The sequence below is a fragment of the Doryrhamphus excisus genome, chromosome 8 (genome assembly GCF_030265055.1).
Source record: "Doryrhamphus excisus isolate RoL2022-K1 chromosome 8, RoL_Dexc_1.0, whole genome shotgun sequence".
NCBI lineage: Eukaryota > Metazoa > Chordata > Actinopteri > Syngnathiformes > Syngnathidae > Doryrhamphus > Doryrhamphus excisus.
In genome coordinates this window covers 2,687,133-3,665,000 of record NC_080473.1, presented here as the reverse complement: position 1 = coordinate 3,665,000, position 977,868 = coordinate 2,687,133, and the positions used below count along the sequence as shown (strand labels likewise).

The 977,868-nt window shown below is 43.7% G+C and overlaps 73 protein-coding genes, 5 long non-coding RNA genes and 9 other non-coding genes across 181 annotated transcripts in view; 46 read left to right on the top strand and 41 right to left on the bottom strand.

The window, feature by feature from the left end:
• strn4 (striatin, calmodulin binding protein 4) overlaps positions 1-11,450 on the top strand; it is a 23,946-nt gene extending 12,496 nt beyond the window's left edge. Inside the window, exons 5-18 of the mRNA XM_058080526.1 lie at positions 1,172-1,357; positions 1,500-1,677; positions 2,747-2,903; positions 3,318-3,413; positions 3,637-3,755; positions 3,849-4,024; positions 5,025-5,072; positions 6,057-6,178; positions 6,271-6,438; positions 6,519-6,659; positions 6,752-6,850; positions 6,939-7,025; positions 7,358-7,547; positions 8,615-11,450. Coding sequence (XP_057936509.1) covers positions 1,172-1,357; positions 1,500-1,677; positions 2,747-2,903; positions 3,318-3,413; positions 3,637-3,755; positions 3,849-4,024; positions 5,025-5,072; positions 6,057-6,178; positions 6,271-6,438; positions 6,519-6,659; positions 6,752-6,850; positions 6,939-7,025; positions 7,358-7,527 — 1,747 coding nt within the window. The 3' untranslated portion in view covers positions 7,528-7,547; positions 8,615-11,450. The remainder of the gene's footprint in view (positions 1-1,171; positions 1,358-1,499; positions 1,678-2,746; positions 2,904-3,317; positions 3,414-3,636; positions 3,756-3,848; positions 4,025-5,024; positions 5,073-6,056; positions 6,179-6,270; positions 6,439-6,518; positions 6,660-6,751; positions 6,851-6,938; positions 7,026-7,357; positions 7,548-8,614) is intronic.
• Positions 11,451-12,437: 987 nt separating this feature from the next.
• prkd2 (protein kinase D2) lies at positions 12,438-47,053 on the top strand. Of its 2 annotated transcripts, none has more exons than XM_058080524.1 (19): positions 12,438-13,265; positions 32,437-32,575; positions 32,663-32,794; positions 32,884-33,056; positions 33,223-33,406; positions 33,484-33,555; positions 33,640-33,657; positions 33,751-33,910; positions 33,989-34,100; positions 35,334-35,411; positions 35,494-35,806; positions 36,373-36,425; positions 36,502-36,574; positions 36,667-36,773; positions 38,164-38,325; positions 38,448-38,546; positions 40,465-40,732; positions 40,827-40,912; positions 42,527-47,053. In XM_058080524.1, the coding sequence occupies exons 1-19, from the start codon at positions 12,882-12,884 to the stop codon at positions 42,752-42,754; spliced, it is 2,841 nt and encodes a 946-aa protein (XP_057936507.1). In that variant the 5' UTR covers positions 12,438-12,881; the 3' UTR covers positions 42,755-47,053. The 2 variants fall into 2 exon arrangements, with proteins under 2 accessions (XP_057936507.1, XP_057936508.1); XM_058080525.1 differs by having other exon boundaries at positions 12,439-13,265; positions 32,884-33,035.
• Positions 47,054-51,903: 4,850 nt separating this feature from the next.
• gpr184 (G protein-coupled receptor 184) lies at positions 51,904-58,020 on the top strand. 2 transcript variants are annotated; one of them, XM_058080177.1, is made up of 3 exons: positions 51,904-52,107; positions 56,505-56,587; positions 56,729-58,020. In XM_058080177.1, the coding sequence occupies exons 2-3, from the start codon at positions 56,518-56,520 to the stop codon at positions 57,745-57,747; spliced, it is 1,089 nt and encodes a 362-aa protein (XP_057936160.1). In that variant the 5' UTR covers positions 51,904-52,107; positions 56,505-56,517; the 3' UTR covers positions 57,748-58,020. The 2 variants fall into 2 exon arrangements, with proteins under 2 accessions (XP_057936160.1, XP_057936161.1); XM_058080178.1 differs by lacking the exon at positions 56,505-56,587.
• Positions 58,021-62,962: 4,942 nt separating this feature from the next.
• si:dkey-202l22.3 (7 transmembrane receptor domain-containing protein) lies at positions 62,963-74,795 on the bottom strand. Its single transcript, XM_058080717.1, has 4 exons — positions 73,925-74,795; positions 67,587-68,055; positions 66,143-66,540; positions 62,963-64,871 (listed from the first exon to the last, which is right to left on the bottom strand). The coding sequence occupies exons 2-4, from the start codon at positions 68,047-68,049 to the stop codon at positions 64,650-64,652; spliced, it is 1,083 nt and encodes a 360-aa protein (XP_057936700.1). The 5' UTR covers positions 68,050-68,055; positions 73,925-74,795; the 3' UTR covers positions 62,963-64,649.
• A 151-nt stretch (positions 74,796-74,946) lies between these two features.
• si:dkey-202l22.6 (interferon-induced very large GTPase 1) lies at positions 74,947-84,019 on the bottom strand. 3 transcript variants are annotated; one of them, XM_058080713.1, is made up of 5 exons: positions 83,863-84,019; positions 83,536-83,665; positions 77,255-81,980; positions 77,031-77,184; positions 74,947-75,250 (listed from the first exon to the last, which is right to left on the bottom strand). In XM_058080713.1, the coding sequence occupies exons 2-4, from the start codon at positions 83,576-83,578 to the stop codon at positions 77,052-77,054; spliced, it is 4,902 nt and encodes a 1,633-aa protein (XP_057936696.1). In that variant the 5' UTR covers positions 83,579-83,665; positions 83,863-84,019; the 3' UTR covers positions 74,947-75,250; positions 77,031-77,051. The 3 variants fall into 3 exon arrangements, with proteins under 3 accessions (XP_057936696.1, XP_057936697.1, XP_057936698.1); XM_058080714.1 differs by having other exon boundaries at positions 83,536-83,639; positions 83,863-84,013; XM_058080715.1 differs by lacking the exons at positions 74,947-75,250; positions 77,031-77,184 and having other exon boundaries at positions 77,302-77,479; positions 77,710-81,980.
• Positions 84,020-85,474: 1,455 nt separating this feature from the next.
• On the top strand, positions 85,475-91,252 carry LOC131134967 (uncharacterized). Its single transcript, XM_058080719.1, has 4 exons — positions 85,475-85,691; positions 86,026-86,139; positions 90,706-90,748; positions 90,841-91,252. The coding sequence occupies exons 1-4, from the start codon at positions 85,638-85,640 to the stop codon at positions 90,975-90,977; spliced, it is 348 nt and encodes a 115-aa protein (XP_057936702.1). The 5' UTR covers positions 85,475-85,637; the 3' UTR covers positions 90,978-91,252.
• A 463-nt stretch (positions 91,253-91,715) lies between these two features.
• LOC131134966 (uncharacterized) lies at positions 91,716-95,087 on the top strand. Its single transcript, XM_058080718.1, has 2 exons — positions 91,716-92,130; positions 93,043-95,087. The coding sequence occupies exons 1-2, from the start codon at positions 91,846-91,848 to the stop codon at positions 93,670-93,672; spliced, it is 915 nt and encodes a 304-aa protein (XP_057936701.1). The 5' UTR covers positions 91,716-91,845; the 3' UTR covers positions 93,673-95,087.
• Positions 95,074-207,772, bottom strand: LOC131134963 (cell adhesion molecule DSCAML1). Of its 5 annotated transcripts, none has more exons than XM_058080709.1 (36): positions 207,751-207,772; positions 206,811-206,881; positions 191,433-191,753; positions 182,890-183,036; positions 137,790-137,936; positions 137,429-137,707; positions 135,037-135,312; positions 134,660-134,959; positions 130,324-130,466; positions 129,885-130,014; positions 127,593-127,871; positions 126,046-126,174; positions 125,756-125,935; positions 124,273-124,478; positions 123,006-123,102; positions 122,794-122,922; positions 122,441-122,608; positions 121,149-121,219; positions 120,478-120,718; positions 117,947-118,093; positions 117,721-117,876; positions 115,029-115,168; positions 110,671-110,824; positions 108,160-108,277; positions 107,917-108,080; positions 106,460-106,558; positions 104,460-104,648; positions 104,248-104,376; positions 104,029-104,187; positions 102,888-103,043; positions 102,341-102,371; positions 102,096-102,214; positions 101,797-101,949; positions 101,407-101,601; positions 100,491-100,799; positions 95,074-100,128 (listed from the first exon to the last, which is right to left on the bottom strand). In XM_058080709.1, exons 2-36 carry the CDS (start codon positions 206,857-206,859, stop codon positions 99,548-99,550), a joined length of 6,291 nt encoding a protein of 2,096 aa, XP_057936692.1. In that variant the 5' UTR covers positions 206,860-206,881; positions 207,751-207,772; the 3' UTR covers positions 95,074-99,547. The 5 variants fall into 5 exon arrangements, with proteins under 5 accessions (XP_057936692.1, XP_057936693.1, XP_057936691.1 ...); XM_058080710.1 differs by lacking the exon at positions 207,751-207,772 and adding an exon at positions 207,616-207,732; XM_058080708.1 differs by lacking the exon at positions 207,751-207,772 and having other exon boundaries at positions 206,811-207,738.
• A 4,558-nt stretch (positions 207,773-212,330) lies between these two features.
• Positions 212,331-225,602, bottom strand: fxyd6 (FXYD domain containing ion transport regulator 6). The gene is made up of 8 exons (XM_058080881.1): positions 225,444-225,602; positions 217,190-217,243; positions 216,855-216,878; positions 216,258-216,293; positions 216,091-216,165; positions 214,746-214,782; positions 214,601-214,650; positions 212,331-214,479 (listed from the first exon to the last, which is right to left on the bottom strand). The coding sequence occupies exons 2-8, from the start codon at positions 217,236-217,238 to the stop codon at positions 214,442-214,444; spliced, it is 309 nt and encodes a 102-aa protein (XP_057936864.1). The 5' UTR covers positions 217,239-217,243; positions 225,444-225,602; the 3' UTR covers positions 212,331-214,441.
• Positions 225,603-225,725: 123 nt separating this feature from the next.
• tmprss13a (transmembrane serine protease 13a) lies at positions 225,726-238,768 on the bottom strand. The gene is made up of 13 exons (XM_058080882.1): positions 238,600-238,768; positions 234,626-234,797; positions 234,441-234,551; positions 233,184-233,366; positions 232,965-233,091; positions 232,792-232,887; positions 232,626-232,669; positions 231,042-231,204; positions 230,769-230,947; positions 229,451-229,549; positions 229,148-229,290; positions 228,900-229,052; positions 225,726-227,300 (listed from the first exon to the last, which is right to left on the bottom strand). Exons 1-13 carry the CDS (start codon positions 238,615-238,617, stop codon positions 227,286-227,288), a joined length of 1,503 nt encoding a protein of 500 aa, XP_057936865.1. The 5' UTR covers positions 238,618-238,768; the 3' UTR covers positions 225,726-227,285.
• A 2,434-nt stretch (positions 238,769-241,202) lies between these two features.
• Positions 241,203-248,439, top strand: il10ra (interleukin 10 receptor, alpha). Its single transcript, XM_058080896.1, has 7 exons — positions 241,203-241,347; positions 242,781-242,889; positions 243,016-243,185; positions 244,198-244,343; positions 244,418-244,580; positions 245,555-245,673; positions 246,505-248,439. The coding sequence occupies exons 1-7, from the start codon at positions 241,251-241,253 to the stop codon at positions 247,270-247,272; spliced, it is 1,572 nt and encodes a 523-aa protein (XP_057936879.1). The 5' UTR covers positions 241,203-241,250; the 3' UTR covers positions 247,273-248,439.
• A 6,763-nt stretch (positions 248,440-255,202) lies between these two features.
• On the top strand, positions 255,203-268,606 carry tmprss4a (transmembrane serine protease 4a). Of its 2 annotated transcripts, none has more exons than XM_058080815.1 (13): positions 255,203-255,347; positions 261,387-261,438; positions 261,543-261,686; positions 261,904-262,056; positions 262,126-262,252; positions 262,330-262,452; positions 263,736-263,779; positions 264,144-264,303; positions 264,377-264,543; positions 266,042-266,137; positions 266,226-266,368; positions 266,436-266,588; positions 267,534-268,606. In XM_058080815.1, the coding sequence occupies exons 3-13, from the start codon at positions 261,575-261,577 to the stop codon at positions 267,543-267,545; spliced, it is 1,290 nt and encodes a 429-aa protein (XP_057936798.1). In that variant the 5' UTR covers positions 255,203-255,347; positions 261,387-261,438; positions 261,543-261,574; the 3' UTR covers positions 267,546-268,606. The 2 variants fall into 2 exon arrangements, with proteins under 2 accessions (XP_057936798.1, XP_057936797.1); XM_058080814.1 differs by lacking the exon at positions 255,203-255,347 and adding an exon at positions 257,497-257,864.
• LOC131135023 (uncharacterized) lies at positions 256,903-267,113 on the bottom strand. Its single transcript, XR_009131518.1, has 7 exons — positions 267,071-267,113; positions 266,468-266,542; positions 266,209-266,341; positions 266,029-266,124; positions 263,714-263,931; positions 262,376-262,470; positions 256,903-257,637 (listed from the first exon to the last, which is right to left on the bottom strand). It is a non-coding gene; the product is annotated as an uncharacterized LOC131135023 (long non-coding RNA).
• A 201-nt stretch (positions 268,607-268,807) lies between the features above and the next one.
• zgc:113149 (uncharacterized protein LOC541363 homolog) lies at positions 268,808-284,510 on the bottom strand. Of its 9 annotated transcripts, none has more exons than XM_058080259.1 (10): positions 284,166-284,510; positions 281,777-281,896; positions 278,318-278,885; positions 275,219-275,365; positions 274,373-274,592; positions 274,026-274,120; positions 273,095-273,260; positions 272,848-273,024; positions 272,715-272,762; positions 268,808-272,638 (listed from the first exon to the last, which is right to left on the bottom strand). In XM_058080259.1, exons 3-10 carry the CDS (start codon positions 278,774-278,776, stop codon positions 271,935-271,937), a joined length of 2,016 nt encoding a protein of 671 aa, XP_057936242.1. In that variant the 5' UTR covers positions 278,777-278,885; positions 281,777-281,896; positions 284,166-284,510; the 3' UTR covers positions 268,808-271,934. The 9 variants fall into 9 exon arrangements, with proteins under 9 accessions (XP_057936242.1, XP_057936243.1, XP_057936249.1 ...); XM_058080261.1 differs by lacking the exon at positions 278,318-278,885 and adding an exon at positions 279,773-279,880 and having other exon boundaries at positions 268,809-272,638; positions 284,166-284,507; XM_058080260.1 differs by lacking the exons at positions 281,777-281,896; positions 284,166-284,510 and adding an exon at positions 279,773-279,849.
• A 411-nt stretch (positions 284,511-284,921) lies between these two features.
• Positions 284,922-287,978, bottom strand: zgc:101731 (SNARE_SNAP25N and SNARE_SNAP23C domain-containing protein). The gene is made up of 8 exons (XM_058079651.1): positions 287,928-287,978; positions 287,452-287,591; positions 286,843-286,884; positions 286,708-286,756; positions 286,315-286,426; positions 286,085-286,231; positions 285,827-285,971; positions 284,922-285,610 (listed from the first exon to the last, which is right to left on the bottom strand). The coding sequence occupies exons 2-8, from the start codon at positions 287,521-287,523 to the stop codon at positions 285,545-285,547; spliced, it is 633 nt and encodes a 210-aa protein (XP_057935634.1). The 5' UTR covers positions 287,524-287,591; positions 287,928-287,978; the 3' UTR covers positions 284,922-285,544.
• Positions 287,979-288,572: 594 nt separating this feature from the next.
• capns1b (calpain, small subunit 1 b) lies at positions 288,573-291,899 on the bottom strand. Of its 2 annotated transcripts, none has more exons than XM_058079650.1 (11): positions 291,733-291,899; positions 291,290-291,339; positions 291,188-291,224; positions 290,848-290,940; positions 290,371-290,428; positions 289,486-289,550; positions 289,329-289,397; positions 289,194-289,272; positions 288,996-289,112; positions 288,865-288,923; positions 288,573-288,783 (listed from the first exon to the last, which is right to left on the bottom strand). In XM_058079650.1, exons 2-11 carry the CDS (start codon positions 291,334-291,336, stop codon positions 288,757-288,759), a joined length of 651 nt encoding a protein of 216 aa, XP_057935633.1. In that variant the 5' UTR covers positions 291,337-291,339; positions 291,733-291,899; the 3' UTR covers positions 288,573-288,756. The 2 variants fall into 2 exon arrangements, with proteins under 2 accessions (XP_057935633.1, XP_057935632.1); XM_058079649.1 differs by lacking the exon at positions 291,733-291,899 and adding an exon at positions 291,547-291,650.
• A 2,040-nt stretch (positions 291,900-293,939) lies between these two features.
• Positions 293,940-301,915, top strand: zgc:162698 (Transmembrane protein 87A-like). 2 transcript variants are annotated; one of them, XM_058079619.1, is made up of 21 exons: positions 293,940-294,188; positions 294,386-294,458; positions 294,536-294,630; positions 294,708-294,827; positions 294,893-294,940; positions 295,849-295,908; positions 295,987-296,049; positions 296,109-296,250; positions 296,328-296,389; positions 296,562-296,745; positions 296,815-296,914; positions 296,982-297,075; positions 297,580-297,650; positions 297,801-297,907; positions 297,974-298,032; positions 298,098-298,201; positions 299,258-299,343; positions 299,464-299,525; positions 299,656-299,708; positions 299,788-299,818; positions 301,252-301,915. In XM_058079619.1, exons 1-21 carry the CDS (start codon positions 294,033-294,035, stop codon positions 301,291-301,293), a joined length of 1,812 nt encoding a protein of 603 aa, XP_057935602.1. In that variant the 5' UTR covers positions 293,940-294,032; the 3' UTR covers positions 301,294-301,915. The 2 variants fall into 2 exon arrangements, with proteins under 2 accessions (XP_057935602.1, XP_057935601.1); XM_058079618.1 differs by lacking the exon at positions 297,580-297,650 and adding an exon at positions 297,271-297,350 and having other exon boundaries at positions 301,252-301,910.
• A 2,730-nt stretch (positions 301,916-304,645) lies between these two features.
• si:ch211-137a8.4 (retinitis pigmentosa 1-like 1 protein) lies at positions 304,646-319,539 on the bottom strand. The gene is made up of 4 exons (XM_058079621.1): positions 319,390-319,539; positions 308,391-309,839; positions 307,276-307,743; positions 304,646-305,095 (listed from the first exon to the last, which is right to left on the bottom strand). Exons 2-4 carry the CDS (start codon positions 309,646-309,648, stop codon positions 305,073-305,075), a joined length of 1,749 nt encoding a protein of 582 aa, XP_057935604.1. The 5' UTR covers positions 309,649-309,839; positions 319,390-319,539; the 3' UTR covers positions 304,646-305,072.
• Positions 319,540-328,265: 8,726 nt separating this feature from the next.
• Positions 328,266-331,984, top strand: LOC131134409 (uncharacterized). Its single transcript, XR_009131388.1, has 4 exons — positions 328,266-328,755; positions 328,839-328,947; positions 329,103-329,208; positions 329,284-331,984. It is a non-coding gene; the product is annotated as an uncharacterized LOC131134409 (long non-coding RNA).
• An 8,953-nt stretch (positions 331,985-340,937) lies between these two features.
• dharma lies at positions 340,938-341,810 on the top strand. Its single transcript, XM_058080508.1, has 3 exons — positions 340,938-341,226; positions 341,298-341,503; positions 341,620-341,810. The coding sequence occupies exons 1-3, from the start codon at positions 340,938-340,940 to the stop codon at positions 341,734-341,736; spliced, it is 612 nt and encodes a 203-aa protein (XP_057936491.1). The 3' UTR covers positions 341,737-341,810.
• Positions 341,811-342,002: 192 nt separating this feature from the next.
• clip3 (CAP-GLY domain containing linker protein 3) lies at positions 342,003-351,104 on the bottom strand. The gene is made up of 14 exons (XM_058079617.1): positions 350,955-351,104; positions 347,940-348,322; positions 346,803-346,942; positions 346,581-346,674; positions 346,336-346,497; positions 346,145-346,263; positions 345,819-346,055; positions 345,598-345,733; positions 345,362-345,505; positions 345,157-345,288; positions 344,844-344,967; positions 344,701-344,768; positions 344,049-344,121; positions 342,003-343,970 (listed from the first exon to the last, which is right to left on the bottom strand). The coding sequence occupies exons 2-14, from the start codon at positions 348,301-348,303 to the stop codon at positions 343,916-343,918; spliced, it is 1,848 nt and encodes a 615-aa protein (XP_057935600.1). The 5' UTR covers positions 348,304-348,322; positions 350,955-351,104; the 3' UTR covers positions 342,003-343,915.
• A 591-nt stretch (positions 351,105-351,695) lies between these two features.
• On the top strand, positions 351,696-377,011 carry timm50 (translocase of inner mitochondrial membrane 50 homolog (S. cerevisiae)). Of its 3 annotated transcripts, XM_058079628.1 has the most exons (12): positions 352,570-352,824; positions 352,911-353,079; positions 353,150-353,309; positions 354,850-354,881; positions 360,302-360,323; positions 367,194-367,252; positions 367,339-367,458; positions 369,514-369,618; positions 370,057-370,155; positions 375,748-375,904; positions 376,012-376,118; positions 376,195-377,011. In XM_058079628.1, the coding sequence occupies exons 2-12, from the start codon at positions 353,053-353,055 to the stop codon at positions 376,291-376,293; spliced, it is 987 nt and encodes a 328-aa protein (XP_057935611.1). In that variant the 5' UTR covers positions 352,570-352,824; positions 352,911-353,052; the 3' UTR covers positions 376,294-377,011. The 3 variants fall into 3 exon arrangements, with proteins under 3 accessions (XP_057935610.1, XP_057935611.1, XP_057935613.1); XM_058079627.1 differs by lacking the exons at positions 352,570-352,824; positions 352,911-353,079 and adding an exon at positions 351,696-351,976; XM_058079630.1 differs by lacking the exons at positions 352,570-352,824; positions 352,911-353,079; positions 353,150-353,309 and adding an exon at positions 353,765-353,808.
• LOC131134410 (uncharacterized) lies at positions 376,432-400,044 on the bottom strand. The gene is made up of 4 exons (XR_009131389.1): positions 399,837-400,044; positions 397,553-397,642; positions 394,711-394,793; positions 376,432-377,092 (listed from the first exon to the last, which is right to left on the bottom strand). It is a non-coding gene; the product is annotated as an uncharacterized LOC131134410 (long non-coding RNA).
• On the top strand, positions 380,032-396,034 carry dlc (deltaC). Of its 2 annotated transcripts, none has more exons than XM_058079592.1 (10): positions 380,032-380,228; positions 380,380-380,622; positions 380,712-380,772; positions 380,893-381,150; positions 381,644-381,835; positions 381,941-382,110; positions 382,197-382,413; positions 392,753-393,482; positions 395,108-395,222; positions 395,334-396,034. In XM_058079592.1, the coding sequence occupies exons 1-10, from the start codon at positions 380,178-380,180 to the stop codon at positions 395,337-395,339; spliced, it is 2,043 nt and encodes a 680-aa protein (XP_057935575.1). In that variant the 5' UTR covers positions 380,032-380,177; the 3' UTR covers positions 395,340-396,034. The 2 variants fall into 2 exon arrangements, with proteins under 2 accessions (XP_057935575.1, XP_057935574.1); XM_058079591.1 differs by having other exon boundaries at positions 395,105-395,222; positions 395,334-396,032.
• Positions 400,045-404,026: 3,982 nt separating the features above from the next.
• LOC131134407 (cytochrome c oxidase subunit 7A2, mitochondrial) lies at positions 404,027-405,051 on the bottom strand. The gene is made up of 4 exons (XM_058079664.1): positions 404,947-405,051; positions 404,560-404,646; positions 404,387-404,471; positions 404,027-404,252 (listed from the first exon to the last, which is right to left on the bottom strand). The coding sequence occupies exons 1-4, from the start codon at positions 404,959-404,961 to the stop codon at positions 404,194-404,196; spliced, it is 246 nt and encodes an 81-aa protein (XP_057935647.1). The 5' UTR covers positions 404,962-405,051; the 3' UTR covers positions 404,027-404,193.
• A 1,829-nt stretch (positions 405,052-406,880) lies between these two features.
• Positions 406,881-409,573, top strand: rnaset2l (ribonuclease T2, like). The gene is made up of 9 exons (XM_058079643.1): positions 406,881-406,932; positions 407,746-407,933; positions 408,153-408,220; positions 408,298-408,355; positions 408,425-408,492; positions 408,663-408,776; positions 408,853-408,901; positions 408,992-409,066; positions 409,242-409,573. Exons 2-9 carry the CDS (start codon positions 407,754-407,756, stop codon positions 409,419-409,421), a joined length of 792 nt encoding a protein of 263 aa, XP_057935626.1. The 5' UTR covers positions 406,881-406,932; positions 407,746-407,753; the 3' UTR covers positions 409,422-409,573.
• On the bottom strand, positions 409,541-418,821 carry supt5h (SPT5 homolog, DSIF elongation factor subunit). Of its 2 annotated transcripts, XM_058079580.1 has the most exons (30): positions 418,675-418,821; positions 418,401-418,499; positions 417,625-417,778; positions 417,462-417,530; positions 416,290-416,301; positions 416,140-416,209; positions 415,994-416,062; positions 415,625-415,690; positions 415,508-415,538; positions 415,358-415,426; positions 415,024-415,275; positions 414,353-414,442; positions 414,183-414,253; positions 413,975-414,080; positions 413,762-413,852; positions 413,545-413,681; positions 413,306-413,461; positions 413,072-413,218; positions 412,855-413,001; positions 412,645-412,770; positions 412,445-412,529; positions 412,231-412,338; positions 412,055-412,157; positions 411,854-411,960; positions 411,679-411,784; positions 411,432-411,590; positions 411,180-411,348; positions 410,880-411,077; positions 409,961-410,056; positions 409,541-409,867 (listed from the first exon to the last, which is right to left on the bottom strand). In XM_058079580.1, exons 2-30 carry the CDS (start codon positions 418,479-418,481, stop codon positions 409,727-409,729), a joined length of 3,216 nt encoding a protein of 1,071 aa, XP_057935563.1. In that variant the 5' UTR covers positions 418,482-418,499; positions 418,675-418,821; the 3' UTR covers positions 409,541-409,726. The 2 variants fall into 2 exon arrangements, with proteins under 2 accessions (XP_057935563.1, XP_057935564.1); XM_058079581.1 differs by lacking the exon at positions 416,290-416,301.
• Positions 418,822-418,963: 142 nt separating this feature from the next.
• On the bottom strand, positions 418,964-424,878 carry il15l (interleukin 15, like). Of its 3 annotated transcripts, XM_058079660.1 has the most exons (5): positions 424,149-424,878; positions 424,028-424,082; positions 423,880-423,924; positions 423,330-423,458; positions 418,964-422,115 (listed from the first exon to the last, which is right to left on the bottom strand). In XM_058079660.1, exons 1-5 carry the CDS (start codon positions 424,160-424,162, stop codon positions 422,008-422,010), a joined length of 351 nt encoding a protein of 116 aa, XP_057935643.1. In that variant the 5' UTR covers positions 424,163-424,878; the 3' UTR covers positions 418,964-422,007. The 3 variants fall into 3 exon arrangements, with proteins under 3 accessions (XP_057935643.1, XP_057935642.1, XP_057935644.1); XM_058079659.1 differs by having other exon boundaries at positions 424,028-424,878; XM_058079661.1 differs by having other exon boundaries at positions 423,330-423,421; positions 424,028-424,878.
• Positions 419,205-419,942, top strand: triap1 (TP53 regulated inhibitor of apoptosis 1). Its single transcript, XM_058079665.1, has one exon. The coding sequence runs from the start codon at positions 419,322-419,324 to the stop codon at positions 419,544-419,546; it is 225 nt and encodes a 74-aa protein (XP_057935648.1). The 5' UTR covers positions 419,205-419,321; the 3' UTR covers positions 419,547-419,942.
• Positions 424,879-426,614: 1,736 nt separating the features above from the next.
• On the bottom strand, positions 426,615-436,680 carry LOC131134365 (mucin-17-like). Its single transcript, XM_058079579.1, has 5 exons — positions 436,518-436,680; positions 436,297-436,422; positions 434,318-436,097; positions 433,933-434,170; positions 426,615-432,211 (listed from the first exon to the last, which is right to left on the bottom strand). The coding sequence occupies exons 1-5, from the start codon at positions 436,536-436,538 to the stop codon at positions 429,241-429,243; spliced, it is 5,136 nt and encodes a 1,711-aa protein (XP_057935562.1). The 5' UTR covers positions 436,539-436,680; the 3' UTR covers positions 426,615-429,240.
• An 873-nt stretch (positions 436,681-437,553) lies between these two features.
• Positions 437,554-482,803, bottom strand: plekhg2 (pleckstrin homology domain containing, family G (with RhoGef domain) member 2). 5 transcript variants are annotated; one of them, XM_058079598.1, is made up of 17 exons: positions 482,494-482,796; positions 476,038-476,127; positions 474,673-474,906; positions 467,253-467,336; positions 460,310-460,821; positions 455,559-455,659; positions 450,036-450,102; positions 448,586-448,632; positions 444,697-444,847; positions 442,561-442,692; positions 440,029-440,211; positions 439,864-439,956; positions 439,671-439,757; positions 439,438-439,471; positions 438,230-438,322; positions 438,030-438,131; positions 437,597-437,952 (listed from the first exon to the last, which is right to left on the bottom strand). In XM_058079598.1, the coding sequence occupies exons 4-17, from the start codon at positions 467,299-467,301 to the stop codon at positions 437,759-437,761; spliced, it is 1,845 nt and encodes a 614-aa protein (XP_057935581.1). In that variant the 5' UTR covers positions 467,302-467,336; positions 474,673-474,906; positions 476,038-476,127; positions 482,494-482,796; the 3' UTR covers positions 437,597-437,758. The 5 variants fall into 5 exon arrangements, with proteins under 5 accessions (XP_057935577.1, XP_057935576.1, XP_057935579.1 ...); XM_058079594.1 differs by having other exon boundaries at positions 437,554-437,952; positions 439,864-440,211; positions 474,673-474,909; positions 482,494-482,803; XM_058079593.1 differs by having other exon boundaries at positions 437,554-437,952; positions 439,864-440,211; positions 482,494-482,803.
• trnar-ucu (transfer RNA arginine (anticodon UCU)) lies at positions 469,608-469,700 on the top strand. The gene is made up of 2 exons: positions 469,608-469,644; positions 469,665-469,700. It is a non-coding gene; the product is annotated as a tRNA-Arg (tRNA).
• On the top strand, positions 470,196-470,281 carry trnar-ucu (transfer RNA arginine (anticodon UCU)). The gene is given in 2 exon segments: positions 470,196-470,232; positions 470,246-470,281. It is a non-coding gene; the product is annotated as a tRNA-Arg (tRNA).
• trnar-ucu (transfer RNA arginine (anticodon UCU)) lies at positions 470,537-470,629 on the top strand. The gene is made up of 2 exons: positions 470,537-470,573; positions 470,594-470,629. It is a non-coding gene; the product is annotated as a tRNA-Arg (tRNA).
• trnar-ucu (transfer RNA arginine (anticodon UCU)) lies at positions 470,781-470,873 on the top strand. Its single transcript has 2 exons — positions 470,781-470,817; positions 470,838-470,873. It is a non-coding gene; the product is annotated as a tRNA-Arg (tRNA).
• Positions 471,369-471,461, top strand: trnar-ucu (transfer RNA arginine (anticodon UCU)). Its single transcript has 2 exons — positions 471,369-471,405; positions 471,426-471,461. It is a non-coding gene; the product is annotated as a tRNA-Arg (tRNA).
• On the top strand, positions 471,812-471,904 carry trnar-ucu (transfer RNA arginine (anticodon UCU)). The gene is made up of 2 exons: positions 471,812-471,848; positions 471,869-471,904. It is a non-coding gene; the product is annotated as a tRNA-Arg (tRNA).
• trnar-ucu (transfer RNA arginine (anticodon UCU)) lies at positions 472,222-472,314 on the top strand. Its single transcript has 2 exons — positions 472,222-472,258; positions 472,279-472,314. It is a non-coding gene; the product is annotated as a tRNA-Arg (tRNA).
• Positions 472,616-472,708, top strand: trnar-ucu (transfer RNA arginine (anticodon UCU)). The gene is made up of 2 exons: positions 472,616-472,652; positions 472,673-472,708. It is a non-coding gene; the product is annotated as a tRNA-Arg (tRNA).
• Positions 479,663-480,820, bottom strand: LOC131134848 (P2Y purinoceptor 14-like). The gene is made up of 3 exons (XM_058080507.1): positions 480,683-480,820; positions 480,364-480,617; positions 479,663-480,296 (listed from the first exon to the last, which is right to left on the bottom strand). The coding sequence occupies exons 1-3, from the start codon at positions 480,818-480,820 to the stop codon at positions 479,663-479,665; spliced, it is 1,026 nt and encodes a 341-aa protein (XP_057936490.1).
• Positions 482,082-492,999, top strand: shkbp1 (SH3KBP1 binding protein 1). Its single transcript, XM_058079585.1, has 18 exons — positions 482,082-482,244; positions 487,872-488,146; positions 488,587-488,640; positions 488,884-488,929; positions 489,000-489,132; positions 489,200-489,280; positions 489,357-489,521; positions 489,591-489,681; positions 489,765-489,955; positions 490,020-490,135; positions 490,210-490,297; positions 490,380-490,496; positions 490,574-490,744; positions 490,820-490,975; positions 491,037-491,133; positions 491,201-491,385; positions 491,464-491,566; positions 491,650-492,999. The coding sequence occupies exons 2-18, from the start codon at positions 488,091-488,093 to the stop codon at positions 492,365-492,367; spliced, it is 2,568 nt and encodes an 855-aa protein (XP_057935568.1). The 5' UTR covers positions 482,082-482,244; positions 487,872-488,090; the 3' UTR covers positions 492,368-492,999.
• LOC131134393 (P2Y purinoceptor 14) lies at positions 482,806-491,785 on the bottom strand. Of its 3 annotated transcripts, none has more exons than XM_058079640.1 (4): positions 487,603-491,785; positions 487,298-487,541; positions 486,898-487,180; positions 482,806-484,870 (listed from the first exon to the last, which is right to left on the bottom strand). In XM_058079640.1, exon 4 carries the CDS (start codon positions 484,866-484,868, stop codon positions 483,876-483,878), a length of 993 nt encoding a protein of 330 aa, XP_057935623.1. In that variant the 5' UTR covers positions 484,869-484,870; positions 486,898-487,180; positions 487,298-487,541; positions 487,603-491,785; the 3' UTR covers positions 482,806-483,875. The 3 variants fall into 3 exon arrangements, with proteins under 3 accessions (XP_057935623.1, XP_057935622.1, XP_057935625.1); XM_058079639.1 differs by having other exon boundaries at positions 487,607-491,785; XM_058079642.1 differs by having other exon boundaries at positions 487,285-491,785.
• On the bottom strand, positions 492,880-502,035 carry LOC131134383 (steroid hormone receptor ERR2-like). The gene is made up of 10 exons (XM_058079624.1): positions 501,979-502,035; positions 499,656-499,890; positions 499,301-499,574; positions 497,617-497,812; positions 497,384-497,531; positions 496,742-496,858; positions 495,567-495,671; positions 495,333-495,494; positions 494,946-495,218; positions 492,880-493,608 (listed from the first exon to the last, which is right to left on the bottom strand). The coding sequence occupies exons 3-10, from the start codon at positions 499,342-499,344 to the stop codon at positions 493,370-493,372; spliced, it is 1,284 nt and encodes a 427-aa protein (XP_057935607.1). The 5' UTR covers positions 499,345-499,574; positions 499,656-499,890; positions 501,979-502,035; the 3' UTR covers positions 492,880-493,369.
• A 57-nt stretch (positions 502,036-502,092) lies between these two features.
• LOC131134364 (latent-transforming growth factor beta-binding protein 4) lies at positions 502,093-542,255 on the bottom strand. 14 transcript variants are annotated; one of them, XM_058079572.1, is made up of 40 exons: positions 542,011-542,255; positions 540,086-540,157; positions 537,170-537,812; positions 536,931-537,065; positions 528,710-528,774; positions 527,585-527,629; positions 527,245-527,510; positions 524,795-524,970; positions 517,658-517,897; positions 517,513-517,592; positions 517,260-517,430; positions 516,271-516,373; positions 515,834-515,893; positions 515,472-515,594; positions 515,055-515,231; positions 514,844-514,981; positions 513,972-514,760; positions 513,730-513,858; positions 513,442-513,573; positions 513,149-513,265; positions 512,902-513,021; positions 511,709-511,822; positions 511,513-511,632; positions 511,328-511,447; positions 511,135-511,260; positions 509,906-510,040; positions 509,695-509,817; positions 509,497-509,628; positions 509,291-509,416; positions 509,017-509,172; positions 508,343-508,597; positions 508,192-508,263; positions 507,894-508,022; positions 506,094-506,234; positions 505,869-506,021; positions 504,093-504,194; positions 503,833-504,004; positions 503,459-503,739; positions 503,236-503,388; positions 502,093-503,168 (listed from the first exon to the last, which is right to left on the bottom strand). In XM_058079572.1, exons 4-40 carry the CDS (start codon positions 536,953-536,955, stop codon positions 503,026-503,028), a joined length of 5,709 nt encoding a protein of 1,902 aa, XP_057935555.1. In that variant the 5' UTR covers positions 536,956-537,065; positions 537,170-537,812; positions 540,086-540,157; positions 542,011-542,255; the 3' UTR covers positions 502,093-503,025. The 14 variants fall into 14 exon arrangements, with proteins under 14 accessions (XP_057935555.1, XP_057935552.1, XP_057935557.1 ...); XM_058079569.1 differs by lacking the exon at positions 537,170-537,812; XM_058079574.1 differs by lacking the exon at positions 542,011-542,255 and having other exon boundaries at positions 540,086-540,399.
• LOC131134396 (interleukin-1 receptor accessory protein-like) lies at positions 531,871-536,836 on the top strand. Its single transcript, XM_058079647.1, has 5 exons — positions 531,871-532,265; positions 533,400-533,485; positions 535,809-536,004; positions 536,222-536,305; positions 536,391-536,836. The coding sequence occupies exons 1-5, from the start codon at positions 532,255-532,257 to the stop codon at positions 536,692-536,694; spliced, it is 681 nt and encodes a 226-aa protein (XP_057935630.1). The 5' UTR covers positions 531,871-532,254; the 3' UTR covers positions 536,695-536,836.
• Positions 542,256-544,145: 1,890 nt separating the features above from the next.
• Positions 544,146-555,867, bottom strand: gmnc (geminin coiled-coil domain containing). The gene is made up of 7 exons (XM_058079636.1): positions 555,861-555,867; positions 552,922-552,989; positions 546,493-546,577; positions 545,620-545,725; positions 545,445-545,527; positions 545,257-545,373; positions 544,146-545,149 (listed from the first exon to the last, which is right to left on the bottom strand). Exons 2-7 carry the CDS (start codon positions 552,957-552,959, stop codon positions 544,490-544,492), a joined length of 1,089 nt encoding a protein of 362 aa, XP_057935619.1. The 5' UTR covers positions 552,960-552,989; positions 555,861-555,867; the 3' UTR covers positions 544,146-544,489.
• Positions 555,868-556,154: 287 nt separating this feature from the next.
• Positions 556,155-557,913, top strand: ostn (osteocrin). Its single transcript, XM_058079662.1, has 5 exons — positions 556,155-556,161; positions 557,107-557,193; positions 557,378-557,544; positions 557,631-557,757; positions 557,829-557,913. The coding sequence occupies exons 2-4, from the start codon at positions 557,107-557,109 to the stop codon at positions 557,716-557,718; spliced, it is 342 nt and encodes a 113-aa protein (XP_057935645.1). The 5' UTR covers positions 556,155-556,161; the 3' UTR covers positions 557,719-557,757; positions 557,829-557,913.
• Positions 557,914-558,032: 119 nt separating this feature from the next.
• On the bottom strand, positions 558,033-564,445 carry LOC131134372 (protein IWS1 homolog). The gene is made up of 15 exons (XM_058079590.1): positions 564,208-564,445; positions 563,468-563,550; positions 562,605-563,250; positions 562,392-562,451; positions 562,093-562,300; positions 561,920-561,977; positions 561,733-561,836; positions 561,499-561,649; positions 561,336-561,418; positions 561,138-561,267; positions 560,867-560,984; positions 560,681-560,792; positions 559,775-559,831; positions 559,529-559,640; positions 558,033-558,689 (listed from the first exon to the last, which is right to left on the bottom strand). Exons 1-15 carry the CDS (start codon positions 564,248-564,250, stop codon positions 558,561-558,563), a joined length of 2,094 nt encoding a protein of 697 aa, XP_057935573.1. The 5' UTR covers positions 564,251-564,445; the 3' UTR covers positions 558,033-558,560.
• A 54-nt stretch (positions 564,446-564,499) lies between these two features.
• Positions 564,500-567,510, top strand: wdr74 (WD repeat domain 74). The gene is made up of 2 exons (XM_058079631.1): positions 564,500-565,345; positions 565,483-567,510. The coding sequence occupies exons 1-2, from the start codon at positions 564,737-564,739 to the stop codon at positions 566,011-566,013; spliced, it is 1,140 nt and encodes a 379-aa protein (XP_057935614.1). The 5' UTR covers positions 564,500-564,736; the 3' UTR covers positions 566,014-567,510.
• Positions 566,250-574,100, bottom strand: zgc:162872 (BAR_ACAPs and ArfGap_ACAP domain-containing protein). The gene is made up of 22 exons (XM_058079589.1): positions 573,783-574,100; positions 573,648-573,705; positions 573,394-573,513; positions 573,271-573,324; positions 573,146-573,204; positions 572,772-572,955; positions 572,655-572,699; positions 570,739-570,834; positions 570,562-570,636; positions 570,372-570,475; positions 570,233-570,284; positions 570,010-570,110; positions 569,817-569,928; positions 569,559-569,743; positions 569,399-569,468; positions 569,216-569,310; positions 568,733-568,812; positions 568,513-568,667; positions 568,325-568,434; positions 568,147-568,257; positions 567,986-568,047; positions 566,250-567,911 (listed from the first exon to the last, which is right to left on the bottom strand). Exons 1-22 carry the CDS (start codon positions 573,833-573,835, stop codon positions 567,796-567,798), a joined length of 2,097 nt encoding a protein of 698 aa, XP_057935572.1. The 5' UTR covers positions 573,836-574,100; the 3' UTR covers positions 566,250-567,795.
• A 703-nt stretch (positions 574,101-574,803) lies between these two features.
• Positions 574,804-577,120, bottom strand: ilkap (integrin-linked kinase-associated serine/threonine phosphatase). The gene is made up of 10 exons (XM_058079638.1): positions 576,773-577,120; positions 576,449-576,589; positions 576,223-576,340; positions 576,043-576,149; positions 575,859-575,952; positions 575,642-575,729; positions 575,441-575,562; positions 575,246-575,365; positions 575,079-575,160; positions 574,804-575,000 (listed from the first exon to the last, which is right to left on the bottom strand). The coding sequence occupies exons 1-10, from the start codon at positions 576,810-576,812 to the stop codon at positions 574,866-574,868; spliced, it is 1,047 nt and encodes a 348-aa protein (XP_057935621.1). The 5' UTR covers positions 576,813-577,120; the 3' UTR covers positions 574,804-574,865.
• Positions 577,121-580,999: 3,879 nt separating this feature from the next.
• On the bottom strand, positions 581,000-602,680 carry LOC131134395 (fibroblast growth factor 12-like). 3 transcript variants are annotated; one of them, XM_058079645.1, is made up of 5 exons: positions 602,360-602,680; positions 587,918-588,028; positions 586,556-586,659; positions 585,475-585,673; positions 581,000-581,768 (listed from the first exon to the last, which is right to left on the bottom strand). In XM_058079645.1, the coding sequence occupies exons 1-5, from the start codon at positions 602,385-602,387 to the stop codon at positions 581,599-581,601; spliced, it is 612 nt and encodes a 203-aa protein (XP_057935628.1). In that variant the 5' UTR covers positions 602,388-602,680; the 3' UTR covers positions 581,000-581,598. The 3 variants fall into 3 exon arrangements, with proteins under 3 accessions (XP_057935628.1, XP_057935629.1, XP_057935627.1); XM_058079646.1 differs by lacking the exon at positions 602,360-602,680 and adding an exon at positions 601,860-602,287; XM_058079644.1 differs by lacking the exon at positions 602,360-602,680 and adding an exon at positions 589,851-592,953.
• A 1,197-nt stretch (positions 602,681-603,877) lies between these two features.
• On the bottom strand, positions 603,878-610,513 carry LOC131134381 (nucleotidyltransferase MB21D2). The gene is made up of 3 exons (XM_058079622.1): positions 610,455-610,513; positions 609,940-610,361; positions 603,878-609,555 (listed from the first exon to the last, which is right to left on the bottom strand). The coding sequence occupies exons 2-3, from the start codon at positions 610,187-610,189 to the stop codon at positions 608,291-608,293; spliced, it is 1,515 nt and encodes a 504-aa protein (XP_057935605.1). The 5' UTR covers positions 610,190-610,361; positions 610,455-610,513; the 3' UTR covers positions 603,878-608,290.
• On the top strand, positions 610,463-614,317 carry LOC131134388 (presenilin-associated rhomboid-like protein, mitochondrial). Of its 3 annotated transcripts, none has more exons than XM_058079635.1 (10): positions 610,463-610,665; positions 611,062-611,263; positions 611,324-611,464; positions 611,545-611,593; positions 611,683-611,782; positions 611,917-612,066; positions 612,138-612,208; positions 612,290-612,391; positions 612,459-612,556; positions 613,788-614,317. In XM_058079635.1, exons 1-9 carry the CDS (start codon positions 610,592-610,594, stop codon positions 612,518-612,520), a joined length of 951 nt encoding a protein of 316 aa, XP_057935618.1. In that variant the 5' UTR covers positions 610,463-610,591; the 3' UTR covers positions 612,521-612,556; positions 613,788-614,317. The 3 variants fall into 3 exon arrangements, with proteins under 3 accessions (XP_057935618.1, XP_057935616.1, XP_057935617.1); XM_058079633.1 differs by having other exon boundaries at positions 610,469-610,665; positions 611,683-611,778; XM_058079634.1 differs by having other exon boundaries at positions 610,472-610,665; positions 611,074-611,263; positions 611,683-611,778.
• A 243-nt stretch (positions 614,318-614,560) lies between these two features.
• LOC131134397 (claudin-1-like) lies at positions 614,561-617,332 on the top strand. The gene is made up of 5 exons (XM_058079648.1): positions 614,561-615,034; positions 615,116-615,280; positions 615,355-615,436; positions 616,741-616,854; positions 617,055-617,332. Exons 1-5 carry the CDS (start codon positions 614,818-614,820, stop codon positions 617,149-617,151), a joined length of 675 nt encoding a protein of 224 aa, XP_057935631.1. The 5' UTR covers positions 614,561-614,817; the 3' UTR covers positions 617,152-617,332.
• A 357-nt stretch (positions 617,333-617,689) lies between these two features.
• On the top strand, positions 617,690-641,678 carry exoc3l2b (exocyst complex component 3-like 2b). Of its 2 annotated transcripts, none has more exons than XM_058079584.1 (15): positions 617,690-617,884; positions 629,055-629,546; positions 629,649-629,875; positions 636,442-636,704; positions 636,792-637,064; positions 637,134-637,252; positions 637,324-637,438; positions 637,641-637,751; positions 639,046-639,146; positions 639,205-639,321; positions 639,404-639,539; positions 639,695-639,817; positions 639,877-640,032; positions 640,096-640,217; positions 640,326-641,678. In XM_058079584.1, exons 2-15 carry the CDS (start codon positions 629,092-629,094, stop codon positions 640,615-640,617), a joined length of 2,610 nt encoding a protein of 869 aa, XP_057935567.1. In that variant the 5' UTR covers positions 617,690-617,884; positions 629,055-629,091; the 3' UTR covers positions 640,618-641,678. The 2 variants fall into 2 exon arrangements, with proteins under 2 accessions (XP_057935567.1, XP_057935565.1); XM_058079582.1 differs by lacking the exon at positions 617,690-617,884 and adding an exon at positions 620,653-621,170.
• Positions 641,679-641,785: 107 nt separating this feature from the next.
• On the top strand, positions 641,786-646,313 carry LOC131134370 (zinc finger protein 345-like). Of its 2 annotated transcripts, XM_058079588.1 has the most exons (7): positions 641,786-642,251; positions 643,290-643,470; positions 643,561-643,844; positions 643,941-644,004; positions 644,165-644,936; positions 645,278-646,014; positions 646,174-646,313. In XM_058079588.1, coding segments are annotated over exons 1-7 (2,178 nt in total). In that variant the 5' UTR covers positions 641,786-642,113; the 3' UTR covers positions 646,176-646,313. The 2 variants fall into 2 exon arrangements, with proteins under 2 accessions (XP_057935571.1, XP_057935570.1); XM_058079587.1 differs by having other exon boundaries at positions 645,278-646,312.
• A 91-nt stretch (positions 646,314-646,404) lies between these two features.
• LOC131134369 (zinc finger protein 345-like) lies at positions 646,405-650,644 on the top strand. The gene is made up of 6 exons (XM_058079586.1): positions 646,405-646,716; positions 647,674-647,851; positions 647,945-648,285; positions 648,400-648,469; positions 648,606-649,374; positions 649,507-650,644. The coding sequence occupies exons 1-6, from the start codon at positions 646,579-646,581 to the stop codon at positions 650,303-650,305; spliced, it is 2,295 nt and encodes a 764-aa protein (XP_057935569.1). The 5' UTR covers positions 646,405-646,578; the 3' UTR covers positions 650,306-650,644.
• A 210-nt stretch (positions 650,645-650,854) lies between these two features.
• rnf168 (ring finger protein 168) lies at positions 650,855-654,819 on the top strand. Its single transcript, XM_058079623.1, has 8 exons — positions 650,855-651,171; positions 651,567-651,765; positions 651,838-652,039; positions 652,106-652,170; positions 652,912-653,067; positions 653,151-653,236; positions 653,401-653,455; positions 653,599-654,819. The coding sequence occupies exons 2-8, from the start codon at positions 651,601-651,603 to the stop codon at positions 654,256-654,258; spliced, it is 1,389 nt and encodes a 462-aa protein (XP_057935606.1). The 5' UTR covers positions 650,855-651,171; positions 651,567-651,600; the 3' UTR covers positions 654,259-654,819.
• A 218-nt stretch (positions 654,820-655,037) lies between these two features.
• On the top strand, positions 655,038-663,670 carry LOC131134402 (transmembrane 4 L6 family member 5). 2 transcript variants are annotated; one of them, XM_058079653.1, is made up of 8 exons: positions 655,038-655,178; positions 655,279-656,571; positions 656,855-657,060; positions 657,151-657,219; positions 657,293-657,447; positions 657,540-657,732; positions 658,317-658,375; positions 663,213-663,670. In XM_058079653.1, the coding sequence occupies exons 3-7, from the start codon at positions 656,884-656,886 to the stop codon at positions 658,335-658,337; spliced, it is 615 nt and encodes a 204-aa protein (XP_057935636.1). In that variant the 5' UTR covers positions 655,038-655,178; positions 655,279-656,571; positions 656,855-656,883; the 3' UTR covers positions 658,338-658,375; positions 663,213-663,670. The 2 variants fall into 2 exon arrangements, with proteins under 2 accessions (XP_057935636.1, XP_057935635.1); XM_058079652.1 differs by lacking the exon at positions 663,213-663,670 and having other exon boundaries at positions 658,317-658,617.
• On the bottom strand, positions 658,440-664,384 carry ppp1r14ab (protein phosphatase 1, regulatory (inhibitor) subunit 14Ab). 3 transcript variants are annotated; one of them, XM_058079656.1, is made up of 5 exons: positions 663,998-664,384; positions 663,354-663,566; positions 659,710-659,790; positions 659,610-659,642; positions 658,440-659,516 (listed from the first exon to the last, which is right to left on the bottom strand). In XM_058079656.1, the coding sequence occupies exons 1-5, from the start codon at positions 663,998-664,000 to the stop codon at positions 659,379-659,381; spliced, it is 468 nt and encodes a 155-aa protein (XP_057935639.1). In that variant the 5' UTR covers positions 664,001-664,384; the 3' UTR covers positions 658,440-659,378. The 3 variants fall into 3 exon arrangements, with proteins under 3 accessions (XP_057935639.1, XP_057935638.1, XP_057935640.1); XM_058079655.1 differs by having other exon boundaries at positions 663,842-664,381; XM_058079657.1 differs by lacking the exon at positions 663,998-664,384 and adding an exon at positions 663,842-663,991 and having other exon boundaries at positions 663,354-663,588.
• A 332-nt stretch (positions 664,385-664,716) lies between these two features.
• spint2 (serine peptidase inhibitor, Kunitz type, 2) lies at positions 664,717-671,469 on the top strand. Of its 2 annotated transcripts, none has more exons than XM_058079626.1 (12): positions 664,717-665,252; positions 667,289-667,459; positions 668,650-668,697; positions 669,506-669,541; positions 669,740-669,763; positions 669,915-670,076; positions 670,147-670,200; positions 670,270-670,434; positions 670,502-670,546; positions 670,614-670,722; positions 670,797-670,911; positions 670,991-671,469. In XM_058079626.1, exons 1-11 carry the CDS (start codon positions 664,874-664,876, stop codon positions 670,879-670,881), a joined length of 1,278 nt encoding a protein of 425 aa, XP_057935609.1. In that variant the 5' UTR covers positions 664,717-664,873; the 3' UTR covers positions 670,882-670,911; positions 670,991-671,469. The 2 variants fall into 2 exon arrangements, with proteins under 2 accessions (XP_057935609.1, XP_057935608.1); XM_058079625.1 differs by having other exon boundaries at positions 664,718-665,252; positions 669,503-669,541.
• trnar-ucu (transfer RNA arginine (anticodon UCU)) lies at positions 668,425-668,512 on the bottom strand. The gene is given in 2 exon segments: positions 668,425-668,460; positions 668,476-668,512. It is a non-coding gene; the product is annotated as a tRNA-Arg (tRNA).
• Positions 671,272-674,311, bottom strand: LOC131134387 (solute carrier family 35 member F2-like). Its single transcript, XM_058079632.1, has 8 exons — positions 673,780-674,311; positions 673,507-673,682; positions 673,230-673,357; positions 672,990-673,149; positions 672,760-672,916; positions 672,612-672,664; positions 672,374-672,528; positions 671,272-671,684 (listed from the first exon to the last, which is right to left on the bottom strand). Exons 1-8 carry the CDS (start codon positions 673,860-673,862, stop codon positions 671,478-671,480), a joined length of 1,119 nt encoding a protein of 372 aa, XP_057935615.1. The 5' UTR covers positions 673,863-674,311; the 3' UTR covers positions 671,272-671,477.
• Positions 674,312-674,516: 205 nt separating this feature from the next.
• On the bottom strand, positions 674,517-711,729 carry LOC131134376 (calpain-5-like). 17 transcript variants are annotated; one of them, XM_058079607.1, is made up of 31 exons: positions 711,602-711,729; positions 703,935-704,159; positions 703,641-703,837; positions 703,204-703,559; positions 702,678-702,886; positions 702,471-702,589; positions 701,803-701,879; positions 700,792-700,855; positions 699,821-700,126; positions 699,586-699,723; positions 699,336-699,447; positions 698,357-698,523; positions 692,589-693,454; positions 692,249-692,520; positions 691,966-692,150; positions 690,291-691,010; positions 690,110-690,195; positions 689,760-690,036; positions 688,023-688,087; positions 686,723-686,886; positions 684,873-685,004; positions 680,267-680,466; positions 679,962-680,154; positions 679,644-679,837; positions 679,451-679,528; positions 679,170-679,365; positions 678,898-679,020; positions 675,843-676,039; positions 675,641-675,765; positions 675,409-675,545; positions 674,558-675,349 (listed from the first exon to the last, which is right to left on the bottom strand). In XM_058079607.1, the coding sequence occupies exons 20-31, from the start codon at positions 686,876-686,878 to the stop codon at positions 675,185-675,187; spliced, it is 1,896 nt and encodes a 631-aa protein (XP_057935590.1). In that variant the 5' UTR covers positions 686,879-686,886; positions 688,023-688,087; positions 689,760-690,036; positions 690,110-690,195; positions 690,291-691,010; positions 691,966-692,150; positions 692,249-692,520; positions 692,589-693,454; positions 698,357-698,523; positions 699,336-699,447; positions 699,586-699,723; positions 699,821-700,126; positions 700,792-700,855; positions 701,803-701,879; positions 702,471-702,589; positions 702,678-702,886; positions 703,204-703,559; positions 703,641-703,837; positions 703,935-704,159; positions 711,602-711,729; the 3' UTR covers positions 674,558-675,184. The 17 variants fall into 17 exon arrangements, with proteins under 17 accessions (XP_057935599.1, XP_057935590.1, XP_057935586.1 ...); XM_058079603.1 differs by having other exon boundaries at positions 701,803-701,876; XM_058079605.1 differs by having other exon boundaries at positions 690,291-690,541; positions 690,759-691,010; positions 701,803-702,886.
• On the top strand, positions 681,526-682,337 carry ompa (olfactory marker protein a). The gene is made up of 2 exons (XM_058079658.1): positions 681,526-681,655; positions 681,794-682,337. Exons 1-2 carry the CDS (start codon positions 681,584-681,586, stop codon positions 682,223-682,225), a joined length of 504 nt encoding a protein of 167 aa, XP_057935641.1. The 5' UTR covers positions 681,526-681,583; the 3' UTR covers positions 682,226-682,337.
• LOC131134390 (uncharacterized) lies at positions 689,655-691,767 on the top strand. The gene is made up of 2 exons (XM_058079637.1): positions 689,655-690,160; positions 690,262-691,767. Exons 1-2 carry the CDS (start codon positions 689,868-689,870, stop codon positions 691,052-691,054), a joined length of 1,086 nt encoding a protein of 361 aa, XP_057935620.1. The 5' UTR covers positions 689,655-689,867; the 3' UTR covers positions 691,055-691,767.
• myo7aa (myosin VIIAa) lies at positions 691,974-717,853 on the top strand. 12 transcript variants are annotated; one of them, XM_058079556.1, is made up of 52 exons: positions 691,974-692,155; positions 693,398-693,463; positions 698,954-699,067; positions 699,152-699,304; positions 699,443-699,460; positions 699,865-700,049; positions 700,119-700,240; positions 700,364-700,506; positions 700,687-700,800; positions 700,947-701,015; positions 701,074-701,158; positions 701,809-701,885; positions 702,272-702,391; positions 702,462-702,604; positions 702,681-702,891; positions 703,002-703,137; positions 703,206-703,312; positions 703,505-703,564; positions 703,723-703,860; positions 703,969-704,127; positions 704,255-704,347; positions 705,626-705,720; positions 705,799-705,883; positions 705,970-706,188; positions 706,276-706,383; positions 706,471-706,680; positions 706,758-706,964; positions 707,035-707,211; positions 707,325-707,414; positions 707,485-707,612; positions 707,741-707,867; positions 707,942-708,061; positions 708,521-708,694; positions 708,803-709,030; positions 709,114-709,281; positions 709,416-709,533; positions 709,636-709,762; positions 709,885-710,054; positions 710,135-710,325; positions 710,413-710,537; positions 710,653-710,810; positions 712,384-712,537; positions 712,704-712,859; positions 713,736-713,841; positions 713,922-714,035; positions 714,108-714,195; positions 714,275-714,381; positions 714,462-714,647; positions 714,722-714,838; positions 715,039-715,122; positions 715,228-715,347; positions 716,094-717,853. In XM_058079556.1, the coding sequence occupies exons 2-52, from the start codon at positions 693,446-693,448 to the stop codon at positions 716,184-716,186; spliced, it is 6,615 nt and encodes a 2,204-aa protein (XP_057935539.1). In that variant the 5' UTR covers positions 691,974-692,155; positions 693,398-693,445; the 3' UTR covers positions 716,187-717,853. The 12 variants fall into 12 exon arrangements, with proteins under 12 accessions (XP_057935539.1, XP_057935541.1, XP_057935542.1 ...); XM_058079558.1 differs by lacking the exon at positions 699,443-699,460; XM_058079559.1 differs by lacking the exon at positions 703,505-703,564.
• Positions 717,477-724,351, bottom strand: gdpd4a (glycerophosphodiester phosphodiesterase domain containing 4a). The gene is made up of 17 exons (XM_058080506.1): positions 724,345-724,351; positions 723,847-723,910; positions 723,664-723,769; positions 723,449-723,552; positions 722,968-723,061; positions 722,796-722,855; positions 722,591-722,689; positions 722,398-722,491; positions 722,140-722,285; positions 721,975-722,057; positions 721,392-721,542; positions 721,062-721,280; positions 720,743-720,900; positions 720,472-720,619; positions 720,138-720,220; positions 719,927-720,006; positions 717,477-718,799 (listed from the first exon to the last, which is right to left on the bottom strand). The coding sequence occupies exons 1-17, from the start codon at positions 724,349-724,351 to the stop codon at positions 718,693-718,695; spliced, it is 1,803 nt and encodes a 600-aa protein (XP_057936489.1). The 3' UTR covers positions 717,477-718,692.
• A 4,754-nt stretch (positions 724,352-729,105) lies between these two features.
• pak1 (p21 protein (Cdc42/Rac)-activated kinase 1) lies at positions 729,106-750,166 on the bottom strand. 2 transcript variants are annotated; one of them, XM_058080828.1, is made up of 16 exons: positions 749,955-750,166; positions 745,237-745,452; positions 738,716-738,922; positions 738,435-738,529; positions 737,947-738,094; positions 737,834-737,871; positions 736,040-736,153; positions 735,426-735,651; positions 734,786-734,849; positions 734,662-734,710; positions 734,424-734,536; positions 733,160-733,277; positions 732,976-733,075; positions 731,459-731,655; positions 731,211-731,348; positions 729,106-730,069 (listed from the first exon to the last, which is right to left on the bottom strand). In XM_058080828.1, the coding sequence occupies exons 3-16, from the start codon at positions 738,906-738,908 to the stop codon at positions 729,983-729,985; spliced, it is 1,680 nt and encodes a 559-aa protein (XP_057936811.1). In that variant the 5' UTR covers positions 738,909-738,922; positions 745,237-745,452; positions 749,955-750,166; the 3' UTR covers positions 729,106-729,982. The 2 variants fall into 2 exon arrangements, with proteins under 2 accessions (XP_057936811.1, XP_057936810.1); XM_058080827.1 differs by lacking the exon at positions 745,237-745,452 and having other exon boundaries at positions 729,108-730,069; positions 749,955-750,160.
• A 718-nt stretch (positions 750,167-750,884) lies between these two features.
• aqp11 (aquaporin 11) lies at positions 750,885-754,451 on the top strand. Its single transcript, XM_058080835.1, has 3 exons — positions 750,885-751,630; positions 751,774-751,890; positions 751,969-754,451. Exons 1-3 carry the CDS (start codon positions 751,033-751,035, stop codon positions 752,052-752,054), a joined length of 801 nt encoding a protein of 266 aa, XP_057936818.1. The 5' UTR covers positions 750,885-751,032; the 3' UTR covers positions 752,055-754,451.
• clns1a (chloride channel, nucleotide-sensitive, 1A) lies at positions 752,420-755,330 on the bottom strand. Its single transcript, XM_058080836.1, has 8 exons — positions 754,885-755,330; positions 753,986-754,122; positions 753,770-753,907; positions 753,189-753,299; positions 753,071-753,076; positions 752,829-753,002; positions 752,685-752,751; positions 752,420-752,622 (listed from the first exon to the last, which is right to left on the bottom strand). Coding segments are annotated over exons 1-8 (753 nt in total). The 5' UTR covers positions 755,004-755,330; the 3' UTR covers positions 752,420-752,621.
• A 266-nt stretch (positions 755,331-755,596) lies between these two features.
• rsf1a (remodeling and spacing factor 1a) lies at positions 755,597-764,418 on the bottom strand. The gene is made up of 18 exons (XM_058080822.1): positions 764,184-764,418; positions 762,909-763,000; positions 762,734-762,826; positions 762,408-762,613; positions 762,218-762,321; positions 762,002-762,088; positions 760,778-761,918; positions 760,529-760,694; positions 760,265-760,462; positions 760,070-760,174; positions 759,885-759,964; positions 759,697-759,745; positions 758,739-758,851; positions 758,607-758,668; positions 758,234-758,411; positions 757,927-758,147; positions 757,668-757,859; positions 755,597-757,598 (listed from the first exon to the last, which is right to left on the bottom strand). Exons 1-18 carry the CDS (start codon positions 764,335-764,337, stop codon positions 756,865-756,867), a joined length of 3,975 nt encoding a protein of 1,324 aa, XP_057936805.1. The 5' UTR covers positions 764,338-764,418; the 3' UTR covers positions 755,597-756,864.
• A 619-nt stretch (positions 764,419-765,037) lies between these two features.
• LOC131135037 (pannexin-1-like) lies at positions 765,038-769,710 on the top strand. Its single transcript, XM_058080829.1, has 8 exons — positions 765,038-765,394; positions 766,406-766,605; positions 766,694-766,809; positions 766,874-767,061; positions 767,123-767,401; positions 768,282-768,504; positions 768,582-768,810; positions 768,879-769,710. Exons 2-8 carry the CDS (start codon positions 766,425-766,427, stop codon positions 768,965-768,967), a joined length of 1,305 nt encoding a protein of 434 aa, XP_057936812.1. The 5' UTR covers positions 765,038-765,394; positions 766,406-766,424; the 3' UTR covers positions 768,968-769,710.
• Positions 769,711-770,081: 371 nt separating this feature from the next.
• Positions 770,082-801,045, top strand: tyw1 (tRNA-yW synthesizing protein 1 homolog (S. cerevisiae)). 2 transcript variants are annotated; one of them, XM_058080824.1, is made up of 16 exons: positions 770,082-770,238; positions 770,647-770,774; positions 770,867-771,001; positions 771,072-771,173; positions 771,624-771,818; positions 771,919-772,188; positions 773,640-773,747; positions 775,031-775,148; positions 776,405-776,457; positions 776,529-776,647; positions 778,072-778,181; positions 778,593-778,770; positions 780,215-780,350; positions 784,563-784,673; positions 793,522-793,689; positions 800,059-801,045. In XM_058080824.1, exons 1-16 carry the CDS (start codon positions 770,145-770,147, stop codon positions 800,278-800,280), a joined length of 2,247 nt encoding a protein of 748 aa, XP_057936807.1. In that variant the 5' UTR covers positions 770,082-770,144; the 3' UTR covers positions 800,281-801,045. The 2 variants fall into 2 exon arrangements, with proteins under 2 accessions (XP_057936807.1, XP_057936806.1); XM_058080823.1 differs by having other exon boundaries at positions 775,028-775,148.
• Positions 801,046-804,398: 3,353 nt separating this feature from the next.
• On the top strand, positions 804,399-824,294 carry caln1 (calneuron 1). Of its 4 annotated transcripts, XM_058080833.1 has the most exons (7): positions 804,399-804,886; positions 804,958-805,094; positions 809,797-809,918; positions 813,830-813,973; positions 814,507-814,619; positions 819,563-819,719; positions 822,208-824,294. In XM_058080833.1, exons 3-7 carry the CDS (start codon positions 809,804-809,806, stop codon positions 822,333-822,335), a joined length of 657 nt encoding a protein of 218 aa, XP_057936816.1. In that variant the 5' UTR covers positions 804,399-804,886; positions 804,958-805,094; positions 809,797-809,803; the 3' UTR covers positions 822,336-824,294. The 4 variants fall into 4 exon arrangements, with proteins under 4 accessions (XP_057936816.1, XP_057936814.1, XP_057936813.1 ...); XM_058080831.1 differs by having other exon boundaries at positions 804,400-805,094; XM_058080830.1 differs by lacking the exons at positions 804,399-804,886; positions 804,958-805,094 and adding an exon at positions 805,830-806,089.
• Positions 813,014-823,410, bottom strand: LOC131135041 (uncharacterized). Of its 2 annotated transcripts, XR_009131522.1 has the most exons (5): positions 823,356-823,410; positions 819,836-819,901; positions 819,047-819,628; positions 815,755-815,886; positions 813,014-813,960 (listed from the first exon to the last, which is right to left on the bottom strand). It is a non-coding gene; the product is annotated as an uncharacterized LOC131135041 (long non-coding RNA). The 2 variants fall into 2 exon arrangements; XR_009131521.1 differs by lacking the exons at positions 813,014-813,960; positions 815,755-815,886 and having other exon boundaries at positions 818,502-819,628.
• A 573-nt stretch (positions 824,295-824,867) lies between the features above and the next one.
• On the bottom strand, positions 824,868-832,374 carry galnt17 (polypeptide N-acetylgalactosaminyltransferase 17). Its single transcript, XM_058080825.1, has 12 exons — positions 832,043-832,374; positions 831,591-831,936; positions 830,421-830,604; positions 830,187-830,353; positions 829,735-829,909; positions 829,440-829,637; positions 829,245-829,362; positions 828,159-828,344; positions 827,950-828,087; positions 825,678-825,773; positions 825,449-825,610; positions 824,868-825,370 (listed from the first exon to the last, which is right to left on the bottom strand). The coding sequence occupies exons 2-12, from the start codon at positions 831,832-831,834 to the stop codon at positions 825,236-825,238; spliced, it is 1,803 nt and encodes a 600-aa protein (XP_057936808.1). The 5' UTR covers positions 831,835-831,936; positions 832,043-832,374; the 3' UTR covers positions 824,868-825,235.
• A 1,342-nt stretch (positions 832,375-833,716) lies between these two features.
• On the bottom strand, positions 833,717-846,304 carry LOC131135034 (polypeptide N-acetylgalactosaminyltransferase 17-like). Its single transcript, XM_058080826.1, has 11 exons — positions 846,076-846,304; positions 845,688-845,871; positions 845,356-845,522; positions 841,057-841,231; positions 838,836-839,033; positions 838,632-838,749; positions 836,974-837,162; positions 836,766-836,903; positions 836,592-836,687; positions 834,452-834,613; positions 833,717-834,373 (listed from the first exon to the last, which is right to left on the bottom strand). Exons 1-11 carry the CDS (start codon positions 846,302-846,304, stop codon positions 834,236-834,238), a joined length of 1,794 nt encoding a protein of 597 aa, XP_057936809.1. The 3' UTR covers positions 833,717-834,235.
• A 6,105-nt stretch (positions 846,305-852,409) lies between these two features.
• rhbdd1 (rhomboid domain containing 1) lies at positions 852,410-855,121 on the bottom strand. Of its 2 annotated transcripts, XM_058080113.1 has the most exons (8): positions 854,933-855,121; positions 854,560-854,735; positions 854,202-854,481; positions 853,786-853,918; positions 853,626-853,714; positions 853,509-853,559; positions 853,301-853,432; positions 852,410-853,179 (listed from the first exon to the last, which is right to left on the bottom strand). In XM_058080113.1, the coding sequence occupies exons 2-8, from the start codon at positions 854,710-854,712 to the stop codon at positions 853,082-853,084; spliced, it is 936 nt and encodes a 311-aa protein (XP_057936096.1). In that variant the 5' UTR covers positions 854,713-854,735; positions 854,933-855,121; the 3' UTR covers positions 852,410-853,081. The 2 variants fall into 2 exon arrangements, 1 of the variants encoding a protein (XP_057936096.1); XR_009131431.1 differs by lacking the exon at positions 853,509-853,559 and having other exon boundaries at positions 853,301-853,508.
• Positions 855,122-856,041: 920 nt separating this feature from the next.
• On the top strand, positions 856,042-872,080 carry eml2 (EMAP like 2). The gene is made up of 22 exons (XM_058080405.1): positions 856,042-856,329; positions 861,290-861,520; positions 861,797-861,914; positions 861,987-862,088; positions 864,897-864,925; positions 865,671-865,800; positions 865,887-866,036; positions 866,109-866,178; positions 866,500-866,610; positions 866,692-866,787; positions 866,853-866,987; positions 867,886-867,985; positions 868,067-868,221; positions 868,296-868,421; positions 868,499-868,630; positions 868,700-868,767; positions 868,841-868,929; positions 868,998-869,095; positions 870,701-870,788; positions 870,862-870,957; positions 871,019-871,149; positions 871,233-872,080. The coding sequence occupies exons 1-22, from the start codon at positions 856,236-856,238 to the stop codon at positions 871,356-871,358; spliced, it is 2,475 nt and encodes an 824-aa protein (XP_057936388.1). The 5' UTR covers positions 856,042-856,235; the 3' UTR covers positions 871,359-872,080.
• LOC131134793 (uncharacterized) lies at positions 860,124-861,972 on the bottom strand. 2 transcript variants are annotated; one of them, XR_009131478.1, is made up of 3 exons: positions 861,777-861,972; positions 861,624-861,662; positions 860,124-861,541 (listed from the first exon to the last, which is right to left on the bottom strand). It is a non-coding gene; the product is annotated as an uncharacterized LOC131134793 (long non-coding RNA). The 2 variants fall into 2 exon arrangements; XR_009131477.1 differs by having other exon boundaries at positions 860,124-861,511.
• Positions 872,081-874,311: 2,231 nt separating the features above from the next.
• gpr4 (G protein-coupled receptor 4) lies at positions 874,312-887,880 on the top strand. Of its 3 annotated transcripts, none has more exons than XM_058080894.1 (4): positions 874,312-874,448; positions 883,393-883,991; positions 884,418-884,682; positions 884,866-887,880. In XM_058080894.1, the coding sequence occupies exons 2-4, from the start codon at positions 883,863-883,865 to the stop codon at positions 885,579-885,581; spliced, it is 1,110 nt and encodes a 369-aa protein (XP_057936877.1). In that variant the 5' UTR covers positions 874,312-874,448; positions 883,393-883,862; the 3' UTR covers positions 885,582-887,880. The 3 variants fall into 3 exon arrangements, with proteins under 3 accessions (XP_057936877.1, XP_057936878.1, XP_057936876.1); XM_058080895.1 differs by lacking the exon at positions 874,312-874,448 and adding an exon at positions 882,100-882,227; XM_058080893.1 differs by lacking the exon at positions 874,312-874,448 and adding an exon at positions 882,245-882,448.
• A 347-nt stretch (positions 887,881-888,227) lies between these two features.
• On the top strand, positions 888,228-935,471 carry nova2 (NOVA alternative splicing regulator 2). Of its 3 annotated transcripts, XM_058079051.1 has the most exons (7): positions 888,228-888,546; positions 889,220-889,351; positions 890,268-890,514; positions 894,270-894,338; positions 905,173-905,316; positions 926,307-926,473; positions 929,392-935,471. In XM_058079051.1, the coding sequence occupies exons 3-7, from the start codon at positions 890,499-890,501 to the stop codon at positions 930,412-930,414; spliced, it is 1,419 nt and encodes a 472-aa protein (XP_057935034.1). In that variant the 5' UTR covers positions 888,228-888,546; positions 889,220-889,351; positions 890,268-890,498; the 3' UTR covers positions 930,415-935,471. The 3 variants fall into 3 exon arrangements, with proteins under 3 accessions (XP_057935034.1, XP_057935033.1, XP_057935032.1); XM_058079049.1 differs by lacking the exons at positions 888,228-888,546; positions 889,220-889,351; positions 890,268-890,514 and adding an exon at positions 891,368-892,102; XM_058079050.1 differs by lacking the exons at positions 888,228-888,546; positions 889,220-889,351; positions 890,268-890,514; positions 894,270-894,338 and adding an exon at positions 891,367-892,102.
• Positions 935,472-944,119: 8,648 nt separating this feature from the next.
• polr1g (RNA polymerase I subunit G) lies at positions 944,120-946,194 on the bottom strand. Its single transcript, XM_058079058.1, has 3 exons — positions 945,820-946,194; positions 945,439-945,583; positions 944,120-945,268 (listed from the first exon to the last, which is right to left on the bottom strand). Exons 1-3 carry the CDS (start codon positions 945,902-945,904, stop codon positions 944,344-944,346), a joined length of 1,155 nt encoding a protein of 384 aa, XP_057935041.1. The 5' UTR covers positions 945,905-946,194; the 3' UTR covers positions 944,120-944,343.
• Positions 946,073-948,548, top strand: irf2bp1 (interferon regulatory factor 2 binding protein 1). 2 transcript variants are annotated; one of them, XM_058079057.1, is made up of 3 exons: positions 946,073-946,197; positions 946,434-947,405; positions 947,574-948,548. In XM_058079057.1, exons 2-3 carry the CDS (start codon positions 946,468-946,470, stop codon positions 947,848-947,850), a joined length of 1,215 nt encoding a protein of 404 aa, XP_057935040.1. In that variant the 5' UTR covers positions 946,073-946,197; positions 946,434-946,467; the 3' UTR covers positions 947,851-948,548. The 2 variants fall into 2 exon arrangements, with proteins under 2 accessions (XP_057935040.1, XP_057935039.1); XM_058079056.1 differs by having other exon boundaries at positions 946,105-947,405.
• A 3,154-nt stretch (positions 948,549-951,702) lies between these two features.
• Positions 951,703-955,260, top strand: foxa3 (forkhead box A3). The gene is made up of 2 exons (XM_058079055.1): positions 951,703-952,087; positions 952,967-955,260. Exons 1-2 carry the CDS (start codon positions 952,016-952,018, stop codon positions 954,281-954,283), a joined length of 1,389 nt encoding a protein of 462 aa, XP_057935038.1. The 5' UTR covers positions 951,703-952,015; the 3' UTR covers positions 954,284-955,260.
• The last annotated feature ends 22,608 nt before the right edge of the window (positions 955,261-977,868 follow it).

Sequence of the window (977,868 nt, the reverse complement as noted above, 5' to 3'; positions counted from 1 at the left end):
CCAATGTTTTCAGTCTACAGCAAATATAAAGAAATCCACCTCAGGGTTCCATTACTTTGAGAAGGATATACTATACATCAGGGATACTCGCAGTTTTTCAGCTGGCGAGCTGCTTTTAAAATAAGTCCAGAAGACCTACTTCCTACTCAAAATAGAGAAAATATTCATATTTATTAAAAAAAATACGAGTACTTTATGTCTGTTATATATTATCAGGGGTGCACACATCTGGACTATAAAACATATACTATATATATAATATCTAACCAGTAAACATTGATATACTGTTGTAAATATTCATTATTATTAATTCATCATATTCACAATTTCAAAGTAATATTTGATATCAGAATTATATCCAATATGGCAAGAAAGATAATTCCACAAAAGTTGTCTGCATAACCTGACTACAAGTAATACGTCAGTCAAAATATTTTTGCTAGGTAGCATTCATTATCTGGGACACACAGTAAACTGATGGATGCCAACCACCGTCGTACAGAATAAGAAGAAGACATTTGTAGACGGTCCCTGGGGTCCCGCTTCCCTGCAGACTGCTCATAGAGATGAATGAATGAATTGGGAGTTACAAGTGTTGACGATATAAGCGTCCTAATCAGTATAATAAAGATGAAAGTTGCATCTTCGAGTGTAGTTTAAGATGCCGCGGGGAAGGAGGAGTGAATCAGGAGGGCAGCTAAAAGTCACGTTTACGTGATTGAACTGCCAGTAGCTTGCGATCAGTGTAATGAGCAGCCCTGTTATACATGCAGATGTGAACAGCAGCAGAATTGTATGGAGGAAAAAACAATACATTTGTTGTGAATGAATAATACAGCAGGTTAGTGCAACAACAATATGTGAGGAAGTAATACATGGACAGTGATTTGCAGATTACATTCTTTTTTTTTAAAGCACCAATCAGTGATTCACAGAGCACTGATTTCAATCAGTGAACAAAATGTCAATCAATTCAAATCCTGACTTACCAGAAACGTCCCCCTACGACACACATCAGAAATAACATGGCAAGTTTTCAGTACGAACTTTGACGGACATAAAAGCAGCATGATGTGGAAATGATGTCTTTTCATCACCACAAAGCCTTTCCTTCCCTCCCTTGCAGCCATGTTTGCTGTAACTGTCTTCACCATCTGCCTTGTCAACGTAGATACCTGGAGGAGGTGGGCTACTCGGACACCATTCTAGACATGCGCTCCAAACGTGTGCGCTCCCTGCTGGGGCGGAGCAGCCCCGAGGCCAACGGGCCCCCACCACCTGAAGCCTCCCCAGAGTCGGAGACGCGATCCGGTGGAGAATCCTTGTTGGTCCGACAAATAGAAGAGCAAATTAAGAGGTGAGACTGTGGAGGAAGTTGCTCCCTAAACCACACCACGAGACATTGTTAAAGTGACGCTTCAAAAGTCTACAAAATGTCACTAGGACATTAACTGCCATTACGTTATGCCGGCGTACCTAATCCAAGTCCACTTTTGCAGAAACGCAGGCAAAGAAAGCTCCAAGGAACATCTCGGTGGTTCAGTGCTCGATAAGATCCCCTTTCTGCACGGATGCGAGGACGACGACGAGGACGACAGCGACGAGGAAGACGACTTCCAAGGCATGGCCACAGACTGCATTGACGGCCCTCGCAAGAGCAAAAAGTCCCGTGTAAAGGTGCAACTGAGCTTTTCATTGCCATTAACACCAAGTCTACAGTAAGAGTTGTTCAACTTTGTTAGTCAACAAAATAAGCGCACTACGGGTACCATAGTAAAGACACAAAAACGCAACCTGTAAGCATTCAGTTTACGTATACACTACGCTCAAAAGTTTGGGATGACTTGGAATTTTTTTGGACCAGTCTGAGATGGCTTTTTCTTGGTAGTCCTGCTATGAAGTCCAGCATCCTGAAGTCGCCGCTTCACTGTTGATACTGACACTGGTGTTTGATGGCTACTATTTAGTGCAGCTGTGAGGCATCTTTGTCTTAAACTACACACTCTCTTACACAGTTGTGCAGCGTTTTTCTGTCCTTGTTAGACCCAGTTTGTGCTGCTCTCTGAAGGGAGTAGTTAACAGCATGGTAAGAGATTTTAGTTTAGATTTTTAGATGGCTTTTCTAATCATCTATTAGCCTTATAAAATGATGAACTTGGATTAGCAGCCATACCAGGGGATTGATGCAGAGGACTGACAGTTGTTGATAGTCGGCCTCTATGCAAAAATGTAGATCCTTCTTTGAAAATTGATTTAATTGTTTGTGGAATGGAAAAAATTGTTTGTGAAATGCATGAAAATTAGTTTTTCTTTGGAAAACAAAGAAATTTGTAAGTGATCCCAAACTTTTGAGCGGTAGTGTAATACCAAAGCATAGCCATGGACTTTGCATACCGTGTACGACTTTGGGAGCGATTCAGTTACGTTAAAATTAATGGGGATGTCCGATATTGGCTGTATTGCCGAAAACCAATATGTCGATATTGTCCAACTCTCAATTTCTGATACCGATATGTGTAACATGACATATCTCCTGTGTATACAATGTTTTTTTTAATATAGTTTTTCATGATCAGGAAAAAATGTGATACAGATATCAATTTGTGTTACATTTTTATGATTATCAGTAATTTTTAGGGATGTCCGATAATTCTCTAAATCTTCTTTCCTATACCTTCTAAAGATCTTCTCCTCATATGTGCTGAAACGTTATGTTTATGATTAATTGTTTGTCTTTTCATCCCAGATGGGTTCAGAGCCCATGACCACAGACCTGGACCCAGAGGATGAGGAGGATGAGGACGACTCGGAAGACGCCCTCAGTGAATTTGACTTTCTGGGCTCCGGGGAGGATGGGGAGGGGGCGGGAGAGGCCAGGATCTCTGGGGACGGACGGGAGTTAGGTACGCTGTTGCCATAGCAACATCATCCGCACTTCCAACATCCCTGCCCCACCGCTGTATCTGTCTTCCTCCCCACACACGCTCACCTTTTTTGTTTTTTTTAAAGTTACTTCTCATTGTGTCTCTTCTTGTCAATAAAACCAACCTCTTTTCCCAAGCGCTTGTCTCTCTGTCTCTGTCTGTGACTCCTAGCACTGTGTCGCAGTCATCTGTCTCTAGATGTACTCTCTCTCTATCCTTGGGGTCATTTCATCATGAGTATCATGATGGACAAGCATCATGCATGCAGCCTTTACATGTCCACAAGTCATAATTATACTTTTGTCCTCTTAATGAGGAATGAAGTCTTATTTGTCTCTGCCTCTTGTCCGCATGACTGGATTTGTTGTGTCTCTTTCCTTTTGCCGCGTTCAGAGAACCGCAGGAACAAGTTACAAGGCATGATGTCTGACTTCCCCTCAAAACCTGCCCCGCCTCCCTCTGTGTCCGGACAAGCTCGCTCCGGGGAAGGTAAGACAAGCCGCACCCTTCTCGGTATTGCCTTGACTTCCATATTATGCATGCTTGGAGCTTAAACGTTGAATCCCAGAATTAGACTCTGGCGGTGTCGAGTTGCTCCTCCAACTATAAATAATTTGTCCCGGTATGCATGGCGGAAGGAGGAAAACAGGACAGACAAGAACCCCTTCCTGTATTTTACGACGCTAACACTGTCCTGCCTCCAAACCTGCAGGGGGCGCCTTGGGTTTTTCCTCGGACGTCTTCATTATGGACGCTGTCGGAGGCGGAGACATGAACTTGGGTGAACTGGCTGATCTCACCGTTGCCAATGACAACGATCTCTCCATGGATGTAATGAACACATTGCCTCTCATCACCTTCACGGGCACTGAGCCATCCTACTTTGATGCTGATGATGCAAACGTGTGTGTGTGTGTCTTGCAGATGCAGGATAACAGAGAGGAGTATAAGAAGACGTGGAACCCCCGTTTTACGCTACGCAGCCACTTTGATGCTATCCGTGCGTTGACTTTTCACCCCAGCCAAGCAGTCCTGCTCACAGCCTCTGAAGATGGAACACTAAAGCTGTGGAACCTCAACAAGGCCATGCACTCCAAGAAGTAGGAACAGTCACACCTTTAAAACCAAATTACTCTTAATTTTTTTTTTTTATGACTGTGGAATCTCAGTTTTTGTTCACCCCAATTTGTTGCTATAATTTAGTTTTGAACGGTAAGAAACTAATCCGTTTGCCCTGTACTGTATCAATCTGTGAAATCAAGTACCCAAACAAAGCACCCAAATGTTGTATTTTTCATTGCTAAATAATAACCTGCCATGGGACCAAAAAAAGTTTGGAGTGCCAGCATGTTAAAGAAAGCGAGAAACTATTGATTATTATACGGTCGCATTCTTTGAGGGCCTTTCATTTATGAAAACTCACCAACATTTTTAAGCACCTCGGGTCTGGGGAAAAAATGTTATATTTCAGTGGTCATGAACAAGCAAAACTCACTCAGTAGCACCCTCTTTAAATTTGAACAAAATTATGCCGTGCCACCATTTTCAGAGAACGTCACCATATTTGGTGAAGACGTCAATCTTGACAGGATGCACAATAAAGTCTCAAGACCCGTTGTTCAAAAAGAAACGGGAAGTAGGCCATTTCAGGTGAAAATTTTGGGTGAAAACGAGGGGGGTTGTGTTTCAACAACCGAGTCCTTACGGACTTTAACCAGGTCAGCCTGAATGAAAATCAGAGATACTAGACGGACAAGCAGTGTCATATTGCAAAGGATTATAGGCCGTTCCATAAGATGTGGGCAGAACATGGCAACGAACTTTGATAAGCAATCAAAAATTCACCATTAACTGTAAACTTTAATAACCCAAAGGGTCAGATCCTCATCATAATTGACACATATAACCCTGACTTGTGAACCCTATAATTATTCTCTATATGTTTTGTTCATATTTTTAGTCTGATTTGTTATTTCCTGTGTGGGAAAAATTGCCTCACTTTTATTCTCAAACTTCTTGGTACAAATTAATAATGAAAACTGTGATTCTACTGTATAACAAAATAATATGACTCAAGTTACACTGACTTTTCCTCCGCAGGAATGCAGCATTAGATGTTGAGCCTATCTACACATTTAGAGCGCACAGGTGAGTGGAATGCACACAAACATCCAAAATGCAGACATGTACTCATTTAACAATGTTTATTATTATTTTAATAATACCAAGAACTGTTGCTCGTAGGTGATTTTGATTTTAAGAAAGGATATTGTAATTAATTGGTCAAATTATTGCTATTGGAATGTGGGAGGAAACCGGAGTACCCAGAGAAAACCCACGCATGCACGGGGGGAACATGCAAACTCCACACAGAGATGGCAGAGGGTGGGATTGAACTCGAGTCTCCTAGCTGTGAGGCCTGTGCGCTAACCACTCAGGCGCTGTGCAGAGTGGTTAGCTGCACAGAGGCGCTGTTAAGTCAGCCTCAACTAGTTTACAGTCCGAGGAAGATGATGACTTGAAATAATGATATACAGTATATGTGGAAAATACACATATATTCTGGTGTAAAAGAACAAAAATGTTAAATGTTTTTTTTTTTACTTAAATATTTTTATTTTTAACCAAAACGGCTGCACAGCGCCTGAGTGGTTAGCGCACAGGCCTCACAGCTAGGAGACTCGAGTTCAATCCCACCCTCTGCCATCTCTGTGTGGAGTTTGCATGTTCCCCCCGTGCATGCGTGGGTTTTCTCCGGGTACTCCGGTTTCCTCCCACATTCCAAAAACATGCTAGGTTAATTGGCGACTCCAAATTGTCCATAGGTATGAATGTGAGTGTGAATGGTTGTTTGTCTATATGTGCCCTGTGATTGGCTGCCCACCAGTCCAGGGTGTACCCCGCCTCTCGTCCGAAGACAGCTGGAATAGGCTCCGACCCTCGTGAGGATAAGTGGTAGAAAATGAAAAAAAAGTGTCAGCCTATCCCAGATGTCTTTGGGCGAGAGGCGGGGTACACCCTGGACTGGTCGCCAGCCAATCACAGGGCACATATAGACAAACAACAATTCACACTGACTCTGTGACATGGTGACATGGCGGACTACCTTTTTGAGCCACTCTTTCTGTCTAGTGGTGCCGTTTTGTCACTAACCATGGGAGAAGATGGAGATTCCTGCTACAGCGGAGGTCTGGATGGAAGCGTGCGATGTTGGAAGATGCCGGACCTCAACGTGGATCCCTATGACAACTACGGTCAGTGAGTCAGCAGCTGCTGCCTCATCGTGTTACCAACTGGCTTAAATGATCTGCTGTGTTACAACGCTTGTGTGTATCTCCCTAATTAGATCCTGGCATTGAGAGCAGCGTGCTAGCAGGCCATGAGGACAGCGTGTGGGGTCTGACGTACTCTACGGTACACCAGCGGCTGGCCTCGTGCTCGGCGGACGGCACCGTTCGCATCTGGGACCCGCGGAACTCTACCCCCTGCCTTTCGGTCTTCAACAAGGAAAGAGGTAGCGGCACATACGGCGCCTGTGTTTTTTCTTCTGTTGTTTACACGTGTAACACATTCACGCTCCTGCCTTCTGGACAGAACATGGAACACCCACCTCGGTGGCCTTTGTGGCGTCTGACCCTAACCAGGTGGTGGTGTCATTCGATGCCGGCGAGACACTGCTCTATGACCTCAACACGGAGCAGAGCATCATAGCGCTAGAGACGCAGACCAAGGATGGTATGTTCTGCTTAATCAGCTGCATCAAGAGGTTGTAATCCATATGGAGACGTGATTGTTTTTGTTGTGTGTTTATCCTTCTTGCTCTGCAGGAAGTGAACTCATCAACCGTGTGGTCAGTCACCCCTCCGAGCCCCTCTCCATCACTGCACACGAGAACCGCACCATCCGCTTCTTAGATAACAAAACTGGTATGCACTTTGTTGTATTTACTGGACGTTTACTCTGTGAAACGAGGGATCACCGAGAAATGTGCCTTTTTTTTTTTTTAAAAAACAGGTAAAGGGGTCCACTCGATGGTGGCCCACCTGGATGCAGTTACCTGTCTCACAACAGACTCTAAAGGCACTTACCTCATCTCTGGCAGTAAGTCACAGCCAACCGCCGCTACGTATGTCAAGTGCATGGAGTCCTTTTATTGCAGCCAACCAAAATACAATGAACATTCTGTCAACTCCACACTTATGTTCTTCTGTGATGTGGCGAGGGATGACTGTACTGTAATTCTAGAGCTGATTAACCATCCAATCGGATTTGTCATTGTTGTACCACTTACAGCCTCTAGGGGCATATTTGCATTGTACCACAGCATTCCATATTCCAATTAGAATTCCAATTAGATAAGCAACCGTATCCCTCTGTGGGACCAAATTGTCAAGGAATTGTTTTGATTTGGATTGATTGTCTTTCCCCTGCAGGCCATGACTGCTCGGTGCGCCTGTGGATGCTCGACAACAGGACGTGCGTGCAGGAGATCACCGCCCATCGGAAGAAGCACGATGAGGCCATTCACGACGTGGCTTTCCACTGCTCGCAGCCCTTCATTGCCAGCGCCGGCGCCGACGCACTCGCCAAGATCTTCGTCTGACAACACTGCGGTCGTACCAGGTATGAGATACGGCCTTCATTTGAATCAGGAAATATCTAAGTTGGATTTTGAATTAGTAGATGAAAATGTGGGTGGGAATGATGCTTTGTCTACAAGGTGTGTCAGAAAGGTTCCTGGAGTGTTGACGGTATTCTTGGATGGGAGGACCACGTCGACAAAGACATCATGTGGCATCTGCTAAACTCAGTAAACCGAGAAGAGGCGAGAGAGTTGTGGCAGATCAACTTGTGGCTGCCTGAGGCTCATGGGGGGGGGAATCAAGGGGACCCATATTGAAGACATGGGGTACATCAAGATGGCCGTGATGACAAAGTTGTGAAGGGTGCATGAAGGCGTAGGACAGAAGGCTGGGAAGGTGCGTTACACTACAGGAGGATTACTTTGAAGGGGAAACCTCACCAGTGCTGGAACTTTTCTGATACACAGAACACATTTTGCATAAGGGGGGAATTCTTGGCATATGTGCAAAGGATGTGAATTGCGGCCACGTCAGCCTGACGCAAGAGGGGAAAAGACAAAGCCCAAAGCCCAGAGGGAAGCTGACGTCATTGCAGTGCCCCAATGAATACGTTGCTCAGACACAATGCCTTTTGTGAAAAAGAAAATAATTTTAAACTCATATTGGGACATGTTTGCACAATTTTTGAGTGTTAAGTTGCTGTGTGATAAATGTAGTGTTGTCTGTAAAGTGTTCTTTGAAAGATGACACCGTGTCGTATTGACCTGCGATTTTCAGTGTTGACAATATTGTCAGCTTGTGATTGTTATTAGTAGTAGTTGTGGCGTAAAGACGATGTCATATTATGTAGAATTTAGCCAGAAATTAGCCACATTGCCGTATAAGATGCAGAGTTCAAAGTTTAAGAAAAAAGTAACATTTTATACACAGGAATTTGTCATACTACGAAGGGCCCAAATTTGGCACACCTTGTTTATGTGTCCAGTCCAGAGGGTACCTTGCCTCTCACCTGCTGGGATAGGCTCCAGCTCACTCGGCCTACAAAATGGATGGAGGGAACCAAGGTATACCAGCGTAACCTTGCCTCTGCCCTTTTTGTCTTTTCAGACACCCTCGACTGGGCCAAAAGAGAGAAGAGTGGACAGCCCCCCCTCCACACACACACACACACACACACACACATACTCTTGTCCTGCACCCCACTGGCTGGGTTATTGTCACAGGACGTCACCGCCCCTCACTTCCTTGCTGTTTTATGCCTCAGTGACTTGTTGTTATACGAACCACACTGCTTTGTTTTTTATTAACTCTACAAGCTCCTCGGATAAAAAAAAAGAAATCCAACTTTTTTCTACACTACAGTGCGCTATTCCGCCCCCCACCCCACCCCACCCACCCTACCCTGACAATTCTACTTATTTCAGTGCACTTGAGAAGTACAGATATGTGCATGGTGCACAAAGTTTTTTTGGTTTGTTTTTTAATAGTCAGTGAAATAACCGGTAAGTAGCCTGCTGGTATCGCATAGTATGGCTGACAAAGGTGATATCATTCCAAAGACTTTAAAGGAGGCGTGTGTGTGTGTGTGTGTGTGTGTGTGTGTGTGTGTGTGTGGTTTTCTTATTCAAGGTCCGAGAATGTTCTACATGCCAGTGTTTCAACTTAATAGCTTTAATTTCAACTTTGCCACGACCCGTAGGTTCACTGTGTGCATGTCTTGAATGTTTCTACCCATTTAAGGTTGGGAGGGAGAGCAGGGTGAGGTGTGTGTGTGTGTGTGTGTGTGTGTGTGTGTTGGCAGCAGATTGTGCTGTTTTTTTTACTGTATCGAGTGTGTATCCGTATTCGCACTAGTCAAATCATGGTGCTATGAAAGCCTGTGGTAGGATTTTTTTGCACACGCAAGGAAGAGACTTCACAGTAGACATGTCATTCATTTCAGACACGCGTGTGTGTGTGTTTTTTGTACTAAATCCCCACTGTGAGATGCGAGTGCGGCTTCCTCACATTGTTTTGTGTTCCTTTCGTTGGTGTCAGTGGGTGCATTCGGGCTTTAAAAAAAGCAAGAGAAACAAAAGAGAAAAGGCTTGTCATCATCTTGGCTGGTAGTGCATGAGTTGCACAGTAGCACATTAGCCTCCTGGACGCTAATGGAAGTAGCATGTGTCTAAGGAGAAAAAGCTCCATCACAGTCACTTTTGTCACTACACATAGGAAGCGATGTCATGGGCGGAGTTGCCGTGGAAGAGAGTCTTTTTTTTTTCTTAGTAACGGTTCACTAACCTGCTATTTTGTTAGGGGAGTGTAGTTTTGTAGTGGTCTGTTTAATAATAAAAAAATCACTTTGTAAGATTATACATGGTGTATATAGGCACCCACTGACTTTTCAATACGTCCTACAGACTAGGGATGGGCATTGGACTAAATGGGGGCCATTAATCCATTTCAAAAATATTTTATGCAATTTAATTTCTGTATTTTTCCTGTGGCTGGGGTTTGATGTTCACTCCCACATTTTCAAATGCAGATGTTAACAGATATGAGCAGACTCATGATAAGGAGTCACAATAGACAGGAAGTTGCTGACGTTGCTCGCATCACGTTTGTCAAACTGCTGTTTGCAGCCAACCAGCCCGCATCAAATTCGGCCTGAAATGCTTCAATTACTCACGACTGAACGAGCTGTTAATTTATATGCCCATCCCTAGTAGAGACTGCAAAAAAGTTAGAAAAGTTGTCCAGCTGGCAACTTGTTAAGATAACAGGGTACCACAGGGGTCAGAGAAATGTGCCGAATCAAGAAGAGCCCAGCATTCAAACAGGGTCCCTGCCCCTCAAGTCTGAATTACTCCTTTTAGAACGGCGATCCTCAGCAGGAGGGGTGGGTCGCGGAGCCGTTTCTTTGCCTGGGCAAACCAATAACAATGTCAGAATGTCAGTTATTTGCACCTTGCATTGTAGTCTGTGTTGTTCGCTTCCTACGCCGCCATGAGGTGCGTGTTCATGGGCGACTTTGCCAATCTTTTGAGCGTGACGGGAACATAACGTGCCGTCCATCCGACACACAGCTGCAGATATCTGCTGGAGAAGAGCCAGTCGTGGGGGATGCTACCACAGCTGTTGCAATTGTGATAGTCTGGATAAGTTTGGCTAGCAAAGGGTCCATTTCCTGCACCGTTACTTGCGTATGCCAAATTTTAAACCTGCTGTTGGAAAACACTCGGGAGGACAAGCAATTATTCTGGTGCATGTGTCACAGTGCCAATTACTGGCCTGGCATGCAAATTGCAGCCTTTTCTGTTGTTCTAACGGGGGTTGTTTTGAAAACGAAACGGTGTATTTGGTCAGTGCTGTGTCAACACAGTATGGACTTCCTGTACAAAACGAGTGTCAGTCCGCAATATTTATCTAGTGGGGGTTTGCTAAAAGCCAACGGAGCCCCCCTGTGAGAGTGCAGACAAATCAGTGAGAAAATAAAACAAAAGTCTTTGTTGGGTTTCATTTCTTGCATCTCTTTTGATTCCAATGAAGATGTAAGAATTACGTAGTATTATATGATTCATTCTCCTTTACTAGGCATAGGACTTGCTTGTGATTGACGACAATGTACAACTTGTAAAAAAAAATACAAAATAAATCAGAACACAAATGCAAAAAAAAAAAAATAAAAAATCAAGAAAACAAGAAAAATGTACCAGTCAGAGGCCAAGGTAAAGGACTCTTTTTTTTGTTTGTATTTTTTTATTAGCAATTTATCACTGTGTGATACTTTGTACATCATATTAAGCTGTATTCAAACTATTTCCTCTAACTACAAGGGATAAGAGACCTGCTTTTTATTATTATTATTATTATTATTATTATTAATTTGGTTTTATTATATATTTTTGAATTGCATTCTAGCTTGTATCAGATGAGACTCTTGTTTTTTGTTTTATGGGTCGCTTGTTGTATGTTGTTAAGGATAAAAAAGGATAAAACATGATTTTGTACAGTAACAGTGTCTGTCTTTTTCCAGCTTATATTGTATCACAGCCACATTATAATAGATGAACTGTTGCAAATATCCTCGTTTGATTGAGCATGACTGAGGATAGAACTTTGTGGTTTATTCGTCATATTTTATTGTACTGCTACTACTTTGGCAAACACCGCCCCACTGTGGCCAAAAGTGGAGTCACAACAAATAAGCAACCCCCTTATTCTAGTTTGTCAATAATATGCCTTCCTTTGTTTGCTTTCGGAAATGTCTGTGGTTAAAAGTATTTATTTTTCCTGATTTTCTTTTCTTACTCTTGGGTTTTTAAATAAAATAAGTAATAATAAGTAAATAGCTCCCTGACGAGCTTGTGGTACTCCATCGCTGACTACTGGCCTGTTATGGTTATTACACCTTCAGTTCAGGGGCTTGTTTTGTGGCTATCTCGTAAACTTTGAAGTTTCTATTCATAAATTGTTTTTCAAAAGGGTTATAAGAATGCATCTCTGACAGTGCCTATCAAAACATTATCTTAGTAAAGGCAGCTTGTTTTATATACAGCTCTTGCATTTTTGAGCACGTGTACCTAATATTGTGGCCTCTCTGTTAACCTTAAATACAATAGGTGTGGTGTTGTTTTGCTGCTTGCAATAGGTGTGTCTGAGTCCACACCTAGTCCAGGATAAATTGTGTCAAAAGTGGAGAAAGAGAGAAAAAACAGGAAATACATTTTCAAAGAGGGACATGAGGAAAAACAGGATTGGTTTTTCAGTGTGGAGTTCCCCCCCTCGGGCAGTGAAAGATGATCTATGCGGGGAAAAGACGAAAGAATAAGCAAAAAAAAGCCAGGAACTCGGAAGGCGGAAGCCTCGGAGTCCAAAACAAAAGCTCCACCCTTGCTGACACTCCATTGGCTAAGACGTCTGTCACTCATTTCACTTCCTGTTTGAACTGCGGGAGGAGCAACAGTAGGTGGTTCTTTCACTTAGCTCTCTCTCTTTGCTGTTTTTTCTTTTCTCTTAAACAACAGCGTGGGGCTGAAACTGAAACACTCGTAAAATGAGCGCAGTCTGTCGATTGTGTTCATTGGCGCTGTTTCCTGTAGAAGAGGAGGCCATTTTGTAGAACTCACGAAGAAGACCAGAAAAGTTGTTCAACCTCTTTCCCCCCCTTTCTCTCGGACTGTTTGACAATCACGTTTGCGGACTTTCTCCTCAGCGGAGCAACTACAGGAGGTAGAAGTGGCAACAGAAGAACGAGGAGGAAGAGGAGGGTCCTTCCCTCCGAATGTGTTTGTCACCTCTGCAAATGGAAGATTGAAGCACACCTCCAGGAGTGGGATCATTTTCTTTTATTCCAGCGGGAAGCTCAGAAGAGCTCCATGAACACCTTTGAATGAGCCTTTCCTCTCCCGAGTGTGTGTTGTTGAGTTTCCAGAGCTTCACAGGTGTGAAGATGGCCAACCCCAGCCCCTGCATGCCCTCAGGACCCCTGGGACAGGTCTTCTTCCCTCCAGGGGCCTCTGCAACACCGCCTGGTTCTTCTGCCCTGAGCCCCGTCCACACGCCCTCCTTGTCCCCCCAGGGTGCCTTCCCACCTATGGACATGACCCAGGGGCAGGGTTCAGCAGGGGGTGGCCCTGTGCCCCTTATGTCCCCAACTCCAGCCGGGGTGTCCTTCAGCATCCAGATTGGTCTGACCAGAGAGTCGGTGCTGATGCCACAGAGTGCAGACCTGGCCTACATCAAACAGATTGCCTGCTCCATTGTTGACACCAAGGTAGGCACACCTTTCATAGTTAGTATACCCTTGTTACGTAAGGTAGTCACCACCTCAGAGATGGTTTATGGGTGTCTGTGAATATTCACATTCATCTAGGTCAGGAGTGGGCAAACTACAGCCCGGGCGGGCCACATGCAGCCCACCAAGCATTTGAATTTGGCCCGCCAGTTGCTTTCTAAGTATTTCAACTTTTAACATACAAACTGGCAACATGACTTGCAAGTCGGATGTCTTATTCAGTAAAAAAAAAAACAACAAAACTGTAAAATTAAATTACATAGTTTGAGTTTGATGTGGTCTGATGTTTAAAGTGCGCCTGAAAAAAGGGACAGTATAATACATTTACAGATAAATAATTCAAGGAAAATTATAAGCATAAAATAGTGTGTGTGTTAAATATATCTTCTGCCCCCCGACAATTTTGTTTACTCAATGCCGCCCACGAGTCAAAATATTTGCACACACCTGATTTATATTCTCAGGGCATTGCAACTGGGTGGTTCCGGTTGACGTTGATGAGCAGGCTTCAACAGTTCATGCACAAAGACTAGATAGGACAGTTCTAGTCTGGTGTTATGCATCGTTGTTAATAATGACTGACCAGTTTGTAAATATTAGCAACTTTTTTCACCTGCAAATACATATATTCCACTTAACAGCCACTTTCCCATTTTGCAGTCTTGACTGGAAATTGTAAATTTTAACCCCAGAAAATTATTTTAGCAGCAAATTTCTTGTATTGTGGTTACTTGCCTTTAAAGTGTGACATTAGAGGTCACATATTGCAGCATTTTTCAACTATTTAAAGTCTTGAGGAGAGTTGCGACAATTAATCGATAGTTAATCCATTATCCAATTCATCAACTATGTAGGTCTTCGATTAATCATTTGTTTAAATGTAAAAATGTAAATATCCTCCAATTATAGCCTCTCAAATGTGAATATCTGTTAATCCATATAAGCCGACTTCCTAACTTTGTACTTTATGCAAAAACAAGACATTCACACACATCAGCTTCCATTTTGGAAAACAGTGATTGACATTTTTGCTTCTGGGAAAAACTGCCTCATGGGCACTGGTGCTCGAATGATAATAAATAAATGAATTATTGACACAGTAAATCAAAATGAACTTGCTAATTTTGCCGTCTTCAAGATATTTGCATGCGCGTCTGTTTTCCTCATCTCTCGCCTCCAAACAGGTGCATTTGTTCCATAGATCAACGGTATGAACGGAGTGAGCCCTTTTGTCAGTCCTACAGTCTTCTCGTCTCGGTGGGTGGAGGCGGGGCCGCTAGCATACACAGAGTGCAGGAGAGTGTAGCCTCGTGAGGAACAATACAATGTAACATAGTATAAATAAAATGAGCAGATCACAATATATTGTTACTGTTATGCACTTTAAAATATTTTTTCATTGTATTTAAAAAAACAACCTAATATTAAAATCTCGTTCTCGTAAACCCAATCGTTTGTATTGTCATATCTCGTGTTGCCCCTACTCTTTTCTGATATGTTGTGGACCAAAAACCTAACTGTATTTGGCTCATATTGGTTTGGTCCATCAAGGGTGTAATCACAGCTTCAGAATGATCGTCTAAGAAGATAATCTGAGCTAATATATTGGAGATCGAGGGAGCGATTAGTAAGACCTATTGGGAACACAGTGTTTCACGTGTTTGTAGCTTTAATGCTAATGAGTTGTATTTGTCCACGTGTGGGACTCCCAAGAAGCGTCATTGTGTACTTTATCCGTTTTTTACATATACACTGTAACATAAATGACATAGCATTGAGTTGCATAGCAACATAGCATTGAGTGGAACAGGATGACACAAACGTTATGTGAGCTACAGTGCTAACATTCCAACTGTAACATCAAGCGAGGTTAGGTTTTTTTTTTTGACAATGCTGTCATCGCCAGAAGCACAAACGTTTTTCTTCCTGCATATATGAAACCTGTGGGCTGCACAGCCGAGTGGTTAGCGCACAGGCCTCACAGCTAGGAGACCGGAGTTCAATTCCACCCTCTGTGTGGAGTTTGCATGCGTGACTTTTCTCCGGGTACTCCGGTTTCCTCCCACATTCCAAAAACATGCTAGGTTAATTGGCCACTTCAAATTGTCCATAGGTATGAATGTGAGTGTGAATGGTTGTTTGTCTATATGTGCCCTGTGATTGGCTGGCCACCAGTCCAGGGTGTACCCCGCCTCTCTCAGCACTTCTCCCGACCCTCGTGAGGATAAGCAGTTGAAAATGAATGACTGAAAATCTGGAATATCAAGCAAGCTCGGACCTAAAATTTTTAGTGCTTCCCTTTAGATTCCTTCTCATCTACTCTATTCATCATTTCTCTAAGCCACCTCTCATCAATAGTAGTAAGTAGAATAGAAAGCAGATGTTATCGATAGTCCGCTGAGTCCTGTGCAATAAAAGTAAATGAACGTGCTGCTGAATGTGGTGCAGGCAGGCAGGCAGGGAGGGAGATAATTATGGCGCTAGGAAGATTAGAAAAAAAACAGATTATTTTCAAGTCTGACCACATGAGCCGCACAGCCACTTTTAAAATCCCCTTAAATACAAAACTCCAGCCCTGCTAGGATGGAAGGATTTATAGGTGCGAGACTTGGACAATAGGCTGCTTGTCCCCGGTCCCGTGGTTGCGTGTCCATGTGTGCACGCATGAATGCTTACATTGGAGTGTTTTTGGAGGGCTGGTGAGGTGCACCGAGCATACCCCCCCACATCAGCTCCACCTCCACCCCTACTCATGGTCATCTCTCCCATCCCAGAAAGGGTGAGTCACCGGCTGTGTTTATTCACAGGCTCGCCTCCTTGTGTTCCATTGGCACGTTTTCCCCGTCTGGTATATAGAGCACCAGCTTCCAATTCCACCACTCACCCCCACTTTCCCAACATGTCCCCAACAGTGAATGCCCGCTTTCTTGGCCTGGAAGGCAAAAGTATGTTTCCATGAAATCATGATGCAACTTTGGTGTCGGAGAGACCTCTCAATGGTGCCTTTATTTCCTTTTGCACTCCACCTATGGGGCCTCTTTGACTATCTTTGAGGGGAAATGCTTCCTCCTCTTCCTCCTCCCCCGCACTCCCTCCTCTTTTGATCCCCTGCATCCTCTCCTTGCCCACTCCTCCCTACCTTGTGCATGTGGTCGGCCACCTTCCTCTCAGGCTAAGCATCCTCTTCCTTGTCACATCCACATTCCTCTTCCTCTTTCCTAAAGCGCTCTGTCATCTTTCTTGCACTTTCTTGTCCAATATGAAATAGTGTATTACCATCAATAAATTAGTTCCAGAAGGCTAGATGAAAAACTGAAATTGAGGAAGTTAATCTAGTCCAGAGAGAAAAAACAAACAAACAGATTTTATGAAGGAAAATAAAAAAAAAATTGAATAAAAAACAGATTTTATGGAGGAAAAATGATAATTTTAGATGCAGAAAACTTGTTGTTGATGCGTACCTCCTGTACATCCCAATAGGGTTTCCCTTAGGTTATTGTATATATATATATATATATATATATATATATATACATATACATACATATATATTATGGCTATATAATTTATTTGCAGTAAGCATAGAGTTTTACTGTCATTGTTATGTTATATTACTTTCCTATGAGTCTACATTTGGAAAACAGGAGGTCAACAAATGAATGTCAACTGATGTGATAAGGGTGAGGGTGTGAGGATTCTCCTTTTTGGACACGTGGAACCGTGAACTGTACCGTGTGATGTACTCAGGTGTAAGTTATATACATGTTCAATACAAATTAAACCATAACCGCTTAGTAAAAAATGCGGTATGGTGCTTTTGTTTGGGCACTCGTGGATTGATACAGTTCAGGGAAAACGGACAAGTTTATTATGCGCAATACTGTAGGTTTGAGTGTGCCAAGAGTGGAGCCATTTTTTCCCTCAGGAAATCATGGCAATTGAAATAATCCATCATAAAATGGTTTGCAGGTAGCGTTTTAACATTCCCAAGTGTAATAAGTTGAGGCTGTAGAAGAAATAGACCTCGAATGACGTAACGTAAGGTAATTTGTGTTGCAGATGTGTCTGTGTTGCGTGTCTTTTATGATGCTTTAACTTTGCGTCTTACTGTGTTTAATCATAGCGTTTTGAGCGTTTTGCTGATTTTTACGGGAGGCTGACTTCAGAGAGTCGACACCTGTGTTGCGTGGAGTGGTTAACAAACAGGTTTCATGTGGGTTCCTTTTTGGCTGTTTAGCAAAAGGCGTGTCTTTTTCCATTAGTAAACCACAATGGTTACATGCATGCCGGTTGGAGTTCACACCAATTCAATCAGCGGTGCTGGCGGATAAAAGAAAAAGACGCAGCTTTGTTTGGCCATTGTTTCTTCATCTCCGTTTTGGACAGGCTTGTGTTTTTTTTATTCTCCTCCCAGGAGATGCTGTTTGGCCTCAGGAATGGGATCATACCCACCACCTCCTGTTTACCTCACTCATTGCACGTGTAACCTACACAAATAAACACGCCTGCTTCTGAATGCAGAATTGAAGAAAACATGTAGACATTGCAGCCAATGGTAGCTGGCTTTTTTGCTTAGTAGTTGATTTGCAACTCGTGGAAGAGATTTGCACGACTGACCGTAACCCGTTGTCCTGTGCTGTTACCTTCAGGGCACGTTTGTAGTGAGCGTGAGCACATTTGATTATTCAAAGCACACACAAGTCCCTGCAGACCAGAGACAGGGACGCGCATCAGTGGAGTGGAGGTCAGGCGGAATGGTGCACAGAGTTTTGGATACGGATCTCGCATCCGTACGTGAGCCCTGTGAGTGTAGCTGGTTTACTGATACTGGGCGTCCTGGTGTTATTAACAATAATGAAAGTAAGCCACCAGGCAATAGTGTGAATGTTAGCGACTAGCCAAGGTCTGCCCTACCCAGAACATGTTAACACTTCCTTTTGTACATCTTACCAGACTTCCTTTTGTAGTTTGCAGGTTTGCATTGTTTGTTTCCGCCTTGTGCTCTGCATTATGCTTTCTCCACCCTTGTAATTAAACAGAAATCAAGACGGGGAGTTGCTCCTTTGCCTAAATGAAACCCATAATTATAATTCATAATTCGTCCACATTTCCCCTCACTTATATTGTGAAATTGATAATTTTGTGGGACATTGTCTTGCCGATAGATATATGACCAAAGCTGCTTTTAAACATTCATTTCAGTCTGAGGGCCCATTCATTGTCTCGGATTTCCCTGCATTAAAATGCTTCCTCTGAGCAAAGGGAACCTTCTGATACAAATCTAGTGATTAGCGTTGGTAAAAACCGTTTGTTCCATAATCCAATTTTTGCAGCATAGAGCAGAGCTGAACACTATTCATTGGTAAACCTGTGTGGAGAGTTTGTAGGGAGTCCAATAAGCCGCATTTATTCATTTATAGAAGCGCACAGGACTATTGATGCATAGAAAAATAGAAACACTGCATGGGCCACACCTGTTTGTAAGCTTCCAGTGTCCGTGTCGCTACATGGCATATTTAGAACACAGAATTTGTCATTTTTTATACTTGCTTCACTTTACTTAACTTTTAATTAAAGTGGTGTGTGTGTAATATGACTAGTTAAACATTAGCCTACCAGAAAAGTCGTTCATCGCCATCATCATCCTCCTCCTCCTGCTCCTCCCGGGAACTAAAACCACTCAAGTCGTCTTCTTCAGCGCAATTTCTTTCATCACATATGTTGTCAGTCTCTTTTCTTAGTCACTCTTTGTGTCTCTTTTGCCTCAAGTCAAATTAGCCATTTCGCTTGAGCTATCCTTTTCATCACTCAGTAGCAGCCAGCCTTTCTGAACCTGTTACTGATAGTGGATGGTTGGCCGCCCGAGAAGTCCAAACAGAAGGTGTAGTAATTCAACACTTGATCAGACTTACTTCAATACTGTCACATTGCTGGATAAGACTTCAAAACGGCATATGAGCCTCCACTTCCCTTGTCCACATCACTACTTCCTGTCGCTGCACTCATGGGAAGCATCATGGGAACTGTAGTATTTAGCCATCAATTAGTAATAACTGTACACTCTCTTGCATAGTTGTGCATTGTTTTTGTGTCCTTGTTAGACCCAGTTTGTGCTGCTCTCTGAAGGGAGTAGTTAACAGCATGGTAAGAGATTTTAGTTTTAGTTTAGATTTTTAGATGGCTTTTCTAATCATCTATTAGCCTTATAAAATGATGAACTTGGATTAGCAGCCATACCAGGAGATTGATGCAGAGGACTGACAGTTGTTGATAGTAGGCCTCTATGCAAAAATGTACATCCTTCTTTGAAAATCATCTGATTCATTTTAATTGTTTGTGAAATGCATGAAAATTAGTTTTTCTTTGGAAAACAAAGACATTTGCAAGTGATCCCAAACTTTTGAGCGGTAGTGTATATACATGTAACCTCTTCGCATATCTTGCTTTACAAAATGTCAAAGTGGCCCTTTCATCCTTTCATTTTTTAGCATTCTCGATGAAGCTTTGCTCGTGAAAGCTTTTTGGAATTTATGCAGAGTGAAAGCGTCTTTGCTACTTTGCAAGCACAACACAATTGTTGTTGGCTCTATCCAAGAGAATAAATCCAACAGCGGCTCATCTCCACATGCAAAGACTCATTAGTCATGCGATCGGAGTTCATCATAATGGTGTCCGACGTTTGGACCTTTTGTTTCTGTCCAATTAAGATTTAAAGCCACGCCGCGGGGAGAAGAAACAAACAGCTTACGGAGGGGACTTGATGAAGTGTGATGGGATGACTCACACTTCAGCTATGTGTCTATTGTGGCCCTCAGCATGCAGCTTGGTGTGTGTGTGTGTGTGTGTGTGTTGGAGACTGTGCAGACATCTGCAGCTTGTTTGCGTGCGGCTTATCTTGATTATCACTGTGCAGAACTTCATTAATATCTCTGTGTTTAAATAGCATCATGTGGTTATCTTTGGTGCTCCATTACATGTAGAGTTTTCCATCCTGGGACTTTTCCTTGATGCCATGACAGAGGCTGACAGCTGGCCAAACAACATTGCCATTCATCTGCAGTCACGCACAATAATCAAGTGTATCGCTGGCTCCGTGAAACGCTATTGTCACTATTGTCAAATTAAACCGTTTAATCATTTATGCTTCATTAAAGCATCCATCCATATCGACGTGCATGGAGGAAACCGTGAGTGTAAAATGAAAGGCAAAGATTGCAGAAATATTTGTTGGTGCCATGTTCAGTGCACGTCTTACTTAAGTATCTCGCTGTCCTCTTCTGACTGCTCACGCCTCTCGTGTTACCATTTCCGTCCTCCGTGATGCTTGGAGCTCAATGAGATGCTTTGTATGTGTGCCACACACACTCACAAGTTTAGGCAATCTAACCCCGTGTGTATACCATTATACAGTAGGTCAGGGTTGTCTGAACTCCAAACTGAAAGGATGAAAGGGGCATTAGAATACAACTTTTTTTCTTTTAATAGTTTTTGACCGAATTATTTCAGTAATCTGACTAATTTAGGGGCCGAGTGGTTAGCATGTTTGCTACACAGTCAGGACATCGGGAAGATCTCTGTGTGGAGTATGCATGTTGTCCCGGTGTTTATGTGTGTTTCCGCCCACATTCCAAAAACATGCTAGGTTAATTGGCGACTCCAAATTGTCCATAGGTATGAATGTGAGTGAGTTCAGGGTGTACCCCGTTTCTCGCCCAAAGTCTGTTGGGATAGGTTCCAGCATTTAGCGCATACCAACACGGATCAGAATGAACGCTTACACACTAACATACCTGCAAAACATTACAATGTACAATACAACACAATACAATACAATACAAACCCGCAAGGGATGCTGGGTAACTTCTTGTTGTTGCAGTGTGCGAGTGGGCTTCCCAGCAGGAGAGCCGCTGTAGGAACCATTACGGCCAAGTCCTAAACTAGTAGAAACCTGGTATTAACTTAACAAACATCCTTTGAAGTTGTGCCAGAATTTGACTTGTGGGGTGTCCAATAAATCAGTGCTATTTTTTGCATGGCAAAAACATACAAAAGTATGTCTGTCTATGTGTAAGGCTGTTTTCTCACATCTCCCATATGAAAACACATTTACAGGTTGTATAGTGCTTTTTCAGACTGTGGTTATAGGAAGATAATGACAGGGTATTTCCTGTACATAAGCTGGACTGGTCGCCGGCTAATCACAGGGCACATATAGACAAACAACCATTCACACTCACATTCATACCTATGGACAATTTGGAGTCGCCAATTAACCTAGCATGAACATGCAAACTCCACACAGAGATGGCTGAGGGTGGAATCGCACTTGGGTCTCCTCGCTGTGTGGCCTGCGCGCTAACCACTCAGGCCGCCGTATAGCCACACAATGTAATTAAATTAATGAAATTAAGGTCAAAGGTGCTTAAGTCTGACTAAAATAATCTTGTTACCAGGTATTTTTATCTTGGGCAAATTAGTATGTATTAATGCTATGCTAATGTGCTTTGATTGGCAGGGCAATTTCACTTCCTGTGCCTCACTCAGTGTCTTCTGTGTGCAAACTTGGTAGGCCTCAGCAACGTACCGAAATTCTGTACTAAAAAAAATGTACCTACACATGTACTATTCCACCCCAAGTCTTTCGTCAGGAGCAGTTCTGAAGTTGGTGTCTGGTCACCTTCTGTTCACCCTCCAGTTGAAAATCCCCTGATTGTCAACAGATTAGTATCTTCCACGTTGTGTTGTGACGTCACATTCACATAAACGACTATGTGGCAGAATTAATCCTATTTACCAAACTCATAATTCTATCTAACATATGGTTTTAACCACAGTGGCTCCGTAGCAGTTGGCATGAATGTTAATATTTCAGCCATTTTTGAATGGGAGATGTAAATCTCAAGTTCTAATCATAGGTCGTATCTTTCAGATTACGAAAGGAACAGAAATAAGTCAAGAATGTAGGCATCACACTGGAGTTGCCAGATGTTATCGCTGCTTGCCTCAGCATATTTCCAAAATACAAATAGATATTTCCGTAGCTCACAAATAGGACATCTCAGGTCATTTGGTGTTCTGGCCTCTCTGGCACTTTGTTGTGGAAAAAAGAGAAAAGGGATGCATACCGACACTAATGAGGTCCATGCTTTTGGGAGGACATCTGATGGGGAAAAAGCTTTGCATGCTTTTTATTTGTGGAAGCACATGAACAGTCTTCTTGCAGGCTTCCACAACATGAGGTACAATCTTGAGATGTTTAGTACGAGAGCGCTATTCAAAATGCATCCTTTGTAATTGAATGCATGCTTGTAGATGCCCCGCTATGAATCACACATGGCATTAGGGCTGCAAAAAATATGGCTATTTCTTAACATTTTGATAGCCTATAAGTGGTAAAATAATAGTATGATTATGTATGTATGACGAGTACATTTCTACACCGGTGCAAACTACAACCATGATGTTACATTCACATTAATGCAACTCCTGTTGCACGCAGTGAATAACATACCCGACATGCCCGGTAAACTGTTCCCTTAAGACAGAGATGTTTAAAATGGGGTCAAGTTTTAGATGATGAAAACCAATCAAACATGGATACAGTATGTTATGACATTAGACATGAAACAGGCTGCTTTACGGCTTTGTGTTATAGCTAAAGTCTGTAAAGACCTGAAACTAACATTATTTGCAAACGGTCCTACTGTATTTTGTTCACACACCAAAAAAAAATAGCAAACCTAAAATAAAAAATTACAGATGTATGTATGTGAAAGAACGTGTGGTGGTCAGCAAGGCCGTAGGTGCGAATTAGCAGCCATGTTTTTATGAGAGGACCCCTGGGCAGCTGTGGCTACAGATGTAGTTTGCCACCACCAGTGTGTGACTGAGGCGTGAATGAATAATGTGCTCACTTCATTGTGAAGTGCCTTGGAAAGCGCTGTGTATATATAATATATATATATATATTAATATATGTTAATATATTATTAATATATGATATAATCCATCCATTATTATTTGCTAATAGCAGCATGTTTAAATACAAATGTACATATTAATACAGAACAAAGCAAACTGATTTCGGAAAGTGTTATGTTACGTTAAGCTAAGCATGAACCCACTACAGTCATTTCAAATTGTGACGCACATCAAGTAGTTTCACTTGTGGCAGTTACAGTCCACTTGCACCACTGTCAAGTGGGGCAAGCCAATCCATCCATCCGCTTATCCTCACGAGGGTCGGGGGCATGCTGGAACCTATCCCAGTTGTCTTCGAATGAGAGGCGGGGTACACCCTGGACCGGTCGCCAGCCAATCACAGGACACATATAGACAAACAACCATTCACACTCACATTCATACCTATAGACAATTTGGAGTGGCCAATTAACCTAGCATGTTTTTGGAATGTGGGAGGAGACCGGAGTACCCGGAGAAAACCCACGCATGCACGGGGAGAACATGCAAACTCCACACAGAGATGCCCAAGCAGAGATTCTTTCCGATCTACCAACATGCTAAATTTTCCACCGTGCGGCCAAGTGGGGCACAGACTTTTCGGAACCAACAGAAAAAATGCAGGGGTCATTTTTCAAGAAAGTCCAGCGTCTACGTTTTCAACCTAACTGTTCTTGTTTAATTTTACTTTTAGAGAGTGCCACCCCCCCCCCCCCCCCAAAAAAAATACCATATTTTCTGGAGTATAAGTCGCTCCGGAGTATAAGTCGCACAAGGCCAAAAATGCATAATTTGGTAGAAAAAAACATACATAAGTCGCACTGGAGTATAAGTTGCATTTTTTTAGGTTAATTTATTTTCCAAACTACTTGACCAAAACAGACGTTACATCCTCTTGGAAGGCAAGTTCTAACAATAAAAGAATAGAGAACAGGCTGAATAGATGTAAGATATGCTAACACAATGATGATGTTCAGCTACACAAAAAATAAACATGAACAGAAAAGGTGTCCAGTGTTTATGAAACATTAACAGTTTTTTCATGTATAAGTCGCAGGAACAGCCAACCTATGAAAAAAAAGTGTGACTTATAGTCCTGAAAATACAGTATAAAAAAATAGGACTTTTCTGTCTTAATGTCATCCATTGAATAGAAATTCCCCCCTCCCACTTTTCATATTGAGCACCACTATCACAATACAACACAACAGTAAACAGAAAGAAAGCAGAGCTATTGTATTTTATTTTTGTCATTCATAGCTCCAACAGATCTGATTGTAGAGATTAGGTGAGATCTGGTTCTGTGACGTCGCGGCCCGATTCATTCAGCACACACTTTTCCCTCTTTATTTACACAACAGATGTCACGAGCATTTAGGCCATGTGTCACTTCTCACTTCTTGTCAGAAAGACAAGCAAAGCAAGTCATCTTTGTTTCCATAAGCCTGGCATGCTTCACAGTAAATACTCTGATTGCTAGCATGGCAAGGAAGCGCATTAGAGGAATGACGAGCATTTACGTTGTCTGCCCCATATCTCCGTCACTGCGTGACCTCATCAGGCTTAAAAATAGCATGCGGGGTTTGTTCCATTACTGAAAAGAAAAAAAAAAAAATCCTTTGTTGCCAGGTTGCTGTGAGGATCTAATGAGGGCAGGTCGTTGACGTCTTCTCATGCATGTTGTTAGGGAAACTTGTCATTATACAGCAGATCCAAAGGGGTGGGGCTTCTCTTCTCTTCTCTTCTTCTGAGTCTCATGCTTGACATGTCAACAAGGGAAAGTTTAGCCTGCCCATTGGTGGTGTCTGAAGAAGAAGCAAGGACTCATTTCAACACACACACTGTGATTATCAACTAGTTGATTGGTTGCACACATGGATGTTCGTGTATATATATAATTGTGGCGACCTTCCATAATTAAACTCCTTCTTTTCTGTGTGTTTTTTTTTCTAATGCCACAGTTACATTGCAGTACTCTGATATGTGTTACCTCTCGACTGTAAAACTACTTGGATCAGGTTCCTGTTGTGTTACTCAACAGCAGATACAGAAACACATCTGCTCAGAGGACCATGTAGGGCCAAAAAGTTTGTCCTGTTGAGATTAGTCCATCACATTCTGCAGCATTGCAGCGTTTCTGGGATACAGCGTCGTGTCCAAACACAAATCCTGCCAGCGTCTCGGCCTCTTCCTCAATTGGTTGTTCTGTTACGTGCAAAGAAGAGTCCAGTGTCAGTTTATGCCGACATGAACCGCAACTGTGGCAGCGTGGCACCCGTCATTCTCAAGTTGTTAAAGCAAACATTCCTCATATCAACAATGATATTCAAGCACACAGTATGTGTTTTGATCTGGACTTTTCGGTATAAGCCGCATTTGAAATGGAAATTTCTTATTATTGCTCTCGTCCACGTGTCAAACTCAGACCCTCAAAACTGTTTGGAAAATAGCATTTGGTTGGCTTGACTCACGACCTTATCAAGCAAATTTCTTACAGCAATATGAGTAACTTAGCAATTCCTCTGGTATAAACTACTCCTTTGGTATTTTTATTAGAAAAATGTAGCACAAAATTCACAGCTATTCTTAATAAGGTTGCCATATTCAGACCAAAAGTAAAAAATAATTTAACTGTATATGACTAAAACGGCGGGCGGCACGGCGGACGAGTGGTTTTCGTGCAGACCTCACAGCTAGGAGACCAGGGTTCAATTCCACCCTGGGCCATCTCTGTGTGGAGTTTGCATGTTCTCCCTATGCATGCGTGGGTTTTCTCCGGGTACTCCGGTTTCCTCCCACATTCCGAAAACATGCTAGGTTAATTGGCCACTCCAAATTGTCCATAGATATGAATGTGAGTGTGAATGGTTGTTTGTCTATATGTGCCCTGTGATTGGCTGGCCACCAGTCCAAGGTGTACCCCGCCTCTTGCCCGAAGACAGTTGGGATAGGCTCCAGCACCCCTGCGACCCTCGTGAGGAAAAGCGGTAGAAAATGAATGAATGACTAAAACGGCACCCCTTTAACTGTAACACCCTTAAAAAGGCCTTCAGAAGTGATCATTTTAAGGCAATATTAAGATGAGAAGCATCGCCATCCGGGAGAAACTTGAGTAGAACTGTGGAGAGGACGGGGAGTTTGTCAGGCCACGTCTGGCTGGTCGGGCAGACCCAGGACATGTTGGAGAAACTACGTCTCTCAACTGAACACCTCGGGATCTGGCGGAAGGAGCTGGATGAAGTGGCTGGGGAAAGGGAAGTCCGGGACCCGTGACCCGAGCTGCGATAAGCGGTCTGATGTCTCATCTGAAGTTTTGTGCGACTTTTCCCCAAACTTGGGAGTTAAAGTTTGCTTTGGATTGTTCCATCTTGAACACCAAGGTCTATAATTCCACTTCTTTTGCAATATTTGAAACTTCTACTGAGGTTTGGACAGTGCAATGACACAATTAGCTTGTCTATAAAGTATTATTCTCCAGAATAGTTGCACAACTGACGGTGGTGAAGAGGCATGAACCTGATATCGTGTGAACATGAACGGCTGTGTTTGTGCGGCTTTGGCAGCATCTCAGGAGGGGGAAGTGACGGGGAGGATGAAAAGCAGAAGCGCAGGGCTTCCTCAGCTGCGCATTAAAAAGTCATTGTATTCCTCACATGTATATGTTCCTATATTAGCAGCCATATATAGAAAAAGTCATCTATGGCTATTTATGTTTCACATTCATCAGCTTCCAGATAGCCTCGGACTGTTAACACTGAAAAGGGGATAAAAACTTTCAGTGTTCCGTGGATCATATGACCGAGCGTTCCATGTCAAGGGCATTAATGTGTCCGAGGATGTCCGACGTGTGTGCAGCTCACCTTTCACTCTCAATAGGCCTGTTCTGGGGCATTACACTGAAATGCTGCTTCCATGACATCACCCCTTTTTGTGTGTGCAATGCACACACAGAGATACAGTATATGACTTGTTTTTGAGCGCGTACATCCTTTTGTGTGTTTTAATAACGTCTGACCTGTACAGAGTTGTTTGCCCTTGATGACGTTATCGGCGCCCTCAGCAACAAAAAAGTGTGTTTTTCCCCAGATATACTATCTTCATGACACACCGGGAAATTCACTTCATGCAACTGTCATCCATAGGTCTCGCTCTTAGCTGTTGGTGTTTACAATCTCACACAATCTCAATCTCAGAGAGGCGATGAACAACTTGTTACGATAGGTTATACATTTAACGATAGCTAATATTAGTAGATAAACTTTGCAGGACACAATGTGTCAAGTACATTTGATTGTTGTGTTTGTTCCCTTTAAGACAGGGTTGGGCAAACTTTTTGACTCGTGGGCCGCGTTGAGTTAACGAAATTGTACGGGGGGCCAGAACACATATGTATTTAACACTCCGCCCCTCTCAGTCACACACACACACACACACGATTTTATGCTTATAATTGTAACCGTCCTTTAATTATTTGTCTAATTTTAAGTGTCATACTATCAGCTACTATATCTTCTCATTTCCCTTTCTTCAGGAGCACTTTAAATATCAGACCACATCAAACAACAAAATCAAATTTTATAATTATTTTTTTTTACTGAATAATACATGACAATAAGTCATGGTGCGAGCTGGTATACTAAAAGTTGAAATACTTAAAAGCAACTGTCTGGCTGGATTCAAACGCTTGGTGGGCCGCATGTTTGCCCACCCCTGCTTTAAGAAGTTTTGCAAAAAATAATCCAATGTGCACATTTTTATGCAACACTTGGTCAATGTTGACTGACATTAATGAAAACGTTGTATATTTTGGTTCAATAAAGGATGGATTTTAAACACAAAATTCAGGCATACTGTACACAAAAATCCCCCAAAATTCAAGGTTTTAAAATGACTGAAAATATCTGTTTTGAATATGATTTTGAAAGATTTTAAAAATCGATTGTTACCGTCATGTAAAACAAATGTATAAACTCAATTTGAAATGTTTCTATGACATAATAACAAAACACAACCAAAGTACGCTATATTACCAAAAGTATTTCCTCACCCATCCAAATGATCAGAATCAGGTATCCTGATGACTTGGCCTGAACAACAGCAAGGCCATGTAAACTGATGGAGAGGGGTCAGCTGATGCTGAGGCGCATAGTGCAAAGAGGTCGCCGACTTCCTGCACAGTCAATTGCTACAGAGCTCCAAACTTCATGTGGCCTTCAGATTAGCTCAGGTATAGTACACAGAGAGCTTCATGGAATGGGTTTCCATGGCCGAGCAGCTGCATCCAAGCCATACATTACCTAATCAATGCAAAGCGCCGGATGCAGTGGTGTAAAGCATGTCGCCACTGGACTATAGAGCAGTGGGGTCGTATTCTCTGGAGTTTTGAATCACGCTTTTCCATCTGGCAATCTGATGGACGAGTCTGGTTTTGGAGGTTGCCAGGAGAACGGTACATTTGGGACTGCATTGTGCCAAGTGTGAAATTTGGTGGAAGAGGCATTATGGTGTGGGGTTGTTTTTCTGGAGTTGGGCTTGGCACTTTAGTTCCAGTGAAAGGAACTTTGAATGCTCACGATACCAAAAAAATTGGACAATTCCATGCTCCCAACTTTGTGGGAACAGTTTGGAGCGGCACCTTCCTCTTCCAACATGACTATGCGCCAGTGCACAAAGTAAGGTCCCTAAAGACATGGATGTCATGATGAGTCTGGTGTGGATGAACTTGACTGCCCTGCACAGACTCCTAACCTGAACCCGATAGAACACCTTTGAGATAAATTGGAGCGGAGACTCAGAGCCAGGCCTTCTCCACCAATATCAGTGTGTGACCTCACCACCGTGCTTTTGGAAGAATGGTCAAAAATTTTGATAAACACACTCCTCTACCGTGTGGACAGCCTTCCATGAAGACTTGAAGCCGTAATAGCTGCAAAAGGTGGGTGGACATCATATTGAACCCTATGGATTAGGAATGGGACGGCACTTAAGTTCTGTGTGAGTCACGGCAAGTGAGCAAATACTTTCGTTCATGTTGTGTATCAGTGAGGCCCGGTCAGAATTAATCAAGCACAACCACCAATTTTCCTTCATGTGTTTTGTACATTTTTTTGCCAGTATGGATGTGAAACGGGTGTGCATCCTCTCCGGTGCTCATTTCAACAGAATGGTGTACTTTTCCAAGGGAATGAGTCGATAATGATCGCTGGGCGGTCGATGGGAGCATCCCCAAATCATTATGGTCCTATAAAATTAGATTTGTTGAAACCCTGAAGAGGTGGGTGTCATTGTCTCGAGCATTTTCTAAGTTTGAGGCACAGTAAGACTTCGGGGGAGGTGAGCAGAAAACTCACAATAGCATTAACAATGGCTTTATAAGAACGAAGGTTCATGACGATTCTGCCAAGCACATGCTATGCTCTGTAGATGAGCAGCAAAGACACGAATGTCGTCTTGTGGTCAGTCAACTGTATGTGTTGGACGCCCTGAATGAGACAGCAAAACCAGCCTGGTTTCTCTGGATGTTGAACTTTGAGTACGTCTTCATCATCGGAGGTTAACCATGAATATAACTTTCAATGTTCAAGTTTCACTAGTAATAGTGACATTTGAAGCTTATGGCAAGACATGGCACTAGTGAGTTTCATAGACCCAAGAAGCTTGTCAAGTCAACCACACAGAGACAGTTATCCACTGTCCACGCCACAGATGTCTATCATGTTCCCAGGAGAACAAACAAGATGAAGAAAGTAGGTCATGTCATTAGCATTCTTGTTATCTTTTTCCACTCTCTTATGTTTCTTGCCCTTATTACTTTTCAGTGTTTACGATGGATAGATAGACTGATAGCCACAAAACAACAGGATGGAGATGTTGATGAAGGGGAAACTGGGATAGGTGGTGTTGAGGTAAAGAAGTCCTGGTTCATAATTCATTTCAGGCATAATGGCGTCATTGGCCCGAAGAAGTGCAGGTATAGTGAAGCAACCTGATCCCTGGTAACCCAAATCCTGGCTGGAGACACAACCCAGTCTCCAGGACAAGCGCTCTACACAACGCTGTGTTACATGCAAAGACTCAACTCTACTAAAGCTTCAACTTACAATGTACACAACGCAAATCATATAATTGCAATACAAATGATGACTCAGACAAATGCACACTCACTCGAGCCAGTAGCAGGCAGGAAAAGAAAGCAGTCATTTTCTCAGAGGCGACTCTATAATATTCTCCATAGACAAGTGGCAAAGACTTGTGGTCAGCTAAGACATGACTGCTGGCGTTGTGGTTAGCACACTGTGTACGTATTGGACGACCCATGTGAGACAACAGGGCCAGGCAGGCTGTTTTTGAATGACCGTGTGGAGGAGGACTGGGGGGCGGGGTGGCTTTTTGGTTTTAAGGTTGCGGGTTTTGGTGTGTTGTTCTGAGGTCTGTGGGTGTTTGTAGTTTGCATTGTAAGTTGTTGCTTCTTTAGGTTTGGCCCTCCCCAGGACTGATGCAGCTATTACAGCAAATTATTCTGTGTGTGTGTGTGTGTGTGTGTGTGTGTAGGCAGTCTTTCGGAGTCTGTGGAAAAAGCTAGGCGCCTTTTATATTAAACTCTGTCACACATTGAAAGAGCTGGTCTAGCTGGGCTGCTATGATGGCAACAATTCCTTTGGGCCACACATTATCTGGAAACAGGAGTTCAGAACATTCAGGAGGGGGAATCTCCCACCCATCCAAAACCCCATAACCTTTAATTGATACTCAGTCCTTGCCTATTCAGTTAACAAAATCAAATCAAAACTCCTATAGTTGGTTTACTCCTGATGGAGTATTTAGCATCCAGCGGCTTTAAAAGTTGTTTTGTTAGTAGGCAGTCAGGATTGTTTTGTCACATGCAGTAGGTTTATGTGTATTTTAATGTGTATTTTAGGTGTTTAGTAGCAGACTGTGTGGTGAGGAGCAGCAGCCACCACTCGGGCGTGGTGCCCCCACTGTGTCGCTTGGCACTCATGCAAGCCAAGCCTAGATATCACATGTGGCGGCGTGGAGCAACCATTTGGAAACTTCCATTGTGTTTGTGTGTGTCTGTGTGTATGTGTCTTCGGGTGAAATTAAGGCAACAAAAAGGATGTGTACTGCTGTTTTAACACAGTGTGTGTGTGTGTGTGTGTGTTGGTAAGTGAAAAGGTATGTGTCATTGTATCCTTCCAAGGTAGAGATCAGGGTTCCGCTTCCTGTACACTGCTAGCTTCTGACCATATAGTGGACTTTGACACCAATACAGGAAAAACACATTCCCTGTTCTTTCCATACATGCTTCATCTTTACTGTAGTGATGATGTACTGTAGTTGTCAAAGAAAACAGTGGTTAACTAACTACGACTGCTGTTACTATGAATTGATTGGATTGCCCAATGACACAATGGCAGCCACTGGGTTGCAGGAAACTGTTCCAACCGCTATCACCTCTAGTTTTTGGAGGACTTGCCACCCAATAAGTCTATTTCTATTTTCTGTTGTTTTTTTCATATACAGTTGTCCCACGTTAGTACAGTAGGTTCCAGACACGACCACGATAAGTGCATTTACGCAAAGTAGGATTCAATGTTTACAAATTGAATATTTTCGTAGTTGGAGCATAGAAAACCTGTTCATGACTTTCTACATACAGCTTTTAAAATTATTAGAGCAATGCTAGACATGATCACTCCAACAGTCACTTTAACGGTCCTGATATTCTTTGTTCACATCACATTGCTTCGGGTACAGCATCCCTGCAAGGACATGACAAATGGCCACCCTTAACATTGCAAGCTACAGTGCTTAATGGTTTGCCTTTTCAATGTACTTATTCTAAACTTAGGAAAGTGTTTGAAACGGAATGGGGAAAAGGGATAAAGAAGCCAAAAATATACCACTTCCACACAGAATAAGAGGAGAACCTTTTTTTTCACACAATCTATATGAAAGGTAATGTAATCTAACGTCATGTCTCGTAACATTACTGATGCCTTTGTGACCACAATACTTCACATAACCAGTTTTTCAATATTTTTGACGAATAATAGTCATACCATCGTCAACCGTGAAACAGCAATCAGTGAGGAAATGTGTATTATTCCTGTGAAAGCGTTTACATTTGTCATTATACAGTTTGTCCTACAAAGCTCTCATGTTTCGTCCTTACACTTCTGTATTACAGTTCCCTGAGTGTGGCTTCTATGGCATCTATGATAAGATATTGTTGTTCAAGCACGACACCTCCACCAGCAACATCCTGCAGCTGGTTAACGCCGCAAGTGACATTCAGGAGGGAGATCTGGTGGAAGTGGTGCTCTCCGGTGAGTCAATGAGAAGCTGATTCTCCTGGTTGTGTTCCACTATTGTGTCATGTCATCTGTGGGCATCTTATTCTCACTGCATTGCAGCGGCAGCCACATCGGAAGATTTCCAAATCCGTCCTCATGCTCTAAACGTGCACTCCTATCGGGCTCCGGCTTTCTGCGACTACTGTGGAGAAATGTTGTTTGGACTGGTCAGGCAAGGTCTCAAGTGTGACGGTGAGACCCCCTTTTCATGAGAACAAGTGATGCCATTCACAGTTGATGTCGTGCTCACCCGTTTCCTGGTTCCTCGGTGCCACCTGCAGGGTGTGGATTAAACTACCACAAGCGCTGCGCATTCAGCATTCCAAACAACTGCGGAGCTCGGAAGAGGCGCCTGTCCACCATCTCCCAGGGCAGCAGCCAGTCGGTTTACAGCATCGGGACCACGTCCATCTGCACCGAGGACTCTGGTCTGGTGCGCTCACACACACAAATGGTATTTAGAGCACTTTGAAGAAAATACTGCACAGTTTTTGCATACATCATCGTCATGTAAGGACACTATTCCAAGTGTTATGAGTTGAATTCCAAAACCACAAGAAAGAATGAGCAGTGTTACATGTTGCTGTTTTTTTATGGTGTATTAATGTACACTAATACAGCCTCGTACCCCGAGTGAAGCCCGGCGCTTCTACAAGGGTCGACCCGTGCACTTGGACAAGATCCTGATGAGCAAAGTGAAGGTGCCGCACACGTTCGCCATCCACTCGTACACGCGTCCAACAGTGTGCCACTATTGCAAGAGGCTCCTCCGCGGACTCTTCAGGCAGGGCCTCCAGTGTAAAGGTCAGCTAATATGCAATAATAGTGCACACTACCGTGTTGGATTCTAATCTAAATGCTTTCTTCTGTGTGGGTTTTAGACTGCAAGTTTAACTGCCACAAACGCTGTGCATACAAAGTTCCGAATGACTGTCTTGGTGAGACCATTGGAGGTAGGTTGAAATGTCACCTGCATCTATAGACTGTCATGCAACAAAAACTGGTACTTATTGCTTATAATCTCTTTATTGTCTTAGAAAACAGAAGCAACAGTGGTAAGTCTGCCTGCATCCTTAATGGTAGCAGTAGAAGTAGAAGAGCAGCCATTTTGAAACACAATTGCGTTTCCCTCTTTTACCCGGTCCCAGATATGCTGAGTTCCAGCGTGGACCCGGAGGTGCCCATGGACTACACCAGCGATTATGACGCCTCAGACAAGTCATCCATGGATGACTCAGACGAGGCATGCAGCATCCCAGGCTCCTTCTCTCCTGAGAGTGACCAGGATGGAGTCAGTGGAGATCAGAGGTGTGGAAAAACAACACAAACATATCACACCTAGCAGATACTTTGTATTTTCACGAACAATTATGTCTTTCTTTGCAGTGTTAACATTCCACTCATGAGGGTGGTCCAGTCAGTAAGACAGACCACTCGTCGATCCAGTACTGCTATCAAGGAGGGATGGATGGTTCATTACAGCAATAAAGACACACTGGTACCTATACCCTCACTAAATCATCACAATTCTCTACTTCTACCTTCTTTTACCTTTCCTGTCCTCAAAGTCGTTTCTCTATGTTGCCTTCTTGTTACGTCTGCTGGATGGCTCTGGGATTGGGCTCTCTCTGGTGGACAGAGATCTTCATTTTCATTTTTTATGCTGCATGTCCTCCAATGAATGCAATGCATTTTTTACAGTTTTTTACAATTTTAAACTTGTATTGGTAGATGTTGGTATAATTATCATAATTACCTTGGGAGTTGTAATTTGCTGTGTGATGATTTTAGTGTTATCTGTAAGGCGCCACTGTGAGTCACTGTTATTTTCAGTAATGACCTGCAATTTGTTATTGTGATTTTTTTCATACTTTATTATTGGCTCCTGTTAAATAACAAGCTGCCTGGTCCTCACAGTGTCATGTCATTTTATGTCAAGGACACGTGTGGTTTATACACCGGTGCCGCTTATACGTATATTAAGTCGCTCGGAGTATAAGTCAAAGCCTAAAATACATAATTAGGTAGAAAAAAACATACATAAGAATTTTTTGCGAGTAATTTATTTTAAAAACTACTTGACCAAAACAGACATTACATCCTCTTGGAAGGCAAGTTCTAATCATAAAATAATAGAGAACAGGCTGAATAGATGTAAGATATGCTAACACAATGGTTATTAGCGACTAATGGTTATTCAGCTACACAAAAAATAAACATGAACAGAAAAGGTGTCCAGTGTTGATGTAACAGCCAACCTATGAAAAAACTTATAGTCCGGAAAATACGGTATATATATATATATATATATATATATATATATATATAGCAAATGTTTTTTTTTCTGAATTTCTGGTAACAGGCTGTATTCAACCACAAAACAGCAATGATTTACGAATATATTTTTGAAAAAACGTGAGATACAAGCAGTGAAATATGACGTGTGAAGTGGTGAGGGATTACTGTATGCGTATGTTATGTGTCATTTTGTGTTGATCTGCGTTCTACTTTTTACTTAGCTTTCCTATCTTTCTGCATTAACACTCGCTCTTCTTTGTCTTTGTCTGTTCTTGCCTTCTTGCTTGTCACTCCTGAGTTTCCAACATCTCAGCCTGTCACCTGTCACCTGGCCTTTCTTCTTCTCTTCCTTTGGAGATCGACTGTCAGTCGCCATCCTCAACTTGAATGTCGCTGACCTGCGACACCCCCACTCTGATTCAATCCCCAACAGAGAAAGAGGCACTACTGGCGCCTGGACTGTAAGTGCATCATCCTTTTCCAGAACAACACCTCAAACAAATACTACAAGGTAGGTGTTTAATTTTAAGGAATGCCACATTTCAAGTCGGCCGCCATCATTTTGTCTCATTCCTGATGCATCTTTCTTGCAGGAGATCCCTCTCTCAGAAATTCTGGAGGTACGACCTGCCGACAACTTCACTCTGGTGCCCTCGGGAACAAACCAGCACTGCTTTGAGATCATCACAGGGACCATGTGCTACTTTGTTGGGGAGGACCCCAACACGCTTCCGCCGCTGTCCCCCCAGCAGACTGTCCCGCAGATGCCTCCTTCGCCCAGCCAAGTGGCGCCCAACAGCGGCATCGGCCGCGAAGTGGCCACGGCATGGGAGAGCGTCATCCGCCAGGCCCTCATGCCCGTCATCTTCCAGGATGCTCCTCCAGCCGAGGGACACACCACTCACAGTGAGTCAGGAGGCACACAAGGTTGACAATATTTAGAAAACACTACACAATATACAACATAGTACATGCTTCAACAAATACAAGTTACTAAAGAATATCCTAGCACTTTCTTCACAGCAATTACTAATAGTTAGCATTTAGTTAGCAATAGTTAGCAATAGCATTTTCTAATAGGGAGACAATAACAGAGAATGTGTAATAATGCATAATCCCTCATTTATCACCGTTAATTGGTACCAGACGTTCATTCATTCATTTCAACACTTATCCTCATGAGGGTCGAGGGTGTGCTGGAGCTTATGACAATAATTTGTCATAATCGTAATATTAATTAGTAATAATATTAATATTATAACAAATTCACATTACTATTATTACTACTACTACTACTACTAATAATAATAATAATAAGTGCTCTGAGAATGCAGCATTTCATCTTTGTACTGTTTATAGGACAAAGGTGGGCCGCGGACATTTTTTAGATTTTCAAGTGGGCCCTGAGTTTGTGAACCCCTGCTGTACTGCTGTGTATAATCTACACTGTGACATGCATATTTCCTCCATAGGACAAGCCTCAGTCAGCATTTCTGTGTCCAACAGTCAAATCCAAGAGAATGTGGTATGACTTTTTTTTTTATGTATGTGAATTCTAAAATGCGTATGGTTACTAGTGTTCTTTTTTTGCCTTCTTGCAGGACATCGGTACAGTGTACCAAATATTTGCTGATGAAGTTTTGGGATCTGGGCAATTTGGAATCGTGTATGGAGGTATGTACCTTCAAATAAGCTTACGTGATGTCATCTGTCGTGTAATATTGCTAAAAACATAAAATCACACAAGTGTACATGTTTACAACCAGGAAAGCACCGGAAGACTGGAAGGGATGTGGCCGTTAAAGTTATTGACAAGCTCCGCTTCCCAACTAAGCAGGAGAGCCAGCTGAGGAACGAGGTGGCTATACTGCAGGTAACTACTTTTATGTATTCTACCACCAGTAACTTCTACCACCAGTACTACATAAGGATAAAATAGAATGACAATGAAACCATGGTCATTTACAACAATTTGATCATACATTAATGTGGAATTCATACAACGGTGAACATAATAATTAACTTTTACTTTTATTTCTAGGCCAGTGCTTCTTAAATAGTGGGACGGGCAAGGGGGAAACGTACAAAATGATCGTACTCATCATGGGTATGAATGGGAGTGTGAATGGTTGGTTGTTTGTCTATATGTGCTCTGTGATTGGCTGGCCACCAGTCCAGGGTGTACCCCGCCTCTCGCCTGAAGACAGCTGGGATAGGCTCCAGCACCCCCGGGACCCTTGTGAGGATAAGTGGCAGAAAATGAATGAATGAACATGCGATTTGCCTCTTGAATACCCTTGGATTCTCTCAATTTTGTAGCATTTTCCTGATTTCAGTTTCAAGTGGGGTCTGTACAGTACAGATAAATTAATAAATATTATCAGTTTCTGCAGTATTTTAAATCGGGTGGGGTGCAACAACATTTATGTAGTCTATATGATGGAAAATAATTGAGACAAACTGTTCTAAGACAGGCGGCATGGCGGTCTAGTGGTTAGCGCGCAGACCTCACAGCTAAGAGACTAGGGTTTAATTCCACCCTCGGCCATCTCTGTGTGGAGTTTGCATGTTCTCCCCGTGCATGCGTGGGTTTTCTCCGGGTACTCCGGTTTCCTCCCACATTCCAAAAACATGCTAGGTTAATTAGCGACTCCAAATTGTCCATAGGTATGAATGTGAGTGTGAATGGTTGTTTGTCTCTATGTGCCCTGTGATTGGCTGGCGACCAGTCCAGGTTGTACCCCGCCTCTCACCCCAAGGGATAGGCTCCAACACCCCTGCAACCCTCGTGAGGAAAAAGCGGTAGAAAATGAATGAATGAATGAATGTTCTAAGACATGAGTGTCAAACTCATGCCATGGAGGGTCGAGACACTTCAGGTTTGCTTTCCAGCCGGTCACTGAAGCAGGTGGTTTTAATGATTAACCCTCCTTTGGTTTGAGGGAAGGAGCTCATCAATTAAATCACCTGCTGGAGAAACTGGTTGGAAAGAAAACCTGCAGCGCTTCGGCCCTCTGTCGACACATGTGTTCTAAGACAATAAAATAAGTAATGTATTACATGTTTTGACCAGCAGGTGACGACAAAGTTTTTCAAACGTCACATTCAAATGTTGTTTATGACCTTCTCTAGAGCTCTACTTACCTGAAGCGCAACAGTGATTTATTTTAAAAAGCTTTTTGTCCTTGCTAAAATGTACATTCTCCATCTGAGGAATGTGAATCCTATCATCCCCTCTTTGTCGGAAACCCATTTTCTTTCAGAGTCTGCGCCACTTGGGCATCGTTAACTTGGAGTGTATGTTCGAGACCCCTGAGAAAGTGTTTGTTGTTATGGAGAAGCTCCACGGTGACATGCTGGAAATGATCCTCTCCAGCGAGAAAGGCCGACTGCCTGAGAGGCTCACCAAATTCCTCATCACTCAGGTGTGCATGCACGTCGGCACAGAGGGGATTTACTTTCAGTACTTATGTTTGCATGCTGCTTGTGGGTTTTTTTGCTTTCCGGTTTGTATAATCTACATCCTGTTTGTCTGATTTTCACGCAGATTCTTGCAGCGCTGAGACACCTACACTTTAAGAACATTGTCCACTGCGATCTCAAACCCGAGAATGTGCTGCTTGCCTCTGCTGATCCTTTTCCCCAAGTAGGAAATCAACACAGTTATTCTTGGGGAATTTTATTAGTGGTCGATGATATTTCAAGTATGTTATACACTTAGTAGAGCACCTATAATACCATACATGCCAAAGATCCTCTATAACAGTGTTTCCCAACCTTTTTTGGTCTTGTGTTCCCCTAGTGTCACGTCAGGGAGTAGGTTGGCCCCAAATGATGCACACAGGCAGGAAATGTTGCATATAAAAGAGATGAGTCTTTATTGGTAGTAGTGGAAACAACAAAAAACTATGGTGTGGTTGAAAAAGAACAGAAAAGGCACCACCAGAAAAAAAACGCAGCACGGCGGCAGAAAGGGGTAACAGGCAAAAAGGCTAGAAGAAACAGGCATGTGACGTGCGTCCACAAGGAATAATACAACAACGCCCTCCTGCTGCCACAGGTGTACCTAAATGGGAGAGGTGGTGATTGAAAACACCTGTGACTGGCCGGGTAGCTCCTCCCATCAGGGCGGACCAGGGTCTGAGGGCAGAGAGAGAGCATGAGCAGGGATCAAGTAGAGACCAGAGAGAAACCAGTAAGCTGCGCACCTGCAGCGGGAAAGGGGGTGACACCCAGAGCCTTCACTCATACTCCAAAAATAGAATCTAACGCAACTGTTATGATTGTGGCACATTTCTGACGCAGGTTATTGTCACCCCAGGGGAACTAGTCGTAGTGCACACCTTCAGTGCAAAGAGTAGTCAAAGATTGTCTATATGACGGGAGCGTGCTAGTGTTTTGTAGGTCCTCAAAAATAGCAGTGAGCCTTGCGCTTAAGAACAGAAGCTTCCTGTTCCTGTTCTGTAAAACGGAAGTCAAAGATCATCTATATAATAGGAGCGCTCTACTGTTGTGAGTTATCTGAATCTTACGTCCTCGTCCAAAAACATGCTAGGTTAATCGGCGACTCCAAATTGTCCATAGGTATGAATGTGAGTGTGAATGGTTGTTTGTCTATATGTGCCCTGTGATTGGCTGGCCAACAGTCCAGGGTGGACCTCGCCTCTTGCCCAAAGACAGCTGGGATAGGCTCCAGCACCCCCTCCACCACCCTTGTGAGGATAAGCGGTAGAAAATGAATGAATAAATGTTTTTAACACTATTAGAGATCCCTAGACATGAAATACCACCCCTATAATCACCTTTATGCTCATACTACCCACAGTTCATTATTTTGTATTTCAGATTGTTTTATAATACTTAAAATAATGTGTTTTTTAAGGTAAAATTTAAACTTTAAACTATTAAAATAAGATTTTTTTTCCTCATAATATTCAAATTCTTTGTTAAATTGCTATGCTTTTCTCTAAATGTTTTGACTATCTTCTTATAAAATTACTGCTGATTTTTTTCATTCTTGCTGCTGAAGATTTTTTATTTTTTGTATTAAATCACAGTTTAATTAAATTAATCAAATTATGCCATGGACCAATAAACGTGGACACCTCTGCCATAGACAGAAGAATGAATGTTTAAAACTATTAGAGCTCCCTAGACATGAAATAACACCCCTACAATCACCTTTACACTCATACTTCCCATGATAGTAGACATAGTAAGAATAAATAAGCCATGTAAGACATAAATAAGACTAATGCTCCTTTATGTTGCTGTCAATGTGTTCCGGTGGTCGGGGAGCTGAGTAGGAGGCGTACAGGAAGTGATGTTAGGGGTTCACAGTTGAGTTTTAACTTATCATACGTTACGGCATGTGGCTGTTGTGACATCATTCAAACCTGCAATACAAAACTGTTGTTCCGAGGATACAGTCTGGTGCTTGTGTGTCTGAGCCAACATTACAATAACAGGTATCTGAATGTGATGTCATTCATAGGCTGGATTTGGTCCTCGACGGCATCCTTAATCGTATCTCGTATTTTACATCCATTCTGCTCTTCTCCCAGGTAAAGCTGTGTGATTTCGGCTTTGCCCGTATCATCGGGGAGAAGTCCTTCCGTCGCTCGGTGGTTGGCACGCCGGCCTACCTCGCCCCGGAGGTCCTGTTGAATCAGGGCTACAACCGCTCGCTGGACATGTGGTCGGTGGGCGTTATCATGTACGTCAGCCTCAGCGGCACGTTTCCTTTCAACGAGGATGAAGATATCAATGACCAAATACACAACGCTGCCTTCATGTACCCTTCCAACCCTTGGAAGCAGATCTCCAATGATGGTAAACACAGCTGTGGAGGAGCTGTACAAGTTGTAAACATTAGCGGGGGAGGGTTCCTTCATGGCTTTACTTCCATGATGTGTTTGCTTTCCAGCCATTGACTTGATCAACAACCTGCTGCAAGTTAAGATGAGGAAGCGCTTCAGCGTGGACAAGAGTCTCAGCCACACTTACTTGCAGGTAACACAAACATAAACAGTGTCATGTAGCTCAGACGTAATAAACACCCGTAGACCAGGGGCGTCTCAGCTACTACATACTGAAAAATGAAAAGATACAACATGAACTGCATTTCAGCTTTGTTATACACAGTAGGTGAAAAATAGTATATTATTAGTATGGACTTTGGTCTTTTTTCTCTCATTTTTACTGATGCTTTTTTTATTCTTATTTTTATTTTTTGCATTTTCCAAATATTTCAACTTTCTAGTAAATTATTCTTATTTATTGATTTATTCTCTTCATGTTTTGACTTTATTCCTGTAATATTCTGACTTTTTGACCAACTGAATTTTCCAAAATGTATAACTTTATTCTTTGTTTTGTTTGTTTCTTATAATATTATGACTTAAAAATCTTTTTTCTTGAATATTTCAACTTTTTTTTTGTTAGAACGTCTTTTTAAATTTTCTACTGATTTCAACTATTTTCTTCTCATAATATTTTCACTTTATTCCCATCATATCTTGATTCTATTATTGTAAAATAAGTTTTCCACAAGCTAGTTTTCCCAAAAATGTAATTCATTATTTTGTATTTCAGATTATTTTTAGAATACTTAAAATAATATGTTTTCTTATGTAAAATTTAAACTTTAAACTATTAAAATAAGATTTTTTTCTCATAATATTCAGATGTATTCTTGTAAAATTGCTATGCTTTTCTCTTAATCTTCTTATAAAATTACTGCTGATTTTTTCATTCTTGCTGCTGTTTTTTTTTTTTTTTAATTTTTTGTATTAAATTACAGTTTCATTAAATTAATCAAATTATGCCATGGGCCAATAAATGTGGACACCGTAAACAGAAGAATTAATGTTTTTAACACTATTAGAGCTCCCTAGACATGAAATAACACCCCTATAATCAACCTTACACTCATAGTACCCACTGTAGTAGACATAGTAAGAGAAAATAAGCCATTTAAGACATAAATAAGACTCATTTTCCTGTATGTTGCTGTAAATGTGTTAGGGGAGCTGAGTAGGGGGCGTACAGGAAGTGATGTTGGGGGTTCACAGTTGAGTTTTAACTTATCGTAGGTTACGGCCTGTGCCTGTTGTGACATCATTCAAACCTGCAATACCAAAACTGTCGTTCCGGGGATGCAGTCTGGTGCTTGTGTGTCTGACCCAACATTACAATAACATTACTGACACCTAATGACCATAGTAGAATACTTAAATTTGCTTAAATTTGAAGTGGCAGTGGTTGCTGTAGTTGCGAGTGTATGGTGAGAACACCCATCAGAACCATGTGACTTCTCCCAGCCTATCAGCATAGAAAGATAATATGATACGAGTAATGAAGGGAAAACATTACATTTTTTGATTCATTGCCCTCTAGATGCTTAATTAATTTAGTTTGACGGCAAAAAAAACATTAATAGAAATATATTTTTCAAGTTATAATGACTTGGATGAAAATGTTTAGTGAGTCATTTAAGTTCAGTCACGCACTCGTGCATCCATCTTATAATATGTTCGCCTAATGATGCACTAAAAGCCCTTTTCAACTTTGGATCCAATTCCAAAGCTTCTAACTGAAACTTTATTCCCTCCCATCATCCCCCAGGACTATCAGACATGGCTCGACCTGCGAGAGCTGGAGACCAAGCTGGGCGAGCGCTACATCACTCACGAGAGCGACGACAGCCGCTGGCAAGCATTCGCCCACCAGTACACGCTATCTTACCCGGCCCACCTCGTGGCCCCTCCTCCCGCGCCTACCTCAGACGACGACGGGGACTGCAGGGACGACGCGGAAATGCAAGGCCTCACCGAGCGGGTCAGCATCCTGTGACGGCAGAGAAAGCGGGAGGTGATGAACGAAGCGGCTCTGCTAACAGTGTTTACACAGTCAGTTCCATTATCAGCTGCATGCCAGCACTCCATTTTCAAGTCCATTTTGGTGACTTTGCAGATAAACAACAGTTCATAGCAAAGTCAAACAGGTTTTGTGTGTAGTTTGAATGGCATGAATCACAGTCCTCATTCATTATTATAAAAAAATATATAGCAGTTCCTCTCAGTGATGAAGTTGCACTGCACTTCATCTTGCACCGTTGTGGTAACGTCTTTCCACAAAAGCTCACCCATAAACATCCTGTGGTGACAACTGGAAGTACTGATTGGGCGACGGCGCGTCTTCCTGTAATGAATGCAAGCCGCACTCTTCTAGACGCTCTCGTGTCCGGAGCTAGCGCTTAGGTTTTCTATTTCCTGTTTATACTTTTTCAGATATAAACGGCATTCTGTAACAGCATTGATTACTGATGATCATGTTGATATGTTGCATGTTTTCGTGTAGTAGAATGGTATGGACATAGCGTTTTTATTCCAGTAGTCAACTACTTGCATGTGTACCCTGAAGATGATGTAGCGTCCGTGACATGTTTGAAATGAGATGCTTGACATTGCAGAGCAATACAAACCTGCAGGAATATTCCCTTTTAGTTGGGTCCTGTTTTTATACATCATTCATAGACTTAACACTTACTCACACACATTTTGTGCGATAATCATGCTGTCTTTACCGCACCTTGATATTCCATGGATGGATTTTCTCGGCAGAGGCGAAGTGCTCACTCACGACTACAGATTAGTGAAAAATATTTGAGGGAAAAAAGCCTTTTGTGTACTCAAAGTTGTGTGAAAGTGATGTGTTACTATTCTTGCAGAGTGTCTTTTCACTGAAGTACAAAGGGTGAAAAGAAATTAAAGCGTGTTTTGTCAGTTTAGTTGCTTTAATCTGTAGAGTTTATCGCTCTTTAGTTTAGCAGCCATCATACGTCTCGAGGCACCCAGACAAGGTCGATTTATGCTGACAAAGAAAGCATTTATTTGTACAAAGTTGCCTTTTCTAAATTATAGGACAAGCAAGAAGAGACAGACTGTAATGCCCTGGTGGAGTTTTTTTTTTTTTCTTTTTCAAAAGCTCGTTTGCTCACAGTTCAAAGTTGATGACGAAAAATGGAAACACAATTCTGTGAATTGTACAGAAAATTGTCAGTTATCTGATACGGTCATCAACAGCAACTGTGGTATACTGAATACTGATTGTGTACTTTACTGTACTTTGTTTTATATAAGGCCAAATAAACAGAATCTCAACCCTGCATTAATCCTGGCTTTAGCCAAAACCCTAAACTCCAAATACCGGCATTAAACCGCATGCCGGTTTTATTTACAACATATTGCGCAACTGCAGGGTCTTGGGACACATGCTAACTCGCAAACTAGAGAGCTAGCGACCTAAATGGTAGACTTCAAGTTATTTCCTTTAAACTTAAATAGCCAAAAACTTACCACTTCCACACGGAGAGGGAGGATAACTATTAACAGTTATTTAACCTTTAACATGAACATTAATCAAACGTAATAATTTTTTCTGGGTACATGATACCATACAGCATCCATATCAAACTTGCACGGGCCGCACTAACATTAAACTTTCATATCAAGGCGGGGGCCTCAAACTAGTGTCCTGCGGGCCACTTTTGGCCCGTGCGCCGCGGGTTTGAGACCCCTGTGTTAAGTTGTTGTTTTGTGTTTTTATGTGTGGACGGAGATGGCTGGTTCAGCCAATCCTTGATCGGCAGACACGAGTGCAGTAAAGGGCAAGGAAACTGTCCGGGTTGGTCAGGATTGGCGGTTAACGCCTTTCTTCTTGCCCGTGCTGCAGTCGCATCAGCTCGCGTCTTCTACTGAAAGTTGTCACAAGTTTGGATGTTGAAGGTGTGCCAGGTTGTTTTATATTGCACTACGCGCAGTCCTTGAATCTTTTACGTCAGGGGTGCTCATTAAGTCGATCGCGATCTACCGGTCGATCGCGGAGGTGGTACTGGTCGATCGCGGCGTGACATTAAAAAAAATATCATCCTAGCATCAATGTCGTCACTTGATTGATATACAGGGCAGCCATTCAGATGACAACTGAATGTTGCCCTTCGGGCGACCAATCAAATCAAACAACGTCTCTAAGTGCAGCAGAACTTACGATGTCAGCCTATCATCCATCCCCGTTACTTGATTGACATACAGGACAACCAGTCAGATGACAATTGAATTTTGACCTTTAGGTCACCGCTCATGCGTAAACAACGATGCAAAGTGCTAAGCTAGTCGGCGAATTACGTCAGATTTTAAGCCCTCGCTAAAGTTTATGGTCACTAAAATGAGTGAAGGAGCTGGACCAAGTAAAAAGGCAAAAACATATCACTTCCATACGGAATGGGAGGTGGACTTTTTTTTTTCACAATGTCTTTTTCGAAGTGCGTTTGCCTGGCTAACCTGGCTATCAGCAGCTACTGTCCGGACTATGCATCCCTGGCTGATTCAATTCAGTGCAAGTCATCAAAGTAAACTCAGGTAATTACAAAAAATGTTAATAGTTAATTATGTGTGTTTTGCAATATTGGCTCATTTGGTTATGTAAGGTACATCAACATACATTGTACGTACAAATAATCCTCAATACATTTGAAAATAAATAGATGTTTTGCATTTTTGTAGTGGGTAGATCATTTTGACTCGGTAATTTTAAAAGTAGCTCGCATGCTGAAAAAGTGTGAGCACCCCTGTTTTACGTGGTCTGCCTTGGTGCCGCTTTCCAGAAGTCAATTTGCCATTCATGAGCTGCTTTGGCAGCCTGTGGTCGTCCATCCAAATCACGTGGCCAACCCATCAGAGCTGGGCTTTTTTAGTATCACGGCCTCGATGCTAATCATCTAGGACCTCAAGGTTTGTGATCCGGTCTTGTCAGTGGATGTTCATAATTGACCGCAGGCTTCTCGTATGGAACCTCTCCAGCTGATTCAAGTGTCTTCTCCAGTTTCTCAAGGCTATGCTATAACGTAGCAAATACCATAGATGTGTGAACACAGTATAATCCTTCCTTTGAGGAAAAAAGAAGATATGTTTATTCAAATCATGGCAGGCTGTAATCTCTTCGGTAAATACGGGCCATATGCAAATGTGTCATGGAGTTGAAGAGGTGAACAACGTGGACTGTTTTCCATACTTAGATTAGAACGCTTCAGTCCACTCTTAGGGAGGAGTAGCACTCGTGGAGACATTGTGGATTCACATCCAGCTCACTCTTTACGTTGCTTTCGAGTCCCGTCACCTTTGCACTTGCGTCATCAGTGGCACTTGACACACATGCATCTTCACTGAGAAGCGTTTGTCTTGAATCCATACTAAGTAAGCAACATAAATAGCATCTTCTGGGCTCTTTGTGATACCTTGGAGTTAAAGCGGACCTATTATGCTTTTCCCATTTTTCTGACCTATAAATGTAATTAGAATGTTGTATTCTCGTATTAAACGATGCCAAAGTTTCAGATAATGAGGTTTACGCAATTGGAAGTGAGCCCTGAAAGAAGTTTGGGATGGCTCTGTTTGAAAAGCGGGGTACCTTGGTACCGTTCCTTTGTGTTCTTCACTGACGGGCGGACTTCCTTAGAAACAGTACAAATTATCTGCCCTCCCCCAAGCTCAGAACAGCCATATGAACCACTCTGTAGTGCTGTACATGAAATGTATTTATAAACTGGGTCTAGGGAAAATCTGCTTCAAAACAGAACATGCTTGAATCAGGTGATAAGCATGTGGAGGACTTGTTTTGGAGACAAGAGGCCTCTTGCCTTAATCCGATAATCAGAACAAATCAGTGTGACATTAATGTGTACTAACATTAGTTAAAATGTATAGCTAAGAACAGTCCAAATTTGAAGGTATGTCAATTGAGGGAGATTGATGGATCCCCTGGCTGGTCCCCTGCAACAACCAATCAGGGAGCCGGAGTCCTCCAATACAAGGAAACAAAGAGGCACACACCTGCAGAGACGCAAAGCAATTTGCTGTAACAAAAAACAAACCAAGCCAAAACAAATCTTACAACCCACAGTAATAACATGCATCATTATCATGGATGTCGTTTATCGTTATCTTTGTCAAGGCTAGACTGAATACACATGAGACGGCTCTTGTATTGCTTCTTTGGTTGTTCAGATGTAGAAAATCAATCAAAAGTATTTGTGTTTTTGTTATTCACAGTTCCCTGTTGTGACATTAAACCCTAATCGAACTTTAACCTGAACCTCAATCTCAACCCTACTTTTACTCCCACTTTAAGCCAAACCTTAATCGGAATCTCAAGTGTGAACACTTACCCGAACACTATAACAAACGCTAGCCCTAATCTTAGCAGAATTGTTGCCCTGATCCCAAACCAACACAGTAACGGCAATCCAAGTTTTTCCAAGGGGAAATATTAATTATTACACCAACCCCACTTTTACCCTTGCCCTAATCCTGAACCTCAATTTATTCATACCATAGCTCCTATGGTCCATAGGTACAACCGTAGTCGTTCCGTTTGTGTCTCGTGTGTCTTTGAGCTATCGTCCACTTGTTATGACTGGATTGGACCCCGAAGAAGGGGAGCTCTGTTATGTCTTTACAGACACTGTATTCATCAAGTAGTTTCACACCCCTGACACAGGCCACAAATCCTTACCACTGCAGTTTATCAATTCATTTTTCACCTTAGAACAAGGGTGTCCAAAGTGTGGAGTCCATTTTCAGCTTACGGCTCATGGTTTTGTTGTCCTTTTACATAGTCTGAAAATCAAATTAATTCATTATTGGAAAGCGCAGACCTCTCCCAAGCACCATAGTTCCCCCATATTTACATCATGAAGATTACTGCATTTATTTTTTGTACATATTTACATTGCTAATGTTAACATGCTAGCCATGCGAACAATGCTAACTAACTAAAACCTAGAATACTAGTGGGGAAGTCTATACAAATGTCTATCTCTGAAAATGGCTAGAAATATAAACATACTAACATTAGCATGTTAACACGTAGCATAATAGTGGGGAAGTCTTTATATAAATCTATCTATGAATATGGCTAGCAATGCAAACATGCTATTATTAACATGTTATGTAACACATAGCATAATAGTGCCACATGTTTATATATGTATCTCGCTGTGAAAATGTCTAAAAATGCTACTATGCTAACCATGTTAACATGTTGGCGTGATAACACCAAACATACTGCCAGGTCTTTATATAAGTGTCTACCTATGAAGATGGCTAAAATGCTTTTATGTTTATATGCTACCAATGCAAACATGCCAATGTTAGCATGCTGACACCTTGCCTGATAGCGCTTAGTGTTTATACCTATGAAGATGGCTAAAAAGACGTTATGTTTATATGCTAGCAATGCTAACATGCCAATGTTAGCATGCTGACACCTTGCCTGATAGTGCTAAGTGTTTACATACATTATGTGTCTACCCATAGCTGAAAATGCTAGTAAAGCTAACATTAGCATGCTAGCACCTAGCATGATAGCACAATTTACTTGGAAAGCTAAAGGTCCCGAATGAGTTGATAATTTTAGCTTTGGAGTAGCCAGAACTCTGCTTCCACTTCCGTCAATTCCTGAAAAATTTCATCCAAATCCATCAGGAATTTTCAAGTTATTTTGAACGCAGACGAGCAGACAGATAAATGCCAGCAAAAACATAACCTCCGCTCTGCGCTTGGCGGAGATGTACATTATTAACTATTACATAAGAGTTTGCTTTGTCACGTATAACACACAGCCAAGATGTCAGTGGTTTCTTCAGATACTGCAGCTTAGTATATATTGACCTACAGCTCATCGGATCGGTTTTAGTTTTGCGGGCAAAATGTATCGAGGCGGCCTTCCTGCATCATTGAATTTTTATGTAAAAAGTTTCGACATCCCTGCCTTTGACTTTCCATGCTCTGCTTTGAAATGATTGCAGCAGTGAGTCATCTCGACTCAGTTCTCCGTGAAATATATTGACTGAGAGATGTTAACATGGAGAGTGTGGACAAAAATGTAGAAAGAGCTCCATTACTGTCATAATTGTAGACAAAGATCAGTGTGAGATACCACAAGTGTTCTTTTTCTGACACACCTGAAATTTCTGCAGTATGATCTTTCTACAGCCAGCATTGTGAAACAGGATCTTAGATTGGGCGTATATTGGGAATAAAATATTACAGGGATACCTCTGACAGATAACAGAACCTCCCAAATTTGGAATGTGGCTCAAGTTAGGCCTCATGTGAAACGGTCTGGTAGGTCGTTCAATCACACTGGTGGCAAAAAACCAAACAAAACACACACACACACACAGAAATATCCATCATGATTACACATTCTCATCACTCTCATGCCCCAATCATAAAGTTCCTGCAGAGGCAATTTCCTGCCATTTGGCTATTATACACGCTAAAAGGCTGCAGCAGCTGCTGAGCTTGTCCTCGCACTCAGCCATCATTTTCAACGTGAGTCATTTGTGTAAAACAGTTCTCGAAAAAATAGCAGAGCAACAGCCGAGGAGACTGTTTTGTCGAGGCAGAGTGGGGATTTGGCACATTTTAGATTGGTGCCATGAGTGTATACTCACCATGCTGCTCATCATGCAAATGCATAGCGCTCGCTAATGGTTTATTCATTTAAAAATAAAAATAACATTCACTGACAGGAGAGAAATAAATTACCAAACACTAATTTCCCAACTCTTATGTTCAGATGTTAAATAAAACAATTTCATTGTATGAAAAAAAAAAAACAAGTGACAAGTGAGTTAATTTGTTGTAGCACTCAGTAAGCACTATAATAAATCAATAAAATACAATAACATTTTCAAAAATGGTAATAGCAATAATATATTACAACATATTTTAAACCTTCATTCATTTTCTACCGCTTATCCTCACAAGGGTCGCAAGGGGTGCTGGAGCCTATCCCAGCTGTCTTCGGGCGAGAGGCGGGGTACACCCTGGACTGGTGGCCAGCCAATCACAGGGCACATATAGACAAACAACCATTCACACTCACATTCATACCTATGGAGAATTTGGAGTCGCCAATTAACCTAGCATGTTTTTGGAATGTGGGAGGAAACCCACGCATGCACGGGGAGAACATGCAAACTCCACACAGAGATGGCCGAGGGTGGAATTGAACCCTGGTCCCCTCAATGAAACACAGATGCTAACAGCTGATGATGGTGGATTAGAAATAATTACGATTATTGGCACCTGTGCAGTAATCAGCATCAATGTATGCCACACCTGTGAGGTGAATTGATTATGAATTATGAATGCTCACTAGGACAGATTGGTGGACTATATATGAGAGTACATAGGCAATATATTTGCGTTGCGTGTTGCATAAACATGGAAGCTGTGAATTCACACTTTGCTTAAGTTTTGTGATTAAATATTCCTATTATTACACAAAACATGCATATTTAAATTTGTTGTGCCTACATTAAGCATTTTTAATCATAAAAATGGCTAAATGAACTCAAATAGAAACAAACATAAGGCATTAAAAGTCCCATTCAAAGACATGTAGTATTCTACAGTGGTCACTAGGTGTCAGTAATGTTACATTAATGAGACTGTCTACTAGATTTGGTCATATGGGTGTAAAGGTGACTATAGAGGCGCTATTTCATGGGCGTTAATAATGTTAAAAAACATGCTTAGAAAGATGTACCATAAAAGATGACACAAAGCAGCTTCCTGTTTAACATGAAAAGGCAGAATTACATTTAAAACATTTTCCCAAAAATTGTCCCTTATTACACCGCCGTCCCTTATAACCCCATTTTACAGTGAACAGTTTGTCAATGCTGTAAGTACGAACATATTCCATTTCTAAATATGGAATCCTACTTGGCCGACATTCACTTATCACTGTGAGGCCTGGAACCAATTAAGTGCAATAAACAAGGGATTCGTGTAGAATATTTTTCAATATAATAATATTAATAATTAATAATTCAAGTATTATGATGGTGAAACTAGTTTTCAATTATTTCCTGTGGGAAATAATTGAAAATCCATATCAATCTAAGGTCAGGGGACTTTGTTTACATACCTACAGCACATTATTGTTGTTTTCACATATTTATAAAACATTTTTTTCAAGTAATAGCCTAGATGTCTTATTTTATTTATGGCCTCAATAATCACAGTATCCTCAATTATGTGATAAAAAAATAATTTTAAATACAAACAGATGATAAAATGAAACAAATATGCAAATTTAATAATACATTAATAAAATATAACAATGATTATGTATATCTATTTTATTTATAATTTAATTGTAATTTACTTATGTACGCAATTTGTTCAAAATTAAAACCATTTCAAAATAAAACATTGTCAATAAATGAGCAGGTCTATCACCCATTACAACCAATAAACACCTCACCTCAAATAAATGCCTTTTTTTCCTTCCCCTATTAGGAAAAATGATCAACTCTCGCATCAACGACTCCCAGGACGACTGCTCGTATCGCTCTATCGTTAGACAAGCTTTCATCGGAAAAATAAAGGCCTCACATCGAATCAATACCTGCTTCAAACAATATTGATTATGTCTGGCAGCTGATGGCGTGAATTCCCAGGGCCGCTATTTGAGCAAGTATGCTCGTCACAGAGCATCAACTGTTTTCTGTGTGGATTTCATCACTGAACGGGAAAAAAAACTTCCCATTTATGAATCAGTGTGCAGCTTTTGAGTGTTCAACACTGAAAGGATTTAGGTGGTGAGTCATACAGCAAATACACTGAACACCCACCTGTTTCTTGTATCGTCATGTAGGCCGTTATGCAAGTGCAGTAATATTACCGCTGCTACGCATGAAAGTGAAAAGTTAGTGTGTGTGGGGGGGTGGAGCTCAGTGACTTCATGAGAAGTGAAGCCAGAGTGTGTGAGCTCCTGTCACGTGTATTAATGTTCAAAGTATTCAGGTCAAATATGGAGCACCTCCCCACCCCAGCCTCCATACTTGTGTGCAAAAAAAAAAAAAAAAAAGCAGCAGACCTCCCTCCTCTGCTTGGGTCTTCCCCTATTCCTGCACGTCTCCTCCTCGCCTGCCCACACTGTCTGATTATTACTGTAATGGAGACATCGAACTGAGCATTCACCGCATTGAACATCAACAAGACCATGGTGGTCTGTGGAGAGCACCGTGCCGAGGATAGTTTGGACTATCAGCAACAAATGTGAAGTACGTCTTCTGATGCTTGACATGAACGCCGCTTTTCAACCTCTCGACCTCCTGAAAGCAGCAGGTGAGCTCCTATAACTGATGGATATGATCTATGTGCAAAATGTCCAACGTGAAAAAGGCCGGAAAATCCCTGGAATGTATGGCTGGACTGCATGTTAACTTAGTAACACTTTACTACTAAAGAGGAAAAGTATCACCATAACAACCACAAATACCATCAGACATGGATATTTAGTGCCTCTTGGTCAAAATTGTTTGGTTTTTGGGAATGTCTTTTTTTTTTATGATAAAATACATAATTAGCAACGGCAGCGAGAAATATTGTCCAAAAATGTCATTTACTTGTAATGTTATATGATTAGAACATTATAAAGTGTGTGTGTGTGTGTGTGTGTGTGTGTGTCTAGTCCAGCCAGCCTTGCGTTCCACTCCCAACTTGAGTCAAGAGAGATTGAACTAAAAGTCTGAGCTGTCAACCTGATGTCCGGCACAACTTAATAATATTTTTTTAAGTTCCATCCATTTTCTATGCCGCTTATCCTCACAAGGGTCGTGGGTATGCTGGAGCCTATCCCAGCTGTCTTCGGGCAAGAGAGCGGCGGGGTACACCCTGGACTGGTGGCCAGCCAATCACAGGGCACATATAGACAAACAACCATTCACACTCATATTCATAACTATGGATAATTTCTCCATAGTTCTCCACACAGAGGTGGCCGAGGGTGGGATTGAACTCGGGTCTCCTAGCTGTGAGGTCTGCGCACTAACCACTTGACAACTGTGCAGCCCTATATATATTCAAAAAATATCAAATATGATGTGTACCTAATAATAACTTTGTTTGGAATGGAATGTTTTCCCTTTGTCCAAGACATGTTGAAGGCTTGTTGATACCAGAAACATAACACCGATACAAACACCCTCTGTGTGTTAGGTCTGTGCCTGTGGTTTACACCCATTACATAAAAGGAAGAGGAACAGGGTTCTTCTTCAGAAATCAGTTGGACTCCCTTCTCAGACAGATATTGAAATAGTAGCATATCGAGAAACTGTATAGGTGCAAAATAGTGATGTGAAAATGGCCTTTTGATTGTGCGTCTTGTTTTTCCTAGCGTTCCATTCCATTTTCTTCCATAGTAGTGAAGCCTGGACTTCCCAGTCTCCGGCCACCACTTCCAGTTCCACTGGCAAGGACACGAAAGCGTGGTCAGGCCAGCTGTGAGACATAATCCCTCCAGTTTGTGGTCTTGTTCAAGGCAGAGGGAAAACATTCCATTCCTAATAAATTCAACCTTTCGTTTTAACTAAAGTCACCATTTCACCATTTGTTTTCCTCCCCTTTCCCACAGAGAAAGGTCACACATTTTGTTTTTCTCAGACAAGCAGACACACAGTTGGAAGGACGACGACAAGCTTGGAGTATAGATGTGAAAAGAATAGCGTGTGCACAAACTAAACCCAAACAAAAAATGTTATTAAAGAAAATGACCTTTCTTTACCCCGCCACGGGCTCGCCAGACGTGTGACTAAACAGCTGCTGAATAATTTTAGACATTGCTCTGCAAAACTTTCCAGCCGCTTACTCTTCTTATACGGTCATGATTGGAAACACGCCTGCTGCGTGCACACGCTGCAGCGCATGCACCAACATGAACATTTACTCTAAATGGCTACTCCATGATTGAGTTTGGAAGGGACAGGCCATCTCTGGTCTGAACTTAATGATATTATCTGCTTCCTAAGCCTTCTAGCCAGGTTTTTATCATTCAATACCAATTAGGAATGGATTCACCTTCCCTAAAAATACAAATGCACGACATGGTCCTTCTGTAATGCTATAATGTACAGCCACGGAAATAAAGCCTGTTCAATGACTATTGCCATCATGGAACATTTCAGACTGTGAGTGGCTCCAGGGCAAAGATTCAGTTGGCTGCTGACATTTAGTTGTGCAATGCAGACGCCTTTTGTCTTTCTAGTTGCATTTTGACTTGAGAACATTTTGAACAGGATGTGAATGACACAGACTAATATCTGGCTTGCATCTGCATAACAAGCAGGTCTTTGCCGTGCATCTCCATTGGCAATCAACACCCTAAGTGTCATTGATTCATTCAGTGTCACCGAGTCCTTCATATGTTTGCTCAGTTCTGGAGAAACACCTCAACGTGTGGGAGTCGACACATTAAACCTTCACTCTGACACATTACATGCAGGTCACACGGTCACGGTGGTATATAGTATTTTACACGTAACAGTCAATTTTTACACCTATATTTTTACACATATTTTACATGTAAAAGTGTCATGCAATCTGCTACATGTGAACTTTGAAATCATTTATTTGATGTGAAGTGTATTAGAAATTAAATGTATTATTATTATTGTTATTATTATTATTTTATTAGAATTACTATTATTATTATTAGTTATAGTAATGTTATTATCATTATATTATATAATATATTATAATTATTATTTATATTACTATATAATATATTATTAGTATATATTAATAATAATAATAACAATAATATTGTTTATTATTTTTTTATAATAATAATATTATTATATTAATATTATTAACAACAATATTAATATAATAATAGTAATATTATTATTATTAACAACAACATTATTATTGTATTATTATTATTATTTTTACTATTGTGCTTGTGTTCCTTTTTCCAGGAGCATTTTGTAAACAACAGACCACATCAAATAACCAAATTGATAAAGCAGCTACCTCAACCATCAAAAAGTTGGCCCAAGCCACGATGCCAGGTTGTATGTTGAGTTTAAATAAAAGACTTTGGAAAGAACAGGCGGGCCATATTGAAACACTTGGCGGGCCGGATGTGGCCCCCGGGCCGTAGTTTGCCCACCCCTGGTCTAGCCTAACACATGATAGCGTACTCTAGCATAGAATAGTTCAACATACTATGCAGTAAAGTACAGTATAGTATTGCATAGCATAGTTCAACATCCTATAGTATAGTACAGTATACTTTAGTATAGTATTGCATAGTCTAGCACAGCATAGTTCAACATACTACAGTATAGTGCAGTATAGTTTAGTATAGCATAGTTCAACATACTACAGTATAGTGCAGTATAGTATTGCATAGCATAGTTCAACATACTATAGTATAGTGCAGTATAGTATTGCATAGCATAGTTCAACATACTATAGTATAGTGCAGTATAGTATTGCATAGCATAGTTCAACATCCTATAGTATAGTACAATATAGTTTAGTATAGTATTGCATAGTCTAGCACAGCATAGTTCAACATACTATAGGACAGTGCAGTATAGTTTCGTCTAGCATAGTTCAACATACTACAGTATAGTGCAGTATAGTATTGCATAGCATAGTTCAACATACTATAGTATAGTACAGTATAGTATTGCATAGCATAGTTCAACATACTATAGTATAGTACAGTATAGTTTAGTGTAGTATTGCATAGTCTAGCACAGCATAGTTCAACATACTATAGTATAGTGCAGTATAGTTTAGTGTAGTATTGCATAGTCTAGCACAGCATAGTTCAATATACTATAGGACAGTGCAGTATAGTTTAGCACAGCATAGTTCAATATCCTATAGTATAGTGCAGTATAGTTTAGTATAGCATAGTTCAACATACTATAGTATAGTGCTGTATAGTATTACATAGCATAGTTCAGTATAGTTTAGTATTGCATAGTATGGATATATGATATACTACATGATATAGGTATAGACAGTATGTGGTATGGTATAGAATGTATGATAGTCTAGTTTAGCATAGTATCAATCAACATACTATAGTATAGTACAGTATATTAGTACAGTATTGTGTAGTTAGTTTAGCACATGATAGTCTAGTCTAGCATAGAACTATAGTATTATGTACAGTATAGTAAAGTGGGGCACAGGATCGTTTAGTCAAGCATCGCATAGTTCAGCATACTTTACTATCGTACAGTATAGTTTAAATCAAATCAACTTTATTTGTATAGCACTTTTCCTGCAAAGACATGCAACAAAGTGCTTTACAGAATTAAAAACAATTACCACAATTAAAAGGAAAAACAAATACTAAGAAAGCCCCTTCCTCCCACCCTTCATACTAGACACACACACACACACACACACACACACACACACACACACACACACACACACACACACCACACAATAGTATAGTATATAGTACACACAATAGTTTAGTATAGTAGTATTAAAAAAAAGCACAGCACGGTTGAGCGTATAGTTTAATATTGTTCAGCACAGTATAGTTCAGCATACCCTACGCATGCGGGAGGAGGACAGTTGAGGTTGCTGATGTTTTGGCGCGGAGGAGGCAGACCATAGACCATTTTTGTTTTTGCAATAAAAAGACTATTTATGGACCCACCTCCTTGTGATCCTTAAGATGCCAGTACTATCTTTATCCTTTATCCTTGAAGGTGCCGGCAGTCCATGTTGAGACCAAAAGGCTTCCCTTTGTTCGGTGCACTACGGCAGACAAGTACAAAACAGTACAGGAGAAGTAAATCAAAGTAAAATGTCATAACGCTTCCTTCTTTTATCACTTGCTGATTCACCATATGGGATGAAGTATAAGTACATACAAATACATGGTGCTTTGTGTAGTACTTGAGTGACACCCACAACCTTGTGTGACCTGCAGGCACAATGAACACCACAGTGGTGCCAAACGCCACTGCAGAGTGTGTTAAGATTGACAGCAGCGCCATTAGTGACCTCCTGATGACCGTCTACATCCTGGCCTTCATCTTGGGCTTGATCTTCAACGTGCTCACCCTGGTCCCCATCTGGCAACAGGTGCGCAAGGAAAACGTGCTGGGCATTTTCTTGCTGAGTCTGTCGCTGTCGGACATGCTGTTCCTGTTCACCGTGCCCCTGTGGATCAACTACTACCACCAAGACCACCACTGGAAGCTGGGCGTCATGTCCTGCAGCGTGGCGGGCTTCTTCTACTACTCCAACATGTACATCAGCATCTACCTGCTCTGCTGCATCTCCGTAGACCGCTGCCTGGTGGTCACCAACCCTCTCCGCTTCAAGACCCACCGCACGTCACGCTACGCCTGGGCCCAGTGCGCCACCGTCTACGTGCTGGTCATGACGCTGCACATCGTGGTGCTGGTCAACGACAACCTCACGGACGCCCACGATGACAAAGACAGCAACGACCGCTGTTACGAGACCTACCCCATGCAGAAACCTGTCGCCTTGTTCAACCTGCTCCGTGTGGGCATCGGCTTCTTGCTCCCCCTGCTGGTGTTGGCCGTCAGCTACTGGAGGGTGCTCGCCACGGTGGGGCAGAGTCCCGGCTTGAGCGTGCAGGTCAAGAGGAAGGTCCGCATGCTCTCCTTCGGGGTCATCGGCATCTTCTCCTTTTGTTTCGCGCCCTACCACCTTTTCCTGCTCACGCGCTCGCTCGTCTTCTACACCAGCGACCACGCCAGCTACTGTCAGTTTGAGCAGAAGATGCACTTCCCCTTCTCGTGCACGCTGGCCCTGTCCAGCCTGAACTGCGTGGTGGACCCCGTGCTCTACATGCTGGTGAGCAACAGCGTGCAGGAGGATTTGAAAATGTGCTGCAACAGGCATAAAAGGACACAGGCGGAAGAGTGCGCACTGGCCACGCACAACAGAGGAAAGATGAACAACCAGTTAATATGAGCACACGCCAGTCGGCAGGATGTGGATTATTTACGGCCTTTACTCTGCCTTTGTGTACACATAATCAGATCCTTTCAGACGTGGCCATATTTGTCCACCCACCTCATATCCTGCATTGTGAAGATGAGGAGGCTGACAAGGACCACATACATTTCCAGTTATTATACATTAGGAGCATTTGTTGATTCTCCGAGGTTGTATTTTGTCTTAAAATTACACGCTGAGCCACAATAAATGTCGACATAGCCCAGGGACTGCCGGTTAAGATTTATTGTGTACTGCACACAACATATGACAAAAATAATTATTTCTGTTGTCAATTGATTAAAATATTTGATTGCGATTAATTGCATTTTTTGTCCATAATTAACTCAGAATTAATCACATTTAATGGTGGAAATACGTTTAGATCTCTAATAAGTATGTAAATATAAGTAAATCAAATTATTATTTAAAACAATACAGTCAGCAAGCATATTTTTGTATTACTAATTTTCTTTATTATTAACACATTAGCTCTTAAACTCGCCCACAAACGTTCAGCAAATACAAAATGTGAGCGAGTGAGACCTCTCACACTCACACGTCTATGTTTATTTGTGTCAGCTCAAAATAAGATTTGTTTATTTATGATACCTGTTTTTGCTTGTGAGTAAAAAAGCCTATTTATGAACATTCAGAAAGGATTATTATTAAAGATTTTCCACAATGCACCTTTCCTTCAAGAAATGTACAAATGAAAATACTTAAAACACAGGCCAATAGTCAAAACATGTCATCTAAATTGTAAACTCAATGTAATTTAATTTCTCTTTTAAAACACATTAAAATACATAGACATTAATCGCTATATTGCAGTAAATATTATTTTATTACATTATTGTAACAATTGATGAGAAATCCTACAGTTTTTGAATGTTTAATGTGAGCTGCGATTTGTCCTACTTTTTTTTGTCATTGAACGCACCGATCCACCGTTCTCCATTACATAGTGGGCTGTATGGATGTATATGGATGTATTTCCCCCCTTTTTCTTTACCCTCATACTTGCTACCGAATGCTGATGCTACGTGGGAATACATAAAGGTAAGATTTGAAGACTTTGAGTGCGAATGTGCATTATTGTGGTACAGAACCTCTCTGAAAAACAAAGTCTACCAAGCGGGATGGTGGCTCAGTATTCATTTAGTTCATTTTATGTTGTTCCTGCCATAGTTTTATACAATACATCATAAATAGGATCAATTACATCGCTATAATATACGTAGCTTTTAACCAGATGTTGAAAATCTTCCCCTAGCTAGTTTCATGCTAAATGGCTAATGCTAGCAAAGCACTGAGCTTCAGCCGCGGTCATCACATTGACATCCCGTCAATAGCAGCTGTAACTCCAATTTTAGCTGGCAGTTCAATGCAAATATTAGCAAGAGATGTGAAAATGTAAAAAACACTGGTTAGTTGGGACACTCTTATGCCGAGGTAGCACTGTATATGACAATAAAAACAATACCTGCACTGCTCCAGTCTGGCAGACCTAGTGCATACTACCAAGTGCATGCTACATGCTACATGCTACATGCTACATGCTACAGCTTCACTACACTGCTGAATTTTAAGACCATTTGTAATCCGTGATAACTAATATATTGTAATGACCCTTGGGGTGTTAAGCGTTATGTGTTTTTTTGCGCATGTGTTGCGATGGAGAGATATGTTCCGGGGTTGGGAAGGAAAAGGGGTGACGGACAGGAAGTGAGGCAGAACCCGCATGTTAGAGAGTTGTAGGCGTGGGTTACGACAGTATCCCTTGATAGGGAGCATTGTTCTTTTGGACCTTAATAAAAAAAAACGTTGTTGTTCCGCCCCTCTGGTCTGGTGTTTGGCTGAGCGTAGAGTGTTACTATATGTAATCTTTTTTGTGTGTTGCACTTTAGGGTAATTAGGAATTTAATGAATATAAATGACAATCCTCTGTAAAATTCCACTCACGTTTGTTCAATGCAGCTGAAATGTCTTGTGGATAATATTTGTCTCTGACGCATTTGAGTCCACCTTGACAAATGTTCTGTTCCAAATCCATTACACACTAACGGTCTTTAATGTGGTCATGTGACTCCGCTAATAGCCATCATAATGCAAGGCAGGGATGGGTTGAAAGTATTTTATTGTGTAATTGGATGTCAGCGCCAGCCACAGTTGGTTTATAAACAATATTCTTTGTCACAAGTGTGTCTAGAAGTGCACTTGGCAAGGACCTTCATGTGTTTGCATCCAGGCCTTGCCATTGCCATGGCGACCCTGCATCACTTAGTGGTGTGTAGACCAGCCTGGATGCTTTACTGTTCATGGTTGTGAAGACATGACGTTATTATGGCACATTTATTGGATGGTTTGGCTTCTGTTGATATACCCTATAAGAACAAATTGCACTTTGTGTCGGTCAGTGATTCCCAGACACTGTGCCTTGAGAGATCATCAGGTGGGCCAATCCAATAATATGTCTTCATTCTGGAGGCGGCCCAACCTAGATTTGATACAGCACCCCCTCTATCATCAATTTACATAAGATAACCAGTCAACCTATTTAAATGGGTGACAAATGTTTAAAAAAATCTGAAATATAAATACCCCTACCACAAAATAAAAATCTAAATAAGTAATAATAATAAGTCATAAATACAACAATAAACATCAAACAATTGAAATAACCACAGGTTTGCACACATACAAAAACGACACAAAATAAGTAAAATACCTAAACCCAACTGTATGCAAAACTATGCACAAAAATGAAACAAATTTCCCCACTGGAAACGTAACCACACACACGTGGGGGAAAAAAATGCAGAGCCTTGGTCTCGACAGTCAACACTCACTGAGACGTTTGTTTGACAAAGTAAATACAAATGGAACACAGCAAACTGGTGTGCTCTCACAGAAAGTAAACTTTGAAAAAGAATGCTGCTCTTTAATACATTTGCATTTCCCGAAATGCTGCAAACGTTTGACAGACAGTACAAAAATACATGTCACAAATGCCAGTTCCACAATTTGAAAGATGACATATGAATGGAAATATTTCATTATAATGATACATACATCATGATATATATATATATATAATTATATATTAGGATATATTATTATAACATTAGTGCTGCACTGCGTTTTCTGCGGGTACTCTGGCTCCCACATTCCAAAAACATGCTAGGTTAATTGGTGACTCCAAATTGTCCATAGGTATGAATGTGAGTGTGAATGGTTGTTTGTCTATATGTGCCCTGTGATTGGCTGGCCACCAGTCCAGGGTGTACCCCGCCTCTCGTCCGAAGACAGCTGGGATAGGCTTTTGTTCTTTTGTTCAGTTATATATTTTTTCATCATACTTTTCATGAATATAATCTTGAAATCTCGTCTTGTGCTTGTGTTCGGTCTTGTCTCCTGAAGTAAGTGTGTCATGTAATATATAGAAGGTGAATTCCAACACCCTTAGCATGTGCCTATATTGCCCCATGGGCAAGCCAGCTCTGCTTTGTTCATCCAGCTATGAACCTGTGTATCCCCTGATGCCATTAATATAACAATATATCAACCGGCTACTTTTTTCTTCGAACCCTGTGGCTAATCTATGGCTCAATTCTAATCTGGGGACGTCTTCACTTCAGAACTCCTAATAATTGCTTAAATACTGTGTCGCTTAATGACAAGCTATCACTGCACTCACAACAAGTCTGACAACCCTTTGGACAGTGTGGGGGGTCAGTATACATAACAGGTTTACAATATAACAGTCTGACTCACGGTGTCATCTAATGAAGAACACCAAACTAACAACACTTTAGGGCTTTAAAAGTGTTTTTTTTTGTCATATTGGTACATGTTTGTATATTTCTGAAGTACACTTTTTGAGTGTTGAGTTGCTGTGTGATTAGTTTGGTGTTCCTGAGTAGATGACACCTTTAGTAAGACTGTTATGTTGTTAAATATACTGTGCTCCTGCAGTTTTCAATGGGTTGACAGCCTTGGTGTGAATGTGATGTGCTATTTTGTCATTTGTTTTTTCCTCTAAATTTAGTAGATTTGGCCTATACGTGGGAATTGACGATAAAATACATGCCTCAGCTGAATAAAGATGTTAGGATTGTTAATTAACAGCTGGGAAAGGCTCCAGTTCAGTTTCTGAGAAGCACCCAGAGAAGAACCAGAGAAGTAAATGTAATGTGGTACTAAATTCAGTCTCTTCGAGGGGAAAAAACATGGCGTCTATAGCTGCTAGGCAACACAGCAAAGAGGATTAACGACAACATCGACAGACTTGTGTGCCTATTTTTGCTCTTTCAGACCTGACCCGTTGACTTGTGGCATACGATTCTTATTAGGCTACGACAGAGGTGCGGTCCTTGAATGCAGCGTTCCACTTAGCAGCAGACATGATGAAAGCTGCGGGATATGAAAATGGATGAATGTTGATTGGACGTAATTCAAGCAACACTCTCAATACATGGCGCATTGATTTGCTATTCTGCTGGAGGTAAACAAACAAAGCACTCATCGTGTTAGCTGGAGATTCAACGGGGATAATAGTGTTTGTCACTCTTCTCAATATGATATTTTGATGAGACTACAAATCATAGTGTGGGATTAACAGTGGGGGACTTGGTAAATTACACCCACACTTCAGCCTCTTTGACAAACAAAAATGCACGATTTTCTCCAAATTGAAACATCATAGCATGTTAAGACGTCAGTCATAAATAACTATTTATGTAATGTTAGAAATACAGTTAAGATGCATTAAAAATGCAAAATACAATACAGTAATCCCGCGTAACAGTCATGATGAATGGACACTACCATCATCCGTACATAATTAACGTAATAAGATTTTATAAGATTTTATTATTTATATATGAAGTCATTTGGCCTCATAACTATAACCGAGCTTCTTGCTTTGCAGCCGGAGTGCATTAGAAGCAGAACAGAAGGCATTCATGGTGCTTCCCATGCTAATTAACGCATGCGATGGCGGCAGACATGAAAGGTAAGTCCACCGATTCTTACTGGCTTCCTGTACTTTGTCAATATTATCGGTGCAGCATTGTGTGCGTACTCTGCCAAGAGTGACTTAATAATGACTTGCAGATATAGTTTATATCAAAACATCTCAATAAAACCTTGATATCCATGTCATTTTTGGTGTCCCCCCCACCCCATTTCCCCAGTTAAATCAATCAAGAAAATACCAAATGTTATCCAAATTCATTTCATCATCACCATTCCCCAATAACCTATACAAACCAATATACATACAGGTAGAATAGAAGATCTTTGGAAAGATCTCTGCAGGTTTGGAGAACACCTTTGGAACCAAAGAGTGTATTAAGTAAACATTTTGGATCCACACCAGAATCAGAATCAGCTTTATTGACCTGGTATGCTTACACAACAAGGTAGAGTCAACCAGAGTAAGGAACCACAGGCAAAGTCAAATCAAGGACACTTCAACTCTTGTTGAATTTGGATATCAACCCAAGAAAATGAACCAAAATATGGTTTAAAAGTTGATAAAGAAAAGGTCATATTTTTTACCTTAAAGCTGTATTTATGAGCACATTACAATGAATAACAATCTATCTCATCTTTGAGTTGAAAAGATGTGTGTTGTAACATTGTTAAAATGGGACAATCAAAAATCAAAATGAAGAGAATAACTTTTGTTTGTGCGGATACTCCATATCTTCCATAAAGGTCAACACAAACATGGCATATTGTACAGCAAGAGTTCAGGAAAAAAGATGGTGATATATAATATACTATATCATGGGACACAAACACAGTCCTGCACATGACTGTGTTTCATGTGGAGTCAGCTCACTGCACGCTCAGTACTTTGAAGGCAAGCATTTACAAGTTCGTCCAACATATTAGACCACTGGAGCTTACAGGAATTTCCTTCTGCTGCATCAGGCAAAGGAGAAGCGACGATACAGTGGATCCCCGCATATTTGCCATTCAACAACTTTATATATTTCTTTAAAATGTACTTTTTCCTCCAAAATTTTCCTCAGAATTATTAAGTGACTCAGGTGTATTTCGGGGGCTGTGTGGTTAACGCGCAGACCTGGGTTCAATTCCACCCTCGGCCATCTCTGTGTGGAGTTTGCATGTTCTCCCTGTGCATGCGTGGGTTTTCTCCTGGTACTCCGGTTTCCTCCCACATTCCAAAAACATGCTAGGTTAATTGTCTGTAGGTATGAATGTGAGTGTGAGTGTGAATGTGAGTGTGAATGGTTGTTTATATATGCCCTGTGATTGGCTGGCCACCAGTCAAGGGTGTACCTCGCCTCGTGAGGATAAGCGGTAGAAAATGAATGAATCAAAGGTGTATTTCACTCCCTGACAGTGCCATTCGCGCTGGCGCTATTCCGCCTTGCTGTAGCACTTTTGTATCCTTATTAAAACAGATTGTTGCAGTCCTCCTCCTCAATTTCATTTATTCCGTGATGGCACCCTACAGCCATGTAACTTCTACATTCTTTCAATGGAAGGGAAATGGGGAGTTCATTATTACAACACCTTTATTTTTATTCAAATGTTGATCAGAAATCAAAGGAGAATGCCAATGCCAAGCTAGCAGGAGGGTTTGGAAAGGGAGGAGCGGAGCGATCTGTGTGTCAAAAATAGGCATTTTTATGGGCGCTATTCACAGGTATTGTGAATCACGGGGATCTACTGTATGTCAGGATCAGTGTTCTATCATCTATTATAAGTCCTGTCTTCAGTCCACTACTCTTTTCATAAACCATCCTTGTGTGGATCCTTTCTGGATGATCACCAAATAAATAACACAGGAGACAAAAAAATATGTGACTATTTCAGGCCTTGCCTCTCCGTCATGGAGATCAGCTGCGGGACAAGGACCTCTGCACCATCCTCTGATTGGGACAAGGACACAGGTAGCCCCTCAGGTGCATGCGTACCTTGCTGTGCAGCGACGCGTAGATGAAGGGGTTGTAACACGCAGAGCTCATGGCCACCAAGTGACAGCAGACTTGCAGGACGTTTATGTAGCGCTTGCCTATGATGTCACAGTCTGGATCCAAGTCCAGTAAGAGGTTGAGCACCTTGAAATGACACAAGAATACCAAACATAATGTTATGCAAAACGTTGCACTGAGAGGTTGCTTACAATCAACACTTCAGAAATGTTTATGCTTAATTTTGAATACCGTTATTACAACATGCAATACACACAATCTTTAAAATCTCAATTATTGGCAAAATATGGATAGAATGTCATTTCCACTGTTATGATCACTTAATGGCCAAGACAAAAAAAGCTTTCTGTCTTTGTACGCGGTGGGCTTAATGAGTACATAAGTGTGACATTGCTGCCGAGATTGGACGCAGCCAGAGACATTTGAGCCAGAGTCATTTGAGTAGAGCCCCAAAAATGTCATCAGCCTTTAGCCAGTGGATCCAGTTGTCTGGACGGGACCATCCTCCCGTCAAATGAATATTGTTGGTGCCGAGTGCAGTCCAATAACCATCAGACGGCATCTGTGAGAGAAGGCTTTTAAGGACAAAAACATCTTCAAAGGCCTTGTCTCCTTCAATGCCACAAAACTGCCTGTTTTGGAAATTGTACAGGAGCACTAAATATGGGACATTGAAAGGTGGAAGACATTTTTATTCTCTTATGATAAAAAAAAAATGATGGCCCTGATGGCTTCCAATGTTTCTGGCATGACAAGGTTTTCCACATGGCACAGTGGAGGGCATGCTATCATGATCCTTCAATGGAACAATGGAGCTTCGGGTTGTGCAGGGGCGTCAAACGGCAGGTGGCTATGTGCAGATGTTGCAGGGTGCTTAAGGCTCTTGTCTTTGTGGTAACGACTGCCTTTTACCGACAGACGACTTTTTTCCAAAGAAAAAATCTACCTCTTTTGGATCTCTGTGTGTGTTCCCCTGATTTATATCCAATGGAGAACATTTGGGGATGGATGGCAAGGGAAGTTTACAAAAATGGACATCAGTTCCAGACAGTGCATGCCCTTGTGACTGAAAATGAGTCAACTTGGTCGTTAGAGTCTAAATTGCTGGCAATACAGTTGTGAGATACTACATCCCTGGTGGTGATTATAACCCGATTACCCCAAATTGCCCTCCCACTTTTTTGGCAGCAATCTAGGTGATCTGCGGGGGACGTGTTTGTTCAGCTATGCTGCATTATCGTCCCTCCTCCTATGACCATAATGATCTAATATGTTAGGCTTTTGCATGGCTCATCGCAGACATAATGTCCGAGTAGAGGGAATGATGATGAGCCTCTTTCATAGCGATGGATTCCTTTTATGGACAGTTAATCCTATCTACGGCTTGAATGTGTCACCTGCAAAGGCAGCCAGCAGAGAGCAAAGGCCAGCACCGAGGCCACCAACAGAGAGAAGGTCCTTTTCCGCTTTTGCTTCCAGTGCTGTTTCCCGCCGCTCCGCTCCCCAGGTACTGAATAGCGTTTGAGGCTGAGGCTGATGGCGCAGTAGGAGATGCTGACGGACAGCAGTGGGATCATGTAAGAGGTGATGAGAATGAAGCAGGAGTAGAACAGTCGCAGGTTGTCGTTCTCGGGCCAGAACTCGTCGCACACCACCAGGTCGATGCCGCTGGGTCGCAAGTCGAGGTAGCGTGTGTAGAAGGACGCAGGTGCCGCCAAGGCCAGAGACAAAAGCCACACAGCCAAAGCCACGGCGCCACAACCCCCCAACGAGATCCTCCTCCGCACTGGGTGAGCTGAAACAACAGCATTGAAAGCTCAGTAAATGAGACGGAAGACATGGTGTCATACGGATGCACCCATCCACAAGTCTGGAAGTTTGTTTGGGAATGATAATATGTGTCCCTAACTCCGCCCACGATAAAAGTTACAAGTGATTGGGATGGACTAAGGAAGCAGAGATTGAAATACTGATCTTCCACAAGAAATTCCACCGTCTACAGAATTTATTCCCGTGGACTGGAAGATTATTTTTGTTTTCATTAAAGGGAAACAACAGGAAGAATCCAGCAAACTATTAAATCCAGTAGTTTCCTGGTGAAAAGGTGAAAATGGAAAGGTTGACAGGTAATCTGTGCTAGCGTGTAAATGTAAATTAGCATGAAAGGTTTGTTTGGATGTTGGATGTTTTTTGCGTTATTCTTTTCTTTTATTCATTCATTCATTTTCAACCGCTTTTCCTCACGAGGGTTTATCCCAGCCTATCCCAGCTGTCTTCGGGCGAGAGGCGTGGTACACCCTGGACTGGTGGCCAGCCAATCACAGGGCACATATAGACAAACAACCATTCACACTCACATTCATACCTATGGACAATTTGGAGTCGCCAATTAACCTAGCATGTTTTTGGAATGTGGGAGGAAACCGGAGTACCCGGAAAAAAACCCACGCATGCACGGGGAGAACAAGCAAACTCCACACATCTGTGAGGTCTGCGCGCTAACCACTCGACCACCGTGCAGTCTTTTCTTTTATGAAAAGATTAATAACATACAGCATGCAAGGCGGGTCTCTGAATGTTCACTTATTTTTGGTTTCCCTTTTAAGTGCTTGTGGTTTGAATTGTCTTCTGTTTTCTAAAAGGTGGCCTTGGTAAGCTTTTAGTTGACATTCTTCTGGTTATGTGGATGTATAGCATGCATTTACTGTTAGAATGTTGCAGAGCAATTACCATAGCAACACAAACACAACCAGGACTGGGATTCATAGGACAGAGACTACAGACTGAGACAATACTTCCTGAAGAGGGGACCAAAGAAGCAGGTTTCCCCAGACATCTTACCTAAGACGATGTATCGATCCACAGCGATAGCTGTAAGGGAGAGCACAGATACAAAGACAGTAGCACACTGCAGCAAAGGCACCAAGTGACACAGCGGTCTCCCAAATGCCCATCCGTGGCTATCGAAGGCATAGGACATGGTCAGCGGAACGCAGCTCAAACACATCAGCAGGTCTCCGGCCGCCAAGTTACCGATGAAAAAGTTGGTGGCATTGTGGAGTTTCTTATCCAGCAGGATGCAAGTCAACAAGGAGGAGTTCCCCACGCTGGCGATGACCACTACGAGGCAGTAGAGAGGCATGAAGAGAGGTTTGAATTGAAGGAGAAGCTCCATGCCGACGAACATGTCCAACGGGTCGCTATGGTTGAGTGCTTGGCTTTGGCTTCCTTCCAGTCTGTCAGCTTCTTCCTGGCGGCTCGTGTTGTCGCTCACTGTGAAGTCTGCTTTCATTAGGATGTCCATGCTCACCTATGGTGGAAGACAACCGGGGAAAGTCAAGTCATTTTCTTCACACATACAGTAGAACCTCGCTTTTTGTTATTGATTTGTTCGAAAAGGTAAGATGAAAACCAAAAAATGTATGAAAATTGGGTCAATTTTCCCATCAGCAATGAATAGGAGGCTTTTTTGGGGTGTACAAAACAGAGGTTTGATTGTATTTTTCTGTCAGCCCAGAATTCCCCTCTCAGCACTTTATCATATGTTTTTTCGAAATCCACAAAGACGCTGTGAAACTCTTTCTGCCCTTCTTCCGCTACTCTTCCACAGAGATCGTGTGGCAAATCATCTGCAGGTGTCACCAATCTGTACATCAAATTGAAAGTGCTCTTATAGTGGGGTCAATATGATAGATGCAAGGATGAACGAGATAATGGCCAGAGGGACATTTCTATGCCCCTAAAAAGCCACATTCCTCCAAAGTAGTTAAAGTGATTATCTTCGTTCATCCACCTAGCAAAGATTTTCTGCGGAGGTGCAAAAATGATTATCCTGAGTGAGCCCTGAGTGAGGATTGATATTTCATTGCCTGTAATGCCTTCCGAGACAGCATGCAGGGGTACATTATGTACTCTTACTCGAACTGTTCAAGCCCACTCGCTCTGTCACTTCATCAATCAATGCTGCTGGTGGATAAAAGCTAGCGGGGGATCGAGCAAGGAAGTATCACTACATTGGCCTCTGCAGTATCTGCAAAGTATGTGGCAACGATCTGAGAAGACGTTTGAAACTCTTCAAGGTATCACAACAAATGGCCAGCATATTCCACCGGTTGATTGCGTCTGAGTGGCATAAATGAACCCAAACTAGTGCGACCTACTCAAATGATACTGGACATTTTACCCAAAGATGCCTTATCATGCATGTTTTTGGAATATGAGAGGAAACCTACACATGCACGGGTTTGGACATGGAAACTCCACAAAGAGATGACCCAGGTCTTCCTGATTTGTTTGGTGCTTGTGTGTCTCACTGAACATTACAGTAACATTATTGACACCAGTGTCCAGTGGCCAATATCATCTCAATGCTGTAGTTTAGTTCATTTCGCCATTTAATGCTCGAAAATGCCTAATTTAGGCAAAAAAATACATTAAATGTTCCTATGCATTAAAAAAAATATGCCACACAGCTAGGAGACCCGAGTTCAATTTCACCCTCGGCCATATACTCTGTGTAGAGTTTGCATGTTCTCCCCGTGCATGTGTGGGTTTTCTCCGGGTACTCCGGTTTCCTCCCACATTCCAAAAACATGCTAGGTTAATTGGCGACTCCAAATTGTCCATAGGTATGAATGTGAGTGTGAATGGTTGTTTGTCTATATGTGCCCTGTGATTGGATCGTCACCAGTCCAGGGTGTACCCCACCTCTTGCCCGAAGACAGCTGGGATAGGCTCCAGCACCCCCGCGACCCTCGTGAGGAAATGCGGTAGAAAATGAATGAATGAATGAATAGGTCGCCAACTGTGCCTACTACTATTTAATTCACATGCATCTGTGAGGTTATGCAACATATTTTATTATGCATGAAATAATATCTCTTTGATAAGTTTCAATGGTGCTAAAATATGGTAGAAATAAAGTCTCTTCTGTATTAAAAAGAAAGAAAATAAAGGTTCTCTTTTCAAAGTCTCATTGCAGGATAAATAAATCAATGAAATAATATTTGCCTCTATAATTAGCCTTTCAAAAAACACACTTGCAACTTGAAGTTGTATTGCACAAAAATGTAAAATTTAAATTTAGTGAAAAATTATAACAACCAAGAAAAAACAGGACATTTTTTTTTTCTTTCTAAAAGGACATGAACACAGAATGTTCTAAGAAGTCCTGGGAAAAACTGGACATTTGGTCTCCCTACCTAAGCCCCAGTCCAAGCTGCAGCCTTATCTCCTCAGGACAGATGCTTGTTAGAATCGATCTCGTCTCTTTTAACTCCCTGCGGCATAGCAGTGGGAATGTCTGCATTTAATTGGAAGCTGAAAGTCTATTCACCTGCAGCCACTTCTCCTTTCTTCTACAAAGTGGCTTTTTGGCGTCACCCAGAAAGTGAATGGTCTCCAACTTCTATTAGTTGTTACGTTTCCCTGCTTTGAAATGAAACGCTGAATTTTTACCCCCCAGTATGGAAAGGTTGTCGGTACAGAAGACAGCATGCGGGAAAATGGTTTTAATAAACACTGTGGGCTCCTGACAGTGTTTTTGTTCAATGCAGTGGCACCTATGAATTTAAAACAGTGTGTGTTTACTCCACAGATGACTGTGGATTGCGGCTCTTTCTCCACCAAAGCTTTCTGTGGAAAAGCACGCTGATAGATTCCAAACACAAAGTGTTCTTTTGCCACAAGAAGGCAACCTGGGCACGATATTATCATCTTTTTTTTCTCTGTTATGCAAAACATCACCATATACTTTGTAGTTTTTCTTTCATGTAGATACTTCTCATTAGATAGTAACAATATGATCAACTTAAAGAAAATAAATAGCATGAAGCGTCTTACAGTTAAATGCTATGATGAATATTTACAAGTCTATAATTTGGCCAGAAAAAAGCAATATTTTGCAACATGAAATTTTTATATAATTTTATATATATGTACAAAATAAAATATATAAAAATTATATATATTTACTGTTAATTACACTTACACATTTTCTACCGCTTATCCTCACGAGGGTCACAGGGTTGCTGGAGCCTATCCCAGCTGTCTTCGGGCGGGAGGCAGGGTACACCCTGGACTGATCGCCAGCCAATCACAGAGCACATATAGACAAACAACCATTCACACTCACATTCATACCTATGGACAATTTGGAGTCGCCAATTAACCTAGCATGTTTTTGGAATGTTGGAGGAGAAAACCCACACATCCATGGGGAGAACATGCAAATTCCGCACAAAGTTGACCGAGGATGGAATTGAACTCGGGTCTCCTAGCTGTGAGGCCCGCGCGTTAGTCTATTTAGTTAGTATATATATATGTGTGTGTGTATGTATATATGTGTATACTAGGGGTGTGCAACGCAGCCTGTATTTGTATTCAAGTACAAGGCAGCCTGTATTTGTATTCAAGTACAAGGCAGCCTGTATTTGTATTCAAGTAAAATTTAAAATGTCTCCCTCAGTGGAAAAATATTTAATAAAATAAAAATACAAACAATAATAATACAATCATTTTAATTTTGAATAAATTAACCAATTATGTTTTCATACATCCACCAATGAACCTGTAAGGATGGCTGAACCAAAAACTATTAAAATATTGTAGTGTTGGCTATATTGTATTGTTCCCAGCTGCTGTTTCATGTGTTAGATATAGAGGGCAGTCATGTTCAGCATGCTGGATAGAACCATCGTTTGAGGCAAAAGGGTAGAATTAGAGATTGAGGAAATGTTGGGGAGTGTTCATGCCGTGACGAGAGTCAGCGTGCCAGACAGTAAGTGTTGTATCCTGCTGTTACAAATAAATGGCAATTTCTTCTTTACAAATGAAATATTATTTTCATCCTTACAGCAAAGAAAAGCTGTTTACAACTTTCTAAATACAGTTTTTAACATCATTAGAGCTCTCCAGACATGAAATAGCACCCCTATGGTCACCTTTGTACTCTTATTACCATGTCATAATTTATAATTAAAAATATTTGATGACAAAGTAGAATAATTGTGTAATTACATTTTTATGACATTGTTTTTGGGGTGCAGAATTTTTTTTGTGTATTATTACATTTATATTAGTAATAATATTATATTTTTCTATGTTTATTTTTTCTCTCTTCAGATTGCAAGGGCACTGCTTTAGCCTGAAGTGCATTTATGCTGATAGTGCATGCAGAGCAGCATATTAATAAAGAAAGCGAGTGCATCCTGCATCCAATCAGGTGTGGATGAACATATTGAGATGGTCATGTCCTGTCAGGTCCAGTAGCAGAGATAAATGGAGCCTCTTGATGGTTTAGCATAAGCTACACACAAAATGAAATCTTCACTTAATTGCTTAGAAGTCGTGTGTCAGTGAGTTCATTGTCAATCAGCAGAGCCGTGTTGTTAATTACAGTGCCATTTGTTTCTCTCCCTCCAATGTTTAAGCGTAAAAATGCTCTCTTGTCTTATTAAGGCAAATTAGCCCTGCCTAGTAACACGGTTGCCATGGTCTTTGTGGAAGCCATCCACGCTGTGAGGCTAATTTGGAGAGCGTGAGAAGAATGAAGAAGGCTCAAATGTCAAATATAAGAACTCCGGGTGACTTTCTTGTTTACTTTGCCCCCACCCCCCACCCTTTTCAATTAACTATACTGGTCTCTTCATTGAGACATATCATCAAAGTTCCATTGTTTGACAGGGAAGGTGGAAAGATGAGTTAGGCCGAGCGAGGTTGATTATGAACAATGGTTGAATTTTGATAAGGATTAATGACGTCTCTTCTAGCCGTTGGCTGAGATGATCTGAAGTCTGTGTGTCGTCTGCCGTCACAATACACCAACTATGTACATATATTACACTCACACGCTGGTATAACCTGCTCAAGAATTTCACCAGAGGATAATAACCTTGATGGATTCATTTTCCTGGGGGTTTTATATGAAGAACAATATGTATTATTAATTTATAGGTACTTATATGTATTTAGGTATTTATAGGTACTGTAAATTTAAAAAAATCATTATATATATATACGTATATATATATATTATATTATGATTTCTTTTTCTACAGTACCTATAAATTAATAATACAGAAAATATTGAACACCGACATATATTTTTACATGATTTTTTAATTTTTTTAATGATAAAAAATGTATGCTAATAATTACAAATATTTGATATTACAAATAATATCTTATATTCATTCATTCATTCATTCATTTTCTACCGCTTTTCCTCACGAGGGTCACGGGGGGTGCTGGAGCCTATCCCAGCTGTCTTCGGGCGAGAGGCGGGGTACACCCTGGACTGGTCGCCAGCCAATCACAGGGCACATATAGACAAACAACCATTCACACCTTTCATACCTATGGACAATTAACCTAGCATGTTTTTGGAATGTGGGAGGAAACCGGAGTACCCGGAGAAAACCCACGCATGCACGGGGAGAACATGTAAACTCCACCCAGAGATGCCCGAGGGCGGAATATCTTATATTATTTATCTATATTATAACATAATAGCAGATATATCTGTTATTATACAGGACTTATTTCACATTTTAAACATATCAAGGATATACATTTGGGGTAAAACTAATGCAATAATGCATAATAAAATGAAATAATAAAAAGCCTAATAATAATAACAATAATAATGAATGTTATATAGAATACTATATGTATATATAATATGATTATCATAATATATGCTGCATATATATTATATATTATGAGTGTGTGCGATACTCCTGAATGCATCTAGATTCATTATGCGTGTTTTAAACATCCATAATCCAGGTGAAAAATGCATCCACTTTCAACCTATTTTCAATGTTCTATCTTCAGAAAGTGGCAGAAAATAATTTCAAATTACAGAATTTAAAAAGATGTCACTTTCAATACACCCCCCCCCCCATAATTAGATCTTTCTCCACAGCACAGTGTCATATGCAAAATATCTACATGTATGCGTCATGTATAATTGACATATTTGACTTGCAGATTAGATAGATGAGACATAATATATTGACTTCCCAGTATTACCATACTGTGATATTAGTGGCTGCATTAAAAACACAATACCTGCATTACATTTTAAATATATATTTAGATGTCTGTCCTACAAAAATAAGTTAATTTAGTAATAACCAAAAATAGTAGAAGTAATATCAGTAGAAGTAAACACTTACCGAGCTGCTGTTAGAAATGAAACATATGTTCAAGTTCAAGTCCTTTTTTGAAAGCTTGGGTTATGCAAAAATATCTTGCTTTTGTATTCTGATGAGCAACAAAACCCCCCAAATTGTAGCAATAAAGGTTCTTTCTGCAGCCCACAGTGAAGAGGACTCACTGAGCGAGAGAGACCAAGGGAAGATAGGTAGGGAGGGAGGAAACGGGGGAGGGAGGGAGGGAGGGAAGGTAGAGCCGAGAAGGACCCACATAACCTCCATCACTCAACTCCTCATAAGGGAACAGGTGAGGTCTGCTTCCTCCCCCCCCATGTTTGCTCACGCTTCCCTGGAGGAACAACCTTTGGGGTTGGCTCCATCAATCTTGACTAAAAGTGTGACTTAAGTGTGTTCTCTCACATGTGAAGAGCAACAGGAGACAATCAGAAGCTCTGCCATGTGGAAAAATAAGGACATCCTTTTGGAGATGATGGCGACAGAACAGAAAATTGAACTAGCAAGAGAGAATGAAAATCCAAATTGTTGATCTGTGATAGTGTGTGCTTTGTCATGATTGATTTCAGCAAAACAGGGAAGAAAAGTACAGTGGAACCTCCAAATTTGATCACAATAGGTTCCCGAGGCTGGCTGACTCCCAGTTTATTCTAATGTAACCCCTTCACCCCAATTATATTTGAAATAATCACTATCACACCTTTACTAGAAATTGAACTACATCACAAAAACTACTCAGAAAATCCCAATTAACCATGCAATAAACCGTGCAATAAACATGTGGCTTGATCAACATGTACACTGATGTAAATAGTGTACAGTATATAACTTTGTATTACATCCATTTTGCAATTTATCTGCTCTTGTGTGCTTTTGTACTTTCCCTGCTGTAAACTTACAATGTCCCCTTTTGGGACTGCAGAATGAGGTGCAGAATCCGGAAGATCTCGAAAGCTTTCTGTGTGGGTTATTGTGTGTAGCTACTCTATAGAAGACCACAACTCAATACAAAGCGCTGAAAATGTGCATAATAGGCCCCCTTTAAATATGTATTGTATATAAAAAACAACATACATACATACATACATTAGGCAAAAATACATTCACTTAAAATGCATGAAAAAAATCCCCTTTACAGCCCAATGTCAAATGATAATAATGTACTGTATGTGTGATGACAATGGGCCACTTGAGATCCCAACTTCAGATCCCAAAAGTTCTCCTTCTCCTGAAGCCATTTCAGACGGCTTGAAGCAGGGACGTTCAGTCAAAGGCCAGATAGCGAGCCCCAGCTCTGCGGCAGGCAATTGAAGTTGTGATTGCTTTTTCTCACTGCAATAAAAGCATACAGTACAAAGAATGATGTCTGGGAAAACTGACGAGAAATGCATACTGATGAGATCCAATAAAAGAGTTTTTGTTTTTAAAATACCGCCAAGGTAATAATGCTCACAAAGAGAACTGATGCTCTCGGAGAATTACGTTGTGCTGTTGATGAAAATGTGGATGCTTGACATGTGATGGTGTCACTCATGCAAGATAACAACCAGGACGAGTAATGTCTGTATTATATTGTCTGAATTGTGCATGCTTTGAATTCCTTTGATGTCCCTTTCCTTGTACTGATTATGATACAGGAATGAAGAGCAAGTAATTACACAAAAATAGCCTTTAAAAATGAATAGGAGTTCATTGAATATGACTTTCACCATCACCAAGTAACATTAGCGATAAATAAAATATGATACATTGAGTGGACCAGGGTTCAATTCCACCCTCGGCCATCTCTGTGTGGAGTTTGCATGTTCTCCCCGTGCATGCGTGGGTTTTCTCCGGGTACTCCGGTTTCCTCCCACATTCCAAAAACATGCTAGGTTAATTGGCGACTCCAAATTGCCCATAGGTATGAATGTGAGTGTGAATGGTTGTTTGTCTATATGTGCCCTGTGATTGGCTGGCGACCAGTCCAGGGTGTACCCCGCCTCTCGCCCAAAGACAGTTGGGATAGGCTCCAGCACCCCCCGCGACCCTCATGAGGAAAAGCGTTAGAAAATGAATGAATGAATGAATACATTGAGTGAAGATGGCTTTCAGGGATGTACATATAAAGTTTTGGACTGGCTGTTTTATATTAATATTCCTTACTGTACATATACTGAGGCAATCTGGAGTCCCACAAGAGATGGTGAGAGGCACTTCAGTTTGTAAAAAAGAAGAATATTGAATAACCAACACTGAACTTGCAGTGAGCTTATCACAGTGAAATGAAAAGAGGTGGAGGGGAAAGTTGACAGAATACTACTGCTACATGTAACAGGGAAGTAAACACACAGTAAATGCAATTAATACTACTCTGGGGAATAATAAACAACTATATGAATGCTAAACATGTAACTTTATCAGCTTATTACAACGACGCCACAATATATTACATTAATTCATTTTCTACCGCTTATCCTTACAAGGGTCTGGAGCCTATCCCAGGGCGGGGTACACCCTGGACTGGTGGCCAGCCAATCACAGGGCACATATAGACAAACAACCATTCACACTCACATTCATACCTATGGACAATTTGGAGTCGTGAATTAACCTAGCATGTTTTTGGAATTTGGGAGGAACGGGGAGAGCACGCAAACTCCACACAGAGATGGCCAAGTGTGGAATCGAACTAGGGTCTCCTAGCTGTGTAGGCTGCGCGCTAACCACTCAACTGCCGTGCAGCCCAATATATTACATTTTTCATTCATTCATTCATTTTCTACCGCTTTTTCCTCACGAGGGTCGCGGGGGGTGCTGGAGCCTATCCCAGCTGTCTTGGGGCGAGAGGCGGGGTACACCCTGGACTGGTGGCCGACCAATCACAGGGCACATGTAGACAAACAACCATTCACACTCACATTCATACCTATGGACAATTTGGAGTCGCCAATTAACCTAGCATGTTTTTGGAATGTGGGAGGAACGGGGAGAGCACGCAAACTCCACACAGAGATGACCAAGTGTGGAATCGAACTAGGGTCTCCTAGCTGTGTAGCCTGCGCGCTAACCACTCATCTACCGTGCAGCCCAATATATTACATTTTTACGTTTATTTATTTATTTTTTTTACCTCCAGCAGTCCCCAAGTAAATTATGTTTGAGACCCCAGACATAGACTGTCCAAGGCCTCCTGCTGTGTGATCATCCTCCACTCGTCTGGAATCTTTGCAGGCTGCTGCTGTTGTTCCTTTGCAAACCTTTCATTCATTCTTGCTGACACATACCTAAAAAGAAACATGCTTACATTATGTAGGGAAACAAATGCAGGCCAGCATAGTGACTCTCTAAGCATACCTCCAGTACGGACTCGGTGTCTCCTCAGGGGAAATATTCCAGTCTGGATGGAGGGCATGGAGCTCCCAGCAGGATGCACCGCCATCTTGTGGGTCCATGTCAGCTGGAGTTATACTTTCAGGGGAGGTGTTATGGGACAGAGAAGTAGAAGAACACAGGTATTTGGGCCTGTGATGGGAGGACCTGTGAAGCTCATGTCTGGTTTGCTCCTCTCCGCATGGCGTTCTGCACACAGGACACACGGCATCACAGCCTTTCACCCTGCTGAAGAGCAAGTCGCTTGGTTGACAGGGAAGGCACTGAAGAAGCTGGCTGCTATCCGCATTGTGGGAGAACTCCTGGGCCAGCTCCAACCGCATACCCGCCAGCAACTCCATGAAACATGTGATGAAGCGATCCCATTCTGTGGTGATGCTATAAAACGGTCCGTTCAGGGACGCCCAAGGGACACTCACATCTCCGTCTGCCTCCAGGGTGAAGCACACTCTCTCCAGTAGTGGCTTGGTGTCGCTGAGCACTCCGCTGGTGCCTTCCGCCATTTGGCTCACGGCTGCTGCGATCTTTCCGATGATTTCGCCAAGTCTCTGGAGCCTCCATGTGTTTACGTTCGACTCCAGTAAGTGAACTGCCACCGCTTCCTTGATTTTCCTCTGCCTGAAGGAGTCATAGGAGAGTAAGTATTCCATGAAGTTTTCAAACTGGTCTTCCTTGATGAGCTCCTCTAGTAAACTCTTGTGGAAAGCCTGCGGTGATAGATACTGGGGGGCGCTACTTTGGATATCGTCCACAATTTGCATCCCTAAAGGTTTATAGATGTAATCCATCACCGTAGGCGTGATGATGTCCGACAAGAATCGGTGAGCCAACCTCTGACTTTGGTCTCTTTTCCGGAACTGATAAATGAATTTTGCCATGAGTATGTGTTTTTTTGCGTTGATGGTCATTAAAAGTTCTTTATCCTTGGCGTAGCGGTCGTGGAGTTTTTGGAAGTCACTGCAGGCAGCGTTACACAGGAAGACTTTCAGATCCACCTCAAAGGCCGTCCTGGTTTCCAGTGGTGTTTCTTTCAAAGCTTTATCAACAATGTCTAAGAGCTCAGTAATGGCGCTGTCAGAGAAATGTTGCAATAAACTGGCTTTTTCCGCAACAAACTCCTTGTAGTTCTCTATGATGTTATGTGCAAGCTCCTGGGCTTTGCTTTTCTGTGGATTGTTCTTGTCTTCAAACATGTTTTTCATTCTGCTGCGGTATCCAAAGTACTGATCATCTACTCGGAAGCACGTGGTCTGATTTTGGCCGATGCCTGTGAGCTTATTCAAGTGCTTTTGGAGACCGTGATGCATGAGGTTATCTTTCAGAATCATCATCACCCTTTTGGTGATATCATCTTTATCCGAAAGCCTGAATTCAAAGGTGGATAATGCTTTATTCCACATTCCCTCAAATTCATTTTCGAGTTCTGCGTCTTCAAAGAGATGTTTTTTGGATTTACTGCACTCTAACAGGGCATGAAGCTTAGTGTTTTGCGCATCTTCCAATATGGTTTCTATTCTGTTGAGCTGAGAGTAATAACAGTGGTTCTCATTGATTCTGTCCAACTTTTTCATCATCATTCTCGTCAGTTCCTCTTGGAGCTCATTCATGCTACTCGTGAGGATTGGTTTCAGCATTTTAGCATAGGCGTTCAGCTGCTTGTTTCCCATCAAGTGGGCCTTCACTCTTGCCTGGTGCTTATTGACTTCAACTTTGACCTCCTCTTTGGCTTCATCCTTCAGTTGACGCAGGAGGTCATTCTGACAGGAAGGTTCCATCGCTTCTGGCTTGGTGCAGGAGATTTTCTTGGTCGCGTTCTTAATCCAGCATTCCATGTGTTCCATGAGGTCGTCCTCCCACTGAGAGAGCTCTGTGCAAAATATAGAGAAAGCTAAGGCCACGCCTGTTTCTTGCAGACTAACAAAGAAGGATTCTGCTTTGACGGCCTCCCAAACGGAACTCAGACGGCTCATAAATTCAGATAAACCAGATGTTTGTGATTGAGCCTTCAGTGCTCCAAAGAGGGTACGCTTTACCTTCAGCACAGCTTCACTATGATGCGGATCAACCGAAAGGGGCTCGTTGTACCAAGGCTTGACATAGTAGCTGCTTGTTCTTTTGGTCTTTGTGTTATGTGTCACTACGTTATCTTTTTCTCCTTTCTGCAGAAGGTCAGATACACGTTGTAATTGAGTGGCCTCTAATATGGTATTAATGCCTTCGTCTTGGACCAAAACTTTGCAGATGGGCATGGAGCCGCATTCTTTGATACGCAGTAGAGCATTGACTGCAACAGTGAGGCTCGCCTCAAACTCTGAGGCTCCACTTGAGTAGAGATTTTGCAACAAGACATCACCGAGTCCTGTTGCAACAGTCGCCATTTCATTATCACAGATCTGGTACTTCTTTTCTGGATCGGGAGGCATTGAGCAAAGACCCTCAACGTCAATTAGCATGAGACAATCACAGTTCAGCTTCTTTTTAAGCTCAGACGGCAGCCGTAGGATAACGAGGTAGATGCCTCTTGTAGAGCTTTTAGACTGATTTGGGAATTTCACGCTAAATAATGCTGAGAGAATCTCATCATTTCTTGCATGGTGCACTCCGAGGCTGGTTAGCGTCCTGTAGCGCTCTCGAGGAAGGCGCCGTTTGACCTCTGCAAACACACTGCTGAGCCAACGCATGGGAACATTGGAGGCGTCTCCATCCATGAGTTCCAGGGGTATCCCGTTGAGGAGTAAGTCAGCAGCAATATTTGGGAGTCGCGCCACGTTGTGGCCGTGGATGTTGGTGAGTTCAAAAACGAGGCCCATCTCACGCAAAAAGTGCTCAAGACCCAGAAAAAACGGTAAAGGTTGAATTGGTTCTGTAGATGTGACTTCCAGACTGCCAACGGATGAACTTTGGTTAATTTCCTGTTCGGTAGAAGACGTCTCGTCATTTCCATGAACACCAAAGTTTCCATTTTCTCTGAGCACTGGATTTAAAGCGATATTATTGTCAAGAATCTCTTCACTGGCGACTGACTCTTTTTCACTTGACAAGTGCAGAGACTCCGATCCTTCATCCTTGTCACTTTGCAAAATGTGCTTCAAGCTTACTTGACTCTCTGATTTGGGAACTTCCAGATGGGAATCTATAAACTGCACCACTTCCTCGTCCTCAAACGTTGAATCTGTGCAGAAACTATCATCGCTGGTATCACTGGCTCCGTTTGGTAGCACAGGTTGCTCAGGAATGTCTTTGTTCTCTTCAGTCTGCTGTTTTATCAGATCTTCCACTTTGATTTGCTGTTGCATTTGCAGCAGTCTAAGTTTCACTCTCATCCAACAAAGGAAATACATCTTCTCTGCTTTATCAGTGCTTAAAAGGGCATCTGTGAAGCTCTTCATTGAGGGAGTCATTTTGTAGCTGGTAAGACTTGCTGAGATGTCCTTCTTTTCTTTTTGCAAATGTGAGGCAGCGTCTTTGTCCTTTTTACTTTCCTCTTTGTCAATTTGAGCCAACCTGCTCCATGAAACGCCCTGCAAAGGCAGCTGCCTCTCCCTAAAGAGAGCAGGCTCCTCTCTGAGATGTTTCAAAACTTCTTCTGCTCTGTCCATTGACTTTTTACACAGCGTGTCTTCATCACATTGAAGCCCCTGCTCCACTGCTAACTCGGAGGCGGCCTCGAGTGTCGTAAGTCTTAGGCCTGGTAGCAAACGTTTAACAACACCACACAATATATTTGCTAAGTTCTCGGCATTCAAGGAAGCTCCTGACAGGACTGATTCATCAGGAAGACCCAGCTCCTCCTGAAGGTTCGGATCCAGAAAGCCCACCGTTCTGTCCTCTGTGATTTCAGTCTCTGAGAGGTCAATCAAAATGAGTTTGGTTGTATCCTTGCAAGAAGCGAGGAGTTGCTTCTCTTTGTCTTTTAGATTTTTACAGAACACAAGCACAGTTGCAGATGATTGGCAGAGGAGGTGGAGAGTTTTTTCATGCTTGCTTGCATCTCCTCTGAGGTTAGACAAGACCACAGGGACAGGGAAAATGTCTCTGTTCGGGTCTCCCGTGGGAAGATACCATCCGATCTCCACAAGACCGTTGGAGAGCCTTCGAGGTTGTTCTCCCTCTTGCGTCCCTCTGTGAAGAAATGTTTGACTACCGATGATGTGGTTTAGCACCTCAGACTTGGAGATCCTGCAGCTGCCAAGCCTTAAACATGTGATCACTGGCATGGACGTGCTTGCCAAAACTGCTTCCTGGACACTACCTTTAGTCCTCCATTGCTTCACAACACCTCTCAAAGGCCAAAGCAGGAAGGTGCTCGGCTCTTCTGCATCCATGTGAGGAAGTATCAAAGGCACAGCAAACTGACACTGGATCATGCGTGCTACCATCTCCTGCTGGAGGAAAGGGTTGGCACACATAAAGACAGCTGACACCACATCAAGAGGACTGATTGAAGTAGAAAGACTTAATCCGGTAACATCAGAACGATCCTTGCAGGAAGGACTCCGAGCATCTGGGCAAAGCAGCCAAAGCCTTTGAAGGAATGACTGTGGCAGATCTCTGGCTCCTTGGGGTTCTTGGTTCTCCAACGTCCAGGTACTGAGGTCCAGTATTGATGCTGGGTCCAGTTGAGAAGGATAGAAAGCCTCCAGGCCAAGTGTGGTGAGAAGTTCATACTTGCTGTGGTCCTTTAGGGGCTCTGGTGTGAATCAAGCACAAAGAGTCATTTTAGGCTGTAGATACTGTATGCCACCTTTACCACGTCACTGTACCTATTCTGCTCACGACTCGTACACCCCCATCCGCAAATGTGTACTACCGTCTAATGTGAGGTACTGTTGAGAACTGTATGGCATTTGTTTAGCCTGTTGCTGTACCTTAGCATTACACACTATTAGGGTTGTTGCAATACACTCAGCTCACGGGACAATACACAATATTGGCTTTAGGGCAGGGGTCTCAAACACACGGCCCGCGGGCCAAATGTGGCCCGCAGGATACTAGTTTGAGGCCACCGCCTTGATATGAAAGTTTAATGTTAGTGCGGCCCGCGCAAGTTTGATATGGATGCTGTATGGTATCATGTACCCAGAAAAAATTAAACAAACTAAATTATAAAAGTTCAAATATTAATGGCTACTGCTAGTAGACGCTGGTATCACATGTGTTGATAGAAGTCGTTTGTAGCGACCGTGTTTTGATCTGACAAATCCTAAGTACCTTTGAGTAGGGGTCTTTGTAGAATCACTACATCGTCTGCTTGGACATTAACACCATGTAATCTTGCAATCCAGGTAGATTGCAAAAAAAATCATTTTTGCACGATGGAACTCTCACTGCACCCAAATGAGGTGAGTAGAACCAAGAGAAGCTGTGGAAAGTGGCATTTAATGGCGAAATCACGGCTATTTTCAAATATGTATATTGTAAAATCACTCAGTTTATTGTCACAACAATGAAGATTATATAGCCGTCTATACGGACCTATACGGTTGTCCCATCCACAATTAATTTTTCTACTGAATTAATAAATGATTGCTGTTTTGTTGTTGACTATACCAGGTATTTGCCATAAAATATAGAAAAGCAAGTCATGATTGGCGTCAGTGGTGACACCAAACAGTGACACCATCCCATTACGTGAACACTGCATACAGTCAAAAAAAATATCTCCTCCCATTCTGTGTGGCAGTGGTAAGATTTTGGCTTTTTACTTTGTCCTTCCCCACTCTGTTTGAGACCCTTTCTTAAGTTTAGAATAAATAAATTGAGACTCATGTCCCTACAGTGATCCCTACGCATTAGCAATGTGGGGTAAATAGGTTGACAGGTTAAACAGGTTTTCTATGCTCTAACTAGGAAAATATTCCATTTATTAATTTGAACTGGACTTTGTGATAATTGACTTTGGGTATAGAATCAATTAACCGCAGTAAACAAGAAACGACTTTATTGACAAATGGGCCGGGATTTTGTGTAGTCACACTGAAAATCCATTAATGACCACTTTGGCCCTCATTTTAGTTTTTTTGTGTTTTCCATCAAAGACAACAGACAAATGACATGTGGACAATGTAGACCTTTTCGCAGAACGTAATCATGAGCTTACGTGACAATCTGACAATGAATACCTCAATATTTAATATTTAACTTGAACATTTCACGCTTGTTTATGGCGTACTATGGGCATCACGTTTAATTACACATCAAACAAACGCTGTGAAAGCCTGTCACACTGTGAAAGCCTTACTTACTTTTTCTTTTGCTGCTCAGCCTCTTTACAAGTTTGGTGGACATGACGAATGAGTCTCTTTTCTCCCTTTTTGATGGACTTTTTCTTCTGGGCTGCACCGCATTACTAACAATACAGATTGGAGTGGAAACCTGTGATTGAAATGCATCATCACAAAAATGAGTAGAACACAAAGTTCTTTAAGGACAAAACACATTTTGCTAAAAGTGAGGTAGAAACTGAAAGGTTGCTGTTATGAGATGTACTGAGTGATAATTGTGATCCCAACTCTATTGGATTATATAAGAAAGTGCATCATCTCAAGTAATGCTAATGAGTATCTTCTTACCTCTTCCTCCTCTTATAATACCATTCCCCAAATCATTGCCGTGACAAAGGAATACCCGTCCTTCACATCAGATCAATAAGTCAGTAGTGTCTCGTCCCGACAAGCGGAGCTCTTTATACGTAGGTGGCCGTATGTCTCGTGACAGACGCGACAAATTCCACAATGCTTTCTTTTATCTCGAGAATCCAACGCGTACAAAAACGTCCATCAAGTCATATGAGCGTACACAGGTGAACGATGACTGCGTCAACATTCTTTGTCTGATACACAAACATGATTACAGCACGTGGTAACGCTGCACTGCACGTAGCACAGAATCCTGCTTTAAAACATGGTAATGGTAATGGTAATGGTTTTATTTCATTTGAACATGCATCAGATTACAATTGAGTGCATCACATAATCAGTTCACAGTTCCACATGTCCAAAAAGAGTAGGAAGAAGCAAAGTTTATTAAATCCTACCCCCCCTTCCCCCCATCTGGTACTTTTACAATCCGTAACTGTTACATTTGTTCACTTCCTGCCTTTCTAATATAATAAAAAAATATTTTTATTTTTATTTTTATTTTTATTTTTATTTTTATTTTTATTTTTATTTTTATTGTTTTTTTTAATTTTAATTTTAATTTTAATTTTAATTTTAATTTTAATTTTTATTTTTATTTTTATTTTTATTTTTATTTTTATTTTTATTTTTATTTTTATTTTTATTTTTATTTTTATTTTTATTTTTATTTTTATTTTTATTTTTATTTTTATTTTTATTTTTATTTTTATTTTTATTTAATTGGTTATTTTTAGCCTTATGCGTTATTTCAGCTGTTTGAAGATTAACTATATCAGCAAGTTGAAGTATTTATGATTTTAGAAATAAGGAGTTAGTATGTTCTCTGTAGGCGGCATTATGAATTATCCTTACTGACCTTTTTTGCAGTACATTTAGCGAGTGAAGATTGCTTTTATAGTTATTACCCCATATTTCCACGCAATAAGTAAGATTACGCTTTTACGCTTTTTCACACCCAAATGTACTAAATTGTAGTAAATGTACGGAAAAGGCCTTTTCCTCTCAAATAGTGTGGACAAATCGCTCTAAATCTGTGTAGCATTCATCCGCCTCACAGGTGTGGCTGATTGGACGGCCTGATTATTACACGGGTGAGCCTTAGGTTGGCCACAATAAACGACAAAACTACACATTTTGGAGTAGCCTTTTATTATAGCCAGGCAGTGGCGCACCTGTGCGATAATCATGCTGTCCGATCAGCATCATTCATCTGGTTCACACCACACCGGTGAAGCGATCAATATTTGAGAGAGATAGAACAAGTTCAAATTCAAGGACTTCATTTCATGAGTTTTGGATTAACTGATGGGAACATTTACAATCATCAACTGGTGTGTGTTTGCGTACCTGTGCAGGTGCCAGCACACCTGAGGGTTAAGTTGTTGTGCAGAGGAAAAGATTAGAGCTTCTCTATTTGTGTCCTGCAAAGCTCTTTAACAGTCTTACCTGCACGGGTCAGACACTGTGGGAATGAAGTGTGTGTGTGTGTGTGTGTGTGTGTGTGCATCTGGGAGCAAGCGAGCTGGCATCATTAAGTCAATTGTCCCTGTGGAGCAGCCCTTCATTCCTCTCCTGATTGCTGAGATCCCTCCTTGCGTCCTGCCTCTATCCATACATTTAGAAGGACGCTGGGAAGGAGATCCACACACAAACTGAGGACATTAAAGACTTTATATTGAGGACGCTATAAAGGACCAGTAGTCAAGATGTTGATCACCATGCTAACAGCCATGTACGTGATGGTCAGAGTCGTAGAATCGGTAAGACATGTAAATTAGTAGAACTGGATTGAATAGATCATAGTCAAATTAGCAAAAAGTGATAAATTAACATATATTTACAGTGACAAATATAAAAATATGTGCTTGTTGACAAAAGTCTATCCGCTAGATTTGTCTCAAGTCACTTTTGTTAATATTTTGAGGGGTCTGCATACACCTTATATGCGTATTATTAAAACATGTGTAATAATGTATTATTATTAAGCAAGGTAGGCTACCATTTGTACATAAATGCATGGGAAACACTGTTTATGACTTTCTTACTCAATGCTTTTAATGCGTATGATGTCATATCTACATATTTTGTGTGCAGATAGGGGTGCGCCTGGCCGGCCAAAAGGAACCACTGCCTTACATGGTGTCCCAGCCTTTACCTTGGCAGGTCCACTCCGTGTCACACAGCCGCCGGAGCAGCAAAGCAGATGAGGTTAGCAAGGACACGCCGAGTGTGTGGTCTCTAATTTGGCTATTTAATGACCCCACTACACTCATGGTGGGTTTGAGCCCACAAGAGTATGACAGAAATAATCATGTTGACAAATAACTTTAACAAGGTTGTACCATGCTGACGCACTGCTGATCCCCCCCCATTTCGGTGTCCCGCAGTCACACTGTGCTGTACTCAGAAATGCATCAAAGTGCCTCATTGCGACTTTTATACTTATTGATACCAAAGACGATCTCACTTTACAATAAGGTACAGTAGTTACTGAGGAACTAATGAAAAACTAATTACAGAGGAACTAAGGCACATACATTTAGAGTGGTTACTGAAGAACTAATGGGGAACTAATGAATAGTTACCAAGGAACTAAGGCTCATACATTTCGAGTGGTTACTGAATAACTAATGGGGAACTGATTAATAGTTACTGAGGAACTAAGGCCCATACATTTAGAGTAGTTACTGGGGAACTATAATGAAGAAGGCCCATAAATTCAAGGCAACTCATGAAGGACTAATGAGGAACTAATGACTCATGCCCATGAATTCAATGTGGTTACTGAGGAACTAACCAAGAACTAATGAGGAACTAAAGAATAATTACTGAGGAACTAAATCACATACATTTAGAGTAGTTACCGAGGAACTAATGAATAATTAGTGAGGAAATAAGGCCCATACCTTTAGAGTAGTTACTGAGGAACTAATGGGGATCTAATGACTAAGGCACTTAAATTTAAAGTGGTTACTGAGGAACTAATTTTGAACTAGTGAGGAACTAAAGCGCATACATTTAGAGTAGTTACTGAGGAACTAGTGAACTAAGAACTAATGAGGAACTAGTTAATAATTAGTGAGGAACTAAAGCACATACATTTAGAGTAGTTACCCGAGGAACTAGCTAAGAACTAACAAGGAATTAATTAATACTTAGCGAGAAAAAGCACATACATTAAGGGGGAACTAAGGGACATACATTTAGAGTAGTTACTGAGAAACTAATGAATAATTAGTGAGGAACTAAAGCACATACATTTAGAGTAGTTACTGAGGAACTAATAAATAATTAGTGAGGAACTAAGGCACATACATTTAGAGTAGTTACTGAGGAACTAGCTAAGAGCTAATGAGGAACTAATGAATAATTAGTGGGGAACTAAGGCACATACATTTAGAGTAGTTACTGAGGAACTAGCTAAGAGCTAATGAGGAACTAATTAATAATTAGTGGGGAACTAAGGCACATACATTTAGAGTAGTTACTGAGGAACTAGCTAAGAGCTAATGAGGAACTAATGAATAATTAGTGGGGAACTAAGGCACATATATTTAGAGTAGTTACTGAGGAACTAATGAAGAACTAATGTGAGTAAGTAACAAAAACATTATTATTATGAGAAAAAGTGTAATAATATTGTGAAAATGTACTAAAAAAGTCTAGAGAGGTAAACCAAAAGTCTGCTTTGTAGGAGTCAGGGGTGTCCAAACTGCAGTCTGGGACACGTTTGTGGCTCACCATTCTTTTTTATTGGCTCACGGCACAAAATGTAAAACAAAAGAAGAAAATACAATACAACTTTATTTGTTAAGCATTTGAAAACTACCACACTGGAGCAAAGTGTTGCTAAATAAAAATGCTCAATAAAATATATAATAAATAAAAGGTACAGGAAATTCACAAAAGGCCACAAGGTAGATTGAAAATAAAAAAAGTACATACAATTCAGTATAAAAACATAAAGGAATAGACAAAATAATAAACAATATGATTTGCTTCTTCACCATGCGGAGTTTGGTTAGAGTCTGATACGCACTCCCAACGTAGACAAGTCATAGACAGTCAAGTCAAGATTGCTCCTCCCACTAGCTAATAACGAATAAAGAAATAAGCAGAGCAACTGTACATAAGCCACAAAGGCAGCAAAGTTAAGTAATACGTTGCGAGTGCAAGTGTAGAGCATTCTCCATGCGGTATCAAACACGTCTGAAACCGAGGAGACAGACTTCACGATTTAGACTTTGAACTTGTATCGTGTCTTACACGGTGAGCTTGAGCCTGCATGCTGAGATCATGCCGCGCAGCGTGAGACCTGCCGCCGGCACGCCGCCAGGTGAGCGGCCTAAGCAGCCTTCAGCCTGCAATCGTCCTGCCGATGCCGCTCGCTGTGCTTCAGCTGCAAATCCCAATCAAGGGGATTTGCCTCGGAGGTCATGACTGTCGCGTTGCCAGATACACACACGCATGCTCTCTTGAAAAGCCGGCGACTCTTGGTGCACCCTTTCTATCTGATCGCCAAGAGGAATGTGAACTATGCAAACTTCCTGGTCACATTGCAGCACAGATGATTATCATTGGCTGCTTGTATCTGATGTAGCAGCTCACGCAACTCCTCATTCTTCTTCTTTTGTGCGTCACTCATTGACCACTTGCCAACGGGGGCGATGGGTTCAGGGTTCAGTGCCCTAGTTGGTCATTCGAACATTCTAGCGACTATTCATTTATTTTCTACCGCTTATCCTCACGAGGGTCGCGGGGGGGTGCTAGAGGCGGGGTACACCCTGGACTGGCCGCCAGCCAATCACAGGGTACACATAGACAAACAACGATTCACACTCACATTCATACCTATTGATAATTTGGAGTCGCCAATTAATCTAGCATGTTTTTGGAATGGGCTGCACGGTGGAAGAGTGGTTAGCACACAGGCCTCACAACTTGGAGACCCGAGTTCAGTTCCACCCTCTGCCATCACTGTGTGGAGTTTGCATGTTCTCCGGGTTTTCTCCGGGTACTCCGGTTTCCTCCCACATTCCAAAAACATGCTAGGTTAATTGGCGACTCCAAATTGTCCATAGGTATGAATGTGAGTGTGAATGGTTGTTTGTCTATATGTGCCCTGTGATTGGCTGACCACCAGTCCAGGGTGTACCCCGCCTCTCGCGTGAAGACAGCTGGGATAGGCTCCAGCACCCCCGCGACCCTCGTGAGGATAAACAGTAGAAAATGAATGAATGTTTTTGGAATGTGGGAGGAAACCGGGAAACCATGCACAGGGGCGGAATTGAACTCTCCCAGCTATGACACCTGTGCGCTAGCCACACGACCGCCATGCAGAGCATATCACATATATTATTTTAAAATAATATCCAGGTACAAATCCCATAGTATTTGCATGTTTATGCTGTTTGTTGATGAGTCCGCTTTGTTCGATGGTCCTTGAACGTACCATTGTATGTATCTCCCATGTTGCACTGGGACTACAACTATATACTATATACTATATACTATACTATATGACTACTATACTGTACTTTTATGGTTTTTCTTTCCCTTTATATGTGGTCCCAAATGCTGATACTATGTTTTTGATGTTGTTACTGTCTTAGTTTTAGACAGTGAGCCGGTGTGTCCGTCCAAAAAAAAAATAATCATGTGACAAGACTAGGAAGAAAAAGCCAAGCAAATCTCTTCATCCATTTAGTGGTGATTTGCTATGTAGTTAGCATTTTATTTCAGTTTGAAAGCAGGTACTATTTCTTGTGCCATATAGGTGATGTATACCACTGGCGTTATTGGAACATTTGAGGATAGTTAGCTTACACCCGGTGTGCCTTTGCTCTGGATGTTGCCGTTTTGTAGTCCCTCTTGGATTCAGTTGGCTTTTTGGGGGGGATTGTTGCTTCCTAAAATGGCAGAATTTGGATGACAATCTCTATTTAACAACTGTTTTCTTGATGCTGTTGTCTCACCGCAACAGCTGAATAGAAATATAACTATAGGACAAACGTCCCTATTGGTGGTAGGATTAGAATTATGTTATGGGTAGGGTTAGCAATTTGGTTGGGTAAGGTTAGGGTTAGGTTTATGTCATAATGGGAGTTATATAGGGTTAGAGTTATGGATAATGAGGGTTAGAGTTATGGTAGGGTAGGATTAGGTTAGGATTATGGTATGGGTAGGGTTAGTTATGGTAGGGTTATGGTTATGGTCGGATTATGGTGGAGCAAGGTTATGGTAAGGGCAAGGTTATGGTTGGGTAAAATTAGGGTTAAGGTAGGGTTGGGTTAGGATTATGGCATGGGTAGGGTTAGTTATGGTATGCGTAGTGTTAGGGTTGAGTTATGGTATTGGTAGGGTTAGCAATATGGTTGGGTAAAGTTAGAATAATGGTGCAAGGTGTAAGGGTTATGGTATTGGTAGAGTTGGAATAATGGTGGGTGTATAACTCCCAATATAACATACCCCTAACCTTATACGCTACGCCTACCATAAACCTTAACCTACCCATAACCTAACCCTTAACCCCAACGGTACCCTAACCATAAGCTAACACTACCCCTACCCTAACCCTACCATAACGATACCCTACTATACCCCTACCTCAAACCGTAACCCTACCCCTTCATTGTCTTTTACCACTTTTAGTTTTTATTGATGTGTTCACTGCAGCTTGGTTTTTGCAGTTTCCCACGGTCCTATTCTGAAGTGGCCCTCCGCAGTATTTACAGAAAGTGACCGTGTCTACTTTTTTTTGTTTTTCTATCACAGTTTGACGGCTACAGAAGGAACAGCATGGGCGTGTACAGAAAGTGTAAGTCAAACCCGACATGTCGTTTAAAAGTTATCATGGTGTTTGAACTCTAAACCGGTCCCAAAAATAGCCCTCTCTAATATGTCCAACAGACTCCAACGCCAGTAACGGCACATGCAGCACGGAGCCCACCTTACCCCCCTTGAGCCCCGTGGAGGTGAAAGCTGCCTCCACCATCCAAACCCACTTCAGGAAGTTCCAGCAGAAGAAGCAAAAGAACGGCAAGTAGATTCACGGAAAAGGAGTGTAGCCATGTTGGACTTGTTTGGATGCACAGAACCATGGATGGACCCTTTCATACTCACTACCATATTAAAACTAATCACTTAGCTTAGCATCAGAACATTTAATCATGCATAATAATATTATGTATACACTTTTTGGTCATGTTATCTGATTGATTATCTATTGTTGGCAATGTTCGAATTAAAAGTGAATTGTGTGTTAACGTTTCATGAACAAATGCAGAAAAGCATGACATAATAAAAAACGTCTTGCAGTCTGCTCTGTGGTTGGATTTCTCTTACAGTATGTTTCCCTCTAGTGGTACTATTAGGGTATTACATCAGGCTCATTGCTAACTGTACAGAAGTAACACGACTGGAGTTGTTCTGTTTCGTTTAGGTGCACAATTAGGTGCACAACCTCCCAGGAAGCTTAAGCTACATAAATAATTACAATATCAACATTTATAGTCCTGGAAATGTTTACTAGATATCCAAATAATGAGCAAAAATAAAAATGTATTGTAAACCTGTTTACTTTGAAACGATATGAGGGATGTCGCCATCTATTGGCTGATGAAGAGAACTCTCCCAAAAATGTAAACAAGGCAAAAAATAATACTTTAGAGGCCATCCATAATTTTCAACATTTTCACGAGCGTACAAACCGTACGAGGGTGAGGGAGGGGGTTAAGACATCAACGTACGCTTTTTTGAAAACCAGAAAATGTCGATGTCCCTATGTTCGAACCGCGGGACGCAGTCAAGTTTTAGCGCGAATAGACTGGTCCCCTGTCGTCGTATGCTAGCGCGAGAGCGTACCAGTCCACGCGATACTCCCCGTGCTTCGCATTCCAACACAACAATCAGACAATGTCCGACCCCGGTGATTTCGATGAACTATTTTCGTTCATCAAAAAGAGAATTACTGCCATTCATCGCTCACCGAGCAATGCATACGAACAACACATCAATGTTTACTGCTTTGTGCATTCGGAAAGAAAGCGGAAGGACGCTGTAGCGGCTGGCCAAGCGGCTTGGAAAGGTTCCAAATCGAAGGAATCGAGCAGGGCGGATTTGTTCCGAAGTGCCGTTGCGAAAATGGAGAAGATCAAAACTAAACCGACCATCATGAATGTATTCGCCAGCTCTGCTGCGGTAAGTAGGCTTAGACAAGCCACCCCGATATTTATTTCTTCTCGCCCATGCTAGCACATTCATAATCACGCAATGCAAAATGGTATGAGGGAGCCGGAACTGTTGGAAGTTTCGGCATCGGATTGTTTTTGTGCACGCCAGTACAGTGTATAGCGCAGTGATTTTCAACAAGTGTGCCGTGAGGAATTATTCAATATTACTTTTTTAATTAACATGTATTAATAATTTTCTGCAAATATTATGTCATTGTCGCGTGTCATTGGTGTAAAGACTGGCAGAGCAATGTAATATTCGTCCGTGTGGCAACACGTAGCTGATTGCCTCGTTCCTCTAATACAGTGTTTTTCAACCTTTTTTGAGCCACGGCACGTTTGTTACGTTGGAAAAATGTTGCGGCACACCAATAACCAATGTTATTTGCTTCTTTCAGCTTTTTCCTGATTACGGACTCCCCACAGCAGATCCTTTTGATCCGCATACTAATTTAACCAACAATGTTACAAAATGTCACCACTACCTCTCACGTGCATCACTAAGTCTATTAGAGGAACGAGGCAATCAGCTACGTGTTGCCACACGGATGAATATTACATTGCTCTGGCAGTCTTTACACCAATGACACGTGACAATGACATCATATTTGCAGAAAATTATTAATACTTAATTAAAAAAAGTAATATTGAATAATTCCTCACGGCACACCTGACGATTTCTCACGGCACACTTGTGTGCCGCGGCACAGTTGTTGAAAATCACTACTCTAATAGACTTAGTGATGCACGTGAGAGGTAGTGGTGACATTGGGGAAGATCGATGCATGTCACTTCATGACATATTTGCATGATATGTATACAGTCATTTCATATTATCTATGTCCACTTCACTCAAAGCATAACTCCTATCTCATTTCAGAATAAACAGAATACAGAGGATAAAGAGCCCGCCCAACCACGATGTGGAGCTAGTACTGATGGTCCAAATCCCGTTGCTGCGACTGCATCAACTCCAACACCCGTGGCATTGACTGATGAGTCGGCTAGGGTGAAACGCAGCGAAGAAAATGAAGTCCGTGCATGTGCCTTTCTGTGTACCTCTTTGGGGGTGACAAGCGGCAAGTTACTCACAGAGGATGTGACGACTCACCCAGAGTTCACGAGGGCTCTGACATCCATTGCCTCATCACATTTTACATACTCTCCATTGTTGAAGCAGTGGGAGGGAAGTGCTTATTTCAAGAAATCGAAATCACAGGTTTCGACTGCCGTTTCTGAGGCAAAACTCCAGATAAAAAATCTTCGAGATGAACTGATTGAACTGTCAGACATGACGACTGTATCAAAGAACCTTGCAACACAGCTTCAGTCATGTCAGCAAAAAATGAACAAGATGTTGGCAATGCTGCCAACATTTTTCAGTGTGAAAGAGGCAATCGAAAAAGCAATTCCCCTCCTACAGGCATGTGTACGTTCCCAAAAACAAAGGAAATTCAACAAGTTGACTGGACAGACTATGTATAAATTGTCTGGGGATGTCACGAGATGACGCCATGACTAAAATAGACGATACAGAAGAAAGTGTATAGGTGTAGTGTACAGGCAGTCATGATACAAATAACTAAATTAGTAAAATTCCAGAACGTTTCATTTGGAAATGTATATCAGCAATTAGTAGGAGCATATATACATTTCGAGGGGAGTTACAAAAATATTGATAAATTATAAACTAACTATAAAAATATATATAAAAAAGGAATTTTTATTCACTTTACACCTAATTGACAAACTTTATATTGCTGATATTAGCATGCTAGCAATACTAACATGCTAACATTAAACATAATATAATCGTAAGTGATTATCTAAGGATCTGGCTATGAAAATGATTAAAAATGCTACTATGCTAATGTTAACATAGTAGCAATGCTAACAGAGCATTATTATGTTATATTATTATTATAAAGTGTTTTTATGTGTGAAATTGGCCAAAAATGCTACTGAGCCAATGTTAACATGCTAGCCATGCTAATGTATGAAGGTGTTGAATAGGTTGATGTTGAACTTTATTCTCTCTAGAATATGTTTTTTCTTTTTATATTTTTACTTTGTTGTAGTAAAATTAGAGTTTTTTATATTTTTTTCATAAAATTATGACTTTTTCTTATTCTTGCTAATCTATCCATGGTAAGCATCTGAAAATAAACTTATTGTCAATCTCCATTCCTTTGCAACTTTGTAAAACAGAGTATTACTAACAGAGTAATCAGACACGACCCCATGTTAAATTGTAATAATTCGTATAATACATATAATAATAATGAATAAGTCCTACAAAGACACACAATATTTAGAAAATTAACAATATCATCACAGTTCATAAAAAGATAGCTTTATTGCACAAGGTGTCGATCGAGTCCTTTGTTTTTTTTAATCAATTTTCCCCCTTTATTTTCATAGAAAAAGAAAATGTCGAGTTAAACGCAAGCAGTTGCAAATTGAAGCAAACATTTGTCCGTTACAAGCTTTTGCATTTCCAAAATGTTTTTTCATGAACCCTCTTTTGCAGAATTGGCCACGCACCAACATCAGAACATGCAAATGCTTCTGTCCTCAACTGGTGACTAAGTTAAAAAAAACACGAAAAAAAACAAAAACAAAGGAGACAATGCAACCAAAATGTCCTATAAAAGAAGAAATTGAGTTTTATTTGTGCCTGGTTCACTCTGACATATTCCAGTAAATCAAGATAAAGCATTTCTGTATAATTCTCATTTTTTTATACTTCAATGAAGTCCTCTTCTGTTGCATTACAATAACTTCTGTTTACAGTTTACATTGTGCCCTGGTTTCTATAGTGAAGATGTTGAAAATAGTACTCATTTATACAAAAACACTTTCCTATGTACACAGGTTTTCTATTATGGAATAGAAACGACGTCGTATAGAAGTGTGTGTAGTGGGGTGGGGGTGGGGTGATTGGTTGAGCTGATGTGGAAACATTTAAAGAATAAAAGTGTTGTGTACACATTTCAGACCATGTCCCGTCGCTGTCCTTGGGGGGAAAAAATCAAAGCAAAAAGTAAAAAAGGATGCAAAAGTTAGGAAAATGCAAGCTTGGCATGGGTGCAGCTATTTTCCTAAAAGGGTGAGTCAAAGTAGGCGTAAGGCAGGGGTGGCCGAACGCGTACTCAAAAATGAAAGAATGTAAAGGGACACTTTTGTATTTTTTTAATTTGTAAAAATGCTAAAAAAAAAAAAAAAAGTTATATATGTATATACTGTATATATACGTATTTCAATATATTATTATTAATAATATCAACACTTTACATTGTGCCTTTTTGCTCCATTTTTTCTTCTTTTTTTTGGTTTCATTTTATTTTGGCCATTGTGCTGCGGGCCAAACCAAAACCGACTACACTGCTCTTGGACACCCCTGCCACATGGGATAGTATGGTTTTTACCACTAAAACTCTAGGGCTCCCCCTACTGGTGGACACACTTTGTCAATCATGTGAAACTGAACCAAGCTAATGTTAGCATCTTTTGAATTTGCACATTTTTCAGCAAAAATAATCACACAAGTTTCAGTGAAACCTCGGCTTTCGGACGCAACTCTCAATTTTACAACATTGTGCTTGTCCGTCTACTAAACGTGACTACTAAATAACCCGCCATGGGGCCAATGAAAGAAGGTATTTTGTCTGGAACGGGTGAATTTAATTGACATTATTTCCTACAAGGAAAAAAATTGTTTGGTTCTCATACATTTCAGTTTTCATCTTGACTTTTTTTGAATGGAATACTGAGAAAAAATGAACTTTAAAATTTAGTTTTTGTCAGACCTTTTGGAAAAATTTAAAGTAATCCCTCATTTATCGCATACTTGGCCGTGGTGAGTGAATTGCCACAAAATAGGAAAATTTTTGTAATTGGAGCCTGAAAAAGCTGTTTACGACCCTATAAATGTTTGTTTAAAACATTATTAGAGCCCTCTAGACATGAAATAACACCCCTACAGTCACCTTTACACTGCTATAACCCAAAATACTGTAGTAGACAGAGAAGAGAAAATAAGACAAAATAAAATAATAAAAACAAAAACAGAGGTTTCACATTTTGGTTTTCGTCAGATTATTATTCTTTTATTTATTATTTTTTTTGTTCTGTCATGTTCTGTCATATAAGTATGTAATATAGTAGGTGAAATATCTTAAATTACTTTTGATATCCATGATTTTGTTTTTACTTGCATCATTCCTACACCAAAAAAATAAATAAAATATAAAACAAAAGCTATATATTTTTCTAAAATATGAAGTATTTATGACAGGTGGTGGAATAATTATCTTAAGAACTATTTGGATGTTTTTATTAGCGGACGGTGACGTTCAGCATTAATGGCTGCAATACCGGGCAGCGACCGGCAGAGGGTGCAAGAGGCCCGACTATTCGGCAGTCGCTTGCTGCTGTGTATGCAACTCGCGTTTTCCCAAACGTCAATATGTTAGAGTAAAGGCCAAAATGATGACATGTTTGCTGAGGAATCATAAAACACAAGTCCGAGTTGTGTCTCCCGTCATCAGGTGATGGCGTTGATTTGGTGAACACACCTTTGTAGGGTACAATACAACACATGACAACAGGCTCACTCACTCACTTACTGTACCCTTGTTTTGACTCGTCTTTCTCTTTCAACGTCAAGCTTCTTTTCTACCTAGCGACACAATCTCGCACGACAACCAAACTGTGCTTTTTCACAAGAGACTTCCTGAAAATCTTTTCCTTTCCCTCGCAATGACGCTTGTGCTACCCGTTAAGACTTCTTCCTTCCTTCCTCGCTTCCTTTCTTCCTTCTTCCTCTTTCTCTGAGCGATTGTCTTGTGTGATCTTTTCTCATATATTTTCAATTAGAACGGCTTCTCAATAGTCATATATCGCTATATATTTAAATAGAAATATATATGTACATGTATATATTTTTCATCTTAAAAAGAAACATACCTTTTTCTATTGCGACAGCCCTGATGTTTGCATTTGGAGTAACTCTGTTTTGTTTTGTTTTTTAACTAAACTTTTTCTTTGTCATGGGCGTAAGCTTTGGGAGTTCTGACGGAATATTAGAGCCACATCAAAATTAAATAAAAAAAAAAATAGAGATTTCGAGATAAAGTTGTACATTTACGAGAAAAATTCCAGGATAAAGTAAGAAAAAAGTTTTAAAATTATGAGAATAAACTCTTTTGAAATGAGCGTGTCATTGTGTCACAGGGAAAATAGAGGAAACGTTCTTTTATTTATAATGTGGCAGTAAAACAGCACAGTTGAACACAAACAGATTAGCATGGCTAGCTTACGTCCGCCTTCCTTACACCGCCCCCTCCATGTTAGGAGTTTTGTTTTTTTATCCTAAATGTAGGACTTTATTGTCGGAATATTACGAGTTGTCAAAATCTCAGATTATTTTAATACTTCATCGTAACAGGCATTGCCGGAAACAGCTATGAAAGGGGGGTACTTTTGTGACCTTTAGCCTTGGTACGACTTGATTCTCGTAAATGTAAACTTTTTTCTTGTATTTTTATGACTTTTTTTTTTCCGTAAATCTACAACTTTATTCTTATAAATTTACGACTTTGTTCTTGAAATCTCAGATTTTTTTGTTGTCAACGCGGCCCTAGTACTCTGTCGTCATAAAATAAACAGTAGACATACAGTACCATGCGTAAAGCTAAACTCGTACCTTAAATATCACTTTAGAGCTCTTTTTGTTCACGAATGTGTGAAGTTGGAATTGGTGTTGTTATGCATCTCGACAACCTTTGCTCGGGGGTCAGTCACAGTGATGCTGTATGGAGATGATGGAGGTGTGGAAAGGGTTCAAAAGACTTCAGCACGGAATGATGATTGACTGAAAACGTCCCTTCCTTTCTTTCAAGAACTTTCCCATACAGCAAAAATTCAAAATGCAGCAATTGTGCCCCTTAAAGGGTGCAAAATGGAGGTGCGGGTGAAGTTGTTTTGACACCTGACTTTACACTCATACTCATGAGGTTACATTTTCATCACTCCAATCCTCAATATGTTGCAAAGGCTGGTGTGTAATGCATCCAGTGAAAGCATCAAAATTATTTTCTTCTTTTGAGTTTGCCACATTTATCGGGTTCGGTATCGTTCCCAAAGATACTTTGACATGCTCAGGTGGGGACGGAAGATCGAAACAGCAAACTTCAGGTTGGGAGACGATCGCCCTACCAGTCCGTTCAGAAAGTGGTAACATTTGCTTCGCACAGGAATTGAACTAGCTACAGTTGAATCTCGGTTTTCCGTACATCCCAGTTTTTTTTTCAAAATTTATTTCTAAATGTATGTCTGGGTTTTTGTACTCTCAGCCAAACAGTACATCTAAAAAGCTAGCAATGGAACTGATTGCCCAAACAAAGCATCTATGTGTTATTGAGTCACTTTTAGAATTGGGAAACCATAGACAGATTCCGGGCATGGAATTCTTTAACCCTTTTTGTTTTATATGTGTGTGGTTTACTAGCGCATAGAACCCACACAGAACAACTCATATCGGTCTTCTTCCTTCCCCCTATCAAGCACAGTCCGCAGATGCCTGGTGAGGCATTTATGTGCACTGCATATTTTTGAGAGTTTAAGGAATCTGTGCTTTTTAAATGGAATATGGCTGCATAAAAGTGCCACAACTTTAACGAAGAAGGTGAGAAACACTGTTGAATTCGAGAAAGTCGTACCAAAGTACGAATAGAATTGGAATGTAAAGGATTAACCAAGATTGACATGAAATAGTATCGAGTCAGTTTTCGTACGTTACAGGTTTTCGTCTGAGCTTTTGATGACAAAAAAAACGAGCTTCCACTGTATCGGTAATTGCTGAGACACGGAGAAGGGGTAGAGTTAAACTCTTCTTCTCACTCCTTTCCAGACATGTTGAACTGTGCAAGTGTAAACATGGAATTCCTTAATGTAACATGTTGCATCACTTTTACCATGACCATCCCGCCACAGCACGATGATGTAATATGGGCTCATACATCAACACGTTTGTGTAAAATTGTTGGAAAGGATTTTGTGCATATGTTGGCCCAATCAGAAGATGAAAATGTGAAGAGGATCAATAAATGCGGTGGCATAAGAGGTGGGGAAACGCAGTAGTAACGGAAATGTGATCAGGCAGAAAGAAAGGCCACCCCCTGTGCTGTGGAGACCCAAACTCCTCCTTACTGCAGTGTTGATGGGAGCCCGAGCAGCCCCCTGCAGCCTGGCGCAGTGCAGGCACTGATGGGTGAGCTGGGCATTGGGGCCTTCATCACCCCACTTGTCAATAGAGGCTCCAGACAAGCGCTGGCTAATCTTTTTAAGAGAAGTTCCAGAGCGAGGCCACCATGACGTCAAGGCTACACCAGTGTGTAGGACTTGGAGTAGGCTCCCGCCCCTCCATCCCTCTGCTTCTGTAGTCTGCCTAAGCCTGACGAGCTGCTGTCTAGGAGGGAGTCTCTGGATCCTCCCATCTTAGAGGATGAGGAGGCGCCACCTGGGGTGCCTCCTGTGGCCCCGGCTGCCCCGCCTCCGCTGGAGGATGATGACGCTCCAGCGGCGGCGGTGGCAGCAGCAGTGGCAGCAGCGGCGGCGGCCGCACTCTGGGCCCCTGTGGCTGAGGAGCCCGGCATGGTGAGAGTCCTCTGGGGGAGCGTGGAACTGCTGGAGCTGGTGGACATGCCTCCTGCGCTCCCTCCTGAGGCTCCTCCAGCTGAAGCTCCAGAGGAGGTGAGGTTGGACAGGCCAGAGTGGCCCATTGCGAGGGCCTGCTGCTTGGAGTCCATAGTCATGTGACGGCCCTGGGTATGGTAGGCCCGCTGGGCGAGGCCGCGGATGGAGGCTTCACGGGGTGGGACCACTGGACACGGGTCATGATGCTCTGACTGCTTTCGGAAGAAAGGATCGGACTTCATGTAGAGGGGGATGTTGCAGTAGTCACCTGGAAGTGACACATCAAGAAACATAACAGAAAATAAACACGAGTCCCCTTGCTTGTGTGGGTTTACTGTGGTTTCTTCCCAAGGTCTCTTCCTAAGGGGTGTGAATTTATATGTATGTGTCCTGTGATTGACCAGTAACTGACACAAGCTGGGATAGGCTCCAGCTTACCAATGTCACCACCAGGATAAATGGTAGAACGGGAATGAATCAATGAACCTTTGCTGTTGTTTACATGCAATACACCAGGATCAGGTGTTAAACATCCAATGCGCAAGGGTACCGGCGCAGGCTAAATAAGCAATTTTCACATTTCTTGAACTTGTTTCAAAGGGCAAATGACAAATGAACAGCTAGACTCACTCTTGGCACGATGAGGGATGGGCACAGCAACATTTTTGCCTCGATCGTAGTCCTGGGGTTTGGGCGGTGAGGCCGTAAATCTGCAAATTCCAGGCTCCGAGGGTGTGCTCATGGACGTCATGCTGTCGCCGTTGTCGTTGGTGCCCGTGGTCATCTGGTCAGACGAGCTGTCGGAGATGAAGCACTCCGTGATCTCAAATTTGGCGTGCTGCAGGTGCTCCTCCAGCTTGGCGTGCTCGTACGCTCTGGCCAGCTCCTCGTAGGTGGACGAGGCGCTCTCCGTCGACACCATGCTGTTACGACCCTTATCTGTGGAAAAGGTACGGCCGATCACTACAGATAAAAGTGTTGGGTGTGGTCAGTTTACTTGGACACCCCATGGACAGTTTTTGTTCTTCATGCAAAACGGGGAAAATTCGGTAAAGCATACACCGACTGTGTTGCCTGTGAAAAACACACGCCATGGTGGCGCTGTTGTGAGAGTTTGACTCTATAAGTTGGACTGACTTGAAATGTCACACAGTAACTTTAGGGTTTGGTACACTATGGTACACTATGACAGTTACTATGGTACTCATGTCATTGTATGGTCATATCACCTCGTACTTCGGTACGTGACAAAAAACAAATAAAAATTATTTTTTTAATTTAATAAGCTTTGCTTCTTCCTACTCCTTTTGGACATGTGGAACTGTGAACTGATTATGTGATGCACTCAATTGGAATCTAATGCATGTTCAAATGAAATAAAACCATTACCATTACCATTACCACTGCATTTAGGAGACTGACAAGTACATCGGTTGGTATAATTTGAGCGAAATGGACTGAAAAACATGGACGGCGTCAAACAAAATGTCTTCACAAGCGCAACAGTGTGCGGTGTCGCGTCTGTAAGTGTCCCCCGTGTGCCAACCTGTGTCCTGCGAGAGGCTGGCGCTGTAGCTGTCGCTCTCTGTGACGGTGATGCCGTGCTGCGAGCTGACTGTGCGCCAATCTGAAGCAAGAACGCGGGCCGGTGTGGAAGCCTGACACTTGGTCAGGGTCCACTGACTGGAGTAGCGGTTTTTGATACTGTGGGCAGATTTGATGCTCTTCCTTGAAACTGGATCTGATGGATTAGATGGAGGTTAAATGTTAAAAGTTAGTGAGGAAGGGGTGGGAAGGCACAATTAGATGGACAGGAAACACCACAGTGGAGGGTTCAACAAACCAGGAAGACATGTGGGTCATAGGGACACTTGCACTGCTTCAATTAGTTTTCTCAGATTGGTGAGAAGGCCCAACGAGGAGAAAGAGCACTTACTGGTTCCTGGTCTGATGTCTGACATGTCAATCAAAGGACCAGTGTTCTGGATGAGAGCAGGGTGGTGAACGGACACACCTGCGCAGAAGCTCTGTGGGTTCCCGGTCTGATTGAACTCGGTGTCTGTCACAGGTATGGTGGCCTTGTCCTCGCCTGTCCAAGACACAAACCGTTCAAAAAAACAGTGAATGCAGTGCCCTGCAGTGTTTGTTATTCCTGTGACACACACACACACACACACACACACAGATGCAAGCACAACAACACTCTGTCTCTCTCTTGCTCTGCCTTCCTCTCACCGATCTGCTTGATGCCCTCTTTGTCTTCGATCAGCAGCTGCACTCTCGGGATGTCGATGTGTAAGCGTGGGCCCTGAGGCGGCCCCTTCACTGGGGTATCAAAGCTCCGGTTGTTTTTGCTGCTCCAGACACACAACACACACACACACAGACAAACACAGTGTTGGGATATGACCAAACATACAGGTTATACATGCTTTGTGGAGACATATATTATGAGCAGGAGTGGGAAGGATGCACCTTACCTGATCAGCATCTCTGCCAGGCTTTTGGCATCTGGAAAAAGACAGTGTAGAAATAACATTTAAGCTTTCTAAACGTGCATATTCATAGCCAATTCCATTTAAATTGGGTGTGACTTGACAGGGATAACTTAGCGTTGCCTCTAACAGACAGGAAGTTCTACAACACAGACTAACCATACATTCATTCATTCATTCATTTTCTACCGCTTTTCCTCACAAGCGTCGCGGGGGGTGCTGGAGCCTATCCCAGCTGTCTTCGGGCGTGAGGCGGGGTACACCAGCCTCACGCTGGTGGCCAGCCAATCACAGGGCACATATAGACAAACCACCATTCACACTCACATTCATACCTATGGACAATTTGGAGTCGCCAATTAACCTAGCATGTTTTTGGAATGTGGGAGGAAACCGGAGTACCCGGAGAAAACCCACGCATGCACAGGGAGAACAAGCAAACTCCACACAGAGATGGCCGAGGGTGGACTAACCATACATACTTCCCAAAAATAGTAATACTCTTATTTGCCTGACTGGGCTCGGCTCTCACCTCTGAGTCTCTTCAGCCTCTTTTCTTTGCGTTTCTTGCGGATGATGAAGAGGAGCGCCACGCCAAGGGTGACCAGGATCACGGGGCAGCCGATAGAAAACAGCTTCTTCACGTCGTCGTTCTTTTCCAGGGGGGACTTGATTGGTGGAATTGTACCTGCACGCATAAAAATATATGAATACTGATGTAAATGCTGGAATTAGACAGAGGGCATTTATTTACCTAAACCGTAAAAGGGGCAGGACGTTAGACCCGACTGTGATAAGTGAATTTCCGTGAAGTAGAATTTCTTATTTATAAATGGAATATTTGTGTAGTTAGAATATAGAAAACCTATTTATTTACAACCTTCTAAATACATTTTTAACATATTAAAACCCTGTAGACATACATTTAGCCATCTTTGCACTCATATTACTACGATACTGAATACTAATATACTGAACAGCAGAGAAAATAATGCCTATAAGACATATATACATATACATATACATATACATATATATATATATATATAAGATATGTGTTTCTGTGCATTGCTCTACATGTCTTCCGGTGCAAGAGGAGCTGAGTGCGGGTAGTGGACAGGAAGTGATGTCCAGGGTGTTGTGACATAATGCACACATACAATAAAATCCTGCTGTTCTGGCGATCATGTCTTGTCTGTTTCACCAAACATTACATTAACATTACTGACACCTAGTGACGAGTATATAAAACTACATTTGAATGCGCTTTAGTGTTATCCACCCATCCATTTTCTATACCGCTTGTCCTCACTGGGGTCGCAGGCATGCTGGAGCCTATCCCAGCTGTCTTCGGGTGAAAGGCGGGGTCCACCCTGGACTGGTGGCCAGCCAATCACAGGGCACATATAGACAAACAACCATTCACACTCACATTCATATCTATGGACAATTTGGAGTGGCCAATTAACCTAGCACGGGGAGAAAATGCAAACTCCAGACAGAGATAATCAGACTTCGGTCTCCGTACTGGTCTAACCACTCATCCACTGTGCAGCTAGTTTTATAATAGTAAATACTAAATCTAGAATATGAACATAATTTGAATAGAGCTTTTATTGGAGCATTTACGGGATCCTCCTTGCAGACATTCACATGGCGAGTCGTTAACTCACTGCCGTCATAATCCAGTGTGGCAAACTGGGAGCTCTGGTTGCCACAGCCGGCGCTGTTACAGGCTTTCATCTTCAGCTCGTACCAGGTGGCCTCGCGCAGCTCAGCCAGGAACACGTCAGCAGTGACATTGGTGCGCACGTTCTGCCACGCCCATGTGCCTGCAGGAATGTTGCCAAGTTGAGACTTATTCCTCATGGATTTTTCCCCAAGTGTCTTACCTTTCGGGCGAAACTCAAGGGTCACGGTGCTGATTGGACAGCCGCCGCTGGCCCAGCCTTGCAGGTTGAGGCGGGCGTGGCTAGAGTTGATGTGGGTGAAGACAGGCTGGTCCTTGTTGAACTGGGGCTCTGGAATATAATCAATAAATATAAATGTGGAAAAAAAGCCCTTTTAAGTCAATTCTGCAATTCTTCCTCAGTCTTCCTCTTACCTCGGCCGTGTGTCTTTGCCTCAATGATCTCACTGATGCGTCCCGCTCCCACACTGTTCTTGGCCGCCAGCTTGACTTTGTACCATGTACCACAGCGCAGGTTGTCCAGTTTGAAGGAGCGCTCGGTGGAACTGATGAACACATCTTTCCACTCCTCTGTGTTGTCCACGGAGTACTGCAGCACAAAACCTGCACACACAAATATTGCACATGCCCGTTTAGAGCAGTGATTCTCAACTGGTAGGTCGGTCACACACCCGTTTTATACGGTTTTCATTTTGGCTCCTTGTTGGAGGGCAGTGGAGTGTGCGGGGATTGGTTGGGTCCTGGGCCTTGGATGGGTGTACTGAAGGGATGGGGGGTCGGGGCCAGGGTGCCTGATGTCCCCACTTTTCTTTTGGTTTTATTTGTTTTTTTTGTTTAGGGGTGTGTGGACGCAGAAAGAAAATACAATAACTGAATTGGCAACTGCTCTGACGTGGAGAAGAGGTAGGATTTAATAAGCTTTGCTTCTTCCTGCTCTTTTTCAGACATGTGTAGCAATGAAGTGTACATTGTATATGTGATGCATATTAATATACATTGCATGCATGTTAGAAAAACAAAAAGAAAAAGTTTGTTAGTACTGTAGTCTCCAGCCATTAGGATGCGTGTCAGTCCTATAACTTGTTGAGCCTTTGACTGTTACTTATGTTATGGTTATTATTTACCAGCTGTTTAAGTGGAATGTGCAGCTTATCTATTGAGGTGTCATATTTGTAGGGGTTTGCTATTTTTGTTTTATTTTGCACTACCTCAAAGTCAAACCGCACTGTATTTTCATTAAATTGCTACTTGAGAAATGTGAATTGAAAAATATCTGTCGGTGGGTCCTGCAGCCAAACCCTTGATGTCACTGTGCCAACACGCTTGACAAACAGACCTACTGCATCTACAGTACTGTCCAGTAGGTGTCAGTATCAGTCAGACATGACAGACTCTCAGAAGAATCTGATCTTCTTCAGCCACCACAGACACCAAGACAGGGCTGATGCTGATGCTGCTGGAGATGCTGTTGACTGAGCTGCTAAGCTAATTGGGAATGCTTTATTTTAACATATAAGGTAATTCCTCGTTTATTGCGGCTCCTTGGTTCCAGACCCCACCGTGATAAGTGAATTCCCACACAGTAGGATTCCTCATTTATAAACCTAATATTTTGGTGTTAGAACATAGAAATCCTGTTTACGATCTTCTAAATATGCTTTTTAACATTATTAGAGCCCTCTAGACATGAACTAACACCCCTATAGTCACACTTACTGTGTTACTGTAAATTACTGTAAATGTAACACTCACTGTAGTGAGGGAGGCGTTATAAATAACAGGAAGTGATGTTAGGAGTTCAGAGTAGAGTTTTAGCTTGACGTGGGTTACTGTCATAGCAATATTGTGCTTGATGTGAGATCATTCAAACCTGCATTAAAACCCCTGGAAAAGTTGTTTGGTGCTTGTGTGTCTCCTCGAACATTTCAGTAACATTAGTGCCACTTAGTGGCCAGTGTAGAATACTACATGTCATCACAGCGTCTTTGAACATGTTTTCTGAATGTTTTATATTTGTATTTTATATCATATAACCATTTTTATGCTTGAAAAAAAAACTGTGGCTGTGGTTTGTAGTACTTTCTCTTGCATGGTACTCATTAGAAATACAGAGCTTGCTTTTTTTCATTTATTTTGTATTGTACTGTATTTAAATGGCCTATATGCACATTATTAAGTATCTCAAAGACACTACTGACTGTAGTGTGCAGCGGGGAATAATGGCTTTGTATTATGGTACTAAAGCAAGTGCAACTTCTGTACTTAGCTGAAGCACACAACTGCGAAAACTGTGCTATATAATTTGAGTGACAGGTAAATTAGAGGTCTTACAGTTGCAAGAACATGTTGACATCCTATACATTATGTCTTATGTCTAAATTGGCCACACAAATAAGAAATAAAACAGGCCATACCTCTGATAGAGCTCCCGCCATTGTCGCCTGGTATCCAGGCTAGCGTGATGGAGGAGGTGGACGTGGTAGAAACAGTGAGACGAGGCTGGTCTGGAGGAACTGGAAAAACACACAAGTTGAATCTCAGTAGAAACATTAAAAGGGATCTTTAGGATGCAGTTAGAAAGTTGAGAATACAACATTCTAACTGCATTTATTGCTTGTGTTATACAATGACAAAGGAAGTGAGCCCTGAAAGACATTTGGGATAGCTCAAAAAGGTTTCAAAAAACACGATAAAACTGCCCCAGAGGGGCGGACTTCCTTATATATATATATAAACTCTCCACCCTCCCCCAAGCCCTACTTACCCCACCCTCCTCCAAGTTCTGTTTACAAAACAAGATCAGTGAGGCGTTATTGTATTTGGTGATTCCAAATACAAGAGAAAAATATTTTCATCTGTCAACGGCATTTCACACGGGACTGTTTTTGTGTACATGAAAGTGAAACATCCTCCAAACTGTTGCTGTCGCCGGGAAAGGTGCATCAATTTCGGACACGCTGTGCGTTAGAGTTCTACACGGAGCGGCTGGCCCCACGGCTGGCCGGACTCCTCGGCTAACGGGGCGGGACGGGCTGAAGAAATTTCAAGAACATGGCCACGGCTGTGGCCACGGCTATGGAAAACTCAAGACTTTCCGCGTTAGTTCTTCACAAATGTCTTAGTTTGTGTCAACACTAATGTGTCCTTATATCATCTTTTTCACACAATTTATACTATCTTGAGCTGAAAAGAGGTAATTTAATTTTTGCGCTTGTTCGGGCGGCTGACGGCTGGCAGCTCAAATCTCACCACGGCTGTGGACGGCTGTGGCTGTCGTGCCACGGCTGTGGGGCGGGGCGGCCAAGGAAAAGCACAGCCATGTAGACATCTACTGTGCCTCCACTTGGCACCCTCAAGTCCGGCTCCTGAGCTTCCCCGCACCAACGACACCTCTGATGAAGTGCATCCCACACTGTACGCTCTTCCTTGAGGTTGCTACACGTTCGGCTTCTCCTGAGCTCCACCCCAACAGCGGTGCTACGTTAGAACTCCGACTTCATATATGGGAAGTCAGGGGTCTCCAGCCAGTAGCGCCTAAACACTTTTCAATTAGCTCCCCAAAGACTATTCATTGATTATCAACTCCTATAACCACAATAATCGGAAGTGGGGTTTGTTCATAGTTAGGAAGCACCTTGGGCGTGTGACCAATCACAGAGGAGTGGGTGTGCCCGGGGGTGGGCCGTGGGTGAAATAAACTAAAACAGACCGTTTTGGCTGGGAGCACAAATCCAAGGAAATACAGCTGGAATAGGTGCAGATTCTGCAAAATCTAAAACGTTTTCTGTGTTATTGTGTGTAGCTACTCTATAGGAGTCCACAACTCAATACAAAGGCAAAAAATGAGCATACGAAAAAAACACTTTGTCACCTTGCACTAAAAGATTGACGATGATGGTGTCGAAGCCCAGCGTGTTGGTAGCCGTGCAGGTGTAGTAGCCAGAATCTTCCGCTTTGACCGAGCGCAGCACCAGCGTACCATTGGACATGATGAGGCGCTGTCCATCCAGAGACATTGGGATAGCTGTGTTCTCGCTAACAAAGACAAACATGGGCACATTTTTTTATACCAAAACGTGAGCCCATTTGACTTCATTTTGCCGTGGCGTCTCACCTGTCTTTGGTCCACTTAATAGTTGGCGTCGGCTCTCCTACAGAGTTGCAGGGCAGTCGTACCTCTTTCATCCATGGTGTGGTCACCGTACCCCCGAATGACAGGATTTTAGCTGGGGCTGATGGAGTACAGGCGAGATGTAATGGTGATTTGAATATGTAGGATAGGAAACTTCAAATTAAAAACCATGACGGCATATCCCAAGACTATAATGTAGTTCCTCGGCTACCAATCACACTAATGCAAGTGCATGAGTCTACTTTTACACAACACGAGTAACACAATGTAACTACAACTCCAACGACATTCTTATATCCGCCTTTTAATCCAGCACCAATTGACTTAAGTGGCCTCTGTTTATGTGTATTCGTGTATTAGTCAAGTCGTTCCCCTTTTCTCGACCCTTATGTACCGCCTTACATCACCTCCCCGCGCTCCAGAGCAGTTCATCTGTTGCCCTTTGAACCCAGAAATCAATAAAACACCTTGCTTGGTTCATGCACAACGCTTCTGGCGGAAGGAAAGCAGAAAGGATTGCTGCAAATGTGTCAGTAAAGTAGCACTATTAGGCTGTCATCAATAAATCACTCCTTTCCTGTTTAGTTACCCCCATTCAGGGCTGCTTGTTTTTTTTGGAGCTTGTATGTTTTATTAACAGCTGCTTTGTGTGCCTTGAATTGCCACTGTGGGGCAAATAAAGGTCTTGAATTTAAGTAAGAGCCATATCTATGTCATAAACATGATTTAAACACTGTATCTGAAGTTAAATTCAAGCATGACAGGCTTTTCTAGGGCCTGTGTAAGCCTTGGTAGATTACATACAGTCATTCCTTGCCACTTCACACTTCAAATTCTGCAGCCTTACTCTATCACTTTTTTTATTTTGTATTATCTTAATGAATAAATCATGCTGTATTGTCGTTGAATGCAGCCTGCTTTTGGTTGGAATGATGGATTTTTAAGCAAACTGTAGATTTTCTTCTCACAATAAACATTTTCAAGCATAAAAATGGCTAAATGAAGTAAAATACAAGGCATTCAAAGATGGTGAAATTCTACTGTAATGTTCTATGAGACACACAAGCACCAGACAAGTGGTTAGCGCGCAGGCAACACAGCTAGGTGACCCGGGTTCGATCTCTGTGTGGAGTTTGCATGTTCTCCCCGTGTGTGCATGGGTACTCCGGTTTCCTCCCGAAAACATGCTAGGCTAATTGGAATTCCAAATTGAATGTGAGTGTGCTGTGAATGGTTGTTTGTCTATATGTGCCCTGTGATTGGCTGCCGACCAGTCCAGGGTGTACCCTGCTTCTCGGCTGAAGTCAGCTGGAATAGGCTCCAGCATACCTTTGACCCTGGTGAGGATAAGCGGTATAGAAAATGGATGGATGTATTATTTACTTATTATTTATTTTACTATGTTGGGTAATATAAGTGTAAAGGTGACTATTTTAATAATGTCAAAAACATATTTAGAAGATTGCAAACAGGTTTTCTATAGTCTAACTCAGGAGTGGGCAAACTTTTTGACTCGCGGGCCGGATTGATATAACAAAATTTCCGGGGGGCAGACTATATATTTTACACGTAACAGTCCACCTGGTATTATTGTATCTGTAAAATTGTCATGCAATCTGCTAATATTATTTATTATTTTATATTTATATTTAAATATTTTAAAAATAATAAAATATTATAATAATTAAAATAAAATTTAAATAATTATTATATTATTATGTAAAATATGCAAATATAACAATATTATATATAATTAATATAATAATTAGCATTAATATAATAAATATAATAATCATAATAGTTATAATAATATAATAATTATTATTTTAATTTTTATTATTATTATGTGCTTGTGTCTCTTTTTTCAGGAGCACTTTGTAAACAACAGACCATGTCAAACAACGAAATTGATACAACCATCAAAAGGTTGGCTCAGGCCATGATGCCAGGTTGTATGTTGAGTTTAAATTAAATACTTTTGAAAGATTGGGCGGGCCGTATTCAAACACTTGGCGGGCCGGATGTGGCCCCCGGGCCGTAGTTTGCCCACCCCAGGTCTAACTATATGTATCCCATTTACAAATAAGGAATCCTACTTGGGGCTGGAACCATTTAACCACGATAAATGAAAAAATACTGAGAATAATTTAATTGATATAAATGAAAGAAAACATCTTCAAAAAACATGGTAAGAAAATCTGTTTTTCAGGGAGGAGGGGAGTCCAAGAGTCACTTTGAAAATCCCTGATTCAGGCCAACACGCAAGCACTGAGTCGTTTTGTCATGCAATACCACTTTGCCCCTGAAGAGGCACTGGTGAGTCATTGTATAAAGAAAAGGGCTAAACTTCAATTGGACACAGCGAGTTGTTGGAATGGAGAATGTGGTGGTGTATGCGAAAAGAAACTAAATTAACAGTACCCATGGAATAACAATCTACAGCATGTAGTTCTGCCCTCGGTGATAGATTTAAAAATATATTACAGGACTCACCCTTGGCGGCGGGTTCAACAGTGACCTGTTCGCTAAAATTCCCCCGTCCTGCAGTGGTGACGGCCGCGGCCCAGATCAGGTACTGCTGCCGGTGGTTGAGGTGGCTGATGCGGTAGAAGACGAGCTGTGGGTTGGCTTCGTATTCGCTGGGCATCTTTGGAGTAGGAATAGGACATAGGAATAGGAATAGATCAGACATAAGACACAAACACATTCACTGACTCGCTGGCGACAACACTGTGGAGTCTCTGACGTGTAGTATTGATAAACCCTGATGACCGCTTGTTGATTACTCGACCACCCCTCTCCTGTAGGGGGTAGTATTGCACATCATAACGTTTTGTTTCACTGTATCTTCTTCCGGTCTGTCACGTTCCAACTTAGCCCAAATGAAAGTGGACTGTAATAGTGAAAGGTCAAAATAACTATACAGTGATAGTTCGTTTCTTAGTTTTAAATCATTCTAAAAGGTCCAAAACATGAAAATTAAGGCAATATTCCGTTCCAGACACACACAAAAATATCAACGAAATATACGTATTTTATTGCGAATAATTAGCTTTACATGTAGAAATAATGATAAATGACGAATGGACAGAACTTGTTGTTGATGTGGACTTTCAGTACATCCTGGCGAGATGGAATTATAATTAATAGAATGCCCAAGTGTGGCTTAGCTAATTACAATGTGTTATAAATATTATATTTTTGGGGCAGAGTCACGCATTTCCCAAAAGTATTTCCAGAAAAGTATATCCTGTGTCGGTTGGCGTGGCAACAGTGAGTAAACTGTGTGTGATGCCGAACACTAGGTCATAGTCATTTTACTAGGGAGGCAGAAGTAATGTGAAGGCCTCAGTGAACATCATTTTAATGTGAATCAAGCCCTCCAGTCTCCCCTCAAATCAGAAGAAAAGAGGGTCACGAAAGGTATAGTGAGGGTTTTGGGATGTAATACAATAAAGCATAGGTGTGTGGACGAATGAAGCTGGAGGAAAGCAAATTAGGAAAGGTGAGACCACTCCATTCCTTCTTTCCTCTTCTGGGAGAGGGCAAACAGAGGAAGGCAATGAGGACAATGGTAAATGAATCAGTTAGAGATATCATGAACAGTCATACACTAATGAGGATAATACAGCAGCAAAACACACACGAGCAAACCCAACTCCCCACAACGCAGTGAGTGATGGAGAAAACACACACATAACAGTGGCATGCATGACCTGGAGGTGGATGTGTAATTGCAGTGTGTTTAACCCAGCCATGTGTCTGTTGTCTGGTCAAATCACTGTTTCTTCCACGGACACACACACACACACACACACACACTATACTGACATTCATTATTCAGTGTCCCTACCAATTATTCCCTTATATTGCTTCATTTGCTGTGCAGGTAAGCCCTATACATGCATGTGCATGCATCGCATGTCCCTCTACAACAGCAATCTCTGCTACTGTGATGTGAGCTGCAACTATAAATGGATGAATGTGAGAAAGAGAACATTATATTTGTATGTGTAATCGCTAATGCAAATTATTTATACGTTTCTGTGTATTGGGTGACATTAGATGTTGCAGGTATACCTAACATTTTTGGGTAACATTATCTTCTGATGTCCTCTTCCATTCTTGGCTATTTTTCCAAGCAGGTCTCTGCATCGGTCTACGTCATTGGTGTGTGTGTGTGTGTGTGAGCGACAGGAAGAAAAGCTCGCTTGGGGAGACTCTTCTGGTTCACATTTAGAAATCTGTAGACCCGCAATATGTAAGACGACTTGTCTTTGCAGACTTTTTTAATGCAAAGAAATACCTTCTGTCTCACTTTTCAAGAAGGAGGACCGGCAGGTCCACCATTTCAAAAATTGTGAGCTCATAATTATCAGCTTAACAGGTAAAAAAAAAAAAAATCAAGTACTGGAGAGGAGGGTCTGCTGGATGGTTGAACCTTGGATTCAGGAGGAGCAATGTGATTTTTGTCCTGGAGACCTTTGCACTCTCAGCAGTGTCCTTGAAGGCACATGGGAGTTCGCCCAACCAGTCTGCATGTGTAGACTTGGGGAAGGCATTCCACCGCGTTCCTTGAGAAATTCTGTGGGGGTACCGAACTACCTAATTCGGGCAGTTCTGTCCTCGGTCCGCATTGCCAAAAATAAGCCCAATTCTGTTTATACCCTCCATGGATTTTATGAATTTCTAAGCGCAACCAGGGTGTTTATTGTTTGGTGGCTGCTGGATTAGTTCTCTGTTTCTTGCAGATGATGTGGTCCTGATGGCTTCATTGGGCGGCGATTTTCAGCTCTCACTGGATCAGTCCAGAGGCAAGTGTGAAGCGGTTGGAGTGAGGATCATCACCTCCAAGTCAGAGTCCATGGTTCTCTCCTGGAAAAGGCTGGAATGTCATCTCTGGCATGAGATGAGATCCTGCTCCAAGTGGATGAGTTTAAACTGCCTTGGGGTCTCGTTCACGAGGGAGGGGAGGATGGAACACGAGACCGACAAGCAGATTGGCAGCGATGTGGACTCTGCATTGGTCGGTTGTGGTGACCAGTCGATAGATGTTCCTACCCTCAACTATGGTCGTGAGCTTTGTGGAGTGACCGTCCGAAATGACTTTCCTCCACAGGGTGGCTGGGCTCCCTCTGAGAAATAAGCTGAGAAGCACTGTCATCTGGGAGAAACATGTAGTCGGGACTCCGCTCCTTAACATTGAAAAGACCCAGATGAGGCGGCTCGGGCATCTGCCCAGGAAGACTCCCAGAACAGGGAAGGAGGCTTCGGTGAAGACCTAGGACAATTTGGAGAAATTATGTCTCCCAACGGGCCTCGGAATGCTTCGTAGAGCTGGACGAAGTAGCGAGAAGAAGAGAGAGAGGGCTGGGCTTCTCATATTAGGCTGCCACCTCCAATGCCCAATTTTTGGATAAGGGGAAGAAGATGGATGGAAACTCCAGTCTTGTAGTCGTGTCAGTACAGTGTATTCAATGGGTAACATGGATGTCAACATGTCCTTGATAACATGGCACACACTCTACATTAAAAACATTTGCCAACAAAATTGTTAATCTGATTTTGGTTCTGGTTGTTTGTCTATATGTGCCCTGTGATGGGCTGGCCACCAGTCCAGGGTGTACCCCGCCTTACGCCAGAAGACAGCTGGGATAGGCTCCAGCACCCCCCGCGACCCTCGTGAGGAAAAGCGGTAGAAAATGAATGAATGAATGAATTTTGGTTCTGATTATTTTGTTAACATTCAGATGTTAAGAATGCAGTCTTTTTTTTTTACAGTGCATTAGTTGTGCTCCTAATAATCACTCATGCAAATCAACTTATCAGAAACATTTGTAAAATGTCAGTCCGTCCCCCAGTTTGGCACTAATTTACATTCTTGGCGGTCCGATGGTTTTTGGAGTGGTGCGTTCAGTAAAAATTGCTGGATTCTTTCTTTCCTGCGTGATACTCAAGATAGCGTGTTGTTCTCGTGTGTGAGTGGAGGAACCCACATGCATCCATCCACCAGTAGCGCCCCCTTTGCCTTACATCCTTCTAAAATGTACTTTAATGACTAAACACACACAGGTGGAAGTGGGAATGTACAGCAGGAGTCATGAATGGATGGATATATAAATGTGGAAATTGTAGCATTCAAAGAAGGTGAGGGGTCGGTGTGGAGTGGCGGGGGCGTGACTGAGCATGTGTTGGTGAAACGGATATTAAAATATTCCTTAGGCGTGGAGATAGCGGCGATCTAGGGAACAATAGAGCGAGATAATGAAAAGAAGAACAAAAGTACATCCCCTGTGGTGTGTATGCAACCCCCCGCCCTGCGGAACCCCCACCCTCATCCTCTATCCTTCCTTTCCTCCCTCTCTCCAGTCACACTCATTTACATAGTAATCATCCTGAACTCTGCATGGGGGCTTCAGATGGACGCATAGATACATATATACATAGATATATAGATCCATTTACTATAGATAAACGGACAGATAGAGAGATACTGTAGATGCAATGATAGACAGACAGACGGATAGATAGTGAGTCTTTGGATGCGAGTGTATGTGTGTGTTTTTCCGCCCTGCTTGATGAACAGAGGAGGTTGTCCTGGCAACGTGATGAGACGCAGATATGCAAATAAGGCAGGAGGGTGAGCTTGCAAGCACACACACTGCGGTACGAGTGGAGCTCATTTCACACACACACACACGCACACACACACACACACACACACACACACACACACACACACACACCTCGTGCTGAGACTGCAGCAAAAGTGTGCGTGTGCATAAGCAGTTCAGCTTCCTTTCCATTCCTTTTCCTCACTTCCAAATAAAGCACCCCTGACTTTAACTCACTGGTTGGCCCGACCCTGGGCTGGAGCAGTAGATGGTGTACTTGCGGATGATTCCATTTGGTTTATGAGGGGGTAACCAGGACACCACAACACTGCTGGCAGAGGAGGGCACGGCTTTGATGCCAGCTGGGGGCCCAGGGTCTGCATAGTAGAGAGAAGGAGAGGACATAGAGAGTATATAAGCACAGGAAAGTTTGGTTGTTGGGTATTAAACCGCATCCACCCATATGTACCCTTAGGCTCACTTTATTTATCATTCTATTTGTACAACATTTTCATCTGCAGGGGAACCTTGGTTAGCATCATTAATCCGTTCCAGTAGGTCCAACTAACCAAAACGTACTCTAACCGAATACATTTTCCTCATAACAAATAATGGAAATCCAGTTAATTTGTTCCAGAAAGCAGAAATTATAGTTTCACATGCAGAAAACATTTAAAAATGCAAATGAATACATATCAATTGAAGTTTACATTACCTGCACTGAAGATGTGAGATGTTTTGAGTTATTTCTTGAATTCAATAGTGTTTCTCACTTTAAGCCTTCGCTTTTCTTTCAAGCACAACTGCATAATAATCCAAAATGAAGTCAAAGAAAGTTTGGCTCACGTCTTCAATGAAGGTATAAGTAACTTAAGGGGTACAATTAAAAAAAACAACAACTGTTAATTAATATTGGAGACAGCATTTGCAAGGGAGGGGTGATGTCCTCCCCCTGTGAGGGACAGAGACGATGAAGGGCAGACTCATATGATTAGACACCTCAGGCTTGAATCAGGTAATAAGTATTACTGTGTAGCTTACCAAAAACCTACATTTCCCATGATGTTTAGAATGCAGTCAAAAATATTGAAAAACAAGCTATATATAGTCTTCTGGCCTTCACACTACATGTCTGACACAACACAGTTCTCACATTAGGTGTGGAAGTGGTACGTTCTTTGCTTCGAACTTTGTCCTACCTCCCCACTCTGTTTGAAACACTTTCTTAAGTTTAGAGGGGCTAATTAGTTAGCTCGGTAGCGACGGCCGTCTCTTATGTCTGCAGTGATTCTGTAGCCTGGCATTACAGTTGAGCAATGTGTTGTAAACAAAGAATAACTGGAGTGTTTACAAAGTCATAAACAGGTTTTCTATGCTCTAACGAAACAAATATTGCATTTATTAATTTTGATTCCTACTTAACCTAAAATTCAGTCATCACAGTCAGGTCTGGAACAAATTACCATATTTTCTGGACTATAAGTCGCTCTGGAGTATAAGTCGCACAAGGCCAAAAATGCATAATTAGGTAGAAAAAAACAGGTGTGGAGTATAAGTGTGGAGTATAAGTCGCATTTTTCAGCTACCCAAAAAATAAACATGAACAGAAAAGGTGTCCAGTGTTTATGTAACATAAACACTTTTTTCCTTTATAAGTCGCTCTGGAGTATAAGTCGCAGGCACAGCCAACCTATGAAAAAAAGTGTGACTTATAGTCCAGAAAATACAGTAACTGCAATAAATGTGGGACGATATATGTACATCTAATGAGTTCATCTGAAACAACAGTACATTCACACCAACAATGGAGCATACATTATTACATACATTACATTATTATTATTATTATTATTATTATTACTAACAATACCACCTGTTACTGCCAGTGATTATGACCAGAAGACCCTGGTGGTCATTTGCCTTTGTAGACCCCAAACCTGGCAACTATAGGAGAATTTCCAATATTCATCCTCAAATAGGAGACATGACAGCTCAAAGTGGTAGCATGAAATACCTAAAGCACTGTAACAAGCACGGCCATGTAAACACACTTACATGCACGTAGAGACAAAGGGACGCCAAAGAGCAAAGTCATGAATCATAGTCATTTCAAGCCTTCACAGCGGCAGAGCAGACAATCGCTCTTGTTTGCACAACTCCGCTGCAAACACTTCCCCATATGCCGCACGCACAACTGAGGGCAAGGGGGATCAGACAGATAATCTTCAACGTATGTGAAGAAGTTGCCCCTGGACACGGTGTCGGCCTGCATCAGCCTGGATGTGATAAACACACACTAACATACTTGCATGCACACATATACGTGCAGCCAGGCTGACACGGAGAATGGCGAAAAGAGAATAAAGAAATGACGTTTCTTAAAAATACCCAGCCTGTCTCTTGCCTGCCTGCCTGCCTGCCTGCCTTGCATTGCCGGGCCCTCTGGGAGAGAGAGGAGAGGCAGATCCGGATGTAATCCACAACCCACCGGTGTAAGCACAAAATTAATTCTCTCTAAGCCACAAAGAATTAATCTCTCTCTTGTACGCCGTGTAGAGCGAGACGTGCACACAAACAATAGCGCATTTTCTCCCTAACACACTGGGAAATGTACTTGTACAAATACACACTTAAAATCCCCTTCCTTCCCCCCGCAGCTTCACATGCACAGATCCACACCCTTAGGCTCGTGGAACACACACACACACACACACACACACAAGCGCACACACTTTTTGGCTTCTTAATTCTCATTAGCACTGGTAATGGCACATCAGAGCACAAAGAGGTTTTAATCAGCTACCTCATCCTTACAAAGACCCCATACCCCCAGCCTTCCACACTGCAGCTAAAACCCGTGAGGGAAGAAGGACCATAGTTGGTTTATCTATACGTGCGTGAAGATAAAAACATGAAAGGGTGGACTTACAGTCTTCCCGGGTCTGGAGGTACAGGACTTTGCTGCGCACGCCATCGCCAGCCTGCGTGTAGGCCAGCACCTGGATGCTGTAGTTTGTGAACTTCTCCAAACCCCTCAGCTCCACCTGCTCCTTGGTGGTGGTGATGTTCTGCATCTCACCCCATTCTGAGAAGCAACACAACAACACACAGATATGTAGCAGCACATATACGCAAGGTTTAAGCAGTCGACGCACCTCCGTCAGGGAAGACGGGCCAAAACACGACACGGTAGCCTTTCAGAACACCGTGCAGGGTCATCCTGGGAGGTTCAGCCCAGGAGATGACGGCCTCATCCGATGTGACGGAGATGGCACGGACATTCTGGGGAGGCTGGCTCGGAACTGTGGGAAAAGGAAAGAAACTTGTCAAAAATATGCTTATACTAATTGCATTTATATACAGTAAGGGACTGCTGATATATTGGCGACTGAGCTACAGTAAACTCAATAAAGAAAAACAATTCAAACAATTGACAATACTTTTAAGCATATAAATATTTCATGTAGAATTGAAATAGCAGCAACAACATAGTGATAAGAAGTTTTCAAACACTCCACCTGAGGAAAGAAACATGTACATTTATAATACATTTATACATTTAGCTGAATGTCAAACAACCATTCACACTCACATTCATACCTATGGACAATTTGGAGTCGACAATTAACCTAGCATGTTTTTGGAATGTGGGAGGAAACTGGAGAACCCGGAGAAAACCCACGCACGCACGGGCCATTGATACATAACTATACTATTTTATATTTTTTGCGATGGTATGCAAATTGTAATCAAATATTGCAGTTATTTGCCTAAAAAAATTGAGAATAATAATATATATACAATTTGTTTAATCAAATATTTGTTCTTTCAAATAAATAATGGATTATAATTCATTTCATTAATCATTATAAAATATACTATATACATATATGTATTATTTTTGTAGTTATTTTTTATTAAATATTTGTTCTTTCAAATAAATAATGGATGAAAAATAAATTATAAAATACATTTTATTAAGAAAAAATATATGTTATATTTGGAGGTATTTTTAATCACATTGTTTATTACTTATAGTACATTTCATTCATAATTAAATATAGCAACATATACAAATAAACAATTTTGTATCATAATGTATATTATTATTATTGATAATAATAATATTATTGATGTTCCCCCAAAATGTAGCATGATATATTTAATATGACAGTGGTTTGACAGTGAATTACTCGTATATAACAAGTGGCACACTGAAGGTTATTACTGAAGCCCTAATTGGCATTTCCGTCACAAACCTGGCTTGCAAAAGATGAAGTGTCTCGTGCCTGCAGCTGAAATGTATTGGAGTTTCTCTCTCTCTCTCTCTCTATCTCTCTCTCTCCCTCTCTTGCTCTCTACGCACAAGCCTCACTCTGTCCGCACTCATCCAGGTGTCGCTTCTGAAGAGTCGGCCTTTGAGGCTTTGAATAACGCGCAGTGTTGATGATGAACAAAAGTCGACTTGTGCGCAAAATGAGGGTCCAGGAAGAGAGAGAGAAAGCAGACTGAAGGACAAGAGGGAATGAAAGACATTGGCGGGGCCAAGTCTGCCAGGGCCGTTATTCTGGGCCGGAGGTAGGGAGGAGGACGGATGAAGCGAGGAAACTGGGCCTTGAATGAATAGATCTTTGGGCTTCAAGTAGGGATGTAGGGGAACATGCACTACAGTACAGAGACATATGGTATACCTATATACTGTCTATCGCACCGTTTTGCATTGCTGTTAGCATCAGCGCACAGGAAGTGTTTATTTGCAGGAGGATGAATGATTCATAACATAGCCCACAATGGACAGTGCAAAAATTAGACATTTTGGGAGTGGATGAGGGTAAAGGAGCAGAGGAAGACAGGAGGAAGGGAGTTAAAAGCAGGGGAAGGGCAGAAAAAGATGAAAAGGGGTGCGGAGGGAGACAATGCGCTCAGCTGTGGATAATTACAGCAGGAAGCAAGCCGAGAGGAGAGCTGGACCGACAGAGAGACAAGCTAATTATAATTATTTTTAGTATGCTTGTTGTTATCACTATTATCATAATGGCCGTCAATATCACTGTCGCCACGGTGACAGCGCTGCCTGCTCTGGACCAATGGGGCTCAGCCAACTGTTTGCCGTGTGCATGTGCATATATTGTGTGTGCATTTGCATGAGGAGAGAACTCCTGGCCGTGATGACACATGAGGGAGATTGAGGGATGCGGCTTGTTTTGGGGAAAAAAGGTGATAATAGCAAATAGCCAACTATGAATGGAATTAAAAAAAACAGGTAGAGGCAAAGGCCAAGTGACGCATATACTATAGTACTGAAATGTTTGGTCTTGTTGAGTAAAACAGATCAGTTGTGGGTGAATTTCCTTCTAATCACACAGCTCTTTTAGTGCATTGCAGCCTGTGTGAAAAGCGTTCATTGTCGTTACTAGAGTGAACGCTGCCGTTTCAAGTGGGGCGATGAAGAAAAAAAAAAAAAGATGGACACTGTTCAGACGGTGAGAAAGCGACACAGAACGCACAGTAAGTGTGAATCAAAGCGGCCGACAGTTTCCTCTCCCACTTGCTCACGCGGCGCCATGCTGTTTACAAAAACATCGATTACGATGGCTTGTTGTGAGATGCGGTGGCTTTTCACTGCGGTGGAGAATTCAACTTCATTAAAGTACCAACGTGCAACATCATGAGGATCGCTTCTTACCATCCTCCAGTGTGGTGGCGTTGATCTCGGAACTGGAAGGCCCGGTCCCGGCCCTGTTGAAGGCCTGAACCACCACGCCATACTGGGCAAACTTTTTGAGGTTGTCCAGTGTGTATACTTCGCTGTCTCCAGTCGCCTTCATCTCCACGATGCTGTACTGACCGTTGCTGCCTGGGCCGTTCTCTCTGTAACCGATCTGGTAACCCCGGATGACTCCATTTTGAAGCTCCTTCCTGGGAGCCTGGGGTGAGAGACAGTGGAAGATATAGTCATAGATATGGTGACAAGAGTGATGCTGATGTTGATAGGGACATTGGGACATTGATGTTGACACTGATATTGATACTAATGTCATATACTACAATTAAATAAAGCTACCTCAAAATTAGTAAAGTTAGTGATAAGAGGGCTGATGATATATACTGATGCTGATGATACTGAAAGCAATATAACGTAAGGTAACACAACTTAAAACTATATATGTTTCATTAGTTTATTTTTTAAAATAATTGTGTTAATCAACCATTCAAAAGTGATGGCTGATTTTGATTTTTTTTTTAATTTATTATTACTTTTGTAAATTTCAAGTGATTTCAGTGACCATTGTGTGTTTTAATTTAATTAACTAAAGGGTACCAACAATTTTGTAAATAATAACGAGGGATGTATACCTTCCAAGTGACACGGATGCTTTGAGAGGTCACCGGCTGCAGGATCACATCTATCGGCGGGCCATCAGGTTCTGCAAAACCAGTTTCAAACAAGTTTTTGTTTGTTCCACTTAAAAATATACACAAAATATAACACTGACTATTTACATGCTGTTCTAATAGAAATATATGGTTTTCAAGAGCCTGTTTATGAGCCCCAAGCACGAGAAAAATCTCCTCAATGTTTTCTTCCACTTTTGAAAGAAGACTCGAGGTGTAATTTTTTTTAATTACAGTCGTCCCATGTTCATAGTGATTCATTGGTTCCATAACTTATGTAATATAGAATTCAATGTTAATAAATGGAATATTTCTGTGAATAGAGCAAATAAAACCTATTTATGATTGTCTAAATTTGGGTTTTAATGTTATGAGAGTGCTGTAGACATAAAATGAACACCTCTGTAATTCGTTATCCTATTATTCAGTCTCACACCTCGTAATCTTATGCTGCAGAAACTCGAGACAGGCTAACCAGCAAGCCTCAAATGTATTTATTCCCACTTCCACACAGATTGTGAGGAGAACCTTTTTTTACTCTCTCATGTCGGATATACCATGGCTGTCTTCAAGCAGTGTTAAGGTAATGTAATGTAACGTAAGGTAATATCTCGGTGTTTTGTGTCATTACTGTCGCCTAGTGACCACAATACTATACAGTACATATCAATGGTATTTCAATATGTTCTGACTAATAATAGACCATAGTCTACACAAAACAGCAATTACTAATTAATTAATTACCAAAAAAATGTAACACGGTGAGGAAGCGATAATCAAACCGCAATATTATACATCACGAAGAAAAAACCTCCTTCCTCACGGACATGATACCACCACTAACACTTTGTGGCTTTAATAATAAAAGCAGGCTTCACTAAACAGCTTAAAATGAAGCCTTGCACTCTGCCAAGTATTTGTCAGTCAGCTAAAGGTGCGGGAGCTGTAAAGTTGATTATTTTGTTTTTCTTCAGGGAATGGGCTACCCAGCATGATGCTGCTGTCGCTCACATAGCTATGCTAGCATTGCTAACATTTGTGTCCACCTGTCCCACTCCTTAATGTTACATAGTTTTATGTGATACTGTATATGGCATCTATTAGGTGGCACAAGTGCAGAGTTACAGTGTACACAATACCGACTCATTAGCATTAAAGCTACAAACACACAAAAACTGGCTGCATTTTGGCCAGCACATTTCCCACACAGTATTATTGTAGGGCTGTTCTCAATATTTGTGTGTCGTACTTACGAGCTTCCTCCGTGCTGATGGTGAGTTCTTTACTGGCCTCACTCTTGCCGATGGCGTTGTAGGAGTACATGCGGATACTGTAGACGGAGGCTGGGTGGAGGTCCACTATGTTGGCCTGATTGTTAGTGGGGGAGATGTTACGAGTTGCGTGCTTCAGCTCCCAGGAATCTGATAATAAGAGGAAAAATGACATTGAATTTTTCCCTTTGAAAACTCCACACTAAACCTCTCATGTGATTATGTATTTGTATTGCGTATTTTTGGCAGTGGTGTGCATTTTGAAGTATCCAACCTGTTTGTAAGTCAACTGAATGGATTTCTTGTGTATTTGATACACCAATTGCGGAACTCACCGGTCTTGTTCTTGTACTCGATGTCATAGGAGGTGATGACGCTGTTCCCATCAAACCTCTGAGTCCACCGTAAATTCATACTGCGATCTTTCACCTCTCGTACCTCCAGTTCCGGGGGATCTGGAGGCTCTGAGGGTGAAGCGGGGGGTAGGGGGGATTGTGTCAGTGCAACAAATGGAGATGGAGACGGCAGTTAGCTTTTGAGTAGCTACCTTGTACAGTGAGCTGAATGAGCCCTCGCCCTTCACCATACGAGTTGATGGCGTGACAGGAGAAGAAGACCGAATCCTCACGCTCTGCTGGCTTCAGCTGCAAAGAGACAAAGTACAAATATTAGAAAGACAAGCGACTCTTTATTGGAGCTGTTGTGGTTAAGAACATATATTCTCCAGAGCTTGAAAAAGTGTCATTTCTGGAGTAGAAAAAATAATAATAAAACAAATGCATTTTGCATGTCCTTGCAAATACAAAGTAAGCGTTTGGGTGCTTTTAACTTGTACTGACTGATCTGATGCCGCTATGATACTAGGATAATTGCAAGGTATCTAGGCACTACTGTGATGTATTAAACATAGGTTCATTTACGGTGTATTCTGTAATTCATGTATTTAGTTGTCAGGTTCAATCATTCATTTTCTACCGCTTATCCTCACGAGGGTCGCGTGGGTGCTGGAGCCTATCCCAGCTGTCTTGGGGCGAGAGGCAGGGTGCACCCTGGACTGGTGGCCAGCCAATCACAGGGCACATATAGACAAACAACCATTCACACTCACATGCATACCTATGGACAATTTGGAGTCGCTAATTAACCTAGCATGTTTTTGGAATGTGGGAGGAAACCGGAGTACCCATGCAAACTCCGAGGGTGGAATTGAACTCAGGTCTCCTAGCTGAGAGGTCTGCGCGCTAACCACCCGACCGCCGTGCAGCCTAGTTGTCAGGTTATCACAGTCATTTTTGGTTATTTTTACGACACTGAAAATTAATCTTCCTACATCAAGAAAACAATTTAAATTGAATTTTCATTTGTGCAAAATCAATGGTACAAAAAAAGTTGATATGTTGAATGTCATAATGCCTGTATATTGCACTGAATGCCTGATTACAAATATGTGTACCGTGAATATTGAATAACGGCTTAACATATCTTTAGTCACATTGGATTAGTTGTAGTGCGTTCTACACGGACAAAATCTGCATGAACCAAACACAAACATTTAGTGGTTAGAAGCAAAAATGTCAATGTGTTGCCCAGAATATCAACTTGATGTCCACAGTCTGACTCTTAAGGCTACAACAGCTGGCATCTGTTGACTGTTTGCGTCTGTTGTGGGCTTGAACCAAGGTCCGCAGAATGAGGTCGACAATGCTCGCCCAGACTGTTGAGGGAGGTCGGAGCAGCACCAAAATGCGTGTGTGACTTGTGAAAACAACGGTCATAAAGTCATCATCATCAGCTGTCATCAAGTGTTTCCTTACCTTGAGGGTGGACAACACCTCATCCGTCTTCTCGTTGGGGCTGGTGGTAATAGAGTAGCGGGGATTGCGGTCAGGGTCGATGACGGTGTCGCCCCTCTCCCAGCGAATGATGATGGGCCATTCTCCCCTGGCGGTGCAGTTCAGCTCCTTAACGTGACCCTTCTTGGCCATGGTGGTGTTGGGGTGGCTTGTGATCATGGCTGGGACTGTATAGAGGGTGAGAGGGAGGAGGGACGGTGGCGAAGGTGAGACCATGGCGGCAGATTAAAGTGATGGACAAGAAAGAGCGAGTTGATAACACGCAGCGTTTAAATGGGGGTGAAGGAGCAGAGAGGGCGGTAAAAGAAAAGGAGTTCAGAGTCGCCGAGTTCCATAGCAGAGGGGCAATGAGGTAAAGTCAATAAACCTCCTCTCTCATTCTCCAATAGTTAACATCAAGGTCTAGGTGAATGAAGAGGCAAAAACGATACACTCTGCCTTCCTCTGTACACAAAATCACTTGTGCACTCTATCTTCTCCGGCTGATTGGCGCGCACACACACACACATACTCACACACACACAATATTGACCTGAGGAGGAAGGTTCTGCTGTTTCTCATCACTTATTCATCTCACCCCCCCTCGCCACTGAACCAAACAGACAAAACTGAGAGAGGCAGAGGAGAGGAACGGTTCAATCGATAACACTAACGCCACAAGTAAAGCAAGAGGAAGGTGTTGGAGTGACGGCATGGAAGCGCAAATACTAATACACTTGTGAGATGAACATTTCTTTTGTCGGAGCAGCAGGTAGATAAGGTCATTGTCCGGCACGATGGAGCTAATATTGCTCCCTTGTTCGCCCCGTAATGGTGGCCCGTGTGCACTCTCGCCGTGCTTTTTCATCATGCGGGGCGTCACTGACAGCGAGGGCAGGCTGCACCGATTGATTGCAGATAATGATTAAGCTCAAAGTGTTTTTGATTGTCTGTAGACAGATCCCAAGGGGGCGCGGGATCAATGGCTCACTTGCTTGACATTCTCACAACCTATCCGACACGCACGTGCACATCCGGGATTAAAGGGGGCCTATTATGCTTTACCACTTTTCTGACCTATACATGTAGTTAGAATGTTGTATTCTCGTGTTAAACGATGGCAAAGGTACAGATAATGAGGTTTGCGCATATGGGCAAATTTTTACTTTAGCTGCCCATGTGGTGTGTGTTTTGAAACATACAACACTACAATATCAACAGGACTACCATAAATAATAAAATGGTTATTATGGGAACGCTTCATATGCCAACTTTGTACTTATATTCTATTCCAGATAAAAATCCCACAGTCACTTTCATAAGCCTAATTGAATTTAGCAGTTTAAAATGATTGTATCATATTGGAGATCGGGGAAGGTCTCAAGCCCCAAGAGCGACCTATAAACTATTCTTCTCTGGGTAATGAAATTATATTACTATTAGGTGTTGGAGTTGATATACTCACTCTTAACAGTGAGCACCATGCTCTTGCTGATGTCGGAGCCCACCCCGTTGGAGGCCTGGCACAGGTAAAAGCCACGGTCCTCCTCCAGGACGTGCCGGATGAGCAGTGAGCCATTATTCATGATCTGAATGCGGCCCGTCAGAGGCACTGGGTGGTACTGCTGTGGGCTCCCAATACCCGCTGAACCAAAACACAGAGAGATCAAGATGTCGATTATTATAGGATGCTGGAACATTACACCAGAAAGTAAATGCACAACTTTAAGTGCTGAAAATGATGATTTACGGTACCTAGTGCACTTTTGGCATGCTTCCACATGACCTTAGGTGGAGGGTATCCATCCACAGAGCAGTTTAGAATCCCTGACCTCCCATAGATTCCATCCTGGTTGTTGGGCTGCACCACAAAACGAGGAGGCACTGGAATGATAAATACAAAACCGAATGTTAAATTGAACGAGAAACCATTGATTTATTACGATACTGTAGTATCACATTCAATCATTATTGTTTCTGTCATGAAAGTAATGCTTTCATTGCTGTTTGATGATCATCACCATTTTCCATTAGTCTTACGTGAGGCATGGGCCAAAAAGAACCCATTCAATTTACGGCTAAAACATGCAGATTTACCATATTTTCTGGACTATAAGTCGCTCCGGAGTATAAGTCGCACAAGGCCAAAAAAATATGTAGAAAAAAACATACATAAGTCGCACAGGAGTATAAGTCGCATTTTTTGCGGGTAATTTATTTTACTAACTACTTGACCAAAACTGACATTACATCCTCTTGGAAGACAAGTTCGATCAATAAAATAATAGAGAACAGGCTGAATAGGTGTAAGATATGCTAACACAATAGTTATTCAGCTACACAAAAAATAAACATGAACGGAAAAGGTGTCCAAGGTTTATGTAACATAAACAGTTTTTCATTTATAAGTCGCTCTGGAGTATAAGTCGCCAACCTATGAAAAAAAGTGTGACTTTAGTCCGAAAAGTACAGTACATATTTTCATTTTCCAGGCACTGGCACAAAAGTGAGTACACAACTCATACATCAGCATTCCACACTATTCTCAAGAGTCAACACTATAGAAGGTAAACTTTGATATATTTTAGAGTAGTTAGCGTACAGCTTGGGCAGCAGTATAGATTTACCATCCACTGAAAATGATTTAATACCCAGTTGTTATTGTCTACATACTGTAGCCGGCCGGCAACACAAGTGAGAGAGATAATTGTGTTGTGTTACATACAGTCGAGTATGGTACTGGTAGTGTCATGATCTGGTGCTGCATGAGTGCTCCCACCACTCGGTGAGCTACGGTTCATAGAAGGAAACATGAATTCAGCAGAACACAATCCACTTCCTTCGGGAAAATGGCCCGCATTGCAGTTTTCCAATATGAAAAAGGCCTCAAGTTCCTTGCTTCCTTGTCTTCCTCAGACCTGAACCCAATTGGGCGGGGTATCCTCAACCGGAAGGAAAGAAGGAAGAAAGGAGGAGTGCAAGCTGTCCACATGCACCAGCTCCACCAGTGATGTCTTCATGGAGGAGTGGAAGAGGATCCCAGCAACAACCTGTGCAGCTGTGCTCAGATCAATGATGGCGCTCACACTAAATATTGACACCAAGGACACAATTTGGACATGCTCACTCTGAGGTGTTGCCAGCTGTTTAGACAATCATGGCTGTGGCTTGAGTCATTTCCAGTGGATAGTGAATCTGTACTGCTATACAAGCTGCATCAATGATTTTGGAATTGGGCCTTCTGCTCTTTAGTGATTTCTTGCAGAGTTGTGCCTTTTTTTTTGGCCCTTCATCATCCTCACCTGTGACCGTGAGCTGCCTTTCAGTGCTCACAGTGGCGGCGTCATTGCTGGCGATACAGGTGTAGTTGCCGTTGTGCTTGAGCGACACCTTGGAGATCTGCAGGGAGCTCATGAACTCCTTGGTGTCGATGGTGATGCCCGACGACGGCACAATCTCCTGGCCGTCCTTACGCCACGTGATGCGTATGGGCATGTCGCCGGACGCCACAACACAGGCGATGTACATCAGCTTACCGATGGAGGTCGGTGGGAAGTCGAACGGCTGGATCAGGGGTGGAACTGGACGGGTTTGGACGTGAATGAAAAGGTGTGGAGGAAGAGGCGGGAAGAGAAATAGTGATGTGACATAAAAGTGATGGCAGCGATGATGAAAACAGAGTGGCGGTGCAGACAATGCAAGGACAGGCAACAGGGTGAAATAAAGGGTAGGAGCGTTAGAGTAGACAGGAAATGCGAGTAATGGAAATAAAAGGGGCGGAAAAGACAGTCAAACAGTTTGATGGTTGTTTAAATGAGCAGGGTGAGTAAGAGGTGAAGACAGAGATTCAAAGTCAGATATGAATAAGTGAAGGATAGAGTAAAGAGACGATGTGAAGGCAGTACATAGGGAAAGAGGAGACGTGCCGATTTGAAGATGTGAGGGCATTGAAAGGACACAAGGTGGAGAGTCAGCGGTGTGAGATGTGTGTGTGTGTGTGGGGGGGGGGGGGGGGGGCATGAGAAGGAGAGAAATTAAAATTTCACCCAATTTAAAGAGACCCCCACCCAAAAGCGAACCATTTGAACCTGCCTATCTAGCCCAGTAGCCGCTACGCCGGTGCCCCCGCCAACCTCTCCACTCCAACCCGCCCTGCCCTGATAAAGCAGCCCATAATAGCTGCTCTAATTAGAGCCCCATCCGCAGGGGGAGAATGGTGTTGCCATGGAGACCCATAGAGGTGATTCAAAGTTGGGGAGGGTGGTGGTGGGGGGTACAGCTGAGACATCTGGGGGATTTAATCTGGACCTCATTAAAATTCATCTAATTAAATCAGAGACATGACGAGCACACACTGACACGCATGAACGCAAACACAAAGCAACCGTACCGTTTTCGCACAGCCCGGATGAGGTGCACATTGGGTATTTGTTTGAAGGTAAATAATCACACAAAGCAACAAGTAAAAAGCAAACACATCCACCATACATCTGGTACAGCAAACGTTTTGCACGGCACTTGGGCTGTGTGTAATTGTTGGTTGCAAGAGCCCACTAGCATTCCGCCCCTTAATCAGGGGTTATTAGATGCAATGCACACAGCTTTCTCTTCCTGCATTACTCACAAGCTTTCAGGTCTAAAATGCTTTACACTTTGTTATATCCTGAGTAAAAAACATAGACTTTTACTATTAACAACGTGACCAAATTTGCTTAAAATAGTGGTTTGCAATTATTTTCCGTCAGGCTGCACGTTCCATCATGATCCATCATGTGAAATACTATTAAGAACCTTAATCTTCAATTATCTGTACAAACCACTGTATGAGTTGTTGGAACCAGCATCATCCAAATATAAATATGAACAAGCTGAAATTAAATTAGGGAATATGTGGGGAATATGACTATTCCTTGTTCAAAGAAAGACCTTGATTCAAGCTCTGTCCACAGATAAGATGAAAAAATTATATTCTAAAAATTCATACGAATAAATTCCCATGGAATTTCACTAAATTAAACCACCTTTTCAACTGTAGTGAATAACCATGTAAAAACTCCAAGTAAATGCAAAAATTGCAGTAAGATTTAGTAGGAAACTAGTACAGAAAGTACAATGCTGTATTATGTTTGTCTGGGCAACATGACAATTGAAAATGCATGACCTCTACAGCGGAGAGACCAAACAACCCTTAGGCAGTTTCTTTGGACCCAGAGTCAGCAGATTGTTTGCATCCCAAAAAGAAGGGGACATTCCTTTGAGGATAACAACATCCAAATTCTAGATAAGTAGGAAATAAGCTGTTTTACGTCAAAACAATAACGTATTGTTATGCAGGACGGTCGTTCACCACCAACCTTATTGTGACCAACCTCTAGGGGACACACCCACCAGAGACATAAATAGTGAGACTCCTCACCTGAAAATTTTGAACTGAAAAAGCCTTTTGCATTAAAGTTGAAACTACTTCAACAAACAAGAATAGTTCGGATTCGGCCTACGTATGTGGAACATCAGTTCAAGTCTTTTTTTTTTTTTTTTTTTTAACCATATGCTATTCAGGATAATTTGGAGTCCAAAAAAATCCTTTGACTCACCTTTGACTGTGACGTATACAGTCTGCTTGATGAACAGCTGAGGTTGTATGAGCACGCTGCAGACGTACGCCCCCTCGTCCATCCCCTTCTGGACATCGGTGAGCTTCAGGGTGCCGTTTTCGAACACCACCTCCAAAGACAACCACAAATGTAGCTGACACTTCCGTTGCAGGTCACTTAACGTAAGTTCAAGGGGGATAAATAACGACAGGGCGAAAATATCCTCAACAGTAAAAATCTCAATGACTACTTTTGTTATATTTGTATGCATATATCACCCATTAATCACTGTTGAAAAATGACTATGTAAGAATGTGAACTGGAGGGCGGGGGTGCGCAAAAGAAAGCCTGCAAATATCGTACGTGCAGAATTCATCCTTTTTGCCTGGCCTAGTCATACTGTAAGACATTTATGTTACCTCTAGAGCAAAAATTTCACCTGTCGATGGTTGTCAGGCAGCAGGAGTCCTTCCTTGTACCAGTTGATGGAATAATACGGGTAGCCAATCACGCGACAGTTTACAAAAGAGCTTCTTCCTGCCACGGCTGTGATGTTTTTCATGGGCCGAATCCTTGGATTACCTGTTGGACGTAATGAAGAGAATGGCAGGGAGGTAGATACAGACAGAAAGGGAGAGATTTGACCAGAAGAAGAGGAAGAAGAGAGGAAAATAAGATGGTTAGTTGATGGCGTCAGGGGCCGGACATGGAATTTTGAAGGGAAGGAATAGCAGGGAAGGGGGATTACGGGATAAGGAGAGAAAGAGAGAAAGTAGAACGTTCTGCAGAAATGATGGCTAGTGTGCTGTACATGTTCCGCCTACGGATGGTCCCAGAGAGTAGTAGGTCACATACACTACTCACAAAAAGTTAGGGATATGACCGCTACATTGTGAACACTGCCCTGAGAAACCAGATGATGAAAGCCACTCAACACCAGGCACGTTTAAGGGAGGTTAGAGGCACTCAAGTGTCACGTCAGACCATTCAAAACTGTTTACATCAGCGTGGTCTGCTCGTTAAACGACCTGCACGGTACCAAACCACACCACCAGGCACCAGTATCATCGTCTTGCATGGGCCAGGGAGGATTCACGCTGGATGAGGGAGCGGTGGGCCTCAGTGCTGTTCTCTGATGAAAGTCCATTCACACTGAGCAGAAATGATGGCCGGCAACGATGTTGGAGAAGTCAGGGAGAGCGCTATGCATCAGAAACTGTTGTCACCAGGCAAACTTTTGGTGGTGTTACAGTGTGGGCAGGGGTGTCCAGTTGGCATAGAACTCCCCTACACTTTCATACGACCTGAATAACATCGTTAATCCAGTGATTGTGCCCCTACATGAACAACACAGGCCTAATTTCATCGAGGTCACATCATCAGGGAACGGCTGTTGGAGACTGGTGTGCCTCAAATGGAATGACCTGCACTTTGTCCACACCTGAATCCCATTGAAAACCTGTGGGATCAGCTGAGTCGCTTGTGTAGAGGCTTGAAACCCTGCACCCCAGAACCTCAACGACGTGAGGGCTGCCCTTCAAGAAGAGTGGGATGCCATGCCTCAGCAGACAATACGTTGTCTGATACATCTCTGTGTGGAGTTTGCATGTTCTCCCCGTGCATGCGTGGGTTTTCTCCTCCCACATTCCAAAAACATGCTAGGTTAATTGGCATCTCCAAAATCCATAGTTATGAATGTGAGTGTGAATGGTTGTTTGTCTATATGTGCCCTCTGATTGGCTGGCCACCAGTCCAGGGTGTACCCCACCTCTCGCTCGAAGACAGCTGGAATAGGCTCCAGCACCCCCGCAACCCTCTTCAGGATAAGTGGTAGAAAATGAATGAATTAATAAATTTTCAAAGACATTAATAACCAAAACAACCACTGTACTGTATGTACAAAATGTCCACAGTGCTCTATACAGCCAACCAATTTTAATGGAGACAAAATGTTCATCCTGTACACATTTCTGTTTTTGTGTCGCCTTCAATATATACACACACTTCCCCCCTCTCTCATTCGCCTCCTTTTCTCAGTGTGTGCTGAGCTTTGAAGTCTCAGCTTTGCCTAGCCAAAGATGTATTATTCAGCAGCACCAGTCTCGCACACACTACCATAAAAACACACACGGCTACAGTGTATGCGAGTGCATTTTCAACAATGGCAGTTGGCCCCCTACCTTGAGTGTATCCCATTTCTATAAGTGGCTAAGCACTATTGTACTCCAGGTCCATGCATGCATGTGTGTGTCAATTTGTGTTGTATGGAGGCACTGAAGTTCTTTGGCAGTGCTGCTCATTGTCACGACAGCATCTCCTTAGAGCGAACTTGTGTGTCACATCAGCACATTCCACCAAAGAATGGAGAAAAGCATGAGAGAGGACACGGAGGAGACACGTCCATCAAGGTCACTCAGCATCCTGACAGGACCGGTTCTGTCACCAGAATTTACCGTCACTCCTCTTCTCTCGTGACATCCATCCACAGCTTAACCATCTGCTTCTGTGCTCTTCTTCCTCCTTGTGTTTATGTCAACCCTTACAATCCTTTTATCGCATCTTCTCAAGGGGCAATTAGAAGTGAAAGTACTTTGGAATAGTCAGTGTACATATTTTTATAGTAGTATAGTCATTGCCTATATACGTAGCTGCCAACAGAAGTGAGTCCACCTCACAGCGACCGTGTCCAAATTGTGTCCAAAGTGTCGATATTTACAATAAGTATTTATCTAGCACAGCCTTAAACCCCATGGGCGTGGAATTCTGGAATCTTCCTCCACACTGATGAAGCTAGTGGATGTTAGCCACTTCCACCTTCATCTTCTTTCCGCTTGAGGTGCTCGATGGGGTTCATGTCTTTAGAAGAAGACATACTTGGCCAATCCATCCCCTTCAGCTTCCTCGGCCTCTTGGGGGGTGGGGTGTTTGAGCTCTTTATCATGTTGGAAAACTGCCAAGCGGCTCGGTCTCCCAAAGGAAGGGATCATGCTCTTCTTCACAATGTCAAGAGTTCATGATGGAATTCATGTTTCCCCTCGATGAACCACAGCAACGGTGATGGCAGCACTCATGCAGCCCCAGACCATGACGCTACCACCACCATGCTTGGCACAATCATCCTGGCACTCAATATATGTATAACAATTAATGGCGGCATCATCCCATACCGATAACTTCCTGTTTCTCAAGAACAATACCGAACCAATCAACTTTTTGTTTTTTTCCAATTTAGATTTAACAAGAGTTTGAGTCGGAAGAATGAATCAGACAATTTTAGATTTGACAAATGGTACCTGTAAATTTGTTCTCACCAAATATCATGACATCACTACAATTAATAAAACGTTTTAAGAATAGCGGAAGCTCAGAAGAACAAACTATGACCCCAACTCTCACTTCTGGTCATCCAGCACCATCACTGTTTCCATGATTAAATCACGTAAATCTCTTTAGGTCTCGGGCTTCTATCTCGGCGATAGAAACAAGCTCCGAGCTTCTAGCTTTGTCGTGACGCTGGTGTTTCAGGTGGCTGATAAGGTTTGAATAGCGATGTTTTTTTTTTCCTCATCACGGAATGTTTGCAAAGCATTTGGTGAAAAATGTCTTCCTCTGAACCGTCTGCAGCACATCACAGAAAGGGCACCCTTTTTTTTTTTTACTAGCTATCTGAGCTATTTTATAATGTTATCAGATTTACTAGTATGATTTCATAATTCCTCATATAGGTCAAATTATTATTAGATATTTATTACTATTGTAGCTTGTACAGTATTATTGTGTACAAACTGTGTGGTTGATTGTTGTATTAACATTACTATTCATATTTATTTATTATTATTTGTTCAGGGCTGCACGGCGGCCTAGTGGTTAGCACGCAGACCTGACAGCTAGGGACCCAGTTCATTCCCACCCTCGGCCATCTTTGTGTGGAGTTTGCATGTTCGCCCCGTGCATGCGTGGGTTTTCTCCTGGTACTCCGGTTTCCTCCCACATTCCAAAAATTGGCGACTCCAAATTGTCCATAGGTATGAATGTGAGTGTGAATGGTTGTTTGTCTATATGTGCCCTGTGATTGGCTGGCCACCAGTCCAGGGTGTACCCCGCCTCTCCCACGAATATAGCTAGGATAAGCTCCAGCACCCCCCGCGACACTTATATGAGGATAAGTGGTAGAAAATGAATAAATGAATGAATTATTTGTTCATTTTAGTAACATAATTTATATTTTGTGTTAAGGGTATTTATATTATATTTCAGATTTTTATTTCTAATTTGTTACACATGTAAATTGGGTGACATGTTATGTTACAAATTAAAGGGTAAAAACTATGACATTCAATTTATTTCGTAAGCACCTGTAAATCACAGATGGACTTGGGTGTCACATTGGGTAGGGCCAGCTGTGGTTATTTATACAATAAATTATTCATCGAATTGGTACTGCTGTACAAGCTGTACAGTGACTACTCTTACGTACTGTATAGCCCGGTTTCCGTAGTTTAGTAGAGCATTGTCTGTTGAGATATAATAAAGTGGTTGGTGAAATGTGAGGGGTATACCATGTCTGTAAGATGTTGTAAGATGCTGTGTTTGCGACAGAGTGCTCACTTGACAGAACAGGTAGGAAAGTGAGGAAATGTGTACAGAGAGAGAGAGAGAGAGAGAGGGAGAGGGAGAGAGAGAGAGAAATAAAGAAATAGAAGGGTTGGGGAGCAGGTAGGGATGAGGCCGCGTGAGGCCTCGAGTATGACTGATATTGAAAAGTAGACAGGCACCTCTTACGTTTATGCGCGCTTGGTACTCGGCGCTACCGGCCGAGTTTCGTGCGGCGCACCGATACAATCCTCCGTCGCGGATCTGGGGGTTGCTGACGTTGACATAGCTCACGGTGCTGCCGTCCGAGTGCGTGTACTGGCTGGCTCGCACGCGGGACAGGTCGCGGGCCACCGGCTCGTCGTCCAGGGTCCAGGTGATGGTTGGGGGAGGCGCTCCTTTGGCGGTGCACATCAGGGAAAAGGGTTCGCCTGGTACTACCACCTTCTCGCTGAAGGAGGCCACAATACGCGGCGTGCCGTCTGAGTAAAATGATGAGAAAAAGTCAGGGCTTCATCTACAGAGACATCCTGACCATCCTTGACGTTTTTGTCCTCACCTTCCAGCAGAATGATGGAGAAGTCCTGGGCAGTTTGACCCTTGCGTATGGCAAAGCACTGGTAAGCTCCTGAGTGTCTTTTTTGTGCGGCAGAAATAAACAAGGTCTCGTTGTGAGCGCCCTGGATGGAGAAGTGTTGGTCAGGCAGGACGGGCTCCGTATTACGGTACCATGACACAGTATAGTGGGGAGAACCCTGGACAGCACAGGACAGGATGACCGTGCTACTGATGCCTGTCTTGAGGTTCTTGGGGGACAAGGTGACCCGCAGGGGCTCTAAAGATGGAGGGTAGAGAGAGAGGCTTGTAAGAACTAATCTAAACATTGATTATGCACTATAGTGGCGAATAAATTCTCATTTCCGGAGAGCGTATTAAACCCTGACCTGGCTCGACCAAAAAGAATCAGTGGAGCACATGGAGTTTTAGCCCTGTACCTTAAGCTCAGTCCACCAGAAGAAGGGCGTCAAATGCCTTTTTGACAATGAAAATGCAAAAATGGTGTGTTCTTAGTGGAAATACATTACATTACCATTATATTTGTATGCATTCTGTATGTAAACCTAAGTGAAAATCAGACATACAAGGGAGAAGATGTCACTGAATAATAAAGCAGCTGGTGCAAGGTACTCAATGGCTCCTGAATGTGTGTGTCTGGGTGCAAGTGACACAGGATAACGTTCTTTATCGGCAGTCAGCTTGTGTGTGTGTGTGTCCTGGCTCTCATGTCCTGTCACAGCATGTCTGTGGGTTGTGTAGTGATGTGCCTCATGGCCAGTCTGCTCAATGTCCACTCTGACTTCACCAATTTTTCTTCCAATCCCCTGATACGTACATCGGACTGGTGAAAAGTGACTGGCCAAGACTACAAACATCAGTTGGCATGTGTTGGTTCTTCTGCTTTGACCGGCGTCTCTGTTCCAAAGATGCTGGAATTTTAAAGTGGTATTCCTAAGCATTACTGGGAGCATGACACTTTTAACATATACACTGGAACTCTGCTCAACGTAATAGATGCCATACACGACCGCTCCAAAGTTTGGGATGACTTGGAAATGTTTTTGTCCAGTCTGAGATATGGCTTTTTCTTGGCAGTCCTGCTATGAAGTCCAGCATCCTGAAGTCGCCGCTTCACTGTTGATACTGACACTGGTGTTTGATGGCTACTATTTAGTGCAGCTGTGAGGCATCTTTGTCTTAAACTACACACTCTCTTGCACAGTTGTGCAGCGTTTTTCTGTCCTTGTTAGACCCAGTTTGTGCTGCTCTCTGAAGGGAGTAGTTAACAGCATGGTAAGAGATTTTAGTTTAGATTTTTAGATGGCTTTTCTAATCATCTATTAGCCTTATAAAATTATGAACTTGGATTAGCAGCCACACCAGGAAATTGATGCAGAGGACTGACAGTTGTTGATAGTAGGCCTCAATGCAAAAATGGAGATGCTTCTTTGAAAATAATCTGATTCATTTTAATTGTTTGTGAAATGGAAAAAATTGTTTGTGAAATGCACGAAAATGTGTTTTTCTTTGGAAAACAAGGAAATTTGCAAGTGATCCCAAACATTTGAGCAGTAGTGTATATTGATGGTTCTCAAATTGTTTGCCTACGGGATCCACCATCACCCCTCAAGTGGTGACCCAAAATGCGGATTCATTGGTTTGCAACACAAAGTGAGCTAAGCAGTGAAATATTGTCCTCCATTTATGCGCTCTTCTCCAGCTGTGTTCCCACAGCTGCAGATACCCCGGCTTGTGCTTGACCAGTGATGGGAATAACGGCGTTACTAATGCCGTTTCTTTTTACAGTAACAGGTAATCTAACTAATTACTTTTACTGTCAGCATAACACCGTTACCATTTTCGACACCCCGTTACTGCAGCCGCTTAAAAATATATCACCAACTTCATAACTAATCTGCAGTGCAGTGAGAATGTGAGCGTGTTGCAGAGTGACAAGGGAGGGTGTGAGATAACCACATAACCAATGAGGATTGGCTCGGGTTTTAGTAAAATTGCGTCTTCAGCCAATCACCTCCAAGGCCCTCAAAGCACTTTGGCACTATTAGTACATTTACCTAATGATGACGCAGCATCAGGAGCAACTGAGGGTTCAGTATCCTTCCCAAGAACTTCAACATGATCCCGGGAGGACAGAGGATCGAACCCGCAACCTTCAGGTTGGGAGATGACCACTCTACCACCACCCAAAAAGTGGGGAAAACTAGTGATGATAGCGATGATAGACTTTTCCCACGTTTGGTGGCCATACAAAAGACTTTAGGGACACATGTTATTGTTAGAACATCTTAAGAAATGACATTTTGCATAACAGGTTTACTGGTCATCATTCATAAACAGGAAGCAGTTCAAACCCTCATCCTCTCCTCACCCACCTATGACGTTGAGGTGACCCGTCACTTCTTTGGAGCCGAAGCTGTTTGTGACCTCACAGATGTAGTTGCCGCTGTCTTCCAACCTTAAGTCGGATATTGTGAGGCCTGTGATGCGGCGCGTCCAGCGGGAGTCTGCCGGCAAGGGCCGCCCATCCTTTAACCACCTGATGGTGGGGTTGGGGTAACCGGATGCGATGCAGGGCAGCTCCACGCTGTGCCCTACCTTCACCTCACCGGACTGGAAACTGTCCAGCACTGACGGGGTGGACTCCGTAGGGTCTACAGGGTCGAAGCAGGGCAGATGAATGAACACACAGAAGAGATCATGACTTCATTCTCTTATTATGAAGAGGTGGCATACCCATAACAGAGAGCCTGGCTCCATTGCTCTGCCGAGTCTCTCCGCTGTACTTGTGCTTTGTGATACAGCGGTAGGTGGACAGAGCGTCTTCCTTCTGCACCTCTGAGATATACAGAGCGCCAAAGGAGGTCAGGAAAAAACGGTTACCTGCGGAAAGAAGAGCAGATGAATGGATGTTTACTATCATGAGTAGATATTAACATAGAGTAGAATTAACACAATATATGACCTATGTATTTTCATCACGTCATTTGTAAATTACATTTGTGGGGTCAAAATCCTTTGGAAGACACGTTGGCAATGATGCAATACATGTACGTATACCCTCAAAGTTTTAATGACTTGCAATTAGCTGTTAAGTGCCAGCCAGTGACTCTGCAAAGATGTTTTGCATGATGGCAGCCATGTTTTTCAACCAATCTTACTCCAATTTAACAGACTTGTGTTATTCAGTCCCCTAAAGGTGTGTACCAAATTCGGTGGAGATTCAGCTAAACACCCTCAAGTTACTGTTGTGTTTTGTGGAGCCCATTCAGCTATGGGAGACATTTCAAGGTGGTCCTCGTTTTGAAGATGGTATCTTCAAATGATGAAGATGGTATCTTTAAAGATGTAAAAGGATCTACTGCTATGAAATGGACAGTGAAAATTAACTAAGGAATTGAACTGGTTCATAACGTGGACACCACCTACACGTCACCTACAGAGTCTAACTTTAGGGTTTAATAACAGCGCCACCATGTGGTGTATTTGTCTAACAAATTATAGCACAGCCAAGACAGTAGCGGTGCCTGCTTTGACAAATATTCATGTGCCCTGTGATTGGCTGATGACAAGTCCAGGGTGTACCCCGCCTCTCGCCCGAAGACAGCTGGGATAGGCTCCAGCACCCCCGCGACCCTCGTGAGGATAAGCGGTAGAAAATGAATGAATGAATGCAAACTTGAAGTATATACTGGCTTCTTTATCAAAATGTTGGCAATCTCTTGGCCCCATGGTGTATTATTTAGCAGCTGTACCATACATGTACGGACGGTGAGTAATCAATTTCGCAGAAGGATACAATACGGGCCAAACAAACTAGTTCAGTACAATATTGGACAATTACTCGAATATAAATATCTTTCTGAAAAAACAAGGTAAAGTAAAACGTGGAAATGTGAAGCATGAAGTGGCGAGGGATTACTGTACCATATACATTCAGAAAATGATGTTAAACTGATATTTTGATCCAAGTAGCAGACGCTGTGATGTGGCAGTCGGATGGGAGTGGCATCATCGTGGATAGATGACTCATGAATGAACATCCTTGCTATGGCAACGCTCAAAGCTGCTTGCCACCATTCCCTCTCAACACGACGTACTAATTAAGTCCTTCTATGCATTTCAAATGCACAAAGGGAGCAAAAAAAAAAAACATGTTTTGTGCCAGTAAGTGTATAAAAGCTACTGAATGTGTCTTTTTTTCTCCATTCTTGGAAAACTCTCAAGAAACACTGATTTTATAATGTCATGTGAAAAAGCCTACCACAGCACTTAGCTAAACACAAGAGAGCTCTTAACATGTCCCCATCCATCAAGGGAGATATGCACCGCAAGAGGAAGATAGATGAGACCCAGAAGAAAAAGAGATGAAGGGGGTGTGGGGTGGGGTCATTGTAGGTGTTAATAATTGATGTGCGTGTGTGTTATGGTAACTGCAGATTAGCGTCATTTTCATTCCAGCTCTGGCCGTGATTTATCCATACGTGAATAAAAGAAGAGTGTGTATATGTGAAATGGAGGAGAGGAAGCGGGAGCGACGGGGGGAAAAGATGAGAAGAGAAGAGTGAATTTCAGTGTTTGATTCTTTACGCTTGCCTGACTGTTTTTGTATTCTTTCCACCACCACCACCCCAAAGGGTTATTTTAGACAGTGCACACTTCAGGCTATCTTGTAAGTTGCACATTGTTTGGTTACGCCAATGTGACTGCAGAGCGTGTGTGTGTGTGTTGTTTGCCTTGCATGTTCCAGTGTCGTTTTACAAGGTTGACAAGACAAGGCTGGGGTAAAACACAGGTGGATTGAGTGGAGGAAACTGGAAACACACCGGCGGTTACTCATGCATGAACATGGTGGCAACCGTTCAGCAACTCACAGAACAACAAATAGAAAAAGTCAGGGTTACTTGCTGAACTCATGGGGGGGAAATAAGCATTGCAATATAAACATAATTTGGTACATTTCCATGCACATTTAATTCACTAAATGTTCTTTTTTATTTATTTATTTGGCCACTCCAAATTGTCCATAGGTATGAATGTGAGTGTGAATGTTTGTCTATATGTGCCCTGTGATTGGCTGGCGACCAGTAAAGGGTGTGCCTCGCCTCTCACACGAAGACAGCTGGGATCGGGACAGGGAAACTGGGATCCCTGTCCCGTATAAAGACAAACTAGTAAGTAAACTCTAGTCTCAACTCCACATTTTTTTCTGCTTCAAAGGACAAACATGATGATGATGCAAACAGGAAGTACAAGTTAGTACAAATTACTTTTTTGAAGCAATATTACTGTTTTAATAATGATGATGATGATTATGGACTGCACGGCGACCGAGTGGTTAGCGCACAGGCCACACAACTAGGAGACCCGAGTTCGATTCCACCCTCGGCCATCTCTGTGTGGAGTTTGCATGTTCTCCCCGTGCATGCGTGGGTTTTCTCCGGGTACTCCGGTTTCCTCCCACATTCCAAAAACATGCTAGGTTAATTGGCGACTCCAAATTGTCCATAGGTATGAATGTGAGTGTGAATGGTTGTTTGTCTATATGTGCCCTGTGATTGGCTGGCCACCAGTCCAGGGTGTACCCCACCTCTCGCCTGAAGACAGCTGGGATAGGCTCCAGCACCCCCGCGACCCTTGTGAGGAAAAAGCGGTAGAAAATGAATGAATGAATGAATGATTATGGACTGCACGGCGACCGAGTGGTTAGCACGCAGGCCACACAACTAGGAGACCCGAGTTCGATTCCACCCTCATCCATCTCGGTGTGGAGTTTGCATGTTCTCCCCGTGCATGCGTGGGTTTTCTCCAGGTACTCCGGTTTCCTCCCACATTCCAAAAACATGCTAGGTTAATTGGCGACTCCAAATTGTCCATAGGTATGAATGTGAGTGTGAATGGTTGTTTGTCTATATGTGCCCTGTGATTGGCTGGTGACCAGTCAAGGGTGTACCCCGCCTTTCGAGACAGCTGGGATAGGCTCCAGCATGCCCGTGACGTTCGTGAGGATAAGCAGTAGAAAATGAGGAAAACAACTTATTAACCGCAGCATGAAGGATTCTATGTAACATAGCGTGCACTACTTGGCTCCAACCACAGAGGTGCTGTTGAGTCACTCTCTTTCACTTAATGAGCTAGCTAAAGAAAAGTATTCCATCCACGCTGGGAAATTCATCCACACAAACCTCCACGACGCCAATACCTCAACACTGGCATTGAAACGGGAGCACAAAACATTCAAAGAGAAATCCCCCATATATGCGCACATACAGTACATGTTTTCTCTGACGGTTGTGCGGAGTGCTAAAGCAACGTAAGCTGTAATTTCCAAGCCTGCCCTTTTATTCCAAAATGGGTGTTAAGCATTACAGGATAATGTGCACTTGGCGAGGAGAACTCTGTATAACACAGTTCTACACCCTGTCACAACATGCCAGCAGAGAGAAAGACAGGCTGTGAGGGAGGCTGGAAGAGGAGGAGGAGGGAGAAGAGGAAGAAATTCAAAGAATGGAGAGAGAGCGGGAGAGCGACAGTGGGCAGATTAAGAGCTTGTCATTGTTAGAGGAAACATTTGTTCATTTTTTGCACACGCTACCAATCCGTATATTGTTATTATTATTATTGTTATTATTGTTGTTGTTGACATTGTGCTATGTTTCTTTACTGGAGCGCTTTATTTGAATGCTGTGTATTGTGCAGATATATGCGTACCTACAGCATCGTTGTGGACAGTGACTCTATCAGCAGCCTTTCTTTGATTTCTCCGCTTTCTATCCAATTCATAACCCGCCCCTACATTGAAGGGGGCCCGCCCTACACGTAAGGAGAGCAGCAGATGGAGATTGACGGAAAGAGCGAGAGGGTAGATAAAGAGCCCGAGTGATGGGAGAGACGGGAGCGGTGAGAGAGCCTGCGGGGCCCGAGAGCCGCACACACGTACAGAGCGAAAGCGATTCCTCCACATCTCAGTATCGTCTCTGCAAACATCTCCTCGTGGGAGACGAGATCAATTCCCGTCTAGTCTGCCAACGCCTCCGGGAGCAATATTGTTGTTGTTGTGGAGTGCTTGTTTGTAAGGCTTTGTATCCCGGGCTGCTTTCCTCTAATTATTTGTCATTTTTCCAGGAGCTTTTTGAGATTCTTGCGATGACCACTTCTTCCTCATCTTTAGTGGGGGGTTTTAACTCCATGCCCTCTGCCATTTATCTTTTTCCTTTTTGTCATTCATTCATTCGGTTTAAGGAATGGCGTGATTTCAGCTGAGGCAGGAAGTCAAGCCAAGTGCAGAGAGAAGTTGGCCTTTTAGGAATGTAGCCATACATGTATTTAGATTTGTTGGTACAGAGGCGTACTAAGTTCCCCACACGGAACACATTGGGCGAGGAGCAGGAAGTAGTTCCTGCCTCTGAAAGTCACGTGTCTTATTTGGTCATAGGTAGCGATAGTGCCAAGGAGAAGCCAGACCTTGAACGCCCTTTTCATTTGTGTAAACTCTCCTACTCGGGAACACTTTCCCTTCTTGGTGAAATACGGAAATGAATAAAGGCAAATGAATAAGGAATAAAAAGAAACATTGAAAACGACAACTAAATAACCCACCATGGAGCCAAAGAAAGCTGTGAGTGTCGGCAATTTGATGAAGAAGACGAGAACCGAAATTGAATTCCATCGCGCCAGGATGATCAATAAGTTCAATAACAATAAGTTCCATGCAGCCCTTATTTATACATATTTCACAATGTTTTCTGCACGTAAAACGAAAATTATTTTCTAAAAAATGTTTTTACATTCATATTTTTTATGATTCTCTATGGAAAAAATAACTAATTCAGAAACGCTATACCGTCCAATTGTTATAGAACAAAACAACAAAAATTATTAAAAAAAAAACAAAAAAAACCCTTAAATTATTATTATTATTATAATTAATATTAGGAAAACAGGAAGTGTTACAAATGTAACAGTTGAAGTACCAGATGGAGGGGTAGGATTTAATAAGCTTTGCTTCTTCCTACTCCTTCTGGACACGTGAACTGATTATGTGATGCACTCAATTTGTAATCTGATGCATGTTCAAATGAAATAATACCATTACCATTACCATTATTATTATTATATGGCCTTTTAGTGCGTAATTATGCTAATTATATGAATGTTTTGCCAAAATGTAGCATTCTTTAGCATTAAAGATGCCTCAATTAATTAAAATCCAAATATAAGACATTCAGAAGATGAATTCAAAGACATTGTGATAATGTGTAGTATTCTGCACTGGTCACGAGGAGACGGTAACATTATCAGACACTTATCAGTCTAAAGCCGCTGCAGGACGTACTGTACAGACACAAGGAAGGACAACAAGGAACTCTGCCAGTGCTAACGTATGAGTCTTTAGTATGTCTTATTTATGTCTTACATAGCCCCTGTTTTGTGTTATGTTTACTGTAGTAGGTGATGAGAGTGTTAAGATGACCATAGGGGTGTTATTTAATCTCTGAAGGGCTCTAATAATGTAAAAAAAAAAAAACATATTTAGAAGGTTATAAACAGCATGTAACAATGGATGGATGGATGGATGGATAGACTACTGTATTCTTGTTTTTTTCATTTTGAATGTTATTTTTGGTAGAATTAGGTGCAATCAGTTTTTATGTTTTACTTCAGTAATTATGCGAGCTGTTTACACAAAAGCTAAGCAGGTTTATGTCGTGTGTTTTCTGCCCTTTCTGTACCAAAATGAACCAAACCGGTGAGAAGGTGAGAAGCAAACCATGATTATGGCAAAAACCATTATGAGCAAACACGTAGACACCAGGAATGCGGGGAGCCCTGAAGCTTCACTTGTCCACAGTCCCTCCTTCTTTGAGACAGGAGGGACAAGGATGGAGGAGATGCATAAAAAAAGAAAATAGGTGCTGCTAAATATAGATAAAATATGTGTCATTTTCAAAGTGTTACCGAGGAAGAAGTAGAAAGGATACAGTGAATACGAGCCAGCACGCAGACTGCAGCCAAAGAAATTAAGAACAAAAAAAAAAACTCTATTTATTTTCGGACTAGTCAGGGGACAGCAGACAAAAATAGAAACGACAAGTGAGGGGAAAAAAAGGAAGAGGAAATGGCGTAAGTCAGTCAGGGTTGCCATGCAAATGAAGGCGGCGCTGCAGCGATGCTAACTAACAGCAATTCACACTGTTGGACTCATCACTTATTAATGCTTTAACCCCCCCCATTCTGTCTTCATTTTTTTCTCCCTCTCTTTTACCCATTCTCCTGCTTTCGTCAGGATCTCTCGCTGTTGCTAGGGCCCGCACGCTCGCATGACAACAGCTGGGTAGGGGGCGCTGCGGTGGCGCTCGTGTGCCAACGTGTGCATTTGTGCTTGGCAATGGAGTGTGTGCGACAGAGTACCCTTCATTAGAGGTAAAAACACAATCAGCCCTTTAAATAATGGCAATGGACACCCGAGGAGGGGAGAGAAAGTGCTGAATTGCTCTGTAATTGATTAGCAGGCCTGGATTAGTGGTCGCAGAGGGGCCTCAGAGCATCACTCTGCATGCTTTGGGTATTCATGAAAACATTTGCATGGCAAGTTTTAGATTTTGAGGTGAGCAGGAACCACCGATGTTTGTGTCGGATTTTTCACATTCGTACACCCACCGTCTCACCTTTACAGAGTGCACTAAACACAGTGTCAGTGTGTGTGTGTGTGTGTGTGTATGTGTGTGTGTTTCTGTGCAGAACTTCCTCTCGACAGGATGGTGCAAGAACGCTGAACAGCGAAGGAACTCCTACACGTTCCTTATTTATTTTGACGTTATTCATAGCTGCTTTATTCTCTTTTATATCTCGTATCTGCTACTTTGTCTGCGGCTATTCATAACAATGCTAATTATTTTAGATAAGGAGGACCGGGACGGGGCAAAGGATACGCAGCATCGCTGCTGTGAGGCATAGGGAGGGGAAAAAAAAGACCAGAGTAATGAGACACTGTGCTCCCTGGTGGTGTAATGGTACAGCTGCTGCCTTTTTTATTGTGTTAATTTGTTATTGCGTGAATGCGTCACAAAATTCTACACCAGGGGTTCCCAAACTTTACCAACCCAGGACCCACTTGAAAATCTAAAAAATGTCTGCTGCCCACCTTTGTCTTATAAACAGTACATAGACAAAATGTTGCGTTCTCAGACCACGTAACTTTTAATTAATAATAATTATATATATATAATTATGTAATAATTATGATATTATTAATACTAATTATTATAGCATTATATGATAATTATATAATAATAATAATAATAATTATTATTATTATTATTGTTATTATTATTATTATATTATTATTATCTGGCCCAACATTATATGTACTCACTTATTTCCAATGACACCACTTTTTTGTTTTCAAAGATTTGTTTTGATTATCATTTTCATTTGATGCATTTTCTCTTTTTCTTTTTACATCGGTAAGCCACCGCTCCACTTTTCCCGCCACTACAAACTACGTGCCCCTCCGTTAATGACCCCCTGGAATGATGACCAGAGAACTACGTTCCAATCACAAGCTGTATAAGGTTCCTAAAATATTGTGATATTTCAACAACACTCAATAGGTTATTACTTGGGCCTATAAATATATTTTTTAATTTTGCAATAAATATTTTACAATAAAAGAAATTTTAAAAATAATATTTGCAAAAATGAATCATATTTTAATGACCTCTCTTGACCCACTTGCAGTACCACCACGACCCACCATGAGGCCGCGGCCCACATTTTGGGAATCACTGTTCTACACCATTGTTTTTATCGAACTTCTTCTGCTGCTGCTAACTCCTGACACATTTCTCAAACAACTAAAGCAAAAGGTCCAATGTTTAGCTCATTCAGGACACGTTGGCTGTAATTTCATATATTCTGTGACATTTTTTCCCTTTCACAATGACCGTGAAATTATTTGTCAACCCCTATTGGTGAAAATTTAATTTCCCATTGTTGTAACATTCTGCTTATCCTACAAGGTGGCATTGCTCAGAAGGCGGAGTGGCTGCTTCCCTACTTGCAGTTGCTGGTTCGATCCTCAATCCAGCTGGAGTCATTCAACTTATTGTACGTTTCAATACTCAGTCTGTATTTTTATTTTCCTCCATATTTAGTGTCCAAATTAAATGGTGCCCCCTACTGGTGAAAAATACTTTTGCATTTTCTATTACTGTAGCCTTCCACTACTTCTACAGGGTGAAACGGCTCAGGTAGCAGATTTGTGGTAGAACTCCTGGCCCGAGGTTTGCTGGTTTGATTCTCAGTCCAGGTGGAATTGTTCAAAATATATTTTTTAACATATCAACATGGCGGCACGGCGGTCTGGTGGTTAGTGCGCAGACCTCACAGCTAGGAGACCCGGGTTCGGTCCCCGCCCTCGGCCATCTCTGTGTGGAGTTTGCATGTTCTCCCCGTGCATGCGTGGGTTTTCTCCGGGTACTCCGGTTTCCTCCCACATTCCAAAAACATGCTAGGTTAATTGGCCACTCCAAATTGTCCATAGGTATGAATGCGAGTGTGAATGGTTGTTTGTCTATATGTGCCCTGTGATTGGCTGGCCACCAGTCCAGGGTGTACCCCGCCTCTCGCCCGAAGACAGCTGGGATAGGCTCCAGCACCCCCCGCGACCCTCGTGAGGAAAAAGCGGTAGAAAATGAATGAATGAATGAACATATCAACATTTCAAATTCTGCTGTTGTTTTTCTGCTAACTACTCTCACATTTCGTATTCAGGTTCTGTAGGTTATCCATCAGGACATCAGGACCATCTCAAACCTCAGACATTTATTCAAGATATTCTGATGCTGATATTCTCAGCACTTCAATATTCAAAAGCAATTTCTACTGCTTCTTTCTACTGTTTTCCACTAAAAATAATCTATACAAAATTGTGGTTCTCGTGTATTGACATTACTCCAAAACATGTATCCAACTAATTTCAGGATCAAGACAAATAGTATAAAAATAGCTTTTAATGGGGCAGTTAAGGATGAGACATGTGGTGACTGCAGCTGCCCGGGGAGGCCCAATGTGATGTTTTTCAGAGCCCAGAATTCCTCTAGGCGCCTCTCTTTTCGTGATATAATCATTTTTGTAATGGCGGGAGGGAGGCGGTTCCAAATAAAATTCTGCTTCAGGCTTCAATTTGCTCCAATGGGCATGACAATAAATTAGTCTATTACATGATTTGGATGATTGTGTGGAATTGATTATGAATTCATGGTGTCTTGAAGCAGTACATGTCTCATGGTGAGACAAGGGGGCAGTACTAGACTACAGAAGTACTGCAGTCAGCCTCAGATACACCTATTTGATTATATACGATAACTCTTCTACCAAAATATGCACTCCTACTGTACTGCCTGTGTACTGTATTACCTCCGCCGAGCGCAAGCTCAACAAACAACCACGCCGAGGTTATGTTTCGTCCAACATTTATCTGTTACTTGCTTGATATGTGATATGGAATTTGGGGGTGATTCGCATCACTGTCTGAATCCAGGAATTTTTTTTAAAGGATAGTTGTAAAAAAAATTCGGACAAGTTTCCAACAGGCTCTAAAAAATATGAAAGACTGATACAAAAAAAATGTAGGATTATTATTTTGGTGTGAATCACAATATGGGTGGAACTATGGTGTTTGGCGGAGGTCTGCGATCTCCAAGTGCTTCTCTATAGTTATTACTGTTATTAACAATAACAGCTCTCACACAGCTCACTGCACTATAACAACATCCACCGTAACTTTAGGGTGTAAAAATAGTTGAATCGCCGTGAAATTTGGTTCGCACCTTTAAGGAACTGACACGTCTCTGCAGGGGCACAAGCGTGACTTAGCAAAGCATTAACAATTTCTTTAAGGATTATACAACTTTGGGGCAAAACATACCTTATATAATTGATGAAATGTCCATTTTTGTTAATGATATTAGTCTCAGCCTGCACGGCGGCCGAATGGTTAGCACGCAGGCCTCACAAATTGTCTCACAAAGGCGACTCCAAATTGTCCATGGGTATGAATGTGAGTGTGAATGGTTGTTTGTCTATATGAGCCCTGTGATTGGCTGGCCACCAGTCCAGGGTGTACCCCGCCTCTCGTTCGAAGACAGCTGGGATAGGCTCCAGCATTCCCCGCGACCCTCGTGAGGATAAGCGGTAGAAAATGAATGAATGAATGAATACTAGTCCCAGCCTGTTTTGGGAACTTACCCTGAACTGGAGAATGTGACAAACCAGCAAGTTCAACTCAATCATGCAGTGACAGAAATATAAGACAAGAGCAGGGTAAATGCAATGAAAGAGGGTACAAAACAGCCTGCCCATTGAGCATGCATTGTAGATGCAGAATTGAGACTCGCGCTTTTGTTTATTTGTGAGGTGTTTTCATTATTCCTTGCAGCTCTCCACAAGCCGCTAAAAATCTTTTAAAACCGAAACACACCAGAGCCTTTAATCTGACAGTGCTCTCACCTCCAAGTAATCACGCACAACGAGGAGGCCCTGAGAGAGCATAAACAAAACAAAACCAAAACATCTAACCTGCGGATGTATATAAACATTCATTCATTCATTTTCTACCGCTTATCCTCACAAGGGTCAAGGGGGTGCTGGAGCGTATCCCAGCTGTCTTTGGGTGAGAGGCGGGGTACACCCTGGACTGGTGGCCAGCCAATCACAGGGCACATATAGACAAACAACCATTCACACTCACATTCATACCTATGGACAATTTGGAGTCGCCAATTAACCTAGCATGTTTTTGGAATTTGAGAGGGGTAGTCTGTTTTCCTCCCGGGGACAACATGCAAACTCCACACAGAGATGGCGGAGGGTGGGATTGAACTCAGGTCTCCTAGCTGTGTGGTCTGCGCGCTAACCACTCGGCCTGTATGTAAACATTCATTCATTTTCTAGCGCTTATTTTCAGGAGGGTCGCGGGGAATGCTGGAGCCTATCCCAGCTGTCTTCGGATGAGAGGCGGGGTACACCCTGGACTGGTGGCCAGCCAATCACAGGGCACATATAGACAAACAACCATTCACACTCACATTCATACCTATGGACAATTTGGAGTCGCCAATTAACCTAGCATGTTTTTGGAATGTGTTTTCCTCCCTGGGGACAACATGCAAACTTCACACAGAAATGGCCGAGGGTGGGATTGAACTCGGTTCTCCTAGCTGTGAGGTGCAAACCACTCGAGCGCCGTGCAGCCAAATAAATAAATTACCTATTCATTTTCAAAGGAAACATTGTCACAGTAAATAATGAACTACAGTAAATTAGAAGTCGAATTTTCGATGTATTACCAGGGGCCAGGAGAGGGAGGAGGCACCATATACTACGTGCACACACACACACATGCACTTTATGAAACATGACTAGTCCAACGGTGAGTTCATTCAAGACCAAAGTGTAATTAACACCCTCGCCCTCCGTGTGCATGTGCACGCATGCAAGACCGGCCTGGCTGATACGTCAGCAAGTGCAGATTCTAATAAAACACTCTCATCCTCCTAGATCCTCCTAACCGAGCCGCCATATTAACAGCCCATTACAAAGCCAGATGAATGGAAATGAACAGAGGCGCTGTGTTAAATCAATAGCCATCCCCTCCTTCCTCGCCTTCCACACACAGACCGCCCCCTCCAACCTTTTCTCTGCTGCTATCATTCCCTGATTTTGTCTGTTGTAGGGGCGTGAAGGAGTGGCGCGTGTTTGACAAAGGGAAATTGACACCTCGTGACAACAAGCCTCCTCCTCCCTACTCCTCGGTGTCTCTCATGCTCTGGTATGAAATGAACACTTGCTCCTATCTCCCTTCTATTCATATTCAAAGCAGTCTATAATAGATGAGCAGTGCTGGGAACAAACCAGCAGCAGAAAGAGCCACAAGGACGGTAATATTACGGCCACTTTTTTTCACACAATGGCAGACAAAGGCCTCGGTGAGGACTGCGTGTGTTGAAAGAGGTTCATAAAGAAAGAAGCGACTTGCATAGCCTTGCGCTTTCTCAGTGAGGAAAAAAAAAGGAAGGACTATGCGCACTTGTTTGTATTTCTCAACATTTCCTTTCCCTCTCTTGGTGCTTGTGTTTTTTTTTAAAGCGTGATCCGAGGTAAGCAGAGGCCTGATGCTCTCATTAAAGAGGCATGTCTCCCTGTCAAATGCCAGCTGTACACCCAAGCCCTCTGCTCAATCTGGGTTCCCTCGGTTCACCCCCCCTAAGCCCTGACGCTTTTTACCGGTCTGTGTCTCTTTTCAGTGTGACACCCTCACCAAAAACAGAAGAGAGGACTGGGTAAATAAAATTGAATGAACAGAAAGTGTTTTAGGATTGAAGTTACACATGATTCCCTTTACTGTATCAAAAACATGTTGCTGACTCAATGTTCCTGCATTTTTTTAATGAGTGTAACTGCCAAATAACCCACCATGGGGCCAAAAACGTTGAATTCTATGTCACCAGGATATATGTATATGGGAACAAGAGGTTCCATCCAGGTTCCAGTGATTGGCTGGCGACCAGTCCAGGGTGTACCTCGCCTCTCACCCGATGACCCTCATGAGGATAAGCGGTAGAAAATGAATGAATGTTGGATTTTGTTATTCACTCTATGAACCGCAGCTCCCCAGTAAGGATAAGCGGCATATAAAATGGATGGATGGGTTCCAGACTGGACCCCAATAAAATTCAACATTAATAAATGGGAAATTGTCTTGTTAGAGCATAGAAAAGCTGTTTAGGACAATATATTAGGGGTGTTCCTATCAGTGTGATAGCAGTGTGCATGATGCTCATTTCAAGCGTGGCACAAATGTTGACTCGTCACGTGTCACATATCCGACGCAGCCCCACACACAACAAAAGCTCCACCTGCACTAAAAGTGCTACATCGTGTCTGCATGCTCCCAAATCCTTACTGAGGCGGTACTCATCCCCAAATTTTGCCCACACTCGCAAGTCAAGTGGGCTGGGACCGGGGCATTGTAGCCGCTGTCTGACGGATGATCACATTGCGAGCCTCAAACTGTATGGGTTTTTAACATGATTAAAACTGTAGACATAGAACACAACACATCAGTAGTCACTTTTACACTGCTATTATTCTTTCTTTACATCACCTTAGCCCAGGCTACGTTATCACTGCAGGGACATAAGAGACGGCTGCTAGCATAGCAACCTACCATGCTAACTTGTTAGCCATGCCAAATTAATTATTCTAAACAGACTGGCGAAGAAGGACAAAGAAGCCCAAAACTTACCACTTCCACAAAGAATGAGAGGAAAACAATTTTTCACTCAATCTCAGCCATTACTGATGCTTAGTTACCAGAATACTACATATAACTTGTCTTTCAATACTTTGTTGACAAATAATAGGGCATAGTTAACTCAGAAACTGTGATCATTTATTGATTAATTATTTTTTTGAAAAAAATCACTGTACAATTATTCATTCATGAATGAATAAGTGTCGCGGGGGTGCTGGAGCCTACCCCAGTTGTCTCCGGGCGAGAGGCGGGGTACACCCTGGACTGGTGGCCAGCCAATCACAGGGCACATATAGACAAACAACCATTCAATTCACATTCATGACAATTTGGAGTTGCCAATTAACCTAGCATGTTTTTGGAATGTGGGAGGAAACCGGAGTACCCGGAGAAAACCCACGCATGCACGGGGAGAACATGCAAACTCCACACAGAGATGGCTGTGAGATCTGTGCGCTAACCACTCAAACACCGTTCAGCCCGACTGTACTATTATTCTTTGCAAAATGTCTTTTTTGTCAATATTTATGGGTGTTATACTCCAGATTCATTGGCTTTACATGATTCCCTATGGGAAAATTCTGCTCAGTCTTCGTAGCCCTCTGTCTGAATGTGAGTTGTCCGAGAAACCAAATAGAACACTAATGAGACCACTGCACTGCTTAGTTATGACCGTCACTTTCACCGGAGCAGAGGCTTTCACATGCTGAAGGATACAATCTTTATTATTAGTGCTGTGATAGTTAAACATCTTCCATGGTCACGGCTTTTCCTTTCATGGTGTGATTCTACCAGATGAGCCTGCCTTTCGAGGCACATACTGCATTCACGAGAACACACACAGCGTGCGGCGTGAATTCATCCTCTCCGTGTGCTATTTCTCCAGCAAGTCCAGTGTTAACGGACTAAAATGTCATTTTTAATTAATTTATGGGAGTGTATAGTGAACCAGGAAACGCCAAAACTTGGACCACCTATACCGAGGCGTATTTCCCCCCAAATTTAAATGAACTACATGACTTTGATGACATTGAATTTTCATGTTTCTGTAAAGGACACAAGGATATGACCAACCCAAATTAAACGAATAAAAAGGAAAAATCTGGTCATCTGTTTTGATTTGCTCTAAATCCCTCGTGCCTCCCTCCATACTGGTGTGTCTGCCATACTTAACTGACCTTAATTGGAAAGTCCATAAATATTGAAAAACAGGGATGGATCTAGTAAAATATTATGCACGGCAGTAAAAAAATGTGGTGAAAGCAGACGAGCAGCAAGAGTGACAGAAAATGTAATCCTCTTTGCTTTCCATTCTCTTGTCTTAAGATTGTCCTCTGTGTGTTGTATCCTGTTCAAATCCCACAAACACACCCCCGAAAAATGTCTCCCCCCCTCTCCTGACGCACACACAAACATATTCCTCAGCCTTGTCAACACGCACTGCATTATGTCGTGATTGCTTTTAATTATTTAGCGCCATAGATAATGCATTAAGACATGTCCGCCAGTCATGAGACGGGACATAGCATAAACAATACTCTCACACAGCAAAAGGTTCCTAGAGCGTGACCTAAAAAGAAAACAAAAGCATCAGCCAGGTCATTTCATACGCAGATCTGTTTTTTTGTCTTGGTGTCTTCTCCAAATATAAATGTCTTCTTCTGTCATTATAATCAAACCCATCACGTAGTTTGTAATAAAATAGATGGAATTATGCTATAAACCACCTATGTTGTTTTAGCAACAGCAGAAAGAGAATAAACTAAAAACGCTTGTAGATTAGTCCAATGTATCGCACCGGGCATCTACAGAGGTGTAATGGAGTGTAGTTTCTCTAGCTGGTGAGTCAAGTGAGTAGCAAGATACTAGTTTTTATAATAGTTAGTTAGTACAGAAAGGTGGTGGCAGTGTCATGGTTTGGGGGCTGCAGGAGTGCTGATAGCACTGGGGAGCTGCGGTTCATAGAGTGAATAACAAATTCAAAACATTCATTCATTTTCTACTGCTTATCCTCACGAGGGTTGTGGGGGGTGCTGGAGCCTATCCCAGCTGTCTTCGGGCGAGAGGCGGGGTACACCCTGGACCGGTGGCCAGCCAATCACAGGGCACATATAGACAAACAACCATTCACACTCACATTCATACCTATGGACAATTTGGAGTGGCCAATTAACCTAGCATGTTTTTGGAATGTGGGAGGAAACCGGAGTACCCGGAGAAAACCCACGCATGCACGGGGAGAATATGCAAACTCCACACAGAGATGGCCGAGGATGGGATTGAACTCGGGTCTCCTAGCTGTGAGGTCTGCACGCTAACCACTCGACCGCCGTGCAGTCCCAAATTAAAATCATGCTGCGATAATTGTGTGAATGCTGGTGGTCGTCTCCCAACCTGATGGGAGAACCTGATCCCCAGTGGGTGAATAGATTTCTGGAATATTTCAGTATTTGTTCTACATGGACAAGTTCAGCTTCACACACAATTTCTATGGTTATTGTTTCACTTGGTTGGGATTTAAAATGCACTGACTCCAAAATTCAAGCATTTTCAAGAATTTCAAGCATGGGTGGGAACGCTGCCAATGACGGCGGTCAAGCCAACATACTCTTGAGAGGGTCGCCCTCGCCCTTTGCGGCGCCATGTTGCCATGATGTGCCACAGCATGTTAGCAGCGCCACGGTGACACATACACAATGTCGAGGAGCAGGAGGTCACCAGGGAGCACGGCCGACGCTCGCATGGCTGCACCTTTGCGTGGCTGGCGGACGCGTGCGAGAGAGAGAGAGAGAGGGGAAGCCAGGACGTGGGCTCGCCATCCTGCATCGTTCCCCTTGGAAATCCAAAGTGATGATTTGCCCTAACCGCTGTTGCTGGGCGTCTTGGCGACACAGACCCAAAAAGAGGACGAAGGGGGAGGAGTCAAGGTAGGAGGATGTAATGAGGGCTGATGGCGAAGCAAAGGAACTCTAGACACAGATGTTGCAGTTTGGGACTGGAGCCGTGGTGACATGCTAAAAGCAGCTACCCAGACGTGGACGGGAGCCCTGAGGGTCCAGGAGGGCCCGGGGAAGAAGGAAGTGGGAGGGGTGGGGGTGACTCGATGGCGTAGCAGCAGATTTGCCTTCCTTCCTGCCTGACTGTTTCTGTCTCTTCTGCCTCACTGCCCCCCTACACTCTGTCCCACTTTAGTCCAATGTCACAGGCAGAGCAAGGGGGAGGGGACGTAGACGAGAGGGCTAATTGGAGGAACGTTACGAGAGGAAAGATGAAGGATGCAGGGGAGATGATGACGGCGCTATATACAGTTGATACACAAACAATCCCTCGGTGGGGAATTCTTTTGTCTCCCTGCCACACAAACACACTTAGCATACGTAGAGTCACACATGCAGCCAAGCACAAACGTCCCATTGCTTATACATGTGCATGCTTGCACACGCAGCAGGCCAGTCAGGCGTGTTTTGAGGTCATGTCAGATGATCCAACGTCCCGTGGCGGCCCCTTGCAGATAAACACTGTGTGAGCAAACACCACGTCTACTCCTTCCGTTTATGTGTGCTGTGTTAAGTCCTGTAGTCCACAAACGTTCCCTTTTACTGTTTACACACAACGTAGCATGGAAGCAACAGGAATTGAATCGAATTTAATAGAAGGAAGGATGTAGAGGGTGTGGTTGCTGTGGGGAGAAAGCAATTACGGCTGATGGGAATGAAGGATGGAGGAGTTTATATAATAGATGAGCGCAGTGCCACAAGGGCTGGTGACATCTGCTTCAACATGGCTAATGCTCAGCCTCCTTATACAAGCGTCAAGCCACACAGACCGACAGCACAAAGTCTAAAGTCATGATGATACTCCTGCTAAAATTCCTGCTTTTGTGACAGTGACAGCTGAAGCTCTGTGGTTTGGAAGCTGCGTCTTCATCGCATGCTCTTATAATTGCGTCAGAGCAAGGCATCACCTGTTTACATGAAAATAAAGCCAAAAAAACTACAACTACGTGGTTGTAGGTGACTGAAATGTATGTCACTAGTATTGACCAATGAGACTCCTCCTGTTCAACTTTCCTGTATGACTTTCGTACAGGTATCTCGGTTAGCAGTATGCAAAGTAGAGGCTATCTCTTAAGGCTGCCAAGCCGAGGCAACATTTGCTGCTCAGTTTTAATGGGCCAGCAAGTGAAGCCGAACCCAGAAATCATCCTAATGAGAGCGAATGAGATCCACATATACGCTGAAGAAAGGAAAGCAAGGAGGGAGGGGAAAGTGGACGAGGGCATGGGGGAAATCAGGTGAAGATGGAGGAAGGCGCGGAGATGTTGATCAAGAAACAAAAAGATGAGATTCTTCCACGTCTCTGATTTGCTTGGCTGACATTCAGTGGAATGGTAGGGAGGGGAGTGAAGGAGGGAGAGCAGAAAGAGACAGAAAGCAGGTACTTTCTGTTTCTATAAACCATTTATTTTTATTAAGCTTCCCTGGCTGACCTTGTCGCTGCTCTCCACTCTGTTGTATTTGTTTATGTTGGGTTACAAGGGCACGCCTACAGTCATATTTACAAGTGTTGCATTCGGGGAAGGTTGAGAAACATGGAAATTATTTGACTTTAATTACAGAAAGGTCGGCTCTTCTTAGTATGGGTAGAGTGTCGTGAACTATGTTTATTTCGACAATGGTAAATATGATATTCAATGCCAGTTTAGTTACTCAAACTGGATTTTATTTTAAACCATGGATTTTATGCTGCTGGTCCTCACTCGGGTGCTGGTGGTATGCTGGAGTGTATCTCAGATAATTTCGGGCAAGAGGCGGGGTACACCCCGGACTGGTCACCAACCAATCACAGGGCACATATAAACAACCATTGACATTCATACCTACAGACAACTTAGTCGTCAATTATGATTAACATGCATGTTTTTGGAATGTGATCAGAAGCCAGAGTAGCTGGACAAGTAACCACACATTTGAACCCAGATCTTCCAGATCTCCTGACTGTATGGCCAACATGCTAACCACTATATTTATGACCTTTTTCAGCTCTCTGCTTATTCACAAATGAAAAAGATTCATGCTGTAAGTGTTGCATTATTGTCTCCCTAGTGTGCGGAAAAGAAAGGACAAATGAGAGAAATGCAAAGAGAGGCTGGCGTGAAGTGGAAGAAGCTGCATGAAGGAGGTGGGTGGTGCAGCGAGGGTGGCTGTTGATTTGCAGAAGAGAGGGGATGTGACAGAGTGGGTGACAGTGGGAGAGAGTGGAGCACTGTCTGCGTGTGTGTGTGTGTGTGTGTGTCAGAACCGTGTGCCGTTTGCTGTGCTCGTGTCCCCAGGCGCAGGCAAACATTAGCTGCATTAAGTGAGCTGACAGGTCCCTCCCCATTACCAGTGCTGGTGGCCCACAGACATGGAAGACGCTGCGCTTCTGTGCACTTGTGCAGTATGCAAGCTCGTACAGCGTAGCAACACTGCATGTTTTGCATTGACGGCACGGTGCACGCTGACCACAGGCTCCCAAAACACAGTCCAACTTGACACAAACACACCGCCGTGTTTACTCCTGCGACGGTCCCCTGACGCGCCGAAAACACACTCCATTTATCACGCGCATCTTGACAGCGCAGCACTGTTTCTCATATGAATGTGATTGCGTGCTTGTGTGCATATGTTGTGCGTGCGTCCACGTGTGGTGTATCATGACATCTCTGCTTAAATATTGATTGTTGTCTTGTCTGGGGTTCAGGGTTAAAGAGCATCTGCTGCCTCCACCCTTCAATAATTCAGCTGCACCAGCAGCCCTAAAACACACACCACACAATATTAGTCCCTAAGGTTGCATTTGTCATATTACACACACACACGCACACACACACACAGAGCTGTGCCACACACCTATTTCATTTTGATGGCCTCTCCTTTTCCTTTATGTTATGCTAGTACATTGTCAGCAGTATGACACACACACAAAGGGCCCATAATGTCTCCACTGGTTGGGACGATCATAACAACTGATCTCCCAATACACAACTGTTACTTGGAGGGTAATATTATGCATTCCCACTCAAAGACAACTCTAAACATTAACCTCTCACAACCAAACCCAATTGAAATACTCTCAGTCCACCTCTGACATTCTAGCAAACATTTTCATGACAGTACCGTATTTTCTGGACTATGAGTTGCACAAGGCCAAAAATGCATAATTAGGTAGAAAAAACATACATAAGTCGCACTGGAGTATAAGTCGCACTGGAGTATAAGTCGCATTTTTTGCAGGTAATTTATTTTACAAACTACTTGACCAAAACAGACATTACGTCCTCTTAGAAGGCAAGTTCTAACAATAAAAGAATAGAGAACAGGCTGAATAGATGTAAGATATGCTAACACAATAGTTATTCAGCTACACAAAAAATAAACATGAACAGAAAAAGTTTCCAGTGTTTATGTAACATAAACAGTTTTTTCATTTATAAGTCGTTCTGGAGTATAAGTCGCAGGAACAGCCAACCTGTGAAAAAAATTGCGACTTATAGTCCAGAAAATACAATATATTTTGTCAAGAGACAATTCGCTTAGCTATACTTTGAAGTAGTCAGTATACAGCATGTATAGCAGTATAGATGACATGATCCCTTGTTTATCGCAGTTAATTGGTTCTAGACTTGACCGTGATAAGTGGATTTCCACAAAGTAGAATTCCTTATTTATAAATCGAACATTTTCATAGTTAAAGCACATAAAGCCTGTTTATGACCTTCTAAATGTGGATTTTAGATTGTTTTTTGTTTTAGATTGTTTTAGATTGTTTTGGATTGTTAGAGCCATCTCTACATGAAATAAGTATATAGTCACCTTTGCGATCACATTACCCAATATAGTAGACATAATAAGAGAAAAGAAGACATAATACAGAGTCATAAGTTCCTTGTTGTTCCTTTTGTCACTTCTAGTTTCTGGAAAGTACTTCCTGCAGTGGCTATTGTTTCCTCAATTTAACATTACTGACCCCTAGTGACTCGTGTACAATAGTACAATACTGTCTTCTAAGTGCCGTGTTCAACCACAAGGAAGAGGAAAGGGACTTGAGTGGCTATGCATGTCTCCTCCAACCTGTGGGACATCCTCAAGTGGAGGGAAGGTGGAAGACTGCCGTCATCCACCAACTCCACCCGTGATGGCATCATGGATTCCAAAAACAACCTGCTCAACTCTGCTCCATTACATACCCAAGAGGATTAAGGCAGTGTTAGATAACAGTGGTGTTCACATTAAATATTGACATTTTGGACTGCGCTTTGTGAGGTGGACTCACTTGAGTTGCCAGCTTTTGCAACAATAATGACGTGTGTGTCGACTCATTGACTACACGAGAGAAGATCCAGGTTTCATTTCTGTATTATTGTCCCTTGAGAAGATCAAATGCTTGTTGAAAAATGCTAATTTGTTAGGTCTGCTCTGAGGGTGAACATCATGTGTTTCTCCCTCCAATGACATAAAGGATGAGGAGTGGTAGAATGAACGATGGATGGAGGTTACGGAAGGGGGGGTAGTTTAATGTAGTTGTAGAGTACAAGTGTGTGGGAGAAAAGAGTAGGTGATTCAGTGAAAGACAGCCAAGGCAATAGAGGATGTTGACCTCTAGGCTATGGAGCTTGTCGCTATAGTGAAGAGTGGGGGGGGGGGGGGGGGGCAATGTTAGTGAAGATGTTTTTTCCTCAAATGTGACGTCCCCGTGCTGCAGTGTGAGTGTCTGCGTGTGTGTGTGTGTGTGTAATCTCCCCGGGCAGATCCCTCTTTAGCTGAAGCAGGGAAGAATGGAGAAGAAAAGGAACAGCCATCTTTATCCAAATCCAATTGCAGCTGCAAGGAGGGAGGGAGGGAAGGAGGGAGGAGAGGACGTTGTAATTTGTCTGTGGGATTACAACTGAGTGCTGGCAGACCATGACGGCCGACTACGCTTGTGTGTTCGTGTGTTCGTGTGTGTGTGTGTGTGTGTGTGTGCGCTCGCTCGTTTGCCTTGACTTAACCCATAAGAATATTGGTGACAGAAATCATGCAACAAAATTTGTAGCAGAGAATTAAGAATATTTCTCCAGAGCAGCCCTTGTGTGAGTCAATCCATAATAATGCCTGCAGGTTGGCTCAAAGGGCAGAGGGCAATAATAATCCCAAAGTGTCCCTCTTTAAAAACAGCATGTGGTGGCGTACAGTCACAAGACGACAACAAGGAGAAAATGTGTAATTTACTTGATTTTAAACTCCTAAAGGTCAACCCTTTGAACTGCATTGAGTTAGAAATAGTTATGATATAAGATGTACATTTTTGTCCATATAATGTATTTGTTTATAACACAGATGCCGCAACAATCCGCCCACCAATATTGAACTCTTCCACTTGGGGCAGGATTTCACCTGCGACCCGGAGATGGCACTCCAACCATGGACCGCTGACTGACTGGAACCGATTCTCATCCCTGCAGCTTCAGGCTCTGCTGTGAACCAATCCAGTATGAGTTGAAGATCAGCAGAACCACATCACATCCACAAAAAAGAAGAGACCCAATCCTGCATCCTCCAAATTCTAGAAATTCTGTCCAAGGGCAGAACTCCAGACTCCAACCCTCACTGGAAACAAGTCTTGGTGCTGAACTTACTGTCTACTACCTAATACGTACGGAACAAGTTGTGGAAGTGGTCCTACATGGAGCGAACCTTCTGAATCAGGCAGTCCGATACCCCATTCTTTCCGTGTACCCCTCCCAGGATTCCTGGAGATATACGGTCGAATGCCAACTCCACAAAACACATGTAGACTGGTTCGGCAAACCCACACCTTCAAAGACCCTGTATGTGTGGTATAGAGATGGCCCACAGTTCCACAACGAGGAGAAAAACCACACTGCTCCTGCTGAATCCGAGGTCCAACAAGTGGCTCAAAATATCCGAAACATAAAAATCCTTCCCATACAACCCCTAACAATTCAGATTTATAGATTTCTTTCAACCTCAGAGCCCTGACATTCACACATGATCAAAGGTTAAGTGGCCTTGCAAAAACCCAAAATAATGCCAATCCGGTCAGCTCCCTCACCTTTTCCATTTTACGAGGCATCGAGATTGCCAGAGGGAATGAGAGAGAAGCCAGAGAATGAAGGAATTAAATGAAAAAGTCAGGAACAGCATAGTTGTGGTGGAAAGAAACGGGCTTTAGGCCAGTGTTTGGCCGTCGCGCTTTGATGTGAAGTGACTGTACGACACGAGAGAACACAAATATCCGCCCGCAGCAGCGGAAGACTTTCGGACAGCGGAGTCAGACGGGCGCCGGCGTGAAGCATCATCAGTGTCTTTCCATGTCTCGGTGAGTGATAGTGATACGAGGCAGCCTCTCCGTCACAAGCGCATGCCCGCCCGACGGCTCTGCGCAAGCTATTTTGCGGTGACACATAGCATACACTGCAAATCACATCACATACACAGCAACCTGAGGAGCACGACGACACACAAAATCATTCACACATATGCTGCCGCCCGTGCTGGCAAATGCTGACACATTCTTTCAGGCATTTTAGACTGTCAGGTTGAATTTAACAGAGACACTCTCACGCTCGCTGCAATAGGTGCAGTACTGTCCCGCAGTATTCTCAAAGGAATGGGCAGCAAAATGGAAGCACCTCTTATAATACAGATACAATAAAAGTGGTTTTACGTTAAAGGGTCAATATTATACTATTTTTTAAACAATTTTGTGTCAGTCACAGATGTACCACGATAGTGTAAGCCTAGTTTGCAGGGGAAAATCATGTCTTGATGCTGAAATTTAGGCTGTTTAAAAGCGTTTTAATAAGCCCCGCCTGCCATTTTATGTGTCTGTAGCTTGAATCAGAATCAGAATCAGAAAAGGTTTATTGCCAGGTATGATCAAACACATACTAGGAATTTGTTTTGGTATAGTAGGTGCAGACACATCTATTAAAAAAGAATGAAAAATACAAGATATACAGAATAACAGTATAAATATATGTACACAGTCTGTTTGAATGCTAATGAGCTGTGTTTGTCCATGCCGTGTTGTACGCAGAAGCGCTTTTGTACACTGCATCCACTTTTGATATATACACTGTCGCTTTTCCAGCTGATATCTGCAGCTGTGTGTCGGTCGAACGGCACTCTTGACAAAAGTTACCAATAAACATGGCACACACCAACCAACAAGAATGCAAAACCCACATTGTGACTGTGCGACCATGCTCACATTACACTCACATCGTAACAACATCATGTTAGGTTGCCTATTCGCTGAAGAAACGCCCAAAAATTGAACTTTCAGCTCCCACATCTGTCGCTGACTGACACTTAGAGCCCCAGGCTTTATTTTTAAGTCTTCTTTTTTTTTTACAAAGCCGCTTTTTTGTTCATCACGTAACAAAAATGCAGAACTACACAAGCAACCGTTTGAGCTTCTTCCCTCAGAAGTGGAGCAAACAAGTGAGCGAGATGATAGATCTTACTCTCGTGTGGTAATCATAAACATATTATTGTTGGAAAAGCAGTCAATTCTACACAACAAAGGAGCTCTACGGTCAGTTTTTTAAGCTGTGTTGCAGCAGAGCTGGAGTATTTCAATATCAAAAATTGAAGAAAATGGCAAAATAATATACTGTATATGCATCCTCCCACACAATACTGTGCTGCCTTGATTCATAACCATGCAGCTCTTATAGTGCCACTCTCAGCATAAGTAGAACTAATAGAGCACTTGGAGAAAGCAGAAGGATAAAAGACTCATCTTTATCATGAAGACCATGCAGAGGTTCATGCCCAGCCATCAGCTGTGGATCGATTGCAGTTCTCTTGTCGTCCGGGCATCACGGTGGATGATGCCATCATCTACCTGCAGCTTAGGGTGTTGTCCCATCTGGGGACCAGTGCGGTGAGAGTCATGTTCTTTGACTTCTCCAGTGTTTTCAACACTAACCAGCTTGCACTGCTGCGGGGGGAAACTGGAGGAAGCGTCTTACTGTATTGACCATCGACTACCGACAGACCACAGTACATGAGGTTGTGCAATCGTACTTTGGCTATGGCTGCTCTCCGAACGGTGCTCTCAGCCTCAGTTTTGTGAATTCTGATTGTCTGTGAATGTGACAAGCTTGGTCCCGACAGAGCGGCTGACTGTGTGGGTTGTGCAGAGGATAGTTGAGTTACTGATGTTGTTTTGGTGCGTTTGCCTGTTTTGTTTTTGCAATAATAATAATAATAATAACATAATAACATTTTGTTTGTATAGCGCTTTTCAGAGTACTCATAGACGCTTTATTTATAAAAAATAGAGTTGAGTAAAAAACAGAGTAAATGATGCATTAAAATATAACATCCAAACATTCATTCAGGACTAAAAACAAGGCTAAAAGCGGGGCGGGGTACAGCAGTCATTAGGCAGTTACAGTAGACATTAAACATGGATTTAAACAGGTGGGTTTTGAGTTGGATTTTCAAGGTGGGAACGTCGGGGCAAGCACAGAGTGAATGGGGCAAAGAGTTCCAGAGAGTGGGGGCAGCGATGGAGAAGGCTCTGTCTCCCCAGGTTCGGAGCTTGGTCTTACTGGGGAGTGCCATGAGGTTGGAGTCTGAGGAGTGTAAGGGATTGTGTGGATGGGGGAGGTCCGTGAGGTATGGAGGAGGTCAAATTGTGGAGAGCTTTGTAGGTGATGAGAAGGACTTTGAAATGGATACGTTGGGCGACGTAGATTGTTAATTGATGATTGATGAATACATTTTCCTATCTTTAACATATGACTGACACAATCATATGACCTTCCAGTGGTATTACATCACACGCATATGATGTATATGACATTTACAGTACAGTCCTCTGCCTGTTGCCCCTTCGCTCACAAAGCCACAGGTATTCTCACAGAGAGTGGCTTAGATTCTGAGTGCTTTTTTATGTCCCTCCTATCCTGCTCTCTATATCAGTCCTCTATTAGGGAAAAGAACGGGGAACTGGGTGAGGGGAATAACATAGTGGGGAAGACAAAGAATGGAAGCCCCCCACCACAGCAGCACTTAAAGTAAGTCTGCATTATTAATGAGGAGACAAAGCGAAACATTTATTTATCAGTGAGAAAAGGAGAGAGCAGATCCCTACAGAGCTGAGGGGGGGAGAGAAAGTGTCAAGGGAGAGAACCTGTACGGAAAAGGAGAAGTCATAAGCACCCAAAGCTGAATTGTTTGCACTAGCATTGCATGAGAGGTGTCCAGGCTGGTCTACCACTATTACAGTCTAAGTCATCTGTACTTGTTGCCAGGGTCAAATTACAACACAACGTTGCTTGAAGGAAATGTAAACTGTCAACTGAAAATCCCTCCATTGAGACAACGATGGCCGTGAAGTTTGTGTTTTACAACCATAGAAACAATAAACTTTTGGAAACTTCTCAAGTTACAAGCGAATGTTTGAATGTCATCGTCAATGTCGTTTCACTGTGTGTGCGTTCACCGCTGCACATTGCCGGGCTGTGACTGATGGGTTTGTGGAGGACTTGACATGTGCAAGTGGCAGAGAATGGATGCACGACTGTCTCGTGTAAGAAACAGCAGCTATGATACGTATATCACGCATACCGCGTCAGCATTCAGGGCACTTCTGAAAAATCTCAATCCAAATACATGTGTTACACCCCTACGCATGAATGGCTATACATTGTGTGTGGGCGTGTGTGTGTTAGGGGGCGTTAGGGGATAAGGACTCAATAACAGCTGACACTGAGCTGCCCTCTGCTCTTGCTCACACAAAAGACCATGATTATATTACTGTTTGACTACTGCCTATCTACAGCCCCCGCCCCTCCACCATACCCTACAATGCCAAGCTCAATGTGTGCTCAACAGCTACCATAATTACCACCATTTCTCCTTCTCAACAAGAGAGGAATAATATGATCGCAGGGAAGAACTAAATTTGAAACACTTATATGCTAGGACTACGTTAAAAAGCCATAGCATTTCAGTATGTGGAATCAAACTATGGAATGGATTGAGTAAGGACCTCAAACAATGCACAACGATGAGCCAATTCAAGAAACAAGAGTCTTGAACCAGTCATGATGTGCTATATTTATCACTATATTGACAGTTACTATGGTACCCATTATGTCATTGTATGGTCATAACACCTCGTACTTCGGTACATGACAAAAAAAAATTAAAATAAAAATAAATTAAAAAATTAAAAAAAAATTAAAAAAAAAATAAAAAATAAATAGAACATTAAAAATAAAAATAAAAATAAAAATAAAAATAAAAATAAAAATAAAAATAAAAATAAAAATAAAAATAAAAATAAAAATAAAAATAAAAATAAAAATAAAAATAAAAATAAAAATAAAAATAAAAATAAAAATAAAAATAAAAATAAAATTCGGAAAGCAGAAAGTGAACAAATGTAACAGTTACTGATTGTAAAAGTCCCAGATGGAGGGGTAAAATTTAATAAGCTTTGCTTCTTCCTACTCCTTTTGGACATGTGGAACTGTGAACTGATTATGGGACGCATTCAATTGTAATCTGATGCATGTTCAAATGAAATAAAACCATTACCATTGTACGTAACATTCTCACAACAAAGTACCATGCAAAGTCGCCTCATGCATAGTCCCCCCCCCCCCCCCCCCTCTCCGTTGTAAACTCCCATTTCTGTCTCTCAGTTTTGCCATTTTCATTCTGCATTATTTTTTCATTTGCTGGGAATGGTACCAAATTCCATGATGATTCGAACGAAAACCCTAACTTTACGCTCAACTGAAGTGAAGGCCTCGCTCTTATGCACTAACTCTTGGTGAATGTCTTCACCTGTGGGTCACCACAAACAAGCCTGAAACCAGACCAGAAAGTTGAGTGCTCAGATCACATGGGGGTCACCAAATGAGAAGAATGATTGGAATCAGCAGTTTACTCTTCAATGACCAAGGCAAGAACAACAACCTTATCAACAACTCAATCACTACAACAACCACACTACAAAAAACAGAAGGGAAATCCTCCAGTCTAGGCACCATCTCTTGGTGAATGTCTTACCTACGTATATTGTGGGTCACCACAAATGAACCTGATTCCAGATCAGACATTTGCGTGTTCTGATCCCCAAATGTAGCGATTGGAAATGAGACAGGAGTCGAGGATGATTGGAATCGGTAGTTTACTCTCCACTGAAGAAGGCAACAGTAACACCTTAGCAATGGCTCAATCACTACTACTATGTAACCCAGAAAACAGAAGTGAAACCTCCTCCCAAGACGCTACCCCTTGGTGACTGTCTTGGTGAACTCTTACAAGTCTGACTCCACAAAAGAAGGTTGCGAGTTCATATCACGTCGAGGTCACCAAAAATATAGACATGTGATTCGAAGAGGGTCATTAGAATCAGCAGTTTGCTCTCCATTGAGCAAGGCAACAACAACACCTTAGCAACCACCCAATCGCTACAACAACATATAATCCAGAATAAGGAAGTGAAACCCTCCCCTCAAGGCATTACCTCTTGGTGAATGACTTAACTACAATATATTGTGGGTCACCTCTGTGCCACGCATTGGGGCAGTAGGGACGAATGACAAATGTTCATTCAGGGGTGTCCGAATTTTTTGCCACGACTGTATTTGACAATGGGGTCTTGCGTGTAACAGTACACCGAGGCACGCTGTTTTTTTTTTGTCATTATTTCTTCATTTTTCCCTCCTCTGGTAAAACTTTAATGTGTTTCCCCACTCAAGTACTCAAGGAAACTAGTCAGAAATGGCTTGGGTTGCAAAAACACCAGAGTGGTTGCAATGTGGCAGCACTGTGAGAGATTTAAGTGGTTAGCGGCTGGCTGACTTACGTGAGTGAGTGAAGCCAGACAAATGTCGCAAACAACACCAGACCAATCCGCTCACGTCCCCGCAGAACAACACACACACACACACACACACACACAGACACTCTGTCCAGGCGTGGAAGGTTGAGGTGACCACCTTGAGTGTGTGTAATTGTTTAACAGCCTGCAATCCTCCCACCCGACCCCCCAGAGGCCCGTTGAGGCTTGCTGACGATCGATCAAATGTTGTGCCTCACAGCGGCTATACCGTGACGCCGCACACACCTCGAGCACAGCCACAAGAGTGTGTCTGCTGAGATGGACAGACACCTTCAAAGCAAAAATGAGCGGGTGAGAGGAAAGAGGAGTGCCTCCCTCGCTGCTACCATGCGGCTTTAGCCATCTGGTGGCAGAGTCTAAATTAATTAGCTCTGCTCATTACTAGTTTGCAAGAGGCCTGCAGTATAAACCATGCAGGCACCGGCTTTTTACCATACAAAAACAACATTACATCTGACAAATTATTCATTAAAAAATTTATTCCGCCTATAAAGCCTTATGAAAAAAAAAATGCTCCATTTACATATAATGTACATTAACCAAACTAGAGCGGCATTGTTATTATTATTATTATTAACATTGTTACGCCAATCAAACTGCATTAATGGCACATTGGCAATTCACCACACCACATCGGCTAGCTACTAAACGAGGTGTAGGCATTCGTTTTGATGTTGTTATGTGAAATCAATGCGCTCAGGGAGGAAAAGGGACAAAAATACAGCAAAATTATTACAGTATTACATGTTATCATGAAATCTCTGTGTGGAGTTTGCATGCCCCCCCGGTGCGTGTGTGGGTTTTCTCCGGGTACTCCGGTTTCCTCCCACATTCCAAAAACATGCTAGGTTAACTGGCGACTCCAAATTGTCCATAGGTATGAATGTGAGTGTGAACGGGTGTCTATATGTGCCCTGTGATTGGGTGTACCCCGCCGACGGATTGTGGGTGATGGGCAAAATTTAAAAAAAAAAAAGGGCAGTTCTCGTTTAAGTGGCGGAACGGTCCAATGGTGTTGAACACAAAAGGTATGTTTTCAAGGAGAGACGTATTGTTCAGGTGTACCTAATAAAGTGTCACTATTAGACACTAAGACTACAGGGAAAATCTCATGGCGCTTATGCTGAGGAGCACATCACCCCCTTTCCTTTTCATTCTCTGCCCTCTTATCCCACATTTGCCTGTCCATCCTCAGGGAGTGCTCTGTACCACCACTGAGACGACAGATTGTTGGGGGGGGGGGCTCAATTGAGGAGAGGGAGACAAGAGAATAGAAGGTGGCTGGCATTCATTATTTACATCACTTGGTATTGGAATATTAATGCTAAAAGCAAATCAGGCAAGCCGTTATTAAATTAACGATAGATGCAAAGAAGAGAGGGGGTGAGGAGACGGTGGAAGGGTGACGAGAAAGCAGAGAGAGAAAGGGGGGAGGCACATTCTGTTAAATGGGCCCTAAAATTAGTGAAGCAAAAACACCTCCATTAAGAGAGACTGCATCTCCACTCACGTTACGTCTCTTCCCCCAGCTCCTTTGAGCACATCTTAGCCTCTTCCACAGACACAAAAAAAAAAAAGAATGCCAGTTTTGCCCACGCGCCTTCTCCAAACCTCTTTGAGAAATATGCATTTCTGTGCTGTCCCTCTTAAGTGCCTTTTGAAAATTTAAACATGCTTATGGTGGCAGAATGTGTCTTTTGGTCCCCTTCTGCGTCTCTCTGGAGCCTCTGTCCTCACTCTCGCTATCATTCTTTCCCGAGCAACTTCCATCCCTCCTTCCCCTCATTCACATGTGATGTGTGCACCATCACACACATGCGACCGAGCATAAATAAGCAGAGATGAACAACCGTGCACGTGTATGCATAAATGTGCAAACTCATGCACACATACATTAGCTTCAAAGAGCCTCCCCTGCACACACACACACACACACACACACACACAGACACACAAATACACTGATGAGTTCGAAGGCAGAATGGTTCCTCCTGCTCAGCAACACATTGCGTATATGCAGCGCCACGCTTCCTATTAGTGGAACGCATCCACGCACCGTCGACTTCTGGAGAGCAAACACACGCTCGCGCCCGCTGCCTATCAACGGATGCCGCAATTACACTCCCTCGTTGGGCGTGTGCACTGCATGCATACCAGGTGAGTGACTTCTACACAAGACAATATATTCATCTTATTCACCATGAAACAGGGAAATTCATACGCTGAATAGATGACAATTCCATTTGTCACACAGGAAGGCCATCTGTTAGCATGGTATACAAGTGTAAAAATAAGTTAACCACTTAACTCCATTGCCATTTTTGATGATTTTTTTTGGACTGATTTTTCAAGGCACACAGAATATTGTGTGCTAAGGCTATATAGAAATGGTATATACCAAAAGAAAGATTAGACTATAAAATAATATTTACATCTACATTTTTGGAGTAGAACATTTTTAGAGTAGAACAGAGGTAAGTTTAATCAAAATATCAGCTTTCAACAAGCGTAACTTTTACTTTAAACATCACAAAAATTTCATCAGTTTGCCTGCTGGTTATGTTTGTTGTCATTCTGTCAAGTTCTTGACAGTCGACTGAGCTCTGCGAAGGGAGCCACAACACCAAGGCTGAAGAGTTGCGGGTTTCAGACCCCTACCCGAGACGGACCATGTCAATATGAACCAAACACAAACATTTGGTCCGTAACATGGATTCGATCTTTTTTTTTTTTCCAAAGTCAAAGCTGATGTAGGTGAATATCAGAAATAGGTCTGCTTTCATGGATGGCTGAGGAAATGATAACATATTCACATTTGAGAGACTGAAGTCGATTAATTGTTGCAGCTCTAATGTTGGTACTCTTTAAAAAAGACTAGTGTAGATCATTCATTCATTCATTTTCTACCGCTTATGAGGGGTGCTGGAGCCTATCCCAGCTGTCTTCGGGCGAGAGGCGGGGTACACCCTAGACTGGTGGCCAGCCAATCACAGGGCACATATAGACAAACAACCATTCACACTCACATTCATACCTATGGACAATTTGGAGTCGCCAATTAACCTAGCATGTTTTGGAATGTGGGAGGAAACCAGAGTACCCGGAGAAAAACCACACATGCACGGGGAGAACATGCAAACTCCACACAGAGATGGCCGGGGGTCTCCTAGCTGTGTGGCCTGTGTGCTAACCACTTGCTCACCGTGCAGCCTAGTGCAGACCAAGTATCTTTTTATTATTTTTGGTCAGGCCTAGAACACACACATTGGAGTCTTTCCACATTGACAAAGTAAAACCGGGATGGAATGATAGCATGTGAGACTCAGCAATAGCTGTGTTTGTATGTGTATAAAAAGGAGGCGGGCAAGGGAGGGGCGGAGCGACAGAATAAATACCCGTCTGTCTCGCCCCACAACAGAAATAAACAAGGCAATCACTTGTCAGCCTGCAGAAGAAAAAAAAGAAGCACTCGCTGTTTATGCGGACGCACACACTCACAGATAGCAAATGTGGAGTCGGGGTGGCTGTCACAAGAAGGGGGGCGGTTTTACGAGGGACGCAACTGAATAAAAATGTGTGTGAGGAGGCACCTGCTGTTTATTTTTACGGCTGTATTGTAGAGCTGTGGGTTTAAAAAAAAAAAAGTGAGCACAAGTTGAAAGGTCAACATATTGGTATTATTTATCACAATACTGGAAACCATTGGTACAGGACACACAGTTGTGTCAAATGAGTTAATGGTAGGCAAGAGGGAAAAGTGGCAGGGCAATTCAGGTTAGAGCCTATACAGTATTATTTTTTTCTTGCTATGCTTTATGTTGAAGTGCTTGTAATGTTGTGCTCGGAGGTATTTAAGTGAGCAAAGCGGCTGTAGCTGCTCAAGTACGTTTGATGTAGTGGAGAGGCTGCATCTGACATACATTGTATTTTTCTACTAGGCAGTGGCGATGTAGTCAACAAGGATGAATGATCTGTAGTGCAAGCACTCAACTGTCAGCCTGTGCTTGTACACAAAAGCTTTGTCAGTGGCGGTGTGTGTGTGCGTGTGTGTGCGTGTGTGTGCGTGTGTGTGCGCGCACGAGGAGCTCAACTCCAGAGAGAACGCATCAAGGCTACAATGACTTTCAACTGAAATGTATATGAGATTCAAATTACATCCTTTTCTTCCTCAACACCTCCACTCCTTTGTCTTCTGGGAGCTTTAGTCAGCTAAGCTTGGGTATATAAAAAAAATGAAAAAAGAAAGAAAGAAAGAAGAAAACATTTCCGTTCACTTCTCTCCCTGGCTCTGCGTCGCACACAGAGACCCTGAAAACAAACAGTCCCAGTAAAAAAGGCCAGTTGGACGTAAAGTACGTAATGGTGAAATAAATGCCAGGTTTTTGTTTTATTTTGCACCCTCCAGCACCGGCCTTTTTACAGGATTTTGACTGATCTTTCAGAGGACATAGAAAATTGTTTTCTATAGGTATATGCAAAAGAAAGATTAGACTTTCATCAGAGGGAAACAGTTTGTTGCAATCAGTAGTAGAACATAGGTAAGTAAAGGATATTTTACATCATAATAACCATGTATTTACAATATAAAAACATGAACTATTCACATTTTTACACTTTGAACCAAACTGTGTATGCGCACACATGTGATTTACAATTTTGGAAGTTACAATTTCCCTTCATTGCGTGACCTTCTGCATGCTACACTCCTCCATGCTTTTCCACTTCCTCCTTGATGTAAAGCGTTTTAATACATGGAAAAGAGGCCGATCTTATGAAATGCATTTCTGCCACACTGTGGCTGTTTTATATGGCTTAAAACTGTACCAAACATGTTCTCTTCTATTGTCAACTTGCATCATCACCTCTTTATGACTCTTGCAAAAAAAAAAAAATGGGAGGGGGGGGGGGATTTGGCCTTTCAGGTTGAAAAAATAACTAAATATATCTTTCGTAGCGAATGAGTTAATAACACGACAAGATACATGTTACATTGTACGCTAACCAGAAAATGTATACAGAATTTTAGCAGATATTTTTTATGTTAGTGCACGCTAACCAAGGTCCCACTAGATACTATTATTATTATTATTATTATTATTATTATTATTATTATTATTATTATTATTATTATTATTATTATTATTATTAGGGATGTCGACTGCATGGCGGTCGAGTGGTTAGCGCACAGACCTCACAACTAGAAGACCCGAGTTCAATCCCCCCATCCCCCCCATCCCCGTGCATGCGTGGGCATTTTGGGGACTCCGGTTTCCTCCCACATTCCAAAAACATGCTAGGTTAATTGGCGACTCCAAATTGTCCATAGGTATGAATGTGAGTGTGAATGGTTGTTTGTCTATATGTGCCCTGTGATTGGCTGGCCACCAGTCCAGGGTGTACCCCGCCTCTCGCCCGAAGACAGCTGGGATAGGCTCCAGCACACCCCACGACCCTCGTGAGGATAAGCGGTAGAAAATGAATCAATATGCCGATATGCCAATTTCCGATACCAATATCAGCTGATACCGATACTGATATGTATAATATTCCAAATCTCCTGTGATGGAATGAACACATATGAGTTGTATAAAATATTGGTTTTCATGATAGGGAAAACAAAATCACATACCGATATCAACCAATATCGCATTTTTATGCTGATATCCCTAATTATTATAATAGCTAGCTTCATTTTAAAGACAAAATAAATAGCACTTTTTCAACACATAAAGTGTCATTAATTTGTGTATTTTTTTTAAAAGAATTATCTCTGAAGGACAGCCCGCTTGAAAACTGAAGCAAGATTGTGGCTAAATGATGATTTTCCCTAATGAAAATTGAATCATACACAAATCGACACTTGACTGTTTTTGTGCGTGTTTCAGTTCATGTGGTCACCCTGAATGGAGTCATCCGTGAATATGGTTTCATTGACTAATGCTTCAAATGACTAATTTTGTAATTACTCAAACATTGACTGAACTATGTTAAGGAGGCAAATCTGACAACACATTTTGGAGCATAAACCAAAAATGTGATTCTCGTTAGGCACTCGTCATTTTGCATATCTCCTTGAAATTCAGCACTTGAGCATTTTTAGGGGCCACCAACATGTGCCCATGTTGTGTCAATGTATTCATTTTTGTGTTTAAAAAAGTACAGTAAAGCCCAGTCGCCACCAAGCCAACCAAAAAATGCACAACATCCATCCATCTATTTTCCATGCCAATTATCCTCACGAGGGTCATGGGTATACCAGAGCCTATCCCAGCTGTCTTCGGGCAGGAGGCGGGGTACCCCCTGGACTGGTCGCCAGCCAATCGCTTGGCACATATAGACAAACAACCATTCACACTAACATTCATACATACGGACCTAACATGCATGTTTTGGGAATGTGAAAAATCATGGGGAGAACTCCACACAGAGAAAATAATAACATAAAAAATTAGGGGAAACAAAGTAATTTGTTTGCTTACATTTTGTCATTTGCATTTTGTTTACTTCCTATGGGACAAGAAAGCGAATAGGAGTTAAAGTAAGAATACAATAAGATAAAATTTAAGTTAGAATTAAAGACAACTAAATGAAAAAGTTAACTTTGAAACACGTTAAATGTAGCTGAAAAATTCAGCAATAAAAAGGAGTACTGCATAGCTTCAGAAGAAAAAAAAAAGAGAGACATCCTAAGAAATGTTTGAAGCTGAAATCGTTATTTTCAAACAAGGTCTCCAGCGAGACGGAGCGGGCGGGGAGAGGAGAGGAATAGAAAATTTGCTTTGCCCTGGGCATTGTAAGACAACGGCTATGCACACGAACAAAGCATTTTTCCAAATAGTAAGAGCCAATGTACAGAGAGTGAAAGCAAGAGAGGAGGTGGTGTGTGTGTGTGTGTGTGTGTGTGTATGTGTGTGTGTGGTGGGGGGGTCTGGAGAATCGAAGTTACAGTCAAAATAGTGGGGGGTAAAAACAATCATAGAAAACTAGAGACGAGTAAACATTGAAGAGGAGTAAAGGTGCGTTCACACTTGTCATGTTTGCTTCAGTTAAAACGTTTGTGCTGCTGGTATGGTTTTGAACCTTGGCATCCACCAAACAAGTGGACCGGGACGGCTTGAGAAATAGGTCTCGGCTCGCTTGAGCTCACTGTTACAAAGACAACAAAATCACAGCTATGTTTGTCACATGTACAGCCAGATTTGTCACTGCATTGAACCCTCCTTTAAAAAGCACTGGGCAGCCATCGGGCAGCACCTGGGGACTAGATCCGGGTCGTAGGTCACCATTTTGATCAGTGAAGCGTTTACTGTATTTTCCGGACTTTCAGTAGCACTTTTTTCATAGGTTGGCTGTTCCTGCGACTTATACTCCAGAGTGACTTATAAATGAAAAAACTGTTCATGTTACATAAACAATGGACACCTTTTCTGTTCATGTTTTTTTTTGTGTAGCTAAATAACTATTGTGTTAGCATATCTTACATCTATTCAGCCTGTTCTCTATTCTTTTATTGTTAGAACTTGCCTTCCAAGAGGATGTAATGTCTGTTTTGGTCAAGTAGTTTGTAAAATAAATTACCCGCAAAAAATGCGACTTATACTCCAGTGCGACTTATGTATGTTTTTTTCTACCTAATTGTGCATTTTTGGCCTTGTGCAACTTATACTCCGCAGCGACTTATAGTCCAGAAAATACGGTATAAGTCGACAACCCTGGGGACATTGTGAGTGAAGTGTCTTGCCTAAGGACACAACAGCAGTGAGAGTCTTAATTTTTTTTGGTCTGGACTGCTTGCGGTTTACAGCCATGCATGCCTGCGTGTGTGTGTGTGCGTGTGGCGTGTGTGTAGTCCTGAAAGACCTGCACATGTCTTCTGGGAATCTCAGGGCAACCAATATATCCCAGAGAGCCCATTGATTAGCTGTTAATAAAGCATAAAGATGCCATTGCTCACAGGGGAGGACAGAGAGGCCCCTCTCTCTCTCTCTCTCTCTCTCTCTCTCACACACACACACACACACACACACACACACAACAGCATAGGTCAGGTTAGGTGGTTCTGAACGGAGAAAAAGACGAGCCATGCAAGGCACATTAGCAGAAACATTGCGTCGTATTTGCTGCATTTTTAAAAAATCCACTACTTCACGTCTGCATCTCTTCATCTACTACCGGCCCCCACCCCCATCCCACCTCCCTCCCTCACTCGCATGCACATCTTCAGGTCACAGGTCATTAAGTCCGCTCCAGAGGGGATGTGTTGGAACAGGATATCTCTCATATTTCCCCGCCCCCAGTCCACCTTGCAAAAATACACACAAATATATGCATGGCTATAAGGCACACAAAGGCATCATTTTCTTTGGCTCTTGCTGAAGAAAACACATATAATTGACCTGTGTGGCGCCCCCTATGGGATGAGGTGAAAATGCTTCTGAAAAAAATGCCAGCATACATGCAATACAGATATCAAAGTTTTATAATCACTACACAAATGGCCCTCTGTGACATCACAAAGGGGCAGTTTTACCATGCCTTTTGAAGCTGAGTGTTTTGAGCCATCCCAAACTTCTTTCAGGGCTCACTTCCGAATGCGCAAACCTCACTATCTGAACCTTTGGCATCGTTTAACACCAGAATACAACATCCTAACTACATTCATAGGTCAGAAAAGTGGAAAAAGCACAATAGGGCTTTAAAGAAAATATTACAGTATTAGGTTATTATATGTTATCATTATTATAATATATCATCAAAACATTAGTGGCTTGTTAACAATAATATTTAGTGTCAATTCAATTTAAAAACACACATATATTATTTTGCGGATTGGTTCATTTAAAACATTTATTTGTCCAGTGAAAATTTTCAATCTGATTTTCTTAAACTTAACAATAAAATGTCATCTTGTCCCATTGTCATGCAACCTATCCTGTGTATCGTCTCATCTTGTGAATTGACTGCCCCACGAGTAGATGTCCGGATAATGTCCGCATGTGTTAACACTAACCAGTATAGCAGCGTTGGAAAGGTCACATGGGTGTGACAAATCCAAGCTAATATGGCAAACAGCGTCAAGACTCCAGTAAACGTCCGCCTGAAACACACACACATACACACACACACTTCTCCGCCATATTTGCTGTGCACTGCCAAGCAACATCAGATATCTGGGCAAAGTCAGCGGGATAATTAGAATAACACATCTCCTCTATTCTACATTATGTATGTCATCTTCACTTACTGGCTGATGTCTGCTACCTCACGGACAAGACCTCCTCCCCCAGACCCTACTACACACTCTCACCCAGCAACCTGCAACCTCCAACCTCCCTCTGTTTTATATCTTTTTTTTTTTTTTAAGCAAGTCATGATCCCTATTAGTGATGGATTTGAATATGCAGCTGATTGTGTGAATCCCTCCCATCATGTATTTTTCCCCTCTAATTAGTTCCTAAGGCTTAAGAGAGGGATGGGGGGGGTGGGGGGGGCAGCCAAGGTGCACAAAGTGAGGCAGAGGAAGAGGGCGTCGGAGGACGTCTGGGTGGTTGATGAGTAATGCACGACGTCAGCTGTGCGCTAGTGATTGGGCTAGCGCGTGCTATCATTAGCGCACATGCTGATGCACACACACAACCAGTGATGATCGTTTGCACAAACGACAAGGGCTGCGGCATAAGGTCAAAACAAACAGGAAGGCTCCTAGACATTCCCCGACCTCTGCGTGCACACACATAAACACACACACACGCACGCACGCGCGCACAAACACACCTCAGCTTGTGCGCAGCTAATGAATAACTAACTAGTGGAGAGGAAAGGGAGCCATCTTCTCCGAGTAAGGCCAAATGAATTCGCCGAAGCACTATGCAAATGTTCCCTGGGCTAACGAGACTGCCTGCATGATTGGAGTGCCATTGAAATTCTCCTCGTGCACAGCCCCCCCCACTCACACTTCCTCTCCCTATCTCGCTCCATCACTCCCGCCATTTTAATCTGCACACTGAACATTCATGTTCTATCTATCCATCCATCCGTCCATCTATCCAAAAATCCATCCATCGATCCATCTATCTTCCTGTATCCACCTACAGTAGATCAGCTTATAGCTATACAGTATATCTAATATGAATACACTCCTGATCGAATGTTGGATTTCAATTGGATATTGATCAGGGGAACACAGGATGCTCCAAAGGAGTGAGGTTATTCCTCTGTAAGAAGAACATGAAAGGAAAAAGCACCCCAGATCATGATGGCTCCCGCCACTGTGGTGTATGGAAAGATCTCAGGTGTCAGATGGGATGTCCTTGTCATGCCAGTATAGTTGGAAGCCATCAGGTTCCATCAAGGTTACATTGTTTCACATCAGAGAGTCAAACTTTCTTCCACCTTTTTAATGTCCCACGTTTGGGACATGTCATATCACCTCGTAAATTGCTCAAGTCGGTCCTAACCCATAAGTCAATTAATCGACAAAGAAAATAATCGCTAGTTGCAGTAGCTCAGACAGACAGACAGACTCCCTTTATTGTCATTGCACAAAAACACAGTAGTGAAATTGCCAACGAAATGTCGTTGCCTGGCTCCCATATAATAACAGACACAAAAGAAGATAAGTAATAATAAATAATAATAATAATAATAATAATGCGGAGAATAAATAGATAGAATAGACACCAAATATGAACAACATAATGTAAAGTGCAGCGTGAACAGTAAATTGCCCAAATAATTTAAATAAATAATAATAATGTAAGTAAAGGAGCTCAATAGTAGTAGTATTAGTAGTAGAACAGTCTTTCAAGGAATTACAATGATTTACTCCACAGTCACCTTGGTTGCATATTACTGAGTGAATTGGGAGTGTTTGTGTACATTTACAGTGTATCTATCTTCCTGTACCTATCTGTGTCAGTCTATATCTACCTGATGTTGATTTTGGGAACTATAAAATATCCTTTTAACACAAATGCACACTGAAGCCCGATCAGTGGCTGGACACACACACACACACACACACACACACACACCTACATGCTCAAACAGAGAGTCGCTCTGCACCTGTTCTCTCTGTAAAACATCCAAACACGAGTGCTGAATAAATAACCCGCCTAACACGCATCATTGCCAGGTTCACACACACACACACAGACCACATCCCATAATCACACATCAATAAGTAAACAGCGCCCATTTTCCATCCACAGCAACCCGGCTGCCCTCGTCCCCGCGACCGAGGACAAGGTACAAACTACTCCCATCCAAGACAAACACAGAGATGCTTACTGATCAAACACTGTAGCACTGATAAATGGAGATGGCCCAAAGGAGGGTGCGGTGTGATGCGGGGGCATTAAGCTCTTGTCGGATGCATCTTTAATGACAGTCGCTTTCAAGCCCCTAGCCGCCCTCTTCTCCCATGGGAGGACTGGGGACTGTAAGAAAAACTACACAAAACGCACACACCTTTATCATGGGCTTGTCCTGAAACAGCAGTCAGTCCATCATCCATTCTATGCCCATTTTGCCACCTGCATAATTTAGCATGTAGCATGCTTTTGCACCACTTTGTCTTTTCTTTTCTGCCGATTTTGCCATTTTTAAACCCCCGCCAACCTTGCGTCTATCTGTTGTCAACTTCCGCGTCTGACGGAGTGGAAGCTAAAGATGATGCTTTGTCACTTTATCTTCTAATAAGTGCCCCTCCAAGGGGGTCCTGGGGCTTGAAGTTGGATGGAGTGTATAAGTGAGCGCATACAGCAGAGTGGCCACAAAATGGAGACCAGGACAGAAGAGGCAGCAGCTGCGGTGACGCTATACCCCACCACAATGTGAGAGGCTGTGTGTGTGTGTGTGTGTGTGACGAGAGGGATTAAACAAGCCCAATCAATGAATGCAAAAACACGCACAGTTGCTGCACTGTTCTCACCCACAAGTCTCTCTTCACTACATCAGCTAATCAATGCTGATGTAGTGGAGTCCATAACTTAACAAAAATCAATCTACATAACAATCACTCGGTACCCACCTCTCATTGTCGCCCTCTTACGACTTTGTGAACATAGTTACAAATTTAAAGCAGAAAGGTTTGAATATTCTAACCCAAAACACCCATGCATGCCCATCAATGTGACAATAGAAGTTCCAATACTGTAGTATTATTTTAGTCTCAGTGGTCCCATAGTGTACTGAAATCCAGCTTTGCAAATCAATACAACCTGGACAGATGGATTCTGGATTATTCATGCTACAATGTAAGTTAATATGAGAAACCAGATATGGAGAAGGAAGGGGTGATCTCCTCCTGTGATGGACTGAGAATGTATGAAGAAGAGCAGACACACATGCCCAGACACCCAGGGCTACTTGAATCAGGTGATAAGCATGTGAAGGACTTCTAAACAAATGGCTATGGTAGATCATATTATAGAACATCATGTGTTGGCACAGCGTGGAAATCAAAGACGTCACATAACTTTGAAGCAGGACTAAAAGTACTAAAAATTTGCCCAACACTCAGAGTAACGTAGTCATTGAACGGCTCATCAAAAAGTTACTCCCTGGCCAACATCTGTCTATAGTGGTCCAACCCTAAAAGGATTCATCAATTCTTTTTCATGTGTGAAATTAAATGCTTTGTTCGGCCACTCAATTCCAAGGAATCAAACGAGGGCAAACAAACTACTTTGTTAGGCACATTGTTTTGCCGTAAGATAACTGTATTGTATATTTATCACAAATATGTCTTTATGTGTTTGTGTGTGTGCGTGTGTGAGCAGCGGTGACGCACTAATATAAATCAGGCAGCGATGCATCCTCACACCTTCCTCATTCTGCCTGCCGGTCTGCACTCGTTACCATGGTGAGCAGATGAAACTCACACCGTTTTAAAGTTGAGGATGGTTACTAATAACGAACACCAAGCAAAGTTCCTTCAGGCGCATCCTTCAACACTCCCCAGCTGACGAGCACACAAATGATCATTTTCTAACCAGCACACCATCAATTTGAGAACCAAAAAGTGATTAACGACAAGCCCTCAAAGGCGTCTGCCCGCCCATCTATCTGTGTGTCTACCCCCCATGCTCTCTCTCTCTCACACACACACACACACTTCTCCGTGAACTCCCAAACGCAAACAGATTTGGCTGTCAAATAGTGACATGACACCCAGGCGGGGTCGTCTCGCAGCGAGGGCAGCTGTCAGCAAACAACCGCCTGCCTCTTCATCAAAGCCCGTTCAAAGTCAGCTTTATTGACCAACACGACCGTTTGTGTGACGCGTGTCGTCCTGTCAAGCCTGCACCTTGCGGCATGCACAGCCCCCCCCTTAATGGACAGGGAACCGGTGGAGCATCTTGAGCCTGATCGAAAAGTTGAAAGCTATCCGTGATGGATGGATGGATGATACAGTATGTGACAATAGGAAGGGCCATAGGTTGTATGTGTTCAAAAAAAGTGCTGACAAAGGCCATCATCCAGTACAAGGGGAACAAAGATGGGCGCTCATAACACTTTGCATGAGAACAGCCATATATTAAAGGGAACATATTACATTTTAATTGCTTGTATACACATTTGCGGGTCTCTGCAGTGCCTGCCCAACCATCAAGTGTGACATGACACAACCGAGTATTAACTATTAACAGGAAGGACGTTAAAGCCCATCTGGAAGCAGAGCTGTAGTAGTGTTGTTGGATGCACAAACTGTCACACATCAGTACATCTCCTCAGGACATCAGAACAAAGTGGATGCATTTTATTCACAAATTTCAGTATTGGTCGTAGGCGTGTTAATAATATTGTACGCTGTGTACAATATGCAAATAAATTGCATAATATGTGTCCTTGGAGCATATGGACAATGTCCGACTATAATGAAGAATTAGGAATAAGCGGAAAAGTAGGAAATCAGTATAGTCGACGTTTCAAATTTTGCGGTCTCACTGCCTTTTTTTTTTTTAAAGTATACTAAATAATAAATCATGGCTGTTTTGTGGTTGAGTATGGCCTATTGCAGGGGTGTGCAAATATTTTGACTCGTGGGCCGCATTGAGTTAACAAAATTGTCCGGGGTCCAGAACATATATTTAACACACACAAACACACACACACTATTTTATGCTTATAATTTTGCTTGAATTATTTGTCTAATTTTATCTGTAAAAGTGTTTTTTTCAGGAGCACTTTAAATATCAGACCACATCAAACTATGTAATTTAATTTTACAATTTAGTTTTTTGGGTTTTTTTTTTTACTAAATAAGACATCTGACTTGCAAGTCATGTTGCCAGTTTCTATGTTAAAAGTTGAAAAACTGGCAGGCCAAATTGAAACGCGTGGTAGGCCGCATGTGGCCCCCGAGCCGTAGTTTGCCCACCCCTGGCCTATTGTTTTTCATTTTATATCTAAAGGAAGCATTTTCAGCCATAAAATGTCTCAATGAACTACAACAAAAATACAGTAACTCCTCATTTAAAGGGTTAATTGGTTCCAGACCTGACCGTCATAAGGAAATTTCTGTGAAGAACGATTCCTTACTTTTGTAGTTAGAGCACAGAAAATATTCTTACAACCTTCGAAATATGTTTTTTCACATTATTAGAGCCCTCTAAACATAACCCCTTTACATTCATATTACACAATATAGTAGAAATGATAAGCCATTTAAAACATAATAAGACTTGTGTGTAAATGTATTCTGGTGCTAGGGGAGCTGAATGGGAGGCAGAGGAGAAGGTTTCAGACTTACGGCCGCAATAGTAGCCCGTGTTAGGTATTATTGTTTCTGATGTGAGATAATTCAAACCTGCAATAAAAACCTGTTGTTGCAGCTATCAAATCTGGTGCTTGTGTGTCTCACCGGCGATTACAGTAACATTACTGACACCAGTGTGGAATACTACCTATCATCACAACATCTTTGAATGTGTCTTCTGAGTGCCTTATATTTATACTTTAGTGCATTTTGCCATTTGTATGCTTAAAAATGCTTAATTTAGACAACATTTTTCTTAAATATGCATATTTTTGACTAATAACAGGCCACATTTTACCACAAAACAACATTATATATTCATTAATGTATTATTTGAAAACCGTGAAAGAAAGAAGCCGCAAAATTAAAAAAAAAAATCACAACCATACAAAACTTTTAGGTTGCCAGATCCATACAGTCATTCAGTTCTTCTTTTTCTTTCTCTTTCAGCTTCTCCCTTCATGGTTCGCCACAGCAAATCAATCACTTCCATCCAACCCTGTCTTCTGCATCTGTCTCTCTCACACCAACTACCCTCATGCCCTCCTTCACTACATCCATAAACCTCCTCTTTGGTCTTTCCCCTACCTGGCATCTCTAAACGCAGCATTCTTCTACCAATATATTCACTCTCTCTCCTCTGGACATGTCCAAACGATCTCCGTCTGGCCTCTCTGACTTTATCTCCAAGGTCTCTAACATGTAATGTCTCTCTGATGGATTTGTTCCTGATCCTATCCATCCTGGTCACTCCCAATGAGAACCTCAGCATCCTCATCTCTGCTACTTCCTGTTCTGCTTCCATACAGTCCATGATATGATTTTTACCACATTCAGTAATTTATTACACTTACACTGATCTGAACTGATGTGTGTGTGTGTGTGTGTTTGCTCTCGCTTGTTCGTATGTTAATGTTTCAGTGAATATGTCCAACAGTGGATCAATAACACACTCCCAGTGAGACCTTACCACACACAGCCTCAATACAGCGGCTACGACACAAACACACACACACACTATCATTCAATCAGACCGGCCCGGTCTCACCACTCTAACACTGAGGGATCCATGACAAGTGAGAGGGGAATCCAACAGCAAGCCTTATCGATCCAGACTGGAAACCCCCCTCAGGCCACACACACATGCACACACACGGTACAGCTGTGCAGGATCAATAAGTGCTTGGAGTGAAAGACAGGACCAACCCCAATACAAACACACACACACACACACGCACATTTGAGAGATGAAAGGGATGCTCGGTATCAGAGACACAGATAAAGGGCAGTGGGAGTGCAGCGTATCGTCTGACCTAAACAGTCTCATCTGACATCCAACAATTTGCCATTGCTCCATGGAGCAAATGTTAACTGTGCTGCACACACACTCTCACATACAGTGCACATCAGCATGAACTGAGTGTGAGAAGTACGTGTCTTCTGGGGCTGGCCATAGTAATCGATGGTGTGAAATTAACTCAAGTAACAGAGGAGTGCACTACGTGGCTGCAACCAGCAGAGGTGCTGTTGTCCCAATTATCCATGAGAGAAATCAGCCGATACTGATACCGATCACTATGATCATCATCAACGTGGCAGGGAAGGGACATTTTCTTTTTTTTTTTAACCTCACCTACCTTCATCTTCCCTTACTGACAAACAGGATAGACCGGTGACAGGAGATAAATTCATTACAGCAAAGCAAGGAGTGTGAACACCTCACTTCCATGACAGTGTCTGATGTCAAATCAAATCCCATTTTGCAATTGCTGACACAAAACCCCGTCCCCGGCTTTTTGACTCCCAGCATACATAGACACTCATTCTGCACAGCTCCTTACCTGGGACAATGGACACCGTGTCTTTCTCCCAGGACACCACGCTGACGTACTCCTGGACAGCAGAGGGGATGAGGCACTTGAAGACAGCGACATTACCCCGCATGGAGCGCTGGTCAGCCACACGGACTGTATATGGCTCCCTGAACACTAGTGCGGAATACGGAAAGAGCACAAAGTGGCCATTAGATAAGATCCACTTTTATTAGTCTCACAGAGGGGCAATGAGCAATACACAGTTATGGGGACAAAGATTTAAGTTGGCATTCTGACAAAATCAGGCTTTCCTATGTGAATAACTGTCATGTCATTCTGTATTTAATGCAGAAAAAAGGACATTTGTAAGTTTACCTGAGTTGAAGACATTGGCATTTCAAAATAAACAAAAAAGGTAACTTATTAAAAGTTCACTCGAGCCTTAGATTCAAGAAAAGTAACTATATGAATGTTGAATGTTAAATCTTCTCAAATTCACAGAGATGGAGTAGGATATCGAACCAAAGGTGTGCACCCTGGCAACCCTGGTGAGGATAAGCAGTAGAAAATGAATGAATGAATATGATGGATGTTTCGACATTGGCTTTTTTGCTGAAAACCAATATGCTGGCATTGTACAACTGGAAACTTCCGATACTGATACCGATATGTGTAACATCACATATCTCTTGTGGAGGAATGAAGACAGCCTTTTTTTATATCAGTATTCATGATCAAATACCAATATCGCATTTTTCTGCTGATATTGGGCCGATAATTGTCTGTAACACTAATTAACGGACATCCGTAGTAAATGTAAATGTAAATGTAAACGATTTAGTTTAGCGACAACTAACGATTCCTGACGTTTACTGCTGCCTTGTAAGGAAAAAAACAAACGGGCAGGTCTGGTAAACAAACAAGCTGGTATTGTGGCGCTCTCACGTCTGTAGTCCTCCAACTCTACGTCACTGTGAACGTAAGGCGGCCTGACTGGGAGCCACATTGAAGGCGATGCACAGTGAGTGGCCTTTAGCTTTTTTTAAAGAACAATGGCGCAGATGCTTTGAGACGGCGAGGGGCGCGGGGTGGCTCGCGGCTGCCGCAACTGTCACATGCAGGCGCCAGGCATCGGAAACATGCGGGCCTGCACATGGCACGGCGAGCACGAGGCGGTGAGTTGGTGCCAGGGTGGCGGTGATTAAGACCCAGCTTAATGATGAAAACAGTAGCCCGTAGCTAACCCAATCATCTCCGCGGTTAACTCTGTCACATTTCCAGTTGTTAGAAATGCAATAGAAATTGCAGTACATGTCCGGAAATGAAGTCGAGTAAATTGAATTAATGGATTAGTTTGTTGAAGAGGAGAAACAGGTGAATGACACGGGCCAATGATATTCTGTCCCCTTGCAACTTTTAAGTGAGACAAAGTAAGATGAGTAATACGTAAGATGAGGAAAACACAATTACAGAAATTCAATGGCTGATGCTGGCGAGTGTTCCTGGCATCCTAATCTATCACAGCTATTCAACCAGCTAGGCCTCCCTCCAAAATGAGGACAGTAATGGCTTAACAATGCAAATCACATACACACACAACACAGGGAGAGAAGCCCCGCCCTCCGGTGTGTGCACACTCTCCCCCAGCTCTCCAGTGATATAATTAACGCCTAGCCTGAAGGCCAGTTTCCTTGGTCATTAATAATGCTTTATGCCAGCAACCACTGTCACTGGAACCCAGTGGAACCAAAGGCAACGTCCTTGCCAAATGTTAGAGAGTCTTTCACTTCAAAGTATCTGGACCTTTTGGGCTATCATCTCTTCCACAACAACGCTGGACGGATCTGTAACACAGGCACATCTTTTCTACTATCTTGCTGCATTACTATGGAAATTAAACCTGGGTATACTTTAGACTACTCATTGTACAGTGTTTAGAGATCATTTAGTGGATGTGATATCCTCAGAAAATAAGTCAAAACGCAGCCATTATTGCTTAAATAGCTGGCAACACAAGTGAGTCACCTCACAGAGAGCCTGTCTACATTGTGTCCAAAATATCAATCCCTTGCCATTTCTTGCTTTGAATTTCGTTTTGAAAACATGTTGATTAACAATCTAGAACAATTTTGTTGGGCATGCCACCTGTAGCTGTTGTGAATCATTGGCCCAGCTTTGGCTAGCATATTATCAGCCTTTTTATAGTACACCTACATGTAAAGTGTAGCATTTTGACATGTTAGCATGCTAAGTAGCGAGTGCCAAGGCAGATCTATTGGGACCCTATGTCATGTCATGTGCAGTTTGGCACAAATAAAATAGCAATGTAGCATGTTAAAATGTTAACAGTTAGCTTGCTCGCACCTTGCAAATAGCACTAGGTACCAAACGTGCCAAGGCAGTTCTACAGTATCCCTACATCATGCCATGTGTGTACTGCATTTAGAAGTGACTAAATGCTACTGTGTTAATTAAATTAGCATGCTTGTACGTAGTAAGATAACACTAAGTAGCGAAAGTGCCAAGGCAGTTGTATAGTGTCCCTACGTCAAGTCGTGTATATTTTTGCACTTTGACATCAATAAAATAGCAAAAATGCTAACACTTAGTATGTTAGCACTTAGGAAGATAGCACTAGGTACCAAACGTGAAGCTCTGTAGTGTTCCAACACCATACTATGTGTGTATGTGAATTTAGACATAAGTAAATTAGCTAAAAAGCTAATTAGCATGTTAGCATGCTATCACCTAATAAGATGACATTAAATACTGAAAGTGTCAAGGCAGTTCTTCAGTGTCCCTACATCATGCCATGTGTGTACTGCATTTAGAAATGAGTAAATGCTACCATGTTAATTAACTTAGCATGCTAGTACGAAGTAAATAACATTAAGTAGCATTAAGTGCCAACGCAGTTCTATAGTGTCCCTATGTCAAGTCGTGTATATTTTGGCACTTTGACATCAATAAAATAGCAAAAATGCTAACACTTAGTATGTTAGCACTTGGGAAGATAGCACTAGGTACCAAACGTGCCGCTCTGTAGTGTTCCAACACCATGCTATGTGTGTATGTGAATGTAGACATTAGTAAATTAGCTAAAATGCTAATTAGCATGTTAGCATGCAAGATAACATGTAAGATAACATTAAGTACTTAAAGTGTCAAGGCAGTTCTTCAGTGTCCCTACATCATGCTGAGTGTGTTTTTAGCTTTATTTTTTTTTAAATGCATATTTTAGCAAATGTTGATGTATTTTTTTTCGATTGGCAAAGTGAAAGACACTGAGTGATGACATGGGCAGCTGTCCACCCTACGCACATCTGCAGATACCTGCTGGAGAAGAGCACGCTACAAAAGATGAGGACAGCGTCTCACCACTGCAGCCCATGCTGCAAACAGGTATTTAAATACAGTAGATTTGAGTAGATACAGAGGATTTGAAAAGTTTGATTTGAAAAAATGTCCACCATATGGATTGCGGCTAGCTGCTCACTGAGGGGTGATGGTGGTCTCTGCAGCCAAAGCAGTTGAGAACCACTGCTCTAAAGTATATCCAAGTCATTCCTACGGTGCTGCTCCTTGAGAAAGTATCCTGTTTGCTGAAGTGTAAGGTGTGTGTTTTAGGAAATGTTCACTCGTGTGTTATTTCCCTTTCCCCTTTTGTCGCCGGGCCACTAATGTGAGGAGAAATCTCATTTGTAAACAAGTGAACGCTAAAGGACATATAATGGCAATCAAGTCTTGAGCCCAGCTCTTCATCTAAAGCATCCACTGATACCGTCTACCTGCAGATCAATAGTGCGGATCGACTGAGTAGCCTCGGCTGCCGGGGCACGACTAATTCTTTCAATCATTTATTTACTCTCTGATTGACCCTGCTGCCTCTTGTCGATATAGCAGGAAGAATTCCCAATCCCCACTGAGCCTCTCATGGAGTGTTTCAAATCAGCTTGGCAGCTTGTAAACATTTGGTGCAGTGGCGCCGGCCACCACGCCAGATCCAAATCCAGTCAAGGTCACCCCATGTAATGCGAAGCATCCCAAAACTGGGGGAATGCTGCAAAAATGTTAAAATATAAAAACACTATTCTGCCTTTTTGTCTGGATGTCACAGAGCTGTCAAACACACGCATGATGTTCTTCATCAACGAATGCAAAGATGCAAATGGCAGCCTGACTGATTTATGTGTAAATTGCACTCCCCCTCATTGCACGCACCGCAGAATCATTAGGATGTTACTGATGCCTGACTATACGCAGCCCGGTTGCCTAGGAACCAGCTAAAACACAGCTCTGGTGCAGGGGGCGCACTGGGAGGCAAGTCCTGTATCACTGTCGCTTCAATAATTAACGCAGAGGAAACCAAATACTGCCTTTACTTATTCATAAAGAAAGCAGCACAAACACAGAGACGAGAAAGGGGAAAAATATAATGAAATGCGGGAGAAATTCATGGGTTTTGTTACTGAACGCATGGAACAGGGAACGCAAAGTCGCTGTCATTGTGTATCATCTTCAGGCCCCACACAACTTAGTGCAGTGGTTCCCGTACATTCAATATTTGTGGAGGAAAATTGGACCGCCAAGGATACCTGTAGATTTGGTGCTCCTTGTTTGCCCTCACATTATAATGGGACTGTCTGTGTAGCTTGTTGTAACTCCATAGTGTAGATGGCATCATAACGCTACGGCTGTGCCACAACAACGACATGAACTTTAACCGATATTTACAAGTTGCCAGAGTTACTCCCCCTTAAATCTGCTTCTTAACAAATGACTTGGTAGAGCATCAATATAGTGAAATATTGGCTGTACAATGATGTGTACGTTATCTTTAACTTTAATCAGCGCACACTTACATGGCGCCACGGACAGACTGGCAATATATATTTTTAAAGCGCCCGTATGTGTTATAACCAACACCCATAAGTCAATAATCTTGTGTTTAAAAACGAGAGCTGTCAAAAATAACACATCCTTACGAAGGTAAGGATTTATTTAATTAATTATGCTAAATCTTTTAGCGTAATTAACACATGCGCACAACGGCAAGCCACGTTTCTCTGCCATGGCCACAGACGGCGGCACAGTGTGGCTCCCCACAGAGTCCTAGTGAGTCTGATGATCTTCCATCTATCCCGCTTATCCTCATTAGATTCGCAGGGGTATGCTGGAGCCTATCCCAGCTGACTTCGGGCGAGTGGCGGGGTCCACCCTGGACTGGTGGCCAGTCAATCACAGGGCACATATAGACAAACAACCATTCACACTCACATTCATACCTATGGACAATTTGGAGTCGCCGATTAACCTAGCATGTTTTTGGAATGTTGGAGGAAACCGGAGTACCCGGAGAAAACCCACGCATGCACGGGGAGAACATGCAAACTCCACACAGACATGGCCAAGCGAAGATCTTCCCGATCTCCTGACTATGTGGCCAACATGCTAACCACTCGTCCACCATGCGTCTGATGCTCTTTTATAACTTTATTGTGACCTGAACCCATCAACACCAGTTAGAACAATTCCTACATCATATACTGCATATATCTCCAACTCCAGGCAAAAACGGGGAGAACATGCAAATTTCATACAGAGATGCCCAAGTCGAACCCGGGTCTCCTAGCTGTGGGCTAACCAATCCACCACCGTGCAGCCTTAAAGAAACCAGTGTTGGGTAAAGAGATGTTCATGTGTGTCATCACTTAACTTTGTTTAAATGTTTTGTTAATTTGGTGCTGTTAATCCATACAAATATAAAATAATATAAAATATGAAATAAAACATAACCCTGCCCTGTCACTTATCTTTCTTTCAATAAAATGGGCATATCTAAATGTTAATACATACAAATATAAAATAAAACATAATCCTGCCATGTCACTTATCTTTCTTTCAATAAAATGGGCATATCTAAATGAGAATCTAAATGGGCATATGTGTGACATGCTGATTAATCATGATTAATTCAATTGCAAATAATGATTCATCTGATTTCAAATTTTACTCAATTGAGAGCCTTATTAAAAACGTTAGATCACCCGTTTACACAGAAACGCTGGGTCTGAGTTTTTGAAAACTCGCCCGAGTATTACATGGAGACCAGTTATGCAAACTGGACAATCATGCAAAATAACCCGCAGTGGGGCCAACGAAAGTTGCAAGTGCCAGCATTTTGATTAAGAAGCTTAGAAACACGACTGAATTCAAACAAATTCAATGGTGCCTTCGTCAACAATCACGTCTTCAATCAAGATAAAAGTGAAGTTAAATTTTCATTTATCCCTTTCATGTGTCATTTAGATGTATTTTGAATTGTTTTGTACATGTGAAAATGTAATAAACTATTTTGAAAAATGTGTTTTGTGTTAGCATTTTTGGTCAACTGGATTTGTGTTGGGAGAACTTGATTCAGTTAGAGTAGGTTTCCGCTTCAGTCTGACCTTCTGGAATGGATTAATGAGGCTAAGTGAGGTTCTACTGTATTAGTAAATAAATGTCAGCCAAAGAAGAGGAGAGGAGGACAGACGGAGAGGGAAAAAAAAGGATCTTAACACCTGCTATCTTGGCCAGATACTGCCCGGGGTTTGTGTGTTTAGGTGGGGACAAAAGGGAAATGGGCAATGTCCGCTGAACAGGTGTCCTCATTTCATTTTATTAAGTGTGTGTAAGATGGTGAACATGAAACCCTGGCTCATTGACAGAATGTTTACTATCCCCTCAGTCAGAACAATGATATGGGTCATGAATGGGTCACATGACCCCAAACATAAGGCCGAGGCAACAATGGAGTGACTCAAGAAGAGGCACATCCTGGAGTGGCCTATAGCCGGGTCTCGGGCCTTATTAGCATTGAAAAGCTGAAATCTAAAGCTGCCAAGTGACAGCCTCAAAAGCGTCTAGATTTGGAGAGAATCTAGAAGTGGAACAAAATGCCTCCTGAGACATGCACAATCCTGGGTGGTGTTGGTTACATATTTATTTATAACCTTTATTATTGCCATCTCTCTGTTACAATAAACCAGAAATCTTTCTTTCTATGAGCCTAAAATTACAATACTTAGAAGCTTAATGTTAATTACAATTATTATGACCTACAAGGATGAAGAGTCTTGAACCAGTCATGATGTGCTACATATATCACTATATTGACAGTTACTATGGCATACATTGTGTCATTGTATGGTCATATCACCTTGTACCTCGGTACATGACAAAAAAATGAAAAAAAAATTATTAAAATTAAAATTAAAATTAAAATTAAAATTAAAATTAAAATTAAAATTAAAATTAAAATTAAAATTAAAATTAAAATTAAAATTAAAATTAATTAGGAAAGCAGGAAGTGAACAAATGTAACAGTTACTGATTGTAAAAGTACCAGATGGAGGGGTAGGATTTAATAAGCTTTGCTTCTTCCTACTCCTTTTGGACATGTGGAACTGTGAACTGATTATGGGATGCACTCAATTGTAATCTGATGCATGTTCAAATGAAATAAAACCATTTCCATTACCTATAGTATGATTCCACTGCCTTCGAATGAGGCATCTGGTGTCCATTTGGACTCAAGTTAGCAAATATTCCCAATACAAGGGCCATAGGAGGTTGTCAGTAGTACATACACTGTGATATTATGATGCCGATTACTTCATATTCATAATTTTTGTGCCATATCCAATCAAATCACCCATGGCAACTGCAGGTCATGTGTTGATAAATAATGTATGTATTTTTATTTTGGAGGTAATGAGGTACACACTCATGCATGCATGTGAGTCCTGCTTGTGGCACTGTGGAGATACACTTGCCTCAGCATTTAATTGATTAATCGTTGCAATTATTTGGGCAGGAAGGTCATTTTAACATGGAGGCTGCCAAGAAGGTCACGCTGAAGAGACGGTCCCCCCTTCTGTGTGTGTGTTCGTGTGTGTGTTTGTGTGTGTGTGTGGTGAGGGAGAGCTTTTGGGGAGTTTTGTTTGTACGCATAGAGAAGTGCTGAGTGTCTCTCCAGGCAGGATCCATCAACACAGTCCAAATTATTTTGGCTCTTTTTTTTTTCCACATGATTCTGCTCACAACGTTCCATGTCTGCAGCTGACTCTCTCAAAGCATTCTTGCCAAACACCCCGACAAAGAGCTGGCAGCTACACACCAAGAGCCAGCTTGACAAAAATGGCTATGTGTGTGTGTGTGTGTGCGGGTGTGGGTGTGTGTGCGTGGTTAGGGGACTTTCCAGTCTGTGGACAGATGGAGAGACTGGGAGACTGCGAGGCAGGAGGCATGCTGGCCTGAGGTAGTGCTTGTGCAAGTGTGTGTGTGTTTGTGTGCAAAAAGTAACACCTTCTCTCTCCCGCTATGACCTTGACAGTGGATGCCGACAGGTCAGCATCACCAATTTTGACACAAAGCACAAAAGTTTGGTTGGTTTGCATTGCAATTTTCCTGTGATGGGTCCCAAAATACCAAAATAACTAGTCTGTACCGGTTTGGCACGCTTCTGTTGGGGGACCAACCACTGCAGTATGATCTTTAGCAAAATTTTGTTTTGTGTCCACCCTCACCTGATTTGATGTGAATGCTGGGGCTCCGGATTTTTCCCGCCTGGTTCTCGGCGGTGCAGAAGTACTCGTTGTCATGGATGATGCTGTTGTAGGCGGACGGAGAGAAGGGGTAGAGCTGGAGGGTGCCGTTGGCGTGCACGTGGCGGATGTGGGGTACGTCGTAAATGTCGTCTCCGGCAGCCAGGTACCAGCGCAGGACGGCATGGGGGGCGCCGCCCGCGGGGCAGGGCAGGGACACCCCCACCGAGCTGGAGAAGGTCACCCGCTGCAGGGAGGCGTTCACAAAGTACAGCCGCGTGGAGACAACATCCTCACTGTTGACTGTTTGGATGAGAGGAAGAGACACATGGATTACAGGTGGTCCTCGGGTCTCGGACTGTGATGTACGTTGAGCTTTGGTGTAGAGTGGGATCTTACACTACGGCACTCACACCGTATACAGACCACGTGTAGAACAGAAATACAATGGAAAACCTTACATGAAAAAGTCATGAAAATAATAGCCAAAGCACTTTTCATCGCAATACTTAATGTACGTACTTATAGCACCTATCCATGGCATATAGCAGCTTTAAACCATACTAATTTAAGATCAATTAATTCAACTAAATCACTGTCATCTAATGCTCATCCCGCTATGAGAAACTAGCATCTTCATAGCATATCTTTTAGGAACAGTGTATTTCCTGGGGATTAACAGGGGGGTCATGGAGGAGGGCAGAGGAAGTCAAAGAAGTGCTGAGCTCAGATTGGCTGGGAGCCAGGAGGAGACGCCAGGAGACCCGGAGCCAGAGAACTCCTCCTCTCAGACCATGATACTTAATTAATCCTTTTTTTTCCTGGATTGTGTCAACAGCGGCTGGATTAGCGCTATCTTTTTAATTCTCAACGTCCCCGCGAGAAAATAGGGGGCTGCCTTAGCCACTTGAATGGAGATTGAAATACTTCATATTATGTCAGTTAAGCTGTAATATTCCTCCTCGTCAATGGGGATCATTAATAACCAGCCATTAAGTGAAAGACAGATCTCGATAACAACAGTGACAATGAATGGTTGGGCACACAGGACATCTGTTCCGTACAGATTATCATGTCTGACCAATAAAAATCTTGTACAGTAATCCCTCGCCACTTCGCGCTCTGAATTTTGCAGCTTCACTCTATCATGGTTATAAATTATATTAATAAATCAAGCTGTTTTATGGTTGAATACAGACTAGTTTTCAGTAAGATAATATGCAGATTTGATGTAATTTTTGCCTAAATTGAGCATTTTCAAGCATATAAAAGTCTAAATGAACTAAAATACAAATGGAAGGCCTTCAGAAGCCATCACAGGGAGGACTGTCTAGAACCTGGAAGTAAAAAAGTAAAAAACAACAACATAAACAACACGTAATACAATGCTAACATGTTTATTATGTCATTTTTTATGTTATTATGGTATGTCTTTTTGGGTAAAGGTGACTGTAGGGGTGTTATTTCATGTCTAGAGGTCTCTAATAATGTTAAAAACCATGTTTACAAGTTTGTAAATAAGTTGTCTATGCTCTAACTACAAATACGTATATTTTATAAGGAATCCTACTTGGCGGAAATTCACTTACCACAGTCGGGTCTGGTACAGACTTACCAGCGAAAACAAACATAAAAATGACCAAATGAATGCTAATATAAGACGATCAATGTTTTTTTTTAAGCTGTGACAATGTCAGAGCCAAAAGTTATACTTTCGCTTTGCCTCATGTAACTATGATGTGTTCAAGTACTGTCAAACAAAGTGCATCTTGCATCTTGCACTTGCCAAAAAAACATTATCAGTGAAGCATACATGTATGCTGTACATGTTACCTGTATTCTTGATTTATGGAGAATGAGATGCATTTTTTTTCAGTAAAAAACACATCAGTCACAAATCAACTCTATATTTTCTGCTATACTACTGACAGTGATGAATTTGTATGCCAGACGCAGAATGTTAAACCCACATAATCTCCTTTTTACACATTCGCCACACACAAAGTCTATCCACCAAGTAATCACACTACCAGGGGAGGCTGATTTCGGACCTCCCAGAATCTGCGGCGGCATCGAGCAGAAATAGATATCGTTAACAGGACACAAGAGACTTGTTCGGATCAGACACTGAGCTGTAGAGGTGTTTGTATGTTACTGGCAGACGATGAGGTTTGGAGGTAAGTGCGGTTTAAGGCTTGGGATCGTAGGATTTGTAAGTGGGAGGGATGTAACCGTGCATGAATTCAAATTTTTGACATTCAGGTACAGAAGCGAACCAAGAACCCACACAGAACACATACACTATATATTTTTATTGTTTCTATTTTGGTAGTTTTCAGTGTTTATGTTTCATTTTAATAGTCAATGGAGCCATTCACGCAAAGCCGAATGTTTTGAGGTACGTACGGAACCGTGATTATGGCATAAGGTTACACCCCAAAAGGGGGTCATCAAGCATCACTACTCCTCCACCCACCTGATAAAACTGGAGCAGATTTTTTGCATTCAAACATAGTAATCGAGGTCAAGTTCAATCCATCTTGCCATTTGAATCCATGTCAGTCGCTCTCACAGGCCGCTCCACTGCCTGATCTGCACTTTCAGCACCACGGAGAGCACTAGACTGTACTTCTGGGTGATGTGCGCACACACACGCACAGGCACTGGTGTTGGCAAACTTTTAACAGATGACACCAGTGACCTGCTTCTCTGTGTATTAGGCTGAATGTATCATGACTAAAACAACTTAACCCAGCTATGAACGCTCACATGTAATTCATTTTTTCCAACTCACTAAACTCCCTCAGATTTGTCCATCAGCTGCTGCACTTAGACATGATACGCTTTAAAACGCCATAATCTGTTCAAACATAAACAAGCCTTAAACCATCCGGTGTTGCCATCCAAAATAGAAAATCGATGCTTAAGCAGGAGGGCAAAAAAAAACCTGCACAAAGCAACAGCTTATGTATGATGGGGAAGGCTAATCGCTTTGTCCTATGCTACGCTGTGAATCCAGGTCAGTCAGTTCACACACACTCACACGGAATGGAGACCCTGCACAGATTACGGCCTTCAGGGAGCGTGCCAACATAACGACAACACAACACGTGTCCTGTTGCAGTAAACTTACAAAAACAGCAAATTAAAGAAATACGGACCCTGACCCCTGATACGCTGATATATGTATCAGAGACAATCCTCTATATTCTTTAGACTAAGACTAAGACTAAGACTTCTGGCTTGATTTACCATCTATCCTGCTATTTTTATATCTCCACACAACCGGTCAAGACAGACAGCCACCCCACAGAGCCTGGGTTGTGTTCAAGGTTTCAATTGAATGAGGACTGTTTGTTTTCGACAAGGCATCAGCATTACCTGGATAAAAATGGGGTGTGCATACACCCAGGGTGACGCAAATTATTATCAAAATTTTACATATACACACTTGACCTCAACAGAATTTTTTATTGCCTCCAGGGACCTCCATCGCACCTCCTCCCATCGACTCATCCACTTATGAACTGTATTTTGATTGCTTTATTCAAGCATGGATGCCGTGATTACAATATGGAAGGTCAGACCCATTTGAGGTGAAATACCCGCCGGGTGAGCCCATGCCACAGTTTTTTCCCCCTGCTTCTATTATTTGTAGTATGTGTGCATTTGTTGAAATATATTTGCACTTTTCCCTCTGTTTTTTGCAGTGGATATGAAAATGGACTATGAATATGTATGCTGGAGAAGCAAGGATATTGCCCATGGTGAGCCGTTGCATAATGCAGCCTGTTCGGTCTCCCCTCCATCCATTCAGATGCACAAACACAGCCAGTTTCACCATGTGCATAGTAAAACTGCCCAATAAATCCATACATGTGCCATAAATACATTAAGAATGCACATATACATGCAAGAAAGCGGTGTAGCGATACAGAATACATCACACCAAAGCATTGATGTAATACAAGACCATAAAAGGGTAAAAGATACCATCTTGCTGCTCATTGACATCACAATGGCCCCAGATAGAGGCATGCATTGTCATTTCTAACAGTGTGACATTTCACTGCATAGCAAGATATATTCATAGTAAGGACTTTATGCAGTGTCAGTAAAACATTAGGCAGCCAGTTCAGCAATTAAAAAAAGGACGATTTCTGCTGCTGAGATGAATGTCAGTTGTGTACAGGCGTACTGTTTTTTTTGTTTTTTTTATTCCCCTCCTCTGAGCTCTGTTAGAGATGTGGTCATAAATCGCTTCCCAGCAAGAAAACACACCCGCAAAGAGGGTGGGGTGATTGTCAGATCTTTATCAAGATGCATCAATCCCTAATGGAGAAGATAGCACTTGTTGAGCAGAAGGGCAGGTGGAATGAGTTGCAACACAGTTTGGTGCAGGGGTGTCACTAAGTTCTGAGGGCAGGGAGAGGGGGGTCTTAGCCCCATGGAAATGCACAAGATATGAATAAATGTCGTAGACATTAGGAAATCCAAAAAAACAAATAACGAACAACAACCGGGATGAAGATACTCAATTGTTTTAATCATAAATTAATAAATGAATCATAGTGGAATCAGCTCAACTCAGTAACCCACAGTGTGCATCCATAATGTGAGAGAAACACAACTGATGCTGGGCTCCCAAAGGCTGAAGAGAGCGCAGGGGACCATGATACGTATTAGCTACTGGCTAGCTAATTAGCATATGCAGTGTTCTTTTATGGCTGGAATCTACCTCTTGGCCGCAAAATAACTTGAGAAAGCAAAAAGACTTGAGCCGATATCGCCTATACGTCTTTTTTTTCATTTAATTTATTTATATTTTTTCTTTTTCTGTAAAATGGGAAATGCTTGGTTCATGGTTCAATCTGCTGTTAACTGTGGGCTGGAGCTAACTAACTAACTAACAGTTTTTTTTGGAAAACCTTCGTATATCCATTCTTCTCCTACTGCTGATCTCGTCAATAGTTGGCTCTGTGTGCTGCAAAGGTAGGTACATACGCTGCAACGTGCTGCAGGGAAAACATGGAATGGATTCTCAGTGATGGAGGCGTACTCTACATGGATAAGTGCAATGGGCAGGGTAATGGCGCAGTGAAGGGGCTATCTACCTTACACCATGAAATAAAGGAAAATGGAATATTTATTTTAACTCCTATTCTTGCCCTATTATATAAAATTTGTCAGAGATTTTTTTGTAAAAAAAAAAAAAAAAACCTTACCAGGATGTATGCCAAGTCCACTTCAACAATAAGCTCCATCTTGTTTATCTCGTTAACTAGTTCCCGAACTGACAGTGACAATATACTTGGACAAAATACACAAAACTGTAAAAAAAAAATTGTGGGGGGTTTTAACAGTGGAAATCCTCATCAAGTAAAGATCCCTTCTATATCGCAGTTAACTGGTTCTCGGCCTGACAGTGACAGTTGAATTTCCGCAAAGTAGGATTCCTTATTTATAAATGTTGTACTTCCATACATAGAGCATAGAAAACAACTTTTTTAACATTAGTTTTTAACATTATTAGAGCCCTATAGACATGAAATAGCACAGCCATAGTCGACTTTTTTACTTATATTACCTACTAAAGTGGACAAAACAAGAGAAAATAAAACATATAATACAGAAATTAAACATAATATAGACTCGCATAGGCATTGGGTGAGTCACATTATCACCAAGTACTTCCTGTGGTGGTCATTGTCTAATAAAACTTACATTGCTGACACCTATTGGCCACTTCTGAACACTACGTATCATTACAAAGTTTTTGAATGCGTCTTCCTACTGCCTTATATTTGCATTTAATGCATTCATCCAATTTTTTTGCCGGAAAAATACATAAAATTTGCTTGAATGTGCATATTGTTTGAGTAATAATAGGCCATATTCAACCACAAAACAGATTTATTAAATATTTTTAAGCTGTGATAGTGAAGTTGTGAAACTTGAAGCATGAAGTAGCATGATAAGACTGATGGATTCTCTACAAAATGTTTTTTTTCTCCAGATTGTTAGGTGTCTGGACTGTACTAATTGCATTTACATTATTTTCTATGGTTTTCATACATTTCTGTCGAACAAATTCATAACAAAATGTAAATATGACCTCTATCGGTCCCGTCTGTTGTAAAAGTGACTAAGCACAGGACACACAGATTAAAAAATGTAAGTTGTTTCCTGGTCATACATTTACCAAACTACTTGTTGCTAGGAGGAATTTATAGGGTCTCAATCCTGACTGGTCAAAAGACCGATTAAGTATGTTTTATAGAAATTATAAGAAATACAGCGACATCTGTTGGTAGGGTTGGGGCACTGCCAGGTGAATCTGGCGTATTTTGTTTGCTTTACGAGGGATTAAAATGTATGGGGGTCCTAATTCCAATAATTGGAAGTCTGTGTGTTGCCCTGAAATGAAATCTTACGCGGAGTCTCACCGTGCGTGGCCGACACGCCTGTTTTGGTTCAAGACAAACAAAATGTTCAGACCAGTGGCGTCATTATGCGTCACTATTGATATTGAATTTGATATTTTTTATTACAAAAAAAATCTCTGATAAATTTTATATAATAGGGCAAAAGCAGGCTAATAAGCAAGCCAATAAGCAGGCTAGCCTTGTTGGCTACTTGTTGGCTATTGGCTACTATTACTTGTAGTAGTAGTAGTAATAATAATAATAAGAAGAATTATGATAGTAATAATAATAGGCTAGTTAATAATATAATAATGATTATTATTTCATTGATCACTGTCCACTGGACAGGATGGTTGCAAAGCTTAGCAGCGGTTTTGCAGTGTAGATTGTGTGTATTTGTGTAAATGTAATGGTGGCCTAAAACAATTGAGTATCTCAACTAAATAAAAACTACATTCATTCACATCCTGTGCATCTCCAGGGGGCTCAGCCCCCCCTGTCCTCAGAACCTAGTGACGCCCCTGGTTCAGACTGAGGAGATGAAACGACGTGGCCAGATGCTGTGTGTGTGTGTGTGTGTGTGTGTGTGTTTTCAGCACCATTCACCTGCCAAACACAGCGCTCCAACACTTGACCAATAGAAGGAAACAAGGCAGTGACAGAAGAATAGGAGGCGAGTTCACTTGAGTGACGAGATAACCTGCATGGTGACAAGTCCACCGTATTGAGATGTCTGTTTCTCTCAGAAATGGACAGTTGTTCCTGCATGAAGAACCATCCAATTGCCCCTTACTGTCATGGACTTTGGGGATGCATAATCCACTGTATTATGTGCATGGCCAGGATTAATTGTCCATCAACTGTTATTATCAGTAGTACCTGGTCCTTGTGTTTAGTTGAACAGGCCTGCACTATACAGTGACTCATCCCATAATGAAGTGCTTTTGGGCTCGACTTGTGAATACGCATGTGTGAGAACACAGCATGGATCTACTTGGGAGGGACTGAGAAAGTGCTTTTTAATCATTTGGCTGATGATCAATTGCAGATATGCTTGATTAGTATGCATTATGATTAAGTCGAATCATTTTGTTTTAAAAAATGCATCAAAATCCAGCATGACATTCAGACTGTTCATCTTAAGGTCATGCATGTTGACTAAAACTGGATGAAACCAGAATCATGTTAATTGATGAAATAATCATGGCTTCTGCACACACACACACACACACATTCACACACAGACCTGCATCTCCATCATAGCAGCCATTTCCCTTCCAAAACACAAAATGATGCTTAATCTCAAAATATATAGTCATTTTGAAACATAAAAGACAGGCTCCGGTGTGGCCTGCCAGGCCCAAACGCACACTCCCAAAGTGGGTTTGATGGCAAACAAACCATCAGGGGAAAAAAGATGAATGTGTCTCTGCACTGGGATGCAGAAGTGCTCATAAATGCTGGATTAAAAAAAAAACATTGGATGATCTTTACAATATTGAATGAAGCAAGCCGAAATCTGTGTGCCATTCTCGCAGGCGCGGCACTGTCATGAAAATACGCAGTAGCCTACTGATGCGTACGCATGCATGTTAATAGATCTGCCTTTGCTGCATATGAGATTTTAAAAAAAAACACAGGGAAAGCGAGAGAGAATGCACCTGGGATGATGTATGCAGTGGAATCGTGCACAATGAGCGGAACATGGCATTGGAAAAAAACAACAACTGACATGGAAGTTTGTGTTCCACTGCGTTATCTCCATCTCTCCCATCTCAGCCACTCTTTCTGCTCCAGTGGCTTTTTGACGCCCCCAGCCCTCCTCCGCATAGACACACACACATGCGCGCGCGCACAAACACACACACACACACATCTATAGACAGGGCACATCTTGGCCAGTCACGAGACGAGGGTGATGTAGAATGTGTATGATCCAAACGCACCTTGTAATCCAATGAAGAGAAACAACACAAGTCCTCACAGCCTGTGTGGCAGAGGGCACTGCCAAGGCCAAAGATGGGGACCACAGGCATCAAACACACGTTGGACTTTTTGGACAAATTGAATACCAAGTGATTTTTTCCCCTTCGAATGCACTGCCACTTAAAGTGTGCGTAAAAACAAAACACTTAATAAATAAAATGAACGGGTGGTTGATTTTTCCTCACATCACACGCCTTCAGAGGCCGACACCTCTTCAATTACAACTCTTTTATATTTTAAAAGGAGAAGAAGCACGAAGCTTTCCGTCTGAAGCGTTTCAGAGCGAAGCCAATCAGTGAAATCTGGAGCCCGAGAAAATGGAGGATGAATAATTAGAGCAGGGCAGATAACGACTGCATCTGCATGCACTCAACTCCACTCTCTTTGCTTTGTTTCATCGACAAACTAGCCTGTTATTAAAAAGCATCATCGTCTTACAAGTATCCCACTGAGCACATTATCTCCAAAAAAAATGCATTCAATTATCACAGCAGCACCCCTCACACCTCCCATAAAAACGCAATGACCCCCGTGTTGTTGTTGCATACAGACTCGCTGGCTTTTACGCGAGAATTTAGACTTTGTTGTATTCAAAATAACTGTTTAAAAGGGCGTTTTAATGTGGAAGCATCTTCCTCCGGGTCACCACAGCCCATTCAATGTTCTTCCCCGTGGGGATAAGGTTTTCAAAACGTGCAAAAATGTATGAAAGTCCTTTGACCCGTTGGACGTCTGCGCGCAAACATCTAAAAGCATAGGGCACCGGGGAGGCCATTCACACCGTGCGCTCCGAGGGTGATCTGTATCCGTCTCCTTCTGCTTGTTCAACATCTCCCATATTCAGAGACCCGCTAGAATTCATTAGGCAAAACAATCCAAATCGACGTTGTCCTTTTTTTTTAAAAAAAAAATGTGGTCCTTTTACGCACTCCAAAAGTGCGTATTGATTTTGTGTTGTTAACTTGCTTCCCTCCTCATCTTGACATAATATCATCAACAAATCAATAGCAGACACAAAACGCTGCAAGACGCACCCGGGCACCAACAAAGGAGGAGCAAATGCATGCACTAAAACACAAGGAAAAGTTGGACTTTTTTCGGTAAAAATCGGTTTCAAATTGTATTCCAGCTTCATTTGGATATACGGATCATGCAGACAAACACTTGAAGAGACAGACACCATTTCCATGGCCTACCTTCTTGCAAAGAATACAGCAGAAGTAAAGTTACAAGCCACATGCCATTAAAAGCAGTTTGAGTTCACAGGAATGTGGTGCAGTCCCCTTCCAAAGGAAGAAGAGCGCACGGCGCAGCAGGGTCTGCCAAGAAGGCGAGGCTCCGTGCTGGAATGGACTGGTTCTTGCGGCTTGATGCTTCCCCCCGGCAGGTCTCTCCAGCCCTGGTCCCACTCAACACTCACTCCGGCGCCGCGAAAAGAACGGCGGAGAAAGTACCGCCTCTGCTGCCTGTTCTCTCCTCCCCTTACCGGGACGGAGCATGTTGCCCCACCCCCGGTATCCTAATCAAGAGGAGGTGAACGAGACGCGCGTATCGGGTGAGGAAAGCTGCATTACGCGCTTTTACGCACCCCTTTAGTAAAAGAATGAATTAAAAAATGTCATATGGGAGACTTCCCTGACACTTGTTGATACTCAAGCCAACTGCAAAATGTCACACAGGGGACAAAAGGGGTGTAATAATGCCCCACACGTATCATCAAGTATCACACTTGCTTATTCTATTATGTTTGACTGGTAATTAATATTCAGAGTAGCGTCTGTAAAACAGGGGACACCGTTTGAGCGGAGTAACTCAAACTTAATTAGCTGTATTTACATGTAGCATATAGTTCTATGTGTCATTCATTTTCAATAAAACAGTTTTCAGGCTGTATGGCACACATGGTGAGAGGTCCACTATCAAATCTCCTACACACACAAAAACAAAACTAAACCCAGCTTGGGGAAGAGAGCCGAGATGAGCTGTGCAGGCTTCTCTCACTCAAACTGAAGAGCTGCTGGTGTGGCAGGAACAGCAACACAATCTGCCTCCACTCTTTATTATGTAACAGGTGGAAGGCTCTCTCTCACACACACACATGCATACGCACACCCACGCACCATCACTGTCAAACAGACCTGTGACCATGCACACAAACACAACTCACTACAAGGCATGTTTAACTTATCGGAGATCTCACTTTTGTTGTGCTATTTCACCAAACATTCAGGATGTGGAATATGTGGTACAACAAAGCTAAACTCGATAAGTCAAGCCAGGCTTTTCACCTCCAGGCCGCACCCCCAGTCTCATCTCATCTCCCCGACAGAACCATTGACACAAACACAAGTCTTATTTTCACTTATGTCTACTTTATTGGTAGCCCGTCTTTGGAGCGGACACTAGGGTTCGAATCTCCACTAGTAAGAATCATCAGTATTCATGAGGAAGGGCATCGGGAATATAAAAGGCTCAAGCCAAAAATCAGTATCAAAAACATCCGCTGTGGCGACTTTGTCGGGAAAAAAGCCGAAAGAAACAAAAAAAATGTCTACCCTATCAGGTGATAGTAGTGTAAAGGTGATTTCCTGTACAGAGGGCTCTAACAATGTTAAAAACTGTATTCAGAAGGTTGTGTGTTAAATATGCTCTGAGTAAATATTTAACTACTTTTTAAATCGCTGCACGGTGGTGGAGTGGTTAGCGCAGGCCTCACAGCTCGGAGACCCAAGTTCAATTCCACCCTCGGCCATCTCTATGTGGAGTTTGCATGTTCTCCCCTGGGTTTTCTCCGGGTACTCCGGTTTCCTCCCACATTCCAAAAACATGCTAGGTTAATTGGCGACTCCAAATTGTCCATAGGTATGAATGTGAGTGTGAATGGTTGTTTGTCTATATGTGCCCTGTGATTGGCTGGCCACCAGTCCAGGGTGTACCCCGCCTCTCGCTCCAAGACAGCTGGGATAGGCTCCAGCACCCCCACGACCCTCAGGAGGATAAGCGGTAGAAAATGAATGAATGAGTAAATGAATGAATTTATAAATCAGGAATCCTACTATTCCTCCCCCAAAAAATAAGGGATTACTGAATGGTTCAGCGTCTAGCAGCTTTCTCTACCTCTGCATGTGCTTTAAAACTTACGCTACTCTGCTTTTGGTGTGAAACCCACGTCTTACATTTGTTGTACTGTTGTTGATAAAGAATGCTGGGAGCAGTTTGTGCCTTCTCGCTATTACAACATTGGTTCTGCTGCTGCTGTGTTGTGCAATAGATTTGTTAATAAATGAGCAAGTTGTCAAAGGGAGTGGGGCATGCACTTTAAAAATGTGTAAAATTATCAGCTGCTTCCAATGAAGACATTTACAGCTGTGTGCATGTTGATCAAGATACAAGTTCATTTCACGGTTTATTGCACCGTTTAATGCATGGTTGGTTATGTGGTTATTGCACAGGATTTTTGGAGCAATGGAGCTCCTCAGTGTAATGAGTGTGAGTCTTTGTCCATCATGGAGGACAGCTTGGCTGCCATCCTCCTCCACCTGTTCCAGAGCACATCCCAGGGCAGGGCTGGCCTTCTTTATCAGTTTATCCTGCCTCTTTTTTGTCAGATGCTGTGATGCTGCTCCCCCAGCAGACCATGCCCTAGAAGATGGCAGAGGCCACCACAAAGTCATAAAAGGTAGTTGTATTTGGGTTTGTGTAAAGGACAATGGAAATTTGTTCTCCTGCCCTAAAAGAAAAGCAAGACAGACACGCTTGTTCACAAATCTGACAGCATCATCACGTTTCAACAGTATCACGTCCACCCCCTCACTGACAACGCAAACACCTCCAGAAAAACAGGAAGTGCACAGCTCAGACTGCGAGAAGCAAGACACCGGTCAAAGGGCTGACGTGAGTGGGCCTGACAGCACCAAGCAGGTTGTATGCTCTCTGTCAGCCAGTGATCATCACACAGGGTGACAGGCCGGGTTGGGCCGTCCAGGGCCTGAGAAAAGGCAAGCAGTTCCACTAAGTATCACTGACGACTAGAGTGACAGAAAAAAAAACACCAACGTGACTCATCTCCATCAGTGGGGCCATCACAGGTTGCCTGGAGATAGGGATGCAGACGAGAAGGTTGGGGGGTGGGGGGGGGGGGGGGTTGAGTGGGGGTGATGAGACACGTTAATATGGATGTTTATAGAGATGTCCTGAACGACCTACTACAAAAACATTCCAAAATAGGAGGAACTACTGCAAAAATGGAAGTCAAAGATCCTCTATATGTCACAAGACAGGATCACTCTGCTCTTTTTGTACACTCACAGCCGAAATCTTGGTCAAAGATCCTCTATGTCACAGGAGCGCTCTGTTGTTTTTGAGGGCGGACTGCAAAAAATGCCATTCTCACACTTAACTTTACAACTGATCCAATTTTGTCAGTCTTTATTAATAACAGATCAGAATATCATTGGTTCTTCATTGGTGACCCTGCCTACGTTGTCGGGTCACTGGGAGTACTGGCCATTGTCAGCATGCATCATCAGTATTCGTCAGGAAGGGCACGCTTGCATCATATTAACGCCGATATATCCGGAATTCATGCGCAACTCATGAACAAGGTCAGAATTGGGAATAGGGCTAATTGTGATAGGCCACAGGCGACAAGCCCACGTTTGTGTTGAAAAGGTGAAGATGTTCCCGCCGCGTTAGGCTAATATGAAGCGCGCACACACTTTGCTGCAGAGCTCGAACGGGGCAGGCGGCAAGCAGTAGAGTGTATCGCAGTACCACATGTGTAAGCGTGCCTGGCAGAACGGGGGAAAAACATCCTTTTGCATGGCTGTACATGTGCACTCACACAGGAAGTTAATATTCAAATGAGCAAGACTGGATAACGAGGGGAAAGGGTGGGGGGGCGTCTTCGGCTTTGCTAGAGAGAGGCGACGGAATTTGGGGAGGAGGGAGAAAAAACATGGAGACGAGGAACGATGGCAGACAGAACGCCCCCCCCCCCCACACACACAAACACGCATGCAGTGCCAGGGCAAGATCTCTTCCAAGATGGCTGCCAGTGGAACCGCCCGCTTGCTCTCGCCCCGTAGTGGTTGACACACAAACACACTTTCTGCTTTGGAGCCTCGAGGAAAAAGCGCAGGATGAAATTTTAGCTCGTAAGAGATACAAATCCGCAGCAGACATGCTGGTAAAAGATGTACAGTAGTACTGCATTACTTTTAAAAGGTTCCGGCACAATCTACGAGTCTTGTCTGCAATATTTTGTGTCAGAATTGTCCTGAAAATTAATTGAGCAATTTGTTTGGCACCCCCTACTGGCAAAAAAAATACTCTGCATGTTCCATCATGGTAACATTACTATGCTTACTGTACTGGGTGACGTGGCGCAGGTGGTATATTCGTTTGTCTCCCAACCCGATTGTTGCCGATTCCGTATTTTTTTTCATCCACTAACGAGTCTCAGCTGCTTCAAACCGGTCCAACATCAAACTGTTCAGATCATCTAGGACTTTTCTAAAACATATCCTATAATTCTATTTGTTCTGTGGCATTTTTATTGGTGGAAATTAATTTCACATTCAACATGACGGCGATATGTTTAGACCAGGGGTCCCCAACTGCCGGGCCGGGGACCGTGACCGGTCCGTGGCGCATTTGCTACGGGGCCGCACAGAAATAATAAATAATTTATTAACGACTCACAGTCTCCCATCACACCGAGATGGGACCATCTCGTCTCGAGTTATATATTTCCCTGCACTTAACATTTGCTTTTAGCCCTGTCGTGTTATTTTATATTTGCTGTATTTTTCTGCCACACATTGCCAGTCGGTGAAAAAGAGACCCAAATCCGTTTTGCAAAAAAGGTTTGAGGACCCCTGGTTTAGACTGTACACAGCGGTGTGGCTCAGACTGTGGAGTGGCCATTTACTGAACCTAACTGTTGCTGGTTCGATCCTGAGCGGGTGAATGCATTCAACATTCATTCATTACAGTTAAGCTTCAGCACTCACATGCAATTTCAACTGATATTGTTTCCAGTTTGTTTTATTGTTGTGATTCTATTTTGCAGAAATGATTGTTAATATTTGTACCTGTAGCGAATAAGAATGTCTTGTTGAAAAGGTTTTTTTCCTGAAGAATTCCTGAAGAAGCTTAGAAGCTTAGAAAACTGCTCTCACAGACATAATGTGAAAATATTCACCAAAAGACAGCAACTCATGTCCAAAAATTGCCTTTTTTTTGTTAAATACTGATGTTTATTTACCGGGGCTTTAAACCGATAAAGAAGTAGTTGTTTACACTGTCATCATCTTGTGTCAGTTAGACTGGCAGAGGCGAGAATTAGAGCGAGTGCAGGTGCAACGGGACATCGGGGAGCTAGGCTGAGGGCAAAGCCACTATATCCTGAGACGCACTTCTCTGATCTTTATCGCTTTCCCACGCTTTGACACGCTTTACTTGCTGACCTCCTCCAAAAAAAAAAAAAAAAAAAAACACTCTCACACAACATGATGACAAAGGGAAAATGTTGTGGAGATTGATGGCGATCTATACCGTTTATTGTGGGGGCCAAATTTACAGAAAGAACCTGGGTCCTCCATTCCTCTTGTCAGTATTTTTAATTAGCCAAAATATTAGGAAGAAATAATAAATATGTTGTGTAATATGCAGGACTGGATTACCTTTGTAAAACATAACATATGAATTCGAGTCCATGACAAGTGACACTAAATAAACATTTACATGTGCAGTTAGCATGGCTGACAGTCTCTGGGAATAATAAGCCATCAGCGTTCCCACACCTGTCCACTACTAGAGTGCGAGTAAATGACATGTAGACTGATGTTATCAGTGTTACGTGGCTTCTCGCACTTACCTTAACTGAAGCCCTCAGGGAATGAGTTAGTAAAAATGAAAGTATAGAAAGCCTTTTGCCTGGACCTACTTGTGGTGAACGGGTCCAGAGAGATTAGCAGGGGGTCCTTGGCAGTCATCTGGTTGACATTTTGTCCCACCCTGCAAGTGACAAGCATGATTGAGTCAGAATCCTTTATTAAATGAGAACAAAGAGGCGGGAACGCTGAAGTACACTCACTGTATACTGATATTATTTGACATATTGTTTTACTACATGGCAAACGGCAATACACATATATTGTTCATTTTTTAAATGAGCTTTATTGCCATTTAAACCTCCTAAGACACAAAAATAAAACCTTCTCTTGGTTTTGTCATTCTGTAAATGTCATGGCACACTTTCAGTCATATTATGAATGACACTGGAAGAAGTCAATTTTCTTCTTGGTTACACACACACACACACATTTCTGATATAGTCTTCATGCTCAAAGAAAATATGTTGGGACTTTGGGAAAAAATGTTTCCAAAACCACCACAAAATATTGGTTTCTATCTTTAAACACATATAATTTGCATATATTCAATAACTTCTATTGTGCCCAGAGATGAGGGTCGGTTGGACAGCCATTTTGGACAGCTCTTTGTTTTCATTGGACAAACCCATTCAAATCACATACGACCGAATTACAAAAAATATATACACTTAAGCTATAATGAATACAGTACTGTGCCTGTGTCTATGACGCCTTGATAAGAAATCATTTAAACATTTAAACCTCTGTTGTGTGTCACCGTTTGATTGTTTGCATATTGAATTACCCGCCCAAAACCGGTCAAACCGTCTTCCATTAGTCTCTTTGGGTCAACTTCCTGTTTGGTGGTAACCCCACCTGTTCAGGTAGTGTTTTAGTTTCAGATGCCGTCACCGAGAAAACATTTTAGTATACAAGTGAGAGTTGAAAATCAAACATATACGGATAGCAAGGACACGTATTTGTTAATACACGCCATTACTGTGGACCTACCTGTCGTGTTCCAAAGTTGTAGTTTCACTTCCGCTTGGAGCAAAGAAGAAGCCAAGGCGGCCACATCTACTTCCTGTATTTTGCCGGTCTTTGGGCGCCCTCTTGTGTTGATTCATGTTACTACAAATACATGCTAACAGTGGAAGTTACATGCATACATACATGAATTACATGCATCAAGCCAACAAGACGACACACATAGTGAACACGCACGCGTTTATTCATTACAAAAACATTTTTAGACTCGTTTAACACTCTTGTGACAGTCAGCAGCACTGTTGGTACGTTGTATCGTCTGTTTTGTTCAGATTACTTCAGTCCTCCTCCTCATCACGCTGGCGTTTTGGCTGTCAACAGTGAATATTTATTTGTATTAATTGTACTGTTTTAGTATGCAGAAGGATACTACATGCAATCATTTGCTTACCTTTTTACCACAATTGCGGATCCTGTTACCTGCAAGTTGAAAAACAGAATAGAAGCTGGATGGATGGATGGATGGATGGATGGATGGAGGTTCATATATATTTCATATCAGAAGCTACTTGTTGGCCTGGCCCTATAAGTGATACCTGTCTATGTTTAATCTGTGATCAATATTGAGCATTATTGTTTTTCTCAAGAAAGCTCTTGTCTTTGGTCTCATTATATATTTTGGGTGTACCTAATGATGTGGTCTGTAAACTTACAATGCACCCAAAGTGTACCAACCAAGCGACTGCTTTGTTTGCTCCCTCGCTGTGTGCACACTCACTATTTACCTCCATAAGCTGAATAAGAATAACAATACAAACACTCCAAATGTTGACTTACCTGCCAGCAAAAGAATAGAAAGGAACACAATGACTCCAGCAAAGACCAGTCCTCCGACACGCAGTGTGTGGTAGTCTGCACATGGACACATAGTACAGCATTCTCCTGTTAAGCGTGCCCACCCATTGTTCTCATTCCGGTTCTTCACTCATCCTATCTGGCTGCTCTCCAGCTCTCCTTCCTTCTAGCAACCATCTTTCCTTCAGCACTTGCTCACTAAATTTGGAATTAACGCGGTTATAGTTTACTTACCATAAACAAAGTCTGCATCGGGGTCAATCTGAGCATCTGTGGTAGGACATTGAAGAGACATTGTGAGATTGATATGAGGATTACTGTAGAGCCTTTTTACCTCCATGATGTATGTTTTTTTTTTAAATTAAGCTAAATATTATTGTGCATGAATTCTGCATGAATTATCCACCAAATCATTGAAGGTATGTTTGTAAACATGTATAAATAATACAATAAATAAAATGCTTTATTAAATACAGTAGACAATAATGAATATATAATAAGTATAAGCCATTCACCAATACAATAAAATAAACCAACCACAGTAACAACCAAATTAAATTAAATTAAATTAAATTAAATTAAATTAAATTAAATTAAATTAAATTAAATTAAATTAAATTAAATTAAATTAAATTAAATTAAATTAAATTAAATTGAATTGAATTGAATTGAATTGAATTGAATTGAATTGAATTGAATTGAATTGAATTGAATTGAATTGAATCGAATCGAATCGAATCGAATCGAATCGAATCGAATCAAATCAAATCAGTTATTCATTCATTTTCTACAGCTTATCCTCACGAGGGTCGGGGGGGGGGGCTGGAACCTATCCCAGCTGTCTCCGGGAGAGAGGCGGGGTACACCCTGGACTGGTGGCCAGCCAATCACAGGGCACATATAGACAAACAACCATTCACACTCACATTCATGATCAAATCAAATTAAATGAAATTAAATTAAATTAATGATACATCATTCAGGTTCAGGTACACACTCTCCAGACAATTGTCATATTATGTTTACTTTGTCAGGAGAGGAGTGCTATATGAAAAAATAACACTTCTCTGTACATTTCTACACCACTGCACATACAGTGCATACAGATATTGCTTAATCAAGTGCTATCTTCCCAAAAGCTTGCTTGTATCGTACCTCTTTCTATTATGTGTGTACCCAATGTTGACGTTGCGGCTTCTAACCTACAAACACTGAGTGCTGCAGCCTGTCTGTGTCAAGAGTGTGATTATATCCTATTATGCCATTTCCCCGCCCACGCGCTCCTCTTTTATCAGCGACTATTATGGCACCTACCTTTAGGAGACGACATGTTTTGTCCTGGGTTTGTGTGCTCTGTCGGCGAGGCTGCAGAGACAAACAAGGACTGGTTAAAAGGCCTGCAATGCAATAACAGCAGCTCCATCCATGCAGCCGCAGAGCACGGGTCACCCGTTATGATGAAAAACCATCAGGTCTGAAAGGAAGCGTGTTTGCTGTGATGCAAATGATGTGGGTTTGAGCTTTGTCCTGACGGCCTGACCGGGAAAGTGAATGTGATGATGCTTTTGTGACCATGAAACTCCAATTCTCTTTGTGACCTTCAATCATGAACCGATTAACTAAGTCAAAATGTTCCTTTTCATGGACTTCATTGCAGTCTTGGGCACACAGGCCCCAGCCTTCTTGCTTGAGGGCATTCCTGACAGTTATTCATTAATACATCACAGCTAGCATGTTCATTAACCTTGAACCTTGCACGCTTGGATGGCTGAGGGAATGAGGAAAAGCAGCATACTAGTAGCATTAGCGCTTGAAAAGAAAATTGATACTCACTTTTTTCAAGGGTTTTTATTCATGCCTGTAATTATTTTTTATTTATCATTAATCAAGTGAATTACTTTAATTTATTTTACATTTATTTTCATTATTTGTTTTTTATTTTAACACTATTCTTTGTGACATAGTCTCCATTTGTATTCTCCTTATTGATGAGGAATAAGTAAACCTGCTACTTCCTACTCCTTTGCAGACATGCTGCAAACAAATTATCATTACGTTTTGGGGGGGGATTGGCACAATTACTAATTAAATGTATCCTTTAAAGACACGATAAACTAGTTTTATTCTTCCTACCTTCTCAAACTAGCCTCAATAGCACACACAAACATATAACATTCATCTCTAATACATGCAAATCTGAAAAAACAAACAGGAACTCACCTAAGCTGCACACGTCTGCGTTAAACCTTCCGTTCAGGTGTGTGTTGCACCATGCATGTGTGTCCACAGGACCACCTTCTAAACTCAAAAAATATTTTCCCCGCCTACAGGCACATTTGGGCCTCTGGCGGTCCAGTTATATATTGATGATGTAGTCGTAAAGCTTGAACTCTGATGCCAATAAAGAGAAGTCTCGTCAACCTTTGGAATCAGGAAGTGATCAAGGTCATAACAGGCTGCCAACAACTACAGCATGTATTATTAGTAGTAGCAGCCACAGCCATGTATAAACATATATATCGCCGTGAAAAGATGTTAATATTACAGCCTTGTGGAAAACAATATGTAAACAAGACATGACTTACTCTCTTCCGTGGTAACATTGATGTCATTCTTTTTTTCCTTATACAGCATCCTTTTTCAAAATGCATTTGTACCGTACTTTCAAGCCAAATGCTTCTTGTAAATGTTCCTTCGTAGAAGTCATCGGTGAAATGATCACTCTTCGTCTCTGCACTTGCTTTGTACATTTTTGTCTGAAACCTTCCTCTTTTGGAAAAGAAAACAGATAACACTTTACAATAAGGTACATAAACTTACATCGTGAATGAGAAACGAACCTACCTAACCCTAACCACTAATCACTAGTTCCTCAGTATCTACTGTATTTTTATGTACCTTATTGTAAAGTGAAACCAGAAAACAAGCATACAATAGTACTCAAATGTATGATGAACATCCAGCAGCAACACAACATTTTGATTAAAAAAACATACACTGAACCAAGTTCAGGATTCTCCTTGAGAAGTGTTTGTTTAGGGGCTGCACGGTGGTCGAGTGGTTAGTGCGCAGCCCTCACAGCTAGGAGACCAGGGTTCAATTCCACCCTCGGCCATCTCTGTGTGGAGTTTGCATGTTCTCCCCGTGCATGCGTGGGTTTTCTCCAGGTACTCCGGTTTCCTCCCACATTCCAAAAACATGCTAGGTTAATTGGCGACTCCAAATTGTCCATAGGTATGAATGTGAGTGTGAATGGTTGTTTGTCTATATGTGCCCTGTGATTGGCTGGCCACCAGTCCAGGGTAGACAGCTGGGATAGGCCCCGCAACCCACGTGAGGAAAAGCGGTAGAAAATGAATGAATGAAGTGTTTGTTTACTCTGAGAGGTGGCACCCCGATGACGTCACTTCCAGAAATGAGACTGAACAGCAAAACCTAGCATGAAATGTACTGGTAATTTTTGCAAATTTACCGTTGGCTTTGAAAAATAAACAATGTACAACACAATTACATATTTCAGCAATGTTGATCATCATATCAGGGACTCTGTAAGTGTGAAGTGTACCCCTTATATGCTGTAAGCTCGGGGCTTACCAGGATGTCCATTTCTGGTAATTTCTGAATCAAGCAATGAGCAACCCCAAATGACTGGAAATAGTACATTGGCCAGCAGCCAACGGGAAAGCAGTGACACTGAAAGCCAATTGAGGTCTAGTATTGCCCCCGAAATGACCAGAAGAAGGCACGGCTGTGAGTCTTCAGACAGATTTATTTCTCTTAAATGTCAAAAGCACGACATGTTGCGACACAACGAGGCGTCATGCGGCGGCTGGACAAAAGTGCTTGTCGTCTTCAAAAACAGAAATTGTTGACGGTCGCACTGGCAATGTTTTTTCGTATGTGACTGCCAAGTCAACACAACAAAAGAGGTCTCTTTGACAAGAGTGTCTCCAGGTGGACTCGTCATTCCCAATGGAGGGTGCAATGGCAGTGAGACAGCTGATCTCAAAATACTGCAGTGGATATTAGCAGATTCGATTGTCTCATACAACACGTTGACACACGTTGACATGTACATGTACATGCACGCTTCCATACATTCAAACCTTATTGTTGTTTCTTCTTTAATATACTATATATAGATATACATATATACTATATATATATGTGTGTGTGTTTGTGTGTATATATATATATATGGTGACATTTGACAACATAGGAAAACACTCTTGTACCGCTTTACAACAAGGGTAACCTTATGACTTTCCCACAAAGGACTATGCAAAACTAAAAAAAACACCTGATCTGAAGCAAGAAGCCATTTTTTATTTGCTGCTGGCTATTTGGCACCTGATCTACTTACATATACAGGTGGTCATGGGGTGACGTACCAGTGCCGTTCCTAGATTCCGATGTAGAGTTAATCGGTTCCAGACGTGACTGTGAATGAGTGAATTTCCGCAAAGTAGGATTTCTTATTTATAAATGAAATATTTTCATAGTTAGAGCATTTAAAAAAAAAATCTAAATATGTTTATTAATATAATTAGTGCCCTCAACACATGAAAAAACACCCCTATAGTCACCTTTACACTTGTATTACCCAGTAAAGTAGGCATAATAAAAGAAAATAAGGCATTTAAGACATAAATATGATTTGTGTTTGTTGCTATAAATGTGTTCCCATGGGTTACAACCACAATAGTCACCTGTGATTTTATTCAGGATTATCGTGAGATAATGTTGCTCCGGCCATCAAGTCTGGTGCTTGTGTGTCTCACCGTACATTACAGTAACATTACTGACACCCAGTGACCAATGTGCAACATGTGTCTTCTGAATGCCTTCTATTTGTAATTTGGTTCATTTAACCATTATTATGCTCGAAAAATATGGTTTAAAAAAATTAACTAATAATAATAGACTATATTCAACCATGAAACTGCAAGATGTATTAATTAACGCAAAGTATTTATGTATTTATATATGCAGCAATAAAAGAACTAAATACAAGAAATAAATGAAACAGTAATAAAATAATAGCACTATATAAGAGGAGCAGATTATAAAGAGTTTTGTCATTTCTGAATGTCTTTGAACGTGACATGTGTCCTGACTGTGCAGGGAGGACATTTGATGATTTTGCTGATGTTGTTTTGGCAAAGTTGCGTCCGACAGTAGCCCAATGTTGAGAGTGGTGTGGCTGTGCGTCACCAATATGAGGTTTTTCATGAATTGACGGTGTTACGTACGTAACCACGAGACGACCAAACTCGGAATGACGTAAACCAAGGAGCACCTGTACGTGACAACTGTCGTATGTCACATTTTTACAGCAACATCATGCTGGGTTAGCTTATTTGTTGAAGAAAAATAAAATGATCCAACTTCTATCAAAGTCTGTGACCGACTGATGGATCGATGGCAGGATTTACACACGGCGAACATTCATATGGGTACCCTTATTGAAAAGTGCTACCTAAAACTCCTGAAGTCTAAAAGCAGTAGTCGGGAATACAAAACAAACAGGACCACACCACATTGACACATTTTCTAGCGTCATAGACCATCAAATTGTGTCAAAGGTGCTATTATATAATAGCCGAGACACAATACAGTACAGTACAGTACAGTCAAAAGTGAAGAACGTCTACATGAAGGCACGAGTAGAGACAAGGGAGCACTGAGGACTGCTACGTCACAACGAAGTACGACTGGGCTAAAGGGTGTATGATTTATGTACATATTGTATCACATCTGGTCATACCTCATTTATCATCACTTATAGTATAATAGCAGTGGATTCACGTCAAATGTGTCCTCTCAGAAGGCAGTTTGAGCTGATGATGGAGGAGCTGCCTCAGTTTTCCGCTGGAGTCTCTTTGGCAGCAGCCGCAGCTACAAAGACCATAAAATCCATGTTTCATATCCCAGAGTGAAGCTGCATTATGGATGTGTGTTCAGAGGGGTGAGGCAGAGGTGAGAGGAGCTGACAGGGGAAGTGAAAAGTTCACCTTACCCTTTGAGACGATGAGATTTTCCTCCTGCGCCTCCTCATCTCCAGGGGCCCTGAAGAGAAAAAGAGGACGCATAAGTCGCCATGGTAACCAGATATGTCAAACAACATAACAGAAGCGCTTTTGGGGTCGGCGGGGTCAGCATACCTGGGCTTCTGGTTGATACTGCAGCGGCACCGTCGACCTTGAAGAATAACACACTGATTCATTCAACTATTATGTAGTACATAGTAGTACATAGTAGTAGAGATCGCCGTACTCTAGTACCAGATATTGGCACTTGATGATTTACAGTAAAACACTACGCAAACTTCTTTTATCTGCACATTGATTCAGTCATCAGTCATGATGTGCTATATATATCACAATACTGACAGTTACTATGGTACCCATTATGTCATTGTATGGTCACCTTGTGCTTTGGTACATGACCAATAAAAAAAGCAAAAAAAAATATATTAGGAAAGCAGGAAGTGAACAAATGTAACAGTTACTGATTGTAAAAGTACCAGATGGAGGGGTAGGATTGAATAAGCTTTGCTTCTTCCTACTCCTTTTGGACATGTGGAACTGTGAACTGATTATGTGATGCACTCAGTTGTAATCAGATGCATGTTCAAATGAAATATGAGATACCATTACCATTGATATACATACTTATACTAGTTCTGTCAACAACAACAGCGGCGACACTAACAATATCACTGTCGCTTGGTTAATAATGGTTAAACAATGCACAGAAAAGGGGAATTACTACTATATTGTGTAATACAAGAGTAAAGGTAACTATAGGGGTGTTATTTTATGTGTAGATGGCTCTAATAATGTATAAAATATATTTAGAATGCTGTATTTATGTTTTCTATGCTGTAACTACAAAAAAGAATCCTAATTCGCGAAAATCGGGTCTGGAACTGATTAACCGAGTTAACGAGGGATTACTGTAATTTTAATCTAATATGGTTTGTTCATGCTGAACATAGACGTGTGCAACTTTCCAAATTGTACAGTTACCAGTATTATTTAATTGAATACTTATATGCAAATTTACATTTTTATTGAAATGTATTATTTTTAATTATTTTTATTCTAGTTTTATATTTTTTTATACATTTTATTTTACATATATTATTTAATTATCATATATATTATATATATAATAATATATAATATTTATTATTTTGAATGTATTATTATGAATATAAAATTAAATAGAACATATAATTTTCATTCATTATTGGTCATGCCTTTTTTTACTACTTTGTGGGTACTTTTTCTATATCTTATTTATTTTGTGTCTATTTGTGGCATCAGCTTAAAAGAAACATCATGTGAGCCACTGCCTATATAGCTGTATCTATCGTTAAAGAAATGTTGGATAATATCGGATATAATAAACGCTATCCAAGGCAAGAAGTGTATGAAACATAGCCTTTGCGAAGATAATAAATGTTATGTCCGATGTGTGAGATCACGGTCACAGTTTGCTTACTAAGGATGAGCAGGATTCCCAGTGTGAACAGCACCACAGCTAATGCCAGTCCACAAATCCTCAGGCTCTCGTAGTCTACATAGAACCAGAGACAACACTTGTTTTATTAACACGGCAACAGCTTCTGTTAATAGAAGCTATCGGTAGCAGTAAAACACGAGGCTTACCATAGACAAAGGGGTTGTCCTCCTTTTCCTTTTCATCTATAAAAACATATCACAGCATATAATTAGTCACACATTATCTGCACTGGTAAGAAGATGATTTAAGCTGCAGGGTGCCGGGCGGTCTGTACGGCATCAACAATCAACAATTCAAACGCGGTTGTGCAGTTGCGAGGAGTTCAGTCATCCAGGAGGAGCTCAGGGTAGAGCCGCTTTTCCTTCACAGTGAGAGGAGTCTGTTATGCCTCCCTGGTGAGGTGTTCCGGGCATGCCCAGTGGGTAGAAGGCCCCGGGGAAGACCTTGGAGGGATTATGTTTCACGGCTGGCCTGCGAACGCCTTGGTGTCCTCCTGGTGGAGCTGGAGGAGGTGGCCGAGGACAGGGAAGTCTGGGCTTCCCGACTGAGACTGCTGCCCCCATGACCCGGAGAATGGAATGGAATGGAACATACATACTGAACAGTGGTGTCCCGGTTAGCGCCATTAATCCGTTCCAAAAAGTCAGACTCAAACCAAAACGGACGCTAACCAAAACTAATTTTCCCATTGAACATAATGTAAATTCAATTAATAAGTGTGTTCTCGTGTTGAGTGCACTCACCCTGAACATCCACGTCTGCCACAGCTGATAGTCACCCACATGAGTGCCGGGCGGGGGGAAAAGAACACAAAAACAGCGTCAGCGTGTCAGCTGACGAGTCAACAACACCACAAGCATCAGACATCGTCTATTTGTGGGGTGTCATCGTTGTGTGACGCAGACTTCACACACTCTGTCTGTGTGACAAACACAACCAAAAAGGAGTTAATGCTGTTGCTCTCACTGAAGCATCAACAGCGCCCTCGTGTGGACGCTCAGCATCCATGCATGCCTGGAACCGTGTGGCAGTGTTGGAGTGACAGTGTTCCTGCGTGTGAGTGGAGGAGCACACTTACCAGCCACACACACCAGCAGCGAGGAGAGGAGGAGAGAAATAGTTTCCATGGCAACTGTTGATATAGGGCAAATAAAGAAAAAGAGTGAGGGACAAAATGCAAGAAAAGGTAGCACAAGCCACTGCATTAGGTACACCTGTTACATCCAAAACAACAACATTTTGTTTCCCCGTTGAGGATGTAGCGGGTCATTGAACACCTCACCAAGCAGTGTAAATACACATGATTATCAAAATATAAGATATACTCTAAATCTTACTCAACAAACATGCCAGTGTTGTGCAGAGAGGGACTCAGTAGCTGGAATAAGTCAAGGAATGTTCCGCAAATAGTAGACAATATCATCTACACCATGCACGGTGTACAGTATATCACATTGTCACGTGGGAGAGATGGGAAGAGTCGGTGGTATAAAACCAGAGTGCTCCTCTTAGTCTTTGAGTGGTGTTATTGATTAGCTTGTAATGTGTTATAGATGAAGCTCAGCAGCGGGCAGCATGAAGACAATAATTGGATTTGCATCCATCTGGGTGTTGGCGCTTAGCATCGGGTTCTGACCTCCGCCAAGGTCGAACAATGGAATCAGCAATCAATCAATAATTTAGTATTTTGATGCACACATGTTGTAACACAAGTCAAAGATCCTCTATAACACAAGGGCGCTCTTTGAGAATCTACTGCAAAAATAGTAGTCAAAGAGCCTTTATACAACAGGAGCACCCTGCTCTTTTTAAGATTACACTGCAGAGATTCTAATCAAAGATCCTCAAAGTGACAGGAGCACTCTGCTGTTTCCAAGGACCAACTGAAAAAATGTTAGTCAAAGATCCTCTATATGACGGGTGTGCTGTGTTGTTTTTAAGAATTTACGCCAAAAATACTAGTCAAAGATGCTTTATACAACAGGAGCACCCTGCGCTTTTTAAGAATCTACACCAAAAATACTAGTCGAAGATTCTTTATACAACAGGAGCACCCTGCTCTTTTTAAGATTCTACTGCAGAAATTCTAATCAAAGATCCTCTATATGACAGGAGCACTCTGCTGTTTTTAAGAATCTACTGGAAAAATACTAGTCAAAGATCCTCTATACAACAGGAGCACCCTGCTCTTTTTAAGAATCTACGCCAAAAATACTAGTCGAAGATTCTTCATACAACAGGAGCACCCTGCTCTTTTTAAGATTCTACTGCAGAAATTTGAATCAAAGATCCTCTATATGACAGGAGCACTCTGTTGTTTCCAAGGACCAACTGCAGAAATTCTCATCAAAGATCCTCTCTATGACAGGAGCACTCTGTTATTTCCAAGGACCAACTGCAGAAATTCTAATCAAAGATCATCTATATGACAGGAGCACTCTGTTGTTTCCAAGGACCAACTGCAGAAATTTTCATCAAAGATCCTCTCTATGACAGGAGCACTCTGTTATTTCCAAGGACCAACGCAGAAATTCTAATCAAAGATCATCTATATGACAGGAGCACTCTGCTGTTTTTAAGATTCTACTGCAGAAATTTGAATCAAAGATCCTCTATATGACAGGAGCACTCTGTTGTTTCCAAGGACCAACTGCAGAAATTTTCATCAAAGATCCTCTCTATGACAGGAGCACTCTGTTATTTCCAAGGACCAACGCAGAAATTCTAATCAAAGATCATCTATATGACAGGAGCACTGTGCAGTTTTGAAGATTCTACTGCAGAAATTTGAATCAAAGATCCTCTATATGACAGGAGCACTCTGTTGTTTCCAAGGACCAACTGTAAAAATGCTAGTCAAAGATCCTCTAAATGACAGGAGCACTTTGGTATTTTAAGGATCTACTGCAAATATGGAAGTCTAAGATCCTCTATGTGAGATGAGCGCTCTGCTCTTTTTCAAAAAGTGTTTACAATAGCGCTTGTCCACACTAGGGTCACGGGTTAGGTAGCCTATCCCAGCTGACTTTGGGTGAGAAGCGTTGTATAGGACAAGTTTAAAAAATCCACTGCAAAAATGCTTGTCAAAGATCCTCTATAAGACAGGTGCGTCATGCTGCTTTTCTTAAGAATAAACTGTAAAAACACCTGTCAAAGGTAGGTGCTCTATATCAGGGATTCTTAACTGGTGCCTCATGACCCCAAAGTGGGTCATGGGTCTTTACCTGGGCAAGAAAACTCATAATAATGTAATGACCAAATGTCCATGAATGCACCTCGCGGTCTTGTCTGTGCTATTGGCTTGCTACACCGCCACCTTTATGAGGGGAGGGGAAGGACATCGGGTGGGAACTTAACGTACCGTCCAGCCTACACACAGCTGCAGATATCTGCTGGAAAGGAGCACATCACAAATGGGGTGCTGGTGGATCACACAGCCAAAGCAGCTGAGAACCACGGCTCCAAAAGACAGACGTGCTCTGCTGTTTTTAAGAATCTACTGCCAGCCAAAGATCCTCACCATGGGAAGTGTCTTCTGCTGTTTGCTTTCCAAAGTTAGAAAGGCCTGAGGACACTTTTTTTTTTTTAAATCTCACATTAAGAGCCAACAAAGATGTTTCTTTTTCTGGCAGACATGAATCCTTGCACGCTCCCCACGGACGTCACATGACCTTGGCCTATTTCAGTAATGTAGGTTCCGTGCACATGCATCAGTCATGTCACACATACTGTACCCATTTATTTGGAACATCTGATATGACTTTAGAGCTGCATGGCGGACGAGTGGTTAGCGTGTAGAGCTCACAGCTCGGCGATCCGGGTTCAATTCCACCCTCGGCCGTCTCTGTGTGGAGTTTGCATGTTCTCCCCGTTTTCTCCAGGTACTCCGGTTTCCTCCCACATTCCAAAAACATGCTAGGTTAATTGGCGACTCCAAATTGTCCATAGGTATGAATGTGAGTGTGAATGGTTGTTTGTCTATATGAGCCCTGTGATTGGCTGGCCACCAGTCCAGGGTGTACCCCGCCTCATCCCCCCGCTGATCTATGCCCCCCCCCCCATCACTTCATTGCACTACTTCATTGCACTATTGTACATATTACTGTAATATCTTGTAGCATTCATAGATCATACTGTTTATAATTTATATAATCTGCAATAGCCATACTCTAGTCACTTCATTGCAATACTGTACATATTACTGTTATTATATATTGTCACATCCATACTGTTTATAATCTGTATAATCTACAATAGCCATATTCTAGTCATTTATATCCCTGTACATATCCTCACTGTATTATAGTCATAGCCTGTCATAGTTTTTTTACATAGATCTGTCTTTTTTTCTACATTTACTTACTACTAAGGTACTTATAATATTGCACTTCTGGTTGGATGCTAACTGCATTTTGTTGCCCTGTACAAGTGACATGAGCAATAACAATAAAGTTGAATCTAATCTAATCTAATCTAAAAAACAGCTGGGATAAGCGGTAAAAAAATGAATGAATGGAATGACATTCTTCCACTAAATTACTTTAGTTCCTGTTATATATTTACTTCTAATTTTCGTTTATAATTTATTTACGTATATTTTTAAATTACTCTTCCAAATGGGAAATCATTTTTGGTTGGCTTTCTCAGAAGGGAAACTCACTGTTTCCAAGTAGAAGCAACCTTGATTGGAAGAAGGCCACATTATTGATGTTCTATAATAATAATAATGCTGCTTCATTGTGTCATATTGACGAGGTTGAGGTCACACAGTATGATTCGATAAATATGTCTCATGTGCTTTAACGTTCCATCTGTCTGAGTTCATTTATGTCCATCAAGCCAGCAGGCTATTTGTCTGTCTTTAATTCTGTTACTGCATCAATCAGCAGCACTAGCCTTCCTGCCCACGTTCTATTTCTTCGTTGGATACTTTTTCAATAACACAATTAAAAGTATCGACTTCAGAAAGCATATTGGACTTTTAATTTGAAAATGAGAAACGCTACAAACCACAAAGTGAATCAAATGGTCAATAAGTAATGAGTTGTGATGAATGTAAAGGGATCTTATCCAGGAGTAGGCGGGGTTCTCCTGTGCACACCTGCTGCCAATTTGCCAATGACCTTTTCAAGCATGGCGGCCGAGAACCGTTTGTTGCCAGATTGTCCTTCAAGCACCCACATGCTTCATGCCTTCCGCTCAGCTCGGGTTCGCGTATATCGTGTCTATACCCCTGCTTATGGATTTTAAGCCTGGTCATTGGGAGTACTTTGTTTGTAACCTCAGCTCATTTTTCCTGCTCGATCTTTGGGGTCAAAGGTCATGTGTGATAGAAGAGTTTCAGCTAAAATGAAAGGAAAGGGATACAAAACTGTGGTGAGACCAGCCATGTTGTTTGGTGTAGAGACAGTGCCACTGAGGAAAAGACAGGAAGCAGAACTGGAGGTAGCAGAGATGAGGATGCTGAGGTTCTCATTGGGAGTGACCAGGATGGATAGGATCAGGAACACGAGAGTAGTTTTTGTGAGAGAGACAGATGCAAGACAGGTTTAGATGGAGGAAATTGATTTGCTATGGCGAACCCAGAAGGGAAAAGCCCAAAAATAAAGAAGAAGAAGACACTTTTGCTGCAATGTTTTTATATTTTGTTACATAGCTCAGCGTCTGTTGTGTTTTTGGTCATTTTTTTTCTGCTTTCTTGTCTTGTTTGTACTTTTACCCTGTTCTGGACAACATTCTCTGCAATAAACATATTGCTCAGGTCGTTTCTAACAGTGTACCTAATATTGTGTCTGTTTATCATTTCCCTCTGAAGTGCATGATTGAATATGTCAATAAACAGTTGTACTTGTGGGTGAAGCTCAAGGTCATAAATATATCCAAGCATGTTTGTATTGCTGCTCAACTGGAATGGATGCGCTGTATTTTTTTTTTTCCGGGGTAAATCCGTTTCTGTGTGTGTGTGTGTGTGCTTCTCAGATAAAATTATGCACGTCCCCGAACAAGTGTCCGCCTCATCCATCTTTGTGCGAGGCTCGCTGTGGAGCCGCAGCAATTTCCACAGTGAGGGGCTTCCCTGCTGCTGCTGGATAGACATGTCTAGAAAATGGCAGGCGGGGTTGATGGCGGCCTCGTAATGGGAGTTTCAGGGGATGAGGATGGACAGATGACAAGATGTGAGCAGGTGATGTCCGCTCTGGGGGACAACAAGGCTCCATTTGAGACCTTGAGAGCACTGGTGCAGTCATGAATTATGTCCTGATGTGATTATACTATTACAATATGGTTCCAGTCTGTCAGTCCTTCTAATTGCACTTGTAGCTTTGTCGTTTAGACTCGTGGGATCAGTAAAAACTGACTCTGTGTTACCAAGAAACAAAAGACCCACGACAGACAAAATGAGCATGGTGTCACAGCTGTGCAGCAAGTGCAAACGTGAATGCAGCAGTCGAACCCCGGGTTTTGAACACCCCAGTTTATGTATGTATTTTCCTACACGGTCATAGGGTTTTTGTACTGTTACATATTATTCATTCATTCATTTTCTACCGCTTATCCTTGCTGTCTTGGGGCAGATATAGATACATATAGACCAGGGGTCGGCAACCTTTATTATCAAAAGAGCCATTTTACCCACACGCTTACTAAAGGAAAACAGATAGGAGCCGCAAAACATAATTTAAAAACAATATCTTATAAACTTTTGAAAGTTTGAATCAGTTTTAACGCCAAATTTTTACACCAAATTGTTGCTTCTCGTCACATGTGAGCTCTTTGAGCTCATCCAATCACGAGTCAGAACTCATTCACTTCAATTCATTCAGGGTCTCACAGAAAGTCAGATTTAAAAAAAAAACTCATTAAAAAATGCATATTTTTTCCCATTAGGGTATTTTAAAAAAATACTTGAGCGTTGTGAAGGGAGCCACAACAAAGTGGCTGAAGAGCCACATGCGGCTCTGGAGCCAGGGGTTGCTGACCCCTGATATAGACAAACAACCATTCACACTCACATTCATACCTATGGAGAATTTGGAGTCGCCAATTAACCTAGCATGTTTTTGGAATGTGGGAGGAAACCGGAGTACCCATGCATGCACGGGGAGAACATGCTAACTCCACACAGATGGCCGAGGATGGCATCGAACTCCGGTCTCCTAGCTGTGTGCCCTACACACTAACCACTCTTAAATTCAGTCTATTGGCTTGGTGCATTTGCAGTCTGAGACAGCCTGTGACAGATTGTGATGGAATACTAGCGGCATCCAGAGTGAAAAGGATGTAATACACAATGCACACCTACGTGTGGCGCTGTAAACAGACACACGGTCGGAACCACATCACAGCTCAAAGTATAGAAGAAGAAAGAACGCATGCGCATAAGTCTATTGTCCTCCACTTTCTGAGGCTTGTCTAGACTTCTGACAAAATAGAATAACAGGTGGTTCATTTTGGTTGTCAAAGTTGTCCCACCAGTCGGAGTATAGCAGCAGTGACCTTTTGAAGGCCATAAAGCAGGGGTGGGCAAATATTTTGACTCATGGGCCGCATTGAGGCCCCCCGGAAAATTGTCAGGCGGGGGCAGAACATATATTTAACACACACACTATTTTATGCTTATAATTTTCCTTGAATTATTTGTATATATATTTTTTTTAATTTATATTCATTCATTCATTTTCTACCGCTTTTTCCTCACAAGGGTCGCGGGGGGTGCTGGAGCCTATCCCAGCAGTCTTCGGGCGGGGTACACCCCGGACTGGTCGCCAGCCAATCACAGGGCACATATAGACAAACAACCATTCACACTCACATTCATACCTATGGACAATTTGGAGTCGCCAATTAACCTAGCATGTTTTTGGAATGTGGGAGGAAACCGGAGTACCCGGAGAAAACCCACGCATGCACGGGGAGAACATGCAAACTCCACACAGAGATGGCCGAGGGTGGAATTGAACCCTGGTCTCCCAGCTGTGAGGTCTGCACGCTAACCACTCGACCGCCGTGCCCCTAATTCATACTTATTTAATTAATTTTTATTTTGTTCTCATGTCTCTTTTTTTCAGGAGCACTTTAAACATCATACCACATCAAACTATGTCATTTAATTTGACAGTTTTTTGTTTTACTAAATGAGAGATCTGACTTGCAAGTCTTGTTGCTAGTTTGTATGTTAAAAGTTGAAATACTTAGAAAGCAACTGGCGGGCCAGATTCAAACGCTTGCTAGACCGCATGTGGCTTTTATATATTAATATTATGTCTTATTTTCTCTTTTTATGTGTACTATGTTGGGTCATACAAGTGTAAATGTGACTATAGGGGTGTTATTTCATGTCTAGAGGGCTCTACTAATTTTAAAAACCGTATTTATTTGTGGAAAGTCACTTATCATGGTCGTGTATAGAACCAATTAACCGCGATCAACAAGGGATAACTGTACTACAAGTACTACAAGTTGTACTTCCATGTGATATACTTGGCTTTTATAGTCATGCAATGCACAATAGTCCATGTATCTCTATAGCAAGCGTGTGGATGCAGGTTTTGCACGAGACCACACCCTCTGACGTCACGGAACTGCATCTCTATCAGCATATGGAATACAAGAGATTGTTTCCAGATTGTTTCCGGAATCCACATCATGCAAAATGTCATGACATCACAGCTAGGGTTCCCCATGTTTACATCAACAAAATCTGGGACTCCCTATATACAGGCTGACGTCACCAGTGTTGCATTACCATGGCAACCACATCCTATATGTGCTTTTATCAGGAGGGCAATTGTCTCATGCGCCTAAATGATCGGAGGACTCACAAAGGAGGTCCACTCATTAAGCGAGGGAGGGGCGTGGCTCTCATTCGATCATTACGATAAGCAACAAAGATAACAAAGACAAAAAAAAAAAAGACCGGAAACGAAGCAGCACATGCATCACGTCATGCACCAATTATAATGCAACATCTCACCCGTGACGCCTCGCCTGCCCCATTCAACCTGTGGATGGTGATGCACGGCGGACGTCCGTGATCCACACATGCCCCCCCCCCCTCCCCACTCACCACCCTAGCCCACATCTGCATTATATAAGCGTCACGACTTGTTGTTGGCTCACTTTGTTTGCATTCATACCCTAACCTGCGACAATAACGAGGCTTTTTGCGTGGCGGACACTGCTGCAAGGGAAGACACACCCTCGTTGTGCACCACAAACAAACAAAACAAAACCTCATATGCGTTGTAGAAAAATCCAAATACATCATCTTTTGCATTGTAATCTCATATAAAGCAGATAATAACAGTCCAAATGATTATTTATAAACTTACCTCTTTTATCCAACAGGTCAATAAATGGATAATCCACCCACGGAAATCACTCAGCTGCTCTCAAAAATTCTTCTCATCTGTCAAAATGTGCACGCTGCCTGGCCCTGGAGGAGAAGAAGAAGAAGAAAAGAGATGGGATGGACAACAATATAATCTCCTGGAATGACTGCTTGTTTTTTTATTCATACTCACCCCCTCCTTCTCTCTCTCTCTCTCTCTCTCTCTCTCTCTCTCTCTATCTATCTCTCTACAGGTCAGCCAGTCAAGACAAATTTGTATTTCTTAAAGCATTTATTTATATGGACAATGCAGGTGAGTCACATTGAACACGTGGTCATAAATATGAAATACATTTGAGACAGTATATAATTAAAAAAAATCACAGTATGCATAATGTAATCAGTAATGTTCGACACACACACGGTAAAGTGCCATTTCTGACATGTTGCCCCCATCTCTGCAAGCATTTGTTTATTACAGTGGAACATCTATAATGGGTCAAGCTGTGACCACCATACAAGCAGGATATGAACAGGTAATATTTTCATACATTTAATAAGCGAAATATATAAATATGTTGATATATCTGGGCGTGTTGAGAGGCACTAGAAAAATAAAATGAACTCTAATCAACATTATTAAAACCATAATATCATTGTTCACCCCCAAAAATGGTTTTGATCGCCACATAAGTGTAAAAAGAAGCAAACGCCTGTCAAATGTAGAAGGAATAAAAGACTGAAAAAAAATGAAAATATAATAAGACAGGTGCATGGTAAAGGTGACTTTACTCACTAGAATCGCCTTTTTTAACATTGTGTGTAAGCGTAAAAAGAAGTTCAGCCCAATAAGACTTAAAAATCCTAACCTGACTGACAGTCAAGGTTTATTATGAGAGTACTTCCTTTGCAAGTGAAATTCGCATTTTTAAAAACAAGGCTGCACGGCGGCCGAGGTTTCCTCCCACATTCCAAAAACATGCTAGGTTAATTGGCGACTCCAAATTGTCCATAGGTATGAATGTGAGTGTGAATGGTTGTTTGTCTATATGTGCCCTGTGATTGGCTGGCCACCAGTCCAGGGTGTACCCCACCACTTGCCCGAAGACAGCTGGGATAGGCTCCAGCACCCCCCGCGACCCTTGTGAGGATAAGTGATAGATAATGAATGAATTAATTATTTTTTTAAACAATTATTAAGTGTAAAAAGAAGTTAACCTCTGTAAAAGACCGCGGTAACATGTACTGAGTCTTGCCGTCACGATCCACATGACGGGTTGGACTTTTGGGTTTCCTTCCATTCCGGCTTCAAGTCCTGTTTTGGTGCTTTTATTTTGTAATTTGTACTCCCCTTGTGGCACCTTGACGTGAGCTTGAGAGGAGTGCTAGGTGTATACCAGTATGTGATGGGCGTTTAGAGGTCTATTTGAGTTTGGTTGGGGTTTCTGCTGGTTGCCAGACCTTAATTCGCATCCATCTTGCAACAGGTTTTTTCTAGTTTTTGAGTGATTCTTCACGTGTAACAGACGCCAGCTGTTTCAAAAAAGGCCAACTAAAAAGAAAAACATGATAATTGGACTATTTAGCTTCCACTGTAGCATTTTGGCATCTCAAATGAACTTGATTAGGGAAATTGTAGTCATGAGTCAACACGCAGCTGTAAACATGATGTGTGCCTCCTCCCCGCCACCTCCAACATTAGCAACATTTAATCCCGCTGTCTCTTCTTGTCTGGAGCGTCCCCTCATTGGTCCATCCATCTTTGTTTGAAGACAGCTTCATAGTGCACGGTTCAATGGAGACGAGGGAAAACGAGACAGCCAGCCGGCAGCAAGAAGTGACATTAAGGCCGTTCAAACTGTGAGAGATCAGGGTGAAATTAACATTTCACAATAATAAACATACTGCTAAATATAGTGGTAGATAGTGGTTCTTTCTTATTAAGTGTTGGGGGGGTGGAAAATTCCACACAGGAAAATTCCAGACCCGACCATGATAAGTACATTTCCAATAATTAATAATTCCCTTATTTATAAATGGAATATTTTTGTAGGTAGCACACATTCTAAATATAGTTTTTAACATTATTAGAGCCCTCTAGATATGAAATAACACCCCTTTGCTCACCTTTACAGTCCCATTATAGTAGTAATATAGTAGACAAAATAACAGAAAATAAGTACAAATAAGACTGTTCTGATGCTAGAGAAGCTGAGAAAGGGATGGACAGGAAGTGATGTTGAGGGTTCAGAGTTGACTTTCAGCTCGATGTGGGTTACGCCCATGACAGTAGCCTGCATTTTTATTAGAGTTTTTTTTTTTTATTAGGGATTAGTGTACCTGTTGTGAGATCATTTAAACCTGCAATAAAAGCCTGTTGTTGCGGCGATCAGTACAGTAACATTACTGGCACCTTGTGACCAGTGTGGAATACTACATACCACATTTCGGAATGCTTCCTCTGGGCGCTTATATTTGTATTAGTTCATTTAGCTGTTTTTATGCTTGAAAATGCTTAATTTAGACAGAAAATACAGCATTTATTTTACTAATAATTGGGTGTGTTCAACCACAAAACAGCATGATTTATTAACTAAGATATGTTAGACAAAATGTGATTGAGCGAAGCTGTGAAATTCAAACTACGTAGTTTGAAATGACAAATGTATTTTCATTAAAAAAAAAATTTTTTTGGGCTGCACGGTGGACTAGTGGTTAGCGCGCAGACCTCACAGCTAGGAGACCGGGGTTCAATTCCACCCTCGGCCATCTCTGTGTGGAGTTTGCATGTTCTCCCCGTGCATGTGTGGGTTTTCTCCGGGTACTCCGGTTTCCTCCCACATTCCAAAAACATGCTAGGTTAATTGGCGACTCCAAATTGTCCATAGGTATGAATGTGAGTGTGAATGGTTGTTTGTCTATATGTGCCCTGTGATTGGCTGGCCACCAGTCCAAGGTGTACCCCGCCTCTCGCCCAAAGACAGCTGGGATAGGCTCCATCACCCCTGCGACCCTCGTGAGGAAAAGCGGTAGAAAATGAATGAATGAATGAAAAATATTTTTCAAAGTTGAGTGGCAATGTTATCTTAAAATGTTCCTATTCATTAAATTCATGACTAAATATTACTTCTCTAAATATTACTGCCATAATTTCTGGTGTTAAGCCATGTCCAGTAAATTAGGATTTGTACATCTTTAAGGTTCACATGTCAACTTGTGTTATTTGACAGAAGCCAGTCGTGAGCTATGAGAAAACTCACAACGAAACTCACAACTCATGGTGTCATCTTAGACATAAGTCTAAAATCATCTCACAGCAACTCAACACTCAAAAGGTAGCTAGGAAATATGCCACAGAAGTACCAATAGGAGTTTAAGTTTGTTTATTCTAATGCGTCCAAAGGCATATACTGTGCATGATTCATTGAGTGTGTGTGTGTGTGTGTGTGTGTGTTACCTGCATGTTGGTGTAAATCCAAGGAAGAACACTGTTCACTCTGGTGTAAACACCTGGCTTGTTTACCTCAGCACAGCCAGCCCCCCAGCTGGTGATGCCCACCAGGTACCACACATCATCAATCTGACAGACCAACGGCCCACCACTGTCGCCCTAGAGCAATGTGGTTAACCATAAACATAACATTAAAAAAACAAAAAGAAACCCTGATTTGTCCTCTCAAATCTGCCCGGTGACCGGCAGCTGACCTGACAGGAATCTCGTCCTCCCTCCAGGTGTCCGGCACAGATCATGTTTTCAGTCACAGCTCCTCCATACACCCGAGGGCTGTTGCACACGCCTCTACCGATGATGTCCACTGTCACCTCCATCAGATCAGTGGAGATACCGCCTGAATGGAAGATAAACAACACATGTATAAGAAATTGTAATTTAATCATCTTATGTGGCTAAATACGCCATGTAAACGTTACAGTCCTCCCTTTTTCTCAACAAATATTTCACACCTGGCCCTAAGTGGTTTGACAGGTTCCTAGTCTGGTCAGGCTTACCTGATCCTGCCTCAGTGGTTCCAAAGCCTGAGGTCCAACAAGTGGTTCCATCGGGGAATGGCTGTGCAGTAACTGGCAGACATGCTGGATGAACATCGGCTGGATGACACATACAAAAGGAGTAGAAATACATCTCAATCATCTATATGTTGATACAGTATCTACAAAGCAAACAGATATACTAACATTATTACTTATATATTTACAACCTCCCAAATACAGTTTTTAATTTATTAGAGCGCCCAAGACATGAAATAACTCCCCTATAGTCACCTTTACCCTCGTATTACCCAATATATTACACATAATAACGACTTTTGCTAGGGGAGCTGAGTGGGGAGGTCGACAGGAAGTGATGTTGCGGGTCACTTCCTGTTATGAGATCATTCAAATCTGCAATAAAAGTCTGTTGTTCCGATCTGGTGCTTGTGTGTCTCACCGAACATTACAGTCACATTACTGACACCTAGTGACCAGAGTAGAATACTACATATCGTTACGTCTTTGAATGCGTCTTCTAAATGCTTTATATTGGTACTTTAATTCGTTTTAATTTATGCACAATGTAATATTGGTAATATTTACTTAAATATGCATATTTTTGGGCTAATAGTAGTCGTATTCAAAAGGATTATTTATTTATTCATATGTTTTTGAAAAAACATTATGCACAAAGTGGCCCGCGAGAAATAGTGGTGTTGCTCATGCTATTTCAACAAAAATAAAGAAAAAATACACAATATTAAAAATAATAAATATATCAATATACAAAATAATAAAATAAATCCGAATTTAAAAAATCATATTGCCTTTTTTGCTGACAAACCGATATGTCGATATTGTCTAATTGTCCGATAGCCGATATCGATACGGATCAATGTAATATGACATATCTCCTGTGGGGGAATGAACACATATTTGTTGTATACAGCATTTTTTTCATTATCATTTTTCATTATCGGGAAAATAACCCCATACCGATATCAGGGATTTTTTTTTTACTGATTTTGGGATATTTATCAGACATCCAAATCATATTATATTTTTGTCTATTGTGCACAGTACCTTAAATCTAGTTGTTTTAAATAAGATTATACTGTCATTTTACTATTCCATTTGTTAACAAAAATGAATGAATGATGGTTTCAATGCAGAAATGTCCACCGTGGTTTTGAGCAAGGCATCACAGCTCAGTGGTGATCATCATCATCAAACCGCGACCACATTCTTACTTTCCACTCGTCCAATATATCGGTTATGTGGCTCGGGTGTCACACTCAGCACTCACACAAGCGACAACAGTAGGACTTGTACCAACCGTTAAAGTCAACCGGTTCAGTCAGCTTGAGCAGAGCGACATCTTGATCATTGGTCCTGTTGTTGTAGTTTTCATGCAGTATGATCTTCTCCACCAGGAAGGGCTGAGATAGATTGTTCAGAGACACGGCGCCTCCGTACGCTTGCCAAAACTGAGGCAATAGCATTAAGGGGTTACTCCTGCACGATGGAAGAACATCATTACGGTCAGCTAACTTTTTTATTAGCAGTAGTGGAATGCAAGCTGAAGCCTCGTCCGATAAGAGATGCTCACCTTGGGAAGCAGTGGGCGGCAGTCAGCAAGTAATCGGGAGCAATCAGGACCCCTCCGCACACGTGGGAGCCCCTAAAGTGCAGGGATAACTGCCAGGGCCACTGACCCCTCAGTGCAATGCTGCCTCCTACGATGCGAGATGTGGACTGCTGTCTGCCACAGTCTGTAAAGCCGATACGACCTTTCAGTCCACGTAATATGTACATATAGTCAACAACATGGATTATCACATACTACAGTATTAATTGGCCCTGTACCCTAGAAACCGCCCATGAATGATACGGGAAAAGGCCGAAATGATACTGTGTCAAAGCCCAGGGCAGTGATACTGATAAAATATAGAGTTTAACCATGTCCAGTATCAGCCCCAGTAGCTGTCCACTAAGAGCGCGCTGCTCTGGTATCGTGCCCGTGAAACAACCAATCAGAGAACAGAGCACAAGCCCAGGTCATGAAGTGGGCTCCTGGGCTTAACTTTCTAAACGCATGTGACAGGAAATGTCACTGTCACCTATAATTATCACCCTACGGGATGTTCAGTGTACTCTGTGTACAAGATAACTTTATTGAACTATTTGGAAGTAAAAAGAAGAGGGTTGCATTCAAAGATACCAAGTAATTTAAGTTGTATCCACATGTTTTGAGCATACTTAAAAAAATCAAGTTGTACTTCTGCAATAAGAGTTATGTTCGTGGATGATAAGAAAATCCACTTTTTCTTTCTGTTTATTTAGACCACACATACACGCAGTGTGTCCATGAATGCATCTCATGGTTACCCACTGACAATGAGGAAGTGTGGTTCCGAGCAGGTCTAGAGATGTGTTGTTGGATATGTTCGGACTCTATGCTTTCAATATTCATTCATTCATTTTCTACCGTTTTTTCCTCACAAGGGTCACAGGGGGTGCTGGAGCCTATCCCAGCTGACTTCGGGCCAGAGGCGGGTACACCCTGGACTGGTGGCCAGCCAATCACAGGGCATAGGGTGTGTTGTTTTTTTCTTCAGATATTTCAACATAGATTTTATTGTATTTATTCCCATAATAGCATAATTTTTTCATTCATTCACTCATTTTCTACCACTTATCCTTGCAAGGGTCGCGGGGGTGCTGGAGCCTATCCCAGCTGTCACCCTGGATTGGTTGCCAGCCAATCACAGGGCACATATAGACAAACAACCATTCACACTCACATTCATACCTATGGACAATTTGGAGTCGCTAATTAACCTAGCATGTTTTTGGAATGCGGGAGGAAACCGGAGTACCCGGAGAAAACATGAAAACTCCACACAGAGGGTGGAATTGAACTCCGGTCTCCTAGCTATGAGGCCTCTGTGCTAACCACTCGTCCGCCGTGCAGCCCTACTTTCAATATAATTAATGAAATAAGTTATTTTGGACAGCTGGAATAAATATACATACAGTACATCTTTTAGCATTACATTTGGTTCAATATGAAAATGTATGGACACTCCTGATTTAGTTATTAATTTTTAAAAATGTAGGTACTAAGGTGTGGCTGTGTGTGTGTGTGTTTGTGTGTGGCATCTGACTGTGGGAACAGATGGCACAGGCTTACCGACACACTGCAGGGAGACAATGTTTTGGTCTTGACAGGAGGAACTGCCGCAAAAAAACGAAAAGAAAAATGACACATATACACTAACATACACTATTTTATACACACAAGGATATTTTTTGTGCCAACGCAAGTGGCCTTTAGAGGGTTAAGAATGACTATTTACCTGAGTTCCACTTGACCCTGGATGGTTTCAGACAATCTGGTGGTCACTGTCAGACCAAGGGAGGCCAGAGATGAAATATCTTTGCTAATAAAGGAGCTAAAAACAAGGAGAAAAGGTATTAAGGTATATCCCAGAACAAGACTCACATACGGTAAGAAGTGCTGAGTCGTTACCTTCTAAAGCCAAGCTGGGCACAGGTCTGGTCAGCATTGCTCTGGTTCCAGCCGCTGAAGCAGACAGGAAGAAAGCGTCCATCTTCAGCGGTCCTGACCTCCAGACGGTTACCACTTACAAACCTCACTGTCGAAAGATGAGAAAAATATTTGGTTAATAATAATGTAGTCGTACTCGCTGCACAAGGGCGCTCACATCCAAACCAGTTCTACACTCACCGCAGTCCATTTCGTCAGAGCCAAGCTCGCAGTCCCTGACGCCATCGCACTCGATGGTAGCGTTCACAGGGCAGGTGTCGTTTCTCAAAGGCAGTCCGCCACCTGTGTCACCACTTGTTTGCTGGTTGTTGCTGTTGTTGTTGTTGTTTATCGCCTGGGTCACCAAGGTGGTACCAAAGCGCACTGCCATTGGAGGAAACGGGGTCAAGTCATGTTTGTCATTGAATCATAAACAGGAATAAAAGTTCTAGTAGGAAATGTTAAAGAGCCATGTCCAGTTGAAGACACTTGAATACTCATTGAACGAATAGTCATTATTTATTCAATCACCACGCTTGAACTGCACATTTTGGAGTGGCCTTTTATTGTGGCCAGCCTATGACACACCAGTGCAATAGTCATGTTGGGACACGGAGTCATTCATTCATTCATTCATTTTCTACCGCTTTTCCTCACGAGTGTCAGCTATCCCAGCTGTCGTCGGGTGAGAGGCGGGGTACACCCTGGACTGGTGGCCAGCCAATCACAGGGCACATATAGACAAACAACCATTCACACTCACATTCATACCTATGGACAATTTGGAGTCGCCAATTAACCTAGCATGTTTTTGGAATGTGGGAGGAAACCGGAGTACCCGGAGAAAACCCACGCAAGCACGAGGAGAACATGAAAACTCCACACAGAGATGGCTGAGGGTGGAATTGAACCCTGGTCTCCTAGCTGTGAGGTCTGTGCGCTAACCACTCGACCGCCGTGCCGCCCTGACTCACACGTGGGCATAGGTGGGAGGAGGGCGGCGGTGGACGCCGGCCCTACCCGGGCTGGGACCGGGCTGCCGTGGAGGGCGACGGTACGGCGGAGGGTGTCGCAGGCCATCCCCGCACCAGCGACTGGTGGGGGCTTGGGACACGGAGTAAAAGGTGCAATTTAAAATGATCATTGTCAACACAATGGAGCAACAATTGGAGCAAATTGCTGAGTCACGGCCTCCTAGTGCAGAATGTGTTTGGAGAGTGTACAGTGCCCCCCCCCCCCCCCCAACACCAAAAAAAAACACTATATGCAAATTTTCTCCCAATGCATATTTTGTACAAAACTGTAGCACTGAATAATAATCTTCCAGCATAGTGCATACTAACAATGCACTTCAAAGCAGCCCTTAAACACTCTCTTCATTGACCGGCGCTGACAATATTTAATAAAAGAGCAAATGAATATGAATGCTGATGTGCGGCTGTCGGGGTGAATACACACCTGCCAGCCAGATGGCTACAGACAGTAAAGCACACAACAGAAAAGCCCCACATCCGCCTCCGTAACACTGGGCCTTACGGTCACAGCAGCCCTTCCTCTTTCTTCCGGTGTCTGTAAAACACAGCAAATAGCATAATTGTTTTGCCTTGCCTGCTGATTTGCATATGTTAATACAAGAAACTCACGTGTGTCTGACTGTGTTATTTGGGGAGCTGCCACAGGTGGCGCATACTGGGGGATGTAATGCTGGTTGGCGGCGGTCTGGCCAGGCCCCACGCCGTACACCACCTCTTCATAGGACCTGAGGGGGGGCTGGGTGTGCACAGTGACGGAGTAGTAAGGAGGAGGTGCGTCGTTCTGTGTGAAAGGAAAATAATCATCATTACAGTCTATTTTCCTGGAAAACATTGTGGCCTGATACTAACATATAAATTACACATCACTAGCAGCAGGTTTGCATTCGATAGGCCAAAGAGAACAGATTAATAAGCCACATTGTCCTTCGTGCAATACAAATATTAAACCCATGGTCCACACCCAGGTAAGTACCTTACAGGACAAAGACACAGCTATAGTTCCTAGCAACGGTGAGAAGATTATTTCCTCATTTTTCATGACACGCTATTTCCTTAGCAAGTTTGACGTCAAGGCAGCCACGGGCAAGTATTGGAATTAAACTTTGACAGTGTGAGAACAAGGAAGCATTTTTACTCATGATTCACGATAAGGGAATAAATAAACACTTTACTGGTATATATACATATATCAGTTTCATATAACAATACAGAAAAAAATACAGTATATTTTTGTAGTTACAGCCTGTTTACGACCTTCTTAGTACGGGTTTTAACATTATTAGAGCCCTGAAGACATAAAATAACACCCCTATAGTCACCTTTACATTCCAATTGCCCAATATAGATCCCATGATAAGAGATAATAAGCCACTAAGGACATAAATAAGACTTGTGCTTGAGCATGTTACTCTAAACGTGTTCCAGTGCTTGAGGGGCAGACAGGAAGTGATGTTGGGGGTTCAGAGTTGCGTCTAAGCATGGCGTGTATTATGTCCGCAACAGTAGCTTGTGTTAGTGATTATTATGAGGTGATGGTAATAACAATCAATAAAAAGCTGTTGTTTTCAGTGATCAATTCTGGTGCTTGTGTGTCACACCGTATTCTACCGAACATAACAGGAACATAGTGATGACTGTAGAATACTACATATCAGTCTTTGACTGCATTGTTTTCATTTCGGTTTATTTAGCCGCTTTTATGTTTTAAAATGCTTCATTAGGCAAAAAATACAGAATATTTGCTGAATTACGAATATTTTCTGACTTAATATTGGTCATATTCAAATATCAAGAAGCATTATTTATTCATATTTTTGAAAAATGTGATAGAGCAAAGCCACAAAATTTAAAATCTTATATTATAAAATATGTTATAAAAAATATGATGTTGATTCAAGTTACCAAATATATTAATAATTTATTATTAATAAATGAATAATGACATCATTAATAAAAAAAAATCCCGTCATTCAAGTTATAAATTTCCTAGTATTTTTTTTGAGACAATAAAATAAAAACCAAAAATTACCCCAAAAAAACTGTAAATATTTGTCTCCATAAAAACTACTAGTCATTGCTTCCACACTCTGCTTCCTCCTATTCCTTTTCCTCGACTTGCACAGGTTATGTGCATGTGCCAAATAATCTGAACCATTATTACCATCATCATAATTTCCGATCTACGTCTGAATTTGGATGACTAATGATGATAGATCACATGATAGATCACATAGTCTCTCCGTCTTGACCTTCAATGAAGAGCCATATCTCCATCTAAGTCCTTTTTATTTTTCCTGAGTGCCCGTCAGAATAAGTCAGAATAAGTCAGTGTTCACGCTGAGGAACCCTGAACAGGTAAAAGTGGTCCCAGATGTTGATTGTCAAGCGGTTAAACTTGTTTGCGCTCGGTCGACTGCATCATGACTTTGCAGTGTCACCTGACGGAATGTTGGGGATGAGACCTTTTCCAATCACAAGAAGCCTTTAATAGATGGAGAATGAGTGTAGTTAAAGAAGAATGAGGGCCAAGTCACGTCTCCAATGGGTTTTTGATCATTCCTTTCCGAATATAAAAAGGAAGAGAATGAGAGGATCTTACGAGCAGAGGCCCCTTTCTACAAAAGGTGTTTCATAACAGCTTTTCCACGGTCCTATGGTCAGGTTTCGATATCCGCCTGTAGGCGAGTCTAATTGGGGTAAAAATGGCTGAGATGAAACAGGTGGAGGAGCAGGTTGATCATATTCCCCAGCTCTCGGACATACGGATCGCTTTGCACGCCTTCATTGTCAGGGAAAAATGACTGTTAAATGTCAATTTCATAGGTTTACACTGCATTTAAAGGGCTATTATTTACGATACCACAATACGCAAAAGGCATTACGTGAGATTTACATTCAGACACTGTTTTCAGGGGGTTCAGCTGGGAATTATCACCATAGATCATTCAAATATGAACAATAAATTCATATTTTTTGTTTTTCTTTGTGGAGGGGGTGGCAATTTTATAATCTGTACCCCATATTACCTTGTGGAGACAATTCACAGTACTACAGTAAGGTTAATGTTCATTAAATTTGTCCAAATAAATGTACCTTTCGTTGTACCAGGCGTTAAAATGAACTGAAAAAACAAGGTTAGATAATATATTTTTCCATCACGGAACATGTTAAACTGCAATGTCATCTGAATAGCATTGCGTTGACTCGCCTCACCAACCTTATCAAACAAAGTGAGTACAGCAATCTGCGTAATTAAGTGATTACGCTAGTATGAATTACTCCACTCCATAAGTGGAAAAAATATTGTAAATAGTATAAAATTCACAACCTTTCTTAATAAGGGTGCCGGATTCAGAATAAAAGTCAAAATAATTTAACTGTACACGACTAAATGCCAGCACTTTGACTATTACGCCCTGTCTGTACAAAATAACACCTTAAAGAGACACCTTAAAAATAGTCAAAAGTCATCATTTTAACTACAGCAAAGCATGCTGGGAAGGACAAAGGTGCAGCTCGATCAACAATCAAGCTTTATTGAAACAAACAAACCATAGTTGTTTACCATAGGGAAGTAGAAATTTCAAGCAGGAATGAACGGACACATAGCTAGGTTCGATTCCCCGCGAGGGCATCTCTTTGTGGGGTTTGCATGTTCTTCCCGTGCATGCGTGGGTTTTCTCCGGGTACTCCGGTTTCCTCCCACATTCCAAAAACATGCTAGGTTAATTGGCGACTCCAAATTGTCCATAGGTATGAATGTGAGTGTGAATGGTTGTTTGTCTATATGTGCCCTGTGATTGGCTGGCCACCAGTCCAAGGTGTACCCCGCCTCTCGCCCGAAGACAGCTGGGATAGGCTCCAGCACCCCCGCGACCCTCGTGAGGAAAAAGCAGTAGAAAGTGAATGAATGAATTAAAATAAAATAAAATAAAAAACTTAAATTATATTATGGAAAGCAGGAAGTGAACAAATGTAACAGTTACTGATTGTAAAAGTACCATAAGGAGGGGTAGGATTTAAAAAGCTTTGCTTCTTCCTACTCCTTTTGGACATGTGGAACTGTGAACTGATTATGGGATGCACTCAATTGTAATCTGGTGCATGTTCAAATGAAATAAAACCATTACCATTCCCATTACTTCCTGTACCTCCTGGCGAGATTGAATTCAATAGTGTTTCTGGCCTTCTTTATCAAATTACTGGCTCTAACAACTCTCTTTGGTCCCATGGCGGGTTATTTTGCAGTCAGCAACATGTTTTGTTCGGCGCTGGAAATCCAACATTCAATATTGTACAAAAACCGAGTCAGTGTACATAAACTGGGAAAAACATGAGGTAAAATTGTTGATTGTACATCCAGTTTAAGAAGACTGACAGCAAGATAATTACAAAAAGGAAATGACTGACCAGTAAAAAGGTTTACATATTTTAGGCGGTTATACAAAAAGAAAACAATAAATAATAAACGCTACCTTTAGTTTTTCAGTTTTCATGTCCCTCAAAACTTTTTAGTATCTGGGATGAAGAAGGAGGAACCCAAAGGAAGAACCATCAGGGAGTAAAACAAATACACAACTTACCTGGTTAAGCTTTGCCATCGAACTCCGTGATTGTAAGACAGGGACGAGTTAGACAGTGGAGGTGAGACGATATGGGCGGAGCTTGGTCAATCACATGACCCACTGGAAACTGATGGCTCCACAATCTTCTCCGCCGGGATTGTCACTGACCTCCATCAGCAGAGTCACAGATCTCAGCTCCTCCCACGTACAGCTTCTGTAGATTTCTCCAAATCTCTTATTCAATCTAGTCCACAGAGGCGGGCGTGCCCACGTAGACCAGTTTACGCACCTGCCGAACCGGTTTCTTGGCAGGTCGGGACCGCCACAGCTGGTTGAGCAGTGTGCAGCGCTATTGTGTCGCTTGACACCATTTGATGGCCTCTGGTCTTAAGTTAAAGCAATAGTTCTACTAGTCAGGTGGTCGTCTCAGGTGGTATACACCCCACCCAGCAGGGGGCAGCATAATGTTGATGGTCCAGCGGCCAATTGCTGGTGAACCGAACTGTTTTTTCTGAAGTCATGTGACCTACAAAAAACAAAAGAGGTGAGAAACCAAAAAGGAAACTGCAAATGACAACATTTAAAGGAACAGCACTTTGTCATAATTGAATCGTCAATGAGAGGTGGAAAGAGTACTAAAGTATTGTTGTTGCGGAAATTTCACTCAAGTACAAATGCAGGCCTAAAAATCTTTTTCATTTGAACTTTTTATTTATATATTTTTTCTACTCAGCCAAGGGTTAGATTTAAAATATAGCATATAGCATAATTAGAGTAACACAAGCAAATGTAATGCAAACATTTCCAAATGACTCATTAGAATTTGTGAGCAGATAAGCTTGCTTCTGTGATAAAAACCAGTTTCCTGTGACTGATGTGACTGAAATGCTGCATATGTTCGCTAACCACTACCATGACAAACCTGCTCGATAAAGGGCATCGATTGAATCAACATATGGAAAATGATTTCAAACATTTGAGTCATATTTGGTAAGTTAAAGTAAGACATGGATCAGTCAGTTAATAAACACTTTCATTTTCCACCCCCAAAAATAACTCCTGAACAAACGTCCCTGTCAGTACCCAGTCAGCTTGTTAATACATGGAAACAGGAAGTGTAAATTTGCTCTGTTGCTCGTTTTGATATCTAGCCATTTCCATGCTTTTCTTGATACGAGCCACCTAAGTTGTTACCATCACTATATTTGTCCAAACAAATGTACCAAATGAACAAGAAACTGAAGAAACGAGGGTAGTCCCATCATACTGTGTGTTGTTGGATCTTAAGGAGTTTCTAAGTAGAGCTTCAAAATGTAAAAAGAAGAAATGGGAGTGAGATATCCAGACCAGAGGCCTCCCCGAGGAGGTGTTCAGTGCATGCCCAACCACGCTGGAGGGATGATCACAGATGAAGCTATGTCAGTAGAGGATCGAACTAGCAAAAGTCAAGTTGGGAGACGACCACTCTAGGAGCCATGTCAGCATGTATGGAATAAGCAAAATGTTTTTTTTAATTCCACCACAGGGGGTGACTAAAATTGTCAATTTGTTTCCAAAGGAAAAAATTAAAAAATGGGAAAATTCTGAATGATGGAAAAAGTGGGACTGAGGATCGAACCATCAGACATCAATCACGTTTGGAAACAACCAATTTAGCTCCTAAACCATGTCACTTATATTATAAATGGGATGTTACAGTAAGGGAAAATATAAAATGATCTTGCAGCAGTTGTGGGCGCCATTTAATTTGACATTCGTTTTTAGAAGACCAACAACATCAGAATTTGGAATGTTGGAAAGTAAAACTACAGCCTGAATGTTGGAATAAGTTGACAGCGGGATTGAGGATCGAACCAGCAACCATCCGGTGGCGAACACTGTACCTTCTGAGGAATGTAAGCCTGTAGAAGAAGCAGGATTTTACTGTAATAGTTTTCAAAGGCTGCATGGCGGTCGAGTGGTTAGCACACAGGCCTCACAGCTTGGAGACCCAAGTTCAATTCCACCCTCGAACATCTCTGTGTGGAGTTTGCATGTGGAGTTTGCATGTGTGGGTTTTCTAAGGGAACTCCGGTTTCCTCCCACATTCCAAAAACATGCTAGGTTAATTGGCGACTCCAAATTGTCCATAGGTATGAATGTGAGTGTGAATGGTTGTTTGTCTATATGTGCCCTGTGATTGGCTGGCCACCAGTCCAGGGTGTAGCCCGGCTCTCGCCCGAAGACAGCTGGGATAGGCTCCAAGATAAGCAGTAAAAAATGAATGAATGAATGAACTCCCCTAGAAACAATGAAATGACAGTAAATATGGGAATTTTTGGGAAAACTCCTAACAGACTCTTGGCCTCAAGAGGCACAAACAGGCTGTTTCGCTGTGTATCTTTGATGGCCGAAAGAGGAACTCAAATGTCGTTTACTGTGTCATGTCAACATTTCTGTGAAAAACCTCATCAACTCAAATGTGTATAAGGCGAGGGCTGAAACTAAAAAAAAGAGGAAGATAAAGTCTTGCTGGGACTTGTGAGAGAGCGAGAGCGTCACAACAGGAAACGTGTCATCTGACAGAGAGGGTTTGAAAGAGCAGAAGCAGAATCTCCCCTTCAGAATCAGTTGGTGCTGCGAGGTAAACATGTCCCTTTGGTTGTACTGTTCTCGGGGCTTTGAGGATTATGCCACTTTGTAACTCCACGATGACATCAGTGACTATGAGCCAAGAGACACTACTGATTGCCTTCATGCTTCTTTCCAAACTCATCTGTGGGTCAGGTAATGACGCTTTTGCTGTTTGAAGTATCCTAGTTAGGATCAATGTCAAATTAAATATATTCTATTATTCTATTATAATGTGTTCTATTATAGTAGTTGATTTAATTTTACATTAGCGTGACAAATACATGTTGAAAACAAATTACAACTTAAACATACCTTGAAATTGAAACAGAAAAAAGAGCTATTTGAGATCCTGTAAATGTTATGAAATATCATTCCATCAATGGATTTCCCTGTAATGTTTTGGAATGGAATGGCCTTTATTGTCATTATACAAGATGTACAACGAGATTGGAGAGCTTCTCCTTTCAGTGCAGTAGTCAAGTTAAAAAAATATATATAAAATTAGAGTAAAAAAGACAATTTAACAAGATATATACAACACATAGTATTGCACAGGAGCATATGCAGGAGCAGACATATTGCAGATATATTAATATTAGTGCAATGATAAATGGTTCATAGTGCAAATAATGACTAGTGTATACAGATGAGTAAAGTCACATATGAGTGTATTGTATTGGGTTGTTAAATAAATAAATATGATTGAAGTAGTAAAAGACCACAATAGTATAATAAGTGTGGTTCGGGATTGGTTGAAAATAGCTTAAATTTACCATGATTTTCATATACTGTGTCAGCTTTCATACAGCACTGCACGTAAAAAACGAGGCCATTTGCCCCCGTACATTTGTCCCTCATTTAGCGCAGTTAATTAGTTCCAGACCAGACCGCAATAAGTGATTCAATATTAACAAATTGAATACTTTTGTTGCCAGAGCAGCTTAAACCTGTTTATGACCTTCAAAATATGTTTTTTTAATCATTATTAAAGCCCTGTAGGTATGACATAACACCCCTATAGTCATCTTTCACATGTATTACCCAATAAGTGTTCTTTCCAACAAGTCACAAATAGAGTATTACACTTCATATCATATCTTTTGAATGTCTTATATTTCTATCTTCATTCATTTAGCCATTTTTGTGCTTGAAAATGATTAATTTAGGCCAAGATTGTGTGTAAACATTCCATTTATTTATAATAATAGACCGTATTCGATGACAAAACAGTAATCATTTATTAATTCATTTAGGCACTATGTTGTCTGCAAACAAAGCACCTTATACTTTGCTGAATCACTCACTCAATTTTTTTTAGTACAACTACTAAATAATTAGATGAGAGATAATTTGATGAAGAAGGTGAAAAACACTGTTGAATTCAGTTTCATTTCTGCAAGTATAACTGTCCTTTAATAAACCTTTTTTTTTCCTTCATATTTTTGGGTGCTGGAGCGGATTCATTGAATTTCTATTATTTCCTATTGGAAAAATTGTCTTGTCTGACTTTTTGGAACAAATCAAGCAAGGACACTGTATTTATTTTGTATTTAGTTGTACATTTGTTTTTGTTTTTTTGTCAACAGGACAGGGTGTCAAACTGTCAGTGAATGTTCTAGATGGCGAAGTCATCGTCCTTTGGAATAAACCGAGAAACGCCACATCAGACATCCTGTACAATGTACAACTAGCCAAGTATGTTATCTTCCGCAGTAGCAACTCCAATCATACAACAGTACTTGTTAATAACATTTATGCTAATTCTAGTTGGTTATGTAATATCATAATTCACATATTGACAGAGGTGATTTGAGCTGACAGGTTTTCTGGCAAATTGGACGTGGTTGGCGGCTGCACTGGGATCACAAGGACCTACTGTGACCTAAGTAGGCTCATACATGACTACACGAGTGCCTATAAGGTCGCAGTTCAGACGGTAGACGGAAACAACACGTCTGAGTGGACGGTGAAGAAATTCCTACCAAATGAAAGTAAGCAAAACTAGATATGATGTTGTGATGTTATGTCATATGTACAATATGACACTGTTATTTTGTTATTGTTATCTATAGTTAATGTTAGGTCTTATTATGTTATGTATGTTTTGTTAGGCGATATGTGTTCCAACTATAGGGGTATCACACTCCGTTACGACCGTTAGTCTAGCTTCGGCTACAAAAGGTGCAATGCCGCGAACCACTAGACCAGTTCTACACCCTCGCAAGTGCACATGGGAGTTTACCTAACCGGTCTTCATGTGCTTCAAAGGCATTGGACTGTGTCCCTCGCGATTGGTGGCTACTACGTGCCATTTGGTCCTTGTACAACCAGAGCAGAAACTTGGTTCGCATTGCCAGCAGTAAGCCGAGCCTGTTTCCGGTGAAACGTTAAATTCACTGAATTGATGAAGGTTAGGACACAGGCCGAGGAAAATTTGAATCAGTTTGGGTTTGGATCTGGATTTTGAATCCTGATGATGCAGGAGAGAAAGAAAATGGGCAGTTTTTAAAATCTAGCAGATACATTCATTCATTTTCTACCGCTTTTTCTTCACAAGGGTCGCGGGGGTGCTGGAGCCTATCCCAGCTGTCTTCGGGCGAGAGGCGGGGTACACCCTGGACTGGTGGCCAGCCAATCACAGGGCACATATAGACAAACAACCATTCACACTCACATTCATACCTATGGACAATTTGGAGTCGCCAATTAACCTAGCATGTTTTTGGAATGTGGGAGGAAACCGGAGTACCCGGAGAAAACCCACGCATGCACGGGGAGAACATGCAAACTCCACACAGAGATGGCCGAGGGTGGAATTGAACCCTGGTCTCCTAGCTGTGAGGTCTGCGCGCTAACCACTCGCTCACCGTGCCGCCCTCTAGCAGATACATCTACAGATAAATGTAAAAGCAGTGGCGGTATAGAACACAATTGTGTTGTTCAAAGCTAGGTTTATATTATTCCAGTTGAAATGTACAATGTACATGTTTTCTTATCTTACAGGCAACCTGCAGCCTCCATCCTTCACCTTGTATGCTACATCTAGCACCATCACAGTCCATGTTCATCAAAAACCTGTCCTGAAAAAGCTCTTTCCCTTTGGGGTTACGTACATCATGTACTTGGAGGAAAATGGTCAAGATGACAAGGTAATCAACTTAGTAACAAGTAAATGTTGAAGGTAGTATAATGAATTGACCTGTTTGTCATTTTTGTCTTACAGAAGACCATAGCATACCTGACAGATGGCTTGGATCAGGGCTCTAAAACCTTCACATCTCTCCGCTGGGGGGTTGAGTACTGTGTGAGCATCATGGTGGAGGGAAACGGCGCTCTATCCACGAGCGATTTATCGCCAAAACAATGCCTACGACTTCCAGAACAAGGTTGGCAAAACTATGGTTTCTTATACAGCTGGGGTTTCCAAAGTGAGGCCCAAGGGCCATTTGTGGATGTGCTTTTAAACCAGGGGTCTCAAACTCACTTTACCTGGGGGCCACTGGAGCTAAGGTCTGGGCAAGGCTGGGCCGCATCAGGTTTTCCAAAAAAAAAAATAAACGAATTAAGAAAAAACAGAAAAATATACAAACTCTTTCAGTGCTTTGGTTTCGATTTTCTAAAATAAAAGCTCTGATAAAACATTCCACTGTTCCACTGAACAAATCAAGAATAAAGAAAATCAATCAATCAGTAATAAATAAATATAATAATAATAATAAAACGGCAAATAATAAAAACTTAAGAAACCACATATAGTTGGTGTGTAGACAAATTATTTTTTCAGATTAAAATTAACAAAGCATTATTAGAGCCCTGTAGACATGACAAAACACGACTATAGTCACATTTATACTTTTTTTATTTACAACATATTGCGCAACTGCAGGGTCTTGAGACACATGCTAACTCGCAAACTAGAGAGCTAGCGACCTAAACGGTAGCCTTCAAGTTATTTCCTTTAAACTAAAATAGCCAAAAACTTACCACTTCCACACGGATAGGGAGGACAACTATTAACAGTTATTTAACCTTTAACATGAACATTAATCAAACGTAATCATTTTTTCTGGGTACATGATACCATTCAGCATCCATATCAAACTTGCGCGGGCCGCACTAACATTAAACTTTCATATCAAGGCGGGGGCCTCAAACTAGTGTCCTGCGGGCCACATTTGGCCCGCGGGTCGCGTGTTTGAGACCCCTGTTTTAAACTGTTTACAAAATGAAAAATATCAACATGGCCCCCACATCCTTTGTTTCTGAGTGTGCGGCCCTACGTACATTTGTATACAACAAAGACCTGAGTATATTTAAACGTATTCACGCCAGCTAACACTTGTGTTTTGCATCGTTACAGAGTGGTTCATAATTGCTGTGTCATCCCTGACGACTTTGGTTATGCTGGCTGTTCTATCAGCTGTGGCAATCTGCCTCCTTTGTCACATGAATCGCCCAGCGAAGACGCCTGCTGCACTGGTATGCACATAAAACATTCTCTTCAAGCGAAAATTTGGCAAAACATGCACTCCTACTGTGCTTGGTTCTACTTCCTGTGGGATTACTTTCCTGGTAAATACAATCGTCTTTGCAAAGGTACGAGCGGGACTACCATAATTACTACACTACAAAATGGTACTTTTTTCTCACGCTTTGAACCCTGTATCATAATGATGCACATCATTTATGGCTAAGTTCCAGGAACAGAAAAGTAGTGCGTTCTGTTTTATGCCGCGATCGTGTTTTTATCTGACAAATCTTTAAGTAAGTTTCATCAAGTGTGGAATTACTACAACTGTTGAACTACGATTAAAAATTTCACCAGAGCTAACGAATGATGCTGGGAACACAGAGTGTAGGTAGGATTGCAATGTTTATAGTGTGTCTTTCTGTGTAAATATCCTGTGATACAACATGGACACCTGCAGGTTATAGACAAGTACGTCCTATATAGTATATATACTTCATATTCTCGGCCATCTCTGTGTGGAGTTTGCACATTCTCCCCGTGCATGCGTGGGTTTTCTCCGGGTACTCCGGTTTCCTCCCACATTCCAAAAACATGCTAGGTTAATTGGCGACTCCAAATTGTCCATAGGTATGAATGTGAGCGTGAATGGTTGTTTGTCTATGTCTTGCCCTGTGATTGGCTGGTGACCAGTCCAGGGTGTACTCTGCCTCTGGCTCAAAGACAGCTGGGATAGGCTCCAGCACCCCCGCGACCCTTGTGAGGATAAGCGGTAGAAAATGAATGAATGAATGAATGAAAGGATGTGTTTATAATTTTCTCATGACATCTTCTCTTTCTAGAAATGCATTGCACGTGACTGGCAGCCACTGAGTGTCGGCGAGGGAACTATGGAAGTGGTCATCGACAAAGGCTGGTTCCTGTCCGGCCCCAGAACAGAAGTGAAAACTTTCAAAGAAATGTCCAACAACCCGGGCGCACTTCACATTTTGGAGGAAGATGCTGAAGCGGACAAAGACAGGAGAACCAGCCTGGACAGCGGCGTGAGTCTGGTGTCCACTGAAAGGCCAAGGAGACAGGAGGATAGCGGTTGCGGGAGCATGGGAGGACCGGAGTGTTCCAGGGACAACGGGGTAGTTTATCCCCAACAGAATGATACCGACAAGATGATGGAGGATAGCGGGGTGGGACTCCGGTGTAAGTTGGATTCCTCCTTCTTGACCGCGACAGGAAAATTGGGGAGTTATCACAGTCAGAGCCCCGTCCTAAGAAATCACGTTGGGGACGAGGAATCTAAACAGATCCTCCCTGATGGGGTTTTAGCCGAAGCGGTCTCCGGCTACAGGGCTGTACCTCAGTCGTGCATATGCTTTGGTGCAGCTCAGTGCACTTGGTGTCTCGGACTTATGGCCCACGAGGCTGAAAGCACTCAAAATCAGATGCTAGGCATGAACAACTTTTTCGATGGTATGAGACACAGTAAAGCAGCTATGAGTGACTTGAAAACAAGGGAGGCATTCCCATTGCTGACAGCTCTGAGAGAAGAAATGGACCACAATATGAACTCTCTGGGCATCTCGCTGTGTGACCTTCAGTTGAACACTGACTGATGATCCTCTATGAAAAGCAAAGAGTTGCTGCTTTGGAATTCAAGTCATTTTACCTTGAATGTATGTGAATCGGGTAAGTGGAAAAAGTATGTAGGAAAGACAGCTTGTTGGTAAAACATTCAGTGCGCGGTGTGATCAAATGCCTCACATCTGCCAAAGGGGAAGTGGGGCGGAAGTGAAACTGTTGGGGGAAATTATTTACATGCTTTGTTTTTTTTTACCTTGTCCATCGTCCCATTGCATTTTTGTTATTTATTATATTTAACTGTCAATGTGTCTCTTTTGTCCTTGTATTAAATATTTGTTTAAATACAATACATATGTATTTTACACGTTGTACAATTCATTTGGTGTAGTGTGAACATGATCATCCGAAGGCTGGTGAGCACCGAGATTGATTGACAGATGGGTCTCAAGTCAGGTTGCTAGCGACCTCAAATGTGAAAACTCCTCACGACCAGTGTTAAAATGACAGCAAAAATACATACATAATGCTAGCTCCACACTCTACAACAGCACTTTTCAAGAACTTTTTGTCAACACTTAAGTGGTATGAAAAAGTTTGACCACCCCTGGTAATTTTTAAGATTTTCCTTTTATGGTATCAGTTACATTTAGCATATAGCAGCCGAAAACAGTGATAGATGAGACGTGAAATGAAGTTTATAGGATTTACAGTTCAGTGTGCAATAATTATTTAAACAAAAAAGTTGGCAGGTGCCTAAATTTGGGCACCCTTGTTGTTTTATTGATTTCAATATCTTTAACACTAATTATTGGAACGCATAATTTGTTTGGTAAGGTCACTGACCCTTGGCCTACATACAAGTGAAGCCAATCACGAGAAAGGGTATTTATCTGAAGAGTAGCACCATGGAAGTCTAAAAAACATTGTCAAATGACCTGAAAGCAAAGATTGTTCAACATCATGGTTTAGAGCAGGGGTCTCAAACATGCGGCCAGGACACTAGTTTGAGGCCCCCACCTTGATATGAAAGTTTAATGTTAGTGCGACCCGCGCAAGTTTGATATGGATGCTGTATGGTATCATGTACCCAGAAAAAAATATTACATTTGATTAATGTTCATGTTAAAGTTTAAATAACTGTTAATAGTTATCCTCCCTATCCCTGTGGAAGTGGTAAGTTTTTGGCTTTTTAAGTTTAAAGGAAATAACTTGGAGGCTACCGTTTAGGTCGCTAGCTCTCTAGTTTGCGAGTTAGCATGTGTCTCAAGACCCTGCAGTTGCGCAATATGTTGTAAATAAAAAGAGTATAAATGTGACTATAGTCGTGTTTTGTCATGTCTACAGGGCTCTAATAATGCTTTGTTCATTTTAATCAGAAAAACCACCTACTATATGTGGTTTCTTAAGTTTTTATTATTTGCTGTTTTATTATTACTGTTATATTTATGTATTACTGATTGATTGATTTTCTTTATTCTTGATTGTCTGCTATATGATATATTTAATTAACATTGTTGATCCCAACAACCAGTGATTTATAAAGGAAAATCTTGAAAATTATCAGGGGTGCCCAAACTTTTTCATACCACTGTATAACAGAATATGAAACTAAATTCAACCCCCATTTTGGCTGGCTTGGGACATTTTAATGATATCACCTAATGTGTCACGAAAGCTGGCCTGTCAAGTTCCTGTATGACGAGTGCTTTGTTTTCTGCACAACAAGAGAAATCATTTCCGCTTTCTAGTCGTCACTCCTGCTTTAAAGAAGTAGACATCCCATAGAATGTACCCGTCCATAAATCCATCCATTTTCTATGCCGCTTGTTGGGGGTATGCTGGAGCCTATCCATTACATTATGTTGTGGAAAAAGTTACATATTATGGAAATAAAGTCAAATTATTCTAAAATAGGTGTATCGAATAAGAAAAAATGGTAACAATGTTAACATTATGAGGACAAATAATGTCATTTTTGTGGCACAGAATATGTTATTTTTCAAACGTTGTAATATTATGACGAAAAAAATTAAGTTGTAATCTTTGTAAAATTAGGTTGTGGAAAAAGTTACGCTGGGCTGCACTGTGGACTAGTGGTTAGCGAGCAGTCCACACAGCGGGTTTTCTCCGGGTACTCCGGTTTCCTCCCACATTCCAAAAACATGCTAGGTTAATTGGCGACTCCAAATTGTCCATAGGTATGAATGTGAGTGTGAATGGTTATTTGTCTATATGTGCCCTGTGATTGGCTGGCGACCAATCCAGGGTGACAGCTGGGATAGGCTCCAGCACCCCCGCGACCCTCGCGAGGATAAGCGGTAGAAAATGAGTGAATGAATGAATGAATGAAAAAATGATGCTATTATGGGAATAAATACAATAAAATCTATGTTGAAATATCTGAAGAAAAAACACCCAAAATAGGTGTGGTGTAAATGTCAAAGTGGCCATTGCATCATTTCATCTGCCAGCATGTAGCTCTTGGTGGAAAAAGTTGAGACACACCTGCCTTAAGACATTAAAGGTGTTTAAATATCAGCTGAGAAATCCGACAAAACCAATGAGTCATAACCGTCTCAGCGTATACAAAATGCCAAAAAGCGTGAAAAGAAGTGTGAAATATGGAGGTTAGTCACTTCCAGTTACAAGAAAACTGCTTGTGATGATCAGCATTCATTTTCATTTCATTTACATACAGGAGTTATGTGTTCTTTATGTGTTGATAATACATTAAAACACGGCCGTGTGTATGTACATATACAGTAACATAGTGACATCAGTCCAGCATCACACAAATCCCCTTCATTCATTTCAAACACCAAGCACTACAACATGAATATTGTTTTAGAATATACAGAATATTGAAGACAGCGTACAGACGCCTCATCTTTTGAAGCTGCTGCTAATGGTGAAAGGAGGAGGGGACTTTTTTAAGCCGACCTTTCTGTGGAGAGAAAGTTGAAGCCAGTGAGCACGTATGACATAACACAAACCCTTCATAATGCTGATGGACTACTTACACCAGCATTCTGTCTGTGAATGACTCTGCGGAGACCAAAAAACATAATTGTATAGATCGATAAAGAATAGTAGCAGTCAAGGCTCTTTTTTTTCCACTCGCACACACACCTTTCTTCTTGCAACAATTTTTGCAGGATTTGCACTTGTACTTGTGGCAGAACTGCACAATGCCGATGGTGAAGAGGATGGCCAGGATGCCGAAACCTACAGCGACCCCGACCGCTGTGGGGTTAACCCTGCTGCCTAGCAACACAAACACAGAAAGCTGATTGCATTCCATCCAGTCAATAAGCAGCAGACAGGAGCAGGCATCTATTTGAACTGAAGTGTCTCTTTAAGAGGACACCATAGTTTGTCCAAGTGTACAATGCTCCTGGCAATTTGCAATTTACAGCATACAGCATGACAACAACAAATACACTACCGCTCCTAAGTTTGGGATGACTTGGAAATGTTTTTTGTCCAGTCTGAGATATGGCTTTTTCTTGGCAGTCCTGCTATGAAGTCCAGCATCCTGAAGTCGCCGCTTCACTGTTGATACTGACACTGGTGTTTGATGGCTACTATTTAGTGCAGCTGTGAGGCATCTTTGTCTTAAACTACACACTCTCTTGCACAGTTGTGCAGCGTTTTTCTGTCCTTGTTAGACCCAGTTTGTGCTGCTCTCTGAAGGGAGTAGTTAACAGCATGGTAAGAGATTTTAGTTTTAGTTTAGATTTTTAGATGGCTTTTCTAATCATCTATTAGCCTTATAAAATGATGAACTTGGATTAGCAGCCATACCAGGAGATTGATGCAGAGGACTGACAGTTGTTGATAATAGGCCTCTATGCAAAAATGGAGATCCTTCTTTGAAAATTCATTTTGTTCGTGAAATGGATAAAAATGTTTGTGAAATGCATGAAAATTTGTTTTTCTTTGGAAAACAAAGTGATCCCAAACTTTTGAGCGATAGTGTACATTGTTAGCCCTTTCCAGTGGTACCTCGGTTTTCATACGTCTCGGTTTTCGTATTCAAAATCTGAAATTACCTCTGATTGTGAGTCTTTAATAAAAGGCAAACAATTGAAATTCATAATTTATATGTATTGTGCATGTACATTACTGAATAAAAGTTTTTGGGTTAATATTTACATTTTTTTGAATATTGTAATTTGATTTACATTATTTCCTGTTGTGGTATTATCATTTATCTCTGTTAATTGGTTCCAGACCCAAGCGTGATAAGTGAATTTCAGCAAAAGTAGGATACTTATAAAATTAAATAAATCGAATATTATAGAGCATAGAAAATGTATTTCCAACCTTCTAAATGTGGTTTTAACATTAATAGAGCCCTCTAGACATGAAATAACACCCGACTTTTACACTTACCATAAAAAGAGTAAATAAGCCATCTGAGACATAAAATGAGATTTGTGCTGCTAAAAATGTGTTTCCTTGAGTGGTGGTTGGACAGGAAGTCATGTCTGGGGTTTAGAATTGAGTTTCAGCTTGTGTTTTTATTAAGGATAATTGCGGCAGTTGTGAAATAATAAAAATTAATAAAATCTGGTGCTTTATTGTAACATTACTGACACCTAGTGACCGGTGTAGAACATCACATATCATCAAAACGTCTTTGACTGCGTCTTCTGAATGCCTGATATATGCATTTTAGTTGATTTAGTCATTGTTAGGCTTGAAAATGCTTAATTTAGGCAAAACAAAATGTCTAATAATGTATTGTGTGATGTATTAAAATATATTTTAGAAAAACCATGATAGAGTGAAGTTGCAAAATTTGAACTGCAAAGTGGCAACTCTACTGACAAAAAACGAGGTTTCACCGCATAACAATAATAATACATTCATTTTAAGGGGCACTAAAGTTATCAACTATCATGAAATGGAAACGTCACATTCACTGTATTGCTTCAATAATACAATCCGACTATGTTAAAGTATTTAACTGTTCATACCTGAAATTAAAGGGCAAGCTTGTAAGAACATAAACTGTAAGTAATGGGCTAGAAAGAGTAGCATGACAAACATACAAAGTCACAGCACATCACAGCTTACCATTATTGCCCATATCCGAAGCTCTTGTAGCCCCCGTCTGTCGCTCCTCCTCTTTCAATGTAACTTAAATGTCAATATTGATTTTTGTACGTAAATAATGAGCCCGATTATTCTCGCCTCTCTTTTCTTCCTACATCTTACGTCTGTGTGGTGACGTCCCCATACCAAGCATTCTTAAAAACCGGTTCACCTGCTTTCTCTGTCCTGCCTTCCTATTGGTGTTTTCCTCTCTTAATGTGAAAATGGAGCTCTCTAAAGTGAAGCATTATTGTCATCAAGCATTTTTTTTCTTTTTAATTTACCCTCAAAGTACTCTGATACAATATCCACAAGACGCATGACCTTTTGTTTCGATCATTTGGAGCGCTCAAAGAAGCAGAATGTGTGTATTTCCCTCTTAAGCACTTCCTGAACAGCTGGCCAGGTGATGACACCTCACTCAGGTGGCAAGTGGGGTGTGGACCCCTGTTGGACAGCTGAGGTACTACATGCTAATGATAAGATTTATGTGCAGGTGTTTTTTGTTTGTGACCAAACTTTTACCACCGAGGGCCACATACTGAAAAATACAAAAGAAAAGCATGAGGGGGTCACTTTGGTATTTTACATTTTGTAAACCAGCCTAAAAAAAAACAGAAAAAAACATCCCCCATTGGAAGCTTTGTGTTGTGCTCATTTTTTCCATTCTTTTTTCTAACAAATATTTCAGCTACATTCTTGTGAATCGTTTTTCTCTTGTAATATAACCTTCATTCCAGGTACACCCTGGACTGGTGGCCAGCCAATCACAGGGCACATACAGACAAACAACCATTCACACTCACATTCATACCTATGGACAATTTGGAGTCGCCAATTAACCTAGCATCCACGCTAACCACTCGTCCACCATTTATTTATATTTTATTTTTGCAGGAGTTAACAAGTGTATATTAAATGTAACTAAAAACATGAACTGCACAATTAATAAAGTATCTTACGATGGTGAATGTTATTGTTTTGAAGACAGAACAACAGAACAAAGTGAACAGATTGGAGGGTCCACTGTAACGCAGTTTTTGAATTGATATATGAAATAAATGAAATGATTACATCATTAATTACAAACACACAAAGATGTATATTTTCCAGTCTGAGTCATCAGAGTTGTGCAGTGTGGAGTTAATCAGTCACCATCATGACAGTAAGGCCACGTCTTGAGCAGTTATTTTAGCATACTATGTGCTTTTCTTTTTAATTCAGTTACGGCACATCAGTTAAAAAAAAAAAAAAAAAAAACGATAAAACATATCTTCATCTAATTTGCTTTTTTTTGTCAAGTTGTGTAGCTTACCAGTATTTCCTTCGTGGGCAGGGTTGTAAAAAGTTAAAAATTCAGTCCACACACTAGTGTGGTAGTTCACCATTTCAATTTCAAACCAATTCAATGTTGAGATCATTTTTAAAAATTTAGGTGAGAAGTGAGAATGAAGGACCGATCTTGTTTTTAAAAGAAAACTAAAAAAAACCTGTTGAATGAAATCAGTTGTACTAGACCCTAAATTCTATCACATAAAATGGATGAAGTTATTGTATATGGAACCAATGTGTGGACAACGGACACTATTTTTGTATTTACTGTTTCCCCGATACTGTTCCTCTAGAACAGGGCTTCAATTAAAGGGGCCCTATTATGCTTTTTCCACTTTTCTGACCTATAAATGAAATCACGATGTGGTATTCACGTGTTAAACGAGAAGAGAATAAGGTTTGTGCATTTGGAAGTGAGCCATGAAAGAAGTTTTGGATGCGTCTACATGTTAGGTTTTAAGGAGTTCTACTGACATCAATGTGATCTGGACATCCTTATTTGGGCTGCAGATTGCCTGCACTCAGTAAACACGGAGCTAAGTACCCGGAAGTCCTCGGGAGCATTTGGGAGTGTGCCCAATTACAGCGGGCATACGTAGAACAGAGGAGTAAATTAAACTGTTTGGGTCGGATGCAGGAAGTCCGTGGAAATACTGCAGAAAGAGGTGCAGAATCTGGAAGATCTAGAAAGCTGTCTGTGAGGGTTAGCATATGTAGCTGCTTTACAACGTAATACAATGTGCCGAAAATTGCGCCTCTTTAAGAATTGCTGGTTTGTTACGCGAGTGTGCGCAATGCTTCGTGGGTAATGCAGTGTGAAGCATGTGTAGCGCCCCTTGCTACTAAAATGTAGGCGGCGACAACATGCTGTTGTAGTAGGACTGCAAATATCTCTCGTCAGGTAACAACTGGACCTAACCCGTGGCGCCGATTCTCACATCATCTGAACGTGTGCGCCCTAAAGTTCTTCACTTCCAAATATGTTGTGTTCAGTTGAATGTTTTTATAAATATGACTATGTTCAATGAACTTTTGAACTCGTTCAAGCACAACACGGTTCATGGGTTAAGTCCTTGCATCTTATCATTATGGCTGCAGTGACATCAACTGCTATCAGTGGAGTTCACTTAAGGTGAACGATGAGGTAGGCGCGTCACATTATTTGGCTGAAAAAAAGCCATTTACTGGAAAAGTACAACGTAGCAATTACAATTGTTGTATTGTGTGTACATTATTTGTATTATGATCATATAGTAAACACCCTGTATAACACACTGTATTGGTGAAGCATTGATGGTGGATATGTTACTTTCCAAAGCAACTATGTGTAAACTGTGTGTGTATCTGTGCGACAGAGTGGGTGTAGCCCACAATGTTTTAACTCCAGGTTAAGGTGAAATGTGGAGCTTTCAATCATTAACTGGTGCTGCTTTTAAGCTTGACTTGTAACCACTAAAGCTGCACTTCCTCTTGTGGCCATGAGATAAAGATCCCGTCACACAAAGGCACGCCTGGGCACCTGGATGAGGATGTCGGTCCATCGCTTCAAGCGGCGCAAGGACGTGGCGAGAGCATGTTAAGTTCAACTTTGCCGAGAAGTGACAAGGAATAGTTTTCGTCATCGATCTAAGTTTCAGATTGGACAAAGTGTCGCAGGCTGACAGCTAAATTCCAGGTAAGGGTGGTCATAAAGCCAACTTCTATGAACTGTATTCATGTCTGTTGCGTTCTGTATCATTAATATCTATGCATTATGCCTATGCATAATGCTTTTTGTTATATTGGGTACCGGGGAGGAAGTTTATTTAGTAAATTGTGGTCCCACACCTTTGAGCTCGCTGTTTAAAGTTCTATTATTGCAGAATTTGCGTATCCCGACATGCTTAGAACACTCAGAAAAGACCTTTGATCCGCCCTCAAATCAAATATCTTTCATAAAACCATCCAAGTTATCCTTATCAGTGTATTTGATAGCTGGCCATGTGATATGATTTTATTTCTGTTCTCCAGACAATTTTAGAAAGACAGATTTTAGCATCCAATATATTCCATACAATCAATGTCAATTTCATCTATTTTATTTATACTTTATGACTGAATAAGCAAGCCCACTTTACAATTGCACATAAAAGAATGGTAAACATGTCAACGCAGGAAGTGAACACTCATTAACTGCTGAACCACTGACGAGGTAAGATTGAATAAGATGCTGCTTTTCTGACATGTTGAATGGTGTAAATGTAAAAATGTGATGTACTTCTTTGTGAAGCATGTTCGACATAAACTAAACCATAACTCAAACCATGGTTTTTGTATGCCATAGTTGGTTTTGATCTTTGTCAAAATTTGGCCTTGGGTTTTTTAATATTGCACACAAACCGTATTGTATCGCTCGGTGAAATGGAGTGGCCAAATAATGCACCGTATTCATTGCTGGCTTGCTGTCAGTACATTTCTTTTATTGAGTGCCACAACTAAATAACCAGCCATGGGGTCAAAGAAATCTGTGCATGCCAGCACTTTGATAAAGGTGAAAAACATTATTGGATTCGATCTCGCCAGAATATACAGTAAGTTTGTATCAACAATGAGTTGGATTTATGAATTATTTATAATTATTTATATTTGAGCTCTTTTTTCTTTATGTAAAACTATAATTATTTGCTATAAAATTTATTTTTTCTTCATGCTCATGTTCATTTGGGGGGAGTGGGCTGTAAATGATTTACAACAAAATAACAAAAACTGAGGTATCAATGTAAATGAATTAGATAGTAAGTATCAGATACGTGTACAGTATATGGATTAGAGATCGACATATATGTTTTTTTTTCAGGGCCGATACCAATTTTTATGAGTCAAGGAGGTCGATATTTGCAGCTGATATTCATTTGCAAGTGAAAATATTGGCAACAAAAATGTTTCATATTAGATTTTTGAAGTTTTATATAATTAAATATATATAAATTGGAACAATAACACATAGTGCAATACAGTTTGTGCTTTTTGTTAAGGAAGACATAGTCATTGATGAAATTCCAATTTCTAAGGTTAATGATGGTGAAAGGCTCTCTTATTCTGAAGGCCAGAAATGTGTCTTGACGGGGTTTCACCCAGAACTTGCATGACATGAGTGGGGACGTTAGGTTCCATTAACCCAACCCTAAGCGGTAAAACACAACACTCATAGCCGCACTAGCATGCTATGCTAAACTAAGCTAACCGAATAACATTTAAAACATTTTCCCAAAAATTGTCCCTTATTAACCCGAAAATTGTCCCTTATTATCCCGCCTTATAACCCCGTTTTACGGTACCTTTGTAGTGCAATGTGAGACGTGGAGTACTGTGAGTCATCCAGGATCATACAGTTAATACCATGATTTGACTGTCAATACAACACGAGCAAGTAAACACACCTGCGGTTTAAAGGTGTGTGGTGTATGTAGCCTATTGTGGATGTAAAAATGCAGTTTGTAAAAAATGCAGTTTTGATTATGTGATGTAGTTTAAGTGTTTTGGTATGACTCGTGTAAATCATCTGGGTTTGGGTTTGGGGAAAAAAAACTCAACAGGAACTTGTGCATTTATTTGTGTGTGTGGATGTTTGGGTATAATTTCAAATGTAAGCGCTGGAGGCAATGATAAGTTGCAAAGACTATAAAAAGAAACAGACTGCAATTTGTCCACTGGGCTCGAAAAAAAGGGATGAAAAGTTTGGAGTGGGTGTATGCGGGGGGAGGGACTAAAGTGAAAAAGGCGCACAGGTAGGCAATGACAGAAGCGGCTTCAAGTGTCAGGTTACCTGGAATACTTTGGTTTTGTTTGTAAGCAGGGCTCAGCCACTCCAAAACAGGTCTCTCTCTCTCTGAATCTGCGCAGCGTCGAAACTTAACGCCACGCACCGGCGTGCTTTATTACAGGCCTGCGGTCGCCGAAAGGGCCGCTGTCCGACACCCTTGGACCTGGATTTAGTTACAGGGCGGTAGAAAGACAAAGGGAGGTAGAAAATAAGAGGGACAAGACAAGTGGAGGGGACATAAAATCAAGTCAGCTTTCAGGAGTTGAAGCTAGGCGGTGGAGGAGGACAAGGCGTCTTCGTTGGACTGTGACGTTCTAGAGGTCCGACCTCCAAAGAGGGGGCGACAGTGTTTTATAGGTCCTAACGCTGACTGATAACTGCATCATGTGGGTAAGTATGGAGCTGATTCTCTCATGAGAATCCACTGACTAGAATCATTACCTAATTATGCACGTTGTTCACAAACACAAAGACATCCAGTGGTGATGGGTTTTTACATGCTCAACCAGTCTGCATACGGGACTGCAAATACTGGTTCACCACTATGGAGATAGCTGTCTATCTAGCTCCTAAACACACAGCCGTCATAGTCTTAATGTTTTAGCAGAGCTAATGTCCTTTTAATGAAATAAGAGTTTGAGGTGTGGCAATCTTGGTCTATAAATAGATATGTGTATCTTCTGAGTCATGTTCTTCTATAATAAATGTCTTTAGTTGATAATTTCATAGGGTTAGGGTCAAACTCTGCAGTAACATGCAGTAACTTCATAATTTGGGATCATAAGAAGTCCATTTCTGTCCTTTCTTACTGTAATGTAGCCCATAGGAATAGTTATTGAACTCCTTTTTCAGATTACGGTAACACTTAACAACAAGGTATACAAAATTACAGTAGTTCATGAGGAACGACCCTCCCTCACCCTCAGTAAATACTGTATTTTTATGTAAGTTATTGTAAAGAGAGACTTGAATTACTTTGAAAGTGTTAAGGATGCACAACAGTACCACCCCCAACACAACAAGGTGAGCGCTAATGTTCAATGTGAGCACTCAACACAAGCTCCTCCACAATGTCATATGCACTTTTTTCAAAAAGGTCCTTTTGTACTTTGGTTCAATCGAGGCTTCCATTGTCAGTGCTTTTATCATGCAGGGTGGCTTCTACTGTAACCTAATTGTGCTTTCAGATGTCACTGAAGATGGATTAGATACAATAAAATGAAATGAAATGAATTACCATATGGTACATAGCATACAAAAGGGCATATACATTATCCTATACAATCCAGTCTGAGACCAGCAGCCATTGCCTCACTCACTTATATTAATATACATGGGTGGTTGATGTGACGTATTTTATATTGGTAAAACTGGTATTTCATTGGTGAAACTTCACAAGGTACTCAACATTTTATTTCTGATCATTGCTTTATTCTGGTCATAAAAATGTTTTGCATAAGATTATGACTTTGTCAAATGTAATGTTAAAGTAGAGGGCAACCTTGGTTAGAGTCCATTCCAGAAGGCTGGACTTTAACCGAAACACGTTTTTATAGTTTTACAAACAGAGAACAATTCGAAATACATATAAATACATATGCTGTAATTGATGAACGAGAGGTCATTCAACTAACTAAAACTAACAAGAACGTTTTGTGATTAAAAAATTAAAAAATAAATACATGAAGAACCCACTGTATTAATAACGCAACAAGATGCACCTGATTGTATGCTAAATGTAAATGTAAACAAAACAAATATCACGCTAATCAGGGCATACAGTAGGTTCCAATGTCGTATTATTATTATTTCATTATTCAAGTTTTTTCCACAATAGTTAGAATGGCAAATTATGATTATTTTAAAAACAAATTTACAATTTTATTTTTTTCTTCATAATATTCAAAATACTACTACTGTGCCTGTGTTGGCAGGGCTCATGACATTGTTTATATTAGTCACGGTGCAATAGCAAGGCAAGGTAGCAAGGTAATACAGTATACCTCAGATTTTAGTACAACCTACGTAATTGGTCTATCAAGGTCATAAAAAATATAAATATCTATTTTTTCCATGTGTAGATTTCAGTTGTGTGCAGTGAATCAGCTGAATGTGTGCTTTATAGGATGAAACTATGGAAATTGTTATATAATACAAGCCATAAATACACATTGGCACCTGTGTAATTGACCCCTTTTACTGTACACACACAAAACACCAACTGTTAACAAACAATTATGCAACTAAATGTGATCTCTTGCCTCAAGGTATTGTGAGCGCCGTCTCTTTTGAAAAGATGTTTCACAAGCTCCTCGGTGAGGAGTCCACTACGCGACAACACCCACCGCCATTCTGTGCATTTTTAACAGCCCATCTCATTCAAGACACGGGCAGGGAATAGATTACATAAATGGCCTGAAGTCATCATAGTGACTGCTACATTCAGGGTGGCACATGGATGTAACGTGACAGCGTATGCAGGATTTATTACTCCTTTGTGTCCACTCTTGGCATTTAATGCACCTATTTGTAAATGCAATGGGACACCTCGCCATTACTGGAAATACGAAAGAAAATATGGAGCTGTTCTTTGTACCAAGAATGGTCTTCCCAAAAGTGTCCCCAGTGTTTCATCATCAAAGAGGTGTCGTCCACCTCCTCCTCCTCCTAATTTGTGGATTAAGAGGCGTTTTAGTCCTGTCTAAATGCGAATATACACATGGCATGATAATAGTAAGAACACTACAGCACAAGGGCTAGAAATGAATTGCATACATGTTGTGATGGTAGCATGCTAACTGTTAGCAAATTAGTTATTTTACGCTCATCTAAACTGCCTTAGCACTTTCGGTACTTATGCTATCTTGCTACGTGGTAGCATGCTAACCATTAGCATGTTAGCATTTTTGCTATTTTACGCATGTTTAAATACAAATACATACAGGTACATGACATGATGCTGGCAGAGTGCAAAACTGCCTTGGTACTTTAGCCACTTAATGCTATCTTGCAAGATGCTACCATGTTAGCATTTTATATATTTTACTCATCTCCAAATGTAATTAAGTGCATACATGTCGTGATGTATGGACACACCGACTTGGCACTTTTGATATTTAGTGATATCTTGCCGGGTGCTACCATGCTCACTGTTGTATTAGTCATTTTACTCCCATCTAAATAAGAACACCACAGCACTGCTTTGGCACTTTCAGTACTTATGTGCTATCTTGCGACGTGGTAGCATGCAAACCATTAGAATTTTTTGACATTGTACACGTGTTTAAATACAAATACATACATGGCATGATGCAGGGAGACTGTAGAACTGGATGCTAGCATGTTAGCACTTTACCTATTTTACTCATGTCCAAATATATGTATGTGTGTGTGTGTGTGTGTGTGTGTGTGTATTATATATATAAAATATATACTCACGCAGGTTGCTAGCATGCTAGAATACGCTGGCCCAGAGTTTCACAACAGGTGGCATGCCCATTAAAATTTCTGCCTGAATTTTTCTAGTTATTATTATGACTACTACAACAGGATAACAAATAAATCTCCCCATGCACATCATTTTGTTACATAGTTTCAGTTGTGTTGGCTTTTTATATAGCAATCTTATATAGAGATTTATTGTGTGAAAAAGTGTATGGTTATTTAAATTCTTGATGTTGATTGCTGTATTTATAATTTATTAATATTATTAGTATTTATTCACTTATTTGTATTTTATGGTGAGGGGATTTATATTGTATTCTGGATTTTTTTTTGTTAATAATTTAAATTGGTACACACGTTCCATCTTACAAATGAAAGACATAATATACAACAATGCTGTGTGTTAGAAAAAGTCAACATAAAATTGTGTTGTTTCCATATGTGCTCACCCTCTAATTCTGCCCCCAGACTGGTCAGCAAGTTGAAGAAAGCACAAGCCCGTTGAACCCGACGCACACAGGTAAAACACCTCATTGGCACATTGTTGGAATTTAAGGAGTAGTACTGCACATTTTTTTTGGCACATTTATACACACATTTATTATTTTCCGACCCACCCTGCAGTGGTTCCGCGGCCAGGCCGCCACAGAAGGCCCATGACGGCCCCAAAGACTCAGAAAGAGAAGGCGTCTAAGAGGAAGAAGGTGTTGTTGACCGTGTTGGCAGTCGTGGTGCTGCTGGGGATATTGGTCACCGCCGTGTACTTTAGTGAGTAAAACACTGACATTCATTTTCTTTCTTAGACAAATTTAGACAAAGTGGTAGGGCTCATGTCCAATACGGTATTTTAAATAGTGTGGCATCACAGTGTAGAATGCCAATAAAAAGAGGAACATGCTGCAATAAACATAAGGCAACAATAAAAAACTCAAGTTGCCACATGACTGTATCCTCTCTTTGAATGTACCTGTCCTCTTCCTTACAGTTAAGCAGCTGATAGACAGCAAGTACTTCTTCTGCACCCGCTCGTTTAAGTTCATCCCGTTGGATAAAGCCTGTGATGGAACGGACCATTGTGCAGGAGGAGAAGATGAAAAAACTTGTTTGTCAAGCTTCAAAGTCAACACTACCTTTCCAGGTCAATCTTTGAAATTCTTTGAAGAGATTTTTTTAAATGACTCGCTCTCACCGCTCATTGTCATTACAGTGCGTCTCATGACCCGCCAGAGCGTCCTGCAGGTGTACAATCCCAGCTCAGGGTGGAGGAGCGTGTGCAGCGAAGGCTGGACCCAGCGGCACACGCAGACGGCGTGCACACAGCTGGGTTACACAGAGTGCGGTTTAAGACACGGAATACTGGACGGTGATCTCACGTAACAACTATAAGACAATGTCCTTTCTTTGTTGGCAGCGACCCTCGCAGCACCAAGATCCAAGTGAACACCTTGTTAGCTAACCTGAGATCTGGACCGTTCGCTGCGCTCAGGTCGGCGGTGGCGGCCAGCACTCCTGTTGATCGGGCAACAGTCGACCGGTGAGTGACATGTTTGTCCTTCAATAAAAAGACACAAAAACACAGGTGAACATACAGGAAGAGGTTTGAAAGAAATTTTAGACATTGGGCTGCACGGCGGTTGAGTGGTTAGCGCACAGACCTCACAGCTATGAGACCCGAGTTCAATCCCACCCTCTGCCATCTCTGTGTGGAGTTTGCATGTTCTCCCCATTCTACTCCGGTTTCCTCCCACATTCCAAAAACATGCTAGGTTAATTGGCGACTCCAAATTGTCCATAGGTATGAATGTGAGTGTGAATGGTTGTTTGTCTATATGTGCCCTGTGATTGGCTGGCCACCAGTCCATACCCCGCCCAAAGACAGCTGGGATAGGCTCCAGCACCCTTCACAACCCTGGTGAGGATAAGCGGTAGAAAATGAATGAATGAATGAATGGGGTAGAGCAGTGATCCTCAACTGGTGGGTTGTGACTCAGAAGTGGGTCACATATTCATCCTGACTGGGCGTGTGTAAAACAGAACAAAGACCTTTGTACTCTATGTTCACTGCACAGTTATGAGTGAAACAGCTGATTTTGTGCTGGTCCCAGAATTAATGTAATTTTGTGTAATTTATGCATTATTTGCATGTCTGCATTTACCATGCAGCTTGGTGCTTAGTTTGGAAAATAAAAAAATAAAACTTAAAGATGACAATAAAAATGTATGTAAGAGTTCCCACCTATTTGATATTTTTATATTTTTTTTTATTTTGTAAAAAGTGTTGAAAAATTATAAATATATACATATATACTGTATTTAAAGACAAAGCTTTGTGTTATTATTAGTATCAACATTTCAACTTTTTCTATGCCTGTTGGTATAATTTACAATTTTTTTCTTTTTGTTTCATTTTATCTACACAATGTGCCCCAAGCCGATTATAAAAGAAGGCATTGGCCACAAATTTTGGACACCCCCGCTACAATTCTCATCCACTATTTAGCTTCCTTTGTCGCTGGAAATAAATGGCTGCATTACAGCAGTCGTTTTTATTGCAAATGTCTGAAATTCTGGCATTTATGATCGAGGTTAGATATTTTTTGCCCAAGCTTTCTGATGAAACCGTATCATGTGGAAACCGGGGCGGATGGAAACCGAGGTTTGACTCTGTGCTTTCTGCATGTCACCAATTAAACTCCTTACCAATTTCCCCCTTTTGTTTCACAGTTTTTGTTCCCTTTCTTGAATTAAATGACAGTTGTTGTACGTTTGTGCTATCTTGTTTGTGTTTGACTCACTCATTTTTCCTCCCTCTGACAGGAGAGTATGCACATCCGGAGCGGTGGTTTCCTTGTCCTGTTCAGGTTGGTTCTATTTATGGAGACACAACCACTGGAGCTAGGGGTGTTTACAGGTTTCTGGATGGTTGACTAGGGCTCCAGGGTGCTAGACGCCGTGCGGTTGTGTGACTGGTTTAACACTGACAGGCCCGTACATGTCCGCTCTGAGCAAATCCCTGAGCAAACACAGGAAGGAGCACAAAAGTGTTAATGAATTGAAAGAAACCAGTTAAACTTGGTTTGCCTCGTCAGATTAAAAGTAGCACAGTCACCAAGGACTGGTTGTCTAGTTGTAAAATGTCCATGTATGTCAATGAATGCCCGACAGGAGGACGATAATCATTGTAATCATTTAAATTATAATAAATAAAATGTGTTTTGTTGTCAGACTGTGGCCAGGTGGGCCAGAATCGTATTGTTGGGGGTACGGATGCAAACATTGAGGACTGGCCGTGGCAGGTGAGCCTACAGCAGGGAGGCCAGCACACATGCGGGGGCTCACTGGTGTCCCCACGCTGGGTCGTCACCGCGGCACACTGCTTTGCCGGGTCAGTACTGTACTGAGGATTTTGTTGTCATGCGCATATTTTACTCATACTCACACCGACCCTTACCCTGCAGCGGTAAGAAGGAGCTGAGCCGCTGGAAAGTGTTGTCAGGCCGGACCTACATGGGCACCCTGGGAGGTTCTTCTGTGGACAGGATCATACTGAATGGAGACTACAATCCTGCCCGGAATGATTACGACATAGCACTCATGAGACTCACCAGCCCCATCAAAGTGGGAGGTGAGAGCTAACAAAACATATTAATGGTGGAAGTGGTTGAATCATTTGCGTATCTGGATGGACACTTGGATTGTTTTGTATTCCTGCCCTCTAGGGGCAAATATAGTTATACACACGTGCAGCAATGTTGCAATAATAATAATCAGTTTTGATGTACTGTCAGAGTGTTCATTCATTCATTTTCTAAAACACTTATCCTCACAAGGGTCACGGGGATCCCAGCTTCCCTGTCCCGATCCCAGCTGTTTTCGGGCGAGAGGCGGGGTGCACCCTGAAGGGCAATTGGACAATTTGGAGTCGCCAATTAACCTAGCATGTTTTTGGAATGTGGGAGGAAACCGGAGTACCCGGAGAAAACCCACGCATGCACGGGGAGAACATGGAAACTCCACTCAAACTCGGGTCTCCTTGCTGTGTGGCCTGCGCGCTAACCACTAATCCGCCGTGCAGCCCTGTCAGAGAGCTATTCATTTAAAAATATGTTTATTATTAGCACTACATCATACTTTGTTCCTCTTGTGTATGTCTTCTATAAAAGGCAAGGTCAGGAGTCGCACAGTTTTGGGTAAGTTTTTACACCGGATGCCACTCCTGACGCAACACTGGCCGGGAATCGAACACCGCCAACATGAAAGACAAAAGTGTGTTCCGTTACCAAGTTTCAAAAGTCCACTACATTATGACCGCTTAAACAAATCCAAAGGATCTAAAGGCTGGACAGGAAGTGACATCAGGGGTTTCAGAGTTGAGTTTTAGCTTGGCGTGGATTACAGCTACACCAGTAGCCTGTAATTATTGTGATTGTTGTGCTTCTTGTGAGATCATTCAAACCTACAATAAAAGCCGGTTCTGGAGCTCAAGCCTGGTGCTTGTGTGTCTCTCCAAACATAACAGTAACATTACTGACACCTACTGGCCAGTGTGGAATAGCACATATAACAATAACAATTAATCTTTTGAATCCCTTTTGTTCATTTAGCCATGTTTTTATGCTTGAAAATTTGTATTTTATGCAAAAACAAATTGTTAATGAGTTTCAATATGATTATTTTTGACTGTAATAGGCTATATTCAACAGAATGATGTATTAATTAAGATAGTTTTGAAGAAAAATGAAGTGAAGCCACAAAATTCAAAGTTCAAAGTGGCTAGGGATTATTGTAAAAGTAACCAAAGTGTTCAACAGTGCAGATGGCGTTCTGATTTGGAATATTTGAATTATGCCCCAAAAGCTGTCACACTCTGTCATATGTTCTTACTCCACAGTCGACAAAAATACCAGTATGAATGCTCAGCGAATCTCACCAAAGTGCACACTATGTATCGTTTTGGGTTTTTTTTTGGACGTCCACAGTAACAAACCACAAGTGTAAAAATAGCTTGAAAGCCTTCAAGGTCAAATCCAGTTTGTCCAACCAGCTGCTTTAACAAAGGTCAGAAAGACTCAAATAATATGAACTACAGGTTGATGTTTTCCTTCTCTACCTCCATTTTCCAGTGAGTCAGAAGCCTGTTTGTATTCCTCCAAAAGCCTTCGGCCTCACTGCTTCAGCCCCACTGGTGGTGACTGGTTGGGGCTACCTGGAAGAAAATGGTGAAAAAAATGCACCATGATGACGTTAAAAAGAAAAGAACATCTAATGGGGCTCGAAAGTAACCGCGTACCCTTGCTTTGCCTTTAGGAAACATTTCTCCATCGCTGCAGAAGGCCAACATCCCTCTGATAGAAAGGGCCAAGTGTTCCAGTCCCGCCGTGTACGGCAGCTCCATCACTGACAGGATGATCTGTGCCGGTTTCCTGGAGGGGAAAGTGGACGCATGTCAAGTAAGAACACAACCTTCATTGTTTTAACACTAAACACTGATGGTAAAATGTAACTGTTGAACGTCAGGGCGATAGTGGCGGTCCGTTGGTCTACTTCACCTCATCCAGTTGGTATCTGGTTGGGGTGGTGAGCTGGGGTGTGGGTTGTGCCAGGGAGAGACGTCCGGGCGTCTACTGCAATGTGGAGGAGATGCTCAACTGGATACACACCGTCATTGAGGTAAAGCATACATTTAACAATATGCTCTATTTGACAACATAAACTCCAAGAGGTTAGTAATAATAGCTCAAGCTTAGCAGGTTCCTTATTATGGTTGCTTTACCGCCTCCTAGTGGTAACTAAATATCAACGCATGGCAATGACACATTTTCTCATGGTCATTCAAAACCAAGGAAATTTAAGCTAAAAAAACACTTCATATACACATATATGACATCTTTTCAAGCGTAAATACACATAGTAAATATACAAAGTGAAATTTAAATCACACTATAAAAGCAATTACGACTAAAGTCAAATGAAAATATCAATATTAGGCAAGTTACAGTTCAAACGTGTGGGTACAGATTGAGGATGAACATGGTCAAAATTGGTTGAAATACATATCAAAACGTATCACATCGGGCGTTATGTCCTTTTTATGCTAAATTTGCGAAAAGTTAAACAAAAAAACAATTGTAAAACCTCAGGGTCATATTTACGTTCGCCATCTTGCCTCGGAAATATCAGGACAGGCGGTAGAGATGTGCAAGTCATGAACGAAATGCTCAAACTGGCGAATTTCACACTGATTCGGGACTCACGGGTACTCGTTCACTTACTCACCCCATGCTACGAGCCGGGTGACATGTCTGGGCGTGATTAGATGCGGGGCAAATTAAGGGAAGGGATGGAACTGGGTGACTCGAGTGAATCGAGTTCCCTCTTGACTGCAGTGATTTTCTCATAAGAACTCGAGTCAATGAAAGAAATCGGGTTTCCCATCACTAACAGCATGTTTCCGGGAGATGCCTTTCAGAGTAAAATACTAAAAAAATAAAAGTCAAATACCGGATATGCGTTGAATAAAACTGAATATTATTATAAGTGTTGTGCGTGTGTACCTAATGTTGTAGTGATTGTACTTCTGATTCATCCAACCCTGGATATCTTACTCTCATCCAGAAAAACCCATGAGGAACCAAAACTGCAAGACGATGCTGCAAATTGAAGCTGTGCTTTTTCCACTAAAGAACCATATGAAAAAGGAATTCACATTTACATATACATTTGTACTTATTTCAGTTTGGTTTCATTCATCCTATCCCAGGGCACAAGTGAGTGGACGTTATATGTCACTGAGGGAACTGAGGTGTTCGTAGCAGGCCAAGAGAGAACAATGCAAATGAATAATATATTGTGCCAGCATCCGGCATCATTTGTTTACTTGCAATCAACATGGGGAAGCTGGCACTGTATATTTATTATTATTATGGTTGCAAGCATTGATGTGGAAGTCATCAATAATGGATAAACAGATTGTTTTACAGCACAAAACAATGATTCTAATAAGCACTTTAAGTTAAAAAAAATAAAGCTAGAATTGCTTGACATTACTGTTTGTGTAAATTATTCAAGCAAACTGAATGTACTAAAGTCTCAACTTGCAAATTGTGTATATAACATTGGTAATACATTCTTTACATTTTGTATTTGCTGAATGTCTGTGAGTGCGCAGACCTCACAGCTAGGAGACCAGGGTTCGGTCCCCGCCCTCGGCCATCTCTGTGTGGAGTTTGCATGTTCTCCCCGTGCATGCGTGGGTTTTCTCCGGGTACTCCGGTTTCCTCCCACATTCCAAAAACATGCTAGGTTAATTGGCCACTCCAAATTGTCCATAGGTATGAATGTGAGTGTGAATGGTTGTTTGTCTATATGTGCCCTGTGATTGGCTGGCGACCAGTCCAGGGTGTACCCCGCCTCTCGCCCGAAGACAGCTGGGATAGGCCCCAGCACCCCCCGCGACCCTCGTGAGGAAAAAGCGGTAGAAAATGAATGAATGAATGAATGTCTGTGCACATTTTCAGTTTTGAAGAATTGTTCAATTTATGGGTTTAAGAAAGTGATGGTAGTAAATAAGTTAGGAAACATGATGATAATCTAAGATAGTAAATTGTGATCACACATTATTTTATTGTATATATCTTAGAGTTGTTTTTGTAAATAATAAACACACATTTGCCAAATAATGTCTAATATCTGGGTTTTTATTCAGTGTGCTGTTTTTAGATGTTTGTCAATAAAATGTGCTATTATTGTAGCTGCTCAATTTTCTGCGATTTTTGCATTTTAAAAAAAATCATTACAAATAATACAACAAACTCGGGATTTGCGAAATTTTGTGGTTCAAAAATCAGTTTTTAATTTTTTTCCGGCAGAAACGACATCACATACACCAAAAGTCAGTAATAATTTATGAATAAGTGATAAATTTTGGTCAAATGTACATCATATATACATCTCCTGGATAGTCTACGGTATTGCCTTGAACGGCGATGTCTTAGTCTTACTTTCTATTCACAGTCAGCACTGACATAGCGAATTGAAGCTAATTTTCCAATTTTTTCTCGATGCCGCCTGACAGGATGTGACGTACGTCCTTTTTATTTTGAAGGCCGGAAACACGCCGTTTCCGTTACGGGCTTTGACAGTTATGTAGCGTGAAGGTGAGATGAAGCTAAGGGCTAATAAAAAGTGCCAGTCGGGCTTCATGGTTGCCCTCCTTTCGTCGGGGTGAGCTTGCACAACGTCAGCGGACATCCTATTAAGAACATGACTTACACCTATTTACAATCTAAAGGCAAAACTTCGAAATAAAATCAAACCGCGGACATACTGAGCTAGCAAGCAAGTTTGTAGCGGTATTGCCATTATTATTAGCCGAAAAACCCCGCTCCACAGTTCCACTGAAGGCACACTGCTTTCATTTTATCCACTTACTATATATTTCAGTGTGTTGACATGGCAGGACTCTCCCTGGTAATATTGCTAGTCAAAGTCTAGGCTGCAGAGTTTTTGTCCCCTTTTCAGCACACTCCCCACCATTGAGGAGATGCATTACAAAACCTTTTTTTCTGTAAAATGAGCCATTTTGGGTATATAAACAACTGTAAATCTGTATTATGCAGGGGTTTCCAATGACTTTTATTGTGAGGGAGCAAACAGAGGGCAGTCTGAGTGGACCGCCTGACAGAAGTATTTGGACCTTAACATCATCAACAGTAGAACACAGTACTGGAATGAGTTTCCAGACCAACACGAGCAATTCTAGATTTGCTATAAGCATCACAGTCAGATATTATTGTATCATACTCACTGACTGAACATCATTGGTTAACTGGAAAGTGTGTTTCACGTCTTCTGTTGCACACACATGCGGCCTTCATTGGAACAAGCATTTGCGCACAGAAACCCCACGAAATTGGCGAATCAGAGCCATAACAGTAGATGTGGCATGTGTTGGCCTGTGCCTTTCACACAGTGACATGGCATCCTGCCATCGGATAATTAGATGTGTGGTGATGTCTGCACCAGCTTCTAGTCTGCAAGTGTCTAATTTCTATGAAATCCTGTGAGGGAAACAATGTCTGATATATATAAAACACTGCAATCAACACAACAGCATCAGGTGTTAACTCAACCTATCCTGGCATTGCGGACTGCACCTCCCACCTCTGTTGGTGTAATATTGGTAGTGTCATTGTTTGCAGATTGGGTGAGGAAGATGATTCAAACGGTCAAATAGAGCTGCAACAATTAATTATCCAGTTAATTCTGTTATTCAATCATTTTTTTTATTTAAAATGTAAATATCCTCTGATTTCAGCCTTTCAAATGGGAATATTTCTAAAATTCCTTAGTCAATTTGGTAACATTTCATTTTAAATTGATAGAGAAAATAATCGGTAGTTGCAGCCCTAGAGTCAACGCTCACAGCGAAGCAAGACTTGGTACTCAGCCCCCAGACAGTCGGGTCTAAATGGTCCCTTCATAGTTCAATGCTCATAATGGACTGTCCAGCAGGAGACCAAAGGTTGTCTTTGTGGGGGAAAGGCTGACCTCCCTCTTGGTCTGGCTATCGCCACAACATAACAGACATGTGACAGGAGGGGACCATGATGGACTCCTGTCACAGAACTGTACTGTGCTGCCTCAGATATGCAGGGTCAGCACCAGTTTTCTTAAATTTTGGGGATGTCCGAACTAGACTTTTAGATGTAAGTGCCTGAAATATCTCCTCTGTAAATGATGGTTCTAAGGAGAAAAAAAACAAGGCCACATCCAGTACCACGGTCAGCCCAAGTTTTCCCACAAATGTATTAAACGCAGGCACCTGGCAGAGTCATGTTGGCAGATCATATGTGGAAAATGTTGAGTAACTGGACATAAGAATCTAATGAGTTGCTCAAAGACTGCCCAAAATCCTTTACCAACAAGCTAGAGCCAGGAAAAGTTAACCTAAAACAGAAAACTAATCCCCCTCCAAAACATCTGATTGGTGGAGAGAAAACCGATGTGGGACTTCAGGAAATGACCACTGTGTCCCGACATTCCGGCTGAAGTTAAAAATCTTTTGGATTGTGTGGACATAAAATTATCAAATTGTGAAAGGAATAAATAAATACTGTGTAAGATCGTGATCGAAGCGAGACAACCAAAAATAAAAAGCTGTGCTCCCGCCAGCTAACTCGGCACCATCAGCAGGTGGATAATATGCGAGTGCATGGAAATGGCTTCCAAGAAGAAATACTACCAGAAGTATCAGGATGACTATCATGGTGAATGGCCATGTGTTCGGAAATCAGGCAAGCTGCAATTTTGCACTGTCGATATTCCAAAAGAGCAGAGGGTGAAATGGTAAACTCTCTGACAAACATCACAACATTGTTAAAAGCCAAAGGCGAGAGGAGTGGGATCCAGAGCTTATGTTCACGTAGTCAAGAAGGGCTATTCAAGGGGTGGCCTGCATGAAGGACATCAGACCCCTTGGGCAATTCAAATTGTACTTGCTAACAATTTTGCAGCAGATTCCTAAAAACAGCAGAGCACTCTTGTCCTAGAGGATCTTTGACTTTTTTTTTGGCAGAAGGTCCTTAAAAACATCAGAACACTGAGGATCTTTGACTAGCAATTTTGAAGTAGGTCCTTAAAAACAACACAGCACTCCTGTCACACAGAGGATCTTTGACTAGTGTAAAATGTTTTGATGATTTACTGCTTCCTTCACTGTCTGTAGACTCTGTGAGGAAGACATCTAGTCCAAGAGTCAACCTCACAGTCGCTCACAACGAGGTAAGATGGCCGCCTGCATTGCGTGGCTTTGCATGGTGCTCAGAACCCCAGTCACAATGGTCCCTCCTTAGTTCAATGCTCATCATGGAAAACAAAGATCCAAGGCATCAAAGAGGGTGGTTGTCTTTGTGGCGGAAATGCTCATGTTCATCTTTGTAGTCTGGCTGCTGCCGCCGACACCATGTAACAGGAGAGGACTATGATGGACTCCGGTCACAGAACCATCTAATTTCCTCAGATGTTCGAAGCCGATGGATGGCGAGCCTGTCCACTGTTGGACTTGTCACGCATCATGGTCAGCGCTGTGTTGGAGAAGTCTTTTAGGATGTCTACAGTCTCCCTCTGCAAAAGCAGTGACTCCTGGACAAACTCCTGCTGGCTCTCCACCAGCAGCTGCACCGACTGGGCCAACGTCTCCAGCGAGCGAGACACCGAGGAGAGCAGATGCCGGGTGGCCCGCTGCTGCTGCACGCTAAGACATGCCAGCTGGGCCACGCGGGACTGTGCCTTGTGACCTGACGGGAGGTGGTCCGCCTGGGTCGGGTCTGAAGCCTGAGCGTGCTTGATGTGCGAGGAAGAGAGATGATTAGAAGGTGGCGGGATGCTGGAAGAGGAGGGTGCGGGCTGAGAGGAGCCATTGGCTGCCAAGGAGGTGGTGGGCGGGGCCAGCGGGGAAGACGAAGAGGAGGTGCTCGCACGGACGTTAGCGCCTGAGGGAGAGTACGACGGCAGTGGTGCAGCGGGAGACGAGGCGGCGTCCGACTCAAAAAGGGGGGGTCCGTGAGCCTTTGAGGTGGTCGCGTTGTAGTTCTGGTTTCTGGAGTAGGTCTGGATTGGCTTGCTACTGGCCTGCGCGTTGTCAGTGGGCGGGAGGAAGGAGGACCGGAAGGAAAAGGTGGAGGTGGAATTGTCATTGTCGTCAAAGTCCATGGAAGGTTCTGGGGAAAAAAAGAAAGACATGAAACAGTCCTTTTGGTGCATCATGGCCCACCTCCACCAAACCACACCCCTTACCAGCATCTTCCTGCTGGTCAAAGTCGGATGACGAATGGAACGGATCGCCTGAAAAGCAGAAGACAGACAAAGGTGCTGAAGGTTCAGCAGAGACGTGGCAAACCCTTGGCTTTGGCCTCTGAAATGGACTTACCGCTGTGTTCCTTCTCCGGTGAGGACAGAGGAGAGAAGTCCAGGGAAAGTCCTCCCGGAAGGGCGAGGGTGCTATTGGGTGCAGGGTAGGGGTAGGAAGGGCTCATGTTGCCTCCTTGTTCCATGGATAACTTTGAATCTTCATCTTCACCTCCCAATTTCACGTCACTGATACCGTCTGACAACAAAGCACTTGATGACATGAGTTACTAGATCACGTGACCGTCACTGCCAAGAGGGTGCCTCACCTCTTTTGGGACTCAAGAGCAGGATCTCATGAACCATCTTCTCAACGGGGCCCAATGATGACTTCCTCCGTCTCCTGTCGGCGGAGCCGTTGGGTGCGTGAAGGGCCAGGAGGCGTCGCTTGCCATCGCACTTAAGGTCGGCCCATTTCTTCATGATCTGCCGCACCTATTACAAAAAGAAAAAACACATAAAAATTGTTGTCAAATGTGACATCCGAAACAGATCAGTGGAATATACAGTACAGTCCCCCTTGCTGGCTTCACTTTTTCAAAACTAGAAGAATGCTGTTTTGTGGTTGAATATGTCCTATTAGTCAATACTTATATAGTACATACATATATATACCCATGTTTAAGCACATTTTATGAATCTTTGCCTAAATAAAGCCTTTTTATGCATTAAATGATTAAGGTATGGTTATGGTATGTAGTATTCTCTGCTGGTCAGTAGGCGTCAGTAATGTTAGGTGAGACACACAAGCACTAGACTTGATTCCCGCAGCAAAAGGCTTTTATTTAAGTATCAGGCACAACAATCCTTTTGAAACTGTAACCCATGGCAAGCTAAAACAACTCTGAGCCACCAACGTCACTTCCTGTCCACCCCCACTCAGCGCCAATAGCACATTTAGTCTTGTGTCTTTAATTTCTTATTTTCTCAAAACTAAGGGAGGAAAAGGCGGAAAGATGATATAGGGGTGTTATTTCATGTCAAGGAAGCTCTAATAAATTACAAAATATTTTTTAACTATTAAAAAAATAATTTAACACGGCCGGTTGTGGAACTAATTAACTGTTTTTCCATTTCTTTCATGTTGCACAAGACATCCAGTAAGAGGCTCTCTCGTCTTCAAATTGGAGTGCACAGGAATGACAAACTGCATGAACATGAAGGTGTTGTCAACAATGGATCAAAACTGTAACACTTCACCTCTCTGTAGTTCTGTCCCAGGTTGTTGATCTGATCTGTGATCTCAGCCCACTTCTGTTTCTTTGCTTCTGACGACACACCGTGATTAAACTTCCCTGAAGGACAGGATAAGAACATGTCACATTGGATTTCCTTGAGGGAATGATCTTCAGTGATCTTCTCCAATATGGATCAATTTTCAATAAATCAGCTTTAAGAAGCCCTTATTTCCCAAGAAACAATATTTTATTTAGTTACATTTGTCTTTTACTGTATTGAAACGTATGAGAAAATCCACCAGGTGGGATACCTGAGCTAACAAAGACCATACCAATCTAACTGACATCATTATTTGATGTCCTACTCACGAAGAAGGATGTATCGGTTCTCTCTGACCGCCTCCAGCAGGAGTTTGACCTCAGAGAAGGAGAACCTGGGCTTGGACCTAAGCCCCCTGGCTCCTCCCAACTTGAAGTCGTCATCTTCCTCATTCCAAGAGGTCGACATGGCTGCCACGCTGGTGTCCACCTCGTAGTCTGCACGGCTTGGCATCCAGTCGCTGTCGCCTCCCACCAGATCTTCCTGCTCCTGAGGCAAAGGCACGACTGAATGAAACCCGACGTGCATCACGCAGGGTCAGTCTACTTGAATGAGACAGCTTGTGCGGCTGTACCTAATGAAGTGGACATACAGTATGCCTACATAGCAGGGCTGCACGATTTTCTTGCTTAGAATTGAAGCTGCAATTCTCTGGTATAATTAATATGATTGTCACCATTAGACTCCTCATTGTTGTGGTCTGCTTTTAAGAAACTTGCAGTGGTCCAATGGACAGCAGGACAATTCCAAAAAGTACAATGTTGAAAAATTATCGACATCTAGAAATTTCAAACGGGAAGATCACAATTTTTCGTGCAGCCCTACTACGTACAATGACAACTGCATGGCAACTGTCCACTGCAGACGTATTTTGACATGAACATGGACCAAAAAAAAGTTTTGTTTTTTTTTCTGACTGTTTGGGTAATGGGTAGATCAAACTGTCCTTCAGCAATGTCCTCCTTCACAACTAGGTGTAACAATAGAAATAAATGACCCTCATAGCATACTGACAAGTCACATAATAGAAAGAAACACGTGAAATCAGTGATCACATCAACAGCTGTGATGAAAATCTAACTCATGAGCCATATAGTGTGTAACATAAAACTCACACTAGCAGCAAAGTTTAGTCTCTGCAAAAACAAATGGTTGGCAGCAGCAGCACGCTTGAAGGCTTGTCGAGCTCTGTACGCACGCATCCTCACTCGGCTGGCCAAGCGTTTTTGTTCCACACTTTGTTTTCTTTTTGGGCCCATCTTCTGATGACATACACATGAACATACATGCCAAGGTTAGTGATGACGGCCACTGCAGCGCCTTGACTTGCGTGTCACTGTGATCACATCAACCTAGCGTATAGTCCTATTCAGGAATGCACGGTGCTAGATGACTGTAGGCGAGTGGAGAAAGTGGTACTTTAGGGTGCGTTCACACTGGTCCGGACCAGGGGTGGGGAAAAAAAAAAAAAAAAGATATAAATTACACAGTATTTTCCAGAGTCGCATCAAAAAACTTCATGACGAGGATACACTGGACTATAAGTCACATTTACTGGTACATTGATGGTATTATGATGCCATGGCACTGCGCCATACAACATTAAATTCAGAACAGAAGAGGGGGCAATGTTTACACCAAGAAGGAGACAAACTAAAGCTACAGCAACTGAAATGTGTCACAAGTATGTGGATACAATAAAACAGTGATTTCAAACCACTGTGCCACGAGATATCGTATGGTGCGCCTTGAGGAATTATCCAATATCACTTTTTTAAATTAACATTTATCATTTTCTGCAAATATTATGTCATTGCCGAGTGTCCATGGACTGGCAGAGCAATGTATTATTCGTCCGTGTGGCAACACGTAGCTGATTGTTCCTCAAATAGATTTAGTGATGCACGTGAGAGGTCGTGGTGACACTTTGTAACATTTTTGGTTAGTGGGATTTTTTTTTTTTACTTTTTTTTTCCCCAATGTAAAAAACATGCCGTGGCTCAAAAAAGGTTAAAAAAAAAAAAAAACAACACTGCAATAAAAAGCCTATTCAATAACGCAGCTGCCACAATCTCCATGCTAATTATGACATTTCTCAATCCACACAGGCGTCATATAGTTATAGTTACACATTACTTACAAATGTATTAGAAAGTATATGATTCAATATGTATGCCAGACTGCCTCACAATCAATGAATTATTGTGGCCACTAAGTGTAACCAAATAGAAAAACGAAAACCACCACCCAACTGTAACTTACAAAGGCAACAACTGTTAAATTAAAGTGTTTAATAATATATTTATAATATATAAGAAGCACCTGACAGCACGTCACAGGACCAGCTAAACCATGAAAATGTGAACTATGAAAAGTGACTTATACCCGGAAAATACGGTACTTGTTGGTCAGATATAAACATGACATCCAGGCAGTGTTGGACAATATACTAAAAAAAGTCACTAGTTACAGTTACTTTCCCCAAAAAGTAATTTAATTGGTGATTTACAGGTACAGTAATTAGTTACCTTGAGAAACCCTCAAATATGCCAAAGAATTTGGATTTAGCTTAGCAATGCCGTTGAGCGGTTTCATGAGATTAGAGCAGGGATCGCCGACCTGTAGCCCAGGAGGTACCAGTAGCTCACCAAGGGTTCAAAGAACATTTGCTTCAACTCCTAGTATTTTCAGAGCTGTTCAATGCAGACATTATGTCTGTATATAGTGACAAAAATACCACATAATAGCACAACGCTGTCTCTCAGGGGAAAAAAGGGTGGATACCCTTGGAAGAGTTACAACGGAACGGAACACAATGTACAATCCATATGTATGATGTTGCCTTTGACATCAATGAAGTAGTGCCTGTACTTCCATACTGAAAACAGCTTTATAACTCGATAGACCATTTTGGCTTGCTATTCGTTGCGTCAAGTTCTCTTAATGTGACGTTCACAAACGAGTCTTTTGAACGGCTCTTTTAAGCCAACAATGAGAACAGACTGCCAGTTGCAGTTAGAATGGTACATCCTAGGTTCTGATACAGTGGAAACTCGGTTAGGGTCATTAACATGTTCCAGAAGGTCTGACTCAAACCAAGTGATTTGTCACCCAAGAAATATGGAAATCCCATTATTCAATCCCAGACACTCAAAACACTTCTTTAAAAATAGCTTCACAATCAGAAAACAACCCCATATGCATACAAATAACGAATTAAAGGGGATTTAAAGTCCCCTTTACCTTGACTGAAGTCTTGCTGAAGATTGTTGACAAAGACGGGCTATGAGGCAGCGAGATCCACACGGACACCACCTCTGTGTTTTTTAGTTATTAAGTTATTTCTTTGAAATCAATAGCGTGTCATCTTTAGCAAAATTCTGGCACTTGAAACTTTCCTTGTCTCCATGGGGGGTTATTTTGCAGTTGTTATCAATAAGAAAAGCGTAACTGTGTTGGTTAGCATAAAAGAGTCATTAGAGTCAACCTCTGATGACATCATAACCGGAGGACAATTACTTCTGGGTCCTATGCTAGCTGGGAAGTTTGGGATAAAAACACGACAAATTTGACAGATAGTACGCTACCAGGGAAATATACGTATGCAAAGTGAGGTAAAAATTGTCAATGTAAACCGATAAATACTCTAACCAGGGGCATGTGCTGAGGTTCCACAGTTGCTGCAAATCGTTTTTTCATCGATCTCTTAAAAGAGCCGTTCAACTCCACTTGACTCGTTTTTCAGTGGAACATTCTATGAGCAGATAATAGCTGTTAAATGTGGTGTTATTATGCACTCATATCTAACGTTCGATAGTGATTCATTAGCTTGCCTGTTTTAAGGGCAGTTACTCAAAACACTGTTTCTAGGTCACATGCACTTCAAGACTTTCTTTCCTGTGGTTGAATTTTTACCTGCTGGGATGTTAACGTGGCGTTAAATATTCCGGTGTTTTGGTCCTGCTTTGAGTACCGTATTCTCCCGACTATAAGTTGCTCCGGTGTGTAAGTTTGATAAGTCAAGACCAAGCATGGTTTTCCCAGACCACCAGTAGCAATTCCATCCATTTCCACAACATGCTATCAGCACCACTTTTCTCATGACCAGTTGTCAGCAGTCCCTTTTCTGCCCTTTCTTTGTGACACTTTGGCCCATGGGGATGTCAAACGTCCATGTTGAGAAAACGATCCGGTGGCACGTTGTGTTCAGTTACCTGTTTTGCAATGAACTCGCGGAAACTGTCGATCTTGGCTTGGATGTCTGCTGTCCGTGGCTCTCTGATAGGAAGCCGGTTGCGGTGCATGAAGCGGTAACACCAAGAAGGCCCGCCTGAAAAGTCATTTATATTCATCTCCTTGGCAACTACCAGGGCGTGGAGACGTAACTCCACCGTTGACAAGATTCTCCCGGTAGCACGTTGTTCAAGCACCCATCTGTGGACTCGTTCCTCCAGCTGTGGCCATCTTGCTTTCAGCCCACGGTTAGCTTTCTTTGTTTTCTTCATTGTGGTAAGAAAAAGCTCTGCTTTTTGCCAGTCCCTCACAAGTTTCTCACTTACTCCAAACCTTCGTCCTGCTGCTCGTTTACCGTTTTCGGCTGCATATTTTACTACCTGCAGTTTGTAATCTGCACAATAGGACTTTCTTTTTGTGGCCATTTTGTTTGTGTTCATTTTTTCTCGGTTGTCTTTTACGTAATGTACAGGAACTGCATACTGTTGTCACAAGCCTAGAGCGCCCTCCCGCGGCTGTCGACGGTAATGTTCACTCCTTGGTTCATGTCTGTAAATATGAATTAAAAACATGTTCAGTTGTATATATGTTTATATATTGATAGATATAGATTTAAAGGATGCGCATGGCTATAAGTCCTGTGATCAGCCAAATTGGAAAACAGTGTGACTCATAGTCCGGAAATTACGGTGAAAACTACACGCAATTATTAGTTATGTTGGCTGTCGGCTTATAAAAGCGATGTGGGGTTAAGTTTAGCTACACAGGTTAACGATCACTGAGATTGCCTTTGTGTGTGTGGATGCACTACGGGAAGCTATGTATATTTGGTGACATCATATGGTGCAGCCCAAAAACGAGAAGTGTGAACGCACCCTAAAGGATTCAGCAAGCCTTTCCAACACGAAATGGCCTGTGTACTAATACAAACACACAAAATATGGACATAACTGAAGCTTGTGTTGTGTACCCACACACAAACCTACAGTAGTAGTATAACAGTTTAATTAATACGTCTCTAACAAAGAATGTTAAATTTGCATTCATTAGATGAGTAGTTTACAGTTACAGTACAGCTGCAGCAGATCCAGCGAGTCAAATGATGTCCGGTCACATGATCCGTCTCGGCCAATCAGCTGTCTCACTGCCGAGCCTTTGTGGGCTACCAAACAGCAGCTTTATCTCTTGGTACAAACACTTCAGGTCGCCACAGACACTTTGGCGCGAACATCAAACGTCATCGTAAACACGTCAATAATAAACCGTGTGTGCGCGTACGCGAACGCGTACTTGTGTCGCGTGGCTGCGCCGGCTGAACAGACACGAAAACGCCAGCTAGCTTCTTTGTTAGCCGCGGTGCTAACACTAACGCGCACGACGCGCCACTGTGCTCTTAAGCGTGCGCGCAATCTTGCCACAAAATGTAAAATGTTTACCCGCAAAATGGCGACTTGCTCGGCCCTCCTTCCTCCGCTCTGCTCCAAAGGATTCGGCGTGTCCAGAAGAACGCGACTGCGCAGACTCTGTGCGCGTAACACCACCGCCTTTTGCCGAGAGCGCGCAGCATTTGTGCGCAAAGTAACCGAGTGTGCACAGAAAGACGCAGAGGGGTTAGACTAGCCAGTGATTGTTCTCAAGTACTGTGTCCTGTGTCCTGTCCTGGTCCTTTATGACATTATCACTAGTAAAATGGATTAAATGATAAAACTGACATTCTGATTAAAAACACCTCAGAACAGTTTAGTTAAAATCCCTACAGTAGTTTCGACCACGAAGGCAACATTTAACCCACAATTCCTTGTTTTGTAGTGAAAGTGAGTCATACCATATTGATAACAGCAGTCCCGAGATGAACTCTAAACAATTTCTCTCTCAAACCTAAAAACGCACAGTAGACGATGAAAATCATCGGTTTCAATCTGTGGTTGATTGACCGGGCTTGCGACTGTCCAAAAATCATTTTGTGGTGTGTTTTTGAACGTATACGTAGTCAATGTGGACATAGCCTCGACTGGTTAGCTTCCCGTCGCGACCGAGAAGGTGATTATTATTGCAGGTGGAACCAACTACATCTGAGAAGGTGTATACAGACAGGAAATAACGCACTACAAGTCAACCAATCATAGCCTTAACGGTCAAGGATGTGTGTCATGCAACGCACAGAGACTGAACACGGAAACTGAACCGGCGAAATGCAACAAAATGCATACGGGAGCGCGGCAAAGCACATATGCGTAGTTTAGGGTTAAATTATGTTGTGTAGGAAAAATGTGTACATGTTGATTATTAGATATAATCCGATCTAAAAGGGAAACAAGGAATACATTTTGTTTACATTACATTATATAATGTTACCGCCTGATTGCCGAATGCAGCAACAGAATTTGTAGTTGAATAGCTCTGCTTCAAAAGGGATGGTTGGGATTTTTTAACATAGTTGTACAACATCTCCATCAGAACTGTAGTGCATCAATAATGACTTTTCCATAACTTCACCCCATAAGCGGAGCTCTGGTCAGCTTTTGGTGATGGAGAAAGTAGTTCCGGGTAGCTGGCTGAGGTCACAAGAGTAAAGCGCTTTGATTCTCAAAACAATATCCGCCCCAAAGATGAATACATTTGCATCGCAAATCTTTTTCCACGGAAAAGTCAGACCTGACCTGTACTACTTTCTCTCCCTTCCTATCACTGCATGCCGTCTGTCACCTTTTTACTGCGAGGAGAGTGAAAGTAAACATGTCTGAACACGTGAAGGCGATGTTCCTTTTAGCCTATTTCAAATACAATCCTGATCTAAATTTTAAGACCAGTTTTTACTGTTGGATCTTCGGAAGGTTCCGAGGAATGGGAGTGAGACAAGAAAAATGTGAGGGTATTAATGTGAGAGTATTATTAGCATTGACAGCCATTATGAACTTATGTTATGTAGAGGCTGTGAATTGCAGCACACATGGTCACTAATACTGCTTCTAAAATAGGCTGTACTACTGTAGTGGCTACTAAAGGTAATGTTCTTACCTCGAGTGCTGGAACAGCACAACTCATCAAAACACGTTTCTTCCTCTTTCCTGCATGGTAATCGTCCTCACTGAAGTGTGCACTACACACACCAAGCTCTTTCATCCTTTCCACTTTGGTTGCCATATTATACCACCATACCACTTTCGTCATCATCCGAGCATGTCAACAGTTTTTGTGATGCAAAACTCTTTTGAACGCATATTGTTTTGAGAACGCTTTACTTTTGTGACTTCAGCCAACGAGTTGGACCTACTTTCTCCAACATCAAATACTGAGCACAACTCTGATTGAGGGGAAAAAAGTCACCGCTGATGCACGTCATCATCACTGATGGGGATGTCATACAAGTTCATGTAAAAAAATTTATCCAAACTATCCTTTTGTGAAGGCTTCTACCTTCACAAAGACATTTAAATTACCCAGTCAGAAACAGTGGTGACCCTTGTATTCTTCATCGGAGGTTCCTCAGGGGACGACTTTCTCTTCTTGCGGGACTCGATTAACTCTGTATACCTGGTCACATCGTTGGGGTGAATCCTCTGTTGATGAAAAATACTATTAATGAGACTTTATCAATTTGCCTAAAATCTATTGTATCTGGAATATCTAGTATCTACAACCGGGGTGTCCAAAGTGCAGGCCAGAGGCCAGTTGCTGCGTCCGTCCGTTTTTTTGTTGTTGTTTTTTTATCAGCTCACAGCCCATTTTAAGAACATAATTTGATTCATTCATTCATTTTCTACCGCTTTTTCCTCACAAGGGTCGCGGGGGTGCTGGAGCCTATCCCAGCTGTCTTGGGGCGAGAGGCGGGGTACACCATGGACTGGTCGCCAGCCAATCACAGGGCACATATAGACAAACAACCATTCACACTCACATTCATACCTATGGACAATTTGGAGTGGCCAATTAACCTAACATGTTTTTGGAATGTGGGAGGAAACCCACATTCCAACATTTTTTTGGAAACCTTTTTGGAAGGTTTTCTCCGGGTACTCCCGCATGCACGGGTAGAACATGCAAACTCCAAACAGAGATGGCCGAGGGTGGAATTGAACCTTGGTCTCCTAGCTGTGAGGTCTGCGTGCTAACCACTCGACCGCCATGCCGCTCAAAAACATAATTTAACAAGTACAATTATTTTATATTTTATATGTGCCCTGTGATTGGCTGGCGACCAGTCCAGGGTGTACCCCGCCTCTCGCCTGAAGAACGTCGGGATAGGCTCCAGTACCCCCCGCGACCCTCGTGAGAATAAGCGGTAGAAAATGAATGACTGAATGAATTATTTTATAAGAATAAAGTCAAAAAATGCTGGAAGCTAATGAGAAAAAGTCAATTTTACAGGAACTTAACTTTATGATTAAAATTGTGAATGGCACTTTGCGGCAAGCCGGACTGCATCAAGATTGGAGCAGTGTGAGCCCGGGCTCAGAGTATAGCCGCTGCTCCTTCACATAGAGGAGACAGTTGAGGTGGCTCGGGCATCTAGTCTGGATGCCTCCCTGGGGAGGTGTTCCAAGCATGCCCAGCCGGGAGAAGGTCCCGGACAGACCTAGGACACGATGGAGGGATTATGTCTCACAGCTGGCCTGGGAACACCTTGGTGTCCTGCCTGTGGAGCTGAAAGGAGGTGGCAGAGGACCGGGAGGTCTGGGCGTCCTTACAGACACTGCTGCCCACGCAACCCGGACCCATATGAGCGGAGGAAAATGGATGGATGGACAAACAAAACAAAAAGTTGCAATTTTTTTGAAAATTTGGTTGCGGAAAATGTTATAATATTATGGGAATAAAGTCTAAATATGATGAGATTAATATTCATTCATTCATTCGTTTTCTACCGCTTTTTCCTCACGAGGGTCGCGGGGTGCTGGAGCCTATCCCAGCTGTCTTTGGGCGAGAGGCGGGGTACACCCTGGACTGGTCGCCAGCCAATCACAGGCCACATATAGACAAACAACCATTCACACTCACATTCATACCTATGGACAATTTGGAGTCGCCAATTAACCTAGCATGTTTTTGGAATGTGGGAGGAAACCGGAGTACCCGGAGAAAACCCACTCATGCACGGAGAGAACATGCAAACTCCACACAGAGATGGCCGAGGGTGGAATTGAACCCTGGTCTCCTCGCTGTGAGGTCTGCGCACTAACCACTCGACCGCTGTGCCGCCCTATGAGATTAATATATTTAATAATATTTTAGAAATGTCCTGCAATTGGCTGGTGACCAGTCCAGGCTTCTAGCCCAAAGACAGCTGGGATAGGCTCCAGCATATCCACAACGTTTGTGGGGATAAGCGGCATAAAAAATTGATAGATTTAGGAACAGCAAAAACTGAAGCAAAAAAGCACCTAAGAGTCAAGTCTGTACCAATAATATGCATTTTCACCTATATCTCAAAGCTGAGATATGCAGCTTTCCCTTGAAATAGACACAATTTCCCTTCATTTTTTTCAGTATGTGAGTAAGTTTGAACACCCCGATCTACAGTACCCATGGTCTCTTCTGTGCGAGAGATATGGCAATGCCAATGGCATGAATTATTTGTCAAATTTATCATAAAAGTTACATTCAAAGTGCATCACATACTGCGACACAAGTAAACATGTCCAAAAAGTAGCAGGAAGAAGCAGATCTTATTCAATCTCCTACCACTTCTGCAGGTCCCAGCAGACAGTTTGTTCACTTTCTGTATTGAATACGAACCAATTTCCCATTTTTAAGAGTAGAATTAACAATATAAAAATGTGCAATAGTTAGGCAACACGTGTAAAGTACATGACCAAAGTGCTAGCATACCTGAAGGTGTTTTTTCAAATTGGAAGTGGAGTTCTTGTAGGCGGAAATGTACACCAGTTTGGGCATACAAAGCTGACAACGCATCACATGGACGTTCGTCTTCGTGCTTTGCAAAGCAAACATGGAATGAATATGTGGCCAGGGGCTCAAAGCGGCTTCTGCATCGTCGGAATCGCACAAGCTCGATGTTAGCGCTGCCATTGTTTGTTTGTATTCTTCTTCGTCTGTCGTCAATGGCGGTCAGCTCGCTGTCAAGTGCAATACCGCCACCAACTGGGCCGGACGTGTTGACTGTTTGTGTCTATACTTCAACTATACAAGTATACTTCAATAAGTGTAATGTGTGAAAAGGCACGTACTTAGTCCCTGAGAACGTGTATTTTGACAGTGTATGATGTCACTGATGACCGTATGTATGATGTCGTTGAGCACTTCCCGGAAATGGTTATATTAATGTTTAGTCCCGCTCCTGAGTAATTGTGAATGACAACTATGTTAGTCCCTCCTTTTCCGCTACGTAGCCAAGATGTTTGAGCTTGTTAATTTTTTTCATTTGAACTTCATTTTAAAAACAATGTAGTACGATGTAGCTTATAAAAAAAACAATATATATCAAGAGCGATGATTCAGAATGGTAAGTGGCTGTGTCATTCTCATTTTAATGCTGTAAAGTTTTATTAAAACATCATGCTTGCACAACACCACATATACACTTATCCCACAGTCCACTTCTTACAACAACAACACAAACATGGATGTGCTCACGTTTATTTTTATTCCTAGTCATTTTAAGGTACTCATTTCACTTCATGACTATCAGACACACACACACAACACATACAACACGCTGTATAGTTTATTGGATCATTGCTATCTTTCTGTTGTGCTTGTGATGCAATGAGTGCTACAAGCAGACATCTTCAATCGTCTCCTCCATTTTCTATTCAGTCGCAGTAAAGATGGAGACGAGCAAAGGGCAGTTTCAGTCTGTGGCCGCTTGGTGTCGCCAGAGTTGCTCTCACAGTAAATACAGTAAAGTACTGTACTGTCTGTCATTCCTGTGGACGATACCGCAGTACACCAGCAGAGGGTCCCATCGTGCTCGTTTGCATGTACAGTGGATGGGTCATGGTAGATGTCAATTTGTTCATAAATGTGCAGTGGTAGATATTTACTTAGCATGTGTTTTTTGGATTCAGATCATTTCCACGTTTGGACGTTGCAAAGTGTTTGCTGTGAGTGCCACCGTACCTTACCGTCAGGGCAAGCATAAAATCAAGCTAGCATCTTTGTGTTGCTCCACCTCAGCTGGGCTGACAAGCGTCTACACTTTAGTCGTCCAGGTGTGACCATACTTGTTGCTCGCTGGAGGAAAGTTGTTACCGCTTCATAAGGTTGTTAGCTTTCTGGTTGGCGGCATCGATGCGCGACATGTTGAGAATGGCCTGCGGAGACATGACATGGGCTTTATCATCATCTTGATACTTACAGTGGTGTGAAAAAGTTTTTTTTTTTGCATATTTGATGATCTGAAAAATGTAAGCGGGGAAAACTAATAATAAGAAGAAATGAGGAAGGAGACAAACAGTTTTTCACATAGTGACATTCATGTTCATACTTGAGAGTAATGTGTGTAAGGGTATGCCTCCATGTCACCTCACCTTCCCATGGATGCGTTCCATCTGGATATTCTGCGTCTCAATCTCACTACCCATGTCCAACGCCATGCTCTTCAGATTCCCCATGATGCTGCCCACGTGAGCCAGATTGTCTTCCATCTCGTCCTCGCGGGCATCGTTGGTCACCCTTAGACAAAAGGAGGGGGTGGGGGGGGGGGGCGTGGTCACTTGTGTTTGTGCAGCTGCCTTCGCGTGTCACGTGTCCTTGTGAGCAAACACGCCAGGGAGATCTCTTGCTACCTTCGAATGTGTCCGCCGCTCATGATCATTTGTTCCCTCTCGTCCACCACTCGAGATGAGGGCGGCTGATTGGACACCACGCCGTCTTGTCCGGAGGCTCCGCCCCAAACCGCCTTGTAGGCACCGCTTTCTTCGAAGGCCTTGAGTCTGATGGAGAAAAGATGAAGGCGTTGACTTTGTGAGAAACTTTAAGAATGGGAAAACATGAGGAGCACCGCTTGTGCACGTACTTGTCACAAGCACAGAGGCCGCAGCACTTTCCCAAGTCAGTCAAGTTCTTCTCAGCTTCCTTCATGTCCGAGTTGATTTGATCCAAACCCTCTTCGATGCGTTCTAACTGCTCTGAGAGGTCAACGATGGCCACCAGCAGCAGAGGACCAAGTAGGAACGGGGAAAAGAGAAGAAATGCAGAGAAACAACAAAACAAACTACACTTTCTGCCTCTCAACATCTGACCTCAAAAGCTAATTTCTGTGATGTGAGTGTGTCCACGTGATCCACCACACTCCCTTCCCATCAGCCAGACCACAGCACCGCAGGTCTGGAAGGTGGCGGTCGACTTGATGGCATCACTATGAGTGTGTGGGCCACCAAAACACATTGTGGGTGTCCAGATGTTCTACCTCCTTGTTCATCCAACATGACCAACGCTCGAATGCCGGCATCTTTGCTCTGGTAACACACACACACACACACATCAGCCGTAGCGCTCAGACGCAGAAAGAATCGAGGCAGTGTGCACGTGCATGTACACGTACCTCCTCCACCAGCTGCATCATCCTGCGTGTACTCTCCAGCGACTGCAAAACAACATTAACGTGAACGAGGTCTGCACAGCTTCCTAATTTACTTAAAGCTGATTCATCTGTTCCAGGGTCAAACTGTGGCCACCATACGAGCTTTATGGACAATGCTTGTGAACACTCTTTATTGTCGCAAGTGCAAAAAGAAGTGAAGGAGTGGGAAATAAAACTATGTTCTATGGTTATCATTACATTGTTAGTCTTTGCCATTGCTGGTATCCTTCCGTGTGTGCACGTGTGTTCATATCACACTTTTGGCTGCTGTTTGCTGTCATAAAGTCAACACATCATTATATTCTGGCTGTGTGCACGTGTGTGTGTAAATATCACGGTAGCTTCCCCACCGAGTGGCATGTGACTCAACCTGGAGTAACATTTAAACTGTGTGTGTATGTGTGCCCCCGCTGCTCTTCAGGAGAGCATGTCTCCATGGTAACCAGGTAAGCCAGGTGTCTTTAAAGAGACAATAACCTCAGGGCTTAGCCTCCTACTGTATGTGCACATGTGTTGTGTACTACAGTCAGTGTGTTTAACTTGTAATCATACATATGATGTCATACTTACTTCATCTGTCACCTGATTGGCTCGCCTCTGTAGCTCCTCCTGCTCGCTCAGGGCATGATGGTCAGACGCCATAATGGCAATGTGTGTGCGTTGAGTCCCAGGTGACCAGATTAGGCTGAAGCATCAGGTGCTTTTGTCACCTGTGGTGCACAGTGACGCCATGATCGTTTCTAATAACGCGCACACACAGTACACACAGTACACACAGTAACGATATGTTTTTACCACCATTTTAATGGTGTGTGCGTGCGCCACATAAAGAACAAGACACTGAAAGATGATGTAGATGATCTATTTATGCAAAATGGCCTCTACATGCTGTCAGCTGGTCTTTGCAAGGAGCTTTTCTGTGCTGTTGTGGAGCATCCAAAAGAGACAAAAGGAGCAGCATGCACAAAACACACATTTTCACACAACAACACGGTGTGGCTGAAGTTTAGTGTTTGATCCAAAGATGTCAAAGTAGTTTTACTTACTGCTAGGAAGGAGTAACAGAGTCTCTTCCTTGTCATCAGTGCATCTGGTGTCCTCCACATGAGGACCTCTCCTGCAGCTTCCTCTGACTCTCGCCTCCATACCCCGCCCCCTTTCCCTCCCATTCAGCTGACCACACCCTCTTACCTCTAAAAGTCAGTCAGTAGCCTACACTACACTATGTATACTACGTATACCAGTTTGCCAATTATTATTGTTTTTTGTCGAATTCCATGATGTTATTACTATGTCGGTAGGCAATGAGTGGAGTCGAATATTTAACATTTGCCTTTCACAGCTCCACCCCGCGGTATCACAGCTAGAAAGCTGACTGGTTCCTGCCGCTGGTGACTGTCTTGGGGCGGGGCGGACCTGTCAAAAGCACCTGCTGGTGCTCAGTGAGAATACAAAACAAATGGTTTCAGTTTGGAGACCCCAAATACCAAAAAACACCTTAACGACCCAAGAAAAAGTCGCTGGGGGGGGCCGCCACAATGTAGTGCGGCCCCCTGTATTTTACTGTCCATGCACACTGACCGGCACTGACTTCTCTCCTTTTTAGTGGTGAACTGCACCCACTCGAGTATTTGTCAGTGTTAAATAAATGAGATGACTTGGTTACCGTGGCAACACATACAAATTCAAGGTGGTCATTATTAGTTTTATTGTTGGATACAAAGTTATCAACTAAACTTCTATCAGGAAGGTGCTGTGGCGCCATCGCCTGGCAGCAGCAGGAAGTGAAAAGAGCAGCTTCTTCTTTGGTCACGTTACTATGACGACCGCCTGGTCGTCCGTATCGCACATGCACATGGAGGTGGGGGAGGGTCTTCAAGAGTACATGGTCAACTGCAGCCACTGCAAAAAGGGTCAGAGGTCACCAGACGCCATTCTTGTCTGACACTTTGATATGAGACATTTAAAAAAAGATGTTTTTACCTCCTTAACGTCCAGACTGATGGAGCCACTGTTGCTTTTGTCCAGAGTCTTAAAAGCTCCTGCGCGCACACACACTCGTTATTTTACACAGGATGACGTGTTTGTGCTGCTGCAGTGTGTGTTGTACGTACTGCACATGGCGTCCAGTCGCACCAGGCAGCCGATGAAGTTGTCAAAGTCCATGTCGCCGTGCTCATCGCTATAGCGACGGATGATCATCTTATACAACTGGTCGTTCAGAGGGAAACCTGCACACGAAAACACACACACCGCTTTTGAATGCATGATCTCTGCTCACACTGCAAGACGAGTCCAGCTCACACACACACCTGCATCCTTGAAGGCATGTGAGAGTTCTCTGGCACCGATGACGCCGGAGCCATCAGCGTCATGAGATATGTAGGTTTTCTGTAAATGACAACGTCAGCAACTTCTGCACTAGGCGCTAAATGTCCTCCACTTACCTTCCATTTCTTGATGTTACCCCACAGATATTTGAATTCATGGAAGCCCAGCTTGCCCGTGCTGTCGCTCTGAAGGCGGCAAGGTGAAGGGTCAACACGCTACTGAGCCAGCCACTCAAACATGCACTAAATTTCTCTTCATGATTTGGAAGGATACGTCCATGACGGCCACCATGCTCCTACATGACTCGATGCTGAAACCGTCTGTCTTCAGGTCTCCGTCTGACACAGAACATTAGCATATGCTTGTTATTTTAGGATTATTTGGCTTAATTAGGTTTGGTTAATTAGGCTGACATGTGCCTGTTATGCATGATTTTTGTGGTAATCATCAGGGAACCGACACATGCTTGTGTTTACAAGAAATTATTCTAAGCTAACAGGCTCTTGCTAATATATGTCAGTTAATTAAATCCCACCACACTAAGGGGTATATGCTAATGTTTGGTAGCCAAGTAAATAATGCTAAGCTAAACAGCACATGCTAATATTAGGTGGCCAAATAAATCACACTAAGCTAAAACACATATGCTAGTGTTTGTTAGCCATATAAGTCATATTAAACTAATTGGAATATGCTAATTTTTGCATAATTCATATTACTAACATGCATTAGCACATACCAGTTAGCTTTGTGTGATTTACTGGGCTACTTAGCTGAGCATGATTTATTTGGCTTCTAAACATTACCATGTGCCTGGCAGTTGTTAGCTTAGCATGATTTATTTTCCGAGTAAAACATTAGCTGGTTCATCGAATAACTCTAACCTGTTGATTTGTTTATCTACCAAACACTAGCATGTGCTTGTTAGCTGTTAGCTGAGCATGAAGTATTCAGCTACCAAACACTACGACGTGCTGTTAGCTGAGCATGAATTTTTTGGCTACCAAGCAGTAGCAAGTAGCTAGCACATGCTTGTGTGTACGTGTGTATTGCGTGGATGGAATTTATGGTGGAGGGTGTTTTAAAAAAGGTGTCAGAGAAGCAATGAAGGATTTCCTCTAGCAGAGAGGACTTCTCAGGCTGAGATGTTTGACTCACGTTTTGTGAGAATCTTGTTAAGGATGTTCATCAGCTCTTTGGGGCTCACCTCCATGTCCTAGTCCACAAACACACACATCTTAATTACATGCTGACAACAACATCTTTGTATGTTTACATTACAGTGATCCTTATGACGACACACCCTCTCTCACTCATACACAAACACACTCCCTGAGGGTGTGAGCGCCGCCCTGCCTGATAATGGCAGGAATGCAAGTGGGCGTGACCACACTGAAAGAATGCTCCGGTGCAACAATGAGACGCACACGCTGGATGAAGACTGGATGACAACCAGTCTGACATGCTGAGGGACACAACAGACCACAGGAGGGTGGAGTTTGGAATGGGGGAGCAACAAAGATGGACGCTTGACAGACGGACACAACAGAACCAACAAAACCAACATGACAAGCAACGAGCAGTGGGATAGGCTCCAGCCACTTATTATGGATGCTGTGACCTAGCATGAATTACCTCTCCGGCCAGCTGCTTGAAAACTTGGCGAAACTGTTTCTCTTCATCATTTTCGTGCGCCTCCTCAAAGGCCAGAGGTCGCCGGGGGGCAGGCTGATGCAAACACAAAAGAGTCTGAATTAGAAAGCTGGAAACACATAACAGGACAAATCTAGTGACTTTACATCCGTATCACCCTGGACTCATAGCCACAAATAGATTACAGTCCTGTGGGAAACACTGAACGTGTTTTGTTGATCTTGTGAAGACGTTAGCAGCAGCTTTAGTGAGCTCCCGTCAAGACTGACAATGAGTTGCAGTGTTGTGAGACCATTTAACACACACACACACACACACTTACAGGGTCTGATGGGATGAAGATATTGGGATCGATGTTGCTGCAGGAGGAGACAGCTGTTAGCACGGTAAAGCTAACAAACTGGTCTGACTGGGTCCTTCTTACCTGACAACATTCAGGATGCCTCCGATGAAATGCTTTGCGAAATTCATGTTCTGAAACACAACAAAGGGGGGGAAAATATTTCATCTCAATCATATTTTTTAGATGCAGTTAATTTTAATATATTATCTGTTTTTATGTCGACGTTTTATTTCCCAGTGCACCACTTCGTTAGGTACACCACCTCATAACAACCAACATAAACATCCTGGCTTTGCAAAGATAACAGTGTTGACTTTAGTTTTGAACATTGTGCCCACCTTTAGTAGCTGCATAGTATGAAAACAAGTATGACAAACAGCGCTCAGAATGATGTAGCCATTTCTTATTCACTGGTGACTGGAACTTTCCACAGGTGGAGACCGGAAGAGGCCAGGGTCAAGTTGTCCACAAACACAAAGAAACACTGTACAGACAGCTTTTTTTTTTTTTAATGAGTTACTTACTGACAGGACAGCTCTGTGCACCGCAGGACAGCACAGACAGACGTCAGGCAAGGTTCGAGGCGAAGAATCTACGGGAGAGGTGTAAAAAGTTCCTTTTCAATGTATCATCAACACCGCCCGGGACGCCTCGGGAGCAAGACAAGGTGGGGCCAGTCCCCAGGTCCTAACGCCCGCCAGGTTCACTGAACTGACACTTAAAACGACAATTGGCGTTATTTGTCAGGATCCGAAGCAAAAAATAGTACAGTATGTTGTTGGACGGATGATTGCACAATTTCTCTCCTACTTCTGTATAAGTGACAAGAATAAAGGCAACCTCATTGTATGAAAGATCTGGTCCTTTCCTCAAATCAACACTCCTTTCCACTTTCCAAGTTCAACAAAACTAATTCACTTGCTCAGGCAGCAAGTTTCACTGACTTCAGTTCTACTTTCTCTGCTTTCTGCACCAAATCTACACCATAGCTCCGTTCTTCAGGACTTTGTCACCTGCTGTGGCAACGTTTGCCTGCAACTCAACCCAACCAAGACCAAAGAGGTGATTGTGACATACAGCAGCAAGCAGAGACAACTTGCAGAGGCCATCACTACCACCATTGGGGGGGAACCGGTGGAGGTGGTTGAGGAGTATAGGTACCTAGGCACTATATTTGACGGCCTTCTGTGGTTTTCATCCAACACAGAGGAGATCCTCAAGAAGTGCCATCAGAGGCAGTACATGTTGAGGAAGCTGAGTTCCTTTCCTTCTATTATGCTTTTATTGAGAACATTTGGACCTTTTTATTCATTTCATGGTTTTATTCACTGCATCTACAGGACCGGACTCGTTTAATCAGTATTTCAAAAGTTTGTTCCAAAATCATTAGCCATCCTGTGAGAGCTCTTTCTATACACTGCGATCAACAAATAACCCGGACTGCATACAGGATTCTACAGGACCCTTCCCACGCGCTACACCCCGTGTTTGAGTGGCTTCCATCGGGTCGGAGACTAAGATGCCCACGATGTAGAACACAAAGGAGGAGGGCTACCTTTGTCTCTATAGCAGTCCGGCTTCAGAACTTGGACCCCTCCCTATCCAGATTTTTGCACCTCCTTTTAGGTTGTTATACTTTTTAAAATTATTGAATTACTATTTATTCTCTTAGGTACATGTGTGTTCAGTAGTGTCTGTTCTTTACTTGTCCTTGTCTGCTTTCTACATTTTTATTCCATATGCTGCTCTCTGTGTCCTTTAAATTGCCCCTCATGGATAAATAAAGTGTTTTTGAACTTGAACTTAAATGCTCGACAGGGTTGGGTTTCACTGACTCCCGGGTTGACGAAGATTCAAGTTTCACCGATTCACAATCATTCAACAAAGGCTTGAGCAACTCTGACTCAGAAGTTGAAAGAGACTGGAGTTCCATTGACTGACGGGTGCTCGGCAAAGAGTCAAGTTTAACTACCTTCCAGATACTGCATGAACACACGAATCCACACGTGCAGCTTGTTGCGCGTGAGTTTCTGGGAGTGACCGGAGTGAATCGAGTACACGATTCACTTCAACAGCAAAATGAATCAAGTTTCCGATCACAAGCTCATGGGGAACGGCTGATTGATGCAAATATTGCTGGTAATGATACAAAGGGTAAGGTATCAGTGTCAGATTTATAGCAATGTGAAAAAAGCGATATTTTAATACATCATGGGTGTCAAAGTTCTTGGACACAGGGTGGACGTGCCAAAGGATTTGGACAACATGCAGCAAAAAGTAGTTTCTGCTTGTCAGTTATTTTTGCATTATTGACTAGTTTGCTTAAGCAATAATTGTATTATTTTGTCGGTATAGTTAAATTGTCTTACACTGTTGTATCTATACATTGTTGAATTTTCCACAAATATGTTTGTTGTGATACAAATGGGACTTACTGTATCACCCAACCCTAAAAGCTCATAAATGGAGCTAGTGTTTTCACCCCCCAGCTGCATACAAGCCCATTAAGGTTTGCCCTCTACTGGCCACTTTGACCAACTACAAAAACATTGAATTTCACACGATCGCAGTGAAATATCCATAAATACAAACCATTAATATTTAATAATGCGTCTCTGCGTTTTAAACGTCATTTAAACCTCCATATGGCGTTTAAGTCTAAATTTATCAAAGCAAGTGATAGTGATGTACAAGTGAACGTATTGTACTTCGGCTTACAGACTCAATTCCCACAATGCCTTGCGCCTCTCAGGCGCGTACACGGAAACAGGAAGTGGAAAGGCTCCAACAAGTCACTTCAGTTGTGTCACGTTGGCTCTTTTGAATGAAAATTCCTGCCCTCATGGCGGACTCTGCAGGTCCGAACTGGACAAGGGCGGCGTTGTGGACCTGGACGGTTCTCCTGCTGGTCTTGACAGGACTAAATAGACCGACCAGCGCTGTGTCCGAACCGGGGAAATGGGTCCTGGACGTCGACAGTGTGAGCTTCCCTGTTTACAGTGACGACATATAAAGTTAAATCAATAATATCGCGGTACTGTAACACCACTCAGGTTCTGTTAGAATTGTTCTCGTTGTGTTTCTACAAGAACCACAAGGACGCTTTGACTTGCATTTATCAGAATTTGACGTGACAACTGCATTGGGTTGTTCATGTGCTGTAATGTTTCCTTTCAGGATACTTTGAAGACACACAAGTATTTTGTCTTCGCAAAAACTCTCTTCAACAGCAGCGTTATCCATGTCAAATGTAAGTCACGTCTCAGTTGGACCAAACTCACCACCATTGTCTGATTTCACCGTTGTCTCTGTGCGTGGGCGTGTCAGTGGCAGGGAACTGCAACGCTTCCTCTGCGGTCCACTTGAACATTTCATGGTACCTGAGGAACTCCCGCTGCTATGATGAAGTCTTCAGTCTCGACGTACAACACACAATTTTAATATAAAGACAACGGAATGTGCTCTTTTGTGTTTTATAACTGTGTGTGTTTGTGTGTAGGCAATACAAGCAGAAAGTTACTTCCGCTCAACAGAGGTCAAATCCAGAGGAGGAAGTGGGTTCTACATGTTCCACCAGTACCCCCTCATCACCTGCCAGCCTCATCTTGACCCCAATAAAGTCAGACTGGCATAAACACACACTCAATGGACATGTGCTTGTTGATTAAGATTTTCTCTTCACAGTTGGGCCTCGAAGTGTATGACACAAAGAGACGACTGACTGAAGTGCAAGTAAGACTTGCACAAGTTGTTCACAATGGTGCTACACGGCTTAACTTACTTAGCATGCATCAACCTATACATTGGATCCTCACTTTTCACAGGGGTTACATTCCGAGCCTACAAGTGAATCCACAAGTAACTGCTACGCCCATGAGAATGTCATATTTCTTGCCCCATGTCCCTTACTAAAAACCCTCCTGCTAGTTTGGCTATGACTTTCTCCTCCAATTTTGTATCAACATTTGTAATAGGTCCGGTTTCCTCCCACATTCCAAAAACATGCTAGGTTAATTGGCGACTCCAAATTGTCCATAGGTATGAATGTGAGTGTGAATGGTTGTTTGTCTATATGTGCCCTGTGATTGGCTGGCCACCAGTCCAGCTGTGTACCCCGCCTCTTGCCCGAAGACAGCTGGGATGGGCTCCAGCACCCCCGCGACCCTCGTGAGGATAAGCGGTAGAAAATGAATGAATTTGTAATAGGGCTGGGCGGTTTATTTATATCTATCCATCCATTTTCTATACAATCGCAATTGGTCCCTAATTGGCCACCATAGTTCCAAGTGCTTATGGACCATTTTCTATGCCCCTTATCTTCACTAGGGTTGGGTATGCTGGAGCCAATCCCAGCTGTCTTTGGGCGAGAGGCAGGGTACACCCTGGACTGGTGGCCAGCCAATCACAGGGCACATATAGACAAACAAGCATTCACACTCACATTCATACTTATGGACAATTTGGAGTCGCCAATTAACCTAGCATGTTTTTGGAATGTGGGAGGAAACCGGAGTACCCAGAGAAAACCCACCGCTTATCCTGTGCCTAAGAAAACCCATGTAACTACTGAGAGAACATGTAAAATGGAGATTCAAACCCTCGGCACTGTCGGCACTCAGCTGTCCTGTGATCACTTTCAGCCTGTCACAGAGCAGATCTCAGGTAGGAGGCGGAGAGAGGCCGAGTCACCAAAACCAAAGGTCAGAGTGTCCGACAAGGTCGTGAACTTTTAGCTCCGCAATGAAGTGTCTAAAAACGATTGTGTGTTCCTCCTGCAGCCCGCTGAAAATGAAAAGGAGAAGAAGACTCCCGCAGGAGATGCAGACCTTCCTGCTAAACAGGTCCGTATCTCATCCTCATCAAGTTTTATCATCTCATCTCACCTTACACATGAACGCAGGATCGTGGGCACACTCACTTTGACGCGGTGGCCGAGAGTTGGGAGGACGGACCGTACATGTTCATTGTCCACATCAGAGAAGTCAAAGAGAAGAGCCAAGCGCCCGACCCCGCCCACACCCCACCACACTGGAGTCTCCAGCGTTAGTAGACATACACGTACATGCACGCTCCTAAGCTTCAAGTGTGTGAATGTTGAGTCTTTTTGTTTTATACACAGTTCAAGTGAGCATGAAAGGGCCTCATGACTTCATCTCAGCCGCTGAATGGCCGCTCATGCTGGTAAGAACACTATTGATTTATTGTCATCTACTAGCCGTCTTTACATTTATGACTTATATGGAAATGTCATTTCTGGGGTCAAACTGTGGCCACCATAAAACTTTATTAAGTTTATAAGCACTGGATAACAAAACAAGATGAAAAAGTCAAACGACAACTCTTGCTGTTCCAGTTCTACATGGTCATGTGCATCGTCTACGTACTACTGGCGCTCCTGTGGTTGATCCTGTCCGCGTGCTACTGGAGGGACCTGCTGAGGATTCAGTTCTGGATCGGAGGAGTCATCTTCCTGGGAATGTTGGAGAAAGCCGTCTTCTATGCCGAGTTTCAGAGCATCAGATACGACGGCGTGTCTGGTAGGTGCGCACACGCCAACATGGCGCGGCTCAGCAGGCCGACTACAGCTGTTGTTCTTCCTCCTGCAGTCCACGGGGCGGTAGTGTTTGCTGAGGTGCTCTCTGCCGTCAAGAGGACGCTGGCCCGTGTGTTGGTGATCATCGCCAGTCTGGGATATGGCATTGTCAAGTACGTCGGTCTTGAACACTCCTAATAACACACTTGGAATTAACGTGATTGTGTGTGTATGTGTTAGGCCAAGACTGGGTGCGCTGCTTCACCGCGTGGTTGGTGTTGGCCTGCTCTACTTGATCTTTTCTGTTGTTGAAGGCGTCCTACGAGTCAGTGCCGTAAGTTGGATTTGTTGGATTTGGACTTCATCGTGAGCTTTTAAGCTCATTGGTCAATTTTTTTTGTTAAAATGACCGCACCATACATGGTGATGTTGACATTTTGAGACACCCTGGCTACTTGAGACATAGCTGAGGAGGCGGGGCTTATCCGTCCAGTTGTTATGTCTCAAGAGAAAGCTGTGTCTCCCCCAGGATCGAGGCAACAACACCAGCACCAGACTGTTTTGTGACATTGTGCTCGCCTTCACAGACTCCTGTGTGTTCTGGTGGATATCCTTTAATGTGCATTCTGTCACCAGCAGAGGGCGCCAGAGTATTTCAACCATGATTGATGATTATTAATTCTTTGATGTCGATACTGTCAGCATTTGCCGTCTCTCTTCCCTTGTTTTTCTCTGTTTGCGTTGTCGTCCTTGTTTCTTTTCACTCCACATTCCACCTTCTCGTCCTCTTACCGATGTCCATGTCCTGTCCACTCCTGGTTTGTCTTTGTTCTTGTAGGCTGAAGGTGATGTACTTCTTCTGGCTGCTGTGCCCCTGGCCCTGCTTGACTCTACCCTCTGCTGGTGGATATCCGCTACTGCACCCCTTGCCACTTAGGTCTCTCCTGGTTGCTTCCCCACTTGACCTCTGAACCTGGCTTTGCCAATTTTAGGAAGTGTGTAAAAACAGCAGACTAACACAACATGGACTTATTACCTTCCTTGACTGTGTGTTCACATCTTTGTGAGTCTGGCTCAGACCATGAAGCTGCTCCGGCTAAGGAGGAACATCGTCAAGCTGTCGCTTTACAGACATTTCACCAACACGCTCATCTTTGCTGTCATCGGTATGACCTCGTCACTGTTGTGCGTGTGCCAGAGCTACTCTGGTAAAGATCTTATGTGTTTTCCAGCGTCAGTCATCTTCATCATTTGGACCACCAAGACCTTCAAGATGTCCAAATGTCAGTCTGTAAGTATCTTAGAATAAATGCGTGAAAAGTAGATTTGATTTGTTGTTAAAATGTGACTGTGTAGGACTGGCGCGAGCTTTGGATTGATGACGCTTTCTGGCGCTTTCTCTTCTCCATCATCCTATTGGCCATCATGTTCCTATGGCGACCGTCAGCCAATAATCAGAGGTGAGCAAGCATGTCCATGGCACTGCTGATTTTTTTACTCTCAGGTCCAGTATTTCTCCATACATTCATTTATTTGTTACAGCTCGCCACAAATTTATTTAGCTCTACCTGTCTGCTCTCGCTCATAAAAACGATACAATGGGACATTGATACATGTCTGTGAACATGGCTTATCGTTCCAACTGCATACAGTAGATGGCAGCGTAACTGTGCTTCTTAACGCACCTCATACACATCCGATCTGCCAGAGAATAAGACGACGTAGCAGGAGGGATCGCTATGTTTTGCGACTGTTTGGTATTCAGTATCCCTTCATTATTCTGTTTTTCAAGAAAACAACTGGCACGTTTTTGTGGTCTTATTGGACACTTTTGGAGACACATGAAACATGAAAGCACGTACAGTAATCCCTCACCAATTGGTTGATTGATCGTGCTGTTTTGTGGTTGAATACGGCCCTCTATTAGTAAAAAAACATATGCATATGAAAAAGTCAGAAAAGTGGAAAAAGCAAAATAGGTCCCTTTTTAAATACATAGGTAAGCCATTCTGAAGACTCATTCAAAGCCGTGCATGATATGTAGTATTCTACTAGGTGTCAGTATTGTTACTGTAATGTTCCGTGAGAGAGACACGCTCCAGATTTCATTGCCGACATGACAGACTTTTATTGCACATTTGAATTATCCTGCAACTACTACTGTAATATGAGTGGAATGTGACTATAGGGGTGTTATTTCATATTTAGAGGTCTCTGATAATGTTACAAAACGTAATTAGAAAGTCATAAAAAGGTTTTCCATGCTCAAACTAAGAAAGTATAATTCTATTATGCAAAAATTGCAGAACTAGTAACTAGCTGTGATAAACTAGGGATTACTGTATTGCTTCTCTCAACCAGAAGCTGTTGTGCATTAACAGGTGGCACCATCTTGATTGTTGTATTACATAAGTTAATTGGTATTTCTAACCATTTGTTTTGCTTTGCATGTTTTTGCCACAAATCAATTGCAGTCCAGTTGGAAGCACTGACGTGTGTGTGTGTGTGTGTCCCAGGTACGCTTTCAGCCCTCTGATTGACAATGAAGAGAGCGATGAGGAGGACGACGATGAGGAGGAGCCTATGATGAATGAAGCTTTTGGTCAGACATTAATGTTGCATTCCTCATCTGTGCCTCACGATGTTTACTGACGCCAACGTCTTGTCTTGCCTTGCCTGCTTCTTTTGGGTGCGGTTGTTTCGTCCACCTGTGTGTCTGCAGAGGGCATGAAGATGAGGGGCATGAAGAATGACACCAACGGTGCAGCCAAGGCCAACAAAGTGGTAAATAGTTACAACCATTCAGCTGTGTCGGTTACATCACAGGTCAAAATAGTAGAAACGGTCGTCAGTGTGATACTGGTGCTCGCTAGGCAGTGTCCCTAATGAAGTGACCAGTGTGTTCTCTCTTCAGGATGAGGACCTCAAATGGGTGGAGGAGAACATCCCGTCATCCATGGCTGACGTGTAAGTGGTCACGTGGTGTGTTTGTGCGATGCTTTGGTGTGTCGATCGCGATGGTCATGTCATGTCTTCCTCTACACAGCGCCCTGCCCCCCCTGCTGGACTCGGACGAGGTGAGTCACAGAAGAACATTTGTCAGCATTTATTTACAAAGCAAGACAATGTCCACACATCTGTTGCCATGGTTGCTGTGGTTGGAGTGTGTTGCTGATGAGCATGTTCATTCAAAGTTCCACGCAAGATCTGACCCACGATTCCCAGCGAGTGCAACAGCATGTCTCTTATGTAAAGCGTGTCTTACGTAAGCTGCTCACGCTCACGCGACTCCGCTTTCAAAAGATGGCAACAGGAACAAAGAAGAAAAAAACAAACACATTCCCTACATGCTCTGAGATGATAGATATCATCTGTGTTCCCGCACTCAGTGTAGAGGCAATGTTATGCAAGTGTGAAAAGAAGTTTAACCACTGTATCATAAAGTTACAGTATGATAAAACAACCCACATTTAATGGAGAAGGAACAGGGACGTGGTAAAATGAATTGATTTGGCTGTTTAATCAATTACATCAGAAACTTTGCTTTTTTTCTTTGTTTTTTGTTTTACTTGAGCAGGTCCTCTGACAATTTAAGTTGTTCCCTAATAGGCCACCATAGTTCAGAGTGCCTATGGACCGTTTTCTATGCCCCTTGTCCTCACTAGGGTCGGGTATGCTGGAGCCTATCCCAGCTGTCTTTGGCCAAGAGGCGGGGTACACCCTGGACTGGTAGCCAGCCAATCACAGGGCACATATAGACAAACAACCATTCACACTCACATTCATACCTATGGACAATTGCTATGGAGTTGCCGAATGTGTGGCCTACATGCTAACCACTTGTCCAAAGTGCAGCACCATTTTGTTATTTATTTAAATTAATTTAAATTTAAAATGACATTTTTAATGAAATTTAATTTTATTTGTGCTTCACATGTTAATCAAAAATTAAATTTCATATATTCTATTACAATGTGCCCTGTGATTGGCTGGCGACCAGTCCAGGGTGTACCCCGCCTCTCGCCCGAAGACAGCTGGGATAGGCTCCAGCACCCCCCGCGACCCTCGTGAGGAAAAAGCGGTAGAAAATGAATGAATGAATATTCTATTACAATTCAATAAAATTAAAATAAAATTAAGTAACGAAAACACCCCAGCTCTTCTCATCATTATTGTTAACATCATTACCACTATTAATAATAAAATAGGCCACAATGGCTTACACTTGTGTACAACTCCCCAGAGCGCCACCGAGTAGCCATTTTCCATCAATTCTATACTTTAAAATCATCCAATTCTATTCCCATAAGAATCTGTGGTCTCTGCCATCTGGCAAAAAAACACAGTAAAAATGAAAAGACGTGTGGAGCCGATCCACGAGATGCTCGCTGAGCTGAAGTTTCACATTGATTGTTTTTATGCTGCCAAGTTTGGCTTGCCTTTAGAGCCCTGCGTGTTGTAAAACGGCAAAAGTTTACTGTAATTGTTACGTCTTGTTTTTGTCTGGCAGGAAACCAAGACCACCAAGTTTGAGATGTCCAAGATGGAGTGAGGTGCTTTGGGTGGGGAGAGAGAGAGACAGAGAGAGAGAGGGATGAGGCAATAGGAAGCAGTGACGTGTGATTCATCTCCAACTTTATGAGCTTTGTAAGCATCAATTGGACAAACACTCACCGTGGCTTTTTAAAAATCTTTGTATTTATTTACGTGGACACACACACACACGCTTATAGACGGTGTATTTTGACATCTGTGTACTTGTAAAAAAAAAAAGTGTCATTTGTGTCCACTGTTGCCATGGGAGCAGCACCCACACTGTTGTCTTTTTGTGCGCGTGTGTACACGTTCCCTTTCCTCTCTTTTGGGTTTTGTTTGGACTGTTGATGGTTTGATTGTGTCTTTATAAAAATGTAAGATTCTTTCATTAAGATTGATGAGTGATCAATTTTTTTTTTTTACAAGACCTTTGCTCCTCAACATTAAGATTTGACTCCCCAAACCAGGGGGCGTTGGATTTCCCTTAGTAAAAGAAAAATACAAACGTATTTGTATCTACATCTGTCAATGTTTACAATCGGCATATTTTACCGATTTATATCTACTGTATCTCATATTTGTATAAACCTTTTATTTACATAGAATATCCATCCCAGACGTTGTTGTGGATGTGTGACACTTGTTCGTGTTTCCATCGTGGTTATCATGACACCAATGACCGATGATAAAAATCTTTGCTGATGACAGCATCCTCCATCCGACACACTCTACACTTGTGTGACCTTGGGAGTTTTGCAGTGTTCATTTGGTCAAATATGGACAACTTGGTGATGGATGGTCTTGAAGTTGTAGAAGAAGTGGAGCAAAGACGCCAAAGAAGGTGAGAAAAGATTTTTCGTTGGCGAACAAGTGTGAAAAAGAGCTTCAACAATCATGCTTGTTTTTTTTTGTTAACGTTTTCACAGTTGCTGCTGGCTGCAAACGCCACACGGGCCAACGTCGTCTTCACGCGCATGGGCAGGATGAAGACCTCCACTGTGCCTGCAGGGGGCGGCGGTGAGTCGTGTGATGTGTGTTAGTGTGCTTGACAGTCCTTTCATCTTGGACGCTTATAATTAAAGGGTATAATGAGGTGTGTTTCATCCTGTTGTAGCACTGTCACTCTGTGACTTGCAATTCCCTGTCAAAACGCTAGTAGGCAGTGTTTGACCTATAGTTATGAGCTTTGGGTAGTGACCGAAAAGATGCGGGGACAAGCAGCCGAAATGACTTTTCTCTACCGGGTGGCTGGGCTCTCCCTGAGAGATAAGGTCATCCGGGAGCTACTCGGTGTGGAACAGCTACTCCTCCGCATTGAAGCCGAGCGTTCACAGCCATCCCAAACGTCTTTCAGGGCTCATTTCCAAATGAGCAAACCACATTAGTTTGGCACCGTTTAACATGAGAATAAAACAACATTTATAGGTCCCCTTTAAGAGTCGCGCTGGACATCGAGTTAACAACAAACCCCAAAAAAGTGATCAAAATGGCACAATGTTAAGATGGAAAAACTGAAATATCGATACTATTAACTCATAACACCAACCGTTGTATTTAAATTATGTCTGTCAAATGATTATTTAATCAGATTAATCACCGTTTTCAAATTAATTAATCATGATTAATCACCTTACCACACTACATCTAAAATATGCCCATTTTTACAGTTTTTTGTTGAAAGAAGGAGCATACTGTGTATATTTTTGTATGTATTAACAGCGCCAAATTAACAGAACATTTCAAGGAAAAATGCACTTTTTTGGGACATTTTGGAAATCACCCGCAATCCTGATGTGAGACATGAACACATTCTCTTTTCTGTGCATTCTAACAATATAAAAACGGATAAATCCAGACAGCTCGTTGTTGTTGGCACGTTTCAGACGACTTTATAGGCAAAATAAGTTTGTCCTATACCTACAGTAATGGGATGTTTGTTTTTGTCTGATTTTATATCTTCAGAACACACAGAAAATAGAAAGACGTGTTCATCTCTCACATAAATCTTGAAAATGTTGAGCAAAATTCAAACTCAACCCACAGGCCATCTCTAAAGATCTACAACATTCATTCATTCATTTTCTACCGCTTTTTCCTCACGAGGGTTGCGGGGGTGCTGGAGCCTAGCCCAGCTGTCTTCGGGCGAGAGGCGGGTTACACCCTGGACTGGTCACCAGCCAATCACAGGGCACATATAGACAAACAACCATTCACACTCACATTCATACCTATGGACAATTTGGAGTCGCCAATTAACCTAGCATGTTTTTGGAATGTGGGAGGAAACCGGAGTACCCGGAGAAAACCCACGCATGCACGGGGAGGATCTACAACATGATCTTGATTTTCATACCACTGTATTTGGTGTTGGATTTGCATTGGCGTTGATGTATGTTCAGGTCAGAATAAAGTTAGAAAAGAGCATCAGACTCAGTGTGACTCTGTGGGGAGCGACACAGAGATCCGTGGCTTGCCATGATGCATATTCGTTAATTACGCCAGAAAAACGTAATTTGTGAATATAAATGAGCTACCGCAGTAAGCATGCTGTTTATGACAGCCCTACTTAATATTTAAACATAAATGTTATGTTTTTGAACCTTTTTCTTTGTTTCCTAATTTGAACACACCAACTGTTAGCACCTCTATGTGTGTGTGGAGGGGGCGCACACACGCTCGTCTATTTGAATACAAAGAAATGTGCTATTATTGTGACTGTTACGTAAAAGGATGAGATTATCGATACACGGATTAATGAGCACCCAATAGCGTCGCAGCCAAAGGCTCAACCCCCCCCCATCCCACCAACCCCACCCCTGCTGGCACTCCACCATGCTGACCAAAAGAGAAGCCACAGTGAGTTTAGTTGTTAGATTTTAGTCTTTATTGTACTATTTGTTTGTTTTTTTTTTCTTGACAATTTGCTAGCAGACGTGAAAACTGGACCAACAAAACATCATCATCATCTTCATCATCATAGTCATCATGGTGATGAGAGTGATTCATGACAGTGACAGGATGTGCTCTTACAAAATAAGACAGAAGAATCAATCATAGTTTTGTCCACCACACGACAGTCTAAAACATTGAATACACAGCTGGAGACATTGCAGTGTTGCTGGGGGAGGGGGGGTGCAGTCTTCGGGGCGGTCTATATACTGGAGCAGTCTATTTACTGGAGTCCTGTTGGACCTTCATATCTACTTGGATGGAGGGGTGCTGGGCTTGTGGGGGGGAGGGACTACAAAGCAAAACGGCTGTCAATATAAAACTAACAGTCTTTTTTTTTCTTATTTTTATGTCAATTTAAATCCACCAATCAGGGCTCGGTATAGACAGGGGGTGGCGGGGATAAAGGGGTTGGAATGTTTGTTTGTTTTTTTTTCAACTTTACATTTCCGCATTGTTTTCTTCTCTCGTAGACAATAGAAAATGTCACACACAAACAAGCAGAGAAAACAGGAGAAACAGTGTGTGTGTGTGTGTGCCAATGATGGAGGAGGGTGGGTGAATTATTGCTTTCTGAGTGTTTATTTTTATTTATTTTTTGTTCACATGAACTCTCGCTGCCGCCCGCTCCTCGTCACCATGGCGATCTGTTAACACGTGATTACTCCTTTATTTGGGAGGGAGGAGGGATGGAATCGGGGAGGTGGTGGTGGCGGTGATGGTGGTGTGGGGGTGGGGGGAGTCGGGAGTGGTTAGGAAGGAGGATTTGAGAAGGAGGGGGGAGGGGGCGGGGCTCAGAGCTCCTTGCTCAGCGAATCCCGGGCAGTTCTAATCCTCTTTGTGGCCTCACACGTTTCCCGCCTTTTTGTCTGGTGAATGATAACAGAAGACATCGAAAAGAACAAGCATTAAAAAGAATAATGATAATAATAATAATAAATTATAGACAGACATGGTAAAAGGTGTGCTTTAGTGCAAACCTCATTGTGCGGTTCAAAAAGCATGACATCATCACATAGCAAGCGCTCCCTTTTTTTTGCCCCTCAACATTGTCCCGAACACCCTCAAAAAGACCAAAAGGACGCGGGGGCCACTTTATTTACATTTTACAAACGGGCTTAAAGCAATGTAATGTAGATATGCTAAGAAGTTGTGTGTGTGTGTGTGTGTGTGTGTGTATATACACATATGTACAGTATATGTATAGATATATACATATACGTGTGTGTATATACATGCATCTAATGATTTTATATTTCACTTATTCGGATTTCAGTAACTCTGTTTCTATTGTATCGATTCACTACAGTGAAATTTCTACGCTGTAAAAAATTAACTGTTTGTGTTGTAATTGAAGTATATTTTTGCATGGTGTTCAAATTTGTTGATATGCATCCGTTTATAGAGTAATCCCTCGTTTATCGCAGTTCATTGGGTCCAGACCTGACCCGGATGAGTGAATTTCTGCGATAACTTTATATGGTATTTTTATTGTTAGCGCACAGATAACCCGTTTACGTCCTTATAAATATGTTTTTTTTAAATATTATTAGAGCCCTCTAGACATGAAATAACACCCCCATAGTTACCATTACACTCATGTCTTATTTTGTCTACCCCGTATGGTAAATATGTGTCTTTAAATGTGTTTTCTGGTGCTAAGGGAGCTGAGTGAGTGGCGAACAGGAAGTGACGTCTGGGGTTCCCAGTGAGGTTTAGCTTGCCGTGGGTTACAGCTGCAACAGTAGCCTATGATAGGGATTATGGTGCCTGTTGGGCGATCATTAACCTGCAATGAAATCCTTTTGTTCTGGTGATCAAGTCTGGTGTTTGTGTGTCTCAGCAAACATTACCGGCACATTACTGACACCTAGTGACCACTGTAGAATAGTACATACGATCGCATCTTTGAATGCATCTTCTGAATGCATCTTCTGAATGCCTTATATTTGTATTTTAGTTCATTTAGCAAATTTTGGATGGAAAATGCTTAATTTGGGAAACAATACATTATTTTTTAAACTAATAATAAGCCGTAGTCATCCATGAAACTGATTTAATAATACTATTTTGAAGCCATGAAATTCAAAGCACAACGTGATGAGGGATTACTGTACTTTCTGCTTTTTTTCTAATTTTTAAAATAATTTAGTATATGCCACAGGTCACTAAAAACAGCATCTGAGGGCCGCAAATGCCCCACACGCCACACTGGACAACCCTGGACGAGCTTAAATGCTGTGTGGTGTAAACATCAAATAAAAAAAAGTGACGAGCAAACATGGAGCCTTTCACATGCAGGGTGTGACCACGCTTAGGCTTCGTTATGCTACAGTGTAGTCACTACGCCAGCGCTTCTGATGGCGTCTTGATTCTGTTATAACTCCTCAGTGGGGGCTGAGGGCTTTGTTTTTTTCCTGAGAGCGAGTAACCACAGCCCTATATGACTAGCTGTTTAGTTTCCTGTGTAGTAATTGCGAACAATAGCAACTGAAGCGGTAGTTTTGGCAATTTCCCTCCATGGGTTGTTGGACATCTGGCAATGCTTGTCATGGTGCCAGGAAATATGGAAAAAATCGTTTTTTGCTCCATTGTTTTTTTTTTCGCGGATTTAAAAGTGGCGCTCAGCAATGGCGACAGAAATTATGTGCTTTAAAAAATGGTGTGGGAGGTTAGCTTTTTTTTTGGCTGGTGTAGCATAATGAAGCCTTTTGGTTTGAAAGGGTTCACTCGGTTAGCTGGTCGTGCTAAGCTAACCGGCTACGTGCTCACGTGTGTGGACGTGTGTGCGTGTTAGCATGCTAGCATGTGGAGGCAGCGCCGTGGCAGCCGTTCAGAGCGACGCACGGCTCCCGCTCTAACTGATGGGCGGCCGCCGACATCACGGTGCGCACGATGGCCACCGCCGCATCTCGCAGCTCTCGCTTCCTCATCTCCTCTTCCTCCTCCCCTAGCTCACTGCTAATGTTTGTTAGCGCCAGTCTCTTGTTAGCTTCCTCCTCTCCACCGCCGAGCTCGTCAGAGTCCAGGTGGGCGTGACCTAACTCACCGCTGTTGACGGGCGCCGTGGCATTGATGACCTTGGCGTTGGCCTCCTCCTTGGCTCCTCCCACCTCCTTGCTCTTCTTCAGGGGGCTGCTCTTCTCCTCCACCTCCTCCTCCTCGTGCTGCGTGCCGTTCTCCTCCGCCGAACCGTTGGAACAGCCATTCTCGCCGTTGGTCACAGGAGCTTCACTCGGCGTCTGCTCCACTTCCTTCTCCGCCTCCTTCTCCACCTCCTTCTCACCGCCACTCTTCTCGTCTTTGTCGTTGGTCTCCTCAGTGGTTTCAGTGGTGGCGGTAGCTGCGCCCTCTGCAGCTTCCTCTTCCTCCTCCTTGGTGGCGTCGCCCAGGTCCACACTGGTGGACTTGCCTTTTCGCAAGATGAAGTTCTTGAGGGACACCGCCCGGCCGAAGTGGGACCGTTTGGCCTTCGCTGACTTTCCTTCTTTTCCCTCGTCTGTTGCGCCGTCCTCGCCTGTTTGCAAGGCAGAATAAAGTCAATCACAACACAAATATTCCATTGTAACGTAGACATAACCATTGTGTGACCAACAAGCGGTGCACAGCTGTGTCTTTAAGCTCCGCCCTACATGAGTGAACCACTGCGGGATGGAAATGAGGCTTTCAAGCAACTTAAGAGTAAACAATTTGTGTGTTGTAACAATGAACGTTAGTGAGGAACTTGTAAGTGTCCAACGTGACTAATCAGCTTCTTGACTCTTGTTTGGTGATCTTATCAGTAACATGGAAGCTCACTGCGGGGGTGAGCCTTGTTGGCTTCCTGACTGTGAAGATATGGGATTGCCTCACGGTGATGGAGATGACCTTCAGTGATGAAAGGCTCCACAACCTTCCACCACGTGATCATGCCTGCGCTTGATAATGAAAGGGTCGTCTTCTTCTTCTTCTTGCATGCTGTCTGGTATATTTGATGGAAGTTGGAAAGTGGTTCTACAGCCAAGATCTGCCGAGATCTGACAAAAGTTCTTGGAGTTGGTGCCACCAAAGCACCCCAAATCTGCCAAGATTTCTGCTTATATACTTTTTACATGTAAGTTTTCCAAAAGAACTAAAACGCCTGCTGAACTTTGACAAGAGGTTCATGAAGTTGTAGGGTCTCACCTGAGGCAGGGGCTGCAGTGACGTCGTCCTCCCCGCTTGGGGGACACTCTGTGTTGGCACGCTTGGACTTGGGGATGACGCGCTTCTTGAAGGAGGTCCAGATCTCATTGGCGTGTTGCGTCACCGTTGCTCCTCCTGCCACTTTTTCCTCCTCGCTTCCCTCAGTCTTCTCCTCGCCGCCGTCAGTCTTGGCCTCCTCGGCCCCTCCCTCGCCCTCAGCCTCGTCAGCCTTGGCTTCCTCTGTGTCCAGAGCCTCCTCCGGCTTATCCGAGCTCCTGGTCTTGGAGCTGATGCCGACCATGGAGGTGTCCCTCTTGATGCCCTGGAAGGTCCAGGAGCGTTTGAGCTTCCACCTCTTTTGGCCCGACTCCTTGGAGTCCAACGTGGAGGAGTCGCCGCCTCCTTCTGCTCCTTCCCCGCTCTCCTCCCCACTGCTCCTCTTGTGTGCTTTGTGGGCCATCAGCTTTTTGAAGGAATGCCAGCGCTTCATATGCTTGGAGGAGGCGGCCGAGGAGGAAGCCTTCTGCTCAGCCTCTGCTCCTTCCGCTCCTTCCACACCTTCTCCAGCTGCAGCTGCTCCCTCCTCTGTGGAGGCGTTGAGTGCCTGTGGGTCCTCCAGGCGGTCTAGGGACTTGGACCGTTTGGGAGCTTCAAGAGTGGCGGAGCTGCGATGGGAAAAGATCTTTGCCACAGGCCTCCTGATCAGCTCTCCTACTGAAGACACTTTGCCTTTCTTTTCTTCCTCCTTCTTCTCCTCCTCCTTCTCTCCATTTGCCACCGCCTCCCCCTCAGCACCTCCTTCTGCTCCTCCCTCAGCCGCGGCTACCTCCTCTCCCTCTTTCTCTGCCCCCTCGGCGGTGCTCTCCTCCCCGCCTCCTGCTGGGACAGTAGGCTCCTTCTTTTTTCTGGACGCCATCACCTTGCCCAGCCCACTCTTGTTCAGGAAGGAGTCCAAGAAGGAAGTCTTGTGCTCCGCACTCTCTGCGCTCTGAGGAGCTGCCGTTTCACCGCTCGATGCTCCGGCCTCCTCCTCGCCACCGGCCTCTGCCGCCTCCTCTGCCGCTGTGTCATTATTGACAGTGTCTTTGTTGGGGACAACCTCGCTGTTGACGGCTGCGCCATCTTTGTCTGGCAGCTCGTTGTTGGTGCTCTCCGAGTTCACCTGATTGGTCGCTTGCTCTGCCTCCGGCTGTTTGCTCTCTGCACTTTTCCCATCTTCCTGGACCGCGGGTGCCGCATCGGCTTCGGTCGCCGCCATTTCCGAAAGAGGGAAGAAACCGCAACAAAAGGTTTGTTCGTTCTTTCCTTCCCTGGCCTTCTACACTCCTGTTCCTCTCTTTCAGCTGATTGGTTCCTCCCGCTAGGTGGCGCTCTCAGCTCATGGAAAGTGGCATGGAGAAGACTGGTGTGGAAGGAAGCTACTCAGCATCCTACTAATCCTCCCGACTCCTGTGGAGCAGCAGAGAAAGGTAGAAGGAGTTAACAGAGGGAGACAAGCAGGGGGGAGTTTTTCTGATTGACTGGACTTTCTCCAGGTGTGTCGCGCTCTCACACACACACACACACACACACACACGGGCGGACTCCATGAATGAGTCAGCACGTCAATGACGGTGAGTCACTGAGGCAAGCACACGTTTAGATATTCTCTGAGGGATTCGGGTGGAGACAGCATCAGGTGGGTGAGTGAGGGAGCACCAAGAGAGAGCCGTGAAGACTAACATGACGTGATCCAGACTGGCTGCCATATTGGATCTCACACCAGAACCGCAGGTGGACGTCTCAGCTGTCGTACATCCTCAAAGTGATTGCACTCAAACCTCGGTTTTCGTCTAAGATTTTTGTACGGACCAAACAAAGCACCATACATGCTGCTAACTCATTGTCTGTGCAATTTCATGAAATGGGACTGCTAAATAACCGCCATGGGGTCAAAGAAAGTTTGTTAAAGGAGTTGAGAAACACTATTGAATTCCATTTTAACAGAATGCGCGGAAAGTCCACAACAGTGAGGTTCATCTATCCATTTGTCATTCATTCATTTTCTACCACTTATCCTCACAAGCATTGCGGGGTGCTGGAGCCTATCCCAGCTGTCTTGGAGCAAAGTGTACACCCTGGACTGGTGGCCAGCCAATCACAGGGCACATATAGACAAACAACCATTTACACTCACATTCATACCTATGGACAATATGGAGTCGCCAATGAACCTAGCATGTTTTTGGAATGTGGGAGTAAACCGGAGTACCCGGTGAAAACCCACGCATGCACGGGGAGAAGGTGCAAACTCCACACAGAGACTGATTGAGGGTCTCCTAGCTGTGAGGTCTGTGTGCTAACCACTCGACCGCCGTGCAAAGTATTTCTCATTGTTTTTTTCTACTGTAATCCTTTTGGGTGTCTGCAACAGATTAATTCGATCTACATTATTTCAAAATTAGCAAAATTGCCTTGGTTTTCATCAAACCTCGGAACGCACGAATAACAAAAACCAAGGCGCCGCTGTGTTGTCGTTTTCTCGTTCTTCTAAAAGGACGTTTTATTGTTGACAAGCGTTACTCTGGAGTAGAGGTCAGGATGTCTGTTGATTTGATGGATGTCTTCATAGTGCACACACACACGACAGTTAGAATCCACTCAATGGTCTTTAACAGTTGACAAAATGTCAAATGCTGTCGACAAAGTTTGCCCCAACCTTTATTGAGCCAAGGTACACATTTGACATTAGAAAAATGTCACGGCACACCACCAAACAAATGTATGAGTGGCAACAAGTGGATACACAGGTTATGTACCTTTTTGTCGTCTAGTGGAAGAATATTTAATTTCTACATCGCTGGCATGGATAGATGAACAAATATGCATTATGTTCACGTAAAGGATATAGTGGTTTTGTTATGTTGTTGTGCCGAGTGAAGGCGGCCATGATGGCAAGTGTTTGACTTGAATAATTCATCCACCACACGTCCAAATAGTCCCAACAGTCCACACGCGAGCTTCATGCGCGCCCCCCTTCTCGCTTTGTGTGCTTTATCATCGTTGTATCACTTTATCAGTGTCAGTCTCTGCAGGTTGCCGAAGGAGAAGAAAAGCTGACACATGACTGACAGGCAACACACGTGAAACAAACTCCTGAGGAGTACAGAGGACCGCTTTGATAGACTGATGCAGAACAAGCGTTCCCAACAGAAAGTCCCCTGAAGGTGACATTTAGCTGACCTTCCAGGTGAAATTTGGAATGTGGAAGGGCTGAGTGGCGGCAGCGTCCTGTCATAAAAGTCATGAGACCAGGTTAAATGGACCGGGCCTGCAGGAGAGTGTCTCCACTGGGGCAGGAAGGCTCTACGGCTAATACACACGCCTCCTCAAAACTCAGCAGACTAATGACTGAGACGGCGACATTTCACACACAAGTTAAATGGACCAGAATCGGTTTGGACTCGCACACCGGTGAGTCACATATATTTCTTTCAATTCAAACGTGGACTATGACTGGTGCCTACTGCAGAACATTTCTATACACACACCATCCAATCATTGCACAGCGGTGGTCCACAGCACGAGCTTCGCTGTTCAAGTCCCGTATAAAGACAAACTAGTAAGTAAACTTCTAAAGTCTCACAAATCCACATTTTTTTCTGCTTCAAAGGAAAATATGATGATGATGCAAACAGGAAGTACAAGTCTGGATGAAGGTAAAGAAATTACTTTTTGGAAGTGATATTACTGTTTTAATAATGATGATGATGATTACAGGCTGTACGACGACCGAGTGGTTAGCGCGCAGGCTACACAACTAGGAGACCGAAGTTCGATTCCACCCTTGGCCAGCTCTGTGTGGCGTTTGCATGTTATCCCCGTGCATGCGTGGGTTTTCTCCGGGTACTCCGGTTTCCTCCCACATTCCAAAAACATGCTAGGTTAATTGGCGACTCCAAATTGTCCATAGGTATGAATGTGAGTGTGAATGATTGTTTGTCTATATGTGCCCTGTGATATATGTGTGTATCGCCACTCGCCCGAAGACAGCTGGGATAGGCTCCAGCACCCCCGCGACCCTCGTGAGGATAAGCAGTACAAAATCAATGAATGATGATTACAGACTTTCCCACTGCCTGCTGACACGACTGAGTTAGTGTATGAGCCGCCGTGTTGTATTGGAAGCAATTGTTCTTGTCAGTATTGTGATAGAAGCATGGCTGGGTTCTGTGTGAAATGCCAATACCTTCCACATCTGTTAGGGTTGGGAAGCACAAGACCATGCAGTGTGCCAGCAGTACTCAACAGGTTGGACTTTAGTTTTGGTTTTCCTTAGTTTGGCTGGCGACCAGTCCAGGGTGTACCCCGCCTCTCGCCCAAAGACAGCTGGGATAGGCTCCAGCACCCCCGCGACCCTCGTGAGGAAAAGCGGTAGAAAATGAATGACTAAATGAATAGTTTTCACTGTGTGTCATGTTTTGTGCTCTTATTTTGGCTTTCTGCTTCCTCTTTGGCACAAAAGACGAATGTTTAAAATTACATTAGATTGTTGAAAATTGGGGCGGCGCGGCGGTCGAGCAGACCTCACAGCTAGGAGACCAGGGTTCAATTCCACCCTCGGCCATCTCTGTGTGGAGTTTGCATGTTCTCCCTGTGCATGTGTGGGTTTTCTCCGGGTACTCCCACATTCCAAAAAACATGCTAGGTTAATTGGCGACTCCAAATTGTCCATAGGTATGAATGTGAGTGTGAATGGTTGTTTGTCTATATGTGCCCTGTGATTGGCTGGCGACCAGTCCAGGGTGTACCCCGCCTCTCGCCTGAGGAGAGCTGGGATAGGCTCCAGCACCCCCGCGACCCTCGTGAGGAAAAGCGGTAGAAAATGAATGAATGAATGAATGTTGAAAATTGAAGGCAAAACCTACTTACAGAGCTTGTTGTTCTGTGGAGCACGATGCAGTTTGATGAGGTCTCACTTGTGATCCGATTTCTCATTTTTATGCCAATAATCAGCTATCCTAACCACCCTCAATAGTTGAATGCCCGTGTTTTGTTTGTTTAAATTACAATTAGAAAGGAGTAGGTCAGTATTGTGATTGCCATTTCTGGTAAGTGTGTGAAGTGTAAGTTCATAAGTGGGCGAATTGAAGCACAACTGTAGACTGAGGTGTCCTTCTTGTCGTCGTCGTTGTAGTTGTTGTTGTTGTCATTGCGATGGATTAGAGGCGCCGCGCTCCAGCAGCTTCCCGCCCTCGCAGGGAAGGTCGGACCTTTTAGTGTGGCGGCTTTAAGCGCTGCTCTAATCCAGCGCCAGGAGAGCAGCCAATTTCAAATGGGTTCACGTCTCGGCTTGACTGTTTCAGGACCTCTCGTGCTGCCTTCGTCATATGCCTCGTGCTTCACTAGGGGGCGCCATTCGGTTGGCAGCATCACTCAAAATGGAGAATGTGCCAATAAAAAGTACAGGCCTGGTTGTCATGGTGATGAATCAGCTTTTGATAAGAAGCGACCCATTTGGCCCGCATGTCAAACTCCTCACTTCCTGTTTCTATTTCAGGATTATCTTTGGAAACGCAACAACTTCCAGTGCTGTTGTTTGCGGGCCAGGCCGCACTGCAACCTGAGGGCGACCCACCTTGGCCCCTGACCTCTGACCCTTCAGTGTTGCAGGTCAAGAGGAAAGCGGATTTGCCGCGCAGGCTGCGGTGAAGATGACACTACAAGCAAGCCAGTTAAATCCATCAGTGGATCAACACAGACCGCACGCAACGCTCGCCCAGGTTGCCACGTGAAGTACGTCATCATCATCATTATCAGTGTCAACATTGTCATCATCATCATCATCATCATCATCGTCCTGCTGCTGTGATGCTTGGATGGAAACCTCTGGAAGGACGACCGTGGACCCACTGGTTTCTGTTCATGTGAGAAGAGTCCAAGTTTAGCACCACACACCTCGTTAATCAATTAACTGTCCCTAAACAGGATTGTTTACGTTGGCCTTCGTTAGAGCTGCCATCGAGCACCAAAACAAACCTGCCAGCTAATGACGACAACTACACACCAACAACTACAACACAACTACAATAGAGCATGACGGCAACACAGATACGCTATAAGACAACTACTATACAACATGATTACAATGCAGCACGACTGCTACACACCAACACAACTACAATACAACACGATTACAACATACCTACACTACAACACAACTACAATACAATACGATTACAACATACCTACACTACAACACAACTACAATACAACATGATTACAATACAGCACGACTACTACACACAGCACAACTACAATACGATTACAGCACAACTACAATACAACATGACTTCAACACATACTACAACACAAGTACAATGCATGATTACGACACACTACTACAACTACAACACAACCAACAACGCATCTTAAACTACACCTGCAATACAACACACCAACTACAGCACAGCTGCTGTACAGCACAACTACATCACACCTATAACTACAACATAAATACAATACCACACAACTACAACACAACACAACTGCAGTACAAAAGACTGCAGCATGACTACGACACAACTGCAACGCAGAACAACTATAACAAGACGACAACCACAACACAACTACAATACAACACACCTGCGACTGCAACACATCACAACAACAAAATGCCTATACAACTGCAGTACAACACAACTACAACACACCTAAAACTACACCTGCAATACAGCACAACTACAACACATCTACAACAAAAACTGCAATACCACACAGCTGCAACTATAACAAAACTGCAACACCACACGACTACACCACCACTGCAATACATTCCTACAACACACCTACAACTACAACACAACTACAATACAAAACGATTCCAACATGACTACAACAGGACTGCAACATGACAACACACCTATACCACAACTACAATACACAATGATTCCATCATGCCGACAAGGCAATGTTTGACTGTCTTTCTTTTCTGTTGAAGGCTGTAGAAGAGCAGGTGTAATGTGACCGCCTGTTGGCCTGGCATGCATATTCCACCGCTTTAACTTCTTTTCCCCCTGTGCATTTTGACGTTGTCGTCTGTATGTGAAACTTTTGGCTGCGGTTCATGTCACGTGGTTGCGGCGTAAACCGACAACGCTACAGCCCCGCGGTGTGTTGCCGTGGTAACAGGATTTACTTGAGTCATTCAACATGACGACAATGATGACAACATAATGGAGAAGAAGAAGGTGTTGAGGAGGTTGGTGGGTGGGACTGTGGTGGTCAGCAGCGTGCAGTGAAAGGAGCAGTGTCCATAGCGACGTGCTATTATGGGTTGCCAGCTGAAGGCACCATGGGAGTCTTCTATAGAGCCTCAGCTTGCTCCTTCAACAGAGAGGCCCCTTCATGTCCTTTCATCCTCCTCTTCCTCAGACACAGACCATCCTTTATCTGCCCATCATGTGCTCGCTCTCGCTTCTCTCTCCTCCAGCCTGACCCTGTTTTCTCCAGCCAGCAGCAGGAGGGGGTGGGGGAGCACATGCACAGTGAGAGTGAAGGGGAAAAGGCTGATTTGGAGGCTAAATATTTGATCCATGGCTACGCTAGTGTCTGTAGCTTAATACCCTTTGGATGTTATCTCATAAGTCTGTGCAGCTTTTTCCTGCTCAAATAATCTCTACATCTCAACTCATCCTCCTCACGTCTGCTGGCTGAACGTGGGCACGTGCAGCACATGACATTTTCATCTGTCAAGACGTCATTCATGGTTTCCAGAGGTGAAGGTTCATCATTTCTTAGGAGTCGGTGATGGCCAAGTGGCTGCATCCAGTCAGTCAATCATTCTATCACATGCTGTCAATCATCACCTAACCATCAAAGTTTAGGACTAGTACTTTCTCATGTCAGGGATACTAACCTGCGATGAAAGAAATGTCAACACAACACACTAGAACAGCATGTTCTCATTTTCTCATCTTTTCATTTTGTATCTGAGTGTTTGATGACCTCCAACATGTCCTTCATCACTTTGTCCAACATCTTCATCTCTCCTCAAACGTGATTGCTCCACAGCGTGGTGTCATCCACCTTCTCATTCTACTCAACCTCACTCCTCATCTCCTCAACAATCTTGCCCTTGTCCTCCTGCCACAGGCGCCATCTTCCTCCAACATCACTCCTCATGCTGCTCATCACAAACATCCACCGGCTCATCTGTCTACATCCTTATTCCGTACAAATACCTTCTCATTAGCCTCCTCTCACGTCTCATGGTCTCTGATGTTGTCTCATATTCTTTCACTCTGTCCCATGCCCTCCCCTGCCGTGTCATGCTTTCTCATGTTCTGTTGTGTTTTCTCATGCTGTCATTTTCTCTTGCATTCTCTCATGCTGTCATGTCTCATACACACATCTGCCAACTCATCTGTCTGCGTCCTCATTCCAAACTCATTCTCGTTATCCCCTCACATTTCTCATTTGATGTACCTCTCTCATGGTCTCTTATGTTGTCTCATATCCTCTCACTCTCATGCATCCTCCTTCCAAATAAACACTTTCTCATTAACCCTTCACATTTCTCATTTGATGTACCTCTCTCATGGTGTCTCATATTCTCTCACATTGTCTTGTGGCGTATCATGCGGTCTCATGTTCTCTTGTTCTCATCGTGGTCTCTAATGTTGTCTCATGCTGTGTTCTCTTGTACTGTCTTAAGTTGTCTCATGCCATGCCTCATCACACACATCCACCGACTCATCCGTCTGCGTCCTCATTCCAAACACAACCCTTCTCATTATCCCCTCACATTTCTCAATTGATGTACCTCTCTCATGGTCTCTTATGTTGTCTCATATTCTCTCACTCTCACGCTGTCTTGTGGCGTATCATGCTGTCTCATGTTCCCTTGTTCTCATTGCGGTCTCTAATGGTGTCTGCTGCTGTGTCATTTTCACTTGAGACATGAGACAACATGAGAGAATGAGGTTTGTGTTTGGAATGAGGATGCAGACGGATGAGTCAGTGGATGTGTGTGATGAGGCACGACATGAGACAAGACAACACAAGAGAACATGAGAAGACATGAGAGGATAGCATGAGACACCCTCTCATGTCGTCTGACTCATCCGTCTGCATCCTCATTCCAAACACAAACCTCATTCTCTCATGTTGTCTCATGTTCTCTTGTGCTCTCCTTAAGTCGTCTCATGTCATGCCTCATCACACTCATCCACTGATTCATTCATCTGCATCCCCATTCCAAACACAAACCTTATTCTCGCATGTTGTCATGTGTTCTCTGATGTTGGCTAATGTTCTCTCATGTTGCCATGTATTCTCTCATGTGTTGTCTTATGCTGCTTCATGTTCTCTCATTCTCTCACGGGATGACTTGGACACAAACAATGTTGCACGAACATATGCTGCTAATACTTTGTGTTTCTCATGAAGAAGAAGATGAAAAAACAAAGTAGGTACCATGTTATCCATTGAACATTTATTAACTTTCTGCTGCTGCTTTGCTAATGTTTCTCCTTCTTGTGCTGTGATTGGCTGAAACCGACCTGGCGATCATCTGGCAGACCCCTCTTCTGCCACCAAGAGACACCTGAGACACCTACTTCCAGGTCAGAACTCTGATGCTAAGCTAATGTGTGACCACAACATCTAATGACGTCTTCTATTGACAAAGTCCACATTTCCTCATTTGCTTCCTTCACTCACATTTTTCCTTGTGTCCTTGTGTCCTCAAGTCATGTAGAAGTTCATCTTTTGTTTTGAAGTCTTTAAAGAGTGTGCAAATCATTCTAACGTGGGGAGGGGGTCATGCTAGACACAGCAGGTGCTCCAGCCTGCTGAAGAGAGAATTTGCATTTCTAATCAGCCCCCGCCCCCCCATTTCCACACACACCCCTCTCCCCTTCCCTCCATTTCGGGGGCAAAGCAACTTCTAACATGGCGACGATGTGTTTGGATGTCAATGAACGATGCTCATGAAGTCATTGGAGAACTTCCATCACTGCTGCTCGCACAACACATGCAGCACAGCAATACAACACAAGTACTACAACTAGTACTAATACTACAAATAGTACAAATACAAGTGATGGTGGGCACAAAATGGGCGGGAAGTATGTGGAAGGGGGTTGGGGGGTTCTCAGTGAATTTGTCATTGAACAAAACAAGTGAAGCGCCAAATTCCCAACAAGCAGCCTCCTTGTCTATTGTGTGTGTGTGTGTGTGTGTGGGAGGGGGGGGCTTCATGACGCCCCCCATGACCCTAGAGCATCAAACAATTATAACATATATAGTAATAAGATAAATCATATTTCAACATGTTTGTCTGCTTGATAGAAAATGGCTGAGACCCCCCCCCCCAACGCGTCAACCCCCCCAACACACACACACACACATGTCTCCCCGCCCCCCTTTGCATCGCTCAGTCTTTGTGCGCGCACACGGGGTGTCATTTTTGGCTTCATTCTTTTTTTGAGGGGTTTTTTTCTGGGGGGGTTGCATTTTGTTGTCGAGGCGCGCAGACAAGTTCATGCGTGTGCGGGATTTCAGCTGCCTCGTGCACACGCTGCCGCTAACACACATAGACACGCACGCGCATGTATGACAGACCCACACGTGCAGGATGGACAAGAAAAGCATCCACTCTGTGCTCCCTGCACACACGCACACGCACAAACACACGTTTTGCCAGACAACCCCCCCCCCCCCCTCACCACCACCACCACCTCCACTCCCCACCCCCATTGTGCCCTTCCGTCGCCCGCGCCAAAAAGCCCCTGTGGGCATCAGTGGACCACCAGAAGGTCTTCTGCAGCGACGGAGTCTTCTAGAAGCTTCCCGCTTCGTGCACGTTGGTCGCCATTAAACATCACAAGGACCTGTAGCCTCACCTGCCCCCCCCCCCCCCCCCCACGACACCCTCCTACTCCGCTAAATGGTCGCGTGCATGGGTCTGGGAATAAGCATTGGAAAAGAAAAAGGAAAAATAAAATGAGAAACTAACCTCCTTCCGTGCGTGTAAATCCGTGTGCACAAAGATAATAAGCTGCAAAAGACAAGACGACACCGCCGAGAAATCCTCCTAGACGTCCTCTCTCTCCCTCTGTCTCTGTCTCTCTGTCTCTGTCTCCCTCTCTCACCCCCCCCCCTCTAACGCTCGCTCTCTCCTCCCCCTCCCTGCGTGTACGCCCCCCCCCCCCCCCCCGCAAAAATGTCTCTCAGTGTCCTAATGGGCGTGAGGGGTCTCACAGCAGGACATCAGCAAGTCTAACACGCGTGCATGGGACACCTTCTCCTATGGTTGCCCTTAGCAACCGTGAGGACTATCACCGCCCCGCCCCTCACCAATTTAAACCTTATCTCTCCATATGGTGGGGGGGGGGGGTGCAAATAATCTCCAGGATGTGAATGTGCTTGTGAGACGTCCACGCTAAAAATGCAAGAAGAACCCCCCCCCCCCCATGGCTGCTCCATTCACGTCATTGTGTGTGTGTGTATGTGTGCGTGCGCGTGTGCGTGTGTGTGTGTGAGCAGCAGAACAATAGGGCCAAAGCATCAGGCTGAGTAAGAAAAGGTGGGGGGTTTGGGGGGGGGATTGTCAGTCTTTCAATAGGAACTGAAAAATCTCCCACAATTCCACTCTGAATGTCCTGGCTCGCGTCATGTGTCCACAATCTCTAAATGTCTCCATGAGCGCTAAATGTCCACTGGGGACGTCTGATGACACTATTCTAGTTTCACCACCTGTCACTTTGTGTTTGTGTCCACATGTGAGAGCCGAAGACTCAACTTTAATGAGGTTTTACTTTCACAACATCGGTTGTCTCATGTCCCCTCTTGGCTCTGTCCATCCTTCATGGACGAGCCTTGGTGTCAGGTGTGAAGATGAACATGTGGCTGTCTTCCTGCAGCACCACTGCGAGCGGACAGGCAGGACCACAGGACAAACAGGAAGACATGACGAGGACAGAGGACATGTTTACCACTGTGGGGTTGTTTGATTTCACATGACAGCTGGCATCGCTCCTCTCTTCCTTCCTTCCTTCCTTCCTGGAGGATGATGATGATGATCAGGAGGAGGAGGAAGGATGAAAACATGATGAGGTAACAGGATGATGAGAATGATTATGATGAAAATGAGAATGATGATGGGGCTGCAAGGAGGAAGAGTGGTTAGCGCATAGGAGACCTGGGTTCAATTCCACCCTCGGCCATCTCTGTGTGGAGTTTGCATGTTCTCCCCGTGCATGCGTGGGTTTTCTCCGGGTACTCCGGTTTCCTCCCACATTCCAAAAACATGCTAGGTTAATTGGCCACTCCAAATTGTCCATAGGTATGAATGTGAGTGTGAATGGTTGTTTGTCTATATGTGCCCTGTGATTGGCTGGCCACCAGTCCAGGGTGTACACCGCCTCTCACCCGAAGACAGCTGGTATAGGCTCCAGCACCCTCTCGACCCTCGTGACGATGAGCGGTAGAAAATGATTGAATGGATGGATGGATCCGAATGATGATGACAACAGCATGATGATTATGATGATGTTGAGGAGAATTATGATAAAGGATGAGAACAGGTTGATGACTATGGTGATGATGAGAATGTCGAGGAAGGGTTAGAACAGGATGATGATTATGATGAAGAGGAGGATTGGGGCAGAATGCGAACCGGATGAGGATGAGTAGGCGAATGAGGATGAGGATGGGTGAGACCAGGAGGAGCAGAAAGCGGAAGGATGACTAAAGGATGATGAGGATGATTATGATGATGGTGAGGAGTAAATATGTTATGGTGATGACAAGGAGGGTGCTGATGAAGGATGAGAACAGGATGACAAGAATGAGGAGAAGGATGCTGACGAAGGATGAGAACAGGATGATGATGACTATGAAGAAGATGATGAGAGGGAGGATAATGAGGAAGGATGAGAATATGATGATGATAAGGAGGATATTGCCGATGAAGGATGAGAACAGGATGATGAGGATCAGAAGAAGGTGGATGCTGAAGAAGGATGAGAAGCAGGAGGATGCTGAGGAAGGATGAGAACAGGATATGAGAATGCGAAGGGTGGGGACAACAGGATGAGGAGGATGCTGACCAAGGATGAAAACAGGATGGTGAGAAGGAGGAGGATGCTGAGGAATGATGAGAACAGGGTGACGAGGATGAGAAGAAGGATGCTGAGGAATGATGAGAACAGGGTGACGAGGATGAGAAGAAGGATGCTGAGGAAGGGTGAGAACAGGAAGATCAGGATGGGGAGGAGGAGGATGCACAGGAAGGATGACAAAAGGATAATGAGGATGAGAAGGAGGATGCTGAGGAAGTATGAGAAGAGAGAATGAGGGTGCTGCGGAAGGATGAGAACAGGATCATGAGAATGAGAAGGACGAGGATGCTGAGGAAGGATGAGAAAAAGACCAGGAGGATGCTGACCAAGGATGAAAACAGGATGATGAGAAGGATGAGGATGCCGAGGAATAATGAGAACAGGAAGATGAGGACAGGAAGGAGGAGGATGCAGAGGTTGACAAAAGGATGCTGAGGATGAGAAGGATGCTGACGATGGATGAGAACAGGAAGACGAGCATGAGAAGGAGGATGCCGAGGAAGGCTGAGAACAGGATGATGAGAATTTGACTTCCTTGGAGGAAAGATGCGAGGAAGGGAGACAGGTGATGACGTCACTCATCACTTGTTTACTTTCCTCATGTGTCACTTGCCAATATCTTAATGACATGCTTCTCAAACTCCTCCCACTGTGGTGAATGTCGAGTGGGTGGGGCAGATTCCACCCCGACCCCAACCCCCACTCTACTTTGTTTTAGTAATGAGTTAAAGTGTTTTGATGCTAGCAAGACAAATGACAATGCTCACTGAAGGATCGACATCTGTGTGTACATGTAAAAATGTAACACACTCAAGGACACACACACACACACACACACAGTCCAATGTCAGCAGAGAGAAGGTAGTCTGAAGAGTCTTTTGGCTCTCGTGACAGCTGAGTGTGTGTGTGTGCGTGCGTGTGTGTGTGTGTGTGTGTGTCAACACAAAATGAAGCCACTGAGGCAGAAGAAGAAGGAAGGAGAGAGTCAGACATTGAAGGGTGATGGACGTAGACATAAGCAGCATAGAGACAGAAACAATGTGAGCTAATTAAAGAGAGACATCTTGCCAGGGGGGTATGTGGGGGGGCTGTTAGTAGGCCAAAGCAGAGGATGCTGGGTAATAAATAACATCCCTCTTATTGGACAGCACGTCATGCACATCACACGATGCTCACACACGTGTAGTAAGCCATCAATCATGTTAGCGTTGATTGAGCGGATGCTGATTGCTTTGTTTGAGATGCAACGTGACAGCTGAGTTACCACAACAACCACATCAGTCATGTGACCCTGAGCAGGATATAAAGACAAGTCTTCCGCCTCTTCATTTGTTGATACCAACTTTGTTGTGCACATTAGTGCCACCTGGAGGACTGGAGTGACTTTTCTTATGTTCGGGGTGTGTGTGTGTGTACGTTCTATCCGTCACAGTCATTTCTCGCTTGCTCATCCATACTTGCGTGCATATGCAACACCATGCAGCGCTACCGTCAGGGTGGAGCCTTAGAGACACCCCGGCAGTAAGCTGCTCTGTGATTGGCGGAGGCGAATGAGCTATTAGTGGAGGTGTTTAGTTGGGATTAAGTCAGCTATCTAATCAATGTTGACTGCTCCACCATGCATTACACTACACACCTGAACACTACATTAAACAGGAAGTTGTGGTTCAGAAGAGGATGAGAGGAGCGAAAGCTAAAGAGGAAGTGAGGAGAAGAGAGCAAGAAGAGTCGAGGAAATGATGAGAGAAATTAAGAGACATGAGGAAGTATGGTGGGGTAGAAGGAGGAGAAAAGACTGGTGAAGGGGAGGAGATAGAGGTGGAGCGAGTCTCCTATCATTGGCTGTGCTGTGATGCATGGAAGCACATTACCCCCCCACAGTGCCCCATTCACCCTGTGTGTGTGTGTGTGTGTGTGTGTGTGTGCAACTGAAGAGCAACAACTAAACACAAAGCTATGACTCATCACCCACACACACACACACACACACACACACACACACACAACAAACACATTCCTCTAGTGTTCCTGCTGAAGCTCCATGCGTCGTCATGGCAACAAGTGGACATGTGTAGCACTATGGCCGCCGTGCATGTTATTCACGCATGAATGTTCTTCAGTAGCAACTTTGACACGGGAGGGGAAGCAACTCTGTGCTTCCCAAGGCGCTTACAGATAGAGTTCTTGACCTGCTAAACAAGCACGGATTTGACCTTTGACCCAGGCTCAGCCACTCTAGCTTAAGATTTCAAGTGATAAACACCACCTAGCTTAGCCGCTCAATGTACACTGTTGTCATCCCTGGTGTTACCCTCCCGTCCTGTAGGTGGTGCTAATTTTACATAGCTCAAGTAAGCATCCTTAGCGAACCGTCTACACCAGGGGTGTCCAAAGTGTGGGTCGCAGCTTGGTTTTTATTGGCGCCACAGTGTGAAATAAAGCTAAACAAAAACAAACAAATTGTGTTACCTTGTTTTTGGCTGTTATTTGGGTTTAAATAGTTGTCTCTTTTTATTGTGTGTTTAATGGTTGCTAAACTCGATGCTAACAAGCAGTAGAACATGCTCTGTGTATAATGGATGTGACATAATCTGGTTGAGTAAGTTAAGTAAAGTTAAGTAAAAGCTGTTGCTTTCTGTTTATTAATTCATAGTTTTTTGACTGGCTGTTGAATTGTTATATTTGGTCCCACTTACCCCTTTTCCATTCCAAAACATTTATACTATTTCATTTCATTTTAATCTATTAAAACAAGTCCTTCAAAGGAAGCATCCTTTCAAGGATGAATGTCAGAGCCTTCCAAGGATGAATGTAGTATACTTCAGAGGATGAATGTTGGATCTTTCCACAGATGAATGTCGGTTCCTTCCAATTATGAACGTCGGATACTTTCCAGGATGAATTTCAGATCCTTCCAAAGATGGATGTCAGATCCTGCCAATGAAGAACGTTGGATCCTACCAAGGATGAATGCTGGATCCTTCCTAGGGTGAATGTCGTAGCCTTTCAAGGACGAATATCGGACTCTCCGGAGATAAATCCTTTCTAGAAGGAATGCAGAATTCACCCATGGCCAAAGAGGAATGTCGGACCCTTCCAAGGATGAATGTCGGATTCTTTCTAGGTGATTGTCTGATACTTCCAGAAGTAATGTTCCTTCCAAGAATGAATGTCGGCTCAGATCCTTCAAATCGATGAATGTCGAATTATCCAAGGATGAATGTTGAGTTGGATCCTTCCCTGGATGAATGTCAGATCTCTCGGTAGATGAATGTCCAATCTTCCAAGGCGGAATGTCAGATCCTCCAAGAGTGAACCTTGTATCCTTCCTAGAAACAATACAGGATCCTTCCAAGGATGAATGTAGTATACTTCAGAGGATGAATGTTGGATCTTTCCACAGATGAATGTCGGTTCCTTCCAATTATGAACGTCGGATACTTTCCAGGATGAATTTCAGATCCTTCCAAAGATGGATGTCAGATCCTGCCAATGAAGAACGTTGGATCCTACCAAGGATGAATGCTGGATCCTTCCTAGGGTGAATGTCGTAGCCTTTCAAGGACGAATATCGGACTCTCCGGAGATAAATCCTTTCTAGAAGGAATGCAGAATTCACCCATGGCCAAAGAGGAATGTCGGACCCTTCCAAGGATGAATGTCGGATTCTTTCTAGGTGATTGTCTGATACTTCCAGAAGTAATGTTCCTTCCAAGAATGAATGTCGGCTCAGATCCTTCAAATCGATGAATGTCGAATTATCCAAGGATGAATGTTGAGTTGGATCCTTCCCTGGATGAATGTCAGATCTCTCGGTAGATGAATGTCCAATCTTCCAAGGCGGAATGTCAGATCCTCCAAGAGTGAACCTTGTATCCTTCCTAGAAACAATACAGGATCCTTCCAAGGATGAATGTAGTATACTTCAGAGGATGAATGTTGGATCTTTCCACAGATGAATGTCGGTTCCTTCCAATTATGAACGTCGGATACTTTCCAGGATGAATTTCAGATCCTTCCAAAGATGGATGTCAGATCCTGCCAATGAAGAACGTTGGATCCTACCAAGGATGAATGCTGGATCCTTCCTAGGGTGAATGTCGTAGCCTTTCAAGGACGAATATCGGACTCTCCGGAGATAAATCCTTTCTAGAAGGAATGCAGAATTCACCCATGGCCAAAGAGGAATGTCGGACCCTTCCAAGGATGAATGTCGGATTCTTTCTAGGTGATTGTCTGATACTTCCAGAAATAATGTTCCTTCCAAGAATGAATGTCGGCTCAGATCCTTCAAATCGATGAATGTCGAATTATCCAAGGATGAATGTTGAGTTGGATCCTTCCCTGGATGAATGTCAGATCTCTCGGTAGATGAATGTCCAATCTTCCAAGGCGGAATGTCAGATCCTCCAAGAGTGTACCTTGTATCCTTCCTAGAAACAATACAGGATCCTTCCAAGGATGAATTTCGGATCAGATATATTATTAGATTCTTCCAAAGGTTAATGTTGGGTCAGATCCTCAATGGATGAACATTGGATGCTTCCTAGAAGGAATGTTGGATTCTTCCAAGGATGAATATCAGATTCTTCCAAGGATGAATGTCGGATCCTTTCAAGGATGAATGTCCATGCCTTTCAAAGAGAAATGTCCATCCACGAAGTAATGTTGGATTTTTCCAATGATCAATGTCTGCTCCTTCAAATAATGAATGTTTGATCCTTCCATGAATGCCAGGTCAGATCCTTCCCTGGATGAACGTGTTGGATGCTTCCAAGAATTGATGAGTTCATCGACTCAGAGGCTGGTTTCCATGGCAACAATGGATGTGTTTATCATGGTTAAGGTGGTTAGTTTACTTACAGCAATGTGAACTAAAGGGGCACATATTTAACAAAGTGAAAGTTTGACATATTTTATGAGTGTGGGGGGCGGAGCATGGGGCATTCATGCTCATCATGACAATAGAACTGGTGTAGAACGAAACACGACGTCAAGCTGGGCCTGGCATCTGTTCCAATGGTTCAGATTGAGGTCAAATTGGGAAAAACCGGATTAAAAAAAAACATTCCTGAGTGTTATCTTGAGTGGGCGCCATGTGTGGACTGTTTCATCACGGAGGAGCACGTGAGTGTCGCCAACGACTGCAAAGTGACACAAACTATTCACTCTCTCCCCTCCTCCCCGGGCCCTCGATAATCCCATTATGTGTGGCAATGAGCTGCCAGCGTCAATCAGCGTCGTCGTCATGCCAACGTACCGCTGTGGGCTGACCCCCGTACAGTCGGCCAATAGGAAGCGTCCTGCTTGATTAGCCGCCCGTGATCTCGTTAGATGTCCCCGCCCCTTCCGGGGGGGGGACACCGAGGATGGAGGGAAACACAAAAAGAACTTTTGGGCTGACGCAATACTCCCTCTGGCAGCCATGTTGGGTATCCTGATGGTAGTAAGCATGAAGTAGTTACCGTGATTTCCGGGAAGACCTTCGACAAGATTATTTGCGAGAGGTCATTGTTCTTTCCCAGGATGCCTTTATGGACAAAACTGTTCGACACAACACAAGTTTATTGTTTTCTTCAACTCCCATCAATGCTAGCTCACAGTGCTAATGATATCATTTTCTCTCCACTTCCTGTAAGGTACCCTGCATGGATATGTGGACATAACGCATGGATGTGGAGAAACACCAGAGAAGTGAGTGATTTTATAGACAATTGCAGTTGTTAGTGTGGAACCTTAACTAGCTTAACTCAATTTATTCGGACCGTGACCCTGCTCACTCACACACTGGAACAGTGTGTCACCAAACAAAAGACCTTCTCTTTGAACTGATGCCGTTTGGAGACAATTGGGGTGGAGGGGCGGAGCCACAGATCACCTGAGTGAGGCACCTATCACTGTAATGTCACACTGACAGAGTGGATCTCTGAAGTATCAGTCCAATTCCTACTTGGATGTGTCCCAGAGAGACAGGCCTACTGCTGAGCGCGCATACACACACACACACACACACAACTGGGACAGCCAGGTCTTAACTAGTCCGTCCTAAAAACACTTTTCTTTATTTGACTTCCTATTCCTTCTCGTGTGTGCATGAGTCGATGCAGTGTGAATGAGGTTGTGGACAAAGACTGCATGATGAAGACGGGACGTGTCTAATTGCTGCAATGTTTCTGCTCTGGGAACTTTTGCCACACGACTGATGCAACAGCTCTTAACTCAATTGGAGACAATCGTGTCCATTATTGACCCTCCCGCCCTTCCCTTCCGCCACCCCTCACTGACACACACACAAAAGTGAAATTCAGCATATTTAAGTCTGTCATACTCAGCAAATCAGGACGACTAACATGCTGTCAAAACACACACGCACACACAACCCTAGTAACGGACAGTCAGAATGACTACCCTTTGCGTATACACCCTCTGGCGCTCTCTCTCTCACACACACACACACACACACACACACACACAGTGTCGTTAATCTCCACTTAATGTATTAACCGTATCACCAATCGCCATGACGATGCCTCCTGCAGACACGTGAGTGCAGCACGAGAACCACAACACTAATCTCACTCACTTCGAAGTTTTTTGGCACAGATGCAACTTCAAGCAAACACATTGTACATTTTATTCTATTTATCTTTAGTACAAAATACATTTGTCTTCATTTGATTATTTACAAAACATTATAAAGCTTTTCTATTTAAAAAAAAAGTGAAACGTTTTTGACTGGAACACATTCAAAACATCCATGTTAACCACACAGACACACAGCCTTTATGAGCAATAAAACATTGACTGCTATGAGAGTAGGCCAATTAGCTATTTTAGCATTAGCTTTGTGGTCCAGTTGATTCCAGTACTACATTTTATTCCATTCTACTGTCATGTAGCGAAGCTTGATGCGGCATCAATGTGCCCCCACCCCAACCCAACAGGAAATGAGGTGCATCAATGTCTTGACTGTTTGAACATGTGGACCTTGAAGACCTCACCGAGCCTCCGAGGCTGCCATCTTGGTCCTGAGAGGTAATGGGATGTCGCCCGATGCCTCAAGTGGGTGGGGCTCCGTTGACGTAACTCAGGTGGAAGTTGCGCGTCCTGCTCATGCCGCGGCGACACGGCGGCTCCAGGAAGTTCCACAGGAGACAGGCCAGCAGGGAGACAACGGCGGCCAGCAGGAGGCAGAGGAGAGCTGGGGAGGGAGGCGCCCAAGCAGCCCCACTTCTGCTTCTGTGAGTGGGGGACAGGAGGTGAGGTGTTAAGTGTCTGAATAATGAATTCAAATAAAGTTTTTCCTGGCACTGACGATGCAGAACTGACTTTCATGTAACAGCTGGAGGATGTACGACTTTATTTCTTCTCTGCGGCCAAGCGAGCGACCACGCAGGCACACACGCGCGCACGTTAACGAGCCAATCAAAGACGTAATTGTTCGAGCCACAGTAAGACAGTTCATTCGTTTTCTACCGCTTGTTGAGTTCACCGGTTCATCGCATCCAGTCAACTAGCAGCCATCTTAACATGTGCTACGTTAGATACGCACGCATGCGTCCTTCTGTCTTTACTCGTTTTGTCCCCAATTCTTTCTCTCCGGAAGGTTGTGGAGATGTTGCAGTACCAGAAGAAACCATGGGGGCAGTGTTGAGACGTAAAGTCAGAAACGCATGGATGTCTACTCCACTGTCACCATGTTCATTCCAGTGGTAAGCATTAATGTTAATGAATTAGTATGCGTGCAAGTGTGTGTATGTTTGACTTTGTCACCTTTGTTGAGGAAGATGCTCAGCTTCATCACAAAACAACCCCTGTTCCTCTTCTTCATCATCATCACTCTGAAACAACAACAACAACACTTCCTGTTCGTTTGGGTTGAATGATGACATCATCACAAATGGACTGACCCGTGACTGCTGTCGCTCCCTCGTCCAATGAGGCCAGGAGTTTAAGATGAAAGGTTTGTCGTCATGGCAACATGGGTTCTCGTCAACGGATGTTTGCCGATGGTCCGGTTTGTCAGTGTCTCTGAACTGCAACAACATTCGTCATCAGAGAGCTATAGGCTCCGCCCACAAATGGCCAAACATACAGTATGAAAACACACAAAGTTGTTGTATGATGTCTTGGTGTGGATCAGTACTTGGCCCGAAGGAACCGATTGGGGAACCAAGATGCTAACGAGCAGACTGTGCGGCTAGAACTGTGCCGAGACTTGGCCTCAGTGGGTAGACGACCTCCACCAAGGCCAAAAATCCTAAACTAATGAAGTCTTCCCCTTCGGTCTTCTAGGGGGAAGTCATGCACGTTGAAATAAAGTTGACTGACTTGTGGAGATGCAACCCACCTGTCCATCAGTCTGTACAGCTTTACAGCAGGAAGGCGGGGCAGGGCTCTGTCTTCCCAGCCACGCCCTCACACGCCCGTCAAAGCCGACCGACTCGCCATCTTGGTCTTCTGGTGTGGAGGTCACCAAGTGGTTCCAATGATGGCCAATTGCGTTGTCCCCGGCCAAGTAAGGGGGTGAGGTGTTCAAGTCCTGCAAGTAAAGAAGAGACGCGTCAACGCCAACATCACCACCAGCGTGCGTCCATGTGACTCACCAGCTCCGCCTCCTCGTTGATGGCATCATTGCCGATGTCAGAGCTGAAGGAACTGATGTAGCTCTGCCTCTTTAAGCGTGTGTTACACACACCTGCAAGCCAAGGCAAACAAGAAGTGACATCATCTCATCTGTATTCTGGTACCACCCACCCCACCTGTGCAGGTGCTGAAGTAGGAGTCGCCGCTACAGGAGATGGACCGTCCAACATCCACTGAAGGGTCCCACTCCAGGTGCTCATGGGAAGGTGAGGGTGGAGATGATGGAGGAAGAGGGACGCGCTCTGAGAGGAGAAGATGATCGAGTTAGACGTCTGAGGTCGTCAACAGCAACAGGAATCACCGATCCACCTTTAAGGCTGACAGGCAGGTCCAGGTGGGCTCCGTCCTCCTCGAACAAAGTCTCTGATGGACAGCCAGAATCCGGAGGCGGAGTCAGCAGGAAGTCATCCTCAAACACCTGCATGAAGAGGAGACAAGCATTGATGAACAAACACACAAGACGAGCGTCGTCGGCGAGTGCTCACCAGTTTCATGCTGAGCAGCCGCATGTGTGTGCGTCCAATGTTGTTGTACATGTGACTGCAGCTTCTCAGAAGCTCCATCAGGTGGTGCTCCACACGCTGAGCGTCTGACGGCTCACAGAGTTGGATTAGCGCCTCACCGTGCTTCAGCAGGCCACTGACGCGGCCAGAGTTCACGCAAACGTATTCCTGGAAGGACTAATGTGGACCATAAATGATGGTAACCTTGTAACGCGCGCACACACACACACACACACACACACACACCTGGAGTTGTTTGAGCTTCTCACAGGTGTTTCCTGTCAGCTCTTGCACATCTAGTAGACGGACTTCCAGCTCAGCCAACCAGAGAACAAGCTCCTCCCTCTCAGCCTCAAACTCCTCCCACCGGCACACAAAGTTCTGGGAGAGTTTTTCAGGTTTTGGTATCTGCGTCATTCATCTGGCTCGGACCTTCAGCGCAAAAAAATTCTGACCTTGAGTTGTCCCGTGATGGACTCCAGCTTGACGTTGACTTCGTCCCAACGCTGGCCGCACACCCTTGCTGCAGTCAGCAGACGTGCCCGCATGGGGCCCTTAAACATCTGAGTCAGCGTTCGATTCCTGTGGGTCAACCCGTCCAGCTGCACCAGCCGTGTTCCCGCCTCGCAGCAGAGCCTCTGTGAGCGCACAGAAGAAGATGACACATGGTTCTAACAAGTTGCGATCGGTCTTGGTCTTTAGTCTTCCTCACCTCAAACCTCCTCAAGACCACCTTGGCGCTCGCATACGTCACCTGGGTCCAGTCCTGGGAGCCGGCAGCCTGTTCGGCCAATCGCAGCCAAGCGTCTAAGTCTCCATGTTCCTTCATGAAGATGTGCCACATCAGCCAGCGTCTCTCCAGCCTGGAGGTGAGAAGAACCAACAGTGATGACAGGATTTTGGAGGATCATTGATCTGCTCCCAGAAGCTCACCCCAGCAGGTCGCCATCTTGGTTCCAGCTGCTGTCAGCCGCCTGCGTCTCACTCAGATCCGTCAGCGAGTCATGGGAGTCCATGGCGGTTAAGTAGCCGCAGACATTGGAAGGGGGCGTGTCTGTTCCAGACATCCTGACATCACCTCGTCTTCACCTTCTGGAGAAGAGAACATCTCTGAAACCTGCAATACCACTCTCTACCACAGGGGACAGTGGTGAGTCAATGTACCGCTACTTCCACGAAGCACACAGCGTCAAGCAACCTAAACTCCTACGACTTCCTGTCCTTCACTTTGTGAAGCGCATCACAGACCCCCGCGGCGCTGGAGTGGAACATTCCTGACTAGTACTTGCAGCTCGTTTACGTTTCTGCTCCGCTTCTCTCGCCAACCGCTGTGTGACATCAGTGCTGAGCCTTGGCCGAGGTCTCCTGAGCTGTCGTCTGTCCTGTAGTGTGATGTTTTGGCTGTGTGTCGGCGATGTCACTCTTTGAGTCAGCTTCATCTTCATCATGATGACACCTTAGCTACCTGCCGCTGCTCCTTCCGTGTAAAATGTTTTGTTCTTTAGTTTCACTCCGACTTGGCTATTGTTTCCCCGAGGACAAAAGGAGGAGGAGGACGGGAACAAAGACATCCTCTGTCCTCTTCAGTCAGGAGGGAAGGTCTCTTGTGACGTTTAGAAAGGTTAGAAGGAGGTGAAAGATTGAAAAGGGAAGAGAAAAAAAGACAGTTCTCATGGTGTCACATGACCATGGAGTCAAAGTTGTGGCATAGGAGATGTAACAGATCCAACATTTATTGGTGAAGCAGGATATTGCCGGAACTTTCCGTGCTTCCAGCCATCCCATTATTAGATGTACGAGATCGTAGCTGACAGCGAGGACAGGCCTACGGAGGAGTCTCACGTGTCCGCTTCCGTCCCGACATGGGACAAATCCTGACACGCTGTGACGGCTCTGATATTAACCTCCAAAAGGTGGCCTGAACCCCAAAACCCCACCCCTTGATGGCATAACGGCAGCACGAAAAGAACTGAAGGACCTCTTGCCATCTTCAAAACCAACAGGGCCCCTGCTGGAAAAGACCATGTGACCCCTACTCTAAGAAAGTCTCATCTAACAGGAAGAAAACAGACAAAGCAGAGGAAGTTTTTGGTGATTATGCGAGCTTTGGGATCAGACTGAAAAGGACTAACGTTTGTGAAGGTGTCAGCAAAGCTTTTTGTCTGCGGAGATGTTCATCTGGTGACCCAAATAGCAGACTCCGGAGATATGAATTTTAAATGAGAAGAATTATACGGCCTGAAAGCCTTCGGGCTGAGCCAAGGACGTCACGTCGCTTCAAGCTGACCTCAGATCAGAGCTCATCAGGAGATTGTGACGCTAAGTGGACCTGGACCTGCATGGAAAGTTCACCTCAGCATGGAAGGCAGCAGAGTGAGACCTCTGCATTCAGATGTTATTGTTTGGAATTCCTGCTTGTAAAACATCAAAAAAATTGTTTTCACTAGACTAGATGGACTCGAGGTCCAACCTGGTCCAGCCAGACCCAGCCAGGTTCAGCCTACTCCAGTTCGATTACATCTTGGTCCAGTCAGATTCAGTCTAGTCAGGTGATGTATAGTCTAGTCCAGCCTGCTCCGAGATAGCCTTGTCAGGTCTCATTTGCTCCAGCCAGGTCTATGTCAGGTCTTTTCTGGTCCAGCAAGGACCAGCCTGGTCCAGTTCTCTCTAGTCAGGTCCAGGTATAGGCTGTTCCAGCCTGATCTGTTCTAGTCTTGTCTGGTGGTATAGTCTGGTCCCAGTTTTGTCCGGTCTGATCTGGTCCATCTAGGTCCAGTCCTCAAGTCTCATCCAGTGGTCAGGTTTAGGCTGGTATACTTAGGTGAACTAAGTCTAGTCACGTCCAAGTACAGTCTAGTACAGCCTTCTCTAGACGAGCCCGGTCTTTCGTCTGACCTAGTCTTGTGTGGCTGGAGCTATGGTCTGGTCCGGCCTGGTCTGGTCTCATCTTGTTCATCTAGGTCCAGTGGTCGGGTCTAGTGTGCTACACACTAGTAGAACCAGAATGGTCCAGTCGGATTCAGTCTAGTCAGGTCCAGGTATAGTCTGCTCCAGTCTGGTTCAGCCTGCTCAGGTCTAGTCTCGGTCTTGAGGTATGGTCTGGTCCGGACTAACCTAGTCTTGTCTGGTCCATTGAGGTCCAGCCAGGTCTCCTGGGCAGGTGTAGTCCAGTACTATCAGGTCCAGCGTTATCATGAGGCAGCAGTCTGCAGCATCCACGCTAATTAAAGCTGAAGCAGACATTCTCCTTTATGACAACATAACATTGTGTCCTTACGGCCGCCAGAGGAGACATTAGCCTGCAGATGGCGCCGCTCTTCATAAGCTTGGCCGGCAGCCACGAGGAGGAGGCGGAGCTTCAGGATGTGATGACAAACACACTTGATCAGCCTGTCCTCACGCTGCCATTACTGTCATGAAGACAGTTGTCTTAGCCCGTCTCATGTCATCGCAATGAGACCAACGTTGTTGCCGTGACAACAGATGGTGGGAAGCGGGTCACCTGGACTGAGGGTGAATGTTGAGTGCAGGTCATGTGACACGGTCATACGATACGTGACATGGTCCTCGTGTGGGCCCTCAGGGGCCAGCAGCACCAACAATACAACCAAGCCTGCTATTCACTGACGTCCCACAAGAAATAACAACAGTATTTGTTTTGAAGAACATAAGTAGCTCAGGTCAGAGGTCAATTAGGGCCATGTCCACTACATGGACAAAAGTATTGGGACACCTGCTCACCTGATCGTCTTGTATGTGTGTGTTTGTATGTGAACAAGGACACTAGGGATCTTGTCATGTTCTTGTAACCCGACAGACCACATTGTGGCACATCTCCACGCCAAGAGCAGAACGGGCGTGGCTCCATTGCAAGTCGTGGAGGTGTAAGTGTTCAACAAGCTTAAACGGATACATAATGTGGCTTGCATATCATAGTTAACTACAGGGGCGTCACTAGGTTCTGGGGACGGGGGGGTATGCACAGGATAAGAATGAATGTAGTAGACATTCAAAAAAATCCAAAAAACAAATAACGAACAAGAACCGGGATATAACTTTCCCACTTTTGGACAGATTTAGTAGAGATACTCAACTGTTTTAGGCCACCATTAAATTCACACAATTAAATTAAATTTTTAATCAATTATATAATAATCATTATTATATTATTAATTAGCCTATTATTATTACTATCATCATTATTCTTCTTCTGATTATTACTACTACTCGTAGGCTAGTATTAGCCTGCTTATTGGCTTGCTTATTAGCCTGCTTTTGCCCTATTATATGAAATTTGTCAGACTTTATTATATGTCTGATGAAGGTCAAACGGACCGAAGCGTTATCTAAATAAACTAATGAATGAGAGCGACACCGTGTGCGGGAACCTCTTTTTGAACACTTTGTTGGCTACGCCTGCTTCCTACGCACCTGTGTATCTTCAGGTGTGCTGAGACTCTACATTCACTCTGATTTTTTTTGTAAAAAAATCAATAAAAAATATCAAATTATTTAGGGAGGCTTAAGAACATTTAAATAGGCCTAATGACGCCATTGCTTAACTACAAGGACTCACTTGTCGTCTCTTCCCTTTAAGCTGCTGGGACACATGATCACATGCAACACTATCCCCATCCCTGCTGGATGGCCTGCATCCCTTCACTCCAGCACGTCTGTCATGGATAGCATTATTAATAATACTAATATCATCTGTCATGTACCGTATAGATAATACCGTTCGCCTCATTAATTTGCTCCAAAAGGTCCTACTAAAACCAAAATGTGCTAAACCTGATTTGTTTTTTCCCATAGGATATAATGTAAATCCAATTAAACCATTCCAGATACCCACCGATATTAACAAAAACAATATATAAAAGGATCATTATAGCTTTAGATGGAGAAAACAGTGTGAAATAATTATAAATGACGAATGGATGGAACTTATTGTTGATTTGGATTGAATACAATAGTGCAGAGGTGTTAAACACAACGGCAAAGGGGGCCACTTTAGATTGTGGGCCGAGGTGGACATTCCCCCCCCCCCCCCCCCCCCCACATCTTTGCATCTTTGATTATTTATCCTGAAATTTTAAAACCCTTGTATCTTCCTGCATATTGAAAGTGTTAAAAATCCCTCTCGTCCTTTTGATAATTGGTGAACATTCATATGCATCATCGGTGGACATGCTCAGATGCTGAGCAAAAAATAGTAGTTAGTAAATTACTATTGCAGTCCATGAGGAGTTTTCAGCAGTGGAATGGGTGGATTACACATTCCCCAGCATACTTTGCTGTAGTTAAAATGATCCCCTTTGACTTTCTTACGCCTCCTTAAGCTGCTATTTTGGACAGACGGGGGCGTACATTTAAATTATTTTGACTTTTGGTCTGAATCTGGCTCCCTTATAAAGAATGGTTGTGATACATTCAATATTGTTCCCACTTTTTAAAATTCAAAGTCCAGCGGAATCATGTGTAGCAGAGTAATTGCTTAATTACACAGATCGCTGGAAGAACTTTATTTGATAAGGTCTTGCGAGGTGGACCAATTTGACTTTGACATGTATGCAGTAACGCGGCACAGCGGTCTAGTGGTTAGCATGTTCTCCCCGTGCATGCGTGGGTTTTCTCCGGGTACTCCGGTTTCCTCCCACATTCCAAAAACATGCTAGGTTAATTAGCGACTCCAAATTGTCCATAAATATGAATGTGAGTGTGAATGGTTGTTTGTCTATATGTGCCCTGTGATTGGCTGGCGCCCAATCCAGGGTGTACCCCGCCTCTCGCCCACGTGAGGAAAAAGCGGTAGAAAATGAATGAATGAATGAATGTATGCAGTAGTGGTTCTCGCCGTCTGTATACAAATGCTGGCAATCATAACCCCCATGGCGGGTTATTTAGCAGCTGTACTCAAATGCACAGACAGTGAGTCAGCAACACTTAGGGTGCTTTGCATGGGAAGTTTAACCATACAGTATCGGGTCTATGGACTGGTTTGTGAGGTGCATGCACAAAATTGATCACCTCTGCAGTACATTATGATGTCATGGTGATGTTTTGTTTACACTTTGTAGTAATGTTATGTTAATTCAAATCAGTCTGTCTGGCTTGATGAGCAGAGTGGTGCCTGTCACCATCACACACACTCGCGCGCTTCCACAGTCATAACAAGGGGAAACACTGCTGTGTGACACACACATACTTGTGAGCTTCACATGACGCAAACCTGTTCTTGAGCGGTGTTAATGATTACCCTCAGTGTCACACAACACAACACAACACAAAACAACATCAGGCCACAAACATGCAGGTTTAGACTCACGTGACGGACGAAGCACACCAACAAACCAGGAAGCCAAACTCAACGAGCCTGCGTCGTAATGAATAAACAACACAATGGCCGGACGGCTTACCTGCTGACAAGTGACGTCATCTGCCGTTAAAACACCGGCAAAGCAAAAAAAAAAAAAGAAAGTAGAAGTGACACGCAGGAAGCACTTGAGCCACACTGAACAACACGAGGGTAACATGAACCTACCTGCTACAGGCTGCCTTGCTGGCCACGCCCCCTCTTCTGAACAGGCCACACCCTCCGTACACACCTGAAGCCACTCACTTGTGTTTGCAGAACGTGACCTAGTTAGCCGCTTTCTTACATCCGAGGGGGTCAAATTTGCGGCTGCTCGTCACACACACACACACACACACACCACCTGACCGTGAGTGTGTGCATGCTAATGAGAAACAGTAAATGAAGTTGACAGTGAAATGACTTCTTCAACGTTTTAGTAACAAGTCGATGGTAAAGAAATAAAAGCATCATCGTCTCTGATGCAAAGCAGCTGGCTGGGCACCTCATTTGCATATTTGTGTGTGATTGCGTTTGCATGTCAGGTCTCTGTTCATCATTGAAGTCATTTATTATTTTGTTTTGATGCAAGAACTCGGTGGACACACACACACTCACACTCACAGTGACCTGTCACCCCTTCAGGGCGCCCAGACCTCCTTTTGTCGTCTAAAGTGACCAATGACACATCTATTGTCCTCCTTGTCAGCCAATAATAGTCCTATTGTTCACCCAGCCAGCCAATGGGAGCGCCCCCTGCCTACAAACTGACCAATTGGCTTGCGGGTACCCTTTTGAACCCCCTCCATCATCATCATCATCAACACACGCACACTGCTCGACTGAACCCTCCCTCTCCCGCCATTTTGTTCTAATGTGTGTTTGACCAAATAAAACAGGGGTGTCCAAACTTTTTCCATACTGATTTGATATTCTTATATCATATTTTTAAGGCAAAAAAAAAAATAGAACCTCAGTTAGTGTCCGCCCTGGTTAGGGTGCAATGGTGAAAATTAATGGATATTTTCCTCAGTTAGTGTACAACGTGGAGTGTGTGTGTCTGGCCGTGTTTGACTCCAGATGTTTTCTTATTCTTAGTGTATTTTTTTCACAAAGCTTCCGTGCTAGCAGCCTATTAGCTTGCCAATACATGTAAACAGGAAACAGAAGTCAGCTCCGCCGCCTGTCTATGATGTCATCAGCGGTTCACTCTATAGTTGTGTGTTACACCACATTTGATTGTGGCTGCAAAATAACCCACAGCGGAGCCAAAAATGGTTGCAATGGCCAGCATTTTGATAAAGACGGCAAGAAACACTATGGAATTGAAGAAACAACCAAGCATGAAGATGGTGTCCAAGTTGCACGTCTTCAATTGAGGTAAAACATTCTTTTCATTTGATGTCCGGTGTTCATTAGTCTCTTTCATTTGTCATTTCAATTGTTTATATATGCATTTTGAAGTGTTTTTTGTGTGTAAAATTGTAAAAATGTGTTTTGTGTTTCAGGCTTTCTGGAACAAATGAACTGGATTTACTTTACTTGTGATAAAATAGATTTGGTTAGAGTACGTTTTGGTTAGAGTAAGACCTTCCATGTCCATTTAATTCCATTTTATTTCATTGGAAGACCTTAATTCATTCATTTTCTACCGCTTAGCCTCACGAGGGTCGTGAGGGTGCTGGAGCCTATCCCAGCTGTCTTCGGGCGAGAGGCGGGGTACACCCTGGACTGGTGGCCAGCCAATTACAGGGCACATATAGACAAACAACCATTCACACTCACATTCATACCTATGGACAATTTGGTGTCGCCAATTAACCTAGCATGTTTTTGGAATGTGGGAGGAAACCGGAGTACCCGGAGAAAACCCACGCATGCACGGGGAGAACATGCAAACTCCACACAGAGATGGCCGAGGGTGGAATTGAACTCGGGTCTCCTAGCTGTGAGGATTGCGGGCTAACTCGGCTGCCATGTGGAAGACATATCTTTGTGTTATTAGGTTACACTGTATGTAATTTAATGTAAAACAATGTTTTACATTATTCTAAGTTATTTGTATCTACATTTCAGCCTTTTTTTCTTTACATTGTGCATTGTAGCTGTATTTTTCCAAATGTTTCTGTTTTTTTTACGGGGTGTTTTTTTGTATAATTTTACCTCTCCAACATGCCACGGACCAATAAAAATTAGTTGTAGGTCACGAATGGCTTCTTTTCCATTGGGAATGCATTTACATAACCAGAAGTCGTTTATTTTTGTGCGGAAGTCCAGTGGACATGTGGCTCGGCAATGTTGCTGAAAGGCCACAGGTTCCATTCCTTCCAGCTCTTTGTGCTACATGCTAATTAACTAGCATGTTTAAATGTGACGTTGTACAACTTTCAACAAACGAGCCTCCTAAAAGATGTTTTAAAATATAATGAATGAATGACACTGAGATTCACGAGGCTTGAGGTCGGTTGTGCTAAACACGATGAAGGAGAATCATTCACGTGTGGAGGCATCCAAGAGGGGGTGGATGATGGCGGTCTTCTAAGTCTGCAGAGCCTCCTGGCGGTCAGACGCGAGAAGTGCACGTTCAGAATGTAGGTCACAATGTAAATGACGTAAACGTAAACAACACGAATATGAAGAACGACAGGAGTTTTGTCAAGATGTGTTCTTTATATTCCGGTCCTCGTGGCGTTCCCTCCATTTTGGCTCACCTCACCATACTCCGACCGTGAAAAACATATGTTAACATTTGCGCTCTTGAACGTGTCCTTTCATGTTACAACATCAAAGGGAGTTTTAACGTTGATCGATACCATTGATCTCCATTCTCGCCAAGTTGAACAATTTGTATTAAAACAACAAGTGGCGGCATAATGGATGTCAATAAAGGCTTTTGTACCTTTCATGTTTTTTATTGAAGATGGAACATTTAGAAGAACGCATTACGTGACGTCAGAGTGCTCGTGCACACGAATATGTGGTAAATAATTTTAAAAAATAGTAGCTGTTTAATTTCTCAAACAATTGAATGGGTAAAATAATACCTCCTTCATAAATTTAATTGGTTAACACTTACAATAATGCACAGTGGTTTTGTGTGTTTTTGGTGGTCATATCCGGTATTTAATTGTAACCAGTAGAAAGAACTAGACTGTATTACTAAAAATAAACTACTAAAAAACTAAACTACTAAAAACTAAAAAGAACGAAATCAAATAAATAATACATGTAAATAAGTTGAAAATAAGAGAGATTAAAAATTAATGTATAAATAATTCAGTCCTGGAGTACAAATCCTCATTCATAAATACATGTTGATGATTATAAGTTAGGCACTAATGTATTAACCATGACGTGCTGTTTTCACGTGGAAGTGACAAGAAATGTGCGTGGACAAAACTTTACGAATCCAATCAGTAACACAATCAATAAGGTTTGAGAGTTGGCGTCCTTCAAATGAACCACGTCATTGTCCGGCTGTCCTTTGGCGACACTTATTGGAAATTCAGTGTTACTGCATCTAATTTCTTTCCCTCCAAGTCAAGAGAATTATTATTCATTGCGTCCAACACTACAGCTGCTGCTTGTTTGCACACAATGTCTTCATGTTTTCTATTATTTTGTGTCGATATGACAAATATCTAAACATGTTTACAACAGAAGAAGAGAATCGATGAATGAATGTGAACCGCAAAGAATGAGATTGTTAAACAGTGAAACTAAAACGCTGTGTTGTGTTAATGAACTTTCAGCAGTGAAAGCAGCATCAATGAATGTTTGATGAGAGTTCAAGCGGCTCATTAACAGATTAAACATCATCCAGGTGTTTGATGGCGGCACCACTCCACTTTAAAACTAGACCCCGCTGGACCTCCACAACTCATAAACCTCTTAAACTTCCGAGAGTGAACTTTCTCTGAGATCTACGCAACAGGCCATTATGGAGCAGAACAGACTGTCGGACTTCAGCATCGAGCGCATCCTCTCCCTGGAGCTCGGACACAAGCCGACCGGACCCGGCTTCGCCCCGGACCCCCATGATGTGCCGCATACAGGATTCGGCGTGGAATCTGCGAACATGAGACCAGCAGCTCCGGTTCCAATACCGGCCTGCTTACAGTACTTCGGAGAAACGTTCTACCCTTATCGTGTCGGCCTCCAGCACACAGAAGCTTGCAACTTCTACCAGAACTCCTCCATGTTCGTTTCCTTCAGCCCGGACTCTGCAGGTACATTTTGCTTTGGACTAAACTCTGTATCTTTGTCAGCTAAACGTGACTAACATGTCCTCCTCGTGTAGATGTGAAGGCGTTGTCTGGTTACCATGGCTACCGCCCGGCAGGACCTCCAGGTCAGCTGCTGCGCCAGAAGACGCGGATGAGGACAGTCTTCACAGACTATCAGACCAAACATCTGGAGTCCCTGTTCTCCATCACCGACTACCCTCCACTGGAGGCGCGTGCACAGGTGGCCAGGAGCGCGGGCCTAAGCGAGGAGACCGTCAGGGTGAGTTGAGCACCCTCAACAGGGGCGCTAAGCAGGATGTTATTGCCCGAGTGGCCACGGGGGGCGCCAAATCGTCATCTTCTATTCTAAAATGTGTTATTTTGTCTCCCGGGTAGGTTTGGTTCAAGAACCGCAGGGCCAGGAGGAAGCGTCAGTGTAGCGGTTCAAAGGTCAAAGCACATTCCCCGCCTCCCAGCGCAGGAACCGAGAAGCTCCTCAGAACCTTCCTCTGACTCCCCTGCCAGGGTTGAAGGTCAGCTCACACGAATGCTGTCTTAGCCATTGTTTCTTTTTTTTTTAATTTATTCAAGAGGAAATCATGTGTTTTGTAACATTTCTCAATAAATGTTCATTTGGAACCCACTAGATTGCTGCTAATTATTGTTACTATCATCACAAAAAATGGCATCGGCTCGCCAGGAAAATCAAATAAGAAAACTTAACCCAGCATTTTAGTGTGTAGAGGTGAGGGCCGCGTTGAAATAAGCGTAAAAAGAAATAGAAAAGCAACATCAAATCACTTTATTTAGTAGAATATTGACTGAGTCGGCACAGTAGTTGTTATTGGATGCGTTTCCATGCTTAAAGACAAGTGAACAAAGTACACAGCATGCAGTGACTTTATGTTGGCATCACTACGCTCTGTCTCCTCCTTAACATTGCTCTCTCTCTCACACACACACACACACACACACAAACACACACTTTGGTTTGGACTGGAACCAAACACCAAAAAAACCCACAAAAGAACTAAAAGTACACTTGGTGAGGTTATTGAAACAATAAGGCTATACAGTACATACAATAAACAGGTAGTTAGTGGGAAGGACCAAAAAAGTGTATATATATATATACTGTGTGTATATACTATGTGTATATATATATATATATATATATATACATACAATATATACATAAAGTATATGTCCGTAAACCCACTTTGTCAATACATATTGACAACACAAACACGAAGAAGAAGATGATTGCTGACTTTTTTCATGTCTGCTTGCTTTGTTTACTAGTAAATACACTGATAAGTACAGTAGTACATGTAAAATAAAATTTTGTGTGCCGACCAGAGTCAATCGGTGTGGTCCTTTAAAATAAATTGACAAGAGCTACAAGTTAAGTACAAGCTAATCTCATATACAGTATTATGATAGACCTATAAATCTAGAACTACGAACTAGTGACATCTAGTGGCCAAAAGCAGTACATGACCTCCAAGCGGTCAGCGGCTCAGAGGAGCTTCAATGAGCGAAATCATGACAAGGCGGCTTGCACTATGGCAACATGAAGCTAATGAAGAAACGAATGTTAATGACGCTAAAGGGAAAATGAAGGCTTCATCTGAAGGCCTCGCAAACGTTGGAATCCTTGTAGGCCCTCTTTCAAGTCATTCAGTGACTGCTGGGCTGATTATCACCATCAAATATTGAAAGTGTAAAGCTGTTTGTAATGCGCAGTCATAATACGCTTTCATTAAAGGCAGACTTTTAAGACTTATTATTTTCATTGTTTGGGATGATTAACTACATGGCCTTTGTTTGTTAAATAAAGTTTAGTTGTGACGACATCTAACTGGCTCTTGTTTGCTTCATTGCCGCCTCCGTCGTTCACTTCCTAGCTTGATGTGGCACATCTATGCTTCTTAAGATGTCTTCAGACAGGAAGCAGCAAAAAAAGCTTATTTATTCTGTTTGAGGGAAATCTAAAGATGTCATACCCTACTCTGGTGGCTAGCTAACATGCTAACTAGGTCTTCTCCGGACCGTGTCGGGAGCAGTGTTGCCAATGTCATACTGTAAAGTAGCTACTGGCGGTCCTAAAAGATGCTAGAAGTTGCTAACTGATGTCATCATGGATCGGTTTTCTCTTTAATTCTAATTTGTTTGCTCGCGACGAAGGAAGCTAACAATATACAATTAGCGAGAGTTGCGGCCTTTGACTTTACCCAAAAAACAGTGCCTCTAGAGTTTGAGCAGAGAATACAAAGTCACAAAGTTTCCGGGACTGGTTGGGAGATCTTCTGTTTTCATGTTGCGAAAGAAGCAGACAAGATGAACACTGAAGGCTAATTATAGTCACTGTCAGCAGCACATATTAGAATTGTTTTGATACACAAACCAACAATGTTCCTCTCTAAAATTCGAGGCAAACCACGCGGAGCGCTAAAATCACAAGCTATGTTGTTAGCCTAGTAAACAAAGAACAAGGTAAGCCGGGAGGTGAGATGCTAATGAAGAAAATACCTCAGGTGAGTGGGGTTCTTTAGCAGGAACATTGGATCAAGATTTCAACAAGGCACTAAAGATTTAAAGAAGAAAGTGGACTGAGAGCAAGAAAGTGGAAGCTTTCACCGGGTTGGACGGACAACAACGATTGTTCGCTAGCAGGAGGACAGCGGTGTGGTTAGGACTGCATCTCAGCTCGCAGCATCCACGGAAACCAGCAGCAGAAGAGCAACCTGAAGCAAAGGAAGACCAGTTGGAGGAAGATTGATGAGCACCTGCCATCTTCGCATCCACGTGATGCGTGACCTCACCTGGATATGGAGCTTTCGGAGGTCAGATCTTTCGGAGAACGTACAGTGTTGAAGTTACGCTTGGGCTGCGACACTGCAGGGAGGCAAACATTATGGTGGGCAAAAAACGTTCATTTCAGTGAACCGGATCAATCCGGTTCATTCAGTAAAAAGATCAGTTCATTTCGGTCAATTGGTTGTTAGCCTGTGATTTCCGAGAGCCGGTCAGCCGTGTCGAGTCAGTCCGTTCACTCATGTTCACGTTTTGTTCCCACTCAACAGCGCAACGTGATGACTAGTGGTGTGTCAGTCATGAACAAACGAGTCAAAAGAACTAGTTCTGTTTGTGAACAGAATGAACAAGTTCACCAACAGTGTCGGTCAATCTCTCGGTCTCGGTCTTTCAGTCAGCTAACCCCACCCACAGAGCAAAGTGCGACGATAGGATAAAACAGGCAAGCACGCAGATAGTCCCGCCCGGCAAAAGGAACGGTAAACTGACTCTCCAGTCAATCAAAAAAAAAAGGATTTGAAACTGAACGGGTATTTTAGGGCGGTGACCTAGTTCATTCCGTTCACAAAAAAAGAACTGGTTCTTTTGACCCGTTCATTCATGGAGTACATACCCTGGATGTACGCAAGGTGCTTATGTTCACAAGAAGAAAACACTTACTGGTGACTTGGTGAACTTTCTTCACCATGGAGTTGTCATTCTGTGAGGCGTCTTTAGGTCCTCCAATCCTGGAAGAAAAGACAATCAAGATGTCTTCTGTGACTTCAATTCCTTTGATAAGAATCAGAAATAAAAGCTCTCACCTCTGGACCCGTGATGGTGGCGCAAACACTCCATATTTGGGCAGGCAGCTGAAGTAGCGCACTCCAAACACAGAGCCGTCGTGTTTGCCTGTGGGCTGGTCCAGCTCGACACCAAACCAGAAACCTGCAAGAAGTAAATGTCTACTTCTCAACACCTTGGATGCAACTGAAAGTTCTTAGCATTGACGGTAAATGAGCAAAGGATTTAGTTCAGATAGGAAACACCCATGTTCTTAAGACATAGCCCTGAGGGACACCACTTCTTCTGAGGCTCATGGCTTAGCCTTGGACTCAAAAATGAATACAGACATACCTGGAGCAAAGTCTGTTTTTCCAAAGAAGCGAACAATGCCGTGCTTCTGTCCGGCCACCAGGACCTGATCTCCCACCTCGATGTTCAGTCCTTCAGGATCCAGACTGACCACTGATGATTTTTTCTTCAAGGCTGTCCACACACGTACAGTTCAGCACTAGTTCTTCTCACTGGACATGATTCTCATGCTCCCGAAGATACTTGCCTTTCTCCTTCTTTTCCTTATCCTTCTTGGTCTTCCCTGCGAGACGTGATGCCAGGTCCATGCGTGGAGTCCTGGGGGTGGATGTGACGGAGGAAGCTGTCTGGTCCACAGCCTTGGAGATCTTTGACACCGGAGCAAAAATCCCTGCCGACCAGAAAATAGTTTTAACTTAGTTGTGGGGCTGCAGATCCCACTCCTGGCAGGGAAATGTCAATGGCGACATGGTCAGATGTTACCTAGTTTAGGTGGGCAGATGAAGTAGCGAACTCCACCAACGCTGCCGTCGTTCTTTCCCTCTGGCTCGTCCAGCTCTACGCCGACCCACTGACCACTTGCAAACTCTGTGGTACCGCAGAACCTCAAAGTCCCGTTCTGAAAACAAGTAGACAGTTGGTGAAGTTGTGGTTCTGTGCAGCCGTGTGTCGTTGTTCTGTGGTAATTTCTATGCTATTCTGACCTTCATGTCGTCCAGAAGCACGCGGTCCCCCAGCTTCATCCCCAGCGAGGACAGCATTAGATTCCCGGGAATGTTGTCGTAGTTAGGCAGCGTGGCCCTGGGAAGGTTACAGCTCAGGGGGACGGCGTCCAGCAACAGCTGCTTCAGCTCTTTAGCCACCATGGCGGCCTCCGCCTTGTCCAGACTCATATCCATCGGGTCGGGGACCACTTCTGCTGGGACCTGGCCCTTCTCGTTCTGTAGAGAGAGAGCGAGTGGCCAAGAAGACTCCATCATTTGATTTCAAGACTATGTCTTTGAGAGAATAATAAGAGTCAAGTTCTGACCCGGACGGTGGGGTTGGCGCCGTGCTCCAGCAGACATTTGACTGCGCCCAGGCACAGGTTGGACGCGGCAATGTGCAGCGCCGTTCCGTAGTGGAAGTCACTACACGTGGAGTTCAAGACTGCGAGACAACACAGGACGTTAGAAGACGCCTCATGGTCCTGATGGTGGACACATGTCCTCCAGTGTCTACCTCTGGGTTTGGCAGCTTTGAGCAGAACTCGAACCAGTTCTGGGACGTCAAAGTAGGCGGCGTAGTGCAGAGCGTTCATGTTTGTCCAGCGGCTCCTCAAACTCACATCGGCACCGAGAGACATCAACTGGCTGGTGAGACGCAGTGCCGCTGCCGGGTCGCCTGTACGCACACAGAAGACCACCCTGAGACCAGGTCCACATTTACACCGACAGTTCTGCAGACTTCCATCGTCAACATCTCACCAACGCCGTGTGCACCGGCCTTGCAGCTGTAGTGAAGCAGCGTCATGTCCGTCAGACCGTCACGGTCGTTCACATGGCAGCCGCGTTTCAGGATCTAACACACAGAGACACATGCGAACCATTGTTTGGTCACATTATAAGAAGTACTCTGTTTTAATAGACTGATTGTTGTCCACAGCGTTTAATAGACCGGGACCAGCAGGGATCGGCGCGGTTTCTAACCTCGTTTCCGATTACGTCGATCTTGTGCTGCACCTGGGGAACCCACTGACGCACGATGGCAAAGAGCTCGGGGATGGTGGTGCGAGGGTCCATGAGGATCTCCAAACAGGCGGGGTCATTGGGGTCGAAGAAGGTGAAGGCTGAGGACCACACAAACAGGTTTAATGTGGATTCACGGTAGCGGTATTTAGGGTTTAGGGTGGTATAACAGTATCCACGTATGCATGTAAGTGTGCATGTAAGGTAGCGTACATTTAAGGTGGTAGGACAGTATGTAACATAGTGACAAGTTTACAGTCGAGCCTCGCCATATCACGGTTCGAATTTCCCAGCTTCACTCTATCTATCAGGTTTTTTTTTTTAGATATATGAATTAATACATCATGCCGTTTTGTGACTACAACCTATTAGTAAAAAAAAAGCATGTTTAAGCATTTAAAATTTAAAACTTAAAATTTTGTACTTTTGGCCCAGATTTAGCACTTTCAAGCATTAAAAATATGCTAATATATACATATAGTAAGACATTCAGAATATGCATTCAAAGACGCTGTGATGATTCTATACCGGCCACTAGATGTCAGTAATGTTACTGCATCACATTTGATTGCTACAGATTTAAATGATCTCACAACTGGCAGAATAATAACAACAAGGACTACTGTTGCAGTTGTAATCCACTCCTAGCTAAAACTCAACTCTGAACCCCCGTCATCTCTGAACCCTTCCTGTTCTCCACATGTCCAGAAAATGTTAACAGCAACACAAACAGGAGTCTTACTTTTTCCATGAATTGCTTATTTTCTGTTATGATGTCTACTATATTGGGTATTAGGAGTGTAAAGGTGACTATAGGGGTGTTATTTCATGTCTAGAGACCTCTAATCATATTAAAAACCATATATTGAAGGTCTTAAACAGGCTTTCTATTCTCTAATTACAAAAGTATTGCATTTATATATAAGGAATCCTACTTTGCGGAAATTTCATTATCACAGTCGGGTCTCGAACCAAATAGTGATAAATGAGGGATTACTGTATAAGAGTGTATATTTCAGATGTGACAGGATGTAAGATAGTGTACATTTAAGATGGTAACTATGAATGTAAAGTAGTATTTCTTGTGTTATGGCGTACCATAGTCTTTGGGAAGGGGTGCCTGGGCCGAGGGGTGCACCATAGCTCGACGTCGGGGCTCCTGGACGGGACTGTGGAGCGCAGACACCGACAGAGGCTCGGTCTCCAGAGGAGGATCACATTGACTATCCACTGGCTTCTGCTCCTCCTCCTCGCGCTCTTCACCTTCCTCCGCCTGCTCCTCCTCCGTTCTCTCCTCACTCTCCCTCCCCTCGTCTATCTCATATTCCTCGTCCTCTTCATCCTCATCCTCCTCTTCCTCCGTCAGCTCCTCATCCTCCTCCCTCTGGACCCTCCCGTCCTCCTGCTCCTCCCGGTCGTGCCTCTCCTTCTCCTGCATCTCCAGGTTCTCCTCCTTAGTCATGATAAGTGAAGCTGTGGGCCTGTGAGGCAGATAAAGATGCAGATAAACATGAAGCCACTTTTCTTTTTCCCTCAGTCAGTACGTGGAGGAGCAATGAAACAATGAAGGTAATGAGGCTGCAGAGAAGCAAACACCAACACGTCTTTGTCCATCTGATTGAAAGTCAACACCGCACTTAGCAAATGGACAACAGTAGCCGCTCCCTTCCTCACACACTCGTCCTCTCCTTTCACAAGCTAAAAACTGCCAAAGCATCTTTCACCAGATGATAAATGCTTTTCATGATGCTTTTAATTGGTGTTTTACAATTTAGCTTCATATTTATTTGATGGAACCTCACACTTCCTGCAGTCACAACCATTCAGACGGTCTCTGAAAGAAAAAAAAAGCCTGCTTTCACTGCTGTGTGTCAAAGGAGACGTCACTGTAGTACACAACAGCAGAATTGTTGCTGTTGTGTAAGCTATCGATGTGTGCTGTCTCAGCTCCATGCGAAACAACCCTGACTGTTGCCGTCCATTGCATCATGCGTCCACGTGTAAGCAAGCGTCTCAACAACAAACTACAACTGATGCTCATTTTAAACCCAGAACGCCTGCATGCTTCAATGATGCAGTGATACAGCTGACATGTTCTTTATGTGTGTACAATGTGTGCTCTCGCATGGGTGAAGTTATGCAACACGACCGTCTGCATCAGCGTGGACGCACACATGTTAAACAAACTGTCCTCGACTTACAGGATGTGTGATGTGTCAGATAGCAATGATAGTGTTGGATCGCGTTCAACAGCGTACCTAATAAAGTCTCCATCAAAGTATGCTTCAGTCAGTGATGTTACATTGATGAGACAATAGCCACGGTAGGAAGTAATGTACATAAACCAAAGTAAACTCTCCCAATGCTAACATGTGTGAGTCTATATTGTCTCATTCATGCTTTATGTGTCTTATTTTCTCTCATTATGTCTACTATATTAATTAATAGGAGAGTAATGCTGACTAAACGGGTGTTATTTCATGAGGGCTCTATTAATGTTAAAATCAGTAGAAGGCTTTCTAAGCTTTAACAACAAAATATTTCCATTTAGAGGCTGCACGGCGGTCAAGTGGTTAACGCATAGACCTCACAGCTAGGAGATCCGGTTCAATCCCACCCTCGGCCATCTCTGTGTGGAGTTTGCATGTTCTCCCCGTGCTTGCGTGGGTTTTCTCCGGGTACTCCGGTTTCCTCCCACATTCCAAAAACATGCTAGGTTAATTGGCGACTCCAAATTGTCCATAGGTATGAATGTGAGTGTGAATGGTTGTTTGTCTATATGTGCCCTGTGATTGGCTGGCCACCAGTCCAGGGTGTATCAGCGGTAGAAAATGAATGAATGAATATTTCCATTTATAAATAAGGAATCCAACTTTATGGAAATTATCTTATCACGGTCGGGTCTGGAACCAATTAACCGTACGGTAACACTGTACTCGGCCAAACACCAGAACGTTTGGCAGAACAACAGCCATTTTTTTATTAAGGTCCAAAAAGCAACAATTCCTACAAAGGCTACTGTATCCCACGCCACAACTAACTCCAACAACATACGTTTTTTCTCCTCACTTCCTGTCCGTCACTCCTTTTCCTTACCAACCCCGGAACATATCTCTCCATGGCAACACATGTGCAAATACAACACAAAGTAAATTTTCTTCCCCCACCAAGCCCAAATTCCTGATACAACCCTCCCATTACACCATCAGGGCTATTAATATCAATTCCGCTTATGTGGAACCCGCTTATGTCTACACTCCTCGGACTGACTGACCGACATTGCCTTATAGCCACCATTTCAATGGCTTGCACATACATTCATAGGTATGAATGTGAGTGTGAATGGTTGTTTGTCTATATGTGCCCTGTGATTGGCTGGCCACCAGTCCAGGGTGTACCCTGCCTCTCGCCCGAAGACAACTGGGATAGGCTCCAGCACCCCCCCCCCCGTGACCCTCATGACGAAAAGCGGTAGAAAATGAATGAATGAATGTACTAGATCGATCATTATTGTCAGTATATTGGAATATTGACAGGCGAGACAACCACCCTGGCCTCTTCCGACTTCTGTAGGACATTTGAATGTAGATGTACAGCATATATACTTTTGTGTGTGTGTGTGTGAGGGGGGATGCACCATGCATGGAGGCCACGGCAACATCCCCATCCTCCTCCTCTCAGCCTCCATTTTACATCCAACGCGACCTCTCTCTCACACACACAAATCGCTCCAAGAAGCACAAACAAATGCAGCATATTCGGGTCCACTTCTACTGTCCTGCGTAGCTAACAAAACAAAATGAAGGGCTGGCTTTCAGCTTCGGGCCAATGTGCGCAGCAAACATGAGAGGGGAAAAAAACGCCCCGCTGCCACAAACGCACACGCACACGCCACGGGAGAATGATATATGACGACGAAATACGACATTTAAAAATAAAACGATGGTTTATGATAATTGCGAAAGAGAATAATTGATGTTACGTGAACAACGCCACCATTCCTCCTCCACATCTTCATCATCGTGACCGCGCACGCACCCCCCCCCCCCCACACACACACAAACCTGACTCTGAATCATCTTATTCGATCAAGATAAACATGATTTTTTTTACCTGTAAACAAGCCACTTGCTGCTAGGCGACGATCCTCTCTCAAACGACACCGAGGTTGAGGATGAGGATGGTGATGATGATGCTGGACCTCTCTCTCTCTCTCGCTCCCTCTATCTCTGCCCCCTCCCCCTTCCCAACCCATGTTGTTTGTTATTGTTATCATTTAAAAAGTTATTTAGATATTTACAATAGTTTAGGTGTGTTGTTTGTTCTAACCATGGGACATGAATGTGAAGACAAAAAAAAACGTTAGGACGCGTAGCAGCCAGAAGAACCACGTGCCCAGGTTGTTAATCGTCTAATGTGAAACACTGACATTGAAACACTTTTGATTTTTTTCCCTCAAATGTTTTTGAGAATAAATTTCTACTCATATGCTTTCCGTACACGAACTGTCAAACTGTGCAAACTGTATTAAAAAAGTCGTACAAAACCACGTGAAATCACAAATGTTGATGTATTAATATTTCTATTTATATTCATATTTATTAATATTCATATTTATCCTACTTTTAATTATGCACATTGAGGTAATTAATTCCGATAGAGGAAATATTAGTTTAACTTTGGGACTGTGCCCTTAACCAACATGGCAGAATTGTGTCGCCAGAATTGTGTCACAATCGAAGGTCAGACGTATTCTTGCTTCCGATTGGAAGATAAACTGAGGACGCGCCTACTTGTCGTCTCAAAGACCTCCTCCGTGCTGAGTGGATGTCACGCCTGTCACTCAAACTACACGTAGCCAATCGGGGGGCTTTGTCCTTTCGCTTGGAGTCGTAGGCGCTCACCGGCAACTGCCATCCAAGATGTCGGCAACGTGTGTGTTCCCCATGTGTGTGCGAGCGAGCCGGGGCCTCCTCAGGCTCAGGCTCAGGAGCGGGGTGGCGGGCACGTCTACGCCCACTGTAGTGGACATCGTACGGACACTTTCCACGGACAAACCGCCTGCCGGGCAGGGGGGTGCGACGGGTGGTCTGGCCCAAGCGATTCTCCAGGAGAAGCTCCAACAGCAGAGTCAGGTGAGGGGCGCTTGATTTGTTCAAAACGTCAACGTCAGCAGGGTGCAAAAGAGAAAACGCGACCACACTGTAGCACAAGGTTGCTAACCAACCAATTTGAGACGCACTGGTGAATAAAACAAATCACTGTATTGGAATGGCCAACCTGCTGTTAGGTTATTTCACGTCCAAATATATTTCACCGAGACACAGGGACAAACACACAGCATTGTTACCATGATCACTTACATCGAGAAACGTTGTAAATAGAAAGCTGTCCTTGAAAAAATCGAATAGAAGGAACCGTCGCTTAGGTTAGCTAGTAGTCCACGGTTAGCATGCTAGCACTGTCATTGACTGTAATTCTGGGTTTTCCTAAAGTTAATCATTACGAAAGAGAAACAGCACCTGGTGGTACATCTCAGTGTTGTTGAATGTGTGCTTGTGACGCCAGTTAGTGATGACAGTGAGCATTATGTCAGCTAGTGTCATAACCGGAGCTTCATCTGGTCACCCTTGATGGCAGCACCCTGCTAGCACGCTGCCCTTGTATGTTGGAGTTGTTAATCAAATGATGCTAACGGTGAAGGTTTGTTGGATGTGAAGATCCCTTTCCCTCCTCCCCCCACCACCCCCGTCCACTACTGTAGAGCCCTTCCTTAGCCTATTTTCTTCCCGGAGCTCTTTTCTACTTCTTACCCCAACCCTTTAGTCCGCCCCTTGAGAATAGGTTCGTAGCCTACCTTTTTAGCCCACTCTCTTAGGCGTATTTAGCTCACCTTCTTAGCCCCACACGTACTACAGCTCCACTATTGGTGGGGGTTATGTCTCATATCTCAAGACCACTTGCTAATGATGAAAAATTGCATGTAAGTGAGCTCCCTGTAATAAACGGCCCTCTCCTCCTCCAAGCCCTCCTGCTAGCTTGATGTTGACACCTTTTCCTCCCATTTAGGATCGACATTTGAAATAAGTGACTGTTGTACTTATTCGATTAGAATCAGCCCTTCTCCACATCTAGCCATTGTTCACTCGTGACGAAGAATGATAGAAGCCTGGGAATATCTCCTTCATTACTACGGCATAGTGTCACAGCCATGGAAGACAGCATTCACTATGTCCAGGTGTCAGTGAACGCTTCTCTTTGCAACATATTTGTGAGCTGACTTGTCGTCAACACATTCTTTCATCCAGGGCCAGTCTCCTTCAGAGGCAGGTAAAGCTGAGGACGACGGAGAGCAGACCGGGGGGGACAAGAAGCAAAAGGAGAACACGGCCTATGCCAAGAAGATCGTCTTCAGGTTGGCTGGACTAATGGGTCTCGGTGGGGCTGTTAGCATCGTCTACATATTTGGTGAGTGGACTTGTTCATCTTGTTTGTCTTACTGCAGTGGTTCGTGGAGAGCGACAGCAGGGCAAGGCTGGAGTTCGACATTGTACCCAGTCTTGCTTCTCTGACGTGTGAATGTAAACTGGTTCCACTTTGTGACTAACACCAATAGATGCATATTCTTGCACCCTGCGTTGCACTGCATTTTGCTGGGCTCCACAGATTCCAGGTCATCATTAGGCGTAGATTTAGCTGCAAAGTGTGGGATATGGCATTTGAATTTTATAATTTTCTTTCTAACAGAGCTGCAGGAAATAGTCTGACAAACATTCAGATTGAAGTGAAATTCGTAGCGAATGCTGTTTAGTGACAGAATGGTCTAAAACAATGATGTTGATCTGTTCATCGTCTAGCTGCAGCCCTCTTTCACCATCATCCCCATTCAATGGTGAGACAGGAGAGATGGAGGGGTGTGATTGGCTTATCACGCCGCTGCTTCCTGCCTGAGGGACAGCCCCCCCAGGTGGGTGGAGCCTGCAACTGTCACTCGGAGCGAGCACCGGTGTGAATTTGCAAGATAAAATGAGTCTCACTACGTCCGTTAGTCAGACAGTATAGAGAGTTGTATTTGTCACATTTTGGAACGATTTTGGACAGCAGATATTCCAGATTTGTCTGTTCAGGGAACTGTTGGAGTGACACTTTCATCTGCTGGCTTCTTTATTCATTTTGTGCGCAAACCTCATTTGGATTTAATGGTACTTTTTCCAGGGAAAGGAATTATTGTGCGCGAATGAGGAATCATCAGGCTGCAGGAAATGTTGCTGACATCTCACATGCTTCCTTCAGCCAGCCTCTCCCTTTGTTCTCCTGTCATTACCTTGGAATAACAGTTTTGCACATTTGGAATATCATATACTCGGAATATATGGCACGTGGGTTTGTGTGGTTTAGTCCACTTGTGACATCCTGGAAATACCAGGAGGTGATCACAGTGCTCTTGGATGTTCATCACACATGTTTGTGTGTGCTTGTTTTTGTACTTGCGTCACTACACTCCATCAGTATGCATTGTGGAGGCAATGACGTGCATGCAGACAACATCTTCTGTAAGTCTCCTCCTTATCGTCGCATGTTCCTGTAAGTTCATTTCAAATGTTCTAAAGAGACAAAAGGACGTGATGGGAGTGTTGATGTTGGAATATCACAGCCCTGCACTTGTAATTGTATTAGGAATGTCAAAGCAGCCCTTTGCTCCTGGAGCCCGTGTGTTTTATTGTGACCACACAGGAGCTCAGTGAAGGTGTCGATCAGCTGACATCTGACACTTGCCCTCTTATTGTATTGAACTTAAGAATTGCTACACTTATCAGAACTTAACACAAGATAGAAGTGATGAGGAGACCATGTATGTAGACTGTATTCATCATCACCATCATTTACACCAAACTGGATGAAAGCTGCTGTCTGCTAAAAAAAAATGCTTGTCATGTTTTAATATATAACCTGATCCATAGTTTCAAATGTGCATTGTATTCACATTTCTCTGTCTTTTTTTATTCAGGCACCAATTCAGTTGACGAACAAGGAAATCAGGTACGTTTTATTCGCACACATGCCGCACACACACACCTCGCCGGCACACTTCAGCATGCCGTTGTGAAGGTCGTCTTCTTTCACGTCCTGCTTGCGGTGGGAGCCGGTGTCACGTTCCCCCACCCCCACCCCCATCACAGGTGGGAGATCCTCTTCCTGTCACGTGGGCGGCGTGAGGGACACACTTCACAGGTGCCTGTGATGTCTTTTGGAGCGAGAGCACACTTTTCTCACCTTTTTTTTTTTTTAAAGGCTCCTTTTGTCGACACTGCGTGGCCACGATGGTGCTGCTGATGAGGCGGCACATACGTGTGACGTGAGCCTCTTTCACGCAGACATGCCAACAGCATTTTTTTATATATACAAGCTGTTTTGCCATGCTGAGCTGTGACTTTGGGAATGTCAGAGCCATCAAAGAACCCAAATTATCCCACTTCCAGCGCTTAGTAGCCACGTTTACATGAGGGTTTTTTCCTCTTTCTGAATCGAATCTTTCCAAATTACTTTTACGAAGACAATGGTATACATGGAAAGGAATATTCTAATCACTTGTCTTCATAGTCCATGGGGCATGCGCAGTAAAGCGTAAACATCAACATCACGAGATACCGGCTTCCCCAAGTTTTTTTCTTTAAACTTTTCAGCATGCGCTGAAAGAACGCACCTGGGATAAATTTAAACAGGAAAAGATCCTATTCAATCTTGCTAATATTTTATAATTAGACTCAGGGCATGTTTTATATAGATATATATTTTCTTTTTAAAGAAAAACTGGACTTGTGACTAAAGTATAGAAGAGTTTAGATTCTGTTCCATAGATGGTTGTAATGCACATGAAAGCTGCTTAACAGCAGAAGAAAAACATGACGAAGAAGAACACACCCTGACAACTTTCCGTTTGAGCGGGTACAAGATACCCCAATTGGATTGGGGAAAGGAATATTCCACCCCTGTGAATCCGGTTATATGTTCATTCAGATTAGCACTTTTCTTTCGGAATTAGGTGTATACAAAGATTCAATTCTTTCCGTTTGAACAAATAAACCGAATGCAATTGGAATATTGGGGTGGCTAATGACAGCTACTTGCGGTCCGCACTTCAAAGGGCACACTTCTCACACCATTAAGAGACTTTTGTTGATCCCACAGAACCTTTGGACTTCCACTTGACGCTTCCTGCCTTCCTCTTAGCACTTTGAAGCCTACAGCGTGGGAAAGAAGTCTGCCCCTTTTTATTGAACCTTCTGAAGAAACTTGATTGTCACCCATTTCCATAACACTTGATGCCCTTTTCCACCTCCCTGCAGCCATCAGGTCTGGACTAATGTCCATTCATTGTAAATAGTAGGAACCCGTTTAAATTGTCACCTTTTTTTCTCAAGCTCCTTTATGGGATTCATCAAATCAAATCATACAGTATATGTCAATATAAGTCATGTACAGTCAACAACAATCATTCATTTGATTTACACATTTTCCTTTGAATACGGTGGTCCACTAAGTATGTTAGCCATAGCCTACTACCGGCATAATTCACGTATCAGAAATGTCTGATACCACCAGCAGGGATTTCTGATACCATGAACCACATCAAACATGGCCAAAAGAGTATAAGCAAACACAGGTCACCACCACCACCATTTGCTAGACAGATTGTCTGTCGTCCAACTCAATGATATTGTGTTTTTGTGCCTGGGCAGTAATAAAGTAGCGACTTTTGATTTCAGGTCCAGGTGACATTACTTTAATAATTCTCTTTAAGTGGCACCAGTGATTGGCAACTCTTTGTAAAACTTTAATATTTTATACATCTCCTATCTATGTACATGTAACAAGGTCAGTGACAGGCATTACATTTATTAACATATTTTTCATTTGGCTGCCTTGGTGATATCTGATTCCAAATGAGAGGTAATGTGGTGTCTTTGTAGATCTGGAGAAAGCCTATGACAGGGTGCCTAGACAGGTAACTGTGGTATAGTATGAGGAAGTCTGGGGTGACAGAGAAGTATGTTCAAGTGGTGCAGGACGTGTATGAGGACTGGAAGACAGTGGTAAGATGTGCTGTAGGTGTGCCAGAAGAGTTCAAGGTGGAGGTGGGACTGCATCAGGGATCAGCTCTGATCCCTTTCTTGTTTTAGACAAGAATCTCCATGGACTATGTTTGTAGATGACATTGTGATTTATTGTGAGAGTAGGGAATGGGTAGAGGAGATGCTAGAAGAGGTTTGCCCTGGAAAGGAGACGAATGAAGATTAGCCTCAGCAAGACAGAGTATATGTGTGTGAATGATAGGGACCCAAGTGGTAGAGTGAGTTTACAGGGAGAAGAGATGCAGAAGGTGGCGAATTTTAAGTACTTGGGGTCAACAGTTCAGAACAATGGAGATTGTGAAAAGGAGGTGAAGAAGTGTGTGCTGTAGGAGTGACCAGAATGGATGGGGATAAGGGAAAAGCTGAAAGAAAAAGAAGTGGTGGGAAAAAAACCAAGCGTCTCATTTGTGGCGTCCACTTCCTCTCAGCATCCATCAAAGAGCACACTTATCTCACGTGCACATCCTGAGACGTGTGCCCACGTCCAGCTCCCGTGAAACGGCACACGTCACATATCAGTGTGACGGCACACTTATCTCACTTGCACCCACCCCATCCCTACCAGACAGCGACTTCAAAGACATGATATCATGATATATGATATGTCACATTATAGCCCCTCAGTAATAAAAGAACCACTTTTGTCTTTTGGCCACAGCTGGGTTTTTTTTAGTGGCCCAAGGCACAGTTTAAAAATATGATTTACAAAGAAAACAATTTTTTTTTGAAAAATCAGCAGTAATTTTACAAGAATAAAATAAGTCGAATATTAGGTCTAACAAGGAAAATTCCTAATTTTAAGACTATGTTCCTAAAAGAAATGTACATATATATTTTCCCTTCATAATATTACTACTTTAAAGTTGAACTATTTAAGAAAAGGGCTGTTTTTTTAAAGTTGGGGAAAATATATAATATTGTGGGAATAAAATCAAAATACTACAAGAAGAGCATGTACAGAGATTATTCAAAAGAGAGAGTATAACTATTTAGGGTAGGATTGAATAAATTAAATGAAATAAGCTTTGTTTCTTCCTACTCCTTTTGGACATAAGTAACGTGTATGCATGTTTCAAATAAAATTCAATCATTACCTTAGTTAGGAAAAAAAAAAAACAAAAAAAACCCAACACCAGCAAAAACTGGAAAAAAGCGCGAAGACCCAAGTTGCCATGAATAGACTCATCTATGTGACAAAGCTGCAGTTCTTAGCATATCTGTTTTTTTTTAGTATGTGGCCCTTTTTGGAAAACTCTTAGACACCACTGATCTAAGGTTTAAATTTAATTCTATTTATGTACCTCAAGTGATGACTTTGTAGAAGAAATACATTTAAATATCTGTCGAGCTAAAGTGTCAAGGTGGGCTACAACAGTGTGCCTGTTTTGATTTTTATTTTCAAAGACTTAATTGTGACTATTTCAAGGTGCTTAAATGTAGGTGCAACCATTTTTAAATGCATAGTTATGGAGCGGGACGTCAGCGTGGGATAGAGGTCAGAGGTAGTCTTTCGCTGCAATGATGCTGTGTGGCCTGCAGAGGGCAGTAGTGCACATGTGTTGAGCACATGGACACGAGGACGCTAGTGGTCAGTGTGGACCAGGGTGTTGTCTGGTCACAACTGTTGATTGTTTCCTGGTCAGCCAACAAGCGCAGAGGCTCCCTTCAAAGTGCAGGCACACTTCTTCCACCTTCCTCGTGCTACACTTAGCCCAGTTGTCTTCTATATGCACACTTCATCGTGACTTTCTGAGCGCTCCTTCAGCGGGGCTGTGAGCTCCGACACTGGACACTTGCATATACGATCGATCATTTTGACTTGAAATGTCCACTTATTCCATGATAGTAAGCAGAAGGTCGCCTGTGATCATGTCACATGACACAAGATATGAGGTTTCATTGGGGCGGGGGGAAAGTTAGCAGGATTACAATAACATTGTGGCATATACTGTATGTGCATATACATCCATATGTTGGGTTTTAGTGGAAGTTATAGTTAAATTAACACCTAAGTCACTCACATTGTACCCAGCACTAATGAAACTATCGTAAGGAGAAGTCTAAATAATGCTGCTTAGTTTTGACTGTTCATTTCATAGAAGCAGATCCTTTAACATGTTCAAGGACATGTTAAAGCTGTGAAACATTCCCTAAAAACTGGACAAAATTTGTTTATTATAGTTATTAAGTACCGCTATGACCACCGTTTCCACCGAGACTTTGAGACATGTTCTGAGTGACATTCTCTAATGTTCTAAGGAACTCTAATGAGATTAAAAGTGCTGGCTGTGATGTAAATATTTGGTGCTCGTGATTCATGGTAACATTTGTAGGGACATGGAGTATATTGTGTTGGGAGTTGATTCCAGCTCGGCTGTGGGAACCCACTACCCCCCGTTCTCACAGAGAACTGAGGTGCCAATGAGGGCTAAACGGCCTCATTCACACCTCGCTCAGTCCGAGGGGCTCTTTTACAGCTGTCACTTCTCTGTGTTAGTCTGATGAGCGCATGAGGGAGAGCTTGCAGTGTTCACCTCAGCTTTCCCGCGAGTCAAATGTGTTCTCATCATTTCATTGGGTACTTATGTTTCTGATAAGTTCCCTGTTTGGCCTCCCACATAAATCAACATTAGTATTTCATAGTGTTACTAAAATCATTACTCTTTTGGGAAAGGCCCACAGGCACTGGTCACATGGTTCACACTCATCGTCGTTTTGTTTACAAAGCCTTTTTTTTTTGTATATTTTAATAATTTCAGTGTACCAGCATTGCTATTTGATGGTGGTGTATTCATATTGTAGCGTGAGCGATAACTATGTGCTGCAAGATCAATCATCTGTCCCATCCCTGTCTTTGAATGTCACTGCAGGATTTGGACATAAGCTGCTAATTAATGCAATTGCCTAAATGATTATGTTGCTGTTTTGCTATACAGCCACCAGGTGGCACCCTTCACCCGTATGTTATCATGGTGCAGACATGTCTGGCATTAAGAGTGACACTCTTTGATTGTACTTTCCATAATATTGTGTCACCACAGTACTAAGACTGTTTATGAGTAGTCCTCTGGTGCATGTCATTGCATGGCCTATGCAGAGGCAACCTTGTACCAAGTGTATCCCTGTCGATCTGCGGTTCAGCATTCGCTCCCCCACACTGGGAATTTTAAATAATGTGTAGCTGCACATTTTGTTAGCACAGTACCGTACACTGTATGCCAGTAATTGTTTCATGTCTGCAACAGAATTTGTGTTGGTCTGCATCACAATGTGGATAGTTGTCATGTGACTATTTTTGTAATTGTCTTTTTCTTGTCTCTCTACCAGATTTCTGACGAGTTTGACAAAGGTGAGTGTGAACTTTTTGCTTGTATTCAGAACGTAGGTCAACATGAACTAAACATGTCTCCATGACAACACATTTTCTCAACAAGTCTTGTGGAGAGTTTTTTTTACTCTGAACCTTTCCACTGTTTGTGGGGCTAATGTTTTTAAGACTTCGCATTACGTGCCGATCTTGATGCATGCATGCATGCAAAGAAAAAAAAACAGCAGCAGGTATCAAATGATGATATTGTGCACTTAAATGTGTCTTGCACAGACATGTGTGTGTGTTACTTAGTGTGTTTTATTGACATTTTTGGCACTGTTGTGTGTGTAGGTGTCTGTGTTTGACTGATGGATCACTACAGACCATCAATGGCACTGCCAACTGCTGTGTGTGTGTGTGTGTGTGTGTGTGTGTCAGCCATCCATATGCCCATGACCCATCATTAATCCGTCCCCCAAACTGCCATCTGACTACCTTAATCATAAACACCTTTTTATGTGGTAACGGTTGAGCTATATTCCATCCATCAGACAAAAGCACAACTTTTGATGCCATGACACAATCCCTTCTAAAGCTTTAATAAAAACTACTCAAAGCTTCTGAGAAAGTTCCAAGACCCAACAACATGTCCACACGATCCTTCTGTAGTAGCGGTGGGACATTGTATTGTTTGTATGGTTACGCCAACATCTGGTACGTGTACAACATGCCTTGTAGTCCCAATCCGGGTCTTTTCCATTACTTTCCTCATCTAATTGTCCAGATCATGTTTTCTAAAATGCGGTTCTTGCGGTTGTGATGGTTCTTAGCTGAAGATTGACAACACCTTTAGATCCTCTGCACCAATTAGACCCCCACTTTAAACGACTTCTGATCGCCCGCTGATACCACTAAGCATTTTGTCAATAGCTACTGAGTGTCAATAGCCAGAGGCCCAGTCTGTCCCCGCACGCATCCTCCTGCTCGAGCCTCCGCCTTCATCCATCATGAAATAGTCCCTGTGGGCCACTTTGTTCTCATCTGTGTGCTGAACTCCCTTTCTGTCTGTCATTGTATCACCCTCCTCCGCCTGACTTTGTCTCTCCTCATATTCCTCAAAGTCCATAGCTGTCCGTCCATCTGTCTCCATCTCTGCTTTGGCTCTGAATGCCAGAGGGGGGGAGAATACCGATAACACTCATAATGTCTACACATCATTCATCGTGATCATGATATCTGTAAAATGAGAAACATTTCACCAAGGAGCAGAATTTGGTCCAGAGACTTAGCAGTAGTTTGGATGGAGGAGGGAAGGATTGATTTATGAAGAGGAGGAGGACCGGACTTGCAAAACCAAAGAACTATTGACCAGTGAGAGTATTGGTATCAGCAGGCGATCAGCGTCAATTCAACCGGGCCATTTTGGCGCGACAGATTGACCGCCCAGCTGTCTCACACGTGCCTGCACAACACACACACACACACACATTAAAAATAATTTAGCACAAATATTCAGACAAGTGTTGACATCACCATTTCAATGAGAAGCAGGCTTGTGTTTGTGGTGTGGATTTCAAGACATTGATTTCTGTAAAAGCTGATAAATGCTTAAATTGTATGGCTTTCGTGCTTGCTTCTCTTCAGCCAAGCTCAAATAATAAGAGCCAATTATGACCTCAACAACCTTTTGGGGACTTGGTGTCGAATCATCTCTGATGGGCTTAGGGACGGGGGTTAAACGTTGATGATCCCTCAGGGAGCAGAGATAGTTAGTTCATCTCTGCTCCCTCGTCTTCCTCCTCCACCTCGCCCATTCCCTCCTTCCCCTCCTCATCACAAACCATGCCAACCCGGAAACATGAAACAATGTGTGTACTCAGCAGTGATGTCACTAGAAAAACTATTTTACTATGTCTTCCTTTCCTTTTCCTTATGTGTGATTAGTACAGTCAAGCATTGGTCTTCATATGCCCCGGTTTTTGGATGATTCGGTTTTCTGCGAAAATATTTGCCCATATTTTGCCTCAGTTATCATCCATAATCTCGTTTTTCGTGGAATATTAAATGCAACAACTTGTCTGTTTGCTCTCTATTGTGTCCTTCCGCGTATCCGAATGCATTATATATTATACATGCATTTTATTTTGAGCATGACTACTAAATAACTTGCCATGGGGCTAAAGAAAGTTCTGCATGCTAGCAATTTAATAAAAAAAAAAGATGACACTGTTGAATTACACTGTTCCAGGATGAATGGGAAATCCACATTGACAATATGTTCCATGCATTAGAATTATTTTGCAATTTTTTCTGCATGTGAAACAGTAATTATTTTATATTAAAATGTATGCTTTAAGGGATTCTTTAGGTTTACATTATTTTCTAAGGGAAAAAATTGCCTCGGTTTTTGGATGTTTCTGTTTTCGTCTAACCTTTTGGAACGGATTAATTCTGTAAGTCGAGGCAATGCTGACACACGTATTGGTGATGAACAGGTGCATCTGAATAAATTAGATTTGGAAATATTGAAATATTTCAAGAAAGTATTTCTTCTTTTCCTAGTCGATTATAGCTCATAAAAGCCTCAAATTCGGGCGAGAGGCGGGCTACTGTTTTTGGTTTGCATGGAGAAAACCCATGCACGCACGGGGAGAACATGCAAACTCCACACAGAGATGCCCACCGCAGATTCAAACCAAAATCTCCCACATCCCCTGACTGTGTGGCCAACATGCACAAGGAAAAATGCTCAAAGGTTCCATTAAGTAAGCAACTGGTTTGAGCTCCAATTTGCAAATGAACTGAAAAAACTTCCTGAGTTTGAATTGAACTCCGGAAGTCATGAACATAGAACATGAACACATGTAGAGTCTTTGCCTTCACAATAAGAACATTTTGGCTCGCCCCTGACGATTTTATTATGCTTTTATTACAAAGAAAGGTAATTTGTTTACTTGGAGTTATTTATTGGAGGTAGTTTGTGTTTGCATGTGCTGTAATTAAGGCATGGCTTAGTGCTTGTTTACAGCAACAGCCATCGCATTCCTAACTTGTGATTTCACTTCTTCATGTGCATGTGGTGAACATTAACAGCAGGTACACACACACACACACACACACACATTAAACAGGCCAGCCCACGCTGCCGTTTGTCACCCAGAGAAAACAGACGATTGACAAAGGAGGAGGAGTAAAAGGAGGTTGTGTTGTGCAGCAGATGCTTGCCCTGTTTTGCCCCCCCTCCCTCCCCATTCATCTCCACTTTTTCCCTCCTTCATCCATCCACTGAAGTCCTCTCTCAGTAATGTTTGATTTCTTCCATCCATCATTCATCCGTCTTCCCCCGTGCACCTCCTTCCTCATTAGCTCCTTCTCTCTCCTCGCCCTCTTTCTCTCTTTCTCCTTGCATTCCTCAGCCGTTTCTCTTCTGGCTTTGCTTTCGTTTCTTTCATTCGTTAATGTGCTCACTCTCTTTCCCGCCCTGCTTGTTTTCTTCTCCCACTCCTCCCGCCATCATATCCTCTCTGTCCATCTTTCTTTGTTGTTTGTGGCTGAATTTGTCCGCCGATGTTCAAATCACCTGTCCCACTGTAACCAGTGACCGGGACAGTCAGAGGACGGACACAGGCAGTCGCGATGTGACAGGTCCACTCAGCGAGGCCCCTCGCACAAAGACACAACTTTGACTATGAAAGGAGGGACCGTTAGGCGGGCAAGAACAGATGAATGGAACGGAAGGTGGCCTCTTTCTTCCTGTCTCTTTCCACTAAATTCTCCTCTTTCCCTCCTCTTCCTCATCTTTCCTGGAACCGTTTTCTCTCCGAACGAGGAAATCTGATGAGAGATTTCACCTATAAAGTGCAGCCGTTGTTAGTGGAGAAGGAGGCGGTCCTACAGGTCATAGTGATGTTGACATAGAGAAGCTTTTGGAATGTTGGCTTGCACGTTGTTGTTGTCAACACTTTGGGTCCTGATGTGGGTGGTCACATGTTCAAGTGCTGATGGTGATCAGGCTGATTCCTTTATGTTCATGCATTACTTTCACACAGTCCTCACCCTCAGTCTATTCATCATGGAGTCCTCCGAATAATCCAAGAAAAGCAAAATAACACCAGCCTCTCGCTCTTCTACTTGTTTCTCAAGCGCGCCAAAGAAAAGGAAAGCTACCATCTGTAGAAGTGAAATCAAGGACATTGCAAAAACACATGAAAAGGTCTGCGCCTATTAAATCGCCAGAGATAATATTTTTTTTGGTTTCATTTAATTTATTTCATCATGTATTCTGTGTATAGTGTTAATGTCCTACTTATGCTAGAAACGGGTTTACCACATGTCGTAGCAACATTCGTAAACCGAGGACCTCCTTCACTTTCTTGTCTTATTCATCACAAGAATGTAAACAGGAAGAAGGTTTAGTGTTCAGACTAGTGAGCATCTAGCCGGCACTTTCTCACCACAACTCAACCTAGTCTGTTTGGAACCAGTTCCAGGTGGTGTCGTATCAGATGGTTTGGTTCACAGCTGGGTTGGATTACTGCGGTCACACCAGTTTCTAACTAACTGTACCACGTCAGAAATCAAACATGATTTAAAGTGGAGCAAATTGTGCTTATGCTGACCTACGCAATATAGTAATTCTGTCCGTTTCTATTCCTGTGGTGTCACCAACTTAAGTGGCCACATTATTATACTGTATGTAGTACTAATTGCACTACTGTTGTTGCTAAAGGTGCCAGATTTGGACTCAAAGTAACAAAAGTGTAACTTTAACTAAAAACGGCACCACTTTAAAACTATTAAAACCTGTTTAAAGAGGTGTAAGTCAAAAATGATCACTTTAACTACAACAAAGCAAACGTGTAATCCACCGATCCACAGCAGCAAACTCTTCCGTATGACACATCTTGGGGAGTTGGGATGTTTTTGTGTTGGCATTAAATACTGTCATTTTTAAAAATGTAAATACATATGTTCCACTTGTGGTATCACAGTTTGGATACAGTCTTCCCTCGGTTCACATTTTGCAGACTCACTGTTTTGCGGATTTTTTTGTGTTTTTCTTTTTCCCTTCGCATATGAACATGTATTGTGTTCTGTGTCCTGATTGGCAAAGGGATTGTAGACCTGTCATCAATCTCCTCTTGGGTCTTCCTGTGCAGTACAGAATGCGTTCAGCTTGCCAAATTTCCAATCCAGAAATGTTCGATTGCTAGCAGTGTGACTCTGAAGTGCTGTATGTTTGAAGGTTTTATCCCCGACAACATGTTTGTCACTGTCAAAGGCACCTGCCGTCGCACTTGAAATGCAAAGGAGGAAAAACAACGACATGAGCAATATGTTTTTACCAAGGATACAAAAACGTTACAGGATGGCACGGTCAGTGAGTGAGTCACTTCATAATTTCTTGTGGGTTAAACAAAGGTTAGATAGAATTTTTTGGACTGTTGGACTGTTTTGGATTGAGAAATTAACAAAATGTTAATGCCTTTATAGAGAAGTGTATAAAGTGCATATTGAGGGGTTTTACAGCCTTAAAACATTTATTATAATTGTAAAAACTACAACAAAGCATGTTGGGAAACCAAATTATTCAGTATAAAAAAAAATATATATATATATATATATATATATATTTCAAAATGATACACTTTAGAGTTGAAGTTATAATACCGTGGGACTGTGATAGAATCTCATACCGGCCCATGTTTAGTCTGCCAGCATGAGAGCACCAGACTAGATTCATTATTCCTGAGAAGATTGAAGTATAAACTATGGCGGCCATGTGTACAACTAACTAGGTATGCACTTATGTGCTTATTATGTTCCTCTTCCCAGATAACTGCCTGGATGACAAATTTCGGTCCCCACCATCTTTTTGCTTTCCTCCTCCATGCATCCTCTCATCGCTTCCACTTCTTCATCACTAATCTCATCTGCCCCGCACCACCTTGATTACCATGATAAAAGACCCCCCCCCCCTCTTCTTAATCTGTTCCAAACACGCATCACATATACGCACAGGGATGATGATATAGGGATGCAGTGTAATACACACACACATACATTCTGGGTCCCTATTATGGGATATGTTTGGTCAGGGGTCCCAAGGGAAAAAAAACCCTACAGCCACGCTTACACTCCCACGCTGTGTCTGCGTGAGTGTTTGTGTGTGTGGTTAAGCATAGTGATGAGAGATGTTATCAACCCACTTTATCTTCCCTTGACTCAAATGTGCATCCTCTCTTACGCCACCTGAGCAGTCTTGATAGAAATAGTCCAATTATTAGGTAGCAAATGCTGTGCCACAAATTCTGCCGCAGAGCTCTTCATTTGAAAATATTTATTGTTGTGCTTGTAGAACTGCACTGTATGACACTGACAAGTGTTTGTAATAGCGCACGTTGCGACCAATGCTTGTATATGCATTGTTACCCGTGAAATGTCTAATAGCGAAAGGACTATGGCAGATGGCCGCTGCTTCCTGCTTGAGCACGCTGCTATGAACTCTGGGGGATGGCATCCCCGGGGACCACAGCGTCCTAGCATCAGCGTGTGTGCGCTTAGAGGAGCGGGCACGTGCTTGCCGCGATTGTAATTGTGTTTGTAGTGAAGAGCCCACAGCCCCATGGGAAGCACAGTCTTTATTATTATTAGTCATTAACGCGTTGCCAGCTGGGGGTGTCATTAGTTGCTTAGCTAGCTTCCCAGCCCAGTCATCAGCAGGTTGCATCACTAGGCTGAATAATGGCTCATCTGGACTGCGTGGTTGTCATCTGTCTAGTCACAGTCCGTCTTACCTGTTCTTCTTCAGTTGTTAACGTGCTTACATAAGAGCTGAGCCTTGTGTCACGTCACGTAACAATGCAGAATCGTGAATTTCCAAACCTTGAACTTGCCCCTCTCTGTCAGACCCACCGGTGGTCCAGCAGCTGAGAAGAACTTTCAAGTACTTCCAGGACTACAGACAGGTGAGTGAACCCGCATGACCTATGAGTTGTCAGTCTGGGCACGCATCATTCATGCTTAAACAGAGTTTGTTTTTTGATGGTGTCAGATGATCATCGAGCCCACCAGCCCCAAATTGCTGCCCGACCCCCTGAAGGAGCCCTACTACCAACCTCCATACACATTGGTCCTGGAGCTCACTAATGTGCTGGTACACCCGGAGTGGTCGGTACGTCTACTCTACACTCACCTGGTCCACTCTGCTCCACCAGGCTGCCACTTTTATTTACAGGTGGAGAGGGTATCAAGTGTTTGTTTGCGAGGCGTGGTAACATACCACCTGTCTGCTGGAAACGACCCCTCCTTATACACGCCCATTCTTTGTTCACCTCCCTGACAGGTGTGCAGCAGCAATCATTTGATCTGATGCCTCACAAACAAAAAACAGTCAATTTAAGATGTCATCTGGGACGCTAACTGTTTACTACTGCCTTGCGTTTTTATAACACACTCACGACAGTGAAGCAAAGTCTTTCAAGCTACTCTTATATATATATATATATATATATATATATATATATGATATTTCATTGTCTCCCAATAGAGGAACCGGGGGGGGCACGTTACGTTTCATTTCAGTCAACTGTACTAGTCATCAACGTCCAACCATTTCATTCTTGTTTTTTTACCCTACATTTTATCATTATATTACGACTTATTAAAATAAGTCTTTTTTTCTTTCATTTTTATGCTATTAAAATGACATTGCTTTTTCCTCATAGTATTATTCTTATAAATTACAACTTTTTATCATTATTTCGCAACTTTTTCTATTAATATTTTGACTTTAGTTAAATCAGGGTTCTCAAACTCAATTTACCTGGGGGCCACTGGAGCTAGGGTCTGGGCAAGGCTGGGCCGCATCAGGTTTTCCAAAAAAAACCAAAAAAACACATTTATTAAAAACAGAAAAATATACAAATTTTTCAGTGCTTTGGTTCCGATTTTCTACAATAAAAGCTCTGATAAACATGACAAAACACAACTATAGTCACATTTATACTGTTTTTATTTACAACATATTGCGCAACTGCAGGGTCTTGGGACACATGCTAACTCGCAAACTAGAGAGCTAGTGACTTAAACGGTAGCCTTCAAGTTATTTCCTTTAAAGTTAAATAACCAAAAACTTACCACTTCCACACGGATAGGGAGGATAACTATTAACAGTCATTTAACCTTTAACATGAACATTAATCAAACGTAATAATTTTTTCTGGGTACATTATACCATACAGCATCCATATCAAACTTGCGCGGGCCGCACTAACATTAAACTTTCATATCAAGGCGGGGGCCTCAAACTTGTGTCCGCGGGCCGCGTGTTTGAGACCCCTGAGTTAAATGATATTTTAGACCAGGGGTGCTCACACTTTTTCAGCATGCGAGCTACTTTTAAAATGACCGAGTCAAAATGATCTACCCACTACAAAAATGCAAAACATCTATTTATTTTCAAATGTATTGAGGATTATTTGTACGTACAATGTATGTTGATGTACCTTACATAACCAAATGTGCCAATATTGCAAAACACACATAATTAACTATTAACATTTTTTGTAATTACCTCCACATTACTCCACATTTCCCTTCTTTGGTACTGCGATGGTAGAATGGCATATGAGGCAAACGCACTTCGAAAAAGACATTGTGGAAAAAAAAGTCCACCTGATATGTTTTTGCTTTTTTACTTGGTCCAGCTCCTTCACTCATTTTAGTGACCATAAACTTTAGCGAGGGCTTAAAATCTGACACAATTCGCCGACTAGCTTAGCACTTTGCATCGTTGTTTACACATGAGCGGTGACCTAAAGGTCAAAATTCAGTTGTCATCTGACTGGTTGTCCTGTATGTCAATCAAGTAACGGGGATGGATGATAGGCTGACATCGTAAGTTCTGCTGCACTTAGAGACGTTGTTTGATTTGATTGGTCACCCGAAGGGCAACATTCAGTTGCCCTGTATATCAATCAAGTGACGGCATTGATGCGAGGATGATGTTTTTTTTAATGTCACGCCGCGATCGACCAGCGATCGACCAGTACCACCTCCGCGATCGACCGGTAGATCGCGATCGACTTAATGAGCACCCCTCTTTTAGACTGTGCTGTGGGCAAATAAAAAGACAGCTGCTGGATTCAAATGCCCCACCCACCCACCCTAAGTAATCATCAATGTGGGACTGGGATCTGGACTCACTGCTTTCTCTGTCTGCTTCCAGCTGGCCACTGGGTGGCGCTTCAAGAAACGTCCAGGCATCGACTACCTGTTCCAGCAGCTTGCCCCGCTATACGAGATCATCATCTTTACCACCGAGACTGGCATGGTGAGACACACACACACTTGTGTTGTTTATCCACACACAATGTGTTACTGTCATGCAGATGTGAGCTGATAGCAAAGTTTATTTGAGCAATTTTACACTCTGAAGCTCACAGGCCTACAGTGAGAATAGGTGCTATCATTTTTGTATGTGAGATTGTGTGTGTGTTAATTGCTTTGTTAATGTCTGCTGTTCACATGCAAAAAGTCTGCAGACGCTCCGTGGACGCTTTGACATGCTAAAAGAGTCGTCAGCTTGGCCTGTTGTCCCCCAACACACAACAGCGCCGAGCTTTGCGGCACACTCATGCAAGCTGCTCTCATTTCCACTTGTTTGTGTACTATTTCTGTGACTTGGTTTCACTTCAAACCACAAAGCTTTCTTGGGCGGTCTTGGTATTGCCAATGAAACTTTGTTTATTTTCAACGTGTGTTCATCCAGACGGCGTATCCGCTGATTGACAGCATCGATCCTCAAGGTTTCGTCCTGTATCGCCTCTTCAGAGACGCTACGCGCTACATGGAGGGTCATCATGTGAAGGTGTGTTTTCTCATGAATCATCACACGTCAGTAGAAGACAAACACCTGTAAGATGGAGGAGAGTTGCTACATTAACCCTCCCCCCATGCCCCCCATCCCTGCTTGTCATCATTGATTCCTACTTGCCACAAAAGACATCCTTAATCCGCCCCCACACCCACCCTAACCCCCTCAGGCCTCATTAGCCTTTTGCCTGGTTCCTCCTCTTCCTCTTATCTCACCTCCCTTTCACCCGTGTTTGGGTCGTCGCTCGTCTTCGTTCGTTCCCGCTAATCCCCACCATGCCCCGCCTCATCTCAAGCTGCCCTGTCGACTCCACTCCACCACCGCCCACCTACTCCTAACTGTCGTGTGTGTTGTATTGGGGGCACAAGGAGCCCGGTAACCTACTTCTAGCATCTCATCTCCATAACACGGCAAGATGATGCTGTGTGCTCCATATGCCAACACGCAGAGGGAGTTCCTGCTGGGAATATGCAAAGCGAAACTTTATATCATCTTCATAAGATCCATCTTCTGAAAGAAAAAGCAGAGCTATTAAAAAGAAAAACTAAAATCTTCATGCAGCTATAACTTTATACCCCAGGGTATACAAGCGTATTCTGAAATTGGCACATTCTAAAAATATCATTTAACAAGAAAACTTCTGCATAAACATTCCTCACAATAAAAAAAATAATCTAGCAAGAAAAAGTTGTAACCTGACTAGAATAACAATGTAATATTATCAGGAAAAAAACATTTTATTTGCATAAAGTTGAAATAAAAAACATTTTCGCTAAATATTCTGAGAAACAAACAAAGGTGTAATTTTCAACCATCTTTAGTTTTATGAGAATAAAGTCAAAATATTAGGAGTAAGCAGTCGTATTCTCACAAGAAAACTGTCTCAATTTTACGAGAATAAACTGGCAATATTATGAGGAACAATAACGTAATTTTAGGGGCATTGAGTTTAAATATTAGAAGTTTTAATTATTATTATAAGAAACAAAGTTGTGATTTTTCGAGAATTAGGTTGAAGAAGAAGTTCAAATATCGACTGTGTCTAAATTTGTATGGGATTAAATCCATATTGTTACGGAAAAAAAGTCTACAAAGATTATTTAAGAAGAAAAGTGAAATATTTGGAAGAAAAAAAACAGCTAAATTGGGAAAAGATGAGCAGAGGTCATAATAATAATAATACACTTTTTCACCTCCAGTATATCACAAAGCAGAGAGTCAGTTTTGTCTTAAAATATATGATACTGTATATAACGTCTTAGCAAGTGTAATAAATATCGAAGTGGCCCTTGTATCCTTCCATTTGTCAGTATGTGGTCCTCGCTGGAAAGATTTAGATACCCGTGGTGTGTACGTATCCTTATACTTTATATTATTCAGCCAGCTTCCTCAGTGCAGGTTTTCATAGCTGTTTGATTTAGGACGTCTCCTGAGTGGATGAGTCAAGTAGCAGTAAATTAGAAAGCAGCTTTTTTTATGAGACTCTCCAGCCTAACGAGCGGCACATAATGGCCGCAGTCTTTCTCGCAGCATCCTGCTATTGTTGGCTGGCCCGCATCCCAGCGTCTGGATCAGATGTCTTATTGTTTGCCGGTCGCGGCGGTGAGGAGCACACCAGAGTCGGATTAACGGCAACATGATTTTGTGCCTTCCGCTCAAAGTGCACATCTCAGCACATCACTGAAGCACGGGCGGCATCACGCCTTTCAAAACAACTCTTCGACTCTCACCGTCTCATCTTAGCCTCTAAATGAGTGAATGCATGCAACGGTGCACGCCAACACATTGTCAGAACATGCTTGCAAAGTCAAGTCAGGGGAGACTTTGATGCAAAGTGAGCTCATACTTAACAAGGTGTTTATTGTGCTGCTCTCGCTTTTTACTGCACATAAACATGTCTGTTAAATAGCGCTCAGGCTTTGCGGCCAAGCCCTCTTGTGTGTACTGCTTTAGGCCGTGCATAATGCAACCTTGTGACATGCACAGATGCACTCCAGCTGTCACATTAGCCATCGCCATGTTTTGCTTTGATGTAAAAGTTTGTGTGTTGTTGTGATATGTCACATTACCGTAAACTCTATCACAGGTTTTCAAAAATATATTCATTCAACCAACGTTTGCTGGTGGGGTACACCCTCGACTGGTGGCCAGCCAATCACACGGCACATATAGACAAACAACCATTCACACTCACATTCGTGGCTATGGACAATTTGGAGTCGCCAATTAACCTAGCATGTTTTTGGAATGTGGGAGGAAACCGGAGTACCCGGAGAAAACCCACGCACGCACAGGGAGAACATGCAAACTACACACAGAGATACCCAAGTGGAGAATCAAACCCAGGTCTTCCCTTCTGGCTGTGGGTCCTCCATGCTAACCATTCGTCCACCGTGCAGCCTAAAAACTGTCTAAATGAATTAAAATACAAATGTAAAGCATTCAGAAAGACGCATTCAAGAACGTGTGAATATGTAGTATTCTACACTGCTCAAATGGTCAAACACTTTTTCGGTGAAATACTCAAGCACAATAGGATTTTATTGCAGCTTTGATTGATGCCACAACAGGTACAATAATCAACTCCACCCCCACTCAGCACACCTATCTTATTAATGTCTTCAATGGTTTATTTTCGCTTATGCCTACTGTATCGTATTGGGAAATAGGGTTGTTATTTAATTTCTCAAGGGCTCTAATCATGTTGAAAACCATATTTAGAAGGTTGTGAATAGGTTTACTATGAAATAATAGAAATAGAATAGAATAGAAATAATATTCCATTTATTAATGAGGAGTCCTACTTTGCAGAAATTAACTTATCACTTTCCAGCAATAAATGAGGGATGTGATAAAATTGAACAAAAAAAATTGTACTCTTGATTCACTGTAATTTCTAAATGACAAAAAAAAAGTAAAAATTTGACTCAATGACCTGCATTACAAACGCTGCCGTTTTACAAATTTATTCTTTACAACTTTGTCGTACATGTCAATATTACACATATAGTATTGTTTTTTTTCTCATAAATGTTTTCTTGAAATCTCAGATTTTTTCCACCCCTCAATGTCCGTTATCTAAAAGTCCATCATGTAATCTTTATTTTAAGACAGAAAACTGAGATTTACTTTTAGATTTTTTTGCCTAATCGTGCAGCGCTAGCATGAACTTGGAAGTGGACAACTCTGTCGCAGAACAATGATTTTATTTGTTGTGGCCTTGTGGCTTTATTCTGTGGATGTCTGCAAAGCTGCTGTCCCCGTTGCGTTATCTCGGACCGCATTTTGACAGACGTAGGACCTGCATGTACGAGGTCAGCCGTAAACAATGGGTGCAGGTCAGCTCGGTGTTGGAAATCCCCTCCATTGCACTTGAAGTATTTCTGTGCTTGCAGACTTTCTAGGCCTTGATTGTGTTTTGGCTGTGACCGTGTGAAGGAGCAACTAACATAACGGCTTTCCTGTTGTTGTGGGCCTTCACATCACATGTTGCCTTTATTAAAGCAGGACTTTTCTGCGTGTTTGGCAGGTGTTCACTCTCTAAAACAGTCGGATTCATGAAATATACGCAACAAAAATATAAACACTTGTTTTTGCTCCCATGTTTCAATAGCTGGACGTTTTTGACGTACACAAAAGGCCTATTGCTCTCAAATATTAGTGAGAGATAATCCATCCTCCTCACAGAGGCGGCATATGACGCTGCTCAATCGACAGCATGATGATAGCACCGCTGTGCCAATAAATGAGCAGCTTTATTGTAGTAGAGAATCCATTATATGTTATTTACCTTCCTTGATCCTTATGTACTCATCAGATTTTCAATCTGTTATAATTCAGTTTTATGAAAATGAAGTTCGGCTGTTAAAATATTTTTTTTCACAAAAGTTGCCACGCAGAAAATGTTAGAAGTATGAAAACGTATTTGGGAGTGAATGTTGGTGTCGAATAAAATACAACGTGTATCTTTAGGCTTAGTGTGTCTACCTTTTACCTACATCTCTTCGCCAACTGTGTTCTATCTGCTGCCATTTTTTCAGTAACTACTCTAAATGTATGTAGCTTAGTCATCAGGTCCTCAGTAACTACTCTAAATCTATGTGCCTCAGTAACTACTCACTAATTCCTCTTTAGTTAATTACTTCCTTGGTAACTACTCAAAATGCATGTGGCTTAGTTATCAGTTCTTCATTAGTTCCTCAGTAACTACTCTACTCATTAATTCCTCATTAGTTAATTACTTCCTTGGTAACTACTCTAAATGTATGTGGCGTAGTCGTCAGTTCTTCATTAGTTCCTCAGTAACTACTCTACTCATTAATTCCTCATTAGTTAATTACTTCCTTGGTAACTACTCTAAATGTATGTGGCGTAGTCGTCAGTTCTTCATTAGTTCCTCAGTAATTACTCTACTCATTAATTCCTCATTAGTTAATTACTTCCTTGGTAACTACTCCAAATGTATGTGCCTTAGTTCCTCCGTAACTACTCTACTCACTAATTCCTCATTAGTTAATTACTTCCTTGGTAACTACTCTAAATGTATGTGGCTTAGTCATCAGTTCTGTATTAGGCCTTCACTAGTTTCTCTGTATCTACGCAAAATGTACATGCCTTAGTTCCTCGGTAACTACTCTAAATGTATGTGGCTTAGTCATTAGTTCATCAGTAACTACTCTAAATGTATGTGCCTTAGTTCTTCAGTAACTACTCTACTTACTAATTCCTTATTAGTTCATTACTTCCTTTTTAACTACTCTAAATGTATGTGGCTTAGTCATTCATTAATCCTTCATTAGCTCCTCAGTAACTACTCTAAATGTATGTGACTTCATCTTCATTTCTTCATTAGTTCCTCAGTAACTACTCACTAGTTGCTCATTAGTTCTGACAGTCACTACTCTAAAATGTATGTGCTTTAGTTCCACAGTAACTACTCTCAAATTTTTGTGCCTTCGTTCCTTAGTAACATTTAGTTGACGCACATTTGAGAGTTTGGCTTTCAGCTTATCTTTCATGGCGTTTCGTGGCGCCTCGTGTCAAGATGAGAACTGGCGTGCGTGAGTGACCACACGCCAGCACACAGATGGCTGCTGTCAATAACCCGGGCGACGGCGTTTGACCAGTGACGTGTCTCAACAAAGGCGCTCATTGACCACGCTGTCAGCGCGCTACGTGAGCGACCACGTGGCCCACAATCAGTCAGATTGCTATGAGATCAGGTGCTTCCTGCATGTCAGGAGCCCAGGTATCTTCGAAGGTTTCACGTCAGCTGCGAGCAAATTATTGTTGACTTTTTATGTGTTTAGAAATGGCCGACGGTGTTGAACAGCATGCCCAGGGGGCACGCTCTTTGTATTCATGGCTTGTGAAGAGGACTAATGTGTCCACTGGGGGTAACACACACACAAGCACCCTTTGGAGGGGGGTGTGGGTGAAAGCACCAGATGAGCCTGGTGTTGGACAGCAGCGTCCCTCTCCATCTGTCACACACACACACACACACTAGCAGAATGCATTAGAGAAAGTGTGTGTGTGTTTTATTGCATAATATTAAGGATGTTTATGTGTGTGTGTGTGTGTCAGGATGTGTCGTGTCTGAATCGTGACAGCAGCAAGGTGATCGTGGTGGACTGCAAGCGGGAAGCATTCAGCCTGCAGCCTTTTAACGGGATGGCCTTGAAGAAATGGGACGGCAACTCCGACGACCGAACACTCTACGATCTTGCCAACTTCCTGAAGAGTAAGAACACACAACACACCACGCGATGCCACCTGGACGACGACTTCTTCTTCTGCTGTTTCCTGTCCCACCCCTCCTTAATATCCATCATGTCATCCTCCCATCAGCTATCGCTCTGAGCGGTGTGGACGACGTCCGCTCGGTGTTGGAGAACTACGCCATGGAGGACGACCCCATTGACGCATTCAAACGCAGGCAGGCACAGCTGGCACAGGTGGGCGGAGTCATGTGCATGCTAACATATGTGTAGGTTTGTGTTGACCGTGTGTGTGTGTGTGTGTGTGTGTCAGGAGGAGGAGCAGCGCCTGTCAGAGCAGTCCCAGCAGAAGAAACAAGGAATGTCTCTGGGCTCCATCGCCTCGCGCTTCTGGCGCTCGAAACAACAGTGAGCCCCGCCTCCTCTCTGACTCACACTAGTCGCTGCCACTGAGGGGAGGGGCCAGAGGACAGCCGGGGGAGGAGCCTTGGTCGCAGATCATGTTTTGGTGAGATGGGCCTTGGCGCCCAAAGGACACGAGCAGCCTCCAATGACATGAAAGAAACACTTCCTGCTTTTTGGATGAGAGGTTTTGTGGAGGGGGGGAGCGGCTTATTGGACAAATGAGGAGGGATGCGGGTCAGGTGAAAACTCTTAGGAATGCCAGAGCCGCCATCGCCATTTCGACCTCAAGATCTGACCTGAGAACTCCAACCACCCCCCATCCCCTCCGCCAAAATGTCTGTCTGTTGTCTGCGAGCTCACTGACGGACTGACGGTGGACTCGTCTTTGTATCAATAAACACAAACACCACCACATCTTCGTTGGCATTTCATTTCAACGTGATGACGGTGAAACAAAACAAAGATGGTGACGCCAAACATCCTTCTTTTTTTACCAACTATTTATTGCGAATATGTCTTCGTGCTTCGTGGCGTCTGCTCTTCATCAAACACACGAAGGGCTTCCTCTCCACAGAACCAGTACCAGAACTCTCAGAGTTCCTCCTCGTGCTCTCATGCGTTGTCCTGCTGCACTTTGGACTCCAGCCGAGCCCGCTGTGGTTCTGCTTGTTGAAGGCGGTGTGAAGTGTTGTATGATGGCGTCTCCAATAAAAGGAACCAATCAGAGGCAACCTTGTTTGATTGTCGTGTCTTTTGTGCTGGGCTTCTTCTTCCTCAGCAGGTCCACTTGCATCTCAGGAGGCGTCCTGTGGTGTGACATCATGAATGTGATGAATATTCTTCACTTCCTGTCAGGGTGCTGTGAAAAGAAACCCCAGCAAAAACAAAAACATGCTATTTTCTAAGGTTCCTCCACTGAGTCACAGTCTCTAGAACCATCATCACGTTCTTCTTTATGGCGGCCTGGCCTCCTGGCGAGAAGCAAAGCCCAAACAGAAATCTTCTATAAGTGAGAACAGACATCCCGCTGAGTCTCCAACCTCTTTGGGCCCCATCCTTGAAGACCACCAGTGCCGCCATGTTGGATGGCGCCGACCCGGAGAGCCGCAGGAAGTTCCTGTTTTGGTTCTTTAACAAGCTTGTAAAGTTTAGTGTTGAAGCTTGTTAATTCCCCGCAAAACACAAGATTCTAGTTAACATAAATCGGATGCAAATTGTCTGGTGGATATTTCGTATGATGGCTGCATGCTTCTCTTCTTTCAGTGTGTGTGTGTGTGTGTGTGTGTGTGTGTGTGTGTGTGCGTGCTAAAGGTTTAAAAATTGAGATGTTTTTCTAAGGAAGGTTCTGCAACAACTTTGATATGCTGATGACAATTTTGGTGACAACCAGCTCTCAAAAGATGTTTATTTGGTTCAAAGTCCATCACAGCTACTGAAGAACTCTGACGCCAAAGACGTCTCACAGTGACAATGGCGAATTCATTTGTCAATCTCAGGGAAAAGATGGCTGACATTGTCTGCATGTATTTAATGTTTGCATTGAGAAATGAATGTGTTCACTATATGTTGCTCATCATTGTGCTTCTGCACATACTCTGTAAGGTTAGTGCTGGGAGTGGGGGGGGGCTACTTTATGATGGCTACCATTTGCCCTCCTCCGATCTCAGCAGGGTTGAGCCACCACATGCTAACATGCTAAAGTAACACTTTACATTTTGTTTTTAAACCTTTTACTCATGACAAACATGACATACAAAACGGAACAGCAGGACGCCTGTCAGTTTTACAAGTATGCCCTTATCTCTCACCACCCCTTAAAAAAAGTTGTACGATTTTAATGACAAATTGTACAAAAGTAACGATTGGGTTTTGAATGTGAATCATATTAACAGGTGTGTGTGTTGTTGCTGTATAATTCATATTTGGATGATTGAGTGAGATGTTACGGTGGAGGAGTGGTTTGCATGTAGGCCACAAAGTCAGCAGATCGAATCTTTGTCTATACTATAGTTATGAATGATTGTCTATATACGCCCTGTGATTGGCTGGCGACCAGCCCAGGGTGTACTGCGACAAAAATAGCTGGAATAGGCGACCCTCGTGAGCATAAAGGCATAAGTAAGATGAAAATACAGTATATACTGTAACTGACATAAGAAGCAATTGTTGATTACAATGGGCGGATTGAGAAGTCTGTTGATTGACAGCGGGTGATGTGCCCACGGCACCTTTTGTCCGCGGGCCTCTCTGCGCACGCGCTTGCAGGTGCTAGTCCTCACGCCTCACATTTATGACCTCACACCTTGGCAGACTTTCCCACGCGCCCCGTTGCTTTGTCCCACGCCCCCTCGGACACCTCAAAGCGGCACGCGGCCTCACACCTCAACAAAAGCTCGCGCCGTTTGGGCACGTGTGCGCGGCCGCAGAGGGCGCGTGGCGTGCACGTCGTTCACGCGGTGGGGGGCTGGGGGGGGTGGGGTGGGGAGGTTGTTGGCACGATCAATAGGCAGATGGTGGGCGATCAATATGTGCATATGAGTATGTGCGTGGACGTTTCCTGGTGCGGCGTGCACGCGTACTCCAGGCTCTCTGGGGAGCTGGTCCATGACGTCACAAAGTGTATTGAACGCGAACATCCGAACCGAAAGTGCACTTCTGATCTGATTGTGGTCTACTTTGTTCTTGATCTATCTCTCTAGATCTATCCGTGGAGACCGTGTGTGCGTGCGTGTTGTGGTTATTGTGTCTGGCTAATACACAGACACACACACGCGCATATTAAAGAAGCGTGCCTTGTGTCGCGTGGGGAGTAAAGAGGAGGCACGCGCTGGCCTCATTAAGAATAACAATAGGGGGCGTAGCAGGCGGAGGCGCCAAAAAGACAGAGGAAAACGTTTTAACATCTGCTGACGTCATGTGGTCGCTTAGACGTCACAAGAAGTTCACTTTTGATGCTGTCCATCCATAATCATGTTACTTTATTGATGCACTACACTGATGCTTCATTCTCTCTCTCACACATACTCCTCCCTGAGACGCTTTATGATTGGGGGAGGGCAGTAAAAGGAACATTTGGTCCTCTTGTCACCTGACAGTTTGTTCCATTGCTGTGTAGTGTTGGGGATGGGGGGGGGGGGGCAATCAAAGCATCCCCCCTCCTCCCCCCAGGTACCACTCACACGCACACTATTAAAAAATATCCCCACTCATCAAAGATCGTTAATTCATTCAGTGAGGCAGCATTTACACTTAGTGATATCCATTTAAATTGCTCTAATGTCAACTTTGATTTGGTTTACATGTAAAGTAACAATAATAGCAAACAGTTGTAATGATAGTAGCAATAATAATGTCATCAATAAGAAATGTTCATCTTTGTAAACTTATTAAGACGTACAATAATATGCATAATGTTGAGTTCACGTGTCAATACGGAGAGTATGAACATAATGTGTTAGTGAGTTAGTTAGAGCATATGATGATTTTGAACATGTATAAAGCTGACTGAGGGATGAAAATATTTTTGATGTAGTTTTTTTGGACGAACTTCATCATTTAATAGCATCAGAAACTTTTAAATGTCGATAGAATGGTGTGCCACGCATTATCATTAGCATACCTGCTCTTCAAGGTGGACATTTCTTACAGCGTGGAGCCTTCCTCCGCCTCCCCACCCCCCCCCCCCCCCCCTCCCTTTCCAGCTATAAAACAGGATGTTGAGCGAGGTTGCCCCAGTCCAGAGTTCAACCATCGTGACGCTCTTCGCCTCAGGAGACGAACAACAAACACTTTCTCTCTCATCGGAAGCGCGCACGCACGGCACTTGACGCCCCCTTGCCGGTATCGTTTGGACTTAGGTTCTGTTGGGCATCGTTTCAGAGTGGACCCGCCATGACACGCTGCCTGCTGCCGTGTCTGCTGCTGCTGCTCACGACGCGCACGGTGAGTCCTCCGTGCGCCTTTACGCGCGGCATGCCAGCAACCCTTGACCGCTTTTTCCACCCAACCACCGGCGGGTCACGTCTTACCGGACGATGTGGTGAAGGTCATTAAATGTCAACATGTGTCCCCCTCCTCCCCAACCCCCGAATAGGCGATGTCTTCCGGCGTGTTCGAACTGAAGATCGACTCCTTCACCAGTCACCGGGCCGTGTGCCGCCATTCGTCCCGGGACTGTCACATCTTTTTCCGGGTGTGCCTCAAACACTCCCAGGACATCATCAGCCCGGAGCCTCCGTGCACGTACGGGACCGCGCTCACCGAGATCTTCGGCGCAGACCCTGAGTCCATCAGCCGGAGCGCGCCCATCAGGGTGCCCTTCCTCTTCAAGTGGCCGGTAGGTGACGGCAGCTAAGCTTGCTTTAGTGACACCCCTCCCAGACTCCCTGCAGTCACTGACCTGTGCCCCCCCACTCCCCCCACCAGGGAATATTCTCTCTGATCATCGAGGCTTGGAATGCTGAGTCTTCAGGACTCGACTCAACAGGTAAATCATTTGCAGTACTCAACTTCACCACCAGGCGGCATCACATGGTACTATATTATGTGTATTGGATGTCACATTATGGCTGCTAACTGAGTGTCAACCCCCCCCACCTTCTCCCAGAGAACCAAAACAACCTGATCAGCCGCCTGGCGACGCGCCGCAAGCTGAGGGTGGGCGAGGAGTGGTCCCAGGACGTGCACTACGGCGAGCAGAGCGAGCTGCGTTACTCGTACCATGTAGTTTGCAACGAACACTACCATGGAGACGCTTGCTCCGCCTACTGCCGACCTCGCAACGACACCTTTGGACACTACACCTGCGACCAAGATGGCCTTCGCCACTGCCAGGACGGCTGGACGGGCGACTACTGCTCTGACCGTGAGTCTTCGCCCTTTTTCTTCTTAGCCCCGCCCCCTACCGGACTTCCCTCCATTTTTTGGTGTAACGTTCCTTCAAGGGGGAGTGGGGAGGGTCCTTGGTGTTTTTGTCCAGTGTCCATGAAATTGTTAAGTCAAGCAGTTGTCAACGCTGCTCGCAGCCTGGCTGCTTCCCTCGGTGTGTGTTGCTTTCTTTTGTTCTGAGTCCAACAATGCACCCCCCCCTGGCGGGCCCCTGCAGGCCAGGTTGGCCCCGGCCAGCCCGCCTGAACAGGGACACGCGCTGGAGCTTAATGAGCGCTGCCTTGCGTGAAAAGAGACAGCATGTGTTGCTTTTGTTGGTGGCCCAGCTGCTTGGCTCGCTACTTAACAAGCACTAGTGTGTGTGTGTGTGTGTGTGTGTGTGTGTGTGTGTGTGTGAGGCCCATAGAAGGGGAGGGGCACGCTGTGTGCTTGAAGTGGACTCATGTTCTGTCTTCCTTGACTCCCATCAGCCATCTGTGCGGCGGGCTGCAGCAACGAGCACGGCTCCTGCGATGCCCCCGGCGAGTGCGCGTGTCATCAGGGCTGGCAGGGCGAGCGCTGCGACGAGTGCGCACGCCACCCGGGATGCCTGCACGGCACCTGCCAGCAGCCATGGCAGTGCAATTGCAAGGAGGGCTGGGGGGGCCTGTACTGTAACCAAGGTGAGTCCCTGTCATTCATCAATAACACGAAGGCGTTCCTCAAGGCTCCGCCCTCGGACCGCTGTTCTTTTACTTTTGGTGACAATCGCCATCTCTCCCCCGCAGACCTCAACTACTGCACCAACCACAAGCCGTGTCAGAACGAGGCAGCGTGCACCAACACGGGCCAGGGTAGCTACACGTGCACGTGCAAGCCTGGATTCTCCGGCAAAAACTGCGAGGTCCAAACCAACGAGTGCGACAGCAACCCCTGCAGGAACGGCGGCAGCTGTAGTGTAAGTCAGCTCTCCGTGAACATCCGCCTTGTCTTCTGTCTTGTCTTCGCCCACCAATGCCGGGAATGTTGTGGTCTCTCCTCCAGGATTTGGTCAACGGCTACTCGTGCGCGTGTCCTCAGGGTTTCCGTGGCAAGAACTGTGAGATCAGCGCCATGCAGTGCGTGGACGAGCCATGTTTTAACGGCGGGACGTGTGTGGAGAGCGCCGGCGGAGGTTACCGTTGTCACTGCCCACCCGGCTACACCGGCTCCAACTGCGAGATGAAGAACAACAAATGCAGCAGCAACCCCTGCGCTAACGGTAACTAGCAGTCGCCATCATTAGCGCTATGCTCAGCTAGCTGCGTGAGTCATCTGCATGTGAAAGGATGTTGTTGACAGAGAACGAACGGACGAAAACAATGACACAGACTGGCTGTCTGCATTCAAAACAAACTTTCAAAATAAGAGTGCCCACGCAGGAGCCAACACGTCTTATCTTTGCGAACGTCTTTGTTGTCGTGGTAAACACGTCTCCTGCTCTTACCTGACTGCCCGGGTTTGAGTTGTGGGCAAGAATGCGGCCTTGGCATTGTCTCCACTCCGATAAAGCCATCAGCGGCGAGCTCCTGCACGGCTCATTTGTGTTGCAAAATGTGCAATTGTGTGCCAAGAACCGCAGGACAAATTCTCTGAAGATGACTTTGCTAAAAAGACACAAGGAACGAGTCGGAAGCCATCTTGAATCTGATGCTCAGACAAGTGATGGCCCCGCTAAAAAAGTAGATGCGCTGCTTCTGACAGTCATGGCAGCGTTATCACTAGTTCACATCCTCATTAGCGTGCTTATGGTCCATCTGTAAACACTCCCGGCCACAATTTACTCTTGCAACACCAGCAGGTCACCAAGGCCAAATATGGGCATGCTCCAAATAGGTGTTTATTCTGGCCTCGCTTCTTGACAGTAAATGACTCTTCTCATAAACATAATGTGACTTCCTGAAAACATCCGCCGCTTGATTTCTTTTTCCATCTGCATACTCGCCCACGCACACTTCTCTGGAAGCCAAACAATCTCCGCCAAGTGGCCAACTTTGGTACAAGAAAAATGGATATGACTCAACTTACTTTTTAAGATGATTTAGTCAATTCAAGTGGAGATAACATATAAAATGAATGTGATGGTAAAAGATGGCGTATTAAATTAAAAAGATAATGTATGAAATGAACATGTTTATAACATTAAACTAACGCGCTTGTAAATGATAACATTAAACCAAGGAGTGTTAAAATAACATATCAAAGATAAACAAACATACATACAGACTGCCATTGTAGTGTATTTAACGTGTTTATAAAAGATAACGTATTCAACTAATCTGATTTTAAAAGACGATGTTTTAAACTAACATGAGTATAATGGATTTAACGGGTTTATAAAAGCTAACCTATTAAACTAACGTGATTATAATATATTTAACAAGTTTATAAAAATAACATATCAAACTAACATGATTGTAATGTATTTAACGTGTTTATAAACTATAATGTATAAAACTAAGGCCATTATAATGTATTTAACGTGTTAAAATAACGTATTAAACTTACGTGATTTTAACATGCTTAATGTGTTTATAAACTATAATGTATTAAACTAAGGTGAGCATAATGTATTTATGTTTATAAAAGATAACTTATTAAATTCGCACAAGTATAACAGATTTAACATGTTTATAAAAGATAACATTAAACTAACGTGACTGTAGCATAGGCTGCACGGAGGTTGAGTGGTTAGCGTGCAGGCCGCACAACATGCACGCGTGTTCTCCCCGTGCATGCGTGGGTTTTTTCTCCGGGTACTCCGGTTTCCTCCCACATTCCAAAAACATGCTAGGTTAATTGGCGACTCCAAATTGTCCATAGGTATGAATGTGAGTGTGAATGGTTGTTTGTCTATATGTGCCCTGTGATTGGCTGGCCACCAGTCCAGGGTGTACCCCGCCTCTTGCCCGAAGACAGCTGGGATAGGCTCCAGCACCCCCGCGACCTTCGTGAGGATAAGCGGTAGAAAATGAATGAATGAATGGCTGTAACATATTTAACTTGTTTATATAACATTATGAAACTAACATGATTACAGCATAATTTATTTAACGTGTTTATAAAAGATAACATATTAAACTAATGCGACAGTAACACATTTCACATGTACTATATAAAAGATATTGTATTAAACGTGACATAAAAGTGATTACAGTATAACGTAGCGTTTGTTTTGTAAAAGATAATGGTTTAAACTAGCGTGTTTCTAAAGAATGTATAAACGTTTTAGTTGTCCCTCGCTACATCACAGGTTGAAACATCGCACCCTCACTTAGTAGAAAGGTTATATACATATTTAAGCAAATTTGACACATTCGTGGTCTAAATGAAATACAATGAAAATGAAATAAAATACAAATACAGTTTAATGCTATACGAAACATTGATGAACTGCCACCAGGTGTCACAAGTAACAGATCTGATCACCAACGACGAGTCTGAGTGATCTCACAACAGGCACAATGATAACAGAATAACAATAATAATCATAACAATAACACGGGCTACTGTTTCAGCTGTTCTTACTCCAGCTGAAAACCAATCTGAATCCCCAGCGTCACTTCCTGTCCACACGTCCACAAGACATTTACTGAAACACGTCTCATTTGGGTCTCAAATGGCTTATTTACACTTACCATGTGTACTGCATTGGGTAATGTGTGTAAAGATGACTATAGGGGTGTTATTTGATGTCTTGAGGACTCTAATAATGTTAAAAACCATATGCAGAAGTTTGTAAACAGCTTTTTCTATGCTGTTAATTGCAAGTATTTGATTTAAAAATAAGAAATCCTACTTAGTGGAAATTCACTTATCAAGGTCGGGTCTGGAATCAATTAACCGTGACAAACAAGGGATTATTGTCTTAAAATATATATTTTTTAAGATGATGTATTAAATTAACCTATGTGATTTTAAAGGTAACATTAAATTAACATGAATGGTAAAACATGATGAATTAAACGTATTTTATAAAAGATAACGTATTTAACATGTTTATCATGGGTAATTAAATGAACACGCTTTTAAACCGTAAAAACATTACGTTTAAAACAATTGTCGTATTAAACTAAAATGTCTTTAAAAGATAACTTATTAAACGTATTAAACTAATGTAATTATAATAGATAACATGTAGGTATAACGTATACCGATATGCTGATATCGCCGACATAAAGTCATGTCACCAACACGTCTGTCAATCAACTCATGAAGTGCCGGTCCACCGAGTTCTGATTATTAGTGATAAAAGTGCCCCAAACATGGCCAGCCGCTTTTCCTGACAACAAATTTCCATGTAATTTCCATGTAATTTCCATGTAAACGTGTTTCGGTATTGTTAATGTCCTCATTATCATGAAGCGGCTTGAAAAGACAACATGAGTACTGTCTCGTTACACAATAGTACAACACAGTGACTTCCTGTTCAGTGCGAAAGAAATGTACATATAGGAAATTTTTTACTCTCGTTGTAGTCACAACATACAGGAAATTCAGTGCAGCAGCTCTCTTAGATAAAAGTATCACACTTATCACACACTAAGACACACTTGCTAAAATATCATATCAATACACAAGAATCGAAACAAAAATATGCACAAAAGGACGAAAACCATGTGAAAAAACTGCGGTAGTTGCTAGAATTCTTTATTATCAGCCATGTTTCTGGGCAAAGTCACATTTCCCTTTTCCATTTTGGCTATGCCGGCAACTTCGGGTGACAATATTAGCCAGTTCTACTCGATTAAAGTAATTTGTTTTTAAACGATAACGTGTTAAACTGACAGGTTTATAAAATATGGCTTATGAAACCAGGGGTGTCCAACGTGATGCACGGCCCACTGTTGATTTTTTTCAACATATAAAAAATACGATTCAACAGCAAAACCTACAAAAACCGTAACAAGAGTGGAAATAAGAGCAGTCATTTTTAATAAATATGACAACAAAGTCATAATGTTTATAAGAAAAAGTTGTTTTACAAGCAATTTTTGGAAAGTGCAGTTGGGAAAAGAAATTTTATTTTATAAAAACAAAGACAACATTTCAGAGAAATTATTGTTACGATAAAAATGCGAGAAAAAAAGTTTAAATGTTTGTAAAACTGAAAAACAACAGCCAAAATGGAAAAAACGAGCAGTGGTGAAAAGTTCATAGAAATAATACACTTTGTATCTTTAACGATATAAAACCTGGTAGCATGCGGTATCTACATGACTTTAACGTATGTGGCCCTCGCTGGGAAACGTTCAGGCACCCGCGTATTAAGCTAACGTGTTTATAAAAGATGTGTTTTCATAAGCTAGCGTATTATATTTATAAAAGAAGTCGTATTCAAGTGTTTTGTCAGAAGAAGACGTACTTAAATGACGTGTTTATAACAGATAACATACTAAACTCACACGTTTTTATAAGATAACATACTTATAACCCAAGAAATATTAAACTTGTGTTATCAAAAGACGACGTATTAAACTAACGTGTTTTAAAACATGACATTTCAATCTAACGTGTCTATAAAAGATTTGCGTGGACTGAGACAATCTTTGGGAGAGAGATGTCAGGATATTGTTGTAATATGATTACAACAATATGGCGTAGTGGTTAGCATGTTGGCCAGGTTTGAATCTCAGTTGGAACATCTGCGTGTAGAGTTTGCCTGGGTTTGCATTCTGCCGCTTCCTCACACATTCCAAAAGTGTGCATATTAATTGGCTGATTGGAGATTCCCAATTGTGGACTATATATGTAAGTATACGTATATTGCCAGCCAGTGTGGTTGTGCAAGTATACGTTGGTAAACGTCACTCCCTCGGCGTTAAGAGCCGTGCTGAACGCTGGCTTGACCGTGTGGTCTTTTAGCCCAACAATCAGCGCTCTCAACTCCCATTCCTTAGGTCCTGTATTAGAGCTGGCTAAAACAGGCAATTTACAAACGTACATATGAGCTGCGATTGGCTGCTGACCACTCCAGGGTGTACCTCGCCTCTTGCCCAACGTCAGATTGGATATGCATCATCTTAGCCATGACTCTACTGAGGTCTCTCTGTATCGAACATTGAAATTGAAAAGTGATGTCAATCCAGTGGTCCTCCATAGCCAAAGGTCACTTCTTTTTTAGATGCAAATGAACTGATGACTCCGGGCCCAAAGAAACTGCTCTCCTATGTTGTGCCATACATATATAAGTATATGTATAAGGGTTGTTTGGGTCTCTCCAGTGTAGAGGTCATTGCAGTCAATGCATTCCAAGAATAAGACTGTTGAATTTGCGTCTCAGGACTTAGTCTATGGGTGAACCAGCTTTGTGTGTGTTGGTAGGTTGGACAAACCAGCCACGTACGGAACCAATTTGATGATGCCCTTTTTCTACTGGTGGATTTGACATAGCCCCAGTTGGGATACCCACAGATAGAAAGAGCCTTCCTGGCCAGAGTCTGTTCCTTCTGTTGTCGGTTGTGGGGGTCTTCTCTGTGCTGGATTCAAGGGTTCTGATAACCCCAAGCATGTGTTCTCATGGGTTTTGGAAGTCAAAGAGCAGATACCGGTCTACTGGTTAGGTTTTCTGTATACCCCAGTATTGAGGCTTTCTCTGTTCACACTTTGCAGTCCAAGAACAGCAGTGCCTTGTGTTTGATGTCTTCATGAGTGGAACTGATGTTTCTATCCACAGAGTTAATGTGTTCAGCAAACAAAGCTACCCGCAGGTTGTCATTGTCATATCTAAACCAATGGAGTCCTGTGCTTTTCTTTCCGCTTCTTCCATGTAGTACATGTTGGCCACAATGGTGGAGACCGTGGTTTTATGAAACAAGTCTCAGAACCTTATAGAACCTTACACCTTTACACCTTCACCTGAATCGTCAGCTTCTATAGTGTCTCTTCCCCAAAGATTGTCTCATTCCACGGAAAGGGTGGCCATTAGGTTTTACCGCCAGAAAAGCGAACAACCTATTGTTATGCAGGACGGTCAGTCACCAGCCACGCCAGGCAACAACAACAAAAAAAACAACTCTATTGTGACAACCACCTGGGGACACACCCACCACAGCTATGTGTTTTTGTTTAAACATAACATTTAAACATAACGTATTAGAAAAGATGACGTACTACGATAACATGTTTTTAAAGATAATGTATTAAATCAACATGTTTTTAAGTATGGTGCATTAAACTAAGGTTTTTAACGGATGACATATTATGATGCTAATGGTTTGATTTATAACTACTCACAAGAAGTTTGGAATATTTCAGATCAATTTTTGAAATGTATCATCTTTTTCTGGTGAATTTAATTTGAGCTTCTCAAATTCGGGAATGCACATGTCCAACATGTTGAATACTTCATGCACTTAACGCACAATATCACAGTCAAATATCACATATCACAGTTCACGATTCCGCATGTCTTTGTTTCACATCAAGTTGCTAACACATTCTGAATAACACGGGATTGATGAAGTAATATTACAATGTGTTGAGTTAGCATAGTAATTATTTGTGGTTAGCATAGTATTTCTTTGTGGTTAGCATAGTATTTCTCTGTGGTTCTTTTTCCTCATACTTTGTAAACATCAAATACTTGTACTGTTTCTTGAAGTGGCTCATTTTAGTGCATTGTTTGAGTTCTATACTCAATCTGTTCCATAATTTGATTCCACATACTGATATACTGAAGGAGAATAATAGAAAGCATGGATGGATTTTTGGTCCAGAACGACTTTTGCTTTATTCAGAATAGAAGTATTTCTTGCCATTTAATGTTGTCTATTTTTAATGTTATCACTCCTGGAAATGTAATTTCATTCACTCTATGTCCACACCGTCTATTGCGTCTATTGTTATTTGTGTATAGGTTTCCTTTTCTGCTATTACCAAAGTATTAATCTAAAATTCTATAAATTTTAATCTGTTTTCATCAAACCATCTTTTTAGGATAGATATTTAATCTGTGATTTTTTGTTTTTGTTTTTATTAGCTCATGCGTGCTTTCTCCAGAACAGAATAGTACTATCATCTGCAAATAATACCAGCTTTAGGTCTTTTGTGTCTTTACAAATGTAATTTATGTTAAACCGTTGTGGCCCCAGTATTGACCCTTGGGGTACACTGCATATTAAAACTAACATGACATATTTAACTGACTGCATTTAAAAGATAACACATTAAAGTAACATGTTTTTAAAAGATAACATATAAAATTATCATTCTTAAAAATGGTGCATTAAATCAACGTGTTTTTAAAATATAACATGTTAAACTAACATTAAACCAACATGTTTTTAACAAGTGATGTACGTATTAAAAATATAATATTATATAATATTTAAATATAATATTTAAAAAATATATATATTATTAACTAGGCCGAGTGGTTAGAACGCAGGCCACACAGCTAGGAGACCCGAGTTCGATTCCACCCTCGGCCATCTCTGTGTGTAGTCTGCATGTTCTCCCTGTGCCTGCGTGGGTTTTCTCTGGGTACTCCAGTTTCCCGTTAATTAGCGACTCCAAATTGTCCATAGGTATGAATGTGAGTGTGAATGGTTGTTTGTCTATATGTGCTCTGTGATTGGCTGGCCACCAGTCCAGGGTGTACCCCGCCTCTCGCCCGAAGTCAGCTGGGATAGGCTCCAGCACCCATGTAACCCTTGTGAGGATAAGCGGTAGAAAATGAATGAATGAATATCATTAACTATTGTATAAAGTAATTAATTGAGTTTGCATAACGCAACAGGCATTAATGCAACTCTGCTCTTTCTAAGCAATAAATAACAGCAGTAAACATAACGAAAATATGAAAATATTTATAATACCAGATTATTAGATAGATAGATTATGCAAATTATGTCTTGTTTCCCATCGCGTCAAAAATGACATATGTTTATACAGTATGTCTATTCTTCGCTTTCTTCACTTTTATCATCACTAAAGACATGATTGGTTACCAAGGCACGTTGTGGCAGCGTGATCAACAAGTTATTTCTCTAGGTAACCCAAAATGGAGCTGTAAAAACTAGCAAACTCCAGCATTTTGATGAAGAACGCGAGAAATTGAATTTAAGGAATAATTTATGGCAAAACACGAAAGTGGTGGTGATTGATCTCGCTGCCACATCGTGTCTTTGGTAACTGTCACGTCGTCAGTGAAGGTAAAAGTAACCGTAAATGTTCATTTATCCCGTTTGTTTGTTATTTACATGCATTTTGGAATTGTTTTATGCATGTGTAGCTATAATTGTAAAACTATAAAAACGTGTTGTGTGTTATTATTGAGAGTCAACCTCTGATGACATCATAGATGGGCGTCAGCTTCTTGTTTCCATGTGTTAGCATGTTGATACTTCCATGTGTTAGCATGTTAATAATAGGATCCTAGCAAGAGCACTTTATGATAAAAATACATTAAGAACACAGTTGGACTCACGCAGTGTATTAACAACACAACAATATGCACACAATATTGTATGCTAACTGCAGAATGCTCACAAAGCAAGTCAAAATTGTGGCATAAATATTCAACGTTAACCAAAAACACGCAAACCTAGGTGTAAGCTATCCTATAAAACCAAATTCTATAGGATTGGAGTTTCATTTTTGTTAGTTGTTGAGGAAACACTTACATGTTGACAAAGTGTTTATAGAAGACGACGTATTACGAGAAGGTGCTTATAAAAAGACAACATATTAAACTAACGTATACTATATGCTCCAGTTCCAGCCTGCACTGGAACACCTCCATCTCCCCTTTCCCCCTTCCCCTGGTGCAAGTCTTTGAGTTCTTATTTTGTAAAGTGTGGTTATTTGTGCCTATGTTGCAGATGGTTGTTTTTTGTATTTTTTTGCCAATCTCCCCTCCCTTCTCCTCTTGTTCTCCCTTTTCATTGGCCAGTCATCCTGTCCCGTCTACCCCCCATCATATTCTATGGTATTATTGTACATGTACAGACATGTGATGGGATGACTGTCATTATTAGTGCAGATCGAACAACATGTATGAATTTGTCTTACTCAGCATGCAATTTGACTCTTGAGTAGACATTTTGTTGCATCTCTTTGATAGATATCAGTTTCTTAATAGTAGTTCACTATTGCACTAAACGAAAGAAAACTATGTATTAAAGTCACATATTTATAAATTATACCATATTAAACTAATATGAATATGGTGCATGTATAAATATTTTTTATAATTAACTAATTTGGTTTTAAAAGATAATGTATTAAAGTTGTACGAAATAACATTTAGGTTCCCAAAAGGGAGTGCCCCTAACGCCAGGGGTCTGCTAATGGTAATAGCGGTTACGTGAATAAAAATGAAAAACAATTGGCTCTTAACACTCATAATTCCGATGCCGAAGTTGGTAATTGCTCTGTGTGCGTCATATGAACAAATAAGCTAGTGATGATTATTTTGCACGTTAAAAGTGTGTGGTGGTGTTCCAATCCTCGCACAAAATACCTGCCACTGTGAGGGGGGGAAATGAGCCTTTCTCGTTGGGTCTATGTCATTTTGTAGTTTGGATACTACTATATTGTGATTGTTAAACCTTCCCTTTTAATTTGGCATTCAATTAATGTGAGTAGACAAAAAAAATGATGCTTAAAATCAAAAGGGAGTTCAAATGAAATGATAACAGATATGTATGATGATTACTTATCGATTTATCAGTGCTCATGTCAAACTTCAGTAAAATGCAACCATTTTTGAGCCAGAAGTACTATAAAATTAATTAACCACTTAATTATGTTCAGTGTTTCAAGTTAATGAAGATAAAATGTTTTTGAAATGTGAGTGTGAATGGTTGTTTGTCTATATGTCTATATATGCCCTGTGATTGGCTGGCCACCAGTCCAGGGTGTACCCCGCCTCTCGCTCGAAGACAGCTGGGATAGGCTCCAGCATTCCCCGCGACCCTTGTGAGAATAAGCGGTAGAAAAATGAATGAATGGGGGGTACATGGCTTCAGGTCAAACATCTGAAGCGGTACGCCGCTGTAAAAAGTTTAGGAACCGCTGAGATAACATCGTAAACTGACGTCTTTTTCAAAGATAACGTATATAACCAGCGCTTTATGCTGACGACATGGACTTTTGGTTTTGTTTTTCCGTACTTTTCATGTTCTTTTCCAGTTGTGTGTTCTTATTTTGAGCTTGTATTTCCTGTTTGGTGTGAATCACAGCCTGAAAGGTGCATGAAGCCGGGCCTGTTCCTCATGAGTCCTCAGAGCTACATTTTAGTTGGCGTGCAAAAGGTGCAAAACACTTTACGCTGATAGCAAATTATGATGATGCATGGACATCGGTGCTGGCCAAATTGGTGTATGAATGTGAATGGATGGTGGTCAGCGAGGCCACGTTTTCATCAGACTACCCAAAAGCAGCTGTAGCTACAGATGTAGATGACCACCACTAGTAGGTGACTGAAGAGTTAATGACTAATGGTTCACGTCATTGTGCCTTGAAAAGTACTATATAAAATCAAATCCATGATAATGTGTTGATAAAAGATGAAGTATGAACTGTTTTAAAATATTAAAGTATTTTTTCCCGTGCAGGCGCGCAGTGTTTGGACGTGGGTCAGCGGGTCGTGTGCCGTTGTCGTCTGGGCTTCAGCGGTCCTCACTGCGAGACCAACGTGGATGACTGTGCGAGCAACCCTTGCCGCAACGCCGGCACCTGCGTGGACAGCATTAATGACTTCACGTGCACATGCACACTGGGCTTCAGCGGCAAGGACTGCTCCATGCGATCCAGCCCTTGCGACCACTTCCCCTGTGACAATGGCGGCAAGTGTTACGCCCACTTCTCGGGTCCCGTGTGCCAGTGCCCGCCGGGCTTCATGGGTGCACGCTGCGAGTACGCCGTCAAGACCACGCCCGCCCCCGCCTCCCCTCCTAGGGATGGCAGCTTCCCCGCGGCGCTGGCCGCTGCCTGCATCTTTGGAGTGCTGACCCTGACTCTTCTGGCTTGCGGTGCCATTTTCATCTTGCGCCAACTCCGCCGGGGCAGGGAGCTGGCCGCGCTTTCCACGTCGGTCAAGAATGACCTGGAGACGGTCAACAACCGCAACGGCGTCATCGGTGGGGGCGGGGCCAGAAGTTTGGCAGGAGCGCTGCTGAGCGGCCTCAAAGAGAAGGAGACATTCCTCCTTCCCGGAGGACAAGTCAAAGTGTCCAACAAGGATGTCGCCCTGGTGGGCGGAGACGACGCGGCCGTCTTTAAAAACAAAATGGCCGACTTCAACTTAGCCAAGGATGAGCAACACAACAAAAACATGTTTGACCGGTATGGACCCCATTATTATTATTCATTCATTCATTCATTTTCTACCACTTATCCTCTCGAGGGTGCTGGAGCCTATCCCAGCTGTCTTCGAATGAGAATATTATTATTATTATTATTGTTATTATTATTATCATATAGTAGTAGTAGGAGTTCTAGTAGGAGTTGTAGTAATTGTAGGAGTTTTAGTAGCAGTGTTGCCATTATGCCATTATGATGATAATGGTGCTGATGATATTTATTATTATTATTATTACTAGTAGTAGTAGTAGTAGTAATAGTAGCAATAGTCTTTTCGTCATGATGAGATTATTACTGTTATTAGCAGTAGTAGTATTGTCATCATTGTTATGATGAAGATCATTTGTATTAGTAGTATTGTCATTATTATGATGGTGACTATTATTAATAGTAGTAGTGTTAGTGTTATTATTATTGACATCATTGTTATGATGATAGTAGTCGTAGTAGTATCCTTCTCATGATGATGATTATTATTAGTGGTAGTAGTAATAGCAGCATATGTGGTATTAGCATTGCCATTGTTATGATGATGATTATTATTATTAGTAGTAGCAGCATTAATATTGTTAATATTGTCATCGTTGTTATGATGATATTAGTATTTTTATTGTATTATTAGTAGTAGTAGTAGCAGCATTAGCATTGTTAATATTTAGTAGTATTATTAATAGTCAACATTATTATGATTGGGATTATTATCAGAATACTTCTATTATTAGTATGATGATACTAATTATTAATATTATATATATTTTAAAATAATGATTATTATAGTGATTCATAATATAATAATAACCACGATTACTAGTGGTAGAATTTGTATGATTTGCATTGTCATTATTGCTGTTATTATTATAATAAGTTGGTCATGGAGGAGTTTACCATGGACCATACATCACAACGTAATCACATGTTAGCATTTGCATAAGCCAGCGTGTCTGAAATGGAGTAGGAAAAAGCGGAGATGCACGCATCCTACCGCTTCTCCATTTGTCAACAATCAATCATCTCGTAGTTTCACCGTCTCGGTCCACGTGTACCGGTTGACCATTTTTTCTCAGTGAATGAAAAAGATGATGTTTTAAAGAACATTGGATATAGCTTGATCAGTTATATCATTTAAAAAGTCATTAGATCACAAATAAAGTCATATACTCTAAGTACAGTCGTGGTTACATTACAAATAAATACATAAAGAAGTGCTTACCTGTGATGGAGTGGCGACCAATCCAGGATGTATGCCGCCTCTTGCCCCTAAGTTCGCTGGGATAGGCTCCGGCATATCTGCGACTGCAATACAGGATAAACACATAGTTGAGCAATATGTACAGTCGTTAGATAATAAAGTAGTATACAGTCATAGATGAGAATGAAATGGGTAAGTAAAGTAAAACAATAAGAGAGTAAATATAATAATAATGAGAAGATGAGAATATCAGTAATACAGAAGTATCAGAACTGGCATAAAGTAACAAGTATCGATTTAGAGCGAATGAGCAGATGTACTGTATGTGATGAACACATAATATTCATGCTTCACACACTGACAAGATGATAAACGTATGATTATTATTCTCTGTAATAACTCTGTGTCTCTCCAGTAGAAACAAGTGTGACTCGTCCGTCATCATTCCTCCTCTCAGTTTTGTCAAAGACGTCTGCTATCAGCCCATCTTCATCATTCCTGATCAGGTGGAGCAGTGTGTCTTTGCCACTGAGGTGAGGACGCATCACGCACACGCACAAAGGCGTTGCGCGTTAAAGTCATGTGACATGTGACGGCGCTGTGTGTGCCGACTGAGGACTGAACGCTCTTTCTGTCCTCGCCAGGTGTGACCTCCGGCCAAACAAGGTTAAAGACTGGCTGTCCAGGACAGATGGACTTTATTTAATATTTATTGCTGCTCCATGGAGTCAAACGAGAGGGACTGTCGTCCCCCGCAAAGACACGAGCAGCACAGACTGAATGTTCTTGCGTTATTTGCACTATTTTTCATTGTTATTTCAACAATATAACGTGTGTGTTTTTATATGTCAACTTTCAACTGTGGATCCCACCAGCAAAGAGACCGGTGCCTTAGTCAAGCTCCTCAATCATCACCACCGCCTCAACTGCTTCCTGCGCCATTTCAAAGTAAGAGCAATCAATCCAGCCTGGCGGGAACAGGAAGCCAGGGGACCGTCGTGTCTTCAAAGTGCCTCTTTTCAGCAGCAACAATCCAACTTTAACAATCGAGCGTTAGCGGCTAGCTAGCGCGAATGTCGACAACATTCCTGAGACTTGCATTGACGCGTTGCCGTAGAAACCTTTTGTCTATGCCGCCTGCCTTCGTCTGTTCGATACCAAAAATATGTGTGTGTTTGTCTGTTAATTTATTATTTAATTTGTACATAAACATGTATTTATAAAAGATCAGTGTGTGCGTATATATATATATATATATACATATATATGTATATATATATATATATATTCTATTTTCAACAAATATATTTTTCATAAATAAATGTCAAAATCAAAGTTGACCACTGTGTGTGTGTGTGTTACATGAATTGACATGAACTTCCTGAAGATTTTTTTTTTCTATGACAAATTTAGATAAAAACGTCATCAGCTAAAAAAACAATTTTAGAATAATAATTTTAAAAAATTGTCATCAGTCAACATTATCGTATATGTGTGTGTGAAGAATCTACATGAACTTCCTTTAAATGCTCATTTTGAGCCCTTTGTATTGAGTTGTGGACTCCTATAGCACAGCTACACACGATAACCAGCACAGAAAGCTTTCTAGATCGGCTTTCTAGAATCTGCACCTATTCCAACTATATTACCCAGGATTTCCAAAAAGGTCTATTTTTATTTCATTATCTGAAACTTTGGCAGCGTTTAACACAGGAATACAACATTCTAACTACATTTATAGGCCACAAGACAAGAACTTCCTGTTTACAAGAAGTGTTTCTATTTACATGCATTTTCGCTTCCTGTATCTTTCAAGTGATATGACCATTTTGGGTAAAAAAAAAATTAAGGAAAAAAATAATTTAATATTTTTTAAATGGTCATCAGCAAATTCAAATTTTAAAAAATTAATAGATAATTTTTTTTCAAAAATGGTCGCCATTACTGTGATTTAAATATGTGTGTTTGACACGAACTTCTCTTTATGAGAGCATGTGTTTCTATTTACGAGTTTCCGCCTATAAACACAAGCGGTCACTTCCTGCATCCTATAAGTCACATGACCATTTATTGGCTTGATTGATGCACACAAGTTACAGCGGAATACATCACATAATTCCAATCACAGTTCCATATTTTAATACATAGGAAAGTGATAAAGTAATGGGACAACATGGTGATGGAATTATTTTTTTTAGTCATAAATAAGTTCACTCTTCTTCCTTATATATGATATCCTATATCAATCCACATTTGATTCCACATACTGAAATGCTGTGAGGTTTTTATGTTGTCCTTTTAAGCCAAAAGGTCGTCAGCAAAAAAATACAATAAAAAAAGTTTTAAAATGTCATCCGTAAACATTATTTTAATTGACATAAACATCCAGTGTTTCTATTTGTGACTAACTAGTTCTACTCCATAAACACAAATGGCCACTTCCTGCAGCTTACAAGACACATGACTATTTTCGATTTAAAAAAAAGGTCCTAAAATTTTAAAACATTAAATTAGAAAGCAAAACAAATCATCAGAAAATCACAAAAAAAACAGTAATGTCATTAAATAAATACATATACACTGTTTTACTTTGCCGCCTTCTTGGTAAATGTTTTCTTTGTTTGCTTTTACTTTCTCTTTCTTGTTGCCATGACAACTGTAACTGATTGGCACAGCAGACCTGGGTTTTGTTCATGTTGATTTTGTTCATGTTTACTGTCACAGCGGTGCCGACATGCTAACGCTCTAACTAAGTGAGATAGCGAAACAGGGGCAGACAAAGTCCACATGGAGACGTGACGGGACAAAGAAGATGGACATCTGAGGCGTGAAGAGGAAGCGCACATGAAGAACACACACGCACCTGTCATCACTCCGTCACCCTATGTAACCTTTGACCCCGCCCCCCTCTGTTTCCCAGCTTGTCAGGGATGATGAGGACCGCGTGTCTGTCCTACAAGAGGAGAGAGGACCAACATGAGAAGGACAACAAGTATGTCCCTCATCATCACAAACCCGCCCACACAACCAGCCACCAGTTCAGAGGTCGTCTGAAGAGGAAGTGCGCACAGGAGAGGTCAAAGGCTAAAGTGTCTTCTGGTCGTCTGCACCGCAACCACGACGACATCACGGCCGGTGGTGGTGTTGGCCACATGCCGCCGTCACTTCAACTGTGTGTGTGTGTGGTCACATGACCACGTTGTAAATCTTCAACACCCACACGAGAACTTTCCAGTCTAAACGTTGCTGTTGTTGTTGTTGTTGTTGAGTGGCGTCATGTGACCTCAGCAAAAACGTGGAGCTAAAGCTACCCCCCACCGCTGAGCCTGAAATCATCATCATCATCTTCCCTTTCATTTCACTTCCTCCTGACATCCGTTTGCTGGTGACCTTTCACCCCGCCCATCGTGGGAATCCTGTCAGCGGGTGAGTTGGCATGACGGCCATGAGGCCATGATGCCATGATGAGTCTAGCAGAACCACACACACACACACCTGTCTGAATCCTCTCTCACACACACACACACGTGCAAAGATGATGTTTTGATGGTAAAGGAGGACATCTTTGTTTGAGCAGTTAACATTCCTCCAATGAATCATTCATCATCAAGGATCAATCATTAGCTCTGTGCTCCCAGGCTCTCCCTACAGGCGTTTCATCACCTGTCACCCTTGGTCCACATTTTCACTTCATAGTGATGGGAGATGCAAATACAATACTGATGACTTGTTTTCAATACCATGTTTTCAATAGCAAATACCAATAGCATATTTTTATGCTATTGCTTGTATGGCATTCTATGCTGATACAATACCAATCACTTGTTTTGCTTTTCTTCTAAATACAATATTGATACTACAGGGGCCCCGAGGGGACAAAAATTGATGGGTAAAAAATAAATAAATAAATAAATACATAACAATTTTGCAAGCACTTGCAAAGTTTTTGCGAGATACCGGCCAGTGTTGCTGGAAACACATGTCTTTGAGTACTCGTACTTGAAGGGAAATATATTGATTAGCCATACATCGGATTCTTTACAAACTCACAAACTCACCCAATGTGCTGCTCTCAATTTGAAATTTCATCGCAAACATCTGGTCTGAACACAATGTATAAAGGTACCTTTTAGAAATATTACCTTCCAGGATGCTAGGTTTTAGGAATAACTTCCGGAATCTTAGCTTTTAGGAATATAAGCAGCCACGAGTGTTAGCTTTTAGGAATATTAGCTTCCAGGATGCTAGGTTTTAGGAACAACTTCCAGGATGTTAGCTTTTAGGAATATAAGCAGCCACGCGTGTTAGCTTTTAGGAATATTAGCTTCCAGGATGCTAGGTTTTAGGAACAACTTCCAGGACGTTAGCTTTTAGGAATATTAGCTTCCAGGATGCTAGGTTTTAGGAACAACTTCCAGGATGTTAGCTTTTAGGAATATTAGCTTCCAAGATGCTAGGTTTTAGGAATAACTTCCAGGATGTTAGCTTCTAGGATGCTAGATTTTAAGAATAAGTTCCACTATATTTAGGGATATTAGCTTCCAGGATGCTAGGTTTTGGGGATAACTTCCAAAATTTGAGATTTTAGGAATGTCAGCGTCGAGGATGCATGTCTTAAGAATTACTTCCAGAATTTGAGCTTCTAGGAATATTGGCTTCAAGGATGCTAGGTTTTAGAAATAACTTCCAGGGTGGTACCGTCTAGAAACATTAGCTTCCAGGATGCAGGTTTTAGGAATAACTTCTAGGATGTTCGCTTTTAGGAATATAATCTTCTAGCATGCTAGGTTTTAAGAATAAGTTCCACAATGTTTAGGAATATAAGCTACTAGGATGCTAGGTTTTAAAAATAACTTCCAGGATGTTAGCTTTTAGGAATAAGCATCCACTAGTGTTAGCTTTGAATAATATTAGCCTCCAGGATGCTAGATTTTAGGAATAACTTCCAATATTGGTTTCCAGGATGCTAGCTTTTAGGAATATTACCTTTCAGGATGTTAGCTTTTAGCAATACTATCTTACAGGATGCTAGGTTTTAGGACTGACTTCCAAGATGTTAGCTTTTAGGAACACTAGCTTCCAGGAGTGTTAGCACAGCAGAGGAAGCAGCGCCTCCTTTTCCTGTGTGACCTATGATAACCTCTCACCTGCACTCAGCGGACATTGGTCGCCATTAATTGAGCGTGAGGAAAAAGGACGTGGAGGCAGATAAAGATCTTCTGGCAACCATCAGGAATTGTTCCCAACTGGGGAAGAAACCAACAGCTGCTTCCTGCTGCTCCAAATAGTCCATGTCATGTGACAGGAAGTCAGCATGAATAATGTTCTTGCGTCCTGCCTGACCTAAAGCCTTTCTCCATGGAGGAAGGATAGAACGTCACGGCCGCATGATTGGCTACAGCGGCTCATGGAGGTCTCTACAAAGACCCAGACGTAGCTACAGGCTAGATGCTAATAGCAGGAAGGCGCTAATTAGCGTCTGAGACCAGACATAAAACAAGAAGTCTGCTCGAAAAATAGACCTCTGAAAGCAGAGGTCTATCAGATGTCTCGCTCTCCTTGGCGGGAAAAATCAGTCGCGTTCGTCACCATACTTTAGATCAGGGGTCTCAAACTCAATTTACCTGGGGGCCACTGGAGCTAGGGTCTGGGCGAGGCTGGGCCGCATCAGGTTTTCCAAAAAAAAAAAAACAACACACAATTATTAAAAACAGAAAAATGAATAAACTTTGCTTTGGTTCCGATTTTCTACAAGAAAAGCTCTGATAAAACATTACACTGTTCTCAAATGTCTTCATTTTTATTTTTCTACACAAAATAAGATCAAGAACAAAGAAAATTGATCAATCCGTAATAAATAAATATAATAATAATAAAACGGCAAATAATAAAAACTTAAGAAACCACGTATAGTTGGTGGGTAGACAAATTATTTTTTTCAGATTAAAATGAACAAAGCATTATTAGAGCCCTGTAGACATGACAAAACATGACTATAGTCACATTTATACTCTTTATTTACAACATATTGCGCAACTGCAGGGTCTTGAGACACATGCTAACTCGCAAACTAGAGAGCTAGCGACCTTAATGGTAGCCTCCAAGTTATTTCCTTTAAACTTAAAAAGCCAAAAACTTACCACTTCCACACGGATAGGGAGGATATCTATTAACAGTTATTTAACCTTTAACATGAACAATAATCAAACTGAATATTTTTTTCAGGGTACATGATACCATACAGCATCCATATCAAACTTGCACGGGCCGCACTAACATTAAACTTTCATATCAAGGCAAGGGCCTCAAACTAGTGTCCTGGGGGCCACATTTGGCCTACGGGCCGCGTGTTTGAGACCCCTGCTTTAGATGAAAGTCTGTTGGGAATATTTTTGGTGCACTTCAGGAGACATAATTGCACACGCTCAACTTCCTGTGCAGGAAGCCGATAGAAGACTCAGTACTCAGTGAAATCAGAGGATGAAAAACAAGAAAAAGTCCTCCTGCTGTTGATCTTTTCATTTCGAAAAGCAAAAACAAAAAACACCAAAAAAGACTTCAATTTCCTGTCCGCTCATGCCCTCTTCCTGTCGCTGAGAGCACTCATCCTGCAGCTAATTAGTTGCTCACGCTCACTTGTTTGAATGACTAAATGCTAATTCCTTTGTTTGTCCCAATCTGGAAGTGAAGGTAAACTGGTAGCATCAACAGCAAAGAGTCACTTGGTGTCACTTTCACTTTGTCGTGTTCCGTGATTCCTGGAAGAGGTGTCCTCTGCCTGGAAAACGATCATGAGGAATGTGTGAACAGGTCTGATAGGTCGTTTTTGAACATGTTTAACAAGTTACATTAAGAAACATTACGTGCTTTACACAATCCAGTGTGTCTGAAAAGGAGCAGAAAGAAGCAAAATTGAATCCTTCGTTTTTTTTCCCTAAGCCTTCTCTGCATAGAAAGTTGACCACATCTTCATTTTTTAAAAACTGTACTGTAAATGCATACAGTAAATACAGATATACTGTACATAGTTACATACATAAATGAATTGAGATATACTGATAGATAAAGTAGCCATTTGTTTATTTTATACACCATTCCCATCTACAGTATATGAAGTGGAAAGGTTTAGATTTGATGGTGCATATTTGAAGTGGACTATAACCAATTTTTGATCTTGATGAAGTGAAATTGTTGCAGTGTGTGTAGGTGTGCAGAGTGGAGCGTAGCGCCGTGTCACCTCTCATTTGTCTCCACAAACAATGGTGCTTATATAAGAACATTCCAGGCATATTTGCACACAACAAAATCATTTCAAACAGCGTGCAGCAGCGTGTTTGCTCCAGTCCACGCAGGAAGTGTCCACTTGGATTTGTACTTCCTGCTTGGACAACACAAACTTTTCCGTACGGGTTAAAGATTTTGCCTCCTCTGGACAGTCACTAGCTGGGCACACTACAGATGGGTCAAAGGTCACACAACCGGGAGAATCTCATTCCTTTCCTGATGACTGAGACACACACACACACACACGCACACATTGTGAAATGCTTTCACTTTGACTGGCGCTGACATTGGTGACATGGAGTCATAAAGTATAATCACCCCAAACAGTAGTTACGTCAACACTGTGCATGTGTCAATCATCAAAGTGGGCGGCTCTCTGTCTGCAGGTCGATCAATTAGCATCCCAAATGTCATTATCCCGTAACCTAATCCCAACCATAACCCTAACACTATCCCTATCTCTCATCCTCACCAAAATCCTAACCTTTATTCTAGTCCTAGTACTATCATAATCCCTCATTCTAGTCCTATAATAATCCCTCATTCTAGTCCGATCATCATCCATCATTCCAGTCCTGTCATAATGCCTCATTGCCTTCCTATAATAATCCATCATAGTCCTATCATAATGACTAATTGTAGTCCTATAATAATCCCTCATTCTAGCCCTATAATAATTCCTCATTCTCGTCCTATCATAATCCATGATTCCAGTCCTGTCATAATGCATATTTGTAGTCCTATAATATTACCTCATTCTAGTCCCATCATAATTCATAATTGTAGTCCTATAATAATCCCCAGTAGTCCTAACATAATGGCTAATTCTATCTTTATCATAATCCCTCATTCTTGCCCTATGCCTATCATAAACCTTCATTATAGTCCTTTAATAATCTCTTATTCGAGCTCTAGTCCTATAATAATACCTCATTCTAGCCCTAGGTTTATCATAAACCTTCATTCTATTCCTATCATAATCCTCCATTATAGTCCTAGGCCTACCACGATGCATTATTATAGTCCTACTCCTATTATAATCCCTATTTCTAGCCCAATGCCTAATATAAATCCTTATTTTATCCTAGTCATATCTTAAATGCTCACACTAGTCCTATAATACTCCCTAATTCTAGCCGTAGACCTATCATAAACCCCCCTTCTAGCCCTAAACTATCTTAAATCTTCATTTTAGTCCTATCTTAATCCCCCATCGTATCCCTAGGCCTGTCATAATCCACCAATCTAGCCGTAGGCCTGTCATAATCACTCATTCTGGCCCTAAACCTATCATAAACCCTTATTTTACCCCAGTCCTATCTCAATCCCCCATTGTATCCCTAGGCCTGTCATAAACCCACATTCTAGTCTTAAACCTATCATAAACCCTTATTTTAGTGCTGGTTGTATCCCAAGGCCTATCATAATCCTTCATTCTAATGTAACCCATCTGTTTCAGTCTGCCTAGCGCTGGTCTCGAACACAGGAGCTTTGGGAGTCGAGAATGCAAACCGGGTTAAGAGTTTGGACAGTCAATCAGGCGTTCAGCACGGCTCTGAGCGGAAGGAGGGAGCATCTGCTATACTAGTCCTATAATTAATTCATCATAGTCCAAGTCCAATCAGAAGACCTGATTCTAGTCCTCGTCCCATCATAAGGTAATCATTCTCATCTTAGTCCGATTATAAAACCTCATTCTAGTCCCCGTATTGCAATAAATGATTCGTTCTAGACCTAGAAGAATTGTTTTCCCTAACAGGTGAAGTTTTTGTAAATTGACTTGAAGGCAGTGTGTAGTGTTTTATGTGTAAATGGCGCCCTCTTGTGTCCACCAGTGGTGCTGATGCAGTTAAACAATAAAGACACATATTTGAATTATATTTAACTGACAATACCATGCAATAGTGAAGTATAAAGACATCTAATGATGATTAAAATCTTTGACTGACATCAATTTAAAAACATCGACGCATCAGTGTGTCACCTTTGGTCTAAAACGGTTAGCTAAGGTTGAGGTTAGCAGGCGAGTGAACACAGGTCCAATTCCTTTCACTTGAGGTCGATGTAGACTTTATTAGTGGTTATTCCACAAGTGAAGATGTGAGCATTATCAGCTAAATAAGAAGAATGTGGTCATTTCAGACATTTCTAGGAACACAGAATACTGCCGCTCATCATATAAGTAGTCTTGTGCAGGAAGTAGACGTAGCCCAGGTAGATCTAAGCCTTCTTATGAGGCATGGAGGCCACGAGCAGCCAGTACATGGAGTAACAACATCCTATGGAGAACAACATTGACAGTCAGTGTAAACATGTACTTAAAGATCACTTTGTTATGGGTGTTCTAAATAAACAAAACCATTACCAAAAACAACAAATCGGTGATTGTACTTAAAATGTTAAAAGTGCTAACCAGCAATAGTCAGTGTCATGGTGGCGCGGTACAGAATGACGTCACCTGCCCCTCCTTTGATGTGGACGGGCAGTCCATTGTCCTGCTGTTACCGTACATAACACAACATAGGGTGTGTTAGAGAAAGACGGCCACTAGAGGTCGCAGCGTGTTAAGTCACAACCTGACCAAACCTGGAAGAGTTTCTGGGCTTCTGGAACTTTGTTCCTCAGATGTCTGCTAGACGTACTGAAGGTCCGGCCGAGCAGAGCCGGAAGTCTCTGGAAGCACAAGTTGGAAAGGTTTCACTTGGTAAATAAAGACACGTGCAACAATAATCCTAAACACACAACAGTCAGTGGTGGAATGTAAAAATGAAAGTCATGTTTATTTGATTTGTTGCAATGGAAGCTCTATCTAACCAAGGTGAAGTAAATGGAACTCAACTATGTTATCGTCACAGTCTATTTTAAAGAGCCGCAGAGTAAAGGTCAACTGTATCTTGTGTCCGAAAATAAAACCTTATTAGAGAAGTATTCCACATGAAGTGCATGCACAAGGACGAGGAAAAGACCATTTACCACAAACGGATTCATGTCTGCCAGTCAAAAGTCCTCTGTTGCTGACTTTGCTTCACCCTATCAAGGACACACACACACACACACACACACACACACACACACAAAGTGAATGTGTGCCAGTGAACTATGGTCCGCTGGAGAGGACAAATAGAAACACAACTTCCTCTTATGTCTGCTTCTCTTTCCTCTTTATGATTCAAATTGAATGCAAAATGTTGAACATTTAGGGAAGCAGTAGAACAATACAGTATGTATTGTTATACTGTTATTTACAGTACTGTTATTTACAGTATGTAAATAATATCATTATCCCCAATCCAAGTCATTCATATGCTATTACCATCCGCTATTGCATATTTATCTCTTTATTACGCAAAGCCATTAACGTTCCTTATTTATACATCAAATATGTTTGTATAAATCTTCTGAATAATGTTTTAACATAATTAGAGCCTTTGTATAAATCTTCTGAAAAATGTTTTAACATAATTAGAGCCTTGTAGACATGAAATAGCACCCCTATATTCACGTTTTCACTCATATTACCCAATATAGTAGACTTAAAAACAGGTTACAGGTGGACAGGCAGTTGAGTTCATGCAAACCTACAATAAGTGCCTGCTGTTGCAGTGATCGAGTCTGGTGCTTGTGTGTCTGACCAAACATTACTGTCACCAAATGACCAGTGTAGAATACTCCATATCATGAAATTGTCCGAATTACTTATGTTTGTATTTTTGTTAATTTGGCAAAAACGTGTGCAATCTGCTTATGTGTGCGATTGTTTTTGTTTGTTTTTTACTAAAAGGCTGTATTCATTAAAAAATACTTACATATACAGTGAAATCACAAAATTCAAAGTTGGTTTGTGTTTACTTTACTCAATTTTTATTTTTTTTACTGCCAAAGAAGTACAAACAAACTATCAAATTTGGGCTTTTTTACCCCCAGAGTCCTCCATTGTCCAAAAACGTATTCCCTGAATTTGTACACAATTTGAAGAACACAACAAAACACACACACACACACAATACAATGGCACAGTGTCGATTCCCCACAGTGTCTGACGCTCTTTCATAACTTTATTCTGACCAAACACATCAACACAGTGCAAGACTATTTATGGCTATCTTCAACTCACAAACGCCTCTCAAGTCCTTTCAGCCTTGGAACGACACTTCCTCATTGTCACTAGATGGCCGTGAGATGCATTCAGGGACACTTCTAACATCACAACAATGTCTTTACTATGCGTGTGTGTCTTATCTTTATATTCTTATTTTCTGCATATTGGGAAATTCCAGAAACTCAAAACGTGAATTCAAGTTACGTGGTGTCTTTAAATGCAACCCCTCAATGCCCAAAATAACACAGCGATTCAAGTGTGATTGAAATATTTAAGAAACTAGAGTGTGCTATGTTTTAGCTTGAATTAAATTCTCAGTTAAATTGGAGCTGTTAATACAAACAAATATACAGTACATTATCCTGTCCTGTCTTTTACCTTTCGTTCAATAAAACACCGTAGAATTGGCAGAATTCAGACATAGTTGCAAATGGTGATTAATCAGAATTAATTTTAAATTTGTGATAATTGGATTAAAATCTGACAGCTCGAATAGAAACTCAGAAACAGATTCGATACTGATGCAAACAATGTTATCAATACTATCAATATTTGGATCTTGCTGCCCACCCTCTGATATATGTATACATATATGTATACTATGTATATGTCAGTGTAGCCTTATGTACTGTATGTTCCAAATAAACCATTGGCATTTTTGTCTTCATTTGAGTGTGAAGCTGTGAGCCAAAGCGCTGACCTTTTCTAAGCGTGCTCACTTCTGGCTTATTCACGGGAGAAAGTATAATAGTTTTTGTGTTTATACCCCCCTCCCCCACGACTTCAACTTCCCTTTTTTTCTCGAAAGCGAAGCCGGCGTGAACATGCACAAAGCTCAGTACATCAATGCCACCTTTCTGGTAAGCTTCCTATTTCTTTGTGACTTTATCTGATCTACAGTACATGACGCTTATCTTATTGCTTTCTACTCTACTCTAAACGGGATGCTCTAAACGCTCTATACGCATATATATATATAATAATGCTAATAATGTTCAAACTCAAGGTCGTAAACAGGTTTTCTATGCTCTAACTATACCATATATATCATATATATAACATATATATAATATATATATACATACGTATACACACATAGATACGTACATACATACATCTATACATATGTTTATAGTTAGAGCGTAGAAAAACTGTTTACGACCTTGAGTTTGAACATTATTAGCATTATTAGAGCCCTCTACACATGAAAAAGCACCCCAATCACTGGGTGTCACGTGACGTCATCGACTCAAAGAGATGGGGGGCAAACGGGCATACAGGTACGCATAAGTAGAAGTCATGTACAATCAAATGCTATGTATTACTAAGATAGTCCATCATAAAAGGGAAAAACGTTGAAGAAACAAGCAAAAAACAGAGAAGGGCAGCCGCCCATCCTGTGTCCAGTCGACTGGAGTCCAATATGAACAGGTTCGAGTTCGCAGTGAGCAACAACAAGCAACAAACCCAAAGTTAAAATATAGTTAGAACTCGAAAATGAACATGAAAATGTGAAAGCAAAAAGAATTGCCTCAATCAGAAAGGTATAGCTGCTCTTGCATGAAAACACCATGGAACAGAACTGTCTTATGTTTTGAGTTATTATATGGAATTGGAAGATCAATTTTCATCGGAAATGACAATAAAATTGTACTTTTTTCAATCTTGTGTAGAACCGAAGATGTTCTGCTGGCTGCTGCCTCTGCTGGTGTGTCTGAGTCCTGCAGCTTTGCTGTCTGACGGCACTGCTGAATGTGAAGACTACAAAAATGGCAGACCATACCAAGAGCTTAGCAATGGTCTGCCTTGTTCTTGGACTTGTCTCACGTTCGGGCTGCAGTGGCCTGGAGGCTTCTGTCAGGTGATTCTCTTCATCCTCACTGCTAAACATTCACTCATAACATAAGTCAAGTGTAGTGAAGGGAAGGAGGAGAGAAGTGGTGATGTAAGATATGGAGAAGAAGAAAGAAAACGAAGGAAGCTAGATGCGAGCAAGGATGCATTACAGGAAATTATGGAAGGAAGGAGAGTTTTTTTTGAACATGCAGGAGATGATGTTGGTGTTTCCTTCTGTCTCTAGTCTCTAGACAACATTTCTCTGTGCAGTATTCCTCCCCGTGTCAACAAGTGGTTGATTCACGGCCTGTGGTAAACACCATCAAGTCAGTCAAGGCCCCACCTTTCATCTCTGCTGCTGACGCCGTGCCGTCTGTCTGTGCTTTCAGGCCCATGAAGGTGATGAGATGCTGCAGCTGCTGGCCCATCTTCTTGTCCGATGTTCAGGTGAGACGCCCACAGACGACTGTGCTGAGGTGCTGACAGATGATTGATTCATGTCCCCCCCCCCCCTAGGAGGTGCAGGAGCTTCTGGAAGAAGAGTGGCCATCTTTAGTCAAAAGCAAATCCAACTTCCAATTCTGGTGCGAACCATCAGACAAGCTGTAGTGGCCATGTTTTTAGGAAGCACGGCACTACAGAGACAGGAAGTCACTTTTTGTGAAGCATCCAATTGAATACAAAAGACCATCAGTGTGTGTGTGTGTGTGTGTGTGTGTGTGTGTGTGTGTGTGTGTGTGTGTATCTGCACCAGGAAGGACGAGTGGAAGAAGCATGGAGTGTGTGCGGCGTGTGTGGAGGGATTCAACTCTCCGCTCCAATACTTCCAGAAGTGCCTGAAACTGCGGCAACACTTCAACCTGCAAAAGTTAACACACACACACACACATTACCATGACAACCCTTGGACATGTTTTATTACAAGCTGCACTTGTATGTTGCAGAGCATTGGAGGATGGTGGGATCAAGCCATCCTGTGAACGACCCTATAAGGTAACAACTTCCTGTAACGAACGTGATGCCAAAATCAGCTCAGTTATCTTTGGAGGACACTCAAATCTGTGTGTGTGTGTGTACTGACAGCTGTCTGAGGTGTTGAACGTTCTAGTTCCACTAATCGGTGACAAGTGTGAGATCCAGTGTATCACAGACGACCAGGTAAATCAAATCTAAAGGCTAAACGTGATGGCTGCTAGCTCCGCCTCCTCCGTTACATCACCGTTAACATAATTCCATGAGGATGTAAAAGAAATGTTGCTCTTGAGATGCAGTTTTAGCTATGCGACACATGGAAGAAAAAAACAAACTTTGTCTGTGACCCCCCCCCCCTCAGGAACGAGAAGTGTGGTTTCAGGTCAAGATTCGTCTGTCTCGCAACATGACTGTGGGCTGTGATCACCATGACGACAACCCAAGGACCACAGCCATTTACAAAGGACACCCTTGCCCGACAGAAGGCTCCTTCTACTACTTCCCCATCGACCATCAGCGGCCGCTGCAACCCTGCGACTGACACCACAGCGCCAGAAGCTGCTTCCACACCGCCGCAACCTTATACTTATACAAATAACGCCTGTCCTTTTGGTCCCTTTTACAAGCTGAGTAAAAAAAAAAAAAAAAACACAATGTGTGTTGGCCTGTTGACAGTTTATTGAAATCATGGTAACTAAAAACTAACTGAATCAAACAAAAAGATGCAAACATAAAATAAAAACAGAAGGATACATAAACATTTATCTGGGCAGTAAAATTCTGATAAGCCACACAAATCCATGTGATGTGTGAGAGGGAGGACACGGACACGGCTGTGTGTGGACCTCAGTGGCCCAGACATCCTAGGAACCTCAGGTTGAGGATCATCAGCTGCTTGTCAAGCACTTTGCGTACAATGCCGTCGTCGCCATCGATGCTCAGCAAGGTCCCTGTCGCCTCGCGGTGTTCCCCCAGAATGACTTTCACCTGCAACCACACAAAACATCCCAGACTGCTTTCACATCGCTTTAGTGACACGGCAAAGGAGAAGGTCAAAGTAGTTTGTCCGGAAGCACTAACTTTGTCGTTCTTGGTGGGGGTGACCGGCTCCAGGTGGTCGCTGCTGACGCTGACCACCTTCTCAGACTCCTGCATGAACACAGAGCACATCCCACCCTGCAAACAGGAAAACAAGTCAAGTCAGTTTGATTATTTTTATTATTATTTAATTTTATTATTATTACCATTTGATGTGAACCTGAATTTTAGGGATAAATACATTAACAGAATAAGAAAACAAAACACTGCAGCCATTTGCTGGGATCATCATAGACATGCGCCCTCTGCTTTAAAAAGGCAGCAGCTGTACAATTACACAAAACCAGGGGGAAATGAGAGACGAGCAGGTTCTGCCATGCGTTTTTTGTTTCTCTGTAAATGTTCTCAGGTCAAAACAGTAAAGCGTTTTCTTCGTTTCAGCCTTTCATCCACATGGAAACTTGGTTCCGGGTGCCCTGAAATGGTATTTTGTTCAAAACGGCGCGCAGAGTAAGAAAATCTGACGACGTCAGCTTGTCAGTGCCGTGTAGACAATAAAGCTGCTACTTTCTGAAAACGGTGACGTCACCGGCCCGTCGCTGCCATGTGACCAGAAATGAAAAGCCGACACAGCACTATAATATTGGAATATTTCAAGTGTACATGTATTCTTTCTTCTTCTCTAGTTTGGTGTGTCACGTGGTTCCGTGTACGTGTCTTCTTACAGTGCCTTACGTAGGTCTGCCTTGTGTATTACATTATTTTCGCCTCCCAAAAAATCCCAGGTACATTTCCATGTGGACGGGGCCTTATTCTGCTGCGTGATGTCAATCATTGTGTCGTGGCAATGGCGTGTCTTTTTCTCTCTCCTACCTCGAGCTGACTTGATGCTCCGTGCCTCACAGCAGAACATTCACTGACCAGTAACCAATGGCGACAACAAGATATTCATGTTTCTCACCGTGACACTCCTGATGACCCCCGTCTGTCCCATCAGGTCCATAAAGGAGTCCTTGACCCGAACCAGGATGTCAGTGGTCACCCAGTCGCTGCCGCCCTGCTCGATGTTTGAACCTGGAGTGTGAGGGTTGTAGCCACCAGGAGAGGGCGCTCCGGGGGTCATGGGGCTGTAGCCGACTGGACTAGGACTGGGACTGGCCTGTGGCAAAGACGAGGGTTAGATGTGTACAGTCTTCCTGTTGTTTACAGCGTAGGTAAGCTGCAGTCATGCTGCAATGAAAATGAAAAGGAAGGACGTTACCTGGTAGGCCATGGGTGAAGGGGTTGGATGGTAGCTGGCTGGCGAGTGTGTGTTCTGGTAGCCCACAGGTGAAGGTGCCACCTGGTGGTAGCTCTGAGGACTAGGACTAGGCTGGTAGGAACCTTGAGGGGAGGGGGCGGCGTAGGGGGAATATTGCTCCGTGTTGTACCTGCATGGGCACATGGTGACATTTGGAATGTATTGGAATGGAAGAGGAGAAATCAAAGCCTGTGTCCATCAGACAGTACTCACATAGCAGGTGTGCCAGGCGTCTGAGGGTTGTACTGATTGTTGACCTGTGGGGAGGGGACTTCTGGGTAACCTGGTGTCTGTGGGTTGGGCGTCCCCCCGTAGCCCTGAGGGGAGGGCGAGGGTTCGTCATCATAGCCAAAGTCATACTCCTCATCGTTCCTGAAGAGACAAGACCAGGAAATATTACCATTAAAATCATTTTCAATCAGCTGTGAGAACCCTGACTATGTGTGTGTGTACACCTCACCTTGAAGGTGTGTTGGGGTTGTTGGGGTCCCATGCTCCGCTCTGGCCGGGCGTTCTGCTCCCATCATGCAGTGGCGTCTGCGAGCCGCTGTGAGGTGTGCGGCTTCCTGGTGAGGAAAAAAAGGTGTGCATGAGAGCGGCATTGCCCTTAGCCAATCACATTGTAAGCATCTCACCGTCATGCAGCGGCGTCTGAGAGCCGCACATGGGCGTCCTAGAGCCTGAGCCATACATGGGGGTGCGCCCGTGGGTGGAGGTCATTCCAGTGTGTTTCTGTGCGCCCCTGATGGACAGGAGGAGTATGGATCTGTGTTACAACCTTATGTTGCAAACGGTGGGAAAAAACAAACCAAAAAAGTTCGATAATTGCGACTCACATGGTGGTTAAGCGCTGTCTGTCTACTGAGATGGTCTGACAGGTGGAGTGAAGCTCCACCCTGGCTGTTGACTCTGTGGCGTCCTTCACCACACCAATGTAACCTGGGACATGTCCACAGCTTCCATTGGAGATGAAATACAAACACCCTGGCTTTGTTATTGTGACCTTTGTTACCTTTGTAAGGTCCCTGAGAGATGCGAACTGTCTGACCGATCAGCTCGTTGTCTCTTCGACCTCGGCCCCGCCCCATGCCGCCTCCTCCTCCCCCTCGTTGCTGTGCACCTGCAGGGTGATGACACTTGCGTCAAACACCCAGAGACCCAAAGGTGAAAGGAACCTGTCGTTGCCACTGAGGGGCACATTTAATCAGCCAGAAGGAGTCACTTACCGCCACCGCCATGGTGCATGGGGCTACTGATGCGAGGGCTCATGGGAGCGAATCCTGCCACTGTGAAGTTGGTCACGTCTCTGGGCTGAAAGACACAATTAACCGTGTCAAAAATGCATTTAGCTAGTTGATCAAGCGATGGCAGCGTGCATGTGAGCAGAAAATGCAAGTGTATGAACGTCGGGCAACAAGGGGCTGACCTTGGAGCCACCGGCCAACACGAGGTGCCGGGTCTTGCAAACAAACATTCCTCCGTTCTCCACGAGTTTCTTACAATGCAGAAAGGCGAATCCTCGGAAAAGATGGCGAATCTCGCCTTCACGGCCCTGGATGTGGCACAGACTTTTAAATTTTAGTGTGAAAGCGTGAAATTTAATGGTAGCCATTGCCGAGTTACATTACATCCTTACCGAGTGCGGGCCGTCAATAACCTTGACGATGTCTTTGACGTGGATATTGTTTTGCTCCGAGTCCAGTGCCACAGCAAAGCGGTTGTCCTTCTTGCGGTTGACCGCCTGGTGACGCACTGTCAGCACTTTCCCGTGCATGTTCAACACCTGTGAAGGGAAGGTTCTCGGTGGCATCACTTGATCACATCTCTTCGGGTGCCATGTGTGGACAAATCACCTGAAACGTTTCCCTCTCCAGCCGCACAATGACTCCCACCGTCTGCGGGTCCAGCTGCACCAGCTCCCCCCACTCGTGCTGGCCCCCCGCGTCAACGCCAGACGCCGTTTCTGAGCAGAGTTGCAGATCCCTGGGCAACACCTTCAGCTGCGGGCAGGAAAAGACAAGCAGCTCGGGCTTTTGAGGCTGACTCTGGACTCTAATAACTAGTGTGTGATGGAGACAAGCAGGAACCTCGTGCATGGTGAGGTCGGAGAAGAGGATGACAAAGTTTTCCTCCACTCGTACGATGAGCCCCGTGTCACCTTCATAACGCCCGGCGATCACCTTCACGTGGTCACCCATGCGGAAGTATTTCTTTAACTCGTGAGCCGGGAACTCCAGGGGGTCCTGTATCGAGGTCGTATTTTTGGGACTGAGGATTGTGGCGAATGTATTGTTCTCTGAGTGTTCATAATGGTGGATGTGTGTACCTTCAGGTCTTCATGCTTGGGCATGATGGTGATCTTGTTGCCGTCCACACTCAGGATCTTTCCCTGCAAGTTGATCAACTCCCCCTCACACACCTCCACGTTGTCACCTGCCTGCAGGTTGTGCTCTCGCTCCTTACCTGCAAAAACACATGCACACTTGTAGCCAGCCGACACTTGCAGGTACAGGTCTTACATCCTCAGTGGCCGCCTCGCACACCTGACTCTGTGACCACCTCGAGGTCAATTCCCTCCGGCTGGTCTTCAAACTTCTCCAGCTCTGACAGAGTGGGCTTCACACCGTCTGTGATCTGTCTCAAGAGGACACATATACTGCATTGTATCAAATTATATGTGCACACAGAATGTAATGTGCTTGCACTGAATTGAAGGATGTTTTAGTGAGGAAATCATCAGAGGGCTTCTTGCTCACCACAGCCGACATGGCAAAGCTCTTGAACAGAAATCCCTTGCGGCTGTAACGGTTCCCCTCGAAGATCATGAAGTCTCCATCATGGCTGACCTCCCCTCCCAGCGACCTGCCAATAAAATAGCCCCAAGTCAAACAGACGGCCCTGTTTCTATTTGGCTTCGTCATATTGATTTTACAAGAAATTAGTAGGCAACCTGTGAGTGCTTACCTGATCTTTTCAGCATCAAACAGCCTCTGAGCAGGTCTCTTGAACTTCTTCCTCTTAGCAAACCAGTCTTTCTGCACACAAACAAAAAGAGGTTTAAGTGACTGACCTGGTGTGTGTGTGTGTGTGTGTGTGTGTGTGTGTGTGTGTGTGTGTGTGAAACCTCAACCTACCAAGCTCATCTTGGCCTTGATGCGGTCCAGGTCAATGCGAGGGATCATCTTCAGGGAGATGGTGTTCTGGCTCGGCTCAACATAGTCCACCTGCAGATCAAGCAAAAGAAATGCACTGACTTTAAAACAACTTTTTTTCTTCTACTCAAACTAATGTTAGGGATGCCCCGCTCTGATATCGATGTCGGGTCGATGTCAGCAAAATAAATAAATAAATACGAATAATTATATCAGCCTGCATCTCAAAACTCCAATATTGGCACTCCAATTCCAGACTCTCACTGTCCGTTTGCTAGCATGCTAACAAAGTAGCAAGGAGCAGGAATGTCAGCCGTCAGCGGTGTGGCACAAGAAGAACTATACAGCACATGCATAAAGAAGTAAATGGGTAGTTTTCCCTCATGCATACTGGCCATTGTTCTCTACGTAATATCACTCCATCAAGCCTTGTCTAATATCACACATTGCAAAAAGTATGGTTGACTTGTGCTTTTCTAATATTCCACGCTGCAAAATAAACAATAGAAATGCACATTAGTCATGTTGATATCAACTCAGTATCGGCCGATATTCAAAGCTACAAAATCAGTATTGGATCAGAAGTGAAAAGGCTGCATCAGGACACGCCTAACTGATGTGTTGCCCAGGTAACCGAGTGTTCCCAGGAGTACCTGTGCGATGTCGTCTTTGTACAGGCCTCGCTTGAGCCTGACCCAGGATTTGGGCTTCAGGTTGGTGACCTCTTTGACCACTTTAAGGACATCTGTCATTTCCTTGATGGGAACCATCTGCTGGTTCCACAAGCCCATGCGAAGGTTTCCAATGCCCTCGATAGCCGCTTTGACGTGCGGCTGCTTGTAGGACTCCACATAGATGTAGCCCTTCACATGGTCCGGGGCCACCACAGACTTGATCTGAAGCGGCTGTAGGAATGACAGTTAAGATTTAAACTTCACACTGTGTGCACAAAATGGAAAACGGACTCTCTTCTGCAGCATTTCTTACTGTGTCAGTAAACTGATAGGCGATGAATTTCCTCATCAACGCGATGGCCGTGGCCCTCTCCTCCCCAATCTGGGAAGATAGAATATGACACCCTGAGTTTGCATGTGTTGGGTGTGTGTGTGATGAAATGAGGATTTGAAGGATTCCCACCTTACACTTGACTGTCCACAGATTAGGATCCCTGATGTTGACAAACACAGTTTAAGAGTCAAACAACTTGCTTTGGGTCAACTTGTTTTCTGATTGGTGGGTTTGCCGTTTACATACTTGACTCCAGGAAGTAGCTGCTGTTGTGTGATGTCGTCAGAGAGCTCCTCGGACCCTCGAGAGTGGCTACACACCACAGAATAAAAAAAAAACAAACTCCATCTATCTGCATTGGAATAATAGAACTTTTAACAGTGTCTTGTAAATTAAAAATACAGCACTTTTCTTTGAATAATTAAGACATTAAATATATAATACTGACTGTAGGCCTGTACCTACATTGGAATAATAGTGGTGAAAGGTTTCACTTACATAGCAAGGGCATGAAAAGTGAGCAAAAAACTTATAATTTTGCTGAGGATTTTTGCTAGGAAAGTGTCAGAAGTTTAAAAAACAGAACAGAAAACATGGAACCAAAAAAATTCTCACCGCTCGCCTCCTGAGGACTTGGCATACTTCCTCATGTAGTATTCCCCGAGCGCCTCCTCTCGTGAGTCTCTGTGCACCACAAAAAAAAATTGTTTTTCCAGAGCCAAATAAATAGTCCCCTCTAAATGTAAGTCATGTGATGTCACCTCCAGAGGTTCTGCAGCCTTCGGGAACCAGAATGATCGTCATCGAGGACCACATGGTCGATGTTGGACGCTTAAAGAAGCAGGCAGAGAAGAAGAGCTTGAACACAATGATAATTAAAGTGTTTTGTGAGCGATGAAGACGAGACTTACCTTCAGCCTCCTCTGTGTAGCAGCATGGCCACAGAGGAAGAAGGAAGGAGGATTAGGGTGAAGGCGAGCAGCGGGGAGAGTTACATGAGGGTTGAGGCGTAACACAATGAAAGGTGGAGGATGAAGTCGGTGAGGAAGAAGAAGAGAAGAAAGATATTGACGTGGGAGAATGTTGAAAGAAAGAGAAAATCATCAGGGTGGAGTCGGGCAGAGGCAGCACAAACCATGACGGGAGAAAAACAAAGCAGACATTAATGACTGTAGACACAAGCAGAGTCCGTGTTGGCACCATGTCAATGCACGGAACTACTAAAAATGCTCTTCTAGTGTTCCAGCTTTCACATACGTATATGAGTTGTAGCCATAGTTAGGGTTTGGCTTCTTGCATGGTGTCATGGATGAAGACAATATTGCCAAGGTTGACCACCCGAGTAAAGTCTTCTGTATGGCCTAAATAAAACTTTTACTGACCACATGAGAAACATTTGGGAGAGCTTAGACCTTATTAATATGTTTACCCAATAGACATACTTTACTTTATCCAACAGAGGTTTATGTGTCCGTCATTTTATTATGAATACACTATATAATGGGGAGGAGTCTGGTTTCACACATGGGATGGGCATTCAGTAAATATTTCTATCATATTATTCATTAATTCATTTTCTACCGCTTTTTCCTCACGAGGGTTGCGGGGGTGCTGGAGCCTATCCCAGCTGTCTTCGGGCGAGAGGCGGGGTACACGCTGGACTGGTCGCCAGCCAATCACAGGGCACATATAGACAAACAACCATTCACACTCACATTCATACCTGTGGACAATTTGGAGTCGCCAATTAACCTAGCATGTTTTTGGAATGTGGGAGGAAACCGGAGTACCCGGAGAAAACCCACGCATGCACGGGGAGAACATATTAACTGAGCAAAAATATGAATCACCGAAATGTTATTCTGTAGCTTGGACACTTTTAAACAAATGGACGGAAATTATTATCTTGGCACCAACGACACAAAGAGTTCAGCGGTCAGACAACACGCACTCTTTACGACAGTTTACATTAGTGCCTTCATCAAAACAAAGCCTGTGTTCATTCTTTTCACAACGTTTGTGACCGCCATTCAGATATGTGACTCCCACTGGGAAAGCCTATTACATGTATTTAGTTCCTCACCCTTCTCCAGGATGTCCTCTGCTCCAACCTCCCACTGCTCTTCCTCATCCTCATACTCATCGTCCACATCTGGGGGTTAGAAAAAAGGGCAGTGTTTAGAGAGAGACAAAACAGGTTGAAGGTGGGGGGAAAAAAAAACAGGAGGAAGATGGGCTGTTCGTACCAGCTTCATCCAAGATGAACCCGCCATGTCGCGGCTTCTTCCTGGGACGGTCCTCGTCGTCTTCTTCCTCCTCTTCATCATACTCATCCTCATCCAGGTCCTCACCCTCCTCCTCAGCTACCTTGTCACTGCCCACTGGACTGGCCGCTTCCTCCTAAATGTCAAGACAAACCCTGTGGTGATTGGAGCTCATTTTGGCTCGGTACTTGCTGCCTAATCCCAAACATCTCCATTGTCAGCTCTAAAACTCTTAATCAAATCCTGAATATCAGTTTCTAATATGGACTGTCCAAGAGAAAAACAATTCGTGTTTAATACATGTTGCTGTGTCATATTAAACCCATTGAAGGCAAAGTGGGGAGCATTCAGTTCGTCACAGTCGTAAAAATGACCAAATAGCATGGTCTGTTTGCACTCGATCTGGGTTATGGACTGGATTACACAACAGTGAGGTTGACAATACTCTATTATCTGCTATTTGGTCCTGTGACATGTGAACTAATCCACAGTACGACTAATAAGCGACAGTGATGTACCGTATGCAGTTCAATTACTTTTCTAGTCAAAATGTTGAATGTGCGGTGCATATTCCTATTCTTAGAAAAGGTTTGTGCTTTGTGCTAAAACCTCCTTACAATCAGTGTCGCATGCTTCTATGAATGCAGCATTTGCAGCACTTTCCCATTGCATGTATTGTATGATGTTTGCAGACAGTACGGACAATTGGTCAATGTTATTGTTAGCATACAGCTGAAGCTCTGTTAGCATTAGCATACCTCCTCCACCTCCTCGGCCTCTCCGTCGCTGCTTCGTTCACTCTGGTTGTCAGAGAAGTCGCTATCCTCGCTGTCAGACATATTACTGGTGCAAAGTGACTGGAGATACAAAAATAAACAACAATGTAGATAGCTTGGATTAAACGTAGCCTGTTCGGCTCAAGCTAAGCTAACAACTTCGCGAGGCCGAGCAGTGCCACTATATTCTGGTTGGCGCCATTGTTACATTCACGGTAGCTTTAAGAGCGCTTACGACTAATGAAGCGTTACTTACCCGTTTTAATACGCGTATTGGGGGATCTGATGTGCGAGAAATGTGCGAGATTTGTCAGCCTGTTTCTATCACTCAAAAAAAAACACTCTCGCGCAACCATCAGACTCGCAAGATTTCCGGGGAACTGGAAGGTCTCGCGTGACTTTGGGTGGCTGATAGATCGAAAGTAAAGACGTCTCACTCGGAGTCGGACTTATGCTCAATTTGAAAACGAAAAGCAATCTAATATGACAGAAGCGGACAAGGTGGTGGTGGCTGTGTGTTGGTTTCTGCGAGAAGATAACGGAGAATATGTTTCTTAAATGATGACACGTGGATAACAAAATTTACTATCTAATCAGAGTGCTCCCACATCATCTCATATACTTCTCATAGCCAACAGGGGGTATGTTTGTAACTATTCAACCATCAATTTTCTACAGACCTGTCCTCATGTTAGTGTATAAGGATGACATTCAATTCGGTTTTGATTTGACCATTTACCCAGAGCAATTTTTAGGGAATTGCAACTTCTGGAAGAGTGAGGGTGAGTAAAAATAAACGATCTTCGTTACGCTTCCGGTTGCCAGCCGTGGCTTGATAAGTCTGCTGAGAAAGCGTGCGTGTGTTGGAGGTATTTAGCGTCTCGTTAAAGGGGCTTCAGCAACATGAACAGCGTGGGGGAAGCCTGCACGGACCTGAAGCGGGAATATGATCAGTGTTTTAACCGCTGGTTCGCCGAGAAGTTCCTCAAGGGAGAGAGAAGCGGCGACCCATGCACCGAGAGCTTCCGGTTGTACCAGCGCTGCGTGCAGAAGGCCATAAAGGACAAGGACATCCCGGTCGACGGACTGGACTTCATGGGGCCCAACAAGGACAAGCCTGAGAGCTGATGTCTTCACTGAGGGACCAAAAAGTCTTTTCTCACAGCACCGAACGGCCGCATCGAGTCTGGGCCTACTGAGCATGCGCACAGAAAGAGCTCAACCAGAACCGAAGTTGTTTTCTCTGCTATTGGAACAAACCGTGCATTCTGGATTGAACTGCTGTCAGTTTTTTCTTTAATTGCATTAAAAAGCATTTGGTTGTGCTCGCTGGACTTCGCAGTACACTTGCTTTTCAAACACGTCATTTGGACCTTGTTTTTTCTTCACCTTAACCCCCCCCCCCCACACACACACACATATTTTACTCTTGATGAACAGACTTCTCTGCAGCAAAACGGCGTGTAATTTCTATGATAAGGCTGTGTTAATATTGATGTTCATTGCAAAATAAAATGTCTGCTTTGTTCTGACTTGCACGTTCCTCAATGTTTTCTTTGCAAGACTAATAGTGTCTGGCAGCTTGTTCTGTGTGTGTTAATGTGATTAATGTGTCACATTTCTTGGAGAGGTGGATCGTGGTTCAGTTACCGCATCATTATCACTGTTGAGGAATGTGCTGATGCAATGAATGTTTGTTTTTGGGCAACGTTCAAGAACACCAGCAGTAGTTCTGTCTGCTAGGCCTTTAAACTTCAAAACACCGCAGTGAAGTTGGATATTCATCTCCGTAGGAACAGCGGTAGTCCGCCTCACTGTGCCCGGGCTTCTCGCTTTCGGTGCTGCTTATTCGTACCAGAGACCGTCAATAAATTTCCATTAATTTCTATTCCATTGAAGACAGTTTGCTAAAAAAATCTAAATGACACCAGAAATTGAAACATAACCATGTCAAATAATTAATCCTACACTAAAAACATTTAGAACCCCCATTTTTAGCAGTTTTATATTTTATTAAATTTTACATGACTTTTTAACATTAAAAAATGCAACTGTGTTATAGCTTGCAGGCCGTCGCCCAGGCACTTCAAATCACGTTATATTAGTACAATGCACACCTATTTGTTTTTCAAGTATTGTTTAATAGGATTTTATATGAATGTTTGATATAACAAAATCAAGGATAATGTTCAATAGCTTCAAACTCATGTGATCTAGGTGCTGGAAACAACTGTATAAGTAAGTAAGTAAGTAATACAAGCCTAATACTATGATGCACACCTTTTGCGAAACTTTTCAATACTCTTGGTGAACTATAACTGTGCCATTAGCAGAGTGATAACTATATTATCATATTTGAGTAGTTATGTAGCTGCAGTAAGGCTGATCATCAGGCACTCCGCAAAGTGTTGAAAACACCAGGTATAATCACTCGGACAACACTTCCAGACATGAGAACCATCTCCACCACATCACACAGTACCTGAAACAAATGATAACATCTTATGTGACATGCATCATCATGCTCATGACCTATTCCACTTGCTGAATGGGAATAAATACTGCTTTGTAATACTCCAGCAATAATTAGTGCAGAAAGTGATAACACAGTAACACAATAACACTAGGTCACGTGTGTTTGAAGCTATCGAATATTATCCTTGATTTTGTTATATCAAACATTCATATAAAATCATATTAAACAATACTTGAAAAACAAATAGGTGTGCATTGTACTACAAGGGGGCGGCACGGCGGTCTAGTGGTTAGCACACAGACCTCTCAGCTATGAGACCAGGGTTCAATTCCACCCTCGGCCATCTCTGTGTGGAGTTTGCATGTTCTCCCCGTGCATGCGTGGGTTTTCTCCGGGTATTCCGGTTTCCTCCCACATTCCAAAAACATGCTAGGTTAATTGGCGACTCCAAAATTATCCATAGGTATGAATGTGAGTGTGAATGGTTGTTTGTCTATATGTGCCCTGTGATTGGCTGGCGACCCGTCCAGGGTGTACCCCGCCTCTCGCCCGAAGACAGCTGGGATAGGCTCCAGCACCCCCGCGACCTTCGTGAAAATGAATGAATGAATGAATGTACTACAAGGCTGGGATTGCTAATATAAAGTGATTTGAAGCATGGTCTGCATGGTCTGCAAGTTATATATAATTTTTAATGTTAAAAAGCCAATAAAATATAAAAATGCTAAAATGGGCATGCGAAATGTTTTTAGATGTTTCTAAATGTTCAATTATTTGACATGGTTTTGGATCAATTTCTAGTGTGATTTACATGTGTGTTTTTTTTTTATTAGCAAACTGTATTCAATGGAATAGAAAATGGAAATTTATTGACGGTCCCTAGTACGAACAAGCAGCTCCGACAGCAGCATTCCCGCTGTTCCTACGGAGATGAATATCCAACGTCCAACGTAAATCTAACTTCCCCACGGTCTTCAAATCGTAAAACCTGCTAATAAGAATAAGGATAAGAAGTAAGACATTTTTTTTCGTGGAATATCATGAATTAAAACCTGGATTGGCCAGCATGGGCAAAACTCCCATCAAAAGTGTCCCCAGTTGGAATCGGTGTGTTCAGCTGTCGTCCGAGTTGATGGCCTGTAGCATTTTGTTCAGCTGTGAGAGGAAGTCTTTGGCGTCTTCCTCCTTGTGGAGCTCACACTGACATGATTCAGACTCTGTCTGTATGGACAAGACAATCTCAAATCAGTGACTCCGTGTCACATTACTTCAATTTCACAACTTTGATGGGATAGATTTGTTGGCAAGCTGAAACCAGCATCGGGTATGTTTTTTCCAGGTCACTTGTTTGGCAGCCGCTTGTTGCTATGCAGATTTCTGGAGTTATGCTGGAGTCTATCCCAGCTGACTTCGGGCGAGAGGCAAGGTAGACCCTGGACTGGTTGCTTTATTTTATTAATTACATAAAATTTTGGCAGGCGGCACGGCAGTCAAGTTGTTAGCGCGCAGACCTCACAGCTAGGAGACCAGGGTTCAATTCCACCCTCGGCCATCAGTTTGCATGTTCTCCGCGTGCATGTGTGGGTTTTCTCCGGGTACTCCGGTTTCCTCCCACATTCCAAAAACATGCTAGGTTAATTGGCGACTCCATATTGTCCATAGGTATGAATGTGAGTGTGAATGGTTGTTTGTCTATATGTGCCCTGTGATTGGCTGGCGACCAGTCCAGGCTCCAGCACCCCCGCGACCCTCGTGAGGAAAAGCAGTAGAAAATGAATGAATGAATGAATGAATGATTGAAATTTTGGCCAAGTGGTTAACATGTAGGCCACACAGTCAGGAGATTGGGAAGACCTGGGTTTGATTCTCCGCTTGGGCATCTCTGTGTGGAGTTTGCAAGTTGTCCCAGTTTCTCCGGGTACTCCGTTTTCCTCCCACATTCCAAAAACATGCTAGGTTAATTGGCGACTCCAAATTGTCCATAGGTATGAATGTGAGTGTGAATGGTTGTTTGTCTATATGTGCCCTGTGATTGGCTGGCCACCAGTCCAGGGTGTACCCCGCCTCTCGCCCAAAGACAGCTGGGATAGACTCCAGCATACCTGCAACCATAGTGAGGATAAGGGGCGTAGAAAATGTATGGATGGACATTACATTTGTTAGTGATATTAATGCATGCCCACCAGAGCAAGCCTGCCTCTCTTGTGATGGCAGCACAGTGGAAGTGTAATTAATGTAATTAAAGTCATTAATCTTTTTCTTAATTAAACACACTAAAACCAGGCAAATGTCAGACATATTTACTAATTAATTGTGATTAACTAATTAAAACTGTGATTAATCTGATTAAATTTGAATCCTTTGACAGTTTTAATAATTCTATAAGTATATAATCCCTGCAGTCTACGCTGTGTTGTCTCTCCCTGTCTCCTCACCTGGGGGGGGAGTTCTGCCGCAAGAAACTTGAGGCCCCTCTCCAGTGGGGGTTTGGGACGGACTTCCCACTCCATGAGGAGGACTTTGACCTCTGCAGAAAAACAATTCAGGGTGGTGATGGGGCAGCGCTGCAGGGAGAGAAAGAAGCATGACGCTGTGGAGGCACCAAGAGGAGCCTCAGCAGACATGTTGTGTGACCCTTTTAAGGAAGGCCTTTGAAGAAATAAAACAAAATGTGCTTCAATTGTGTTATTGCTGCTAATTGATTGCTAATAGATTTTCAGTGACACAGTGCTGCACGCCTGATATTGAAGGCCCTGGGCAGGTTAGACTGACATGGCCACACACTGAAGCTGACATGTGATTGGACAAAAAAAAATGTAATATAGAAGCAATGCAGCCAAGAAATACGCTATTAAATGAAGATAATAAACTGTTTGCAATAAATGAATACAATTTCATATGAGAGTTGTAAATGTAGGTCAATGCTTCTGATAGTATTTAGGCCAGCAGGGAAGGGTTTGCTGGCCCTGATGCCACACCACTCACCTTGTAGTCTCCTAAATTGGGTGTGTAGAGCTTGCAGCCTGCACACTTCACAGAGAGAAAAACAAAGTTAGCATCTTTTCACACCAAACAACAACACATGAGTACTGCCGAACTGTTACAGTTAGCAATGCAATTTCATTCCTCGTACCATAGTCAAAGAGTCTTTCTCCATCAGGATCTCCACCTGTTTGATGACGTCCCTGCTAAAAACTTTGGCTTGCACGTCAAGCAGACAGGAGACGCATAAAATCATCCCCATAAGCACTAACCTTACTGTCAGCATGGCGCTATCATCTTTAGTGAAGCCCGGTAGAGAGCCACAAAGTGAGGAAGCAAGACATCAGTCATCAGATGGATCTAGTTTCCACAGAGATCTAGGAGCAGCTTAAAAGTCCAGACTGTGGTCTCCTCCTGTGTTGTGCAGTCTTGGAGTCATTCGCAAATTGTTGCTGGATGGACAATGAAGGCACCGCCCACATTTCCAGCATCTGCGTTCTGCGCCGCGCCTCTTTTCCCCCACAGCTTTTATCACACTGAGAGACAAGCACCATGGGTCCAGCACATCTTCATTAGTCACTCAAGTCTTGTGTAACTTTAAAATAATCTTTGCAGTTACTGTAAGTTTTTTTTTCATCATTTCATTGTAGACAGATGAGCTTTCCTGTTTCCACCAAGCAGTACTGCACCATGCGGTGTGTCCTTGAATAAAATAACTTGTTTGTAAAATATGTATTACTTAGATTTACACAGCCGCTTTGAAGGGATCCAATGACACTTAAGTTGTACAAAGTCCATTATAAAGGTTCCCAAAGCCAACCCTTAATGTCCCCCGTTTTTTTTAAGCTTGTTGAGAGTGAAGCTACTATAAACACCGCTGTCCACTGACTGGATGACAGAAAATGGTCACTTTGGTGCAACAATACAAAAAGCGCTCCAGTGACTCCCAACATGCTCGGCATTCAGCATTCATTATTTCATTCATTTTCTACCGCTTATCATCACGAGGGTCGTTGGGGTGCTGGAGCCTATCCCAGCCGTCTTTGGGCAAGAGACGGGGTACACCCTGGACTGGTGGCCAGCCAATCACAGGGCACATATAGACAAACAACCATTCACACTCACATTCATACCGATGGACAATTTGGAGTCACCAATTAACCTAGCATGTTTTTGGAATGTGGGAGGAAACTGGAGTACTCGGAGAAAACCCATGCACGCACAGGGAGAACATGCAAATTCCACACGGAGATGGCCGAGGGTGGAATCGAGCTCGAGTTTCCTAGCTGTGAGGCCTGTGCGCTAACCACTTGCCCACCGTGCAGCCTGCATTCAGCATTTTTGCTTAAAAAAATAATTTTTTCAAAATCCAAAAATATGCTGTTTTTTTACACAGAGAATACATATAATGAACCCTAAATCAGTAATGTTTATAAATATGGAATAATATAGGTAAAATGTACATCATACATGTAAAAGGCCACAATATTAATACACAGTCCTGTCTCTATTGTTGTTAGTCACAAAATACTGAAAGACAAGTCATATCTATGTAGTATTGTGGTCACTAGGTGTCAGTAATGTTACATTGATGAGACATTACCTTAACTTGCATCACATCGTCAGCCATGGATGCAGAGTCCAACATACAAGAATGAAAAAAAGTTGTCCCCTCCTTACGTGTGGAAGTGGTACGTTTTTGGCTTCCTACTTTATCCTTCTTCCTCACTCAGTTGGAAACCCATTCTAAAAGGGATTTAAAGGGACAGCGATGTCAAACATATTACTCTTTTGAACACATTGTTTTGAGAAGTCAAACTCTTTACTTAAGTCACTGTTGATGCTCTACACTGCAGTTTTGAACTGAACTCGCAGGCCAGCCTGATGTCCTTCCACGGCTGGATTTGGTCCATGGGCCGTCAGTTGCATAGCCCTGGTCTACCCTCAGTGTGTCTGATCAGGATCTATTCACTGAAACTGTGTTGAACTGAGCTGAAGTAAACCCTTAAAGGGGACCCATATTGTTTTTCCACTTTACTGACCTATAAATGAATGTTGCCAAAGTTACAGATAATGAGGTTTGCACATTTGGAAGTGAGTGCTGAAAGAAGTTTGGAATGTCTCAAAAGGCTTCAGAGGGGCGTTGCAAACCTGTTCCTTTTTGATGTCACAATGGAGCAGGCTTCCTAATGGGCATGGCTGTAGGCCAGCTACACTCTCCGCCTCCCTCCAAGGTCTGCTTCTGTGTTTATTTTGCTAGCAATGGCTCATAAAAAAATGTTTCTTTGGGTGAAAGGGATTTGTTTATAATTTGTTTACAATTCTTAAAGATGCCACCATCAAGCTGTTGGAGTTGGAGTTCCTGATTCCCAACCAGCAAAAGAAAAGTATTTTAATTAGGGCTGTTAAAGTTAACAAGTTAATGACGCATTAACAGAAGTTTCCTTGGAAGGCTGCAAGTTTTTTGACTGAGAGATGAATGTGCATTTGACCCTCGGCCCACACCGTAGTTTGATTGAAGCATGATAACACTGTAGCCACAAGCCGGAACAAATATTGAGCAGAAATTGAGAAAGAAAGAGATTTCCCCTACTTATTATAGATAAAAACCTAAATCTACCTGCAATTAAATGTGAGTTAACTATGGACAAAATATGATTAATCACGATAAAAAATAATCGATTTAATCGATTGACAGCCCTAATTTAAATTTGTCAACATTTCACACTGGACTGTTTTGTGAACATGGGCCAGTATGCAGTCTTTCTAACATTACTAGGTCGTGTGGAAAAGTCAGAAGGGCAGGTTTTTTAAACACTGGTAATCCCACAAAAAAACGTGTAATGGTCAAATTACACGTTACCAATGCTGTAGAAAATGCTAAAGCTACTTACCAGTCAGAGTCATCGTGTAGTAACCGCTTTTCAAATAATTTTGGACTGTCCAGTCTCTACTTCTGGATCAGATTCAGGATCCAACACATATGGCTGTAAAAGCGGACATTTTGAAAAGATAAATCGCCGCTTATCATCTCGTATAAAGTTGGGTTCGCAGCCAGGGGTATAACCCCGTAAGTCCTTCTAAGGAGTGTAACCACCCGCAGAGGAGTGGGCGTGCCTGGAGGTGGACCGTGATTGGAATACATGAAAACAGAAATCCAAACAAATACAGAATAGGTACAGATTCTGGAAAAACTAGAAAGCTTTCTGTGCTGGTTATGGTGTGTAGCTGCTCTGTAGGAGTCCACAACTCAATACAAAGGCCCGGAAAATTAGCACAACGGGTCCCCTTTAAGTAGTCTTGGACTAGGATCAACCAGTCGATATATTTGGGTTTTGCACGGCACACTTTTATTTGATGTACAGATTGTTCACATAAAAACGTCCCTTTTTTTAAACAGCCAATCAAAAGCTCATATTTCACATCCAGACAGTGTATAAAGTACTGCCACAGACACTTTTTGCCCATTTGATTTGATCTACCTGGCCAGGCAGGTAGATCTCTATCCTAGTTGCTACTTGCCTGTGCATGCACTACTCTCAATGACATCTCCACTATTTTGATTGATATCATTTCTTTCTCTCTCTTTCTTTCTTTTTCGACAACTGCCTCACTTTACACTTGAAATACTATTTGATTTTTAGCACCAAGTACTTTGGAATTTTGGCCATCATCCACAATCTTGATGTGAAAAGGCAGTTAATAACACACGTAACGGGACACACCTATTCCGCCTACTAAACACCTCCAAAAACCTGTAATATGTTTATGGTTTCACGTAGTAACAGGCACATTCATGATAACATGTAATACTTATTATTTTTAGCACTACTGTAACTTCCTTCTTTGGCGCATTGATTTCACATAGGAACATAGAAAGAAATTTTTCCAAACTCAAAAACAAAAACACAGCAGCGTTACCTCTCGTAGTGGCCTGAGGCATTGTGAGTGTCTGGTCCTGGTGCGGTGTCACTACGCCATAAAAATAGTTCTTCGCAGTCAACGCCTACAATAACAATGTCCTGTAGCTTGGTTAATATGAATTGTTGTTGACCGATTTGGGGATTTCTTTTTCAAAAAGTTTCATAGGCTGAATAGTTGCGCCCCATTACATTATTATTTCTTAGCTGTGATTTTGTAATTGTTGTTATATCCTTACAACGCACAGAAAAGAGAATGTATGTTCTTCCATGAGGATTGTGGCTGAAAAGTGCAGTTTTCCTTTTCGCACAGCATCAGTCAATGAGAATAAATCAGTTGCAATAATACGGCTGAGGGGACATGAAGTTCAAAAGCTTGCAAAGATATCGTATTTCAATCATTTTTCATGTAGCCATCCTGCTGGTGTATAGACATTACAGAATGCACCGGGGACACATAGTCAGTGATGTTTCCTGAGATCATTGGGTGTTTCGACCCATCAGATACCAACCCAGCCAGACAGAGCTGATCAGACCCCTACTGATGCCCCAGCAGCACATCTTGCATCTTTCAATCCACATCCACCTGGAAGCTATCGCTGCAGCTTCCGTGGTAGATTTGATTGCTTGTCTTGTAGCCAAGCAGGGTGTAGGTCTTACAAAGAGAGAAGGTCGCAAAAGCCTCGACATTCCTCAGTGAGCTCATGGTGCTTAAACCGCTTGGCTTCCTCCATGTGGTTGTTGTCAGTTCCAGGAAGACGACCCCGCACCACGTCTGGTGTCAAGGGGGTCGGTTTTTTACGTGCTCACGGAACTTGAACTGGTGTTACAAACAAATGGATTAGTCTGAACGTTCCAGACGCGTTATTTCCAACACAAACGTCACGGCTGACACATGCACCAAACACTGTGCAAATTATCAACTTGACTCAAAAGTTATTAAGTGCCTTTCATAAATAAACAATAAAATAACAGGAATACAATTTGGTTAACTCATCCATAACCCAGAAGCCAAAAATATGCTTTGATTAAATAAAACAAATAATTAAAGCAATACATAAAGTCGCATTTGTTTGACGTTCCGACGTATCCGACTCTAAGGATTTACAGATCTATTTGAAATGTTTTTCACTCAGACCAGGAGTAGACCCGCACCTATAATGTCCACATCTACTCTAAAAACATTCAAAGTTGTGTGCTTTTCAACACAAACAGAGTCTGTCAAAAGGATGTCCACATATTTTCCACACCCAAGAGGATCTTTCCCTCTTGAGTCATTGTGTACAAGAATAGACACCGATTTTGGATCTTGGCAATTCCTCAAACATTCCAATGTTTTAATGTTGCACTTGGACATTGGGAAAGATCGCTTTGGACCAAGTGGACTCATTTTGGTCTTTTAATTTCGATGCCTTCATCAAGCAATGATGGCTAGAAAGTCTTGTCATCGCTGGCTACAGTTCTGAGGAAGAGGAGATGACGCGTGTGACAGTCCATTAATGCTGACTCTTCTTGCTGTCTGCGGTTCTCCTGATCCAGATCCACCCTGCAATGGTTGGCTCACACTCACATGGGCAGTGCTGAAGGATGTTATTCGACCACTTCCAGCAATCTGGAGGTTGACTGTTGTGGCGTAGCTGGTCTTCTGGTTGGACGCTTTGGTAGGAGATGACCCCAGTGACGGTACAGAAGCTTCCACGCTCCCTACAGGGACTTGAGCTTTGACTTGGGACCGATTGAGGGCAGCTGAAGGCGAGGAAAGGACCACACATGAGGAGGAGTAGAGGTTTTGTTCATGCGGAGGTTCACCAACATAGGCACAAATCAGTTGGCTCCGACAGTTCCCATCTTCCAACTCCGGATCTCCCCAATCTGTCTGGCTGACAGCCGGAGAGGAGTTGAGGGGCTGGGAAAGTACGGTTAGAGGAGAAGGAATGCAGGAACCACTTGCATAGAGGCCGTCACTTCCGTTGTATGTCTTACAAAGCACTTGTCCGTCCAGTCCAGGTTCACTGGCAAAATGTCCACTAAAGTTGCCCCTAATGGGGGTAAATCTTCTGGGGGAGACTGGAGACTGCAGTTCTCCTCGAGGGCTAAGGCCCGATGGTGAACTGCCATAGGAGGACCCTGCGCTCCTTGGACTGGTTGGACCAGACTCCTGCTGGTCCAAAGAATCTTGATAATTAGCAGTAAAGCCAAAAGACCTTTGACTGCTCTCACCCCACGAGTAACGCAGTCCATCAGGTCTACTCTGAGCTGGGCTAGGGGGTCTGTCCGAGAGGTTGGAAAGAGACCTTCGTAGAGTATGGGGCTTTTTGGGGGATCCAAGAACCCAGAGGGCAGAAGGAGATGCAGCTCTTGTAAAGCTGTGCAGAGAGGCGGAAGGAGAAGGGGAAGGGGAGGTATTGGCAAAGGTTGGTTGACCTGAACAAGAAAATGGCCGAGAAGGAGAGGTGACTCGTGGATTTCTGGGTTGGGGCACTGCCACATCACGAGTCCAAACCGACACCCCGATAGGAGGCGGGGAAAGGATTTGAGGGCTGAAATGTGAGGAAGACTGACTTGCCGAGGAGATCTTAGGTATCTCCAACGTTAGACCTAATGGATTATGGTAACTTGCCCCACCCATCCGTGAGCCTCTGGGGTGGGGAGGCTTGTTGGCCATGGGGGAGGAGTAATGGAGCTGAGGTGGCGGAGAGCAGAGTCCGCTAAAAGAAGCAGGGCTCACACATGGGGATGGAGATTGGACTCTTGAGTTTGGCTCGGATGCAGAAAAAGGGCGGGCTACACGGTTGTGTGACCCAAACGACAAACGATCATTGGTTTGTTGCATGGTGGTGGTAGTTGCGCTTCCATTAGCTAATTGCATCCTCTGTGGACATGCTGCCCAACGACCGTTGCTAGCATCATAGTTTGTGCTTGTATTGTTGAAGCGTGTTGCGGTCAAAGCAGACAAGTTGGCATTATTGCTGTTGTTGACATTCTGTGAGGAGTCCATTTGGTGATGGGGGGACGGATGAAATGGGGCACAGGTGGTTGACAAAGGTGGATGATGACTTTGCCTCATATGTGAAGGAGAAGAGGAGCGTTGAGAAAGAGAGCGTTGATGAAGAGTTGATGCTTGAGATGACGGGGAAGAGCAGGTGGAGCGGAGAGAAGATGGAGGATACCGTGGGTGTTGATTCCAATCGGTTGTGCACCCCAAATGGGAATAGGCCGGTGTGGTGGAAGCTTCCTGGTTTGGAGGGAGCCGAGGTGATGGGGAGCACCGCCGTAGGTGAGAAGATGGAAGAGATGGTGAGGAGGAGGGATTTAATGTGTTTGAGGTTTGGGCTTGTCTGAAATTATTCTTTTTTGCCAAATTTTGACTGATGGACTGACTGATACAGGAGGCGGCTAAAGACCTTGTGAATGTGGAGGATGATGGAACAGGAGAGGAGCAAGTTGGAGAGCGTAGGGAGGAAAAAATTATAGGTCCTGCTTCTATGGATGAAGACTTCCCACTGAATGCAGTGGAAGGTGTCAGAGAGGAGGCAGAAGAAGGTTGCTTGGAGAAGCTCCTTCCAGATGATGGAGGGGCAGAGAAACAGGTAGGAGTTTGCGAGATAGCATCCGTTGAAACAAAGCCTTTGTTAGACAGGAGAGTGGGAGAAGATAATGGAACAGCCCTAGGTGTGAGGTTTGTTGCAGGAGGAGAAGGAGATGTGAGTTTGAAGCTTGGTCTGAAGGCGGGGGAGGATCTTCTGACATCTGTGTCCTGGTCAGACCGGTGGTCCGGTTTCCAGGAACAGACTGAGAAGGGCACTTCCGGTTGTGTTTGGGAAGGCTTTGATTCCAGTGATGGCACTGGACTTGGTCCTTGTCTCGGATGTGTCACAAATTCTGGTCCAGTGGATTTAAATTCCGTGGAAGAATTCCCTGTTTGTGACGAATATGTCTGGGTTGTATTAATCCCTGGGAGATGTTGCTTGCTAGGGGGTCCAGAGGCAGGTAGAACTCCACTTCCTTCTTCCACCATATTTCTTCCACATTCTTTGGGGGGCTCCTCTTTTTGTGAAACCAAAGCGTGGCATTGTGATGGCGTCAGACTCTGTGTTGATGATAACATCAACACAACGTCTGCTGGGCTTGACTCTCCATCCCTGTGTCCAGTGCAGACAAAGCATTCCGGCCCTGTGTGAACACTGTGCATATCTTGGCTTGGCTGTGTTGCACTCTCACTATACTTTGGCAGGACTTGGAATTCTGGAACTTTCTCAGCTGGCAAATCTTGTTTATACTTGTGCTGACCAGTTCCATCTTTGGAAACATTCCCATGTGCAAAGTGAGCAGACAGACTGGAGTGGTCATGAACAATGCTGTTTACAGATGGAGGGACTTCCGTGTAAACATGGATTCTTTCACTCGACTCTGACCTACAGAGACCAGGAAAATATACCATTAGGACACAATAGATTAGATGAAGTCTAAGACGGAATATAACTAAATGTTTTGACAAGGGGGCGGCACGGCGGACGAGTGGTTAGCACGCAGACCTCACAGCTAGGAGACCAGGGTTCAATTCCACCCTCGGCCATCTCTGTGTGGAGTTTGCATGTCCCCGTGCATGTGTGGGTTTTCTCCGGGTACTCCGGTTTCCTCCCACATTCCAAAAACATGCTAGGTTAATTGGCGACTCCAAATTGTCCATAGGTATGAATGTGAGTGTGAATGGTTGTTTGTCTATATGTGCCCTGTGATTGGCTGGCGACCAGTCCAGGGTGTACCCCGCCTCTCGCCCGAAGGCAGCTGGGATAGGCTCCAGCACCCCCGCAACCCTCGTGAGGAAAAAGCGGTAGAAAATGAATGAATGAATGAATGTTTTGACAAGGGGTGGTCCAAACTGCCACTCAGTATCAGTATTGGTTAGATACTGACCACATCTACTGGATCAAATATTGGAAAAAATCTATATAATCCCTCCAGCCCTGGACTGGTGGCCAGCCAATCACAGGGCACATATAGACAAACAACCATTCACACTCACATTCATACCTATGGACAATTTGGAGTCGCCAATTAACCTAGCATGTTTCACTCCACACAGAGATGGCCGAGGGTGGGATTGAACTCGGGTCTACTAGCTGTGAGGTCTGCGCACTAACCACTTTCATTCTTTTTTTGCATTTCGAATTGTTCAATGCATGTCAAACTAGAGTTGTACAACCATAAAAAACAAGTTTTGCATTAACATTTATACGACCTGTGGTGTAACTACATAAGTAGTTTTTTTAGAACTACACATTATAAGGTTCCTGTTTCCATGTGTTAGCATGCTAACAAGGACTGACTATAAAAAAATGCATTAATTGCAGTTTATGAATAACACAACAAGATGTGTGCTATATGATACGTTAACTAGAAATTGAGGCAAATTATCGTATAAATTGTCAATGTTAACTGAAAAACAAACTAACCGCCGTGCATGCTAACTGAGGTTCCACTGTAGTTTCATTGCGTCCATTAAACAAGTTGCTATGCTGAATGCTCGTATAAACTAAGCTGCACTTTGCTGTCGGTTATTTTTTGCTCGAGCAGAATATTATTGCACAGTTTCAACACATGTTTTCCAATGTCTATATTAAGCAAAGTACATGCATACTAATCTTTTACCACAACAATAAAGGGGAACAATATACAATATTGCAGTATCTTCACCGTATTGGACATGAAAAAGTGGTATCAGGACATCCCTGGTATTCATTCATTAATTTTCTACCGCTTTTCCTCACGAGGGTCCCGGGGGGTGCTGGAGCCTATCCCAGCTGTCTTGGGGCGAGAGGCGGGGTTCATCCTGGACTGGTCGCCAGCCAATCACAGGGCACATATAGACAAACAACCATTCACACTCACATTCATACCTATGGACAATTTGGAGTCGCCAATTAACCTAGCATGTTTTTGGAATGTGGGAGGAAACCGGAGTACCCGGAGAAAACCCACGCATGCACTGGGAGAACATGCAAACTCCACACAGAGATGGCCGAGGGTAGAATTGAACCCTGGTCTCCTAGCTGTGAGGTCTCCGTGTTAACCACCGTGCAGCCCGACATCCCTGCTATATTTAATAAATCCATCTAAAGCAGCAAATGTGTACCTGTGGGTGTTTCTGGTATGCTGGTTGACATTGGATGAAGATAGTCTGAGTGAACTGGGTGACACTGCGTCTGGGGTGATGGATGTCTGAGGAGCTTTATGATGCGAGCGATCATCTTGGTCTTTGTTCAGAGTTGAAATGAAGTCCCTGGGCCTGGAGAGGCTGAATCCGCTTGTTAGGCTTTGCTGGTCTTTGATTAACACACGAGGGTCACTGGGCACCGCCGTCTCCTGGGCATCTACAGGAAAATGTTGATGAACAAATGTCAGTCCAGCATCACACCTAATAAGAAAGCACTGACAAAGTGACAAAGTGATACTTTAAAGAAGATGCGACTACTAGATGTGGTAGTCAAGACTGTGTAATGTTTGAAGAAAATATTTACCATTTCTTTTGCGCTCTACTTGTGTGGTAATCTCCTCCAAGCTGTTTTTGTCCTCCAGGGTCGCCATGTGGTTCTGCTTCTTGCTGTTAGCCTTGGCGTGGTTCTGTCCTTTGGCAGGGACTTCTGATGTGTGTGTATGGACTTTGGTCTTGGAGGGTCTTTGGGTGTCGTATTTGGTGTCTGTTTTGGTTTTTGGCTCGGCATCAGTCGGTGTTGGGCTTCTTTTGTTCATTTGTGTTCGACAATCCCAATGAGCTTGGCTTGTGGTCTGAGTTGAAACACCAGATATCCCAGCCGGATCACCGACTTTGTTCCGAACAAAAATGGCCCGCTTTTGATGCAATGGGACCTTCATGGTGCTGGCTTTGGCACTGTACATGCGGGCCAGTGTTTGGACTTTGCTGAGGATACGCTCAGAGTTCTCTATCAGAGAAGGGTCTGCCACAGGGTTAGCCTCAAATAAGCCAATTCCTGTGATGTCTGATAGCATGCCCTCAAACAAGGCACGGTTTGTTGTGACAATCCTGGACTGGCGGGAACCTCGTCCAAGTTTAATTTGACTGGGAAGTTCTTCAAGGTTTCTATTGGTCTTGGTTCTAGTCCATGTGGATGCAGATTTCTGACATGGTGGTGTTTCTGAAAGAGTTCTGGTGGATTTTTTCAGATTTCCCTTTGGTTCTTCTGGTTCTTTCTGGTTATATCCGGACTCATTCATCATTACCTGCTCTAAAGAAACACTCGGACTTATTTCATTTTTCTCTGTGCTCTGGCATCCATCTTCTTGCTGTGGTACTTCACCTTTACTGTTCTCTCCTGCTTCATTTAGTTCTTCACCTGACTGCTCTTTGCAGATGGTTCCATTTTCACCCTCAATCTCTTTCTCAACTTCAGCGGGCCTGATGATGGTGGATTCATTTGGAGTCTCGCTGTCTTCCACCTGGATGGGAGTCGGTAACTCGTCAGTGAGACTTTTGTCTTTGTCTTCCAAATGCAGGGGGTTTATGGGTTTATCAATATGTTCCTCTTGATCTTCAGTTTTTTCTGGAAGTTGGAGAGAGATACTGGGCTTTACCTCATGAACAGTCTCTGTTTGGACTGGTTCAGTTGTCTCGTTCTTGTCCCTGTTTTGGTGACCACTCAGATCAAAATGTGACACTGATTTTTTTACCAGACCCATGGGGATCTGCGAGAAACTGTTCCTCCTGGAAGACGTCTCACCTTGTCCCTCTCCAGCATCTTCACTTGATTCAACCTCCTCCAGCTCAGCAGCTGCCTCGTAGTAGCTCCTGATTTTTTCAATGATGCTCTTGTCACGTCCAGAAAGAGCAGAGCCTCTTTTTGCCTTCCAACTTTTGGTGGGCTGATGATAGTCTTCTTGATTTGCTGAGCAGTTGATGGCCTCCTCATGCTGGAGGTGACGACTCGCCTCGCCGTCCACCTCGGTTGAGATGGAAGGATGAAGCTGCGTTGGGGAAGAAGGTGTTGGTGTGGAGACCGTGTTCTCTTGTTGGCCTTCTTCTGTCATTGTACTAAGATCTATCTCTCTTTCCGCCTCTTCCTCCAGATCCACTCTCTGTTGCTCTTCTTCATGGACCGTGGTAGCACTTTCATTTTCAAGTTCATTTTCATAGGCAGCAGTCTGCTTTCCGACACTTGTGTCGTCCTCCTGCTGGGCTTGCAATGTGAGCGTTTGCTCTGGGCTGGAGGCCACTGGAGGCAACGGGCAGGTGAAGTTCCTTTCCTGAGTAGAAGGCTGGCTCTCAGAAGCCTGGTCCAGGACCTGATCCAAAACAAAAATAATGTAGCTGAGTGTTTGATTTCCTTCACTCCGTCAAGCCAAGTTGTGCTCATGTCACGGGTGCCAGCTGGCGCATCAGCGCATCGAGACATCAAGTTGACAACTTGGTATTTTAGCTCGATGACTCTCGACTCTCAACACTAGGCTGGCCGTGACCCGGACTCAGACAGGTTACACTCACCACCGATACCAGTCCCTCCCTTGCTCTGGTCTGGTTGATGAACTCCAGAATCTCCTCTGTGATGGACAAAGTAGGAGGAGCACAGAGGGCGGCTAACTCCTCTTCGTCATCTTCCTCCTTAGCAAACTGAGCATTAAGGAAAAGAAAAGGGATTTTAGGTGACAAATGTTCAGTACATCAGGGTTGTCATGGCTTCTTGTGATTTCAAAGTTGTTGGTTACATTCTCCTCCTCTTCCTCCATGCGGTGCTGCTCGGCCCGCTCAGACTCCACCTCAATGAGGGAGGATGCCAGCGTACCGCTGCTCCCCGCTAAGCCCAAACTGTCGGCCCGGTTCAGCTCGCCCTCGCTGTCAGCCTGCTGCCAATACGTTATTGATATTTAGTCTGGCTGGATGCCGCTGCTAAAGGTGTAGTATTTAAAAGGAAGTGCTTTGTTCTTACCTTCAAGGCTGGAAGATCAAGAGTTGGTGGAGAGAAGAGAAGAACGTTAGGTGACACCATGGTCATGTGACCTAATATAAAGCCGGTCGGCCAATCTGGGGAACCTAAAACTTTGAAAGGGATCTCAACTAATAAAATACAAACTTTGTTTAAGGCAGGGTTGTCCAAACTTGGCCGACTCTGCAAACTCCACAAAGAATGCAGTGTTTTATATTTTTCTTCTAAAATTTTGACTTTTTTTCTCGAAAGATTACTTTTATCCATTACTACTATTCATTCATTTTCTATCGCTTTTCCTCACGAGGGTCGCGGGGAGTGCTGGAGCCTATCCCAGCTGTCTTTGGGCGAGAGGCGGGGTACACCCTGGACTGGTGGCCAGCCAATCACAGGGCACATATAGACAAACAACCATTCACACTCACATTCATACCTATGGACACTTTGGAGTCGCCAATTAACCTAGCATGTTTTTGGAATGTGGGAGGAAACCGGAGTACCCAGAGAAAACCCACGCATGCACGGGGAGAACATGCAAACTCCACACAGAGATGGCCGAGGGTGGAATTGATCCCTGGTCTCCTAGCTGTGACCATTACTACTATATCATATACAAATACTATATCATGCTATATATTATGACTATATTATTACATAACATGAGTTGTGGATACCAGCATTTATTAATGTTCTGGTAAAACAAGCATATTGGCTTTTTTTGGCTTGAAATATTCTATGAAAAAGCAATAAAAAAGTGGTAGCCATTTTCATTATGTAAAAGTAGCTCTCACAAAAAAAAACCTTGGTGACCCCTAACATAGCCTGTAGTACATTTAAACATTTACACTGCATGTATGTGATCCGTATTGATTATTATTGTAATAATTATTACGTATTATTATTATTATAACTTTCTTTTCATGATATTTTGGCATTATTCTAGTAAAAGTACTGCTCTCGTTCATTTCCACACTGAGATGTTATCTGAGGCACACCTTAATAATTAAAGGTGCCTAATAATCATTAGTGCCTCAGACCGAGATGGGTCGTATGAGTCATACATACATATATATATACTATATTATATATATATACACATATATGTATATTATATATATATGTGTGTGTGTGTTTTGACATATGGTAGGCACTTGGTTGCTTTACAGGAACTTGCTCACCATGCGGATGAAACGCTGCTTCGATGTCTTTTGCTGGAGCTGCAAGACAAACAGAGAAAGCGGTTTTCCTTTTGAAGTCTACTCTTTTTTTTTTCTAAAAGTTTTCTAAAGTCTACCTGACTGCCTCCTGCTGCGTCTGTAAGGCAGATTTCCCTCCAGCAGCAGCGGCAGGCCCTTCCTGCTTTTCTCAGGTGTGTACATTGGCAGTTCTGGTGGTTCTGGAAGGTCGGGAGGACAAACAATCACACAATTCAGATTTTCTGATTGGGATCAAAGTGTAAAAACTCAGAAGCTCCTTCACACGAGGAAGTCTGACCTGACTGCCTTCTGCCACGGTGATAGGTGTGGATGTCGTCCAAATGTGGAGAAGCAGAAGATTTCGTCAGATGGTCCTGGTCCAGGTGTGGGGCTGAAGGGAAGCAAGGAAGTAGTGTTAAAACAACAACAATAAAACTGCATGGTTCATGTGGGTGAGAACTAGGAAGGTCTTTAAAAAAAAGATTAACAAATAACAAATAATGATGGCTTCTCTGTCCTTCTTCCCCACTCCATTTGAGAAAATGTAGTAAGAATAGCAAAAGGTGGCGACACAGGCTGCCATCCAGTGTGTATTAGAGAATGTAATTGCTCTGTCTGTCACTGTAAAGATGAATCCCGTGCCACTTTGCGCTTTGAATTTTCCCAAAATATATTAAAAAATTATGCTTATTTAAGCACATTTCGGGCCTTTTCAAGCATAAAGATGTCTACAATACAAACATAAGGCATTCAGAAGACAGATTCATGTGATATGTACTATTCTACACAGGTCACTAGGTGTTAGTAATGTTAGAGTGCTGTTCGATGAGACACACAAGCACCGGACTTGATTGCCAGAACAACAGCGTTTTTATTGCAGGTTTGAATTATCTGATAACAGAGAAAATAACAAAAACATAGGCCACGCAAAGCTGAAACTCAACTCTGAACCCTGAACCCCTTCGGAATCCCTTCCTAGGCGCCCCTCAATCAGCTCCCCTAAGGAACACATTTACAGCAACAGACACAAGCACAAGTCTGACTTATGTCTTAAATGGCTTATTTTCTCGTATTACGTCTACTAAATGATGTAACAGAACTGTAAAGGTGACTATAGGGGTGTTATGTCATGTCTTGAGGGCTCTAATAATGTTAAAAAACATATTAGTAAACAGTTTTTTATGTTCTAGGAACAATGAAACTATGAAAATATTCAATTTATAACTAAGCAATTCTACTTGGCGGAAATTCACTTGTCATGGTTGGGTCTGGAAACAATTGATCGAGTAAACAAGGGATTACTGAATGTCACTGGCATAGTGAGATGAACAAAGATAAATTCTTTGTAGTGAGTGAATAATCATTTTTGCGGCCATTAAGCCATAGCACATAGCACAGGCCATTACAGATTTATTCATTTTCTGCTAAGTAGTGTCTTGATTTTAACATCAAGTAGCGTTAGAATGGCTGAAAAGGAAAAAAAAGTTTTTATGAATGTTCACTCACACTGACAGAAGTTGTCTCCGAGGACCTGTCTGGCCTAAGGAAAATGAACGTTAATTAACTTGAATCAAGCAGAAACACCACAACATGACTTCATAATGATAATAATGATGCCTTTTTAAAAAAAATGCAGCCTACTCCTATGGAGACACACGGTAAGGTGTCATCCACACCAGCAGGAGGCACCAAAGGCCAACAGAAAACCACCGCTGCTACTATGCCATGTTTCTTTTTACCTTGAGAGGGAGAGAAGCCGGATGGTTTTCAACAATGAGTTTCTTGAGGTAGTGCACCCACAGCCTCTTCTCCTCCATGTTCTTAGTCTGCAGTTGCCAAGCAGCCATGAAGACAAATAACACAACTGTTAAATGCCGTCACACTACACGGCCTTTCCTCGACCAATGCTACAAGAAACCTCCTGGAAGTCACCTGGACCACGTGCTGTTGCTTGGGGATCATCTGGTCGGACACTCGGAAACACAGAGGCTCCTTCAGCGTGTCAACGAGGAGGAGATTGCAACACTGCAGTAGAGGAAGACAACAAAGCTGGGAACGGTTCTCCGTATCAGTCAAGTAGAATTTCCCCGGACTTACAAAAATGTGGGTGCTGTACACAAACTGCTCCACGCGCTTTTTGGCGATCAGCAGCATCTTGTCAAACAAGAAGAATGCTCGCTCCTTCTTCACCCTGTGCACCTTAAAGGAACCTTCCAGAACCAACTCACCAAAGCCACTCAGGTCTGGACCGCTCCAGTTCACCAGGAGGGACTCGATTTCCTGTATAGAAGACGGAGGTCAATGGTCACAATGGCTGGCTGCTATACTTCTGTCTGTACAATAGTATACATTATATTACTTATAATATTACAATGTATAGTACTGAATGTATAATACATTCTCTTCTCTGCTTTAATTTGTAAATAGTTTGGTATTTTTTTTACAGTGACATAGAATGTTATAAAATAACAACAATGTGGTTTGAATGATTCACTCAAGTTGATTCACTCAACATTTTCCCGCAGGACGATGCTTGGACTAGTCATGATGTTGTCCAATAATACTGTATGTCTGTAATTGTTTCTTAATAAGTAAAATGGCATTTTAAATGTGTTTAATATCTGTGATTGGCATATGGGCAAATATTGTGGCATTTTTCTGGCTTTCTATGGCTGCATCCTGTACTTGCGGAACCATTAATTATGTAGTTTTAAAAGGTCAAACAAAAAATGAAACGGACAAATACTGAAGCAACTTTTTCCCCACCAAAAATAGCAACAATCTTTTTTATAATAATAAAAAATAAGAATAATTACAGTTTTTCATGCAGAAAACAATGCAAAATTACATTCATTCACATCCAGCTGTACAATACCTCAACTGTCTGTAAACGATAATCCACAACATTACGTACTGGCTGCATTTACTTGTGTTAAGTGTATATTTACTTGTATTTATTTATATTTAGGCGGCACGGTGGTCGAGTGGTTAGCGCAGACCTCACAGCTAGGAGACCAGGGTTCAATTCCACCCTCGGCCATCTCTGTGTGGAGTTTGCATGTTCTCCCCGTGCATGCGTGGGTTTTCTCCGGGTACTCCGGGAATGGTTGTTTGTCTATATGTGCCCTGTGATTGGCTGGCGACCAGTCCAGGGTGCACCCCGCCTCTCGCCCAAAGACAGCTGGGATAGGCTCCAGCACCCCCCGCAACCCTCGTGAGGAAAAAGCGGTAGAAAATGAATGAATGAATGAATATTTATATTTATTTCTACATAATATTAATATATTCTAGGCTGCACGGCGGTCGAGTGGTTAGCGCGCAGACCTTACAGAGAGACCCGAGTTAATCCCTCCCTCAGCCATCTTTGTGTGGAGTTTGCATGTTCTCCCCGTGCATGCGTGGGTTTTCTCCGGGTACTCCGGTTTCCTCCCACATTCCAAAAACATGCTAGGTTAATTGGCAACTCCAAATTATCCATAGGTATGAATGTGAGTGTGAATGGTTGTTTGTCTATATGTGCCCTGTGATTGGCTGGCCACCAGTCCAGGGTGTACCCGACAGCTGGGATAGGCTCCAGCACCCCTGCGACTCTGAATGAATTAATATGTTCATTCATTCATTTTCTACCGCTTTTTCCTCACGAGGGTCACAGGGCATGCTGGAGCCTATCCCAGCTGTCTTTGGGCAAGAGGCGGGGTACACCCTGGACTGGTCGCCAGCCAATCACAGGGCACATATAGACAAACAACCATTCACACTCACATTCATACCTATGGTATACCTATATATGTTCTATATTATATTTCTACACAGTATAAAAAATCTTGTTTGTCTTATATTCTTTTTATTGGATTGTATTTTAGTCACATTGCACTGTAATGTGTGTTTCCCTTTTTCTTCTGCAACGGTAACCAAGCAATTTTCCTTGTGGATCAATATAGTCTGTCTAATTAAGTCCAAGTCTAATATTTTTACCAGCTTCTTCTTCTGTTCATTATTGTTCACTTTCACAGCTTGCTCCTCAGCCACCATTATTAAGTTAGTCTCTCCCCATTCCACTATTGAGGGTGGTAGGTGTCCAGGCACTGGCATTGCATTCTGCTGTGTGAACGCACTTATGCACACAAAAGACTAAAGTTTAAGTACGGAAGTGCGGCAATTAAGACACAGCCCATTTGGTGTCAAGTGTTCACCTCTACTCAAGAGGTGAAAGGTCGACACCTGCAGCCACAGCTGAAAATGTGAACTTCACTTTCTAGTAATCAGCTGCATGATGACCTCTGACCTCACACAAGCAGCGATCAGAAGGTGAAGACATTTCTATTTGGCATACATCTGTACTAACGCGTTCACACTGAGAATTTGGTCCAGCAATACAAAATTAGGAAAGAAGCACGCAGTGTGCACGATACATATGGAAGTGTTCCAAAAGGCGCCTGATGAAGCGGCTAACAGCAACACTGCATGGCGGTCACGCTAACAACACAACAAGTGTGCTGGTAATGACGTGACCACTGCAAGAACCGAAAAGGTGGAATGCAGCGGTCGACACCTGGGGGTCACCTAAGCTGACCTCCAGCGCACGCCTGTGTTTTCCACTTATGCGTTCACTTTAGCATGTGGCGCTACCTGCAGGCGAATGGCGTGCTCCTGTTTCCTCTTCATGTCGTTGATGTACCAAGCCACCGCCGTCATGGTGATGATGGCGTCTTCCACCACCTCGTAGCCTGGATCGCTTTTGTCCAAGTGTTTGGAAAGTTCCTGGGATGAGAGGGAACATGCATGTCCATAAATGTCCTTCAAGCTCGGCTGTCCGTTTTGCACCAAAGTACTGGGTCACATCCAGGAGGAGTCTTGGCAGCGAGAAGAGCTTCCACTCGGCCGGGAAGACTTTCTACAAGAATTTAGAGTGCGTCTGTGAGACATTTTCTTTTTTATTTCTGACGTTCTTTCACACAAGACTCATTTTAGAATGCTCTGGAAAGGCTTTGAAAGATGCGGGAAGACAGATGAAAACAATCAAACACAGCTGAGGATTATGGGAAAGTCCAACACAGTTTGACACATGCCTGAGTCGTGTTTAATAACAACAACACAATGTCACACAACAAAGTCTTTTCTTTAATTAGTCCTTCCTTGAATGAGAACCAGACAAATGTGTGTGTGTGTGTGTGTGTGTGTGTGTGTGTGTGTAGTTGAGTCAGCCCACAGGTCAGCTTGACAAATACGCAACATATGTTGTTTCTGGTTGACATTGCAGTTTTATTCCCTAACACGAGATACTGTTGCGGCCGTAACCCACACCCAGCTAAAACTCAATTCTGAGCCTCGGACATCACTTCCTGTCTGCACATCATGAGTCTTATTTATGTCTTAAATGGCATATATTCTGTTATTGTGTCTGTTATATTGGGTAATATGAATGTAAAGTAACTATAGGGGTGTTATGTCATGTCTAGAGTGCTCTGATAATGTTAAAATATAAATTTAGAAGGTCCTAAACAGATTTTCTATGCTGTAATTACATATCAAGCTCAAGTTTATCTTACTGTATGTGATGTATATGAAGTATACATGAAGTGTACATATGTTGTACATGTAGTACAACCTAAAATACGTCAGCTCGATGGCAATTTACACAGGGAAATCCCAGCATTAGCGATTTACATAGTGATTTCCAACACCTACAATATGAATAGTAATTAGGTATTTAAATGTTCATTCCGGGGCGGCACGGCGGTCGAGCGGTTAGCGCGCAGACCTCACAGCTAGGAGACCAGGGTTCAATTCCACCCTCGGACATCTCTGTGTGGAGTTTGCATATTCTGGGCATGCGTGGGTTTTCTCCGGGTACTCCGGTTTCCTCCCACATTCCAAAAACATGCTAGGTTAATTGGCGACTCCAAAATTGTCCATAGGTATGAATGTGAGTGTGAATGGTTGTTTGTCTATATGTGCCCTGTGATTGGCTGGCCACCAGTCCAGGGTGTACCCCACCTCTAGCCCGAAGACAGCTGGGATAGGCTCCAGCACCCCCGCGACCCTCGTGAGGAAAAGCGGTAGCGAATGAATGAATGAAATGTTCATTCCTCTTAATGAAATTATGCATAATAAAAACAATTTCTACAGCTCAGTAAGATACAGTATTTGTACATTGCACTCCTCAGTTACGATGGCTACTTACTGACTGTGGTTATAAAAACAGAACAGCATTAGGATTTATGTGTGGTGGAACATAATGTATACATGTCGTGTTTTTGGGTCACAGACACTGGTTTCATGTGATATCTGGATTGGTTTAAAAAGTGTAAATAAGTTCATAGTTGGTGAATAAATAAGTTAAAAAGCTATGATTAAAAAGTGAGACATCTTCTCCAAAAAGAATCATTTCAGCAACAGCAATAGTGAGTGCTCTCCTCTCTATTCAACAATCTTTGTTGTTTTTCCCCTGACTGTGAAGCACAAGCTAGCAAAGGCAGCGATGAAGACTGGAAAATCTCATAAACACACTGATAACTCATAAACACACATAACACAAATCTCTTTGTACAAAGCACTTAAATAGCGACCACAAACGCTGCTGAATTATGACTTTTAATCTGTTTGGAGAGTCAATGCTGAACTGTTAGCTGTATCACGTGTTTTGGCTAGCTACTTTGGCTTGGCATATCTAATTTACATTTGTACATAGTAATTGTATTTTTTTTGGTAAGTTACCGTTACCGCAAACATACATCCAGTCAGCATACAGTCATAAGGTGTTACCTGTAGTAGGAGGTGGTACTTGAGGATGCGCTGCACAGGTTTGAGTAGGTATGTCTCCAGAGGTAAGGAGTGGTTCAGAGTTGTCTGTCTCTCCTGGAAGAAGCGGACTAGGCTTTGGTTCTTCATGCAGTCCCTCAGAACCGCCACAGAACTGATAAGAGACGGAGAGACCAGGCAATAACAGCATGATTAATAAGGTCATCTATTATAAAAACTGGGCCGGGGTCATTCATCACAGCATGAATGGGCGGGAAATGTAAAAAAAAAAAAAAATGACGACAAAGCGATTATCCGTCAGGATGAAGGAGGCGACAGATGGGAGAGATTATAGAGGAAGACTCAGCAGCTGCTTGGAACTTTGACAGACTTATTGTTGCCGTTTAGGAGAAGACAGAGAGAGAGAGAGGGTGGTCTAGAAGATGACGGAGAGCACTGTGTCCTCCTCAAAAAGACACTAAAAGAAGCAATATGGTGAGCAGACGATGGACAACGACCACGGAAGAGAATAAAGGACAAGATGAGAAGAAAAAGGAGGACAATGAAGGTGGAGACAGGATACGATTCCTCACTTGTTTCACTGTCTCACCAGCATGCATTAAGAGGCGGCATGGAGTGGAGGATGGGAGGAAGGAGGTCAAGGTAACGATGGAGGCGTTCAACTCGTCATCATTTGTAAAGCAACCAGACTCAAATCTACTTTCATTGTTGAAATTCTATCTTCCGCCACCGTTTCCTGTTTGTGCTTTGTCTTGCAGCAACAGAGCAACGAGGCAAGTGGACACAATCTGAAATTAGGATGATTTATAAACCCTTACTCCTTTCATTTTCCGGCATCTTCTTGGACGGATTACTCCGCTTCCAGCTGAGCTTCTTTCCAGGCCTGAAGCCGCCTCGTAGTTTTCTGCTTATTGGACACTTTGAGTTTATTTGTCATTACATTATTTTGCCAAACTTTTCCACATTCCGTCTACTCAGAGGATTAACTCTGCATATGTTTTGCTTTTTACAGCTTTTTGGCAACACAGCAGCCTCTCGGGGATTACGTCATGTGCAGCAGAGTGCCCTAATGCCGGTCAATTCAATAAAAAACAATAAAAACCAGGACATTTTTATCACTTTCTAAAAAAAAAAAGAAAAACAAAAAAACAGGATGGTCAGGACGGGATGTGAAGACAGAACATGCCCTGGCACAACAGAACATCTGGTCACCTTACTTGAGTTGACATGATGTTATTACCAGCAAATACAAACACCAATTCAACCCAACTGAAGCTAGACCAGAGCTCGCCAACACGTTGTTGTGATCGACCAGTCAATCTTTGGGTACTTAGTACCAGCGCCCGCCACACCTTGCCCCACAAGCCACAAGTGTTGAACGATAAGCGTGCAGAGGTTAAATATAATAATGATATGGCTCGGGATCTGTCTTTGCTACCTCAAAATACAGCTCCATAGACGTGAACCTCCCAAAAAATGGTGAAGCTGCAGCGACACGGGTAGTTAAGAAGACTGTTGTAACGTATTGACCAGCCCCTCTCTCGCCCAACGCAACGTCACGGCTCTGCTGGCAACCGCTATACGTTTGCATCAGTTGGGCCGTGAACTCTTCGAAGTAGGCATCGGGCCGAGTTCTGATGAATGTTTGCATCATTTTAGCTGCCATGAACCAAATGTGATTTAGGATGTGACATCACCACAATCCCCAACTTTCATCTGTTCAAACTCAGCCTTGGAGACCCCCCCCCCCCCCCCCCCCCCTCCCCTCCCCTGAAGCCTCCCCAAGTCAACAAGTCATGGCGGACGTTTTCATGTTCTGAAAGAAAGCTTTTTCCACGCTGCTGTTAGCAATTTCAGATGACAATCAAACTCAACGCTTGGACCGCTTTGCTCATTCAGTCTCTTTCTCCTACGATGAGGGAAAACCAACCAAATCTGCCCCACACCATGCTCAAACCTCCACTTCGGAACATTCACGTCTAAATGTGACTATCTGGACTGACTGTGCTGTCATTCCAAGTGAAGAAAAATCCTCACGTACTATGCAGCAAATGCAGGTGGAGCATCATAGGTGGCCACACAGATGCGCCCTTTCAACCCCATGTCAAAAGTATACAGACATTTGAATTTACGATAGCTCTGATTCTCCACTGGTGGGTCGTGACCTGAGACGTTTTCAATAAATTGTGTAGTGATCCGATGTTCCTGAATGCACCTAGCGCACCTTGTTATGCCACCACGAGGTGTGTGCCATATTTATGGGTGACTTGGCCTAGCTTAAGCATGAAGAGACGAACATCAAGGTGCTGTCGGTCCCCACCTACATCTACATCGTCTTGATATCTGGCTGTGTGTGAAACAGGACACACCCAGTAAGTGTTCTCATTCAAGGTGACCATGTGGAGGTACTTCACACATATAAAACGGGACTGGACTGACAACATGGATGCTCTGTGCAGGAAAGGGCACAGATGTCTGTACTTGCTCAGAAGATGCTGCTACAGCTACAGCTTGCGCCCGCCTGTATGCCTCAAGAGGAAGGACGCCACACACTTCACAAACTTGTGAAGAAGGCTGACTCCGTAATTGGCAATGAGCTGGATACCCTGACATCTGTGGCAGAGCATCGAGGAGTCTCCTTTCCATCATCCAATACACAGCAGATTATTATCACTACGCTGCTCCACTGAAAGACTGAGCAGATCATTGCCTAAAGAAAGATGATCATGTGACGGGTTAGATGCTGGAGGTGGAGTGTAAATCTTTCCATGGAAAGGGAAGACGACAAAGGCGGTTGATCACTGTCGTGATTTATGAGCAACCACAAAAAAAAAAACAAAACAACATGACAAGAACCAAGTTGATTATTCTGCTTCAGGCTGTTCCAGTGACAAGGAAGCCGCTTGAAGGATGGAGCGTAACGTAACGTACACGTCTTTGGCTGATTTATGGCTGCCGTGCACTGCAGAAAAAAACTCAAGTCAGCAAGTGTGTTACGATGAGTTCTTTTTGGACCCTGCACTGCTGCACGGGTCCAGCAGAGGAGGAAGTGATGCAGCAGCAAAACACTGGGGACACATCTTTGGTTTGGATGACTAAAAGCATCTGACCTACTTTGAATACTTTTTTTGAAAAGAAGCGAGAAGCAGCAAACTTTGTGAGGCGATGGCAAGGTTGATGTGAGTGTTGGCTTGTGAGCCACACACACATCTGTGTGACATGGTCATAGAGGAGAAAGTTCGAACCCACAGAGAAAATACCCTTCCGTGTGTTTATATTACACACATTGAGAAGAAGGAGCAGGTGTGCACGCGGAAAACCGAGTCGACGTGAAATAAACTTCTTAATGAGTTAAGTGAACAAACTTTCTTTTTGGGGGCTACATTCCTCGCTGATGTATTTACTGGCCTCGGGATTCTGGAGGACAAGCTGACAGGAAACAGAACTCCGAGCCAAAAGTCTCCCCGAGGAGAGGGGGCGCAGGGAGTCCAAGTAGAGTCAGGTTTAACGTCCCGGTAAAGTCATAAGTCTGTCAAATGTCGACACGTAGACAGTAAAAACATGCTGACATCATCATCATGTCGCTATTAGCTCCTTCAGTGGACATCAGGAAACACAAAGGATACAAATAAGACTTGCGCACAACCTGATTCCACATTGTCACTCAGATTGTTCCGTCTACAAGACCGTTGTAGCATTTCCCAGCACATGTGTTACTTAGCAGACTGCATACCGCTTCAGGGAGAAAGACAGATGACAAAATGGCCTCGACCGCTTGTATTCTGGGGCTGCTGAAAGTGAATTTAAACAACTAATAACCTACAGCAGGAGGTCATGAACATACAGGATACTTGCATTGTACAATGATGAATGAAAAATAAGGTACACTCACTTGGGGTAGTTCATGCAGTACAGCGTGTAGATGTCAAACGCTTCACTCTGGTCACCAAAAAAGAAGAAGAAATTCAAATCATGTTGTCGTATGATAGCGAGCATTTAGCAGAGAATGTGTTGTCATTTTAATAATGTCATGAACATTTTTATAGCACTTGTTATTCTACTGCCAAACTTATGGCAAAAAAACATTTTCCGGCTTTTCCACAGTGAATGTGGATGCAGGGATATTTTTTTTTGTAAAGCCGATATGCTCAGAAATTATGTATATTTCAAGTAAAGCTGCATCTCGGCTGTATGATCCATCCATCCATTTTATATACCCCTTATCCTCACTAGGGTCGTGTGGGTATGCTGGAGTCTATCCCAGCTGACTTTGGGCGAGAGGCGGGGTACACCCCGGACTGGTCGCCAGCCAATCACAGGGCACATATAGACAAACAACCATTCACACTCACATTCATACCTATGGACAATTTGGAGTTGCCAATTAACCTAGCATGTTTTTGGAATGTGGGAGGAAACCGGAGTACCCGGAGAAAACCCACGCCGCCTCCAATTTTCCAAATATTTAAACTTTCTTCTTTTTGGAGGGTAATATTAGGACTTTTTCCCCATCATATTTTGACTTTATTTCCATAATATAACTTTTTCCCCAACCTCATTTTCCAAAAATTACACATTTGTATTGTTTTGTTTGTTTCTCATAATATTACAACTTAAAAAAAGGTTTTGTTTAATATTAGAATTCTACACTATACTACAATTTTCCATAAGGTAATTTTCAAAAAATATTTGTTTTGTTTTCCTTTAATATTTCCTTCAACTGGGCTACATGGTGGAAGAGTGGTTAGTACACAGGCTTCACAGCTAGGAGATCCAAGTTCAATTCCACCCTTGTCCATCTGTGTTTGCATGTTTTCCCCGTGCATGCGTGGGTTTTCTCCGGGTACTCCGGTTTCCTCCCACATTCCAAAAACATGCTAGGTTAATTGGCGACTCCAAATTGTCCATAGGTATGAATATGAGTGTGAATGGTTGTTTGTCTATATGTGCCCTGTGATTGGCTGGCCACCAGTCCAGGGTGTACCCCGCCTCTAACCCCAAGACAGCTGGGATAGGCTCCAGCATGCCTGTGACCCTTGTGAGGATAAGCGGTAGAAAATGAATAAATGGATGGATGTGATGCAGGCCGTAAATGGCCCTTGGGCCGCACTTTGTATACCCCTGTTCTCCTGCAACAATATTACCACTGTACACACAATTTCATGCGCGCACACGCCCACACACACACACACACACACATACACACATTCACTAGGTGTTGGTCTGATCCTCAGCAGCACAAGTTCATAAACAAAGTGACGTGTGTGTATGTGGAGTCAATGACCTACTGCCTGTGACCTGCTTCCTGTCACACACACACACACACACACAATGTTCCTCACCCTTTCCACAAAGCAGTCAGCGATGGCAGCGGCGTGGGGACTCCTTTCCAAGTCTTCCAGAAGTTCGCTGAGGAGAAAGCATGAGAAGAAGATGAAATGATGTTTCTTACTTTGTGGCACTCAGTTCTCCTGTAGGGAGTTCTCCTGTCAGTCAGTCCTGTATTGGAATGCATGCGGAAAAATATTCCGGAAGATGCCTTGTAGTATACACGGTGGTGGTCACAGAAAGTAAAACCCATGACATCACTTCCTGTACTATAGTTTGTACAGGAGGTGCTTTCCTCTTTGCTACAACACTAGAACTCTGAGTTTTTACTGTGTTGCTAGGCAGAAAAACAGCAGCCTGACACCTGCTGCTCATGGGCGAATGAACGGATGAGCGTACTGTATACCTGCATGAATCAATGAGTGAGCAATGTCATGACTCGGCGCGTCACACTAAAGTAGGTCAGCAAACATGGATGAATCCAGAAGAGAAGAGGGGAGAAATGTGATGGCACGCCAACAAGAACCTCCCTGACCACAAGAATCATGTTCCCACTAAACAAAAAACAACCACACACAAAGACTCTCCCCTCCTCTTCCTCCTCTTGTCCCCTCTCTCGCCCTTCTCTGGCGCCAGGCCTCGTTTATGGGCGGCACACGTGGTTAGAGGGGGCTGGTGGGGGGTGGAGCGGAGGATGGGGGGGGGTGAGGGGTGAGTAAAAGACACGTAGTGCACATAAACACTACACACCTTCACTTCATAACACACTCCATCACCTCTCTTCAAGACAACCCCTGACCCGAGATGACCCCGGCAGCGCCCCCCAGAGATCCCTGTGAGGGGCCAAAGCAAACACTCCCAGAGTAGACTCTCTTTTTCACGGAGGACACTCAATATGGAAGATAAAGTCACCAAAATGTTCCATTTTCCAACAAATGTGAGTGAACTTTTATTTAGCTGTCATTCCTGCGGTACAGCAGCGAAGTCCCAGGAACCTTTTTGTAAACCAATCTGATGGCTCTGCAGAAGCAGCAGGCTTGACTGGGCTGTGCTAACTTTTTCATTCATTCATTTATTTTCTACTGCTTATCTTCGGGCGAGTGCCTGAAGGCGGGCGTGCGTGGAATGAATTAAAAAATGAATTAAGACCGTTCTAGTGGGAACAACGAAATCCAAAGAAATACAGCTGAATAGGTGCATATTCTGGAAGTACTGTAAAGCTTTATGTGCTGGTGGAGCTGCTCTGTAGGAGTCCACAACTCATTCATTCATTTTCTACCGCTTATCCTCACGAGGGTCGCGGGCGTGATGGAGCCTATCCCAGCTGTCTTCGGGCGAGAGACGGGGTACACCCTGGACTGGTGGCCAGCCAATCACAGGGCACATATAGACAAACAACCATTCACATTCACATTCATAACTATGGACAATTTGGAGTCGCCAATTAACCTAGCATGTTTTTGGAATGTGGGAGGAAACCGGAGTACCCGGAGAAAACCCACGCATGCACGGTGAGAACATGCAAACTCCACACAGAGATGGCCGAGGGTGGAATTGAACACGGGTCTCCTAGCTGTGTGGCCTGCGTGCTAACCATTCGACCGCCATGCAGCCCTGCTGTGCTAACTTGCCAAACGTGAAAAAATAGTGAGTTCGTGATTCAGTGCAACCCGCTTGCATCGACGCCCCTTGGATTGGCTGACAGACATCAACATAAGCGGTTGTCAACATAGCCCGAATCCACATTGAAAAAAAGCATTGCTTGTGACTTTGTAGTGATAAATAATAAAGGATGCTGTTGACATGGTAATTACTCCCTTTGTGAGTGTTTTTATTTAGACTGGAGTTGGCAACCAACCTAAGCAGGTTTCACTGTACTACATATGTACCTAAAGGTCAAAGGTTGGCTAGAATTTGAAAAAATACCTGCCCAAAATGGTCAGGATCAACGTGTTGACCACAGTTCCCACACAGTGCTTCCCAAAGGTCATCTTCGGAGCGCCACCGCCAATGTACTATTGTGCGCTTAGCGCGCTTTTTTGTGTTCCCATCTGCGTGGAAGCGTCAGCGCGGTGCCAGCAGGATAATTCTGGATTGGAAACGTTAAATCTTTATAATTTGCTTGCCTAAAAGTAGTCAAATTGCAACGTAGGAGAAATGAAAATGGCTGCAATGACTTTGTTAAGTATAGCGTGCGTGTCAGGCGGCAGACCACCTCCCTGCAGCCTGGGAGCACAAACAAGATGGCAGCACAACACCCGCCGCCCCCAAACACACACACACACACATAATGCCATTTGTTAAACAAATGCATGAATGGTAGGAAACCGGACTGGAGATGCAGACTTCCTGCACACTTTTGCTCTTTTACTTTGACTTTCTGTGTCAGAGATAAAATGTTTGTGGGCAGTGGAGACGCCATTCTGAACATCTGCTTGTACTTGATTGCGGGCTGCAGCTTTCCTCTTCTAACATTACGACACTCTTGTGGCATATTAGACTGGCTATGAATATGAAAATAACATATGAGCACTCTAGTACAATCGATGGATCATAAGTAGCTGGGACATGCACAGCACTAGCGATGCTCGTCAACATACTGATGGATAATAATAATAATAATAATAATAATAATAATAATAACAATAATAATAACAACAATAATAAAAACAACAACAACAACAATAATAATAGGGCTGCACAGCGGTCAAGTGCAGCCCTCACAGCTAGGAGACCAGGGTTCAATTCCACCCTCGGCCATCTCTGTGTGGAGTCTGCATGTTCTCCCCGTGCATGAGTGGGTTTTCTCCGGGTACTCCGGTTTCCTCCCAAATTCCAAAAACATGCTAGGTTAATTGGCAACTCCAAATTATCCATAGGTATGAATATGAGTGTGAATGGTTGTTTGTCTATATGTGCCCTGTGATTGGCTGGCGACCAGTCCAGGGTGTACCCCGCCTCTCGCCCGAAGACAGCTGGGATAGGCTCCAGCACCCCCTGCAACCCTTGTGAAGATAAGTGGTAGAAAATGAATGAATGAATGAGACATCGGAAAATACTCAAAAAGTAGAGATCAACATTGGCTGCATGCCCGGTCCAAGTCACTTAAATGCGCCGGCCATCCTGAAGGATAAATGAGGTAAAAGGATCCGATCCTATGAAACAGACAGTAATAACTATGCAGTGTAGGGCTGTCATTATTTGAGGCTTGGCTCTACTTGCAAATTACTTTTTCATTCCTTTTTGTATTGAATCTTGTCACACTTTATGTTCTGTGTCATGTGTGACTTAGGTGTTAATTTAGGCGGCGACTTACACGACACCAGTGGTTCTTAGTTATCTTCTGTCATGCCCCCGTGGGGGCACAGAAAGTTTTTTTGTACTGTACAGACGTGAGTGCAGGGAAGTGTAAAAACGTATTCAGGAGTCAAATTGCATACTGAGTACTACTAATTCATATATGGCGGCAGGTCTCATTAACACTGAAAGTCCTCCATGCGTCTCATGCCCCCCCCCCCCCCGACAGTTCACTGCACCACCCCAGGGGCTCCTGCCCCACTATTTGCACTTGAATGAGTACCTCCTGTAATCATGTTATAAAGTATATTAAATCAAGTGTATGGAAGAGGAAAACAGCAATAGTTAATGAGCAAGTGTAAGTAAGTAACCACAAAAATATGCTTGCTGACTGTATTGTTTTAAATAATGGCCCATACTTTTGAAATCGATATCCATTTTATGTAAAAGGATATTACATAAAATTTTATGTAATTATCGTTGTAGTTGCATCGGATCGTTTACCACAAAGAGATTTCCCCTACCTATTACAGACAAAAACGTATTTCGATCTGTGATTAAAAGTGATTAATTGTGAGTTATGGACATTATGTGATTAATCGTGATCAAATATTTTAATCGATTGACAGCCCTAATAGTAATACGTAAAATCTATATTAATTATCCCTTAAAGTTTCATTGTTGATGTGAATGTGCTGACTGTAGTACCACCATCCACCACTGGGGCAAACGGCCTGAGACGTTCAGGACATAGAGTATATTTGGCCAGTAGTTTGAGCATAAAGCGACTTCTTTTTGTGCACACACACACACACACACACACACACACACACACACACACACACACACACACACACACACACACACAGCTTGGTTGCTGGATGATGTCGCCAGTATTGTTTAGTCTGTCCTTTTGGAAGTGTGTGTGTGTGTGTGTGTGCGTGCGTGAGTGTGCGCAGTCTTACAAGAAAAGGAAGAAAGAGAAAGAGGGTCAAGCGTTGACGCTGCAGGAAGTAAAGTTGAGGTTTGAGGGGATTTCTGCTTCACTTTGCGGAGCTTCTCCGTATTAGCTTGTTAGGGACTCATTTTCTTCAGCAACTTAAACTTCATTAGACAACTCTCTCTCTCTCTCTCTCTCTCACACACACACACACACACACACACACACACACACACAATATTTCCCATGAGAACCAGGGGCAGGAAGTCTGGAAGGAATGAAAACAGTGTGTGTGCGCACATTTGAGCTTTTGTATGTGACTTATGGGAGTGTTTAATAATGTGTGTGTGTGTGTGTGAGAGAGAGAGAGTATGCTGGAGCGAGCACACTCAAAAAAGGAAGTGTGAAAACAGAATTCTCAGCAGGGTGTGTGTGTGTGTCAGCTGTAATATATTTATGAGGACCAATATGACCGTTAACCCTTTGTCCCCAGCAGGTCTTGGCGGCCTGAGAACATTTTGGCTTTTCCAGTCCAGGTCCGACTGGGTCCAGGAAGAAGGTCATGAAAGTCACATGGCAATAACTGACATGGTGGATGTCTGCTGAGGTTATTGACATTGACTCCTCACAAGGTGACCTGATGGTGACCCCGCATCCCTCTGGAGGTGATGAGTTCTCGCTTGGTCTGACCCCATCAGAGCAGCCCTCCTCTATGACAATCACACAGTCTGTCTGCACGTGAGCGTTCGCATACTAGCGTGACACACAAAAGTCAGCGTCCTGTCTCAGTAGAGCCACAAGAATCCGATCCGCTCACATGAGCTCAACAGCTGCCTTCAGCTGCCAAAATCCCAAATTTTTTCATCCTCGGATTTTGATCCCGGCGGGAGTCGAACCCACGGCCCTGGCAGCATTCTCGCCTTGCTCGAGCGGCCCAATGTTTCCATCTTATCTCGCTCCATCTTTATGAGACTCTCTGAGCCAAAAAGTGTTGCCACAAGATCTTTTCCAGGATTGCGTCCAACAGAACCCCAAAAAAAAGGACTTTCTTGTTTCAACAGTTTTCTGCATTTTTGAGGGAAGACGGCAAAGCGACGAGAGAACATCTGCAAGACTGTTTCTCCGTCATCTCTGAGAGAGATCAGCTCAAGCGGAACCAGAGGCTTTTAAATTGGACCTGATTGGACTGTCAAAACAAGCCACAAAGCTACGCTGGATCAACTTAGAGCCTGACCAAACTCTCTCTCTCTCTCTCTCTCGCTCTCTAGATATGCAAATTCACTTTAAAGAGGTGAAGTACCTGTTGAACTCGTAGATGTCTTCAATGTTGCAGAACAACGTGCTGACCTGCTCCGGTGCCAGAGGAAGACCACCGCAGTCGATGATGCAGCCCAGATAGTCCTGCACACACACACACACACACACACACACACACACACTAGTCAAAAATGACCCAACATGGTTGCAACAACAAGACTGTGAAGTGCTGTATCTTTGTATTTTATGATACAGGGTGTCCCTAAATATACACTACACATATAATATACATTCATTCAACAAAAAAAACTAAATAACTCATTCCATTACCATTCAAAATACAACCCCTTCAGTACCATTTTGACTGATCTTTCAAGGCACACAGATTATTGTGTTCTATATAAAGATGGGCCTGCCAACAGGAAGAACAGAGTCTTGTCTTTCATCATAATAAAAAGTTTGTTTCTACCATTTTCTGTTTTAATAATGCGCAGTAGAACACAGGAAAATTTCAGTTCCCGACTAAAAAAAGAGAGAAAATCAGCCTTTCGTAAAAAGATACATTTCACTTTGACCCAAATATGTTTTGCTTTTGTGACAACTCCAATATCTAAACAACCATACTAACAACACAAAAAATGGGTTGTTTTACATCAAAAGAATAATTTATTTACAAATATGACACCATGAAGTATTTACAAGGTTGGCATTTGGAACTGAACTATGTATGTGTGTGTGCACGCTTAAAAATTTCCCGACAATGCGCAACTCCTCCACGCTCTCTCACCTCCTCCTTCCTGTCATGTCATTGATCCCTGCTCAACTCTTATCAAATGCTCGTCTGCTTTTATGGCTTGAAATTGCTGTGGAATACATTAGTGGAGAGTTGTGACAATCTCGTTTTGCCTCTCGCGCAAAAAAATGTAAAAGAAGTATAAATATGTTGTTGGGATCTGGTGTTCGTCTTTAGTATTGGATGAGATAATAATAAATCCATACATAAATAAGACATAATAATGAATATAATAATGAAATAAATAATAAATTGAATTAAAAATTTATTTGATACTATTTATAATATATTACATATTGTGGTGTATCTATCAAAACTAATATATAGAATATATATATACGTAAGTGTACATTAAAGTGTGTCAGGATAATGCCACCAAGAACGAAGAAAATGTGCGACCTGGTGCTTGAAAGGTGCAGCAAATAAATTAATCACAAACAGGAAGTACACCAGGAGCAGCGGAGTAAATAAACACAGAGATGAGTGAATAATGATAGGGATATAAAAAGGAGGACATGCAAGGTCTCATGCCGAGAAGAAAAAACACGATTAGTGCAAGTTAGACCGAAAATATGACTTTTGGACAACGATAGCAACACTGTATTAGCGATCAATCAAATAATGAGACCATCAAAATGTTACGGGAGGAACACCTCCCCATCGTTAAAGTCCCGCTTGACAACTCCACACTGTGGGAGTGCTATAGCACCAACTAGTGGCCTGGACTGTACACTACACTGCAGTGTCTGCTTTCTAACTAAAGCAAAGTAAAGTAAAGGTAAGGGATGGGAAGGCTAAGCAAAGCAACACAAAGCAAGGTAACGCAGCGCAGTGCAGGGTAACGTAACGTAAATGTAATATAGCATAATATCATATCATGTAGCATTAAGCAAAGTGAAGTTAGCCAACACAATACAAAGCAAAATAACACAGTGCAGTGTAACGTAAATGTAATGCAGTGTAATGTGACATAATGCAGCATAAAGTGAAGTGATGCAACACAACGCAACGTCCGTCCATCCATCCATCCATCCATCCATTTTCTATGCCACTTATCCTCATTAGGGTCGCAGCTGGAGGGCAACATAACATACCATACCATAATGTAACATAAATATAATGTAGCACAATGTGACATAATATATCATAAAGGAAAGTGATACAACATAGCATAACAATGCAATGTAATGCTTCTCAATTCATGTATTTCATGTACATACATGTAATAGTGTAGCATAAAGTGAAGTGAAGTGAATCAATGTAACGCAATGTAAAGCAAAGTAAAAGAATGTGGATTAAAATAGGAAGCACGCTCTCCATCTTGTTCTCCTCCCAGCTGGTCTACTTGTCTTCGTCACATTCCACTTTCAGTCTGTTGTTTGTTTCTCTGCCCCCCCCCCCCCCCCCCCCACAGTTCCCCAAATCTCCCTGCAATCCTCATGTTGATCTCTGCTGGCTTTCCCACAATCCTCCCTTCTCTCCATCTTTGCCCCACCTCTTAATACTCCTCTGGCGTGCCATCAACTTTCACCCCCCCCCACTTGTCCCACTTGGCCGGCGGTCAGCAGCAGCAGAAGAACGTCTCGTGTGGCCGCCATTTTCACCCTCCAGAAGGGACACAACCTGATGGATCAAATCTAATAAGTCCACTTACTTGGACTTATTTGCCAATTTCCCAGAAAGGAGAGGAGCCAGGTGGAAGGACTTTCTCTAACAAAGCGTCCACTTTCTGTGTGACCGCTCTCTGATTCTTACACACACACACACACACACACAGAGAGGCCTATTATGGACATTGGTTCAGATTCCCACTAAGCGTGACATCATGTAGCCTCAATCAAATCCAGATTTCAGGCAAACCACAAATAGAGAACGGGGTGGAGGGAGAGGACAGAGGCTTCCATTCCGCATACTTGATCGGAAACAGTTTGTGATATGCTTTGTTAACATTGTACGAGTCCTAACTACACATTCATCAGTCACGGTGTCGTCACGCGTATGCTGAGGCTGGAATGTTGCAAAGATTTTATGAGAAGCTTCCTGGCCATCTCCTTCTCGTACCCCAACATGGTTGTCCTGGGACTGTTAGAACATGATGTGTGTGTGTGTGTGTGTTCATTGCAGAAAACAAAGACACAACCAAAGAAAGACAATAGCAAGCCGCAATATTGTGTGCATGGAAACGCAGTCAATGATTAACTAGAATAAATAAGCACATTTCTATAGAATCTGCGTGTGAATGCAGCACAGCGGAAACTGAATTGACATGCTGTACTGATAATGTGTCATTACGGGAAAAGTGGGACTTTCGGGTATGACTGCTGGCCTGAATGTTTTGATGCTGGAATGGTATGAATGAGTTGAGAAAGAAGGAAAATTTCATTTGAAAAGGAATTTTGGCCTGGAAAATGTGTAATGTGGGGGAAATAGCTAATCAGAATGTCTCAAATGAACCGAAGGCTAGAACATTCAGTTGAGAAATGTGGAACTTTATAAGTTTCCATTCACTATCAAGGGGGATTTTGTTGTGGAAAATGTGCAATCCCGGAAAAAATTGACTTTTTGGAATGTAGAAAATGGATATCCGGAATGTCTCAAGTTGAGCCGAAGGTTTGGTTCTTGGACAAAAGTTTCCATTAATTTCCAAACATGAGTCTCATGTGCAAAACAAAACATAATGAATAAGAGGAAGAAGAGGAAACGTGATGAGAAACGACACAGCTGATAAACACCATCACGACCCAGCACTGTGTGTGTGTGTGTGTGTGTGTGTGTGTGTGTGTGTGTTGGCAGACGATGAAAGTTTGTATTGCACTTCAAAAGGATGCTTCTCACTCAGCTCAAACTTTTGGACTGAAACCAACGTGCATGCGCCTGGCGAGAGGCTCGTGTCGTTAGAAAAAGACTACGTCGTCAAAAAGTCCAGCCGTATTACCCACAATGCACCAGCCACACCAAGACAACAACACCCCCCCACTGCCTTGTCATCGTCACATGACATTCCAGTTCCCACTTGGACTGGACCGCTCCTCAACTGAACAGCACTACTGTTGGTTTGAGACCGGTTGACTTGGTTCACACCAGAGGTGCAATATGGTGGACGCCAACTACACACTACAATGATGTTGTCATGACAGCATCCTGAAAGTTGACACAGCGATGAAGACATGAATGTCTCGGAGATGTTACACATCCTGGTTGAGTGTGTGTGTATGTGTGTATGTGTGTGTGTGTGTGTTTATACCAGCTGCAGGTGAACTCGCCTGCAGGCATTCACACCTGGCCAATAAATCTGGTACACACACATTCAACATGTTGCCTCGCTCACGCATCTGATTGGTTAACAGCGATGATGTCATGATCCCTGCAGGTGTTGCTGCTCTGTGACAGAAAGGGCTGTGGCCAACATGTCACTCACAGTGGATAAATGCAAGACAGTAAAGAGAGCTATGTCTCCGTCAGTACACTTCTATCCTGTACTGTTATACTATTTACTACGTCTTACTAAGTGTAATTCCTGATAATAATTAAATAGTGGGCGGCACGGCGGTCGAGTGGTTAGCGTGCAGACCTCACAGCTAGGAAACCAGGGTTCAATTCCACCCTCGGCCATCTCTGTGTTAAAAACATGCTAGGTTAATTGGCGAATTGTCCATAGGTATGAATGTGAGTGTGAATGGTTGTTTGTCTATATGTGCCCTGTGATTGGCTGGCGACCAGTCCAGGGTGTACCCCGCCTCTTGACCGAAGACAGCTGGGATAGGCTCCAGCACCCCTGCAACCCTTGTGAGGATAAACGGTAGAAAATGAATGAATAATTAAATACTTAATTCCTGCTGTCCTAAATCCATTACGGTAATGTTCTTGTGTACTTCCTGGAAATGACCACTACAGGAAGGCGTGTGTTCATCACTGCACACTCGCCATTTTGAGATGCTCGGTGTCAGTACCAAAGTGAGCCAATGGAAACATAGCATGAGTGAAATGACTCCGCCCCTCACCTCCACGATGCTCTTCAGATCTCTCACGTACGCTTGCTCCGTTTCCACAATCTCCATCACCACTCTCTCCAGCCGCGACAGCTGCCTGGGCGGGGGCTCTGAGGCCGCTGGCACGGGATTGGCCAGATGTCCGGCGGGGTCGTGGCCTCCGCTCACCTTGGCAACGCAGCCTCCTCCGCCTGCATCGTGCGGCGTGACGAGGGGGGTGAGGTCCAGGCTGATGTCAGAGCCGTTCCTCTTGGGTGTTGATGATGAAGACAAAGATGGGGTGTAGGCGGGCACGGCGCCGTACGGCAGCGAGGAGGAAGACGAGGAGGAAGAGGAGTGCGAGGCATCCTGGAGGGACACCGAGGAGGTGGAGGAGGACAAGGACAGCGAGGCGGGACGCTCACAGTCGGAGCAGACGGTGTTGACGGACGTGCACGAGGAGGACGAGGCTCCTCGCTCGCCCGAGGACATCATCCTACCCACAATCCCACTCAGCGAGGACACCGAGGAGGGACGCTTGGCACCTGTAACAAGAAGACATTTCAGCATCACTACACCTGAAATAATTACCTTAAAATCCAACATGAAGACCTGAAGAGAAAAGACACCCGATCATCAATGCTCTGTCGTTGACATGTGTCTGCAGGAAGTTAGACTGTGTGCAAACAGGAAGTGTCGGTACTTCCTGTTTGTCTTTTCATTGAAGAACAACCAAGAATGCGCTCAGAGCAAAGCTCCATGGTCAATGTGTGGACAACATCCAAGCTGATGTCATCTAAGAATGTCCCAGTCTGCTGCAACAACACATTAACGTCTTCGTGTCATCACTTTCACACGTCGGCACATCTGTCCTGTCTGCGAGCACGCTTTTCAGGAAGCACCAAAAAAAGCAGTTAGTGTTGAAATTCCAGAACAAACAAAATGAGAGAAAACAGAAAAACAACAAAAGAAACATTCTCAGCGCTTATGATGACAAGAACATTCCGCAGGTGTTGCTTAATGCGTGCTGATGTGCAGCACAAATGTTGACAGTTCATTCTGGACAACCCTAAACCAACATTGTCAATAAACGTGACAATTTAATCATCGGTTACTAATTTCACTACTAAGATGACTGAGTAGGAACTCCTACATGATTCCAATCATTTTTCACATTGTTCTAATGTAAAAATGGCTGTTTATGACTTCGACAGACTGTCGACCTGGTCTTCGGCGGCCAAATCTGGCTGACCAATTACAAAGAAGAAACCCACCTCGTACTTCGGTACGTGACAAAAAATTTATAAAAGTACAAAATAATAAAAAGAAAAAAAAAGAAAAAAACTTAAATTATATTAGAAAGGCAGGAAGTGAACAAATGTAACAGTTACAGATTGTAAAAGTACCAGATAGAGGGGTAGGATTGAATAAGCTCTGCTTCTTCCTACTCCTTTTGGACATGTGGAACTGTGAACTGATTATGGGATGCACTCAATTGTAATCTGATGCATGTTCAAATGAAATAAAACCATTACTATTACCAAGATGAGGCTGCTGCAAGTGTCTCTTCATGACTTCTGCATTGAGTCATTTGTAACCATGTCGCCAGAAACATTTATTATACGGTACATCCTGACTTAATACAGCCTATGTAATGTCTTTAATGTAAGTGTGACGTCATTTTTATTGCTAATCGGACAATAAAATGCAGTACAGTTGCAGTACCCGCTTCATGTGTGTGAGGTGTGGGGGATGTACATGAGCCGGAAGGTGCTTGTCACTGCCGTCCTTCCATAGAAAAGAAAAGTTAATTTTTTTTGAGCAAGTGAAATGGGAGATATTTGAATGAGTGAATTTGAGAATTATATACCCAAGCTCACCAGGAGCTCACACATTTACAACAAAGTATCAAAGCTATTCTTAGAGAAAGTTAGGGTGCATGAACATCATGTGCAGATAAAACGTAAGACAAAAATTAAATAAATGGGACAAAGAAGTATTTGACAACATAATCCTCACGGCACGCCACTGGTAAAGGATCTTTGACCTCTGGCAGCATGTTGACATGGTTTTCCTCCATTTGCGCTTATTTTTACTGGGATTATTCAGTTTTCATGTGAAATTGCAGCAACAGGAGTATCGTGTATGGTTCTGAGTTGTTGGCACGGTATGGTATTTACAGTAGCCTTCATCAGCTCGTATGTGACTTTAAAATGTCAGGTGAAAACATGCTGGTGTGGACGTATCAATCAGCTAACAAACAAAGTATTTATGAGCTTCTCAAAGTGGAACACTGATGGTCTTAATAACGCCCTTGTGGGGTTTTCTTTTTTACTGCCATGACCACATGAAACCACGTGATCCCCTCAGCTGTTCCCGGCTCGGCATGAACGGCCAAGAAGGAAATATCCGCGTTGGAAAAACCTCAAATGTGTCTCATCAGGACCCTGAGGTCCTCATGGTGGTCCTCACGATGGTCCATGCATTCTCAGCCTTGCTTGCTACAGTGAAGAATGAAGGTTGAGGGACAACTATGGACTCTGGTCTGATCTTTCAGTGGCCATGATTTTTGTACGGTATGATTTGGTTTATTTGTTTCAGACATGTTTAACAAGTTACATTAAGTCAGAATGTATGGGGACATCAAGTTATGCCAAGTAAAGCAAGTATGCAAATACTGAAGTAAAGATTTTGCAGCATTCATGAGTGAATTTTGGCTATACATCCTCGCTTCATCATGGTTCGAACATCGCTCCCTCACTCTGTTGCGGCTTTTAAAAAATGAATAAATTAATAAATGATTGCTGTTTTGTGGCCTTTTATTAGTCAACAATATTGAAAGATAAGTAATATGTTGTATCCTGGTCACTAGGCAGCAGTAATGTGACATTGATGAGACATCACCTTCGATTACATTACCCTAAACCTGTATGCGGTCAGCCATGCCATGTTTGACATGGAAAAAAAAAGTTCTCCTCCCATTCATTGTGGAAGTGGTATCTTTTTGGCTTCTAATTTGTCCTTCTTCCCCACTCTTTTTGAAACCCTTTTGAAGTTTCCAATAAATAAACTGAAGTCTAACCAATTAGCTCGGTAGCTTGTTATGTCTAAAGCGGCGTGTGTCCTTGCAGTGATTCCGTAGCATGTGTATTACAGTTGTGCACTGTGGTGAAAACAAAGAATAATAGGAGTGTAAAGGTAAATATAGGGTTGTTATTTCATGCCTACAGGGCTCTAATAATGGAAAAAAGCGGATTTAGAAAGTAATAAACAGATTTTCTATGCTCTTAACAACAAAAATATTAAATTTGCAGAAATTACATGTGAAAAAGCTGAACGAAATAAACACGTGATAAACAATGGATGGCTGTACATCAGATAATACCTTGCTGGGCATGTTCCATGCATGAAATGTATTGCTTAATATTGTTGAATTTGGCATAATGTCGATTTTTGATGACTTCAAGATGCATCAAGTCTTTGTGAGTAGTTTTCCTTGTCGTGGAGATGATGTTATCTTCAATTATTTGTCCAGTTCCTTGATGTCTTTGACAACAAGTACTTAGGTTTCCTCCTGTCCTTCATTAAACTTGAGGTAGATTTTGCATCCCTTCAAGATGTTGGCATCACTTCAAGTTCTTTAACTGTTCCTCTGACTCGCTTTCCACATGTTTTTTTTTTTGCCAGGTCAAATTTCTGTGTCTTTAATGACCCAAAATGATTTCTCAGGGACGCTGAAACTTGCGCAAACATGAAATGGGAGACTGAAGTGTGTCTGACAACACTGCCATGTTAGCTTGGAATTTCCCTCTAAGTGCGCGCTGTGAAGCGCTGAGGCGGAGTGGAATCCACGGTGTGATTACAGCCACGATGGTTCCTCGCCATACGTGCTCCTTACACGCTCATGTCACACAGGCATCAAACTTTACGGCGCTCTGCCTTGTCATCAGCTGTGCAGCAACATGTCATTACATCATCACATACATTCACGAGCTGCTCACCTCCATCTCCACCGACAAGCTCCAACACTTACCAAAACCATTTGTGGGCCTCACACCGGGAGCAGATGTTTGAATGCACTTTGACCCCCCCAGTTTTGTTCGAACGTGTCGCAGAACATAGCTGAGGAAACACCGACGACAAAGGAGGTGATGCTTCACAAGATCACTGCTGGAGCCACCAATGAGGAAGCGCTTCTCATGTCACCTGACGCCTGCCAACATGGACTCTAATTGACCAAGACTTGCTAAAAAAAACGATTTAACTGAACTTCACTTGTCAACTTCTGATTGCGTTTCTTATTTGTAAGCTGTTTTTCCCCTTAGTAATCTGTTCCAGGGTCAAACTGTGGCCATCATGAAATCCCGTCTCCATGAGTACTACAGGGTCAGAGTGTGTGGAACAGACACACACATCCACACATCCTGACACTTTCCCAGTGTTTACATTGTGTCATCTCGTCCTGAGGAAACTCCCTTCGACAATCGGCTAACATGACCTCTCAGCGACATTGAGAGCTTCAAAGCTTCATCAGTTTCTTCCTCCTGCTTTCGTCCAACGACACAACGATATCATCTCCAAAAAAGCAATATCTGTCATAATTTCTTTTGGGGGGCTTCACGGCGGTCGTGTGGTTAGCGCGCAGACCTCACAGCTAGGAGACCAGGGTTTAATTCCACCCTCGGCCATCTCTGTGTGGAGTTTGCATGTTCTCCCCGTGCATGCGTGGGTTATCTCCGGGTACTCCGGTTTCCTCCCACATTCCAAAAACATGCTAGGTTAATTAGCGACTCCAAATTGTCCATAGGTATGAATGTGAGTGTGAATGGTTGTTTGTCTATATGTGCCCAGTGATTGGCTGGCCACCAGTCCAGGGTGTACCCCGCCTCTCGCCTGAAGGATAAGCGGTAGAAAATGAATGAGTGAATGAATGAATTTCTTTTGGAAGGCTGTCACATCGTGACACAGTCAACTTTGTTACATTGTGGCCTCAAGACTTGCAGCAAGGGCAACCCAAGTTAATATACACCGTCATTTCCTGACTATTAAGCCACACCCACTAAATTTAAAGAAAAAGAAAATGTGGCCGCTGCTGTCGTGTTTCTTTTCCCAAACAGTAAATGTAATACGGCAACATAAACAGTAGCCTACGAGAAAAGTCATTCTTCCTAGTCAGAATTGAGCAGCCTCACAATACTTTCGTCACACGCTTTGTTGTGTTATTTATTTTCTTGTCGCTCTCAGTTTCACCTTTGTCTCGAGGCCAATTAGCCATTGAGCTATTGCTGTCCTCTTCACGCAGTAGTCCAGCCTTTCCAAACCTGTTTGTGGCGGTGGATTTTATGACACTACTTGATCGACTTTAACTTGAAAGCTGCATCATAAGCATTTCTTTTTGTGTTTTTTTGTGTACCGATGCTAGCCACAGAAGGCAAGCAGGCTAGAGGCTAGACTGTGACTAATTCCAGCAGTTCTCCAATTGATCTTCTTTCATTATAATTCACTAATCATGTGTACCTGTATATTTTATACTTTAAAATTGCTTTAGTTCATCTGTGAGGCCTATTATAAAGCTCAGAGTATCAAAAATAGGCTTTTATACAGACGTTTTTTGTGCTATTTACTGATGGTCTCAGATCGTAAACTCGGCAAATCTACTGATTTTACATTTATGCTAACTCTTCTTAATGCATTTGACTGTTACTGTCTTTCAAGTGGCACACTTACTACCACACATACTTACTAAAAAGTGGCTTATTTTCACCCCCTTCCCTTTAGCCATTTGTTACGTAATCAACTATTGAGGGTGGTAAGCATCCATCACTGCAACATCCAGGTTAGTTCCTGCAACATCGTTAGTATGAGCGTACTTAATGTACATATATACACAGACTTCTGGGCATCTATTGAGACACAGCAGCATTTTCAACCATTTTGACTGTTTTGAACACAAAATCCGGGCGACTTGAGGCACAGCCATGCATCTTTCAGCTTGCGTCTGATTGGCTGTATGTCCCATGCAGCAACATTCCAGCTTCGGTACATTCCGTACACACACTGGTGTATGTTCTCTCTGTGTGGAGTTCTGTGGGCTTTTTAATGCAGGGCCATAGCGAGGTACAGCCGCAAGTGTGCGTGTGTGGGGGGTGCTGGCTTTATGGGGTTGGGAGGTGGGGGGTGTTCAGACTGAGCGGTGATAGGCTGAGAGGGCGGAACTTGACGCTGACCAGATACTTGGTTCACTCCAACAAACAAAAACACAAGTGGAGCTAAAGGGTTCCTCTTCATCCATTTGTCTTTTTCTTCCCTGTCTGACTCCTTCAATACCGCCCACCCCCCCTTTGTCCCCCGCCCCTCTTGGTCTCTCTTCCTGAAGGCTTATCTCGGGCGTTGCTTTATTTTCTGCTTGGTTCTTTTCTATGGTTACCATCAACACAAGGAAAGTTTACTTATTCTGTGTGTGTGTTTCTATTCTCCAGTTCCACAAACCATGCAACTTCCTGTGTGTGTGTGTGTGTGTGTGTGTGTATGTGTGCATGTGTGTGTGCATGTGTGTGTCAGGAAGTGAAAGCATTGGGACTAATAAAAAGACTGAAGTCCAGCCATCCATTCTTTTTCTATTCCGATTATCCTCACTAGGGTCATTGGGGTATGCTGGAGTCGATCCCAGCTGTCTTCAGGTGAGAGGCGGGGTACACCCTGGACTGGTCGCCAGCCAATCACAGGGCACATACAGAGATGCCAATTTACCTAGCATGTTTTTGGAATGCACACATACACAGGGAGAACATGCAAACTCCACACAGCAGCGATTCGAAGCGGAGATTCGAACCTAAGTCTTCCCAATTCCCTGACTGTATGGCCTATATGCTAACCACTTGTCTACCATGCAGCAGGACTGACCATCAAGAGTGTCGTTTGGTAGCTCAGGTGCACCTCCTCAAAGATTCAATAACATTAGTTGAGTGAAGCTGACCTGCGTTGCTGGACGATCTGGGACTCCCCCGCCGTGACCCCTCAGGCATGATGCGATGATGTCACAGCGCGAGGAAGAAACCTGCTGGAGAGGAGAGACAGAGAACATGCTCAGCTTTCTATTGCTTCTTGTCTCCATAGGAGAAAAACTCAATAAAAAGCGAGAGGATGCGTGTCGCGTTTGGCTGGACAACAAAAATGTGTGTTCACTGAAGGATGATGACCCCCTGCAACGTCATTGATACACAGTGACCCAAATTTGTCCATTGTATTAAAAGAAGCAGAAGAAGAAGGAGCAGCTGTCTGCATGCAGAAGAAGTGGGTCAAGCCAACAGGGAGTGGCAATGCAGGTTGATGGTTAAAATTCTGGCAAACCAAAAATATACATACATATATATATTCATTCATTTTCTACCGCTTTTTCCTCACAAGGGTCGCGAGGGTGCTGGAGCCTATCCCAGCTGTCTTCGGGCGAGAGGCGGGGTACACCCTGGACTGGTAGCCAGCCAATCACAGGGCACATATAGACAAACAACCATTCACACTCACATTCATACCTATGGACAATTTGGAGTCGCCAATTAACCTAGCATGTTTTCGGAATGTGGGAGGAAACCGGAGTACCCGGTGAAAACCCACGAATGCACAGGGAGAACATGCAAACTCCACACAGAGATGGACGAGGGTGGAATCCAACTCTCCCAGCTGTGTGGCCTGCATGCTAACCACTCTGCACCATGCAACCCAGTTGAAATATTAAAGGAAAACAACCATATATAACAATGCATAATTTGATCATAGAAAACCTCTTTATAACCTTCGAAATATAGACATTTAACATTATTAGAGCCCTCTATTAAAAAAATAACACCCCTATGATCACCTTTACGTTCATATTGCCCTATATACTAAACATAATAAGGGAAAATAAAACATTAAGGCATTAATAAGACTCGTGCTCATGTCTGTTGGTGTAAAGGAGTTCCCGTGCTCGCGGGAGCTGACTGGCAGATGCCAAAAAACAAGTGAAGTTGTGGTTCAAGGTTGAGTTTTAGCTTGGCGTGGGTTACATCCACAACAGTAGCGCGCGTTAGGGATTATTGTGCCTGCTGTGAGATCATTCAAAACAGCAAAAAAGGCCTGACGTTCCGCAGATCAAGTCTGGTGCTTGTGTGTCTCACCGACACCTAGTGACCGGTGCAGAATACTACCTATCATCATAACATCTTTGAATTGCACAGCATGTGTACTGTATTATTGACTCTTACTGGAAATTCTTCTCCTGCCTTTTTCATAGTGAAATGCAACCACCTGCTGTCGATCGCCTGATAAAATATTTTTCAGTCAGTCAGTTCTTGTCATGTCAACAAGACATGACAGCGCACAAACACATGTTGTGTTGTTATACTGTTGATTTGTTCACACTGCAGAAAAAGTATTTTGTTTCTCAGCTTGACATCAGAAAATGGAAGGTTTATGAACATGTCCATGGCAGGAACATAGCCACAACCTCACTTTCTAACGGAAAAAATAATGAAAATAACAACGATGTGCTGAAACAAAGGCATGCAAAGTTGCAGGAGGAAGTCCAGTAATAAAAATCAAATGCAGCAGTAGTTAAAAAAAGAAGACTGGTAATGAAAGGCAGCAGTATTGGACATAAAACAAAAACAACACAATAGAAGAACAAGTTAGTAATGGCCTAAAATGATGTGACAAGCTTCATTAAACCGTCTAAAAACACTATACCAATCTCTCTACGTGTGTGCTAATGTTTACATGACATCACTCAAGCAGGGAGGCCTCCCAGGAACCGTGCGCCCCCCCTTCCAAATCCCAAATCTCTTAGCCAGACTGCTTCGCTCGATGTCCACTTTAAGACAACATTGTCAGAGAAGACTGCTAAATGTCAATGTGATGGTACGCTGACTCCTAACCATCTGTAACACAGTGCAGGGTGTCACATGACTCTTGCTACATAAGACAAGTGGAGCAAGACCATGTTCAGACAATGGTGGAGGTTTGTCAGGAACCACTCTGGCTGTAGTTGTGTGAAGACCAGATAGACCAAAACCAGCACTCTCATTGCATCCTCTTTGTCAGAAGCATCTTCCCCGTTCAGGTCCACAAACTATAAACAGGCCAACAACGGCAAGAGACTCCTAGGGATTCTAGTCTACTGGACCTAAACCCCTATCAGAGTTGAGTATTTTCTGGCTATAGTTGTTAAAGACCAGTACTTTTGCTGCATTCCCTCCAGGACACACTAGAGGACAGAACCATCAGCATTGTCCTTGTCCAAGTCCACAAACTATAAACAAACAAAAACTCCTACAGCAAAACAACACCAGAAAATGACTCTGTGGCGCAATGGACAGCGCATTGGACTTCTAGAATTGGTGAGAAGTAAGACATTCAAAGGTTGTGGGTTCGAGTCCCACCAGAGTTGGTCTTTTCAGCAAAACTCTTCATCCTGACTTTTCAAAGTTTTCGACATTCAAAAAGGATTGCCCAAAAGACTCATGTCGTTTCACAAAGGCAAAGAAGGATACTTGGAGCAGGGACTCATTCTCTATCCAGTTGGAGTGGTCCACCCCATTCCTGCAGACCAGCTCAGTTTTGGAAGTGATGACCTGTGAACCCCTCACACAATGCACATTGTCCCAGTGTCCTGTGGTGGACCAGCAGATCCTAAAGTCTTTAAAATGACTCTCCAAACTGCACCCAGGGAATCCAAAACCTGTTCAGACCATGGTGGAGGTTTGTCAGGGACCACTCTGGCTGTAGTTGTGTGAAGACCAGATAGACCAAAACCAGTACTCTCATTGCATCCTCTTTGTCAGAACCATCTTCCCCGTTCAGGTCCACAAACTATAAACAGGCCAACAACGCCAAGAGACTCCTACGCATTGTAGTCTACTGGACCTAAACCCCTAAAGAACATGACTCTGTGGCGCAATGGACAGTGCGTTGGACTTCTAGAAGGGGTGAGCCATTCAAAGGTTGTGGGTTCGAGTCCCATCAGAGTTGAGCTTTTCAGCAAAGCTCTTCATCATGACTGAACCTACTCAGGTTTTGGACAATATTGTGAAAGATGACTGCTGAATGTCCACAGGATGGTAAACTGACTGTCAATGGACAGCGCATTCAATGTCCTGTTGCATATGATACAGAGTCCAACAGACCATGTTGGAGGTTCTTCAGGGACCTCTCTGTCTGCAAGTCTGCAAACCATAAACAAGCCAAAGACTCCAAGACTCCTATAGCTAAACCACACCAGAACAAGACTCTGTGGCGCAATGGACAGCGCGTTGGACTTCTAGAATTGGTGAGAAGTAAGACATTCAAAGGTTGTGGGTTCGAGTCCCATCAGAGTTGAGTATTTTCTGGCTATAGTTGTTAAAGACCAGTACTTTTGCTGCATTCCCTCCATGACACACGAGAGGACAGAACCATCAGCATTGTCCTTGTCCAAGTCCACAAACTATAAACAAACAAAAACTCCTACAGCAAAACAACACCAGAAAATGACTCTGTGGCGCAATGGACAGCGCATTGGACTTCTAGAATTGGTGAGAAGTAAGACATTCAAAGGTTGTGGGTTCGAGTCCCACCAGAGTTGGACTTTTCAGCAAAACTCTTCATCCAGACTTTTCAAAGTTTTCGACATTCAAAAAGGATTGTCCAAAAGACTCATGTCGTTTCACAAAGGCAAAGAAGGATACTTGGAGCAGGGACTCATTCTCTATCCAGTTGGAGTGGTCCACCCCATTCCTGCAGACCAGCTCAGTTTTGGAAGTGATGACCTGTGAACCCCTCACACAATGCACATTGTCCCAGTGTCCTGTGGTGGACCAGCAGATCCTAAAGTCTTTAAAATGACTCTCCAAACTGCACCCAGGGAATCCAAAACCTGTTCAGACCATGGTGGAGGTTTGTCAGGGACCACTCTGGCTGTAGTTGTGTGAAGACCAGATAGCCCAAAACCAGTACTCTCATTGCATCCTCATTGTCAGAACCATCTTCCCCGTTCAGGTCCACAAACTATAAACAGGCCAACAACGCCAAGAGACTCCTACGGATTGTAGTCTACTGGACCTAAACCCCTGAAGAACATGACTCTGTGGCGCAATGGACAGCGCGTTGGACTTCTAGAAGGGGTGAGAAGTGAGACATTCAAAGGTTGTGGGTTCGAGTCCCATCAGAGTTGAGCTTTTCAGCAAAGCTCTTCATCGTGACTGAACCTACTCAGGTTTTGGACAATATTGTGAAAGATGACTGCTGAATGTCCACAGGATGGTAAACTGACTGTCAATGGACAGAATGTTCTTCTCGAAGACATGGGAAGCAAGACCATGTTGGAGGTCCTTCAAGGACCTCTCTGGCTATTGTTGTTGAAGACCAGTACCAAGACCAGCGCGTTCAATGTCCTGTTGCATATGATACAGAGCCCAACAAACCATGTTGGAGGTCCTTCAGGGACCTCTCTGTCTGCAAGTCTGCAAACTATAAACAAGCTCAAAACTCCAAGACTCCGAAAGCTAAACCACACCAGAACAAGACTCTGTGGCGCAATGGACAGCGCGTTGGACTTCTAGAATTGGTGCGAAGTAAGACATTCAAAGGTTGTGGGTTCGAGTCCCATCAGAGTTGAGTATTTTAGCAAAGCGCTTCATCCTCACTAAACCCTTTCAGGTTTTTTTTACAACATTGTGAAAGAAGACTGCTAAATGTCGACATGACGGGAAACTGACTTCCAATGGACAGAATGTTCTTCTCAGAGACCTGGGAAGCAAGACCATGTTGGAGGTCCTTCAAGGACCTCTCTGGCTATTGTTGTTGAAGACCAGTACTTTTGCTGCATTCCCTCCAGGACACACTAGAGAACAGAACCATCAGCATTGTCCTTGTCCAAGTCCACAAACTATAAACAAACAAAGACTCCTACAGCTAAACAACCACCAGAAAATGACTCGGTGGCGCAATGGACAGCGCATTGGACTTCTAGAATTGATGAGAAGTAAGACATTCAAAGGTTGTGGGTTCGAGTCCCACCAGAGTTGGTCTTTTCAGCAAAACTCTTAATCCTGACTTTTCAAAGTTTTCGACATTCAAAAAGGATTGCCCAAAAGACTTGAAAATGACTATCCAAACTGCACCCGGGGAATCCAAAACCTGTTCAGACCATGGTGGAGGTTTGGCTGTAGTTGTGTGAAGACCAGATAGCCCAAAACCAGTACTCTCATTGCATCCTCTTTGTCAGAAGCATCTTCCCCGTTCAGGTCAACAAACTATAAACAGGCCAACAACGCCAAGAGACTCCTAGAAATTGTATTCTACTGGACCTGAACCCCTGAAGAACATGACTCTGTGGCGCAATGGACAGCGCGTTGGACTTCTAGTAGTGGTGAGAAGTGAGACATTCAAAGGTTGTGGGTTCGAGTCCCATCAGAGTTGAGCTTTTCAGCAAAGCTCTTCATCGTGACTAAACCGTTTCAGGTTTTTTGACAACATTGTGAAAAAAGACTGCTAAATGTCCACATGACGGGAAACTGACTTTCAATGGACAGCATGTTCTTCTCAAGACATGGGAAGCAAGACCGTGCTGGAGGTCCTTCAAGGACCTCTCTGGCTATAGTTGTTGAAGACAAGATAGCATAAAACCAGTACTTTTGCTGCGTTCCCTACAGGACACACTACAGGACAGAACCATCTGCCTTGTCCTAGTCCAAGTCCACAAACTATAAACAAGCCAAATACTCCAAGACTCCTACAGCTAAACCACTATAGAACAGGACTCTGTGGTGCAATGGACAGTGCAAACTATAAACAGGCCAAAAACACAAGATGCAAAGAAACAGACTTGGAACATTCCCAATCATTCCCAATCGAGTTAGAATGGTCCACTATTTTGGAGCTGCTCCGCTCAGAACCCGACACACCTGGACATTGTCTTCAAAACGGACACTGAGGGGGTCCAAACTGCTCTCGGTCTTGGTCCATCCGCGTCATTTAATGACAGGGCCCAAAACCAAGTTTCTGGCTGTAGTTATTGAAGACCAGTACTCCCAGAGAAGTGTCCGAGTCCACAAGGTATGCACAAGACTCCTACAGCTTGTGGTTTCCACCACTTAAACCAGGACAGAACATCCATTGTTCGTCTTGGAGCAGATGTTAAACAGCAAAGCCAAACAGAACCTTTTATTAATGTCCTCCTACCCACACCCCTAAAAGTTCTGAGTGTGGTCCATTCCCAATCCATATGGCTCAACCTCTTTCAGGATGTAGGTAAAGTTCTTGCAGGGTGTCAACATTCATGTCCAAGCGGTCCCGACCACATTGGCTGAGCTGCTTTGTCTAAGGTGGTCCAAGTCCACACATGAAAGACCTTCAGCTGGGACCTTGTGTTTATTTTGATGGTGATGTGCGGCAAAGGCGGCAAAAATCATATAAACATCAACATGCACTTGCTCACATGATTTGGAAGAGGCAGAACATGTATTCATGGATGTGTTTGATCCTAATGTGTGTGTGGTCTCAGTGAGCGGGTAATGGTGAGCCAACACAAGCGCGCTACAGACGGAAGCACAATGGAAGCACAATAGCGCCACAATGCCATCGCCTGCTGTTTCCATTGTATTCACACACTCACGCTCACGAGTCATTTAGCAAAAACAAACTCAAACATTGTAAAAAAAAAAAGTCCCTGAAGTCGTACACACTGGAATTTAATGCCAGCGTAGCGTGTCAACAAGAGGAAAGGAAGTTACATTCAACACAGTAAGATACCATATGCTAACCCCCTTGTTAGTAAAGTTAGCATTTTCTACTTTTGACAAAGCTTCACTTCTTTTTACACTTGCATGTCACTTATTAATGTTCTTATGTGACACAATGATAGCCGCAGCTTGACCCTGGAGCAGACTATTTCTATTTTCATAGTCTCTATGATGTCTCTCAGTGTGTTGTGTGTCTTTCAGGAGTGATGTTGTAACTTAAGCTGACACTCGAGTGTGTGTGGTCGTGATGTCACGTCTGACCTTTCCCAGCATCAATCCGGTGGAGATGTTCCCACTAAATGGAACGTCCAGCCTTCACACTTGTTTTACGTAATCACAATTATTGCTTCACAGACGATTTGATTTTCATTACTGCAGTGGAATCATTCACTTGGTTTCATTAGAAAGGTGTTGCTCAGTGCTGCCCCTTAGAGGCCTAGATGTTAACTGCAGCTGGACAATCACAGTGTCCGCGATAAAGATCATGATTCCAATACAATTATTGTTAAAAAAAAAACAATAAAACTGAACTTTTAGGCAACAGGAAAAACACAACCCACTTAATGCGCGTGTAATTCCCATGTTATTTGTCATTCATCAACAAAAGTTGGACATTTTAAAAAGACGTGTTCGATGCCGTACCTTGACTTCAGCTGCTCTCTGGCCGCCAAGCACACGCGCGCGCGCTCAGTATTCCGGACGATGCGTGCACGGTGCTCCTTATGCCGCGAAAGTCATCAGAAGAGGATGAAGATGAAGAGTCCATCGCCTCTGTGACGTCATGTCTGCGTGTCCGTCGCGTCCACAGAGTGAAATGTCCACGATCACGCTCCTCGAGACGGGATCTGACGAGCTGGAGACCACAGCCTGACCCGTCTGCTGCGGGAGATGGTGGAGGGGGAGGGATGGAGGAGGAGGAGGAGGAGGAGGAGGAGGTCCAGAAGGGAGAGAGAGGAGAACAAAGTCATGTGGAGAAAAAGTCTGGAATGTTTCTCATCTTTTCTTGCTGACATCTTCACCGTAGATGGCCTTTGCCTTTCAGCTGACTCAACACGCGCGCGCGCACACACACACACACACACACACACACGCACAAAACTAAACAGAAACCAGCACGCCCGGCCCACTGTCTGAGTGAGTCCAACATCTGCTGCAAGTCGCAAAGAGAATGTGTGTGTGATGGTGGACGAGAAAATCAATCAATAATAATTTATTATTACTTTATTTTGTTACAGTTGTTCTTCATATGTCATTATTATTTTATTATTAGTATTATAATATTGTCTTATATTATTGTGAACTAGAATGCTGTTTTAAGTCAAACATGAATAAAAGTAAAAAAAAAAAAGTAAAAATAGTCTTTTGTCCTCATATAATTTTGTAATAATACAGTATGTACTGTATGTGTACACAAGTAATGGTCAACTATTAGTGTGCGTATATATATACGATTATGTAACTACATGAAAAAACTACAACATCAGACATCAGTATACTTCCATCCAATAAACATTCAAATGTAAACAGGTAAAAAATCCTTATATGCTGTAAATATTCACTAATCATGATACACACACTGTGTGTATGCTGTGTACTGCGGTGGACGAGTGGTTGGCACGCAGGCCTCACAGCTAGGAGACCCGAGTTCAATTCCACCCTTGGCCATCTCTTTGTGGAGTTTGCATGTTCTCCCCGTGCATGCGTGGGTTTTCTCCGGGTACTCCGGTTTCCTCCCACATTCCAAAAAACATGCTAGGTTAATTGGTGACTCCAAATTGTCCATAGGTATGAATGTGAGTGTGAATGGTTGTTTGTCTATATGTGCCCTGTGATTGGCTGGAGACCAATCCAGGGTGTACCCCGTCTCAGCTGGGATAGGCTGCAGCACCCCCGCGGCCCACGTGAGGATAAGCGGTAGAAAATGAATGAATGAATGTTGTGTACTGTTGTCTGCTGCGCTCACAGACAACACAGACGGTCGTCATGGAAACCTCAAGTGACGCTCACCTTTTAAGAGACGGCTGTGTCACCATGACACATCATCATCATCATCATCCTCATCAAACCTGGATCAGAAACTTTTGCTTGATTTCTCGACTGCAAGACAAGAAGATGGAAAAACACAAGCAGAGCATATGAACACTAATGTACTCGATTTCTACATGCAGTATGGATTTACCAAACTACTTACCTAAGGAAGCAGATGTTACATAAACGTAGGATACACACATACACGTAATGTATACACATCCCATGCATCACTACATACTACATACTATAAAACATACTTAGAATTTTAGAACTTTAAAACTTTAGAACTTTCGGGCTTGAAACTTTGACACACGCATGCACGCACGCACATACACCCTTAATGTGCCTCACTACCTCACATACCGGACTTTTACATAAGTTACTTACAATTTTAGAACTTTAGAGCGCTTACAGTAACACTTTACAGATACATACAAGGTACATACAATTACAGTAGTTAATGAGGAACCTACCCGACCCTAAACACTACTCATTAGTTCTTCAGTAACCACTCATTAGTTCTTTATTAGTTCCTCGGTAGCTACTGTATTTTTGTGTACTTTATTGCACTTCCTTCCCATCACTACAGCATATTCTTTGAATATTACATCAGTTACTTAGAATTGTAGAACTTTTGGAACTTTGGCCTAAAAGTTCATCAAACACACACACACACACACACACTGTACATCACTACAGCACATACTTTGAATTATTGTGTGAATGATATATCACTTACTTACAATTTTAAAACATCAACACACAACAACACACTGATGTAAACACTTTATGGAAATATTTACTATGAATTACATCACTTACTTCAAATTTTAGAATGTTTTACAATTCTGCCCTGAAACACAAAAGGGTTAAAGAGACACATTCTTGCACACATCTGTGCACCTATCGGACTGTTATAGTGGTCAAACACACACACACACACACACACACACAGAATGCATACGCAAACAGAAGCAGATGCTGTGAAAAGTAGACAAACACACACAGGGAGTGTAAACAGGCTTTTCCTAGTGTGTTATTCCAAAGTCGGACATTCCACTTTCTTCTGTGCTGCCTCCTCAACGGGAGTTCAAAGGTCAGGGGCAAACAAAGGGCCAGCATGACCACCTTGAAACCTCCAGCAGCCAGGAGGTTCTTCACGGTTCTGATGAAGAGTAAAGCCCAAACTAGCGCTGATGTTGCATGTTATTCCATCCTGTTGATATTCCAGCTGTGACACTGCACCACATTTCCACTGCTAACGACATGTCGCCGGCCATTTTGGCTCCGTCTTGTCAACACATCTTTACCGTAAATTGACTGCTGTGTGTGCGTGTGTGTCAGTGACGATGAATTCTTTGTGGTTCTGGCAGCCATTTTGTTTAATATCAATCAAAAGACCTGCCAAAGACACAACAGGAAGTGGCATCCCCCCCGCCGTGTTAACAGGAAGTCACATACCTTCTCAGAAATGTCGGTCAAAGTGTCTTTTTTTTCACACTATAAAACTTTCCACGTGTCAATCACACAGTATTCATGCTCCTGCGCACAGGCCCCCCTAGTGGCAGTCCCAGTCATAACAGCGCAAGGATGGAAATCAGGTGGTTTCCACCAATGTGTAAATCCTCATCCTCAGCAATAAGCAAGCCCCTACGTCTCTGACTGAGAAAGAGTTCCCCTCAGACATAAAGGTGACTGATGATGAGGCCATGACGGCGCTTTCACACCTGCTCACTTTTCTCTTCGCTGGAACCCAAAGTGGTTCTCAGATGCCAAGTCTGGACCGCAGCCTAACGCATGCAGCATGGAAATATGTACATCATGTAGTCACATGATGTTGTAATCACATGACTAATAGATGCTTATATCTGACACCAATAATCCCACCTAGTGTGTGTGTGTGTGCTGACATTCCTTCCAGACATGTCAGCACAACATCTGCTTTCTGGCAATGCTCTTAGAACATTGGCATGCTAACTGTGTGTGTGTGTGTGTGTGTGTGTGTGTGTGTGTGTGTGTGTGTGTGTGTGTGTGTGTGTGAAAGACACTATAGCTGCGGTTGAATCATAGCTGTGTAATCATTTTGAAAGTTAAAGCCCATTTTATTGTACAGTATGACAGCTTTACACTAAGAAAGAAATAAAAGTGATAAGTAACAGGAAAACCTCAGGTAGCAAGTATGACATCATCACTCCCACTCACACGCAGCACTTTGTTACCATGGATACACTAATGACAGAGTCTGGTGAGCTGAGAGCTGATTGGCTGAGACACAGACAAGTAATAAATGTTATCTTGTCATCTCACCTGACTTGATGACACAGCAGGGTGTGTGTATAATGATCCGGGATGATGTCATGTGACAAAATAACTTGTTTCCTGCCAATTAAAAAACAAAGTGATCCTCTATTCATGCGTGTGGCCTGTGGCATCGTGTAAAAATCAAATGACATCAAAAAATTAGGGGCTGTTCATATGAATGTGAGTGTGAATGGTTGTTTGTTTATATGTGCCCTGTGATTGGCTGGCCACCAGTCCAGGGTGTACCCCGCCTCTCACCCGACGACAGCTCGGATAGGCTCCAGCACACCCATGACCCTCGTGAGGATAAGCGGTAGAAAATGACCTCTGGTCCTGACATGCCAGTCCAGCGCCTGCCAATGAAAGCCCCATTGGCATTGACGAAGCGTTCATTTGTCATCAGAAGATCACATGACTGGCTGCTTCTTTCTCACACATGCCCTCACACAAAACATGAGGAACATGCAAACATGAGGACCGACTTGCAGGTTGAATGATGTGCAAGAACACTGACCGTCCATCACGTGTCAACTTCCTCATTGGAAGTCACTGGTCATGAAGAGGCAGGTGTTAAAACCTCTCTATCCTCCCAAGACCCAAAAGCTGCTGCTATCATTGAAATGATTATCATGGCTGAGAATAATATGCCAAAATATTTATGTTTTACACACGTCCTATGCAACAGTATTTGCAGAGCTGTAATAACAACACATTCATGGACATGCCCCCCAATACCTTAAAAAAGTCCTCACCCACGAGACTTCCTTATGCACCCTTCAAGTCCAAAGAACCAAGCTCTGCACCATGCGCCTTCTTCTCTGTGGCTTCAAGGCTGTAGAATTCCCTGCCTGAGCTAGGATTTTTTCATTAGGGTGGCCAAGGTGAGACCATTACTCACATAGGGGTGGCAATAAGTTCATAAGTAACGACATGCCAACAGGGGGCGCCTCTGACAAACAGTGGAGGAATAAAAACATTCCAATCAATCAATCAATCAATCAGTCTGTGAATGAAGCCATAGATGACTGAGTGTTCAAAGTGAGGACGAAAGAAGACGTGAAGATGTAAGAGGAGGAGGAGGAGGAGGAAAGCTGACGTCAGCTCAAATTGAAAGCACTTGTGTTTCTCTGTGTGTGTTTATGTTAGAACCGTTCCCACGACACTAAACGACCCGGTCTCCCTTCCTCGCTCTGCTCCAAAAATGTCCCGTCTGCTGCCTGCTGGCCTAAAAAGGACAAGAAGCAACAAAAGAAATGACAGGAGAAGAAAAAGTGTTTGACGGACGCTTGTCACGTTTCAGTCAAGACTTGGAAGTACTTGAAGGACAAGTGGACGTCTTCTTCCAAGTGTCCACGTCCGTGGCGTGCTGTTTCTGTCTCAGCTGAGCACGGAAGGCCTTGCAGAAGAGGAAGTAGATGAGCGGGTCGAGACAGACGTTGAGGGCAGACAAGGCGACAGTCAAGTCCTTCAAGTGTTTGATGTTGCAGTCATGTTGCGGCACAAGCGCGTAGGGGAGGCGGACCAGGTGGTAAGGAAGGAAGCAGATGCAGAAGACGCTGACCAGCAGCAGAATGTTCCGGCGGGCCTTGGCCAGCCTCCTGGCGCCACAGGATGAAGCTCGCCGCTGCTGTGCTGCTGCCAGCCTGCGGGAGGTGCTGTAGTAAAAGAAGAGCAGGGCGAGGAAGACCAGCAGGAATATGCTGGCGGAGATGACATGGACGACCTTGTAGAGAAGAATCAGCTGCTTGCTGTGAAGGTTGCTGCAGATCGCCGTGCCGCCAGAAGGAGGTAGAACCGGCTGTGTGACCAGTGAAAGGATGATGTAAGAGCCTGTCAAGGTGAGGAGGACGAGCCAGGTCACCAAGGAGACGACACGAGCCGCCCTCACCGACTTCAGAAGGTGACTTCCTGAAGGGTGGACGATCTTAAAGTACCTGGTGGGTGGAGCCTGTTCAGCATCAGAAGTCATTTTCAGGACGAGATGTCGGCCCGAGGGCCTACCTGACGGCGGCAATGTAGCCCATGAAGAGGATGCTGGCGTACATGTTCAGGTAGAAGGTTGCTGTTCCAAAGTTGCAGAACACCAGGCGGACCCAGGCAGAATCTGTGGCGTTAAAGGCGATGCGGATAGGAAGACAAAGGCACAGCAGGAAGTCCGCAGCCGCCAGGTTCTTTAGGCAGACGCCAACGCTACTGGACGTACCAGCGCCACACAGGTAGACCCTCAGCGTCACACCATTAAGCAGAAAGCCTACCTGGAGAAAAAAACTAATCAGCCCTCTTGTGGACTGACACGATAAAGAAGCTGTCAGAGTCTCACCATGAAGACCAGACTGTAAACCACCACCAAGAGGACGCGGGACCAGGTGGGTTGGCTGCACAAAGGCGTCCCGCCAAATGTCTGGTTGTCGGGGGCAGACTGATTGGTGGGCGCAGTTGCATCGAAAAGGACGTTCATGATGTTTCTGTAGGAATAGATACTTATGTACGAGGTCCAACAAAGATCAAACATCTACAGTGGTAGAGCTGGTAGAGGAGAATGCCTGATAATAAAGGACTTTTCAACCTGTGGCGGTTTGTTGACATGATATTGAAGCGACGGGAGTACTGTATTGTGTGATTCAGAGTTATGTTTTACGTTTTAACACTGTGTAACTATACAGTAGTTATGTTGGTTTTGTAATAATGAGGAAGCTAATAATACAACACATGTTGACATAAACCATTTTCATCCCAATGACTCCTTTGGTCCCCAAGACAAAAGCTTAAGTGGGAATACCGTAATAGTAATGTGGACAAAATGGTGACAAAAAGCAGTAGTAGTAGAAACAATACTTACATTTGTCACAAAGTCACAAAAGATGTACCAGCTGACAGAAGGCTCAAAGGACAGGAGGACTATCTACCCTCCCAAAACACGTGCAAAAGAAAGACTGGTATGAATGTCAAACATCAACAAACAACAACAATCAGTCGAAGAGTCACAACTGACAAAGTATGGAAGACCGACTTAAAAACACCACAAATGGACACACACACTGACCCACATCACAAGCTGAGAGAGCACACAATACTGACTCCCCTCACCTGTGTGCGCTACTGACTGCGCTTGCCACTTCCTCTGATGCCGCCAGTTCTGCTGCTGCGGCATGTCATTTGAATGTCACACACACACACACACACACACACACACACACAGGCTGCTTCCAGTAAAAGAAGACACAATAAATGAATAAATAAATGACTGTGGTCAGACCCTGTGAAGTTTGCAATTGTTCCTCTGAGCAGGAAGTTGACATGTGGAAGAGCTTCAAGTGACAATAGGTCAAATGAGTGAAGTGGCTTTCTGTAAGGTCTGATTTAGAGGCAACACAAATATCATTATTATCAATACCATGGTAATATCGGTATTGGGTCCATACTAGTATGATCAGATCGCTATTTTTCAGTTCTATGTTTATTCTCACAAATGTACAAACTCAGATAGAGGAAATTATTTTTGCTTTTGTTGTCTTACTTTACATAAATCATCTCGCTTAAACAAATAATAAAAGGGAATTGATATACAGTTGCCCCTCGCTACAGCGCAGCTTTTCAAAATCATGGTAAACTATGATCTATTAATAGTCTGTAAAAGTTAACGCATTAAAGTTTTGAACCTCAACCCACACGTAGTTTGCTTGAAGCACGGTAACTATGTAGCCACAAGCTGGAACAAATATTGATGGGAAATGGAGAAAGAAAATAGTATTTAGATTGGTAAAGTTAGCTTCAAAGTCCTGGCAGATGGCTCTTGTAGCAAAACCAAAGTTATTTTCTATCTATTGTTACTGTGTTTTACTTATCGCGGATTACATGGCCTGCCAGACTGGAGCAATGCAGGTATTGTTTTTATTGTTATATACAGTGCTACCTCGGCATAAAAGTGTCCCAACTAACCAGTGTTTTGTACATTTTTACATCTCTTGCTGATTTTTGCATTGAACTGCCAGCTAAAATTGGAGTTAAAGCTGCTATTGACGGTGTCGATGTGATGACCGTGACTTAAGTCCAGTGTTTTGCTAGCATTAGCCATTTATCATTGAACTACCACAATGATGCACATTAGCACTCAAAGTCATCAAATCTTACCTTTATGCATTCCCACATAGTATCAGAATTTGAGAGCAAATATGAGGTGATAGAAAAAGGGGGAAAATACATCCAAATACATCCATACAGCCCTCTTTGCGTCGGAGAACGTTGATGGTGAGTTCAATAACCGTCATCAAAGTAGGACAAATCGCAGCTCACATTAAACGTTCAAAAACGGGGATTTCTAATTAATTGTTATTGTTAGTATTGTTATAAAAATAATATTTACTGTAATATAATGATTAATTTCTATGTATTTTAATGTGTTTTAAAATAGAAGTTAAATGACATTGAGTTTACAATTTGGATTACATGTTTTATGACTATTGGCCTGTGTTTTAGGTATTTTCATTTGTACATTTCATGTAGGAAAGGTGCATTGTGGAAAATCTTTAATAATAATCCTTTCTGAATGTTCATAAATAGGCTTCCTTATACACAAACATTTAGAATTTATTTAGAACCGGTATCATAAATAAACAAATCTTATTTTGAGCTGACACAAATAAACAAAGACGTGTCAGTGTGAGAGGTCTCACTCACTCACTCACATTTTGTATTTGCTAAACGTTTGTGGACGGGTTTAAGAGCTAATATGCTAATAATAAAGACAAATAGTAATACAAAAATATGCTTGCTGGCTGTATTGTTTTAAATATTTTTTTAAATAAAAAATCTGAGAAGAAGAAGCAGACAATTAAGCATCCCGTTTATTTGGCCCAGCATACAGCATGTCTACCGAGGGACCTTTGTGGTCGTCTGTGTGTTACAACGACCGTCTGGTGTAACCTGGGCATTTCATCACAAGAGCTGGGCAGTAGTTGCATCTGTTGCATTTTTGCTCAAAGGTTCAAAGAGATGACTTTCATCATCATCCCTACGCTGCTCCCTTGTGGTCACACTGCAGTATTTTTACCTACATGCATACGGACGCCACTAGAGGGCAGTGTAATTACACACTACTGTATAAGTGCAGTACAGTCTAAGTGAGGATGATACACTTTGGATGAAAATGTAAATGATGTAAATCTTTGGTCCAGGTGGTGTTAGTTCTTACTACATAACACAATTTAAAACACAATCATGCAAGAACACACACACACACACAGCTTCAGGGTAATACTCAAGTCAACTTTTTAATAGTAAAAAATAAAACGCTGACGTGTGCTTTCACATTCGTGAGCAAGCCGCCACCAAAGACAACATGAGCGTGACTTTTGTCAGCAGTCTGGCATCACGGCACTCCACTTCCTCATCACAGGTCAACAAACTGTCCCGCTTTACTTTGATTCACTTGTCCAATTACGTTGTTACTGTTGTATTGGATATCTTCTCCTACCATGTGCTGTGCCGCCACCCCCCGCATGGTCCGTGGTATCCTAAATGTTGCTGAGACTGGGGGCGGTGGTGAGAGACGCGGGCCTTCGTCTTGTAGACAGCTTCCTGAGAAGGGACTCTCTGAATGTTTGGCACATGAGGAAGTAGATGATGGGGTCGAGACAGACGTTAAGGGCGGACAGGAAGAGTGTTCCCTCCTTGAACTGGAAGAGCAGGAAGCGTGAAGCCCGACTGAAGCCAGAAGAGGGCATCTGGCTCAGCGTGTAGGGGATGCGGCAGACGTGGTAGGGTATGAAGCACACAAAGAAGACAGCCAGGATGCAGAAGATGCTGCGGTTGGACTTGCGGCGCACGTCGGAGCTGTGGCGGTGCACCCTGCGGTACGACTGGTAGACCCGGCGGGCGATGGAGGCGTAGCAGAAGGCCAGAACCAGCAGTGTGATCCAGAACAGTGCCACGCTGAAGAGGGTGGACACCTGGTGCCACTGGACCCCTAGCGGGCTCTTCAGGAGCATGCAGTGCCGAGAGCTCTCCTCGTCGGCCGGCCGGCTGGTCAGCACCGCATTGGGTAAGACGCAAAGGAGGAGAAGGCTCCAGGTGAGCAGCGCCAGAACCCGTGCCACGCTCACACTCTGCAGGAAGAAATAGGCCGAGGCATGTCGCACGATCTTGACGTAGCGCTCCAAGCTGATGAGGCCCATGAAGAGGATACCCACGTACATGGACGAGTAGAAGAGCACCGAGGTGTAGCGGCACACCACCACATGGAGGCGCCACCCGCCCAGCCCCAGCTGAACCGCCACCCTGAAGGGGAAGGTGGCCAGCATGAGCAGGTCGGCCACCACCATGTTCTTCAGGTAGACCACCAGTGCAGAGTCGCTGGGGACCCGGAAGAATATCCAGGCGGCCACGCCGTTGAGGGGCACGCCAACCAGGCAGATGACAAAATACAGCGATGGAAGCACCTGATGTGTGAAAACGCTGCTGATGTCTGATTGGTTGGCGGGGAGGAGGGTGGAATTAATGCTATCCATGCCTGAAAAAAAACATTTAAAAAAGTGAAAAGTATGTTAAACTTTTCTGCACTCTGTGTGTATGCTAGCGACCCCGCTTCCACCCACCGAGACACAGAGAATGTATGACTGACAAAAGGACTCACTCCATTCATGCCATTGTTCAATGGAACAAACACGGCAAGGTTCTGAAACCACTGCACAAAGTGAACCCTCTTCCTGCCACGCATGCACATGCCGATATTTGGGGGGCCAGCAAAACTAGAAAGTTCATTTTCAGTTACTGTGTGATGAATTTATTTATTTATCATCGTCCCAGGCTTAATCACCAGGAGATGTTTCTGAATACAAAATGTTGTCAATTTTTAATCTCGCAAGCTCTTGTTACACCGCTACTAAAACAGCAATTTTGATGAAATTATTATTCATTCATTCATTTTCTACTGCTTTTCCTCACAAGGGTCGCGGGGGTGTTGGAGCCTATCCCAGCTGTCTTTGGGCGAGAGGCGGGGTACACCCTGGACTGGTTGCCAGCCAATCACAGGGCACATATAGACAAACAACCATTCACACTCACATTCATACCTATGGAAAATTTGGAATCGGCAATTAACCTAGCATGTTTTTGGAATGTGGGAGGAAACCGGAGTACCCGGAGAAAACCCACGCGTGCACGGGGAGAACATGCAAACTCCACACAGAGATGGCCGAGGGTGGGATTGAACCCTCGTCTCCAAGCTGTGAGGTCTGCGCGCTAACCACTCGACCGCCGTGCCGCCCAAAATTATCATTATTTATGAAATATTGCGGGCTGCGCGGCGGATGAGTGGTTAACACGCAGACCTCACAGCTAGGAGACCCGAGTTCAATTCCACCTTCGGCCATCTCTGTGTGGAGTTTGCATGTTCTCCCCGTGTATGCGTGGGTTTTCTTTGGGTACTCCGGTTTCCTCCCACATTCCAAAAACATGCTAGGTTAATTGGCGACTCCAAATTGTCCATAGGTATGAATGTGAGTGTGAATGGTTGTTTGTCTATATGTGCCCTGTGATTGGCTGGCCACCAGTCCAGGGTGTACCCCGCCTTTCGCCCGAAGACAGCTGGGATAGGCTCCAGCACCCCTGCGACCCTCGTGAGGATAAGCGGTAGAAAATTAATGAATGAAATGTTGCCAAAAATGGCCCCAGTGCCTTATGTTGGACAATGTAAGACATGAATAAAAACTGCATTAATTTTGGAAATTACAACACTCAACACAACCGACCTGCTCTACATCTCCAGTACACATTCACAGGTCATTGTGTGCACGTGTGATTCATCTTCGTCCAACATATACTTCCTTCTTCCATCATGCACAGGAGGACAAACAAGACCCCCGAGGGGGACGACGCGTGTAGTTCCTCCCCGCTGCCAAGTGACCACTTCACTGACCCAACATGAACGCATGATAAATAGCAGCAATTATGGAATGTTGTCTTCATCTTGGGTCTATTTTTGACCACTTTATTTGACATGACACAGCTGTACGACTCCCACTCGGAATATTTCACTTCAAGAGATTCCATCCATCCTAGAACTGTGTCTCTCCTTCAGCAGGCTTTTTTTTTTTTTTTTTTTTTGCATAATCACCCAATCCTGGACCATGTCGCTGACCGGAAAACACACAGTTCAGACGTCAGTTGTACTTAGCCCGACTCCACGTCCTTGAGTTTGTGTGCTGCTAAAAGCCTAACTGAAAGCGTACATGTAGGGTCCTTCAACCATTTTAGAGTAACTTTTTGAATGTGAGGTACCACATGGGTTAGTCTTGTGACCTTTTCTCATCAGACTTTACACCTTCTGACGTTGGACATGTTCTAAACATTTTCTTTCTCCCATAGCTGAGCAAACAGTGTGTGTGTGTCAGTGCGTCTTGACTAACACTGAGTTTATCAACATCATAAATAAACAGCACTTCCTCAGTTTTAACGTCACTCTCACAATAAGAGGTCGTCCAAAGAGCGTAAAATAGAGCATTAAGTTTGCACTGCTTTGTAAAGTTTAGTACTTACCTCACAAGCATTGGACGAAGCTTAGCTGTGAGCTGCTGACTTGTTGTGTTTGCTTGTGGTTGCACTTTTCTTTCCGTCTGATGATGTCCCTCCGCCCACTGTCTCCCTCTCTCTCTTTCCTCATCACCGTTCCTCTGAGTCTTGTCCACCAGTCAGGCATCCCAGCGGAGATGCATCACCGCCTGCCAACATGGCTGGAGGCTGACTTAGGAATGAGATCATTTTTGGCTCTCCTCAAAGAGCAAATTGGACACTAATTCGTCCCCCTTGATAGTCCAGTTTTCTTCAATGATTTTGGAAGCAGAAGGTTGAAAAATCACTTTTGTGTCCAAATCTCACAGCCACAAATGAAGAGTTCTTCATTGGAATAAAGGTTTATTTGTGTACCTGTTGCACTCACCTTCATTCCGTCCCTGAGGACACATCAGGAAACGGTCCAGACTTAAGCTCCACTCTTGTTCTCACTTGATCCCATCTCTTTGGTCCACAACCTCTTTCCTGCCGCGGTGTCATCTTTGGACGAGACTGAAAGGTCCACCCACCCCCAGCTGAGAGTCCAAACAAGCTCTACCCACGCTGCTTTGCTCTTTTGAATGGCAGGAAGCACACCAGCAGGATGTGGAGCATCTCTGCTCAAACACCATCTGCAGATAGAGGCATCAATGCAAATAGAAACACTTCTTTGTCGGCCATGGTGCTTCATACATACTTAAAGAGACAAATGATGAGTTGCCTCCAGCACAAGCGCCATATTTATTCCATTGCTGGTAATTCAGCGCAGTGACACCTACTGGTGTGGTGGCGACATGGCAAGTACATAAAAAAAACCGTGATAACCTATTAAAACAACTTGTTATTATATTTTGAATTTTAAAATCACTTTTCAACCATCCTTTTTCTGACCTTCAACATAATGAAGGTAATAGAGCAATGTGCTAAATTGTCACTTACTTGTCTGCGACTTATCATTGCAGCAGAAAGTGAAACTTAAACGCCATGAAACCAGAAGAAGACGACTGAGTCCTGATCCAGTTCAAAAGTCCGCCACAGCTTTTCTCTCCATCCACAAGTCCCTTCACTCTCCGACCGGAAGTGGATTTAACAACACGAACAGCACCTGAATCGATCCAAACATGGATTAAAATTGGAGTTGTTTGTTTCCCGGGTCGCTGGTGCGTCAGACTGTCGAGACGATGTCCAACACGGCAAGAAGCGGAGATTTAATCCACTTAAACGTGGGCGGGAAAAGGTGAGGAAGCGCCGACATCTTTGATAACCAAGTGCAGCTCAGCTAGCTTAGCGCTATGGGAAGCTTCCATTGTCGGACACGTTAAGGTCCCAGCAACTCCGTCACTAAGGTCCATCCCTCTACTTGGTTCTACAGTGTACTAAAACACTCAGCCTGGCTCTTGTTTTACTAAAGTTCAATATTCAACGAGCCGGGGCTAAATGTTATCTTAAACTTTGACCACTAAACGTTGGCTATGGAACTAATTGTGACATGCTATCTCAACTCTTGTTATACACAAATGGCTGATTTGAAAACAACTGGTGGGACGAAGCTTGACGAGAAGTTTCTCTCTTAGCTTCGAAGTCCTCACGTTTTGTCACACTTTCACCTCTTAGCTTCTTACATTTGTTTCTAAAAACACACTGGAGTGGTTTCTGAAGGGTGTGTTTGTTTTGAAGGTTCAGCACTTCCCGACAGACGCTTACTTGGGTTCCTGACTCCTTTTTCTCCAGGTGGGTGAATAAAACAAACGTATACCGACCTGTTCACATAATAATGGTGTATAATATTTTACATATTTTAGAATATGGTAATTATTTTAGAAATAATCACATTCAAACAAGAGGCAAGTGAATCTTGTAGTGTTAAATCTTTCTTGTTTGGTGACATTATGACTCAAAGGGATGTTTATATGACTTAATGTAACAATTGTATAAATATAGTTACTATTATAACTGCTGAGTGTATCTTTTCAGTCTGTTGAGCGGCCGGATCTCCACTTTGAAGGATGAAACCGGCGCCGTGAGTGAATTAGCATCAGCTAGCATGGTTGTTTTTGTGATGAGTGGTTTCACCCCCTTGTTTGCCATAGATCTTCATTGACAGGGATCCCTCCCTGTTTGCACCCATCCTCAACTTCTTGCGGACCAAAGAGCTCCACCCACGCTCCATCAGCGTGCACATGCTTATGCACGAGGCTGAGTTCTATGGCATCACGCCGCTCGGTGAGCTAGTCCGCCGCACAGGATGGTAGATGTTTCCCGTGTGATGACATCATTGTTGTGTGTCCAGTGCGTAAGCTGCAGCTGTGTGACGAGTTGGACCGCTCCTCCTGTGGAAACGTCCTCTTTAACGGCTACCTGCCACCGCCGGGTAATCCCAAAACACACCTGATGGTGTCGTGGCATCCTCACCCGATGGCGATAATGACTTCCTGTCTGTGTCCCAGTGTATCCAGCCAAGCGTCGCAATCGTCACAGCGTGGCGGGGTCACAGTTTATGACAGGTCGAGTCATGCCTGGGGAAAGAGCGCCCGTCAGACGCAGTAACACCATGCCCCCTAACCTGGGTAACTCGGGGATGCTGGCCAGAGGGGATGACAGGATATCTGGAGGTTAGGACACTGCCTGTCAATGTTGGCGTGGTTCTGCATCAAAAGTTACAACACAGAACGTTTGTGTAGGTCCGTCATCAGATCCGGGCCTGGTTCGGATCATCTGTGGCCATCACAACTGGATAGCGGTGGCGTACTCTCAGTTTGTGGTGTGTTACAGGTATACGCCATTGCCAACAAAGCTTTCATTCAACTGTGACAATAAGAACTTTTACAAAATGTTCCCTGTGTTCCGTCTGCCAGGGTGAAGGAGTCCACCGGGTGGCAGCAGGTCTTCACGTCTCCTCGACTGGACTGGGTCATCGACCGGGTTGCGCTCAACGCCAAAGTGATGGGCGGCTCGCTGGGGGACAATGACAAGATGGTGGCCGTCGCCTCGGGAACGGAGATCATCCTGTGGTCCATCTGCTCAGACGGCAACGGGAACGAAATAGGTGAGACTTTGGCGGTCCTTCCTTATGCGTCCAGCGGGTGGCCTCACGGTGTGTTGCCACGCAGGCGTCTTCAGCCTCAACGTGCCCGTGGAGGCGCTCTTCTTCGTTGGAAACCAGCTGATCGCCACCAGCCACACTGGGAAGGTTGGAGTGTGGAACGCCGTCACCAAACACTGGCAGGTGGGCTTGAGACGCCCCCTCATCGACGTACACCTGAAGAACGGCCATCAATGTGTCTTTCTTTGTCCGAGCAGAACCAAGATGTTGTTCCCATCAGCAGCTATGACACTGCGGGATCATTCCTCATCCTCGGATGCAACAATGGATCCATCTACTACATTGGTAACAACCACGCACACACACACACACACACACACACACACACACACACAGCTGTTATATCGGCATTTGGTTGTTGTTCCAGATGTCCAGAAGTTTCCTTTGAGGATGAAAGACAACGACCTGCTGGTGACAGAACTTTACCGCGACCCGACTGAGGACGCCATCACTGCGCTGAGCGTGTACCTCACACCGAAAACCAGTACGGACCCTCAGAGCCGACCGGTGCCGCGGCTCGTTAACTGTCATCTTCGTCACACTTGTTTCTGTACCGCTCAGGCGACAGCGGCAACTGGATCGAGATCGCTTACGGCACCAGCTCCGGCTCAGTTCGGGTCATCGTGCAGCACCCGGAGACAGTGGGCTCAGGCCCCCAGCTCTTCCAGACCTTCTCAGTCCACCGCAGCCCCGTCACTAAGATCATGTTGTCTGAGAAACACCTCATCTCAGGTACCGGACTGGGACCATGTGACCTGTTTGCGTGTTGTCCCGTTCGATAACGTTGCTTTGTTTGTGGGCCACCAGTGTGCGCGGACAACAACCACGTACGCACCTGGACCGTGACCCGCTTCAGAGGGATGATCTCCACCCAGCCGGGCTCCACGCCGCTCACCTCCTTCAAGATCCTCAGCCTGGACGAAGCCGACGCTCACGCGGGCTGCAGCGCTGGCACCGAGATAGGTAGCATACCAGCTGTTAGCGGGGTCAAGCGTTGCATGCTGACCTTGTGTTGTGGTGTCAGGACCATATGGCGAGCGAGACGACCAGCAGGTGTTCATCCAGAGAGTCGTACCGGACACCGACAAACTCTACGTTAGGTTGTCGTCCAATGGCAAGAGGTGTGTGTGCGCGTTAGTGTGTGTCTCCTTGATAGTTCTGGTCCTAATGACACTGACTGTTATTTAGGGTGTGTGAGGTGCGCTCCGTGGATGGCACGTCAATCACAGCCTTCATGGTCCACGAGTGCGAAGGATCCAGTCGGATTGGCTCACGTCCACGCCGCTACCTGTTCAGCGGCCATGGCAACGGCAGCATCCAGATGTGGGACCTGACCACCGCCATGGAGATCGCTGGCAAAGTAGACATCCGAGGTCAGACCTGATCGGTCCCCACCCTCGAGCTCTGTGATTGGTTGGCGCTGAAGTAGGCTCTGATTGGATGTCTTGCAGCACTGGGAGGGCCGACAGAGGAGGAGCTGTTGGAGCTTTTGGACCAGTGTGACCTGGCTCTTACCAGAACACCTGACAGCACACCTAGAGCCTCCACATGCAGGTACACACACATTCATACACACACACACACACACACACACACACAGATGATGATGCTCATTGTGTGACTTCCTGTTGCTCCAGTCTTTACTCACAGCTCGGCGACGGCTTAAGACCAGAGCGTCTTCATTCTGCAGGAGGAGGAAGAGCTCCCGGAACGTCGGGTTCATCTGGGTCGCTGTACGGTAGCCTTCCTCGCCAAGCTCCGCCCCCAGTCCCCCTCACCAGGCCCGCCCGTGACCCACCCTCCTTCGCCTTCCCTGCCTGTGGACCGCAGTCCCTCTCCGGCTCCAGCCCCCGCCCCCATCGCCATATGGATCGAGACAGGGAATGGGGGTCCGCTCGCAGGGGAAGTTTCGTGGAGCGCTGTCAGGAGCTCGCCAAGGGTTCTGAGGTGGTTGCTGGGTCTGAGGGCATCAGGCGGAGTTTGGCCGTGTGCAGCGAGTTAGAAGCTCGCTTCGGCCTCAGGACTCCGGCCACCTTCTCCGTGTCGCCTGGCCCACGCCCGTCCCCCGGGGGAGGACCTTCTTCCGTGACATCGTCACCATCATCGCCACAATGCAGGGCCACGCCCGCTTCCCCCACAAGCCCCGCCTCAGCATCTGCAAGCCCGACACGATCTCAGACACCCGGTTCCGTTCGACGCAGCTCTGCTACTTCTCCGTCAGACCTCCAGACGTCACCTGAAATCCTGAACAGTCCAGACAGCCCAGCTAGTGGGACCGGCAGCACCGGCAGCACCAGCAGCACCAGCGGCCCGACTCCCAGCCCCAAACCTCAGATGAACGAAACAAGCTTCTGACCAGCTATGTGACAGGAAGTGCCGCCTGGTGGCCACTTCCTCTCCGTCTGTTCCCACGGTTACCACAACTTGTCGCCAAAGTTGCCTAACAACATTCTGACTTCCGCCAATTCAGTCAAAGGTTTGCTAAGGTCCTCACCCTTGTGAGCACTGCCACTAGCTTGTTTGGTTAGCTGTCTAAAGTGCCCCGAAACAACATGAAATGTAGCTTCAAGTTCTGGAAACATGAGCATCTTTTCCATTTTCTAATGGTTTCTTCAGCTCGGTTTCTGATCCGCTTGGCCTTGGACCTTGCGGCTTTGGTGTATTTTTAACAGCTATCAGGAAATATCCGCATCATCACGCTTCCAAACAATTTGTATTCAGCATTACATCATTTGTAAATACCATGTGAGTGAATGTACTCCACTTTGTCATCTTTCTATCAACTGTGTGTGTGAGAGTTGACAGATTTTCTTACAAGAAGTCATTTGCGGTAAAAGAATATAAAATTGAAAGTCTGACAAAATATCTAAAATAAGTTATTTTAATGCAATTGAATTAATTTGCACGAGGGTTAATTCAAGTAAATTCCTCACCTTGGTGAATAAAACTAATGAGTGATCGAGAAGTGATCAAAGAGCTGTCAGGCAGCAACTTTGTTTGTTTCTTTCGGCTTTTTCCTGATTTCGGAGTCGCCACAGAGAATTTTTTTCGTCACACAAAAAGTTTCAAATCATCAAAAATGAACACGAGAGCCCCTACTGGATAAACATGTAACTGAAGTTTGCTAAGCCCCGCCCACAAAGCAGCAGTCGCATCCGTGTCCGCCATCTTGCTAACCAAGCTAGCATCTAATTAGTGCTAACACACCAAATATTCAATTTGGCGTAAAGTATCCACAAAGCAAAAGGTGTGGTGGTCTACTTGTGACAAAAGTTCTGAAGATACAGTTCAGTGTTTCCGGTCCAGTGTCTTTCATTGGTCTGCTGTCCCTGCGTATGGATGATGGACAGAAAACGCTCAGACCTTGGCGTCCAGCATCTCCAGCAATAGTCTGTGAAGAGGGAGGCGGCGGTGGCGGTGAGTCTTCAGCAGGACCTCCACGGCCCGCTCGGCCGTCTCGCGTAGCAGCGGGAGGCTCATCAACAGGCGGCCAGCTCGGTGCTGCTCCCTGCAGGACGACTCGTACTCCAGCAAAGCCTCGTGCAGACAGTCCTGGAAGCGCTGCACGGAGTCAGGACAGTCCACTGGGTCCACATCTAGTGGGGGCGGAGACATGCAAATGAAGTGGATGAGGACAATCATTATATTGTACAACCATGTCCTCCAGTAGTCATTTTTTTGTATTTCTGTTGTTTAACCATGGTTGGAGATTATTAATAACATTGCTTATGATAGACAGTGTCTGCGTGCGTCCATGCGTGCACGGTCACAGCTGGAGGGACACACATCAGACGTTGCTTTGTTTTGTGCACACTATTGACGTGCACGCTCTGCTAATGGGCCTCATGTCCTCTAGCAGACGGCTCAAGAGAGGAGACCTCCACCACGGAGTCTCTCACAGGCTCTTATTGATCGCGGCTTCAGACGGCTACAGTCTAACAAACAGCTGCTTGTCTCATCAAGTCAACAATTAAAACATCACGATGCTTGTGACGTCACCAATAATGAAACACTTCAAAAAGAAGACACACACATGAAGGTACTTACTAATCAATACTACAACAATGCCCTCCCCCTCCCACAGCCAACCAGTGATCAATACCAATAACCACTCCTCAGGGATCAATACGCTCACACCAAACATCCCGACGTCTCCCCTCTCATCCAAGCTGTACTACTTAGTCTATTCATTCAGCAATGGACTTGCCCACAATACATGAATACATCCATAACACTATTATTATACACAGAGGGATGGGGGAGCCCTTGTAGTTTTTAACTTAATTACATGCAAAAAAACAATACAATGTAAGTTTAAGTATGCAATGTACTTGAACGCAGGGCGTCATGGTATCATATACAATTAATAATGAACAATTTAGAAATAAACATTTTCAATAAATTAGAGAATTCACACAAACACATAGAATATTGCAAATACAAATATATTCAAATGTATTTGTGTGCTATTTTATTTGTATTATTTATTCATTTATTCATCCATTTTCTACCGCTTTTCCTCACAAGGGTCGCAGGGGGTGCTGGAGCCTATCCCAGCTGTCTTCGGGCGAGAGGCGGGGTACACCCTGGACTGGTGGCCAGCCAATCACAGGCCACATATAGACAAACAACCATTCACACTCACATTCATACCTATGGACAATTTGGAGTCGCCAATTAACCTAGCATGTTTTTGGAATGTGGGAGGAAACCGGAGTACCCAGAGAAAACCCACGCATGCACGGGGAGAACATGCAAACTCCACACAGAGATGGCCAAGGGTGGAATTGAACCCTGGTCTCCTAGCTATGAGGTCTGCGCGCTAACCACTAGACTGCCGTGCCGCCTTATTTATTTATTTGATTCATTTATTTTAATAAGCCATGGGCTGCAACATCAGTACTTTGGACACCATCTGTGTGTGCGTGCGCACCTGCGTTAGCGAGGGCCAGGGCCTTGAGGGTGACCACCTCTTCGGGGCTCAGCTCCATGAGACGGTAGCGTGAGGTCAGGTGACGTAAGGCGTCGTACAGCTCGCTCAGGCCGGCGAGGCGACACTGGCTCTCGCCTAAGCGAAGGTTCTTGGCGAATACCAGTTCCCCACCCGCCGCACCCTGCGAGCGCCAGGCCACGCCCACCAGAAGAGCCTCCATCCAGCCGCTCTGCAGCAGCGACATCTGGTCGACCAATGAAAGCGCAGAGAAGCCTGGAATGTCCAAATATAAAAAAGTCATGTTAATACTCTCATTAATACATCACAACATATCATAGCAACACCCTGTAGCCTGCATGCTAGAAAGTAGCTAGCATTAGCGTGTACCTGGGATCTGCTTGGCCCAGCCAATCAGAACTAGGAGCTGGCGGTTGAGGAGGTCACACAGGGTAAGCAGGGTGCAAAGGCTGCCGTCATTGGTCGAGTCATCCTGATTGGCAGCCAAAGGGGCGGGCTCTGTCAGCAGCAAATAGGAAATGACCTTGTTTCCTACGAGACGTGATAACAGAGTCACATGATGTTCAGAATGGCGTTCACCGACGGCATGATGTTTTCACTCACGGATGCTGCAGGCTGCATGCGGCACTTTGGCATGCGACGCCATTCCAGCCTCCACTCGTTTTTTGTACTTCTGACGTCCTCCTCTCACTCGATCCTTACGAACGCCTGCAGAAAAAACACCATGCTGACCTTCAGACAACACCGCTTCCAATATGGAATAAAATGGAAGACAAGACGGAATAACATGGAATAACACCCAAGTTAATGAGAGATCACATGGCAACTATTGGGGAAGTCAACATGGAATAACATAGAAGCTAACTTGAGAGATAACGTGGATGCTAACAGGAACGCCAGGATGGAATACCATGGAAGTAAACAGGGAAGTAAGCTAACATGGAAGCCAGCATGGAATACCATGGACGAGAACATGGCAAATTATGGACGCTAACATGGCATAACACAGAAGCCTACCCTAAAGCTAAAATGGAAGTCAACATGGAATATTATGGATGCTAACATGGAATAACACAGACGCCTACAGGGAAACTAAAATAGGACCAGTATTATCCACTAACAAAGACGCTAACATGGAAACCATCATAGAATAAAACAAAAAAACAACATGGAATACCATGGAAGTCAACATGGAATACCATGGCGGTCAACATGGAATATTATGGAAGCTAACAGGAAAGCGAACATGAGATATTATGGCAGCCAAAGTGGAAGCCACCATGGAATAAGAGGGAAGCCAACAATAACACGGAAGTCTACTTGGAAGCTAACATGGAAGCGATCATGGAATACCATGGGCGTCAACAATTATGGAAGCTAACATGGCATAACACAGAAGCCAAAGATTCTAACATGGAAGCCATCATAGAATAAAACAAAAACAACATGGAATACCATGGACGTCAACATGGAATACAATGGAAATCAACATGGAATACTATGGAAGCTAAAAGGAAAGCCAACATGAGATATCATGGCAGCCAAAGTGGAAGCCATCATGGAATAAGAGCCAAGCCAACAATAACACGGAAGCCTACTTGGAAGCTAACATGGAAGCCATCATGGAATACCATGGACGAGAACATGGAAAATTATGGACGCTAACATGGCATAACACAGAAGCCTACCCTGAAGCTAACATGGAAGTCAACATGGAATATTATGGATGCTAACATGGAATAACATGGAAGGTAGCGTGTGGAAGAACCACCACTGACCTTCCTTCATCATTCCGGCCTGGAGACACTTCTGGAAGCGACAAGCTTGACACGCTTTCCTCCTTCGTTTGTTGATCTCACACTCGTTCATGACAGGGCAGCTGTACTCCATGTTGCCTAGAAACCACAGACACTTTGTATTCAAAAACATCCATGATGGGTCACATGACAGGAAGCGCAAAAAAAAAGCAACTTCCAAACGTTCCAAACTGATCAGAAATCAAGTTAAAGCGTTAAAAGTGTCATCATGAGGATTTTTCATACATTTCAGATCAATCGTGTGGGATTATTGACGCCGCCATCCGATGCTCACGCCGCCATCATGCTGTGTGCTCTCACAGCAATCAATAGAAAGACTACAAGTGTTTGTTGGGGCTCAGCCTAGCGACACTTATTGAGATTGGGATTGATGAGCAATCCCCCTAACCCCACCACCCCCGCGCCCATCCCTCACCCCTGCAGACATGATTTAACCCAAATAAACATCTGATGTCGTCCATTCCAACATGCAATACAAGGATTTTATCCAGCAGGATTGAAGTCATGATTTAAGTCTTTATGAATAGTGATGGTTGGGAGTTGAATAGTGGTGCCTTCATGGTCACATGATTGTCTATGAAGCACGAGTGCTGTATGTATCACCTTGGATGGTGCGCTTGAAGAAGGCCTTGCATGCCTCGCAGGACGCCACGCCGTAGTGGAACCCCGACGCCATGTCACCACACACCAGACACAGCCGCTTGGGGGCCACAGTCGTCAGGAAGTCACCTACAAAGAGGCCCTCCACCTGCTGGGGGCCAAGCCACACTGTTACAACTTAAAGTTGTAAAAAAACAAAAAAAACAACATATAACATCTTTTCTTAAGATTGCCACCTCGTATGAAAAGTGATCCGACGTGGAAAAACATGAGGAAGTGTCAGACGGCGCCGTGGAACTCGACCCTGACGGGGAGTGAAGATGCGTGGGTCCAGACAGGAGGCTCAGGGGGGAGGACGAAGACGAGGAGGACGACGGTCTAGGAAGGAGGAAGCCTGGAGGGGAGGAGGGTGAGGAGGCGACCAGGTGGCTGCTGAGGAGGACGAGATTGTGATGAAAACGATAAACAAATCAACGTCTCAAATGTCTCTCCTTTTTGGTCAGAGTGACACATCTAGGTTAAAATTACTGTTATGTTATTACAATGAATCTCTCCTTTTTGGATCAGAGTGAGACTTCTAGGTTAACTTGACTGTTATGTTAATAAAATGAATCTCTCCTTTTTGTATCAGAGTGAGACATCCCAGTCAACATCACTATTCTGTTACTGGAATAAAATTATATTTTTTGCATCAGCGTGAGACATCTTGGTCAACAATATCTTTCCTTTTTGGATCAGAGTTCTGATCAACATCTTGGTCAAAATCACTTATGATATAAAATTATATCTTTCTCTGTTGGGTCAGAGTGAGACATCTTAGTCAACATCACTGTTTTGTTTGTGGAATAAAACAGATATTTCCTTTTTTGATCAGAGTGAGACATCTAGGTCAACATCATTGCTATGTTATTAAATTAAAAACAGCTTTCCTTTTCCAATCAGAGTGAGACGTCTCAGTCATCAATAGCTTTCCCTTTTGGGCCAGAGTGAGACATCTTGGTCAACATCACTGTTTTGTTTATGAAATAAAACAAATATTTACTTTTTGATCACAGTGAGACATCCCGGTCATCATCAATGCTATGTTATTGAAATAAATACAGCTTTCCTTTTCCAATCAGAGTGAGACATCTCAGTCATCAATAGCTTTCCCTTTTGAATCACAGTGAGATGTCTCATCAACAGTGAACATCACTGTTAAGTTATTGTAATGATAATAGATTTACTTTTTGGATCAGAGTGGATCATCCCATTCAACATCACTGTTATGTGATTGAAATAAAAACATTATTTTTGATTAGAGTGAGACCCCTGAGTTAACAATATCTTTCCTTCTTGGATCAGAGTGAGACATCTTGGTCAAACACACTTGGCTGGGTGGCTAATATGAAGGATAAATTAAAAATATTCAATTCAAAATACAATAACAATAAAATAATAAATAATGCTATAATTCATTCATTCATTTTCTACCGCTTATCCTCACGAGGGTCGCGGGGTGCTGGAGCCTACCCCAGCTGTCTTGGGGCAAGAGGTGGGGTACACGTTACATCACAGAGATGGCCAAGGGTGGAATCAAACTCGGGTCTCCTGGCTGTACGGTGCTAACCACTCGCCCACCGTGCAGCCCCACACTCATGATAAAATGTATAATATCTTTCCCTTTTTCTGGGTCAGAGTGAGACATCTTGGTCAACATCCCAGTTACGTTATTGAAATAAAAACAGCTTTTCTTTTCCAATCAGAGTGAGAAGTCTTGGTCATTAACATCTTTCCTTTTTTGGATCAGAGTGAGCCATCTCGGTGTAACTGTTCTGTTATGGATTAATGGCCAAATGGGTCACATGGCACCATCATGTGACTGATGCAAGCAGCACTTGAAGAGAAAGTTAAGCAATAAATCATCTTGTTGAGTCTCACCACTCTGTGCTGACCAAGTGATAGTCCAGATCCTCCACATCCATCCTGGTCCTGAGCCGGTCCACTTTAGAACCTAGTCAGGATGAACGTTGACAGAAGGTGCGTTCAGGTGCAGTGGTGAAAGACAATGCAATAATGCAGTACAGATGACAGAAAGATGGATGAGAGCTCATCTGCGGTGTCTCTTATTTATCCGCGGCCCATCATGGCAGGGAGGGGGTGGGGCCAGGCGGCTCAACCAATCACCAGGGACGGATTGGTTCTTCAATCATCTCTATTGATTTGGACAGTGACAGATGTAGGCCGAGCCGTGGCTCGTCTGCACCGTTATGAAACATCACAACACCGTCCGCACCCCTGAGGCGTTCAACCGTCGTCAGAAGTGGACCGTTTGGTTCCGACCCGCTGCGGGGTGCAGATCAGATCGGGGTCACACGGCAGCTCTGAGTCGACGCCGATTCCCCGCAGCTCAGCTCCCTGTAGGGATCTAGGTCAGCGCAGGTTCCCTGGAGCAGCAGTTCTAGACTCACTTGCCATTTCTAGAGAACTGTCCGGACCGGACAGAACCAAGAAAAACTGAGCAACATCAGCTGATGTTCACAAAAAGTCACAGAAAAAACAAAAACAAATAAACATATGAATATGTTGATTATTGCCATTACTGACAAGACATTGTACCACGCAATCAGTGTTTCTTGTACCCCTTGCCAGGTGTTTTTTGCTTTTTCTTTGGCTTTCTAGTCAAATATTTTGTTTTTTCTTTGGCTTTTTGACACACATTTGTTTTTTTTTTTTTTACAGTAGATAACCTTTTTGCACTTTTATTACACACATGTTTGTGTTTGTCAAGTGTTACACATTCATGTTAGAGAGTGTTTTTGTACTTTTGTGACAAGTAATTTGGTCCCCCGTTTGTGTTTGGACAATGTTTTGGTTTCTTTTGCTTTTTATTTGGCTTTTTTGACACAGCGTATACGAGACATACCTTTTGCGTTGGCCAAATGTTTTGTTTGTTTCGCCTTTTAGATATAGCATGCATGTTTTTGGTGTTTTTGCTTTTTCTTTGGCTTTTTTGACAAGACATTTTGCTATGCATTTGTGTTTTACATTGGTTAAAATCTTTTTTCACTTTTGTGACAAGTATATTTGTCCCCTTTTGTGTTTGCTAAGTGTTTGTTTTTGTTTTATTTTTGCTTTTTGACATATTTTGACCTAAGTGAGACATTTTGCAATGCAGCTTTGTGTTTCAAGGGTTTTACATACATAGTCAATGTTAATGAAGCAAACACACAACATACCTTTTAATTAAGGATGTCTGATAATTATTGTCCCATTAGCAGCATAAAAATTGGATTTTTTTTCCTGATCATGAAAACCGATATAAAAAAAAAACCCTGTATACAACACATATGCGTTCATTCCACCAAAGGAGATATGTGATATGACATATATCCGCATCAGAAATTGAAAAATTGAAAGTTGGACAGCATATCGGTTTTCGTTAAAAAAAAAAAAGCCAATATCGGACATCCCTACTTATAATGGGAACTTACCTTGGAGTATTTCCCAGGGATGGTAAAACAAAACAAAACAAAAAAAGCAATGGCAGACTGATGGAACATGTCAGCAACTAACAAACTCCCAAAACAACAAAAAAAAAACAAAAGCTTATCCGACCGTGATGTAGAAGCAGGAATTAGCACAATGTTTGTGTTATTATATAATAACATAATAAAAACATAATTCCATAGTGTTACCTACGGGGCTGCTACGAGTGGTTAGCGCGCAGGCCTCACAGCTAGGAGACCCGAGTTCAATTCCACCCTCGGCCATCTCTATGTGGAGTTTGCATGTTCTCCCTGTGCATGCGTGGGTTTTCTCCGAGTACTCCAGTTTCCTCCCACATTCCAAAAACATGCTAGGTTAATTGGCGACTCCAAATTGTCCATAGGTATGAATGTGAGTGTGAATGGTTGTTTGTCTATATGTGCCCTGTGATTGGCTGGCCACCAGTCCAGGGTGTACCCCGCCTCGTGCCCGAAGACAGCTGGGATAGGCTCCAGCACCCCCGCAACCCTCGTGAGGATAAACAGTAGAAAATGAATGAATGTGTTAATTACTTAAGCTGACATAGGGCTGTAGGACACTCCATATCAATTATAATCACTTATAATAAAATCTCATATATTAACCATTTGTCTACCACACTTTGGTCAACTATATTTGCTATTTAAATAAATGTGACCTTGAGATGCTGCAGAGGAGCCATTGGGCAAGGTACACACACCGTGAGGCCCATGCACCAGCATGTTTGTTAGTGTGTATGATCCTCATTAGTGCACACCCACTGGACCCACTGTGTGTGTGTGTGTGTGTGTGTGTGAGAAAGCTGATATTCTGCTGGCTCACACGTTCAGTGTCGGACTGTGTGAACCCGTTTAATCTCATTAACACTGCCTCAAGAAAGAGAGAGAGTGTGTATGTAGACGAGCTTTATCTGTGCATAAACAGAGAAGGCATTAAGGTTACGGAACCAGGTGGAGGATTAGTTTGGGTGGAGTGACGGTGGAACAATGTGGGTCACTGACTGAAGGAGCTCAGTGTTACTTTATTTATGCTTTCTAAGTCCTAAGCTTACTGTTTTATTATGAATGCGATATTATGAATGACAGACTGACCTCATCTATGTATCAGGGATTTGAACCAGTGACCTTCAGGTGCCAAATCCACCGCACACCCTGTCTGCAGGAGCCTGCCTCACACACTCCACGTCACACAAAAGAAGACAAGCGTTTGGATTAAAAGGGTGTGCAAATATAATTCCACTTCCAATAAGAATAAAAATAAAAAAAGGAGTACCAGAGACTAAAAGGAGTAGGATGACTTTGCAGGTATAAATATAAAAGCAAGTGTGAGTCTCTGGCACTTCTTACAGTGCATCTTCTAACAAGGTCAGGAGGTTTCTCACCTTCTAAAGGTCATCAAAACACATTCATACAATAGGATGTCAAATATCCTTCGCTATTTACATTTGGCGTAGAAGCTGTTAGTTATTAACACTAATTCATACAGAGCAGATGCAAGCTAAAACAAAAGACTACAAAAGATTCAAACTGCATCAGCTTGAACCTTTCTTCAAATAAAAAGGAAATGATGTCATTCATGGCCAGAAGGTAACAAGGTAGCATTTGATAATATTTCAGTTGTGATCATGTTTGAAAATGCTTGTTGTTTTATCATCTTAAGCATTTAGGAAGGTTTTAATCAGAGCCGGCTGGCCCATTAGGCAACACAGGAAGTGATGTCAGTCAAGTTTTAGCTTGGCGTGGGTTACAGCCGGAACAGTAGTCCGAGTTATGGATTATTGTGCCTGTTGTGAGATATATTCAAACCTGCAAAAAAAAAGCCTTGGCAATGGAGTTTGGTGCTTGTGTGTCTCATCGAACATTATGGGTGGGGCCGGCTCTGCTTAAGATGAATTTCAGCTTGTTGGCTGACATGAATTGTTCAATTGACTTACATAACGGACCTTGGCTCGTTGCTGCTTTTGTTGACGTCTTGACTGAGCTAAAAGAGAAGCTAAATGCAGTCTTCAGGCTGGCCGTGTTAGCTTGATGGTCCATGTTCAGGCTTGCTCAGGTTTAGTTAGTAAATAAAAATTTTTAAAAAAGTCTTATGAGGTTCTCCAGACCGCTTTGGACCAGTCCCGCCTGGTCTGGCCCGGTCTATGCAGCCACACAGTGATTGGGCCTGTGGGACATGATGTAGCCTCTCCGACACACGCAGCGGAAAGAACCGTCCGTGTTGACGCAGCGTGAGTTGACACACGGGAAGTCCACGTCTACGGCGTCCTCACATTCGTTAACATCTGCAAGCAAAACAATGTCGAGATGATGTGTTCTAAAAGTGAAAAATAAGGAGTAGCCGTGTGTCACCTATGCACGTCATGGTGGTCATGTCCAGCTGGTAACCATGGTAACAGTCGCAGGTGTAACCCTCGTCCACGCGGATGCAGGTGCCGTTCTGGCAGTCGTGCAGAATCCCGCAATCCTCTGCTGCACTCAGTCCGGCGTAGGAGTCGTAACGGCCTGAAGAGCACAGGAAGTGATGTCATCACAGCTTCCTGCTTTAATATTGCCTTTTCCCCATGAAACTCACGCTCATACACCCTTCTCGGGGCCCCGCCCCCTCTGCTCCTGTCACCAAAGGGGGGGAACGGCGGTCCGGGCCCCCAAGAGTGCTCCTCTTCCTCCTCCAGATCCAAATCGTAGGCTCCTGGTAGAGGAGCCAGGCTGAGAGGAGGAGCGTCAGGCTGGGCTGGAGGCGGCGGCCGAACACCGAAAGCCCGCTCCGTTCGAGGGTCTGAGGGGAGGCGGGGGAACGGCGGTCTGAGCGGTGAGCCGTCTGAGACACCGTAGTCTCTTTCCGAGTAGTAACCACTGTTGAACATCAACAGAGGACATGCGTGTCACTGGAATAGCTGATGTGGATTCATACGCCACACACCAAGTTCTACCGCATCTAGTCCTCACTCAAAGGGTTCTCCTTGGTAGGTTTCATCAGGCAGGCTGAAGGTGGCTGGTGTCCTGTCTCTGAAGCCAGACCTGCTGCCCCCTCCTGGTGAGTAATCATCATAGTCGGGACCACCAAAGTCTGTGCTGGGGGGGAAAGTGTCACGACTGAAGGGAGGGAAGAACAGAGGAGCTGAAGGGGATGAATGAAACCAAGGAGATGAGGACATTACTAAACAGCAGGGAGAATTGCAGACATAAAAGTAAAAGCTGGTTGGTACCGCCTCCTCTTCCTCGTCCAGACGGGTCTGATCCAGTCGAGTCTGGGAAAGGTTCCGGAAAGACGGGAGGAGGAAAGGAACTGCACAGGCTGGCAAAGTCATCTGTCGACACACGATATGTCTATCTGTCAATCACCAAGCAATTCAAGATGAAGTAGAAAGACATAAAAGTATGAGGCTCAGAGCTACACATGCTCACATTCTGAGACATTCCTGTAGACCAGAGGTAGGGAACCTATGGCTCGGGAGCCAGGTAGGGCTCTTTTGATGACTGTATCTGGCTCTCAAGCATTTCTTACCCCAATAAAAATGTATTTTTGCTAACATTTTAAAGTAAACCATCACAGAAATGACTGTTAAAAATAATATTCAAAATCAACAACTTTCTTATACATTTTAATCCATCTATTTTCTACTGCAATACGGCCGACCATATCTATCTTTCCTGATGATATTTTCCAGGTCAAACACCAAAACTCGATTATTACTGGATAATGCGGTAGTCTACCTCGGTCATTGAGATGTCAACATGTAAATGTAAACTTTCCTCCTTTAGTCAAATAGTCACCTAACTAAAGCTGCAGAACCAAGCCTTCTGGCAAAGATGGCCAAAAGAATGAAATATACTGAGTACGGTGCAAAACTATGCAGCAGCAGAAGTTGCATTAATGGCAGCAAGTATTAGATTTATTATTAGACACTGCGCTGCTCACGAAAGTGTGCTGGCCACACCCCATTGGCGTGGGGTAGTGTGCCTCGTCTACGTAATTAGAGCCCATTATATCTAAAACTGTTGGTCTTACATAAAAATGCACACATTTTATTGCATTCAATGTTTAAAAAAATGTATATGGCTCTCACAGATACACATTTTAAAATATCTGGCCTTCATGGCTCTCTTAGCCATAAAGGTTCCCGACCCCTGCTGTAGACTAATATGATGATGGCTTATTACTGGGGAACCTCACTCCATCACTACGAAAGCATCAGTGAAACATGGATGTTTTCTATTATGGCCAAACAGTACCCTAACAAAGCATCCCCATGTTCAGTCTCGAAAGAATGTATAGCGGTTCTTTTAGAGTTGGGACACTATAGACAGATTATGGCCATGTGTGTGCTTAAAAATTCCAGGTGCAAAATAACACCAAAGAAAGCTGAAAACAGGATTGCAATGTAAAGTTTAGAAGCGTAGGAAACTCTGGGAATATGTTTTTGGACATAAATAAATGATAAATAATAATAAATAATTTGATTGAGAGCCAATAAAGTCGTCCCTTGCTGCTTCACCATATCAACAGGTTTCCAAAAATATACTATTTAATAAATCATGCATTTCGTGGACAAATACTGTCTTTTATTAGTTAAAAAATAAGCATATTTATGTAAATTTTATGTATTTTTTAATGTATTTTTCTAATAATGTTAAAACCCATATTTCAAAAGGTCACACACACATTTCTATGCAGTCACTATGAAAATTTGTGAAAATTCAAGTCTGAAAATTATATGCGTGTTGATTTTTCTTTGATTTTCAACAATTTTTTAAAAACACAAATCACTAGATAATGTTGAAAAATGATCGGAAATGATCGTAAAAAAGTAGCGATATCGGCGATACCACCTATGTGTTTATGTGATATAGAATAACATTTGTACAGTAGTATCTATCGGACGCAGTTGGACGCTTGCACCCCCTGTTGGTTGCTGCCATGGACTACAGTCGGTCATATTTATGTGTTAAGATATGTAGTAGTAAATAGTTACTAGCGTTACCAGAGTCAGTGGAGGGGCAGAGGGCGCACTCCATGCCCCAACCCTCGCCATACAGACAGCAGCAGTCCGTGAAGGTGACTTGCGCCCCCAAGAGGGGACTCTGGCACATGAAATCAGCGCTGACGGTCTGCCAGCACACAGACAGGTTCTCATCTGCAGGCACAAAGAAACTTGTTATCCCTCATGAAACGTCCTGACCTGCATTGTTCGCTGTAGGCGGCTCACCCAGGGTGAGGTGAGACGAGTTGACGCAGTTGCGCTGAGTGTCGTCGAGCACCAGAGGAGGCGGACAGCTGCAGTAATATGAACCAATTGTGTTGACGCAGTGGCCTCCTTCACATGTCTCCTGCTCACACTCGTCCAGGTCTGAAGACACAAACATACTTTCACTTTCAGTATGTCCGGCTTACACATGTATTTTTAACGTTACACACTGCAACTCCTTTTTTGGGATTATAAATGGTGCTGCTATCAATTGCTATTAAAAGCTTTTTAATATTCCATAACTAACACAGTTTGAACATTTACATGTTCATATTATATTATATTATATTATATTCACATGCATGCGCATATATCGTATAATATAGCCACAATATAACAAGGAGAAACAATCGGTATTGGTTCAAAAAACTTTCAGTATTCACAGCCCCATAGATTATAATTTTATTTTTAATATCAAATAATAGGCCTTTTTCAGTAGAAAACACATCTCATATACCCCCAGACGGTAGTCATTACGAAACTAGGTAAAAAAATTAAGGTCAAATGTACTGCATCATGCACCATTGTTTTAAACAAGCTACAAGTTTTTTTCATTAAGTGCTGAGATTTCACCCTTTTTGGCAGTCCTTGAACACACCATATTTGCTGTGAGAGGCAGTGCAGGAAGTTTGGTATCTCGGATTTCATTATTATTTCATTCCAAAAGGTTTGCCGAAAATCAAAAAGGCCATTTTCCCCAAAAGAAATAATGTAAATAATGTACATCCCAAAATATGAACAAAAATACATTTGAAAGAGAATAGTTATAGTTTTACATGTAGAAAACAATGTTAAATAATTCTAAATGATGAATGGATGACATATATTGCTATGCAGACTTCCTGTACATCCTGGCTAGTTGTGTTTTTTGCTGGCCCATGCTACTTGCTTTGGCTCCGTGGCGGATGCACAATGAAAAATGTGCTTCGTTTAGACACTGGATTTCGCGGAACGACACACACCTCGAGGGCAATCGGGCTAGTTTGTTATGTGTTATAATTTTCAACAAAAACTGGTGTATACAAAAAACAAGGTTTTACAGTGTATAACTTCTGCGCTGTAACTGATCTGTTCATGGATCGACTGACATTAGCGTTCATGAACGGTGAGTACCTGCACACTTAAATAAAGTGTGAGAGGCATACTGAAGAGAGAAGGGGATGGTCATATTTTCCACATTCGCCTGAAGCGTAACCCATGCCAAAAGGGGGATCAGTATGGTATAGTATATAGTCAATCAGTAGAATATAAACAAAATGCTAGTTAATCCACAGTGAACGTGATGATGTCACTCCTTTTATGTGGAACTTCTTGTGGTGCAACAACTTTACACAGTCACACTTTGTTGACGGGACAGACTGATGGGTGGGGGGTGGGGGGGGGTGATTTCATGACGGAAAAAAACATAAAAGACAAACATCACATATTACAACACGTGTGTGGGAATTTCACGTCAATGTTCCACACGTGAGGTTTTAGTACTTTTTAGTATATTTTCATGTGACCACATCACACACGGGTCATGTGACTGGCCAACATGTGACTGGCGGTCTGTTCCATGTAGCCACACCTCCATAAACAAGTCAAGAAGGAATGCATTTGTCTTTTCAAAGACATCTTCTGTTATGAGCCAACTTTATAGTATCCGCTGTCACTCTTATGGAAGCAGAACCTTTCCTCCACTCTTTTATCTTAGGCCAACATGGACTCATGACAGGACCACAATAAGTACGGTAAATAACTGCGTGCGTGTGCACGTACCAATGCACTCCAGCAGTGTGCTGCTGTACACAAATCCACTGGAGCAGTAGCAGTTGTATCCAGGAATGTTGTTGACACACACGCCGTTCTTGCACACCTCTGGATGGAAGCGTTTGCACTCGTCCACATCTGGCAAACAGTAAACATTGGTGCGTGATATTTCTTTCAAAAAGTAAATAATTTACAGATGCAGTTCTCTTGAAAATGAGCAGAAATGATGTGGAGATGTGAACAATATTCACTGGGAATGCGGATTGTGTAGTGTAACACATAACATAGCATGTGTGTGCGTGTATACCTGTGTAGCTGAAGGCTCCAGCTCCAGTGGTCACATATCCTCTCCCGCTGGGACACAGCGACAGGAAGTCAGCTGCACATAGACCGCCACACATAACCAGAGAGTAGTGAAATGCCCTCCCGTGACCGCACCCCAGTCAGCGGCATCTCACCTGTGCCAGCGGGGGGACAGGCGTGGTATTGGCAGCCCAGGCCCCACCCCTCTCCCAGTGTGCAGCAGCACTCCTGCTGGCTGGTGTTGGTGGCTAGAAGGCTGCAGGAGTCCCCCTCGGCCAGGTTGTAGTAACACTCTCTCAGCTCGCCGGGGCCAGCAGCAGGAAGAGGGGGAAGCACCGGAGCCAAGTCAAATACACTGGCATGGAAGGAGTCGGTGGATGAAGACGAGGAGTGGATGGGGAAAGTTCCTGCTGTGGAGTAAGGAACATTCATTCATTCATTCATTCATTCATTCATTCATTTTCTACCGCTTTTTCCTCACGAGGGTCGCAGGGGTGCTGGAGCCTATCCCAGCTGTCTTCGGGCACGAGGCGGGGTACACCCTGGACTGGTGGCCAGCCAATCACAGGGCACATATAGACAAACAACCATTCACACTCACATTCATATCTATGGACAATTTGGAGTTGCCAATTAACCTAGCATGTTTTTGGAATGTAGGAGGAAACCGTAGTACCCGGAGAAAACCTACGCATGCACAGGGAGAACATGCAAACTCCACACAAAAATGGCCGGGGGTGGAATTGAACCCTGGTCAGTAAGGAACATGTCACAATCAAATACAGTAGAATTGCTAACGTACTATGTATGTGTGTGTGTGTGTTTGTACCTTGCTGTGGTGGTGGTGGCAGGGTGCTAACACACTGTCTACTCAAGGTGTCAAACTCCTCTCCAGGTGTGTCACATTCACACATGAAGGATCCCTCCATGTTGTCACATCGAGCAGAACCACACACACCTGGCATGGACACACACTCGTCCTCGTCTGGAAGAAACACGCATGCAATCAGAATGTATTGCAGCGGCCTGCAGACCGCCACGGCCATTCATTTGGACAAAACAGCCCCCGCCTCTGGATGTGTATAGTGAAGATGGTCACATACCCACACAGAACTTTCCATCGGTGGTGGAGGTGAAACCTTGGTCACATATGCACATGTATGTTCCGACCACATTCTGACACATGGCGTGATTGCCGCACACTGTCATGTTCACACACTCGTCCATGTCTGGTGGAGGAGACACAGAAAATATTATTTTTAACCACAGGGAGGAACGTGTTTGTGTGCAACTGCACATGTCCGCTCACCCTCACACTGGCCAGCAGCAGACACCTGGAAGCCCGGCTCACAGGAAGTGAGGCAGTGGTAAGAACCGATGGTGTTCTCACACCTGAGCGCTCCACAAACTGTGCCTCCCGACGAGACGCACTCGTCCACATCTGACATGGACACACACACTTGAAACAAGACCAGTAAAAACATTTACGGAGTGAGTGTTTGTGTACCGAGGCAGGTGGTCCTCTCAGGGTTGTTTGTGAATCCAGGGTGACATCGACACAGGAAGGAGCCGTCAGTGTTGACGCAGTCGCCGTCCGTGCACACCCTTGATCTCGTGCACTCGTTCACGTCTGCGCAGATGAACACAGAGGCTTCACAAAGCGAGCCACGGCATTGACGGCGGTCAAAGTCAACAAAACAGAAAAACAGCGTGCTGACCAACACAGGCAGTCTTGTTGTTGCTGCTGCTACTCAAAGTGAATCCTTGAGGACACACACACGCGTACGAGCCTGCTGTGTTGACACACTCTCCCATGGGGGGGCACCAGTTCTCCTCCAAGCATTCATTGATGTCTGACAGGACACACACACACAGTGTTGCCATGGTTACCTCACATTTTGGTGCATACAGGTGCACACCTCACCTGTGCCATATTAGCATTAGCATTAGTCTCCTGAGCAATCAGACTACAGTCCTGTCAATGTTGACTCGGGGTGTCCAAAGTGCGTCCTGAGAGCCATTTGAAACAGACAGCTATATTTTTTAATTTTTTAATAATAAATTTTTTAATTCTAAGAATATAATTTACCAAATAAATAAATATTTAAAAAATAGCAGCAAAAATGGAACAATATTTTTCAAACGTCAAGTTAAAATATTAAGAGAAAAAACAAAAACATTTAATTTCACAAGAATAATGTAGTATTTTGAGGAAAAAAATAATAGCATAAAGTTAAAAATATACACATTTTAAAAAGCTTTAATATTTTGAGAAACAACACATAAAGTTGTAATTTTTAGAAAATTAGTTTGAGGAAAAAGTTAGAATGTTACAATAATAAACTGAAAATATTACAGGAATAAATTACGAGAAGAACATTTACAAGAAGGAAGTTAAAAAAAACAAAAACAAACAGCAGAAATGGAAAAAGAAATATTGTCATTTTATGAAAAATTTAAGATACGAATCGCAACAAGACGTTTTACAAAAATAAACTTGTAATTGTGAGGAAACATCATGTCATTTTAGTTGCACAGAGTTGAAATATTAAAGAAAATCTGTTTTTTAAGTCATATTATGAGAAACCCTGACAAATTCAGCTGTATTTTTTGAAAAATAAGGCTTGAGGAAAATGTTATAATAAATTGGGAATTAATTTATAATATTACAAGAAGAAAATTTGAAAAGTAAAAAAGCAACAACAAAAATGGGGGGAAAAAGAGCAAAAATGGAAGTTGATACCAATGGGTTTTTAAACCTATATCACAATGAGATGCTGTTTTTTTTTTGTTATATATATCACTAAATATATCAATATATCAGATACAGTATATCAATGTATATCACTTCTTAGCATATCTTGCATCCTTTAATTTTTCAGTGTGTGGCCCCGAGTGGAAAAAGTTTGGACAACTCTGGTGTAAACAGTGGAAAAGGTGTGCTCACCTCTGCACTGTCGCCCCCGGCCGAAGGCTCGATACCCTGGAAGACAGTCGCATCGGAACGAGCCAATCGTGTTGACACACACCCGCTCCGCCACACAAGCCGAGGCACTCACACACTCGTCAATGTCTGAGTGAGACAACACTAATTAATCACACATCATCAACACATGTGAGTCCGACGAGTTTGTGCACACCTTCACACAGTCCGTTCACAGCACGGTAGCCTTGGCGACAGTCCACACACTTGTAGGACCCCTCGGTGTTGATACACTGCCCACCTGGACACAACGCCCCGTCCTCGCACTCGTTCACATCTGGAGAGGAGAGGAGGTGTGTGTTTGTGTATTTGTGTCAATGTGTGCGTGTCTGTGCACTGTACCTGCGCACTGCCTGTTTGTCAGCGTGTATCCCGCTCGACAGGACACACAGCGATACGATCCCACAGAGTTGACACACATCTGACCAGGACACTGAGACGGTTCTGCACACTCGTCCACATCTGGACACACACACGCATCGGTCATCCACTCATCCTCACTCCTGTCTGTTCCCAGTCCATCTTTGTGCATGTTCACCTGTACAGGTGTTGTTTTTCAGCTTGTAACCATGGCGACAGACGCAACGGAAGCTCCCAGGTGTGTTTTCACAGCGACCGTTGGAGCAGGGAGACTGACGACACTCATCAATGTCTGTGGATACATAAAACATTGGCATGAATTGTGTCTATTAGGAAGACTACTCCCACTAAGTCTGATCAGGTATTCGTTTTCTCTTGGCAATGCATAGAAGATCAATAATGCTTTCTTCAATTGATGATCCTATATCAATCAATCAATCAATCAAACTTTATTTGTAGAGCACTTTTCATACATCGAATGTAGCACAAAGTGCTTTACATGTTTAAAAAGAGAAAGACAACAACAAGACACATATACACACACACTCGCACAGACACACACACACACACAAGAAGTTTGTTTGCCTGAGTACAGAGGAACCAGTTCAGGAAGCGCTGCCATGTGTGCTGGGGGTTGCCCACGGCCCAGGACATGATGCCGCAACTCAGGGGGCCACCACACAACAGGTAGGCAGGGGACCCGCAGCGCTGCAGTGGGGCACCGCCACAGAGTTCCCAGCCACCCCAGTCTATAAGCCCCACGAGAGGAGACACCCCAGCCCCCAACCAAGGACAGCCCCCAGCACAGAGAGCCCCCACTGAGGAAACACTGGATATATGGGATAAGAAATATAAAAACATAAAATAAGAATATAGAAAGTATATATAGAAATAAACATTCATTCATTCATTTTCTACCGCTTTTCCTCACGAGGGTCGCGGGGGTGCTGGAGCCTATCCCAGCTGTCTTTCGGGCGAGAGGCGGGGTACACCCTGGACTGGTCGCCTGCCAATCACAGGGCACATATAGACAAACAACCATTCACACTCACATTCATACCTATGGACAATTTAGAGTCGCCAATTAACCTAGCATGTTTTTGGAATGTGGGAGGAAACCGGAGTACCCGGAGAAAACCCACGCATGCGCGGGGAGAACATGCAAACTCCACACAGAGATGACAGAAATAAACATAAAACATAGAAAAACATAAACATGAAATATATAAGAACATTTATAAAAACTAAAATAAGCATGTGTAAAACTATAAAAAAAATTTGGTTAAGATCCAAAATAAAAGGTATAGGGTATAAAAATAGTATATGACAAATTCCAAACATGATGATGTCAACACCAGCAACCTGTCTCACCTGTGCAAAGTCCATTGAGAAGTCCGTACCCAGGCTGACAGGACACACAGCGGTAGGAACCCTGATTATTGACACATTCCTGACCCGGGCACAGCAGAGGATCCTCGCACTCGTCCACGTCTGGGACACAAGACACACTCACAATGACATTATGCACACTAAAAAGATGCCATGCAATGTTTTGGACTTCCCAATTCGAGTCATTCAAACCAACAGCGTGCGAGTCGATGCCACCACGCCTCCTTACCTGTGCAGGTGCTGCCGCTGAGCTTGTAACCATGGCGACAGGTACACCTGAAGCTGCCGGCTGTGTTGTGGCAGCGAGCGTCGCTGCCGCAGGGACTCTGCTGGCACTCGTCCACATCTTGGAATGGGGGGAGACAGTGATGTTATGTGAAAAGTGGCAACAGGAAGTCACCTTGACAGCTGCTCTGCTGAGCGTCGCTGCTGTATCCCGATGGACACACACACACTTTTGAGTGGATATTTTCTGTGTTGTGGGTGTTTTTATGAGATGTGTGTGTTTGCGTGCTAATTCACCTTGACAGTGTGTGCGCTCGGAGTTGGCCTGGTATCCCTGATCACAAACGCAGGTGTGTTTTCCACCTGCCTGCGACACACAGCGACCAGCGCCGCACACACCTGGTTTGCTCTCACACACGTTCCTCAATGCTACACAAACAAATCACGAGATGTCTCAAATGCCCCAATCAAAATAAACAAGAGTTGTAGGTAAGATAATAATAAAATAATACAGTGACCTGAAAAAATGATAAAATTCACAAGCATGAATAATGAAAGTTGTCTTGTGTGTTTTCTGGCACTCACGCTGGACGCGGGGAGGACGCATCGTAGGCTTCTTCGGAGGCGGGAGCTCTCCGCCGGGCCTCGAGTCTCTCTCAGGGATCCGCTGAGGCGGGACTGGGAGAGAATCTCCTCTTCCTGTTGGTAAATCTGCTCAGAAAGGAAGCAAACAAGCAACTGGTCATGTGATCTGCGTCGGGCAGTTCATCCAGCAATTATTATTAATGTGTATTGACTTCCTATTGTGCCTAGGCTCCCACTGGTACCTTGGATTCTGCTGGTTCCTTGGTTCCTGCTTGTGCCTTGACCTCCACTGGGACTTTGGGTCCTGCTGGTACCTTGGCTCTGGTTGGTGCTGCGACTGCTGGTTGTTCCTTGGTTGTGGGCTGAACCTTGGTTCCCACTGGTGCTTTGGGTCCTACTTGTGACTTGACTTCCACTTGTACCTTGGGTCCTGCTGGTTCCTTGTGTCTGGCTGGTGCCTTGGTTCCTGCTTGTGCCTTGACCTCCACTGGGACTTTGAGTCGGACTGGTGTTGCGACTGCCACTTGTTCCTTGGTTCTGGGTAGAACTTTGACTCCCGCTGTTACCGTGGATCCTGCTGGTTCCTTGGTTCCTGCTTGTGACTTGACTTCCACTGGGACTTTGGTTCCTGCTGGTACCTTGAGCCTGGCTGGTGTTGCGACTGCTGCTTGTTCCTTGGTTCTGTGAAGAACCTTGACTCACACTTGTGCCTTGGTTCCTGCTAGTGCTTTGGTTCTGACTTGTACCCTGACGACCGCTGGTTCCTTGGTTGCGGCCGGTACCTTGACTCCCATTGGATGGTGGTGGTGGTTTCTTAGATGATGTGGTTGGTCGTGGCCGGTTTGGCTGAACCGGGGAACTGCCTGGAGTTTGAGGTTTTTGTCGCGTGGTGCTCCCAGCATTCACAGGTCTTGAGGGAGGGGGACTGACAGCCACGCGAGGAGGAGGCAAACTGGGTCGGCTGGATGAGCCTACTGTCCCTCTTGCTGGGGGTTTCTCCTGAGACCTAGTGGCCCCCCCAGAGGAAGAACCTGGGGGCGGAAAGAAGTTGGCACTTCTGAATGCTCTGTGAAATGCAAAAACACTATGTCCAGTGCGGTTCTGTGACACGTACCCTGGCGATCCGTGTTGCCATTGGTTACCAGCTGAGCCCCTCGGGTGCCCAGCTCCTCTGCCGCTCTCTGACTGAACTGCAGGGCGGAGGGGGAGTAGTGGTAACCAGGACCAGCAGGACATATCTCCTTAAAGGCCGCTGGGGGGAGAAAACATCAAATGATACACCTCAACCCCTGTTGACCACATGAGTCACATGACTGGTGACCGACCTGACCCAAAATAGGGGCATCGCTGGCAGTCCGGACCCCAGGCTTTCCCCACTCGGCTGCAGCAGCAGATCTGTTTAGTGATGTTCCTGAGGATGGGCAGGGAGCAGGAGGACGGGCCCAGACCAGAACCCAGGACCCGGTAACACTGACCCTTCTCTTCTGATATCACACTCTGGGCTGAGAGGACCAGATACAAATGGACTTTACAAACTGTACTGTGTACGTGTACTTTAGCGCTCTCTAGAACTTTGTCTTGCATGTATTTTTGTGCAAGTAAGTACTTTCCCTGTACTGATACCACATATAGTTTTAACACAAGGATTTAGAACTGGCCAATGGATTTTGTTCAGATTGAGGAAGCTGATCCGAGTTATTCCTGATGTCATCCTCAAGAGAGGTGTGTGTGTGTTTACTTACAGATGCAGAGTCCATGTGAGGCATCCAGGATGAAGCCCAGCTTGCACACGCAGCTATAGCTCCCGGCGGTGTTCACACACATGCCGTTCTCACAAAGTCCTGGCTGGAGGCACTCGTTCACGTCTACGAGTTATGGATTACTTTCATCAATCTTTTGGTCATTTGCTTACATTCAGCACTTCTTTATATCTTTACAAGTCCTCAAATAGAAGGAAATCTGAATATTCCAGCATCAGTGGTTAGTTCAAACTTTAAAGAGTCCATCTTTATTACATTTGTATCATCAATGTCATCATTTGAGTACAATCAATCAATTATTGGATGACATAATGAGACCTAACGAGCTGTGATGTCAAACTCACCCACACAGTTGGTTCCGTTGCCTCGCTGGAAGCCAACAGGACAGCTGCTGTTGTTTGGACCTGGTGGTGATCAATGATGAATTATTGCGCAATGGTCACGTGACCACACATTAGAATGAAAACTGAAAAATCACATTTTTGATGTCAGTAATGGCTTGAAGTTCAGTTTAGGGTCATGTTTTGGAGTTTTGGTTGCACTCGTTAAGGAGTAAGGAATGCGTGAAGTCCTCTGTGTGTATCTGTGTGTGTGTGTGTGTGTGTGTGTGTGTGTGTGTGTGTGTGTTATATAAGCATGTGGAAACCTTCCCAAATATTTTACTCATCCAGGATCACCACACACTGACAGAGCAGGGAAGTTTGTTTTCGTCGAGTGGCTCCTCTTTGTTTGCCGCTCTTGTGAAGAAATGAAGTCAAAGGTGAAAATGAAGCGTGCTGACCTGCGTGTTGAGGGCAGAGGACGCAGTCACTGGTGCCCCAGGCCTTCCCGAGACTTCGGCAGCACATCTCCTTGCTCCTCAGGCCCGGCAAAGGAGAACTACACTATACACACACACACACACACACCAACAAACGACTACATATTGAATGAAATCTGTTGAGAATAACTGTCCAAGCATGTGCATCCTGATGGTGGCGCTATAGCTAGGGTCGCAACATGTATGCATGCGTGTTTGTCTTTTGTCCGGCAGCATCACTGCTAAGTTGGTCTCGTGTCGGATGTTTCACATGAGGGTGGAAGTACAGTTTACAACGCTTTGACTCCCTGAAAGGCTGTCAGGAGACGTTCTGGTTCACATTAAGTTCCTGGATGCAGACTTGCACACATGTTTCGCTGCATGTGAAGACAAAAACAGCCAGTTCACACTTTGGTTTCGGACACAAATGTGCTCGTCAGCCGTATTTCACGCTAGTCGTAAAAATAAATGCTTTCGTCTTTGGCTAGAATTTGCTGCAAAAACTGCCCAGACGCTACGTTCGCGACGCGGCAGTCTAATTTATGAACTTGTGAAGTGTTAACTTAACCCACATACGCTTTCCAAGTTATCCTTTGCAGTGTTCAAAGTTAAAATGGCTTCCTGTAATAAATGTCAGCCACACCTTGTTAAACATTTGATGTTAATCATATGGACTTAAACAGGGAAGGAAATGAGGGGGTGAGCCAGAAAGGACTATACAGTAATCCCTCGACAAATTTCACGAGTAAAATATATGAATAACTTATGCAGTTTTGTGGTTGAATGCGGCCTACTAGTCAAAAAATATACATATTATTATTACCACATATTATTTTTTGTTATTATGGCTATTATATTGAGCAATAGAAGGATAAAGGTGACTATAAGGGTGTTATTTCATGCCTGGGGGCTTTGCTCTCGTCCACCATTATGCTCTTAAAAAGACAACAACAACAAAGTGAATCTCTCACCTGTCCGTCTTTCACCTCTCTGAAGCAGTACTTGAAGCCTGTGTGTTGGGTGTAGACATCACCTCTCACTGTTTGGGTCTGGACCTCCAACCCTGCTGGTGCAGGAGCCCCCGCTGATCCCGAGACCGTGCTTGATGAAAGCGTTTGAGGAGCAGGGATGAATCCAGACACCTGCGGAGTCAAAGATGGACACTAGTGGACACAGTGCTAACAACACTGAGCAGACATGCAGTCAGCCAATCAGAGCACTGACCTTCATCACTTGGTGCACCTTCACGCTGGCCTCAGGGGGGTGCTGCACTCTGACCTTCACCATGGAGGGACTAGGAGCTGCTGGGAAATGAGAGTGATCAAAATCGTGAGGTCTAGTGAGTGCAACCAAACGGGATCTAACTCACATCCAGGTCTCCCTAACTCCTGGTTCTGAGCTCCCAGAGGCAGGAGAAACTCAGACTGGGTCAAGTCCTGATTGGGTGACATGACTGACAGGCTGGCGGGCTTGACAACCTCATTGGTGGAGGAGGAGGAAGCATGGGTGACGGGGATCTGGCAGAACTTTCCAGTGAAGTTTGACGGGCAGAGGCAGCGATCCTTCAGCAGGCAGACGCCACCGTTCTTACACAGAAGAGGGCACAGAACTGCAGAAAGAACCAGAACAACACATCTGGATCATTAGTGCATGCCAGTATGAAATGTCTGCCATGCGGTTGCTAGGAAACTCCCAAAAAATGCGACGGAAGGAGATGTGTTGATATAAAACACAGCCTGCCTTGTCCAGGTCCAGAGATCACTGGGCCCTGTGATCCAGCCAGCCAGTTTGACTTCCTGTGCCGCAGGAAGTGCTGAACCTGCTGTTAATGAGCCGATAACACTCTGGACAACTCTCTGCAGCAGGGAGGAAGTGCAGCTTTCACTAAAGCACTGAAAACGTGAAAGAAAGACTTTCCCTTGGTTTAAATCAAAGTTCTACTTCTTCCCGTAAGCACTGCCTTGTAACTGGCTTTGAATGTGACTCTAAAGTCAGCCTTCAATTGCTAATTGATCCAAAATATGACTTGTCCAAACACAAGTCATATTTATGCCTTAAATTGCTTATTTTCTCATTTTGTCTATTATATACTAGTGTAAATGTGACCATAGGGGTGTTATTACACATATATATATATATGGCTCTAATAATGTTAAAAATACATACATTCAACTTATAAATAAGTAACCGGAAATGTACACCACGGTCGGGTCTGGAACCAATTACCCGCAATAAATGACAAAGGATGAGATTTGAGGACCCATTGGGACAGCATATGAAGTAAAACTTGTTTTGTTTCTGAAACAACAACAACAACTCCCCAGTAAGACCAAGCTCCGAACCTGAGGAGACAGAGCCTTCTGCATCGCTGCCCCGACCCTCTGGAACTCTTTGCCCCATTCACTCCGTGCTTGCCCTGACCTTCCCACCTTCAGAAAACAACTAAAAACCCACCTCTTTAAAACTGTTTTTAATGTCTAACTTTTTATATCTGACTGCTGTGTCCCGCCCCGCTTTTACTCATGTTTTAACTGTGTATTAACAAATGAATGTTGTATTTTGGTGTTTTCTACTCTGTTTACTTGCTTTTATTCAACTCCATTTTTCTGTAAAGTGTCTGAGTGTTTTGAAAAGCGCTATTACAAATAAAATGTATTATTATTATTAACAACAACAACAACAAATGCGCTGCAGTTTTTCTTACTAGGCAGTTTTGGGTGGCCCCAAAAATGACAATGTTAAAAAGTTACCCATTTAAATCCAATGAGTCCCTCCTAGGACCATGGTGAGTCACCTCTAACAAATCTTGCTTTTACCAAACCATCCAACCACCCACCCCAAGCTAAAGTCTGTTGACCAGTGGTGTTGACCTTTGATCTGCGTGACATGGTCACCTCCTGGCTGTGGTTCTTCTACTTTCCCCAACACCGACTGCTTAAACATTCACACATCAGCAATAAAACATGTGACGACAATGAAAGCCACATGTCCTCTTGTGCTCCATGCATCTCTGAGCTCGCTTTCATCACTACACAACAGCAGGTGGCGCTACCTCTTCATCAGCCATAACTAGCAGTTTGCCACTTGGAGGAGGAACTCACAGACTCGGAAGCCCGGTCCGTCTCTCCGCACCCCCGCCGCCGACGGCGCTGGTCCGCTGAAGAGCGTGGTCACGTTTCCTCGCTCGCAGTGGTTGATGCATCGCTCGTGGCTGCAACGCACCTTACAGATGGTCGGCGTGAACATCACCTGGAGCCTCTCCATCCCCCCCGGCCTACCACCTCCCCCCCGGACCTGCCCATCAGCAGACGGAGGATGGAGCAGGATGATGGCGAACGACAGGAAAAAGACGAGTCTCGGTCGCAGCATGATGACAGTTGTGGCTCCTCAGTTTGTCTTGAAGAGGCTCAGCATCATCCAAACTCAAAAAGGCGAGTTTGAGCTGCAGCACCACGAAGAAGAAGAAGGAGGACAGTAAGGAGGAGGAGGTTTTGTGTGTGTGAGCACAAAGTGAGCGAGTGCTGCTCTAAAAGCCAGGAGAGAGAGATAATTGAAAGCAGTGTGCTGGAGTGGGCTCAAGTCCAAAATAAACATCAAGCACCGATCCGCTCCATCAGGCCACACAGATACCGCCACTCTCCTTCACGACCTTCCTGCTTTCTTCTCCCGGTTTCTACGTGGCCTGCTGCAGCTTCTCCCTCCGAAGGCTGCAATAAATAAGCTGACCATCTCCCTGCACGGCTCGGCTCCAGCATGTCAGAGTGATGATGCAAGCCTGGCTTGAGTTTCAGCCTTACAAAACATGTTGCAGCTCAAGGAACTCCTTGTGCAGCTCGAGGAAACTCCGGGCGTGTCAACCTTAAACCGGCATGAAGTGATTTATTGGCCACTTGGAGGCCACTGAAACAAACACAGAGTGTGTGCTGTTTGTGTTACCATGGTGTTGTGTCATTACCACATGCTCACATGTGGAAGCTAAGGCTAAGCGACTCATCTGCATACCGTGTCAACATGCTGCAGGCCCGCTTGTGCCATTCAGGCCTGCTGGACTCCAGTTGGGAAAAGGAGCAACTCCACGCTGGAGATAAAAAACACAAAAACAAAGAGGTGACGCAATGTCACGGTGCAGCATCCGGAAAACTCCTCAAAGAGAGGACAGTCCAGAGCCTCGAGGAGGGCAGGCTGTTTTTACGCTACATGGCGTCACCATTTTTAACTCCCGTGTGGTCCAGTCAGTGTAAGCGGGGAAAAAACACATGCACTTTAATTTCACCACACCTCCATGAAGACACCATCAACCCAGGTTAACAAGAGAACTTCTTTACTGTGAAATACTGTCTTTCCAATTAAGACCAAACATGTTTACATACCATATGCTAGAATAACACACAAAGTCCTCATGTTCCAATGTTTCGTACGTAAGTGCTCAGGTAAATAATTAATGCTCTACTTAAAAAAAAACGACATAAATGCTACACTCAGGTTGTTCTTTCCCCTTCAATATGTCTCCCAAGCACTGGACAGACTTTTCTGATGGCAATGTGTCAAATAAAGTGAAAGTGAAAGATGAAATGAACATCAGAAAATGCTCAGAAAAGCGGAGAAATGCCGATCAAAATTTGTTGCATGACCATCATCAACGATAAAGACGGTATTCTTGAACATAAGAAAGGATCTGCTCCAATGAAAATTCCTTCTTCCTCCCAATAAGACTCTCTTGCAAGGCCCCTTCCGGTGTGTGAGCCAACGACAGGGAGATTTTCCACCTTTATTTATAGTTTCATTTATTCCTTGTGTTTAATTTATTTTATAACATCTGCTTATTTTTCTCAGTGTAATTTTTCAGTTAAATTAATTAGTATTTTTTTTATTAAATGAAATGAGGTTACATTAAAGCTAGAAGACCTGAGTTCAATTCCACCCTCAGCCATCTCTGTGTGGAGTTTGGATGTTCTCCCCGTGCATGCGTGGGTTTTCTCCGGGTACTCTGTTTTCCTCCCACATTCCAAAAACATGCTAGGTTAATTGACGACTCCAAATTGTCCATAGGTATGAATGTGAGTGTGAATGGTTGTTTGTCTATATGCGCCCCTGTGATTGGCTGGCCACCGGTCCAGGGTGTACCCCGCCTGAAGACAGCTGGGATAGGCTCCAGCACTCCCGCGACCCTCGTGAGGAGAAGCGGTAGAAAATGAATGAATGAATTATAGCATTATTTATTATTTTATTATTATTGTATTTGTACTTACATTTATCCTTCATATTAGCCACCCTGTGTAAAGTGTGAGTGACTGTTTACAAATATAAATAATAACTAAAACTCGACTTCCATCACCTTCACCTTCTGTGAGAACAGAACTTGATATAGAGTGAGAATCTACATACAATGTGTGTGTGTGTGTGTGTGTGTGTGTGTGTGTGTGTGTGTGTGTGTGTGTGTGTGCGTGCGTGTGTGTTGCAGCAGACAGATGTTCATCCTCACGACAATGAGAGTGATTGACAGGTAGTGGCCATGGGAGGAGGTGGGGGTCAGACTGCTATAGAAAGGCTTTAAAAACACACACACACAGCATAGGGAATGTTTGGAAGTGCTAAACTCCTCTGCATTGACAACAAACAGGCTGAGATGTTGACGGGTCATCCGTCTTTGGTTGCTAGGATACAACAAGGAGGCAAGGTCACAGGTTAGATTTCAGTGACATATTTCCTGTCTTGATCTCGTCTACGAAATCATATTTCGTTTCCTGTTTCCTTCCCATCACAAGGCGCACACTTCCTGGTTGATACTGTAGCGGCGACAAACCGCGGCTGACTTGAATTTGTGTTTGGCCTTTTTCCTACCGAGTGGATGGAGTCTTGTGGGACCCTTGTAAAAAGCACAGGGACCATTTTTTTATAAAGACGTCTTGTTCCTGCGGCTGTTTGTGTATGAGCTCATGTCCTGACACATTCGGTGAGCTGTGAGGCCTATAAACAGCCGAGCAGCGCGGAAACACTGCAAGCATTATTGCTGCGCCGCCGTGCCACACCTCAGCCGGACAACAACACAATCTAGGCCAAGATGGCCGACACTAGCCTACAAAACAGACACGGTCAACAATCATCAACAGCAAAGACAGCGTCCTCCATCTCCACACAGGCGAGAGGCAAGGTGGCGGCTAACCAATCGCAGGGCACCTTTAGACAAACAGACGTACACATTCACATTCAGACCTGTGGACAATGTAAAATATCCAATTAACATAACATGTACTATATATTTTTGGAATGTGGGAGAACATGATAATTCCACACAGAGATGCCACAAACAAAGATACAAACCCAGTTCTTACAGATCTCATGAACGTGTGGCCAACATGCTAACCACCAGGCCACCGTGCATCCCGCATAAACAAACAAAATTGATTTTAAAATGTTTTTGGACATGTTGAATTGTGAAAGTGCAAACATGTAATATTCCTCAATCTAACTTGTTTAACCTTAGAACAGACCATTTCCGCTTCCATGATGTCCCATGAGACAACTGAACTTAGGGCAGGCGTGTCCAAACTTTTTCTACTGCGTACAGGAAAATTCCAGAATGCTTTGATTATTAAACTTTTCAACACTCCAAGATGGCCGCCTCTCCATGGCGTGTGCACAAAAGCAGGAAGCGGTTAAAGTTGTAATCACATTGCAGGGATCAGGGCTGAACTGTGTGACCATGTCCACCTTATCTGAAGCCCCCAAAGCAGCATTCCAGCAGCATGACATCAGCAGCATTATGTGTGTGTGTGTGTGTGTGTGTGTATGTGCAGTGCGTCCATCATCACATCCATATCAGCTTCACATTGGCTATTTGAGAAAATAAGGATTAGGAGCTGCGACCTGGCTCAAAAACAGCACTGTCTGTTAGCTTAGCGTCGTTGGTAAAAGATAAACACACATTAGTGCACACATTGAACATACACAATGTTACACATTAGGTCAGTGGAGACCTTTGATAGTCGGCTGCATTTAGTGAGGAATAACACAACTGTAATGTACAGTACATGTCAACCCTCAGACCATGTATGGGACTTTGTCTTGACGTCCAAAAGTAGCGAGGCAAAAAAATACCAAGATATTGTGGAAATTTTGTGGAGTTCACAAGATTTAGGAACGAGATGAAAATAAAAACAAGGATAACCTGAAGGGGACCTTTTTCCACTTTTCTGACCTATAGATGTAGTCAGAATGTTGTATTCTCATCTTAAACGCTGCCAAAGTTTCCGATAATGAGATCTGCACATTTGGAAGTGAGCCCTGAAAGACGTTTGGCTTGGATGGCTTTGAACGCTCGGTTTAAGAGAGTTTGTGATGTCACAGTGCGCCGGACTTCCTTATATGGGCGTTGCCCGGGTATAAGATGACTGTGACCAATCATAGCGGAGTGGGTGTGCCCAGAGGCTGGAATGATGGCTGGAATAAATGAAAACAGACCGTTTTGGTAATACGGCTGGAATAGGTACAGATTCTGGAAGATCTAGAAAGTTTTCTGCGCGGTACAGGAATCCACAACTCAATACAAAGGGCCAAGAATGAGCATAATAGGTCCCCTTTAAAAACGCACCAACCTCATAATATGGCAGTGACACGACATGTAGAACAAGAGTACAGTAATCCCTCGTTTATCGCAGATAATTGGTTCCAGACCTGCCGGCGACGTAGGATTCCTTCTATACAAATGAAATACGTTTGTAGATAGAGCATAGAAAACCTTTCATTCATTTTCTACCGCTTATCCTCACAAGGGTCGCGGGGGTGCTGGAGCCTATCCCAGCTGGGCTGAGCAAGAGGCGGGGTACACCCTGGACTGGTGGCCAGCCAATCATAGGGCACATATAGACAAACAACCATTCACACTAACATTCATACCTATGGACAATTTGGAGTCGCCAATTGCATAGAAAATCTGTTTACGTCTAAATGTTTTAACATTAGAGCCCTTTAGACATGAAATAACAGCCCTATAGCGACTTTTACACTCATATTACCCAATATAATAGATAGCAATTAAGACGCATTGTAAATAAAACTCATGCTTGCATGTGTTGCAATGTGTTCAGAACGTGTGGACAGGAAGTGACAGTGGGCGTTTAGAGCGGAGCGTTAGCTGGATACAGCCGCAACAGTTGCCTGTGTCATTATTATGATTATTATCGTGCCTGTTGTGAGATCATTGAAACCTGCAATAAATGCCTGTTGTTCAGCTTCCTGCTCCTGACAGCTAGTGAGTACTGTGGAATATTGAATATTGGTTCCTTCCGCTTGTATTTTAATCATTTGCAGTTATTTTTATATTTGAAAATACTCAATTTCTGCATAAAATATAATATTAGCTCGAATAAGCATATATGTTCTGGCTCATAATAGGCCGTATTCAACTACAAAACATGAACAACCCTGATAAACTGAAGTAGTTGCAAATGTAAGGTAAGGTCTTTACTTGTACTTTAAAGTATATGGCAGTGTAATATTATTTTACCTGCAGCAGCGTGTACAGTGAGGTTTCCCTCCCCAGCGTTTAACGTCTTCAACGATGACATCGAAGCTCTGAGTTTCCTCTTCTCCTTCTCAATGTGCTTCCTCAGAACGGCGGCCATCTTGTCTCTTCTTCCTCCCACGGTTTTCTTTAGCAGGACGGCCTGGGCCTCACGCAGACTGTCAAGCACACACCAATAAAAATGCCTCGTAATTAAAGAGAATGCACAAGGTCTTCCTCATGGTGGACATCTGATGGAGCTTTCAAGTTTATTTGGCCTTCCTGCTGTGTCCAAAGGCTTCATTGGCAGATGAAGCTGGCGGGTGGAAAATTAGCAGACTTGAAGTTTTTTTGGACTTTAATAAAGTCCAGGACCATCAAACAACTTTATCAAATGCAGATAAAGAATTTGTCCTTTAATAGCAATAACATACAGTTTATGAATCTAATATTTAGCATTACTGCTTGTATTGCTGGCTAAATCCTAACAGCTGGCATTCGCTCATCCAACTTAATACTGTATATGGTTGACATGAAAAAAAAAGAATATGAAATATGTAAGGCACGTAAGGGCGCTGGGCTAGAGGGAGCACCGCAGAAAGGGAGGAAATTATTCAGCATCTTAATGTTCTGGACTGTGTAAATAATATGATCAATAATAACATGATTGATTAGGCACCCCACTGTTTAATGAACGTCCCTTTGCGCATGGAATGGAGCACAAGTGTTTATATACAGTATAATTATATTTTTAACTATATACTTCATGCGAGTAAAATCCATCCATCCATTGTTAATGCCGCTTCGCCTCACTAGTGTTGCGGGTATGCTGCAGCACAGCTGTCTTTGGGGGTACACCCTGGACTGGTCACCAGCCAATGGCAGGGCACATATGACAAACAACCATTCACACACATTCACGACAATGAACAATTAAGACCACCAATTATGCACGTGAAATAATTCATTAAATAATGTGTAATTGCATGTTCTCCCTGTGCATGCGTGGGTTTTCTCCGGGTACTCCGGTTTCCTCCCACATTCCAAAAACATGCTAGGTTAATTGGCGACTCCAAATTGTCCATAGGTATGAATGTGAGTGTGAATGGTTGTTTGTCTATATGTGCCCTGTGATTGGCTGAATCACCAGTCCAGGGTGTACCCCACCTCTCGCCCGAAGACAGCTGGGATAGGCTCCAGCACCCACGCGACCCTCATGAGGATAAGCGGTAGAAAATGAATGAATGAATAATGATTAGGGTTGTGAAGAACGAACCAATGCAACTGGATATTGAGAGAGATGTGGCCGTATCGGCATTGATAAAAATCATAAGTCATAAATCGATTGTAGAGACATGGACTGGGTATCGACTAGCAACCTAGTAAGCGAGCGAATATTGAAATATTGATTTTTTTTTTGTTGTTTTAAACTGCATCCATAAATTTCCTGTATGACAAAAAGTTTGGCCACACCTTCTATACATTTATATGTGTACCAAAACAGAGTATAGAAGCTGCACTTCATGATAAACCTCAAAGTCTTTAAGGTCTTCTTCAAGTATTTTTATGTTCATTCCACAGGCGCAGCCTCGCTTTGAGTCAACAAGAGCAGTTTTATCCTTCCTTAAGTCAAAAACCAGCCCGGAGGCTGCTTGGACTCCCACGGCCTGACCTGACTGAGGCCGGGACCTCTGACCTCAGCCAGGACGACCTCCTGCTTGAGGCTGTGATGGACACGTCAACGTCTCAGCTGACTCAGAGCTGGGAAAGTGAGAGTGAGCATAGTTGTTGTGCACTGATCTAGACCGAGGAGCTCCACCTGCTGCTTTGACAGGGAAACTGCAACACATCAGGGATGATGATGGAAGCAAGCGAAAGTTGATGTCTCATCCATCCATCCATCCATTTTCCTCTGCTTATCCGGGTCCGGGTCGCGGGGGCAGCAGTCTTAGAAGGGAAGCCCAGACTTCCCGGTCCCCGGCCACCTCCTCCAGCTCCACCGGGAGGACACCAAGGCGTTCCCAGGCCAGCTGTGAGACATAGTCCCTCCAGCGTGTCCTAGGTCTGCCCCGGGGCCTTTTCCCGGCTGGGCATGCCCGGAACACCTCCCCAGGGAGGCGTCCGGGAGGCATCCGGACTAGATGCCCGAGCCACCTCAACTGACTCCTCTCGATGTGAATGAGAAGCGGCTATACTCTGAGCCCCTCCCGGATGGCTGAGCTCCTCACCCTATCTCTTAGGGTGAGTCCAGCTACCCTACGGAGGAAACTCATTTCAGCCGCCTGTATCCGCGATCTCATTCTTTCGGTCATGACCCAAAGCTCATGACCATAGGTGAGGGTGGGAACATAGATCGACCGGAAAATTGAGAGCTTTGCCCTCCGGCTCAGCTCTCTTTTCACCACGACGGTCCGGTACAGCGACCACATGTTGATGTCAAGTTGATGTCTCACCTCAGAAAAGTCTTCTTTGCAGCTACAGGCTTGGTGTCCACGTTCTTCTTGTCCTCCAGATGAGATTGTATGCTCTCTCTGCTGGAGTTTGGGTGTTCCTGAGCTGAGAACTTGACCTCCTCTCCCTCCTGAAGACTTCTCTTGTTGTCACCTACACCTCTAGACCCAAAGAGTCTCACACTCTTACCTTCTGGAGGTTGTCCAGCTGAGCGCTGGAGAGCTTTAGCTTTGTCTTCAAGAGGACTGGAGGAGGTCAGGCTCAGGTGCTGGACGGGAGCGGTCTTTAAGATGAAGGAAGCGCCACTGGATGGTGACATTGCCTTGGAAACCACACACTGACCTTTTGGACATGAGGCCGTGCTGCGGCAACCAGGGCGACACCTCCCTGTTGGAGGTGATTAATATCTGATTAATACAGTATATTATGACTAGCAAACAGAGGTTTAAACAGACATAAGCCACACCAACTTCAGCCAGTTCCATCGTACCAGCATCAATATCTGTGTACCTAGAATGTATAGCTACAGCAGGGGTGTCCAAAGTGCAGCCCCGAGGGCCATTTGCAGCTCACAGCTGTTTTTTTTTATCAAGAAAACAAGAAAACTACAAAGCACAAAAAACATCAGCAAAAATGGAATAGTTAGTAGTAGTTTTACAAGAATAAAGTCAAAATAATAAGAAAAAAAAAGTCATGAACTACCTTGTTGTAATATGAAAAACAAACCAAACTAAATAAATAAATAAAAATTGGAAAACTTGTTTAGGGAAAAAGTTTTATTGTCGGAATGTTATGGGAATAAATCCATAATACAATAAGATCACATTATGAGAATTTAAGCAGCATACAGTTGAAATATTATTTCAAGGCATAATAGAGAAATAAATCAAACAGAATAAAGTTGGAACTCCTCTAATATTAGGTTGGTGGGGGAGGGATTTATAATTTTATGGTAATAAAGTCATAATATTACAAGATTATTTAATAAAATAAGTTGAATTAGAAAAAGGTAAAAAAAAAAAGGTTATACTAACAATACGCTATTTCACCTACTGTATATATGACAAAGCTGAAATGAGATATATGTACCATTTTAGCATATCGACATGTGTTGGTTTACAAAAAATCTATATGGCCTTTGCACACTTTAATTTTTCAGTATGTGGGCCTCAGTGGAAAAAGTTTGGACACCCCTGGTCTACAGTGTGTACACTGTGGTGTGATGTGTAGCACATGTGTGTATACGAGAGCAAGCAGGTGACAGGAAGTGGTCTGGTCCAAGTGTGTTTTGGCGGCCATGCTGTTTGTACTTACAGAAGTGTACTTCAATCCTGTTTTTGTTGTTTTAATGTCATATAAAATTCAATTAAAGTGATGTATGTATAAACACACACACACACACATGTTCTCAATGAGGGAACAGGAAATTAAGAAAGCGGGCGTGGCAGTCATGGAGTTAATACTCACGTTTGACACACCTGCTGGTTTTGATCCATCGCACCTGACAGCACCTGTCTGCACATGCGCCTGATCTACACACACACACACACACACACACACACACAGAGGGCAATGTTAACGTCAACATGAGGTCATCATCGATGAAGTCACCGGTCAGACAGTTTATTACTTCAAATGACAAAGAGGACACATCATTTCCATCAGAGTGATGCTTTTCCTGTTGCCTTTTCTTTCACAAAAAACCCTGGGGGGGTAAGGCGGGAGTCAATTAGCAGATCAACGCTAACTTGGTGCTGCTGAGAGAAAGTGGCGAGGCGGCGTGACCTCGCAGTGGTGTGCGACAGGAAGCGTGTGGGTCAAACGGGACTTTTGTTAGTTTGCGCCGTCAGTTCGCACGTGTTGTTGACGCAACGAGTGGACTCCATGGCGCACACCCTCAGTCAGAGGGAGGACGAGGATTTAATCATTACTCACAGTGTGCCGCTCGTATTGTAGGGAGGGGGCCAGGCGCACGCACGCACACACACACTCAATGATTTAAACATCAGTAAAAACATGTCATTGTTGTGAGGGTTTAAATATGACAAAACATTGAGCAGTGTTTTAGTGCTCTCACACTTCAAATATTTAACTTTTCATGGGACAATGCTGAAAAATAAAAGAGTACACCTCCGAAATGAAAATGTCCCAGTTGTGCCCCAAGTGTCTGTATTTTGTGAGGCTACTGCTCGATATTATTATTACTTTTAGATTCAGTCTAATAGCTTCTCATAGAAGGCCTGTAAGGCACACACACTCGCAAAGCGCAATCAGAGTTGAACAACACTTACATATGACTGATGGAAAAATAGGGAGAAGAGGCAGACACACAAAAGATGCATTGTTCTCACTCTCTCACACAAGCTTGACTTTGACTTTCACACAAACTTAAATTTCATTGACGACTTCTCCCATAGCAATGGGCTTCAAGAGCTGAGGAGAACAGCCAAAGAACCGAAATAGCTTTTACCATCGCTACCATTATTTTCCAGTCACCAGCACTGATACGTCTATTTTCCAATCACAACATTTCTTTTTTTCCCCCCACAGATCTTCAGACAGTTCATTGCCATGAGGTGCCATGTTGAACTTCCAAATTTAACACACCTGCTCCCCATTCACACCTTAGACCTTGTGACACAAATGAGCGTGGACTCTTAGACGTCTTTGTTTGCCGATGAATTCATTCCAGCACAAAGATTAAAAGACTAACACCTCTCTGACCTTTCAAGACGTAAAGTACTTTGCTGAGGTTTGAGGCGTGTTTATTCTTCCCTGACATGAGGTCACACCAACAAGAACACATGGAGGCTCGTTTATGAATAGAGCACACACATCACATCTAGGAAGACCTCGAAGGTGGTCCTCACTGTGTGCACGGTGGCGTGTTGAGACAGCCGATACGTGTAAATTGCACTTTCTGCATTCTGGCATTGACAAGACTAATCACTCATCCTCCTAATGATTTTTGCACACATACATACACACACAGGGTGAGTAAGTTCACTGGGTTTAGCATCAATCGTGTGTTTGTTGACTTTGCATCCATCAATTTCCTGACTGACTGAGGAGAGAGAGAATGTGACACATTCCTGAGGTGTCAACATGGTAACACACCTGAGTGGCTACCGACTGGCAGCCTCCTTCAAGGTCAAAGACATTTAACCAGATGGTCTCTGGAGCAGCTTTGTGCATTCACTTCATGTGCATATGCTTTATGTACTCTTTGTATGTGGAATGTATGTGTCTAGAAATGAGGCGGACACCTGGGAAGTAAGAAAATACACCTGGAATCTGGAATTCCTATCCGGGAAACATGAGTGTACTCCTTGGAAGTACTATTTGATGCTAAACAGCATTAGAAAATGGTGAACAATGGCACTGAAAAATCTATTATGCCATTACATGTGCAGTGTTATATTGTGCTCTACAATATATAATATATAGAGTGTACGTAAACAATTACATCAACAGTCTAATCCGGGTTAGTTTTAGTGTTGAGGAAAGTAATAAAAGAATAACAAAAGTGTCAAAAGTAGAGCCAAACTCACCTAGCCTCAGAAGTTCTCTCTGGGGGCCCCCTCGCCTCCTCATCCGGGCTCCGTGCCTGCAGCCCGGTGCCTAGCAGGCTACCCTCCCGGTCCCCTTGCCCTCCTCGCTCCTCCGGGGAAGCCGGATGCTGAGCGGCGGCGTGCGCGCTGACGCTCCAAGTGGTACAAAGGCATAGCAGGAAGACGCGCATGTCGAGACGGGATTAGAAAAGAACCGAATTAGAATTAAAAAGGTGCGGGATCATACGTGGGTTCGTGCGTGTGGGCGTGCTCGCCGGGGCTGCAGGGGCGAGCCAAAGTGTGAAAGACCACAACAAGTGTTAAGAGACAAGCTACAAAGAGTGCGGGCCAATAGAAGAAGAGCAGCACAGCCAATAGGGAGACGGTATTCAAATATCACGTGACACAACATCAAAGTCACGTTAATATGGAGAAACATTTGCTGGAATTGAATTAAATGCAGTCAGAGGTCCTAAGTGGTTCCGGTGAATATTTGCGTGTGAGTGTGCACCTGCTGTCAAGGGGGATTGCTTTGCCTTGTAACTACAGCTCATCTCCACTAGGGGGAGACATGGCGCCGACTTTGCGTTGTGACAAAAACGCCACCTTTGTCTACTTAACTATTACTGATAGTACGCCTCTTGGACTTTTTAAATCTGCTGCACACTGCTCTTTGTTGACAACAGGCCACCTGTTTGACATCTTCCACACTTGACTGCCATGACTTGTGTTGTGCTAGCGAGGCTGCGGCCGTATCGTGGCTAATATGTCTAGTTATGCTAGCACTAACACAACGAGCACAACATTCAGTGACTTAACATACAACCGGTATGAATTGTACAAACATTTATCTATTAAATGATTCACTTCACAGACAGTTTGGCGTAAACTCTCGATGTGAACCATTTTGAAGGTACCTTTTTGTAAAAAAAAAAAAAAAAAATCAGGTCTACCGACGTGGAGATTTAAAACAGGTAGAGCGGGAGAAACCAACGAGTTTAACATGAAGGGGGAGAGGGGTGTCAGCATTGCACCATGTTAGTTGACTTAGTTTGTCTACGTCATTTAACACGTGGAAGTATGAGAACTTGCATATGTAAATTAAATACGCTCACATTTTTAAAAATGGGCTCGCCGCTGCTTAATGAAGTGGCCACTCCTCGCGTGTACTGCAAACGTGTGTGGTTCTGTGGGAAATTCCACTAAAACAATCGATGTCGCAACACTGAGGAGGAGCTTTTACCGGAATACGCTCAACCGTCATCTCATGCACACACGTTTTACCTTATCTTTTTATGTGTTTTTGGTTGTTCATTTTGAACTGTCAGCTCATCTTTCAGGCAGCAGCGTGTGTGTGTTCATACGGGAAGTGGTTCAAGACTGTCGGTGGGACGGTTCGTTCTACACCGAACACTTCATCCAGTCCGGACTTTGAGTTGCTGGCAGACTAGTGTTCCCAAGATGGGGTTCATGTAAGTTCAAGTTTATTTTGCCCTATTTCTCTATGGGGTCTGGTATTGTTCACTGCCTCTGCACCTTTTATTGGATGCCTTTATTACATAATGTACAGTTCTTTGTGAAGTATGGGGACGTCACTAGGTTCTGAGGACAAGGGGTGCTTAGCCCCCTGGAGATGCACAGGATATGAAAGAATGTAGTAGACATTAAAATACAAAGATACAAAAAACAAATAACGAACAAGAACCGGGATATAACTTTCCCACTTTGGGACAGATTTAGTAGAGATACTCAATTGTTTTAGGCCACCATTAAATTTACACAAGTACACACAATCTACACTGCAAAACCACTGCTAAGCTTTGCAACCATTCTGTCCAGTGGACAGTGATCAATTATATAATAATCATTATTATGTTATTAATTAGCCTATTATTACTACTATCATAATTATTATTCTTCTTATTATTACTACTATTAGTAGTAGTAGTAGTAGTAGTAGTAGGCTAGTATTAGCCTGCTTATTGGCTTGCTTATGAGCCTGCTTTTTGTAAAAAAAAAAACAAATCAGAAAAAAATCAATAAAAAGGCCTAATGACGCCACTGTTGAAGTATATGTGCATTTCACTATTTCATTTACAGTACATGCAAGTTACTCGTCAGACAGTTGAGCCACAGCTCACTGATCCTCTGGTTGAGTTTAGAGTGAATGTGATCAGAATGCTGTGAGCAGCAAACTCCTTCATCGTCTTTGTTTTTTATCACACAATTATAATGTGCATTTTTGCCGCAGCATGTCCCTTTTTTCTGTTGACATTGTCTCCTTTTGCCGTTTTAGGGGGTTACTTTAATACTACAATGTGCCGTGGGCTGCAAACAGCCCCTAATGCCGCACATTGGCCACTCCTGGAACAGTAAAAGTAAAAGCCATGTGACATGCATGAGGATGAAGTGCATTATCATCCATCCATCTCATCGCTATAACAACCTCTGATTTAACGCAGCATCAGCAGTTGGTGCCAGAGCATAGCACACACATAAACACACACACACACACACACACACACACACACACTTGGGTTGTTCGATCCTCCTTTGTTGCCAGTCATGAGTGAAGACTGTGCAATAAAAAAAATGTCCCATTGCAGGGCAGCCTTCATCTTCACCCTTGTCTGCCTCTCTGTCGTGGTTGCCATGGTGACATCAGCCATCCATGAGTCCAGTGACCCATCAGGTAGGTGACAAGTGAAAATAAAAAATGTTATAGTCGTTCGTCATCAAAGTGTACACCACTAATGTGTCCAACAATATGACATTAAAGTCACATATAGATAAACGATATATTTTTTGAAATATATTTTCATAGTTTAAGACATATTTTAAGACATAAATGAGACTGGTGCTCATGTTTTGCCATAAATGCTCTCTCTGGGACCTGAATGCCAAGCAGAGGGGAAGTGACATCGGGGGTTCAGAGTTGAGTTTTAGTTTGGTGTGGGTTCCTGCAGCAATGGTAGCCTGTGTTTTCATTAGTGCTTGGGGGATGTCGTTGATCGTTACCAGCTTGTAAAACCCTTCGAGGCACTTTTGTGATTAAGGGCTATACAAGTAAACTTGACTTGACGTGATTATTGTGCCGGTTGTCAGATCATTCAAAACTGGCATTTCTGTGTCTCACCGAATATTACAGTAACTTTACTGACACCTGGTGACAAGTGTAGAATACAGTGTTTGAATGCATCTTCTATATGCCTTAGTTCATTTAGCTGAAAATGCTTAATTTAGGCAAAAGTTTCCTTCAATAAGCTTTTTTTCTACTAATAACACGCTGTATTCAATCACAGAAAAGCATGATTTGTTCATAAAGTTTGGTGAAAACGTAAATGTGAAACGACGAGGGGAAAAAACAGTGTTAATAGTGTTGCTCTATAAAGTGGCATCGCCACCAAGTGGCCTGGCATGCACATTATACCCTTTAAATTGTAGAAGCATTTCTGACAAATTTGAGGCACCAAAAAGCCAAAGAATTAAACGTAACTTTTTTACTAGGTTGGCCATCTCTGTGTGGAGTTTGCATGTTCTCCCCGTGCATGCGTGGGTTTTCTCCGGGTAATCCAGTTTCCTCCCACATTCCAAAAACATGCTAGGTTAATTGGCGACTCCAAATTGTCCATAGGTATGAATGTGAGTGTAAATGGTTGGTTGTCTATATGTGCCCTGTGGCCACCTGGCCACCAGTCCAGAGTCTCACTAGTTAATTTGCCCTGCACTGTATCATTCAGTGAAATGGAGCGCTCGAACAAAGCACTCTATGTTTTACAGACTCCGTAAATTTCCGTGCTTTTTAAAAATTAATCAGTGAGATTGCTAAATAACCCGCCAAAGGGACCAATGCCAGCAATTTTACGTAGGTGAGAAACACGATTGAATTCAATCTCGCCAAGATGTACGGGAAGTGTGAATCAATAACTTCCATGCAAGTCCTCATTTGTAATTACTTCACATTGTTTCTGCCTGTAAAACCATGGTAATGGTTCAATTTCATTTGAACATGCATCAGGTTACAATGCAATGCATCACATAATCAATGCACAGTTCCAAAAGGAGCAGGGAGAAGCAAAGGTTATTCAATCCTATACCCCTCTATCTGGTGCTTTTACAATCAGTACCTGTTACATTTGTTCACTCCCTGCCTTCCTGGTATGATTTGTTTTTTTACACATACAGAAGTATAAGGTGATGTAACCATATAGTGACATCATCGTAACCATAATAACCATTAAAATAGTGATATATAACAACAAACAACATGACTCGTTCAAGACTCTTCCTTGTATTTAGCAAATATCAACTGCTTGTATTGTTTCTTGAATTTGCTCATCCTTGTGCATTTTTTTTGAGTTCTTTATTCAATCCGTTCCATATTCTGAAATGCTATGGCTTTAACGTTGTCCTAGCATATAGTAAGTGTTTCAAGTTTACTAATCCTAATCCTCTGATTGCGTACCTTTCTAATTTTGTTATTAGGATGTCATGATTGATTGTAACAAAAGCTTTTGTCAGATCCATGAATACTGCAGCTGCACACTTCCTGTGATCTATAGCATTGGTGATTTCCTCCGTGATTTCAATCATTGGCATGGAGGTTGAAATGTTAGCTCTGTATCTGTACTGACTTTCAACGTTTTGTTTTAAGTCGGACCTTCTGTAACAAATGAATGATGAAAACTGAGGTACTCCTGTATTTATCTTGTTAAAATGTTTAAACTACATCAGTGAAAGCTTCATTAAACACTGAACATGCAACAAACACGCCCCCACCCTGATGCCCCAAGAGACCGGGACTGTTTGTAATTGTAATGTTAGGTGTGTGTGTGTGTGTGTGTGTGTGCCTGTGTGTGGATTGATGGCGAGTGTAGGTGGAGGGTGCTAGAGAGCGTTTTAATAGGAAGACAAATACGCCACATGGGAAAACTTGACAGGTCAATTACAGACACACACGACATACACACAAAGTGTGCAACCATTAATGGCACCACTCCTGGTCTTGCTCTCAGAGGCAGCCTGCTACGACTGGGGGGAGTACACCTCGGAGAGTGTCTCCGTTCTGGAGGGGGAGGTGGGCTGGCTGTCCTGTCCTCTCTTCCATCACCCTTCCCTCTACAACTACTCCTCCTCCCAGAGCGCCGGACAAAGCCTGGTGTGGTACCGCCTTCTTGACGGACACGATCTGGAGCAGCCAATCACACACAGGTAGCATTTGAACCCTAGCTTGTGGCTGAGAAATACAGTGGAGCCCCAACGTTTGGTTCGACTTTAAAGGGGAATTTGTCCCTAAATAGTCAGTTAGGTTGTTCAGCTGTTTAGAGGTTGTACATAAGTGTTGTTGTGCCTTGGAATAAATGACTGGGTCAAGTGGCTTGTAAGGATTTTGTGTCCATCTCCATTACCGTCTCATTCTGTGTTGCAGCATGCGGCTGAGCAAAGAGAAGGAGAGGTTGCTGCTGCAGCCGGCCTTCGCCAACGATACGGGCCAGTACATCTGCATGCTCCGGTGAGAACCACGTCTGACTACCGTCTTCATCCAAGCACCCCACAACGCTTAGCTTTGAACCACAACATGATTGTGCTTCTCACAGCAACAAGTCGCACTGCAGTAAGATGGCCGTGCGTCTCACGGTTTTGCGGCGTGACGAGGCATCACCGGGCTCTGAATGCGATCTGCCGGTTGCCACGCCAGCAAGCCAGGTGGTTATTTATTTGCAGAAGGGTGAGACGGTCAACTGCCCGGACTGGCAGGACGCCGCCAACATGTCCGACAGCCCACCCATTGTCACCTGGTACCACGTGAGAAATGTACTCCGTTTACACTGGCTCTATTTTTTTGCAACGTCTACCAAAATGGGGGTTAACACGTGTGTGTCAGGAATGCCAGCAGCCTAATCAGTGGACCAGTGATCGTGAGCAGATAGGTGCCAGTCTTCAAGTCCACTACATGACTGACCCTTACCAAGGCCTTTATTACTGTCAAGTGCACTACCAGAGGGGGGGTCGAGCGCTGAACTTCACCAGGAGCATCAACATGACCGCCGTCTGTGAGACAGCTCGTGACACTTCTGTCATGTCACACAAACACACAGTGAGGCTGAGACATGTCGTTTGTATTGTTTTAGATTCACCTTCACAACATGACAAGCCCAGCATCCTCCAGCCGACAGAAGACCAGGTCTTCACTGTCAAACGAGGTGAAGGAAGTGCTCTGACAGATGCCTCAGTATGCTGTCTGGCTGCTGTGATGTCACACTCCGCACCATCTTAAAAAAAAAGCAATTTGAGAAATTTTGAGTGTCAATTTTGTTGTTCTTTCCTCTCCAAAGACTCCAATGTGCGTCTGGTCTGCAGAGGATATTTTCCCTACCTGAACTCAGCCTGGGACATCTGGTGGACTGTCAATGGAAAGACGTTGGAGGAGCTGGCCGACCCAAGATTCTCCAGAACCAACCAGTAGGACAAATTTGGCTTTGTAATGGGAAAGACTTCCATGCGGTTTAGTCCTGGTCTATTATGTTTTGCTTGTCTTGTTTTCCTCCTGTGGAGTTTCCTCCAGGTCTTTTGTTTTGTTTGCAGCCGGGTGAATTACGACTTTGGGAACCGCATCGAGGAGAGCGTATTGCTGATCCAGGACTTCCACTCCGACGACCTGACCAAGACGTTCAACTGCTCTGTGAGCAACAAGCGAGGCTTCGAGACCCGCAGAGCTCAGCTAGAAGAGGAAGGTGAGACGCAGACTCTGCTGTCTGCACGCAAACTTCCTCCAAGCTTTCATAGTAAAAGCCTGTAAGCAGACAAATTTTTCATGTGTTGCATCAGCGTCTTTGCCCACGGTGGAATTGGGCTGTGGTCTCGCCCTGACACTGGTCCTCATGCTTGTCCTCTTCGTGGTCTATCACGTCTTCTGGCTGGAGCTGCTGCTGCTCTACCGCTCCTGGTTTGGTACTGACGAGCGCTATACAGGTGAGCGTAACCCAGTCGTGTCATCATGTCCATCTGGAGAGCCAACTCTGTTGACAGACATCAATGAGAGTCCTTGGTAGTCGCTGAATTCTTCATCTTAGCAAGACATTTCAAAGTCATACAGGGAGAAGTTTAGTGGGAGAAATTGGGAAAATCCCCCAGCCACGTCCTTGAGAGTTCAATCTGTTCTAGCAACAAAGGAGTGGACTGCTTGAACCCCAGATGAATCAATGTTGCATTTCTATACAACTTCAAGAGTGTTGCATGCCAAGGTTGTGATTTCCTGTGTAGATAACACAGTGTGTGTGTGTGTGTGTGTGTGTGTGTGTGTGTGTGTGTGTGTGTGTGTGTGTGTAGATGACAAGGAGTTCGATGTGTACATCTCCTATGCCAGAAAGAGTGAGGAGGAGAAGTTTGTTCTATGGACGCTTCGCAGAGTTTTGGAGAATGAGCTGGGATACACAGTGTGTATTTTTGACCGGGACAGTCTGCCAGGGGGCAGTAAGTTCACACTGTCACACATACACAGTCATCCATCCATCCATCCCTCATTAACCCTTCATGTCCCTGCAGCCATCACGGATGAGACTCTGAGTTTTGTAGCTCGTAGTCGCCGCCTCCTGGTGGTCTTTGGTCCTGGCTATGCCTCCCAGGGCTCGCTTGCCCTCCTGGAGCTTAAGGCCGGCATTGACGGCATCATGGGCGGCCACCTGCGGGTCATCCTTGTCCAGTACAAGCCAGTGCGGCGGCAGGACTGGGTGCAGGAGCTGAGGCGGGCCCGTGTGGTTCTGGCGCTGGTGCGCTGGCAGGGCGACAAGTCGAAGGAGCTGTCGTCTCATTTTTGGAAGAAACTGAGGGTGGAGTTACCTGTCAGGAGAGTGGGCCTGGAGGAGGAGGCGGGGCTTATGTTCTGTCAGAACAGACCCAGCAAACACACAGACCTCAAAGAAGCACACAAAGTCCTGAAGTAAAAGGGTAATTAGGACTGAAGCTTGATTGGTTGACTGGGAGTTACCACCGTCAAAATCACCACCACCATCATCATCATCATCAGAGCAACAATAAATTGGCGTTTGTGTTTAATCTTCAATGTCATCTTGTCTCGTGTCAGATCCCTCACGTGTCCTGGTCCACACCATGCTGAGAAGTCGCCGCCTGCTCTTTGTCCTCAGTCCTGACTTCCTGGCTGAAAAGAGTTTCAGCCTGCTGGAGTGTCATCTGGGTCTAGACCTGCAGCGTGCCGGCCGGGTCTGCGTTGTCACGGTTACATACAACTCCGTCAGCAAGCTGCCCTCCCAAGAGGCGGCCCGACTACGGCAGGCGGCCTCGGGCGCCGTAACGTGGCATGGGAAGCGATCTGAGCCACGGCAGTCGCGGTTCTGGTTGCGGCTGAGGCTGGCGCTGCCCATCCGACCCATCACTATGGGCAGGAGGTTGATTGACAGCACGTCCTCTCACTCGGACCTGGCTTCACTGGCAGCGCCCGGCACTCAGATCCTAAAAAAGGCTGTGTCCAATCACAGCCACACAAACAAACGAGTCCCACCCAAAGGCAAAATGACAGCCACCAAGCCACATCGCAACAAGGACTGCTCAGTGTGTTTTGGATTTGTTACAGCGCCACAATGTAGAATACAAACACACAGCATGAACTCCTCCAATCCAATCAATCATCCAACCAAAGTCATGCTGCCAAACCCTCCCAATCATCTTCATTGTAACTTAAACTCCACCCATCATGGCACTTGGAAGTTCATCTCCGTACAAACTGACTAAATTGATTTTACGTGTGCAACGGTTAAGGAAGATCTGTGCATGCTGCTGAGGGATCTGCAGGATTTTTGTTTTTTTTATCACAATTGCACGATTTTATTAGCACTGTTTTTCCAATATGTTTGTTTCATCTTTATTGTATTTTGTTTAGTAAAAGGTTCTGTGATTAAATTGTTGCTGACTTGGACAAAGGAGCCCTCATGTCATCCTCCACGCCAATAGGGGGCAGCATGGAACCACAAATGTGTGGTGTCTAGCACCGATTCCAACAAACAAATGAGCTAAAGTTTCAACCGACAAAGTCTGAGTTCCTTACTGTGTTGATAGGTGTTTTGACGTTGGGTGAGCCTGAACCACTTAAAAACACACATTTCCTTTGCCTCTTTTGCTTAGCTTGCTAGCATGCTATCATAGCGCAAGAAAGACAGCAGTGATGAAGTGTAAATGAGTTAACCACTTCCAGCAGAAACCACTGAAAGCAGCTCGCTTCCTCTCTGCCGGCTCAGGTTTCTGACACAAAAGAGCTTTTCCATAGCATGGTACCTACTCATGTTGCCCTGGCGCCTCCTCAGCACTCCTTGGAGTCTTCTCCGTGTGAGGTCAGAGGTCAAGTGGAATGCTGTGTGGGGTAGAAGCAGAAGATGAGTGAAATACCGTTTTATCATGTGACATTAAGGGTAGCTGACTCAATGGCGGCCTCTCGTGGCTTACATGGTACGAGCAAGATTTTTAGCGGAATTTTCTATTTTAAACTAAATGTAGTTTCTCAGAGAGACATTTGAGCCACGGTAAACCAGGACTGGAATGTGGTAGCTGAGATCTACTCTCTGTAGACTGGATCAACTGGTTATTATAATTACAGTGCTTTACTGTATGTGTGTGTGTGTGCGCGCCGTGTCAAAGGTTGCCTCCATTCAGTTACACACTTACAACACGCGTCTGCTGCTACTTGAGCCTCAACTAAAACACATCTAGTTCTTTTCTCCAATTTTAAGCTATTATACATATAAAGTGAATGTGAAAAAAAAGTTAAGACTTCATATGAATGAAAAAATCTGATTATGAACCACAGTGTCTTATTATTTTCAATATATCGTACGTTGGGTTGTTTATTTTTATTTTAGTAATTGTAGAGGATGCTGAAGAACAGAGGAATAACTTGTGGGAGAACTTTTTTTTCCTCTGTTACAGAACCTCCTGTGAGTGCTCCGAGATGAGGGAGGGACCACAGGAGCACCCACTGCTCGGTGAGAAGAGCAATAGGCGCGCCTCCGTTGGAAAAGCCCACAATTTTTGCAAATTTATGTCTTGGTTTCACTGATTATGTTTTTGTCAGGCATTAAGACCCCAGTGTCCGTGATACATCCCAAAATATTGTGATATATGCCTAGGTCCATATCGCCCAACCCTAGTTTTAGCATATCTACACATGTTGCTTTACCTTAATGCAAGGGTGTAAAAGTGGACAAGGTTTCGCACTTTGTTTGGTGATCCTTCAACACACCATAGTTTTTGTTTATTATTTTCCGTCGGACCGGGTGCGTATGAGGTGTGTTAACCAGAGGAGTTACACAGACAGTCCCGTTATAAGCGAGGGCAAACAGGTAGCGACAAATTTAGTTGAGGCAGCCCGCCTGATGAATGAATAGGAAACACTGGACATGGACAAAAGGTAGGATTAAGTAACCACAATGTCAGAGAAACATGAACTCAACCATTGATTGCTATTACCAACACGTGCAAGTCGATAGTTAGAACCGCTGCTTTAGACAAGCAGGTCAAGTCATACTGGCTGTAGGTTTGGAAAATTCAACCATGATTATTCTCTCAAAAGCTGGAAATATTGGACTTGAATTCAATAACTATCCAAACAGCTATTAATTAACGAATAGATTATGTTGCTATTTGATTCCTGACTGTACAAACAATGAACTAATACAATAGTGAGCGTCAGGTAAAGGCTATGTTTAACCTAAAATGTTTTCACATTAAGAAGTGTCACAAAAATCACACCCTCCCACACACACTCTGATGTCCGTTCCACCTTAAATTTCGTGCCTATTACGTCCGTTCCACCTTAATTTTCCCCTGAAGAGCGAATGTGAAGCCAACTTCAGGGACCTTAACTAAACTCGTTGGCTTCGTGGGGCTAACGGCGAATATAAATATAAAAACACAAACAAAAAATGAACGATTTTTAGTGTAGGGTTTACACGCACACGTAATCATTCATTTTATATTATTTCATGTTACAGTGTGATTACGTACTTGCTCGCTAGCTAGCTTGCTAGCTAGCTGATTTTTTCTGTTCAATGTTGACTACAGGCTCACTTCACCAGAACTGACTAATTAACTCACAGAACGATATAGGTTTAGATGTACGAACATTCACAAGCTAACCAAGTTTGCTACAACCTGGAGGCTTGTGTGCGTCACATGATTCAATCAATACATCAAGCTTGTTTTACTCACGTCGTCCATGATGCTAGCAGCTGTTAGCTCGTTGACATTCTTCACGTTAATGTGGCCATACAGTCAACCCACCCGTTTTCACCGGGAAACTACCGTACTGTGTGCAACAAACACAGCTTTTGGTACACTCGCCAAAACTCGTTCACCGGTACATAATCAGCGTAACACATCCCCAAGTCGGTAGAGACGTCATAATTTCCCTTAGTTTTCGGAACATTTATGATGTTGACAGACGGGCCGCCATCATGGGGGCGGGGCTAAGAGATGATTGAGGGTTAATGTAATGTGCCTGTCACACCTCCACCTGACTGACAGCTGCCGGCCCCGCCCACCAACCCTTCAACAGGACCCGCCATGTTGGAAAGTTTGTCCCGTTTCATTCCAAGTTTGGATGTGGACTGTATTTCCTGCTTTCCCAGTCTTTCCTTGTTGGTCAGATAAGTCATGTAAAGTGATGTTACCAGGTCCACTCCAGAACCAAGCCCAGAATCAGCTGTGAGAAGTGTCAACTCATTAGTGGCCCACATCTTTGGGGGTGGTGGTGGGGGCAAGCTGTCAGCATCCACGAGAACGGGCCGCCGAGGCCTTTCTCGCGGATCAGCTGAAGAGGATTGAGTTTCAGCCGTCCGGCCTCCTTAATGACCCCTTTCCGTGGCCGGCAAGCGGCCCGCCGCCAACACGAGAGGCTGTGATCCTCAGCAGCACCTCTTTCACATTCCCGTGTCGCGCTCCGGAGTCTCAATCTGGGCGACATCTGGGGCCCGGCCCAGCCATGTCATTAGGGACAGACCACTCGGACACTGCGCCCCGAAAACTTCCCTCGGCCTCCGAACACATCTCAGGGGACCCGGATCCTGTACTTGGGACCCCCCAGGGAGATGAAAGCCTGCCATTGTTACCTGTCAGGGGAGGACCTGGGGGGGTCTCCAGGGACTCACGGACCGCCTTTTGTTCTGGAACACCAGGAGGAGATCTTACTGCTTTAGCTTGGAAGGAAGCTAACGTGCTAACATAAATATTAGTATATTATAATTGCATAATATATATTATATATATTATATATTCTAATATATATATTATTATTATTATTATATATTATATTATTATATAATATTCGTTTTTATTGGTCCCCCGTACATCCGTACATTGTTCAAATAAAATTAAATAGAAAAACAGAGCAAAAAGGCACAATGTAACAATAAAAAGCTGAAATGCTGATAATAATAATAAAAAGAAACTTTAAATATATACTAGTAAAGCCATCCCTCACCATTTTTTTGCTTTGAATTGTGCAGCTTTGCTTCATGATTTTTCATTCATTAAAAAAAATACTTAAATTCATAACTCATGCTGTTTTGTGGTTGAATACGGCCTATTGACAATAAGAACATATGCATATTTCAGCAAGTTCATTTTTTTTTGGCTAAATTAAACATTTTAAGCATAAAAACTGTGACATGAACAAAAATACAAATATTGTATAATACATTGAGAAAACACATTCAAAAAATGTGCTGTAACCATAATGTTGGGTTAACACACAAGCACCAGACTTGATCGCTGGAACATCAGGCTTTTATTGCATTGTTTGGATGTTTCTCACAACAGGTACAATAATACTGTTGCAGCCGTATAAACCCTGCCACGCTAAAACTCAATTCGGAACGCCTGACATCACTTCCTGTCTGCTTCATGTCTTATTATGTCTACTATATTGAATAATAGAAGTGTAAATGTGACTATAGGGGTGCTATTTTCTGTCTAGAGAGCTCTACTGAGGTTATAGACTATATTTAGGCTGTAAATTGATTTTCTGTGCCCTAAATATGAAAATATTCTATTCCTAAAAAGGAAAATTAATTTATTACAGTTGTCTGGAGCCAATTAACCACAATAAATAGGATTACTGTATATAAGTATAAAGGTGGTGGAATGAAAAGGTATATTTTCTCTTTGATATAAACACTAGGCCTTTTATTGTGGCCCGCCTACCTGTGAAGTGGGTGAATTATCTCGGCAAAGGAGAGGTGCTCAATACCACACATTTAGACACAGAAAATGGCATTTTACCAGCTCACGTTTGAGTTTTTATTCAAAACAACAACATGTTTTTGTTAGCAGACAGTGATGTCACAGGTCAAGGTCATAAAAACAAAAGAAGTTAGCAAAGGCAACTGCTTCACATCCACAACAATAACCTCCTTGCATCTTGTACAGCTAACATGCTAACATATCACCACTTCACTGGGAACACATGCTGCCTTCACAAAGGTAATAATTGTTGTTACTGTGTGCAGTGTTCAGTGACAGCAACAATATTATTATTTTTTTAAAAGTGTGCTGCCAGTTAGTGACTTACTGTAGCTGGTTAGCCATACATCAACTCAACTTTTTCTATGCTAGAAAGTAATAGAAATGGTCATTACAAATTAGCAGTTGTTTGATTTCATTTTTCTCAAGAGTTTTCAGGCAGTTTAGGTCATCCAAGTGCATTGTGGGACGTCTGCGTGGGCACCCAGGTGAAGTTCCAGCGTCCCTGAGGGTTCCTCCTGACGAAGGCCTGTCCCTGAGGGAAGCTGAGGGTCTTGACGCTGCTGGAGGGATTAAGGGACATGCTGAAGGCCAGGTCTGACTGATCACCTCCTTGAGTCCGGGACTGGCTTTTGACTGGACTGGTGGTACAAGGTGCGCAGTAGGCTGAGTGGAAAGGTTGAGTGGAGGAGCAAAAGTGCGACCCCTGTGGCGTCTGGCTGAAACCTCTCTCCACGTCTTCATGGGGTCCTCTCCCTGTCCACATGTGGACAGGGGTGACTGAGTCAGTGTGACTTAGCGGATCTTCAGAGCTGTAGCTGCTCCTGTAGCTGCACTCGCTCTCAGCAGGAGAACTCTGGCAGTAAGAAGGCGGCGGCGTGACTGCGGAACTTTGCTGGCATGCGGCTGAAGACAAGTCGATGGTGTCTCTGTCCTTCAGGCCGAGTGTCCTCAGGACCCACAAGTCCAATGCCGGCTCTGAGGTGGCAGGTGACTCCGAGCAGAACTCGGCAGTGAGGTTCCTGCAGATGCGCTTGCTGACCTCAGGGGACGGATGAAGACTTAAAGATCTGTGTGGAAGCTTTCTCTTCAGCTTCTTGGCAGTCAACTTGTGGACAACAACAGCATCATCAAGACAAGGATCTTTATTTACAGCGCCACCTAGTGTTTTGGCATGCACTGGACAGCATAAACCCACAGCATGAATTAACTCACCTTGCATTTCTCTTGCAGGTCCCTTACAAAGGAAGAGTTGAGGAACTCTTTGAGTTTGATGTTCTCCTCCTGGAGGCGACTCAGCTCCTCCTCCCGCTGCAGCAGCGTATCCTGAAGCTGCAACAATCACACACACACTCAGGATACACACATTAGATGGGACGACTGGCGGAATGTGGACACATCACCTGTTTGTTCCTCTGCCGGTGTGGCGAGAGCTGCTCTAACCACATGTCGCCAGAAGGGGGAGTCCTGTTAAACACACACTCCTCTGACACACACAAACACACATTAGCTTGAAGAAGAACAATGAGTACTGGCTAGAAATGTAACTTTCAGTGTTAGAAGACTTTCAGTACGCACCCCACACACACGACGCCTGGCTGACACCGAAGAGGTCACAGGCATCTCCGGGGGTCCAAGCAGAGGTCACGGTTTCCATTTCACAGTTTCTGCTATCTGCTCTATGCTATCTGGACAAAACATCCACATATCATATTAGTGTAATATCTCATAATATGTCTCAATAACAATAAATTAATTCGATTTCTACGATATGTCCAGGGCAGAGCCAGCTGGCCCAATAGGCAGTGGAGGCATGGATGTCGTGGCTTCCAGGGGGGGTCAAATAATTGGAAAAAAATGTATTATCAATAATACTTTGATTCAACTTTAATATTTTTTGTATACAAAATTGCAGAGTTGTATATTGATATTTCATATCACTATATATATATATATATATATATATATTTAGTATGCAGTTATTGCATAGTGTAAATGTAGCTTATAGTGCAATCTATGTGGTTATTTAAACGATTTCTGTATTCAGAAATTTGTACTATTATATTTTATAGTATATGTACTATATTGTATTGAAGATTTTTAAAATGTCTTTAGAATGTAAATTGGGTGACACGTTATCTTACGATTAAAGACAACAGTAATAATGCCTTTTAATGTATTGTATATCTCCGCAAAATACACTAAAGCAACATAAAGGTCATTACTACATGCATACTGTTAATGATGGATAATAATAGTATTATTTTACTGTCTTGTTCAATGGTGCAACTTCAAGGTGAAATACTACAAGTCTACAAATATTATTGCAATACTGACCAATGAACTACAGTACTGCCACCAATAACATTCCACATGTTGAAGCCAAAGTTTCATCAAACTAACCAACAAAAGATGCCGTAAGCATTTCCCGCCATTCGCGCGTCAACTCACCCACACGCGCACACTAGCCGTGGCCTCGCGACGTCCACGCGCAGCTCGCACCCTCACAAGTCGCCCCAAAAAGTAGAAACAAAGTCTAAAGTGGAGGAGAAACGAAGAAGTGAGAGGATATGTGCTGCCGGTGCCGAGTGAAAGTGTGGACACACACACAAATACACACACACCAAAAACACCCCCTCAACGAGCCTCAGACACACGCGAACGCACGCACGCGACCGCTATTGACACCTCGACCAATCACATTGATGGACACGAGTGACATCATTCAGTCGGGCACGTTCTTTAAAACATCACATCATCACCAGCAGATTATAATAATGACACAAAAAGACACCCTTTTTGGTACTTGAATTAAGTATAAAATGACAATTACAATTTATAAATTGTGTAGTAAGCGGATATCAGTCATGCACACAGTTCAAGTGCAGCAGCAGTAATTAGAAAGTTCATCAAAATGACATTATGTAGGACATTGCTTGCAGATGACATTGTGATTTGTAGTGAGAGTAGGGAACAGGTGGAGGAGATCCTAGAAGAGTGGAGGTTTGCCCTGGAAAGGAGAGGAATGAAGATTAGCCACAGCAAGACAGAGTATATGTGGAAGAGTGAGGTTACAGGGAGAAGAGATACAGAAGGTGGACAATTTTAAGTACTTGTCAAGATTCATTAATTTTCTACTGCTTATCCTTACAAGGGTCGCGGGAGTGCTGGAGCCTATCCCAGCGGTCTTTGGGCAAAGAGGCAGGGTACACCCTGGACTGGTGGCCAGCCAATCACAGGGCACATATAGACAAACAACCATTCACACTCACATTCATACCTATGGACAATTTGGAGTCAGTAATTAACCTAGCATGTTTTTGGAATGTGGGAGGAAACCGAAGTACCCGGAGAAAACCCACGCATGCATGAGGAGAACATGCAAACTCCACACAGAGATGGCCGAGGGTGGGCTTGAACTCGGGTCTCCTAGCTGTGCGGTCTGCGCGCTATCCACTCCCATAGCTCATAACCACAGCCATGTTGTTTGGTGTAGAGACAGTGCCACTGAGGAAGCAGAACTGGAGGTAGCAGAGATGAGGATGCTGAGTTTCTCACTGGGAGTGACCAGGATGGATAGGATCAGAAAAACAGTGGCCAACAAACCTCAGAGGGACATAAGAGACATCTTATGATGGGTTGGGGCCAACAAAAATATGCAATTTAAGTCAAACAGTTGTTATTGCTGTGTTTGGCAGCCAGGGGGCGTGTCCCCCAGCAGGCGCCAGACTTTGATGTCTGACTCCTTGCCAGGGCAAACACGCTGGGTTGTCCTCTTCCAATTAAACGCCGCCGCCGGGTCACCGTGGTCGAACAAACGGGGACCAGCTGTTGTCCTTTAGTGGACTCAGGGTGACCGCTGAGACCTGGTGCATTGAGAGGTCTTGTTCAATAGACATAGGCTGTGTCTGAATTCGGGGTCTGCATCCTAGTAGGACAGTAGCCTAACCGGTCTATGAAGGCCAGATGTTTAGCGGCTCGTCCTCCAACCGTACACTGACCTAGATCTACCTCATATTCAATTCTGCCTTACAAATGATTACTGTATTTGAATACAGTAATTCCAGTGCAGTAATACAATAATACCTCATTCTTTCCAATGAATACAGAAGATGAAAACTACAAGAGCAGTCATTTTGGCACAATATTTATTCATTTACATTCTTTACTCCTACATATTTTTTAGAGTTGGTTTTCTGTACGTGCTTGTGTTTCCTCTAAGCCTGATCAAAAGACAGAAGTAAAAGAGATGTCAACAAAAGATCACATTTTTTTTACATGAAGTTGTATGACTCCCCCATAAGCAGTGAAGTCCGTCAATAGCGATGGATTTCGGGGCTGAGGAAAGTAGTTCCAGCTAGTTGGGAACAGTTAGGTAAAGGGTTTAGCTTCTCAAAACAATATGTGTTCAAAAGCATAATACATTTGTTGTCACGATCGGGCTTCACCCCCCCCCCCCCCGTGACAGCTTTCTTAGTTTTCGTCTTTCCTCTCTGTTCCTCGTTCGTGCCCTTATTTTGTATTCACTTCCTCTGTTGCTCTGTTCTGTTTTCCGTTCCTTTCCATTTTCTCCCGCACCTGTTTTCAATTTGTGATTGCTATTTAGTTCAGGTGCACGCTCCCTTCGCTGTCGGTTAATTGTCTTGTGTTTGAGTTTGCCTTGTTACTGCGCCATCCTGCTGCATAGCATTAATAAATATATTTGACCTGCATTTGGGTCCTAATCTCTGCATCCTGGGGTCGAACCACAAAGCTCACAAGCCGGACCGTGACATTTGTATCACAAAAACGGCTACTTGAAAAAATTTGACCTCACAACTTTGTAAGGGAGTGCCATAGAGTTCCGTGCTCTGTCTGCTGTGTCAAACCGTCAAACGAATCAATACGGACTATTTACAAACAAATGAATACTTATTCATTAATCAATACTTACACTATTCTCTCAGCTATGCACCATATTGTTGACTTTTTTTCCAAGGCTGTACGGAAGCGCACAAAGAATGTTGGGATATGATGGGCCACGAAGGTTGGTTAGGATACATTTGTCGGACGCATTTGGAGAAGCCTTTGTGGACTTTCTAATTCGGACAGCCTTCACGCAGCACGATGCCGTCATGCAGCCTACAAATGCACACTTTTAGGATGCAGACCCCCGGATTCAGACACAGCCATTTACAGCACGTGGGGGCCAACTGATGCTCACCGTTAACATTGACTGAAACACCTCAGCATGCCTCAGGTACACTTGGTTAAGTCATGTGACTACTATGAGGACACATGGACAAGTCAGTAGTCAACTTAGCTAGACTGGATGAAAACCGACACACATTCATTCAAAAATGGGACAAAGACGTTGTAAAGACACAAAGGATGACGTGCGAGCATGAATGTCACAGACTCTCGCTGACTTTGTGGACTACAGGTGGTCTACCTGGTGGTCTAAGTCATGTCACAAGGACAGATGCCAAATCCCGCCCGCCCCGCCTCCTGCTCCGCCTCCCCGCTGGGATCCTAATGACTGGGGGACGGACGGCAGGATTTGTTGGACAACAGCGGTGGTTGTGCGGCTGCCAGCAGTGAGTTCGCCGCTGGACGTCTTTGAGGCACTAACAGCCGCTTACGCCCTCGCCACGCGCCTCGGCGTCCTCTTAACGACTGCGTTTGCTTGTCCACTGTGTCGTGGCCGTCTTTACTTGACAAACAGACCATGGATGTTGCAAGTGTAAAAACAAGTTAACCGCACTAGAATTACTCTATAGTAGACACCAGACAACGGATAAGAGGTAATGAGGAAAAAGGGCAAGCCATTTTACTTCATGTTCTATGGTTATTATCACACTTTTCCACTATTACTGATTCTCTTTTGTGGAACTGTTAAAAAAAAGCCAAATTGTGGAGTAGATAGTCATGGACATATTTCTCCTAAACATATTGGTTCAACTCCAAATTGTAGCACCTTTGGACCGTTCCACTTTGGAGGTTCCACTGCATGATTGTTTTTGTGTATGTGTGTGTGTGTTAAGCAGCCTGGTTAATGTTGAGTGTGTGTTGTACCCTGTGGCGATGAACTAAAGACGACAATCTGGAACGTCTGACTTCTGCGCAGGAGGTCTCCACACATACGCACACGCACACACGTACACACACATGCAAACACATTAACCACCCCCCTCAAAACTTAATAAAATGGATCTTGTGTGTACGTGTCCCCCGGGAAGGTTGTAAAGCTAAGCTAAATTAAGCCTCTTTTTACCTGCACAATGGCGGCATGCTGACAGCTCGGGGCCAATGAGAGAGAGAGAGAGAGAGAGAGAGAGAGAGAGAGACAACCCCTACACACCTAGAACTGGACTTAAAGCAGCTGCTCGTAACTTTCGTTCATCAAGATTATCATAAATAATAATCATAATAATCCAACAAATAATAACATTTACTTGAATAAGGTGCAACGCAAACACCATGTTTTTTTGACCAAGAAATGATCCCATGACCAACCCAAATTATCATTAAGCCCTGTCTTTCTATTACATCTTTGTAGTGTATTACTATTTATGAGTGCTACATGCTAGTCAATTCTATGATTGATTAGTATTTATGAGTCCTACATGTTGATAGTTTTGTCATCAATGAGTATTTAATAGGGACAGCCTGATCCACATCTTTTGGCTTGGAAAATAGCTCTTCAAACCATTAAAATTGCTGAACTTCCTTATTTATTACACAGCATGACCAACAATATTGTTTGGCTTTTGTAACAAATCTCTGCGAGTCAGAGATACATAAAACAAAAGCCCAATCCAATAAAAGATAGAATTAGAAGAAAGGGGCATGCAATATGTATTTTAAGGTAGGACTAGCGGTTAGAGCGGCACTTAGTGTGTGAGCAGTGGCAGAGCAAGACATAACCTGAAATGTCTAGGCCACAGTCACTCCACTAACCACCAAGACACAGCAGCACCATGACACAGCAGTCCAGGCACAGTGAAAGGGAACTACCACTGTAGCTGCAGAGCGGAATATCCAACGTTAAGCTAACTTCACTGTGGTACACCGTGGACATGTCTGCATGGTGATGTGTCTTCTTCTTCGTCTTACAGGTGGGGGTAGTTGAACAGCAACCAGCCTGATATTATGATGGAAGCCAGTATTAATCCGACCTTGAAAATGCAGAGGATCTGAAGCCGATCCTGATGATCGGCTTGAAACATTCCTAATATTTATGAGCACTACACGTTATTGGTTCTTTGACTGATGAGTGTTTATGTGTACCTTGTTAGTACTTCTACGATTTAATAGTATTTATGAGTACTACATGCCAGGAGTTCCATGATTGATTAGTATTTATGAGTACTATGTTGGTAGGTGGGCGGCACGGCGGTCAAGTGGTTAGCACACAGACCTCACAGCTAGGAGACCAGAGTTCAATCCCACCCTCGGCCATCTCTGTGTGGAGTTTGCATGTCTCCCCGTGCATGCATGGTTTTTCTCCTCCCACATTCCAAAAACATGCTAGGTTAATTGGTGACTCCAAATTGTCCATAGGTATGAATGTGAGTGTGAATGGTTGTTTGTCTATATGTGCCCTGTGATTGGCTGGCCACCAGTCCAGGGTGTACCCTGCCTCTCGCCCGAAGACAGCTGGGATAGGCTCCAGCACCCCCCGCGACCCTCATGAGGAAAAAGCGGTAGAAAATGAATGAATGAATGAATGTTGGTAGGTCTATGACTTTTAGTATTTATGGTCTCACTTCTCAATAAGGTGGACCAAAATACAGCAGTTACTGAGGAACTAATGACTAAGGCACATCAATTCAGAAGAGGTACTGGGAACTAATAAGGAAATAATGAGTAGAGCACTTCATGAACTAAATCATTACATTTAGAGTAGTTACTGAGGAACTAATGAGTACTTTTTAGGGTTAAAGTTAGGTAGGTTGCTCAGTATTTTGTGCCTTATTGTAAACAGTTACCATATTTATGAGTACTACACGTTAGCAGTTCTATGACACGAGTACTATGTTATTAATTCTATGATTGATTAGCATTTTTGTGTATACAACAAATTAGTAGTTCTATGATTAATTAGTACTTGTGTGTACTACACATGAGTATATATATGGCAGTAGTACTATGCCTGATGAGTATTTATGTGTCCTACATGTTTATATGTATTTCCATGATAGATTAGTATCAATGAATACTATGTCCGTAATGATTGATTAGTATACAAGTACTACATGCTAGCAGGTGTATGATTGATTAGTCTTTATGAGTATGGCAATAGTATTTCTGAGTAGAAGTTCCATTGCTGATCACTTTTCATGAGTATTACAACTTTGTAGTTCTACACTTTTACCAGTTAGTGATTGATTAGTATTCATGAGTACAATTTAATGAGTACTTTTGGGTGTGCAACCTGATTGCGTGTGAGTTTGGAAGCTCCGCCTTCATTCCAATGCACAAAGCCCCGTGACATTCATCCGCCACAAGTGAAATGAAGCATCAGCAGAAATCCCACCTTAATCCCATCTTTACCAAGGAGCTGACATCGGGTCGGGTGTCGAGCGGCGGCGTGCGTTCCTGCCTGCACGCCTCCAGGTGGTCAGGAGAGGGCGTGGCCAGCATCTGAACGTGTGCCGCCGCTGGAGCATTGTTAGCATCTTTTCTTGTTGTGTTTGAGGAACAAAACGTTCCAGTGATTGGATACTTCCTGTGTGTGTGTGTGTGTGTATTGTGTTACAATAAGTGTGAAGGAATGAAGTGTGCTGTTGGTCTATGCTAGAATTTTAAACCACCAAATTCCATTCAAAAAGTAAAGCGTTTAATACCTTAATGACCCGCTTAACACTTTCACTGATAACGTGTGTGTGTGTGTCTCACCTCTGCAGTGTCGCATGTTGATTGTCACTGTGAGTCATCCCCTGATTGGCTGCCTGTTTCACCTTCAACTGGGGAAAAAGGGTGCAAAGTTTAGTAAATTTAGTAAGTTTACATAAATGTGTTTCTATTTTAGGGTACCAAAATGACGTACCGCATCAGTCTGTACTGTAGCCTTCTGTTGTGGTACCACACACTGTGAGAGGGTACCTCAAGGGCGGTGCAAGACAAAGTACAGTAAGTTCATCTTAGTTCTGTCAATCCAAACAACCACTTAATCAGGTTGAATGCGGACAGGAATTTTAAAAAACCTTCAAAAAAATCTGTACATTGGTTCATTTCGTCCAAACAGTCAAGACTGCGCTAATATATCTGGCTTTAAAGGGGACGTATGCTCATTTTTCAACCCTTTGTATTGAGTTGAGTTGAGTCCTATAGATCAGCTACACACACGATAACCCGCACAGAAAACTTTCTAGATCATCCAGAATCTGCACCTATTCCAGCTATATTTCCTTGGATTTGTGCTTTACGCAAAAACAGTCTGTTTTAATTTATTCCCCCCATGGCCTGCCTCCGGACACACCCACTCCACTTTGACTGGTCACACGCCCAAAGTGCTTCTTAGCGACAAGTGAACCCCACTTTCTAATAAATGAATTCAGTCTTTGGAGAGTTAATTGAAAGGTGTTCAGGACCTACTGGATAGAGACCCCTGACTTGCTGTGCATCGGCACAGCTGGTACGGTGGAGCTCAGGAGAAGCCAGACGTGCCGGCTTGCCTCCAACCTCGCCTGCCCGAGGAGGAGCACTCATTGTCGGACACACTTTGTCAGAGGCACTGTTAGTGCTGTAGAGCTCAGAAGCCGGACGTGAGGCCGTCGAGTGGACGCACAGTGTGTCCGCCGCGCACTGCTTCTGACTTTAGCAAGAGTTTGGTGGATATTTCACATTAATGTTCACAAAAAGTCCCGTGTGAAATGCCAATGACAGATGAAAATATTTTCCTCTTGCTCCAATAACTTCTGCCTCTGCTTGTCTCAGAAACAGAGAAGCACAGCTAGGGGGAGGACCGAGAGTGTATCGTGCCTACAGCCACGGCCATATAAGGGAGCCCACTCCTCTGTGACGTCACAAAGGAACAGTTTTGCAACGCCCTCTGAAGCGCTTTGAGCCATCCCAAACTTCTTTCAGGTCTCACGTCCAACATTCTAAATACATTTATAGGTCTGAAAAATGGAAAAAGGATAACAGGTCCCCTTAAACATATTAATTTCCTCCAAGAGTGACCGGTCCATCATATCTGGTTTGCCGACTCCTTGTCTGACTACTGCCCACTACTGGCAAGGAGACCTATGTCCTATGTATAATAGTACAGTTGAACGGCAGCCAAGGCTATAGTACCAAGTAGTGGTGCATGTACTTGACCTCTGCTACCCTCCTGTGGCTGCAGGTGGAACAACAGAGGACCAAGAGTGTGCGAAGTCGAGCGAAGGTAACCTAAAAAGTCAATCCAGTAGTTGCAGGACACCACGAAGGAGCAAAAAGCCCACATGCTAACACCAGTGTCATTTGTCAATGTGCATATGTGAGGAATATATCGAGTAATATGTTTAGTTAAGATTCACTGTGATGTATAAACCTTCCTAAAAACTTGAGTTATGATTCTGAAAGCTATGTGTGTCTCACCGCCGCCTTTCTAAACAGGAAGAGCAGACGAGATTTAAGCTGCTCCTATTTGTGCATAAATGCAAATATAGGACTTGCAGCCCAACACAACTGCAGGGATGGATATAAACTCGGTTGGGATGGCAACTGGGAGGAAGGCCCTAGGCGGGACATGTGGGACGGGCGAGGCCCAGTGGAATGACATCAGTGTGACCCGAGAAGGTCGTCACTAATTAACAGCAGGGTTATTTCCGTCATTATTAGCAGCGGCGAGATTGCTATTCATAGCCCAGGTGTGTTTTCTCAATGAGACAATCTTCCGTCCTGAGCAGGGAAGCGGGGGGACGTACAGCCCAGAGGGGACATTTGGGGGAGGACCCCGTCTCCCATAGCAACGGCAACACAAAGAACTCAAGTACACACCCAACACTGAGACTTGTTGGTCACGAAGCATCAAAACTTGACAAGAAATGTTTCTTATTGTGAGACATTTACTATCTTACTATTGAATATATCAATGTTGATATTATTACTATGTGAGCATGTCACATTTGACTTATTGTTCTGTGCTGTATCATGATATGTCTCTAATTTTTGATCCATTCATTTAGCTGAATAAATCACCAACATATTGCAATTATTTGTGCCGAACAAGTACAACAAGAGAACTAGAAGAGACCCCTGTGGGACGCCAAATGTAAACACCACATGAATACATTATTAGTCATTAGAAGCTTAAAAATAGTCGCAATCGTTTTCAACCCCCCCCCCCCCCCCATTTTCTCCAGATGAAACCAACATTGTTCCAATCGTTTGTGCTGTTAAAACGGACATTTGTGCTGAGTTATTATTCATTCTTTAGAGGTCAATCAAAGTTCACCTAGCAAACCACTAAAATGGATGTAATCATGTGTGCTATGGCAGATTTGTGCCATAAAAAGGATTGTTTGTGCAGCCTTATTTTTTCATTTATTGAAGATGAAGTGTCCAGCGATGACATCATCAGCAAGTTCACATGAAGCCAAAATAGTCACAATCGTTTGTGCTGTTAAAATGATAATTTGTGCTATTCTTGAGTAATTAATTACAGATCATCTTAGTGGTCAAATTTCACCCAGAATCCAATTTGCTAACAAAAAGTTTGTAACTGATCGTTTGTGCTGCTGTACTTAATACAAAATAATCTCATTCTCTGATGCTGTGTTTTCGACTAATTCGACGTCATCCAGGCCCCACACTGTTCACTCCAAATTGAACAAAAATGACCGTCTTACCTGATCATGACTTTCCGCCTCCGTGCTCAGTTGTCCTGTGATTGGCTAAGAAGTTCTGATAGTACACCTGACCCGTGGCGGTCATTCAACGTGGGAGGAGACAAGGGCAAAGGAAAGGAGAGGTTGGAATAAAAGCAAATGGACCTGATGATGCAATCCCACACGTTATACGCAGTGGAAAAGGGGGTCCAGAAAGTGATGTCACAGGAGTGCGGGCTGCTCATTGGACACGAGGCAGACAGCTGCTATAAAACCTGACATGAAGTCTGCACACGGCAACACACGAGAGGACGCATTGAAGGTAACATGCATGTGTGTGTCGTTTCCACTGCAAATTCATATTTTTACATGTTACTATATTTTCTGATTTATGGCTGACCGTTCCTGCTTTGTCTGACCATAATCTCCTCTTATGAATTGAATATTTATATTACAATGTTAATATGTACAAGTCATGTAGCAGTAACGATATATATCAAAGTAATTATGGAAATATTGGCCAATGATTATCACCAGTTCTGCAAGTCATTTTTACAAGAAAGCTTGCTAATTTTTTTAATATATTTTTGGCATATAAAACAAAAATAATTACAAATTATGCATGATTTTCCATTTGCGAGTTACTTAAGTATTAATAAATAATGTTAACATATTTGCAGCATTCTCTGCCTAATCCACACCTTTTTGGAAATGAACCGAAGAACATGAAATATTTTAATATTATAACTAATATAACTTCTGTTAGTGAAATTTAAATGTCAGTCAAAACAGATCAATGTTGAGGGATGATTTTGAAGACGACGGTGAGGGAAGACCAGGATATTTTTGTGAATGGAAGAATTTACTGTGTGTGTGTGCACGTGAACCTACTCTGTGCATCATCAAGAATGTGTTTGACGTTTGTGCTGTGTGTGTGTTTGTGTCTTTACGTGGGGTTGCCACAGTCTCTCTGTGTGTGTGTGTGTGTGTGTGTGTCTCAGGGGGAAAAGCAGGAGCTCGTTTTTGGACGGTCAAAAGGCGTTTATTTGCAGAGATGGAAAATACTAAAATTAGCTTGATGTTGCTGGACAATACACATCGTCAGCAAAGCTAAAACTGGCCTGCTGTGTGTGTGTGTGTGCCACTGGAGGTTTTAGGACGCTGCTAAAAAGCGCAGTAGCAAGTAATCCAATAAATTATGCCCAGGTCATAAATAAATAAAGGGGGTGAAGGTGTCAATGATGCATTTAGGTGCCGTTTGTTACAGATGTATCGGTATGGCTATCTGCTCTTCTTCTGTCTGCTGGCCATCACTGTGAACCAACACTTGGCTGACCTGAGGAACCTCCAGCAGGTTAGAAAGAAGCTATGGACACAAGTATTGGGACACTGCTCTAAATGAAATCATTAATAATCACACTTGACCAAAAGGAAAGTCATGGGTCTTCTCGGAAAAGTTGCTCAAAGACATCACATTGTCATCACTTTTCACTGACTGGAGGTGTCCCAATACTTTTGTTCTCACACCTGCGTTGCAGCATGTAGACCGGTCCAGGACAGCCACCAGGCCACAAGTGGGTGGGTCGTCGTTGGGCGTGAGGATGGAGAACATCATGGTTCTGAAGAGGAAGAGTTTTCCAGTGAGCGTCTCCCCTTTGGACCGTCTGTCCATCGGCGCCATGGCCAGCAAGCATGCGTCAAGCAGGTGACTATGTTACTATGACAACCAAGAAAGTCCACTATGACATCATCATAGTTCTCACCTGTGAACTGTTTTCTTCTCAACTGTAGCCAAGTTATTGAGTTGCCACGGCGACGGCTGCGGTTACCCCCCATCGACAGGATCGGCATGCGTCACCTGCCAAACAGGAGGGGATAGGCCACACCCACTCCCTCAGGACACACCCCCTCAGGACAGGTAAAAGATAATAAGACGCAGTCGTTCATAAATAGCTTAATGGTCAGTGATGACACGCTTCTCTTCATCAGCCACCTCTGAGCCACACCCACAGATGTTCAACCATCCCACGCCAGACTGCTGATGTTTTTATACTTTAAATGTTCTAAAAGTGCCTTTAAAAAATACAACACTGAATAAAGGCACTCTTAATATTCTTTGTTAGATGTTTGTCATTGCTACTCAAGTTTTAAATGAAAAACACTTTTATGGTTAATACGTTCTAATAATGTAATTGAATATTACAGTCAAGTTGGCTTTGAGTTTTTATTAAAAAAGTATCATGGACTGTGTGGGCCCGACTGAGGCTCTACAAAGGGACCCAGAAACAGTTGTTACATCACCACTAATGAGACCTGATGCAAGCAGACCACAGATCTGAGCAGCAGCAAAAACGTTAGACAGAAATAATAGAACGGATGCTAGTCCAAAAGGTTCTGTCGTGACCTCTCCAATCATCCATGGCATCGGTGTCAACGTGCTTCACGGACGCTTAGACATCACCTTGACGGGCTGGCGTCACTAACAGAACCCATTTTCACTGCCAAGAGATTGGCGTCAACATCACGCATCAAGATGATTGTTCGTGAGGGAAGATGCGCCACACGGTACATTAAAAAGTGCAACGCAGTGAGAGGTCGTCTCTTTTGATAATCAAAGAGATGACGTGTAGTCGACAATCACTCTCAGGCCACATGACTGACGTTTAAAAAAAAAAAAAAGAAAAAAAAAAGAAAAGAGAATAAACCCTTAGGGGCTTAAAATCAGAGTGGCATCTTGTTGCCCTCCACGCTGATTTTGACAGCGTGACCTGTCTTGGTGAGGCGGCGGATGTCGGCGAATCGTCGCATCTGTTTGTCCATGCGGGTCAGCCCCCCTCTCTTTATGTGACCCTGAGACACACACACACACACAACGTGAGAGTGATGCTTCAGCCATAGAGATCATGGAGGTCATGATAGCAACAAAAAGCTTCACCAAGTCATTACAAGTTGGACAACTAGACCACCAAAAACACACACACACACACATTCAGGTGAGACTAGGCTGGACCATCCGAGTGTCCATCACTGCACGCTGCATGCAGGGTGCACTTACTGCCCCCTCAGGTCAAGAACAGGTACTACAGGGGCATTCGGTTGCCCTCCACGCTGATCTTGACGGCGCCCTGAGGACGCTGCTGTTTCCTCTGCTCGGCAAAGCGCCGCTTGTGCTTCTCCAGGAGGCTGAGGCCTTTCTTAGAGGCGCTCTGCAGAGGACCAATCAGAGCTCAGCAGCTGACATTACCAATGCTCCACTCTCTTCAGCAGCTGTCATCCTTTCCTGGTGGGTGCTGCTGAGAACTGCTTGTCCGCTCCACACTAATGTGGACTTCAAACCTTTGCAATGTTTCAAATGAGTTACATCAATAAACTATTGTTCACCGGTGTATATATGGGCCTGCAATATACTCGTCTCTCGAGGCAAGTATGATAGTGTCGCACCCTGGACGCTTTGTGTAAAGAGTTTGGGTGGTCGTGTCAGCCAAAGACAGACAGCTACGTTTGGCTGATACTCTTTAGGCTACCTTTGCTGACAACATTAAAAGCACAGATGGAACAAGTCTCCGCAAGTAAATATCGGTAATATGTAAAATAGGTTGGTATTTGAACCCATCAACCCTTCCCTAATTTTATCACACTGAAACATCATAAGAGATATAAGGCATTATATCACAGTGTGTTATAATCACCCTGCTGGAGTCCATCTCCATGTTCCATTTGGGCCGTACAACATAGTCTTTGTTGGAGGGCATCGGGACTCGAGCTCTGGCACAGAAGCCCGGGTCACCAGGTCGCAGCGCTCTGTGGACCGGACACAAGTTAGAACATTTGGGTTGATTTGAGCTGCAACTTCAGTTTTTATTGTCTTGTTCATCATCTCTGCATTATGTGTGTTGGAAGGCTGTTACCATGGTGACGTGGACATTCAAACTTACTTTTCTTCTCCGGTCAGCTGCTTCTCCAAGTCTCGACGCGGTGTCTGACCTCCGGAACTGAAGAGACAAAAGAGGAGGAGGTCAGCATCACGATACGAACTTGGCAGGTCCACTGACAGCTGACGATGAACCCGGATGTGCTCAGGTCCAACCTTGCATGCGGTTAATGTTACGGTTCACCGCAGAGCAGCCAGCATGACATCACTCACGTTCCAAACACTCAATGTTTCTTTCACTGAAGGAAATTTTTGGTTCTGCAGCAACTTTTTTTTTTAACTCAAGTTACCTCCATGTCACTTCCGACTTGACACATTGGACTGGTGTGCATGCATGTCGGAGAACATGCAACACCGCCCGTGATTTATCTCAGGAGGTGGCACTTGTGAAGGCTGCAGAAGCTTGTTTTGTCTTCGGTGAACTTTCGGACTAATGATTGGATTTTGACATGGGAAGAAACCGGCAAAACATTTTTCGAGGCTCGCTCTGAGACAGCAAACGACCAAATAAGGAGCATGAAGAACAACGACCAGGCCGTTGGTCATGTAAGTCGGGTGACAAGCATGCCTTTGATGAGAGAACCTGCTTGGTGGAGAGAAGACGTCTGGTTCCTGCGCCCTCTCCACCTGCTGAGGCTGACTAGGAGGAGGAGGAGGAAAGATGAAACAAAAAGAGGACAGCAGATACTGAAGACGAGAACATGTGATGAGAGGATGATGAGAGGAGATGAAATGTAAGGAGCATTGAAGCTAGCGAGTTAGGGTGCTAAAGAAGACAATGTTAATGTGTGATGCTGTCAGATGTGTGACGTCGGGCTGTCCATTCAAAGTCCAAAAGTTGTCTGGTCTCAAGGTGGAGGGTATAAGAGACAAAGTCACGGTAGGGATGTCAGAAAGGTCGCTAGGCTACCTTAGTCGTCTGCGCTGAGGCATCTGCTGGTCGAGGTCCCGCTGCTCTCGCTCCTCCCTTGTCATTCCTTTGTAGTTGGACGTCAGGCCAAAGATGGGTCGAGACCACTCGTCTGGACACAACAACATGGATTTGGTTCTTTTCGTTTGACCAGGAATGTTTCCTTGAAGCATGAAGGCTCCTTACTGATGAGCTTGAGGGCGAGATCTTTGTTGGATCGGGATTCTTTGGGATGTTTGTACAGGAACATGACGGCACGGCCGATTCCGCTGTGCTTCAGTGTCTCTTGGCTGACGCTGGGCAGCTGGAGGTCCGAACACAAGAACAAAACCACCGTTTTGAGTCTGTGGGGATGGTGACTTTTGAACTGGACCACCAGGGTAACCAGGCCACTTCTAGACCAGGGTGTGGCTGATGGCATGACTGCATCATTTCCATTACTCTTTCTTGCACTCACCTCCTGCAGGATCCTGAGCAGCTCTTCCCGGATTCGGAGCGCAGGTAGAGACTTGTCTGGAAGCGGGCTGATCCACTCTTTGATGGCCGACATGACGCCGCTGTCGATGAACGTTTCCTTCAGGTCCTGCCTGGGGATACATGCAAAAATGACTTTGGGTTTGGATCACATCTCTGCCAATGAAGGGAGAGCTCATACTTTTTCAGGTGCATGACCACTTGAGGCAGAAGAGTGAGCTTTTTCAGCGCCGGTTTCTTCTGACTGTTCAATGTTCTGTCCTCCTGCAAGAAGAAGGAGAAGAAAGTCTGTCGGGAACAGGAAGTACCATACAGTCACTCTGGCTTTTATTTTGACAGCAGACCTCGGCGGCCTCGTTCATCTTGGTGATCATGGCGCTGACTACGTCATCAGCGTCACTGATGAACGTCCCGCCATCGCGGTGACGCCTCTTCTTCCCGCTCAAGGCCTTTTTGCGAGCGAGCATGATGTCAAAGTCGGACATGAAGCTGGTGCTAAACACACAAACAGAAAATAGAATCCAATAAAAATGACACGTGGCTCTTTCATACACAAATGTGCTCAGTGTGATACACACTCTTGGCCGCTGCGGTTGACGCCCTCATCAGAATCCGACTCCTCTTCCATCTGCTGCTTCTCCTTGGTCTCCTTCTTTTCTTCCAGATCCTCCTGGTTGAAGCCCTGCACGCACGCGAACCCTTCTCTCGTTAAACGATGCTGCTGCGGGTGCTCTGCATTAACGCGTCACATGATTAAGTACTCACCGTGAACTCCTCCTCCTCCTCGTCTCCAGACTCTCCAAAGATGTCTGCAATCATTTTCCTTGGAGGGAGGCAGGGGTCAAAGTTGAGAGATGAGCGTTTAAAAATATATAGCAATGTTAAACTACAGTCCGGAATCACGACAAAGAACATTGAACGTAACATTGTGTACGCACTCCTCCTCGTTGTCTTCAGAGTCGCTGTCGCTACCAAACAACGTCTTCTCATCCTTCTTCTCTGCCGTGGCCTTTGACCCCTCGTCGTCATCACTGCCGCTGTCAGAACCCAGCTCTCTAAGTTTGGCCGCCATACTTTTATCCGGTCCCCCCGATTCGGCGTCGCTGTCCGAGTTGTCGTCGTCCGACACGGCCCGACTCTTCTTGGCTGAAAAGCAGACAACAGCAGTTTGGTGTGTGTGTGTGCGTGCGTGGACACACTCAACAGCCATGTAGAACGTCCTTCACTCTCGTCTCACCTGGTTTGTCTGCCTGTTCCTCATCCTCACTGTCTGATAGGATGGCCTTCTTCCTCTTCACTGCCAATACATTCACTGAAGATGTCATTGACTGAATACTGCCAATAATTACCTCCACCAAGGAGGCATAACTATGATTTGTCCAGTTTACAGTTTTACATGTATAAATTAACATAGAATTTTATTAGAGTGAAGCTGATCTGAGGTCAGTACCTGGCTGATTATCATCATCGCTGTTGTCTGAGGTTCTCTGCACCCCCTGCGTTTCTCCATCACTTCCTGTGGCTGCCTTTCTCCTCTCACCCTCCTCCTCCTCGCTGTCTGACTGCATAACAGCTTTCCACTTGCCGCCGCCTCCTCCGCCGTCCTCAGTGTCCCCCTGCTGTGTCTCCGCCTCATCGTCAGAGTCAATAGGAGCCTTGCGTCTGGCGGGCGTCTCCGCGTCAGAGTCACTGTCAGCGCCAGAGTGGCGGCTAGGAGACTTTGCTGTGGTGTCCTCGTTGCCGGAATCGCTGTCTGCGGCCGCTTTGGTAGCGTCCCCCGCTTCCTCCATGTCCGAGCTGCTCCCCCTGCGCTTGGCTGGGGACGACGCCTCCCCCTCCTCGTTGTCTGAGGCGGCATGTTTGACCGGTGACGACTCCTCGTCGTCTGACACGCTCATCCTGCGTTTTCCAACAGAGTCGTCATCGCTGTCGGCCGGCCTCGGCACCTCCGCTTCAGAGTCGCTGCCCTCGTTGTCGTGGCGACCGGGGGCTTCTGTCTCCGAGTCGCTGTCAACAGCTGGCCGAGCCTCATTGTCTGAGCCACTGTCATCCGGTCGCTTGTTGTAGGACGCATCCTCGTCATTGCTGCCCTCGTCCTGTTGACAGAACCTCTACGGTCAAATGGCATCAACATCATGTCCATTCATTTTGTGCTTTAAATGATAAGGGTAAAGAACTCACATGTATAACTATTATACCACTTGTTAAAAAGCATGTACGACATATCTCTATGTCAAGTCTGCTGCTTTGCTAAACTGTAAACAACAACACATCCTCAGAAAGGAAATCTTCTAATGTATGAATGATCCTGACCTCAGATTGATGTCTGTTGCTGCTCAAATCTTCCCCGTCGGAGGCTGGATGTTCATCCTGAACTGGAGTGCCTCCTCCGTCATCTGTGGAATAAAATTAGTTTTAGAAAAACTGGGCATATTGTATTGAACAGTAACCATTTCATTACAAATCAACTGTGAGAGCATGAAGAGCTGGCTTATTTGTTGCACAACGCCCTTGTGCACGGAAGAGGTCATTCGGGACAGAAAACCAAATAACTGCAACACTTTCTTTTGGGTTTAGACCGGTAAACATGAAAAGACAGAAGATGAAGACGCTTAATCAAACAAGTCAATTTTGCATCGTATTTATATCAGCGGTTTGAAAGACTTGCATTTTTGTCATACTATTTGATGAATACACGTAGTGGTGCACAGTCATGTAAAGCTTGTTTCAGCACTATATCTTCAAAAACAAATTCCATCGAACAATAACACTATGTCACGATGTAGTCGTATTTTAGTGCTGCTCAACTGTGGTTTGAAGAATACTGTTGTGCTTAGTGTATTGTAGTGCTACCAATTATAGTGCTTCCTGCCAGGAACACTGTAAGTTGACAGTTAGTCACGCTCTGTATATTAAAAGTTAAGTCACATTCCAAGAGTCATATTTAAGCACGTAATGAAGGTTACAAGACTGTTGTTTACAAGAAGGTTGTTTTAATTTTTGTTTTTAGCCAAACGGGTTAGCTTGTTCTGTGGCAAACAAAAAAGTGTTACCGGAGTGGCTCCCAGACATGAACTCGTCCTCTTCTCCGTCCATTTCCCTGAGGAAGAAGGATTTAAAATTAAATTTGAACGCAGCGACGACGACTCTTTATTACCAACACTTTGAGACAAAGTGATTTAAGGAAGCTTAAACAAAACAAAAAAGACCCTGGTAACTGCTAGCTAGCGTTAATGGCCGATCCAAAATGGAGCGACCCAGCCATATACGCATGCGCAGTGCAACACCGGCGCCTGCTAGTGACGAAAAATGGGCGTGGTGGTATGGTATCGACTGTGGCGTTCTGTGACATCACTCACGCGCGACGCAGCGACCATGAGGAGGCGCATGTTTGGATTTCCAATGTACGACACACATGTTCGAGCTGCTACAGTTAGCGTTTGTCCACTATTCCACTACTTCAGAGTTGCTTACTTTAAAAACTAGTCCAGGTTGTCAGCAAAAACCAGAATTGGTACAATTAAAGCCAATCCACTGTCATTACTACAGACTCGGTACAGTTAAACGCATAGCTCCGCTGACATGGCTGACAGCAGCCGGCCGTGCACAGTGTGGCTCGGTTCGGAGACCGGAATCCTGAAGGGGGTTAGCGTATCTCAGAAGAAGGCTTTTAACTTCTGCAACAGCACCCACTTGAGTCGCGAGAACGAGGTACGCGCACTGTGCTGGTCCGACCCTGGAGAGACTGAAGTTCTGGTGGCATCAGTAGACGGAACCGTCAAGACCTTCAGCGTCGAGAAGGGTGTCTTCACCGACGGCCGCCGCTGCGGGGATTCCGGCGAGGGCTGCTTCGTTGGGCTGGCGGTGCTGAGCAACACCTCGCTTGCAACGTGCGCGGAGAGCGGCGCGCTTCGAGTGTGGAAGGACGACAGCAGCGAGCCTGCGCTGGAGATCAGCGCCGGTACCAACATGTGCCGCATGAGGCAGAACCCGACCCATCCGCACAAGGTGGCGACAGGCGGAAAGGAAACATGTCTTAAAATTTGGGACCTGGAGAAACCCGACAAGCCAGTGTTCACCGCCAAGAACCTGCGGGATGATTGGTTGGCCCTACGGCAGCCACACTGGGTCAAGGACATTGCCTTTATCCCCGGGTCCGACAAGGTGGTCACTTGCACGGGCTACCATCAGGTGAGTCCGCAATGCTAGAGTCCTTTGAAAAACAGTCAGCTTTAAATCTAGTCCATTGTGATAAACTAAATATATTTGTGACTGTCTCATCATTGGCAAAAGCAAAAAAATGATTCAGTTGTCTTTTGTCCGTTCAGGTCCACGTGTACGACCCGTCTACACCTCAGCGTCGCCCCGTCATGGAAGCCAAGTTCGGGGAGTACCCGCTGACAGCCCTGTCTCTTCCGGCTGCTGGAGGTTTAGTGGTAGTGGGCAACACTCACGGTCAGATCGCCATGCTAGACCTGAGGAAAGGTTTAGTCCGAGGCTGCCTGAAAGGTCTGGCGGGGGGTGTACGCGGCCTGCAGTGCCACGCCTCTCAGCCCGTGGTGGCGTCTTGTGGCTTGGACCGCTTCTTGCGCATCCACAGCCTGGAGGATCGCAAGCTGCAGCACAAAGTCTACCTCAAGTCGCGCCTCAACTGCCTTCTTCTTGCCAGCCGTCTGCTGGAGGACGCCGCCGTGGATGCCACCCAGGAGGTGAAGGAGGAGGAAGAAGGGAGGGAGGAGGATGAGGTGTGGGACGCCATGGAGCAGGTGGAGGAAGTGGAGGAGAATCCTAAGAGGAAAACGTCAGAGGAAGGAGCGGTGCGGCCACAGAGCAAGAAGAAGAAGAAGAAGAAAGACTGAGGGGCCTTCACAGCGTGGGACTTTCAAGCTCAACAGACTGAAACCTACCAGAGACACTCGTCTGTCGTTAGAATGACGTTCTTTGATTGTGTAGAAGTGCCTTTTTGAATGCATCATTTCTACTATTCATGTTGTTAAAGGTTAGGGCACAGAAATACTGTAATGATTTGTCAATTGATTACAATATTTTCTATTTTTATGACTGCACATTATGGAATGGAATATCAGACTCCATGTTTGAAATGTTTAATACATGTTAGCATCACACATTGTAACAGTCGGATTATAATAGAATATATACCCTATCATTAAAAACAAGATACGCTCTCCTAGTAGACGATGTTGAAATGACATCAGGTGTTTTCAGCAGCAGTGTCAGTTTCACTTTCAAACATTTAAAAACAGTTTGCATTTTCACAAAAGGCCACTGGATTCACGAAAAAAAGCTATGAGGTGACTCAAATGAGGAAATGTTCCCTTTGTGTAAACGTCAGACGTTAGCTGCATGTTAGCTTAGCAGCCAGGCTAAATAACATCTTGTTATAAAATATGGACGGAATTCCTGCCTTATCAGTTCCTGACAAAAAGTTAGTGGTCCCTGGCAAACTTGTGGCTCAAAGTGCGACATTCCGGTGCATGCTGCCAGCTTACAGCAGGGGGGTGTCCAAAGTGAGGCTCATCTTTTATAGTCTCGGCATATTGTAAAAATAAATCTATTTATTATTAGAGATATTTCTACATAGAATAATCCCTCTTTCATTGCGTTTAATTGGTCCCAGACCTGACTGTGGTAAGTATGAGTCCTTATTCATGAATGGAATCGAAATAGGAGTCCTCTGGACATGAAATAACACTCCTATAGACACCTTTATACTAGTATGACCCAATCTAGTAGACATATCAATAAGACTCATAGTCGTGTGTCTGTAAATAGGTGGTGGTGCTAGGGGAGCCGAGTGTGGCACGGCCAGGAAGTGAATTTGGGGGTTCAGAGGTGAGTTTTAGCTTGTCTTAACAATAGCCCGTGTTTGGGATTCTTGTGCCTGTTGTGAGATCGTTCACACCTTCAATAAGGCTGGTACTTCTGTGTCTCACCTAAAATTGCTGAAACTAGTGACCAGTGTAGAGCGCTACATATATTTTTGAATGCTTCGTCTGAATGCCTTATATTTCTGCAGTCATTTTTATGCTTGAAAATGCTCAATTCAGGCAAAATTCAAGGTAATATTTGCTACATAAGCATTTTTTTAAATAACAGGCCAGTATGATTCATTAATATATTTTTGAAAAAATATGAAGAGCAAAGAGTTGAGGGATTACTGTACTAATTAGCTTTGTCACTAACAACATGTATGTTTTCTTCATATTGCTTAGCATATATTAACCTATGCCGGATTGCTTTGAGCATCTTGAATGTACTAAATTTGGACACCCCTGGCTTACATGGACGTCAAGTTGTACAAAATCATATCTTCCCAGTTTTTTGACAGCCTGGTTTGATGGACGTGTGTACTTTAGCGTGCTAATAAACATACAACGACAATGCTAACACGCTGAGGTTCGACAAGTTTTCATTTTAGTGTGTTAGCGTGCTAACAGGACTTAGCTGACAGGAATGTGATCATAAAAGTAATTCCTGTCTTGACCTGATGGTGGCGCCACAAGAAACTAGCACAGTCTTATGTAAAGGTTAGCGTTGTTTCCGGTGACTACGTATGTGCACTTATGCTCATGTTGGTGCTTCAGTCATGTTAAGGCAAGGTGAAGCGAGGTACCGACCAATTACGGAATGTCGCCTTCTCCTGCGCGATTGAACCTGCGTCTGGCCAGTCTCTCGGGATCATGTGACGCCATGTCGCTGAAGTCTCTGAAAATGTCCTGAAATGTCTGGTCGTCTCCTGGGGTATGACGCATGTTTAGATTGAGTGGAAGTGGAAGTGAAGCAAGCATGTGAGCAAAAAATGTCACCCACCTGCTGCTCCGAACACGCCTTCAGAATCTCTCATCTCCTCGTTCATCCGCGCCATGCGCAGCCTGAGGGAGGAGTAGAAACACAACTGGTACCTTCGCGTACAACGTAGAAGGTAACAACAACAGAAAAAGAGGGTGGTGTGTTTGTGTTCATCGACTCACAGCGTAACGATGTCTGCGTGTGCCGTTTCCACGGCGATGGCCAGCGGGTCCTGTCCGCTCTCGTCCACAGCGTACTGATTGGCTCCTCTCTTCAACAGGAGGCACACCTGCCTGTAGCAGCCAATAGGAAGGTCACCTCCACTTTAAATTTTGTGTGTGTGTGAACTTATGTAGCTACCCCGTGTGTCCAGCGGTGGCGGCGGCGTGCAGCGCTCCGCGTCCTCGCTGGTCTCTGTGGTTGATGTTGGCTCCGTTCTGCAGCAGAAACTCACACGCCAACAGCGACCCCTGCAGGCGACACAGTCTGTTGGCATCTCTCTGTTTGATATCTACAGTATGACTATAAAAGCCATGATCGGTTTATACCCCGACGGCCGCTCCTATCAGGGCAGTTCGTCCCTCCTCTTCGGCGATGCACCTGTTGATCTCTGCCCCCTGGGCCAGTGCCATTACCATGGCGACCAGGTCACCGGCCACAGCGGCTCGGTAGAGACGCAGCTCGCCTTCATCCACGTGGCACTCTGCGATGACAATCAAGGCTCCATGTTGGCATGAGATGGCGTTTCGGACATTTCGATGGACTTACGTGTGTTGCTTGAGCCGCAGTCAAGCCGCACAAATGTCTTCTCCACGTACTTGTCTCGAATCCATGCCTCTTTCTCAGCGCTGACAAACATGGTTATTTATTGAACTTTCATACGTATATACAACGGTATGAAAAAGTTTGGGCACCGCTGATAATATTCAGGATTTTCCTTTATAAATCACTGGTTGTTAGGATCAGCAATGTTAGCTAAATATATCATATAGCAGACAAACACACTGATGTATGACAAGTGAAATGACCTTCATAGGATTTACAGAAAATGTGGAATAATTATTTAAACAAAAGTAGGCAGGACCAAAATACTACATATCATTTGTATGTCAGTATGTTTTCACTGATAAGTGACAGTAGTCTACCACAAAACAGCAATAATGTATTAATTCATGTCTGAAAAAGCCCAATATATTAATCAAACTGCGAGATGGGGCAGGACGACTGTATTCTGTCATTGCGCGTCTTTACCGGGGGCTCTCCATGGTGGGCTTCAGTCGTCCTCTCTCTGAGCACCGCGCCTCGTAGATCTCATTGACGACGTCGTTCCCCAGAACACACAGCAGCTGAGAAGGTAAAACACGTCTTTTGTGTTGGCATTTCCCGGAAGCCGGGGATTGAGATTTGATCGTTATTACGTGATGGGATTTTCACCTTCAACTGCTCCGCCTCCCACGAGTCCAGCGTGAGCGAGCGTACCTTGGACAGATGGACACCCAGGCTCCTGCAAAGGCAGTGACGTCACTTGTCATGTGACCACTATGGCATAGATGTTTATGTACGTATGTATGTGTGGTTCGTATTGTCTATCTACCGGTGGATTCCGGAGCACTCGATGCACACGGTCACGCCCAAGTTGACCGATGCCCACCGTGGATCCTCCTGGCCGCAGTCACAGCAGCGATGGTTCCCTGCGCCCTGCAGGGCCACGGCCAACACCGGCGATCTTTGATTGGCCGATGAGTTGGTGCCTTCACATGGAGGCAGAGGCTCCTTAGCCTGGAGGACGCATGACTTCATTAAGCAACACAAAGATGTCAATCACGGGTGAGATGAGAAATGATGGGTGTGCCTGTGTCGGCTGAGCATCGCCTCGCTCTCGATACGCCATGTCGATGCTGCCCTGTAAAGCCGACAGCCACGCCAGCTTGACGGGATCCGAGTCGGCCTGCAGAACACAACACCTGATGTGCACACGCAAATAACATGTCAGGTTTAAAGCCCACAATCATCACGTTGTGTGTGTGTGTGTGTGCGTGCGTTACTTCTGCACGGAGAACAGCTCGAAACAGAAGCGGCGGTCTAAGTGGTCCACAGACTTGACGGCACAGAGTCTCAAGTCCTCAAACAGAACCATGGACGCCTCCTACAGGAGGAAGTCATCACTTCATCTTCACTGACAACAATATCTCAGATCAGCAGCTAAAGCGAGCCAAATAGCTATCATTAGCTGACAACAAACATCACTAGTAAGCATGCGTCTCTCACCTTGTGGGACTTCCTGTAAATGAGTTGATTCTCTCTGATGGAGAACCAGCATCTGTAGAGAAAACAAATAATGTCAACATCTACGATGCATCACAATACTCAAACTCAAATCATGAGAAACAACACCATTTTACATGACCTCTTCCAGGTTTTGGACTTCCGCCGAGAGCGTTTGAAAAGGTAACCTTGGATGATGTCATCACTGCCAGGAAACGGGCTGACAAGAGTCTCTCCCGAAGCATCCTACACACACGCACACGTTTAGATACACCTCAGCCATGCATTCAATTAAATGATGTGTAATGTAAAAAGCGATGCAGCTGTCTTACTGTCTGCTGGACCAGCAGGTGACAGTTCTCCAGATCTTTCCTTCTGCTTGCACAGTCGGCTGAGCACTGAGACAGCTGAGGAGCAGAAACAGCACAAGGACACATGGATGGGGTTCTGATGACCAAAACGATCAAACCTTATAGAAGATATGTTGACGTATGCCGAGAGGTCAGCACCTGCGCTGCCATGACTTTCATGGTGGGCTCCAGGTCTCTGAGTAGGTCGAAGCCTTGATGGAAGAAGGTGAACTGAGCGTTGACGAAGGAGAAGACCTGACAACAACAACAACAACACAAGGTCTTAAAAGCACTCTTAGGGCGTACTCACACTAATAATCCACAAAGTCAGGGAAATAATACAGGAAGTAATACAGCAAAGAGAAGTGATTGCACAGTCATAGAGCACCTGGAATGCAATCGCTCCTTGCAAGTTATGAATGATAACAAACACAATCCATAATGAAAATACTCAAAGTAATCCAAAAATCAAAACCAAAGCATGTGCATTCACCCATGACTACATTAGTGTGTGGAATAAAAACTCGTCATTTAATGAATGTGATCGCTCCTCGCAGTGTCAGGGCCTTCCTTGTGCAGTAAAAACAACCAGAACAACAAATAAACTGGAAATAATCCACAAAGTCAGGTAAACTGCACTGAGAACACAGAAGTGACAGCGCATGCATGCGCATGATGTAGCCGAGTCATAGAATGACTGGAGTGCGATTGCTCCTCGCAAGTTATGAACGACAAGTTATGACCGACACGATTCATAATAGAAATAAAACACTAAAGACTAAAAAAAAAACATCCCAAAGCAAGTCAAACCCAAAGCACTCCTCTTGCAAGTAATGACTGAAAGAGGCTCAAGTCACTGATGATAGCCAACACAATTAAAAATAAAGTCAAAAATATGACTTGGAAACCTCAAATGACAAATATACAACATAAGGTGGCCAGAAATATTTCAATATTGAACAAAGCAAAATTTGTTCTCAATCAGAAATCACTCCACACTCTTTATTGCTCTCTTGTTCTACCATGTCTTACTTATTGGGTGGAAATATGGGCTAATAACTAAGTCGCTAAATGTACTGCAAAAAAGGTCAGTAAGGATAATTCATAATGCCGCCTACAGAGAACATACTAACTCCTTATTTCTAAAATCACAAATACTTCAACTTGCTGATATAGTTAATCTTCAAACAGCTAAAATAATGCATAAGGCTAAAAATAACCAATTACCTAAAAATGTCATCCAATACTTCTCTACAGGAGAGGAGAAATATGATCTCGGGGAAGAACTAAATTTGAAACACTTCTATGCTAGGACTACATTAAAAAGCCATAGCATTTCAGTATGTGGAATCAAACTATGGAATGGCTTGAGTAAGACCCTCAAAAAATGCACAACGATGAGCCAATTCAAGAAACAAAACAAGCAGTTGATGTTTGCTAAATACAAGGATGAAGAGTCTTGAACCAGTCATGATGTGCTATATATATATATCACTATATTGACACTTACTATGGTACCCATGATGTCATTGTATGGTCATATCACCTTGTACTTCGGTACGTGACAAAAATAAAAAATAAAAAATTTAACTATATTAGGAAAGCAGGAAGTGAACAAATAACAGAAACAGTTACTGATTGTAAAAGTACCAGATGGAGGGGTAGGATTTAATAAGCTTTGCTTCTTCCTACTCCTTTTGGACATGTGGAACTGTGAACTGATTATGGGATGCATTCAATTGTAATCTGATGCATGTTCAAATGAAATAAAACCATTACCATTACAAACCCACAGAACTCTCGCTCCCAGCTGCATTTGCCTGTGTAATAAATGTGTCATTTAATTAATGCAGTCCCCACTCTCCCAAAGAACTAATGACAGCGGCCACCCTGCCAGTAGAACTAATCGGAACGACTCCACATAAGACTGGAAATAATGCACAAAGTGAGAGAAATTGCAGTAACACAATGAAACAGAAGCAAGCAAATGAACCCATAACACAAATACTGAGTGTGAGCACACCTAGCATTGGATAGGGCTTGATGCTAAGCTCTGTAGCTGTGTCCTGACTCACCGAGTTCAAGATGTCAATCCTCTGCTGAGTCTTGAAGGTGTTGAGCTGGAGAAGAACAAGTGAAATGGTCTGGTCAGTCAAAACCCGGTGGCCTGACACAAGATGGCATGGTGGTACCTGCAGACAGTAGTCCAGGGCAAAGTGCTGGTGGCATTTACGGGTGGCGAGCAGAAGGTGGCTGGCCCGCTCGGCATCGGCGGGCTTGTGGCGAGACACCTGAGCGTTCTTCAGCACCGCCGTCTCTAGATCCTCACCGATACGCACAAACTCCCTCTTGGTGTCCGCCAGCTGGGGAAGGAACCTGAGAAACATTCAGACAAAGCTGTCAATCAATACCACGCCATATTTGTGTGGCGTCTGGAGACTGAATGATGTCTCCTGAATTCTAGTAATGTCCTAGGGTATAGGCAGTTTTGGTTCACTTCAGATTGAAGGCCACCGTTGTCATTTTAGGTGAGGTGAGATGAAGAGTGTGTTTGTGTTCGACATACTGCTTGCACAGGTTGTTGAGCTGCTGGCTGATGGCTCTCTGGGTCTGATCCAACAACATCTGACAGCAAATATAGACAGCATTCAGAAGGACGTTGTGTGATGGAATATTTGTGTGGGTACTGACCGTGTGAAAGTCCAGCAACTCCTGGAGACCTTGCTTGAACTGGCTCAGACAGTTCTGCGTGGGAGGAACCAGGACATGAAACAGGCCTCTGGAAGACTGGGGTGTAAAACAACATGTCCATACCTTGACGACGCCGTCCTCTTTGTGGTGTACAAAGAGCTCGGCCAGGCTGCCGAGGAACAGCTGATTGGCTGCGTTGTACGCTTGTCCCGACTCCACCATCTTATTGCAGAGCCTCATCACCTGATTGGTCAGATAACATGACAGACACAGACAGTTATGATGTTAACAAAAGTAGTAAAGATCGTTGTGAAAGTAGTATAATGTAGCAATAAAAATATTGGTTTGTAGAAAGACAACATGTAAACTAAGAGTACCTTATCCATCTGTGTCTCCTGCAGAGCAACATCAGCCTCAAACCGTTCCAGGTCCAGTCTGACCAAAAGTAAAACAGTGCGACATCATGAGCGCATGCGCATTCAGGAGCCTATAGTTGAGCGAGGAACCCTTACCTGAACTCAGGTGAATCGTTGACACACTTCTCAAATTCGAGCAGCGACTCCATGTTGTGTGACGGTAGTTAAAAACGTTACCGGGCGATGCTGCTCGTAAACAAACCGGGTAGCGGCGCCGTGCTAGCCTGTTAGAGCATACTCATTATATTATCATTCTAAAGTGTAACACACTCCAACGGCTAACAAGAATCGTAAATGCCTATCGGATAGCTTTACACTGTCGATGTGTCGCCGAGCGTGAACGTAGCCTACATGTATGGCATGTTGACATAAAAGCTAAACATTCGCTCCAACAGCTGTCTGCATCACAAGGATGTTTACTGAACCCCGCCTCCTGCCTACTTCCGGCTTGCTTTTCCGTCTACCGCGACACCTGGCGGCCAGGAGAGGTACTGCACCCTTTTAGTCCACTATAAAGTTTTGTTTGTTTCTTTCGTTGTTTTTCTAATTTTGGAGTATGTATGCTGATAATTCATAATAGAATGTAGTTATAAACACATAAAAGAGCTCTTTCAGCGACAGACTGCTTCACCCCAAGTGTATGAAGGAGCGATATCGCAGGTCCTTTCTTCCTGCAAATGTCAGGCTGTACAACCAGCACCGCTCCCAATAGACTTCTACACCACTATGTACATCTGTGTAATACTTTGTTTTTTATACTCAGTATAGTTCTCCAGACCCCATTCACTGTGCAATATCTGATCAACCTCCATGTGCAATACTAAGGGCTCTAAATGCAATATACTAAGTATTTCCATAATGCCTCATATCAATATAACTCTCTAACAAGATCTCAGTGTATAGACTGGTCATATATCTCATCTTGTTTCATATTATCTACATACTGTATTGTATATAACTCTGGGAAAAACTGTTGATTTTGTTAATACCTGGGTTGTTTATTTTTCTATATTGTGTATTTTGTACTGCTTAACTGATTCTGTACTCTTGCTGCTGTGCAATACAAATTTCCCCACTGAGGGACGAATAAAGGCATATCTTAAGACAACAGAGGAAGTAAAGAAAAGTGTTTTATTAGAAAACAAAGTTAATTTGTACAGTGTGTTTGTGTGTGTGTGTTCAGAAGTCAATAGAAACCAGAATGACGGTGACGTTGTCAGCGCAGCCTCGTCGAACCGCCTCACTGGCCAACTGTTGGCAAGCAGCCTCAAACTGCTCCTCCTTGTCCATCAACTTCTGGTCAGCACCTCCTTCCTGCAGGAGGAGTGTGTCAACATTTGTTTATATGTCCTTGAATGAAGCAGAAGGATTAACCCGATTTCCTCTTTGTACCTGAAAGATGTCGAGTACAAATTTGACAGCTTCATCGGCAGAAAATACTTTGAACAAGCCGTCACACGCCAAGATGATGAACCTAAGAGGGGGCAGGAGGTTTTTTTTGGAGCCTTCTCATCACACCCGCATGTGTGTGTGTGTGTGTGTGTGTGGTTTGGTGTTACCTGTCATTGGACGTCAGTTGACACCTCCTCAGGTCAGGTGTGGATATGACGCCGCAGCGTTTGTACTGACCGTCTCCAATGGAGCGAGACACCTCAAGGACGCCCAGCACCCTGCCGTCCCTGTGGTGAGACAAGAGATTTGTCTTATTTTATCTTTACAGGTACACGTAAGAGAAAAAAACAGTGTTGCTGTACCTGACGGTGCCTCCCGCTCTCTGGATTCTCATCCTTTCCTCGTAGATCGTCGGGTTGTGTTCTTTACTGAGCGCCAGTGTGGCTGTGGCTCCTCCCTCCGCTTCCATCCGACATAACACTGCCTGCACACACACACACGTCAGGACCACTAGCAGGCCCAAGGCGGACACACCAGGGTGTAACTTTGCCACTGCACTGTACCCTGCTGTCTCCCAGGTTGGCTACATAGACCACATCGTCCAACACGAGCATGCACGTCGCCGTGGAGCCGTCTTTCCATGCCGGCTTCCTTAAAGACACGCAGTAAATAAAGAACAACAATGGTGGGTAACTTGTTTGTTTGATCCACAGTGCGTGTCCACCAATCACCACACTGCCGAGCCCCGCCCTGATGCACAATGATGTTACTTAGTCTTACTGGCTGGACGCTTTCTTCAGAAAGTCTTCGTCTGTTTGGCGGAAAGTGTCCAGGAGACATTTTTTAATGAGCTTGTCCAGGTTGTCAGTTTCACCTGGAAGAGACGACAAGTTTGGCCATGAAGGGGACAATGCTGACTGAAGCAGAACTCAAAATGTCCCTTTTATGTGTCCCAGCTTCTAACCCTGGGGAAACTTCTTCGCCAGGGTGTGATGAAGATGCTCCGCGGCAAACCGAGATGCTCGAGCCCCACCGTGGCCGTCGAACACGGCAAAATACGACACCTGAGATCTTGGGGATGAAGGCGTGCATGAGACACATCGTCCACAGAGGAAGTGTTACATATGTATGAGATGTGTCTTACACTTGACTGGGGAGTGCCGCCAAGCAGGGGCTCATGTCGGGCAACAACACGTGAGCATCCTGCATCTCATCACGCTCGCCACGCCTGGCCGCCACATAGCCTCTCAGCAAGGGGAGGCCTGACACACACAAACAAGCACAGTCACTAAGGTGTCGCCTTAATGCAGCATGCTTCATGACAAGTCCACCATAGCAAAGGATGCAAACATTGTGGCACAGGTGAAAACCTTCTCTACAAACTTTCTTGTTCTCCTCTTCCTCTTCGTTTCGAACCGTGGGACACTCTTCATCCTCTCTTTTTCGTTTGGCACACTTCTCTTCTTTGGTGGATGGTGGCAGGACTGCAACAGCCGCTGAGAGGTGTTGACCTGACCACATTAACACACAATAAGTTAAAATAGCATTTAATCAACCGTGAGCCGCAATGCCATCTGACAGGTTACATCTCCCCCAAAATTCTACTGCGTTCTAACTGATAAATTATCAGTGTATTGGTATCGAAGCAATCCCCTGCATGTAGTAATCAACAACCCATCAAAGCATTCACTCACCGGCCTGAGTTGGCTCCGGCAGGTCGTCAAATAGATCCATTCTTTCTGCTTAGCTCCACGGCTAGCCACCTAGCCTAGTCTAGGTTAGCTTAGCCGAACTGAACCTGATTGCTTCTCTGGAACGCCACAGTCTTTGGAACTCCCAGGGAAAGCAGTTAAGGTTTGCTAATAGCTACTAGTATGTGTAATATTAATAGGTAACAATTGCACAGGAGTTAAACTTCAATAAATATTTGTTATTAAATATTGATTCTCGAGCTTCAACGACAGCTTCGCCCTAACAGGCGAATGTGCTCTTCTTCATTAACTGTTGCGACGAGTTCACAATTGGGGGAAAAGCATTAGCGCCCCCTATGAGCTGGCCTGTGAATTGCACCCCAACGCCATTCATTATTTAGTGAACACTTTGAAATATTAAGAATATTTGGAGCATCTCAACTAATTCTTACGAGGCCTTTGCACTTATATAACGTTATCCTTTACCATTTTTTCTTCTTCCGTCTTTTTTAAGTATACAGCTAGATGAACTAAGACATATTAAAAAAAAAACTTAAATTAAAACACAAAAACACAACCAGACAATACATCTTGTATCATTCTTTTTTGTTTAATTTTTCAATAATGTTTTCATCCTGCTGAGTATTTGCAATGGTACTTCTAATACATGGTGCATTAAGATGTAAGTGTCTGAGATAAGGCGCAAACATTAGCAAACACAAAACAGAAAAAAAGAGTGCAAATTGAGAGCACATTTCATTTCAACATGGTCGACAAACTGCTGCCATCACTTTGTTATGACATCATCACTCCTGTGAACACCCCCCCCCCACCTCAACCTCAGAGTCTCTTGCTGATCAGATGGGTAGAAACTCAGGAAAATGTCGAATGTCAGGCAAGTCGATCTGTCACACAGCGAGTCCTTTCTAAAACGTCCACTTATTTATCGTTATTTATCGTACTGTGTTTTTGTGCAGACTTTCACACAGCACATATAATACATATGATCAGTACCTTCAGACTGGACAGAAAACAGGGGAGCGTTCACAAAGGGTGGATGTCCCATAAGTGAACGGCGGTGAGTATTGGCGATGATGGGCAAGTGTTACCTCCATCAAATGAAAGAATGGCCGCACAAACAACAAAGCATGCATCACAATTCAGCTGTCAGGTGGATTTCTTGATATATGTGCGCTCACTTTAATCCGTTTCACATGCAAATAGTCTTCCCCCACCCCCCTCGCAAAAACAAAAACCTTTTGAGTGCCAAAGTGTCTCGTGTCAGCGGAGGCGGGCTGATGGGAGGTCACTCAAAGGTCGTTGAACCTTTTCTGCAAGGCATACATCTCTAAAGCACAAAGGAGTATTAGGGCCACTTTGAAAAAGAAACTAATCTGACAGTTAGAGAATAAAGTCAGAAATTTACGAGAATACAAAAATAATGTACATTTACTTTTTTAATTAAATACCGTCACTAAAGTATGACAAATCAAATTGAAAACCTGATGTTTTGAGACTAAAGTTGTAAATGTACAACTTTTTCTCGTAAAGTACCATAAGTATGACGGCGTATTATGTCCACATTGGGGAAAAAAATCGGAAATTTCGAGACTAAAGTGGAAATATTAAAAGAAACAAAAGTCGTAAATTTGCAAGTTTTTATCGTAAAATACCATCTCTAAAGTATGACAAAATATTAGGATGACAATGAAAAAAAAATCTGAAATTTCAAGACTTAAGTTGTAAATTTACAAGTACAATGTCGTACATTTACGCAAAATATTAACTCATAATCATGTGAGAAAGATCCTTGAAATCTCTGATTATTTTTATACTCCGTCATAAGGAGCATTTTTTTTCTGGTAAATTTCAGAGAAAAAGTCATGTCATTATTACCTTTGACCAAGGCCAAAGGACGCATAAGTCCCCCCTTTTCATAGCTGAGTAGTAAAATAATATACGATTTCGAGAATGAAGTCGTAAATTGTACTACTTTTTTTCTCAAGTAGAGAGAAAAAAACATGTAATATTACGAGAATTGAGTCATAAATTTACGAGAATAAACTCATAACTTTATGTAAAAATAAAAACTTAGAGTTAGGCACTACTTTCCCGATGACATGAAATATATGACCTTATCCTCATAAATTGTCATAAACAGTTTTCTTGTAAATGTACAACTTTTGGGGGAAAATTTACAATAGTCTTGTGAATTTACATTTTTTTCTTGTAAATGTACAACTTTTTTGTAAATTTAAGATTTTTTGGGGGTAAAATTAAGACTTTAAATTTACAACTCCCCCAGAAATGTTGGCTTTATTTTTGTAAATGTATGACTTTTTTCTTGTAAATATACAACTTTTTTCACATAAATTTCTGACTTTTCCCCTGGAAATTTACGACTTTATTCCTGAAATCTGTGATATATTTTCAATATTGCCTTAACACTCTGCTTTAGTAAAGCTTTTTGGTTTTGAAAAAGAAAAAGAGGAGTAAAAGAAAAAAAACCTCACAATTTTTGGATAAGGTTTTCATTCCATGTAAAATATTTGTTGTATTTCCTCACAAAATCAAAATAAACTTAAAATAATATAAAATATCCTTGCAGCTACATAACATCTAAATGTGGTCAAATATCCTTGCAGCTACATAACGTTGTTTGCAGTCAAATGTTCCTCAGTGGAAGACAATATTTAAAGAATACATGGCACAAATGACCTCGCAAACATTGAATCAAACGTGACAAAGAAAAAGTCAGGAGGGTGAATGTGGCAGTGTTGGCTGACCGACAAACGTGGAGTCCTCCCATCAGCCGACATCCAACGAGGCTCGGTGGGCCGGGCTGATTGGAGGAGCCTGATAACGTCATCACAACGTCACAACTTGCTTGTCTTATTTACAACCAAAACATAAGAGTTGTGTTGAACACATGCTGTCCCCGCCGTCTCATCAGTCTCAGCGTTATCATGTCGGAAACATGCCTGCACGCCGCTCGCGTCTTCATCAATTGTTTAAAAGCAACTGTTGTCCAACGCGTCATGCAATATTTGTGCCTGAAGATCGGACCGTGGCCGCAGCACGAAGGCACGCCAGTGTCTTTGAACGCCTCACGTCTCCGCTGAATATCATTCAAACCAGCGTCTCGCGCGCCCTTACGCCTAGGCTCCAACGTTAAGCAACATAAAAACGATTAGGCTAATGACTGTCCTCCACCACTGACTGTTGGGCTGTTACAAAAGTTAAGACAGCGATGGCGTTTTAAGCGGGAACGTGTGCGGCGAGTTAGCCGTGCTAATGGTATAGTGCCACGGACAATCAGTGTTGTTGTCACTATCTATCACGTGCACACTCGCTCTCGTCTCTTTGCAATGTGTGGGCCTACTAGTGGCCGGGTATGCACACTTCAGTTATCATCCACTGACGCTAAAGCAGTGGTTCTCAACTGGTGGGTCGGGACCCCGGAAGTGGGTCAAAGACTAAAAGCCAAACATATTAATGAATGAAATAATACAATTAAATATTAGATTTAAATAACATAAAATTATATACAAATTTAATTCCAGCATGAAATTTCAAAATCATACCTCAGACTATTAGAAAATTGCATGAAAATATTTAATGTAATTTACAATATTTGTACACATGTTCAGAATAAAATACTTCAGGCTATTACAAAATGACATAAAATATTTGAATGCTTAATGTACATCAGAAAATCGCAGAAAATTACATATTTTCATGCCATTTTCAGCTTTATTTTGAAATTATATATATATGTGTGTGTGTGTGTGTATATATATATATATATATATATATATATGTATATATTATTATTAAGTACCAATATTGGATGCCCCCCCCTCTCTATATAGAAAGTATTATTTTAATATTGTTTCTTCCCCTCCTCTTAATATTGCGCTGTGAAATCCACTTTGCACATACTATAATATTTGAGTGTCTCTTTAAAAACGCCGTATGTGTGTTTTCAGGACTATTCTAACTAAAAATAATTGACCTGTATATAAGTTAATGAACATAGGTACCAGTTGAGAAGCCCTGCTCTAAGGGTGTTCTTTCTTTTGAGCAATTTTAGCAAGGCTGTTGTCGTGGAAACGTGGCGGGACCGACACCGGGAAACACGTGCGTCACAAGGACGCAGGAGTGTAAACATTTTGGAATAAATGACAGAAGCGTGCTTGGCGATGGAGATACATGGAAGCGCTTTGGTGGAACTTTCAGTTTCGGCATTTTCCATGGAATTTTACGGTCATCCCGCAGAGATGCCACGTGATCAAACTCCCTGCGGTGACAGCATGACAAGACTTTGACTTCTTTGACATGTCACTAACGACTACTAACAAATGGGAGAAACAGATGTGAGGTGGCACGTCTGGCCGGGATGGAAGCACACAGAAGATTGGAAGAAGAAGCAGCAGCGGCAGCGTGGTGAGTTGAAAGAAAGTGCGTAGGTTCTAAAAGGACGTGATGTTCCTACATGGCTTAAAGCTTGGCAGTTCTCAGCGCTCGCTCCCTCGTTTTGTCGTCACGGGTGACGGTGATGATGACGATGTGGTGATGAAGAGTAGATGTGCTAGCCCCCTGGCGCCGACGCAGCAGGGCTTTTTGCATAAAATGTAGATCGTCATCATCAAAGTCCTCTTTCGTACTTTTAAATAAGCCCCTCCCCCCTTCGGATTTTTTTTGCTTCTTTTTCTTTCTTTCTTTGTTTTCATTGGAGTTTCCGTCGTCATGGCGTTTTGTTGTCGTCGGCGTGGTGCTGAACAGTGGGAGTGTTACATGGGAGTTCCTCCTGCAGGGGGCGCTGCAGGCTATGAGCCCTCCTGCTCTGTGCAGTCCTCCTCCTCGTCCTCCTGCTGCTGCTGCTCCTGCGCCTGATTTGGGCTCCTCGCTCGCTCCTCGCTGTTCATGGTGGGACTGCGCGACGTCTTGAGCAACTTCTCTTCCAGCTCGTGCAGCGACGGCTCCTTGTACATGCACACTGCGGCGTAACAACACAGAAAGACACACACAGTCAAATAGTCACATGGTAAGAGGGTCACTTGTGGGTTTTTTTTCCATGATCCAAAGGAGCTTTTTTTGTGGCATGAGAATTTTAAACACGTGGGATTTAACAGCTATTTTTTATTTCTTATTTTTTTCTCTGGCCCTCATTGCTCTCTGAGAAGTATTCCATGATCACATAATTTTTTATATAAAAAAGAACTAAAAAAAAAAAAAAAAAAAGGAATATATTTAGTTACAGCGCTGGACTCGAGCATCAACGAGAAAGAGTGATGAGGAGCCCAGAATACATGGAAAGTGAAAGTTAAGCTTGTGTGAGAACAATGCCACTCTGGTTGTGCTATGTGAGTGTGCGTCTCAAGAAAGCTTTTTATGAGAAGCTATCAGAATTAATCTAAAACTATTAACAGTGGTGCGTAGTCAGGGCCAGCAAAGCCTTCTCTGCTGGCCCAAGCACAATCACAAGCAGTCTTACATTTACAACTTACTGTAAAGGGGACCTACTATGCTTCTTGTGTTAAACGAAGCCAACGTTTCAGATAATGAGGTTTGCGCATTTGGAAGTCATACCCTGAAAAAAGTTTGAGGTGGCTATGAGCACTCGGTTTCAGAGCGTGAGCTTGACTTCATGATGTACAAGCTGAGTGGGACCAATCATAGCGGAGTGGGCGTGCCCAGATGAAATAAATTAAAACAGACTATTTTGGAAGTCCATGGAAATACAGCTGGAATAGGTGCGGATTCTGGAAAATCTAGAAAGCTTCCTGCGTGGGTTATTGTGTATAGCTGCTCTACAGGAGTCCACAACTCAATACAAAGGGCAGAAAATTGGCATCAATTGTAGTATTTATTCCATGAAATTGTATTCATTTATTGCCAACTGTCATTTACTTTGTTAAGTAGCGTGTTTCCTTGTGTTGCCCCATCCATTTATCCCGCCCAGGGCCTTCACAATCAGGAGTCGCATCCGATTTAGCAAGTTTAGTTTAGTTTTTTAACCAATCAGACTTCAGATCCACCTCTCAGGGCCAGTTAGCAGCACATAGTGACATCAGCACTCTTCCCTCTTCTGATTGGTTGCTCAGAGCTCACAATACTGATTGTGAACTACTTCAGAAGATGTTATAGTGTAGATGTTTGGACTTGTCCGAACCTTTGAGACGTTCTATTTCCGCTCTTCACATTTGGCTGAGCGCCAACTAACGTGCACCAGTGTACCGCCCATCAGCGGTGGCAATAAGTCACTAACTCCAGGTTACTAGCGGTGCCTGCGTATTCCAAGATCAGGGGACTTATTATTATCACAACAATAGCAGCTATCTTACTTAATGTGTTCCACTTCTCTCTAAAGTGTGTGCTCTGGAGAAAAGAAGAACACATTGTTTGGGCACACGATGGAACCTCGGTCTTTGTCGTAGGAATCGGTTTTCAACTAAAATTATCACAAAAAAATTGTAGCGCCAAACAGTGCCCAACTCAAGTATCCACACGTTGGTGACTCAGACTCTGTGATGAATGGATAGTGGTTCTAAAAGAGCTTGGACACTATAGACAGAACCCTACCAGGGAATCTATCTTTATTATGCGTGTACGTGCGGATTATTTGTTCAAAGAACGTACACAGAATGATGTTTCTGTGCCACTTTTTTCACCTTTTTAAGCACTTTATGCCCTGTGCTGATGAGGCGTTCAGACACACTGTGTATTTTTGAGTGTTTTGAGTGCTTCTTTGCAAGTTGCAAGTGCCAGAACTTTGATAAAGGTGTTGAATTTTAAAAAAGTAATAGAAAAGATTGCATCAGTTAAAATAGCATTGGAATGTAAAGGTTCCTAGTTAACACAGCTTGCTGGGGGAACTGTTTATGAGAGACACATAACACATAGTGAGGCGGGCCGGTGTGTGTAGTCCTGATTGCGCCTGCTGCTGAAATTATTTTCAAGTGAGCTAGCATACAGCTCTAACTGTCCACTCTAAACATCTCCTCCATTTACTGGTCACCATGTTCACCTGTATTAAGTAATTAAGGTGTGGCTCTACACAACGTCTGTGTCACGCTGTCACGAGGTGGAGAGACGACGACGACGAGGTTGAAGGACAAAGAGGAGAAGAAAGTTGACAGATATTTTTAAATGACACCAAGGGAGGATGGAGGGGGGTTGGGGGTGGCGTGAGCTGAGCGGAGCGCTGAAAGCAGAGCTGGAAGCTTCGTGTTCCTGCTTAAACTTCCAAGTGTGACACTAGAGCTTCACTTTGTCCTTGGACTGCTAGGACGCTCAAGCAGGACGAGCATAGGCTGCAGAGCGCTAACTTGACAACGTGAACTTCAGTTCACGTGCAAGTTGTCGACAAGAAGCCTGGACTAAATTGTGGCCTGGGGGCTCTTTTCATCTCACAACTTTTTTATTGATCGTCAGCACGTTGTACAAATAAAATGAATTCATTATTAATGGAGATTTGTCGCTTGTGATACAAAGCTAAAATGTTTTATTCAGATAGCTAAGCATAGATTGATATGCTATTACAGTAGGCCAGCTTGCAGGCCCTGTAACCAGTTCAAGAAACAGACCTATTGTTAATACAGTATAGCTTAAGTGACATTGGCCAGCACTCCTGATTCTGAAGGCCATGGGCAGATTACGCTGACAAAGAAGCTGAAATATGATTGGACAAAAAAATCCAACACATAAATGGACTGGAAGTAGTGCAGCAAAAAGACACGCGACAAAATGAATATAATGGGAATAAAGGAATATAACTGCATGGCAAAAACAATAGAATTAAAGTTGTACTTCTGATAGTATTTAGGCCAGCAGAGAAGGCCTTGCTGACCCTGACGGCACACCACTGTGGATATAGCCAAAACTAGGGGTGTACAAACTGCGGCACAGGCGTTGTGTTTTACATTTTAAAAAAATACAGCAAAAAAATTCATTTTACAAGAAAAAAGTACAAAAATTAAGAGAAAGAAGTCATCTCACAAGGAAAAAGTCGCATTTGTACGAGAATAACGTTAATAAAGTCAATAAAGTTAAAATAAAGTCAAAATATTATGCCAATAAAAGCAGAATTCAGAGAAGAAAAAAACTGAAATAGTTAGAAAATTACAGCTGTAATTTGACGAGAATAACGTCAAAATATTAAGAGGAAAAAAGTGCCAATTTTATCAGAATAAACGCGTATTATGAGGAAACTAGTAGTCTAACTATTTAGTTTTAATTGCTTAAAACATTTTTTTTAAAGTTCCAATATTATGAAAAACAAAACAAATTTAAATTGGCATTTTTGGAAAATTAGGTTGGAAAAAAAAATTACATTTAAATTCAATTTAAAGTTTAACTATTTGGAACATAAAACAAATAAATAAATAACAGCTGCAAAAATGGGGGAAAAAGCAAAGTTGATACCAAAAATTCTTCTTCATATATATCACAAAGCGAAGATGCATTTTTTTTCCGGGAAAAACTGTATATACAGTATAACTTCACAAAATATAAAAATGGCAAAGTTTGAACACCCCTGGCCTCAGGGATGACGGTCGAACTGATTTGGTATAAAAATGCTCCCATCGTAAATAATGCTTTAATAATAATAATCATCTGTTTTCATCGATGAAAATTTGGTCAATTGTACAAGCTCAGAGGGGTCGAGTGTACATTTCAACAAAAAACACAAGTAGTCTTACCTTCAATGGGTCTGGGGACAAAGTGCGAGCAGGGTTTGGTTTTCTTCACGCGGTTTCCCTTCATGATGACGCCGTCCTTGTTGAGGCCCAGGAACCAGGCTCGGCCCGACTCATGCTGCCGGTACAGCGTGGACGAGTAGATGACGTAGTAGTTCTCGAACACCGACTCCTTGAACTTACACTCGGCCGTGAAGATGTCCTGATGAACACACACATGCTTTAATAATTCTGTTGGCACGCATTTTACGAACAGGTGAACATAGGCCACAGAATTTCGCTGCTGTCAGCGAATGAAGAATGCCGCGTTAAAAGTTTGATGCGAGGAGAAGACTGAATAATGAATAAAAGGACGTCATGACGCCCACTGACAAGGAGGTGTGATGACGGAGGAGGACAAGAGAAGACATTTAAACGTCAGCAGAACCAAAGCTTGGAAATAATGCATGTATTTTATTTCATTATTTTATTTTATACTTTTAATATTTGTAGATAGTTTTTTTATTTTACGATTAAGGATTTTTCAACTCTTAATATTGACATTATATTTTTTTTATTTAGCTAGTATTTTTAGATTCTTATTTTTTCTTCTTTTTTTTTACTAATTTAAATCTCTATATATTAAGTAAAAATAATAACCAAATACATATATATATATTAATATATCCAGAAGACATGTATATATTTTTATATTTGTATGTATATATTTCAATATTATTTATTTTTTAATTTACAATTAATTCAATTTCTTCACCCCTTAATATTTACAATTTCTTTTTTTGTTTTTTAGCTAATATTTTTATATTATTGTAAAATTTATTTTTAGATTTTTTATTACTAATTTAAATATATTTATTGTAATAAAAATATAAAAATTACATTTTAAAATGTAGTTAATGATATTTTTAACAAAAAATATTTTTGATATATATTTTTCATAATTTAATCATATTGGGTAAAAAATAAAACATTTGAAAATGCAAAAGAAAATCTTTCTTGCTAAATGTATTTGTTGACAATTGTGACAGCAAAGTTCTTCATTTTGCTATGGTCAAATGTCATTATTTATGGATGGTGGTCTTACAGACGTGTAGAGGAAGCCCTCAGCATTCATGGCCACGTAGAGTCCAGCCTTCACGCCCTGCATGGCCACCACCCGCAGGCCCACTGGGATCAGGTTGAAGAGGGCTGCAGACACAGAGTAAGTAGTACGCCAAGTAAGAAAGCCTTGATGTTAAAAATGCCTCCCATCCGAGTCAAAGCTGCGACAGTGGCCTCTGCTGGCAGTCGTGGTAATGACAGGGCATAAGTGCACCAAAGACTAGATGAATGAATGGCGTTCTGTCGCTCATATGTTAAGCTGAGATGGTTGTGTAATGCTGCGTTAAAGATGTAAGCACAAACAAGACGCGAGCTTGGAGCCAAGCGGTGAGCAGAATGCAGTCCTAAACATCTGTGTGGATTTTGGATGGCTGGTGCTGATCCTAAACGGCGTGTACAAGATGATAAAAGAGCATTGTGGGTTAGGATGAGGAGGAGGAAGAAGAGGAGGAGGAGGAGGAGGAGGCTCATGGCAATGTCTGATGTTAATCCTCTCAGGGAGAACCGGGAGACAAAGACCTGCTCCTCTTCTTCTTGGAAGCATGGACACGGATTTATTCTGCAGGTCTTAGAGCCCAATCCCTCATTGATAGCACTGTGGCAACAGTTTACTACACACGTGAAACAACCTATACATGGAAGCACACGTGTCCAAACGCACATTGTTAGTCTCAACTGCCTGAATAAGATGAAAAATGAATAAAAATAACACAAAAAAGTCAATTTTGCAGAATAGCATACTGTACTGTGTTGGATTCACACAATTATAAAGTGATAACACAAAACAAATGTTACAGTGGATCAAAACCATTTTTTGTACATGTTTATGTCTTCATTGTTTGGTTTTATTTATGTGGCTTCTTTAAAAATCTGCTGGGATAGGCTCCAGCACACCCACGACCCTCGTGAGGATAAGTGGCAGAAAATGAATGAATGAAATTGTGAGGTTTTTGTTGCATGGATGCTGTACAGTTTACCTAAATTATAACATATTCATTCATTCATTCATTTTCTACCGCTTTTCCTCACAAGGGTCACAGGGAGTGCTGGAGCCTATCCCAGCTGTCTTGGGGCGAGAGGCGGGGTACACCCTGGACTGGTGGCCAGCCAATCACAGGGCACATATAGACAAACAACCATTCACACTCACATTCATACCTATGGACAATTTGGAGTCGCCAATTAACCTAGCATGTTTTTGGAATGTGGGAGGAAACCGGAGTACCCGGAGAAAACCCACACATGCACGGGGAGAACATGCAAACTCCACACAGAGATGGCCGAGGGTGGAATTGAACCCTGGTCTCCTAGCTGTGAGGTCTGCGAAGTCGGAGAAGAGACTCACTGTTGTCGCTGTTCTCGTCCTTGTTTCCGCTGATGGTTCCATCAGGTTGCATCTGCAGGAAGAAGCCCTGCTCGCTGAAGAGACGCGTCACGATGCCCTTCAGCTGCGGCTCTGAAACACAACAGCACACACTCAAAATGTAGTTTGGGATCAGCGTTAGAGTGCTCCAAAGGCATCGGCACACGTCTGTCCACTCTCAGCGCATTTATAATTCAAGTGTAGGATTATATTTGACGTTGGCGGAGCTAGCTACATGTGCCGTCATGTTACCTCCTCACCCTAACAGTGCTTTTCTGTGTTCTGACACCGGCTTTTACATTTACAGCATCTCAGTTGATCTTCCCACTGTTTTTGCATTGTTCAATCAAAGATGGAGGAGCGGCGGGAGGTCCAAACATCCTTTCAAAGCCCACAGAGTCCAACATGGCAACATTCCGGGGCGTTTTCTGCCTCAGTGCCCCCCTGAGAAAGAACTCGGAGATGGGCAACCAGCTGATAAGGAAACTGAGGAGACCAGATGATGCTCCACATGACAATGTGGGCCAGGAGGACTCAACACTGGCAGAAATAGACCAAAACACACAGGCCAATGTGGAACACACACACACACACACACACACATTGAGATAGACAGAGTCCTCAAAGCACGTCTTTTAAAGGGGTGTTCACATTTCGTGCAGTCTGGCTTTTCCTTTAGTCAAAAATATCCATATTTAAGCTTTTTTGCTTAAATTAAGCATTTTCAAGCACAAACGTCAATCTTCAAGCTCAAAACAAATGTTAGGCATTCAGAAAATGTATTCAAAGACGTGGTGGTGATGTGTAGTATTCTATACTGGTCACCAGGTGTCAGTAATGTTACTGTAATGTTCAGTGAGACACACAAGCACCAGACTTAATTCGCCGGAACAACAGGCTTTTATTGCAGGTTTGGATTATATTACAGGTTTGGCATAATAACCCATGACTCGGGCTAGGGTTGCGGCCAAGCTAAAACTCAACTCTGAACCCCCGACTTCCTGTCAAACCCCCCTACTAAGCACTGGAACACATTTACAGTAACACATTGGGTAATAGGAGTGTAAAGTTGACTATAGGGGTGTTATTTCATATCTAGAGGGCTCTAATAATGTTAAAAAATATTTCCAAAGGTCGGAAACGGGTTTTCTAAGTTCTAATTCAGAAATAAGGAACCCGTCTTTGCAGGAATTTACTTGTCATGGTCGGGTCTGGAACCAACTAACCGCAATAAACAACGGATTACTGTACAATCAACTATAGCTAATGTAGGTGGCTAAATAGCTGATGACAAACATAACAAGTGTTACGTCGGGCGTACCAAAAATAATGCTCAGCAACCTGTTGGCCTGGGCGCATTTGGTGACATCATATCCAGTGTTTTGGTGCCCATCTCTCAGGTGGTCTCGGTGCGTCTGTTTGGCCCTATACTGCGTTCACACTTGACAAAAGGAACCATACTAACAGCTTCTATGAGAGACAAGTGAACGCACCCTAACATTGTTCACACCTAGCTCACAGCCCCACCTGCTTGTTTGCACGTAAAGCTTTGAAAACTTTTTCTCCTCTAATGGCGTCTTCTAAAAGATATTTTTTTGATGTAGAGACCAAAAGAATCCCAGAAGAAAGTGCCGATGTTTATCTGACGTTGCTGTACTTGGTGGAGTTATGGAGCACAATTGTGTCACGTCCCTTTAAGAAGCTGTCGCCAAGGAAACGCTGCAGCTCATAAATGTGTAACGTGAAAGCTGTCAGATGTGCTGACATTATGTCTCCAGAGAAAAACGTGGGATCTCAGAATCAAAGCCTTTGGTTTTTGCTGTGAAGTAAGCCCACCCCACGGTGTATTGTACAAGTTGATACGTTTGTCTGACCTCTGCGTGGACGCGTTGGGCAGCGGTGCGCTCCAACCCACCTGGTTTCCGTCTGACAGGTTTTTTCTTTCCGCTGCAGAAGCGGACTTTGCTGAAGACGCTGAAGATGTGTCGCTCGCACAAAGACCTCGGGTCCTTGCTGGGACTGGAGCGCCTCTTGCTGGTGGCGACCTTTTCGCTGTTGGATTCGCGGGCCTGCCGCTTCTGTCGGATCAGGGAGCTGGCGATGGCCGCCGCCATCTCCCTGCAAGGCGGACGGAGGTTTCAGTCCAGTGAAGGCGGCATGTCCGCAGAGCGTCCCACGAGATGATGCTCCGAGGAAGAAGGTTGGAGAACACCTGAAGGATCCTCACTTGGTGCACTTCATCCTGGACGCTGTTTCTTTCTCACTCCACTCAACAGACATAATCCTTTCTCGTCTGTTTCAATCCAACCTTGAGAAGTTTATGAAGTTAAAAGTGAGCAAGCTATCCTCAATCCTCAAATCAAAAGCGGACATCTTTTTTTTTGAGCAACCGCAAAGCATGCTGGGCAGTTGAGGAGGCAGAAAGAAGATGCGGTACACAAAGAAGCTGCGCTTGAACCATCAATATTCATGAGGACGGCAGCGAGCGTGTCTTCATGCCTCGCTCTGCGGCTTCAACTTCAGCGAGCAACACGGGTAAAGTTGACCAGACGATGGCGTCGCTCAACTAAAACCGCCGCGATACCAAAGCATTGCTGGGAAAATGCGGTCCTGACGCTCGGCTCTGCCGACTGTGGCGGTGGTGAGGGTGATCCTCGTCGCGGGCTGAAAGCTGCTGAGTGCTGAGGGATGCCGAGAGCCGAGGAAGAAGAGGGGCGAGAGAGAGAGAGAGAGAGAGAGAGACAGAGAGGGGCGGGAGATGGAGGTGTAGAAGAAGCTCCTAAAAATAGTCAGCCTGATGTTTCATGTTCTCCTACATCACATGGTTTGCCTCCACAGACACACCGCCTGGTAGAAGCTGCTTCATCAGTTTGTTGAGTCTTTAAAGGAACTGCCCTTACACTCCATCCAATACGTGTGTTGGACTGATGAACAAAGCTAAAGCATCAAACCCAATGCAGCATTTTCGGTGCGCACATTAAAACAGGATGCTTGAGGAGCACTTTGAAAACGCTTCCAAGTGGCTCCTGTGTGGGAGCGGCCACAAAGATGTTTAACATCTGGAGCTCTGAGATGTTTAAGGAGCCTACATGGTTACATAATATATCTTCGTGGCTGCTGCAGAGGAGCCTCGTGAACATCTTGCCAAGAAAAAGAAGCTGTTGCCACATGCTGGATAGCGGATTCATAAACAAGGCTTTTTTCCCCCCAAATGAAAACACATGAACACATGTTTGTTTCGAGATAAAAAAAACTGGGTCTTTAAAGCATGGGAACGCCAGAGATCATATGAAAGATGGATCCATGACCTCCAGAAGCTCACATAACCAAGAAGGTTGTGCAGCAGTTGTGTGTCTTTCATGTTACCAATGATTTGTTTTGACTTCTTTTTCCAATTGCGTGCAAATGTTTTGCCAACATTGTCAATTGTGTGTATGTACAGTACATCCTGTGTACATGTTGTTTTGTCGTTGAATACAGCCTATTATTAGTCACACACAAGCATACAAATGGTTCCGTGAAATTAAATACAAATCTAAGGCAATCAGGTGATGCATTCAAAGACATCGTGATGATACGTAGTATTCTACACTGGTCACTAGGTGTCAGTAATTTTCCTGTAATGTTCGGTGAGACACTCAAGCACCACGCCTGATTGCCAAAACAACAGGCTTTTATTGTGGGTTTGAAATATTAACAGGTACAATAATCCATAACACAACCTCCTATTCCGGCCTTAAACACGTATAAGCAAATTTTGGTCTTAAATGGGTTATTTTATCTCAATGTCTACAATAGTAGAGTGCAAAGGTGACTATAGGGGTGTTATTTCCGGTCTAGAGGGCTCTAATAGTGTTAAACACTGTATTTAGGATACCAAAAAAGTTTTCTGTGCTCTAAATACATTCATTCATTTTCAACCGCTTATCCTCACGAGGGTCGCGAGGGGTGCTGGAGCCTATCCCAGCTGTCTTTGAGAGGCAGGGTACACTCTGGACTGGTCTCCAGCCAATCACAGGGCACATATAGACAAACAACCATTCACACTCACATTCATACCTATGGACAATTTGGAGTCACCAATTAACCTAGCATGTTTTTGGAATGTGGGAGGAAACCGGAGTACCCGGAGAAAACCCACGCATGCACAAAGAGAACATGCAAACTCCACACAGAGATGGCCGAGGGTGGGATTGAACTTGGTCTCCAAGCTGTGTGGTCTGCGCGCGCTAACCACTTGTCTGCCGTGCAGCCCTTGCTCTAAATATAAAAATATTAAATTTATAAAAAGGTATTATACTTTGCGGAAATTCAATGATCACGGTCCGGTAAGCTGCAACAAACGAGGGATTCCCGTATATGGCAATATGGATTTCACACAATCACCATCACAACTTCTACAAGCAAATGTGACTTTCTGTTAATACATTTCATTTCAAGAATGAACCTTTTGGGTCAATGAAAAAAAAGTGCCTCGGTTGAATGACATATGGGATGTGTACATTGTCCACCACTTACCGATGCTGTAGAAAGCCTAACGCTAAAATGCTAAAGCTACTTACCATTGAGAGGCGTCTTGAAGTTACCTCTTTTCTTGAGAAACTTCAGACTGTCCAGTCTCTACTTCCGCACCAGATTTAGAATCCAACACATATTAAAAGCCGACATTTTAAAAAGATACATCACAGTTTATTATCAACTGCTATACCGTTCGCAGCTAGCGGCACAAACCGCACTTGCGAATGTGACTAATGCGTGGGTGGAATACATTAAAACAGACTGTTTTCGCAGGAACCACGAAATCCAAAGAAATACAGCTGAATAGGTGCAGATTCTGGAAAAACTACCATATTTTCTGGACTATAAGTCGCTCCGGAGTATAAATCGCACAAGGCCAAAAATGCATAGTTAGGCAGAAAAAAAACATACATAAGTCGCACTGGAATATAAGTCGCATTTTTTGCGGGAAATTTATTTTATAAACTACTTGACCAAAACAGACATTACGTCCTCTTGGAAGGCAAGTTCTACCAATAAAAGAATAGAGAATAGGCTGAATAGATGTAAGATATGTTAACACAATAGTTATTCAGCTACAAAAAAAAAGAAATATGAACAGAAAAGGTGTCCAGTGTTTATGTAACATAAACAGTTTTTTCATTTGTAAGTCGCTCTGGAGCATAAGTTGCAGGAACAGCCAACCTATGGAAAAAAGTGCGACTTATAGTCCGGAAAATACGGTATAAAGCTTTGTGTGCTAGTTATCGTGTGTTGCTGCTCTATAGGAGTACACAACTCAATACAAAGGGTCGAAAATAGCATAATTGGTCTCCTTTAAGCTTCTGAGCTTTTATTTGTTGATTATTTTATGATTTGTTATGTTGGGTGTTGTTCACCACAGCCTGGTTTTGCTTGTGTTTGGTGACGTTCCTACCAACGACCCATACTAGCAGAAAAAAAAACGCACCAGAGCTTGTTGGTGAACACAGTGTGAGCTGCTGTTGCTGAGACGTTGCTGCGCACACGTACTACACCAACTCCTCGCCAAGGACGCGAGTGTGGTCACTCCTGTTACACAACCAAACGCAGCTTTTAAGCTTTCCGAAAGCTAACGTTCACTGCGTCGACCGGCGCGGGCTGAACGGCTCCACTGAATATTTCAGCAGCAAACACTTTGATGCTATTAAAAAACTAATCCACCACATCGAATCGGTTTGCTGGCGGGCCCGAGGCAGCCACACGCAGACAACGCGGCGATAAAGTAGAACTCCATCAGGAGGGGGGAAAAAAAAAACAGGTCAGCGCCTTCAATTACTGTGGTGTATTTGTGTACCTGCACACTGGGACTACTGAGATATTTTACACCTGAATGTGCCACCACAGCTCACAGTGCTTTTAACACCTGCAACACACGAACACATCATCATGACTCTGATGACTCACATTAAACGCCAACTCTCTTCATGTTACAATAACTTATACCAGAGGTGTGCAATTGACTACAATTCCGGGCGATGGACTTCCTGACCTTCACACATGAACACTACCTGTGTGTGTGTGTGTGTGTGTGTGTTGGGCAGGTATGTTTCCTGATCAATACACAAAGTGCCTCATCAGAGGACAGAAGAAAGAGAAGAAAGTCACCAGGTAAAGATGAAACCTCGGTACACCAGCACACATACACACACACACACTACTCCTACTGATCACATATAGTCAATTGTGCTGATCTGGTGTTTTTCAAAAAGAAAACATTTAATTAATGAAATATATTCTATTAAATTTATATTTGTGGTTACAAATATTTATAATAAGCCAAAGAGTCTATGTTTCTTTGAAATGATTTCACTTGTATTTTTATTAAGACTCCACAGGGTGTACTTCTCTGAAAAAGACGAAGAAGTACTCGTCTATATGACACCGGCCTCGGGTCAGAATGGCGATACGTCGCCCTCTGCCGGCCATAAGCACAACTGCTGCTGGCACTGCGACTTCTGTTCTCGCCTGATGGAACTTTTGCTTGGTTACATATTACAACTACAAGCTGCAGCCAGTTTAAGTCTGAGCAGCCCACCACACGACAGGGCAGCACTGACAGTACAGCTTTTAGTGCGCTTTAAATGTTTGATGGCAAATCCTTAATTCAGGACATCCTGCTGCTGAAACATTCATGGCGGTAAAAACAACAAGCAGGTTCATTCTCACTTCCGTCTTCTCATCACACATCATTCAATTGTGTTTCACTGCATCCGGTTCTCATTCCAGCAGCTCTAAACTGGTTATTGCTTTTGCTCGAAGCTTTGCCAGTCATCATACAGTCACACACCCACTGTCACCACCAGAGGGAGACATACAGCCATCAAATGGCAATGAGACGCATATGCACAGCCTCATGAGAATTCATCAATACTTGATGAAGGCACTTGTGGAACATGACACATTAACCCTTAGAGGTCCAGAATAGAATTCAGCGGTTTTAAATCCTGTTGAGTTTACTTTTTAAACTTTGTTATTTTCTGTTTTTTCAGTCCAACCTCACGTGTCGCTGTGCAGTTTTTTTTTTCCAACATTTATTCTGTGATGGTGCGCTGGTTAGCATCCTCCTCTGCCTTATGGGGGCAGAATGTTTCCTCGACATTGCGGGTTTTGTCAGGGAGAAACTTGCAAAGACTGCAAGCTCCCAAGCAAGCCAGGTGGGGATGACACAGGAGACACAACAGGACTATAAACATAAAGGACTTTGATTGACAATGGTCTTCAGCCAATCGGGATACAGAAGACAATGGGCGATGCAGACAGACAAGACAGGGAAAGGCTTTTTTTCCCCCACCGATAGGAACGTGGCGTCTCGTTTCATTGTCAGTTTACTTTTGCTTTCAAGGCAAAAAGTCCAATGGAAGACAATGACAACATAAATCTGGTTCCACTTGACCGACTGACACCATTTAAAGACTTGTACGCAGCTTGAAGTTTGCACTTTGGATGTGTCTGTGTGGCTGTGCCACTTACCATTCTGTACCTGCTTAGACCACGGAAACAAGGTCATCCGAGTGATCACGATGATATTTATAACCAGTGTTTATTTCTCTTAGTGCACATTATTATGACATCAGTACAGCTTCCTGTGTTTACTAGATTGCTGTGTAAATATATGCCGCTGTAGAAATATAATAAGAAAAGTCAAGTGGAAGTAAAGTTTGTACTGAGCGTGAAGGCGTTGAGCCTCAGACTGCTGCCTTTCCATTTTAGCTTAGGTGGCTGTTGATGTCGTGCTGAGCGAGAGCCAAGTGGCATTTTTCCATCCATCAAAGAGACAAACCTGAGATGGGAGCGAGGACTCACCCTGCTGGCAGCTCTCTTTGACTGGGCTGCCTTCATCCTCGTCTACCCCCTTGCTCGTCTTCTCGCCGGACAGCAGACGCTGCAAGAGGCCGCAGTATCGAGTCATCCAGCCACGCCAAGTCCCTCTATATCGATCAATCCACCAATCAGGAAGTTAATCAATGAGCGAGTGTGTCACGCTGAGGTCTGATCCAACAGTGCGTTACTCCTGTTCATAGCTGAGCCGGCTCACTCCCCCACACCTCTCAGCTGTTTCACCACCAACACTTTTAGCCACTCTGACATCAGCAGTGTAAACACACTGAGGTCTGATGGGACGCAACGCACCAACCTCTCTGAGGACGACCTGGACCATGATTACAGTCCAACCAATTCATCTACCAAATCCACGTGAACACTTATTTTTCACTAATAAAATACAGGAAATAGGGCTGGGTTTAAAAAAAAGAAAAATTCACATGAGCATTAGCATAGCTAGCCCTGCTAATGCTACAAATATTAGCATAGCGGTGAAGCTAACAAGCTACCAGCACTACCTTGTGGTATATTTCCCAGTGCTGTCGAGATATTTAAAAAAATGTATGAATCTAATTCATTCATTCATTTTCTACCGCTTTTTCCTCACGAGGGTCGCGTGGGGTGCTGGAGCCTATCCCAGCTGTATTGGGGCGAGAGGCGGGGTACACCAGCCAATCGCAGGGAACATATAGACAAACAACCATTCACACTCACATTCATACCTATGGACAATTTGGAGTCGCCAATTAACCTAGCATGTTTTTGGAATGTGGGAGGAAACCGGAGTACCCGGAGAAAACCCACGCATGCACGGGGAGAACATGCAAACTCCACACAGAGATGGCCGAGGGTGGAATTGAACCCTGGTATCCTAGCTGTTGTTTCCCCACCAATAACCTAAGCATAAAAAGCCCAATGCAGAAAATATTAATTTTATACAGTAACGGTGAATTAATGGTGAAACAGTGAAAAATGAAGATTGATGCGATTACAAAAATAATGCAATAAATATGACTGTAATTAATTACTGGCAGCTAACACTTGACTGTCAAAATATGTTTCCTATAAAAGGAAAGGTGTCAGGTTAAACAGGGCCTCATTACATCGAATGTCTTCCCACAGCTTCCTACTTCTGTAACTGATGGATCATGGGAAACATAGTCCAAACATTAAAATATCCACATGTGCAATCTACAACCTTATTTGTCTATAAATGATTGAAAATTAGAATTAGCAGTTCTGATTTAATCAACTAAATATACAGATTGAAATTTGAATTTGAATATTTTTTTCCTTTCACCCGATGCCAGTATCCAGATATTACTATTATTACCCTTCAATTTATATCTTGGTAACAAGTGTTATGAACTATGTGAATTACAGTATTTTCTGGACTATAAGTCGCACTTTTTTTTCATAGGTTGGCTGTTCCTGCGACTTATACTCCAGAGTGACTTATAAATGAAAAAACTGTTTATGTTACATAAACACTGGACACCTTTTCTGTTCATGTTTATTTTTCATGTAGCTGAATAACCATTATGTTAGCATATCTTACATCTATTCAGCCTGTTCTCTATTCTTTTTTTGTTAGAACTTGCCTTCCAAGCGGACGTAATGTCTGTTTTGGTCAAGTAGTTTGTAAAATAAATTACCCGCAAAAAATACTCCAGAGCGTCTTATAGTCCAGAAAATATGGTATATTTAAGCTGATTCCTGATTTTTTTTAATATAACTGAAAGCATACACCTTCAATGTTCCAATCTTGTTTTGTTGAAACAAATTCACAATACAATAACTCAGTGCTTCTCAAATAGTGGCTTTCGTTTCAATGCAGCCCTACCAACATGTACAAATTCATGACAGAAAATAATTGAGAAACACTGTTTTAACTGAAGGCGGCACGGTGGTCTAGGGGTTAGCGCACAGACCTCACAGCTAGGAGACCAGGGTTCAATTCCACCCTCGGGCATCTCTGTGTGGAGTTTGCATGTTCTCCCCGTGCATGCGTGGGTTTTCCGGGTACTCCGGTTTCCTCCCACATTCCAAAAACATGCTAGGTTAATTGGCTACTCCAAATTGTCCATAGGTATGAATGTGAGTGTGAATGGTTGTTTGTCTATGTGTGCCCTGTGATTGGCTGGCGACCAGTCCAGGGTGTACCCCGCCTTACGCCCGAAGACAGCTGGGATAGGCTCCAGCACCCCCCGCGACCCTCGTGAGGAAAAAGCGGTAGAAAATGAATGAATGAATGTTTTAACTGAATATAAGATTTATACAAATTAAATACAAACAAAACTTGCACAACAGGTTGCACAACTTGATTTGAGCGTAGCTGTAGCCTCGGCTCGATTGCTCGCTGTCAATCGATAAGATTTGTGAATAAGATCGGTTTCAAACGTAGGGATTGGCCGATCCCCGAAAATTCAGGAAATTGGCTCCAAACTATCAGTGCAGGCTTAGAAAAATGCAAACATTTAATCTGCCGATATATTTTTTACTCCCCGATATCGGAATCGGTCCATATCGGTTGCACCCTAACCATGACAGTCGACTTTGCGGACGTTTCAAGTGTGTGCTAGCTTGAGGCTGTGCTGGTGTTAGCATGAGGCGGGTTCAACCAACAGAAACCTGGTCTGCGGTTTACTAATGTTAGATACAGATGCGGAGGCACACATGCCATAAAAGTTTTAAAGTCGAGTCTGTGGTTCTGATCCATGTTGGGGTCCTAGAACGTGATCTCGCAGTAAGAGGAGAGCAGTTATTCTGAGACTGGAAGGTGAAGCAGACTATTTTTATCAGAAGCGTTTAACAAACACTGTCGGAAGACGACGTCATCCCTGCAGCTTGACTTGCAGGCCTTCTCGCATGCAGCCTCATGTCAGGGAGTTCTTGATGCGTCATCAAGTCATGAAGATCACAAACATAGATTGGAGCTTTACATTGAATGTGCTATTGGTGTATTGACGAAGCATTATGGAAAATGCTTCCTCATGCAGGAAGTGATGGGACTGTGTTGCAGCGTCTGTTGGCTGACGGGAGTGTTAATGCACATCTAGACTCCATCTGCTGCAGCCACGTAGCCGCATTACATTAAAACCTTCATCAAGCCAGACGTATAGTCATGTGTGTGTGTGTGTGTTAGCAGAAAAAAAAGGCCTCATAAATAATTGAAAGGTCCGCGGAATGTCCCTACATGACGATACACACTTTCAGGTTATAGTCACTCTCATTCGCTGTCTCTCACTCATCACACTGTCTCCATGGCGACCATTTTAAAAAGGAGCACATCAGCCTATATGGTCCCACTGGCCCATTTAGAAGCCCAATATGACTAAAAGCATTTGTACATGATGGTCATATCTGCCTGCATCAAACGTCCTTACATGTCAGCACTGATGATCCATGCCAGATACCAAGCATATTTCAAACTTGATGGGACTTTTAATCGATTTGGAAGACACTTTCCAAAGTCATCTAGTCTATGAGAGTCTCCTTCCCGAGCGGAAGCTGAACCAACGCACATGGAAAACATTTCATTGTTATGATGTTGTTGAACAGAATGCTCAAGTTTAACGCCACAAAATTGGACAAATGATTGCGGCTATTTTTGTTTATTTTGAAGAAAATGGGGGGTTGGGTGACTTATAAGATAATCTTTCATAACTCAAAAATGAAAACAGCACAAATGATCATTTAAGGGCACAAACATGGCACAAACTATTGGGGCTGTTCGTGGTTAATTTGAAGAAAATGGGGGGGCTGTGTAAATTTAAATTGACCTATAAAATAATCTTTAATAACTAAAAAAATGAAAATGGCACAAATGATCATTTAACAGCACACACATGGCACAAACGATTTTGACTATTTTTTTGTTAATTTTAAGAAAATGCAGGGCTGGATGAACTTAAATTGACCCATACAATAATCTTTAATAACTCAAAAATGAAAACAGCACAAATGATCATTTAACAGCACAAATCTTGCACAAATGATTGTGACCACCATTAACTTAAAGAAAATGGGGTGTTAGGTGAACTTAGATTGACCTCTAAAATAATCTTTACTAACACAAAAACAGCACAAATTGTCATTTTAAGGGAACAACCCTTGTACAAATGAATGTGACTATTTTTGTATATTTTGAAGAAAATGGGGAGTTGGGTGAACTTAGATTAACTTATAATAATCTTGATAGGCTCCAGCACACCCCGCGACCCTTGTGAGGGTAAGCGGTAGAAAATGAATGAATGAATGAACTCAAAAATGAAAAGAGCACAAATGATCATTTAACGACACAAACGTTTGCAACTATTTTTTGTTAATTTGAAGAAAAGGGGGTCTGGCTGAAGTTAAACTGACCTATAAAATGAACTTAAACAACTCAAAAATGAAAACAGCACAAATGATCATTTTAACGGCAAAATCCACCACCAAACTTTGAGACTATTTTACCAGCATTTTGTATGAGCAGGGAGGGCCAACTTCACACAGGTGAAGTGGTGGAGATACATTGGAAGCAGGTGGTAGGTAAGTGAACATAGTGGAATGTTCCTGATGGTGGATAGGTACACGCTTCCGACACGACTCCCCTCACAGGGAAAAACCAAAAGTGGGGGGAAAAGTTGGATTCAAGGTTACTACCTCAATCATATTTATTTATTTAACAACCCAATACAATACACTCATATGTGACTTTACTCATCTGTATACACCAGTCATTATTTGCACTATGAACCATTTATCATTGCACTAATATTAATATATCTGCAATATGTCTGCTCCTGCATATGCTCCTGTGCAATACTATGTGTTGTATATATCTTGTTAAATTGTCTTTTTTACTCTACTTTTATATACTTTTTTTAACTTGACTACTGCACTGAAAGGAGAAGCTCTCCAATCTCGTTGTACATCTTGTATAATGACAATAAAGGCCATTCCATTCCATTCCAACAGCAAGGGAAGTTAATTGGAGGTAGTCAAAGGTAGTAGTGTACTAACACATCAAACAGAAGACTGATAAAAATGAAATTGTATTTGTTTTAGCTGTTTTGCTTCACATAAGATGTTACAGCCATCTGTACTTCATCATCACCGTCATCATCATTATTTTTATTAAAGGCACACTATCAGAGAAGCTAAAAAGGAAACATATAATCCAAAACACAACGCAGACTTCAAGAACAAGATCTGATGTGTCTCTGTTAAGACCGAGACAGTCTTCCAAACAAGATGTGCGACTCGCAACTCTGAGACTATGGCGACTCCAACAAATACAACAGAGTGGGACATCTTCATTCTGACAGACTGTTAGTGATGATAGATGATTGAAGGCTCATTCAAAGGGATAATTGAAAAATAGTCATGGATATTGAAAAAGTGCACTTTGACCGACATCTAGAAAGTGATACGTTTAAGAGATGTCAATCTCAGTGTTTGGGTGTGTCGCAGCAGAAAGACAAGACAACAAAGAGGAGGACCACACTGTAGTGTCTCAGGTTACTGGCAGTGGGTAACAACATTCCAGAATGTTATTGATCTGATCCCACAATCAATACACACACACAGACGCGCAGAAGTATGCTGTAAACAAACACACTGACAGTGAATATGACGGCTCATTTTCCATCCACGCTGTGGTTGCTTATGACTGTGAAGGCCGCACAAGTCGAAAATGCACAAGTCAAGCCTAATGGCATGACGAACAGCCATGTTGGGCCTGCGGAATGGGAAGTGGACGCCGCTCTGATGTCAGTGAAGTAGAATTCAGGCTACAAAGTAACTTCTTATTCCAGCAGTCCAGTAAAAGAAAAGTTACAGAGCATAGTGGCAGCCATTACCTTTTCAGTCTTGTCAAGATGTATCCAAGTGAGGAATGATTGACAAGCAAGAACTAGAAGAATGTACGACGTATGAATGCCTGTCTCATCACTCTTTGGACTAATTCATACCAAATGTACTGGAAATGTACAGTACCGTATGTCGTACTGCCTATTTGTCCCCTTTTATGTGTTTCTCCTGTCTGTCTCTGTGCCTCGTTGTGTCAAAACAGACTCACCCATGTCTCCATGTCGTCCTGTCTGCAGTGTTGTCTTGTTACGGCCTCACATAACTTCAATGGCCGCCTGACTTTCCTAATAACGATGACCATTTATGAGTCTTTCCCCACTTTTGTGTCTTTCTGTGTTCCTCCTGTCTGTGTCTCTGCCACTGTCTATTTCTCTCTTCACAAATGTCTTGTGTATCTCATATCGGTCCTCCCGTCTGTCTTCTCATTTTGCCCGTCTGTCTCCCCCTTGGCCCTGTCTTTCTGTCAGTGTTTTGCTGCATCAGGGTTCTTTTTTTCTGCTGGGCTCCATAACAAACCCAGCACACACACACACAAACACACTGCGTCCCATCCCATAATAACCACACCTAGGCTCTCCAGAGCAGCTGCATTCAGGATACTGCAGTAGACTTCTACCCAACATGCATCACTCCACGGCGGTCCCCACCCTCCATCCAAGTTGCTCCCTCCATCCCGCAGTGAGGCAAACTTGAATGCATCCTTCTTACCTGCCGGTGCCTTCTCTTTGCCCTCCATCTGGCTTTCGGTTCGGTTCGGCTCAGTCCGCGCGGTGAAGTCCTCTCGGTCTCTTGTCCACTCGTCTTCTCTCCTTCCTGACTCAGCGGAGTCAACACGCGTCGTTAGTGGGTCGATACCAACAGGAGCCAATAGAAGCCACAGAAGACGAAACGTTATAAACGAAGCCCAGCCCAGCTAGCATTAAAAAAAACAACTGATGCAGGCTAATCTTCTTCGTCTTTTCCCGCCTGCGGACGCCTAGTCTCTCGCCTTCACCTGCGCCGTGTGTCCGCGCGCGCTCCACACTCTGTGCGCGCTCTCCTTTGGCTGTGCGCGCACCCTGCTGCTGCAGCTCGTGCCAGGAGGGTGACGTCACCGCCGGAAGGGGTTTTTAAGGTGACACCGGGATGCTCGCTAGATGGATACTTTCTTTGTGAATGATGGCTGTCATAAAAACCATTATGATGCCTTAAGTAACGCTTTAAAAGGAAGTTAACCACTGCATAATGTAACTACAATAAAGTCAAATGACACGCCCTTTGAAGACACCTGACAGTCTGGAGAGAGTACAGCGGGTATGTCTTTTTCCATCCTATATTTTTCTATTTTTTCTTGTGTTCTTTTTCATTCATTCATTCATTTTCTACCGCTTTTTCCTCACAAGGGTCGTGGGGGGTGCTGGAGCCTATCCCAGCTGTCTTTGGGCGAGAGGCGGGGTACACCCTGGACTGGTGGCCAGCCAATCACAGGGCACATATAGACAAACAACCATTCACACTCACATTCATGGACAATTTGGAGTCACCAATTAACCTAGCATGTTTTTGGAATGTGGGAGGAAACCGGAGTACCTGGAGAAAACCCACGCATGCACGGGGAGAACATGCAAACTCCACACAGAGATGGCCGAGGGTGGAATTGAACCCTGGTCTCCTAGCTGTGAGGTCTGCGTGCTTTTTTTGCCACAGGCCAATGAAAACTGTGCTCTCAAAGAGAAATTCAAAGGCAAGATAGGAGTGATGAGAGAAAAATACAACAAGAATAAATATATAAATGATTATATATGTAGTGCTGTGTGATAGATGTACGTATGTATTTCACATTTGATTAATACTATGAGTAATATTTCCTGCTTCTATTTGTTGCCATCAGTGATAACCAAAAGCCAAGAAAAAATCACCACACAAGATAATCTTTCAGATCAGGGGTGTCCAAAGTGCAGGCCACGGGACGTAATAAATATACAATTAAACAACGAAACCACAAAAAACAACAGCAAAAACAGAAAAAAATTAGTTAAAAAAACAAAAATTTGAATTTCGAATAACTGGACTTATAAAATAGTACATTAATTTCAATAATTGTATTTAACATAAGATAATATGGCCTCTGAGGCATATTTTTCCTGTATATGATGGTATTTGACTGAGCTGTGTAACATGCATGCATCTTTGCAGTAGCATACGTGTGAGTTTAAAATGAGACGTGCAGTATCAGCAGGAGGCAAAGAGGAGACACGGCTTGCTGTTAAAAGACTTTATAGTGACTCTACTGTACAGTGAAGAAGAAGGCTGGAGCTATGGTGGACGTTGCATAAAGAAATCCATCCTTTGAGAAGAGAGCAGAGCAGCAAAGTAGTGAGGAGATACAAAATGAATCACAGTTCAAAGGTTGTGGACACAGAAGGGCAAAGGTCACAACACATGGTTTACATTTCCACCAAGCAGGAGTGTGTGTGTGTGTGTGTGTGTGGCACTTCTATGTTGTGTCAGTGGTGCGGAGACCCTTACTGTGTGTTAGAGTGTTTTCACTAATTGCACTTGAGGATGAGAAAATGGAGATCACATGACCAATTGTATTTTCTTAGCTTTTTTGGCATTATTAAAGGAAATATGTATGACACAAAACCAAAATTAAAAACAATGCTACAACCAAGCCACCCTTCTTTCCCATTACCCTCCCCTGAAAAATTGTTTCCTGTAAACTTCCCACAATTTAGCTTTCATAAAAAAAAACAAAAAAACATTGGTGATGATATCCATGCTTAAACTACAGCAGACAATTTTTCTGCTGGTTACGTTGATAACAAATACAAAATAAATGAGTACGACAGACTATGAGGGCCACATTGAAAAACAAAATCAGACATTTCGAGAATAAAGTGGTACATTTACGAGAAACAAGTCATAATATTAAGTGAAAGTAGAAACTCTCAGGCAATATATAATCTAAAGTTGTGAGTTTTTCTTGTACATTTCCGACTATTTTCAGAAATGTCTGATTTTTTTCTCATAAAATACTTTATTCATGAAAATGTACAACTTTATTCTCGTAATGTCTGACTTTTTCTCGTAGATGTATGACTTTTATTCTTTTCTTTCACAATTAAAGTTTATTCTCGTAAATGTACCAACTTTCTTCTCATAGTTACATTATTCTCATAAATGTACAACTCTACCTTTGTAAATTTACCATTTTAGTCTCGTAAATGTATACATTTTTTCTCGTAAATGTACGACTTTTGTCTCGTACATTTCTGACTTTATTCTCAAAATGTTTTTCCAATGTGGCCCCAATACTCCATCATAAATGCGATCAAAATGTGCATGAACTTAAAAAAAATACAGAGCTGCGAGTGACTTTACAACGTCTTCAATATACAGCAGATATGTCATCGTTCTAAAACTAAAAGTGACTACGGGCTGTGATCACAACCCAAAAAAAAAACAAAAAAACACCCAAGTGAGAAAGCGACACAAGCCGGTGGAGAGATTAGAGCACGTCTTCTCAAGGAACATAGCGTGACATCTGACCTGACCGTGTCGCAATGCAGCAGATTAACCTGAGTGCTGACACGTGGAGGACAGCAACAAGTACGCAGCGTCTCGCCGCTGACATTTGCGGTCGTACAATCAAGTTTGCATAAAGGCGAATCCCGCGGCGTTGCGTGGGAGCTACGTCATCTTAGGAGATTGTGTGCGGAAAGCGGAACGTGACAACTGGTATAAAAATTAAAAAAAAAACGGTGTAATGTGCATGCCAGGACACTAGTTGGCAATGAAACACTGTGACGAGTGTTTGTGTTCCTTAAAATAACCTTCAGCAGAGTAAATGTGAGTTTCAAATAGTCAAACCTCAGTTTGTGTCAAATATTTCTGATTTTCGTACAGTTTTGCACGTAACAAACCAGTGCGTTTGTCTTGTACTGTATCGTTACGCAAAATCCAGCACCGGCAGTGCCAGCAATTTGATAAAGGTGAGAAACTAATATAATAATTTCACATTGCCAGGATGTACGGGAAGTCTGCATCAATCCGAATTGTTTTGCACATGTAAAACAAATTATCTCAAAAGGAATTCATTGGATTGACATGATTTCCTACGAAGGAAAAAAAAAGAGCTTTCTGAACGACTTAATAAAAAACCAAGGTACCACTGTATGATGACTGTGAAGTAAACACTCAGCACTTTAAGACATGTGTACTAGTACATCACTGTTTACATGGAAACTATCAGATAATGTTGTTTTCATATGTTTGTGTTTCCAGGCTCCAAAACACTGCGACTGTCATGTAAACTAACAACACTGTTACAATCACCATCAGTGTTGTGTACTTAGGAATGTTGGGTGTTCGGGAGCAATGTTTTTACAAGAAAACTTTCCTATAGTGTCGCTGCGTACCGGCTGCTGTTCCTTAAGCTTCTTCACTCACACGCACACACACACACACACACACACAAACGTCCAGAGCGCAGCAGATGTCAAAATCAGGACTGAGTGATCGCACACAATCCAGGTGTTTTTTTTTGTTTACATTCTGTGCAAAAATTAGTCGAGTAGTCGCATCTATCAACTTCCTGTCTACCCTTCGCTTCATTTGGAGGTTATTTACACCTTGTTTCTAAAACCTTAGTACCATACAAGGGACAGTTCATCTCAAACAGGAAGCTTCTTACAATCGTACAGGGCGACAATCTGGCTGCTGTGACAATCTGGATAAAAGTGTTAAAAAAAAAACAACCCTAGTACATGTGGAGGACATAGCACATTAATTTTAAAAATGTAGCATCCGATACTACATTCACACCCACACTGTTGTTCAAAAGAATCGTTCACATTCATTCATTCGTAATTATGACACAATTGTGATAATGCCTGATGTGTCTCACAGTATAAGCAAAATGATTCAGTGTTAATTTTTTATGAGTGTCTGAATTGGCGCACATCCCGTACTTAGACTTAGTCTTTTGAGTGCATATGTGGATTCGCAGAGACCTAATTTATACCTCAATGAACGCACAAGTCCCTCACGCTGTACGCAGAACACATGATGGATATAGTGTCAAATACAATCATAAAAATATTAAAATACAAGAATTTTAAAATGCTTTCACTGTCGATTTCATAGGAGCAGATCCTTTGACATGTTCAAGGATGACTTTGATGGTCTGTGGTTGAGCATACAGCCAACTATTAATTGAGCCATTTTTGTCATTATGTGGTTTCACTTCCACGGTAGTGGCTTTCCTTTTCTTTGGTGCACTGCCATCAGGGAGCGTTTGATATGACATCATGAAGGGCAGAGAATAGTTCTCAACCGTATCCCCTACATACAAACCGAGGTCAAACTTTGTTTTTAAATAATTATTGAGAGTGGGTCAGAAGCACGAGACTTTACATGAAACGCTGCCTGGAATGGATTTGGAACAGCACTACTCGAAATTTGCACGCTCAGGATCCAAGTACACAATGTACACAATACAGGCAGTCCTTGTGTTACATTTCATGAGAATGAAGCATTTTCAAAAATTCTGAATACAGCACAATATACATACGCGTGGCAGAAGAATACATAATCACAAGCTGCGACACTGAGAAAGCATAACGTCACTATTGTTCCTTTTTTCCCCTTAATCGTCACCCAAGCACCCCGCCTCTCGCCCGAAGACAGCTGGGATAGGCTCCAGCACGCCTGCGACCTTTGTGAGGATAAGCAGTAGAAAATGAATCAATAAATGAATGTCTCCCAAGTGTTGGGCAGACTTTTCTGAGAAGTCAAAAAAAAAAGGAAAGTGAAAAGCAAAGCGAAAGCGATGAAGATGGTACTTTTGAACACGTGCTCCTATGAAATGGACAGTGATAACTAACTAAACAGTGTACTGGTCTCATTATTGAGACTTCTTTCACCCAATGAGCCTGTCTCTCCCTGTCTTGCAACACACCCTTCTAGTGTCCAAGACTTTATTAGTTTTTCCCCTTTTAATTATCATATTACATATTTTAATTGCTGCATTTTATATGTCCTTCATGTGTTCTGTAAACAGTTTAGAAGTCTATTTAGAGAGAGAGACAACATAAAGCGAAGACCTCTCATATAAATAAATACACAAGTTATATATAAATACACCGACGGATGTATCCCATTTGAGCCTTTGATCTTTTTTGCAGTTGGACAACATGGTAATTGAAATTTCAGATGGAAATGAAAAGTACATTCTTTGAACTGCTTTTAGTTGCGCTTTGTGAAGTACGACAAGACATTTGTTGACACGGTGCCTCGAGTATTGACTCTCTAGGTGAGTGACATATAAGTAGTCTTGATGAGTGACCATTAACAAGATCAGCAGACGGTTTTTCTCTCTTTTTCTACCCCCAGCATTCTTGATTGTTGCAATATCTGGAGTCCGTGTCTTGGTGTCTTTATGGATGTCTGTGTCAAGGCCTCCAGCAGGTAAAACACAGTGAGGGGGAGGAGGGGGCAAGTAGAAAAATAACAACACTAAAAAAAATGAAACATCGTGGCAAACACGACTTGACACTGTGGCAGAGGAACATAACAAAAATGTACAAAATAAGGTTTGCGTGGAGGTTGGTCACGAGTAGTGGGGGGGGGGTGAGGTGGGTGAGGAAGAGGTCCGCTTCAGAAAAACTTGTCATCAATGCGAAAGTGCGGCCGCGTGACATCATCTGGGTTGATGAAGACGGAGATGGACTTCCCGGGATTCTCTGTGACCAGCTGCTGGAGCTTCTTGGCCAGGCGGTCGTCTGGCTGGTTCTCGCCGCCGGCGTCGGACTGTGGCGACGGCAGGTTGTTGGTGCTGCCCCGCCACTGCAGCTCCACCGTCAGTCGGTTGGCGGCCTTGGCGTGCTCGATGGTGGTGCGCAGGTGCTCGGCCGGGTCGGAGCGCACCGAGGAGAGCTTGCGAGCGTGTAGCATGGCCGTCTCGTCCGACAGATGCTCCAGCATGTTGCACTGCGGGATGAAGTAGTTGGGACACGTCTTGTTGACCAGACAGTGCTGCAGGTCGTCGATCAGGCCCAGAAGGAAGTGGGCGGAGAAGTCGTCCAGCGCCAGGTAGTTGGCAGGGAGGCGGTCGCAGGCCCACAGCATGATGCTGCGCAGGTGATACGGGCTGATGGCTTTGGGCCTTGACAGCAACTTGATGATGATGGCTTTGCAAGCCTGGTAGGCTTGCATCAGGCTGGACGAGATGCACTTCTTCAGCTGCACCTCGCTGCGGGCAAACGACAGGCGCCACTCGTTCTCCTTGCGGCCTTTGTGGGAGCATGTGGGAACCAGGTAGAAGCCGCTGATCACCTCCTCCTCTGTGATCTTGCCATCCCAGAAGTGGTTCTCCATCAGCCAGCTCTGAGCCACGGCTGGCCACCCCTTAAACGACACCACAGGGACGATGTCGTACAGCATGCGGCTACTTCCCACGCCCAGGATGACAGAGATGACCGTCCCATTCCTCTCCACCTTCTCCACTCTGGGAATACCCCTCTGAGGCTTCTTCTGCACCTCCAGTAGCACCAGTGAGATGGACTGGTAGAACCAGTCGGCCACTAGCGTGGGCGAAAAGAAGTAGTTGGTGGTCCCGTTGATGTGGTCCACAATGGTGCAGCAGTCCTTCCACTTGTTGATGGTTCCCTCGTCAAAGAGGCGCAGGCTGAGCCATGAGTGGCCCAGAGCCGAGTGCCGCATGTCCAAGGTCACCGGCTGGTTGCGGTCGTGCAGTTTCAACGCAGGCACAAGCAGCGTGAAATCCATGTCGTAGTCTGTGCCGCGGGCGTAGACGCTGAGCTCGTCCAGGTCCATGTCCACCACTCCCTCCCGGACACCTCCTGACAGCAGGAGGTACTCATTGGCCACCGGCAGCTTCTGGTCCAACTTCTGGACCATTCCTGAAGGATACAGTGGAGAATAAAATAATTGACAGACAGATTCCAAACGTTGTGGCGCTGTTACGAGGTGGCAAGCGGACAACAACGAAACATGAACAATTTGCAGTGGAAATGGCCACTGTGCATTTGACACAGTCGGTCCTGTGGACTTTTATTTTTATGTTCTCTGTAGAACTGACCTGTGGATTAGCGCAACTGCACAAGCGACAATTGTTAACAAAGGAGGCTGGGGACACTCAGCTAAATTCATTCATTATTCATTATGAATGCAGCATGGTGTGGTTAATATCACTTTTGCAGGCCCTTTGTTTGCACTAAATGAGGTTGTAAAAGAGCAGGTGCAGTCTTCTTCCTGCAGAATGTGTACGTGTGTGCGCTTCTCACCCAGCATGGAGAAGATGAAGTCCTTGGCCGTGTGGATCTCCAAGGCCCGTTGGTCGTCGTACTCTCGCTGGTCGTGCTTACTGAACTCCTGAATGAGCCGGTTCAGGTCCTCCATGCGGGCCGCCGACCTGAAGTCGAGCTCGGGCCCGACGCCCCCACCACCGTGAGGCAGCCTGCCGGCGGCCATGGTGGGGCTGTTCCCGAGGCTGCCCGCCGAGCTGGTCCGGCTGGAGAGAGCAGGGGCGGCCATCTTTCCTCCGCGGTCACAGTGGCGCCTTCAGCGGCTGTTTGTGCTGCTGCTGGCCGTGATGGTGGGTCTACTTGAGCATTAACGAACCCAACAGACACCAGCGAACTGCATCCACAGTTCACACCATCAAACAATCCACCGGAAACAGGCGCCGAATTTCCGCTGACTTAGCCTTCAAAATAAAACACAATAACTTTATTCGTTTCTTCTGTTGTTTTACTTTGAAGACAGTAAAAGGAAGCTGCGTTTGTGTCGTTAAATCTACCTTCACGTTGACGTGTTGTTTTGTTATTCCGGGTGTAACACTCTTCTCTTCCTCTAAGCGTCGTTGTCGTCCAACCCGTCCAGCTGCTGTACCTCCCCGGAAATGATCCGTCAGTCCGTGTCACAGGGGTCACCAACATGGCGTGGAGGAGCTGCGCCGTCCTCTTCTGTCGGACCGGCGACGACGTTCTATGGAGTGTGAAGGGAGGCAGGTAGGCGACTTTGGCCGGCCCGGCCCCGCCAATAGGCAGGCAAACCTCCGCTCGTTGGAGTTAGCATTGTTAGTATGAAGAACAGGCAAAAGTGGAGCAGGTGCTAGCTGGCTAATGGTAGCTTAATGCTAACAAACAGAGCTTTAAGGCTTAAGTTATTGCGTTACTGTAACTCGTCCTGAGCTTCTGAACGTTTTGAATGTCGTTATGTCTTTGTTTTATGTTAGTCATTCATTCAATCATCCAGTATAGTATTATACGTTAGGTGTCATTACTGTGTCATGTTTATTCTACCCATATTAGGTAGCCTTTCATAATCCTAATATTATAATGTTATGCGGAGTTCAGTAGAGACAGTATGAACTTGGGCAGAAAGTTACATATTAAAGTTTTCAGTGTGTCCAACAGATGGCCTCACAGCTTCCAGCAGCGTTGCGGCTTCAGGAAAGTCTCCAGGAAACCGGAAACCAAAAAAGTAGATGAAGAGCTGGGACCCGCCTACTTGGACTCCTCTGAGGTGGTGTCCCGCCAGCAGCTCCCTTCAGGCTCGCCGCGGTCCTTCAGCCGCCTTCTCCGCCCTCTGGTCTTCACCGTAGGGGTATGTTACCTGCCACCGGGTCACTGTGTTACTTTGGACGGGTGCTGACTGTCATGTTAGTTTACAGGCTGCTCCTTTGGCTCGGCGGCAATCTGGCAGTACGAGTCGCTCAAGTCCCGCGTGCAGAGCTACTTTGATGAGCTGCGAGCGGATTGGATGGAGAAAGTGCGGCCGCAGAAGCGAGGGGACGCCCGCAAGGAAGTGAGCAGAGAGGACGCGTGAAGTTGACCCCGTCTCACAAACACACACACACTCATTCTGATTGGCTTTTTGTTTTTCAGTTCAACCAATGGTGGAACAGTTTGAGTGACGGTCAACGGACAGTCACAGGTGAGCTGCTTTTGCAATTACTTATCATGCCATAAGCTTTGAGCCATTTTGTCTCATGGAAATAAACACCATCATTTAATGTCTTTCAGCAATCATTGCCACAAACCTCCTTGTGTTCTGTTGTTGGCGTGTGCCATCACTGCAGCGCTCCATGATCAAATACTTCACCGCTGACCCCGCCTCCAGTGAGTGAGTGTGTGTGTGTGCACACCTCTTGACACTGAGAAATATGCATTTTAAAATAATAACTAGCACAGCCGGATGTCCAAAGCAGTCCGAGAAGGTTCTAGTGGGCGTAAATATACCTTCCCGTGGTTTTGCAGAGACACTGTGCTTGCCCATGCTGCTGTCCACCTTCAGCCACTTCTCCTTCTTCCACATGGCGGCCAACATGTACGTCCTGTGGAGCTTCTCCAGCAGCGCCGTCTCCATGCTGGGCCGAGAGCAGTTCATGGCCGTTTACCTGTCTGCAGGTGGGAGAAGCAGCAAAGGGTCCACGTGACACCCACCAGGTACACGCTGACGCTGTTGTCTGTGTGCCCAGGTGTTATTTCCTCCTTCGTCAGCTACGTGGGCAAGATGGCCACAGGGAGGTTTGGTCCTTCTCTCGGAGCGGTGAGCACAGCCAATGATCATTCACGTTTCAACCTTATTAGATGTGTCCAACATTGTCCAACACTGTGCATGTGTTTGCAGTCTGGCGCCATCATGACCATCCTGGCTGCGGTTTGCACCAAAATGCCCGAAGCCAAGCTGGCCATCATCTTCCTCCCAATGTTCACCTTCACTGCAGGCAACGTAAGACTTTCTTTTTCTTTACACTCTTCTGTGCATCCACTAAAGTGTTCCCTTCCTCCGTCCCCAGGCGCTGAAGGGCATCATCGCCATGGATGCAGCCGGGTTGGTGTTGGGGTGGAAGTTCTTTGACCACGCTGCTCATTTAGGAGGAGCCATCTTTGGCATGTAAGTAATTGACACATCATGAAATCATTTAAAACTGCATGAGGACATGTGGTCCTCGCGGTTTGGGTTGGGCATCGTTTGAATTTGAGCGGTTCTGATTCCGATTCCTCATTTCGATGCCGGTTCCTAACGATTCTCCATTACGATTCTTTTCAAAGGGAGGGTGATAAAAAGTTTGCATGGTTGAAATGAGGGCCCTAACCAAAGTTCTTTGAGGAAATGTCCATGTTTTTTTTATGAATGACTTATTAATTACCATGAATTTATCCCACGGTTATTAATTAATACAAAATTTTACTCGAAGACCAGGCCGCCCATGCACCCGCCCTCGACCGCCACCCAGCCAATACAAATAAGGGATGCGTTGCACACCCCTAGTATGCTAGTAGCAGCAAAAAAGTACTCCACCGCCACGACGGAGATGCCGGGCATAAAGCCGCCATCCGCGCCCTCGCACATACAAGCCAGTTGCCAGGAGCAACAACCACATCTGATGCAGCGGCCCCGATGACTGATCGTTTTTGGGATTTGAAGATACATGTTTGCTCTTTCATCGCTTAACACAATTTATCTTTCCCAATTGCTCAACCGCTCGTGGATCTGTGCAAAAAAGTTTCCGTGGATACAATTTTTTTTTTTTGGAGCCGACTTATGCTATATGCACTGTGCTTATGTGTCAGCTCCACCCTCGCCCTTTGGGGAGGAGGGGTGAAGTTCAGGCTCAGGATTTTTTTTTGCTTTAAGCCCTGGTAACTGAATCCAGGGGTGTTTAATCCTATGAGTGATGCATTCTTCTTTGCGCATTTTTTTACACAATTTCAGCCAAACAAGCAATAGCCGTCGCACACTGGCTCACTGGCTCACTTGCCATCTCTTTTCATCTTTTCATTTGATGTTATGTCACTGGCCAATCACCGAACATAGGAACCAGAAGTAAAAAAAAAAAAAAAAGTTCCAGGAGAATCGGAATGTCAGAACCAGTTCCAATCGATGCTCGATGCCCAACCCTACTCATGGTGGTGATGGTGTCACAGCTGATGATGGGCAACCTTCTATTATGCTCTTTTTTTCCATTTTACTTAGTAACATTAGACTTCTTATTTATTTGTGTTTATTTGTTTCTTTCGGTAATTAATCAATATTTTCATCTGTTAATGCGTCTGACTATCAAGAAGTTATTTTGAACAGTCCTTATATATAATTGGTCACCTCCATCCTCTCTCTCCTCCAGCTGGTACATCATGTTTGGACACGAGCTCATTTGGAAAAACCGCGAGCCTTTTGTCAAGTTATGGCACGAGCTGAGGACAGGTGGCGGCGGCAGCAATGGAGGCCAGCGAGGAGGCTCCGAATAGGATGTGGAATGAACTGATGGGAACAAAGTGGTCCCGACATGTAAACATGATAAATAGTTGTACAGACCATTTGGTGAACACCAAATATGACCATATGAAGACGTCACAGCTGATTTATTTGGTTCTAGTCTATCACAGGGATGCCAAAACGCGGGCGGGGGGCTTTGATGATTTTTACATATCATTAATACTTTATTTTATCCTCCTTTAGAATATGCCAAAGGACATACTAGCCCCAGGACTGCAGTTTGGACACCCCTGGTGGTTTTGAAAATCAGGTTTCACAATGTGATATTATATAATATTCATAACTGTTTATTCTAGTCATGTATGAACTGCTGCTTTGTGTTGTTGAAATTTGTATATGACACTAACAATAAAAATAATGTTTTTGTCTTCATTGCAACTGAAATGGTCATATGTTGCTTTTATAGGTCATGTTGCAGACCTGCAAACAAAATCTGTTTGCTGTTTGACTGAAGTCCATGAAACGTCTCATACATGTGCACACGTGCATGTTTACTTTCTGTATTTTTTTTTTTTTATAAAGAGCAAATGTGGTAACAATGGATACTAGCATGACATCTAAATGTGTTGTCTTATTTTCAGCCTGTGTGATGAAGAAAAGGTGCCCAGTTTGGGGTGAAACTGTCTCCTTTTGCAGTGTAAACAATGTGTATGTTCTGGAGGGTTGACCTTCTATGGAGTTCATTGACCCGAAACGCTGAAGCGGCTCAGAGGTTCAGATCAGTTTTGCACTGCCAGCCGTCACATCTCAGGCACAACCTAAATTTGAATTTACAGAGTAACAACCGTAACTCCACTTGGCCTTGACCTCCAGACTTGAGTGGACAGTAAGGACACGGGACGTCAGTTGCCTTGTGTTGCAGGTGAGCTCTGAGCAGCATGGCGGCGGGCCTGCAGGTGGTGGGTCTGGTTCTGGGCGTGCTGTCGTGGTGTCTGCAGTCCAGCTGCACATCCTCGCAGCTGTGGAAGGTACGGAGTCAGGCGGAGTCGGTCACCAGCAGTCAGTGGCACTTCGAGGGGCTGTGGATGAGCTGCGCCGCCACCTCCCTGGGCTCGGTCCAGTGCAACAAGTTCAAGACGCTTCTGGGCCTGCCAGGTGAGGACCCACTAATGACCAGCTGGTACTGTGTGCACTTCACTAGAAATGTCCAAAGTTGTAATAGTCAGTGTGGTCCAGTCCACCTGCAGGCATGCCGGGCCCTGATGATCATGTCTATGGTGCTGGGCCTGGCCTCCATTATCGTGTCTGTGCTGGGACTCAAGTGCACCAAGATCGCCAGGACCTCGGACCAGGTTAAAGGTCAAATCGTCTTGAGTGGAGGCTCCATGTTCATCCTGTCAGGTATGTCCTGAAACATCATTGCCAAGACCGTCATGAATGCCACCAACTGTGTGTGTGTGTGTGTGTGTGTGTAGGGGTCTTCACCCTGATTGCAGTGTCCTGGTACGCTGGAAGGGTCATCCATGAATTCTACAATCCTCTCTACAATGGAGTCAGGTCAGGAGAACAATGATAATACTGATAGAAACGACATTGATCTTGAGGATGATAAATTCAGTGAAAGGGACGATGAGGATTGTTGATGTGAATCATGATGACAAAGGTGATGACAAATCTATAACAATGATTACAATGGTTAACAATGGTTAAGAGGATAATGAGCATTTTGATGAGGCGTTAGAATGAGGATGATGCTCACTTTGAATGAGAATTATCATACTGACAAAGTGAATGACTGGTGATGATCAGTGATGATAAAGACATATGATGATCAAAAATCATGTGACTAAAAGCATGATGATGGTTATGAGGATGATGATAACTGTTGAGAATCATGGAGACAACGAAGGTCATTGATGAGACTGATGATAATTGAGGTTAACGGTGACGATGATGAGGTGGGATGAGGTTCTCGATTGATGATGGTGAACACACCAGCATCATTTTGAATGAGAATGATCAAGCTGATGAGGATGATAACTGATGACTCATGATAATGAGATGACATTTACGAGGATGACAATTTTGATGAGGGACACAGAGATTGAACAGACTCATGAGGATGATAATTGATGACACTGATAATGATAGGTCATTGATTGATGATGATTGATAGTGATGACAATGATGACATTGTTGTGGATCATTTTGAATGAGAATTATCATACCGATGAAGATGATGCTTGGTGACAACTATAACCCATAACAAGTTCTTTGATGAGACTGATTATGATAACTGATGAGAATGATGGAGGTGACTGAAAGGATGTTGGTTGGGAGGATCGTGATAATGTTCATGAGGGGGTACAATGATCAGAATACCAGCAATGCTAATGATGATGATGGTTATGAGGTTGATGATCACTAAGGACAGATTAACACTGAAGCCGGCGAACACACTGGAATCAGAGATTGAGAATGAGAACGATAATAACAGAATGACTAAAATGATGTTGATACAAGAATGATAATGTTGATGAGGGCTTATGATGATGACAATGATACCAAATGGTGTTGATGATGTAGGATCACTTTGATGAGGTGATGAACTTATTGATGAAAATGCTAATGCTGGTGAGCAAACCAGACCAGACATCATTTTGAATGAGAATACTGATGATGACAATTTGATGAGAAAGAGGTTGATGATGATATCATTCTAAGAATGATAGTGAATGTGAAGAACAATGATGATAATGAAATGATAATGCTGATGACTGTGAACACTGATAATTTGAATGGATGGGATGAGGATGAGGATGAGGATGACGATGATAATGATGGTGATGAGTGTGCCGCAGGTACGAACTGGGCAGCGGTCTCTATCTGGGATGGGGGGCTTCCGGTTTAGCCCTGATCGGAGGTTCAATGCTGTGTTGTTCCTACAGGAGGAGCTCGCCCACCCCTCCTGCAAGGTAATCCCGCACTGCGTAACTTTAACCACAAGAGGGCGTTGCCTGTCAAATTGAAAATCATAAGCTAACGCACCTGCCGTCAGTGCAAAATACTTCATTACCACACTGTATCATATTGTTAGCATAGTATGAATATCACAAACATGGCATAGTGTCAAATATAAACCTTTGTTCTTCTGGGATGTCATTTCCTCCTGCAGACATTTCTCCTACAACTACTCCAAAAACAACCAAGGTCACAACATCTACACGGCTGCTTCCACCTCTGACAACAGCGCCGCTAAAGCTTACGTCTGACCTGCTCCCTGAACGCACCGTCACACAAATCAAAGCACATAGTGATGATGTCCTCTTATAAAAAAAAAATACATGTTTGCTGTCATCACGTGTTATTTTACTCTTAGGATTTATACATTAAGTCTTTTTTGTTGTAAATAAAGTACATCAACACTTGATTGATATTAAAGCTGCTCACTTGAAACAACTTTTGTGGAGTGTGAAGGGATGTTTTTATATTTTAAACCCACATGAACACTTTATTTGGTACATCAGCTCTGTCTAATGAATGACTTCAATGCATTAAATAGCAGCTAATACATCACAGCATATCATAGCAATCCCCATACACCATACCAACATGCCCTCTGGTGACCGTGTGACCGTAAGTGCTATCGTCCACTGATGATATAATATGTAATACTTATTTATAGACTTCTTCTGCACACTTGTGAACATCAGATATGAGTGTGTGTGTGTGTGTGTCAACAGGGGAGGAAGAGGAAAGGATGACCATGTCCTGTTGCAGCTAGAAAATAAAGCAAACAGGAAATGAGGAGCAGAAGTCTCCAAGAGCCCCACAAGGCGCCAGAGGAGACGATCAGGAACCAGCCCAGGCGAGCAGAACCTGAACCACCACCTGAAGGAGAAGGGGAAAAAAGAGAGGAGCATCATCAGGCGTCCTGGTGGAGAGATGTTTGAGTCGTGAGGAAACATCTTGGAATATTTCCGTCATCAAAGAAGAAGAAGTGAGGTAAGCGGCGCCATCGTAAGTCCTCACTGCTTGATGAATGAATGAATGAATGCCAGAGAATAAAAGACAGTGAAGACATCAGCATGAACAACATGCACTCACTCACTGGCGCCCCTTGTGGAATGTGGTAGAATTTAGCTATTTATGTATGTTTGGACAAAGTAAACAAATTCTAAGTTGAAGTGGGAGACACTTCCTGTTTACTGGATGGCCGTGACCAACTCTCTCTTTATGTGAGCAGTTTGCAGCATTTATTCACTTTTTTAAATGTAAAATATCACATGGTTGAGTTGCCAAAGTTGTCTAATGTAATCTGTAGCTTAGAAAAAAAGCCATCCAAACAACACAACACGTCAACACACACGATGCACAAATCTACCTACTGCACCATGTGGGCATACAAATATTCCCGCCGCAAGGCATGCTGGGTAGCTTGTGGTACTCGCATCTTTGCTTGATTGCAAAATATGTTGAGGAGCTCGTCGGAGAAGTAAACATACTCTTTATATCCAATTTTTTATTGTTCACCCTTGATATTGTTGTTGCAGCTGGACTACCCAGCATGCCTTGCGGGTAATTGAAACAACAGTTTTAAGTTGCGTGCTGTGTTTAGAGCTTAGTTGTTGATTTATGTGATGCATTAACCTGATGTGGATGTGTTGTGTTTAGGTTTTGTTGCACTGTGAGCAAGTATGTCATTCTGTTTGATGCCATATATGTATCAATGGACCAGTGCATCTAATTTTTAACCCAATGTGACCAAGTTGCGACCTCTTCTGTCTTTGTCCTTTGACGTATTGTATTTCATCAGGAAGGCCAAGCGTTCCCAAACAAGAGACATTAACCAGGAAAGAGAGTTTTCAAGCTCTGGCTTCTCCTTGGTACTATTGCTACCCATGATTCCCGCTAGCCTATAGGGGTGTCCAGACTGCGGCCCTGGGGGCCATTTTTGGCATGTGTTAAAAATATAATTTGACAAAGCAGTATTTTACAGGAATAAAGTCAAAATATTTAAAGAAAAATGTTGTAACAAGAAAATGTTGCAATTTTATGATAATAATGTGGTAATATTATGAGGTAAAATTATATTATTTTTGTAGCACAAAGATTGAATTTGAAAGGAAAAAGTCAAAATAACTTGAAAAGCAAGCAACACAAAATAGAGTTGTAATTTTTGGAAAATTTGGTTGGAGGAAAAGATGTGACATTATTGGAGTCAAGTAAAAATATTATAGGAATAAAGTAATAATATTACAAGAAGAAAGCCGAAATGGAAAAAAAACTGCTGTAATTTTTACAAGAAAAATATTGTCAAAATATTAGAATAAAAATTTTATTCTAAAGAGGAAAAAAATGACTGTTTGACCATTTACAGTTTACAAGAAGTCCTAATATAATGAATAAAAATAATGTCATTCTAGTAGCATACAGCTAAAGTTTAAGTCATGATATTTTTACAAAGTGAAAAAGTAAATTAAAGTCATTTTTGGAACATTGGGTTGGGGGAAAAAGTTGTAATATTATGGGAATAAAATCATAATATTATGAGAAGAACATTTACAAAGATTATTTAGGAAGATAGTGGAATATTTGGAAAATTAAATAAAAACAACATCAATAGGATCGGTTCCAACTGCTTTTTTTTTTCCAACTGCTTTTTCACCTATGCACCCTTTCATTTTTTTTGTATCTGGCCCTACACAAGCTAAACGCATGGTACACGTCTGTACCATGCCAAGATTAGAAAATCCCTCACCATGTCCGTCAATTAGATCTATGAGTCCCCATGCTTTGTTATCATGGATTAACATTTCTCCTTATTTTGGAAGAAGCATGCAAAATCTATTTTAACTTGAGTACATATTTTGATGTGAGCTGCGCTATTGGGGAGGTGCAGTGGGCTTTCGAGATCAGACATGTTTTAGAGGTATATATCAAAGCATATTTTGTTTGACTTCCAAACAGTTTGACGTTGGAGATGTTGTATTAAGGAGTGTGTGTTTGTGAGATGGCTACGGGGAATAGTGTATAGATGAGAGAGATAACGCTGAAGAAGATGAAAGAACGTGATGACACGTGTGTCACAGCATCGTCTTCTAGAACAGTGGTTTTCAAATGTGGGTGGACTGAAAGGCGCTCCAGGTGGTAATTGCTATTTAAAATATGCAATAGGGAAATATGGAAATATGTGATCTAATGTTTCAATCTCATATGTGTCCCCTGGTATGTTTATTGTTACTGATTACACACACCAAAAAGTAATACAAATTATTATTAAAAAGAAAAGTATTTAATAAAAATAAAAAAATATTGAAAAAAGTATATAAAAAATCATTTAGAAATTATAATCATAAATATATTAAATTTAATAATCTATAGATAAAATTAGAAACACACAAATATAAATATAAATACAAACATAAATATAAATATAAACATAAACATAAATATAAATATAAATATAAATATAAATATAAATATAAATATAAATATAAATATAAATATAAATATAAATATAAATATAAATATAAATATAAATATAAATATAAATATAAATATAAATATAAATATAAATATAAATATAAATATAAATATAAATATAAATATAAATATAAATATAAATATAAATATAAATATAAATATAAATATAAATAACACTAAGTACCTATATGAAATATAAGTATATATAATATGAAGTATAATAAATATTTTCTTTGCTTGAGAACCACTGGTCTAGTACATCATCATCATCATCATCATCACCAGTAAGGGACCAGGAAATGAATGTTTTGTGTGTGTGTGTGTGTGTTTAGCGGCTAATGCCAGTGCCAGGAATGTCGACACACTCGCTCACTAATGGCAGAATGAAGACTTTGTATTTTTCCTGCAAGGGGGAGGGGCTAATTTAGAGGACAACCATGTGACCTCCAGAATCAGTAGTCAAAGTTGTCACTAATGATGTGTCCTCTCACTACATCTGCCCTTGACAGACTGGTGATGTGTTCAAGGAACCCGTACATACTGTAGTCGTACATGGTTCTAATGGTTCTATCGTGTTGCTGTTCTATTGACCCACCCAATCAACCCGTAGACGCCCAATTCGACTTTGACCTTCGAGTGGGCCCTCCCACTTTCAATTGCGACATGTCCGACAGCCCTTAAACGCAGCACAGTGCAGGGTTCACTCGCGTTTAACCGCTGAGGGAACCGAGCCTAATCGAGCAATCATATGATGACTTCTGATGACACTTTGAGCCGCTTTTAGCCGACAACATGACTCGCAGCGGTGAGTGTGCGTGTTCGAACCCCGCAAGTTAGACTTTTTTCCTCCTGTTTTTGTATTTTTATGAAAAGAGTGGGAAAGTGCATAACGTAGAGGAGACGTTGCTTATGACGAATTCATGTTAGAAGCTGATAATAATAATAATGAGTGAATGTGAAGAGTTGAAGAAATAATGAATGAAGTCCGTGTGTGTCAGTGAACATCACATTTTCACTTGAACTGTGGTGGTTACGAATGGACTGTGTGCTGTGTGACCGTAAAATATTCTTAATTACGTCAAAATCTTGATTATGAGGTTGGCATTTGTTTGCATTTGGACCATGCTGTGTTTAAATTTACAGGAAATCTCAGACACAATCTTAAAGATAGTTTGACTCACTGCTTGTTGATCATTGACAGCCTCTCAGACACTGTCATAAGCACTTGAGCTGTTTTTTTCCATGTCATGTCCTGATATCGTTGTTCATTTTATGGGAAAATACCACTTTGGTGTTGGATTTGACACGTTTGTGGTCTTAAAGTCAACACGAGTATTGATTCTTGGCCTAAAATCATGTTTGCACTTGAAGGTTAATAGCTAACACTGCAGCGGCATTGCCAAGCAGGACGGTGTGCTTATGTGCACCTGTGATACAACCTTCATGTTCATCTTAGTATCAGATGCAATCACAGTCAAAAGAATATCAGCAAACATAGCCAAAAGAGTATCAGCAAATGTAGCTAGAAGAACATCAGTGAAACTAGCCAAACCGTATCAGCAAACGTAGCTAGAACAATATCAGCAAACGTAACCTAAAAAGTATCAGCAAACTGAACCAAAAGAGTATCAGCAAACTGAGCCAAAAGAGTATTAGCAAAGGGAGCCAGAAGAGTATCAGCACACGTCGCCAGAAGAGCATCACCAAACATAGCTGGACGAATATCAGCAAACTTAGCCAAACAAGTATCAGTAAACATAGCTAGAAGAGTATCAGCAAACATGGCCAAAAGAGTATTAGCAAAGGGAGCCAGAAGAGTATCAGCAAACATAGCTGGACGAATATTAGCAAACTTAGCCAAACAAGTATCAGCAAACGTAACCTAAAGAGTATCAGCAAACAGAGCTAGAAGAGTATCAGCAAACTGAGCCAAAAGAGTATCAGCAAACATAGCTACAAGAGCATCAGCAAACAGAGACAAAAGAGTATTAGCAAAGGGAGCCAGAAGAGTATCAGCAAACATAGCTGGACGAATATCAGCAAACTTAGCCAAACAAGTATCAGCAAACGAAGCTAGAAGAGTATCAGCAAACATAGCCAAAAGAGTATCAGCAAATGTAGCTATAAGAACATCAGTAAAACTAGCCAAACCGTATCAACAAACCTAGCCAGAACAATATCAGCAAACGTAACCTAAAGAGTATCAGCAAACTGAGCTAGAAGAGTATCAGCAAACTGAGTCAAAAGAGTATTAGCAAACATAGCTACAAGAGTATCAGCACACGTTGCCAGAAGAGCATCAGCAAACATAGTGGGACAAATATCAGCAAACTTAGCCAAACGAGTAAAAACATCAGTAAAACTAGCCAAACCGTATCAGCAAACGTAGCTAGAACAATATCAGCAAACGTCACCTAAAGAGTATCAGCACACGTCGCCAGAAGAGCATCAGCAAACATAGCTGGACGAATATCAGCAAACTTAGCCAAACGAGTATCAGCAAACGTAGCTAGAAGAGTATCAGCAAACATGGCCAAAAGAGTATCAGCAAATGTAGCTAGAAGAACATCAGTAAAACTAGCTAGACGAATATCAACAAACTTACAAATACATATGTCAGCCTTTACAAAGATAATAATGTTGGTTAGCTAGTCATTTAACAATGTATTGTGTATTATTGTGTACTGCAGGGGTGTCCAATATATGGCTCGGGGGCCATTTGCGGGCCAACATGTGTTTTCTTATTGGCCCGTGGCACATTATAGAAATACTATTTAGCAAAAAAAATTGAAAATAGGCACAATGAAAAATGTTGATACTAATAATAACACAAACTGTATTTTTTTTGTGAAACATTTAGAAAAATATATAACAATATCACAGCATCTTTTGATATTTTAATATGGACCCTCTGGGTAAAAGGTTCGGAGCAACGTTCAAGCAAATGTATTAGATGTGATGAGCGGATGTACCTAATGTACCTAAGAAAAAAAAATAGTGAGGGCAGTTTATGTTATGAATGATTGACTCAGCTGCACAATGGATGTTGTTGGCATGCAGGATGACTCAGCCAAACATTCAACATGGGAATTTTCTCTGATGGAAAACGTGGAGAAAGGCGTCCATCTTTGTGTGTGACGTGTTCACGCTGGGCTTTTATCGGGCGCCGCATTCGCTGGCACATGAAAGAGAAAGCAGTTGAAAGGTCACATCCGTCCTTTTTTCATCTGTCCACTTCCTGCCAGCAAAGTGAATGAATGAGCCAGAAAGGACTCAAAAGCTGGAATGTATGAAAAAGGGGAACAAATGCAAACCCCCTCCCCTCCCTTGGGGGTTATTTTTGGGCATGCTGACTTTGACATTTTTCACTTCCGCATGAAAATCACAGAACCTTCTCTTGAACTGCTGAACTTTGTCACCGTTTGCTCGCGTTGACCTGAGCGCAGCATGCTAACTAGCTGCTAGCATCAAACTGCGCCTGTTTGAAACTCACCTGCGGTTGCCATGGACACCAACAAGCTGATAATTGGTCTTGCTGCAAAGGATGTCCGGATCTTTTTCCATCAAGCATCACTTTAATATTTTGTAAAGCACCACATGCTAAGAGGTTATAGAGTATATATGTCGTCTCAGCTTTGTGATATTCCTATTATAACCCATTATAGTATCAACTTCCCTCTTTTTTATTTTTCCAACTATTTTGAACTTTTTCTTGTAATTTTGATTTCATTCCCATAACATTTTGACTTTATTATAGTAAACATTTTCCACAATCCCAATTTTCAAAAATGTTTATTTGTTGATTTGTTTGTTTCTAAAATACGTATTATTATGTATTATTATTTTTTTATGTTTCAACATTATGGTAATGAAATTACATGAATTAATTGTTATTATTTTATTACGACATTATTAACATAAAATTACAGCTTTTTTGTTAGATTACAGCTTTTTTCCTCTTAATATTTTGACTTTATTTCCATTTTTTCTGTTGATTTTTTGAGTTGTTTTGTTAAATGACAACATTTGATGTCTTACTGTAATGGTACAGCTGCTCCCCTTTAATGCAGTGCAGTGTATTTTCTGTCATGGACCCCCCCCCCCTCAAAAGTCAAATTGCATGTTGAGTACTGTTAATGTACTATAAATTTGTACATGTTGGTAGGTCTGCATTAAATTGAAGCCTCTCACCCCCCGGGGGGGCCCACTATTTGAGAAGCACTGCTTTAAGGCAAAGGACATGAGTGCAATCTCGGCCCCCGAGCACAATTTTAGTTTTCTCCTTGATTTATTATTTTGCACTAAAAATAATTAATTGAACCGTTTGTTTTTCAGAGGAGTAGAAATAATCTGTCCCAGTGTCAAACCGTGGCCACCATAAGCGCTTGATGAAATTATCCTTCTTTTGGGGTCAGAGTGCGATCCTGGGTGTGCCCCCGTGTTTGCCCACCGTCATTCCGATGGTGTGACTTTTCGGAGGACACTCAGCAAATGTTTTTGCTTGCGTTTTAGTTCAAGTCCCAAAGATGACAAAGGATGAATCAGTTTGGAATGTCAGTCCGCAGGCTAGCTGGTGTGGCTGGTGTGGGTCTTATTATGGGATGTTGAAGTGGACAGTGGACAGGAAGTTTCAGGATCTTCTCTGGAGAAGGTTGAAACAATGTGACGTGAAACATCTGGATCGCTGACCCCTGAGGCAGACTTGTTTGGTATTGCCGTCCTTCACTGCCTTGCTGGAGGACCAAGTGGTCAGAATGTTCTAGTTCTGGGCGTACCATCTAACTTCTCTGTCTTGTCCGAGTCTTAATGCTAAGCTAGTCTGTGGTTCCAGTCCAGCAATCATTGCTTTTACTTATTGATCAAGGCTGATCACGCCGATCTGCGTCTTCTTCACACAAATCTGTTCTGATCCACGTGAGGCTCCGAAGTGTCTCCATGCTTTCGTGCAGACGTGGGAGAAAATCAGTGTTTTGCAAGTCTCAAGTCTTTAATCCCAAATCTCAAGTCGAGGCAAGACAGGCTGAGTCAAAGCCGATGTCTTAGGCTTGAAATGTTTGAGTCCTTACACGTGTTAAGCACTTAAGTGTTGACCAAATAAAACACCTTGACCTCATCATTTGTACATTTTCCTCAGTAGTTAATCACTGCCGCTCTCCAGCAGGCTGGCGCTTCTTGTTTGTTCTTAAACCTGATGACATGTTAACAGATGCGTTCAATGAGGTAGATTCTGTGGGAAAAATGTTTTTGTCTCGCTGGAAATGACCTACTAACGGTCATGTTAGGTGACTACATTTTCAAGTCATCAGACTAAAAGTCCAAGTCAGGTCCAGAGTCCAATCGGCTTCCAAGTCTTTGGTGATATTGCCAAGTCGAGTCCAAAGTCAGTGAAATTGTGACTCGAGTCCATTTCGACACCTGTGCTCTGGTCTGACACAACAAAGATCTTTCTCCACTGTCAGGATGCTCCCCTCGCTTGATGGAAATGCACTGTGAAGCAAACGAGGAGTGCCTGACAGGAACACAAAGCCTTAGCTGGATGGGAACTTTCAGACTGGGTTTGAGATGCAAACGACCACGTTGGAAAGTTCTCTCATGGCACGCGTGGTTACAAAAGGTCACAAAAGGTCACAAAAGGTCACAAAAGGTCACAAAAGGTCACAAATTACCAACTTTGACCTCTTTCATTTGCCAGTATAGTGGAACTGTAGTAGATTACGAGTGATATTTCATGAATCAGCTTTTGAAGGTCCTTGTTTCCATGGAAACGGGGCATGTGAAAATATGAGCTGAATAGGAAATGATAACGTTTGAACAGGAAGTGCTTATGACTTATTTGTGCTAGTCGACTGTCTTGTGTTGTTTTTCCTTCGACATCAGCGCCTTATCGTCACACACACACAAGGAGGAGGAGGTCAAGGCTGAGTTTTGGGTTGTCGCCTGATTGGCTATCGTCTTGTCTTCCTGGTTTCCTGTTTGCTGACGTTGAAAGGTGGCGACCTCTTGACCTTCACTGTCTGTGAGGACGTTTCGGGATGACTGATGATGATGACTGACTGAGTTGTGTACTTTGTGCTCCATTAACGGAGCAGCGTCTCAGTGGCGCCCCCTTGCCCCCCGCTTCTTTTTTTGCTTTTTGGACCGGGCCGGGCCCCGCAGAGGCCCAGCGGTGCTGGGGCTCTGTCCGTCACACTATCGCTGTCCTTTCCGCTTCATTGTTTGTGTCCAGAAGCTTCCGTGATGCCCTGCGACCCTCTTGAAGAAAACAGCGTGGGTTTCCTGACCTGCCGCCGGGGCTGCTGGGTATTTATGGAACCAACGCCGCACAACGGCTTCCCACTCCGTCCTGCCCGCTCTGTGTGTGTGTGTGTGTGTGTGTGTGTATGTGTGTCTATTTCTGGCAGCAGCAGTGTGTCCTGAGCTGGTGAGACTGGAAACTGATCACATCAACAACATCCGCACACACACACACACACACACACACACACACACACACACACACCTTGAATTCCTTAAGCCACACGTAGGAAACTTGAAATAATTTTTTTTTTCATCAGTGTTCATCAGTGATGGATGTTAGACATTGTTTGTCATCTTCAGTGTTGCAGACAAGCTGTAACTGTACACTTAGCATACAAGCTAAAGCACAAGCTAAATTACTATTTAATTTTTTTCTGGAATAACCCTGTCACAAAAACGGTGTGATACTACACTAATGTTTTAGGTTTGGTGTATTCCGATGATTAATTGTGAAATATATTAAGAAATAATCAATAATGTTTGTTTTTGATAGTATTTTAGCCAGTTAGCGTAGCCTAGCTTGATTTAGCTGAGCTTTTATGGGCTCCTTCATAGCCTCGTATTGAAATTCTCTATTTTTATACAACCATAAGCATCAGGAGGCAAAATTTGCCACCTAGAAATGTACCAGTAACTAACATATTTGATTACTTTGCCAGCATAACTTTGTTTTAACATATTAGCTTAGCTTGGCTAAATTTCAGCTTGTCTGTCTGGGTTGTGTGGTTGTAATTTGTATAAAATACTGGTCGGACAGCAACAATCACTTTCACCACACCTTTCTTCTTAAATATTCTTACATTTTGTACCTTGTGTAATAATAATTCTTTATTCCCATAATATTTTGACCTGATACTTTTACAGCTCTTTTTCCATTTCTTCTATATTTTTTTTCATTAAAATGTTCCAATTTTGTTCTTCTCATAATTGTGACTTTATTCTCATAATATTCTGACTTTATTTGCTGAACATTATGATGTTTTCCACAACCTAATAGTAATAGTACAAAACAAAAATGAAGTTGTCATTTTTGTTTTGTATGTGTCTCATAATATTACCACTTTTTCAAAATGAAATATGACATTTTCTGATTAGATTACTTCTTTTTTCTCTCAATATTTTGACTTTAGCCTTGTAAAATTACTGCAATTTTGTTCTTTAAGTTATAATTTTTTGAATATGTCGCAGACCAACCGCAAAACAGCCGCTGGCCACAAATGCCCCCCGGGGCCTGTCTTAGTGTCATATTTTACTCTGCATGTTTTTTTATGTATGCACAATTTTTTAATCTTCATTCCTTATTTTGTTCTTTATTCCCCTGTCTTGGAATATTTTGTCGATTAATTATGAATATATATTGAAAAATAATTGAACAAAATCATGGTATTTGTTAAAAGTGCTGGGACAAACTAGACTGGCCTATGCTGTTCTTATTATTGGTTTAAGCTGAAACATAGCATTGTTTACCAGTTATCGCGAGTTACCTTAGCTTGATTTAGCTTTTCTGGCCCTCGCATGTAAATCCTCTATTTTGACACAGTCTACTAAAGGTGTACTAATACCGTAATTCCGCTAGGCTACATTCAGGCTAGTCCTTCTGGGCCGTGTGGCCTGTACGAGTCTGTGTTCCTTATTGAATGAAAGGTTTTGCTGTATTTTGTTAATTAACTGTGAAATATATTGAGAAATAATGTAAGAAATGACAATATTTTGCGAGTCGCGCCCTCTTTTCGTCCGTGTGAGTCAGTAGATACTTGTCTCTCTGATCCCAGCTCAGCCCTTGTTAATGTTTGAAGACTTTATGAGGAACATCAGGAGCTTTATCACTGGAGGCGTTACATTGCTGCTAACTTGGTTGCTATGGTTACCGAAACATATGTATTTGTGCAAGATGACACATGTGTGAATTTATTGTTATCACCCATGCTCCTGCAGCCAATCAGAGAGCAGGATTTCTTTTGGTTTTTATTGTCAGGTGTGAAAGTTAAACAATTGATTCCTTCATTCTCGTTCTTTGTCTTGATGGGTGTGAGCAACGTTTTACAAGCGATTGTTTCTTATGGCTTTTATCTCCTGACATTTTATCTTGTTAACATGTCAAATGTGTCCAACCGCAAATGAGAGACTATGAAAACCTTTTACAACGTGGGCGTAATCACTGGTTTAACACAAACTAGTCCACTGTATTATCTGTATGAATTATCAGTCAAATGTAATGCTTTATAAATGCTTCAAAAAGATGATATTTATTGATGGGAATAGTTCAGTTCGATCCAAATTTGTGCGAAAAGCTTTCAACTGTTATCGGGCTGGAGTACAACGGCACACCGTTATAATAATAATTGTATTGGTTTTAGCTAATTTCTAAAATTCAAATTGTTAACTCTTCCAGGTTCCTCCACCCCTCTTGCCCCTCCCCCCGCACCACCATGCCCATCCTCAAGAACCTGCCGGTGCGCCTGAAGGGTGGCGGTCCGACCCTCGACAACGCCCTGTTCATACGCAGGATGAGCCTCAACATCAACCCCCACCACCACAACCCCTTCGACCACGACGACGATGATGACGGCGGCCATGGCAACCACTGGTCGCCGGGCGGCTCTTTCCTGGACGGCAACGTTCCCGGGGACCGCAACCCGTTTGAGGATGAGGAAGACGAGAACGAGGCCAATGAGGGCAAGAAAGGCAAAGGCGGCTCGAGGAAAGGCTCCTTCAAAATCAAGTCCCCCCTGAAGAGTTTGGGAAAGTTGGGAAAGAACCTGAGGATGTCGGCGCGCAGCAAAGACAGCACCGCATCCTCGCCGCAGGGGTCACTGCAGGGGACGCCGTCGCCCGGGGAGAAGAAGAAGCGAGGCAGGAGGAGCTCCGAGGGAAGTCTGCTCAGGTAAGCGCGCAACATTCTCCACATAATATGAAGAAGATGACTGTCAGAGGTCGTTCGCCTACTGATGCCTTGAAGTCAAATGGACGCCACCGCCTCTTGCAGGTTTGCAGGGAAATACCGTGAGACACTCAGCTTTCGTACCAACGGTGAGCTCAACTGTGCAGAGAGCGAGTGTGACTCCACCAGCCGCCGCGTGTCATTCATGAAGATGGTGGGCTTGGGGAAGACGAAGAAGGAGTCCGGAGCTGACCACTCCTCGCAGAGCCCCGAGGAGCCGCTGGCACCCAAGGAGCCGGTAGAGGAGGTCAAGCCCAGGGAGCCCCTGTCAGGTAGGAGAGACACATTGTTCCCACTGGGAATCTGCGTCATGGCCAATGAAGCTACTTTGACAACCCACCACAGCCACAAATAGATTGCAGTCCTGTGGGAAACTCTGAAGCTAATTTCAAAACATTTTACATGGTCTTGTGCATGTGATACTTGGAGAAGAAACTCAGAGGAGCTGCCGTTGGAAGTCAAATGATGCACTTACCAGTTTGAGAAAGTTGTGGATGTTCAAGTGCGGGCTTGTTGTTGCCAGACGCAGCACAAGAGACGATCAGATTACTGTGTGTGATTGCTAAACAGCGCCGGGCTGTTTGGACCTTCATCAGCCTTGTGTACCATTTACACACCAGCAAATACACCACACCCAGCTCACATAAAGAGCACCTACCTGGCCTGCGTGGCCGTCAAACAACCTTGACAAGTGCTGACAAGGTCCGACCCTATTTTGACCCCGACTTGTTGTCGTCACGCACGTTAGCTTGTCTGCACAGCTGGAATGCAGCTATGGTCTTCAAACATCTCACCTGCATGGAGACATGTTCTCTGCGTGGTTCTGATGGCCACAACGCGATAACATGTGCATGGGTTCCACCTCAGAACCAGCATGTTCTTCAAGTACTGTCAACAAGGAGCAAGTTGAACGTAACACAGCATAGCAGAACAGAACGTCTCCCACAGTCACGCAAAGCTAATACTGAAATGTCTCTTTCTGGTCCGCAGTTTGACCCTGGAAGCGTGCTGGAGGAGATAATGTTGGACTTTATAGGTATAAATGTCAGCAGTGTTTGGGAAACATCAAAAGGCAGAAGCTCTGACTTAACGGTTGTCATGGCGATGTCACCTGCTTCCTTGACACTCGATTGCTGCGTCTGCGTTGCGTAACAGGCACTGGGTCACGGCGCGTTGATAATTCGCTCACATCGAGCCTGACGGGAGCAGTCAATCATTAGCGCGTCCTTCATTGTCTTGGCGGAGGTCGCCGCTGCCGTAAAAGTTTTACTGCTGCAGGGTGACGTCCTGCACTCTGACAGCCTAAAGTTATTTTCAAGTTATTTATCAGCTTCATATAGGAGGAAACGACAATGAACAGTGTGTCATGTAATGTCAGTGGAATAATAAAAGGGGCAAATCACTCTGACTTATGACTCATCTTTAGCATTAACGTCGCTCTATTTCAGCTATTTTTCCAACTTTGTGAGTTAAAAAGTGCCAACTCTTCAAAATGCAAAAAGAAGAAATGGGAGTGAGACAAAAAAAAATCTGACTGAGCAATTTATTGCATTAAAGTGAAATAAGCTCTTCATCAGCTCATCTAAAGTTTCAGACTGAAGCTGAAAAACACATAACCCGCCCTAAAAAGAGCTCTGTAATAAGCAGCTGCGTCATTCTTGAATTAGTAAACATTCTTGATACTAGTTGTGCCAGAAGATGGCTTCACGCAGAACATCCACTGTCCATTTTTGCAAACTTCCCTTGCCATGCAACCCCAAATGTTATCAACTGGATTTAGACGAGGGGGAAACATAAGATGCTCCAAAAGAGTGACCTTATTCCTCTGGAGGAAGTCCATTGTCAGACAGGCGGTGTGAAGTGTAGCGTTGTCCCGTTGTTGTCATGACCTCACAGATGAGGGTCTTCAGTCTCCACATAGCCATGTACCTTTTGACACCCCTGCACAACCTAAAGCTTCTTTGTTCCATTGAAGGATCATGATGGCGCCCTCTCCAACGTGCCACGTGGAAAACATCTCAAGTGGGATATCATTGAAGAAGACAAGGCCTTTAAGGATGCCTTTTGTTCTAGCCATTTCTCTCAGATATGATGGTCATTGGGCTACGCTTGGCATCCATAACAACCTTGATCAAGTCTTGACAGGCTGAAAGAGGCCTCAATAATCCCACCGTGTTCAAGGAGAAAAAGCTTTTTTTGCCTTTGTCATCAAGAAATCATCAGAAAATGACATTGAATCCACCGTTTTGCCAAGATATTAGCTAAATCTTTGCACTTTTTCAACTGGTCTTTCATTTTTTATTTTAAATTGGGAGTCCATATAGAGCACAAAATGTAGTATTGTATGGTTGTTTGTCTATATGTGCCCTGTGATTGGCTGGCGAACAGTCCAGGGTGTACCCCGCCTCTCAACCGAAGACAGCTGGGATAGGCTCCAGCACCCCTAAGACCCTCGTGAGGAAAAGCAGTAGAAAATGAATGAATGAATGAATGTAGTATTGTCACCATTCCAATTCTTTCTCATTACTTTCCATCTTCCACTGTACTTTGTAAAGCTTTCTTGTTTAAAGGGGAATTTTGCCCATCATTCAGAATCCTTATGTGAAACGTGAACACTTTTCTTTCCCTTTTCTGTGCATTCTAGCCCGAGAAAACAAGTTAATATGAGCTAGCTAACAACTGACCTCATGGGAAATACCTATTTTGACGCTAAAGTATCTGTATAAATGCGCCCCAGGAAAGTTTTGGTAGTGTTTTAAATCATCAAAATAGGGCAAGATGCTGCAACTATTACATGTTATCATTAGTGTACGTGTTAATGCATGATCACAGCATGGATGTGAGGTTTTTCTTCATAGTCAAAATAGCTGGATCCCAATGATGTGCATTGTTAGCCAGCTCATATTAACTTGTTACATGAAATATGTTCATTTTTCACATAAGGATTGGGAATGATGGCAAAATTCTCCCCAAAAAGTGCAGCTCCCCTTTAATTTTTGATGTTAGAAAGTGGAGCAGACCAATAAAAATAAACTGCGTGTTGCAAAGGACGGACTTTGGACATCCCTGGTCTACTTAGAGGCAATAGTGAGCATTGAGATTGTGCAGTGGAGGAGATGTGGCCTTCCTGGCGTGGAACTGTGGGGTGGTGAAGCTAACGTAGAGAAAAATGTGAGAGTTCACATTACAATGCAAACACTGCTTCAGTTCTCACACACACACTACTTTTTTTTAAAATATACATTAATGTAAACATCAAATGTAAATGATCATCTTTGCCTCTGAGGGTGAACATGAGCTGCTTCTGACTCAGCGCTTTTATTTCCCAAGGCGGCATTCCTGAGGCTGACTTCATCCTTGACACAACCTTCAGCTTCTTATTCCATGTTCTTTTCGCTTAGTACAAACCGTCCTGTGGAGGTGGCCTGCACCAGCAGGGGGCAGCATATCACCTGGCCTAATACACCAGATAAAGACAACAAAATGAACAAAATGTCATATTTGTTTTGCACGAGAAGTGAAAATATATCACAAATCATCTTTGCAAGTGGTTTATGTTTATGCTTCACTGGACTCATTACCACCCCCTGTAGGATGCAGTGGTACTACAAAGTGCTCGTCCATGGCTATTGATTTGCAGCCTGTGTAAATAGTTTGTTTTTTTTAATTGTCCCTCGTCACATTCTAAAAACACAAGTACAATAGTCCCTCACAATATTGTGGTTTATTATTGCGTCCTTGTGACATTGTGCTTTTTCGGAAATTAATTAATGAAGAAATGGTTACTGTTTTGCGGTGGTATATTATTAGTAACATTGACATAAAAGTGATTTGTAGTATTCTGCTCACTAGGCGGTAGTAATGAGACAAAACATTATCTTACTTTACTTTACCTTAACACTGCAAGAAGTCATGACCTCAGCCATGGCATGTCTCCTCTTGTTCCATGTGGAAGTGGTATGTTTTTTTGGGCTTTTCTTTTGTCCAGCCATTGGGGCGGATAGTATTATCGATCTAAATGCCCCTACATGCTAAACAATTTTGTGTCAATGTGTTAACTACACCTTCCCTGGTATATGCAGTATTACTTGATGTTTTTTGCTATGCAAATTTGGAGCGGCCAGACCGGAGCTGGAGGGGATAGAAAAGAAAAAAAAAGAAAACAGAGAGGGGAGTGTGGGGACAAGAGGTGGACAATACAAAGAGAGAGAACAAAAACAGCAACAACAACAATTGCAATGACAATAACAGAACAACAGAAACAAACAGGACTACATCAGCAAATGTCAATGATGGTTATAAAGGACCATAATGGAGAGGACAAAGTATTAAGCAGCCACAGTGATATTTTGGCTTCTTAAGACTAGAAGAAATAAATTCAAGGCTAACTGGTTAGCTCGGTAGCTCACAATCTTGTTGTGTTGAGTTGCAATGTGGTGTGAACAATGAATAAGAGGAAAAGGTGACTATAGGGGTGTTATTCCATGTCTACAAGGCTCTAAAATAGGCGTTCTATGTGTAACTACGAAAATACTCCATTTATCAACGCTGAATCCAAGGAACCGCTATAAATGAAGGACGATTGTAAACAAGAACCCTAAGAAAAACAACAATAAAAGTTGTCTAAAATATATTAAAGTGAAAATGGTAAAACTAATAAAATTAAATAATTGCTGTTTTGTGGTTGACTATGGCCTATTATTAGTCAAAAAAGTAGAACATAGATATGGATTTCTTTTGGGGAAAGCGCTAGAATTACAGCATCCAACATCCTTAGCGACACTTTGATGATATTTAAATTGCTGCACAGACAGGGTGTGTGCTGCCTCCGGTGGCCGTGGAAAGAAGTGCTGACTCAGCAGTCGCTAGCTCCACAGTGATACAGAGGGCTTGAAGATAGTGTCTTAAAGATGGTGGTGTGTTAGTATGAGGAAGTGGGTGATGGTGGGCGGGGCCTCATTCCTCCAGCTGTAAGAAATTTCCTGAAGTTGAACAATACCAGCAGTGTTTCTGCGGAGGGTGCACGCGTCCGTCGTCTGGCTCGGAGTTGCTTTCAAAGTGTCGTGATATCGCCTTACTGTGGCCCCGCCCTGTTATCGACTGACTGACACGCTCAGCATCACAGTGATGGAAATAAACACAATAATACATCCACGGTGGCTTCCTGTGCCAGCAGCCAAGATGTCTGCCAGTGTGTTTAAAGCGGCAATGCCTTAAATAACTCACACAACTCTCACGACCAAACTTTGACCTTTTACGAGAGCAGGAACTGGACATGAGAGTGCTGTGGACCACCACATTCCACCTTTAAACATCTGCATATGGGTGGAAAGTTCAAGCCTGCCATGTCGTGCTCACATTGTTCCCTTTAAGAGATGCTCTTCCTCTCCGTGTGTGTGTGTGTGTGTGTGTGTGTGCGCACGCTCATGTGTGTGTGTGCCATCCTGTCTTCCTCTGTTGACGCCAAGGCAGACAAACATCTGCACATCCTTACACACTTGTACATTCACACACACACATTCAGGTAAATGTGCCTTGGATCGGATTGTCGGAGTTAAATGTGTGTTATTGTTATGGCTACTTCATAGAGCAAATATACTTCTTTCAGCAAATATACTGTATATGAATAGACATACAAAATTGCCTCATGATATTATACATACAGTATGCCCGTGCATTAGATTATTACATTCCTTTCCATTCTCTTCCACTTATCCGGGACTGGGTTTGCGGCGGCAGCAGTCTCAGTCGGGAAGCCCAGACTTCCGGGTCCCCGGCCACCTCCTCCAGCTCTACCAGGAGGACACCAGGGCGTTCCCGGCTGTGAGACATAATCCCTCCAGCGTGTCCTAAGTCTGCCCCGGGGCCTTCTCCCGGCTGGGCAACCCTGGACGAGATGCTCGAGCCACCTCAACTATCTTCTCTCGGTGTGAAGGAGAAGCTGCTTATTTAATTATGTTATAATAAGTATAATATTTGGTAATAAACATATATTTTGTTAGTTTTATTAACATGTTTTCAATTGTTTGCTCGGTTTTTGGGAAGACCGAGGTTCGATTCTCTGCTTGGGCATCTCTGTGTGGAGTTTCCAGGTTCCTCCCACATTCCAAAAACATACTAGGTTAATTGGCGACTCCAAATTGTCCATAGGCGTTCAAGAATGTGAGTGTGAATGGTTGTTTGTCTATATGTGCCCTGTGATTGGCTGGCCACCAGTCCAGGGTGTACCCCGCCTCTCGCACAAAGACAGCTGGGATAGGCTCCAGCACCCCCGCAACCCTCGTGAGTAAAAGCGGTAGAAAATGAATGAATGAATAATAAGTATAACATTTGGTAATAAACATATATTTTGCTAGTTTTGTTAACATGTTTTCAATTGTTTGCTCAGTTATCGGGAAGACCTAGGTTCGATTCTCTGCTTGGGCATCTCTGTGTGGAGTTTCCAGGTTCCTCCCACATTCCAAAAACATACTAGGTTAATTGGCAACTCCAAATTGTCCATAGGCGTTCAAGAATGTGAGTGCGAATGGTTGTTTGTCTATACCCCGCCTAACACTGCCTCTCGCCCGAAGACAGCTGAAATAGGCTCCAGCATATCCCCGCGACCCTAGTGAGGATAAGCGGTATAGAAATGGATGGCACAGGAGATAGAGCAGGTCGTCTATAAACCGTCAATTACCTTTCCATCAGACTGCAGGGCAGCTGTGGCTACAGATATAGTTAACCATCACCAAAGTGTGACTTCACTTCATTGGGTACCTTGAAAATCTTGTCCATTATTATTAATAATAATTTTTTATACATTTATTGAAAGTCCTTGTTCCCTTGTGACTTTCAGTCTTGGAGATCCTGCAGCTGGTCAAGAAGCGGGACCTCCTCTTGGCCGACACTCACATCTTGGAACTGGAGCAGGAATGTAACGGGCCAGATGGCGGGACGCAGCCGGAGGACGTGGGCAGCCCGAGCGTCAAAGACGGCGGCCGCAGGAAGGCGAAGGACGTGGAGCTGCTGTATGAAGAGCTGCAGAAGGAGCTGTGGGCCGTTGTGAGGGAATCCCTGCGGTCGCCCACCGCCGGTCCCAACTTGGGTCTGGTGGTTCAGGTGAGGATCACTCCACCCTTCCAGCCTGGTCTCGACAGCAGACAGGTGTGATTAGTTGTGGTGCCATTAAGGCGTGTTTGAGTGCAGGTGCTGCAGCAGGAAGAGCAGGCTGACCTGGACCGGGCCTGCGGCGAGTCGGCGTTGGGGGTACCGGGTGGGTCCAGACCACGGCAGCTGAAACGGCGCTGGAAGGCGGCAGTGGAGGACGCCGCCGACAGTTCGCTGCCTCAGAAGACAGAATTTACAGCCGGGGAGCTGGGGGGGTATCTGGACCGCATCCGAGCCCGTGTGGTGGAGGACTTGGGTGCCGCCAAGAGGAATGTGGTGTCAATATACCCCGAGGAGTACCACGCCTTGCAGGTGTGACAGGAAGTAACATGAAGTATGTCAATCCATGGACTTTGTAATAACAAACTGTGAACCCCTCAGGTGTACATGCAGAGCTACCATCAGGCGGTTGCTAGGCGACTACAGGCCATCACTGACCAACAGCTAGAAATCACTGACATTTACTCTCTGCTAGACTGGCTGCACAACATCTACAACAGGTAGGACACACACACACACACACACACAAACGGATCATGATATCATCATACGTGTGTTATGTGTGTTTCAGGGACGTTTTGGCGAAGTTGTGCGTCACGGATCCTTTGAGTGGCTCTCTGCTCAAACCTCTGCTGCCTTCAGAGACGCTGGACAGACTGGAACAGGACTGCCTCAACTCTGTCAGGGTCAGACACAACTACACAACAACTACACCGTCTTTGATTGACAGCTCTTAGAGGGGCGTGTCTGTATATGACCGACAGCAGACGGAGGGTTTGATTGATGGGAGCTGGAGTCAGGGTGTTTCGGTGTTTCATAGATGGCTGCTGGGGATTTGACAATGTTGGGGACGGTGTTGTGAGGTGTGTTTGATTTACGAACCTGCAGGCTAAGGTGACCACCGAGCTGAGTCAGGTGCTGGACGACGAGGAGAAGAGGTGGTTTGAGACACTGCACGTTGAGGAGTATCACATCACTCTGGCCAAGACCATCATACAGGTGACCATCCTGCCTCTTTGTTACCATGGCTACTGTCGCGACACAAACTCACACACACGTTGTTTTGTGTCTGTGGACATGAAGTCTTATGTAAAGGTGAATTCCGCTACGTTTTGTTCTCTGATTGTATTCTGACTTTGTCCTTCAGCTGCTGCCAAAGTCAACATCAGCAATTTCCTCTTCTCTCTCGCACACACACACACACATACACACACACACCTTAGCATCATCATCATCATAATCATCATATATTTGGACCAGATGCTGCCCTCCAGTGGCCTCAGACGTCATAACAACAATTACAGAAGATCTTTATTGACACTGTAATAAACTGAAACAAACTGAATGGTTGGGTATGATTATGCCCCAAACACCACAACATCATCTCGGGTCTGGAGGGAGCATTGCTGGAAGAATATAATTAGATTTTTCATTACACCAGAAATTAAACAAAAATATCTTAAAGTTACCCAGCCATGCTGGCGTCCGTGTGGTACAGTCAATGTCAACCATTCACATGTGTTTTGGTTCTGCCCAAATATGGTTTGGGTTCTGCCCAGTGTGACTTTTTCATGTGAGACATTGTATCTGGGCCACCTGGTGGGAGACTCTATGTTCAGAGAAGATGGGTATTTATATAAAATCATGTTGGTAGCAGGTAAAAAAGCCATTACCAAAAAATGGCTTAATCCAAGACCCCTGGTACTGGAGGACTGGCTTTGTGTGATGAACACAATACATGACATGGAACTATTTCACACATAGATTGAGGACTGAAGAAGACATATGTGGAGAAAAATGGGTGAAATGGACACTGTTTACGGACAAAAATCAAGGGAATGACTCGAATTGCACCATGAACCATGAGGGAATGTGGGATAGCCAAATTGTGTACTATGTATGTCCAGTGCCCCCTTTTTGTTTTGAGTGTGTTTGTGTTGCTGTTGACGTTTTGTGTAAAAAAATAATAAAGTATAAAAAAAAGAGAGGGGAGGGGTAATCTCAGAAATTAAGCTAAAGCGATCTCCCACATCCCCAGATGCCTAAGGCTATTAGAATCAGGTGATAAGTATGTGGAGGACTTGTTTTGGAGACAAGGGGCCTTAGCTTCGAGCAGATATAGTAAGTAGTGTTACTAAAATAAATAGAATAATGAACAAGTGCAATAACAAACCATATTTTTGAGTATTCTCACAAATTGTCTTTGAATGCACCATGGTGCATTATGATTCTGTTTGGGTCACCTATAGAAGGTCTTCCTGACACAAGCGTAATGTCATGGTTTGTTCTCCAGAGGCTTCAGGTTGATCTGGAACGTTCCGCCTCCATCAACAGGAGCTTGGGTTCCAGAGTGGCTCAGTGCAGCCTCAACGGCCTGGCGGACTTCCTTTACAGGTACACCCGCACATCCACACGCACGCCCACAGACTGAACGGACATTGTCGTCTTTCAGCTTCCAGCGTAAAGTGGAGCTGTTCCATGAAGGTATGCAAAGTGGAATGTTTGGAGATCACGAGGATGGATACGTGTCCAGAACCATCGCGCTGGTCAACTGCTGCCCCCCCTTCAGGTGACTAGCGGTAGACCTCGCTCAGTCACATTGGAACATCGCGTCTGTCTTATAAGAAAAAGCTGTGTGGGGGTGTGTTCAGAGGTTTTGTGCAGCGGTGTGCCCAGTGCGAGCTGGCGGCCAGCGAGGACTCTCTGAAGCGGGCCAACAAAGCTCTAGACCACATTGTCCAACAGGGGGTCCGAGTCCTGTCTGAGCGCCTGTTTCTGCACATCCGGGTAATATAGACACACGTACAGTACAATGAAAGGGCACACTTTGGAGTGACCTTTTATTGTGGCCAGCCTCATACACACTGGTGCAATAGTCACGCTGTCTGATCTTCTTATGCCACAGATGTGATGTGTATAGATAATCTGTGTGTGTGTGTCAGCCTTTCTTCGAGCGTCTGGTGAAGAGGAAGTGGCTGAGCAACACGGAGCCGTACGAGCAGATTGAAGCTGTGATTAAAGAACACTTCAAGAAATATCACAGGATGGACAATCCACCATACCAGGTATACATACACGCACACACACACACATAAACGTATATTACAGCAACGTTTATCTTCAGCTCCTGGTGGCGGAGGTCCATCGTCGCGTGGTGATGGAATATCTTCGCTCGGTCATGCGAGGACGAATCATTTGCACGTCGCTAAAAATGAGGAAGAGGATGGCCGGCCGCCTCAGAGACGAAGGCAGAGACATAAAAGTCCTCTTCAAGGACCTGGTCAGTGTGAGAGGTCACTATGTGGACATGTTTGAGTGTGATGTAGTAACACATGTTCTTCAGGAGTCTCCATCAAGCTGGCTGGACGGCGCTCTGTCTCACATCTCGGAGGTGATCCAGCTGGAGGACGTCCCATCCATCCAGATGGAGGTGGGAGTGCTGGTGCAAGAGTTTCCTGACGTCAGGTACCAGCACTTGAAGCCATTGTTCATGTTCTTATAATAAAAAAAAAAAAAGCCGGAGCTGTCACTTCCGGCTGACCTGAACACAGCTTTTTTCCACTTTCTCTACAGAAAGAAGCACGTGTCTGCCATTTTGAACATCCGGGGCATGACCCGGCAGCGGGAGCGCCAGGAGATCCTCAACATTGTCAAGGACATCGAGAGCAGTGACGGCGGCGGTCCGGCCCGGCTGTCCAGGGACCGTGCCCTCTTCTCCGAGGTTCCGGTCACTTCTGAGGTCCACTGCCTGAACGTGGGCCTGAGTCGCATTGCCCTCACCGCCTCTTCGTGCTTCGCCACGCTGCGGCCGCGCAGACGCAAAGCCCGCACGTCAGCCCACGAGAACCCGGAGGATGTTCTCTAAAGCGTCTGGAAGCGTTTGGGACCAGCAGGACTCGACTGAGGCCTGTTAGCTTACTACTGTTCATGTAAACATGACAAGACTAAAAAACTCACTCCTAAAATGATTTAGAGAGATGGCCTCATGTGAATGACCTTCTGTTCAATGGGTGGGGAACCGTGGGCCATGTGGGGCCAGTGAGCAACTTTGATCGGGCCCACCATGCTCTTCTACTAAATAATAAACATTACTTTGATCAGATGTTTTCTTAAATTTAGTATGGTCCTCTGAGGGCTTCATCAAAGGTTCCCCACCCATGTTCTACTGGTTCTGGATGACTTTAACAGAACCATAGCTGACAGCTTCTCACTCTGCATAGGCTAATTGTATGCTAATTGGCTGTATCTAATGGATCCAGTTCTAAAGGATTGTCCAGTTGGTGAAGATATTCTGTCACGTGACCTGCATTTCCGATGGTGGCCACTAGACTAAAGCTTCCCGATGTTTGCTTCCTTCAGTTTGGACATTTTTTCACTGCAGTGACTGTGGAAGCACTTTAAGCCAGGATCCAAATGGGAAGGTGGGAATGCGGCGCTGACACCATATGGCTGAAGACCAACGGGATGCTTCTTTGTTATGATATGTTGCACATGAAGAAAGAAAAAGTAGAACTATAAATCACGGTACTAGACGACCATGTGACCAGTCTGATTGTATTTAAAACAATGATGGTGTTGGTGTTCAAATAGATTGATCATGTTTTGGTGGTAATTGATCAGGGTTTGAATGCGGGAGAAAAAAAAATACTAATTGACTCACTATGATACAACTAAACACTATTACTGTGCAATCAGCCATCCTCAGATTTTTTTTTAACATTTACAAAACTAGCATTTGAAGAATCACCAACAGGAAACACATTCTGACTCGCTGGCTGAATAATTGGAACATTTCTTTGAAAAATATAATTTAAAAAAAATCTCCTCAGCATAGGCACTTTCCAGAATAAAACCCAGATGAAAGTTGACTCACATCAGATCAGATTTGTAATTCACGACAATAAAACAAATTGTGTCTATAACAAACATCATGTGATTGGTTCATTGTGTTCCCATAGCAGTAACACGTTGTGACCAATAGAAGCCAGTAAAGACACGCACACGAAGCGAGGATATCCTCGCATATGATTTGTAACCGACTTTTCAAAGGATTTTTTAAGGAGGACATTTCCGGTGAAGCAGCGGAAACCCTGATACAAAGTGATATAACAACGTTTGATATATATTTATATTTACGTAAGGGGTGGATGTTTGGTGTTTGTATATTTGTTTCGGGTGTATGATTTGTAACCGTTAAAAACATGACGCCATGACCCGGAAGTAAACACCACAGCCATCTTGGACGTACACACTGTAGCGAACCATCCTGAACGACTGACTGAGAGCACCCACTCGTCAAGTTTGTTTTAGTAGTTTAGAATATTACAGTACATTTCCCCAGGGGAGCTGCCTTCAAAGTTCATGGAGCGGTTGAAAGACATGGAAACTTTCCGCTGTCAGACGGCGCTTATCATGGAGGTGGTGGTGGAGTCGGCCGTCTGTGCCCTCCAGCAGAGCCTAGAAGAGAGACAGCAGACTTTCGGTGGTGAAGAGCTGAAGGTTGGAGGATGTTTTTCCCCCTCATTGCAAAACACTTTATTTAACCAGCAATAAGTAGTCGTAAGCGAGCTGAGAGATTGAGAGAGAAAGAGAGAGACAGTGAAATCGCTTGAATGGGAATCCGGTGTCACTTGGCTGACGAGTGGCTCGTAGTTATGTTACCTCGATATGATTAATTACACCGCTTCGGAGTGTATTTAATTAGTATTCTATCATTTGACGTGTATTCTACTCCGATAACACACCGTGGCAGTCCTATGTTGAAATAAACAAACACTAAGTGACTGAGCTAGTTTGAAATCAAGACGTACGTATTGTAAAGACTTCTTGCTTAACGAGTATTTCCGTAGTACACCATTGGTGGGCTGGCCGCCATGTTAGTAGGCAGGATCTTCGGTACACTGCTCAGCGATTAATTGCTCAAACAGACAGTCCATAACACTAAATTATTTTTCTTCCAAAAACATAGTCAGATGTGTCATAATTACATTGTAGACTTACTGAAAACATGAAATAACACCCATGTAGTTTCCTCTACATTTGTATTACCCTATATAGTAGACATATCACACAAAATAAATACACATTAGCCATAAATAAGATAACAGAATCACATGTTGGCAGTTTGTTGTTTTTTTCCTGGTCAGTGTACTTCCAGCATACTTCCACCATTACATGAATGTATTGTACTGGTGGCTTTAAGCGTCTTTACACTCATGTTGCCCAATATAACAGACAAAATTTAAGACTTAAATAAAACTGCTACTTGAACAGTGTCACAGTAAATGTGTTCCCTAGCAAACCTTAGTGACGAGTTTAGTGCCTGTCTCACAAACAATTACTGAAACCTGGTGGCCAATGTAGAATACCAAACTACATTCACAATTACAATGCCTTAGATAATTAGAATACTTTCAGTACACTAACGTTTGACAATGTATTTTTGTGGGCGTTTCCAAGTAGAACAAAATTGATGATGGTACATGTACAGAATGTGTAATAGTAGCTATCACAACTCATCATCTCGTGCTTTTGCAGCCTCAGCTGACCGCCATCTTGAACATGATGGCAAAGGAGGCTGTTCGTAAAATCTACAGCGTCTTCAAGGAGCTGTGTGTGAGGTTGGTGCAGGAGAAGGAGGCCTTGAATGGCAAAGTGGAAGAGCTGGAGGCTGAGCTGAGCTCAAACGACAAGCCAATATCTGCTAAGAAAACAAAGAGTATGATGAGTGAACGTAAAGGACCTTGGGACCATATGAAGAAACTTGCACAAGTTGACATTTTTGTTGTTTGTCTTCTGAACTCTTCAGATGGAGCCGCCATTCTCAACAAAGCCAAAGAATCCACAGACAAAGCAAGCAGCAGTCCTCAGCTGCCTCTGGTCATCATCAGCTCGCCCGTTGTCCGGCCCAGTGATCCTGTCTCCTCAATGCAGACACATCAGTCTGCAAACAACCCACAATCTGACCAGCTTCTCGAAGTCAACCGGGATAAAGACCAGTCCTACAGCGTGGCATCACTTCCGACAACGGATGATCAGTTGGCGTGCGAGGCATTGGGAGACGCTGAAGAAGAAAACTCAGATGACGCAATGGTGGACTTTTTTTCTCTTTTGATAATATCTTTGCCTCTTTTCGCAACACAGTAACCGGTTCCTTGCTGACTTTGTGACTTCTTCTTTGTTCATCAGGAGGATGCAGAAGAACCAATTGCAGTGAATACTGAAGAGCAGATGGTAGCTCCCAATCGTCAAGGTGAGCTGATGGACCGTTACACCGTGTCAACACGGACAACTAAGACAATAATAGCCAGACATTTCTTGTAATAAAGAAGGTGAAGAGCAATTTCATGCCACCGCCTCCTCCACCTGACTTTTGAGGCAAACATTCTGATGAAACGTTATCACGTGTGCAGCTGCTGACAGTGGTGTGGACCAGAAGGTGCTGGAGAGGAGGAGGAAGAGGAGGGAGCTGTATAAGCAGAAAAGGTACTTCTGTGAGCTCTGCAACAAAGGCTACCATCAGAAGTATCGGATGAAGATGCACGTGTGCCATCCGGTGAGGCCCTTCCCCTGCACGCTATGCGAAAAAAGCTTCAACAAAGACAAAACCCTGCAGAAGCACCTGCTGAACCACCAGCTGAAAGACGCCCAGGAGCGAGACCCTGACAATATGCTCCCCTGCGACCAGTGCGACAGAAAGTTCAGGCTGCCGCAGCAGCTCAGAACCCACCAGGCCGCCCACCGCCGGAAGAACACACCTTTGCAGTGCGGCACCTGCGAGCGCACATTCACTTCCCTGGCCATGCTCCGCTACCACGAAGTGACTCATGCGGAGGTCAAACCCTTTAAGTGTGAAATCTGCGAGAAAACCTTCCTCAGGAAGCAGTGCCTCCGTCAGCACCAGATCGTCCACATGGACCCGCAACCCTACCCTTGCCCAATATGCGGCAAGACATTCGCCGCCCCCAGCAACCTCAGAGCCCACAAGAGGTCACACTCGGAGAACCGACCCTTCAAGTGCACCGAGTGCGACAAAGCCTTCAAGAACCGCATGGCTCTGCGGCAGCACCAAATCGTCCACTCGGGGGAAAAACCCTTCATTTGTCAGACCTGTGGGGCGAGATTTGGCCATAAGGCCAACTTCCACAGACACCTGCGCCTCCACAGTGGAGAAAAACCTTACAGGTATTTTCTTGTGATCTATTGATATTTATAGGTTATCACATGGTTTGTCTGGTATCAGGCCCAGTATCATGCCCCCAAGTGTCAGTATCAGCCCGATGTGTGTTATGTGTTATTATCACATACTATTTAATCATGAGCTTATTATCACGTACTATTTAATCAAAAGACCATTTTGTTTCCAGAAAATTTTCAGTTTATTACATGTGTTATATCTAAACAGTGTAAACTGTGTGTTGAGTCCAAAAGCAGCAAATGCTTAGTTCTTATTTTGTTCTTATGATGTTCTTCTTATGATGATGTTCTTATTACTATTACTGACTTAAGTGGTTGTGTGTCACCAGGTGCCAGGTATGTGGTCAAAGCTTCTTGAGGTCATGTGCTCTGAAGAACCACATGGTAGTTCACGGCATGGTCAAGCCATTCATGTGCGACCTCTGTGGGAAGACCTTCTTCTACAATTGTCTGCTGAAGAAGCACCAGCTGCTGGTCCACGAGAACCCCATGAAGGGCATAGAGGGCACAAAGAGTACGAAGGGCACGACGGGCATAAAAGCATTCAGCTGCAAGACATGCATGAAGAGCTTTATCAGCAGCGCCACACTGCGTGTTCATGAGAAGCTCCACGCCAATACCAAGGATTTTGTGTGCAAGATCTGCGGCAAGGGCTTCCACGTGCGCTACCTCTACGACTACCACATGAGGCAGCACACCGGCGAACGGCCGTACGTCTGCACGGTCTGCCAGAAAGGCTTCAAGCTATCGGCAGTGCTCAAGCAGCACATGCATGTGCACACAGGCGTCAAGCCTTACAAGTGCCAGCACTGCGACAAGGCCTTCTCGTCGTCAGCGAACTGCAGCCGCCACCAACGGGTCCACACGGGAGAGAAGCCTTACGAGTGCAACATATGCAACAGGAAGTTCAGACAGCCCAGCCAGCTCAAGTCACACATGCACACCCACACCGGCATCAAGCCGTACTCCTGCCAGAGTTGTGGGCGGGGCTTCTCAGATTCCCGGCAGTTCAAGAAGCACAGCTGCAGTGACGCCCTGCATAACCCACGCAAGTCTGGAAGCAAATGTAAGAAACAGAAGAATGTTTTCCCGTGGAGTGAGGACTTTGTGAACCAATGATTTGTCATCAAAGAACTTCTATGTGATAGTTTTTAGTTTGGAGGCACGGTTTGCTTGGTATCAAGACTGAACACCTGCTGAAGTCAAAAATGTTTCTTATATGCAGGAGTGAAAATCACAGCCAATCACAGCCCCGTAGAAGAACATGTGACAAGGACTGGTCTGCACCGTGTATGTGGGAAAATCAAAGCTATTTCAGTCATACAATTACAAAAACTACAAAATTACAATTACAAAACTCAATAAAAAAATTTGCAAAATTGTTATTTGTCCATTCACCGAGCTGGTATGATACTTCCTTACCGCTATTTACCTATGAAACTACTACGTGACCCGGAAGTAAACATCGCAGCCATATTGGACGACCTTAATGCAGAGAACCATCCTGAAAGACCGACTCTGTTTTTAACACAGTGGCCCGCTCTTCTCAAGATTGATTCAGTAGTCGCGGACATTTTCCTTAAGTTTACATTTATCCAGGGAAGCTGCCTTGAAAGACCCGCGGCCCACGATGGCGCCGTTGAACGACATGGAAACTTTCCGCTGTCAGACGGCGCTCATCATGGAGGTGGCGGTGGAGTCGGCCGTGTGTGCCCTCCAGCAGAGCCTCGGAGGGAGACAGCAGGCTGCTGGTGACGAAGAGCTGAAGGTTGGATGATGTTTTTTTTTTCAGAGTAAAGCACCTCATTTAACCAGCTGCGAGTGGCACCAAGTTGGAGGTTTATCGGAGAGAACGAAAGCGCTCCAGTTGGAAATCTGTCGTCACTTCCGTTTCGCCGAATAGTCGCTCACAGGAAAGTAACAAAAGTAATTGTGTTTTTTTTTAAGCCAGTTATCTCGAAATGATCCACTACACCGACTCAGATTGTGTTTAATATCCTAACATTTGTCATGTACACACCGCGCGAAGACTATGTTCAAATAAACTAAAAGTAAGACTGTCTAAAACATCTAGTGTAACTCGCAGACTTTCAAAATAAAATATTCTATTCGGCGCTAAATGTTATTTTCAAAAAATAAGTGTTAAGGCTTTATTTCCCAAATGCAGATTTGTAATTGCATATATATGTATATATATATATATGTGTGTGTGTATGTGTGTATATATATGTATATATATGTGTGTGTATGTGTGTATGTATATGTGTATATATATGTGTATATATGTGTGTGTATGTGTGTATGTATATGTGTATATATATGTGTGTGTATGTGTGTATGTATGTGTATGTGTGTATATATATGTATGTGTATGTGTGTATATATGTATATATGTGTGTGTATGTATGTGTATGTGTGTATATATATGTATGTGTATGTGTGTATATATATGTATATATGTATGTGTATGTGTGTGTATATATGTATGTGTGTATATATGTGTATGTGTGTATATATATATATATATGTATGTATGTATATATATACGTATGTGTGTATGTGTGTATATATATGTATATATATATGTGTGTGTATGTGTGTATATATATGTATATATATATATGTGTATGTGTGTATATATATATATGTATATATATATAATCTGAATGTGTAACGGTAGCTGCCTAAACAATGCAGCCTACTAGAATTTCATCTCCTTTTGCAGCTTCAGCTGACTGCCATCTTGAACATGATGGCAAGGGAGGCTGTTCGTAAAATCTGCAGCATCTTCAGCGAGCTGTGTGTGAGCTTGTCGAAAGAGAAGGCGGCCTTGAAGGGCAAAGTGGAACAACTGGAGGCTGAGCTAAGCACCAAGAACAAGCAAACATCTGCTAAGAAAACGAGTACGACGAATACAAGTACAAAATGCTGAAATCAAATAAAGACAGCCCTGATTGAATGTGGCATTTTTGTTGTTTGTCTTGTGAACGCTCCAGATGGAGCCACCATCTCTGTAGACTCAAAGCGACCAGATGCCAGCCCCATGATGCTCGCTATGGCCATTCTCAACAAAGCCAAAGAATCCTCCAACAAAGCAAGCAGCAGTCCTCAGCTGCCTCTGGTCATCATCAGGTCGCCCATTGTCCTGCCCGGTGGTCCAGCTTCCTCCGTGCAGACGCCAAATCAGTCTGCCAACAACCCACAGTCTGACCTGCTTCTAGAGGTCAACCAGGATAAAGATCAGTCCTGCAGCGTGACGTCACTTCCTGCGTTGGATGATCAGCTGGCGTGTGAGACATTGGGGGCAGCAGAAGAAGAAGATTCCCATGAAGCAATGGTGGACTTTTCTTATTTTATTTTACGATAATATATTTTCCTCGTAGTAACCTGTTTCTTTTTTTAGGCCTTAAATGACCAAAGAGAGACTCATTGACTTTTTTTTGTTATTCAGGAGGCTGAGGATGCAGAACAACAGATTATAGTGAAAACAGAAGAGCAGATGGTGGCTCTCGCTCATCAAGGTGAAGTGATGCCAACACTGATGAATAAGACCATTTTTTTCTTGTCATAAAGAAGGTGGAGCGCAATTTCATGCCACAACCTCCTCCACCTGACTTTGGCTGCAAACATTCTGATGAAACGTTGTCATGTGTGCAGCTGCTGTCAGTGGTGAGGACCAGAAGGAGGAGGAGAAGAAGAGGAGGAGGGAGCTGTACAAGCAGAAGAGGTTCTTCTGTGAGCTCTGCAACAAAGGGTTCCATCAGAGGCACCAGCTGAGGATGCACGTGTCCCGTCATGTCAAGCCCTTCCCCTGCACGCTGTGCGATAAAGGCTTCTACAAGGCCAAAACCCTGCAGAAGCACCTGCTGGGCCACCAGTTGAAGGACGCCCAGGAGCGCGACCCTGACAAGATGCTCGCCTGCGACCAGTGCGACAAAAAGTTCAGACTCGCACGGCAGCTGCGAGTCCACCAGGCCGCCCACCACCGGGAAAAGACACCTCTGCAGTGCGGAACATGCGAGCGCACCTTCACTTCCTCTGCCATGCTCCGCTACCACGAGGTGACTCACGCCGAGGTCAAGCCCTTCATGTGTGACTTCTGCGGGAAAAGCTTCCTGAGGAAGAAGAACCTCCGTGAGCACCAGACAGTCCATACGGGCGCACGGCCTTACCCGTGCCCGACCTGTGGCAAGATGTTCTCCACCGCCGGCAACCTCAGAGCCCATAAAAGGTCGCACTCAGAGGACCGGCCCTTCAAATGCACCGAGTGCGACAAGGCCTTCAAGAATCGCATGGGCCTGCTGCAGCACCGAATCGTCCACTCAGGGGAAAAACCCTTCATGTGTCAGACATGCGGGATGAGATTTGGTCTCAAGTCCAACTTCCAGAGACACCAGCGCCTCCACAACGGAGAAAAACCCTACAGGTATTCTCTCATGGTTGCTACCCCACATGTATATATGTTTTATTATCCAGTTAGTGTACTTCAGTGCGAAAGCTGACAGTTACTATCATTATTATAACCTGAACACTGACCGGAGAGGTTTTGTGTTGCCAGGTGCACAAAATGTGGAGAAGGCTTCTCCGGCACCTGGGCTCTGAAGTCCCACATGCTGGTTCACGGCATGGAGAAACCCTTCATGTGCGACCTGTGTGGGAAGACCTTCTTCTACAACTGTTTGCTGCAGAAGCACCAGCTGCTGGTCCACGAGAATGAGGACCGCATGAAGGTCGGGGGCGTGTCCAGGAGGAGGCAACGGCGGCCGTCGGGCATGAAGGCGTTCAGCTGCAAGACATGCACAAAGAGCTTCAGCAGCAGCAGCACTCTGCGCAATCATGAGAAGAGCCACGCCGACGTCAAGGAGTTTGTGTGCGAGACCTGCGGCAAGGCCTTCCACCTCCGCCACCTCTACGTCTACCACATGAGGCAGCACAGCGACGAACGGCCGCACGTCTGTGCCTTCTGCCAGAAAGGTTTCATGCTGGTGTCGCAACTCAGGCAGCACGAGCTCTTGCACACAGGCGTCAAGCCTCACAAGTGCCAGCAGTGTGGCAAGGCCTTCAGGACAACACAGAACTACCACCGTCACCTGCGGGTCCACACGGGAGAGAAGCCCTACGAGTGCGTCATGTGCAGCAGAAAGTTCAGACAGTCTAACCAGCTGAAGTCGCACATGCAGATCCACACAGGCATCAAGCTCTACTCCTGTCAGAGCTGTGGGCGGGGCTTCTCCGACTCCAGGCAGTTCAAGAAGCATAGCTGTGGTGACAATCTGCAGAACTCGATTGTTTCGGGAAGCAAACATAAGAAACAGAAGAATGTTTTCCCATGGAGCGAGGGCTTTGTGAATGAATGATTTTTCCTTATTATATGTACGAGTGACGATATCACAGCCGCTTCCAGCCAATCATAGTCCAGTAGAAGACTGTGGCAAGGAATGGACTGCACAACCTAATTGCAAAATCAAAGCTAAGTTACAAACACATCAGCACAAAACCCAATAGAAATATGTTGCTAAATGTCAGATTGTCGATTTACTGAGCTGGTATGATGCTCTTTTGTTGAGGTATAATTTCTACAAATATGTAAATATGACTGTCTATGTTGCATAATTACATGATTTCCATGTTAACTAAATAAAAAAAAATTAATGGCGTGATGTGCGAAATTCATAATAAAAATCATTTCAATCGTAGCTAAAGCTAAATCACGTCATTTTATACACATTTATCGTAACTCCAAGGATACAAAAGATACATTTTTCTGGTTAACTATTTAATATCACTGCATAAACGTTAAAACTATATTGCAACTATATGGCGATACTTATCCGTTAAACGTGTAAATGTGTAGAGTCTAAAGGCCCACTGTTGTCATTGGCTTTTTGCAACACTTCGTCATAGGTGACGACATTTGGAGGCGTGGCACGGACTTGCGCATGCGCTCTACATTATTGTGTTGATCGGGCGGGTTAATGGCAGAGATTTTCTGTCACGTTAATACAAAATAACGAGGTAGCCCTGAGTCAGAAGATATCATATTGATCGGCTTAACACTTTTAGTCGACAGCTCATTCTTTAGTTTACCCGAGCAGAAGTGTCCGACAGCGTGTTGTCAGCTAATGTCGATGTTAGCTTGCCAGCTAACAAGTCAATTTGATGTTTGTGTCACATACTGTAGCTAACTTTAGCGTCAACTCGGCCACCGATTCGTAAACCTCAGGTAATATAAGTTTTAAAAAAAGAAATTAATCTTAGCAAAAGTATTTCTTCTAGTCAAGTGTCTTGACTATTAGTTTTTTGAGAGGAATGTTACTAACTGCACTGTTAGCTAAAGTTAGCAGCTAAGGTTTGACCTACGTTTATACTTGTCATTATCTATCTTGTCTCGTTGTCCTTTGGTTCTATTTGGGGATCGTGTGTTATTATTCGACACATGTGGTTGTTTGGCTTGGAGCTATAATATTCTGAGGTATGTTATGAATGCAAAATTTAACCCTATGAAATATGCATGGTTGTTATTTAAAAAAACAACAACATGATAATCTTGGTGTGGGTATGTCTTTATCCAAATGTACTACCGAATCTGAATAAGGCTGAGATGAGCGTCTTTGATAGGTGGATGCTGCTGTGACAGGCCACACGGGACAAGATGATGTTGCCAGATGCTGATACGGAGGTGGCTGTGTCAGATGGAAAAGGAAAAGGGAAGGGGAAAAGAAGTAAGACGCTCTCACTGGACGACTGTGTGTGTCCGGTGTGTTTGGAGATATTTTTGGAGCCCGTGACACTCCCCTGCACACACACCTTCTGCAAGGTGACTGCACAGTTACTTCTCACGGACTGTCTATTTCTTGCCAAGTCTTCATGTATATTTTGTATGTGTTAGGAATGTTTCCTGGAGTCGGTGGACAAAAGCTCGTTGTGCTGCCCCATGTGCAGGAAGAGGGTCTCCACGTGGGCCAGAAAGAACAACAAGAACAAGACACTGGTCAACGAGAAGCTGTGGAGCCAAATTCAGATCAACTTCCCTCAGCATTGTCAGCGTCGCCTCAGCGGGCAGGACGCCGTCAGCGAGGACGACGTAGGAGGTTGGACTCACAGCATCCATTAATATTTCACACAGGCGTTGATGTACTGTGTTGTATGTTGTTCAGTGTTTTTTCCCAGGGTCAGCCAACCTGGAGAGCTGAGACAAGAATATCAGGAACAGATCACCAAAGTAAGTACACAGTACAGTAAAACTGCACATTTAGAAGTGGCCTTTTATTCTAGCATCTATACAGTAATCATCTTATTTAAATTTACTATGGCTATATTAAGTGTAATACAAATTTAAGGCATTCATAAGACGCATTCATAAGTGCTGTGATGATAGGAAGTATTCTACACTGGTCACTAGGTGTCAGTAATGTTACTATAATGTTTGGTGAGACACACAAGCACCAGATTTGATAGCTGGAACAACATGCTTATATTGCAGGTTTGAATTTTCTCACAAAAGGCACAAAAAGCCTTAACCCATGGCAAGCTAAAACTCAACTCTGAACCCATTACGTCATTTTTGTCCACCCCTCACTCGGCTCCCTTAGCACCGGACCACACGAGCACAAGTCTTACTTAAGTCTTAAATGATTTATTTTCTCTTATGTTTACTATATTGGGTAAAGGGAGTGTAACGGTGACAATAGGAGTATATAATATTTTGTATCTACGGGGCTTTAATGTTAAAAACATATTTGTTTTTGTTGTGGTCTAACTGTAAAAATAGCCCATTTATAAATAAAGAATCATACTTTATCGCAGTCAGGTCTGGAACCAATTAGAGACGATACATGAGGGAGTACTGTAGTACTATATTCAGGTAATGAGATCCAATTAAAATAGTCTGTTTTCACAAAGAGAATAAAGCTCACTTTTGATGGTGGACAAAATGAAAGGCGCCCCATGTTGTTGGTTTCAGCTGACAGAGGAGAAGCGTGAGCTGGACGAGGAGGAGCGACGGGCCAGTGAGGAGTACATCCAGAGACTCCTGGCTGAGGAGGAGCTGCTGCTGACGGAGGAAAGGAGGCGGCAGGAGGAGGATGAGCGCCTGGCCGTAGTGCTCAGCAAAGAGCTGGTGTGTCTCTGTATCTTCTCTGTATCCATCAAAAGGCTTGAAAACGAGTCCCCGTGTTGATGACGAAATTCTCTCGTTCATAGAATGCTGCATCTGTCTCCCAGGACGACCAGCATCCTGCTAATGTCACTGTGGCCAGGAAGAAAGTCAATGCAGGACACATAGAAAGGCAAGTCTTTTTGGTTATATTTCATCCACTTGTGTTTTGGAATGTTTGAGGACATCCAGAAGATGTCTGGATGTTCAGGTTACGCTGTTTATCTTGACCTGAGTGTGTGTGTGTGTCCGTCTGTGTGTGTGTGTGTGTGTGCGCGCGCGCCTCTGCCTGTCCAGGTTTTTATGTCGTCTTCCGTCGAAATCAAGCCCGTCACACTGCAGCTCCAACAAGGTCAGTCATCATCTCTGACGTCTTCTTCTGATTTTCCATACTTTTCTTTGACTTGTTGCCTCTAATGCTACACCAAAGCTACATAGGAATGTTCAACCTTCCTTTTAAAGGCGTTTCTCAGTAGTCCAATGAATTGTTTGCAGGAAAACATCCTCCTCTCTCAGGATGAGCATCTCCCTCAGTTGGACTTCTATGGGTCTCTCACAGCGGACCACTCAGAAGCTGATTGTGGCAGTCCACTCTCTGTGGTTTTCCCAGCGGAGGAGGAGCGACGAAACAAGAGCCACGCCAGCGGAGACGAAGGACCCTCCTCAGCAAAGAGGAAAAGCTCCCAACTGGAAGCAGAGGCCGAGGAGGCGATCACCAAGCGAGGGCTAAGTCACTACTGCTCCCCTCCCTCCTCCACTTACTCCTCCTCCTCCTGCTCCTCCTGCTCTTCTATCTCGCTGGAAAGGGGCGCGACGGCGCTGCGGGGGGTGATTGAATTGGAGGCGGAACTCCAGAGCCGGCGGCGCCAGGAGGAGGAGGACAGGCAGATGGCGCTGCTCCTGCAGCAGGAGCTCAACGAGGAGGAGAGGCAGCAGCGCACCGACAGGCGCAAAGGAAGCGCCGACGCCTACCTGTTGCGACATGAAAGCTCCTCCCGCAAGCGCGGCAGAGCCATCAAGGCTCCAAAGACCTCCCCCCGAGCCACTTGCACTTCCTCTGCTTCTCCCTCTCTGGCATCTTCCAGCTCCTCCATTCCTAGCAGAGGGAGCAAGCAGACCAGCCTGACGGATATGTTCCCCAGCCTGAGCAGCTGAACCACCTTCAACACTGTTCACTGACTTCCTGCCTTTAGAGGACCAGGACTTGGTCAGATCCATTTGTCTGCTGGAAGCGCTTCCATCACTTTCTATTTGAATGACTTTAAACAAACAAAACGAAAGTTGCTATGTTTTTTACAAAAATGGTTAGAAAGTTGCCTTCAGATGTTTATTGCTGAGTTGTTTTGGTGCTTCTACATTTCATAGGCTAAAAAAGGTAACAGATGTTTGCTCCTTGCCTGGTCGTATAATCACTGAGATCTTCTGATGGCTTTTATCTCAGTATGTGTCACCTGTTTGCTCTCCTTGAGGTTGAGGACTTTAAAGATACACACTGGACTTGTGTAAGATGGCTTGCACTCGCATTTTGATCACATAGAAGTCAGTTTAGCACCATGACACTAATGCTGTTGTTGTCATGTTGACAAGCTGTCAAGACCGGTTTTCATCCATACAGAGGTTCTGGTTCTGGCCTTGAGGTGCTTGTCATGTTGGAGCAGTAGTGTGTGTGCGCGGGTGGAGTGTGGCATCATTTCCTGTTCACTTGCAACTTATTTGTTTTCTAGGAAATAAAATAATGAGCGGTGCTGAGAAATACATGTTTATCTAAACCAAAAAGCAATTCTGCTATTGGTTCCTTTATTGCAGTTTCTGGTGGTTGCTGTTTTGATTTGAATGACGATTGAGATTGGATGATTCTGGAGGTAAGACACGGAAATATATTTTTTCTTGGCATCTCATAGCATCACTCATAAATATTCTTCTATTTTTGTCTCATCTTAGAGGAAGTTTCATCACCATATCGACCTTTCTGTTTTTTCCTAGTAGGATGGGCCTGCAAATGTCCGCAAGCTGGACAGAAGCAAATTGTTCCGGTTGACATGGACCTCCAAAACTGGCTATGAGGTCCACTCAAGGTACTTTGCCTCCTCAAGTCCCTGGCACTGATCCTGACCCAGTCAACAAGGCCGCTCTCCTCACTTAGGTGTCGTCCTCTCTTTTTTTGTCCTCCATCAGTCTCTGCCTCCAAAGCCGTCATACTGTGGCCAGTCTGACGTCCTGTGGGCTGAGGTTGATTTTTGATGGCGTGAGCAGGGGGTTAAAGGTCAAACATGAGCTAGATTCGCATGAGAGTTTGCTGTCATCCGAAGAGACACCGTGACTCACCCTGCAGCTGAAGTAGGACAAACCGCTTGCCAAGGAACTGAAAATAGAAGAAAAACATGAAGTGCGCAGACTGTTCTGAAACAGGAGTATATATCTATTATCTTTCTGAGACTATTTCATATTTACTTCCGTCATCACTGTAATCATTTTGCTGGACCGCAAACTAAAGCATTGTTGTTACCCAGAAGGCTTTGGTAGCGTATACAAACAGTAAAAGTGATACATTTATGGCCACTAAAGCAACAGTAAGATAGTTTTTGTGTTGGATTCATTCCAAAAGTTCAGACTAAAATGGATACGTATGAAAACCAAGGCCATTTTTCCCATAGGAAATAATGTAAGTCTAATTAATCCATTCTGGATAACCACAAATATCCAAAAAATGCATTTTGTAAAGAATAATTCTATATATACATGCAGAAAATGATGCAAAATATTTATTTGTATAATAGTTATTTAGCAGACGCATTCAAACTGCACGGATTGCAAACCTTACGTGCCATATTGAAAACTGAGGAAAAGTTTTCAAGGAAAACTGAATCATGAAATCCAAGGCATACTGTAGATACATAGAATTGCTGCGTCACTTTTTTTGTATGGGGAGTGCTCTGCTCTCAACTGGCAATGGCAGCACCAATGCTAATGCTAACACAACACAGGGCGTGTCTAGGCTGGGCCACAGTTGTACATTTATAGGATTATGTTTCATATGTTGATTATGTTGCTGTAAAGCAGGGCTCTCAAACTCGCAAGCATATTTTGTGGGCCCCTATTTGACATCAAAGTTTAGTGTGGCTTGTGATCCTGAGTCTCACAAGGGATGCTTACGTAATGGAGACTGCTCTTCTACTAGGCAAGGCAGAGCCAACATTGATACTTATATATATATATTTTTTATTTTTATACTTTATTTTGTGGAATACTTGATGGGGCCCAGACGTTTGCTACCCCTGTTGTTCAAGTGTCAAATGTAGTCCAGTGATGAAAATATTTCCTCTGCGTTATTTACGACCACAGTACACTTCCTACGCCCTTATAAGGCAGCGTGAATGTCTCCATGTGTCTTGTGTCCACTTATAAACACCTCAGCTTCCTCTTTAGTGTAACTCCAAGGTGGACGTCCATCAGCTGGGCATCTTCATGGTGAGTGGACCAGCCCTTATACATTTATAAATGACAGCCAGGAAAAACAATATTAGCTTTTTTGAGTTCATACTGTGTGATAATTGAGCCAAGCTGTTGTTTAGCAAACTAATATTCAATGAAGGGTTTTATTTCAAAGATGTTTATGATTTATATTGTAACCATTTCTCAGTGGATGTAAACGTCCACAATTAATCACACGACTAAACTGGAGCATCTCATTGGTTGGTGTAGCTTTAAGTGATCTTCGTTGTCAGGTTGAAATAAGTTTTGTGTTGTGCAGCGTGACTGACCAGGACCAGGTTTAAGAAGATGTGTGTGTCGAGGTGTCTCCGCTGTGTTGGCGTGTCTCTGGTTCCCTTGGCGACCGTCTGCATGCTGGCCAACATCCTGCTGCTGCTCCCTGAGATGAAGCTCCGTTTCCTGCTGGAGGGTCACGTGACCAGAGAGGCCACCTGGGCCACGGGATTGTGGAGCTCTGGAGTCTTGGTGAGGGGATCATCATGTCTTGTGATGTTTTTGGTTTTTGCTCCATGAAGGTCTTGTGATGGATCTGAAGTTCCTGTGTGTTTTTTGCAGGTTCTGCTGGGCGCTCGAGCGTTTGTGCAAAGCAGCCAAACACGAGGCTGCTGCGCCTTCAGGGGTCAGGTGAGTGTGTGGTGTTCACATGACGTCAACATGATGTGACAGTAAATAAGCAGGATTGTGGTTGTGTGTCCAGATGTTGCGTCAGACGTTGTACTCGTGTGTGTGTCTGTTGGCGGCTGCCGTGTGCTGCCTGGTCAGCGCCACTGGACTTGTTCAAGGGCCTCTTTGTCTCTACAATAGCACATCTGGACCAGCCTGGGGGGTCCCGCTTAAACCCACTGCAGACCGGTAAGACGCTAGCATAAAAATACACACTTGACCACAGAATTAATCTGTTCCAAGGTCAAACTGTCACACTATATATGCGTGTTCCCTGGCAGGGATGCTGGCTATCTGTATAACAGGACTCAGTGGTCAGGAGTGTGTTTGGAGCCCAGAGGTGTGGTATTATGGAATGTAGTTCTCTTCAGTGTGCTGGGGGCTGCCAGTGCGCTGCAGATGGTCCTATGCGGCGCCAACGTCTTCAATGCTTTGCTGGGACTCATCCTGGGACGTAGTGGATGCAACAACAAGGTGACTTATTAAGACGTCCGAACGCTAAAACACAGAAATGATCCAAAAACACACAAACAACAAAGCAGAGATAATGGGACAAATTCCACAATCACATTGGAACCCCAACAATGCAACTGAAAAATGCCGCAAATGGCAAAAACATGCACTGCATGAGAGAGAGGCTGCAAGTTCACGGAACAAAAGTTGGCAGAGTGATTTTTTTTTTTTTTTGAGTCGACCTATAGACCTATTATGCTCAATTTTCAGTCCTTTGTATTGTGAACTCGTATAAAGTAGCTACACACAATAACCAGCGCAGAAAGCTTTCTAGATCTTCCAGAATCTGCACCTATTCCAGCTATATTTCTTTGGGTTTCGTGCCCGTGAAAACAGTCTCCCGCATCCAGGCACGCCCACTCTGTTGTGATTGGTCACACTTCCAAGTGCGCAGGAGGACTTCCCACATTTTGGCGTTGAAGCATTTTTGTTTTTCAATCTACCGGCATTTATGTGTTTCGAGCGTTTTTTTTTTTTTTACAGGAGATGTGTTTGTATTTGTTTCTCAATAAGTGTGTGTGTGTGTGTGTGTGTGTGTGTTTCAGGTGGTCCCAGTTTCAACGTGACCCTGGAATTATGAGGACAGCAGCTGTGATATACTTAAGTAATCTTTTTTTAAACATTTTTTAGCAGTGTTACAGCACTGATGCACTTTTTTACAAGACGTTAAGCTCCTCACCATGAAACTTGAAAACACATTAAGCTGGTATAACTCATAATAAAGCATAATTTATTGCACTTTTCATTTCTAAGTAATCCAGGATCTCTGAAAGGTTAATTCAGACATAAGAATAATAATGAAGTGATTGTGTGTAATTATATTATACACTCTTCTGATCAAATCAATTTCATTGGGATAATGTACTACTTTTACAAAGTATTATTTTTCAATATTATAGTTTGTATTTATATGTATAAATTAAAATGTTTTCATTGACAGGCCAATCTTGTTCAAAGTTTATGCGGACTGCAGTATAGTCATACTCCAACAGGCGGCGGTGTTGCTAAGCAGTAGAAGGCCTCATGAAGCATACGCTGTACGAGTTCTACAGAGACTAGAACTGTTGCTTTTGGACCGTTTTTAATTAAAAATATTGTACAAACATATCATCAAGAAAGATGATGAGGAGCACAAAAGTGAAGGACACACAAGGTGTTTGTGTATGTCATGTAACAGCTTGATGAAACGTGTCATCCAGGAAGCGCTGGCTGCTTCTTATCACACACACGTGGTATTGGCGTGAAGGTCAGTGAGGTGACGTCATGTGTGTTTACACTGCAAGTGTGTGTGTGTGTGAGAGAGAGTGAAACTAGCAGGAATGAAGAAAACGTGTCAACACTTCCTCAGCATCAAAGTTCTGATCTATCACACAGCCGCAAGTGTATGTGTTTTGGGTCCACTTCCTGGTGGTTCTGATGACATTGGGTCAGGCCAGCTGTGTTCGATTCCCTTCATGGCTGAGGTGGACGTTCTGTATGTTTGTTTGGAGAGGACCATCAAAAGTGTAGGTGTCTTTTATGTGTTTGTTTTCCAGTCCAGTCCCTCCCTGACGGGATGTGTGGCAGGGGCGGGGGTCATTAAAGAGGGTACGGGGACGCCTGTTCTGTCAGTGCAGCACCTCCCTATCGGCTGATCCCGGGCGGGTGGGGTAGATATGGAGCTGAGGGAGGTCAATGCCATCGTTGTGGAGCTCCTCTTGCTTCTGTAAACCATGTAGTTTGGCCACCAGCTCGCTGATAAACACCTGACACACACACACACTTTTGTCTTCTTCCATAGTTTGGTTGTTGCATATTATTATATTTGATCAAAGTGATGCATGCTGGGATGTTTTTACCTTCGTATTGTTGTTACACGACTGAAGAATCTCCTAGAAGATACAAACACACACATCACCGCTGCTGGTTATGTTAACAAGATTTGAAGGAGGGTCTTACCTGCAGCCTGCGCATCCTCTCAGCGTCTGTCTTCAGGTCGAGAAGATCGTCAATGTTAACCTCCTCAGGCATGGCCTCCTCCTGAGGAGCAGCTCAATGTCAGACACACATTCTTCCATGGAATAATACCACATTTCACCATGTAATAGAAAGCACACACTCGACCTGCACTACCTGGTTGAGCCGCTAGGAGTGACGTCACCATTGAAGAGTTCGCCACAAGAGGGCGCCCTAAGATTCATTTTCTACCGCTCTACCTCACGAGGGTCGCAGGGGTGCTGGAGCCTATCCCAGCTGATTTTGAGCGAGATGCGGGGTACACCCTGGACTAGTGGCCAGCCAATCACAGGGCACATATAGACAAACAACCATTCACACTCACATTCATACCTATGGACAATTTGGAGTCGCCAATTAACCTAGCATGTTTTTGGAATGTGGGAGGAAACCGGAGAGAGAACATGCAAATTCCACAGAGATGGCCAAAGGTGGAATTGAACTCGGGTCTCGTAGCTGTGAGGCCTGCGCGATAACCACTCGAACACGAAGATATGTTGTAATTTTAGGGACGTTTTCACTGTTCTGTAATAGATTGTGTGTGTGTGTGTGTGTATATATATATATATATATATGTGTGTGTGTGTGTAAAGGTCCCACTTCAAGTAACACGCACACGTAAACATAGTGTGTGTTTATTTGTCCATTCCTTTCCCTCATTACTGTTTCCTGTTATTTTCCTCCAGCCTGTTCTCCATTTAAGGTCAATCACCAAGCACATTTCACACCAATTGTCTGTGTGTGTGTGTGTGTGTGTGTGTGTGTGTGTGTGTGAGACATCAATCAGTTGATCAAAATTGAATTTAAATGGGATTGCTTAGCTATTATCACTGAGTGACAAATATGAGTTACAACTTCCGATAAGTCACAAAAATCGTCAGTGTGTGGCAGGTGTGTGTCTTTTGAGCGTGAGGCTCCGCCCCCTGTTTATCAGCTGCAGACATCAGTCCTGACTAGTGAAAGTGCGTGTGTGTGCATGATTGTTCAATGACTGGTGTGGTGTCAGCAAGTGTGTCTGCACGCACACACAACCACGCTCTATAATCTGTGTGTTGATCTTGGCTGGCTATAATAGAAGCTCCAATTGACCTTGTTGGCTTAGTGCTGGGGTGTGTGTGGGGGGGGGGCACTACAGCTACATCCACACAGATATTACACAGATTCTACCTGTGGGGTCAAATCCAGCCTTTTATCAGCTGTTCTGATTTCACAACATAGCTAAGCCATGATGTGTCCATAGATGTGTGTGTGGTATTTCTACTTCCATGAATGAAAACGAGGAGTATAAATCACATGGTGTCAGCGTGGTGTCATCGCATGTGTGTGTGTGTGTGTGTGTTGTGTTTGGTGACATATGGAACCATCCCCCTTTCATGTCCCCTCCCCCGGCCAACACACACACAGATGTCTTTCTAAATCAATAGCACTAATAGCTGTTAGCATGTGTCTTCTTTGTCCTCTTCCTGTTTGGTTTTGGCTTCATTTGCATTTTGTCTTTGAGAGTCTCCACTGATTGGCTGTCAGTGTATTGACATGTAATTGGATGACATCATCAATGTTCTCACCAAACAAGAGTCAAGCGTGATATCGCGGGCGTTAGCTTGGCGTCTGAGGCGTGACCTCCGACCTCCCTGCGCCGCCGGCTGATTGCGATGACGAATTTGTGTCATAAAACTTGAAGCACATACGTTCTGTGGCCACCGGTGCCTTCTTTACAAGTGTAAAAAGAAGCCAAGTGCTGTTTAGCGCTTGAATGCACAGATGATGATACTTGGAGTCCGTCATTGTTGAAATTTAGCATGCGTCTTGAGGAAGCGTTCATATTGCATGTGAGCTCCCTCTATCCTACGTATATGTGTGTGTACCCAGACGGTATGTCTGACAGGAAATGAACCAACCAGGCAGATCTGATTATCTATTTATCACCGGACACACACACACATTACCTGGCTAATATCAGGGGACAAATGATTGTCTTCATCTATTATGCATCACTATGCTGTGTGTGTGTGTGTGTGTGTGTGTGATAGAAGACAAAGATGAAGACAAGGCTTTGTCCACTCGCATCAAAAATCCAAATTCTCACGTATCTTTTTCCAGTTTGTGACACATTACTCTCCCCACCTCCATGAACTTATGGATGAGTTTGATGATTAGTATCTAAAACATTTAGCATAAAGACACGAGCAGACAAGTGGTGCTGGATTTTGCTGGGTTAAAAAACATCATTTTGGGAATAACTTTGGTGCGGATAGAGTGGAGGGATGTCCAAGTGTGAGTGGGACACGCCTAAGAAGCTAAGGTGGTTTGATGGTTACTTTTATTTTTTTTAATAAACAAAGTGGGTCAATGCATCCGACATAGCTTGGGTAGATGGCACACACGCTACTGGCGTTAAGATGTCGCTCAATGGTGGATGGTTGTAGTTGCTAAGCTAAATAGATATATATCAATATACTAGATATAGATCAATGTACTGTATCAATCTGTCATCGATCCATCCATAATCCATATAGGTATGTATGTATCTATCATCCATCCATCCTCTATGTACTAATCCATCCATCTACCAATTCATACAGCTATAGATCAGTTTATTCATCCACCCATCCATGTGTACCAATCCATCAATCTATCCACAGTATTTCACCATCCATCTACATAGCAATCTATTCATCCATCCATCCATCCATCCATACATGTACCGATCCATCATCTATCCCTGTGATCTACCAATCCATCATTAAGCCATCCTTCCACTCATCTATATATCAATCTATCATCCATCAATATACTGTATCTATCTATTCATCCAGCCAACCATAGTACATGTACCAATCTATATATCTATCCATCCATCCATCTACATGTAGGAGTCTTAATCCTGCAGTTGATTAGGCCAAACCACAGGGCAGGGTAAGAAGACATGAGAGAGCCTGCAGCACCGTCTCTGCTGTCAGCTTCACTTTAGTCTGACATGAGCACCAATGTGAACACCGAACACTCTTCCTCACAGAGGCCTTGAAAAAGCTTCCTGCTAACAAATACTATTCCTGTTTCATAATCATAATATAATATGAAACAATTCATAATATTACAATGTAGTATTACACTCACTATTTGTGGATGCTACCAAGCTGACCACTTTTTTGGTACCAATTAGAGTATTAGGGTACCAAAAAAGGGCGGAGCTGACCAATCCAGTCCATTGATTGGTTTGACACCAGGAGCAGAACAGAGATGAGTCAATTGTGCACTTCCACTTATCATCACTAGGGGCACCATTTGTGTCGTAACTCAGGGACCGCCAGTTGGGTGTCCAGATGTTGACGCGTGAATTCTTTGACATCTGGGCAAATTATTGAGTCAGTCAGGTGACATGTTGTAGTTATGTAGCATTAGCTAACACGTTATTACCTTTCTTTGTTTCTTACACTTTGTCTCAGACCATCACCTCACACAAGCAGACCTCTTGTGGTCCTCATGGTGGATGTTGTTCAATGACGGGAACCACTGACTGATAATGTCTCCAAGCTGAGGTCCCAACATGGCCGCCCTAACCCAGACAGAGCACTACCAGAACTCACCCGGCCCCTGTAGAGCTCATCCAGCCCACAGTCGATCCACTTCTCCACATCCAGCCTCCTCTGCAGCTCCTTGCGGTTGTACTTGACTGTGACCCTGGCCTGGCGTCTCTGCAGGCTGTGACCCGGCTCCCGTCCAACGCTGCCCCCGCCGGCCCGGTTTGGGGACTGGTTGCACACCTTGTTGACCCGCCGTCCCACCCGGTTGGCTGCCATCTGGATGGTGCACGCCACACGACTCAAAACACACAAAGTCTTCTTTAAAATGTTTTCTTTTGTTTCTCTCCCAAAAATCTAAGTCAAAATAAATAGTTGCAATAAATGACACTGAATGGAAATGACTGCTTATAGTTATATTAAAACAACAGCAATAATAACAACAGTAACAACTAAAGCTGTTTCTAAGTATAAGTCTTTAAATAGAAAGACAATCAAAGTAAAAAGACAAGCAGTAACGTCCAGTGCTCAGCGTGCGTGATGCGTGTACATACTGAGGACCAGCAGGGAGGGGACCACGCGGCCGTTGCTGTTGCCTTCAGGTGCTGTCGGAATACTGCAACATCGGCTGGCTTGGCTATTGACCGTTCCAGTAACCAAGAGCCTGTGTTTCGCATTCAAGTCTTTTATGTAAACCACCGAACACATACCATTGTTATTACTCAGCAGTCTTCTGTCAGTCGGTCGTTTATTCTGTTAACGTTTTGAAATTTACAATCGCGAATCAAAGAGGTCTCTTGTTCTTCGTCTGATTGACGAGTAGCTTTAAACGCAGCATCAGGGTATTCCTCTGGGTCTTAGCGCCTGCCAAATTCCCTCGAATAACACATTCTATGGGGCAGCAGCGTCACCTGCAGGGTAAATTGTACAGTACAAGGACCTACTGGCATAATAATTGAATAATTGAACCGACTCCAAATTGACCATAAGTATAAATGAGAGGTTCTGGGTTTGTGGTTTAGGTACGAATATGGTTGTTTGTCTGTATTGTTGATATCCTGCGATTGGTTGGCGACCAGTCCAGGGTGTACCCCGCTTCTAGCCCAGAGTCGGTTGGGTCCAGCACGACCCTGTTGACTGTTAAATGACTGTTAAATAACTTCAGTTATGATGTCACTCTCTTTAATGTCGTTAAGTTCTATAACCTAAAACATTTACAATGAGTATAACTGTCGTGAGTATGCTAACCTGATTGTGGTCTCTGTAAATTGCAGACACAGTTTTTTGAGCATTTTTAAACAAATATAGTTGAATTAAAATAAGCTTTGAAGTGAATTAATTAATTTTTAACACAAAAACACAAACCACAGTTTATCAAGAACTCTCCGCCCCTTGTGTGACGTATATAGCAGTGGGCGTGACCATTGGCATTTTACCTGTCTAGCAGGTGACGTAACTGCGTCATTAAAAGCAGGAAAGGAGCGAGACAGCTCCCTATTGTTGTTGATTTTTCTCAAGGTTTAGTTTTTGGTCAGTTTGGCTTTTTTATTCGCTTTTATTGTGAGTTACGAAGAAGAGCGACTAAGATGACGATGAATCAGGTTCCGCTCAGGTGTCTTCTCTCAGCCGTCGTCGTCTTCGGCTTGGTTCTGGCCTGTGAGTGGGAATTGAATGATCCGAAACAGGAAGTGCGAATCACCGACGGAGTTGAGATTCTTGGCTGGCGTTTAGCCGATGAGTGCCGACAGGAGTGCTGCTTGCTCCCCGACTGCGACATTGCCATGCTCGACTTACGGGCGGAAGGCAGCGAGCAGTGTTTGCTGATCAGCTGCACTGGGGGCGGCACGGACGCCTGCGTCTTCCAGCCCAGCACTCGGTACGAAGTTGTCGGCAAGAAAAAGCCCTCCCATGTCGAGGAGCCCAGTGAACAACCGGAACCCAACGACGAACAAGGCAAAATCAACAGTAAGAAACACGCTTTCAACCAGGGACTATTTTCTTTTTTGTCAACATTGCAGTAGTTTTAGCATCTTTTAATGTAAAAATATGTCAAAGCGGCCCCCTTATCCATCAGTTTTTCTGGTAACGTTTTCTGGCCGGTTAAAGTTGGGACATCCCTGTCATAAATATTTCATTTTGTCCGTTGAATTAATAACATTTCTTGCTAAAACAATAATAATTATTATTTTTTGCCGTGTTAGCAGATTAGGCAGTCCATTCATTAAAGCCCCTGCTTCTTTATTTTTTTCTACAAAGGTAACTGATAACTGGTAACTCTTTAAAAACAAGATGAAAGAAGTGAGGAAGACCTCCACCAAGACCAAACAATGCTAACATTACATAGCTAGCATCATCGCTATCACATCTTTTTTACGTCAGTAATGCTTTATATAATTAACTTTATTAATTAAACAAAGCTAACTTTATCATACATTAAAAACAACAGAAATACAAGTCAGAAAGACCGCCACTAAGGCCCAACAATGCTAACATTACATAGCTAGCATCATCGCTATCACATCTTTTTTACGTCAGTAATGCTTTATATAATTACCTTTATTAATTAAACAAAGCTAACTTTATCATACATTAAAAACAACAGAAGGATAAGTCAGAAAGACCGCCACTAAGGCCCAACAATGCTAACATTACATAGCTAGCATCATCGCTATCACATTTTTTTACGTCAGTCATGCTTTAAAGAATGACCTTTATTTATTGAACAAAGCTAACTTTATCATACATTAAAAACAGCTGAAGAAAAGTGAGGAAGACCTCCACCAAGACCAAACAACGCTAACATTACGTTGCGAGCAGCATCGTTATCTCATCTTGTTTAAGTAACGCTTTATTTAATGAACTTTCATGTATTGAACAAAGCTAACTTTTTCATACATTAAAAACAACTGAAAGAAAACCCGGGAAGACCTCCACCAAGGCCCAACAATGCTAATTACATAGCTAGCATCATTGCTATCATGAAGCAAGTCTTATCTAAAAAACTTTCCGGAAGTGTGACGGGAAGACGTAATGTTGGTGAAATAACCAGAATAACAACATAGCTGCCTCGGTGGAGGGCATAAAGGGTGTGTGACGATCAAAAGGAAGTCATCACCACATTGATCAATTAAGTTTATTGACTTTTTCTTGTCATGTGATGTCAGCTGGAAGTTGTTCATTTCACCACCCCCTGGCCTCCCCACCACCATGTTTGTTATTGTTATCCTAACACAATCAGTCAGGGTTGTACTTGTCATTCCAGAGAATAAACCACCCCGCGTTATACTAGTCGCACCGGTCATTCCGGTTTAGCTCAGGAATCGACACCTGCAAGTTAGTTGATGTCTTCCTGGTCCCGGTTCATCGTTTGGGTGTGAGACGTCGCCTCCTTGGGAATCTTGGTGCTCGTGTTCTGTTGGATGACAGAATAGTCATCCAATAGTGGCCACAGCAACACTAATTTAGCAAGAAAAACTTGATGTAGCGCATGTTATTTTTAGAAGTGTGGAAAATGGCCAAACTAAGAAGGTGATTGGATGAAGGTTGTGTGTCACCTGATCCTCAAGGAGCCAACCAGAGTTAAGAGTAAAGCAGAGAGCGGCTACTAACGATGCTAGTTGTAGTTAGCCAGCAAGCTAGCTAGCTGTTAACATTCATTCAATGGTGTTGACTGGCTTAGCTACTGTTACCATTTTGACAACATAGTGACTTTTAAACCTGCTTTCAAGCGTCTCAAAGCTTTTATAAGAAACGAAACAGTAAATAAAACATCGGCTGGACTTTTAAGTGTTCATGTTCTCTTTCTCCCATCATCAAAGTTTGGGATCAGTGATATCAATTTAGAGACTGTCGTTATATTTAGTGAGTATTCAGATGGGCTGCCACAAATAAATGGATATAGGGTAAACACCGTTCATGTAAATCGGGATTGCAATGTTTTGTGCTGCCTTCGTTGTGTATAAAATAGCCCTTGACTGTAATTTGTGTGATTGGTGTTGCAGACCCGTGTCACGAGCCCATGAAGGTTGGCGCGTGTCGTGCGTACTTCCCCAGGTATTACTACGACGTGGCCAACCAGACCTGCCGCATGTTCATCTATGGCGGCTGCGGGAAGAACGGCAACAACTTTGACACCGTGGAGGATTGCCAGGCAACCTGCGGTGGAGACACAGGTTACAAGTTTGTTCTACGCCGGCGGTGTCCAAAGTATTTATTCTTAAATCTTAATATGTGAAACAAGCAAAACAACAAATACATTTTTAATTTGGGGAAATTATATTGTGGTATGTTATGAGAAGAAAGGCAAAATGTTAGTGGAATAAAGTCATAATTACAAAAAGCAAAAGCAGAAATGGAAAAAGCTGGAATTTTATAAGAGCTATGTCAAAATCTTAACAGAAAAAGTACTGAAATAAGTCAAAATTTTACAAGAACTAACACATATGAGGAAATGTCATTTTAGTAGCATACAATTGAAATAGAGGATTTTTTCTAATAATGATATGTAATATGAGAACCTAGCAAGACAAAATAAACGGGACAAGTTGCATTACAGGTATTCTAGGGATAAAGTCAGAATATTACAAAAATAAAGCTGCTGAAAGTGATTATTTAAGATGAAAGTTGAAATATTTGGAAAATGTACAAAACAGTATGATGGTGGAAAAGAGAAAAATAGTTGGAATAATTAAAAAGATAGAAACAAAAAAAATTGTAATCATGAGGAATAATATCATTTTAGCAGCATCGGTTTGAAATATTAAAAGGAAATAATCAATTAATTTGAATATTAAGAGAAACAAGACAAAATGAAGTTGCCATTTTTGGAAAATTAGAGTGGGGAAAAGGTCATAATATTTACAAAATATTCAGAAAATTGATGAAATTATTTTAAGAAAAAAGTAAAATATTTGGAAAAAAACAGTATAATGGGTAATATATAAAAGTATAAATTTGCAAGAGAAGGTCATTAAGTTAATAATTATACATGCTCACAATGCTCAGATGCAGTTATTTTCTTGAAGTAAATATAATTTGTTAGCATATCAACATATGTTGTTTTCCATCCTTTCATTTTTCGGCATGTAGAAAAAGTGTGTGTTCTACACGATCACACCTGTTTCATGTTTATAAAAGTCGACTCTGGTGGGACTCGAACCCACAACCTTTGAATGTCCTCCACAGTCGCTAGAAGTCCAATGCGCTATCCATTGCGCCACAGAGCCTCATGTTTCAGCAGGGGGAGGGGCGGCCACCCTCACCCTCACCGGTCTGCCTCTCAACTGGGGTGTGGTGGGAGGTGGGAGGGGTGGTCTCATGGAAAATGAAAAACTAAAAGTGTTCTTGGTTTCTGTCCTTTCAGTTGAGTCGAAGAAATCGCCGAGAAGGGCTCAACCCTTGAACACGACAAGTAAATATTTCTCATCCTACCCTTTGGAAGTACGCTAGATGATGCTAACCACTCTCCCACACATTTCAAATGGAATAGTCCATGTTTCTGTTGGGTGGAAAATCTGCGTTGCAGATATACGATTAGGGCAACATCCAATACATAAGAAGTTAAAAAAAACTTGACTGTGTATTTGTATAAGTATAAGTTTGTTAGCACTACTTGTGTACTGTAAGTTTATTGTATAAAATTCCCCAAACAAGTAGGAAGAACCCCAGTAAATTTAATCCTACACCTTTTACACAAATAGAAATAAATAACATAGAAATACCCATTCAACACCAACTAGTGGAGTTTAGGATACAGTAATTCCTCCTTATTGGTGTTAACAGGTTCAAGACCTGACTGCCAGGAGCGAATTTCCGCCAATGGAATTTTAGAGCATAGAAAATATTTGGCCTTGTTTTTATTTAAACATTATTAGAGACCGCCCGGCATGAAATAACACCCCTATAGTCAACTCACTTTATTTATATAGCACCAAATCTCAACAGACGTTATCTCATGGCACTTAATACATGAAACCAGAGAACCAACTTCCATAACCTTACATAAGCTAACCCTTTGTGACGGAGTCCCTCTGGGAGAAAAACCTTGAACAGAAGCCAGGATGGTCACCTTCCTACTCCTGTTACCCAATATAGACTTAATAAATCGGACCGCCATGTGTCGTTGGAATATTTCCAACTTCCCAGCAAACCTAAATGTAACAGCTCTGTAGCAAAATGAATCTAGTTTCCTGCTAACACTTGTTTTGTATGTGTAGCAGCTGTACCTTACGCTGACCTTGCTGCTGATGAAAAAGGTAAGACAGCCGAGGGATGCGGATGCTGTTGTTTGGTCATTTAAACGTCATGAATGATTGATGGATGGAAAGTTAGCCATAGCCAAGATAAGGTGTTGATGTTTAACGTGTGTGAGAATGAGGTCAGGAAATATAGCATGGAAGGTGTTGGGTGTCATGTGACACATCTCTCTCTCTCTCTCTCTCTCTCTCTTCTAGCTGTAACTGCTGAGGTATATTCCGGTACGTTCAATGTTTTATTTTGTTACATCAAAACAGGAAGTGGAACCTTTACCAGTGTGTTGTGTAGTTGTATTTCTGAAAGCAGTGGCTAGTTTATTTGGTAAAGCTAGCTTGTGTGTGTGTGTGTGTGTGCTGGCTGTGGGCCAATCAGAGCGCTGCGAGGCGTTGCCAGAAGTGGGGCCTTGCCGCGCGGCCTTCCAGCACTGGTACTACAACCACGAGGCGGGCGAGTGCATGACGTTCATCTACGGCGGCTGCCGAGGCAACAAGAACAACTACATGACGCGGCAGAGCTGCGTGGACGCTTGTCAAGGTCAGACGGCGAGCCGCTCGCCACGCCGTGCCGTCACGGCAACGTCGTAACTTGTCCGTCTTGTCCGCAGTGTCCGTGCTGCCGTCCACCAGGAGGCGTCTTCCATCCCGTGTGCCTGAGGCTGGTAAATCTATGACTTCAGTGACTTTGAAGATGAAATTGTACAACTAAACGTGTTTTGTGTTCTCCAAAGATTGTGTGTCTCCTCCTGCCACGGGTCACTGCCGTGCCGCCTTCCCAGCCTTCTACTACGACCCGGCCACCGCCAGCTGCCAGCCGTTCATTTACGGGGGCTGCAGTGGCAACGGGAACCGCTACCAGAGCGCGGAGGAGTGCATGGCCAGCTGCGGCACGCAAGGTAGCGTGCTTTTATTTTGACACTTCCTGTAATGTGCTCCCAGGTTGATGTGATGGTGTTCCTGCAGGTTCCTTCGACAAGCGGTTGAAAGTCCGCAGCCGCTGGACTTCAGGTGAGTTCGGGTTTTGAGGTTTGGTCTTGGCGGACTGTTCATCTTCATCTTCGTCACCTCCCTGCAGCTTTCTTTGTACTGTTGGCGGTGGCGGCCATTTGCATCCTGCTGGCGGCCTCGCTCGTCATCACCATGCTGAGACGCCGCCATCTCTCCCGCAGCGCCTCCACCGTCAGGTAGGCGGAGCCTTGACTTGGACACGCCTCCCAGCCGGCCTGGCCTGAGCATGTGACCTTTTGTGTCTCCCTAGTGACAAAGAGGAGCTTCTCCCAGACGGGCGCTCATCTCGGGAGTCTCTGAACTTCCCCGAGAACCCCGCGGCGAACAAGGCCTGAGGGTCCTCAGCGACAAGGACACCTCATTAGGTACCAAAGCTCACAATGTCCAACACCACAATGTGTCTCAACATGCATCATATTTTCTACTTGTCTTGGATCCTATCAGATAGTGTACCTAATGATGTGGGCGGTGAGAGGACATTCCTTCCTGTTGATCAGTGATTCTACTTCCTGCCTTTATGCTACACAGCCGACTACAAGGGCTTTTCATGTGTTAACGTTATGTTGGTTTAAAAGAGTCAATCTTTTTTTTTCGTGTTTTATTGGCTGCATGATGCCGCCTTCAGTGTGTGTTGTATTTTTCCACTGACTCTTGACTCCTGTGGCTTCATCTCGACGATGTTATCTCGTATGAAATCATCACGCACCACCATTTACGGTGTGATTTTTATATTTTAATAAAAGTTGTCTCCCCCTGCTGGCCGTCAGGCATAAATACATCATAAGCATAAGATTGTATGATCACCATTTTGCATAGCTTGCTTTCACTTTAAAAAAACCAAATGATTAAATAAAAATGCATCTCGGTGCAAAAGTACAAGTGATCGAACATTGACAATAAATGAAATGAAATCAAATAGTAAATGTTGACTTCACATCCTAGTGCAGAGTACATCAGCGCTCTCCATTCTCTCTTCTTCACACACTTCCTGTTTGCTGTGGTTGACAATGCCGTTGTCATGGTGACCTTCCTCGCCGCTAGAGGGGGTGGGAGTGGGGCCAGTGGGCGTCGGCACAGCGTTGAAGATGGTGAAGCCAATGAGGATGACCACCAGCGACACCAGGTACAGCCCAGAAAACTGGGGGGTGGGGGTCATTTGTTAGCAGTTAGACCTTTGATACCCCAACCTTGACCCTAGCTAGTGGCGCAGTCACAGTCAAGAATAAAATCAAAATAAGTGAAAAAAATAAAGTTTTTACAAGAATAATGTATTATGAGGAAAAATAGAATGTTGGTAGCTTAAAGTTGAAATTTTAGTAAATGAGATTGCAGAAAAAGTCAAGTAAAAATAAGGTCATGAGGACAACTACAAAACAGCTGTAATTTTATCAGCATAAAGTCAAAATATTAAGAGGAAAAATGTCATTCGAACAAAATTGCAGTTTTATGAAACAAAGTATTAATATGAGTAATTTTAGAAGAGTTAAAATATTGAGGGAAAAAAATATTTTGAGGGGTCTCTCAAAATTAGGAAAAACCAATTTCCCAACCAACACAACAACCAGGACTCAAATCCTCACCCTGACCCAAACCCGAGCTGCAACATTAGCATCATATCCCAACCCAATCTGAGCCAAAAACCGTATAATGTATAATATAATGGAACATGCAATTGATGAATTTATTGGTCATCACCCCGGGGAGCCCTAATCTTAACCGAGTTGATCTCGTCATCAAAGCATCTTTGTGTCCTCGAGCCTACAATCACTTATTAACTCGTTGTGTCACCCCGACCTGCTGAGTAGGATAATCGTTATCAGGACTCACGCTGTAGTGGAAGAGGAAGATGCCACAGAAGAGGCTGAAGAGGTCAGAGGTCAGCATGGACATGTTGACAGCGGCGGCGCTACTCTTCTCCATCACCACGGGCATGAAGCTGTACAAGGCAAACAGGCATGCCGCAAAGGCCACCAGGAGGAGGGCTGCAGAGGAAGAGACGTGGGGTCAGAAGCAATGCATGCTGGGAACGGGATAAACAGGAGATTGTCTTGGTGGTCACGCTCACCCACTTGCCAGCTCCAGTGGATGGCGGCCACCTGGTGGCGCTCCAAGATGACCCTGCAGTGAAAAGAAACCAAGACCTGTACGCTAATCAAAAATGTGGCAGCTTTTTCACGTTTTTTCAAAAAGACATACCGTATGAGTTTACTTACATCTGCACACTGCTGATAGCGGCGCCAAAGAGGCCCACCATGGCGAGGAACTCCACACGGCTGTGCTTCTTCACCGTGTACTCCTGACACACGTTGGACACGCCGTAGCACGTGGCGCTCAGCAGGGCCAGCCCGTCACCTAGCAGCAGGTTGGAGGCTGCACACACGCCACATCTCACCGACTTGACTCGGCTCCGTCATGGTCATGACTCACACAACCGTGCTCTCACCGGAACCCTGGTCCCTCCCGGCTAGCAGGTCGGCCCCCACCATGGCGCCCACTCCGAGCAGACAGATGCACACCGCCACATAGTGGACGGGCCGGTACCGGGTGTTGAGGACGCAGTAGGAAAGAACCATCACCACCGGGATCACAAAGCAGTCCAGCAGCTGCAGACCCAAACCGACGTGCTCAGTCCAAATACTGGACTTACCCCCCCTGGAGACTCTATTGTGGTATTTTGGCCCACCTGCACGCTGGTGATGGTGGTGTACTGGTATGCTTTGACCACAGTGTAGTTGGCCTCCACATCCACCAGGCCTAGCAGAAGGTACTGGAACCAGCGCCTCCTCACAATCTGGAACAAATTTTCAGCCCCTTTCATTTTAAAGGGGAACACCTCATTGACAGCATGCGAAACACTCTTTCCAAGAACACACTGTACATGAACGCATCACGACATCACCGCCTTCATACTTGCAGTTGCGGCACGAAAGACAAATATCTTCTGTATTTTAGTCCATCACCTGGTCGGCAGAGGAGCATCGGGGCGTAGGTGGCGCTGAGGAGAACGTAGTTGAGGAGGCTCTGCAGCATTGGCGTTTCCACGTGGAAGCCGGCGGTCAGGTACTGCGAGGTGACGGCCGTGCCGCACACCAGCGCAGCCAGGCCTTGACCCATGGCCAGCGTCTTGGCCAGGCGCCTGACACACGCACACAAACACACACACAAACACACACACAAACACACACACAGTCACACCCCAAAGGTGGAGACAAGGACACGATGCGGAGACTCACCAGGTGAACGGCTCTGTGATCCTCCTCACCAGGCCCGTGTGCCATTGTTGGGACGTCTCATCCTGCCGTGCTGCAGCAGCCATGCTGGAAGAAACCACTCTGACCGCCTTTCTTGCTACTCGGCAGCAATCATTAACTGTCACGCTCTCAGACGGCAAAGGTCACATGAGAGCTTATCTCGGCGTGAGTGCGCATAATCACATTGAGGATCACAATGAAGGGCTTCCTTGCCAGCTACTCCGAGGTAACCTACAGCATCTCAATTCTTCATCGGCCATGTTTCGCGCATTTTTAGTAAAAAGGCATATACTGTATCTACTAGGGCGAGGGCAATTACCATTTTTTTTATTGGGATTAATCAGTTTGTTCAAAGTTAACTCATAATTAATCCCAATTACAAATATCTACAAGTAGCAGGGACGTCTGATAATCATTGGTACCGATGATTATTGACCCGATATCAGCACAAAAATTAGATATCGGTTGATATCTGTATTTTTTTCCCCCAATCATGCAAACCATTCATTCATTTTCTACCGCTTATCCTCACGAGGGTTGCGGGGGGTGCTCTTCGGGCAAGAGGCGGGGTGCACCCTGGACTGGTGGCCAGCCAATCACAGGGCACATATAAACAAACAACCATTCACACTCACATTCATACCTATGGACAATTTGGAGTCGCCAATTAACCTAGCATGTTTTTGGAATGTGGGAGGAAACCGGAGTACCCGGAGAAAACCCTGCGCGCTAACCACTCGACCCTCATGCAAACCAAGTATTAATATTATATAAGAAATGCTGTATACAACACATATGTTCATTCCACCACAGGAGATATGTCACTTTGCTCATATCAGTATCAATATCACTATCAGAAATTGAGAGTTCGGCATATCAGTTTTCTGCAAAAAAAAGCCAATATCGGACATCCTGAATAAGTAGGGATGTAAAGATTGGGCGGCAACTTGGTTTCGAAAATGCTAGAAAATGCGTCCATGTTGGGAGTTATATTGGAGTTCTTAATAAATTAGTTGACACAGCATGTGCGTGAAGGGAAAAAGATGACTTTTATCTTAGCACGAGCATACACATTGAATTGAACAGTGGTTGTCGTGGTTGTCATGGTGCTCAGAACAGTGAGAGTGAAAAGCGACAAAGTGAAGCGTCATGTGACACAGCAACAGACAGTCGACGCCTGACGGTCACTGCCATGAAAGTTTCCCCCCCCCAAGACAACAAGATGGCGTTTGTAGGCCAGTGTGAGGAAGCAGGACATTATAAAAATAGCAATTACAAAGCAATACCTTTAAAAAAAAGTCAACTAGACACTTTGTAAACTTTCTTTGACAGAGAAAAATCAGAAAAGGGGAAATTGTCGCTGAAAGTTTTTAGGATAAACGACCTCTTAGATGCCGCTGAGCATGGCACTGCTCACCACGGTGACGGTGATTGTGCCGGCGTCGGCATCGCTTTTGTTCTTTAACTGCAACGTGTCGTCGATGTCACCTGACTGGGTGCACATGGACAACTGGCCCAGCAAGGTGTCCCTGAGCATGTTGTGGCTGTACACCTGAATGACACGTCAAGGTCAGCGCATAAAAGCACATAAACACACACACACACACATACCTCAATGCTGATTGGCTGGGTGGGTTTCTTCCTGTAGAAGATAGCCTTGGTGTCAAAGACAGGACTGCGTGTGCGTTGATGGAAAATGGAACGGACTTGGACTCCTTCACATTTAATGATCATGTAGGGGTTACAGTCTGCACACACACAGCAAATTATACAATAAACAGATTTGTCCTAGGATAACAATAATCACAAAAATGGTAAATAATGGACGTTAAGTGTCGTGTACTTGAATCAGAGCCTCCTTCAGCCAGTCCTTCCGCCTTCAGGACGTGCACCTGAGTGATCAACGACGGGTAACCGCTACACAGACAGGACCAGCAGGTGCGTCGGGGCACGTCCACAATCAGCTCCCTGCGGCACACATGACAACACTTGGGGATTAGTTTGGAACATAATCTGGCCAGAGAGTCTAGCGCCCGCCTTCCTACTTGCAGCGGCAGGCCACGTCGGTGAAGATGCGCAGCAGGAAGTCCCCCTCCACGTCGGGGTCATAGGTGGTGGGTATGATGACGTAGCGGCCGTGCTTGAGCTCGGCGCGCAAGAAGACCGATCTAGAGTTCACGTAGGCGCTGCCGCAGATCTTCTCCTGGGGGGAGTGCATACGGTACTTCCTGTTCAACTCTACCTGTCATGTAAGATATCATAATCAAACATTTGGAATAGTCAACCATTTTAGACTTTTTTTAAACAACTTTAAAGTGATGAGTTTTTTTTTCATGCATACACGCTTGAGTGTAGGAAACAGCTTGAAAACATGTTTTGACATGTAGTACCCTACACTGGTCATTAGGTGTCAGTAATGTTCCATTCACAATAGCCATCGCAGGGCTATCTTATTTTCTGTGATTCATTCATTCATTCATTTTCTACCGCTTTTCCTCACAAGGGTCTCGGGGGGGTGCTGGAGCCGATCCCAGCCGTCTTCGGGCGAGAGGCGGGGTACACCCTGGACTGGTCGCCAGCCAATCACAGGGCACATATAGACAAACAACCATTCACACTCACATTCATACCTATGGACAATTTGGAGTCGCCAATTAACCTAGCATGTTTTTGGAATGTGGGAGGAAACCGGAGTACCCGGAGAAAACCCTGCGCGCTAACCACTCGACCCTCATGCAAACCAATATTAAAGAAATGCTGAATACAACACATATGTTCATTCCACCACAGGAGATATGTCACTATGATTCAAAAATGCTGTATTTGGACAATTTGGAGTCACCAATTAACCTAGCATGTTTTTGGAAACATGTTTGTGGGAGGAAACCGGAGTACCCGGAGAAAACCCACGCATGCACGGGGAGAACATGCAGACTCCACACAGAGATGACCGAGGGTGGAATTGAACCCTGGTCTCCTAGCTGTGAGGTCTGCGCGCTAACCACTCGACGGCCGTGCGGCCCATTTTCTGTGATTATGTCTACTATATTGGGTTAGATGAGTGTAAAGGCGACTATAGGGGTGTTATTTCATGCCTAGAGAACTCTAATAATGTTCCGTATTTAGAAGGCTGTAAATTACAAAAATATTTCACACACACATACATACATACATATGTATATATACAAATACAGTGGTGTGAAAAAAGTGTCATATTTTAATCCTTCAGATCATCAAACAAATTTAAATATCAGTCACTGACAACACAACTGAACCCAAAATGCAGTTTTTAGATGAAACTTTATTTTAAGGGAGAAATAAAATCCAAACCGTCGCACCATGTTCGAGTGGTTAGCGCGCAGGCCACACAGCTAGGACACCCGAGTTCAATTCCACCCTCGGACATCTCTGTGTGGAGTTTGCATGTTCTCCCCGTGCATGCGTGGGTTTTCTCTGCGTTTCCTCCCACATTCCAAATACCCTCCAAAATAATTGTAATATTTTCATGAAGTAGTAACATTAAATAGGCTGCATGGCGGGCGAGGGGTTAGCGCGCAGACCTCACAGCTAGGAGACCCGAGTTCAATCCCACCCTCGGCCATCTCTATGTGGAGTTTGCATGCGTGGGTTTTCTCCGGGTACTCCGGTTTCCTCCCACATTCCAAAAACATGCTAGGTTAATTGGCGACTCCAAATTGTCCATAGGTATGAATGTGAGTGTGAATGGTTGTTTGTCTATATGTGCCCTGTGATTGGCTGGCCATCAGTCCAGGGTGTACCCCGCCTCTCAGCCAGCTGGGATAGGCTAAAGCACCCCCACGACCCTTGTGAAGATGAAAAAATGAAAAAAATCCAAACCATCATGGCCTTGTGTGAAAAAGCGATCACCCCGCTGTTAAAACGTTAATTAATTGATATTAATTGGGTTCTATCATTGTGCAAAATGTTGTAAGCTTTGGGACTCCAGCAAAAAACAGTGAGAGCCATTCATTATCCACAAATGGCCAAAACATACAACAGTGGTGAACCTTCCCCAGACTGTCCGGCCAACAAAAAAATGACCCCAAGAGCGCAGCCACGACTCATCCAAGAGGTCACAAAAGACCCCACAACAACACCCAAAGAACTGCAGGCCTCACTTGCCTCAGTTAAGGTCAGTTTTCATGACCCCACCATAAGAAAGACATTGGGTTCTAGTTCCAAGACCACTGCTGAACAAAAACAAGGCTGGTCTCAATTTTGTCAGAAAACATTTTGAACCAACAAAGTTGAACTAAAAGTAACTCTGTATCTCAGAAAAAGAAAATATCAATAAAATATGGTGGTGGTAGTGTGATGTCTGGGGCTGTTTTGCTGTATCGGGACTCGCTGTGGTAAATAGAACCATGAATTCTGCTGTCAACTTTGTCAGAAAACATTTTGAACCAACCAAGTTGAACTAAAAGTAACTCCGTACCTCAGAAAAAGAAAATATCAACAATAAAATATGGTGGTGGTAGTGTGATGTCTGGGGCGGTTTTGCTGTATCAGGACTTGCTGTGGTAAATAGAACCATGAATTCTGCTGTCTAGAGACTAGACAGAGAGTGGCTGAGTCAAAAAAGTCCTGACCAAAATCCTATAGAGATGCTGTGGCATGACCTTAAAAAGGTGCTTCATGCTGGGAAATCCTGCAATGTGGCTGAATGACAACAATTTGGCAAAGATGAGTGGGCCTAAAACTCCTCCACAGCGCTGGAAGAGACTCATTGCAAGTTATCACCAACACGTGATTGCAGTTGTTGCTGCTAAGGGTGGCCCAACCAGTTTAAGCTTTACAGGGAATCACTTTTTCACACAGGACCATGTAGCTTTGAATTGTTTTTTTTTTCTCTCTAAATAATAAAGTTTCATTTAAAAACTACATTTGGTGTTCAGTTGACTAACATTCGAATGTTTGATGATCTGAAACATTTAAGTGTGACAAAATAAGAAACCAAGCATATGTACACATACAAATATTAGTACATATATACACCTATTATACTACACGCTACATTTTGTAGTATAACTCATTTCAAAATGTCACACACACACACACACACACTCTTCCTGAGCTGACCCTGAATATGTCGAAGCCGATTGGCAGGTTCTTTTTTTGGTCTTCTGCCTCCGTGGCTATACGGTCTTTCTGCTGCAGACTGATGAGAACCTCGTCCACGGACTTCTTCACTTTGAACATGTACTACAGCAAGACAACACACACACACATTAGTGCACACAAACATTAGAAACTAGTAGTATCATCACCAAGTTTGGACACAATGGAGTAAAAAGAGTAGGAAAATGATGTGTTGCAGACAAACAACTTGTTAAGTCAACATCAGTGAGCACCTGAGGGTTCTGGAGAAAAGTCTCCTTGTTGTTGGCGCAGCCCCCAGCTCGGTTCCGCATGGGATTACTGTGCCGCCGCCAAGCTCCGTGCACCAGAACCTCAACCCAGGTCTTGTAAATGCTGACATGGGACGTGTTGATGAGGCGACACATGATGAGGTCGGTGAAGTTGGTGATCATGTCATCGAAGTTCATCCTGCAGGAGGACAAGAGGAAGGGGCATGAAGATTACCGGGAGTTGGGTGGGGCGGGGGTGAAAGGACGTGAACAGTGAAGCTCACCAGAACTCGCCGTCATCTTGCACGACGACGCCCATCGCATCCCTCTCACTCTTGCTGACCTGTTTCCACTCGTCAGAACTGCAAGCAGAAGATGAGACTGAACTTCATCACGCTTCTGTGACCTCAGCCGCCCGATGGAGCAGACGTCCACTGGAGACACACAAAGGCGTGTCCTGTTCCGGATTGTTCCCACCTGTCGCTCCAGGCTCCCGTCCACTCGCTCTGCCCCCAGGGGTTCCGGATGCGGACCATGTTGACTTTGTCAGACTTGAATTTAGCCATCAAGCCGCGGCCCAGCTTCACCTTTCGCACGTCCGTCACTGCGTAGGCGTGGCCCTTGACCAGGCCGTTGGGCAACTTCGCCTCCATGTTGCTGCTGTTGGTCACCTGCGGCAACAACACAAAGTTGGCTCCACCCACTCTCACTCGAGGAATGAAATATCTGCAGGTGACCAGTGCCTATGTGATGTATCTCCATCAATACCATGTGACCTTCAGCTGCTGAGCTCACCTTAATGGAGCAGCTGATGAGGCCTCCTCTGCCGTGGACTTTTAGGACTCTCTCAAACAACTCTTTGCGTTTCTCCACATCGGCCTTCGCTGGATTTTCCGCCAGGTCAATCATCTCGGACACGCCGCCAGTGAAGTCCGTCAGGGCGTCAGCCGTGTTGCCCCCATCCAGTGCCTCGTAGCACCCGCATAACCTGGAGAACACCATCGGGTCCATGCTGGTTTACACATCTACGTTTCACCAGTCTTTACTCCTTGTTCCTCATTTAACACCGTCAACACTGGTTAGAATGAAGACGTGCTTACTTGGCGTAGGCCTTCTCCACCAGAGCGCTCCAGAACTCGCTGGCATCGTTTGAGTGACAGTAGATCAGCTTTCCGTTCATGGTGGGCAGCCGGTCGTCAATCACCACGTCCACCCACGTGCCAAACCTCCAGAAGCGGAAGTGGAAGATCCCGGCGTAAGAAATGGTGTGCCAAACCTGGTTCTTATGGTCGGGAATCACCTTGGAGGTGGTCACAGACATCAACCAACAAGAAAGTTACAATCTGTTGAAATTAGTGCTGTCAAAAATGACACAATGATGGCGGTAAGTCATTAATTATGTTACAATCTTTAGCCATGGCAATGCACGGCTATCTGTCATACAGTCTGACACTCTTTTAGAACTTTTTTCTGACCTGAACGCATCACCAGCAGGGAAATTCCACCACCAAATATGAACAGTAATCCCTCCTATATCACGATTAATTGGTTCCAGACTCAACTGTGGTCAGAGTATTTCTACAAAGTACAATTCCTTATCTCGAAATGGAATATTTTGTGGTATGCAGTTAAAACAACCCAGCATTGTAATTATTTTGTCATAGCAATTGAGTGAAATATTTTTACTGACTTGCTGGGTTAAAGTGGTCCAACCCAGCATGCTAACATTGGGCTAGTGCTAACCCGTCGGCTAGGTTAAGGTTGGGTTATTTCTAACCCATCATTTTTTAGTGTGCTGTCACATTTATTCCACTTTCCATCGTTATCTTGCACCAACGCCTTTCTAACATGGAGACGTCACCCTAGCGGATCCTGCACAGCGATCCCTCCAGACGGTACAGTGGCGTGTTCACCGGAGTGCACATGCGCCGTTAAAAATAGAGATAAGCCATCCACTGAGCAGCGGTGCTTCCAGAAGTCCTCAGGAGACTCCCAGAGTTCCCTCCTGTACGTCATCTGTGCCTCGTGTTGCCTAGCAGATGCACGCATTTCCTTCACATCCTTCACACTTGCACTGAAAAAGACTTAGCCGCTACTTTTATTTGTGATTACATCATCACAGACCTTTTCCATAAATTCACTGCGGCACACATTGATGTCCTCTGCCACTGTTAGCGGTCAATCAATGTCTCCCAAGCACTGTTGCCTGCAGACACGGCCGCGTGTGCTGTGTGTGTGTGGGAGGGGGAGGAACATGGTTTACTGTGATGGAAATAGTTGTGGAAAAGGGAAGGAGGTGGCGCGGGAGCGAGAGGGACAAAAGCAGAAACTCAGACAGAGCTCCATCATAACATCCACAATCCAGGGAGGCCAGGGCACCCTCTCCTTGACCCGGGATTACAACCTCCAAGTGGGACATGGACCAGGCCGGAGCAGCCCCATCGGGCACCATTGTGCTGGAGTTTAAAGAAGACACGGCGCTGACTGAGGTGAGCTTCTCACCGTGAAGATTTCTTTCAGTATTTCATTTTCACTTTGAAGCACTTTGAAGAAATGTTTTAAATGCTGAATTTAAAAAAAGTTAAATTTTTCTGAGAAATGAGTGTCTGTTTGGTGGTCTTCTGCAGAAGATGCGTCTTCGTGTGTCATCTCTGCAACGATCCGGTCAGAAGCGTCAGGAGGGTGAACGCCTGCTTCTTCCTCACGAGGCTGTCTACCGGCTGGACTTCCACATCCAGGAGCTGATCTTCTCCCGCTGGAACGTGTCCCTTGGTGGCCACGGCCGGGTCACCATCACGGGAATCTCGCAGCACTGGACCCCGGACCTCACCCACCTCATGACCCGTCAGCTCCTGGAGCCCATTGGTACGTTTTGGCGCAACGCAGACGACCCTGATGAGTCGCGGCTCAAGTGTCTGGAGGCCGACATGCAGGAGTTTGGCGAGAGGATTGCTGAGCTGGCCAAGGTCAGGAAGGTCATGTACTTCCTGTTTGCCTTCAAGGACGGTGCAGAGGCGTCTAAGCTGCGCTGCTCGGTGGCGTTTCAGAGCGAAAAGTGACTGAAGTGAAGCTGTTAGCATGCTGAATGAGGAAACGTCAAGTTGAAAGCATTGTTTAGATGTGACTTGTGTTAACTGAAGAGCACAAACTAAGTGAAATAAAGTGATGGATGCTGTGATGATGTATGCCTTCTTGCTCACACGAAACATCTAAAAAGTGGTAAACCAGTTCACCAGCAGAGGACGCCAACTCAGTCCTTTAAAGGTCATCGTAATTACCCCTTTAAAGGATCACTGACAGATACATTTGCAAAAATTACATTTCTAGTTCATGGCAACAGAACTATCACTCAGGTAAAGAAACAGTGATTAGAGCCAAGATTTGAACGATGTGTCAGTAGTTTTTGAGGATGAAGAAACATTTGGAGATGAAACAGAGAACTTGGACTTGAGCCTGAAGACATGGAGATGAAGATTGGTCGCCTTCAAAACACAGAATGGTAAGTGTAAATTACTCTGGTGTTGCTTATCCTTCAATTATTCTTTTAAATTGGCTTTTTAGCCTGTTTTAGCAAGTAAAGATATCGTTGTCAAAAGATGTTTCTATAACCTGGAACGTGGAATCGTCTCTAGAAGACATTATTAAACAAGACATGTCTTTGTTTTTTTTGTGTGTACTGGCGGAAAAGCATCCTTTCTCAAAATGTGTTCATACCGTACTTTCAAGACAAATGCAAGGTGTTCTTTCAAAGCATTTTTCAGTGAAATTATCTTGCAAAGAAGAGAACTCGAGGGTGGCATTCATCTGTCTATGCACTTGTTTCATCTATTGTTGTCTTTAACCTTTCTCTTTTAGAAAAGAAAGCAAACATACTGTATGACTGGGATACTATGAACATCCAGCAGCAACACAACATTTTGGCTTGACTCATATTTTGATGAAAAATATACTGAACCAAGTCACTTGTCATGGCTGGCGCCATGAACTATAAATGTCATTTTTGCAAATGTACCGCTTGGTTTAAAAAAAAATCAATATTACAAACCATATATAACATACTATTTAGGCTAAGTTGATGAACCATTCCAGGGACCCTTTAAGCTTAGGTTAGATTCTTGATTGAATGACGTTGCAAAGCCAGCGCTTGTGTTTGGGACCCTGTCATTGGTTGTCATGACAACAGGATGCTTCACTGAGGCAGCGACACTTAAAAGTCTTCAGCTAATGGAAAGGTGAGCTCAGGACTCCCGAGATCACGTGTCAACTGATGGAAACAAAGCCTAAATGGAATGCACAACTTGGCTGCAGCCATCAGAGGCATTGTTGATTCAAGTCTTGCTGAGCCACATCCATGCATACCTCCACTATAACATATACCTCCTTATTCCAACAAATATATAGCTATAATATATACACTTGTACAAAAACAATTCTATATAAATAGATCATAAACTATACAGTTGTCCTTTGGCACTTTGCACTTCAAATTTCATGGCTTCACACTCAGTTTTTAAAATATACTAATAAATCTGCATAGTTTAGTGACTGATATATAGACACTTAGGCCAATTTTATGTATTTTTGGCCTAATTTAAGCATTTTCAAGCCTAAAGATGACTATTCATCCATCTATTTTCTATGCTGCTTATACTCACTTGGGTGTATGCTGAAGCCTATCCCAACTGTCTTCGGGCGAGAGGTGGGACTTCCCAGGCACTTTGTGTTCACATAAACAAGTTGCATTTTTTTGCTAATGTGAATGACCACATAAAAGATTTAATTCCAAAAAATCCAAATTACTCCAAATTGTCCGTAGGTGAACGTGAGTGCGAATGGTTGAACTGGCTGGCGACCAGTCCAGGGTGTACGCCACCTCTCGCCTGAAGACAGTTGGGATAGGCTCCAGCACGCCCATGACCCTCGCCCATGACCCTCGTGAGGATAATTAATGAATGAAAATCCTTGGCATCAAACCCTGCAGTGTGAATGTAGCCTAAGTGTCAGTAATGTTCCATTAGCCACAACAATATGCCCCAGACATAGAAAAAAAAGAACTCTCCCAATCCTTATTTTATATTGTCTACTATATTGGGTATGGGATGTTATTTCATGTTTAGAGGGCCATAATAGTGTTCAAACCCACATTTTGAAGGCTGTAAACAGTTTTTTTTTCATGAGTTTGCAGAAGTTGACTGATCACAGTCTGGACGGTCTGGAACCAGTTAAAAGCGCTAAACAAGGGATCACTTACTGGACAGCATCTCTGTCAATCAAGCCCAGCAGTGCCACCTAGTGAGCATACATGTTACTTACTGTATGCTTAAGCATTCTTTTATGTGTATGTGATTTCTAATCAGGTTATTTTCCAACAATAATATTGACACTGACAATATGACGCACTGCTTAGGATGACTAGCAAGACTACTAGCCGCAAAGGTGATGATGTTGGGTAACTGACAACCACTATACGAACACATAAAGACATGTATCGTAGCTCTGCCATCAGCCAGATAAAGACAACATACCAACTCCATGTCAACACACACATAAAAGCAGTCACATGACTCATGTGAGCACACACACGCACCATGCTTGGTCATTGGGTGGTCTGTGTGTTGCAAAGCAGGGTTTTGATGAGTGGTCTGTTGCTGTTAAGTGTTGTATCTCAAACAAACAATGACGGAGGTGAAGGTGGAAGTGGCTCACCTTCTGCCAGAGTGATTCCTGTGAGGCCAGACTGGAGCAGGCCGCCACAAACCAGCAGTTCCCCAGCTTACCCTGGTTGAGGTCGTGGGCGCTGATGCCGTCCACAAAGAGCCGTGGGTTGTCACATAAGTCCTGGAAAGATGAGGCCACAAAGGTTAGCAAGAACCACATTGTCTTGCCATTGAACGTCCATTACTTGATGCTTCCTGCGGTTTGCTGTATGTAACAACGTGACCCACTTAAGTCGTAACACTTTTACTGGCATCATTGTCAATCTGTCAGATTTTAATCATGCTGTTTTGTGGTTGTATATGGCCTATTAATAGTCCAAATCATGCATATTGATGCAAATGTTACATATTTCTGTCCAGAATTAAGCATTTTCAAGCATAAAATGTAAAGTTACATTCAAAGATGCTATGTACTGTAATGTTCAGTGAAGCTTGACCGCTGGAACAACAGGCTTTGATTTCAAGTTTGAATTATCTCACAGGCACAATAATAATTATTCAATAATCCTAATAATAAACATACAGTAATCCCTGACACAGGCTACTGTTGAGACCATAGTCCACTCTAGCTAAACCTCACAATGTTACTTCCTGTCCTCCGCATGCCTGGAACATAATTACTGCAATGCACACAAGGATGAGTTTAATAATGTCTTAAATGGCAGATTGTCTCTGATTATGTCTACTATAGGGATGCATGGCAGACGAGTGGTTAGCGCGCAGGCCACAGAGCAGGAGACCAGAGTCGATTCCACCCTCTGTCATCTCTGTGTGGAGTTTACATGTTCTCCCTGTGCATGCATGGGTTTTCTCCGGGTACTCCGGTTTCCTCCCACATTCCAAAAACATGCTAGGTTAATTGGCGACACTGGCGTGTGAATGGTTGTTTGTCTATATGTGCCCTGTGATTGGCTGGCAACCAGTCCAGGGTGTACCCCGCCTCTCGCCCGAAGACAGCTGGGATAGGATCCAGCACCCCCAGCGTGAAGGTGACTTACAGTTATTATTTTTATTGTTATAAAATATTTAGGAGGTCATACAGTTTTTGTATGCTCTAACTACAAAAATATTCCATTTGTAAACAAGGAATCTGACTTGGCGAAAGTCACTGGAAACAATCGCGGTCATGAGAGATTACTGTCTACCTTACAGCAAGACACAGCTCACAATGCAACTCTTCTCTCCTGGGCTGGTTCTAACAGGCAAACACCACTGCCTCCTAAAGCCCAACCCCTGAATCACAGCTCAGAACCTATACACAATACTCCCGTCACTACACTATCATATGAAAACAGAAGAATGTAAATAAAAATATGTGCATATAGAAGAAAACCATTTCAACAAACGGCTGGAAGCTGAATCACCCATTCAGGCCATAAGTCTCGGGACAAATCCATAAGTACATGTCCAAGCAATGCTTAGATTCTGTTTTAAATTTGGCAACAGCCAGCCGCTCAGAGGGGTGTGGAGCCTCCTCCTACTGGAGAATGATATGATATTAGTAGACGGCAGCCGGGTGGCGCCATTGGTCAACCATCGCCAAGTAAACACCTGTACATATCAGCTGTCAATGACACAGCAAGCCAGGAAATATAAAAAATGAAACAAAACAAGGAAACACCCCGAGGAAAGGCAGCAAGGAAACACCCTCTGATTATGTCAAGGCTGGACCACAGGGAGCTCTAAAGCAGGCAGCCAAATGACAGAGGTGGTTAAAGCACACACACGCATACAGCTACTCCTCTCCCACATACAGGCTGCATGAACCTTCTGCAGAACATTCATACTGAGGACTGCTTCGTAGGAAATAAACAAAGGCTATGTCTAAAGAGAACGTACCTGTGGCCTCTTCCAGGCGACCTCACCGATGCGGTTCTCCTTGTAGAAGAGAGACTTGTCGGAGGCGGGAAAGCGAGGGTCCTTAAAGAGGTGTCCTTTCTGCAGGGCCTTCATCCTCAGAGCGGCGAAGGACTGGCCATCAAACGGCACCACCATCCTTCTTCCTGCAGTGACCAGCACACATACATGATTGCACTGATCATGTAAACAACCATATTCATGTTATTTAATGTGTGTGTGTGGCATTTTGACAGTGTGCTTTGATGTGGGCACCGCTGCCTGCTCGACAGATGTTCAAACATCACATCATGTTCAACTTGTAATTGTGTTTCTCAAACACACCCAACCAAAATAGAGCTTTGCCAGCTTGTCATGTGACCACAAACTGGAACATTCTTTCAAGTAGCTAATGTTTCTTCCAAGCTAGCGTTCTACAGCAATGTACCCTCCAGAATAAACCAACAGAAAAATACTAGTTTAGTGTTGGGGCCGGCCCTGTTACTGGTCTAAATATATTTATTCTAACAGCGAGGAGTCTCAAGTACAGTTTACAATGCCATTTAAACAGGAGTCGATACAAGCAAATGCAGTGCCAGCGCTGGAGAGACAATTATTAGGTGTTTTGTGTTACGTGTCCATGTTGCCATACTGTGTCTAACACAGAGTAGAAACTATTCCAGTGATTTTCAACCTCTGTGCCACAGCACGGAATTATCCAATATCAGTTTTTTCAAATTAACATTTATTAATCATTTTGTGTGTAAAGCTGTAATATTTGTCCGTGTGGCAACACGTCGCTGATTACCTCGTTCCTCTATTAGCTTTAGTGATGCACGTGAGGTGGTTAGTGGTGTGCAGCATGATTTTTCCAATGTAAAAAAAAAACGTGCCACGGCTAAAAAAAAGGTTGAAAAAAACGGAACTATTCCATCCATAACAACAGAGATTAAAACATTGGACAATGTCAATAGCAATATGTTTATAATGGTGTAATTATTGTATCGTACTGAGACCTGTTTCTATGAATTTCAGGCAGTTACATGAGGTAACTAAAATAGTAGAAACAGATGCTGCCCCTTTTATTTTGACAGTATGGGTCGGAAGTGGGTTTGTTTGCACAGACGATCGATTAAAAAAAGTTTAGATTGCACCACATTTTTCTCAGTTGAGTGTGCCATATTTTTGTAAACATGCCCACTTTCCGAAAATTTACGGATATTAAAGTTAAGTTAACTTTCGAGTACAGTGTACAAAATCATTCGTAACAGTGCAAGAAAGAGGCTTGTATGAAATGGTTTACCTCAAAAATGTCTCTGGTCTCAGCTGCTCTTCTTCTCGTCTTTGCCAACTTTGTCTTTCCTTCTTCTGTAGAGGAGAAGGATGGTGAAGAGTTTAGTATCCAGCAGAGAACGTTAAACTCGCCTTCAATCTCCTTTAAACATCTGTATGCGAACTGGTGGTGCGTTCAATGAACTGGGACCAGAAGACTGCGTTTCAGTCTGTACTGCGTATTGCTTTTTTTTTTGTAAATTAAAATGAAATTAGGCTCCGGTCCCCTCCTGCAGAGGGCGCGGCAGATTGACGTCAACAAAAAACAGACCGCACATTAAAGTACTTCCCTCCATTTATCAAACTTACTCGTAATCATCAGAACTATACTGATGTAAAGCTAACAACAACGAACATAGCGATGACGTTGAATGCGATGTACGTCATACTCATATATAATATGTAATGCAGTATGTGCGCGAGTAAGTTAACAGAAGTACAGTTTGCGAGGATGAGAACGCCCAGAATGACATTTTATCGAGTTTACTTAAGTTTGGCTGCATGCCGTTATGTAATACTATTACATTTAGTACCATTGATTGTTGGAATCATTATAAAACATGTACTGTTTACTAGGTTTTGGTGGTTTTACAAAAATGTTGAGGTTTTTGCTATGGGTTTGCTATGTGTTGTGGTTGACAGCAGAGGTGAATCGATTCACCGTACACATGTATTGTGTTATGACAGCGATGCGAATAAGCCAACTATCTTACAGGATGGCTGTTGTGGTGTTATATGGCTTTGTAATCGCAAATTCTGGTTCGAGGAGTGTGTACTTTCTGATACATAACTTTTTGAGTTTTTTTGTGCTGAGGTAGGAGGGGCATGGCGTTTAAAGGCATAGTGTATAATAGTGTAGTAATGGATGGTACCATTTTTTTTCTGTCTTTTTCCACACATCGTCGTTGACAGCATTGACCACTAGATGGCGTAAGAGGACAGCGCCGATAGAGGAGACGTTTAGGCGATGGATGAGTCTCCACAGCAGACATTAATCTTTAACATCATCAGCAGACAGTTTTGACGTTTGTGTCATGTGAGAATGTGCACTTTACACAGCGGACAGTCAGGCGACGTGCACTCACCGATGACAAGGGCACCTGTCGCAGGTAAATACAAACTATAGGACTACATGTCTCATTTTTTGTTGTACTTTTCTTTATGAAATGTGTCACAGGTTATATTTCATAACTGCTTTTGATGGAATTTCTGCTGCTACTGAACACTAGATATGAATTACCCAGAAGCAACAGCAGGAAGGGACCGGATGATGTTCAAGTGTTTTGGCAATTAGTTTTCAGTATAGCAGGAGCAACAGCATAATTGTGTTTTACTCTTTTTTGTCATTTAGCCAAGCAAGCCGCGGTCAGGTGACTTTTATGTCTGCCCCAGGTTTGACATGTTAACAGGCTGGTTAACGTTCACGGCTTTTCTGGCTGCCTCAGCGTATTCAGAGGGAGCAGCTGTTGGTCAGAATGCCCTGACGGTGGTGCCCGCCAGCAGGGTCGAAGGTCAACCAGGGGTGGCAGTGACTATTAAGTGTGGCGATGGAAAGACGGCGGGTGAGTGAAAAGTCAAATGTCCGCTCACCGCAGCTGAAGAAGAGCATGAGGTTTGTGTTCTTGGGCGTATACCCGCAATGACACACATACAGAAACAACCATCAACTCATATTTAGGACTTTTTTAAAGACTACATTTGTACATACAGAGAGTGACGTGCTCCTCTTCCACCAGCAGGTGTGGTGGCCTACTGGCACACCCCCTTTGGACACCTCCAAACACCTGGCTTCCATTCCAGACAGGACCCGGTCTACATGCACCATGATGGCAGCCTCGTGGTCAACAAGCTGAGCAGCCTCCACGAGGGCTTGTATTACTGCCTCCTCCAGCATGACGGAGGGTCCACGCTGTTCCCCTACCAGCTCCACAAGCAACCAGAAGATGGGGGGCGTGAACACCTCAGGTTCAGGAGGGAGCTTGGCTCTGTTCGAGAGGAGCAGAAAGCTGTTTCAGGCCAGTTCTTTGCAGGAGCTGTGGCGGCTTCAGTGCTACTCACATTTGCGTTTGGCTTCAGTGTAGGAGCTCTGAGCAGGAGACCTGTTTTCAGGTTGGCAAACCTTACTTTCAAGCTAGCAAAAGGTCCTATAGAAGACAGCATGAGTAGATGTTGTAATTTCCATGGAATTTTTTGTAACTTTGTTCCTGCAGGTGCTTGAATGGGCTCACAAAGATGTTACCTGGCTCATCACGACGGCAACAGCATCACCTGCCAGGCTCTGACATAACCATGGCGACACTCCCATCCATGTACAGCACGATGGAGCAGGTGAGGGATGATGAGACAGCAAGCAGCTTGGGATCCAATCCACCTGCCAAACCTCAGAGAAGCTTCCGGGAAAGACGAGGTGAGGACGAGCAGGAGGCGGCTGCCTACTTGGAAGCATGTGACCAGGTGGATGGGAGGAGCAAGGAGGAGGTGAGAGCAAGGCTGGAGGAATGTGATGGACAGCTCACAGATGTTAGACCATCAGGAGATGATTCCAGCAAAGAGGATGAGAAAGGGAGGAGACAGGAAGAAGACATTGGAGAAGTGGGAGGTTATGATGGGAGGAAGGAGGAAGAAAGAGGAAATGATGAAAATGCAGGAGAGAGGAGATACGATGACGATGAAGGAGCAGACGTGAGCAGTGAAGGCTCGTCCTCACAAACAGACGATGATGATGGACACGAAGGCGAAAAAGAGGAACCCTCCTCCCGTCCAGTCTTGCCGCCTCGTCCAAGCCGCGTCATTCGTCTCTATCAGTACGACGAAGATGGCCGCCGATACGGCCACCTGCCCGACGAGCCAGTCCCCGCCCCCAGACTCAAGCAGCGCTCCGCCTCTCTGACACGCCTCAACGCCATCATGGCTGCCGCCTCAGCTGGGCCGCTGGACACGCCCCCAGGAGAAGAGGAAGCTGTGGGAAGGATGGAGAGGACCCACTTCAACATGGACATTTAGACAACAAACCAATACTTGCTTTTTGAGGTATTGTGCATAAATACCCTCCAAAATAATTGTAATATTTTCATGAAGTAGTACATTAAATAGGCTGCATGGCGGGCGAGTGATTAGCGCGCAGACCTCACAGCTAGGAGACCCGAGTTCAATCCCACCCTCGGCCATCTCTATGTGGAGTTTGCATGTGTGGGTTTTCTCCGGGTACTCCGGTTTCCTCCCACATTCCAAAAACATGCTAGGTTAATTGGCGACTCCAAATTGTCCATAAGTATGAATGTGAGTGTGAATGGTTGTTTGTCTATATGTGCCCTGTGATTGGCTGGCCACCAGTCCAGGGTGTACCCCGCCTTTCGCCCGAAGACAGCTGGGATAGACTCCAGCACCCCCGCGACCGCCGTGAGGAAAAAGCGGTAGAAAATAAATGAATGAATAGTACATAAAATAGGGTGCATGGCGGGCGAGTGGTTAGCGCACAGACCTCACAGCTAGGAGACCCGAGATCAATCCCACCCTCGGCCATCTCTTTATGGAGTTTGCATGTGTGGGTTTTCTCCGGGTACTCTGGTTTCCTCCCAAATTCCAAAAACATGCTAGGTTAATTGGCTACTCCAAATTGTCCATAGGTATGAATGTGAGTGTACCCCACCAAGACAGCTGGGATAGGCTCCAGCACCCCCACGACCCTTGTGAGGATAAGCGGTAGAAAATGAATGAATGAGTACATTAAATAAAGGCAAAGGCTTATTTGTATCATCTGTATCAGCCCGTGTGTGTCTCATTACACCCCCTGTGTGCTTGTCAGTAACATGCATGAGTGTCAGTGAATGAGCTGCTTGCATGACGTGTTAATGCCAACCAGGGAGAGGGGGGCGGGGTGAAGGAGTCAAAGCTCTTTAAACACCCACACGCACCTTCACATGAGCAGGAAGTGGACCTTCTCTGAGGACCGGATGGAGGTCAGGTAGAGGCCAAAATGAAGAAGAGGAGGACGTGAAGACAACAAGGCTGGAAATGAAGATCTGACTTGTTTTCTTCAACCTGCCACCACTGGGATTAAAAGCTTCCAGCATCGTCAGCATCGTCTGCCCTTCATCCACTGTGGTGAGAGAAAAACTGAGTACTTGTCATTTTGTCATTCGACCCTCTAGTGTAGCTACTAATATCTTAATTATTGGATCGCATTAGATGGTGTACCTCATGAAGTCTTGGACTTCTTGCTGTGAAGGGGACAAAGGTCACGTGTACAAATTGTGTCGACTTTCAAAAAGTCCTTGACCTTCCATTTGTGCGCCCTCAGAAAGTCTCCTATAATCCATTGCAGTCAGCCTGCATTAGTCGCCATTAGTCGGTCAGACTGGGCCGGCGTGCCTCTCAGTGGGGGGTGATGGAGACCCCCTCGGGCGAACTGGATCGGGTTGTGTTAGTGAAGTAGGGCCAACATGTTCACTGGCGTCATCAGTTGGTTCCTGTGTGGAGACGAGATGTCAATGTTGACTATGTTGTCATGCAAAAAGATAATGTTTAGTTGCCTCACGTTGGCCCCTCCCCCTCTGTCGACATCACTTAGTTGTGTGATGGAATTTCAGACGGTGTCCAATCAGACGCTCAGATGAACACACACAAAGAGAGCAGGAAAATGAGATGTCCAACTTGGATCAAAATATTAGAAACAGCTCTATGCATGATACAGTGCACAATAATAAACATCTTGTTCAATCAATACCATTCTGACAAATGGGCTTTATTACTGGTGCACATTACATTGTGTACCTAATCAGGTGTCCAATGTTTGTGTTGTGTTCGAGTGCATGTGTGTGTTTCAGCCTGCAGCCAGCACAAAGAGGGGCTCAAACAAAAAGTTCCAATTGGCTTCCCGAGAAGTCAAAGGATCAAAATGAAGCCTCATAATAGAATCATGAATTATTCACATGCACGCATGCACACACACACACACACACACACATACACACATGCAGGTAACTCAATCATTCATGAAGAATAAACACGATACAAAGAACAAATAGACAGCAATTATACGTACATTAAGGCTGAGCCCATGGTACAGGCATGTAGGATTCTTAAGTGTCATACAAGTGCAAAAAGGAGCAAAGCAATGTTAAAAGTCTAAAATGTTAACTTTGCTAGCAAGTGAGGACACGGGGGGTGACGCTGGAGACCTACTGCTTTGAATGTGAGTCTGAAAGAAATCAAGTTAATCCTTTGGTGCTTGCTACGCTGACGCTAAACCTAGTTTTCCCCAAAATACGAAATTTCACCTCAGGGGTGACCACTTGGATGAAAAGGATATGAAAAGTCCTCACATGTCCTCTGTGTCTCTGCCAGGACCAAAGGTACACCACTGATGTCCTCACCGGGAGAAGAACCACAACAATGGTCATTCTGCAGCAGGTGAGCACACACACACACACACACACTTAACTGCTAGCTTGTGTCTGTAGTTAAAGGGACATATTATGCTAATTTTTTCGACCCTTTGTATTGAGTTGTGGTCTCCTATAGAGCAGCTACACACAATAACCCGCATGAAAACCGTTTCAGATTTTGCAGAATCTGCACCCATTCTAGCTGTATGTCCTTGGATTTGTGCTTCCTCCCAAAATCTCCCATTAAATCTGTTTTAATGTGCTCCACCCACGGCCTGCCTCCGTGCATGCCTACTTCGCTGTGATTGGTCACACGGCCAAAGTGCTTCCTAACTATGAACCATATAAGGAATCCACACTCTGTGACATCACAAAGGGGCAGTTTTACCACGCCTTTTAAAACCGAGCGCTTTGAGCCATCCCAAACTGCTTTCAGGGTTCACTTCCAAATGCGCAAACCTCATTATCCGAAACTTTGGCATCACAAACACAAGAATTCAACACTCTAACTACATTTATAGGTCAGAAAAGCATAATAAGGCTGTTTCCTGGTTGAAGACCAGTCAAAAACTAAACAAATTGTACATATTTTGCCTAAATTAAGTATTTTTAAACATATACATGGCTAAATGAAGTAAAAATACAACTATAAAGTATTTCAAGTATGCATTCAAAGGCGTTGTGATATGTAGTACTCTACACTGGTCACTAGGTGCCAGTAATGTTACGATAACATACAATCAGAAAAACAGACTTTTATTGAAGGTTTGAATGATCTCACAACAGGTACAATAATCCCTAACATGAGCTAACCCACGCCAAGCTAAAACATTAAACCCCTGCTGTCACTTCCTGTACAGCCCCCACTTTGCTCCCCCAGCACCAAAACACATTTAAAGCAACACACACAAGCACAAGTCTTATATTCTCTTATTATGTCTACTATATTGGGTAATAGGAGTGTAAAGGTGACTATAGGGGTGTTATTTCATGTCTCGAGTGCTCTAATAATGTTAAAAATATTTAGAAGGCCAAAAACAAGGTTTCTATGTTCTAAGTACAAAGAATATTCAATTTTGAAATAAGAAATCTAACTTTACGGAAATTCACCTCACGGTCGAGTCCTGAAAACGGGGAAATGGAGTTAATGGTCGTGGGCGCACATACACAATCACGCAGTTTCAAGAAAAGCTATGGCCAATTAGAGGCATGGCTGAGCAGGAAAAGGCCGGGATATACTGTAGTATTTTCCAACAGTAATGCCCCCATTGCATCATGGGATTTTGTTGACATGAATATACAGTGCTTGATGTGTTTTACTCATTTGCACTTTAAATAGGGGTTGTGTTTATATCAAACACATCATTATTATTTACTTTGCAATCTTAAAAAAACATTCAATGAGGAGCTGATCATGTAATGTTTCGTAGTGTGTGTTGGTTGTTTGCGTGTGTGTTTTGTTGCACTCATTATCCAGCAGACACTCATTAGGCTGCACTGGAACATCTCTGTGTGTGTGTGTGTGTCTTTTTAAGTGAATGCGTTGTTGACCTCATCAGTCTTTCTGACACACTAATTTGCTCAGACAGCAGCCCCGTTTGATGGGGTTGGGGTAGGGGGGCGTAGAGTGAGCCAATAAAATGAGGAGCCCCCCACCACCAACCCCCACACACACAGAGATGATCAGATATCGTCCATTGTGGCATGTTTGACTTCCATGCTCACACTGAACAGGACGGTGTTGGACACGTTCTTAAAGTATTTCAGATGTGAGGTTGAACAGTCAAACGGACATTCAAAATTGCCGGCACATGTTAACTTGCCGGTCGCCATGGCAACCAAGTTTAAGAGAAGGGGATCCGACTGGGCACTGGAGGGCTGGGACCCTAACGTCCGCCGTCTGAGCTACAAGTACACCACCCTCATCAAGGTAAACTCTTTGGCTTTATGGAGCGTAGTCGCTGTATGTCATGCTTTGACCTTTGACTCGGCTGACACGTCAATCTAAATGCAAATGAGACATCCTCCTTCCCCTCACTTAAAGTACATCCGCAGGGATGTTGTTGTCTCGGTCACCAGCAGGAGGCACAGTGGGAACAACATTACTGTGCCAGTGTGAAGAGATATTATCAAATATTTATTTCCACATTTCTTCCCAGTGAGATAATTTTGTTAAACAGAGGGCACATTGGGAAGAAAAAATTCTAATAATAAATATTAAGACTTTTTTAATCTTGAGATTTCAAGAATAAAATCGTAAATTTAAGTGAAAGTTGTAAAAAGAGAAAAAAATCTTAATATTACAAGAATATATTACTGTTAAAACTTCAGGAAAACTTTTATTTATAACGTGGCAGCAAACAGCGTACTTCAGCATAAAGAAAAGATAAGCATATCTTCCCCTTCTCACTTCCGCCTTCCTTACCCCGGCAAGGCCAGAGGTCACATAAGTCACCCCTTTTCAGGTAAAATTTCAACTGTATTTTTTCGCGGAAATGTACTTCATTCTTGTAAATTTACAACATTATTCTTAAAAAAAAAAAATCGGGGCAGCACGGTGGTCTAGGGGTTAGCGCGCAGACCTCACAGCTAGGAGACCAGGGTTCAATCCCACCCTCGGGCATCTCTGTGTGGAGTTTGCATGTTCTCCCCGTGCATGCGTGGGTTTTCTCCGGGTACTCCGGTTTCCTCCCACATTCCAAAAACATGCTAGGTTAATTGGCGACTCCAAATTGTCCATAGGTATGAATGTGAGTGTGAATGGTTGTTTGTCTATATGTGCCCTGTGATTGGCTGGCGACCAGTCCAGGGTGTACCCCGCCTTACGCCCGAAGACAGCTGGGATAGGCTTCAGCACCCCCTGCCACCCTCGTGAGGAAAAGCGGTAGAAAATGAATGAATGAATGAATGAATTCTTAAAATCTCTGTTTGTCTTTTTCTTTCAATGTGGTCCTCATTGTACTTTGTACTGCTGCTGTTGAATTGCAATAGACACAGGAAAACAAGAAGCTACCAATATTTAGCGTTGTATGTCAGCGGCGGCATACTGGAAAGCTAACACCTGCTTGAATTATTTAGCTGAAGAAAGAGACGCACGGTACATCATAGAGACTGTGCTGGGATCAGTGTTAACAGGGACATTTCACAGTTTGTTATGAAAGATAGACATTAGTTACTTGCTCCCTGACAAACAAACAGGTATCAAACAGTTGAAGGTTAGCTAACAGCTTAGCAGTGTGAGTGCTGATACCGTATGTCACCCAATGCAATGTCTGAGGCTCACTGAGGTGAATTTATTTAATAATGAATGAAGAGCAACTGATCGCAACCGCAAAGAAATAAGCTGTGTTGATCTTTAGTTGGCTGCATGCATCAACTCAGCCGTCTTTACACGAATTAACCTAATTGAAATGTAACATTATCATCAGCATTTTGGAATTTAGACTTGATAGATCAGGGGTCCAGGGACAATTTGTGGTCTGCAGCAGACTGTAAAAATAAAAGTAAACCACAACACCCTCAACAAAAATAGGAGAAAATAGAACAAGAAAGCACAATGTAAAGAGAAAGAGCTGAAATGTTGGTGCTAATAACAATATCAACAATATCAAACTTCAACTATTTGCAGGAGCAGGTTAGGTTGATAACCTTTGAATCAAAGAGGACTAGCATCAAATTACTATCACAGTTGTATCTTGAACAAACAATAGTTGCTACATAACAGTGGTTTCTCCAATCTTCTCTGTTTACCATCACTTCAATTGTCCACTAAATGTACCAATCCTTTAATCCATATAATCAACAAGCATCATCGAATGCATGACATAGGTATGTCTTATGTATCAAACAAGTCAAAGTTGCGTCATATTTGTATCAGAAGTGCATTTTTAGCATCACATTTGATGAATGCTATTATAGTCATGCACAGTCATGTGATGCTTATTTTGAGATCGAAATGTCAAATTTGTTAGAAAGCGTTTACAATATGAAAGGCAATGAAACAATCTTGCCCACCAAAAACATATCTACCCGACCCAGTTTTCCCATTTGGAAAAATCAACATTTGATGGGCAAAGTAAATACATACGTAACTGCGTTGTTATTGTTTTTGTTTATGTTGTCATTGTTGTTGTTAACAATGGTGTGAGTTCACAGAAAGGGTAATTTTCTGTATTGCAAAAGAAATCCTGCTCTTTAACATGGTTGAAAATTAAGCATTTTTAGAAATGCTGCAAAGGTTTTACAGTACCAATTGCCTGTGAGAAAATACGTCACAAACGGCAATTCCACAACTTACAGACTGACAGATGACAGACTGATAGATGACATATTAAAGGAAATATTGCTGATGATATAACAGGATTTTTCAGTATGTGGCCCTCATTGGAAAAAGTTTGGACACCCATGCTTTAGATTTATGACTGGGATGGTACAAAATGCAGACGGGCAGCAAAGAAGAAGGTGGTCAGTAGCATAATGTTCCGGCAGCTCATTGTGCCAGATGGAGAATTGACTTCATTAAAGTAAAAGTAGTGTCACCGTCTTCACAATAAAACAAAATACTTCAAAAATTCCTCAAACTTAAACTTTATATTCATGTGGGTTGTGTGCTAAAAAGGTGATAAACAGACTGCGTGGTTACTTTTAATTATTGAAGTTGTTGGATGTGATAAAAAGAGATGCCATGATTGGCAGCAATGGGAGGGATACGTATACTGTATGTACACATATACAATGCACTAGCTCTAGGTTTGTCTGCCATGTAACTAGAGCAACAATTTGCTGTATTCAGCCTTACATTTAAAGGCAGAAACCCCTCAATTTGTTTTTTTTATTTTAAGAAACCCTGATGTTATATTTTATTTTATAGTAGACAGCATTTATAATTATTGACTGATACAATCAGACAGTAGATTACCTGAGCATCATTGGTATTCAAGACGGGTGTGGTAATGTTAGGACACGTACAGGCATCCTGGCAGGATGAGCTTGAAGTGTCTGCTCAGAAATCCAACACCTGCCGGGCACACCTAAGGAGGAAGCGGCATCCTGTTGCCGTGGACGACGAAGGGGAGGTAGTGAAGCCTGAGGGAACACAGAGTCAAAGCAGGAGGCTCACCAAAATGTTACTGCGAGTGAGCACGTGGATGGACTTAACTTAGCTAAATCCAGACGTAAAACAAGCTGAAAAAGCAGGATGATCCTCAACTGTCTTGACTATTTGATGGGAATAAGTGGACTGTAGATTGGATCATTTTAAGCCAACCCTTTGAGACTCATATCACAGACTGGGTGAGTGTGTGACAATGTACAAGCGTCGGGACTATGTGGACTTCTATGAGAAGGACCAGGCAAAATGGGCTTTGCTACGAAATGTTAACACCGTCATGAAAAACAGCACGCTGCTGCCGGTACGCTATGTGTGTGTGTGTGTCTTTCCAGGGCTGTGTTGTACAAATGTTTCAATGAACACAAAGCCATGTGAACTAAACTAAAGTCCCACTTTTGTTGCCAGGGCGACTATGTGTGGCTGGACTTGAAGAGTGGTCGGGAGTTTGAGGTTCCAATCGGTGCGGTGGTCAAACTCTGTGACTCGGGACAGATCCAGGTGGTGGACGATGAAGGAAATGTGAGTTAGCTTTTAGTTGCATATACGCACTACTTCATCATGTGGACTTGGCCTTTGACCAGTCTCAATTTTCAACTTTTCCAGGAGCACTGGATCTCCCCCCAGAATGCCACCAACATCAAGCCCATGCATCCCACCTCCATCCATGGAGTGGAGGACATGATACGCCTGGGGGACCTCAATGAGGCCGGGATCCTCCGCAACCTGCTCATCAGATACAGGGAGAAGCTCATCTATGTGAGTCTACTGCTTGGTTATGTTTGGTTACCTGAATAGCCGACAGCCTTCTAGCTAAGCTTCTACTTCCAGCTTTTCTACTCTCTCTTCTTCACTTTCTGCTTCTGTTTTGCCTTCCTCTTCCTGTTTGCTCTGAAGACAAACTGTGGTGGCAGGGTAAGTGTGCAGGTGGATCCAGATAAACGTGCACAGTGGATGGAACATGTCCCTCCGTGTTTCTGTACACTTCCTCTTTGTTGCATGTAGCAAATAGTTGCAGACACTTTTTAGGGGATAAATACCTCAAAAAATTAGCTTGACGGATGAACTGCATCTTTCTCATGGTGCTTGGTGGTAATCGAGCTGTGCATGCGTGCATGTTGATCATTCCCAATATGGCTGCCTCTTCTCTGGTGGCAAACGCTGACATGTTCGTCCACCTGAGATGCCAAAAGCATGTTACCCCATCCACCTTCAAACAGCCTTAACTCACCCATCATGTGTTGCTGCGAGGATACACCCACCCTGCTAGCTTACTTGGTCAAAGAGACGCACTGGTGATGTTAGCATCTTCCTTCCAGACATATACTGGCTCCATCCTGGTGGCCATCAACCCGTATCAGCTGCTTCCCATCTACACGGCCGACCAGATACGCCTCTACACAAACAAAAAGATCGGTGAGATGCCTCCTCACATCTTCGCCATTGCTGACAACTGTTACTTCAACATGCAGAGGAACAACCGTGATCAGTGTTGTATCATCAGGTAGGCAGCTACCATCTTGGTCTTCCTTATTCAGGACATCAAACATGTCCTCTTGTGTGTGTCCGACAGCGGAGAATCTGGAGCGGGAAAGACAGAAAGCACCAAGCTGATCCTGCAGTTCCTGGCAGCCATCAGCGGCCAACACTCGTGGATCGAGCAGCAGGTCCTGGAGGCCAACCCTATCCTGGAGGGTAGGACACTCACGGCTGGAGGAACTTTTTGTCTACATGTTCACATTGTAGCATAAAAGACAGTCCTTAGACATCCACAAAGTTCATAATGTCACCCTCACTGCTCACGTGTTTGTCACGCAGCCTTTGGCAACGCAAAAACCATCCGCAACGACAACTCCTCTCGCTTTGGGAAATACATTGACATCCATTTCAACAAGAGAGGAGCCATCGAGGGAGCCAAGATAGAGCAATACCTTCTGGAGAAGTCGCGAGTCTGTCGCCAGGTACCACACATGCAGTTGGTGGGACAAAACAGTGCTATTTTTGTCTTGCATTGCTGTCAATCAAACACTGACACACACCCATCTAACTGTTGTCCAGATGAACAGTTCTATGTAATAAAAAATAGTTTTATTTTGATGATTCAATGTCACAAGTAAAGTTAAATCCCTGTCTCCATGCAGGCCCAGGATGAGAGGAACTACCACATCTTCTACTGCATGCTGAAAGGCATGACTGCTGATGAGAAGAAGAAACTGGGCTTGAGCAAAGCCACAGACTACACCTACCTGACTATGGTCAGTGGACACCCATCGTTGTTGGAGTGTGTGTCATCATTCTGGGACTTAGCACCTACAAGAAGAAACTCATGCAGTTACTGTAGATGTGATTGATGTCACCCTCATGAAGCTGAATGTGTGTGTGTGTGTGTGTGTGTGTGCAGGGGAAGTGCACGGTGTGTGACGGCCGTGACGACATGAAGGAGTACTCCAACATCCGTTCTGCCATGAAGGTACGTGCACTCAATCAGTGCACGTTGTTGTACATGACCAGTGTCTTTACATTGGCAGGTTCTGATGTTTACTGACAAAGAGAACTGGGAGATCTCCAAACTGCTGGCCGCTATTTTACACATGGGCAACTTGCGATATGAAGGTGAACATCTAATTCTTTAAAAGGGACCTATTGTGCACTTTTCTGACCTACAAATGTTGTTAGAATGTTGTATTATCGTATTAAATGTTTCTGTGCATTTGGAAGTGAGCTCTGATTGCTCGGTTTCAGAGAGTTTTTTCCACCACCATCTGACTGTGACATCACAATGGGCCGGGCCTCCTTATATGGGCGTTCCTTTTTCCTCCTTTTGATTCGAACACATACACGGTAAATCAGGGGTCTCCAGCCAGTTGCTCACAAGCTACCAGTAGCTCCTAACTATTTTTCAAAGGGCTTATTCATTCACATCAACTCCTATGCTGAAAAAAGTAGAAAGTGGGGTTCATTAGTAGTGTGGAAGTCCTCGTAAGCGATCACAGCCGAGTTAGTGTGTCCGGAGGCAGGCCGTGGGTGGAATAAAGTAAAACACACTTTTGGAAATCCAAGGAATTACAGCAGGAATAGGTGCAGGTTCTGGAAGATCTGGAAAGCTTTCTGCAACTGGTGCGTAGCTGTGCTGTAGGAGTCCATGACTCAATACAAAGGGCCGAAAAAATAGCATAATAGGTCCCTTTTAATAACCTGTTTACATCTGATGACTGGTGCGTCATCACACATTTTAACGCTATTGACCCTTGACTCACCTGCAGCACGTACCTATGACAACCTGGATGCCTGTGAGGTGGTCCACAGCCCGCATCTTACGACTGCTGCAACCCTGCTGGAGGTGAGATGAACAATTTGAAGAAAACTATTACTGTTTTCTACTATTGTTAATAAGAATAATAATACAATATATAATCTAATTGACGATGATGAGTATTATAGTTGCATGCAGCTCTGCAATAGTGGCACTTTCAATAAGACTAGTAATACCTATAGGAAACGGCAACTATTTGTGGTAGTGTGGTAGAGTGGCTGTGGTCATACTGAACCCTCAGTTGCTCCTCGCTTTGAGGTGGATGAACTGGGAGTTATGAATGCTCACTAACACAGATTCAGACCCATTTATAAACCATATTTATCAGAGACTATCCCAGCTGACTTGGTGTACCGCCTGGATTGGTCGCCAGTTATGTTAATAACACCTGCCTTGTGTGTGTGTGTTTCCAGGTGGATGGTAAGGACTTAAGGAACTGTCTAACAAGTAGAACTTTGATCACTAGAGGAGAAACGGTGTCCACCCCCCTCAGCATGGAACAAGCACTAGATGTGCGCGATGCCTTTGTGAAGGTGAAATACCGAATGTTTTGGGTTCGTGAAACCGACACCACAAAGATGTATGACGTGTGTGCGTCTGCAGGGTATTTACGGCCGCTTGTTCGTGTGGATCGTGGAGAAGATCAACGCTGCCATCTACAAGCCTCCATCCTCACAGTCCAAAGGTATCAGACGCTCCATCGGACTGTTGGACATCTTTGGCTTTGAAAACTTTACAGTCAACAGGTACAACACAAACACACACACGCACAGTATAGGTCATGTGGACATTATTCAAAAACCCTGTGACGGACCACACCAGCTTCGAGCAGCTTTGCATCAACTTCGCCAACGAGAACCTGCAGCAGTTCTTTGTGCGTCACGTCTTCAAGCTGGAGCAGGAGGAGTACAACCTGGAGAACATCAACTGGCAGCACATCGAGTTTACCGACAACCAGGACGCCCTGGACATGATCGCCATCAAGCCCATGAACATCATCTCGCTGATCGACGAGGAGAGCAGGTTCCCTAAGGTGGATGCACACAAATTGATTAAACTATGGTGATGATGAGACACACGTGATGTTGTGTTTCTTCAGATCTTACAGGGAGAAGTGCTTGTTTTAAAGAGCATTTGTTGCAGGGCACTGACAGCACCATGCTGAACAAACTCAACTTTCAACACAAAGTCAACACTAACTACATCCCTCCAAAGAACAATTACGAAACGCAGTTTGGAATCCAACACTTTGCTGGAGTCGTTTACTACGAAACCAAAGGTCAGAGTTCACCCCAGACTCATCACATGTGTGTGTATAATGCATGTGTGTGTGTGTGTGTCTTACAGGCTTCCTGGAGAAGAACAGGGACACTTTATATGGTGATATCATCCAGCTGGTTCACTCCTCCAAGAACAAGTTCATCAAGCAAATCTTCCAAGCAGATGTTGCCATGGTAACACACACACACAAAATTTACTCAAGCATGAACAAAATCATTATTTGCAATAAAACAAATAATGGAAGTGGAATGTTCTCTGGTGGAGCCTTTTCCTGTCCTGCATGTTTCTACACACATCTGAGTCACTTCTCTTTGTGTGTGTGTGTGTGTGTGTGTTCTTTGCATGACCATCCTGCTTCTTTGCAGTTTCTGTGTGGTTTTGCTCCTGCTTCTTGTCTCCATCTCCCTTCCAGCACTCTCCCTAAGGTAAAAATATATACATATGTGTAAATGAAAAATAAAAGAGCTGTAATTACATGAACACAATCATTGGCACTTTTACATTAAAGAGGAAGAAGGTTGAGCTCCGGAAGGACGAAACCAACTTTGTTGACACGTGTGTGTGTGTGTGTGTGCACGTTTAGGGGGCGGAGACCAGGAAGCGTTCTCCCACTCTCAGCAGTCAGTTCAAAAGATCTCTGGAGTTGCTGATGAGAACTCTGAGCGTCTGTCAGCCGTTTTTCGTTCGCTGCATCAAACCTAATGAGTACAAAAAGCCCATGGTGAGTGTGTCCATGCGTGGGCGGGACTTTTGGACAGAAAAGTTGGACTTTTTAGACATAAATCAAGAGCTGACTTGTTTGTTGAGTCTTGTTTTGTTTGTGTCGCAGCTGTTTGACCGGGACCTGTGCGTGCGTCAGCTGAGGTACTCGGGAATGATGGAGACCATCCGCATCCGCCGTGCAGGTTATCCCATCCGTTACACCTTTGTGGAGTTTGTGGACCGCTACCGTGTGCTCATGCCTGGAGTGAAGCCGGCGTACAAGCAGGTGTGCTTCCAAAATAGTAGACCACAAGAAAACTGTGAGAAGATCATAGCACTTAGCAGGTGTCCATCCATATCTTGCTGCATAGGACACATACTGTAGAGTTCAATAGTGACACCCTGTGTTTTAGGAGGATCTGAGGGGAACCTGCCAGAGGATCGCTGAAGCCGTGCTTGGCCGAGATGATGACTGGCAGATGGGAAAGACCAAGATCTTCCTCAAGGTGAGTTTTGTTCTCTACTACAAATACTATCAAAGTATGTAAGTCCAGAAGTCATTGATGCTGGATATTAACACTTAACGACACACAAATTCCCAATTATTAAGAATTAAGAGTTGTTACATCCATAAAGTGCATGTACTGTAGGTACAGACTGTAGGAAATGCATGTTATGGTCGAATGTTGTTGGTGATCCTGTACAAACACAGCTGACTGGAGATAAACCAGTTGCAGACAATGTGAGTGAATACTGCTCGACTCTGTTTCCCGTACACATGACCACTGACAGGAAGGAGTGTATGTTTTGTTTTCCCGCTCTGTGTCTGTGTGTGTTTGTTGGAGGTTTAGATTCCGAGAATAATATGTTCTTTATAAATGTTTTGATGCTTTGCTTTACTGGAACTATCGGGGTCATCCAGACGCAATCAGTGAAGGCAGCTTTGTGTTGTAAAGTGATGTCTCTTGACTCTGGTGTGTTTGTTGCTGACCCCTGTCAGACTGAGGAGCGCCTCATCTGGTCAGGAAGCCTAACAGGAAAGAAAAAGTGCAGGGGGTGAAGGAAAGAGAATCACCCACACTTTCCTGACAGGAACCTGACGGATCATTCAGAATGCTGATGGATTACAAGACTGACTCAAGCTGGAATGCAGACTGAATTTCTCAGTGGATAAATCGTATGCTTCCAAATTTGTGGAACACCCTGGGGAAGGCCCTTTTCTATACCCAGTGCACAAAGCAAGCTACAAATTAACAGTTGTGTGATGAATGGTCAGAATGTTGAACCCAAATGTAGACACTCAGCCAAGGGTCAGTAGAATCTGGTTATTCAGCTGAGGGGCTTCCAGTCAGGGAGCAGCCGTCTACATAGGTCAAAGGACAGGGCACATTGGAAGGGTTGAATCAGTCACAGAACAAAGTGAGGGTGGAGAGTGATTGGGGAGCAGGAAATGGAATCCCCTCCGCGGTGACAGACCGGGATGTCAGACAGAGGGAAGACAAGATCAAACAGCTCACTGGTGATGGCCAGGTATATACTTGGGTACAGGCTGGTGGCAACACAGAAGGCAGGTGAGGAACATAAATAGGTTCGGGCAAACAAGCTGTGTTTTCAATTCCTGGATGTGTCCCAATACTTTATCCATCTCAACTCAACTCTTGGGCCAACATGAACAGAGTCTCCATGGGTGGCTCATGCTTTAGCATGAGAAACTAAGAAGGTGTTAACAAACCCATGGAGAAAAATGATGGAAACAGATGTCGATAAACTTCTTGGTTCTGTAGGATCATCATGACATGTTGCTGGAGATCGAGCGAGACAAGGCCATCACTGACAAGGTCATCCTCATTCAGAAGGTTGTTCGTGGTTTCAAGGACAGGTATTACTTTGGACATGCTTCCACATGATTCAGGATAGCTGACACTCAAAGTGATTTTGTTTAATTTCTGGCCATCAGATCAAACTTCCTAAGGATGAGAAAATCCGCGGTGTTGATCCAGAAGACGTGGCGAGGATATCTCTGCAGGAAGAATTACGGAGCTGTGAGGATCAACATCATAAAGATCACTAAGAATGTGTTTACTGTATGAGTTCATGATGTACTCCTATTTGCCTCCTTGCCCTCCAGATGCGGGCGGGCTTTTCTCGCCTCCAGGCTCTGGTCCGCTCCAGAAAGTTGTGTGCTTCATATCACGTGGCCCGACAGCGCATAACAGGTTTCCAGGGTCACTGCCGGGGCTTCCTGGTACGCCGTGCCTTCAGACACCGTCTGTGGGCCGTCATCACCATCCAGGCCTACACCAGAGGAATGATCGCACGGAGGTTATACCGCAGGCTAAGGGGCGAGGTAGACATATCTGTCGTATATGGATACTGATACCAATAACATATTTATTTAGCAAACTTCCTTGAATTCTTTTCTGGTTTCTGTCAGTACCGAAGGAGGCTGGAGGCTGAGAAGATGCGTCTGGCTGAAGAGACTAAACTGAGGAATCAGATGTCTGCAAAGAGAGCCAAGGCTGAAGCTGAACGCAAACACCAGGTAGGATTCAGAACATCAGATCCAAAGTTAAGTCATGTGTCTTCCTGCGATGCATTTCACTGCACCTTCATTCACTCTCCTCTTCAGGAGCGTCTGACCCAGTTGGCCAAGGAAGATGCCGAGCGAGAGAAGAAGGAGAAGGAGGAGGCAAGGAGAAAGAAGGAGCTGGTGGAGCAAATGGAGCGTGCCCGTATGGAGCCAGTCAACGACTCAGACATGGTTGACAAGATGTTTGGCTTCCTGGGCACTACAAGTTCTTTTCCTGGTCAGGAGGGACAAGCTCCTGTGGGCTTTGAGGTCAGACAGCAAATGTTAGCTTAAATAACTCCTGAGTCAGGATGTACTATGTACCTGTTGTTCTGCCTCCTGTGCAGGACCTGGAAAGGACCCACCGGGAGCTGGAGGAGGAAGACTTGGATGAAGCTCTTCCTCTGCCAGAGGATGATGATGAGGAGGATCTGTCTGAGTACAAGTTTTCCAAGTTTGCTGCCACCTACTTCCAGGGCACCACCACGCACACTTATGTCCGTCGACCCCTGAAGCAGCCGCTGCTCTTCCATGATGATGAGGGAGACCAGCTGGTATGTCAAAGACATATATTATTCTTACTATTGCACCTGATAGCGATGTTCATGCTTTGATCCGGTCTAGGCAGCACTGGCCGTGTGGATCACAGTGCTCAGGTTCATGGGAGATTTGCCTGAGCCCAAATACCACACAGCCATCAGTGACGGCAGCGAGAAGATTCCAGTCATGACCAAAATCTACGAGACTCTGGGAAAAAAGACTTACAAGAGAGAGTTGCAGGCACTCCAGGGAGAAGGAGAGGTAAGGGAGGCTGGAAGGAGCTTCTACCACAAAAATGGAGCTAACATACAGGATTGTAAAATTGGTTAAAAACCACTTGGGGCCATGTTTGGACTGTGTTTCCCTGTATCCAGACGCCTCAGTCCGACAGCCCTCGCAAGAATAGCCTCCGACACAAACTGGTCTCGCTTACTCTGAAAAAGAAATCCAAGATCACTGAGGAGGTGAGAAAAGTTGTTTTTGATTCATCATCATGCGACTGCCTTTAGTTACTAATTGATGGACAAGTTACAGGTCACAAAGCGCCTTAACGATGGCGAGTATGGTCTCCATGGCAACAGCATGCTGGAGGACCGGCCGACATCAAACCTGGAGAAACTTCACTTCATCATCGGTAACGGCATCCTGAGACCTGGGCTGAGGTAAACACCACATCCCGTATGGTCTAGTGGGGGCTGTCTGGGTTCTAGTCCTGGTATGACAATTTGTGGGGGTGGCAATAGTTCACTTGTGTGTATGTGTGTGTGTGTGTATGTTGTATGTGTGTTAGGGATGAGATCTACTGTCAGATCTGCAAACAGCTGAGTCAGAACCCATCTAAGAGCTCTCACGCTCGAGGTTGGATACTCATCAGTTTGTGTGTCGGCTGCTTTGCCCCGTCAGACAAGTTCCTCAAGGTCGGGACAAAGTTTAGTGCACATAGTGACTAAGTACCGTGAGTATACTAATGGCTTTTGGTGTTCACCCGCAGTACTTGAGGAACTTCATCAGCAGCGGGCCACCGGGCTATGCTCCGTATTGTGAAGAAAGACTGAGAAGAACATTTGTGAATGGGACCAGAACACAACCTCCATCCTGGCTGGAGTTGCAGGTACACGTACACAAACACTCACACACACAATTACCGTATTTTCCGGACTATAAGTCACACTTTTTTTCATAGGTTGGCTGTTCCTGCGACTTAAACTCCAGTGTGACTTATAAATGAAAAAACTGTTTATGTTACATAAACAATGGACACCTTTTCTGTTCATGTTTATTTTTTGTGTAGCTAAATAACCATTGTGTTAGCATATCTTACATCTATTCAGCCTGTTCTCTATTAGAACTTGCCTTCCAAGATGACGTAATGTCTGTTTTGGTCAAGTAGTTTGTAAAAAAATGCAACTTATACTCCAGTGCGACTTATGTATGTTTTTTTCTACCTAATTATGCATTTTTAGCCTTGTGCGACTTATACTCCGGAGCGACTTATAGTCCAGAAAATACGGTAAATAAAGCTCATTTTATCTGGCGCCTATTACTTAATTATTGGGGAATCAATATCCAGGCAACCAAGTCGAAGAAACCCATCATGCTGCCGGTAACGTTCATGGACGGAACTACCAAAACGCTGCTGACGGACTCAGCCACGACAGCCAAAGAGCTCTGCAACACACTGGCCGACAAGATCAGCCTGCAGGACAGATTCGGCTTTTCGCTCTACATCGCTCTGTTTGACAAGGTTGTCTGAGCCAAAATAAACACTTGAAGAAGAAGGAAGAAAAAGCATTTTCTCCCAGATAATATTGAAAATTTTTTATCATGATTTGAATGTCATCACGGCATGCAGGTCTCATCTTTGGGCAGCGGAAACGACCACGTGATGGACGCTGTGTCCCAGTGCGAGCAGTACGCCAAGGAGCAGGGAGCCCAGGAGAGGAACGCTCCCTGGAGGCTGTTCTTCAGAAAGGAGATCTTCACTCCATGGCACTGTGCTGCGGACGATACGGTCGCCACCAACCTCATCTACCAGCAAACTGTCAGGGGCGTCAAGTTTGGAGAGTACCGCTGCGACAGGGTGACGACAGCTTCTCTTCTGTAGACATTCTCTTCTTCTGTATCTGAGTCCAATTCCAAGACTTCCTCTTCTTTTTGGCTCAGGAGGACCTGGCAGAACTGGCATCTCAGCAGTATTACGTAGACTACGGCTCAGAGGTCCTGCTGGAGCGACTGCTGAGCCTTATTCCGTCCTACATCCCGGATAGAGAGATGAGCAGTTCCAGGACGGTGGAAAAATGGGCTCACTTCATCATGGCAGCCCACAAAAAGGTGCTGGTCACTGGGACAGTTTGTTGATCTTATTGTTACTATCTTAAGATGAATTACATCTTTCATGAGTAGTAATAGTAAAGAACATTATAATTGGACAATAGCAATAATTTGTCCACTTCGCTGTTGTTCAGGGCATCTACACACAGAAGAGGTTTGACCCTCAGAAGGTCAAAGAGGAAGTGGTGGACTTTGCTCGCCACAAGTGGCCTCTGCTCTTCTCTCGTTTCTATGAAGCCTTCAAGTTCTCCGGTGAGATTCAATCGTCTGTCTTCAGTGAACTCTACATCTTTTTAATGTGTCGCAAAGCAATGAGCTGGACTTGAGTAAGGATGAGGATGTTCTTCACTTCAGGTCCAAGTCTGCCTAAAAACGACCTCATTGTCGCAGTCAACTGGACAGGCGTGTATTTTGTCGACGAGCAAGAACAGGTCTTGTTAGAGCTCGCCTTCCCAGAGATCACTGCGGTGTCAAGCAGCAGGTGAGACATACTTGGAAACTGTAATCACTCAGTGATGTTGATCTCTTTTCGTGTTGGACATCGAGGTTCAACGGCTGCCAGAGTTACATCCAATTGTGCATACATGGGTGCCGTTCTTTCAGGGGAGGAAAGTTGCAGAGTCAGAGCTTCACACTGGCAACCATCAAAGGAGAAGAGTATACCTTCACCTCCAACAACGCTGAGGACATCCGCGACCTGGTGGTGACCTTCCTGGAAGGCCTGAGGAAGAGATCAAAGTTTGTGGTGGCATTACAAGACAGCCCCAACCAGAGTATGTCCTCGCTGAACTTTGGGATGTGGGACAAAGAAGTCCAAAGTGCCAATCACGTCCTTTAACTTTTTTTTTTCCAGATGGTGAGCCGTCCACATTCCTGAGCTTCCAAAAGGGAGACTTGATCTTGCTAGACCAAGACACTGGTGAGCAAGTTCTCAACTCAGGTTGGGCACATGGCGTCAACGAGAGAACCAATCAGAAAGGAGACTTCCCAGCTGACTCCGTCTATGTCCTGCCCACCATGACACGACCTCAGCAGGAAATTGTGGTACATCAAAGCTGCTTGCCGTTCATATTTACATTTAAGTCAAAACAGGAATAAGTGACAAAAATGTGATGCAATCCAACCAATCAGGCTCTCGTGACCATGACACCAGACCAGCGACAACAGTCAGTGAGAGTGTCACAACTTATGCTTCCTGAGGGTGAAGACTCAGTCAAGCCATACACACTGGAGGAGTTCTCCTATGACTACTTCAGGTACAAACATCCACAGCAAACTCCTCTAAGAATGCCATTATTGATCTTGCTATCAGAAAAGAAAAGTGGACCCACACAATACACTGTAGTAAAATAAGTTGTGTGCTTCTTGCAGGCCTCCTCCCAAACACACACTAAGCAGAGTGATGGTCACTAAGAATCGAGGTAAGGACAAGTTATGGAGTTGCACCAGAGAGCCTCTGAAACAACCACTACTGAAGAAGGTGATCCATCATGAGGATCTTGCACAGGAGGCCTGCATGGCTTTCATTGATATCCTTTACCACGTCATAATGTTCAGAATGTTGCCACCATACTGTAGGCTGTACCAATTAAAACTAGGGCTCTCAAAGTTAACACGGAAGTTTCCCTTAACGGCGATAATTTTATTGACGCGCGATTAACCTGCGCTCCTCCTGTTTGACCCTTGGCCCACACGTAGTTTGATTGAGGCACGGTAACTCTGTAGCCACAAGCTGTAACAAATATTGATGAGAAATGGAGAAAGAGAAGAGTATTTAGATTTAGGTAAATTTATCTTCAAAGCCCTGGCAGATGGCTCTTGTAGCAAGACCAAAGTTACTTGTATCTATTGTTGCTGTGTTTGACTTATCACGTATTACATGGCCTGCTAGAGACTGGAGCAGTGCAGGTATTGTTTTTATTGTCATATACAGTGCTATCTCGGCATAAGAGTGTCCCAACTAACTAGTTGTTTTTACATTTTTACATCTCTTGCTGATTTTTGCATTGAACTGCCAGCTAAAATTGGAGTTACAGCTGCTATTGACGGTGTCGATGTGATGAAGTCAGTGTTGTGCTAGCATTAGCGAGTTAGCATCGAACTAGCTACGGCAATATTTTCAACATTTGGGTCAAACCTACGTACATTATAGCGTTGTGATTGATCCTATTTATGATGTATTGTATAAGACTATGGCGAGAACAACATCAAATGAAAAGCACTAACTACTGAGCCACCATCCCGCTTGGTGGACTTTGTTTTTCAGAGAGGTTCTGTACCACGATTATGCACATTAGCACTCAAAGTCATCAAATCTTACCTTCATGTATTCCCACATAGTGTCAGCATTTGGGAGCAAATATTGGGTGAAGGAAAAAGGAAGGAAAATACATTCAAATACATCCATTCAGCCATCTTTGCATCGGAGAACGGTGCATCGGTGCGTTCAATGACCGTCAAAAAGTAGGACAAATTGCAGCTCGATTTTAAACATTCAAAGACGGTGGGATTTCTAATCAATAGTTACAGTATTGTAATAAAATAATATGTATTGTAATATAATTTGTAGTTTCTAATGACGAATGAAATGACATTGAGTTTGCAATTTAGATTAAATGTTTTATGACTATTGGCCTGTGTTTTAGGTATTTTCATTTGTACATTTCATGAAGGAATGGTGCATTGTGGCAAATCTTTCATAATAATCCTTTCTGAATGTTACTAAATAGACTGTTTTATATACAAACATTTAGAATTTAGTTTTTAAAGTCAGTATCATAAATAAACAAATATTATTGAGCTGATACAAATAAACAAAACATGTTTGTCAGTGTGAGAGATCTCACATTTTGCATTTGCGGGTAAAATAGCAATACAAAAATATGCTTGCTGACTGTAATGTTTTAAATAATGTCATACTTTTACGTAAAATTTGATGTAATAATCATTTTAGTTGCACATCGAAGTAAACTTATTTCTATCTGCGATTAAATGTGATTAATTCTGAGTTACTATAGACAAAATGCGATCAATTGCAATCATAAACTTTAATAGAGTGACAGCCCTAATTAAAACCAACATGTTCTTTAACCTGTTTCCTACCTGTGATGAAGTACATGGGTGACTACCCCTCCAAACGCACCAGATCAGTCAACGAGCTGACCGACCAAATCTTTGAGGGATCCCTGAAGGCAGAGCCACTGAAGGATGAGATCTTTTGCCAGATCATCAAACAACTCACTGACAACCACGTCAAGTGTGTACAAGGAAACTATGACCTATTCTGTCACAGAATAATGACATAAAAGACAAAAAGATGTTGATGAGTGACACGTAGCCATTAGTGACATATTGCAAACCCAACTGACCGTTTTAGATGTAGATCACAAAGAAGTTGAACATGTTTGTGTGTGTACTTACAGGTACAGTGAGGAAAAAGGCTGGGAGCTCCTCTGGTTGTGCACTGGTCTCTTTCCTCCCAGTAACATCCTTCTGCCACACATCCAGCGCTTCCTGCAGTCCAAGAGACAACATCCTCTATCTGCCGACTGCATGCACAGGCTACACAAAGCATTGCGGTAGTTACACACTACAGATTTATACCATAGGTACTGTAGACCAGGGGCGAGCAAACTGTGGCATTCGGGCCACATCAAGCCTGTCAAACGTATTAATCTGGCCCACTGGGGGTTTCAAAATTAGTTTTTTAAACAAGCCTTTAACAACAAGCATGCTTGAGTCGCACAGGAAATAGTCCTGTACAAAACATTTATCCAAACAACACAACACGTCAACACACACATTGTAAACTACCGACTGGGCATACAAATACACACAACACCTATGCCAAAATGACACCAACATAATCCCACCGCAGGGCATGTTGGGTAGCTTGTGGTGCTGTGTCTACAAACATGTGGCTGTGTTTTATTAGCACTTATTGACTCGGGGAGACCCGAGTTCGATTCCACTCTGTGGGTACTCCGGTTTCCTCCCACATTCCAAAAACATGCTAGGTTAATTGGCGACTCCAAATTGTCCATAGGTATGAATGTGAGTGTGAATGGTTGTTTGTCTATATGTGCCCTGTGATTGGCTGGCCATCAGTCCAGGGTGTACCCCGCCTCACACCCGAAGACAACTGGGATAGGCTCCAGCACACCAACGACCCTTGTGAGGATAAGCGGTAGAAAATGAATGAATGACCCACGTGTTATGTTAACTTGCTGTGGATGTGTTGTGTTATTTTGTTGCACTGTGAGCAAGTAGGGGGTTCTGTTTAATGACCACCTATATGCAGACAACCCCTCGGCCAAATTTTTTAAGCCAGTGTGGCTCGCAAGTCAAAAACTTTGCCTATACCCCTGCTGTCGCCACGGTGCGTTTTCAGAAAGGTGTAGATGCTAAATAGAAACTTCACTGTCAATCGAACCTCTTGATTTCCATGGTAACAGAAACGGCTCCAGGAAATACCCTCCACATCTGGTGGAAGTGGAGGCCATCCAGCACAAGACGACGCAGATCTTTCACAAAGTGTACTTCCCTGATGACACAGATGAGGTACCACAGACACACACACAAACACACACACTCTCCTGAGGACGGTCTCTAGAGCAGATTTGTGTGTTCCTATTCTCCAGGCGTTTGAAGTGGAGTCCAGTACCAAAGCCAAGGATTTCTGTCAGAACATCTCCACCAGACTGCTGCTGAAATCCCATGAGGGTTTCAGCCTCTTTGTCAAGATCTCAGACAAGGTCAGAAGTCAAGTTTAACTGTCGTTCATAAGACACAGAGCTCACTATACTGGGTGTATACTGGTTTTGTAGGTGATCAGTGTTCCAGAAGGAGATTTCTTCTTTGACTTTGTCCGACATTTGACAGACTGGATCAAGAAATCACGTCCAGCAAAAGATGGTACATGCAGCTGTACATTTTTACACCTGTGTGTGTACTGAGAAATCAAACATCCTGAAACTTGACCTTCACCTTGCAGGAATGGTTCCCTCTCTGACCTATCAGGTGTTCTTCATGAAGAAGTTGTGGACCAGCACAGTTCCAGGGAAGGACTCCTTTGCTGACTCTATCTTCCACTACTACCAGGCGAGTCCTTCTTAGGAGGAAGGTTGAAATAAAAAAAAAGAAGAGACAATAGTTCTGACAAGTTCTTCCTCATCATTCAGGAGCTGCCCAAATACCTGCGTGGCTACCACAAGTGTTCTCGAGACGAAGTATTCCAGCTGGCTGCTCTCATCTACCGAGTCAAGTTTGAGGATGACAAATCCCACTTTCCCACCATTCCCAAGATGCTGAGAGAGCTGGTCCCTCATGATCTCATTCGTCAGATGTCGCCAGATGACTGGAAAAGGGTACAACCTGAAAAGTTTTGAACCGGAAGTGGATGTGAACAATGAGTCTTTTTTTTACATGTATGTGATGGCAGTCTGTGGTGGCCTTCTTCAACAAGCAAGCTGGTAAATCGCGAGAAGAGGCCAAGCTGATGTTTCTAAAAATCATCTACAAATGGCAGACCTTTGGCTCCGCCTTCTTTGAAGTCAAGGTAACAGACCTGCTTGTGTCACTTCCATTCTGATATTTGATGCGTTAAACCTACTGCTGCTTCATGCCCAGAAGGAAGGGCTGCACCACACAGTAGTTTAATTTCCAACTTCCTGATCAAAGAGTTCTTGATTAGAAGAACCCTTTTAAGATGGAATATTTCATTATGTTCAATTATGAGTTATGTTCTTATCTCTTTAGCAAACCACCGAACCCAACTATCCAGAAATCCTGTTGATTGCCATCAACAAACATGGAGTCAGTCTCATTGACCCAAAAACCAAGGTTTGTTGCCAAAAAATGAAAACCAAAACCCCCCACTCAATGTGCCTGCGGTGTCTCAGTGAGACCTGTGTGTAATCTTTTCTCCTGTTTTCTGTCTACCTGTAGGACATCCTGATCACACATCCCTTCACCAAGATCTCCAATTGGAGCAGTGGGAATACTTACTTTCACATCACCATCGGCAACCTCGTCAGAGGAAGTAAACTCCTCTGTGAAACCTCGCTGGTGGGTGGAGGCCACATGCACATTTTTACAGCTCTAATTTCAAAGCAGGATATTGAGACTGAGATCTTAATCAATGAGATGTTGGACTAGAGTGCTTCCATCATAATTCTTCATTCTAGCAAGACATTTTGGATTTGGTGGAAACACTTAGGGAGAAGGTCCTGTATTGTTGCCAGTATTTCACTCTTGATGCTTTAAGAGTCGAGGTGACAGCTTGGCCTTTTAGCTTGATGGCTAGTGCTCTCAACTGTCATTCTGCGGACCCTGGTTTGATCCAGGGGTGGAACACAGAGCTGGCTGGACCAGATGGGTTACATTGGTGATGTCATGTAGCCATGCTGTAAAGTTTGCCGACAGCTTGGGCTCTTTGGCTTGCAATACATCACGGTCGTTACCGTGGTTCGGGCCCAGGGTGTGCACACTGGTAGATCAGACGGGTTACATTGGTACCCTGACCCCCATGAGAGTGACATTTAGGGCCCCTAACTGACAGAGGCCCAACAAAAGGGATGTGGTGACAACAGCTGTATACTGACGCTGATGATGATTAGCATCAGGAGCTACTGGGGGTTGTGTTTTGCCCAAGGATGGCGTCCCCAGTGGACAGAATTTCCCAGACACACCCCAAAATCTTGTCGCAAGTCTTCCTAGAAGAGTGGAAGCTGTTACAGCAACATTACTTTGCACTCATCTATTCGTAAAGCAAGCCAAAATATTTCAAATGTGTTTCCGCCACCCCCTTTCAGGGCTACAAGATGGACGACCTGTTGACTTCCTACATCAGTCAGATGCTCACCACCATGAACAAGCAGCGGTCGGGGCGTGGGCTCAACAAGTGAACTTCTTACTGGCAGGAGGCCGCCGAGCTCATCCGCCTCTTGCGTCCTATTGGTCACTACTGCAGCTGGGGGCGGACCTTCGGTCACCAGTTGTGGTGGATGAGTCGCGGTGCTTCTGTCAGTTCGGAAGTGTCCAAGCTCCCTGGAGAGAATTCGGTTAGAAGCAGCCGCAGCAGCGACGAGGACGACCCCGGCGAAGGCCCCAGCAACTACAACCTTTACCACCACCAGGATGAGACATCCAGTGAGGACGACTACCTCTAAAAACGCTGTACCGCGGTTCTCCGAGCGACCTTTTGACCCAACTCCTCATATTCAGTGAATGTCCAAACAGCCAGGAAGGAGGATAGCATAGACATTTTCAAGGTCCAAAATATACTTGAGCTGATTGGTAAATCTGTTTGTTTACAAGAAATGACCCAATACTTCTGCTGTAGCTTGCAACAAAATGTTTTGTGTTTGTCATGCTGCAGTTGCAACGTCATTGCTCAGTATGCTTTGTGGTTGTGTGCGGTGTGCATACATACATGTATGAATAGTCCCAAGATGCAATTGACAAAAGTGCTGGAAAATGAGATGATTTTGTTGATTATCACTCACTGTTGGTACATTTTTTTGTCGTAACCCTCATGTTCAGATTTCATTTGAGATGTTTGGACCCTGACATATTTGTTGCATCTCAGTGTCTGTTAGCTCAGCGGTAGCTATCACATCGAGATTGAGTCGGTTGAGTTTGCCTGGCTGTGTTTTCATCCATCTGGTTTAACAAGAGAATGAGAAGTTCCATAGTGCCAAACCATCCAGCGAGGCCTTTGTTTTGTCTTTGCCGTGTGCAACGTTTGCCGCTGGTTAAAGAGATTTACATGATTTGTACAATATTAACATATAATTTAACTTGTGTGAATGCAATGACACAGGATAATGTTGAGATTGAAATGTTTAGTGTTTTATAGTATGTACAGTAATATATTTTCATGCATGTCCTGACATTGTACCGTGTTTTCCTCAGACTAGTTTATACTGTGTTGTAATGTGTGTTATCTTTCAGCTGACTTTGCCATGTTTAAATATTTAGATTTCACTCAGTCATGGCCAAAAATATTGGCATTCCAGAGATGCCGATGTTTTTGGCCACGGCTGTATAAATTAGGTTGATTTGTAGTCTATACAGGCATGGCCAAAAACGTTGGCTTCTTTGGCATGCCAATATTTTGTTTCAGCTCACTAGCATGTTAACTGGTTATTCAAATTTAACTTTGCAGGATGTTTGTGTCACAAATGATAAAAACAACAACCTTGAAATGCCCCAAGACCAATAATGTGTTTTTTAATGACTGTTGACAATGACAGAACTTTTTCCACCGTGTACAAATCATTAGTCAGCACTTAGCCTACAGTTGATTTTCTTTTGCTTAAAAGGCAGACGTTTTACGAACGTGATGAAATCATTTAAGTAATCATCCAAAACATGCAGAGCTGCATGCATTGTGAAAGAGGCATCTGGTCAAATCAACTACAACACATCTCGAAATGTCAAGCTGTTTTGCATCTTCTCTACACTGTTTTTATTTGGGGAAAAAATGATCACCCTACAAAGATGATTGAAAAATATTCCTAACACTAGCTATAATACTGCAAATATATTGCATTGTTTACATCCTGTTCTTTGTGGCTAATGTGAATAAAAAACACATTTGCACATGTGACCTCTGCGGCTTGGGTGAGACGCTTAATGGCACTTACTTTCACTTACTTTGTGTCCAACACTGCAGAAAGATCCCTAAACACCTCACGAAAGTGAGTCCCATAAAAGGCGGAGACAAGATCTGTTCACTTCATTTGGGACCATGTTGGGCTTCACTCCCAAACATTTGGCACACGTTTGGACAAACCTCACGATACTTTTGTACAAATACGGCCTACAAGAAGAGTCACACATTCAGTTATTACAAAAAGGTAAGTAATCAACCACAGATACCTTCTGGAGACTCCCTTGGTACATTCATTATGTCAGTCCATCCATCAGCTTCCAACAAATCATACAGAAAAAATATCATTTAAGGTTTTGGTCCAACGCTCCTGGTACCTGTACAGCTGAAAAACAAGAGTAGAGGTCCAACAGAGAAGGTTTTGTGTGTGTTATCTTCTTGTGGAGCAATGTTCCACTTTATATCATTATCTTACGACCACACTACTGTGTCCATGCCTGAGCTCGTCTCATCTTGGAAGATTTGACTTGGTCTCGCTTTCACTTGTCCATGTGAAAAAGCTGATGACTGGTTGGTTTTATCCACTGTAAAAGTAGTTAAGTGCATAAAGTTCATCTGACACATTTTTAAAAAGATGTCCACAGAGAGTCTCCCACAATGTGGGGAGGCTTTGCTGAAAAAATGTCAGAACATTTGGGGAAAAGTCAGACTGTGCTTGGGATTGGCATTTACACACTGTACATCAACAAATGGGTGTCAGAGCGTTCATGTCATGATGAATACTGTGTGCATTTCTGTCACTCCTCTGCGATGGTGGGCAGGTGGGGTTGAGTGGGTGAAGTGGGCGTGCTGCGCTGATCGGTCTGAACGTTGACACTGGAGACGGACCAGACATCGCTGAGCTCTGTAAAGGTAAAACAAGTGACATACATTAATGCTATAATTACAATGCACGGCTGTATATATTGTTTTATTATTATTATACAGTAAATGCATCTTTTCATATACAATCTTCCCTTGCTATATCACAGTTCAAACATCGCGAGTTTATTACGTTTTAAAAGATTAGACCACCATTATAGCCTTTACAGGAAGTAGGCTGTCAACGTGTGAATATTACGTACACTACCGCTCAAAAGTTTGGGATCACTTGCAAATTTCTTTGTTTTCCAAAGAAAATACAATTTTCATGCATTTCACAAACAATGTTTTCCATTTCACAAACATTTTTATCCATGTCACAAACAATTAAAATGAATCAGATGATTTTCAAAGAAGGATGTACATTTTTGCATAGAGGCCTACTATCAACAACTGTCAGTCCTCTGCATCAATCTCCTGGTATGGCTGCTAATCCAAGTTCATCATTTTATAAGGCTAATAGATGATTAGAAAAGCCATCTAAAAATCTAAACTAAAACTAAAATCTGTTACCATGCTGTTAACTACTCCCTTCAGAGAGCAGCACTGAATAATAGCCATCAAACACCAGTGTCAGTATCAACAGTGAAGCGGAGACTGCTGGACTGCCAAGAAAAAGCCATATCTCAGACTGGCCAAAAACATTTCCAAGTGATCCCAAACGTTTGAGCGGTAGTGTATGTTGTGCCTTTTACATGTCTAAGATGTCTTAATTTCTATTATTATGTCTACTACATTGAGTAACATGAGAGTAAAAGTGACCATCGGGGTAATATTTAATGTGGGTCTGAGAAAGCAAAAAACTGTATTCAGACACGTGATGAAGAAGGTTCATGAATGTTTTCTACAGGAGACAGTGAAGCTTGTAAACGCTTAAGAGTTCATAGAGGGTGAAGGCTAAAGGTCTTTGACATGCAAGGGGTCATGTATGGTGTGATGTTTTGAAGGCCGAAGCGGAGGGAGATGACGGCGAAGGAGTAGAAAAGGTTCCAGCAAACACAGATGACCGCCGAGGAGCTAACACACACCACATACATAGAAAATACAACCACAACGACATAGCAACACATGATCCCTGCATGGAATTGACATAAGAGGGTGTTCGCATACCAGTCCTAAACTTGCTGTATGGTCCATTCTCATGAACCTGACGACTGCCAGACAAGAAGGGCAGACCCCTCTCTCTCCACCTGTCACACACACACAAACACACACATAATATAATATAATATAATGAGATTCCATCTTCAGCAGCCTCGATGACTCAACCTCACAGCCGCAACATTTGACTTACAATGAGCAAGTGTGTGTGTGTACGCACCAATGGAAAATGAAAATGGAGACGATGAGCACTGCAGAAACAGCATCAGTTAGGATCCACATGAGAGTATATTCCTGAGGGGTCTGGTGAGAAAGAAGATTGAAAGTGTGAAGCAGTGAACATGAATATTATCTTTCCACTCTGTGACCTTGACACCACACACTCTTAATTACATCTTAACTCATTTGAATTGACGCAGGGGGATGGAACATTTATGTAATCTCAAGCTCAGTTCTCAACAATTGTATTGGAAAATCTAATTTTGTGCACGCCATTAGTCACAATGGATACATAGTTGTGGTTTCGGAGAATAGAATGCAAGTTAAGTGCTCACCATGAGGAAGAGAGGCTTGTCAATGCCAGACAGGATGTGGATGGAGTTGGTGGTGACAGACTGAGCTCCAGCACACCAGGCCAGAGTGTAGAGCCATGGCTGGCTGATCACATACAGGTTAGTGCTGATATTCACAGAGCGGTACTTGCTGTAGACAGAAAATAAGATCCAAAAACTGAGTACTATCTCTGTAACGGAAGAATGTTTGTATCGCGGCGAGTATGTGGCTGGCGAGGATAATTATTCATGCATCTGTGCCTACTGTGTATACCTGATCTGCTGTTGTGACATACTGCTGTAGTGCAGATTTAGAGTGGTGATGTGACCATCTAACAGCTCCTGAATAGACCGTCTTTGTCCAGAGGTCTGCTGGAGCTCCGGGTCCATAGACCGAACCAGCTCCCTGCCCAAAGATGGCAACCACAGCACCTACACATGTAGACAGGAATGGTACATCAAGCCCTAACGCACAACCTTGATGTCACAAAGTTGAAACCTCTGTTACTCAATGTAGCAGTTCAACACAAACAATGCGGGTCATCTACTGTATGTGCTCCATGTTAGTAATTAAAAATAGAAGTAAATATTACCTGAGATGAGTTGATGTGGTCAAGCACCACCTGCAGAGTGGTGTTGATGTAGGAGTAAATATAAGGATGACCAAAAGCTGGTCTGCGCAGGTCAAACAGCACACGTCGGCCACTTTGAGCTGCTATCTCCAAGAACTGTGCCAGGGAGGGAATGGATTGGTTCTGGGCCCGTTGGCGGTCCTCCTCGCTTAGAGAAGACACAGTGCCAAATGGGTCCCTCTGTGTATGTGCGAGAGAGAGGAAGAGAGAGCGTGTGCATGTGAAAGACGATTCTTTGGCAGGTTACCCACAGTGCAAATAAAGTCGTTACGATGTGTGTGTTTCTCTCACAGATAAGAACCATTCTCCAGCATTCAGCTGCTGTAGCTCTGCCCAGGTGAACATGGAGGCATCAAAGTATGTTCGGTTGGGGAAAACCTCAGCAATATTGGTGGTTCTCCTCAGAGTAGAGTCATGCATCAGGAAGGGAACACCATCATAACTACAAAGAGGAGAGCATACAAAGAAGATTAGCCCTTTGATTGAAAGAGAGGACTGTAAGGTAGGAACATAAAGGGAGAGCATAATTAGCATCATTAATGAGCATATTCAAACACATCATTCTTACACTGCCAGCCTCACAGTAACACAAGTTCACGCTGTGCCGCTAAGCCATCTGTTTGCAGACTAACACGGTGTGCCAGCCCACCAACAGTTGGCTCACAGGAGAGCTGAGGGCTAACTGGATTAACATGGCAGTAATCACCTTAGTGCTGGGGGCAGCACGCGAACATCAAGGCTCACTGCATTCGTTCAATCACCTCTGACTGATGTGCTGTTAATTTTAGCCGCGAGAGGACACGTGCTGACCTAAATCGTACTCCCGATTAAACATGACCGCATCATGCGAGTGAAATACACAAGTGATGAGCACCTGATGGTGACATCGGTCTCTAATCCATCTCCTCCAGCTTCCACCGCCTTCTCAAAGGACATCAGCGTGTTCTCTGGAGCCAGCTGCACACACAGACCCAATGGAACATTCGTTGGGAACTAAAGCAAAAATATGAAGAATTAATCCATTCATCCAAGGTCTTACCATTGGGGCTCCTCTGTGTCCAATGAGCTTCGGGGCGCCTCCCAGCGTTCCTGGATCCTTAATGCAGGGAGAGTACATTCCCAGAGGAACCAGGTAGAGGGAGAACAGCCCAGGCAGGTAGACACTCAGAACTGCCACCTGACGCACTGCAGGAACAAAAACATACAAACTTGATTGCTCGTACTGTATGTATTCTGCCCCCCCCCCTCCACTTTCTGACAAACAACTGTTGATATAGTGATACAAAGGTTAGATTACCTCTCTTGTTCATGCGGAAGAAGTGCAAAGCTATCGGCCAGGAGATGATGGCCATCACTGAGAGAGCAGCAACGTGTAAGACAGGCGCCGTCACCTTAAAAAGAACCAGAGAGCACACAACCAGACACATGAGAGAAAGACGAAGGGCGGCCTCTCATGTCGGCTCATAGGCAAAAGATTTATTTATGGCAACCTGCAGGGAAAGTAGCAGTGTTTTCCATTCTTTGCTCCAGAGGTCAGACAAAATGGCCGTGGCTATGACAGCGAAGACCAAGGTTACGATGATGCCGATCTGACACAAAGTAGGGTGACAAAACAATATTTCATTAGATGGTTAACAGCAGGTTAACATGCACATGAAATGTATGACTAATGTGTTCCTCGTCAAGGGTTTCTACCTTGTGGCTCCAGTGAAGGTATAATCTTTGACCCTCAGACAGAAGACACACAGCCAACACCTGCGACAGTGTCAGTGGTTATTATCTTTTATATATATATATATATATACGTATATATAATTCTCTCATGAGTATGTTCATGTTTTATATGAAGCAAATGTACTGTCCATACCAGTAAGACTGCAATGTATGTGAAGAGCACAGCAGCCACAACCAGCAGGACCAGAGACCAGGGGAACCAGAAACCCAAAGTGCCAAAGTTGAACCTAAAGCAACACAAGGTCCGGCAATCATTTGTAGTTATATTCGGTATCATATTGCCCTTTTGTCAGTCATACAGTCTGTGTCTCGGTGGGTGAAGGCAGAGCCGGTAGCTTATACACTTTGTGCAGCAAGGTAACGTAGTAGACATTTGGTAGATTACATGATATTGTCATATATTTTTATTATTTTTTCATTGTAGTTTCCTTAAAAGTAATGTTAAAATCTCATCTTGTCTTGTTCTTGTAGACCCATCTAATTTATCGTCTCTTCTCAAGAACTAAGGTCTGGTAACACCAACACAAATGAAGGACAGGGTCCCATGAAATAATTCTGTATGTGTGTGTGTGTGTGTGTGTGTATGTGCGTGTGTCGTACACATGATGACCCACCAGTCAAAGTCATTGTAGTCATTTTGAGCTTCAATCCAGAAATACAAAAAGACTAAACTCAGGAAAAAAGTGACGATCAGGAGGCCAAAACTGCCACACTCCACCTGCAACACACATTCACACATAATATATCACTCAATGCATACGACTTGTGTTTTTCTCATAAAAAGGTGACATAACAGACCCAACAGCTTGGAGTGTATGTGTGTGAGCACCTTGCTGCAGCAGCACTCTCCCGGCTGCGCTCGAGCTCTCTGATATCGTCTCCATTGGCAACCATAAAGGCCAGCCAGGCAGGAGACAAAGGGCTGGTGTTCATACCTGCAAAGCGTCAGCGATAACATCAACTGAGTGACAGTCCAGTCACGAGGTAGTCGACCAGACTGGACACCGAGTACCTTTGCAGCAGCTGCCGCCGCACCACCTTTAACTTCCCCAGCTTCAGTCTTGTCCCGGATAGCCCTCAACCGCAGGCCAGCATCACAAAGACACAGCAGAGGAGGACGAGGGCACACACAGGAAAGGATAAAAGCTGAAGACACTTCACTTCCACCTGACAATCTGCAACTGAGATGCAAGCAGAAATTCAGAATGACTGAATCATTCTGAAGATGTTTCACACAAGTAAGATTAATTTAAGCAACACCAGAACAGACAGACGATGTTGTGTACAAGACATGACCCAAAGTGACCTAAAGAACCACCGAGCTTCCTTCTACTTCCACCAATGTTCCATTCTGCTGAATGGTGGAACAAATTCATAAGCTTTGTAACTACCAACAATGTATGTACATGTGGTTACATGTTTCATGTCACACAACATACATACATTCAGGGGTAGACCTTTTGGAACAGTACTCAGATTTTCTTGGATTATATATACACAGGTGAAACACCTGCCATGCCCTCCCCCACCCACTAACAATAGGAACACCCCGCAGTAAAAGAGGTAAAGAGAAAACTGAATGTTTTGCAATAGGTCACTAATCCAATATATTTCCAATGTAATAATATTCTTCTGTGGGCAAGTAGTGTTGTAGCGGGTTGAAAGCTAGCATACAAAGCTTCTGACAAAGTTAGGAAAATCATGGACCAGTAGGGGGTCAGAGATGGACACGACCAAAACATGTGGGTTAAATTTGCAGAGGAAATACGACATCTATTGCAATTTTCATTAGCATTTGGGCATATCCGTCTAGTTAAATGCAATGCTCCTTTGTGTAATACCATTCATTTAGCTTCCATATAAATTGCTGTGGTATATTATTAGTAGAGGAGGAAGGCGGTAAGTAATTTTGAGAGTGCACTTGGCAGGGAAGCGGTCTGAGTCCAGTCATCTCATGCTGCCATGGCAACTGTGACATCACATATGTTATTCTTACCGCCAGCAGGAGAGAAGGGGGCTAAGAAAGAACGCAGCAGATGGAATGACAAAGGGGAGCGACGGAAGAGTCATAAAAACTGCCATCAACACGAGATAAAACGTAATGAGGTCTGCAGAGAACCTCCTCACACACGCACACGGAAGTGAGGGATAAAAATGTGAGCAGGAGGCTGAGGAAATGACTAAAAGTTATAAAGAGGGAGTAGATGAAGGTCAACACGCCACAGAAAGTGACATGGCTGACTGGATGTAAATGCCCTCAGCTTAAGACAGACTAATACACATCTTCCTTCATGGTGTGTTAGCATCAACACTCAGCATGACAAGCTGTCAAGGACCATCTGGCTGTGGAGAACTCTTTGCTGGTCCTTTTCTCCTGTCGGGACCTCATCAAACAAGTCCCGACCGGGGTATGTCAGCGCTGAGTCAGACAGGAAGTGACACACTGTTAGGACAGAGAGCTCCCGAGGTGAGAGTAGTGTTCTTCCTGAAGTAGATGATTGAAAAAGACGGACACAGGATAGCACCCCAAGTGAACAGATGAACGAGCTGCTGGATTTAAGAGCATACTAACAACCTTTCACCCGACCTTTCACCCTTAACGCACTCTCTGTCTCGTCTCAGTCGGTTTAATTTGTCTACATCACATTGTAGTCCCTCTCTCTCAGCTAATCGTCTTACACCGTGTTTTTGCCCCCCCCCCCCCCCCCCATGTCAACAGCCTTTGAAGAATGGCCAGTTCAGCAGCCGGAAAACATGTCATGAGTGTAGTACATGAGCTATGATATTCGTGTACTCTGTATTTCTTCTTATTATTATTGATTTAAGAAAAACAAACACTGCGGCAATCAGAAATAAAGAGCTTGGACGAAAAGTACACACACTGCACCAAGTGTCCAGCCATCCATTAGCTACACATCATTTCACCACATGGCTCACACACGAGACTGACGCACATGGAGAAGATCACACATGTTGTCATGCTTTTTCCACTTTTCTGACCTATAAATGTAGTTAGAATGTTGCCAAAGTTTCAGATGATGAGGTTTGCACATTTGGAAGTGATCCCTGAAAGAAATTTGAGATGGCTCTGAATGCTCGCTTTCAGAGAGTTTTTTCTAACACTGGCTCTCTGTGATGCAGGCTTCCATATATGGGCGTGCGCTGTAGGCCAGATTCGCTCTCTGCCCTCCCCCAAGCTCTGCTTCTCTGTTTACAGTGTTAGCAATGTCTCCCAGGAAGTGTTTCTTCAGGTGTAATGGAAAGCTACATTTGTTTAAAATTCATAAAGAGGCAAACATCAGACACAAGTGGTTGGAGTTCCTGATGCCCTAGCAGCAAAAGATAAATATTTTAATCTGTCAACAGCATTTCACCCTGGACTGTTTTGTGACGTATGCAGCTGAAGTAGCCGACAAACTGTTGCTGGGGCCTGACGCCTTTCCAATGTTACTTAGTCGTGTGGAAGAGTCAGAAGAGCAAACAGTAAGTAACAATTTATCAGTGTCCTAACTGTGTTTATATTGTGTAAGTCATGGAACAAAAGCGGTTGTCTGTGTGCATACAGGGAGGGGGTTGCTAATAGCCATTTCCCACCACAATTAGTGGCTCTACCAGAGTTTTTTTAAACAGTGGTAGTCCCGCAAAAAATGTGTAATGACCACATTAGGTACAGTATTATATATATATGGGTGTATGTTAAAAGCGGACATTTTAAAAAGATAAATCACAGTTTATTATCAACTCTTATAAAGTTGGGTTCAGCAGCTATCCGGACCTCCTTGTGAGCACTTAGTGACCTACCACAGCATAATAGGTCCCATTTAACAAAATAAGAGTATCATAAAAATAGCGTTCAAATTCAAACAATTCCCAACCCTATGGGCAAGTTGTGACCTGCACATTTACCATGTCATGAAATAACGCACCAGGGACATCCCACGGTAAACCAAGACCTCATTCAAGAACTGAGTTGGAACTGGACCTTAGGAAGCCTCTTTCAAACTCAAAAGACAGAACTACATACATTTTTGTTACAATTACTTCCAATACATCTGTGGTTCTCAATTATTTTTGTCATGCCCCCTCCTTTTGAAATACAATTGATAAACTACTGATATTTATCTTAAAAAATATATATAATATTTATCTGTGCTGTGCAGACTGAACTCGTAACTGAAACCAGTAAAATGAAAACAATGAGGCAAATGACGACTACATGTTGGCAGGTCTACACTAATATCCAATAAGCACCAATATACAACCTCCAGTAAAACCCCTAGCTATGGTAGGTACAAGAGTGGTATTAATTAGAGGTCATTAGAAGACATAAAAGCAATAAGAAAAAAGAGTATAACACATTTGAGATGTTATAGTGGATGAATGGATATTGCCCAATTAGTTAGCTAAGCAGTATGCAAAGATTCTCGCCTAAATGTGCTCATTTTTCCCAATGTTCCAAACTCAAATACACTGACATATTAGAGTGGAAGACTCTTTCCTGGTGAAAACTGACAACCAAAACCGAGCATGCTGTGAGAAAAACACTGCCAGTTTTCATTAACATTGTGAGAGAAACGCTGACAGTTTTCTTACCAAGATGTCGCCACTTGGCTGCCTCGTCTCGAGATCACAGAAGCTGCGTGGCTCGCGCGCCGCAGTGACTGGTCCCGTGCCTCAGCTCGTGCCTTGTCGCTTGCCTGTTGCCTGACACGAGCGCGCTGCGCGGGCCCGCCAACTGCAGGCCGAAACGCCTGATGATGACGTCACACGCACACATATTGGGGTAGCCCCTGTGTGCTTATGTAACACCTCCGCACTGTTTCCAAGGTGACCATCGCGCGCTTCTTTTCATGTACAGCGGCTTTACTGTTTACTGGCGATGCTAAATTATGTAGGGCTTGAAAGGTTGTCTGTTTGTGTCCCGTGATTGGCTGGTGCATCCTGTCTCTCACCCAAATGAGGACAAGCGATAGACGTAAGGATGTGAAAAACATCGGAGTCACGTGACCAATAGAAAGTTGCCTCTCCACAATTGAAATGAGATAATATGATCCGGAACCCTTGGACTAAAAGTTTTGTAATATTTACACAGGGTCAGAAACTGATCTGAGAGCTGTTTGACACTGTGGATCAGTCTTTGCACTGTCGTTATTATTCGTCATTACTTCAAACTGGACCTGACACACCTGTCGACCAATCCTGAATACTGAACACAATATAATATTTGTATGCTAGTGTGAGCCAATATTTGGTTAAAATGAAAAACATGTGCAAACTTCTCTTTCCTTAACATCTGAAATCAAAGCCTCTGACTCAGACTTCCTGAAATGCGTATGTTGTACTTCATCTCTCTGCAGCCTTCTTCCTCTGCAGTGGAAGCTGTTATGTAAAAGGTAATGAAAAGCGGAGGCGGGGAACTCCACCACAACACAAAGGGGCATCAATCAATACCACATGCACACACACACACACACACTGCACCAAATGACTGCAGCTCACACACTCAGACATGATGCACTAGCTTAACCACTTAATGTTTTTCGCTCTCCTGCTGGTCTCCTTCAGGCAGCATTGTTGTGTAAAAACTAGGGGTGTCAATCCGTTAGAATATTTAATCTAGATTAATCACATCATCTGTAGTTAACTCACAATAAATCACAATTAATCACAGCGAGAAAGAAGTTTATACTAAGTAGAAATCGTCTTCAGTCATGGTCACAATTGTACGAGAGTATTAGGGAATACATTTCCAAGAGTTGTACATTTGAGAAAAAAATGTATTATCTTTGCCCAAGGCCAAAGGTCACATAAGTTGCCCCCCTTTTTTTTATAGCTGTCTCAGGCAATGACTTACGGAGTAGTAAAATAACCGGAGATTTCAAGAATAAAATTGTAAATTTCTGAGAAAAAAACTCATATTACCATCAGATTAAACACGTAACTTTGTTACAGGCATTGGCTGAGACGGCTATGAAAAGGGTCGACTGAGGTGACCTTTGGCATGTGGAGTGAGAAGAGCTAGACGTGCTAATCAGTGTGCGCTCAGCTGCTGTTTTGCTGCTACGTTATAAATAAAAGGCAGTTTCCTTCATTCCTAACCAGCTACGGCCTATTTTCCTGGTGGTATGCAATATCATGACTTTATTCTCGTAATTGTACAACTTCATTCTCAACACTCCGTTTTACAATTGAACCTGAATGATTCCAGTGGGATCCGGGATCGAACCAGCAACCATCAGGTTAGGGAACAACCACTCCACCTGCCGAGCCACGTCACCCTGGAGAATAAGCAGAATGTTTCAGCAATGAAAAACGTACAGTAATTTCATTTTCCACCAATTAGGGGCGCTTCATAAACGACCCGTTCATGCAGTCCGGTCCAGACAGGAAGCAAACACGGCATTGACTCATCGCAGTTTTATTTTCTGCTCTTCATTTATACACAGGCATCCGCCACGGCTCGTTCAGAACCACTTCTGTCGTACCGAGAAAGAAAAACATGCACAATCTCTGCAACGCAGTCGGCGCGCTGATCTGGCAGCTTCCAAGTTGTCGCAGAAGCGCTGATGGAGGGAGTTTGTCAGGTTGCATGGTGGGTAAACATGTTTCGTGACATTTAATGCTGACTTGGCTTGAAGTTCTACGAGGACCTGCTGGCTTTGAGGAAACAAGACGCCATCCATCAGCGGTTCGGACAGCGTATGCTATGATTCTTATTAACAACTCACAGTGCAGACTGGACACCGTGTGTCCGTGCTACAATCACTTGAGATCCCAGCATCCCTCTGTCACCGCGCACACGTAACACAAGGATTTTTAAAAAGATAGCAATAAAAACAGTAAAACCATAAAATAAACACACATGCTCTCTCTCTCTCTCTCTCACACACACACACACACACAAGTAGAAAACAAAGAATGCCAAAGTTCCCATGAGTCTCTGTTGACGACATCACTGATCAACCAATGACATCAATCACTTAGGCTCCGCCCTCCTCCAAGAGTCCAGTGTTTTGTTGGAGGGGCAGCACAAGGGGTCAATGGTCACAGGGGAAGAGCGGAGTCGTGACCCAGACGATCATCTTCAGGAAGGGGACAGAGAAGGCGAGGAAGAGGAGGAGGAGGAGGACAGGCGGGGATGCCGTGAGCTAGCGGTTGTTCTTTGCGGCTTCCTTGGCGGCCAGGATGAGCGGAGTCAGACTGGAGAGAGGCTTGGCCATCTTCAGGAACTGATGCTGAGGTGGACACATGAAATAGTTCAAAAACAAAAGCAATGTGTCATAGAAGAAAACATATGCGCATGGGAATTCAAGCTAATTCAAGCCACGATCAAAACTGTTTGACATACGGTTGTAATGTAGGCGGGAAAAGGTCATAGGTGAAAAGGCCTATTATTAGTATCAACTTAGGTCTTCCCCCCCCTCCAATAATTTCCCAAATATTTCACCTATCCTCTTAAATAATCTTAGTAAATTTTCTTCTAGTAATATTATGACTTTTTTCTCCATAATGTTATAACTTTTTATCCCATCTATTTTCCTCCAAAAATGCAAATTTAGTTTGGGTTGTTGTTTCTCATAATATTATGTTTTTAAAAATGTAATATTTCTAACACAAATCTGCTTAAAATGACTGCGACTAGTCCAGGGTGTACCTCGCCTCCCACCCAAAAGTCAGCTGGGGTAGGCTCCAGCACACCCGCTGCCAATCGTAAAAATGCAACTTTTGTCTTATTAAAATAGTGGTTTTTTTCCAAATATTTTGAATTTATTCAGATAAAATTACAGCAGCCCCCCCGCCCCCATTTCTGCGACCCGGAGGAAAATGGATGGATGGAATTATGACTAAATTCCGATATTTTGCCTAGTCTCATAACATTAAAATGTTTCCTACTAGCTGACTTTTTTGTTAAATATTTACATTTTATGAAAGTAAAATTTCATTTCCTCATAAAACTCCAACATTATTGTAAGGGAATTACACATTTTTTAAACGTTCAAATTTTTAAAAAAATTATGCTGATTTTTACATTTGTTATTAATGAAGAATTTTTTTTTTATATAATTTTTTTGTTAAATGATATTGTTAGAATATGCCAGAATGGCCCCCGGACCGCACATTGGACACCACTAAGATAAACCCGTCTCTCAGACTTTCACCCTTGATTAAACAAATCGTACTTGCAGAGCAAAAAGCCTGGAGTTTGTTCTTAACCTGACCAAAAGTGACACGTGTGAATAGACCCTTACTGCTAGCATTGCCTCACTTCTTTTTCCACTTGTACGACAGTTACAATGTGGCATCTGTTCTCACTCTCTGTGGCAAAGTGAATTACGCAGGTTCAAGAAGTTCCAGGTGTTCTGAAGAGGTCCGTACCTGCAACAGCTCCTTGGCTGAGCCCCTTTTCTCCACATCCATCTCCAAACATCTGTTGAGGAAGTCTCTGAAGGTGCTGGATAGTTTCTCAGGGTTCTGCAGCTCTGGCGTACCGTTGGTGGCGATGAGATAGAGGGCCTACAGAGCACACATGACTTTTTACTATACTACCACCCAGTGGTCATGTAGGGAATACAATAATAGATGATGATAAAGACACCAAGAGTCAGACCAATACGCTCGCTCACCCTGAGTGGGTTTTCATTGAGGTAGGGCGGCTCCCCCTCCACCATCTCAATGGCCATGATGCCCAGGGACCAGATGTCCACTTTGGGACCGTAGGCTTTGCGGGTCACCACCTCTGGAGCCATCCAGTAGGGAGTGCCGACCATGGTGCTGCGCTTACTCTGCTCTGGCGTGATCTGGGCGCAAAAGCCAAAGTCAGCTGAAAGGAGAGAAGAGAGAGAGGCTTGGTTACTATAAGCTTGCAAGATTTATTTATCTTCATCTTCTTTAGGTTAAAGCAGTGTCCAAACCGGCATTTCATCATGGCACTATTTGAGAAACGCTGCTCTATGCTCACGTGTGAATATGTTATTATAACAACAATGGATTAGCGCATTTAAAAAGGCACCCGAAGTGCATCACAATGAAGTCAACCCATTATTCAGTAACAAATTAGTGGTTGTCTATATCTGTATCCACAGCTGCCCTGGGGTAGTGTGATGGGAACATGGCTGCCAATTCGCACCAACGGTCTCTGCGATCACCAACAAACATTCATACGCCAGTGTGAGCAGCACTGGGGGCAGGGTGAGTCCAACTGCCAACCTTCTCGTTTCTGGACGACCTGCTCTCCCTCCTGCGCCACTGCCGTCTACTATACTGGGTGAGAGGAGTGTAAAGGTGACTATAGGGGTGCTATTTCATGTCTGGATGGCTCTAACAATGTTAAAAAACATTGTCAACTAATTTTCTATACTCTTACTATAAAGGTGCTTATAGTGGTTTTATTTCAGGTCTGTTTAAAAAACGTATTTAGAAGGTTGTATACAAACTTTCTATGCTCCAACTACAAAAATACTATTTTTATATATATATATATATATATATATATATATATATATATATATATATATATATATATATATATATATATATATATATATATATATATATATATATATATATATATATATATATATATATATATATATATATATATATATACACTATTATAATATAATATTTATAAAATAGGAATCCTACTTCCTGAAAATTCACTTGCACCGTTGCTGTCTGGAACTAATAAACTCAAGAGATTACTGTAATATCTAATTACATATCTAATGAAAAGTAAATACATTTTATCTTTATTATACACCAACAGCCAATTGAAAATGGCTGCCGGGCCACTCTTTGGACACCGCTGGGTTGAAGGACCCAACACAAAAAATGATAGCATCTTTTCGAGTTGCTAAACGCTGTTATCAGTGGAACTACAGCACACCCTAATGGCCAAAATTAGCAACTACAAGATGGGTATACTTCCACAACAGACTAATCAGTTTGTAAAAAGCTTTGAAATTAGTTAATAGTATCAACATTCAGCTTTCTTTGTGGTCCTCCAATATCTTATCTCAATACCTTGCTGGACATGGCTTTAGGCACTGGGGACACAAACAGGATCTTCCCCCCACAATTGTCCAAACCGTCCACCAGGTAAAGAAATAAAGACCAATTATACAAGCTGATGTGGACTGACTGAGCTTGACGGATCCGTCCATTCCCAGCAGGATGTTGTCGCTCTTGATGTCTCGGTGGATGACCTGGTTGGAGTGGAGGAACTCCAACGCCTGGAGACACTGAGATGGGACAGGCGGTGGTTAGATCGAGCAAATCACTTTCAGACTTTCTTTGATGAACAAAGACATGAGATGTTCCTTTACCTCTCTGCACACTGCGGCTATCTGAGCTTCATCCATGCAAGTTTCTGTGACCACGTCAGTCAAGGAACCTCCGGCCAAGTACTCCATCACCACCCACAGCTCGTCGCCCACAAGGTAACTATGGCAACCACAGAGAGAAGCAAGAACCAATGAAACAAACTCAAAACTTGAACTCCAAAGGATTAAAGTGAAGATGCCATAGTCTTCTCATTTATATGGTGACACAAGGCTGCACGGTGATTAAGTGGCAAGTGGGTAGTGCGCAGGCCTCACAGCTAGGAGACCGAGTTCGATTCCACCCTCAGCCATCTCTGTGTGGAGTTTGCATGTTCTCATGCTAGTCAACATGCTAGGTTAATTGGCGACTCCAAATCGACTTAAATATGCTTTTTCTTAAACTAACAAATTAATTTTTGACAAACCACAATAGTGAGGGTGCAATGTATGAACTGCAATGACTGTGTATTAAACACATTTGAGTAGGTACATTTTTGTTAAAATGTCTAAGACGTGTAATAAACTCTTATAGCTTAAAATGCAAATATAAAGCAAATTCATGTACATATTTAACAAACGACAAAATTTAAGGCAGTGAGATGCTTATATGTACCCTTTATCACAAGAATTATTTACCTTCAAAGGCAGTTACTATTTTACCAACAACTGCACTGTATGTACACAGACGTTAGGGGGCAGCAGTCTACACGCTGACCGCTAGAGGCCACTAAATCCCCCACACCCTACTTCTACACTTGCTGCAGAAGATTCTCTGTAGACATTTGTAATCATTATCCGAAATATAAAAGGGCTCCAGCCAAAGATCGGTGCGCAGATTGAAATGATCCACTGTGGCGACTCCGTAATCAGGAAAAAAGCAGAAAGAAACCAAATTTACATTGAAAAGCCAGGCCACGACTCTAACTGTTTACTACCTACTGTATGTATTCAACAAATAATGAGTGCCATTCATGAACAAAACAGTTTTTGTACACCTCAAGCAAGTCAGTTGGCCACTTGATGGCAGCATTGGCTTACCTTCCACCCTTTCCCTCTGCAACCAAATGGCTGCTCATGTTATTGATTAATAAGCCCCTCTTCTCCCCCCCACACACACAATATAAAAGGTAGTGTCACGTTTCATGCCATGTTTACTTTTGCTTCCTGCTCCCAAAGCGCATACAAATGAGCAATAAAGTGATAATTATAAAATCATGGTGATTTTCACCATTTAAAAACTCAACTGCAGTTTGAAGCCCTCTCTTACCTGTCCAGGTAGTTGACAATATTTGGGTTTTTGTTTTCCCTCATCACCAGAATCTCGTTGATGATCAGCTCCTTCTTGGGCTGCTGCTGAAGGTTCATCTGCTTGATGGCAACCTTGAGACACAAGAGATACGCTTTATCTCCTTCCCGTCCCAGAAGATGACTTTTATGTATGTTCCATGCTGTGATTTAATAGACAGATTTGTGCTTGATGGACGGACGTGATAAAGGGAACCGACCTCTTGTCCGGTGGCGATGTCAATAGCCGTGTACACCGTCCCAGACGCACTGAAAGGAGACCAAATTCCAGTTCAACATCAAAATTGTTGGACACAAACTTGATTGTAAATGTCAACACCTCACCCTTGTCCTATCTTCTCAAAGCGAGTGTATTTCTTCTTGGGGTCTCCTACACTCACAATGGTTCCTGGCAAACACACACACACACACACACTTATTAAGAGGATTGACTTTACTACTAAATGAAGTTCTGTTTCCAAAGAATTAGGATGGATAGAGCAGCCTATCATCCTAATTCTGATAAACATGTGACTAGCTGCAGCATGCTGACTGACAGGAAGAGCAGAGACGGAGAGGAGGATCAGACGCCAATCCACCAGGAAAGAAACAAAATGGAGAGGAGAGTTCCATGACAGTTCCCCAAGAAAGAAACGTTTGTTCCACTTGAGCAGGAAAGTTTGGACAGGAAGTTTGAAACTTCACTCAGGAGAAGACTGGACAAAGGGGGCGGGTACAATGAGATATCAGGCCTGTCCATCATGGAGACAGACAGTATCACAGTCTTACCAGCGGAGGGCGGCCTGAGCACATCTGGACATGCACGTGGGCGTGGTTTAAAACAAATACACACAGGCTTTTATTGCGGAATCCGGAAAGTCTTTTCCAAAATAAAAAGTCTTCTTCACGCCTCCAACATTTTAACGACCAGATCCTGTGGCCTATTTCATCATTAAACTGGTTATCACGGTTTGAAAGCGCTTACTCAGCTTCTCCAGGATCTCCTCATCTGACATCTTCTTCTTCCTTCCTTTGTCCTGAGGGCGGGGCAGGGAGGGTCCCGGGGCGGGGCTGGCGCTGGGGGGGCTTCCGGGAGCACCTTCCGGCGCGGGTGTGGGGGTGACTGCGGCGGTTGGCACGACGATGGGGGAGGTGGCGGCATCTTTGGTGGGAGGAGGCGGAAGTGGCTCGATCACTGAGCGAGTGTATATCTGATGACAACAATAGACACGGAACATATTAGTGCATTAAATCTCATTTTAAAACACTCATCTTATTCTGTGTGTGTGTGTGTGTGTGTGTGTGTGTGTGTGTGTGTGTGTGGACATGAATCTGACACATGGTGAGGACATGATGGCCTCTAACATCAAGTTCCCACAAAGTAAATCATGAGTTTAATGTGTTTGTGTGTCCAAGTTCCAATCAAGTCCAACAGAGTCATCACCATGGAGACGCTGGAGGGCGCCATAGCAGCAGCCTCTCAACCGCCAACATGTCTGAGACAACAATGTGTGTGTGTGTGTGAGAGAGAGAGAGAGCGTGGAGGGGTCATCAGTCATTGCCTATGTGAAAAAAATGTGTGCGTGTGTTCATCCTTACCGACTTGGTGTGTTCAGGTCGGGGGGCAATGATGGGCGGGGGCTCGGCCTCGTCTTCGTCCTCGTCCTCAGACACGGTGGCGATGGCGGGTGTCTCCGAGACAGTCTTAGAGCTCTGTGGGAGGGGGGACCATCACATCGTAATGCCATCACTTCCTGTCATCCTACAATAAACCGACTGCAGACTTGACACGTCTGCTTCCCGATATCCAACTAAAGGAAGCTGGGATGCAAGGACACTGAGATGTTGAGATGTCAGTGCCGCTGGGCAAGCGCCCAGGTTGCAGCAGCGGCAAAGAAAGTTGGGAAAGATGCTGATTCACGTTGCAGGGAGAAATCAAGGACTGGCATCAACAATACCTTTTCATCCCCATCTCATCTCAGCAACGTGCAGACAACACTAGCACCACATTCAACTAAAACACTCTAAAACCTCTAAAGCCTTAGAGCAGGGGTGGGAAAACTACAGCCCGGGGGCCACATGCGGCCCACCAAGTGTTTGAATCCGGCCCGCCAGTTGCTTTCTAAGTATTTCAACTTTTAACATACAAACTGGCAACATGACTTGCAAGCTGCATGTCTTATTCAGTAAAAAACAAACAAAAAATATGTAAAATTCAATTTTGTAGTTTGATGTGGTCTGATGTTTAAAGTGCTCCTGAAAAAAGGGACATGAGAACATATAGCTAATAGGATGACACGTTTACAGATTAAATTAGGCAAATAATTCAAGAAAATTCATAACATTAAAATAGTGTGTGTGTGTTAAATATATATTCTGGCCCCCCGCACAGTTTTGTTAGCTCAACGCGGCCAAAAAGTTTGCCCACCCCTGCCTTAAGATGTTGCAAGTCAGAATTCTAGCATAAATTTTAAGAATGAGGGACACATTTTACCTCATGATTAAGTCTGAATGCAATGACAATAGCAAAACTACACTTAAATGATATTAGATATTATAATAAGTATTATAATAAGGCATGTAGACTGCAAATGCTGACAAAGCATTTGCAGTCTACATGCCTTATTATAATACTTATTATAATTATAATATCATTTAAGTGTATTAAATATAAATGTATTTAAGTGCATTTGCAGTGTACATGCCGACCACTAGTTGTCACCATATTCTCCAAACCACCCCAGGCATTGCTAAAGAAGCTTCTCTGAGGACATGAAAGGTTTGCTCCCATCTCCTGACTCAATTAAAATGATTCTCTCACAATATGATATTGCTAATACAACTAGAAAAAGTAAGATTCCTTATTTATAAATGGAAGCCTGTTTCCAACCTTGTGTAACATTAGAAGAGCCCTCTGGACATAAAATAATACCCCTACAGTCCCTTTTACATTCGTTTTGCTAGGCTTCAAAGTTGAGTTTTAGCCAAGCGTGGGTTGCGGCCTCAACAGTAGCTCGTGTTAGGGATTATTGGAACTGTTGTGAGATCATTCAAAGCTGCAATAAAAGCCTGTTGTTCCGGCAATCAAGCCTGGTGCTTGTCCATCTTACCAAACATTACACTTCTTTGAACATGTCCTCTGAATGGCTTATGTTTGTATTTGACTTTGGTTTGCCATTCTTATGCTTGGAAATGCTTAATTTAGGCCAAAATGTGTAACATTGGCATTAAATATGCATTTTTTAAACTAATAATAGGCCATGGTCAACAACAAAGCAGCATCATTTATTAAGTGTGTATATATTCATAGTGAAGCGGTGGAATTTGAAGAGCAAAGTGACAAGGTACTATTGCTTCCTGAAAGCTGATTAAAAAATGATGACATATTCTTACCGCTGCAGTAGACGACATGAAGACTTCGGCACTTTTATCTGCATGGAAAGCCAAAAAGTGAGAAGTGTCGTGTCGAGGAGTGTGTGTGTGTGTGTGTGTGTATGTGTGTGTACCAGTGAAGCTCATGTATTTCTGGCTGTTGCTGGTCTCTTTTGAATCGTAGAACTTAAGAACATCCAGGACAGCCTGAGGATTCTTCTTCTGCTCCAGTTTGGTGATGTTGGAGGTCTGCAGGAGGCGGGCCCACTGCTCGGGCATGCCCTGTGCACACACACACACACACACAGACATAAAAGAGTTGTCCTGTCCTTCTTTGATCACACAAATGGGTCACATGACATCAAAGGAGATCACATGATTTCACTGCTGCAGTCCTTCATTCAGACAACACCACTTCAACTGGAGTGACTTCAGCCAAAAAAGAAAAAAATAGCAGCAGCATCTAGACGTGCACGCGCACACATGCACAGACTGCCGGTTAAAAGAGTGCAGTGAAGCGGATCAAGATTGAAACTAAACAAGACCTCTTGTCTGATGGGACTATTGAGGGAAAAGTTCATTAGTGTGTAGAAAACACACACACACACACACACACACTTACAGTAAACTCCCCAGTGACGGCATCAAATCCGACATGGATGGTGTGTTCAAAGTCAGACGGCAAAGAAATCTCCGGGCGCTCCTTCTTCTTGTAGGCTGAAACACAAACAGACAAGACGTGTTGACGTATGTATTCATGACCTCTGACACGTACCACACACACCTTTTTATTTTTAAAAACCGTCCCACACAAAGCTGCCATTATAAATAAACCCAAAGCAACAGGTGGCGCTGTAATCCCCAATTGCGGGAAAGGGGATTTCTGGTTGGGGTCTCACTCACTTTTGTCGCCTCCCCCCGTCAGGATGAATCGGATGGAGCGGTCTTTTTTCTTCTTGTCCTCTGGGTTGGGTGGGAGGGGCTTGGAGCCGTGGTTGACTGGGGCGGGATCCTTGCCACAGGAGCCAATCATGGTGCTGGTGTTCCTCATGGGCGGGGCTGGGGGCTTGTCCTCGACCTCCCCATTGTCAGACATCTTCAGCGCCGCTCCTGCAACGAGGACAGCAAGTGCATGATGGCTGCGGTCAAAGCTATTACTCTTCTTTAGCTTGGCACCGCGTTGCTATTGGAGGAGTAGTCAATGATCACAACATTTTACAGGTTATCAAATTGTATTGAAAAAGAAGAGCAATATATTTGGTTACGCAGGAGAGTGACTTTGGAAAGTAAAAGTTAGGTTTGCGTCAAAGTGAAAGTTAAGTTTCTATAAGTGACGATGCATGTGTTGCGAGTCTGCTTCCCATCCTCACAGTATTTTTCCATCAATCCTAGGTAAATGTTGCATAACCTTGATTGTGTTATGTGAGTATTTGTGTCAAAAAGGCCTTCTTTGTGAAGCTATTAGACGAGCTTGACAATAATAATAATAATAATAATAATGTAATAATTAAGGATCAACCGATACATCGGCCGGCCGCTATATCGGGCCGATATTTGCGTTCTTTACTCTTTATCCGCTGGGCAGCTATGTGTATCCACCGGCCAACACCGCGGAGGAGCAGTCATCACATGGATGCTAGATAAAACTTAAACTACGCCAGAAATGTTTTGCATATGGTTGAATATTTATTCCTTTTAAAGTTGATAATGCCGTTTAAATGTGTGTTTAAGAAAGCTGAATCCTACTGTGTTCAGTGTTTACATTTCAATAAATATTTGTTTAAACTTGAGACCTGTAATACTTATTATCATTGTAATTTTTTCATAAAAATCGAGGAAGCAAAAACAGTATCGACCACAAATATCGGTCCAAGCAAAATCGGCCATCGGCTAAGGGTGATGGAAAAAAAAATCGGTATCGGCATCGTCCAGAAAAAAAAACATATCGGTCGATCCCGAGTAATAATGTAATAATAATAATATCTAACACTGCAGACCACCATGCCTAGTGGCTACAACACTGTGATGAAGAGTTGCATGGTCATACACCATCACAATGTATCTCACTGGGCATCCTCCCATTTCTTATGAAGCATAACAACACGCCATCACTCACATTAGCTGTTTGCAAGACAAGATTCCAATTAAAAATGCATAGAAATAAGAAACCTCCACCAACAAACCGCCAGCTCTGTGTGGATGAGAGACTGATTGATAAAATACTTTGCTGCTTTGACCTGAAATATTTCCGTGTGGATATCCCCGCAACACTAAATCAACAGGAAGTTGCACACAATACGAAAAAGCAAACATGCTCACCTGAGTGCAGACACATACACACCCCCACAAAGCAGAGTGAAGTGAAAAATGTGCATGAAAGCGAGCGCAAGGCCTCCTTTTGACCGGCCTGCTGCCACAAAGTGTGATGTCACACACCGTGATGTCACAAGGTGAGTCACGTGACCCCCGCAGCTTATTGTGCGTGCAGTGTGACACACACAAGGCGCAGTTTGTTTGCAGCCATCAGGCCTTCAAACGTTTGCAGTTTACAAGGAAGTGACACCCTCTTTGTTGTTTGTTGGTCTGCAACACACACACACACACACACACACACACACACACACACACACACTGTTGTGTAAAGAGTGTATTTTGTGTGCCTACCGGTGGTGACACATTAGAAGGTAACTCGAGACTACTCCTTCACATCACACATAGACGTCCACCTGAAGGTCTGTGGAACATCCAACATTGTCACAGTGAAATAAAGGCGTGTCAAAGACAATGTGGATTTGTACCAAGCATCACGGTTCAGGATTTGTTGAGTCTGGATTGTTGTCTGAGACACACAACCGTAGCATTATTAGTTTGGGGAAAACACCTCCTAGACAGGTCACATGTCAGGACTCTGCTGAAAGTGACACCCCTGTCAGCGCCGCCCTGTCTGTTATGAAGTCAGTGAGGACCACACCTATTCGTGTCTTGTTGCGACGGTCTCGATACAGCCCGACTCCTAATGGACGTCCTGCGTGTGGCTAAACATCTTCCTTAAAGGAGCAAGAGTCTTCAACAGAAGCAGTGAGTTAGCCGCTTTGTGTTAAATCACAAAGCACGGGAATGAATGAGGTTGTTGAGGCTGCCATTGAACTCACCGTGCACCGGTGCCATCATGATACAGAGGTTCGCTACCCATTCCTAAACACAGTATCCAGATTCGGCTGCAACGAATGATTATTTTCATAACCGATTAATTGATTGTTGATTATTTTTTCGATGAATAGAGCAAATAAGTGTACAGACCACCAGGTTGCCACTTGAATATTCTGTTAAAATAAGGTTAAATAATAAAAAATCTAAATGTTTGTCAAATGGCTTCAGTAAAACAAATGTACACTCCAATCATGATCATTTTCTAAGTGGGTTAATCTGAAGCTTGTTGTTTCCATGAATGGAGTAGGTAATCGGTCAGGCCATAGATGGACCAAATTAATACGAAGCAAACACCTACATGCACATTGCTGTTTTCCAAAGTAAAAGCTGATGTGTGAGTATCTTGTTTTAAATAATTATCTATTCTATTTAAATAAATAAAAAACATTAATTACCAAAATAGACCTTGATTAATGGGGTAATTGATTTACCACCAATTAATCAATTGCAACTCTAATCACAATAATTGCATCTTAGTCTGCATGGGACTGCATGAGTGCTACTGGCACTGGGGAGCTATGGTTCATTGAGGTACACATGTATTCCAACATGTATAGTAGTCCCTCGTTTATGGTTAATTGCTTCCAGAAGCGACTGTGATAGAACTTAAAATGCATTTCTTTTGGTAGGAAATAAGGACCAACCACTTGTGCCTGATGGTGGCGACTTTAGAAATTGTCAACAAATGCGGCTTTGCAAGCAAGTAAACAGAAAAGTGCTTAGGGGAGGGCAGAATGCTTATCTGGCTTACAGACATGCCCATATAAGGAAGTCCGTCCTTCTGTGACATCACAAAGGGGCAGTTTTACCACGCCTTTGGAAACAGAGCATTTTGAGCCGTCGCAAACTTCTTTGAGGGCTCACTTCCAAATGTGCAAATCTCATTATCGCAAACTTTGGCATCATTTAACACGAGAATATAACATTGTAACATTTAGAGGTCAGAAAAGTGGAAAAGGCATAATTGGTCTCCTTTAACTTACATAAGAAGTTGATCCACATCAACAAAGTTTGTGCCACTCGCCTGCACAGCTTTTTCTTGTAGCTTACATTTTTTTTCTTTAATCAATAAGCTTTGCATTGGTGATGCAAATGCTTTGCTTTGCATTTGTTTTTAAGTCTAGACGAAAGTGAAATCTACAGTTTTACATATGTATCATCAATCTATTTATATTTTCATAGCAAGAACTCTATGTAGAACTTTAGATGCCACAAAATAACCTTCTGTACACGCAAACAAAGCAACCTCAACATTAAGACAGCACAAAAGAAGACCAACACACACACACACACACACAATGTAGACTCAGCTGGTCCTTAAATGCAATACGCAGAAGGGGTGGGGGGGTGACAGATGGTTGCATGAAGCTGTGTGTATGTGTGTGTGTGTATGTGTATCAAGGGATCTTAAGACACGTGCAGAAAAAAAAAACACCCTCACACAAACATACATAATCAATCTTGTGCGCTGCTTCCACTTACTCATCGACGACTTACTAAATGACACAAACTATGACATCATCACCATAACAATATCACATTCCAGTGTGTCTGTTTCGTGTCACGGCTAATGTGAGATGGACACACCCTGAAGCAGCACAGTGGACTTTAGAAGACTATGTATGAACACGTATCACTTACATCCAAGTCCAATATTCAACATTATACAGCACCAGTGTTAGGCGTGGACACTTTATTTACTCTTGTTGTCATTATGTTGCACTATATGTGTGTTAAAAATGGCTGAAGCCTTCCAAAGTGCTCTTAAACCATAAAAACAGTCCGACCACATATGCATGAAAAACATGGACAGGAAGAGGCGGAACTAATACTCAATAGAATTTTCTTAGTGGGGTAAATGTGGGTAGTCTTAAGAGTCTTCACCTTATTGCTCACAAAATACACAAAAACTAATTCAATATACGGTGCTTAAATAACTATAACTAGAGTCCTACTGACTTATCGGCTGGTCAATGAACTATTCACTGATTAATTAATACAAATATGTAACTGATAGATTAACTTTTCTTGCTGCATGGGGATTCTGTCACTCTGTTCCTGTGTCTTTCTGTGCTGCTCTCTGAATGAGTGGTTAGCGCGCAGGCCACACAGCTAGGAGCCCCGAGTTCAATTCCACCCTCGACCATTTCTGTGTGGAGTTTGCATGTTCTCCCCGTGCATGCGTGGGTTTCCTCCCACTTTCCAAAAACATGCTAGTTTAATTTGCAACTCCAAATTGTCCATAGGTATGAATGTGAGTGTGAATGGTTGTTTGTCTATATGTGCCCTGTGATTGGCTGGCCAACAGTCCAGGGTGTACCCCGCCTCTTGCCCGAAAACAGCTGGGATAGGCTCCAGCACCCTCTGAGGATAAGCAGTAGAAAATTAATGAATGAATGAATTAGAAAAAAAAAGCTTCAGCTGGCACTTTTTAACAATAACAACAACACTTAAGTTGTTCGACGTATCCAGGTGGGCAATATAAAGGGGACCGATTTAAGCGGGTTCCATTGTTGTCGCAACAAACAGGTAGAAGCTAGCAGCCAAACCAAAAACATCACAGAGAGCGTAAGAGCAACAAGTTGAAGGTCTTAGCCGCTGGTAGCCGTGCTTAGCGTTTCCCCAAATTGGAGCGTTGCATGTTAACTTAAAGACGACATGATGGCGGAGCAGAGGCGTCCTGATGGGTGCTGACTGTGACTCGCTGTCACTTCCCACTACAATCACTTTGCCGCTCTACTTCACAGACTGATATAAAAATAAAAAAAAAAAACTCCAAGAAACACTCCTCATGGTACTGCAAGGACACGCCGCTCAGCACAGGAGCCCTCAAAGAGTTTCATTGTGTCTTTTTAGTGGTATGTTAAGCTTCTTATTTTCAGACAAACTGGGTATATTCTGTCCCACGTGGGACTCGCTCATGAAGCGGGAGGCGTGTCTGACCTGGTGGAACAGCTAATAAAAGTGATACGTCATCGTGGTCATGGTCATCTGCAGGCTCTAGTTGCTTCTAACACCGAGTTCTACGAATGTCACTGCGATCCACACTTCCTTGTATGGGCTGCAGACTGTCTGCACTCAGTAAACGTGGACCTACATATCCGGAAGTCCTCGGGAGCGCTTGGGAGTGTGGGAATTAAATTGGCAGGAAATCCATGGAAAGGCTGCAGAAAGAGGTGTGTGGGTTATTGTGTGTAGCCCCCACAGTGATCATAGTAGGGCCCCTTTAAGTTCATAAAAATAGTGACAAATAAAACCTTGCGCTTACAAAACATTCATTTCAGTGACAACACTTGTGATGATTAGACACCAAGTGATTTTTAGATGTCACCATGTAATTAACTTTTATTCAACTGGAGTCATTCGGCCCCATAATTATAGCTTAGCTTTTTGTGTTGGAAACAAAACACAAACCATTGAAGGGGCTGCATTCCCCAAGATAATCAACACATGTCATGGTGGTGGACACAAAAAGTAGCGAATGTTATTGGATTTTCAAAGTGCCTGTGCTTGGTCAATATTATCTGTGTAGCAGAAATTGTGTGTGGATTTTTTTTTTTTCACGTCGACTAAGAATCTCAAAATATACATATACAAACATAGAAGAGAAAATCACTGTAAAGATCTCTGCAGGTTTGGTAAACGTGTAACAAACAGGAAGTTAGACGCATCATTTAATGCTTAATGCTACACTTGCATGACAGGTAATGATGTCAAAATGCAATGGTACACTTAATAAAGGCCACGGTTTGACCCTGGAATGGACTTTTTCGACAGTATTTCTATTGTGCATGGCTGTCTAGAAAAGGTTGCGACATAAGGGGAAGACACATTCATTATGTTTGGACAGTTCCGTTACATTCAATGAGCTATTTATCATGTAAATGAATGAATGAGGAGGACAACTAAGGCCCATGTGGACAGAAGCAACAATGACAAGCGTGAAGAGACACAAAAGAGGACAAAAAAGGGAGCGTCGGTGTGAGAAAATAAGACAAAACCCTTTTCTCTTTCACTTCTTGTGTCTTGTTGAACCTGGCACAAAGCAAATTCCTTTTTACTAGTGCATATAGAGTGAATTAAATGAATTATTTAAGTGTTTTTCGTACAAATGCGAGACAGACACACTAACACTATCAAAAATGCATAAAAGAGCAGCGAGAGCACACGACTACAGGTGTGTCGGGGGGGAGGGGCGATTCCCCATCACTTACACGCCAGCTGTCAGGCTCCGCCCCCATCTCCAAGCGGCCGTTGCCATGGTGACCTCATAAATAATGGAGGCGGCAGTGCATGCTGGGAGGGGCCCCGCTTGTGGTTACGTAACGTGAAGAGACATCAGCATGATGTGTGGAAGCTTCTGGAGGCTCTAATGAGGATGTAGAGGAGGAAGACGCCTACAGGCCGCGCACTGATCGATTCTCAGCGACCTGGAGTAGATTAGAGCTACCATCAGCTGCTATGTCAACACCAAGCAAAGGAATCAGCTGGATAAAAGCTACTAGTTTATACAAGAACAATGCTAATAAAAACAAAGTCAACATTCTCCAACATGGCGAACCTTTAATACTTAACAATAAAATAATTATTGTCCCGATATCAGCATAAAGTTTTTTTCCCCCCAATCCTGAAAAATGCTGTATACAACACGTGTTCATTCCACCAAAGGAGATATGTCATGTTATAAATATCGGTATCATAAATTGAGAGTTGGACAATATCGCATATCAGACCCCCCTACTAAAAATGTCAACAATATTGGCTGTAGGTGTCCGTGTGTGTGAGGTTTCATCGTGCAGTGACATCGCCAACTAGTGGCCTGGCATGCACATTACACTCTTTTCTACTGACTAAACATTTTTCCGACAGTGGAACTTCGGTATTTGTCATGAATCCGTTCCAAACGGTCAGACGAAAACAGAAATGTAATGTTACATATTATTATTATTGTATTATTATGTGTGGCCAGCAGCGGGTTTTTTTATGTATAATAATTTAACAAATTTGAAAATATTTGCAGTAATTGTACAAGAATAAAATGAAAATTTAACAAAAACAAAATTTTAGCAGCATAAAGTCGAAATTTTAAGGAAAAATAAGGACTTTTTTAAGTCATAATATTCTAAAAAGTCCTAATTAAAAAAAAATTGGATGTGTAAAAAGTTTGAATGTCATGAAAATAATGTCAAAATATTATGAGGACAAGTCGAATGCTAACTGGACAAAAAAAAATCACGATTTTACAAGAATAAACATACTATAAAGAATTTTTTTTTTGTTTAAGTACCGTAAAGGCGTAATAAAAAAGTTATAATATTATTGGAATAAAATAAAAATATTATGAGAATATTACGAGAAAATAATTTACAAAGATTGAAAAAAGAAATTTTAAATTGTTGAAAAAAGTTGAAAAATTAGGAAACAGGAAAAAGGAACAGCAAAAATCTGAGAAAAAAAAGAACAAATACCTATGTTGATACAAATAACACACGTTTTCTCCTACAAAGCTGAGATGTACATTTTTTCTTGAAATATATACAACGTCTTAGCATACACTGTACATTGTTGTCATTCAAAACATTCACTCAGTCCGACTTCCTGTCGCGCCGACGCAGTGTCATGACGGTAGAGGAGAAAGACGAGAGTGGAGGATGAACAGAAGGCTGACAGCTGTGCACACATTCACACCTTACTGTCACAACACACACACGATTTATCTGCTGCTAAGCTGCCATTACAGCAGGCTAATGCTACATTTCAACACCTGTGGATCTACTTTTAGCCTCCAAGCCTGTGTGTGTGTCTTGATCACTTACGTTAAATGCACAAGTCTCAGTGACAGTTGCTTCATCAGAAGCTTTTGCTAATCGTGTAACATGCGTCAGGATTCACACACACACACAACAGCATGCTCTGTAGCACACGTCATGTTTTTTCCTATTTCTGCTCTAATTAGAGAAAAAAACACACTCATAATGTTCAGAAATCCAACACATGCCGCATGTCTCTCTAATACAATGTGTGTGTGTTGCTTTGCAGAGTGCACATAGAGGACACGCCGACAGGCTGCATTAGAAAAAGTGCCCTGTTGGACAGACAAGGTGGTGTCATGTGTGTGCAAGTGTGAACATCAAATCAAACGTGCCCTTTGGGAGGGGGATGGGGGAGGTCGCAAGGTGTGGCTTTCGGAGGTGACAAAGGACGTAGCTTCACACAACAAACTCATCCAATTTTTTTTTCCAAAAACACTTTTCCACCAAGTACTGCAGTCCATTTGAAACTCAGCTCTGAATGTTGCAATTGACAATGTTCCACTCCAGGCCTGTAGGTGGCAGTAACGTGCATACAGAGTAGTCGACAGCTGCCAAAACCATTACAATCAGCACAACCAACTAAAGGGGACCTAAAGGGGACCTATAAATATAATTTTTTCGAGTTGTGGACGGCGACCGAGTGGTTAGCGCGCAGCCCTCACAGCTAGGAGACCCGAGTTCAATTCCACCCTCGGTCATCCCTGTGTGGAGTTTGCATGTTCTCCCTGTGCATGCGTGGGTTTTCTCCAGGGACTCCGGTTTCCTCCCACATTCCAAAAACATGCTAGGTTAATTGGCGACTCCAAATTGTCCATAGGTATGAATGTGAGTGTGAATGGTTGTTTGTCTATATGTGCCCTGTGATTGGCTGGCGACCAGTCCAGGGTGTACCATGCCTCTCGCCCGAAGACAGCTGGGATAGGCTCCATCACGCCCGTGACCCTCGTGAGGATAAGCGGTAGAAAATGAATGAATGAGTTGTGGACTCCTACAGAGCAGCTCCACCAGCACATAAAGCTTTACAGTACTTCCAGAATATGCACCTATTCAGCTGTATTTCTTTGGATTTCGTTGTTCCCACTACAACGGTCTGTTTTAATTCATTCCACACACAGCCCACCTTCAGGCACACCCACTCCGCTGTGGTTGGTCACACTAGCGAGTGCATAACAGGACTTCCGGTTTGTGCCGCTAGCTGGGAACGGTATAGAAGTTGATAACAAAATGTTGGCTTTTAGCATACAGCCATATGTGTTGGATTCCGAATCCGATCTAGAAGTAGAGACCGGACAGACCAAAGTTTTTCAAGAAAAGGGGTTCCTCAATCGTAAGTAGCTTTAGCATTTTAGCATTTACTGCTTGTTCTTCTGACCCTTCCACACAACCAAGTAAGGTTGGAAAGGTGTAGGGCTTCATTAAGTTTGTGGGCTAGTCCAGCTGCATACTGGCCCATGTTCATATAACAGTCCAGTGTGAAATGCTGCTAACAGATTAAAATACATTTCCTTTGCTGGTAGGGAATCAGGAACACAAACCACTTGTGCCTGATGGTGGTGTCAACAAATGTGGTACGAGCCATTGCTATCAAGTAAACAGAGGAGCAGAGCTTGGGGGAGGGCAGAGAGCTTATCTGGTTTACAGCCACGCCCTTTTGAAACTGAGCGTATTGAGCCATCCCAAACTTCGTTCAGGGAGCGAATACAACATTCCAATTACATTTATAGGTCAGAAGATTGGGAGAATCATAATGGGCCCCATTTGACAAGCTGCATCCCAAACAAACACTCCCATTTTACTCAAGTACTCACACTACATGTTGGCATGATGGCCGACACCAGTCTGCAGGACTGGCTCTCACAGTCCCACAGTGAGCCTGCTGACCAGGGCGAGTTGCCTCCACTGCCCTGGTTCTATTTATTATTAATCAGCCTGCATTTTTACTTGCATGAATGCGTTGTTGAGTGAGAAAATGTGCCAAGTTTTTGATGTGACCGATTATCTTCACTTGGAACTGACGATTGTTTCTTAGTTCGTTGATCTGAAGCTTGTTGTTTCGATTAATCGAGTAATTAATCGTGTGGCGGGAAAAAAAAAACAATCATACTAGGGAAACGCAATCTCAATTCGAAGCAAAAAAGTGGTGATTGACATTTTTTTGCAGAGCCACAGAGAGTGTGATGGAGTATTTATACGGCAGATAACCACATTAGTGTTGCTTCACTGCATGTGTCACACTGTAACCATACATGAAGACTGCAAGCCTGAGGAGCAACACACACAGAGGAAGAAGAGTGATGCATTGGGAAAACCAGGAGCAAGTGGAGCAGGAAGCAACTCTTCTTGCCAAGGATCAAAGATCAAGTGCGATGCAACTCAGACAGAGAAGACGTGTAGTCTCATTCATTGATTATTGATCATTTAAATGAGAAGATGAGGACAACACCGAATGCTGAGGTGTGTGGAAACGTCACATCAGACAAATCACTGGCAGGAACGCTCACCATCGTCAGTCAGCTTCTCCTGGACCACTACTGAAAATTAAACCCTGCACTGTTACCTCCGCCCTGGAAGTTTGGCTTCATCTGTTCTCCATTATTTATACAGTATAACGGACAGGATGTTCCCATTCAATTTTGGCAACTATTCATACGTTGTTAGAACCTGCAATTAAACCAAGTTGAATCCAGATCTGATCCAGATAGCAGGATGCCGTGTAAAACGCCCATCTGTTAATGTTGAAGCCTTGCGGAGGTCTGCACTTGTCTTTTGGAGTCTTGTCTCTGCAGTGTCATAAAGTTCATGGCGGAGCAGAGGCGGATAGCGACAAACCTGCCCAAGTGTCTTCCTCCAGTCATTCATTCATTCATTCATTCATTCAAGTCAACACTTTACGTTCCAATAAAAGCTAACATGGGCACAAGAACAAGGTGCACAGACAGGCCTGCCGGGGCGTTAAAAGACGAATAAAGACGAGGCCAATTAGAGTTCTTTAAAAATAAGAGCAGCTTCCAGTCATTTAGCCCTCCGTCCAGTCAGTCCACCGCACGCCTCTACATCATGATAGAACATTCATTCATTACAAGTTGATTGGAAAAGTAAAAAAAAAAAAACAGTCTCACCCTTTGTGTGCTTGCTGATCAGAATCCAGGGAGAGCAACAGGGGCGAGGTATAACATACACCGGGCCACGCCGTCTGAAGTGCTGCTAAAGTCCGCTAAGCTCCACCGCCCTGCGTCTTGCTCCTCAAGCCTTAGCCCAGCCTCTGGTCCCGGCCTATTGTTAGCTAGCCACCATGGAGCCTCCAGCAGCGCTCTCCCCGCCCCCTCAGCGCCAAGGCGACCACGCTGTTGGCCAGTCCCTCTTCTTCCTCGCTGCCTATTGGCCGCAGTGGGTGTTCCTTAAACACCACGAGGTGGATGCCAGGGATCACAGGTGGTGCGTTCAGGGACAATGGGGCATTACGCCGGGGCTGAAGAGTGGCCAGCGAGCATGCGCAGGACCGACCACGCCCTCGTGGCCGATGCCCACCTGACACTTTTTTATATTTCTTAACTACTTGAGTCACGTGCAACCAACATCAATATATCATAGCTAGCAATCTTCATGAATTTATTATCATTAATGTCAGTGTTTCTATTATACCATTATATTCTATTGAGTATTCTACCACAGAAACTACAGTTGCTCTGAAAAGGAGGTTACTGAATCTTACGACCTGTTGAAAAGTTAATCGGATTTGCTTTCATTCCTCCAAACCGTGAAGTCATCAAATCCATGAGGTTCTCATGTAGGTCCAATCCAACCGTGTCTATCCAATACAAGCAGGACACTGGAGTTGATGACTGGAAACACAGCGACATCCTGTGGTTAAACTGGCACTGCACTTCCAAATGAGATGACGCAATGATTAGCCTAAAATGGGGCGTGGCCAAATGTCACTCAAATGAACACTGCATCAGTGTCAGCGCATTGCTAGCGTTTATGGACGAAGTTCTCTGTTTGTTTACATTTATCGTTAGTGAGGGTGAAGGGGGGGTGGGGGGGTGGTTTCTCCCGCCTCATGTGAGCCAGGGTCGCTGCAGCTCATTCGTCCCCGGCTGCACGCCTCGTTCCTCGGCTAAGAAGAAGCGGTAGCCAAACTGGACACCGAGGAGACGCAGCAGCAGCAGCCGAGGAAAAGACGTATTTGTGCGGAAAATGTTTGCAGACTTGGCAGTGTCCCTGGCGGTCCTGGTGGGCGTAGTTGCCCTGAGTGACGGCACTCGAAGGGCCTTGTGGCGGATCTTCGCGGGAACGAGTGTGCGCGCGTACGCGGGGGAGCTCGTGTCTACCTTCCAGCTGTGCTGCTGCACGCACGAGCTCAGGCTGCTGTCCGAGATGGGCGTGGTCCCTGCAGGTGTGTCTCTGACGCTGACATACCTGGCGGCGGTGACCCACGGTCTCACCTTTAGGGGGGCCACAGGCAACCCCATTGGCACGGTCGAGCACGCGTACCGCGCCAGGATCTCGGGCAAGGACGCGATGCTGAAGATCTCGTGCCAGTTTGTCGCTGCCGAAGGGGCGCGCGCCGCCGTGCAGGTGATCTGGGGGCGGGGCTTGTCCGTCCTGCACACGCGCCACACTTTGAGCGGCTTCTGGTGCGCCAGCGCCATACGCGCGCCTCTGCACATGGCCGCGTGCGTGGAGTTCGCGTGCGCGTTCGCCGTTCAAACGGCTGTCACGCACACACGCGCTCTGGAGGAGAAGTACCGCGTGCACGCTATCGCTGCAGTCATCACGTCGGTGGTGTATGCAGGTATGACGTCACTTGTTACTGTGCAATTTGCAGTGTAGGGCGTCACTGATGCTGGTAGTTCAACTCCCAAGTTTGTGCGACTTGTGAGTGCACTGCGATATATACTAGTACATGACAGCTGCAATGACGTGGTGTGCCTGCAGGTGGCAGTACGACAGGGGCAGTGTTCAATCCAGCCTTGGCCTTCTCCACACTCTTTGGCTGTACTGGAAGCTCATTGCTGGAGTACTGTGTGGTCTACTGGATGGGACCCCTACTGGGTGAGACTCTCTCCCGTTTCCTCACATAAACCGTTGTCTGTTGCTTCCTTTTAGCGCGCGTTTGCTGCTCTTCTGCAGGAATGACATTCTCTGTGCTGCTCTTTGACAAACTGTCAAGCCAAGTGTCTTCTCAGTCGCCTCTGGACACCATGAAGAGGAAGTGAGCAGCTTCTGTCCACGTCCGAAGTTGGACAAGACTAGTGAGCACCATCTAGAGCACAAACTACAAGAATGTGTGACTTTTTAGATTGTAATGAGCCTCACATTAGTAGCCACTTCACTAGGTATGCTAAGTCAAAATACCAATACACAATACAAATACTAATGTACTCACGGTGAGATAAAAGCTCATAGTAGCTGTGTACCTAATGAAGTGGCCAGTGTGTGTATAAACAATAGCATGTTTGACATTCCAGCACAGCTAGCATGATCTTTGAACTCATCTACCTCAGTCACATCAATATTAAAAAAAGTTCTGATAGGTTGGCCAAGTTAGAATAATATAATAAAGCAGACGAGCAAACAAATCTACAAAAACTAATCTTTTATTGACAATTACAAGGAAGGATATGACATGTTAGGTTGGTGTTTAGATACAAAAACAACTTGTTTGACAGGAATGGACAATTCAAGTGACTACTAGCACACATGCAAGACTACTGGGATGATTGACAGTGTCAGCAGGAAGTGCTGATGGCCTTGTAGAAGTGCAGCTCCCATGACGACGTTCATCTACAGACACGGGAGTGGTCTGTTAAAGCCATCTTATGTGAGACATGAGACATGTGACTCACCAGTGGTCCACATCTGCATCCTCAAACTGACCCGCTTCCGCGGCATCAGCATCCACCTCCATCCCATCTGCACACAACATGCACTCCAAGTCAAGGCCGCTGTGACACGATATAGGATATGAACGGATCACGGCGGCGTCCAACCTTCAAACTCTGCGTTGCTTTGCTCCGTCCGCACGCCAGCCATGTGATATTGCTGCGCCACGCTGTGGGCCAACATGCCCTCCAGTCTCTCCAGCGTGGCCTGGCCCTCCTGCGTCAGTGCCGACAGACCCTCGTCGCACGTGTAGAAGGTGGGGATGTCGGCGTGGCCATGCTCTGCCGGGACGTAGAGAAGACGAATGCTTAAAATGACGTGTTTAAATGTTGGATGACGCGTGACTTACCAGCCTCTGTGGCGAGTACACGGCAGCAACCAGAGATGCACAAGGAAAGAAACGCATTTCAACTGTTAGACCCACTCCATCGCATTTTAGTGTGTGTGTGTGTGTGTGTGTGTCTGACCGGCCTCCTCCACATCGTACTCTTCTCCTTCAAAGTCGTTGTCAGAGTCGTCGTCCTCTGGGTCAGGATGCAGCGCCTGGCACTCGCACATCGCCGTGAACATGGAGTCCACTGCTCACACACAGAGACATAGAGTATGTTACCTAAGCAGCATCAGAAACATACAGTATTTATGCAACATTTCAGAAAACTGGAGAGTTTTGTAGGAAATATCCCACTTGGTTCTACCTCCAAGTGTTGGAGTGCTGCGGTCAAACAAGTACGCCTTAGCCTGGCCACAATAAAAGGCCACTAGAAAATGTGCACTTTTATCACACAGTACAATGTGACAGATGTCCCAAGTGTTGAGGGAGCGTGTGACAGTCATGCAGCCTGCACTAATGTACATCTACCACAGCTGTTGCCTGTGAAGTCAACGTTCATTTCTCCAAATGCTCTTCAGATAATTCGCCAGCACATCCAACCGGTCTCGCAACTTCAGACCACATATAACCAGACCAGCACAGGACAGGGATGACTGAACATGTACTGTATATTCATTAAAGTTCAAATATCCAATATAATTCCTAATGAGTTCTCACATGCAGTTTTGTCACCGGGCACAAATCGGATCTCTGTGATGGGTCCTTCATCATCATCATCATCACCACCGTCACTGCTGGCGTCATCACCTTCCTCATCAGGCGCCTTGTCTGCCATTTCTGCCTCGTTCTCCTTCTCTGGGAGGGAAAGAGGGAAAAAAAACACCAGTGACAACGACGACTCCCATGTCTGTATGTGAAGGCTGCGGGTCTCACCACTAAGTTTTCCGTTGACCATGACGTAGAGATGCTCCTGAGGGTATGCGCTAACGTCTCTGGAGATGGCGTGCAGGCCAATGGTGGGGTACTCCAGACAGAAACCCAGTCCGGCACCGTCGAACCATGACAGACGCCTGCAGAGTGAAAGAGACACCATTTGTTTTTAGCAGTGAAGCTGAAACTTGCACTGAAGTTGAGAATCATGTTCATACATGCATTTTTGTATTTTACTTTGAAAGACACCAGTTAAGGACGAGCTATGATGCAAATTCTGGTATCAATCCGATACCAAGTAAACACAATGTGAGCATAACTGATCAGGATACTTTTTACTTGACAGTTTTTCAGATTTTTTCCTTTAATTTGTTCATAATCACAATAAAACACAAGACAATTCCAGGCAAACATTAAAAATATACTTAATAAATATATATAAACAGTATATAATGTAAAAACATGTAATATCAACCAACATCAACAATAACACACTATATCAATGTCAATCAATTGTTCGCTTCTATTACATATAATTTTGTGAGCAAAATAAGTAAACAAAAGCAAAAACTACCGTTGGTGCTTATTCATATCCATTGGCTTTATGCCCCCAAATCCTAAAAAATATGAATTGTGTCATTCATACCGTTAAAGCTGCATATTTGTGAACATAAACAACAGAAAAATATCGATCTCGTCGTGCTAGTATCAATCCGCCCACTCCTACAATAGCTACACCGGAAGTTCCGGTTTCTTTCCAAAGATTGCATTTGTGACTCGGATATAAACACAATTTCAACACAGTGTGCTTCGAAAAACGACGCAAAGTCATTTTACATCGCACCAGCAAGCCGTAAATAAGCATTTTAGTAGCGAAAAGGGCCATGGATTGTTTGACTTACGTTTCAGCGACGTAGAGCGTCCCGCAGCCCAACTTGTTGCCGTCCATGACCGCAGTAGTGTCGGCTTGCTGGAGCCTGACTCCCTCGGTGGGAGGATGGAAGTTCTTCAACAAAACCATCGTCAGAAGATGAGAAGAAGATTAAGAATCAAAAGCGCTCCGCTCGTCAACGGGAAGACGTTGGCGTGTCTGTTGCAGCAAATCCTGCTAATTTATCTCGATGACATTAATCTGCTAGCCGGGATCAAAAGGAGCATGGACGCCAAGTCTGCCGCAGCCCGCTGAAAGCGTGACGTCGAAGCCTGCGTAAGATCTCTAAAACGTGTTTAGTGTGAGTTCTAGCAAACCGTAAGACGTCTTTTCATGAGTTATCAGCAACACAACGTGGCCTTGTGCTAGCGCCTGACAACCGGAAATGAGAAGCCTGGCACGCAAACGGCTTCCGCCTGCCTTTTGACGTTTATTTTGTAAGTCTGTCCCGGAAGAGCTTGCTTTCCACTCAAGGATGACGAGTGAAAAAAACGTATTAGCAACTGTTTGAAGAAAAAGAAATCTTACAACCCTCAAAAACTAAATATTACATTTATGAATAAATATATATACATTTATTCATTATATCATAAACTGTAAGCAACTTCTCACAGAAATAATCTAATATGTAATATTGTATAAATATATATAAAAAAGACACGTTTTTTTAAGGAGATGCTCGCAGTGATGTTTTTTAATAACTTAGACAACATTTAGAAGACAGTGACACTACAGTAACGACAACAGAGTCACGTCCACTTGAGTGTTTCAGTCCTGATAAGTTGCACTTGGAAAGAGGACCACTTTGTGATGGGCGCACATCAGCTTCATCAACACAGCAAACTTCCAGCAGTAAAAAAATAAAGTGTTTATTTCGTCTCATGTGACCAGGATGGCCTGCTGGGCGTTGATTGGGTAATACATCAGAATAATTAAGTTGAAAATGGGAGCTGGAATATAAAATATTGAACATGGCCAATATGTTGTTCAAAGAATTTGATGATCCTTGTACTTTGAGGCCAAAACAGCTCAGTACTTGAAAAGAATGCATTATGTTCCAAATTAATGTTGTTATAAATATAATTAATTGATTTTTGATGAACAATACTTTTTATTACAGATGGACATCTTTCTTTAAGGCCATTTATTGCTTATACTTTATAAAACTTTGAAGATTATTATTTGTGGGAGATTAACTTTTAAAACAGTAAAAAAAAAAAGTATCGTATGTTGGGGAGCAGCAGCTTTGCTCCGCCCCACCGGGGACACGCCCCCTGGCTGCTTGTTGTAACCATAGTAACTTTGTTGCTGTTGGTCAGTTTAGCTAATGCTACGTAAATGAGCATTTCTACTTCTCGCTGTTAAAATGCTGCCCCCTGCTGGCTTGATTAAAAGTATCTTCTCCTGGTCCGCTTTCACTGCGAGCAGCTGTGGCAGAATCTCAAACATGGCGGCGAGGCTCGCAGTGCCGCAGCGGTCCTCTCCTTCATAGAGAAAATAGAACAGTGTATCTTACAAGAGCACTAAAACAGACTAAACATGTACTATTTTACAAGAAGAGCGTATGGTAAAGTATGTACAGCCAACAACCAGCTGACATTTCCAGGAAGCCACCCCCTTAAAAAGACTGCGGTTGCTTCCCCTTAAAAAGTCAGTGGTTGCTTCCCGCCAACGGGAGACAAAGTTAAGTCTCCAGGTCACGTGATTCAGAGTGTGTCCTGGCACTCATTGACTGGAGTGCTGTGAAAAGGACCACGGGGGCACGGGGCTTTCAGGAAGAGTCAGGTGGATGGATGATCAGTTGTAGTATCCGTTTATGGTCACAGCGTGTAGCTACTTCTGTGTTGTGTTACAAGTGTTATGGCGGTCGGACTACGACGGCGAGGAAGGGGAGGGGGCACAAAAGTCCAGAAAGTTCCAAAGTAAAAGCCACAAGGAAGAATGTGGTCCATCATGACTGTGGACTGTTCTGGACAGAGTTTAATGAGTCTGACTGGGCCTGCTCGTCCTCCTCCCTTTCCTCCTCCGCATGTGAGGGCCCGTTGTGTTTGTCCTGCCCGCCTGACTTTGCACTGTCCCTGGGCTCGGCAGCAACTGCGGTCCCAGGCTTGGCCGGGCCCCTGGAGGTCCGATGTCTGTTAGACAGAGGTGGGCTGTCGCCCCGCCCCTCATCCTGAGCATCACTGTCATCTTTGCCTCCGGCTTCTGACTTTTCCATCTCCTCCTCAGACTCCCCCTCCTCATCGTCTTCATCTGAGTCGATGCGGTTGAGTCTTTTCCGTATGGGGCGGTCCTCCTCGGAGGAAGACTCTGATTCAGATTCCTGGGAGTCATCTTCATCTGTGGAAGGCCTGCGTTTTTTCAGCATCTGAGCGAGGCGCTTGCGGCGCTGCTGAGACAGCATCTCTCTCCTCTTCCCTCTGCCCATTTTGTCCGGGTCTTCCTCCTCTCTGGCTGTCCTCTCCTTGTCTTCGTCATCGTCCTTTTCCGAGGATTTCCTTTTACGCTGCCTCCCTCTCGCCTGGTCGTCGTCATCGTCCTCCTCCTCATCTTGGCGTCTTCTCCGCTTTGCTTTGGACCGGCGAGCGCAGAAGTCTTCCTCCTCGCTTCTGCTCCTCTTCTCTCTCCTCCTCCGACCACCTTCATCGTCGTCCTCCTCTTCTGAGTCCCGTGAGGAAGACGATGCTGCAAGAACAACACGTGGTGAGCACATGATGGTGTGTGTGGATGATGGTTGCTATGGCGACCACTGACCATTGCTGTAGTCGCTGGAGAGACGTTCCTTGCGTGGTCGACCGCGTGGTTTGACTTTGTCCCTTTTGGGAGACGTCCTGGAATTGTCCGATGACTCTGAAGTCTCTCTGTAGTTGACCTGCTGACGGTGGCCCCGCCTCAGCCCTCCTCGCTTCTTATCGGAGTCCGACATGTCGCTGTACTGATCTGCGTCTAACAGAAGCCCAAGAAAATATTAGAATTGCTTTTCAGCATACGACAGACGACCAATCAAACTCACCCAGCTCGTCATCGCTGCCGCCATCCTCTGAGGAGTGTCTCCGCCGCCGCCTCCGCCGCCCCAGTCGTCTCCCGGCTTTGTCTTTGGTCCTCCCGGGTCTGTGCTTCAGTGCCGAACGTCTGGGACGGGACGCACTGTCCCAGCTGCCCGCGCCGTCATCTTCCTCATCGTCGTCATCATCATCATCATCACCTGAACCTCCAAACTCTTCATCCTCTGAGCTGTGCGAGGACGACAAAGCCACGTTTGAAATCACACGGACTGGCAACAATGCCACACTCAGAGATGCAGAACAAGATGATGTCACCTTTCGCTGAGCGTGAACTCATCCTCGCTCTCCGCCGCCGTGCTGTCGCTCTCCAGGTCGTTGAGGCGACGCTTCTTCCTGTTCCTGGTGGTGGTGTGCATCTGGGCCCGGATTGGCCCGCGGCGACCCAACCTCCCGTCCTGAGACAGGAGGGCTGTGATGTCTCTGCCTCCCCCTGCTGTTACATCAGTGCCATCGCAGATTACTTAATTAGTTCCTGTTTGTTTCTTTCGGCTTTTTTACTCTTATTACATTTTTATCTTTATTTCTTTGCTTTCCTATAACATTGCTCAAGCTAAATGATATACTCTTATACCATAACCAAGCAACAATCTGTAAGCTAGTAGTATAAACTATCTCTAAGTCCACTCACTTTGAACGTCCCCAGTGTCCTCCTCGATGGCTTCATCGATGGCGTCATCAAAGTCGTCAAATCTGAGGCACAAATATACTACGTCAGTAAACACAGAGTGGTTCACATGGTAAACCAAGAAGCCACACCCACCTGTAGCTAATGTGTTTCCTGGTTCTGGTTGATCTTCTCCCCAGATTTTTACTTTTCTTTGGATCTTTCTTCTTAGCAGACTTTTCTTCTCCCTCCTCCTCTTCCTCATCTCCCTGCGTGAACGAGACAGTCTCAACTGACGCACTTCAGTACTTCAGTTCGTTCACACTGACAAGTGCACTATCAGCATCCGGTGTGGCACTCATCATGTCCAAGTAGTGGAAGGGGAGGGACTAAGTTGAAATAATGGTAACCCATAGCCAAATCCTGAACAACAATCAAAATGTGTCCATTCAAGAGCTACTGTGAATTCTGAACTAATAAGTCGCACCTACCAAATTTAAAGAGAAGAAAAATGTTGTCCCTATACAGCATATATAGGCCGTGCTTGTCTATAACACTATAAACCTTGCACTCCTACCTACACTTGGTGTTCCCAGCCTCACTCATTAGCTCCGTAGCTCCGATGTTGAGCCGCGAGTTGCCCCGCCCCCCAAACAGAGTCGAAGAATTCTAAACTTGATCAAACTTAAGATTTGTCAACTGAAAACACAGTTGCTAGATAAAACATCAAAACTTGGTATTAGCATCCACTTCAGAAACTCTCAACTTGCTGAATCTGGATCCTTAATCATGATGGGAACTGTAGTTCTTTTAGCCATATAATATTAGCCTTATCCTTGTTTAAGCCACAGAATTCAAATCGTGTGAAAAACGTATTGGCTCATGGTGGTGGTGGTAGTAGTAGTGGCTGGAGTGTGCTGACAGAAGTATTCCATTTCCATCTGCACACTCACCATTTGGGGCGTGATGAGTGCAACACCCGTGGACTGATAGTGCACTGTGTTTCTCACTGGGAATGTACTTGTGCACTCAAAATTCTAAGTGTGAGTGTGCCAATTGGACCACACAGCCACAGCTTCAGTGTTTACATTCGCTATTTTGGTGCTTTACTCACAGGAATGATGTTCTCCACGCTGATCCCGACGTACACCAGCCTCTCCCTCCTGACACAAAGTTAGACAGGAGGGTCAAAGGTTACCTCACCGTAACAGGTTCACCGGCATTCCGGGCTAAGCTGCGTCAGCGTACAGGTGAAGATGCTTCATTGAGCGGTTTGTGAGCTCACAAAAAGTGTGTGTTTACCTCCTCTCGGCTCGCTCTCGCTTCTTCAGAGCACTGTCGAGGTTCTGCAGCTGCTCCTCCAGTCTCTCACACAGCAGCTTCTGTAAACACACAAACACAGCAGATACCACGTTGCTCAGAAGTGTGCAAATCCTGTTATCAAACCCATACATACAGTACAGAGGCTTTCCTTGGGGGGGACTTACGTGTTGGCAGGGGGGACAGAACCACTCGCCATCAGGGATGAGCATGAGCGGTGGTCGCAGGCAGGCGGTGTGATATCCACTGTCACACGAGTCGCACAGCAGGATCTACAAACGACGCGCACGATATATGAGCGTGTCATACCGCAAGAGGACACGATGGTGGTGATGTCACTGAGGTAGAAGAGGAACACTCGCCAGTTCTGGGTGGTTGGGAAGGCCGCAGTGAGAGCAAGCGTCCTCCTTGGGAATATCCTCAGATTGATAGGATTCCTCTGAGTGGAATCCTCCCTCGCTGGCCTCCTCCTCTCTGTCCACCACCTCCTCTGCATCATTCGGTTTGCGTCTTTTGGTGCGAATGTTGGTCCAGCGGGGGCGTCCGTGTCTCCGTTTGCCCTGAAACACAACATGATGAGGAAAACAAGATAAAAAGAAAGAATGTCACTCAAAAAAAAAAGTTACCCTTCGCTTCCTTGTTTGGACAACAGCTTGAGCTTTTCTGTCTTTCGTGGTCACCAAACTCTGTTCCTCATCATCTTCTACTTCGTCGTCATTGTCGTCGTCCTCCTCTTCTCTTGCAGTCTGCTTTCGTTTCTTTTTCTGGCCGTCAGTAGTTTTGGTGCTGGGCCTGCAGGTAGACAAAGCAGACAATCTTTAAAAAGACGACAACAACTCCGGCATGTGAATGCTTTATGGATGACGGATACAAACTTGCAAATCCTTGCAGACCTCCTGAGCGACCTCCCCTCCTCAGACACTTCCCTCTGCTGATCTTTGGCCCGCAGCTTGTTTCTGCGATGAGGGGGAATCTTAATCTTCAACCTGATTCCTTCTTTCTGGAGCTCTGAGGAGGCTTCCTCTAGCGGGCGCGGCTTGTGCTCAGAACCATGTGCAATGTCCTTCTCGCCAGACTGATCCACCAGGCCGCCATTGATGCCTTCCCCATCCTGCTGGGGTTCTGTGACAGAAGGGGCGGAGCCTAAAGTACTGGTGTCCTTCTGGAGCCTGTCTCTGCTTCCTTCCTCTTCCACATGAAGTTCCTGTGATCCCGAATTGGTGGTCATTCCTTGAAGGACGCTCGCCGCAGTGTCTTTGCCCTCATCCTTTGTTGGTTTCTTGCCCTTGTCCTCCACCTCCAGTCTCTCAGTGCCCTCCGCAGCCTGAGGCAGCAAAGTGGCGGCCACAGATGGCACCTCTACAACAACGGGTGCATTTCTCACCAGAACCGACTTCCGGCTCAACTCCCTGTCTTCCTCCACAGGTCTGCAGTCGTTCTCATCTTCTGGACCAGCGCAGGGCATTTGAACGCGCTCGGGTGGCCCACGGATTACCCCGACGTGACCTATGACGCTCACTGCCTCGTTTTGTCCCTCTTTGTGTGGCGACAGGAGTGACGCCCTCCCATTGGTCAGCTCTCGTTTCAGGATCGACTCTGTGTGCTGTTGCAATGACACGGAGCCACTGGGGGGCGCTACTGAGACGTCCTTGCTCTGGATGACTGATGGGTTGCACACAATGATGCTGCTGCTGCTGCTCTTGTTGTTGAGGTGGTTGCTCTGGTAGCTTTCTGCCAGCTTCAGCTCTCTCTTCTTCAGTGGTATCTTAGCTTGCTGGCTGCTCCTGACGACTGCACGCTCGGCCTCCTCCTCCTTGTTCACGTCCTGTTTTGATGTGGCCGTGCCAGGTGCCATGACGACAGACACAGCGCTTTTGTGGGCATCGGTGTCCCTGCGCTCCGTCTTGATGACGGAGGTGATGGTGCTCACGTGGTTATCAAAAACAGGAGGTGGGTCATCGGCCTTCTCTTCTTTCACCTCCTGCTTAATGGTCGGTATCCGCTCTTGATTTGTCACTAAAAACAACAAACAATAATAACAATTACAGTCAGGTTTGCTATGTTAAGAATGAAATGTAATGAAAATTACTTTTTACTACCTTGTTTTAGGTTTTTTCCTTCACTGTCAACCTTCACACCATCAGCAATGCTTTCTGAGGTCTTGCTGAGTTTGGTGACCTCATCCACTTTGTCACCACACAAGAAAAAAGCAGTGTTAGGTATTTTTGGAATACATTTTATACATCCCCTTAAAGTCAGTAGTCGTCTTGTCAATGTGAAGAAATATTGTACTTGTTACAGATGTTTCCACCTACCTGCTTCTACCTGCGCCGGGCTGCTGTTTCCGGATCCAGCCTGGTTTTGGTTTGAAACTTGGGCCTTGAGGAGCTCCAGAGCATCAGCCAGGTCGTTGCGGGTCCTGAGGAAACAGTTTGGCGGACAAACGGGTTGAAGGGAGACAGGCCATGTTAGCTGATGGCACACTAACAGCTCCACGAGTCTCACCTGACGATGCACCTCCAGGTGGACCCGTCCAGGTCGTCCTGCTCCTCCGTGTACAACCGGATGTTCTGCTCCTGGTCCAGCTGAAGCCAGTACATCAGGCCCTGTCGGTCCCGCCCGATAGGCTGCAGCCGCATCTTCTCTGGCTCCTCTTCGTTGATGGCCATCTTGAACTTGAGGTTGTCGTCAAACTGGCACTCGCACAGATACTGATAGCACACATGGGCAAAAGAAGAATGAAATGAAGAATAATACTCGCTAACAGGTTTTCTACATCAACTGTTTGGATAATCAAGTATTGGAAAGTTGCGAAATTAATGGTGTTATACTTTGAGGATGCTGGACTTGCACTCCATGGACATATCCTGGTAGCCGTTCTGTTCCAGCTCCCACGCCCAGGCACTATTCAGTTCCTGGCACATCTGCAGAAGTAAAATGGTACATTTAGTCTTTGGTCACCTCATTACCACACAGATGGAAAAAGTTGGTGTGGATTCTACTCGCCTTGGCAAGGTATTTTTCCCAGCGGTCAGAAGAAACAGTCTTCCCAAGCTTTCGGAGCAGTTTCACATGGAGTTCTATGAGTGGTTTAGGAACTGAAACACATTACAAACATAATTATTGTACGCATCAAACTGCAAATACTCCTTAGTGTTTCATCCACTTCTTATCTGAGGACATTTGACAGCTAAATGTATAACTAGAATGGCGACCAGAGTCTTACTGCAAAATACAAGCCTATCTGTGAAAGCGCATGTGAAGAGAACGCTTAGTTTATTAACTTATTAATTTCTGTTGTTGACTTCCTTCTACGGCAACAATAAGAAACAACTGTCGTAAATAGTGTCGTAATCTGTTACGGCGTCACACCGTTCTTACGCCGAAAAATTCATCAATTTACACTGCAAAATGGAGTTAATAGTGTGCGGAAGAATTTAAGTGGAAGCTTGAGTATCTTCAGATGTTATCAAAGCTGAAAAGAGTGTACTTTAAACGCCAACACCAGCTAAAACGCGATAAACGCATATTATAGTTAGTCTCAGCATCTTGCTAACTTCTCGAGCTAGCAAACAGCTAAGAGGCCATACTGCGCATGTGCACATTTGACAGCCACAAATTAACATCCGCTGTTTTGGCTGCTACTGTAGCTTAGCAGTGACACTTATTTTACTTATAATGTCCAGTAACGTATAAATAGTTACATTAACTTGTCTGTTTGCGGAATATTACTGCAAGTTCTGTTGGCAGTAAAGAAGAAGTCCACCTGACAAGGCTGAGAGCTAACAGGCTGCATCATGGCTACCTTCACGATCACATTCGTGGTCTCCTTCACAACATCAACAACATGACTCTACCCAGGCCTCTTAAATGTTATGCCAAACCTTACTCACGCACTGGACCCAATTTTCCACTAACTTTAGCCCATTAGCTTCCTCCCCCACGACAAAGAATGTAATGCTTTGGGTGCTAGCTTTGTGTTAGCCAGCGACGCTTCCTCCTGGTGCAAACTTGTAAACTAGCAATAAATGTTAGTGTTCGTCTCTCAGATGGCGGATAACCAATGGAGGCGAACACTGTGTTGTGTCCATATAACGTGCTGAAAGCTTTATTAGCGAGCTGCAGTAGCTGGTGATGTTCAGCAGGGCCACACATATCTTCATCACCCTCACCATCATCGCGATGATAGTGCTGATGGTGCCCCCCTCCTTCTCCTCCTCCAGGCTCCGAGTGTCGCAGCTTTCCGCCACTTCTTCGCTCCGCCACTAACCAGCCTCTCACCTGTCGTCTTGTCGCGCAGGTAGCCCTCCATCTGTGGGAAAGTCATCTCGGGCAGGTCGAGGGCCGCTCCGTAGCGTTCCAGAAATGAGCAGACCTCCGCGAAGCTCGGGCACAGCGCCGGCTCGGAGCTTCTCACCAGCGCCGGAGCAGCCATCTTTCCAGGCGGAGAGAAGCGGGAGGGGAGGGCCGCTGCTGGGATGCGAGTGAAAGGAATGAATGGGGAGCTTGAAGCAGTGCTGTCATCAAGGCTGCGCTGAGAGAGGTCGTCTTATTTCCGGGTAAGCATTTCAATATAAAAGCACTCACTCTATACATGACACCGGAACGTAAAAATAAAGCTTCTAGAATATCACTATTACGCCAGTACTACTGTATATATTGTAAATTTGTATTTGATAAGCTCACATGTGTGCACAATATCCACGCTACGTCCCAGTGAGGTTATTTGTATGTTAGTGCCCAAACCGCTTTTCATATTTCCGGCAATTGTCTTGGTTTGTGACAGTAACTTGTTTGGACTCTACTTGAATTTATCGCGATATAACACCAGCAGCAGTTAAACATGGTTTTGGTTTTCTTTAGGCAAACTTACACAACGAAGCAAAGATAGGAGGCTGCATGCAGATTGGGTTAAAGGCAATGCTTTATAACAACAAAAGTTGGTTCTACTAAGTATTTGCTAGGGAGAGTATTATTGGATGTAAATTGTAAGCGGTGTTAAGCTTACTTGTTTTTCGTTGATGTTGTAGGTACAATGGTACCTTCTGTACTTCTGTACTTTAGCGCCCCTACTGGGCCGATTCACCAAGCACAGATTTGATTAAACGAAAGCCCCCAAACAAATCTTAACTTTTTTTCGACGTTAAAGTAACAGTTAATTTGTAGCGCAATACACCAACGACACCAAACTACTCTGATTAAAACAATATAGCCGAGAACCTGTTTCGATTTGCCCCCAACTAACATGAAGGCAACATTGTGAGAAATCCGAGCCGACACGAGTTCCTTGGAGGCATCAGCGTCAATAATGCCGGAAGTGGTTTTGTCCCGACGGGAAGTGGATTCTTTATAAAAGTTGTCTTTTGTTCCACCAGTTGAATGCCTCTGCTGCCTTATGATTTAAGTGAAATCGCATCGAGTCATCCTTTTTGTCGCCAAGCTTGCGCCAATTCAGTCATGTCACGGTAGAAAACGGCGTGTAAAGAACCAAGGTGAGTTATATTTCATTATCCTGCTTTTGTTTTCATTAGAATCATCTAATCGGGCTACTTTTTAAGAATTCATCATCACCGAATCTTTACTTTTTTTTAAAAAGTAAAGTAAAGAGTTAATTGAGTTGAGGTGAAACCAACTTACTTGCACGCTCTGCAGAATTAAACATTACAGTCCCGTATTTTTGTGATTGGTCTCTGCCAATTTAAGTGGTGACATCACGCTGTGACATAATTCAATATACTTGTGCAGCGCTGTTAGTGAATGTGGAGCTCTTGGTAAACATTGCAAAGCGCCACTCTTGCTGAACAAAGAAGTCTGTTTACAGTTCGGGAAGCCTGGTTGTTTTGGACTGGATTTTATTTTTAACCCGCAACCAGACAGCTGCAGATGCAATGCGGTGATGGAGACCAGCATGCCAGAGACATGCTCAATCGTGTCTGCTCTAAATATCTATAGTATATGAACTGTTGTGCTGTTTATAAGTCATTTATATGGGGAAGAACGACCGGTGGCTGGTTTTAGAATACAGGAAGCATGTTGACTATTAAGATGATACAAATAAATGACAATTGAGAGGTGTAGCTCATTTCTGTGACAGCTGCTGGCTCTGAGCACTGCGCTACTCTTCTTAGTTCCATTATGGGCACATTCATTTTTTTAATGTACGCGAACGACTCATACTTTGTACAAATACATGGAATATATTCATTGATTTTTGTTATATTTCATGCTGCACCCGTGTAATACATCATTTTGTTGTGATGTATAACTGAAAATTGATTAAATCAATGATGTTAGAATGAAATAGATACCTCATATTCCAGAATTTAAGGAAGTGGGATGCTAAAAATCCCACACACACTGTCCTTCATGTGATGGCTAAACCTCAAGTCATGAGCCAAATTAAGCAAGTCTTGCAGGCCAGTATCATGTCTGGCAACTTTAAATATGTGTGTAGGTTGTCTAAGAAGTGGCCATCTAGGATGTCTCTTGCCATGCCTCTGCAGGTGAACTTAAAGCGGCAACATGGCCATCGCCCACGCGGCCACAGAGTATGTGTTCAGCGACTTTCTGCTGAAGGATCCCAACCAGGCTCGATACCGCAGTGTCCGCACCGAGCTGGCGGTGGACAAAATGGTGACGTGCGTGGCTGTGGGCCTCCCCCTACTCCTCATCTCGCTGGCCTTTGCTCAGGAAGTCTCTGTCGGTGAGCATCTCACACGGGACTCCTGCGCACATGAAATTGTTTGAGGAGCATGAGTATGTCAGGTGGTTTTTCTGTCTGATTATTTCAGGCACTCAGATCAGCTGCTTTGCTCCCACCAACTTCTCCTGGCGACAGGCGGCGTACGTCGACTCGTACTGCTGGGCCTCCGTGCACACGCACACGCTCCCCCTATGGCTGCACAAGGTACACACACACCACTGTTCTTATCTGGATTGTCTGAATAAGGTTCACTGTGCCTCCTGTCCAGTTCTTCCCGTACATCCTGCTGCTGGTGGCGATGCTGACGTACACGCCGGCCTTGTTCTGGAGATTTTCTTCAGCGCCGCTCCTGCAGTCGGACCTGGGCTTCATCATGGAGGAGTTAGACCGCTGTTACAATCGCGCCGTCACGCTGGCAAAGCGGATGACCACCACAGGAGTGCAGGGTGCAGACAGGTAGAGCGGTCTTCCTGGTCTCCTCCAAGAACCCGTAGCATAACAGTTGTCTCTTGGTTAGCGACCCCACTGAGGGCTGCTTCAACTACCCGCTGGTGGAGAAGTTCCTGATGACCAAGCGATGCTCGCGGGTGCTGCTGCTTCGTTACCTGCTGTGCCGCGGCCTGACGCTAGCCACGCTGCTGTGCGCCTGCCTCTACCTGGCCTACTACCTCCGCCTGGCGTCTCTCACCGACGACTTTGGCTGCACGCTGAGAGTGGGCCTGCTCGCTAACGACTCCACCGTCCCCGACAAGGTGCAGTGTAAGCTCATCGCTGTGGGAGTCTTCACGCTGCTCAGGTATGTGAGTGGTAGTTGCTATGGTTGGGTTGTCAGTTGTATTTTGTCGCCGCCCAACGGAAAGTATGTTTTGTGTTTTGAGATTGCCATAAAAAATGATAGTTGCGATTCAGAAGCAATCTGCTTAGCTCCCAGATCGCAATGCAATCCAGCAGATGCCGTTGTGTTGGAAAAAGCTTGTACCTTTTGCTGCACCATCACTAGGACTGGAGTCCATTTTATACATTTGTTGCCTAAATTAAGCATTTTCAAACATCATAATTAACTAAAATACAACTACAAGTCATTCAGAAGGTGCATTCAAAGATGTTGTGATGATATGTAGTATTCTACACTGGTCACTAGGTGTCAGTAATGTTGGATGAGACACACAAGCACCAGATTTGATTATCAGAATAACAGGATTTTACTGCAGCTTTGAATGACATCCCAACAGGCACAATAATCCCTAGGGTTGTGGCCGTCACGCCAAGCCAAAACTCAACTCTGAACCCCTGACGTCACTTCCTGTCTCCCCTATCACTGAAGCACATTTACAGCAACACACACAAAGCAAGTCTAATGTCCTCAATGGCTTATTTGATCTTTTTATGCCTACATAAATAAATACTACATCAATCTATACTCCTTTACATTGGTTAATACGAGTGAATAGGTGAATTGGGGTGTTATTTAATGGCTGGAGGGCTTTAATCTAGAAGGTTTTCTATGCTCTAACTACGAAAATATTACATTTATCAATGAGGAATCCTACTTTGCGGAAATTCACTTATCACGATTAAGTGAGTCAGGTACCAATTAACCACAACAAACGAGTGATTACTGTACATACTATAGAAGTGAACGATTTGGAACACACCCCTTGTCTCTTTCCTCCCAGCCTCGTCAACCTGATCATCTTTGCTGCGCTGATCCCCGTGGTCTTCTACGCCAGCCTCCGCCCACTCCTTTGTCACGGGTACGCACACTTCCTGGAAACCTACCAATCACTGCCTACAGTGAGCGTCCTGCCCAACCCGAGCGGCCAGTGGGACGACCTGTCTCTGTATGTGCTCTTCCTGGAGGAGAACATCAGTGAACTCAAGTCGTACAAGTACATGAAGGTGTGTTATTGTACGCTACCGCATTCGTTGCTCAACGGGACAGAATAAATAAATCATGTTATTGCTATCGGTGGTAGGTGCTGGAGTTGCTGAAGAAAGGAGGAGAATGCTCTGGGGAGGACTTTGATGCCATGGGTCTGCTGCAGACGCTCTGTCTGGTCAAGATGGACTCTGTGGATTATAGAAAAGCCCCCGAAGCCACGGCCAAACCCGATCAGCTTGTCATAGATGCAGAAGGGTTGTCCGAGAACAACTCGACGAGCCCCAGCACAGGTGCCGACAGTAAAATGGCAACTGAAATGAAAGGTGAGATTCTGATCAGGACATTTTACTGTGAAAGGTTACAGACAGACGTTCAAATGATTTGTTTACAGAGTTCACTCCCCTGCTGCCGGGCAACGGCGACGTGACGGGCAGCAAAACAAACAGCGAGGGCGGGGCTCTGCGGCAGCGAGCCATGTGATAGGTTGCTGGTGTCTCAGCGGAAGCGGAGTCCACTGCACGTCCGGGTGCGCAAATGGTTCTGACGATGCAGACGATGATGGGGAAGTGAGCGAAACGCTTCAGAGCCCTGTGATGTCATCCGCTTATTTGCATGTTTCTGTACATTGCGTGTGTGTTTGTGTGTTTGAAGTCAATGTAGTGTTTACATTAGGAAATACCACTGCCCTCCTTCCACTTAGACCACAAAACTGTGGTCATGTGACTACTTCTACCATCCACAGCCATTAATGATCACAGTGATGGTCATTCAAAGAAAATTTGATGTATTTGCACTCTTTTTGACTTTATGACATTGCTAAACACCTTTTAAGGCAACATTCAAGAAGTATCTGATTATGATAATGTCATTTCTACCCTGGGAACTTACTGGAAGCTTGTTTTCATTGTAATGTTGAAATGATGCTTCACAATGATGGTACGTGCTGGGTGACTCGATGACGTGAATGTTTATTTAAGACTGAAATGAAACATGTCCTGATCAAATACAACTAATAGTCGCTTCTTAACAATGTGTCTACTACCGTTTCTCTTGGCAGCATGAATGTAAAGTTTTATTGACCATACTGGTGAAGATGTCACGTGCAAGTTTTGAGGCTCTGGGAAATTTTTTAAAGTGGTACTTTGTCACAACTTTTCTAGCAATGAAACATACTGGTTTTACATCAGTCCTTTGAAAAATAAACTTGCTGCTGAGTGCTTTGATCAATGTTGTCATGAATATATGTGTTAGTATAATTTAACAAATTATTTTATTTTATATGAATAACATATTTTAATGTGTTGGCCTTGAGCTTCTGTCTAACACTTTGTGTCTGTACTTCAATGAGAAGTTATCTTAAGCTACAGAACTGTGGTAGCTCGGTGAATAATAAGATTGCACTTATATAATTATACATTATATATACAATGTAATATATTAAATGTATTTGAAAATTCTAAATGATCGACAACTTGTGTAAAACCGTTGACTTTCTGTGCAAATTCAACCCAATTCTTGTTCCCACACGGTAGGTGGCGGTATACTTCGGCGTATCACTCTGGCGACGACATAGCATTGTCATAAGAACTACATCTCCCAGGGTGCACCTCGGCCAAACACCATGCTGCCTCTCAAGAACCGCCAGCAGAGACTTTAAATGTCGTGCTCAAACAATCCATTTACAGTGATGCAGACCTTTATCACCTTCGTGCTACTTTTCGGGGCGGTTGCGACGACCTCAAACCCCAAAGGTGAGTTTATTTAATCGTTTGCCTCAGCCCGGAACTATTGTTGTGTTAGCAACACACAGTTAACGTTGCTAGTTAGACTTAACCTTTCATTTATTTGCAGCGGATGACCTCACCTTTACTCTTTTTTTGACCCCAATGCAGTTTAAAATGGTCGAAGAAAACATTAACCTTTCAGAGTGCCTTTATTTCGTTTTTGATGGTAGTTTTTTGCATGTTTTCACATGCATCACCTGCAGATGACAGAATCGCTAAGCTAGTGAAATGGGCGGGTCGGTTTTGTTTTCCGTAAGTAGAACCCAAAACGGATGCTAACTTCAGCCTAATTCTAACTCTCAAAAGATCACCCGAAGACATAATTTGATTTAAAAATACCCCTCCGGTGTTGGCTTGATTTATTTGTATCTCCAGTGTCCCTTTCCTCCCACGGTTCCTATGAGAACTACTTCACCGCAATATGGCACAACAGGCTCTACTTGTACACAGCTGCTGCACTTGCCTTTGGACTCTGGTTCTTACTCAAGATGGTTCTGAAGAAGGTAACGTGTCCCTCCCCGGTGACTGGATTGCAGCAATGTGTGTAACATGGGGATTATTGCAAATAAGTGACTTAAAAATCTCTTGTTTTCAGGAAAGCCTCTCAAACGATGTCGGCCTCTTGGGTGTCCACAACGCTGTGAAGAAAGACGACCATTGCGAAGGATATGCTAAGCGGAACGTGTCTGGTGTCAAAGTCTTCTTTGGCTCTCAGACTGGAACAGCAAAAGTATGAATGCTGCTACAGTACAGCTTGGGATGCCAAATAGCCACACAAAATAAAACGCTGTCCTCTGCAGAGCTTTGCCAAAGATCTATGTGAGGATGTTAGGAGTTTGGGCCTTCCGGCTGAGGAAATCGACTTGAAGGTGTACGATCCAGATGATCAACTGGCTGACGAGGTAACATAACACATGCATGGAGGAAGACCGCTTAAGAGACAGAGACCGGCTTCTACAGCCCTCATTTTAACTCCACTTTGTCACCGTCTGCATGCAAAGGCGTGCATGCAGATCCAGAAAAACCTGCACTCAATCTGACACCGACTCTGAATCATAATCATAAACAAGTTGTATGACAGAGAGGAACAGTCCTTCATGTTTGTGTTGGCATCACACCCTCAAGATCAGGGGTCTCAAACTCAACCTACATGGGGGGCACTGGCGGTGGAGTCTGTAACGCTGTCACGAGGCTGACCTCTGGGAGCTTTAATTCCCAATTAAAGAGCCTCTTCATGGGCCGCACTCTGATACAAAGGCTACCTAATTGAGCAGGGGGTTGTTTTGCTGTTTGTTTCCTTCTTTCTTCTTGTGGCTTCCTTCACTGTGATCTCCTGTTTTTTTGTCACTCAGTGCACCAGTAAGTCGGTGTGTGTATTCCTGGTGGCCACGTACACAGACGGGCAGCCCACCGATAACGCCGAGTGGTTCTGCAAGTGGTTGGAGGAAGCGTCAATGGATTTCCGATACGGGAAGACGTACCTGAAAGGCCTTCGATACGCAGTGTTTGGGCTGGGCAACTCTGTCTACGTGGGCCACTACAACACGGTCAGTTTTGTGCTTTGTCACGTATTTGTGATGAATGATATGGAGAACAAGCACTGATGGAGGAGGAGCATTGGGCATGAACCTCCCGCTGTGTCTCCAGGTGGGCAAAAACGTGGACAAGTGGCTGTGGATGCTTAGCGGCGCTCGCATCATGACCCGGGGAGAAGGCGACGCTAACGTGGTGAAGAGCGCCAACGGCAGCGTCCAGGCTGACTTTCTGGCCTGGAAGGTCAAGTTTATGAAGCGACTGCAGGCTCTTTGCGAGGACGAGATAAAGAACTGCTGTGGGAAGAGCAAGACTTCCTGTCTGAAGACACAAGAACACGAAGCGGAGGAAGAGAACTCCAATCCGGATAATAACGGCTCTGAGGTAAGGAATGATCTTAAAGCAGGAACAAAAAAAAGCACAACTTTCACTTTGACCCGAATTTAGCCATGTATTATATTTAACCAAAATATCTAAACGGCCTGTACGGCGGATGAGTGGTGAGCACGCAGGCCTCACTCTAGAAGACCCGAGTTCAAGTCCACCCTCGGCCATCTCTGTGTGGAGTTTGCATGTTCTCCCCCTGCATGCGTGGGTTTTCTCTGGGTACTCCGGTTTCCTCCCACATTCCAAAAACATGCTAGGTTCATTGGCGACTCCAAATTGTCCATAGGTATGAATGTGAGTGTGAATGGTTGTTTGTCTGTATGTGCCCTGTGATTGGCTGGCGACCATTCCAGAGTGTACACCGCCTCTCGCCCAGCTGGGACAGCTGAGATAGACTCCAGCACCCCCGCAACCCTCGTAAGGATAAGCGGTAGAAAATGAATGAATGAATGTCTAAACGATGCAACAACATAAACAACCTCCCAAAATGGTTGTTTTACATTGAAAATAACAATTTGTTTACGAATAACACCATAACACCATAACACCATAACACCATGAATGATTTACAATTGCCACTTTGGCTATTGTTTGCACACGCATCAAAATTTCCCTTTTTACAAGGCATAGATACATGCCGAGCTCTTTGGCTTAAAACTGCACCAAACGTCTATTGTGGGGTTGCATCATCACCTGTTTGTGCCTCTTGCGCAAAAAACGTATAAATATGTCTTTGGTAGCAAGTTAGGCAAGTAAACTCACCCCCATCACCATGTATTGCACATTTGTATGTAAACAGACGAGCCATCCATCCATCCATCCATCCATTTTCCATACTGCATATCCTCACTAGGGTCACAGGCATGCTGGAGCTTGTGAAGTGCAAAATATCAATTTGAGATGATTAAGTAAGATTACAGCTGTTGGATAAAAGCTGTTTTTCCAGTCTGTTGGTTGTAGTTGGGATTGATCTCCCCCACCTCCCCATTTAGTAGCGCCCATGCTGTTAAGAAGTGCCTGCCTTGTGTGTGATTTGACATTTCTGTCAGCTCCGTCCATCCCAACAGCACTTTTTGCTCTTCTCACCCATCACTGCAACCACACATTTTCACACACATACACACACACACACACACACACACACAGTGACAGCAGATGACCAGTTGTCATAGCAGCGGACACCTCGCAGACGACTCTGACTGAGACTTCTTCCTCTTAGCAGCTGACAACTGCATCCGTCATCTTGGTTCATCTCTTTGTATTGTATTGTTAGGAATGCATTCAATGTGTTTGCTTTTAAAAGGTTCAGTGTGTTACATGCTTTGATATGAGGGGTCAGCATCATAGTCTGTCAGGACTGTGTTTGATCTCATCATAAGCATCAGTCGGCCTTATTGAGACTTTTATTTTGTAATTCATATCTCACGTCTAAACCCACCTTTTCCCAGGAGGAGCTGCTGGAGTCCAGCAGTGATGAGGAGGGCTCGTCCCCCTCTGCGTCCATGCTGGACGTGGAGGACCTGGGCAGCATGATGAGCGGCGTCAAACGAGCCAAGGTCAGTGTGTCGGCAAACCGGAAACTGCATCCGCTTCACTTCCTGACTCAGCGTGACCATTTGCGGTGTGGCGTCATGCCTTTTAAGCCCCTCGCCGCACCTTCGCCCGAGCTCAGCGTCGGCTAAAGAAGAGCGTGTCGAGGCGGCAGATGGCCCGATAGACACCAGACCATGGGTAGCGTCAAGCTGTGGCTTGCGTAAGAGCTGTGATGCCCCCATCACGCCACATACACGACGAGTGACTCGGAAACTGAGCTCCATCGGGACACCAGGGATTGGATATACTGGCCCTGATGCATAATTCCAGATTTAACAATCTTTGAACACTGTTTTTAAACAGTATGCATTTGTAGGCATTACATGTGTAATTATTTTAGCAAGGCGGCCAACACATTTCAAGTTAGAAAATACATGTATCATTGTTCAAATTCAAACATTTTATTTATCCCTGAGGGGCAATTTAAAGGACACAAAGAGCAGCATACAGAATAAAAATGTAAAAAGCAAGACAAGGACAAGTAAAACAGCACTACTGGATACACACACATTCCTAGAAGAAGAAATTATAATTAAATATTAAAGAAAAAACTTAAACAAGCTAAATGGAGGTTGTGCAAAATTTGGACAGGAAGGGTTATGCACCAGGGGTGACCAAACTGCGGCCCAGGGGCCATTGTGGCTTGCAGCTGATGTGGCAGACGTAGGTCTAACAGGCGCCACATACGGGAGGTGGCAAACAACCGCGACCCCCGAACCCTGCCGAGCAACACAAGGATGTCAAAGTAGTTGCGAGGAGGAAAAGCAGCCGGTGTTGACAATTGGCTGTGGATGTGAATTCGTCGCTCACTGATGCAGCCGGCCACAGCTGCCACGCGCCGGTGACGAGACCTGCCAACCGCAGCTCCCCGTTGCCTCCTGTGTGTGGTGCCCATAAGGCAGATGGCCTGAAAAGGGGTTGGATTCGTTGGGGGTCCTGCTGCAGTGCAATCAAGCTGATTTTTCATCTGAATTCTCTTAAAGAAGGCGCCTGGTCCTCTTTAGTGATTTAGAAAAACCCTGATTAGAGCAAAAATACATGTAAGCGTGGAAAAAAAACTCAGCTAAATGGAGGGAGGTGGGGTACGGGTGCGCACGAATGCCACAATTCAAAGCGCCACTGTCCACCCGCTCCTTCCTCTAACCCTCCTGCTAGTTAGACCTTGATGTTCTTTGTTTTTGGATCAACATTTGCAATAAAAGTGACTGTTCCAGAAAAATAAATCATAGCATTGTGTCTTCAGCAGAGCCGAGAAGACGACTGGATGGTGAAGCGGTCCAAAAATGGTGTGAGGAAGATTGAAAAGGAAGAGGAGAGACGCGAGATGATCACCCCCGCCCTCAGAGAAGCCCTAACCAAACAAGGTGGGGGGGGGGGGGGGGGGTTATATTAGAATCCAGTTTGTGACTTTGCTGCAGCGAGTCCTTAATGTCATAGTGAATAGCTTTTTCCAGATGAGCATCTGCCAGGTGTGTCTGGATGATGATTGTGATGGAGATGAAGCGTCATTGCTTGCCATTACAAAAAAAAAAAGTCCACCCTAAGGGAATGCCAGCTGTTTGGCGGCACTCGCCTCCGTGCCCTCGCTGCTTGCACAAGGGCAGCAAAGTTGTAAATTCACTTTGCAAAAGTCCTGAAACTCTTGTGTTGTTTCAGTTGTAAATCAATCAAAAGCAATTTGTTAAACTCGACCAGAGGCTGCCTGGGCCGCGTGTTGCATCATTATTAAGTGATAAATCAATATGTGTTTCTTTTATGAAGGTGTCTTCGTCTGGAGCCCGTCTCTTCTTGGCTCGTTCACCTGGAGAAGTCATTGAGCAGCCCCTGGCAGCCTTTCAGCTCCCTGCTGCTAGAGCTTACGCAAGACTCTATAAATAGACACTTGTCAGAGTCCACCCGATGTTGACCCGCCGGATGCGGTCTGAATAGGCAGCTTTGAATAGGGGGAAGCCTGAGAGCGCCGGCTTTAATCATACACGACTGTTTCTTTACTTCAACAAGTGCGGAGGGGAGAGCAGTCACGTGAGACATATTTCACTGTAATGTGATTGCTTCCTGAATTGCAGCCAGACGCATTCAACTTTTCCGTAGATGTGCATAAACATTCTTGCCGTCACATTTATAGAATTGCTATCGTCCCTTTGCATAAAAGATGCTGAGATTGATATCTCCATTATGAAAGTGAAGAGTGAACAGGTTTTGTAGAATTGCGGTTTCCTGCCGCCTGCATGTTTACATTGAGTGGCAAAAAAAAATAATAATAATAATTCACCCACTTGGCGTTTTGATGAATACCTGAGCATGTGCTCGCTTTTCAGGCTTTGTTGTTTATAGGACGCCTTCTGTGGAAGTCATTAAGTCTCACATCCTGATGACTCACGGGTCCAAATAGCATGTTTCATTGAGCTGCCTGATGTATTATTACACCCGCTCCTATTTTCTGACATATTTCATCTTCTCATGCATTATCCATGAGTACATCACCAGGTAATGGATATGATACACATTTTGTAGTCTTCTCAGGGCCCGTTCTGAATGCACGTACTTCATCTTGGAGAGCATTGGCGCAAAGTCTGTTTTCATTCTCTCTCTCTCTCTCTCTCTCTCTCTCCCTGTGCAGGTTACAAGCTGATCGGCAGTCACTCGGGGGTGAAACTTTGCCGATGGACCAAGGTACTGCATTTCACTCAAACCCCAAACCCTTTAACCCGCCGATTCACATTGAAGGCGCTCGTGTCATTTAGTCCATGTTGCGAGGACGGGGAGGCTGCTACAAGCACACCTTCTACGGCATCGAGTCTCACCGCTGCATGGAGACCACCCCCAGCCTGGCCTGCGCCAACAAGTGCGTCTTCTGCTGGAGGTACGCAACTCTGAGAAGAAAAGCCTCTGTGGCAGATCAATTGATGTGCAGTAGTTATTCACTATTGAGAAACCACCTGCTGTGGAAATTCAAATATCCAACGCTCGATGCTGATTAATTGCAGCTCAGGTGAGAGACGGGACTTACACCGCCCCCACCCCTAGCCCCCGCTTTGAACGCTGAAAGGTCGCTGTCTGAGCGCCGCATCTCCTTGTCGCCGCGGATATGCTGTTTTGTCCTACAGTGGCGATTAAGGGTGACAGGAAGTCAGCGGTCTGAGGCCACAGCTGCCCAGCCATCCACCTCCACGCTGATAATCACTATGGAATGGTGTGTGACATCACAGGGCCAGTCACTGACATTTAAGGGGAAAAAAAAACCCACACTTGATTACAACAAGTGGTTTGCATCATTTTGACTTAAACTTTGCATATCCAGAAAGAGGTGTTTCTATTATTGTCACCATGTCATGTAGCCAAATAAGATAAGCCAGTTATGCTAATCCCTCACCATTTTGTGACCTTTAATCATCTTTGGTGTTTGGCAGGATTGGGCAAACTCAGTGCCACATTGAGTTAACAAAATTGTCCGGGGGGCCAGAATACATATTTAACGCACACACTATTTTATGCTTAGAATTCTAACAGGCCGCATTGAATTAATTGTCTAATTTTATCTGTAAAAGTGTCATACTATCAGCTATATGTTGTCAGGAGCACTTTAAACACCCGACCACATCAAACTACCAAATTTGAATTTTACAGTTTTTCTGAATAAGACTTCCGACTTGCAAGTCATGTTTCCAGCTTGCATGTTAAAAGTTGAAATACTTGGAAAGCAACTTGCGAGCCGGATTCAAAGGCTTGGTGGGCCACATGTGGCCCCCGGGCCGTAGTTTGCCCACACCTGGTGTATGGTATGGGTGTGGATGGTTAATTTTTTTTCAAACAATGAACATATAATGATGAACAACCGTGTAGCTGTCACTGATGAGGCGTTCAAGCGTTCTGAATTGTAGAGGTATCTGCTTTAAAAAAAAAAAAAAAAATTAATGACTGTAAAAAAGTTACAAGTGCCAGAATTCTGGTACTTTGGTGAGTAACCATATTAAATACAAGAACGTAATCGTAGGTAGCAAGTATAAATGTGGAAGGAAACCGCGTCCCCTCCCCTCTCCACTCATTACTGTCTTTGCTAGCCTACAATATAAAAGATGAAGATTCAAGATGATTTTTGCATTTAATGTATCAATTGTATGTATTTTGCTTTGTTTTTTGCATTTAAAGCTATAATCTCTAGCAAATGTGTTTTGTGTTCATATATTTGGGTGTCTGGAACAGATTTATTGGATTTACTTGGATGCTGATTTTGTATGTTTTGTTTTTTGTCTAACCTCTCCCATTGTACCAAACATGTTTTTTTAGACACCACACCAACCCGGTGGGCACCGAGTGGCGCTGGAAGATGGACCCCGCTGAGAAGATCCTGCAGGATGCGCTGGAGAAGCACCAGAACATGATCCGACAGTTTAGAGGTCAGTCATGCAAACACATGCAAATGCAGCCAGAAAGAACACGCAAGGCCACCATTTCCTCAGTGGCCTTCCTGATGTCATCAAGCAGCATATGAAGACTGGATGCGGCGTAGCTGGAGGAAGGAGCGTAATGCTGGCAGCCTGGTAGACAAGCTGCCTGGCTGCTGTTTTTGATGTTCAAACTTTTGTAGCAAATACCAGGCATGAATTAAATATTTCTTCTGTGCGATTGCACTCATGCATACGGCGCCGTATGATTTCAAGGGAACCCACAGAGCAAACACACACAGATGAAGATGTAGCACACTAAATATTAAGTATTGCCGTTGATTGATGCTGTAATCTTTTCACGTTTAATCAAACGTTCAACTCTTCATGTCAAGACGCCGCTCTTTTGTCCCTCCCCTCCAGGTGTTCCCGGAGTGAAGGCAGAGCGCTACGAGGAGGGCCTGTCGGTACAGCACTGTGCTCTGTCGCTGGTGGGGGAGCCAATCATGTACCCTGAAATCAATGACTTTGTCCGCCTCCTCCATTCCCGCCACATCTCCAGCTTTCTGGTCACCAACGCTCAATTCCCCGAGGAAATCAGGTAGCTGGAAATGCCACATTTGTTCGAGCTCTGCCTATGAACTTTGCAGCATGCGGCGATGAATTGGGAATTAGGACACATCCAAGTGTTGTTTGCTTGCGGGAAGGCTCAGTTTTCACAATTAAAAGTGCAGCTTGACCTCAAACGAGCAGATTCTAATGCACTCTTATCTGCACCGCTTGCAGCTTTCAAACAGCAGCAACAATACCAAAGTTAATTAAATTTAGTTTTAGCTCTTTCAGCAGAACGGCCGAAGTTCCATGCACGTCCAGGGTTTGAGGCTGTAGTTGTACAATATTTGCATGATTATACGAAGTTGAAACATTAGTTGTCATCCTCTCTTCCCGATCCTGAAAGCCGTGCAGCCATGGAGTCATTTGAGCAAGACATGTCTTTAATTCAGGCCTTTTTGTGTCGTGAGATGTCTCGACGCGAGTGTTTTATCTGCAGCATGTGAGCACAACGCGTCTCCTGAATGCTGCATGGCAATCTCTAACTTTCTGTCAAGCGACTTCTGCATCCTCTTTAACACAGAGCTTCCCCACAGGCACTGTAACAAAGGCACGCACCTACAGTGACTGTAGAAAAGCATTCAGACATGACATAGGCCATTGGTCTCAAACTCAATTTACCTGGGGGCCACTTGGAGCTAGGGTCTGGGCAAGGCTGGGTCGCATCAGGTTTTCAAAAAAAAACAAACGCATATATTAAAAACAGAAAAATATACAAACTTTTTCAGTGCTTTGGTTCCGATTTTCTACAATAAAAGCTCTGATAAAACATTCCACTGTTCTCAAATATCTTAATTTTTATTTTTCTGCACAAAATAAGATGAAAAATAAATAAAATCAAGAATAAAGAAAATCAATCAATCAGTAATAAATAAATATAATAATAATAATAAAACGGCAAATAATAAAAAAACTTAAGAAACCACATATAGTTGGTGGGTAGACAAATAATTTTTTTCAGATTAAAATGAACAAAGCATTATTAGAGCCCTGTAGACATGACAAAACACAACTATAGTCACATTTATACTCTTTTTTTATTTACAACATATTGCGCAACTGCAGGGTCTTGAGACACATGCTAACTCGCAAACTAGAGAGCGAGCGACCTAAACGGTAGCCTTCAGGTTATTTCTTTTAAACTTAAATAGCCAAAAACTTACCACTTCCACACGGATAGGGAGGATATCTATTAACAGTTATTTAACCTTTTAACATGAACATTAATCAAATGTAATAATTTTTTCTGGGTACATGATACCATACAACATCCATATCAAACTTGCGTGGGCGGCACTAACATTAAACTTTCATATCAAGGCGGGGGCCTCAAACTAGTGTCCTGGGGGCCGTGTGTTTGAGACCCCTGACATAGGCTCTCCAGATAAACACACACACGCATAAGAAATGCTAACTGCACACATACCTTCCAGGAACCTGGTGCCAGTCACCCAGTTATACGTGAGTGTGGACGCCAGCACCAAGGACAGCCTAAAGAAGATTGACAGGCCGCTCTTCAAGGACTTCTGGAGTCGCTTCCTGGACAGCCTTAAGGCCTTGGGAGAGAAGGTGAGCCCACACCAGCGCTGCATGACACCGTCATATGTGTACAGACAATATTCATTTCTTTGGCGTTTGGAGGGAATGATCTTTTTAGACTGTTTAGAGAGGCTCACGGTGGTCTGCAATTAGATCCATGTTAATCACGGTGAAATTCAAATGGCAGACGTACAAAGGATGTGTGAGATGGTAAATGTCAGAACACTTTCATCGCCATTGGATGCACTCCGCTTTTTTATCGATCCGCCTAAAACTCTGTCTTCCTCCAGCCGAGCCTCTCTGCCAGCATGTGGCTGTGCACATTTCTATTGAGAATGTATCCGTGTCCCGCAGGATGACTTGGAGAAAGGTCGGACTTCACTGGCCTTTTTGTTGCTGGAGAAAAGAGGCAAAGTCCATTATCACAGCCTGCATCCTGCAGCGGCCTCGCTCATGTGAATCAATACTCGGCAAGGCTCTCCTAAAAAGCCAAAGTGAGGAAGGCAGAATGTTTGGGTGCATTTAGATAAGCGCTTCCATGCGGCGACCTCCGATCGGCCTCTCTGATTTTTTTGATGTGGAGCAGATTGTTGACACGTCTGTCATGCTCCAGCTTGTCAGGCTCTAATCACCGCTGTGTGATTGACTGATCAATGTGGCAGCACCTTTGTACTGCAACATCACACATCCCTCTCCCTAACGTTATTTAAGCCCCGAGCACTGACAGATAATGGTGCAAAGACTGCAGATTGCATTGCTGTACAAATTGCGTCTCAGGGGCCATTTGTGGCCTGCAGCTATTTTTTATTGGCTCGTGGCACCTTATGGAAATCAAATGAAACCCTGAAAAATGGGGAATATCGAGCAAAACAAAGTCAGCTGTTTTAGTTTGGACGAGTTTGTTGTGTTTTGATGAACTCCTCTTAGTTTAATTTTTAATTTGGATGTTGACATCACATCGCTGATGAGGATTGATGTTGTATGCCGTTTGTTCAGTTGGCTTCCGTTGAAGATGAGAAATGTAATCAATGTGGATAAAATGGTTGGTATCCTTCTGTGGAAGATGGTCACTGAAGGACTTCCAAAACTGACCAAAGCCGGTCAAAATGCATATGAATGAGCGACAAAGCTCCTAGCAAGTGCAACATCAGCTACAAATTGCAGACAAAACTGAAACATAGCGGGAAAAGAACAGCATACCTACTCTGAAACACGGAGGATACCCGGTTATCTTCTCAGTTCTGCTGTGCTGTATCCGACACAGGGTGTCTAATCTGCAGGGTACAGTGACATCCCAAGACTGTCAAGACATTCTGGAGCCAAATACGTTGCCCAGTGTCAAAATGCATGGTTTCGTCAACAGGAGAATGAGCCAAAAACACTTAAGGATGACTAAGAACCAGATATTGGATGATTGTGAAGTGGCCTTCTACCAGCCCTGATTTAAATCCATTTGAACATTTGTGGAAAGTGCTGAAGTCTTTAGAATTCATCCATAAAACCTGAGACAGCAGTAGCTCAAGTGGGCCAAAATACCTGTGGACAGGTGCAGGAGTCTGAGTGTATTATTATTATTTATTATCACTTATCTTCTTTTGTGTCTGTTATTATATGGGAGCCAGGCAACGACATTTCGTTGGCAATTTCACTACTGTGTTTTTGTGCAATGACAATAAAGGGAGTCTATCTATCTATCTATCTATCTATCTATCTATCTATCTATCTAGGAACTCAGCCTGTGAATATTCATAATGATTTTATTGTCCAGACCAGTTGATTTAGTTTTGCTTTTGAATTGTGGTTCAAAGGACTGGAAAAGAATCTTTTTAGTCAATCAGTCTGAATGACTGCTGCTCAAGGTACCCTGCCTTCGTGGAGTTCTACTGGGAGACGCCCGTGTGGGCAATGACTTTGTGACCTGGAGGGGCGTGATTGGGAGCAACGGCCTCCCTGATCTGAACCCGAGCGGTTTCAATTGACTCCACATTTTACAGGATATGTTTATTCTTATGTTAATAAGGGACATTATCACATACTACAGTATTAATTGGCCCTGTACCGTAGAAACCGCCCATGAATGATGCGGGAAAAGGCCGAAATGATACTGTGTCAAAGGCCAGGGCAGTGATACTGATAAAATATAGAGTTTAACCATGTCCAGTATCAGCACCCATAGCTGTCCACTCAGAGCGCGCTGCTCTGGTATCGTGCCAACTTTCCACGAAAAAAAAAACTTGGAGGATGCGGGCATCGATCCCGCTACCTCTCGCTCTACCATTTGAGCTAATCCCCCTGGTGGTCGATATAGTACCAAAGCTAGCTCATGTAGTAGTAAACAAGGAGAGCTGAATGACGTGTTGGGTAATGGTTGATTCCACAATATGTGGCTTCAACTACCATTAAAATACAAACTGTGCAAAAAGAACACAAAGCATTCATTTCACAACCGTTTTATTTACTGAAAACTCCAACCTTGCGTGGCGGATTTACGTCGGATTCCTAAAGCAGACCACTTGTTGCATGAAAAAAAAACCAAAACAGGATTGTTGTGTGCTCTTTTGTACCAAAGTAACATGTTAAAAGCTGCAATTATGACAATTCTTGGTATAGACTCACCTTTTAAAACACTTTCAAATCAAATAAAAAAAAAAAAAAACAACCAATCAGAGAACAGCACACGAGTGCTTAGTGCCTAGTGCTTCTCCAGTCACCAAAAAACCCAAACTTGATTAATGGAACTTTAATTGTCAGACATTGATAAGATAAGACTGTTGATAAAATATTATTGTTGAAATATTGTGTTTACACTGTTTAGATATAATACATGTAATAAACTGAAAATTTTCTGGAAACAAAATGGTCTTTTGATTAAATAGTACATGATAACAAGCTTCGGTCTCGGGCTGATACTGACACTTGGTGGCATGATACCTGGCCTGATACCAGACAAACCATGTGATAACCTATAATTCTCGCGTTAAGAAACAGTACATCCTTTGTCTGTCTATACGGGACACGTACTAGTCGCACATACGCCAGCTTGTAAAAAATTTACACGCAATGTCTAAAATTTTAGATTGCTACTATCTGGAGACTCTTGTCGGTTTCCAATTATTCCACTTATTCTCCTTCTTTTGACGTAATCATGTGTGTAGTGTTTTTGAATTGGGTTGATTTGCTAATATTTGCATCAACTTAAAGACAGACTGCTTGCATGCCATGAAGGTTAATGAGAACGCTTGCACCTCACTGTGACATCAGGCTTTTGTCTTCCAACTTCTCCCCACTTTCCAAAAATAAACTCTTCATCCCTGTTCGCCACTTCACTCTCCAGTCTTTCTTTCCGCACTTCCTCTTCCACCTTCTCTGGGCTTCACCTTCACCATCATTTCCCACCTGTTTCCTCCCTAGTCTCTCTTCTTCCACCTGTTCTCTTTCCACTACCTTCTTCCACCTATGTTTCCTCGCTCTGTCCCCCCCCCCCCCCTCTCTCTCTCTTGCACCACCTGCTCTTTCTTTTCCCTGCAGAGTGCATGTGTAGCTCAAGCTGCTGGCACAGTGTTGAGTGTCATAGGTTGCCACCACTTTTTAAAACAGTGTTTTTGGGTGGGGTGGAGGGCCCGGGGAGGAGTTGTTGTTCGTGTATTTATGGGTCAACAGAGAGTTTTAAGCTTAAGACAACACAGTGGTCTCCACCCACCTCTTCTGCTGTAAAGCAACATTTCCACAAGGGCCAGTTGTCAGTTGTGCCACCCCCTCCTCTCCCCTCCCCATCCACACAGGGAACCTTTTTGGGCTGCAGAGAGCAAGACAGTAAATTGTAGGCCCTCGGTTTGTTTTTGTTTCTTAATCATTTGCTACGCCTTGTCTGCAACTGCAACGTCATCCTGCACCAGTCGAACGCCAGCGCTCCTCTTCCTGTCTATCCAGCCAGGGAAAGTTCACGGTGTACATATTCCCTGATCCAATTGTTTTGGTGTAGCATTAAAATGCTGGCTTGCTTTCTTTTATTTATTTATTCACTCACTGCAGTGCAGCAGCTGCTTTCACGCAGAACAATGATTTTAGTGCTCTTGGAATTAACAATGAAGTCTTGGCAAGGCTCCGAGGGAAGGTGTTTGTTTTTATTGCAAATTAGACTTCAGGACGCCCTTGATCCTGACTCTTCAACTGCAGACAATGTGGCGCTTCTGGCTTGGCTTGGCCACTTTTTAAAAGTTAGTGTTGTTTGAACGTGTGTAGAGGCAGAGGACGGTCTACAGGCTGACGCTGGTGAAGGCGTGGAACGTGGAGGAGATGCAGGCCTACTCCGAGCTCATCGCGTTGGGACAGCCAGACTTCATCGAGGTCAAGGTAAGGTCAGCATTTTGTGATGGTTTTAGTCTAGTGTGTGTGTGTGTGTGTGTGTGATATCAGATGTCTTCAGAGACAGCCAGTCCTCATTTGTTTTCTTATTTCATATGAATGCCAAAAGCACCGGCGGCCAAGCTTGCTAAAGCCTGGCATGCACCCTCGTCTGTGCTTAGTTAAAAGTTATGCAAGGAAAGATTTCCGTCCCATTGGCTCCCTAGCAGAAAGCAATGAAAAAAGCATCAGCATGTCAAACACAAGTCACTACTTAAAAGTGTGCAACATTTCATCCTGAAGCTGCACTTGTTTGTTGTATTCAAAGTCGAAACGTCCGAATGCATCTCGTCAAGTATTAGGATGACTTCTGATTTCCAGACTAAAACACATCAAGGCTTTATTATTTAACAATTTGTGGGTGCTTTGCATGCAAGTCTATTTATGTTTGCAGAAACTGATGAATAATTGACTTAGCGGGGGACTCTGAGCAGTCAGAGTGTGACACGCGTTTGTCATCTCGTCAGATCATTGAGCTTTCTGCATCTACATGGACGCTCGCATATCGAGACAAGGCCGTCACATAACCTCCTGCCCAATGCCCCCGTCACCCTCTCCCTCACCCTCTGTTGAAGAAGTGAAGTTAATTTCATTTTTTTTCATATTTAATACAGCATGGTATTTTTGTCTGTACGTGGTCATGCGTTTACAGTTCCTCCTCCACGTCGTGTGCGGAGGAATTGTAGTTCCTAGTTCCTCTCTCTATGTGCGAGACACCACTCATACTATACACACAACACTTGAAGGCAAGCTTACATCTTTATTGGTATGTCTTCTGTGACATTGAGGTGTATTTTTTTCTAAAACAGTCACCCCTTCCCACTTTGCTCTATCAGAAATTGTAAAGATATATTAATGAATACATTTTTTTGTGGTTAAATATGGCCTATTATTATTCAAAGATTTGCATTTCATCAATTTATTTGCCTAAATTAAACATTTTCAAGCTTAAATATTGCTAAATGAACTAAAATAGAAATAAGGCGTTCAAAGATATGTAGTTCAACACTGGTCACTAGATGTCAGTAATGTTACTGTAATGTAGCGTGAGACACACAAATACCAGACTTGATGGCCGGAACAACAGGCTTTTATTGCAGGTTTGAGGCACAATTCCCAACACAGACTACTGTTGTGGCCGCAACCACGCCATGCTAGAACACAATTATAAAACCCCGATGTTTTCTCTTCTGTCTACTATATTGGGTATTAAAAGTGTAAAAGGGGCTCTAATAATGTTTAAAAAACATATTTAGAAGGTTGTGTACAGTTTTTTTTTATAGCCTATGAAAATATTCCATACACAGTATCATGGTGGAACCTACGGCAATAAACGAGGAATATTCCTTAGATGTAAGGGCTTCAGTGTCTCTATAACTGAAATATTTACATCAGGCATCTTATAGACGCCTATTACTAGAGATGCTGCAGTCATCTAAAATAGTGGAGCAAACCTCTCTGGCTTGGTCAGCTTATCATTTATTTATTTGAATTATTCAACATCTGTTAAGTTGGCTGATCATTTTATGCTACGCGAGTTTGACAAAGTACTCTTGTGAACTGCAAATACGTGACAGATAAAATGGAATCATTACATGAAGAGTTTGTTTTATTTATGGCTTTGTCTGTCAAATACGGCCGCAATTTTAGAAGATTCTCAGACATATTTCCCCCCACAAAATTGTAAAATATTAATACGACCAGAAAGATATGATAATTCAACCGTAACAACCTCCAGGCAGGTGGCCCACTCTAAAATGTTTAATTAAAGCTCCACACGGGAATTTTTTCTTCAAGCAAACGACGCAGCAATACTGACTGTGGCGCACACACCTTTTTGTTACTTAGTGTGTGTGTGTTTGTGTGAGTCTCCCTGGCCGCCGTTGTCCCATTACAAAAGCAAAGGAACAGGTGAAGCGCTTTGTTAGAATTCATGAGGCAGCTTCTCGTGGGAACGTGTGCTCTTACGCTCTCATTCATAATCAAGAGCACATTTCATTCCCGTTTCTCCCGCTGGACGCTCTCCACCGGGCCGCCCCAGCCAATTACTTCCCCTAGGCTGGCTTCATTTGAGCGGAGAGTCTGGCCTGCTCGGGCCTCGTCATTCACCAGCCGATTGGACGGCTGCGGTAATCAGGCATCGCGTTAGCGGCTGATGAACCGCGGCAGAAGGGCACAAATGATGATGAAAGACTGCCGCTTCATGGCAGCCTTACATCCATTTTCTGTTGCTTGGTCTCATTAGGGTCACGGGGTGAGAAAGGGAGACTATATTGGCTGACATGGGCGGCAGTCTCCCTTCTATGGCAAACCCAAGTAAATAATTCAAAGTGTCTTAATGTGTTGGGACACAGCGGGTCCCATTTTTTTTCTTGTAAGTCTCTCGTGAGCGAGGCTGGTATTTTTGTGGAGGTGCCTGAGGAAGGCTCCTGTAGGTGTTTGGACAGGTACCGTGATGCATCACAATTATGCCTCCTGTGGCGTGTTGCACACCTCGTGTGGATATTTGGGGCTGCGAGGAGAGTACGCTATACAAAGTAATGAGTTCAGGGACGTGTCGCTGTAATGAGATCTGCCGCAGTCCAACACCTTTTGGTTGGCAAAACGAAACTTTTTAGGAGCGCCGACAAGCCTGCATGCTCGTACTGAATTAGGCGTCTGACTGTGTTTCCCTTAATGAAGTGTTTTAGTGTCTTGCTTGCGTTGCACTTTGCCGCTACATTACAATGAACCAGCTAACACTAGTTAGCTCATCAGTCCTCCTCCGAGCTCGTAGTCGCAGAGACAATCTGTGTTTTATTTCCTTGTGTCATCATTTTCCTGTGAAGTCTGCACGCGTAATCTAAACTACACAAGATGGACAGGAAGGGTGTACAAGTAGTCCTGGAAGTTGATAATCAAATCGATATCGGCGAATGCACTCACTGCCTTCTTTAAACTGCAGGCACAATCATAAACGGCACTTGTATTGGACCTCATTGAGCTTGTGTGCCTAATTTGGTCGTGTGTGTGTTATCTCACATGTCCTTTTTTAATGGACAACAAGCATTAAGACGTTAAGCTCTCTGCGTCTGCTCTCTCTCAAGATGAACTTTATCACGTCTCGTAAATGTCCCAACCGTTGTTTGCTTCCCGTGTGCAGATGAGGACAATCGGCTTGTATGGCTTGGCTCGGTGCTCTCACAGGGAGTTGTTCTCCCACAGACTATTGATCCTCCACTTTGTTGCTTTTCAGGGCATGAAATAGAATGGGGGTAAACTCTCAATGTTCAATGTGTATTTACAGTCTTTCCCGCAGGGCTGGGATCTATTTGTGGTGGTGCCATGATCACATAATCGTCACATTTGCAGAAGCTTTCTTATATCGCTGCTTTTTGGGGTTTTTTTTTATGTCACACACAAGACGGACCCACCGGTGAGCGCTTTTAGATCCTGTTGACTGCTTGTTGAGAAGAGGGATACATGCTGTGGGTTTGACTTGATCATTTTGAGTGTTTTATTTCTATTAATTGTCTCGCTTGTCATTTCAATAATCCCACTTTATTAATTTTTTGTTCATTGGTTCCAGATCTGAAGTGAATTTCCGTGAAGTTAAATAATATAATATTTTCAGAATTAGACCCCAAAATGTTTTCACAACCTTAGAGTTTAACATGATTAGAGCCCTCCAGTCATGAAATAACACCCCTATAGTCACATTTACACTCATACTACACAATATGGTAGACGTAAGAGAAATATAGACATTTAAGACATAAACAAAACTCAAATGTTCATGTGTGTTACTGTAAACGTGTTCCAGTGGCATGGACAGGAAGTGACCTCTGGGTTTCAGAGTTGAGTTTTAGCTTGATGTGGGTTACAGATGCAACGTTTGTTGTGAGATAGTTTGAACCTGCAACGAAAGCCTGTTGTTCCAGTGATCAGGTCTGGTGCTTGTGGGTCTCAGCCGACATTACAGTAACATTTGTGGCACACGGTGACCAGTGTAGAATACTACATATCATCTTTACGCTTTTGAATCGGTCTTTTTGTATTTTAGTTCAGCCATTTTTATGCTTGAAAAATCGTTAACTTAGGCAAAAAAAAAAAGTTATTAAATATGCAGATTTTTGACTGACTGTTATTACTGTCACTAGAATACTTATTTGAGCAGGTATTTGAATGCGTCTTCTGAATGCCTTACTTTTTTTTTTGTTCGTTTAGTCATTTGTGTATTTTGTAAATATTCAGTTTAGGCAAAAAATGCGTACCATTTGTTAAATATGGATTTTTTTTACTTATAATAGGCCATATTCATCTACAAAACTAATTTCTGTCGTAACCTGCAAGGAGCAATGGTATTCCTGTCATTCTTATGAGCGTGTGCATGGAATGGCATTGGGCCCTATAGACTACATCCTCCAATCCTGCCAATGCACAGGAAGTGCTTGAGGATATGAAGATTGACTACATTCACACAGCAGCGTATAAAATATGAAATATTAAAGCTTTGCATGACCTTCAGCGCAGTGCAGATTAAATTAACATAATCAGTTATTGAAGCTATGTCACAGGGTCATCATCACTTTGTCCTTCACCTTACCAAACATCATCATCATCATCATCATCATCTGTGCCCACTCGGCCTTGCTCTGAGTTGCATGTCTTCCATTATCGGACCGATGAGACTCTGCAGCCTCCGAGCTTGCAACGAGGTATCGACCGCAGCATCATGAGTCCAGTAATTAGACTGGCCCTCGTCGGCCAAATGACAGGATGACGGAACGAGCGACCCGCCTGCGTCGCCAGTTCTCATTAGTCGTCATCGCTGACTGATCGAGGCCCTGTGGCAAGCGTTTAATAGTAATAGCCGCACATGATGATCATCTTAATGTTTAATGTATGATGGATGTTCTTCAAAAAATGTTCTTTAAAAAATAATTTCACTCATTATCGCGCTGATGAAACAACACATGTTTTGCTGGACTGAGACTTTTGCACCAGTAGCTCCACAGTTTTGGATTCCCGACTTAAAATTCTGTTCTTGAACTCAACTGGTAGGACCCAGGAGACTTTGTGAGCGATGAGTCAGTCTGCACTGCGTGCTGCCTCTGAAGAAACCAATAGATCTTAAGAGTTCCCAAACCCCCCGTAATATCTTTCTTTTCAGCTATTGATTTACACATTGTGTGTTTACATCGCCGCCCTGGGTTCCCTGGAGAAAGCACCATTCTTCAGGCAACTCGACTTGTGAAATACCTTTTTATTGACAGAGTCTATTGATTAGGGCCGAGCCCTTGAAATTGACCTTCTCATTTCTCATGTGTCAACAAGCATTGAAGAATGGAGATATCTGTAACGCAACATGACACGCTCATTGATCTGTGGGAATTTTACATGAGTGGATGAATAATATAACGCTGGTCGGCACGCATGTGCACTATGTGGACAAAAATATTGGGACACACTCCACACGTCTGCCTAAAGGAGTGGCAAAATCACAGTAGGGACAGGTGGCTGTGTCCCATTGCAGTGCATCCGAAAAGAAAAGTAGTCACAGCATTCCACAGCATTCCTCAAAGTTCAACAGTCCATTATAACATTTTTGGAAATGTTTAATGTATTTTAAAAAACTATAAAATAATATGTGCATAAGTATTCACAGCCATTGTACAATAATTGGCTGATGTAGCAGTTGGTCTGTTTTCATACGATGACACAATATTTGGGCAGTTTGTTGCATCCCTCTTTGCAGCACATCCTAAGCTCCATTGGGTTGGATTGGGAAAAGAAGGGCAAATCCTTTTATTATTTACTTATCAGTATATTTCTGATGCAGTAAAATTTAAAGATACTGTCCAAACGGCAAAATACGGTAAAGCTACTGTGTTGTATAGCCTGACTGGTGTACCTAATGAAGCGGCCATTGAGCGTTTCATTTCTTCAGTAGGATGCTAGCACTTCAGGGCCGCAAAAGCAGGAAATTGCAGTAATTGAATTCAGTGACACATTTTTTTCCTTTTGTGAGATGAAGGTGTTTTTATTCACAGTAACTCAGCTTCATCGCCCCCCCATCCTGTCCATACGTACCACGGTCCAGTGCTTGTTCATGCTGTAAGGCATCAAATCAAATCAACTTTATTTGTATAGCACTTTTCCTGCAAGGAGATGCAACACAAAGTGCTTTCCAGAATTAAAACAATTTCCACAATTAAAAAGGAAAACAATGAAGCAAAAAGAAAGCGACTCCTTCCCACCCTCCATACTAGACCCACACACGTACACACACACGCAAGCACACAATCCCACACAGTAGGGAGACATGGCATGGTACTGAGGAACAAGGAAACGCCACCTTTGGGGCCGTCCACACTGGGAGGAGCTGCATGCCATGCCATCGGAGGACCAGCACCCGGGCCCCCCGACTCCGTTAGACGGGCGGACCCCCACATTAAAGGGAGGAACCCCCAGCCGGCCGTGTCGAAGGGACCCAAGGATGGCACCCCCTCAGCATACCCGTACAGCCCCCAGTGTGGAGGACCCCCCCTGAGGAAACACTGGAGTTAGAAGCTAAAGACTAAGAGCATAAAATAGGACTAAAAGATAAAACATAACACTGGAGTTAAAAAACTGAAGATCAAGAGCAGAAAATATGACTAAAAAGATAAAAACAAAACACTGGAATTAAAAGCTGAAGATTAAGAGCATAAAATAGGACTAACAAGATAAAAACAAAACACTGGAGTTAAAAGCTGAAGAATAAGAACATAAAATCTGACTAAAAGGATGAAAACATAATAAAAGCTTAACAATATTAGTTAAAAGCCTGATTAAAAAGGTGCGTCTTTAATCTTCTTTTAAAAATATCAACAGTCTCCGCAGTCCTGAGGCTCTCCGGCAGGCTGTTCCACAGGTGGGGGCCATAGTGGCTAAATGCTGCCTCACCGTGGGTTTTTGTTCTGGGTTTTGGTTTCGCTAAAAGGCCAGTGCCGGAGGACCGCAGGGTCCGCGGGGGTTGATATGGTAAAAGCAGATCAGATAAATAAGAAGGGGCAAAGCCGTTAAGACATTTAAAAACCAGTAAGAGAATCTTAAAATCGTAAAATCGATCCTGAAGCGGACGGGGAGCCAATGCAGCGACTTTAAAACCGGTGTAATGTGCTCTCGCCCTCTGGTCCTCGTCAGCACACGTGCGGCTGAGTTCTGTAATAATTGGAGATTTAAAATACGTTTTTGGGAAGACCAGAGAGCAGGGCATTACAGTAATCTAAACGACAGGATATAAAAGCATGCATTAGCACCTCCGTACTGGCCTGACAGAGAAACGGGCGGACTCTGGCTATGTTCTTAAGGTGATAAAAACCTATTTTTGATATGTGGGATAAAATTTAGCTCAGAGTCAAAAATCACGCCCAAATTTTTAACAGAGTCGGCGAGTTTAATATCCTGTAATTTTGGTAAAAGTTTCTCTCTCTGGCCTTCAGGACCAATAACTAAAACCTCAGTTTTGTCCTGGTTGAGCTGCAGGAAATTCTCTGCCATCCATGACTTGATGTCTACAATGCAGTTCAAAAGGGCATCAAGTGGCCCTGAGTCATCAGGAGACACGGCGATGTATAGCTGTGTATCATCAGCATAACTATGGAAGCTGATGCCGTGCCCCCTGATGACGTCCCCAAGGGGAAGCATGTACAGATTAAAAAGGAGTGGACCTAAGATTGAGCCTTGAGGAACCCCACATTCAATTTCATGGGTTCCTGAGGAACATGTATCCATACTTGCATAAAAACATCGGCCTGTGAGATAAGAACAAAACCAGTTAAGAACAGTACCAGAGAGGCCGACCAGGTATCTAAGTCTATTTAATAAAATGTGATGGTCCACTGTATCAAAAGCAGAGCTTAGATCCAGTAGAACCAAGACTGTGAGCTTTTTGTTATCTAAATTCCACCTGATGTCGTTTAAAATCTTTAAAAGTGCTGTCTCGGTACTGTGGTTCCTCCTAAAGCCAGACTGATGTTTCTCTAAAATGCTATTTCTGTTTAAAAAGTCATTAAGTTGGTAAAAAAAAAACAGTTTTTCTAAAATTTTACTTAAAAACGGCAAGTTGGATACGGGTCGGTAATTATTAAAATTGTTGGGGTCTAAATCAGTGCTTCTTAAGCGTCTCTGGTCGCTGGCTAACGGATGGCGATGCAGCGGTACATTTAAAAACCTAAACAGCTGTGATCGACATCGTTTATCATCCTCATTACAGGGCAACAAACCCATTTGAGCATGTAAAGTTCCTCAAAGATACAAAGCTTTCACGTCCCCCCCCCCATATATCACTGATGACACCTGTTCAATCGCTTAACAGCCAGCACCCTCCACCCGTTGTCTGGCCCCTACCTGTGATATATCAGGAGTCCTGCCGGTGGGCTGTTTCTCAGCAAGCCTCAAGGGTGCAGCTGCCATCATCAATTGTGTCGACCTTGTTGCTCCGCCTCCACACCATGGGGGTGAATGCACAAACAATCTTGAAGACACACGCCTTCTGCAAGAGCTCATCGCCCTGAAAATGAGCTAACCACCAGCAGAAAGAAATGTCATCTTTTTGGGGAAAAAAAACGTTTATGTAATCCGGTATCCCTCCTCCCAGAACACATTGACAAATATTACCTCCACTGGGGAGCTTCTGTGTACTCTGGTGAAGTTCGGTGTCCTGTCACAAGATGTTCCTATTACATTTCAGCGAGAGTTCAAACCTAGACGTGACACTAACCGATGAATTAACCATTCCACACTTGACGCAATCCTCCACTGTCGTGTTCAGGGCGTGACGTACTGCGGTGAAAGCTCGGCCAGCAGCCTGACCATGGCCAACGTCCCGTGGCACCAGGAAGTGGTCTCCTTCGTCCAGCAGCTGGCCGACATGCTGCCTCAGTATGAGATCGCCTGCGAGCACGAGCACTCCAACTGCCTGCTCATTGCGCACACCAAGGTAAGACACCTTTTTTTTAATGAGTTCAGTATTTTTTTTCATTATTTGTATCCATTCAATTCTGCTGCAGTGTGCATGCCAGGCCACTAGTTGGCACTGAAAAAACACACCATGGACATGCCCTTGGCCAACAGACAATTCTAGATGTTAATGTCACACTTAAATGTTTCAGATTATCAAACAAATTAAAATATTAGTCAATGACAATGCAAAATGCAGTTTTTGAATGAAAGGATGAAAAACTACAAACCGACATGGCCCTTTGTGAAAACGTGATTGCCCTCAAATGCCGTTAAAACATAACTGTGGTTTATCACACATTAATTTATTTTCTCTAGCCACACTCAGGCCTGGTTACTGCTACATATGTTTAAGAAATCACTTAAATAGGACCTGCCTGACAAGGTGAAGTAGACCAAAGGAGCCTCAAAAAACAAGACATCATGCACAGATAAAAAAAAAAAATCAGGAACAAATGAGAAAAAAAGTAATTGAGATCTATCAGTGTGGAAAAGCTTACAAAGCCATTTCTAAAACTTTGGGACTCCAGCAAACCACAATGAGAGCCATTATCCACAAATGGTGAAAATATGGAACAGTGGTGAACCTTCCAATCAAAATGACCCCAAGAGTGCAGTGACGACTCGTCCACACACACAAAGAAACCCACAAAAACAACTGCAGGCCTCAATTTTGGTTAGCGCACAGACCTCACAGCTAGGAGACCAGGGTTCAATTCCACCCTCGGCCATCTCTGTGTGGAGTTTGCATGTTCTCCCCGTGCATGCGTGGGTTTTTTCCGGGTACTCCGGTTTCCTCCCACATTCCAAAAACATGCTAGGTTAATTGGTGCCTTGTGATTGGCTGGCGACCGGTCCAGGGTATACCCCGCCTCTCGCCCGAAGACAGCTGGGATAGGCTCCAGCACCCCCGCGACCCTCGTGAGGAAAAAGCGGTAGAAAAAAAGACCAAATTCACTGCTGAACAAAAAGAACATTAAAGTGAACCTATTATGCTTTTTCCACTTTTCTGACCTATAAATGTAGTTAGAATGTTGTATTCTTGTGTTAAACAAGTTTCAGATAATGAGGTTTGCGCATTTGAAAGAAATTTGGGATTGCTCAAAATGCTCGGTTTCAAAAGGCGTGGCAAAACCTTTCCTTTGTGATGTCGCAGAGGGGCGGATTTCCTTACATACTGTGTATATACTGTATAGACCCTCCCCCAAGCTCTGCTCCTCTGTTTATTTGCTAGCAATGCCTCAAAAGGGAACTGCACATTTGTTTCCAATTCCTAAAGACGCCACCATCAGGCACACATGGTTGGAGTTCCTGATTCCCTACCAGCAAAAGAAATTTTAATATTTTAATTTGTCAACAGCATTTCACACTGGACTGTTTTGTGAACATGGGCCAGTATGCAGCTAGACTAGCCGACTTGCTGAAGCCCCCTACGCCTTTCCAGTGTTACTTGGTTGTGTGGAAGAGTCAGAAGGGCAAGTAGTAGATAACAATTTATCAGTGTGACCAAGGTGGGCCAGGGTGGGCGTGCCTGGAGGCGGGCCATGGGTGTAATACATTAAAACAGAAGCATGAAATCCAAAGAAATACAGCTGGAATAGGTGCAGATTCTGGAAGATCTAGAAAGCTTTCTGTACTGGTTATCGTGTGTAGCTGCTCTATAGGAGTCCAACTCAATGCAAAGAGCCCAAAAAAGAGCATAATAGGTCTCCTTTAAGGGTTTAAAGGTTCTGGGTTTAAGGGTTCTGGCAAAAAAAGCTTTTTGCCCGAAAACATATTTTTGATCCTCAAGACCTTTTGGGAAAATACTCTGGTCTGATGACAAAAGTGGAACTTTTTGGAGGACGTGTGTCCAATTACATCTGACGTAAAAGTAACTTAAGAACATCATACCAACAGTAAAATATGGTGGTGGTAGTGTGATGGTCTGGGGATGTTTTTGCTGCTTCAGGACCTGAAAGACTTGCTGTCATAAATGGAACCATGAATTCTGCTGTCTAGCAAAAAATCCTGAAGGAGAATGTCCGGCCAGCTGTTGGTGACCTCAAGATGAAACCAACTTGGGTTCTAGAGCAGGACAATGATCCAAAACACACCAGAAAGGCCACCTCTAGATGGCTGACTTTGGAGTGACCGTGTCAAAGTCCTGACCAGAATCCTACAGAGATGCTGTGGTATGGCCAAATCTCCTCCACAGCGCTGGAAGAGACTCATTGCAAGTTATTGCAAATGCTTGATTGCAGTTGTTACTGCTAAGGGTGCCCAAGCAGTTATGTTTACAGGGAATCACTTTTGCACACAGGACCATATAGTTTTGGATTATTTATAAAGTTTCATTTAAAAAGTATATTTTGTGTTAATATTTAAAATAGTTTGATCTGAAACATTTAAGTGTGACAAACATACAAAGATAAAATCACTTTGGGGGACTGCCTGAAAATGTATTATACTGTATGTGATCCACACAGCACCCCATGGTCCCTGGCAGCAGGGAGAGTGGGTACCTTGTGAAACACACACAAGCACACAGAGTGGAAAAAGCAGTCAATATTCCACGCCCCCACCCCTTGTCTTTCCTCTCCTGTGCACCAGTGGCCGTTTGTGCAACCACTTCAGACGCTTTCCTTCATTTGCACGTCCTCGCCCACGCCTGTCAGCATTTCCTAATATACTCGCGCACACACACACACACACACTCTTTGCACTTGTCACACAGATTGTTGTGTTGCTGTGCGATGCACTCGAGCAGACCTGCTAACTCAGAGCTGAGTGCTGACTGGCGTACTTGCTGTTGGTCGTCTTTGGAGGCTTCCTTTCAGAGCGGTTCTAAATGCTGAAACAGACAAACGCGTACATGTGTGTTAAGCGCTGGGCTTAGACATCCACATGGACATCGCGGTCCGATCAGTGCTGTGTGATGTTATCTTGTTTTGTATGTAAATGATGCGCTCCACAACCTCAAAGTTCAGCCACCCTAATGAGGCCCAACGAGACGGAATCAGTATCCCAGCTGGATAGTCCTGTCTTTGTTCACTACATGTGGCTACTTCATTATGTGCACTTCAACAATTCAACGAGCTCCAATGCAGTAACACCTCTCTCAATATGCGACGATGTCTATCAAAAGCGTTTTTTTTTTTTTTTTTTAATAACTGTTCCGTGTTAAATACTGCAGGAGCGGTGTGCCATGCATGTTGATGTACGAGTTGTGGAGTATTCACAGTCCAGCGAATGCAGTGAGTGTGAGCGATGTGGAAATGTACAACAGGAGCATGTTGTTCTTTAATTGGCCGTGTTTACACATTGTGAGTGTGCGCCGCTCTCCATCAATAATACACAACGTATGCTATCTAATGCACACGGTAAAGAACACGGCATTTGTATAGTGTTACGAGTCACTTCATTTGCTGCATTGCATTTCTTCTCCTCCCGTCGGAGGACATTCCTCCTCTGCTCTTGCTGCTTCTTCCATCCTTCCTCCTCCTCTTCCTCTTCCCATCTAACCTTATCAACTCAATCATACTCTTCTTTATCTTCTTTCTATCATCTGCCTTCCCTGTTTTCTTCCCATCTCTTCTAGCCTTCATCATCTCAGGCATCCCATCCCATTCCCCAGTCTTCCTCCTCCGCTCTCATTGCTCTTCATCATTTCATGTTCATCTTTAGAAATAATAAAGCAATTATCTGTTCCGGGGTCAAGCTGCAGGCATCATGCAAGCTTTATTTAGTGTGCAGTCAATGTTTCAAGTATTGGGGCCTATGAAATGTTTTAGTTTTTTTCCCCAAATTCCTTCAATTACCAGCCTAGAGTGCAGGATTTTTGGGTGATTGATTAAAAAGTCTACTAATAATGCATTGCACTACATCAAGACAATTTACCCCAGTCATGCTAGCCTGGCTACACCCTTATTTTGTAGCACAACAGGATGTGCTGTTATTTTGAAAGTGTCTTTATATGAGGAGATTTGACGGTGGGCAGTCAAGAGATGAACTGTGACGAGTGAATGCGCCTCCTGCAGGACTGGCTCCAGTCGTTTTGTTCACGCTGCAGTCCCACAATGAGCTGGGTTCATAAATAAACGTGTTTCTCACCTTTTTTTACTCAAAACCTGCACATCGTCATTGTTTAAAGCTCCTTACATTAAAGCGGTAAAACACAAGTTTATTTAGCCCAAGGAGCGCACACACGCAACCACACTAGCCTGCTAAACTAAGCTAATCCTGGTAGCTTCCATTCATGCTCCATAGGGGGTGGAGGTACAGTCAACATGTCTAGTTTGGGAGGGAGCGGTTTTGTGTTTGGGATGAGATTCCGCCACGACTGAGCCGTTCACTAGGGGAAAATACATCACTCACGAACTTCCTTTCTCCTCATAATTTCATTGTTATGACTCTTCCCAAGAGATTCCGCGTTTAACAGTAAATTCTGTTGTTATTGGGCAATTCCACAATTTTGTTCACGATTCCGTTAATAATTTAGCCCTAGAAGTAGCTCTTCCCTCATGTCGTGTAATGAACACGTTATACATCTTCTACTGGACACATTTCACAAATAAACACTGTTTGTGCAAATTAAGACAAATACTGCAATATGCAATACAAGCTGCGTGTGACTCAGTGATTTTTCCTGAGGTGTGATATTAAATTAGAATTATTAAATGAGTATGCTTTACACGCCCCTCACATACCCAGCGCTTCATGCCACATTCAGCATGACAGGTTGGACTTTAGTTTTGGTTTTACGTAGTTTGCAGTTTTGTGCTGTTTTGTTTTTGGCGCCATGTGCAGCTGCTTCGCGGTCGCTGGAAATCGTGTAAAGCGGGACCTGTTTGTCATTAGTAGTCAGCGCTACTATTTAGGAGCCACATAACTCAAAAAGGGCAAGACCCCTTATAGCTGAGGGTTTTTTTTTGTTTATTTTACCAATAACTCATATACTGATATTGTCCAGCACCTTGTTAGTGGTACAGATATTGGCAGCAGCTCTTCCCTCCAACTCATGTCAGGTCACATGGGTACATCATGCTTCTTTTGCTTTGATGCCACAAATAAAACCTCTCTCTGCAAAATATGACAAATACTGCAGCATTCAATATAAGTTATACTGTGGAAAATGTGCCACATTTATTGTAAACATTTTGTTTCAAATCATGACCAATCAGAAATCAATCAGACCAACCAGAAATCATGACCAATCGTCATATGAATAACATGTTTAATTGCTACTACATTACCTTCCATGGCTTCTCACGAGGCTACACTCTTCTGCACTTTGTGTTTATGCTACCAGACCCGCCTCCACCCACTGAGATGGACTGTATGACTGACAAAAGGGCTCACTCACTCTGTTCGTGCCGTTGTTTTATGGAAGAAATGCGCCATGGTGCTGAATCCAATGCACAGAGAGAACTCACCATTTGCATTTTGATAGCAATATTTGTTCTTCCACCCATCTATTTTCTATATTCTATCCTCATTAGGGTTGCGGGGGTATGCTGGAGCCTATCCCAGCTGACTTTTAGGCAAGAGGCAGGGTACACCCTGGACTGGTCGCCATTCACTCACGCATTCATACCTATGGACAATTAGGAGTCGCCAATTAACCTAGCATGTTTTTGGAATGTGGGAGGAAACCGAGAGAGTACCCGGAGAAAACCCACGCATGCACGGGGAGAACATGCAACCCAGATCTTCTGGACTGTGTGATCAACATGCTAACCACTCGGCAGTCTTGTCCAATAATATCGTCCCATCCCTAGTTACTAGTGTCTTTTTTTTGGGAGTCGTCTTACCTCACTGTCATCTCGAGTCCCATCTCCATGGACCATTTCAATATCAGACATGAATAGAACTTCCATTATCGTCATGTTTGCACTCTTAGTCTTTTTAGCTCCTTTGCAGCATTATTGAATCTTATTGGATTTGCCAGAGAGCACTGGTGCATTGTGGGGGAAAACAAAGGTCACACTCTCACCTGCTTGGGTTGGATTGGAGAAGCAGAATGATGTTGGAGGCTGTAGTGTATACACACACACACACACACACTTCCATTTATCCCCCGCCTCTGGGCTCTTTAACGAGATGGATGGCGAGTTGGCTGTGAGAGCGTGAAGCAGTGATTGATAGGAGCAAGGATGCCAGGAGGAGCGCGCGAGGAAGTGAGCGAGCGAGGGAGGAAGGGAGGGAGGAAGTCAGATCTTTAGTTTGTATCTTAACATCAGCAAATTGTTGTTTTTCTTCCTGGTTTTTAAATCAAGATCACAGCAAGGTCAAGATGTTGGTGATGTGCACAACAACCCACTTCCTGTATTTAAGAATTATATACGTGTGCGTGCGTGTGTGATTGTAGTTCAAGAACGATGGCGAGTGGTGGACGTGGATCGACTACGAGCGCTTCCAGGACCTGGTCCGGGCTCACGAAGAGAGTGGGGGCCATAGAAGCTTCTCCTCAATGGACTACATGGCCCGGACCCCCGCCTGGGCTCTGTTCGGAGCCCACGAGCAGGGTTTCGACCCGGTCGAGACTCGCTTTCAGAGGCGCAACAAAACCAAAGACCTGTCTGGATGCTGATTGGTCCACTTGGACTTGCCTTTTTCAAATTTTTATTTGGCCACACTCTTATTTTGAAGCCATTCCCTGTTTGTTTGTTTATTTTATACAAATTAATAGAGAGGGTTTAATCCAGCGAGCGCCTGATGCTTTTGATGCTTGTTGATTAAATTGATCCTCTCAGCAGGTTCATTAGCGGCCCCATGATGATTTGATCTTGGATGAGCTTCCCACAATCCTTTGCTCCTAAACACCGTATGCCACGGTGCCTGACACAACACATGAAATTGTTTTATGACGTTGCTAAATGGACCCCAGGCTCACACTGAATCCATCATGGCTCTGTTGATCCCTAACAACAATATGATGTAATTCAATGCTATTTCATAATAATAAATCTGAAAAATGTACATTTTTGTACTTACTCATTGTATGAAGTCAAAAGGAAATTTTAAAAAAGACAAAAAGTGAGTGGGCGGACCGGACCGGACCGATTTATTGTGAGCCCGGGCTGGACTTTCTGACTCAGTGATGCTGCTGATGTTTCTCATTTTTACAGGAGGTCAACCTTTTACTGTATCCACTAGCCAATACGTTGAATTCATAGTCATCCGTCCGCCACAGATTTCGACGATATAGGTATATTTGGCTCATGTGTTTGTGTACATTAAGTGTTGACTGTTAACATTCTCATTTGATGCGACTTTATTACAGCATAGGATCCTGATTGTTTTCATTGATGCTTGGATGGTTTGTGTTTGATTATAATACAAATATCAGTTTCTAGTTTCATGTGTCTTGTTATTGTTGAAATGTCTGTGCGAAAGCACCAATGTAAGAAAAGGTTGGATGTTTTTTTGTACACACGTCACTGGTGCATGCAATGTAAAAGGTCACACTGCACTTACTTTTTGTTATGACTAACTGTGCTCTCTTGACTGACAGCGAGTGTGTGTGTGATTGGCAGTCAGGATGGGCCGAGGAAGAACCAGACTTAGGTAACCGAGCGTCAACCCTTCAAAGCAGCGGTACCACATCACACATCAGTCATAGCCAAGCGTTATTGAGCATTATCGTCTTTTATAAAGATCTCAATAGCTAATGCAGCGTGTATTCCCAAACGCCACTGGCAGCGAGTCACGTCACAGCCCACTAGATGCAAATGTTGAAATTGTGCATGTTTACACGTGTGTAACGGTCATGTTTATCTTCACCGATTGCACAGTGAAACAAGCTAGTGATCAGTGCTTTAATGTGAGTTAAAGGAACATTATGTGTTGCTGTCACACGTGCGACGCACACCGCTTTTTAGTTAATCGTGCATGGCGGCAGCTCGCTGATGAACTTTGAGAATGATGCACTGTGTAGCATCATGCCTCATTGAAGCTCTCATTTGGTGTTTTATTTATTAACACTCGTGTCTTTCAGCGCCACGTGATGGCTTTTATTTGTTCAGGACTTACACTACACGCCTTTTAGAGCTTCTGTCAATCACCTGACATGGAAGGAGTGGGAAGAACCACAGCTGGAGAAAGACTTGACTCCACTTTCTCCAAGTGTAAGAATTTTTAGTTTTAAATACATTTTATCGGGATAAAACATTTGTTGATTCCTTTAGAAGTGCTTTGTGAATGCTGAACAAAAGACGGCCTATTGTGAAAACACCAACCATGAAAAGTGATTTCTTGGCTTTTCTTCATTTGCTCCAAAAGGTAGGACGAAAGCCAAAATGTACAAATGGAAGGCAATCGCATAAATCCAATTAATCTGTTCCAGATGCCAGAAATATTAACAAAACATACATTTTACAGAGAATAACTTGACCTTTTAAATGTGGAAAACAATGTCAATTATAAATGTAGTTTATAATCTGTAGTTCAAGTGCAATATTCTACAAAAACTGACAAAAATATACAAAAACTGTAAAAATCTTTTTGCCTGTATCTCCAAGACCTGTCTTCAAGTGTCTCAAGGTTAATCTTGAGTCCCCCCCCCCCGTATTATTTTGTGGAATCAAGCTGTTGTCCGTTTCCAATTAAGTCCATTCAGCAGTGGGATTAATTTGAACCAAAAAAAGTGCAAATACAAATTTATGAAGGAAGACAATCTGGGTGAATTGCCAAACTTGGACAGATGGGGTGGGGTCTCCCATTTCCTTTTGATCCTCCTCCTTGATTTGGTTCCTTGACCTCTTATTTGCTATTTGACCGCATCCTTGGGCTCAGGTGTGTGTCGCAACCTGAAATTAAGGTAAGCACTCGTGGAGTTTGTTTGACATGACAATGAACCAGTTCGGCTGTGTGGGCCCTCCATGCATTTGTTGTGTCTTTTTGCACGTATAGACCTTAGGAGCCCGTACCACCGGTGGTGACCCAGGCCTTAGTTAGCTTGCGGAAAGAATGTTAAAAATAGATTTATTCAAGCTATATAGTGTATTATATGCAGGTTCGCACCTGGTTAAATTGGACCCTAAGCATAATTTAATTTAGTGCCCCATGACATGGGGGCGGCATGGCTTAGGTGTTCGTCTCCCAACCTTAAGGTTGTGGGATTGATCCTCCGTCCTGCTGTGATCATGTCAAAGTATCCTTGGGCAAGATACTGATACTGATACGCAACATCAGGAGCAACTGGGGGTAAATGTGGGTAAAATAGGTAAATGTGCAAATAGTGTCAAAGCACTTTGAGCTCCATGAAGGTTGAAAAGCGCTATGCAAGTCAAGACAAAAAAAATAAAATAACATTGTCCCTAACCTACTTATTAAATGCTATTTTTATACTATTGACTTGAACCTGAATTTAGTTGTGAATACATAGGGAATTATTTTTAGTGCAAAATGACTAACAGAAACAGGATCAAACTCGCACCCTCTTCTGTCAAGGCAGCAGCTGTACCATTACACCACCTGGTACTGACATGTGAACAGGTGAAATGTACTATTTAATTGTAATGTCAATCATTGCGGGAACGTGATGTCAGATTACTTTTTTTTCCCCTCCCCTCTCCAGCCTTGAGCTGACTTGTTGACATTTGCAGAGACCCCCCCCCCCACACACTCAGATTCATGGAGGGGCAGCTCTGGTTATATGGTATTATATGGTAGCATGTAAATGAGACTTCATATTTCATGTTGTCTCTTGCTAAGAACAATCAGAAAAAGCAACGTATTTCTTGATTAGCGCTTTGAGTATTCGGCCAGAACTTGAGCGCTAACGAAGTGGAGCGTTAAGCCGCACAATGATGAGGCTTAGCCGGGCCGAGTGTGGCCCGGCGTTAAACAACAGCAGTGCGATGAATCATAGCCCATCAGGCTGCTCGCTGCGTGCTGTGCGATGATTCTATCATGCAGTCCTCAGCTGTCATATGGTCTGTTTGACAAGTCACCACGCCACCAAGAATATTCCCTGCGCCATTTTCACACCTCTTGGCTGCATCAGCTGAAAGTAGCTTGTGGCTAAATGTAGAGCATTAGCATAATGTAAATATCCTGTGTGTGTGGGAGCCTGACCGAATATTTGACGGTAGAAGTCGCACAAAATCGTCACATCGGCAAACTACATGAGAGTGAGTGTCAATGTGTAAAATATGTTTAGCTTTTTCTTTGACTTTTTTTGCACCAATTGTTAAGATGTTACACCATTAACATGGCTTCACTTTTTTTTTTTACACTTGAGTGTAAAATCCAACCCGTCTGTGCACTTAAAGGGGAAATATTATGCTAATTTCAGCCATTTGTATTGAGTTGTGGACTCCTATAGAGCAGCTACACATGATAACCTGCACAGAAAGCTTTCTAGATCTTCCATGGATTTCTTACTTCCCACCCAAACGTCTGGCTCATTTATTCATTTATTGTAACCACGTCTCCCGGCCCTCCCACTCCGCTGTGATTGGTCACACTCCCCAGGACTTCCGGATATGTACAGTCGGTCGCAATCTGCAAGCCATATAAGGAAGTCCAGCTCGCATTGACATCAGTAGAACTTCAGTAAAACTCTCTAAACCCAAACGTGCAGCGCCATCCCAAACTTCCTTCAGGGCTCCTTCAATGCACAAACCTCATTATCTGACGCTTGGGCATCATTTAACATGAGAATACATTTGTAGCTCCAAAAAGTGGCCCTTAATAAAGCTTTTGATGGCCGCAGTTTGACCCTGGAGCAGACTATTTCAATTTCGACAATGTACCATGTCATTTATGCCGATGGTCATAATCGCGTAGCGTGTGTAGATGTATTTATTTCTTTGAATGGGTCTGTGAAGTAGATCAGCTCCAATTAAAGGTCCATTTTGGCGCCATTAAAAGACAGTTGGCGGTAAATCGCGCGAGCAGAAAAGAGATGATAGACTTGAGAATGGAAGGAGTGGACTCTAACGTGTCATTGAAATGTCTCCCAGACAGTAAGGGAGACATTTGACTTGTCCAAGGTGACATCACGAAGACGGCAGCCAATCAGCGTCCTTATACGCGACGTTTTGCTCTCGTCCATCATCATCATCATCATCCTCCTCCTCCTCCTCCTTTTCCCGCCGCGCGGCACCTGCAAGCGCGCGTCTCTCGTGCACGGACCCTGCCTGAGAGACATTGTCGCCGGAGGACATGTGGCAGTGAGCAGCAAAGATGGAGTAGGAAGCTGACACGAGTTGGACTCTTGTTTGGGAATATTCACCATCATTTTTTGTTTTCTTTTTAAAAGCAGCCGCTGTGACCCAAATTCGACATGAAGACAAGAGCTGCCTTCTGCGAGTAGAACCACAAGAACTAGCTCAGTCCTCCAGTGGACCACACTGCGGTACCGACCAGTGGACCCGAGTAGAACTGAACACCTCCGAGGTATGTTGTGTCTCACATCACACCTGTTGTTTGGATGAGACTCACTTTGGACTAGTCTACTCCTGATTGGCGTGATGATGGTTAAGCAGAAACATCAAAGACACAATCATCTTCCACCACAAGGTGGCGCTCTACGGGACGGGTTTTTACAGTGTGGACACCCAGAAATGACACACTTTAGGGTCTTTTTGCTAATTTTTTTGATTTGTCTCCCACTGTCTCTGAACCGGAAATGCCTTTGTCTTACCATCTGGAGTTTGTCTCCATCGCTTGTCCTTGTCTGTCTTTCTACCGCTGTCTCTACTTTATTGTGTCTCCAATGTGTCTTATTTCTTGGGCTGTCTTGTCTTTGTCTTACCTTTAGTTAGTCTATTTGGAGTCTGCCTCTGTTTTAGGTTTTGTTTGTGTCCCTGCATTAAGTGTCTTTGTGATGCTTTAACTCAAATGTCCCTGTCTCGATGTTGTCTCTCGACTGTGTCAGTCTCATACGTAAATGTGTCTCCTTGCGTCCCTTATGTCTCTGTCTACTTGGAGACTGTCTCGATGTGTCTTTGTCTCGGTCGTCCCTCTGTGTTGTGTTTGGAGTCTCCCGGTGGGAGCTGGTTGTTGCTCTCCATGTGGAGGAATGTTTGCCGGAGGGGCGGGGGTGCTGTGGATGAGGAGGGAGGGAGTAAGGATGATAATGATGAGGATGCTGCGTACCTGCTGCTCGGGTGCTCAAATATTAACGTCTGGGAGGGAAGCGGCGATGATGTTGCTGCCGTTGAGGCTGGAGCGTCGACTTGAAGTAGCCGTGTGGAGGCTGGGCTGTGACTCAGAGTTCTGATGGAGGAGGGGGCGGCGGCGGCACCGGTGCCCGAGCCCCATCCACTGTCGGGACCGGCGGAGGCGAATGGGGACCTGCCGGGGAAAGCATACCTGAGGGATGGGGGGGCGTCTGCCGGGGATGTTGTCGCTCTGCAGCGTCCCGCTGAGCTGCACCGCGTGCCTTGTGGGTAAGAATCCTGCCGTCCTTTGGGATGCCTTGTCAACAGGCGCTTCACGGGTCAGCTTTCAGATCCGGACCGTGGACCATGTGGTGTTTGGTCTGTGACCTTGTGTCTCTTTGTGCCTGAACACTGAAAGTACTGCAGTGTTCTCCTCACATGTCTGTGCTGCAGCAAAGAAAGGAAAACTGGACTAGGACTTGTTGTTCAGTGACATGTCGTCTGGCGTCTCTGTCAAAGCCATGTGAGGTCACTCAAGGTCACAGTTGTGAAATTTGGTGGGTGTGTTGAGTTGAAGGGTCCTTTTGAGTCATGCTAAACGTCCCCTTGTTGTTCCTCTTGTCTCCAAGGAGACTCAGATGGCCACCTGTCCTCCTCCTGCAGCACAACCATTGATCAAAGCGACACATTTGCATCAGTTGCATTTATTTATTTTGTGGATTGATTATTCTGTTGTGGTCGTCAGGAGTTTTCTTGCTGTGTTGATACAGGATCTCCACCTTAGTGAGTCACGCAGTCTCATAACATTACGCACCTTTGTTGTGATCTGCAGCATAAAATCAGTACGTTTTACACATCTTCACTTACTTGGTGGAGGTAACGGACACTTTTTCACTATTTCATCATCAATGGAAGCGTCTACCCCGCAAAGAATCATGGAAGCAGCCAAACAGAAATAAAGCGGAACAGCATGTTTTTAGGTTCATGTTGAAAATCAACGCATTTTCCATTTTTTCAGTGTACAATATGGCGTATGTCTTGTCGTGTTATTGATACGCTGTGGTCTTAATTCATTTTTATGACAGAACATCCTTGTTGGCAGTTTGCTAATACGTGGAAACAGGAAGCAAAAGTCGATTTCGTCGCCCATCTGAGATGCCATTAGCTGTCGACTCCAACACAGTCACGCCACAAGTCACAAAACACGTTTTCATAGTTTTCCATGCATGAAACAATTCTAAATGCTTATAAAGGATGATCTTCACTGAAGACGTGATTGGTAACAAAGACACATTCTGGCAGCCAGATCAACACAGACGCCGGCTTTTGTGTTATTTCTTGAATTCAACAGAGTTCCTCGCCTTTTTGATCAAATGCTGGCACTTGCAACTTTCTTTGCCTCCATTTCGGGTTATTTTTGCAGCCGCAGTCAAAAGAAAAGCAGAAGCTTGAGGTGGTAAACGCTATTGAATTCAAGGAGTAACAGGAAGGTGGCCGCATGGCGGACGAGTGGTTAGCGCGCAGGCCTCACAGCTAGGAGACCCGAGTTCGATTCCACCCTCCGCCATCTCTCTGTCGAGTTTGCATGTTGTCCCCATGTGAGGGTTTTCTCCGGGTACTCCAGTTTCCTCCCACATTCCAAAAACATGCTAGGTTAATTGGCGACTACAAATTGTCCGTAGGTATGAATGTGAGTGTGAATGGTTGTTTGTCTATATGTGCCCTATATGTGGTGTACACCGCCTCTCACCCGAAGACAGCTGGGATAGGCTCCAGCACCCCCGCGACCCTCATGAGGATAAGTGGTAGAAAATGAATGAATGAAAAAGAGGAAGGTGGTGTCCCTGTTGATCTCGCGGCCACATCATGTCTTTGTCAACAATCACGTCTCCACTGAAGGTAAAAGTAACCTTAAATTTTCATTTATGTTTTTTTTAGTTATCATTTATATGTATTCATATGCCACTGGTCATTATATACGAGTTAATGACCACTGTCTGATTTTTGTTTGCATTCTATTGATTGAGGGGTTTACCTTTTTGATTACGACTCTGCTGATCGCCTCCATCGCAACTATCCGACATACATACATGTAGTAGCGCCGGATCAGACTGTTCGTTTTTAACAAAAGCCATCATACGAAGGAGGAAGAAGAACGTCCAATCACGTAAGACGTCTCTATTATGCATCCTGGCCGCCTGTCCCTGCAGCTCATCCTCCAGCCTACATCAGCAGATTGCGTGCACACCTGGAAGCCTTTTGAAAGTCACCAAGTGTGTGATTTATTTAAGAGCATCCCTGCTGATGATGTAATGATGTTATCAATGCGTCCTCACCAGGAGACGCCACTCTAACCGTGATGACCATGCATTGTGGGAAATCTAACATGCGACACAAGTGTCTTGAGTGTGTGTGAGCCAGTGATTTGTTATTATGGAATGTCGGGCAACATTCCTCCGCAGAGTTGAGGCCCATGCGGCGTTAAACGGCGTCGTATTTAGATGCTTTTATTCGCGACATAAAACATCTTCACGGGTCCTCGGGAGCGCCTGCGGAGCACAGAGAGGTAAATTCATAAAGTAAAGAGCAAGCCATCATTATGATGAGATGACTTTATGCTGGTAATAAATTCCATACAGTTGGATCTACAAGTGGTCTCTGGGTTCCGTTACTAGACGGTTTTGGTGGAAGTCCGAACTCATGCCTAAATGAACTACGAAGTCAAGTTAAATTACAGTACTAAAAAGGCCTACCTTCTTAGAATATTGTCCGAGTCTCGCCTTCTCCCAGATCTTTTAACAGCGCAGCGAATCCATGACCTAGCATGCGTTAGCATTCGGTAATCTTTATCCTAAATGATGGTTGAGCAATTCAGACCAAAAGCACGGCCGATATCGGTGATTGACGTATCTTCTTCCTGTGAGATTTTTATGTTTGTTTTCGCTTCAATGTTGACGGCTTTTCTTTTCTTTGGCGCACCGCCATTTGGGAGATACTATTCATTCATTCATTCATTTTCTACCGCTTAACCTCACGAGGGTCGTGGGAGTGCTGGAGCCTATTCCAGCTGTCTCCGGGCGAGAGGCGAGGTACACCCTGGACTGGTGGCCAGCCAATCACAGGGCACATATAGACAAACAACCATTCACACTCACATTCATACCTATGGACAATTTGGAGTCGCCAATTAACCTAGCATGTTTTTGGAATGTGGGAGGAAACCGGAGTAAATCCACGCATGCACGGGGAGAACATGCAAACTCCACACAGAGATGGCCGAGAGTGGAATTGAACCCTGGTCTCCTAGCTGTGAGGTCTACGCGCTAACCACCGCCGTGCAGCCCTGGAGATACTGAAGATGAAGATCATGAAGTACAAAAAGTTAACAAGTTAGTCTCTTGTTTATGGATCAAAATTAACTTTAATTAATTAATTAAAATTAATTAATTAATTCATGGGAGCATGCTGCAACCAAGAAAACTGATAATCTTGATCTCAAAATGTTCCGATCCTGTGATCTGCCCAGCTCATCTGTTGCCACGGCAATGAGCCCCACCTTTCTCAGGACCATCAACTCCTTCCCAAAGTCGCATGATCTCCTCCTGTATTCATGCTTACACAACACGCGTCCTCACGGACAGCTTTCCACTGTGGCTTTCCATTTAGTGGATGACCTGTGTTTGCTTTATTATGGAAGCTCTTGTTTTAGCTCACAACACAAGCACATAGTTGGGAGGGAGGGGAGTGGATGCTGTGGCTCAAATCAGTAAAGACTGCAGGGGGGGCATTTCATGACCCATTGAGCTCAGAAAGTCGAGATCTAGTTTATCTGAGTTTCCTTTTTAATATGACCCACGCAGCCAGACACCTTCAAACTACCTAACATATCATTTTAACATTTCCTTTCTTCTGTCCATATGTAAAAATATGTATTAAATATGACCTCGGACCTGTGGGCGTGTCCATCGCATGACCTTTTCTTGTCCTCCTGTCAGGGAGAAGATGCCGTTCCATCATGTGACGGCAGGTTTGCTCTACAAGGGGAACTACTTGAGTCGCTCGCTATCAGACAGCGACAGCAACGTGCTGTCCAGCATCTCCGTGGAGGAGCTGGATGGTGAGTCTCACATGGACGCATTAAATCTGTTTCATATCATTCAATTGTGTACTGAATGACAATAAGGGAGTCTCCTCGTAGCTTTTGCGGCGTTAGCGTGAAGTGTCATCTTCTCATCAAATCCAAAAGAATCTTCTTGCTGTTGGGGGAGAGAAAAGAAAAAAAAAAGACTGTTTGCCGCGCAGCTTTAGTCAAGTTCCACTTAACATATTTTCCAGAAGCAGCGACATAGCAGAGCAACCAAACACATCAAAGCCGGAGAGAGAAATATGTGCTGCATACTAATCATCACACACTGACTGCAGTGCCGCACTACACGCACCACTTCACCACCAGCGCAGCTTAATAAAGGAGAATATGGCGCAAAAGCTTGTGGATTTCAGGACTTCAATTGAGAGAAAAAGAGTGATGAGATGTTTTTGCAGTTTGTTTGATGATAGTGTGAAGGTTACTATGTTGAACTTTTTTTTAAAAGTTATACGAGAGCATGCATCAAGACCGCCCCTGGCCAAAATGGGGCCCTAAGCAGAATTTTATTTGGAAGCACCCAGTCCAATCACAAAATGTTTGTATCGCCGCCAGCAATTCTGGGCCAGATGCTAAATAAATAAATAAATAATCCACATTGGGCCCCTGCCGGGCAGCTGTGGTCTCCGCATCTCTATTTGTGACATTTAGTTAGATTACGCTCACCCCTCCCCTCTCCATTCTTTGAGTTTTGCGGCTTCACTCTATTACGGTTTTTCAGAAATACATTAAGTAAATTAGACTCTTTTTCATTCATTCATTCATTTTCTACCGCTTATCCTCACGAGGGTCGTGGGGGTGCTGGAGCCTATCCCAGCTGTCTCCGGGCGAGAGGCGAGGTACACCCTGGACTGGTGGCCAGCCAATCACAGGGCACATATAGACAAACAACCATTCACACTCACATTCATACCTTTGGACAATTTGGAGTCGCCAATTAACCGAGCATGTTTTCTCCGGAGTACCCGGAGACAACCCACGCATGCAACAAGAGAGAACATGCAAACTGGCCGGGGCTGGAATTAAACTCGGGTCTCCTAGCTGTGAGGCCTGCGCGCTAAACACTCGTTCGCCGTGCAGCCTGTCAAATTTAACTTTTTTGTCTAAATGAAGCATTTGTAAGCATAATAATGGCTGAATGACCTAAAACACAAATATAAAGCATTCACGTTCAAAGACGCTGATGATGTATAGTACTCTGCACTGGTAACTAGGTGGTAGTAATGTTACATTAATGAGACAATAATCACCGACCGAAAGTAAAAAAAAAAACAAAAAACAAACCATGTACAAGGGAGGTCGCCCAATACTAACATGTGTGAGTCTTATTTTCTGTTTTTATATCTACTATATTGGTAAAATGAGCAACTATAGGGTTGTCATTTCATGTCTGGGTACTCTAATAGTATTAAATTGTATTTAGAAGGTCATGAACAGTTTTTCTGTTTTTTCTTTTTGTGTAAAAATTTGGAGCATAACTTTCCCTTTGACACAAATGTAGCCATATATTCTTTCATTCATGTAGAAGTTTCAGATAATGAGGTTTGTGCATTTGGACGTGAGTCCTGAAAGAAGTTTTGGATGGCTCAAAATGCTCGATTTCAGAATTTTGTGATGTCACAGAGGAGCAGGGACTTCCTTATATGGGCGTGGCTGTAAGATAAGCTCTCTGCCCTCCCTCAATTTCTGCTCCTCTGTTTACGAAACGAGCTCATCCAGAAGTTATTGTATTTGGTCATTCATTCCCAGCAAGAGAAAAATATTTTCATCTGTCAATGGCATTTCACACAGGACTATATCCGCCAAACTGTTGCTGTAGCCAGAAGCCGGGAAAGGTGCATTAATTAACCCACGCGGTGCCCTCACGTCCGGTATCTGATCTCCTTTGCACCGACGCCGCCTCTGACAGTGTGTCCGACAATGAGCGCTCTTCCTCGGGCAGGCGAGGTTGCCACACGTCCGTGGTCAGGGGTCTCCAGCCAGCAGATCATGAGCTGCCAGTAGTTCCTAAACACTTTTCAATTAGCTCTCCAATAAATTAAAACAGACTGCGTAATAGGTCCCAGCCGCAGCTGTACCATTACACCACTCTTACATCTCTTATTCTGCTGCGTGTTGTCATTTCCTGGCCTTTCCTCATGGCAGAATGCGCCCCCTTTGCCCACCCTTGTGGATTGTAGTGTCCTACTCACATCGGATGCTGTAGGGAGGGCAACCTAACCTTGGGTAGCAGGATGGCCAGGGGGCTCACCTGACGGATTGCAGCAAGTCACTTGTGTCTGCCTGTGAAAAGTAGGAATGCCTTGGTGCCACATTAAGCCGTCAGCTGGAAAATTGCTTGTGCAGAGTGAGGGCGAGAGGCTCCGTCGGTGTTAATACGCTGGCGACACATTAAGTCCTCATTCCACTTCCACTAAGGTGATATCATCAGGGGAGAATGGCTGAAAGGTTGTGGCGGGGTCGACGGAGCGCTGACAAATTAATGCCTCACCTATTTGCTGCTTCCCGTTAGCCGCTGCACATATTTTGTTCTCCGCAGAGTTAGCAGCCACTCTTGTGATGGATGTCATCAACATGTGTTATTTTTGTTCAAGTCCTTCCATAGACGTTGTGCGCCATTGGTCGGAGACTGAGAACAATTTGCATAAAGATGAGGTGGATCAGAAGGTCAAAGAAGCCAAAATGACACTGGGAAAGTAATCAATGTTGGAAACTGATCTTGTTAACTTCAGGCAGTCATGTGAGACTGATTGCAGGGGTGGTGATGATAGAGAGAGGGAACCGTTCTGTGAGACACCTGTTCAATCATATTATTTACTCCTACAAAGCTCAGGTAGCGAGGCTATCTCCACCTGCTTGAACTAGCGTAACCTTCTTTTCAAAGCACACGCACAAAGCTGACAGCCTTATTTATGAAATGCCCTGTGCACCCACCTTTTTTCTGTCATTGCAGCTAAACTGTGGAATGTTCTTGCAGCTTTGGTGACGATGGAGGGAGGTGACGCAGGACAAGGTGGGAGGGGTATTAATCCAGGGGATGGATGGAGAATGTAGGAAGGTGATGAAAGACGTGATGTGAAACCACGGGAAGGAAGCGAATGGATATGGAGGATCGTGAAGGACAGATGGGGCTTATTGCACGTACATTTGGCGGCCGCACTTTCCAATTTGGACAGCCTTTGCGCAGCATGATGACATCATCCCGCTCACAAAATGGACACTCGAGGCTGTAAACCCCAGAATTTTTTTTATAGACGGTATTGGCTTAAAGGGGACCTATGATGCTTTTCGACTTTTCTGACACATAAATGGAGTTACAATGTTGTATTCTCGTGTTAAACCATGCCAAAGTTTCAGATAATGAGGTTTGCGCATTTGGAAGTGTTCTTTTTTCTAACGCCGGCTCACTGTGATGTCGCAGTGAGCTGAAATCAAATAGGCTATAAAGGTTCTCCTCTCATTCTGTGTGGAAGTGGTACACCTTTAGCTTCTTTGTTCTCCTTTCCCACTCCGATTGAGGCCCTTTCTTAAGTTGAGAATAAGTAAATGGGAAAGGCTTACTTACTAGCTCCGTAGCTTGCTATGCTAGCGTTGGCCATCTGTGATCCTGTTACTGGGCTATGTGGTATAAACTAGGGTTGGGTGATATATTTTATGTAACGTTATACCGGTATAGATTTGTCCAATGAAATTCTTCCAAGATGATTTATACCCGTATAAATGATAAAACGTATTACATCGCGAGGTGGCGGATATATAAGATGAATGAAATGCTGTGTGTGGAAATATTTACTCGACAGACCGCTCAATCATGGCAGGAAATCATTATAAACACTGAAGAATCTGCTCCCGTGTCCTGAGTTGACTTCCTATTTGTGTGGCAGAGATCCGGGAGGCCTTCAAGGTTCTGGATCGGGATGGGAACGGCTTCATATCCAAGCAGGAGCTGGGAATGGCCATGCGTTCTTTGGGGTACATGCCCAGCGAGGTGGAGCTGGCCATCATCATGCAGAGACTGGACATGGATGGTGAGGACACACACACACACACACAGTTTCTTACTCAGCAGAACCGCAGACAGGTGGCAAGAATGTTGGGTACTTGAACTTCTGTTGTCTCCACACTCTACTTGTGTTCTGGTCCAAATTGGAGCGGAAGCAGCCATTTGCATCTTTATTTGATAATTCGTAAAAAGTTCTCGCTCCAGACGGGACCAGCCCTGCTTTTAATTTGAAATGATGAAGGATGGTGTGTTCATGGAACATTTCACATGAGTTCTGATCCGTGCTGCTCGGATCAGCGAGCGCAGCAGGATCTCAGCGGGGAGCCGCCCACATGCTGCCGGGCTACAGTACTGATCCGAGTGTGAGAACCAGAACCACATGGAGGACAACAGCAGCCATATTTAGCCATAATATAAAAAAAAAACATTCACGGCTGTTGAGTCCATTGGAGCAGAACTTGGGTGCTGTTCAGGATGGGAACGTTGTTGGTGTAATAGAACATCGACTGTGTTTTCATGGAATAACCCCCTTTAAGAATGTGGGCTGTTATCCTGCAGGTGACGGACAAGTGGACTTTGAGGAGTTCATGACCATCCTCGGACCCAAACTTCTGTCGTCAGAAACCAGAGAAGGTTTCCTGGGAAGCACCATAGACACCATCTTCTGGCAGGTACCGTCTCCTCTTCTTTATAGTATGCTGCTTGGCAGTAAGAATACTTTTATAAGTACTTCAGTACTATGTAGATCAGGGGTGCTCATTAAGTCGATCGCGATCTACCGGTCGATCGCGGAGGTGGTACTGGTCGATCGCGGCGTGACATTAAAAAAATATCATCCCAGCATCAATGCCGTCACTTGATTGATATACAGGGCAGCCATTCAGATGACAACTGAATGTTGCCCTTCGGGCGACCAATCAAATCAAACGACGTCTCTAAGTGCAGCAGAACTTATGATGTCAGCCTATCATCCATCCCCGTTACTTGATTGACATACAGGACAACCAGTCAGATGACAACTGAATTTTGACCTTTAGGTCACCGCTCATGCGTAAACAACGATGCAAAGTGCTAAGCTAGTCGGCGAATTGCGTTCGATTTTAAGCCCTCGCTAAAGTTTATGGTCACTAAAATGAGTGAAGGAGCTGGACCAAGTAAAAAGGCAAAAACATATCACTTCCATACGGAATGGGAGGTGGACTTTTTTTTCACTTTTTTTTCGAAGTGCGTTTGCTTCATATGCCATTCTACCATCGCAGTACCAAAGAAGGGAAATGTGGAGTAATGTGGAGGTAATTACAAAAAATGTTAACTGTTAATTATGTGTGTTTTGCAATATTGGCTCATTTGGTTATGTAAGGTACATCAACATACATTGTACGTACAAATAATCCTCAATACATTTGAAAATAAATAGATGTTTTGCATTTTTGTAGTGGGTAGATCATTTTGACTCGGTCATTTTAAAAGTAGCTCGCATGCTGAAAAAGTGTGAGCACCCCTGATGTAGATGAACAAAATGGCATTTCAAATTAAAGCTGCAAGCAGTGTTGAACTGGAGACATCCTACGCATAGCTTCTAGGTGTCGTCTTCATCATATCAACGAAGGAAGGAGCCATAAACATTCACATTTTTATAGCTAATCATCCAGTTGACCATCAGCATTCATTACCAGGCGAAATTCTAGAAAATGGATAGATGGGGGGGCAGGGTGACGAGCACATAAGGAATGATGATTGGCTAAATTGGCCAAGGTTAGAAGCCAATCAGAGCCAGACCTCAGGTCAGTGGGTGTTGTTACGAACCTCAACATTCAACGATGGTGAGTCCGAAACGGTCTGCGGAGTTAAGTGTCATTTAGTGTCGTTTTTGTTCATACACCAGACGAAAACGAGGTCAAATTTTCCCGTAGAAAATAATTATCCTATTCCAGGCACCTGAAAATATGAACAACAAATACATTTTTAGAGTTTTATACATAGAAAAACATTCAACATAATTATAAATTACTTGTTATTGATGCCGGCAAAAATTGGTGAATTAATTGGAAAATTGGGGTTGTACGAAAACCAACGTTTGACCATATTTTTAAAAAAATATCCAATGGTAACTAACTAATGGTAGAACATTGGACATGTATCTCTGTGAAAGATGAGAGCAATCTTGGCATGTTCTCCTTCTTCTCCTTTATGTGCCAACCACTTTGTATGATTTCACATTAGCACCCCCTGCAGGCCTGCAGTGGACTGTAGACATTCACATGTGGATGCTTTTCTTTTGTTAGCAGGCCTCACAGCTAGGAGACCTGGGTTCGATTCCCCGCTTAGGTTTCTCTGTGTGGAGTTTGCATGTTCTCCCCGTGCATGCGTGGGTTTGCTCCGGGTACTCCGGTTTCCTCCCACATTCCAAAAACATGCTAGGTTAATTGGCGACTCCAAATTGTCCATAGGTATGAATGTGAGTGTGAATGGTTGTTTGTCTATATGTGCCCTGTGATTGGCTGGCCACCAGTCCAGGGTGTAGCCCGCCTCTCGCCCAAAGACAGCTGTGATGGGCTCCAGCACCCCGCGGCGTGGAGGACTTTATATTGTCACATTTGTTTATACTATCCACTTGCATCAGGGACAAACAGCTTTGTGATGTGCATTACTGCCACCTTCAGGGCTGGTGTGGGATAGATGCCACATCTTCGTTTTTTAGGATTGTTAGGCGTTGGTGGAGGTCCCCTATTGGGCATATTTTCAATAACTAGTAATATTTGGAGCCTCAATTTGATCTTGTTTAGGGCCACAAAAAGCCGAGCACTGCCGGTTGTATTACATTGTCCACCTGGTGACCCATGTGACCTCCTGCTGCCGCGTGAAGAGCTTTTTGTGTGGCGTACAGAGCGTTCAGGAATCCTCCAGCAGCACCATGGAGACACACCAGCGCACATGCAAATCAGCTAGCACCATTCTAGAACACGCTCCACACATGCTAATGGACCTCGCTGCCGCCGTCTAGCTAGCGGCATTTTATTTGGCATCACACACACACTTTTTCTGGTGTTAGCTTAGTTTCAGTAGCATAACTGTGTTCTGTTAAATTGTATAAACTTGACTCCCCAGCACCTTAAGAGCTGCCCCGGACTTAAAACTCTGGCTGGACTACAAACACCTTTAACTGCTCAGTAAAGCAACAACCTGACCAGCCAATCACATTTGAGCACATTTAAAGGCATCGGGGTATTATGCTAAAGGGGAAAAGGAGCTTTAGCGTGATGATGGAACATTTGTGCAGTAGCAGAAATTATCTTAATTTGAGATAATGTACGAAGGTCATTCACTTTATTGTACTTTAGTGTGTGACTGCAGGCCTTTTGTCGTTTTTGTCCTCGTGTATATTTATTCCAACAATAAGCTGACTCGGCTGACTGTCTGTCTCGGAGTATTTTCTTGCCTCTGTTGCCCAAGGGTTTGCTCATGTGGGATTTGGTTTGTTTTCAGGGGGTGTTTTTTGAGTCCAAAATGACTTTTTTACCTTTTTTTTTTCCATGAGAGAGAGAGTGGAGGAATCTGGATAATACTCAATATTTTTTCCATATGCATTACTGCCCCCTACAGGACTGGAGATTAAGGTCATGGAACGCTATTTACAGTTTTCTCGTTTTAAACGTTATTAACAGCACAACTTATTTCCAGCTTTGTTCCTTGTACGGACACTAGGACAGTAATCCCTTGACACGTCAAGCTTTGAATTTTGTCCAAAATATATGAATTCTGCTGTTTTATGGGTGAATACGGCATATTATTAGTCCAGAAATATGCTTATGTTGATGGCTAAATGAAGTAAAATACAAACATAAGGCACTCAGAAGACGCATTTATGTCAGATGTTCAGATGTTCAGATGACATGTAGTATTCTACACTGATCACTGGGTGTCAGTACTGGTACAGTAATATTGGGTGAGACACACAAGCACCAGATGTGATTGTTGGAACAACCGACTTGGTGTCACTTTCCAATGAGGTCCACAGAAATACAGTAAGGATTTCATTAAAAACTAATGAGAAACTAATGTAGTAGTAGTGGTTAGGGTTAGGTAGGTTTGTTGTCAATAGCTAATTAGCTAATATGGTGTACCTTGTTGTAAAGTTACCACAGACTTATCCTGTCCGCCCCCCACTTAGCTCCCTTCGCATTTACAACAACAGACACAAGCATGTGACTCTTATTTCCTCTAATTATGTCTACTATATGCTGCACAGCGGTAAAAGTGGTTAGCATGCAGGCCTCACAGCTAGGAGACCTGAGTTCAATTCCACCCTCTGCCATCTCTGTGTGGAGTTTGCATGTTCTCCCCGTGCATGCGTGGGTTTTCTCCGGGTACTCCGGCTTCCTCCCACATTCCAAAAACATGCTAGGTTAATTGGAAACTCCAAATTGTCAGCTGGGATAGGCTCCACCCCCCCCCCCCCCCCCACCCCGTGAGGATAAGCGGTAGAAAATGAATGAATGATTGTCTCCTATATTGGGTAATGGGAATGTAAAGGTGACTATAGGGGTGTTATTTCATGTCGGACGGGCTTTGATGAGGCTACAAACTGCATTTTGAAGGTCGTAAACATCTTTTCTATGCTCCAACTATGAAAATGTTCTTGTTTTCATTTGATGGTTTAGTTTACTTGGAACTCCAACACATTTAGACAATTGAACACATCTGAAAAGGAGCGAAAACACAAGCTTTAAATCCATCTTCTGAGCCTTTTATTGATTTTATGAGCACACACAGCAGTTTAGTTCCAGCAGGATGTAGCGCTTGGTGCATTATTTTTGATGTGTTGTTGAAGTGTAGCGGGTTGTAATGTTTGACGACACTGTTTGATTCAGATTTGAATCAGAGTTCTAGAACAAACGCGGCGTGTTTATCAGACTCTTCTACGCGGCCGTGTGTGGAATGTTTGTGTAGAAGCCCTCGCCCTGCGTCACGGCTTCTCTCTCTCCTATAAGCATTGACCTGCACACCCGCTGCTAACGAGCAGCATGGCCCTCGGCTTAATGGTCGTAATGATGAATCACTCTGACGCTAATTGGCTATTGATAACTTTGCTCCTCACCTCTGAGATGCTGATGGGTGAAAAAAAGGCGGAGTGATGGACTGTTTCCTCCCAGATAGAGATCACGTGTTCTCCAAAGCCGACACGGGCAGCCAGCTTTTCACACACCAGATGAGAACTCCTGATGCCGTGAATGACGGCCAGAATGTTTTTTGGTTTTTTTTTTTTGTGATGTCATTCCCTCTTTTCACACTGACTGCCCCACCCACACCCCCCGCCCCCGAGAGCCCCTCCATCACCACCTTGCAGCGTAAAGGTCACTGGCTGCTGGAGGACAGTCGCTGTGCCACAGGAAAATAAATGTTTCATACTTTTCCTCTTATCTGAGGCCACCTGCTCCTCCCCTCAGCCTGGCTGGGATGTTGCCGGGGTGGGGGTGCAACCAGTTTATTAAGTACAGCAACAATCAGCTCACTGACCTCACCCTCCCCAAGGACAAGGTCCTCACTGGGTCCACTCTAGCGTTCCCACGTTCATCAAGGAGCTATAGTTACATCTGTGAATGTGTGCCCGCAGTTTGACATGCAGAGGATCACACTGGAGGAGCTCAAGCACGTCCTCTTCTACGCCTTCAGGGACCACCTGACCATGAAGGACATTGAGAACATCATCATCAACGAGGAAGAAAGCCTCAAGGAGAACGCCGGAAACTGTCAGACCGAGTTTGAAGGAGGTAAAAGAGTGTGTGTGTGTGTGTGTGTGTGTGTGTGTGTGTGTGTGTGTGTGTGTGCTGTCAGAACATATTTGAGGTTCCTCATCAAATCTCCAGTGGGCAGAGTCGCTGCTCACCTGCTGATTTATTAATTGGAACACGGCGTCACCTGACGGAGGGAGAGGTGAGGATGCTCGCTGGCCCTATAAAAAGACAGGATTCCTGCTCATGTGGTCTCACAGATCATCACGCTGTGGTTCTGATCAAGCACAGGGGGGGTGTTGACTCATTTGGGGGCCCGCCGCATCTTTGTATTGCACTTAGAAAAGAAACTGTAAATATTAGTGTTTATCATCTATCAACAAGTGTCAATATGAGGCAAATCTGTTTCCTGAGCCCTTAGTCCTTGAAATCCTTGTGGTGGATTATTACCATCCTGCATGTGAGTCATCGAAACACTTTTACTGTCATTGATCAGAACATCAAACATATACTGTGTAATATATACTGTAAATTCAAGTGTATAGGCCGCTACTTTTTTCTCAAACTTTGAACCCCCGCAACTTATACAGCAGTGTGGCTAATGTGCAAATTTGTTTTTTTACTTCAGAACTACCGCTAATCATTTAGATACTGTGCCGCTCGCCATTCGGTGGGGAAACGGTAGCTCTTTCTTGCACCCCTAAAAGCCAAACACGAGATATCAGTGCACTCACAACGAGCTTGTCAACATGTCAGAAGTCTCAACATGTAACACTCTGGCTCACAGTGTCATCTCACAAAGGACACTACAAGCATCATACAGTAACTTAACACTCAAACATAAGCTAATAAATAAGCAATACAAGTACCAATATGAGTTTAAAATCAAATAAAAACTAATGACAGCTTCCCATTATGCATTTTGGCTCTATGGCTCCTCTGGCTCCCTCTCCCCCAGCAGCCATGCTTTGCTGGGATGAAATGCATGATGGGAAGCCGTAAAGTTTAGTTTTTTTTTTTGTTTTTTTTTAAACTGCACGGTGGACAAAGTGGTTACCGCGCAGGCCTCACAGCTAGGAGACCTAAGTTCAATTCCACCCTCAACCATCTCTGTGTGGAGTTTGCATGTTTCCCCATGCATGCGTGGGTTTTCTCCGGGTACTCCGGTTTCCCCCCACATTCCAAAAACATGCTAGGTTAATTGGCGACTCCAAATTGTCCATAGGTATGAATGTGAGTGTGAATGGTTGTTTGTCTATATGTGCATTGTGATTGGCTGGCGACCAGTCCAGGGTGTACCCCGCCTCTCGCACAAAGACAGCTGGGATAGGCTCCAGCACCCCCGTGACCCTCGTGAGGATAAGCGGTAGAAAATGAATGAATGAATGAATGAGCTCGTACTGGAACTTGTGTTGTATACATTTCTTAGCTGCCTTTTGAGTGTTAAGTTGCTGTGTGATGATTTTAGCATTTTTAGATGACACAGTGAGTCAGACTGTTAATGAGTAATGACCTCCTATGACCGTCCTGTGAGACGTTTGGGGGTGGCAGGAAATCTTGAGGTGTTAATTCTCCAAAAGTAGAATGTAAACAAGTTATGATTTTGTTGCAGCTGTGCCACAGGCTATTGTCTCCCTGGGGAAACAGGTTGTAACACACACGTTCCATTTTATTGCTTGGCTTAATATGAAATTACTGAGAATATTTATTTCTCTTGGAAATGAAATGTTTCCACGTCCCTCCTGCAATTTGCTGTTTCTGAGTTTGCCTCATGGTAAGTCCGCCCCTCATCCAGCATCATGACAGTAGATGTCGGTCCTGATGAGAGCACTGAGCTGAGTGATGTTCAGCATCATCACCTTCATCTTCTTGTGGACACTTGCGTTTTGGTTATTCGTTCGGTGAAAAATCGTGAGAAACGAAGAGAATGCTGCCCTCTGCTGGATGGAACGTGTCATTACATTGCATCGCTTTACATTACAGAAGTGCCACTCAGAGCTCCTTTCACACGATAAAAACTCATTCAGGAATCAATGGAGTGCATGTGCACGCTGAGCATCCACTTCCTCTGCGATGCTCTTCACTGAGAGATGAGGCGGCTTGCTGGTCCTTTGTGGACCAGATGAGGCAATGAAGTGGGAATTGACGTACAGGGTCAAACTGTGGTCATCATGAACGCACATTTAAACATTCTTAAGTGTATCACAGTATTAAACAGGGGTGTCTTTTTCCCGTGAAGGCCGCAGACTGAGAAATCAAAGGCCATTTTTATGTTTTTGTGTATTTTTTTAAAAACCATCTTAAGCTTCTTTTGTTTCATTTCATGTCATTTACCAATAAAAACTCACTTTGGACACCCCTGGTCTAAAATGTGAACAACTAAGGAGGCACATTCTGAAAGTTTCCTTTCCAGGTGAGAATTGAAGCTGGAAGTCGCCATTGACGAATTGTTCAGTGCGATGCATTCAAAGACACATTGTAAAAACTAGCGCTGGCCTGACAGGTGTGCTTGTGTTTTGTTTCTTAGTCCACCCGTCGAAGAAGAACCGTCAGACGTGCGTGAGGAAGAGCCTCATCTGCGCCTTCGCCATGGCCTTCATCATCAGCGTCATGCTCATCGCGGCCAATCAGATGCTGAGGAACGGCATGGAGTAGCCACGCCCACTGTGAGCAGGCGGGGAAGAGGGCAGCCAGCACCTGCACGTGCATGCCAGTGGGTGCGGTCACGTCTTCGCCCCCCCAGACACACCTTTTAAAAATGCATTTTTTTTTAACTGGGCGACACCTTGTCACTGAGAAGCCAGCATGGAGAGTCCCCGCCCCCTCTGGGGCTGCTCCTCCCCCTTTACTCTGACAGGGACTTCTTTCAAGGGCTGACATTACCCACAATCCTCTGTCCTCTCCTTGATGCAATAAGGTAGGAGCGCTTGATTCCGAACCTGGAGAACTTGACATTGGCCGTCTCTCTGTGGACCACAACACGTGGAAGGACACAACACGGGACACGGCCCAAGCTGCACCTGCCCCATATTGGCACAAGGGATGCTGGGAATTATTCTTTTCTCTTTTTTTTAAAATTTTATTTCAACTATAGTTTTGACTCCGGGCTGGAAGCAGGGATCGAACAGTGATCTCTTTGCTACAAGGCCTACTACCCTCCCCCAAGTCCCCCAAGCATGAATCTTTCCCCGCTTGTCACCATCATGTGACTTTCACTTCACACCACCAACAAGCGTGTTTGGTTGCTGGCCAGGAGACCAAGCGGCAACTTCCGGTCTCGTCAATCTGTGCTGCGTGCGCGTGACTCCACTGCTCACAATCCATGATATTTACGAAGTATTTAAACGTCCATATGAGAAGGTGCACATGATGGTGAAGGAGAACAGACATAGCCATAGATATACTACTATATCACACTATAGGCTATTATTATTCTCGATAATATAAATAATAGTAGCATGTGTTGTTTGCAGCTCCTCACTGTTTGTCGAAGCTGTCCTTCATTCTACAGGCGTTAGATTGGACAAAAGATCGTCAACTCAGCCCTTAAACAATGTATTTGGTAGAATGGAAAGACTGTCAACACGCGGGAGATCAAAGCGACCGCTAGCACCGTCGTTGGACGCACAAATGACTTCAAGGAGACATTTTAAAACAGGTTTTGTAGGCTTTTACCTTGACGTGCGCGCCTGCTGCCCCTCCTTGGAAGACGCCACCTGCGGTCTCCGGCCCCGCCCACATTGTGTTATGTGCGTGTTGTTGTGTCACGTGACATGTACTAGTGAAACGAAACACTGTGATGCGAAAGACGTGCGCGCACCGTCTGACGCGTGTGCACGTGGTCCACAAAGCCATACATTGAAAAAAAAAATAACGCGGACACATACACACGGGCATTATTTGACTCAAACGTGTTCTTAGGTTGGGTCTGGTGCCGTGGAGTGGTTCTGTACGTGCCGGCTAAGGGGACAAGCAGTGACAACAGCGCCCTCTGGTGGAGCTCACTGTCAACATGCGCAATCCCGTTTCAGCTGTCAAAGCTAAGTAAGCAGCGTCTTTATTTGGAGGAAAATGTACAGAAAACCACAATAAGGTTTGTTTTTATCTGAAATGTTGCATTTTTTTCTTTTTTAAATTAACCACCAAAAACGATAATTCACTGCTGTTTTCTTTTTCCAGGAACTTTGTATTTGCAATTGTCACGTGTTTCTCTTTGACTTAGTGCACGAGCCCTGCAGGACGGTTGCATGTTTCCTAAAGAAAGACTTTTATTTTTGGAAGGAAGTGTCTCCGGAGTAGCATGGACGCACATGTTTTGTCTTGACACGTCCTCCTACAGTATATTAACCAAGCACACACTAGTAGACACTTTGCATGGACAACACGTATAGACTTGGCATTGTCGTCAGCCTGTAACTACTCACAACGTGTACAAACACCACAGAGCTGATGCAATAAAAGCTTTGTTTTTAAAACGACTCTTTGGGATGCCTTTTTTGTCATCTCATTGTCAATAATTCATCATGAGCTCATGATTTACTTAAAAAACATCAATCAAGGGGTCTTATAGCAGGGTGGTCTTTAGCTCCGCGACACCAAAAATCATTTCCATTGCTGCCTTTCTCGGGTTTAAATACATAATTCTTACATGTGAACATTTCTGGCTGCCATTTTCAAGAATTTTTTTTTGACTGTTTTGCTCCAACTATTTCCACCTTTCCTGTAAATTTTCATTTTCTTCCTGTAATTATGACTTTATTCCCATCTGATTTGGCCTTTATTGTGACATTATAACTATCCCCAACCTAATTTTACAAACAGTAAAACTTTATTTGTGGTTTTGTTTCTAACATTACAACTTAATTTTTTTTTTTAGCATTATGCAACTAAAATGTTATTATTTTCATGAAATTATTACCTTTTTTCATTAGATTACCACTCTTTTGTGCCAATATTTTACTTTATTCTTGAAAAATTACCGTTTTTTTTTTCTTGTTCTATTTTCAGAATGCCATGGGCCAATACAAAACCTTAGCGGTCCGCAAATGGGCCCAGGCAGGACTTTGGACACCCCTGATGTACAACAGCTTAAAGATAAAAACTTGTAGGCTGGCCCCTTAAGGTGGTGGCAGTGGTCCCTGTGTACGTTAGCAACAAGCTAAAACAGGAAGTTATGCTGCAAATGAATGATTATGTAAAGTATCAAGTAAGTACTTTATTGGAAGACATGTTGACAAAAAAAAACATGATGACATCATAACAATCAACACAGATGCTGACTTTTCTTCCTCCACTTGTCGTCTGACAGTACTTTCACATCACGTCCATGAATGAACCTTCTTTGTCCTGCTGCATGCAACAAGATGCAACAAGATGCAGACACTCAGAATGTCCACCAGATCGTAAAACATGCTAGGACGCACGTATTCACACGCTGCTTTAAAGTTCATCTCTTATACGTTTGAAGAAGAAGCGTTATTGTCCGAAGAAAACGTAGACGTCAATGAAGAGTAAAGAGCCTGCTTGTGGCTTCATCCAGTCCAGAGGACAGACTTCTACTGGCTCATGGTATTCTTGATGGTCCACCTCTGTCCAGAGCAGGTCTGCAGCACCACCTGGTGTCCAAAGTAGACGTTTGCGGGTACCACCTCCAGGCAGCGCCCCGTGGCGGCGTTGACCATGGAGTCGCCCTGCAAGGAGGGAGGGGGTCGGAGACTCAGCATGACAGACCAACCCCAACCCTTGACCCCATGAGAAGCAGGCATCACCTGAGTGTAAATCCACTTGGTTTGCTGGACGTCCTTCGCTTTGTCACAGTCCACCAGCTGTGGCAAGGTGCTGCCGGGATCGTCCGCCACGCAACGAGTGTCCCCCCCGGTGCTGCCCAGCGGACCCAGGAACAACTCGCCATCTCTGGTGTAACGTCCTAACTGAGAGACAAGGGACAAGGGCAGGCTCTTTGAAAGGAAAGTGGAAGGTGACCGAATGTCCTCCTACCTGAGGCCCCCACCCATGGCAGGGGTGCAAGGTGGCCGTGTGGTTCTCCTTGATTCCCTGGTCCAAACACAGGTGGGTCGCTTTGGAGTTGCGGACCTGAAAAGACAAAGCATCTTAAATCCTGTAAAGGATGTCAGCAGCTTCTTTTTCTGTCCAGAACTTTCCATCCATTCACTGTCTTCTGCTTGTTTGCATATAAGTCCACCAGAAAGACACAGAGTGTTCCCAGGTCAGTCACTTCGTCCTCCCAAGTTGATTGACACTTGGCCATAACAGATTGGGACCTACATGTCTCTTACACCTGAGACCAAGTCATGAGGGAAGCAGGTCTAGCAGGGTTACCTTGAATATTGTCTCCTTTAGTTCAACCAGAAAGACACAGAAGTGTTCCCGGACCTCCTCCTGGTTGATTATGCATGGAACACTTCCAGATAGGGACCTCAACCTGACACTGATGTGTTTTTTAAACCCAAGACCAAATCATGAGGGAAACAGGTCTAGCAGGAATACCTAGAACCTTGGATCCTCTAGTTCCATTAAAAAGACACTGAAGTTCACCCAAGACCTCCTCCAGGTTGATTATGCATGGAACACTTCCAGATAGGGACCTCAACCTGACATTGACGTGTCTCTTAAACCCAAGACCAAATCATGAGGGAAACAGGTCTAGCAAGGATACCTACAACCTCTAATTTCATCAAAAAGACATCAAAGTTCATCCAAGACCTCCTCCTGGTTGATTATGCATGGAACACATCGCCAGAGACACATCCGTAACACATCCGATAACACAACACAACGTAACACAACACATCCGATAGGGACCTCAACCTGACACTAAACCCAAGACCAAATCATCAGGGAAACAGGTCTAGCAAGAATACCTAGAACCTTGGCTCCTCTAGTTCCATCAAAAAAGACACTGAAGTTCATCCAAGACCTCCTCCAGGTCGATTATGCATGGAACACTTCCAGATAGGGACCTCAGCCTGACACTGATGTGTCTTTTAAACCCAAGACCAAATCATGAGGGAAAGAGGTCTAGCAAGGATACCTACAACCTCTAATTTCATCAAAAAGACATCAAAGTTCATCCAAGACCTCCTCCAGGTTGATTATGCATGGAACACTTCCAGATAGGGACCTCAACCTGACATTGACGTGTCTCTTAAACCCAAGACCAAATCATGAGGGAAACAGGTCTAGCAAGAATACCTAGAACCTTGGCTCCTCTAGTTCCATCAAAAAGACACTGAAGTTCATCCAAGACCTCCTCCTGGTTGATTATGCATGGAACACTTCCAGATAGGGACCTCAACCTGACATTGACGTGTCTCTTAAACCCAAGACCAAATCATGAGGGAAACTGGTCTAGCAGGAATACCTAGAACCTCGGATCCTCTAGTTCCATCAAAAAGACACTGAAGTTCACCCAAGACCTCCTCCAGGTTGATTATGCATGGAACACTTCCAGATAGGGACCTCAGCCTGACACTGATGTGTCTTTTAAACCCAAGACCAAATCATGAGGGAAACAGGTCTAGCAAGGATACCTACAACCTCTAATTTCATCAAAAAGACATCAAAGTTCATTCAAGACTTCCTCCTGGTTGATTATGCATGGAACACATCGCCAGAGACACATCCGTAACAGATAGGGACCTCAACCTGACACTAAACCCAAGACCAAATCATCAGGGAAACTGGTCTAGCAAGAATACCTAGAACCTTGGCTCCTCTATTTCCATCAAAAAGACACTGAAGTTCATCCAAGACCTCCTCCAGGTTGATCATGCATGAAATACTTTGCCATAACAGAAAGGGACCTCAAGATCACCTCATCCTCAGATACCAGAGATCCTCCACAAACCAAACACTCCAGGCCCGGTGAGGGTATACTACAGACTGGCTAAAAACCACAAGACTACTGCTCAAATTCAGGTTCCTCTCCTTTGGGGCCTGGGGGTTTCATACCCTTGTAGTATTTTGAGCACCCCTGTGGGTGCGGACACCTCTGAAGTCCAGGAGGACTGTCCCTAATGTCCAAGCTATGTTGATGAGACCATCCAACCATGACAGTCCATCAACATCTGGAGCTTTGAGGTGTTCCACCATCGGAGTTTCCCAACTACCCCGGCGACGGACGTGTCACTGTCCTCATGTAATGCTGCCTGTGTCTTCTGGTGCGTCCTTAAAGTATTCCCCCCACTGCCCAATTCTATCTCCAATGCCAGTATCAGTTCCTCTCATCGTTTCTTCTAAACCCACTCACCTCTCCGTAGTAGATGGTGTTGTTGTAGGTCTTCATCTCAGGGTAGATGTTATCCAGGTACCACTGGAAGTTCTTACACTGCAGCTTCTTCCTCAGCTCCACCCTCTCAGAGACGTCTCCGTAGTCGATGCCGTGATTCTGCGGGAGTCATCACACCAGGTTATCGCGTCGTCCCAAGCGGTCTTATGACGGCGCGTTCCTCCTCCCACCTCCATGGGGATATTCCAGGCCAGGTAGACGTTGGACTTGAGCTCATCCATCCACACCTCGGCCACGCGCAGGGCGTTGCGGCGCATGTGGAAGATGATGTTGCTGTGGTATGGCTTCTTCATGCGGGCGATGTGAGCCACTCTGGAACACGGAAGAACCTCCATGCTGCCCCCACACGACCACACCTGCCGGGAGTCATGGAGACATCAACGACTGACAGAGGAACTTGTGGAAGGTAAAACAATGGTGTCAAGCATCAAGCTGAAGGTTGTGGGTTCCATCCTCAGTTCTGTGATAATGTCCAAGTATCCTTGGGCAAGAAACTGAAACCCCAGTTGCTCCTGATGATGCGTCATCAGTAGGTAAATGTAAACACTGTCAAATACTATACACGTGAAAGACCGTTTACCATACAATTACGTGTATATTTAATTTTCTGTTATGAGGGTTTTTTAATATTTTCTTTTGAGGATTTAATATTTTTCTATTTCTTTTTTAAATGATGTATTTAGTTGTACAATTAACATTTTGTGAGTTTTAGAATTTTTTTAAATATCATTTTTCAATTTTTTTTCATTCTTATTTTTAAAGGTTTTATAAATGTTTTCTCAATATTTCTGAAAACATTAATTAGAATTAGAATTTTGCTTTTTGTTTTGAGGGTTTGTATTTTTATTTAGTTTTTTAATCTTTTCATTGAAATAAAATAAATTAGAAAATAAATCAGAATGAAACATTTATTAAAATTAGAATTTTGCTTTTTGATTTGAGTCTTTTATATATTTATTTAAATTGTATATGTTTTCATTATCATTTATTTTTGCAATTATTTTAGGGTTTTATATAGCTTTTACGTATTTTCATGTTTTTTTATTATTTATTTTGTAATCAATTTTAAATAGTTATTTTAAATATTTTTGGGGGGGGTTTCGAGGGTTAGCCTGGCTAGCTGACATCAGCTGGGTGATGCGGTCGCCCAAGGTGGCTCCAGCCGTGTGGTGCTGACATCAGCGCTTCTGGTTGTCATCATTGTCGAGTGAGGGTTTGGACTTAAACATGAACAAGAAAATATCAGAAACACACACCCTGATGCCCAGTTCGATGTTCTCCCCTCCGTAAACGTCCATGCCCGGGTCGAGCAGACCCAGCTCGCCAAAGTAGACCCTGTTGACCACGAAGGAGCAACCGATCATGGCGGGACTCCTGCGAGATGTACATGACATAGAATGAATATCATCTCCGTCTTCTACTGCCAGATGCAAGTTGCGGACCGGCCCCACCTGATGGGGGCTGACATGTCCCCCTCGTCCCACCACTGTTTGGGGGGGTTGATGTACATGCACCACAGCTCCCAGTTGTAGCCGTGACCCGAATTCTCGTAGCGCTCCACCTCAAAGGTGTCGTGTTTGATGTTGTCGATGGACGGCAGGATGATCCTCGCGCGGTCCTCCTTGATTCTGGACAGAACCGGCTCAGCCCTGAAGGGACGACCCAGGTAAGTTTTGGTTCTGTTGTGCATCCACAGCTTCTCATTAGATGACGCTGGGTTTCTAATATGGCGTTGACGTGTCTCACCAGAATGGGGTAAATTCCACGTGGGCGTCGAAGAAGCCCGTCACCTCGGCGGTGGCCACCTTCCAGCCCTCCAATCTGGCCCGGATTAGCCCCTCCCTCTTCTGGTTCCTGACGATCTTGACCAGGCCGGGGTAGCGCTTCTTCACGTATTCCTCTAGAGGTCCTTTCAGCTGCTCTGGAAGACGTAAAACACAACATCACCGTCATCTTCATCATCTGCTGGCGAATGTGGCCTGGAGCAGCGCCCCCTGCTGGCGTGAGAGGTGAGTAGAAGACACTGCTGCATTTCCTGACTGCAACTAAACAGGAAGTGCTCCTCATTTGTGACCGAAATAAAATAAACGGCTCTTGGTGTGATCATGACGACGCACACATTGTTGCTTGTTGTCATCTGAAGGAGTTTTAGGGTGAAAAGGCACACTTTACATGGAGAAGAGGGCGTGGCTACAGACCGTCGTCACTGTGGTCGTCCACCAGGATGATCTCCTTCAGCAGGTGAGGCGGCGTGTGATTGACAGCTGAGTGCACCGAACGCAGGATGACCGACAGCGCCTCGTTGACAAAGATGAAGATGAGGGCCATCTGGGGGAGGTCTCTCAAGTGGGACACCTCTTTGCATCTACACACAGGACAGGTGACACTAAACTGCAGCATTTCAGTAAATCTCTTTTCTTCCAGTCGCTCACCGGCTGGGTCTATGGTCCGGGATGGTCCGGTCCAGAGAGATCCTGTCGCTCAGGTAGGCGTTGTAGCCGTACTTGTCACGCAGGTGCGTGGCCTCACTTTCCTCGGCCGGGGTCAGCGTGGCAGGGAGGCCGCCCGCCCCTCGGCCCCCGAAGCCCTCGATCAGGCCCAGGGATTTGGACAGACCTGAATTAAGGAGCCAGAACACAACAGAACTGTGAGCCACTTCCTGTGTTCCTTTCTGGCGTGGAGTTTAAGGTCAAAGCCAGTGGACAAGAAACTGCAGAATGTAATCAATATAAATACGGTCAATTATAAATTATAATATTATAATAATATCTCTCAATGGAATATGTTATGAATATATTATTATATAATATGTTATATATATATTTGTTTAAATATTCATGCAACTATTGATGGGAACAGTAGTTTGTTGATTTAAAGCAGGGGTGCGTGTTGTATATATATTATATTATATTATATTATATTATATTATATTATATTATATTATATTATATTATATTATATTATATTATATTATATTATATTATATTATATTATATTATATTATATTATATTTTTTAAAAAGCATCCCCCTCCAGCATATGTATTTAAACATGTGCGTTTTTGCTCTATTTTTCCCTCTTTTGTTTTCATTCTGGGTGACACGGTGGTCTAGTGGTTAGCGCGCAGACCTCACAGCTAGGAGACCAGGGTTCAATTCCACACTCCGCCATCTCTGTGTGGAGTTTGCATGTTCTCCCTGTGCATGCGTGGGTTTTCTCCGGGTACTCCGGTTTCCTCCCACATTCCAAAAACATGCTAGGTTAATTGGCGACTCCAAATTGTCCATAGGTATGAATGTGAGTGTGAATGGTTGTTTGTCTATATGTGCCCTGGGCCCTATAAGTACCCCGCCTCTCGCCCGAAGACAGCTGGGATAGGCTCCAGCACCCTCTGCGACCCTTGTGAGGAAAAGCGGTAGAAAATGAATGAATGAATGAATGTTTTCATTCTACAATATGTATTATTCAATAACAAAAGTATAAACTAATATACAATATACATACAAATATTATTTAAATATTATATAATAAAAAATGAACCATGTTCGGCAAATGGCCCCCGAGCCACACATTGGACACCCCCGGTGTCACGCACGAAAGTACCGTTGAGTTGTCTGTACACGACATCCTCCAGCAAGCTGAGCCTCTTCAGCAGTGCTTCATGGCCGACAGCGGCACCCCGCACGGTTCCGTTGGCTCGAACCGGTCTCCGTCGGTCCACGGTGGAGTCCGGAACGGCAGTTTGGACCTTGCGAGAGTTACACCTGCTCCACAGAGTCATGAATCCCGCCACCGCCATGACGTTCAGCACCAGGAGAAGCCTCCATCTTCTGAACACAAAAGCCATGAAAAGCTCGCCGGTGACGGCGTGGAGCGAGGTGGGTTCCGCAGAACACGAGCAGTCACAGGTTCCGCTTCGGTGCTCCACGCGTCTGAGATGAGAATGAAGCTGCAGGAAGAAAATTGCCTACATTTAACGGCATAATTGCAAATAAGTCCGTTTCGAACATGCTCCGGAATTCTGGTCCGGTTCTGCAGCAGCAGCAGGGTCTTACCGTTCGGCCCCGGCCGGGTTCGAGGAGGCATCCCGCGGCTGAGCGCTCTCACAGGACACGAGAAGTGATAGGAAGCGGCCAGCATATGTCTGCTTCTATTATTCAACACCGGTACTGTTCTTCCGGTCCGGTTCGCTAGTCGTCGTCTTTGGTGCTGATGCTGGAGTGGCGGCGGCGCGCACACTAGCGGCGCGCAGCCTCCGTGCACGTCCTCACTGACACACACGCACACACGGTATTTGATTTCTTTCCTCTAATCCTCCCCTGACATAATTGATGGATGAAGGCTTCAACTAAAACATGGCCTGGATCCACTGGAACATCACATGACCTGTCACATGACCGGAAGGCTTCATTAGCTGCTTTTAACCCCACCCACCAGGTTCTGTTATTACATGGTAGACTTCAAAGGCAACTGAACTGATTGTTTTGCCAACCGAGGCTATCCAAGGGGGCGGGGCTTCAGACGGTGCAGCATGTTGATTGGTGCACACAGAATTGTCTCCTCCATGACACTTTGTAACCTGAGTATAGTGACAATTAACTTTTAGTATTATCTTGTCAAAAGTGTTGCAGTTAACTTATATGGTGGCAATATAAGTCACGTGACTCTCGCAAACCAGGAAATGTGACATAAGGACCACATAATGAAAGATCAAAGGATGCGGGAACCATTTTGATAGTTTTCATTTTGTAACCCCCCCCCCCCCCAAACTGTTAACATATTGAATTAAAATAAATAAGTTTAGAAGAAATTAACAGCACATGACCTCAGTGTGGCAGCACGGTGGTCTAGGGGTTAGCGCGCAGACCTCACAGCTAGGAGACCAGGGTTCAATCCCACCCCCGGGCATCTCTGTGTGGAGTTTGCATGTTCTCCCCGTGCATGCGTGGGTTTTCTCCGGGTACTCCGGTTTCCTCCCACATTCCAAAAACATGCTAGGTTAATTGGTGACTCCAAATTGTCCATAGGTATGAATGTGAGTGTGAATGGTTGTTTGTCTATATGTGCCCTGTGATTGGCTGGCGACCAGTCCAGGGTGTACCCCGCCTCTCGCCCGAAGACAGCTGGGATAGGCTCCAGCACCCCCCGCGACCCTCGTGAGGAAAAGCGGTAGAAAATGAATGAATGAATGACCTCAGTGTTAAAAGGTAGCAGCTGTACCATGACAACACCAGTGAGTCTTGAGTTCTGCCATTTTTATCTGCTGCATGCTGTCAATCACTGCAGCAATGAGCGCTGTGTCGGATTATTCCTGTGTTTTCTCCCTCTCTTGCCTTGGGTTGACTTTGCACTCTATGCCTATTTGTATCCTTTGCGCATTTGCCAAGAATGCGTCCCCTTGCACTACAGAGAGGGAGCCCTGAGGTCATGTCTTGACGTGTCGACACTTACAGCTTCCTGTTTGCAAATGAATGGCAGCAAATGTGTGTTTAAATAGAATGCTTTGTCAGTGAAACAGTTAAAGATGTGTGTGGGCTGAGAAAGCAGCCCTGTGGTACTCCTTGGTCTCATGCTGCTGTGTTTTTCTCCTCATGTGGAAAACACTTGACTCAGCTTCAGTGGGCATTGGCAGAAGCGGGTCATTGGAAGAGGACTGTCAAACAAAACAAGACATCGCTTGGGGAGGAGGGGCAACATGGTGAAGAACAGCGGAAGGAGAGACGGATCACAATGGATCACGATGGATCACGCTCCTGTTGATGAAGTCTCAGAGCCGCAATAGAATGTCTATGTTGGGCATCACCACTGCCCTAATTGAGCAACAAGCTAAAACTCTTTATTGTGTAGCCGTCAACGGCATGCAGCAAAACATGCTAGCATGGACAGTGAATCAAACTTTTTCAGTGCACTTAAAGTATAAACATATCTTTCTAAGCAATGTACATATTTACACATTTTTCATTTATAAATAATAATGTACATGTTTATACATGGTGAGATAAAACACTGAGCGGCTAGTTCCAGTAGTACTATTGGTAGTAGCTGTGTGTAATGTATAGTATTAACAGTAGAAGTAGAGTATAATATATACTGTATAGCAGTCATCTTTTGACCTATACATGCGTATTAGATTGTTTTGTATTTTAACCCGGACAAATAGTGGATGGCTGATTTGCATGAATATTCTATTTCTAATGTCCACAGCGCCCCCTGCAGGGCAGTGAGAGGAATACACACGCAAAGGCACGTCATGGGACGACATTAAAATGGTTTATGGTCCACCACTGTCCAGAGCAAGTCTGCAGCACCACCTTGGCGAAGGGCTCCTCCTTGATGGGCACCACCTCCAAGCAGCGCCCCGTGGCCATGTTTATCACCGACTTGTTCTGCGGGAGAGAAACTCTCTGTGACAGACCGCCTCTTGCCCCCCCCCCGCCTTTCACCTCACAAGACGCAGGTCTCACCTGACTGTAAATCCACTTGGTCATCTGCACGTCCTTCACCTGGTTGCAGACCATGTGTTGCGGTTCGTTTTTGCTGGGATCGTCTACCAGGCAGCGAGCGCTCCAGGAGAAGGTGCCCAGTGATCCCAACATCAGCTGATACTCTGTGGTGTAACGAGTCAGCTGAAGGCCACAACGTGAGGACAAATGTCACCGCCAAGGACAATTAACAAGGGACAATTAAATGTGAAGGAACAGACCTGATTGTGGTAAGTGAATTTCTGCCAAGTAAGATTCCTTTTTAGAGCATAGAAAACCTCTTTTGTTATCTAAACATTATTAGAGCCCCCTAGACATGAAATAACACCCCTATAGTCACATTTACACTCCTATTACCCAATATAGTCCACATAATAAGACAAAATAAGCCATTTAAGACAGACTTGTGTGTTCCGGTGCTTGGGGAGCTGACAGGAAATAACATTGGGGTTGAGACTTTTAGCTGGGCGTGGGTTACGGTAGCCCGTGTTAGGGATTATTGTGCCTGCTGTGACATCATTCAAACCTGTTGTTCCAGTGATCGAGTCTGGTGCTTGGGTGTCATACCCAACATTACAGTAATATTACTAGTGACCGAACTTGCTATACTCATGTCATCACAATGTATTTGAATGAGTCTTACGAATGCCTTATATTTGTATTTTACATTATTTAAACAGGGCTGCACAGCAGATGAGTGGTTAGTGCACAGGCCTCACAGATAGGAGACCTGAGTTCAATTCCACTCTTGGCCATCTCTGTGTGGAGTTTGCATGTTCTCCCCGTGCATGCGTGGGTTTTCTCCGGGTACTCCGGTTTCCTCCCACATTCCAAAAACATGCTAGGTTAATCGGCGACTCCAAATTGTCCATAGGTATGAATGTGAGTGTGAATGGTTGTTTGTCTATATGTGCCCTGTGATTGGCTGGCCACCAGTCCAGGGTGTACCCCCACCTCTCGCCCGAAGACAGCTGGGATAGGCTCCAGCACCCTCGTGAGGAAAGCGGTAGAAAATGAATGAATTATTTAGCCATTTTATGCATAAAAAGGCACAATTAAGGCAACAAAATATATGAAATGTGCTTCAATATGAATATTTTCTGACTAGTAATCCACAAAACAGTGATTATTAATATCATATATTTGAAAAATTGTGGAGGCGGCACGGCGGTCTGGTGGTTACCCCGCCTCTCGCCCGAAGACAGCTGGGATAGGCTCCAGCACCCCCGCGACCCTCGTGAGGAAAAAGCGGTAGAAAATGAATGAATGAATGAATGAATTAATGAAAAATTGTGGTGAAGCTGATAATTCAAAGCGCGAGGTGACCATTTTTTTGTATATTTTTGTATAAACTATAAAAAATTTTAAACCCAGCAAAAATGTAAAAGTACTTTTTGTTACGTCTTGGCTTCGGCATTGTGACACGACCCCAGTATGCAGAGAGCAGGAGACCCAAGTGCAGATAAAAAGTCTATTTAATTAGAAATGGCTGAGAAATGGGGAGCTACAACAAACAATGCAACAACAAACTAGGGTGCACGCACCTGAACTAAATAGGAGGGGAACCCAACTAGCAACAGGTGCGAGTGAAAAGGGAAAAGCAAAGCAGGCAGACAAAACCCAGGGCAAAACAGGAGATTCTACCAAAACAAGAGCATAGAACAGGAACCAAGGCATAGAAGCAGAAACCAACTAAACTGTCACACAGGCTAGCTCGAGGATCGTGACACTTTTACGAGAACAAAGTCAAAAATGTGTGTCGAAAAAAGGTGTAATCCTACAACAAAAAAGTCATTTTATAAGAATAAAGTTGTAATTGTCATGATCTGCACTTGTTTTGGTCTGCTGCCCCTTGTTGTCTCTTTTCTGTCGTGCAGCGGACTCCTGCCTTGCTCTCCTGGTCTGCACACCTGCCATCCGCCATTAGGCCTTCATATACCACTCCACTTCCATTGTTCCCCTGTCCCCTGTAAATCTTTATTTGTATTGCTAAGGGAATAACTGGGGACTCAGGTATAGAACCATAGGTGGTTTATCGTATATAGATGAAGCCTTTGAATCGAATGTATCGTATCTTAAGGACCACACCATGTGAGAAAGTGATATGACACGTCTGTCCTACCTGAGGCCACATCCCGTGGCATTGGTACAAGATGACCGTATTGTCACCATCAGCGCCCTGGTCCAAACACAAATTCTTCACTTCGGAGTTGCGCATCTGAAATGACAACGTATGTTTCTTCTTTCAGCTGAGCATGTCCAACAAAGTCAGACGGGCATGATGGCGTAGACTGACATCTCCATATCGGATGGTGTTATTGAAGTTCCCTAGGCTCGGGTAGATGTTATCCAGGTACCACTGGAAGTTTTTACACTGAAGTCTCTTCCTCAGCTCCACCCTCTCAGAGATGTCTCCATAGTCGATGCCGTGTTTCTGAGGAAGTGGTCACAGCAGATTAGAGCTTGTTTTAAAGTGCACGAATGAGAGCATGCCAACGTGTCACCTCCATGTTGATGTTCCAGGCCATGTAGACGTTGAACTTCAGTTCGTCCATCCACACCTCGGCCACGCGCAGGGCGTTCCGCCGCATTGGGGTGTAGATGTTGTCTACCAAGTAGGGCTTCTTGACGCGTGCTAAGTGAGCCACTCGGGAACACGGAAGAATCTCCATGCTGCCGCCGCATGTCCACGCCTGTAGGGGAGGAGGGGCGGAGTCATGGAGCCACCACAGGTAAGAAATATAACATGTATCAAACATGGAGACCCATGACATCTGTGCTTCTACCGCCTCTTAAGACAAATGGGGGTTATTCAACTCAATTGTTTGGGGTGGGGGGGCACAGACAACGAAAGAGCAGGGGCCAAACTTGTCGCTTGTATTCACTTTCGCTTTCATTTTAGCAGCAAATGGCTAACATACTCTTATATAAAGTCAGAAAATCATTAACCAAAAGAGATGTTCATAGTAGTCACAGATCCTGATGATGTTTTAAAAATTCACTGCAAAAAGATAGTCAAAGATCATCTATATGGCAGAAGCGCTCCACTGTTTTCAAGGAACTACTGCAAAAAAAATCCCAAATCCTCTATAAAACAGGAGCTATGATGTTTTTAAGAACCTACTGTAAAAAAAAGCTAGTCCAAGATCCTCTATATGATAGTGACGTTTTTCAGGTCCCACTGCCAAAACAAGTCAAAAACAGACACATTTGCTGTTTTAATGGTGCAACTGCACAAAAAGGTAGTCCAAGATCCTCGATATAACAGTGCTGAGCTCTTTTTTAAATTTTAGTACCTACTGCAAAAAGGCAAGCCAAAGATCCTGAATATTACAGGAGCTCTGATGTTTTTAAGGACCGACTGCAAAACAGCTGGTCAAATATCCCCTGTAACACACAAGCAAAGGTCCAACTGCAAAAAGAGTTAGTCAAAGATCCTCAATATGGCAGAGCGCTGTTCTGTTTTTAAGGACCTACTGCAAAAAAAAGTCAAAGATCCTATATATGACAGGAAGAGCCCTGACATTTTAAAGGACCTACTGCAAAAAAAAGGCAAAGATCCTCTATATGTCAGGAGGAGCCCTGACATTTGAATAGACCTACTGCAAAAAAAATAAGTCAAAGATCCTATAAATATGACAGGAGGAGCCCTGACATTTTAAAGGACCTACTGCAAAAAAAGTCAAAGATCCTCTATATGACAGGAGGAACCCTGACATTTTAATGGACCCACTGCAAAAAAAAAAAATAAGTCAAAGATCCTATAAATATGACAGGAGGAGCCCTGACATTTTAAAGGACCTACTGCAAAAAAAATAAGTCAAAGATCCTCTATAAAACGCAAGCACTTTGTAAAGACCTCTACAAAAAAGCTAGTCAAAGATTATGTTTATGACAGGAGCGCTCTGCTGTTTATAAAGACCTACTGTAAAAAACCAAGTCAAAGATGATCTACATGACAGGAGGCCTGATGTTTTAAGGAAGTACTACAAAAAAGCTAGCCAAAGATCCTCTATATAACAGGAGCGTTCTGCTGTTTTTAGGAATCTGCTGCAAAAATGTTGGGAGTTGGTGTGATGTTATTGACGTTCACGTTGAGCAAGCAGCTAAGCTAGCACATATGCTTTCTTGGCCACTTAAAGGAGAAACAGGACACACAAACCCTGATGGCCAGTTCCACGTTCTCCCCTCCATAGATATCCATGCCCGGGTCAAACAGGCCCAGCTCTTCAAAGTAGACCCTGTTGACCAGGAAGGAACAGCCGATCATGGCGGGACTCCTGCGACGGCAACAAAACACAGGCATGTACATTCAACGACGCGTTTCCAACCAGCTGATGTGTTTGGAGGGAGGAGTTTGGACCACCTCATGGGGGCGGTGTCATCATTCTTCTGCAGCCATTCTATGGGCGTCTTTGCGTACAGGCACCACAGCTGCCAGTCGAAGCCGTGGGCCGGGCTGGAAAAGGGCTGCACCTCAAAGGTGTCGTGCTTGATGTTGTCGATGGTGGGCAGGACGATCCTCGTGCGGTCCTCCTTGATTCTGGACAGAATGGGCTCAGCCCTGAGAAGCAGGCGGTCACATTATTGTCTGTGCTGCAGAGACGTACGGATTGATCCAGACATCGATAGTATCGATACTAATGGTAGGACAGTCAGACCCAAATATAGTATATAGTAAATATAGTATGTGGGTTTTTTATTGACTAATAATAATAATCCATTAATAATAATGGATGCGTTTGATACATTATGCCCTATGCAGTGTTGAACATGTTACTTTAAAAAAGTAATTAGTTTTAGTTACTTCTCAAAAAAAGTAACTGAGTTACTCCACTACAAAAAGTAAAAGTAACAGTAAAGACAGGTACCATTACAGAGGTTTGCAGTTATTGCAGCCGACAGGTGTTTCTGTGGGTTTGAGTTGCTCACACATGACGTGGACAAAGTTTTTTTTCGGGGACATAATGTACATTTTACCTTTTGACATTAACTAGGTTAAAGTAGTGTCTGTACTTCCATTTGGCAAACGTTGTCTTCTCACTAGAGTCTTCCTCACTAGCCATCTCTCGCTATGCTGTATTGCACTTTGGACGTACTCTAAACACCCGCCCACCCAAGTTCTCTGATTAGCTGAAGATGCAATGTTATAATAATAATAATAATAATAATAATACATTTTATTTCAAAGCGCCTTTCAGGACACCCAAGGTCGCTGTACAGAATATATAAAAACACCAATATAAAATACAAGATAAAAGAGAACATACAATGTGAAGCAGTAAAAGAGAATAAGCAAGTTTGAACAGATGAGTTTTGAGTTTGGATTTGAAGATGGGAAGGGTGGCAGAGTTACGGAGGTCAGGTGGCAATGAGTTCCAGAGTTGGGGAGCACAGCGGCTGAAAGCTGTGCTCCCCATAGTGCTAAGGCATGCAGAAGGTACAGTGAGATAGAGGGAGGAGGAAGATCTGAGGGAACAAGATGGATTGAGAATGTGCACAAGGTCAGAGAGGTAAGGGGGGGGGCAAGGTTATGGATGTACAGAAGGACTTTGTAGGTGATTCTTTGAGTCACTGGGAGCCAGTGGAGTTGCTGCAGGATTGGGGTGATGCGGTGGGATGAGGGGGTTCTGGTGATGATCCGGGCAGCAGAGTTCTGAACCAGTTGTATTTTACGGAGGGATTTTTGAGGGAGGCCGAAGAGGAGTGCGTTACAATCGTCGAGGCGGGAAGTGACAAGGCTATGGACGAGGATGGTGGTGGTGTGGGGGGTGAAGGAGGGGCGTAGATGATTAATGTAGCGCAGATGGAAGTAAGCTGACCTGGCGACGTTATTAATGTGAGATTGAAAAGATAGTGTTCTGTCAAGGATGACGCCCAGACTCTTGACCTGAGGGGAGGGGGAGACTAAGGAGCTGTCGATGGAGAGAGAGAAGGAGTCAACTTTAGATAAGGTGGATTTGGCGCCAATGAGTAAGAATTCTCTTTTATTGCTGTTAAGTTTCAGAAAGTTAGAGGTGAACCATGATTTTATTTTAGACAGACAGGAGGTGAGGGAGGGGGGTGGGAGTGTGGAGTTAGGTTTGGAAGAAAGGTAAAGCTGGGTGTCATCCGCGAAGCAGTGGAAGTGAATGTTGAATTTGCGTAAGATATGGCCGTGGGGGAGAAGGTTATGAAGTGAAGGGGCCCCAGGACAGAGCCCTGGGGCACACCTGTGGTGACTGGGGAGGGGTCGGAGGAGAAAGACTTAAGCTGTATGAAACTGAGTGCAGTCTGTGAGATAAGAATGTTTTACTAAAACCTGAGCCAATCATCATTGCTTATGTGGTTATCGCACCCCCTCTCTTGTCACCCTGCATCACTCTCACTGCGCTGCAGATTAGTTATGAAGTCGGTGATATATTTTTAGGCGGCTTCAGTAACGTGCAATAACGGGTAGTCAAAAATGGACACGGCGTTATGCTGACAATAAAAGTAATTACTTACATTACCAGTTACTGAAAAAAGTTACTAACGCAATGATTTGAAACGCCGTTATTCCCATCACTGGCCCAACGGGACTACCTCCTACCTCGTGATTGTCTCACCAGAATGGGGTAAACTCCACGTGGGCGTCAAAGAAGCCCGTCACCTCTGCGGTGGCCACCTTCCAGCCCTCCAATCTGGCCCGGATCAGCCCCTCCCTCTTCTGGTTCCTGATGATCTTGACCAGGCCGGGGTAGCGCTTTTTCACATAGTTCTCCAGAGGTCCTTTCAGCTGCTCTGGAAGCCGTAAAACACAACATCAATCACATGCATTCATTCATTCATTCATTCATAGGCAAGCTACCGTTATTTGATTTCAGGAGGATTTCAGTTCAGACCAGAGAGCAATGAATGACGGCTTTCACAATACTGAACTTTTTCCATCCGACACACATAAAGAGAAACATGGCGTCGCACCTTCTCACAGTTACATCAACTCTCATCAAGTCCCAAAGTCACTGCCTGTGAAGAAGCCTGCTGGTTGAAAAGCAAAAAAAATGTAGTTCCTGCTGTTTGAGTCCAACCCCAGAGCAGGTGGCCGTTGTGGTATGCATGAGCTAACGTTCTAATGTTGTAATGATGTTCTACTTATTATGGAGGCAAAAGGTTTGAACTCTTGCCACACCACCGCTTGTGCTGACGTCACCTAATTGCCTTAAAAATTGCTTCAAAGCAGACAGGACAGACAGGTTTGTCTCCTCCAGGGTTGAACCGATTAAAACTGTCACCTACTTCTGCATTGAAGACATTTAGGGATTGCTTTCATTTCCTGATATAAAATATATATTGAATATTGTCGGTAGACCAGTCCCTGTTTTACAAAGGGATAATCAGAATCTGAAAAATAAAGCCCTGATTGGAGCATCACTTGTGTAGTTTTGTTTTGTTTTTTTGTCTAACGTCTGTGACATTGGGCGCAGTTTTCAAATGAATGAATCAGGATTAATCACCATTTGCCACTATGTCTGAATCATGCCCATGCAGCTACAAATGAACTGAAAATTTAAATCATGAAAGAAAATTCATTCATTCATTCATTCATTCATTCATTTTCTACTGCTTTTCCTCACGAGGGTCGCGGGGGTGCTGGAGTCTATCCCAGCTGTCTTCGGGCGAGAGGCGGTGTATACCCTGGACTGGTGGCCAGCCAATCACAGGGCACATATAGACAAACAACCATTCACACTCACATTCATACCTATGGACAATTTTGAGTCGCCAATTAACCTAGCATGTTTTTGGAATGTGGGAGGAAACCGGAGTACCCGGAGAAAACCCACACATGCACGGGGAGAACATGCAAACTCCACATAGAGATGGCCGAGGGTGAAATTGAACCCTGGTCTCCTAGCTGTGAGGTCTGCGTGCTAACCACTCGTCCGCCGTGTAGCCCGCTGAAAGAAAATGTATTTGTCTAATTCTAGTCTCTTGAATAGGAGCAGAACATTTGAATCACACTAATAATTAGGTGTTGCGTTCAGAGACACCTGTGCGCCTGTAGCTGTATTTTCTGGGATTTACGAGCTATATTTGTTATGCTTGGATGTTGCAACTTCCGCAGTGTAGAGTCACATTAGTGAGTGCTACGAATAGTGTTCCTTGTCTTTCTGTTTATTTATAGGCCACACACGCATGACACTATAAAGCGGTTTTTGTGATGTTCAGAGCGTCCCTGAATGCACCTCACGTTCGGCTCGTAACAATGAGTAATGCGAGGAGGAATCCGTTGCGAGTGGGTAAGAGATGGAGCTATTATATAGTATACGATGTTGGAATTGCACTGCTGTTGATATGTTCCGGTTAGAATAAACGTATGCGTCAGAGTCTGAGTGGCTATGTTGGGACGCGATTATGTCTTCGTGTGCTGTCATAAAAGAGAGATGCGTCTTGACACAATGCCCGTGTGTTAATTACGCTACACAGTATGGATTCTAATTATGCATTATGGATTCCAATGAATTAATCAGTAATATGCTATTTTTGACCGCCCTAAACATAAATCAACGTGACACTTTTTGGTGCTTAATGCCACAAAATAACGTTAATTAAAAAATGACAGTGATATTGATTGAGTGGCTTATATTAGCGTATTTTGACAAATACGCCTCGTCAGGCTAAGTCTATAAGACAGCAATATTTCCCTTGTTTGTTTTATATGAATTTATTGAACAAATATAGCAAGAGCAGTTCAACTGTAATATTTGATGTGCTACACAATAATTAGAATTATTAAGTGGTTTTAAAATTACTTTTAAATGGCAAAAATATGCCTTTGAAGAATAGCTAGCATACTTGATACACTGCCCTTTTGAGGAAGCCATATCCTGGTCACATGACTGTCACACGTGAGGAAGGTTTTTAAAGGGAAAGTGCTTTTTTAGGTCCTAAGTCCTTATGTGAGACATGACCACATGTCATTCTCGTTCTTGTGTGTTCTAAATATGTCAAAACAGGTAAAAAAGAAGCAGGTAATTCCATGCACGTAATGTAACACGCCTAGAAAATTTCCCCACTGAGGGACAAATAATGGCATATCTTATCTTATTAAAACCCCCCCAAAAACTTCCAACAACTTCCGATATACATCTTTTGACCATGTAGTAAATTCATTCATTTATTTATCAATTCATTTATTTTGGTAATTTTAAGCATTAGCGGAACTTACTTCCTGGTTTCACATAGGAACATAGAAACAAAAGCTACACTTAGCATTAATGTTTCCAAACTCAAAGCAGCAGTGGCGAGAGCTCCAATATGTGGCTTAACCTTTCAGTATAGTGGACTGAGGCGTTGTGTGCGCGGCACTGATACGCTACAGGAGAGCGTGTGGTGAAGCTAGTCCCTAGCTGGATAAAAGCTAGCTGGCGTGGCGAAGTGTCACTCATTCATTCAATCATTTTCTACCGCTTATTCTCATGAGGGTCGTGGGGGTGCTGGAGCCTATACCAGCTGTCTTCAGACGAGAGCAGGGGTTCATCCTGGACTGGTGGCCAGCCAATCGCAGGGCACATATAGACAAACAACCATTCACACTCACATTCATACCTATGGACAATTTGGAGTCGCCAATTAACCTAGCATGTTTTTGGAATGTGGGAGGAAACCGGAGTACCCGGAGAAAACCCACGCATGCACGGGGAGAACATGCAAACTCCACACAGAGATGGCCGACGGTGGAATTGAACTCGGTTCTCGTAGCTGTGAGGCCGGCGCGCGAGGTGTCACTATGCCAGTAAAGTAGTTCTATGGTGTAATCACTTTATTCATAAACAATGTTGCTGTAGCTTGATTAATATGCTGACCACATTATGTAAATTGAGCATTTGTTGTGTTTTTTCAGAAGGCTTTTTAGGCAGAATAGGTGCGTCCCATTACATCCATTCGTAGCTGCCTCTTTTAGCTGTTTTTATATCTTTAGAATGCACAGAAAAGAGAAAGACCTGTGTTCATGTCTCACAGAAGGATTGTGGATGATTGGCAAAATTCTAAAAAAAAGTGCACTTTTCCCCTAAGGCCCGTGAAAGTAGTCCTGCTATCACACTCATGCACACAACAACAATGTACAAAAGCAATCCAACATGTTGCGTTTGATCTGTCAGTGAACTCATCAGACTTTTTCCTCCTGGACCCAAACACTTCCTCCCCCTCACAAACACGCAAGCATTCTTGCCAAGTGAAAATGCTCACCACTTGATTCACTATAAATGTCCAAAATGTGCAATTTCCAACAATTTAATTTTTCGAAAATTGAAAAATAAATTCCTTACTACCATACCACATAACAGTGGAACCTTGGGTTTCCTTATTTGGAAACCATTACCAAAGTGTCTGAATCGTCGAATAATAAATGAAACACAAGGGGTTAGTACGCAGGCCTCACAGCTAGGAGACCCGAGTTCAATTCCACCCTCGGCCATCTCTGTGTGGAGTTTGTATGTTTTCCCCGTGCATGCGTGGATTTTCTCCAGGTACTCCGGTTTCCTCCCACATTCCAAAAACATGCATCTATATGTGCCCTGTGATTGGCTGGCGACCAGTCCAGGGTGTACCCTCTTGCCTGAAGACAGCTGGGATAGGCTCCAGCACGGTGGTGACCCTTGTGAGGATAAGCAGTAGAAAATAAATGAATGCATGAAATGGATAAATTGTAACACAAGTGTTGCTTTTAATAAGCATCAGAGGTCCACATGTGTCAAATCAACAAAGAAGCCATTACATCTTTGATCGGCAGTTGACGTGCGTGTTTGGGACAAATCTGACTGGCCAACATATGTGAGGGAGTTGAATTTGCGAGAAAATGACGCAACATCATAAAAATCTCGGCGGGCCTTATTAGGAATGGAGCGGTTCATCTTACGGACCGTGGTCGCTGTGGTCGTCCACCAGGATGATCTCCTTCAGCAGGTGGGGCGGTGTGTGATTGACAGCTGAGTGCACTGCACGCAGGATGATGGACAGAGCCTCGTTGACGAAGATGAAGATGAGGGCGATTTGGGGGAGTTTGCTCGGGTAGGACAGCTCTTTGCATCTGCAGACACGAGAGAGACCGTTTTATGTTATAAGCGTTACATAAAAGAGATGATTGTATTTACTATCATTCATGCAAGTTTCCTGTTTGGGAGCACATGACTTGAGTTTATTTTTTGAGCTATATTTGTGTCAGACAGACCCTCCAAGTTGGACGTACACTCACCTGCTGGGTCTGAAATCCGGGATGGTGCGGTCCAGAGAGATTCTGTCGCTCAAGTAGACGTTGTAGCCGTAATGATCGTTCACATTTTGGGCTTCTTTCTTCTTGTTTGGGGGCACCGTGGGCAGCGGTCTGTTTTGGCTCCCATTGTTGCCACCCTCGATCAGGCCCAGGGATTTGGACAGACCTGAGAGACCGAAGCGCACAGCAAGGTCACTGACTTCCATCCAAATAGTAAAACTGCACTTAGTGTTGTGCCAATCCTTGATAATGTCATGTACTGTAATCATCATGTCTAATGTGAGAGTACTACATACAGTACAAGTACATATACAAATACTTTATGTATTCTTTCTGACCTAACATCTTATGAAATAGGTTCTGGTTCTACCGTTCATGTGTCCGTACACGATGTCCTCCAACGACTTGACCCTGTTGCCTAGTTCATCCTTTGTGGTCCAGCCAGTCAGCCTCGGCCTCCTCGCGTCCACCGGAATGTCTGGGTGGAAGATCTTTTGAAACGGGCGGGTGTTAATGGCGGTCCACACTGTCATGAACCCCACCAACCCCATCCCATTGATCAGTAGTAAAAGCTTCCATCGTCTGGACCTCACAGCCATGAAAAGATAGCTACCCCAGGTAGCGAGCACGGTGTGTTCTCTAAAAGCAGACGTGGCTGAGCAGAGTGAGAGGTGCTGCTTAGGAGTAATTAGCACATGGCGATCAAGTTTTGTTCCACTGAGGGCGGGTTTCCCCGCGGGAATGTTAAAAATGAAGTGAGGCCACGCCCCTTCACAGGCAATGAAGTGACAGGTGACAGCAGAGGCTGAGCATCCTCCTAAAAGAGTGTGACAGCCTGTGGCACTTCCTCTCTGGGGATTTGCTCCCCGGCGGGTGTCGGCCGGCGCAGTGGGTTGCCTTGCTGCCTTCGCCCTCGCCCTTTCTTTTGTCTGCCTCACTGCTGTAGCCCCGACGCTGGGGTTGAGGGGGAGCTGGGGTGTTATCCCTTGGCGGTCCGTATCTCCCTGGTTGTGGATCTGGGACTCCTGGTTCCCCCGCCCTGTTACACCCTACCCAGTTTAAGATGCTTTATCAACTTTTTTGGACTTTTATTTCCCACTTTTATTTTTTACAGAAGCTTGTCAGGTTAGGTTGATAACAGTTGTCATACTCTTTGATGAATACAAGTGCAGTCATGCCATGCTTAACAAATAAGGATAATAATTCCGTCAGGCAGCCATTGAAATTGAATCAGCATTGAAGCCTCTTAGTTCAAATGCATCCATTGTCCCACACATGTTCCCTTAGGGAAATAATGTAGACAAAAATTGTCTGTTTCAGAATCAAGCTGCCACCATCATGAATAAAGTCTGTCCAGTGGACAAAAATGAATCTATTGTAGTTGATCTTCCTGTTGAGGTAACTCTAGTGGTGTCTTAATGGGCCGCTACATCAAAAGATGGCAGCGGAACTGGAACACATCGACAAATGGAGAGAAAGTAACGCCGAGCGATTGAGCGGTGTGACTTTTGTGCTGCAAACGTATTACTCTTTTGAACGCATGTTGTTTTGAGAAGCAAAAAAACAAACAAACAAACAACTAAACGATCACAACTCGGCTCACAGGACGAAGTGGGGAAAAAGTCAGCTTTGATGCACTACATCGCTGATGAGCATTCGTATTCATGTTTAACCATATGAAGGTTTTTCTGTCTAACTTTACAATAGGGTATACAAAAACACTGAGAAGGTAATGAAGAACAAATGGAACAAAAGGCTAACTTAGGGTTAGGTTGGTTTGTTCCTCATTAATTAGTGTGATTTTGTACACATTATTGTTACCAAATTTTCAGGCCCATGCCTTTTGTTTCTTTCACTGTCAAAACGGGGTCCTTCAACAGAAGACAGTTTGGCAGGGAGTGTCATGCAATCTTGAGTCATTCTAATGATAATTGGCTGCCATTTACTGGCAATTGCATTGACACCATTAACCACCATACGTAGGTGTGCCTGACTTGGAAGCAGGAAGTGCCACTTTGGCACTTGGTTACTTTTTCCACTGTAGCCGACTTTGGTGTTGCTGCTGGATTCAGTTCAAGGCCGGGTGGTACCTGAAATGACTTTCTATTATCCCAAGGTTACGCCTCTGAACAGCAAATAAGAGGAAATTTCTATTGTTGACTATTTTTTCGTCAAAACAGACAACACACTTTAGTCCTTGACATGGCACATTATTTACAGCTGAAAATATCAATATAAAAGGTGCAGAAATGTCCAAATTAAGGTGGAAACTGCAAAACATTTTAGCAAAGATTGAACATTAGATCCGATACCAAGTAAATACAGGGCCAGTATCGCTGATATTGATACCGATACCAAGATTGGTGCATCATCAATCTATAAATCTGAATGAATTATGACCTTTTTTGTGATTTGGCTTTTAGATTATTAATCAATTACATTTCCTGAAATAATTTGGCCAGAGCTTATAAGTAATACTTCATTAGCACAGTAAGTGTTTATTCGGAAATAACACAAAATCACCTGAGAATATTGCACTGTTTTTTTGATAAAAACCTACAAAATTATCATTCCACAACAAATATTATTATTATTATTATGCATGGTGTATCAAGTGGTTAGCGCGCAGGCCTCACAGCTGGGAGACCCGAGTTCAATTCCACCATTGGCCATCTCTGTGTAGAGTTTGCATGGGTTTTCTCCGCGTACTCCGGTTTCCTCCCACATTCCCACTCCCACAAATTGTCCATAGGTATGAATGTGAGTGGTAATGGTTGTTATATATATTGGTTGTTATATATATATATATATATATATATATATATATATATATATATATATATATATATATATATATATATATATATATAATATATTTAGTTTTCAAGCTTCATGCACACTTTAGCTCACTCTCTAATTGAGTAATTTATTACCAAGTCAACAGAATACATACTGTATATATAAGAAAAAGCACACAACATGCTTTTAGATGATGAACCAGTTGCTGTTTATTTGAAGGGAGGAAAGGTGTGATCACATTGCATTGTTCACAATAATTGCTAATAATTGTACAGCACAATTGTAATGATCATTGTTAGTTTGGTTAGCAGCTGAAAGTTTTAAAAATAAATATTTTTTTTAATCGTGATTTCCCTAAATGCACTCTTTGCAGTGCTTTGGTTTATCCCGCATGCTAAAAATATAAATGGGTGTGTCATTAATCCTTAATTGCAGTAGATTATACAACAGCCATATTGACAGACAGTGATAACAATAAGTATGAAGAAGTATAAGTGTGAATGGTTGTTTGTCTATATGTGCCCTGTGATTGGCTGGCCACCAGTCCAGGGTGTACCCCGCCTCTCATCTGAAGACAGCTGGTATAGGCTCCAGCACCCCCACGACTCTCATGAGAATAAGCGGTAGAAAATGATTGAATGAATGAGTGACACTTCGCCACACCACGCGAGCTAGCTTTTATCCAGCTAGGGACTAGCTTCACCACACGCTGTCCTGTAGCGTATCAGTGCCGCGCTCACGCCTCAGCCTCAGTCCACTATACTGAAAGGTAAAGCCACATATTGGAGCTCTCGCCACTGCTGCTTTGAGTTTGGAAACATTAATGCTAAGTGTAGCTTTTGTTTCTATGTTCCTATGTGAAACCAGGAAGTAAGTTCCACTAATGCTTAAAATTACCTAAATAAATTAAATTATAAATAAATGAATGAATTTACTACATGGTCAAAACATGTATATCGGAAGTTGTTGGAAGTTTTTGGAGGGGTTTTAATAAGATAAGATATGCCATTATTTGTCCCTCAGTGGGGAAATTTTCTAGGCGTGTTACATTACGTGCATGGAATTACCTGCTTCTTTTTTACCTGTTTTGACATATTTAGAACACACAAGAACGAGAATGACATGTGGTCATGTCTCACATAAGGACTTAGGACCTAAAAAAGCACTTTCCCTTTAAAAACCTTCCTCACGTGTGACAGTCATGTGACCAGGATATGGCTTCCTCAAAAGGGCAGTGTATCAAGTATGCTAGCTATTCTTGAAAGGCATATTTTTGCCATTTAAAAGTAATTTTAAAACCACTTAATAATTCACTTAAAACCACTTAAAACCACTTAATATGCCATTATTTGTCCCTCAGTGGGGAAATTTGCTATTAATGGTGGGCTTTCTAGGCGTGTTACATTACGTGCATGGAATTACCTGCTTCTTTTTACCTGTTTTGACATATTTAGATAGATAGATAGATAGATAGATAGATAGATAGATAGATAGATAGATAGATAGATAGATAGATAGATAGATAGATAGATAGATAGATAGATAGATAGATAGATAGATAGATAGATAGATAGATAGATAGATAGACTCCCTTTATTGTCATTGCACAAAAACACAGTAGTGAAATTGCCAACGAAATGTCGTTGCCTGGCTCCCATATAATAACAGACACAAAAGAAGATAAGTGATAATAAATAATAATAATAATAATAATGTGGAGAATAAATAGATAGAATAGACACCAAATATGAACAACATAATGTAAAGTGCAGCGTGAACAGTAAATTTAAATAAATAATTATAATGTAAGAATGACGTGTGGTCATGTCTCACATAAGGACTTAGGATGATGGGCAACCCCCCCCCCCAAGCACTTTCCCTTTAAAAACCTTCGTCATGTGAGACAGTCATGTGACCAGGATATGGCTTCCTCAAAAGGGCAGTGTATAAAGTATGCTAGCTATTCTTCAAAGGCATATTTTTGCCATTTAAAAGTAATTTTAAAACCATTAAACCCTTTTAAACCCGCATGCTAAAAATATAAATGGGTGTGTCATTAGTCCTTAATTGCAGTAGATTATACAACAGCCACATTGACAGACAGTGATAACAATAAGTAGGAAGTAAGTAGGAATATTCTGATTGTCATTGAAATGGGTTACTTTATTTGAAGCATGCAAGGTTCCATAAAAATACATCATATTTACAGTAGAACGATTCAACGGGAAGGAGCAGGAAGAAGGAGCGCTTTTGCAATCCTACCCCTTCTCTATATCACAGCAATCATCAATTTGTATTGTATTAAATTCTCAAGGTGGTTAGCGTGCAGACCTCACAGCTAGGAGACCGGGGTTCAATCCCACCCTCGGCCATCTCTGTGTGGAGTTTCCATGTTCTCCCTGTGCATGCGTGGGTTTTCTCTGGGTACTCCGGTTTCCCCCCACATTCCAAAAACATGCTAGGTTAATTGGCGACTCCAAATTGTCCATAGGTATGAATGTGAGTGTGAATGGTTGTTTGTCTATATGTGCCCTGTGATTGGCTGGCCACCAGTCCAGGGTGTATCTCGTTCATGATCGACACAGCACTAGTTGTTGCGCTTTTGAGTCGGAAGGAACGTGAACATGAGTGAACGGACTGACTCGAAACGGCTGACCAGGTCTATGCACAGGGGGAGATCACAAGCTAACGACCAATTGACCGAAATGAACGGATCTTTTTACTGAATGATCGGGTTCACTGAAATGAACGGTTTTGCCAACCACTATTTCGCAGTACTTAGTGCAGTTGTATGCGTATGCGCAGTGACGCGTGTGTCAAAGAAATGTGAAGAATAAATGTGTGCATTCTTAGTAGGCACCCCTGCTCTAGACAATGTTTGGTAAATTTCACTCGTATTTCACACTCGGTCACCCAACATTGCACCACTATAGTGAAACCTCTTTTTTGTCATATTCTCTAAGGCAGATGTCCTTAACCAAGAATAGTTTCACTCTTTTCTGGTGCAACAGTCATTATGATACAATGGAATGGGGCTCGACTGGCCAATGACAGATTCCACAGAAACAACTCCTTCAGGTGCAGGTAGGCAGTCTTAATTCTTGACCCAATGCATACAGAATGACAATGCTACTGCATCTGAGAACAGTGGGTCATGATCCACCAGTGTAGAATTTTGCCACACAACATTTAATCCATTCTTAGCTGGGGCGTACTTCTACCTTCAGGGGAAAATACTTGTACGACCCAAGTATTTAGTCAGAGTAAAACCGTTCTTGGATGGGGCGTTTATTTTCCAAGGTAGTGTTATGCCTCAACTAAGAATGTTTGTGGTGCGGCGAGGCCTCTACCAGCCACCCCACTCTATTGTACCCAAACTACTGTCGTTTTGCACCACAAGTGAAATTATGTCCCGAACCAACAATTGTTTCACTTCTACTACAACAGTGGTTACTACAGAATGGGAGTGGAGCCTCTGCCAGCCAACTCAAACGACTATCGTTGGCCAGCAGAGGCCTCAATCACGCCAACACAAATGGGTGAAAACATTCTTGGTTGGGACCAATGCTCCCTCTTGGCAATCGCACACTGCTCACACTCTCAGCACACAGCCAATTTATGTCGTGCGGTAAATACAACCTGCAAATGAAACAAACACGTAGCAATTTATTCTGTACCATTTTATAATGCAGCTCGGTGACAGGTAACAACAAGCGGACACAACGCAATGACGACTTGTATATATATCTATCTATATCTATATCTATATCTATATATATTATATTATATATTATTGATCAATATAGATCAATTTATATATATTACAATATATTTACAATTTATAGTCCAGAAAATACGGTATATATATATATATATATATATATATATATATATATATATATATACCGTATTTTCTGGACTATAAATTGTAAATATATTGTAATATATATAAATTGAGTATAAGTCGCACAAGGCCGAAAATCCATAATAAAGTAGAAAACAACATACATAAGTCACACTGGAGTTTTGTGGGTAATTTATTTTCCAAACTATTTGACCAAAACAAACGATGTTAGCCTCTCGACATCCATTGCAGCCTGGTCATCCTAGAATGGGGATTTCGCCCATCTGCGATCCTTTCTCAAGGTTTCTTTTACCGCAATGGATTTTGAGTTTTTCCTTGCCCTGATGGGGTTCAGATCAGGGGATGTTGTCTATTGTCTATCATCTACTGTTGCCTGCTTGTTAAGCCCGTTGAGGCTCTTTTGTGATTAAGGGCTCTATAAATAAACTTGATTTGACGTGATCCAGGTGCTATAGTCCTTTTAATTGTGCGTTGTCAAACATGTCCAACAAGCAGTTGAGTCCCGCCTTCGCAATAAAAATATCATGCTCGTAACATTTTACATAAAGAGTCCAAGCAGATCAAAACAGCCATGATCAACATGGCTGACGTTCAAACACAATGAGTTCCTCGTGCCAAGAGTGCCAGGCGGCGGGCCGACTTCTCCTTTTGGAAGTGTACCAGCATTCCTGGGCGTGAGCTCTGTGGTCTCCATCTGGAACACCTTTCAGGTTCAGCTGTCCAACCTCCTCAGCCTCCTCCAGCGCAGCTCCTCCTCTGATAGGCGGAAACCATACGGAGGGGGAGGGCCTTCTCTGTGGCTGCGGGGTCCTGACCAACAATATAATATGACGACGGTTAAGGCTGAAGCCCCTCACCTTGTCATCACTAAGCTTCTCCTGCTCTATAAGACCCAGTCCCCCTCTTTTACAAAATAATTGTTGATGCTCACCTCTGTCATAGAGGCTGTTCCTGATGGCCGCCGCCAGCTGCTCCTCTTCCGTCAGTCCACCTGTGTAAGATGAGTCACGGGCTGTGTAGTCATGGCTTCTACTTGAGTAGCCTCCATTGGTACCACTGTAGCCTACGCACACACACACACGTATGTTGATGCAGGGTCGTCTCAACAGCACACCAAGTGATGCAGTGCACGGGGTCACCTGAGGATGAGTAGGTGGCGCTTGAGGTGAAGGTGCTGGATGTTATCCATGCTGATGAGCACACAGGTGAAGTTATTGTCGTGTAAATGCCTTCTACATGGTCATATAGTCGCATACCTGCACACATCTTCATCACCTTCTTCAGCGGTCCAGAAGTGTAGAGCAGGCCCACCAAAATACCTGACAGGTGACCAATCAGGGAGGTCCTGATGAAGAAGATGAGAATAACACTGGTTATTCTCATAGTGCGTCCAACAGAACTAGTGCGACTACTGACCCTGGTGCTGTTATATGGATCAGCACAAGCTCCACCCAGCTAGCATAGCGATTGGATACAGGGAAACCCATCACATAGGTCACACCCCCTGGGTAGTAATGGTTACTGAGCACCTTCAAAGCAAAAATCACCCCTAGAGAGAGAAAAAGAAGAAAATGAAACCAAATGTCAAATCACATGTCAGGTTGCTTCACCGCATATTGTCAGATTTCTTTTCCACTTAAAATTGGGACTAATGTGTTGTTTTATGGCAACAATACCGTATGCCTAATTGTTTCTTAATGGGCAAAACTGAAATTAAAATGTAGATATATAGAGAGTATCATAAACAGGTATTTTAGCGTTTTTATGAGTTAGCGTTATTTGCATTGCTTTATCTTAGAACGTAACCCCCCTCCACTGTATTTAAATTTAACCTGAGAAGCCAACTGCACATGCATTGCTGTACGACTGGTCCTGGGTCAGCTCAGTGAGCGCTGCCTCCAGCCCTACGTAGACTACTCCTATGAGCAGAGAGAAGACAGACAGCACGTAGGAGAACCAGACACTGCCCAGCCGCCGCTCCAATCTGATGCCTTTCATGAGGAAGGACACCATGTTGAAGTACAGGTGCATGTCGTCCGCGTGGTGCACTGGCGACAACAGCAAGCGGCGCCAGTCTTTCAACAGGTACGCCTGCTTGACGCTCACACAAGCCTGGGTCAACAGAGGTCAACAGTCAGTGTGAGAGGGTTGGATATTTCTGTGTATCACTGTTAAACATATCCCCAGTACCTGCATCAGTGGTGCTGCAGGGAACAGGAACAGGTACACGTTAAGGCCCAGGACACCCAAGGTGACAGGGGGGATGTTGTTGAAGCCCACATGGTACAGCTGGGAGGCCAGGAGAAGCAGTCCCAGCTGGGAGCTCCTCTCTCGGCGCCGCATGATGAAGACCACCAAACAGAAACCTGGACAACACACAATGTGAGCCCTAGGTCTCGCTTTGAAAAACAACACTTAAGTTTTGAAAAATACTGTTTCGATTAATAACGTGCACTTTAATGTTTCAGCCATGATATACACGTACATTTGTGTACGTTGACCTGCAAATAAATTGCCCCACATATGACAGGTGACTATAAGTGCTGTAACACCATCAACTTACTTCCAGCTGAGATCCAAACTTCTTCCCGTTTGTTCGGCTAATGCTAATCCTAGCGAGAAAGTCCACTTTGTGGGCTTCAAAACGCTACAATAATGATGAGAAAGTGAAACCGAAGTTACAAAGCGACACTTGTTTGGACTGTACCACGTCAGCTCAGTGTGAATTTGTCATAATTGCGCGTCAATAACCGGAAGCTTTACGGTACATCACGTGATCAAAACATCTTACGTCATGTCACACATGCGCAGTTGCACTCCCTGCTCATATTTTGCGGAAGTATGCTAGGCCCACGGCCATCGCACTTTTTATTACCGTGTTCCGTCGAAGAACGCAGGAATTGCCATATGTTTAAATTAATTACAATAACAGAATAATACGATGGGTGGTGGCTATTTTGGGGGAGATACAAGTCTTCACAGACGAGGACTTTTGCTGCCCCTCAGTGGTCAGAGTGAAGGGCTGCCGTGTTAATTAGCTAAACGCCATTGGAGTACAACATTACATTATCATTTTTAAATAATTCAAACATAATATTCTAACATATTTTCAGTTGTCACTGTGATTAATAATCACCATTAATGTTCTTTGATAATTAACGAAAGACAGTTTGGCTGGCTTAATGTATAGTATGGCAGTGATCGTAAAAGCGATCCCAGCTCTAAAAGGAAGTTTAAATGTATCACTTTGTCCAAATAGTATCGGGTGTCAATTACAGACACCTGTGTCGGGTGATGCATGAATTATTCACTAGTGACGTCATTCGACCTGTAATCTCATCACACCAGGTGGAATACGACCCCAGCTTTTCCGGTGTGTCGTTATGGGGTAGGGGGAAACCGTCAAATTGTCACTTTCTAACCTCATCGTCAACATGAGCCAGAGCAGACGGAGAAGCTTGTTGCCATGGAAACAGCTATACGCCTGGCAGATGGGGCGAGTATGACTAATCAAGTGGACGGAAATAGTCAAGAGCTCGCTTTTCAAATTAAAGCTACCTGATTTTGTTATTGATAAACCACAGTTCATTATCTTTGGAATAACCACATGGTAGCGTTTTCATTAGAAATTATCGCAATTAGAAGGCGACATTTCATGACAACAGGCTGTATTTTTTTTAGCTAACAGGCAACTCCAGTGAAAGTACTCTGAAAGGGCAACGCGGGAAGTGTGTCTCCCCTCAGCGTGTAACTTGAAGTAGCGGTCAGTGGGGGGGAGCGTGGACTGGCAGGTAAAGGTGCGAAGTGTTGGTCAGCGTGGGGTGGACAACAGCGAGGTGACGGAGGAGGGAGGAAGAAAGGAAACGATGGATAGAAGGAGAGAGTCGCAGAGGATGATGTCGTCGTGTGGAAGCCTGTACGACAGCACCAACCTGCTGCTGCAATACTGCAACAACACCGGTGAGTGGACACATCAACATGCACCACCACACCACTCAGATGATACAGAGAAAATGTCTAAACGCCACACCAAAATCAAAATCAGCCTTGGGTCTTTTTATTTGGAGATAACTGCCCTGACATTAGTGTGGAGACAGGAAGTAAATGCATCCAAAAGACACATATATCCATATCCACCACTTATATTCTTCACAATGTCAATACATGTCTTGTTTTTAATGCTTATTATAATCACATGGTTAGTGCTTAAATACACATTTTGACTGTTTTGAGTCATTTTTAGTTTCACATTTTGATGTCCAATGTATCATTCATGCACCACAGAGTGACATGGTACAATAAATGAGTCTTCAAATGTTTATTTGTACTTTATATTTACTTACTCCCTTTTTCTTTTCATTCCTTCGTCACTGCATTAGCTAAAAATCTGGTGTACGTGAATGCACATTTTTGGAGAAACACACTAAATGGCCTTTTAAAATGCATGAAAACAAATTGGCGGGCTGTGCAAGTGCATGCCAAAGCAACAGGTGGCGCTACAGCCCCGAACTAAGTTGCATTTAATGAAACGTGGACTGAACTACTGCGAGTTTTGCTATCAAAACACAGAGCCTGATTCAGTGTTTGGGCCAGTGAGGTTATAGACTGGTGTTGCATTCACTGCCCACTGCGTGTGAGGGACATATTGAGGGGCAGGTGGCGAGGCAGCAAGGCTCTGAAATCATGGTTGTTTATTCTAATGCAGCTTCAGCGGATGCCACATGATACGCTGTGTAGTGTTGTGTTCAAGTGCCAACCACAACTACAGTAGACGGCGTTAGTGTTTGCTATTTGACACCTTCGGCTGAGAGTGAAGCATCATGAGCATCAATCATGTCCTCCTCCTTCATCATCTTCTTCCTCTGCCATTTGTCTTCACTGTAACCAAATACCTCCTACAGGAAGACCAACAGTCTTGTCCTTAGAACACGCCCTTTGACCCCTGACTGACTTCCCTTTAGCTGACAGCCATCATAGCTTTTTGGCTAGCCTCGCTAAATGAGCCCCCTGAGTTAATTCATAGTGAATTATCTTAGGTTAGGGTTTTCTTAAAACAGCAAAATATAGATTTTCCCCACTTATATGTTCCTATTTATTTAAATAATGTCTGAAAATGCTTTCAATAGGCAAAGACGTTGAACTGGTGCTGAGCTATCTGGCTGTAATACCACTTCTCTCCTTAGGGGGCAACAATGAGTCAGCTTTAAAATAAAATGGAGGTGACTAATTACTTCCCTCTCTATTTATATTTTTTCAGTTCTAACACTGAATCATTGAGTCCCAGTGCAATGGTTCATTCCGAGTCTTTAACGTTTACATTTTCAGCTAAATTATTATTATTTTTTATCAGGAGGTAATTTCTTCCTTGAGTGGTATGAACTAGGATTGGGCAATACTGCTAATTTTGGTATTAATGTGATACCAAATAAATTGAGGGCAGTATTCCCAATACATTTAACCAAAATGTTTCTAACCCATTGAATGATTTTGTAATTTAGCCTTTCAATTGTTAGGCTTGATTTTAATCAGGACTTATATTATTATTATATTAGGTAAAAATATGTTTAGCACGTAAAACAATATTAACAACATCATACAGTTTTTATCATACAAAATAATATCTCATTCAAGTCTTTATTTTTTTGGCCCTGTGCAAAACAGTATCGCACTGGCTTTGTCAATATGCTGCCCCCTAGTGGTGGCCCAACAGTTTCCTCCGATTGATGTGGATTGTTTGTTTTTTTCAACACAATTATCCGTCAGAGGCAATAATAAGTTGTGTGCTTGTATGTGTTTGTGCTCATGTGTGTAGCCCTGCAGCGTCTTGGGGTGGGGTGCCTGTTACTGATGCTGCCGCCATCCCCTCTATTTGCCTAAGACAGAGGAAGAGGAGAAGGCGGGGCTTAAAGGAGTAGATGAGGAGGCGGGGCTTAAAGGAGTAGTGGAGGAGGGGAGAAAAGGATGGAAGGAGGAAGTGGGCGTGATCAATGTGGGGGAAGCCTGAGGGAAGGGTGAGAGAGTGAGAGTGACCAAGCAGACAGGGTGGGGCCGGGGGTTCGTGGGGGGGGGTGGAGCAAGGGGATATGTGCTGAGTGGGCAAGCCGCCTCTCTTGACTGTTGCTCTGCGGACTGACCGTTTGATTGACAGGAGCAGGCTAGCAGGATGGCAGGTAGGCCACACTAGCCCCACCTTCATCATCATCATCATCATCATCATCCTCCTCATGACCATGAAGGTTTCAGCATCACTCTCAATCTTCATCCCATTGTCTGCCCTCCTCCTCATCATTTTCCTCCTCTTCTGTGGTCATTTCTCTGCTTCCTGACTATGATCATGTGACCTTATCTGTGTGTGTGTGTGTGTGCGTGATTCAAGGACAACGTGTAAAGTACAGTACCTCTACTGCACCTCTGCATCCATCTTCCTATGTCACACTGAGTCATGCTAAAGGCTAACAATGTTGCATTTGTAAGACAACCACACAATTTCATGCAAATGTTACCGTGCACTCATGGGACACTTTATTAGGTACACTCATTGACTTCCTTTTTTGAGTTTTCGGTGTTCTTATGCTTTCACAGCTGTACTGTTTGTAATATTTTGGCACTCTTGCACAGTGAAATAAGTTCAACAAAATATTCATTATAGAAACAGGCATGTTTGGAAGAGTGAGGTGTGGAAGAATGACAAACATTCCTACAGACGCGCTTCTAAAGATTGGAATGCCATTGTAGCCGCAAAGAATCCAGATTTTCTTTGCTTTTCACTTCCTGTATGTGTCCCAATACTTTTGTCCAAGTATTGTATAAAAGTTGAACACTAAAAAACCATGTAGTGTCAGTAATGATTAATTGACTAATTGCTTGGGCCCCAGACGCTCCAAATCGATATGAACCAAACAGATTTGGTCCAGAATAAATTACACTAGAAGAGCCTTCTGAGGGAGCAGACATCCGCCAAGCACCATAGTTCCCTGAATATCGGGATTTACTCCAAATGTAATAATCCTACATTTATTTTATCTACGTGTTTAGATTCATTGACCATGGAAACATACAAATAGCAATTGAAATCATAATGATACCAATATTAGTTCAGTGGTTATTCACAAAAATGGCATTTTCCGTAATGGTGGTTTTCTCCTGGATCTAGCTTTTCAAGCTCCATAGCTTTTGAAGATGCAACAAATCCATTGGCACACTCTACATTCCACAGTGTCTTGGCTATTTTTAATTGGGTTTGATGCATGTTTATAGCTTCATTTGTTGGCTTACTATGATAAAAATTCCAAATATTTTTTCATATTCATATTTTTCATATTCATAGTATTCAGAATTCTGTTATTGGCTGGCGACCAGTCCAGGGTGTACCCCGCCTCTCGCCCGAAGACAGCTGGGATAGGCTCCAGCACCCCCGCAACCCTTGTGAGGATAAGCAGTAGAAAATGAATGAATGTCCTCTATTTTCTTCCCCAAGTGCTCTGGTCATTTTTTTTGCTGAGTTATATGCACAAATGCCCAAAATGGTCCAATCTTGCAATGTTACAGCATCCATCCATCCATTTTCTATACCGCTTATCCTCACTAGGATCGCGGGTATGCAGGAGCCTATCCCAGTTGTCTTTGGATAAGAGGCTGGGTACACCCTAGACTGGTCGTCAGCCAATCACAGGGCACATATAGACAAACAACCAAGGTTACGGCATCCTTTTAAAAAAACTCCTGGATCAAGACAGTGATTCGTATCACCACCACAATTTGTATTTTTTTCTTATTGTTTTGAATATATTGGGTAATACTGTACAAGTGTAAATGTGACTATAGGGGTGCTATTTCATGTATAGAGGGTTCTAATAATGCTAAAAACTGTATTTATTTCTGTAAAAAAAGTGTGTACCACCCTGCCCTGCATGGATTTAAAGTTGCCAGTAGCAGCAAAGAGACTGTTTGAAGGAAGTGAGCGGTCTGAACTGCTGCCGCATTGTTCGTCCTCCTTATCCCCATCCATCTTCATGCCGTTATGGAAATATTAACGCTGCTTCCTGTCTCATTTCACTGCCAGATGTGATACCACCACAATTAACTTTTCACTTGTGAGGCTTTAATCATCCATAACAAATTTCCTGCGAGGCAAGTGAGAAGAATAGTTCATGGACTCTGTGTTGTCGGTTAGATTCTACTTAGATTACAAATAAAGTTGTTGTAGTTTTTGTGTAATCTGCTCATGTGGGCGGCAGATGCACATTTTTGTCTCATTAATCGTCTTTTCCACTCTTGATGTCATTGTGGCGGATGATCAGACAGTAAGCACGAAGAGCTGGATGGAGTCAGAAGTTGGAAAAACAAGAAATACTTAAAATTGTTAACGCTTTAGTTTGGATTTTTTGGATTGGACTACTCCGCAGCCATTCTTGTCATTGTCTTATCGCAGGCCTGCCATCCATCTGTGGTGTTTGGTTGCGACAGGGCTCGATGACATTGCGGCGAAGGGCAAAACTGAGCCTTTTTGGTTTTTGTCATGAGAAATGTGCGCCATGAGCTCATGTTTTTAAACATGAAGGTCTTGGTTTATGGTTGTTGGTCTCATTTTGTGCAGCGATAGACATGCTAGCATCCCACATGACTTTAAACACACCAGTCAAATAATCTTCATTGTTTTTTCTTCTTTCTATTACCTGCACACCAAATCTGAATTATTCAACATGGTTATGTTTCCTCTAAGCTCTTCTTTCAGCCTGGGAGAAACTTAAAACCTCTCACACTACATGGACAAAAGTATTGGGACAGCTCCAGGATCTAGAAAGTGACAAAACGGTGTGTCCATTTATGAGAGGTCACCGTTCCTCCCCAACAAAGTCCTCCAAGCATGCAACACAAAGCAGCAACAGAGAGCGTAGAAATGTCCCAATGTGTCTTGCAGACGACACCATGTCGGCGGGCAGCAACATGGACATGGAGGACCGCGTGTCCCACCTGGAACAGAAACTGCAGCTCCAGGAGGACGAGATCCAGCTGCTGAAGGCCGCCCTGGCCGACGCCCTGCGACGTCTGGGCTACTGCGAGGAGCACAGCCTGGCCTCGCAGGCATCGGGTGCTCAAGCCGCTGGGAGGAGGTCCCTGGGGGGAGCCACTGCGACCCCGCCTACCAAGGGTGAGCAGGGAAGTCTCTTATCTACGGAGCCATTTGATGTTTACATATGAGATGTTTGCAGGGGTGTCCAAAGTGCGGCCTGGTGATAATACACTGTATGTACCTGATTTTGTGTGTCACCAAGTATCCTCCATGACCGATTCTAATCAGAAAAAGCAAAAGAGGTTGAAAATGATTCAAAATAACAACTTTTTTTCAGACATAGCGTGAATATTGAGCTGCTAGGATTCCCTGCATTAGCACATGTGGCGCTCACGCTAGCTTTGTTGCCGTCAGTGCGTCAGCTGCTGCAGACTCTACCCTCCAAGCCGCTGAGCAACGGCTACATGCAACACAAACGCCTCCTGTCCTCCCCCTCCTCTCCAAAGAAGGACGTCTTGCAGTCCATCAAAAGGTATACTTCAAGCACTAACGGCTAACGTGAGGCCGTTGTAAGACGTTCTGTGTCTCGTGTTCCCCGTCCCAGGAAGAGCATGTCTACAGAGCGCCTCACGCTGGTCAGGAGGGAGGCGGCAGCGGAGAGTCGAAGTCGAACTACCTCCTCCAGCAGCTCCTCAGGTGGCAAAAGGTAATTCATTGTTTCATTTTGTATTTGATAATATGTGGCCATGTTTGGGGTGAAAAGTGTGTCCATAGTTCTTTGTATTAAAAAGTGCCTGTTAACTGTTAACTACAACATTAAAATGTAGGCATAACTTCCAGAGTCAGTGAATGGAACACTCTGGTCCCTTTGTTGCAAACCAAATTATTTTTTTTATACTTCCTGTGTTCCTTTTGTCCTTCATGCTGTTTTAATTATGTCTGCACGAATCTCCTCCTCTTCCTCCTGACTTCGCCTCAGTAGCACACGCTGTACCTTGTACAGGGATACTACATTGATTGATGTGGTTACCTCCAAAACATAGTAATTTTCATCCAAAGTGAGGATTATTTTTAGAATTTTGACATTGGATGTCACTGGATTGAGCCGCGTTCCTTCTTGCAGTGGCATTACATTTCTAGTGGGAGGGGAGTAAGCGATCCAGATATCGATAGTATCGATACCATGTGTGGCATCAGCATTGGATCGACGCTAGCAATATGATAATGATATTTGTCATTTCTCCAATGGTTATTGAAGCAAATATTCCGTATTTGGTGTTTGTGTTATTGTTACATTGTTGATATTGTTATGTTGCTAGCAAAGTGAAGTAATAACTTGTTTGTTTGCTATTAAATTTATTATGACATTTATTTATAATTTATGTATATTTTTATTATATTTTTCCAAAATGTATTTATTTAATTTAACCTCTATTTTAAACATAATTTCAATACTATATTTTGTTATTTTGCTACAATCTGACTAATTGTCACATTAAAGTCAAAATCATTCAGTGAAAAAAGTCAAAAGTATGAGTATCTGCGATACAGGCCCTGTGTTTACTTTGCGTCTGATACCATAATGTGCAGTGTTGTCATTGGAGAAGGGGGCTGGAGGAGGAGGCGGGGCTGGACAATGGGGAGGTGTGCTGTCATTGGCTGCCAGCAGCATAAAAGTTAGCAGCAGGGTGAAGGAGGAAGTGTGAGAGCCTGTGTTGCTGAGGGACATAAAAAGTGTTTTCTTCTAACGGACGCTGGCAGCCATGAAGAGGTCCTCCAGGTAAACTTTATTCCACTTTAAGTACACAAATAATATCTGCAACCTGTGTGGTGAGTAAATAATAAGGTACAGTTGAAGCTTGATGGAAGTTATTGTCCACAATGAGCCAGGATGCAATTTTAACATTGTATGACATTGTGCTGTCATGGCAACACAACACAACAGGTAGTTTTAAATGTTGATGTAGGTGGTCTTCGTACTTTATCAGCCTTATGTGTGCATTATTGATACAAGCTGCGGCTTGTTAGCGTGCAGACAAATGCAGCAAGAATGCGTGAAGAAAAAATATCCCTTTAAGAGGCCGGGTTGTGTTGCATTTAAGTGTCCAATGGAGCATCGGTTGTGATGGTGTCACGCGTCTAGTAGGGTGAAAGGAGCTCATTCTGGCGTTCCACCAGCCACAATGTCTCCACGGTGTTCCAGCAGCAATTGAGGAAGTGAAGATGGAAACACAAAAACACACACACAGTATATACAGTGGCTTTATTTCACATTGAAATGTTGAATATGTAGCAATAAACAATAATTTCAGATGTAGATGGCATCGGAGCAGACAAGAAGGGCTGACTGCCGGTGGGTGTGGTTTGGTTGCTTCTGCTGAGCTTGCACTAATCTCATTAAATTGATTAGAGCTTCTGCTGTGTGATCAGTGTTGTTTTGTCGTCAACACCAGCAGCATTTCTCCTCCTCCTCCTCCTCCTCCTCTCTGTGCCGCATTCACCAACTTTGACATCAGAGACCATTTCAGTCTGACTGGATGCTTCCGGGAAGACTTTTAATGTGCCTCTAATGGACTGACAGTGGACAACCACAGTTTGGACCACAATGAGCTCCATTAGCTGCAGTCTGTGTGCTTGTGTTGTTGTTGACTTCCTGTTCTGATGATGATTATAATGATGATGCTGTGCACACAAGACCGTGACCGTGTAATTACTTCTCATGTTTAAAGTTAATGGTGTAGTTTATTTGCAACATGCATATGTTTGCTTCATGCATGCTGCATTGGCTTCTGGTTGGCTCGTCATGTTAATGTGGTCCCGCCCACTGACGAGGGCCAAGTTCACGGAATGTCCTGCTCTAATTACTGGCCCTGGATGCTGGCCCGGTCCATTGCAGCCTGTCTGGGAGACAAACAGGTCTTTGTGTACTTGGTGGCTTTCTTGGCAGCATTTCCACAGAAACCACCCAAAAAGTCAAACAAGTTCCTTGTCTTATTATGTTGTGGACATGTTTGTGCTGTGGTGTTCCTCACATTCTCCTTGTTTGCCTACCTGCCAGGTGTTTCACGCCTGTTTGCTTTCCGTCAGCTGACATCCCATCATAGCCTGTCTCCACACTGCAGGCGTCACAATCCAGATTCAAACTAATCCAGACAAACTAATGGACCTTCTTTTTTTTTTTTTAGTTCGCTAACATGCTAAAATGCTGCATTTGGCTATCATGCCGGAGGCTAAACAGACATGGTCGTGTGCGCGTTGGATGAACACACAAGATCAGTTGGCCTCCCCTAATGTGCTGCCAAGAGTGCTCTGCAGGTCTAAGAGGAACCACTAGAGGGCAGTCAGCTGTTTAAATACAGTGGGGTTTTGTTTCAAATCTATTTACTGTACATTTATTTTATTAGCATTTCCATATTGGGATATCACAATCTAGGAGTCCTTCTGAAGCTGTTTGTTTATTCAAGTATTGTTTTTTATTATTTTATCATTAAAGTTGATTTTTTTTATCTTCCAGTAAATCCAAAGAATGCACCTTCAATGCAGGTAAGAGCCTTTGTCCGTACCCCCTTATTTTCTCTAAATAAGCCTTTACTGTAGCACTACAGACTTGCTAGCTATGATCGTGATATTGTCCTGAATACAGCAGATTCCCGCTATTCACAGGGGGGAAGGGGGGGGGGCGGTTACATTCCGAGACCACCAGCCAACAGTGACTAACAGCCATAGAAATCTATTTGTTACATGCTTAATAAAACCTGGATTTATAATAATAAAGCCCGGTTCACTCCTCTCCCTCCACACTCTCCTGCTACCTTGAGACACTGCCATTGTTTGATTTTGGATCAACATTTGCAATAAAAGTGGCCGTTGTAGTCCGCCACTTTGGGCCAGCTTCAATAACTCTTCCCCTCGTGACAAAGGATGTCAGCCCAGGCCCGATAATATGCTTCACGCATTTCTTAAATGCATTTGAAATTGTAAAATGTATAGCTACCCACTACTAATGAATGATAAGGCGCCGCCTCCATCTCCCTCTAAAGCGGCTCGGTAGTCTGAGATGAAGCAGCCGTTGTTCCAGTGCCACACCTACATAATCCATACTCATCATATATTAACTTGGTTTCACTTTGCTGCACGTTGTGAGGCTGAGTGCACACAGGAGGCCGCCATCTTACACCTGCCCTCCAGACCATGGCTTGAATTTCCGGGACCTTTTTAGCTTTGAAGTGGAAGTGGTTAGCCTCTGAATGTTATGACATGAACATCCCTCTGATCCCTTTCCCCGCAGAGGATGGCTACGTCAGGATGTTCCTCCGAGGTCGTCCCGTCACCATGCACATCCCAGACGAGCAGCGGGACAGCTACAGCCTGGAGCACAAGGTGGCGCTGCCAGACCGCAAGCTGAAACTGGAGTGGGTGTATCCTCCAAGCGGTAGTTTTACGTGTAAAAGCCGACATGGGCACAGAAAAGCAAGTTTGCCTTCCCTAACCGGGCCGTGAGCAGGTACGGCTACCGCGGGCGGGACTGTCGCTCCAACCTGTACTTGCTGCCCACTGGCGAGATCGTCTACTTCAACGCCTCAGTGGTGGTTCTGTACAACACGGAGGAGCAGCAGCAGAGGCACTACCTGGGACACACAGACGACGTCAAATGGTGAGACAAAGACCCGACCCCCGCTTTCATACACAACGTGGACACATCAAGTCATGAAGTTTTTCCTCTCAGCCTGAGTGTGCACCCTGACATGGTTACCATAGCAACGGGGCAAGTGGCCGGAAATACGAAAGATGGAAAGGTAGGCAAAGCTCACACACACATCCAAACTAATCAGGAAATTTGTGTGAATGTCATCACAGCACAGCATCATAGCAATCTTCATACCACACACATATGCCTCCTAGTGGCTGTCGGCAGCACAGTCCGTGGTTCAAGATCCAGAACTATGAACACATTTTCTTCTTTGATTTATGATGCATTCAAGACTGCTGGCTACTCTGACAAATCCAACTTGGTCAGACTGAAGTGTACGGCGTTTACTTGAATTGTTGGCTAACTGTCACTTTATTGCCATGCTAGCATGTAGCTTTGTGTCACTAACTGACTGTGGGGACTCTAGCTGCTGGCGCCTCACGTTCGTGTCTGGGACTCTGTGAGCCTCAACACGCTCCACGTGCTCGGGATGGGCGTGTTCGACAGGGCCGTCACATGTGTGTCTTTCTCCAAGTCGGTGAGTGGCGCCCCCTTGTGTGCACTGTCGCCACCTCTAAAGCTTTCAGAATGACCCACTAAAGTCCAGTGTCCTCCTCAGAATGGAGGCAGCTTCCTCTGCGCCGTGGACGACGCCAACGACCACATCCTGTCTGTCTGGAACTGGCAGAAGGAGAAGCAAGTGGCCGATGTCAAGGTAACGTGACCGCTGACCTCCATTCCACCTCTTCAGAACATTCAACCCTCCTTCCTTCTCTTCAGTGCTCCAATGACTCCGTGCTGGGGGCCGTCTTCCACCCCATGGACGCCAACCTGATTGTGACCTGTGGAAAGTCCCACATTAACTTCTGGACTATGGAGGGAAACACGCTGGCCAAAAGACAAGGACTCTTTGAGGTGACCACACTGACACGGCCTATTATTAAGTGGAAGTTAAGTAAGAACTCAAGTTTAGAGCAAATGACTTGGAGGCTAACCAGTTAGCTTGGTAGCTACATATGTGCTGCAGCCGTGTCTTATGTCCCTGTATTGAGTCCATAGCTTTTCCCTAGCATTAGTGGAGTGGAAAGGTGACTATAGGGGTGTTAGTTCATGTCTGCAGGGCTTTAATAATGGTAAAAAATATATATTTAGAAATCCATAAGCAGAAAGTATTCTGCTTATAAATATTGAGTCCTAACTCACTTGTCGCAGTCCGGTTTGGAACCAATTAACCGCAATAAACAATTAACTGTATTGTGTAATAAGAGTGTAGAGGTGACTATAGGGGTGTTATTTCATGTCTAGAGGGCTCTAATAATGTGAAAAACTGTTTAACTGGTTGTTAATGTTTTTGTTAATGCTCAAACTATGGAAATATGTGTCTGGAACCAATTAACCACAATTAATGAGGAATTGCTGTATTTCTTGACATGTAACTTTGTTTGCTAAATTTGTACATTACTTTTTTGAATGATGCATGTTATATTTGCATTCTCATTTAGTCACACGCGTTTTTTACACACACAAACAAATCTAAATGTTGTCCTTTTTATATTTTAGGTTTATAAGTGGGGGGATTTTAGGCCAAAAGTGTTAAAGCGGTATAGCAAACTGAAAACGGTTCAGTCACACGTGAGGCTGTATTGGGGGTGGGAAAGGACGCCATCCAAGGCAAAATAAACAGTTTTTAATTGTCAAAAAGACAACAAAAATGGACTTATGACGGAGCCTTGAGGTACTTCACATGTTTACTCTGAGATGACTTTGACATTTTGCCCCCTGAATTTAAAAACTTGTTTTTTCTGTTCCGAAGAAACACGAGAAGCCCAAGTACGTGTTGTGTGTGGCGTTTGCAGAGAATGGAGACGCCATTACTGGGGACTCCAGTGGAAACATCTATGTCTGGGCCAAAGGTGGACGTCCCATTTCCTCTAGATGTGACAAAAAATATCAACGCTTATGTTGTGATTGGCTGTGTTTTATTCGCTGAATAGGTGGTAACCGTATCAGTCAAGTGGTGTCGGGGGCACACGAGGGCGGCATTTTCTCTGTATGCGTCCTCAAAGACGGGACCATGGTGTCTGGAGGCGGGAAGGACCGCAAGGTGGTCCTCTGGGACCGTGACTACAGGAAGCAGGCGGAGATGGAGGTCAGGCTCCTCCCACTTATTTTATATTCAATTAAAAATACTTTATTGTTGATGTTATTTTTGCGTGCATCTAGGTGGGCGAGGCGTTCGGTCCGGTCCGGGCTCTGGCAGAAGGCAAAGCAGGCGAGCTCTTCATTGGGACCACCAAAAACGCCATCCTCAGTGCTGCCTTCCCTGACACCATGACGGCCATCGTGCAGGTGCACACGTTGAAGACTTGTTGCAGAGATTCCGTATAATTTGTTGTGATAAATAAAGGTTTTATGTTTCCTCTCAGGGGCACACAGACGAGCTGTGGGGTCTGGACATCCATCCCTGCATGGAACAGTTTGTCACATGCTCTCAGGACAAGCAGGTCCATCTGTGGGACACCAACTCCCATCAGCCTCTGTGGACCAAGACCATCGAGGTGCTGAAGATGATGGAAGGAACATCATGTCTGGAAATGTCTTCTAAATGTGACCTTGTTGTGCTTTAGGATCCTGGGAGGTCTGCAGGGTTTCATCCAAGCGGGGCGGTTCTGGCGGTTGGGACCATGTCGGGAAGGTGCATCTCTCTACTGTTGCGTGCCTGATCATTACTTTCTGTTTGGACACATGCACTTCCTGTCATGTTTCAGGTGGTTAGTGCTGGACACGGACACCCGGGACCTTGTCTCCGTGCATACGGACGGTAACGAAATCATCTCCAACGTCAAGTACTCTCCAGGTGAGACTGGAAAGCCTTCACCTTAGCATTCTACGCTAACTCGGACGCTAACTGTAGTCTGCTGGTAGATGGCAACTTCCTGGCTGTGGCTTCGCACGACAACTTTGTTTACATCTACGCCGTGACAGACAACGGACGCAAGTATAGCCGTGTGGGCAAATGCACCGTAAGTGTATTTTCATGTTTCATTATTGGCCAGTGCGCTGTTACTTGAGGTCTTTCAAATCCTGCACTTCTACACTGACACCTAAATACTGTATGTTCAATGCATAAGTAGTTCCTGGGAGGGGGGGGGTTCACAGTGTACTGGAAATTCATGAATGCTGTTTCGCATTTACCAGAAACCACAATTGCATTGATCTGCTTCCTCTTCACTTCTTTTCAATTAGGGTTCAAGCACCAGACACTAGCAGTGTGAAAGAACTGCTGTATTTATTATCATTATTATTCCATGCACATAACTGGGATAGGCTCCAGCACCCCCGCGACCCTCGTGAGGATAAGCGGTAGAGAATGAATGAATGAATTATTCCATGCATTTTTGGACGCTTTAACTTGCATGAAGACTCACCAAAGTCAGGCCCCCAAAACTCCCCCAATAGCGCCCCCTATAATTATTAGAGCCAGAACACTGTCCTGCAAAGGCTCTTAATTATTTGTAGTTCTATACCAGGGGTCAGCAACCCGCGGCTCCAGAGCCGCATGTGGCTCTCCAGCCTCTTTGTTGCGGCTCCCTTTGCAATGCTTGAATATTTTTTAGCACCCGTGTGGTGAAAATGCACGTCTTTGTTATGAGTTTACAAAAATCCAACTTTGTGTGAGACCATGAATGCATCCTGACTGAGTTCTGACTGGTGACTGAATGAGCAGACAGGATGCTATCCAGTTCTCTCTGACAGGTTAACATGAAGGGAAATGAGTAATACTTTGAGTTATTTGAGTTATTAATTATTATTAATGAGTTATTTGACGATTCTAAAAAATAAATTAGAGCTAATTTAAAAACAAAAGTTTATCTCCAGTACTAGCAAGAGTACTCCAACTCGTCTTTTTTTTTCCCTCCAATGTTGTTTTAAACATACAACGTTTTGCGGCTCCAGGCTATTTTTCTTTAGTGGGCAAGTGGGTGAAATGGCTCTTTTCATAGTAAAGGTTGCCGACCCCTGTTCTATACAGTCCCTTTTAACATGTATGAAAACTTACAAGCACGTCAGGTTCGGCGAAATATTTTATATTTCAGGCATCCCGAACACAAACAATCCCCAAAACTTAGAAAAAAATTAGCCCTCATCACCAGTTTCACAGATCATCACAAAATACGGGAGTGGCGTCAATCATGACAGTATACACAAAAAAAAGTCTTAAGCACCCATGTTCCAAAACAACCACCATATCATCCATTTTGGTTTCTGGTGGTGATTTTGGCTGAAACTAGTCCTTAGCACTTTGACCAAATGAGAATCCAAATACTAGACAGACGGGCGATATTATATTGGGAAGATTTTTAGGATGTGTCATGAAATATTTGCAAAGCTTGCCAACAAACTTTGACCCCAATCCCCTTCCACTACGTTGCCAATTCGTTGTGCTTTTGGGTTCACATTTCTCTGTGTGATCGAACTACGGCTACACAGTAAGTATAAGTGTGTAAGAGCCCAGTTGGTACACAGCCATGGACTATTATGAAAGTGAAGTGTTGGTAGAAGATAGACATTTAGGTGCTGTAAAAGTGCCACTCAATGAGAATGTGGGTCTCCCTGGTCCTCCTCAGGGCCATTCCAGTTTTGTGACCCACGTGGACTGGTCCACAGACAGCCAGAACCTGGTCACCAACTCAGGAGACTACGAAATCCTCTTCTGTAAGGTGGCCCACATTGAAAAGGTCCCGTGTGCATATGCGTGTGTTGCTGAACAATTTTGTTTTTGTCCCAGGGGAGGCACCCAGTGGCAAACATGTGACCAACATGGACGCCGTACGAAACCTCAAATGGGCCACTGCCACATGCACTTTGAGCTTCAACACCTTTGGTACGACTATTCATAATATTTCATAATTTGACCTTTTATGATCATGGCGTGCGTTTGTCAGGAATCTGGCCCGACGGCGCAGACGGCACGGACATCAACGGCGTGTGCAGGTCACATGGCGAATCCCTGCTGGCCTCGGCTGACGATTTTGGCAAAGTGCACTTGTTGTCGTTCCCCTGCTCTCAGCCCAGGGTGGGTCTCTGCCATGATAGCATGCTAACATGCTAAAGAAGGTTTCATACTCGGCATCTGATATTCTCCCCGCTCTCTCACAGGCCCCGGGTCACGAGTATGGCGGCCACAGCAGTCACGTGACCAGTGTCGCCTTCCTCCACGACGACAGCCGCCTCATCTCCACCGGCGGTAAAGACACCAGCATCCTGCAGTGGGTGGTTGCCTAGGTAACTCGGCTACCAAGCCGCTAGCTCAGCCTCTAGCCCACCAGGGGGCAGCACCTCCTCCGTGCCTGCACGTTACTAAGACACACATCACGCTGGATACGATGAATGTTTGACGACGTTATTAATCTGGTGAATGAAACCATATTTAATGTAACACATACACGATGTCACCGTGAACTTTAGCATTTAGCGCTAACTGTGCCTGAAACCCATTCTGCCCACTGAGGTATTTAGTTTCATATCACGCAATGGCGCTTCGACTTCCATCATCTGTGCTGTGACACCACACAAGCGTCCTTCAGGTGGGTCTTTGCACCTCTGACAAACTGCTTCATGTCCCGTTGGTGCGCGCTAGGCCCGCTTGCCTTCATGCTGTATCTTCTTCAGGTCCAAAATAATAATAATGATGATTGTCAATTTGTACACAGTGCTGTTTGTTGGGTACTAGGTGGCGCTGCAGTGCAATGATTGCATGAGTTCAGCCGCCCTTCTTCATAGATTCATTAGAGTTAATATATACTATATATAAATACATATGTATGTCATGCAGTATATCTGAGTGGCTGTGCTATTTTAATATTTAACTCCTAAGGCTTATTATCATTGTTGTAATGATTGTCATTGTAGACATGTCACATGTAGTGATTGACCGACTGCTTAAGCTGTGTTTGGCCTTCTGATTTGTTAATAAAGTTTTTACCCAGTCGCTTATTGTCCTTTATTGGACCAAAAAAAAAAATGAATCCAGCACAATATTGTCAGAATATTTGGCGGAAAGAGTCAAAGTTGTCATATGAGAACAAAGTTGCAATTTCTATGACAGTGACATTCCAAAAGAACTTTATGATGTTTATGTTGGAAAACAAGCTCTAATATTGTATATTATGACAATATTGTCCTAATATTTGGAGGGAAATAAGTCGTCATATGAGGGAAAATGTCAGATTTTATGACGATCATGTCATAATATTACAAGAAAAAGTCATAATACTGCATATTATGACATCCATTCATCTTCTACCACTTATCCGAGGTCGCTTTGTGAAGGCAGCAGCCTAAGCAGGGAAAAAGTTCCCTCTCCTCGGCCACTGCGTCCAACTCCTTCTGGTCCATCCTGAGGCGTTCAAGTCCAGGCAGGTTTATTTATATCGCCCTTCATTACAAAACCGTCTCAAAGGGCGTCATGTCTTCATGTTTGCCTTTAAAGAGGGCAGGTTCGAGCCACTAGAGGGCGGTAGGGGACTTGGAGTTTGGAGACCAGAAGTTGTGCACGCGTGCAATGTGGAATCAAGTTGCTGGTTTTCTTGCTGAGTGCTGCCAGAGTACACCAAAGCAAGGCATCAAACAGCAGTCTTTGTTTCTGTGCAGGTTTCACAAAATCCCTCCGTGAAGCAGTTTGACTTTCAACTCGTTCTCATTTCAAAACTTCCGCTATGGGAAATCAGGGCAATTGATCTGTGCCAGTGTCAAGCTGTGGCCATCATGAAAGCATCATGAAGTGTTCAGGCAATGTTTTATGTCACATTTTAGCGTTCTTAATGATGAGGCAAGTGTAAAAAGAAGTTAAGCGCTATATTACATCGTGGAACTACTTACTCTTTGAAAACACCAGACAGACACGTCAGGGAGGGGTAACAGGAAGGTGTTTGCAGATGAAAACTGTCATCTACCTACCCTCGGCCATCTCTGTGTGGAGTTTGCATGTTCTCCCTGTGCATGCATGGGTTTTCTCCGGGTACTCCGGTTTCCTCCCACATTCCAACAACATGCTAGGTTAATTGGCGACTCCAAATTGTCCATAGGTATGAATGTGAGTGTGAATGGTTGTTTGTCTATATGTGCCCTGTGATTGGCTGGCCACCAGTCCAGGGTGTACCCCGCCTCTCGCCTGCTCGACTGCTGGGATAGGCTCCAGCACCCCTGGGACCCTTGTGAGGATAAGCAGTAAAAAATGAATGACTGAACTGTCACCTAGTGGTCCTTTTGTTGGCAATTAAAGTGTGTGTCTGTTGGCACACATCCAGTGTTTTGTCGGTATGTACTGTATAAGTCTGGGCTGAGCAAACGTCTTCCACCCAGGGGCCAATTTGGTATTTAGAACTCTGTAAAAATGCTAAAAGCTACCAAAGCACAAAGCTTTGTGTTATTAATACTTATTATCAACATTTCAGCTTTTTTTCATTAAATGATGCCTTTTTGCTCCATTTTATGTTCAATTTTATTTCAAAATGCCCCCCACACCGCACTTTGGGCAATACTGGGGTAAGTAGTCTATGTACAACATTATGTATAATCATGTCCTGTCTTTTACCTTTCTTTCAATAAAATACAGTGAAAATGTGCATATTTCAGACATAGCTGCTGATTAATCATGATTAATTAATTTGGAAACAGATTAATCTGACAAAAGTTTTTTTTTTAATCTGACAAAAAACAGCCCTAATTTCAGTATCTTCTACCTTCTCCCTCTCAAATGATCATAAAACAGATCACTAGGTGTCAGGAGGTGAAGGCAGAGCAGCAGGTCATGTGACAAGCATGTGGCCGACTGAGGACAACACAACTCATTGAACTTGAAGCCGCCGCATTCCTTCCTACACATCGTTTGGATTAAAACGCACTTGCCTGAAACTTTGACAAAGTGTTGTTTACAGTGAGAAGACTCAAGTTGACTTCACGCTTGATGAACGAGTTCTGCGCCGCACACGGTTTACCGCTACCACATACTAACCCTAACCCTAACCCTAACCCTAACCTCATTCAAGCACTCCTCAGCAGTGACGATGCATGGAGGCTTCATGCTGCAAAGAGAAGAATACAAAGGAGAGTCCACATGCACTGAGAGCACTAAAACAGGAAGTGTGGAGCACCAGTCTATCAGCAGCTGGAACACGCCTCCTCCCTCCATCCTCACCCCTGCCCTCCCCCCTCCTCCTCCTGTCTCAGTGTGCCGCAGCTTGCCGTCGCCGTGGATGTTAGTCAAGCAGATCTCAGCCTTTTCGTTCCTGTTTGGACAAAATAACACTTTGACTTTTGTTCCTCTGCAGGATTTGTTTGTTTTTGTTTGTGGAGGTGAGCAACAAACTCAATGTGAGTATAAAGCTTTTTTTCTTTCTTGGTCTATTTCTTATTTGTCTATTATCTGTGACATTACTGTGACAATGACACATATGGGCAAGTGGTAGATATTTGAGGCTCGGAATGGCAATATATGATCTGTGGAGGTACCACTCAGTCACCGCGTCCAAGCAAATGTACCACATTAATGACCTTTTCAAGGTCCAAAAAGATGCTAGAATGTTTCCAAATCGTAAAAGACAAATGTCAAGGAAAAAAAATACAACAATAACCCCTTACGATAACCTTAACCTAACCCATAGCTTCCAATAAAACCTGAAGGTATCTGTAATCCAAGCCTAACTGATAATTCAAACCCAACCTCAGCCCATTTCCGAATCCAAACAGCCCCAAACCTAAACCCATAACCCCTAAGTTCAAACAAAATGCTGAAATCAAATTTTTAAACAAACTAAGCCTAAGTCTAAACCAAACCCAACTCAACTCTAACCCCAAAACCAAACGCAACCCTAAATCTAACACTAACCTGAATCCAAAGCCATGTTCAAACAGAAACCTAAACCTACACCTAAACCCTAATCCCCAACCATAACCCCTAAATTCAAACTAATTGCTAAACTGAATCAAATGTTTTAACAAACTAAGCCTAACCCTAATCCAAACCCAACCCAACTCTAACCCCAAATTCAAACAGAAACCTAAACCTAACCCTAAAAACCCTAACCCTAACGGTTTGCACCAAACCCAGCACTAAACCTAATTCTACCCTGAATCCAAACTCAATTCTACACCTAACCTTACCCCAAATACAAACACAGTTCTAAACTGAACCAACGGTTTGGACCAAATCCAATCCCAAGTCTATACGTCACCCCTAAATCCAAACACAACCCCACCTATCCCTGATCCTTACCCAAACATAACCCTAAACCCTGAAACCATGTCCAGTTATACCCTCACCAAAACACAAACTCAAGTAACTCTACCCCTGATACGAACCTTCAGCCTAACCACATAACCACTAATCCGTCCACACACCCAACCCTACTTCTTTTATACGGTATTTGCTTAACTGGCAGCTCCTTGTGTGTGCGTACAAGATACGGCGTGTGTAGCACGATGTGTTCACGATGCGCCGTGTCAGGGAGCAACATGGATGGTGAAAGCCAGCACAGAGGACGCAGTGGTGGCGGGTGGTGAGAGTCACGTTAATAAAGTGACATCTGCTTGAAGGATAACTTCCTGCCATGGGGTCTTTGGTAAGAACGTGGGGAAGATGACTGTCGTTTGCGTGACTGAGCTCCGTCCGGGGGTTGCACACACGTGGTTGACAGCGTTGAAGCGAGTAGTCTGGGAATCTCCTGCTTGCTGCACAAATGTTTCCCGATGCTCCAGACAATCAACAATGGATCCAAAGTCCCTCCTCCAGAATTCCTTTTTCCTCATTTCTGGTTGTGAAAGTCACTGGACTATCTCTTCTGCTCAACTTTGTCCTCAAGGCGGTCTTTTTCTTGCCCCCCCACCCCATAACACACTTGTTAGAATGTCATGCTAAATGAAGAACACATTGCACTATCTGGGCGTGGAAGCCTCAGAATGATCCATCTAGAATTTTATTTGTGAAGATGAAAATGTTCCTTCCAACAATTTGGTTCTGGATCAGATGGTAAGGTTCCACCGTCAAAGTCCACTTGCAGAAAATGGTTTGTGAAACACTAGCTGTGACCTTGAAGCCAGACCGAGGTCTGCGGTCCACTAAGAGCTTTTTGCTAAATTTAACCTGCGGCTTCCTTATCAAGCAAACCTTCAGAAGAACACCATCACAGCTTCAGCCAAATGAAACACAGAGAGCGAGGGGATGACACCAAGAACGTGTACGTCACGCCACCGCAAAAAGAATGGAAGACTTTGGACAGGAAGTCAGCGGGACTGCGACTCCGTCTGTGTCCCAGACTTGATGGTTTTAGAAAAACAGAAGAGCTGACGTGGGGTTACAGGGAGCTGATTAAGAAAATATGACATATGAAAATATGAGAGAAAGAGAGAGAGAGATAATGGACGTTTTGGTTGAGGCGACTAAGCTACACTAAGAGCAAGACATAGAAGATGTAGAGTCGACATTGTGTCCTCGGAAGACGAGCGCCAAGGTGCACTTAAGAGCTGCTGTGGTTTGCTAATAACGGTGATTAAGAACAGCTGATGAGGGTCAACACCCACTAACAACCACACCGGTCATGTGACGCTGTCTTCTTTGTCCTTTGTCTTTTTGTGAACTGTGACGACCTCCAGCAAAATGGAGAAGAAACACAAATAATTCCCTAAAAATGACTCTTTTTGATACTCGATTTTCAAGCCAAACGAAGCCAAAATGCTTGTTTTACTAGAACATGCTGGTATCCTCAACTCATGTTTTGGATTAGAATCGGATGATTTTCCGTAAAAAGCAAGTAATCATCATATGTTGATCACAAAAGTTGATCGTTGCGGACTTGAGGATCCTGAGGATCCAATCCACACCTGTATTTTTGATCACTGCCTTGTCAAACCTATTTGTGTTCCGCTTCCCGTTGACCTTTCTTTACATGTTTTGCTTAGCGATGGCTGTTAATCTCTGCAGCTAGCTAGCTAGCTAGCTAGAAATAATCCACCTATCTTTTTCTTTTCTTCAGACTTGTCTTGTGACAATTCGTTTTTAAAGCAAACAAGCAATGTATTTAGTTTGAAGCTTCTTTTTGTCCCATGTAGAAGTGGCTATCACGTACATTGGGTACGTACTAACTTTTTCAAGTGTATATTGTTGTTATTATACTAATTATGTCTTATCCTCCAAACATTGTTTGCGTGTTGTTGTTGTTTCCTGAACTATTTGCTAGGAGCCCTTGGAATTGTTTAATGGCATCCCTGGCCACACATCATAAATTAATTGACAAATGTACACTTAATCCATGTGATCGGTATTGGACCATCTCACTCATGGATAATTGGATTCGGAATTGGCAGCGTAAAACCTTGATCGGAGTATTCCTAGTTTGAAGTTCTGTGTCGCTTGCCAGCTGATCACATGAAAACAATATCACATACATATTTATCGCTGGTGATTGGACTTTTGGTACTGATTCAGTACCATATGAGTATGGGGCTAGTATTGCCAATACTGATACTAATATAGTCGGATATACAGTATCTACAGTAACTCGTGTGGTTCAACCAGCCCCACCCCAGACTTGAACCAAGGTCATCTGAATGAGAGTCGAGAGCGCTAGCCGTCAAGCTAAAAACACAAAAGGACTGAGTGACTCTTACAGTGTCAGGGAGGATAGGTCCACAAAGCCACACTGCCTGGCACTTGTTACATATATAACAATTTGTAACAATATTTAAAATACAACAAAAAAATGTTATTTATAAAAATAAACATAGAAACAAATTGAAAAATATCTCACCGCACTAGTGGGGAGTTGATACAACTGGTGAGTGTATGTATGCCAGTAACAATCAAGTAAATCACCCATTTATGATTTAGTCTCAAGTCTTAAATCCTGTTCGGAATGGCATGTTTTCAAATATAATATGCAAATATCTTGCAGAGTGGAAAATATCCCTTTCCTAGCGATCAATCCCGAGTCTTAAGTCAAGTTTCAAGTAAAGATGTGTAAGTCCAAGTCAAGTCTCAAGTCAAGGCAAGGCAGGTGGAGCCAAGTCCAAAGTTATAGGCTTAAAATTTGAGTCCTTACAAGTAGTTTTTTTTCCACAGAAATGCAAGCCACACCCTTGTTGTTTTTTGATAATAGATGCATTCAATGAGGCCGATTCTATGGGAAAATTTGGTTTCTTGCTGGAAACGACTAAATAACGGTCACGTACCCTCTGGTAAAGTCTATTACTTGTGGCGTCCCACAGAGAACCCTTCTCAGACCTTTTTGGTATGCATGTGTGTGGATTAATACTAACATTTGTGTCTTCTGGCACACAGAACAGTACTTACATTGTCCCATTTGTAATTTCTACGTGAAGCGTTAATCAACACCCCCCCCCCCCCCCCCCCTCCACTCACGCATTATCATCTAACCAAGTTCACGTATCGCTGCTGTATTGTCCGTCTGTGGTTGGGCTGGATCGCATCTTTGTCGTACACCGCAGCAGGAAATTGAAGCAACAAAGGAGGAAGGGGAGACCGGGTGTCACTCAACACTTCAACCACAACACACGCGGCCAATCAGACAAGAAGAGGGCAAAACAGGAAGTGACACAGGAAGCTGCCGCGTACTGGCACTACTCAGCCAATATAATAATGCATTCAAGTGCTCACCTGTTTAACTCTGAATACTCATTAGAGCTCACACACAAGCAAACCGCCATGGTATTCATTAGTACTGTATGATTAACTGAACTAACTATGATTAACTGAAGTAAAATGATGATTATGATTATGATTGCGAATTTCATCTTTACATCTTCTAGCAAACAAGCGCACAGGTTGCGTAACCTTCCCTTCAGGTTCACATCTTTGTTTGAGGTGTGGCTGCCACGACGCCCCTCTCATGTTTAGCCTTCGCATCTACTGTATGTGTATGTGTGTGTGTGTGTGTGTGTGTGTGTGTGTGCATGTGTGTGTGTGAGATTGTGTGTGTGCGGCCACTCGAGTTACCTCCATCTGTTAACACACATTGTCTCCCTCGCTCTCTCACACACACGAACACAACCAGGGGGTGAAGGTTTTCTTAATCGAAAGTGCTAACATCACATGCTAACCTGCACTGGAAGAGACTACAAATACACACCCAGTCATGTGACCAAGGCTATATGTGACTGTGTGTGTGTCTTCCTGCTGAAACAAATCAGATGCTACAACAGAAATGCAAAGACCCTCTAGGGTGATATCATACATCATCTCGCACCCACACACGGACACACACAATTACGTGACGACAGCCAGATTGGATCGATAAAGCAGGGAGGTGACGTGCGCATTTAATGAAGTCGTTCATTTTGGGGTCAAGCTCTGTGAGATGTAACGAGGCGACCACTTAAGCGTGAAATGATCATCACCTTCAATTTACAACCTGCAAGCCAAAGGACCGCTTTCTTTCTTCTCCTCCTCCGCTCTTTCTTCTTTTTTATCAGCCATCACCATCTATAACGCAAACCATCATACTGTACAAGTTCACTGTAAGACTAATTAATTAGGGCTGTCGAATGACTCACATGTGTGAATGATTTTGAATGAATTAATCATGATTAATCACCATTGGGAACTCATTCATTCATTCATTTATTTTCTCCCGCTTTTTCCTCACGAGGGTCGCGGGCGTGCTGGAGCCTATCCCAGCTGTCTTCGGGCGAGAGGCGGGGTACACCCTGGACTGGTGGCCAGCCAATCACAGGGCACATATAGACAAACAACCAAACAACCATTCACTCATACCTATGGACAATTTGGAGTCGCCAATTAACCTAGCATGTTTTTGGAATGTGGGAGGAAACCGGAGTACCCGGAGAAAACCCACGCATGCACGGGGAGAACATGCAAACTCCACACAGAGATGACCAAGGGTGGAATTGAACCCTGGTCTCCTAGCTGTGAGGTCTGCGCGCTAACCACTCGACTGCCGTGCTGCCGTGGGAACTGTGTCTGAAAAACACCAATTTTGGCTATATTTTCTTAAATGGGATTATGCTTATTTTCGCCGCCCTTTGTATTGAGTTGTTGACTCCTATAGAGCAACTACACACAGAAAGTTTTCTAGATCTTCCAGAATCTGCACCTATTCCAGCTGTATTTCCTTGGATTTCCAAAATCACTAGCCATACTCAGCTTGTACAGCTTGTACCCGTTCACGCCCATATAGGGGTCTTCTTCTTTCTCTTTCGGCCTTTCCCTTCAGGGGTCGCCACAGCAAATCAACCGCCTCCATCTGAACATATCATAAGACTCATTGTGATGTCACAGTGAGTCGGTGTTAGAAGAAACTCTCTCAAACCGAATGGGCCTAAACTTCCGGGCTCACTTTGGCATCGTTTAACACAAGAATACAACATTATAATTATACATTCATAGGTCAGAAAAGTTGAAAAAGCATAATCGGTCAATTTTAACAGAGATAAATGACATGATAGGATTACGTACATTACAGAACATTTAAAGCAAGCTAAAAGATACTACACATGTCTGATAATCTATTTGCTGAACGCTAGTCTTTTTCATATTCATTCAAGTGTATTTTCTGGGATTTCCGATTTTCCAGGGAATTGTAGGAGATCAGATGCTTGGGCATCTCTGTGGGTTTTCTCCGGATATGCTCCTCCCACACTCCAAAAACATGCATGTGGGTTAATTGGCAACTCTGAATTGTCCTTAGCAACCAGTCCAGGATCTACCAAGTCAGCTGGGATAGGTACCAGCATACCCCCATGACCCTAATGGATGGATGGATGGATGGATGGAAGTGAGTGATAAGAATATTCACTTATTGTTTTGTCTTTGTGTTTATTTAGACCTCACATACATGCCTAATATGGAGACTCCAAATTGTCCATAGGTATGAATGTGAGTGTGAATGGTTGTTTGTCTATATGTGCCCTGTGATTGGCTGGCCACCAGTCCAGGGTGTACCCCGCCTCTCGCCCGAAGACAGCTGGGATAGGCTCCAGCACCCCCGCGGCCCTCGTGAGGATAAGCAGTAGAAAATGAATGAATACATGCCTCATAAAGATTTTCGGAGTGTCCCCGAATGCACCTCTCGGTTTTCTGGTGACAATGTGGAAGTGTCATTCCGAGGCTGAACAGGCTAGAGGCGTTAGTGATGGAAAACATGATTCATTTTACTAACTCGAGGTCCAGCCCCTCCCCTGACTTGTTTCGCGGATCCCTTGGCATGTTACATTTTCCATGGCTAGTAACGAGGTGAATAAGTAAACGAGTATGCCTGAGTCCTGATTCAGTATAAACCAGTTGGTTCATGTCTAAGCGCTGTGTTTGCGAGTTGGAGATACATGTTTTTTTTTGGAATTGCACTGCTTTTGATGAATTCAAACTAAAATAAAGTTACACAAGAAGGTCAGACTCTCCTCCGGCGTTAATTACAATAACCCTATTAACAATGTAACATTATGTTTATTAAGATGTGGAGACCTTATTGTATTGGTTTCATCAGTGGCTTTTGTGTGTAAGAGCTCCACTTCCTGCATGGACGTGCACGCAGGAAGTGACACACTGCAGTCCACCAGTGATGTCATCTTGTTTTCATTCCCAGTCTGAATTCCACAAATACCTGAAAATTATTCATACTAGCGAGCAGGACAGGAAGGAAGTGTGCAGTAAAGTTGAAATCCCAACTTTATTTCAAGCACAGAGCAAAGCACTCCCCTATGAATTATTCATAAAGCATAGCGCCACTTATAAATATTAGTGTTGTTGTTTTTCTGCTGGTAATGAGAATTAAGACATGGAAGTGGGCGTTTGTTTGCATGCGCGTGTGCACTCAACATGCTGTCAGTGTGGGCCGTGCACGCCCCCGCCAGCCACATTAGAGCAAAGTCAAATACTGCACATAGAAGCACGCTTAAAGAGACATTTTCCCATATGTACCACCTGCCATACATCTGGCATGATGCAATTAACATCACATCACATCACTTCCTGGTTTGGTCACATGTTCCGAGCCTTGACTTTATAAACAGCGTTTTAGCCTCCGGGTGTAGCCTCCTCGCTCCTATTAAGTCCACCTGTGTCGCCGAGGAACAGTCTTTTATTCTTGACACAATGAGACAGTCGGGCTCCTCTGTGGCATAGTGAGTGACTTCCTGTTTCAGTTGTGTAACCCTGTCGGACTTCCTGCCTTTGTTGTGCTCCGCAGTCCAGTCAGCGTGAGCACCTGTGTCTGCTGGCTAGTGGCTGTTTATAGATAGTTCACATGCTCCGAGACCTTCCTAGAGTTCTTCTCATTTCTCCACTGACACAGGGGAGCGGCAGCCATCTTTGTTGTCTATTTCAGAATGCTAAGGAGTGGAAGGTTTGGCATTGTTATTAAAAATGACGACTACTTTTGAGGATCAAGAATTTGCTAAATGTGTATTTGAATATGTGCACAACTGCCTTGATGTCCTTTGGCATCAGATAAGACTCAAAAATAGTCCAGTGTTTACATTTACTGTTGGGTCAATGTAGCCTCTGCTGCCTCTGGTAAATTCATTGAATCCATTCCAGAAACCCAACAAATACATTTTCTGGAGAATAATTTAGATTTGCATGCAGAAAACCATGTTAAATAACAAATTATGAATGTATGGAACTATTCTTGATGCAGACGTCCAGTACATCCCAAAGAGCTCAATAGTGTTTCTCACATTCTTTATCAAATTGCTGTCACTTGCACCCTCCTTTGTCTCCATGGAGGATTATTTTATCAGCCACATTCTATGAAATATACAAGGTCAGTGAGTCAGCAACACATCAAGTGCACTTGATGTTGCTAAACTGTACAGTACAGGACACACCGACTAGTTTGTTACGTGCAATATTGTTGGAAAACCAAGTCAAAATGTTACCACCGTTTTTTTCAAGCATACCGAATCAAACAAAAACTGCACTTTTTTTTTTATTGTGCTAAATACTAAAGTACGAGGTCCAAACGGGTCCTGGGTTTGGTCATTCTTGCACAACAGTTGTGCTGACTGGATATACTTTGTCCAAACACAAGATCTACTTGAGTGGAAAAAAAATGTCAAAGCGGTCCAGATAGCATGACGGCTCAGGTAAATGCAGTTCTGGTGCCCAGTGAGACTAGATGGTCCGTGGATTTAAGGGGAAAAGGTAGGAGGTAGAATTGGCGTTGGCCCTAAGTGTCATGTGACTGCTTCAAAATGACACAGACAGTGTATGACGACCTGCTGAATGGACACATGGATTCAAGTTTTTATACAAAGCGATTTACTGAGCTCCATCTCTCTGTTACAGCTGTTCACAGGTAAAGTAGAGACGAAGCAGTGGGGCTGTGGAAAGGAGTCAACAAGAGACACTCACACATACACACACACACACACACACACACACACAGGCAGACCTCTGAAAGATTGATGAGGTCCTCTCAGGACCCACAAGGCCTGCTTTGGAGTCGATAAGGCGGCTTCTATTTCACCTCCATTCATCCCTCCTCCTCTTTTAATTGGACACGCCAGGACGAGGGGTGAGGCTGCAAAGCGCCACGGCGGATGATGACAAATTTAGGGCCCTTGGCGGCGAAGGACGGGAATCAGGAGCCATGAAAGGCCGCAAGAAGGACGCGTCGCTACGGGTGTGTAGCTCCACGTCGGAGAGCGGCGAGCCGGGCGACACCATGTTGTTGTTAAAGTGGCGGAGTAGCAGGGGGGCAGTGAAGCCACAGAGCTGAGAGTAGCTTAAAACACATACAGTACACACCCAGGACAATGTGCAACATCTCCTTCTGCAATGTGGACAGCAAGGTGGACCAGTACTTCCAGCCGGCGCTCTACATCATCGTCATCGTGCTGGGCCTCCCCACCAACTGCATGGCGTTGTGGGCTGCCTACATGCAGGTGAGGATGCTCCTGCAGTGTGCATGCCAGGCCACTGGGTGGTGCTTGTCAGGGAATTGTATCCAAGCCTGGTTCTGTCACTGAAGAAAAAAAATATTCCAATGGTGATTGTTTTGACAAAAGGTCAAAATTAAGAGATGAAATGAAAACAAAATTACGAGCTAAAAAGTCAAAATTATTTGGACCTAAGACGTTTTTCCCATAACTTCAAAAAAATGTTTCCCATAACTATGACTTTTTCTCTTCTAAATTTGACTTTTTAGCTCATAATTCTGATTTATCATTGGGATATTTTATCTTTCAGTCGCGGAAACGGGCTTCCATATGATGGAGTTAATCCATCCATCCATCCATTTTCTATGCCGCTTATCCTCATCCTCGTCATCTTTCTCTCCTCCGCCTTCATCTTCTCTTACCTCCGTCCAGGTACGCCAACACAACGAGCTAGGCATCTACCTGATCAACCTGTCGGTGGCGGACCTGCTGTACATCAGCACACTTCCTCTGTGGATCGACTACTTCCTGCAGCGTGATGACTGGATTCACGGCCAAGAGAGCTGCAAGCTCTTTGGTTTCATCTTCTACACCAACATCTACGTCAGTATCGCTTTCCTCTGCTGCATCTCTCTGGACAGATACCTGGCTGTGGCCTACCCCATGAGGTTTGTCAAGGTGCGACGCATCAAAACAGGTACGTCTCTTTAAGAAGCTAAAGCATTTATGCGGACAGAAAAGCTTTCTATTGCCCAAAATGTCTTGCTAAGATGAAGAATTAAGATTATTCCAACCTATCATTGATATGATATTGTCCATTCATGTAGACCAGGTGACCTATGAATGAATGTCATCTGTCTGTCTTTGGTTCCTCCTGCAGCCATCTTGGTCAGCGCCACGGTCTGGATCATCGAGATCGTGGCGAACTCTGCGCCGTTGTTCCACGATGAGCTCTTCCAAGGTCGCTTCAACCACACCTTCTGCTTTGAAAAGTACCCCATGCAGGACTGGGTGGCCGGGATGAACCTCTACAGGACCTTCCTGGGATTCCTGGCTCCGTGGACCGCCATGCTGGTGGCCTACCGTGGCATCCTGGTCGCCGTGCGTTGCAACGTGTCAACCGAGCAGCAGGAAAAAGCCAAAATCCAACGGCTGGCGTTAAGCCTGATTCTGATTGTGCTGTTCTGTTTCGGGCCATACCACGTTCTCCTCCTGGTGCGGAGCGTCATGTTTCTGAGGAAGCCGTGTGACTGCGGCTCAGAGGAGAGCTTGTTTGCGGCCTACCATGTCTCGCTGGCGCTCACCAGCCTCAACTGTGTCGCCGACCCCATTCTGTACTGCTTTGTCAACGAGGGGGCCAGGCACGACGTGGGCCGCGCTCTCTCGGCTTTGCTATCTGCGGCGTGCCACAGAGGCACCGACTCCTCGCCGTCGCATGCCGACATGCTCAACGGCGCTTCCGTGACCGTGGAAACTCCCTTAGCTGCAAAGAAGCAGCCGTGCGTTTACGCGGATGGCGGAAAAACCAGCAGCTACAAGACGGAACTGGTGGCACTGAAGGAGGAATGTCTGCAGATGAGCATCCTCAGGAAGTAAAGCCGTGGAAGGTGCCAGAACAAGCTTACCGATTGCAAGAAGAGGGCTTTGGACATTTGTCTGGTCTTGAATCCACTTAAGCCACACCCACTCGTATGGAGACCTTGCTTTGAAGCGTCTTGATTGCTTGTCTGTTTTATTTTTTCCAAGGAAAACACAAAGTCTGTAAGTTATTTCTTATGTTGTAAAGAATAAATGATATCTGGCACAAGATGGCTGAAATAGATGCGATGTAAGGTCCAACGTACCACATAAAAAGGGGAACCCACGTAGGTTGATCCCACTTCTGTCGCCAACCCGTCTACATCCAAGCGTCCAACATATTATTAATATTTAAAAAATGTGCGTGTGTGTGCTATTGTGACTTTTTCTATATAATTTAGTAGATAAACTGAATTTGAATTTGTAGATACACGCTTATCATAAGACAGAAGTTTATTTCTAATGCAGTGCGCGTGACTCATGACCAAGCACAGAAGGGTAAATGTAAATCACGTTTTCTGGCTACAGAATTTAAACATTTGCAAACGTATTCCTCCCACCACTGTGACCAATGTGACCCAGAATCCTTTTTTTTTTCCACATCATGTGTCATGTTGTAATCCGAGAAAAAGTGCCATCCACCACCACTGAAAACTGCAAACACGATAAAAAGCAAATCACATTATCACAAATGCCCTCCCCATTTTCAGCATCTTCAAATGGTCAAACACCTAACACCCCCCACGGAGAGCCACACATAATGGTTCCGATCCATTCTAGTGTGTGAATTATGTTGTGAGGGAATAAAAACATCATGAACCCTGAGGCGTAAGGACTACTTCCTGGGATGGTCCCCGTGGTGATGAGCGAGCCGTGTCAATGTAAGGTCTGTTAATCGGACCGTTTGCACATTCAGTAGAGGACGTCAGTGTGATCCGCTGCAGTCAGGATCGTTTGAATCCGAGCTGCTTCAAATCATCATCATCACTTCTGTCGACTGTGTCTATTTTATGATCATACTGTATGTTACATTAATTCCGATACTGTCATTTTGTCTCGTTGGCAAAGAGACTATTCAGTAAAATGTTCTTTGTTTCGGTTTACAACCCTCAGTAGGAAAACTTTCTCACGGTACCCAGACGGGTCGGACGCAGAACAAACAAACTGCAGCAGTAAAGAATACGGTGGACGTGACTTTTCATGTTTATCTTACCCCCCGCAATATGGCCGCCTGCGGAGCATGGACGCCATGATGGGAAGGAGATCAAATTACAACCAAACAATTGTTATCTAATTACTGGAATGAACTGCTGTACACAGCTTAGATTGAGTGAACAACTTGATAATGTCCCATATCCTGTCATTAAAGCAAATGTGTCTCTCCACAAAGTTCAATGTGGAATAACACAACGTTGCTGGTGGATGTTTAAATATCTTTAAATGGGAACTTTTGGGGGAATTTTGCCCATCATTACCAATCCTTATGTGAAACATGAACACATCTTTATTTCCCTTTTCTGTGCATTTCTGTGCTAGGTATGCACTCTTCCGTCTGTGAATGATGCTGTGGCGAGCTGTTGTTAGTTACTTAGTATCAATGCACCAAGGAAAAAGTTTTGGTTGTGTTGTAAATCATCAAAATATGGCAAGAAACTATTACATGTTATCATCACTGTACATGTTAATGCATGATCACATGCATGCATTTATCAAAGGATTTTTTAGAGGGTTTAGTCAAAATAGGTGTATACCAATGACTTCTATTGTAATTGACCTGAAAACAACTTGTTTTCTCGTGTTAGAATACACAGAAAAGGGGACAAATATGTGTTCATGTTTCACACATGGATTGGGAATGATGGGCAAAATTCCACAAAAGTACAGTTCCCCTTTAAAAGAATATTGAAAACAATCTGTATCTGAACAAAACCTGGCCCAATGGCGCCATCTTTTGTCTCAGAACCACCACGACACGTCCATCAACCAGAATAAAAAATTGTCATTTTATTACATCACTGGATATTTCGATTGAAGTGAATGAATGAATGAAATTATAATCGTTCCCGAGAACTTGCCTCTTAATGTTGGTTGTTCACACTGACGAAAAAACCCTCAACTGATTTCAATGAAATAGCAGCCAACACCCTGTGAGGCAAGGACAATTATTATTGTTATTTATGTAACATTTCATGTATACTTATTTTATTGTATGCATTTTACTCTTATATTTGTTATTTGTGTTTATCGAGTATTAGCTTTTTTTTACAATTAACTTAAATATGTTATGTATGCCTTCCTCCGTGTACAGCTATCGTTTTAGCGGGTTTTGTAAATAAAGTTGGATTGGATGTCGACCAACAAAAAAAACAATTTGCTGTCTGGTCTCCTTCATGTGGTTAGCAGTCGCGAACCAGTTGAAAACTAAAAAATTAAAATAAAAAATTTTAAAAGTAAAAAAATACTGCTACTTACTGGAGCAAAGTGGAACTCTGCTATTCTTGGTAACTTTATTAAAAACAGGACAGGTGATCAAAATGGTGTTTGCCGGGAACTCGTCCACTTCCTGTCCAGTGTTACGTTAGCCGCTAAGCTAGCAGAGCGCAACCGAACACTTTTAGTAGCTGCTGTTATTTGTAAACAGTTTTTTTTTTTTATCAATGCTTGCTACTTACTACTTACTAACCTACCTACTTACTAACTTTAAGTGGTGTTTTGTCTTACATGCCTTATATTGGATATTAGTCTGCTAATGTTGTGGCCTGTTAGTGAACAGTATATGAAATTTTTGAAATATTATTAATCGCGTGGCTCACAACCCATCTGACTCCTGATAGCTCTGTGTCCTTCTGTTGTACAAACGAGTAGAGAAAAAGCTTCACAAAATTGTCAACATCGGTACCAGGACGTCACAACAGATGTTTGTACTTTCAACAATTCATACTTTTCCACGTGTGGCACCATCATGTTCAAAAGCCATTTGCAGGTAAAGAACAAGGACACAATCAATGACAAGGGTGCACTCCTGAATAGTTTGATATGGACCTAGGAATTATTACTATATAGACTTATAGCATTGTAAAAACGGTAAGAAAGCAAGTTTTTAGGTATTCCAGTAATGACAGCGTTTCAAAAACTAATAACAAGCCAGGAAGGAAGTGTACCATCAAAATAAAACACAAAGTTAACTAGTAGTCCTGTGAAGAGAGCTGTGAAGCATACAAGCGTATGCAAGAGTCAGAACGATTGGTGAGTACGGTTAATTTGTACATGTTAGCACGTCTGCAGTTAACATTGAAAGTGCTCCTTGCCTCTCACGTACCCCCCTGGGGGGGTCGCCACTATTCGAGAAGCACTGGTATGTAGAAACACTTGAGGAATTGATAATTATTTGCCTGTTGAGTGGTTTTTAGAGTTTCTTGGACATTTGTTGCAGAGAGCAAGAATGCTGACGGTTAAATGTAAATCAAATCAAGACATGTTATTTCTTAATCATTATCAGTTTTAACAATTTGAACTAATAAACTCAACTGCTCTCTGCCATACACTGTCATAGTTAATAAAAGATAGGCCACACACAATCACAGGGCAGGTTGTTATGTTGCTGTCGCTCATTTCTTCTTTGTGACTTCATTGACATCATCCTTTCAATCTCACAGAGTGCTCCCCCGTCATCCTCCTCCATTGACTCTTCTATTGATCTTGAAGACGAAGCAGAGAGCAGGTCAGCGAGGAGGGCAATCATGCAAATGTGAAGCGGCGGAGGGAAGAAATGATGAAATTGTCCATGGGTGAGTTTGACTTGCGATTAGTGACAACGCTTGCGCTTCTACTGTATGATGACAACAACAATGCAAGGAGCACTACACGGTTGACTCTAAAACATCCTCACAATTAACATTGTGGCTCATTTCTTTGTCTTTTCTTGCCTTCATCGGCATAAGCTGTCTATCCAATGCTATATTCTCTATTCTTTTCTCTTTAAGCGGAAGGACCCAAGTCCATCAATATCATACTTTGATGCTCATCAAATACTTAACATACATACCAGCAGTTTAATTTCAGACTTTACAGGTGTATTTTTCTTATCTTAATTCCTCCCTCAAGTACATTTGACTTAAGAGGTTCCACCTTTCAACCATAGTGCTGCTGTTATGCTTGCCACCAACAGATGGCGCCATAGGCTGAACATCCCCCCACTGGAGCCTCTGCAGTGAGAGCTTCAGTGAATTTTAGCTGCTCATATGAAAATGTTTAATGCAAATTACAAAGTTTCATCATAACTTCGTACTCAGTACCATGCTGAAGAGCTGAGTGTAATATTTTGTCCTACAGCTTTTAAACTTTTCAACTCTTGTTAAAGCGTCTTCTTCTTCCACATTGCATAGACCGTGGCAGGTGACAAAACAGGAGCTCACAGAACCAAACCCCTGCAGAACATCTGCTGTTATATAGCCAGAGCCTCTTAAAAGACAGAAATACCGCCGGGGTCGTGTGATTTTACGGCTCATGGACCCACTTGACTTTTTCCACATGCTGCGAGCGTAGAAACATCTGGATGTAGCCATGAAAGCAGCTCAGACCCAAAGGTGCCGCTGTGCAGGCCCCATATGAGCTGCCACGTACTCCTTTCTAGAACTGTGCACTGGTTCGCCTCTGCATTCTCTCATGACTGTGTGAAATCTGTGTGTGCGTGTGTGCCCGCAGGCAATGTCACCTTGACTACAAGCTACAGGAGGCGATGAGGGCGCGCTGCATCTGTGCACTGGACAGAGGAGGGACTGATGGTGTTTGCTTGTGTGTCTGAGACTGTGCATGTGTGCGTGCACGTGTGAGCGACAAGCAGCCGGAGAGGAAGAGCGAGGAGGCTTCGTCGCTCTCGGGAAGATCACAGCGCCGGAGATTCCCTCTACAGATCCCAGCTGAGCCGCCCCCGAGATGTCAACGCACTCAGGTGAGTCACATGACCGCTGACATGGCTTCCTTGTCACTGGTCACACTGGACAACAGGGGCAGGTGTATTCATAGGTGACTGAATCAGAGGTAAGACTATAGTCTCTGAATTGTAATTGAGGACATTTGGGTCACTTTGGGGACCTTTTTTGTTCCCAGTACACAAAGTAAGGTCCATGACGGCATGCTTGGGGGAGTTTGCTGTGGAAGAACAGGCCGCTTATATCGTGGGAAATAAGAAAAGTTGCATACCAGTCACACAATCTAATGGCATCCGATACCAAGATAAGAAATCTGACTTGGGATTGAAATGGTCATAGAGGAATACTAATGTGTTTATTCTTGTACTTATACAACTCTAATACTTTTTTGTTGCTTTTTTTTGTTACGTCCGTGTAGCTTTTTGTTGTTTTATAATAATTGATGTGGAACAGTAGTGTCGATTGTACCTTAAAGAACACAAATGGACTCCTACTAAATTAGATACATGAGAAACAGTCCTCAGTGGAATGCAATACAGTTGTACGCCACTGGAAACTACCAATAATACACATATTATTCATGGAATACCTTCCTGACAGTGTCAATCAAAAGTGACCTTTATTATCTTTGTAACATGGATTGTTTGCATATCATTAGATTATTTACCTAATGCAGAGGCAAGGAGTATTTCGACATAAACCAGACATTAACTTGGTTCTTTCACATAAAAATGGTACAGGTCACAAAATGTCCTGTAGTTTGCGAAAAATCAGATATTTTTTAAAGGAAAACGTATCGAAGTTGTGGTTAACGAGAAGCCCCTGAAGGCACCGCGGAGGCTCAGGCCCTGTGACGTCACCGCCCCTCCACCCAGTGAGAGGAGGGATGCTGTGAATACTGTGAAGGCAAAGACTGCAGCATCTTCAGCCAGAGAAGCAGTCAACGTCTCCTTCTCCCTCCGCCGCCCTCGTCGCCCACCACGGGGTGTCTGCGCGCTCCTGACACCACGCACGCTCCTCGCACGAACGCGCACGATCCTTTTTTTCATCCGCTTCACCTTCTCGTCTTCATCGTTTTTCTTTGCTGGGATTGGATTCATTACGCGGAGGCTGGCAGGCAGCAGAGGCGCGACCCCGCACCTCGCACCTTGTTGTGTACGTGCGTGCGCAGCGCAATGACACGCGCTTGATGGAAGACTGACGCCTCGTGCACGCGCCTCACCAGCCTGCCTCTCCTCTCCTGGAATCTTCTGCTTCTCCCTCCCTCGCTCCCTCACCCGCGCGCACAGCATCTCCCGTACTCGTGCGCGACCCCCACACAGCTTTGTGTCTTTGCCTATTGCGGACACGCGCGCGCCACCCCTCCGAGGACTCGCCCGCGCGGCCACGCTGCGTCAAGAGCGCCAGAGCAGAGCAAAGGGAAGGGGGGATTTAAGCATCCGAGAGCAAACATGATGGCCGGCGGAGCAGTGCAGCAGAACGGCCTCTTCGCCACCCCCCACCACCACAACCAGCAGCCCCACATGGAGGCCGACCCTCCGGACTCGCGCAAAAGACCCCTGGAGACCCCCACCGAGGCCAGCAGCACCAAGCGCACCAACACGGGAGGTAAGAGATGCGGGGGAGGTCTTGGTGATCTGGGAGGGGGGTGCTTTGGTTCCGAGCCGTGTTGTTGGGCCCACAGGCGGCCACGCAGGAAGCAGGTTGATGCGCCTCCTGACGTTTTATTGTTATTCGTTATTGCTGAGCCTTCAACGCGCTTAATGGAGCGTTTTTATTCGAGTGTGCGCGTCGTGCGTGATGCTAATGAAACAATGAGACGACGGGATGGAGGCAAGCAGCCCGTTAGCCTGGCCTCTAACTCGGCTGTTTTTTTAACTAAGCTCCACACTGAGGAAGAACGAGGACGTAAACAAGTGAAATCCGGATGCGGCTGGTGCGTGAAGGCATCATGACCTTGTGATAATCTCACACATCAGCCATCACCGCACACGCACACGCGGATAAACAAGCAGTGCACGCTCATTATTATTATTATTACCAAGATGTTGTCATGGCAATCACCATACTTTTTTTTTGTTTACATGCTGTCATGCATCCCATCACAGCATTCCAACCATCAGGAGCCTCATGCACGCCATCATGGACAACACAGACACAGTGGAGCTTATTTATTGTCATACTACTACACTAGATAACATGATAAATGCATGTGTTAAACAGCTAATGTGGGTTTTTCAAGTCTTCTTTGTGACTTATGTGTGTCTAAATGATATATGCAGAGTAAGTAAATACAGCACGCAGCTCTACTTAAAACGACTCTAATTTTGTGATGAATGCCCCTTTTGAATTAAGCATTATGAAATCTAAAAATCTTAACATTTAGGTTGCTGATCAGGTCAACAAAAAGCTATAGTCTGTGTGAAATTAATTTTGGTATGGATGTACAGGTATTCAGAAGTCTAAATAGTAAGTACACAAAAACAAAACCTAACTTTAGGCTACACGTTAAACTGTTTGTTTTGTATTATTATTTTTTTTTGACATTCCAAGGGATTTAAAGCCATTAAATCTGTGCTGCATCAAAACATCTCTGATGTCTTTGCAGAGGTCTGGGTGACCTACTTGCATGGAAGACCATCAGGGAACGTCTGCAGCCTCAGCTTTGATTAGCCACTTCAATCAGTGCGCTTTTTAATAGTCACTTCAACCACTGATATTCCCGTCACTGGCTGTAGTCATTGGCTTTAAGTTGGTAACGTTTAGGTTAGTACTGTTTACATCAGCACTGTTTCACAGTACTGTCATTTCTAAGCAGTAGCCTTTAAGTCAGTACAGTTTTATTAGAGAGTCAGCGCTGTTTGTCAATAGTGTTTAAGAAGTCATCAGTACTGTTGACATTCGTCCTGTACTGTAGGTCACTGATTTTTAAGTCAATACTGTCTGTCAGTCTTCAGTTCTACTTAAGTCAATACTGTTTAAGTCGGTGCTGTTTAAGTCAGAACAGTACTGTTTGACTTAAGTCGGTACTAATTAAGTCCATATTGTTTGTCATTTTGAAGTAGTAGTGTGTAAGTCAGAACAAGTCAGTACTGTTTGATTTTAGTCAGTACTAATTAAGTCCATACTGTTTCAGTCATTTTGAAGTAGCAGTGTTGAAGTCAGTACTATGTCAGCCATTCTTAAGTAGTAGCATTTAAGTGAGAACAAGTCAGTGCTGTTTAAGTCGCTGATGTTTAAGTCAGCATTGTTTGCCGGCACTGTTAAAATCAACGCTGCTTACTGATGTAGTATCATTAGCAGTATTTTGATTAGTGAGTGAAGTGAGATTGTGATCTGATGTTTAACTGCAGCTTCGTGCTGCACGTAAAAGCCCCCCCGTACTCCCCCCATTCCCTACGGGCTGATGAGTGCAGCAGGCATTTAGACAAATGAAAAGGTGATGATGGTGATGATGAGCAGCAACTGAGCTGCCTCAGCCAGCAGACTCAAAGTTTTGTTTGTTTGTTTTTGTTTTGACTTTTTCCTGATTACAGAGTCGCCACAGCGGATCTTTTTGATCCGCATACTGATTTTTGGCTTGAGCTGAAAGTGAAAGTGTTTAAAATGTATTTGAGTAACAACCCAATGTGAATGATATAAAATAATGAATGAACTAGATAAGATATTTGGACAACATGGAGTTTTGTGCTCCTATTGGTTGTTTCTCTGAACCATTAGTTGACGCCACACAACCCTCCCACCCCGTCCCCCCCTGTGCTTCCTCTCTCTGTAGTGGCCTTCCTGCAGCCTCTTTTTGAAAGTGAAGGCATTGTTTTCCCACACCAAGAAACTGAGAGCCATGGTAAGACACCTTCTACCTGTTTCTATTTATAACCTTTGACCTTTTTCAATGCAGGAGCCATGTGGCACACTTAAATAAGAACCCACTACATACATACACTAATGCTGTTTCTATTGTATCCATAGCATCCATTTCCATGTCTTGCTTTTCCTCACGCTACCAAGCTGACGAGTCCTCATGACCTTTGACCTCATGACCAGCCATGTCATTATTTGGGTTTGCTGCTTTTTGAAAATATATATTTTTTTCATCTTTGAACCGTTACCTCAGCCAAGGAGTTGTGTTGTCATCGTAGTTTTTGTGCGAATAAATACCACGCTGTAATTTTTAGTCGGTAGTTGGAGTACCGGACTAGAATTACGAACGCATCGTAAAGCCTGGGCTATACTTCTGCAACGTCAACTGCATAGTCACTGATGCCTTCTTGGTCCTTTCCTAGTGTTTCCTCAGGGTTAAGCACATGACCTGCAATTTTCTGTTGAAACATTAGGGGCGCTCTTTTCTGGTGAGTCAAATCGGTGAGCAACCATGGCACACGTGGCGTATTTATTACCTTGTTAGTTTCCTTTGTTGGGAGCTAATAATGGCAATTCAAGAGTGACCGAGTGTTATTGGAGTTACAGCAGTCGCTTTTATTGCAAATATTGATCCGGTATCGGAGGAGAAGGGTGGGCTCCATGCCCTCCGAACAAGTTGTTTACACACAGGAAACTATGTTGGACGAGCCGACCAATCACAGCCTTTATAGTCTGCAAGCCGTGCACCATACATAATCCAGGTTTAAATGAAACAAGCTAAAACTAATCTCATGTATAGGCCAGTATTTGTTAGATATTAACAGTCCATTTAATGAACAACATACCTCTGCCTTTTCTGTGCATTCTAATGAGACAATTCAAGCTAGTATGAGCTAGCTAACGACGCACGTCCTGGGACCTACCTATTTTGGCGTTAAAGCCCTAACAAAAGACCCTCAATAACACCAACAGTGTCCCGTTTACATAACAGACTTGTATATCAACCAAGCTACAGCAATATTATTATTGCAGCAGCTAACATGAAAAACTACATTTATATGGCGGAGAAACACTGCCTCCCTCGTCTCAGCTTACCTGTTTTACCTGAGGACTGGAGTACAAGTCTTGTGCTGGAAGACACAGCCATCCCAAAGAGAGCGGACATTGTGTCGTTGTTGTTTCTATGCTGCTGCTGTTGACAGAAGTAGAGTAAGATCCTGAGCTAAATCAGCGTGCCTAGGAAAAAAAAGTTTGGGTAGTGTTTTAAATAATCAAAATACGGCAAGATACTGTATGTATTACATGTTATCATCCATGTACTTGCATGCATGATCACACTATGTATATCAAACGATAAAATGTTGTTAGAGGTTTTTTTTAGAGGACCTTGTAGTCTAAATAGGTAGGCCTCTATGCCGTGCATTGTTAGCTAGCTCATATTAACTCATTATAACGCACAGAAAAGACAGACATAGACATAGACATACTTTCTTTATTGTCATTGCACAATAACACAGCAGTGAAATTACCAATGAAATGTCGTTGCCTGGCTCCCGTGTAATAATAAATAATAATGTGGAGAATAAATAGATTACATCAAATATGAACAATGTACAGCGTAAACTGTAATTTGCACAAATAATTTCAATAATTTAAAATAAATAACAATAATTTCAAGTTTTGGTTATGCGTGTGGGCAGGTAGAGGGGCTTATTTGGCATTGAGCATAAGCCCCTCTACCTGCCCAAAAGGGAAAGAAATATGTGTTCAGGTTTTACATAAGGATTGTGGCTGATGGGCAAAATTCCCAAAGAGTGCAGTTTTCCTTGAAGCTTTTTATTGTAACCTTATATTTATTTTTTTACCATTTACAGTGTGGCCCCAATCCTCCTAATTGTATTTTTCAAATATGCCACGGGCCAGTAAAAAACAAACTGGACTGGATGTCTGTGGAAGGGTGGACTTAGGCCAAGGAAGACACCATCACATTTTGGTGAAGATCTGCCATTTTAGACATTTTCCACATTGTGTCAGTTGATGACTATCAGACATGCATTGCTGGAAGTGTGTCTGTGTGAAGGTGCACTATTTGGTGCTGATCCACTTTGTCTTGACTTGTATATGTCTGCGTGTCTTAGTTTGATGTTGGACAGACATTAGTGTCCGTAGACCTGAACAAATAGATGCCAGCTGGCCCGTTGGTCCGGATTCTGGTCCTGGCCTGTTATACTGTAGAATAATGAGGAGCTGGTCCATCAGTGTTAGAAAAGATCAAAGCCAACAAGTGCTGCTTTATTCGACACTTAGTGCACAACGTGTGATAGTCACAGTAAGTATATGTGAGTGAGGGAGAGGCAGGCAGGCGGAGTTTGTCAACTGTCAGGTGGTCCATGTGGTAGACATGGCCGCCTGTAGCTCATAAATCACAGCAAAGTCTCATAAAGAGCTGAAGGTCTTAAAGATGAAAAGATCAATGAGGAGCTGCTGTTACAGCCCCCCCCCCCAACCCCTACCCACACACACCCAACCAGCAGCCAATCTCCCCTCCCAGTTTAATGCAGTGACCCTTGAACCCTCTCTCATTTGGGCCAGTTGTGTGTGTGTGTGTGTGTGAGATGAGCTCAGCGTATGTATGTGTTAATGTATGTGTTAAACATGTATTTTATCCTGATTGGCAGGTGAGCAAATGTCCATCGCGAGCTAATGACATGATTGCAAGACGAGAAAAGCAGACACCCCAAAAGTGATAGCGTCATAGATTTATGACTTTTATTTTATGGCGTTATTGAAAGCCAAAGGACGTAAAATACAGAAGTTATCCACTAAATTGTGTTAGCGGCTATGAGAAACTGACAAGTGTTTATGACCACCCTTCAATTAGCTCCAAAAAATACAGAAGCTAGCCACTAAATTGTGTTAGCGGCTATGAGACACTGACAAGTGTTTATGACCACACTTCAATTAGCTCCAAGCCAAAGACGAAAAGGGAATATTTTTTTTCCATGTTTCGGATCAGACGAGGCGTTTGCTTTCCGTTGCACAGCGTCTTAGCCAAGTCCATGGGTGGAGTGATTGGGTTGGGAACTGAGGGAAGGATATAAAGGAGAGGGACACGGCGTTTGACATTTGAGCTAACGGCAGGAGCAGTCTGGCCGCTAACGAGTGTATCCTCATTAACGAGTGCATGGGTTCGCTTCATCGCTCCCGGCGATGCAACAAGTTGGCGAAGGCGAAGTAGCGAGGAGCCAGAGATGACCAGTTCAGATCTTGAGGCAGGTCTGAACTGTCAGTTGCCATGGTTACCAAAGCTGCAGTATTGCTAAACTACATGTAATCCACTAGCACTGAAAACACATTCCTTGTCTTTTCCTTTCTTTCCTTTATTATCTATGATTTATCCTGTCATTTATTTTCATTTTATCTTTCATTCCACTTCGTATTTTCCTCTTTCCATCTTCCTTGTCTTACCTCCCATCTTTTGGACACTACTTTATTTTCCTTTTTCCACAAGTTTTCCTTTTGTTTTCCTTTTCTTAATCCCTTTGTCTTGTGTTTTTTCCTTTTCCTTCGCTTTGCCCTCTCTGTCTGTGTGATGTTTTTCATTTTGTAAATGGAAGGACTGGCACAGCATTTTTTTGCAAGGTCAGGACAAGGAGTACCACACACACACACACACGCGCATGCAAGCACACACACGCGCCATATCTGACGAGCGGTTGCTGCTATTGATCCAAGCTGTTCTTTCACGAGCGGAGCATCTTTTTAATGTGGAGGAAAGTGACAACAGGAAGCAGAAAGTGAATGCTGGTAATCATGGTTTTAATTAACGAGATCATTACACAAGAGAACGTTTTCTTGGTGTCGTCCTTTTGGCCTCGTGAAGAACACGATGTTCCCTGCTTGTGCTCCTTCCTCCTCATCCATTCTAATCATGCTCTCCTTCAGACCCTCACGCCTTCTCTTCCTCCTCTCTCTCCTCCTCCATCAATCACTCGGCAACCGACGCTGTGGATCGATTCGGCAGGACGTCGAAGCCAATCGCTTCGACCTCTCTTCTCCACCTACGCACTTTTTTATTCCAAAATACTGCATCACAGTTCATAAAAAAAACGAAAAAGGGTGGGGCGAAAGAGCGAATAGGCGGGCACGTTCCTGCTGAGCGAGGCGTACGGTTGGCGGTTTGGGTTAGCCACTCGCTGATAGGAGAGCGGACATCGATGAATATGGATGAGGGGACCACAAAAAAAGGCTGATCCAAGCAAGGATCACTGGAAGAGGACTGTACACCTCCCCCTCACGAAAACACCAAACAATATACACACACACACGGTGCAGGCAGAGAGGCTGCGGGGCTTAGCATCATTAGCGTAGCTGCTTTGACTTCACCTTACACCATCGAGATGTTTAATTGGTTCTTCATTCAAAGTGAGATGCACAACGCAGTTGTTGAAAATGTTTGGCTTTGTCAAAATGGGACCGTGAATAGCGTGTCGTGAGCTGCAGATTTTGGCGCCATCGTCACGCCAGCGACGTTATTCTGTCCAAAATGGCCGCTGGCTGCTATGGAGAAGTTAGCGCTCCCTGCATAAAAAAGTGACAAAGTACAAAGCCGCAGAGATGAAACACCCCCACCCTCCCCACACCCGTCTGCTCTCCTGATGAGCTCTGAGTGTATTTCGGCGTGACGGCGGCCATCTTTCAGCCCGTAGACAGCTGGTTGGAGCCTTACATGTTTGTGTGTGTGCAACCCCCAACAAAAGACCGCCAGGACAAGGGGGTGTTAGACAAAGCATGTATCCCCCCAACTCTCTCTGCTTTAGATGAGATGAATATTTGAGTCCCCAGAGGCCGTCCCCCTCCCACCCCACCACTGTCCAGCCGAGGCTGCGTTCTGTCTCTCTCTCACACACACACACACACAGAAAATACAAAAATTACTCTCCTTAATTCATTGGTGTTTTGTAAGACATTGTGCTCGTTCCAAACTCTCCCCTCATATTTATTAAATGTGATAAAACATTACGTTGGCCAAACCAACACACAATGAAGTAATAAGCTCACAAAGTGAATCATGGTCCAAGTATGTTAGCACACATTTAATCTCGTTGTAATATGAGACTCATGCGGACTTCACAGCACTGAACACACACCGTTTACTGTGAATTTTAGCCCAGTGGACAATTTGCATTTTGTTTGAAATACCTTCAATATGTTCAAAAGGCTTTAAATCATCATAGATGACCACATAGAAGACTTGTAAGGATGAGTGTTGGTATGTTTGCTTTATTGAGACTGCACAGATAGATGCAACATGAGAGAGGACCTCTCGAGGCAAATCACCACGCCCCCTCCGTTGCCCCTTTTGCCACCCCCCAGGCCCGGGGACACCAGATCCAGGGATTTGAGCCTTCAATCCCGCAGCATGTGGAGCCTATTCTGGGCCCGGAGGGTCCACGGAGGCCTTAGCAACAGATTGGTCTGTTTACTCGCTGGATGTTGTTTATTATTTATGATGGAGCACCTCCACCCCTACACTACACACACACACACATGCGTTGTTAAAGCTGCAAATAGCACACACACAAACACACACGACAGGAAAGTTCTCAGCGTGGAAGGGAGTGGAGCCACTGTTATTAACATGCGTCAAGCACATGATGCTGAGGGTCACCGTGAAGGTCGCTTGCTCGCAATCAGAGACAATCAGCTGGATGGTAATTATACGACTTAGTTCTGGTCCTGTTTGGACTCTCAAAGGCTTGACGTGCTCATTATGTTGTCAGCCTGAAAGACAAGCGCCGGGACAAGAAACGGAGAACAATGCCGTCGACATCCTTTCTTGTGCTGCGGTTATTAGAACTGATTCTCATGACATCATAGGGGGTGTGGCTTAGTCACAATCCCGTACCAGTCAGATGTTTATCAATCACAGCACACTCGCAGTCATTGCACAAGTTACATCATTTTTAGGGCTGTCAAAAATAGCATGTTAACGACATTTACTTATTACTTATTTCATAAATTAAATATGAGGAATTAACACATATGCATCATGGGAAGCCACACCTCTTTGTTATGTGGACAGATGGCAGCACAGTGTAGCACCCCCCCCCCCCCCCCACCCAAAAAAAAGGGTCTGATGCTCTTACATAATTTTATTCTGAGCTGAACACATCAACATCGGTGCATTTCCAACACAATGTATTGATCTCCATCTAACAAAACCTTGTCACGTCGAAACAACACTTCCTCATTGTCGACCATGAGACACATTCACGGACACTCCGACCATCACCACAAAGTCCTCATAAAAAATGGTCTAAATAAATAGAAATACAAAGAAACTCACTATACAAGTACAATTTACTGCTGGTAAGTATCCTCAGAAAGCCCAGAAAATACACTCCAAACGTGAATTCAAATTAGATGATACAAATATATATAATCCTTCCTGTTGTTTATCGTTCTTTCAATAAAATACAGTAAAAATTGGCATATTTCAGAGCGGTGATTAATTATGACTAATTAATTGGAATACCATGATTAATCTTATTACAAATTTTAACTCCATTTAATTTGACAGCCTGAATAATTTTGCAAACAAACCAATCGTCATCCAAACAATACCACCGGACTCAACACCTCCCATCAGGTGGTTGTGTATTATTAAACGGGAAATATATATGAGTATATTCACGTCTTATTATTTTGTTGGTCTTTTAAGCATTTATATTTCATTTCAAGTATTTTTCTGAAACTTTACTTCCTTCACATTGTGGAGTCTTTTTGCTCAAACACCCACCAGCGGAGACCTTTGGCACCACCCATGTGTTTAATTTGTAAGGGAGTATTGAGTGGGTTAGTGTCAAGTCACCTCTGTTGGATTCGGAGGTTGATGCTGAGGGGTGGGATATAATGTACTGCATATACAGTATACTGTGTATGTATTTTCATCTCCAAATAGTGAAGGGGGGACAAATGTAAATGAACAACACTTTTGTGTGGAAAGAAGATAACGTTGTAATGTTGGAGACCATTAGAATGACCTGTGGCGGGATGTTTGGAGCGACGACTCAAATTTGGCGTGTTTGTATAAAAAGCTCTCAGCAGGTTTTATTGGTTCTGCTCTTGTTCTTGGCATGAGGCTCTTAAAAGCGCCAAGCGCTTTAAAAGGCAGGAGGCTGCATCCACGTTTGGACTGTATTGGCTCAGGCCTCAGATGAAGCGCAATGGCGAGCAGCAGACAGGAAGTGGACCATCTCTGGCTTTTAATGATCGCCGTTGTGACACATATTGGAAAGGCGCCGCCAACGCTCTGCTTGCGGAGGAAGTGTTTTTGTGTTTCCTATTTACCAGTTCCCCCGCCTTATTAGCCCGGGATGGTTATAATTAGCTAGCCTCCATCTAAAGCAGGTCAGTCTGAAGGCTTCGCACGTCGCACAAGTGGGTCACCGCAGCGATGGAGGGGTGGGGGGCAGGAGTGGAAGAACAAGTGCATGATGGGAAACGCAGAGGGTGTTCAGAGGAAAAGATGAAACGGAATAATCGCACATTGGGGTTTGTTGAACGACTAGCTCAGCATTAAAATTTGACAAAGACGACACAAGCAGACTAAAGCAAAAGCGCTGAAGAGTTAAATGCCTGGACACGAGCGTGCACATCTCAGCTCCCTGCTCTTTGTCTTTCATCGCAAGGAAAGTCAGGGCGGAGCTTGTTTCCTGACCCTCCGCAACACAAAAACAGAGCCAGTCCACTTTGGATCTCTCTGAAGCGGACGGTGCTGAAACAATGACGCCTCTTTATTTCCACCTATAACCTCTTGGCAGCCCACCATATAATTTTGTCCTGCGCTCATCGCTTAGTTTTCTGTCTAAGAAGAAATCACATGGACACAGTCTGGGGGCGTCAGCGTCGACAGGAAATAGAATGTTGGTGGCCCGAAAAAACCCGCCCTCCTCCTGGGACAACAGTTCATGGGAAACACCTGTGAGCCGGAGGCGGGTCTGTGGAGCAGTTAGTCAGGAGTGAGACTTGATCACAATAAGTTACACAACATTACAGTAGTTAATGAGGAACGAACCCACCTAACTTTAACCACTACTCATTAGTTCCTCAGTAACTACTCTAAATGTGTGCCTTAGTTCCTCAGTAGCTACTGTATTTGTGTGTATTTAATTGCAAAGCTGTAAAGACCCTTCTATCTTCGTGGCAATTTTGCATAATAATTTGTTGCAGACACCCAAAAATATGAGAGAAATACCTTTTACAGACAATATTTTTTGTTTTACCTGCAGAAAAGTGTGAAATAATTAATAATTTAGCAAGCACATGCAATCAAGAAATACTGTAAGTAAGTGTACAGTAAGTCAGTGTACTTATGTATGATAACTGAGACAGTACACAACAAAAACAAAGAAAAACTGAGGCACTTTCTGTGTGTTGGTCCAACAATAACGTGCACAGCAAAGTGTGATATGTTTGGAACTGGAGTGACATTCTGGTAGTTATGGGACCTCTGCAGTCTTCTGGTTGGCTAAAATGGTCTTATATTCAGGGCTTCCTTTGGACGGCGTTGACTTCCTGCTAACTTGTCTTAATATGGACAGAGTCCATTAAAATGGGAGAAGGTGTGGACGTAAGACATAGGCATCTATCTGACAACATTGCCGCACACGTGTGTGAGCTGGCTTGTTGAATAATCCTCATTGAAAACCAAACATGTCGTCATCTCTTGGCGGAGGTGTGTCTATTTTTAAGCGGCGGGAAGTCGTGCTGATGGCGAGATGACGAGGCGTCCATCTGGCTGCGAGTCGCACAGTCTCAGCAGGATGTTCCAATATTTTGGTGTATTTTTACGCTCGAGTTGGTCACGCTGCGAGATCAGCGGCCCCGCCTTTGTGCGCGAGTGTGGCCCTGTAATAATAATCCTATTTTAATCTGCCCCCCCGAGGTTACGTGTCCTGGATTATCAAACATGAGGAAGGCCACACTGAGGCACATGGAGTCCAGTAGGAGGAGGCACTGAGGAGCCACGTGATGTCACCTTCACATTTGTTTTTATTCATATAATGGCGTTTTTACACATTCCGAATCAGGGGTGTCCAAACTAGTTCCAGGGCCACATGGTGAAAATGACAACCAACACATATAGGCACTGTATATGCTAAGAAGTTGGATATGTATATAGTTCAAGAAAAAAAATGCATCTCAGTTTTGTGATCTAGTCCAGGGGTTCTTTCCCGCCGGTCACTAAAGTGGGTGATATTAATAATTAACCCTCCTTTGGTTTGAGGGAAGGAGCTCGTCAATTAAATCACCTGCTGGAGAAACTGGTTGGAAAGAAGACCTGCAGTGATTCGGCCCTCTGTTGACACATGTGATCTAGTCTATTATTTATATGAACTTCAGTCTGTTGTTTTGTTTTCCATTTTTGCTGCTGCTGTTTCCTGAATTTTCTTCCTGAATCGTTTTAGTCAATTTTCTTTTTGTAATATTAAGTCTTTATTCCCATAATATTTTGGCTTTACTAATATTAATTCAGGCTGCATGGCGGATGAGTGGTTATCGCGCAGCCCACACAGCTAGGAGACCCGAGTTCAATTCCAACCTCGGCCATCTCTGTGTGGAGTTTGCATGTTCTCCCCGTGCATGCGTGGCTTTTCTCCAGGTACTCCGGTTTCCTCCCACATTCCAAAAACATGCTAGGTTAATTGGCGACTCCAAATTGTCCATAGGTATGAATGTGAGTGTGAATGGTTGTTTGTCTATATGTGCCCTGTGATTGGCTGGCCACCAGTCCAGGGTGTACCCTGCCTCTCGCCCGAAGACAGCTGGGATAGGCTCCAGCATCCCCGCACCCTCGTAAGGAAAAGCGGTAGAGAATGAATGAATGAATGAATATTCATTCAGGCTGCACGGCCGACGAGTAGTTAGCGTGCAGGCCACACAGCTGGGAGACCTGAGTTCAATTCCACCCTCTGCCATCTCTGTGTGGAGTTTGCATGTTCTCCCCGTGCATGCGTGGGTTTTCTCCGGGTACGGCGGTTTCCTCCCACATTCCAAAAACATGCTAGGTTAATTTGCGACTCCAAATTGTCCATAGGTATGAATGTGAGTGTGAATGGTTGTTTGTCTATATGTGCCTTGTGATTGGCTGTGTACACCCTGGACTGGCGATAATGGCGATTGAATATTTCCCCAAATATTCTCAGAGCAGCTCTATCTAGCCCAGCGAATAAGCTGAAGGTGGAGATCAACTATCTTCCCTTGGCATCAGATTGCGCATTGCAGGCTCAACCAAGACGGAACCATTTTTGCTTTTGTCTTTTGGTGGGAGGACGCGCCCACGTCCACGCTTCTGTGAAGCTATGTGTCCACCAGCAGGGGTTGGATCCCATTAGCTCACCAGCGAGCAGCTTTCTCCTCGGTTTCTTGTCGCCGTGCCAACACGCTGACGAGGACCAGATTCCTCGGGCCGACGCTGAAATTAGATCAGACCAATGTGGGTGCCGCCGCCTTCAAAGGCTTCAAGCTAATGCGCAAGAAACGAGCAATATCGCCGGCAGGGAATCCTCGCATTATGCAAATAATGACTTGTTGTGGATATCAGTCATCATTTGACGGGTTGCTTCCTTACTGATGGCACTTCAAACGTGATGGTCCTGAAATTACATTTCCATGACATGTTATCAAAAAATCAAAATGGCAGGCATGAGGACAAAGGTATAACTTTCTGTTAGCTTCAGCTTGGTTTGTAGGTAAAGTTCAAGCCAAAAAGTTCCCTCCTCTGACTTCCTCTTTCCTGTTTCCTGCTCCAGAGGAAGGTGAGTACTTCCTCAAGGTTCTGATTCCCAGCTATGCGGCCGGCTCCATCATCGGGAAGGGAGGACAGACCATCGTCCAGCTGCAGAAAGAGACGGGAGCCACCATCAAACTGTCCAAATCCAAAGACTTCTATCCTGGTAAGCTCGGATGGATGTGTGCATCAAAGATGGTTGGTTGGTGTGGTGATTGGCTGGTTGCTGGAAAGTGGAATGTCCATAAGTGTTGCGTTTCTGGATGGATGAATGGATCGAAGCTCGTTATTTGGTTCATTAGTTGATTGGTTGGTAGCTGTGATGATGAATTGTTACATTGATGGATGAATGCATTCATCAGTTGCTTCATTGATTGGTTGCTTCAAATGCCCGTCACATGCTGGCACTGGGATGTTGTCATGGCGCTGGTGGAGGGTGTGCTGCCAGCCAATCGCAGCGTGATGCTTCTCTATGTGTGTGTGTGTGTGTGTGTGTGTGTGAGAGAGAAATGTTATATACTTTGTGACAGTGTGTCATGCACATGGTCTCACAATCCTTCCCGGAAAGTTTGTATGAACATTTATACTTTTATTTATATTGAACATCGGCAGCCATCTTGTTTGTTTGTACCAATGGAGTCAGCGACTCATACAAGGCGCCCTTGTTTGAGCTGGTCACAGTGTGTCTTTTTTGGCAAGTGTCCGCCAGCTACAACAGATGCATGGTGCAAGAAGCACAGACGTGCACACACACACACACACACACACACACACACACACACACACACACACACTCACTGATGGTCCATTGCAGCAGGTGGGCCTTTTGATTTGTCACCCAGGAAGAACCGTACCCATTTGCATACAGATGCCTCCTTCAGCGCAGAGAACACATTCACACACACACACACACACACACACACACACACACACACACACACACACACAGCTTCTTTAGTCCAGACTGGAGGAGCGTACAAACATCTCTTTCTTTCTTTCACTTGTCTCCCTTCCTCCTTTTGACCTCGTCAGCCAGGCTAAGCCGTCCAGCCATTTTGGCAGCCTGTGTGTATGTGTGCGTGCGTGTGTATATGTGTGTGTGTTTTTTTGTTTCCTCTCTGCAATTTTTTTCTGCTTGCACATGCTTTGTTGTTGTGGTGTTGTGTCATTACGTGTGTGTGTGTGTGTGTGTGTGTGTGTGTGTCTGTGTAATGAAGACAGAAAAGACATTCACTGCTGCGTCTTGGCCCAGGCATCTCATTCCTCTCCTCTCGCTCCTCGGAAGACATTAGTCACTTTCCTCCCCCACCCACCACCCATAAGACACACCCCACCCCCTCCCTTCAGGCACTCTTGAAGTGGACCGTACCACTTGAGTCATCACGTTGAATGTCACTTATATTTTTGATGCGTATTTGGTTGAAACAAGAGCATTAAAATATGCTTGGCTTCTGGATGATGAGAACTGTTTCCATGGCAACACCTACTTTGCTACACCTGCGTTTTATTGTTCCTTCCCTCCGACCTGCTTTTCCTTCTTGCAACCCTACATCCTTACTACTTAGACCTGGTTTTATTCTTGAGCGTCACATCCTTCCCTCCTCCTGCAGCCCTTCCGCCTCCTTTTAGTGCCTCTCCTCCTCAATCACGTCTGCAGGGAGAATAGTGCAGCAGCAGCAGCACTTCAGCCTGCGACAACCAATTAGGAGCAGCGCTATAAGTGCACCAACCGGGCCGCCATTCATCCTCACACACGTGTGCGGCACTGTGACAGATTTATTAGGGTGCTAGGCGATGTTAGTCCAAATATAACCTCAAACCGTATATTAGGACAAAGCTGCAAAGCTGCAGTGTGCACAAATAACGCGCGTGCGAGTGCAGCAAGGACAGATGAGGAGGGAATGGAACCGTCGGAAAATGTTTGTTTTCTCAAGTCAACTGTAATGCTTTTTTTCCTGAAAGACGGGAATATTTAGGAGTGCAGCTGGGACATTTGCTGCTTCATCACTTTGTACACAAGCACTAATGAAGCTGAGGTCTCTCCACATTAAATATTCATCCCTTACACCTGTTTTTTTTTTTTTTTTTAATTACAATCGACTGGCTTCCCTGCTTGCTTGCTCTATATTGACCCCCCCCCCCCCTCAACCACACACACACACACAAACGGAGGCAATGTCGTAAACGTAAACGAAAAGCTGCAAATGAATTATAATTGATGTCTCCCCTCCCGCCTCTCTTTATGTGCTTTATGGGCACATGATATCGCTACATAATATATCGCAAGTGATGGATTATTGGATGGGTATACTTGTTAGTAATTACTGGTTAGCTGAAGGAAGTATAGTAACTTTATTTTGAAATCCCAGATCCACATCCTTGAATGGTGAGAATATGCGTACGACCTAATGTTATGTTTCGTGAGCATTGCATGTGTCGTTTTCTCTATCATCTTCTTCTTTCTTTGCTTCCATCTCTCTTCGCCGCCACCGCCGCCGCTGCAGCCACCATTTTAGAACTTTGCCTTTAATCCCACGCCATGATTGCAGCTTTCGCTCATACACACACACAGAAGAGGCACATCTGTCACATAGTCTAGCATAGTGGCACACAACTCCCTCACACACATGCACACACCTGACACGCACGCACGCACGCACACACACGCTGGTTTGAGAGCTTTAAGCTTCTTAGTAGCGCTAAGCTCTCGCACTGCGCCATGCAAAATGACAACATCACAGAGCACACAAACATGGCCGCCACTTGCCTCCGAGGTCTTGCCGTCTTCCTACGACATACTTTTTTTTCGGTAGCAGATTGGTCACATGTTGACGGACAAGCTCTTAGTGGGTGGAGCTGTGCTGTAAAAAGGTCAAATTGTGTGTTCCGCATCCCAGTAGAGAGCCTGTCTTGAGTGGCTTTTTGTGTCGGGAGGTTCCAGTGGGAATTGAACTGTGAACCTTTGCAGTGACGTTGATGTTTTCCAGTATGAACCCCACCCCATGTGGAGAAAGGACTGCGCCGACATGCAATGCTGTGATGTTCCGTGTTGGACTCAGCAGGCTGTGCAAGCCGACCTTGAATGGTTCTGGGCTGTTTTGCTATCAAGCGACCTCGCTCTCACATTCCGGAGCGGGATGCTGGCAAATGAATCCCATTTCACGGCCTCGACACCGCGCCCTTTACATGTGTCTCGTCCAGATGTCAGAGAGGACAGGTGTCTGCCTTCGCTCGCCCCAACCCTCGGGCCACATCAGTCAGCGTCCTGTGGCCCACTGACAGGCCCGACTAATCGATCTGTGCGCAGCATCTGCCTGCCTGAAGGGGTCAGGGCGCACCCATCCCGCCACCTTTGCGATGGTCACGTCGTCTTCAACTCAAGACTGACAGTTGAGCACAGAATCTTGATGGATGACGCTCTGCGCTCGTTGTGTTTGGCCTTTTAATGAGGAAGTGTTGAGGGTCCCATAGAGGCCGAGCGTAAATAGAACAGCAGGACTGCAGCCTGGCAATCGATGCTGCTGCATAAGTGCGTGTGTGTGCGTGCATTTGCAAGTGTGTGTTGTGGGATAATGTAGTCTTCCAGTGAAATATGACCTTCGCAAACCCTCAAACACTTTCACTGCCTCTCATCACCCCCACAGTCCACACACACTGATCACCACAGCTGTGTGTGTGGGTGCTTGTGTGTCTGTATGCCTACTTGCAGAGATGGAATCCTGCAAAGAACCAGAGACACATTTTGAAACTCACTGATGGTTTTAATGATCATAAAATGACTATTGGGCGGTTTGACTGTGTTGGTTGTACGCCTGTGTGTCTGTGTGTATTATGTCACAGCTTGTCAAGGCTAACCGCATCGTCACACAGACATACACACGAGCGCAGCTTGGCGCACACACTGCAAGGAGTTGGACATGAAAAGTTCAAATGTTGGCAATAAAGGAGAAACGTAAGCACACACAAGTTGAACGTGATGGATGACTGTGTGGCTGACACTAATGTTACTGCATTGTATTAAAGACTTCCAGCTTACTGCAGCATACATGATGAGTAATCATAAATGACACAAACTACACATTTTGTCAGCCATTTTATGATAGAAATGTTTCCTCCACATTGCTGCTGCCGCTTCTTCTGCTTCAATCCCAAATATTCAAACCAAATAAATCAAACATTCATTGTGCCAGGTCATCACAACCATGAGCAAAGACGAGGCAGTCTGTTGTCAGCAGTGCAACCAAAGCAAACGCTGGAGATATAAAAGTACAAACGAATCAAAAGAGCAGAAACGGACGACAAACACATGCACGTCTTTTGTGTCTTAACAGAGGACGAAAAAAGAAGACGTGAGGTCAGCAGCCTGGTCTCGTTTTTCAGGAGTACTTTCAAAACCTGGCACTCGTTTTGCATTACCGCATGCTAAAAGTATTATACCAGCCTGTAAAGACAGACCAACTAAAAAATCGAATTGAATTGGACATTTTCTTCATGGTGGGTGACCGGGACAAGAAGCTAATGCTCATGAAAAAGAAAAATGCTGCAAATGCTGGCAAGAACACATATAAACCAAATAAAGTGTTAAAGAAAATGAAAGAACATTTATCTTTTCATTCCAGCTTTCTTCTGGACATCCCTCATGTCTTTAGAGCAGTGCTTCTCAATTATTGACTATCATACCCCCCTTAAGGGACAACATTTTTTTGCACCCCCCCCCCCCCCCCCCATTTGAAGTACTAGAGAAACAGATATTATTTATTTATTCATTTATCTGCGGACAGACTGAACTTGAATATGAAAACAGGAAAATGCAACAAAATGGAGCGCGTACTCAGGAGTCAAATTGCATGTTGAGTACTATAAATGTGTAAATGTTGGTAGGTCTGTATTGAAATGAAAGCCTCTCCCGCCCTCCCTGACAATTCCGCACACCCCGCCCCACTGTTTGTGAAGCGCTTCTTTAGAGGGAATCCTTCAGGTCTGGCCCGACTTGCAACATTTCACTCATGCACTTCTTTTTAGGGGTTTGTGGCATTTGCAGCTACAATGCTAAAGGGGGGGGGCTGTGTATGGCCCACGGTCTGTAGCTCTGAAGCTACTTAAAGTGTTTTTAAATAGTTCCACTGTTGTGTCACGGCATTCAAATCTTCTTCTCTGCTCACTTGCCAGAGACGACTTAAAAGTTCTGCTGATAAAGTACTTTTTTTATTTTCATCATTTGTTTTGTGAGCGCAATCCGGTCCAGCTATCTGAGGAGGAGGAGAAAGGGGAGGAGGAAGGCCTAGTGAAAGGAGCGAGGTGAATAAAGGGGAGAAAGGAGAAGGAAAGTTGAATGTGCAGAGGTTTCTATGAGCTCAAATGCTTCCCAACTGTTGTGGACAATGGTGGGGGGGCGTGGCTCTCTGTATGACAATAGCTTCTTTGACCCCGGTCATGAGGAGGAGGAGGAGGAGGAAGGAGGGAAGTGGGGGGTGTCCCCATCTGCCATGGTAGAAGGAGAAAGTGTACCTCTGTGCTCACTCATTTTGTAATCTACAGACACCCAGCAAAAGTGTCAAGATTGTGGTACCGAGATTTGGTTATGCAAGGTGACGGTGATGAATAACTGGCAGGAGGAGCAAAGTTTTTTTTTTTGAGGGAATAAAGTTCAGGCTGTGATCACGTGACTACTCAAAGTCACTCCAACGAGCTGATAGTGTTGTTATCATGAACCCTCAGTGACCCCCCCCCCCCTCTTGCTTTAAACTCTTCCGTGACCCTCCCACTGTGAAAAGCGACGCCGCAGGGTGAGTCCGAGTCAGCAGACTTTAAAGTGATGGACGCCTTCTACGAGCCGCCGCCGCCGCCATGATGTGTCACTTCTCATGACAGCAGCGGGCTCAGAGAGGAGCTAGCTAAGCAACATGGCTCTCTGCGCTTCATAAGTCATCATTGTCACACACACACACACACACACACACACACACACACAGAGAGCTCGTCTGGCTGCAAATAGCGCACATACTTTGATTTGTTTCTGTGTCGCCACAGCGATGCTCTGTTACCATGCATTCACCTCTGTTGGACAAAGCAAAGGATTGTGGGACGTGCACACCCATCGCCTCGGTGATGAGAATCAAAGTGACAACCTCCACACTGCCCCCCTCCACTTGCTGTTCCTCCCCCACCCGTTCCTCTGCAGACCCCCCCCCCCCCCTCGCTAGCAGGTGTAAGGCAGCCAAAGAGAGATGTCTTTCTTCACGTCTTGGTCTGCGTCCAGATCCTCTCGCCTTCCGTCCCTGAGAGGAAAAGACGTAGCTTTAAACCCATCACAAATTACACTGTGTGGGTGCGGGTGTTTATGCCACGGCCTCTGTTTCTGTTTTGCTTTCTTGTGTTGCACTCACGCAGTCGATAAATCCACCTCATGGAATGTTGTTTGATGTTTCGGGGAAAAAGAAAAAGTTTACTTTTAAAGCCGAAAAAACCTGATTGTTCCTGATTTAAAAGAGTGCTTTTTGTAATTCGCTCTCTTAACAGTCCCACTACACAGACACACAGTCTAAGTGTATTTGCTCCATCCTGATTGGCCCTTGACAACACTCACACTCTGCGTCTCTGGTCGTCATGGCAACCTCCCCGCGCTTGCACAAAGGGGTCATATTTAAAAGGTCTACATCTGCAAATGTCTCTTACTTTCTCTCTTGCACACTGGCACAGATGTGACGCTCTTAAAGGGGCAGCGCCCCTTTACTGTGGGGGCGGAGCCTCACCTTTAAGCCGCAGGAAGAAGGTGAGAGCGGCAAACAAAGAGTCACAATCATGAGGCCGCAGAGGAGACTTTTTCACCCAACTCGTCGTCCTCCTCAATCCCTTGTGAGGGGGACCCCTTTATACACACACACACGCATACACACGCGCACGCACAACAATAGGGCTGCTTCCACAGCTGCCCCACAACCCCCTCCCACTCTGCTTCCATTATTTTTAATCCTCCCCAGTGAAAGCCCCAATAACCATGGCCATATAACAGGCCCTGCCCCCATCCTTCCTTCCAGCCGCACCCCCCACACCCCACCCCGTGAATACCACCATCACCCCCTTTATGATTAATCCCCCCCTCCGCTACTCAGTCTGGGGTCCTACAAAGCCGTCAGCTGTGACATGTCTCTCTGACAAAACCACTGCACTTTCCCTTTAAGTGTGTGTATGTAATGGTGCGTTTAGGTACAGTCAGATTTAAAGATGGGGTCACATGGCTGGTAGAGACAGCAGGGGAGATGAAGGTTGACTGGCAAGGCTGCTGACCTTTGACCCCACTCTGATGAGAGATTTTTTTTTTTGTCAGGCATCTGACAATCTTACTTCCTTTCTCCCTTCTTACGCTTTCTTTCTTTTCCAAATGTTTCTCTTCTACGTCTGACTTCCTCTCTTCATTCCACTCTTCCTTCCTTTCCTTCTCTCATCCTTTCTCTCTCCTTCCTACCATGCTTCCCTTGACTCACTCTTTCTCTGTCCTTGTTTTGGTTCCGATTTCCCTTCTTTCTGTTCTTTCTTAATCTCTTCTTCCTATCCCACATAACTTTCTTCCTTGTGTCCTTTCCTCTCTCATTGCACGTTTTGCACTCCTTCTTCCTTCCCTCCTTGGTCTCTACTGCCTTCTTACCACCTTCATTTTTCTTTCCCCCTCCCTCCCTCCCTTCCTCCTTTCCTTCCTTCCTTCCTTCCTTCCTTCCTAGAATGTGTTACCTCCTCATCAACAAACTTTTTTTCCCTCTCCGTCCATGTTTTTCTTCTTTGCCATGAATCAAACGTAATCAAATTCCATGTGGTTTTGATTATTAAAGATGAGGTCACACTTCCAGTCAGGCTCCGCCATCGACACATTCATGCTCAGGCGCACCCTCGTGAGCACGTGCACATACGTACAGTTGGGACATGGGTGGCAGAGAGGAGTGGCAACTTCGTCGCCATGGTTACCAAAGAGTCATTAAGGTGAGGTCAGGTGCGTCTGTAGAGGAGACGGTAATCCGTAAACCTGGGTGTCAGGGTGCCAGGTAGGCTCTTTGGAGCTAGCTTAGCATACATGCTTTCAGGAGAGAAAGGCAAGGAAAGCGGATCCATTGTCCCTGACGCTGCAGCTTTTTTATCTTTTCACGTTTTTAAAACTGCAGACAAAGCCATGATGTCATCAAAAGAGAAGTTATCTTTGATTCACATGCTCGCTAGAAACGTCAAACAAAACGAAACAATATGGCCTCTCCCCGCTGGCTGGCCGCGTCTCAAAAGACGTTTTGGAGAGGATCCACGGCAGCCACACTTTGGTGCTTTGCCCTCTGTTGGATTTGGGAATGTCATGTTGGACGTTGGGGAAGGAAGCGGCGAGGATGTTGGGACATTGTGTGTGTCAGTGTGGCGGTGGTTTGCGCCGCCACATGCACACATACACACACACACACGTGCACGTGAGACACATGCGGTCATACATGAGTTGCACTTTGAAACGTGTGCTCCCACGAACACACACACATGCCGCCAGAACAAATGGGGACCAGATTGTGCATGAAGATGATGTAAAGGAGCAGGCATGCTGGTCTCCATGGCCAACCAGCGATGTTGAGTAAATGTTCTGTGTGTGTGTGTGTGTGTGTGTGTGTGTGTGCACAGAGGTCAACATGCCACGGGCTATTAAAGAGCGTTTCTGCGGCCAATCGCAAACATGCGCCAACGACACAACTTGTTTCCTTCATCCCTTCTCTTTTTATGCTGTGTTGCGTAAAGCTCAGAGTTTGTTATGCAACTCAAATATGACGTCTGTATTTGGTCGGCCGTCGTCACGGCAACAAATATCACATTTCTAAAACATTTGATTTTTCTTCCCTAAACTTTTGGTCATCAGAGTTGTTTACATTGAAACCCAGCCGTGCGTGTGTGTAAGTACATTTGATTGCAGCAATTCACTCTATGTGTAAATGTGTGGTGTCTTAAGCTTGGCTTATGCTGGGGGCACCCGTGAGGTCCGCATCCAAATTACGTCATTTTTGCAAACACGTCCCTTTGTGCGGCTCAAAGTCACAAAGTTTCAAACTCTGTGGATAAAAATCTAACGAATCAGATTGGACTTAGTCAAAGACAGGCCTTTATAATGTTAACTTTAATACATATGTACACGTTTACATTCAGGTAAATACCTTTAATCCTCACGTGTGTCATAGCTAGGCTAAGTTAAGACGGTAAGAGCACAAAAAGGGCAGTAGACGTCACAACACTCGCCACCTACTGAAGCAGACGTGGCATCTGTAAAGCTGAGGTTGTGGGAGTCTAATGGGTGCAAGAAAGGGAGCAAAAAGACACATTTATGCCATTGTTTTGCACTTCCTGAAGTGCGCAACCTCTTCCTGTGTGTAAACATTGTCCAAACACTAACACACATAACAATGTTCTTATACAGTCACTCCATAAACGAGACACTGTGGCGTTAACGAGCAGAGCAGGGCACTAACGCACGGGGTGGGCCTCCGTTAACGAATAATGTCACAGTATGGCGTGTTTAGGGCAGCAAGGGCGGACGGGAGGGCCGGGTTCAAACAGGTGTGAACTTGTGAAAATGTTGTTGAGGTGTTCATGAAGCAGCTGCTAGACTTTGTTGAAATGATATATGATCCATGTTATATTTAGTTTGGTGTCATTAAGTCAGTCAGTGAGTTAATTAGACCAACATCACATCAGTATTGTCGCCGGCTGCTGCTGCGGCTGCGCATATTTTCCACTAAAATGTAGAGTTTTCACGCTGCATAACGTCACTGAATTTATGACTCAAACCACCAATTACGGATGCTAATTTACTATTTATTTTCAGTCTGTGGAAGCACTTTCATGGTCCCCCGGAACTCTCCACGGGCGCCATCTTGGCTTTTTTTCTTTTTTCCAAGAAATTACATTTACTGTCATATGTGAGAATACTTGTAATTACATATACAGTACACACTTTTGTCCTGTATTAGTTTTTCATTGTTACTTCCTGAGGCGGCACGGCGGTCGAGTGGTTAGCACGCAGACCTCACAGCTAGGAGACCAGGGTTCAATTCCACCCTCGGCCATCTCTGTGTGGAGTTTGCATGTTCTCCCCGTGCATGCGTGGGTTTTCTCCGGGTACTCCGGTTTCCTCCCACATTCCAAAAACATGCTAGGTTAATTGGTGACTCCAAATTGTCCATAGGTATGAATGTGAGTGTGAATGGTTGTTTGTCTATATGTGCCCTGTGATTGGCTGGCGACCAGTCCAGGATGTACCCCGCCTCTCGCCCGAAGACAGCTGGGATAGGCTCCAGCACCCCCGCGACCATCATGAGGGGAAAAAGCGGTAGAAAATGAATGAATGAATGTTAATTCCTGTTGTAGCCAGGGCAGTCGCCTCCTGCTGGCCACTTGAGACATTGCACGTTTATGAGCATCCGCCATTGTGAGTCTTTGTCAACACAGTAAGATAATTGGGGGCGGGGGGGGGAGACTGCAGGATGCTTCATGTTTCTGCTCTTTGAACTTGAACATCTGACACACGTGAGGTCTGAGTGTGGAGCTCCAACGGGCCTGATGGAGGGAAGAATCATGCATGTGTATTTGAGTGTTGTGGACAGTGTCAGCTGCTTTAAGCCCCCTCATCTCCTCCTTACAGTCTGCAATCCCCCACAAATCCATCTCTGACCCCCCTCCCCTCCCCCCATGTGACCACAACTGCCCCTCAGCCCTGTCAGCTGCACACACAGCCAAAGATAGAGACACGCACACAAACATTAAGAGTTGAGGTTAGAGGGGAATGTTTAGATAACTTTGAGGCCTTGGAACGTCAAGAAGTACAGACACTGGAATAGATGCGTGTTGGTCATGAAGACAGGTGCCACTCCATTCATGCAGTTGTGCGACACCAGATACCAACAAGGGAGATAACACTCAACGAGGTAAAGACAGCGAATGTCTAACTGTGATGCAACAAAAGACACACAGAAGGTCAGTGAGCTAAAGGTCAGCAAGCCGGCGTGCCGCTCAGCAAGGCAACACAGATCTCGGTGTGAATGATTACAAGAATGCTGGTGAAAGAAGGAATCAAAAAAAAGGGAAAAAGACACATTCCTGCTGGAAGTTTGGAAGACGTTCCTAACTTCAGTCATATTCATCAGTAAATCACTTTGGGAATGTGCGAACTTTTATCTTCTCATCATACAACTTTCACTTCCAGTACAATACCAGTATCGCAGCCTCTGATTATATTGATCCGATATCCACACAAATCACACATACTCTTATTACTTATTTTTGTGGAATGTTAGAAAAGGATATTACTCATCAAACAGAACAATAGTAAGCTATAGAAGATATGAGGAAAAACGTACTCATGCTTTGTGGATGTCTGTTTTTATCATCTTTGGCTGTCACATAAAAATCTAATAATTTTTATCTTGAAAAAGTCACACACACTTTTATTTCATCACGTCACTCTCCTGTTTACAGTTCATCCAGACCTCTGCAGCACGGCTGGATGCTTTATGTTTCGCCCCGATTTCAGCCTTCCTAAACTGGTTGCTGATGTTGGTTTGTTTTTAAGGCGATACATCTCGGATCTCGTCCAAATTTTCACTGCAGCGCTCTCATTGATGTTCGAAGGCAAGCTCCAACCTGTGGTGCCGAGGACAAGACCTAAGACAAGGGGAGGCCGGGCCTTTTCTGGAGTCGGCCCAAAGCTGTAGAACACTCTCTCCCCCCACAGTTATATGCTTTAAAGGGGAACTGCACTTTTTGGGGAATTGCCCATCACTCCCAATCCTTATGTGAAACATGAACACATATTTCTTTCCCTTTTCTGTGCATTATAACACGAGAAAGCAAGTTAATATGAGCTAATTAACAAAGAACATCATGGGAAGTACCTATTTTGACACTAAAGCCCTCACAAAAAACGCCAAGTGTTCCATTTACAAATGGTAACTGATTTGTATATTAACCAAACTCCAGCCATGTTGTTATTGTAGGAGCTAATATGAAAAACTATTTTTGTCTCAGCGTCATTCACAGACGGACGAGTGGATACCTAGCTCTCAATTTCACTACAAAGACTCGACAAGATGCTAATTTGCTATCAGCATTTTTTACCTGAGGATTGGAGCACACGTCTTGTGCTGGAAGACACAGCCATCCCAGTGAGAGCGAACATCGTAAGTGTTGTTGCTCTACCTATACTGCTGTTGTTGACGGAAGTAGCATAATGTGAAATCAATACGCCTAGGAAAGAAGTTTCAGTAGTGTTTCAAATCATCAAAATGCGGCAAGATACCGCGACTATTACATGTTATTATCAGTGTTCGTGTTAATGCGTGATCACAGCATGGATATCAAACCATGCAACGTTGTTGGCTTCATAGTCGAAATAGGTGTATCCCAATGACAGCATCGTAAGCTAGCTCAAATTAACTAGTTTTCCTGTGTTATAATGCACAGAAAAGGGAAATAAATATGTCTTCATGTTTGTCACATGATGGGCAAATGGGATTGATGGGCAAATTCCCCAAAAAGTACTTTTATTTTCTTAAAATTTTCTTTTAACTCGGCATGAGAGTTTAAAGATTATTTTCTTTTATTTATGATTGGTTTTACTTTGATCCTAGTTTTTTGTTTTACCTATTTCTTGTATTTCTTTTGTTTTTATTGTTTTTAATGTTCTTGTTTTTGTTTGATTCATTAGTTTTTACTGTATTAATTTGTCTATATGTGTCCTGTGATTGGCTGGCCACCAGTCCAGGGTGTACCCCGCCTCTCGTCGAAGACAGCTGGGATAGGCTCTATGTTAAATTAATGAATGAATTTGTAATTTTACTTTGTACAGCACTTTGGAAACTGTTTATGAAATGTGCTATTGAATCAAGTATGAATCAATTGCATGGATGTTTTGGGGGTGGGTGTTTCGCTAGCATCCTCCTGCTGTGTTTGACGGTGCTGCTTCGGGTGCGCGATGCGATGGGGTTGGTCGTGTGGAACTTCTCCGATTCTGTGTCACCACCGTTTTTCTTGCTTAGCTACAAGATCTTTTGTGGACTTTGGACTTGGTTTAGCAAGCTAGCGCTGTTTTTGTCATCGCATGGGCTCTATCTGCTTACTGCTAGAGAGGAGTGCGGGAGCCAAGTCTCGAATGCACCGCTTGTATCAGAGTGCTCATATCTGAGAATTTAGATGCAGGTTGATATAATCCGACACTCGTTTTTTTTTTTTTTTGCTGATATCGGACCAACATCTGATATCAATATTGGAGGGGGACCCCCGTTGTGTGTATGTGTGTGTGGTCAAGGTGCGAGTTAAATCATCGCAGTGGGGAACTCATTTGGTTTGAGCAGGAATTCACACCAGGTCCTGTTACCTTGTACGTGTGTGTGTGTGTGTGTGTGTGTGTGAGACAGATGAGTCTGAGGGTGAGTAGGTGTGTGTATATATAGTTGTATGTACTCACACAGTCAGATGTGCAGCACTGTGTGAGTCTTTAAAAAGATCACTGACATGATTGATCAACTTTTCTTCACATTGTTTCAGGTAACATTGGTAAAAATTGCATTCATAGTACATGGTAGTACATGGTGGCAGCCATGATGAACTAGACCAGGGGTGCTCACACTTTTTCAGCATGCGAGCTACTTTTAAAATGACCGAGTCAAAATGATCTACCCACTACAAAAATGCAAAACATCTATTTATTTTCAAATGTATTGAGGATTATTTGTACGTACAATGTATGTTGATGTACCTTACATAACCAAATGAGCCAATATTGCAAAACACACATAATTAACTATTAACATTTTTTGTAATTACCTGAGTTTACTTTGATGACTTGCACTGAATTGAATCAGCCAGGGATGCATAGTCCGGACAGTAGCTGCTGATAGCCAGCCTCAAGCACACTTCCAAATGTTTATGAGTCATGGATAATATCCGTATCATAATATCCGTATAATATTCCATATCCGTATGGAAGTGATATGTTTTTTGCCTTTTTACTTGGTCCAGTTTTTGTCTTTTTACTTGGTCCAGCTCCTTCACTCATTTTAGTGACCATAAACTTTAGCGAGGGCTTAAAATCTAACACAATTCGCCGACTAGCTTAGCACTTTGCATCGTTGTTTACGCATGAGCGGTGACCTAAAGGTCAAAATTCAGTTGTCTTCTGATTGGTTGTCCTGTATGTCAATCAAGTCACGGGGATGGATGATAGGCTGACATCGTAAGTTCTGCTGCACTTAGAGACGTTGTTTGATTTGATTGGTCGCCCGAAGGGCAACATTCAGTTGTCATCTGAATGGCTGCCCTGTATATCAATCAAGTGACGGCATTGATGCTGGGATGATATTTTTTTAATGTCACGCCGCGATCGACCAGCGATCGACCAGTACCACCTCCGCGATCGACCGGTAGCTCGCGATCGACTTAATGAGCACCCCTGAACTAGAGTGACAAAAAGGGGCGTTTCCCAATTGACGTCGCGCAGTAACACGAACATGGCAGTATGAGACAAGATGTGATTATTGCGAAGATTTCAGTGATATAAATTCAGTGATATAAATATAGCTAACAAAGTGGACAAAGTGTTTGTTTACTTGGCTTTAGCTGCGCTGGCGACTCTTGAGAAAACCCTTTTCAGCACTTGAGTTCATCATGGCTCCGGCCATGTACTATATCAATTTAAGTTTTACGTATTTACTGTTTGCTTTCAAAAAATAAACAACACAGACCATAATTACAAACAATATAACATATTTATAGGAGAGCTATTGTGCTTTTTCCACTTTTTTGACCTATAAATCTAGTTAGAATGTTGTATTATCGTGTTAAACAATGCCAAAGTTTCAGATAAAGAGGTTTATGTATTTGGAAGTGAGCCCTGAAAGAAGGTTAGGATGGCTCAAAAAATGCTCTGTTTGAAAAGGCATGGTCAAATTGCCCCTTTGTGATGTCACAGAGGGGCGAACTTCCTTATATGGTCACAGCTGTAAGCTAGATAAACTCTCTGCCCTCCCCCAAGATCTGCTACTCTGTTTACGAAAACAAGCTCAGGCAGAAGTTGTTGTATTTGGTGATTCCCAGCAAGAGTGGTGATTCCACAACTCAAATGAGCATTATAGGTCCCCTTTTAAGCAAAGTTGATAACCCTTTATGTAGATGCCTACAAAGAGTAACCCGTGTTTTTGTTTGCCTTTTTGTACTGGAAAGTCAGTTCCATGGTCAAACTGTGGCCATCATAAAAGCTATGATAAGTGTAAAGGCAATGTTATAAGCCACCGTTAAACATTCTTAAGGGGGACCTATAATGTTATTCCTTTTTTCCGACCTAGAAATGTTACAATGTTGTGTTCTCATGTTAAACGATACCAACGTGTCAGATAATGAGGTGTGCGCATTTGGAAGTCGGCCCTGTAAGCACTTTTAGGATTACAGTTTTAGGATCTCACGCTGTCTTTTACAGAGTTCTACGGACATCACTGTCTTCCTTATATAGGCTGCACTCAATAAACGCGGACCTGCATTCCCGGAAGAGTGGGCTCTGCGGGAGGAGTAAATTACAGAGCGTTTGGGCGGGAGGCAGGAAGTCCAAGAAAACAATGCTGGAAGAGGCGTAGAGTCTGGAAGATCTAGAAAGCTTTCTGTGCGAGTTATTGTTGTGTGTAGCTGCTCTTTCCCCGTCCACATAGTCCCGAAAATAAGTATAAAAGGTTACCCATTTAAAGGTGAATAAAAGTGAGGACACGTATGGTGGAGTGTATTGGAGTACTGTACTTCTTCTTCTCTTCCCACCTTATTGGCCTTTGGAGTCAAATTACTGTTTACTTCATGACTTTTTTGCAGTTTTTTGTCTGCAGCAAGAATAACGATGTTAAATACATTACACAAGTAGCCGTGGTGTGTCAAACATTATATTGCTGACATGCTGAGGAAGAAAAGGGGCTCGCATGAGGAAATGTGCAAGTTGAGCCATCATACAAAAAATTAATTTATAACTGGACAAATATTCATATTTATCTCATGTTAGCATTAGTAGATTTTTACTTTTTTTTTAACTTCCTGACCGCATGCCGCTGTTATGATCAAACCTCACATTGACAGTTGGACTTTTGATGACTCCAACCTCAGCAGCTGTCAGCATGTTTACATATTTCAAACCATTTACTTCTTATTTTTTTGCTTCAATGCTGTTTTCTTAACTTTGTATTGTTTTCCGAGCTTTCACATCGATGTGACAGCAGGTACAACACACACGCAGGAGAGGTGGGGGCCAGGGCGTGGGGGGTGGCGGTTGTACCGGTCACTTGGCAACCCATTTCCTGCTTCCAAAGAAAAGACCAGAACAGCACAGGAGGGTGGATGGTGAACCGGGGAGGGGGGCGAGCGGGATTGTGAGGAGAGGTCAAGGGGGCGTCGAGGGCGTCTGAGTGGGTGAGGAGGATGGGAAAAGGGGGGAGGAGTGAGTGAGGATGGGAAGCAAAGTGCAAGTCGGAATACAGAGTGATGCTAAGTTCTCCACTGTGATGTCATGACCTTTTATTTATCAACACCCTGTCCAGTGTGGACGAGAGGAGCGTGAAACTCTGATGTGTGTTTGTGTGATTCCGGGGGCCTTGAGGGCCGCAGGTGACTTGTGGTGGTTTGAGAGACATGGAGGGGCTGATTTGGATTGGGGACTCTCCCTGGGGGGTGGACTTCCTGGGCCAAGTGAGGGGAAAAAAAGGTGACATCAGTGCAGAGGAATCCTGTCCTTTTATTCCAACTTCTTTTGTTATTCTTCACAGAGACTTACTTTCTTCTTCTCTGAGGCATCTGGCAATGACGGACCCCAGGACATATAAAAGACGGGGGAGGGGGCGCTTAACTTTACTTGAGCAGAAACACTCAGAAAGACTGACTGACTGAATAAACGCTTCAGTTCTCATGCACACGCCGAGCGACAACATGTGGAAGCTCTCAGGTGCACACGTCAGCCCGCTGAGATTCCAGAAGAACTTGACTCCCTGTCTTGTTGCAGACCAGTAAAATCCAGATGACCCCAGTCAGTCCAACTTTTAATAGCTTTTTCCTAATTGCCTGTCATTTGGACCCCTCCCCCTCCCAACGCCAGCGCATTACAATGTGCCCATCACATTTTCGTCCACATAAGATTTGAAGTGCAGCTAGAACACGTCCAACTTTCCTTCCTGCTCCTGATTACATCAGCGCACGCACGCACACACACACACACACACACTCATGACATCACCAGCAGCTGCAAGTACGTGCGTGTATGATTTGTACATTCACACAGTTGTGTGAGAGTTTGTTGCCAAGGTAACAGCAGCAGACTGATCCATCCAATCAGGTGTCAGCTCCATCCGAAGTTGGCGTGCATTAGCGTACCTTAGAGTTATGATGTTGATGTTTAGTACATAGTTTTTTTATGCAGATAGACAGAGTGTGAGTGTGGGCAAATAAAAACATGGATGCCCGAGGAGGAAGTGGGAGGTGTTTAGCGGCGTGGCTAACAGGCGGCTAATCCAGCAGATCTGATCAAAGGTAGCCGGCTAACGTGAGGTAATCCTGCACCTTGACCAGATCTTCTTAATGAGCTTAATGAGCTAAAGCTCCTCTGTCGCTGCTGTGCTCGCTCTCTCACTCCTTCTCTCTCTCGCGCCATCTTCTGTTTTAACTGTGAAGAGTCTCGGCAGGGGAAGCTTCACACTCACATTCTCTTCAGAGGTCACGACCCCGTGACTTCTCCCCAGCGTCGCATGGCGTGGTTGTTATGACACCTCGTCCCATCTCGGCTCGCATAGCCTTCCGCTGTCGCTGCGCATCGACTTTTTCCACGTTGATGCTGTGCCAATCCGCCCCGGCCCGCCCAGGGTCCGCGGGCGCAACACGATCCGTGTGAGCGTCAGAACTCAGAACATCAGCGGCGTGTCGTCACACTTTTGTCGTACCTGTGAAGGCATCACCTCCGGCCGCCCTGTCACTTTGGGTTTGTCCGCTCGTCTCAGCGGGAGGAAGTAGAAGTCCAGAGGACAACTTTGTCCAAGTCAAGTCTGACTTTTTATCGTGTTCTTTTACTAGCTGGCTGTTTGACTCCCTGAAGTGGGGTGTTTATAATGATGTTGTTAGCAAACAACATGAATAATAAATGATCATTGATGGAGAATAAACTCTGATAAAGAAACGCTCTCTTCCAAAGCCTTTTAATGCACCACGCTCCTATCCCGCCTTTCATAGGTATATACATGGCATGATGTGGAAAAATGCCAGCAGTGTACGGGATTGTGTCCAACTTCCGTTGTTTCAACACCATTTTCCAACAATTACAGTCCAATTTCCTTACTTCGACTTAGTCTTCAGACTGGGAGCCCTGTGCATTTTGAGTACGCGGGTGCTGCACTCCATTATCATTTCCGGTTAGCAGCTCTACGCTTGTCCAGTCTATACTTGTTGAAGGGTACTAATGGAAGTACAGTAATCTATCATTTATTACTGTTAATCGGTTCCAGACACGACAGTGATTTCTCTTTTTTTATAAATTTAAAAAAATCATATTAAGAGCATAGAAAACATAGAAAACATTCATTTTCTACCGCTTTTCCTCACGAGGGTCGCGGGGGTGCTGGAGCCTATCCCAGCTGTCTTCAGGCGAGAGGCGGGGTACACCCTGGACTGGTGGCCAGCCAATCACAGGGCACATATAGACAAACAACCATTCACACTCACATTCATACCTATGGACAATTTATGAGTCGCCAATTAACCTAGCATGTTTTTGGAATGTGGGAGGAAACCGGAGTGCATAGAAAACAATCTCAATATTTTAACATTACAAGAGGCCTCTAGATATAAAATAACACCCCCATAGTCACTTTTGCCCTCGTATTACCCAAGACAGTAGACTATAAGACTCATGCTTGTTTGTGTTGCTGTAAATATGTTTCTGTGATGGGGGGGGGTCAGAGTTGAGTTTGAACTTGGTGTGTGTTACGGCCGCAACAGTAGCCCATGTTAGGGATTATTGTGCCTGTTGTGAGATCATTCAGAACTGCAGTAAAAGCCCTTTGTTCTGGCTACACACAAGTCTGGTGCTTGTGTGTCTCACTGAACATTAGTGACCGGTGTGTAATGATACATATAGTCTTTTAGCCACTTTAGTGGTTGAACATTTTTAATTTCCACAATGAATCTCTATAATTAGCTTAAATATGCATAGTTTTTATTAATAAAGCATGAAAAACCATGACAGTGGCGACTGTAGAGTCATCTTTGTAGTTCTTTTTTGAATTCTTATCAAATTGCTGCCACTCGCAAGTGTATTTGACCCCATGGCAGGTTACTTATTAGTCAAACTAAAACAAAAAATGCACTGACAGCGAGTCGGGACCACATGACAATGATACAACACATGGCAAATGGACTCCTTAGTTAAGCGCCATATTATACAAAACCCCAGGCAGAATTTTGGTGGAAATGTTCATCAAATTGGGGTGTTTTTGTTTACTTTGTGATTGATCTGTGAGCGTGTACGTGTGCCAGAGTCAGAAATCAGCAGCACAGCTCTCAGGTCATCAGGGAGAGGAGGAGGAGGACAAGGGACCAGGAAGGCGTGAGTCATGCTAGTAGGCCTTTTAATATAAAGACCTGCAGCCTGGATGATGGTGATGAATGTTCCGGATGGTGCACGTGGTGGAAGGAAGTGACTTTAGCTTGCTGGTGTGAACGACGCTGCCATATGTCCAAGTGTTTAAGTCCTCCGTATACATCACACCCAGACTAAGGACTGTATTGCATTCATTCATTCATTTTCTACGAGGGTCACGGGGGTGCTGGAGCCTATCCCAGCTGTCTTCGGGCGAGAGGCGGGGTACACCCTGGACTGGTGGTCAGCCAATCACAGGGCACATATAGACAAACAACCATTCACACTCACATTCATACCTATGCACAATTTGGAGTCGCGAATCAACCTAGCATGTTTTTGGAATGTGGGAGGAAACCGGAGTACCCGGAGAAAACCCACGCATGCACGGGGAGAACATGCAAACTCCACACAGAGATGGCCGAGGGTGGAATTGAATCCTGGTCTGGCCTGCGCGCTAACCACTTGACCACCATGCAGCCCCTGTATTGCATTCATGATTTCTTTTATTTTATTTTTTTAATTTGATGACTCCCTCATCCCGAGGGAAATGTTTGGAATGAAGGAGGTCGTGGATGCGGCGGCACAGCTGTGCTGCAGCGTCACTTTGATCTCCACCGACAGACTGGCCTTTTCTTACATGCACGCTCACACACACGCAGACACGTACGAACACACTGCATGGACAGATAAACACACACTCATGCCAAGACAATGGCCTGCTAATCCTCCATGCTGATTGGACGAGCCCAGATTACCCAGAGGGCACCAGCTGTCGGGGAGAGGCGAGGCCCACTTTCCTCAGTATCACTGCACACACACACGCACACACACAAGCGGCCATGTCCCGCTAGTGTTGCATGGTCTGGTGTAATGCTATCAGTGACGCATGTTTGTTGACGTCCAGTAAAGAAAACGTGGACACTAATGACAGAGCAGAGCAGCCAGGTATAGACAAACACGGATCATGACTCTTATTTTTAGCTCAAACGCCCCCCCCCCCCCCCATCCCCCCCCCCGCCCCCTTTCCATCCTGCATAGCCATCAGGCCTCAAGCCTAATGAGTTGTCATTATTTCATAGTAACAAAACTAAATAGATGTAATGTGTCCTTCCACGGGCATCCATACACACGCCAGTGAGCCGCCCGTCTGGCGGTGAGGCCGGAATTAAAATGACTTTTAATCTTTCACTCTTGGTCCAGTTGTTCACAACCCCTCCCAACCCCCACTTAATGCGTCTGTCCCTCTGGGCCGAGCCAGACTGAACCAGGCCAACAATGTGATGAGAGAGAGGACGCTGCTGCTGTGAGATGATAACACAGCAACTGTGTGTGTGTGTGTGTGTGTGTGTGTGTCTAATGAGGATGAAAATGGAGACAAAGTTAAGAGAAAGAGAGCCACTGTCTTTTTGAAACATTCAGAAGGCATCCTTTTCCTATACTGCTTACTGTATGGAATCATTAATAATTCATCATTTGTGATGTTTGTTTGTGTGCAGGCACCACAGAGCGTGTGTGCCTAGTCCAGGGCACGGTGGAGGCGCTGAACGGTGTTCACGACTTCATCGCCGAAAAAGTACGAGAGATGCCTCAAAGCAGCCAGAAGTCAGAACCTGTCAGCATCCTGCAACCTCAAACCACCGTCAACCCCGACCGCGTCAAACAGGTCTGTCGGCAGCGCTTCTACTGCCGCTTCCTCTCTACTCTATTCTCTTTTACTCTGTGTGTACTTTACTTTTTCTACTTGTGTGTGTGTGTGTGTGTGTGTGAGTTTGACATGTGAGCACCAACACATGAGCAATGAGGGAGTTAAAAAGATAAAGGAGGGAAAAGGAAACAGGAAGAGGAAGTGATGACGGAGGGAGGATATTTGGAGTGAAATCTGAAAACATACACAACATGCTTGCATCTCACACACACACACACACACACACACAGGGTTAGAGTTTTGATTAGGGGTGGGGCTGAATACTGAAAAATCAAGGGGGCCACTGATATTTTTACATATATTTTTTAAAGAAGTGTATGTATTTTTAATATGGTACACATTTTGAAAATTGTGGGGATAAAAAAATGAATTTATTTAGTTTGAAAAAAAAACATTTTTGGGCAAAAACACACACACACACACAGCTTCCTTTATTTTTTTGTTTGTTTCATTTTATTTCTACACTCTGCCACGGGCCATGAATGGCCCTCGGGATGCAATTTGAGCACCTCTGACTTAGGTTTTTGCTAACCTCGGTTAAAAATAATAGTTTTAGCATTAATATTAATGTTGTTAAAGGCTATTAGCCGCTGTAGCTAATAGCTAGGCTAGTTAGCCTCAGCGTGTGATGGCTGTCAGGACTATTTATAAGTAACAGACTGATGTCCAGTCTATTTCAGGTGGGGCTTCCAAAAGTTCCTTGTGGTTCTCTTGGAGCGTGCGGCTGCTATTGCATGTGCCGCCAGCGGGACAAGGGGAGACAATAGGACGTGTTTGCATGAAGGAATGAGGGCGGGTCGGAGCGGGATGATTGATAGGCGGCGGCGATAAGAAGGCGACTGGAAGCGGATCTCGTTAGCCGGCAGCTGCCGCCATCGCCAGCAGCTGCCGCTGGAAGGGAAAGGTCACATGACGCTACGGTTACTGAGCTGATTTATGAGGCGAATAAATTCTTTTACTTAACCCCATGAGCGAGGTCACGCCGCACCAATGATGACAATTGTGGAGATACATTTTGTTTGTAGTCCACATTCGAATACGACGCACTACATTGTCCTGACCGTCTTTTTGTGCACGCTCCGCCCCACTCGGCTGCTTCCTGTGGCCATTTCCTGTGACCTTTCACCCTGGGCACAGACACCTGTTTCCTACTTCCTGTTTTATGACTCCACTCACAGGAAGTTCACAAAGTCTTCCTAATATTTTAGACAGAGTCAGAATATTAGAAGTACATTAGCGCTTTGCTAGCAGGAGGGAGAAAGTCCTAAATGCAAACGGCTCAGACTTCCTGTCACACGATCAGCTCATGCTGCAGTGGGAGCAAAGCATTGTGGGATATGTATGTATGTGTGTGACAAATAAGGAGGCATGAGGTGATGGAGGATGGAGAGGTTGGATTGAAGTGGAGAAAAAAAAGAGGACAAGGAGAAGCTCATTAGTGGGGAATGAGTGTCGTATAAAGATGGCGGATTTGATCATTACAGAGGGATCACACATCACTGATGTTTATACTCCTTCTGTGTGTGGGTGGGATGAAAAGTTCATGGGTAAAAAAAAAAATATTTCTGGGTGCGCCGTCTGTCAGGCTTGTTGTAAAAGTCTGCAGTCATCTGGGGTGACAGCAGTAAAATGAAAGAAAAGTTAATTATCAGACGCCGAGTCAGGTTGATGACTCTGTGTTGCCAAGCAACCGTCCGTGAGAAGCGGAACACAACGTCACAACACAACGTCAAAACTAGCGTCAGAAACATGCCCTACCACTTCTCTCCACTGGGTGGTGCTAATTCACACCCATGAATGTCAGCGACTGCTTATTGACAAAAGTATAGGGTCAGAGCTCTGAATGAATGAATGGGAGGCCGGACTGGACTGAATTGGAACCTTTCATCTTAGAAGTGAATGTTTGGGGGAGTTTGCCGTGGAAGAACCAGAAAAGTTCCCACAGACACACACCAAAATGTTCTTCTCTTCTGGCTTTCCTCCATCCGTTTTCTTTGCCTCTTATCCTCACCTCACATTACTTTGCTGCAAATGAAATGTGCTTTGAAGCAAAGATGTCCTTCGTGTGTGAATAGGATTGTGTTTGTCTCTCTCAAAGAACACCCCCTCGCCCTCCTTCACCCTCCCACCAAGGAGGCGTCTTTTCATCTTTTTTTTTTCTCAGCTCAGCGCTGATGTTGGTCATTGTGAAGTGATGCTGCCCACTGACACGCACGCATGTGGCTTTTAGAAAAACACACATGTGCTCTGTGGGAGAAAAGTGTGTGTGTGTGTGTGCGCATGTGTGTGTATGTGTGTGGGCGGCGGACAGAAAATTGAACCTGTTGGTTTGGAAAAGATGCATCAGGTGAATGGTCACATGAGTCACGCCATCGTTCTGTCTCGGGGATGCGCATGTTGGACTTATGTCGGATTTGTATCTACTCCACTGAGGTGATTTGAACAGTGGACCTCTAAAAGCAAAGGAAAGTGCACTTGTGTGTGTGTGTGTGTGTGTGTGTGTGTGTGTGTGTGTGTGTGTGTGTGTGTGTGCATAGTACTCCTTTCACTCGCCTCTCTCAATATGGGACTGGAGCTGTGTTTCTATGGCAACAGTGACCCCCTGGGAGTCAATTTTTTTTTGTTCACAAGCAGGCTTTTTAGAATCCCTCCCAGCCCCTCCCCCTCCTGTTTACCTCCCTCAACAATTTTACATCACTGAGTCCTCTGCTCTTCATCATGAATGTTTTTGTTTTTCACACGGTTGTCATGGAGATGCTGCTCACCGTCTCCTCTCTGTGTGTTGCATTTTTTAAAATGGGCATAAGCATGGATTTACTGTTAGTGAAGATGATTGTCAACTTCCATGTTACAAATGTTGTTGTCGTCCTCGTCAGGCCAAGCTGATCGTCCCCAACAGCACGGCAGGGCTGATCATCGGGAAGGGCGGGGCGACAGTCAAGGCGGTGATGGAGCAGTCGGGGGCGTGGGTGCAGCTCTCCCAGAAGCCCGAGGGCATCAACCTGCAGGAACGTGTGGTCACCATCAGCGGCGAGCCGGAGCAGAACCGCAAAGCCGTGGAAATCATCGTGCAGAAGATCCAGGAGGACCCTCAGAGCTCGTCCTGCCTCAACATCTCTTACTCCAACATCACCGGCCCCGTCGCTAACTCCAACCCCACCGGCTCGCCATACGCCAACTCCACCGAGGTCATGCCCGCCGCCGCTGCCGCCGCCGCAGCCACAGCATCGTCCCTGCTGGGCCAGGCCGGCCTGGCGGGGGTGGGGGCTTTCCCGACCACGATGTCCAGCCTGTCCGGCAATGACTTGCTGGCCATCACATCGGCGCTCAACACTCTGGCGAGCTACGGGTACAACACCAACTCGCTGGGTCTCGGCCTCAACCCCGCCGCCGCGTCAGGGGTGCTCGCCGCAGTGGCGGCTAATGCTAACCCTGCGGCGGCCGCCGCAGCTAACTTGTTGGCATCCTACGCCAGCGACGCGTCCACCAGCGCCGCCCACCCAGCAGCAGGCCTGGGGGGATTCTCCTTGGGATCCCTGGCCGCCGCCACCGGAGCCACCAACGGCTACCTGAGCGCCGCCTCGCCGCTCGTGGCGTCATCGCTGCTGGCCACGGAGAAGCTAGCTGAGGGAGCGAAGGAAGTGGTGGAGATCGCCGTGCCGGAAAACCTGGTGGGAGCCATCTTGGGAAAAGGAGGGAAGACGCTAGTGGAGTACCAGGAGCTGACCGGAGCCAGGATCCAAATCTCCAAGAAAGGCGAGTTCATCCCCGGAACTCGGAACAGGAAGGTCACCATCACGGGCTCACAGGCGGCGACGCAGGCCGCACAGTACCTGATCAGCCAGCGAATCACCTACGAGCAGGGGGTGCGCGCCACCAACCCCCAGAAGGTGGGCTAAAGCTGACAGCCAATCACGAGTGAGGAGGGGAAAAAGAGGCGGGGCTTGGGGGAGGAGAGGAGGGCACGAATGTCAGATGGAATGGCTTTTTCTTCTGCGTCTTTTCAGTATTCTCGACTACAAAAAAGTGAAAATGTGCTGAGATGACAAGGGGGAGGAGTTATCACGCTGAAAAAAAAAAACAAGAAAAAAAGTGTAAAATGTAAATAAGTTTTATTACTTCACGTCTTTCTGGATTTTTTATTGGTTTGTTTTATTGTTTGGTTTTGTAACTTAAGATGTTTGTTTGTGGACACGCTGAATGACAGGAAGTAGGGGAGGGGAGGGGCGAGTGGACGGCGTGGGCCCTTCCCCCTCCCTTCCCCACACCCCCACCCTCCTATAGGGTTTTTGTTTTCTTTGATTTGCCCCTCCCCTTTTTAGCCCCCCCCCCTTCTTGACATGCCCCGCCCCCTTGATGAGGGCTCGATGACTGCAAAGTTGAGATGCGTGCACGTAAGGAAACAACACAACACCTCCCCTTTCCTCCAAGAGGAGGTGGGGGTGCGGCTGTCGTGGGAGGAGTTCCCTCATGTGCACGCCGGCCCCGTGACGCCGAGGCGCACGGCGATGACCTCACGTAGCGCGCTAGCTGGCTAGCTAGGAAGGAAGCACGCGAGCGACACTGTGCACGGCGGCGTGATGACATCATCACTATTTATTACTGAGGAGTTCACGTCTTTGTTAACGTGTGAATTCATCTTGAATGTAAATGATTTTCTTTTAATTTAAGCGTTGGACTGCAGATGAATGCTAATGTCACATAGTCTAATATAATTGTCTTATTTAAGAGAGGGCGCCACCTAGTGTTTGAGCAGGGAACACAACACTGGCAGCCATGTTTGACGCCAACTGTCTCGCCGATCCTCCCTCGCGCTCTGACGGAGAAAAAGAAAATAATGGAGTCACTGCTGCTCCCCCTGTGGCCCTAAAGGGAAGCAATAGCACTTAGGACTAACTACTGACACACGCCAACACTGACAGGCGACGAGTGGGGCAGAGGGCGGGGGGGCGGAGTCTCGTGCATATCACGAAAAACAGATAGGCGCCCCCGTGTGGCGGACGCAAGGCTGCTCAATATACTGTTTGTTTTTGTGACTGTCTTGTTGTTTTTGTTTTTTTTTTACAGTCGCAGTACACTGAATCTTTTGTCTTAATGCACTGTGAAGCGAGGGGGTGGTCCTCGCTGCCTCTTGAGCGAGCGGGGCGGGGGTGAGGGCGGTTCTCGCGGCCTCCGAGGTCAGGGACGCAATTGGATGACTTTTGTATGGCAGGGAACACTAACATATGACATTATGTGACATATGACTATATATACAGTAAGGGGCAGGAATGCATATGAAGAACCTCAGCGGGCAGGAGAGAAGGTCGATGAAGGGCATCAATCCATTGAGTTCAAAGGTCACCTCTCCTGCTGGAAAGGTGGGGGGGGGGGGCGCAGGAGACCAATTTCTGAATTTTTGACATCCAAAAGTTTGACATCCAAAAGAAATTCAAGTGTGATGGAATGTAAACATGCCAAAAAGTGGAGGAGTGGAGGGGGTGCATATAATTTACTCACCCTCAGGACCCTGCTGAGGGCGGTGCAGGGGTCGGGCGGGTGGGGACTCCTCTTCCGAAGCAATGTGACCCAAATTGGTGGTGATGGAGTCACTGGGCCAGCAAGGCTTTCTGGTAAGGAGGCTTCTTTACTCCATCTTAACTCCATCCACTCTCCTCACCCTCCCCCTCCCCCTCCCACCTAGCGCACCCCCATCCCGTCTCCGCCTCCTCCTACCACATCGCTCCATGGGTGGCCATGATGCATGTCCTCCTCTTCTGCTGCTGCTGCTGCTGCTTCTTCTCCTGGGGAGACGCTGTGTGCTGGAAAGGAAGTTCTACTGTTGTTTGTGTCGTCATGGTGACAACGGGAAGCGTGCTTGTCCTGCTGGAGGACGCCGCCGCCTTGTGTGCAGCAGACATTGTCCCAACCTGAAGTCGTCTTCACGAGTATTTGAGGTGTTTAGAAGTGCCATGATGAGTGATGGATCCATGAGACAGAAGCAGGAAGCGGTGCCGGCTTGGGTGTCCTGTCCAGTACGCTCCTGCGGGGGGCGGCGTTGAGTTCACGTTCCCATTCCCGCTCTTTGAAGTTGCTTTTTTTTCGGAGTGAACATTTTGACAGCTAAAATGTGATGAGTACTGGAAGCAATACATGTGCTAGCACGTTGTCTCGTCCCGTCCTTTTCCTGTCTAGACGCTTTTACGAGTAGTTAGATGTTTTTCTCCTTTTCTTTGGTGGGAAATGCTGCTAAGAAATGCTAATTGATGTACGCAAAAACATGTCCACCCTTAGCTGGAGGTCGCTGACCACGAGTTAAAGAAGCTCGACTAGCTGACGCCGTGCCAAAATAGCTCTCACGTTGATTTGATATCGCAGACGTACTTTTATACGAGGACAAATGTGAAAAGTGCCAAATGAAGCATATTTATCATTTCTAGGACATAAACGCAACAGCACTACCACTCTGGGCTAGATGAAACAATAACATAGCGATAGCTTAGCATTAGCATTATAATGCTGAAGAAAATGTGACTACTTAGCATTCTTAAATACAACTTTTTATAGTGACAATGAAGATGTATTTTGTGGAAATAGATGTTAACTTTTTTGCACGTATATATAAATATATATATTGCATGACGTCAAGTGTGGACTACAAAAAAAAACTACAAAAAAATTAGACTGTGTCGTTTCATTACCATGCGGGGGGAGGGGTCACGCGAGCTAACAAAACCATCACGAACTAAATAACCTGAGAACAAAAAAAAAACAACCCCAATGCCTCACGTGCACACTGGAGGCTTTGGCTAACGTTGCTAACAGCGTCCAAATGCTTTCACAGTTTATACTGTACCTCCATGTTGTTGTTTTTATGCAAGTCAGTATTCGGTATTGCGGTGACACGCCCACTTCCTGTCAATTTCGGCGAAATCTTTTCTGAAAGAACAAAAAAGTGCGTGTTTGCCCGGTCGGCGTGCCGTTGCAAACCACACCTTCTCACCTCATCGCTTCTGTGTGGGGGTGCGGCTCTTCCACATCTGCCCCGCCCACTCTACCAGCCCTTTTTTCTGATTGCCCCTCCCCCCGCCACCCTTCCCACACACACACACACACACACACATACACGAGGGAGGGGGGGATGGCATGAACACCAGCAAGTGTAGAGAGCATTTGTCATGTCACTGTTTCTTCTTCTTGTTTATTTTGCTGCTTGATGACTAACTGACGACAAGATGCCATTTTGTGTGTGTAGCCTGTTTACCCCTCCACACCCCCCGAACGCACCCTCTTCTTTGCACTTTCACTGCCCACTCCTCCTCCTCCTCCAGTGCCAAACTCCGTGGCGAGGACACACAAAGGCGTCGAGGGCGTCTTTCTTAGCGTATAGTCGTGTGTGGGACATCCATCCCGAAGGCACCCATGAAGCCAGCATGCTCCGCCCCCTCATAACATGATGTCGCTCATGACGCCGCCAACCGACAGCACCTTTTTTGCCGCCCACCACCTCCGCCTCCTCCACCCTCTCCACACACCTCCACACCAGGATTAACCCCCCACCCCCCACAGGCAGGCCGCCGCTCATGCCAGCTGCTTTCCTAATTCTGTCATCTTCTTCAGCCGTGGGACATCATTGATTGTGTGCCATAGTGTTGGGGGCACCTGTCACCCTCCTCACCCCCCCCCCTCTCTGTCCTACCCCACCCCACCACCACCACCACACCCTTCGCTCCATTGATTTTCCTGGATGGGAAAGATTCATTCTTCTAACGACAGCAATCTTTTTTTTGTTTGTTTGTGACGGCGCCGTGCGGAGTGTTGACGCCATCTCTGTCCTCCTCTTGAACTGTTTGAACTTTCACCTCCTCCCCCCACCTCATGAACTTTATTGACCTTCCTCCTCCTCCCCCCTCCTGTGTCCATCCAGCTGTTTGGGACAATAACTCTTCATTCCATCCCTACCCCCCACTCCCCCTCAAAAAAAAAACAACAAAAAAACAAAACGACAACCTCTGTGAGACTGTGCAATGCTCGCTGATGTGATTGGATTCTTTTTCTTTGTTTGTTTGTTGCTCATCATCGGGGACGACGCTCTGACAAACAAAATAGACGGAAAAATTTGGAGGAAAAAAATGCAGACAAAAAAAAAGAGAGAAAAAAAACACAAAACTGTTTCCTCACCTTTTTGTTCTTTCATTGTAAATATTTTTGTCAAGTGTTCGGGGGTTGGGAGGGGGCGTATTGGGGGCGGCAGCATAAAGACGCTGGTTAGTCGCTGTTAGTTGTGCTCTTGTTAGTCGTGTTCAGTTAGCTGCTGTATTCCCACGAACTAGTTGTAGTCGTAGTAGTGATAATAGGAGTCATTGTCAGTCATTGACCTGCGGGTGGCGCCACTGTCAGACATATCACTCGCTCAGCTCGGCTCAGGTGTGTGCTTCAGGAGGCGGAGCTAAACCTTTGTGCAATACAGTCCGGTTTACATGAAAGGTCAGCACATATCTCCACCTGCTCCCAAGTGTTCAAAAGGTGAGATCAGGAAGTAAACGTCTCATTTCACCGCATGGCTCCAAGCTCCACCCCTGATTTATGCTGCCCGCCCCATTTCCCACACATGAGCTATTTATTATTATCATGACACAAAATAACAGCAAGAATTTAAAAAAGGGAACGACTGGAAAAAAAAGTGAAATTAATATTGTTTTGCTTTATTTTTGTTTTTTTTTTGTTTTTTTTATTAGTATCTTAGTGGTTGCTTTTTAACAACATTCATTACCTGACGTAAAGAGTATTGAATATTTAATGTAACTGTAGCATTGTGTTTGTAAAGAGAAAAAAAAAACTAGTGAGTTGTGTTTGTTGACTTGTGGATTACCAGTGAAGTGGGCCATCTAGTGCTAATAATATCTTTGAGGTCATTTTCTAAGATTCTTATTTGCCACAGCAACAGCAGTCATTATAAATGTTCATTTTAGCATCACCTGTCTTCTGTTGTCTTATTCTTCACCTTCCACCACACTCTGCATCATCACAGTAACACATCAGGGGAGGGGGGGGGTGTGAGTATGCGTGTGCGTGCGTGTGTGTGTGTGTGTGTGTGAGGGTGGGGTCTGGGTGGCGGGGGTGTCGTGTCCAGTGTCCACCAACAAGCTAAAACCAGTCAGGCTTCCATAGCTCCTCATGGAACCTCCTGACGTTATAGCTGCAAACCCTCATCATGTGATCTGACTCAGCTCGACTGTCCATAACCCCCCCACCACCACCACCACCACGCCACCTCTCAGTCACCTGACCAAACCAAATCAACCAATCACTGTCCTCCCCACTGCTGCCTCTTCCTCTGCTGCACACCATGTGATGTTCTCCATCGATAACATAACTACTACTAGCGTCACCTTGTCTGCAGGCCTGGGGGGGAGGGGAAGGGGGTCCGGGGCACTGGACCCTCAAACTTCCTTTCCGCCAAGTAATACACTTCACTGGAATGTTGGTATACCTGAACCACCCTCCCATCCATCACAACCCACCCAGTGTGGGTGGTGGCGTCCTATTGTGTCTTGTGGCTCTAGTCAGAGTTCACTTGCAAGTGGACCAAGACCATCCCTTCAGGTGGTCTTCGCCCACTTGGCAAAATGGCGGTCTGCGTGGACAGAATGAGCAATGACCTTTGGTTGGGGCCCCCGAGCACAGTCGTAGCAAAGCGGGCGCTTGGTGGAAAGGTGTCAGGGTTCCGTGCCGTTCCTCCCCAGAGCTGCTGACCATGCTAGCGTTCATCCTGGTGTACGTCCAACTTTCCAAGGTCCACCTTAACCTGTTTCCATGACAACCAGAACGGAGCCAGTTGCAGCGTTCCCTAGAGGAGGCGTTAGAGGCTAGGAGGAAGGCCAGATGATGATGATGATGATGATGCTGCTTCTCAGGGTGTCGTAGGTTAGCGTGTCCTCCCGACTCAGCCCAAAGATCATTCCACCCCTCACCACCCCCATCAAAGACTGGCCCACTCATCAGGATCAGTCTAGACCGGAGAGACGCTACTAACTAATGTTTACAACCCAAACGAGACCAACAACGCTGTTGAAAGAATGTTCTAGAAGAGAGCGAGCGACTGCTTCTTCTTTCTGTGTGTTCAATCATTGCATGTGACTTTATGGTTTGCAATCAAACTGTCGGAATGGACGGTACGTTTTGTGGCGAGCGCTGACGGACCAATGAATGCTCCATGTGTGACCACGCAAAGATGTAAACTTTGATTTGTACTGGTCCAATAAACCATTGAAGCAACGCAGCATCTTTAGTCTCAAGGTCATGTGACGTGGCGAGAGGTAAGTCCATCCAACATGGCTGCCACTCAGTGGGGGAGAGGGGGGAGGGAGGGCGGCACACTGACTCGATCCACCTGTCACACATCACAGTCCAGAAGAGGCGGGGCTCCGCCCTCTTGACATATCCATCTACCCACAATCCTCCTGTGCACCAGCGCCATGATCAGCCCGCATCCGCCATGATTCCACATGCCAGGTTCCTGTGGCGCCGCCTCCCCTCCGTGCCATGGGGCCCCGGCGGCTTTTCCAGCGGCTGCCGCAAAGCCCCCTGGGAAACGGGGTCCTCATTCACAGCATGGTCGACCAACCTCTTTCACTCTCCTCCCACACACTCCTTCCTCCTCCATACGCCTGATAAAGAAGTTCCTCCAGCTGCCGCCAACAAGGTCGCGTCGCCATACGTTGATACTTTATGTTGCCTTCACAGCGGGGGTGGCAAACTTTGACTTGCAGGCCCCACTGGGTTCAATAAAATTGGCGGAGGTGCTGCCTATATACAGGTGGCCATCAAACAGAACGTGGTGTACTTGCTCACGGTGCAACAAAGTGAAAACACAACACCTCACGCAAATCAACTACCACTAGGTGGGTGCTAAACAACAACTAAGCACTAAACATAATTTCCAAATGACCGCAAGGCATGCTGGGTCGTGAACTATGAACAACAAGAGTATGTTAACTTATCTTTGTTTACCTCTTTGATGACTACACATTCTTATGTTAAAGTTTTTAAAAAGGGAGTTTGGAAGTGCCCGGTGGGCCGAATTAAGCCGCTTGACGGGCCTGACGTGGCCTGTGGGCCACACTTTGCCCGCCCCTTGCATCACAGCAAACACGCTTACATAACCAGCCAGAGTTCATTGACAAAAGCACTCATTTTAGTTTAAACCTCACTTTTCCTGGGCTTACACTCAAGGTGAAGGGTCAAACCGGAGGGTCACAGGTCAAACTAGAGGGCAAGGGTCACACATGCATGCTTAGAACCTACATAGCATCATTGTGACATTTACAACACAAGTTATGTTTACTAAGATCTGAAATGATATCATTGTTAGCAGCTGTGGTTAGCTGCCTGGTTATCAACACGCTAATTTGACGGTTTCTGTCGACTTCGCCCCACTTTGTATCGGCGCCACCATGAGCTCCCGGTAGAAGCAAGACAGGGCCTTCATGGAAGTGGGCCGTCGGGATATCATTCCATAGCAGGAAGCTTCTATCTTTAGCTGTGACCGGCTTAAAGCCGCCTCTCGTCAAGTCCAGCGTTTTATGCCACGCCGGCTTATCTGTCTTTGTCAGCGCTAGCCCAGCAGCTGCTAGCGCCGTTAGGGCGCATATTGATCGGCCGGCGCAGACGAGACGCGGGCTAAGAATAGACGCGGGAGGCGCTTGCCGGAATTCCCAGGTCGCTACGGAAGTGAGAGTGCAGAAAAATGGTCTCCGGTCGAACAAATGTTTAATAAACGTGTTCTAATGAAGCTAACTAGCCTGCAGCTTGTATCAAGTCATGCACACAGAGCAGAGTTAAGAATAATAAACACACACACACAACACTACGTTGCTAGGCAACACAAGCAATGTGTGTGAGAGAGATAGACCACGGAAAGAAGCACTTTACTTGTTTTTTCCAAAAAGAAGTATTTTTTTAAAGCAATATAGTTTATATTAAACCAAACCAGTGAACAACATGTAAAAGTGACCTTTGGAAATCAAACCAACACCTCTGGCAGCTAAAAGAGGGAGCCTGACATCACACAGAGTGATCTTAATAAACCTTGAAAATGTTTAAATACGTGTTGGGAAGGGTTTACAGTATGGCAAGACACTGTGACGATATTTTTAATCTCCATTTTTGCTCCAAATGTTTGCTGTTTTGTTTGAATAAAAAAAGATGTTGACACTTGTTGTCGTTCTTCATGTGGGCTGGGCTGCGATCAAGCAAACAAGAGTGCGGTGAAGGCAGGTAAGCCACGCCCATAGAGCTCGGTCGCGCTCTGAGCGACTTTGGCGCCCCCTCTGGTGACGTGCCGCCCATGCAGGCTCAATGCCGCATCCCTCTTTTTTCTTGTTTCCCCTCAACAATTTGCGTGTGGAAAAGAAGCCAAATAATAATACACACCTTGATAAAGGGGAGAGCCACCTCGTGACACAAAAACACATCAACACACACGCTCCTTTCCAATGATAATTCAACTTAAAAAAACATCATATATGCATTGTACACCCCGTGTACATAACAGACTAGCACATGAACTTCAGTCCACATGAGGGGCTGAGACATCTGCTGTGAAGGTCACATGAAGGACCGTGTTCTCTGTTAGTGTTCCTCACTCACACACACACACACACACGTACAGAAAGAATATCAATGCTATGGAGGAGGCGGTCCAAACAATGGGGGAGATGGCAGTGTGGTTTCCGTGGCAACTGCTGCAAGCTGCTAAGAGGGCTGCTTTGAGAACATATGCCAGCGAGTGTGCTGACTTCACACACAGCCTGGCAACACTGTGTGTGTGTGTGTGTGTGTGTGTGTGTGTGTGTGTGTGTGTAGCCTAGCACAATGCCACTAACTTCCTGTCTGTGGCAGCCTCCATGGCAGCCATGGGCACTAGCAGGACTTGGGTTCATTTCCAATTTCCAACATTTCTTTAAAAATAAGAACTACCCAATTTGGCACTGGCCTTGTGTGTATGTATGCATACCGCTTTGTAAAAAAAACTAAACAAAACAAACAAACAAAAAAAACAGGCTTCACTACACACCTTAAAGATCTGTCAGTCATTTCCCTGCATGGGTGCTGTAGTTTTGATCATTTAGCCTACTGGTGCTTAGAGGCTGATGGGGTGTGGGAAGGGGGGGCAGAGACAACATTAGTAGGCCATTCAGTTGCTGCTGCAGCAAAGATTGTCTATTGCTGGCTGCTGCAGTCTCACACACGCACACACCACACACCACACACACACACACACACACAAAAGTGCAACACTAACAATGAGACTTTGTGTTATTGATCCACTATACACAGGAATACTTTTTGTAGGGGGGGGGGCAAGACATTAATGAGCAGCCCCCCCATACACACTCACCATCACACTGGTCCTTGGCAGGTCCATGTTGCCATAGCAACGCTCCCGTTGCCGCAGGCTGGCTGGAGGGATGTGTGCTGGTTGGAATAGAAAAAAGAAAATGAGAGGGAGGAGGGGTAAGAGATGGAAGGTGGTGCGGTGGGGGGGGGGGCTGGTTCTTCAATTCATTACCCCTATAACGACCCCCCTGCCCCCCCGCCAGCATCCCATCACAAGCATCAGCTGAGCCCAGTGAAGGACTCAGTGCCGCTCAGCAGTCTGAACACGTCGCAGACAAACTTCAAGCTGCGTTTATTATTCAGCTTCCTTCTTCACACACACACATACACACACACACACACACACACACACACACACACACACACACACACACATACACGTAACCTACATGCTCTGGTGCCTGACAGAGGACAATACACTGACTCTTACATGAACTACACAAAAGTCACCCCCCACGTTGGACTTTTGGGGACCTCATCTGCTGCGCATGAGCGGAAAGGTGAGCGCACTCTGACCTTCGACCCCAGCATTAAGTCACAACAATATCAACTAGAAAATGTTCTGTATGAAATGGGCCTGCTAGTTGGCTGCAATGTATATTTGCCAAAGAGCTAACTCTTAATGAGGTATGCTAAATGCTAAAGCTAGCACCTCACAACAAAAGTAACATGAGTGTCATAACTCTGGAGACAATCTGAACATGAATTCCAAAAATGCCAGTAGGGAGCATGCTAACAGTTAGCATGCTAGCAATGCATGTATGTATAATGCAAGTATGTACAGTATTTAGGGATCTACTGTATACTATGCTGTATGTAGTATACGTAGACATAGTATAACATTAGGATAGTTTAGGATGTGATATGTAGTACAACATGTCATTTCAGACATGATGCATAATACGTCATTTTATAGTACATACGACATTTTTTTGAACATGATGTACTGCATTACATATTTAGGGCAGGATGTACTGCATAGTACGACATTGTTTCCGGATACGGCATTGTAGAACATTTTTAGGTCACGATGCATTGTACGCCATTTTTCAGACATGATGTAAAGTCAGGAAGGAAAACTAATCATAATTGCACTTTTTTTGAGGACATGATGTATACTTATAAAGACCCATTTCAGAACATAACGTATAGTAAGATGTTTTTAAATTAGTACATTATGTACAATGTGGGCTGCAAGGCAAACGAGTGGTTAGCACGCAGGCCTCTCAGCTAGGAGACCCAAGTTCAATTCCACCCTCAGCCATCTCTGTGTGGAGTTTGCATGTTCTCCCCGTGCATGCGTGGGTTTTCTCCGGGTACTCCGGTTTCCTCCCACATTCCAAAAACATGCTAGGTTAATTGGCGACTCCAAATTGTCCATAGGTATGAATGTGAGTGTGAATGGTTGTTTGTCTATATGTGCCCTGTGATTGGCTGGCCACCAGTCCAGGGTGTACCCCGCCTCTCGCCCCAAGGTAGCTGGGATAGGCTCCAGCACCCCCACACTTGTGAGGATAAGCGGTAGAAATGAATGAATGTACAGTGTGGGTTTTCATTTGGTATTTTTAAGTGTAATACCTACTAATACGTATATCTAATTAATAATGAAGTACTTCTATTGTTTTAATAGGCTGAGAGCCAATAATAATAATAATAATAATACCTCGATAAATGCATGTGGCAGATGAGGTGTTTGGGCTGTGGTCCACCAGAGGATGCAGCAGCAGCTTTGGACCATCAAGTCTTCGACTGTAATGAAACCTAATGAGACAAAACAGTCAGTCGCTGATTTTGTCTTCCTGTGTTAGACAGGTATGTGTGAGTGTATAGTACATAAAAGATGCTGAGAGGGTGGAGCGAGATGAAGGTGGAAGAGGTTCTGGAGCTCATTAGGAGTCAGGACCACACTCTGGTGCGGAGAAGCACCCACTGGATGAGGAGGACAGGTGATGCAGTGGCCGACTACATTCCACCGTTGAGCGCCTCTGCTGCTGCTGCAAACATAGAAAATGTACAAAATGTCACACGAAAAAGTCACTTTTTGACGGTAAAAGAACATACTAGGAGGAAGAAGAGGATGTCTGAAAAACACTACAGTGTAAGGATCAGGAATGAAGCGGCAGCGTCACATTGAGGAAAGAGTGGAGTGTGATGCCACCTGCTGGACAATTTACGATAACAATTACTCTCAGTTTTTTATTTATTTATTTTAGAATTGAAACAGAACACAAACAATAAACATACAAAGAGTATATACATACAAAAATGGAAAGCAAAGTCCAGAATAAAGACAAAGCAGGCTATTTTAGAAGACAAAAAGGACAAAGTAAAGGCAGATGATAAATAAAAGCAATTAAAGTAGCAAAATAAATAACTTAATTAGGGGTTCCCATTAGGAATTAATTCCACAGCTTGTTTTTTGTCAAGAAATTGAAGAGAGAGGAAGTAGCAGAGTTCCTTATGAAAGGTGGGGAAGGATGGAGTGATTCTTAAAAATCAGAATTCATTCATTCATTCATTTTCTACCGCTTATCCTCACAAAGGTCACAGGGGTGCTGGAGCCTATCCCAGCTGTCTTGGGGCGAGAGGCGGGGTACACCCTGGACTGGTGGCCAGCCAATCACAGGGCACATATAGACAAACAACCATTCACACTCACATTCATACCTATGGACAATTTGGAGTCGCTAATTATCCTAGCATGTTTTTGGAATGTGGGAGGAAACCAGAGTACTCGGAGAAACCAAATGCTTGGGGAGAACATGCAAACTCCACACAGAGATGCACAAGGGTGGAATTGAAAGCCGGTCTCCTAGCTGTGAGGCCCGCGCGCTTACCACTCAGCATTTATGAATAAAAAAAATTCCCGGAATAATGATAACATTCAATACATTTTCATGTTTTTTTGCTTTTCCTTAATGTACCAAAAATAATCTCTTTAACTGAGAAGTCCGGAATATTGGGGGAAATCCAGGCGTGTACATCTTCCCATAAAGCTTTACTATACATACATTAAAAAAAAACAAGTGTTCAGACATCTCAATGTCCACATTGAAAAAAGAGCAATCATTATCATCAATGCTGAAAGGACGTCTAAGACATTCTTTTGTTGGGGATAAACCTGTGAGTTTTGTAATGGACTTATTTGGCATTAGGGGAAATTGGGAATTTTAAGTAATTAGTTCTGATTTGTCCCTTTTGAGACAGTGAAAATTGTTGTGTGTGTCTTTTGTTACCATATGAAATCAGAATAGACCCTGTTAATAGATTTGATTGCTGATTTAGGAATTTCTAAATCTCAAGGGAAGTTCATAAACGCCTTTTAAGAGCGAATGTTTTAAGAATGTTTCTACCTAGCACGCGCCAAATGGTGAGGTGAAGTGTAGTGACCACAGAAATAGAAAGACGTAGAAAGCTCACGCCCGGACCCAACACTCAAGAGTTTCAGCGCACACGCCGCCATGTTGAGTAGCACAACTTGGCAGCTCAGCGTGCGCAATGTATAGGCATATATAGTTAGTTTATAACCGCACAGTAGGACATTTTAATGCCTTATCGCCAGAATTTCAGATTCCGTAAAAACGTCGAAAGTCGCAAAAGAACAAGGTAGTGCTACACAAGATGGCGGACTCACGGCGACAAAACGTACGGCTAATTAGTTTTCTACGTAATCTAGTTCTGTGGTAGTGACAGAGCCAACCACCCTCAATAGTCGCCATCTTGGATACGTTGCGAAAAAGGAGGGGCTGCAAGTCGTCATTTCCGGTCAGCGAACGACTGTGGCAATTGATTGGGAACAGCACTTCTCTTTCCAAATTCGTGCCTCTGAAAGAAAGTACGCGGTGCATAGTAGTACACTTTGTGAAGTGTTTTCAAGTATGGGTATTGAAAAACAACTATCGACCTTAATAGCTAGCTCAAACATGCTAAAGCTAAAAAAAACAGGACTGTAGACGTCACATATAGCCAAATATAGCCAATCACATTCATCAACTTCCTTGGATCGTTGTGGAAGTTTCATTTCTTGAAACTACAAAAGGGACATGTTTACATTATATAGATTCCCCACGCAGTTTTATATTCCAATAATGTAGTTAATCTTGATTTTTAAAAAAGGTATTTCATGACATTTGACAAATAAGTTTAATTCTCAATGTCTGCACCATATTCTCATTTACTGAGATGCACCTGTAGTTGTCAAATGAAGAGTCAAAGATCTAAAGATGCAAAAAGACACCGACATGTTTTTATTACAATGACGCCATTGTCCAACATGTGTTGAGCTCCGTCTTTCCATCATCGTCCATCTTCCTGCTGCATGCTGACGTGATTATCTCACACCATTAAGCCATCGGACAATCAAGTCCACCTGAGAAGGACAGGTGAGAACTTCCTGGCTGCTCCACGGTCAAAGTTCATCAGTCGTGAAGGACAACTGGTGCGGCAGACTAGTCATCATCACTTTTGCTTTTCTTCTTTTTCTTCTTCTTCTTTGGTGAGCCATCATCTTCCCAGTTGCACAAAGTGTCCACTAGTTCACTTTTCACTTCCTGTTTGATCATCACCATGGCTGCAGGCGACTCCTCTTCCATCTCTCTGTCCTTCTTCTTTCTCTTCTTCCTCCTCTTTTCCTCAACATTGTCCTCCAGGAAGGAGACGCTGTTAATGCTCTCATCCTGTTTGACTGTCACTCTGGAGGCAGGTGACACCTCTTCCTCCTCTCTATCTGCCCTCTGTGAATCTGTAACTCCTGCTTCGTGGAAAAGGATGTCTTCCGTCACTTCCTGTTTGACCATCACCTTGGCAGTAGGTGGCGGCGACTCTTCCTCGTCTCTCACCTTCTTCCTTTTCTTTCTCCTTTTTTCCGCAGGAGGCCCTGCTTCTTGGAAAACGGTGTCTTCATGTTTGACTGTCACCTCTTCATCCTCTCGCTCCGCATTTACGTGCTTTTCTTTCTTGAGCTTACTTTTCTTCCTCTTCCTTCCCTCTTCACCAACTTGTGTGACTTCCAGAAGGGGGACACCGTCCGCCTCGCTTCCCCGTCCCTGAGTGGGGGTCTTGCTGCCAAAGGGGAGGAAACGCTGTTTGAGGCCAGGCGGGATTGTCGGCGCGGGAGTGGCAGGGATGATTTGCGGGGTCTGCCGGGTGCCGCCGTAGCTCTCGCTCACACTCAACAGGCCGGCGAAAGCTGGACCCATCACTGTCGCTGGTGATGAGGCCGTGTCACCGGTGAGGAGGTGGAGCTCTGAGGTGCCGTGTGTGGAGCCAAGGATGTTGTAAATCTGTTGGCCCCGCCTACTCTCTCCTCCATCCACAGCAGAAGGAAACTTCAATGTCTGCAGGCTTGAGAGGCTCACATTGACACCTTGCAAACTGAAACGAAGAGGAAGAGGTGGTAGGATTCACCCACTTAAGGAACCTCATACAATTACAATGCTTTTACACAACAAACTTTGCCACTGAAGTCAAGAAAGGGAATAAACAAGCTAGAAAGGCACCAATGTTGCTGTTCTAAGGAATAGAGACTATGAAATATGCGCTACCATTCTGGGTTAAAGCTGGCAGGAGCTTTGATGAGCCACAGTTCACTGTTGCTGTTCTTCAGGCTGTCTGTTAGCGTGCTCTTGCAAGGTTTGTGTCTGAATGGCACAAAGTCATCAGGACATTTGTACCTGCTGGTCCTCTTCTCTGCAAAATAAACCAATAATAATAATTACAATACAATTCAAGGACTCGTTCGTAATATAGAAAATACATATCTAACAACTCCCCAATTAACTGAAACATTACCTTAAGTTAAATTGCACTGAGTAGCAATGAAGTAACAGTATTTAAACCCACTGGACTGTCATACTCCCAACACAAGGTTCCTACATGCTATGCTACTAGCTACTTTAGGACCAAAGTGTTCAGTGCTAACTTACCAGGTTCCTTTTGCTTTAACAACACCTCTTCCGTCGACTTTTCCGCTTCATCTTCACTCGATGAGGGCGACACGTCTCTAAGCATGTTTTATTTTGTAGTCAAACAATCAGCATGTGTTGTAGTGGCTCAATTTTAAAGCTCGGCAGCGTGGTTACGATGGACGCACATGTGTGCACATGAGTATCACCTACGACCTTTGGGTGCGTCACATCCTGTCAGCCACGTCTGTAGTCCAACAAGGGAGTGCTTTGTTTGCTTACGAGTGTGAGCCCAATTTAAAAATACTACATCGCCCACACTGCACTTCGCTAGGTTACGTAATGCCCCAGCGTTCCTCCCGAGAACGGTTGACAGCCGTGAAGAGCAGGCCGATGAGGGTAAACAAACTAGAAATAGAACAAATAATCGTTTAAATATCGAAACTTTCATCGCAGTCAGTATCAGGACTATGTTTATTGTTGTTACAAAACAGACCGAATGTAGTTAACTGACAAAGTCTCCAGCAAATACTGATTCTACACTTGTTTAAGATAAATAGGTTAAGTTAGCTAACGTGTGCTAGCTAGCCAGCTGGCTAGTCGTCCATCATGTCGTCGCCCTCTTCCTCCTCCAGGCGACAATGGTGCTACCTGTGTGACCTGCCCAAGATGCCCTGGACCGTGGTGTGGGATTTTAGCGAGGTGGTATGCCGCGGCTGTGTCAACTACGAGGGCGCTAATCAGATAGAGTTCCTCATAGCTAGCGCCAGGCAGCTCAAACGGACGCACGGGATGCAGGACGGCAACGTGAGGTCGCCTGGTCCCTCTCCCAACAAGCACGCCTCGTCAGGCCGGGGAGAGGCAGCCACAGAAGGCGGCAGGCAACACAGCGAGCGCTTTGAGAGGGGAGGCCGCGGAGAGAGCACCGTGTCCGCCGCTCGAGTGCCGCCCAATGGGCTGCACCGTGACGGCCAGCCGCCCCAAGAGGTGAACCGCCAGAGTCCAAGTGGAAGCCGGAGACCGATGATAGGAGCGGCGATCCCCCCGAACTTAGTGACTCAGAGCATTGCAGGGATCCCCCATGGGCTTTTGGCGGGTATGCCGGCGGGCCTGACAGCCAGGACCGCCCCCATGAGCAGCCCGATGATCTTCCCGGCGCCGGTGCTAGCCGAGATGAACCGCAGACAGCTGGGCATTGGCATGGGCATCGCCCCCTTCATCACACCGGAGCTGGAAAGGGAGCTGAGCTCCTCCCAGCCCAAGCCTCAGAGTCACACCGGCTCTGTTTCCAGCAGCAAAACCGCCGGCCTCCCCTCGTCGTCGTCCTCTGTGGCAGGGGGGGTGAGTCAGACTAGCCCCAAGCCTGCTTCTTCTCCGGCGAGGCAGCCACGTCCCCTTGCCGCCAGGTCCGGAGGAGAGCCACTGGCTTCCAGCAGCTCATCTGAGGCCACTCCCACTGCCGCAGCTCTGCCCCACAGTGGAGCCTCAGAGTTGGGATCCACTTCAGCCAGCAGCAGCCTGACTGGAACCACTCTGTCCTGCACGCTGTGCCATGAGAGGCTGGAGGACACACACTTTGTCCAATGTCCATCTGTCCCAGGACACAGGTTTGTCATCAAACTGAACTTTATTGTAGGTGGACTTACGTGAAGTGTCCATAAGTCCAGTTATTTCCTTGCTGAGTTTTTCATTTATAATAAGTGTTTCTACTGTACTAGTTTTTTTTAATAAGGTGTATCTTTTGGACATGATTAACCTCTTGTGTTCTCACACAGGTTCTGCTTCCCATGCACCAGAGTGTACATTCAGAGCCGCCGAGGCGATGGTGAGGTCTACTGTCCCAGCGGCGAGCGCTGCCCCTTGGACAACTCAGCCAACAGCCCCCCTTGGGCCTTTATGCAGGGGGAGGTGTCCACCATTCTGGGCACCGGCGTGGTGGGGGCCCCGCCGGCCGCTCCCCCTGTAGCCGGGCCCGGACCCGGTGCTAGCGCCGCCAATGGGGCCGCAGCCCAGAGCGGTGACATCACCGTCAAGAAAGAGAGGGAGACGTGATGACGGTTTCCAAGGCAACCTGGACAAAGGCAGGCCCACACTTTGGCACACTTAGTTTAGTCATGTTGAGTGGACCGGACACACATTCATTGGACCCCACCGCCACACACCGCAATCAGGCAAATAGGAACCACAAAATGTAAAATCAAAGTAACACAAGCGTGTTACCTGCCAGCTGAATGTAAGAGTATTTTTACTGCAAGGTTTGTCAATGTGCAATGGTCAGTCATTGTATGCAACATTTAGAAGCTGTAATTGAAATGATTGCACGTGGTTTCCTAACCTGGCAAGTTGCTTTGTTTGAAAGAAAGATATGTAAAAGGTAGTTTTCTAGATGCAGACTGCAGCAGTGAGTCACGTTGCTGAACAATCACAAGAATGTCCTCACAGACCAACCAAAGCTAAAGCCTATATATGTGTGTATAAAATCTATTTAGCGCTATATCTGCTAGTTTACACTTAGTCAGAAAGTGCTGACGGGCCATTTGTACCCCTACGCCCACCCCTCCTATCTTGCCGCCAACGCCAGGGGCAGGTGAGCGTGCGCAGACACATCGTGTAACACAAGTGCCTTGTGCAGAAGTGTCCCGCGTCTTTGTGGGCGTCGCCACGGCGATGACAAATCTGTTCCTTTTGTTTTGCGTTTCTTGACTGCAGCTTCATGTACAAACAGCCAAGCAGGAATAAACAAGATGGAAACTCTGTCACATCCTCATCTTTTTGTTCATGCTCAAACTTCCACATCCTCATTAGAATGACTACTGACCAATCATGTGGGATCACAAGAATGTAAAAGTATTCACTTAATGCAATAGGAGGTATAAAGATTCCCTGGACTGTTAAAAAAAATGAGCAACTTATGACTTGACTTCCAATTAAGAAAAAAAACGTAGTGCAATAACCTGCGCACCTCGGTCTTGGCCACCAGAGGGCGCAGTGGTGGTGCACAGTAGAAACACTACAGCACCTATGTACATGCTTCCCTTTTCCTAATACTAAAGTGTGTAACGTGCATGGTCTCGCTGCAGCCCCTTGTGATGGAGCCTAACCAGCACAGTGATGTTAATTGTGAATGTGGATATGTGGCTTCCTCCATTAGTGTCAAGTCATTACAGCCATTGTTGAACCAATTATGGAGGTGTTAATGGACGACGGAGGCTCATTGGCATTTAAAAAACCGCCCACAGGGAGGCCAGCTGCGAAGGCCAGGGCACTCCACAACAAAAAGATGCGTATTAAAGAAGCAGGTCCGAACCACACAGACAGTCAGTGACGTCACTCGGTGCCAGGTCACCTGATCTCATTCATACACCCTGAATATGACTTGTGATATCAGAAAAGTAACATAACATCTACAGGTGTTTTGTTATATTTTACTTTAAACAGCTGGTCAAAGTTTTTACACCACAGAATGCATCCTGAAATAGATTTTTAAGATTAAATTACCATTTATTTTTATTTTTTTGAAGGCTAAAAAAAAGTGAATATGACCATACAGTCTGGGTGGCACAAAATCTTGCAAGTTTAAAACTTGACAAGACTCTATCATGGCTCCTATACGCAGTAGGGCCCTAAATGAATGAATTAATCACAATAAATGAAAATTAATTTGATCATTTTGCCAGCCTCTATACATTGCCATGTAGATGCTGTCTGTTTTCCTTGTCTCTCGCCTCCAAACAGGCAGGAAGAGAGTTCACTCTGCATTGGTTGCAGCATCTTGAGCTCTTTTGTCAGTCATAGAATCTCTTGGTGGGTGGAGGCGGAACCGGTAGCATATACAACAGTATAGAAAAGTAATAGAAATTAAATTAGTGTACTGCAATATACTATCATGTTTTCTCATTGTACTTCACTTTTCTTGGAATTTTGCCCATCATTCACAATCATGTGAAACAAATACATATTTCTTTCCCTTTTCTGTGCATTAACACACGAGAAAACAAGCTGTCATTGGGATACACCTATTTAAAAAAACTAACGTTGCATCATTTGATAAACACGCTGTGATCATGCGTTAACACATACACTGATAACATGTAAAAGTTGCAGTATCTTGCTGCATTTTGATGATTTTAAACATTAACCCAAACTTCTTTCTTTGGCGCATCGATACTAACTAGCTAATCGCTAGTCATTCACAGACGGAAGAGTGGATACCTAGCTCTCAAATTTGCTACCTGAGGACTGGAGCACACGTCTTGTGCTGGAAGACACAGCCATCCCAGGGAGAGCGGACATTCCGCTGTTGTTGACGGAACTAGCATAAGTATGTGTATCAATTTGGCAAGAAAAAGCAGGTTTGGTGGTGCTTTAAATCATCAAAATACGACAAGATACTGCAACTTTTACATGCTATCATCAGTATATTTGTAAATATACACATATATGTTAATGCATGATCACAGCCGAAATAGGTGTATCCCAATGACAGCATTGGAAGCCAGCTGAAATCAACTCACTTTTTCGTGTTATAATGCACAGGAAAGGGAAAGAAATATGTGTTCATGTTTCACATCAGGATTGGGAATGATGGGCAAAATTCCCAAAAAAGGGCAGTTCCCCTTTAAAAGCAATGTTAAAGTCTTGTGTCTTTCTCATAGACCCAATCGTGTATATGTCACTATACTGTATGTATATTATATATTTTTTTGAAGACAAAGTTTTGCATCATTGTTATTGCCATTTCATTTTTTTCTCATAACATTGTTTTTTTGCTTTTTTTTCTTTCTTTAATTTTGTTCCCACAATACACTCTGGACCTGGTATCCCTGCTTTAGAGTTGTTAATTTAACTGTATGATTAATGAAAACGAAGCAAATTTTGCAATATTAGGAATAATAGGAATGCAATATCATATTGTTAAACGGCTAGATCTCCGACAGTGTCAATCAAACGTGATTATTATTCTGACATTTTTGTATTGGAGCTCAGGAGATGATGTACCTAATCAAGTGTCCAGCGAGTGGGCTGGATAATTATGAAAGGATTGCTCAAAGTGGACGACCCAGCAGCGGTGACGTCACTAAGTGGATTATCTGTGCTAATTGCATCATTACAAACACACAGAGGTGTCACTCCGTCTACTTTTCCACAAGGGGCCTGAATTCGCGGCGAACGTGCGCGTGCACCGCGAAACTGGGGGTCCCCTCCCGCGCCTTCCTGTTTCTGTGTCATTTGGCATCATTTAATCCCGGCGACCACCCGCGTGCGCGCCATTACATGACCATTGAGCCGCCATTAGGCCTCCATTGACATGCACACGCCTCCCGTCTTGTGTATTCCAGCGTCGCACCAGGACAGGCTGCGTTTGGCGACTTTAAAGGAAACACGACAACTTTAAAAGGTGCGTCAGACCGCCTAAAAAAAGTATTTATTCTGTCACTCTTTCTCTTCATTTTACCAGGCTAGCTTTCAACATTGAAAGTTGTAACTTTTTTTGGACTATGAACGTGCTGGAGTGTCATGTTAAAGGTTCCAGAGAGGTGACAGCCGCGGGAATTAACGACTTTCACGCCCCCCCCCGGGACACAAACTGAGCCCCCCACCATAAACACTCATGATAAGATGGTCGCTTTATGCTTGAATATAAACACAACTACTATCATTATTGTTATTCCTGTACTCTTCTTCCCTTAGCAGAAGACGTAAACCTGGATGAAATTAAACGTTTTATTTTGATGTTTAAGACTTTGGGGGGGGGGGGGGGGGCAGCAGCAGCCGGGCCAATATACAGCACGCCAGGGGGCCACATCGGCCTTTTTGCAGGACCCTTCCTGAGTGCCTTCACCGTATTCAAATGTGCAGAGGGGGGGCGGGCCCAAGTGATACCTTATAAGAGGACATCTGTCTGCCGGGTCCACGCCGTCTGCAAGACTCTCTCCTCCCGTCTGTCAACGCTGAATCCTGCCGGCCCATTGCAGCCATCAGCGGGCCTCCAGCATCGGATCAGAACCAACAGGTTCTGGAAAACAATGGACGACTGAGCTTTACAGACTTTTTCCATACAACTAGTGGAGAACTTTTTTCTTTTTGGTGTGGACAAACTTTTACCAACAAGGATTTTAACTTTTCTCGAAATCAACAATAAAAGAAGAAGAAGAATATATCATATTTGAAAGTCGTGCGTAGATAATTAACTCTCTTTCTAAGTGGCTTGTTGGGGATGTTGAGCTCTGTGAAGATGGAAGCCCACGACCTACCTGAGTGGAATACTTTCTACAGTGAGGCCAGCGAGGTAAATAAAAACCCAACAAATATTTAAAATATCTTATAAATATCTTTAAATGTTATATCAAAAAATATTTTAGCAATGGATATGGAATTCTTTTAAAACATCTTTAATTCACATTCACTTGGTATTAAGTGAAATAAATAATGACCACATACAAAGATTGTTAACATAGTTCTTACAAGTAATAATAACAATAATATAAATCAAGTTTTATATTATTATTACAACTTCTTAATAAAGAAATAAGCCTTCCAAAGGGCCTCACGCACAAGCGAAAGGCCAAAGTGGAACAATATGTCTTAATTATTTTATGGGTTAAAAGTTCTCTATTTTATCAGTAAAAAATAGAAATTTGTATACGAAATTACATCGGAAAAAAGATTGAAGATTCTCGCTAATCGAATTAAAAGTTAATTGGATTAGTTTGATGGGTCTCCTGATGAAATTAACACCTTGATGATATTTTGAAGTGTCACCCAAAGGACGAGTTTTCATCTCACCTACACTCACAAACACACCACCACTCGAGGCTGATATGTCCTATTTCCAGCACAGAGAATTTTATCTTTAGGAGATTTTTCAGTGCAGGTTGTTTTTCCACGGAGAGGCCAGAGAGGACTGTGACGCGCTTTTTTACGCATTTCCACGTTCACGTGTGAGTGTGAAATCCGCGTGCACTGAGAGCTTCATTGTGCATTGATAAGAAGTCAGTCAGAAGCCTCCTTTCACGTTTAAACTCACTTTTTACACCGCAGTGCACCTCAGAAAGTGCATGTATTGCTGCTGAAAATAAGTGTTAAAAATGTCACTTATTAAAAAAAAATGATGGTGAAAAAATTGGAAGTTATAGCGTGTAATTAAATGTGTTTTTGTGTGTTGCAGATGTATTCCTCTCCCAGCAGCATGAACTCCGCCCTGGGCTCTGTGGGCTCCATGGGCACCATCAACAGTTACATCAACCTGAACGCAGCCAGCGCCACCCCAGCAGGCATGAACATGGCGTACCCCAGCTCGGGCCTCAGCACCTCCCCGCTGGCCTCCATGGGCTCGGGGGCAGGGCACATGCCCCTCTCCCCGGTGGCGCCCTCCCTCAGCTCGGGTTCGCTCACCCAGCTGGGTCCGGCCACTCCCGGCTCTCTGGGCTCCCTGTCCCACTACCAAAACATGGGTCAGTCCATGAACCAGCTGGGATACGCGTCGGGCGCCTCCCTGAGCCGAGCCGGGCCCAAGGAGATCCCCCCGAAGCCGTACCGGCGCTCCCTGACCCACGCCAAGCCGCCGTACTCGTACATCTCGCTCATCACCATGGCCATCCAGCAGAGCGGCAGCAAGATGCTCACCCTCAACGAGATTTACCAGTGGATCATGGACCTGTTCCCGTACTACCGTGAGAACCAGCAGCGCTGGCAGAACTCCATCCGCCACTCGCTGTCCTTCAACGACTGCTTCGTCAAGGTGGCTCGTTCGCCTGACAAGCCAGGCAAAGGTTCCTACTGGACCCTGCACCCGCAGTCCGGGAACATGTTTGAGAACGGCTGCTACCTGCGGCGCCAGAAACGCTTCAAGATCGAAGACAAACTGGCCAAGAAGGGGGGCAAGGAGGGGGGCAAAGGGGTCCACAGTGGAGACGTCCTGCTGGAGGACAGAAGCCCCATAGGGGGCTCTGAGGAAGCAGACTCCGCTCACTCGGACAGCTCCCACCCTGGGTCTTCCGACGATCAGCCGCTTCCCAGAAGTTCACTGGTTCCGCTAGACTGCCCCTCGCTGTCCTCCCACCTCCACAGTCCACCCCTGTCCCAGCCGCCGTCCACCTCCTCCTCCTCCTCAATCCCTCCATCGTCCTTGTCCCTCTCCGCCACCTCCGCCGCCAATCCCATCTTCCACTCCCAGTCCTTAGCGGCCGGCACCCACCTCCTGCCCGGGGCCATGCATCAGCACATGGACCTACAGAGCGACGCCCTCAAATCCCTGGACCCCCACTACAACTTCAACCACCCCTTCTCCATCACCAACCTGATGTCCAACGAGCAGAAGATGGACCTCAAGTCCTACCAGGACCAGATGATGGCATACAACAGCTATGCCACCGGCTCGCCTGTGGCCGCCAAGCAGATCTACGACAGCCCCAGCCCTGCTACCATGGACTCTGGTGCCTACTACCAGACTCTGTACAGCCGCTCTGTCCTCAACGCTTCCTAATGTGCACGCTCGTGCACCACACACACACACACACACACACACACACACACACACACACACACACACACACACACACACACACACACACACAAGACTTGCATCTACAAGCCGCCATGTTTGATGGACCAAAGAAGGTTTTTCTTTTCCCATGGAGACTCTCTGGTTACACCACGCACACAAACCCGACCATGACGACCAAGATGGACTTTGTACAAAATGTAAATAGCTGCAGTGTGTGTGTGCGCGTGGGTATTTGCATTTATTTATAAAGGGAATAAATTTTAATATATCTTATATTCTGCTTTGTGGACCAGTTACAACCTTAATGTGAGTTTCTGCAGTGGGACACGCTTCATTCATGTTACAATCTCACACTACAGGAACGTTCTCCACGTGACCAAGCCAACTGTGGTAAAGACTTGAAACAACACGGCATGCTGTGTTGTTACCTGGAGTGGTGAATGCTTTGGACCCAACTATTGGGGATGGGGTGGGGGGAGCTAGTTACTAAAAAGAGAGGAGGGATGCACTATGGGAGATTTACATACAGTACTTTGCACTATGGAGCTCCCACTGGCCAGGTGGGCTGATAGTGTGTGTGTGTGTGTGTGTGTGTGCGTGTGTGTGTGTTACAATACTAAAGGAGTATCCCCACACTGAGTGGGTGTGTGTGTGTGTGTGGGGGGGGGGTCTGTCGGTGTAACAAAGGTGTCACACTGCGGTCCAAAAGTGCCTTCTTCTGTCCACATGATCAGTTGTCAATAAACTGAAGGATGATAAAGACTTTCAGGTCACATGACAAAAACGAAAGATCTTATTTAAATGACGTCGCTTTTCAAACTTTGAAACAAAACAAAAAAAAAACTCAGTGTGTCCTTATAATATATAGTTTATTTTTCGTCTCCCTCCTTGTTTCTGTTGGTTTCAATGTGATTACATATTTGACTTTTCCTAATAAAAAGGTTGAAAACGGGGAACATGGTGCATGGTGTTGTTTCTGTGTACCCAAAGAGACATTGAATTGTTTCCACTGCCAGATATTTTTGTCCATTTGCTCTACTTCTCCGAGTGTACCTTTGTGGGCCAGGGGCAGAAAAGGGGCCTTTCCCCAAAGTCTTCCTAAGACAGAGAATGAAGTTCAAGGACAACTAAAGACTGGAGCTTAAGACTACCTCAGCGTTCATGACGTCGTCGTGCACGGAATGGCCGCCAACCTCATCTAAATTTGTCTTTTTCTCAGTCCCGAGCAGCTGGCGGCGTCCTGTTGAAACAGCTCCTGACCAAATGGATGCAGCGTGCGATGCCTATAGCAGACTAAACATGGCCGCCTCACACTGAGAGCCTCAAAGAGGATCTCCGCGTGGGCCGTCGGCAGCGCGCTCGCGCTGAGAGACCACACCGCCGCTGCGGCTCCTGACCCCGGTCTGACCCGGCGTGGGCGAGTCAACAAAGCAGAAATACGGGAGGGGGAATTCTGTTGGTTTTGTCTCCTCTGTGCGTCTACCAGCAGCGACCAATCAGCTTCCAGCAATCTTCCAACATGAAAACACTGGAAGGATGATGATTGCGGAATGTCATTAGCTTTCTAATGTACATTAATGAGTGGTTAATATAATAAACAGCTTAACAGATCAAATGCACCTATTCCCAGCTTTAAAATGAAATGAGTTTTTTGCAATTTGCAGATTTAACAGTTGAAATGACATTTTTTTGGACACCAACTCAGCACAACACAGCCGCTTCCTAATGGTAATGGAGTAGTGTTTTGTGTGCAACACGAGTAGATGCTAAAAACGTATTGCTCCACGCCTGCAACTCATGCACATACGTACACTACATGCTGTATAAACGTGCACACATCATACAGTCTGCTGGAGTGCTGATTGATGCTTCTCCATGTTTCAGAACATGGTTACCTGTTGCTTCAGTGACTCACAAGTGTTTTTCTGGCCTAGTAACACACACACAAACACACACAAACACACACACTCTCCAAGTAGGACCAACCTGGCGCTAACATCATGAGACCGGGTTAATAGTATTCTGGGTGCAGACTGGGGTAGTGGTAGTGGATTAGCTAATAATGACTTGGATCATGACTGAGTCGCTTCAACGTTAGCTTCACGACTTTCAGTCTGACAGACGGAGAAGCAGATAGACAGGTATGTAGCCTGGTAGATAGGTTGGGGGAGAGAGAGGCGGGTACATCGATAGTTAGGCACCGTAGATAGGGAGGCGTGTTGGGAGGTAGACGGATAGGCAGATAGACATAGGTACACAGATATACATATGTTGGTATACTGTTATACTGTAAGTAGATCGGTAGGTATGTTGGTAGGCAGATACGCACAGTAGGAAAAGTACACAGATTGGCATGTACTGTATGTTGGCAAGTAGAAACTGTAAGTAAGTGGATGGGTAGGTACTTTGGTAGGTATACAGGCAGGTAGATAGGTAGACAGGTTAATGAGTGGGTATTTTGACAGGCAACCAGGTAGGCGGATAGAGAAGCAGGTAGATAGGTATAGATTTTGTCGATAGGTAAATGGGTAGATATGTTGGTAGACAGAGAGGCAGGTAGATATGGTAGGCAGATGGGTAGATATTTTGGTAGGTACATATATCCTGTCGGTAGGTATATTGTAGGCAAACAAGGTAGGCAGATAGAGAAGCGGACAGATAGGTTGGTAGGCAGATAGAGAGGAAGGAAGGAAGGAAGGAAGGTAAGCAGACAGGTAGGCTATGCAGCTCGATATATAGGTATATGTTGGTATGTCTTTAGATAGGCATGGAAGCAGATATGCAGGTAGATGGCTAGGTAGATAAGTCCGTAGATCGGTAGTGTTTCCACGACCAGAGACGTGACAAGACATCTTTCACTTAATAAAATACCTACAAAGTGTGCGTGCGGATCACAAGGGGTTGAGGGAGTTTAAAAGAAAAGTGGAGGATGAGGAAAAGGACCCCAGGCAACAAGGAGAAGTTTTGCATACGATCTGGGAAGGAGGGAAAGTGAGCCAGCGACGTCGCTGTCATTCTCCCATCACATGATGAATATTTGTGACCTGAGGTGCAACCGACTCTCGCACTGCTGCCCTGCGGCGCCTCTGCTGTGACGCTACATCAACACACACACACACCTTCTCATCCGCAACTCATCTCACGGACGATGGTGCCAAGGAAAAAAGAAAAGTACAACTACATAACAATAAAATATATATATATTATATATAACATGCAACAACAACATTTGAAATAAATGTGATGTAAATATGAAAAATTGAAGAGAGAACTACAGTATTAAAGAAGTAAAAGTAAAGTGAAGCCAAAGAAAAGTGATCAAATCAAATACAAAGCAAAGAAGAGAAAACTTAGAGACAGTAGAGACAGAAAGTCATAAAAATAAATGAGGAGTCGCAAGTACGATAGAAAAAGGGAGAAAGGAGATTGTGTGTGTGCGTGCGTGTGTGTGTGTGTTTTCAGGCGCTAGGATGCAAATGAGGCGGTGCATCCTGGATCCTGTTAGGTGGATGTTGTGTTTACTCTGCTTATTGCCTGTGGGGAGGGAGGGGAGGAAAGGGTGAGAAGGGGGAGGCTGCAGGGGTGAGAAGGGAGGGAAAGAGGGAGCGAAGGAGGGCGGGAGGCGTGAGGATGGGGAGGAAAAAAAACACAGCACTTACAGTTCTACCTTCAGGACAAACACACCTTAATCTATGACATGCGATACCTAGGACATACTGTACTATAGTATATACAAATGTTTTTTCCAATACAGCTCCATCTGCTGGATCAATCAATTCATCAATCCAAACTTATCCCTTTGATGCCTGTGCCACTTCTAAAAAAAAAAAAAAAATCAAATGTTTGTGTGAATATGTTTGTTACATTGCCGTCATCTTCCTGATTGGCTGTCATTCTGTCAATCATGGAGTCACCACTAATATTCCTGTTATGAAAACCCCAGCTTTGTTTTTTTTTTTTTTTTGGAAATTTTTGTCAATTATTTTGCCTAGGTTTTCGGATAGTATTGGGTGTGACAAATTAGTCAGTTTGTCCTGTTCTGTATTTTTCCCCGCACACCAACAAAGCCCAACCAGAGCAGCCTATGCCTTGCATGTGTGGCTGCTAAATAACCCACCACGGGGCCAAAGAAAGCTCAGAGTGCCTGCAATTTGATCAATTAGGTGATAAACACGATTGAATTTAATCTTGCCATGATGTTCGGAATGTGCACATCAACAATAACGTCAAAGCATTGGCCAATTCCCTATTTTTTCTGCATGTAAAACTACAATTATTGCCTAAAATGTTTTTGGTGATAATATTTTTGAGTGTCTGGAACAGGTTAATTGGCTTTACATTCATTCTTATGGGCAAATGTGTAAAAAAAAAAAAAGTATATTTCAGGTTTAATCTGACCTCAATAGACCCCATAACTCTGTCAAGTTAATCTGAAAAGCCATCTGATAATAAGGACTTTGTTGACTTTGGTCAGAATTGGTAGAATGGGGCTCAAAATCCACCGAGGTACCGTCATGTGAGTAAGGCCTTGTCGACACGGAGCGGTGTATTTATAAAACCATATATTTCCCCTGTTCGTTTATGAAAAAAAAAGGTGTCCACTCAACCGCATCAATGCTAATAACACAGACAATGACAATGGCGAGGGCCGTGCCATTCCTCCATTCCATCTCGTTCTACTACCAGTGCCTCCGGGTCTGACCCAAAACTGGCATCTACGCCCGTTACGAGGAAGATGCGTTGGACATGGAATGGTTATTTGAGGGAACGTGAGGCAGTATTTGGGCTTGCAAAAGTGCTTTAACAATAGCCACAACTAACACAGTTCTAAGGGCATCCATGTTGTTTATGATGTAAACACAGGTCTCACATGTGACATCACTGCATACTTTGTCACAGGCAGTGACGTTTGGAAACGTAAAATTCCGGGTTTTCCCCATTATTGCCTCTTCGACCTTTGTGCCAAATAGCTGCGGGCTCGTGTGGATGATTGTAGCCAAATCATGGAAAAATAACTTTGTTTTCTGACATACCCACCTACGTGTGAACAGGGCCTAAGTGGATCTTGCTGTCGAGCTAACTCGGCCCCCCAACAATGAATGGGTTCTTCTTTGGGTCATGCATTACTCTTCTACAGTCTTGTAGAAGAGTAATGCAGTATGTTTGTGTAACCTACTACCAAAATACTACAAAATGTGATCTTCATTCATTCATTCATTTTCTACCGCTTTTTCCTCACGAGGGTCGCGGGGGGTGCTGGAGCCTATCCCAGCTGTCTTCGGGCGAGAGGCGGGGTACACCCTGGACTGGTGGCCAGCCAATCACAGGGCACATATAGACAAACAACCATTCACACTCACAAAATGTGATCTTTTTGAATAAATTTGCTAACAAATCATGTCATTTAGGGCTGTACGGTGGAAGAGTGGTTAGCGCGCAGCTAGGAGACCAGGGTTCAATTCCACCCTCGGCCATCTCTATGTGGAGTTTGCATGTTCTCCCCGTGCATGCGTGGGTTTTCTCCGGGTACGCCGGTTTCCTCCCACATTCCAAAAACATGCTAGGTTAATTGGCGACTCATAAATTGTCCATAGGTATGAATGTGAGTGTGAATGGTTGTTTGTCTATATGTGCCCTGTGATTGGCTGGCCACCAGTCCAGGGTGTACCCCGCCTCTCGCCCAAAGACAGCTGGGATAGGCTCCAGCAACCCTGCGACCCTCGTGAGGAAAAGCGGTAGAAAATGAATGAATGAATGAATCATGTCATTTAATAAAAATTATTTTAGTCTTAAACACAGTAAAGGTTGCCACAACCGTTTAGATGATTAATTACATGCACTTAAAGCAAAAACCCAATGTAATAAGTTACCTAGCAGCAAGGACTCATTTGAAAGAACAATATAATATATACAGTAAGTAAAATACCATAAATAAGTTACCAAGTAACACCACCAAAATAAAATAAGTGAGGACAAGCAGTAGTAAAGTGTCAAATTTACACACACACACACACACTCAGACGGGCCGAGATAAACGTATGGACTTTGTCCCTTTGGCCCGGCTGTTGCAAAGAGAGCCGAGATAAAAGAACGGGACGTAGAGCCCAACACAGAGGAGGAGGCTGATTGCGTTAGACCCACTGATGTGTGTGTGTGTGTGTGTACGTGAGCGTGGGACTGTACAGTACTGATCGATCAACACCATCGACCCAGTGAGCGACAGCGTCAAGTCAGGAGGTCACACATCCCTCTTCTCCCCCAGGGCCTTCAGTCAAAAAGTTTTGGTTGAAAAGCAGAAATGTTCTTCTGTTCTTCCTACTTTGTCACAGCGCTACTTTTTCTTCCTGCTTCCTGCTCGCCATGACCTACTTTCCCTCCTTGAATCATTGAATGTTTATCATCTACGTACGTTCCGTCGGTCATCTTGTCTCTGTTATGACGGCACACCTGGGTGCGCAGAGGGCCACCGATTTCAGAATAAAAGCTTACAGGGTGTACTCACTGCTCCTGCTCCCCACTGCACCCCGTAATACTTCTCTTGTGCTGTTTTACTACAATTTCTGTGACTTTGTGAGGTATATTAGTCTTACTTGGAGTAGTACTTTCTAGTGTGGAAGGTGGAGGCAATTCAATGACAGGTCTTTAATGAGCACATGAATGAGTCGTGGGTCAGACTTTTGGATTATTTTCGGCCTTTATTTTGATTCTAGTATTAATTGTGTCGGCTATCAATAATAACCGATCCCATCACGGGTATGTTGCATGTGTGCATGTGCTCCCACTTCTTCGATTCCGCTTTTTTAATGGATTATTTCCAGTCTTATTTAGAGTTGTTGTGATTATTTCTGCTATGGAAGGTTGGGGTGTCATTATTGGTGAGAGGCACAATGGCATTAATTTAATGACTTGTCTTTAATGACCTCATGACGGGCGTCATGCGAGAATGAGCATGCTGTGGATTTGACTTTTGGATTATCTAGGTCTTATTTTTATGTTTTTATTCGGAATTGTGTGGCTATTGCTAATAACCTGCATGAAGCGATCACATTCCTGTTATCCTGTGACTTAGCTACTTTCTTCTATTCTGCTGTTTCTCCAATTTCACTGACTTTATAGATCATTTCCAGTCTGACAATTTCTACTGTGGAAGGTGGTAATGAATTACTTGTGAGAGACGTGATCACATTAATTTAAAGTCTTAAAGTCTTCATGGACCTGGTTGCGAGTGAGTGAGTGTGATGTGGGTTTGACTTTTGAATTATTTTCATTTTTTTTGCTTGTATTATGAATTGTATCAACTATTACTAAAGCCCTGGAAGGAGCGATCCCATTGCATGCATGTGCCATCACTTCTCCTATTCTTTTTTTATTACAATTTCCCTGATTTTGTGGACTATTTCCAGCCTGATTTGGAGTCGTACTGATGCTGGCTGTCATTATTATTATTTGTGAGAGTAGAAATTGCATTAATTTAATGGCATGTCTTTAATATGCACACACATTGAGACGCGAGTGTGCTGTGGGTTTGAAGTTTTGATGATTTTTTGTGTTTCTATGATGAACTGTGTCGCCTATCACTCATAAGCTGCTAGGAGCACTCCCATTCTTGTCACTCTATACTCGGCATGTGCCATCACTATTTTATTCTGCCATTTTATTACAATTTCCCTGACTTGGTGGATCATTTCTAGCATCATTTGGAGTCTTTTGATTATTTCTACTGTGGAAGATGCAGGCTGTCACTACTTGATCATATGAATTTAATGACATCTTAATAATAAAGTCGGGGGTGAGTGTGCTATGGATTTGACTTTTGGATTATTTTCAGACTTTTTTTCAGTGTCTCTATTACAAATTGTGTCGGTTATGATTCATAACCTGCGAGGCACGATCGCGTTCCTGTCATGCAACCAGCTCAGAACGGCCCGTTCCGTCACGCGGCCCGCGTTCTGCTGTTGGCTTCAGGATGTTTGTGCATGCGTCACAAGGGAGAGAAGTCAAATATCCTCGGGACCTTTCAGCACGGAGCTTCACCATCAAGACCTTAAAGTGGATTAGATCATGTGAAGAGGTGACACCAGCTCAAGTGGCAACCGCAGTGAGAAAGGGTCTGCTTTCCAGCAGGTTTGTAAACGGGACGTCTACGCAGTGCCAGACAGAATTAACTGTTTCAGTTCTCCCTCAAGGTGTGCGGGGTCGGGTGATACGGGGATGATATGATATGATATTTTGGGGATGTAGCACGATAAATAAACATTTAAATTGAGTCTTGTATAAAAAGTTACAAACCTTATAATAAAATACACTTGTCTCAATAAAGCACATTTACTTTTTGGCAACAAACTTTTTCTTTTTTCCTCATGGGATGTCAGCCTCTGCACACATTGCTACTCAGGCTTCAACAAACTGTAATACCTGTGCTTGTCATTAAGGAAGATGTAGTCACCCATGCAATTCCAACTGTATATGGAAGATATTTTTATGATTCCTATTTGCACAGTTAGACGGCAAACAGCGCTTTTATTTTGAAGGCCGTTAGTATGTTGAGAATGTCTGTACAATGAGCTGGGAACGAGAATAAAAGTGCTTCATTGTCATTGGGCATTATAAAATGTTCCTTACATGTGGTGAAGACGCTCATCCAGCCCGAGTCGCGCTCGCAACAACAGTAGCATACTGAACTCAGCTAACCTTGCTAGCTTCCATTGACCCTCTGAGGTTCCGCCAGCCTTTGCCGGTGTTTTATCGCCATTTCAACCTGTTCAGTTTGGGAGGAGGCGGTTTAGTGTTTATAGTGAGAGTGGTCCTCCCCACACAAACGTTCTTTCTCCTCACGATGACAGCATTTCATTCATCTGATGTAGCAAAATCCGCAGCGGAGCGCTACTCGGCTTGCTTCCATTTATACCGGTATAAGTCATTTTCTTATCAATATCGCCCAACCCCTATTCCCAACATACTGTACATATTACTGTTATTATATATTGTCACATCCATACTGTGCATACTGTTTATAATCTGTATAATCTGCAATAGCCATATTATAGTCATTTATATCCCTGTACATACCCTCGCTGTATTATAGTCATAGCCTGTTATAGTTTGTACATAGATCTGTCCATTTTTTAACATTTACTTACTACTAAGGTACTTATAAAATTGCACTTCTGGTTGGATGCTAACTACATTTTGTTGCCCTGTACCAGTGACATGAGCAATAACAATAAAGTTGAATCCAATCTAATCTAAACATAAATATTCTGTATTGTACCACCCGTATACTTTATCTAGTTTGGGCCTAACTGGTTCTGTCAGGTGGGTCTCAAACTAATGGGGATTCTGTTTCAAAGTTTAAAATGTTTCACCTTAAAGTCATAAAGTCCCAACTAAAAGTGGCATCAGAACCAGTGAGGCATGGATGATGATCACTCAGAGGTATCAGAACTGTATTTGGACATTTACAATTACTCACTGATGCTTAAAAGCACAGCACGCACACACACACACACACACACACACATATACAGTACACACAGAGCAGTGGACAATGGTTGATGATGAAGCATCAGCATCAGCATCAAAGGGACAAGCGTGACTTTGCAAATACCCTGACAACACAGATTACTTGCTGCAAATATTTGCTGCAAATCAGATAATTCATATTGGTTTACAGCACAGGCAGACTCTGATTGTTTAATATTACACCAGCCGAAAATCAAATTTGCTTTGGAATTTTTTTAGCCGCGTGCCGCCGTGCTAATGAAGCTGTGAGCATGGGGGCAGCGGGGGGTGGCCTCCAGCCTTGACCAGCTGTGTGAGTGGACAGAATGTTTCTCACCCAACGTCTCTGTGGTGCACTCTTGTTCAACTCCACATTCAGATGAATAAGCTTATTGGCCAGTTAATGCAGTAATTATGCATAACAAACCCACGAGACACGTCTATGATCCAATAACCACATTCTGCCTTTGCAACTGGAACACATTTGTTTATTACTGTACGCTTACTAATATTCTGTCACATTATCAGACAGCAGGCATGTGTACCTCATGAAGTGGCCCGAGGATGTACTTAATGCAGTATGCTGGTGTGAGGAAGTGTGCACGCGCGCGCGCGCACACACACACACACACACACACACACACACACACACACACACAATGCCCTTAAGTTATCTTATCAATCATCACAGGTGTGCATGTTGAAGGGACCCCACCCTTACCGGTTTCCATCTGGGCCTTGTGTGTGTGTGTGTGTGTGTGTGTGTGTGTCTAAGGCATCAAATCATTCTTAAGCGACATACGTCCAGTAAAATAACCACCATACCATATTAGGTACACAATCTGGTGGTGACTCTGGCTATTTATTTAACTGTACTTTGTTTTTTTAATTCAAGACTTCAAAGCACGTTTCAGTAGAGTAGTGAGACGTTTCAACACATTTCATTGGACTGTGTACTTCATGAGTACTAATGTACTTCAGTAGGCAACATTAAGAGCAAAGACTAAACCACTGGCATCTCAGATCCACATCATCCAGACTCCAAAGACACCAAAAGAGTGCACAAGCGAACTCGGTCACACCATCATGACAACAGAGTTCATTAGCAGTGTGTGTGTGTACAGCTGGACACACAAGCACGCACGCACGCACGCACGCACGTCGCAACAATGGAGCAGCTCGCCAACAGCTGGCAGAATGTGTGCATGACGCTGCCACCGCAACGTCTTGTTGGGAAAAGCGGCCGAGCCTCGGCAGGGACGTCAGTAATAGAAAGCGCCTCACCTGCCTGCAGGTGGACTTGGGGGAGTGTTCTGATGAGCGAGGAGGCGGGGCAACCCACCGGCAAAGATGATTCTTTTCGGTCGCTGGTGTCGAGGACGTCAGGAGTCAAAATAAATAGAGGCTGCTGGAAGAGCAACGACGCATCGCAGCAACTACACCGGTCGCTGTTTTCACGGTTCAGCCATAGAACAGTGGAACCCGCTTAAGTTGGTCCCGCTTATGTCACCAACCCATCTATGTGGAACAATTCATCAAGTTATTATTATTATTTAAACAAGTGCCTACCAAAGTCGACATAAAATATGAGACCTAAAGAGATCATTTCTCTGAAAGCTGCCCCGTATATAAGTGGACGTGTTGTAGAACAGTGGAACCTTGGTTAGCATGTTTTTAAGTTAACATTAAAAACTTCGGTTAACATACAATACTGGACATTTTTGATGATTTTGACAGATTTTTCAAGGCACACAGAATATTGTGTTTGGGCCGTATAGACACGGTATATACCAAAAGAGAGATTGGACTCTTCGCTTTCACAGGAAAATACGTTTTTTTTCTACCTTTTTCCATTTTTTAGTAATCAGCAGTAGAGTTGTGAACAAAAAAACTGAAAAACTTTCACTTTGACACAAACTTAGCCATGTATATTTAGCCTAAATGTCTAAACAACGATGCCACAACATAACATAAATTGTTGTTTGATATGAAAATACTTTTTTTTTTTTTTTTACAAATACTATGAACTGTTAACAATTTTGTAAGCGAACTGGATCAATGCGTAACCTCTTCCGCATTACATGGCGAGATGCCTTTTCACTTCCTGATTGCGGCGCAGAACGCTCATAAAATGTACTTCTGCCACCTTGTAGCCATTTTGTCAGCTTAAAACTGCACCAAACATGATCTCTTCTATTGTGGAGTTGAATCATCACCTCTTTGTGCCTCTCACGTAAGCGGTCAGGATGAAAAAAAAAACTCATAAATACATATTTGGTAGCGAGTGAGTTAATAAACTGTTTGAGTACGTTTTTTTAATGGATTTGTAACACAAAACTAACTTAAGTTACACATTGGCAACTGGAAGCAAAAGCCACCAATGGTTGACTCTCCAAAATGTCAACACAAAATGTTTTTGTAGTTTTACATGTAAAAACAATTCTAAATGCATACAAATGTGATGAACATTTAGGTTACATTTGCCGTCACTGAAGACCTGATTGTTGGTGTGAGTGTTCCCAAAGACACAATGTGGCAGCGAGACAATACGAACACCACCTTCCTGTTTTGCCATGAGTTATTTTTTTTAGTTCAATTCAGAACTGTTTTTCACCTTCTGTATCAAAATGCTCAAACTTTCTGTGGCTCCACATTTGTGGCTCAGCAAAACAGGTAAGTAGGGTTCGTCGCATCAAGAATGACGTCTTCAATGAAGGTTCATTTAGTATCCATTTCATTCATATGTATGTATTTGCAATTACTGCACACATAAAAACTATAAAAATGTGTTTTGTGTTAACAATTTTAACTTCCTGTAACAGATGAACTGGATTTACATGATTTCTTGTCGTAAAAATGGATTCCGTAAGCATACATTTCAGTTCTAGTTAGACCTAATGACACTAAACATCCTCAGAGATCCGGCCCAACCTGGACACTCGCGGTTTCAACTGTTACCCTCTGGCTGGTGGTTCAGGACATTAAAAGAGTAAGCTAAAACGTACTCTACTTTTACAAGGAATTTCACATTCCGGTTATTCTTCTCTCACCCTCAGGTACTTTTTTGTGAGTTTGTATGAGGTTTGGTATCCCTTCACCACCAACTAAATGTTGTACCTGACATTCTCTTGCTCTCATCGGCATTGGAGTCAAGACGTACATATTAGCGTCTACAAAACAGCACTCCTTACAGCAGAACAGACTCCACACTTCAATTAATGACACTGATGGTAAATGGGGAGCAATCTTTACCACTATGCTCCACCCACGACGTGTGGAACTGCAATTAATAAAAGGAAGGGGCGGACATTTTCATTATACACACCACTTATTGGCGAGGTCGGACGTTGTGGAGCTAAGTTATTAGTGTTTCATACTGCTCAGCGAGTCATCAATGGTACATCCCCACACTGTAATTGAGAGACAGGCGTGTGTCTTGTATCCGTGTTTGGGATTTGAGCTCATTTGGTCCCTAGGAAGGAGTTTGTCGATATCAAAATGCGACACAATCAGACCCTGACCTGCCATAACCTATTGTACATTAAAAAACACCAAACTGCCGTAGCTTGAAGAGTGTGTGGATAAAGTCACAAGTAAACGTGCAAGCAATTTCCATTTCGGAAACCACCCATGTCGACGACAGTCAGCCAGTCCAAGGTGCGTCCATGTAAAAAACTTTCACTTTGACACAAACTTAGCCATGTATATTTAGCCTAAATGTCGAAACAACGATGCCACAACATAACATAAATTGTTGTTTGATATGAAAATACTTTTTTTTTTTTTTTTTACAAATACTATGAACTGTTAACAATTTTGTAAGCGAACTGGATCAATGCGTAACCTCTTCCGCATTACATGGCGAGATGCCTTTTCACTTCCTGATTGCTGCGCAGAGCGCTCATAAAATGTACTTCTGCCACCTTGTAGCCATTTTGTCAGCTTAAAACTGCACCAAACATGATCTCTTCTATTGTGGAGTTGAATCATCACCTCTTTGTGCCTCTCACGTAAGCGGCCAGGATGAAAAAAAACCTCATAAATACATATTTTAGCTTGAAGAGTGTGTGGATAAAGTCACAAGTAAACGTGCAAGCAATTTCCATTTCGGAAACCACCCATGTCGACGTCAGTCAGCCAGTCCAAGGTGCGTCCATGTAAGCCAGCTCGACTGGACCACATCAACATTTCAACTGTAAAATGTGAGGACGGATGACTGACACCTGCACACAGCCTCCACTTCCACCGACAAGCTCCAGAGGAATTCCACTCTTCTCACTTTCACCCCCCTGTTACTGTTTGTCCTCCACCGCCAATAAGAGCCCCCCCCCAGACTGCTGCAATTAACAGCGACACACACATCCATCCAGGGGATGGTGTGGCGTCCAGCTGGGGCAGATTAGGGACCCTCCGCCTACCCATTAAGGTGGGGTGATTGGGGGGGGTGAAATTAACACTTACACACAAGAGAGACAAAAAAAAGTTCTCCAGAAAGGACACATATCAAGTGAAGGGGATGTGACGCCACTGGTTCATGTGGCTGGGAGTCAAACACACGACTCACGACTTTCACTTCACCTCTAAGGGTCCCGACTTTTTCCACCGAGGGCGACATAATGAAAAAGTGAAAGGTTGCGGGGACTATTTTGATGACCAAACCAATCCCATGTACAGCGCTTGAGGGGATAGTCGGGATGTTTTGACATGACGTTTATGACATTCCCGTCAGCAGTGTACTACAGCAAAGGTGGCTTACCCCCCCAACCCCATCCTCAAAATGATCCGGTGAGTCCAGTTCTGGTCAGAGATCCTTGAAGAGGAACGTAGTTCCAGTTAGTTTTCTGGGGCCATTTAAGTAAAGACTTTGGCTTCTCTAAACAATATGCGTTCAAAAGAGTAATCATGAATACCTAAAAAAAAAAAAAAAAAAACAGACTTCACAAAACGCTTGGGGTTCTAGTTGTCTCCCGCTGTATCCCTGCACACTGTGCATTCTTGTGCGTGTGACAAAGGCGCTCACATCTACTTTCGCGACCGAGCACCGCGGCCATCTTGTTTACATGTGTGATCCATAGCGGTAGAAGATAAGAGCGTCTTCATTCGACTTTTTCCACGTACCATTCCCAACAATCCCAGCGCTGTGAAAACAGTGTTATTAATAAGCATGCCAGCGCACTGGTTGGATACAGTACATTAGTCACATGACTGGTGTTGCTAGTGCATACTCTGACGGAGAAACATCAAACACACATCAACATGTCCTCCATTTTCAGTGCCGACATGGAAACTGGAACGCAGTCCCACTTTTTCGGCGTTGCCGTGGCAGCCATGTCGACGTGCAGCCAATCTGATACTGTTTGGATCGGTTAAAAACAGTCCTGCGCAAACAGCCCTGAGTGGTCTTGGGAAGTGATGCTGGAGGTGGGGGCGGGGAGGGACGACACAGGTCTACAGTAGTCTCAGGTGAGGATCTCACAAAGCCACAAGTATTCATTTAAACTGTCACAGCCCATGGAGATAAAAAGCGTCTGCGGCGTTAACGAGCGAGGGCCAGCCAGCGGATGCGTGCAGTGGAACAGTTAACCCCCCGGGCCACGTCGCCTTGTATTTGAATAGTCACCAAGGCCTGCAGCCATCTTTATTGTTCTCCACCCCCACAGGAGAGATAACAGGGCAGCCATCGTGTTTCTCACTGTGACAAAAGTCTGTAAAACATTGACTTTTCCCTACACTGCAACTGCCCAAAATATTACAACCTCCGGCTCTCATCTCGCCATTTATGCACCCCCGACTCCACCCATCCCACATGCCCCTCACTGCCTCCTGTCAAAATAAACACATTGCAAGCTGCCTTCTTTTCATTCAGACGAGCCGATGGCCTCATTTAGTGTGTGTGCGTTTCTCTCAAGTATTTATAACACATAGCTTTTTTTTTTTTGCCGGGACACCATCCCCCCCCTCCCCAACTCTGCGCGGTATCTGACATAAGTGGCACTGGCTCTGTCCGGCCCGCTCTACCTTCCTGGCAGATAGAGGGGCCGCCGACCGCCGCCGGGGGAACTTTCCTGGCTCAGGGAAGCCTCGGGACAATCACACCTTTCATGGGCCGGAGAGAACGCTGCCTGTCCAGCGGCTCCCGGTCCGCTAGCCGGGGAATGTCTCTCCCACCCAGGACACACACCCCACCCCCTTCCCTTTTCTTGTAGGAATATGACCAACATTTGTCTTTTTGTTTGTACTGCTCTTTTACTCAAAAGAATTGCATCAAAATACATAATAAATACTGTTATGATGGACACAGTTTGACCCCGGAACAGATGATTACAATTTTTATTAGGGCCGATTGGAAACAAGAGTATCTAAATCAAACTTGGTGCTCCAACTTAGAGGCGGATTCCAGAAGAGTAGATTATTTTTTCAAAAAGCATTTTCTAAAGTGAATGATGCATAAATCTTGATGACAAAGTTATATAACATTTAAGGTAATAATGACGGCATACAGCAGGGGTATCCAAATTGAAGCCCAGGGGCCATGTGCAGCCCAGAGCTATTTTTTTGATTGGCCCGCGGCACATTAAATAAATATACAGTCATTTAACAAGAAAACCTAAAACAAAAAAACAGTATAAATGGAAAAATCTGTAGTAATATTACAAAAAAAGTCAAAGGTTTAGTAAATTATATTTTTTGGAAAATGAGGTTATATATATAATGTCATATAATGTCATAATATAAAAAAAAATCAATTTCTTAATTTTCTATTTCAACTCTTATGTTTTTCTCCACCCCGATCAGTCAAAGTTGAAATTATTTGGAAAATGTAACTATAATATAATAATTATAATTATATAACAATATAATAGTATAATAGCAAATAATGTCAATTATTAATAATTTTTTTTTGAAAAAGTCACAATATTATGAGGAATCACCAAAACAAAACAAAGCTGTAATTTTTGGAAAATTAATTTGGGGAAAAGTTCAAATAAAAAAGTTCAAATATATTGAATTATATATAGAATTATAATATATATTGAATTATATGGGAATCATATTAGAAGAACATATACAAAGACAATTGGAAAAAAAAAGTTATTATATAAATATTTCAAAAATAAGAAATAAACAACAAATAAACAACAAAAATGGAAAAAAAAGAGCCAAGATGGAAGCTGATATTAATAACAAGCTTTTTCTCCTACAGTATATGACAGAGCTGAGATGCAGTTTTTTTCCTTGAAGTATATATAACTTCTTAGCATACTACCTACGTGTATCTATGTGTTGCTTTACATAGTTGCATCCTTTCATTTTCCATATGTAGCCCTCGCTGGAAAACATTTTGACATCCATGGCGTGTTTGGCGGCCTTGGCTGATGTTTATGTTCTACTAAGTGCCATTGTAGTTTTTTCCTAAAAGTAGGAAATGTCAGGTGTCCGTAATTGAATGTTCTTCCACGCTGCCGTACCATCAAACATTCCTTGGACGTTTCACACTTCATCTGCAACTTCCCCTCCCAATCCTCCCTCCCCCCACGCTGCCTCTGAAGCCACCTCAGCTTTACAAAGCTACCTTTTAGCACTTTTAAAATTAGAATCTCCTTCTCTGGGGCCGCAACCTCCACTGCAGGCTGTGCTAAAGTGAGAGTCGGGGAGACTTTCTAAACCTGAAAACTGGCAGCTTCTGAGAAGACGTATTTGGAAAGGCTGGCTTTGGAGGCACCGCGTTGCACTGCGCTCTTCCCGTAAGGACGCTGAGTAGCGTTATTCAAGGAGCTGCGGTAGAAAGGGCCAAATAAAGATCAAATCAACACCGAGATTTTCTGTGCAGGGGGCCAAGCTAGCTGGGACATGGAAAATGCTGAACAAATTACCGAAAACTACAACTCGGACAAGAAAGACACATGAAGAAATTGTAGCTCTCTGAGTGTCCTATTTCTACTTCATCAGGATTCATTAGACTTGGGATAGTGTCTGTGGAAATGTTCGAGCTATTCCACAGCAATCTCCTCCCAGAATGCCTTTAAGGACCTTGCTTCATCCACGGGGGAACAGAAAAAGGCCCAACCCTCACCCTCACAAATGGAAGCATGCTATGGTCCAAAATGTCTTCAAGATTCAGGAACAACCAAAGACACCATTGATCGATTAAAGGGGACCTATTCTGCTCATTCTTCAACTTTTATTTTGAGTTGTGGACTCCTATAGAGCAGCTACACAGATAACCCGCTCAGAAAGCTTTCTAGATCTTCCAGAATCTGCACCTATTCCAGCTGTATTTCTTTGGACAGCCGGTACCCGGGCACACCCACTCCGCTGTGATTGGTCAGGCTTCCAAGCGCTTCAGACTACTGCCAAACCCCACATTCTAATTTTGTCGGTACAGGTAATAATAATGAATGATGAGAATGAACCTTTGGAGAGCTCCTTGAAAAGTGATTAGGAGCTGCTGGATGGAGTCCGGCTGCACGGAGGCCGAGTGGTTAGCGTGCAGACCTCACAGCTAGGAGACCCGAGTTCAATCCCTCGGCCATCTCTGTGTGGAGTTTGCATGTTCTCCCCGTGCATGCGTGGGTTTTCTCCGGGTACTCCGGTTTCCTCCCACATTCCAAAAAAATGCTAAGTTAATTGGCGACTCCAAATCGTCCATAGGTATACCAGTCCAGGGTGTACCCCGCCTCTCGCCCGAGCTCCAGCACCCCTCACGACCCACATGAGGATAAGCAGTAGAAAATGAATGAATGAATGGATGGAGTCCTTTGACTTGTATGAACTGGCACTATAGGGTTTTTCCTGATAATTCAAACCAGAAATGCGATACAGGTGGTCCTTGGTTTACGCCTGTCGGGCAAACCATGCCAAAACAACATCAGCAAACTCACCCCCACATGCACACAGCTTACGTTCCAAGATATTTGGAATTAACTGGAGACTCTAAATCTTCTGATCTGGTATGAATGTGAGTGTGAATGGTTGTTTGTCTATATGTGCCCTGTGATTGGCTGGCGACCAGTCCAGGGTGTACCCCGCCTGACCCAAAGTCAGCTGGGATAGGCTCCAGCATACCAGCGACTCTAGTTAGAATAATCAGCATAAAATATGATATTTTTTGCTTTTATTTCTTTTCTCTTTCACTTCATTAATGTGTTTATTACTATATTGTATGTCCTTCATGTGTTCTGTGTATAGTCTGAGTTTAGCCATAATTTAAGTAAAAGATCTGACTTAAATGAGAATCGGAACTTGGACGTACCCTTGTGGACTTCCTGTAGTCTGTTATTCTAATACATGCTACATATATTCCTTCCATCTTTTTATTGCTTTTGAATGTTTGGAAAATATTTTTTCATGGTTCTATTGCTCCCGATGGCTGCTACTCTCTATAGAGGGCGGAGCCTCCTGCATCCTGCTGTCACGTCAGCGCTTTTTAATCCCCTCCAGGAACCTGCGAGGATGTTCACGGTGCTAACAATGTGTACTCATGCATGACTCACGTCACCTCCTTCATCATTTTTCATGTGCTGGCTGCAGGGTGCACGCCCGCATCCCTGGCGTTAGCCTGAACGGGTCCAGACGCCACGGTCATCATGTCAGCCAATTTTGAGTGCAGTCAATGTGTCTTTCATAGAGGCGCTCTCTGGCTGTGTGCATCTATGGGCTCTTTCAGCGCGTGGCACGCAGCCGCCGCCGAGCATATCGCTGTCACGCCGCTAAGGCCCGAGCGTCTGCAAAAAGGGGCGAGCTTTTCACGGGGGAAGAAAAGAATTCTGTTCAGCTTTTGGAGACGGGGTTCTCGTCGTGTAATCCACACTCTGACACATGAGTGACTGACGTGTAAAAGTTGGTTTGATGGCTTTGTCCGGCCGTAGTATCAACAACTGGATTATTTTCTGAATCAGAAAAACAAGTAGCAGCTTTCAACTTTCTTATTCTTAATTTGGACAAAATCAACTTTATTACCAATTTTAATACTTATTTTCGTAACGGATACATTGGGCGCTCAGGGTCAAAGTATTCTTTATTTCCAATAACTCAAATTGACTATTTTTTGGTCCCACAACTATAATTTGAATTGAATGAAAGAGCATATTTATTCAAAATAACTGAAACACAGACAACTATAGACTGAATTACAGTCGTCCCTCATTTACTGCGGCTAACTGGCTCCAGTGTCAACCGGGAAAAGCGAACTGAAAAAAAATTTTTGAATTTTTTTTAGCGCACAAAAAAACTTGACATTTTTCTAAATAGAGTTTTCACCATTGTTAGAGCCTTGTAGACATGAAATAATAATACTCTTATTATTCTTAGTTTACACCACATTACACAACACTGATGTGCCGCTTACTGGATTACTGCAGGGACATAAGAGACGGCTGCCACTCAATACAGCATACAGCAAGCTACAGAACTAACTATCATTTAAAGTGTTTCAACAAAACACTTCCACACAGAATGGGAGGAGAACCTTTTTTCACTTCATGTCCGACATCCTAAATGTATAACTTGTCTTTCAATATTTTTGACTCCTAATAGGCCATAGTCAACCATGAAACAGCAATTATTTATTGATAAATTAACTATATTGCTGGGCTTTCCATTGCAATTTTAAGTCAGCAAATGGTAATTGAGATGCTCCACATTGCTCAACCCCCCCGACCTCCAAACACACATGAAAATATACCTATAAAGTCAAGCACAAAGCTGAAAAAGACAATTTAAGGACGTTGAAAGTGTCAGTAACACGTGTAAAACTGGCTTTTAAATGTCATTAAAAGTTCTACATCCCAATTCAATGGCTGGTATATGAAAAATCTGCTTCTAAGTTGCTCAGTCCAGCAAGCACCTTGCCGCTTGAAAAAAAAAAAAGTGAATTAAGCCTCTCAATGAAGCTAATGCTGATTGTTTCATTGCTTTCACATCTTGAAATTAACACCGCTTCACTTCTTTTGACACTAGTGCGACGCTTAAGAATGTTAAAATGTGGAGCAGAACCATCCCATCCTAAAGCAAACACAGGTACTTTCCTGGTGCACACTTGGAAACAAAACAAACGGAGGACAAAGTGAACACGGAGTGAAAATGAGCGTGGAACAGAGCCGCTGGTTCTGAGCAAACACGGCAGTCGGCGCCGGGACACGACTGGTTCGACTGGTTACTGGATGGCTTTTAATGGGAGCGCCAGGAAAGTTACGGGAAGTGATGGGATAGTTTGCCGTGTTTGATGTAGTAACAACATGCAACATGCTATTTAATAAATTTATATCGGCAAATGCATTTCAAACATGAACAACTCAGAAAATACACAGAGAGGTCAAGTTAAATATGGTAATTTTGCTCGATTTCATGTCCTTGTTAAGATGAGACTGCATTTATAAAAGTTTGTTCTTTATGTAATCTTTATGTTGTTTGTGAGTTTCTGTTGTGTGTGTCCATGCAGTAAAACACAGCGACACATGACATGATCACGTTAAAGGAGATGGAAATAGGGAGTAAAAATTGAAAATTGGCTAGTGGTGACCAAAGTGCCAGGCATGTGTGGCTCTTTGGCAAAACAAAAAAAGCAAAAATGTTTCGTTGAATTCTTCTGAATTTGATCAATTTTGAGAGAATATTCAGGGGATAACGGTGAAATGTCAATGTGGTGTAACCATAACAGCATTGTACCAAATACTTAAACCTGTTCCCAACCAGTATTTTTCATAAAAATTGACAATTCGTAGGGAATAAGATGTAATGTAATGTACTCAAAGAAACTGCATCTTTACAGTTACAGTGGTGTGAAAAAGTGTTTGTCCCCACCTGATTTCTTTGTTTTGCAGGTGTGACACACTTTAAATGTTTCAGTAAATAAAAAAACAGTAAATATTATTGATGGCAATGTATCAGTGTGGAAAAGGTTTATAATGCCATGTCGAAAAGCATTGGGACTCCGGCAAACCACAGTGAGAGCCATTATCCACAAATGGGGGAAACATGGAACAGTGGTGAACCGTCCCAAGAGTGACCGTCCAACCAAAATGACCCAAAAGACACAAAAGATCCCGAAACATTAACACAAGAACTGAAGGAGTCACTTGCCTTAAGGTCAGCGTTCATGACTCCCCCATAAGGAAGACACAGGACATAAACGGCGAGTTCCAAGAGAGAAAAACACTCCTGAACAAAATGATCATTAAGGCTTGTCTCAATTTGGACAGAAAACATCTTGCGTAAAAATAATGCTGCATTTCAGAAAACAGCAAAATATGGTGGTGGTAGTGTGATGGTCTGGGGCTGTTTTTGCTGCTTCAGAACCTGAAAGATTTGCTGTCATAAATGGAACCATGAATTCTGCTGTCCAGCAAAAACTCCTGAAGGAGAATGTCCGTCCATTTGTCAGTGACCTCAAGATGAAACCAACTCGGGTTCTAGAGCAGGACAATGATCCAAAACAAACCAGCAAGTCCACCTCTAGATGGCTGACTTGGGAGTGGCCTTGTCAAAGTCCTGACCGGAATACTACTGAGATGTTATGGTATGACCTTAAATCGGCCCTTCATGGCCTTCAATGTGGCTGAATGACAACAATTCCGCAAAGACGAGTGGGCCAAAACTCCACAGCGCTGGAAGAGACTCATTGCAAGTTATTGCAAATGCTTGATTGCAGTTGTTGCTGCTGAGGGTGCCCAAGCAGTTATTAGGTTTACAGGGAATCACTTTCAGCATTGGATTAGTTTTCTCCCTTAATAATAAAGAACTGCATTATAGTACATTGAGTTGCATTGTCAACGACAATTACTTTAAAATAAATTAGTTTGAAAATCTGAAACATTTAAGTGTGACAAACATGCAAAAAAAAAAAAAAAAAAAGAGGAAAAACACGGACTCACCCCCATGAAGTAGAGGATTTTAGGGTCATCCTGAAATTTCCACCAAAAGCCAAATATCCGCAACTCATGAAAATGATGTATTTTTATCCTTCTAAAAAAAACACACACACAAAAATATCACATGGCCTTTGCATCCTTTCATTTTTTTTTTTATGTTACATTCCTAACTTAGGCACTCAGTTTTAATTGGGCATTAAGAACTGAAGCACAAATGTAAAAGAGAAGCATCATAAAAGACATCGGCTTGGCGTGTACACACACTTGACTGAAACATCCGCCAACAAGCTGGGAGAAAGTGGAGCGCCGCGTTCAAGGGTCGATTCCCGTTTGCGCCGAGGCCAACGCCGACTGTGACCAGGAAGCATTTACGCAAGAAGCACTTAAATATTCACGTTTACAACTTGTCAGCCACATGTTTGCCCTTATTTTTTTTTTTTCCTTAGTGCAGCAGCTCTGCTCCGAAAGCAAGATTTTACACATGGCTGCTGAAATGTTACCTCATGCACACACACACACACACACACACACACACATCTTGGGTCTATTGGTTCCACAGGCGACAGCAGACTAGACGGAATATGTGATACAGCGGGCAATCTTTCGCTGCTAAAAAGTTGCAATTTGCCAAACTAAACAAACAACATTCACTTTCCTCCACTGGTCAACACTGCATGAATGAAAACAACACAGGAGCAATCAAACACGTCCTGCTAGCTGCACTGTATATGCACAATTGTACAAGTGCACACACACACACACACACACATACACACTTCTACCACACTTTTGGACAGAAATAGCAAAATAAATAGCAAGTGTTAGCTGAAAGGAAAAAGGTCAGAGCAGTTTTCAGACAGCAGAGAGGAAAACAAACCTCAGCTGACCCAACAGGCCTTAAACAAGTCCTCTGGATTTTCCTTTTTGCTACCAATCACGTTTTTCACAACACACACACAAAACCAATCTGGCTAGAAATACTGTACGAGGTACGAGGTGGCACACAACACAAACATTTATTATGCCTAAAACACATTTCAATGAGTGAAGGTGGTTAACTTCCTTTTACACTTATATGGCGGGTAAGAATCTTATTGTGACTTACAAATGGTGCTGAACGACTGCAAAAAAATGTGAATTTTCTTGCTCAGAATTGAGATTCATTTATTCACATACAATAATCAGGGCCATATA

What these genes read in the sequence shown, in the direction of transcription:
- clns1a (XM_058080836.1), bottom strand. Translation starts at nt 755,003, where the DNA reads ATGGTTTTGTTGAAGAACTTCCATCCTCCCACCGAGGGAGTCAGGCTC. An exon ending in GGTCAACGGAAAACTTAGTG is followed by an intron (nt 753,908 to 753,985) that starts GTGAGACCCGCA and finishes TTTCCCTCCCAG; the next exon opens with AGAAGGAGAACGAGGCAGAA. An exon ending in AAGCAACGCAGAGTTTGAAG is followed by an intron (nt 752,752 to 752,828) that starts GTTGGACGCCGC and finishes TGTTGTGTGCAG; the next exon opens with ATGGGATGGAGGTGGATGCT.
- irf2bp1 (XM_058079056.1), top strand. Translation starts at nt 946,408, where the DNA reads ATGTCGTCGCCCTCTTCCTCCTCCAGGCGACAATGGTGCTACCTGTGT. An exon ending in CCATCTGTCCCAGGACACAG is followed by an intron (nt 947,406 to 947,573) that starts GTTTGTCATCAA and finishes GTTCTCACACAG; the next exon opens with GTTCTGCTTCCCATGCACCA.
- dharma (XM_058080508.1), top strand. Translation starts at nt 340,938, where the DNA reads ATGGAGCAGAACAGACTGTCGGACTTCAGCATCGAGCGCATCCTCTCC. An exon ending in CTTCAGCCCGGACTCTGCAG is followed by an intron (nt 341,227 to 341,297) that starts GTACATTTTGCT and finishes CTCCTCGTGTAG; the next exon opens with ATGTGAAGGCGTTGTCTGGT. An exon ending in TAAGCGAGGAGACCGTCAGG is followed by an intron (nt 341,504 to 341,619) that starts GTGAGTTGAGCA and finishes TCTCCCGGGTAG; the next exon opens with GTTTGGTTCAAGAACCGCAG.
- capns1b (XM_058079649.1), bottom strand. An exon ending in GGCATCCTGAATGTTGTCAG is followed by an intron (nt 291,225 to 291,289) that starts GTAAGAAGGACC and finishes CTCCTCCTGCAG; the next exon opens with CAACATCGATCCCAATATCT. An exon ending in ACATGCCTTCAAGGATGCAG is followed by an intron (nt 289,113 to 289,193) that starts GTGTGTGTGTGA and finishes TTTCGTGTGCAG; the next exon opens with GTTTCCCTCTGAACGACCAG.
- LOC131134381 (XM_058079622.1), bottom strand. Translation starts at nt 610,189, where the DNA reads ATGGCCGCCCCTGCTCTCTCCAGCCGGACCAGCTCGGCGGGCAGCCTC. An exon ending in CTTCATCTTCTCCATGCTGG is followed by an intron (nt 609,556 to 609,939) that starts GTGAGAAGCGCA and finishes TGTATCCTTCAG; the next exon opens with GAATGGTCCAGAAGTTGGAC.
- aqp11 (XM_058080835.1), top strand. Translation starts at nt 751,033, where the DNA reads ATGTTTGCAGACTTGGCAGTGTCCCTGGCGGTCCTGGTGGGCGTAGTT. An exon ending in CACGTCGGTGGTGTATGCAG is followed by an intron (nt 751,631 to 751,773) that starts GTATGACGTCAC and finishes GTGTGCCTGCAG; the next exon opens with GTGGCAGTACGACAGGGGCA. An exon ending in CTGGATGGGACCCCTACTGG is followed by an intron (nt 751,891 to 751,968) that starts GTGAGACTCTCT and finishes GCTCTTCTGCAG; the next exon opens with GAATGACATTCTCTGTGCTG.
- polr1g (XM_058079058.1), bottom strand. Translation starts at nt 945,904, where the DNA reads ATGCTTAGAGACGTGTCGCCCTCATCGAGTGAAGATGAAGCGGAAAAG. An exon ending in GTTAAAGCAAAAGGAACCTG is followed by an intron (nt 945,584 to 945,819) that starts GTAAGTTAGCAC and finishes TTTATTTTGCAG; the next exon opens with AGAAGAGGACCAGCAGGTAC. An exon ending in GCCAGCTTTAACCCAGAATG is followed by an intron (nt 945,269 to 945,438) that starts GTAGCGCATATT and finishes TCTTCGTTTCAG; the next exon opens with TTTGCAAGGTGTCAATGTGA.
- tyw1 (XM_058080823.1), top strand. Translation starts at nt 770,145, where the DNA reads ATGTCGTGCTCAAACAATCCATTTACAGTGATGCAGACCTTTATCACC. An exon ending in ATGATCAACTGGCTGACGAG is followed by an intron (nt 771,174 to 771,623) that starts GTAACATAACAC and finishes TTTGTCACTCAG; the next exon opens with TGCACCAGTAAGTCGGTGTG. An exon ending in CGGATAATAACGGCTCTGAG is followed by an intron (nt 772,189 to 773,639) that starts GTAAGGAATGAT and finishes ACCTTTTCCCAG; the next exon opens with GAGGAGCTGCTGGAGTCCAG.
- LOC131134395 (XM_058079644.1), bottom strand. Translation starts at nt 590,049, where the DNA reads ATGGCGGCGGCCATCGCCAGCTCCCTGATCCGACAGAAGCGGCAGGCC. An exon ending in GGACGAGAACAGCGACAACA is followed by an intron (nt 586,660 to 587,917) that starts GTGAGTCTCTTC and finishes CTGTGTCTGCAG; the next exon opens with CCCTCTTCAACCTGATCCCA. An exon ending in AGGGCTTCCTCTACACGTCT is followed by an intron (nt 585,674 to 586,555) that starts GTAAGACCACCA and finishes TGTGTTCATCAG; the next exon opens with GACATCTTCACGGCCGAGTG.
- clip3 (XM_058079617.1), bottom strand. Translation starts at nt 348,303, where the DNA reads ATGACTAAGGAGGAGAACCTGGAGATGCAGGAGAAGGAGAGGCACGAC. An exon ending in GGCCGGTGCACACGGCGTTG is followed by an intron (nt 346,498 to 346,580) that starts GTGAGATGTTGA and finishes GTGTGCGTACAG; the next exon opens with GCGACCCGGCAGCGGCACTG. An exon ending in TGCTTCTGGACGACATGAAG is followed by an intron (nt 345,734 to 345,818) that starts GTCAGAATAGCA and finishes ACTTGTTTTCAG; the next exon opens with AACGGGACTTTGAGGTTCTG.
- tmprss13a (XM_058080882.1), bottom strand. An exon ending in CAGGGTCAAGTGGAACTCAG is followed by an intron (nt 232,670 to 232,791) that starts GTAAATAGTCAT and finishes TTTTTGCGGCAG; the next exon opens with TTCCTCCTGTCAAGACCAAA. An exon ending in TGTCTCCCTGCAGTGTGTCG is followed by an intron (nt 231,205 to 232,625) that starts GTAAGCCTGTGC and finishes TCGGCTTTACAG; the next exon opens with ACTGTGGCAGACAGCAGTCC.
- il15l (XM_058079659.1), bottom strand. Translation starts at nt 424,162, where the DNA reads ATGCTGACAGTAAGGTTAGTGCTTATGGGGATGATTTTATGCGTCTCC. An exon ending in CCAATTTAGGAGACTACAAG is followed by an intron (nt 423,459 to 423,879) that starts GTGAGTGGTGTG and finishes CTCTCCCTGCAG; the next exon opens with CGCTGCCCCATCACCACCCT. An exon ending in CGGCAGAACTCCCCCCCCAG is followed by an intron (nt 422,116 to 423,329) that starts GTGAGGAGACAG and finishes TTGTCCATACAG; the next exon opens with ACAGAGTCTGAATCATGTCA.
- LOC131135034 (XM_058080826.1), bottom strand. Translation starts at nt 846,304, where the DNA reads ATGGCTGTGAGGTCCAGACGATGGAAGCTTTTACTACTGATCAATGGG. An exon ending in GATGACACCGCCCCCATGAG is followed by an intron (nt 838,750 to 838,835) that starts GTGGTCCAAACT and finishes TTGCCGTCGCAG; the next exon opens with GAGTCCCGCCATGATCGGCT. An exon ending in ACACCATCCGATATGGAGAT is followed by an intron (nt 836,688 to 836,765) that starts GTCAGTCTACGC and finishes TTGTCATTTCAG; the next exon opens with ATGCGCAACTCCGAAGTGAA.
- wdr74 (XM_058079631.1), top strand. Translation starts at nt 564,737, where the DNA reads ATGGCTGACAGCAGCCGGCCGTGCACAGTGTGGCTCGGTTCGGAGACC. An exon ending in CTTGCACGGGCTACCATCAG is followed by an intron (nt 565,346 to 565,482) that starts GTGAGTCCGCAA and finishes TTGTCCGTTCAG; the next exon opens with GTCCACGTGTACGACCCGTC.
- LOC131134402 (XM_058079653.1), top strand. Translation starts at nt 656,884, where the DNA reads ATGTGTGTGTCGAGGTGTCTCCGCTGTGTTGGCGTGTCTCTGGTTCCC. An exon ending in TGTGGAGCTCTGGAGTCTTG is followed by an intron (nt 657,061 to 657,150) that starts GTGAGGGGATCA and finishes TGTTTTTTGCAG; the next exon opens with GTTCTGCTGGGCGCTCGAGC. An exon ending in CTTAAACCCACTGCAGACCG is followed by an intron (nt 657,448 to 657,539) that starts GTAAGACGCTAG and finishes GTTCCCTGGCAG; the next exon opens with GGATGCTGGCTATCTGTATA.
- tmprss4a (XM_058080814.1), top strand. An exon ending in GTTGAACCCGACGCACACAG is followed by an intron (nt 261,439 to 261,542) that starts GTAAAACACCTC and finishes CCCACCCTGCAG; the next exon opens with TGGTTCCGCGGCCAGGCCGC. An exon ending in GGTTTCCTTGTCCTGTTCAG is followed by an intron (nt 263,780 to 264,143) that starts GTTGGTTCTATT and finishes TTTTGTTGTCAG; the next exon opens with ACTGTGGCCAGGTGGGCCAG.
- spint2 (XM_058079625.1), top strand. Translation starts at nt 664,874, where the DNA reads ATGACGATGAATCAGGTTCCGCTCAGGTGTCTTCTCTCAGCCGTCGTC. An exon ending in ATCCCGTGTGCCTGAGGCTG is followed by an intron (nt 670,201 to 670,269) that starts GTAAATCTATGA and finishes TGTTCTCCAAAG; the next exon opens with ATTGTGTGTCTCCTCCTGCC. An exon ending in CCGCAGCCGCTGGACTTCAG is followed by an intron (nt 670,547 to 670,613) that starts GTGAGTTCGGGT and finishes ACCTCCCTGCAG; the next exon opens with CTTTCTTTGTACTGTTGGCG.
- rsf1a (XM_058080822.1), bottom strand. Translation starts at nt 764,337, where the DNA reads ATGGCTGCTCCGGCGCTGGTGAGAAGCTCCGAGCCGGCGCTGTGCCCG. An exon ending in TCCAAACAAGGAAGCGAAGG is followed by an intron (nt 760,463 to 760,528) that starts GTAACTTTTTTT and finishes GTTGTGTTTCAG; the next exon opens with GGCAAACGGAGACACGGACG. An exon ending in CTCCAGCGACTACAGCAATG is followed by an intron (nt 757,599 to 757,667) that starts GTCAGTGGTCGC and finishes TTGTTCTTGCAG; the next exon opens with CATCGTCTTCCTCACGGGAC.
- foxa3 (XM_058079055.1), top strand. Translation starts at nt 952,016, where the DNA reads ATGTTGAGCTCTGTGAAGATGGAAGCCCACGACCTACCTGAGTGGAAT. An exon ending in TCTACAGTGAGGCCAGCGAG is followed by an intron (nt 952,088 to 952,966) that starts GTAAATAAAAAC and finishes TGTGTGTTGCAG; the next exon opens with ATGTATTCCTCTCCCAGCAG.
- rhbdd1 (XM_058080113.1), bottom strand. Translation starts at nt 854,712, where the DNA reads ATGCGGCGCCGAGAGAGGAGCTCCCAGCTGGGACTGCTTCTCCTGGCC. An exon ending in ATGTGCAGTTGGCTTCTCAG is followed by an intron (nt 853,919 to 854,201) that starts GTTAAATTTAAA and finishes TTCTCTCTCTAG; the next exon opens with GGGTGATTTTTGCTTTGAAG. An exon ending in GGTGATGAAGATGTGTGCAG is followed by an intron (nt 853,560 to 853,625) that starts GTATGCGACTAT and finishes TGTGCTCATCAG; the next exon opens with CATGGATAACATCCAGCACC.
- gdpd4a (XM_058080506.1), bottom strand. An exon ending in GACACAGAGGAGCCCCAATG is followed by an intron (nt 722,058 to 722,139) that starts GTAAGACCTTGG and finishes CTGTGTGTGCAG; the next exon opens with CTGGCTCCAGAGAACACGCT. An exon ending in TCCATTTTCATTTTCCATTG is followed by an intron (nt 720,007 to 720,137) that starts GTGCGTACACAC and finishes TGTGTGTGACAG; the next exon opens with GTGGAGAGAGAGGGGTCTGC.
- LOC131134848 (XM_058080507.1), bottom strand. Translation starts at nt 480,820, where the DNA reads ATGAACGTCCTTTTCGATGCAACTGCGCCCACCAATCAGTCTGCCCCC. An exon ending in TTTACAGTCTGGTCTTCATG is followed by an intron (nt 480,618 to 480,682) that starts GTGAGACTCTGA and finishes TTTTTTCTCCAG; the next exon opens with GTAGGCTTTCTGCTTAATGG. An exon ending in GGCTACATTGCCGCCGTCAG is followed by an intron (nt 480,297 to 480,363) that starts GTAGGCCCTCGG and finishes TCCACCCACCAG; the next exon opens with GTACTTTAAGATCGTCCACC.
- gpr184 (XM_058080177.1), top strand. Translation starts at nt 56,518, where the DNA reads ATGTTGAGACCAAAAGGCTTCCCTTTGTTCGGTGCACTACGGCAGACA. An exon ending in TACAAAACAGTACAGGAGAA is followed by an intron (nt 56,588 to 56,728) that starts GTAAATCAAAGT and finishes TGTGACCTGCAG; the next exon opens with GCACAATGAACACCACAGTG.
- LOC131134364 (XM_058079564.1), bottom strand. Translation starts at nt 540,203, where the DNA reads ATGATAAAACGGTATTTCACTCATCTTCTGCTTCTACCCCACACAGCA. An exon ending in GGAGTTAGGGAGACCTGGAT is followed by an intron (nt 517,593 to 517,657) that starts GTGAGTTAGATC and finishes CTCATTTCCCAG; the next exon opens with CAGCTCCTAGTCCCTCCATG. An exon ending in TGTGAACGGACTGTGTGAAG is followed by an intron (nt 511,261 to 511,327) that starts GTGTGCACAAAC and finishes TGTCTCACTCAG; the next exon opens with ACATTGACGAGTGTGTGAGT.
- LOC131134393 (XM_058079642.1), bottom strand. Translation starts at nt 484,868, where the DNA reads ATGGATAGCATTAATTCCACCCTCCTCCCCGCCAACCAATCAGACATC.
- exoc3l2b (XM_058079584.1), top strand. Translation starts at nt 629,092, where the DNA reads ATGCCCATCCTCAAGAACCTGCCGGTGCGCCTGAAGGGTGGCGGTCCG. An exon ending in ACTTGGGTCTGGTGGTTCAG is followed by an intron (nt 636,705 to 636,791) that starts GTGAGGATCACT and finishes GTTTGAGTGCAG; the next exon opens with GTGCTGCAGCAGGAAGAGCA. An exon ending in AAGTCCTCTTCAAGGACCTG is followed by an intron (nt 640,033 to 640,095) that starts GTCAGTGTGAGA and finishes CATGTTCTTCAG; the next exon opens with GAGTCTCCATCAAGCTGGCT.
- LOC131134370 (XM_058079587.1), top strand. Translation starts at nt 642,114, where the DNA reads ATGGAGCGGTTGAAAGACATGGAAACTTTCCGCTGTCAGACGGCGCTT. An exon ending in TCGGTGGTGAAGAGCTGAAG is followed by an intron (nt 642,252 to 643,289) that starts GTTGGAGGATGT and finishes GTGCTTTTGCAG; the next exon opens with CCTCAGCTGACCGCCATCTT. An exon ending in GGTAGCTCCCAATCGTCAAG is followed by an intron (nt 644,005 to 644,164) that starts GTGAGCTGATGG and finishes TCACGTGTGCAG; the next exon opens with CTGCTGACAGTGGTGTGGAC.
- si:dkey-202l22.3 (XM_058080717.1), bottom strand. Translation starts at nt 68,049, where the DNA reads ATGGACATCCTAATGAAAGCAGACTTCACAGTGAGCGACAACACGAGC. An exon ending in GGATCGATACATCGTCTTAG is followed by an intron (nt 66,541 to 67,586) that starts GTAAGATGTCTG and finishes CTGTTGTTTCAG; the next exon opens with CTCACCCAGTGCGGAGGAGG. An exon ending in TCTGCTGGCTGCCTTTGCAG is followed by an intron (nt 64,872 to 66,142) that starts GTGACACATTCA and finishes TGTCATTTCAAG; the next exon opens with GTGCTCAACCTCTTACTGGA.
- il10ra (XM_058080896.1), top strand. Translation starts at nt 241,251, where the DNA reads ATGCCACTTTGTAACTCCACGATGACATCAGTGACTATGAGCCAAGAG. An exon ending in TACAATGTACAACTAGCCAA is followed by an intron (nt 242,890 to 243,015) that starts GTATGTTATCTT and finishes TTGAGCTGACAG; the next exon opens with GTTTTCTGGCAAATTGGACG. An exon ending in CCTACGACTTCCAGAACAAG is followed by an intron (nt 244,581 to 245,554) that starts GTTGGCAAAACT and finishes GCATCGTTACAG; the next exon opens with AGTGGTTCATAATTGCTGTG.
- ompa (XM_058079658.1), top strand. Translation starts at nt 681,584, where the DNA reads ATGGACCAGGCCGGAGCAGCCCCATCGGGCACCATTGTGCTGGAGTTT. An exon ending in AAGACACGGCGCTGACTGAG is followed by an intron (nt 681,656 to 681,793) that starts GTGAGCTTCTCA and finishes GGTCTTCTGCAG; the next exon opens with AAGATGCGTCTTCGTGTGTC.
- LOC131134372 (XM_058079590.1), bottom strand. Translation starts at nt 564,250, where the DNA reads ATGGACGGAGAAGAGGACGAGTTCATGTCTGGGAGCCACTCCG. An exon ending in CATGTCTGGGAGCCACTCCG is followed by an intron (nt 563,551 to 564,207) that starts GTAACACTTTTT and finishes TTTATTCCACAG; the next exon opens with ATGACGGAGGAGGCACTCCA. An exon ending in GCAACAGACATCAATCTGAG is followed by an intron (nt 563,251 to 563,467) that starts GTCAGGATCATT and finishes TTCTGTCAACAG; the next exon opens with GACGAGGGCAGCAATGACGA.
- LOC131134397 (XM_058079648.1), top strand. Translation starts at nt 614,818, where the DNA reads ATGGCGGCGGGCCTGCAGGTGGTGGGTCTGGTTCTGGGCGTGCTGTCG. An exon ending in CTCCATGTTCATCCTGTCAG is followed by an intron (nt 615,281 to 615,354) that starts GTATGTCCTGAA and finishes GTGTGTGTGTAG; the next exon opens with GGGTCTTCACCCTGATTGCA. An exon ending in CCTCTCTACAATGGAGTCAG is followed by an intron (nt 615,437 to 616,740) that starts GTCAGGAGAACA and finishes AGTGTGCCGCAG; the next exon opens with GTACGAACTGGGCAGCGGTC.
- fxyd6 (XM_058080881.1), bottom strand. Translation starts at nt 217,238, where the DNA reads ATGGAAACTATTTCTCTCCTCCTCTCCTCGCTGCTGGTGTGTGTGGCT. An exon ending in GGCAGACGTGGATGTTCAGG is followed by an intron (nt 216,294 to 216,854) that starts GTGAGTGCACTC and finishes ATGTTTTTATAG; the next exon opens with ATGAAAAGGAAAAGGAGGAC. An exon ending in AAATCTCATCGTCTCAAAGG is followed by an intron (nt 214,480 to 214,600) that starts GTAAGGTGAACT and finishes TGGTCTTTGTAG; the next exon opens with CTGCGGCTGCTGCCAAAGAG.
- prkd2 (XM_058080524.1), top strand. Translation starts at nt 12,882, where the DNA reads ATGAGCCTTTCCTCTCCCGAGTGTGTGTTGTTGAGTTTCCAGAGCTTC. An exon ending in GGTGGAAGTGGTGCTCTCCG is followed by an intron (nt 32,576 to 32,662) that starts GTGAGTCAATGA and finishes ACTGCATTGCAG; the next exon opens with CGGCAGCCACATCGGAAGAT. An exon ending in CTGCTGATCCTTTTCCCCAA is followed by an intron (nt 38,547 to 40,464) that starts GTAGGAAATCAA and finishes CTCTTCTCCCAG; the next exon opens with GTAAAGCTGTGTGATTTCGG.
- myo7aa (XM_058079549.1), top strand. Translation starts at nt 695,156, where the DNA reads ATGCTCACACTGAACAGGACGGTGTTGGACACGTTCTTAAAGTATTTC. An exon ending in TGCGCGATGCCTTTGTGAAG is followed by an intron (nt 702,392 to 702,461) that starts GTGAAATACCGA and finishes GTGCGTCTGCAG; the next exon opens with GGTATTTACGGCCGCTTGTT. An exon ending in GAGAGTACCGCTGCGACAGG is followed by an intron (nt 709,031 to 709,113) that starts GTGACGACAGCT and finishes TTTTTGGCTCAG; the next exon opens with GAGGACCTGGCAGAACTGGC.
- dlc (XM_058079591.1), top strand. Translation starts at nt 380,178, where the DNA reads ATGACACGCTGCCTGCTGCCGTGTCTGCTGCTGCTGCTCACGACGCGC. An exon ending in GGGCGACTACTGCTCTGACC is followed by an intron (nt 381,151 to 381,643) that starts GTGAGTCTTCGC and finishes GACTCCCATCAG; the next exon opens with CCATCTGTGCGGCGGGCTGC. An exon ending in AACAAAAACATGTTTGACCG is followed by an intron (nt 393,483 to 395,104) that starts GTATGGACCCCA and finishes GTGTCTCTCCAG; the next exon opens with TAGAAACAAGTGTGACTCGT.
- si:ch211-137a8.4 (XM_058079621.1), bottom strand. Translation starts at nt 309,648, where the DNA reads ATGGCGGCGACCGAAGCCGATGCGGCACCCGCGGTCCAGGAAGATGGG. An exon ending in CACTGCAGCCCCTGCCTCAG is followed by an intron (nt 307,744 to 308,390) that starts GTGAGACCCTAC and finishes CCTTGCAAACAG; the next exon opens with GCGAGGACGGCGCAACAGAC. An exon ending in CACGGCGCCCGTCAACAGCG is followed by an intron (nt 305,096 to 307,275) that starts GTGAGTTAGGTC and finishes ATCATTCACCAG; the next exon opens with ACAAAAAGGCGGGAAACGTG.
- zgc:162698 (XM_058079618.1), top strand. Translation starts at nt 294,033, where the DNA reads ATGAAAATTCCTGCCCTCATGGCGGACTCTGCAGGTCCGAACTGGACA. An exon ending in CAGACCTTCCTGCTAAACAG is followed by an intron (nt 296,050 to 296,108) that starts GTCCGTATCTCA and finishes ACATGAACGCAG; the next exon opens with GATCGTGGGCACACTCACTT. An exon ending in TATGATGAATGAAGCTTTTG is followed by an intron (nt 299,344 to 299,463) that starts GTCAGACATTAA and finishes GTGTGTCTGCAG; the next exon opens with AGGGCATGAAGATGAGGGGC.
- si:dkey-202l22.6 (XM_058080713.1), bottom strand. Translation starts at nt 83,578, where the DNA reads ATGTCCACCAAACTTGTAAAGAGGCTGAGCAGCAAAAGAAAAA. An exon ending in GCTGAGCAGCAAAAGAAAAA is followed by an intron (nt 81,981 to 83,535) that starts GTAAGTAAGGCT and finishes GATTCACACCAG; the next exon opens with AGCCCCTAAAGGACCACAGC. An exon ending in ACACCGAGTCCGTACTGGAG is followed by an intron (nt 77,185 to 77,254) that starts GTATGCTTAGAG and finishes GTTTCTTTTTAG; the next exon opens with GTATGTGTCAGCAAGAATGA.
- LOC131134388 (XM_058079633.1), top strand. Translation starts at nt 610,592, where the DNA reads ATGGCGTGGAGGAGCTGCGCCGTCCTCTTCTGTCGGACCGGCGACGAC. An exon ending in GAGGGGACGCCCGCAAGGAA is followed by an intron (nt 611,465 to 611,544) that starts GTGAGCAGAGAG and finishes TTTGTTTTTCAG; the next exon opens with TTCAACCAATGGTGGAACAG. An exon ending in GGCCGTTTACCTGTCTGCAG is followed by an intron (nt 612,067 to 612,137) that starts GTGGGAGAAGCA and finishes CTGTGTGCCCAG; the next exon opens with GTGTTATTTCCTCCTTCGTC.
- ostn (XM_058079662.1), top strand. Translation starts at nt 557,107, where the DNA reads ATGTATCGGTATGGCTATCTGCTCTTCTTCTGTCTGCTGGCCATCACT. An exon ending in ACCTGAGGAACCTCCAGCAG is followed by an intron (nt 557,194 to 557,377) that starts GTTAGAAAGAAG and finishes CCTGCGTTGCAG; the next exon opens with CATGTAGACCGGTCCAGGAC. An exon ending in AGCAAGCATGCGTCAAGCAG is followed by an intron (nt 557,545 to 557,630) that starts GTGACTATGTTA and finishes TCTCAACTGTAG; the next exon opens with CCAAGTTATTGAGTTGCCAC.
- plekhg2 (XM_058079594.1), bottom strand. Translation starts at nt 467,301, where the DNA reads ATGCCTGAGGGGTCACGGCGGGGGAGTCCCAGATCGTCCAGCAACGCA. An exon ending in CTGACTGCTTTGTGGAAAGG is followed by an intron (nt 448,633 to 450,035) that starts GTGAGGAACATT and finishes TTTGGTGACCAG; the next exon opens with AGTGAAGCGTTTGACATCTA. An exon ending in ACGCAGCAGGAGGCAGTCAG is followed by an intron (nt 437,953 to 438,029) that starts GTAGACTTTAGA and finishes TTTGTCTTGCAG; the next exon opens with CTCCAGCAAAAGACATCGAA.
- galnt17 (XM_058080825.1), bottom strand. Translation starts at nt 831,834, where the DNA reads ATGGCTTTTGTGTTCAGAAGATGGAGGCTTCTCCTGGTGCTGAACGTC. An exon ending in ACATCGAACTGGGCATCAGG is followed by an intron (nt 828,345 to 829,244) that starts GTGTGTGTTTCT and finishes GACTCCCGGCAG; the next exon opens with GTGTGGTCGTGTGGGGGCAG. An exon ending in GCCATGGGTGGGGGCCTCAG is followed by an intron (nt 825,611 to 825,677) that starts GTAGGAGGACAT and finishes CTTGTCTCTCAG; the next exon opens with TTAGGACGTTACACCAGAGA.
- LOC131134387 (XM_058079632.1), bottom strand. Translation starts at nt 673,862, where the DNA reads ATGGCTGCTGCAGCACGGCAGGATGAGACGTCCCAACAATGGCACACG. An exon ending in CCACTGGAGCTGGCAAGTGG is followed by an intron (nt 672,529 to 672,611) that starts GTGAGCGTGACC and finishes CTTCCTCTGCAG; the next exon opens with CCCTCCTCCTGGTGGCCTTT. An exon ending in TCTTCCTCTTCCACTACAGC is followed by an intron (nt 671,685 to 672,373) that starts GTGAGTCCTGAT and finishes CCCACCCCCCAG; the next exon opens with TTTTCTGGGCTGTACCTGGT.
- gmnc (XM_058079636.1), bottom strand. Translation starts at nt 552,959, where the DNA reads ATGACTCACAGTGACAATCAACATGCGACACTGCAGAG. An exon ending in CCAGGCGTCGTGTGTGTGGG is followed by an intron (nt 545,528 to 545,619) that starts GTGCGTACTGAA and finishes TGTGTGTGTCAG; the next exon opens with AGGAGTGTGTGTTTAACAGG. An exon ending in ACCGGCAGAGGAACAAACAG is followed by an intron (nt 545,374 to 545,444) that starts GTGATGTGTCCA and finishes TGATTGTTGCAG; the next exon opens with CTTCAGGATACGCTGCTGCA.
- ilkap (XM_058079638.1), bottom strand. Translation starts at nt 576,812, where the DNA reads ATGGATCTATTTGACGACCTGCCGGAGCCAACTCAGGCCG. An exon ending in GCCGGAGCCAACTCAGGCCG is followed by an intron (nt 576,590 to 576,772) that starts GTGAGTGAATGC and finishes TAATGTGGTCAG; the next exon opens with GTCAACACCTCTCAGCGGCT. An exon ending in GGCGAAGAAGTTTCCCCAGG is followed by an intron (nt 575,953 to 576,042) that starts GTTAGAAGCTGG and finishes CGTCTCTTCCAG; the next exon opens with GTGAAACTGACAACCTGGAC.
- LOC131134376 (XM_058079600.1), bottom strand. Translation starts at nt 686,878, where the DNA reads ATGGTGGTGCCGTTTGATGGCCAGTCCTTCGCCGCTCTGAGGATGAAG. An exon ending in AGGAATCACTCTGGCAGAAG is followed by an intron (nt 680,467 to 684,872) that starts GTGAGCCACTTC and finishes ACCACCTCCAAG; the next exon opens with GTGATTCCCGACCATAAGAA. An exon ending in TCATCAGCTGCTCCATTAAG is followed by an intron (nt 679,838 to 679,961) that starts GTGAGCTCAGCA and finishes TTGTTGCCGCAG; the next exon opens with GTGACCAACAGCAGCAACAT.
- ppp1r14ab (XM_058079655.1), bottom strand. Translation starts at nt 663,964, where the DNA reads ATGCGAAACACAGGCTCTTGGTTACTGGAACGGTCAATAGCCAAGCCA. An exon ending in ATGAGCTCTACAGGGGCCGG is followed by an intron (nt 659,791 to 663,353) that starts GTGAGTTCTGGT and finishes GCTGCTCCTCAG; the next exon opens with GAGGAGGCCATGCCTGAGGA. An exon ending in AGAGGATGCGCAGGCTGCAG is followed by an intron (nt 659,643 to 659,709) that starts GTAAGACCCTCC and finishes TGTATCTTCTAG; the next exon opens with GAGATTCTTCAGTCGTGTAA.
- zgc:113149 (XM_058080259.1), bottom strand. Translation starts at nt 278,776, where the DNA reads ATGAACACAAACAAAATGGCCACAAAAAGAAAGTCCTATTGTGCAGAT. An exon ending in GAACCGATACATCCTTCTTC is followed by an intron (nt 274,121 to 274,372) that starts GTGAGTAGGACA and finishes CCTGTCCTTCAG; the next exon opens with GGAAGTTTAATCACGGTGTG. An exon ending in GCTCTTGAGTCCCAAAAGAG is followed by an intron (nt 273,025 to 273,094) that starts GTGAGGCACCCT and finishes CTTTGTTGTCAG; the next exon opens with ACGGTATCAGTGACGTGAAA.
- LOC131134963 (XM_058080708.1), bottom strand. Translation starts at nt 206,898, where the DNA reads ATGCTTGTCACTTGCAGGGTGGGACAAAATGTCAACCAGATGACTGCC. An exon ending in CACACTGGATTATGACGGCA is followed by an intron (nt 103,044 to 104,028) that starts GTGAGTTAACGA and finishes TTATGCGTGCAG; the next exon opens with GTACAATTCCACCAATCAAG. An exon ending in CTGGCAGAGATGCTGATCAG is followed by an intron (nt 102,215 to 102,340) that starts GTAAGGTGCATC and finishes TGTCTGGAGCAG; the next exon opens with CAAAAACAACCGGAGCTTTG.
- nova2 (XM_058079049.1), top strand. Translation starts at nt 891,946, where the DNA reads ATGATGGCCGGCGGAGCAGTGCAGCAGAACGGCCTCTTCGCCACCCCC. An exon ending in CAAGCGCACCAACACGGGAG is followed by an intron (nt 892,103 to 894,269) that starts GTAAGAGATGCG and finishes CTCTCTCTGTAG; the next exon opens with TGGCCTTCCTGCAGCCTCTT. An exon ending in CCAAGAAACTGAGAGCCATG is followed by an intron (nt 894,339 to 905,172) that starts GTAAGACACCTT and finishes TTCCTGCTCCAG; the next exon opens with AGGAAGGTGAGTACTTCCTC.
- rnaset2l (XM_058079643.1), top strand. Translation starts at nt 407,754, where the DNA reads ATGTTCTGCTGGCTGCTGCCTCTGCTGGTGTGTCTGAGTCCTGCAGCT. An exon ending in GGCCTGGAGGCTTCTGTCAG is followed by an intron (nt 407,934 to 408,152) that starts GTGATTCTCTTC and finishes TTCTGTCTCTAG; the next exon opens with TCTCTAGACAACATTTCTCT. An exon ending in TCTTCTTGTCCGATGTTCAG is followed by an intron (nt 408,356 to 408,424) that starts GTGAGACGCCCA and finishes CCCCCCCCCTAG; the next exon opens with GAGGTGCAGGAGCTTCTGGA.
- LOC131134407 (XM_058079664.1), bottom strand. An exon ending in AAGCCCAGAAACTCTTCCAG is followed by an intron (nt 404,472 to 404,559) that starts GTTTGGTCAGGT and finishes GTACGGTAACAG; the next exon opens with CAGGACAATGGACTGCCCGT. An exon ending in CATGACACTGACTATTGCTG is followed by an intron (nt 404,253 to 404,386) that starts GTTAGCACTTTT and finishes TGTTCTCCATAG; the next exon opens with GATGTTGTTACTCCATGTAC.
- rnf168 (XM_058079623.1), top strand. Translation starts at nt 651,601, where the DNA reads ATGATGTTGCCAGATGCTGATACGGAGGTGGCTGTGTCAGATGGAAAA. An exon ending in GCACACACACCTTCTGCAAG is followed by an intron (nt 651,766 to 651,837) that starts GTGACTGCACAG and finishes TGTATGTGTTAG; the next exon opens with GAATGTTTCCTGGAGTCGGT. An exon ending in AATGCAGGACACATAGAAAG is followed by an intron (nt 653,237 to 653,400) that starts GCAAGTCTTTTT and finishes CTGCCTGTCCAG; the next exon opens with GTTTTTATGTCGTCTTCCGT.
- eml2 (XM_058080405.1), top strand. Translation starts at nt 856,236, where the DNA reads ATGGATAGAAGGAGAGAGTCGCAGAGGATGATGTCGTCGTGTGGAAGC. An exon ending in AGCTCCTCAGGTGGCAAAAG is followed by an intron (nt 862,089 to 864,896) that starts GTAATTCATTGT and finishes TTTATCTTCCAG; the next exon opens with TAAATCCAAAGAATGCACCT. An exon ending in GTGTGTCTTTCTCCAAGTCG is followed by an intron (nt 866,611 to 866,691) that starts GTGAGTGGCGCC and finishes TGTCCTCCTCAG; the next exon opens with AATGGAGGCAGCTTCCTCTG.
- shkbp1 (XM_058079585.1), top strand. Translation starts at nt 488,091, where the DNA reads ATGTCCAACACGGCAAGAAGCGGAGATTTAATCCACTTAAACGTGGGC. An exon ending in CCTGACTCCTTTTTCTCCAG is followed by an intron (nt 488,641 to 488,883) that starts GTGGGTGAATAA and finishes GTATCTTTTCAG; the next exon opens with TCTGTTGAGCGGCCGGATCT. An exon ending in CGGCAACGGGAACGAAATAG is followed by an intron (nt 489,956 to 490,019) that starts GTGAGACTTTGG and finishes GTTGCCACGCAG; the next exon opens with GCGTCTTCAGCCTCAACGTG.
- LOC131134369 (XM_058079586.1), top strand. Translation starts at nt 646,579, where the DNA reads ATGGCGCCGTTGAACGACATGGAAACTTTCCGCTGTCAGACGGCGCTC. An exon ending in CTGGTGACGAAGAGCTGAAG is followed by an intron (nt 646,717 to 647,673) that starts GTTGGATGATGT and finishes CTCCTTTTGCAG; the next exon opens with CTTCAGCTGACTGCCATCTT. An exon ending in AAGATTCCCATGAAGCAATG is followed by an intron (nt 648,286 to 648,399) that starts GTGGACTTTTCT and finishes TTTGTTATTCAG; the next exon opens with GAGGCTGAGGATGCAGAACA.
- timm50 (XM_058079627.1), top strand. Translation starts at nt 351,764, where the DNA reads ATGTCGGCAACGTGTGTGTTCCCCATGTGTGTGCGAGCGAGCCGGGGC. An exon ending in TTGACGAACAAGGAAATCAG is followed by an intron (nt 354,882 to 360,301) that starts GTACGTTTTATT and finishes TCTCTCTACCAG; the next exon opens with ATTTCTGACGAGTTTGACAA. An exon ending in TGGTACACCCGGAGTGGTCG is followed by an intron (nt 367,459 to 369,513) that starts GTACGTCTACTC and finishes GTCTGCTTCCAG; the next exon opens with CTGGCCACTGGGTGGCGCTT.
- LOC131134390 (XM_058079637.1), top strand. Translation starts at nt 689,868, where the DNA reads ATGCACCATGATGGCAGCCTCGTGGTCAACAAGCTGAGCAGCCTCCAC. An exon ending in AGCAGGAGACCTGTTTTCAG is followed by an intron (nt 690,161 to 690,261) that starts GTTGGCAAACCT and finishes TTGTTCCTGCAG; the next exon opens with GTGCTTGAATGGGCTCACAA.
- LOC131134383 (XM_058079624.1), bottom strand. Translation starts at nt 499,344, where the DNA reads ATGGATGTGGAGGATCTGGACTATCACTTGGTCAGCACAGAGTG. An exon ending in GGCCGGAATGATGAAGGAAG is followed by an intron (nt 495,672 to 496,741) that starts GTCAGTGGTGGT and finishes TTTTTTCTGCAG; the next exon opens with GCGTTCGTAAGGATCGAGTG. An exon ending in CTGGGCCAAGCAGATCCCAG is followed by an intron (nt 495,219 to 495,332) that starts GTACACGCTAAT and finishes TGGACATTCCAG; the next exon opens with GCTTCTCTGCGCTTTCATTG.
- LOC131134966 (XM_058080718.1), top strand. Translation starts at nt 91,846, where the DNA reads ATGTCCGACCCCGGTGATTTCGATGAACTATTTTCGTTCATCAAAAAG. An exon ending in TATTCGCCAGCTCTGCTGCG is followed by an intron (nt 92,131 to 93,042) that starts GTAAGTAGGCTT and finishes ATCTCATTTCAG; the next exon opens with AATAAACAGAATACAGAGGA.
- caln1 (XM_058080830.1), top strand. Translation starts at nt 805,920, where the DNA reads ATGGAGGAGGGGGCGGCGGCGGCACCGGTGCCCGAGCCCCATCCACTG. An exon ending in CTCCGTGGAGGAGCTGGATG is followed by an intron (nt 809,919 to 813,829) that starts GTGAGTCTCACA and finishes TTTGTGTGGCAG; the next exon opens with AGATCCGGGAGGCCTTCAAG. An exon ending in GCAGAGACTGGACATGGATG is followed by an intron (nt 813,974 to 814,506) that starts GTGAGGACACAC and finishes GTTATCCTGCAG; the next exon opens with GTGACGGACAAGTGGACTTT.
- zgc:101731 (XM_058079651.1), bottom strand. Translation starts at nt 287,523, where the DNA reads ATGGCGTCTGACCATCATGCCCTGAGCGAGCAGGAGGAGCTACAGAGG. An exon ending in CCAATCAGGTGACAGATGAA is followed by an intron (nt 286,885 to 287,451) that starts GTAAGTATGACA and finishes GTTGTTTTGCAG; the next exon opens with TCGCTGGAGAGTACACGCAG. An exon ending in TGGAACGCATCCATGGGAAG is followed by an intron (nt 285,611 to 285,826) that starts GTGAGGTGACAT and finishes ATGTCTCCGCAG; the next exon opens with GCCATTCTCAACATGTCGCG.
- zgc:162872 (XM_058079589.1), bottom strand. Translation starts at nt 573,835, where the DNA reads ATGGAGTCGCTGCTCGAATTTGAGAAGTGTGTCAACGATTCACCTGAG. An exon ending in CTCAACAACCTGTGCAAGCA is followed by an intron (nt 572,956 to 573,145) that starts GTATGTCGAACA and finishes AATGTTTCTCAG; the next exon opens with GTTCCTTCCCCAGCTGGCGG. An exon ending in CCCACCATGGAGAGCCCCCG is followed by an intron (nt 568,813 to 569,215) that starts GTAAAGACGCGC and finishes CATGTTTGTCAG; the next exon opens with CGCTGAGAAAGAGGCATGGA.
- LOC131134396 (XM_058079647.1), top strand. An exon ending in TGAGTCCAGTGACCCATCAG is followed by an intron (nt 533,486 to 535,808) that starts GTAGGTGACAAG and finishes TCTTGCTCTCAG; the next exon opens with AGGCAGCCTGCTACGACTGG. An exon ending in GAGCAGCCAATCACACACAG is followed by an intron (nt 536,005 to 536,221) that starts GTAGCATTTGAA and finishes TCTGTGTTGCAG; the next exon opens with CATGCGGCTGAGCAAAGAGA.
- LOC131134967 (XM_058080719.1), top strand. Translation starts at nt 85,638, where the DNA reads ATGTTGATCACCATGCTAACAGCCATGTACGTGATGGTCAGAGTCGTA. An exon ending in TGGTCAGAGTCGTAGAATCG is followed by an intron (nt 85,692 to 86,025) that starts GTAAGACATGTA and finishes TTTTGTGTGCAG; the next exon opens with ATAGGGGTGCGCCTGGCCGG. An exon ending in CATGGGCGTGTACAGAAAGT is followed by an intron (nt 90,749 to 90,840) that starts GTAAGTCAAACC and finishes TATGTCCAACAG; the next exon opens with ACTCCAACGCCAGTAACGGC.
- LOC131135037 (XM_058080829.1), top strand. Translation starts at nt 766,425, where the DNA reads ATGGCCATCGCCCACGCGGCCACAGAGTATGTGTTCAGCGACTTTCTG. An exon ending in TGCTCAGGAAGTCTCTGTCG is followed by an intron (nt 766,606 to 766,693) that starts GTGAGCATCTCA and finishes TGATTATTTCAG; the next exon opens with GCACTCAGATCAGCTGCTTT. An exon ending in GGAGTGCAGGGTGCAGACAG is followed by an intron (nt 767,062 to 767,122) that starts GTAGAGCGGTCT and finishes TCTCTTGGTTAG; the next exon opens with CGACCCCACTGAGGGCTGCT.
- LOC131134365 (XM_058079579.1), bottom strand. Translation starts at nt 436,538, where the DNA reads ATGGAGGAAGAGGAGGAGAAT. An exon ending in GGGAGGGACTGGTATCGGTG is followed by an intron (nt 436,098 to 436,296) that starts GTGAGTGTAACC and finishes GTTTTGGATCAG; the next exon opens with GTCCTGGACCAGGCTTCTGA. An exon ending in CATACCAGAAACACCCACAG is followed by an intron (nt 432,212 to 433,932) that starts GTACACATTTGC and finishes TGGTCTCTGTAG; the next exon opens with GTCAGAGTCGAGTGAAAGAA.
- triap1 (XM_058079665.1), top strand. Translation starts at nt 419,322, where the DNA reads ATGAACAGCGTGGGGGAAGCCTGCACGGACCTGAAGCGGGAATATGAT.
- gpr4 (XM_058080894.1), top strand. Translation starts at nt 883,863, where the DNA reads ATGTGCAACATCTCCTTCTGCAATGTGGACAGCAAGGTGGACCAGTAC. An exon ending in TGTGGGCTGCCTACATGCAG is followed by an intron (nt 883,992 to 884,417) that starts GTGAGGATGCTC and finishes ACCTCCGTCCAG; the next exon opens with GTACGCCAACACAACGAGCT. An exon ending in GGTGCGACGCATCAAAACAG is followed by an intron (nt 884,683 to 884,865) that starts GTACGTCTCTTT and finishes TTCCTCCTGCAG; the next exon opens with CCATCTTGGTCAGCGCCACG.
- pak1 (XM_058080828.1), bottom strand. Translation starts at nt 738,908, where the DNA reads ATGTCTGACAATGGGGAGGTCGAGGACAAGCCCCCAGCCCCGCCCATG. An exon ending in GACCTGAACACACCAAGTCG is followed by an intron (nt 735,652 to 736,039) that starts GTAAGGATGAAC and finishes TGTTGTCATCAG; the next exon opens with ATATACACTCGCTCAGTGAT. An exon ending in TAGCCGCAGTGTGCAGAGAG is followed by an intron (nt 733,076 to 733,159) that starts GTAAAGGAACAT and finishes GTCCCATCTCAG; the next exon opens with TGTCTCCAGGCGTTGGAGTT.
- supt5h (XM_058079580.1), bottom strand. Translation starts at nt 418,481, where the DNA reads ATGTCTGACAGCGAGGATAGCGACTTCTCTGACAACCAGAGTGAACGA. An exon ending in CCTATCAGTTTACTGACACA is followed by an intron (nt 415,276 to 415,357) that starts GTAAGAAATGCT and finishes TCATTCCTACAG; the next exon opens with CCGCTTCAGATCAAGTCTGT. An exon ending in TCAGACGCCGCTGCATGACG is followed by an intron (nt 411,785 to 411,853) that starts GTGAGATGCTTA and finishes TTTCCTCACCAG; the next exon opens with GAAGCCGCACACCTCACAGC.